The 1153433-nt window shown below is 38.8% G+C and overlaps 2 protein-coding genes across 6 annotated transcripts; both read left to right on the forward strand.

The window, feature by feature from the left end:
- The first annotated feature begins 266694 nt into the window (after positions 1–266694).
- Positions 266695–832426, forward strand: Orp8 (Oxysterol-binding protein-related protein 8). Of its 4 annotated transcripts, none has more exons than XM_067143024.2 (18): positions 266695–267084; positions 300714–300851; positions 334100–334189; positions 337622–337680; positions 377523–377762; positions 405857–406001; positions 468396–468611; positions 509578–509759; positions 560802–560980; positions 628349–628526; positions 628609–628705; positions 651891–652087; positions 688215–688340; positions 688444–688587; positions 702061–702165; positions 729698–729862; positions 749922–750118; positions 829761–832426. In XM_067143024.2, the coding sequence occupies exons 1-18, from the start codon at positions 267054–267056 to the stop codon at positions 829984–829986; spliced, it is 2715 nt and encodes a 904-aa protein (XP_066999125.1). In that variant the 5' UTR covers positions 266695–267053; the 3' UTR covers positions 829987–832426. The 4 variants fall into 4 exon arrangements, with proteins under 4 accessions (XP_066999125.1, XP_066999126.1, XP_066999127.1 ...); XM_067143025.2 differs by having other exon boundaries at positions 729698–729841; XM_067143026.2 differs by lacking the exon at positions 334100–334189.
- A 104228-nt stretch (positions 832427–936654) lies between these two features.
- Positions 936655–1088197, forward strand: LOC136867213 (putative Ras-related protein Rab-33). 2 transcript variants are annotated; one of them, XM_067144347.2, is made up of 4 exons: positions 936655–937009; positions 952808–952927; positions 1010629–1010778; positions 1086412–1088197. In XM_067144347.2, the coding sequence occupies exons 1-4, from the start codon at positions 936767–936769 to the stop codon at positions 1086646–1086648; spliced, it is 750 nt and encodes a 249-aa protein (XP_067000448.1). In that variant the 5' UTR covers positions 936655–936766; the 3' UTR covers positions 1086649–1088197. The 2 variants fall into 2 exon arrangements, with proteins under 2 accessions (XP_067000448.1, XP_067000449.1); XM_067144348.2 differs by lacking the exon at positions 952808–952927.
- Positions 1088198–1153433: the final 65236 nt, after the last annotated feature.

Raw genomic sequence — 1153433 nt, forward strand, 5'->3', positions numbered from 1 at the left:
ACACCATTAATACAATTTATGACCAGTTCTCAAATTCGGGAATATATAGACTCAGATAAACAAAGCACAATTTTTCTTACGTGGGACAAATATGCCGTAGGTTTAGAATAAGGTACTTAAAACATTATAATGCATTGAAACAAAGAAAACATTCTGCAAACAAAAGCAGTCTAATGACCGGGTATGAAAACGCTTATATTTCCTTGGACCAGTACTTTAATAAAAACTAATTTAAATGTCATCTTGGATGTGAATAGTCCCATAGTTGAACAACTCCCCAATCTAATTGCTAATTTTGGTATCAAATGCCAACAATTTCATGAAAATCTTCCACTATAAACATGCATTCAATCCACCGGTAGCAATAGTAGCTACACCTACAACGGCTCCCCACACTGCATCCCTCCATCAGCTTATAACTCGCACAGCGTCCCGCCCTCATTTCCCCTTCCGCTATCTTCCCTGCCTCTACGATCACATTTGTACAACACAACATCAAGTTAGTGACCATCAGACCTTCGTAAACAACTAAGGGACTATTCACCCCTCAACCAACACAAGGGTAAGCGCCTTATATTAACATTTCCCCACAGTAGAACATCCTTTACATTCCAGCAACTGACACATATATTTCTCTTTCTTTTACAGGGAACACCTGATCTATGCTTTTCACCCAAGAGATCAGTAATTTCCCATTCGAAGCTCAATGATGATATGTCATCTATATAAAATAATTACGTTTGAAATATAACGCAAGGGAGTCTATTAAGGTTTGTTTTTTACACGGAATCAGGTGACTTTTTATCCATCTGTACAATTCATTTTTCAACCAACACATGCAATTTCAACATATCTCATCACGTCTATCTATGAAACAAGATTACAGTTCATTTTACAATAGCTCACTCTTAATGTGAAAAACTGTTCTTAACTACAAGCAGTCCAATGCCATTGAGTGACGATTATTATGATCATCGTTTTATACGAATAATCACAGCAACTTATTTTCATGTCATTCACTCACATTTTAAGCAATTTTAATGATCATTATTCATTTTAATAGGCATAATATAATCTTACTGACTATTTTAAATTAGTAAAACTCGTTTTTATTGATGTATTATTAGATGTATTTTACATTATACAGTATGTACCGGGATCATGGCCCTGACCTACCTTGGATTAAGTTACTCTGGCTGTTAGTGCTTACAAAGCATGAGCGAAACATGTCTTAATTGTAATATCTGATAATAGTTTTATCCTAAATATAAAGGACTACTATGTATTGGAAGGGTGTTTTTTTTAATAATGTAATAGCTTCTGATTCTGAAATCCAATACGGTTCTACAATGAGATTTATAACTTGCAATGCCTGCAATTGTTCCACCATTTTATGAGCCGAAGCATTATCTAAAATGGAGTTTTCCTCAAACTGCATACTTCTATCAATCAAAGTGTATTCAGTGGGATGAACATTTTCATAACCTGGATCAAATTTTGTAGTAGTTCTTTATCCTCTTGATTTTTGAAGTTCCCTTCGGTCCCACTAACACAAAATTCTGCCTTGAAGAAACAGTTCTGAATCATGACCTGTTTTACATCTTTCCAAGCCAAGTCAGTCCATCTCACTGCATCCAGTATGGTGACAGATTTGGTGAGATCAGAGGCAGGAGATGCTATGCCCAGGTTTGCTGCGACCTGTCTCTACTGGCCTTTGAAAACATGAATGATGTCATGATCAAGAGGTTGACAAATAGACGTACTGGACATTTTCAAGATCCATGTCTAGGAAAAGTAAAACTTTCCTATTTTGTTTCTTTGTTTCATTATCAAAAGTAACAAAAGTCATAATTTGTAGCATCTTCTAAACTTTTCTATTAGCTCTCCATTTCACTCGTAATTTCCATACATCCAGTCCTTAAAACAGCAATGGGTTTGATGTCTTTCCAATAACAAGAGGTTCTGATGTTGCCATTGATGCTTTCATGGGCCGTACATATAGACATGGTATAGGCTTTTGGGCTTATGCCGTGTAGTATTATTGGACCTTTATGTTTTCTTATATACATAAATGAAATGTGTAAAGAAGTGGAATCAGAGATAAGGCATTTTGCAGACGATGTTATTCTGTACAGACTAATAAATAAGTTACAAGATTGTGAGCAACTGCAAAATGACCTTGATAATGTTGAGAGATGGACATTAGGCAATGGATGATGATAAACGGGGTTAAAAGTCAGGTTGTGAGTTTCACAAATAGGAAAAGTCATCTCAGTTTTATTTAGGCCTACTGTGTTGATGGGTGAAAGTTCCCTTGAATTGGAAAAAGAAATGAATGGTGAAGAGGAAGAGGCTCAAATTCGTGAACCTATTAAAAAGCTTACAACAAGACAAATGGTGGACTTTTTAAATCACATTCATAATGCAATCAAAATTATTGAAGAGAATGGCCCTAACAAGGACAGAAGTGCTAAAGTTACCAGAGAGATTCAGAATTCTGTAGCTTGCTACAAAGAACTATACAGGGAGAAGAAGAATGCTGGCTGCCAGCTGAGCCTCGACCACTTCAATGAAAAAAGTAACAATCCTCATTTTGCTGTCCCAGGACCTTCAAGAGAACCAGAGATGGATATTCCAGACTCACCAGACCAAGTAATTTCATCATCAGACTGAAGACTCTTAAAGTTATGTACGTACATGGAGTTTCACACTGTAGGCCTACTAATGGCATGAATAAAAAACTTGTTTAAAACTCATACGCTTTTTATTTTTTCCTTGAAATAGTTCCTATCTAACCCATATTATAATACATTCACTTAACACGTTTTCATATTACGTATTCTGATTTTATTTTTAAACGCTATTTGTTCGGGGCGCCGACCTATAGAGATTTTTACCCCTACTTGCACCAGATTATGTGACCCTGCGTGTAATTGGAATTGCAGAAATGTAGAGTGCTGAATGTGAGGAAAAGAACGTTAAGGATGACACAAACACCCAGTCCCCAGGCCAGGGATATTAATCATTTACAATTTAAAACACCTGACCTGGCCGCGAATCGAACCCGGGGCTGCCGGGTGACAGGTGGATGCATTGCCCCCTACACCGCAGGGCCAGACACATATTTGGATTACTCAGAATTCATTAATAGTGTAAAGCAAGGGATACCTGTATACTTTATGAAAGGAAATGCCGCATTATATAAAGGCAGCTGTAAGGATGGTAAAGAAAGAATTCCATTTCTTGCGGTTTTCCTCTGCCTTCTGCAAAGATGTCTCTATGACAATAGTGTCAATGCTTTCCCATGAAGTTCTTCATTTTTCTGTTGCCTTACATATTGAAGATATTGAAATATTCTGTCTTTTATAAATAAGGGGCAGATGTTGTTGAAATGTCATTTTTTTTCTTTTTGCATTAGGACATTGCTCAACAGTATAGAAATTTATCTACGATATAACAAACGATAACAACACTTTTTTTTTTTCTTTTTGCATTTATTTGCTGATTTGGGGTGATCAGTCATGATTTTAACTTTCAAGAAGGTTTTAGGTTACTATATAGCAGTTTGAAGAATTTTCAGATCATTTTAAAATGTTTTTAAAAATATGCATGTATTCTTTATGGCCAGACTGATAAAAGTCCACAAGTGACAACATAAAAATACGGTATATAAATATAAACTACATCAAAAACCCATCATTGTACATTTTTCTTACATATTGTTAAATTTGCTAAATATCTTTCATGACCAAGCAAACTGACCAGCATTTTTTGGTGACTAAGAAAGGGTAAGGAAAGGATTTATACTTGTGAGTCTTATGTTTCTAAGAAATGTGAGGAATAATTAGGAGAAGGCATTTCCTAACATGTCTCAAGTATAAAGAACACACCAACCTTCGTGCCCACCCCTAAAGCCAGTCATTCAATCGTGCATACCTCAAGGCCAAGAACAAATGGAAATGAGAAGGGACTGGAAACAACAGTTATATAACTTTCCACTTCAGTACAGAATTATCCTCCCAACTAATTCTGTGCAAGAAAAATACCAAAAGTTAAACCATATCAAAGTATACTTTTAATTCAGCTAGCAAATGAATTTGAGAAAGATGTCTTTACAACAGATGGGCATGTTTTATTTTTATACATTGTGCAGTGTTAAAGTGAGTGTGTGAGTTTGTTGTACAGTAACACATTAAACGAGAAAAACATCTGAAAGCTGTAAGTGCGAAGAACAACGAGCGTTCCTAGGTTCTTCAAGGGCATCCAGCAAATTATTATATCCATGTTTATATAAACTTCCAAGTAAATTAGGACATAATTATTTCCATAAAAACAAGAGATGTGCACTGAACAGGGATATATTGCTAACGTAAAACTATTGTTACACAGCCACCAGAATTCAGTTTAGTTCGATATTAAGTTACGGTATTTTTAATTATTTTATACCATTTTTTCCTTAAATGTAAGGGCATTTTATTGATCACTAGCTGATGTACTGTCTCAGAAAGACTGACTTTGTGGTTTTCCCAACTGAAGTCAACATAGATCATTACAATGACATCAGTAGGAATGTAGCGATTTAAAGCAATGTTATCATATAAAATACTTGATCAAATGAAAAACTGTACATTTTCTCACTTTTAACGAACAGTAACTATGCTACCGATCTAACAGTCCAAAGTTCCAGTGCTGGAATGACCAGATTGAAGACAGCCACGGACACTCCTCTGCCATTATTCCATTAAATGTGTACACTGCTCATTCTAATTAGTGCTTCAGAGTAGGGACTGAATAGCTGGAATGCAATGATGACCCAGTGTGTTAGGTACCAGTAGTATCAGAAAATTTATGAACCAAAGGAAAGGTATGGCATGCTAAAGAAGAGAGAAATCTAACTCCCCAGCTACTTCCACAAATATTCAGGCAGGCTGTTATACTCGTTACACAGCAGTAATCCCATCTATCGGAGATGAGTGGCAGCTGAAGACACAAAACACATCACAACAAACAATGGTCAATGTAATGTTATTGTTGATCAATTTTATGAGTTTTATATATTGTAGGCCTTTGCATTCAGTTTTCTTCCAACTCTGTGATATTAGGGTATCTTATAAAGTTATTTATAGCATAGACTGTAGTTTCATATTCCCCAACTTTACATACTGATTTTCATTAAATTCTCTTCAGCCATTTTCTTGTGATGTGTGTACAGACAGACAGACAGACAGACAGACAGACAGACAGACAGACAGACAGACAGACAGACAGACAGACAGACAGACAGACAGACAGACAGACAGACAGACAGACAGACAGACAGACAGACAGACATTATGGAAAAGTAAAAAGTGCATTTCCTTGTTAGTATGGACATGACCGATACAGAAATACAATTGTTTTTAAATTCTGAGCAATGTAAAGACAAAACTCTTTTATATATACGTAGTACAGTCATTAAATTCTGAGACTTGATGCTTGGAGGATAGGCATCCATATGACTCTGTGTGTTGCACACGATGCCGCATTACAGGGTGTACACCTACACAAAACCACATCCACCCTCAAAATAGTCGCCGTTGGCCATTAAACACTTAAACAGAACCACATCCACCCTCAAAATAGTTGCCGTTGGCTGTTATGCATGTTTGCCAATGTTGGTATAGCTGCTGGAAGCACCGCTGAAAGGAAACACCATGTTTCGTCTCCAGTTATTATCCGGTTGAGAAACATCGGATCATTGCCAGCACTACTGATGAGGTGACCACAAATCGTCATGCGATCATCACGTTGGTCTTGCGACAGGATTCGTGGCACACTGTGCTGGGTAACACGAGACATGTTGGGGTCATCTGTCAGAATTTTGTGGCAAGTACCATGGCTGACCCCTATTGCTGCTGCGAGATCGTCTACCGATTGAGAGCGGTTAGCACGCACCAACGTTGCAACTTCTTCAATCTTGCGTTCTGTTCAAACTGTTTGTGGCTGACCAGTACACACATCATCTTCCAAACTGTCCTGTCCTTGCAAAAAACGTCGGTGCAACCTAAACACAACACTGCGACTCAATGCATTCTCACTGAAAACCTGCTACATTATTTCAAATATTTCGGCAGCAGTTTTGCCTAATTTCTGGCAGAACTTGATGTTTGCCCATTGTTCAAACTGTGACATGTCAAGGTCCGACGGGCCCATTTAAATCACCGTCAGAACAACAACCATGTGTCTGGTTTCAGTGCATGCACTCAACTATTTCTTGCTGGGATGAGAGACTAACTGACATGGTACCATACCAGGGCGCCACCTATGTGCTATAGTGCACTACAGCACCATCATGCGGTGAGTCTCAGAACATAATGACTCTACTATGTATATATATTATCCGTGATTTTTTTTGGTCATGAACATCGACATCCGCCCCCTATTTATAAGTTTTCCATCTACCTCACTACAGACATCACACAAGGAACAGCAGATAATTTTACAGTCACTTTCAATGAAATTGTCCTTGAACAGTTTACTGCATTCTGTAGCTGGCTACTACTTGGAGCCAACTTTGCCCCACTCACCGTCACAGAACAAAGTTTAAACTGTACATAAATTATTTCACATAAAGGCCTAAATCTAGAAAAGAATTACTTTCTACAAATTATACCGATTCTTTTCATATGCTTCTGATCAGATCTCATTGATCCAGCTGTGATTATGACTGTCTTTCATGAACAATATGTATATATTTTTTCAAGTTGTTTTATGTCGCACCGACACAGATAAGATTCATGTTGACGATGGGAAAGGAAGGGGCTAGGAGCAGAAAGGAAGCGGCTGTGGTCTTAATTAAGGTACACCCCCAGCTTTTGCCTGGTGTGAAAATGGGAAACCACAGAAAACCATCTTCAGGGCTGCCAACATTGGGGTTTGAACCCACTATCTCCCGAATGCAAGCTCACAGCTGCCTCCCTAGCCACACAACCTATAACGTGGGTGAAAAGTTAATGTTCATGTGCAAAATCTTTCCATATCTCTTGCACGCCCACTTTCTATAAGAAACAGTTCCTGTTAGCACAATTAGTCAATTGCCATGTTGGTAGACTTCTGATATCTGTATTTATCATCAGCCAGTTTTGTTTGTCTTAGAAAATTGCAGATTTGTCTGAAAAAAATATGGGAAATATTTTAAAAGGGAATGTGGACTAGAAAGGGGAGAAAGGTAATTCAAAAGCACCTAATCTGGTCATAGGAGGACAGGTTTGAACACTGCAACTAATTATTTTATGTTTTGTATTGAATTTTTTTTTTTTTAAAGGGGTTACCTTTAAAATCCAGTTCCTAGCGATATTAGCGTTGGTGATTTTCTGCTTGCTAATTGCCATGAAACTGCCACAGCTGTCTGGATCTGATCTACAAAGATCTAATGTTCTTGTTCAAGAGTATAAAAAGATCTACAGTAACTCTCAGCTTCTGCGAACTTTGATGGTTTGGAGGAGTGGAAGGACTGAAGGAAGAATGCAACAGACCTGTCACTGTACAACTTTCCACTGGAGAGCAAACTGCTAGTGGATCCCAACTGCCCTGCATGACATGAACTAAATTCAACAGGATTAGGATAGGTCATGAAAGGTGCAGGGATTCACTTTATAAATAGGACATTGTGCCATCTCCAAAATGTGATTGTAGAGTCTCTTGTCAGACCATTCCCTACACTGTAATCATGTGTCAGCTTAGTGCTTATCAAGGTACCCGGGAAGATTTTCTACTGCCAACAGCAGAAGCACTACAGTAGATTAAGAAACTAGATTTTTTAGCTATGATAATCACTAATGCCTGATGTGAATTAATGTTTTTTTTATTGTGTATTCATATTGTATATACTCTATGTAATTTTCTAGTCATAGGCTAAATAATAATAATAATAATAATAATAATAATAATAATAATAATAATAATAATAATAATTTTTGCGAGGGAGTGTGGAAAATCATAAGACGCTTGTGAGGGTCTGCACTCAACAAGTGTGTGGAGATTCTTACCCACTAAAAACCACACTCCCTTTTCCCACGACGTTTATCTCTGCCCCGGAAACCGCTCTCGCATTACTTCAGGACGGATGTCATGCTTAATGCATCTTGTGCTTCATCTTCCTTCTTCTGTTTTACTGTCTGTCATAATCGTCCAGGTCCTTCTTCTTCTGATGCAGAATATTTTCTACGTAGACTGCCACCTGGTCCCAAGATTCTTGACTTCGTAGCATTACTGACACGATCCCTCCTGGCGTCAATTCTCTCTGCATAACTTCTAAGCATCTTCTTTGTGGCAGCCAATGAACATACACAAAGAAAGTATGTAATACATCATCGATATCACCGCAGTGTATGCACACCGGACTGGTTGCTAGCCGTAGCCTATGAAGAAATTTTCGGAAGTATCCATGACCTGTCAAGAACTGTGTGAGATAGTAGTTCACTTCACCATGATTTCGGCCAACCCATACGCCCAGAGAAGGTATCAGTCTTTTCGTCCATTTCCCTCTAGAGTCATCTTCCCATCTTGTTTGCCATCGTTGCATTCTGCGACTAAGAGCCAAAGCCTTTGCCTTTTTCCTTCCTAGCTCTTCTTGTGTGAGCCAAATTTCTTGTCTTTCGAAGGCCAACAAGTCAATAGGAGCTACTGCTGCTACTACTAGAATTGCAGGTTCTGATTCTGTGCGATATGCGCAAGCAATTTGTAAAGCTGCTCTCCATTGTACAGCCGCAATTCTTGTCCGGTATTTCGCAATTTTTAACGATTCAGTCCAAATTTCCAAACCGCATAGCAGTATCGATTGAACAGTCGACATGATTTACGAGATTTCGGCCCCTTGATATTTCCCATGAGTCTACTCAGTGCAGTCATGGTTTTCGCTGCCTTATCTGTTACCCGTTGGATGTGGTCCCAATATGTAAGCTTAGTATCAAGCGTTACACCAAGATATTTTGTGCTCCTAGTTGTTTCAATGGCTATCTGCCTGATCTGCATCGGTACAACAGTATTAATCCTTTCCCTCGTCAGGAGGACAATTTCCGTTTTATGATCTGCGACTTCTAACTTGTGATTTATCATCCATTCTTTGGCACGTCGCATCACCTGATTCAATTTAAATTGAGCCAGCTCTAGGTTACAGGTTACTATCACAGCAGCCACATCATCAGCATAACCCACAAGTTTTACATCTTCTGGCATCTCCAGCCGTAACAAACCATCATACATGATATTCCAAAGGTGTGGTCCGAGAATTGAGCCTTGCGCTGCACCAGCTGTGAGCCATTTTCTTCTCTGACCATCTTCCATGTCGTATAACAATGTACGGTCTTTCAAATAGTCTCGCAGTATATACATGAGATATTCTGGTAGCTTGAAAGTTTCTTGTAGAGCTTCCAAAATATCACTCCATCTTGCTGAGTTGAAAGCATTTTTAACATCTAGAGTCACAAGAAGCGTCAGCTTTCTAGAGTAATGATTACCCATTTGAGCTCGTTCTGCTGTCTTCACCACTTCCTTCACAGCATCTAGCGTTGAGTGACCTCTGTGAAATCCATGCTGTTGATCAGATAGGTCGCCAGCTAATCGGACTGCTGCTAGTATTCTTGGTTGTAGTAGCTTCTCTAAACCTTTCCCAGTGGTGTCCAGCATACATAGAGGTCTGTAACCCCCAGTTTTCCCTTTACTGATCAGAACCAGTCTAGCTATCTTCCAACGAAAGCTAAAAATTCTCGCTTCCAAACAATGATTATACATTCTCAACAGCAGTTGAGGACATAATTCGACTGCCACCTTCAGTACTTCTGCTGGAATACCATCTGGTCCAGGGGCTTTCTTATTTCTAAGGGAATTAATTGCTGTTATCAATTCTTCAGTTGTAAAAGGTGGTACATTATCTAGTTCTTTCTCGGCCTCAACATCAATCCTCTCTGCATGATCAGGGAATAGTGTGTTAGTGAAACTGCGTTTTTTAGGTTACCTAGTTTCATGATAGAAAATAACAGAGAATAGATATTTCTCTGCGACCTGAGTCACGGCCAGCTGGACTCCTTATACAGCACGATATCTGGAGCTGGAATCCAGTGTGACTCTGTGGATTTGAATTCAGCATCTATGGAACATGGCCACAATATCACGGACGTGGAGCGCACGCATGATACATGCAATAGTAGTATTAAGCAAAATGCGAAAACGAATTTGAGGCTTGATATTACTCAACAAATTATGGAGGATATGTTAAAAGAGGAAGAACAACTGGAAATTGCCAGGGGCCTGTTGAAAAGTATTCTTGCAATTCAGCAGAAAAATATGAAGATGGAAATTCAGCAAGTTTTAAAGAAATTGGAGGAAGCCCTAGATGCGGGATCTACACACAGAAAAGCTTGGAAAGCAACTAGAGCATTAATGCAAAAGGATTTGCCCTTTCAAGAGAAAGTAGAACAGAGCACCACAAACAGAAATGTAGAACAGGATAACTGGGAAATAACATTATCCAAGAAGAAGAGGGAACAGAGGCAGAAGAAGGCAGATGAAGATGAAGGTACTCAATCTGAACCAGTACCAGTATCTGAAACTGTTAAAAAGAACGAGCAACAGAAACATTCAATGATAAGGAGCCTCCCAGAAGCCGTACTTATTAAACCGATGAATGGTAAGACTTTCGCAGATGTTGTGAAGGATATCCGCAGCAAAGTGAACCCGGAAGATAGTGGCGCTGGTATTAGATCGATCAGGAAAACTATATCTGGAGCAGTTCTTCTTGAATATAATAAGGTAAAGGTAAGGTAAGGTAAAGGAGAATAGAGAAAATTTTAATAAATCACTTAAATGTGCTCTTGGACATGATGGTGAAGTCGCCTAGAACTACATTGGAAATTCGGGATATGGACAGTGACACCACTATTTCCGATGTAGAGGAGGGTGTAAGACAAGAATTAGATAATCTTAACCAAGAATTGAAGGTCTCAATCACAAATCCGAACAGCAGGGGACAAAAACTCGCCATTGTGGAGATAGAAGATAGCAAGGCACGAAAGCTGTTAGACATAGGCAAAATTAAATTAGCCTGGCTGTACTGCAGAGTAAGACGGTGGGCCATAGTTCTGTGGTGCTTTAGATGTCTGTCATATGGGCATCAAGCACGAAACTGTAAAGGATTGGACAGAAGTAAACTCTGCTTTAAGTGCAGGGAAGCTGGTCACAAGGCAGTAAGATGCAAAACGAATCCACGATGCATAATTTGCACAGACATGGGCATTGAAGAGTCAAAACAACATCATGCTCTTGGCTCAGGCAAGTGTATTGTGTTTCATGAAGCCCTAAGAAAAGGCCAAAAAGCAGTGGTGAATGGTACAGATCCTTCAAGGCAATATACACAGGAGTCTAACTGCCAGTGATCTATTGACGCAGATGGCCTATGAGATAGGAGCTTTATTCTTAGCAAACAGTATCAAGATAGAGATCAACCAGGCTGGTTTTCAGACAATCTAGGGACAGCTGTGAAATGGGTGCCAGACCTTGGAAAATATTCAGTTATAAATCAAGGATGCGGAAATGGGTTTGTCTGGGTCCAAGTTGAGAAGGTAATTTTTGTTAGCTGTTATTTTACCCTGAATGAGGCTATTTCTGACTTCCAGACAAAACTAGATGGGCTTGAAGGTACTCTGCAAGGGATGAACACTAACCTAGTTGTTGCTGGTGATTTTAACACTCAAGCAGTTGAATGGAACATGCCTCAAACAGATTCTAGAGGGCGGCGTACAATGGAGATGGTCGCCAGTTGGGATTAATGGTTATGAACGTTGGTAATGTGACAACCTTTCGGCGACCAGGGTGTCAGGGAACTATACCAGATGTAACCTTTGCTTTTGAAGACATTGCGTCTAGGATAACTGAATGGCGAGTAATTAAGGAATATACTGGAAGCGAAAGGAAATCAAAGAGAAATTTGGAAAGGGAATCACAGTCCAAGGAGAGGAAATCAAAACCTTGAGATTTGCTGATGATATTGTTATTTTATCTGAGACCGCAGAAGATCTCGAGAAGTTGCTGAATGGTATGGATGATGTCTTAGGTAAGGAGTACACGATGAAAATAAATAAGTCCAAAACAAAAGTAATGGAGTGCAGTCTAACAAAGGCAGGTGATGTAGGAAATATTAGATTAGGAAACGAAGTCTTAAAGGAAGTAGATGAATATTGTTACTTGGGTAGTAAAATAACAAACGATGGCAGAAGTAAGGGGGACATAAAATGCAGACTAGCACAAGCAAGGAAGAGCTTTCTTAAGAAAAGAATTTTGCTCACTTCAAACATTGATATTGGAATTAGAAAGATGTTTTTGAAGACTTTTGTGTGGAGCGTGGCATTGTATGGAAGTGAAACATGGACGATAACTAGCTCAGAAAGAAAGAGAATAGAAGCTTTTGAAATGTGGTGTTACAGAAGAATGCTGAAGGTGAGATGGATAGATCGAATCAAGAATGAAGAGATACTGAATCGAATTGGTGAGAGGAGATCGATTTGGCTAAATTTGACGAGAAGAAGAGATAGAATGATAGGACATATCTTAAGACACCCAGGACTTGTTCAGTTGGTTTTTGAAGGAAGTGTAGGTGGCAAGAACGGTAGGGGTAGACCAAGGTATGAATATGACAAACAGATTAGAGCAGATGTAGGATGCAATAGTTACGTAGAAATGAAAAGGTTAGCACAGGATAGGGTGGCATGGAGAGCTGCATCAAACCAGTCTATGGACTGATGACTCAAACACAACACTGGAAGCAATCATCAGTATATCACTTTTCGTGTACTTCAAGAGACTCCGCATCTAAGGATTACCACGCGCAAGCCAGAAAGATGGAACATAGCCACTATGGATAGAGAAAAATTTCATGAAGTAATACAGAATGGAATGGATTGTATTTCGGATACATGTCTCGGAGGCAAAAGAAGCATAATTGCTAATAAATGCTTGGAACACACCATGAGACTCCTTCAGCAAGCATGTGACGCATCAATGACAAGAATCAAACAACGGAGAGGCAAGCGTCCAGCATATTGGTGGAATGAAGAAATTGCTGAGCTGAGGAAACAATGCCTGCGACTCAGATGAAGGACACAAAGAGCACAACATAACGATGAAGCTCTCTCAGTAGAGTATAAGACTATGAAGAAAAGACTGCAAAATACAATTAAAAAGGGTAAAGCCAACAAGTGGTGGGAAATGTCTAAGGAAGTGGATGAAAATCCATGGGGATTAGGGTATAAAATTGTTATGAAGAAATTCGGGATGTTACCAAGCCCAATCATGGATGATAATAATAATAATAATAATAATAATAATAATAATAATAATAATAATAATAATAATAATAATAACCATGCAGTTTGCTTTCTCAATGTTTATTTTAAGGCCAAACTCCTTGCTTACTTTGTTGGTGCTGTTCAGAAGTATTTGGTCTTCTTACTTGTCAGCAAGCACAGCAGACGTTGTTTATTTGCTTTCCATTGATGTTGCTTCCTTTATCAATTTCATCAAGGGAAATTTAATTTTCAGGTCATGATCTCTTCAGTAATGTGGTTTCCAATTTTGGCATGAGCCCATTTGATTCCAGTACAACTTCTTAATGATGTTTCACATCTTTATGTCAAGCCCAACATGTTTCAGCGGATGTAGAAGGTATCATGTCTAAAATTGTCAAAGGTCTTTTTACAATTAAAGAAGCAAGATAAGATACGGTAGTTTGTTGTTGGTCAGTGATACGATGATATGATACTGTAAAGCATAAAATTCACACCAGTACAAAAGTCACTGTAAAAAAAGAGTCACTCACATTGTAAGGTTTCTGTGTATCTAGGAACTCACCTGAAAACTTGAGGACATCTCCCCCATGGGAGTAGATGACTTCCACCATTGCTCCAATATAACCATTCAGTGTAGCAGTGAGCCGATAAGTACCACCTTTACCAGTGTTGTTATACTTCTCACATAGGGCAGTGAAACCTGAAAACCATCCTAGCTAGAACAATCCAAATTTAAGGTGAATGTTTGTACATATAGCAATCTTCTATGAAAGTGGCGCTCCTCTTATTTCCCTTGACTTTGACCTTCATCGACTTGGTGGTCGAACTGACACTACTGTACTGCTCGTATCAGGCCCACCAATCATCAATGGTATCTCTACTACATCAATTTTCACTCATATCACATCAAATAGCCACTGTCTTTCAGCCTTTTCATTTGATGTAAATGGATTTACTCAATATCTCAAACCTGCAATCCCTACATTGACAACCTGACTTTATTGCAGTAGGTTATCCCACCCAACTAGTTGACCACCATATTGCTTGGGTAATGAATTTCAGTTCCAGTATTCACAAGAAACTGAACCCAGTATCCTCCATAACTACTAATAATATTGGTCTCTACAAGAACTTTGTGTTCTGAAGCAAGGCTTCAACCATTCTTCAGTCTTATACTGCCCAAGTGTCCCACTGTTATATTTAGGGGCTCAATACCTTCAAAACCATTGTCACTCACTATTAACTGTATCAGCCCCCATAACATTCTCGCAACACCAACTGCTCTGGACCAATGACCTAGCTAGTAGGCCCCTTTAAATAACAATCATCATTATCATCAACTGCTTATAGAATCATCATGACTGCAAACTCAGGCAACATTATCTATTGACTTCAATGCATTCTCCACCCAGCCATTGACATTGGTAATTACAACACTAACAGTGTAGCCCAGTGTTTCCCACCCTTCTTTGTTTCAGAGAACCCTAGAAATACTTAACTAAATATTGGCTAAAATCTAAAATGGTTGTGTACAGTAGGCAAGCCACATTTCACTTTGTAAATTTTAAAGAAAATGTTAGAACAGATTTTATTTACAATTCTTTATATAAAGGCATTCAATTTAACTTTGCAACTTACAAAAAAATTACCATTAACAGAAGCATAAGTGACTTTAAAGGAGTGTGGCAGTGGTGTAATTGTTTTAAGAGGAAGTACAACTGGCCAACCATCCTCTCTTAACATTAATCAAAAGGGAAAGAGGAAGATGTCTGACACTTCACAGAATGAAGATATCGGTAAAAGAAAGACATGGGCCATGAAAATGAAAAGACTCCCTAGGCTTGGGGTCGGAAAAGAACATGAGTTGACCAAGGGAGGTCAGACAGGAAAGACGAAAGTGAGGAGACTGGTGTAAATAAGTGGAAGATGGACAGTATATCATATATCGAGATACTTGTATTGATTATTCCTTGGAGTTTTAAGGCACATCGAACAACACAGCATAGAGGGATGGGGATTGGACTGTTATGGAAAAAACATGGCCAGTTTATATAGCACAGGGCTCAACTGTCATATGGATGTCTGGGAGGAGTCAGTGTCAATTGAAAGGTACGAGAGCTTCAATTTAAAGTGTGTGGTTGGTGTGTTGAGTGTACTGTTTACCACTATTGGCTGATTGTGTGGGCTGAGGTAGACAATGGGGGAAGCAGATGTCATCAAATGAAGTCACTTGTGCATTTACATTACTTCAAGAAGGCTACTTGCAGAGGTATGTTACCAGAATGCTAGGTGATGCTCAAAATACTATTTGGTATCAGTTGAAATGTTTTCAGGAGGCTGGAAGTGTTGCCAGGCACCCTGGTATGGGCTGCCAAAGGAAAGCGACCCCAGGGCAGAATCGTTTTATGCATCAGCAAACTTTTCAAAACCACAAAGTACAAGCACTACAGGTGGACCTGCAGTAGGCTTCTGGAGTATGAGTTAGTGACCAAACAGTTCAGAAACAGACTCTGAGAGGCCAATTTAAGATCCTGATGACCTGTTCAAATACCTGCACTGGACAGACGACATTGTGGCAGGAGGCTGCAATTTGCTAGAGATCATCTGCACTGGCAGCTAAGACACCCTGTGTTGTTCTCGGATGAATCCTGTTTCGCAGTATATTGTTCAAATGACCCTCTGCGAGTCTGGAGAAGACATGGGGAGCAATATAATCTGACAGCTGTACAATCTACCAATGTTTATAGAGGAGGAGTGGGGAGGCATAAGTCTGGATGCAAAAAACAATCTCCTGATCATTTGCAATAGATTTTTAACTACTTGACTGTATGCTGATGAGATTTTTGTTCTACATGTGATTACTCAATTGATGCAACTTGGAGAAAAATAATAATGCTAGAGAGCACAATGCCAACACTGTACGGAGATTCCTGCAAGAGCACTATGTGCAATGAATGATTGGCCATCCAGAAGTCCTGACTTGAATCAGATCAAACAGTTACCTACACATGGCAGATGCCGCCCACCCTCATTGGAGGGTCTGCCTTACAAGGGCTGCACCCAGCTAGAAATAGCCACACGAAAAAGAAAAAAAAAAATGTCATTACTTCTCAACAATTAATCCAGAAGCTGTATTTATCATGATCAAATTGAGGATGTTGGTATCACATCCATGAACTCTGCCTAAATTCCCCTTCACCCACACAACCCTCAACAGTCAACAAATAATTTTCACCTAACACTCCACTCCCCTCAGCAAACCTTTGAGCTCATTTATGGGCTATGTGCTTGGAGCTCCACCCAGGTGATGCAGTCACCTTCTACAGACAATTATTGAAAAATAATACAAGAGAAGGAAGAGAAATGAATAAAGACGATTACCAATGGAGTTATGGGATGATTTTTAATCAACAACTGCGGTGACACATCAAGAATGGAGAACTGCCAGCCATGAAAAGAGATCATTATCATCCTATTCAGCTATGAGTTGATACATTTTATATCAAAAATATCACTAAATTTATTCAATTATTTTGTGTCCACTAGATGTCTAGGAGCTGCAGATGGGATGTCAAACCACCAGGAATAATCCTGTATTGTTTCTTCATTTCATGAAGAAGATCATTCATTTCAATCACGAGATGAGCCTGGAAATTATCTGAGAAAAGCATAGCAATGTTCCTGGCTGTGTGCCTCACACTGTCTTCATCCAGCCCATCATCAGGTTCATATCTGTCCATCCCTTGGGTTGCATATGTATGCCTTGAGAGAATTGCTCCTTTAAAAATAGTATATCATGGATCATGGCAGCTTTCTTTCATCTGTGTTAATTGCAATCATAACTGTACATTGTAGTTTGTTGTTATCCCTCAACTTTAATGGAATACCTGAAGCACCTCTTCCTGTAATAGTCCTACTGTGAGGCATATCAAACCAAACCGACATCTGATCATCATTGCTAATTCAGGACAAAAAATATGAAGTTTTCCGGCACCATCGCAGTACAAAGCAGTGGAATGTAACAGATTCTCCATATAATTCTGATGGCAGTTTCTAGCATATAGTTGTCCTTCTCCACAGAGACAAGCTGTATTGCCACACGAATTCACTAACCCAGTCACGACTAGGCTTATATTTATACCTCCCGTAATGCCATTACACCAAGTCACTTTGCTTTTCTTCATTTTCTCCATTTTGTAGGTCACACTGCAACCACTGTTACGCACTTGCTGTACATAAATATTTGGGTCTCTAAATGCATGCCTGTTTGGGTTTTAATTTTTAAATTATCTTTCAATTTCTGCCAGTCTCAAACCCTCACTAACTGAAATAATTGCCCTTTGCAGCTCTATTCCTATGCAGCTTGAATCCTGCTGTGTAATTTTTATACCTTCCCATAATATGAAAGTGTATCACCAAAGTCTTGTATAAAATATCACACACGAGCTAGCTGACTAGATACTGTTCAACCACTGTTGGTAAGGAAACCACTGAAGTTGTCAGGTTTTAATTTAATTTCGTGTGGGTATTTCTAGCCGAGTGCAGCCCTTGTAAGGCAGACCCTCCGTTGAGGGTGGGCGGCATCTGCCATGTGTAGGTAACTGCGTGTTATTGTGGTGGAGGATAGTGTTATGTGTGGTGTGTGAGTTGCAGGGATGTTGGGAACAGCACAAACACCCAGCCCCCGGGCCATTGGAATTAACCAATGAAGGTTAAAATCCCCGACCCGGCCGGGAATCGAACTCGGGACCCTCTGAACCGAAGGCCAGTACGCTAACCATTCAGCCAACGAGTCGGACAGTTGTCAGGTAATGCCCCATGAATCATTAGTGCTTCACACCCCTATTACCAAGGACACAACTGGTGGTAGCAACAACTCAGCCTATGTACTATGTTGACTGCACCCACCAGTCTTTCCCAGCAACTTATATTACTGGATATATAAAAACATTGTCTAAGTATCACAGTTTATCATTTTCATTTCCATGTTGATGAAAGAATTTTTGTATAGGAATTGTTTGATGGATGTTCCACCAATCAACACTTCAAACAGTAATTATACAAATTTAATAAATAAGTACTGGTTTCAATTCACTTGAAACCATCCTCAGCTTGTACAATTCATAAATTAAGAAGAAATTAGATTTAACACACCTTACAAACAGATTACAATAAAATTACAATAATTACAATTGGCTGTTTCCTTTCCATCTTAACAGTCGATAAATGAGTAAGTAAGGTTGTTTTCCCAGCTCCTCAACACACCCTCACATTGTCCCAAACAAGCGTCAATTGGGCAATTTCAACTCGTATAACTTTTCAAAACTGGACATCAGCTACAAGTGTCCACCCAATTGCTCCCAACAACAGTACTTTTGTAAATTTTATAACAGTGTTTATAAAGTATTAAATTAGTTTATGTATTTTAATTTCTTTTGACAGTTCGACAGCAAATTGTGTCAAATCAAAAATTCTTATATATTCACCGTACATCTTCACAGTACCATGAACATCACGATGTTACCTCATAGACACTCTACACTATTTGTTCATAAGCACAGTGTAACATTTCAAGACAATTCATTGACTCAATGAATTGTGCATTTATTAAGACAATTTTTACTTCAAGGAAGCTATTTTTAAACTTAACATGTTTTATATGACACATAACATTTGTTGGTTACTTCAAGTGTTGTCTTAGGCTTATCTGTTTGTAAGGTGTGTTTAATCTAATTTCTTAATTTATGTATTCTACAAGCTGAGGATGGTTCCAAGTGAATCAAAACTGGTATGTATTTAATAAATTTGTATAAATTACCATATGGAGTGTTGATTGGTGGAACATCCATTGAACAATTCCTATATGAAAAGTCATTGCCCAAGTATTTGGTGGTGTAACATTATTTGTTCAGAAAACTTCATCCCCATACTTGCAACATGACGATTATGTCATGAAACTTTATATATTGATTTTAGGATATGGAAACTACAATACGACGAATATACCATGGTGACACATAGGCCACTCATGAATCACTATTGAATAAAATTGTGTTCCTTTCTTTGGTAAATTTGGCCATAACAAAAGGAAATATGGAGGCTGTTCTTACAAAAATGTGGCTGAAAAAATGTGGCTGAAGTTATCCCAAGTGATATATTTCTCCTAGAGCAGTTCACAAAAAAGCCTGTAGTGGATAACTATAATTGCAATGTGTGTGTGTGTGTGTGTGTGTGTGTGTGTGTGTGTGTGTGTGTGTGTGTGTGTGTGTGTGTGTGTGTGTGTGTGTGTGTGTGTGTGTGTGTGTGTGTGTGTGTGTGTGTGTGTGTGTGTGTGTGTGTGTGTGTGTGTGTGTGTGTGTGTGTGTGTGTGTGTGTGTGTGTGTGTGTGTGTGTGTGTGTGTGTGTGTGTGTGTGTGTGTGTGTGTGTGTGTGTGTGTGTGTGTGTGTGTGTGTGTGTGTGTGTGTGTGTGTGTGTGTGTGTGTGTGTGTGTGTGTGTGTGTGTGTGTGTGTGTGTGTGTGTGTGTGTGTGTGTGTGTGTGTGTGTGTGTGTGTGTGTGTGTGTGTGTGTGTGTGTGTGTGTGTGTGTGTGTGTGTGTGTGTGTGTGTGTGTGTGTGTGTGTGTGTGTGTGTGTGTGTGTGTGTGTGTGTGTGTGTGTGTGTGTGTGTGTGTGTGTGTGTGTGTGTGTGTGTGTGTGTGTGTGTGTGTGTGTGTGTGTGTGTGTGTGTGTGTGTGTGTGTGTGTGTGTGTGTGTGTGTGTGTGTGTGTGTGTGTGTGTGTGTGTGTGTGTGTGTGTGTGTGTGTGTGTGTGTGTGTGTGTGTGTGTGTGTGTGTGTGTGTGTGTGTGTGTGTGTGTGTGTGTGTGTGTGTGTGTGTGTGTGTGTGTGTGTGTGTGTGTGTGTGTGTGTGTGTGTGTGTGTGTGTGTGTGTGTGTGTGTGTGTGTGTGTGTGTGTGTGTGTGTGTGTGTGTGTGTGTGTGTGTGTGTGTGTGATTGTCGGTCTTTTCTCTTGAGTGTGAGTGTTTGGTGTCAATTATGGTTTTATCATGAATTATCCAATTTATTATAGGGATTGGGCTCAGATTATGTAGATACCTACTTAGAAATCAAACTACCAGAGCAGCATTTTTTGCCGTTTTATCATTTTACGTTTATTACATCTTTCTTCCTCAATGCTGATGTCCAGTACCTACCTAGTGATGTTAATAATTGTGATGAACTACACTGCCTTTCCCTTCACTACAATTTCTACTGTAAATAAATTATCTAGTTTTCACACTTTCAGCCACTGGAACCCGACTTTCAGTACAAGAACACTTGATTTCTTATACAGTGGTGAAGTTACAGATTTGCATATTTTCCAGCTAACTCATTCCTGGTTGCCAGCGTTTCGCCCCTATGTGCTAAGTTGGGCTCATCAGTTGGTACATAGCACATAGCTGGAAAATTTATAATGTCCAATAACGGACCATTTATATTGGTATTATAAATGTACTCATTTGGGACAAATATTTCAGGTTCTCTATGGGAATCAACATCTACATCATCTGATGGCCAGACAGGCATCAAGTTTTGTTAATGAGACAAAGTCTCTCATAGTGCATTGGCACTGCTGGTGGCTCCAAGTATCCTATGCAGTGGCCTCCACGTGGATCAGTATAGCAGCCCGCATGTATGTGTGATGAACCACTTTCATCAACGAATGACAATCTCCCAGAATCTTTGAGAAGCTTCGAGAACATTCTAGAACATTCTGCTATGATGAGTCAGCCATCTAGAACACCGTCTGTTTCACCGACGCCGCCACCGACAGAAATGGACGCAGACCATCTAGAGGCCGTCTAGAGGCTATCACTCCTAGCCCTGTCTCCGGGCACAAGAAGCTCCGTGCTGAGGTTTCTCTGGACCATTTATCCGGATCAACTTACACCCCGGCCAGCTCGGCCCAAGATCACTCTGGAGTCGAAGCCCCTCGAAGCCCACCACCAGCTCTGGGTATCTCGCCTCTTAACATTGTGGCCTCTACCAGCTTCAACCTTCCTGGCACTGTTTCTGCTAAAGCCTACATGCCCGCCAACGTACGAAGTTATGCTCAGGCTGCACAAAATCCTGCATTACCTCCGCACATTCATAACCGCAGTATTGTCATTCCGTCTACTTCATCAGCCACTACTAGCCCGGCACCCTTCTATGTGATCAAACTCATTCACATTGATCCAGATAAGGCAAATTCATGCTTCATTTACCAACTCCTCGCTCGCTTCACGCCTAATCTTCATAACTTCAAACCTGAAATTCAGAAAACCCGAGAGGGCTTCAATATCAAAGTCGTAAAGCCTTACTTCAACCATTTTACAGCCAACATCGGAGCACACCACCTTGGCTCACACTGTCATGCCAGCAACCTGACGCAGCAGCGCCCGGCCAGACGCCCGGAGCCGCCAGCCAGACCGGCGACCATTCCCTCAGTGGTCACTTACACCGTCGACCGTGATTACACGTAGGACGAGGTTGCGGCCCAGCTCCAGTTGAACGGTCACATGATATATCGTGTGATCGGGATCCAGAACGCCCAGGGTCCCACCACCCTGGTTCGGATTCTCTCCCGGGACGTCATGACACTGGACGCCATCATAATCTACTGCTGCTGCCACCGGGTGGAGACTTCTTGCAGCTCCCCGCCTCAGAAGATCCGATGTGGGAGATAACCGGTATGACCACCTTCCCGGACAACAGAGTGTGCAGGCTGAGGTATGTGCTATATGCACCAGTCAGGAGCATCCTCCTAATCATTGCCCAAATAAGTCAACCCCTAAGTGTATCAATTGTAATGAAGCCTATCCGGCATTCAGCTATAAGTGTAAAGCAAAGCCTGCTCCCGAACCTTCCCATCCCGAATGTGTTATTCCTGTCACCTCTCAGGATCTCCCCACCCCTGCTTCCTCCTCCTCCCACCCTATCCCTAGTTCTGAGAATATCATTCGTTTCATTACGATGGTATTATGGAACATCCTTCCCTTCCACCGTCCCCATATCCTTTCCCAAGTTCAATTGGCGGCTCGCTTGGTACTTCATACTCATTTCGATGTTTCTTACTCAGGGAATAAGATGCATTTTGCATTCTTTCCCCTGAACGCGTCTCCCTTTCTAAGTTAGTGCAATTAAAATTTATTATGCTAAAATACGATCTCTGAAGTCCAACCAACAGCTGTTTAACACTTCCCTTTGTCTTTATATCCCGGATGTTTTCGTATTGAATAAAACCTTTTTGACCCGTAGGCAAAATCCACAGTTCTCTTCTTTTACATTTTACTGTGCAAATCGCCCCACTAATGGCAGGGGCGGTGTTGCTATTGGTGTCTGAAAGGACCTTTCAGATGTACAACATACTTTCCCACCTTGTGTTAATCGTTTCAACGAATATCTTATTCTAGAAGTTCTTACCTCTCACAAAGCTTTAACAATCGCCACACTTTATCTACCCGCTCTCAAGCCTGTTCCCGCATCGCTGGATCAGCTCTTGAACTCTTCGTACGTCTCAGAACTCCCCTTACTCCTTAATTTTTTTGTCGGCCGGGTGGCTCAGCATCTCTACTCCAGCTACTTCGCCGACTTCAAAAAAAGCAAATTGGCTGACGCCTTGTTGGAAGTTAGCCACCCCTATACCTCCTCTTTTCTCCTCACCATGACAACCACTACCACTCCTACCACAACAACAACCACCACGACCTGCGCACTTCACATTCCATACCTTCCTGTCACTACGGTTACGTACTCCCATTCTTCCCCTATTCTGACTACGACCCTTCCTCTGCCGCCATACCCTGATCCGCCCAGTTACCTGTACATCCCTCCCCGCTACTTCAACCGTTCGACCATCACTGAAGAAACCTCTGCTACGACACCAGTCATACAGCCTTCACCTCCAGCAGACACCATGTGCCATTCAACACCACCACTGCCAGATCGCACCACTATGCCTAGTTGTGTCTTACGCGGCGTGGATCCTGACATCTCAGATCGAGAGGTTATCCAAGAACTTCATCTCGAAGGCATTCCTGTGCGTCGTGCCTTCCGAATTTGGAACAACTCCGGACCAACCTATCTCGTCCGTCTCCACCTGCCTACGGAAGAAGCAGTCCAACGTCTTCTTACCAGCGGGGCACGTATCTACGGTCGTCAACATCAAGTGGAACCTTCACGCTCCCCTCCTAGAACTTCCAACAGCCCACGTCTTCGACCCCGGCCAGCCCCCTCATATCGAACTCCCTCGCACGTTCGTCCACCAACTCAATTCTCCTTCTCACCACCCTTACCAGCCGACCTTCTCAGACTTCTCCTCACCTCCTTGTACAATATCTCCGCAACCTTACACCTAGTAACCTTTCATGGCAGTTCTAGTACTCCTCTCTGAATTTTCACCCGTCACGCACATCCCTGGTACTTAAATAACATCCGTGCACACCTCCTCAACCATTAATTCCCCTTACCCTCCTCCTTACAATATTGGTCCTTCCCCAACTCTTTCAACATCTCCGGCCCGGGAGACGGCGACACTGTCTAGGGGCCCGCCTCGCCCGAAGGGCGGGGAATGAAACACGTTGCAGCAGCAGCAGCTGTTCCCGTTGAGTTTATTAAATTCATTGATACTAAATTCAATGACTATATCATCCTTGCTGATATTAATATTAATTCCTACACTCCCTCACAAAATGCTGAATTTCTTAATGTTTGTGCTCACATCCAGGGTATGCACTTCCCGTTCCCTTTCCATACCCTTCCTGCACATAACACAACTCCCGATGCCCTTCTCTCCCCTTCCCTGTCTACCTCTGTTACCATCCAACAGCTCATTTCTATTGGTAGTGACCATGCCCCCACTCTTGTCACCCTCCCTGGTATTTTACCTTGTTCACGTCAACACCCTCCTCAACCCCCACCCACCCGACGTTTTTCCCACACTGACTGGCACAACTATCGTCTTATGATCACTACTCACCTTCAAAATCTTCCCCCTTTCACCTCCCTGTCTAATTTACTTTCTTTCATTACTGTTCTTGAACACGCCATCACTACCGCTGACCACATCCACATTCCCCGTCACTCTTACCACCCCTCCAAGCCCCCTATTCCTCCTAAAGCTTTGCATCTCTTACAGTTAGCTCACGACCTTTACTACTTATATCTTCGTACCCGCGACCCTACAACTTTACAGCAACATCGTCGGACCTTATGTCATGCTCGTTCTTATATTAAGGCTATTAAGAGAAAACTTTGGACTGATAAATGTACTGAGCTAGCCGACGTTCACAACCCTCGACAATTTTGGACCACTTTCCGCCGTCTTATCAAGACTAACAAACCTCTTCCTACATATCCCCTCCCCCACCCACCAGCTCAACCATTCTCTGACAAGGACAAAGCTGAATTATTTGCTGACCACTATCGACTAGTCTTTTCTCCCTCCTCTGCTCCTGACTACATTCACCCCCTTGAACCCACTATTAACAAACTAGCCAACCCTCTTACCACCATTTAGTCTCCATTGATTACACCCATCCCTTAAACGCCCCCATTACCCCACAGGAAATCACTCGATACCTTAAACACAAGAAAAATACTGCTCCTGGTCATGATCATATCACTTATTGTCACAATAAAGAACAATAAAGAAGCCCCTCCCCTCTTCATTGACCAACTCAGCCTCCTCTACACCTTCATGTTATACGCCGGTTTTTACCCCGATCATTGGGGTAAAGCCAACATTCTCCTCTTTTTAAAACCCAACAAACTTCCCTCTGACCTTCACTCCTATCGACCTATTTACCTCTTACCTGTCCTCAGCAAAATCCTCGAAGGCATTCTTAGTAAACGTTTAACTTCTTATCTCAGCTCCTTAGGTCTGAGATAATACCAAATAGGTATTCGCTCCCACCATGCCACCCAAGATAATTTATTTCATATCACTGCTTCCCTCCAATCCTACCTCCATCTCCGTCGGACCGCTGCTTTGGTGTGCCTGGATGTAGACAGGGCTTTCGACTCTGTCTGGCATTCAGGCCTCCTGTTCAAACTCTGCCACCTACCGATCCCAGTCACTTTTATTCGTTTCTTAAGTAACTTTCTCCGCCGTCGAACAGCCCAAATAGTTATCCATGGTGCACTTTCTTATGCCTTCCGTCTGACTGCAGGACTTGCCCAGGGTTCCCCCATTTCTCCCCTCCTATATGTACTTTTCACCTACAATATCCCCAATCTCCCCCTCTGATGACCTGGCTATCCTTGCCCTTACACCCACTGTTCGAACCCTCACTCGAAAACTCCAGACATATCTCGATACCCTTGTTACCTGGCTTAACTCCTGGCACATCACTGTCAACCCCACAAAAACTCAATTAATTGTTTTCTGTCAAAAATCCCGCCTCTGTCGTCCCCGCCACTGTGTCCCTCTAACTCATTGCGGACTGTGGACGGCGTAAGACGTTTAAGCTTGCTCCTATGCTGCGGGCCGTGGACGGCGTAAGATGTTTAATGTTCCGCGCGAAGCAATGCTGTTTATATTCGTCATCTATGCATTCTTACACCTTAGCCAGCGTTACTGGTTGTAGCAGGAAGTTGGATGACCTTTTTGAGATAACCCTCGCGTTGAGTGGGCTCATGTTTATCTTAGCTGTTTTAGCGGGAATATCTCAGCACTTCCTTGCGCGTCAAGACGGTACTTGAGATTTCAATGCAGTGTGTGTCGTTCTTACTGAGTGTAGTATAATGGCTTATGAAAGACAGTTTCCTATGGAAGATTAATTATTAGATATTGTTCACAATTATTATTCTGGTGATGAAATTATTCCTGAAATAGACTCAGATAGTGAGAGTGACGAGGAAATTCTGATAGACCTATAGAGAAAAGTGAAGTGCCTGATACATACCATCTAGTTACTGTCCACCCATTCCACCATTTACAGAGAAACGTTCAAATAGAAAATAAGCAGGATATTTTGAGTTACGTGAGTATTTTCATGAATGAAAAATTTTATCAGTATGTGTGTGAGCAGACCAATCTATACGCGAGTCAAGTGCGGTGCCCCGGCCTTTCACAAAGAATTTGATCATGCAATTGTGGAAACCGATTAGTCCAAAATCCTGATATAAAAATGTACTGGACCGAGGACCCTGTTTTTCATACTCCGATATTTTCTAATACAGTGTTCCGAATACGCTTCCTTCATATTCTTTCATTTCTTTACTTCGGTGACAGTAATCATTATGCTGAAAATACAGATAGGCTGTATAAAATTAGATGTATTTTGAAACCTGTGACACCAGATATCACACCCTAAATATTTACTAGTAGTTTAGGAGTAATTGTAAATTGTATTAAGTGATGCACGTCGAGAGGGCCGGGCATGAAAATGGCTGGTCCAGGCATTTGAGTGTCCCGCTCAGAAGCAGGTACTGAATGTGCTAATGATGTACAATATCCCACTCACTGAAACTAACCTCCTCAAATACCTAGGAATAACTTTTCAAAATAATCTTAAATGGCTCCATCACCTTAACTCTGTCTATAAAAAAGCTCTTCACCACTTCCAAGTCCTTCATATTCTTACTGGGAATACATGGGGCCTCAGGCCTTCCCAAATCCTTCATGTTTACCAAACCTTTATTCGCCCTGTCGTTACTTACGCTTCACTAACTTGACTGACCGCTGACCCATTACATTACACACGTTTGTTCAAATTAGACCACCATGCTACACGCATTGCTTATTACCTTCCCTATGATACCCCCTTCACCCACTTTCACCCACTTTTCTCCTTCCCTTCCATACTTACTCATATTCACGACCTCCGTTTTAATTACCTTACCAAAGGTCTTCAAAATCATAACCATCTTATCACCGAAGCACTCACCTTATCCCCCCTAGCTACTGCCATCCACCAACGCGTTCGTACTCCCCCCCCCCACGTCATAATTATTTCCCCCTCCCGTCACCTAGCTTCTCCCCCCCTCTTCACCACAGCTCTCTCAGGAACTTAATTGCTTTCAACTTATGGTACTCGGTTGCTCCTGGCAGTAGTAATTATAGCCTATCTCTGCTATATTACTGATCTTTAGGCACCACAAGTGCTATCTACCATTCTGCTCTTTTCTCTGTACTGTATTTATTGCTCCATACCCCCTTTTCTCTTAATCTTGTCCTGAAGTGAATTTTCTTATGTATTTTTGTGTCTAGTAATTCTATTTCTGCTTTCTTGGCTACATTATGTTATTTATGGATGATTGTGCAGGACTATGGCACATATATAATCGTTCTCTTATAAGTGTTATCCTTGTCTTCTCGATTTTTATGTTCTTACAAGTGCTATTGCTACCTACTCGGACTCACATCAAGCCAAGTGTTTTCATTTCTAACTTCTCATTGTTAACAGTGTTTACGGATATATTTATTTTACTTCTCCAAAGTGCCGCAAGAGTCTGGCACGGACCTACTTGTGTTATATGAAGCATATTTTTTAAGTAATGTCCGTTTTGTTGTAGACACTAGTAGTTCGCGCACATGCGTCATGTACTAGCATGCCTCGGGAACAACTGTGCTCAGTTTCAGCTTTGTAGCTAACCGGAACGGTTCTGTTCTGTGCTTTCAAAATGTTTAAGACTATCAACTCACCCGCCGCGTGTGAGGTTCAGTCAGTGATACGGTTTTTGTCAGCAAGGAACCTGTCTGCTGCAGAAATTCATCGACAGATTTCCGAAGTGTACGGTGATACTGTTATGAGTGAAAGCAAAGTGAGTAAGTAGGTACGACAATTCAAAGATGGCCGTGACAACGTCCATGATGAGGACTGCTCCGGTCGCCCTTCTTTGATTACAGATGATTTGGTGGCTTCAGTTGAAGCAAAGATTCGTGAGAACAGGCACTTCAGAATAACAGGTCTTACAACATTGTTTCTGAACACCTAATGTTTAGGAAACTGTGCTCCTGTTGGGTTCCGAAACTCCTAACAGAGGACCCCAAAAACCAAAGATTTGAGTGTGCGATGAAGTTCTTAACTCGTTATGATGAAGAAGGTGACGGCTTCTTGAGTCAGATCATAACTGGAGACGAAACATGGGTTTTGCATATCATGCCCAATTTAAAGATAAAAATCTCATTGTTCCGTATTGAAAATTATCACAGTTAAAATTGAAATAATAAATAAAGAGGTTCACAGGATCACAATTACTTATTCAATTATATTGAATTTTATTACATGTATCTATATATACCTACATTCCCGCAACCAAAGTAAATACTGGATCTTTAAGCTATTCTTCATTTTACGTTGGTGTTTGAAACCACATTGCCTGATGTTGAATATATCGCGCTGATCACCGGGAGCTGGCAAGTTACTTCAGTTGATCTACTCATCTTCAGCTTCAGCACGACTATGGATCTTCATATGTGTTAGATTGTGTTATGACTTTGTGCCTAACAGTGTATACAAGCTAGCTCATTTAACCACTCTCCGCTTTTCATAAATATTATAAGACTGCATGTGCCATACTGCCGCTCAGAAAATTACGCACTGTTTCTTTTAAGTGACTTACATTTTACTTCTTCTGAATTGTACAGTATCTACCCCCGTCATTTTTTATATCACCTCTTCTACTGATCCAGAGTGAACTTGACCTTTTATTTTCTTTTTCTTATGCATTGTTTTTCATGTTTTAATCGGCTGATGATGACCTGGACTAGGGTAGAAACTGGTACCACTTCTACTTATTATTAAATAAGAATGTAATCACTGCATTTATTATTCTTTGGTATTGAATAGGTTGAACCTCTTTATTTATTATTTCAATTTTAACTGTTTAACTATCATGCCCAAATCGAAGCAACAGAGCATGGAATGGAGACACACACACTCGCCTGTAAAGGTAAAGGCCAAACAGACTCTGTCGCAGCGCAAAATCATGGCGTCTGTGTTTTGGGATAGGCATGGTGTTTTGTTAGTCGACTTCATGCAACGAGGAACCACTATCAATGCAGAAGCATACTGCCAAACCCTGAGAAAGCTACGCAGATCGATTCAAAACAAAAGACGTGGCATGCTGACAAAGGGAATTGTCCTTCTCCATGACAATGCAAGACCTCACACTGCAGGTCAGACCCTTGATTTATTGGACAGTTTTGGCTGGGAAGTTTTAGACCACCCACCCTACAGTCCTGATCTTGCGCCAAGCGATTACCATCTGTTCCTCCACCTCAAACATCACCTCAGTGGCAACCATTACAATGATGACGACGACGTGAAAATGGCAGTGAACTCTTGGTTATCGAAGCAGGCGGCAAGTTTCTATGAAGAGGCTGTTTTAAAATTGGTTACGAGGCATGATAAGTGTTTGAACAAATTTGGCAACTATGTCGAAAAATTGAGTGAAGTATGCACTTTCTGAAAATAAATTTCCTTTTTTGAAATAACCTTTCGTTGTGTACTTATTTTCAAGCGGGCCTTACTTAAAAAACACACCTCGTATATTCTCATCCAGAGTATTATCTTCTTTTGTATGATATTTTTTACCCTCATTCTCCTACTTATGTATTCTCTTGCTCTGTAAATATCTACTAGTCTTGCTTTCTAGGATCGTTGTATATATATGTCCGTATTTCTGAATTTTCAATAAACAGAGGGGCTAGTGGGGGCCAACTATGGCGGTTGTGGTGTGGGATCATCCTGTGGGCCGCTCTGTGGGGTTGCGGTTGCCTCTACGCCAGACAGTCTCCTACCTCCTCCTGTTATGTATGTACTACAATACTCTCCTTCCATTTCCTCTAATGCGATTCAATTTTTTCTATGGGCCTAAGAGCTGCTTTGTTCAGCTGGTGGCCCACCTTCTCCTCACGAGGAAGGAATGAAATAACTTCATGATGATGATGATGATGATGGTGATGATAATGGCCTCCACGGCATCCTTTGCCGTCCAACGGTTTTCTGCACTGATACTTCAGTCACGTAGGGCATTCCCTATTAAAAAGTGTGCTGATCAAGTGGAGTGAAGAAAATCCGGGAGGTTTCACCTCGGGACGAGTCCATCATCGACGACTTCTGCATTAATAATATAAGAGAATTTATTGGACTCCAACCTATTCAATACATTACAGGATGTTAACACTTTTAGTTAAACATCGTTAACTCTTTCCGGTCTAACTGCGAGCATAGCTCGCAGCGGCCGAAATTACGTTCAGGATGTGCTGCGGGCATAGCCCGTAGTAAGGTTTGACAATTCGCTAAAAATCGAGAACGAGCTATGCACGCATTCTGGTGGTTACATCGTGTTTCCTAATGTGTTAGTTACGAGAGTATTTAAGCACATAGCAGTATTATATGTCTAAGTCAGAGAATTTACGATATATTTGAACAGCATGCATCAGTAGATGTTGTCACTCAGTGAGCTCTACGACATGGCTTCTCGTGGCAAACATGTGCTTGACGAAAGTGATATTTTCGATATTTTATGGTATATTATAAGTTTATGTGCAAATGAACATATTATTGACATATGAATTCGAAACAACTTCTTGCATTTCATTATGATTGGAGTTCGTTTTACGGCCTAGCTCATGTTCCCGCGTATTTCATATTTGCGTGAATACGTAAGATTGTCTACATATTCGTAAAGTTGTCTGTTTAGAAAACTGTATTTTCTCTTTCTCAGAAGTCTTTTGTGGTAAATGGAACAATATTTTTACATTTGAGTAACTTTTAACAAAATTTATCAATTAAAATAAAATTTCGTAAGAGCACCCATTTTCATTATTGTAATTATTACTATTATTATTATTATTATTATTATTATTATTATTATTATTATTATTATTATTATTATTATTATTATTATTGAAAAATTATTATTTTTATATCATACTTATTATCGTTGTTGTTTTGTAATTGCAATGCACATTTTAAAAATGTACTTGCTTCGTTATCCGTCAGATCTTTCCTCCATTCGCAAAACATGGTATAATATATAAACAATTTTAAAATCTCAATTGATAGTTGACATGATACAAAGAGCGCTTTTGAAAACTAGATGCTCAAACAAGCACAAAGAAAAAAGAATCATGTCAATATCTCCCACAGGTACAGAGATATAATATTTTAAAGATCCTTAAAAATGCCCAGTCCAGAACGTTTGTTAGGGATATTAAGGCCCAGACTGGAATGGGTTAAAATGGAGCCATGTTTTGCCCCCCATTTTAACGATGTTTAACTAAAAGTGTTAACATCCTGTAATGTATTGAATAGGTTGGAGTCCAATAAATTCTCTTATATTATTACTGAGATTCTTTCAATACGGAAAATAAAATGATTTTCATTACTTGTAATGACTTCTGCATTTCTGATTCACCAAAGTTTGAGTGAACTCCAGAACATTAGTTGCCATGTTTCCATACCCGTTTTATAACCCGGTTACCACCTCTTTGACGACCAATGTCATCACCAGCACCATTACTGACTTCAACCAAACAGTCGCAACTGCCTACCATTCGGCTGTGATGTCCAGCTATGGTGCTCCTAATTATCAAGCGAGATATATTCCTGCCACACCATCTCAACCTTTAGATAATTCAAGACTGCAATATCACTTTATGAGTCTGGCTCCAAGATCAACTCTGGAACAACTATCAGCCACACGGCACCTGGAAGTGGCCTCGGAACGGATCCCTCAACCAGCCACGTCGCGTGATCCGCCGCTCGCCATGGAAGTCAACATGTAGAGAGACCTTCCACCTTCAACAACAACCACCACCACCACCATGACACCTACTCCTCCCCAGCTATCCTTCATTGCTGAATCTGGCACCAGACACCCTATGAATCCCCCGTGTTTTCTTCAACAAACTCCGCCAGGTACTCATTCCTTTTTTACTTTCCCATCCCTCCCCTGCCTTCCAATCACCTCATGCCATATTTACCACTCTGCTTCGCTTCAATATGCGCCGGGAGGATATCGCTGACATCCGGAACACTACTGCCAGAGTCATCATCCAGGTCAACGGGGATGCTGCTGCCAACCTGCTCACTACAATAGGATCTCATCATCTCGGTTTAAGCACCCCCCTTCAACGCCTCCCACCCCCACCCATTAAAGCTCCACCTACTCCTACATGCTATCGACTCCTCAGCTGCATAATACGAGGTGTGGACCCCTCTATTACTGAGGATAACATCCTCGCCGAACTCAAAGCCGAAGGCATCCCAGTGAAAAAGGTATTCAGGATAAAGAACTCAACAGGACCCACCTACATGGTTCGAATCCTACTGCCGACACCTGAAGATGTGGACCGAGTACTCGCCAGTGGAGTTTCAATCTACAGACACGATCACAAAGTGGAGCCATCCCAAGCCCCAACACTACAATCCATCAGGTGTGAGAGATGCCTCACATGCAATAACCACCCTACCACTCAGTACACAGCAAAACATCCTGTATGCGGTCATTGCAGCCAACAGCACTCTACATCAAGGTGCCCCAACACCCGTCACCCTCCCCTGAGTCACACTTGTGGAGGCAATCATCCAGCATGTACACGCCGTTGCCGAAGCCGCCCTGCACCTCCGCAAAACCGACCTGAGCTCATAGCTCCTATACGAACCATCGATATGCCCACACCACCCAACCGTTCCTTCTTTCCACCACCTACAACTGAAGCTCTTCTCTGCTTCTTAACCATTTCTCTACTGAATATTTTTCCCTACCACAGGTCGTTAGTCCTCACTCATCTACAAGCTGAGGAGAACCAAACATTCAACCTCCATTTTTCAACCACTTACTCGGGCTTAAACACCTACTTCAGTTTCACACCTCTTGAAACTTTCGTCTAAAATCACTCCACAGTCTCTAACTCCAGCCAATAAGCTCCATCTTTCATTCATTTCTTCACTTATAAATGTAACCACTCAAAATTATGATACAAACTTGTTGGTGTGTCAGTGTGCTAAGAAAGAATTAATTTTTGTATTTTATATTCATTTCTATTTTCATACATGTCCTTCCGGGTGTAGGATGGCAAGAAAATTCCCAGCATATAATTTGTTCAAACTGTACATTGTATGTACGTTCTATATATACATAAAAAGATGAAATAAATAAATAAATTGTAAAATACTTAGGCATAGGCAAAATTCCTCTCCCACCTCCTCCTTCACATCCTTCACCCACCTCCTTCTTCCATCACATCTCCCTCTTGGGCAGACAGAGGGCGTAATCCTCTAGGCGGCCCGCCCCACCCCTTCAGGGTTGGAAATGAAAACTTTTATAGATAGATAACCTCCATGGCATCTTTCATTGATATCCCTATACCAGAGGACTTATCTTCCGCAATATCCCCTGTTTTTGATCGGCCGGAGTGACACTACTATACCTTTGCACCTCGCCGAGCCAATAAAGCATATCGGCTGGCACCAAGTTGGAAGCCGGCCTCCCCAACAATGTACACCTGTCTCATTCCTGACGTCGATCCGGCCCTCTCTGAGGATGACGTCTTCACCGAACTTCGCACAGCCGGCATCCCAGTTCATAATGTCATCAGGCTGTTGGACAGCACTACATCCTTGCCATCCATGACGGTTCTACTATATCTCCACTGAGAGGATGACATGCTTCGTCTTCAAGGCACTGGTGCAACTCTCCACAACAGCTTCCACCCAGTGGTACCAACTCCTCAGACCATCCTAGATCAACTCTTCCCAGACCCATCTACTCCTTCCGTCATCTCCGCATCTCCATCCAGAACAACGCCCTCATTTTTTACTTACCCCACCACCACCACTACTACTACCACCACTACTACTACTACCACCACCACTACAACGTACGCTTATATCCCTTCCCACGTTCCAGTCACTACGATCTCGACTTGTCACCCCTCGCCTATCATATCATCCTCACTTCCCCCTTCTTCGAACCCCGCCCAACCTAGTCCCCAACAACCTCCCACCCCACCACTGGATTCAACACCAGCAACACAGTCATCGCCTTCACTAACGCCTCAAGCAGATGCCTCAGCAGCAACACCGTTATCACCGTCAATGCAGCCCCCACCATCTTCCCACGGTCTGCCTAGTTGTGTCATCCGTGGTATAGAACCATCCATTTCAAGCCAAGACATCCTCCGAGAACTAACATTGCGGAAGTCCCCGCCCGTCGTGCATCTCGAATACAGACACGTACTGGCCCAATCTACATGGTACGACTTCATCTACCGACTACAGCTGACGTCGAGCACCTTATTGCATCTGTAGTCTATGTTTACCATCATCACTACAGAGTGGAGCCATCTCATTCCCCTCCTCAACTAGCTCGCTCTTCTCCTAACAACATCTACCATCACCCCCGGCTTGCTCCTCCACCTGTTCCACCCCCTCAACTCGTTTGTCCTTCCCCTCCCCAATCTAGCTACTTTGTCCCACCCCTTCCAAAATTAGATATCCTTCGCCTTCTCATCACATCCCTACTTCTCATCATATCCCTTAATAATCTCACATCTATCCTCCACCTCCTCCTCGTGCATCTTCCTGCAGACACTCTCTTATAATCTTCACCTCCCGCACACTTCCCCCCTAATTCCATCTCTGTAGCCATCTCTTATTTCAAAAAATCGTCTACCCATCTTCCTCCTTTATCATATCCCACTTTCTTGTCACCTCTTCCGGTCCGAGAGATTGCGACACTATGTAGGGGGCCCGCCCCATCCTTCGGGCAGGGAATGAAATCTTTCCAGCAGCAGCAGCAGCCTTCACGGTATGCACTAGCCATGCGCCTTGGTGGGTGTGCTATGTACCAACTGATGAGCCCAACTTAGTACACAGGGCTGAAACACTGGCAACCGGGAATGAGTTAGCTGGAAAATTTACAATGTCCAATGTCCAATGACCATTTATATTGGTATTATAAATTTACTCATTCGCGACAAATATTTCAGGTTCCCTATGGGAATCAACATCTATATCATCTGATGGCCGAGCAGGCATCAATTTTTGTTAATGAGACAAAGTCTCTCATAGTGCATTGGCACTGCTGGTGGATCCAAGTAGCCTACGCAGTGGCCTCCACTGTCTCGCCGGGTGCCGCCTCATCTCTAACTTGCACCTTGCCAGCGCCAACAAGCACATCGGCCTGACACCATGAAGGAAATAGGCCTTCCCATCATGTACACCTGCATCGCCCGTGATATTCCTCCCTCTATCTCTGAATATGACCTCGAAAAGGAACTCCATCTACTGGACGTCCATAGTGTTTCAAGACTTCTCACCAGCTTTGAACTTTCCTCAGATGTTCTGTTGTATATCCCTAATGCAGATGACTTCCGGTACATCATTGACAATGGAGTGGTTATCCATCGCACCCTCTATCATACCGACTCTACGCCTCCGAATATTCTGGCTCAGCTCCTGGTCAATACACCAGCTCAGCCTTCAGCAGCCACACCACCACAGGAAACATCGCCACACCAGACTTCGTCTTCTCTTTACACCACATCAGTAACTACTACCACCACCTCCACCACCCTCACTTTGTCTGTTCCCATGTCTTCTTCCATTCCCATCATCACAACATCCATATCTCATCCTTCCCCGCTTATGATTTCTTCTCTCCCCGTCCTTCCCATCCCTGAACAACCTAGCTCCCAGCCCACACCCCTTCTACCTCCTGGAGAGGAAACTGCCACAGCTGCAATTGATACAGCACGTCCACCATCGTCCCCAACGCCGTCCGACAGCACCACCACCTTCAGCTGTGTAGCCCGCGGGGTGGAACCGAGTATTCCACCAGAAGACATCGCCCATGAACTTCGCCGGGCAGGACTACCGGTCCGCAGGGCGTCCAGGATCTTCAATGTCGATGGCCCTACCATTTTGATTCAACTTCATCTTCCACTCTCCACCGACACCGAGCACCTCATTGAACACGGACTGCACCTATATGGCTGCCATCGTCGTGTAGAATATTGCCGCTCTCACCCTCAATCTCCGAACCGCCCTCCCACATCTCGACGATGTCCCCGGCCAGCCCCTCCTCCCCTGCCTCGCCCATAAACCCATTTTTCTCCACCCCCTTCCGGCTACCTTTCGTCCCCACTGCCTAACTTTGACCTCCTCCGTCTCCTCCTCACATCGCTCGTGAATATCTCCTCCTCTCTCCATCACCTGACACTCCATTTCCCCTCACACCCTCGGGTAACACATCACTTTTTCTTTCACATCCTGGCACTCCACATTTCCCCTAACACTATAGTTTAAATCTTCTCCCTTATACAAGAATGTACTTTACCCGATGAAATAAATAAAACAGTTGTCCCCTACTTAGGCACAGACACACTTCTTCTCCCATCTCCTACTTCTTCACATCTTTTACCCACCTCCTTCTTCCATCACCTCTACCCAACCTGACTGCATCTCCTGGCCAGAGACAGGGCGTAATCCTCTAAGTTACCCCTTCAGGGTGGGAAATGAAAAAAAAAAAAAAGCCTTGACGGTATGCACTAGCCATGTGTCATGGTGGGTGTGCTATATACCAACTGATGAGCCCAACTTAGCACACAGGGGCGAAATGCTGGCAACCGATAATTAGTTAGCTGGAAAATTTATAATGTCCAATAATGGTCCATTTATATTGGTATTATAAATTTACTCATTCGGGACAAATATTTCAGGTTCCCTATGGGAATCAACATCTACATCATCTGATGGCCTGGCAGGCATCAATTTTTGCTAATGAGACAAAGTCTCTCATAATGCACTGACACTGCTGGTGGCTCCAAGTAGCCTATGCAGTGGCCTCCACGGCATCTCCTCACTAAACTCGGAAATCAGAATAATTCACGCCTCAACATTTTTTCAGCTGGGTGACCAACCCTAATCGCAACTCAGTCGGCCCAATAAAGCATAAACAGGCAGTCGCCTCCCCAACAAAACATGTATTCCTGCCTCATTACAGGCGTGGACACCGCCTTCATGGAAGACTTCATTCTCACCTAACTTCGCAACTCCGGCGCCCCAGTCCATGATGTTCGCAAGCTCCGGGATCGCTCATCTTTACCTTCAACGCAGGATCTGGCATACATACGCAGTGCATTTCAAACAGCATGCCTCGAAGCCTGCGGCGCGACCATCAACAGCAGACTCCATGAAGTGGTGCCAACTCCAGAGTACATATTAAAGCAACTCTTTAATAATCCTTCCACTCCTCCCATTGTCAACGAATTTTGAATAACCCAGCTGCCCCCATCTCCTTTTCATCCACATCTACTACTACTACTACTACCTTCACTAATTTGGCCTACATTCCTCCCCATACTCCCACCACTACTACCACGTCTAGCCACCCTGCACCTATAATGTTATCATCTATCCCTTCCTTAAATTGCACACCACCTAGTCCTCAGCAACCCCCTGCCAATCTCACAGATGCAACCACCGCAACACAGCCATTGCCACTACCAGCCTCACAAGGAAACGCAGCCGCTGCTACACCAGCATCACCTCAGCAGCCTCCACCTTCGAGCTGTGTCCTTCGAGACATCAAACCATCCATTTCAGAAAGGGACATACTACGAGAACTCCAAACAGCAGGTGTCCCTGCCCACCGCGCGTATCGAATCTACATCGCCAATGGCCCCACGTACATGGTGCAGCTACAACTCCCCACCGTAGACGATGTTCATCACCTGATAAGCACCGGTGTTCGCATCCACAGTCAGCACTACAGAGTTGAGCACTCTTGCTCCCCACCCCATACCAAGCGCTCCCCTCCCAACAATTCCCATCGTCGCCCCCAGCCAGCCTCTCCACCCACCTCACCCCTGCAAGCCGTTTACCTACCTGCTCCCCTAACTAGCCTCTTCCTACCATCTCTCCCGATAATAAATCTACTTCACCTCCTAGCCACTTCCATCGCCAATATCACAGCAACCCTCCACTTCCTCACATCGCAGCCCTATCCTAGTACTCCGTACTAAACCTCCACACCGAACTTGCAAATTGTACCAGTGCTATATATGTAAGCATATCTGTAACTGCAATAACTGTATATATGTATGTAATAATTCTCAATAAAAGCACCGAAAGAATCTATGCCCCTTAGCCAAGAGGCCACATCTCCACATCACCCTAATAAAATCTCCTCCCTTACCCATCTCCTAACTCCAGCAAACCTTGACAACCACGTCACCTCTCCTGGCCAGAGAGAGGGTGTCACCCTCTAGGTGGCCTGCCCCTTCCTGAAGGGGAATGAAAACATCCCCTAGGTCCCTAGGCCTCCACGGCTCACACTTCAGCATTATTTTTGGACTCCAGCATTATTTTTGCTTGGCCGGGTGGCCTTCACATCTATCTGATACTCAGCCGACCTCAATTAGCATATCGGTTGACGCCTCGTTGGCCTTCGACTAACCCAAGACCATGGCATTTTGATCATACCTGGAGTGGATCCTGCCATCCCAAAGATGACGTCTTCGACGACCTTCGCGCCGCTGACTTTCTGGTCCATAATGTCTATAGAATGACTGATGGCCTCACCTCTACATTCTCTTCACAGATTTTGGTACATCGCAGCGACGAGGACACCCTTCGTCGTCTCTGCATTTCGGGGACGATGATTCACTGCAACCACTATGCAGTGGTACCTCCCCCTCCGTACATTCAAGCCCAGCTTTCTGCCAACCCAGCCCTTGTCCCAGTTGTCCATGAGCCTCCAATCCGGACGACATTCCTGCCCTCAACACCCACCTTCCCAACAACCACCACCACTATTACCACCACGCCGTCTGCTCTTACCTCTTCTTCACTTCCTGTCACCACTGTTACCACTTATCATCCATCTCCTGTTACGTCATCCTCTCTCCCAATTTCTACGCCCCCTGCCATTCAGCAATTACTTGCTAGTCCGCCAGCTTTGACTGTCGACTTTTCGCCACTACCATCTCCGCCAGTTAACATCGCCCAGCCGTCATCATCGACCCAGCCGCCTTCATCGTCCCCTTCTGCCGTGTATAGCTGTGTGTTCCATGGAATCACTCCTGACTTCTCTGACAGGGACATTCTCCAAGAACTTCATGCAGTGGGCGTTCCCGTCCATTGTGCCATTCAGATTCGGAACGCCTACGGCCTAACTTTTATGATGCGGCTCCAGCTGACTACTTCTGAAGCGGTCCAACAGCTCATCAACGCCGATGCCATTGTCCACGGACATTCCTATCGCGTGGAGCCCTCTCATTCCCCACCTTCACCTGGTCGCCAATCCTCCGATCGTCCATCTCGCCGCCTCTGGCCAGCTCCTCCTCCAGTTTTCCCACCTCCACCAGTTGGTCCACCCCTTCCTCCAACCAATTTCATCCCTTCTCCCCTTCCAACATTTGAACTCCTTCGTCTTCTCATCACTTCTCTTAACCATGTCACTGCTTCCCTTCATCTCCTTACCTTGCACCTCTGCCCCGGTACTTCCTTCTGAACTTGAACTCCCCCCCTTTGCATTTCACCTCTTAACTCACCTATTTATTGTCTCATATCTATTTTTACAATACTTGGAATCATGTCATTGTATTTATTATACTCAATAAAGCACCTTAGCATTACACCCCTCTTAGCCAAGAGGCCCCTTAATCTCTATCTCCTCTTCTTTTCAAACCACCAATTCCCATCTTCCTCTTCTAACACTTCTCCTCAACCCCGTCACCTCTCTTGGCCAGAGAGAAGGCGTTACCCTCTAGGTGGCCCGCCCCACCCCTTAAGGGTTGGAAATGAAAACTAAAATAAGGCCTCAATGGCCGGACTTTCACAATGCACAATGGAATCATGAACACATACGTTGATCGCTCTGAACACGGAGAGCTCTGACCTGTTATAAAACTCCAAAGACTCTCCTCATCATTTTTGTTGCCGGCTGGGTGGCTCTACGTCTTTAATTCAGCTCCTCCCACCCCGGACTCAATAAAGCATATAGGCCTGACACCGAGTTGGAAGTCAGCCTTCCCAACACCATGCACACCTGCATCATTCCCGATGTTCATCCTGCCATATCCGAAGATTTGCTGCGCACTCCGCACCGCTGGCTTCTCAGTCCATGATGCTTACCGGATGTTGGATGCCTCCACTTCATCACCATCATCACAGGTTCTTCTTTATCTACCTACATTGGATGACTGGAAGCGCCTCCTTGACACCGGAGTGACTATTCACGACCGATACTACCAAGTGGAGCCTACTTGTCAACCCATCTTAGCTCAGCTTACACCAGATCCCACCATAGTGCCAGTCGTCAACGCACCTCAACCCAGGCCATTGCTACAACAAACATCACCCTTCTTTCTCCCTCATCACACACCTCCCATTACTACCACCTTGACCACTACGACATCAGCCACTACCCTCTACCATATTCCTGTTACTACCGTTATGCCATGCCATCCTTTGCCTGTAATGATATCATCCCTCCCTCTTACCCTAACTTCTGCACAACATCCTAGACTCCACCGCTGCGTCACCACCAGACGACACCACAGCAGCCGCCGCAACATCATTGCCACCGTTGCAACCACCACCTCTCCACACTACGTCAAGCTGTGTCATCCGCAGTGTAGAACCTACCATCTCGGAACAGGACATTATTCAGGAACTCCAGGCAGCAGGCATCTCCGCTTGTTGTGCATTCAGGATTCACAGCACCTCCGGCCCTACATACGAGGGCGGTTTGAAAAGTTCTCTGAATCACCGCTAGATGTCAGTGCTAGAGCAACGAGGTCCCCGCGCAATAATCACACATCCTTTGTGAGTGAACATGTGGTGAGTCAGTGCTCTAGCTGCAGGAATGTGGTAGTGACGACTCTTTGTTGTTGTTCCCACGTAGTGATTTGTGACAATGGAAAAAACTGAGATTCGAGCAGTGATTAAATACTTTGTAAAGAAAGGTATGAAAGCAAATGAAATTCATGCCGACTTTCAGAACACACTGGGGGACTCTGCTCCTTCATTTTCAACTGTTGTCAAGTGGACCAGTGAGTTTAAATTTGGTCGGGAGAGCTTGGATGATGATCCTCATAGTGGACGGCCAAAAAGTGTTACGACCCCAGAATTAATCGCAAAAGTGCATAAAATGGTCATGGAGGAACGTCAACTGAAAGTGCGGGAGATTGCTGAAGCTGTAGGGATGTCTTCTGAATGGGCATATTATATTTGAACCGAAGAATTGGGTATGAAAAAATTATCCGGAAGATGGGTGCCGCGGCTCTTGACATTGGACAATAAACGCACCAGATTGGAAATGTCCGAACAAAGTCTGGCAACCAACAAGATTTTTTGCACCGGTTTGTGACTACAGATGAAACTTGGGTCCACTACTATACCCCAGAGACAAAACAGCAGTTAAAGCGGTGGAAACATGCTGATTCACCACTACCAAAGAAAGCAAAGGCAGTGCATTTGACCGGAAAGGTCATGGCCTCAGTTTTCTGGGATGCAAAAGGCATTCTGCTGATAGATTATCTTCCTACTGGCCAAACAATTACGGGGCAATACTATGCAAACCTCCTAGACCAACTACAGGAAAAGATACATGAAACAAGGCCTGGTTTGGCAATGAAAAATGTCATCTTTCATCTGGACAATGCTCCACTGCATACAAGTGTTATTGCCATGGCAAAACTTCATGAACTGGGGTACGAATTGTTGCCACATCCACCTTATTCACCTGATTAGGCACCATCAGACTTTCATCTATTCCCCACGCTGAAAATTTTCCTCGGTGGATGGAGATTTTCTACAAGGGAAGAACTGACAGCCGACTTGGAGAGGTATTTTGCAGGTCTGGAGGAATCTCATTTTGGAACATCGCTGGACCAAATGCATTAGTCTACAGGGAGACTATGTTGAAAAATAAAAGCAGTTCCACCGAGGTAAGATACTTACAGTAATTCAAGTATATTCCGAGAACTTTCCAAACCACCTATGTATATGGTCTGAATACACCTTCCCACCACAGATATGTGGAACAACTTATGAACACTGGTGCCTACATCTTTCGACATCACTTCAAAGTGGAGCCCTTTCATTCACCACCCCAACCTCCTCACCATACTTCCAACACTCCCTTTCGTTGCCCCCAGCCAGCCCTCCATTTCAACCTAGTCAAACCGTCCGTCCACCCCTACCCCCAACTAATTTCTTCTATCAACCTCCGCCACAACTTGAACTCCTCAGACTCCTCACCACCTCGTTATGTAATATAACCGCAACACTACACCTTCTAACCCTTCAATTCCATCCTAGCCCTCTCATCTAAACTTTCACTCCTCACACACATCCCCTATCAAATTATCGCAGCTTTTCCCACCTTCTTCATTCCGCACATCTCATTGTTCTCTCCACCTCTCCTGGCCCGAGAGAGCGCGTAACGCTCTAGGGGGCCCACCCCACACTTCCCCGCCCTGCTCCACCCCGCAGGGACGAAAACATTGGGGAAAAAAGGCCTCCACAGTGTGCCAGCGCTATGATCACCCACCCGGCAACCCATGCGTTCAGCACCAGGTATGCGCCATATGCAGTCAGGACCATCCTACTTCAACTTGTTCAAATAGGGCTGAACCTAAGTGTATTGATTGTTCCCTTTCTCACACGGCTCTTCCCTATAAGTGCAAGGCCAAACCCACCCCTATCTCCTCTTCCACTCTGCTACCCCTGAGTTCTGAAAACATCATCCGCTTTGTTGCGATGGTGCTTCAGAATGTACTTCCTTTCAAATGACCCCATGTCCTCACTCAAATCCAATTGGCTGCGCGATTGGTCTTTAACACCCATCTCGATGTAGCTTATTCAGGGAACTAAATGCATTTTCCATTTTTTCCTCTGAATGCCTTTCCCTTGATTAGCTAGTGGTAATCAAGGTGTATTTTGCTAATATCTGCTCAGTTTCAGCCAATCGTGCTCCATTGGACACTTCCCTTTCTCTGTACGACCCCAAAGTTCTCATTTTAAATGAAACATTTTTGACCCCTAAACTCCACCCCCATTTCTCTCAGTATAATTTCTACTGTGCTGATGACCTTGTTACAGCTCATGGAGGAGTAGCTATTGGGGTTAAAAATTACATTACTACTAAACAGCATTTCTATCACTTTCCTAATTATTTTTCGGAATATTTAATAATTGAAACTTTTTAACCTAATAATTCATCTCTCGTCTTTGTTACTCTTTATCTTATCCCTCACACACCGCCCCTTCTCGATTTTCTTAAATACATTGATAACACTTTTCAAAATTAAGTTTTTATTGCCAATATTAATATCCAGTATTCGGGAGATAGTGGGTTCGAACCCCAATGAGGGCAGCCCTGAAGATGGTTTTCCATAGTTTCCCATATTCACACCAGGCAAATACTGGGGCCGTACCCCGGCCGCTTCCTTCCCAGTCCTTGCCCTTTCCTGTCCCATCGTCGCCATAAGACCTATCTGTGTCGGTGCGACGTAAAGCCAATAGCAAAATATCTACTTTCTCACCTTCAGGGCTTACAGATTCCTTTTCCCTTCCCTACCCGTCCAATTTCTAATACTACCCCTGATGCCCTTATTTCACCCCCTTCTCTGGCTCTCTCTCCTACCATTACCAAATGTTTAGAACTTGGCTCCGACCACTCTCCTGCACACTTCTAATCCTCCCTAACCTTTCATACCAACCTCACTCCCTTAGCTCTTGACCCCCTCCCCCCCCCTCCTACATGACGATATTCACAAACGAACTAGACAAATTATCGACAAACCATAACCGACCTTTTAACTGACTGTCCACTTCCTACTTCCTTGCCTGATCTCCTTTCATTAATTGATAGGGTAGAACAAGCTCTTATTAAGGCAGACCAATTACACATCCCTCGCCACTCCTACTACTCTACCAAACCCCTATCCCGCCTAAAGCCCTTTCATTACTTAAACTTTCTCATGATCTCTATCATTCTTATATTCGAACTCGGGACCCTAATACCTTATGACAACACTGCACGACGCTACGACATGCCCGCTCTTACATTAAAGCTATTAGACAAACATTGGACAACTGCCTGTACTAACCTCTCTAACTTACATGACTCTCGAACATTCTGGACTACCTTTCGCCACCTGACGCAAACTTGGCCTCCTCTTCCTACCTATCCGATCCGTACTTCATCTACCACTCCCCTGACTGGTAAAGATAAAGCTGATGCCTTTGTTGTCCACTACACAACCATTTTTTCCCCTTCTACTAAGCCCCTTCACGAACATCCTGACGAACCTACCATCTATCAGTACTACCAACCTAATCTCCCTCGTTTACAGCCCTGTTTCTTTACTTTCCTACTGTAGATTATATTCATCCCCTCAATGCTCCTATTACCCCCACTGAGATCCTAGATTTCCTTCAAAACCACCATAACACAGCTCCTGGTAGCGATCGTATTACATATAGACATATTCAAGAAGCCCCCATGTTCTTAATTCTCCTTCTTTCCAGAATCTACACCACCGTGCTTTACACTTGTGTTCATCCTCATCACTGGGGTAAAGCAACCATCCTACTTTGCCTTAAACCCAATAAACCTCCATCCAATATTTGCTCCTACTGTCCTATATCTCTTCTCATAGTTCTTTCTAAAATATTTGAAGGCATTCTCACTTGCCGGATTTCTCAATATTTACATTCTTTACATCTTATTCCCTCTTCCCAAGCTGGATTTTGCCCTCATTTTTCCACTCAGGACCATCTTTTCCATATTACCTCTTCTCTCACTACGTACCTCTAAACCCATAGACCTGCCGCCTTAATATGTCTGGATGTCGATCAGGCTTTTGATAGCGCGTGGCATCCCAGCCTTTTCTATAAACTCAGTCATTTACAGTTGCCTACGACTGCACCCACTCCTTCACTTTTCCTATCACCTCGCAACTTGCTCAAGGCTCGCCTCTCTCCCCTTTCCTCTACTCCTTGTTTATGTATGATATTCCCCACTGCTCCATTCCCTTATGTCTATATCAATATGCGGACAACTTTACTGTTTTAGCTCTTCTCACACTTATACCTCCCTTCAAACTAAGCTCCAACAATATTTTAATACTTTGGAATGTTGGCTCAATTCTTGGCATTTATCTGTCAACTCCAGTAAAACTCAATTCATGTTATTCCACTCCAAATCCCGCATCTGTCATCCCACTAACAAAGTCCACCTAACCATGTATAATCAACCTTTTACCGCGACTAACCATTTAACATATTTAGGCATAAAATTTCAAAATAACCTTAAATGGAACCTTCATCTTTCCTCAATACATCATAAAGCTTTAAGTCGTTTCCATGCCCTCCGCTCCCTTACTAGTCATTCCTGGGGATTGAAACCCACCCAAATCCTGCATGTATATACCTCTTTTATTCGCCCTGTTATCATGACCTGGATTAATACCCACCCTTCAGACTATTATAACTTACTGAAATATGACCGACATGCACTCCGCGTAGCTTATTGACTGAAATTTGACACTCCTCCTGCCAACTGTCAACCGCTATACACCTTTCCTACTATCCTTACACATCTCCATTCTCTCCGCTTCAGTTACCTTACAAAAGGCATCTGTCATAATAATCCACTTATTACAGAAGCCCTCCCCCTCTTGCTAATGTTATTCTCAATGACACTCGAACCCCTCCCCATACTCATCTTTTCCTCACTCTTTATTAATTTCCAACCACCCCTCTCCCCACCGCACTGTGTAGTTTTTACTTTTTTCTACTCATGTTGTAATTTCTGTATGCTCCTGGCTGCGGTGGTACATCACCTTTCCACTGACATATATCTATGGCACCAATCAATCAATCAATACTGATCTGCATTTAGGGCAGTCGCCCAGGTGGCAGATTTCCTATCTGTTGCTTTCCTAGCCTTTTCCTAAATGATTTCAAAGAAACTGGAAATTTATTGAACATCTCCCTTGGTAAGTTATTCCAATCTCTAACTCCCCTTCCTATAAATGAATATTTGCCCCAGTTTGTCCTCTTGAATTCCAGCTTTATCCTCATATTGTGATCTATCCTACTTTTATAAACGCCATTCAAACTTATTCGTCTACTAATGTCATTCCACGCCATCTCTCCGCTGACAGCTCGGAACATACCACTTAGTCGAGCAGCTCTTCTTCTTTCTCTCAATTCTTCCCAACCCAAACATTGCAACATTTTTGTAACGCTACTCTTTTGTCGGAAATCACCCAGAACAAATCGAGCTGCTTTTCTTTGGATTTTTTTCCAGTTCTTGAATCAGGTAATCCTAGTGAGGGTCCCATACACTGGAACCATACTCTAGTTGGGTTCTTACCAGAGACTTATATGCACTCTCCTTTACATCCTTACCACAACCCCTAAACACCCTCATAACCATGTGCAGAGATCTGTACCCTTTATTTACAATCCCATTTATGTGATTAAACAATGAAGATCTTTCCTTATATTAACACCTAGATACTTACAATGATCCCCAAAAGGAACTTTCACCCCATCAACGCAGTAATTAAAACTGAGAGGACTTTTCCTATTTGTGAAACTCACAACCTGACTTTTAACCCTGTTTATCAACATACCATTGCCTGCTGTCCATCTCACAACATTTTCGAGGTCACGTTGCAGTTGCTCACAATCTTGTAACTTATTTATCACTGTATAGAGAATAACATCATCCGCAAAAAGCCTTACCTCCGATTCCACTCCTTTACAAATATCATTGATATATATAAGAAAACATAAAGGTCCGATAATACTGCCTTGAGGAATTCCCCTCTTAATTATTACAGGGTCAGATAAAGCTTCACCTACTCTAATTCTCTGAGATCTATTTTCTAGAAGTATAGCAACCCATTCAGTCACTCTTTTGTCTAGTCCAATTGCACTCATTTTTGCCAGTAGTCTCCCATGATCCACCCTATCAAATGCTTCAGACAGGTCAATCGCGATACAGTCCATTTGACCTCCAGAATCCAAAATATCTGCTATATCTTGCTGGAATCCTACAAGTTGAGCTTCAGTGGAATAACCTTTCCTAAAACCGAATTGCCTTCTATCGAACCAGTTATTAATTTCACAAACATGTCTAATATAATCAGAAAGAATGCCTTCCCAAAGCTTACATACAATGCATGTCAAACTTACTGGCCTGTAATTTTCAGCTTTATGTCTATCACCCTTTCCTTTATACACAGGGGCTACTATAGCAACTCTCCATTCATCTGGCATAGCTCCTTCGAACACAATAATCAAATAAGTACTTCAGATATGGTACTATATTCCAACCCATTGTCTTTAGTATATCCCCAGAAATCTGATCAATTCCAGCCGCTTTTCTAGTTTTCAACTTTTGTATCTTATTGTAAATGGCATTGTTATCATATGTAAATTTTATTACTTCTTTGGCCTTAGTCTCTTCCTCTATCTTGACATTATCCTTGTAACCAACAATCTTTACATACTGCTGACTGAATACTTCTGCCTTTTGAAGATCCTCACATACACACTCCCCTTGTTCATTAATTATTCCTGGAATGTCCTTCTTGGAACCTGTTTCTGCCTTAAAATACCTATACATACCCTTCCATTTTTCACTAAAATTCGTATGACTGCCAATTATGCTTGCCATCATGTTATCCTTAGCTGCCTTCTTTGCTAAATTCAATTTTCTAGTAAGTACCTTCAATTTCTCCTTACATCTGTGAAGCGTGTGCTCCAAGTGCAGTGTTAGTGCTCAAGCTCCTTTTTTGCATTGCTGTTTCTCAACTCGTTTTTTTCCTTGTTTTAATTCAGTTCGGATAAGTGCATTTCATGGTGCTGATAATGTTTTCCATTCATGTTTTCTCTTTTCATTCTCTTTACATGTTTATTTTGTACATGTACTGATTTATCACTTACACTAGTTGTATCTTCTTGCCTTATATATCTGTTCATTCTTTGGCTGCAAACGTTTTTCTTATAATTTTTGTAAACGCAACAGTTGCCCTTGTTTAGAGCTACTCTATTATCATTACGGTTTGTCTGTATTTATTACATGGCGTCCTCACTGTTCTTTTATTTTCTGCGCCTCAAGAAACAGACACTATAAACTATCTTTTGTCATACTGCTCTATTTTGTGTTATTTTGCTGATCATTGTCAATTGTTGTCTATCTTGTTTACTCATTATTTGTTCTATATTGCGTACCAAAATCTAGGCGCAAGAGACTTTCAGAGTGTAATTTCTGTGCTTGATTATACTGCAACTCCCACGAAGACTTTTTAACTATAGTCACAGAAGAGACATTAAATTCATTTCCTATTGTTCTATGTACACTGACTGACAGAGCAAATGCAACACCAAGAAGGAGTGGTCAGAATTTTATGCCAATTGCAGGGTAGACTGACGTCACTGAGGTATGCTCATGATGTGAAATGCGCCGCTGTGCTGCGCACGTAGCGAACGCGATAAATGGGACACGGCGTTGGCGAATGGCCCACTTCGTACCATGATTTCTCAGCTGACAGTCATTGTAGAACGTGTTGTCGTGTGCCACAGGACACGTGTATAGCTAAGAATGCCAGGCCGCCGTCAACGGAGGCATTTCCAGCAGACAGACGACTTTACGAGGGGTATGGTGATCGGGCTGAGAAGGGCAGGTTGGTCGCTTCGTCAAATCGAAGCCGATACCCATAGGGATGTGTCCACAGTGCAGCACCTGTGGCGAAGATGGTTGGCGCAGGAACATGTGGCACGTGCGAGGGGTCCAGGCGCAGCCCGAGTGACGTCAGCACGCGAGGATCGGCACATCCGCCGCCAAGCGGTGGCAGCCCTGCACGCCACGTCAACCGCCATTCTTCAGCATGTGCAAGACACCCTGGCTGTTCCAATATCAACCAGAACAATTTCCCGTCGATTGGTTGAAGGAGGCCTGCACTCCCGGTGACCGCTCAGAAGACTACCATTGACTCCACAGCATAGACGTGCACGCCTGGCATGGTGCCGGGCTAGAGCGACTTGGATGAGGGAATGGCGGAACGTCGTGTTCTCCGATGAGTCACGCTTCTGTTCTGTCAGTGATAGTCACCGCAGACGAGTGTGGCATCGGCGTGGAGAAAGGTCAAATCCGGCAGTAACTGTGCAGCGCCCTACCGCTAGACAACGCGGCATCATGGTTTGGGGCGCTATTGCGTATGATTCCACGTCACCTCTAGTGCGTATTCAAGGCACGTTAAATGCCCACCGCTACGTGCAGCATGTGCTGCGGCCGGTGGCACTCCCGTACCTTCACGGGCTGCCCAATGCTCTGTTTCAGCAGGATAATGCCCGCCCACACACTGCTCGCATCTCCCAACAGGCTCTACGAGGTGTACAGATGCTTCCGTGGCCAGCGTACTCTCCGGATCTCTCACCAATTGAACACGTGTGGGATCTCATTGGACGCCGTTTGCAAACTCTGCCCCAGCCTCGTACGGATGACCAACTGTGGCAAATGGTTGACAGAGAATGGAGAACCATCCCTCAGGACACCATCCGCACTCTTATTGACTCTGTACCTCGACGTGTTTCTGCGTGCATCGCCGCTCGCGGTGGTCCTACATCCTACTGAGTCGATGCCGTGCGCATTGTGTAACCCGCATATCGGTTTGAAATAAACATCAATTATTCGTCCGTGCCGTCTCTGTTTTTTCCCCAACTTTCATCCCTTTCGAACCACTCCTTCTAGGTGTTGCATTTGCTCTGTCAGTCAGTGTATATGTTGTACATACTGTATGGTTTTTGCTCAATAAACAGGATGTTTTCGGGGAGAAACTATGACGGATGGGATGCGGGCACGCTCTGGGGGTTCACTTGGGGTTTGGGTGGGCTCTGCGCCAGACTACGCATTCCTTCCTCTCCTTTCAGGTATGCAAAACGCATACTCCCTCACATAACAATTCTCAATAATTTTTCCATTTCTATGGCCTAAGAGCCACTCATTCGGCTGATGGCACCTAACCCTCCTGGGTTAGGAGTTGAAATAACTTTTTTGCTGCTCCTGCTGCCTCCACAGTATGCATTAGCCATGTGTCTTGGTGGGTGTGCTATGTACCAACTGATGAGCCCAACTTAGCACACAGAGGCGAAACGCTGGCAACCGGGAATCAGTTAGCTGGAAAATTTATAATGTCCAGTAACGGATCATTTATATTGGTATTATAAATTTACTCATTCGGGACAAATATTTCAGGTTCCCTATGGGAATCAACATCTACATCGCTAAAGTAAAGCCTTCACCCAGTGGCAACAAATCCTGTAACTAAAGGTTGGAAGATGTCTCCATATATCAGACCAGTGCACCGGTACCTATTTATTAAATTTGTATACATTACCGTTTGGACTGTTGATCGATAGAATATCTATTGAACAATTCCTATACAAAAAGTAATTACTAATAATACTTTATTAACGGTAATACCATTTTACACACAATAGAGGAAAATAAACAAAACACACTAAAAAGAAAGGTCAGTGGAGTATAAGCAGAAAAAGATGTACAAATATATACACAGGTTATAGTACAAGTAAGCACAGGAAAGTATAGTTACTTCTGGAGATTGTGTAAGTGATTTCTAAATTTTGACAATGAGCAGTCAGAAATCTTGACATTTGTAAAATTGGTCCATTGAATGCATAGTTAGTTCTATGCCAATTTGTAGGCAATGTATTATTAAACCTCGTGCATCTGTCTGCTACATGTAGGTTAATTTTTTCAAGGAGTTATGGGCAATTCACCAAGGAGTGAAGCAATTTAAAAATGAATAGTGTATCCAGGAATTCATGACATTGTGACAGACTTTCCAAATATAAAGACTGATGCAGGGCTGTATAATCAACATTTTCATATGGAAATCCTGCTCTAAATGAATATAAACAAAGAAATTTATTTTGTACTGAATGTAATCTATGGATAGAGGTCTGATGAGAAGGGTTCCATGCAGGTGTACAGTGTTCTAGCATAGGGCGTTCAATAGTACATACAGCAATCGATAGGTCGCTAAGACTGAAAATTCTCTGGAATATCTAGTAATGCAACCCAGTCTTTGTAATGATTTCTTACAAATATTTTCAATATGTTCATTAAATAAAAAATAATAATCGTATGGCCTCAGCTACCAATAAAACACCAAGGTTGTTAACTTGTGAAACAGGAGATGGAATGTTGTTATTACTAAATTTATACTGAAATGATATTTTCTTCTTGTTTTTAAAAAAACAATATTATTTTACATTTTCCATGGGTACGTTTCAATCCATTTTGAATACAGTACTTTTCCAGATGATGTAAATCTTCTTGAAGTTTTAAACAATCAAGTGGACAATTAATTTGCATAAATAATTTTGCATTGTCAGCAAACAAAAGCAATTCAGAATTCTTAAGTATACTCTTAATGTCATTTATGTAGAGAGTAAAAAGTAAGGGCGCAAGGTGAGACCCTTGAGGAACTCCACTGGTAACAATAATAGGCACAGAAAAATGATTCCTTATTTTAAGAAAATGCAGGCAATTTTTAAGATACGATTCAAATCAGGAGAGGAGAGGCCCATTAATTCCATAACCTGTTAGTTTTTGCAACAAGATATCGTGGTCAACAGTGTCAAAAGCTTTTGGAAAGTCTGCATAAATACAGTCCACCTGAGAGTGGTTCTCTATTGCATCCAAGGGGAACTGATAGAATAAAAGAATATTACTACAGGTTGACCGTCCTGAAAAGAATCCATGTTGTTCATCAATGATGTTTCTAAAGAGAGATGTGATTTTGTCAAGAATTAATGAGTCCAAAATTTGGGAAATATGAGAAGAAATTATAACTTGTCTATATTGTTTTTTGTCAGTTTTATCCCCATTTTTGAAATCTGGACGAACAAAGCCTTTCTTCCATTCCTCTGGGAAAAAAACCTTGTTTTAATGATAAGTTGAAGAGTGCTTCACATAAAATAAATGAGCAGTATTTGAGCACGTAAGTTGAAACACCATCAGATCCTACAGTTTCAGTGGTGTATTATCATTTGTTCAGAAAATATCGCCCCCATAGTTGCAACATGAAGCTACCATACATGATAATGTGATCGTGTGATATGATAATTATGCCATGAATACAAAGTAATCTCTTGTCTTTGTCTCGCCACAGTTTAGCTAATGCACCATTACAATACTTATCTCTATGATTCACTTCATCAAGGTTACACAAATTATCTCCATGAAGCAGAAAATTTCACCAAAGTTACTAATACGTCTAAGTTATCTCCATTCCAACATCATCCTGGACTGATCATGGTCAAAATGACAAATCAGTGTGATAACAAGAACTCTCGACAGGGAGAAAGTTGTGCTTAAAATCCTGCAGTAGAAGTCCAGAGAAAGTGAAGTTTCCTATGCAATGGGACAGGAATTAAGAGGTGTATGGTGGACAAATGTGATCCCACCCCAGAACATGACAGAACCTCCCTAATACTGATGGCAGTCCAGAACGAAGGGCTCATTCCATCCCTCACCGGATCATCTCCAGACTCTAATGCTCCTGTTGTTTGGGTGCAAGCTTGTTGTGAACTCATCAGGAAAGTGTGTATGCTTCCACCATTCCTAATACCATGCATTATATAAGTTGTTGCCCACCTCACATGAGCTGTACCATGGTATGGTTTGAGGGAAGATTTTGGTATAGGCCTCCTTGATATAAGTCCTCCATTGTGCAGTCAGTTTTGCACTGTTTGATCTGACACCTGGCCCTCTGAAGATTCTGGCAGTAGCAGTGGATCTATGAAGTGCCAAAAGTAACAAATACCAATTCTTCCTGCAAGTTATTTTGTGTGGGCATCCTGTCTGTTGTTGATCAGTAACCATTCATGTCTCCCTGAAATTTTTCAAACTCTGCAGACATCACACTAACTCACTCCAACACAAGTGGTGACATGGGCAGTTGCTCCCTTCAGTTCACATCATGCATATTCAACACAGACCATGTCTGCTGAATATGACTCAGTCCTACACATGCTGTCTATACAGCACCAACCTTACAAGTGATGTTAAACTGACTGACATTACAAGTAAAAAAATTCATTTGCAGGTTCCGTATTGACTATAATGATCAGAAAAAATGTATATTTGCCCACTTATTCAATATTTTTATTACATACATACATACATACATACATACATACATACATACATACTGTACCATTTCATTGCCCGATTTGCGTCATGAGCGGGAGTTATATCCCTAATACTTGCCATGCATCGCGATAAAAATGACGGAGGTTATATAATGAAAGAGTATATTCTAGAGAGAAAATGCAGATATAACCAGTCAAGTAGGCCATGAGTTAATATTGCGACGATCGGACCTAAGGAATCCAAATGGCCGTGAGTAAAAGAATCAGATTGTTGTCCCGAGTAAAAAAAAGACGACACTTTAAAAAAATCGTATTGATCATCGGAACGAAACTGTAAGCAAGAATTGGTATTCAAGAAAAGAAGAGGTTGAAATCGGAGAAGAGAACTGCTAACAGTATAATTACGGCGGTATATAAACCATAAATACGAATTAAAAGCATCGGGCGTGAAGGAAGTGAAAGGAAAGAGGAAGACATCGCCCCGTAATAGTTGCCAATACGAACTCATAGCTGAAATCTTAAAGAAGATTTAGAGAACGGCAGCTTATTGTTTAAGCTAGCGACAAACAAGAAATACTTAAAGTATTGCGCTAAATATTGCATCTTGACGAATAATTTATTAGATAGATAAAATATATTCAAAATTATTTATTTCCTGTCTGGAGAATGCATCTAATGCTATCCTTCATTATGTTTCCATCGCACGTAATCGACGGAGATATTATGGCTGAATAAACCAGAAGAATGGGATCACAATCCGGTGGGAACCCTTGCCAGCCGTCATCACCCACACCCGAGGCCAGTCACCAGTAACCAACAATGACGTGAACCGCAACTCGAGTCAGGAGCCAAGGGAGATCCAGAATGAAGACCATCCCAGTCGAATAACGAAAGCAAGATAAGTCAAGTTCCATATATTTAAATTTTCGTAGTTAAACTACTTATATTTGGATGAACGATAGTAAATGACTACTTATATATATGATTGTAGTATGGTTAATGTTTAATTCTTCAAGATAAAAGTTCCATGAGTAGGGTCATTAAAAAGGAATCCATATAACTTAATCAGGATATGGAGTTAGGTAGTCTTTGACGTTTCAAATCTATAATCAATGAGTAGGAATGCTTGTTTATTTTATGTGAAGCTTTGAAAACCGACGTTATCAATGTGATTGTGAAGATTTATGCCTTTCATTGTGTAATTCAATTCCAGTGCAATGCAGAATGGTATAAGACCGTCTTCTAGATATAGAACTTAATTTGACGATAACTTGACACCAAAAGTAAGTAAGTAGAACCTGAAATATTAACACATGCGTTCTTTTGCTGGGGATATGTGATTGCTTGTGTTACGGAATACCGTAAACCCATGATATGTGATGAGATTATGTGAATGGAATATACGTATACTGCACCATATGTGAAGCAACGAATGATTTTGTTAGGTGGAATCGTTGTTATGATCGATGATCTTAAGAGATTATAGGCTAAAATAATGGATATACGGAAGTGTATAAGTAATGAGGAATTGTTATTGATAGAATGCGTATTTGGTGAAATACGACTAGATTTGAGCAGTTGGTAATATTTAAGCAACATAACGCTAATGTTAGGTTATAGTTGATGTTTTCGTCATGTGAATTATGTAGCAGTATACGAAGTCGGGTTATATGGCACATGCATACGATTGTAAGAGGTTAATGAACTTACAGGCTACTTGTGGTGTACGGTCATCAAAAATTATATCCTAAAACAAAGCATTTGCGATTGAAAATTAATTTTTTTTTGAAGAACCTCACATAATAAGCTAAGCCCAAGTTGATTTCCTGTCAAACGCATGTTTGGAGGGAGGAAATGTCTTCATGTCTTAAATGGCTACTGCTTGTAAACAGGTAAATTTCCGATACCAGTTTCTGTCTTAATTTCGTGGAAAGATGTTTATTTACGAATGGAAGTATTGCATTCCTAGATGTTTGATTAGCTTGTTTGCACATGTATGTTATGATAGGCTACTCCTATTTATTTTCAGATGGTTTTATGACCAAATTAGTTTACCTAGTATAAAGAATATTTTATTTTCGGTATTATTTGAGTCGGTATATAGCTGTATGGTAATTTTTGAACCATATTTATGGAACTTACTTATATTGTTATCGTTATTACACAATGAAGACTTGAGAAAACAAAGATCATACATATGAATTTTGTAGGGATATTCAATGAAATTCAGATGATATTTTAATGATGTTTAATTGATATTTGAGTGATACTTAGTTAATGTTCTTGATATTTCAAGGTATTTCAGTCACTTCACTGACTTTTCAATGATTTTTTAAGGAATATTTCAACATTATTTCACCGATATTCCAAGGTATTTCAGTCATTTCAGTGACTTTTCAATGATTTTTAAGGAATATTTAAACATTATTTCACCGATATTCCAAGGTATTTCAGTCACTTCAGTGACTTTTCAATGATTTTTAAGGAATATTTAAACATTATTTCACCGATATTCCAAGGTATTTCAGTCACTTCAGTGACTTTTCAATTATTTTTAAGGAATATTTAAACATTATTTCACCAATATTCCAAGGTATTTCAGTCACTTCAGTGACTTTTCAATGATTTTAAGGAATATTTAAACATTATTTCACCGATATTCCAAGGTATTTCAGTCATTTCAGTGACTTCTCAATTATTTTTAAGGAATATTTAAACATTATTTCACCGGTATTCGAAGATATTTCAGTCACTTCAGTGACTTTTCAATGATTTTTAAGGAATATTTAAACATTATTTCACCGATATTCCAAGGTATTTCAGTCATTTCAGTGACTTTTCAATGATTTGTAAGGAATATTTCAACATTATTTCACCGGTATTCCAAGGTATTTCAGTCACTTCAGTGACTTTTCAATGATTTTAAGGAATATTTAAACATTATTTCACCGATATTCCAGGGTATTTCAGTCATTTAAGTGACTTTTCAATGATTTGTAAGGAATATTTCAACATTATTTCACCGATATTCCAAGGTATTTCACTCACATCAGTGACTTTTCAATGATTTTAAGGAAAATTTCAACATTATTTCACCGATATTCCAAGGTATTTCAGTCACTTCAGTGACTTTTCAAAGATTTTTAAGGAATATTTCAACATTATTTCACCGATATTCCAAGGTATTTCAGCCATTCCAACGACATCTCGACAATGTTTAGGGGAAATTTTACAAGATTTCAATAATATTTCAATGAATTAATAGTATTTCAAAAATATTGAAACGAGATTTTAATGTTAATTTCGTAGATTTTTTTAAATAATATGATAAGAAAATATTGAATTGCATTTCAATTTGGAATTGGAATTCCTAAGAGTGTAACTGAACATGTAATTGTAATCATACTTCATTCCAAGTACAATGAACTTTCAATAAAATAGGAGATAAGGATTTTAACTGGAATTCTTGTTATTTATTCATTTCATTATCGGAAGAGATATTGGATGGAGTACTTATAAATAATCAATAGATAAATTCTAAGATCTATTTTATTGTTGGCTACAATTAATCGGAACTGGTTTTGCGGACGGACTTGGGGAAAAGGCTATGCATTTCTCAGTTGAGTCCACGTAAAAAAAGGTTAATTGAAATGAGTATCCCTGAAAGGTATTGTGCAGCGAACGAATATATGGTTTGATAACAAAATACGATTCTCATGTGTTATTCACCGAAATAAGCCAATATCGGTGTAGACAAATGAATGCACATGTTGGATGGGATGAAATATACAAACGATTTTTTTTGCAGATACAGATAATTGTAATATTATTTGGTCGCAGACCTAAGTTGATGTAATTATTTTCATTCTTACCTGCGTGTCGTCCTGAATGTTTATGAGATGATTATATTTATTTGTCCATCCAACATATTCTATTAGATTATTAGCCGGAGTATATGAGGCAGTGAGGGAAAAGGCACAATACGAATGATGTACCCCGTACGGTGCAATACATACATACATACATACATACATACATACATACATACATACATACATACATACATACATACATACATACATACTGTCCGCACACTTTATCTTGGTGCATTTATATCCTAGTGCTGAATCGGTCGACCTCGGCGATCTTCGAGATTCGTACTGGCAACCTTTGAAACACAAACTATGAATCGCTTAAGCATCGTTGTGCGACATCTGGCGTACACTTTACGTACTCGTACTGTTGTTGTTTACACATCAAAGCCAAAGTTTAGAATTCATGCTAGGAACAAGATTCGCATCGAGAGATATGTTTTATAATGTTATATAATGTGTATGTGACATAGTTGTTGGCTTAAGATGATAACGGTTTAGAAATTTCATATCTATCGATCATATTCTCGATTCAATTCAGATTTCATTTTCATTCAGTTGGCAGCACCAGGCAGCACTATCGATACCGGGACAGCTCCCTCCTTACTCCTCATCGCCGTAGACAAATGCATCAAAATAAAGTGTGCGGACAGTACATACATACATACATACATACATACATACATACATACATACATACATACATGCATACATACATACTGTGACCTTTCACGAATCTCTCAGTTCAGGGTTCTTGATGTTAAAACTGCGCCTCGGACGGTATCATGCGGAGATACATGAGTCTCCACTCAAGGGACGTGAAAGTTCATTGAGTTGGGTCACAGGATCATATGCTGGATTTATGTTGGTTCGACTGACGTGAGAAAACGATTCCTAATTACTATCCTAGTCTAGGTTAGTAATTAGACGTTCTTTATACTATGAAAAATGAGAACACCGAAAATATAACTTCCATATATATATATATTAAATAACAGCTACAAGATTAATAAAATGAAAACAACACAAATGGATATAGAAGTAATTGAATGCACGTTAATTAAAAGAAAAAGAAAATACAAAACTTTCAACTCTTGTTAATATCGCTTTTTATACTTTAATGATAGTATTGATTTATTCGAAAAAATCAAAAGAAATCAATATCTCAGTGCTGAAAGCTTGAAAATTAAAATTCAGTCCATCATTCACGAATTAGACTAAGATATCTTCATAACGACACTATTTTAATACGAATGTTATCCATGCCTAAGTCTAGGCTATTCACTACATTTTGTCTTCAAACTGATCAACATCCCGATATTATACTTAAATCATCGCTTAATTGGTTGAAAATCTATCTAACAACTTGAACACACCGATGATCTACGTTCATGATTATCATACAGGTCGAGAAAATGATCAAATAACATAATACAACATCGTAATCTGTCTATGAACAACATTGAGCAAATAAGAAATAAACTCGATTTCTTCTGGGCTTCACCAGCATCTGCACCTAAATAATGGACATTTGTAAATATAATCAACACCAACTACAATGATTTCAAACTACGATGACTCTGCAGCTCTGGTGTCCTCCGCGAAATCAAGCTCTAAGCGTCAAACTCAATAGGCTATAAAAGAAATTCAGCTAGCAAGAGGAATTGATTTACTCACCATATATGAATGAAAAGCATACACACCCCTTGTGATCTTTCTTGCAATTTACATTGCAGGAATTGTTCAGTACAAGTATTAGTTTCATGTTGTTGGATACATTTGCCACATCGGGAATTTTTTGCCTGACATTGTCTGATAGTGTGTCCATATTGCTGACATTTTCGGCAGCGGATAGGAGAGAAAATAAAAGGCTCAACCTCCAAATAAACTTTATATAAAGCAACCTGTTGAGGGAGCATTTTGCGCACGAAACACTATCTTTTGGAACCCGTAGGGAGATACTGTGTTTCACCGTCTTGGACAACCCTGCGATTTAGCCTTTGCACGGATTTAACTGGAGCCACAGATTCGAGATGCTGAAGAATTTCCTCATTTGAAATCCCCTTATCAACCCCGCGTATTATTCCCACTCGTAGAACTTGGGAGGAGGGAATATAGGCTTTAATTTACAAAGTTTCTAAGATGGGATTGTTCAAAAAAGCATTGGCTTGCGCAGCAGTATTAAAGGTCACCTGTATTCGGTTTCGGCCTTTACGCTGAATGGATTTGACATTTAACTGTTGTTCATAGAAACGGCGACCAAGGGCCATGGGATGCAAACTGCCAACATTCTGATCGGTCGTAGATTCTACAAATACGAAATATGGTCCATGATGAAACCTGTTACAATACTCCGGTGTAGGTACTGCTTGCTGTACTGCTAGATGGTGGTTAGATTGTTCATCATGGGAACGAGTTGAGACTTCTGTATTGAGACGTCGCTGGTCACTCTTAGTTGAATCGGATACCTGCTGTTGCTCAGCATTGATAGAGCTATCAGACATGGATTCCACTTCCATGGGAAGCACAATTTCACTTTCCACTATTAATTTAGCCCCTGTCACCGCCAGTGGCGCTCCACTAGCGGCAGCCGTGGCTTACTACTCCCTCACCACACACTCACTAAGCACAATTAATCACCACTGCCGCACTCAACTGACACTCACGATCGAGGTAGTGTACCGCACGGCAAGCAACGACGAACTGGCAAAGGAATTCGTTTAACAATCTGCCACATAATATTTTGGTTATCAATCGACAATTTCGTCACCAGTCTCGATCATCGAATCGTATCGGACTAGATAAGCAGGGTATGGCCCTCATATACAGATTGAACTTTGCCCAATTAATTCAACTCATTCCATGGCCTCCGATACATTTCTATCATTTATATTTTCGCCATTTATTCGCATTTAACAAACTTTACTTGAGGAAACAGCAATATTCACTTCATTCTGTATTATGTGCCCCGACATCTCATTATCCACCGTAATTTAACGAGATACCACGGGGTTCAGAGCTTATCATTTTTCTATACCTTCAATCCGTTGCCTGTTATTCATATAATTGAGAGAGTTATTTGGGTTTCTGACACATCTGGACTTATAGTACTCGGATATACGATTTCATTGATGTTGATTTCACCACAAACTTCCAATATCTTCACCAACTCCAATCTGATATTCATTGGAAGGTTATAATACATACATACATACATACATACATACATACATACATACATACATACATACATACATAATCGTTGCAGACCGTTTTGCCTTTCAGCATTCATTCTGCAAGCCTCTGTGAATGTAATAAATGTCACAACAATCCTCTATTTGCAACTAGTGCTGTGGCCTCATTAAGTTCTATACCTCTTGTCTGTACATCATTAGAAACTAAGTATAATCATCATGGTCTTGGTCTCCCTCTACTTCTGTTACCCTCCATAACAGAGTCCATTATACTCCTAGGTAACCTATCCTCCTCCATTCACCTCACATGACCCCACCACCGAAGCCAGTTTATGCGCACAGCTTCATCCATCAAGTCCATTGCCAACTTAGATTTTATCTCCTCATTCCGAGTACCCTCCTGCCGTTGTTCCTACCTGTTTGTATCAGCAATCATTCTCACTATTTTCATGTCTATTACTTCTAACTTATGAACAAGACATACTTAGTCCACCCAGCTTTCGCTCCCATAAAGCAAAGTTGGTCTGAAAACAGACCGATGTAAAGATAGTTTCACCGGGGAGCTGACTTCCTTCTTACAGAATACTGCCAATCGCAAATGTGAGCTCACTGCATTAGCATTACTGCACCTTGATTCAATCTCACTTACCATATTACCAACGTGGGGAAATACACATCCTATATACTTGAAATTATCTACTTGTTCCAACTTTGTATCACCAATCTGACATTCAATGCTCTTGGATTTCTTACCTGCTGACATTAATTAAGTCTTCGAAAGGCTAATTTTCATACCATACTCACTGCACCTATTTTCAAGTTCCAAGATATTAGACGGGCAGGCTTTTGGCACTATCTGTCATTAAGACCAAGACATCAGCATAGGCCAGACTGCTTACTACATTTCCACCTGCCTGAATCCCTCCCTGCCACTTTATACCTTTCACCAGATGGTCCATGTAAACTACGAACAACGTGGGTGAAATATTACAGTCTTGTATAACCGTAAGTACCCTGCACCGAGAACTCATTCTGCCATCAATTCTCACTGCAGCCCAATTGTCAATATAAATACCTTCGATTGATTTTAATGTTCTCCACTCAATCCCATAGTCCCCTAGTATGGTAAACATCTTTTCCCTCCGTACCCTGTCATGTGCTTTCTCAAGATCTACGTAACATAAACATAACTGTCTATTCCTCTCATAGCATTTTTCAATTACCTGGTGCATACTGAAAATCTGATCCTGACAACCCCTCTGTGGTCTGAAATCACACTGGTTTTCATCCAACTTCCTCTCAGCATCCTCCCTTTAAAGATGCTAGTGAACACTTTGCCTTGTATACTAATCAATGAGGTACCTCGATAGTTGTTGCAATCCTTCCTGTTCCCTTGCTTATAGACAGGTGCAATTACTGCTTTTGTCCAATCTGAAGGTACCTTACCAATACTCCATGCTAATCTTATTACTCTATGAAACCATTTCATTCCCACTTTCCCACTATACTTCACCATTTTGGGTCTAATTTTATCTATTCCTGCTGCTTTATGACAATGGAGTTTATTTACCACCTTTTTCACTTCCTCGAGAGTAATTTCACCAACATCACTTTCCTCCTCCACATGACCTCGGTTGTTCGCGATACCACCAGGAAGATTTCCTTTAACATTGAGAAGATTTTCAAAATATTCCCTCCACCTGTCCAGTGATTCCCTGGGATCTATTATGAGTTCACCTGAAGTACTCAAAACACTGTTCATTTCCTTTTTCCTTCCCTTCAAAAGATTCTTCATTACTGTCCAGAAAGGTTTCCCTATTCCTAGACCTAACGTTTCCAGGTTATTACCAAAATCTTCACAAGACTCTTTTTTTGATTCAACAACTATTTGTTTTGCTCTGTTTCTTTCATCTACGTACAATTCCCTGTCTGCATCAGCCCTTGTTTGGAGGCATTTCTGATGAGCCTGCTTTTACTTCATCATTCAACCAGGATGTTTGCTTTTTCCCATCATTACACACAGTTGTTCCTAGGCATACCCTTCTGCTTCTACTATAGCATCACTGTATGTCACCCATTTTCTTTCTATATTCTGAATCTGCTTACTGTCCACTATTCGGAACTTCTCACTAATAATATACATGTACTTCTGTCTAACTTCCTCGTCCTAGAGATTTTTCTACCTTTATTAGTTTGCAGACAGTTTTCAATTTCTCTATCCTAGGCCTAGAGATACTTAGTTCACTACAGATCAGGAAGTGGTCTGTATCATCGAAAAATCCTTGAAAAACCCATACATTCCTAACAGATTTCCTGAATTTGAAGTCGGCTAGATATAGTCTATTATGGATCTGGTACCCCTACCCTCCCATGTGTAACGATGGAGAGCCTTATGCTTGAAGAATGTATTCGTAACTGCTAAACCCATACTAGCGCAGAAGTTCAGCAAACGCTTCCCATTCGTATTAGATTCCATAACGTCCCCACATTTACCAATCACCCTTTCGTATCCTTCAGTTCTATTTCCAACTCTCGCATTGAAATCGCCCATTAGCATTACCCTATCCTTGCTGTTGTCCCAGATTGTGATGTCACTCAATGCTTCATAAAACTTGTCAACTTCATCCTCACCTGCACCCTCACATGGTGAATACACTAAGACAGTTATTGTCCTAATTCCTCCAACTGCCGAAACCACCCACATCATTTGCTCATTTACATGCCTAACAGTAACTGTGTTGCGTGCAATAGTATTCCTGAGGAAAAGCCCTACCCCAAACTCCCCTATTTAACACCCTTCAAGTACACTTTTTAATCTCTTCCTCGTTATCTCCCTTTACCCAAATACCACTTACTCCTAGCACATCCAGATGCATCCTCTTTGCTGAGTCAGCCAGTTCTAGTTTCTTTCTTCCATAAGCCACATTAATATTGATAGCTCCACATCGAATTCCACTTCATTCGCCAAGTTGTTTCCGAGGAGCCCCTCGCTGTCAAATGGGAGTGGGACTCAATTACTCCCATAAGTCCCAGGCTTACTTAAAATGTTCTGAGCTCGGTAAATTCATGAAGCAGGATGCTACCTTGCTTACATATAGTCCAAGTGAGAATCTCTCCTCTAACGGGTTAGGGACCGCCAGTGGATTGTATAGTGCTAGTCGCCTGAGCACAAGGAGGGCCATGAATATGTCCGAGATGCCCACTCCCATTCTGTAGAAACTGGTATCCCGATCCTCAGAACCACTAACTAGGACACTCAGCCGTTGCCCATGGTTCACGAACTAGGATGTGACTGCAGTAAGCCACACCATGAACCATCATAAATGTAATAATAACTGAATATGTGGATAAATGGATACTCCTTCTGATAAAAAACTGACCAATATAAATATGCCCCTTATCGGACAAATATTGAATCTGATCTGAGTTTAGCATCAATATGTATCTCAGACATTGACGTACAGTGCATACTGTAAACAAGTTTGAGGTACTGTGTCAAAAAGTAATATGAAAAATAGGTGGATTTTTTTCACTGTCCCTATAGTCCAAATTTGACATATATGGTCTTGAAAATTAGATCTCTCAGTTCTTCTATTGAAAAGTGGAGCAGCAAGTGGTTCGGATCCATAGTACCATGTAGATTATAGGTGCTGGTAATGGTTAGCCATAGTTTTGTCTCAGCTTTGAACTAAGATGCCATTAACAATGTTTCTCAAAATTAGAAAATTAAGCAGTAGTAATTATAAATAAATTATGTATCATTTACCCAATAGACTCTTTACTGTGATAGCTGACTGGCATAGTCACCGGCTTCTCACCAAGAAGGCTACAGTTCCAACCCCGATCAATAATTATGGGATGTTTGAAATGATCAGTCATCTCCATGTGAATCCGACTGAGTATATATAGAGTACAGCTGGATTTCCTGTGGCTACGACCACTGTATCAACAGCCATGTCAAACTACAAGCTTGCTTTGCTACTGTAGCTTTACCATTAATATCTTAGATAAAAATTATCCAGGTTTCTCCTCAGGTCTGTCGACAATAAGACAAAGTAATCTCTCATCTTTGTCTTGCCACATTTTAGCTAATCCAACAATATAATACTTATCTCTATGCTTCACTTCAAGGTTACATAAATTATCTCCATGAAGGGGAAAATTTCACCAAAGTTAGTAACAGGTCAAAGTTATCTCCATTTCAACATTAATTTCCAAATTACATTTTAATTAATATTTGAAAACAATCTTTTTTGCATTTAAATAAAGACTTTTACTTTTCATTTTAAAAGCACTGTCCTTAAGCTCAGGAAATCTGTTATATGCTTGCCTCCAAACATAAAGAACAGTTGAGCCCATAAAGCCATAAATCTGATCTAGGTCTCCGAAAACCATGAAAAGTAGTTAGTAGGATGTAAAAACAAAAGTATTGTTACTTGATCTAGGCCTAACAGACTTGTGCCTGCAATTAGTGAAAAGGAGAAACATGGGCGCCCACAAGGGGGAAAAGGGGGGACTTCCCCCCCCTGGAACCCTGGAATTCTAAAGATGTTGATGTTCAATTGTTTAATATCATACCAGATTATTTCATAAACTGAAATTACTGACAGTCATCTAGCATATGTTCTAAGTGGAAGTTTCTGTAAACAATTTAATGTTGCTGACGTTATATTGGTTTTTATATTCAAGAAAATTGTTAATGTGCCCCCCCCCCCCTGGAAAAGATCCTGCGGGCGCCCATGAGGAGGAACAAGGTTTCAGAAAGAGAACAACGTGATGTGTTGTCGTTGTGACTAGAGGAAATCCCTCACGAACCCATCAATGTAGGGGGGCTAGCACCAAGTATAAAAGGCCTCGCCCACGTGCAGACTTAGTCAGAGGTAAATCTGCACAAACCAGTCTCTTCAGAAAAGCCTCTGTGTGTATGGCCGTTAAGTCTGCCGACAAAATGTCTGCAGACAAGTCTCTGACAGTCTGACGCTGCTTGAATTCAGCTGGGGACTTTGCGACGAAAATGCTCTCTCAGATGTGCAGAAAATATAAACGTGGCAACCTAAAGATGAAACTGCAGTCTTTTCTTACATGTCTCCTTCACGCAGAGTGAAACATTAAATCCAAGTAACAACTCATCTTCCATACTGACTACCTAATTAATTTCAGTCCATATTAATTTTTCAACCATCTGAAGCGCATTATCTTAAACAGAAAACAGCTGAGCGTGTATTCAAATACTGTACCTCAGTAAATAATTTAGTCTGAGCGTGTTTGGGCAACCGCCTGGCGACTGATATCGGTATCCCAGATGTCTGCGCGTGTATGGGGCCCTTAAGGCTACTCATCCACTGGAAGCGACTATGCACGATTATGAGTTGAGGCGACTACGTGTGTACTAGCACGTCTGCTTTTAATTCAAATAGTTAAATGAACCGTGTCCACTGCGAGCGACTTAGAGCGACCAACTTCACGTGACAACAACTGACAAAAGGCAACAATCAATCAATCAATCAATCAATCAATCAATCAATCAATCAATCAATCAATCAATCAATCAATCAATCAATCAATCAATCAATCAATCAATCAATCAATCAATCAATCAATCAATCAATCAATCCTGATCTGCATTTAGGGCAATCACCCAGGTGCCAGATTCCATATCTGCTGTTTTCCTAGCCTTTTCTTAAATGATTGCAAAGAAATTGGAAATTTATTGAACATCTCCCTTGGTAAGTTATTTCAATCGCTATCTCACCTTCCTATAAACGAATATTTGCCCCAATTTGTCCTCTTGAATTCCAACATTATCTTCATATTATGATATTTCCTACTTTTAAAGACACCACTCAAACTTATTCGTCTACTGATGTCATTCCATGCCATCTCTCCACTGACAGTTCGGAACATACCACTTACGCATAAATATCTCCAGGATAATTTAATGGAACCACCTGTTCAATATATCCCACATTTAATGTAGTTTGGATCTACATGAATTTATATAGATATACCAGGTACATGTTTCACCCTATTTGGCATCTTTAGCCTGTAGACAACCTTAAGGTCAAGGTCCAGTACCTTATTCAACCCTTATGTAATATAAATTATGAACATTAATGTTTCACAGTAATAACCTCTTAAAAATAAACACGCCACAATGATATTTTAAAAATGTGAACAGTAGGCCCTACATAAATGTGAGTAATAAAATGTATGGTATTTTAACACAAATTAAAATTTGTCAGTTCTATTTTATCTGATTTTAAAAAATGTTCAAAACGAAAATGGATCTTCTTCATCTGATATGAGGACCATTAGGATGACAGTGGCCTTGGGTAAATATATGTCCGAAGGAGTTATTTGACCCACATATATCGTTTGACGAACCAATGTTGAATGTGTTGTCTATCACAAATGAAGGTTTTGAAACCGATTGTTTGTTGATATAGATTGGTTAAGACTGTTGAAAACTTCATTAAGTTTTGTTGTGAAATAAAAGTTTAAGCGTCTTGGTTTCTTGTCGTATGTGTTGACAATGTATTGTGAAGAATACAATTTAGGCTGCTCCTTAGTTGCTGCTTGATTGTGAAAGAACGCCTCAGACACTTGAGGGCAGTCTTGTAAAAATAATCATTCCCGTTGGTGAGTTACTTGGTCTTGAGAGGTATCTTGAGATTATTTGTAATGAAGTAAAAAATAAATTTTATTGGACAATTTAATGCGCGCGTTATTACTACCATAATTGAAATAACACCCCATGAATGTTAAATGACTTACTTGTTCAAATCATGCTAGGTTGATCTGTTTGTCCCAGCAGCACCTGTCTGACTGACTTTTCTACTCCTGGTGTTATATCGATGCGATAATGGAGGGGCGGAGCGTGGAGAGAGAGAGGGGGTAGGCTGGTCTTTGGACGTATGAGCTACATTAAATGTGGTGGGTATTGAACAGGTGGTTTCATTTAACTATCCTGGAGATATTTATGCATAACGCCATTTTCAATACGGAACAAGAATTGTTACTTGTAACATACCACTTAGTCGAGCAGGTCATCTCCTTTCTCCCAAGTCTTCCCAGCCCAAATTTTGCAACATATTTGTGACGCTGCTCTTTTGTCGGAAATCACCCAGAACAAATCGAGCTGCTTATCTTTGGATTTTTTCCAGTTCTTGAATCAAGGAATCCTGGTGAGGATCCCATATACTGGAACCATACTCTAATTGGGGTCTCATCAGAGACTTACAAAGGTCCTCTTCTTCACATCCTTACAACAAACCCTAAATACCCTCATAACCATGTGCAGAGATCTGTACCCTTTATTTACAATCATATTTATGTGATTACCGCAATGAAGATCTTTCCTTATATTAACACCTTGGTACTTACAATGACCTCAAAGGGAACTTTCACCCCATCAATACAGTAATTAAAAATGAGAGGACGTCTGCTATTTGCGAGACTCACAACCTGACTTTTAACCACGTTTTTCATCGTACCATTGCCTACTGTTAACCTCACAACATTATCAAGGTCATTTTGTAGTTGCTCACATTGTAACTTATTTATTACTCTGTACAGAATAACATCATCTGTAAAAAGCCTTATCTCTGATTCCACTTCTTTACACATATCATTCATAAATATATATAAGAAATGCCTTTGCTGGCAGGACCTAGTGTTTACAGTGCACTATGTCTTCTGGTATGGGCTAGAGCAATTTTATTACTTTCATTGATCTGTCTCTGTCTTATCCTTGGTTTTGACTATATGAAAGTGACTGAGGTATGAGCGATGCTAGTAATGCAATTCCTTCTGCAGCCAGTCCCTGCTATTAATGGTGTGAAAATGTTGCTCATAGGGTCGATTGGTGCATGCATTTCAGTGGGCTTGGCAGACTGATATGTAATAGCGACTCTGGCTTGGTGAGGAAAGCAACGGGAAACTACCTCATTCCTCATTTCCTAGTACGCCCCTTCAGTGATGCCTAGGCCATCTATGACAACTGATGGCAGAGCTGCTGAGGATCCAACCAGCCTTAGGGCTGAAGACTGAACATACATACACACATATATAAGAAATAATAAAGGTCCAATAATACTGCCTTGAGGAATTCTCCTCTTAATTATCACTCTAATTATCTGAGTTCTATTTTCTAGAAACTTAGTCACCCATTCAGTCACTCTTTTGTCAAGTCCAATTGCACCCATTTTTGCCAGTAGTCTCTCATAATCTACCCTATCAAATGCCTTAGATAGGTCAATCTCTATACAGTCCAGTTGACCTGAATCCAGGAGATCTGCTATATCTTGCTGGAATACTACAAGTTGAGCTTCAGTGGAATAACCTTTCCTAAACCCAAATTGCCTTCTATCAAACAAGTTATTAATTTTGCAAACATGCCTAATATAATCAGAAAGAATGCGTTCCCAAAACTTACATGCAATGCATGTTAAACTGGCTGGCCTGTAATTTTCAGCTATATCTATCACCCTTTCTTTATACACAGGGGCTACTATAGCAACTCTCCATTCATTTGGTATAGCTCCTTCATGCAAACAATAATCAAATAAGTTCCGTACTTCAGATATGGTACTATATCCCAACCCATTTACTTTAATATCCCCGAAACCTTATCAATTCCAGCTGCTTTTCTAGTGTTCAACTTTTGCAGCTTACTGTAAATGTCATTGTTGCCAGAGGTAAATTTTAATACTTCTTTAGCATTAGTCACCTCCTCTATCTGGACATTATCCTTGTAACCAACAATCTTTACATACTGCTGACTGAACACTTCTGCCTTTTGAAGATCCTCGCATACACACTCCCCTTGTTCATTAATGATTCCTGGAATATCCTTCTTGGAACTTGTTTCTGCCTTAATGTACCTATACATAGTCTTCTATTTTTCAAAAAAATTGTATGACCGCCAGTTATGCTTCCCATCAGTGTCATCCTTAACTGACTTCTTTGCTAGATTCAATTTCCTAGTAAGTTCCTTCAATTTCTCCTTACTTCCACAGCCATTTTCAACTGTATTTCTTTCCAACCTGCACCTCCTTTTTAGTCTCTTTAATTCTCTGTTATAATACAGTGGATCTTTACCATTCCTTACCACCTTTAAAAGTACAAACCTATTTTCACATTCTTCAGCAATTGTTTTAAACCCATCCCAGAGTCTGTTTACATTTTTATTTATCGTTTTCCACCGATCATATTTACTTTTTAAACACTCCCTCATGCCCGTTTTTTCAGTCATATGGTACTGGCTAATAGTCCTAAATTTAATATCTCCCTTTCTTTCACATTTATTTTTAACTACAACGAAAACAGCTTCGTAATCACTAATACCATCTATTACTTCGGTTTCTCTATAGAGCTCATCTGGTTTTACTAGCACCACATCCAGAATATTTTTCCCTCTAGTCGGTTCCATCACTTTCTGAATCAGATGCCCTTCCCATATTAACTTATTTTCCATTTGTTGGTCATACTTCCTGTCGTTCGCATTACCTTCCCAATTGACATTTGGCTAATTGAGATCACCCGCTACAATCTCGTTCCTTTCCTTATCGTTTCCCACATAGCTGATTATCTTATCAAATAATTCTGGATCAGCATCTGCGCTACCCGTTACCGGCCTGTACACTCCAAAGACATCATGTTGCCTATTGAAACATGCTAGTGTAGCATGATTTCTAATGTGATTTTACCAATGTCTCCAAGAATAGATATCTGACTGTTCGAATAGGTTGTGTATTTCAACCTTCTGTCGGCAGAGGGCAGCTCCCTCTGTCGCGAGCGAGAAGGATCTTTTTTCGGCGAGACCTTTTGTATATCTTCTCCTTGAAGTAAATGTGCTGTTTATGCTGGCTAATTAAGACATGGAGTCCAAACACACAGGAGCGGCGTTTTTACTTTTCATATGGATGTTTTATAAGTTCAAAAGTGTGCTAAACAACTGCATCATTAGCATGCTTCGACGATTGATATAGAAGGTAATGTAACGCTTTGAATTTGTATCATTTGATGTATTATCATTCTTTTACTTCTTTTCTTTTTATTATGGCCTACCGAAGTCCATCTTGCTACTCGGGGCGAGAATGGCATGTGCGTGAGTTGAGAAGGTGATTGTGGTGCGTCAAAATCTGGTCTCTGTTTATTTTAACGAGTTTCTCGATGGAAATGTTTGCCATCATTTGGAAGTATGGACTGTGTGTCGGCCGGAAGGTCTATTCTAGCCGTACGCAGTGTGTAGATGGTGGATCTACGCATGACCATGGGGTCACAAACGTCCTGCAGTCATTTGCACTCGATGAGCTGTATATCTAATATTGACGTCAGGCCTTATTAGTGAAATATTGTATTGCTCTCTACGTTTGGCCTTGAATTATTTGCTCGAACCAATATGTTGGAAGTATTTAACATTGAGAGCAAAAAGTTTGCGTGTTTGAATGAATGTAAAAATGAATGAGCTGGGTACTAAGATGACGTATAGGTTTGTTGAATTAATGCTTATTTGTTCGTTATCGCGCCTCATTTTCTCTTGGGTGCGAAGTCTTTAATCTGTTTGGTGTGCGCCCTGGTCGTTTACGACCTGGGGTTTGCCGTGTTGGTTTATTTCATTCGTGGCCGTGCGCAGGTCCATGTTACTCTTATTGTTTTGCTTTGCGTTCATTGTTCCATGGAGCATTCTCTTTGCCCCTCGTGGACAACTTCCTTGGTCCACCTTTTCTCTGGTTTAATGACACTATAATTTTATCTACTCCTTGGTGTTTGAGAATCGTAATGAGAGAAGTATTGTTTAAAAAAGGGGGATTAAAAATGGGAGGATACTGATAAATGACTCCCACTCTTGCAGTTGAGTTTTAATTACTTGAATTCCAAATTTACTTTCATATTGTGATCTTTCGTACTTTTAAAGACACCATCCAAACTTATCCGTCTACTGATGTCTTCCCACGCCATCTCTCCACTGACAGCTCGGAACATACCACTTACAAGTCATCACTCTCATTTTTGGTCCGTATTGCAAACAGCGATCTCACTTAGTTTACAAAAGGAGTACATTTATTGTTCAACCTATTCAATACAATCAGTACCACGTTATGTGGTTAATTAGACATAGAAAATCTGAATATTATGGGGACATATTTCGCCTTTCTTATTGGGCATTACCAGCCATATTAATTTAATCTTAAAACAAACATTATTAAAAGGACAATGACATTTATATTTTGTAAAAATTGAACTTTGATTGTTATGATATTAACTTAGTAAAATAGTGGTTATAAGATATGATATTGGGACATACAACACCTGCTAAAATTATTGTAAACTAATTTAAAATCTTGTCTAAAAGAGAATTTGTATCGATATAAAGTTTTTTAAATGGCACATGTCTGGTACTGAAGTGGATCCTCTTCGTTATAAAAGTCAGCATATATTCGCTGCGGCAGTTGCCAATGTAAACTTGAGGGTGTATATTAACATATACATATTAACATATACATATATTTTTGCGTTCCAACATTAAAAGATTGGTCAAGAGAAAAGGCGAATGTTATGATGTTATCCTCAGTAAGTTGATTGGTCTAAAATATTATCTGATATAGCCATAGCAAATAGATGTAAGTGTGCTGGTTGAAGCTGCAGTGAGAAGAGTTTATTTCGAGTATTTGAAGGTTATGTTTGATTTTCACGTGAAAATGTAGTCTTTCTAGAAGATGTAGAACATCGATGAATAGAGTGTGGTTATACTGCAAAAGAACAAAAATGCGTGTTTGACGTGTGTTTTTAAAACGTATGTTAATGTCCACGGATTGTGTATTATGTAAATTGGGTACATACTCAAATGCCGTATGTATATCTATCTTACTGTATTAGCAGCGTTGGTTTGTCTGGAGTTCCTACTTCGTGTGTTGCAGCGATGTGAAAGATGGAGGGGGCATGCTGAGGGAAAGCGGAAGTGGGCGGAGCATTACATGTCGGTGTTAATGTGGGAGGGGGATTGTTTGGAGGGGCAAGTGCAGGCTTAGTATTCGGTGGGATAAGGGGAGTTGTTGATTGGATGAATTTAAATATTCGTGGGAGTTTGTTTTGCTTTGGATTGATTTTTTTTAAATAATTTAGTCGTCAACGTACATAAGGGAGTCTTGACTTCCGTATCATCATTAAGGTTACGATCGAGTGTTTTGTCCAGAAAAATATATATTCTCTAATTCATTTAGAAGTTTACCCTTATTCGTATTCCTGATTATTGAGAGATCCTTTTCTATTGAAGTAAAACGTTGACCTGTTTCCCTCATATGCGTGCTCATTGCCGAATATTTATTGTGCTTATCCGCAATGAAGTGTTCCCTGTATCTTATAAAGAAGCTTCGTCCAGTCTGTCAAACTTATGAAATTCCACACTGGGAACATGTTTACCTGTACACTCCTGAGCCTGAATATTTACTGTTATTATTATTATTATTATTATTATTATTATTGATTTTATTATAATTGAAAAATATATTTTGTGTTGTGTTGGTTTTTCTGAAAGCTATGTTCATATTATATTTGTTGAAAGTGTTAGCAATTTGGTGGACAACTGGGTTACTATATGTAAAAGTGGCGTATTCAGTTCTTTTAGGTTTGTCTGGTATAAGGTTTGTGGATAACTTGTTTTAAATCTTATGAATTGAGCGGTTTACCATTTCGATCTTATAACCATTATTTTTGGCAAGATTCCTTATGTAATTTAAAGCTGTTTTTAAGCTTGTAGGGGATAATTGGATTCTTAAAGCTCTGTATATATACTATAAAAAGATGCCTGTTTCTGAGAACCGGGGTGTAGTGAGGAATTATTTATGGTTACGGACGAGTGTGTAGGCTTTCTATAAATCTGAAATTCAAAGGTGTTATTAGTTCGGGTGTCCTTTATGTCTAGGAAATTTAAGGAGGCTTTGTCTTCATCTTCCTTAGTGAAATTTACGTTAGGGTTGATATTATTTAAGCTTTCTAATACTTCGCTGCTATTGGTGACATTCTTATCAATTATTACGAACGTATCATCCACGTACCTCAACCTTAAAAAAATCCCTTCAATATTTGTTTTGATTTTTGTGTGTTCAATCGTGTCCATGTAAATATCAGTTAGGATGCCCGAAATTGGGTCTCGCATCGCTAGGCCGTTCTGTTTACAGATTTTCTTATTAAAAGTGAAGTAGTTGTTGTCTAAAACAAAATTCAATAGTGTCATGAATTTGTCGATCTCCATTTTACTGAGGCCACTATGTTTACATACGTTATTATAGATGATGTTGATAGTGTCTCTGGTCGGGATGTTTGAGTACGTGTTAACCACGTCAAAGGAGCATATTGTATGATAAGGTTTTAGGTCGAACTTATTTAGGATCTGACAAAAATCAATGGAATTCTTTAAAGGTTGCTTGTTATTAAATGTGTAATGTCTCTAGGAAGCCATGAATATACTTCGAAACTTTATAGGTTGGACTGTTACGGTAGTTGGTGATGGGACGTATTGGGATGTCATTCTTCTGTAATTTAGGAAGGGCTCTTGCTATAGGAATGTTGGGATTCATGTTTGTGAGTCTTTGCTGATCTTGTTCGTTAAAAAGAAATTAGATTTCTTTAGTAATGTCTTTAAATTACGTTTTAGTTTTGCTATCGGGTCCTTATTAACAAACGTATAACTATTACTATTAAAAATCTTCTGTTTTTGAATATATGTTTCTTTATCTAGTAGAACTATTGAACCTCCTATCTCGGTTTTAGTTACAACGATGTTGTTGTTTTCTATCTTGGTTTTAAGTTTTGTATTAATGTGTGTTGATCAGGATCAAATTTAGTATTCAGGTCTTCTGCTAATCTTGAAAGTTTTTCTGTAATTCTGTTCTTATTTAGTTTTGTATTTCATAAGGTAGTTTGGAAACGTTGGTTTCTATTGCGGCTACTGTGTTTATGATCTCTACTTTTTTTATTCCTGTTAGGCTAATTATATTTGGGACCCTTGCTCAAAAGTTCTATCTCTTTATTTGAAAACTGTGTGTCCGTCAAATTCACTACTGTAGGAGTGTTGGTACGTAATGGATTTGTCTTCTGTTTGTATGTATTTTGCTTAGAATGTTGTGTTTGAGATGTTCTTAATTGCATTAGTTTTTTTGTCTAGTGTCGCGTGTTTCTTATCCATCAAATGCGTCAATTTGTTGTCTAAATGTAGTTGGAACGATTTCCATTCTAATGGCACTAATTCTTGGGCTACTATTGAATGTGTTCTATATAACTGTATGTTCAATTGGGCTTTCTTTTGGTATATTATTTTGATTTCATTCTTTAACCAGATGTCGTTTACTCTGTTTTGAACTCTATGTGTATTAATATTATTTAAATTCTTTCTTTGTGTTGATTTCAAGAATTTCGGGATCAATTTCAGTCTCAGACAGTTCTTTAGGAAAGCTATATCTTTGTTTAATTTACATATTTTTGTTTTAAGATTGAGGAATTTGTTCAATTGACATCTTGCCTGGTTAGCTACTCCATTACAAGTCATCACTCTCATTTTTGGTCCGTATTGAAAACAGCGATCTCTCTTAGTTTTCAAAAGGAGTACATTTATTGTTCAACCTATTCAATACAATCAGTACCACGTTATGTGGTTAATTAGACATAGAAAATCTGAATATTATGGGGACATGTTTCGCCCTTCTTATTGGGCATTACCAGCCATTATAATTTAATCTTAAAACAAACATTGTTAAATGGACAATGACATTTATAATTTGTAAAAATTGAACCTTGATTTGTTATGATATTAAATTTATTAAATAGTGGGTATAAAATATGATATTGGGACATACAACACCTGCTAAAATTATTGTAAACTAATTTAAAACCTTGTCTAAAAGAGAATTTGTATCGATATAAAGTTTAAAAACGGTACATGTCTGGTACTGAAGTGGATCCTCTTCGTTATAAAAGTCAGTATATATTCGCTGCGGCAGTTGCCAGGATTGCAAGATGTTGAAATTATTGTTCACCAGGTGTCTCGCTCTGCGGATGGAGAGGTCCACGAACGTAAACGTCTGGCTTCAGCAACAGTGATGTCCTGGTGTATTGGTAGCTGGTCGTTTGCATTTATCTTCTTATACTCCCGGAGTAAGGCGTGTTTGCGTTTTAGTTCCACAGGTGAAATGTGACTCAGTGCCGGTAACCAGAATGTAGGTGTTGATTTTACTGTGCCAGATACAATTCTCATTGCCTGATTCAATTGCGCATCGACAAGTTTGGTACAGCTGCTATTGAGCCACACTGGAGAACACTACTCAGCTGTTGAGTAGACCAAACTGAGGGCGTAGGTGCGTAAAGTGTCGGCTGACGAACCCCATGCAGTGCCACCCAGTTTGTGAAGTGTGTTGTTTCTAGACTTCAGTTTTCAGCCGTTTTCTTCAGGTGTTTCTTGAAGGAGAGGGTTCTATCTAATGTGATTACCAGATAGATTGATTCATTGGTGTGGGTCAAGCGATTTTTTCCAGGTACACTTCTAGTTCACGATTGGCTAGCTTATTGCATAAATGGTAACAAGGCACTCTACTTTTGTTTGGGTTTGGCTTCAGCCTTCATTTTCGGAAGTATTCTTCAAGAATGCATGAATCAGTAGTTGGGGTATGTTCTGTATTTTCGATCTGTTTGTCCTGAATAACAATTGCCCAGTCATCTGCATAGCCAAACTTTCTTGAAATGGTTGCCAGGCATGTCAGAGATATAGAGGCTGAAGAGAGGAGAGGCCAAGACAAAGCCTTGAGGCAGCCCATTATCAAGTTTTTTCTTATTACTGACGGTGTTTTCCAAAATTACTTGGAATCTGCGATTCGTTAACATGTTATCCACAAGTCTGGCTATTCTTCGACTAGGTATTGTGCGAAGGAGTTTATAGATCATGCCATGCCTCCAGACGGTGTCGTAATTAGATGTCAGGTCAATGAATGCAACTAATGTCTTAAGTCTTTTCTGGAATCCGGCTCAGTGTGGGTGGTCAGTGATAGTGCTTGATCGACACAACTGCGATTTGGTCGAAATCCAGCTTGTTCCATAGGTACTTGTTCAAGAATTATAGAGCTTATCCTGTTGTACAGAAGTCTTTCCAGTAGCTTAAACACTGTGTTGAGTAGTGCAATTGGTCTGTATCTTTGAGGTAAGTGATTTGGTTTGCCTGGTTTCAATATGGCGATAACCTTTCTTCTTTTAAGTGCAGGAGGTATGTTCCCTGTTTGCAATATATCAGAGAAGAAGCGTGCAAGCCATACTTTTTATATTTCCCACAATGGAGCAGGAATTCTGGGTGGATACCATCAAAGCCTGGAGCTTTACCTTGTTTAACATCTTTTATTGCCTTTGAAATGTCCTCTGATGTGAATGAACAAGATACTTCATTATCCTCCTGACACTTTGCTTTTAAGTCTTTAAGCTCTCGTTTAATCTTGATGGTGTTATCTCTTTGCTTGGTTGCTTTAGATGTTAACACCATGTGTGGGGCTATAGTATCTGGACTGATGGTACTGTTATCACGTAATATTTTGTCTCCACCTCCCATATTTCGAAGAAGGACCAAGGTTTCCTGCTTGGGGGGTTGAAGTCGATATTCTCGACAGTTTCAATCTATTTATGTCTTCTTGAGGCATCAAGGCTGTGCAGTAGTTCATTTGATATGTCATGGTCACCAGTTGTGAGGAACTCTTTGTATAATTTTTCGCTGGCTTCATGCCATCCAGTAATATACTCCTTCCTCTAGAAATGAACTTCTTTGCTATACTGGTCACTGTGCCCACAAATCGCTTATAATTTTCGCTAACAGGTGGAATCCAACCCAGACATTTCTCAAGGTTCTCAGAAAATGCAGGCCAGTTTGCCTTTTGGAAATTCCGCCGCGATCGTGGAGTAGAAGTGATGAGGGCACTTTCGCACTTGTTTCAATAATGACTGGTCTGTCTTGACTGTGAGGAAAGGCACGTAGGACTTTGCGTGATGTTGGTAGGGGCAGACAATTATCATCCGTAGACACAAACCATAAATCAGGGTTGTAGTCACGTTTCCATGAAGCTGATCTAAAAGTAGACAAGTCTTTCGCGTCAAAAATAAGGTGCATGTGATGTGCATCAGCCCAGGTGAGCAGAGCCGCGCCATTGTCGTCATTAACACTATATTGCCATACGGTGTGATGATTATTGAAATCACCAAGATAAACAGATGGATGAGGGAAAATTGGGAATATAGAAGGAGGCCACTGAACTGCAGGTGTTTCGTAAACTTTTGTGATTTTTGTCCCACTTACATCTATGATAACGGTGTGGATGTCGTCGTTGGTGTTAGTAGAAATCAGATAGGCATTCACTATAGTACTGTGAACATATGTAGCTATACCATACACCTTACGATATGTTTCCCCTATGAGATCATATCCTGGAGTTTTTCCTCGTGAATTTAGTTGGCCTATATCTTCCGTATGCGTTTCATGAATGGCAATTACCTCAATGTTATATTCTGGAGCAATTTTTGACAAGTACTCTCCCTTTGCTCTGTTTATGCCTTCCACATTGATCTGTATCATGTGGATACCAGGTCCAATTCTTCTGAAGTGTGAGTCCTTAGAAGGACTATTTGTGCTAGATTTTCTCATGATATTGATACATAAATTGGCCAGAAGGTCACTAAGATTGCTTGGCCGCCAGAAGGCTGTTGCTCGTTTAGCTCCACCCAGGGGACACGTGTAGGGTATCTTTGGGTTAAATCACAGACGTGAGCAATACACTGGTCCCGCCCTGATTATAATACTCCTGCACAATTGGAGTCGGGGGCACTTTACCAAGTTGATCACTCTGTTTAACTGGTGGACCTTCCACATTAGATTGTTCGGATGAAGTATTATCTAAGGATTGTTCGTTCATACGAACCTCAATTTCTTGACCTACTATTAACTCGCCATCCGTAAGGAGCCTTTCCCCAAGCTGGAGGTGGCCATCCTTCGTTCGTAGCACTACCGGACACATGAGATAACACTAGAACAATCCCACAGTTCACTACGTCACACGCAAACAACCTGCTTGCTTCACGGCGAGCTCGGAACTGCCGTCTCTGTACAAATACACACGATTTCTGTCATCCTGAAACATCGAACCAAAATCTGAAACCTGAAACAAGCCCACCCAAGTAAGTGATCCTTCTTCTTCTTTTCTTCTTATTTGTGTTTGAGGGACTTGGCACGCGCGTCCAGTCCCCAAACGACACTCTTCAAGTAGAATCCGGCCCTATAGATGGTGGACTTATAACAATTGTTTGGAAAATTTTCAGGTGCGGCGCAACAAACACAATGTTTAAGTGAAACGTGTTGTAAAGTTACAACCAACGTTCCTTGAGAATTATAACATTAAAAAATAAAATTTAAAAGGTTGAAAATAACATGCTATTTTAAATATTCCTTCACGTCGCACGGCACAGATAGGCCTAGGTCTTACGGCGACGATGGAATAGTAAAGGGCTAGGAGTGGGAAGGAAGTGGCCATGGCCTTAACTACCGAGGTGTGCAAATGTAGAGCTGGGACAGGTATAACGAAACCGTCTCGGAAACACGACCGTTGTTGAATGAAACCGTTGCAAGAAAATGACAATTTGCAGTTGCAGTACCTCTCTGCTGTTGCGTTCTTCAACGGCACCATTTCACACTTTAACAACCGGAACGTATACAAGACCATCGTTCGCAATAATTGCATTTCTTGAAACTGGGATTTCCAAAGTAACTAGAATTCTTCTTCTTATTATTAAAAATGTATAGGCCTCTGCTGAATAGCCATTACCCAGTCACTACACTTATTAGCGCTTGTCTTAAAGGAAACAGACTTGATTTTCACTAGTGATTTCTTGAATTGTGCGACACCGTTCGAAACACTAGGTTTGCTTGATGAGAACGTTACGAAATCTTATTTGACAGTTATGTGGAGAAGGATGCGATTTGATTTAGTCCATAATACTCACTAGTCAAGCGAATTTATGTATTAACTAGCTGATGTACCCGTGCTTCGCTACGGGATTCTCAGAAAAACTGTCTTAGTGGTTTTCCTAACTACAGTTAACTTAGGCCACTACAAAAACGTCAGTAGGAATGTAGGGATTAAAAGCAATATAAAATAATCGCTCAAATGGAAAACCGCACATTTTCTCACATTTAACGAACAGTACTACGGTGTCGACCTAACAGTCCAAAGTTCCAGTGCTGGAATGACCAGGCCACAGACAGCTGTGAACACTCCTCTGCCATTGTTCCGTTAAATATGCACACTGCTCATCCCAATCAATGCCTCAGGATAGGGATTGAATAGTTTGAATGCTATGATGAACCAGTTTGTTACGTACCAGTAGTATCAGGAAATTTATGAACCAGAGGAATGGCATGTTAAAGAAGAAAGTTATCTAACTCCCCTGCTACTTCCCGCTAATATTCAGGCAGGCTGTTATAGGCCTACTCGATACGACCGGGCAAGTTGGCCGTGCGGTTAGGGGCGTGCAGCTGTGAGTTTGCATTCGGAAGGTTGTGAGTTCGAAAACCACTGCCGACAGCCCTGAAGATGGTTTTCCGTGGTCTCCCATTTTCACACCAGGCAAATACTGGGGCATCGTAATTAACGCCAGGGCCGCTTCCTTTCAACTCCTAGCCTTTTCCTATCCCTTTTTTTTTTGCTATTTTGCTTTACGTCGCGCCGACTCAGATAGGTCTTATGGCGACGATGGGATAGGAAAGGCCTATCCCATCATCGCCATAATACCTATGCGTGTCGGTGCGACTTAAGCAAATTAAAAACCATACTCGGTATGCAGCAGTAATCCCGTCTATCGGACATGTCTGGCAACAGAAGACACAAAGCACATCACAACAAACAATGGTCAATATAATGTTATTGTTGTTCAATGTTATGAGCTTTCGGTATTGTAGGCCTTCACATAGCTTTCTTTCGACTCTGTGATATTAGGGCATCTTACGAAATGTAGTTCCTTATTTCCCGACTTTACATAACGATTTTCATTAAATTCTGTTTACCCATTTTCTCGTGACTTGGCGCTGATATGGACTTTGCCACAAAAAACCAAATTCATGAATATCTCTGTTATCATAGCCGGTACGGTAAAAATGTATAAGACATAAATGATCGGAAATGTAATACTATATAACTTTAGTCATGAAGTAGTTGTCAATAGGGCCAGTAATAACACAAATATTTGAGAATTGAATTTTAGGTCTTCCCCTAAACTACCATTCCATTCAGCGTGAATAAAATTCTTTATGACCTAGACTGTAGCGACTTATTTTCTGAATTTGCATACCGATTTTAATTAAAATAGGACCATTAATAACATAAAAATTTGAGAATTTAAATTAAGACCTTCCCCTAAACTACCATTTCTTTCAGCGTGAATACGATTATTTATAGCCTAGATTGTAGCGACTTACTTCACGACTTTGTATACCGATTTTCATTAAGATAGGACCACTAATAATACAAATGTTTGAGAATTAAATTTTAGGCCTTCCCCTAAACTACCATTTCAATCAGCGTGAATAAAATTATTTATGGCCTAGATTGTAGCGACTTATTCTCCGACTTTGCATACCGATTTTTATTAAATTCTGTTCAGCCGTTTTCTAGTGATGCGTGTACATTCATACAGACAGACAGACAGACAGACAGACAGACAGACAGACAGACAGACAGACAGACAGACAGACAGACAGACAGACAGACAGACAGACAGACAGACAGACAGACAGACAGACAGACAGAAATTACGGAAAAGTAAAAATTGCATTTCCTTGTTACTGTGGACATGACCGATACAGAAATACCATTCTTTTCAAATTCTGAGCAATGTACAGACAAAACTCTTATTTTATATATATATAGATATTACAGTTATCGAAAAATTCTTAAATGGCGGCGACACGTATGACAGTGTAAGGTTTTTAAATAGATTAGCTACAGTTGTTGGAACTTGTAGTTTTTGCGATATCAGATATAGAAAAGGGCTAGGAATGTGAAGGACATGGCCGTGGCCTTAACTACCGAGGTATGTAGCGTAAAATGGGAACATAGGAAGATTGAAAAAATAATATGATTGACGTCGGCAATGCTATTATTACATGAACACATGGGTGAATTCATCAATTTAAATTTTAAATTATACGCCGGGGTAAGAGCGTGATTAAATCGTAATCTGATGATGGTAGTAATATGTATTCGTGAATATTTTGTTTCAGAAAACCATGGAAGACTAGGAATATTCGGTTAGATTTAATAATACTACTTTCCCTTTAATTTCTCAGATTGTGTCCAGTTGTGCTGTCACTTTTTTGCTAGTTGCTTTACGTCCCCCATTTTTGTTTAATGGCAAGTTTAATCAACGGGGTGTAATCTGTGAAAGGGAGGGCGATTGACTCGTTGATACCAGTTCCATATGCAGCCTTTTTGCCATTTAATCAGCCTGATCGTTACCGGTGTTGTTTAAATGTCCCTTTATCCACATTAATGTTATATGATATCCATTTTTCTAATTCAAATAACAGTCTTCGTATGTTGCATAGGTACCAATTTTTATATGATTTGTGTGGCATTGTGCTATGAAGGACAATTAAGGAACCTTTGTGATTTGGTGATGTTTTATGTATAGTATAGCTTGTCTGATACCAAAAGCCTCGGCAGTAAATATTGAGGCACTTTTAGGAAGGATATATTGCTCACTGTCGTTACGATGCTGTATATAATATGCGGCACGTGTGCCTTCATTACGTTTGGATCCATCGGCTTAGATTGTGAGATTAGAGTTTAGATTTAGATTATGTATTGCCATTTTAACTGCTAGGTTAGGCATATCGGAAATTTTCATTGTACCCTCATGAAAGTAAATGTGATGGGTCGCTATAATATTACGTTTGTAATGCATTAAATTATATGGCATTGCATTATGTGGAAGCGAAATACGTTGTTGAATACTATTTTGATAATGCCGTGTCAAATGGCAGGCTTCTAACAAGGCAGGGTTTTACGATTGCTGTTGAATACGTTGCCTATATTCCGCCAATAGTTGTATTTCAGGTAGTATAGAATGTCTGGTTAGGGCCATATTTTGCAGTAAATATTTGGAAGCTAACTACAATCTGCGACAGCTTAGAGGCATTTTTCAGTTTAGAGGCGTTAGTCGGGGTAGAGTTTAAGGCCCCAGTACATAATTGGTGTGCTTTGTGTGGAATTACGTTGAGCTTTTCGATAGGAGTGGATGATGCGATTTCGAAATAAAAGAATCCGTAATCTAAATGCGATCTTATGGTATGCCTATAAAGTAGTAAAGCTCTTACTCGATCAGCACCCCACTTATGTCTAATTGTCATTTTTAGTATATTGGTAAATTTTTGCGCTTTTTTCGACAGGAGTTCAAAATGGACTCTCCAAGACAGTTTGTTATCCAAATATATGCCTAAATATTTGTGTATTCCTACAATCGGAATTGTATTATTAGTGATTCTGAATTAGTCTTTATTGTAGTTACGTTTATGCGTGAATATCATGCCCACGTCGTTGGTAAAGGATAAATCCAAGCCGTGGTCGTTTAACCATGCCTTAGTACTATTTAAAGCTCTATTAATATTATTCTGCACTCTTCCAGACATGCATTAGAAGAGTTAATTACGATATCATATGCATAATTTAATATTCTAGCGTCTCGTGTGATTATGTCTTCTAAGCAGTAGTGGTTATTTAATGGAATGAAGGGAATGAGTCATTCCCTTAAAAATTATTACAAAAGGAAAAAATGGGTTTAAGCATGTTATTGCAGCCAGTATTTATTTTAAATTTGGTGCCGTTTTATATAATATATAATTAACTTTATTTTAACGTCAGTGATGCATAGGCAGTTGAGAGTTGCAAACATACATCTGTCTCCAAGATCTACGCAAGGATGTGCCATCAAAGCCGTTCTTCAGGCAAGTGGCTTGCCAGACGGCTTGCCCAGGTTGCCAGACTCGGCCATAGCTACACTCTGCTCCCTTCGTAATTATTCGCTTGGGTTCAGGAATCTCCGCCCTAGGGAAATGCATCTGATTACTCATTCCATTCGCGAGTACTTATATGTGATAAAACTTATGAGAAAAGGGTAAAATTGTGCTTATGTTTCCAACTGGAGTGAAATATCGTACAGTGAATTGTGTCATTTAATTTACTTTGTGTTATTTGTAAAAATTACACCAAATTTACTTGCACACATATAAATCAACGGAACTACTGCGATTCTGCGGCTTAGAAAGGAATGCATTGAATGTGCTCATTCCCCGCTTCGATTCACTAAAGTACGGCAATTATCGGCACGAGTGAGGAGAGCGGAGGGGAATGAGGATACGCTTAATCAAGGGCACGAGTTCCAGGGCTTTTCAAGAGAAGAAAAACATAATTTCTGGTGGCAGACGAATGCCTCATTTACCGGGTGTAAAAACTAAAACGAAACGTTGTGTTCGACACTTTAATACAGAACAGTATGGAAAAATAGGCTCGTTATGTTGTTGTCAAAAACAGAAAAATAGTGGAATAGTGTAGGCTTCGATGATATGAATAATTTGCTTAAAGAATCCCAGCGTCATCAGCAATCACAAACACATATCTAAGCTGAAATTCTGTTAACAACTTTTGGAACGACCAGAACAGATTTGCAACTCGATCAGCAGTGTAAAACTGGAGACTATAAAACATAACGAGTTGGAGAATATAAAGGTTATCCAACGACTGATTGACGTTGTAATACACCTTGAAAGACAAGAACTTCCTTTCAGAGCGCATGCAGAAGATAAAAGTTCCTTAAATCGTGGAAATTACATAGAACTCATAACGCTGCTGAACAAGTACGATGACTTTTTTTTGGGAAATTATTTGCAGAAAGCAACAGTGTTCACATGTCTTTCACATCAAATAAAAAGTTATGTAATTGACGGAGTAGCCAGTGGGTTATTGACCGAAATAAGGAAAGAAATATCACAGTCACAATTCGCGGCGATTATAATTGATGAAATTACTGATATTCCTGCCCATTCCCAACCTTCAACTGTTGTTAGGTATACGTCTGCTGACGGAGAAGTACAGGAGTGATTTCTTGGATATACCGACGTAAGCGCCGATCGCAGTGGTCCTGCTCTTGCAGATCACGTGTTCCACATAATGGACGAGTTCAACTGTGGTTCTAAACTAGTCGCTCAATGATGCAATTGAGCCGCAGTGATGTCAGGATACCTCAGTGGTTAACAGAAAAGAGTAAAAGACAAATATCCCGACGCTATATTCATACATTGTTTTGCTCACATACTTTACCATGTCCTTGCACAGACAACTTCTAATATAAAGGAATGTAAAATATTCTTCGTGACTATGAGTAGCTAGGCCTATTTATTTTCTAATTCGACGAAGAGAACTGCTGCATTGGATAAAGAAGTCAAGAGACGATTTCCTAAAGTGTGTCAAGACGATGAAATTACAATGGAAGACATTTTGAAACAGTTCGTAAACAAAAAGAGGAATTAGTTAAGTTGTTCAAGAATATCCTTAATAATACAGATCAATGGAATAGTCAAACGTATCACAAAGCTCGAGGTTTTAACAGTGTTCTCTCAGAATTCCAGTTAATTTTAATTTCATTAGTTTTCAGTGAGATTGTTGCTTGACGGATTCTCTCTCTGAAATTCTTCAAACGGAAGCACTGGATGTAAATTTCTGTGTTGCCAAAGTAGAGGAAACAAAAAGTATCATTCAAGGAAAAAGAAATGAATTTGAAAGAGTATGGAACAAATGCCAAAAGAGCTACGAGCTGCCAAAGAAGAGTCAACAACAAAATGAAACCTGCGACATAAATTCACACTACCCTCGCATATATTGCGAGTTATATGACAATATATATACCCAGCTAGAAGTTAAGTTCCAAGCACTCGAGAAATTAATATTTTTACGGTTAGTTTATCAAAAGAACACGAAGATTTGTTTCCATAAGCAGCATTCAGTTCTTTGAAACAAAGTTACGGTCAGCATTTTGACTTCGCCTGTCTCAGAAGCGAGCTCAGCGTAGCTTATTCCTCCAATGATTATCTTACGATGGAAGTTCTAAAAATTTTGTTTTATTTTAAAAGTAGTGGATTGCCATCTTCTGCTTTTTTGAACCGTTTAAGTTATGTGAGTTAATTTCAACTCTACCAGTGTCCAGTGCTACTTCCGAACGTTCATTTTCGGCACTTCGGGGAATCCACACCTACTGCAGAAACACACAGGGACAACAAAAACTCTCGAACTTGTCTCAGCTGTTGATTGAGAAGACGTTACTAAAATTGAAGTCATCAAAGAATGAAGAAGAATTCTACAGCCTTGATATAGAAGAATTTGTCAAGAAGGAGTGGCGGATGGAATTAACAATCAAAGAGCACAAGGCAATGTGAGTTATTATATTTATTTCACTGCCTTCTTAGCTTATGATATGTGTTTATATGTGATACGATGTGATATGTGCTTCCCTTACTGTAAAAGTCACGTGCCGCCACTGCTTCTAAGTTTTATACTTTATACTTAAGTATAAAGCAGATAATAGACCAATTTAATTATTGCCTTGAGGCAATCCATTTGATGCACACCGGACATTATTATGAGAGGTCTGTGTTGTGATTTCCATGCGCCTAAAGTATAATAGATTTTGTAGCATATTGATAAAGTTATCGGGTAGGTTCAACTTATTGAGTTGTACCAATAATATGTGCATGGGCACGTTGCCGTATGCGGTTTCCTTGTTTTCGTTGTTTTGTGAGTAACAGATCCGTGAATAATATATTGATGGGGTCGGCGGTGCTTCTCCCTTTAATAAAGGCGTATTGATATGAAGGTAGTAAATTGTAATAAGCTGGACACCATAAACGTCTTCCTTACAGAATGCTGACGAACACCTTCTGCAAACCGGATCCTAAACAAATTCCTCTATATTCTATTACATTTGTGGGCGAACTTCCTTTCACCCCTCCCTCTCCACAGATGTGTGAAAAGCGTTAAAAGGAGAAGACTTATCAATTTCCTTACTGAGGTTCTCACACTCGTCTTTAGCGGGCGAGTTGGCTACACCATCTGGGTCGCCTAGCTCTGAGCTTACAATGGGAAGATTATTGGTTTGAACCCCACTGCCATCAGTCCTGAAGATGTTTCTCTGTTGTTTCCCGTTTTCACATCAGAAAAATTCTGGAGCTGTACCTTCACTAAGGTCTGCGGCGGTGCAACATAATACAAGCAGCAATATGTACAGTATATTCATGTCCACTACAAATTTACTTCTTACCTGATACATCAGCAAATAATAGTACTCCAACAAATGTACAAGTTTCTTTCTTTTCCAGATCTTTGATGCGTATTACTTCATCAGGAACCAATGTGGCCAGGATTTGTGTCTGTTTACTGGATAAATGACAATTTCTCAACTGTAATCAATGAACAAGTAAATAAGATAAACAATAAAAAAGCGATGAAAGAACAATATTTGTAGTATCTGCTTGAATAATAAACATCCTAGTACCAATTACGCACAACAGCTACACCGGTATAATGGAAACTGGAAAAAGATCTATATAGTATGGTACCTACATCTGACGGATCCGTATTTTATCTATAAGAATTGCGTTTGTTATAAATGACACAACTTAAAACAACGTACAGTAATATAAGAAAGGTAGTTAGGGTTTGATCTATGAATATGAAAAGCATTTTGCGAACAAATACCACGAAGCCGTCCTTACGTTTCGAAATACACTCTGTCGATCCTTGCAGAGTGGCTACATATCTGTTTGATTAAATACACTCGCAGACAAGGAGCACCGAGCTACTGCTCTACGGCGCTCTATTTGCAATACACGACTGGGCTTCACTTCGTATATTTTATTTTGTGCTTACTCACACCTTGCTTGTTATGTCGGACGCCATAGATTTGTTTTGCTAGTAAGCCAGTATTTGAATAAGACTGCATCATACAGTGCGAGAGAAAATACAAGTCAGACGCTCGATTTAGGTCCCTGAGCGTGGTAGGCCGCACTTGAGGGAGAGTCTAGCCAAGACCTACTTCAATCCTGAGACCTTAATGCAATTCTTGATCGTTCCAAAATGCGAATCGAGTAACCGGGCATGTTGGAAACGTGGGTTCGTTGTTTTTATATGCAGTCAGTGTAATTTCATGAAAGTTGACGAAAAACGGTAGGCTCCTTGTAGAATATAATTGTGCGAGTGTATTTATATGAGTCAGTGGACACTTAGGATCTGTAATTTAAAGCAGTATTGTGAGAATTCGCTGCGTTTGATCGTGTTGTGAACCGGGTTTAAGTCATGATACGGCAACGCCTTTCATACAACTGTTCTTAAATTTTCTGAGGAATAACACAATAAGAGAGAAGTGGATTAGTAATATACATTGCGGCTATTTTGATGTCGATGACAAAAGAGTAGTGTGCATACATCATGTTGATCTAATTCATTCAGTGGTTAACTGTTATCAATCAGACTATATCAGATTGAAGCTCGTCCATGTAAGGTTGAAGATGTCAATGTCTAGAGTCAATAGAAGTTTCTACATTCATGTCCCTCAATGGGTACCGGTAAAGTCTTAGTGTCTGAACGTCTCATAACTAAGTTTACCATCACTGCATGAGGTGCTGCCCTGCCATACGACAATGTATATTTTAAGAGTTTCCAAAAAGAAAGAACAACCATGGTGTCAGACCATACAGACTTGGCGCCTTAAAGACCATGGCCACCAGGTGGGTGTTATTTGACCAAGTGAAATGTCTAAATAATCAGAGCCGTTAATTTGGTTAGTATCATCATTTTGGGTGTACTTTCCTTATCGATAGCAGCAAAATTAAGACATTATAAACAGTCACACAACCAGAAATAACTTATGCTAGTGAAACCATTTTTAAAACCACTAATACAGCTGACACAGACAAAATACTTAAGACAGAATAAAGAATAATTGGAACATGCATACATTAACAGTATTAAGTTAATGGACAATGGAGAATAGCATCAAATAAAACAGTTTATAGAGAAATTGAACCAGTATTGAGCACGATTAAAAAGAAACGTATATCATTCTTTGGACATCTTATCAGAACACCTGACACAAGAAGCAGCAGAAGAAGAATTGAAAAATTATGGAATAGCAAGACCAAGATTGAATGAATCACGGAAATTAAGGGGGATATTAAAGAACTACAAATAACAATAGATGATCTCAAAAACAAAACAGAAAATATTAAGATACTTCAAGACACATACACCAGGCTACAGACCAAGGTCAATAAAAGGCCAATTGGGAGGGAATTTTCAACAGAACAAAGGAAGGCAGCATCTCTCAGAATGAACGAATATTAGGCTGATAGGAAATAAAGAAGTCCTTAGTATAATTGACTAGAGTGGTTCAATGTAGGATATAAAATGTAAAATAATTAAATAACAAATAAATTGTTTCGTTTTTGCTTCCTAAGTGTATGCTGCTATAACATAACATAACATAACATAACATAACATAACATAACATAACATAACATAACATAACATAACATAACATAACATAACATAACATAACATAACATAACATAACATAACATAACATAACATAACATAACATAACATAACATAACATAACATAACATAACATAACATAACATAACATAACATAACATAACATAACATAACATAACATAACATAACATAACATAACATAACATAACGGTATGAGACCATCCTCAGGACTTATTTGTTGCTGTTGTTGTCGACAAGTGGTTGTGAGCCCCAGAGGGAAAGCTATGTTCTTCTACTCATCTGTTTCCAAGGAGTACCGAAAGATGGAAAATCACTGTTTCCTGCCCTTGTTTTTGAGGGGTGGGACCTCTAAATCAGAAGAGAAACCCCCTCATCGCTACGTAAGTGTTGTCAAATGAATGATTTTAAGGACAGGGAGGGAAACTATGTTTTCTTAACAAACAGACCTCTTCAAGGGCAATTTCTAACATCTAATAAAATCGTATTACCTTCCCTCGAGACAGATGTGTTAAAACAACCTAATTAGAGAATAGTGTAGTTTTTTGGAGCACTCTGACTATAGTCTGGGATACAACAGCGTGCCAAGCCCATTGGTGCGATTACGATATCAGCAGCCATATAAAACTACAGGCTTGCTATTTAGCATATACCGGTAGTCGTTCAGTCGTTCAATCTTACTAGCTGTAATACCCGTCGTTAACGGGTCAGTCATACAAAATGTGCAAAGTTATATAACTCGCCCGCTACTTTCTGCAAATATTCAGGCGTGTTGTTTTAGTCGGGACGCATCAGTAATCCCAACTATTGGAGATGAGTGGCAGCAGAAATCACATCACAACAATGGTCAGTGTGATGTTAGTGTTGATCAGTTTTATGAGCTTTCGATATGGGAGGCCTTCACATTTAGTTTTTCCGACTATGTAATATTAGGACATCTAATGTAACGGGAGTTCTGCTCTCTGAGCAATGTACCTACAGACAAAACTCTTATTTTATATTTATAGATAAGGCTATCTATATAAACCTTGAGAATTTTAATGAGTTAAACTTTCCATCCAGAAAATAATGTAAACTTGAAATTGAGTTTAATGATATCAATGACCCTGGAATAATGTATAATAGTATCCTTACTATCCGATGATGGTTATTTTCTTTGCAGTCTCTAAATTTTGCAGTCATAACACGGCAGCGTATTTTTATCGTGGAAGCGTATTCGATGACAAATTTCTCCGTTGAAACACAATGGGCATTCCGAAGAAAATTTGTAGAATGTGGTGTTTCAATCAGGCCAAGAATTTTCTACGGGGTCGTGTATGAAGCGAGATGAATATTCGTAGCGAGCATTTATGACCTTCGTGTCGTCAACCTCATCACAGGAGTCAATGAGATTAAATGAATGACATGATATATGATAGTACGATACGAGAGGGTGAAATACCGTGCCGGCACATAGCCTACTCCTGTCGAATGGCACAATGGGACCTGCTCAATGCTTAAGGACTCCATCCGACGGCCGAATCACTATCAACAGATTCATATGACCTCACTCTATATGAGCACTGCGGATAGGTTTGGAATTTAGTGTAGGTTTTTGGCACGCTATTTAGTGATTAGAAATGATATACAACCGCCTTTCCTACTCTAACGGCCAACATTCTGATGATGGCATTTTTTCGATCAACAGGACTTGAACCGGCTAATCACGGTGCCAGACCGTTTAGACTTCAACGCCTTAACGATCATGGCCCAGATGGGCTTTATATGCAGATGATATTGTTAAGCTAGTATTTAAACAGGCTACTTGCTATCCATACACAGTCCAACAGGTGTGATTTTTTTTCCAACGATCTAGTCACTGAAGATGTGACACTTCGTTACATTTCGGGATTAGGAGTTCTCTGAATTTCACTCACGCGATAATGAACTGCACGTAAAATACGCACTGTTTCTATATATATATATAAAATTGTAATAAGAGGTGAATATGTTTTGGAAGTTATATTATAGATGCAGATATTTTATCATGGAACTGGAGTATTTATTGAAGAGGCCAGATAGGAACTACAGGACGGGTTATTCATACTGGTGAAAAAAATACTTTGTAAACTACGAAAAAGTTCAGGAAATCATAGGATCAAGACTTATCTGTAAATATTGTAGGCAACTTGATATTTTTGACATGTACAGCCCTGGCAAGGCAGGCGCTGACGCTGATGTGAAATTATTGGATCTGAACTTATCAAATGTTAAATTGGAAGGATATGCGAACGACAGAAAACATGACAACAAATGGTGATTCGTTAATGTGGGAAGGAGAGCTGAATCGGGATGTGATGGAACCAACTAGAAGGAAAAATACTCTAGAGGTGGTGCTGATAACATCAGACGATCTCTACAGAGAAACTGAAATGATAGAAGGTTTAAGTGATCATGCAGCTGTTTTGTCGTACCGGTACGATAGTTAAAGATAAATGTGATAGTAAGTAATGTCGTATTGTCGTAAAAGTAATATAATTCGGCAATACCATGCAGTTGATAAGAGAGGCATGGGTAAATTTTTAAAAGCAACTGTTGATCAATGGAAAATGGTAAATAAAAATGTAAACAGCCTATGGCATGGATTTAAAGCAATTATTGAGGAGTATGAAAACAGGTATGTACGTAGGTGGATCAAAACGTTAGATGCACTAACGCGCCGCAGCAGTGCGCTGTGTGTCGCAAACGCGGGCACAGCGGAGAAAGGGTCAGACACTGCCCACACGTCTGTTAGGCAGGTCGCTGTGGTTTCTCGTCTAGTATTGTGTGAATAGCGGCCAAATGCAATGGCGCGTCAACTGGACGTTCACTCCAAATATGAGGTGCGCGCGACAATCTGATTCCTATGGGCCAAAAGGAAGAATTGCAGGACATTCATCGTGAAATTAGTGATGTGTATGGGGAGAGGGACATTTCCCGGCAAGGGATCGTAAAGTGGTGTCAACAATTCGAAGCCGGACGCACGGATATCTAGGACGACAATCGCGAAGGCAGGCCCGCAACGTCCAGGACCCGTGCAAAGGTCAACAGTGTGAATGCGATCATTAGACAGAACCGGCGCATTAAACTGAGAGAAATCGCGGCGCAGCTGAACATGTCGTATGGCAGTGTGTTCGTCATTGTTCACGAGGACCTTGGATATCGTAAGCTGTATCAAAATGGGTCCCACGTCTTCTCACCGATGAGCACAAGGGACAACGTTTCCAATCCTCCCTGGCATTTTTGCAACGCTTTGCCGCAGACGGCAACGGGTTTCTGCGGCGAATCGTCACAGGCGACGAAACGTGGGTCCACCACTTCACACCCGAAACGAAGCAAACATCAATGGAATGGGTGCACTCCTAATCACCACAACGAAAGAAGGCCAAGGTTCAACCTTCAGCTATTAAGGTTGTGGCGACAGTGTTCTTTGACATGGAGGGTTTGCTGCAAGTGGAATTCATGCCGAAAGGAACGACGATCAACGCGGCGTCGTATTGTCAAACGTTGCACCGGTTGCGTAAAGCGATTAAAGAGAAGCTCCGGGAAAATTGAGCGCCGGTGTGATTTTGTTGCACGATAACGCAACACCTCACAAGGCCCGCCAAACGAGAGAACTGCTGCAGCGATTCAAGTGGGAAGTCTGGCAACATCCACCCTACAGTCCCGACCTAGCACCATGTGACTTTCATCAGTTCGGTAAGCTCAAAACGGAGCTCGGTGGTCGACGTTTCCAGACCGATGAGGAGATGAAGGCCACTGTCTCCGAGTGGTTGAAGAACGCTCGAGGAAATTTCTATGCATCCGGCATCGACGAGTTGGTTGTGAGTTCGCAGAAATGTTTGGAGTCTCTTGGAAACTATGTGTAGAAGTGACGTTACAGTGTATGTCGTTATAATCGCGTTGCTGTTGTATAGGTGGTGTAAATGGCCATAACTGGGAAGTGCAAATTATTTTGTAATCTGCCCTCGTACCTTTCAAAGTGGTTGCAGCGTGACCCCAAGAAAACAGGAATGACGTTACACTCAACAAATGCTATAGGGTTATGTTAACAGCGAAGAAGGGATGTTGAACAAGCAAAATATACAATACACCAACACAATAATACAACTTACCCAGAAACAAGCAGATTTAATGAAAGCTAAGCTGAAAACCCACCCCATATTAAAAAAGTACAGGATCCCCAGGATAGTACTGAGCAAAACTACTAAAGGAAAACACCGGTATAGTTTAAATTAAACATATAATTAGACTTAAAAGATGATTCTTCAAAAACATTTAACTTCTTAAAATAAAAAAATGTGAACTTAAAATGAATATAATATTTGAATGGAATTACTAAATTTATTAGATAAGGGTTGGTGCACCAACATGTGTAATGTTTACCAAGATTTTAAGTTTATCGAAATTAACAAATTTCACTGTGGGGCGAAAATCAATTTTAAGGAAAACATGAAGTTTTATATGAATTCCTAGTGGTGGTATCTATAACCTACCAAAAATATGACCAGAGGCATAGGTCCATCCACGATCAAATGATAAAAAACGTAAGGACAATCCTGACGAAAACTATTTAAACACACAAACAAGCCCAAAATTTAGAAAAAGATTTATCACAAATTAATCAAACAGAAATCCCAAATAAAATTATATTGATCAGTAAAGCAACAAAATTAAATCACATAAGCGACAAAATATAAATAATAGCAGGCTCAGTAACTCAAGACTTCCATATACACTGAGTATCAACGACGATCTGACGCCAAGATCAAAACAACAGAAAATTCAGCGTTCCCACATGAGAAGAAAAGAAAGATGATCAAGGTCAGGCAACAGTGAAATAATTATGTAATTGAACAAAATCGAGGGAAGATAAAAGCAACAATGTGATATAAAGAAAATAATTGAAACGTTTGAAACGCTCCACTAGAAATGTATAAATCCCCACGAAATAATAGATTTTTAATTTAACCACCTCTCCTTTGAATATAACAGTTAAAATATGGTTTCCCACCTAATTACAATCTTCAAATTTTTAAAGCGTCCCAAAAGTAATAACTAGGTATTCATTTAATTTCTATGGCCTGTATATATATATGCACTGACTTAGCAAATGTCATGGGATAGTCACCTTAAAGAGTGCTGGGCCTCATCTGGCCCTGCGAACTGCAGTGAGACGCCGTGGAAGTGAGTCGACAAGTCTCTGGTAGTCCTCTGGATGCAGGTGACACCAAATCGTTTGCAGAGGGACCGCCAATGCTGGTCGGTTCGTGGGTGCAGGATCCATGGCACGGAGCTTGTGTTCCAGGACATCCCAGATATACTCGATGGGTTTCATATCGGGGCTCCTGGGCGTTCATGGCAGTCGTTGGACCTCCGCTGCATGTTCCTGGAACTATTTTCGTGCGACGTGGGAGAGATGTGGCGGCGCGTTATCATCTTGAAACACAACAGAACCGTCTGGGCGCTGGAAGGCCAAAAATGGGTGGAGATGGTCTCCTAGCAGCTCAACATACCGCCAACCATTCAAAGTCTCTTCCAGAACAACTAGAGGCCCATTCCATACCAGGAAAATGCACCCCAGACCATAACAGAGACACCAGCGCCCTGGACCACACCTTCGAGGCAGGGGGGATCCATCGCTTCATGTGGTCTGCGCCATACACGGTGCCTCCCATCCGCATGGTGCAGTTGAAATCGTGATTCGTCCGACCATATCACGTTATGCCATTGTTCCAGTGTCCATCCCTGGTGACTGGCGACGTAACAGTGGCACCCATGTGCGGCGCCGGCTCTCATACCCCATAGAACCCATGTTCCTACGGATTGTCCACCGAGACGTGTCTAGCACGGCCTGTGTTGAATTGAGCCGTGATTTGTTGCACGATTGCCCGTCTGTCACTATTGACAATCCGTCTCAGATGTCGCCGATCACGGTCATCGAGGGTGGCTGAACGGCCGGTCGTTCGTCTGTTGTGGACGGTGACACTTTCATTCAAGCATTCACGATACACCCCGGATACGGTTGATCATGTGAAGCCAAATTCCCGCACAACTTCTGAAATCGCACTTCCCATCCGTCGGGCACCGACCACCATACCCCGTTCGAACGGTTTCAGCTTACGACGACGTTCCATGTTCACCTGTCACATGCACCGCCACTGCACACAAGGTCTCCTATACAACTGCCGCTGGCACAAGGGGGCGTGTGGTGCGCAGACAACAAACCTGCGCATCAGTGTTCCACTAACCCATGACCTTTGCTCAGTCAGTGTATATATACACTTAAGAAAATGGAAATTGCAACAGCCTTAAGGCCTTGGGCGTTTGTGTTGATTTTCAAGATATGGAACGATGCCATGTAGGAATGAAAACGATCAAAGTTTCAGACCCATCGGATTGTTGCTAGAGGTCTCCCTACGTGATTGGTCGTGGAGGAATCAACTCCAGTATATGGACTCTGGTGTAGCGTAGTTGACTTGCAGTCTGTGCAGTGAAGTGCTCCCCGTCAAACATGCCTCGACGACAGAGAAGAGCACGCTATCAACAACTGTCGCCGTTTGAGAGGGCTCGGATAATTGGGTTGCGTGAGGATGGGTTATCGCTAAGGACTGTCGCTCCACGTGTTGACAGTATATATATTAGGATGAAACGATAATTAAATAATATACGTTTAAATTAAAATATCCATGAGAAATTAACATTTACGAAACCAAAATTAATAATAAATTTTAAACCTAAGAAGAAATGAGGTAAAAGAAAAATGGTGAATTACACAGCGTAGGAAGTCAACACAAGACTGTAACTGAATCAAAATAAACTCAATAAATTAATAAATCAAAAGGGAATGACAAAATGAAAACCCGCAAGAACGGAAGCAAGGAATACCATATCCAGAAGACACTAGAAAATTAATAGAAATAACACAGGCACGAATTAAATAATACAAGAAATCACAATAAACGAGCCATAACATTAATAATAATCAGAGAGGGAAAATAACATTTGGATAAGCAAAATTAATTTCAAATTTACCGGTCAAACAATGGGCATTTCATTAAATATCACCAATATCGCGCTCAAAGGGCGTAAAAGAAATAGAATACAAACCCCAAAATCTCACCACAAGCCTCACATAAATAAATTAAACGACCAATAAAACGAAAATATATTACCAAAGAAATTAAAATGTAGTACTTATAAGAGTGGTGAGATATGTCATAACAACTTACCGGTGCTGACCTATACACTGGTAAACCACCGACAAATAAACAATTAAATTAACTATAAATCTTACATTCAAAGTTTACATTATCACACCGAAGAATAATGTAATCCCTAAACGGGATTCTCTAATCGGACTTAACCAATCCCGGTAGGAGATTCCTCCATCTCAGCAGATGAGGAGAGAGAGAGAGACATGCCTAGACACGTTAGCGCTAAGTTCAGTATAATGGCAGACATATTCAGAAGGCGACCGCACAAGGGTCGGGCGAATAACGTGTGCTCTAGTGAGAGTCCGGTACTGTACAAGACTAGTAAGTTAATTCACAGACTGCATATGCGGGTTTCAACGAAGGGATCTTTCACAATAAACACGACGAGGAATTCATATTCAATGAATTCGTGAAACAGCTGTATGCCATCTATTGATAGAAGAAAATTTCTAGAAATATGACGCAACATATCGTATGTCGAACGACTCCATGAAACTTGTAGCCAGATTCTACGGTGATTGCCTAATTTAGATCGGTGCCCCTAACCCCTCCCAGATCACCTGACCTAGCTTTTCCTGACTTCCTCTATAAAGCTAACTTCATGGTTGATCCCAATGAATAGCGCTGCTCATACTTTATCTAGTTGTGTTGGTGATCGTTCGGGGAACGATATATCTCTTCGTCTACCGAATTTGGAATTAATTAAATATCATTCTGGTCACAGTTCTCACAAATTGACGAGAGTCGGTCGTTAAGTAGGGAGGAAAAGTTACAGTACGGTATTTGATTCAAGCCACGAAAAAAAAAAAATCACGAGCACGCGCGGTTGTTATGAGTTTTCTTCCCTCAGATGAAAATTACGGAAGAGCCATTCAAGCACTTAAGGATAGATTTGGGAATAATGACCTCCTTATTGTGTATTACGTTAGGGAGCTACTGAGTTTGGTTTTGGAAAAGAAGACAGTCAAGATCAGCATTTTGTATGACAAATTAGAAACTCAGTTACGGGCACTAGAGGCATTACATGCCTTGTTGGATTGTTATGCAGCATTATTGTTTCCGCTAATAGAATCGTGTCTGGCCACATACATATTGAAAGTGTGACAACGTTCCAATGAACCCAAAGGTAGGGGAAGTAGGGGAGGATTGATATACTTTTTTAAAAATTTAGTATAACTGCCACTTTATTAGCTTCAGATGCTCACTTTTTTCACTATAATTTCGCCTTATGTTTAGAGCACAAAATGTTAACGATTTCAGGACATTAACATTTACACATTCTTCACAAAATACAGACATGTCATCGCTTGCAAATTGTATCAAACCTCCCTATGCTAGTGAGATTTGATACACCATTCAGGGAGGTATGATACACTGTATATTATTGTTAATTAAAGCAAGCAATAGTCAAAAATATTTCAAATATATGCATGGGTTACATCGAACAGCATTACGACAGGTTATTTATTCCAGCGAACCCTTCTTTAAAAATTATTGCTACAGTTCTCTTATGTTTCGAGATAATCTTTGGCTCGCTTAACACCTTTTGCACTTGATCTTTATCAATAACACATTCATCTTCTGTATCAGGCCATCGAAATTTACTTCCACTCACACGCCTTACAAACATAACTTTCCACGCATTATCCGCATCTTGTTGAACATCTTCCTCAATAATTTCAACATAATGCCGAACACACTTTTTTTCGCGAAATGAAACCAGCACTCAATCTTCTACAGTAACTGGATGGTTGATGTCCTCCTCTGAAGAAATTTCCTCAACCCAGTCAGAGTCTGATTCTAAAGACAGATCAACTTCATCCTCACTCGAAGTTTCAATTTCAGGTTCTGTTCTTGCTTACTTTTTGGTTTTTTATATCACTGGGAAATAGAGCAGTGCAGCTTACTAATTTCCTCTCTTGTTTTAAAGCTCCTTCATGAAATGTTTGATCCAATTGGATTTTATTTGGTGTGTCAGTTAAAATCTGTGACTTAATTGGCTTTCTTCCAGATTTTCCCTTTTTTGGGGGGCAGGCTTTCACTAAGGTACGGACATGTTCAGGAGACAAGCTGTTGTTGGCAATGCAATCCACTTCCCTTGATGAGCTTAGTTTAGATGGTAAATTCTGGGAACGTTCAGGATACAAACAATCACTGGTAATAATATCAACTTGCTGTGATGAACTTGGTCGAGTTGGTGAATTTCCCCTATGAGTGTTCGAGGCTGAGTCAGCTCCATTCAAATCTAGGTTTATTTGTGAAGCCTGAGATGTGGATGGTTGCTCGGAACCATCTGAAGTGTGAGTCCAAGAGGAGCACAAAAAATCTTGATCTGAGAAACAATCTCGATTAAATGGCCAGATTCCAGCTTTAGCAAATGCAGAGGTAATGTTTTTTGGCCTGAAAGCTTCTGGAAATGCAACTCCAACCAACTCGGCTATTTCATAAATTGTCACGCTAATTGAAGGATGGTTTATCATCCACTGCTGGCCAGCAACATTGTAAGCATGTTGGAAGGAATAATAAACTGTCAAGTCTAAGGGTTGAAGGCGGTGGCTGGTATGGGGAAGTATTGTTAACAATATAATTCCATTACCTTTTGCAATTTGAAGGGAGTGGAGAGAAATGTGACTCTCATGGTTGTCCATTATAATCAAAGTTTTGTTTTCCTTTGAGCATCTAGCATTTTTTATAAAATGATGCAGAAACTGAACAAAATTATCTGCAGTCATCCAACCACTATGTTTCGGATGTCCTACAGCAGCTGTCCCTCGAGGTGCACCTTTAATCATGTAGTCCTTCACGTTAACACGTGGAAACACCATAAATGGTGTAATTTTCTTCCCTAAGGCTTTAATGGCATTGCAAACAGTTACCAAGGTACCTCGTTCTTGTGAGGTTACTTGCCCTACCTGTTTATCATCTTTTTGAGCTATAACTTTGCTAGGCCTATGGACAGTTGTCACACCCGTCTCATCGATATTCCAAATGTTTTCAGGACTAAATTTATGCTTTAAATATACCTGTTCTAAATTGTCATGAAATTCTTGAACAGCAGTCGCATTGAAAGCAGATGAGCGAGCAATACTAGTCGCTTCTGGAAGTCTAATTGATAAGTCTGAGATTCGTTTCATAAAACCGCGGAACCAGTCATACCCTGCAATTAGATTAGTAACCCAAGAACCTGGATATTTTTTACCTCTTACTTTGGCAAACTGGTATGCAAGCTGGCGACAACCAACTGTACCTAGATCATAATGGAGCTTTGCGGCCTTCTTCAAATATGTGAAAACATAGTTTCTTCGGCTTTGCTGAATACCTTGCTAGCATTATACCCTGGTTCAAATATTGTAGGCTTCGTCACATCTTTAAACTGCACCACATAACGTCTCAAAATCATTTTATCTATACTGAATTTTGCAGCGGTAGCACGAAGTCCACATCCATCTTGCACCACTTCTGCTACTGCAGCCTTCATTCGTGTAGGTGACACACATTTCCTTCGTTTGGTACCCTCCTTCGCCTTGTAGAACATCGGCATCCTTGAAAATCAAAGAATGGTGTAAAACATGTAAGCTATCGTAAAATCATAATGTGGGTTGTTATTCCCCGATAACTTGACTTATTAAGGGAGACATGATACATGTATCAAAGCTCACCTAGATGTTTTGTATCAAACATCCCATAAGACACAATGAATATTATACATGAAGAAATCTAACCTAGAATATTAATTCTTCCTTGTCCTATTAGTCGTATCATACTGAATTATGAGGCAAGGGAATGTCTATATTCACTTATGGAACAAAGTAAAATATTTAACAAAATGAAGTAAATAGTGATACCCTAAAAACTTACTTTGACCACCAGAAAAGAAACAAATTGGATCTGCTTCAAAATGCTAAGATGGATAACTCAAACAATTTCACAACATGGCTACCAGGTCTCAGAGAGTAGAATATCATCACAGAGATTATAATAGCAAAGATCACGTATAAAAATTGTCACTGTATCAAACCTCCCTGTATATCAATCCTCCCCTACCTCCCCTACACTGCAGGAGCAAATGGATAACTTAATGTTGTTTTAGAAAAGAGAAGTATAAGGGGAGGAGAGAGTAGCAATGGCAAATAATCAGTCCTTTTCCTATAGCCAGGCTAAGAATATGGGGAAATCACACGATACGGACAAAGTTCACTTTGCCTCTGCGATCGATCTTCCTACTCTCGGAATTGAATCTGACTCTCAGAAGTGTGTATTTTGTAAATGGGTGAATCATTATTCAACAGAATGTCTCCATGCACAAAAAATGTCACTTGAAGTCAGAAAAGGGGTTCTTTTTAAAGTTAAGCGCTGTTTTTCTTGTAACAAAGCAAACCATTCTGTGCAGCAATGTCGAGCACGATGTGTTGTTTGTCGTGGACGGCATATGCCATTATTATGCCCATTTGTTGAGAAGTACCAAGCGGAAGAGAAAGAATGTGTTGAGGGGAGGCATCCTGAGAGCAAGCGAGAAGAGGTTTCCTTGTTCAATACTTCATCTATTGATAGCAATTTGTTAATTAGCTCCCAAACGTAGGTCTATCTACAGACTCTACTAGTTTATGTAAAGAATGGTGACAAAATCAAGAAGGTCAGGTTACTGATAGACAGTGGATCCCAAAGTTCGTACATTTCTAGTAGTTTGGCCGAAGAAATGAACTACTTTCCAATTGGGGAAGAAAACATTATCCACTCTCTTTTTTGTGGTAAGCCAACAGAGGTAATCGAGCACAGATGCTATAAAGTACACTTACTCAGCTTATGTGATGACTTTGCATGCAACTTCATAGCGTTAGACCAGAGAACTATTACAGCTGCGATTCCATCAGTAGAAGTCAGGGAGGAAGTGAGGGAAGAATTATTGAGAAATCACATTCCGATATACAGAGATTCTAGGGCTCCGATTTACATCTTGATAGGTTCTGACATCGCGGGAAAGTTGTGGACGGGCAAAATGAAGTCTCTACTTTCTGGACTGGTAGCCATTGAAACCCTTTTAGGATGGACGGTAACGGGGAAGAAGAAGGAAGTATGCACCACAGAAAAAAAAGGATCTAGCCAACGATGCAAGTATTGCGAATACAGTCACTGCTCTCAGTGTTACTCAGCTACTTGTATCTGATCTATGGAATATGGTGACCATTGGGATAATCGATTCAGTATAGAATGCAACAAAGGAGGAGAAGAGTATATCAGCACTCAGATATTTCAAAAATACGGTTAATTTTATAAATGGCAGGTATGAGGTACGTCTTCCATGGAGGAGAGACGCTCCAGACCTTCCAACCAATAGAGAGATTGCAGAAGGCAGGTTAATTCGAATGACCCAAAAATTAAAGGCAAAGCATTGACTCTACAAAGAATATGATACCATCTTACAAGATTGGATGAAAGAAGGCATTGTCGAAGGTGCAATGGATCTATCTACAGCACACTACTTTCCTCACCGCCCGGTATTGAAGGAAACTAGTACAACTACGAAAGTGCGTCCAGTGTTCGATGCGACGGCGAAAGAGTGAGGTTTCCCTTCACTGAACGACTACCTTGAAGAAGGACCGAACCTCGTTGAAATCATACCAGAATTGCTCTTGAGATTTCGACAACGGAGGATAGGTATCACAGCTGATATGATAAAGGCATTTTTGCAGATAAGAATGCACCCAGAGGAGAGAGACTACCTGAACTTCTTGTGGTATGAAGATAATGAGAAAGACCTACGAGTCCTTTATATGCCAGAGTGGTGTTCGGTGTTACCAGTAGGCCTTTTCTTCTTGGAGCAGTTATTGGGTACCACCTAGAAAAATGTTTGGAATCAACTGATCCAAAGGTAGATAAATTCGCGGTATCATTGAAGAATAATTTTATGTTGAAAATCTAGTGATAAGCCTCGGCCGAGCAGAAGAAGTATTCGTTTATCCTTCGAAGACCATCATGGCGAGGGCCGGTTTCGACCTTCGGGGGTGGGAGTGGACCGGAGACAACTCTTCGCAGGAGTCTACACTGCTAGGCATTAGGTGGAGTCGTCGAGATGATACTTTGAAGATCAATATGGATTGGTGGGAGAAATCGTGGGAAATGGAAAATGTGACAGAAAGACTGTTCTTTCAATAGTTCACCGCATTTTTGATCCGATTGGACTAACCGTTCCAGTAACGATAAGGTTGAAAATGTTAATTCAAGAGATATGGACCAGAACGTTAGAATGAGACAACCCTATTGACAAAGATACTCGACGACATTTTGAGAGGTGGTTGAAGGACTTGCCTCACTTGAGAAAAATCGGGATGGTGCGCCACCTCGGCAGCGAGGAGGATATCTCGCTTCATGTATTCTGTGATGGAAGTCAGAATGCGTATGCAGCTGTCGTCTTTATCAGGAGCGGTTACCAGGGAGAGGTACACATTCGGTTAACGGTAGCTAAAACACCGCTTAAGCGCCTGACCTTTCCCCAAGTGGAATTATTAGTAACTCTCATTGAATCTCGTCTACTGAAATCAGTTCAAGAAATCCTAGACTGGGACGAAGTCCCTGTTCATTGTTGGACCGACTCAAGCACTGCGCTAGCCTTGATTCTTGGCAATGAAGACATGACTGTGTTTCGTTAGGAATCGAGTGAAGGAGATAAGGGAACTCACTAATGTACGAATCTGGTCACACGTATCTGGCAATTTGAACCCCACAGACCTACCCTCAATAGGATGTACCATCGCGCAACTGCTCGAATCCGAATGGTGGATAGAGCCTAAGTGGCTTGCTGAAGGAGAAGAAAACTGGCCAGAATCTCACATAAGCTATGAAGTGGCAAACAAATATAATCTTATTGCAGTCACTCACAATACTATATGGCTCTATCACCGGTTCAACAAATAAGAACAAATTGTGCGGATGGTGGGATTGATCTTCAGATTTCTCAACAACCGTCGACGCACTGAAATTAAAAGGAGAGATCCGTTATCGACAAATGAGGTAGCTGCAGCTGAAGATAAAATTGTTCTGCTCATTCAGGGAGAGTCCTTCGAATTCCCAGACGATCAGAGACTTAAGTATTTTCAAGTATTCCAAGATCAAAAGGGCATAATCAGACTCCAGACACGGATAGTAAAACATGTAGACAAGGGCCCCTTCAGACTACCAGCCTTGCTGCCTCCCGAACATCCGGTGGTCAAACGTTAAAAATAATCATTGCGGTCCAGTAACTCCCCTAGATTTGTTACGTGAGAGATTCTGAATCATTAGAGGACGCCAGTTTGCGAGAGGAATCGTCAAGAAATGTGTTATTTGCCGGCGTTTTCAAGCAAGAACTTTGACACTCAGTTCCTTCCTTTGCCTGATCTTCGATTTAAGGATACAGCCGTGTTTGAAGTCATCGGGTTAGGTTTTGCAGGACCTTTGTATCTTCATGATTCGTCAAAGACATGGATTGCCATATTCACGTGTGGTTGCTACCGGGCTGTCCATCTAGAACTAGTTCCGTCCCTGTCAACCGAAGCATTCGTAAGAGCATTGAGACGTTTCATTACACGGCGTGGTGGACCTAAAGTGATCCTCTGTTATAATGGCACAAAGTTTCGAGGAACATGTAATGCTCTGGAAAAGTTAGATGGGGATCAAATTGTTATATACAGCACCGGGGAACGTATAATTTGGAGGTTCAATCCGCATACGGCTTCGTGGTGTGGAGGTTCCTGGGAACGATTAGTGAGCCTGGTGAAGCAAATTTTACTGAAGACGCCGGGGAAGGCTGCATTGTATTGGCATGAACTTCAGACTGTACTTATTGACAGTGTAGCAGTGATCAATGAAAGGCTATTGACTTATATGGCGGAAGATAATGAAGATCCTATTCTATTGTCTCCATCCATGCTACTACAAGAAGTACGAGAGCCAGGAGTGCCTGACTTGGACTGCATTGAGTCTGCAAGCATCACTCGGAATATTCGGTATCTGCCAAGAATGAGAGATGATCTAAGAAGACGTCTCCGTTCAGAGTATCTGGGACAGTTAATGTGGACAAATCGTCATGAAACTCGGAAGCCTATAGTTGGGGAGATGGTAATAATAGGATCGGACAATCGAAAGAGGATGGACTGGCCGTTGGCAAGAATTGAGCATCTCATTCCAGGGCGAGATGGAAGAGTTCTGGTGGTTCAACTAAAGACTAGCAGTGGTACCGCTGTACGTCCCCCTTGGAGGTCCAGTCTAGCGCCGAGATTTGCCAAACAAAAACCCAGCTCAAGGATGAGGATGTGTCTAAATCCCCTGAAGAATTAATAACAAGAGCAGGAAGAAATGTGGTTTCTCCGAAAAGACCAAATCGTTGATTTCATGAGGCAGAGGAGAAAGAATCCACTTGGCATCCCTTGTCCACTTACTCTCAATGTCTTGATAATTTCCAATTTTTAGAAAATTGTAAATTAGGTGGGACTATGTCGAGATATTTGTAGATGTTAAGGTTGGCAATGTTTGCTCCTTAACTCATTGGGTTTTAGTATTCTGTGGACTGGTGTTAACATGTTTTGATTGTGAATAAAAGTTATTTATGAATATTGAAAACTGAATAAATTGTTACAAAAATAATGTGATTTACGACATAATCAACATCCACAATCTTCTGCCTGTCGTAAAAGGAAGCTAAAGGAAGCCCCAATTTGCCTGAGAGCGTGGGATGGTGACCACGACTCACCTAGCTAGTTCAGACAGTCTTCCACTTACTTACGCCAGTCTCCTTACTTTCATATTTAGTATTCGATCCCCCTCGATCAACTTTTGTTCTCTTCCGATCCCAACGCTATTAGCGTTGCGAGGCTTAGGGAGTATTTCATATTTATCCTTCGAGGTCCTTCATTTTCTTTTGCCGATACCTTCATTTTTCAAAGAATCGTAACTCCTTGTTTTCCCTCTAATTACTGCTAAAATTAAATTAATCTAAGAAAGAAAGCCAAATCAAAAAGTGATGGAGCCAACTAGATGGAAAATATTGTAAACTTAGTGCCGATAAAACCCGACGGGCTCTATGGAGAAACTGAAGCGATAGATTGTATAAATGACCTCTAAGCTGCTTTTGTCTTTTTCTAAAACCTCAATAGAAAGAAAGGTTGTAAACGTAGAACTACTAGGCAATACAATATGGCTGATAAGACAGTCATTGGGGTTTTAAAAATGAATTATGATCAGTGGACAATGGTAAATCAAACTGTAAACAGCTTGTGGGATGAGTTGAAAGAAATTGTTGTGGAGTGTGAATACAGGAATGTAGGTACTTTTAAAGGTGGTAAGGAATGGTAAAGACTAACTATTTTTTAACACTGAAAAGGACGTGGTTTGTTCAATGGCTTAGCTCCAGGCTTCCCACTTGGAAGCCTGAGGTTCTAAACGCCGTCGATTTTGGGTTGGAATGCTCGTCTCCAAAAATCGCGTGACATCAGGAAGGGCATCCGGCCTTAAGCCACCGACCAAAACTTAAAAAGAAGCCTGGGTGGCTCCAGCGAACCCAGAAATCCGTGGGATGAGCTGACGGAAGTTTATATTATAACAGAGAAATAAAGAGCTAAAGAAAGAGGTTCAAGTTAGAAAGAAATGGAGTTAGGAATGATTGCGTAAGGAAGGAAAGATTGTATTTATAAAAACAGTCACCTAATGATAATATGGTGAAAACTTAAATTGGCTGCCATATGAGTTTTAATGAGGCCTGTGGTAGCCCCTTTCGGCACTTCTTGGGACTATTATTCTACGCACCTTCATGGTTAGGATACTCCTTCCCACCCCCACCCCCCCCCCCCCGGACGTGAACCGAGTATTGGCCAACGGGGTATCTATTTTCAGACACCATCATCGTGTGGAACCCTCCCGCGCACCAGCCCTCGCCCCATTATGTGTGAGCGGTGCCTAACCTATAACAACCATGACACGGCACACTGCACCGCCGAAAAACCAGTGTGCAGCCACTGATCACAACCACACTCCACCTCCCGATGCTCCAACGCCCAGCTCCCGCCAAATTACAACACCTGCGGCGAACACCACCCCACGCACTACCTTAAATGCAAAGCCCGCCCACAGCCACCTGAAAACCACCCTGAATTAGTAGCCCCATTCCGAACCATAGATTCCCCCACCCAACCCACCCAATCCATCTTTGCTCCCCCATCCCTTGAGGACATAATCCGATTAGTAACTATCTCCCTCATGAACATCCAATCATACCACCAACCACTGGTCTTAGCTCAACTACAGGCAGCGGCCAACCAAACGCTGAACGCCCGATTCCCAACCTCCCACTCCGGACTGAACAAACACTTCCACATCAGCCGTTTCGAAATCCTAGTATAAACATAGCCCACAATCCATTCCTTCATTCCTGCCCCCCCTTCCTGCCCCTTGACCCCTACGTCATAGCACAAACCCAGCGATCCTACTGCCGATCTCCAGATCACGATAACCCATCCCTCAATCAACTCCAACGCTAACAGCTCCAACCCCCAATCCACCCAAACTCCATACCACCACTTCCGACCCCTACCACCCCGATGTGGGTGCCATATAGGAAAACGTAAGCTATGACACCCAACCCATCACCCTAACTTCCATAACCTCCTGGTAATCCCCAACACCAACCCTCCCCAAATAACGCTCGTGAGCCATCGCCGAACTCCTCCTCTCTACCAAACAGCAGATATATTAAAAAGCAATTGTACTAATATTTGTAACTTTGTTTCAGAAGCAGTGTACCCACAACAATTCAAGACAAGAACGGAAATTAAAGTGTACTATTTGTAAATAATAAGCCTTACAAAACCATATTGTAAACAAAATGTAACAAACTGTAAATAGTGTACAGACACAAATCAAAACTTTGTATAGTGGAAATATTGTAAATAACACATAGCAAAGCAAAGCAAAGTCACCTCCGTACAGGCCTTGAAGGAGTAGAAAGTAAAGGCTTCCACCATTGTTAACCTCGGCACGTGATGGGGTAGAGTGATTAGCTCTACGCCCGGCCGCCTTTGCCCCCAGGAATTAACCTGGTACTCATTTTTGGTGTAGGCTGAGTGAACCTCAGGGCCATATGCACCTCCGGAAGTGGAAATCTCGTTTCTTAAATTTTTACACCTTCCTGACGGGGATTCGAACCCACGTCCTTCCGGGCGAACCGAGCACGCTTTTACCGCCTCGGCCAGGCAGCCCCTAAATAACACATAAAGAACTGTAAATACTGTAAACAACACATAACCAAACTGCAAATACTGTAAAGATTGTAAATAACCGATGTATACCGTAAAATATGTAAATATATATTGTAAATATCATAATAACCCCCAATAAAGTTATTAAAAAGGCGGGTGATAGATATACCTTCAATTATACATTTCAAAATATCAACAGTAATCTATATTGGAATCGTATAAAACCATATGTAAGAACATACAAAAAATGTAAAACGAAATCCAAATGTACAAACTTGGAAAACCAATAAACCACTTAGGCAAGAGGTCGGCGCCCCCTCTCAGATCCTTTACCGGCACAAACCTCCTTCCCCCTCTACCAACTCCGTCATTCCCCCAAATCCGCCGAATCTCCTGGCCAGAGAGAAGACGTTACCTTCTAGGTGGCCCGCCCCTCCCGCTAGGGGAGGGGAATGAAAACCCTCCCTAGGTCCCTAGGTCCTAGGCGCCGCGCTATTCTCCGGACCTCCTTTTGAGTAAACTAAATCGGAAGTGAGTGTATGGACCAGGGGATGGCGCGAGCGACAGGGGCAGCGCCTACGGTGTTGTCACATGATAGGTGAGGGGGCAAGGGAGCGCGCTACTCAGTGCGAGTTTTGGCAATGGTGCCGTCAATGCGGAGCTGCCATACTTACATACTCACTCAGTGGATGTCTTGAACACGTGGGTGCAGTTCCAATCATAGTCTGTATAAAACAGCTGTGAGGGAATTTTATCAGTGTGCTTCGTTTTTAGAAAAGCAGTGTATGTGCGTATTGTGTGCTAATTCATAATTCTTGCCGTCTCTTGTACGTTTGTAGGTTTCTTCTTACGCATTATTGGTTATTATTGTGCTATGGATCCGAACAAAATTTCACCAGACTCTTATCAGTTGAAAAAGAAACGCAAGATGTTTACGTCCGGCCAGAGAAAAATGATTCTGTCTGCTTATAAGCATTTCCGAGCGAAAACTATTGATGGCGGGATTACTACTATTCATGAAGCAGCAAGACAGACAGCAGAAGCAGTAGGAGCTGGATATATAACCATGCTGAAGGTAAAAGCCGATTATAAAACAAGACAAGTGATGGAGACACCTCGAAGTCATAGAGGAGCAGAAAGGAAAGTACCGGTAACTCGTCATCAAAAGTATGATTCCTTTACTTGAGCGACAATAAGGAGAAAAATCCGCGCCTTATATAGGGAGAACGATCTACCGACATTAAATAAAGTGGTAGAGCCCGCACAGTTAAACAACAGCTCTGCTTTTCTTCTGCCTGCTAGCCGGCGTTCCTTCATCTCTAACACACCTCCCTCTGCACACCTTACTTGGGTCAGAGGTGCGCGCGGCTGGGTGCGCAGTCGTTAGTTAATCTGAGGCAAGCTTGGCGATAAAACGTCTCCTAACACTGCGCTTTGTGTTGTGACTGAAAGCTACATGTTGACTTGTGCGAAATTGTATTGATAACAATATGTCTCCCGTCCTTTCAAAATTAGACAGAAAAACTCTTCGTTGCCAGGGCCGAGAAATAGTGTCTAACGTGTTACAGTTCATGCAGAAAGAAGCTGATGAAAACAAATTTATTATTCCAGCCAAAAGTGCAGGAGCGTGAGTGTGCTGCAACTCGTGTAAGTGCGTGCACCGTGAAGTCTGTGAAGAAACAATCGCTACAGGTCCTGGCAGGAACACTGGCATCGCTCAATACACCAATCAATCAATCAATCAATCAATCAATCAATCAATCAATCAATCAATCAATCAATCAATCAATCAATCAATCAATACTGATATGCATTTAGAGCAGTCGCCCAGGTGGCAGATTCCCTATCTGTTGTTTTCCTAGCCTTCTCCTAAATGATTTCAAAGAAATTGGAAATTTATTGAACGTCTCCCTTGGTAAGTTATTCCAATCCCTAACTCCTCTTACTATAAATGAATATTTGCCCCTGTTTGTCCTCTTGAATTCCAACTTTATCTTCATATTGTGATCTTTCCTACTTTCATAAACGCCACTCAAACTTATTCGTCTACTAATGTCAATCCACGCCATCTCTCCGCTGACAGGTCGGAACATACCACTTAGTCGAGCAGCTCTTCTTCTTTCCCTCAATTCTTCCCAACCCAAACTTTGTAATATTTTTGTAACGCTACTCTTTTGTCGGAAATCACCCAGAACAAATCGAGCTGCTTTTCTTTGGATTTTTTTCAGTTCTTGAATCAGGTAATCCTCGTGAGGATCCCATACACTGGAACCATACTCTAGTTGGGGTCTTGCCAGAGACTTATATTCCCTCTCCTTTACATCCTTACTAAAACACCTAAACACCCTCAAAACCATGTGCAGAGATCTGTACCCTTTATTTACAATCCCATTTATGTGATTACCCCAATGAAGATCTTTCCTTATATTAACACATAGAACTTTCACCCCATCAACGGAGTAATTAAAACTGAGAGGACTATTCCTATTTGTGAAACTCACAACCCGACTTTTAACCCCGTTTATCAACATACCATTGCCTGCTGTCCATCTCACAATATTTTCGAGGTCACGCTGCAGTTGCTCACAATCTTGTAACTTATTTATCACTCTATAGAGAATAACATCATCCGCAAAAAGCCTTATCTCCGATTCCACTCCTTTACTCATATCATTTATATATATAAGAAAACATAAAGGTCCGATAATACTGCCTTGAGGAATTCCCCTCTTAATTATTACAGGGTCAGATAAAGCTTCACCTACTCTAACACTTTCTGAGATCTATTTTCTAGAAATATAGCAACCAATTCAGTCACTATTTTGTCTAGTCCAATTGCACTCATTTTTGCCAGTAGTCTCCCATGATCCACCCTATCAAATGCTTTAGACAGCTCAATTACGTTACAGTCCATTTGACCTCCAGAATCCAAGATATCTGCTATATCTTGCTGAAATCCTACAAGTTGAGCTTCAGTGGAATAACCTTTCCTAAAACCAAATTGCCTTCTATCAAACCAGTTATTAATTTCTCAAACATGTCTAATATAAGCAGAAAGAATGCCTTTCCAAAGCTTACATACAATGCACGTCAAACTTACAGGCCTGAAATTTTCAGCTGTGTGTCTATCACCCTTTCCTTTATACACAGCGCTTACTATAGCAACTCTCCATTCATCTGGTATAGCTCCTCCGACTAAACAATAATCAAATAAGTACTTCAGATATGGTACTGTATCCCAACCCATTGTCTTTAGTATATCCCCGGAAATCTGATCAATTCCAGCCGCTTTTCTAGTTTTCAACTTTTGTATCTTGTCGTAAATGTCGTTGTTATCATATGTAAATTTTAATACTTCTTTGACCTTAGTCTCCTCCTCTATCTCGACATTACCTTGTAACCAACAATCTTTACATACTGCTGACTGAATACTTCTGCCTTTTGAAGATCCTCACATACACACTCCCCTTGTTCATTAATTATTCCTGAAATGTCCTTCTTGGAACCTGTTTCTGCCTTAAAATACCTATACATACCCTTCCATTTTTCAATAAAATTTGTATGACTGCCAATTATGCTTGCCATCATGTTAGCCTTAGCTGCCTTCTTTGCTAGATTCAATTTTCTAGAAGTTACTTCAATTTCTCCTTACTTCCACAGCCATTTCTAACTCTATTTCTTTCCAGTCTGCTTGCCCTTCTTAGTCTCTTTATTTCTCTATTATAATAAGGTGGGTCTTTACCATTCCTTACCACCCTTAAAGGTACAAACCTGTTTTCGCATTCCTCAACAATTTCTTTAAACCCATCCCAGAGTCTGTTTACATTTTTATTTACCATTTTCCACCGATCATAGGCTAGTTACTTTTTAGAAACTGCCTCATGCCTGCTTTATCAGCCATATGGTACTACCTAATATTCCTACTTTTAAGACATTTCTTTCTATCACATTTATTTTTCACTACGACAAAAACAGCTTCATGATCACTAATACCATCTATTACTTCATTTTACGTATAGAGCTCATCTGGTTTTATCAGCACCACATCCAGGATATTTTTCCCTCTGGTTGGTTCCATCACTTTCTGAATCAGCTGTCCTTCCCATATTAACTTATTTGCCATTTGTTGGTCATGCTTCCTGTCGTTCGCATTTCCTTCCCAATTGACATCTGGCAAATTCAGATCTCCCGCTACAATCACATTTCTTTCCATGCCGTTTCCCACATAGCCGACTATCCTATCAAATAATTCCGAATCCGCGTCAGTGCTACCCTTTCCCGGTCTGTACACTCCAAATATATCAAGTTGCCTATTATTTTTAGAAATGAGCCTTACACCTAGAATTTCATGTGTCCCATCTTTAACTTTGTCGTAGCTTACAAATTCTTCTTTCACCAGAATGAATACTCCCCCTCCCATCATTCCTATCCTATATCTACGATACACACTCCAGTGCCGTGAGAAAATTTCTGCATCCATTATATCATTTCTTAGCCATGATTCAACTCCTATTACAATATCTGGTAAATATATATCTATTAAATTACTTAATTCTATTCATTTCTTTACAATACTTCTACAGTTCAACATTAACAATTTTATGTCATCCCTACTTGATTTCCAGTTCCATGTTCCCTTATCACCGCTCCCTAGGCCACCCCGTTTACCTGAATGTACCTCCCTATTACCCTTCCAAACAAATTTCCTAACTTATACGTACCACTGCGGTTTAAGTGAAGGCCATTAGAGCGCAGATCCCTTTCTCCTACCCACCCATTAGGATCTAGAAATTTCACTCCCAGTTTCCCACATACCCACTCCATAGTCTCATTTATATTCCCAATCACCCTCCAGTCAGTATCCTTCCTACACAGTATTCCAGTAATAACAATCTCCGCTTTCTTAAACTTCACCCGTGCTGCATTTACCAGATCCCACACATCTCCAACTGTGTTGGCACTTATATCAGCTTGTCTTACGTTGTTGGTACCAACGTGAAACACTACCACCTTCTCCTTCCCCTCCTCCCTCTCTTCTACTTTCCTCGACATCTGCCTCAACCTAACTCCTGGATAACATTCTACCCTGGTTCCCTTTCCTCCACACACTTTCCCCACGTGTCTAACGATGGAATCCCCCATGACCAGAGCCTCAACCCTACCCACCTCATTTGATCCCCTCCCCACCTGGTCAAGCCTATCTTTCCTGACAGCTGCAGAAGCTACTTCCTCCTCCCTTTTCTCCTTCCCAAGACCCTGTTCCACCTGTCTTTTCCTATCCTCTAATCTACATTTCCCTTTCATACCTTTTCCCTTCCTCCTACTTCCACGCATCTCAGCAACAGTTCCCTGTCCCTCATCTTCCCTCTGTTGTTCTATCTGGAGTGACTCGTACCGATTTCGCACAGACACCCGTCCTGATTTCTGATCCTGAATAGAGCCCTCTAGACTGCAATCTCCTTCCCCTTAGAACATTAGACCACCTGTCTTTTACAACTCCCCCTTTCCTTCCCCTCCCTCTTGTACACCTACTGTAACCTGTACATTGTTTGAGAGAGTCCTGTCTTCCTTCTGTGAGAATCCTAATTATCTCTCTCAAACTCTCCAACTCCTCCCTCATACCCCCAATGCCTCACCACACCCACAGTTCGTACACTCGCGCTCCTTAGCCATTCTTTACGGAAAAAATGAAAAGAAAAATAAAATAACTTATTTGCACAAAATAAATGAACGGAGGGATATATTGTCTGGGACAGTACTCAAAGATCACACAACAATAAGGTAATTAATATACGACAACACTACAATACTACTTGTATGTATGTTCAGTCCGTCAGCGATTCCGCTGGTGGGATCCTCAACAGCTCTGCCATCAGCTGTCATAGATGGCCTAGGCATCACTGAAGAGGTGTACTAGGAAATGAAGAGTGAGGTAGTTTCCCGTTGCTTTCCTCACCAAGCCAGAGTCGCTATTACATATCAGTCTGCCAAGCCCACTGAAATGCATGCACCAACCGACCCTATGAGCAACATTTTCACACCATTCATAGCAGGGACTGGCTGCATAACGATTGGCATTACTAGCATCGCTCATACCTCAGTCACTTTCATATTGTCAAAGCCAAGGATAGGACAGAGACAGATCTATGAAAGTAACAAAATTGCTCAAGCCCATACCAGAAGACATAGTGCACTATAAACACTAGGTCCTACCAGCAAAGGCACACAATACTACTTAGTCGTACTCTATTTTTTATCCTACAACCCCTAACAGGATAAAAACTGCTGTTAATTACTGAATATCGAAAGTAATACACAAGAACTACACAATTCCAAACTGCAATTAAGCCTATCCTATTTACAACAACAGAATTTTAGTAAGAGTTTCTACGGATACCTCTACTACACCAGTACTACACAAATATTTTACAATAATAAAATAAGCACACTAAATTCGAATACTCGTACACTACTGTACAGTACACTACAGTAATTTTTAAACTACTTTCAGGCGTATCCTAATTACGATACCGGTACCGTATGTCACTACTAAGCACAAACAGAAATGAAATTTGCAAGAACTACTGTACTCGAAGATTACCAACAAAGCTAAATGCTTAGACAAATTTTTATTAGTACTACTCTCTAATAGATACACACGTAAGATAACACACGAATATAGTAGGCAAGATACGGAACTATCTAAATGTACTGTATCTATACTACAATGTATCTACACTACAATTTTCAGCTGAAGTGTGGTTATATGAACTCTTACCGCTGGTGGATTCGTATTATTTTCCCTACTAGCGGGACGGAGAATAAAAGTGTCCTTAAATGCTGAGAATAAGGGGCTGTCTACAATAATTTCTGTCAAAACCACGCTCGGGGCTTGAAGTGCAATATTATTGGGATATAGGAATTTGATTATTAACTTTTACTCGATGACTAAACGAAGGTGGAAAGTACAAAATATGCAGGGATCTAAGACCTCGCAAGAACAAAGAAGAAAAGCTTCCGTGCACTTGATTAGATGATTCTGACATGTGCGTTGTTCGAAGGACAGTGATTGAATTTTATATAACTGAGAAGGATATTCCGACTGTGAAACCTGTGTTGGAAAAACTAAAAAATAAAGCATACAGTACAAGGGCCAAAGCAGTAGTTAGCGAAATTTTTTCAAAGAACTTGGATTTCGGTGGAAAAGTGTTGAAACTGACAGGTTGTTGCTAATTGAGCGTAATGATATTCGCAGTGCTAGGTATCGTCAGGAGGGTCGCCCTATAGTTTACAGTGATGAAACCTACATTTACAGTTCTCACACAACACCGAAGGATTGGTGTGACGCCACAACTCCTACAGAGGGTCTTAAATTGCCGATATCGAAGGAACAGCGCCTGGCTATTTTGTTATGCAGGCTATGAGCTGGTTTTTTCCGAATGCTCTCTTGATATTTAAATCAAATCACACATCTGGCTATTACCATCGAGAAATGAATGCTAAAAACTGCATGAAATGGGTAAAAGAAATTCTTTTGCCAAACTTGCCTCTAAAAATCTGTTCTTGTGATAGACAATGCATCCTGTCACAACGTTCAGTATGATAAATGCCCTATTTCTAATGCTCGCAAACAGGAAATGCAGAACTGGCTAAGAAGAGCACAATATACCTTATGGAGATGATATGTTCAAGACTGACCTTTATGAACTTATAAAGATCAATAAGCCGCGAACTAAGAGCTACATTCTGGACCGTATTTTACATGAATACAGCCACACTGTTCTTCGCTTGCAGGCTTATCATCCAGATTTGAACAGCATGGAAAATATCTGGGGTGATATGAAGCAATGGATGGCACAGCGAAACAACCTTCAAGCTGGATGGTGGTAACAACTTTTGCGTTCAGAGATTTTCTGAAATTGGTGCGGAAGAGTGGGGTTCAGTAAGCCGTCATGTCAGAGAGATTGAGGAACAATATATACTCTCGGTAGGCCTTCTGGAACCTGAAATTGAGCGCCTAAAGATTAATGTGACTAACAGCAACAGCAGTGAGGATGATTCGTCAAGCTGCGGCTCGGATATTGAAAGTGAAGTTGACCAAGTTGACATGGCTGGGACTGAGTAACTCTAGCCTTAGTTCTCGACATAGTGAGCTCTATTCATAAACGTGATGTTATTTTTTGTTAAGTGTTTGTGAGGTAACAAGATAATTCGTATGATAAGGTTCTGCTGTTATTCGGGATATGAATACAATTCCATAAACGGTATTTGATTGCCGCGTTTCTAGCGTCATGTTAAGCAATGGACCTCGTGAGGTCAGAAATAGAATTTAGCACTCCATCAAAAATATATATTGAAAATGGAAGACGATTGTAGCTGTAGGGAATAGTAGCCTATACTAGACACACTTTCTACTTTTTCTACTCTGTATACTGTACGGCACCTTCCAAATTTTTACGAAGTTCTTTGTAAAATGCAACAACAAATAAACAATGTATTATTTTAACAAATGTTTATATATTATGATCATTTCATTAGAAACACTTATTTCAAATGACTAGGGTAAGATCTCAATATACTGTATATTTGCCATGAAATAGCATTACTACTACTGCATATTAATAATATAAATGAACTTTTAGTTGGAACGTTTTCTTAGTGATTATATAGACGTTGCTTGCTTACTACAGCAAATTTTCTAAAATATTGCGTCACTAACATCCCAGACTTCTGTTGCGTATAGATGTTCACGATTTTGTAGCTGCATTACCAATTGTGCTATAGGAGAATTGAATCACACCAGGTTAAAGCTCTAAGCAATTCGTCGCTCTTACGAGCAATATAACAAGGAAATGCGACTATGAATGATTGTCCGTTCAAGCGAGGGACTTACGAATATATCGGAGTTGTGAGGATATTTTCATTATACGGAATATAGTATGATGTGTACATAGCTCTGATTACAGGCGTTAACGCTACTCGATTTATTTTTGTGATCAAAATATGCAAACGCTAGACCAACATCAACAACAGCTCACGTACTCTGGCGGCAGCTGCTTGGCGCTTTGGCTCTGGAGATGATGTGGCCTGGGAACTCCGCGGAGGGACTCGCACTCAAGCTTCCCATAAAATGCACCCAGAGCTGTTATTTGACAGCGCGGGCTTATCAAACGTTAATGAGGACAAGAAACTTCCAAAGGTATCTAAAACAACCGTGCGGAGGCTATTTTTACGTAGATATGGGATTCAAGTATATAAAGCGAAGGAGAGAATCATCGTTAATTAACAGGGAAGACATTGTTTCTTGGCGTCATAGGTATATACGCAGTATTTTGTGAAGTAAGGGCCAAGGGAAAAGCAGCAGTGTACACAGATGAGGCATCGACAAACGCCGGCCACACCAAATCCATGGTTTGGGTTGATACCTTTATTAAGACAGCCACACAGGCATGGAGGGATGGCCTCCCTATGGGTAGCAAGGCACCCTCGGGAAAAACGAGACATGTACTCCTGATTCATGCAGGAACTGAATGTGGGTTCATTGAGGGAGCAGAATTTATATTCGCGGGCAAGTAGACAGGCGACTATAATAGGGAAATGGACGGCGAGTGATACGAGGAATAATTCACGAAGCAACCAATACCGTACATACCACCTAATTCAGTTATTTCCCTAGATAATGCTTCATATTACTCAGTGAAAATTGAGCATGCCCACTTAAAGTGCCACGAGACCTGTTATTTCGGCTTGTTTGACAGAGAAAAATATTACTTGGAACCCCTATGAATAAACTTGAACTTGTGGAAATAATCAAAATCGAGCAAATTATGATGCCAACTATAGCACTGACAATCTACCAGCAGCTGTAGGTCACGAGGTGTTACGTCTCCCTCCATATCACTGCGAGCTAAATCTTATAGAACTGTGGATCCAAGTGAAGAAATACATTGCGGTCAACAGCAAACGTTACAAACTCCCAGGAGCGGAACAATATTAATGCGAGAGGGAATACATAAAGTGACTTCGGAACAATGGCGAAATTATGTAGAACACGTGAAACAGATGGAGAATCGTATGAAGGACGCTGATGACCTCCTAGAACGTCTTCACGACAAGATTATGATCAATCTCAATGATGGCAGCTCCAGGTCTAGTGATGATACCTCGCGTGCTGACCCCAGTTCTGATTCCGACTTGGGTGTGCAGTCACTCAGTAGCGATACAGATTATATACTGTGGCACAAGGTAAGCTGACACTGAAACCTCCTGAATAATAATAATAATAATAATAATAATAATAATAATAATAATAATAATAATAATAATATGTAATGTAATAATGTAATCATATTTTATATAAAATATATTCGTAATAATTAATGCATTGAAATTGTGCTGGACATAGCGAGGATGGGACGGGTTTTCACCAGGACCCCAACTTCCCCTGTCAGTTTCAAGTTACTTCCAGTACGAGTATATAATCAGCACTTCTCTCGCTTATTCATCAATCGCCCGTGAGTAGCACAACAGACCTCTCCGGCAGGCTCTTTTCAAATATTTGAAGCTAGATAGGGCATCATTCCATTCCTGGTCCGGTCTTCGAATGGAATCAGGCCATATATTTAGATAATAGTATTGAATGATAAATAATAAAATGTCATATATATAGTGATAATAATAGTAATAATAAATAATTATTTAATAATAATTTAATGAATTTAATGCTTACTCATTATGTCAAAAGAATTCGTTCGCAATGCTTTAAGCGTGAAATTGTAGTTAGTACATTAAAAATGCAATTCATTAAATTAATTGTTTAAAGACGTACTTCGTTAAAAGACTGAATGGGATTCTAACACGCATGCATTAGTATTAATTCTTTTAAATTCACTCGAGGAACAATCCGTGAGCTGTGTTGTATTATAGTGCTGGAGTACAACTTTATATCGCGTGCCGGTTCATTTGGCAACCACGGTGAGTGTGACGAGGCAATGACGTTACTTCCGTTTTAGTCTGTTCATAAGGTGGTCCGGAGAATAGTGAATCAGCCGACCGGGGAACTCCCAGCCGGCCTGGGGGGCATGGCATTTCCGTGCATTGTTCTCGTCGGCTGGCTTACATGTGGGTTTCTTGAAGATTTAACGGGAATGTTCCGCCTCTAGCCACCTCGCGAAAGTTCTAGTTCCCATCATTCGAGCTATAAAAAAGGAAGGCTATCTGCGGACACTCAGTCAGTGTTGGGCTCAGTGGTGGAGTCAGATTTGGTGCTGGACTTGGTGTCAGTGTGAGAATCTGTGTGTTGGGTTCGGTGGCTAGATGGGGTTGACAGAGGCGTTGGCTGTCGCTAGTGTCCAATCTAGGTCTGAACGAGAAGCTGTGGTTGTTGTTATCGGAGTGTCCAGGGAGGGGCTGAACTGAAGACGTGAGGAACGGAAGACTGTGTATCACCTGATAGTACTGTGTATTTGTGTATTTCTGTGGACTGAGGATCGCCGTGAGTCAAGGACGGAAGCAGTTATCGTGAGTGTGAGAGTAAATGGATCTGTGTTAATATTCGCTGTTGTCAGTATCGTCCTGCTGCAGAATTCTGTTGAACTGCATAGTTATTCACTGCATGTGTGTGTGTGAGTTGCTGGACTGTTTCCGGGGTCGATCCAACGAACAGTCAACGTGTTTTGAGTGGCCCGTAGCCCTAAGTTCAGATCCAGCGGTCTACACACAGCTGCTGTATGAGGTGACCAAACTCGGAGAAATGAAAGAAAGGATTATAGCAGTCCGCAGGTAATTCCAACCAGTCAGAACTCCCTGGTGTGGGAACAAAAGAGAGGCTTGTAAATAGACAGCAATTAGTGAGTGTGGCCATTCATGGTTGATTAGAATTGTGTATGTATATGTACATTTATTGGGACAGCCATAAATACACTGAAGAAAATGGAAAATGCAACACGCAGAAGGAGTGGTGCTACATTCCTGCAATTGAATATGCAGGACGAGTGTTCGGTTGCGATGCGATTATTACACTTTCAGGTCCCTCTGATTGCAAGTTTGGACAACAATCAATACAGGATGTGCCCACCACGGGATGCAATACATTGATGAATTCGTCGAGGCATGGAGTCAATAAGGCCCTAGATCGCTTCCTGAGGAATTGTGGTCCATGCTTGCTGCACTGCACGGGTCAGTTGTTCCAGAGTTGTGGGTGGCTGAGGACGGTTGGCCAGTTGTCGACCCATCATGTCCCACACATGCTCAATAGGACTGAGGTCCGGGGATCTGGCGGGCCATTCTAAGGTTGTGATGTCGTGGAGAGCTTCTCTGGAGATGCGTGCAGTGTGAACCCGGGCATTGTCCTGCTGAAACATCCCATTAGCAATGTTCGCCATCATAGGTACAACCACTGAATTGAGTACCCTATCAGCGTACCGTCGAGCAGTCATAGTGCTCTCAACAAGCACTAATCCTTGTTGTTGGCCCTGTGTGCCTCTCGACAATAAGATCTGGGCGGCCCCTCTCCCCGGTACGTCGGCACACACGATTCCGGCGATCACTGCGGGCAAGACAGAAGCGCGATTCATCATTAAAGGCGACCCTATGCCATTCGTCGATCCACGTCGTTCTCGACACCAGGCCAGCCTTACACGTCGCTGCTGTGGGGTCAATGGAACACCTTCTGCAGGGACACGGGCTCGTAAGCCAGCTGCACGCAGGTGATTACCAACAGTTTGTTGTGTAACGTGGGGTGCCACAGCTGCTCGAATTTGCGCTGCTGTTGCAAGGAATTCCATTCGGGCCATCGGAATGATGCGGCGATCCTCTCTCACAGTTGTCTGTCGCGCTGGGCCTTTGCCAGGTCTACGAGTGTGGGTATCTTCATTTGACCACTGCTGCCATACACGTTGTACCGTAGATGCCTGTCGGCCAACACGTGGAGCGACAGTTCTTAGCGATAATCCAGCCTCACACAACCCAATTATCCGAGCCCTCTCAAACGGCGTCAGTTGTTGATAGCGTGCTCTTCTCTGTCCTCGAGGTATATTTGACGGGGAGCACTTCGCTGCACAGACTGCAAGTCAACTACGCTACACCAGAGTCCATATACTGGAGTTGATTCCTCCGTGACCAATCACGTGGGGAGAGCTGTAGCAACAATCCAATGGATCTGAAACTTTGAACGTTTACATACCTATATGGCACTGTTCCATATCTTGAAAATCAACACAAACGACCAATGCCTTCATGGTGTTGCAATTTACATTTTCTTAAGTGTAAATTAGAGTAATCAACCAAAATGAGTTTTATGCGTAACAGAAGGTATAGGTACTCTAGGGCAGAATTATAGAAAGCAAAAGTATTCATTCAGCAGTATATAAATAATTTTGAATACAAGGATATAAAGTACAGGTAGAGAAGGCGACTAATACTGATAATAAAGACATTTGCAAAAAGATTCAACAGTTGAAAACTAAAAAAGCAAGCGGGATTAATAACATTTCTGGGGATATATTAAAGCCAATTGGTTGGGATATAGCATTGTATTGTATTTTATTTCATCCAACTGATCATACAGTGATCCTTTGTAAATTAAAGATGACTTCTATATATCGTGAATTCCCCCAGTAAATGATTCCATAGGTTAGTACGGGCTGTATATATGCAAAATACATCATTCGGCAAGCCTCTAAATTAAAACTATTTTTCAAAGATATTGTCATGAAATAAATTCTACTAAGCTTTTTCCTATAAACTCTGTATGTTTTTCCCACGTTAATGATTCATCCATCCACAAACCAAGAAACTTCGTTGATGATGAGTACTTACCTATGGTCTCTCCAAATGATATTGGACTAATCTCCATATTTAGATTAATCTTATGGTGAAATTTAATCACAGAAGTTTCTGTTTAATTAAAATTAATTTATTATCTTCAAGCCAGCTCAGGATATTATACACTATATTGCCTGCCTTTAAATCTAACCCTTCAGAACGTTCATCAGCCACAAAAATAGTAATATCATCTGCAAACAAAGTTAATTGCACTCCTTGAATATCATCGACAATTTGGACAATATCATTAATAAATATTAAAAATAATAACGGTCCTAAAACTGACCCCTGTGGAACATCATGATCTATGTTTCTGGCATAGGAATACACATTTTTTAATTACCCCTTTGCTCAAATCATTACCAGTATATGATATTCCAACAATCTGTCTTCTATCCCCTAAAAAATGATTTGAACCAGTTTTAGGCCATTCCCCGAACTCCATACATGTATAACCTTTCTAAAAGCAAGCTGTGGTCAATTATATCAAAAGCTTTTCTTAATTGTAAGAAAATATCTAAACATGCACCCACCGGGCGAGTTGGCCGTGTGCATAGAGGCGCGCGGCTGTGAGCTTGCATCCGGGAGATAGTAGGTTCGAATCCCACTATCGGCAGCCCTGAAGATGGTTTTCCGTGGTTTCCCATTTTCACACCAGGCAAATGCTGGGGCTGTACCTTAATTAAGGCCACGGCCGCTTCCTTCCAACTCCTAGGCCTTTCCTATCCCATCGTCGCCATAAGACCTATCTGTGTCGGTGCGACGTAAAGCCCCTAGCAAAAAACATGCACCCTTCCCATCTAGCGTGTCATATATCCGTTCAATAAAGTTAATGAATGCTGTGGTAGTTGATCTATTTTTACGAATGCCATTTTGGCAACCAGCTAATATATTATGCTTCTCTAAGAATGATAATAGTCCATTGTACATAATTCTTTCCAGTATTTTGGAGAATACAGAGGGCAGGCAGACTGGCCTATAGTTACCAGTATCTTATTCACAACCCTTTTTATGCATCGGAACAACTTTGCTTACCTTGAATTTGTCTGGAAATTTACCAGTGGTTAGTGACAAATTTATCAAATAACAGAAAGGCTTGATTATGTATTGGTAACAGCATTTAATAAGGTAGTTTGAATAACCATCTAAGCCAGAAGACTTCTTTTTACCCACCTCTTTTATTATCTTCTCTATCTCTTGCTCAGTCACAGGAGTAAGAAACATGGATGATACATTCCTGTGAATTGTATTCAAGTTTGTTTTTGTCATTGATTTTGAAAATTTTCCATTAACCTCAAAACTGCTTCTAGAAAATAGTTACTAAAGATTTCAGCAACTTCTGGATCTGTGACTTCTTTTTCTGCATTTGTAAGGGTAATATTCTTTTTCATTGGAACTAGAGTACCTTTCTCTCTTTTTATAATGTTCCACATACATTTACACCTGTTTTTAGAATTTTTTAGCTCATTCTCATTATGCAATCTTTTGGTAGCCTTCAAAACTTCTCGATATATGTTCTTATATTTCTTATAATAATCCTTCAATTCAAATGAGGTGTTACACCCTTTCATAGATATGCTTAGAAACCTTAATCGTCTACTTGAATTTTTAATTCCTGTTGTAACCCACCCATTCCTGTAATTATTTACAATTACCCTTTTGAGTGGCATTGCCACTTGATAATAATAGTTGAACAAACCCAAAAACTCACTGAATGCCTAATTAGTTGAGTTATTTCTATATAAGTTACACTCTCCCAAGTTGCCTTGGCCAATAACTGGTTAAAATATGAAATATTTTCTTTGTTACACATTCTAGTTTCCCTGTAAATTCATTGTTATTTTTTAAATTACGGTTTACTATTACCCTAAAATTTAGATGCACAATTTGAACAAAATGATCTGAGAAACCTGTATCAAAAACTCCTATTTCATAATTCCACATTTCCTCATTCAATACAACTTGATCTACTGCTGACTTTGAATCCCCAGATGTTTTAGTTGGTTGATTTACAACTGACTTTAGACCATACAAGGAAAGCAACATTTCTAGCCTTTGCTTATCTCGCCCACGATTATTCCCTAACAATCTACATTAAAGTCACCCATGATTATTACATTTTTGTTCTTATTCTGTAGGTCATCAAAAATAATTTCAACATTATTATAAAAAGTTTCAACATTGCTAGAAGGATTTCTATAAATGCATACAAGTATTAACTTATAATCCACTAGTTCAACGCAGCTAGCCTCGAAATGCTCCTCTACATTCAGATATTCAAATTTATCCAACTGCTTACATTTGATGTTATTATTCACATATATACCTGAACCTCGACACTTCATTTTCTTTCTACAAAAGTTACTTGCAAGAGCATAACCTTCTAGTACAGAGTATGAAATCTCATCCTCTATCAACCAATGTTCAGTCAAACATAAAACATCATACCCTTGTAGGTTATCTGCCAACAGAACCTCCATACTTAGAATGTTATTTCTTAAAGATAGAACATTCTGGTGTAACAAATTTAGTTCTCTCCTTAGATTATTATTATTGGTACCTTTTACCTTTAAAAATCCTGCTCTAGTAATACTGATCGTTTCCTTGTCCTACTTGACGTTCCTATTTCTGGTTGTTTAGCTTGCCCTCCTTCAGTTCGTCCTGATGGTGCTCCAACATCCAACTTCTCCAGTAACTCCTCTCGTTCATCCAAGTGACTGCTACTAACGAACTCAATGGTTTCCTCATGAGTTTTCCCTGAGTACTCGGTGCTTTCTGATATTGCTGCCTCTGCTGATTGAGGTAGAATCACATTAACCCCTTTCAGCTGATTTTCTTCTCCTTGGCATCCTTCTTTAGTGGTAGCACTCACCTCAACTACTTCCTCAACTCTTCTTACTTTCATTACGTGCAAATGTTCTGCAACTTCCTCATCTTTATCGAACAGCAATGGTATGGCATTATTCATGATAGTTGTTCCTGGGGTCTGTCGTATTTTTTCCTTGTCATATTGCATAGCTGATTTTTTCCTATTTTGCTAAGATGCATGTCATGAGTCGTGAAATATCCTCGATCCATATTGCCCAAAACAATTATTTCTGTATTTTGAAATCATTTGAGAATCGTCTGTAGCCGCCTGTTTGTATCATCAACTAACTTATTTACACAAGACCATTCAATTAAATCATGTCGATGTGGAATATTACATAATATAACAGTGGTGGTCTTTAATTAGCATAGTGCTTTCTTCACCCCAGAATTCACATTTGATGCTTCATTTCTAGGAATATCATTCGTCCCTGCCATAATAACCACGTAGTCTTTCTCATTAAGTGTTCCCGTCTCTTCCATATCTGACTTAAGAACCTCTTTGAACTGAGTACCTGGCTTGACAAAACATACAACTTCAGTCCCCGGTAGCATATCACCAAGTTCGACAGCAATACCCCGACCATGGCTATCCCCGTACACAACTATTCTTCCTAAACCCCAGTGCAGGCTTCCTTGTAATGACTGGAACGTTATTAATCTTTACACATTCTTTGTCACTAGAAGTAATTGATTCAAGGACCTGGAACTTATTCCTTAATTCAATACCTAGGCCTGCGCCCCAATCATGATTAGTTTTAGGCCTACTGTTGCAACTCCTCGTAATTACTTCCGACCATGTCTCAGTTTGCACTTCACTCACAATATTTAAACTAAGTCTATTACGTTTAATACTTTCAAAGTCTTCCCTTAATATTGGAATAATTTCATCCCTTGAGGCCAGTTCGGATAATAAATTAACACAGTCAACACACTTTCCCGCTTCCGCATGCATGATGCGTGCGTCACATACACAAACACTTCGTGAATTATTTTCCCTTTGGCGTATGTCCTGATCCACACGTCTACTGGTATTTGATACCCTCTTCTTCCCGTTATTAAATTCTATGCACTCACTACTTTCCATTAAACTATTACATTTTTGAAAATTCTCAACAGTTTGAGGGGCAACAGGACTGGCAGCGCCATATTTATACAACTATAAACTATGTACTTATTTGTTTACTGTTTACATGAAGAAGCTATGCCAAATGAATTGAGAGTTGCTGTATTAACCCCACTGTTCAAAAGAAAGTGTGATAAACCTAAAATTGATAAATATTAGCAAGTCAGATTGACATGTGTTGCAATGTAAGCTTTGAGACAGCATTCTTTTTGATTATGTTAGACGCACTTGCGAAATTGTTAATCGGTTTGATAGAAGGCAGTTCTAGTTTAGGAAAGGTTATTCCAGTGATCCATGGCTAAACTGTTAACTTGGTGGCCTTTGGTCACAGCGGTCCCGGGTTCGATTCTCGGCAGTGTCGGGTGTTTTAACCATATTGGTTAATTTCACCGGCACGGGGCCTGGGTGTACGTGTTGTCTTCATCATAATTTCATTCTCATCACGACGCGCAGCTCACCTACGGCCGTCAAATCAAAAGAGACCTGCACCTGGCAAGCCGAACGTGTCCTCGGACACTCCCGGCACTAAAAGCCATACGACATTTCATTCCATATTCCAGTGAGGCTTAACTTGTAGGATTACAGCAAGATGTAGCAGATATTTTAGATTCAGAGGTCAAATGAATTGTATCACTATTGACATATCCAAAGCTATTGATAGGGTAGATCTTGGGAGACTGCTGACGAAAATGAGGGCCATTGGGGTAGAATAAATAGTGGTTGGATGTGTGGCTAAATTTCTCTTTTCAAAGATTTAAAGTAGGTGAGATATTAACTGATCCTGTAACGATTAAAGGAGGGGTCCTGCAAGGCAGTATATTTGGGCCATTATATCTTCTCACGTTTATTTATTTATTTATTTATTTATTTATTTATTTATTTATTTATTTATTTATTTATTTAATGTATTTATGTATCTATTTATCTATTTATTCCATGGCTTTTATTATCGAGAATGACCGAGAACATTTTCGGATCACCTGCTGCAAGTCTTTCTATTTTACGCCCATGGACGCCCTGTTCGTATGGATGTGAGGATATATTAAAATGGGGTCCTCTATAATGAACCAGAGAAGCAAGGAAATGCCATTTGGTCCTTGTTTCAATGACGGTGAAATCCTGATATTCACCTCCCCGCGCTAGAGAGGGAGCAAAGACTGCATATAAAAATTGTATTTTATATGCAGGCGTCTAACAAATGAAGGGACCGATTATCTCCCGGTATAAGGAGATCCCGTATACTAAGTGCCAACAGTCTCCTTGAGAGTGGATGAGCGGGTATGGGTAAGGGCATTCTATTGTCCTGGGGACAAGAAATTGTTCCCAAAGGCGGAGCAACCAGTTTGGTCAACGGCATTAGGATGCAGAAGGCAATGGGAAACCACTGTATTATAGATCCTGAGAGATATTCCAATAAATTCACATGGCATGGCTGCAACGTCAAGATCAGAGCTGGCCGTGTGTATTGTCTACCTCCGTTTGGAGACGACGTCTTAAGAAGAAGGGGAAGGCTGAAAACCGGCATCGCCACAGCCTATTCTTTCCGAATAATCCAAGGATGCTGATCAAGGGTTAACGTCACTATCCGACGGACGAATTACCATCTACAGCGTCATATGCTCTCATTCCATATGAAAGACCGGCTCCATGGCTAAACGGTTAGCGCGCTGGCCTTGGGTCACAGGGGTCCCGGGTTCGATTCCTGGCACGGTAGGGAATTCTAAACATCAATGGTTAATTTCGCTGGCACGGGGGCTGGGTGTGTGTGTCTTCATCATCATTTCATCCTCATCATGACGCGGAGGGCGCCTACGTGCGTAAAATAAAAAGACCTGCACCTGGCTAACTGAACATGTCCTCGGACACTCCCGGCATTGAAAGCCATACGCCATTTCATTTTTATTCCATACTAGCTGATGTAACCGTGCTTAGCTACGGGATTCTCAGAAAGACAGACTTTGTGGTTTTCGTAACTGAAGTCAACATAGGTCATTACAAAACCGTCAGTAGGAATGTAGCGATTAAAAGCAATGTTATCACATAAAACACTCGATCAAATGAAAAAACCGCACATTTTCTCACTTTCAACGAACAGTTCTACGGTGTTGATCTAACAGTCAAAAGTTCCGGAGCTGGAAGGACCAGGGCCCAGACAACCGTGAACACTCCTCCTCCATTTTCCATTATACGGCTATGCACTCTGCTCATTCCAATCAGTGCATCAGAGGAGGGACTGAATAGCTCGAATGCTACGATGAACCAGTGTGTTACGTATCAATACCGGTAGTATCAGAAAATTTATGAACCAGAGGAATGGCACGCTAAAGAAAAAAATTATCTAACTCCCCAGCTACTTTCCGCCAATATTCGGGCAGGGTGTTACACTCCGTACGACCGGGAGAGTTGGCCGCGTGGTTAGGGGCACGCAGCTGTGAGCTTTCACCCGGGAGATAGTGGATTCGGACCCACTGTTGGCAGCCCAGAAGATTGTATTCCGTGTTTTCTCATTTTCACACCAGTCAAATGCTGAGGTTGTACCTTAATTAAGGCCAAGGCCACTTCCTTCACATTGCTAGCCCTTTCCTATCCCATCGTCGCCATCGTTCGGTGCAACGTAAAGGAAATTAAAAATAATCGGTGCGCTGCAGTAATCCTATCTATCGGAGATGAGTGGCAACAGAAGAAACAAAACACATCACAACAAACAATGGTCAATGTAATGTTATTGTTGATAAATTTTATAAGATTTCTGTATTGTAGGCCTTCACATTTAGTTTTCTTTCGACTCTGTGATATTAGGGCGTCTAATAAAACTATTTATATCGTAGACTGTAGTTCCTTATTCTCCGAATTTACATACAGATTTTCGTTAAATTCTGTTTATCCATTTTCTCACGACTCGGCGCTGATATGGACATAGTAACAAAAATTCAAATTCATGAATGTCACTGTGATAATAGCCGGTACTGTAACAATGTATAAGAAATATATGATCGGAAATTTAGTACTATATAACTTTAGTTATGTAATATTTATCGATACGACTAATAATAACATAAATATTTGAGAATTACATTTTAGGCCTTCTCCTAAACGACCATTTTTCTCAGCGTGAATACAATTATTTACAGCCTAGATTATAGCGACTTATTCCCCGACTTTGTCTACCGATTTTCATTACGATAAGACAAAACTAATAATATAAATATCTGAGAATAAAAAATTAGGCCTGCCCCTAAACTACCATTTGAATCAGGGTGAATAAAATAATTTATGGCCTGGATTATAGCAACTTAATCCCCGACTTTGTATACCGATTTTTATTAAGATACGTCCACCGATAACATAAATATTTGAGAATAAAATTTTAGGCCTTCCCCTAAAGCAGGGCCTCTCAAACGCCCAAACTCTCACGCGTGCAGAGCGAGGTGCATAGGCTCTGTGCACTGTGCATCGGTACGCTTCGCCTCAACTCGGCTTGACTCGGATGGTGTAGTGTGCTGAGAGCGACGAAGCGTTTGGTGGTAGACGACGTGTTTATCAGTGAAATAGACAAGCGCACGACAACAACATAATAATGGAGCAACCTGTTTCGAAGAAAGCAAAGACTTCCGAAAGTCCATTTCAATCGAACTGGGAACTTTCGTATTTTTTTTGTTTATTTGTCGTGACGATAACGCCAAATGCTTAATCTGTGGGACGATAATTACGTGCGCAAGAAAATCATCTATTGAAAGACACTACAACAGACTACATTCGGAAAATTATTGTGAAATCATAGGAGACGTCAGAGAGAAAGAATTATGGAAGTTGAAACAGCTTGAAGAAGAGCATTCTATATCCACAAATGAGTTTTGTTCCAGTACTGTAGCATTTTCATTTTGGTTACGGGTTCTGCATTTTTTAAAAATTATGTTTACATTCCTATCAAACATGTATATGTATTTCTAATTCACTTTTTAATTTTTTTAATAACACTGGTAACCTTGTCCCATACAACTGTGCGTCTCCGCTCACCACACGTAAACATTTCGCAGTGGGGGAGAAACAGCAGTGAAGGTGAGGAACGCGGAGACAGGCCGAACGGGGAGACAGGTGTAGGGAGAGAGGAGTGGGGGGTCTGCACTCTGGTCAACCAAGCGAAGTCGTCTTTTGCACCGTGCACAGTGCATGCACCACGCGCATGCACCCTGAGAGGCCCTGCCCTAAAGTATTATTTTACTCAGAGTGAATAAAATTATTTATAGCCTAGATTGTAGCGACGTATTCCCCGACTTTGCTTACCGATTTTTATTAAGTTATGACCACTAATAATATACATTTTTGAGAATTGAAATTTAGGCCTTCCCCTAAACTACCATTTCACTCAGCGTGATTAAAATTATTTATAGCCTAGATTGTAGCGACTTCATTAAATTCTCTTCAGCCGTTTTCGTGATGCGTGTACTTACATACATACGTACATACAGACGGGCAGACAGACAGACAGACAGACAGAACATACGAAAAATTAAAAAGGGCATTTCCTTGTTACTGTGGACACGACTGATACAGAAATACCATCCTTTTAAAATTCTGAGCAATGTACAGACATAACTCTTATTTCATATATATAGTTGAACACTGTGGAGTAGTTTGGAATTTAATCCAGGCCTTTGGAACGTACTCTAATGATCAGAAACTGTATACGCTAACTTTATCTACCCTGCCGGCCAATATTGTGATAGCGAACTATTTTTCCACCAAAGGTTCTCGAACCGGCTAACCACAGTGTCAGATCATGTAGACTTGACGCCTTACCGATCATGGCCACCAGACGGTTTCAGAACAGTAGAAGTCCGATAGTCCGGTACGTTCGGGTCCGGCCCGGTGCCGGATTACCGAAAATACCGGACTCTCGGGCGGTACCTCTTACTACGATACATGTTAAGGTGTACAACGAAAACAGCTGTAACACGGCGTTTTGCAGTAAAATGTTAATCAGCAGACTCATTAGTTTAATAACTTAAGCTCAAAATTAGGGCAGCACAAAATTTTCATTCAACACATTCAGTTTACATACATATACTCTACAATATTTTAGTGTGACTTAAGTAAATCTCGAATATCTTTTTGTTTTCGACATCGTTGTCGCTTGGCATAAAAGTTATTTCTGATGATATGTAAATCAATAAGTTCAGTGGCATTATAATTAGTATTATACTCAGCAGAAGTGATGAATTTATTTGGGGAACCTATGGCTTCTGCCCAGCTGATTCTCTCCTTTTTTCGGTTTCCTAATCTGAGTCACTCTCTTCAAGATTGTATATAGGTTGAGGGTTTAATACACTTTGGATAATGTCCTCATCGGTTGGCTCCTGCTCGGTAGGTTCATTGTTATCCATTTGAATCCACTCCGCGAGTTCCTATTCAGATACGTTATCCAAAGGATTGTTGTTGGTTACACTTCTTACAACATCCAAAACTTCAGACACTGATTCGGGATGTTGTCCCTAAACAGTCTGTGGTGTTGAATCGAATGTAGGATACGCAGTTCGCCAAAGTTTTCTCCAGCACCGTAGTAAAGGTAACTTTTTACTTGAGCCCAGGACAGTGCGACAGCATAGACGGCATCTTGCACATTAATTTTTTTTAAGTTCAGTTACACACACTCAGCGTTTAACAGGCTGCGAACGAAAGAACCCCTATAAATCATTCAAAGTTCTGGATTACCCCTTGAACCATTGGTTGAATCAGTGACGTAACATTAGGCGGCAGAAGTGTAGCAAATATATTTCCATAAACTAACTCAGCTACTGGTGGATGTGCTTTACAGTTGTCCAAAAGAAGGATGGCTTTGCTGCCTTCTGGTAGACCAATGTTTTTGAAGCTTGTTTTTTATTTGTGGCACAAAATGATGAAAGAACCAGCCTTTGAATAGCGTGGCACGCATATGATTAAGCGTCATAATGAATGGCAAGTTCGTAACATTTTTAAATGCCCAAGGTTTTCTAGATTTACCAGTTACAAAAGAAGTTATTCGGTGGCTTCCAGACGCATTAGCACATAGCAAAACTGTCAATCCAATTTTGGTTTTTTTAACCTTTAGCCCAATTTTTCACCTCCCGCAGCTAGAGTAGATGTTGTTAAGCACCGCCTGTTCCATCAGCATTGCAAACCTGATCAGCTGTTAAATTATAACTGAGATTATTTCTTCAAACTCGTCTTTATATTTTTCTGCTGAATCTTGGTTTGCTGAAAGTGTATCTCCGGTTTCATCAAGTCTTCGAATTCCATGCCGAAACCTAAAGTTTCTGAGCCAACCATCGGAAAAATTTCATTCACTCTCTAAAACACCTAATTCTTGTCCAAATTTCTTTGCCTTCAATAACCATTGGCACCGTTACCGGTTTTACTTCGGAGCGTACTGCACTGAACCATTTGTACAATAAGCTATCTAATTGTTCCAGATTTGGTTTTTTATTGTTTGTCTGGAAGCCAATTTTTCCGTTGTTACCGATTGAGAAGCAAATTTCATTAGTTCATATATTTTTTTTATGTTGTAAATGGTTGACGAGCCAATATTAAATTAATTCAACATAATATTTCTATTTTCACCTTTCTCCAGGCGTTTGATGATTTCCAGTTTCTGGTTGATGGTCGGAGTAACGTGCTTACGTTTCTCGCCTGATTTGGAATTTGAAGAAAGTTTCGGTTTCAAGAACATTGTCACTACTTAAATATCAAGAAAACTTCCACAGGGCACTTTGATATGTATGTTCAATACACTACTGCACTACTCTAATACGGATCCTAGATCGCAACAAAAATACTGTAGCGAAAAGTGCTCGCAATCAAAAAAATGAACTGAACCTGTGTGTGGTGACAGCCAACAATGGCGATTGTGTCTAACCATAGCAGACGCGTAGTGGGCACTTCCGGGTGGTGTCGAACCGCGCCGTGCGCTTTGACTGTTACAGACGTAAAAAAAAATTAAAAAATCCTGGAATGCTGTCGGACCATCGGGCGTTCCGGACTGTTGGATGCCGGATTAATAGAATTCTACTGTATATAAATGATATAAGTAAAGAACTGGATTCACAGTTAAGGTATTTTCCCACGTATGTTATACTGTATAGAGTAGTACAGAGCGACTGGAAGAAAACCTTGACAAAGTTGTGAGATGAACAGCAGGTATGATGCTAAACGGGACGTAAAATCAGACTGTAAGTTTCACCTAGAAGAAGAGTCTTCTCAGTTTGAATTACTATGTTGACGGAGTGAAAGTAACTCATGGGTAGTACGTAGGTGTTAATACAAGGTGGGGGGGGGGGGGTTGTTTGGGGTAATCACTTTAACGAGATTGAGTGTGAAGGTTACAAATCTCCTGATATGTTTGTGAGGGTATTTAGTGGGTGTAGTAAGGATGTAAATAAGAGGGCGTTTAAATGTTTGGTAAGACTCTAGTTAGATTATGGTTCCCGTGTACTGGATCCACACCAGGATTACTTGATACGAGAACTAGAAAAGATCCCAAGGAAAACAGCACGATATATTCTGCATTATATGCGACGATATAGTAGTGTAACGAAAATGTTGCAAACTTTGCACTGAGAAGACTTGGGGAGTAAGTGAACGAGCTGCTCGGCTAAGGGATATGTTCCGAGCTATCAGTTGAGTGTTGGCGTAGAATATCATTACTAGACGAATAAGCTATTGGTGGAAGGAAATAAGATAGTGTGAAGATAAAGGTGTAATTCGAGAAGACAATATGGGACAAATATGCATTCATAGAAAGATGTATTAGGGATTGGAATAATTTATCAAGGGTAATATTCGATGACATTCCAAGTTCTTTGAAATATTTCAAGAAAGTAATAAATAAGCAATTGATATGGAATCTATCACTTGGGTGACAGCTCTAAATGCATATCAATGATGTTTTAGTGGCTGATCAATCGATTGATTGATTGATTGATTGATTGATTGATTGATTGATTGATTGATTGATTGATTGATTGATTGATTGATTGATTGATTGATTGATTGATTGATTGATTGCCCAGTTGCACGTTCTCTTAAAATAATAGTCACCACCACTATCTCGGAGTAAATTCCTTGCTCAACTGGTGAGTAAACCAATTTTTAATTTATTTATAATTATTATATTCCTCCAATTTTAGTGAGTTCAAGGAACTGAAAAATTCTTTCGTATGAGACTATGAATAAAGGCGACTTACAAAAGTACGGTATATCTATCCTTGTAAAATAATGTAGTAGATTTAAACCATGGCCATTGCAAAATATTGAAAATAAATTTGTAACTTTCCTCGAAAATAAATAATAATATATTACCAGAAGAGATTAGTAATACGTTTGTTTGTCATAATTCAACATTTAGAGATCATTTAAGGATTACGTTATTATCCACTAAGAGACAGTTTTTACCTGGCTCAGTGATACCTTGTCGGTTAACAATGTTGCATCAAAAAGGTCTGACATCCATTCAACTTCTTTGAATCTTTGGGTTTCTGCATCTTCTTCCAATGGTTGTAGACGTTGTGCTGGAATGGTTCGTTTCCACACATTGAACTGGGCAGAGACTAATGGCTGTCTATCCTGTTTTGATGGTGAGGATTGTATTTTCACTATGCCCATTGGCATTCTCCTGTTCACCTCAATTGCCTTACTTGCTCTAAAAGCACAAAACAGAGATTTATATCATATCAGTGCAACATAAATTAATGCAAATGATAGACACAACTGAATGTTTAGTTTTATCAATGCTCATTAATGCATCGTTATTAACTATGTTAGTAATTCGTACTTCTGGCAGTTTTACATATAATATTTTATGTGTTGACGAGACAAAGCAAGAGCAAAATATGGTTTTTATTTTCGTACTTTGCCATTTATGTCCGCTTTAATCTAAAAATGTGGTATTACAAAAGCTCTTTGATAGGGATATGCGGATGAGGTCACGGAAGGAAAAGAAATAATTGTATGAAGAACTTAACGAATTGTTCAGTATACATACTTCCAAGGTTTAGCACCATCCCGTCTTAATAAGTTCTATGTTAATAAAGAAACTATTACCAGTATGGTGAAATATCCCATTTACGATTGGACCAATATTTGGACAGCTTTCCACATTTCTTTTATCCCATTGGAATGGAATGTAGCTAGTCATAAGGCTACAAATGAGATACTTCCGACAGAAGAAAAGAAATTCCTTCACAGGATTACACAATCGCCACTATGTAATTAATGCTCGGTAATTGACACTCAGTTTCATAGACTGACTAGTTGTGTAGCCGTCATGGGCATTTGGAAGTGGCTCAGAGTAGCGTTCAACAGATTAACAGGATCTGGAAAATCGTATGACATGTATCGTACTACAAATGAGATACTTCCGACAGAAGAAAAGAAATTCCTTCACAGGATTACACAATCGCCACTATGTAATTAATGCTCGGTAATTGACACTCAGTTTCATAGACTGACTAGTTGTGTAGCCGTCATGGGCATTTGGAAGTGGCTCAGAGTAGCGTTCAACAGATTAACAGGATCTGGAAAATCGTATGACATGTATCGTACAGTATTGACCTTGGATGTCGATTTGGTGTTCGGCTGTTGTGCAGTGCACGCGCCTCTATCCGGCACTGGTGCAGCGGCTTTTGACTTCCCACGTCTGTAGATAAGTAGAGTGTCTTGTGTTTGTGCTTGTATCTTAGTAATTCTTCCCTTGTAGTTGTTTCGATGATAGTATAGTGTAATCGCCTTTCGGTGTACTATGTCTGTAGATAGTGGAGGCGGCCCTTTGGGGAGACCTCCCGATATTGGCAATGATTCCATGAGTGAGGACTTACGAATGGACGATATTAATACTGATTCTCAAAGAAAGGGTTCTCAAGATACAGTACATGACATGGATCAAAGTCAGCAAGTTCCTGTATCTACATATTCTAAAACTCATCTTGGTCCCTACATAGTATACGTACAATCGATCGAATCTCAAAATAAAATAGGACATATTCACCCTATGACTCTGGGTCGGGTTTTCTATGAGAGGCAAATTGGTGAAGTCATGGCCATTCATAGAAAGAGAAGAAATAGGATCCAGATTACTTTCCTGTCTAGTAAGGCTGCAAATGCCTTTCTTCCTCATCCTTTTATTAAGGAAAAAAATTGAAAGCGTTTATTCCATCCTCGAATATTCATCGAGTAGGGGTAGTACGGGTGGTAGACACTATTATTTCCGAATCCGACATTTTAACATATTTAGAATATCCATACCCTGTTGTGAAAGTACAACGTCTTAATAGACGATTCTCGAGAGAGGGCAAAACTGAATATACCGCTACTAATTGTAACTCAAAGGAGCCGAGATGTGGTAAATGTTCCCTTAATCACACTACCGAAGATTGCACTCAACAACTGTTTAAATGCGCTAATTGTGCAGAAAATCATCCTGCGGGGGCTGAACGATATGAAATTCACAAACAACAAAAAGAAATCAAAAAATTATGAGTGTTGAAAACAAATCATGTTTAGAAGTAATAAACTATTTTGCCCCATTAGGGTCCATATATAACCCCCTTATGATGTCACAACATTTCCCTCCTTTAACAAATAGAATATCACAAGAACCGGAAGAAACTTTCCCTAGAAAGCGTAAATATACTATGATGGTTAATAATCCTCACCGCCCATCCATTAAACCAGGTTATGACAGGACAGCGTATCTTAATTTGTTAAGTAATCTGAAGGTACTTATAGAAAATTCTGATACTCCAGTAGTGAGATTGATACCTGCTAATCCTAACGAGACTGCATCTACCTCATGAAAGTCCAGTCACAAGGGCAGCCTTCGGATCCCCACGCACAAATCTCAGCATCTACCTCTGTCGCGGCTCTAAATTGTAATCCAATTGCTAATTCTAATGACAAATGTCGAATCGTTTCTAAGAAATTTGAAGTCTACCACATGGCACAAAACGTCCAATGGAAGCATCTGTTAAAGTCTTTACATGATGAGGTTCTTCTTTTATTGGGACATTTCACTACTTCCAAGTAAAACATACGATTATTGCAACGGAACTGTAGGAGCATTCTAAACAAGAAACATGAATTAGTGAGTTTGTTAAATTGTTTTGATCCTGAGTTAATTTTATTGAGCGAAACTTGGTTGAAACCTCATTTTCATTTTCATATGAAAGGTTTTTCGGCGCTACGACATGATGCACCGATCTCTGAACGTGCATGCATTTTAATAAAATAAGACACCTATTTTCAGTAAACTCCATTAAACTATATTATACCGGGAACTGAAGCCATTGCAGTACAAATTAAAGATTGGTACGTGGTTTCAATATACTGCCCGCCGTGGATAAAAGGTAATTATGCTCAATGGGGCATCTTTTTTTTCGCAATTTTGACAAAAAACACTCTCATGTTAATGTCCACAATCCTCTTTCAGGGAGCAAATCCAGCTGCCCAAAAGGGAGGAATATCGAAAAAATCGCCGTAAAACAGGAAATGGTTATCCTGAAAGACGGCTCTACTACTCGACTAACAGCCCCTAACATTAATAAAGGTGCAGTAGATCTCATTATTTGCACCTTTAACTGCTGATGTATAGAATTGAAATATTTTTGTTTCCGGGCTTCGTTAACGGATTGCGTGGTTGAATACTTTCACTGACTCTTGCATGGGGAGAGAGTGCTAGGAGACGTAAGTGTAAAATATTGTGACTTAGTGTTCGGACGTTTCTTGTGGGTTCATCTAAAGCCCATTTAAACCGATTTTTTCATTAAAAAATATCTCCGAGTTCTTGCACCCTCTACCCCACCATCAGTAGTTCCCGATAATTTGCCTTTACTTACTTCCGGTGTATCACTATTGTGTTAACTTTCAATTATTTGTCATCAGCGTCACTACATTCCTCATGTAATAGTTTCCTAATGTCCTCCTCGAACTCAGGCTCTGTAGAAATGAATTACTACAATGGACCAACCAGTTGTGATATTTTACTTACGCTGAGTACCTACTCAACATGCATTGACAAAAATACTCTCGTACCTGGTAACGTGAGGTCTGGCAGTCCACTTGAGAAATTTAACCGAACGTAGCGAGTTAACCAAGGCCACTGAATATTCCTGACTAAGAGGGTATTTAGTACCATACGTCGACCCAGATAAGAAGCTAGCATAAATAACAGCTCAATGCACGATTTAATTAAAGGTCCCCAGATGATTTATGTTATTTTATAAATGTACATATTTGATTGCTGGATCAAAATACTGATATACAGTATCTACAAACCAGTCAAATGAAATTCAAGATTTTCGATAAACAAATACAACCATTTCTGCTCGGTTACAATAGTATACCAAGATATGGTCATTTTATTTCTATATATTTTCAGAGAATTCTCTGTGTATGGAGTACATAAATGGCGACAGACAAATTAGGATCTAGGACATAGGGAAGGTTTTAATTCCACCTAGAGGGTAACGCCTTCTCTCTGGCCAGGAGATTTGGCGGGTTTGGAGGACTGATGGAGTTTGTGAGAGGGGGCATGGGGCTTTGATTCGGTGAAGGAGTGGGAAGGGGGCCTCAACCGCTTGGCTAAGTGTTTTATTGATTTATCGGTTTATACAGTTGGGTTAAAATTTACATATTTTGTGTTTTTACAATTTGTTTGTGCAGTGTTACAATAGCTGTTTTGCGTTTTCCATTTTCCTTTGCTGAGATATTGATCTTATACATTTGTACATTTGAAATTACATGGTTACAATATATGATTTTTACAGTTTGTGCTTTAAAGTATATCCCTTGCCCCCAGTTTTAAAAAATAAATTTATTGGGGGTTATTAGGATATTTACAATATAGTATTCAGAGGTTACGATCATTATAATATAGTATCCATGAGTATATTTGATATTGCTTGTACTGTGCAAGCACACCTGGTACATTTATCCATTTGTATTTGATTAATTACATGTTTTAATTTGTGCATTGTATTAAATGGAACTTCATAAGTTTATAATGGAATATTCTTCCTTTCAGAAATTAGAAAAGGCAGCAAAAAGAATGTATTTTCTGAAGAGGAGCAATTAAGAATATACAAAGTAGACTACAGTATTTATTAAAACTCGAAAAAGAAATAGGAGAGAAGAGAAGAGAAGAGAAGAGAAGAGAAGAGAAGAGAAGAGAAGAGAAGAGAAGAGAAGAGCAGTCATTAAAATGTGAATTGATCAAAATTCAAGTAGAAGTAGCGAAGCAGCAATTAGAAACGGTATGAAATTAAGAACAGTTTTATAAACTGAAACGTGACTCGGAATTTTTAAAAAATAATGTAATTAATGGAAGTGCAATAAATTAATCAATGAAATGCCTTTCTATAAAATTTTGTCTGATTACGTTGCCCCTAACGTTTTCAGCAACATGTACAATGGGAACTTCAATAATTTCCCTTCCTTCCTCCAACTCCTTTGCTTCCCAGAGACCGCCAGCTTGTATCCCTACGTTGTATAAAAGTGCACTCGCTGTAATTATCCTAGTGATATTTCTCAATTTATTTTGAAGTTCGAAATATAGGCATGGAAACCTTCTCCTCCATCTCTCGATGGTCCTTTCAACGGTACTCCTAGTTCTCCTGGGGGCAGGGTTGTAATTCATTTCACCACGAGTAGTTTGTTGTGGAGCAGGTCTGTAAATGTAATCACGTTCAGTATAGGCACTGTCCCCTAGCAAATGTCCAGGTATGTGCCCTTCACGTAACATCACTCTAATACCACTGTTTTAAAAAATCGGCTATCGTGAGCAGAACCTGGTCATCTTGTAACTATATTGAAGATGTCTTAATTAGGTCCTGTAACTATCCGTAGATTTAGTGAAAATAATATCTTTCTGTTGCAGAACACTTCAACATTGTTCCCTCCAGGAAATGAAATGAAATGTCGTATGGCTTTTAGTGCCGGGATATCCCAGGATGGGTTCGGCTAGCCAGGTGCAGGCCTTTTGAATTTACTCCCGTAAGCGACCTGCGCGTCGTGATGAGGATGAAATGATGATGAAGACAACACTACACCCATTCCCCGTGCTAGGGAAATTAACCAATGATGGTTAAAATTCCCGACCCTGCCGGGAATCGAATCCGGGACCCCTGTGACCAAAGACCAGCGCGCTAACCATTTAGCCGTGGAGCCGGCATTCCCTCCAGGACTTTTAATAGGAATGCGAGTTCCATCGACAAGACCAACGACTCCTGGGAAGCCGCCTTTTTGAAGACTGAACTTTTATTCCATTTAATATAATTATGCTGGTCTTCGGGAAATTTTATATATCTTTTGATAAGGGATGCCATGATTTCAGAAACTTCTGATATAATCTGACAGGCGGTTGTTTGAATAACCTGATATAAATCAGCACAAACCAACTGAAAAATAAAAAGGTAATCCTGCAGCATCTTAATGTTAAGTTCATTTTCCAGGCAAGTCTTTACTATTCAATACGACTACACTTTTGATAACGTATCAACTTGTACAATTCTTCCAATTAATTAAGCCAAGAAATAATAATAAATTCATGATGACTCACCTGAATAAAGATGTGCCATAAAATCTCAAAGCAATTAATATCTTCATTAATGGTCAGATTATGTTCACTCTCTCAACCAAAGGAAAAATAATATTCATTACTGTCACTTTACTAAATCGAAATCTTCTTTTAAATTGTTGGTCGCTATACACTTCTACAGGATTTTCCATGTCTCTCAAATATATTTTGGGTGCACGGAAAGCATTCTGTGCATGAAATAAAAATATTCAGCATATCTTCCAACTTGCTACCAAATAACATAAGTGAGTCACTTAAGTGTGTGTAGGAGGTCCACTTATATATATATATATATAGTAAATTAATGTGTAAGCGTACAATAACAGGCCACTGAAGTGCTAGAATAGTGCTAACCAACCTGCCATTGTATAAACGATATTAGATTTTTTAAAAGAACAGAACAGAAACCCGACATCTAGTGGCTCGACCGTGGACAGGTATCTGTGACTGTTGTTCGTGTTTAGTGTTGTTACCGGGCTTGGTATGGTATACAAGGGGCGTGAACAGCGTCAAATGTTGAATGATCACTGTGAAGGCTACGAAGATGCGGCATACTCGCGTGAGACTGGGTTATCAGCACCTGTTTTAAGGTTATTTTTGTTTTATGTGAACAACAGCCAGAAGGTGGAAGGTATGTAATATCCAGATACTAAACGGAAAGCACTCATCAGTTTGTGTCCTTTGTGTCAATCTTTTGTTATTTATTGAAACCGTGCATGTAGGCCTATGACGGATTTGATTGTATTTCATGATTTGAAAGCCTACCGTATTGAATATAATACTGTTGGAAGAATAATACACTAATACAGTGCAATATGAATAGAGCCATAGCGGTCTTCAGAGATAATTTATTGAGAAGTTTGATGTCGTATTGCTCTTTGTTAAGTGTAATCTGTTGGATCGTGCAGGGCAGGGAGTTTCATACTATTCGGTATTGCCTTATTAATATATTTAATGCAGCCAAACAGAGAATATAGGTTACATTGATGGGTTACATATTTGCATAGTCACTTATATACATTGTTCTTCCTGTACAGAATTCAATGTGGTACTGTTCACACGTTTTTCCACATAGTTTGCACTCACAGTCTATACTTGGGTCATGGAAGTGTTTTGATTTGCAGAGTAGGTGATGAAAACCGTGAACTGCTAATCTTGTAATGACATGTCTTAATTCAAACTTAGCTTTTGTCCACGAGCGATCTATCATTGCCCCTGTGCCATAGAAGTCTGGTTGGACTTCTCTCTCTTCTCCGTCAGATTTGCTAGCAGTTTCTTGATGCACCGGTGTTCCGTAGTGGCATACTTGTCCTGAGATCTTCTATGAGAAATGATTCCCTTGCGAGGAGATATACAAGTCTAGATCGTGTCGTTTTTGATACACCTATCACCTTCTTTATATAGTTCGCTTTCACCTTTTCCAAGGTTGATAAGTTCCTCGTTGTTAAATGTGTCCAGATAATTTCAATGCCATAAGTAATTATTGGAAGAATTTTTACTCTGAATAGCAACATTGCTGTCTCCAGACTAAGTGATCTAATGTATTTTATTTCATGCATTGCCATCATTGCTTGAGATGCCTTTTCTGTGACATCTTTTGTGAAACAATATGCGCTCGATTGCAGGGTGATGCCTAAATATTTGAAGTCTGATACTATCTTTAATTTTTTATCCCGAATGAAGGTCTCTGCTGAGGCGGGTACTCTCCCTCCTTTCCTGAACACCATGGTGTCTGTTTTTGAGATGTTTATGAACAGCTTGTTTTCGGAGCACCAGTTTTGGACGTCATTTACAGTTTCCTGTAATTTTGTTATGTCTCTTGAGCCAATTACAATATCATCGGCATACTCGCAAGAAAATACTCCCTCCTTTTGGGTAATTCTTAGGATATCTGCGGTTGCGACTCTAAACAGCAAAGGACTCAGTGGGTCACCCTGTAGGACCCCGTTTGATTGAGCTATTTGATCTGATAGAGTGAGGTTATCCGAAACTCGTACTTCGTTCCATTGTAGTATTGATGTGATGAGATAGGTCCATATGTTGTTCGTGCCTAGAATCTCCTTAAGCTTGTCTATCACTAGCTTCCTGTTTATCAGGTCAAAAGCTTTAGTAAAATCTATGAAGATTGTGTAATATTTTCCATTGTCTTCTAAGGCATCCCAGATTTGGTTTAGCAGGAGTTCAATAGCGTTTAGGGTAGATCGTCCCTTCCTAAAACCAAATTAGTTCTCTGGCAGATGCTCATTTATTTCCTCGTTTATTTTTCCTGTTATAATTTTGGTGAATATTTTGAAGGGGCAGTTTTCCAGTGCTATGCCTCTGTACTTATTGGGATCTCTTGGGTCTCCTTTGCCTTTATATAGAACTTTTACAATTGACTTTCTCCACTGGTCGGGAATGGAAGCAGTTTCTATACATTTGTTACATAATTTTGTCCATATAGGGGCTAGCAGGTGTGCAGTGTCTTTTACATATTCATTATAGATCCCGTCCGGACCTGCGGCTTTCTTGTTTTTGGTGCTGTCTATAGCGGTTCTAGTTTCCTCTATGGTCAGGGGTACCCAGTCTACTGTAATTGTATATGTGGAGTAGTGGTATGTAGATCTTTTCTGGGGTGCGCTGGACCTTCGATGTTGAGAATCTTACTAAAGTGTGATTCCCAGATTTCCATGTCTATGTAGTGCGTCTGTTGTTGTTTCTTTGGGTGTAGGGCTATGAACGGATTTTTCTTGGCTTCCTCTGCTAGCTTCTTGCTCTCCGATTCTAAGTAGGCGCGTTTCTTTTCTTTCAGCGTTCTTTTGGAGAGTTTCCTCTTCTCATTGTATATGTATATTAGACTTTGGTTATTCAAGTTCTGCCTTAACTGTTGCAATTTGTCTAGGGTCTCCCTCCTCAGCCTATAGCACTCACTATCAAACCATATTTTTGTTCTTCTTGTGGCCCGCGGAATGGCGGCCTTTTGTAGGATTTCTTCTATTATTCCTGTTGCATCATCCAATCTTGAATTATCTATTAATGTGTCTAGATGTGTAGTTGAATCTAGCATATCTTTAACTTTCTCAACATCTATTTTCCTTGAAAGGGAGTGAATTGTCTTTTTCTGTAGTTTTTCCCACTCCACTTGGATACGTATTTCAATTGGTAAGTGTTTCCTAATCACGGCTTGGTTTGTTGTCCATATTGTAGTCATGATGCCTGTTATTGGTCCTTTCGTACGTGCAATATCTATTGTGCTCTTTCCATTATGTGAGATGTATGTAGGGATAGTGTGGTTGATTAGCAGGATGAAGCCTTCTTCTTCCAGTTTCTCGAGGACTTGCTTTGCTTTGTAATTCGGAATGTCCAGTCTGCAGTTTAAGGTCACCTGCTATAACTATTGGCTTATCTTGCTTGCTCTGAGTGATCATTTGGCCTAGCTCGTCCATTATGTAAATCGCTGTTATGTTCGGTTGGAAGTAAGCGGCTATAACTACGAGGCCGCCTATTTCCAGTAGTAGGGTATGGTTCTGTTGCCGTTTTGATAATATTGGGGTTAGGTGTGGTTTTATGAGGACAGTTATCCCCCCAGAAGGTCTTCCTTTTTCTCCCTGTCTAGCTGTAAAATGAAAACCATAGAAGTCTGGGTGTTGCCAGTCGTCAGTGACGAATGTTTCCAATAAAATTGCTATATCGTACCCTAATAGAAAGTTTTCCGGGCTCATATTCATTGCATCTTTTAGCCCTTCTATATTCCACATCATGATTCTTAGACTTCTTGAAGCGTCTTTTAAGTTTTGGTTCCTTCTTTCAACAATTTTCTTTTCAGAATTATTCGAAGGAGCGTCCATTGTCTCGTATGGGCGAAAGGATCGAAATTGAAAACGTTTGATAGTAATCCCTTTCGGCCAGAATTTCTCTCATTGTATAAGACACATAGCGTCTTAAACAGTTCATTTCAAGGTTATGCTCAACAAAACTGTGACCCACTCTCACGATAGGGTGTCCAGTTGCAAAGGATTCCACGATCGCTCTCAGAGACAGATTGTGGCCCACTCTTCCGTAGGAACAATCACTTGCAATATGAGCTAAATTATATTTTACCTGTCAATTGTGGATGTTCGTCGGTTTGTCTTCTTGAATTAGATTCCTATTACATGGAATCCCCACTTTGAAAGCTTTCGTGTCGTAATTGGCTCATATTCCTTTCTCGGCGGTGTTTCTGCTTGTGCTTCGTTAGAACGGCGGATTTGCATATTTCTCCTTTGTGGAGGTGTTGGTCTAGGCTTCCATGTCATCTGAGGTACTTGTCTATCCCGCTGTTGTCTGAGGTTTTGTGTACAAGACTATCTTCGTCCATTTTCTGCATTCTTCTTTTCCCACCATTCTTCCACGTGTTATCGCGATCGCCATTCCCTTTCTCTCCATTCGTGTTCATTTTGGTTGCCGTTACGAACGAGTTCATTATTATCTGTTCCGCTGGCGAGATGTCATTTATTTCTTTTGCACTATTCGCATTGTTGTGTCCGTTGTCCTTCTGGCCGTTGTTGTTCATATCCTCCATCTGGTCCATCTGATGGCGCACCACTTTGTCCTCTGGCATGGTTTCTGCATTGTCTCCTTCTCCGCTTCGTTGTGCCTTGTGACTGCAGTTGTGACTCTTCCATGGTTGATTTGGGTGTTGGTTCCTCTTCCTTCCCTTCCCTTTTTTGTTACTTCTGGTTCATTTGGTTCTTTTTGGTATAGGCGGTGGGCCCCCATCGTGTTTTCCAGCTCAGCCCTGACGGCATTACTGATTCGCTTTTCTAGCTCGGTTTCCATTTGCTGGGTCAAGTATTCCCTCAAATTGTCGAGCCTCTTTTGGAGATCTTCGATTAGGTTTATGCAGCCGTGTTCTTTTACCTGGGCAGCACGCTTACAGGCTGTGCAGAACCACATGAGTTTCCGGTTTCTCATTTTCAGAATGTCATACTCTCCTTGTGTTAGGGTTGAGCAGTCCTTGTGTACGTGTGAGTTGCAGCGGTCGCATTCCACCGTAATTTCGTCAGTAGTGATCGCTTTTGTACAGGTAAAATATTCTTCATCTGTTTGGTAGTTGTTGGTTGGCATGATGTATCTGCTGGATGTCAGATGTTAGCAGTATTTTACCTGTCAATTGCGAACGTTCGTCGGTTTGTCTTCTTGAATTAGATTCCTATAACATAATTCACCTTTCGTATCCACGTGCCAACTACATAAATTTGTCTTTTCGGTGTCTGAATGCGTATCCTCATTTAGCGCATCTGCCAAACGTTCATCCCCTGTGTGTGAAAGTCTCACCACAGTACATGCATGAATATATTTCCTCTCCTGTGTGAGTGATATGTGTAAATACCTTACTACACGTGATGCATAAGGTAATACTATTCCAGTCGCTATGCCTACCTCAAATCTACAATTCACCTTGAACAGGATTAATGAAAATCTTGTGAACTCTGATTCATAATATTCATTTAGCGCATCTGCCAAACGTTCATCCCCTATGTGTGTGAAAGACTCACCACAGTACATGCAGGGGTATATTTCCACTCCTATGTGAGAGCAACAAGGTGCGGCTAAGATACATAGCGTCTTAAACAGTTCATTTCAAGGTTATACTCAACAAAACTGTAACCCACTCTCACGATAGGGCGTCCAGTTGCAAAGGATTCCACGATCGCTCTCAGAGACAGATTGTGGCCCACTCTTCCGTAGGAACAGTCACTTGCAATATGAGCTAAATTATATTTTACCTGTCAATTGTGGACGTTCGTCGGTTTGTCTTCTTGAATTAGATTCCTATCACATAAATCACAGTCTTCGTATCCACGTATAAATATCTGCCAACGTGTTCTCTAACTAAAACTACATAAATTTGTCTTTTCGGTGTCTGAATGCGTATCCTCATTTAGCGCATCTGCCAGACGTTCATCCCCTACGTGTGTGAAAGTCTCACCACAGTACATAAATGAGTATATTCCTCACCTGTGTGAGTGATATGTGTAAATACCTTACCTACTACACTACACGTGATGCATAAGGTAATGCTATTCCAATCACTATGCCTACCTCAAAACTACAATTCACCTTGAACAGGATTAATTAAAATCTTGTGAACACTGATTCATAATTCATTCGTAAATAATTACACCCGGTAATACGCACGATGAAGATATGTTTATCACGGAACATCTACTGTCACATTTAAATAACTAATAACGGCATACCTTAATGTTCACTGATCCTGAGAATTTATCTTCAGGCACTATCAGGCATTATCGGATAAATTAACATAGAGTGTCCAATAAAGTGTCTAAGTGTTGCGCTAATAAAATGTAGCTTTCTGTCGAACTGTGCAATGGGCTGAAGTCTTCGTCCAATTTCCTATTTCCGTAGTTGAGTTCTAGCTCACTTGAATGCAGATACGTTGAGTAGTTTTTCACTATGAAGCATAACGAATCTCACCTTCACTTGGGTAAAAAGAAAATGTCTTGACAACACTACTCACGTCTGAAGCGCTGATTCTATCTGTAAATATGTAATTATAACCCATTTATCACAGCAACACTCTCGCAGTATCCTTACGCGGCCGCCATTTCTCAGATTGCCTTATACCGATACCCATTTTTTAAGCAATTGTAGAGATACGATTAGAAAATTGTGGCAAGATGATTGGAGTGACTCCTCTTGTAAAACGGGTCGGAGTTTCTTTACGTTTCTTTCAGTTCTCCCTAAATTACCGTGCTTTAAACGGAATTATTATTCTCGATGTCATATTAGGAATATTAATCAGCAGAAGTCTGTTATCGTTCACATTCTTTCATATCATCGATGATGATGGTAGTGCTTGAGGACAAGCTCTCAGAATGACCCCAAAACATCTGTGAGATAGATCATATGTAGTGCTAGTGCGTAATATATCTGTCTGTTGGGAATGCACTTCGAAAACGATAAAACACGGGTACAATTCCACAATAATCGAACACATTTATTTTAATACATATATATACATGGAAGCCATCTTGCGAACAACAAAAATGATACCAAAACTAACTTGAAGTGTGTTTCTTTGCTTATTTCAAAGCTCTCGTAAACAAATCTCAGGAGTAACAAGAATCAAAGAGGTTACACTAACTGATCTCACACAACATCCTCCCACCTAAGTCAAATGAATGTTAACATGAATTGACTTACACTCTTTATGCACAAATTGCCACTTTCATAAAATAGTCCTGAAACAATTACAAAATGATAAAATTCAATAATATAAACACAAATAAATATGTTAATTGACACATATCACAAATTTAACTTTTCTGGCTTGTGAATCAATCGTCCTAGACGAGTTATTTCCACTGTCTGCTTTGAAACTTGAGGACCATCTTCAGCAGGAGTAGAAGAGTCACATGCTCCGGCCTCGTGATTTTCCTTTATATTTTCCTCACTTGGAACAAAGTCTTTCCTTAGGTGGTTTCGGATTTCCTGGGTATCCTCAGGTGGTTGAAACTCGAGTTCTAGTGGGTATATTCTTTGAACTGGCCTTATAAGCTCGCCTGAAGCTGTGACGACACGAACTACTCTAACATTGCCATCCTTTCCCTTAACAAGCTCGACAACTCGTCCCAATGGCCAATCCATTCTTTTAGTGTCATCATTGCCAACCAAAACAATTTCTCCCAGTTTGAGATCATGTGACTTATCCTTGGTGGCGAATAACTTCAACTGACCTAAATACTCAGTACGAAATCTTTCTCTAAGATTCTTTTTTCAACTGAAGGCGATACTGCAGTCTTTTCCGAAGATCAGTTGCTTCGAACAGGTCATACTCAGGTACTCCTACTTCTTCTATGTCGTGTAGAAACATGTTTGGAGTTAGAGCAGCCAGATCTGATGGGTTGTCAGACAAATAGATTAATGGCCGAGAATTTATGACGGTTTCGCAGTCGCAGAGGATTGTCTGCATCTCTTCATAGTTGACGGATGATCGACCAAGCACTCGACGGAGAAGAGTTTTTAGAATTCCTACTAGTCGTTCCCACCAACCTCCCCACCTTGGCGAAGCTGGAGGATTAAAACGCCAATCTATCTTCCGTGCTGAACTGTATTGTGAGATTGCATTCCAGTCCAGTTTGTGACAGGAGTTCTTAAACCCAACAAAATTTGTTCCCTGGTCACTGTAGAGAATGATAGGTCTTCCTTGTTTGCTGCAGAAACGTCTGAAAGCTTGTAGAAAGCTATCTGTTGATAACGAAGATACCAGTTCCAATCGAACTGCACGGTAAACTCCACAAGTGAATAAGCAAACCCATGCCTTCTTCGAGGTTCCATCATCGGCTTTGATGTGGAGAGGACCAGCAAAATCAACTCCAGTAACTTCAAAAATTCTTGCGTCACGCACTCTACTCTCAGGTAAAGGTGAAGGATGAGCTGCCAACTTCTTTGAACTATGACGTTTACAAATCATGCAGGAGTTAATAACAGCTCTAATTGTTTATCTACCTCCTAGAATCCAATACTGTTGCCTCAGAAATGACAAAAGCATCTGCGTACCAGTATGACAGTTACTAAGATGGGCATCCATAATCAGTCGCTGAACGACTGGGTGATCAGCCTTTGGGAGCACAATGGGATGACAAAAGTCCCTGACATCATCCCGATTTGATATCTTGGTCATCAAACGAATCAATCCCTGTTCGTCAACAAACGGAAGTAAGCTCTTTAGTTTGGAATTGAAAACATCTATGAACACTTCCTCCTGCACCCACCGTAAAATCTTCCTTTCTGCCGTGACAAATTCCTCACTTGTCAGGTCACAATGTATGCGTTGAGTTTTGCTGATGCGACAGTTGGTCAGAAAGTGGAACATCCATCCTACCATCCTTACAATTTTCTTGTACTGAGAAAAGTGTTGGTAATACCAATCTTTACCGATGTCTTTTGAATTACATGATATCAATGAAACGACATTCTTCCTTCTCTCCGAATTTATCTCTTCCTCATTATAAGAAAAGTCAGTTTGTGGCCAGCAGTCTGGATTTTCTCTCAACCAACCAGGGCCTTCCCACCAACGGCATTGTATCAACTTCTTCATAGAACATCCGCGTGATGGAAGATCTGATGGATTTTCTTTTCCAGGAACACGTCGTCATTCGCAACCAACTGACAGTTCTCGTATCTCTTTAATCCGGTTCATGACAAAAGCATCCCATGCTTCACTTCGCTGAATCCAAGCGAGAACAGTTGAAGCATCTGTCCAAAAAATTGCCTTAATATCGGGAATACAATAATCCTTTACAATCGATGCATATAATCTCGTTGCTCTTGAAGCTGCTAAAAGTTCTAACCTGGCAATGGTCAATCCCTTGCCTGATTTTCCAGTTGGTGCAACTCTTGACTTGGCAGCCACCAAGTGAACACTCACTTCACCCCCTTGCTCAACACGCAGGAATACAGCTGCTGCATATGATGTCTGACAGGCATCTGAAAAAATGTGAAGTGTCCAGGAGTCGTCTGGGCTGTTGCAGTTAGACAACCAACGAGGAATCTTGACTTGAGCTAAAAGAGGATATTCTTCAAGCCAACTCAAGAATTTCATTTTGATCTCTTCATTGACTTCTTCATCCCATGTCAAACCTTCTCTCCAAGTCTGTTGAAGCAACAATTTTGGTATTAATGCTACACTACATGTGACACCCACCGGATCAAAAATTCTATGGGCAGCACTCAAAATAACTTTCTTTGTTATTTTCTCGAAGCTAATCGAAAGAAGGTTATCTATGTTGATTGCTAGGGAATCGTCGGACTTGTTCCATAGGAGTCCTAACACATTGGTGGGTCCGGGAACATCATTACTTCCGGTCAACTCCCACCATCGAAGACAAAATTGCCGTTCCCTCATGACACCTGAAGCTACATCAATAAACTGTTTAGCTTGTTCTTCATCGTCCAAACTGACAAGGCAATTATCAACATAGAAGCTATGGGTAAGAAGTTCCACAAATGACTTGGGCCATGGTGACTTCCCTTCCTCACACAGTACTAACGTATTTTCAAGGTGAAGTTTGATGCATGATTCTAATAGAAAAGGACTTGGAGAGACTCCAAATACAACACGACAATGTCTGTATGTCTTGAGACTTCCATTTATGTCTAACCACAAGAATCTCAAAAAATTTCTGTCTCTCTCACGAATGCTGATCTGGAGAAAAGCTCTTCTTATGTCTCCAACAACTCCCACCTTCTTCAATCGGAAACGAGCCAACACGGAAGGTATTTTCTCAATTAAATTAGGGCCTTTCTCAAGACATTGATTGAGGCTGGGCTGTTTATCTTCTTTAGACGAGGCATCGAACACGGGGCGCACTGGTGTTGTTGATCCAGGTTTCACAACGTGACGATGAGGTAAATAGTGGCAATGAACATCCATTTCCTGAGGAGGTACTTCTTCTATCACCCCTTCCCTCAGCCAATCATCTAGTACTTCCTGATAAGCATCATAGTAACCTTCAGTCTTCAATCTCTTAACAGTAGACATCAGTCTCTTCAGTGATAATTGGTAATTATCAGGCAGTGGAGGATGGTTCTCAACCCATGGGAGGTATACTTCAAACCGCTCTTCTTCATTGACTGATACTGTATCAAGGAAATGTTGCTGTGTAGTAGACTCAATCTCAGATCTGCTGCGTTTCTCAGATGGATCGCTAATCCCTAAAGTATCTAGAGTCCACAAATCTGTGATGGTAGCTTCTCTTGTTAGCATAGCAGTCACCACCATAGCCATACTTTCCTCATTCTTATGTTCTGAAGGTACTTTGCCCATTAAAATCCATCCCAAACGAGTTTCCATGGCCACTAGTCCAGTACTTAGTATCTTGTGGCCTCCTGTAAACAATTTGCCTGCAACATCAGCTCCAATTAATATTTCTATTGGTCCATAAGATTCGATGTCACTCAAAACAATGTTCTGACTACTTAGTTCTTCAATCCAAGGACCTTGCTGTACTGAAGGTATGGCACCACAAATTCTTGTTTGGTCTAATGCTTCAAAGTGACAGTTGTAGCTACCATCCAGACTAGAGAGATAAATAGTGTACACACAATGATGGTATACTCCAGTGGCTGTACCTCCAAATAGCGAGTGTTGAATATTTTCCTGTCTGCCAGTTTGATATCCCATTTCCGTGGCTGTACTCTTCAAAATGTAGGGACGTTGTGATGCGGAATCAATTAATGCTCTTACAGTCTGCTCAACTCCTTGGCCCCGAACCTTGACAACTAGTGTTTGCATCAGCACCCCACAATAGTTCGACAAACTAGCTAAAGCTTCATCTTTCTGGACTTGCGCACTAGAAGCCATCTTGTCTCCTGTTGAGTTCGGTCTCTCTACGGCTGAGTCTACCTGGGTTTGTGGCAACTTATCACACATAACCACAAAGTGTCCTCGACTACAAATGATGCACCTAGGCCAATTTCTACATTTCTTCGCTGGATGTCCGACCTTGAGACAAGAAAAACAGCATCTTTTAGTCTCAAGTGCAAGACTACGTTCTTGCAAAGTCATCTTCTGTGCCTTAATACAGTCTTGAGACTTGTGATTAGACGAACAAAAGACACACCCTGCTGTTTCTCTGCCAGATGCAGTAAGGAGACCTGCTGCTGTGGGAATGTTCTCATTCGGATTAGTGGTGTAATTCAAGCTCTTTTCCTTCTTCTTTGGACCTCCCTTGACAGCTACCGAAGACAAAACACCAAACCCTGACATAGCCAAAGTAATCTTGTACGCTTCGTTGTGTTCGAGGTTCCGTGTTCGGTGTCTGACATTTCTAGAACTTACTCGTGCGTTCCGGTGCTAGCTTGCGTGTGATTGTGCAGTGGTGGCATGAGTTCTGATAGTGGAGGTACTCGGGACTTTCATCCCGCGTCCAATAGTAATGTTGAACGAGAAGAAGTAGTGAAAATGGATACAACCGTGAATGTTAATTCTACACCTACCCCTTCGTTGCAAACTGCGACTCAATGCAATCCTAACCCTCCCCCTCCTGCTCAACCTCCTAATACTAGTGCATGTAATTTATACCCATTAAACCACCCAGGACCATATCTTGTTTTTGTTTCATCCAAACAAGGTAATAATATTGGCAATCTACACCCTATGGCTATAGGGCGTCTACTCCATGAAAGGAAATTTCCTATTAAATCCATCCAGTATAAAGGCCGTAACAGGATTCAGGTAAACTTTCACTCTCCTCATCATGCTAATGACTTTCTGCAGAATAAGTTCCTTGAGACACAAAAGTTGCATGCCTTTATTCCTCACTCAAATATCTTCCGCGTACGCATTATACGCGGTGTTGAGAAAGATCTAACTGAATCCGATATTCTTACTTTACTTCAGAGTGACGTCAAAGTTCATTCTGTTCATCGCCTACGCCGTAAATCCCTCCAAGATGGTCAGACAGTATATCTACCTACTGGCTCCATCAAGATTGTTTTTTGCTCCAAAACGTTGCCCAAATATGTTTCAATCTATCATGTAATGTTAGAAGTCACTCCCTTTATATTTTACCCCATTATTTGTTCCAAATGCCAGCGTTATGGACACACCCTCCGCAATTGCCAGTCCACTAACTTTCGCTGTCGCAACTGTGGTATGAACCATTATACCTCTGACTGCCTTGCTAATGTCAAGTTATGTGTGCATTGCAATCAGGAACACGAAACGGGTTCATCAGACTGTGCTGTTCATCAGAAGCAAGTGGAAATCAAAAAACTTATGTGCACTGATAACATTTCTTTCTCAGAAGCTTCTGCTCGACTATTTCCACCTACTTATTCGGAGTATCATAACGTTCACCAATTTCCTCCCCTACCCTCTCAACATCCTTCTCCATTACCAGACGCCCCTCGCAAACGCAAATTCACACAAGTGGTTGTTAAGGATTTGCCACCTAAACCTTCTCCCGGCTATGATAGAGCTGCATATCTCCAGCTAGTGCAATCCACTACATCCTCGCACCCCTCTCAATCTCTGAGTTCTCAATACCCCATTCAACCCAGTCAGCCCACTCCCTCAACATCGAGCCCGTCAATGCCTCTGCAACCCGCACAGCATCCGCAAACAGGTACTACACTTCCTCAGCGAGAACATGTTCATCAGTGTGTTCTCCACATTCTCATGCAGCTTACTCAACTACTTGGCGATCACCCCACTATCTTACCAGTTCTTAGTCAACTTCGCGAAAGTTTACACCTTATCTTTAATAATGGTAGTACGCATCCTTCCATGGAATGCTAGGAGCCTACAAAATAAACACTATTGATGTTCATATCAACACAATGTCGCCCCTCTTCCTCTTTTGTTTACGCTTTCACTGACACTTTACCCTCCCTACATCCCCCATATACGTTGCTCAGATATTTCTTTCCATCTGTCCAAAGTTCTACACTCTCACATATATCCACCCCTCCGTCGTTCCCCTGCCCTCTCCTGTTTGTCCCTTATATGTTGGCCTGGTGTGTATGTATTGTAGAAGTCGCTGAGACGGCCACTCTAGCGTGAAGATTAGTATACCTTGTGTCCCTGTGCTTTTCCTATAACTCCTAGTCTTGTATACGTAATTCCTCACTCTTAATTGTCTCGGCGATACATCTTTTCTTGATCTACTTTCCGCGCTTTGAACCCATTTTGTGAGTCTGCTGTATGGTCTACTTCCCTCAATCTTCAAGTACTTCGTCCTTCGAAAACATTGTCAACTCCATTGGTGTACTACTTTATTGAAAAAGTGTGCGTGTGTCGATTTAGTACAAATATCATACGGTATAGTGTCTGGGTGAAATAACGAGCCCAAATAACCTTCACGAACAGAACAGAACAGAACCAAAGTAATCTTCTGTTCCTGTTCTACTTCACATCTAAGAAATTGCATCAAGCTGTCTAAACGATTCTTGGAATTCACACTCTGGTCACCGACACTAGCTCCCCCCCCCCCCCGGTTCAACAGCTGAATTTGAAGAAGACTGGCCAATGAGCGCGATTGAAGAAGTTCTCTCCCAAGTTCTTAGAATGTCCTCAGGCAAACATGACTCTACTAGTGGTAAAAGCATGGAATTACACTTGTCCGTTGTGACACCTAAGGTTCCTAGGGCTCATTTATGGCTCTGAAGCTTATCATAGAGGGATGATAAACACACCTTATTAGGGCTCACAGCATTCTGTAAGATTAAACTTAACAACTCCCTAATGTACACTTCTACCAGCAAATCATCCTTCCCATAGCGTGCTTTGAGACTTGATATTGCTTTACAGTAATTTTCTCCGGTAGCAGGAAAGCTCTCAACTAAATCTCTTGATCTGGATCCAGAAGTGGTGGCCTGTATGAGGTATTTGAATTTATCACTAGGGTCTAAAAGAGGGTCCTCATCAATTTTCTTAAATTGTGACCAGAAAGGAAGCCAATCTCTTAGTTCACCTCCGAACGTTTTCAATTCCAACAAAGGCAGTTTGTATAAACGCTTAACTTGGAGTGACGAGTTAGAATTAACTGATACTGCAGTAGCTTCTGAGTTCCGGTCTTCATTTAATAATTTCGTAACAACAGTCTTAACCTTATAAAATTTGAACTTATACTCGTCAGCCATACTGATTTCTTTGTCTAACTCGTCATCCCTAACCTCCACGTTCTCAATCATATTAGTGAAGATAAGAGTATCCATACCTGTTAATTCATGAAATTTTGTTTCTAATAGACCCATATGTGCACTAATACTTTCCGTATCTTTCTCCGGCATCTGTAGTAACGCGTCGAGCTCATTGTAGATCTTGGTTATTGATCGCCGTAATACCGCTCTTGATTTCTTTGTCACAGCTATATTCACTTCCATTCTTGAAATACTACGTATGAAACTGTTTATATGATTATATAACTGTCTAATGTCCTGTCGCGGTCGCCAAATGTTGGGAATGCACTTCGAAAACGATAAAACACGGGTACAATTCCACAATAATCGAACATATTTATTTTAATACACATATATACATGGAAGCCATCTTGCGAACAACAAAAATGATACCAAAACTAACTTGAAGTGTGTTTCTTTTCTTTTCTTTCTTTTCTTTCTTGATATTTGGTTGGGCTCTGTATGTAACTAACACCCAGTTCCAATACTTTGTAAATGAAACACCGTCGAACACTCAGAAACATTTAGTTATGGTGACTAAGAAATACTTCATCTCACAGTACAAGGATCACTGGTATGGGTGAACATCTACATCTTGTGGGTGTACGTGTAATAGACATAGGAGTAAGCACGGGGACACAAGGTACTATATCTTCACGCCGAAGTGGCTCATCTTGGCGTCTTCTACTTTGACATACGGAACGAGCCGACAATTGGGAAGTACAAAGGATAGCACACAACAACTAAAGGATCTAGTATTAAGGATGGAATAACACAAATGGAGGGGTAGAATGTATATATCGCGCAAAGTGTAATGAAAGCTTACCAAGGACATGTGATATAACTAACGTCTTGTTACCCTAAACCGTTTCTACCAAAGAGTATCTGACCTACCAAAGAGAATTTACCTACTGAATCTGGATCTTTCTAACAAATGAACAACGTATTAACATGTGTGCTAGGGGCGACAAAAGACAATAGTAACGCGAACTTTGTGCACATTGTCTGCTAGAGTTATATAATAACAAAAATTAAACAAAACCTAAGTAGGCATAGTCGGGAGTGTTATGAAGACTATGTAAGTGACACAACTATTAAGGAAACGTGAATCTTATGGTATGTTTACAATATGATGCCCGTGTCATCGAAATACCTGTTTAATATGGATATGATGTCCGGTGACGGATTGTAAACAAGACAAGCCACACTTGTTGGAAGCGGTATTCGTAAACGGGTGAGACTTGCAATTAATCGTGTACGAGCCTGAGGATATAACTGACATTGGAGAATGAGGTGGTTTGCATCCGCCTCATTTGAACCACACTGACATGTCGGTTGGCTGACAATATTGAAACGATACTTTAACATGGGCGTAAGCGAATGATTGAAACGTAGCCTAATAATAGTTATGATATGACGCCGTGTGTAAGTTGATCGTTGATACCAGTGTTTGATTGGCAGAGAGGGTTGGAGACTGTAATAGAATTTCCCTTTTATTCTTGCAGTGTCATTCCAGAACTGTTGCCATGTTGCTTTTTTGCTTATTTCAAAGCTCTCGTAAACAAATCTCAGGAGTAACAAGAATCAAAGAGGTTACACTAACTGATCTCACACAACACTGTCTATAAAGAAGAACTAATTTCCTTTTGGGGTTTCCACGGAGTATCTCTGCCTTTATTTTGTGTACTAAGTGTGTAACAATGTTATCTAGTGTGTCTAGTGTTTATCTAGTGTTTTAGGGTCATATTTATTTTTAATTTTATGCTCTAAGTGTCAGCCATCGTGTTTATTGCTACAAACGATCCATAGATACTACTTATTTAGAGGGTAACTCGTTTATATGTGATCATTATCTTTGTCCTAACTAGCACCCATTTTGTTTCAATAGGCAATAGAAAGGCAAGAGTATAGAAATCGATAAGATTTCTAGCGATTTCTGCGGAAAATGCAAAAAGGCAGTAACATAAACTACGGCAGCTGTATGGTGTGATGGTACTGCAAACGATGGTTCCACAAGGAATACTCAGAAGTCAGCGCAGGGGATTTCACAACGTTAAAACAACTAAGCTGCACGTTACTCAGGCTATGCAAGGAATGTAAGGAGGACTTTCTACTAAAGAAAAATGTTAAAGAGGAATTAAAGGAACTGAGGACTGAAATAAAAACATGAAGGAAGAAATTAAAGAAATGGAATTGCAAGAAATAAGCAAGGTATTGCAAGTACAGAAGGTAAGGACAGCAGTCGAGAACCACAGTATTTCTGTGACTAAGAATAAGGATGTAGGCAGAGAAATTTCACGCCAGATAGCGCTCGTGTACTACTGGGTAAGCGCAAGGCGGTCGTCTTATATTTATCCCAGTCAGCTGCGAGTAATGTATCGAATGTGACCGATATTTCTGAGTTAAGCCGATTGTATCTTCTCTAGTTTTACTCCAAGACTATATTAATTAATTGTATAGGTATATCCCCTGATATATTACGGACGATTTTCAGCGTTTAAGCCTTAAACAGCTGCAAAATGAGCTACGGACCAGAAACGCTAAAACTAGCAAGAGGAAGGAAGAATTAGTACCGGTACAGCGGTAATTAGAAAATTCTAACACGCTTTATTATCCAAATAATGAATAGGAGTCAGCATGCCTTTTCCTTAAGATAACAATTACTTGAGTATTGTACATTGATAAATATATAAATGTACCTCCACAAGACTTAAATCATAAATAGATATTTAAACATCCACTTTCTTCCCTTGCTTATACACTTCGATTCATGTATTTTTGAAGGTTGATGGCTTACATGAAACTGCAGATACAGCCTCTGTCCACCACCAAAGGCATGTGAAAATTCTTGAGTTTCCCAGTGCCGGTTCCTTTGAATATTTGACCATCAGCCATAAGGTGAAGATCACCATCACAAATTTGCATCTGATGGATTATTTCGCATTTAGAAAATCGGAAATAGATGGAACACCTATGATGTGAAGTTTATTTTAGGATTACCTGGTGATATTATGGGAGGGGAATGTGAACGTTTTGCTGAAGCAGGCCCCAAGGCAAGTTGTAAGCATATTGCTGCTGTAAGCTACGCATTAGAGCACTTGCCCGAGACTGGTATTATTCAGTGTTCAGAAACATGCAGCCAAAATTTATAAACTTTTCAGCATTCCCCTACCAAACGATTGAGGCCAGTTAGCCCTATGAAAGTGGAATGTTTGCCCTTGGAACAAGTTTTGCTATGTATAATCTCAGTTCCACCAGTTATAACTCTAGTCGAGGGGCATTTCTGTCCAAAAGAAAAGGGGCTGTTTTCCAGGATATTTTCTCTATCAGGCCAAATGTTCAACTCTTTAAACTGGCAGTAGGTACATGAAATTAATCCAAACATTAAATTTATCCCAACAGTAGTTTTATGGATTCCGAATTTAAGGCCTAGTTCTTTGTCAGATTTGTTGTCCTTAGCTTCATAACAGTCAAGAAGAAACACAGTCTGGGTTCAGGAGGGAATATCTGTAAATTATATCTGTTTTCTCCAAGAACAGCAAACACAAATTACGATATTAACGTCTACAAACCCTGTATAAAGCAATATGGCATCACGATTACGCATTGCTTGCTCAACAACCAAATTACCTGTAGAATTTTTTGAGTGCTGTTGTCTTTGAAAATGGGAGTCACAAATGTAACATTCATATCTTCGGGGATATTCACGATTTCTTCCCGTACTTCAAGGGAGGTTATTTCTGCATATTCCGATATTGTAGGCTTATCGTGGTAATCAGGAAAATTTCTGGTGTATGGCCCCTTCACTGTTTTCGTTGTGTTCGTGGTCGACGGAAAAAGCGATGGAACAGCCCCTGGTTTTAATCTTGCTCTCTCACCTTTAAATTCAAACTCATAAATTCGGCGGTTGTTATCAAAATGCCCAATCAGTTTATCGATAAAAAATGGGAATTATTTCCCTTCGTAAATCGCACTTGCCCAACAAAATTTTTGTGAAGTCACCGGGTTGAAAATAATGGGAACACCATTTAATACTTTCGGTCAGATTTTTCTCACCGAAATTTTTCCTTCTAATAGCATGTAACCATTTCTTCCTCATTTCTTTATTTTGTGGAAACTGGTGAAACGAAAATGGGCTTCCCTGATATTTTCAAAGAGGAACACTGCAACAGCTCGACATAGACACGAAAATAACAATTTAAGCAACTTAAATTCGTGGATATTTAGCGGCATGAGTACACAGGATACAAATGAAGAGCGCATTGCGCTTACCCAGTAAAACAGCAGTGCGCTCTATCGGTGCTAGTTCTATACATCCCTATTTAGATTTTACTGAAAAGAAAAACTTGAAGAAGTCAGCCCCGCAACCGCCACAGGAGGAGCAAGACCATCCACGAAATGAACACTACACCATGGCAATTTTAGGGCAGGGAAGTGATGGACAACGATGAGCCAGCGAAAGAGGCGCTTGCTCATCATACCTTATGACATTCACAACAACACCTACAATGAAAAGACAGGATCAATCCGACTTGAGAAAAATTATGCAGAACCAAGAAGAAAGTCATACTTGGTCCTCTGTCGTATTAAGTAAAGATATAAGGAAAACTCAACAATCCCGCAAGGAGTCTAATGGTATAATCGGAAATAAAGAAGACACCAGCAACGACAATATCCTAAGAACAGCCATGCATAGGGCCTGGCTATTGTTGGGCGTTAACATAATGAAACAACTATAAAGGGAATGAGTATCTATATGAAAGACAACGGCATTGCGGACATATAATGCGACCCAATGAATCTTTTTTGTGAGCTTGAAAGTGTAAATGTCCCAGGTTTCTGGCCCACAGGACTACTAGTAAGGCGTTTTCTTTTTTCGACGAGAAGAGGGCACCAGGTTACAAACACCAGGGTTCAGCAGCAAATCGATCTCAGGAGCAAATCCTACTGTGGAAGATAGAAAGGATGAAGTATGCGATCGCTATGCTGCCCAATAACTACTTTCAGAAGTTTGACATTGCTATACTAACACAAACAATGCTGATATATGGAGATGACTTACATGCGTTTGCAGGACTTTACAGTGTACAATTACTTGCCACTCCAACATTAGGTAGTCCTTCAGGAGGGGTCTCAATACTCCTCAAACCAACAGTAGGTAAGATCAGAGAAATAAAAGAAGAATACAGCACAGTCACTGTAAAAACGGAAAACCTGGCCATTATTTGAATGTACTTAAAACCAGACCCCTCTATGGGGGATGCGGTGGAATCAATTATGAAGGCGATAATACAGGTACAAACCGAAAGATACGTAACTTTTGAGGAGATTTCAACGCGAGGATAGATAAACCAGATCATAAAAAAGAAATCATAAAAGACATTATGAATGAGGAAAGATTCACTCTTATAAACAAACCAGAGCTCGTAACGTATATAGCATCGAACGGATTTAGCGCACTAGACCTGTTTTTCTACAGAAGATATGAAATAAACATAATTGAAAAGGTAGGACTATGGATGTCGGCAGCTGCACCAATAAGGAAGCATGTACCGCTGACAACAATCGTACGGAGGTAGTCGGCAAGGAACAGGAAGACATAAATCCAACACAAGTACACCAGAAAATTAGATGTAGAGAAATTAAAACAAAATCACAACAGGGTCGAAGAGGCAAAACAGCACATTGAAGAGGGAAAATTAAATGAAGCCGCAAATATTCATACAAGACTCCTACAATCAGCCTGCGTGGAACGTAAGGAGAGATATCCACAGTTATAGTTCGGTAACGAATGCTACGGAGAAAGAAAGGCATTTTTGGAGGCTCTACACGTAGCCAAAACGTCCAATCAAAAGGAAAGTCATCGTCGCCGTAAGACCTATCTGTGTCGGTGCGACGTTAAACAACTAGCAAAAAAAAAAAAAAAGAAAGTCTGGCACAATATGCGCAGAGAAGACGAAATTAAATTATACTGGAAACGAAGAGAAAGGAGTATCTAGAAAAAGAGGCGAAAAAGCAAGTAGAAGAGGCCTTAAAAATTCTTACCTGGCATTAAATAGTAAAACTGAAAATACGTCTTGCGAAATTTCTATCGAAGAATGCGAGACACATTTCATTGGAATTTAAAATCAAATGAACTCAGACGAGGCATACAATATTGAGCCCAAAGGAGATGAGTTCATTGACACAGTAATTACTAAAGAGGAAATAATGAGGTTAATACAAAAACCAAGATTAAAAAAGCGACTGAACCGTATGGTATTTTTCCGGAACACCTGAAAGAATCTGCAGAAATCCTGATAGACGTATGGGTGGCCCTTTTAAAGAAATGTTTTCAAACAGGGGAAATACCAGAAAAATTGAGGACAGCAACCATGAACATTTTCAATGGAAAAGGATCGTTCGTCAGCCCGGATTCCTACAGAGCAGTTGTGCTGGAGGATGTCCTCTTTAAGGTATTTACCTGTATTATTAACGAAATGTTTAATATACTAACTGATCCTTATCTACCAGAATCCCAGTTTGGTCTTAGAAAACAGAGGAGCACAATGCAGGCCGTGAAACTTCTAATGCAGGATATAGAAGCATTACGTCATCCCAAGGGAAAGTACTATGCAGTATTAGTACATTACAGAATAGCCTATGACCTAGTGAACAGAAGAAAGCTAACGAAAAAATTGGGAGATATTAGAGTGGAAAGCCACTCACTCACCTTGATAATACAAATCATCATGAGATACAATTACATTGAAATTAGTAATAATGACATAAGGTCAAGGGAAATAAGGCAAACCAACGGTGTCATGCAGGGTGATCCTATCAGCCCTACTCTGTTTAATATAGTAACAGAACCGATGCCCCGGAATACTACAACATACATGCTTTAGCAAAGAAAGTTGTCAGAGGAAGACCATCAGGGAGGTGGCCTGTCTGATTAAACCAAATCTGGCCCCATTCCAAGTACAGATGGCAGAAGAAGACTTATTAGTGGTCCGTACAAATATTGGTATAATCATATGTGTATATTTCCGCCCTGACTGCAGTTCGATAGACATACTCGACAGCCTGCAAAGTGTCTTCAACATAATCCCGAAAGGGAGAAGCATTATCCTTGCAGGAGATCTAAACTGCCCAATTGATAGAGCAAGCAGGAAAACAGAATTAATACTGTACTACCAAAATGAATGATCGAAATATGCAGACATACCTATGTCACAATGATGGAAGTGCAATTGATTTAGTGCTAATACGAGGATTTGAAGCAAAGACACAAAACTTACTAACGTATACAGACGACTCGGTAATGCGGAAATATATACCAGTGATTACAGAATTAAGATACAAAAATTAAAGATGATACAGAATGAACAAAAAGGGGCTAAGAGAACAATAGACACCAATATATTGGAGGATAATATAGGAGTAATACAAGAAATACTGGGGGAAATCAGAGAAGGACAAATAGATGCGGCATTATCCCTAAAAGAGAACCACATGAAAGGAGTGACAGTGAATGCAACAGTCACAGGTAGTGCGAAAAAATTGTTTGACCGAGATTGTTACCAAACAAGATAGCTAACTTTGGAGAAACTAAGAAAAGCAAGGCAGACTAGGGAGGTAACTGACCTAGCAGACTATCAGAATGCTAGAAAGGAATTGAAATTTCTACTAAAACAAAAAAGAGTTGAATACGAGGAAAGGCAAAATCTTGAACTAATAAAGCAAATTGAAGAAGATCCGTATAAAGCACTCCGCACAAGACAATCGCGCTTTCCAACAGACATACCGATGGAGGTTTGGGAAGCACACTTGGAACAAACACTATGCTACAATAACACAACACCTACAACCATTACAGATAATGAAATAGAACAGTGCACGCCTTTCTCAATAGCTGAAGTAAAGAAGGTTAATGAGGCCACGAAGAACCATAGAGCTGCAGGTCCGGATGGAATTTTTAATGAACATCTGAAAGCCTCAGCACAACACCTAGTGCTAGTATGGACAGAGCTGCTGAACAAATGTCTAGAGACAAGGAATATTCCATCATCTTGAAGGAAATCAACCATAAAGATGTTCTATAAAGGAAAGGAAAAGGTGAATAGACCTGAGTCCTACAGAGGAATTGCACTGAAACAAGTAGGTCTCAAACTACTTACAAGATTGTTGACCCAACGCATAGGCGCAGCAGTAGATCCGCTTTTACCGCAAGAACAGAATGGCTTTAGATCAGGCAGATCAACTTTGATGGCAGCCGGAAATCTACTTCAAGACATCCACCGAGCAATTGCAGAACAATCAGGGAAGTTGTATGTAGTTTTCATTGACTATACCAAGGCATTTGACAGAGTAAACAGGACAAAGGTGCTGAAGAAGCTGGAAGCTTTAATTGGCAGAACATGGCTAACAAGACTAGCAGCAAATATATTAACAGAAAATTTCGTGCAAATAAATGACAACCTTTGCACATCCAAATGGATCAGCCAAACTATTAGATTGCTTCAGGGCGACCCACTGAGTCCATTACTATTCAATGTCCTAACACATGATGTGACAGCCAAGATCAAGAGATGCATTAAGAGTGTAAACGCATACATATATGTCGATGACATGGCATTGGCCTCAGATAATAGAGGTGAATTGCAGACTGCGATGGAACTCGTCACAGTATGGACAGATGAGAATTAAATAGCGCTAAATATAAACAAAACTGAGTAGTATTCAGAAAAGGTGATAAATTAGCAAAACAGGACTTTATACAGTGCAAAGGACAGAGGCTCAAGAATAGCAACGCCTACAAATACCTCAGGATCACAATTCAAGTAACTGGAACATCTTTCTCGATGGGAAAGAATAGCCGCAACATTTGGGAACATCAACGACATCAAGCAGGTACCACGCCTGTCCCTGGAGACAGCCATGCGACTTTTCTAAATAAAGGTTGTGCCTATAGCCACATATGGTCTGGAGTTAATATGGGAGTTTCCCTCGAAGACACAACTACAAGAATTGGAAAGTCTGAAAGCGAGGTTCCTCAAGCGAGTTCTAAGCGTCTCGAAATACACTATACTACTACTACTACTAGTAAACGTTTTCATTCCTCTCTTGAAGGGGAAGGCGGGCCTCTTAGACGGTTACGCCGTCTCTCAGACCGGGAGATTTGTTACGGTGAAGGAGATATGCGGAGAAGGTGAGGGGGTGGCTGGCCGTGGCCTATACTACGAACTGTTCCGGTATTCGCCTTAGTGCAGGAGAATGGAAAACCACGGGAAACCATTCTCATGGCAGCCGACGGGTGGGGTCAGGCGTGATGTCCAGCCCTTTGCCCCTGTCCCGTCTCCCGAATGCAGGGGCGTAGAGCCACGGTAGAGCCGTGGCCACCTTTCCTCTGTTCGGTTGGCCGGTCAGAGTACAGAGCTGTTGGACAACGGACAAGCCGTGGCCTCTTAAGGGACGAATCCCAAGGGCCGAAACCCACTCTGCATCTACCGACGAAATACACTCCATCTCGACTAGTCTATGTATTGGCGAGGGAGACGTTTTTAGTGGAGGATGTAAGACTTCACCTACTGCTACCATCCACAAGAAGTTATCGGTAACTCTTACAAGATCTAGAAGAAAAAAGAGCAGATATTGGGATGGATTTCTACGGAACAGACGCCATGATCAACCGTGAATGGACACACACAGGATATGACTTACGTCATACAGGCACGAGGATTGCCATGCATGGGTTTCATCATAAAGTGTGCCAGACCTTGAATTACCATGAACCAGGCACGGATTGCGTATGCAGACTCTGTGACCAACACTGCGAAAAATGTCATGCCTTAAGGCCGGTCTCCACTGATTAACATTTAACACCAGCATGTTGCATTTAACATGTTACAATTGACATGTATATTGTGATTGTGTCTTCCAATTGACTTTGTATGTTAACTCAGAATGTTGAGGTTTACACTTTTTAACATGTTGGCGTGTTTTCCGCTCCAAGTGTAAAACATGTCAAGTCAATTCGTTGTTCGTGAAATGTTGGCACAGCTTCTTCAACTTCCTTGCCGTTTCCATGTCAACAGATAGCAAAACGAAGCAAACGAGGTGCTTCTAGTGAAGTAAGATTATAGTTACAACACTCCGCAACACTGATTAATTTTCTTTGTTATAAGGTACAAATATAATACCGGTACGCGCACGCGTGTCGTTCTCTCTGCACTATACTAACATTTATAGTCAGAAATGGAGTGGAGGAAGATTACTTTGGACTCAATTAATGACATAATAGGAAGGCCTTGCTTGTGGGATGTCTCATCAAAGGAATACAGAGATAAAGTGAAGAAAGCTGACAGTATCCAGGAACTTTAAATTATCTATAATTATTCGCGCGAGTGCATAGAAAAAATCTAGCGTCCCTCCGCTCCCAGTACAGTCGAGTATTGCAAAAAAAAAAAATAGAAAAGTCGGAAGTCGGGGGTGGGGGTGGGGAGGTCGGACGAAGTTTATACTTCAAAGAGGTTTGCTTTTGAAGTAATGAGCAGGATGAGGGGAGGAAATGCGTCTAATAAACCTGCATTTCTAAATCACAACACTAAGCAACAGTGGCAATAACAAAGGCCAAAACCTCTTCATCTGAGTCAGTTGTCCTTGTTTGAAAATACTAGACACCACCTAAATGTATTACCGCAAATTGATATGATGAACTACCTATACATAAACAAAGAAAGTAAAGTTTAACATGTTTATTAAGTGTGGACACAATGTTGAATGCAGCAGTATTCAACATTTCAGTGAAGACCGTCCTTTACAGTGCAAGCGTAGGCAACAAACGATCACCCAGCTTGCCAATGAATGATGGACAAGACAATTATCGAAATTGCAAACAAACTTGGTGACAAAGGAGAAAGATATTGTATTTACTTCTTATATGGCCATTGGCTGCAATAAAATTCTTATTAGTATATAGTAATGGCAGATGTCAAGTCAGTCATAAACGATAATTCGAAGGCTACTTTGATCATGTATGCAGATGACATGACGAGTGGATCATCAAGCAAAGAAGAAGTGCAAACAGCAATAGCTGAACTAGAGAAATGGACTGAGGTGAATCATCTTAATATAAATAAGGAGAAAACTGTCCAAATAGTGTCCGGAAAAGGAGGGAAACAGGCAGCAAAAGACTACATAATATTAGATGGTGTACCGCTTGAAATTGTTAAGAACTTCAAGTTCTTAGGAATCACCATGCAATCTACAGGAAGTTCCTTTAGGATACATATTCAGGAAAAATCCGCAGCGGCCATCAAAGTCAGTTATAAAATAAGAGATATAACTCAGCTGTCAAATGATACGGCGATAAAACTCTTTCACAGTGCAATAGAGCCAATAGTCACATTAGTCACATATGGTATTGAAATAATTTGGGAAACGCTGTAATTTAGTGCCTTAACGAAAATTGAAATGGTGAAGGCATATTTCATGAAGAGAATCATGAATGTGAGCATGGCATCCCCTTCAAGGCTATTTTATGTTCATATGAGGGAAACCTTCCTCATAGAGGACATACGATGAAAATATTATCTGCCAGCTACTAGATCAAGCCAGAAACTTCATCGACTGAGAGAAGTGAAGAGAGAAGAGATATAAGAGGAGTTCTAAAGCACAAATGCTATAGTGACAGAAACAGGACTAAGGAAGGTCAAGAACAAAAGGCATGTTGTTATCAGACTAGCCATACATGTCTTTCACCACTGTATATGCAGGAATACCACTTTCCATAAACCGAACAATGAGTGTGTTTGTTCACTCTGTGATCAAGAGTGCAGTCTATATCATATAACGATATGTCCGAAAAGACTAAAAACAATTAGTAAATATAGTATAGAATATTCGCAAGTTATGAACCGAGAATATAAAAATGGCAAATTCGTAAAATTTTTACTAGGTTAAGTAATGCCCTTTCGAGCATACCTTGATAGATTATTACTATTAGGAATATTATTCGATTGCCCTTCAATCACATGTGCACTCCTGATCAATTATATTGCATGAAATTAGTAGAGTCTAATCTATGTAAATGTAATACTTCGGTTGGTACAATTAACCGTATATTGTTTCAGTGTCTGCTGCTCGAAGCTAGCAGGTTAAAATGGCTGCAGCCACCTTTTCGGAAGCATTTCTCGTTACCTACCCAAATCTCATGTTTGTTATTGGATCCTACGCCCAGCACTGTGGTTCCTTTCTTTCTGAAACCAACACTTTTATTTAATCATTTCCCTTTGTACATTGATCCGGTCATGTTCGTTTGGTTGTAAGTCGCCGATAAGGATTGCTCCGGCGTGATTCTTTGCACTTTGTGTCCTTGGTGAAATTCCAGTTTATTGTACATTTGTGGTTGATTTATTCTCCTCTGTGCCTAATTTTTTCTCCTGTGTTTTAGTCCCCTCCATAGTTTGGTGTTAGTTATAGGGCCAGTGACTGTGTAAACCGCTATCAGCGAAGCCCATTAAATTTTAAAGTAGGAGAAGTTTGTAGAGTTAAGCCAAGTTATTTGAAGTTGTTTACAATTCGTAGTGCGTCTTGCTGGTAAATTAATACGTCCCGTTGAGAAGCCCGACCTCTTAAAGGGAACCGTTACTGTTTATTGATGTCAAGATCATGACTAATACATGAACTCGCTGGAGAAAAATTCGTAATGTAGACTGTGAGGATTAAACTACGTTTATCCTCTATGGATAATTAAAGGAAGCTACTTCAGGAAAAAAAGCGAAGAAAAACGGAGATCTGGGCAGAATTCTATTCTACAGGGGCCATGGTGGTAAAGTCATGGGTGGACACAACCCGGGAGTTGCGACACTTCGTGACCTCAATGGCAGTTCACATCAGGGCTTGAAAGTCAAAATACTTCCCCGACCTAGGTGACAAGTGCGAGTTTGAACTCTACCATGTTGTGAAATGCAAAAAATACCTACCAAAGTCCATAATAGAGTTCAGTACGAGCACCGAGTGAACCTCTGTATATCAAACAGTCATTCTCTCTAATCAGTCAACAATTTGTATGCTCTATTACTATTACTAGTACAATATCAGATGAATCTTGTTAATCGGGTAGATTTTCCATTCGGTGTTCGGCTGTTGTGCGGTGCACACGTCTCGCTCCGGTCACTGGTGCAGCGGCTTTTTCCTGTCTGTCGATAAGTAGAGTGTTTTACGTTTGTGTTTGTATCCTAGTACTTTTCTTTTGTGTTTGTTCTGGTGCTTGTGTCGGGTAATTCCTTTTGGCCTATTATGTCTGTAGATAGTGGCGGTGGCCCTTTAGGCCGACCTCCTGATATTGGTAAAGGTGCCGTGTGTAAGGATATACCCATGGACGTTAGTAATATTGCTACCCAACGAGACAGTTCTCACGATACAGTACGTGATTCGGACCAGCGTCCGCAAGTTCCTGTAGCTACCTATTCTACCACTCATCTTGGCCCTTATATAGTCTTTGTCGAATCGATTGACTCTAAAAATAAAATAGGACATCTTCACCCTATGGCTCTGGGACGGATTTTCTACGAGAGGCACATTGGTGACGTCAAGGCCATCCATAGGAAGGGAAGAAATAGAATTCAAGTTACTTTCATGTCTAGTAAGGCTGCAAACGCCTTTCTTTCTCATCCCATTCTTACGGAAAAGAAATTGACGGCTTTTATTCCGTCTTCGAATATTCAGCGAGTAGGGGTCATACGTGGAGTAGACACTACTATTTCTGAAGCCGACATTCTCACCTATTTAGACTCACCATATCCTGTAGTGAAGGTCCAACGTCTAAATAGACGTTCATCTAAAGACGGTAAAACTGAATATATCCCTACAGGTACTGTGAAGGTTGTATTCGAGAGTCAACAACTTCCGAAAAGTGTGTCCATTTTTAAAGTCATGTTAGAGGTTCAGGCCTTTATATTCTCTCCTTTATTATGCAAACGATGTCAGCGGTATGGACACACCGCTACTAATTGTCGTTCCAGGGAGCCGCGATGTGGAAAGTGTTCCCTTACCCATTCTACCGAAGATTGCACACACCAAGTCGTTAAATGTGTTAACTGTGGCGGAAATCATCCGGCGGGAGCAGATCATTGTGAAATCCACAAACAACAAAAAGAAATTAAACGCATTATGAGTGTTGAAAACAAATCCTATTTCGAAGTGAAAAACTATTTTGCCCCATTACAGTCCCTATCTAACCCCCTTCTGATGCCCCAACAATTTCCTCCTTTACCTAATAGATCATCTCAATCGGACGAAACTCTCCCTCGAAAGCGTAAATTTACTATGGTGGTTAGTAACCCTTCCCGCCCACCCGTTAAGCCAGGTTATGACAGGGCATCATATCTTAATTTGCTCAGTAATCCGACGACGGTTCCAGAACATTCTGGCACTTCAGTCGTGCGTTTGATACCTGCTACTTCTAACGAGCCTGCATGTACATCCCGGCAGCCAAGTCCTCACGGGCAACCTTCGGCTCCCCCCGCGCCAATATCGGCATCCCCCTCTGTCCAGGAATTACCTTGTCAATCAAACGTTCTTTTTGTTGAACGGCAGCGAAAAATCGTTAACAGCCTTCCAGAATTCATCGCCAAAATGGCCCCAAACGACCCAGGGAAGCTTAAGCTACAAGAAGTATATGACGCGTTTATTCCATCCATGGGACCTTCCCCTAATGTCAAGTAAACCATGCGGATACTGCAATGGAATTGTCGGAGCATATTAAATAAGAAACATGAATTAGTGAGTTTGATAAATTCTTATGATCCTGCGGTCATTTTCTTGAGCGAAACTTGGTTGAAATTTCATTTTCATTTTCGTATGAAAGGTTTTACGGTCATTCGGCATGATGCACCCATCTCTGGAGGCACATGCATTTTACTCAAACAAGACATCTACTTTCAGGAAGCTCCATTAAACTATATCATACCGGGCACTCAAGCCCTTGTAGTAAAAATTCAAGATTGGACCGTGGCTTCCATATATTGTCCGCCGTGGATAAAAGGTAACTATGTCCAATGGGACAAATTTTTTTCACAATTCTCACACAACACCACCCTAATCGGTGGCGATTTTAATGCTCACAATCCTCTCTGGGGGAGCATCTCTAGTTGCCCTAAAGGGCGGAATATTGGACGAATCACCGTAAAACAGGAACTGGTTATTCTCAATGACGGTTCTCCTACTCGGTTAACAGCTCCTAACATTAATAAAAGTGCAGTAGATCTCACTATTTGCACAGTAGATTTGGCACATAAAACAAATTGGAATGTTATTTATGATACCCATCAAAGCGACCATTTTCCCATTCTAATAGATATCGGCCCACAGGTTCTCAGGGATGTCTCTCACCTTACTGCATCCCGTGATCTCCGCTCTTTTGATTCTACGCTATTCACGACCTTTCTTGCAGATAAAATCCGCTCTACACTTCCAGCCCCCCATATTCTTGACTATGATCTCCTATTATCCTTTCTTCATTCGTATTTAAATACTTATCATCCTATTGAACACAAGCGATTTTTTAAAATGCCGAGAAATACTATTCGTTGGTGGGATTCCGAGTGTGCGTCTTTAGTTCGTCGTAGACAAGCTGCCTTAAAAGTTTATAGAACATCTGGCTCCTATGATCACTATATCCAATATAAAAAAATAGTCGCTTCTATACAGACTATTTTTAATGAAAAACGACGAACAGCGTGGAAAGTCTTTGTCACATCTATCAATCGACAAACCCCTCTCAAAGATATATGGGCAGCCATCCAACATTTAAGTAATACTCATACAAATTCTGTTTCTCAATCGCATCCTCACGGAATTGCCCAATTTTACCACCAACTAACACCAGATTACGTGGAACCTTCTTATGAATATAGTTTAATATCTTCCTCCGACAAATTTTCTAGTCTATTACAGAATATCTCCCTCCATGAGCTAGATTTGGCACTCGAACATCGCAAAGATACTAGTCCGGGCAGAGATTCTATCACCTATAAAATGTTGAAATATCTACCTTTTCAAGCTAAGCAAACTCTGCTAAATAAATTTAACGCCATACTTGACAGCCATGCCATTCCTGTTGATTGGAACGAGTTTCAAATTATACCCCTCTTAAAACAAGGTAAACATCCTCAAGACCCAAACGGGTATAGAGGTATCGCTTTGGGTTCCTGCCTTCGTAAAACTTTTCAACGAATCCTCCTGCACCGTATTCTATGGTGTTTAGAATATTATAATATACTTCCAGTGTATCAGTTTGGGTTTTTGAAAGGCCGAAGTACGGCAGACGCTCTTAATATATTTTTTACAGATTTATTACTCGCTCGCAGTCGAGGTGACGTTTTGACGGCTATATTTCTCGATATAAAAGGAGCATATGATAATGTGGACATTGGTGTACTTCTTGCCAAATTATATCAGTGGCAATTTCCTCTTTCGTTTATTAATATCATACGGCAATTATTCACCAATCGTCACATTTTTTTAAAGACCAGTGGCCAGAGTTTCGATTCTCGATACACTTCTAAAGGTCTCCCACAAGGTGATATTTTGAGCCCTATCTTATATCTGTTATATACCTTTGACTTAGAGCGGGTGATTTCTCAACAGGCTAGGATCCTACAATATGCTGATGACATAGTTATTTATTCCATTAAATCATCGGCATTTGAATCCCGTACTACCATTGAACGTACACTACCGATCCTCCATAGATGGCTGCTACAGCATAACTTAGAAATCGAATTTCAAAAATCCTCTGCAATGATCTTTACGCAGAGACGAAATTATGATCGTACTCCCATTACCTTTGGTTCCTATGAGATTTGTATCAAAACTTCGATCAAATATTTGGGCATTAAAATTGATAACAAATTACTCTGGAAAGAACATATCGAATATATTCTTTCTAAATTAGAAACTAAATACCTTATCATTAAATCTCTCACTAAACGCACCTGGGGATCGGATCCATATGTCCTTCTTCTGGTATATAAAAATATCATCCGGTCAGTATTCGAATATGGCTGTCATTTTCTTGATATAGCATCTAATAGCCAATTACGCAAACTTGATACCTTTCAGTTTAAAATACTCCGCTTAATCCTGGGGGCTATGTCCTCCTCCCCAACGAACGCCCTTTTAGCTGAAGCATCGGAACCGCCATTAAAATTTCGACGACGACTACTCGCCAGCAAATATCTACTTAACAAATTAAATAAATATCGCCACCCTATTATCCCGAAACTACAGCTGTTACACGAATATTATCAAAACCGGCATGTTAATGAAGAACATCAACCGGCTCTATTATGGGCATTTAACCAATTCGGTCACTTTCGTACTAGCATGGTACAAACGTTAAACCACCCGAAATACTCTATACCTTTTCGAGCTAGTACATTTAAACCTGATATTCTTCACACTATCTTCGAAACTAGTCCTCCAATATTACGAACAAATAGTCAGGTCACGACCAGTTTATTTCAATTTGCGTTCAATAGGCATAACCAAGAGCAATATATCATTTTTTACACTGATGGTTCAAAGACTTTAACCCCAACTGGTGTAGGTGCTGCATTTTACTCCCCCCAACTGGCTGTGAACAAACAATTCACTCTCCCACACCTCGCTTCTTCTTTCACGGCTGAAATTTTCGCCATACGCCAGGCTTTATTGTACATAAAATATTCTGGAATATCAAAAGCTCTCATTTGTACTGACTCCTTAAGCACCTTGAATACTTTAGACAATCCCGAACATACCGATAATTGGTACATTCAAAATTTACGCAAATTAAGTTATGACTTGTTCCTCCGTAATGTTAAAGTATTATTCGCATGGATTCCGGGCCATTCTGGAATACACGGTAACGTCACAGCGGATATCCTAGCTAAAGAGGCAGCCCAGGGTACTGGATTGGATTACTATATCGCAGTTCCACACACAGACTTATGGGAACACTGTCGTCACTTCATCCACGATCAGTGGTGTGCAGAATGGCGCCGAACTTCCCAGTTGAAAGGTAAGCACCTATTCACGCTTATGCCTGATATTCCTACTAAACCGTGGTTCGCCTTTGGTAACTACACTCGGCGTCATATTACTACAATCATACGGCTCCGCTTAAATCATATGTGTACGCCTGCTCATCTCTATCGCCTTAATCTTATCGAAAGTAACTTATGTCCATGCGGTCGGGCAGTAGGTACTGTCAACCATATCTTTTTTCAGTGTCAGACATATGAACATCACCGTCGCGCGTTCATAGCTAAGCTTCTTCATGCGGGTTACCAACTGCCGTTACAAGTTTCGTGTTTAGTGTTTCAACCGACTTTTCGCGTAGTAGACTTAATCCTAAATTTTTTAGTTACCTGTAACATCCAATTGTAACATTTTTCCTTCCCTATCGGTACGAACTTTCGCCTCCCAACCCTTATTTGTGGTCCTGTCTCGTTTGTTTGTAGTAAGACGTCGTGGCAGACCACACAGACGTGAAGCATTAGAACCCTGTGTCCCAGTGTTTTTGTGTTATCCGATAGTTTAGTCTCCATATTATTGGTATTTTCCTCAGTTTCATTCTTCCCGATTGTCATTAGCTTCCTTATATAGCTACCCCTACTATCTTGTAGTGTACTAATTTCTTCTACTGTTGGTACTTCTCCCGACATTAATTATTCCGCAAACCAGTGACTGGACGTAGCGTCTTACGACGATGTCCAAAAACTAACCAAGAAGAAAGAAGAAGGGTAGATTTTCGGATACACTGTAATAGTAGTACCGAGACTTTTCTTTAAAATACCGTATTTTGGTGCTTATTGATGTATGTAAGTTTATTCGATGTAAAGGTAAATGCTGCCCCTATCCTTCAAAATATTTTCCATTACATTGTATACGGTACAAGAAGAAAAGTTGATGATCATTATTATTATTATTATTTTAAGGGTAAGTACAACTGGGCAGCAGAAGAAGAATGTCAGTTCATTAACTTAACTGATTATTTCTAACTATTAGGCCTAAAATGCGAAAATTATTTTCCATATAGTGGCAGCCGTTATAATCCTCTTCAATGCGACTATAATTCTAATTCGTGTACCTGTACGATTTTTAAACTGAAACGTCATGGTCACTAAGTTACAATTCCACGTAAAATTGTAGGCCACGATAAAATTCCCGGTGCGACTTATTTATTCAGTTCATTTAAGATTCTTTTGATAACATGACATAAAACCTGGATGAGAAACGAAATGAAATACGCCTCACGAATTCTCCCATAATCGTGGATAAAAGTGTTAGGAAAATCTTACAATACTCAAAAATCATGCACTTCAGTCTCTAACGGGAATTCCTCTTCCCTTCAAGATTTTGATGCTCCTAATTATTACCGCTATTGTACACGGGGAAATAAATATTGATAACCAACCTATATAGTTTATCTTGAATAAAGAGAAGAATTAAGCAATAGTGAATTGTACCCAAGTAATTTAATCATGTATTGTAACCGATAATGATGTTAGTAAAAGCAAATATTTGTATACCACATAAGGTAGTGGATAAAAATCAATCATATTTCATACCTGGATTTAGGTTACTGTCTAAATACTCTCTCATACTACTTGGCAGTCACTTCCTTTATCTATTATCCGTTATAGATGGTTTTAAATCTCACCATGTTTATTTACACAGAGCATCTATCGGTACAACCAAAGATGAATGTCTATAGGATAGGAAAAATGCAATCATTTACGCTCCTTGAATTCCTTCTATGTTGATTTCAATTATAATAAGTGAAACTTAGAGCATTAATACTATACAGTGCGCTTAGCGCCACCTCGTCCATGTTGCGGCTTGAAGTCAACATCTCGATCAGCTGACTGGGGGGATAGTTCGTAGCAGAGTCTGAGAGGATATAAGGAGATTGTCAAACAGTGACATTCGAAAAGGCGGCGAAATCGGAATATGAGATGTACCCTGCTTAGCTGTTGTGATTAAGCGTAAATTGCAATAAAAATCGTAGACATAAATGCGTAATTACGACGGAAATCCTTAAAATCAAAAGAGACCTACGATAGGATACACCCGCATCATGGTCGTATTTTTTTTTTCAAGTATTACATCCCCGTGAGCAACACTAATTTTTTAATGTTAATTATTTATTGTAATGTAAGGGACAAGGAATGTCTTCCAATTGCCGCATCATATTGGGTTTAATAGCTGAAAGGTAACCTCTGAAAGTTGTCCGTAAGGAAGTGTAGCCTAATTTTAAATATTAATGCGACTGACATCTACAATAAACACTTCATAACCTCCAGAAACAACTTTAAAATACTGTATTTACCGTGCTTGGTGTACTTTAGACTGAAATATGCCTACTTCAAACCAATGCCCAAGCACAAGGTGCAAAGGACCATTATGGAAAGAAAAGAACACATGTATCATACTTAAGTGAACCATACACCACCAACAGATGGCAACAAAAATGACCTCTCCAGGGTAAACGAAAAACATGTACCATAACAAGAAATATTCCCTTATCATAAGTTATTAAAATTCACAATACAGTACGGTCAACTGCATATCAATTGGCACAAAGTTCAGAAACAAGACATGCTAATATAAAAGTAATTTAAGAATGAATTTCTATAAAAATCAACCTGACTAATAGCCGGAATGATTAGAGGGAATATGCCTAAAGTAGAACACTTATACAAATCAGTGAAACTAGCATACCACACCAGCATCCTCTGACATAAGCAACTTGAGTCTATGTAAATATTCTAGTCACAGGAAGCATAGAAATCCTCATATAGGCCTACACTCTGTAACACGTTTATATAGCAAATGCAATCATTATATTATATAGCAGCCTACCTTACATTACTGGTTCTTGAATAGAACAGTGTTTGTGTGAAAGCTTCGTACCCTCACACTGTGAAGTTTTCTGTTTCAAGCCGTGCTTTATGGTGGAACCTCATTTTAAAATATTCCATCAAAAGTGCCCGCTTCAGCTGATGAATTTGGTTGGCAAGGGGCGGAGAATAAAATGTATGCTCCTAAAGTTCATCAAACACTTCTCTCTTAGCATGGTTCAGTACTGCCATTACAAGTACATTTAAAGGGTCCTTCATCTCTGTCATTTTGTGCTGGAATTGTCGCATCATCTGTTCACTTTACCTGCAGAGGTAAATCACCTCTGTTTTTCCTCTTTAGGAGCGCTGAATGTGAAACTGCTGTTTGGAGAACCGCCTTACAAACACCACATTTAACTGCTTTGTGTACTCTCTTCACAACAAAATCTGCTATATATTCCACTACATCCTCAACATACAGTGTCAAGTTAGCTGGGTGTGGAATGTAGTCATGATGATGACTAACAGAAAGTACATCAGTACTGTTGGCAGGCAGATGAATAGGATCACCAGTTATTTGAGTGCGCTTTCTGCAATTCATAATTACAGTAGCGTCAACTGCAGAGCAATTGGCACTGGTTGTAGTACCTATCTGTATATGGAGCAAAAGTCTTTTATATGCTGCTTCAAACTGCCTAGCTGTGGGGTTGTTGTTATGACCACCATGACTCCTAATGGCACTAAAACTTACTTCCAGGTGATCCTGACTAAATTTGTAGGTGAGCATAAAATTCATCTTGCATCACAGCTTGTGGCATGTTCAAAATTAAGTCACACACTCCTAAGACAGACTTTAGACACACAATCAAACCTATGAAACCAGTTTATCTATAGCAATTCACTAGACAAACAACACCATACATCTCCTGCAGTGATTGTATACATTCAATAGCCTCCTGAATGTAGGCCCTGGTACTGTGGATATTCTCTGCTTTCAATGGTTTCTGCCATCTATTTGAACAAAGATTACGGCTGTTCAAGACATCAAATATATTGTTCATGAGCCTAACAAATTTTACAGTCTCCTCACACCCTTGAAACTGCGGAAGATGTAAGTCTCTGTCACAATATGTCATTGCACTTGCTACACTTTCACTGAATGTTTGTGTGGCGAGCTTTATTTCATGGGTTCCTTCTCCCAGTGCATGTGCCTTTTGGTAACTTTTGTTCCTAGAGGAAGGCCCTCCATACTCTGAAGTTTCTCTAACTCTTCTAAGTACCTCCAATCTATGAAATTATCACCCCTGGCAAAAGTTCTCTTAGCTCCTAAAGTATTCCTCACTAATTTTTATAACTTGGCAAGTATCTAGAAGAATAAACTTTAGAATCATTTGAGGGATTTTCAAACCAGTTCACCATATTATTTTCGTCAAGAGAAGCTCCCAGACAATGGGCAATGGATAAATTAGAAGCAGCACTATCAAAAGTGACACTGCAATTACATTTAGGTCGTTTAAATATTTAAGGCACTCAATCACTAGGTTTGCTCTCTCCGAGCCACTTAAACCGTTAATCAAAAAATAACCCACTCGAATTTTCCAGTGTCCATTTAGTGAGACCACCATAAACACTAAAGCCTCCTTGGCTTCTGGTAAATCCTGATCCTCGATTTCAGTACCACAATTCACATAACCAAGAAATTGTTTTCCGTCAAATTCAATGTGCTTCCGGATGCACATTTCATCCATTATCAGTGCAAACACTAGGGGCTTTCCATTGATAGCCATCTCCTTCCCCTTAGAAATGAGAGCAGTTGCGGCCTCTGAACTGAATCCTGGCTTACCATCCACCGACTGATACCACTTCCGCAGTGGACTTGGACGGGGCAAACCATGAGAAAATACATTCCTCAAGTAGCTGTATGCACGACTTGAATAGAAATTCAATGTAAGTGCAAAGCAGCGTAGTACAGGAGGATAATCTTCTCTTCTATCACCATCCTTTGTTCTCATCAGATGTTGGGCAACAGCAGGAGAAAGACATTTCTGGAACAATGGAAGTTAAAAGGTGCATTATGCTTTTTCACAGGTTAATTTACGGTAATACATTATTTTTGAAATATTTGTTTAACAGAGATTGTGATACAATAAAAACAAATTACAGACTTCAAAAGGCTCCAGATTTTATGTCTGTCTGTCTGTCTGTCTGTCTGTCTGTCTGTCTGTCTGTCTGCCTGTCTGTCTGTCTGTCTGTCTGTCTGTCTGTCTGTCTGTCTGTCTGTCTGTTAGGTCATCAAACCAGAGACTGGTTGGATCCTCAAATAGCACCACCAAAGGCTACACAATAATTGCTTTTACACATATCAAGTGAAAAATCCCTGGCAAATTAAGAAATATTTGATTTTTGGAAAATATTATGTATACGTACTTTACCACTTTACAAGTACATTTGGTGTTGCGCTCACAATGACACACGTAGTATGTCTTTTGTCTTACACTTTTAACGATTTCGTGTGTGATATCTGTGTTCACTGAAGTTCTTTGCTTTCGTTTCAATGCTTCACTTGTCAAACATCATCATTTCAAGAATTGCATCGCGATATGCAATATTTAATAGGAGACAAAATGGTATGGCCAATGTACATAAGAAAAATTAAGTGGACTAGTGATTTATTGGTCCCGGGATCGAGCTACTTTCGTTCGAACAGAAATAAAAATATTTATTGGTCCAGAGATCATGCTATTTTTCTGTTGACCTCCATTTTGCTGTTTGAACTGGCCGCTCTAGTCATATGGACAAAGATAATGAGAATCTACAGACATAGCACTCCCATTCCACGGTGCTAACCCTGGACCTGAAGAAAGTAACAAAAGACGGCACCAGCAGCGCAGTACGTCATAAACCAGTCCTGTCTACAAGCCTTAAGTATGTTTTCATATTTCTCAAATAACGACGGTATTTCTTAATTTTCCAGGGACTTTTCACTTGATATGTGTAAAAGCAATTATTATGTTCCATTTGTGACAAATTTTACAGTGATATTTGGGTGATACCAATGCACATCGTACCCGTCGTCAGCATATATGTGTTGTGATACTGTTCCACCGATTTCTACTAATTTCGATACGTCTGCGGCTGCAACGTTGAATAGTATTGGACTCATTGGTCCGGTAAATATCTTGGGAAAGTGAGATGCCTTCACTAATGTTAATTATACTGTATCCTAGGATGTTTTTCATAAGGATTGTAATGCTGTGTTTTTCTCCAATCATTTGTCCTAGATTCTCAATCACAACTTTTCTGTTGAATACTGCGTAGTATTTTCCTTTTGGAAATATTAAGGCCTGTTCTATTTCACGTATTAGGTTTGTCATTGCCTGCAGTGTCGAGCGACGTTTTCTGAAGCCTTACTGACGTTCAGGGAGGAGATAATCCGTTTCCCTCACTAATCGGTCCGTGATTATTTTCATGAAAATCTTGCAAGCATTGATTTCTAGGTCGATAACTCTAAATGAGTTTGGATCCATGTTATATCCTTTTCCTTTATAGATAATTTTTATCATGGACCTCCTCCAAAATCCAGGTATTTTTTCGCTGTCTAGACACGCGTTAAATAACTCAGTCCATACTTCTAGAAGTACCGGTACGTATTCTGTTGCCTTGATAAGTTCATTGTAGGTCCCATCAGACCAGCAATTTTCCTGCTTTTGGTTCTTGATATGGCTTGTTTCACCTCGTAAGTCGTTATTGAGATTAAGTGCAAATTTAGTTGACTTCCCGTTCGTGTTGATAAACTTGTGGTTGGAGTGGTGCACTTCAGGTTGAGGATGTTATTGAAATGATTTTCCTACATGACCATTTGTATTGTCGTAGTTTGCTAGCCTATGTTCAGTTTTAAGGAAACGAACGGGTCTGTGTTCGCCTCTTCGACTAATTTTTCTGCTTCTTGTTCCTGATGATGCCGTTTTTTAACTTTTAGAATTAGTTTGTACTTTTTTCGTTTCATTACGTATTCTTTATTGTCCTCTGTTTCTACGCTATGCGTTGCTTTATGGAGGGCTTGCAGTGTTGTACGGGTTAGTTCATTGGATTCCCGATCAAACCATGACTTCGCATTTCATTTCTTATAGGAGACGGCGGTTGACCTAGTGCTGTCTTCTTGAGTTTTTCGCAGTCAGATCGAGGTTGTTGGATTTAAGGTGGTGAATCGCTTCCTCCATTCCCTTACGTAAGTTCTCCATCCTGTTTTCAATTATATTTCTCCCCAATGTGAGTGTCGTGTTGGTATTTTTTGTTTCCTTTACTGTCTATTTAATTTAAATGCATGTCTTGATGGGAATGTGCTTCGTGATTGGTGTATTGGCCGACGGCCAGAGTCCGTCTCGTGATATAGAGCTTAGTGATCTTCCCGTGATAAACACTAGATCTATGGCACTTGCATCGTTGTATGCAAAATATGTTAAAAGCCCATTGCTGTTCACCAGTTTGAAATCCTCTCCTGTCATTAAAGATAAACTCCCTTTTATAGACTGACATGTCTAGTCTGCAATTTAGATCCCAGCAATTCTAACATTTTCTTCAAATTCGATTAGAAAGATTGCTAGGATAACTGATTCGAATGCATTTTCCGTTGACGATTGTGGCTGTATGTAAAGATCCACGATTGTGATGTTTGCTGTGAAGACATTAACCATGTTTTCCTCTGTATGAGTTTTCCTTACTTTGCCAATTTTGTTGTTATAAAGACAAGAGACGCCCCCTGAGTGTCTGTCATTCTGCTTTTGGGTTGCTAGAGCGTGCACACCGTAGTAGACCGGAACGTCCATGTGTTTAGTTAGAAAGGTTTATGTTAGGATAACCATATCATCTGTGAAAAGTGATTGTCTAGTAGAGATCCTTGCTACGCTTTTCAATCCTTCGATGTTCCACTGTAGGACGGTCAGCTTTTGTTTGATACCCATTTTATGATCCTCTATTGAGCGAGACCCCGTAATGTTGTGAGGGGAGAACTCGATACCTACACACTATGACGTCTTTTGACCAGAAAAAGGTTTATAAGCTTTTTCCTCTTCCTGAAAGTCTATTCCAATTTGGAAACCTTTATTTCGACCCAGTGTTGTCAACTCTTGGCATGTTATGCATCCTTGAATTCTTCCGCCTTGGATATGTCGCGTTATATCTTCTGTGGTTGTTGTTTCACGCAGTTTTCCCACGTATAGCTAGGAATTTCTTGATCCCGCTTTGAGGTTCCTTGATGACTGAGCCTTTGAACCTGAGTTTGTTGGTGCTTTCCTCCCTACAGCTTCTGTCCGATCATGCTCATTGTCATTTGTTCTTCTTGCCCGTTCGAGTCCTCTTGTGAGATAAGAATGAGCAGGGATTGCAGGGCCTGAATCTCTTCTAGCATAATCTCCTTCAGGAGCCTTTGAACCGAGGGTTTTGGTGCTTCCTTCCTTGCTTCCGTACATTCATTCTTCCTGTTGGTCCTTCTCTCTGGTTTATCAAATTCTACGTAGGCGAGGGGATTACGAAGATTTCAGGATTAATTTCGTTCCTGTCGTATTTTACTTGCCGATAGTTTTCCCTTGGGATTTTAGGGTATTTCCCTGCGGAAGTTTAATTCTTTTTGTGAATCATACTGCTGAGATTTAGTTGTGCATAGCGTTTTTTCGTGTTTTTCTAGGAGATTGAATTGTTGAGTGTCTGTTTCCTGGGGTGGTGATGGTTTGTTATTATTGCTATCATGGGTTTCTCCTATGGTTTCGGGCCATCTTGCTCCTTTCGTTTACCCCTTTTCATTTAAAGTAGCCTTTAACCTTCCATCAATCTTCGAATTAAGCTGCGAGTTAAAAAATATTTAAGTATAAACTCTATCTGTTGTTCAATTTCGGGTATTTTTCGATTTGAGTCTCAATTTTCCCTTGTTTCTTATTTATTTACTTATTTATTTATTTATTTATTTATTTATTTATTTATTTATTTATTTATTTATTTATTTATTTATTTATTTATTTATTTTTATTTCAGACTGTTTTTCAGAATCTTAGCGTCCGTATTTATGAGTGTCATGCATTGAGGGCACATGCACAGCAGGGTGCGCGATTTACGTTTTAAAATGTCATATTCGCCTCTGGATATCCCACCACAGTCCCTATGGAACCATGACTTGCATGGTCCATCTCATCCTACAACGATCTCTCTCTCAGTCTTTCTTGCAAACTCCAGAGAGTGTGTCATCAGTAGTTATAGAAATCAACGTGTGTCATAAGTGATAAGAAAAATAACCCAGATTATCACAGGGAGAAAAGAAGAAAGGAAACGTGAACCAGCGTTAAATTTTAAAGACATATGGTCAAAAATGGCTTGACAAGGTCTGAGGAAGCTAGGGGGGCAGAGGAGGAAATAGTTAGCTCCCCAAGTGGATCCATTATACAGTTAGAAAAAGCACGAATGACGAGAAGTAAGGCTTTGGCGACATCAGATATACCTATGAACAAATAACTAGACTGGGTATTGGGATTAATAAATATCGAGGGTATGTTAAGCAAACTGGGAAATGATGAATTTACAGATCTGATGAGATATAGTGAGATCATTGGGATAGTAGAGACTTGGTTGTCGCCTAGCAAAAATGTGAAAATACCAGGATTTAAGGTCTGGAGTAAAACGAAATTTAAAAGAAGTCTGAAAGGGCGTTACCCGTATGGGATAACAGTTATCGTAAAAGACGAAATGTGCAAGCAGGTGGAGATATGGGAATCGGGATATGAGGAAATGATTTGGGTAAAAATTAAAAAAAGGAAACCAGAATGGGAGAGAAATTTTTATTGCTATTCGATTACTGAGAGATGAAGATAATCAAGAAGACGAACAACATTTCAGCTACGAGCAGAGAAAATTAGTAAGATACAGGTGGAGCGAGGAAAATAGAGAAGAATTTAGGGACTACTATAGGGGTAAAACTTTTGAAATTTTGAAGATAGGCATGGAGTATATGATAGAGGATAATAATATAGGTGAAACAATAAGAATGCTTGAAGATCCATAGAAATAGCTGTTAAAATATGGTTGTGAGTAAGAGAAGGCAATATAAAAGAAATGTATGGTATACTGAGGAGTGTAAAGAAAAGAAAATCAAGTGATCGAGGCCTTGAAAATGTACAGAAATGAGGGTACTCAGGATTTACGAGCAGAGTTTTCTAAAAAGAGGAAAGAATACAAAGTTTTAATAAGCGATAGAAAAAAAGAACTGGCAGGACAAAGAGGCAAAATTATTACTTAAGTACTGTAAAGAAAATGAAACTAAGAATGTATGGAAAATAATTAGCACAATATGTAAATATTTTAAAAGCTGTGATCAAGTAAGCATATCCAATGAGGAGTGGTTAACGTATTTTAAAGGGTTATTAGGGGGTAAAGACACATGGGAAAGGAACAAAAATGAAATTGGTTACTGAGACATGTGGAGTTTACTCTGCCTGTACTATACGATATAATAATCACAGATGAGGTACTAGATACATTGAAAAAAGGGAAGGGCAGAAAATCAGATGCTGCTAATAGAATTTCGTATGCATTTCGGAAAGAGACAGGAAATAACAGCCAGATGCTAGAAATAATAACTAGAATATTTAACAAAATCTTTGATGGCAGAAAAATTCCCAGATGTTGGCAGGAAGGAGTAATTTGCCCGATATACTAAAGAAAGGGAGAAAGATCAAACACAAACAACTATAGGGGTATTACCTTGTTGGATTCACTCAGTAAGATCTACACCGGTATTTTAGCTAAAAAAATTATGAAATGGGAAGAAGATTACTCTATACTCTGAGTGTACCAATCAGGATTCGGGAAAAGAATGAGAACTACAGACAATATATTTGTAATGAAAACATTAATAGACAAGTACATAAGGAGGAAAGGTGGTAGATTATACTTTGCAGAAATAGACCTACAAAAAGCTTTTGATTCGGTTAGCAGACCGGCGGTCGATGCGAAGCTGGCTGGAATAGGAATGTCAATTAAAATGATTAAAGTCACAGAAGAATTATAAGCCGAAGTGATACTCAATTAAAGTTAAAGAAGATCTAATGGTAGGCCAGATTCACTCGAACATTGGACTTAAGCAGGAATGTAAACTATCACCAATTCTGTTTTTGCTTTTTATTAATGATGAAATCGAATGCCAAGGGAAGGGCTTAAACTACAAAGAGTTTCCTGGCCTAGTCTTCGCAGACCACATCCTGCTGCTCTCACTAACGACAGTTGGTATGAAAAGTAGCCTTAAAAACGGCAGAATACTGTAGTACATGGAATTTGAAAATAAATACCAAGAAAACGAAAGTAATGGTTTGTAAAAGAGGAAATAAATTAAAAAGAAACGAAAAGCGCTGGTGGTTAGATGGTGTTGAATTAAAAGTTGTAAATAAATTAGAATATCTAGGAATCATAATAACATCGAATGGGATGTGGAAGGAACAGATACGTCGTGCAAAAGTAAAAGGATTGGCTACCCTATCAAGTATAAGGTCTTTAGAAAAGAAGATGCCAACTATGGAATACAAGCTACACAAAAATGTTTTAATGTTCTTGTGGTATCAAGATCACTGTATGGTGTAGAAATATGGGGTATAGAAATAGACAAAAAACTAGATGTTATAAGTAATAAATTCTGTAAAATAATAATGGGTCTACCAGAATGCTCAGAAAATAGTGGAGCTAGAAGTATATGTGAAAACATCAGCATCCAAGCAGATATAAGCAAGAAAGTAGTAAAATATTGTTAATATTAAGAAGGGGAGAGGGGAGGTAAATATTGAACCTAGCATACCAACACCAGATGAGACACTTAGATGATGATTATTGGTTATCGATAGTAAAAAGTATGCTAGATAAAATAGGAATGGGTGAATATTGGGACAAAGAGATGAACAATAAAGAGAACAGATTCATTAAAAAATTAACGATTAGAGTGAAGGACATAGAGAAACAGATGATTAGGGCAGAATGTGAAACCAAAAGAACACTAGCAGAATTTTGCGGAATTATTCAAAGCATGTCAATAAGAAAAAAAGGAATCCCAAATAGGGAACTAAGAGGTGCGTTGTGGTGGCTTATGGGGTTATATAAAAACAAGAGACTAAGAGAGAACAATAATGAAAGTCATTGTTTATTAAGTGGCGAAATAATGGAAGAAGCTCATTTACTGCGAACATGTAAGGGAACAAATGCACTGAGAGCTAAATACCTTGGGGATGAATACAAATTAAAAGTAGAAAGAGAGAAGGAATTTTATCAATAACTAAATTGTTAAATAAAGGATGGATCACCCCAGGAATAGCTAAGTTTTTTCTGTATTTTAAGAAACATGTGGCAGAAAGAAATAAGAAGAGATTAGCACTAACTCAAAATAGAGCCATTGTTAGTAAATGTTAGTAAATGTGATGTTGATGAGTGTGACGATAGACAAGTAAACTGGAATTATAAGTAGTATTATGAGGAATGAGAGGTAACATGTAAGCAGAATAATGCACTAAGTAGAAACATGAAGACAATGTAAGACACAAGTTCAGCAGAGATGTAATATGAAGACTGTACAACAAGTGGTAATGGATCGTGACAGGAGAGGTAGAAGTGGAATATTATGACTTGCTGTGTCAGTCAGGTGAGATAAAGGAGGATACTTTCCTCCACATACATGGCCTTGCGCCAAGGGGTCAGTGTGCCGTAATGCCGTAATTCTTTTTAAATTTGCCATTCTGATTTTAACTTCTAATGTAGTAATATAAAAATTGTTTAAGTAAGATAAGGTAGGGGAAGATACATGTTGTCCTAGACTATATAATATTAACGTCTAGGACAAAATAAATTATATTCAGTATAGTAATAGTCAATAATTGTGAGAGGGAACTGTAAGGCATGTATCAAATTTAATGAATTGTAATAAACGAATGCTCTCTCCCCAGCTTCAGGTGATCCTGTACTGGGAGACGGGAGCATTCTATTCTATTCTATTCTATTCTATTCTATTCTATTCTATTCTATTCTATTCTATTCTATAACGAAACATTCAGTTCCGTTGTAAATATGATACAAGAAGAGCCATTTTAAGCCATGAAGCTTGCAAGAAGATGTCACGAGCACAATTTGATATCTCTACTGATTTTCTCTATAGCGATCTTATGAGGGAGAGGAGATTTACATTCAACAAACTGAAGGATACATTGATGGAACTAGCCAAGTGTGTAATCTGAAGAAGAGCTAATACGACTTGAAGCATGCTGAAAGAATTAAGGGTAAAAATCAACTTATCCTAGTACTCTACGTCGACAACGGTCTTGTTGCATCAACCAGTAATACAGAATTAGGTGACTTCTAGGAAGCTCTAAAAGGTGAATTTCAAGTAAGTCATAAGGGCATATCTTAATTTCTTGCAATGCAAATCACTCAAGGGGATGATGGCACAATTACAGTAGACCCAAAGGATTACACAAGGAGAAATCTTAAGAGATTTGGTATGGAGAATTGCAGACCAGTTTCAACACTCATCATCGGTTTTCCACATGAGAAGCCGGAACCAGGGAGAGAAGAAGAAAGATTTCCCTATCGCTTAGCTGTGAGTGCACCTACGTAATTAATGGTATCAACAAGACTGGACATCGCATTTTCCGACGGTGTCATCTCACGTGCACTGGAAAAACCAACTGCTGAAGACATAGTTTTCGTTAAACGAATATTTCGCTACTTAAACGGATCTGTGAAACTTGGAATTGTGTATAGACCAGAAATATGTGTTCTTGAAACTTACAGCGACGCATATCTTGGTGGAGACACTAATGCCGGACGATCTGCATCGAGGATCATATCCATGCACGCCGGAGGAGCGATCTCATGGTCCAGCCATAGACAGGGTAGCGTTGCTTTTTCCAATACACAGGCCGAACTAGTAGCGGCGAGTGAGTCTGCGCGCGAAATGGTTTGGCTAAGGAGGCTTTTAGAAGTGCTTGGCAGTCTTTGCGACACTCCAAAACTATACGTTGATAAAGAAGCGGTTATCAAATTAGCTAAGAACGGAGAAATGCATCGACGGACGAAACATATTGGACTTCGTCTTTTCTACTAAGTAGTTCTAGAAGGGATAATAAACATTGAACCTATATCGATGGACAGTCAATTAGCTGATATGCTAACTAAACCTCCTCACAAACCAAAGTTACAGCATTTTATAAGTGAAAGTGTACTTTCGGTGAAGTGCGTTAAGTAAATTCCTCAATGAGGGAGAGTGTTTAGACATTTGAGTAATTTAATTTGTACCGGGCGGTACACCTCCGCTCCGCTAATTCAAACATTGCGCCAGTTGAAACTCCTCTACTGGAGGAAGCCTGAACTTTAACTACAGTGTTAATTCTCAAGTTTCTCAGAAGATGTCCCTACTTGTAAATTTTGAAGTGTTCTGAACTGTGTCGTTTTCGATGTATTTTTGTTTTCCCTGTAGCAAGAGGTGTGAACATTCTCTTCTAGATGGCACCTCTTAAGAACTACAATTGTGCACTCTAGTGCGAAGTGAAGGAACTTTTCTTTGAAGAAATTTTGTAGTCATAAGTTTGCTCTTTGTTAAATTTCTTTCTGTCATTGTTTGAGTTGGCAATGTTAATCCGTTCGTTCCGCCAGTTTTGAAATTAGCCAATCCCGAATTTTTCTAATTAATTTTCCACCAATCCTGGTTTTCTTCTTCAGTTTTGACATGTAATCTTTTGGCCGTCCAATAAAATGCTTGTGGGCGGGTGTTATCATTCATGAAAGGTCTCGAATGTTCCGCGAGGGTATATAAACTGCTGATTTTCGGGTCTCTGCGCCACTTCAGTAACATCTATCATAGTGCAAATTATGTAGCAGGGGGCGGGAAGCGCCTCTTTCGTCGGGCAGCAGTTCTTCAATAAGGTAATGGCCTTTTAATAACTTCTTTTCTTGGTAGCTCAGCAGTTTAACTCTCGGGGCAGGTTCGATACCTTTTACCATGTAACTTTCCTCTAAAATGTAAAAGACTCTTGGTATAAATTCTATCTCCTTAAACTACAAATTGAGATAGAGTGTGCCTAACCCTCTCGAGCTCCCTTTCATATTGTTTTTGAGGTGACTACGTTTTCTCAACCATTTTTCTTCGTTTCGTAATGTAATAAGTTTTCCTATCGTGTCACCTCCGTAGAATGGGATTAGCCCTTGCATAAGCGGCCTAGGGCCAAATTAGGTTTTAATAAAGTGTATTAGGAGTGCAAGTACGCCTCCTCTCAAATTGGTATTTTGGGGCCATGCCATTGACCTGTTTCTTTACTTGATAGGCCTCAGTAGGTTGGGTATTTTTACCCCTGTGTTATTGTACTCGGAGGACAGCTTGAATGTGGAGTTTGGTGAGGCCTTTGATGGGCTTGAACTTTGAGAGCGACTTGCTCTTTCTTAAAATTGGGTTTCTGTGTGCCTCGAGGAGGCTTTACCGTGTAATGGGGAGCAAGTACTCCTGGGCATGATTGAGGTTTTCTGCCCCTTTGTGGAATTTTGTATATAAGTAATGTTGGGCTAATTGCTCAAGAATTGTGTGCCTGGCTCTCGGAGCCCAAATCCTGTAACACTGTAATTGTACATTCTCGATTTGTTGCTAGGCGACTGAGTACCTGTTATTTTTGTTATTTCTTGATCTTGAAAAGAAAATATAACCTTGTTAAATTTTAAATTAACTTTAATTTCGTAGATTGAGACCTATTCATCCCAGCACCTTCTTTCACCTCTAACTACCACGGATTAGAGGTGGGGACGGAGCGAGTAATACCGATGAGTAATCCGGTTGTAGCGGTAGAGCGCACCACCGATCCCCTCCGCTTACAACTGCGAGTACTCGCGGAGGCCCTGAGCACAGTGTAGCGCACAACACACGTACGAAAGTACCTGTATTCAATCTGTGTGTTTCGAATGTACGTATATATTCCCTACGCTTGTTACGTTTTGTAGATAATGTAAAGTCTGTTAGATTATATTTGTGGTGTTAGTGTGATATTTAAACATATTCGTAGATAGTAGTTATATTTTTAGAACATTTAAAGGAATTTAAATCAACTTTTACAGAACGTGCCTGGCAGTTTTTTGACATCACTGATAATAGGAAACACACAAAATGCAAATTTTGTGGCCGCACATACGCGACGGGTGGTGGCACATCAAATATAATATAATATAATATAATATAATATAATATAATATAATATAATATAATATAATATAATATAATATAATATAATATAATATAATATAATACAATATAATATAATATAATATAATATAATATAATATAATACATATAATAACTGTATTTATAGAAGCATTCTACTGATAGCTGTTAGGCATTGGGACGTGTAGTAGTATGTTGTCAGATATGTTTTGTAATCACATTTGCAAAGAAGGACATTCCAATCAACGTTCATTTACGTAATTACTTTTGTCATCCTGTAGATTAAATTACGTCAGTGTTTTTCATTATATTCTGATAAGATTATTTATATTCAGGTTATTCTTCTCATTAACAGTGTACCGTATCACATGAACTTACGAAATAATTGTTAATACATTACTTTTCTGTTAACTTCCAATCCCCTTGTATACAACCCCTTTCGGTAGGTATGCGCCATACTTTGTTTCACTATTCGAATGAGTTAACTCTACGAGTTACTAACATTTATTCCACATACTACCTCCTACTCCATAGCAGTTAAAGTACGTATATAACAATTATAGTGAATATATATGCAGTTATTTACAGTTGTTACGTTGTGAGAGAAGGGTATTAATAGGGGAATGCAATACATTCGCAGTGCCATACCTATAACGTGTTTAAACGTCCCGCGTCAGGACATTCACTCGGTAGTTCACTCGGTACTACCGGGTGATGACGTCACAACAACTGCTCCGCTCCGCTCCGTCCCAAGCACTACCACGGATAACTCCGTAACATAATTATCAATTGATTTCATCATGTTATAGTATCGATTATCGAACCGTAGTCCTTGAAAAATGTTCCGATATCCTCTGCTTTTTTACAATAATGACTATTTGAAGAAGAAGAAGAAGAAGAATGTTATCTATTTGTATTTAACCCTTTCCATCCTGGTGTAGCCATTTGGTTACGGAACGTAAGATATGAGAAGCTATTGCACATCTAGTTCTTGGTACTAATGTTGCTCTTTGACAACTATAACTTTACTAATGGCCATTAGAGGCAGCACTTCACAGCATACCATTCTGGAGTAACGGGTCATGTTGTCATAATCTTTTTTTTTGCTAGGGGCTTTACGTCGCACCGACACAGATAGGTCTTATGGCTACGATAGGATGGGAAAGGCCTAGGAGTTGGAAGGAAGCGGCCGTGGCCTTAATTAAGGTACAGCCCCAGCATTTGCCTGGTGTGAAAATGGAAAACCACGGAAAACCATCTTCAGGGCTGCCGATAGTGGGATTCGAACCTACTATCTCCCGGATGCAAGCTCACAGCCGCGCGCCTCTACGCGCACGGCCAGCTCGCCCGGTGTTGTCATAATCAAGATGGCAGTGAAGTGTAACACACATTGAAGAAGACTTCATGTTACGCTGGGACATTCGACAATATTGAAGTGTGTTGTTGTGACTTATTGTGCTACCGGGAGATGTTTTGTGATGAATAAGTGTACATAAAATATATTCTGTGTTGTTCTACCTTTTCTGGTGAGTGAGTATATTTTTTTTCACAATTGAAAATGCATGTAGCCAGTTGGGTACTATGGGCAGCATGTATGCTCACTATGTACTATTATAACCAATAAGAGATTTTTTGCTGGCTATCTTTTTACGTTTATATTCTTGTTTCTTGCTTTACTTTTACGTTCTGAAGAATCTAATGATGTCGGAAAATTTAAATGCTAAAGAAGGTAAAATAAGAATACTTATTTTGGAAGGTGATTTTTCTGATGCTAGCGAAGTTGAAAATGAAGATGAATTGGAGACGAGGATTGTTCCTCAGGCAACAGCACATACTTATGAAAATAACCCTGCTGCACCTCCAGATTTAAGGCAGGAAACTGAATCGGACAATACTCGCGAGGATTATGAACAGCTTGAACAAGTGCCACTTCCAGTAACTGACAATGTGCGTGATGAAACACCACGTTGGCGTTCTGTAGATATTACCCCAGTTTCCTTCAAGTGTAATAATAATTTTTCGGACCTCCCAATGACATAAGCACTCCTGTTCAATATTTCAGGCAGTTTATTGACAGCAAGATAATAAACAACATTGTTCAAGAAACAAAACTCTACTCAACACAGAAATTAGGAACATCAATCAATACTAATTCCCAGGAAATAGATATGCTTTTAGGGATTCATATTATAAGTGGGATAGTAAAGGTGTCCAGTTACAAAATGTCTTGATTGGACAGTACCAGATATCCCTTTATATAGCAGATTGGATGTCAAGAAATCGGTTCGACAAACTTAGAACATACATACACCTAAATAAAAATGAAAAAAATGAGACCCCGAGATGATCCCAACTATGGTCGACTATTTAAATTGAGGCCATTTGTTGATACCTTGCGCAATAATTTTGCTAAAGTCGATCCGGAAGAGTACAATTCGGCTGATGAGATAATAATACCTTTCAAGGGAAGGAGCGTGATCACCCCCTGTGGGTGGGGGCGGTAGAATAACACCCACGGTATCCCCTGCCTGTCGTAAGAGGCGACTAAAAGGGGCCCCAGGGGCTCTGAACTTTGGAGCGTGGGTTGGCGACCACGGGGCCCTCGGCTGAGTCCTGGCATTGCTTCCACTTACTTGTGCCAGGCTCCTCACTTTCATCTATCCTATCCGACCTCCCTTGGTCAACTCTTGTTCTTTTCCGACCCCGACGCTATTAGGTTTGCGAGGGCTAGGGAGTCTTTAATTTTCACGCCCTTCGTGGCCCTTGTTTTACTTTGGCCGATATCTTCATTTTTCGAAGTGTCGGATCCCTTCCATTTTTCCCTCTGATTAGTGTTATATAGAGGATGGTTGCCCAGTTGTACTTCCTCTTAAAACAATAATCACCACCACCACCGGAGCGTGATCAAACAGTACCATAAAAACAAGCCTCACAAATGGGGATTCAAAGTTGTCACCCGTGCAGGGGCCAGTGTTATGGTATATGATTTTGAAATTTATGTGGGAAAAGGAAAAACTCATCAAAGAGTTGTGTAGATAAGTGGCGATATTGTTCTCCGTTTGAATTGAGGACATCCCAAACATGAAAATTATAGTCTTCTTTGATAGTTGGTCCAGCTCTCACACTCTAGTAACTACACTGAAACGTAAGCACTTTTATCTATTGGCGCAGTAAGACCTAATCGTCTACGAAATTGCACTTTGAAATTATATGCTGAGATGAAGAAACTCGGGAGGGGCAGATGTAGCGAATAAAGTATTGGCAGTGAAATGGTTCGACAGTAGGTGTATTTATATGTTTACATCCTAAAAATCGTATCAACCAGTTGAAAATGTACAACGATGGTCTGTAACAGAAAAGAAACCCGTAATGGTTGAAAGACCTGACATTGTGAAAGAATACGATACCTACATGGGTAGTGTTGATTTAAATGATATGCTTGTGGCCCTGTAGATGCATTATGAGATCAAAGAGATTCTACTTGTGAATCTTTTTCCATTTGATAGATGTTGTAATAGTGAATGTTTGGTTATTGTACCGTCGTCATTCTGAGCAAATGATGAAATTAAATTTCAGCCACTAGTAGTCTTCCGGTCAGATGTTGGTAAAGCTTTATTACTGACAGGTAAAACTATTCAGAAGAAGAGAGGGAGACCGTTTTCGGCCAAGTCACCTCCAGAACACAAAGAAGGACACTTCATTTGATGAAATCGGCCATCTAACCGTAGATGTGGAGAAGAAACAACGGTGTAAGTTGCGTATCAAAAGATTCAGTCGGGTGAAATGTGAAAAATGTCAAGTGAAGTTGTGTTTCAACAAAGAAAAAAATTGTTACTAACTGTTCCACACTATGTAAACAGGAATGAAGACGGCATCTTACCATATTCAAACGTGTGCATTTTATATGACTTTTGTTATTTTATGCTTTATTTCTCTTTTCAAATTATTCTAAATTGTTTGCTAATTAGGTCCTGAAATTTAGTAAAATGAATTTCTTTATACATTTACTTTTCATGCTCAAAGTTGCCAGATTATTATATGCTTTATACAGACGAATTTGCTTCTTATATGTCTAATGTTGCCAAATAGCTACATGCCGTAAGATGACATCGCTGAACAAAGTTTGTTTTCTGACGACACGCATGAGTTGTGTAGAGTGCATATTGTACCAAGAACGCCGCTACGGAAGCGAAGTTCGAAGTATGTTTATTGAACTTCGCGCGAGGCGGAAGATATGCAGCCCGCTGAACTCAATGACGTACACAGCGAGTGACGTAGCCGCCTCGGGTGTCCTCTACATGACCATATATGGTCGTGTGCCAGCCTACCTGCAAAAGTCTATTTTGCGTTAAAATATTGCTATTTTCACACTGCCATCGTAAAGACTATTATAATGGACGCAACCTATCAACATTTCAGGGAAAACCACCGTATACTTTAAGAGTTACAAGGGTAGATAATACCCATGTTCTAGATACTTCCCCACAATCCGGTACAAAAGGAGGACGACCCGGACTACAACTTCAGTATCTGTCACTCCACCGTCTCTGCAGTTCGGGTGACGGGAGGAGCGCTGTGAGTGCAGACCGACCTTATAGTTGGAAAAGTCTTTGAAATCCGAGTGTTGGAACTTTGTTATTTTCTTAAAGTGCCGCGTTGAGACTTCGTTGTTTTCTTAAAGTATCGCGTTGGAACTTTGTTATTTTCTTCAAGTGCCACATTGGAACTTTGTCATTTTCTTGAAGTGCCGCGTTGGGACTTTGTTATTTTCTTCAAGTGCCGCGTTGGGACTTTGTTATCCGGTGACTATTGAAGGAACTTAGAATTCTCGTGAGTAGTATAATTGGACAGTTCGGGCGCCACCACCCCCACCGGCTCCCAGAGGCCACCTCTACCACCACCACAGCCAGAGGCCTCCCAGATGCCTCCTCCACCACCACCACAGCCAGAGGCCTCCCAGATGCCTCCTCCACCACCCGCGAGAAATTTGAATTTGTAAACAAAGCCACGTGCTTTTTGACAGCTATCATCGACAACAACGCATCGCTAACCTCAGTACTGCCATCTTGACGGGCCTAAACCTCAGTAGTGCCAACTTAACCTAACTAGCGCGAGATAAACAAAGACACGTGCTTTTTGACAGCCACGTGCATTTTGACAGACAACAACGCATCGCCAACCTCAGTACTGCCATCTTGACGGGCCTAAACCTCAGTAGTACCAACTTAACCTAACTAGCGCGTGGTAAACAAAGCCACGTGCTTTTCGACAGCCACGTGCTTTTTTGACAGCTGTCATCCGCCATCTCTAAACCACAGAGCACTGTGCTGCCCTCTTTATCGTAGTAGATGTAAATTCGTCACCTGTCATCGGCAGTGCTGCCATCTTGGCGGGCCTAAACCTTAGTGCTACCAACTTAACGTCACTAGCGTGAGATAAACAAATCCACGTGCAGCTGTCATCCGCCATCTTTAATCCATAGAGCACAGAGCTGCCCTCTTTAGCTACTTACCTTTGAAATGTGGTACGTCACAGCTGTCATCCGCCATCTTGCATCCAAAACCTCAGTGCTGCACTCTTTAGCTAGATACCTTTGAAATGTAGTGGCGGCAAATTCTTTATGCTCTTGTTTGGAAACAAAGCCACGTGCTTTTTTGACGGCTGTCATCCGCCATCTTTAATCCAGAGAGCACCGTGCTGCCCTCTTTAGCTACTTACCTTTGAACTGTGGTACGTCACAGCTGTCATCCGCCATCTTGCATCGCAAACCTCAGTGCTGCACTCTTTAGCTAGATACCTTTGAAATGTAGTGGCGGCAAATTCCACGTGCTCTTGTTTGGAAACAAAGCCACGTGCAGCTGTCAAGAAAATTTGATTGAAACATAACAAGACTAGAACCGAACACTGTACTCGATACAACATGTTAGGGGATACCTTTGTTCTTAGAAGCTCAGATTGAAACATAACAAGACTAGAATTGAACACTGCACTCGATACAACATGTGATCAGAACATTGATTGTTGTGTTCAGATCACTAAACAAATAGAACCGAACACTGTACAACATGTTAGGGGATACCTTTGTTCTAAGAAAATTAGATTGAAACATAACAAGACTAGAATCGAACACTGCACTCGATGTCGTTAACCTTAACATGTGATCCGATACAACATGTTAGGGGATACCTTTGTTCTAAGAAAATTAGATTGAAACATAGCAAGACTAGAATCGAACACTGTAAGAACATTGTTTGATGTGTTCAGAGCAAAAGTACAACTTCAATGATTTACCTAGTGTAAAAATCAAAAACACACACTGTGCACATATCGCATAGCTATCTCGCCTATCACTTGCCTAGTATGAAAATCAAAAAACACACTGTGCACATATCGCATAGCTAACTCGGCAACACTTCAAATGATTTGCTTAGTACGAAAATAAAAAATCTATACCGCGTAGCTAACTCGTTCATCGCACTGCTAAGACGCTTAGTAATTGCAAATACACTGATATATGTCATACGAAAATCAAGAAACCACACTGCGTAGCCAACTCGCTCGGGTCACTCGCTTAGTAATTGCAACACGACTAGAACACTGATACACGTTACTCTTTTTTTCTCGAAACACACACACACGGATAAGAATGTTCCGAGATACTACATGCTTACATGTTTTTTTGAAAAAATAGGGGGATGAAAGGTCATAAATTATATGTACACATGTTGTCTCCTCCAAGTTGTAAGACGAAATAGACGCAGTACTGCGAGTTTCCGCTCTAGTTGGCGAACGGAAGTAGCATGATATCTCAGCAAAAAAATACGCGCGAGCTTGCATACACGCAAGTCAGACACAATGATGGATACCGCGATTCAAATCCTGGCAACTTATGCCGTCAGGAAGGGCGTCCGGCGAGCATCTACCTGTAAATCCCCGATTCTCGTGTTAAAAAGAGCATCTAGTTGTAAAACAGATTCTTAATCCGAGTTCTTTGACGTCAGGAAGGGCAACCGATCGAAAACAATAGTGTATGATGTAAGAGGCTAGATACTGCCAGTTTTGCGTCAGGAAGGGCAACTAGTCTTAAAACAAATTCTTGCGATTTAAAATCTTAGTTTTGCGTCAGGAAGGGCATCCGGCTGTAAAACAATAGTTCGTGATACAGCGATATAAAATCTAAGGAGAGCATCTAGCTGTAAAACCCCGATTCTCGTGTTAAAAAGAGCATCTAGTTGTAAAACAGATTCTTAATCCGAGTTCTTTGACGTCAGGAAGGGCAACCGTTCGAAAACAATAGTGTATGATGTAAGAGGCTAGATACTGCCAGTTTTGCGTCAGGAAGGGCAACTAGTCTTATAACAAATTCTTGCGATTTAAAATCTTAGTTTTGCGTCAGGAAGGGCATCCGGCTGTAAAACAATAGTTCGTGATACAGCGATTTAAAATCTAAGAAGAGCATCTAGCTGTAATTCCTCGATTCTCGTGTTAAAAGAGCATCTAGTTGTAAAACAGTCTTAATCCGAGTTCTTTGACGTCAGGAAGGGCAACCGGTCGAAAACAATAGTGTATGATGTAAGAGGCTAGATACTGCCAGTTTTGCGTCAGGAAGGGCAACTAGTCTTTAAACAAATTCTTGCGATTTAAAATCTGTAAAACATATTTTTAATCCCAAGAGAATCGAACCCGAGACTACCGGGTGAGAGGCATGCACACTAAACCAAACTGTAGGCTATAGGTTACATTTTTTTGTTCCACAGTCTTTGAAGTTGTATCGGCGCAGTCAGTCAGAGCGAGGTGCGGAATGCATGTGTTAGCTGAAATTGTAGACGCATCTTCCGGCTGTAGTAACCTTGAACGAAGACACTGCGTGGTGATAAGCTACTTGTAACTCACGGAACGTCTTCTTAGCTGAGCAGCATTCAGCCCGTGTAAGCTCCTAACATAAAATATCATGATTGTACGGAGAGGTTAAAACACAGTGCCAGCATATAGCCCACTCCTATCGAAAGAGCCTGCACGGCGCCGGCATGTAGGCTACTCCTGTTGAAGGAGCCTGTACAAGGTTTAACACCCCTCCATCAACAGCCCTTACTTAATGCTGGCTTTTTGCACGCCCTCGAAACTACCTAAGAATGTAATATACTACCGTAGGGAGAGGGTAAAACCCGGTGCCGGCACATAGCCTACTCCTACCGAAGAAGCCTGCACACAGCTTAACGCCTCCATCCGACAAATGAATCACCCTCAACACACTTGTACTCACAATCATTTTCGAATTAGTCTGCATAAGGTTTAACGTCCCCATCAACAGCCCTTACTTAATGCTAGCTTTTTTGCACACCCCGCCTCTTAGATCATACACCATAGTTTTACGACCGGTTACCCTTCCTGACTAGGATTTTAAATCGCAGTATACGCGAGAAAGTTGTTATAGCGGGTTTTATAACTAGATATCCCGGTACCGGCACATAGCCTACTCCTACCGAAGAAGCCTGCACAAGGCTTATTGCCTCCATCCGACAGATGAATCACCATCAACGTCTTGTACTCAAAATCATTTTCGAAGGAGTCTGCACAAGGTTTAACGCCCCCCTATCAACAGCCCTTACTTAATGCTGGCTTTTTTGCACACCCCGCCTCTTAGATCATACACCATAGTTTTACGACCGGTTACCCTTCCTGACTAGGATTTTAAATCACAGTATACGCGATAAATTTGTTATAGCGGGTTTTATAACTAGATATCCCAGTGTCGGCACATAGCCTACTCCTACCGAAGAAGCCTGCACACAGCTTAACGCCTCTATCCGACAAATGAATCACCCTCAACACTCTTGTACCCGCAATCATTCCCGCTACTTCGGGAGATAGCAGGTTCGAACTAATACTGCCGGAAGCCGTAAACAAATAGCAAATGCTAGGCGAGGGACCTGCGCGATCGCCATAACATGATCTAGCCAGATGCCCTTCCTGACGGCATAAGTTGCCAGGATTTGAATCGCGGTATCCATCATTGTGTCTGACTTGCGTGAATGCAAGCTCACGCGTATTTTTTGCTGAGATATCATGCTACTTCCGTTCGCCAGCTAGAGCGGAAACTCGCAGTACTGCGTCTATTTCGTCTTACAACTTGGAGGAGACAACATGTGTACATATAATTTATGATCTTTCATCCCCCTACTTTTTTTAAAAAAACATGTAAGTATGTAGTATCTCGGAACATTCTTATCCGTGTGTGTGTGTTTCGAGAAAAAAAAAGAGTAACGTGTATCAGTGTTCTAGTCGTGTTGCAATTACTAAGCGAGTGACCCGAGCGAGTTGGCTACGCAGTGTGGTTTCTTGATTTTCGTATGACATATATCAGTGTATTTGCAATTACTAAGCGTCTTAGCAGTGCGATGAACGAGTTAGCTACGCGGTATAGATTTTTTATTTTCGTACTAAGCAAATCATTTGAAGTGTTGCCGAGTTAGCTATGCGATATGTGCACAGTGTGTTTTTTGATTTTCATACTAGGCAAGTGATAGGCGAGATAGCTATGCGATATGTGCACAGTGTGTGTTTTTGATTTTTACACTAGGTAAATCATTGAAGTTGTACTTTTGCTCTGAACACATCAAACAATGTTCTTACAGTGTTCGATTCTAGTCTTGCTATGTTTCAATCTAATTTTCTTAGAACAAAGGTATCCCCTAACATGTTGTATCGGATCACATGTTAAGGTTAACGACTTCGAGTGCAGTGTTCGATTCTAGTCTTGTTATGTTTCAATCTAATTTTCTTAGAACAAAGGTATCCCCTAACATGTTGTACAGTGTTCGGTTCTACTTGTTTAGTGATCTGAACACAACAATCAATGTTCTGATCACATGTTGTATCGAGTGCAGTGTTCAATTCTAGTCTTGTTATGTTTCAATCTGAGCTTCTAAGAACAAAGGTATCCCCTAACATGTTGTATCGAGTACAGTGTTCGGTTCTAGTCTTGTTATGTTTCAATCAAATTTTCTTGACAGCTGCACGTGGCTTTGTTTCCAAACAAGAGCACGTGGAATTTGCCGCCACTACATTTCAAAGGTATCTAGCTAAAGAATGCAGCACTGAGGTTTGCGATGCAAGATGGCGGATGACAGCTGTGACGTACCACATTTCAAAGGTAAGTAGCTAAAGAGGGCAGCACGGTGCTCTAAGGATTAAAGATGGCGGATGACAGCTGTCAAAAAAGCACGTGGCTTTGTTTCCAAACAAGAGCATAAAGAATTTGCCGCCACTACATTTCAAAGGTATCTAGCTAAAGAGTGCAGCACTGAGGTTTGCGATGCAAGATGGCGGATGACAGCTGTGACGTACCACATTTCAAAGGTAAGTAGCTAAAGAGGACAGCACGGTGCTCTCTGGATTAAAGATGGCGGATGACAGCTGTCAAAAAAGCACGTGGCTTTGTTTCCAAACAAGAGCATAAAGAATTTTTCAAATCACCACCACTGCATTTCAAAGGTATCTAGCTAAAGAGTGCAGCACTGAGGTTTCGGATGCAAGATGGCGGATGACAGCTGTGACGTACCACATTTCAAAGGTATGTACCTAAAGAGGGCAGCACTGTGCTCTATGGATTAAAGAAGGCGGATGACAGCTGCACGTGGATTTGTTTATCTCACGCTAGTGAGGTTAAGTTGGTAGCACTAAGGTTTAGGCCCGCCAAGATGGCAGCACTGCCGATGACAGGTGACGAATTTACATCTACTACGATAAAGAGGGCAGCACAGTGCTCTGTGGTTTAAAAATGGCGGATGACAGCTGTCAAAAAAGCACGTGGCTGTCAAAAAGCACGTGGCTTTGTTTACCACGCGCTAGTTAGGTTAAGTTGGTACTACTGAGGTTTAGGCCCGTCAAGATGTCAGTACTGAGGTTAGCGATGCGTTGTTGTCTGTCAAAAAGCACGTGGCTGTCAAAAAGCACGTGGCTTTGTTTATCTCGCGCTAGTTAGGTTAAGTTGGCACTACTGAGGTTTAGGCCCGTCAAGATGGCAGTACTGAGGTTAGCGATGCGTTGTTGTCGATGACAGCTGTCAAAAAGCTCGTTGCTTTGTTTACAAATTCAAATTTTCCGCGGGTGGTGGAGGAGGCATCTGGGAGGCCTCTGGCTGTGGTGGTGGTGGAGGTGGCCTCTGGGAGCCGGTGGGGGTGGTGGCGCCCGAACTGTCCAATTATACTACTCTCGTGAGTGTCGTGACTTCTGCAAGTACCACGTTTAACTTATATTTCGAACTTGTGCTTTCGTGGATCAATTTCAGGAACATAGAAATTCTCCGAGTGTGTAAGTTGGACTTGTGTTCTATGACAAGCTGTGTCAACGTAAACTTTCGTGTGAATGGTATGATTTTTCTTCCAAGTACCACATTGAACTTATGTCTTATGACAAACTGTGGAACTTAAGGTATTTTTAAACATTGCGTTCGATTGTGAAAATATGAAATACTTTCCGAGTACTGCATCAGGACTTGTGCTTAGGCTCGTGTTAACATAATAGACTGTGACAACTTAGAATACACATGCCATGTTCCGAGGGAACTTAGAACTTTCCAGCGTTATAAGTGAACTCACAATTTACGGAGTTAGACTTTTTCCAAGTACCATTTTTCTTTAATGATTATTTACTTTGCTTATCGACGGAAGAAGACATTTTCTGAGTGCTATTTCATTTACTAAGCTTATTGCGAATGTGCCAATGTGTTCCTAACCTTCATAAACTGTGCATTAAGAACTGTGGTGACTATAAACGGCAATCCTATAGAACATTCTAGTTTACCGTGCCTGTGTTAGTAAGCTCGTGGCACGAACTTAACATTTTACACATTAATTCCACCAGTACAAGGTCAAATATTTAATGCAATCATCCTGTTTTTCAAGTGACTGTTTAGGAACATTTTCGATCCAATGAAGTGTCTCAGTCAAGGATTTAGTTACACTTGTCACATTTCATTGTACGTGTTACATCCAGAGACTAAATGGAATGCACCCACCAGATTTGGTACTCTTTGGTTTTGAGAACAGTTTTTTGTTTTGTACGAGAAATAACGATGTAAATAAAGTTTTAAGTTTGTGGAAAATAATAAAAGTCATCAGCTGTGTGACTATCAGACGAATTCCGTTTTATCGGGTAGATTTTCGGGTTCGACGTAACATTAGTGGCGACCGCGACTGGATGTGAACAAAGCAGTAATTTGAAATGGATAAGTTGACTAAATCGCGAAAACCAATACGTGCGATGTTCACGAAAACATACGATGCGGTGATGGCGGAAACAGACCCCAACAAGGTAAGATTGCATTTTACTAAAATAGAACGACTAGAAAATGAACTGAAGGATGCCGATGAGAAAATATTAGAAGTGCTTCTCGACGACAGAGACGAAGAACGATACACAAGTGAATACGACAAAGTGAATGAATATCGTGATAAAGTAGATGAAGCTCGTCAGAGAATGGAGTGTGTTGTATTAACGTACAAATGAAGGAAATCAAATATCGAGTGATGGTTTCGTAGGTTTCGCAAATAGAAAGATCAAACTGCCGAAAATCGAAATTCGAAAATTTTCCGGAGAGGTTAGGGACTGCTTAGGGTTTTGGAGTCAGTTTCGTCGAATTCATGACGACTCAGACATAGAAAAGGAAGATAAATTTCAATATTTGATCCAATGTGCTGTACCATTTCATTGCCCTGATAATTTCGAATCTTGGTGTTAAAATAGTCGTTTGGCCGTGAATAGCGATAAAGTGTCGGAAATCATGCGGCAGAAAATACGAATTATAATATACAAGCATATAGAATCAAACAGGCCGTAAACTTGAAGTAAGAAGGTACAGACCAACGGAATCCAAATGGCCGTGATTTAGGTGAATGCAGTGACTTTTAATTGGAAGAACCAACAATAGGAACAGGGGAACATCGCATGAAGTTACCAGAAAAAGATTTACGAGTGGATTGATATGCAACAAGAACAGAAGATTTAAAAGGGATACTCCCTAAATTGTTGTGAAGCCAGATTGCGTTATAAAGTTTTAACGATACATCTTTCGTAGTCGTAACAGAAATCCCAAGCGGAGTATAAAAAAAGTAAACGAAGTAAATAGTGGAGCGCAGATCACTGTAGACGTTGAAAATTGGTCAGTTAATGTATCTATTCAAAACAGGGCAACATTTAAGATACCTCTTAGATCATTCAAATTAAAATATGGACGTTTGTCACGTCATAACCTACTTTGCTCAACATAAGTATAGTTCAAGGAAGATCTACAAGTAGCATGATTGTCAAACTAATGACATTTTCAAATATGTGTTTTATGCATGTCTTCGAGAGCTACACGATGACCGCCTAAACTGAAGATGGGATTGGCGTCTGACGATAACCTACCAACCATTCCTACGGACCCGAGGATCGAGACCGCAGCCCGATCGTGATGCAGCGATAATCCGGAGATGATCGTCCTAGGATAACCAGGTAACAGCCATCCCAGTCCAGAAAGGCAGACGGATTAAGTTAAGTTTCACAAAGTTCTTTTCTTGAATTTTAGTTATATGTATTTTATTTGATATCAAGTTGTCAATGATGTTTGTACAAGAGCTAGGTCGATATGTCTTCGAGAGATGATCTCAATATCGAGTTTCAGCGCGAATGAACCAACAGTGACGTTTAACGGATGGATTTAGGTAATCTTCCAAAACTTATAATTACTCCCATGTATAGGAAAGATAACACTCGCAAATGATGTGCTTTGCTAGCAATGTTCAGCTTTCTTTCAAAGAATATTGTCGTACATAATGTGATTTTAGATATTTGAAATGAGAATATGTAGCACATTGAATTGTAGGTTATCGAGAATACGACGTCAACTTTTTGCCAAATGTAAATACATTCAGGCTTAATATGTTCGTACTTTGATTAGAGAAGTGTGCGTCGATATAGATGATAGTTGTGGATCCATATAATATAAAGTGTGATAAGATATTGAATCTATTGAATTGAGCAGTACTTTGAACAGAGTTAATGATGTTTATATTTGCAGTGAGGTCATATACGTCGGAAATATTGAGGTAAGATTTGTGAATATTATAAATGATATATGCATTGAGATATTAGGCCGGGAATTATGACCTATACAACGAAGAATTAGGAAGGAATTCAGAGTATGGCTAATTGATGTCAGTTTATTTCAAGCAGTTATGGATCAGGATATATTTGACGATTATAGCGACATGTAATATGGCTTGTCTTATTATATGAGTTATTGACAATTGGTTAGTGAACTTGCAGATTAATAATAAAGTACGATCTTCAAAAATAACCCTAGATAACCTATAGTAGAGTATAATGACGGCATTTTTTGAGAAAATTTTACCTGTTACTCAATATTTAAAATGACTTAAGTGGGAACAGCAAATCATTGATGGTAGTGTCTTCATACTGTTATGTCATTGCTATTTGTGAGTGTGGAAGTTACATCTACGGTAGTCCTTGACCATTAACATTCAGTTGATTGGATTTATAAAGCATTACGACCTTAATTTAACCTAGACATAAACTTGTTGAGATTTTATTGAAGAATTATTACATACTTCTTTGGGAATATTTTGAACATGTACAAGTATGATAATATATATATACCAGGTGGCTCCCGGACGCCGTACTTTCTACTTATAAATGTCCCGCATGCATAAGTGATGTGTGGGGTGTCTACCACCTACTTTTAACAGGGGAACGACTGCCAGCGGGCAGGTTACGTCAGAATATGAAGAGATAAGAAACAGAGATCGTGGGTTCGAATCCCACTGTGGGCAGCCCTGAAGATGGTTTTCCGTGGTTTCCCATTTTCACACCACGCAAATGCTGGTGCTGTACCTTAATTAAGGCCACGGCCGCTTCCTTCCAACTCCTAGGCCTTTCCTATCCCATCGTCACCATAAGTCCTATCTGTGTCGGTGCGACGTAAAGCAATTAGCAAAAAAAATTAATAATTCTTAGTTCCAGGTGGCTAAAGTGAATATGTAATGTTTACTCCACAAAGTGGCGAGGGGCGGGGGCGACGTTCCCTTCTCGCCTCACCCCCTTATCGCCGCAAATGTTTGGTAACACGCCAAAGATGCAGAAAAGGAAATTTAATAACGTGTTAATTTATACACGTGTAGACATTCCACGCGATAAAAGAGTTGCTTGTATGAAACAAACAAGGTACTGTTCGGTGAAATACTTGTGTAGACGGCATATGTCTGTTTGGAGCTTCGGTTGCATTCCGACCTGGCAGTTCAGTTAAAAGTAATGTATGTGTATTCATCGCTGCTGAACACACTAGCCATTGTCAATAAGCAGACAGTAAATATAGTGCGTCTGTACCATACACCAGTCTAAAAGTATGCGGTCGAAAACGATGTTTACTAATGTAAGGGGTGCATTCGACCGGGAACGTGAGTAACATGCTGCGAGTGTGACTCTGTTTCTTATCTCTTCATATTCTGACGTAACCTGCCCGCTGGCGGTCGTTCCCCTGTTAAAAGTAGGTGGTAGACACCCCACACATCACTTATGCATGCGGGACATTTATAAATAGAAAGTACGGCGTCTGGGAGCCACCTGGTATGTATATATTTAATGTTCATTGGTATATCAGCTTAGGTAGCAATTGAAAGCTACACATGTGAAACATTGCTTATTCCGTCTACGTTATTAATGATAGTCATAAATATGAAACAATATTAGAATGAGACACCAAAAAGAAGGATTCTTTAAATGCATGATTGAACAAACCTTTCAATAATTATGTACATATGTAAAACATATTATGTAATAATTTAATCTTGATAGAACTTAACAACAAATTAGGATTTGATATTTAAGGAGAATTTGAGAGTTCTATTCCCAGATAATTTTATTTTAGTTTATTCTTAATATAACAATTCATTAATTTTGAGTTAGCCAGAAGGAATGCTGGAATTATTTTTGTTAGTTTAGTGGATTGAACATTTTAATTTTCTTTTATATGAGACTGAGGAGATGTAGAAGGTAATCCACGTCAGATCAGGAGTGCTTCCTGAAATAATACAATTCCGCAGAGAAATTGAGGAAGATAATTGTTTATGGGAGTAGACGAAACCGTGGATGTTGAGAAAAATATTGATAATGTGACATGGAAACTAATAATTAGCATGATAACTTCAAGGCAATCACTTTTTTTTTATTTGGATGAAATACCTACACGTACATAAGACTTATTTGATTGACAACTTATCCTTAGTACAAAAATCATTTTGAATAAAATTAGTATTTAAGAATTTAACTTATTAATATTATTATTTATAGGTTATAAGGTTAATTTAAGGTAAATAGTTGAATTTAAGATCGATCTCATTTTGATTTATTGACCTGTTAGTCATGCAGATATGATGAATATGTTAGAGGCGCGTATCTCAGTCGGATTCACGTAAAAAACAACCAATATTTAGTTTGATATAGGATAATCCCTGAGTTGTACAGCGTAGCTAGCTGGAGATTTTCTTGAACGCTGGCATGTAGTTAAGTGGAAGAAAGAATGACTCCCATACGTGGGACAAGGAAAGAAGGAAGGCGCCGCGGGACTCAAAACGTGGTTGCAAAAATAAGTGTTGTGTTCAAGAAAATTGTCGGCCCAACTTGGTTAAAAAAAAATTGTCAACAGTGGGGCTCGAATAGGAAATTGACACCCCAGTCAAGAATAGAGCGGTTCAGTACTGCTGAAGGAAGTAGAGCTAGGGAGGTGGTAACTAGTTTCCCTCCAACAGCTAAAAATTATGATAGTGCAGTTCAGTGTCTTAAAAGTAGATTTGGAAAAGAAGAATTACTCGTAGAATTTTATGTTCGCGAACTACTTGGACTTGTGATTCAAAATGTTTCTTCAACACAAAAACTAACTCTCCTAAAGCTCTATGATCGTTTAGAATCCCACCTTCGATCCCTTGAATCTCTGGGCATGACTGCTGACAAGTACGCAGCATTCTTGTTTCCGTTAGTTGAGTCATCTCTACCCGAAGACTTGCTGAGAATATGGCTTAGAAATTCTGTCCATCACCCTGTTAGTGACTCTACCGAGGATTTATATTGTGACAAACTCTCGCAACTGACTTTATTCCTCAAGAATGAAGTGGAAGGTGAACAGAGGGTTTCACTTGCCCAAGGACGATTTAATACAGCAAATCAGAAGCCTACAAAGCAGAAATCTAGGTTAAACGAAGTGAAAAACATGGCCACTGCTAGTATTCTGTTCACAGGAGACATTAAAGATCTTTGAAATGTATGTGTATTCTGCAGAAAATCTCATGAGAGCAAAGGGTGCTTCAGGGCACAAACGATGACTCTAGTGGAAAGAAAGAATATTTTGATGAAAGCACGGTATTGTTTTCAGTGCTTGAAACCTGGTCATGTTGCCAAGATCTGTAAGGGTAATGTACTGTGTCACTTCTGTGGAAAGAAACATGTTATTCTAATGTGCCCAGCATTACCTTCAAATATCTCCAAGGAAAATGTGGAAGAAACACAAGACGAAAAGGAAGGTGCCAATGCTACCTTGGGTGACCAAAACGGAAGTCAGGATGTTCTTCTGCAGACCTTGTTGGTGAAGATCACAGGAAGAAAGGGGATCGGGTAGTAAGAGCACTCATAGATAGTGGATCACAACGATCATACATATTAAAGAAACTGGTAGATACCATCGGATTGGAACCGTCGGGATCTGAAAACATGATTCATGCTCTGTCTGGAGGAACTGAATCAAAAGAGTATCTACATTTTAATTATCAAATACAGTTGAGAAGTTTAGATGGCAGGTACACATGTAAGATTCCTGTATGGATCAACCGATTACTTGTGGTACTGTCCCTAGAATCCAAAGTGGTCCTTGGATGAAAGAACTCGAAAAAAATAGAATCTTTCTCTCTGATTCTGGAGAAGGAACGCCTGAAATTGAACTTCTTTTAGGAGCGGACACCTACGGAACACTTCTCACTGGAAGAATAAAAAACATTGAATGTGGACCAGTGGCTGTTGAGACTCGACTTGGGTGGGTTGTTATGGGGAGGCTATCTCTGAACAGTCTCTCAGACTCATCCAGTATGGTGGTATCGTCGATGTTGACTTTGAACACTGCAATCACTGATTTATAGAAGTTGGACACCCCGGGAATTAGGGATCCTGCTGAGAAGACATCGATGAAAGAAATAGAAATGGCTACCTTGGATCATTTTAAGAAGACTGTCACAATCGACGAGGAAGGCCGTTACGAAGTCCATCTACCATGAAATGTGGTATCTGAGGAGCTCCGCGACAATTTGGAAATTGATGAGAAGAGGTGCAGGACGACAACTAACAAACTGTTGAGTAGCAACAAGTATCAGGAATACAATGTTGTGTTTCAGGATTGGCTTCAAGAAGGGGTGATTGAAGAGGTACCCTTTCAAGACCTTGAGAATAAATGTCACTATTTACCTCACAGAGGTGTATTCAAAGAAAATTCAACCACACCGTTAAGACCCGTATTTGATGCTTCTTGCAGGGGGAAGGAAAATCCGTCTCTGAATGAGTGCCTGGAGAAAGGACCAAATCTGCTGGAACAAATTCCACCTCTTCCGATCAGGGTTCGCCGTCGTGAAATTGGAGTAATTTCGGACATAAAAAGGGCCTTTCTGCAAATTTCTATTGCTTCTTCAGACAGAGATTTCTTGAGATTCCTATGGTGGGAGGATTCCTCCATGAAGAAATTCAAGATATTCCGACATCGACGAGTTGTATTTGGGCTCATGTGTAGTCCATTCTTGTTGGGTGCTGTTCTTGATCTCCATTTAGAAAACAGCCCTCCTGAACTTCAAGAAACAGCACAATTATTAAAAGGCTCATTCTATGTCGACAACTGCGTAACATCCCTTCATTCAGAGGAGGATACGACACAATTTTTTGAGAAAACTATGAAACTACCTTCAGGAGCCAGATTTGAACTACGTGGCTGGGAATACACCTCAAGGGGAAAAGAGAATACTTTTGAGAAGATTTCTCCTGTTCTTGGATTATTATGGGACAAGGAAGAAGATGTATTGTACTGTGATGTGGGGCCTCAAAATGAGACTGGATGTGTTACACGAAGAAAAATTGTGTCATCTGCTCAGAGGATTTTTGATCCCATTGGTTTTTCATGTCCTCTGACCTTATTCCCTAAACTTCTCATTCAGGATAGCTGAAATTCGAAGATGGAGTGGGATGATCCATTGCCAAAGGATGTACAGAAGAAGTTTAGAAAATGGGAAGCTGAAGTTTGGCGACTTTCTGAAGTGAAAACACCGAGATATTTCGTAGTAAGCAGATCTGAACAAACCTGGAGTTTACATACATTTTGTGATGCCAGTCGGAGTGCTTATGCTGCAGCTGTCTTCATACGAAGCTGTGCCGGTACTGAAGAGATTGTTTCTGTTCAGCTGGTCATGGCAAAGACAAGAGTTTTACCACTGAAGGAAATTTCGATGCCGCGATTGGAGCTGCTGGCATGCTGTATTGGTAGTCGACTAGTAAACTTGGTCAGAGAAAGTCTGTACTTGAACATCTCCGAGTTTTATTGGACGGACACTTCAGCGGCATTGTATTGGATCAAGAGAGATAAGTCATGGGGAGTATTTGTGAACAATCGAGTAAAGGAGATTAGATCTCTGACGAGACAAGAAGACTGGGGGCATGTTCCTGGGGAGCAGAATCCAGCTGACCTTCCACCTCGAGACTGTTCCGTAGAAGTCCTGATAGACTCCAAATGGTGGGAGGGGCCCCACTGGTTGAAGTTAGCAGAAGGGGAATGACTGACATCAGAAGTCAACGTGGATGATGACATCATCAAACAAGAAAGAAGGAAAATATCTCCATCGGTGATCAATTCCTCAGCGGAGAATGGAGATGCCTGGTACTTAAGAAGATTTTCCAATTTTTTTCAAATTATCAGGCTCATAGGATGGATACTGCGATTTGTTGGAAAATTATTGAAACGTAGCAGTTGTGAAAGTGGGGGTGATCTCTCTGCTTCAGAACTAGCACAGGCGGAGAGAAGGCTACTGCGTCTTGGTCCAGACAGGGGTTCTGGAAGAAACTGAAAGACGACGACTGAACTCCCTTTGCACTTTTGCGGACCAAGATGGTCTTCTGAGGCTGAAGACTTAAATTGTTCAAAGAGAAGATGAGGAAAATTTTAGATATCCCATTCTTCTGCCTTCTATTCACAAACTTGTGGAGATTCTAATCAGAGACTACCACATACAATATTCTCATGCGAGTGTTGAGGTGTTACTTAGAATATTATGGGAAGAATACTGGATCTTAAGAGGTCGGATGACAGTACGAGGGGTGATCACAAAATGTGTCAAATGTCGACGATTTGAGTCAAAGAAAATTGATGTAGATCCTGCTCCATTGCCAGAAGATAGAGTGAATGATTCGTCAGACTTCGATGTCAGTGGGGTTGATCTTGCTGGCCGCTGATTTTAAGGGGTGGAGAGAAAACTTTGACTTTGTTGTTTACTTGTGCTGTGTATCGAGCTGTACATATTGATCTGGTGTTGAACCTTTTCACAGAAGCATTTCTTGAAGGACTTAGACGATTTATTGTAAGGCGGGGATGACCCAGAGTTATATACAGTGACAATGGGACCAACTTCACAGGAGCTGTGAATTCCTTTGACTCCTTGGACTGGCATTAGATAGAAGAGGAAACATCTTCAAGGAGGATCCAGTGGAAATTCATTCCACCCACGGCGGCTTGGTGGGGTGGATGGTGGGAGAGGATAATTCAAATGGTCAGGAAGTTGTTGAAGAGGACATTGGGAAGAGCCTCTCTCACCTACGAAGAGGCTTTGATTGTCCTATGCGATGTGGAGTCTGTGGTAAATTCTAGGCCTTTGACGTACCTGTCTGAGGATCCAAGCGACTTAGTGCCACTGACTCCTGCAATGTCCCTGCAGGACAATCGGTCGATTGGAGTCCCTGATCTGGATTGCCTTGACAAGACTGATCTCAGAAGACGGGCCAAGAACCTGCAGCGTTTACGGGAGGAATTGAGGAAAAGGTTCCTCGATGATTACCTGAGCTTTTTAGTACATCCGCAAGTTAAAGAAAAGTGTCGAAAGATGCTAAAGATTGGTGACATTGTGTTAGTAGGCTCCGATCAAAGGAAAAGACTCGATTGGGCTTTGGGTAAAGTGATTTAGATGTTTCCTGGTAAAGATGGTAACACAAGAGTGGTTCGAGTGCAGACTGCTGGACGGGACATCATCAGGCCCATTCAACGTTTGTACCTACTGGAGATTACTTCATCGCAGGATACCTTACAAGTGGATGATGATGGAGATAATGAGCAAGAAAGTGTTATTTCTGCTGTAAAAGGTGAAGTGGAAACGAAAAGTGGACGTTTGGTGAAACTCCCTGCACGATATAAGACTTAAGTTTTGTGATAAGTTCTTGTCTTGTTAAACTGTGAAGGTGAAATGACTGTCAGATTATATTATTGGTTCATTTTGGTTTTCTGTTAACAGGGGAATAAAGAAAACTAAAAGGTGGGAGTGATGTTACATCCAGAGACTATATGGAATGCACCCACCAGATTTGGTACTCTTTGGTTTTGAGAACAGTTTTTTTTTTATTTTGTACGAGAAATAACGGTGTAAATAAAGTTTTAAGTTTGTGGAAAATAATAAAAGTCATCACCTGTGTGACTATCAGACGAATTCCGTTTTATCGGGTAGATTTTCGGGTTCGACGTAACAGTACGAATGGATGCAACCTTTGAAAGGTCATATCTATTTAACAGTGCCACAAATAAATGGAGTGCCGTACAGGGAACTTGCACGTGAATCACGTCTTAAAAATCGCACCCCGGAACGTGTGCATCCAGAACTTCGAGAAATTCTAGAACTTCACATCCAGGCGGGCGTGGTTCCTACCCAGGCCGTATCCAGCGCCATCCCGGGACCCGGAGTTACCAACCAGCCACGACGCTTCAATTCTACTGTATGAAGGTGATACACTGACTGACAGAGCAAATGCAACACCAAGAAGGAGTGGTCAGAACTTTATGCCAATTGCAGAGTAGACTGACGTCACTGAGGTATGCTCATGATGTGAAATGCGCCGCTGTGCTGCGCACGTAGCGAACGATAAATGGGACACGGCGTTGGCGAATGGCTCACTTCGTACCGTGATTTCTCAGCCGACTGTCATTGTAGAACGTGTTGTCGTGTGCCACAGGACACGTGTATAGCTAAGAATGCCAGGCCGCCGTCAACGGAGGCATTTCCAGCAGACAGACGACTTTACGAGGGGTATGGTGATCGGGCTGAGAAGGGCAGGTTGGTCGCTTCGTCAAATCGCAGCCGATACCCATAGGGATGTGTCCATGGTGCAGCGCCTGTGGCGAAGATGGTTGGCGCAGGGACATGTGGCACGTGCGAGGGGTCCAGGCGCAGCCCGAGTGACGTCAGCACGCGAGGATCGGCGCATCCACCGCCAAGCGGTGGCAGCCCCGCACGCCACGTCAACCGCCATTCTTCAGCATGTGCAAGACACCCTGGCTGTTCCAATATCGACCAGAACAATTTCCCGTCGATTGGTTGAAGGAGGCCTGCACTCCCGGTGACCGCTCAGAAGACTACCATTGACTCCACAGCATAGACGTGCACGCCTGGCATGGTGCCGAGCTAGAGCGACTTGGATGAGGGAATGGCGGAACGTCGTGTTCTCCGATGAGTCACGCTTCTGTTCTGTCAGTGATAGTCACCGCAGACGAGTGTGGCATCGGCGTGGAGAAAGGTCAAATCCGGCAGTAATTGTGGAGCGCCCTACCGCTAGACAACGCTGCATCATGGTTTGGGGCGCTATTGCGTATGATTCCACGTCACCTCTAGTGCGTATTCAAGGCACGTTAAATGCCCACCGCTACGTGCAGCATGTGCTGCAGCCGGTGGCACTCCCGTACCTTCAGGGGCTGCCCAATGCTCTGTTTCAGCAGGATAATGCCCGCCCACACACTGCTCGCATCTCCCAACAGTCTCTACGAGGTGTACAGATGCTTCCGTGGCCAGCGTACTCTCCGGATCTCTCACCAATCGAACACGTGTGGGATCTCATTGGACGCCGTTTGCAAACTCTGCCCCAGCCTCGTACGGACGACCAACTGTGGCAAATGGTTGACAGAGAATGGAGAACCATCCCTCAGGACACCATCCGCACTCTTATTGACTCTGTACCTCGACGTGTTTCTGCGTGCATCGCCGCTCGCGGTGGTCCTACATCCTAATGAGTCGATGCCGTGCGCATTGTGTAACCTGCATATCGGTTTGAAATAAACATCAATTATTCGTCCGTGCCGTCTCTGTTTTTTCCCCAACTTTCATCCCTTTCGAACCACTCCTTCTTGGTGTTGCATTTGCTCTGTCAGTCAGTGTATTAACTTGTTTTCAATGGTCAATAAACCCAGATTTTCCAAAAATCCCTAAGTTCGATGAACTATATCCCTCTCTGTACCATCTCCAATGTTTTAAGCCACACCCTAAGATATAGTCCATGCTCATCAATTTAGTGTCAAGTGCCTCTAAGATAAACATCTTTTCCTGGTACAATATGTATATAAAAATGATTTTCAAATTTTGGAATACCTATTTCTTAATTGGGATTGAAAAGGTTTAAACCTGTTTCTGTGTTATCAACCGGTAAAGAAAGGTGTCTTTCATAAAATAATATGTGGTTTAATTTCCACTATAATCTTGATAGTATCAATATGCACTTTTACTTCCCACAACCTCGTTTTACCGCAAAGATATTATACTAGTCGTTGTCGAACTGTGTGTTTCTTAGAATTGCATTACACTGTCAAAAGACTTAGATTCAACTAACTTGGATCAAAGAAATTTGCTAATCATTGATAAAAGAACTTGGATGAAAGCCATCTTGTATCAAACATGAAGAGTTTCTCCATCTCTTTATTTTTGATCAAAAATTTTGTAGAAGGTAAAAAATTACTTGGAACAAACCACATTTACCGGGAATTACGGTTAAGGATGTGAAAAAAAACGAACGTTCTCAGGATCCAATATTTGGCTGAAAATATTAAGGAAATTGCTTCAATGTTATACAGTGGAATATATTAATAGAAGCATATATATTTTATTGAGGTACCGTAGACACTATGGGAAGTACAGTATTACTTGAGCAACCGGCCAGTGTGGATGTGTAGTAAGACGAGTGCAGTATAACATGATTGGTATTGAGCAGTATAGTGCGGTGATCTTCGGCTGGCAGAGCAGGCAGAAGAAGACGAAGGGACATGCGGCGAGCAAGGGAGAGCTGGGGAAGATTGGCGGGGCTATCTTGGCAGCGACGGTGATAACTGTGCTATTAATTATAGGGGGCGTGAAGATGAATCCAGGCCCCGACATGAGCTGGGAGGACTGGGATAGAATCAGAGGGTTGATAGGAGATGCCGTAAAAACATATACTGGAGATGCACTGGTAAAGGAATTGAGAAAGGAACAAGCCAATGGTTTTGAAGATAAGAAGATATGGTTCAAGGAACAGTGGAGAGTTACGGGAAAATGAATAGAGGAGAATGAGAGAGCAACGGGAGTGCTAAAAGAGCAGGAAACAATCCAGAGAAGGAAGCGGCGTCTCTGAAGAATAAGCTCGGCCTTGTCAACCAAGAAAGGACGAAGAATTGTATACGTACATATATGTGGATTACAGGAAGAGTGGAGTGAAAATAAAGTGAAGATTGAGCCATGCTAAAATAGCATGTTCATAAAATGATGTTTCCCGTTTTGCAAAGAGCTTGTATCGGCCTCACCTCGATTAAGATAAGTGTTTCCCTGATTGAACCAGAGAGGGCAGGCCCTCGGTCATGAGATCATTCTTTCGGCGAGACTTTTGTTTTACATCTTTGGAGCGAATCTTTGCATTGTTATGTGTGTGGAATACAAATATGGTCCCCACGCAGATTGGAGTGGTGTTTTTATGCCATAAATGGGTTTTTAATGGCTTTAAACTTGACCCATACTACCATCCTTCTTGTTATTTTGATTACTGACATTACAGGTATGATAATCCTTGTATTAATATTATTTCTACGGTTCTGTTTTGCCATTCTCCTCTTTTAATGAAGGCCCATTGATATGCATCCTTCTGCTCTACAGCGAGATTGGGCTGTGTGTCTGTTGTTGACGTGATTGTGATGTGTTCATAGTTGGGTCTCTGAATTTATTTACGTTCACTGTATTGTAATGTATTTTTCCACCGAATGAATGTACGCCCTGCGTGTCGACGCGGAGATCCATTCGTGTCGTGCGAAGTGTGTAAGCTGATGGGTTTATCCGTGACCACTGGGTCCCTATTATCCTACTGCAAATTTTCTGCCCCGTGCAGGCTACCTCTGACATATGTGAGACCTTTCGTTTTTGACCCTGAAAGTCATACTATATGAGTTGGTGTTCAACTCGTTAACTGGAGCAACTGCTCGTATTGTTTGCCGGTACCGGCAATATCTGAATGTTTGAGTGTGTGTGGATGAGTGGAAGGAGAGAAAGGATGATGTATCGGTCAGCTCGATTTATATTTTTACTTTGTTTCTGGACCTCATGCTTGTTGCCGGTACGGTGATACTTATATTGCCTTGGTCTCCATCATGGCCGTTTGCTTGCCCAGGAGGCCGCCATGCTTGTTTTCTTATATTCAGGCTATGCGCACGCCTGTGTTTCTCCTTGTGTTTGAATTTTGTTTCTTTGGTGCAGAGATGTTCCTCTCTGTGCTGTGCTCTTTCACATTTTATTTTAACTTCTCTGGGATTTATACATTTTCTGCTCCTCGCTGCGTGGGAACTTTATTCTGAGATAATTGTTGAGACGATGTGGAACTAAAATAGATGCGTATGTTAAGAATTTTATTATTCTCGTGGGAAGAATGACCGAGTTGTTCCGTGAGGATTGTATTCACATTATCACATTATGTAGCGAGATTGCAATTGAGACGGGGAGCCCGTCGTATGAATAATTTAAGCTTGGTGTTTGAAAAACTGTGCTCAGACATTAATGTTAGGACTCCAATTGGATGAACTCTGCACATGTACGTAACCTTTCTTCTAATATTGCTGGCTTCATTTCTTGTTTTTTAATTTTATTATCTCAATAAAACCTCATTTAAATTTAGTTTGAATTTTAGAGCAGATGTAGGATGCAATAGTTACGTAGAAATGAAAAGGTTAGCACAGGATAGGGTGGCATGGAGAGCTGCATCAAACCAGTCTATGGACTGATGGTTCAACCACAGTATCCTTAGTCTCTATCCTGTTCTGCATTGAAATGAGGTTCGTTTCCAGTTCAGGGCTGTGTCATTGGCCTTTCCTAGTCGCGGTCCACGCCTCGAATCTCCCGACGTGTGTGTGTTTTATGGTGAAGTAGGTTGTCGGTAAGGGAGGGGGAGCGGTTCAAGCTTATATATAAAGTGGTGGACCTCGTCCAAAATAAGCTGAAACTTAACTACAGTGAAGTGGACATTGACGATGTCGAAAGAATAGGAAAAGTGAAAGTTAGGAGACCAGTGAGAGTGACGCTGATGTCAACTACAATGGCGGATATCGTGATAAAATTGCAAGGAATTTACAAGGTGAAAGATCTGGATAAACAAAGACTTGGGAAGAGAAGGGGTAGAGATTAGGAAAATCTGACGAAATCATTTAGGCCGAGCTAGATATCAAGGCCTTAAAGCATTTATTAAGGACCAAAATCTGGTGGTAACGAATGGCATCTGGTGGCGTGATTGGTCTGCAACAAAACTAAAAGGTGTGGAGGAAGAACTGAAACGGGAAGAGGAACGATCGAAGCGGCCAACGGACAGACAGGAGTACGCCCAAGAGGAAGGAGGAAACGCGGTAACGATGGCTGAAGCGCTGAGACAACAAAATAGTGCAGTGCAAGATTGTATGAGTGGAAGATCAAATGTGCAGTTTCAGGAAGTGTTTTCGGATAGTCTTCCGAAAGGAAAAGAGGATTCATTGTCTGCCGACCTGGGGGATTGAAGAAAAGTTTGGATAAATTAGTGGATTACGCAAATATGTGCTTGCTGATAATTAACTATAATAAATCAAAGGTGATGATTGTAAGTAAGAGAAGGAGGGTAAAATAAGTAAGGGAATGGTGGATACAAGGGGCAAGAATAGAGGAAGTAGAGAGATTAGAATATCTAGGAATGATACTGAATAGAAAAGGAGGATGGGACGACCATATAAAGAGATGCAAGCTGAGAGGGTTTGCAGTCCTTGCAGCATTAAAAATTCTAATCTTCAAATACCCAGGAGCAAGCTATAAAATACTTAGTCTATTACGAGCGCAGATCAGAAAATAAGTTGCACTTCCCAGTTATGGCCATTTATTACACCACCTATACATCAGCAACGCAACTATAACGACATGCACTGTAACGTCACTTGTCCACATAGTTCAAAGAGACTCCAAATATTTCTGCGAACGCACAACCAACTTGTCGATGCCGGATGCATAGAAATTTCCTCCAGCGTTCTGCAACCACTCGGAGACAGCGGCCTTCACCTCCTCATCGGTCTGGAAACGTCGACCACCGAGCTCCGTTTTGAGCTTACCGAACAGATGAAAGTCACATGGTGCTAGGTAGGGACTGTAGGGTGGATGTTGCCAGACTTCCCACTTGAACCGCTGCAGCAGTTCTCTCGTTTGGCGGGCCTTGCGAGGTGTTGCGTTATCATGCAACAAATCACACCGGCGCTCAATTTCCCCCAGCGCTTCTTTTCAATCGCCTTACGCAACCGGTGCAACGTTTGACAATACGACGCCGCGTTGATCGTCGTTCCTTTCGGCATGAATTCCACTTGCAGCAAACCCTCCATGACAAAAGAACACTGTCGCCATAACCTTAATAGCTGAAGGTTGAACTTGGCATTCTTTCGTTGTGGTGATGAGGGGTGCACCCATTCCATTGATGTTCGCTTCGTTTCGGGGGTGAAGTATTGGACCCACGTTTCGTCGCGTGTGACGATTCGCCGCGGAAACCCGTTGCCGTCTGCGGCATAGCGTTGCAAAAATGCCAGGGCGGATTGGAAACGTTGCCCCTTTTGCTCATCGGTGAGAAGACGTGGGACCCATCTTTGACACAGCTTACGATATCCAAGGTCCTCGTGAACAATGGCGAACACACTGCCATACGACATGTTCAGCTGCGCCGCGATTTCTCTCAGTTTAATGCGCCGGTTCTGTCTAATGATCGCATTCACACTGTTGACCTTTGCACGGGTCCTGGACGTTGCGGGCCTGCCTCCGCGATGATTGTCCGTGATATCCGTGCGTCCGACTTCGAATTGCTGACACCACTTTACGATACGATGTGCATTCAAGTTCTAAGGCCTCCGATTTTTTTCTCCAGACTGGAAAGAAATAGAAACATGTACATTGTTTTAAAAGGAGCCCGCGTTCGTTGTCAAAACGTCACAGAGATGGCAGCACTATACGACAGATGGATTTTTAGCGCTAGCCGCGAGAATGAGTGTTTTAGATACTTAAAATGGCGACGTTTTCCTTACGTGAATAGCGTGCAATCATTCGTTTTTTGAACTTGCGTGTTGTGACACCAATTGAAATTCATCGACAGTTGAAGGAGACATGTGGTGATGGATTTATGGATGTGTCGAAGGTGCGTTCGTGGGTGCGACAGTTTAATGAAGGCAGAACATCGTGTGACAAGAAGCCGAAACAACCTCGGGCTCGCACAAGCCGGTCTGACGACATGATCGAGAAAGTGGAGAGAATTGTTTTGGGGGATCGCCGAATAACTGTTGAACAGATCGCCTCCAGTGTTGGCATTTTCGTGGGTTCTGTGCACACAATCCTGCATGACGACTAGAAAATGCGAAAAGTGTCATCCAGGTGGGTGCCACGAATGCTGACGGACGACCACAAGGCTGCCCGTGTGGCATGTTGCCAAGCAATGTTGACGCGTAACGACAGTATGAATGGGATTTTCTTTTCGTCGATTGTGACAATGGATGAGACATGGATGCCATTTTTCAATCCAGAAACAAAGCGCCAGTCAGCTCAATGGAAGCACACAGATTCACCGCCACCAAAAAATTTCGGGTAACCGCCAGTGGTGAAAAAATGATGGTGTCCATGTTTTGGGACAGCGAGGGCGTAATCCTTACCCATTGCGTTCCAAAGGGCACTACGGTAATAGGTGCATCGTACGAAAATATTTTGAAGAACAAGTTCCTTCCTGCACTGCAAGAAAAACGTCCGGGAAAGGCTGCGCGTATGCTGTTTCACCAAGACAACGCACCCGCACATCGAGCTAACGTTACGCAAACGTTTCTTCGTGAAAACAACTTTGAAGTGATCCTTCATGCTCCCTACTCACCTGACCTGGCTCCTAGTGACTTTTGGCTTTTTCCAACAATGAAAGACACTCTACGTGGCCGCACATTCACCAGCCGTGCTGCTATTGCCTCAGCGATTTTCCAGTGGTCAAAACATACTCCTAAAGAAGCCTTCGCCGCTGCCATGGAATCATGGCGTCGACGTTGTGAAAAATGTGTACGTCTGCAGGGTGATTACGTCGAGAAGCAACGCAGTTTCATCGTTTTCGGGTGAGTAGTTAGTTAGAAAAAAATCGGAGGCCTTAGAACTTGAATGCACCTCGTACCCTGCCGGGAAATGTCCCTCTCCCCATACACAGCACTAATTTCACGATGAATGTCCGTGCAATTCTTCCTTGTGGCCCATAAGAATCGGTTTGTCGTACGCACCTCATATTTGGAGTGAACGTCCAGTTGACGCGCCATTGCATTTGGCCGCTATTCACACATTACTAGACGAGACACCACAGCAACCTGCCTAACAGACGTGTGGACTGTGTCTGTCCCTTTCTCCGCTGTGCCCACGTTAGCGATACACAGCGCGCGTCTGCGGCGCGTTAGTGCATCTAACCTTTTGATCCACCTACGTACGGAAACCTCTGGTCCTAAGCAGAGCTTCATATGGTGTTGAATTTTGGGGATTAGAAAAGAAAAGGGACAGCCTGCATCAAATAATATATAAATTCAGTAAGGCTATTATGAGACTACCGCAATGTACAGCTAACGTGGGGGCTCTAATCTTTTGCGGAGAGTTTATCGATTTGGACTGTGTTAAAAGGGTAAAGGTAGGCTCTAAATATTCTCCCGATCTCTCTCATGACACGCCCGACCGTATTACCTTGTGGGTATCGAATTGACGAATATATGGTCTTAACACGCAGTTCATTTTACTTAGTAGCCCATATTCTTGAACGGAACTGACTGCCGGGCTGTCAATAACCTGCTTCAGGCAACCCCTTCCAGTAGCTTTCCTCAGGGGATACATCTTAACATATTTGCTGAAGGCGTCAATCAAAACACACGCATATTAGTATCCATACCGAGATTTTCCTAGTTGCCAGAACAGATCTACGCATATAAGTTGGCCTGGCTTGTCTACAATGACCGCCTGCCGTGGACCCTCTGACATTCTGTTAGGATGCTTACTGCGTTGACATAGATCACAAGTCGCAAGTATTTCCTAATACCTCCTTCTCATATTCCTCCACACAAAATACCCTTGAATAGCATAAAGAAACTTGTTTGCCCCGAAATGACCGAGTTCTTTGTGATAATGCTAGATCATATCTTCCTGTAATGACTTCGGTATACAAACTTTAAATTGACCAAAATGGCATTTCCTTGACAGGAAACCACTAGTTAGTTTGTACTCATGTTTACCTTCCTTCACGACAGCATCTGCCTCTTTATCTCTTAGCAAAGTTAGGATAGCATAATCTCATCCTCCGTCTCTTGGTCCAACATGAGATAACGTAACCAATCCCGTTCTATCGTGTTCTCCGTTAGACTCCCCATACATACCAGTATCCCTTCTCTTATCTCTACATACCTGGACTTCGTATTACCTGATAGGTTCCTACTGAGGAAAACGGTCAAGACTTTACCCTTAAAACATCGAATAGTAAAGTCATATTCACTGATAGCCAAAATCCACCTTGTCATTCTATTACTTGTTAACTTACATATCTTAATAAATACTAATGCCTGGTGATCTGTCCATATATCAAACTTATTTCCTAATACATACATCTTAAACTTACTTAATGAATAAATAATGGCTAGGAACTCAATTTTCATGACGATATACCACTTTTCTGTCAAGCTGAGTCCCCGACTCGCCCAAGAAACAATACCCAAATTTCCTTCAGCATCCTTCTGGCACAAACATCAGGAAATACCATTTTCCGATGCATCGGTCATGAGTACGAACTCGCAATCAGGCTTAGAGTATTTTAACATAAAGGCATCATTGAAAACCTTCTTCAGCCTAAGAAATTCCTCATGATGTTCAACCGTCTACTTCCATTTAGTTCCGCCTTTCAATTAGCCTCTAAATGGCCCTAACAACGCTGCATATTGAATAACAAAACGTCTAAAATAATCACAAATCCCCCAAAATGATTTTTACTGTGTAACATTACGTGGAGTAATCGTGTTGTTAATCTTCTCTAATCTCGTTTGTTCTGGTTTCACCGCCTGTGCAGACCCAGTGTGCCCCAAAAATGTAATATGTTGTGTGCAAAATGTTAACTTATCCAGATTTAATGTGGAGCACCGCTCTCTAATTTTCTGTAAAACTATGTTCAAATGTTCCATGTTTTCCTCAAAAGGGTGAGATGCTATAACCTCGTCATCAATATACATGGTAAAAAATCCCCTTATCCCGAACTTAAATTCTAGACGTAGCACGAATCAACGCTATCAGCAACGTTAAAACGTTAAAAGTTTCTTTCACTCAAAGTTCTACTGTGTCACCCCAGGGAAGGACATTAGAGGGGGGGGGGAGGTCTGTACAGGGAGGTGCACCTCAACCCCGCACATTTAAAAGAAGCGCCTTAAGGAACTCCATCTATCGAACAAAACGTGAAACTGCTAGTACTGCTAGTACTTTTGCTGAGATGTGTGGAAGTAGGAGGAAGAGAAAATGTAGGAAAGGGAAATGTGGAGTAGAGAATAGGAAAAGACAGGTGGAACAGGGTCATGGAAGGGAGAAAAGGGAGGAGGAAGCTATCGCCACGTGGGTTGGCTTGCTCTCATCCCAGTCGCTTTTGTGATATAGTTCGGAATGGCACTGTGTAAACTGTGTTAGTTGCACCTGCATTATGAATTTACGTGTTTGTTTTCTGAATATTATTATCATTGTTAATTTATTTTTGTAAGTTAATCAGTGGCTAGTTATACAACATGTTATTTAACATGAAAATTTGTTGAGGTTATTGCCAGATTAAGAAGATGTACAATATTATAGGGAAGGATCCACCTTTCAATACTTCGTAGTAAGTTGAACTAAAAAGTAGTTACCTGTTTATTGGGACCGGTTTCAACACATTTCAAGTGTCATCATCAGCCAATTAGCGAAGATCCTAAAACAACTAATATATTGAACACAGGCAAAAAATTAACATTGTATCATATTGTATTTTAATCCATATTCTAATGGATCCTAATACCGAATTATCGCCTTACATGCAGAAAGCAGTAGTATAATATTGGCGACCTCTCACCTAACGCGGAAGTTCCTTCTTTTAAAATCAGTTTGACAAAGTGCACCTTCCTCAGATAACTAATGTAACCGTTTTTTAAAGAAAATCGAACACACTCTACTATATATGTATGTATGTAGTGCTTGTGTGTATCTAACCATTAGTACCGTTTTCTGATACGGGGTAGGGGATGAAATCATATGGCATTTTATTACTTTAAATGATATTGCCAGATTATTATGATTTTATTAGAGATTATGAAATCTAATTTTTATCGGCAATGACGTGTTCTGTTTTAAATGCTTGAATTTTTAGCACGAGCTTAGGAACGGGTCAAAGTTTACTGAGTTGCGTTAGGCCTACGTGTTTTATTAAACATTCAGCCTGTATGAAAGGGGCATATGCCGTAGATGGAGGTAACTACGACAACGCAGCGTACTTCATACTTAGTGCTTTCGCCGCTTAAATGTCAGACTCCAAATCTCGTGGGCCCAACTATATACTAAAGCCCAGTATATTTATTACATACTGTTCAGTTAGAATACTTAGTCACCAAATCTGCCAGGATAATTCAATTCGCAGATGATAAAGTAATCTATCTACCACATAAATCAGTGGATCAATTATGTCATATATCAATGCAGGTATTAGAGAGAGAGCACAGATTTGGTTTTTGAATCATGGTTTGGAAATTGAATTTAAAATATCACTTGCAGTCATTTTCACTACAAAAGTAATTATGACAAATCTCTATTGCGATACGGGAGGATAGAGATCCCAATTAAGAATTCAACTAAATATTTAGGAATCTTATTAGATACTAAATTATTATGGAGACACCAAATAGATCTTCTTTGTTTAAAAATTGATCTAAAATATAGTATATTTAAATCGTTATCCAAAAGAAACTAGGGTGCTGACCCTCTTATGCTATTACTGTTGTACAAAAGTATCATTAGGTCTGCCTTTGATTATAGCAAATAATGCACTATTAGGTGAAACGTCAGAAGCGCCTTTAAAATTTAGGAGTAAAATTAATACTACTAAATATTTACCACAAAAATGTCATGCACTCAACACCCCATTATTCCGAAAATAAGAACATTAAAGAAGAGAAATACCCGTCACTCTTTTGGGGTTATAAACATTATGTTGGCCTCAGAAAATATATCATCCAAACTGCCTTTCGTTTGAAATATTTGTCCTCTTTCAAGCAAGTATTTAAAAGCCGGAAATTGTAACATCAGTATTGAATGAAAGAAGGAACCCTACTATAATACGAAGAATCATTGCAAACACTCTTCAGAAATACACTAGTTTCGGCCCATTCTCTAGAGATGGATCAAAACATAGAGAACCTCCAGGTGCAGGAGCAGCTTTTTATTCCCCATTTTTACAAGTAGCAAAGCAAATTTTCCTTACCACCTCAAGCATAATCGTTTACTGCTGAGATGTTTGCTATAAGGCAAGCATTATTATTCATAAAGGATTCAAGGATAAAAGAAGCAATTATTTGTACGGATTCGCTTATGACCCTTTCTTCTTTACTTCACGTTGAAAACCCTTCCCATTGGTATATTCAAAATATTCAAAGATAAGTTACGATTTAGAAAGAAGTAAAAAGGTATTGAACCCAACGTTTACTTTTGAGTCCCGCGGTGTCTTTCTCTTCCCGCGATCACGTTGGTCATCTTCTCTCTTACTTTTTCTGCCCCACTGTTGGCGACATTTTTTCTTGCGCCGTTGTGTTGCAATCCCTTTACTTTCCCCCATTAACAACTCCACAATTGGGTGTCAATTTTTCTTGCATCTTTCTAGTTATCGGGTGAGCGAATAATTCATCTCTGGCAAATGGGCATCTTCTCTTTCCTCCAACTAACTACAAGCCGGCTTTCAAGAAAATCTCCAGCTAGCTGCTCTGTACAACTCAGAGATAAAAATTATACCAAGAAATATATATTTAACGTGAATTCGCCTGAAAACCGCGCCTCTTATTCTCTAGTATGCCTGCATGTCCATCGGATCATTAAACCAAATTATAAACAACTTTCTAGTTCAATCATTCATCATCCCCCAAGAAATCAACTTAAAATTAATCTTCTATTCTATAAATAATAATAAGTTAAATTCTTAATTACGAACTTTATTCATAATCACCTTGTTATTTGGGCTAAGCTAATAATGTTCCTAATTATTCCTTCATATACATTGGGATCACATACAGAAAGATAAAAAAGAAATTGTTTTGTTTGTCTTCAAGTTTAATTATTAACATGTTAAAAACAAAATGTTGAATCTGTTAAAAAATGTCAAATATGACGAACGCCAAAAATCTGATGAATGTGAAAAATGCCTCTTTTCAATCAAACATCAGTTCATTTTTCCTTTTTATGCTGTTCACTTCTTACTTGATCAATAACGTGCGCAGAATAAGTAACAAGCTCTCTTACTTGCGTATGATTTTTTTTTCGTACAACTTCGTCTTGTTACTCAATTCGATTGTTCCTTGTCGGTTTAACAATTTAAAAGTACTGCATTTATCTAAATCACAGTCATTTGGATTCCGTTCATCTGTACATTCTTATTTCACGTTTATGGCCTATTTAATTCCACATGTCTATACTTTCTTACAACATATTCACGGCCTATTTAATTCCACATGTCTGTACTTTCTTACGAGATATTCACGACCTATTTAATTCCATACGTCTGTATATTATAATTCGTATTTTTCTACTGCATAATTTCTCACAATTTATCACTATTCAGGCAAAAAATGACTATTTTAAAAACTCGTTTCCACATATCAGGGCAATGAAATGGTACAGTATCAAAGTAATATTTTTGTGGGTTCCAGGTTATATAGAAAATTCGGGCAATGTAACATCTGACAAACTTGCCAATGAAGCTGCTAATGGATTTGGCTTAGCATATCATTCAGCAGTATCTATATTATTTAGATTTAGGGGGGGGGGAATGGTGGAACAGTTATGGTGGCTCTGGATTGAAAACTGGAAACGCAAGTCTCAGTATAAAGACAAACATTTATTTGATATTTTGCAGACTATCCCCAAACATCCATGGTTTTCTACAGGTTCCTACACAAGACGACATATAACCACGATAATAAGGTTAAGACTCAATCATGCCTGTACACCATAATATTTATTTAGAATAAGGGCCTACAAGCAAGAATGAACTTATAGGTAAATATTTAAAGTTCTTTAAACTGTTTGTGAAGTGTATAGATTTTGATAACCTGATGTAGGGTATAGTTATGTCATGAAAGAACACTTTCATTGAAAAAAACGGTAACATGATGTTTCTAGGCTAGACACATTAAAATCAAATATAGGTATAGGTAACATAATGAATAGAAAATGTAATCACTACTACAAAAGAATACTAATGCATATAGTATTACTAAAATTGTAATCGAGCATGCAGTTAATGAATATGTTAATAATAAAAAGAAAGGTGATCGATACGAATTTCTGTGAATGTGGTAAAGAAGTCGGTAATCCCAATCATATTTTGTTCCCATGTGAGAAATTCAAGCATCAACGGAACAATTTTCTTCAGAAAAGAATGAAATTAGGTTTTCAATTGCCCTTGATAGCCCTACAGTTCAACTGGTAGAGCCACTAGTCCATTTCCTTCAGGAAAGCAAACTCACAGTATAATTTTACTAATATGACTAACACCCTCCTTTATATGTGATTCGGTCTTGTCTGTTTGGTAGTTAAATGTCGTGATGAATCACACTGGGGAGAAGAGATAGTATGTAACCTGTACCCCTGTGCATTGTGATCCTACCTTAATTTGTTACTATCTAGACAGTCATATCGGCCCGACACTAATGGTTATGTCCTTTCCCTAGTTGAATAATTTATTCTGTAAGGCCTTTAATTTAAGCATTGTATTCATCAAAGAGGTTCCTTGGCTAGACGGAGTTATTTATGCGACGTACAATAACGATCAAGAAGGAGAAAAAGAGGAAGAAACTCCAAGTCTCGACCACACACATATAGCGAAAGACAGGCAGCGCCGTGTCTCGTAGCATTGGTGCTACCGGGCGAGTTAGCCGTGCAGTTAGGATCGCGCAGCTGTGAGCTGGCATCCGGGAGATATTGGGTTCGAACTCCACTGTCTGCAGTCCTGAACATGGTTTGCCGTGGTTTCCCATTTTCACACCAGGCTGTACCTTAATTAAGGCCACGGCCGCTTCATTCCCATTCCTAGGCTTTGCCTGTCCCATCGTCACCATAAGACCTATCTGTGTCGGTGTAACGTAAAGCAACTAGCAAAAAAAGCATTGGTGCTTGTGAAGCCGAAAACTTGCGGTGCCACCATCTTATGTCACTACAGAATGACTGAAAACCTGCATATTACTATGTTACGTGCAGTTTTGTTTTTTGCTTTTATGTACATTTCACATTCATTTTTGGGAAACTACTGTGTGGCCGAATGATGAATCCCCTTGTAGTGTTTGGGTGAGGTTTTTCCTATTCACGAAGAAAGAATAAAGAAAGAACAAGAGTTTCAATACACCGGTAAGTGGTGTGCTTGTGCTCGTGTACAGTTGTTGTTAAAGCAATTAAATCTACGATTAAAGTTGCCTAATTCGCTTCCTTCCGGTGTATATTTGTTGGCGTTAACCACCTTGTGATGGAGTGTGGCATAAGACCTAATAATAATAGCAACAATAATGTAACTGCAACATTTGGTTACAAACTATATTTTTGTTTTGCTAGTGTTAGCAATTGAATAACAGCGGCCTCGGTTTCTTCTAATCTTTAAAGATACATTATAAGGATGACAAGATGACAAGATTACTGCTAAAATTAGAGTGGAACAATTGGTAAACTTGCATCACTCGAAATAGTGTGCTAGGTTCATTATCACAGAATACACTTAAAGAAAATGGAAATTGCAACACCATGAAGGCAATGGTCGTTTGTGTTGATTTTCAAGATATGGAACGATGCCATATAGGTATGTAAACGATCAAAGTTTCAGACCCATTGGATTGTTGCTACAGGTCTCCCCACGTGATTGGTCGCGGAGGAATCAACTCCAGTATACGGACTCTGGTGTAGCGTAGTTGACCTGCAGTCTGTGCAGTGAAGTGTTCCCCGCCAAACATGCCTCGCCGATAGAGAAGAGCACGCTATCAACAACTGTCGCCGCTTGAGAGGGCTCGGATAATTGGGCTGTGTGAGGCTGGATTATTGCTAAGGACTGTCGCTGCACGTGTTGGCCGACAAGCATCTACGGTACAACGTGTATGGCAGCAGTGGTCAAATGAAGGTACCCACACTCGTACACCTGGCACAGACAACTGTGAGAGAGGATCACCGCATTATTCGGATGGCCCGGATGGAACCCCATGCAACAGCAGCGCAAATTCGAGCAGCCGTGGCACCCCACGTTACACAACAAACAGTTGGTAATCGCCTGCGTGCAGCTGGCTTACGAGCCCGTGTCCCTGCAGAAGGTGTTCCATTGACCCCACAACAGGGACATGTAAAGCTGGCCTGGTGTCGAGAAAGATCGACGTGGGTCGACGAATGGCATAGGGTCGTCTTTAGTGATGAATCGCGCTTCTGTCTTGCCCGCAGAGATCGCCGGAATCGTGTGCGCCGACGTACCGGGGAGAGGGGCCGCCCAGATCTTATTGTCGAGAGGCACACAGGGCCAACACCAAGCATTATAGTCTGGGGAGCTGTTGACTTTTATATGAAATCACAATTAGTGCTTGTTGAGGGCACTATGACTGCTCGATAGTACGTTGATAGGGTACTCAATCCAGTGATTGTCCCTATGATGGCGAACATTGCTAATGGGATTTCAGCAGGAGAGTGCCCGGGTTCACACTGCACGCATCGCCAAAGAAGCTCTCCACGAAATCACAACCTTAGAATGGCCCGCCTGATCCCCGGACCTCAGTCCTTTTGAGCATGTGTGAGACATGAGGGGTCGACAACTGGCCAACCGTTCTCAGCTACCCACAACTCTGGAACAACTGACGCGTGCAGTGCAGCAAGCATGGGACACAATTCCTCAGGAAGCGATCCAGGGCCTTGTTGACTGCATGCCGCGACGAATTCGTCAATGTATTGCAGGTCGTGGTGGGCGCATCCTGTATTGATTGTTGTCCAAACTTGCGGTCAGAGGGATCTGAAAGTGTAATATCGAATCACAACCGAACACTCGTCCTGCATGTTCAGTTGCAGCAATGTAGCACCACTCCTTCTGGGTGATGCAATTTCCATTTTCTTCAGTGTATTATTGAATACATCTCTGGATTTGTGGTAAAGATGTTAGCCAATTCTCTACAATGTGATACTTGTAAGGAAGCTGTTGTACAAAAAGAAAATTCTTGGCCGGACTGAGTGGTTCAGACGGTTAAGGCACTGGCTTTCTGATCCCATCTTAGCAGGCTCCATTCTGGCTCAGTACCGTGGTATTTAAGGTAGCCCCACCGGTATTCAAATATTGTAGCCTAGTGTCGGAACATTTACTGACACGTAAAACTCCTGTGGGACAAAAATTCCTGCACCTCAGCGTCTCCAAAAAACGTAAAAGAAGGTAGTGGGACGTAAAATAAATAACATGAAACATTATTATTAGAAAATACTTATCCATTCATTTCTTTCCAGAATTGAGGTAACCTGTATGTTCCTACCAAAGATGTTCATGTGTGCAAACTTACTGACGTATTTAGGAGAGAATACATGTAAATGTTTAAGCTCAATCGTGAAAGAGAACATACCAATTGAAGTCACAGCTCAGTTGTACGTAACATTTTTAGCAAGTTAAAGCTCACATACTTTAGACCTAAACTCAAAGGACACGCACGTTCATCGCCTTATTAGTGTAATTTCATCACTGTACCTAAAAATACGTGGAAGAGGCCGCCTGGTGGCGTTGAAGTCTAAACGGTCTGACCCCCTGGTTAACCGGTTCGAGTCCCGTTGGTCAAATAGTCACCATCAGAATGTTATCCGGCAGGGTAAAAGCCCGCTCCCACCTAATGGAATGGAGTGGAATCGAACCGAACAGAATTTGTTTATAACATGTGTTTAAATGTGAGATAGAGATGGCGATCGCCACGAGTCGAATCGAATCGAACCGAATGGAACAGGATTCTCTGACAAGAATATTTTTCAACTGGTGGAGCGGAATCGAACAGAATTATCAAGATTCGTGAAACTTCGTAAACGGTCTGGTTGAGATCTTTCGGACGACCATTTGGCGGCAAATTTGTGTCAGCTTCAGCTGTTTGTTGGATACGGTCGGGAACGTTCTGTTTTGTGATAGTTCATTTAACTTATTAATACTAGACACGAAAACTTATCACTTTAGTTCAAAAATATAATTTCCTCTACTACAAGACTTGCAGACGATTTCTTGATCTTGGTACTAACAGCAAGTGGGTTGCAAAAAGGGCTAGAAGAGGTTGTGAAATATACTAGAAAATGGGCACTTAGAGTAAATGTACGGAAGATGCAGATAATGGTATGCAGGAAAAGGAAAGCCATGGATAGTAGACCAGGAAGAAATCAGTCCAGAAAAAAATTGAGTATTTAGGTGTAATAATTAGTAGTAACGGATCTTGGAAATATCAGGGCAGAAGGGCCAAATTTAAGGGAAGGGGAGCCCTTGAAGAAGTGGGGGTATTAGAAAATAAATTCCCGGATATAAAGTATAAAATTCAGAGAATTGTGTTCAATCATTTGTTAAAGGAAAAATGTTATATGGGGTAGAAGTTTGGGGATTGGAGGAGGGTAGAAAGGAACTAAACCAAGTGGTGGCAAAATTTAGTAAGATTATGATGGGGGTTTCATACTGTACTGCAAATGTGGGGCTAGATTAGTATGTAAAGAATCGATAGAAATTACAATAGCTAAGAGGGTGATGAAGTATTGGATGAGATTGGAAGAAGGGAAGGGAGGGGATTTAATACAAGAGGTGTATAGGTTCCAGAAAAGTATGGAGAACGAAGGGTACTGGGTGAATAAGTGTAAAAATAAATTGCAATATTTAGGGTTAGGGGGCCGATGACCTTCGATGTTAGGCCCCTTTAAACAACAAGCATCATCATCATTTAGGGTTAGGTGATCTAGGTTATGCGGGATGGGGAGAGAGGAAAGAATGGGTATGGAAAAGGGTAAAAGGGAGAGTGGCAGATATAGAAAGACAAAGTTCAATAATGGAATGTAGGGAAAGAGACTCGTTATCAGTATTAAACAAATTAGTGGAAATAACGAACCCGAGAACCGAACTTGAGAGCAGGAGGGGTAAAAGTGGTTTATGCTGGTGGTTAATGGGAGTTCCGAAAAATAGGGGATGGGTAGGTCGAGAAAATAAGGATAGATGTATTTTATGTGGGGAGGGATGGTCGGACCTGCATATATTTAACTAGTGTTGTGCGCTAGAAGTTATTAAAAGGAAAGTGTTGAATAAGAAAGAGAAAGAAAAAGTAGAAAAGGGTTATAATATAACATCATGGCTGTGTAGAGAGTGGGAAAGAGGAACAAATATATCAAAATATTTAAATGTGGTTAGAGATAGATTTTTAAAGAAATTGAGGGAATAACAGGTAGAATGGTGTTTCAGAGAAATGAGAAGTAAAGGTATACGAAATTGTTAGATTATATAGAAGGTAAATGTAACAAGAAGAGATCTGTATATACTGGAAAAATGTATTATAATAAGAAAATTGTAGATATTGGTAGAAGATTGTATTAAGAGAAGAATAGGTAATATATAGAAGATTGTATTAAGAGAATAATAGGTAATATATAGATAGGGGTAAATAAGATGTTGTTGAATGTGTTATGTACAGTGAATGTAGTGACAATAAGAAGAGATTGTTGATATTTGCATTAAGTGACGAGTTGGTAATAGCTTGATAAGAATGAGGATGACTTAGACAAAATAAGAAAAGGGTAGATATGCTATTAAGTAACGGGCTGTTAATAGCTAGATAGGGATGAGGATAAGTTGATAAATGTGTTATATTATAGATAATCTAGATACAATGAGAAGAAGCCTGTTAATATTAGTAAAATACTCTAACCGGAAATGAGCAGATAATTGCTAGATAATGGTGAGGTAGGAGAACCCTGTTATAAAGAAATTAGATAAGCCAAAGTAAGCTGAGAGAGGACCTGTAAAGAGATGGTATAATAATTGAGTTGATAATGTAAGAAATGTGCAATTAGTGAGTGGTTTTTAGACTAAATGACGCAAATAATGTGGAAGAACTATAAGAAATAACGAAACTGTTGAATTCTTGGCAAGTTCGATGTTGTTGAAAGTATGTTAATAGTAACTCTAGGACATAGTGGAAGAAAATGAGCAAGCGATGTGTAACTGCAGAGAATAAGTTACAAAAAAGATAGAAGAAGGAGGCTGTTATTGAGAAAGAGAGATTGAAAGTCATGGGATAGGGAGTGGAAGGTTTAAGAGGTGGAAAGGGGATGGGACTGACCCATCCCAGGGTGAAAAGAATAAACATGTCCGCACGTGATTGCACAAGAGAGTCAAAGATGGCTGCAGGCAATGTATGTGAAAGACTACTAGAATGCAGTAGGCGGGACAGTAGATAAGAGCGTGACGGGTCAATCCGGCACCACCCTCTAGGTCCCCGGTACAACCTAGGGATGATGGGTTTATAACCTTACCCACCAGTGTGAGAGGAAGAGAGAGAGAGAGAGAGAGAGAGAGAGAGAGAGAGAGAGAGGGAGAGACACACTGGTGAGAAGGTTGCTAGCGTGCCGGCCCAAAAAGGGAAGATTAAGCGAACACTAGGGAGAACAAGGGGCACAAGTAAAACAACAAATCAAAGGTCAAAACACAATAAAACAACATGATACTTAGAAATTACGCAAAGAATGAAATTAGCACACTTACCGAAAGCAGCGGAGGAAGACGACTTAAGGACGTGGAAGCAAATACTCAAGAAAATTGGTGACAGTGCCCCACCGAACGTGGTGAATGAAAACCAACACTTTAATGGAATCAAAAGAACTTTAATTGAAAATTAAGTTGGAGGTAAAAAATTAAATCTTTAAGTTGAGAAAAATTAGGTGCATTTTAAATGAAAAACCATAATCAGGAAATAAATCCAACGTAAAGTTTGAAAAGAGGTGAAATGTAAATAACAATCAACGATAATAAAATTAATCAGAAAATACCTGGTATGGTTTGGAAATAAGTAACACATTAGTAATCAACAATTTAGAAAAGTAGATATTCTTCAACAAATAATAAATTATTATTATTATGAAAACAACGAAGTAAGGAAAAAAAGGTTGACCCCCGTACCTTAACGTTAGTTAAAATAAAATGTTATTTGAAAATAACAACAAACAAGTCGACCTCCTTACATTGATACCAGCATTAATAAGGTTAAAATAATATGTGATCGATCACGGAAAATTAATTAATTTAAAATACTATACTCAGTAAACAAGGTATTCAGTTAAATTAATGGTCAACCAGGCCGCTTCTCATGATTATCATAATTAATTCGTTCAATTCGCACCGAGGACAGTTTCCAAGATATATAGACGTTTTACATAGAAATTACACAACCACCCGGACCAAGAAGAGGTAAAACAACTTTAAAGAGTGGCCAAAATTAATTAATGAACTTTCAAAACCAGCAAACGATACACACAACACGAAAATATATAATTCAAGTTCCACACAGGAACCGTGCGCCAGGCTACAACATCAAAATCCCAACAACAATTACCCACACAAAAAACGTTGCCTAGGTAACTGCCAAACAAAAGAAACGCCTCCATCAAACAAGGAGGAAAACAGACTTGAGAAAATAATTCACAGAAAACCCCAGGAAGAAAGAAAGCATACCGAACAAAGGGGAAAGAATCACAGAAATGTAAAGAGAAACCCCAAGGAAAGCTAAACCCGTTATCTTGGAGACTGCACCTTGGTTCACACCGACAGTTACAAATTAAGGTGCAAAATAACTTTTATTGTATTTTTTAAATTAAATATTCAAATTCAGCTTGCTGTGGACCTTCCACGCTAGTGTGATTAGTTGCCGAAACCGTTTTCCAGAATTTCATAACCGCACACGACAATAAGTACCAATTTCAGGACGAAGTCCAAATTATTATTATTATTATTATTATTATTATTATTATTATTATTATTATTATTATTATTATTATTATTATTATTATTATTATCAGCTTCTTCAGCCTAAGGAAGACGGAACCAAAATGGTTTCGGGAAGTAAGGACCGACCTGGCAAGGATAGGAGTAGAAAAAGTGGACGTACTGGACAGAAACAAATTTAGACAAAAAGTGAAGGAGTTCAAGGGTTTCCAGGAGACTGGGGAAGAAATTGTGAAGAAGAAGAAGAAGAAGAAGAAGAAGAAGAAGAAGAGAACCTACACAGAACAGAAGAAAGAAGTCAGTGCAAGGATGAAGAAGTACTGGCAGAATGTGAAGTCAGGACTGGTGAAAAACAACGTAAAGAGTGTAAAACATGGTCCATAGATGGCCGGAACGATAATTTAAAAAATATATTTTCTGAAATCGTCGAAACCTCAAAAATCTTCTTCTTCCCGGTGAATAAGATGTTTCAGACACTGGTACATACCTTTTGGTGTGAAGAAATTTTGAGAAATCCAAACCTGGCCATTGTTGATGAAGGGAGCTACCACGACGCCAGCAAACAAGACCTGGTTACCTATAATCCAGGAGAAATTTACCACTAAGAATTTATTTCACAGGTACTACGGAAGGCCAACTAGAAGTTCATTAGGGAAACATCCCTGTTAGTCAAGAATTCACGGGGGTTTTAGAATAACCCTCCGCTCCATAGCGAAGCACACCTTTTCACTTCCATCCATGATGGCTTCTCCAAGCGAACTACTGCTCCAGTTCCTGGCGCGGCCAGCAGCAGGTTCGTTTGCTGACGACACGCGCATGCGCCGTTAGGCGGAGACTTTCACTAACAGAATAGAGTAGCGAACACGTCACTAAGTAACTTAGAAAAGGGGGTATTGGCGTAAGCCGTTTGACACAGTTTTCCAATGGTACTAAGACCAGACCGAAAAGGTTATAAAGGGAGGCTCACACTACTTAATACTGACTCACGGGTCGCATGATGGATTGGTTTCCGCCTTATGTGATTCGCCACGCAAAGGAGGGGAAGGAAGCACATTGCAAACTAGGTAGGTGGGGGAAGACATCTGACCCACGGGGTGTGGCTGGAGTAGTATCGCGGTGGACGGACTGCTTCCTTACTTCCTTACTGCGACCAGCCAGAGTTTCTGTTAATTAGTTGTAGGTAGTAAAATAAATAGTTAGCATGCTAGAGTTGATGTAGAGGGTGCCCTAACATATGGTCAGGATATGCGCCCTTGTTAGAGGCAGCTCAATAGATTTAGCGAAGTAGTTAAGTCGTTTTTAAGAGAGATATAGTGGATGTTGTTTGTTTCCTTTTTTGGGATTTTGGTTCGCTATGTAGGGGGTGCACTAACATGTGGTTAGGATATCCACCCATGTTAGAGGCAGCAAGTAGATTTAGTGATGTAGTTAAGTAGTTATTAAGAGAGATACGGTATAGTATATATTGTTTGTTTGCCTTTGTGTCTTTTTGTTTTGCTTTGACCTTATTGCCTGTAAACCGATTATGTAAACTACGGTTGGCAATAAAGAGATTTCATATTCATATTCTCTACTACAAGACCCACGGGCATTACTGTCACAACGTAAAAAATAATGTTTGTACCTCCACACACTGAATATCAGTACGATAATTGACATCACATCTCACATGGGATGTATCTTTAAGTGGTTATTATATTTACAGTGTACGATTTCGTAAGTGGCATTCCCTAGGTTTCAAACTGTTGAATATGTGTTCCTAACAAATAGTAGGTTAGTGTATAAGAAATTGCTCTGCTGTGGACAATAAATACACTTCACGATCTTTAATTAATATTACAGAGAGTTGGGCGTGCGGTTAGGGTTCCGTAGGTGTGAGTTTTTATTCGGGTGATAGTGGGTTCGAAATCCACTGTCGGCAGGCCTGAAGATGGTTTTCCGTTGTTTCCCCATTTTCATACTAAACAAATGCTGGTCCTAGCCCTTTCCTATCCCGCCGCCGCCATAAGAACTATCTATGTCGATGCGAAGGAAAGCAAATTGTAAAAAATAATGCGGAGGCTACCTCAGTTAATGATTTCATTCTGCCACGGGACGAAATCTACCGCATTAAAGTAGTTTTAAAAATATCACGGACTCCCATTGCATGTGAGGTAGAATTTCCTCCTGTAAAGTTAAACATTTCTGTTAAATTCTACTATCTGAACTAGTTGTTGAAATTACAATACACTAACTCTAAAGTAAGCCTACCATCGAGACTTAGCTTCATCGCGCAGTGAACATTCAAATAAGTTTGAATACTGTTCATTTGGCTCTCTTGTTAATTTCATGCACACAATACTTTTCCGATCTCTCGTAATTTTCTGCCTCCTCACACCTCTATCAGACCGTCCATTGCTGACCTGCAGTTTTCCGTACAATCCCATTCGATTCTCTTCCGCTAGATGTGAGCGGTCGAGTGGAAATTTCGGCTTTTCGGTTCGATGCGATTCCACTAGGTGGGAGCGAGCCTTTGCGTGACAAAGGCCTGGATTAAATTCCAAACTTCTCCGCAATACTGATATGAAGTGAGGGCATATGACGATGACGCTGTTGATGGTGATTCGTCCGTCGGATGGGGACGTTACGCCTTGAGCAGACCCATTTGTGCTATTCGACAGGAGTAGACTATGTGTCGGCACCGGGCTTCGCTCTCTCCCTTCCTAGTATCATATATCACGTCATCACATTAACTCCTCTGATGAGGTTGACGTCAGGAAGGGCATACGGTCATAAAACTCGCCACGGCAGATTCATCTCATCTCACACCCGACCCTGTAGAGAAACGGGACAAGGAATGAACAAACAAATACAACTGGAAATACGTTTGAATCATGTTGTAAGAGAGCTGAATGGAAACTGTGACCAAAGATTGATCTAAAACAGGTTGGTTATTTTTAAGCATAGGTGAATTGATATATCGGTCTTTCTTTTTTTAACAGTAGAATAAGGGACCTAACGGGTCTTATTAATAAATATTATTGTTATTATTTGAATGTGATTTTAATTATTTTAATTATCTCGTGTGCAATGTTCCCGTTTCTCCTATTTTTTTAATGCACCGGGATAGTGTAGTGGCTTCACGCACGCTTCCGGCTTCAGAATCCAGCTGCTCATTACCAGTCTAATGCCTGTGGTCCCGTAGGCCCAACCACAGGAGGCTGTGAGTTGATATAGTACTTTAATGTTTGCTGGATTTTGCGCACTGTTGTAGTTGACTACCCTTGTTTTAGCAATGACTCGACCGTATGTGTTTCAAGATGAGTTCCGAATGAAAAGTGAAAAAATATTTAATTTATGGTTAGCGGAAAAACAGAATGCTTCGAACTAGTCGACGATACCTTAATGCACAATAGTGCCAAGTCCAATTTTTTTGTGATTTTGACATATTGGTACTGAAGGAAACCTTGTTGGAAGCTGCATCGAGTGAACTTAAATTCCTTGTCCAAATCTATGTCGAAATCCATATTAATTCGGAAAATTAAAAGAATTCCATATCTACGCGTGCTTTTATCGTAAGCGCACAGAAATGCCAAGTCCCAGCCTCTTCAATTGTCTTAGATTTCAAGTGCGCATTTGTGCCATGTCTGGACTGGGAATCGATGTGCACTTCCTCTTGATTGTGTAGTTTTGTTTTTCATGTTGCTTAAATCACCTTAGGGATTTTTAAAGGTATGGTAAATGGAGCATTGAAGGATAAGACTTTTTGGAACGTACAATGGTCATGATGGTAGAATAGGACGACCAGCACGCAATTGCACTCCAGAATCAGTTGCTTTTCTTCTTCTTCTTCTTCTTCTTGATACTTATGGACTTTTTTACTGTCGTCCAGCCACTATGCGTATATAAAAAGGAGATCACACGACAAATAGAGTCTAAAAATCATAGGATAAGTGCATTTTGCACATATTATAGAGGGTTGGAAAATTAATGTCGTAGAAAGCAGTCTAAGGGTTCACTGTTCACATACAACCAAAACTTGCACTGGATTCAAAGATGGAAGCCAGAACAAAACGTCTAATGATAGGTATAAACTTGTGGAGAAAGCAAAAGATATTGAGCACCAGTAAATATGATCGAGCTGCAGAAATGTCATGTAAATTCAGGTATGGAACATAATAATTTGATGCAGGTGAGAAGGGGAAATAACGAAGTGTAACATAGAAAAAAGCACAGGGACACAAAGGTACTAAACTTCACGCCGAAGTGGCCCGTCTTGGTGATTTGTCTACTACTCAACACAACACCGGGCCTACAATTGGGATAGACAAACACTTAGGAAAAATGTAGTAGGGAGAAGGGAAAAAATTAAAGCTAATAGGAGTATTAATTGAAGGAATATGGAGGAGTTGAGGTATATACCAGAGAATTTAGTGCAGATATGAGAGTACTAACCTAAAAACAGTAATGCGCAATGCTCTGATTTAGTTGGTGAAAGTCGAATGTACCGGAATTACGTATGATAATGTTTGAAGCTCGAGGAACTGGAGTAACAAAAGACTGTAGCTGTGGAAAGTAGAGAGACAAACAGCAGCAACTAAAGTGAAGTATAACGGGATCCAAAAGAGAAATAAGATCAAATGAAAATGAGTGAATAAATGTATATACCAGTGAAATAAGTAATTAAATGACCAAAAGCGTGAAATGATTATAGGCTCAAATGAGCATCGTCAATAAATTGATTAAGAACTGCAATGATATCAGATGAGAGATCAACTAATAGACAAGTAAGACCTGTAGCAAAAGGAATTTTCATTCGTGTCAAGCTAGTGAGTAGCTTACGCCGGGGGGGGGGAGCAGAATAGACAGGACATTGAAAAATAGATGGTTACTATCCCTTTCTAAATCACCACATACACAGTTAGGCTAATTAACTAAATGAAAACGGTGTACGAGATTGATTGAAACGTAATCTAATTATGTTAGTGATATGTCGCGTGTGTATGTACCCCTGGCAAACCAGGGTTTTGTGGTAATTTCTGGTTGGAGTTGATAATAATACGTGCCTCTATAACGCGCAGATTGATTCCAGTTATCTTGCCAGGAGCTGTAGGCAGTGTTCTTAAGACTGGGGTAGAAATCAAGAGGGGGTATAGCTACTGTGAGAGGGGGCGTTGAGAGTCGACTAGCTTCTTTAGCAGCAGTGTCCGCAAGATCATTACCAAGAATGTTGGAATGTCCCGGTATCCATACGAGGGTAATATATATTAGTTGCTTGCCATGTGCGTGCTTTCATTTCGTCGTTAACCAAAGTTTCTGCACACTACTGCAGAAAGAAGAGTACTGTAGTCGCCTCTACTTGGCTCCTGATCTCAATATACCTACATTGCATCGGTTGCACAGTGAAAATCCAGACCACCCAAAGATATTTTCAAACAATTTGAACGACCATTAGCAATGTTTATTCCTAAAAAGGACAAATGCTCTAACTGTAAAGAGGCAGAACGCACTAAAATCACCACAACCAAACAGGATCATATAGAACACTTCACTTGTAAACTGATTCCGGAAGTTGCGCATCTAATCCTGTATGCAGACACGTTTGGTGGACAGAATAGGAACCAAAAAGTGGTGTCTGATCTACCATACGACATCCCAACCTGAAAACGCTGGACCTAAAATGTATGGAACGTGGCCATAGTTACCTAGAGGCCGATTTCATTTATGCCACAACTGAAAGGATGAGAAAACATTTATAGGCTACTTCTCATGTGTACGAAATTGTCAGGGAAATGGCCATAAATATTTAGATCCATTGAAAAAATGCGTAATGCACAACAGAAGAAAAGGTGACAACAACGAAAAAATCAATTGGTTACACATAAAATGGTTTCGCTTTACGCAAGGTAGCAACTTGGTGAAGTTTAAGTATTCTGTGAAGGACGAATTCTGTGAGATGGATGGAATTTCTCCTCAACCAGTATACAGACAGCGGCTACCTATATCACTTCAAAAGAAGAAAGATTTGTTGACTATGTTGATAACTGGAGTCATCCCAGCTGAATATAAGGAGTTTCACAACAGTTTATCTTCGGCAAAGGGAGTTTATGACAAAGCTGTTTGGGCAATCGTAAGAATGGATGAGGCAAATGAAGAGAACTAGATGACATTAAATTCCCTTTGGATCGAAAATCGGTGAAAAATTCAATTTCTCCTGCTCGCGATGCATGAAACTAGCACCTGTATTCACTTCATGCAATAATGTTTACTTCATACAAAAATGGTTCGACAACACAGTCGTATTTAACGTAGGAGAAATTTGATTTTGATTTCATTTTAGAAAAAGTCAATTCAGTAATAATCCTGCGTTCCATAACGTACATATTTTTTAAATGTAGATGAATAAATGTATCTTCTATTGAATTTATGACCTGTTTTATAATTTTACAAGATAAGGCAATTATATCATATATCAAATAAAACTGCGTTAACTAGTGCTCAGTTGCAGCCAGTCCTGACATCTGCACAAATAGTTACATTTGGAAAGTATATATGCACATTTTTAACAGAAATTGATTAGAAAAACACGTCTGAAAGATTATTATACCTAAAAAGTCAGCACCACCAAAGAATAGTACAACATGTGGTATCGAAACACGGGTTTGAAACTTTGTTTTTGCGTTTTCCACAATTTATGAAATTTGGACTTGGCACTATTGTGCATTAAAGTATCGAACGCACGCTTCCGGCTTCAGAATCCAGCTGCTCATTACCAGTCTAATGCCTGTGGTCAGTCTACACTGTGCTACGAACCGATTAGGTTGTGCCGTGTGAGATTTGTTTCCTTAGTGGACGTGTGGTGTTAGTTCGTGCTTCGTTTCTCTTACATATAGTTAGTTGTGAGGACTTCGCGTGATGGCGGCCTCCAGTGGAGGGGAGGTCCTCTTAGACATTTCGCAGATACCTATTCATCATGAAGTTGAAGTAGAAATGGACGATGAATCCCTGGACAGTTCATCTACCGAACAGCTTACTCAGGAACAAGTAACTAACAAACCAACAACACAAAGTAGTCAAAAGCAACCACCTCCGGTTATTCAGGAAGTGTATACCCGGGAACATTCTGAAACATATATCGAATTGGTGGAATCCGTAGCAGACAAAAATGTCGGACAACTTCACTCTATGGCCTTAGGCCGCCTGTTTTATGATAGGAATTTACCAGTAAAATCAATAACACGTAAAGGCAGAAATCGTCTTCAGGTCGAATTCAATTATGCCGTTCAAGCGAATGAATTTCTGTGTCATCCGTTACTGGAAACTCTTCGTGCTCGAGCATATATACCCAGCTCAAGCATTTTGGGTGTTGGTATTATACGAGGCGTAGATAAAAACTTGACTGAAGAGTCTATCCTCCAACATTTAAAATCTAATTTTACGGTCAAATCTGTCCAGCGTTTACATCGTAAAGCTGTTATAAATGAAGCTATTGAATACATCCCCACTGGTTCGGTCAACGTGGTCTTCCGCTCACAACACCTTCCACGTTATGTATAACTTTATAGTGTATTTCTTGATGTTGAACCTTTTATTTTCAATCCCATTATTAGTAAAAAATGTCAACGCTATGGCCATACTGTTCGCCAGTGTCGGGCACACGCTTTCCGATGCGGCAAATGCTCCTTGCAGCATGCCACAGATAAGTGTACCGAACAGATTACCAAATGTACACACTGTAAAGAAGACCATCCAACAGGACATGATACATGCTTTGAACACAAACATCAACAACTTGTTAATAACGAGCACTGAGCATATATCTTTCCCTGAGGCTAAATCAAAGGTTTCTCCACCGATATATTGCCCTGCTCAACATCCGCAACAATTTCCACCCCTCATTAGTGAACATTATTACCCCGCGTTGAAAACCCGAGAAAACGTAAGTTTAATCAGGTTATTACGCAATCACCAACACATCAACCTCTACCGGGTACTATCGAGCTTCACATATGGCTATTCTTCGACATCCACCTAATTCACTTAATGTGTCTGTGAGTGTCACTGCTCCCCCCACCCCTCCTACAGTCACAACCCTCAACTTCTACAGCAAACGTCATTTCCCCCATTCCACCCTCTGAACATACAGAACATCCCGTTTATCGCCAAAAGGCTCACCTTCAGAAAGGTATCCATAACATCATTTTGATTCACCTCCAAGCTGTAGGTGACCACCCCTCTATACAGCACGCTATTTATCAACTACGAGACCGATTATGCGACATTTTTTCACTTTGTATGATCAATATAGTTCCATACATTTAATTAATTATTAACGAAAACCTGTGCGCATATTCTTGCGTTACAAGAAACATGGTTTTCAGATCATACAAACTTTACGATTCCGGGATATAATCAGGTACGACATGATGGCCCAGGGTATGGAGGTACTGCCTTTTTTATTCATTCTTCTATATCATATCAATCATTACCCATCTATTATTACATCCCTCATACCTTTATTTTTGGCATTTCTTATCACCAACTTCACCTTATTAACCTTCATTGCCCCCCAGATCTCCATATTCCGAGCTCGCATTTGTCTCAATTTTTTCAACAATTCAAACATCTATCAAATATTCTCACCTTAGGAGACTTCAATCTGCATCATACAGCATGGGGTGGTGCCAGTGATACCCCACGCGGCTCATATCTTCTTTCAGCTTCACAATAGTATGACCTAACCCTTCTCAATGATGGTTCACCCACGCGACTCACTTCACCTGGATCCACACCTAGTGTGGTTGATTTAACCTTGTGTCGCTCAGCTTTGACCCACATAATTACGTGGTCAACACTCTCTGATACATATACCAGTGACCATTATCCTATTTGGCTTATGTATGGGGTTAGTAGACTTGTACACCCCAACACACTTCCTTACCCGCAAGCAATGTCCGATCCATGCGATCATTCGATGACCAGACATATATATATCCCATCTTCAATATCATCTGCGTCACAACTCGGAACATACCATCACGTACTCATCCCTACTCACAATTCTCAAGCAGTATCTCGATAGTTATCATCCCCTCACACCAGTTGTTACTTCTACCCCCCGCCCTTTCCAATATATTCATTGGTGGGATAATGAGTGCCACCAACTGATATTGACTCGCAAAACTTTATTTCGCACGTATCGCCGATCCTTAACAGAACAAAATTATCTACGATTGAAACAACATATAGCTAAAACTAAACTTATCTTCAATCAGAAACGGCGTGCCGCGTGGAGGTCATGTATTTCCTCACTCAATTGACACATGTCTGCTCTTCATTTATGGAACGTCATTCGCAAGCTGTCGCGTGCTTCCCAACATCAAGCACAACGCGTCATACCACGTGATGTTATTCTTTCCTTTCTGCATTCTTTGACCCCTGATTATTCTATACCACATTTTAAACTACCCCCATATAATTCTCATCCTCATTACTCCAGCCTTTTAAAACCCCTTCAATTAAGCGAATTAACAGCTGTCCTTCACTCAGCATCTAAATCCACCCCAGGTCCGGACTATATTACATACCATATGCTCCGGATATTACCTTTGAGTGCACAAAATGTGCTTCTTAATCTTTACAACGATATTTTATTTAGTACACATAGATAGATAGATAGATAGATAGATAGATAGATAGATAGATAGATAGATAGATAGATAGATAGATAGATAATGCCTTTATTGGTGGCGAAGTTAGGGCTTAAGGCCCTCTCTTACACTTAACCACTAGACGAGTATACATGTACATAACTTATACAGTACTCACAAATGCAAATGCATATTCCACTTCATTGGAATTAATTTTTTCTGATTCCCATACTAAAATCTAAAAAATCCCCTACGGATCCAAAGAGCTATCGTGGCATTGTCCTTGGATCCTGTATTCGTAAAACTTTCTTAAAAATCTTACTACAAAGGCTGTTGTGGACTATAGAGTATTATCAGTTAATTCCTAAGTATCAATATGCCTTCCTTAAAGGAAAAAGTACCCAAGATCCCATCAATATTCTTACTATAGACCTTCTCCTCGCCAAGCATCGAAAACACAGTACACTTTTCGTATTCCTAGATATCAAAAGTGCATAAGATTCTGTCTCACTCCACCTTCTCTGGGAAAAACACGCTGCGAAAGGCATACCTCCCGCCTTTGTTGTCATATTACAAAACTTATACACTTATCGTTTATTAATAATTAAATCTTCATATCATCATGTACCTAGCCGCTCTGCTTGTAATGGCTTGCCTCAAGGTGATATATTAAGCGGAATTTTATTTGCTACCTATATCAGCGATTTAAACATCTTATTTCGTAGTATGCCCGGGTACTTATTTACGCGGACGATATAGTACTCTACACATTTCATGACAACATTGATACTGTACGACAACTGATGCAGTACCGGTATGTCATGAGTAAAGTACATGCATGGTTTCAGGATAATGGTCTTCAACGTTCTATTAATAAATGTGCGGCAATGATTTTTACTCCTAAACGTTCTTATGATCGCCCTCCACTTACTTTTGACGGATATAGTATTTCCTTTACTACTCATCACAAATACCTCGGAATAATCTATGATCAAAAACTCACGTGGCAGCGGCATATTACATCGATACGTCAAAAAGCTGACGGATATCTTAAAATTATTAAAACTGTAGTACGTCGTAGTTGGGGCGCAGACCCGAATACTGCTCTTTCATTATATAAAGCAACTATACAATCCTTTCTGGATTATTGCGCTCATATAAAAGACACTGCATCAGTCACCTCTCTTACACCGCTTAATACACTACAATTTCATGCCTTACGTCTCTGTATTGGAGCCCTTACTACCACTCCTACCAACTCATTACTAGTAGAAACAAGTGAATTCCCACTTGTTATTAGACGACACATACTCGCACAAAAATATCTAATTAAAAGGTTTGCATTTTCGTCTTCTCCTGTAATCCCAAAGTTACAGCTATTACAAGAATACTATCAACAATGTCCGCCCCGTTCAGGACGATTTCCAGCTATATACACTGCTTATGTTATTCTAAGCCGATCCCGCACTTCGATTCTCAGGACTCCTACACTACCCATGTACTCCATTCCCTTTACTAGTCTACACTACACACCCAATATTATATTCTCTCATAAATCTTTATTTTCAGGATCGACATCTACTTCTGATTTTCCCTTTCCCATGTCGAAAAAAACTACGCACAACACCTTCTGCTAGCGGTGTCCACATCTACACCGATGGAGCAAAACATTCTCAAGGAGTTGGTGCTGCTTTCGTTATTAGCGACTCCAGCGCGGTAGAATGATTTCATCTTCCGACTACTTTCTCTATTTTTTCTGCTGAGCTGTTTGCCATCCAACAGGCTTTAGTTTATACGCAACAATATTCCTTTCCAAAAGTTACCATTTATACAGATGCTAGAAGTGTTTTACAGGCATTATCATCATTTTCTCCCTCCTTCAATTTATATATATATATACTGTCAAATCTCTACTGCATCAACTTAAAAGAAATGGAGTATATATAACGCTTGAATGGATACCTGGACATTCCAACATTCCTGGTAATTATCAAGCAGACCTTGCCGCCAAAGAAGCTAGCCGTTTTCCAACTCCCCCCTCACAGTAGCTATAACCCCTCTTGACTTCTATCCTAGTCTTACAGACAATGCCTACCAGTCCTGGCAAGACGAGTGGAATAAATCTGCACGTTATAAAGGCACTTATTATTATCAGCTTCAACCATGCATTCCAACAAAACCTTGGTTTTCCAAGGGCAGATATACACGTTGGCATATTACTAACATAATTCGCTTACGCTTCAACCATTCCCTTACCCCGCAATACAAGTTTCGTTTTCATTTAGTTAACCAGCCTACTTGTGTGTGTGGTGATTTAGAAGGGCATAGTAACCATTTATTTTTTCAATATCCTGTCTATTTAGCCTCCCATCGTAAGTTACTCACTAGTCTGACACAAATGAAAATCCCCTTTCCTACTAGTCTTTCTTGTCTGTTATCTGATCTTTCACCTGACATCATTAAAGTTTTTAATCAATTTCTTGATGATGTTCAATTGATTCTCTAAGCATTCTTCGTTCAAGACTTGTCTACCGACCTATTTCACTGCCGCGTAAGTTTATTCACTCATTTTGTTTTCGTTTTCTTCTGCTTTCCGTCATACTTTACTCCTGTTGCTACTGTCCTTCTCGCTACTGAACATAGCTACTGTCTTTTGTCACACCCAATAGTCGTGCTTCAAACATTAGCATACGTATTTCCGGTGCGTCCATCTTTTGTCAACCAGATCAAACATCGCGTGTTATGGTTTTAGGTTAGTACGTTTATCTATACACTACACTCTCCGGCATTCATCACACTTTCCTCCCCAATCCTTAAGTGTTCATCCTCCTATTAGTTTTTTATTACCCCCTCATAGATCTTTCCTTCATGTTTTATCCATCCGGTCGTGTTCGAGTAGTAAAAAGACGCCAAGATGGGTTACTTCGGCGTGAAGATTAGCACCTTTGTGTCCCTGTGCTTTCTCCTATGTCTCTCTACCTTTCTGCTTATTTGCTTACTCTCCATCCCTTAGAGGATCTAGGCCACCCTCCTTACCACATAGTTGCACTCATTGAACAGTCTCATGAGCGATCCCCTCTACACCTGTCACCCTAACTAAAAAAATTGCGTTCCATACGGGAATTTGCGTGACACGTCCACAGCTCGCTCATATTTACAGGTGATGTAGATTTTGTCCTCTTCATACTTCTCTTATCTACATTCGGACACTACGTTCCAGCTTCCATTTTGAACTAAGTGCAAGAATTTTTCGTGTGTGAACTTTGAATACCTAGACTGATTTCAGGGACATCAGTTTTAACCCGCTCTATTAATATGTGAAAATTTCACTTATCTTATGCTTTCTAGACTCTATTTTGCGTGTGATTTATTTTATTATTCGCATAGTGGCTGGGCAACAGTAAAAGAGCCCATAAGTATCAAGAAAGAAAAAAGTAATGCCTGTGGTCTCGTGAGCCCAACCACAGGAGGCTGTGAGTTCAGTTGTATGTTCGCCCAGTTCGCTTTGAACAGTGGTAGTGTGCGGTTCTACTTTTCTACTTAGTTCGTGTGCGACAAGTGCAGTATTCTATAGTGCAAGCGTTACAGTATATGTATGGCTCTCTTCGATAGTGGTGGTGGCGGTACTAACCGTTCACCGGACATGGACATTTCTAATGATATTGATCATGAAGAAACAGTGCGGCCAACCACTAATAGTGTCAGCACACCTGCTATCGGTGGTGAAAACTCTTTATCCAATATACACTCTGATAAGATTGTTATAACTAATCCGATTTACTACTATTCAGGACACCGCGGTCCGTACGTAATCTATGTTGAGTCAGCTGATGAGAAAAACACCGGAAATATTCATCCCATGGCGCTTGGTCGGCTTTTCTACGATAGTAAAATTGTAGGTATAAAATCTATCAAACCGAAAGGTGTAAAGCGTATTCAAATTCTATTTGACTCAGCTAACAATGCCAACCTTTTTCTCAAACACCCCATTTTGAGCTCTCATAAACTTAAAGCTTTCATTCCGGAATCCAACTTGTATCGCATTGGATTAATTCGGGGAGTTGATAAGAAATTAACTGAGGAGGACATTATCAAGTACATTGAATCCCCCGTTCCTATAGTTAAAGCCCAACGGCTCAACCGGCGTGTGACAGTTGATGGAGAAGCTAACTTTGTTCCTACGGGAACGATAAAATTAACCTTCAAATGCCAAGCTTTACCCGAATTTGTTACTATTTTTCATGTAATACTAGAGGTTCAGGCGTTTATTTTCGCCCTATTATCTGCGGGAAGTGTCAACGATATGGGCATACAGCCAAAAACTGCAGAAAGTACTCGAGATGCGGTAATTGCTCTAAGAATCATGAAACTCACACATGTTCTGATGTAATACGTAAATGCCTACATTGTGGGCTAAATCACAGTGTAGGATCCGATCGATGTGAAGTTCATCAGCAACAAATCGCAATCAAGCGCATGATGTGTGTGGACAATATTTCCTTCCAGGAAGCACAAGAAAAGCTCCATCCGACAGGCATTTTCCCCCTTTAGTGTCCCACATCTATTTCCACAGCTTAGTACAAGCAATTCGACGTCTCCAAGTGAGACTCCTCGTAAAAGGAAATTCACTGAAGTAATTCAAAGACCACTTCGTCCAGCTCCCCTGCCAGGCTTTGATAGAGCAGGCTATCACGCGATCTTACGCAATCCTATTTTGGACCAGCTCCACGGGAATCTATTTCACAGGCTCAACCGCCAAAGTTTCAAGTGGAACAGTCAACTAGCACGGCTTCCCCTTCAGAAAGTCCTCAGACTTCATCTGATCGACCTATACTCCCGCGATTAACAAAGAATGTTCAAGAAGAAATACTGCAAGACTTCAAGCGATTAGCAGACGTTCTGGGTGAACAGGCTCAATGGGCTCATTTATTAAAATTCTTTAACAAAGTTAGTCAGTTTTTAGTAGAGGAGGATGCGCATACTGCAATGGAACAGTAGAAGTATTACTCCAAAAGGGCACGAATTAATACTTCTCATCCAAGAATATCATCCCCATATTATTATATTACAACAGTCATGGTTAAAACCTGACTCCACCTTTTCCGTCCAGGGTTATAATGTTGAACGACTCGATAATTGTGGCTACGATGGGGTACTCACTGTAATTGCGTCGCAAACACCATATACTAACGTCTTGCTACCTTACATGATTCCTAACACATACTCCTTGGCTGTGAGAGTACTATTTTGTGAGTTATTTCACATCAGCTAATTATTTGCAATATAAAAAGTACACTGCACACCTGAGAAAAGTATTCAACGAAAGACGAAGAGAATCTTGGAAATGTTTTATTAACTCCCTCCATAGAAACACCTGTATTAAGGATATTTGGGCTGCTATAAAAAACTAGCTCATACGGGATGCAATAAACTTGACCAACCACACCTCGAAAGCATCTCCCAATTTTACGACACATTAACTCCGGATTTCGTTGTTCAAGAATTTCAGCAGTATACTACAATGCCTCTTTCAGATACATTTCTCACACTCTCCCAACCTATATCTTACCCAGAATTTTTTAACATACTCCAAAAGAAACCTACTTCTGCTCCTGGACCGGACTATATTACCTATAAAATGCTCTCCCATCTTCCTTATCATGCACATGCAATAATCATAGCGTATTACAATAAAATACTAAACTCAGATGTTCCTCCTTCTGCATGGAATACATTTACGCTTGTGCCCATACCGAAACTAAAACTCTCGACTACCAATCTCATCGAATATAGAGGAATCGTTTTAGGATCATTTTTAAGGGAGGTCTTCCTCAGTATTCTTTTGGAAAGGCTTTTGTGGTGTCTAGCTTTTCACAATTTGCTACCCGTCTATCAATATGCCTTTATAAAAGGGAGAAGCACAGCGGATACCATTAATATGTTATTAACGGATTTGCTACTAGCAAAACAGCGCAAACATGGAACAATTGCTGCTTTCCTTGATATTAAAGCTGCCTATGACAACGTGCCCATACACATGTTACTGTCGAAATTTCATAACTTACACCTCCCTGCTAATTTTATAAAAATACTCCAACATTTTTTATATTTTCGGCGAATGGAAATCACATGCCAAACCTCTACGTCTAATGGGTTTCCTCAGGGCGACATTTTAAGTGGCCTATTATTTGCTTTATACTTAAAGGATTTAGAAGGTGTCGTACTTCGCGATGCAAGAATATTACTTTATGCGGATGATACAGCCATTTATTTTTCTCGTGAAAGTATGGAAGTCTGCAGAACTCATATCACTCGAGCATTAACTGCTGCTAAAGCATGGTTAAACGAGCATGGTTTGGAACTTTCCTCTACTAAAAATGTGGCTATGATTTTCACGCATAAACGCAAGTATAATACAGACTCTTTCAGAATTGCAAATATTACAATTCCGATCGTCCGGGTGCACAAGTATCATGGTATATCTTTAGATAATAAACTGTCCTGGAAACCCCATTTTGAATACCTGTCGAAAAAGACTCAAAAATTTACCAATATATTGAAATTAACAATTCGACGAAACTGGGGTGCTGATCCCGTAACGGCTTTATTACTTTACCGGCATACAATACGCTCGCATTTAGATTATGGATCCTTTTATTTTGATATCGCATCCTCCACTCTTATTCACAAGCTCAACGTAATTCAACATCGAGCACTCCGATTATGTATAAGTGCTTTACCCTCTACCCCAACTAATGCGTTACTTGCTGAAACATGTGACATGCCTCTCCACTATCGCCGTTTGTATTTATCTTCTAAATTTTTATTGCCCCGAATGGCGCTAGCTAGACATCCTATTCTACCCAAACAACAATTAATGGAGAAATATCGTCAACGTTCTCAACAGCAATCACGAACTCCAGCTTTGCTAGACGCATTCAACCTGACGCGACAATATTATACTGGCATTCAACAAAATATTTCGCTTCCATACAATACAATGCCATACAATATTATGCACTACAAACCAAATATTGTAGTGTCTCAGCACATTTCCTTTAATAACAGCACAATGCAACTTTCTGAAATACCTCAACTAACACTTAAAATGGCAATAAACGATCTAAATCCTACTCTCATAATATACACAGACAGATCCAAACAAAATGGAGGCACGGGAGCCGCATATTACATTCCGCAGTTACACGTCCGTGAGCAATACACACTTCCAAACTATGCCTCAATTTTTACTGCTGAGGCTTTCGCTATACGACAAGCTTTGATATACATAAAAATCATCATATCTCCAAAGCGATCATTTTTACCGACTCCTTAAGTGTACTTCAAGGTTTAATGCCACACAAGTCCTATACAAATTAGTATATCTGCAATATTCGACGCCTTTTATTTGAACTCGATGAAAATGGTGCTGATATAACTTTAACATGGATAAAAGGTCATTCGAACAGCGCAGGTAATGATCAGGCTGATAAAATGGCAAAACAAGCTGCATACGGAACCGGAATCAATGCTTCCAATGCCCTTCCCTACATAGATTTCACGCCGATTATTAAACTTCCTGTTCAACAAAAATGGCAGCACAATTGGACACAATTGGCGAAACTCAAAGAAAAATATTACTATCAGCTGCAACCAAGTATTTCTAGTCACCCATGGTTTTCAACAACAAAATATTCACGCAGACATATTACAACACTTATCAGATTACGCTTTAATCACGCTCTGACTCCGGCTTATAAATTCAAATTAAAGTTAGTGGATTCACCCATCTGTTCATGTAATAATAGTATGGCCGACATTAATCACATATTCTTTCAATGTTCCCATTTCGCCCTACATAGAAAAGGTTTTTCCACACTTTACGCTCGCAAAACATACAAGTACCCACAACAGTCACTCGCCTCGTTCAACAGCCTACACCTTCACTTATTCTTGCTATTCAAGAATTTTTGGATAATTGTAACATTAAACTCTAACTTCTTTTGACTAGTGAGGCTTATGAGCTTCTAAACTCGCATCCTCCTCTCCATAACTGTAACTCAATCTCTTTGCTGTAACCTATGAAGACGTCACGTTCACGACCTGTGTCCCTAGTGTTTCTTGAGTGTTTCTACAAGTGTTGATCAACTCCATCCGTCATAAGTAAAACTCAGTCTGTTTCTCTTGAAGATTTGTGATAAAATAAGTGTTGTGACTGGGTAATGGCTTTTTAGCAGCGCCCAAGAAAATACTAAGAAGAAGAAGAAGAAGAAGGATGTTCGCCGTGCGGCAGTGCAGTTCGTGTTGGAGAGCTACTCGTGTGCGGAGTTTGGTTATTAGTGTTCTCGAGTGTGTGTTGTGAGGGATAGTACGCCATGGCAGCCTCCAGTGGGGGTCATATGCCACTTACAGCCGATCAATTAATCGTGGAGAAAGAAGTTGAGGTTCCAATGGATGAGTAATCCATTAATAGCGAATCTTCCAATTTAGTGCAGTTACCACAACCTAATTCAACTACAAGAGATCAACAAGGCCAAACTCCTTTAAACAAGAATCGTTCATCTGAGCAACAGCAAGAGCAACGAAACGAGACACAATCATCTAATGCTATACCTGAGTATTATAACAAATATCATTATGGACCTTTTATAGCATCCGTAGAATCTACCGCGGACAAGAACATAGGTCAGTTACATCCTATGGCGCTTGGGCGACGGTTTCATGAGCAAGATTTAAATGTTAAATCTATTCAAAGAAAAGGTAGAAATAGAATTCAAGTTACTTTCCATTCAGCCACTGAAGCTAATGCGTTCTTGCGCAATCCAATATTGGAATCGTTAAAAATCAAGGCATACATCCCTTCGTAAAATCTTCCCCGTGTAGGTATAATACGAGGTGTAGATAAGAACCTTTCCAATGATGACATTCTTCACAATCTGGAAACTCCATTACCTATTAAGGCAGTCCAACGCCTTAATCGAAAGGTTGTACAGAATGACAAAACAGAGTTTCTTCCCACAGGATCTGTAAAGATCATTTTTCGTGCACAATCTCTCCCACATCAAGTGGCGTTATATAAAGTGTTTTTGGATGTCGAACCATTTATCTTTTCCCCTATTCGGTGTAGAAAATGTCAGAGAGATGGACACACAGAGTAAAAATGTCAGGCGAAAAATCCCAGATGTGGTAAATGCTCTCAATCGCGTGCTACCAACCAGTGTACGGAACAATTTACCCAGTGTGCTTATTGTAAACGGGATCATTTAACAGGATCTGATGAATGTCCGGAACAACGATACCAAGTTAAACTGAAAAAATTAATGAGTACTGAACACATCTCCTTTACTGAGGCAAAAGCCAAAGTAGCTCTTCCCGGTTATTATCCATATCAATAGCCTACAGAGTTTCCTCCATTATCGCAGGAAAATAGGTCTCCTCCTTCAGAAAATCCGCGTAAACGGAAGTTCACGCAGGTAGTAATGCAGGCTCAACCGCCTACTCCTGAGCCAGGATGTGATAGAAAATGTTATTTATCTATCCTTCGTAATGAGCACATCCTTACAGAAAGGATTCCTTCTATTCCAAGTACGTCGACAGCAAATGGGACAGTTCAATCCACTACCCCCTCCTTCCAATATCGAGTTCAGAGAGATATGTCGGCCCAACAGGCCCCATTATTTGCCCAAATGAAGGATCATCTTCAAAAAGAAATTCAGCGCATCATCTTAGTGTTAATTCAAATCTTGGGGAATGAGCCTCAACTCAGTCCAGTTATTTATAAATTGAGGGATCATATAGCTGATATTTTAACTGTTTATGATCAACATTCCACAATGGAATGTTAGAAGTGCAATTCCTAAATGGCACGAATTACAATCTTACTATATATAAAAATGGATGTATGTATGTATGTAAATGACAAATCTCCTCCTAAACCACTGGAGCAATTTCAATCAAATTTTGAACACATATTATTTGCTATTCGGAAACGAGCACTGTGGGGGTAAGCCACCTCTAGCCCCCTTAGGAGTGGGGGGTTAGGGGTTTCAGGTAAAAAATAATCGAAAATAGTGTTGAATCCATAGTTTTTGGGGTCGCTGAGGTGAATAGTGACACTCCCGATTTTTTAAAGTAAAATTTCTGCTCTCATTTGGGTGGGGGGCGATGGGGGGACTGATGATGGATGTATGTGTGTAAATGACACATCTCTCCTAAACCACTGGAGCAATTTCAATCAAATTTTGAAACATTCTTTGCTATCTGGAGACGAGCACTGTGGGGGTAAGCCACCTTTAGCCCCCTTAGGAGTGGGGGGTTAGGGGTGTCAGGTAAAAAATAATCGATAATATTGTCGAATCCATAGTTTTGGGGGTCGCTGAGGTGAATAGTGACACTCCCGGTTTTTTAAAAGTCAAATTTCTCCCATTTGGGTGCGGGCGAGGGGGGACTGATATATAAAATTAAACGAAAATAGTGTCGAATACATAGTATTCGGGATCGTCGAGGTGAATTGTACACTCCGGATTTTTAGTATCAGGCGACAAACTACGTGGTGGTAAGACAGCCCAGAAAACCTTAGGGGAGGGGGACAAGGGGTCAGATATACAAATTAACGAAAATAGTGTCGATTCCATACTTTTCGGGGTCGCTGAGATGAATAGTGACACTCCGGGTTTTTTAAAGTCCAAGTTAAACCCATTTGGGCGGTAAGGGGGAGTGATATATAAAAATAAACGAAAATGTATGTATGTATGTATGTATGTATGTATGTATGTATGTATGTATGTATGTATGTATGTATGTATGTATGTATGTAAATAACACATCTCCTCGTAAACCACTGGAGCAATTTTACACTTCGGATTTTTAGTATCAGGAGACAAACCACGTGGGGATAAGACAGCCCACGAAACCTTAGGGGCGGGGGGGGGCAAGGGGGTCAGATATACAAATTAACGAAAATAGTGTAGAATCCATACTCTTCGGGGTCGCTGAGATGGATAGTGACACTCCGGGTTTTTTAAAGTCCAAGTTCAGCCCATTTGGGGGATGAGAGGGGAGTGATATATAAAAATAAACGAAAATAGTGTCGAATACATAGTTTTCGGGGTCGCCGAGGGGAATTGTACACTTTGGATTTTTAGTATCAGGAGATAAATCACGTGGGGGTAAGACAGCACAGGAACACTTAGGGGCGGGGGGTGAGGGGGTCAGATATACAAACTAACTAACATAGTGTCGAATCCATACTTTTCGGGGTCGCTGGGATGAATAGTGACACTCCGGATTTTTAGTATCAGAAGACAAACCACGTGGGGGTAATACACCCCAAGAAACCTTAGGGGCAGGGGGGCAAGGGGGCTCAGATACAAAAATCATCAAATGTAGTGTTGAATCCACACTTTTCGTGGTCGCTGAGATGTATAGTCACACTCCGGAATTCTTTTTAAGTCCAAGTTCATCCCCCTTCGTGGTAGGGGGCGATGGGAGAGTGATACATGAAAATAATCGAAAAGAGTGTCGAAGCCATAGTTTTAGGGGTCGCTGAGATGAATAGTAAAACCCCCGATTTTTTGAAACTCAAATTTAACCCCCTTTAGGGGGAGGGGGAGTGAGATATAATAATCGAATATACTGCCTAATCCATATTTTTCCGGGTCGCTGAGATGAATAGTAACATTCCGGATTTTTAAAGTCCAGCTTCAGCCCCCTTTGGCATAGAGGTGAGAAAGGGTGAAAAAATTGTAAAAAATACCCCCCTTTGGTATAGAAGGTGAGAAAGGGTGAAAAAATAAATTGTCAAGAATGCCCAAGGTAATAGACGTGTGTATGTTCCAGTATGACTTTCAAGTATGACTTACTACCTGGAAAACATATTGTGGGAGTAAGACGCCCCTAGAACCACTTCGGAAACGGGTGAAATATGTAATCCATATTAATAAATAGAAGTCAGTTTGGCGCCATCTATATATACTGTACTATACATATATAAATTAAGGCATAAAAATGAAAACAGACGTGAATTAATGAGACCATTCTCGGCATCCTAGAAAATTAAAACTTGGTACCAGACGACTTGATGACTTCAGGACCCCTAGAAAAGTCTAAAATTCTCAAAATTCTCTGAGAGGGACACGTTGAGAGTTTCAAATCTGCATAAGAACACAGTCGGTGATATTTATCCTGAACGATAACCTATAGGTTTCATGGGCTTAAAAGTTTCCTTAAAGTCCTAATTTTTAACCCCCTCCCCATATCAAGAAGGCAGCACAATCTCCCAGACGAGTTAGAAAATAGAAATTTGCCTGTAACCGATGGAAAATTTACGAGATGTTTAAAAAATGTATTCCCCCCCCTAAATATTGAAATATGGAGGGAATTTTAATGATGGTGCAGACCTTCATTTCCAGGTATTTGGTGGCTAAACGGTAAGTCGTATCACAAAACGGATGGCATAATCTCCATTCAATTTGGAATGATCTACAACTTTGGTCCTATGACTTTTTGTCGTATCTCTATCCCCTTATGTTAAATTTGGCTCTATTTTTGGATTTACGTAAATTTTGCACTTTGTAAACGTAAAATTGATGCTTTGATTCACTTATAGGAAAGAGGGGATAATCAAATTCTACACGAATATTGGCCCACCAGCCAAATTCTATGTTTGAAGCTGTCGCATAAGTATCTGAAAAGTAATTCACTGTATGAAAACCTTACACAAATTTCACCCTATTCAACGTTTCTAAAATAATCTTGCCTTTAAATAGATGAGATACGATGAAATATAGGGCCAGCCATTTAGATAGCTAACTGGGGCCAGTGTCGTATTTTTATACAATCCGTTTTTCAATATGAATGCACCGTTTAGCAGCAGTTATTTTGTAAATGAAGGTGATCATGCATATACTTCCGTATGTCGATCAACATTTATTAATTTAAGTCGATTTGTAGCGATCTAGAGAGGGGTGTGTCTTACATTGTAATTAATACTTTACAAATCAATAGTGACTCTCAGCAAGAGGGCGTCTGCTGTTGTAATCAGTACTCCCCACATCGACTTTAACTAGCAATAGGAATAGGGTAGTTCTCCAACGCCTGTGTACAATTGTAATGCATAATTCCCTTCTTGATTTGACTAGCAGAAGGCAAGGGAGCGTGCATTTTTTTAAAACTCTTTTACCTGATTCTCTTTATCATTAGGTATAGGTGTCCCCGATTATAAACAAATTTACCCATCAAAATGTGATTGACGTAAAGCATAGTGAATTGCGGCAGACAAGTGGACCTGCCGTTATCATCACAACTCTGCAACCGGCACTTCACATTGGAAACAACGTCTGCGGACCTCCCTATGCTTTTTCTCGGATAACGCCAAGAGATATGCAATTAAAATTTTTTATTCACTTCATGTACAGTAATTTACTTCGATATCCGTATACATTGTAGAATACCGTAGCGAAGCACGGGTACATTTGCTAGTTGCTAATAAAAGAATCCCAGGCTAATTTCATAATGTTACAAGAAACTTGTTTTACTTCTCATTCTCGTTTTCAGATACCGGGTTATCAAATACTAAGACATGATGGTGATGGTTATGATGGCGTAGCTATAGGTATTCAGAATTCACTAAGTTATATTCCTCTAGCAATTACTAATTTAATACCTCAAACTTATGTTATAGGACTCATTTATTAATTTATATTGTCCCCCACACATATATATTACGAAACTGTCAATGGTCATATGTTTTCTCGCAATTTGACCAAGTTCAAAATATTTTCCTTTTTGGAGACTTCAATTGTCACCATACTGACTGGGAAAGCTCAGCGGATACGTCAAAAGGATCTATCCTACTAATTATGTCCAATCAACATAATTTTACAATTATTAATGACGAGTCTCCTACTCGTCTCTCTTACCCAGGTTCCCCTCCCAGTGCAGTTGATTTAACGCTTTGTCGTACACACACGATACCTTCCACCACATGGCATAACTTAGCTGATACCCATACTAGTGATCATTTTCATATTCTTATCACTTATGGTCTTAGTAAATCTGTTAATTTAACGCAAAATAACGAATCACGTAAGTAATATACGCTCCTACAAAAATGTTAATACACAGACATAGCGCGAATACGTCACACATATATTAAAGCGTGAACACGGTAACAAGATAACATTCAATACGTATGATAACACGAACTTTTCAGCATCAGTCTCAGTATTCGTTTTCCCGGACCGTGCTAGATGATTTTCTTCAATCAATCACCCCTGATTATACGCTCCCCTCGTTTATTTCACCGGTAGCACCAACACATCGTCATTTCTCCATATTAATGCAACCTATAACCAACCACGAACTTCAAACGGTGATATCAACGACAAATAGTTCCTCACCTATTTGACTCAATACCTCAATATTCATCTTCCCTGTAAACCGGTCAAGACAGTTAATCCTCTACCTTCTCAATCAATAAAATGGTGGGATAAGGAATGTCATGAGCTAATTTATCGGCGTAAAATATTATTCCATCGTCATCGTCAAACTATGACTCAAGATAATTATTTGCAATTAAAAAAATGCATTGCCAAAACCAAACTCATTTTTAACAATAAAAAGCGCAACGCTTGGAAAAGATTCTATCATCATTAACGTCACATATCCCTCCCTCTCAATTATGGAGTTCAATACGTATGATAACACGAACTTTTCAGCTTCAGTCTCAGTATTCGTTTTCCCGGACCGTGCTAGATGATTTTCTTCAATCAATCACGACTGATTATACGCTCCCCCGTTTATTTCACCGATAGCACCAACACATCGTCATTTCTCCATATTAATGCAACCTATAACCTTCCACGAACTTCAAACGGTGATATCAACGACAAATAGTTCCTCGCCTGGACCGGATGCCATAACATGTAATATGATCAGACTAATTCCTTCACAGGCTCAATTGCTCCTCCTCCGGTATTTTAATGATATTCTATATTCAGTTCACATCCCCGTGCAATGGAATAACTTTTTTGTAAAGCCTATATTAAAACCTCAAAAATCCCCTGATGTTCCAGAACATTTCCGTGCTATTGTTTTAAGTTCGTATATTCATAAAACATTTCCGTGGTATTGTTTTAAGTTCGTATATTCATAAAACGTTTTGTAAAATTATACTTAGACGATTCATATGGGTATTAGATTATTATAATCTTTTCCCTAAATATCAATTTACCTTTATAAAGGGGCGTAGTACGCAAGATCCAATTACCATATTAATCCTTGATATTTTGTTAGCAAGGTGGAGAAAGCAAATTACCATAGCTATATTCCTAGTTATAAAAGGTGCTTATAACTCTGTCTTACTACATATATTATGGGAAAAATTATCTATGACCGGCTTTCCCTTTAACTTCATCTCCATTTTGCATCAATTATTTACTAATCGTACAATCACTCTAAAATCTGCACAGCACAACAGCACCAATTTCTCAGTCGCCAGACGTCTCATGGATTACCCCAGGGTTCGATATTAAGTGGAGTATTATTTGCATTATATATGCGAGAATTAGAATCTATAATAACTCCTTTAGCGCGAGTTTTGGCTTTTGCAGATGATTTTGTGATCTCTTTTTCTCATACCAACATGGATTAATGCAGGAAAATGATTTCACAGGTTATGAGCAGAGCTTTTCAGTGGTTAACTACTCACGGCTTACAACTTTCGATTACAAAGTGTGCTGCTATGATTTTTACTTCTAAACGTGTTTTCGATAAAAGTCCAATACGTTTTGACCGATATAACATTCCATTTACTAATCAGCATACCTATTTAGGTATCTGTCTTGATTGCAATCTTAATTGGCATTATCATATCCAGGCTTTACACCGAAAAGCGGAGGTTTATCTTAAAATTCTTCACACCGTCATTAGGCGTAACTGGGGAGCTGACCCATCCTCTGCTTTACTACTTTATCGAGCTACCATTCGTGCTTATTTTGATTATAGTGCGTACATAATTGATCTAGCACCAAAAAATACTTTATTAAAATTAGAAATAATACAACATACTGCATTGAGATCTAGTATTGGTGCCCTTAAAACCACTCCCACCAATGCCCTTTTAGTTGAGACAAGTGAGCCTCCTCTCAATATTCGTCGTTTAATGTTAGCCAAAAAATATATTATGAAACATTTTGCCCGAACTGATTCTCTTGTTATATCCAAAATGCAACTTTTGTGCGAATACTATCAACAACGTCCCTCCCAAAATGGCAGATAACCAGCGATATATACGGCGTACTCTGAATTACAGCATATTTCAGACTCTGCCCTCCGAACACCTCATTTAGTTATGCACTCATACTCCTACGAAACCCTCAATTTTAAGCCTCAGATTATTATTCACTCTTCTTCTCTAACACCCCGCGCTTCACAGAGTACAGAAGTAATCCTGTCAACAGTTAAGAAACTTAAAGTATCACCGATTTCACACGACGTAAATATTCTTACAGATGGAGCAAAATCCCAGGATGGTGTAGGAGCAGCATTCTTTGACTCCAATACGCGAGTAAGCTTTCAATATCATTTATCTAATACTACCACTATTTTTACGGCTGAACTTTACGCAATTCACCAAGCTCTATCATATATACGATGTTCCGAATTTTCGAAAGTCAATATTTTTACAGACTCTCAAAGTGTTCTTCATGCTTTGCATACACCCCCGCAGTCTTGTAATGTTTATGTATGTGAAGTTAAACAAATGCTGTATCAACTCGAGCAGTCAGGTGCATGTATTACCTTGATCTGGATAAAAGGGCATACAGATAAATCAGGTAACGATCAAGCTGATCTAGCTGCTAAAGAGGCAAGTCATACTAATTCTGACCCCTACAAATCAAAGTTCCGATTACAGATTATTTTCCCCTTTTTAAATATGAGGCTCGTCATCTTAACAAACAATGTGGCACCACTCGTCAAGTATTAAAGGAAAATGCTTCTATCAAGTGCAGCCCTATATTCCTACAAACCCATGGTATTTAAATGGATCTTACACTCGACGTTATATAATTAATATCATACGCTTGCGTTATAATCAAGCATTAACTCCCGAGTATAAATATAGATTTCACACTCTAACCTCCCAAACTGCATATGTGGACACCCAAACGGAGATAGCAATCATATATTTTTTCAATGCCTGCAATATGCGTATAGTCAACGTCTTTTAATTAAGCAATTAATAAAATATTCAATCTTTATTATTTGAACCTTCACCACGTATTATTTCACTAGTAAACCAATTTCTTGACCATACCAAATTAAAGTTGTAAACAAACGATATTCCATTGTTTTTTCGCAACTTGTATGGGAATTGCACTTCTGCAATCTTTTTGTATTAAATTCAATGGCGAGATAACTTGACGTAACCAACAACACTACAAATCTCCGTGTGATTAAAAACCGCTGAGTAAGGGATGCGTGTGTACTTTAAGTCGCATATACTATTTAAGAGAAGATAAAAAGTGCGTATAGTTACTGGGAGACAGTATGATTTAAACCACTGCCTGCTCGATCTGCATCCGATGGCTGCTTATACTGCCCGCTCATTCCATATTCAAACGTGTAACACGATTTACAAACAATCTGGTGCTAGATTGTAGCACCAGTTATCGCATGAATACAGCTAGATAAGCATACAAGCAAAATTTAAAATCTGAAAGTAACAGAAAAATGAAAGAATTGTACGCATAAAGTGGTGCTCTAGAGAGTGATAGCTTCAGGACTTTTCGTGAAAGAGATTTCGACGAACAAGAATACCTGGAAACTTTGTCTGTATGGTACTTCCTCACATTACGACACTCACGAATTTGGCCACCACAGTTTCTGACACAAGTTCCTGGTGCTTATTGTCTCTAAAACCCTTTAAAATCTTACAGTGGCACAAAGAGGGTAGAACATAGTTTTTTTATAGTCTGGAGCAGACTTGCAGATTTCTTGCAGTACGGTAGAGCCGCTTCAACAAATTTCTGTAGCCCCATAGGCCAATAAATCGTTGTTGGGGATAGCGCAGGCCTCCTCTATCCGACTGTCTGATTAAGTTCATCAATGGGGATGCATTAACTGAGGTGGAAACGTTACTCAAGCACGTGCTGCATAGTTTTTTCTTCGATTACACGCACTAAATAACCACACACTAATGCATGGGAAGCAGTTTCCAAAGTGACACACACTGACTCAGGGGGCTCACGAACATCTTTCAGTAAATCAAGTACATACTCAGCGGGCATCACTGGTTCTGTTTCGTCAAGTCCGGGAGAGGATACTGAGGCAGAAAAGTTTGAATTTTGCTTGTGGATAACGTTAGCACCATCGGTGGACATTACAATACCGGATTTCAGAATTGTCTTTATGGAATTCTGAGTAGCCCGGAAGTCGGTCATGTCATTGCACCCTCCTCCCATTCTTATAGAACTAAACATGGCCTCAACTGGATTTCCTGAAAAAGCCCGTGTCATGGAATGAAATACCACGGCATTCTGGTTTCCCTTTCTTTGATTTGCAGAAAGGCACGCAGCAGTACATCATTTTCACTGTAAATAAATACAGTACTAGCCTATTTCCCGCTATTTCATTCCGACAGTTCAGGAGCCGGTTGGTGCTGCCACCTACTGTGGGTATTTGTAAACGGAGGGTTTCATTTAGTGCCATCGGATGCAGATCGAGCAGGCAGTGATTCAAACCCAACCGAACCTATCATGAAGAAGAAGAACCCAGTCTGTTGTCATTTGTCGTGCGGTACACTATCTTGTTTGTGCGAGTTAGTTGAGCGCGGCAGTGGTGATCGTTTGTGCATAGTATATGTGTGGTGAAGGAGTGGTAAGCTATGGCTGCCGAAAGTGGGGGACATTGGCAATGTCCGGGACTAAGTTACTAGTGGATCGTGAAATTGAAATACCCATGGATGAGGAATCCGTGACTGATTCATCTATCGATACGAGGCAACAGCAGGGATCTCAGTCAACTGGGAATGATTCGCAATGTCTTAATACGGACGTGTCATCACGTTCTAATACTGAACAACGTAACCAACAATCAGCGGTGTCACAAGTAGTATCCCCTCCGGAATATTACAACAGGTTTCACCATGGTCCGTATTTTGTATTTGTGGAATCCACGACGGATCAGAACATAGGTAGTTTACACCCTATGGCTCTTGGTCGTCGTTTCTATGAAACAAAGTTAAATGTTAAATCTATCCAACGTAAAGGTCGCAACAGAATTCAAGTAACTTTCCATACGGCTGCTCAGCTGAACAGCCCTATACTAGAAACTCTGAAAATCAAAGCATATATCCCTTCATCGCAAGTTTTGCGTGTCGGAATAATCCGCGGAGTCGAGAAAGGTCTATCTAATGAGGATATACTCCAGTATTTGGAATCTGAAGTACCAGTCAAAAGTGCGCAAAGACTTAATCGTCGAGTGGTCCAAGATGGTGAAACGCAATATCTCCCTATGGGTTCTCTTAAAACCGTATTCCGGGTTCAAACGCTCCCACATAATGTTGCATTATACAAGGTGTATATGGAAGTAGAACCCTTTATTTTTTTCACCTATCCGCTGTCGCAAATGCCAGCGTTATGGGCACACGATACGGCAATATCAGGCAAAAAAATGCACGTTGTGGCAAATGTTCCAGCAGCACGAAACCAATGCTTTTACCGAGCAATTCATGCAATGTGTTTATTGTAAGAAGAATCACATTACGGGATCTCCGAACTGTCTTGAACACAAATATCAGGTTAAAATTAAACGGCTAATGAGCACAGAATATCTGTCTTTCAGGAATCTAAAGCTAGAACAGCACTTCCAGTTTATTATTCTGAACAACAGGAAAATCAATTCCCTCCTTTACCAACGAATCCTCAATCTTCACAGACATCCAACCCCCGTAAACGAAAGTTTACACTAGTTATTTTACAATCACTCCCTCCCACACCTGAACCCGGCTATGATAAGCAGGGATACATGGCCATACTTCGAAATGAGCATCCTGCCCCAGTAAACCTTATCCCATCATCGAGTACGATGATACCATCTGAGCAAGTCTCACATCCACCAAGTTTGTCACAACAAAATGGGCAGCAACTTTCCGTGCCCCCCAAGCCATAAATTATACCCCTACGAAGGAACGCCTTCATCAGGAAATTCAGCGACTTATAATAATGTTACTTCAAAATATGAGCCATGAGCCACAGCTTCATCATGTACTATACCAATTAAGGGATCATATAATGAACATCCCTTTATGATTAGTTTTTTACAATGGAAATGTCGAGGTGTCACTTCTAAGTAACATGAATTACGACTTTTAATAAATGAAACGCAGGCTAACATTATATTTTTGCAGGAAACGTGGTTTCAACCAAATTTTTTCTTCCGATTAAAAGGCTATCAGGTTCTCCGCCATGATGGTAATGGTTTCGATGGTGTAGCCACATGTGTACAAACGACATTATGTTATATACCGCTAACTTTGCAATATATTATTCCACACACGTATGCGGTAGGGATAGTACACCGTAATACTTGTTTTATGAATATATACTGTCCCCTTCAAATTTATGTTACTCAGAGTCAATGGTCACAATTTTTCGAGCAATTTGCACAATTCCAACACCTTTTCATTGTCGGAGACTTCAACTGTCACCACACTGAGTGGGGGTTACAACGGACACGATAAAGGGATCAAATTTACTTGTTATGTTAAATCGTCATGACCTTTTTATATTAAATGACGGCTCACCAACGCGTTTTACACCGCCTGGATCCCCACCAAGTGCTGTGGACCTTACGTTATTCCGTACAAACATGGCTCCTATTACCACGTGGCACACATTATCCGACACTTATACCAGTGACCACTTTCCAATCATCATAACTTATGGTAATAACCCAACAACCTCCAGCTATAATTCCCCTTCACACGTAAGTAATGTAGGTTCCTATAAAATTTTCAATATCCAAACTTATAAAGCATATATCAATCATATTCTACAGCACGAACGTGGTACATCTATCACCTTTTCAACCTTGATTCCCTATTTAACTCATTATTTAAATATGTTCCATCCGTGCAGACCTCTTAAGGTAACGAGCTCCCCCCGGAGTACGTCCTAAAATGGTGGGATGAAGAATGCCATGACCTCATTATTAAGAGAAAACAATTATTTAAACAATATCGTCAATCTATGACACAACATCTTTACTTCCAATTACGTAATCATATAGCAAAAACAAAGCTAATTTTTAACACCAAGAAACGTAAGGCATGGCAATCTTTCATTTCTACTTTAACTCCACAGCTACCGGCCGCAAAATTCTGGAATGTCATTCGCATGATTACAAGAACGTTTCAATATCAGGCTAACTTTTCATTTCCTCGACAAGTTTTAGAGGACTTTCTGCACACTCTCGCCCCAGTGTCAGTAAATCCCCCTTTATACCCTCCCCTGTGGGTGATTCTTGTCATTTTAATTTATTATTAAAACCAATCACATATAATGAACATCAATCTGTCCTATATAAGTTAATAGTTCCTCTCCAGGACCTGATGCAATCACGTATCTTATGCTAAAGGCATTGCCTTCCCAAGCCCATATCCACTTACTACAATATTACAATGGCATTTTTGAGACATTACAAGTGCCAATGCAATGGAACAATTTTTTTATAACTCCCATTTTAAAGCCCACCAAACGACCCACTGTACCTGACAATTTTGGCGGAATTGTAATGGGATCATGTATCCGATTTTTTTTGTAAAATCCTAATGAAAAGAATGGCGTGGATATTAGAATATTATTCATTATTACCTAAGTAACAATTCGCTTTTATGCGAGGTCATAGTACACAGGAACCTATTATTATATTCCTTTTGGATATCTTATTAGCAAAATGGCGGAAGCAATCTACTATTGCAGTTTTCTTGGATATAAAAGGCGCCTATGATGCCGTTTTATTACATATCCTATGGGAGAAGTTATCTACCTATGGATTTCCCATCAGATTCATTTCTATTTTACACCAATTATTCACCAATCGTAGTTTAACAATTAAATCAACTCAACATAAAATTGATAGCCGGCTCACATCGCAGGGATTGACACAGGGATCAATACTAAGCGGCATTTTGTTTTCTCTGTATATGAAAGATCTAGAATCTATAGTAACACCGTATGCCCGAATTCTAGCCTATGCAGATGATTATGTACTTTATTGTTCAAACCACAACATTGACAATTGTAGAGCTACAATATCCCATTTTTTTAGTCTAGTTTTTCGGTGGCTATCGACCCATGGACCTTCTCTTTCCTTACCCAAGTGTGCGGCGATGATTTTTACTAACAAAAGTGTTTTTGATAGAAGTCCTATTACTTTCGATGATTATAACATCCCCTTTGTCCCACAGCATTTATATTTAGGCATTTATATAGACCATAGGCTAACATGGCATCCTCAAATACAGTCTTTAATGAGAAAATCTGATCGATACATCAATAACTTACGAACAGTAACGAAACCCCTTGTCAGCATTACAGCTATACCGTGCACTCTTGATTACAGTGCACATATAATTTAGCTTCTAAACAAAGTCTATTAGCATTGGATCGATTACAATTTTCTGCATTACGTATCAGTGTGGGTGCCCTTAGAACAACTTCAGAAGAACCGCTTCATATTCGAAGGTTGAAAATTTCGAAAAAATTTCTACTCAAACATATTAGTCGATCGAACTCCATTATATTCCCTAAATTAAAATTACTACATGAATATTACCAACAGCGTCCTCCTAATAATCATCAATACCCTGCAATATTTATGGCATACGTTGAAATGCAACATATTCCCGAGGCCATTTTGCGAACACCACGCTTGAATATGTACTCATATATCTATGATATTCAAATATTCCGTCCATCTATTATTATTGTGCCCTTTGGCTCGTCGAATCAATCTATTCGTGCACCTACCCTCAAACCACCTGCTCATAAGAAATTTAAAGGTTTATTAAATTCTGTAGATTATCATCTTTTTACCGATGGTTCAAAATCGTGTAGGGTTGGAGCAGCAGTTTTTGATCCACAAACACACACTAGCTTTAAATATCCGTTGCCGAATAGTTTAACTATTTTTACAGCAGAACTATATGCTATATACCAAGCTCTTTTATATGTCCACCATTTGAATTACAGAAAAATAAATATTTTCAGTGATTCCCAAAGTGTGCTATAAGCTCTACAATCTTTCTCCCAAAGTCAAAATACGGATGTATACGATGTTAAATATCTTCTTTTCCAACTTGAGGCGTGTGGCTTTTTTATAACGTTATTGTGGATAAAGGGGCATAGTCAGCACGTAGGTAACGATATAGCCGATTTAGCAGCCAGAGAAGCAAGTGCAGATACCGCTCATTTATTACAAATCAAAATTCCGGTCTCCGATTTCTTTCCACGTATTAAACATGAAGCTCAGCTTGCATGGCACACACAATGGCGTCTATCAGCTAGTACGAAAGGACAATACTATTATCAATTGCAACCTAACATCCCAATAAAATCGTGGTTTGCAAACGGTAAGTACATGCGACGTCACATTACTAACATTATTAGATTACGTTTCAGTCATTCGCTAACCCCTGTGTATCTACACCGTTTTCATATCAAGAATGACTCAGCTTGTTCCTGTGGACATAATTATGGAGACAGCTACCATTTATTTTTCCAATGCCCCCAATACGCACGGCACCAGGATATTTTAATGCGGAAATTAATTAGATTACATGTACCTTTGCCTACTCGTCTTTCAGTCTTGCTATCACATCCTGCGCCACACATCATCACTATTCTTAACGAGTATATTGACAACACTCAAATCAAATTGTAATTACGCTATAGAAATTCAGTTGTTTTTCCGGAATGCAGAGAAGTGGCACCTCTGTACGTTCCCGGAGAGTATATCACGACCCTAGCGTTTCACTTTTGTTACATCCAAGTTAAGTGTTTATTAGTTTAGTTTTGGTAAAGTACATATGGATCCCTATGTATTCCAAAAAGTTCCTAAAGTGTAATATTTTGTATGGCTCTACTCACGAAGAACAGAATAGTGTTATTTCTGATGTGAGTGTATCGTAAAGCGACTCAAGTGAAGTATTAAGTAGGACTTGTGACTGGGAAATAGTGGCCTTAATCCCAAAACTACCTCCTCAAGAAAGAAGGAGAAGAAGAAGAAGAGGAAGAATAAGAAGAAGAGGCTGTGAGTTGATATAGTACTTTAGTTTTTTTTTTTTGCTGGTTTTTGCGCCCCGTTGTAGTTGGCTACCCTTGTTTTAGCAATGACTTTTCCGTCTTGACCGTATGTGTTTCAAGATGAGTTCCGAATGAAAAGTGAAAAAAATATTTAATTTATGGTTAGCGGAAAAACAGAGTCCTTCAAACTAGTGACTACAGGTCTCGTCGAGGGAATTGTGTATCAGTGTGCTGTGTAAGAATACGTAACAGGAACATTTTGTCATTGTGTTACACTGCGAAACCGAGTCGTTGACAGAACTTCGACGGATTAAAAACTTGCCATATTAGTGATGTGTTCAGTTGTGCGTTGTGGACGTTTTGAGAAATTCGATGCTAATTTGAGGTGTAATGAGATATATTTCGCCGATTCTGCTTAGACTGTTGTATTCATTGATTGGGGCTAAATGTCGGAAACGGGTGAAATAACAAAACCAAGTAAGTTTATCAGTCTGAGTGACTATGTAAATTTGATTTGTTTGTATTGTAGTCTTCTGTAACATGCAATGTATGAAGGATGATGTTATGAGGAATAGAATTAGTTTATAAAAACAACATTTGTTACTAATTATATTGAACATTTGATCTGTTGTAAGTTGGAATGCAAATTATAATATGCTATTTGACTCAGTTTGGTTTGTTATGATAAGTATTAGACAAATGCATGTCCACCGTCGGCGAATTGTTTATGTGGTCTAAGTTTACTAATATATTTATGCTTTAGACCATTTCTTTAGTTAAATATTTTTCTTACATCAATGGATGTTATCAGAAGATAGACCTAATATTGGTTTTAGATGTAGTTTGTCAATATAACTTCATTGAAATTCACTGCCAGTAGTGGTTCCTTAGCTTTGTTAAGTGATAATACTGTAGGCCTACCCTTCGGTAATGAAAAAATGAAAATCCACAGCCTGTTTCCAGTCATTTGACAGGGTCAGGAATGAAATGAATGAAGCCCCCATCTAGCAGCGAGGCGAGCCTCCATGGCCCAGGCGGCAGCGCGCTGGCCTCTCACTGCTGGGTTTCGTGGTTCAAATCCCGGTGACTCCATGTAAGATTTGTGCTGGATAAAGCGGAGGCGGGACAGGTTTTACTTCGGGTACTCTGGTTTTCCCTGTCCTATTTCATTCCAGCAACACTCTCCAGTATCATTTCATTTCATCTGTCATTCATTAATCATTGCCCCAGAGTAGTGCGACAGGCTTCGGCAGCAGACACGATTCCTATCCTTACCGTTAGATGGGGGCTTCTTCGGTAAAAAACTTGTACAAATTGTTTCCGAAGTTTGTGAGCGGTCAGAAATATTTCAAATACATCCCAGTGGTTGCAAGTACGAGGGAGGCAAGAGGCCAGTTCTTTTCCATACGTAACTCATGGAAGACCTGAAAATTGAACTAAATTTCTGTGTTTAAAGAATCTGGAATATATTTTGTATCATATGTTCATAACTTGGTTTGATAATGCACAACTGTCACAATCAGTCAATCACTACTGATCTGCCTGTAGGGCAGTCACCCAGTGGCAGGTTCCCTATCTGTTGTTTTCCTAGCCATTTCTTAAATGCTTGCAAAGAAATTGGAAATTTATTGAACATCTCCCTTGGTAAGTTATTCCTGTCCCTAACTCCCCTTCCTATAAACAAATATTTTTATTGTTTATTTTTATTTTTATTTTTACAATTTGTTTTATGTCGCACGGACACAGATTGGTCTTATGGCGACGATGAAACTAATATTTGCCCCACTTTGTCCTCTTGAATTCCAGCTTTATCTTCACATTTCTTACTTTCTTTCTTACTTTTAAAGACACCACTCAAACTTATTCGTCTACTGATGTCATTCCATGTCATCTCTCCACTGACAGTTTGGAACATACCTCTTAGTCTAGCAGCTTGTCTCCTTTCTCCCAAGTCTTCCCAGCAAAAACTTTGCAACATTTTTTTTTGTAACACTACTTATTTGCCGAAAATCACCCAGAAAAAAAAAATTGAGCTGCTTTTCTTTGGATTATTTCCACTTCTTGAATCAAGTAATCCAGGTGAGGGTTCCGTACACTGGGACCATACTCTAGTTGGGGTCTTACCAGAGACTTATATTCACTCTCCTTTACATCCTTACTTTTTCTTTTCCTAACCGGGTGAGTTGGCCGTGCGCGTAGAGGCGCGCGGCTGCGAGCTTGCATCCGGGAGATAGTAGGTTCGAATCCCACTATCGGCAGCCCTGAAGATGGTTTTTGGTGGTTTCCCATTTTCACACCAGGCAAATGCTGGGGCTGTACCTTAATTAAGGCCACGGCCGCTTCCTTCCAACTCCTAGGCCTCTCCTATCCCATCGTCGCCATAAGACCTATCTGTGTCGGTGCGACGTAAAGCCCCTAGCAAAAAAATAATAAAAATAAAATAAATTTAATTTCCTACTGCTTTTCTGACACGTGTGGGGTCGCGGGTGCAAACTGCGTCGCACATGTGGATTTGGCCCTGTTTTACAGCCGGATATCCTTCCTGCTGCCAACCCTACATGGAGGGACGTAATAACTATTGCGTCTTTCTGTGGTGGATGGGTACTGTAATGTGTTGTGTGAATATGAAGAGGAGAGTGTTGGAACAGACGCAAACACCCAGTCCCCGAGCCAGAAGACTTCATCAGAAGTGATTAAAATCCCCGACCCGGCCGGGAATCAGACCCGGGACCCTCTGAACTGAAGGCCAGTATGCTGACCAGTCAGCCAACGAGTCAGACCTTTACATCCTTATTACAACCCCTAAATACCCTCATAACCATCTGCTGACATCTGTACCCTTTATTTACAATCATATTTATGAGATTACCCCAATGAAGATCTGTAAGGAAGTACCTCTAAGGTCCTTACAATCATCCCCCAAAGGAACTTTCACCACATCAATGCAGTAATTAAAACTCAGAGTACTTTACCTATTTGTGAAACAACTTGACTTTTAACCCCGTTTATCATAATACCATTGCCTACTGTCTAACTTATTTATTACGCTGTACAGAATAACATCATCTGCAAAAAGTCTTATCTCTGATTCCACTTCTTTACTCATATCATTGATATATATAAGAAAATATAAAGGGCGAATAATACTGCCTTGAGGAATTCCCCTCTTAATTATTATAGGGTCAGATAAAGCTTCGCCTACTCTAATTCTCTGAGCTCTATTTTCTAGAAATATAGCCACTCATTCAGTCACTCTTTTGACAAGTCCAGTTGCACTGATCGTTGCCAGTAGTCCCCTTGATCTACCTTATCAGATGCCATAGATAGGTCAATCGCGATACAGTCCATTTGACCTCCTGAATCCAGGATATCTGCTATATCTTGCTGGATTCCTACAAGTTGAGCTTCACTGGAATAAACTTTCCTAAACCCGAACGGCCTTTTATTGGACCAGTTATTAATTTGTGTTACAAATTCTTATAATTTTGTTAATTACCACCTATTCAATACAATAAAAACGTAGTACAAACTTACATATTTATTAAGATTTATTAAGATATTTATTAAGATGTTTAATAAATATGTAAGTTTGTACCACGATTTATTAAGATGTTTAATAAATATGTAAGTTTGTACTACGTTTTTATTGTATTGAATAGGTGGTAATTAACAAAATTATAAGAATTTGTGTCGCAAGTAGATCTTTAATACGGACAAAAAAGATGAAATTTATAACCTGCAACCAGTAATTAATTTCACAAACATATCTAATACTGTATAATCAGAAAGAATGCTTTTTCCAAAGCTTGCATGCAATGCATGTCAAACTGACTGGCCTGAAAATTTTAACTTTATGTCTATCACTCTTTCCCTACTATAGCAACTTGCCATTCATTTGGTATAATCCTTCATGCAAACAATAATCAAATAAGTACTTCAGATATGGTACTATATCCTAACCCATTTTCTTTAGTATATCCCCCAAAAACTTATCAATTCCAGCTGATTTTCTAGTTTTCAACTTATGTATCTTACTGTAAAATTCATTGTTTTCATAGGTAAATTTTAATACTTCTTTAGTATCAGTCACCTCCTGTATCTGGACATTATCCTTGTAACCAACAATCTATACATACTGCTGACTGAATACTTCTGCCTTTTGAAGATCCTTGCATACACACTCTCCTTGTTCATTAATGATTCTGGGAATGTCCTCCTTAGAATCTGTTTCTGCCTTAAAGTACTTATACATACCCTTCCATTTTTCACTAACATTTGTATGACTGCCAATTATGCTTGCCATCATGTTATGTTTAGCTGACTTCTTTGCTAGATTCAGTTTCCTGAGAAGTTCCTTCAATTTCTCCTTACTTCCACAACCATTTCTACCCCTATTTCTTTCCAACCTGCACCTCCTTCTTAGTCTCTTTACTTCTCTGTTATAATATAGTGGGTTTTTACCATTCCACCTTTAAAGGCACAAAACTGTTTCACATTCCTCAACAATTGCTTTAAACCTATCCCAGAGTCTGTTTACATTTTTATTTACCGTTTTCCACTGATCATGCCTGTTTTATCATCCATATGGTACTACCTGTTAGTCCTAATTTTAATACCTTCCTTTCTATCACATTTATTTTTAACTACAACAACAACAACAGCTTCGTGATCATTAATACCATCTATTGCTTCGGTTTCTCTATAGAGCTCATCTGGTTTTACTAGCACCACATCCAGAATATTCTTCCCTCTAGTTGGTTTCATCACTTTCTGAATCAGCTGCCTTTCTCATTTTAACTTATTTGCCATTTTTTGGTCATGCTTCCTGTCGTTCGCAATACTTTCCCAATTGACATTTGGTAGGTTGAGATCACCCACCATAATCGTGTTCCTTTCTATATCATCACATAGCTGATTATCTTATCAAATAATTCTGAATCAGTGTCAGCGCTACCCTTTCCCAGTCTCTCACTCCAAAGACATCAAGTTGCCTATTTAGAAATGAGCCTTAAACCTAGAATTTCATGTTTGTCATCTTTAACTTTTTGTGTGGCTTACAAATTCTTCTTTTACCAGAATAAATACTCCCCCTCCTACTGTTCGTATCCTATATCTACAATACACACTCCAGTTCCGTGAGAATATTTTGCATCCATTATATCATTTCTCAGCCATGATTCAACTCCTATTACAATATCTGGTTAAGTATATATCTATTATATTACTGTCCTAACTTTCTCATCTCTGCATAATAATAATTATTGGTATCAGACTTGAGCTCCGACTACTGTTCTTATTCCCACACTTCCATCTACGATTATGCAAAAACGCCTGGAAGTCTCGCATGATAATATCTATGGTGTTTTGCAAATAGAGTCTTATCAACAAAATTTCTGCTTTTCAGGAATTGAAAAAAAAAACTTTTTTAAAAGTCAGCTTTTGATACTTCACCAACTTTCTGTACATTCTTTGCAGAAATTTTCTGGAAGTCCATTTGTATTAACACTTCAAGAACAAATTAGTAATATCCTGATAAGTGAGGTTTTGTTGTTGCTGCCCTTTTTCCTAGGTTACCATTTCTATGTGGTATCTCTACTTGTTAATAATATTGTTAACACCATTTTTGCAGGTTGCATTTTTAACAGATAGATTATAAAGTAAAACTGATTAATTGGATTTATTATGTTAAACACTTTGCTATGATAACAGCTTTACAGGTTACTCAACTAAATATTTTTAAGAAGTAATGGATTCCATATGTCACCATAGAGTCTCATGAGCCCAGTTCTAAAGAAAAAGTTGAAAAATAAAGGCAATGTGGCACTAAAATTTTAAATAACCATTTTATAATAATTAAGCATGTTATATTGTATGAGTTGTTACAAAGTTGATTCGTCACTGTCTTCGTCATCAGTCTCGGGTAAAACTACTTTTACTATTGATTTATTTGGCAGCCCCATATACTCTGAATGACATCTGTGGTTATGATTCCTTTCACACACAATCCTTTCAGTTCCCTGTATTTTTCCAAGGATATTGGTAACCTGGATATGTAAAGTTTTGTTGGGCCAACAAGTTGGGAGGTCAGCCAAGATTGGCCTTCGTTTTTTCCTAGTAGGACTCTTGTGTTCTTGAGTGTTTGGGCCCATGGAATACTTCAGTAAGTTAGCATTGCATCATCACAATTATTAAAATTTGCACTTCTTATGTAAATAGCCTAATATAAAATTTTGAGCCATTTTTACAGTGTTGTTATGGGAAAAGTGCTTTCTTTAACACAGTTCCATGTAAGAAAGTCCTTGCGAACTCTTACTCAATTTTATTTGGCCCAGGTACCACTCTTGAATTTTCTATCCAAGTAGGCCGTTTTGAAGTTGCCCAGGTTACTTAATTTCTCGCATACTTTCCAATATCGATCGCCTCGGCTCGGCTATTGGAGAAACGAATACATAGTCTAGTTTGTATTAATAGCTGCTGGATGTCAGTTGTCTTCTGTTTTGCTTGGTAACCGTCATATGTTTAAAATGGGTAGCCTACTCCGCAGCAGAAATCATTTTGTGTTCGCGAAGTGCAACTCCGTGGTTACAGTGCAAAGATGTTTCAGGTTGAGGTACCAAACTGATCTTCCGAATGGGTGGAACATTCGTAGATGGTATCGACAGTTTGTAGATACAGGATGTGTATGTAAAGGAAAGAGTTCTGGCCGCCCTCGTGTTCCTGAAGAAAATGTTGCACGAATTGAAACTGCTTTCCAACGTAGTCCTTCAAAATCAACTCGTCATGCCAGTCGGGAGTTACAACTGCCTACAACAACAATTTGGCATGTTTTGAGACATCAGTTGGTTATGACGCCATACATGTTACAGCTGTTACAAGCTCTGCGTCCTGATGACAGACGCAAACGTGTGGCATTTTGTAATGAGATTCTTGATGCTATTGACAGTGATAACACTTTCGCACAATGCATTGTGTTCAGTGATGAAGCGACTTTCCATGTTAGTGGTCAGGTGAACAAACACAATGTTTGAAATTGGGGTTTACAGAACCCACATGCAGTCATCGAACATGTACGAAATTTGCCCAAAGTCAGTGTGTTTTGTGTGATATCCCGATCATCTGTTTACGGCCCATTCTTCTTTGATGGAAACACGGTTAACGGTAAGCAGTATCTTGCTATGTTACAAAACTGGTTGTTTCCGAGGCTGCACGAAGACAACTTCATTTTTGAACTGGAGTCGCCAAGTGTGTGAATATTTGAATGAAACTCTACCGAACCGTTGGATTGGTCGTCAAGGAGCTGGCGACTTAGCATGTCTCAGCTGGGCTCCACGGTCACTGGATTTGACACCCTGTGACTTCCTCCTGTGGGGTTTCATTGAAGACAACGTTTATGTACCACCATTCCCACAGAACCTGGAAGAGTTGAAGAACCGGATCCATACTGCCATAACATCAGTGACGAAGGACGTGCTTGCTCGAGTATGGGAGGAATTTGAGTATCGATGTGATATTGTTCGTGTCGCTGATGGAGGACATATTGAACATCTGTAATCTGAACTCGAGAGGTTCGTAAATATGTGTGCAAAGTTTCATATTCATATGTCTTACAGTTTAATAAATGTATGCATTCGAAATACGTATATTCTTTTTGAAACACCCTGTATAAGTGTCCTGGTAGTTGATTATGTTTTTCATACAAACAGCGGTGTTTAGAAAAGGCTTGATTAAAGAGAGAACAAGGTAATTCTTATTCTGGCCTGGGCTGTTGTCACAATACAAAGATAATGAAACTACATCCGTTCTTTCTTCAATTTTCAGAAGATAATTATGAAGGTGGATGGCTATTTCATTTCCCCCTTTGTAGCATCGCATCCACCCCAAATGTAACAAATCGCAATTAGTGTGGTGCTCTTGTATAGTATATAGTGAAATTATATGGCATAGTATAACAACTGACTGTCTCCGTAAGGAGTGTTCAAAACTTTATGTAGGTCAAACGAGCAACACAGAAAGCCATCTTTCCCACTAGATTTCTGATTGCTTAAAAATTTGTCCAAAATATATTGTTTTTCTATATTATGACGTACAAATTCACGCAGATTTCTTCTTCACTTCTCCTGTCCTTTTTTGGCGTATGAATACCTATGTTATCACCATTCCTCCAAATCTAATTTTGTTATATGTATGGCCAATTACTTTTTAAAGTGTTTTAAGACCTTATGGGTGATGATGGCTAATATCAATAGGCAAAAACTAGTACTTTGATTAAAATAAGTTGTAATACTAATTTTATACCTGTATTGTAGGCCTATTGATTAGGTGGTTTACCTCGTTTATCTACAATAGTTATATTGTCATCAATATGGAACATGAGAATTATAAACTTTGATGTTGCATAGATCATTCAATAACTGCTGCTGCACAGAAGACATGATCTGGAAACACATCATGAACTAACGACCAGATGCCAGGTTTGGTAAATCCACTGGTGGCATTGTGAATTGAGGCTGCTTTCCCATAGGCAAATTAAAACAAACCAGTCATTTGGTACTGGATAACAACTATTCCTTGGCGAGCTTTGAGCCATTTGGACTCTTCTTGATTTGTAATATGTATTCAGTGGTTCAAAGAATGTCACATCCAGAAGCTGAAGCTGATGAGTGCAGTGAGGCGGAAATGAGAGCATGAAGGTTCCATTGTCATTAGTATTGTTAGCACATCAACATGCATAATGACTAGCATGGCAATCAAGTACGAACACCACCTTCTGGTCTTTCGATGAATTGTCTGGTTGTTGGATGTGTTTCAACCATTGAAGAAACAGTTCTCCTGTCAGCCAACCAGTTTCGTTTATAAGAGCCAATGCTCCTGTAGATGTTCCATCAAAAAGTTTGTTTACCGGGCGAGTTGGCCGTGCGCGTAGAGGCGCGCGGCTGTGAGCTTGCATCCGGGAGATAGTAGGTTCGAATCCCACTATCGGCAGCCCTGAAAATGGTTTTCCGTGGTTTTCCATTTTCACACCAGGCAAATGCTGGGGCTGTACCTTAATTAACGCCATGGCCGCTTCCTTCCACCTCCTAGGCTTTTCCTATCCCATCGTCGCCATAAGACCTATCTGTGTCGGTGCGACGTAAAGCCCCTAGCAAAAAAAAAAAAAAAAAAGTTTGTTTTTGAACTTTTTCTTGCAAATGTTATTGCAGGCGGAATGAAAATGCCAGGAGAGTTCATACAGCATACCTCTGCCGAATGCTGACCCCTTTCAGAACGTCATAAAACCAACTTGCTTCTTGCCTTTAGAAGATAGAATCTTCTGGAACCCTGAACTATAGAGAGAGCCGATATTGTGGATCCTTGTTGGATGGATATCATTGTGACCCAGAACAAGTTCTAATTTGTCAAAAAACATCAAGACTTGCAGCTTATTGAATGCTCAGGCTCTTCCTGCAGAAGTTGCTTCTGGTCGCCTCTATGAAAGCCCGGGGTGCCTCTTTCGAATACCATTTAGCCGTTCACAGCCTAGAAAAGATAAACACATTTGTGATAAATTAGAGCCACTATCCTACAGCCTAATAAAATAGTAGTAGGGTAATCATCATAAACATATTGCAAATATTTAGGTCTTAAACATTAATGTCCAAGCTTAATCCCTTGATCATTGATGGATTATTTGGGATAAGTGAAAGTTCCTATGAAAAGGGGCGAGTCAATTCAGATAATAAAAATTAAATAAAGTTTTCCATCTAGGCCTACATGTTTGTCTTTTCATTGTTATATAAGAAACATTGTATTCTTTGGATAATGTTTTCATGAAGACATATTCCACATTAAAAGAATATAAGCCTGAAGTGAAGAGAAGAAGATTGAAGGTAAAACAAGTGTACAGTGGATCACAAATGAACAGATACACAAGACTTTTTGCATCAGTTATTGTCAATTTTTTACTTCCGTATGATACCACACTGGACAAGCAGTTTAGGAAGGTCATAATAACTTATGTGGCCTGGTGTGCTCTTTTTTCTTATCCTTGTTTATGCCAAGTTTGGTTATATTGCTTGCCAAGTATTATTATTCCTGGTAATACTGTTACTGTTAAGTTAGAGCTTGCCTGACATCTTTCTGCAGTATGGAATTTGCAATGATAATTCGTATCTATTTGCCTCTTAGTACACCTCTCCTACAGACTGAAACTTAACCACCGGTGACCAGTGGTATTGAAAAAAAAAGTTTTCTCTCTCCTCTTTCTAAAAATAAATGGGATAACATATACTTTGGCCAGACTACGCTGGAAGCCATGATGCTGAAATGAGGCAGCACTCCTTGTCGCCCGATTTTCTGCTGATGTTGGATTTTTGAGCTATGGAAAGTTCAGTATAAATGTCTAATCAAATCCTGCTATTCATTACATTATAATATACTTCATCTATAAAGATGTCTTTTTTACATTAGCATACATTTCGACCTGTATTTCGAGTCATCTTCAGTGGATTTAAATCTTAAAATACATAATTTACAATCCAGTAATATGTTGAATGAAAGGTATTGAACATTGGTATAATGGGTCTCATTTGAATCCTAATTGTATACAAGTAAAACATAGTTTGAATAATGCTTGAGATATAATCTCTTTCTATTAGAATACAATTTATTGTTATTTTCAATACGGAACAAACATGAGATTAGTTACTTATAATATAATCCCTTGTCTTGAAATTTTAAGATCTTCAATCCTGAGCTGAACTCATTTCTTAAAACTCTGTTGTAGTCACCTATATATTGACATTAGGATGTAAGTGGCATGTTACATTCTTTCATGTGCATAAAGCTAATAATAGAAGGCAGTTTGGATTTAGTAAAGGTTATTCCACTGAAGCTCAAGTTGTAGGATTTCAGCAAGATATAGCAGATATCTTGGATTCAGGCGGTCAGATGGACTGCATCGCGATTGACCTGTCTAAAGCATTTGATAAGGTTGATCATGGGAGACTACTGGAAAAAATGAGTGCAATTGGACTAGACAAAAGAGTGATGAATGGGTTGCTATATTTCTAGAAAATAGATCTCAGAGAATTAGAGTAGGCAAAGCTTTATCTGACTCTGTAATAATTAAGAGGAGAATTCCTCAGGTCAGTATTATTGGACCTTTGTTTTCTTCTGCTGCCATTTCATGATGGATACAGTACTTTTGTATCTATCTCTTGGCACAGGCCAGAGTAAAGTGTAGCTTCCACCGAAGTCCCAGTCTCATCCATGGCTGTGACAATATGGAAGCTGCTGGGGTATGGGTGGTGCTGAGTAATGACATTCAGAGCACGACTAGTGCATCTGAGTGTTATGAAAGGTGTTGCTCATAGGGTCAGTTGTGCTGCAATAGCACTTTCTGACCCAGTAAGGAAAACAATGGCAAACTACCTCACTCCTTGTCTTGCCTAGTACGCCTCATTTTGGTGCTGCCATTGGTTTTCGGGGTTTCCTTATAACCTCATAACCTTTGATGGCGCTATTTGAGGATCCAACCAGCCTCTGGGCTGATGACCTAACAGACATACATATAAATGATATGAGTAAAGAAGTGGAATCAGAGGTAAGGCTTTTTGCAGATGTTATTCTGTATAGAGTAATAAATAAGTTACAAGATTGTGAGCAACTGCAACGTGACCTCGATAATGTTGTGTTCCATCACTTGCACTCAAACGTCAGTTTTCAGTCATATAATTTTTGAAGACTTTGACCATTTAATAAAGTATTGAAGTAGTTCTTCATTTTTTCTCTGATGCCTTGATCTGTCTTCACCAGGTTCCCATCATCTGTTTTCAGTGCAAGGATATTGTCATATTCACTTCTATTCTTGACTACTTTATAAAGCAGCTTCCTGTTACTTTTACAGTCTGCTGTTAGCCTGATAGTGAACCCATCCCATCACTTTTCCTTTTCTTTAATCAGTAGCTTCACAAATAGTTTCTTGTTCTGGTACTCCTGTGCCAGGTATGAAATTCATCTTCTTGGTGGACTGATTTCTGTGTTTCGTTATCTAGCCTCTTCATTGCTGCATTTCTTTCTTTTACAGCAGTTTTCAGCCTCTCATTGCACCGTGGTGTTTCTTTCTCCCTGCATATTGCACTTGTCTTTCCACATAGTGATTCTGCTTCTGAAACCAGGGTGTTCTTGAATGACAGCCACCATGTGTGATTGAATTGAAATATCAAACTTACCATATCCCACTTATCTGTCTGGAATCTGTTTGTTACGAAGTCTTCTTGTCATTGAACGTGTTCTGGTGGGTAAACTGTTGTTACTAATGGCCGTGTGGACTGGTACTGCGGGGAGCGGTGGGGTATGTTGGGGAAGTGGGTGGGGAGCAGGGATGGGAGGGGATTCGTGTGCGGAAGGTGGTGTCAATTTTAGTATTGTTTACAAATGGTCAGGTTAAAGTTATATAGTAGTATGTTTCTCTTATCAATTTTGTTTAAATTATGAGATGGATTCTTGACTTGGTCGTTGTTAATGTAGATGTTCTCCTGAATATTCAGTTGTGGGTCTTTTTGTTCAAGTCGCAAAATTGTTAGATCTCGTTCTATTGTAGTTTTTTGTGGTTCATATTCTCATGATGTTCACTCATAGCCGAGAACCAATTGTGTTTGTTAGCGTTATAGTGTTCTTGTATATCTTGTAATAAAGCTTCTACCCATTTGTCCTAAGTAAGAGGAATTGCACGTTTGGAACTTAAGCTTATACACTCCAGCATTCATATGTTTATTATCATTAATAGTGAGAGAATCAGCCGTCTAGGAAATGTCCTCGTCCGTTGCCTAGGAGACACCTGGATGTACAATCTCAAAGTGATCTACAACCTTTGTGGAGGCTTCTCTCGTGTCCCCCAACTCCAACCAGCACCATCACTGTTAAGATCATGCAAAAGTTTCTTGAAGACCCCACGGAAACTTGAAGGAACATAACAGCATGCAAAACTCACTTTGTGGCAAGCTAGGGTTGAGCATCTTGGATGATGGAAAACGCCTTTTAAAGAATTACCAACTGGACATATGGAGTACTGGACGACTTGGACATCTCTAAATAGGCTGCACTCGGGTGTTAGTAGGTGCAAGACCAATCTGCAAAAGTGGGGATATTCTGTGGATTCTGTTTTGTATGACTGTGGTGAAGTGCAGACTACAGCCCATCTGCTAGATTGTCATCTTTGTCCTGCCATATGTACTGAGAAAGAGCTGCTTGAGGTGACAAGAAATGAACTCGACGTTGCTAATTTCTGGTGCACCACAGTATGAACCTTTGGTGCTCAATTTATTTCTATTTTCTGTAGACTTTTTTTTTTTTTTGGTACATCTCTATATGTAAGTTTGCTTCTGACACAATGTAAATAAAATAAAATCATTAATAGTGTGGGTATTGAAATTCAGCTTAGTGTTGGTGTTATTAATTTGAATGCTACATTCAAGTTATGCTTCTTAAAAACATTAGTTATGTGGTATATGTTACTATTATTAAACATGAAGGTAAAAAATTTCTCTTCAAGCTTTGATTCGAGTATGTGTTGTCTTTGGTTTATTCCTGTATTTATTAATAATTTTATTGATAAATGTCTTATATGTCACTGATAAGGCACCCGTCTATAATAAGACCATGAACTAGACCATGACGGGTGCTGCGGTAAGACTTGCCGGCGAGTTTCTAAGTCCCTTATCAGTGCTACTGCCCGTGCGTGGCTAGCGGGGTATGTAAGCGCGTGCAAGCTGCTGCTTGCTCATTCTGAGCGGAGCAATGCCACGTTATAGACGTGTACATTATCCTATGTATAGGTCTCCTCGACCTATGGTGTGAATTTTTCTGATGTCTTTATTGAAGTTTTTCAGAGATAGTAGTAATTTGAAGGCTCTGTCGTACTGTTGTATACCACTTTCTTTTGCGCACCTGGGGGTGCTGGGAGGTTTGCCTAATAGTGTTAAGAGTATGGGTGGGTTTTCTGTAGATATCAAAGGACAGTCTTTTGTGCTGCCTGCATATTATTATATCCAGATAATTAATGGAATTGTTCTTTTCCTTCTCTATTGTAAATTTGATGCGGGGGTTGATTTCATTGAGTTGTTCAAGTATTGTCTTCCCATCGTTGATCTGTGTATCTATAATAACAAACATATCATCCACATAACGTGTCCAGTGTTTTATTGCACTGATTTTGCCTAAGATATATGTATGTTCTAAATGGTCCATATAAATGTTGGCTAAGGTTCCTGATGCAGAGGATCCCATTGGAAGACCTATTTGCTGGTATATTGTTCCATTAAACTTAAAATAATTATTATTCAATATAAATTTCAGAATTTGGATAAATTCTCTATCTCTCCTCTGCTCAATTTACTGAAATGTGTTAAGTTGTCTTTGATTGACTTAATAGTTTGTTTAATGGGAACCTTAGCGTACATGTTAACTATATCAAATGAGTGTAGTGTATGGTGTTTGAGTATATTCATGTCTTTTGTTTTACTCCATAATTCAACCAAATTCTTAATTGAGATGTTCGCTTGCAACTTATAATGTGTTTTCATATATTTTTGGATACATTAAGGTAATTTATATGTAGGGCTTTCTCTAATATTGATGATAGGTCTTATTGGGATGTTCTCTTTATGGATCTTAGGCATTGCTTTTGATGTCAGTAGTTTTAGGTTCATAGTTGTGAGTTTCATCATTTCTTGATTGTTAAGTAGAAACAGATACTTTTTAATTAATGATTTTTAGTTTTTCTGGATTTTCTGGGTTGGGTCTTTTTTGACTGCTGAAGTTATTCTCTCTAAAGAAAGCATGTGCAGTGTCTATGTAACCTTGTTTGCCCATAATTACAATAATGCTTCTCTTGTCTTCGTTGATTATTATTAGCTCGTTATCTTTTACTTTCTTTTTGAGGTTTATAATCTTAATCTTAGTGGCCTGATCTAATTTAGGTTTATTTCTTTGGTTTAAGTTGGTTGCCTAGTAATTTATTCTTTATTTCAAATCTAACCACCTCTTGTTTCTCTATGGATAACTTGGAAATAGTTAGTTCTGACTCTGCTAGAGTGGTAATCAAATTATCTTGTCTTTGTGGATTAATCCAATTATGCCTTGGCCCATTACTTAATATGTCTAGCTCCTCCATATCAAGGTTTGTGCTGCTGATATTTTTTACAGGTGGGTGAAAATTTCTGGGTACTTTTTCAGAGGGAGAGTTTTTATGTCTTTGATTTCTTGAATTTTGAAGGTTTTTCCCATTTTTTCTCTAGTGTAGTTTGTTTTTTGGCAAATATATTTTTGATCCTAGATGTGAATGCTACTTTCTCAGAGTTGTATGGTACTATCCACTCGCCTAAGTTCTTAAAACTTTTCTGCTTATTGGATTTTCCCCTCTTCACAATTACTCTCTAGGAGCCTGCTTGATATTAGTTATAAACTCCGTTTTTTCAAAGGGGATCTGGAGGCCAGCCTTTGCTGCTTGGTTTTAAATTGGTTGATTTGTTTTGTAGCACTATGTAAGGAATCAGAGAATATGGCAAGATCATTTGCAAAAGCTAGGCAATCTATTATCAGGCTAGTTCTCTTTTATCCTATTGTAAGTCCAGTCTCAACCTCTTCCTTCCACATTTCTTGGTACCATTCACAAATGATTTTCTCCAGTACGCAGTTGAAGAGTGGAGGCGATAATCCAACTCCCTTGATTTCGAAGATGTCTAAAATCTCTCCCCTGAATTTCACTCTGTAGGTTGTGTTGATTAAAGTCTGTTGGACCGGGCGAGTTGGCCGTGCGGTTAGGGGCGTGCGGCTGTGAGCTTACATCCGGGAGATAGTGGGTTCCAATCCCACTGTCGGTAGCCCTGAAGATGGTTTTCTGTTGTTTCCCATTTTCACACCAGGCAAATGCTGGGACTGTACCTTAATTAAGGCCACGGCCGCTTCCTTCCAACTCCTAGGCCTTTCCTATCTCATCATCGCCATAATACCTATCTGTATCGGTGCGACGTAAAGCCACTAGCAAAAACAAAAGTCTGTTGGATAATTGCTCTTGTTTTGCTGTCTAAACCCATCTCCTCTGGAATCTGGAGGAGTGTGTGTCAATGTACAGAACCGTAGGCTTTTTTTAAGTCCATGAAGGTAACCACAAACTCCTTATTTTTGAGATTCAAGTTTGAAAGAACAGACTTTAGATTCATGATCTGCTCTGCACATTATTGTTCTTTCCCAGATCCTCTTTGATATTCACCCGATTGTGAATAGAGTTGCTCTTCTGCCTGGGTCTGAAAGACTTCTGAGAGAATTATAAATGTTATTGAGAGGAAGGAGATGCCGTGGTAGTTCTTTACATCTGTTTTGTCACCTTTCGTATGAATGTTTGGTTTCGTTAGTAAGACAGGGCTCCTGTCCAGTCACTTGTAATTTTCTCTGTTTCCCTGATCTTGTGAATGATCTCTGTTAATTTATTGATTGCCTTGTCACCTGTGGAGTTCCAGAGTTCAGCAATTATTGCATCTGCCAGGTGCTTTGTTGTTCTTTAATGACTTTATAATCTGCTCGATTTCTTCATTTGTGGGTGGAGAAGAGTGTGGGTTGGGGTGCGTGGTTTCTTGAAAGGTGAATTGTAATTCTGGTTCTTCACAGTTTAGAAGAGATTCAGAATATTTTGCCAAGATGACAATTGTTCTTGTCATTTTAACAAGTTTACTTATGTAGTCTCTGAAATGTAGACTTGTAGGTGTGTATTTAGGGAGGTTGCATTTGAGCTTTCTATAAAAATCCCTGGTGTTATTGACATCCTTTTCGATCTGTGTCAGTTGGTTTTTATTAAATGTATGCTTTACCCCACGGATGACTTTGGCTGCATATTTTCTCACTACCAGGAAATCCTCATACCTATCTTATTTCTTCTGAGAGTTCCATCTGTGCCAGGCAAGTTGTCTGTGTTATTGTTTCATTACATTCATAAGTCCACCACGGGTGTTTCTTGGTTTTTTTAGTAAGACTATCTCCTCAGCCATTTTAACAATGGGATTTTTCTGTTGATCTCAATTCTCTGGATCTAAGGACTCAAGTTTGAGCAAACTCTTTGTTGGTTTTCAGCTTTTCTATCTTGTCAAATCTACTGGTTTTCTCTGTCCAGACTCTCATGGTGTTTCTTGGAAGAAGCTTGATTTTGATCTTGAAGATATAGTGTTCCGAATCAAGGTTAGCGCTTTTCAGGGCATTAACATTTTGCATCTCTCGTGTTGCTTTTCGTGGAATGGCAATGTGATCAGTTTGAATCTTACTCAGGTTAGGATTTGGGGATGTCCATATCTTTTGTTTTCTCAGCAGATATTTCATATGGCTGTTGATTTTAGAACAAGATTGAATGCCTTACAGAGTTCTATAACTCTTTCTCAATTCCATTTGGTTTGTTGGTGAGTTGAGTAGTTTCCAACGATGTTTTGGAATTTCCTTTCTTTGCCAGTCTGGATTGAAGTCTCCAAGCAAAATAATTGTGTGTTTGTGAGGAATTTTCAAGATGACATCTTCCATTTCCTCCTGGAATTTCTCTGTTCTATCTGGCTCTTTCTTATTCACCTGGTTGATTGGCACATGTACATACACAAGCGTGTAGACTTTGTTCGTGCTTCGAAAGCTAAGCACTGAGACTCTTTTGTTAGGAGAGCTGAAGTCTGACAGAATCTAGAATCTTTGTGCTGACAATAATTGCTATGCCAAAGTGTGAAATAATTCTCATAACGTGTTTCCAGTTTGATTGTAATTGTCAATCAGTGTTTATGGCTGATCTTGTTTCTAGGAGTCTCCAATATCTCCTGCGTGTTGATACAGGCTCCTCAGATTGTGACTGCATCGCTCAAGGCGACAGTGGATTGATTACTACCTGGATTACAAGTTCCCGTTGAATTTTTCTCCGAGCTTACAGTTAAAAACTTGTAGTTTGGGGTCAGTGTTGTTTCACATCAACCAAGTTACTGCCAAGGTTGTAAGCCTTGGAGGGAGCCTGATGTTCGGCTTGGGATCACATTTCCTCCATACCCCATGCTTCGTTTTTCCCACCCGTGAGTGGATGGCTGATTGCTATGGTTTCCCACTGGACGATGGGTGTGCCATGTCCATACGCCGTTATGATGATGATCATTATCAAAAATACTCATTTGCCATTGTTCTTGTCTGTTGTTCTTCCTAGCGTTTATCCCATATTAATAGAGGGTCTGCTTATTTGGATCTTGATGTCTATTTCAGATGATCAGAACCTTCTTGAATAGTAATTCCCACCATGGGGTAGCATATCATGCTAACACTGGTTTGGCTGACCTTGTGTGTGGTGGCCTGCAGGATTTGAATGAAGTTCTCTTCTTGAAACTGAATTAATCCTCTATAGTATGTCTCCATACCATTATAGCTGAGTTTCACATATATACTATATCAAATGTCTTGCAAATTTCCTCATTCATAACATGATTCAGCCTTCTGAATTCTTCATCTTGCAGTGTACATCCAGCTTTCTGACATGTGCAATGCCACTCAGTGAATAAAGGTCTTATTAACTTTTGATTTCGAGAAGAATGGCATCTTCTGATCAAAAAGGACACCGCCGGGCTTGAGTGGCTTAGACGGTGAGGCACTGACCTTCTGACACAAATTTGGCAGGTTCTATCCTGGCTCAGTCTGGTAGTATTTGAAGCTGCTCAAATACGTCACCTTGAAGAAACCAAAATAATTGGCACGCTTAAAGTATCGTACACTGAACACGTTATGTTGATGATGTGTTCACCATCATTGATCAACATCTTAACAACAGTGATGATTACTCAACTATTTTTTTTTTTTTTTTGCTACTTGCTTTACGTCACACCGACACAGCTAGGTCTTATGGCGACAATGGGACAAGGAAGGGCTAGGAATGGGAAGGAAGCGGCCGTGGCATTAATTAAGGTACAGCCCCAGCATTTGCCTGGTGTGAAAATGGGAAACCATGGAAAACCATTTTCAGGGCTGCCGATAGTGGGGTTCGAACCTACTACCTCCCGAATACTGGATACTGGCCGCACTTAAGCGACTGCAGCTATCGAGCTCGGTACTCAACTATTTAAATGAAATAGATCCACACATAAAATTCACGAAAGAATCTGAAATCAACAAATCGCTCAGTTATGTGGACCGCACTGTCACCCTTAATAATAATAAAAATTATCCTTCAGAATCTATAAGAACCCTACGCAGACCATTAATACCATCAAACAAACATCACTACATCCATCAATCAGTCAATCCTGATCTGCATTTAAGGCAGTCGCCCAAGTTGCAGATTCCCTATCTGTTGTTTTCCTAGCCTTTTCTTAAATGATTTCAAAGAACTTGGAAATTTATTGAACATCTCCCTTGGTTATTCCAATCCTTAATGCACCTTCCTATAAATTAATATTTGCCCCAATTAGTCCTCTTGAATTCCAACTTTATCTTCATGTTGTGATCTTTCCAGGAGCCCATAGAGCCTTTAAGATCCCTCTTTCCCATAAAGATCTCAATAATGAAAAACTATGTCTGCCATAGCTGAAAGCAATTCATAGACAAAATAATTAACAAAATTAAGAGTAGGCCTAAGCCTAATACTACTTTAAGGATCCAAACCAAAGAAAGCATCTCCTTACACATTCAACAACAATAGCATTTATTATTTCACCAACATTTTCAAAAAACATAATATAAAAATAGCATTTAAAACAACCAATATTAACTTAAATCTATTTTTAACCCACACTGCCTTGTTAATAATAATAATAATAATAATAATATTTAAACTCAGGAGTATACAAAATCAGTTGTCAGTCTTGTAAAGCTTCTTATATTTGACAAACTGGTAGGAATTTTATAAGATATTTAAAAAAACATAGCGCAACAGCCCCGAAGGGCCTTGGCCTACCAAGTAACCGCTGCTTGGCCGGAAGGTCTGCAGATTATGATTGTCGTGTGGTCAGCATGACGAATCCTTTCGGCCATTATTCTTGGCTTTCTAGACCAGGGCCACTATCTCACCATCAGATAGCTCCTCAATTGTAATCACATAGGCTGAATGGAGCTCGAACCAGCACTCAGACCAAGGTAAAAAATCCCTGACCTGGCCAGGAATCGAACCCGGGGCCTCCGGGTAAGAGGCAGGCAAACAACTCGTGGTCCTGGTCCCACCTTTAGTTCCTTTATCTATTTCCCCTGCCTCTCCTTTGCCCCCCCCCCCCCCCCCCCCCCCCTCATGAGGAGTTCCAGTTATCGTCACCAGACAATCAACTTAGTTTGCACTAGGCCATGTGAACGAGCCCACCATTTGACTGGGCGACGGGAAGTCAGTTTGTTATTCTACTATTTAACACTCCAGCTTTTTCTTTTTTCCAACAAACAAATTAATTTGCTTTTTTCTTCTTTGCAGACATTTCTAACTCTGCAGTACTTGTTGCCGATTCAATACTGAATTGGCAGCTAACCACATCTACAAAATCACACATTAGAAATTGGTTTTCCATTAGCCAATATTAATATTTTGACAACTTCAGGAACTTTTTAACATTGCTCAAGACAAGAAGTTTTGTCACCCTGGGTAGTGAAAACATAATGAACTTTATAGATTGAAACTTTCCATCTTATCATCCGGTTGGACCATGAAGTCTTGCCTTCAAGATAAAAATAGTGTATTATATGCCGATCACACATATTGTCCATCAACATAATTTTAATTATTGGCATGTTTTAATAATGTTTTCTATTGAAGATGGCCCAAATTAGTGCTGAAACATGTAGATTTTAAATCTTAAGAGTCAAAGACACTTTACTATATTGAACAGGAGGAAAACTTTGTAACAAAGTGTTATATAACTAAGATTTACTGGCACGTAAAAGAACTGCTATGGGACAAGATTCTGGTACCTTGATGTTTGCAAAAACTGTTAAAAGTAGTTAGTGGGATGTAAAAACAGTACCGGTAACATTATTATTAAAAAAGGACGCCTGTGACTTGGTTCCAGTTCAACCAGTCTGTGTTGCCCCTGTGCCTCACATCTAGAAGTGTATTGCAGTCTGAAGAAATGGTAATGTTGGTGATAATTGTTTTCAGAGGAGGTATAACTGGGCAACCATCCTCGCATAACACTAATCAGAGTAAAAAAAAAATGGAAGAGATCTGACCCTTCAAAGAATGAGGGGATCAGCAAAAGAAAGGGAAGGGCCATGAAATTGAAACTCCCTTGGACCAGCAAACGTAATACCATTGAGGTCAGAAGAGAACAAGACCAAGGGAGGCCAGATAGGAAAGGTGAAAGCGAGGAGCTGGGCACAAGTTAGTGGAAGCAATGTCAGACTCTACTAGGGAGTTCCATGGTCTCCAGACCACACTCCCAAGGGGGTTCCATTTTTTGTTGCCTCTTATAACATGTAGGGGGTATGAGTTTGTGTTCTACCATGCCCACGCACAGGGGAACTAAAGAGACAAATGATCCCAAGTACTTGAACTTACTTGTTTTTTGTTGAGTGCAATCTATTGTAATTGAACCATCAGTCTGCTCTCTACACTCAAGGTACTTAGTATTTTCCTTGATAGTTGCACAGTCTAGTTTTCCAACTCGAGAGTGGGGGTCTAGATGAGATTCACAGGTGACCAGCGAACAGCAAAAATTGGCATCTGCATATTTGCAGTGATAGTTTCAAGACAGAGAATGAATAGGAGAGGCAACACTGACATGGATGTTTAATGCTTCTGATGTTCTGATGACACAGTGTATAGAGCTGGTGACATATAGCTTCAGACCAAATTAATGAAAACAGCTTTATATACTACAAACATTGGATAAAATATTATAATTTTGATTAATTAAATCTAAAATCATATAAATGACCATGCTTAACAAAAATACTGTATCATATTTATGATTCAAAGACATTGCATATGTTGATATCATCACTTAGGCCTACTTCATCCTCCGAGTGTGTAACGTCTTCATCCTGAAGTTCAAAATTAGGACGATAAACCTCTTCTGAGTTTTGATTTTCATGTAAATCATCTTTATTGGCAGATTCTGCCCCTTGAACTGACAGCATCGAGAGTATCTTCTTGGCACATGACGTATAAAAAAATCTTCTGAAAGAATATCTAAAAACACATTAATTAAATTCGCATATTTTCACCAAAGATAATATATTAAAATTCAAATAATTCATTTATAACTATAGCAACTAATTAGAAGAGTTCCATGAAGGTAATAGGTAAAAATGCTTCATTACTTAAATATATATTGTGACATTTATTTGCGTATGCTATGATGGTCAAATATTTTAAGGAGTAGAGTACTATGTTTTTACAGTTTTGATAGGTATTGTTGTAAGTTGGGATGAAAATATCAATGCCAAATTAAAAAAAGTTATAAACAAGAATTATTACACCAGGAGCAAGTGCTAAGTGGCCTATTGAAAGGTCAGAGCAGTTTGGTGTTAGGTGTAATTGAAACTGCTCCTCTTTTCTGTACTTATATACAGCTTACCATAAAAAAAAAGGTCTGCCTAGCTGAGGTAGAGTCTTCATCTGGAAGAATGTGCGCGCAATTCTCTTTGGGTAGTCGAAAATTTTAGAAAAGTTTTTCCACATGGCCTTATTGTTTACATAGCGCAACCAAAACTGAGTATCAGGTTAAATCCTGGGGCAGTGAAGGCTGGACATACAGCTAACCATTCTATCTCACTTAGTGCCGAGGTTACAAAGAGCAGAAGTCTTTACCTTCCATTTCTTGAAGGGCTTTTTGAGGCCTGTACAGAGATAGCTTTGCTGCAGAATATTATCCCTTTCAGACCCGAAAGAAAACTGGCAGTGTGAATTTTTGTTTATACGTCAAAAACTGACTAAAATGCACTTAAATACATATATTTTTAGTTTATTCTACAAAATGAAAATTAACATCTGAGAAAAAGCACCCACACAATTGTGCATGTCAGGACTTAATTCACTACTTACAAAAAAGAAAAATTTTTTTTTTTTTTTTGCTAGGTGCTTTACGTCGCACCGACACAGATAGGTCTTATGGCGACGATGGGATAGGAAAGGCCTAGGAGTTGGAAGGAAGCGGCCGTGGCCTTAATTAAGGTACAGCCCCAGCATTTGCCTGGTGTGAAAATGGGAAACCACGGAAAACCATTTTCAGGGCTGCCGATAGTGGGATTCGAACCTACTATCTCCCGGATGCAAGCCCACAGCCGCGCGCCTCTACGCGCACGGCCAACTCGCCCGGTAAAAGAAAAATTACCCCAGTGCATGTGAATATACATATGCACATGATCAGATGTTCTATTTTTATTTTTGTTCAAACACAAGTATACATTATATTTTTTACACTGAGGACGAGTTTTTCTTTTACAGCCCTTTCGGCAGCAGCACGTTTTCGTCAGACCTGAAAGAAAACTAGAGGTGTGAATTTATGTTGTGTGCATCAAAAATGTACTAAAATGCTCTCAAATACACGTGTTTCAGTTTATTTTACAAAATAAGAACTATCGTTTGAAAAACAACACCCACACAATTGTGCCTGTTAGGACTTAATTCACTACTTACAAAAAAGAAAAAATTAAAAAATTCAGCTCAGCACATGTGAATATACACATGTGCATGATCAGATGTTCTATTTTACAGTGTGGAACGATTTAAAACAAATAAAATCTTATATATTACATTTCTCACGTAGAATACGAATTCTGCTTTCACAATGCTTTTTGTGGCAGCACCCAGCATTCCCGTATGCATTGCCTGTAGGAAAACCTAGCCCGCACAATTGTGCATATCAACATTCAAAACCTCATGATATTAGTACGATGTTATAAGTTCACAATTTTACGTCTGCTAAACGATTTACACACTTCATAGATTACATTCTGATATATAGTGAAGCTTGTAGATTAATATGAATGCAACAAATAAATATTTACTTTAGGCTTTACTGCTTCCCGATACCTTGCCAATGAACTACATTTTAAAACTCTTCTTCCTGCCCCCCCCTGGTGGCCAAGCGCTAAATAAAAACAACTGAAGTACATGCTACGTGTCCCACACAATCACTGCAGTCTGATCTAGCTCCAAGAAAACGTCAAATAAGCTCAGACATAAATAAAACACGAACCCGCACAATTGTGCGTACACGGTCTGAAAGGGTTATACATCTACTCTAGCTCCTTGATTGAGGGTCTATGGGAGTTTGGTTCAGAGGGACCAGGTTTGTTTTCCAGTGAGGCTGAGAATGGTAACCTTGTTTGCTTAATTTTCCTGCCTTGGGAACTGAATATTTGTACATGCCACTTCATTTATGTACAGTGTACTACTTGCCATAGTCTTCAGAAAGGCACACTAGTTGTATTCCTCAAATAGGGTTGGCACCAGGAAGGGCAACTTTGCAAAACTGGGCAATTGTTGAGGAATGTGAAGACAGGTTTGTACCTTTAAATGTGGTAAGGAATGGTAAAGACCCACCTTATTATAATAGAGAAATAAACTAAGAAGGAGGTGCAGATTGGAAAGAGATTTAGAAATGCCTGTGGAAGTAAGGAGAAATTGAACTTACCAGGAAATTGAATCTAGCAAAGAAGGCAGCTAAGGATAACATGATGGCAAGCATAATTGGCAGTCATACAAATTTTAGTGAAAAATGGAAGGGGAATGAACAAGGGGAGTGTGTATGTGAGGATCTTCAAACGGCAGAAGTATTCGGTCAGCAGTGTATACAGATTGTTGGTTACAAGGATAATGTCAGATAGAGGAGGTGACTAATGCTAAAGGAGTATTAAAATTTACATATGATAACAAAGACATTTACAATAAGGTACAGTTTGTCTTTAAAAGCATAAAAAATTCATGCTGGATATTTTTTAATTATTAAAAAAATGTAGAATTCTGATTCGTTGTGGCACTCGCCAGTACTTCAAGCCCCCCCTGGACTGTGAGAGTGCTGAGCCATACGATGCTTGAGGGGGAGGTGGTAGCATTCGTTATACAGCTAATGCCATTGGTGCATTATATGGAAGTGTGCAGCGTGCTCTATTCTTGCACTTGGTAGCTACCACGGAGACCTGGATCAGGCTCTCGGAGGTGTACATCTACCTGGAATGATAGGTTCCTGGTCATCCAACTCATGAGAGTACGCTAAACTACCGCTGTCCGAGCCAGAAATCGACTCGAGGCCGTAAAGAAAGGTTACTGTGACTGTGAGGACTGTCAGACGAAGTCTGAGAAGTCAGTTTGACCTCAAGAAGACCTGCAACTGGTCCACAGCTTCCCCCGCAGCACAGAGCAGCTCGATTACAGTTCGTGCGTCAACATCGGTATTGGACTGTGGAACATAGGTCAATGGTATTGGTCACAGATGAGTCACGATTTTGCTTCCGGTCACCTGATGGTAGAGAGTGAGTGTGGAGAAGGCGTAGGGAGCGATATTCACCGTGCAACACCTCTGAAAGGTCACCATTTGGGGTATGGGCTGTTATCAGTTTTGAGGTCCAGACGAAACTTCTTTTCATCGATGGAGGTGCTCTGAATGCACACCGTTACATCATAGAGGTATTAGCTGAGCATGTAATCCTTTGTGTTGGAGAAAATTTCATCCTGATGCATAATAATGCATACTCGCATGTCGCTCACTGCCTGACGGAATATCTACGAGACATCAGGATATGAAACCTCAACTGGCCGTCTCACCGTTCAGACCTTGGCTCCATAGAGCACCTGTGGGATATGCTTGATCAAAATGTCCGGTGTCGCAACTTTGACACCCTGAACAAAATGCAGGCAATATTACTGGAGGAGTGGGCACTCATCCCCCAGGAAATGATCGAGGACCTTCTAGTTAGCATACTGCGAAGGATGGGGGCCGTAATCATCGCCAGGGGTGGTAACAGTACTAAGTCAAGATAAGTGTAGTGTGTCATCAAGAAAACTTTCAGTGGTAGGCCCTATGTTTACTCATTGTAATGTCATGTTAATTTAAGGTAATGATATTTTCATAAATTACCGTATCTAAGAACTTTTTGGTTAAACTTAAAAAAAACTTTGGTAATTAGTATGAAGTATCCAGAAGACTGGTTATCTTCACTTTATAATAATACTAGCTGATGTACCCATGCTTCACTACGGGATTCTAAGAAAGACTGTCTTTGTGGTTTTCCTAACTACAGTTAGTTAACTTAGGCCATTACATAAACGTCAGTAGGAATGTAGGGATTAAAAGCAATGTTATCATATAAAATACTCGCTCAAATGAAAAATCAATACATTTTCTCACTTTTAACGAACAGTACTACGATGCCGATCTAACAGTCCATAGTTCCAGTGCTGATATGACCAGGCCGCAGGCAGCCATGAAGAACACTCCTCTGCCATTGTTCTGTTAAATATACACACTGATCTTTCCAATCATTGCATCAGGGTAGGGATTGAATAGCTCGAATGCTATGATGAACCAGTTTGTTATGTACCAGTAGTATCAGAAAATATATGAACCAGAGGAATGGCATGCTTAAGAAGAAAATTACCTAACTCCCTAGCTCCTTCCCGCCAATATTCAGACAGGCTGTTATACTGGGTACGATCGGGCGATTTGGCCGTGCAGTTAGGGGCGCACAGCTGTGAGTTTGCATTCGGGAGGTAGTGGGTTCAAAAACCACTGCCGGCTGCCCTGAAAATGGTTTTCCGTGGTCTCCCATTTTCACACCAGGCAAATGCTGGGGCTGTACTGTAATTAACACCAGGGCCACTTCCTTTCCATTCCTAGCCCTTTCTTATCCCATCGTCGCCATAATGCCTATCTGTGTCGGTGCGACGTAAAGCAGTTAAAAAAATACTCACTATAAAGCAGTAATCCCATCTATCGGACATGACTGGCAACAGAAGACACAAAGCACATCACAACAAACAATGGTCAATGTAATGTTATTGTTGTTCAATGTTATGAGCTTTCTGTATTGTAGGCTTTCACACTTAGTTTTCTTTCGACTCTGTGATATTAGGGGATCTTACGAAATTATTTATAGCGCAGACTGTAGTTCCTTATTCTCCGACCTTACATAACGATTTTCAGTAAATTCTGTCTACCCATTTTCTCATGACTTAGCGCTGATATGGACTTAGCAATAAAAATCCAAATTCATGAATATCTCTGTTATCATAGCCGGTACGGTAAAAAAATATGACATAAATGATCGGAAATTTAATACTAAGTAACTTTAGTAATGTAGTATTTGCCGATAGGACCACTCATACACAAATATTTGAGAATTAAATTAACTACCATTCCACTCAGCGCGAATAAAATTATTTATAACCTAGATTGTAGTGACTTATTTCCCGACTTCGCGTACCGATTTTCATTAAGAGAGGACCACTAATAACATAAAAATTAGAGAATTTAAGTTTAGGCCTTCCTCTAAACTACCATTTCCTTCAGCGTCAATAAGATTATTTGTAGCCTAGATTATAGCGACTTATTTCCCAACTTTGCATTCCGATTTTCATTAAGATAGGACCACTAATAATATAAATATTTGAGAATTAAATTTTAGGCCATCCCCTAAACTACCCTTTCTCTCAGCGTGAATAAGATTATTTATGGCCTAGATTGTAGCGACTTATTTCCTGACTTTACATACCGATTTTCATTAAATCCTCTTCAGCTGTTTTCTCGTGATGTGTGTACATACAGACAGACAGAAATTACGGAAAATTAAAAAGTGCATTTCCTTGCTACTATGGACACGACCGATACAGAAATACCATCCTTTTTAAATTCTCAGCGATGTACAGACAAAACTCTTATTTTATATATATGGATACTATAGGAATGAAGAAAAGGCAAGGTTTAAGATATATAAATACCACTTTTGCTCTTAAATTAAAGTGATCCACTTTTTTGTCTGCCAGCGTATATATATATGCTGATGCTTAATGCAAAAATGCTGCAGTTTAGGGCTTCACGTTATATTAGTAGCGTGGAGAGGAATAGCCACCATTTTGCTTCCCAGTGGTCGATCAGTGCACTGTACATTCAGAATAGTCATAAACATTCTAAACTTCACAAGAGATAAGAATGGAGTGAGACCAAATTCTAACTTTAGAAAAGTTTATTTTATCATAAAGTTTTTTTTTTTTTTTTTATCATTAGCAATCATTTGTATCAACCACAAGTTTAGATGGTTTTATTGTATCAGTTTTAAGGTATGGTATTATACAAGTACAAAATAATACAAATTTTTAATCTTTGTTAATATACAAGGTTTATTCAGAGTCCTGACCAATGATTTTAAGGTTTGAGTCAAGGCTGATGATGCCCCTGAAGGAGGGCGAAACATGTACCGAATAAGGTTTTATAACATTATGTAAATCTTAACTACAAAAACTTGTATTGAAAAGGTGGTCGTAATGAACATTTTTGTAATACTCTTGATAAACATCAAATTCAATACGGACCAACATGAGAATTATCACTTGGAACTATAATCTCTCGAGATGATTTAACTCCATCAGATAAAACACATTTTAAGTGGCACCAATTTCCAATTTTCTTGGCATTTTGTATCATGATCAATGAAGCTCAAGGGGAAACACTGGTTTCAATTTACCTGAACCAGTTTTCAGTCATGGCATATGTTGCAATGTCCAGAGTACAAACTTTTGACATCCTTAAAGTTGGAATACTGCCAAAAAGTAAATGTAAAAATAATGTCTTTCACTAAATATTTACCCCATTGACCATCATGTTTTGATGGGTTTCACATACCTGCCAACCCTTCCGATTTACCCGGCAACTTTCTGGTTTTTAACTCGTTTTCCGATTTATTTTTACTTCTTCCGATTTTTTACTAATATAACCTCTAGTATGGCCAATACTCTTCCCCTAGAATAAAGGATAAATTCTTATGTGCTTCTGTAATTTACAAAACCTAATTTTCAAGCTTATTTGATGCTTTATTTAGTGAGTGTTTTGTCCGTCGCCTTCGTGTATAGTGTTTCCCGCTCACCACAGCAGCGTGTGCGCTTTATACGATTGGGGATTTGGGGTGGCAATCGTCCTGCAAGCAAGAGGCTAGAGCGCGCTAACGACTCAGTTAATCAGGATGAAAGAATCGGTTTGTTACTGTGTTGTTCGCGCGCTGTTAACATTGTTTCTGTGTGTAGTTTTGTCGGAGTTTTTTGCAAGACGAGCAAACATTTTAAATAAATTGTAACTTGATAAGCAAGTGAGGTTCCGCAATACGAGCGTCATGTGTGCCTATGTTTTCCCCTTCCCTGTTCGTTTGTTGAATGGATGAACGAGGTCTTTGGTCCTGTAGTGAAGAAATACCTTTCAGAAAATAATCTGGCGCTCAAAGTCTTGCTGGTTATTAACAATGCTTCTGCTCATCCTCCAGGCCTTGAGGATGACAAGTTCGTTAAGGTAAAGTTCCTTCCTCCCAACACTACTCCTGCCTATGAATCAGCAAGTCATTTCGAACTTCATGAAGCTATACACCAAAGCACTATTTCAGCGATGTTTTTCAAAGTGACCGAAGAAACAAACCTTACCCTCCGAGAGTTTGGAAGAAATCATTTCCCTATCGTGAACTGCCTGAAGATCATCAATGAAGCCTGGGATGGAGTCACCAAGAGAACTCTCACTTCCGCTTGGGGAAAGCTGTGGCCTGACTGTGTTCTTGGACGTGACTTTAAGGGGATTGTTGGTGACAATGAGCCGCCGATTATTGATGAAATTGTGTCCTTAGGGAAGACTATGGGGCTGGAGGTGAATGACGTGGACATTCACGAGCTGGTGGAAGAACATAGCCAGGAACTGATCTCCGACGAACTGATGGACCTGCATCGCGAACAACAGGAGGAGGTTATGGAGATCTCCTCCGGGGAAGAGGAGGAAAAGTCATTGGAATCTCTCATTTCAACTGAGATTCGGGAGAAGTGCAAAATGTGGGAAACGGTGCAAAATTTTGTACAAAAACACCACCCGAATAAGGCTGTAGCAGTGTGAGCGATGAATCAGTTCAATGACAAAGCAATGTCACATTTTTGTGAAATCCTCAAAAAGAGGCAAAAGCAACAGTCATCGGATAGGTTTGTCGTTAAAGTTGCATGAAAAGAAAACAATTCCAGTGAGCCAACAGATGGCAGTGATTCTGTTAGTGAAATTCGTGCTACACAGTAACTCTTCTCATGTCATCTCTCGTCCTCACACCAGCAATGGTCTCCCTCACACCAACAATGATTGTATTGTAAGAAAAAGTGCACATTAATTTGTTTTACGTATGTTTTGTTCTAGAAATGGTATGCGAATAAATATTTTTGAGTCTTGGACGAATCATCCATGTTTCAATTGTTTCTAACGGGAAAACTTGCTTTGATATACGAGCGCTTTGGATTAGAAGCATGTTGCCGGAAGGAATTATACTCGCAATCCAAGGTTCCACTGTATTTTGAATTCTATCTGTTCTCGTCTTTTTAAACGATGTTCTTAAAAATTTCATGTCTACTGCTTGGATCTTACTATCTCCTCTCTTATTAGTTACCAGCGTTTCTAGTCCCTATGTTACAATTGGTATGAAATAATGTTTGTATAATATTAATTTTGTTCTCTTGGGTACTTTGTCATCCCATAAAAGCTCTCTGACTTGATGATAAAATGTTGTACCTTTACTTAGTCTGTTATTAATTTCAGGGTTGATTTCATTACTTCCATTAATAATGCTACCCAGATATGTAAACTGTTCTACATTCTCTAACCATTCTCTGTCTATGTTCTCTTGGCTCTTTTTCTCTTTTGCACAGTGCACGACTACAGTTTTCTTTTTTACTAATTACCATTCCAAATTCCTTGAGATTTTCATTCCAAACATCTAGTCTCCTTTGTACTTCCTTTTCTCCCTTTCCCCAAATCACCACATCATCTGCAAATACCAAAGCATTCACTTCATCACTACTGATACTCTGTTTTACACGTTTTATGATTTTATCCATCAATATTATAAACAATAATGGTGACAAGCACTTCCTTGCTTGAGACTTTTTTTTTGTATAAAATGTTTCAGTCACCACTCCCCACTTGTAGGCCTACATGGCTTTTACTCTCATGATAAAACATTTTTATCTTGTTAATTAATGATTTTGGTACAGCCCTTTTCAGTAAGCATTCTCATACATGTTTTCTCTTAACTGTATCATACGCTTATTTCAAATCCAAAAATACAAAGATGATTTCCTTGTTCCTTTCCAGATGTATTTCCATTATCGTTTGCACTGTAAATATCAAGTCTATTGTTGATCTATTCGGGCTAAAGCCATATTGTTATTCCTCTGTCTATGACTTTCTCCATTATTTTTAGCCCATGTGATAATAGGGTTATACCTCTATAATTTTCACTTTTCTTCCTTTTTTGAGCAATGGTACAAAGCTTCCTTGTTGCCAATCTTCAGGTATTCTTTCATCCTTCCGTAGTCCAATGCTTCCTGCTGTCTTAATTATATCAGCATTGAATTCGTCTTTTTCACTTGCTTTACCTTTGGTCATTGCTTTCACTGCCCTTTCAAGTTCCAACCATGTTATCGGGTTCTCTTTTTCTTCTCCATCTATTATTTCCATTTTCTTATCTCCTTCTTCCTCCGAGCAGTCATCCTCATTATAAAATTTTTCAAAATACTATGCCATCACCTTCTGAAGACCCTTTTCATCACATATTATCAATCCATCTTCTCTCTCTAATGCCTTGACTTTTTCTTGACTTAGTCTTTTCGATTTTATTACTCTGTATAATAGTTTATGATTTCCTCGACTATCTTGCTCAATTTTGTTGTTAAACTCTCCCCAATATTTCTGCTTTTCTTCCTTGGTACTCCTCTTTGCTTGTAGTTTCAATATTTTGTATTCCACATGTAACCTTTCTTATTCTCATCCCTCTGATACATTTGTTGCTTTTCCTTATCCATTTCTTTCTTCACCTGGTACCTTTCTTTTATTTCTTTTATTTATTTTGTCTGTCCATCACTGTGTCTCCCTTCCCTTAACCTTTGCTTTTGTTTTTCTGCATACCTGAATTGCTGCTTCCACAAATGTCTGCCTTAAATTGTCCCATTCTTCTTCTCCACTTCGTATTTCCATGTTCGGCAACTTCTTTTTTATACAATCTTGGAATGCCATTCTTTTATCCTCCTCCTCCAAATCCCAAATTCTGATCTTTGGTTTCTTCTTCAATACAAGTTAACTTGTTTTAATTCCACAATTAATAATCTGTAATCACCCTCCATACTTTCACTGGGGATTATCTTCGTATTCATGACGTATCTTTCCCATTCTCTCTCTGTTATTACAAAATTGATGAGTGTTCCATACTGTCCATCCCAACTATATCGGCTGATGTTATGGCTATTCCTCTTCATAAACCATGTGTTCTTTATTATCAGATTATTTGTGATACACAAGTCCAACAATTTCTCTCCATCTTCATTTTTATCGCCATACCAATGTGGGCCCAGAACATTCTCATATTCCATTCTATCAGTTCCGATATGAGCATTCAGATCTCCCATTATCATGATCCCATCACCAACAATATGCATTTCTAGTTCATTGAGGAACGTTCATCTCTTAGATATCTTTAGATTAATGTCATATTTCAGATACCCAATTCAACAGTGAGTGATGGTAGTGGTGAAAATGCCAGAGTTTTTAAACCTCCTCAACCAGGGAGGCTAAAACAATTAGTAGATAAGGACTGCTAATGCCTTCGACATGTTAAGTCACACTAGCTAGGTTTGTTAGCAACCTTGCCCAAGGTCAAGCATCTGGAAGTGATGCCAGTACTTGTACCATTTCTTGGGAGGTATATTTAAACTTGGATTCATGGGCGAGCTACATTTAGTAAACCAATAATAATAATAATAATAATAATAATGTTATTGGCTTGACGCTGCACTAACTACTTTTACGGCTTTCGGAGACGCCGAGGTGCCAGAATTTAGTTCCGCAGGAGTTCTTTTACGTGCCAGTAAATCTACTTCAAATACCACCGGACTGAGCCAGGATCGAACCTGCCAAGTTGGGGTCAGAAGGCCAGAGCCTCAACCGTCTGAGCCACTCAGCCCAACAGTTACTAAACCAAGAACAATGTGAAGTGAAGAGAGACATTACAATTGTGGCATTATATTGTAGGCTTATTATTTGTTGGTTGGTCTTAGTCCGCAGGTTTCAGTTCCTCAAATAATGAATGCTGAAGCCTATCAGGAGTAGTGGACAATTCTATGCTACCCACCATATGGTTTTTGTCATTTTCAGCATGACAGTGCACCTGTTCATAAATCAAAATGAGAGTGAATGAAATTGAATAGCCAGCCCAGAAATCTAATCTAAACTCTGTTGAGCATCTTTGGGATGAGTTACGTCACCAATTGACAGCCAGACTAGATAGCTTCAAAACGGTTACAGAACTCTTCACCATGTTGATGGAGGAATGGAAGAAAATACCTGTAGATATCTATCGATACGTAAGTCATCCTAGAAGGTTATAGGATGTGATAACGGTGAAGGGTGAACTTATGCTATACTGACACAATAGCAGTTCCAATTATTTTATATCTGCCTTGTCTGTATACTTCATGATCTTGAGCTGAATATCATCAGCTCCTTACCTCGAATGATACTAGGCTTATAAGTTATCATATTTTCCACTGTTTCTCATTCCATATCCATTGTCATCCCTACAGAAATTAGACATCATAAACATTATTAGAAATATTCCTCTTCGAAGATTCCCTTCTGCCTTATATCCCCACCTCATTTCAAAAATATTCCCATGGTATGCTTTGGGATTTTGTAATCATTTGTTTAGCTCCACTTTCCTTTATATAATGCTTCGTATCCATACCATATGCTGTTTGAAACCATTTTTGGTATCTCTTCTTTTTATCCTTGCTTGCTGTTGTGATTACATCGTTCCGTCTGCATGTAAACATTTTAAAAATCATATTGTATTTTGGTAATTTATTTCTTTTTTAAAAATAAATGTGATTGCTGGTATTTAGTATTAGCTTTTTCCTTTTATTTCAGAGAGCGGAATGAGCTCTCCAATTCCTGTTCCATTATCAGCAACAAGGCAGTCAGGTCATGATGTATTATCACAGAGTCATTCTAGTGAACCAACTAGTAAGACAGCTACTCCAGCTGGTACAGGTAGTCGTCTTGCTGGTAAGTCCTTTAAATGCTTGCTTTCACTCGGTTGACCGTTTGCAGTGACTGCATTATGTGGTGTACAGTATTTTATTCTAATGAGTTAATTCAAAATTGTTTTGTATAGAATTTAATTTCTCAGAATTCCTATAGTGTACTATATAGATGTGATTGTATTCATATAGTAGCCAGTTAGTACTCTGTAGCAATTTCCAGGCATATCGACTAGTAAATATTTCAATTTTTTTCTTATTTTTTGTATTTTTTGTTTTTGTATGTGGTTTAGTGATGTGTGCTAAGTTTTATAAACGTCTATTTCCTTGCTTATGGATTTAATTCTTTATTTTCTTCTTTTTGTAAAATTTGTAATGTTTGTACGGTACTCAGAAGTTAGTGAGTGATTGTGGTCATTGTAGTGTTTTATTTGCGAATATTCATTAGAAAATATTGAGGGAGGAAGGGGGAGCAACAATAACCGACTGATGCACTTATCTGTTCTAGTGCTTGTGTTTAATTTCACTTTATCATTAGAATGTGTTTGTTATTGTTACAGTAATGATTTCACTGGAAACTTAACTCTCCCCTGCCTCCCTCCCCATTTGACTTTTGGAGAAAAACAACTTAAAATGCTGTATGAAATAGAACGATAACAAACTGATTATTTTCTCCTGGTATTGTTGCATGTTGAGTGTGTAATTGATTTAATAAGCTTTTTAATTGGTATGTAATTTTGATAGTTTTGTCAATTATGATGGTCAAATGTTTTAAGGAGTAAAGTACTATGTTTTTACAGTTTTGATAGATATTGTTGTAAGTTGGGATGAAAATATCAATGTCCAATTAAAAAAAAAAGTTATAAACAAGAATGATTACACCAGGAGCAAGTGCTAAGTGGCCTATTGAAAGGTCAGAGCAGTTTGGTGTTGAGCATAATTGAAACTGCTCCTCTTTTCTGTACGTATGCAAAGCTTACCATAAAAAATAAAAATAAAAAATGGGGGAGGGGGGGTCTGCCTAGCTGAGGTGGAGTCTTCATCTGGAAGAATGTGCACGCAGTTCTCTTCTAGAAAAGAGATTTCCACCTCTGAAGATGCACATGGCCTTGTTGTTTATGTAGCACAACCAAAACTGAGTACCAGGTTAAATCCTGGGGCAATGAAGGCTGGACATACAGCTAACTATTCTATCCCACTTAGTGCTGAGGTTACAAAGAGCAGAAGTCTTTACCTTCCATTTCTTGAAGGGCTTTTTGAGGCCTGTACGGAAATAGCTTTACTGCAGAATATTATAAATCTTCTGTAGCTCCTTGATTGAGGGTCTATGTAATGGAGTTTGGTTCAGAGGGACCAGGTTTGGTTTCCAGCAAGGCTGAGAATGGTAACCTTGTTTGCTTAATTTTCCTGCCTTGGGAACTGAATATTTGTACATGCCTCTTCATTCATGTACAATGTACTACATGCCATAGTGTACAGAAAGGCACAATGGTTATATTTCTCAAATAGGGTTGGCACCAGGGAAGGCATACATTGCAAAACTGGGCCAAGTCCACATCTGTGTCACACCCTACCAGGGTGTGGGGAAATTGAAGTAAAGGAAAGAAGAAAAATATTCTAAATCTAATGTGAAGAATTTTAAATCCTCCAAGTTGTAATAAATGTTTAAAGTAAGCCTAATAACTCTTAAATTTTGAAAGGCATTTCTGCAGTGATGTTATTATCTTCCTTAACCCATTTAATACATCTTTGGCAGTGATTATCCATTGCCATTACACATTAAACAATTTCTTGATGTAGATAAGGGACATCCAACTTTTTGTATTTTTTTTTTTTTTTTTTGTAACATTAGGCCACTACATTCATAGCTGAGTCAGCAAAGAGGATGTGCCTGGATGTCTTAGGATTTAATGATATTCGGGTAAGGGGAGATAACGAGAAAGAGACACGAGATTATAAAGTGTACTTGACAGGTGTTAAAAAGGGAAGGGCAGAGTGTGGGGTAGGACCGTTCGTCAGGAATACTATTGCATGCAACATAGTTTCTGTTAGGCATGTAAATGAGCGAATGATGTGGGTAAATTTGGCAGTTGGAGGAATGAGGATGAGAATTACCTCAGTGTATTCACCATGTGAGGGTGCAGATGAGGATGAAATTGAAATTTTTTATGAAGCATTGAGTAACATCATAGTCAGGGTCAACAGCAAGGATAGAATAGTGTTAACGGGCGATTTCAGTGCAAGAGTTGGAAATCGAACTGAAGGATACGAAAGGATGATTGGTAAATGTGGGGAAGATATGGAGGCTAATAGGAATGAGAAGCGTTTGCTGGACTTCTTTGCTAGTACCCATGGGATTAGTCGTTACAAATACGTTCTTCAAGCATAAGGCTATTCACTGCTACACATGGGAGGGTAGGGGCACCAGATCCATAATAGACTATATCATAGCAGACTTTGAATTCAGGAAATCAGCCAGGAATGTGAGAGTATTCTGGGATTTTTTGATGATACAGACCACTATCTGATATGTGCTGAACTAAGTATCTCTAGGCATAGGATAGAGAAATTAAAATCTGTCTGTAGACGGATAAGGGTAGAAAATCTCCAGAACTAGGAAATAGACAGAAGTACATGGATATGATTAGTGTATAGTTCCAAAAAGTGGACAATAAGCAGCTTCAGGATATAAGAAGAGAATAGGTAGCATATAGGGATACTGTACTAGAAACAGCAAGGTAATATATAGGAACAACTATGTGTAAGGTTTGGGAAAAGCAAACATCTTGGTGGAATGATAAAATGAGAGAGGCTTGTAAACATAAAAAGGTGTATCAGAAATGGCTCCAGACAAGGACTAATGCAGACAGGGAATTGTATGTAGAGAAAAGGAACAGAGCAGAGAATCCAAGGAGATCTCGTAGGAAGATTTTGGTAATAACTTGGAAAGGATACGTCAAGCAGCATGGAAACCTTTCTGGACAGTAATAAAGAAAGGAAGGGAGGGAAAAAGGAAATGAATAGTGTTTTGGGTAAATCATTCATTTCATTTATTTATTTATTTATTTATTTATTCATTCCTTCCTTCCTTCCTTCCTTCCTTCCTTCCTTCCTTCCTTCCTTCCTTCCTTCCTTCCTATGGTGGACCACGTGGTTCTTAAATCTGGTGAGCTTTTTTCTTCCTATTAGCCCAGTATTTCTTCTTCATTCTAGCGCTGTGGATGTCTTTTCTTTCTTGAGTCCATTTCACTCCTATTCCTGGATGCAGTGATTTAGCTGTTAGTGACTGGAGAGAGTCAGATGTCTTGATTGACTTTCTGAAATTATCTCGGTTGTAAATGTCAATGTGATCAATGTTTATGTATTGTAGGTCTTTCCGAACTAAATTTGTCCATTTGGCATTTGTTGCTTTCCCTCTAGATACAGTGTTGAAGATCCTTGAAGTGAGTCTCTGACTGTCCTTCCTGACTATGTGACCATAGAACATTAGTCTTCTCTTCCTCATAGCTGTTGTAATGCTCTCTATTTTACCTTACAGTTCCTTGTTGTACCTGATTCTGTACCCATCTCCTTCTTTAATGGGACCCATAATCCTTCTGAGGATCTTTCGCTCTTTCATTTCCAGTTTCCGAGTTGTCCTTTCCAGGTCATGTTTAGGCATTCTGAGGCGTACAGTACAGATGGTCTTACTACGGTGTTGTAGTGTCTGAGGAGAGGGATTTAGACTTGTATATGTTCTTACAAATTTTAATTTAGTACATCTACTCTTCATTGCAAGGTCCTCATTAACATTTGGGGTTATCCGTTCTCCAAGATATTGAATGAGTTGGCCTTGTGTATTATTTTTTTCCCCAAAGAAATGAAGTTGGGTGCTTCTCTGATGTTGGTCAGAAATTCTGTTTTGTTGACAGCGATCTTCAGCCCTATGTTAGCTGCTATGTGTTTGAGGGAGGATAGCTGGTATATAGCTTCTTCCATACTTGAAGCCAAGAATGTGAGGTCATCTGCGAAGGCTAAGCAAGTGACTGTTAACTTGTCTTTTTTGTAGCTTATTTTTAATCCAGAGTTGTCAGCTAGTGTGTTCGTCCATTCCCGAATGACCATCCCCAGCAGACAGTTAAACAGGATGGGGGACAAACCATCTCCTTGTCTAACACCTGTTTTGATCTCAAAGCTTTTTGATAATACCCCTCTGAATTTGACTTTGGACATGGCGTTCATTAGAGTAGCCTTCACAAGATTCAAAGTATTCTTATCCAGTCTCATTTCATTTAACATCTCAAAGAGGGAATGTCTGTCTACCGAGTCGCAGGCCTTCTGGAAGTCAACGAAAATTGCCACATAGGTTGAGCTGCTGAGGTTTTTGTAGGTAAAGATAGTTTTGAGGTTCAGGATCTGTTCTGTGCATGACTTTTATTTATTTATTTATTTATTTATTTATTTATTTATTTATTTATTTATTTATTTATTTATTTATTTCATTATTAGATACAGCCTATGGAGGGCCATTTTACACTAATAATAATAATAATAATAATAATAATAATAATAATAATAAGTTTAAATAATTATAAAAGATAACAAAGGTATAAACAACAATAAATTAACAATTTTAACAATAACAATGTAACAACAGTGACAATGATAACTGGCAAGTGTCGATTACAGAAATTAGGAAGAAGAAAGGTTGAGGGTTGGAGGGACGGAAGAAAATGGAAACCTGGAGAGGACTTCAAAGGAAGCTTTTAATTTTTTATTTGATGGATGCTAAAGGTGTGGATATGTCGATATCAGGTAGTGACTTATATCATTCCCGTGGTCGTGTGATTTTGTATGGATTTATAAGAAATATTTCCTTCAGTGTCCGCTGCTATTCTTTTTATTGAAACAGTGATTCACCGTAAATGCGTGTGTCGTAACCTGCAAAATAATGCCAAAAGAGAAGTCGAGTACAAGGTCGCGTCTTCAACTATATGTAGTGGAATTTAAAAGCATTTTCACTACTGATGGAAAAGTATTTATTTTGCCAACCGTGTGGTAAAACAGTACGTGAAGATCAACGTTCTCAAGTAATCCAGCATTTGTCTGGAAATAAGCATACTGCGGCTGCTTTGCGTGTGCGTTCGCGACAATTACTAATAGCTGAACCAGCTACTTCAAATTCAGGCCCATCTAAATATTCCTATTATTATTTAGATGTGTGCAGAGCATTTGTTTGTGCCGACATTCCTCTTGGTAAAATAAATAATCCGGGACTGAGAAATTTCCTAACAAAGTACATTAATTTTGAGCCTCCACACTAATCCACATTAAGGAAAAACTATCTCCCAAAATGTTACAAAGAAACTTTACAGAGAATTCGGGCAGTATGTGATAGCGAAAAACTGTGGGTGAGCATTGACGAAACCACTGATTCAAGTGGGAGAAAAGAAGGAAATGTTGTAGTTTGTGTGTTGAAGAATGACAAAACTGCTTGCGAACATTCTTATTTGCTAGCGTGTAAAGAAATACTTGCTGCAAACCATGTCACTGTAGCTAGGTTATTCAATGAAGCCATCCACTTACTTTGGCCAAAAGGTATAAAATACGACCATGTATTGCTTTTCCTTACTGACAGTGCAGCTTACATGAAAAAGGCAGCCGAAGGCCTTTCTGTGAGCTTTCCGAAAATGATACACGTAACTTGCGTTGTTCATGCTCTGTACAGGTTATGTGAAACTGCGCGGGCTCAGTATCTTCAAGGGGATAAATTAGTGTCTATTGGCAAAATAGTCTTCGTAAAAGCACCCTCAAGAATCAATCTCTTTAAAGAGAAAAACCCGGATCTTGCGCTTCCTCCTCTGCCTATTGTTATGCGGTAGGGTACCTGGCTTAGCGCTGTGGTATACTACGCAGACAATTTCGAAAGTTTTGCATCCGTTGTGAACGTGCTAGATAAAAACGACGCATCGTCAATTGAGATTCTTCAAGAGATACTAAAAGACAGCTCTTTGAAAAATGATTTGGCGTTTATGCCAATCTAAGCTTCTTGTGTAAAACTATAGACATATTTGAAAAATCTACTAACCTGTTGTCCGAAACAGTGAAGGAAGTGCGCGCTGTTGAAAATAAATTAAATTCACTCCCGGCTTCGCAGGTACAGGGACAGTTAAAGGTCAAATATCAAAATTTATTCAGGAAAAACAGAGGATTTCAAACAATGTGCCAAATTTCTAATGTATTGGAGGGTGCTCATGTTGGCGAAATTGATGGCGTTATTGTTGGTGACATTCCTCTCTTTAACTATGCTTGTCTGACTTCCTGTGATATGGAGCGATCGTTTTGGCAGTGTAAGGTGTTCTGTAGAGATAATCGGCATGCATTTGTCAAGGACGATTTGGAGATGACCTTTGTTGTTCACTGCAATTCTGAGACTACTTCTACCAACTAATATTCCAGCGTGTGATGGGTGAGTACGAACTGGTACTATTTTTTTCAAAGATGATAGTTTACTTTTGCCATATTTAAACAAAACATTACCTTTAAAAAATAACCATTCATAATATTTACTCTGGCATATCAAAAATTAATATACCATACAGCACGTTTCTATACACAGACATCATTTTGCCTTAAGGAGCACGTTTGGTAGCACCATATTCTAATACAAAACATTATACATTATACTAGAGCGACTAGTTATGTGATATTTAAAGAAAAATAATTTCAATTTTTTTATCACATATTTTAAAGTTTTTCAGCACATAAAAAATAAATATTTTTCACATTTTTAGCACATAAAAATCCGCTCCCTACTTATTATAGTAACTTTCTAGTAGACAGGATACAGTACATACAGTAATGAAACAAGAAACATAGCTCCGTTAACACCTTTGGAAAAAAAGTCTGTTATTCTCTTCTGTTTGTTGCGGTTAACCTTTCCTCCCTTCGCGTTGAAACTTCTCGTCAGTACCACGCAGCCGAGTTTCGTAAATAGAGCTTGTCATCCGCGACTTGTGGGCTTGCCTTCGTAAGTGACCAGTAATTAACTGACACCCGAGAAACGGTGAGGCTTTGCCGATTTTACGATCATCATTAGAAGTTTGAGTTTTTCGGTTCCCTTCATATTAGTTCCCAGCTTCACTGTAACCCTTTCTTTACTTGTTAACTGTTCCTCACAAACCACAAATGCTGTATTGCACAGTTAATGTTGCACAAAATTGGAGTTACAGAGTATTTTTTGCTTCAAGGGAGGAAATGTTCGCTTCGAGAAATTCGTGTAACCGTATTTCGAGTAATAGAGAAATAAATAAACGTGAAGAATAGGACAAACAGCCGGAAAATTTAAGTTACTTCGAGATACTGAGAATTTCGAGTAATGGAGGTTCCAGATTTCGAGGTTCAACTGTATTATTGTTCATATGTATGTGTCATAAATGAGAGTGATTAGGTACATTTTCTTGTAACCATTTTTTTATATTTTTTTTAGTTTATGATTTTAAATTTAATGGTCAATTCACATTGTAAATGTAGGTATGTACGCCTTTTATCATGTCATGTTTTTCTCTTAGACCGTGGCGCAATATATGTGATGAAATCCAAGAATTAAAAATCTTCCTATTTTGATTTCCAAAAGTTGGCAGCTATGCATTCCTAGGCCCTTCCTATCCCATTGTCGCCATAAGACCTATTGGTGTCGGTGCGGCTTAAAACGAATAGCAAAAAAAAAAGTTGTGTCATAATGAAACAAAATCGTGGACAACAATATAAACTCCAAGTTTGAAACTAGTGGTATTTTCCATATTTCATACGCTGGTATAAGGAATATAGGTAGAATGTTTTTATTTGTGCTTGTAATGAACGATTTATTTATGTTTTGCAATGACAGACACAACACATTTCAATTGCAGCAATGGTTGTCGAATATAAATCAATTTAATGCATAGACAACTTTGATATGAGTACGACATGGAATGTAGAAAAGTTTGATGTAATAAGAAAAGCCTTGAAAAATAAAAAAGATGTGCATTTATATATGCAAAGTGTAGCACCGGTTCTGTCCGACAGCTAAGTAGACGGGCAGGTGCAGGGAGAAGGGAAACGTGTGTTGGCAAGCCAGAAGGAGGAGAGGAGGTGCAGAGGTGTGGCATAGGGCAGACAGTGTGCCAGCTAAGCATTGGCCAGCAGATATTCATCTCTGTTAGCACGGAACGTGAAATGTCGCAAATTTTAGGCCCCTTAGTTAACGCCCTAATGAATGTCTGCACCCAAAATTGATGCTGACATCTTTTTTACGTGTACCTCACTGTGTTTTCCAAGTTTCATCGCGATCGGCAACTTAACCATTGCTGATGTTCCCTTGTGGGTACAGAGTCAGTTAATTTGTTTTTCAGACTCTGGGTATTCTGATGATAAACATAAAGCGGTCCTGGATTTAAGTGAACGTCGCCAGAAAGAAGTAAGATAATGAACACAGCACGTGAGGAAGCATAGCAACCTTTCGTCCTTTCGTTGGAAGAGACAGGGGCGTGGCGAAGCACAGGGAGATCAGAGACGAACAAAGCAGAGAAAATATAACGCCATTACGTGAAGCACCATTGTAGTATTGAATCAACGACACTTCACTTACTTCGGGGATGGTTGTAGATACGAAATCACAGTACGACACACTTCTATACACAAGAAAGACAGAAAAGAAAGTAATATGCCGGAGGTACAAAAACACGACTGTTGCCAGTTACCGCCATCATCACTGGAGAGTTGAGGATTACTTTGAAAATCTTCTCAACGTAAAAGGGTATCTTCCTTGTGATGTCGCAAACAACCAAGCTCATGGGGAGGAGGACAATGATGTTGGTGAAATTACGCTTGTTGAACTAGAAAGGACGATAAATTCCCTCATCATAAAGCAGTAGAAATAGATGAAATTAGACCTTAAATGATGAAGTATAGTTGGAAGGGAGGGATAAAATGGCTGCATAGAGTGATACGATTAGCATGGAGTGTTAGTAAGGTACCTTCAGATTGAACAAAAGCAGTAATTGCACCTGTCTATAAGCAATGGAGCAGGAAGGATTGCAACAACTATCGAGGTATCTCATTAATCAGTATACCAGGGAAAGTGTTCACTGGCATCTTGGAAGGGAGGGTGTGATCAGTGGTTGAGAGGAAGTTGGATGAAAACCAGTGTGGTTTCAGACCACAGAGAGGCTGTCAGGATCAGATTTTCAGTATGCAGCAGTTAATTGAAAAATACTACATGAGGAATAGACAGTTATGTTTCTTTCGTAGATCTAGAGAAGGCATACGACAGAGTACTGAGGGAAAAGATGTTTGCCGTTCTGGTTGACAACGGGATTAAGGGTAGATTATTAAAATCAATCAAAGGTATTTGTGTTGACAGTTGGGCTGCAGTGAGAATTGGCAGTAGAATGAGTTCTTGATTCAAGGTAATTGCAGGAGTTAGACAAGGCTGAAGTCTTTCACCTTTATCATTTATAGTTTATGTGGATCATCTGCTGAAAGGACCAACCTTCCCGATTTAGGCGAGAGACTTCCGATTTTCAACAGTTCTTCCCGGCTTCCGATTATTCTATTATTTCTCCCGATTTTAGCTTATTTTTTGGTGAACTTCAAACGTTTGTTTTCATATCCTGCCGTTTCAGCATTGCACGTAAGTACTCATATTTAGGCCCATATTGAAATACATTATAAAATAATACAAATATTGGTTTTCCACCTATTCAATACATAAAATGTTTTTATTTTTAGGATTTTATCCTTTATCCTAACTGTAGTATTATGTCAAGGATAAAGTCCTAACAATAAAAACATTTTATGTATTGAATAGGTGGAAAACAAATATTTGTATTATTTTATATTTCAGCATTGTATGCGAGTCGCCAGAAGTCCTTCGCTCATTGGCCGCTTTCTAATGAAATATCAGCGTTTATGAATACAAGAAATGCATATGAATATCTGATGTTTATTGAAACCTGTATATCACAACACGTATATCGATTGTAAACCTCTCGTTCTTGAGTGCTTTCTTCGTGTTCATTCATTTCAGTTTTGTTGATTCTAGAGATTAGTAGATTTGGAGTCTATTTTAGTAATTTAGTGACAGAATTTCAAAGATAGCGATTAGTGAATGTTTTAGAGATTTTAGGAGCCATTTGAAGAAAATTTTCTGATTTTAATTTCTTATGTGATAAAATAGCATTACGTGTCGCATAATGGCGCTTCGCATAATCTCGTGGGCGCGTGATGCAATATATTAATCTATACATTTACTAAGTAATGGCATCTAAGTGCATGACTGATTCACACATGTGGAGCATGAGTTCATACTATTTTTGAAAGGCTTATCAGAGACTGATCATCTCACTCACATACTTCCTGTGAGGGCATAGAGGTGTGTAATTTTTAGCCTCGTAGCCTCATATAGCAACAGCCGGGTTTTGAGACAATAAGTGTTACGAGGGTTGGGGCAAAAGTCATAGCAACTTTTTTTTTTTCCTTGAAGATACCAGTCCGGTTGGAAAATGTGACATATACAGACGAAAGGACAAGGTGTTAACTATATGTGTGGACAATGAATAGCACTGAAATATCGTAACACACTAATTTCTTACGGTAGTATACAGGGCAGTATGGCCTTCCCGGTGCAAAAGAATGACAACACAGTACACATAAAGTTGACATGACAAACCTGGGCCTAAAGACCCTCAAAGTAGTCCGCTGCTACTGACACTACACGCTGCCAACGATGTGGTAGGCGCTGAATACCATCTGCCTCAGCATTTGCTGCACCTTGTATGAATCGGGTCACCTGTTGGTGCACAGCATTAGCAATGTCCCCTCGTGTCACAAACTGCCTACCACGTAGTGGTTCCTTAATCTTTCGAATGAGATCAAAGTTACAGGGCGAAATGTCGGGAGAGTACAGTGGGTGCTTCAATTCTTCCCATCTCCAACATTGCAGTAGCTGCCCTACACACACTGCTGTGTGTGGTTTTGCATTGTCGTGTAGGATTATTGCACTTTCCACAAAATCTGGCATTTCTCCCGAATGCCACGTCATACCTGTCACACAAGGAAGTCCTTGTAGTACTGTGCGGTCACTGTTCTGCCATGTGGAACAAAGTGGCAAACAATGACACCCCTGACGTAATACGCGACAATCACCATCAATTTGACTGGGGAAGGATTCTGACGGACCTTCTGCCTCCTTGGTGATCCAGCATGTCGCCACTCTGCAGACTAATGTTTCAGTTCTGATTCGTATGCCCTGGCCCAAAATTCATCAATGGCGATTATTCGTGACAAGAATTGATCGCTGCCCTGTTGCCAGCGTGCAAGGTTATCGGAGCATATTGCATAACGCACCCATCTTTGAACTTCCATCAGTGCATGTGGTACCCACTGAGATGCGATTTTGCGCAGTTGCAGCTCATTACGCAATATGCTGTGGACGGTGCATTTCTCGATGCCACTTGCCCTCTCTAACTCCAGTAGCGTCCATCGTCTATCTTCATCCAAGAGCTGCTCGATGACGGCATGTGGCACATCCGTCCGCACACTGACAGGTTGTCTCGAACATTGCTCATCACTGGTTGACAAACGTCCTTGCTGAAACTTTCCTGTCCACCGTGATACTGTACGGTGTGGTAGGCATTATTCCCAAGGGCTTCCACTAATTCACTGTGACATTCCATCGCATTCCTCCCTCAGAGAAAATGGCTATTTTGATGTAAGCGTGCTGCTCAATATGGTTTACTTCCATCTCGCACGACACTCGCCAACTGAATGACTTCACAGCTCTCGCTGTGCTACTACCAGCTATCACAGAGCCATCTGTTGTTCTGCATACACACTGTGCCTGTAGAACTTCCACATGGCACATGTACGTTTTGTGATCCGTTCACATTTCTACAAGAAAAAAAAAAAACCTGTTGCCATGAATTTTGCCCCAATCCTCATATAATACATACCATAGTACTCCTGTATTGCACAAGACATATAGAATAAGCAGTTTTGACCAGTTGTATCTCCTTATTATTCCTGATTTTTATATCAAATTCTCCTTGTTTTTTGTTTTGTAAAGTTGGCAGGTATGGTATTAAATGACAGGAAGGGATTCTGTTAGGTGAAAATGTAAGCAGTCTGGCCTATGTTGATGACCTGGTCTTAATGACAGATTGTGCCGAAAGCCTGCAGTCTAATATCTTGGAACTTGAAAATAGGTGCATTGACATTCAAGAGAATTGAATGCAGATTGGGAATACAAAGCTGGAACAGGTGGATAATTTCAAGTATTTAGGATGTGTTTTATCCCAGGCTAGTAGTATGGTAAGTGAGATTGAATCAAGGTGCAGTAAAGGTAATGCAGTGAGTTTGAAGTTGCGATCAACAGATTTCTGTAAAAAGGAAGTTAGCTCCCAGACTAAACTATCTTTACATCAGTCTGTTTTCAGACTAACTTTGCTTTTTGGGGGTAAAAGCTGGGAGGACTCGGGATTCTTATTCATAAGCTAGAAGTAACCAACGTGAACGTAGCGAGAATGATTGCTGGTGAAAACAGGTTGGAACAACGTCATGAGGGTACTCAGAATGAGGAAATAAGGGTTAAGTTAAGAATGAACTTTATGGATGAAGCTGTACGCATAAACTGTTTTCTGTGGTGGGGTCATGTGAGGCGAATGGTAGGGGGTAGGTTATCTAGGAAAATCATCAACTCTGTTATGGAGGGTAGGAGGAGTATAGAAAGACCAAGGTAGACAATGGTTAGATTCAGTTTCCAACTCTTAAAAGATACGAGGTATAGAACCAAACGAGGCCACAGAACTAGTTACGAATAGGAGTGTGGAGGCTTGCAGCCTGAAAGCTGAAAGGCATTATGTATTATGCTTGAATCATTTAATGTGTGTGCAAAATTGATATAAAATCTATGATTTGCCGGTATGCGCCCTTCCCTTGATAGTGTCAGACGAAGACTCATTATAATGTAGTTGAAAGATGTTTAATCAAATACTGTATTATGGTTTGAATTACCAAATGAAAATAATAAAATCACTTTCTCCTTTGCAAAAATCAAATGATCATAAATATTGCCATTAATGCTTTCACGGCCCATACTTATAGACAGGATATTGTATAGGTTTTTGGGCTTGTGCCGTGTCAAGAAAATAAGCTGAAATTCTTAACGTTCCGCAGAAAACTGTGCTCTGCATCCTCAGAGCAATCCTGCAGTCTGTGGTGTAAGGTATGGATGGATGGCCAGACAATGAATGTGAGCCCAACTTAGCACACTGGGGCGAAACGCTGGCAACCAGGATTGAGTTAGCTGAAAAATTTATAATGTCCAATAAGCGACCAACTAATTGGTATTATTATAAATTTACCCATTCGGAACAAATATTTCAGGTTCCCTATGGGGAATCAACATCTTTATCAGGACTAGATAACTTGTCAACTGTGAAGGCATATGTAATGAACATTTTGTTCCGTATTGACAATGAACAGTGACAGGTAGAAGAAGGGAGGTCCACCTTTTCAATACCATTTGATGAAATACCAAATATCTTTATTAGATACAAGGGACTAGTTTCGACCCTATAAACTGGGTCATCTTCAGCCTTAATTACCAGTTAAAATCTTATACAACACAATCACCAATATTCCACTGAAATATATAAAACTTATTGACAAATAGTGTTCATTGGCACTTATGTCTTTGGTTGTATGAATAACTTGTCTTCCTTGGAAATGTAGTATTAAGGTAAAACTAATTGAATATGCAATCACGTTTAAGAGAGATAAATAAGTTAATGTAACACATTAAAGTATTCTTACAGTAATGAATTGCAACGTCCGTTGATATAAGCGATGTTCAGCTAGGGGACATTCACAGTCCCATTGTTGGTCTTCATGGGTCTACATCACTCATAGTAGCACGAGGGCACATTCACTCTGTACCAGATTGTTTGATCATTCCAACTTGATCGGAAGCCCACCTAAGTTACGGAGTTCTAAGCATGAACAGAGTAATATAAAATTAAATGAGTTAAAATTAAATCATTACATATAGGTTAAGGCCTAACTCAACATTATTACAATAAATATTCATTATCATCATCATTTCCTTTTATCCAGCTCCTCCCAGGTCGGGGTATTTGTGGCACTTCTCCGTCTTCCTCTTTCCTTCCACCATTCCTCTTTTCGAACTTGTCCCAGTCTAAATTTAGTCTTTTTATGCTGCTCTTCACTGATTCAATCCAACTTGTTCTAGGTTTTCCTCTTCCTCTCTTGCCCTCGTTCTTTGCCTCCAACATCTGAATTGGAATTCTATTCTTCTCCATCCTCTTTATATGTCCAAATCACTGCATAGTTTTTTTCTTTTCAATTCTCTCATTTAGCTTTCCTATCCCAACTTCTTTCCTAACATCTCCATTTTTGACTCTGTCTTTCCTTGTCTTTCTTATCATACTTCATAGGAATTTCATTTCACTGGCTTGCCTGCTAGTCAAAGTCCAAGTCTCAGCTGCATAAGTCAGTATGGGTACATAGTACATTTTGTACATTATATCTTTACTTTTCTTGGTACTTCTTTGCTCCAAACAAGTTTTCTTACACTTTGGTAGAATGCATTGCCTTGCTGTACCCTCCTGCCAATCTCCATCTGCATTAATTCACTTCCTAGGTATTTAAAGCTGTCCACAATTTCCAGACTCTGTCTTCCAATTTTCACAGTGCCCTTTCCTTGCCTTTCCCCTCTTGACATCACCATAGTCTTTTATCTGTACTGTTTTTCATGCCATACTTCTCAATTTTTTCGTTTAGTACATCTAGTTGTTGTTTCACTTCTTTGCTGGTCTTTCCCCAGATCACATCATCATCTGCAGATAGCAATATCTCTATCTCTTTATCTCGATAGGCTTCCTTTGTTTCCTTTACAATTTCGTCCATGACCATAATAAACAAAAGAGGTGACAGCTCACTCCCCTGTCTTAGTCCAGTCTTATTCCTAAACCATTCTGTCTTTCCAACTGAGGTCAGTACCCTGCTAACACAGTTGTTGTTCATTGCCTGCACAATTTCTAACATTTCTCTTCCAAATCTCTTTTTAACCATGGTTTACCAAACCTTCTCTCTGGGGACACTATCATATGCCTTTTCTATGTCTATGAAAGTCATGACCAGACCCTTTCTATATTCCCAGTTCTTTTCCATCAGCTGTCTCATGCTAGAGATTCGGTCCACTGTAGATCTTCCACCCCTGATGCCATATTGTTCCTCTTGTAACTCTCCTTCAGTCATTCTTCTCATTCTTCTTTCTAATATCCTCTCCAGTAGTTTAACTACCTGCGATATAAGTGTGATTTCTCTATAGTTACCATAAACTTTTGTGTCCTCTTTCTTAAACACTGGTATTATTATCCCTTATTACAATAAACAGTACAGGCAACAATTTAGGCTATATTCCTAGTTACAGGAATCCATGCATATATTAGAAAACTACGTAGCATAATGGTTAGTGTTATTAGCTGCCGTCCTTGGAGCCCGGGTTTGATTCCGGGTACTGCCAGAAATTTGAGAATGGCAGGAGGGCTGGTGTGTGATTGAAATGGTACATGTATCTCACATCCATTGTGGGTGTACCTGAGAAAAAATAAAAATCCGCACCATGTCGGAATGAGGGCATGAGTTTACTATTGTAATAGAGTGATATACAATTTATTACAATTCGCTTTATTTTGCACCGACACAATTAGGTCGTATGGCGACGAGGGGATGTGAAAGAGGGAAGGAAGCATCCTCAGGGCTGCCGACAGTGGGATTCGAACCCTCTAACTCATCAATGCAAACTGATAGCTACATGACCCAAGCCCCACAGCCACTTGGTCAGTGAGATATATTTTATATAATAATTATTATTGAATAAGTTATGAATATTTTGCATTATTATTATTATTATTATTATTATTATTATTATTATTATTATTATTATATAATTTGCTGGGGCCATCATGGACCACGTTAAGTCTTGTTGCATTTGACACTGAACTTGGCCTTCTTTAGAGCCCAAATTTCCCTCATTCTTTGTGAGTGGGCCTGCTTACGCTCCTCTGTCCGAGGGGCACCGTGTCTTCTCTTCGGTTGCTCGTCTCGGTTTAGCCCGTTTGTCAATATTTTCTTGCGGAAGAGATCTCTGTTAAGGGCGTCTTCAGCTGAGATATGTAGCATTTGCAGGTCTTCTTTGGTATTTCTAAACCAGGGAATTGTGGTTTTGGGGTTTGAATAAAAAAAGTGAAAGATTTCTTTAGTTAACTCTCTTCTGTCCATTCTTTTCAGATGACTGTAAAATCGTGCCCATCTTTTTCTGATTTTGTCAGTAATTTTCTCTATTTTGCTGTAGACTTCCTTGTTGGATCTCTTTTGATGGATTCCATTTCTGTACTTTGATCCCAAGATTCCTCTCATAATTTTGCGTTCTTTTTTCTCCAGTTCTTCAAGGACTCCTTTGTTGGCATTTAGAGACAGGGTTTCTGCTGCATATAGAACTACTGGCTTCAGAACTGTTTCATAGTGACGTATCTTGGTGTTTTGGGAAAGGCATTTTTTGTTGTAGATTGTGCGGGATGTTTGGTAGGCTATTTCCAGTTTGCGTACTCGCTCCTAAAGTGCTTCTTTGTCCAGTCCATTTTTCATGATGATCTCACCCAGGTATTTGAATCTGTCTACTCGGATGATGTCCCCGTATTTTGTATGGAGTTTTGGTGGAGCCTCTTTGATGTTAGTCATTACTTCTGTTTTCTCAAACGATATCTGCAGACCAGTTTGTTCGGCAATTTCTTTAAAATTTCAACTTGAGCTCTAGCGGTTTCTATGCCGTTTGAGAGAACAGCAATATCATCGGCAAATGCTAAGCAGTCTGTTGCGATCCCCTTGGATTTGGTTCCTATTCTTAATGGACTACAGTTGGTTTCCTGTAATCTCACCCGCCAGGTTCTGATGATCTTTTCAAGAACTCAGTTGAAGAGTATCGGGGATAGCCCATCACCTTGTCGGACTCCTGTTTTGATGTCAAAGGAATGCGAGATACATCTGTGGAACTTCACCTTGGATTTTGTATCGGTCAGGGTGGCTCTAATTAATGCCAGCAGTTTCAAATCAACTTCAAATTCATTTAAGATGTTTAGCAGGACTTCCCGGTCGATGGAGTTGTACGCTTTCTTGAAGTCCACAAAGACAGACACATACTGCTTGGACCTTAGTGTACAATATCTGATGATCGTTTTGAGATTTTGAATCTGTTTGGCTGTTGAGTGACCTTTCCTGAACCCTCCTTGGTATTCACCTATTTGATGTTCGACTTGTGGTTCCAAACGCTCCAGGATGGCAAGTGATAGAATTTTGTAAGTCACGGGTAGCAAAGATATTCCTCTGTAGTTGTTGATGTTCTTCATGCTGCCTTTTTTGTGTAATGGATGAATCAAAGCTATTTTCCAATCTTCGAGTAGGGTCTCCTTGTTCCAAATTTCTTCTATTTGCTTTTGTAAGATATCAAGTGATTCCTCTGGAGCATATTTCCATAGTTCTGGTACTACTGAGTCTTCCCCCAGCGCTTTGTTATTTTTGAGACAGGCAATGTGGCGCTTGATTTTATCTCTGACGGGTGGTCTGGAATCTGGCTACCTGACTAAGGGTTCCTTGGTCTCAATGGGGCTTTGCGGTTTAGAGCAATTAAGTAATTACTTGAAGTAGTCTGCCAGAATGCTGCAATTTTCTTCATTTGACGTTGCCAGTGTGCCGTCCTTTCGCTCAAAGCATAGAGATGGTGGTTTATAGCCAGTGAGTTTGTGTTTGAAGGCTCTGTAGTACTCTCTGGTTTCATTCTTCCTAAAGTTTTGTTCTATCTTTTCGATGAGAGATTTTTCGTATTTACGTTTCTCAGTTCTGAACACCCTAGCTGCTTGGGCACGTTGGGTTTTGTAGGTTTCCCAATCATTTTCTGATTTCGTGGAGTAGTACTGTTTCCACGCATTGAGTCTTTCTTTGAGGACTGATTCGCAGGTACCGTTCCACTAGGCATGCTTTTTGCTTTTCTTGATTTCTGCAACGTCTTTGGCGGCCTCAACAAGGAGACTTTTGATGTTGTTAAAGTCAGTCATTTGGTCTAGCCTTCTCCTGGAACTCCTCGATCCTTTGCCGAAGTTTATCATTGTCGAAGCATGTGATCTGTTTGGTTGTCTTCCTTGTGTTTGTGGGAATTAGTTTGCATTTTATAAGAGACATATAGTGATCTGAGGCCACATTGATGCCTTTCTTTACCTTGACATTCATAATCTCAGGGCTGTTTCTCCTGGAGATTGCAACATGATCTGTTTGGAACTCTTAGAGAGTTTGGACGGGAGAACGCCAAGTTATTTGCTTTCTGGGTAGATGGTGAAAGTGGGTCGACATGACCTGCAGGTTGTGATTTTCGCAAATGGACACCAGTCTTTTTCCGTTTGGATTGGTTCTTTTGTGAGCAGGGTAATTTCCTATAACTTTCTTGTACTTCTGTTCACGACCTAGTTGGGCATTGAAGTCTCCCAAAAGAAGCTTGACATGGTGTTTGGGGATTTTGTTTAATTTTTCATCCAGTAGGTCCCAGAAATGATCAACTTCATCTGGATCAGACTTGTTCTTATCGTTTGTAGGAGCATGTGCGTTAACTAGGGCATAGGTTTTGTTCGCGCATTTAATTGTGAGTATAGACAATCTGTCATTCACAGGTTCGAAATTTGCAACCGATTTAAGGATCTTGGTTCTAACAGCAAATGCGGTTCCAAGCATCACAGCTCCATTGAAGATTCCTCTTTGCGCTTTGCTCTTGAAAAATCGGTAGCCTTCGAATTAAAAAATCTCTTCATCTGGGTACCTTGTTTCCTGTAGGGCCATTATGGATATCTGATTTTTGTGAAGAGCTTTGGTGAGGGTTTTCAGCTTGCCAGTTTGTGTAAGTGAATTTATGTTGAAAGTTGCTAGAAAGGTTTTGGATTTTAACCTGAGTTTTTGACACTTTGGGGTACACCGAGACGCTCCGACTTGTCTCTTGCATGATGTCGAGTCTCCCCCAGAATCCAAACGAGACTCGTGCGCCGTGGCGTTCACGACGAGGGATTTATCCGAAGATTTACCCCCTGGGGCATGTTTCTTGGAACGTTGTGCCATCATGCTTCTTGACTTGACTTTGCTTTGGATGGGTAACCATCTTTTTACAACTAGGGTTGTTAGCCCTAGAGGTTGCCTCAAGATGTTTTCTGGCTTCTGGTCATTTTACAGTCTTCGCCGTAACCCTGGCAAGGGACCAGTTTTTTTTTTCTTTTCACCGTGGTATTTTATTTCCCTACTACCCTCTGACTCTGCTGGTGGCAGAGCTAGCAAGCTTCCCCAATTGCAATGGGACGCGCCCGATGGATGTAACTGGTAAATCCCCCACACGGGTTGTTATTATTATTATTATTATTATTATTATTATGATCATCATCATCATCATCATCATCAACATCATCAAGAAAAACTGTCTAAAGGTTGAAAAATTTACGTGGATTTATATGAATTTACTAAATTGTTAAAATTATGTCAATAAATTACCATTACAATACAGGATGTTTCAAAAAGAATCTATGTATTACAAAGTATTATTTTGTCCAAACTATTGATCGCTGCGCCTTGGCTCGGCTATTGGAAAAACGAATACATAGTCTAGTTTATATTAATAGCCGCTAGATGTCAGTTGTCTTCTGTTTTGCTTGGTAACTGTCATATGTTTAAAATTGCTACTCCGCAGCAGAAATCATTATGTGTTCTCGAGTTTGCAAAGTGCAGTTCCGTGATTACTGTGCAAAGACGTTTCAGGTTGAGGTACCAAATTGATCCTCCATATGGATGGAACATTCACAGATGGTATCGACAGTTTGTAGATACAGAATGTGTATGTAAAGGAAAGAGTCCTCGTATTCCTGAAGAAAATGTTGCACAAATTGAAACTGCTTTCCAACGTAGTCCTTCAAAATCATTTCGTCGTGCCAGTCGGGAGTTACAACTGCCTACAATAACAATTTGGCGTGTTTTGAGACGTCAGTTGGTTATGAAACCGTACAAGTTACAGATGTCACAAGCTCTGCGTCCTGATGACAAACGCAAACGTGTGGCATTTTGTAACGGGATTCTTAATGCTATTGACAAGGATAACACTTTCGCTTAGCGCATCGTTTTCAGTGATGAAGCAACTTTCCATGTTAGTGGTCAGGTGAACAAACACAATGTTTGAATTTGGAGCCTACAGAACCCACATGCAGTCATTGAACATGTACGAAATTTGCCCAAAGTCAATGTGTTTGGTGCGATATCCCAATCATCTGTTTTCGGCCCATTCTTCTTTGATGGAAACACGGTTAATGGTCAGCAGTATCTCGCTATTTTACAAAACTGGTGGTTTCCAAGGCTGCACGAAGACAACTTCATTTTTCAACAAGACGGGGCACCCTTTCACTGGAATTGCCAAGTGCGTGAATATTTGAATGAAACTTTACCAAACTGTTGGATTGGTCGTCAAGGAGCTGGCGACTTAGCATGTCTCAGCTGGGCTCCATGGTCACCGGATTTGACACCCTGTGACGACTTCCTGTGGGGGTTTCGTTAAAGGCAATGTTTATGTACCACCACTCCCATAGAACCTGGAAGAGTTGAACCGGATCCGTACTGCCATAACATCAGTGACGTTTATGTACCACCACTCTCATAGAACCTGGAAAAGGTGAAGAACTGGATCCGTACTGCCATAACATCAGTGACGAAGGACATGCTTGCCCGAGTGTGGGAGGAATTTGGGTATCGATGTGATATTGTTCGTGTCGCTGATGGTGGACATATTGCATATCTGTAATCTGAACCTGAGAGGTTCGTAAGTATGTGTGTAAAGTTTCATATTCATATGTCTTACAGTTTAAGAAATATATGCATTCGAAATAACGCATATTCTTTCTGAAACACCCTGTATATTGACAAGCACAATTTTATTACAAGCATTGAAGGCATTCCTCTTTCCTTCGGGGCCTTCCCGACACACAAGATAGATTTTGGGGGATTAGGAATGTAGAAGAGTATAGAGATGGCATTCCGTTTTAGCAGCTGCCTTCCATCTGTTCTCTTTATTTCAAATTGACATTCCTCAAAATGAAGCTGCAGGAAAAGATAATAATCAAGGTGTGGTCAGAAAAGTAGTTTGATAGACAAGATTTTTACAGAAGCAAATAAACTTGATTATTTTTAACTAGCAAAAGTTATACTAACCCTGCACAGCTGCGAATGTTCTGTGGTCTGCCACTTATCATGTCGGCAATTTTGCCCTCCTATTCTTATATTTCGGGAATCTAAATAATCTAGTCCCTTTATATGAGTGACATTTACAATTTGGAGTGACAAAAGAAATCGTGACAGCTTGATCTCAGTGCACTGGATAACACACAGTGGGGATCTTTAATCCTAAAATGGTTGCTGTCACAAAGAATTCTGGGAGCGTGACCAGACCTGTGTATATAGACCTTGGTAGTAGCACAGAGCACTGTGAAATCAGTAGTGTTGCGAGCATTGTGCGAGATGGAAGCAACCCAGGTTGAGCAGTGCACATACATAATATTTACAATAGGATTAAAAAGAATGTCCGCCTAATCAATACACATTTTATTGATGTGACTAAACAAACATCACGCTGTGGTACTAGTTTCGACCTAAATCTAAGTCATCCTCAGCCACGTATATCTAAAATTGACAAAAGTATTTAACTTGTTGTGTCCTTCAAACTACTATATAACTTAATCTTAAAATCTACTTGTACATTTATATTAAAACATTATGGTTATTCCATTAGGAACATGAGTTAAAATTCAATTCTTAAGTAATAAAATTTCTTCTGTGTAATGTCACATAATATATTAAAATTGTAATGAATTATGTGTTTCATCTCATCAGGTATCATTTTAGTTTAATCTTGAGAAATATATTACATTTGGATCTTGTTAGGCAACTGAGACTCCTGAAATTAAGTCAAAAGAAGAATATAGTAAGGCTTGTGAATGAATGGTATTGAAGAAGTAGTTCTGGTTTTTCATAAGGAACATGGGTTACAATTCAATTCTTCTGTTTTTAAAAATGTGTCCATGTGACGTCTCATATGGTAAAATTGTAATGAATATGATTTATCCCACCAGAAAACATTTAATGGATCTTGAAAATATTTTTCATTAAAGTTATTTTTCACAATTTGGATCTTGTTAAGCGACTGAGGCACCTCATATAAATCACAAATAACCTGATGTAACCATTGCTGTAACGTGAAGCAGTCACTACTCACTATTTATGGAAACTTATATATTGACATTGACCAAAAACAAAACCCAACACTTAATCTAAATGGAATCTCAGATAAAATCAATACCCTTTTAGAATTATTTTTCCAATACAACTTCAGACCAAAAATATTCAATCCATAACCAATTTCATATCCCCTACGTACCATATATTTACTGCCTGCCCCCCACCTTCTTTCAAAGAAGTTCCAACCCAATCATTTAGTATCAGTCCACTATTCCATTTTATAAGAAACTAGCTGTAGTATCCATCATTGATGGGATAATCATATAGCAAGTGCAAAGTTATCTAACTCCCCAGTTACTTTCCTCCATTATTCAGGCATGCTGTTTTACTTGGGATGCAAGCAGTCCTATCTACCGGAGATGAGTGGTATCAGAAGAGACAAATTACATCATAACATTGGTCAATGTAATGTTATTGTTTACCAGTTTTATGAGCTTTCGATGTTGTAGGCATTCTACTTTTAGTTTTCTTCTGACTCTGCGATATTAGAGCATAATAGCAATATAGTTGGTTCGTTATTGGATATTATAAATTCTCCAGCTAACTCATTCCTGGTTACCAGCGTTTCGCCTTAGTTTGCTAATTTGTGCTCATCAGTTGGTAAATAGCACACCTACTAAGACACATTGCTAGTGCATACTGTGGAGGCCACTGCATAGGCTACTTGGAGCCACCGGCAGTGCCAATTCACTATGAGAGACTTTGTCTCATTTTCAAAAATTGATGGGAATCAACATCTATCATATTAGAGCATCTAATGTAAAAGGAGTCCTCCTTCCTCCTTTCATTTCAGTGTTCCTTGATCATTTCTTTACAGTTTTTATCTCATTTCTTACAGTCACTTTCACAATTTTCCTTGTCTATATGGACCGATGACCACACTGTTTTACATCTAAAGACAATCATGATAAAAACCATCACCAGTAAACACGATTGAACAATATTTCCATGTTAGCACTGCTCAGCATTGTTATGGTCTAAGTAACAAAAGTCTAAATTCATCAAATCTGTTATGATAAAACTGATAAAAATGATCGGAAATTGTATTCTCTATAACTTTTGTTATGTAGTAGTTTTTGATAGGACCAATAACATAGGTATTTGAAAATTACTTTTTTTAGGCACCTTCCCCTAAACAACCATTTCATCCAGCAGGAATAAAATTATTTATAGCCTAGACTGTAGGGCCTTATTCCTTATTCCAATTTTCATTAAATTCTGCTCACCTATTTTCTTGTGGTTCAGCGTTAATATGGGCTCGGGGTACGGTAAAAATGTATAAGACATAAATGATAGGGAATTTAATTCTATGTGAATTAGTTATGTAGTATTTATTGATAGGACCGCTAATAACACAGATATTTTGAGAATTACATTTTAGGCCTTCCCCTAAACTACCATGTCACTCAGCAAATTACCAGGGGTGGGAGTGATTCATCAGATATTGCTGTCTAGGTCTTGAGAATATTGGTCCCAGTTGACTTTGGAAAAATTTCCATTGCGAGTGTGGTGAATTTTTAATGATTTGTACCTGCGTTCCTACTTCTGGGATGATGGACCGATGTTGACCGTGTGCAAAAGTTATCAATATATCTGATATTAGGCAGATGTAAACCTGCATCGTTAGTCGTAACAAAGCTCAGGTCTGGATTTGTTTCACATTTCCATCTGGGTGAATGGAATGTGCGTTTATCTTTAGGATCATACACTAGGGGCAGATTGTGTTCTTCGGCGCAGTTGATCACTTCAGTACCACGTGAATTAACCTGCCTGTATCCCCAGTTGGTACGATGACTGTAGAAATCTCCGATGATGATAGCTGGATGTGAGGTGGTTAGCAGAAAACCATCACGCTATTATGCATTTGGTGACATATAAATATTTGTAAGGCTGAAGTTGCCCATTTTGATTGCTATTGCTGAGGAGTCATTGTGAGAGCTTATTGCAATGAGTTGGGCATTAGGTATTGACTTTTGGACATAGGTAGCTGTGCCATACTGGGCATGATAGTTAGCACTTATCATGTGATATCCAGGGAATGAACCACGTGTCTGAAGCTGGTCTGCATTGCCCACTTGCACCTCCTGCAGTGCAACATCATCTACTTAGTACTCTCTAAGGATCTTGTGTAATATTTCACATTTTGATATGTTAATGCCTTCAATGTTGAGATGGCAGATACAAAGAATTCCTCTGGGGAATTGAGCCTTTCGGCAAGCTTTCATGCGTCTCGCATAAGACCCTTTGAATGTGTGCGCGTATTGCTTCATCCGGGAGGTCAGAAGACAGATCCCGATAACCAGTACTGCAGAGTGCCTTTAGGAGCAGATGATAGCACTTCCTTTGCGCCTGCAGTGACTGTTCTGTAGCACCACCCAGGAGACGTGTAGCTTAAGGAATACTACGGACACGAGCAGTCAATGTCTCCCAGAGCTGCAATAATCGATAACAAGACGACTGTTAACTATTTCATCAGTGAAATACTGTATATTCAGTTTAATTGCTTTCTTTAAACAAAATTTAAAAGGATATGTTTGATTTTGAAGTAAAGGAACTTGGCGAGTTCTATACTTTATTGCATTTGATATGTCTTAATGATGCGATATCACAACTTGATGACGGACATGACTGTTGCTTGCATTACCATTTCCAACAATACAAAATCATCCGACCAATCGGAAATAGGCTTGGAAATGAAATACATTTACAAAATTTAGAAGTCTCTTCATAACATCTTGCCCCCCCTTGAAAGGAGTTCTTTCAACTAACTATTGTAATCTTATACCTATTGTGAAAATACTTATTCTTAACATATGCATTAATACAAAACTCTTCGTCGCCATAAGACCTATCTGTGTCGGTGCGACGTAAAGCCCCTAGCAAAAAAAAAAAAAATACAAAACTCTATACATCATATTTTTTGATTAAAAGAAAATAATACTGAAATTATATCTTTAATAAAAAATAACACAAAGTTATAAATATCACAGGAAATCTTTAATTCAGTTCTCCTTATCAATGGGAAGAGGGCATGTTTTCTTGATGCTTCGGAAAGTTTCACCAGCCATCCGAATGGTGATAACCCTCACCTCACCATCTAGTCCAGGGTGAACAATCCTCCCTCTGAGCCACTCCAGAGGAGGGATGTTATCCTCAATTAATAGCACCAAAGAATCAACATCAATACGTCGATTGGTATCATGCCACTTGACGCATTTTTGCAATTCCTGCAAGTATTCTCGCTGCCATCTCTGCCACAACTGCTGCCGAATTTTCTGCAAATACTGCCAACGTGACAAGTGGTTATCGGGTTCTCTCAACAAATCCCTTTGCACAGGTTGCATGATCGAGTCACTTAGAAGAAAATGTGCTGGTGTTAGGACTTCAAAATCATTTGGATCATTTGGCAAGGGAGTAAGGGGATGTGAATTTAATACAACCTCTATGTCGCAAAGAATAGTGTAGGTTTCTTCGAAAGTTAGCACGCGTCCCTGTGTTTCAGTAAGCAAATGTCTTTTCATCATCTTTGCAGCTGCTTCCCACAATCCCCCAAAGTGGGGTGACCGGGAAGGAATGAAACTCCTCTGTATCTGCTGCTGAGCGAGTGAGGAGGTAATGGTCTTGACCCCTTTTCCAAAAAGGTCTGGATATCTTGTAGTGCGTTGGCTGCTCCAATGAAATTCTTTCCATTATCAGAGAAAAGCTGCTTGCACAAACCTCTTCTCGCCGTAAAGCGTTGCAGAGGAGCTAAGAAAGCTTTGGTTGTTAGCTCCGACACCAACTCCAAATGCACTGCCTTGGTACTGAAGCATGTAAATACAGCTACATAACCCTTGTAAGTATGAATGCGGCATCTTCTGTGGCTTTCTCTTACAGATATTGGACCTGCATAGTCCACTCCTGTGGTAACAAAGGGTCAAACAACTAATCTAACCCTTTCTTTTGGTAAATCTGCCATGCGTATCTCTGGAACTGTAGGATGGTAACAAAAAGCACTTCAGACACCTTTTGACAATATTTTTCGCTTCTCTTCTGCCGCTGATAGGCCAATATCGTTGTCGAGTTGCATGTAGCAGTTGCTCTGGGGGACAATGCTTCAGATGACGATGTTCATTTTCCATGATCATTCTGGTGATGTGTTGATTTGCTGGTAGAAGCACAGGATGTCTCTGTTCTGATGTTAGCTCTGAAAAACAAAGCCTTCCTCCAACCCTAATCAATCCATCACTATCCAGAAACGGAGTGAGTGACTTTAGAGAACTCTTCTTTGGGAGGTCTTGATTATTAATTAAGCAATGTAGTACTTGAGAGGGAATGCTTCTAATTGTGTCCATTTGACTACCTGTTTCTTTGCTTTACAAGTTTCTTGTATTTCTAGTGAACCTTTTTTCCTTTCTGGCGGTTTGAGTTTGCAGTTATAAATGAATCTTTGACAGTATGCTACTGTACGGCATAATTTTGGAAATCACGAGAATTTATTAAGTATAATGCTGGTTGATGTTGCTGTCAACGTAACTGCTGTTACCTTCAGCTCTGGTAGTTCTGTTTCAAATTCTTCTGAATGCTCTGGTTGTTGACGTTGTGTGCAAGGCCAAGACGGTCCACTCCACCACAGCCTTTTATTTTCGAGTTCTGCTGAAGTAATTCTTCTTGAGAGAAGATCAGCTGGATTTTCAGTTGAAGGAACATGCTTCCAGGTGGTTGCATCAGTGGCTTCTTGAATCTTTGCAATCCTGTTTGCCACAAATGTCTTCAGCAGCCTTGGCTCAGTGTTGATCCATCCCAAAACAATTGTACTGCACTCCATAATCTGTTCTGACCAATTTTTTCTTTCATAGCACTCACTGTTGTTTTGACAAGCTGTGCAAGAAGAAGGGCCGCCTCCAATTCGAGTCTTGGCAATGAAATAGTTTTTAAAAGAGCTACTTTCGTCTTCGCACAAAGTAAATTGGAAATGTAGAGACCACTTTGTGTTTGACAAACTGCATAAATGCATCTCCAAAAGCCTTCACTGAAGCATCACTAAATCCAAACAAATCAAAAGAGCCAGAGCAATTCCCAGGATTTACGTTTCTCATAATTCTGATGTTGTTCAATCTTTCTAATGACGTATAGTACTCGTTCCAAATCTGAAGGTGCTCTCAAGACAATGGCTGATCCCATTCAAATCCATCTACCCATAAGTGTTGCATCAACAACTTCCCTTTGATCAGTACTGGACCCACGAGTCCTAGTGGATCAAAAATCTGTGCGATTTTGGAGGTGACTTCTCTTTTGGATCTTGGTGACTGCTTTGCCAGCTCAACTCGAAACTGAAGGCAATCTTGTGCTGAGTCCCAGAGGAGTCCAAGGGTACGTTTATGCTGCAGCCTGGCTGCTAGCACATTGCTAAGCCTCGCTGCTCGATGTTAGGCGATGATGAAACAAACCAATGAATCTCAATCAGTGCATTTACCCTGGAGCCCGGCTCATAGCTGCGCTGCTGGCTGCTATCCTTGCCACATCCATGGTCTCAAACACGTTTGATTTTCGAGCCTGGCCCATCGCTGGCAATCCTGTAACTTGGACTGTGATTGGTTCTTTCAAGGTCACCTGCTCTCCCACTCTTCCTCTCTTCGCACTCTATACACACGTTCAGTGATCACTTGCTCACTTGCTATCTGAACCTGTCTTCGAACGCAATGCGATTTGGAGCCAGCGGCATGTGGATCATCACACGAGTTTCATATGAGATAAAAGGAGCGATCCTGTACCTTAATTAAGGCCACGGCCGCTTCCTTCCAATTCCTAGGCCTTTCCTCTCCCATCGTCGCCGTAAGACATATCTGTGTCGGTGCAACGTAAAGCAAATAGCATTTTCCTAATCCTAGTCAGTGGGTTAATTATAACTTTTAATCCATTTCGTCTCATCTCGTACCATCAGGGGTCGATGTCCTACATGTTAGCCTACTTTAAACAACAAGCATCATCATCAAACTATCAAATGACGTGGCAAAAGAATGCGGAACGATTACATCAACTTTGTTCTTTTAATCTTGCCATTTTGGGGACCTCTATTTTTACAAGCAGGTGATTTATATGAAGTACCTCGTTTTTCATGGAAAGTTCGACAGTTATTTTTTCAAACTGTAAACACATTTTGTGAAGGAGACCTAACTAAAGTCAAAATGACATACTCCATAGCCCCCTATTTTACATTATTTAAAAGTACACTATTAAATTACGAAATGAAGCATTTGTAGCTTCATTCTTCAATCAACTCCCGCAGTAGAAATGCACTGAAAAATCCAGGCGAAGCATTTTACACTTTTTATTTCACATTCAGTACACCAAATTATTGTAAGATACACTCGCCAACAGAACTGCGACTCACTCGTTAAAAAAATCTCTGAATTTATTCCGCACTTCAGAAGCTTCATCTGGAGCTGTGTTGTTTCTCCTCGACGGGGTAGCTCTTGGAAGTACGTTTTCGTAGTCTAAGAGGTGTTTTTTTTTTTTGCTTTACGTTGCACCGACACAGATATGGCTTACGGCGACGGTGGGATAGGAAAGGCCTAGGAATTGGAAGGAAGCGGCCGTGGCCTTAATTAAGGTTCAGCCCCGGCATTTGCCTGGTGTGAAAATGGGAAACCACAAAAAACCATCTTCAAGGCTGCCGACAGTGGGGCTCGAATCCACTATCTCCCGATTACTGGATACTGGCCCCACTTAAGTGACTGCAACTATCGAGCTCGGTAGTCTAAGTGTTCATGCCCTCTATATCTATAATCAAATTATGCAAAATAGAAACCGCCTTAACTATCAGTTCCTCTGTTTTGAATTTTCAATTACAGCTGAGAGCTGCCAGCAGCGTGCGCGCGGGGCTGCTGCAGGGTAAAAGCTCCATGGCGAGCAACCAGGCTATAGCCAGCAGCGATTGGGATTGGCTAAGTTCAAAACTGGCAGAAGGAAGGATTAATATTGCCAACCCAAAAAATAAAAGAACAAAATTTAGTAAAGACAACAACTTTTGAATACAAAATTTCTTCAACAAAGTTCATTCCTTCGCACCAGAGTGCGTAATCATAGTTTTTAGTAGAGACATCTGTTAGAGAATGTCCACACTTCTTGATCACTGAAAAACAAAAGTAAATCAAAAACCCTCAGTGACATCTTCTGATAAACCGTAGAGTTAGTTCGGTTTTTAAAGTTCAGGGTTTCTCCTGTAGAGTAGATTAAATTGGTGCAAGATTTGAACTTGCATCGTAGAGGTGTACCGCCCGGTACAATAATAATAATAAATAATAATAATAATAATAATTGTGAGATATTAGCAAGATATTTTGATCAACTTTTGAACTGTCCTGAACCAAGTCATAAATTAGAATTTCAAGATATTGATGAAAATTTGGAAGAAGACATACCACCAACTATAAAAGAAATTGAAGAAGTAATTAAAACCCTCAAAAACAACAAAGCTAGCGGAGAAGATTCTGTTACAGCGGAACTTTTGAAGGGGTCCTTGCCAAATATAGCAAATGAGCTACAATTACTCTGTGAAGAAATCTGGAAAACTGAAAAAATTCCTGAGGAATGCAAAGTAGCCTTGATACATCCACTCCACAAAAAAGGTAATAAACAGGACGTTAATAACTACAGAGGAATATCTTTATTAGCAGTGGCATATAAAATATTTTCCAAGATTTTATTAAACAGAGTAGACACAACACTAGACAATCATTTAGGTGAATATCAAGGTGGTTTCAGGAAAGGAAGATCATGCTCAGAACAAATATTTAATCTTAAGTCAATAATTCGCCACAGGTTACTTAATTCAAAGGACATTGTAGTCATGTTTGTAGATTTCAAAAAGGCTTTTGATTCTGTTGACAGAGAAACTATATATAAAATAATTCGAGAATTTGGCATAAAGTCTAAACTGGCAAATCTAATCCGTGAAACACTTGCAGACACAGTCTCTAAAGTGAAATTTCTGGGAGAGATATCACAGCCTTTCAAAATAAAAACTGGTGTACGACAAGGCGACGGACTATCCCCAATTCTTTTTAATTTTGTCCTAGAGAAAATAGTGAGAATTTGGAACGAAAAACTTATTGAACTCAACTTTTCACCGATAAGGTTAGGAAGAGAAAACAAAAGGATCGAAATAAATTGTCTTTTATTTGCAGATGACTTTGCAATCATTTCTGAAAATGTGACATCTGCTATAACCCAAGTAAATGTCTTGGAAAGAATCGTCAGCAGAACTGGCTTAAGAATTTCTGCAGAAAAAACAAAATTCTTAACAAATATTTGGGATGCACCAAAATTTCTGAAAACAGATATTAGCCAAGTAGAGAGGGTAAAAAATTTCAAATATCTTGGGGAAATAATCCAAGAAAATGGTTTAGAAAAATCTGCAGTAGAGGAGAGGGTACATAAAATGGAGAAAGCTTATGGTGTCACCAAAGATATCTACAATAAAAGATGCCTATCCAAAAATGCAAAAATAAGGCATTACAACACAGTAGTGAAGTCAGAATGCCTATATGCAAGCGAATGTCTGGCATTAAACTATAATTTAGATAAACTAGAAATACTAGAAAGGCGAATCATGAGGAAAATATTAGGCCCACAAAACACAGCAGAAGGTTGGAAATTATGAAGTAATGCTGAAATATATCAAAAAATAGAAAATATATCAGATGTAATGAGGAAAAAGAGACTTATGTTTTTTGGACATTTATATCGAATGCAAGATGGTAGATTAACCAGTAAGATTTTCAGATATTTGTGGGGTAAGAAATCAACGACAAGCTGGGTCAATGAAGTAAGAAAGGATTTAGAAAAAACAATATAACAGAAGAAATAAATAATCGAGAAGGCTTTCGGGAAAAAGTATTGAAAATAGAAGGATTCCAATGCAGGAAAGTAAGAAAGACTGGTTCAAAGTGGTCTGAAGACAGAAAGAAGAAACATAGTGAACAGATGAAAGCGTACTGGAAGAAAAGAACAAAGAAGAAGGAATTGAAATTGGCACGTGGTCCTCTGGTGGCCCATTTGAAAGAATAATAATAATAATAATAATAATAATAATCAAGGTTTCAAAATGCCATCAACTTCCAGAAGATGGAAAGGACCTTTGTCTTAAGAGCATAATCAGGCACTCGTCGCTGGGCTCAGAAGATACTGGCAGGAAGTTTTTTTTTTTTTTTTTTTTTTTTTTTTTTTTTTTTTTTTTTTTTTGCTTTACGTCGCACTGACACAGATAGGTCTTATGGCGATGATGGGATAGGAAAGGCCTAGGAGTTTAAAGGAAGCGGCCGTGGCCTTAATTATGGTACAGCCCCGGCATTTGGCTGGTGTGAAAATGGGAAACCACGGAAAACCATCTTCAAGGCTGCCAACAGTGGGCTCGAACCCACGATTTCCCGATTACTGGATACTGGCTGCACTTAAGCGACTGCAGCTATCGAGCTCGGTACTGGCAGGAAGTCAAAGCCGGAACAAGAACAAGACCTAGACATTAAAATGAAGTTGGTTTTTACTATGCAGTCCATAGAGGCTCAACTCGATGTGTAATAATAATAATAATAATAATAATAATGATATTTGTTATATATAAAGGTCAACATTAATTTTAGTTTTGAAGAAGATTATGGTAAATTTGTGATACATTAGGATGATTATGTTTGTATTTCCTGGGAAATTAAAGTATAAATCATATAATTTTAAAAACTTGAACAGGTGTGACGAGATTTTTAATGGGAGTGACAGGAATATCAATTCTAATTTCAGTAATCTTATTAAAATGTAAGGATATTTAATAAAAGAGCATTATTAAGTAAGCACTTAACCTTATTTTCACAAAGCATCAAAGATCTGTGAAGCTTGATACTCATTTTAAAGTCCGACTCGTTGGCCGAATGGTCAGCGTACTGGCCTTCGGTTCAGAAGGTCCCGGGTTTGATTCCCGGCTGGGTCGGGGATTTTAACCTTAATTGGTTAATTCCATTGGTCCGGGGGCTGGGTGTTTGTGCTGTCCCCAACATCCCTGCAACTCACACACCACGCATAACACTATCCTCCACCACAATAACACGCAGTTACCTACAAATGGCAGATGCCGCCCACCCTCATTGGAGGGTCTGCCTTACAAGGGCTGCACTCAGCTAGAAATAGCCACACGAAATTATACTCATTTTAAATAAACTTTTAGCTATTTTGTGTAATGGGTATAATACAGAATAGCATTATTCCTAAATACGATTAAAAGTAAGAATTTACCTTGAAAATCATGCTTTTGTAGAATGATTTAAAAATAGTTCCTTTACGTCCTTTGGTCCTTTGCAGCAAAAGACAAACACAGAAAGTTCAGCCAAATCATTGTTGCCAAGTATGATTGTTATAATGCCTTTAAATTAGCATTGCAACACAATTCCGTTATAGAAAATAAGTCTATAATTTTTTTCACCTTGTGGTTTACATTACTATGAAATGGACCAGGAATCATTTTTTCAGCTTTACTTCTATTTGATATTAGTTGAAATCTGTGTCTCAAATTTCATGTTCTTTGCTTAGATATGGAAGCAGTTCAGAGATCAATTTTCTTATTAATCTGAGGTACAAATTGTTGTGTAAAACGTTGTACAGAATAGGATAAAACACACAGAATTCTGAAGTAAGACAAAAAAATGTTAGAAAAAAATACTCTTCCAAGTACAATTTCCTAGGTTCAGTAAAATCATAAACTTTAGCTTTTCAGTGTTCTGTTGTTTATTATATATTAAGATTGAACTAGAACAAATACTCTATACAGTTACATCTGGTGATTCTCCACTGAGCTGCAAGTATATGAGTGCCATCATTTCTTTTTGTGTGCCCCATCAGAAGAGAAGAAATCAAGGCGGCCTAGCCTCCACGTGTGCCTCCCGAAACTGCCCTCTAGTGAATCTCTGAACTATAGCCCCAGTTCTCCAGGTATGCCGTATTAATGCTGTATTGTGTGCTTTGCTGTACACTGTAATGTACTGTTCATGATTAATGTCTTTGTTATTTATAAATATTATTGTCACAGGTGATCTATCCAGTATCTTTTAATTTACTTTTTATTAACTGCTTATTTTAATGGAAGATGATTTTCTTATTTTTGTGTGCAGTTGCAATGTTGTGATATTAATGCTGAGTTAGATGAACAGTGTCTTCAGCAAGCCACAAAGAGTCAGAGCATGCATTAATAGCAGTACTGCTTTTTTTTTTTTTGGGCATACATCTTTACATAGGGGATATTTTGAATACAATACTAAATTTTTTCTATATCCAATAGATTTCCTTATCAGATGTAGTTTTACAGTGATAGGTTTTGTTTTACAATATCTGTAGAGTTTTATAAAACTTTGCACACACTTCACAGTGGAGTTACAAGCAATTCAGCAATTCATTTCATTGATGTTAAAAAATTAGGCATTTTTTTTTATGTAGTGCATTGCCTGCATTGTAACAAGATATTGCATGAATGAGTAGGATTAATTTGAAATATAAAGGCAACGGTAGAGAGTGAGGATTGTAAACGAGATCAAAATTATATTAAAAGCCAATCAGTTTGTTTCTTTGTAGCTGTAACACATACCTGCCAACTTTCCCGATTTAGGCGGGAGACTCCCGATTTTCGACAGTTTTTCCCGCCTCCCGATTATTCTATCTTTTCTCCCGATTTTAGCTTATTTTTTAGTGAATTTCAAACATTTGTTTTCAAATCCCGCCATTTCAGCTTTTTTACGCCAGTGGCCGAAAGTCCTTCGCCCATTGGCCGCTTTCAAACGAAATATCGACGTTTATTAATGCGAGAAATGTGCGCGAATGTGCGATGTTTATTGAAACCTGTGTATCGCAACGCGTATATCGATTGTCAATCTCTCGTTCTCGCGTGCTATGTTCGTGTTCATTCACATCAGTCGAGTCGATTCTATCCTCTTTTGTCGATTCTAGAGACGTCGCTTTCTTAGTAATTTAGTGACATAATTTCAATGATAACGACTAGTGACTTTTCTAGAGATTTTAGGAGCCATTTGGAGACAATTCTGACTAATTTTAATTTATCTCAATATAAATAAAATAACAGTTTTGCCTGTTCATTGCTCAGAATTTAAAAAGAATGATATTTCTGTGCCGGTCGTGACCATAGTTACAAGGGGAAATGCCCGTTTTAATTTTCTGTAATTTCTGTCTGTATGTATGTATATATGTATGTACGCAGGCTCATCACGAAAAAATGGCTGAAAATAATTTTATGAACATCGGTATATAACGTCGGGGAATAAGTCGCTACAATCTAGGCTATAAATAATTGTATTCACGCTGAGTGAAATGGTAGTTTAGGGGAAGGCCTAAAATTTAATTCTCAAATATTTAAGTTATTATTGCCCCTAGCGATAAATACTACATAACCAAAGTTATATATTATTAAATTTCCTATCATTTATGTCTGAAAAATTTTTACTGTACCAGCTATGATAAGACACATTCATGAATTTGGATTTTTTTTTTTTTTTTTTCTAAGTCCATATCAGCGCCAAGGTACGAGAAAATCGCGAACAGAATTTTATGTAAAGTCAGGGAATAAGGAACTACAGTCTATGCTATAAATAATATTATTCACTCTGTTCAAAATGGTAGTTTAGGGGAAGGTACCAAAAATTTAATTTTTAATTACCTATCCCAGTGGTCATATTGAAAAGTACTACGTAACAAAAGTTACAGAGAATGCAATTTCTGATTATTTATGTCTTATTCAGTTTTGCAAGAGACAGTTCTCATGAATGATTCGTATTGAAACTGACTTAAGCAAATTATCACAAAAATACTTTATTCTAATATCACCACCTATTCAATACAAGCCACATGCTACGTGAATGAAATCTCCATAATACTCTATACACTTCTCAGGGACATGTTTTGCCCCTTGTTAAGGGCATCATCAGCTTGTAGGTAACCTTAAGTTCAAATGTCTGAAACATTATCTATTCATACATGGATTAATGTGTAACATACTTTTCATTGAAAACATGTCCCTGAGAAGTGTATAAAGTATTATGTAGATTTCACTCACATAGCACGTGGCTTGTATTGAATAGGTGGTGATAATAGAATAAATTATTTTTGTGATAATTTGCTTATTCAATTTTACCGTTCCGACTATAATAATATTGGTGGTGATGGTGATTAAATTTTGAAGATGATTATAAGAATGAGAAAAAAGTCTTGAAGGAACGATCGCTTGAATAATAACACAAGAGGGAGTCATGAAAGAAAGGACGAATCACTTTACATTAGATGCTGTAATATCACAGATTCGGAAGAAAACTAAAGAGAAGGCCTCCAATATAGAAAGCCCATAAAATTGATCAACAATAACATTACATTGACCATTGTTGTTGTGACGTGCTTTGTGTATTCTGCTGCCATTTATCTACGATAGATGGAATTACTGCTGCATTTCGAGTATAACAGCCTGCCTGAATATTGGCGGGAAGAAGCTGGGGAGTGGGGAGTTAGATCTCTTTCTTTAGCATGGCATTCCTGTGGTTCATAAATTTTCTGATACTACTGGTACGTAACACACTGGATCATTATAGTATTCCACCTATTCGATTTGAATGAGCAATGTGCACACTTAAACGGAATAATTACACAGGAGTGTTTACGGCTGTCTGCAGCCTGGTCGTTCTAACTCTGAAACTTTGAACTGTTAGATTGACACCGTAGTAGTTTTAGCTAAAAGTGAGAAAATGTGCTGTTTTCATTTTATCGAATATTTCTTATGAAAGCATTGCTTTTAATTGCGACATTCATACTGGAATCATTGTAATGACATGTTGCCTTCAGTTGGGAAAACTATAAGGACAGTCTTTCTGAGAATTCCATAGCGAAGGAGGGTACATCAGCTAGTTATTTGATCTTCGCATAATCACGCGGGCGTTTGATGCAATATATTAATCTATGCATTTGCTAAGTAATGGCATGAGTATGGTATGAGTTCATACTATTTTCAGTAGGCTTATTGGAGACTGATCATCTCACTCACATACTTCCTGTGAGGGAATAGAGATGTGTAATTTTTAGCCTTGTAACCTCGTATAGCAACAGTCGGGCTTTGAGACAATAAGTGTTGTAAATATATCGTAGTACTGTATTGCGCAAGACATGTAGAATAAACAATTTTGACCAATTGTATCTCCTGATTTCTCCTGATTTTCAAATCAAAATCTCCTGATTTTTGGTTTTGTAAAGTTGGCAGGTATGCTATTGTGCTTGCGATGACTATATTAATGAAATGAATTGAATTACTAATTACAGGTTTTCTTCTTGTCTTCAGCTATAGTTTGATTGTGCTTTAACATTTTGTTTTTTCAGGTGTTAGCAACTGGCTTGACAACTCCTCCAGACAAACAGATTCACCAATTTCTGATAAGGTGGGAAAATTCTTCTTTTAATTTCCTAGACATTTTTAGTTTGACAAAGTTATTTTTGACAATACAGTAGAAATCTGTTATAGCTAGTACAGGATATAATGATAACCCCGTTGTAAGACAGGTCTTTTTATGTCCCTTCAAAATTCCTATATTAAACTGTTCAGTAGCCATTGCTTTCAACGAGAACCCTTTCACTGAGTCATTCATTATTACGGGAGATTTTAACGTGTTCTATTTTCCGTTATTGGTATTTATACATTTCAGCGTAAAATATAGCAAAATCTACCGATTATTTTTTTCTGCGCGACTCTCAATACTTCATGAAATAAAGTACGGTAAATATTTGTATATTACTATTTGTATATTACTGTGATCGTTTTACACTATTAGATTATAAAACCTTCCATGAAAAGATCAACAAACATTGCAGCAGCGGGTCTCTTGCAAAGTATATTATTCGCACCATTATACTCTCATTCGTATCAAGCATTCACACGAACTGATAGTTCTTCTGGATGTCGCAGATTATTTTCCGTTATTGATAGTTATACTCTTCAGCGTAAATAGCTAGCAGAACACTTATAATTTACAAAGTTTATTCCACCTACTCAATACTGTACAATAATTGCAATGTCTATAAATACATTACAATATGTTATCAAGGGACTAGTTTCGACCCTATATGGGTCATCATCAGCCTAACTAAGATACACTTATGGTTTTGTCGAAGTCCTAAGACAGAATTACATTGTGGAAATAAAATTTTAAAAGAATTAACTGTGTACGTGATGCGATAATGTACATATAAAATGGTGGATGAATGAAATGTTATAGATAAAATAATGTTATACTTATTAATGACAAATAATTTTTTTTAGAATTTACGTCAATTACAAGTAGACTGTAAGAATAGTTATCATACAATTATTACAATGATGATTAAAATATGCCCTTGTTAGTGAATACAATTGCACTTTAAAAACGTAATATGCCGGTTGAATGCAAAGTCAAGATGCTTCTATTGAGTTCTAAAATTCCGAGTCCATCTTCAGGTAGAGAATTGAAAGTTGAACATTGGCGCAGAGGTTGTCTGTCTTGCTTGAGGTCCAATATTACTGGTACAGAAATTAAATGTAGATAAAACCATGCGACGTTCTTATAATATAATGGATTCTTGCTGTAGTGTGAGGAAAATTCCCAATCCAAGTTGGAATCAATAGAACCTGATGATGAAAAAGTTAGAATTAACGCGAGATATCAAAAGATCATCCAGATTCTGTAACCTATAAAATTTATAGAAAACCCACTCAATCCGCAGTAATTACTATTCGTCAAGATTCAACTCACTCCCAACCTCACAAAAGAGCAACATACAATAGCCTAGTTCACCGAGCATTTAACATACCCATGACCAAGAAAGATCTTTCCATTGAATTGAATACTGTTTGCAGTATAGCAAAATTCAATGGCCTCGATAGCCACTTTATAGAAAGTGTTATCAATAAACATAAATTTCATCCCAAAACAACACTTAAGAAAGAATTACCTAAATACGAATCCTTTTCCACTTTCACTTTTAATAACGAAATTCATAAGATCACTAATATTTTCAAGAAAAAAGGCGTAAAAATAGCATTCAAAACCAATAATAACAGTACACACATTTTATATAATACGTCACACATCAACAAGGTCAACAGGTACGCAAAATCAGGTGTTTACAGGCTCAAATGTAACTCCTGCACTAAAATTTCTTATATAGGGCAAACTGGAAGAAATTTTAATATAAGATATTTGGAACACATCAACGCAGTCAAATATAATAAATTTTCAGCTGTCGGCCGACATATGGTCGATTACAATCGTAAATTCATGAACATTGAACTAGACATGGACATTCTTGAAATAGCTAACAAGGGCCCTCTGCTTAATATAATTGGGAATTTTTATATACATCTGGACCAGTACTTTAACGCTACCTATAACCTTAACGAATAACGGAAAAGTCTTAATATTTTATTTGATTTATTCATTACCTATTTCAGAAAAAACAAGTTAGCAGATCAAAAATCTTTCTTTAAGTCAATTAAAGGTCCTCCGCTGATACAATCACCACCATTTTCCCACCCGCCGGCCCCGACTTAAGCCACTTCCCATTTCCCCATCCCTCCCTTCGCACGTCACCCGCTCCACTGGATTGCTCCTCCCTTCATCAACTTCTTCTACTCCTATTCCACGCCATTCTCATTCCCTTAGTTGCACTCTACCGGTCAGGTTGTTCACATTGTGTACAAGGTGAGTACTCGTTTTCTCTCTTTGTTTTTCGCCATTCCCTTCCTTTAAAATATCTTGCATTAATTCTAACTTTTTCATCATCAGGTTCTATTGGTTCCAACTTGGATTGGGAATTTTCCTCACACTACAGCAAGAATCCATTATATTATAAGAATGTTACATTATTTTATCTACATTTAATTTCTGTATCAGTAATATTGGACCTCAAACAAGACAGACATCCTCTCTGCCAATGTTCAACTTTCAATTCTCTACCTGAGGATGCACTTGGAATTTTAGAACTCAATAGAAGCATCTAGACTTAGCATTCAACCGGCATATTACGTTTTTAAAGTGCAATTGTAGAGTATTCACTAACAAGGGCATATTTTAATCATCATTGTAATAATTGTATGATAACTATTCTTACAGTCTACTTGTAATTGACGTAAATCCTAAAAAATTTATTTGTCATTGATAAGTATAACATTATTTTATCTATAACATTTCATCCATCCACCATTTTATATGTACATTATCGCATCACGTACACAGTTAATTCTTTTAAAATTTTATTTCCACAATGTAATTCTGTCTTAGGACTTCGGCAAATCCATAAGTGTATCTTAGTTAGGCTGATGATGACCCTTACAGGGTCGCAACTAGTCCCTTGATAACATATTGTAATGTATTTATAGACATTGCAATTATTGTACAGTATTGAGTAGGTGGAATAAACTTTGTAAATTATATGTAATCTTAATTCAATACGGAACCAATAATGAAATTTATAACCTTGAATGAGAGCAGAACGCTATCGATTATTTTTGTCCGCGTAACTCTCGATCCTCCACTAACTAAAGCACGGTAAATATTTGTAGATCAGTGTGAACGTTTTACACAATTAGATTATAAAACCTTCCACTAAACGATCGATAAAAATTGCAACAGATAGTTTCTTGCAAACAATTTTATTGTTATCATAATACTCTCATTCGTATCAAGAATTCATGCAAAGTGGTAGTTCTTTTGAATGTCACAAATTTGTTGCGTTTTGTCAATCTGTTACGGCAATGCATTGTCGCAATGAAGAGTTCTTTATCATGCTACTATTATTGCTGTCAAAAATTGTCGTTCCTCATGGTGTGACAGAATCTGACGTTTTTATTATTTTATTGCTGTCATACGCAGAGTAAAACCACTTCTTGTGTTGCTTAAGTCGTGATTTCCTTATTGCGCGCGTCTAAAATTACTCTCTGTGTGTGATGTGAACAGACTGTGCTATTGTTTATTTAAAAGATCTAGTTTCTTTCCGTAATGTGTGAAGAAGTTGTTTAGGCCCTATTAGTGATATTAAAAGCAAACTGACTTTGAAAACAGTATCGGTAATAAAACAAATCCACTTCATTCTGCTGTGACTTAACACATTACAATGTCGAGTAGAAAACGAAAATCGTTAGATTTGGCTATAAAATATGAAATTGTGCAGGCTTGTGAAAAAAGCAATGTGAGCCAAAGTGAAATGGGCAGAAGTTATAATTTAACATCTTTGACTCTTTTTACTATCCTTAAAAATAAGGAAAAGAATCAAAGTCACTGTTTTAAAAGGTAGCATTCCAAGCGGGAGTAAAAACTACGTGGTGCAGACCATGCTGACCTTGAAGCTGCCCTTTTTGAGTGGTTTACTCAGAAACGAGTTGCAGGCATTCCTCTTTCAGAACCCTTCTTAAAATCTAAGGCGCAAGACTTGGCTCTCAAACTAAATATTTCAAACTTCCAGTGCAGTGATGGATGGTTAACTGCTTTAAAGCCAGACGTGGCATTTTGCTTCACACAATAAAAGGCGAATCGGGGAGTATAGACGAAAATGCTGTCAGTGATTTGGCTTCCAATTCTCCATGAAATTCTTAAAAGGTACGAGTCCAAAGATGTCTACAATGCTGATGAATATGCACTTTTTTTATAATTTATTACCCCATAGGACTCTTGCAGTGAAGGTGACCCATGCAAAGGTGGGAAACGCCGCAAAGAACGACTAACCGTTCTTTTATGCTGCAACATGGACGGTAGCGATGAAAAAAACTCATTCATTATCGGCAAGTCAGCCAACCCGAGAGCATTCAAAGGCGTGCGTGACATTCTGTGCACCTATGAAGTGAACACGAAAGCATTTTAAGCATTTGTTTCAAGCATTTAATTTGAGAGTGGGATCGAAGAACAGAAAAGCCGTTCTTTCTATAGACCATTGCCCTGCTCATCCAAATGTTGAGCTACGGAATATTGAATTGGTATTCTTACCACAAAATTGTATCAGTGTGCTACAACCATTTGATCAGGGCATATTTAAATTCCTTAAACACTGCTTTCTATCATACAGGTCAGCTCATCGATGCGTAGGCTTGAGGTAAAACGCGTACTGAAATGGAATGTACTGGAAGCTATCGGAGGTATTGCAGTGTCGTGGGAGTCCATATCTCCCGCTGTGATTTCTGCATGTTTCAGACATGCTGGCTTCCGATGAAATGAAACAAAGCAAAATTATTGAGGAGGAACTTCCTCATTTTGAAGTGCCAGATAGCTGGAATCGTGTCTCTTCTCAGCTGGAAGTCACCTGTCAATTTGACGATTATGTAAAAGCTGATGGTGTGCCTGTGTGCGGTGATCTGAATGAGAGTGAAGTTCTTGAACTCGTTAAGCCTACCAACTCACATGATAAATCTGACGAGAGTGAGGATGGGCACATCACAGACGTACCAACACAGTCTGCAGTCATGAGTGCTTTAGATATTTTAAAAACATTTTGTGTAGTAAGTGACACATCACTAGACAATTTGGTGGCTGTCCAGTGAGTGGAGAATTTTGTGATAAGGAACACTATTGCCGGCACAAGACTGAACCAAGCGAGTTTGAACTCCTTCCTGAAGCATCTGTAAGATAACTACTGTATTCAAATTTAGTGTTGTAAATGGAAACTTTAAATGCAAATTTAATATAGCCTGGAATAGTATTAACTGTCATTTTGCACGGTAAAACATTTTTAATCGCTACACTTTTTGCCAGTTTTGGTAACTGGTCCCTTATATGAATTATGCTGTTGTGTTTTATTTTGTATTATAAAAAGTTGTGTGTTGAAACTCAATTCATGCCCTTTCGACCAAAGACTTTGACAGAATTGTCCATTGCAATTCAAGTATTAATGGTGTGCGCTAAGTCGCCAGGCATGCTGGGATCATTAGGAATGTAAACAACAAAAATGGCTTGATGACCAGGGGATGTTGCATGTGTATTAACTGCTGAAGTGTGAAGCACATCTCTGCCTTTATTCAGGGAGCTCCGTAGAGTACGACAATAAAATTAATATAACGGAAGTGTATGAGAAAATTGAAGAGAAATTTCTCAAGAAAGTGGACAGCTTTTATATTTATTACCGTACGATAACCTATAAGTAAACACCATCCGCAATTGTCAATTTATGACGATCTTTGCATATTATTATTATTATTATTATTATTATTATTATTATTATTATTATTATTATTATTATTATTATTATTAGTAGTAGTAGTAGTAGTAGTAGTAGTAATAGTAGCAGCAGCAAATTCTCCCAATATTGGAACCCGTTAAGTAAATAATGCTCAGTGGTATTATTGAATTCCTAATATGTTTTCATGCAATAAGATACGAATTGCCATTGCATTGCTATAAATTTTTATTCAAATCATGTTCGTAAATGCAATATAATCTCTGCAAATGATGTTAAGGCAGTAAATACATTACAAAAATTATTTATTTATTTATTTATTTATTTATTTATTTATTTATTTGTTCGTTTGTTTGTTTGTTTGTTTGTTTGTTTGTTTATTTGGTAATACGAAGGTACACAGGCTAAGCCCAATTACGTTCCTTCATGACATATAGACTTTAAAGTGTAAATACATCAAACAAAAATAATAACAATAGTAACAATAATAGAAAGAAGTACAGAAGAAAACTAATATGCAGAACACATTTTAAAAATATTACTACAAATGAAAACATAATAATATAGGCTATAGATCAGCCATAGAAAATTACTAAACAAGTTCAAAAATACACAAACAAAAACTTATGAATACCTAGCATTCCAGCAAAAAGGAATTTAATAATGATTTAGTAAAAATGGCCTTTATTTGCTTATTGAACAACCTAGCAGTTGATTTTATTGTAGTACTAGATGATGATGATGATAATGATAATAATTATTTCGTGTGGCTATTTCTGTTACATGTTATAATTCTCATATTTTGATCCGTATTGATGTTGTATTATGTAGTATATCAATCTTTTTTCCATGTAAATTATGCTTTACTGTGTGACAAGATTTGAACATTTTCTTGTGAAGTATTGAACTGAAAGAAAAATGTGATGTTGTACAACAGGCATTTTTAGACTCATGTTTATGATGGCTAGATGTAATCGAACACGATCGATCATACATATCGATTTCTCACTACGTCCACTACCCGCACTAGCAAGCTATCTCGCGCTGCTGATTATTAATCCCCGTTGGCTGGTGAAAAGAAATATTCAAGTTCAAAACAAGAGAGAACGTGCCTTCATAATTCTTCTTCATAAGTGCGTAAATAATGTGACGGATAGCTTTCATTAGCTTGGTCAAAATAAAGGCTGAAATAAACAACTGATTTCAGCAATAACTATGTAATTGGCCTTATGTACCACTAACTACTTTTACCGGAGCTTTAGGAGACACCGAGGTGCCAAAATTTAGTCGCACAAGAGTTCTTTTACGTACCAGTAAATTTACAGACACGAGGCTGACGTATTTCAGAACATTCAAAATCCACTGGACTGAGCCAGGATTGAACTTCAACCGTCTGAGCCACTCAGCCCGGCAGTTGATTTTATTGTAGTACTAGATGATGATGATGATAATGATAATTATTTCATGTGGCTATTTCTATTACATGTTATAATTCTCATATTTTGATCCGTATTGAATTTTACAATAAAGTCAAAGAAATATTAATTTATTCCACCTATTAAATACATAAAAAGTGATTTTAATTAAGAATTAAAATCTGTGAATAAAATTATAGGGACATGTTTCGCCCTTTATTTAAGGGCATCTTCAGCCTTAATCTCAATCTAAAAGATAAAAAAATCAGGATCCTGATTGTTCTTAATTGTGGTTGGTTCTATAAGAACGCAAATTGCTACGTTGAATCTTGTAAAGCGGTGCCCTGTGTTGGTTGAGGGCGTTAGAGCAAAGTTTGGATCCTAAACTGTTCAAACGTCAGAATAATGATGAAGAATGTTGCTGATTACTCCAAGTGGAAATTAAATACATTTTAAAGCTAGTAATGAGACGTTTCTGCCGCTCACTCAAATTATGCTGTAGGGGCAGTTCTCTAAGAACGCAAATTGTTACGTTGAATCTTGTAAAGCGGTGCCCTGTGTTGGTTGAGGGCGTTAGAGAAACGTTTGGATCCCAAACAGTTCAAACGTCAGAATAATGATGAAGAATGTTGCTGATTACTCCAAGTGGAGTAATTTTAAAGCTAGTAATGAGACGTTTCTGCCGCTCACTTAAATTATGCTGTAGGGGCGAGGGAAATGCTTGATACTTCAAGTGGGGTTTATAATAACATATAAAGTGGTTAGATTGTTGTAAATCTCGTGTGAAGAGATAAATCTGTAGTCTTCTTAAAGCACAAGTGAAGATGAATGCTCAGGGGTAAGCAGCTGTGTTAAATAGCTGGAAGGAGCGACTGTAGCTTCTTGTATAGAGTTGAAAGGGAAATTTGGTTTGAAGTCTGTAACAATAGGAGATTTACGTATTAAGGAATGAATTTGAAGGAAAGGGGAGTCCAGAGAAAGAAAGGAAGGAAAAAAAAAACAATGTGTGTAAAATCACTTACCTCTTTATTAATGTTAAATTGGTTAACGTAAAGTTGAGTTGGAGAGAAAACGTTGTGTGTAATTTAATTTATTTTCGATTGTAATGGTGTTAAATAGTTGCTTGGTAGTGTTGAAATGACTGATACTTGTGCTACTGGTGTTACAACGATGTGAGATTAAAGGAGGAGAGGGTCTAAGCGGGGTGCCAAGTTGATATGCTATTGGCCGCGGCGGGCAGCGAGAAATGAGTTCAATTTCAGAACAAAAACAAAGAGAAACTCTACCGACTGCTTCAAATAAATATTAGAGACAGCCTGTAGTCAATCCTTTGTAAGGAGATAATTCTGCTGCCCTCTTAAAATACGTTGCAGGAGCGAGGGAAAAGCCTGACAGTAAGCTGCCACAATAATAAAGTTCTATAAGAACTCGGTCAATTCCACTAAAAGGTGTCCTGTGAAGGGTTGAGAGTGTAAGAAATCAAATTATAGCTTTAATAGTTTGACAAAAAGATTTTTTGATCATTCCAAGTGGGGTTTAAATTTTTTTTTTTAAAATCTCATGAAATGGGATAATTCTGTAATCTTCTTAAAGCACGTATAAAAGAGGAAGGGTGCTTGATGGCAAGTAGTAGTGTTTATAAGTAGCCACAATGTAATTCTATGGGAACACAGTCAGTTCTATTAAAAGGCGTTCTGCAAAGGATTGAGGGCGTAAGAAATCAAACTAGATAATAATAATAATAATAATAATAATAATAATAATCGTATGGCCTCAGCTACCGTGTGCAGACATTTCAATTTGACGCCATCTGGCTGTCTGCTCGTCAATTTCGACGTTCCGTTTTACTCTAGGTCCCCACTAGATGGCAGACCGAGTAAACTGAAACTCTCTTGGGCGTCTATGGCTGAGATTTAATGAATTTTGTCGGGTAAACACCAAATGTGTCACTAGAGATCTTTTACATGCCGACATCGTACGACATGGAGTGTCGAATGGACTTTTTTCCGCCCTTCAAAAATCCGACTACCTCTGCCGGGTTTGAACCCGCTATCTTGGGATCCGGAGGCTGACACTCTACCACTGATCCTCAGAGGCAGCTAATCAAACTAGAGCTTAAACGGCATGAACCTTAGAACAATGATGAAGGGAAGATCTTCTTATTACTCCAAATGGGGATTAAAATAAAATTTAAAGATGCTAGTTTGTTGCCGATCTCTGACGAGTCTAGTGTCAGACCTAAGACAAAACGCTGGTTAATAGAGCAAATGCCTGAAAAGCCATACATCTAATTTTTGATCTGATTTTTTATATACTCTATTGGTGGAAAAATATCTAATTCCCTCCATGGGAACTTAGAATTTCCATTCGGAATTGCTAGGCGGGCATTAATTCCATTGTGGAGTTTTATCTCCCGTGTGCAGTTATCAGACTGTGCCTGTTAAATAGGCTTCTGCTAAGTTCACCTGCATACACCCAGCGTCAGTGGGTAGGGTCTGACACATCCCACTCTGACGAGTCTAGTGTCAGAACTAAGATGAAACACTGGTTAATAGAGCAAACGCCTGAAACGCCATACATCTAATTTTTTATCTGATTGGTGAACTTGTCGATTACTTTGTACAAATCTACAGTCTTCCTCTTCATCCATATACCATTTACATGAACGGGACCATATATTTTCCTCAGAATTTTTCGTTCTTGTTTTTCAATTTCATCCATTTTAGAGTGGCTTCTTAGAGATGTGGTTTCTGAGGCATACAAGGCTTCCGGAAGAACAACAGTCTTGTAATGCCGAAGTTTTGCATTTCGTGGCTCTTTCTAAATTAGCTTTCCTGTCCAATCTGGATGGTACAATGATTTCTCCTAGATATTTGAAGGAAGAGACCTGTGTGATTATTCCATAATTTGTCTGTAGTGGGGATCTTTGGATATTCTGGTGTCCATTAGCCATGATATGAGTCTTCTCATATGATATTTGGAGGCCTGTCTTTGATGCTATCTCATGCAACTTCTCTATGGCATACCTGGTTTCTTCACTAGTCTTGGTAAAGATAACTAGATCATCAGCAAAAGCTAGGCACTTCACGTTAATTCTTTGTCCCCGAGTACCAATGTTTATACCTTCGATTTCTTTTCCCCATTCCCTGATGACTTTGTCTAACACTAAGTTAAAAAGGATTGGGGAGAGGCCATCTCCTTGTCGAACTCCTGCATGCACTTCAAAAGGCTCTGATAGTTCGCCTAGAAACTTCACTTGAGATGTTGTGTCTGTGAGAGTCTGGCGGATTAATTCTGTGGTCTTCTTGTCCACACTGAGCTCTCCTAGGATGTCCACAACAGTTTGTCTGTCGATAGAGTCATACGTCTTCTTAAAGTCCACAAAGGTGACAAATGTGGTGGTACTGTGGTGTATCCTTAATATCGTCTTCGGACTCCAAATTTACTCAGAACACGATCTACCTTTTCTGAAGTCTGCTTGGTATTCACCAATCAAATGATCTGTTTGTTGTTCTACGCTGTTTAATAGCGCTTTAGATAGAACCTTGTATATAACTGGTAAAAGGGATATGCCTCTGTAGTTGTTGGGGTCCGCTCGATCGCCTTTCTTATGTGATGGATAATGGCATTCTTCCAGTCCTTCGGAATCATCATGGTCTCCCATATTTCTGTTAAGAGCGTATGAATTCTTCTGATGAGGTCATCTCCTATTTTCAACATTTCTGCTGTTATGCCATCGTTCCCAGGGGCTTTATTATTTTTGAGTGATTGGATTATCTCTCTTATTTCTTGAGTTGTTGGGGGCTGTGAGTCTGGGTTTGGTGGAGGTTTTTCAAACTGTAGTCTTTCAATTGATGGATCGCAGTTCAGTAGATTTTGGAAATAGTCAGCCAGTATCTTGCTGTTCTCTTTACTGTTTGTCTCTAGTGATCCGTTAGGTCGACGAAAACTTAATGTTGGTGGTTTGTACCCTGATAAATCCTCACGAAATGTCTTGTAGAAACTCTGAGTGTTGTTTTTCTGGAAATCCTGTTCTATATCTGCGAGTCTGTTTTTCTCGTATGTACTTTTTTCGTGGCGGATTGTTTTTGAGGTCAGTTTTTGAGTCTTTAGGAAATTCTGCCATCTGTCGACTGTTCTATGTCCATTCCATTGATTCCATGCTTTGATTCTGTCATTGATAGCTTCATCACAGGTTGTGTTCCACCATCTGTATTTACATTTCCTGAGTGGCTCTCCGAATTTCATTGCTGATGACTGTAATGTGTTGTGAATATCTGGCCATACCTTAGGATCTTGATCGTGTATGTCATGTACGAAAATGTCAGCGTTCTTCCTCAGGCAGTCCGGATCCACTCTTGGAAATTGGCTGCCTTTAGGTCTGGATCTGTTTGGTTGGAAACTAACCTTGATTTGCGTTAGGTAGTGATCTGAATTGACAACTCCCTTCTGTACTTTAACATTCAGAATCTCAAGCATATTCTTTACGGAAATAGCAACATGTTCAATCTGGAATTCCCCTAGCAATGGGTTAGGTGATCTCCAAGTTTTCGTTTTATGTAAAGGTCTCATAAAGTGCGTTGACATGAGTCTCAGCATGAATGATGTACAAAAGCTAATTAGACGTTCTCCATTCTTATTAGTCCGCCATTGTGCAGGATGAAGTCCTACGATTGATCTGTATTTCTTCTCTCTGCCAACCTGTTCATTGAAATCCCCTAATAAGATTTTAATGTGATGTTTAGGGATCTTGCTAGTAGTTTCTTCAAGCAGTTCCCAAAAGTCTTCTACTTTCTGAGGATTTTTCTTATTGTCTATGTTAGTGGGGGCATGGGCATTTATCAAGGCATATGCTTTGTTGCTTGATTTCACTGTAAGCACTGAGATTCTTTCACTTGGTGATGTAAAGTCGATGACTGAATCTAAGATGGTTTTCCTTACTGCAAAGGCCATCCCAAGTATTGATAAATTCCCTTTAAAATTTATGGCTGGTTTACCCTTAAATATCCTGAAATTTTCAGAGTCAAAGTGGTTCTCATCTTGGAATCTGGCTTCTTGGATTGCTAGGATTTGAATATCAAATTTGTCCAGGGCGTCAGTCAGTTGTTTAAGCTTTCCCGTTTTCAGCAGGGTGTTGATGTTTATAGTACCAAGGAAGTTCCTTTTTTTGGGGCGAAGAGATTTTGAGAAGCTCCAATCCTTCTCTGAAGCATGATGTTCCCGATCCCCCAGAATCCGATGATCGGGAGAAACCGGACCAGCGTCCGGGGCCTGGGGTAGTTACATTAGTAGCGTGTGTTCCATCATGCTAGGGTTACAAGTTGAAAATTCAACTAGTGGTGATCTTTTGGGAAAGATCACGAAAATACAACTCGATTGTTGAGATCGAGAGGTGCCTCGAGATGTTCGTTATTATGTTGTTGTTATTATTATTATTATTATTATTATTATTATTATTATTATTATTATTATTATTATTATTTTATCAGGACGTAGAATATGTTTCCATGATATATGCATGGTGAAGATTTTTTTTTTTCTGAGTATCTTTTCTGAAATTTAGTGAAAATCGGGTATAACGACAATCTGCTATAGCGAGTAAATTTTTTGCTGTTGAGAATACTCGCTATAACGACTTCTACTGTAGTTGGTTTTATTTTCTGTATAATCATTTGAATTATTTATCTATTTATTTATCAGAAGCAAAATAATGTGCATTAAAAGCCTGCATACATACTGTTGAATGTCGTCAGGGTCCTTAAAACTATAATTACTGCAAAGAGGGTTAGTGTGTTCTACTATCCACTATATTTATTGATCTACTGTTTACATAATTACAACTTCACTTCCACGTCACCCGACCTGTCTTGTAGCCAGGACGGAGTTGTTGTTCTGGCATCAGCCATTCATTTAGATGCTAATTTCTGGTCTTACCACTCGTGAATCCTTATTTGCAAGATGTTCTTTCAAGGGCCTCAGTAAATCTTGAGAAACCAGATGAGTTGGCCGTGCGGTTCGAGGTGCACAGCTGTGAGCTTGCATCCGAGAGATGGTGGGTTTGAATTCCACTGTCAGCAGCCCTGAAGATGGTTTTCCGTGGTTACCTTGATTAAGGCCACAATTGCTTCCTTCCAACTAGCCCTTTCCTATCCCATCATTGCCATAAGACCTATCTGTGTCAGTGCGATGTAAAGCCACTAGCAAAAAAAGAAAGTCTTGAGAAGCTCCTTCTTGTTATGAAATGTTGACATAGTGTATTGCTGATGACTAAGCAGGCGGTGAAGCTGAAATATCATTGTGGTGTTCTTTTCTTACCTAGTATATATATCTTGACAAAGGTTCTATACCAGCAAGATAGTGGAGCTTTTCCAAAGATGTGGGACATTGACAGCCAGTGATAATTTTTCATGTATCGCTGAGTTGTCACGTGCACATTTTCGGCATGGCAGGATTTATACCACACTGGGTATGCGTACTCAGCTGGAAAATAGCACAGTGCGGGCACAGATGTCTCATCACTGCATCTGGATGTTCACCCCACATTGTTCCAGTCATCTTCTGCACAATGTTATTTCTTTGTTTTGTTTTGTTTTGTTTTGTTTTGTTTTGTTTTGTTTTGTTTTGTTTTGTTTTGTTTTGTTTTGTTTTGTTTTGTTTTAGTAGTATCTGAAGCCATTTATTTTCAGTTTTGACTCATTCAATTTATAACTGTTAGGTTCTTCAGTCTGCTGAAACTAATTTTGAATAATACATTTATAAGCTACCTGAAAAAGGAAACGTATGGTAAAAAAAACCTTAAGTAAAATAGAATGACATGTTTCATTCATGAAAGAACATCATCTGATACTATGTTTATACATTTCTAAATATTTGATAGAATCTGATCATAAACCTTTCCTACAATCAATCTTCACCATCCTTGCACTTCTTTCAGTCATTCTTCTTTAGCTGCCCTGTACTTCCTATCTACTTCATTCGTTAATCATCTGTATTCTTTCGTTCCCTTCTCATGTTTTATGTTCTTATTTTTTATTATTTGTCAATCAAGTCTAGTATCTCCTGAGTTATCCATTGATTCTTAGTTGATCTTTTCTTTCTTTTTTCTTCCTAACCTTTCTTCAGCAGCCCTACTGACCTCATTTTTCTCTACTGTCCATTCTTCCTCTATTGTGTTTCCTTCAGCCTTTTTCATTTAGTCCTTATTCAACATGTTGTCCTTGTAAGGCAGACCCTCTGATGAGGATGGGCAGTATCTGCCATGTGTAGATAACTGTGTGTTATTGTGGTGGAGGATAGTGTTGTGTGGTGTGTGAGTTGCAGGAATGTTGAAACACTCCTTCACACTATTTTCTTTCAACTTGTCTGGATCCCATCTCCTTGCATTCCTTCCTTTCTTCAATTTCTTCAACTTCTAATAATAATAATAATAATAATAATAATAATAATAATAATAATAGATACCTTCCAGTGTCTCCTCGTCTCATCCATATACAGGGTGGCCCACTTAAAACTTTCACTGCAGATATCTCTGGAACAACAAGAAATATTGAAAAATGACTTTCACGGGCATGAAGGCAGAGAAGGGGCTAATTAAAGTAAACACTATGAGCCGGTCAAAAACGTAGGAAAATTGTATTTTCAACATCAACTTCCGTTTTTTCAAATGGACACCCTGTATTATTTCGTGCGCAATTGTTAACATGAAAAATAAAGTAAGTAATGGCATTTGTTTCATCGCAGTAGGTCAGTTACATCCCGAGATATGGCAACATGAGTTTGACACTTGAGATAAACGAAACGTGCAGCAGTTGCACATCCCGAGAGTCAAGCGCGAACCTCACGGTCCTCTTACTGGCGATATGCTTGCCGTACTACGATGCGACAGGCGCTGTACTAAATGTTATTTGCACTGTTATGAAGAGGCTTGAAATAATACCTATTTCCAGTCTCACACAATGGAATTATAAAGAAAGGAGTTGCTCGTTCGTGTTCTATTGATCTCTACTACTGTACAGTACTAGAATGGACATAACGGTAACGAAATTGAATATCAACGGTCGGGGTATTACAAAATCAATCACTGACCAAGGATCTAGCAGAGGAGGAAAATGTCGATTTACTGTACGTAGTGGAACGTCAATTACATAATGTTCTATGACAATTACAGGCCATGTTACTGGACATTTTTAATTTTTACATTACACATGAAATTTTGCACATGGTGAAGTCATGACATTAACGTATGTTTGCACACTAGTACGTACAAAACGAACAATATTCTCAGAAACACACAAACATGTACGCCGGTATGCAGCCGGATTTCTCACAACAGAAACTCTACCGAGCATGTTCGAAGAGATTGCCATTTACATGGCAACACCGCTGTGCACTCTCCAACATTGATCGACTCACTGTTGCCAGTGTTTCTGGTGTTATTGCAGCACATGCAGCGGTAATACGGTCTTTCGTGTTATCCCTTGTTGTTGGAACTTGCTGATACACCACATTTTTCACATGTCCCCAAAGAAAAAATTCTAATGGAGTGAGGTCCGGTGATCGTGCTGGAAATCTCTGAACAGGACTGCCTCGTCCTATCCATCGATTTGGAAACTGTTGATTTAGTGCATTTCTTGCCACTGTGGCATTATTCGCAGGGCATTCATCATGCTAATACCACATTATTTGACGCAAATTCAGAGGTAGGTCTTCCAGTAGTATTGGTAAGGTATGTCTCAAGAACTGCCTGTACTTTTGCCCAGTCAAAGTGCCATCAATGAAATATGGCCTAATGATGTGCTGTCCTACAGTACAATACCACACCATACATTGATGCTCCACTGACGTTGATGGCCCCGTAATGCATATTGTGTAAGTTGACGTTCCCATGGTTTGTAAACGTGGCTTCACTGGTAAACAGTACCCTACGCATAACGTCATGGCCTTGCTGCAGAACCCACTGGCAGTATTCTAGACGAATTTGAAAGTCATTGCCATGAAGTTGATGCAGTGACAAGTGGTATGGGTGGTATTTATGCCAGTGAAGAATGCGTAGCACATTTGTTCGAGGGATTCCAATCTATGTTTCTATTTCACATGAACTGGCATGAGGATTTATTGCAATGGCTGCCAGAACAGCGACTTCTGCTGCTTCATGTGTTACTCTCTTGCTCCGGACCCGCGGTCATGGAGACAAGCTTCCTGTCGCGCGAAGTCTTCTAACAATATTAGTGAAGGTAGGACAGGTTGGGTGATGTCTATTCGGATAATGCTGTGCATGCATTTGTGCTGCTCGTGTGCCATTTTGGCGACATTCTCCGTAATAACATGTCAACCATTTCTTCCTTATTGAAACCCATGTAGAATGCCTAGAAAGGCTGGACAGTTCCATTAATGCCACGTTTAAAACATTGATACCAATTACCACTATCATTTACCAAAACGTACCTTCCACAAGTCAACCTTCTTCGGAGAGAACCTTTCATATGTATAATGTAACTATTTAAAATAGTTTATTTGAATCCGCCTTGATCAAAACACTCATTAAATTAAAGAAAAACTATTTATTAAACCAAACATGTTTCGTGAAATCTCAACCATTCCCTTCCTCAGTGGTCAGGTCAAAGAACAAAACATTATCACACAATCTTTTGTTTTACAATTTAAAGAAGTATTGTCCTAATACACCATATCAAAGAGTAAAAAGAAATATTATTAAAATGATCAATACATAAAATCTTGGTTGAACTGATTGAGAATACTATATAAATTTAGGATCTTCAAGTTTTTCTTCTTTTTGCACACTACACAGCGGTGATGTCCTATTGTTCTGTTCCAGTACAGACCTTCAGAGGCGAGGGGTGTATTGGGTAGTGTAATGGGTCGGCTTACACTGACCTGTGACATTAAATTTCGTTACAATAACTTTGCTGTACGAATTATATACATTCTGAAGTAGTACAATACAGAGTACTGCACTGTACCATGTAGGTAAATAAAACACGCAAGAGAGAAACCGTTATTTACATATCCTTTTGCTGTGGCAGGAAACCCTTCTTATCTTCATCCCTCTTGATAACAGTGCAAATAGCATTAAGTACAGCGCTTGTCGCATCGTAGTACGCCCTTCCAGGCCTCGAATGGATGACCCGTGCATAAGAATGCCTCCACATAACAGGGTAAACACCCACGGATGAGACTAGAGTGTGGAGCGGCTCGACTTGCCTTACGAGCTTCGAACCGCTCCCCTTGCTACTTTCTGTGCTGGCCTTGGCAGCTCGAGCACGTGGGAGGAGGGGGGGTACGTTTGAAAGAATTAAAAAAACAAAAACAAATACTTAAGATGGAGCCTTATGTAATCTGAAAGTAGCATTCTCTGGGTTCAGCTGTCTACTGGATACTGCTTAGCACTGCTACAAATGACAAGAATCATAGAATGGGGGGTTACAAAGACTAATTTATTCAAAATATGACATAATAAAAAAATAGATACAACCCTATACAATGAATTCTCCGCATACGGGAGGAAAAGGAAAAGATTAACACTTAAAAGTTCGACTCGCCTAAGGGCGTCGTCCGCACAACGGTGTAATTAGGTTTTGCGATTACTATCATTCATCTTTCCCTCATTAGTTCAGACCGTTCATGACATTTTTATATTCTGACGATCACACCGTGAGATGAGCTGATGTCCCTACACATAATATTTCCTCTTCTTAGCACGTAACTAACCGGTTCCTGCACTACATGATTACCATATTAAAAGATATATTTACATAATACATAGACAAAACACACATATCATTAGCTAAAATCCCCAGACTTCCCTGATCTGTCACCAAGACAAAACAACGTTGAACATCGGTTCTGTTTGAACTCAAAATAAATGCACATTAAATACTAAACACACACAGATATATACACCTCATGCATAAAGGAGGCTATTCCTGTAAGAAAAACATGGTTATCAGTATCTTCTGCCTCAGCCCATCTGACCTGGGCTCGAACTAGATGACTCCGACTGAGAGGTACATTCTTGAAAAATCCCTACACTAGCTACGGTCTCATATTACCGGATATTGGTGGAGATCCCTACTCATTTATTAATTACCTTCTGTATCACCATGATATTATCATTGACAGAAGTGTCTTAGCTGAACCAGTTAAAACAACCAGCAGTTCCGAGGGGAGATCCAGAGCCTCAAGTCTTAACTATAATAGCACAGTGGGACCGCTCTGTCGCGAGGACCAAACACTCACAAAAAAAAAAGAAAGGGATGGTCATTCGCTTCATACTACCATTCCTCATTCATAGGCCACGCCGGATTCTTCTCTCCCTCACAACGTCCAGCCCTCCTTTCTCGAAGACACATATCTATGGCCCACTTCATTTGTTTATTCATCATACTGCAAAATTCCCAAGAAATACTCATTTATTCCATACAATCTCATTTTTCTCGTAGAGCGCCGACTATGGGCACCATCCCTTCCGAATTATCTCATCATAAAACTATCTGGGCATTCGGGCCTCTCATTACGTCCCATATCACGTATCTTCTTTCCTTGGGCATAGGACTCTCATGATTCCTCAATTCCACGCTCCTCATCTTCTTTGCTCACCGCCCAAAGTTAGGCGTATATTTATATTTCTACCATACATCTGGATCTCAGCCGGTTGCAGACAAAAAAAAAAAAAAAAAAACTCCATACATTTCTGGTTAAATAATCAAGAATCACGGGAAACTCGCGAACTGTCCCTCAATATTATACCTAAATAACATATTTATGTACCTCTCTCAAAAAAACAAATGGGTTGTCCGGGGAGTTAGCTTCCCTTGAATTTTATGTTAACATGATCAAGAACAATAAAATTTCCATATTAGGACATGCATTATTTTTCAGCATTTAGGTATTACAGAGGAAAGCTCATCCTACTACCGGTTCTACATTAACGCGCTAAGAAATTTATATTGACATCACTCATCTGTTTGGTGGCCGTGGTTTTTTCTTCCACGGGAGACCCATGGCGGTGCTTACTGCTGCATGGCCTCGGCGCTGGAAACGGGCGTGCTGTCCTCCAACCCTGGTCCACACAAGTCCGACATCCTGGAGAACTCGTTCACAGCTGAAATCTTAGAGTAATCCAAATTGGTAACACTCCATCACTCGTCACACGGCCCTCTGTTTACCGCGACACGCACACAGAGTTTACACCACAAACAAGCAGGTCATTCTAATCACAGAGGGCGCGTTCACACCATGAATCGGGTAGCTCACGACACTTGAGAGCCCTGATTTAGAGTAGCAATTCGGCTGATACCAATTTATTAATATCACGGACTCATTTAGGTCGGCGTTGTCCATAGCCAGCTTCTGCTACTCGTCTATAAATTATGCTCGCAGCTTAGTTAATTTGACATGCGACACTGAGACATTCGCCTCGGCTCGCTTGGCTTCCCGTCTACACTTCACAAAGGCATTCTTCTTCACGGCCGCGACAGACACAATAACACTGTCTTAGTATGCGGTCACTAGGTTTCGGACTATAAAACTAGAGCACAACGGGACACACTGTCCCCTCTCAGCGACCCGCTAAGAACTGTCTCCAGCGAGGGTCAGCTCAGCTTTTATGGTCTACGCACCGGAAGACAATGGGCGTAAACGATTCACGGTTCATTAAGGACAGCAGCTCCTTTCATCCGAGGAATTCAAAACATTTAAATGGTGCATATTGTAACCCTCTCTTTCCTGTCTTATTTGAACCAGGCGTGCTCTACCGACGATCGGCAGTTTCCACGTAATTTGCTTCCTGCTTTTAATTATTCCATTAGCGTCATCTGGGGGGGGGGGGGGGGGTGGAGTCAACTTTGAGCGCGACTCTTAGCTTGGGGGATGCTTTCTCGTTCACATGTGTTTGCGATATGTTACGGCTGGACATCTGGTGACCTCCTTTTGTCCCCTGAATAAAGTATTCCATATTTTTAGTCTGGGATACGCAGAAAATTCAGCTCTATTCATTGGTGTGCCTCTCATAATTTTCCCATGTCTGGATCAAAATATCTTAAAATTTTTATGCACTAAAATTCGATGTTGGCACCCGTGAAACGTGCATAAAAAACCGGAAGTTCCTTCTGTTAGTTTGGGTCCCTGGGAAATAAGCCACACATCGGGACGTGTTTGACTACGGTCGCGTCGCATCATATCTCTACCTCTGTCTTCGAGTTGAGAGGGCCTTTTTGCGGGGGCTTGGCTCAATTTTCAACCTTTCCTTTGTTTTCCAGGCGATCTTTCGCAGTTTCCGTTCTGGCCGGACGCTGCTCGATCCCCATCGCCCATACTACTACCAATGACGCGACCTTTAGAAGTGATTTTAATAAGGTAGAAAGGCACCTATGATTCCAATGAGCTGTACAGGACACTGTACGGTTTCAGTAGTACGTCAATCACATCGCAATTAAAGGAACGTGAGGTTTGTGCCTGACTCTCGGGATGTGCAACTGCTGCGCGTTTTGTTTATCTCAAGTGTCAACTTCACGTTGCAATATCTCGGGATGTAATTGACCTGTTGCGATGAAACAAACGCCATTACTTATGTTATTTTTCATGTTAATGATTGTGCAAGAAATGATACAGGGTGTCCATTTAAAAAAACATAAGTTGATGTTGAAAATACTATTTTCCTACGTTTTTGACTGGCTCATAGTATTTACTTTTTTTTTTTTTTTTGCTAGTTGCTTTACGTCGCACCGACACAGATAGGTCTTATGGCGACGATGGGACAGGGAAGGGCTAGGAATGGGAAGGAAGTGGCCGTGGCCTTAAGGTACAGCCCCAGCATTTGCCTGGTGTGAAAATGGGAAACCACGGAAAACCATTTTCAGGGGTGCTGACAGTGGGGTTCGAACCTACTATCTCCCGAATACTGGATACTGGCCGCACTTAAGCGACTGCAGCTATCAAGCTCGGTTTTAGTTTAATTAGCCCCTTCCCTGCTCTCATGCCCGTGAAAGTCATTTTTCAATATCTTTTGCTGTTCCAGATATATCTGTGATGAAAGGTTTAAGTGGGCCAACCTGTATACAGTTCTCATTTGTGGTGTTTTAATCAAGTATTAGTGAGGACTAAATTATGATCAGTGCAGCATTCAACTAGCCGACTTCCTCTTTCATTCCTCTGTCCCAATTCGAATTGTCCTATTACATTACCTTCTTTTCCTTGGCTTACCACTGCATTTCAGTCTCCCGTCACAGTTAGATTATTGTCACCTTTTACATATTGTATTAAATATACAATGATTCAAGCTTCTATCTAACATTCCACGCTCTCACTTGCAGAATGTCATTATCTATCTTCCTAATGATTTTGTTTCCATCATCATCTGCTGAACTAGTAGGCTTATTGTGGTGGGCATTGGCTTGGTGTCTCTCTTGACAACAATAATCCTTTCACTATGCTGGTCGCAGTAGCTTACCGCTGCCCTATTTTCTTATTCATTTTGAAACAAACTCCTGTATTTCCCCTGTTTTATTTTGTGTTGATAATTCTTTAGTCGCCTGACCAAAAATATTGCTCTTCCTGCCAACATACTTCTTGTACAACTTAGAAATAGGAAAGGATTTCCACATATCAATACTTATTTATTGCACTTATTATGCTACAGGACTGGTTTCGACCCCTTAGATAAGGTCATCTTCAGCTGAACCATGTATACATATCTATATGATGAAGGTAATAAACATTTGGTCACATCCAAATGGGGCATGTCATAACGTGAACTGGCGTATATGTCATTATGTCAGTATGTTTAAGGTCTTAAAATTAGTTTATAAAACATATCTCTACTTAAAACTAATATATATATATATATGTACAAGATGAATACAATATATAAGAGCACTTCATGTGCATGAATGTTCTTGTCTTGCTTGTTCTTTATTATCATATGGCATTCCTTTGACAATACATTCTTAATCATAGCTTAATCATAGCTTCATCATATAGATATGTATTCATGTTTCAGCTGAAGATGACCTTATTTTAAGGGGTCGAAACCAGTCCTGTAGCATAATAAGTGCAATAAACAAGTATTTATGGGTGAAAATCCTTTCCTATTTCTAATTGTGTAATTCGTCAATACGGAAATGAAAATTATAGATTACGATACTTCATGTATACGCACTGCATATAAATTTAGTCTATCCATTTCCCTTTTCAGATTCTCTAACCTACCACAATGATTCAAGCTTCTAACATTCCACGCTCTGACTCGCAGAATGTCATTATCCGTCTTCCTGATGATTGCTCCCTCTCGTGTAGTCTCCACCCAGAGATCCGAATGGGGGACTATTTACTTCCGGAATATTTAACCCGGAAGGAAGCCATCATCAGTACATCATTCATGCAGAGAGAGCTGCATGTCTTTGAGAGTTAGTTCTGGCTGTAGTTTCCCAGTTGCTTTCAGCCGTGTAGCAGTATCAACATAACCAGGCCGCGTTAAATATTATTACAAGGCATATCAGTCAATCATCTAGACCGCCGCCCTTGCAACTTCCGAAAGGTTGCTACACCCCTTTTGATGAACCATTCATTAGTCTTGTCTCTTGACATATACCCATCTGATATGGTTGCACTTAGAGCTCAGCTATCCACATCATTGGGACGCACAAGCCTCCCCACCACACCAAGGACACACGGTTTGCAGGGGGGCACTTAATCCCATCATAGCTATAATCTCCTTCTCCATAAAATCAATCTCTTCTTATGACTTCCCAGTCAGTGACACGAGGTTGACTGTTGCCACCTTCATAACATTCTCTACTGGTTGCTCAGTTCTCACAGATCCCCATCATAAGAATTGCATGTCGCTTTCAGGGAACAGCCTAGCCTTTTCCAAGTGCCATTTTAAATTTAGGCTGTTATTATGTTTGCGTCACCACTCCCAAAGGCATTTTAGAGCTACTGCCAGCAGGTGATTAGGTAGCTCCTAACATGGAGTGTAGATGCCTTTAGCAGCCGTCCCTGACCTGGGGTCAGGCGTTACTCGATGGGTTCCAGTGTCACTTCCTACACTCAGGAAGACCACCCCACCTAAGGAAACTCATCCTTCTGAAGCTGTTGGTCACATTAGGGGATTGGGTTATTTACCGTCATCCTACACTCTGCATTGAGACACCGACTGTATATTCTACTCATTACTTTAGCCATACAGACGTTATTCTGATTAATGGCAGGCACAAACATTTCATATTTTACCATCAGTTGAAGGCCTGTCTTAATCATTGTTACTAACAGTGTTCATGATACCAATATTGTCTTGATAGCTTTATCACTTCAGTCCATCTTGTATTTTTTCAGCCGTACTCAACCACTTCCTGAACACATCAGCTGTGATCGTTCAGTGACATTAGTACATCCTCATCATAAGGTTCTGTTTCTTTTCTGCATGTATCCATCTTAAAATAAGTTCTACATATAAGACTATGCTGGCAATGGCATTGTGGGAGACAAATAAGTTAATATCTCATTTTAGTGGGAGTTTTGTCCAACTATTAAATCCTATTTTAGTTACTGTGTTGCTTCACAATTTGCTGAAACTTGGCTGTAGTTCAGGTCTCATCTACTTCAGTGTTTTTCTGTTAAGAAACTAAAATATGTGACTTCCATATGTTGCTTAAGGAAATAAATTTTGAATGTCATTCACATTGTCCAATACTTCCAGCAGTCTTCTTCCAATCTCCTCAATAAGTCAACAGACCATTGTTGAAATAATTAATTGTTCAAAGTAGATCATAGTGGGAATGAAGAAAGAGAACAGGACCTTGACCTGCACATAGAGTTGACATTTTGTACAGGGTGATTTATATAAACTGAATGCTTTTATAAATTACCCCATTTCCATCTGATTGCATATGGGAAGATATTGCTTTCTAAATGTGAAAAATCTTGGGAGATGTATTTGCCAACATTGCCAACAATATTCAAGTTATTCTTTGTTAGATGTCAATTGTTTCCTTCATTTTGTTTTTTGCCGGTTTGCTGGTTGTATTGCTGTACACTCGTTCATGCCTCAGCGGGTTTTTTAAAATGAAAAATGTTGGATTACGAAGTCCTTCATAACCACGCAAAAGGCATTGGGAGAAAGTATGGTGTGTACGATCCTCCTAGGAGAGCTGAGAGACATGATACTGGCTATAGCAAGAAAGTTGGAAGCAACTTTGTCTTTGTTGAGCAAGTCTAGCAAGCATCACACATCTGGTTTGGCAGATGTTGCAGAAGATGCTCAGATTTGTTTGCTTCAGTCTTGTAGGCAGTCTTTATGTTGTTTGTCTCAAGAGGTGGGATATTCATATTCCTCAATGGCAAAGTGCAACCAAGGTAAAGAAACTGTGGCTCTACAAGATGACTACCATCCACAAGTTGCAGGAACTGGATAAGGTAAAATGAGTCTGTTACTGCACATGGTTTGGGATTATACTGTACAGCTATCAGGAATTTTGAACATCACGTCATTCAGAGATGAGGCCTGGTTGCATCTGACTGGTTATGTGAAGTCTCAAAATACCCACATTTATGCAAGATATTACCCATACAATGTTCATGAAAGACCTTTTTCCCTTTCTTACTCTTGACTTAGTGTATACCATGCAGATCCAGGAAAGAGGGCATTGGGATCTGGACCAGTGTCCGCTATTTGAAGACCCCTGGCATAATTTTCAGTGCTTGTTTTCTCGACTTTACATACCGATTTTCATTAAGTTATGTTCAGCTATTTTCTTGTGATGCATGTACAAACATGCATGCATGCATACATACTGTACTGTTGGGGGGTTTGCTTTTGGGTGGCATATCAGGTGCATGTCGGATGCTCATGGTAGCTTTGCTGGTAGGTTCACGTAAGATCTCAGGGGTAAGGTATTCTGGCTTGAAGGCGGACCTATGATGACTTATTGTAGAATTGTTTTGACCTCGATGAAATCGCATTTTCATGTTTAACTAAATATTTTCGTCTATTTAGGTTTATATACTGGTTAGTAAGAAAATAATGAATAAGGGACTAACACTTGCTAAGTTCAATTTCCTCATTATTTATTTTAAGAAATTTTACTGTAATAACTAATATTTAAAAGTTATGAATAGATATAACAAAATAATTATTTGAAAATGTTGTCGGTCCATACTAAGATAATCGAGATTGCTTGACTTCATGTTTCAAAATCATTTATGAAGCTTTTCTGCTAAATGTCAACTTGACCTTTTGAGAAGACACCAGAAAATAGCTTACTTATTTAACCAAACTCCAATTTTGTTAATATGATACTATATTATAAGATTCAGTTTCATTCAACACTAATAATGTCATCCAATCTCTACTCGTATATAAAATCATAGTCCACCAAAAAATTAAATTAAGTTACCTATACACATTTGCCTTATTGGAATATTCTCTTCCCCGAACACAGTTATCTACTTACAGTCATTAAAGAGCAGAAAATAACCATTTGAAAGGAGATTTAAAATATTATAATCCATTTAGCAACAAAATTATCATAAACATAGAAGGCTAACATGTCATCCTCATCAATTACAAGTGATTATTTTCATTTTGACCGTTTTGATATTCAATTATTAAATGTTAAACATTAATTTATTGAAACCACCTATTCAATACTGATTGAGTCTTTATGACTATAACAATGTCATTACATTAAGTTTGAGTATGGTACATGTTTCACCTGGCATTGCAGGCATCATCAGCCATTAATTTTATCTCCAAGTCAGAGCTCTGAGTGGATGCTATTTTAGTATTAATCATAATCAATATTATTTAGATAATAGTGCAAAGGAGTGATCAAGCCGTCCATGTTTTAAAGTTCTAATGTGACGTTCTACTCTTGTTTACATTTAATGGAAATACATTGACTGTTAACATTCATAATGTCGGTAATGGGAATGGCTTGATGCAATTGGGATTAAATCGTCTGTACATTTTTACAACTTATTGGAGTTTAACATGTGCTAGAACTATTCTTAAAAACTATTTTTACACAATTTACATAATATATACAAACTTATGGTACATTTTGGAACTGAACTGGTCGAACTTGTCTTGAAGTTTCAATGGAATGTCTTACTTATATCCTGTCAAATGGAGAAAATGCTGATACTGGGATGGCATTGTAGTCTATTGAAATCATAGCATTTAAATATTCTTTTTATATTTGTAGGACATTGAAACATGTTCAGCTTATATGGTTTTTTTGGGGAGGTCTAAATATTCTATAGATCAGCATCACTTCTTAGAAGATGAGCATCAATATTTAGGTGCCTTATAATGGAATGGCAAGAATGCTGTTAGAGAGTTTGATTAAGATTTGTTAGATAACGGATTATTACAAGACCGTATAAACTTGTTGTATGTTGTTTTGTTGTGGAGCTTTTTTGAGGTTATTCAGTGTAAGGTTGAAGGCAAGTTTGCTGGATTCTGGATGTAGTGTGTGGCTGGTGGGTGTGTTGAAGTCTGTGGAATAAAACAAAAAAGTGTGTGAGTGCTATATTAGGATGATTTCTTAGTTAGTAGATTTAATGTTCTTGAAACTTACCCTTTAAGACGTTAGGAGGAGGTCCTGTTGTGTTGGTTGTGTGAGGTGGTCTGAACAGTTGCTTTATCTCTGCTTCTCGTATTGTAGGTATGTGTCATTGTTGGCAGAGAGTGAGCTGGGTTATTGTTGGATTTATAGTTTAAGATTTTAAAAAAAATTATTACTGTCTATGTTGAGAGATGACAATAAATTAGGAATTTGTTCCGTGACTGGGCTCTTTGTTTCTACGGTGTCATTTAGATTTTTGTTTTTATTGAAGTGTTGGTCTAAAAGGATGTAGGTGTTTTCAAATTCGTTCATTAGACTACCTTTATTGATGATCTTTAAGATTTGAAGGTCCAGGTCTATGGTTGGTGAATTTGTGTCCCATTTCTTTCATATGGATACTCAAAGCGGAGTGTTTGTTGTGCTTAGATGCGTTGTAACGTTCCACATATCTTGTATGACAGCTGCGTCCAGTTTTCCCAACATAAGAAAATTCACATTGGGTGCATTTGAGTCTATAAACACCTGAATTGGAGTATCGGTCGTGTGTTGAATTTACTGTATGAGAGTTAAAGAATATATTTCTGTTCGTATTGCGGGTTTTGAATGCAATATTGTTGTCCTGTTTCTTGATTGGGTTAATGATTTGGTAAAGAGCCGGATTTGTGTAGGTGAAGGCAGCAAAATTATTTTTTTTTAGGTCTTTCAGGGGTTAGGTTAGTAGCAGTTTTTAATTTGATTTTGTTTATAATTTTATTAACTGTGTTTGATTCGTAGCCATTAATTTTCGCTAGTTCTTTAAGATACTGTAGTTCTTTTATTCTGTTATCGTTGGAAAGAGGAATTTTGAACGCTCTATAGATTAAGCTGTAGAAGGTTGCTAATTTGTGGGAATGCGGGTGCATAGATTCTTTTTTTTATAGTCAGAGGGGCAAAAGTGGGTTTTCTATAGATTTGGAATTTGAATTTATTATGGGTTCTATTTATGGTTACATCTAGAAAATTTAAAGAGTTGTTAGTTTCATCTTCTTTTGTGAAGGTAATGTTATTATTGAGTCCATTAAGAAATTCTAAAATGTTGTTGCTGTTGTTTTGTCGTTTATCAATGATGGCAAACGTGTCATCAACAAATCTTATCCATAGGTGGAGACCGTTGATTTTGTTTACAATTTTATTAGCCTCTAGATTATCCATGAAAATGTTAGCTAAAATGCCCGAAACGCGATCTCCCATTGCCAGTCCTTTTTTATGGTAGATTTTGTTGTTGTTCAGAACAAAGCTCAACAATTTGATAAAGTGATTTATTTCAAATTTGCTTAATTTACTGTGTTTGGTAAGGTTCATTTTGATAATATTTATAGTATCATTAATAAGGATTCTTGAGTACATATTAGTGATGTCATATGAGACCATTATATGGTTGGGTTGTAGTTTAAATTGTGTTAATTTTTTGCAGAAGTCAGTGGAATTTTTTACGTATGCTTCATTGATGAATTTAAAGTGTTTGTTGAGAAAATAGTGTAAAAATTTTGAGACTTTATATGTGGGACTGTTTCTGCTGTTTACAATAGGGCGCACAGGAACTTCTTTTTTATGGATTTTGGGTAATGCTTTTGCGGTTGGTAGTTTAGGGTTCATGATAGTAAGTTTTTGATATTCTTGCTCTTGCAGAAAGAATGATAAATTTTTCAACAAAACCTTTGTCACGCTGAATCTTTGGTGTGGGGTCTTTGCTCACTATAGTGTAGGTATTATCGGAAAAGAAAAGTTCTGTTTTGTTGACGTAGTCGACCGTGTTTAATAAAACAGTGGTGGATCCTTTATCAGCTTTCGTAATGATTATATCGTTGTTCCTAATTTTGTTTTTTAAATTGATTATTTGTTTTTTGAGACCTGGTTGTGGGTTATTATTCAATTCATTGATTAAATAGGGAAGTTTCTTTTTCATTTCAAATCTAACGTCACTGCGTTTGTCAGTAGGGAGTTTGTTAATGTTAGATTCGATTTCGGCAGCTGTGGTGATGAAGTCGTCAACTTTGTTGGGGTTAGGCCAATTGAATTTCATGCCCTTGTTAAGATCCCATTCTTTGTCTGAGAAGCGAGTTTTTGATAAGTTTGTAGTTGTAGGGGTGTTGCCTAGTAGCGAAGTATGTGTGTTCATTGTTTGGGAGGTTTGGTTGATTTCTGCTTAGTGTCTTTCAAAGTAGCTAGTTTTTTGTCTAGTGTTTCTAGTTTTTTTTTTTTGTTTTTGTTTTGTTTTTTGTTTAAAACATCCAACACTTTGTTGTTCACAAATCTTAGATATGAGGCCCATTCTAATGGGGGCATGCTTTGGGAGACTTCAAGATGAGTTTTGTATAGTTGTAGGTTCAGAAGTGATTTCTTTTTATAAAGAGACTTGATCTCACTCTTTAACCAGATTTCATTAATCTTTTGTTGAGTATAGTTGATTTTTGAAAAGGGAATTTTTTTCTTTGTGTTTTAGAAATTTAGGTACTAATCCACTTTTTAAGCACTCTTTCAAGAAGTTAATATCTCTTGAGATTTTGCTAACTCTGACTTTGAGATAGATACCTGAATCTCAAAGTCAGAGTCAGCAAAATCTCACACAAGGTGGTTATAAATCACTTTCACATCTTGATGCTAATTCCATTAGACCACATCATGAATGTAATATAAAGATCAAATTTAAGTGATATTAGCACTAATTTGGAATGCTTTTCCACATCATTTCACATGTAAAATACGTGTATAGTATTTGTAATTGTATGTATTCTGTATTCATTCCCAATATTTGTATATAAATTTTAAACTGTCTTTGAACTTTAGCATCGCATAAGATTTTAGACTATCACTATTGTCATTTATTACAACATATAACAGCCTTGTTTAAGTGAAAATTCACAAGCATGTGCAACATATTTTTAATCAGTTTGATATTTTGTTAATGATGAGATATTGTAAAGTTTTTTAATGTATTCACTTATGCAACATGTTTTACAACTTTCTAACCAGACGTCTGGTAGAACTTTGAGGTATTGATATGACTGATGATGCCGCACAATAGGGGCGAAACATGTCTCAACTACTTTAATGATGTTTAACTAACACGTTAACATCTTATACTGTATTGAATAGGTTGAAGTTAAAATAAATTTCTTACATTTATTATTGTTTCATTCTTACGAGTGTGGAATGTTGTTGTAATAGGAGTGGCAGTCTTTAGGAATTACACTTTTGAGTTTCTGAAGATGACCTCATTTGGTATTCTTGATCTTGAAGCGCTCTTGGTAAAGTTTAGGAAGCTCTTGTTCACTTACTAGTCTAGGTCTTCTGGGCATCTACACAAAGTCATCCTCAAAATCCAGTTTGTAGAAAATAACTCCCGTCGGATCATTTTTAATAACTCTAAGATCGGTAACAGTAGGGTCATAAGGTTTTTGCCCGGGACGAAGGGAGTCTTAAATCTATGAATCCTTTACGGCATAATTGGTGAAGAATGAGTAGTAGAGATAAACTGCATTGTATAGTTGTGGTTATCCTCATGCTTCTTTTGACGCTGATGCATATTGGTTAGGAAGTGTAATTTCACGGTTCTTTTACTTACATTCAATTGCACTTATGGACTGAGTCACATTCCATTTGGATGTGACCCTTTTCCAAGTATTTCTGGAAATTCGCAACCCCAGTTTTCTTGGCTAGCTTTAACAAAGTGTTAGACATCACTACGTTCCAATTTTGGTAGGTGCATCCGTCGGAATACAAGATGATAGGAACTCCTGACTTTTCCAGCTGCTTGCTTATTGTATCGATTATGCAAGAGGCAAAGACTGAAGCCACCAGCTCAGCTTGACTTTCATCGAACCAATAGCATGTTACATCATGGGTTCCTAAGTTACAGTATATACAGTAAAGTTACGTACAGCAAGCTTTGTTTTGTAATATAACGCTAGCCCTCAGAAACGGAACTACCTTTACCGCCTGAAGGTCCATGGTGAATACTGCACATGCTCCGGCTTCTGCATCCTTTTTGTCCTTTATTTTTTTCATTTCTGGCTTTGTCCTTCATAGCGATATGTTTTAAATAAGCGTACTCTTTTATTTTGCCAGCTCTGTACCCAACACACAGGTCACATTCATCTTTTCCTGGTGTGAACAATCCTATGTTCAAGTCAGAGAGAATGGTATCGAAAGTGTACCTACTGACAGTCTCATTATTCCTTCCTTTGCAACTCTCTTTGTACAGTTCATACAGATGACTTACTGATTGAATTACAGGCTCCAGATATACTTTTGTTGACTTACTCCTGCAGTAGTAAGATGGTAATTTTGGCACTTTTTCCAAAAATTCATGTACTCCACTCTTCTTGCTACGATTGCCTAATGGATGGTTTTTCTCAGCACGAGGAATGGTTCCACTCTCCGAACCTTGACCTTTCCAGTACCTAACAGTCCACTCCTTAATTCCGAATGTGTTTAACCCTGTCGCACTCAGCGCGCCGATACATCGGCTCTGTCCTATTTAGGTATTTTGGTCATTTGCGTGGCTGTTAAATCATAACAGTTGATCGTGACGGTACCTTAAAGCGTTGGATTTGCGTTTTACTCTACGGATATATCCACCAGCCCTACAAAATATTTTTATTTTCGACAAATGTAATCTGTTAACCGTGAATGTTTATGTTGTGGTTATTGGAAGTTGTTATTGCATGGATCTGTTTATGAATACAACAATTTGATCTTGCTATGAGTTTAGTTTTGAGTTTATTTTCATTTCTTTGGTATATCATGTGTTCGCTGTACTTCACAAACTATAATTTTACTCCTTTTCATAACTCCGTTGTTGTACGTGCTTGCGTCGTCTTTTTATCGTAATGGCTAGGCCATATTCAAGGCCGAATGAGGCCGATATCCTTGAATTTTCAGATGATTTAGACAGTAATAATGACCTTCTTTTGCCGAAAGTGATTCCCGTTATGTGGGAAGTGACACAGTCACAGCTGCTCACCGTGCATCGGAGCGCGAGGACCTGACATCGATGACCGTTACATGTACAGTGAATAACTTTTTTTGCCATGCTTCATGAGTGAATTGCAGCACACACATCATATTGATATAAATTATACAGAATTAAATGTTCTTTCTTTCACATCTAAGAGTAAGGAACACGCAATAATGTCTGATTTTTCTGTCATTGAAAACCATAATTTATTTTTTTAAATTTATTTTCAAAAGTTAATAATTTTTTTGGCTTTACCAATAACAATACATCCTAGGTATATTCATTTCTGAAATGCTCATAGTTTCCTGTATTAGTGTGATTTATTTTATTTTAATGTGTGTTAAACTGTTTACTTTTTGATTTTTTGTAATTTGGTTTGGAAAATCACAGAAATTAGTTTGAGTGTCTTCGAGCAAACCCCTGCATATAGGCTGAGTGCCAAAGGGTTAAAAACATTTTTTCAAACTTGTTTCTTCCCATGGTTGATGCAAATGTAATAGACTGATGTACCTCTGCATCTTGATTCCCCTGCACAGTAGATTATTGTAGACCTGGGCTACTGATTGACAGTCACAGAGTTGGCTGTCGGCAACAGTACTGTGCTACTTTCAATTCACTATGCATGAATCGGCGGGAGTTATAAAAATGTGAGGGAAATCCTCTTAATTCACAAAACCCCGCCAAACGAGACAATGCGGTTTCAAGGTATTTAAAAAATGAGTCACTGAACTTAACGCGGTATTGTTTCACCTCCAATTTTCGGAAAACAATGAGAATTCGTAACTAAGAAATTTCCACTGCTGAAACAGATGAGGGACTCATTAAGGATGCCAACAGTGCCAAAAGGTCATTTTCACCAAAAATGTCAGTTAGGCGATATTCATTCTTATGGGACGACGTGCCTATTACAAGCATTCTTATGATGACTATCCTAGTGTACCTTTGTCCTAAATTTGCCTGGCACGGTAGAGAATGTGGACCGTCCAAAGTGGGTCTTCAGAATCTAACTAATAAAACAATAAAAATATCAGTAGGATAGAGATCTGAATGCATAATAATGAATGAGAACCAAGTAGAATAAGGGGTAGAATGAGTTAATTGTACTAAAACATAAGATTTAAATGAAAAATCCCCAATGAAACAACACAATAACTACATTTTTACAATCAAGTTGCCTTAGAATGTGAGTTGATTACGTGGACGCGACATTAGATTTTCAGTAAGTTGAAGCAGATTTGGCCATATTCCTTGTAATTAAACATTCTTGTTTGCAAAATTAAAAGCAGAAAGATCCGCATTCAACAAGTTAACAAAAGTAATAACCATCAATCCAGGGACACTTAAAATACATAATAAAACACTTGGTATAGGACCGGTTCTAAGTTCCTCCCAAAAAAACATGGCTTCTACTGTAGGTCGTGACCTACTTTGCAAAAATGGGGACAGAACCCCGCATCCCGGGAAAGTGCTCAGTCTAGTGATCCTCAAGCAGTAAACAACAGTGTGGCACACAATTAAATCAAAGAAACACAACAACAAAAACAACAACAAATAACATCAACACATATGAAACACTGAATCTAAAAGAAAAACACACAAATATAATACACTTGTCTTGATAATCTGGGCTCGGGTCGAACTTGCATCCTGCCAGCAGTAAGGATGGTCATTGGCATCTGCTCGTACTGACATGTAAACGGTTCCTTACCTGCTTCTGCTTCTCATAAACATGACACCGCAGCTGGTCATAACAACAACGTTCTTTCTATTCACCTGGCTAGGCATGCTCTTAACTTCCCCTGCGAGTAATGACACTTGGTACATGTGGAGGCCAAGGCCTGCACTATCAGCTGAGATCCTTCCCATTTATGTGGGCGTCGCTATGGCCACTTTCCCTTCATAGCGGTACATACTAACTCCAGAAGTCTGGTGCTGTGACCAGTTAGTTTCTTTCACAAAATCTCAATGTATGGGTTTCACGCTCCCATTGGATATGCCTTTATGCATCCTCTACTATTACCAAACCAAACCAAACCCCATGGTACTACAGCCCTTGAAGGGCCTTGGCCTACCAAGCGACCGCTGCTCAGCCCGAAGGCCTGCAGATTACGAGGTGTCGTGTGGTCAGCACAACGAATCCTCTCGGTTGTTATTCTTGGCATTCTAGACTGGGGCCGCTATCTCACCGTCAGATAGCTCCTCAATTTTAATCACGTAGGCTGAGTGGACCTCGAACCAGCCCTCAGGTCCAGGTAAAAATCCCTGACCTGGCCGGGAATCGAACCCGGGGCCTCCGGGTGAGAGGCAGACACGCTACCCCTACACCACGGGGCCGGCATCCTCTACTATTAGGCCATCCATAATATTCTTAGCACTTTATTACGTCACATATAATAGACCTCCGTTCGATTCGAGAGCAAGGTCACGAGTTAGCCTGCTGTAATTTTCCTTGAAAACCCTTCTGTCATGACGTTGGGGAACTTATCCCTCTGCTTTCACTGGTCAGCTGAAAAGTTGTGCATTAAATCTAGCAGTGCATGCAACCTTAGGTTGCCTGATCACTCCTGGCTCCGAGTTCCCAGTTTGAAACATCATGAGGTATATCATTCCTCAATTATATAACGATCTTTACATCATGAGCTCCTATATGTCGCATCAAGACACAATTAGTCCTACAAATAACATCAAAAAAACAAACCTAATTTCATAAATACCCTCACTACCATAAAAAACCCATACAAAGCTGAACACTGGATAAATATTCTCTGGCCCATCTGTATTTATATGAACGTTATAAACTTGCCCAGTGGCATGATTAAAGCTATGTACAGCGAAACAGTTTTGAATGCTATCTACTCTTAATCCATGCTACAATTTGTTGCATTTTTGGCAGGTTTTATCCTGGCTCATTCCGGTGGTATTTAAAGGTGCTCAAATATGTAAGCCTCGTGTCAGTAGATTTACGGCACATAAAAGAACTCCTGTGAGACTAAATACTGGCACCTTGACGTCTCCAAAATCCGTAAAAGTAGTCAGTGGGACGTAAAACCAATACTTATTATTATTATTATTATTATTATTATTATTATTATTATTATTATTATTATTATTATTATTATTATTATTATTATTCCTGCTTGGTTTAGTTGAGAAAGTAATGTGACAATGGATGCAAGTGATTTCCTTCAGTATTGAGGAACATTTGGTAGTTTGTGTGTGGGTTCACGAACTTCCAGTGATGCACAAGACAATGGAAGATGTTACGAGAGATTTTGCTGTGCATTTTGGTAAACTGACGCCATTGCAGCAAATGTTATTGGTGTGAGAAAAGGCAGCAAATGTTATTGGTGTGAGAAAAGGAAGTCATTGCTATGGAAAATGTTCGCAATGCGCCACGTAGTGGAAGAACAAGCACTTGCGCTGAGACTTGTGTTGCTGTGGCAGAATCAATTGAAAAATCACCAGTAAAGCCATGTTGTTAACATTCTGCGGAGTTAGGCATCCTGAGATTGACTACGGGAGACCACATTCCATGTTTTCACCTGTCCCCGGTGAATGAGTTCATTGATCGTGACATGGAGCAATGTGTGCATGAATGTCAAATGATACATGCTACCTGTGTGCAGATGATCAAAAGAACGTTCTCTGACGATTGTATGATTTATCACACCTTGTCATAATTTATTTTTTCCTGGGGAAGACAGTCCACACTTTTATGAAGAAATTGTGACTTATCCATGGCAGGGCTGACAGCCAACCATATGTTGTTTGGTATTTAAAATGTTTTTATTATTATTATTATTATTATTATTATTATTATTATTATTTTATGGCAGTGTCCATCAGCACACTTACTTGTAAATGATTATTGGGTGGTTGCTTCCAGAATTAATGGTTAGTCGAATAATTGACATTGCATGTTGTGTAAAGGAACTTTTCTCCCACCCTGTGGATCTATGAAACATTAATCTCATAGCACATTTCCATTATTTGATGTATACTGAAAATCCAGTCCTGACAGCCTTTCTGAGGTCTGCAACCACCCTGGTTTTCATCAATTTCTTGTTCTCCACCATTGATCGCATGCTTCTTAGGAAAATGCCTGTGAACACCTTTGTCTGATATACTGACCAGTGAAATACATTTATAGTTGTTGAAATTGTTTCGGATTCCTTGCTTATAAATATTTTCAGTTATTGCTTTCATCAATTAGAAGTTATCTTACATTCTGTGCTAAACCTATTACACTGTGAAGTCAATTTCATCCCTGCCTTCCCACCATATTTAACCATTTCATATATAATTTCATCCATTAGTACTGTTTTGTGACAATGAAGTTTTTCACAATCCTGTGCACTTAAGACGTTCGCATTTTCACACGCAGTTCCTAGGTATTACCTTGCTGTTTCTACTATAGCATCTCCGTATGCCACCAATTCTCTTTCTACTTTCCTGAACCTGGTGACTCGATTCTACCAAGTGAGTTGGCAATATGGTTTGGAGCAAATAGCTGTGAGCTTGTTTTTAGGAGATAAGGGTTTGAATGCCACTGTTGGCAGCTCTAAGATCATTTTCTTTGGCAAGTGCTGTATCAATTAAGGATAAGGTCACTTCCTTCCCAGTCCTAGGCCTGTCCTATCCCATCGTTGCTGTAAGACCTGACTGTGTCGGTATGACCTACAACAAATAGCAGAAGAGAAACCCATGTATTCTTTCTAACTTTATACCAACTGTATACCTGTACTTCCGTGTAATTTCCTCATCCGTAAGATTTTCTACTGTTATCCTTCTGCAGACAGACTTAACATTCTCTGTCCTAGTCCTAGTGATACTTCACTGCAGATCAGATAGTAGTTTATATTATCAAAATATCCCAGAATACCCATACATTCCTAATAGATTTTTTTAATTCAAAGTCATTTCTGATATAGTGTATTAGTACCCTTACCGTCCCATGTGAAACACCTATAGTAGTCTTATACATACTTGAAAGAAATAATTTGCAACTGCTAATCACAAACTGGCACAGAAATCCTGTAAACTCTTCCCATTGTGGTGTGCTTCCATATTTTTCCTGCATACCTATTAACTCCACATATCCTTCAATTCTATTTCCAATCCTTGTATTGAAATTGCCAGTTAGCACTATCCTGTCCTTGCTGTTGACCTTGACTCCAATGTCACTCAGTGATATTATTTTTGTTATTATTATCATTATCATTTTTATTATTATTAACAAAACATGCCTACTTCATCCTCATCTGTTCGTGATGATCAGTCCTTACCCCATACTCTGCCTTTCTCTGTTTAACAGCTTTTAAGAATACCTTACAATATCCTCTCTTCTTTATCTCCCCTTACCCAAACATCATTTATTCCTATTACATCCAGATGCATTCTCTTTGCTGATTCAGCCAGTTGTACTTCCTCTCTTCCATAAGCTCCATTAATATTGATAGCTTTCCATCAAATTCTATTTTCTTCACCATGTTGTTTCCAAGAAGTCTTTGACCTGCCAAATGGAAGTGGTGCTCCATCATTCCCATAGTTCCAAGGCTTGCATAAAATATTCTGAACCCAGTAATTTTTATGAACTAGGATGCTACCGTACTATAACTTATTTCCAATGTGAATTTCTCCTCTTAACAGTTTTAGGGATCACTGTTTGATTGTATAGCTCTGTACACATACAAAGTTGTGCAAGGCCAGGCACATGATATGACAAAATTCTTGTACAGGTGTGTTTTTAGTGAAAAACCTTGAAATTTCCAATATACTTGTTGCTTGTACATTTGCCAGCGAAAACAACTATATAGTAATATGATTATGAGCTGAAACAAGCAAAATATTTTCCCTTATGAGTTAAACAAAGAGGAATTCAGTGAATATTATTTATTTTACCAAATACTTTGAATATAATGCAAGCCATACAATACATAGAGGGAAATCTGGTGAAGATGTTTTAGGAATTTCATGAACAACTTCTTTGGTTACCTTTGCCCATATATATGGTCTTTTTTGTGGTTTCAACATAAGTGAAAAGGGACAGTGAGAAAATATTTGTTTTCATAATTTGTCATACTAGATGCTGCATTCCTGCAGAATAGAATGTTGTTTGCTTCTGACATTCATCTCAGTCCACTGAAGAACAATTCATTTGAATCAGAACTGAAGCACTTACAGAAATAAGTATGTATTTCCTACTGTTTTTTTATCCTACGCACTAGAACTATCATAAGCCCACCTGGTACCCACGATCGTTCAGGCGTCAAATCTATTTGGTCTGATATTTTGGTTAGCCATTTGAGTCCCATTGGTGGAAATAATTTTCACCATCAGAATGTTGGCCGGGAGGGTAAGAGAGGTGGTGGTATACACTTTCTAATCACTAGATTGTGTGCCAAAATCCTGGATTTAATTCCAAACCTCTCTGCAGTGCTCATATGGAGTGAGGGCATATGATGCTGTTAATGGTGATTCGCCTGTGAGATGGGGACGTAAATCCTTGAGCAGACCCCTTGATGCTATTCGACAGGGGTAGGCTATGTGCTGGCACTGGTTTCACTCTCTCCCTTCCTATCATCATGTATCATATCACAGTCGACGTCAGGAAGGGCATCCGGTCATAAACAACTTTCCACCAAAATTCATCTCTATTCATACCTGACCCCACATACACTACAGCTGTGATACCACTTATTATAAAACATAAACCTCAAAAATAACTATTTTAGAAACTGTACTGAAATATCTCCAAAAAGTGTGGGAAAAATTATATTTTAATCCATATTATTAACATCATCTGTGTGATTGATTAATAACACCACACAGTAGTTCACACTCTTCAAGATTTCTCACAGAGTAAATTTGGCCATGATTTCCAAGCCATCGAGTCTGTATGGTCGTGACTCTGCGGTTGGCTGGTTTGTATTCCGATGATTGAAAAAGTTTTCACCGTCAGAATATTCACCAGCAGGGTAGGAGAGGTGGTGGTATACACAATTTCTTATCACTAGATTGCGTGCCAGAAGCCTGGATTCAGTTTTAAACCTCTCTGCACTGTTCGTACTGTTCATATGGAGACAGGGGATATGATGTTATTGATGGTGATTTGTCCGTCAGATGGCGGCGTTAAGCCGTGAGCAGACCCCTTTGTGCTATTTGACAGGAGTTTGCTATGTGCTAGCACCATGTTTCACCCTCTCCCTTCCTACGATTATATATAACGTCATTCATTTAATCTCATTAACACTTCTGATGTGGTTGTAAAAACATGTTATGTTATATGCCAGGCTGAGTGGCTCAGATGGTTAAGGCGCTGGCCTTCTGGCCTCAATTTGGCAGGTTCGATCCTGGCTCAGTCCGGTGGTATTTGAAGGTGCTCAAATACGTCAGCCTCGTGTCGGTAGATTTACTGGCATGTAAAAGAACTCCTGCGGGACTGAATTCCGGCACCTCGGCGTCTCCGAAAACCGTAAACGAGTAGTTAGTGGGACGTAAAACAAATAACATTAAATTATTAAAAACATGTTATGGAGATTCATCTCGCTTCATTCCTGACCTTGTAGAGAAAAGGGACAATGGTTGGACATTACATACAGCATTGCTTATTAAAATGAATTTTCACATGCAGTTAAACTCTGAATGAATCTCCTTTATCTTGATTATGACATTTCATTTTAGGAATGTTTTGCTTACATAAAATTAAAGTACATTAATTCCTTTGGGTGTAGGCTGGTGGAATTGAGAAAGTAAGTGTCTGCTATAAATTTATGTCAGCACTGTACAGGATTTTAATTACTCTGATCTGTGCTGTCCATATCTGTACCCGCGACTGTACCTGTGTGTACCTTATAATTCATCATTGTGACATAACCTCAGTTTGTTTAAATGTTGAGATGGATGAGTCAATTTTCTTACTTTGGAGTAATCCAGAGAAAGATGGGATGGGATATTGGAATAAATTGCATTTTTTTCCTGTGTACCAAATAGTTAAACTTGAATGTCCTTTGCTGTCAAAGTATTGACTGGGATTTGAGGTATTTGTCGTTGTAAACATGCACTAATTATTGATTCATTGTCTTTAATAGTTACAGCCATTAGATTCCACTTCAAAACTTACAAGGAAGGAATCATACAAGGCACAACGCAAGAACTACTGCCGAGAGAAGAAGAGAGTTGCAAATGAGTTGTTGAGCTCCCTCAAGGATCCAACAGTAGTGGTCTTAGCTGACTGGCTGAAAGTTCGTGGAACCTTGAAGAGCTGGACAAAACTTTGGTGTATTTTGAAACCAGGCTTGCTGCTTCTTTACAAGAGCCCTAAAGCTAAGGTATTATTATTGTACTGTATAGGAACATATATATTGCCTTGTTCAAGTAGTTATTTTTCATTATTTGTGATGCTTTCTAGGAAACCATACCTTAAGCTGCATGACAAAATTTTATGCTACGAAGGACCATGGATAGATATTGACCGAAACCAGTACTGCTTCTAATGAAGAAGATTAAGAATTTGTCTTATAGTGTTGATTAGGTGGGAGTTTTTAAGTTCCTTTTATTCACACGAAACTAGGAAATCAACACGGATAATGAAAATGATAAACTATGATGAAGGGAAAGGTGAGAAATATTAACGTTCAGATTTGATGCCATTTGTTAACCCGCCAGGCTGAGTGGCTCAGACGGTTGAGGTGCTGGCCCTCTGACCCCAACTTGGCAGGTTCGATCCTGGCTCAGTCCGGTGGTATTTGAAGGTGCTCAAATACGTCAGTCTCGTGTCGGTAAATTTACTGGCACGTAAAAGAACTCCTGCGGGATTAAATTCCAGCACCTCGGCGTCTCCGAAAACCATAAAAGTAGTTGGTGGGGCGTAAACCAAATAACATTATTATTATTACTAGCTGATGTACCCGTGCTTCGCTACAGAATTCAAAATCTTATACAGAATTCTAGGTTAGGTAGTGTAAACGTTGTGAGCAAGATTATATTAAGTTGCATAGCTCTTAACGTTGCCCTAGAAATACGATGGGGAAGTCACCAACGTCTTTTCTCATATAAAGACTGGATTAGGGAATTTTCATTGTAATGGTAGGCCAGCTTGCCTACCGTCAGTCACAATCAGGTTGGGGAGTTTTCATTATAATGGAGGGCACTCACTCTCCGCCTGCCTTTATAGATTCTCAGAAAGACTCTCTTAGTGGTTTTCCCAACTGAAATGGACATGGGTCATTACGATAACGTCAGTAGGAATGGCGTGATTCAAAGCAATGCTTTCATATGAAATACTCGATCAAGTGAAAAACCACACATTTTCTTACTTTTAACGAACAGTACTGTGCTGCCGAACTAACAGTTCAAAGCTACAGAGCTGGAATGACCAAAACGCAGACATCCGTGATCCGTGAACAATCTTTGTCCTTTTTTTTGGCAGGGGGATTCGAATAGTGGATAGTCTCAGGGCAAAAACTATGCCTGTTTACTTATCTGTTTGCTGGGAGTACCCAATGGGTCGGAAAATCTCAATTCAGTACACTGGCGGGGAAAAGAATTATCTGACATGGAGGCAATTTTTCCTCCAAGCCAGAGAAGAAACCACATCTTCGCTGCTAATTTGGAATAAAATTAATGTAGATTTAATAAAAGTGAAGAGGAAGAAGTTTTTCTTAAGAAGCCGCTCATTTCAGGGTTGAATTTTGAGTTATTTAATGAATTGTGGTACTATAATTTGGAATAGGCCTAAATTGTAATTCTAGACCAGTTCATACTACTACTGGCCGACCCCGTGGTGTAGGGGTAGCGTGTCAGCCTCTTACCCGGAGGCCCCGGGTTCGATTCCCGGCCAGGTCAGGGATCTTTACCTGGACCTGAGGGCTGGTTCGAGGTCCACTCAGCCTACGTGATTAGAACTGAGGAGCTATCTGACGGTGAGATAGCGGCCCCAATCAAGAAAGCCAAGAATAACGGCCGAGAGGATTCGTCGTGCTGGCCACACGACACCTCGTCATCTGCAGGCCTTTGGGCTGAGCAGCGGTCGCTTGGTAGGCCAAGGCTTTTCAAGGGCTTTAGTGCCATGGGGCTACTGACTGAGCCTCTGACTTAAGGGCGCACACTGCTCATTGAAAACAGTGCGTCAGAGTAGGTATCGAATAGCTGGCATACTATGATGAACCAGTGTGTTACGCACCAACAGTATCAGAAAATGTATGAATCAGAGGAATAGCAAGCTAAGAAGAAAGTTATCTAACTCCTCAGCTATTTCCTGCCGATATTCAGTTAGGCTATTATACTCGGTACGCAGCAGTAATCCCATCTATCGGAGTTGAATGTTAGCATAAGGGGCAAAGAACATTACAACAAACAACGGCCAGTGTAAATGTAATGTTAATGTTGATCAATGTTACGCGCTTTTGATATTGTAGGCCTTCACATTATTAATTGTCTTCCGGTTCTGAAATACCGCTCTTATCATAGTCGGTACGGTAAAACTGAATAAAACATAAATGATCGGAAATTGTATTCCCTATAACTTTTGTTATGTAGTACTTTTCCATAGGACGAAGAACATAGGTATTTATTAAATTTTAGGTGCCTTCCCCTAAACTACCATTTCACCCAGGGCGAATAACATTGTTTATAGCTTAAACTGTAGTTTCTTATTCCCCGACTCTATATACCAATTTTCATTAAATTCTGTTTACCCATTTTGTCGGGGCTCGGCGTTGATATGGAGTCAGCAACAAAAATCCAAATTCATGAATATCTGTGTTATCATAGCCGGTACGGTAAAAATGCATAATACGTAAATGATCAGAAATTTCATTCTATATCACTTTAGTTACGTAGTATTTATGGATATGACCACTAATAATATAAATATTTGAGAATTGAATTTTAGGCCTTCCCCTAAACTACCATTTCACTCAGCGTGCATAAAATGATTTATAGCCTAGATTGTAGCTGCTCACCCCCCGACTTTACATACCGATTTTTATTAAATTCTCTTCAGCCTTTTCCTCGTGTTGCTTGTACATACATACAGACAGACAGAAATTACGGAAAAGTAAAAACTGCATTTTCTTGTTACTGTGGACATGATCGATACAGAAATACCATTCTTTTCAAATTCTGAGCAATGTACAGACAAAACTCTTATTTTATATATATAGATTATTTGTTAACCTGATCCTTGAAGTACGTGATGAAAGGAGTGACAGTGACGTGACCATACAGAAACATTTTAAAAATAACCTTGGAACCAAGTTGTGCAGTGTAACAAAACTAAACCAAGGCCCGAGTACATCTTTTTCCATTTTTCGGATTTCAGTTCACGCACTTGGCATCTTATTTTTTAATTTTTTCCCCCCGTTTTGATCTTGAACTCCCAGTAAAAATGAAGACACCTGTTATTCAGCTTTAACCATTGTTTTGGATGAAATGGATATTCGCCTCTACCTTATAAGCAGCTTCAGGCCTGTTTGAATTGTTACTACTCCATGTCTGCTACAATATGTGATTTCTCTTGCCTGTCTCACGTATCTATACAAGAGTGAGATTTAATTATTTCTTCATTCAAAAGAATATAATCATTTTTTGTTATGTATGAACATTCTTATTAACTGACGGTGATTTACACTGCCAGCTCTGTGTTGTACCTAATGTTTTTAAACTCTGGCAACACGATTACGTGTTTTTTTCACTTAGCCATGATGAACACATATATTTTCATTCTTGTTTTAGTTTGAACATTCTGATTGACTGACTGGTAGCAATGATATCCTAATGATTTTAATTATTTCACTACCAGCTCTCTATTGTACTTTCTGTTTTTATCCTCTGTTTCAACACGATTGTGTGTTTTTCTCTTAGCCAAGTTGTAACATTCTGTTTTTTTCACACTAGTTTTAAGCCTATTTGATTTTCTAAATGTAAATGTTGATTCTTAGGGTACCATATATTGTAAGGACACTAGGTTCAGGGCCCTGACCTAACTTTAGGCTAAGATTCATTTCGGCTGATGGTGCTTACAACAGTTAAGCAAAACATGTCCCATCTTACATCGCCTGTTGTAATGTTTATTTCCTAAATATAAGGAAAGTTAAGTATTGGAAAGGTGGTGTTGTTAACTATTATTCTTATTTTAATGTTCATAATCTAAAACCAAGCCTTACGTCACAATGGGAATTTAACATTGGCGACTTTAGGTATGGTTTCTTAAATGAAGTTCCCGCATTGTCTTCTTGTACCAAAATATGCAAAAGTTGTGCATCAATATAATTATAGACATTTACTGGGCTGCATATTTTATAACTGGTAATTTTAACAGGAGCCTGGTCATAGTGCTATGATATGTTTCTTAATGCGGACATGTATATCGCATAAAATACAAGTAACATTATCAAGTGGGGAGTTACGTCAGGTTTACATCAAGAAATAATTATTTATTTTCTTCCAGTGGGTCATACGAAATCTCTTTGTGAAACTTGATATGTTCAAGTTAACATATTTAACATGTTGGCGTGTTTTCCGTTGGGGTTAAATCAAACCATTGTTCTTGTGGTATCGGCATGATTTCGGCAAAGTTCATATAGGTAAACTACATTAAAATCATGCTTCGGACATTCTCAGAAAGTTTTAAATCCAAAACTGTCTTCTACTTTTTCATTCAGAATTTCATCCACATTGTGCCTTCTATTTAGATATTGTTGTACCCACATTCACCTTTCCTTCCTTCTCATGAAGGGCCAATGACATAGATGTTAGGCCCCTTTAAACAACAATCATCATCAACTTGCTTCTCAAAGTCCTGTAAGAAACAACAGTAGCAATAACAAAGACCAAATCTTCATCTGAGCCCATTGCCCTTGTTTGAAAATGCAATACACCACCTGAATGTGTTAACACAAATTGATACGGTGAACTAGCTGTGTATAAACATGTTTATAAGTGCGGACATAGTGTTAAATGAAACAGTGTTTAATATTTAACCATTAACATGTTGGTAGTGTCACCAGTTAACATTTAAGTTTTAACTTTTAACATGTCATTGTTAAATGTTAATCAGTGGAGACCAGCCTTTAGGAAGGCACCCCTGAGTCAAATCTTAACAAAGGTGTCATCATTGGAAAAGAAACTGGTGAGCTGTTGATAAATTTGTATGAATGGCAACATGGTTGGGGAAAAGTTCCTTAGATCACATCTTTCAATCATTTTACTGTGAAAAAGAATATATCCAGGGTCATTACGTGTCATTGAAAATTGGACGGTCCAACTGTAATTTTGAAGATTTGCAAGGCAGATAATCTTCCTAAGAACCTACCTAAGAAGTTGTAAGTAAAAGGGATGACTGCAGAAAGGATATATGTTTGATGACATTTGAGAGTACTGCACAGCAGAAGCAAGGGATTCGTTGTACCAGTGACCAGGCAACATTAAGCCCGCTGAGCCTGGACCTTGCTCGATAGCTGCAGTCGCTTAAGTGCGGTCAGTATCCAGTATTCGGGAGATAGTGGGATTGAACCCCACTGTTGGCAGCCCTGAAGATGGTGTTCCGTGGTTTCCCATTTTCACACCAGGCAAATGCTGGGGCTGTACCTTAATTAAGGCCACGGCAGCTTCCTTCCCATTCCTAGGCCTTTCCCATCCCATCGTTACCATAAGACTTATCTGTGTCGGTGTGACGTAAAACAAATTGTAAAAAAAAAAAGGAGCCTGGACCAAGTAGCGAGACGGATTGTGTGCACCAAAGGAAAAGACGTAATTAAGAACATTCCAGAAAAATGAACAATAATTCAGTTTTGTTACTGCAGGACACAACAAGATAGATTAGTAACATAAATCCTTAATTGGATAGTTTCTGAATGATCTTGTAAAATATCAAACATTATTATTATTATTATTATTATTATTATTATTATTATTATTATTATTACAGTGAAACTTTGTTAAGATGTTTCTACAGGGGACAAGGATAAAGAACGTGTTACGCGAGAAAACATACTATTGAATACACTAATAAAATCTATCCAACAGGGATAGGGGAACACTAGATAAGATTTTTTCCTTTATGAGGGCATTTTTCGTCATGTATCCGCGGGTACAGTGAAAACCATATATACCACTTTTAAAGATGAGACTAAAGTATTAAAAGATGTGAAAAACACGAGGGAACAAATGAGCCGTCCAGATGCAAAATGCAGTAAATCCACTTTTTCTTGAAAATAAGTTGTTGCCACCATTTTATTTCTCTATGCTGTAGTCTGTTGATTAGTTCCTTAAAATTCAAGCAAAACTACTTCAGTCTGTTTTAAATCGCACCTCAAAAACGGCCTACAGATGCAAAAGTGTGTGTATCCACTTCTGTTTGCAAAGCAAAACTGAGTGAATCCATTTCATTATAAAGAAACAGAACTTGATGTATCCTTGGTATAGCCATTACTTTAGGTGGTTTTCAGAACTAGCTTAGTACACACTGTGTCCTGCATTTGAATAATGCTATTTTCCAAGCTTTTTTTCTCCATGGGCTTTAGTTCTGAGTTTGTGTCAAGTTGGCCCTACTGCACATAGCCGTGAAACAAGACGACACAGTAGTAAGTTAGTGGTTAACTAGTCGTGTTGCTGCATGTTTTTCTTGACTTGTTTGTGAATGCATTAAGAAAGTTTGCAGTGTTTTTGTTGGGAAAAATATAAACATTGAGTCATCCTTTTCTCCATAATAATGGATGTTACTAACAAAAAACATGTACAAGCAGTTCCAAGAGGGAAAGGCCGTAGGAAATTAGCAGATCATATTGACTGGATAAGGAACACTGCAAAACGCATAAGGTAAGGTTAAATCGTCAGCTGTAGTATTTTGCACTATTTACTGCATGGAAATAATGAGAACTTCATTTAGCAGCGTTATCTGTAAACTTCATGTTAAATAAAGCATTTAGTAATCATGTGTTTCGAAAATGTCGTCCATGAATATCTGAATTAATTATCGAGGTTTTCTCCTTATTGGAATTGTTCTTTTCTAGATATTTTTCAAGTGAGTTGCCGGTTCGATCTCACTGCAAGCATGGAGCTTCATAAGCATACCCTTGTGAAACATTATCAATGCAGGATATAAGAAGAGCACATCAAGCCTTTTATAAAGTCCCAGACATAATTCAACAGGACAAGTTTATACACACAGCAGTCGAATCACCGAGGCGGCGGCGGTTAGAAACAGCGGACTCCAGGAAAAACATAAGTACTTCCATTAGGTACTACCTACCACATCTGAAAGTAGGTAACCAAACTGGGCAATTGCATTTGTGCCAGAAGATGTTCATCAGTGTTCTCAGTGTATCAACAGCAAGAGTACGGAGAGTTGTAAGCGGTACTTAGAGACAGGAGATGCTCCAGTTGAAAGAAGAGGTGGAGACTGAATGGCAAATAGTTATCAGGAAGAAAGGGGTGCTGCTAAGGAGTTTATTGAGAGGCTGAAACCGTTCAGTCAAACTATTGCCATGGACTGTTTATGTCCAGTGAATGATCGATTTCAAAACTCTGGAAAATATTTAATGAAGATCCAGAGAAAACTGTGGATAACATTACATACGAGTTTTTCAGGTCTATCATTGTATCTGATTATAATATCAGTTTATTTTCCCCAGCAACTGACTTCTGCTCAATGTGCACAGTTTAGAGCAACAAATAAAGCAAATACGAGCAGGTGAAGATGAGGTGAAGAAACAAGAACTGACAACACAATTTGCTTTACACAAAGCTAAAGCGAAAGCTGTTTATGATGAACTGAAAATTTAGGACAGTGGTGAAATAACCTTCACATTTGATTACCAAAAAACCTTACATTGCCTAAGTTGCAAGATCACAGTGCTTACCATATAAATTTACGGTCTGCCAAGGCCCATCAGGTGCGTGGCAAAACCAGGGAAATACATATATTTGCACGTGGAAAGAAACTGATGTTGTAAAGGGATCTAATGAAATTGTGTCCTGTGTGCATCACAGGTTAACATCAACAGATCTGAATGGCATCCACACCATCCGCCTAATGTCGGACAGCTGTGGCGGGCAAAACAAGAACCAGACAATGTTGGGTATGCTGTGCTTTTGGTTAGCACAAGAAGTTCTTGTCAGTGTGAAACTGGTGGAAATCTTCTATCCAATGGTTGGACATTCTTTTCTACCACCCAATAGAATTTTTGGTTGAATAGAGAAAGTTCTCAGGTCAAAAGTTACTGTGACATTACCGAGTGAGTATCATGAAGTCTTCAAGGACCACAGAATAGTTTTCCAGCTGGGAACAGATGTCGAAAATCGGAGTTGGAAATATGCAGTTGCTGATGTCATCAAGTCCTGTGGTCAGGGGCACATCAAATTTGCTCCTGTAAAAAGGGTTGTGATCACCAGGAGTAAACACGGAAACGCACTGTTAAGAGGTGAAGTGGCCTACAGAGTGGACGTTGGTGAAGGGAGACAAGGCAAAGCCTACTCGTCTATGAAGCCGAATGTTATCCAGATTGGAAGAGCCTTAAAGGAAGTGATAGTTTGGGACATTGATTTTCTACTTAGAAAGCATTTCAGGGAGACTTGGGAAGAAAACGAAGATCTTGCTGTCTATAAAAATCTGATCGATTCTCAAACTAGCTGTGAACAATGCAGGGGAGTAGTCACGAGGTTGAAATTCATCCAGAAGACAATGAGTTGCCTGTGTAATTTCGATGGAACAGGACAGGACTTATAGTCATCGAATAATTTATTTTTTCCTTTGAATCAGCATGAAGGCATCTTCTTTCCAGTTATGATAATATCTCCACAGAAGCAAACCTATCTAGATCCATGCAAATAGGACCAAAACTCGGTGAATCCAAACCATTTTAGGTAATAACTAAAAAAATAAAACCCCAATATTTTAAAGATTGTCAGAAAAATAGTCCGTAAGTGAATATAAATCTACAATGAAGAGGAGTTTTGAATATCTGCCAGCCAAAGGAAGCAAGACTTTTTTCGTGTTTCCTGAAAAACAAAGATCTGGTGCACCCACAGAATTTTGCTTCTGGACGCCTCAAATATGTAAATCTTTTCCACTGGGACTTACAAAATAACAAGAGTGCACTGAAAGGTTTGAAGGACAGCACACAACAAATATGAAAACATTTGCACCGGGGCCCATAAAAATATCAGCTTATCTTTCTGAAACAAATGTTAGTAGAAGCCTTCTATTTCGGACCAGTGGGTTATTAAAAATTATTTTTTGGTCACACTCTTAATGAATTGGAGTTTACACTCGACCTTGTGCAACTGCAAGAGAACGACTTTGGCTGCCATTTTGAATCCAACAAAACAAAACCAACCAGCTTGAGTGATAGAGTTGAAACTCGAAGATGCACCTTAGAGACAAGGATGCCAGTCCTCTCTGAAAGATTTTAATTTTGCCTTCGTTACTAAGGAATTTCACGACCTTTTCCATATCCATAACTAGGCTATCTCTTATATTCCTTATCTAGATCTAAGCTTCCATGCAACAAATATTCGCTACTATTCATTATACAACTCAACACAAAATACATTTCTAATTTCTGAATGTAATGTGAAATATAAGCACAAACAGACTCACTGTGTTACAGTAAAACCGTGCTAATTCGAAGTTGTTGCGATGCAAAAATCAGACTTCGAATTACGTGATTTTGAATTAACTGCCAACTCTTAATTCAGAAATGCTAACATTTGCTGCGTCAAAAAAATATTCTAAGATCCATACTGCATGCAGTTAACCTTGATTCACAATTTAAACCTTTGAAATGCCATGGGAAAAAAAAAAAAAAAATAGATTTCCAAGATGTATCCAACAAGGTGCATTTACAGTATTCAAATTCACAATACAGTATTCACTTGGATAACTCACTCACAAACATAACCTCACGCAATGAAAGAAGAAGAAAAAAAAAAACATGATTCAAAGACGTGGAGAAATCCATGCTGACACCCTGGTACAAGTCCTTTATTCATTGGATTACTGTACTGAATGCCTTTTAGATGTCCTGTACTTGCACGGAAAGTGCCAGACGTCCTAAAACACCGTGGCTTGTCGAACTTCCCTATGGTGAGGGGAAGAAGTCTCTCGCTTCCGTGTGCATTGCAACACAGTGCATGGCCTCCTTGTACGATTTACTGGCTGTCACTTCCCTCCTATAAAATTTTATGACCGTTTGGGCTCAGCATTAAAAAAATGCAGTTTCATAGGCATTGATAATATTATTCGGTGCGTACAAATTGATAACGTGAGCCACGCTTTTTCGCCAATTGTCGGCATCGCCAGTGGTCGCGGATTCTACTTCTCCGCACACTGCCTGCTACGTGATATTATGGTGTTCCTTAAAATGCTGAATACGAAAGAATTACGATTTTACTCAAACTTAGCAAATATGAAGCACACTGTAGACACACCAAAGTGAGTGAAAGTACTGAAATCTACCCCAGCATGCTCCGGAAGACACGTTCTATCATGACGCGGATAAATTTTAAATTTAAATTACTCTAAAAAATCTATTTTTTTAAAATGCAAAGGCAATTTTGAATTAAAAGTCTGAATTTCGGTAATGGGACCGACATTGTTCTTCGAATTACGAATTATCCGTACCTATTTCAAATGAAACAATTTAAATAACATGCAAAACCGTACCTTATCTATCTGGGAACGATGAAGTTCGTAAATTGTACTAACGGGAGCTTCAAATTAGGTGGGATTTTGAATTAACCGATTTTGAATTATCGAGGTTCTACTGTATTCAGAAATCTCACTGCTACCCAGCAAGCAAAACTGAACATTCCTGAGGCTTACGGCTTGCTTCTCGAAGGTGCAACTTATCTTGTGAAGTTCAGGAATTCGAGGCCTTTTGCCATTATCACACATCTGTGGTGAGGGCTCTTACTCGTGTTGGAAATCGCTTTCCTTTCACAAGACAAACAACATTTTCAGGGCTAGAAAAATGTGACTGTATTAAGCTGCAATAGCAAAAGTTTATGACTTGATAAGTGAGGTATTTTTATTTAGATTTAATATGATGAGAATCGGGACTTTGAATTTACTACGAACTAAGCAGGAAAATATGTTAATGAGGAACTCACTAATGAAATTTTACTGTATTAGCATTACTACTGTTACTATTATTATTGTATCCTTATCTTGATTGTAAGTCATAGGAGTGCGTATACGAGTGCCGTAAGACTAAAACTTCCTTTTTCACATTTTTCAAATTTTGAACATGTTTGCACATGTAATTTCTGGAGAATAAAACTCCTAAATATTTATGAAAATTATTTTAATATGCAGAGGTGAGATTCCTTTATCCACTGAACCAGTCAGATTTTCTTAAATCCTTAATATATTATAGGAGTAATATACCCCATTATCCAATCAATTTTTTCAAAATTCAATAAATTCTGTCTTACAACTTGAAAGTTATATAAAGTGATCAGTTTTTTTAGCTAGAGTCTTCTGGTTTTCATGACCATGATTGCAAAGTTATCTACAATCAAAATATAAAATAAACAAAACGTGATTTTCTGACTTAAGGTTTCTTGGAGAGCATCACATATCGAGGGCTCAAGAATGACAAAGTTCTATTTGACTTTTTCTGTTTTTAAAAGAGATTTTTATTTTAGGGGATAGAACACTGCAAGACCTATATATATATATATATATATACACTGTTGGTGTTATATGGATGTTTTCATTTTTGTGGGCTGTAAAGTCATTTTGACAGAGTTCTAATTGCATTTCATGCTCCTCCATGAGAATGACAAGGTTCTAATTACAGTTGTCTTCAGTTTTGCAAATGTAATCAAATAGCTCAGCATACGAAACTCTTTAGATATAGAATTTCTGTATAACTTATCACTAATTCCAATTGCATTTACATTAATTTACAACAATTCTGAAATAAATCAGTAATTCAGTTAGTTGTTATTAAAAAAGTAGAAAGCAAATTGCGTATAAATAATATTCTCAGGGTCGGTTGGCCAGCCAGACCGTGTTTTGTCTGACTTGTTTGCCATTCATTGAAGACTGAAGAGTGTATAATTAATTTTAAGTACTGGATTTGCGGAAAATTTCCAGACTGAGAAGAGTTGTAAAAAGATTAATTTCCAAACAGTAATTTATGCAAAAATAAATTTTAGAGTATGTTAACATACATATTATTTAAATGTTATAATCTTCACCATTTGTATGATTAATATATTGTTGCAGACTATTTTCAGATCAAAATGGTTCTGACAAGGGAACATCGGCAATCTCTGATCGCGATGAAACTTGGAAAACACGGTGAGGTACACGTAAAAAAGGATGTCAGCATCAATTTTGGGTGCCGACCAGGCGCGGTTCTGCCTTTAGGTCGCATGTTCATGTGCCTATCCACCGATTAAAACTATTATAAAAATCGGAACAACATTATGCGTGATTGTTGTCATGACCCCCTTCCTTGAGTTCAAGAGGCTATGATTCACCATGGTTGTTCTTGTTCTAGTAGCTCTGGACTGAACTAGGCAACATAGTAAAGGTCTAATCCTGGATGGGACCGACTCGTTCTTATACCTGAACATCATCCCCTCATTCTGCGAGCTGTGAGGAAGGGGGGTTATGGCAAATTCCGTTGACCCAGTCACAGTATGTATTTCTACGACGTGACACTTCAGCACTAGTTCGTATTTTGAACTTACTTCTCCTACAGCCTACTAGATAGCACCCAGCTACCCTTTTCTTGTTGGCATTTGTATTATTAATGCGTGCAAAAGTAGTGTTTGTAGCAAACCTGTACTTACCTTGTACGTATGTTAAATGAATCGTGTCCATCAGTTTCAATGTTCATTGTAAGTCTGAAAAGTGTGTGATGTATCTGAGTGTATTCCTGTGCAAGCATAAGTGTTTATAAAATGAATCAGGTGAGCAACTTACAAACAAAATCTTTTAATTACGAAGACATATTATTAGCTAAAGAACTAGGCTGACCAAGACCAGAGCTTAGCATAAATCAAGTGTTCAAAGATAACAATAGAACCTAGAATCGTAGTTTTAATAAGAACGTGTACGAAAAGTGGGAATGGGTGTGTGGTTGTCCAATAAGTGATTCACTATTTTGCTTCCTGTGTATATTATTCGGTGGAGAAGAAACATGGACAAAAACTGGAGTGAAAGACTTAAAAACATCTACCAGAAAAGAGCAAGAAACATTGTTTGTTGAAAACTCATTTAGATAACGAAATGAGTTTTCCAGTATTGGGGAAGCTTGACATCTAGTTGCAACTCGATGATGGATATAGGGTGTCTATCCGAAAGCACAACGAGCTTGTAAACAAAAATAGATATATTTTGTCATGTATCATTGATGCTATTAAATGTTGTGGGGAATTTGAGTTAGCCTTGCGTGGTCATGACGAGAAAGAGGATTCAGATAACCCGGGTGTTTTTAAAGGACTGATTAATTACACTGCTGCTCTTGACAATGTTTTGAAGGACCACTTAGAAAATTCAAATGTGTTTAAGGGAACATTGAAGGCCGTTCTGAATGAACTATTGGAAGTGATGTTGGCTTTTTGTAGTAAACATATGGTATCAGAAATAGGAGATGTAGACTTTTTATCCATCCAGGCTGATGAAACTACAGACAGTACATGCAAAACACTTTCATCAATAATTTTGAGGTACCAGATCGAAGGGTAATTGTTTGAAAGGTTCTGGAATTTTTTTGGGATGTGATAGAAGTGCCAGTGGTTTAGCAGTGACAATTCTTGAACAGTTGCGTGAAATTGGAGTAGAAAAATTCCCTGAAAAATTAGTCTGTCAAACATATGATGGAGCATCAGTTATGAGCGATGAGAAGGGCGGGGTTCAGTGTTTTGTCAAAGAAAAATAATCCAACGCAAATAATATTCACTGCTACGCTCATGAAGGCAATCGTATTCTTCAGAAAGCGACATCATCATCCTCGCACAGCAGAATATTTTTTCAGGACTTGCAGGGTATAGGGACTTTTTTTTAAAGATCTCCCAAAAGAATGGATTACCTGATTGAGTCAGTTCTTAAGAAGTTAGGCAATGTTCCACCTACACGATGGTATTTTCAACATCACACTGTGAACACTGTTTATGAACATCGTGATAATTTGCTAAAATGTTTTGAAGATATCAGAGACCATGAAACAAGTGACAGGAAATCTTCCACTGAAGCTATGGGATTTGTTCGAGCTCTGAATGATCCTCAGTTCACCTGTTGGCTTAATTTCTGTCACAAGATTTTGTCACATGTTGCAATATTATTTGATTGCATTCAGAAAAGAGACATTGATGCTGTGAAGATGAGAGAGTTTGTCACAAATTTTGTTAATGCGATAGCCAATGTTCGCCAACTCTACGAAACAGAAGAAAGCCTTTCAATAGAGCCACTGAGACAATGACAATGCGTTGATCATGCAAACAGTTCAACCAATAGGTTGGCAGCCTTGGAAGTTTGTGATGTTATTATAAGTAGCATCAATGATAGATTTCGGATCACTGATCATCTCTAAGCATCTAAGCTTTTTTTTTCTCCATAGATAACTTTCCTCAGTACTGCAATTCATTCCCTGAGCATGAGTTTGAGATGACCCTGAAACTGTATCCTGCTATATCATCATCATCATCATCATCATCATCATCATCATTTCCCTTTATCCAGCTGTAGCCGGGTAGGGGCAAATATGGTTCCTCTCCACTTTCTTCGGTCTTTCCACCACTCCTCCTCCAACACTGTGTCCCAGTCCAGGTTTCTTTCTATAATGCTGCGTTGGATGGTATCCTTCCATCTCAATCGTGGTCGTCCACGGCCTCTCCTTCCTTGGATTTGCATTTCCATCACCTTTTTTGGCATTCTTTCGTCGCTCATTCGCTTTATGTGCCCAAAGCATCTTAGTCGGCTCTTCTCTATTCTATCATTCATTTTTTCCACTCCAATTTCTTCCCGGATTTTCTCATTCCTTATTTTGTCTCTTCTACTCTTCTGTATCATACTCCTCATATCCTGCTATAAACGATCCAAAATTGCGAACCGAATTAGAAGTGTTGTACAGTCGTGAAGATCTTTGCTGTACATTCGTTGCTTTGCCTCTTTTGCAATTTTTCTATGAAAATAGAATGACATGAACATTTTCCGAGTGTATGATTGTTTTGAAAATAATTGTCACCATACCAGTGATGACTGTTGAATCTGAACGGTCCTTCTCCACTTTGAAAAGAATAAAGACATTTTTGCAAAGTTCCGTGGGGAATGAGAGGTTGAATGCATTGGCGATGTTATTGATTGAGAAGTAGATGGTACATTCTATACTGGACTTCAATAATCGAGTAATTGAAGAGTTTGCTACTAGGCATAGATATCAAGGATAATTTGCTACTGCCAAAGACAGGAGAATCAAGCTGATATACAAGAAATATAAAGGTAAGATTAGTGTAATTGATTTTATTGATTCCTAGTATTCCTAATATGTTGAATGTGCCCCATCCATTTTTATCATCATGAGCCGTCACTGGTACTGACATTCATTAGGGCGTTAACTACGGGGCTTAAAATTTGTGACAATTCAAGTTCCGCACAAACAGTGATGAATACCTGCTGGCCAATGCTAAGCCGGCATAAAGCCTGCCTAGTGCCACACCTCTGCTCCTCCTCCCTTACCCCCTCCTTCTTGGTTCGCCGCTGCACATTTCTCTTCCCCCCCTCCCATGCCTGCCAGTGTGTTTAGCTGTTGAACGAGACCGGCGCTATACTTTGCTTCTTCTCATACTACAATTATTGAAATCCTTTAAATAATGTTCCTTTTCATACATAATGATAATAAATAACCTAAACTAATATACCCATATTTCATTCAAATGTTATACAGTAAAACCTTGTTTATCCGGACTAACTGGGACCAAAGGCAATCCGGAGTATCGAAAATCCGGATAATTCGGATTATACGGGTAATAAGCAAAACAAAATTCTTAATTCCTTAAATAACAGACTTGGCATTTATGGCAATAAAAAGTAGCCCGTCTTGAAATATAATTATGTAATGTACATAGTATTGTTTAGAAGACATAAAAAAAAAACATAAAAATCTTAATTACCCTACTGTACATAGATTTACATCATTTCTTAACAAAGAATTGATCCACAGTCTTCTGTTTGAACACATGTGGCGTTTGAATGAAGCACGGTTGTGCAAACGCTTTATCACTAATAGTTCAGCTGGAGTGGTGTCGGGCTGACACTCCAAGTACGTCATAATATTTGTCAGCTGGTGCGCAGCATCGGCATGTGTCATCCCTCCTCGTCCTTGTCATCTTCTCTCTCACTTTCGACTGTAGATGTGCATACTGCTGTAATTTCTTCTTCCGACATAGTTCCGTAGCCGCTGCCGTTGTCTTTCAGCCACTCACTTACGTCTTCCTTATCAACATCTGAGCACCTACTTATTGTCCCTAACATTTGCAGAAGGTCGTCTGCAGCCACTTGCACCAAATTATTGCTTGCTATTTCATTTGTAGCACAAATAGCAGGCCACAGATTTTTCCATGACTTTTTCAAAGAGTCTTTTGTAATGCAATCCCAAGCGTCAGCAACCATGCAAATAATATCTTTGATGTTGGTTGATTTCATCAAATCAACCACACTCCTTTCTCCTTCTTCTTCAATTATTTTACCAATCAGTTCTTTTCGGTAAAGTCTTTTGATGTTTTCAAGGACTCCCTGGTCCATTGGCTGCAGCAGTGGGGTTACGTTCGGTGGAAGAAATTTCACTTCAATTCCTCCACTCACGAGTTCTTCTGCTCCCGGATGAGACGGAGCATTGTCGATCAGTAAAATTGCTTTTCTGGTAAACTATTTTCTTTCAGGAATATCCGAACTTCAGGAACAAAGTTATCAAAAATCCAGTTCTTAAACAAAAACCTGTCCATCCACACACTTTTTTGTGATCGGTAAACCACTGGCATTGAATTGTGGTTCACATTTTTTAGCGCTCGGGGATTCTTTGATTTCCCTACAACGACAAGGGGAAGCTTATGATTCCCTGATGCATTGCTGCAAGCCATAGCAGTTATCCTATCTTTGATTTTCTTATACCCCTTAGCTGAATCTTCAAGCTTTGATTCTAACGTTTTGCTCAGAAGCATCTGGTAAAAAAAGCCCAGTTTCGTCAGCATTATAAATTTGATCGGGTGTCTATTCCTCAGATGAAACAGATTGTTCGAATTGCATTTTAAATTTTTCAGCACCAGCAACATCACTAGACAAGCTCTCTCCAATCACAGTAAGTTGACGAATACCGTGTTGGTTTTTCCAACGCTCTATCCACCCCTGGCTAGCAGTGAAATTTAGGTCAGGATTCGGTAACATTTTGTTTAAGCTCAAAGCTTTCTGGGCCAAGACCGGCCCAGATATAGGCAAACCACGTTCTCGCGGAATACTGTCCCACGTGAATAGTGCGTCATCTAATGTTTCATTTTTTTGCTTTTTTGCCGTTCCTCTGCCTTCCAAGCTGTCTTTACATATCGTTTTACAACAAAAATCTTTTCTTTGCTTCTTCCAGTCGGACACTGTTGAAGTCCCAACTCCCAATTCACCGGCTATTTTCTTCAATGTTTCTCCTTTATCAATTCGATTAATAGCATTCAACATTTTATCCATTGAAACCACAACCTTCTTTCCACTTTGATGTCCTTTTAAACTTGTACAGTACACTGAATTATAGTCCCAAACACTTTGATAAGAAACAAAAACAATCCAGTTGAAACACACACGATAAACTTAATGACCCTTGCCGTTTGAAAATTGTAGGAAAACTGAGGAGATAGAGGGAGGTGTAGTGACTCGGAGGGATCAAGGTCCGCGCTCTCCCCCGGCGCTATTTATAACTGGTGATGCATACCGCGTCAGCACCGTATGACACACTACTAAATCTTTCTTAAACTCAACAGGTAGCATTTTACAGTAGGCCTACGTATTACAGTACCATAATTAATTGTACAATTTATGCAGGAATTGTACATTGAATCCAACTAAAAAGGGAATATTTGGCGTAGTTATTGTTATGTTCTTGCTATCATAGTTAAATTTATTATCTAATGTGAACATTAAATTTTTTAAAAATATCTACAAATCTGATCTGGATAAACGAGGTTTTACTGTACTTTCATTCCTGCTAATTCCGGTGAGTTGTCACATTCATGGGTACAACTGTGAGTTAAGCACCATCGGATGTGGTCAAACGTGGGATGGGGTACTGCGTCCGCCCTATGCTTAAATTATTATTTACTAATACAACCACCTTAAAGCTGTCGGTAGTGTCCTTTAGAATGGACATACATATGAAATTAAATAAAATAAATCGCCAACCTTTAAACAACATTAAATATCTTTTTATTTAAAGAAATTACGTGCCCAGGTAAGGATCTCAATGAATGAAATGAGATTCGGTACCTTGGGGTACCAAAAGCTGGTTACAGGTCCAGACCTTCTTTTTATGTCTTTAAAATACCTCTGAAAAATAAAACAAATATAATTAAAATACATGTTGTATTATATGTATATTCATTGACAGAAACAACGGAAAAAAACAAATGTTTCTTTAAAAAAACAAACGAGTTAGTGGTATCAACATATCACAACTTTTATAATAATTTGGATCCACCTTATTCAGTACATAAAAACTGATTTTTAGATGAAATTACAAAATATATTTCAATCAGAACTAGTTTCGATGCCCTTTTTGCGTCATCATCAGCTGATATAGGTTCTTGGAAAAATTGGCAGTCACATAAGTTTATCTACGTCAAATTGAACACATTTTAAAACCACATTAACAACCTAAAACTGTGTTACAATTATACTGTCTCAAAGTACATATTTTCTACAAGTCCGAGACTTGCGAGTCTTAAACCTTAAATTGTTAAAAACATATGCAAACCAGTTTGCTCACTAATAAAATAACGTGGATTTAAAAGAACAACAACTTAAAAATAAAATAGTCTTGAAGAAACATTAGCTTAATTTAACACACTTCTTAAAACGTGACGTAGAATCGTATTAAAATACTTCAGTAAAATCTTCAGAGTCGCTTTAATGGAGCAATCCTAGTGAGGTGGAAACGAGCAGTCGGCCCTTTAAGATGTTAACAAGTACAACGTTCCCAGTTCAATGCGGACCTGAAATAATAGGAATGTAATAAACTATCACTTAACTGAAGAGGCAAAATATAAAATTATGTCTTAGAACGTAAACGTTTTTACGTGACTCACCTCAAAAGATCGCTGTCCATGCGAAGCACAATGAAGCCTAGCGAACAGTGTTGTGTTAGTAATCAAATGTCCAAGGTTGGTCGGGACCGAAGGGGGGAAATAGGGGAAAGTGGGAGGAGCAACTGAGGAGCGGCAACTTGTTGGAGCTCCGGAGGGCGTGGTCGTAAAAAGCAACGAGTAAAGCTATTACGCATAATATGAAACACCGTCCTATTGACCGGGATATGTACATTTTTAAAAAACTCAATAAGGAAATCAAAAAGAATGTTTGATTTTTCAGAAATTTCATTTAAATTAAGGTTTGGATTAAAATACTGATCCAGGTGTATATAGCAACCCTCCGTAACATCCAGCAAACTTCCTTTTCCTAAGTTCTCCAAGATCTCAATGTCCTGTTCTATAGATGTTAATTTATGCTTTAGATCATGTACATGCTGGCCTACCACGGAAAATCTGTTATATTTTATGGCATTGGTATGTTCCGTGTATCAGCTGATGATAGTGCAAAATGGGTGTCGAAACTAGTTCTGATTGAAATATATGTTGTAATTTAATCTAAACAACAGTTTTTATGTATTGAATAAGGTGGATCCAAATTATAATAAAAGTTGTAATCTTGGTTCAGTATGGACAAACAATGAAATTTATTAATTTAAAACAACATATCAGACGGTGTCCACCTCCATAGCATAATGGTTAGTGTTATTAGCTGCCGTCCTCGGGAACAGGGGTTCGATTCCTGGTACTGCCAGAAATTTAAGAAAGGCAGGAGGGCTGGTCTGTGGTTGAAATGGTCCATGCAGCTCACCTCCATTTGGGGTGTGCCTGAAAAGAGCTGCACCACCTCAGGATGAGGACACAGTTTACTTTTTTTAAATATCAGATGGTCCAGCACTGAAAACTGAAATCTAAAATTTCACATGCAGCGCAAAAGACCACGCTTCAATCTATGTTATTACGGCCTATATCACACAGTGTGACATCACCATCATCTGCAGTTTCCAGCTGACGGCTGGGTCTGCTTGGAACATAAGCCTCTCCATCTCTTCTTGTCTTCCCACCACTTCTCCCTAGTCACTCTTGCCTAGTCCTCACCTCTTCTTCTGTACGCACTCTTCCACTCCTTTTATCCACCTGTCTCTGGTCTTTCTCTTGGTCGTTTACCTGTTATCTCCATTTCGTGCAACCTCCTCGGTATCCTTTCCTCTGTCATTCTCTTCATGTGTCCATACCATCTAAGTCTAGATGCCTCTATCCTATACTGTAGTGGTTCTTCTTTTACTATATCTCGAACCTTCTCATTTCTCATCTTATCCAATCTTGTCACTCCTATCCTGCTTCTCAGAAATTTCATTTCACTTACCTGTATGCTATTCACGGCTCTCTGCCTCATTACCCAAGTCTCAGCTGCGTACGTCAGAATAGGTATATAGTACACCCTGTATATCACCCTTTTGCTTCTCTGAGGGACATCCTTTCTTCAAACCAGGCTTCTGACACTTTTCAGGAATGCTCCTGCTTGTCTTCCACGTTCGATTATTTCCTTATCATTTCTTCCACTTTCCTCTATGATACTTCCCAAGTACTTAAACTCTCTACCTTCCTAAGGTGTTCCCCTCCAAGCAATAACCCTCTCGTAGGTCTCTCCTACTTTCTAGTTGTGATCACTATCTCGCTCGTTTGGGCATTAAATTTCATTCCATATTGTTCCACCTCATCTATCCTGGATGTCCTCTTCCTTTTCTCCCCAGACTAACAGGTCATCTGCAAACGTCATCACTTTCATTTTTCCTTCTTCAATTTTTTTTGCCTCTTTTCTTATTATCTCGTCCATTGTTACTACAAAGAGCAAAGGTGACAGAGCACTTCCTTGTTTTAATCCACCTTTTTGCTCAAACCATCCTGTTCTCTCTCCTCCTATTTTCACACAACTGACACTCCCATTGTACATCTCCTTCACTGTTTCTACGGTCTGTTCCTCAACACCTTTTCTCTGTAAGGCTTCCCATACCTTGTTTCTACACAGACGGTCATAAGCTTTCTCAAAGTCCACAAAGGCCATCACACTTACCCAATTCGTAACCATGCTCTTGTAGCTGTCTTATCGCCATAAGACCTATCTGTGTCGGTGTGACGTAAAGCCCCTAGTAGCTGTCTTACTGCGAATATAAGGTCTACTGTAGACCTTCCTGACCTGAAGCCATACTGCTCTTCTCTTAACTTTTCTTCCACCCTCTTTCTGATTTTACTCTCCAGAATCTTCTTATACATCTTTGCACAGTGGCATATCAATGTGACTCCCCTATAGTTCTTAAACTCTTTTCTATTCCCCTTCTTTAAACTTCAGGGGTCTTCCTTTCTTTCCCTACCACTTTCAACACATGAGAAAGCCACTGTTTCCCTACCTCTCCTGCTGCCTTCATCATCTCAATACTCACTTCATCTAACCCTGGGGCTTTCTCTCCTTTCATCTTGTCCATTGCTAGCTCCACTTCTGCCCAAAATCTTCAAAATACTCCTTCCACGTTCCTTTGAGTTTCTCCATTTCCTGCACTTCATTTCCATTTTTGTCTATCATTGTTAACATCTTCCCTCATGCCTTTCCTCTTACTCTGACCATTCCATATAGTACTTTTTTTATTTCCTTTGCTATTCTCTTCCATGTTTGACCACTTTTCCATCCATTTTTTCTTCTCTGTTACAACCTTTTTAGCTTCTTCCTTTTTGGTCTTATAATATTGTCACCATTCTCCTCTGTTGAAACCACACTCTGTAAGCTTTATTCTTCTTCCACCGAGCTCGATAGCTGCAGTCGCTTAATTGCGGCCAGTATCCAGTATTCGGGAGATAGTAGGTTCGAACCCCACTATCGGCAGCCGTGAAAATGGTTTTCCGTGGTTTCCCATTTTCACACCAGGCAAATGCTGGGGCTGTATCTTAATTAAGGCCACGGCCTATTCCTTCCCACTCCTAGCCCTTCCCTGTCCCATCGTCCCCATAAGACCTATCTGAGTCAGTGCGACGTAAAGCAACTAGCAAAAAAAAAAAAAAAAAAAATTCTTCTCCCCAACTGCCTCTGACTCTGTCGTTCCACCATGGGGTCTCCTTGCATCTTTTCCTGGCACTAGTTCTCCCACAAACTTCCTCTGCAGTTTTTACTAGTGTCCTCTTGAACCTTTCCCATTCTTCCTCCCCTGTTTTTGTATCATCTGTTGGTAAGTTCAATCTTATTTTTTCCTGGTATTCTTCCTTGGTTTCCCTTTCCTTCAGTTTCCATATTTTGATACGTCTTTCCTGCTTCTCTGTTCTCTTTGTTTTCATCATTGTTCTCAGTTTCATTATCAGTAGTCTGTGGTCACTATCTAGGGCCTCTGATGGTATTACCCTTACATCTATAACATTCCTCTTCATTTCCCATTCGTGGATCATGTAATCTGCAGTAGATTTCCTAGACCAGTCACTGCTGTACCACGTTATCTTATGGCTTTCTCTCTTTTTGAATCACGAGTTCCCGACCATCATCCCATTTCTTTTGCACAAATCCAGTAGTCTTTCTCCTGCCTTATTCCTATTTCCCCATCTTTCCGCTCCAAGCACGTTCTAATAACCCTTCCTTTCCATGTCTACATGAGCATTCAAGTCCCCCATTAGCACGTTATTTTGTCCATTCAATTGTCTCTCGAATTCTTCCTCAAAGTCATCTTTCTCTTGTTGCGTGCATCCTGCTTGTGGAGCATACACTTGTACAATTTCCCAGCTTTTTCCTTTGACTGTTACTATTTTGGCTTTTATCAACCTGTCACTTATTCCTTTTACCTCCTCTTTTAATCCATTTCTTACTACCACTCCTACTCCATTTCGCTTTCCTTCATCATTTCTTATCCAGTATAACCAAAAACCATTCCGCAGCTCTCTCTTACCCCCACCGCTCCACTTAGTCTCTGCCAGTCCTAGTATATCCAGTTTTCTTCTTTCCGTCATGCCTACGACCTCTTCTACTTTCCTAGCATTTTGGCCCCGTGTGCTAGGTTGGGCTCGTCAGTGGTACCTAGCACACCTATCAAGACGCATGGCTAGTGCATACCGTAGAGGCCACTGCGTAGGCTACTTGGAGCCACTGGCAGTACCAATGCACTATGAGAGACGTCTCATTACCCTATTTGATTCAACATCTATATCATCTGATGGTCAAGCAAGCATCAATTTTTGGTAATGAGACAGTCTATCATAGTGCATTGGCACTGCCGGTGGCTCCAAGTAGCCTACACATTGGCCTCCATGGTATGTTCTAGCAATGCGTCTTGATAGGTGTGCTAGGTACCAACTGATGAGCCCAACCTAGCACACGGGGGCGAAATGCTGGCAACCAGGAATGAGTTTGCTGGAAAATTTATAATGTCCAATAACAGACCATTTATATTGGTATTATAAATTTACTCATTTGGGACAAATATTTCAGATTCCTTATGGGAATCAGCATCTATATCATCTGTTCTACTTTTCCGGTCAATGTTTGTATATTTAGTGTGCCAATTTGTAATCGTGTTCCTCGCCAGGGTCGTCGTCTGTTACATCTGTCCGGCTTACTGTTCCTTGTTTCCTTGAAAGCGAGTTAATATCCATCACCGGCTTGCTAGGCCTGTCGTGACTTTACCAGAACCCCGTCAGCCGCCATCTTTTTCAGGATTCCTGTAGGGTCTTCACAGCTACCGTAGCGGTCTCGGGGCACCCACAGGCTATTCCCTACTTGAGGACGTGTGACATCACCTTGTGAGCGTCAAAACCATTTGAAAACAATTGACTGCTTAATACTTGCCCTCAAATCGCGTCACAAAGGTGCAGCTCGCGAATGTTCCGCGGACCTTCTTCACTGTGCCTTCCATGATTTGCTTGAAGATGAAAAATAATTTTTGACATGCTCAACAACATTACACAAACGTTTTTATAAATCTTTCAGAAACGTAAACTGACAAATACAATGTGGGAATTACAAAGGAGGGCTATGAGGAAGGCTGATAGAGTACGCAAAGTATAGCACCGGTCCCGTTCAACTGCTAAGTAGACAGGCAGGCGCGGGGAGAAGGGAAATGTGCCATAGTGAACCAGAAGGAGGGAGATGGGGAGGAGGTGCAGAGGTGTGGCACTAGGCAGACAGTGTGATAGGTTAGCATTGGCCGATTCATCGCTGTTCACGTGGAACTTGCAATGTCGCAACTTTTAGGCCCCTTAGTTAATGCGCTAATGAATGCCAGCACCCAAAATTGATGCTGACATCGTTTTTACGCATACCTCAATGTGTTTTCCAAGTTTCATTGCGATTGGAGACTTAACCATTGCCGATGTTCCTTTGTGAGTGCAGCATCCTCGACATTGAGAACAATTTACATGTAATTAATCTCATAATGGAACCGTATTGAAGTTGATATATTAAAATTATAAAATTTTATTTACAACCACCTATTCAATACACAACAATATACTCATTGGATTATAGTATAATCATGAAATATCTTAAATAATGCGACATGTTTCGTTCGTCATAGCGAACATCATCAGCCATTAATGCACAAAGACTAGGTGAGGGCCCTGAATTTAAAAATGATCAAAATAGTATCCTCATATCAAAAGAGTAACAGTGTCGTAATAAGAGTGATCATCAACAATCAACACAATATGAACAATAGATTTGAGATTGTAACAAAATATGTGCAAATTTAAAAAAAGTATTTATCCTGAAATGCATTAAACATAAACATCTGTAAATTAAAAACAATCATGGGGTTGTTAAAGTATGACAACTGACATTGTGGACATTAAAATATACACGAATGTGTGAAGCGTGTGATGTTGTAATTCCTTCAAATTAATAAAAAACAAGAGTTAAAATAGGGTTCGCTGAATCATCGCGAGTCCAAGTTGAACTAGTCAAAAGGCACATAACAGCAATACTGACTAAGGTTTACATATGACGTGAACACCTATGGTTGTGAATTCTATAGGAGAGGCACGATCTTGATAGCAAAAGAGAGTTTAAGTTAAGCTAGTCAATATGTACATGCTAGCAATAAGACTAGGAAACGTATGTGACGTGGAACACCAAATAGGGACTTCTTATAAAGTAACGACAGTCTTCAACGTAGGGAAATTTCTAGCAATCCTTAGGTGAAAGAGAGCAGATTATGGCACGTATTAGAGTTTGAAATCTGAAAAAGGAAAAAAAAAGAAAAAAGAAAAAAAGGGGTGGAATGAAAACCAGTAATGAAACCGAGAGTTCCAATCAGCATTAGTGTGAGTAACTGTGAGAAATTTTACGGCTAGTTCCATATTCAATTCGAGAAACACTGAAAGAGGAGTAGACAACGTTGCCCATCTAAGTGGAATAGTACAATAAAGAATTACTGTCATCAGCATGAAAAGGAGTGTGTTTCCAGAGGAGGTAATCAGGTGAAAGAAAAATTTGTTTTAACCTTGGAAGTCTGTTCAAATGGTTGTTTCATTGTATTTCCAACTTTACAGGAGTTGAAAGACTTGACATCTTCAGGAGAGACACGAGAGACACTGGAAGAGGTGTAAAAGGTTCAAAGCATTCTAAGGCATTCAAATATAATTTTCTTAAAAATGTGTCCATAAGTTGTCCTTTTTGGGTACTCCAGCTGTAAGCCAGAAACCTGTTTATAATGCCTGAAGTACAAAAGTAGTGATGGAATACCAAAGTCTGATGAAAGATTCAATGTGCCAGGGATAAAGTCTCCAAAGAAAGGAAGGATAAAGTTGGGATCATACAATCTTTTCCAACTTGGGAATTGCACTACTGTAGAGCTAGTAGTAAGACTGCACCGTGATCCTATTCTAAAACAAATGTATGAATTGTACATAAGAGTGTGAGATGGAAGGTTCCTAACCAGTTAAATATCCATCCAGAGGCACATATTTAATAATAAATTCAATTTGCCATTTTTGCAGCCAAAGCACTACAAATGTGATGAGAGGAATTCCAAAGGGCAAAGAAAGAAAGCAGTGCCACATTAATTACAAGAAAAATATGAGAATCACATAAAACAAGAACAGTTAATGCGTCTAGAAAGACGGCATGATAGGGAATTAGATGATCCAAATTATCTTGTTGTATGCTATGATTTAGATAATAGAATTGATCTTCCACAGGCTAAAGTTAGTAATTCCTTTTACATATAAGAGGAAATTAACAGCTTATAATATGACAACTCGTGTGACCACATCTAATTCAGGTTATTGCGCAATGTGGACAGAGGTTTTAATTGGTTGCTTACTTAATGACACAGAGTCCTGTGCGAATCAATTGGAATGCGGCAACAAAGTACACATTTTTCATTTTTGTCACTTATTTTCACAATGCATACCTTGAATACTTTCTAATAGCTAATATGTCCTCCTTTGTGCTAGCACAGAGGCACACGAGGGCAAAACACTGTCAACCAGGAAAGAGTTAGCTGGAAAATTTATAATGTCCAATAATGGACCATTTATATTGGTATTATAAATTTACTCATTCAGGATAAATATTTCAGATTCCCTGTGGGAATCAGCATCTGTATCATCTGATGGCCAAGCAGGCATCAATTTTTGGTGGCGAGACAAAGTCTCTCATAGTGCATTGGCACTGCCGGTGGCTCCAAGTAGCCTACGCAGTGGCCTCCACGGTATGCACTGGCCAGCGTCTTGGTAAGTGTGCTAGGTACCAACTGATGAGCCCAACCTAGCACACGAGGGCGAAACGCTGGCAACCAGGAATGAGTTAGCTGGAAAAATTGTAATGTCCAATAATGGACCTTTTATATTGGTATTATAAATTTACTCATTCGGGACAAATATTTCAGATCTATATCAGATCTGTATCACTCTATATCACTCAAGAGTGAACCGGAAAACTCAAACAAATTAAATTTCTCGTGCACCATCTATAGACGGGCATACCGCTGCTGTACCAGGTGCGTCAGCCCATCTAGGTGGGCGTAGCACTCATCGGGTTAATGCTATGCGATGCAACAGCCTATTAAGGTCTTGGCCTTCCAAGATCACTGCTGCTCGGATGGATGACTTGCAGATGCTGGAGTGCCACATGGTCAGCTTGATGACATCCTCAGCCATATTGCTCGGCTTTCTGGACTAAGTTTGCTGCCTCTTGTATCAAGACAGCTTCTTAGTTGGTCTCACAAAACTGAATGAATCCTAATTTAGACCTCAGTGTAGAATTAAAATTTCTGCACTGACCGGAAAGTGTAACCGGGGCCACTGAACAAGATGCAGGCAGGTTACCTGTATACTACATGGCTGATGTATAACAGCTAGTTGATATTTATCTGGTCCAGATCCATTTTGAAACAAGAACGTCAGAGTCAACCCGTTGGTCTTCAGTATTACTGGGCGAGTTGGCCGTGCGGTTAGGGTCGTGCAGCTGAGAGATAGTGGGTTTGAACCCCACTGTCTGCAGCCCTGAAGATGGTTTTCCATGGTTTCTCATTTTCACACCAGGCAAATGCTTGGGCTGTACCTTAAGACCACAGCCGCTTCCTTCCCACACCTAGGCCTTTCGTATTCCATCGTCGCCATAAGACCTATCTGTGTTGGTGTGACGTAAAAAAAAAAAAAATAGATCTTCAGTATTTCATCTGAGCTTAACTATTAACTTTTTCTTCAGTTCTAAGTAAAATATGATTCCGTAGACATTACTAAATGATGCATACTTCTTGAGGATTTCAACCAAAACATCCCTGTTGTACATGCATTTAAATGATGTTACTGTCTGATATTAACAGTATGCAACATCATATTACTCTGTGAATACTATCAGCTCTGATCAAGGAGACATAATCAGTAGGAGTAAAGCAACACCTAACCTAACATAGCATTGTAGAATTTGCCCACAATACCTGTATTTTGGCTGACACTGTACACTCCTTGTAGTAGGGTTCATGATGCTCCTACATGACAGGTCAAACTTTTTGGCATTAAAGCTCTTGTTTGGGTTTCTTTACACAGTATAGAAATGCAGTTGTGTTATATGTTATTGCCTATTTACTAGGAAATAATTTTCTTTTTCTTTGTTACAATATTCCATTATTAAAACAATTTAATATGATTTCAGAGTAACCACTGGGTAGGGACAGTGTTACTAAACACTTGTCAGGTCATTGAGCGGCCTTCGAAGAAGGATGGATTCTGTTTCAAGCTCTTCCATCCACTTGAGCAGTCTATCTGGGCACCTAGAGGACCTGAGAAAGAAACTATTGGTAAATCATATTTTCTTGTATTAGTTTGTAGTTTCATATTGGAGAGAGAATGGTGACATTATTTTAGTCGAGCACTGAAATGTTACTTCTCAGGTTTTTTGAACAATGGATAGAACACAAATTTGTCATGTTATTTACTATTTTGATAAAAATTGATGTCATAAAATTTTGTTATAACCTTTCTTTTCAGTTCGTCCTATTATGTGTTCCTTTCTTCTGCCTATCTCTCCACATGTGATTTTCTTTTCAGTCTGTCCAACACAAATTACAAAATTTATGAAAACTCTGTAACATACCCATAAATTAAATTTCATTTTGGATCCGTATTGATGGGTTATGTTATATAATTGAGAAATTAGTGTATTGGTTCTACCTGAACAATACTTATAAATTTATTTACAATTCAAAGTTGTAAAAGTATCTTATTAAAATTACAGGACGTTTCGGCAGCATTAGGCCATCTTCAGCGGTCTAGAATTAACTTAAAATTAATATACTAAAAGTTACAAAACATGGATAAAATTCACCCTCATGTGATATGTGGTACTGGTATTTATAAATCAAAAAGTGGATGTTGAATCATCATCAGATGAAAGAGTCACTAGATGTAATGTGGTTAAAATAGAACAGTTTCATGTAAAATGACGATGATGTAATTAAATGTTTCATACAAAAATGTCACTTGATTCAGTAAAATTGTTGTCCCACTTAATATAAAAACTTTTAAAATATTACAAATTCACAAATGTAGATCAAATTGATTCAATACGAGCCAGACTGTTGAGTAGGAATCCACTGTCGTCCGGTCATATTGTGATATGAAACCTAGAAGGGAAACGAAAAATTGCTAAGATGAATACTAAAACTAGGGAAGCTAGATTTAGGAGAAGAACCATGGAGATAAAAGTATAGGAAAGCAGACGTGAAACTCACTTAGAACAGCTCTGTATTTTCATCATATCATATCTGTGTGCTAGCTAAGTTGACACTTAAGTCAGTAAAACGTTCGTCCTTATGAGAGTGTGAACAATGTTATCGACAGAGGGGAGTGCAGGAGGGGAGGTGGAATGTAAACAAATAGAGTGAGGAGTGGAAAGCGTGCGTGAGACTGGCATATAATATGGTGATGGCAGTAAATTGAACTTACTATAAAAATTTATGATTTCATCATATAAGGCATTGACTTTCTCCGAAATTTCATTTTGGTTGAAGGCTGCATTAAATCTTTGATCCAAGTGAATGTGGATAGGCCATCTTCAGCGGTCTAGAATTAACTTAAAATTAATATACTAAAAGTTACAAAACATGGATAAAATTCACCCTCATGTGATATGTGGTACTGGTATTTATAAATTAAAAAGTGAATGTTGAATCATCATCAGATGAAAGAGTCACTAGATGTAATGTGGTTAAAATAGAACAGTTTCATGTAAAATGACGATGATGTAATTAAATGTTTCATACAAAAATGTCACTTGATTCAGTAAAATTGTTATTGAGTAATTTGCCCTTCTGTAAGATCTTCATTGTGTTCATATCTTTTTCAGTGGAAGTGTAGGAGTGGTTGAATTCTTCCATGTGTTCACTCATGGCCAAGAATCTATTGTATCTTTGTGCATTGACATGTTTTCGGTAGCGGATATTATAATTTTGGCCTGTTTGACCAATGTAGCTTGCCCGGCATTGTTTGCATTTCATTCTATAGACACCCGAATTTAGAAATGTATTATTCCAACACAACTAAAAGAAGTTACCATAAATGTTAATAAAATCAGAATAGTAACTCAATTTAAATATCTCGGAGAAATAATAACGAATAACCTAAATGAAAAAATCTCAATCCAAACAAGAACAAATAGATTAGTTCAAGCACAAAAATTAACATGGGATATCTACAAAAAGAAATGTCTATCAATAAATGCAAAAATAAAACACTACAACACAGTTATAAAACCTGAAACTACATATGCAGCAGAAACACTTTTTCGCTTGAATAAACAATCAAAGACTGACAGACTTCAGAAAATTGAAAGGAGGATTGGAAGAACCTGCATCAACAAAAAATACCAGAAAGACGGACAGTGGCGGTTAATACCTAACAAAGTCGTGTACAAAGAGCTAGAACCCATTACAGATACTATGCGTAAGAGGAGACTGGGATTCTTTGGACATATCATGAGGATGCAGGATTTGAGACTTCTGAAACAACTACTACAACACAATCTCGTCTCAAAAAATACCATAACAGGATGTAAATGGATCAGAGAAGTAAGAGGGGATCTGAAGGAAATAGGCCTTACAACAGAAGACACTACAAATAAGATAAAATTGAATACAAAACTCAAGAATACATACCTCCACTTTATTCTTACACAAAACAAACCAACAACACGCATATTTTCAACTGAGGAAGGGGCACAAAGATCGGAGCGTCTGAAGAAGTACTGGGAGGACCGCAAAGCCTGAACAATCCCTTCAAAGAGACCTGAACGACGGACTGACTAAAGTGATCCTATGTTGTCATAAAATAGGAAGAAGAAGAAGAAATGCATTCAAACCATGGTTATGTGCGACATGGATTCTCTCCTGAATGATCAACTTGTACCAACCTCCTTTGATTCCACCAGTTCCATTTGAGTGCAGTGGAAAATCAAGTTAGTCATCCTGGAAAAAATCCATATTGCACATAACCAAATTTGATAAATTGCATAACATTGAATATGGATTGTGTGCTGACATGTTGCGGTATGAACATGAAGGTAATGATAACTTAGTCACTAGTACAGAAGAACCAGAACATTCAGGATGTGTGAGATACTTGAGGGTATGTGCTGGCAGGTATGTGCAAATTAATGACTATACTTTTGTCTGCTCACAACTGTCAGTTGGCCAATTTAAAGAGATGAAAAGGCATGCTGTGGTTGTTACAATACACGCAAAGCACAGTGACTTGGAGATTGCAGTAGTTTTTATTTTAAGTCCAGCTATTAGTGCGCAAAATTCAGGAGGAGTTGGAAGCACCCAGCAGGATATGTTGCATTTAGTTCAGCACAAAAATGGCATTCACAGTGTACGGACAGTCTGAGAACACCAGTGTGTTCGGAAAGTGGAGAACATTATCGATGAGAATCCCGCAATGTTCACAAGTACTATTTGCAAAGATCTCCAGGTGCCTGATGAAATATTCCACACTCTGCTACACAAGAACAATCGCTGATTCATGCAAAGTGATTTCTAATAAGAATCTGGCTCCTTGGCTGAATGGTCACCATACTGGTCTTTATTTCAGAAGGCCCTGGGTTCAATTACTGGCCAGACTGAGGATTTTAGAAGTGTATGGTTAATTACTCTGGTATGGTGACTGGGTGTTTGTGTTCATCTCAATACACTTCTCTGCTTATATACAAAATGCATGCTACTTCTATTGACATCCCTTCGCATAGGGTTGGAAAGACTGGGCCAAATACATATAAAGTGCTGACCCCAATAAAATGGGATTAAGGCCAGGAATACAAGTTATTTAATGTGGCTATTGCTAGCCTGGTGCAGCCCATGTATGGGTGAGTGGCATCTTCCATGTACAGGAAACTGTTTGTTAGTGTGTTGAAGGATTTGGTGTGCTACAAGTTGGAGCAAGGATGGAGGCAGCATAAATAACCAGTACTTGAGACAAGGAGTTGACTGTTTACAATAAATTAAAATTCTTTCACTCGGCAAGGTGGTGGTGGTGATTGTTTTAAGAGGAACTACAACTAGACATGGCTAGGAATTAAACCCAGGGTCTTGAAGGCTAAAAGCCAAGATGCTGAGAACTTGGCCTGCCCTCTTTGACACTATAGGAAAATCAACACAACAGGTCAGTGTGGGAGAAATAAAAAGAAAACAAAAGAACAAGAACAATCTTCATACACTGCTGTCTTTAAATAGATTGGCTCTCTCCTCAATGGTCTCAGTTCTGCATCTGTATACAAAGTTTTGCATTGATACATTTCAATATTTTTCAGATTTTTTTCCTTTTTTTTTTGCATACTGCTTCTAATTCGTAGTCCAATACCTTACGCAACATTGGTTGATTTGTGTTTGCAGAAAAATGAACTGGGTAAACCAATATGAATATACTGTATATAACCATGGTAAAGTTGTTACAAATTAATACATTTCTGAAATTTGATCTGGCTTATTGTACTGAATTTTTCAAGCCAGAGAACCATCAGACTACTGAGTAGCGGAATGGATATGGTCAGTCAGTCGCCACTGATCTCTACTTAGAGCTGTTGCTTTGGTGGCAGATTCCCTATCAACTTGGAAATTTATTGAATATGTCCAGTCTCTAATTCCTCTTCCTATAAATTAATATTTGTCCCAATTTGTCGTCCTGAATTCTAACTTTATCTTATATTATGATCTTTCCCTATTTTAAAAACTCCATTACAGCTTATTTGTTTACTAATGTCATTAGTCAAGCAGCTAGTTTCCTTACTCCCAAGTCTTCCCAGCTATAGTTTGCAACATTTTCTTAACTCTACTTTCTTGTCGGAAATCACTCTGAACAAATTATGCTGCTTTTCTTTGCATCTTCTCCAGTTCTCATATAAATAATCCTGTTAAGGGTCCCCATGCACCGGAACGTAAGTCTAATTGGGGTCTTACCAGTTTCATATATGCCTTCTCATTTACATCCTTGCTACCTTTATTTATAACCTTGTCAGTGTGATTACCTAGTGAAGATCTTTCCTTATATTAACACCTAGATACTTACAGTGGTTCCCATGAGGTACTTTCTAACACAATGATAGCATGAGTTTTTAAGGGAGAATTTGGTGATCATTAAATATTTTAGTTCTATTGCTCTTATATAATTTTCAGGGTGCCATGAGTAAATAGGAACTATTATTGTCGTGCAGGTAACTTGGTAGTGATCCTACTGATTTTTTGGGCATACTTCTCTCGCCTTGAAATGTAAGATTATTATCTAGGCCTATCCCATGTTTAAAGCTTATATTGTTGATAGTGGTGATGACTGTTTTCAGAGGAAGTACAACTAGGCAATCATCTTCTCCAAATACTAATTGGAGGAAATTGGAAGAGGTCCAGTCCTTCGAATGATGACCTTACAAATGTAATACTATTGGGCTTTAACCCGCGAAGATTGGCACATGGGTGTTTTTGACCCGAGACTTAAATATTAGCCTACAATTCTGATTTGGTTACCCCTTATTTCGTGTCGCCTTCAGTACCTTTCTTCCTGACTCTGAACTAAATCCTGAGAAAGTTCACATGTTCTAACTTTGTCATCACCCGAGTTGTTATTGTGTTACTCTCTGGCGGGTCAGGTTTACCCAAGGCGCCAGTCCTCAAGTGACTGTTCGATCAAATCAGTACTTATCTTGATAGCTGTGTCGATGGATTGGAATAACAGAAATGAGTTATTTATAAGGTTCAACCTATTCAATACTAATTACATGTTGTATAGATGTTATTTACAACATTTATTTAACATGGGACCGGTTTCGACATTTAAATGTCATCATCAGCCATAAACAAATTGATCACAAACAAATGAGCAAGGACATAATAATTAAAACTGGTGTAGTGACACATTGAAATGTACATTCCAAGATTAAGAGAAGGTTTTGAAATGTTATCAGATCACAAAAGTCTTTATATGCCCGTTCATACCTTGTGTTAATACTGGCTTAGTGACACATTGAGATTTGTACATGGTTTTCTTACTAATCAAAGATTAATATAAGGTTCCGACATATTATCAGAGTGTAAAAGTTTTTACATGCCTATTTACACCATGTGTCAAACAAACCGTCAAACAAATGAGCAATGGCATAATAATTAAAACTGGCGTAGTGACACATTGAAGTATGCACAATTTTTTTTTTTTACTATTCAAAGTCAGAATGTGAATTAGTAGACACACTTTGATCGTGTAATGCACATTCAAATCAATAATGTCTTAGCGGACTACCAGATTGTTGTTCAGGGATTCAAATACAACTGTTAATATGTCTTGTCGTGCATTGGCACATGGACCCAACCAGAGCTGTGTACCAGGTGATTCCTATAAATTCTTGACGTTTTATTTAACACATGGTGTATATAGGCGTTTTAATGACTTTTGGGTTTGAAAATATGTTTGAACCTTCTATTAACTTTGATTGGTAAGAAAACCATGTACATATCTCAGTATATCATTACGCCAGTTCTAATCATTGTTATTCTATTAACGCAAGATGTGAATGGGTGTATAAAGACTTTTGTGCTTTGATAACATATCAATAAACCTTCTTTTAATCTTTGAATAGTAAGAAAACTATGTATATACTTCAATGTGTCACTACGCCAGTTATAATTATTATGCCCTTGCTCATTTGTTTGACGGTTTGTTTGACACATGGTGTAAATAGGCGTGTAAAGACTTTTATACTCTGATAATATGTCGGAACCTTATATTAATCTTTGATTAGTAAAAAAAACCATGTATATATCTCATTGTGTCACTACGCCATTATTAACACAAGGTATGGATGGGCGTATAAAGACTTTTGTGATTTGATAACATTTCAAAACCTTCTCTTGATCTTGGAATGTACATTTCAATGTGTCACTACACCAGTTTTAATTATTATGTCCTTGTTCATTTATTTGTGATCAATTTGTTTATGGCTGATGATGACATTTAAATGTCGAAATGTCGAAACCGGTCCTATGTTAAATAAATGTTGTAAATAACATCTATACAACATGTAATTAGTATTGAATAGGTTGAACCTTATAAATAACTCATCTCTGTGATCTCAGTTCAATATGGAAACAACAATGAAGTTTATATCTTTGGATTGAAACAAGAATGCTTAAAACGACTAATTAATGAAGTATTTAAAGAAGATGAAGAGGAGGAAGGAATCGGTGGACAGGCAAGTGAAAGTGAAGATGACTGTGTCAGAAAGTGAGCTTAACTCTTGGAGCGCCAGGGGATGATTTATCATTCCTCCGTGAACTCGCCAAAGTGCCAGGAATGATATTTCATCCCTCATGCAGACTCGTTTAGAAACCGTCGTAGCTCTTCCTTTTCTATTAGATGGCAGCACATGTCAGTATATTCTTATCAAGGAAGAAAAGTCTCCAAATTTACCACTAGGAGGCGCATAAAGTTATTTGTTTTCGTGTGACGAACATTTAAAAAGTGTGAAGGCTGTGTCCGCACATCTTGTGCACATGTCAGCAGTGATGGCGGACTTACGGGACGACGTATTTACAAATAATGATGGTCTAGTTGACCATATACATAGTTTAGGGAATGACGATAATTATTCCGAGTCCGAAAATGAACTGGACTTCATAATAGTGTTGAAAATACTTCTAGTGATGTTACATTATTTATAAATTTCATTTTCCATATTGATAGATTCAATATAAACGAGAAATGTGTTTTTCCACCAATCAATACTTAATTTATTGTAAATAGATTACACTAGTACCGGTTCCGGCCCTTAACGGCCATTATCAGCTAGTACATGATTAGTTTCCAGCCATTAGACAAAATCACAAGTTGTTATTATGTTAGACATCCGGATGTCTAATGGGGGATGGAAATGTAATATACAGTAGCATGAAGTTAAAATATCTGTGGTCAAAGATAAAAAGTTACAATAAGTTAGAACATGAGTATACAGAACACATTAAAACATATGGGCCACAATATAAGACACTTAAAAAGTTTTAACGCATTAAAATTTGGTATGTATAGGTTAGACACTTGTTAAAATTTAAGTTCATGTTGCTTAGATTCCATTCTTCTATCTTCTGTGTGGTTCCTTTGCTTCTATGCCATATTGGTTTAGCCGTGTGAGGTAATCTTCGAGAATGTTCTGAGGCTGATATGTGTCATATTGGTGTGGACCTTTGTCATGAAAAATTTTTGTGTTATATAATTCAACTGTGATGTACTCCAGTAAATTTTTAATATAATAAACTGCAGGTCTTGAGTTTGAATTTAGAAGCTGTTGGTGGCGACACCTTTCTTGTCTATGTTCGCTTGTGGTTGTAGTCTGTAAAGATAAGCTAATATAAGTATAGTGTGTGCATGAAGGAATGCCTGGTGTGTATATGGAAAGAGTACTTACTATTGTTGTTGTGGAGGTCTTGTACCAATATGTCTGAAGGCTTGCTGTGTTCTACTACGAGTGCACCTGGGGCTCATATTAGCTGTGGAGAGGAATGTACGTGGAGGGGAAGAAGGAGTGACTATTGAGGAAGTAGGGGTGGGGTTGGGCTGGTGATTCGTTGGTTTGTTAGAGCATGTGTTTACTATTTTGAGGTAATCATTCTTTAATGCTGGAATGGCTTTATCAAAAATGATGCTGGTTTTCTCTGTAATATCGTTAATGTTATGATTGGGATTAGCATATTGGTCCAAAGAAATATAGAAATCTTCGGTTATGTTGAGCAGGGGGCCCTTAAGAGTTTATGTTTAGTATCGTCATATCGTTATTTATGTCTGTGAAACTATGCTTAGATTCTTCTACATGTTGGCATATTGATGAGAAATGGTTATGTTTTACTGCATTTATATGTTCATTATAGCGGATGGTGAAGTTTCTGTCTGTACGTCCAATATAACTTGTGTCACAGTTGTTACATTTGACACGGCAGACACCTGATTGGTTGTATTTGTTATTATTATTGACTGTTTTAGTGTTATGTATAGTGTTGGTGCTGTTGTGTATGGATTTGAATGCTATTTTCATGTTGTGCTTCTTAAAAATATTAGTTATGGTATATATATATAGGTGCTGTTAAAGGTAAATAAGGCATAATCTTTTTTTGGGTTTGGCTGTTTTAGTTAATTTAGTTTTAGGTTGGGATTTTATTTTGTGAATGATTTTGTTAACCATTTCTTTGCTATATCCGTTATGTTTAGCTATGTCGTGGATTAATTTCAGTTCATTATTTTGGTCTTCTGTTGTCATTGGGATGTTAAAAGCTCTATACATCATACTATAATAGGCTGCTCTTTTGTGTGTATTGGGATGAATGGAGTCATTTTTTATGGTATTTAAGGTGTGTGTGTGGGTTTCCTGTAGATCTTGTAGGATAAGTGGTTGTCTTGTCTGGTTATTGTCAAGTCTAAGTAATTTAGTGTACAGTTATTTTTGGTTTCTTTAGTGAATTTAATTTGGGGGTCTAAAGTGTTAAGTTTGTCTAGTATAGTTTGTGCGTCAGTGGATTTATTATCTATAATACGAAGATATCGTCGACTAACTGGTCGATTGATGTTTCAAGTGTGTTCCATTTAGTGTGTTGTAAGGACCCTTCCAGAAATCAATAATTCTAGATGGTTGATCAAACAGTATATATATTGAGCTGTCAGTCAGGGAATGATTGAAAAATTTGGACTCAGAGTGACTGTTGGGCTCCGAGGTGAAGTCATTTCAAGAGAGTGTGTGTTATAGTGAGCGAGTCAGTGTTGTTGATATCTGTACTTGTCAGAATCGACTTCAGGGTACTTGGCTATTAAGTGTCGTAGTGTCACTTGCTATTGTGTGTAATTGTGTGTTGTGACTTACAGTGACAATAAAGTAGTATACACAAGGAAGTGAACTTGTCCTCACGTGATATTGATTTACGTCAAATAAAATCGCATTGAGAGCGATAATTTTATAATCAAGTGACTCTAGTATCACATGTTCCGAGGAAAGGAAATATCGTGCTGCTCCTATCAACAATGGACCATGATGCAACCATTGATGGAGAAACCGCTGACAAACATAAGGCGGAGATGAGCACATTTTACAACTGCACAAATCTGGCGTTGATGTTGTTGACAATCTTTGTGCAACATACAACGTTGAATGTGTGAGTAACCGCTTGCCACTAACGGTATTTTATGCCAAGCTGAATTATCTACCAATGAAAGAGATCTGATAACGTAATTAGACAAGCTTTTCTCAGGCAGCTGTCTCAGGAATTGGTCCACGAACACATGAAAAGCCCAGCCGTAATGGAGAACCTTCTTCGTTCACTGAGGTCGAAGTTAACTGGGTGTGTGGACATTGAAACTCCAATTACAGGATCTCCAGCTATGAAAGGCTGAACAAGATTTGGGTATTGCCCTTCTAGTGCTGACAGGAAGATGAAAACTGAGTGCAACAGTAATTGTGGAATAATGATCTGTGGTCAGCACACCACTCCCATGGGTCTCCAGTGTGCAAGTATTGCTACAGTCAGCATGAATAAAAGGGCACATTTTGGACAGACATGAATTCTTGAGGAATACTGGTAACGATTTGTGAGTGATTGAAAACGTTTATTGAGACTTCTGCTATATATTAATGTGAATGTTTCTTTGAATTGTTGATCCTAAGTGACAGAAATTTAAGATAAATACTTCCCTGCCGATATTAAGGCCTATTTTACTATTCATGAAATTCTTCTAATTATTTTGTATGTTATATTGAAGACATTTTTTAAAATCACATTAAACGATTAAACGATTAGAATAGTGATCATCAATACTGTTCCACTCCAGTCGCCCGGGTGTGGTTAACAACCCTCCTCCACTCCTTTCTGTCCTTCCACTTTTCCTGCTCCATTACTTCCACCACATCCAATTCAGCTTCTCTAATGTCCTTCCAGATCTGATCCATCCACCTTCTTCTCCGTCTTCCACTGGTCTCTTTCCCTTAACTTCTCTTTCCAATTGCCTTCTTGCTACCCGTTCTTTTTCACATTCTTTTAACATGTCTGAACCATCTCAGTCTTGCTTTCTGTATGTTCTGTACTAATGGTTCTCTATTTAGCTCTTCTCTGACTTTAATATTTGGAATTCTATCTCTTCTTGTCTTTTTAGTCCAGGTGCAAATTCATTTCGTACATAGTGCATGATGGCTAAAAATAGATTTTTAAAATCCGGGTCAAATACACCCATACGCCAGTCTTCGCGTTATATTTCTTTGCACCAGTCCTCAAGGGTTAAAGAGAACCAGAATAGGTCTAGGGAGGTCAGGTAGGAAGGAGTAAAGTGAGGAGCTTGGCACACAATAAGTACAGGCAATGTCAAACTCATTTAGGGGCTCTGTGGTTGCCAGTTCATGCTCCCAAGTTGAGAGGCCAGAAGGTTCCCTTTCAGTCACCTCTTATGATGCAACAGATACCATGGATGTATTCTACTGCCTTCACCCTCAGTGGGAGCTAAAATTGTTGAACTCTTAAGCATGGGGTATTATAATTGTGGTAGACATGTTTTGACTTCACTCCATTCTCCGCTTCTGTGTCAGAAAATGAGGACTAGGAATGACTCTCTTGCCTTTAGTTAGCGAACAGTATTGAGATTAAAAGTGAGGAATATACCAGGAGAGATCAATGTGATATATAAGTGGAAGCTGTTACGATCTGTCAAGCTTGGAGGAAGGACATTGTGGTTACCGTGCTCAAGTTTTTTTATGCGTGGCCCTTTTCTTTGCTTCATTGTGATTTCACTGTGTGTGTACCAGATATTCTCATTCCTTATTTGTCTCTCCTTGTCTTTTGAAGACAAGAATGGAGGAAGTTTCTTCCAGTGGCCTATAGGTGACTTTGCATGTCCAGTCAAAGTTGCTGCTTCCATTTCGTATATTAGAATTGATACAATATAAGTTTTGAACAGTGTTATTTTTGAAGCTTGGGGAAATGTGTCATCTCAAAGTAGTTGACGAATGTAGTGGTAGAATTTTGATGCTGCTTGTACCATATTGCCTATTTCTTGTATTTGTTTTTCTAATCATCATTAATATAGTTTTTTTTTTTTTTTTTTTTTTACTGGGTGTAAGTAGGCTATTGACTTTAATCCAAATAAGCTACCACCTTCTAAAAATACTTGGGTAGAAAGGGACACAAGCAGTAATTTCCATCTATATTTATTATGCTAGTCGCTATATAAAGCTTTTTGTATTGATTCTCTACACAAATTACAAAATCAATATAATTGACTGCCAGGCAGTGCAAGAATGATAGTGAGAATTTTGTTAATATAACTAAATGAAAGCTTTACCTTGTAAGTAGAAATTTTCAACTGAATATTCAGTATTGAATGGTTATTTTGTTTTTGTAATGGCATGACGAGTAATCTTTTAAAAAAAACATTAGTTTCCATTACGAAAATTTAATTGCAGAAAATATATTTTTGTGAAACACTGTATTTATAAGTAATTTGAGAAAAAGTTTGAAAGAATGTAGCAGACTTACAGAGACATGAAGCTGCTGTTTAGCGTAGTTTACTCGCACAATTTCACACTGAACTTTCCAGCAGTCCCTGCTGCTCTCCACAGTAGAAATAGAACTAAAAAGAGATAGCTGCTGTTAGATGGCAAGTTTGAATGACTGCTGTCTTCAGTATTGCCAACTTCTGTACTTGAATTGAAGTGGAGTTGGCTATAACTACTGTGCATGTAGTATTCTGCACAAAGGTGGGGAAGGAAAATGAAAAGAACATTGATTCAACAGAGATTTTGGTTTGGATTCTGATGTGATTGAATGGTTAGCTGGGTATGTTATGTTCCATTGCTGGGTTTAGCTCTCAATCCTTTTGGAAGGTTTCAATTTTAAGAGGTGAAATCCTCTTCCAGTTCTTTAAAGCATAGTCCATTTTTTTTTTGAGGATTTTTATGATAAACTTCAATAACAACACTTATATCTGAATGGTCTACATTTTCAATACCTTTATTATGTAACTAGCAGTTACCCACAGCTTTGTTCACATGGATTTCATTATTTGTTATTAAAAGTAAGTGTTTCTCAGTACTGTACGAATACATTTTCTGAGAATCCCTAAAGTATTAAAACTTACTAAACTCTTTGTAAACCATGTTTGTGGTATTGCCTTTTGGGGCTAAGATGACCATGTGACATAGAACTGTACATGTGAGAAACAGTCTTCGCTCAAGTCGAAAGAAACCATGTGTTTTTTTTTTAAAGGAGATTTGATTCCTTGGTTCAAATCCCTCTCACTCCATGTGAGATATGTGCTGGACAAAGCGAAGGTGGGACAGGTTTTTCTCCAGGTACTCCGGTTTCCCCTGCCATATTTCATTCCAGCAACAACCTCCAATACCATTTCATTTCATCTCTCATTCATTAATCATTGCCCCAGAGGAGTGCGACAAGCTTCGGCAGCCGACATGATTCCTATCCTCGCCGCTAGATGGAGGCTTTATTCATTGCATTCCTAACCCGTTCAAATGACTGGAAACAGGCTGTGGATTTTCATTTTCATTCCAAATACCTGTTTCCACATCTGTAACATATTCATTTTTTGAGATACGGTGAAACTCGGTTACGAAGTTTTCCTGCCTAAGAAGTGTAATATTCTTGGTCCCTTGATTGGTTGCATTAAGATATATGTATATATTTCCTGTTTAAAGAGTTCTGTTGTAAATGTATTTCCCTGTTGAACAGTTCATATTTTAGAGCCCCTTGAGATAGAAACTGTCCGCTCAAAGCAGCTCATGGTTAGAACCCTCCAGTTTCTGCGCAAGTTGCACCCTGTGTTAGACCGTTCGTGCATTTACGGTGAATGTCTAGTGTCACGGAGCCTGTCCGGGCTTGCCAAGGCCATATGTCGTCACGCTATGACAACACAAACACGAGATGTTCACTCCCACCTTGCGGAATAGAATCAAATCCATCAATGGAAGTTTCCTCTCCACTGTTCACATCTAGCGAAATAGAATCGAACTGGATTCTACACGGGAAACATAAAACACACAATGTATGGTTTGATAAAACTTTAATGCAGCAAGTAGCGTGGCCTCAACATTAATTAAAAACCGTAAAATGTATTTGTCCACAAGAGAGCAGCTTCTTATGCATTACTGTTTGTTAGGAGAGAACTAGCTAGAGAACTTAAAAAAGGAGATGGCTAAACATGACATAGACATATTAGGACTGAGTGAAATAAAGTGGCCTGAGAATGGGGACTTTTGGAGTGATAACTTTAGAATTATATACTCTGGAGCCAAAGGAAGCCATGCAGGTGTAGGAATAGTATTAAGTAAAAACGTAGGTGTACGAGTTCAGAGCTATGTACAATACAGTGATAGAATAATTATGGTGAGAATAGAAAATGAACCAGTTGTTATGATAATAATACAGGTGTACATGCCAACAACGATAATAATAATATAAAAGAATTTATTGGACTCCAACCTATTCAATACATTACTGGATGTTAACATTTTTAGTTAAACATCGTTAAAATGGAGACATGTTTCGCCCTCCATGTGGGGCATCATCAGTCATATCAAAGCACCTCAAAATTAAACCAGACGTCTGGTTGGAAATTATGAGCAATATTTATAAGAAGGAATACATTAAAAACACGTACAAAGTCCTATCCAAAACGAAATAACAACAGACTAGTTAGGTACACATAGTAAAATACGCTAGTGGTTTCTTAATATTAAAATGCACAGTATAAAAATGGAAATAATCAAAGTCCGTATGATATTGAGTTCGATGGTGGTTCTGCGTAGTATATACAAATGTTGGCAAAATAAAACACAATTTATAATTACTGTACACTTATTTCTAATTGTTAAAAATGATGAGGTAAAACATTCCAATTTGACTATTTATAATTTGGCTACAACCAAAATAATTCGCCCTAGAATTCATGAGGTAGTCAAACTCCGTTGGTCACTCTCTATTTGAATGGAGTGCACAGTGCAAGTGAACAGCTTTTGTTGATTATAAACTGAGGCTGTGCTAAGACAGAGTTAAAACAACACCAGCTTCAAATGAAGATAGTTGAAAACATCATTAGGTTCTTCCTAGTTGACCAAAAATTTGCGTATATTTTGTTGTTGAAGTGTGGGAAAGTCAGTTGTTGGTTGAATGGGCAACGGTTGAAAATGTTGTGCAGTGCAATCGGTGTTTGAGCTGTCCTACATGTGAGGGAAATCTGAAAATGGAGGATTTGTCTTAATTAGTTAAGTGAAATGACGGAAAAAGAAAAGAAACGGGAAATCATTGAGAAATGAAAAATGTGAAAATTAAAAATTTACCTTGAAAGCTGTTGAGCTGTTGCCTAATTGTTAGGAGGTTTGTGGAGCACTGGCTGTCGCTAATGTCCTGCTCCTCGTGTTGTACGTGTGACGTCTTAGAGGAGGGGAGTGGATTTGAGAAGGCGGCGCTGTGGGTATGTGATTGGCGCTTGGGGAGGAGTTGTGTGTATTGGAGGGAGAATAGGGGCGTGATGAGTTGAGCGGCTTAGTGGGGGTGCTTGGAGAGCCTGTTTTGAGGATGTTAACAAGTCTTTTGTCTTTCAGATTTAAACTATTGAGCGAAAATATTAATTGTTCGTAAAGAGGGCTTCGGTTGTCTATTGGATCATTTAAATTCTTATTCTTATTATATTTTTGGTCCAAAAAAATGTATAAATTTTCGAACTCGGTCATGAGCCTGCCTTTATCTAGTCTTTTTAAAATTTGGAGATCCTGTTCGATTGTGGTAAAGCTATGTCCGGTGTCTTTCATATGGATGCTCATGGCTGAGTGTTTATTGTGCTTTTGGGCATTGAAATGTTCTGCATATCTAATTGCAAAGCTCCTACCAGTTTGACCGATATATGAACTGTTACATTCAGCACATTTCAGTCTATAAATGCCAGAGCCCGAAAATTTATTGTTGTCCGAGTTTATCTTATTGTGGTTGAAAAATAGCTTTTGATTAGAATTATGGGTCTTATAGGCTACCCTAATATCATGTTTTTTTAAAGGGGTAGCGATTTGATGTATAATGGGGTTAATGTAGGTGAATGATGCATATTTAGGCTTATTAATTTTAATTGGGGAGAGGTTTGTGGCCAATTTCAATTTCACTTTATTGATTATTTTCTGTATGATTGAAGGATTGTATCCATTGAAAACAGCTATTTCTTTTATGGTACTTATTTCTTTTTTTAAATTGACGGTTGACATGGGAATTTTTAACGCTCTGTACACTAAACTGTAAAATGAGGCTTGTTTGTGCGATTGTGGGTGAAGAGAATTTTGTTTTATGGTTGTGGGAGTGAATGAAGGTTTTCTGTGAATCTGGAAATCGAAATTGTTTAAGGTCCTGGTGATTGTAATGTCTAAAAAATTGATGATATTATTGTCCTCATCTTCTTTAGTAAACTTGATGCAATTGTCAAGGCTGTTTAAGTAAGTTAGTATGTCTTCACTATTATTGCAGCTTTTGTCTATTATTGCTAGTGTGTCATCGACATAGCGTAGCCAAAGACACAAACCGTTAATGCTGTTTGTTATTTTACTATTTTCGAGGTTGTCCATATAAATTTCGGCGAGTATTCCCGAAATGGGATCACCCATGGCTAGACCTTCTTGTTTGTATATCTTATTATTGAACGTAAAATAATTGTTATGAAGGACGAAAGTTAGTAACTGTAAGCATTCTTCTATTTCTAACTGACTTAAGGTGCTCGAAAATAGTAAAATAACAAACAGCATTAACGGTTTGTGTCTTTGGCTACGCTATGTCGATGACACACTAGCAATAATAGACAAAAGCTGCAATAATAGTGAAGACATACTAACTTACTTAAACAGCCTTGACAATTGCATCAAGTTTACTAAAGAAGATGAGGACAATAATATCATCAATTTTTTAGACATTACAATCACCAGGACCTTAAACAATTTCGATTTCCAGATTCACAGAAAACCTTCATTCACTCCCACAACCATAAAACAAAATTCTCTTCACCCACAATCGCACAAACAAGCCTCATTTTACAGTTTAGTGTACAGAGCGTTAAAAATTCCCATGTCAACCGTCAATTTAAAAAAAGAAATAAGTACCATAAAAGAAATAGCTGTTTTCAATGGATACAATCCTTCAATCATACAGAAAATAATCAATAAAGTGAAATTGAAATTGGCCACAAACCTCTCCCCAATTAAAATTAATAAGCCTAAATATGCATCATTCACCTACATTAACCCCATTATACATCAAATCGCTACCCCTTTAAAAAAACATGATATTAGGGTAGCCTATAAGACCCATAATTCTAATCAAAAGCTATTTTTCAACCACAATAAGATAAACTCGGACAACAATAAATTTTCGGGCTCTGGCATTTATAGACTGAAATGTGCTGAATGTAACAGTTCATATATCGGTCAAACTGGTAGGAGCTTTGCAATTAGATATGCAGAACATTTCAATGCCCAAAAGCACAATAAACACTCAGCCATGAGCATCCATATGAAAGACACCGGACATAGCTTTACCACAATCGAACAGGATCTCCAAATTTTAAAAAGACTAGATAAAGGCAGGCTCATGACCGAGTTCGAAAATTTATACATTTTTTTGGACCAAAAATATAATAAGAATAAGAATTTAAATGATCCAATAGACAACCGAAGCCCTCTTTACGAACAATTAATATTTTCGCTCAATAGTTTAAATCTGAAAGACAAAAGACTTGTTAACATCCTCAAAACAGGCTCTCCAAGCACCCCCACTAAGCCGCTCAACTCATCACGCCCCTATTCTCCCTCCAATACACACAACTCCTCCCCAAGCGCCAATCACATACCCACAGCGCCGCCTTCTCAAATCCACTCCCCTCCTCTAAGACGTCACACGTACAACACGAGGAGCAGGACATTAGCGACAGCCAGTGCTCCACAAACCTCCTAACAATTAGGCAACAGCTCAACAGCTTTCAAGGTAAATTTTTAATTTTCACATTTTTCATTTCTCAATGATTTCCCGTTTCTTTTCTTTTTCCGTCATTTCACTTAACTAATTAAGACAAATCCTCCATTTTCAGATTTCCCTCACATGTAGGACAGCTCAAACACCGATTGCACTGCACAACATTTTCGACCGTTGCCCATTCAACCAACAACTGACTTTCCCACACTTCAACAACAAAATATACGCAAATTTTTAGTCAACTAGGAAGAACCTAATGATGTTTTCAACTATCTTCATTTGAAGCTGGTGTTGTTTTAACTCTGTCTTAGCACAGCCTCAGTTTATAATCAACAAAAGCTGTTCACTTGCACTGTGCACTCCATTCAAATAGAGAGTGACCAACGGAGTTTGACTACCTCATGAATTCTAGGGCGAATTATTTTGGTTGTAGCCAAATTATAAATAGTCAAATTGGAATGTTTTACCTCATCATTTTTAACAATTAGAAATAAGTGTACAGTAATTATAAATTGTGTTTTATTTTGCCAACATTTGTATATACTACGCAGAACCACCATCGAACTCAATATCATACGGACTTTGATTATTTCCATTTTTATACTGTGCATTTTAATATTAAGAAATCACTAGCGTATTTTACTATGTGTACCTAACTAGTCTGTTGTTATTTCGTTTTGGATAGGACTTTGTACGTGTTTTTAATGTATTCCTTCTTATAAATATTGCTCATAATTTCCAACCAGACGTCTGGTTTAATTTTGAGGTGCTTTGATATGACTGATGATGCCCCACATGGAGGGCGAAACATGTCTCCATTTTAACGATGTTTAACTAAAAATGTTAACATCCAGTAATGTATTGAATAGGTTGGAGTCCAATAAATTCTTTTATATTATTATTATTGAGAATCTTTCAATACGGAAAATAAAATGATTTTCATTACTTGCAATGCCAACAACGAATCATACAGATGAAGAAGTGGATCAGGTATATGATCAGTTAGAGGAGTTGGTGGATACAATTACGGACAACGAGAACCTCATTCTTCTTGGAGACTGGAACGCCTCTGTTGGTGAAGGAAAAGATGGGAAGGCTGTAGGTCAGTATGGTCTCGGAATAAGAAATGACAGAGGACAACAACTAATAGACTTTTGTAAAGCAAAAGGACTAATAATTACAAACACCTTGTTCAAACAGCACAAGAGAAGAAGGTACACCTGGACTGCACCTGGAGATAAAGTGCGATACCAAATAGATTATATTATGGTAAAGGAAAGATACCGTAACCAAGTCAAACAATGCAAAAGCTATCCAGGGGGCTGATGTAGCGAGTGACCACAACCTAGTATTGTTAAAATCTGATTTAAGACTAAGAAGAGAAAAGACGCGAAAAAATATTGCAGATATAATGTGAGGAAACTAAAGCAAGACAGAATCAAGGAAAACTACCAAACACTGGTAAAACAGAACGTCGCAGAAATACCCAATGGCACGATAAATGAGAAATGGACGGGCCTTAAACACTCTATCATAGAAGCTGCACATCAGGCAATAGGGAAAACGACGAAACAAGCACGAGAACCATGGGTTACAGATTATGTGCTTGAACTCATAGAGGAAAGGAGAAATTTAAAAACTCAAAGTGTGAAGAAGGAATTGCAAACTATAAAAGACTCCGAAACCTAGTCAACAGAGAAGCAAAGAAGGCTAAGGAAAAATATATAATGAGACAATGCAAAGAAATAGAAGAAAGAATGGAGAAAGGAAACATGGAAACTGCTTATGAACTGATTAAGAAACAATTCAGGACAGTCAATGGCCGTAGTAACAGCATATTAGGTGAAAATGGGAAACTGTTGTCTGAGAGCAAAGAAGTGGGAGAAAGATGGAAGCGATACATAGAAACATTATATGAAGATCCTACTGACATAAATGAACTTGAAAATGAAGACAACATAACAAGTGACCAAATGGGACCCTCTTTAACAAAAGCAGAATACCTCAAGGCTGTGAAAGAATTGAAACCTAATAAAGCGCCAGGATGCGATGAAATAACTGGAGAAATTATACGGAGACTAGATGATGAAACACACGGCTATATTTTTAAACTGATCACGGAAATATATGAAACCGGAGAAATTCCAGAAGATTTTAAAAAGTCTCTCATTATCCCTATACCAAAGAAACCTGGAACTCTAAAATGTGAAGAACATCGCATCTTGAGTCTGTTGTCGCACATGTCAAAAATATTGACAAGAATAATATATAACCGAATAAGCAATAAATTTGAACCACACTTGGCTGAAGATCAGTTTGGATTTAGGCGGAATAGAGGCACACGAGAAGCTATTCTAACACTACGACAGGTTATATACAAAATGCTAGACGTAAGGAAACCTTTGTTTATTGCATTTGTGGATTTAGAAAAAGCTTTTGATAATGTGAACTGGAATATGTTAACGAAAATTATGACTAGTGTTGGTTTAGATTTTAGAGATAGACGAATAGTATACGAACTCTATAACAACCAAAGAGGCATCATAAACATAAATGGTGAAGTACGGGAAGCTTATATAAAGAAAGGAGTACGACATGGATGTAATTTGTCACCAATACTGTTCAACCTGTATATTGAGAAAGGAATTGAAGAATGCAAAGAGGAAATGGAAGGGATAAAGATAAATGGAGTAGAAATCAAAATGATACGATTTGCTGATGACATAGCTGTCATAGAGGAGAACAAAGAGAAACTACAAAGTGCATTAATAAGAATGAATACGATATTGAGAGATAAGTATAACATGAAAATTAATACAAAAAAGACCTAAATTATGGTATGCAACCGCCAGCATATTACAGTCGACATCAGAATTAGTGATATACCACTAAGGCAAGTAAATGCCTTTACCTACTTAGGAAGTAAAATCACTCCAGATGGAAAAAGTTCAGTCGACATAAAGAGCAGAATTTCCCAAGCAAAAATTGCTTTTTACAAGAAAAGGATACTACTTACATCAAGGAATTTAAATGTGGAGACCAAGAAGAGTTTTATTAAGTGCTATGTCTGGAGTGTGGCCTTGTATGGTTCAGAAACGTGGACTATTAGTGCACGTGATAAGAAACGTTTGGAAGCATTTGAGATGTGGTGCTGGAGGAGGATGGAAAAGATCTCATGGACAGAAAAACTCACCAATGAAGAAGTTCTTCGACGAATAAGTGAAAAAAGAACCTTTTTAGCAACGATAAGAAAAATAAGAGACCAGTTAATTGGCCATCTCTATAGGCACAATGGATTCATAGTTAATGTCATAGAAGGAAAGATTCAAGGTAAAAGAGGAAGAGGAAGACCTAGACTGCAATATGCAAGACAGATCAGAGATGACGTAGAAACAGGCTCATATGTGGAAATGAAGAGATTAGCGGATTACAGAGAAGAGTGGAGAAGACGAATTGCTGCCAACCAATCTTAGGATTGAGAACTAAGAAGAAGAAGAGGAATACATGTACGACAAATGTGGGGAATGCCACTTATAAAATTGTTCACGGTATATACTGTATAATAAACACTTAAAGATCGTACATTCCAAGCAATGTCAATTATTGTACTGACGTACCGTTCTGTATATGGACTCCAACATAATACTGTAATATGATTCTGAAATAAGGTCAACAGTACTGTAATTGCATAATAAACTAAGTACAATATAAGCCTAATCTACCATGAAATTGAATATTCTACCCTGTTTGGTTTTTCATTCCCTTGCTTATTTCCTTTCAGGCATTCTATTCTCTCTTACATTGTTGCAATAATAGATGTGGGTCTTGTCGTAGAGGAAATTACGTTTGTGAACTAAACTGATAAAATTTTCAGTGTCCATTATTAGTGAGGTGAATAAACTATTACGAAACAAAAACTTCCCGACTCTATGCAGGTAACATCCGACTGGCCAGCTGATACACATTATGCCGCCAAACAGCTGGCTGAAAGAGCACGATCGTCTACAAAGTTGAACGAATATTGATAACCAACTGGGTGTTGGTGGGAGGGGGCCTTACACACGCACACAGAGGTGTTGCAATAACGTGTTGGCACAAAATTGAAAGTTATTTTTATTTTTATCTTTATATGAGCTTAACATTGTATTATTGTGTCACTCGTAATTATTACATCGCATTATTAAAACGTAGCACAAGGATGAAGAGACGTGAAATAAAATTCTTGCGGGGAAAGAAACTGTTTACATTTAGATGTGCTAGTGTTGCTACTGTGCCTTTATCACTCGCACGTAATACCCCAAATACTTTCCTATGCATTCATTTCTGGAACTTTGAACCTGTGTTTTTATTCTTCATTACCTATATCATTAAGAGGATTAAAGCGGGAAAATAAACTCAATATCGGCTTGGTCATGCAGTACTTGCGAAACGGCCAGAAACTATGCCCGTTGCCATGACAACCAGTAGGAATGCAGGGGCGATATAGGCCTAGGTTCTAAGTATCTCTAAGAATAAGTTTCCGGATTTCAAATTTGCTGCCGTTGACCTTGAAGCAGGTGTCGAGGCCGGGGGGTGAGGAAGATAGAAAGCACATGCTAACGAACTGTAGTACACGTCTTATCTTTGCGTCTTGTAAGCCTAAGATACAGATTGCCAAGCATAGTGTAGCGCCGTAATTAGTGTGAATAGGAGTCGGTGAAGTTAGTTGTACTTGTAATATCAACGTACGAACGTTTTAAGTGAAAATGAGCGGAACTCAGAGGAAAGAGATCAAGCGAAAGGCACTAACAATTAAAGACAAAGTGGAGATTATAAGGAAAGTGGAGTCCTCTACACATTCCCGTGTTGCTTTGGTGAAGGAGCTGGGAATGCCGTCGTCTACTTTGAACGGCATTATAGCGAAGAAAGAAGAGATCTTAGCTTCTGCGGAAATACTTCAGCAAATTGCAAGAAAGTTAAATGTGGAAAGTACGATGAAGTAGAACGAGTGGGCAGGTTAGATAAATGAATAAATGAGTACGGCACCTGGTAGCAACCTATTTCTAAGATTTATTAACTTAGCACTACACAGATGTACACACACACACACACAAATATGATAGCCGAGATTACTACTTACGCAAGTACACTCACACGGTTCGCGCTCTCTCTCTTAGTTTCTCATGTTCCATCTACACTGACACACACACACAGAGTCATCGATTATGTACACTACACTCACTCAGCCACTCAGTCACACTCACTATCGCTGTCACGGTCCACAGCCTACACGTCAGTCTCGCAGGTCGGGATAATATCCGCTGTTCACTCAATCCGTCGAACCCCGTTCGAAGTCTACACACGTCGTCACCCAGTGTACCCTTCTTCGCCGCTCCAGAACACCCAAGGGTCTTCTCTAGCAGCCGGCCACAAGGGACTCGCGCGCGCACACACACGACGTCAGGGGAACAGGAACGAGTCCTCGGCTCCAACAGGCAGACACTCCCATCAGGCTGCACTCTCCCAGGCCATCACTGACTGCGCTCCAGCGAACTCAATTTCGCTCTCACTCACTCTTACTCACTAACTCCGTCTCTCACTGACTGACTCCAAGTTACTCCTCTCCTTATATACCTGCTCGGGCCTTCCAGAACAGTCCGGATGCTAGATGTATCCAGGAACCTCGAGAGATAGAAGACTCCAGATTAATCTTCCAGTCATTTCCGTAGTCCTTTGCTGCGGGACCGCGGGCGAAGGCGAGAGTGGCTGGCCTAACACTAAAGTGCTGCACGTGATTGGTGCGGCTGAAGTAAGGGGGTGGGCCGAATACGGTGACGAGGCAGGCCCATAGCAAGTTGGCATGGCGGACACTATAACCATTACCTTTGAGCGGGACTATTCTGAAGGAGAAAGCCGAAGAAATTGCGTGCAAATTAAAGGTACCTTTTACCGCTGATATAGATGTAGATTCCCATAGGGAACCTGAAATATTTGTCCCGAATGAGTAAATGAGTAAATTGACATTGCCAGTGGCTCCAAGTAGCCTACGCAGTGTCCTCCACGGTATGCACTAGGCATGCGTCTTGGATATTTACCAACTGATGAGCCTAACTTAGCACACTGGGGTGAACCGCTGTCAACCAGGAATGAGGTAGGTGGAAAATGTATAATGTCCAATAACAGACCATTTATATTGGTACTAGCTGATGTACCCATGCTTCGCTACGGGATTCTCAGAAAGACTGACTTTGTGGTTTTTCCTAACCTGAAATCAACATAGGTCATTACAAAACCGTAAGTATGAACGTAGCGATTAAAAGCAATGCTATCATATAAAATACTCGATCAAATGGAAAGCCGCACGTTGTATCACTTTTAACGAACAGTGCTGCGGTTAGATTGCGGTGCCAATCTAATAGTCCAAAGTTCCAGAGCTGGGATGACCAGGCCGCAGATTGCCATGAACACTCATCTGCCATTATTCCGCTAAATATGCACACTGTTCATTCCAATCAGTGCCTCAGAGTAGGGATTGAATAGCCCGAATGCTATGATGATCCAGTGTGTTACGTACCAGTAGTATCAGAAAATTTATAAACCAGGGGAATAGCATGCTAAAGAAGAAGGTTATCTAATTCCCCGGCTACTTCCCATCAATATTCAGACAGGCTGTTGCACTCTGTACGACTGGGCGAGTTGACCGTGTGGTTAGCGGTGCGCAGCTGTGAGCTTGCATCCGAGAGATAGTGGATTCGAACCCCCTTGTCGGCAGCGCTGAAAATGGTATTCCATGGTTTCCCACTTTCACACCAGTCAAATGCTGGGCCTGTACCTTAATTAAGGCCTAAGGCACTCCTAGCCCTTTCCTATCCCATCGTTGCCATAAAACCTGTCTATGTCGGTGCAACGTAAATCAAATAAAAATACTCTGTACGCAGCAGTAATCCTATCTACCGGAGATGAGGAGCAACAGAAGACACAAAGCACATCACGACAAACAATGGTCAATGTAATGTTATTGTTGAGCAATGTTATGAGCTTTCTATCTTGTAGGCCTTCACATTTAGTTTTCTTTCGACTCTGTGATTTGTAAAATATTTTATGCCGTAAACTGCAGTTTCTTATTCTCCGAATTTACATACCGATTTTCATTAAATACTGTTATCCATTTTCTCGTTACTCGGCACTGATATGGACTTAGTAACAAAAATCCAAATTCATGAATATCTTTGTGATCATAGCCAGTACGGTAACAATGTATAAGACATGAATAATAGGAAATTTAATACTATATAACCTTAGTTATGTAGCATTCATCGATTACACCTCTAATAAGAAATATTTGAGAATTACATTTTAGGCCTTCCCCTAAACTACCATTTCACTCGGCGTGAATAAAATAATTTACAGCCTAGACTATAGCGACTTATTTCCTGACTTTGCATACCGATTTTCATCAAGATAGGACTAATAATAACAACAATATTTGAGAATTAAATTTTAGGCCTTCACCTAAACTACCATTTTTCTCAGCGTGAATACAATTTTTGATAGCCTAGATTGTAGCAACTTATTCCCCAACTTTGTATACCCGTTTTCTTTAAAATACGACCACTAATAACATAGATAGTTGAGAATTCAATTTTAGGCCTTCCCCTAAACTACCATTTCACTCAGCGTGAGTAAAACTATTTATAGCCTAGATTGTAGAGGCTCATCCCCCGACTTCACATACCGATTTTCATTAGACCACTAATAACATAAATAGTTGAGAATTCAATTTTAGGCCTTCCCCTAAACTACCATTTCACTCAGCGTGAGCAAAATTATTTATAGCCTAGATTGTAGAGGCTCATCCCCCGACTTCACATACCGATTTTCATTCAATTCTCTTCAACCGTTTTCTCGTGATGCGTGTACATACAGACAGACAGACTGACAGACAGGCAGAAATTACGGAAAAGTAGAAAGTGCATTTTCTTGTTACTGTGGACATGACCGATACAGAAATACCATTATTTTCGAATTCTGAGCAATGTACAGACAAAACTCTTATTTTATATATATAGATTATACCTTTTACCGCATCGAACAGGTTTCTGGACCGTTTTAAAAATCAAGCCGGCATTGTTTACAAAACAATTTGTGGCGAAGCAGAGAGTGTATGTAAGGGGGAAAGGGAGCATGGAAAGAAGAAGAATAATAAGAAGAACCCCTCCCCTAGGGGTGTTAGTAGTGTCTTACCCTCACAGTATATTTTCCAGGTAGTAAGTCTTGTGTGTTCGTTGACTGAATGGTCAGTTTACTGGCCTTCGGTTCAGAGGGTCCCAGGTTCCATTCCCGGCTGGGTCGGGGATTTTAATCGCTTCTGATTAATTCTTCTGGCTCGGGGACTTGGTGTATGTTTCTGTCCCAACACTCTCCTCATCATAATCAGACAACCTACCACACTACCAACCACCACAGAAACACGCAATAGTGATTACCGTACATCCCTCCATTTAGGGTTGGCGTCAGGAAGGGCATCCTGCCGTAAAACAGGGTCAAATTCACATGTGCGACGCAGTTCGCACTCGCGACCCCACAGGTGTGGGAAAAGCGGTAGGAAAAGAGAAGAAGAAGAAGAAGAAGAAGAAGAAAGTATTGTGTGTACCATGTTTGGTTGAGAGCTATGGTGGAACATACACATATTGATCTTTAATTTTGGTCATTTTGGAAATTTTCTTTTTCACCCTTTCTAACCCCCATTCTGATTGGATCTGAACTTTGAATTAACACAGCATCCAGTGTGTTACATTTCATCTTAGCGACCCCGAAAACTATGGGTTCAATGCTAATATTGGTAGTTTTAGATTATTTTTACATTTCACCCCTCCCCTAGGGGTACTAGGGCTGTTTTACCCCCACAATATTTTTTTTCCAGATAGTAAGTCATATTTGTACCAAGTTCGGTTGAGAACATGTTGTAACATACACATGTACATCCATAATCTCTGTAATTTTTTGACATTTTCTTCTCACCCCCTATGCTGATGGAGGCTGAACTTTGACTTAAACAGCATCCAGAGTTTCACTGTTCATCTCTGCGACGGCGAAAACTATGGATTCTACACTATTTTTTATATGCCACCCCCTCACATTCCCATCATAAGTGTACCACGTTTGGTTGAAACAGCTCAAGTGGTTTACGAGAAGATGTGGAAGAGGTACATGCAAAACATGGCGGTGTGTTCCTATCCTCCTATATATACAGCATTTCTTTATGGACTGTAATGATAGAGAGTAAGTCGCTGTCGACTGTCTATCCGTCAAGGTCGATCCAATCTTGGTGCAGATTTGCAATGAAATTAATTACATAAAATTACTCTTTATTAAAAAGCTACCTATTAGATTTCATTCAAACTACTTCCTAAACCCTCCCAGGGGTACAAAGAACAGGTTGTGAAATTTTCAGCGAAATCGGTCCAGTAGTTTCTGAATCCATTCAAGACACAGACACCGTTTTTATATATACTGTATATAGAATACTATCATTCCCATCCGAAGAATTGTAAATCATAGCTTGTAAGCTTAAACCCTATAAATTTTTAAATCGTGAAGTGTCAGTTTTCTTTGAATGTATCAATATTAGAAAATAAAATTGACTGTTTATATCAAACGTACCAAGTTCGATAGCTGCAGTCACTTAAGTGCGGCCAGTATCCAGTATTCGGGAGAAGGTGGATTTGAACCGCACTGTCGGCAGCCCTGAAGATGGTTTTCCGTGGCTTCCCATTTTCACACCAAGCAAATGCTGGGGCTGTACGTTAATTAAGGCCACGGCCACTTCCTTCCCACTCCTAGCCCATTCCTGTACCATCGTCGTCGTCAGACCTATCTGTGTTGGTACGACGTAAAGCAACTCGTAAAAAATATATATATCAAGCGCAATATAAATTAAACCAGAATATCTTGAAAGACTGTTTTCTTGCGATTATAGTGTCTTAAAAATATAACATCAACATTTCGCTGATTAGTGGAGGAGAGCTTCATAGTCACAATCGAATGTCACTGCTCCTCTTTCCTGCAAAGTGTGTTTGCTCTCTCGCTTCAATGTGGCATATGCTTGCTATGTAAGCTGCCTGCACTTAAGTCAGGCCAGCCCAGCTACACTGGGGTAGTCTCAACGTATGCCGAGCTAAGCACCTCTGCTCTGTAAAGTGCAACCAATGTGGTGTATGTTTCATGCCAGGATTGGTCTCCTTAGCCATCAAAGGCATCTGCATCCCTGAATTCAAGTATTGAAAGAATCGCAGGAGAGAGATGAATACTCAAATACAAGTATCAGACGACGACTGTGAGTACTGCATCAGTAATAGAAGGCAATAGAACTGAGCGGCCTAGTTGCTCATTATCACATATTTACAGAATGGAGAAGGCCCATGTTTGACTACTTATGCAGGCCTACTCAACACAAGCAGTATTCAACTCCGGTGGCCTACTATATGCTGCTCACCACATGATGTGCGGACAGCACTTCAGATCTGTTGACATCTCTCACAAGTGACAGATTATTGTACTAGTCTAGAGAAATCCCCACAACCCATCTCAAGACTGCCCATCACAGTAATATTAATTGGAATCTTCAAAGCATCATCAGGCAAATGATGTAATATCTAGCACTATCTACTTCAGGAACAAAGTGGTTATCGCTCAGTGGAATATGTACACTGCTGGCCAAAAGTTTCTGGACAAAACATATGTAACTGCACGAATATGTTTAAGCACCCTGGGTACTCTTATATGACGAAAAAAATCTATTTTAAAATTTTTCATCCTATAAAATTCTCCAGTGTTTTCTGAATCCAAATATATATAGTTTGTTGGGGTTTTGACACCTGTAATACCTTTCATTGGCCATTTAAAAATGGTGTATAATGTGCGGCGCCCATGTCAAATGTCTCCACAGATAATCAGTCAGTTCATGAACTCTGCCCGAAGGGGAGTGACTCATGGTGTGGTTACCAAAAAGCACTGTTATCATAAACATGCATTTCCTGAGGCAGTAATGCTTGTCATTAAACCAATTTACAGGGATCTGAGTGATGTAAAACTCTTAGCCAAATGCTTACATACCGGGCGAGTTGGCCGTGCGCGTAGAGGCGCGCGGCTGTGAGCTTGCATCCGGGAGATAGTAGGTTCGAATCCCACTATCGGCAGCCCTGAAAATGGTTTTCCGTGGTTTCCCATTTTCACACCAGGCAAATGCTGGGGCTGTACCTTAATTAAGGCCACGGCCGCTTCCTTCCAACTCCTAAGCCTTTCCTATTCCATCGTCGCCATAAGACCTATCTGTGTCGGTGCGACGTAAAGCCAATAGCAAAAAAAAAAAAAAATGCTTACATGGGGGCATTCAGAATCCCAATGAGCGTTTTATTCACTGTATTTGGGAGAGGATAACAAAGAATGTTCTTGTAGGACTAGATACTCTCAAGATGGGTGTATTTGTTGCAGTAATCTACTTCAGTAGTGATGCAACAGTTAGGATCAATGTTCTGAAGAATTTGGGAATAAAATGTGGACCCAAACAAGGAAAATTCTCTCTTTACTATTGACAAGATGCATGCACGGGAAGCAGAAAAGTTCACTGAACTAATGACCAAGAGGCCAGGAGTAGAAAAAGGAACCTGAAGATAAGGGATAAGGGAAGAAGCAGAATCACATAAGGATGTAGATTATGCAGTTGGGATGTTCTAAAGTTAAGGTAGCCACGCAATAAATATGCTGTTACCTTTGCCAACAGTTTCCCGCAACCATACATTTTGAATGTTTATGTACCTATAACTCTGAAACCATTTGAGCTAGAGGGCTAATATTTTCTACATGAACTTATATAATAGAGTTCTTGGAAGTTAACCTAAATAATAAAGTTGAGGGAGAATAATATTTTTCTTAGATTCTCTTGTAATTCTAAAAAAAAAAAGTTACAAAGCTGATATTATGCATTTTCAGTATGTATAAATATTCAGAGAGTATTTGTTTGAAAAACAACTGAGATAATGGTTCCTGAATGAACCAAGGTTACTTTTTCTCTGATTTTTAATTTTTGTAATTTGAAGTTATTTTCCAGATTTCATAACCCCAAATACCATAATATGGCCATCATCCACCTCAGCATAAACTGCTTTTTACATGTTATAAGAAAGTTATAGCCTTGGTATAATGATGCCTGCTAATGTACATAATTCACATGTTCAGGAGTACCCAGTGTCCGTTAATAATTGTTTAATGACAATATATTACTGTAACATAGTTTCAAAGTTTTCCGGGCAACGGCAATGAGTTTATGTTCGACGTTCAGCATCGGAAAAATTTGCATCCTACTATATAACGCCTACAGTGAAACATGGAGCTCTGTGATGGTTTGGGGTTGTTTCATATTCAGTGGTGTTGGTAGACTGCATCGAATTCAAGGAACTCTGGACAAAAACAGCTACCATTCCATCCTATCTCGTTATGCTCTTCCGTGTGGACAACAATGTGGGTTTGTCCTCCAACAAGACAATGATCCCCGACACATGTCTTGCTATTGCATGTGTAACCTTTACTACAGTGGTTACACAAAACAAAGCACTAAACACAATAAAGGGGGAAGGTATGAGCAACTACACAATATCAGAAACCACTACACACTCAGCGAAACATCAGTTGGACTACGCGGGTCTCCGCCGACAACATACGTAAAACAGTAGGGCCAACTAGTGGATAATAAACCAGGTAGGTGGAAGGAGCTAGGACTTTACCAAGGGCATGGATATGGCTTAGTTTGCAGACTCCGAAATAATTCGCCGTGATCCTTAAATTTGAAAAATATTATTTACAAATGAATTTTACAAATACATTCCAAACAAACCACCAACTTACAACTTATGATCTATAAGCTCCGTGATACACATATCTTAGAGGTTCTTTGATAATGGCTTCACTACAAGTTTCAAACTTTCAAACCAACTATACATCTAGTTACAAACCCAGTTGTACAATGCAATTTAGTAGGTCAAAAGCAACGTAAAAAGCAATTAAAATTTACAGTGAAGTGAACGTACTCTCGTAAACTCTAGCGTACATCAAGTGACACTGAACTACCAGAGGCAAACCCCAAGGTAAATATATTAAATTACAATCTACATATTTAGTGAAATAAGAAATGGGAATGCCTCGAAAACAAACAGGCAAGCCCCGCTGAAAAGCTAAGGCGTCATAAATAATTAATTTGGGGAATCTAGGTTAAGCTAGGGCAGACTCCTATGCGAAATAGCAACCGAACATTACGGAAATTTTAATCAGAACGGAATTCAAGAGTGCTTACCCGAAGGTGGCCCATCCCGGTAGCAAAGCGTCACACACGATGTAAAACTTCAGACAGACCAAGACAGACAAAACAGACCGAATTATCACGAACGCAGCTTCGCTCACTATATATAGGTAAACCCTGGCCTTGGAGTAGCCAATCAGAATGCATGAGTCCGTCCATCCCCACTTAGTTTCACCAATCACAATTCCTACTTTCAGTCGCGAACATTAACTACATTCTCGAATACGCGATCGCAAACCTTCCATTTCCAGAATAGTCAGAAAATACATTCTAGAATACCTAACCAACAAGAGGCAACACACCCTGTTCAAAAATTTATGTAACAAAAGTTTCTGGATACTTCCAGTAAATATAGAACTGAATACTAATATTTACAAATACATATGTTATCAAATATTACACTGTACAGGTTAAGTCATTACATGGTATACAAATAAAACAAATCGCCACACTTTACAAATAAAGTCTTCAATAAACATTTTCCACTTCCACTACAGTGTTCACCTGTGACAGCATGAATTATCTGCAAAACAAACAAAACTGTGGGAAATTGTTTTTAATGGAATGCCCCCCCCCCCCAATCCCCGGACTTAAATCCAATTGAGCTGCTGTGGGAGGGGTTGGATCGGCAAGTCGAAAAAGTGTCCCCTTCTGCATCGGAAAAGCTGTGGGACATCTTGCAGAATGCTTGACGAAGAATACCTACATCAGTGTTAAGACAAATTTGTTCTGAGAATTGTAACGTGCTCCCGATAGATATGTTTTTTTACCTCGTGCATATCCATCACTAGGGACATTGGACTGCTACGCTTACCATCCATCTGTTGCCTTGTCTGCCTCACGACTGTGTGTGTGCTTGCTTTCCTCTTCCCGCCACCCCTTGACGTCATCTTTGTTCCCGCACATTCCACGCCTGGCTCTCCGGCCTATATAAACTTGCCGTTTCGCCTTGATCGGCGATCAGGTGTGTGCATTATGCTATTTTAAGCAGTGGTAGTTGTATATCGTCTGCGGCTGGTCCGTGCTGACTTATTTAACCTGTGTGGGAACCTTCTACGCCTCGCTGGGTGAGCAGACTCATGTTTTATTTTACATATTCATGTGGATATTCTTTCTAGCTCCTCACAGACTTTGTTACAAATATCAAGCTTTTAAAATTTTGGTCCCTTTTGGACTTTACTTACACTATGGAGCACTTCCTTCATTACTGTGAACATTGACAACTGTGATTGAGGAGTTTTCCTTGGCGACCAATAAGCGAGCTCGAACCTTACATCGTGTGTTGAAATGAACTTCAACGGGGTTTTGCAGCCTGATCCCTGCCTGTTCGTTTAATGCCCTTACCTGTGTTTTGTTTTTTTCTTTATCCATTTTCTATACCTCTCCTTCTACCGATGTATGCCCTTGTTGCTTCCTATTCTTCTTCTTCTATGAGAAATTATTTAATGCACTAAAAGATTAGTAATGGTCTGCGAATTTTCATAACTGTTCTTCTATTTAATGGTTATAAAATTAATGTCAACTTTTTCTTCTAGTTAAATGAAATTCGTTTTCGGGGGATTAAATATTGTGAAATATCGATGTGGTGGTTTCTATGCATTGCTATCCCAAAGTTTACTGAATGTATCATTCCACTAGTAATATTTTTTTTTGAAGTATATTCAGGGTACATCCTCGCTACGATATTGATACCATTGTAACTATTTGAATCTTGTCATCTGTTTATAATTCTCACAAAGCACTTGTACATACACCTTATTTTCTTAACTTAATCTCCTAACATGTCTACTATTCCAGTATCTGACCTATACTAAAGATTATGAGTTTTAATTGCTATGTATCGTGATTATAAGCCTTCTTTTGATGTTGTTATAATATATATCATGATTCTTAAAACCTGATCCCTTGGGCTTATTATTTGTTTGGTGTCCCCTTTTTATTCCTATGCTCCTACTACGGAATACCTCTGGGGAAAGGCCTTGATTTGTGTTCTGCGTGACTAACTGCGCCCTGCCTCGTGCACGCTTCCAGTTACTCTGCTTGGCCTGACACGTAAACATTGTGCTCTGTCATATTATTGAGGGAGACTCTCCTCTCCTTTTTTTGAGAAAACGTGTTTTAGAACTGATCTATGCTAAAGATAAAAAATCGTAACAGAATGTCGAGAACAGTTAAAAGTTTTGCTTGCAGCACAGCGGGGTTTCTTTATGAGAAGAAGGTTTGATGTGTTCTGGTGATCTGTGGAAGTAAATGTGTACATATTGTCTATTTCTTGCTCAGATGTAATGTAAAAACGTAGTTTTACTGTAAAATAGTTTTGGGATCAGACTTCTCCTTCTCGAAATGTTTTTTGATAAAACAATTTTGGTAGTGATCCTTCCGCAGGTTCACCAATGGAAGCCTTGTTACGACTTTTACTTCCTCTAAATAATCAAGTTTGGTCATCTTTCCAGACACATCGGAAACTGCGTGGAGCAGATCCTGCGCACCGGTCCGAAGACCTCACTGAATCATTCAATCGGTAGTAGCAACGGGCGGTGTGTACAAAGGGCAGGGACGTAATCAACGTGAGCTTATAACTCGCGCTTACTGGGAATTCCTTGTTCATGAGGAACAATTGCAAGCCCCAATCCCTAGCACGAAGGAGGTTCAACGGGTTGCCCAGTCCTTTCAGACTAGGACGACACGCTGATTCCTTCAGTGTAGCGCGCATGCGGCCCAGAACATCTAAGGGCATCACAGACCTGTTATTGCTCAATCTCGTGCGGCTAGAAGCCGCCTGTCCCTCTATGAAGATGTGTTGTTGCTGGTAGCACGAACGGATACCGGATGCGACTATTTAGCAGGCTAGAGTCTCGTTCGTTATCGGAATTAACCAGACAAATCGCTCCACCAACTAAGAACTGCCATGCACCACCAACCACCGAATCAAGAAAGAGCTCTAAATCTGTCAATCCTTCCGGTGTCCGGGTCTGGTGAGGTTTCCCATGTTGAGTCAAATTAAGCCGCAGGCTCCACTCCTGGTGGTGCCCTTCCGTCAATTCCTTTAAGTTTCAGCTTTGCAACCACACTTCCCCCGGAACCCAAAAGCTTTGGTTTCCCGGGAGCTTCCTGCCGAGTCATCGGAGGGATATATATTTGTCAATTCCTTGCATAGATATGTTGTTTTCTTTTCATCTCAGTCCATTCTTTATCAGTTAAATGCTTGTCCGGAATTGGCTGGCAATGCTTGTCCGGAAACTTTGGCAGGCAGTGTATATATTGTTTTTCTCTATGTAATATTCTTTAAAATACTCGGGAAAGATTGTATATCTTCATGGAGAACTCTCCATATGAATAAATTGGTTTGATGTTACTGTGAATGCAATTGGAGGTATTTCACAGGCAGTCTTCTTGATGAGTATAAAGGAAAAAAATATTCTGGAAGCCTCCTTCCTTCTACAATTAAAGAAAGTTTATAGTTTCTTACATACATACATACATACATACATACATACATACATACATACATGCATACATCCATCCATCCATACATACATACGTATGTACGTACATGCCTGAAAATGTTTATATGGTCATTTAGGTCTTTATATATTATTCACTTCTCAGTCAAATTACCGCAGCAAAGACAATGAGCAAAATTAAACTGAATACTTGTGGAGTAAGTTGATAAGTTCAATATTCTATAGACTAGGTACGAGGACGGTTTGAAAAGTTCTCGGAATCACCGCTAGATGTCGGTGCTAGAGCAAGGAGGTTCCTGCGCAATAATCACACATCCTTTGTGAGTGAACTCGTGGAGCGTCAGTGTTCTAGCTGCAGGAGTGTGGTAGTAACGACTCTTCGTTGTTGTTCCCGCGTAGTGATTTGTGACAATCGAAAAAACTGAGATTCGAGCAGTGATTAAATACCTTGTAAAGAAAGGTATGAAAGCAAAGGAAATTCATGCCGACTTTTAGAACACACTGGGGGACTCTGCTCCTTCATTTTCAACTGTTGCCAAGTGGACCAGCGAGTTTAAATTTGGTCAGGAGAGCTTGGATGATGATCCGCGAAGTGGACGGCCAAAAAGTGTTATGACCCCAGAATTTATTGCGAAAGTGCATAAAATGGTCAAGGAGGATCGTCGACTGAAAGTGCGGGAGATTGCTGAAGCTGTAGGGATGTCTTCTGAACGGGTATATTATATTTTAACCGAAGAATTGGGTATATGAAAAAATTATCCGCAAGATGGGTGCCGTGGCTCCTGACATTGGACAATAAACGCACCAGATTGGAAATGTCCAAACAAAGTCTGGCCCATTTTCAGTGCAACCAACAAGATTTTTTGCGCCGGTTTGTGACTACAGATGAAACTTGGGTCCACTACTATACTCCAGAGACAAAACAGCAGTCAAAGCAGTGGAAACATGCTGATTCATCACCACCAAAGAAACCAAAGGCGGTGCGTTCGTCCGGAAAGGTCGTGGCCTCAGTTTTCTGGGATGCAAAAGGCATTCTGCTGATAGATTATCTTCCTACTGGCCAAACAATTATGGGGCAATACTATACAAACCTCCTAGACCAACTACAAGAAAAGATACACAAAACAAGGCCTGGTTTGGCAAGGAAAAAGGTCATCTTTCATCAGGACGATGCTCGGCTGCACACAAGTGTTATTGCCATGGCAAAACTTCATGAACTGGTGTACGAATTGTTGCCACATCCACCTTATTCACCTGCTTTGGTACCATCAGACTTTCATCTATTCCCCAAGCTGAAAATTTTCCTCGGTGGACGGAGATTTTCTACAAGGGAAGAACTGACAGCCGAATTGGAGAGGAATTTTGCAGGCCTGGAGGAATCTCATTTTCGAGATGGGATCAAGGCATTGGAACATCGCTGGACCAAATGCATTAGTCTACAGGGAGACTATGTTGAAAAATAAAAGCAGTTCCACCTAGGTAAGATACTTAATTCTAGTACATTCCGAGAACTTTTCAAACCACCTACGTAAAGAACCTTCCAGTGGGCAATTCTGCCATGAGTTGGGTCCTATTAAGAAGATAGTACCTACAACCAATTAAAGATTAAGAACATTAGAATATTAGAAGGACGCGCGCTTTCTTGGTTCATGGCTTTAAATTTAGCTTCAAAGCTTACTTAGAATTTAAAGAAACCCTTCTAAAGAGATTCTGGAATGCTGATACACAACATTTGATTAAAATGCAGTAAAATTCAAAAAGGTACAACACCTCCATCAATCTGTCAAGATATTTGGACTACTTTGTGTCTCAGCTTAAGAAAATGCAATTCCTGGATCCACCATTACCAGAAAAAGAATTGATCCAGATAATTACACTTCAATTTTCATTGCATGTACAGGAAATCTTGGTTGCTGCTAACATTACTGCCAACCCCTTAGAATATCGGGATATTTTCTCAAATTCCAAGTTGATACCTGCATTATTCACAAGGATATTAAGATATTAAAATATTGGGTGATATCCATGACGTAAACGCTCAGGGTCAAGTTTTTGTATGAAAGGCAAGCCTGGAAAGTCAATAACACACACATCGACCGAGAGCAGAGACCGGTGGAGGTCTACTGCATGACATATTGCCAGTGAGTATGCTTTGACTTAGTGGGTGTCTGTTACTGGTACAGAGAGAGGAAGATATAAGTGGCGATTCCAGCGTGTTAGGCAACGATAGGAGAGTTAATGAGCCACATTAACAGGATAATTGAGCAATAGTATAAGGTGGCAGGCTAGATTAATGGGAGCTTAATAGCCACTACAAATCGAGTAGTAGCCTCAGTATTAAAGTTCAATACAAGGATAGCAAAGTCTGGTCAGAGATGTAGCACTAAGATAGTGACAGCCTTGAACGCAGTTACTAATTCCCAAGTAATCAAGTACTGTACCACTCATACCAGGCAACAATGATTTTAAAAATCTTTTGCAGTCACTCAAGTTTACAATCTCTCTAGTAAGCAATATGGAAAATATACTTGCTGCTCTTGAAACCCTTAGGCTTAACATGAATCAACAACTTGCCGAGGTGAATACCAGAATTGCCGGAGTAACTTCTGATGTTTCTGAGGTGAATACCAACTTCTGACATTGCAGAGTAACTGTTAATATGAATAAAGCCCTTGAATCTAAATTTGCCAAAACAATACAAAAACTGAATCCAAATTTGCCAAGACAGATAAACGACTTTCCGATTCAAACGCTGTCCTTGAGCAGCGGCTTACACAGGCTAGAGCATGCATAGAGAAAAGATTCAGCGACTCTAATGCCAAAATGGAAAGGAGATTGATGGAAATGAATACCCAATTCGTCAGTAACCTCGAGGCAGTCAAAGAAGACATTAGATTGCAGGTGGTGAATGCCATCAAGGATGATCTACAAGCTACTGTATTTTACCAGCTTCAAACAAAATATCCAAGGAATTAAATGATCTAAAGGCAGAATTCAAGGAATCCCATGACAATCTTTCATTGGCAGAAGCTAGCATAGCCTCAGTCCAGGAAACTTTAAGAGACTCACTCAAAAATGACATCAGCAGGATTAATAACGAAGTTAGCCTCCTCAAAAGTAAACAAAGAGAATTTGACAAGCACTTCACAACTCGGCTTGAAACTACCCATACACAAGTCACACGTCTCTATAAAGATGTAGCAGAGGTAAAAAGGGACCTTCAAGCAGTTAGTTTTAAGTGAGATATGTTTTATCAACTAATTTTAAGATCTTAAACATACTATTTTAGACATACAATGCATTGTTGTACATAGTGACATATATGCCAGTTCACGTTACGACATGCCCCATATGGATGTGACCTAATGTTTATTATCGTATGGCATTCCTTTGACAACACTATTTTAATCATAGCTTCATCACATAGATATTATGCATGGTTCAGCTGAGGATGACCTTATGTAAAGGGTTGAAACCGGTCCTGTAGCATAATAGTGCAATAAACAAGTATTCATAGGTGGAAATCCTTTCCTATTTCTAATTTGCCTAGATGTGCGTGCTCTGGAGGACAGATTGATTATTGAACATGACCATCCTCCTTTATACGAGATGTTATCGCGTTTCCATGGGAAAAGATATTTCACATGTCCAGATATGATTTCGTCATACTATCATATTAGATTGGATAAGGAAAGCATATTGTACACTGGTTTTCTGTTTGAGGATGATACATATTGTAATGGTTATAGCATCCGCCATGCCAACTTGCTACGTGCCTGACCTGTCACCGTATTCGGACCACTGCCTTACTTCAACCGCGCCAATCACGAGCAGCACTTAAGTGCTAGGCCAGCCCCACTCGCTTCCGCCTGCGGTCCCGAAGCAGAGGTGTATGGAAATGACACCCCGATTAATCTGGAGTCTTCCATTTTGCGAGGTTCCTGGATCCTTCGTGCATCCGGACTATTCTAGAAGGGCCAGCGCAGGTATATAAGAGAGGAACGACCTGCCTGGAGTTAGTGAGAGTTAGACTGGGTTAGTGAGTTAGTGAGTGAGTGAGTGAGTGAGTGAGTGAGTGAGTGAGTGAGTGAGTGAGAGCAAGATTGGGTTCGCTGGTAGCCTGGGCTGGGGATGTCAGCCTGATGGAGTATCTGCCTGTTGGAGCCAAGGACTCGTTCCTGTTTCCTTGACGCCATGTGTGTGAGTCTCTTGGATCTGGCTGCTGGAGAAGAACTTTGGGTGTTCTGGAGCAGCGCGAAGGGAACACTGGGTGACGACGTGTGCAGACTGCGAACGGAGTTCGACCGATTGAGTGAACAGCGGATACTATCCCGACCCATGTGGACTGCTGTGATATCGGACTAGCGTGCTACAGTGCAGACTGACGGCGAAGGAGTGAATGTGTAGCCGTGTGACGTGGAACCTTGTGTGTGAATGTAGAACTGTGTAGCGTGAGAACATGAGAAACTAAGAGAGTGATAAAAATCATTGTTATCCGTATTGAAGATACTGAATGTAGGATGCTAAAAGGTTTGTTTTGTCACCTATTCAATACATATAAATTTTACAATTTAGGAATTTATTATTGATTCCACTTAAGACATGTTTTGCCCTTCATTGAGGGCATCATCAGTCAAATTATCTCCTCAAGGCAAAAATCAGGTACCTAGTTAGTAGTTGACATGCACAAATTAATTCATATTATTAATACACATTACAAAAATTAAGTGAGAGAACCAGTTGTACAATAGTGATGTTTGAACATATAGGTTTATAGAATAAGAAGTCAGCACCAATGCGTAAAATTAAAATAGTAGAGTTCGGCAGTGGTGCTCTGGAGAACGTTGACACAATCATATAATGATTATAATGTTATAATGTAAATATTTTTAAAACTTTATATTTTCCTATGATTGCGTCAACGTTCTCCAGAGCACCACTGCCAAACTCTACTATTTTAATTTTACGCATTGGTGCTGACTTCTTATTCTATAAACCTATATGTTCAACCATCACTATTGTACAACTGGTTCTCTCACTTGATTTTTGTAATGTGTATTAATAATATGTATTAATTTGTGCATGTAAACTACTAACCAGGTACCTGATTTTTGCCTTGAGGAGATAATTTGACTGATGATGCCCTCAATGAAGGGCAAAACATGTCTCAAGTGGAATCAATAATAAATTCCTAAATTGTAAAATTTATATGTATTGAATAGGTGACAAAACAAACCTTTTAGCATCCTACAAACTAAGAGAGCGTGAACCGTGTAAGTGTGTAACTGTGTACTTGTGTAAGTTGTAAGCTTGGCGCGCGTTTGTGTAAATCTGTAATTGTAGTGCTTAGTTAATAAATTTTAGAAATAGGACACTACCAGCTTCTGTACTCATTTATTTACTTATTTACCCCGCCAACACGTTACAATATGTCTTCAACCATCTGCCATTTGGGATCAAAAACTCGGGAGTGGTGTTGATTAAGACTTTAGAAAATCTGCTGTCCGATGAGGCGAAAGCCATCACTGAGGTCTACGTCGACATTTTGATTGTATCAGAGACATGGGAACAACACCAGACTGACGTTTGCAAAGTTTTGCAGGAATTAATGGATAAAAAATTCAAAATCAATGCCCAGAAGGCCCAGTTTTTAAGAACTGAAGTTTTGTTCTTGTGACATATCAATAGTGGTGAGGGTATTAAACCTAACCCTGCCAAAATTCAATACATGTTAGACGTTCCTAGGCCCAGTCGAATTAAGCATGCGAGACAATTTTTGGGGCTTTGCCAGTTTTTTGCCCAACATTGCCCCAAGTACACAGACTGTATCTGCTCTCCAGCAACTGCTTAGGAAAAACAATAGATGGAAATGGACCCAAGAGTGCGAACAATTGTTCATTGCTACCAAGAACATACTTAAAGATAACGTGCAACTGCCTGATCCTAATTTTACCTGGCCATTTTATATTGAATGTGATGAAAGCACGGTGGGAATAGACACAGCCCTATACCACATTAAGCCTGAAGAGCCAGATAGTAAAGTAATCATATCCTTCATGAGTCGGAAGTTGAGGCCACATGAGAAGTCCTACATGATTACAGAATTAGAAGCACTCGCGATTGTATATTCTCTGCAATACTATAAACCGGGCGAGTTGGCCGTGCACGTAGAGGCGCGCGGCTGTGAGCTTGCATCCGGGAGATAGTAGGTTCGAATCCCACTATCGGCAGCCCTGAAAATGGTTTTCCGTGGTTTCCCATTTTCACACCAGGCAAATGCTGGGGCTGTACCTTAATTAAGGCCATGGCCGCTTCCTTCCAACCCCTAAGCCTTTCCTATCCCATCGTCGCCATAAGACCTATCTGTGTCAGTGCGACGTAAAGCCCTAGCAAAAAAAAAATAGCAATATTATAAAAAGATTATCTATGGCTACCACATTATAATATTCATGGATCACAAGGCTTTAACATTTATTATGTCTTCAGATCTAACAAGCAAAAGGATAACTCAGTGGGCCTTATTTATCCAGCAATTTGACCTGACTGTCATCTATAGACCAGGACGCAAGAACTTATTAGCAGATGCTCTCAGCAGGAATCCCACCGAAACCATCGGGGCTAACCCCTTCGAAATCCTCGGTGATGACGATAAGGACTTCCTCCCGAAAATGCAATATCTGCCGTAGATGCAGAGAAGAGATGGCAAGAGCCAAGAATTAATTTGGTACTTAGACAGATCCATTCCGGCAGATGATGTTGATGATGATGATCATCATGACTACTTCCCTCGTGTCCAGTGAGTTGCCCAACTCTTTTGCCTTATTAATGGCTTATTGTATAAGTACATTGATTCTGCCAAATCCAAACGGCAAATCTAGGCACCTCCCAAAATTGGGTCAGATATCATTTGGCATAGTCACATTATTTCAGAGCATTCTGGGACAGATAAGGTGTTTAACTTAGTCCGAGAGAAGTTCACCTGGGAATGTCTGAGGAGGGATGTGCGTGGAGTCATCAAGCCCTGTGAGCCATGCCAAATGGCATGTTCATGAATGTGATGTTTTTTCAATATGTAAATGGCTTCCTATGGCTCAATTCAAATAGCTTATGTGTTTCTGACAATGTACTAGAGAGGGCAGCACTGTGTGATAAAAACACGGAAGATCGTTCCTTTGCGAGACGAGAAGTATTATCTCCTTGATGGTTATCTTTGCCTTGTTTATGGGAGATGAATTAACAATGTAGCCCACACAGAGCAGAGCTGCATTCCTATCTTACAAATGGGTGTTTAATATATTCAAACCTAGCTCATATTAACATGCATCTTATTATTTCAATTATTCATATCACAGGTATGTTAATTCTTGTTTAACTTTGGTTTTACAGTTCTTACTAGTACCATTCGGCCTGTTGATTATGGCTGATCGATATGCGTCTTTCGCCCCAAACGGCATGAATGAGACGTGTGTCTGTTAGTATGTTTGTGACTATGCCATGATGATAACTGAGTCTCAAATTGATTCCATTTATGTGCACTGCATCGTATGGTATTTCTTCATCAAATATATCTGTGCTCCCCATGTCGACTGGAAGCTCCAGTCTCGTCATACGGGGCACGTGACATGGTGGTTTTGAGTACGTGATTTTTCCGATCTCGTTATATTGTTTGCGTCATGCACACTGCTGTCTGTGAGTCACCCTATATGGATTGGTGTTGGACTTTATTAATTGGAGCGACCGCTCGTATTGCCTGCCGTACTGGCATGTGTGTGAGTTTGGGAGTGTGGATTCACAATTAAGTATTTATTTATTTTCCACCGGCACAGTATTACTTATTTAGTCTTGATCTCTGTCTCGGGCACTTGCTTGCCCGTGAGGCAGCCATGTTTGTTTACTTTCATTCTTGTGGGCGATGCTCGTGCCTGTGTTTTCTCCTTTGATTTTAAATACACTTCTTTGGTCCAGAGACATTCCTCTCTCTGGTTTGATATTGTCTTTCATATTTGTTTTACCTGCCTTTTCTTCTCCATGATGCGGAGGGGATTTTTCGTAGAGATATGGCTATTGTTGTTGTGTGGATAATGAGCGCAAAGAATATATATGCTTAAAAGAAGTCAATCTCGTAAAAGAACGACCTAACTGGGCCGTGTGAGCTGTATTAATACCTGCACATGATGTAACGAGGTTATATTTGAGGCGGCGAGCTTGTGATAATAGTTATCTGTATCTTGGAGTGTAATAACGCCGCGCTCACGCTATAATGTTTTGACATCCATTGAACGAGGTATGCTTATGTTACAATCCTTTTCCCTTTTTAAGTTATTGACATCACTATTTTGCTTATCTGTTTCAATTTTACTTTATCAATAAACCCCCATTTAAGTTTTATTTGGATTTTATTGGTGTAGTATTGGATTGATATCCTTATTCATCAATAATGAGTAACGTTTTCTGCTCAAGGCTGTGTTCTGGCCTTTCCTAGTCTTGGTCCACGCCTCATTTTTCCCCTACGTGCGTATCGTTTTATGTCTCACATCATCGGTAGGGAAGGGGGTGGTGAAAATGGTAGCAGAAGCATCCTCGACTAGGATATCTCCTCTGAAATAGAATCGGACGAGGTAGAGCTGGAAATGTATGTTAGGTCAATCCTGATTGTCCCTAGATTAAGCCTTATGAAGCCTTTATTTTCTGATTCTAATCCTGAGTGTTGGCACTAATTTATGAATTCTTGTGACCGTTTGTATATGTGTGTTGTGTTTGTTACCGCTGTAACATTGCTTATAATATGGAAAGTCAGAAAATTTCCGAGATGAATAATGATAAGAAGATGTACAATATTATAGGGAAGGATCCACCTTTCAATACTCCGTAGTAAGTTGAACTAAAAAGTAGTTACAACCTTATTGGGACCAGTTTCAACACATTTCAAGTGTCATCATCAGCCAATTAGCGAAGATCTTAAAACAACTAATATATTGAACACAGGCAAAAAATTAACATTGTATCATATCGTAGCAATTCAGTTAATGTTCAAAACACAATAATCACAGTCAAGAGAGTAAACAGAACATCAATATCTTGCGCCGAAAACGAATATAGCTGAAGTTCATTAGCAGATCAAGTATGCACTTATGTAAAGTCGTTGCTAGGCAGGTGTTGTAGGCATTTGTTTCTCCGGCCGAAGAGTAAAAGGTGATGTGAATGAAGTCTTAGGAAAACAGTGTAGGATTTAATTTCGTCAAATTCAAAGTGGATATATAGGTTTTAAAATAATTTAAAACGTTAAAAAGGAATAAAGCCAAATAAAAATATATTAAAAAAGGAAGAAATAATGAAAGAAATACGAGGTTCAACTCGGGGGCCCTTAGCTGAGTCCTGGCATTGCTTCCACTTAATTGTGCCAGGCTCCTCACTTTCATTTATCCTGTCCGACCTCCCTTGGTCAACTCTTGTTCCTTTCCGACCCCGACGCTATTAGGTTTCCGAGGGCTAGGGGGTCTTTCATTTTCATGCCCTTCGTGGCCCTTGTCTTCCTTTGGCTGATATCTTCATTTTTCGAAGTATCGGATCCCTTCCATTTTTCTTTCCTTCCCACCCTCCATCCCCCAGGGGCTCTGAACTTCGGAGCGTGGGTTGGTGACCACGGGGTCCTTAGCTGAGTCCTGGCATTGCTTCCACTTACTTGTGCCAGGCTCCTCACTTTCATCTATCCTGTCCGACCTCCCTTGGTCAACTCTTGTTCTTTTCCGACCCCGATGCTATTAGGTTTGCGAGGGCTAGGGAGTCTTTCATTTTCACGCCCTTCGTGGCCCTTGTCTTCCTTTAACTGATATCTTCATTTTTCGAAGTGTCGGTTCTTCCTCTTTTTTCCTCGAATCAGTGTTATATAAAGGATTGTTGCCCAATTGTATTTCTTCTAATAACAATAACCACCACCACCACCACCACCATCACCACCCTCTAATAAACGTTCCCCACCCCCTTTCTCTTTTTATCATTTCTTTATCAATTACTACGGCAAGTTGTTTCGAATTGAACCTCGTATTTCTTTCATTATTTCTTCCTTTTTTAATATATTTTTATTTTGCTTTATTCCTTTTTAACGTTTTAAATTATTTTAAAACCTATATATCCACTTTGAATTTGACGAAATTAAATCCTACACTGTTTTCCTAAGACTTCATTCACGTCACCTTTTACTCTTCGGCCGGAGAAACAAATGCCTACAAGACCTGCCTAGCAACGACTTTACATAAGTGCATACTTGATCTGCTTATGAACTTCAGCTATATTTGTTTTCGGCGCGAGATAGTGATGTTCTGTTTACTCTCTTGACTGCGATTATTGTGTTTTGAACATTAACTGAATTGCTACGATATGATACAATGTTAATTTTTTGCCTGTGTTCAAAGATCTTCGCTAATTGGCTGATGATGACACTTGAAATGTGTTGAAACCGGTCCCAATAAACAGGTTGTAACTACTTTTTAGTTCAACTTACTACGGAGTATTGAAAGGTGGATCCTTCCCTATAATATTGTACATCTTCTTATTTCTCTATTCAATACGGAACAATCATGAAGTTTTTAACTTTAAATGAATAATGATAGTGAAGTTCTTACCGGAGGAAACTCCGACCTTGAAAATCAAAGGAGACAAGGTATTGATGAGCTCAATGCGTCACTTGTGTCCGGTAGCGATAGTGATAGATGCCTTGAGGATAGGAACGCTATTGCTTGTAGGAATAGTGCCCTTGAAGAGAACCGTGTTAACCCTGTTCCCCCAAATTCGAGACCCGGTAATGATCCTGTTTTTGATGTAGTGAGGAAATGGAAATTGAATTTTTCTATGGAAGGGCATAGCTCCAGCGTTATCGAATTTCTCGAGTGGTCACAAAGTTTATACAAGGAGTAATTTTAACACCACCTATTCAATACAAATTTATTCCACTATAGTGTGGTTAAATACACATGGAAATTATCAGAAATTTGAAGTACATGTTTCGCCCACTATTTATTGGGCATCATCAGCTTCAATCAATCTTAAAACACACATGGTCTAAGGAGTCATAATAACTTATGTAAAAACTTGATGAATATTTACAAGTGTTAATACGGTGGATGCAAAATGTTTACAGTTAAAAAAAAAAAAAAAGTATTAAAACCGAAAAAATGATGTGTTCATCTGAAAGTAATAGTCATATATTGTTTTTAAAAATAGTCCATGTCTGACACTACACTAGAAGTAGGAACTTCAAACAGACTAACGCTGCAGATACATTCGGACATACATTACATCTTGAGAATAAATTGACAACATTGTCTACTACGGAAATCAACGTCTACAAGAGGCATTTTCTGTTACACGAATTTGTCGTCCAGCCTATCTTCTTTTATTCGATATTTTAGCAGCGTTTTATGGCAAACTCTTCGATATTTTTCAGCACTTCACGACATAACCACTATTTTAATCCAATTTTCCAAGACGTCATAAACTACACTGCCTTCAATGCAACTACTTCTTTTCATCCTTGTTTTAAATATTGGCCTCAAATATGAACTTTTACTGCATCTTTTAACCGTTTTGTTCTTATCCTGTTGACGCCTTATTTTTGATATTCTGTTTTCCTAGTGTAATATATATTGCTTAAACTTCTCATCAAGAATATCCATTTCAGTGTCAGACATGGACTATTTTTAAAAACAATATATGACTATTACTTTCAGATGAACACATCATTTTTTCAAAGTGATTTTAGTATAAGTTCTGTTTTAATACTTTTTTTTTTTTTTACTGTAAATATTTTGCATCCACAGTATTAACATTTGTAAATATTCATCAAGTTTTTAGATAAGTTATTATGACTCCTTAGACCATGTGTGTTTTAAGATTGATTGAAGCTGATGATGCCCAATAAATAGTGGGCGAAACATGTACTTCAAATTTCTGATAATTTTCATGTGTATTTAACCACACTATAGTGGAATAAATTTGTATTGAATAGGTGGTGTTAAAATTACTCCTTGTATAAACTTTGTGATCAGCTATTTTTCAATATGGAATAATGACGAGAATAATGGTTCGTAATTTTTCGAGTGGGTCGAAGATATCGCCGAATGTAGCTCATTACCCCTTGACTTATTCGTTCCTGTTATCCTGGGAATGCTGGAGGGGCCAGCGTTCAAGTTGTTCAGGCTGATAAAAGCTAGCGTTCAGTCATGGGACGACTTTGCTGCTCGCATCAAACAACGTTTTGGGTTGTCTGACATGGACTACTGTTTAAAGCAAAAAAATTTCAGGACGCAGGGGATAGGAGAAGGAATTGATGATAATGCTACTGGTATTTTAACCTTGTTTAACCATATGTGTGTGAAGGTGCCGGAATCCGAAGTCTTTGACCAGTTTTATAGGAATCTAGCCCCTGATTATAAATTATACATAAAAAGATCTCAAGTCGAAAGCATAGAAGATGTCATTAACGTAGGCCGCGAGTTCGAGTCCACATCCAGTCAAAATAAATTGTATCGTCCACCTCCTAGTCCATCTGATTGTTCCTTTCCCGATGTTACCTATCACGCACCCGCTAAGTCACTGTCTTTTGGTGCACTTCCTCCTCCGACTCGCCCCATTAACAGTCCCGAGCGCAGGTCCAGCGTTGTATCTCCGCCTCAGCGCTGCGTTAATGCCTTTCAACCTTGTAACTCGCCTACTGCGAATGACACTACTACAAGAAAATGCTGGAATTGTGGGAAAATACGGCACGTTGCTAAGAAGTGTTGGTCTGAGTCCCCTCTAAGGTGCTCAAAGTGTGGTCTTGCTGGTGTCACTCAGCACGTGTCCTCAATGCAACTCTTGGCAGGGAAATTGAAGGCGCGCCGACGTGATGGCCCGACGTTGGCGCCTGGTGTTGGTGTTAATAAAAAGATCTGGGGCCTTCCTTCATCTACACCCTGGGCCAAGGCTTGAGAAAGTTCATATCTGTTGATGGCCGGCAGGTATGTGCGGTGGGTCGAGTCAAGTGCCATATTAAAATTCATGGTCTTTCGTGGGATTGGACGTTCAGTGTGTTTCCCGATCTATCTGTGTGATTTTATGTTGACAACTGGTCTGTCTATTGATTTCATTACTCGTACCTTTGCCTTTCGATTCAAATCAGGCGTAAGTTATCCTTTCCAAGCCCCTTTCCTACGTGCTGCTGTATGCGCCCTCTCGAAATCCCAACTCCCCAACGCCTCGTGCGAATTAACTGATAATCAAAACCTCATGTTGAACAGTTTGTTGGAAGATTTCTCTGATGTTTTAACTTTTGATTTGGGATGCGCTAAAAATTTCTCCTATACCATTGAACTCAAAGACGATACCCCCTCCATTTGGTTGCTCGCCTGCTAAACTGGCTGCGATGAGAGAATGTCTTAACGACCTGTTAGAAAAGAAAGTGATCAGTCCCTCCAAGTCTCCTTTCAGTAGCCCCACCTTCCTAGTCCCTAAAAAGGGCAGTAGATTCAGCTTTATAGTGGATTATAGGAAGGTGAATAAAAACATAGTGTTCGACAGCTTCCCCTTGCCCACCATTGAAAGTGCTTTTCAACATTTTCATGGTGCTAAATTTTTAACCGTTTTCGACTTCAATTCAGCCTATTATCAAGTTCCCTTGGACCCCAAAAAGCCGCCCTTGCACTGCTTTCGCTACTCCTTTTGGATTATTTGAATTTAATAAAGTACCGATGGGCATTCCTATTGGTGGACAAGCCCTCAGCCGCGTGATTGACTCGATCTTCGGAGATCTGAACTTTTTCTATGTGTTAAATTTTCTGGACGACCTTCTTATTTTTTCGTCGAGCTTTGACGAGCACCTGGCTCATCTTTGCGAAGTTCTTAGTCGACTGCGCAAGCACGGTTTCACTGTAAGTCCTATGAAGGTGTGTGTCTGTTCCAAGCGCTTGAATTTCCTTGGTCACATCATTTCTGATTCCGGAATCGCTGTAAACCCGGACAGGGTAAAATGCATCAAAGAGTTTCCTCGGCCTGAGAATGTCCGTGACGTGAGGAGGTTTCTTGGTATGGTTGGCTTTTAGAGCCGTTTCATCAAAGACTTTTCGGAAATTTTGGCCCCCTTAAACCTTTTAAACAGGAAAAACTGCCATTTCCTTTGGGGTGAAGATAAAGGCCGTGCCTTCGATCAGCTAATAAATGCCCTTTGTCAAGCCCGTCCTACACAGTCCTGATTTTTCCCGTGACTTTGTCCTGCAGTGTGACTCCAGTGAACTTGCCATGTCTGCCGTACGTAACCAATCTGATGTGGAAGGGAAACTGGTCCCTGTCGCTTATTATAGCAAGCTGTTGCATGGAGCTGAGTTACGTTATTCTATTTATGAGAAGGAATGCCTGGCCGTAGTTTTAGGTGTTGAGAAATTCCTATCCTACTTGGAGCACCGTCATTTCTTTGTCCATACAGACAATCAAGCTCTATCGTGGATGAGCGCCAATGTCAAGCGACTTGGTAGAACAGCTAGGTGGATACTCCGTTTGTCAGCCTACAAATTTACAGTTGTCCACGTTCGTGGAAAGGAGAATGTTGTGGCCAACTGTCTGTCACGTATGTTCGACGGGGTAAAAGAGTCTGAGGTCGACCCCGAGGAAAACTGTGATCAGCTTGACAGCATTGAACATATCAATATCCTGCAAAATTATCCTTGGCCCTTCACGGACATTTCTGAGCTCCAAAAAGATGACAGTGAGTGTCAGGATTTGATGAAAAGAGTCGCAGAAGGGTCTATTTGAGACAAGTCGCTTAGTGTCAAGAGAGGATTACTGGTCCAACTAAGGTTAAGTTATGAGTAGGTTCCCACCTTTCAATACTTATCAATTTCTATATAATAGGTTTACTAATTACATAACATAAACCATATAATCTCTAGTACATGTTTCGTTCCGATTATGGAACATCTTCAGCTAAAATTTGACAAAAAGGCAAGACAATTAAAATACATTGATGTTATGGTGATACAAAAGCTAAAAGATATGATAAAATGACACGTAGATTAAAACATATAATTATGATGATGAAATAAAGTTCATTCATGTTGGTTAAAAATTCAACAAGTCAGTGTTCAAATGACGAATTAAAAACGGCGATAAAGTTCTTCTTCATGTTGGAAGAACGGCGATAAATTTCTTCTTCATGTTGGAACTTTATCGCCGTTTTTAATTCGTCATTTGAACACTGACTTGTTGAATTTTTAACCAACATGAATGAACTTTATTTCATCATCATAATTATATGTTTTAATCTACATGTCATTTTATCATATCTTTTAGCTTTTGTATCATCATAACATCAATGTATTTTAATTGTCTTGCCTTTTTGTCAAATTTTAGCTGAAGATGTTCCATAATCGGAATGAAACATGTACTAGAGATTATATGGTTTATGTTATGTAATTAATAAACCTATTATATAGAAATTGATAAGTATTGGAAGGTGGGAACCTACTCATAACTTAACCTTAGTTGTGCTGAGCCAATACGGAATAAATATGAGATTTATAAGCTGATTACTGGTCCATCGTAGTCGTAAGAATGGTAATGACAAAATTTATGTTCCTCTCAAGCTAAGGTCCATGATGTTGCACTACTATCATGACTTTTACCTGGGCGCTCATTTAGGTCAGTTCAAATCCTTGAATCAAATCTCTCGTGATTTCTTTTGGCCTAATCTTAAAAAGGATATTTAGAGTACGTGGAAAGCTGCGACGTTTGTCAACGGTGTAAATCGGCTCAATCTTCTCAAATAGGACTCCACTCCACCAACGTCGCGTTGTACCCCGGGGTAAAGCTGTCCGTTGATTATTTCGGTCCCCTCATGAAGTCTAAAAATGGCAACGTTGGAATACTGTCTGTTGTCAATGCATTTTCTAAATTTGTGTGGTTGTTCCCAGTCCGTAAAATTAACTTGAATAGCGCCGTCCACCTTATAACCCAACATGTTTTTGGAGTATATGGTCCCCCAAAAGTCTTGGTAACTGATAATACATCTACTTTCAGTTGCCGTAAATTTAATCACCTGTGTTTTGGGTGGGGAGTAAAGCATGTTTTTCTGAGCCCCCACTACCCTAAGCCTTCTCACGTTGAATGGTTTCACTGCAATCTTAAATCTTGTCTAACTGCGTTCCACAGCGCTGATCAGCACAGTTGGGACGAAAATTTGTGATTTTTTGTTATAGCCTTCAACAATGCTCTGCACGCGTCTCACCGTCAAACTCCAGCTGATATGTTTATAGGACGAACCCTGGCTGACCCGCTCCAGTTGAAATGGGACATTGGGTATGTGTCTGAGCCGTCGAAGAGCATGGATATTGAGTTTAAATGGAAGGAAGCTGTTGCGCACTTGGTCAGATCCCATGACCGGGTGGCTAAAAGATTCAACCGAGGAAGGTGAAACGTTGCACTGGATGTAGGAGACCTGGTTGTGGTGAAAATGTTTCCCATAAGTTCGGCGGCAAACCAGATCGCGACCAAGCTGTGTTATAAATGGTCGGATCCCAAGAGAATAGTGACATTCCTGGGACCAGTAACGGTAGAATTAGAAGATCTTGTTAATAAGGGATTATTCAAAGCACATATATCATTAGTAAAGCCTTATCATCAACAGTGCACGTAAAACCCTATGTGTAGTGCATAACATTTTTAGTAGCAACATGGTTGTTCTGTTTGTCATATAATTGCCCTTATTCTAAAGCCCTTTTCTCTTTCAGGGAATAATGAATAAATAAAAAGGAAAGAAGGAATATCGGTGTTACTGAGTGAAAATGAGATGGAATAAATTTAGATTTCTTTAAGTACGTTGTAAAGAAGCTCCTAACTCGGTTACTTACTTGAAAACATACTAATCTAAATTTAACTTGAAAAATATGAAATTCTGCATTTAAAATGGAAATTATGAAAATTAATATTCATTAAATAAAATACACAATCATTTAACCTTGTACTAACACTTCCTTCTTACCTGCTTACACATACGTTATTTGAAGGGCGCTAGCTACCACTCAGTGCAGCAATAATAGAATGAGAATCTTGACTATCTCTGGGGTGTGGGGTAATAAGCTTACTTTTAACAACATACCATATAAGTTCTGGGAAAAGGAGATTGGCATTCGGTTTCCCCATTAAATTTGAGGTTATCTAATTCTGTCATTAAAATAATACTATAAAATCATTTGATAGAACAAAATATATTCTTTAAATAATATATAAAACTAGTGAGTCTTGTTGCGATAAAACAGATGAGAATATGAAATGATGACATTGCAACTGAAAGAAACTAGGCATGAATTTGAATTCTTCTTGACTGGACATTTAACACTTTATACGAAATATATCCTTCACTGTTTCACTTGACTGTACCTTCAACACTTTGAGTGTAATTATGACGTTTTCCTTAAATCTGGTGTTTACTGTAGATGTGTCACACCTAATTTGGAGATATATCCATGTGACTGCTTCTTCTCCATATCATATGACCTCTTTGTAAGTCTGTATGGTATGACTTCTTTGCAAGTGTGTCCCTCTATGACTCCATCAGTTCACCATCCACTTCTTCTCTCTTCACCTTCCATTTAACTATTGACTCCCATTGACTGACTGAGGCCACTCCATCTTCGTTCACTTAATGGCCAACTGTGCCTCTCCTTCCAGTAGAATAATCACTGACTGACCGACTGCGGTCTCCATCTTATTCACACTCCGACCAACTGTCGCCTCTCCTTCCAATTGAATAATGACTGACTGACCGACTGAGGTCTCTCCATCTCGTTCACTCAATGACTGTTCACTTATCCATTTGACTTCTTCACTGTACACCTTCCGTTTAACTAATGACTCACGCTACAGTATGGAGCCACCTACTATAGACGTTGGTTGACGCACCTACGCAATCTCCAGAAATAACAATGATCTACTCCCACCCGCCTCAAACTGTTGCATGTAATGGTGAAATCCCCTGGGGCTCCCAGTAGGTCTCTCCCAGCAGTGAGCGCGCTCGCCAAATGAGCACAATGACGTAGCCATGACGTAGCAATGACTCTGCATTTACTCCAGCAGTATTGCACACTGTAACAATGTCACATCCAACATCTGGTATGTAACAATTCTCACTGTACATGTCTTTAATGTTAATTTACACACACATATATATGCATACAGTTAACTACAATCATGCAAGCGACAAGCATTGCAGAATCAAATTTAATAAGAATGATAATATAATAATAGTAATCTCACAGGTAAAATAATAATAATACTGACATAATAATAATAATAATAATAATAATAATAATAATAATAATAATAAAACAGATAAAATAATAAAAGGATAAAAATACAGGTATCATCCTGTAACGGGATTTGGACCGTTACAATTCGCCTCCCTCGTAAATAAATCGAAGAACAAAGAATCGATTGATTTATGAACAACGTAATATATATAAATATATATAACACTGACACATATGAACACTTTAAATGAGTATACAACAATAATTTTCTTTTTCAACATCCATACATTTTATCAAATATGAAAGGTATGAGAATTTTTCTCGCATATTGTTATAGTAGATAACTGTCCAGTGTCCCATTTTCTCTCTCTCTCTCTCTCTCTCTCTAAGTAGACGCTACATAAAGTGGCTTTTCAGCCTCAGTGGCATGTATATCATCATTATCAATAAATTCAATTCAATAATTCAATTCTCTCTCTCTCTCTCTCTCTCTCTCTCTCTCTCTCTCTCAATTCACAAGAGTATAGCACTCAATTTAACACATACAAATAATTTTAAATGATTACACTACATTCTTTTTTTTTTAACATATCAAAACTTTTTGTGAAATATCACGTATATGAGAAGTTTTTTCTTATTATGGTTATCGTAGATAACTGTTCAATGTCTCGTTCTCAGCTTTGACATACAACACATGACAATGTAGCACTTATTCTTCCAATACACCAATATGACACTTGGTTCACACGCAAATTCGCAGATGTTAGTTTTATTTTGCCAGTTTCTCACAAAAATTAATCATCTTATTTTTATCTCAACAGATCTCACGTGAAGTACTTCTTTACATATATAATACTCTAAATACCGACAATATCCCCTTCCTGATCTTTTAAAGACTATGCACACTTCCTGATACGGTTCACAATTATGAAATACCCCTGATACAAAAAATAACTTAGACATATTTCCCGCATATTGCAGATGATGAAATGGAACTCTGAGTAGCACTCTGTCACTCAAACTGAATCAATTTTGCCCTTATTAACTTACATATCTCAATAAATCACATCCTCCTTGGCAACAATAATAAAAGGATCAATACTATGACTACAAGATGGTTCAATTATTCTGTAATCCAGCATTATGTTTATTCGTTCTTTGACGTCACTTAGCATTTTTAAGTTGAATGGGGTACTTACTTCCCACAAACGATGAATGGTCAAGTACTACAAATTTATGTTCATATACGTGTTCTTCCTCACTTACCACTAAATACATCTCGATGCATATCCAACATCAAACACAATTACTTCTCCGGTAATTCACTAAAATTACCTCATGTCACTGCCTCATACTGACTATCCCTCGGATACTGGTCGTACAGACACGTAACACACTTCAACACATTTCCTCTCACTAGGAACACCTTCACTTGCCTCTCATCTATCTTGAAAGAACACACATTACCAAACACTTACCTCAGACCATCATAATTAACACGTACTTCTTTGCTAGTTATATCCCAGAACGAACACACACCACCTAAATTAAAGTCTACTCCCATGATTTGCAACCAAGTCAGCTCCTAAAATAACTGAATACACAAGCATTGATACAACAAGGCATGCTAAAACTTACAATTATATTCAATCGTTATCGGTACCGCTATCATCTTATTTACTCTCTGTGACTTACCCAACAGCTGTTATAAAATAGTACCTTCTTCACAACACAATTTCCATCATCGGAGTTACTATCTCACTACTTACATCATATTCTCAGTATTATAAGTACATCACTTAACAGGACACTTCTACTACTATTAATTACTTCATTATCTACGACTACATCATTACTTAAATATCTCACTTAACATTACTTAGGTCACAATCACACTGTTCTCTTAAATCTACTTTCACTATATAACTACTTATACTACATACCTGTTCAACTACTACCTTCGGCCTGTCCCCTTAACTTACCCGATTCCCTGTGAATCTGAAATACTCTGGCTCGATAACGACACCTGGATAACATTCATATTCAGCTTATCATAATCCCTCTGATAACTCAAACCCGTACGCCTCCCATCTTCCGATTCTCTCTGGTTACTCCTCTGATCCTCTCTCTTATAACTCAAATCCATCCGCCTCCCATCTTCCGATTCTCTCTGGTTACTCCTCTGACCTGTATCACCATCGACACAACTCTTAATCCTCTGCTCATCAGGATTACTACTTCTCTGATACACGGCTAACATTTTCCCCCCTCTCTCTACTATACTACTTTCCCCAGACATCATGCGGTCTCTCTCTCGTGCGCGCCCTTCCACACATTCCTCCCAAAGCCTGTCAATGAACTTGTCTTTAAATTCTCCTAAATTAGACATATTATCCCAGTACCCTCGAAACCATACTTTACTTTCACCAATAAAAACATTCGACAAGATTTCCAGCATGTATTCCCATTTAATAATATTATTCCTCAACTTACTTGCAAATCTTTTCTCAACTACTTCTACAAATTCTATAGGACTGAACTGGTAATGTGTGTTCTTTAAAGATAGATGAGAGACAAGTGAAGGTGTTCCTAGTGAGAGGAAACGTGTTGAAGTGTGTTACGTGTTCCAGAAAACCCAGGTAAATCACGATCCCTACTGAACAAACCACTCACTACTATCACCTCTACCGCTGTCTCACCTGTAAATTCCTGCCGTATCACTTCCTGGCAACTCAAAATTTCTTCTTCTGCTCCTCTCTCAGCCTTCTCTTCCTCTGTTCTCACGTCTTCCTTCAATTCTTCCTCTCTTTCTCTTACCTGCTGTGATAGCGTTTCCTGTTCGTTCCGTAGTTCAGTGACCTCCACAAGTTTGCTTTGGATTTGTTCATTTCTACTAATCTGTTCCCTTGTCTCTTCCCCAATTACATTGTAAATCTTGTCCAATCTTTTCTCGACTACCTCATGAATTTCTTCCCGATTACTAGAACTTTTATCACTTAATTCTACAATATTCTCTGTAAATGTTTCTTTGACATGCTCAATTTGAGTATGACGATCACTCCGATTCAACTCTATTTCTCCTCTAAGGTCAACACACTCTTTATTAATCTTTTCTAACTTACATATTTGACTAGTTACCTCTACTATCTTAGTATCTATTTTAGAATTTAGTGATTCACTTAACCCATCTATTTTATCATTTATCACATTCAAATTTTCGTTACAACTACCAATCATTTCTTCCATTTTACTACAGATACCAATAACTTTTTCCATCTGTTTCATATACTTTTCATTATTCTTTTCAATCTGTTTTTTTACAATTTTCATTACTATTACCAATTAATTCTTTCATCTCTTATTATTTACACTACTAGTATCAATTTTTCCTCCATTCATTTACGACTATTTTCACCACTATCAAACTTTTCCTCCATTCTACTGCTGAACTTAGTAAATTTGGCAATCAGCAAATTAAAAAGTTGTAAGTCCCTTCCACCTGTAATTTCCTTTTGAGTTTCAGTGTGCTTCTCGACTTCTGCACTTTCCTGAATTATCTCAGAACCTTCCATCGTGCTCACCTGCTCCCTATTTTCAATCTCACCTTGGATGTCCATAGAAGCAACAACCTCGTCGTCACATGACTTGTTATTGTCTTCTTTGTCCATCTTTGGTTCACTAGTGATAGTGTGTGATCTCAAATTAATTTCCTTCTTCAATTCCTTTGACATAACCCTAAAATACAAATATATATCACAAAATTACACTCCTGACATTTACCCGTAATACTTTCTTTGGCTTAAATGTGCATACTCTTCCAAAAATGAACCTATGATATGTTGTCATTCAGAACAAGTTCTGAATTTCTTCGTACACCACGTTGCGTCGACACATTGTAGGATGTTCGTGACTCGCTGACTAGCTTTACAAACATACTATTCTAAATTTAACTTGAAAAAATATGAAATTCTGCATTTAAAATGGAAATTATGAAAATTAATATTCATTAAATATAATACACAATCGTCGAACCTTGTACTCACACTTACTTCTTACTTGCTTACTTACACATATGTTATTTGAAGGGTGCCAGCTACCACTCAGTGCAGCAATAATAGAATGAGAGTCTTGACTATCTCTAGCGTGTGGGGTAATAAGCTTACTTTTGACAACATACCATATAAGTTCTGGGAAAAGGAGATTGGCGTTCGGTTTCCCCATTAAATTTGAGGTTATCTAATTCTGTCATTGAAATAATATTATTAATTCATTTGATAGAACAAAATACATTCTTTAAATAATATATAAAAATAGTGAGTCTTGTTGCGATAAAACAGATGAGAAAATGAAATTATGACATTGCAACTGAAAGAAACTAGGCATGAATTTGAATTCTTCTTGACTAGACATTTAACATTTTATACGAAATATATCCCTCACTGTTTCACTTGACTGTACCTTCAACACTTTGAGTGTAATTACGACGTATTCCAAATCTGGTGTTTACTGTAAATGTGTCACGCCTAATTTGGAGATATATCCATGTGACTGCTTCTTCTCCATATATGACCTCTTTGTAAGTCTGTATGGTATGACTTCTTTGCAAGTGTGTCCCTCTATGACTCCATCAGCTCACCATCCACTTCTTCTCTCTTCACCTTCCGTTTAACTATTGACTCCCGTTGACTGACTGAGGCCACTCCATCTTCGTTCACTTAATGGCCAACAGTGCCTCTCCTTCCAGTAGAATAATCACTGACTGACCGACTGCTGTCTCCATCTCATTCACACTACAACCAACTGTCGCCTCTCCTTCCAATTGAATAATGACTGACTGACCGACTGAGGTCTCTGCATCTCGTTCACTCAATGACTGTTCACTTATCCATTTGACTTCTTCACTGTACACCTTCCGTTTAACTAATGACTCACGCTACAATATGCAGCCACCTTTTATAGACGTTGGTTGATGCGCCTACACAATCTCCAGAAATAACAATGATCTACTCCCACCTGCCTCAAACTGTTGCATGTAATGGTGAAATCCCCTGGGGCTCCCAGTAGGTCTCTCCCAGCAGTGAGCGCACCGCCAAATGAGCACGATGACGTAGCCATGACGTAGCAATGACTCTGCATTTACTCCAGCAGTATTGCACACTGTAACAATGTCACATCCAACATCTGGTATGTAACAATTCTCACTGTACATGTCTTTAATGTTAATTTACACACACATATATACGCATACAGTTAACTACAATCACGCAAGCAACAAGTATTGCAGAATCGAATTGAATAAGAATGATAATATAATAATAGTAATCTCACAGATAAAATAATAATAATAATAAATAATAATAATAATAATAATAATAATAATAATAATAACAACTACAACACAGATAAAATAATGAAATGATAAAAATACAGATATCATCCTGTAATGGGATTTGAACCGTTACAACGTGAAGGTGTTATTCAAATCATATTGGTTTCTCTTGGATGCCTGACTCTTACACCTGAATATACGGAATGAATTGTTTAAAAAAGAATACAGAGTGATTGATTCAGCATGACACCCCGTTTTTTCCTAAGGAAGCACAGACCTCAGGTCGAGGTGGACTTCAATTTATTGTGAATTGTTGTAAATAGCCTCTGAAATTGTGTCTATTTGTGTATGTTCGTAGCGATAGTTAGATTGTAAGTTCCTAGTGTAGTAGTGCACGTACTTTAGAATTAAGATATTAGGCTTCGTTTTAAAATGGGTCCCCTTTGTCTGATCAACAAGAAGGGACACATTTTAAAAGGGGGCAGTGGGATGCTGAGCCATGCCTAATGGCATGTTCATAAATACGATGTTTTTTCAATATGTAAATGGCTTCCTATGGCCTTAATTCGAATAGCTTATGTGTTTCTGACAATGTACTAGAGAGGGCAGCACTATGTGATATAAACACGGAAGATCGTTCCTTTTGCAAGACAAGAAGTATTATCTCCTTGATGGGTATCTTTGCCTTGTTTATGGGAGATGAATTAACAATGGAGCCCACACAGAGCAGAGCTGCATTTCTATCTTAAAAATGGGTGTTTAATATATTCAAACCCAGCTCATGTTAACATCCATCTTATTATTTCGATTATTCATATCGCAGGTACGTTAATTCTTGTGTAACTTTGGTTTTACGGTTCTTACTAGTACTATTCGGCCTGTTGATTATGGCTGATCGATATGCGTCTTTCGCCCCAAACGCCATGAATGAGACGTGTGTCTGTTAGTATGTTTGTGACTATGCCATGATGATAACTGAGTCTCTAATTGATTCCATTTATGTGCACTGCATTGTATGATATTTCGCCATCAAATATATCTGTGCTCTCCATGTTAACTGGAAGCTCCATTCTCGTCGTACGGGGCACGTGACATGGTGGTTTTGAGTACGGGATTTTTCCGATCTCGTTATATTGTTTGCGTCTTGCACACTGCTGTCCGGTGTACGAGAGACCTGCAGTTCGTGACCAGGTGAGTCACCCTATATGGATTGGTGTTGGACTTTATTAATTGGAGCGACTGCTCGTATTGCCTGCCGTACAGGCATGTGTGCGAGTTTGGGAGTGTGTCCGTGAGTGAGGGGAGTGGAAAGACGATGTACCGGTCAGTTCTATTTTTGTTTTTAATTTAGTTTCTGTACTTTTTTTTTTTCGCGGTACAGGATTATTTATTTTGTCTTGGTCTCTGTCTCGGGCGCTTGCTTGCTCGTGAGGCAGTCATGTTTGTTTACTTTCATTCTTGTGGGCGATGCCCCTGCCTGTGTTTTCTCCTTTGATTTTAAATACACTTCTTTGGTCCAGAGACATTCCTCTCTCTGGCGTGATATTGTCTTTCATATTTGTTTTACCTTCCTTTTCTTCTCCATGATGTGGAGAGGTTTTTTTGTGGAGATATGGCTATTGTTGTGTGGATAATGAGCGCAAAGAATATATATGCTTGAAAGAAGTCAATCTCGTAAAAGAATGACCTAACTGGGTCGTGTGAGCTGTATTAATACCTGCACGTGATGTAACGAGGTTATATTTGAGGCGGCGAGCTTGTGATAATAGTTACCCGTATCTTGGAGTGTAATAACGCCACGCTCACGCTATAATGTTCTGACATCCATTGAACGAGGTATGCTTATGTTACAATCCTTTTCCCTTTTTAAGTTATTGATATCACTATTTTGCTTATCTGTTTCAATTTTACTTTATCAATAAACCCCCATTTAAGTTTTATTTGGATTTTATTGCTGTAGTAATAGATTAATAACCTTATTCATCAATAATGAGGGACGTTTTCAGCTCAAGGCTGTGTTCTCCTGGCCTTTCCTAGTCGTGGTCCACGCCTCATTTTTCCCCTACGTGTGTATCGTTTTACGTCTCATGTCAACGGTAGGGAAGGGAATGGTGCACCAGTGACCTATGCCAACGAATAAAACCATGCAGTTAATTGCTGAAGGAATTTCCCAGGCCTTTAATACCAGAGAGCTGAGGGAGATAATGGCTCTAGACCTATACGGGCCACTTCCGAAAGTGACCTGGGGGAATAGGTACATTGTTATGATAATTGATGTGTTCTCCAAATATGCGTTGTCCTGCCAATCCAAAAAGCTAATGCTGGTAATAATCTACGCAGAATTTGGAAGAACATTATCCCAGAAATGGGAAAACCGGAGTTTCTCCTAACAGATCATGGCACCCAGTTTACCTCAATAGAATTTCAGAATGCCCTTGAAGAACTAGGTATTCATCATATCATGAATTCCATCAGGCATCCCAAAGCAAATCCTGCAGAAAGAGTCATGCAAGAAATTGCAAAATTCTGTAGAATCTACTGCGGAAATCAACACTGGAAATGGATTGAAGTATTGTCGATCATGCAGCAGATTGTGAATTTCACTAATCATAAATCGATTCATGACTTTCCATTGACATTACATCAGGGAGTGATTCCAAATTGACCATGGGATTGATTATTGCAAATGTTGCCAGATGCAGATATACCACAAAAAGGTAGACTAAAGAAAGCCCTTAATCAATTTAGACATGCTGCCATACTTTGGGAGCAACGGAAGAGAGGCAAGAAGTTCAGACGACCGCTACGTGAAAACGATCTTGTCCTGATCCGCAAACCAGCAATATCCCATCCCGAGCAAAGGATCTATGCCAAGTTCTGCCCACTCGTTATTGGACCTTTTCGCATTGCAGAAATCCTCAGGAATGGAGCTTATCGGATCGCTCGTTTAGATAACACCATCGAAGGCATATACAACGCTGCTAATTTAAAACAGTACTACAAGAAAGAGACGTAAAGAAAATCCTCATCGAATTTTCTTTACCCCAATAGGAAGGGTCATGAAACAGGATCCATCCGGTTATGCCTGCAATTGCCTGTAATCGAACTGGAGACCGCGTGGTCTGTTTCATCACAAGTTTAAAATTGAGCGCATTGTAGTCTGTGATGCAAAGCCTGCTGCTAGGAAACTCGGCTGCAGCTTGTCGAGGCACGACCGTGATGTCACCGAACACGTGGCCTGATCTAGAAGCTTTTTCCTATCTCCACTTCCTGATGTGATAACAGCAAATGGACAACAGGATCGTGTAGCTGGCAGTAATAAATAGCTCGTACCAACTGATGAGCCTAGCACACGGGGGCGAAACGCTGGCAACCAGGAATGAGTTAGCTGGAAAATTTATAATGTCCAATAACGGACCATTTATATTGGTATTATAAATTTACTCATTCGGAACAATTATTTCTGATTCCCTGTGTGAATCAACATCTACATCAATAGCTGTGTTGTTCACAAAGATATTAAGATATAAAAATATTGGGTGATATTCATGACGTCTACGCTCAGGGTCAAATTTTTGTATAAACGGTGAGCCTGGAAACTCAACGACACACACAGCGACCAACAGCAGAGACCGGTGGAGGTCTACTGCATGACATAGTGCCAGTGAGTATGATTTGACTTAGTGGGTGTCTGTTACTAGTATAGTATGTATGTTCATCCCTTGTCCCATTTCTGTATGGGGTCAGATATGAAGTGAGTTGAATCTTTGCAGCAAGTTTTTGTGATCAGATATCCTTCCTGACGTCATCCTCATCAGAGGAGTTTAATGAGGTTAAATTTACATGATAATAGGAAGGGAGGGGGTGTAATTCAGTGCCTGTACATAGCCTACTCCTGTCAAATAGCACCAAGGGGTCTGCTCAAGGCATAATGTCAACATCTGATGGATGAATCACCATCAACAGCGTCGTATGCCCTCACTCCGTATGAACACTGTGGAGAGTTTTGGAATTTAATCCAGGCTTTTGGCATGCAATCTAGTGATTAGAAATAGTATACCACCACTTACCTCTCTTAGCCTGCCAGCCAAAATTTTGATGGAGATTTTTTTTGTTTTCGACCAATCGGACTTGAACTAGCTAACCATGGTATCAGATCATATGGACTTGATACTTTAATGATCATGGTCACCAGGCGTTCTAGAATGAGATGTATAGTTTATGAAATTTTATAGATATGTCTTTTGCTGTAATCTAACATAACTCATTCATCTGTAGGAGCTGTGGTTCAACCTTTACCGACATCATACCTAATCTTCCGTGCACCATCGCAAGCAGCTGGTAAGTGTTGGATGGATGCTTTGGAGTTATCCCTTCGCTGTTCAACACTGCTTGTCCGTTCAATGAGTTCGAAATCTGGTTGTCAAGATGCTACAACTAATCATGAGACTCAGTGGAGTGAGGCAGACTATGAGAAGCACTTCACTGATCATGGTAAACTAATTTATTTGTTTAATTTTGTATTGTTTGAGCTGTTTTGTATAATAACAACTATAATAATTGTCATGAGCTTTGTTTTGTTTACTGTACTTCATGGAGATGTAATTTTCTTTCTGATGTGTTGCTTTTGTCATTTCAGACATTTTTTATTACTGTGAACTTTCCTCCTCCATTTCTCATTCTGGGAACATACATTTTATAATTATAAATAATGTTACTTTTAAGTTAGTGGTAGTTTACGATTTACCTCTCTTGATACCAGAGTTGTTCATCAGTCCCAGCCTTTTTTCCCTCGGTTCTAAAAATGTTTAGGACTATTTAAATTCATTTTGTACACAATTTTTGTGAACGTATTCTAAAACCATTACCATATTCTGAAGGAATGAGGATTAGGGATGCTTTAGAAGGTAAGAATTAAGTGTCAACACCTATATTTATATTTTCAAAATTTATTTGAAAAATATGTTGTACTATGATTGGAAAAATGTGTATTATAAGTGTAATCAGAATTATCGATAATTTTTCGTATAGCATACTCAATTTAATTTTCATTTCCAAGAACTCGTGTTATACTTCACATTTTTATGATTGAATACAAAGGTAATCCCAAAAATAAGGTCTCCTATTTTTTATAAATACAGTAAAACCTCGATAATTCAAAATCGGTTAATTCATAATCCCGCCTAATTCAAAGAAGCTCTTGTTCCCAGAAACATGAGATACAGTTTTGTATGTTATTTAAATTATTTCATTCGAAATATGGATAATTCGTAATTCGTAGTACAATGTCGGCCCCATTCAGACTTTTAACTCGAAACTGCCTTGACATTTTAAAACAATAGTATGTTACAGAGTAATTTCAACTCTAAATTTATCTGTCATAATAGAACGCGTGTTTCGGAACGTGGAGGGGTAGTTTTCCGCACTTGCACTCACTTCAGTGGGTCTACAGTGCGCTTCATGATTGCTAAGTTGAATGAAATCGGATTTCTTTTGTATTCAACCTTTTAAGGAATGCCGTAATATCACGCAACAGGTAGTGTGCGGAGAAACAGAATCCTCGTCGTTGGTGATGAATCGCTTTCCAGCCGAACGTTCTTTCATCTTAAGGAGCAAGTGATAGTCACTGAGTGCCAAGTCAGGGCTATAGGGTGGGTGGGTGATGTTCCACTGAAACTGTTGCAGGAGAACAACGGTTTGCTAGGCAACGTATGGGCGAGCGTTGTCTTGGAGAATGTTTACGCACTTGCTCAACATTCCTCTTCTCCGCTTCTGAATTGCCCGTCTGAGTTTTTTCAGGGTCTCACAGTACCTGTCAGTGTTAATTATGGTCCCAGCGAGCATAAAGTTGACCAACAATACCCTTTTTCAATCCCAAAACACAGTTGTCATGACTTTACCGGCAGACTGTGTTTGCTTGAATTTCTGCAGCTTTGGCCAAGAGGGATGCCACCACTGGCGTGAGTGTTGCTTGGTCTCAGGTGTAAAGTGGAATGCCCAGGTTTCGTCACCCGTGACAATTGAGTTCAAAAAGTTGTCTTGTTCGGCTGCAAAGCATTGAAGAAATGCGCGGGAAGAATCAACTCATTGCTGCACGTGGTCTTCAGTCAGCATGCGTGGCACACATCTTGAGCACACCTTCCGGTATTTTAACTTTTCCCTTAAAATTCTGTGAGCCGCACTTCAGGAAACCTCAGGAACCAAAGTGCAGAGATCGTCCAGGGCGACCCGCTGATCTTTACGCATGATTTGCTCAACCTTCACGACTGTCTCGACGGAAATTGATGGTCTCCCACTCCTTTGTTCGTCATGAATTTCAGTCCAACTGGCTGCAAACTCTCTACACCACTTACGAACATTTTTGACATCCATGCACGACTTACCATACACTTCCGTCAATTGGCGATGGATTTCAATCGGTTCAGTACCTTTTGTGTTCAAAAACAGAATAATTGCGTGCACTTTGCCCTTGGCAGTAACATCCAACGGAAGCTCCATTCTCAACGGTTGCCAAGCCAAGACTGAGTGCCTCAGCGGAGCGTGCGCATGTTTATATGCGAGTGCGAGAAACACTCTTCACAATATTGTGATCAACAGCCGCACGAGCAGAGTTCTGTATTTATAAAAAAAATAGGAGACCTTATTTTTTGGGATTACCCTCATACAAGCGAATAACATGAGAAGGCATGGGAAAACAGTTGCTTCAACTTCTATTTAGATGGCATGAGAAGATCATTTTGCTGTGTATCTTACATTTTCTACTCAACAGATGGCAACTCAAATCAACAGTCTCAAAGGGAAAAGACCAGTGAACATATCTGTAGTAACCCAAACCCAAGTTCAGGTGGTGCACATGAACTTACAACACAGCAAATGTATCCCTGAACGATAATCGGCCATGGGCTACATTGTGTTTAAAGGCCACTGGTCTAGCTTTCCTAGTAAAAGCGCTGATTAATTGCAAATGCATACTTTGATTGCAGACAGACGTTTTGATTGAACTAAAATGAAGTGAAATCCCAGACACAGTACAAATCATCTTATTGTGTTCTTAATAAAACATGTTTAGCTTTACATGGTCATGCTGTCTAGAATGAGTATTGCAGTACCTTGGTAGACCGCAAATTTACAAGCATTTGTCATTGTACATACAAGAATGAGATGGAGGTACACTGTTTTTCAAATAATGTGCAATAAAAAATCAAATTCTCTGGTGTTATTGGCCCCCTCCAGGAGCAATTGGCCTACCGAGTGTGACTTCTGATCAGCCCAAAGGCCTACAGATTACAAGGTGGCGTGTGGTCAGCATGACAAATCCTCTTAGCATTCATGGCGTAGGCTGCTATCTCACAGTCAGATAGCTCCTCAATTACATACAATAAATTTGAAAGTAATTCTGTATCAACATTTAAAATAGTATAGAAACTGGTAATTTACTCATCCACCTAGTCAAAACAAATATGTTTATTTACAACGTAAATTGCAAAACTTATTACACAGTTCTTTAGTACGGCATTTGATTATTTGATTGTTGTTTGGTCGGAAGAGCTACACCGGATGAGTGGAGAGTTGCTATAGTAGCCCCTGTGTATAAAGGAAAGGGTGATAGACATAAAGCTGAAAATTACAGGCCAGTAAGTTTGACATGCACTGTATGTAAGCTTTGGGAAGGCATTCTTTCTGATTATATTAGACATGTTTGTGAAATTAATAACTGGTTCGATAGAAGGCAGTTCGGTTTTAGGAAAGGTTATTCCACTGAAGCTCAACTTGTAGGATTCCAGCAAGATATAGCAGATACCTTGGATTCAGGAGGTCAAATGGACTGTATCACGATTGACCTGTCTAAAGCATTTGATAGGGTGGATCATGGGAGACTACTGGCAAAAATGAGTGCAACTGGACTAGACAAAAGAGTGACTGAATGGGTTGCTATATTTCTAGAAAATAGATCTCGACCCTGTAATAATTAAGAGGGGAATTCCTCAAGGCAGTATTATTGGACCTTTATGTCTTTGTGTGTGTATATATATAAATAAATGATATGAGTAAAGAAGTGGAATCAGAGGTAAGGCTTTTTGCGGATGATGTTATTCTCTATAGAGTAATAAATAAGTTACAAGATTGTGAGCAACTGCAACGTGACCTCGAAAATGTTGTGAGATGAACAGCAGGCAATGGTATGTTGATAAACGGGGTTAAAAGTCAGGTTGTGAGTTTCACGAATAGGAAAAGTCCTCTCAGTTTTAATTACTGCGTTGATGGGGTGAAAGTTCCTTGTGGGGATCATTGTATCTAGGTGTTAATATAAGGAAAGATCTTCATTGGGATAATCACATAAATGGGATTGTAAATAAAGGGTACAGATCTCTGCACATGGTTATGAGGGTGTTTAGGGGTTGAAGTAAGGATGTAAAGGAGAGGGCATATAAGTCTCTGGTAAGACCCCAACTAGAGTAAGGTTCCAGTGTATGGGATCCTCACCAGGATTACCTGATTCAAGAACTGGAAAAAATCCAAAGAAAAGCAGCTCGATTTGTTCTGGGTGATTTCCGACAAAAGAGTAGTGTTACAAAAATGTTGCAAAGTTTGGGCTGGGTAGAATTGAGAGAAAGAAGGAGACCTGCTCGACTAAGTGGTATGTTCCGACCTGTCAGCGGATAGATGGCATGGAATGACATTAGTAGATGAATAAGTTTGAGTGGCGTTTATAAAAGTAGGAAAGATCACAATATGAAGATAAAGTGGTAATTCAAGAAAACAAACTGGGGCAAATATTCATTTATAGGAAGGGGAGTTAGGGATTGGAATAACTTACCAAGGGAGATGTTCAATAAATTTCCAATTTCTTTGAAATCATTTAGGAAAAGGCTAGGAAAACAACAGATAAGGAATCTGCCACCTGGGCGACTGCCCTAAATGCAGATCAGGATTGATTGATTGATTGATTGATTGATTGATTGATTGATTGATTGATTGATTGATTGATTGATTGATCATTTTTTGGCCTGTTGGGCCATTGTCAGCTACATTATGCATTATAATGAATCGATTGCACATTTTACTAAAACAAATATATTTTTTAATAAAAAAATATTCTTATATGATACAAAGTTTATATAACATTAAAAATAATCTTTTTGTTCATTACCAAATTATGCATTTAGCACTGAAACCAGTAAAAAAAAAAAAAAAAAAAAAATGTTTACTTCAGATCTATGATCCTTATATGTTAAAAAATTCTGTATGGATTATATACATTACATTTTTTGTTCTGTTTAAAGCGTAATATATAACAACTAATGAGTATTATAAACCATCTTGAATGTGAGCAACTGCTAAAATCCTCTGATGTAGAAAGCTAGCTTGATAAAATGATGTCGAATACAGAATGCAGAAATTTAAAATAATGCGGTTACAGAAGCATGATTTTATGTAGGTGTAATCTATAAACATACCTGCCAATTATTCCGGTTTTTTCTTAAAATGTATGGATTTTGAGTGTGTTTACGGTTGTACTGATGAACAATGTTACTGTACAGATTTTGAATGTCCGCGCTTGTTTTCGCTTTATACGGTCAAATCGGATTTGTTTGATTTTCAATAGTAGCTGGTGATACGAGATGCAGTTTTTGAAATTTGACCGATAAATGTATCGATAATCACATTATCAATTATCACTGTGCGTTTTTCACCTGTTCGACCTCAACTGCTACTTCATTCACTGAGATGTTCCCAAACAAGTAACAGGCTGCGATTTTGAAGAAAAGAAATCGGTGAAAAGTAGCAGTCTGTGATTTATTTAGTGTATGGCTTATACAGATAATATCAGTAATATATATATTTACAGATCAGAAACAAAGTAATTTGTGCTTCACAATTGAATTTCTAGTTCTCCAATCCAGCGTACAGCATCTGGAGTTGCCAGCAGGAAGTCAGCTTCATAACCGTGATAGGCTCGAATCTTGCATTCCCTGACGATACGATGAATAGTCTGGTGTGGAGCTCCACAGTCAGTCTGGATTAGGTAGCTTTTTCCACTTATGTGGAGAATGGTTCTGGACCAGCCATATCTTGGCAGGCTGTGAATTTATATATAACAACTTTAGTAACTGCTTCGTGCTTCGGAGCAGCTGAAAGGTTTTGTTTGTGTGTGGATGTGAGTAACATTGGCGTTAGTTCTGAAACTCATGGAATTGTATGACGAATTTGTAAGCGATTTAGTATTTTTAGTGGTGTTTGTAATGAGTTCAACTAAGAAACAGTGTTAACAATCTTTTAGGGAGGCATATTCTGCTGAATTTCCTTGTTTTATACGATCGCAGAAAGGCAAAACATTCACATTCTGTTCCATGTGGTCGTGCGATATAAATGTTTCTCACAGAGGAAGAACAGAATTAGTAAATCACATTAAATCTGTTAAACACATCTCCAATACAAAATTTAAGGATGGCAGTCAGAAAATTAATTCATTTTTTTACCTCTTTTTGGAGCCAACCTTGGTATAGTAAGAGCGGAATGCTTGTTCACTTCATTTTTAATTGAACATAATATCCCATTAGCTGCTGCCAATTTTGCTGGTGCTCTGTTTAGGAAAATGTTTTCAGGTTCAGAAATTGCAAAAACATATGGCTGTGGTTGTACGAAAACCACACACATTTTGAAAGAAATGGCTACGGATTCAAGAAGTGAACTCGTTGCTTACATGCAACGTGAACCATTTTTTTTAGCTATGGATGGGAGCAGAAATAGTAATGCTAAGCTTTACCTTATTATCGTCACCCGTTTTGTGGCAAAGCAGGAAAAGATAGCTCAGTGTTGTCTGTCCCAGCCTTGGTAGATGATTTAACAGAACGTAATATTAGTAATTTGATAATTTCACAGTTAGAGTGTTACAAAATACCAATTCAAAATTGTGTAGCGTTCTGTTCTGACAGTGCTCCAGTCATGACTGGAAAGAAGAATAGAGTTGCTGCTGTTTTAAGGGAAGCACAGTCTTCTGTCTTCCTACTGGGTTGCTCATGCCATTTGATTAACTTGGCTGCTGAGAAAGGTGCAAGCAGTTTACCTGTTAAAGTTGATGAACTATTAGTCGACATCTTCTATTATTTAGAAAAGAGTTGTAAGAGGAAGGAATGCCTTAAGAAATTCCAATAGCTTCACGACAAGGAAACGAAGAAGATACTGAAACATGTTTGTACAAGATGGCTGTCATTGGGAAGGTGTCTGCTGAGGGTGTTAGAGTAAAAGGATCCACTAATTGGTTTCTTTAAAGATGAAGTGCTTGTTAATGCTCAGGGTACATCAACTACTAGCTTAAAATTATTTATGATCCCAGAAGTCGAGCCTGGTAGTTCCAAAGACCATGAAAAGAGGAAAGCTACTGATTCGTCAGAATTGGTCGCTCCCAAAAGATTTGCATATGTCTCAAAATCTGACATTTCTGTGCTAAAGAATAAGAACATTATTCAAAAAAGTGGAGAATTTTTTTAATGGTTCTGTCATCAGGCTTTACCCAGGAGAACTTGCACTGATATTTTTTTGCCAGAACTTGCGCGCGGTCTTTTCGACCACACAGAATCCATGGGCCATTATTTAATGCACAAAGTATTTTTTCGAACACAATACACCGAAATGTCATATCATAGCTTTATTACACAAATATATGTCTAATCAGCTGAGAAAATATTCTACAAGACACAAAATAAAGATATATTAATTTCAATTGACTACTATGAACATCTGTCCGTCAGAACTTATGACTTATTAAAATTATAAAATCCTTTTAATAACAACCACCTACTCAATACAGTACATTACTCATTGAATTATAAAATAATCATGAGGTGTCTTAAATAATGGAACATGTTTCGTTCGACATAGCGAACATCATCAGCCGTTAATTTACAAAGATTAGGTCAGGGCCCTGAGCTGAAATGATAAAAAATGTTAAAAGAGTGACAATGCCGTAATAAAAAGTAAAATGATAACATTAGACTTGAAATTGTAACAATATGTACAGATTAACAGCAAGTATTTGTAGTGGAATACATTGAACGATGGTAGTCTGTAAAGTTAAAACAATCATGAGGTTGTTAAAGTAAAAAAATAGGTATAGTGGACCTTAAAATATATGTCATGCGTGAAGCGTGGATTAATTATTGGCGATGGAGTTCTTTAAATTGAGCAAAAACAAAAGTTGAAATAGAGTTTATTGAATAGTACGAGTCAAGCTGAACCGGTTAAAAGGCGCATGGCGACGAAACTAAGGTTGATATGACGTGAACTCCAGTAGTTAGGAATTCTGTAGGAGAGCCAAACACAATGCCAGAAGGAAACACAAGTTGAACTAGTCCGTATTTACACGCAGCAGTAAAATTAATCGTATACAACGTAGGACACCAATGGTGGACTCGTTAAAGAGTAACTATAATCTTGAAAGTAGGGAGAGTTCCAGCAAACCAGAGGTGGATGGAGCAGATTATGGCACAATTGGAGGTAGAAATCTGGAATGAAAGAAAAGGGAGGGAAAATGAAGTTATGTTATAACGGGGGGAGAAAAAAAAAAAAATTGAAAAAGGAGGCTTACCCTTGGGACTAGTGTGAGGTGTTCGCTAGCGTTGGCTGCGTGAAGCAAACTGGCGAGTAACCGTATTGCTGCTTCTAGTGTTGTATGTATGTATACGTAGAGGTGGGGAGTGAGTCATGTGAGGAGGAGGGGTGATCGATTCCTTGGGCGGGTTGGGTATTCGTGGAGGGGGTGTCGCATGAGAGGGCAGTAGAGTAGTAGTTGTTGTATTATTAACAGTTGTATAATTAAAGATTCTCGTAAAGTTATTATTATTTATATTGAAAAGAGAGAGTAGTTCTGGAATTTTCTCGATTATTGGACTTTTAATTTCTGAAGTATCGTTTAAATTTTGATTTCCGTTAAAATGCTGGTCTAGGAATATGTAAATGTTCTCAAACTCTGTCATAAGTTTACTTTTATTGACGTATTTCAAGATTTGAAGGTCTTTTTCAATTGTAGTAAAACTGTGGCCAGTCTCTTCCATATGGGTGTTCATGGCGGAATACTTTTTATGTTTCGAAGCGTTGTAGTGTTCAAGGTATCTGGTCAAAAAGCTACGTCCAGTCTGTCCGATATAGGAGAATCCACAATGGGTGCATTTAAGCCTATAGATACCAGAGTTCGAGAATTTATTGTGATTAATGTTGACTATATTTGAATTGAAGAATATATTACGGTTCGTATACTGGGTTCTATAAGCAATATTAATATCGTATTTCTTTAGAGGGTTAGTAACTTGAAATAGGCCTGGATTCGTGTAGGTGAAGGGAGCATATTTCGTTTTTTTAGGCTTGTCCGGAATCAATTTCGTTGCGGTTTTTAATTTTATCTTGTTAATGATTTTATTAATCATTAAGGGATTATAGCCGTTAATTCTGGCCAAATCCTTAATATAGTTTAGTTCTTGTTTGCGATTTTCAGTTGTCAGCGGGATTTTTAATGCTCTATAGACAAGACTAAAAAATACAGCCTGTTTATGAGATTGCGGATGTAAGGAATCGTTTCTTATAGTGATGGGGGCACAAGAAGGCTTTCTAAATATTTGAAAAATGAACTTATTATTCTCTCTTGAAACGTTTAAATCCAAAAAGTGTAGAGAACCATTGATCTCGTCTTCCTTAGTGAATTTGACATCATTGTCAAGCTCATTAAGGGATGTTAGCACACTGTGACTATTGTTTTTCTGTGTATCTATAATGGCAAAAGTGTCATCAACATACCTTAACCATAATTGAAGACCATTAATATTATTGATTATTTTGTTATTTTCCAAATCATCCATAAAGATATTAGCTAGAATGCCCGAGATCGGGTCACCCATTGCTAGGCCCTTTTGATGATATATTCTGTTATTGAAGGTGAAATAGTTATTATTAAGTACAAATTCTAACAGACTGATGAAATTATCTATTTCGCATTTGCTAAGGTTACTGTGTTTTAAAAGGTTAGATTTAATAATCTTGACAGTTTTGCTTACCGGAATATTGGAATACATATTGGTAATATCATAGGATACCATTATATGATTATGCTCAAGATTGAATTTCGATAATTTTTCACAAAATTCGACGGAATTTCTCATTACTGAATTTAAAGTGTTTACTGAGAAAATTATTCAAAAATTTTGAAACTTTGTAAGAAGGGCTGTTCATGCAGTTGATAATAGGGCGTATAGGTACGTCTTTTTTATGGATTTTTGGCAAAGCTTTTGCAGTTGGAAGTTTCGGGTTCATTATTATAAGTTTCTGATATTCGTGTTCTTGTAATAAGAACGGTAGATTCTTCAATAGGTTCTTCAAACTTCGTTGGATTTTGGGGGTGGGATCTATATTAATAATAGTAAAACTGCTATTAGCGAAGAAATCTTCGGTTTTTTTAGTGTAATCATCTTTATGTAGCAATACTATGGTGGGACCTTTATCAGCTTTAGTGACGATGATATTATTATTATTAATTTTATTTCTTATATCATGTATTTGTTTGCTAAGGGTCAGATTCGAGGTAGTTTTCAGTTCCTTCGCCAGAGAAGGGAGCTATTTCTTTATTTCATATTTAATGTCTTTATGCACTTCTACGGGGAGTTTTTGAATGTTAGATTCAATTTCCGCTACTGTAGTAATCGGATCGTCAGTTTTTTTCGGGTTAGGCCAATTAAATTTCAGGCCTTTATCAAGGAGGGATAGTTCCTTATCTGAAAAGTCGGTATTAGATAAGTTCACCGTTGTAGGAAAATGATTTAAGTCGGTGGAAGGGAGGTTAGTTTTACTGTTGACACTACTCAGTTTATTCTTAGTGTTAGCTGACAACTGAAATTCGCAAAAAAGAACTAAACTATATTAAGGATTTGGCCAGAATTAACGGCTATAATCCCTTAATGATTAATAAAATCATTAACAAGATAAAATTAAAAACCGCAACGAAATTGATTCCGGACAAGCCTAAAAAAACGAAATATGCTCCCTTCACCTACACGAATCCAGGCCTATTTCAAGTTACTAACCCTCTAAAGAAATACGATATTAATATTGCTTATAGAACCCAGTATACGAACCGTAATATATTCTTCAATTCAAATATAGTCAACATTAATCACAATAAATTCTCGAACTCTGGTATCTATAGGCTTAAATGCACCCATTGTGGATTCTCCTATATCGGACAGACTGGACGTAGCTTTTTGACCAGATACCTTGAACACTACAATGCTTCGAAACATAAAAAGTAATTAAAACAATTAAAAATAGGAGAGGATTTCCACCAATCAATACTTATTTATTGTATATATTAAATTACAGGACCGGTTTCGACCTCATATTCAAGGTCATCTTCAGCTGAACCATACATACATATTTATATAATGAAGCTTTGATTAAGATTGTGGTGTTGAAGGAATGCCATATGATGATGATGTACATTTAGTTACATACAAATGGGGCACGTCTTAGCGTGAACTGGCGTATATGTCATTCTGTACAATATTGCAACTGTATGTCTAAAATGTTGAAGGTCTTAAAACTAGTGTATAAAACACGTCTTTTCCTAAACTAACTTATATATATGTACAAGATAAAAACAATATATAAAAACACTTCATGCATATGAACATTCGTTCTTGCTTGGTGGTCAATACATCGACTAACTTCCGTATTTAAGTCTTATTCACAGTTGTGCACTTCAGCTGCTATTCTTAGAGTTTGTAAAATTGCATGGATAAATGTTTTGTCTTCCTGTGCGTATGTGAGATAAAACACTTTCAATTTAAAATAGGTGCCAAATGTATGGATGAAATTCAAGTAAAATATGTTCAGCTCTGCTGTGTGTGTTGCCCTTTTATTAGAACCAATTCATGTTGTCTTTTTGGCGTCCGTAAATTTGGATGACATTGGTTTCAAAGTAGTGGCTCCTTTCCCATTTGTAGCTGTGCAATGATGTATTCCGCCATGAACACCCATATGGAAGAGACTGGCCACAGTTTTACTACAATTGAAAAAAACCTTCAAATCTTGAAATACGTCAATAAAAGTAAACTTATGACAGAGTTTGAGAACATTTACATATTCCTAGACCAGCATTTTAACGGAAATCAAAATTTAAATGATACTTCAGAAATTAAAAGTCCAATAATCGAGAAAATTCCAGAACTACTCTCTCTTTTCAATATAAATAATAATAACTTTACGAGAATCTTTAATTATACAACTGTTAATAATACAACAACTACTACTCTACTGCCCTCTCATGCGACACCCCCTCCACGAATACCCAACCCGCCCAAGGAATCGATCACCCCTCCTCCTCACATGACTCACTCCCCGCCTCTACGTATACATACATACAACACTAGAAGCAGCAATAAGGTTACTCGCCAGTTTGCTTCATGCAGCCAACGCTAGCGAACACCTCACACTAGTCCCAAGGGTAAGCCTCCTTCTTCTTCTTCTTCTTCTTCTTTTTTTTTTCTTTTTTTTTCTCCCCCCGTTATAACATAACTTCATTTTTCCTCCCTTTTCTTTCATTCCAGATTTCTACCTCCAATTGTGCCATAATCTGCTCCATCCACCTCTGGTTTGCTGGAACTCTCCCTACTTTCAAGATTATAGTTACTCTTTAACGAGTCCACCATTGGTGTCCTACGTTGTATACGATTAATTTTACTGCTGCGTGTAAATACGGACTAGTTCAACTTGTGTTTCCTTCTGGCATTGTGTTTGGCTCTCCTACAGAATTCCTAACTACTGGAGTTCACGTCATATCAACCTTAGTTTCGTCGCCATGCGCCTTTTAACTGGTTCAGTTGGACTCGTACTATTCAATAAACTCTATTTCAACTTTTGTTTTTGCTCAATTTAAAGAACTCCATCGTCAATAATTAATCCACGCTTCACGCATTGACATATATTTTAAGGTCCACTATACCTATTTTTTTACTTTAACAACCTCATGATTGTTTTAACTTTACAGACTACCATCGTTCAATATATTCCACTACAAATACTTGCTGTTAATCTGTACATATTGTTACAATTTCAAGTCTAATGTTATCATTTTACTTTTTATTACGGCATTGTCACTCTTTTAACATTTTTTATCATTTCAGCTCAGGGCCCTGACCTAATCTTTGTAAATTAACGGCTGATGATGTTCGCTATGTCGAACGAAACATGTTCCATTATTTAAGACACCTCATGATTATTTTATAATTCACTGAGTAATGTATTGTATTGAGTAGGTGGTAGTTATTAAAAGGATTTTATAATTTTAATATATTGTCCTCAATACGGTTCTATTATGAGATTAATTACATAGAACTTATGACTACCAATGTTTAAAAATTGAACTCTGGAAATGTAAAATGCAAACAATACCGGTAATAAACATTAAAGAATGAAAACCTACTCAAGTCCCAAGGCATCAGTCATTAGTAATTTTCATCACCTATGGCTGTTTCAAAACAAATCTCAGAACTTAACACTGAGTGCAATACAGGAAAACCATTCAGAACTTGCCAGATCTCACAGATGCTGAAGAATTTAGTCATCATTCTCCTCCTCCTGTACGATTTCAACACTTTTCTCCGCGCACTGGACACATGATGGCCATGTGTGCTCTTTACATATGAAACGTGAACATGATACGCATTTAGTTTTGGTTTTCCGATTCTTCTTTCTGTCACAATAAGCACAGCGACCATTGTCTGCCTGATTTACCGTTTGGTGACGTTGGTCCTTGTTATGAAGAGACTTTTCATTTTTGTAAAATTATTTCATTAATTGAGGTTGGCACTTTCTAAGCCTATTTCCGATTGGTCAGATGATTTTGTATTGTTGAAAATGGTTACGCATGCAACAGTCATGTCCGTCATCAAGTTGTGAGATCATATCATTAAGACATATCAAATGCAGTCATCAAGTTGTGATATCGTATCATTAAGACACATCAAATGCAATAAAGTATTGAAGGCACCAAGTTGCTTTACTTCAAAATCAAAAAACAAACATTGGCGCCCAACGTGGGGCTCTCAATAACCTGAGATGTTCAGTACAAACAAGATCATGAAAAGTGAAATCCAGAAGTGAAAACAATGCGTCGCAATTGAGGTTAAGCATCGGAGCAAAAATACAACACATCTCGAATTCGTGGAATCATTCACGGATATTGCATTCTCGTTCATAACGAAGATCAGACCGCTGAGGCCAACAACTTCAACGGATTGCAGCATAAATCAGTAATCAGGCAAGTAAGATTCAAGTTTTCGTACTTAGTACATCCAAAGAAGTAGCGACAAGATTTGAAGTTTTACATTCTCTTAGCCGCTCAAGGCAAGAATCTCCGTGAGAGCGTGAGTCTCTTTGACATATACACCATCCTTGCTATACATACGGTACTCTTAGATTCTAGCCTTTCTCTTAGCGCATGTTTTCGTAACAAACATAAACATGCAGTGATCAACATAATAATAATTAAAAAAATAATTCAAGCCCATTGATCCTCCTGTTGTCATAAATATAAAAGATCCATATTCTTTTGTCATATAACCTCAATTCAGCAACACGATTCCTTTAAATTTATACATAACTTTCACGCAATCCCTTCGAACTTTCACAGCATAACCTTAATTTAAATATGTCGCAACTAACGAAATTGAAACAATCGCGTAGTCGAGTAAAAGGCACGTTAACAAGAATAATAAAGTCGATTACAGATGACACGTCAAAATCAGAGGCAAAGGTTAGAATTAAAAAATGTGAAGAGCTATGGAATTCTTTTGAAGAAGTACAGATGAAAATAGAGGAAGCTGAGATCACTGATGAAACAGCTGCATTACAGTTTGAAGAAGAATGTGAGGGAGAGCGAGAGCTTTTTGAATCTATTTACTTCAGCGCAGTTACACAACTGCAAACGATAATAGATGAAGCAGAGGATGTTCAAAATAATTTACTAGCTCAAATGAACACGGCAGTAAACAACGCCGTTCATCAACAGGAAGTTCCACAACATCATAACAGAAGAATACATAAATTACCAGAAATTAAATTACCGGAATTTAACGGCGAATTCACAAAATGGTTGCTTTTTAAGAACAGTTTTGAGTCAACCATTCATAATGATACTCGACTAACAAATATCCAAAAATATCAGTATCTGATCGGTCTTCTGCAGGGCGAGGCACGCAAAGTCAATGAAGGTTTTACCATTTCAGAAGAAAACTACACAAGTGCGTGGAACTTGCTTGTAGATACATATGATAATCAAATGATGATAATCGAGACACATCTAGATGAACTTTTCAAGTTTCCTACAGTTTTTAAGGAGAACAAATCTGAATCACTCAGGCAATTACAATTTCATATTCAAACTCACATGGCTTCATTAAAAGCAATGAAGCAACCTGTACAATATTGGGACACATTGGTTATTCATCTAGCAAAGAAGCAGCTGGATTTCATTGAGCAAAGAGACTGGCAGGAAAGGGTGAAAGGCAACACTCCAGAGAAGATGCCAACATTGGATGATTTCTTGAAATTTTTAACTAAGCGTTCCCAATCATACATGCTTTTAAATCATAACAAAACCAAGGCATTGAACACAAAGGCAAATCCGAAGGACAAACAACCTAGCAAGAAAGTTGTTATGGCGACGACTCAGGGAAGCTGTAATCTGTGTGGTGGAAGTCACCCCATTTTTACATGTGAAGAATTAATTAAACGATCAGTTGAAGACAGAAGAAAACTGCTTCGAGAAAAAGGACAGTGTCATAACTGTTTGAAACCAGGACATATTGCAAAAAATTGCAGAGGATCGAAATGCAGGAAATGCGGACTTCCTCACAACACACTTTTACATGCTGAGGAAGATGACAAACAGAAACAAAATCTCAAAGAAGATCAAGTGCCCATAAACCTGTGTGTCGAATCTCAGCATTCACTTGCTTCACTCAATGTGAACTTGGCGAAAGGAATAACATCACAAATACTTTTGTCAACAGCTTTAATTGATGTGAAAGATGTTCACGGAAGAAGAATGACATGCCGAGCCTTACTGGATCCGGGATCTCAGTCGAATCTAATAAAGGAAGGTCTGTATAAGAAACTTGGTTTACCGAATGTCAAGACAAACACACAGATCATTGGAGTAGATTGTTCCAAAGTGGAAACAAAAAGGATCACGAGAGTACATCTCGCTTCAAGGAATGACGGATTTGAGGTGGAAGCAGAATTTCTAGTTTTGCCAACTATAACAGGACGATTGCCACAGTTGGAGATCAAGAAGGACAAGATTATTATTCCAAAGGATATTCGCTTGGCAGACCCCACATTCAACAAGCCTGGAGACATCGACATGTTAATTGGTGCTGGACTTTATTGGAAAATAGTCATAGGTCCACCCAAGAATGAAGCTGAAGGACAACCAGCTCTGCAAAACACCCGATTAGGCTGGATTATAGGTGGTGAAGTTTTTGAGAACAAACAAGGATCAACAACAACATGCATGAAAATTAGCAGTCAACAATTATCAGATCAGATGGAGAAATTTTGGAAACAAGAAGCAATTCCGGAGATTCAACATTACACATCAGAAGAAAGAATATGTGAAAGACAGTTCACGGACACCGCTTCGAGAGATACAACAGGTAGATTCATCGTAAGGCTCCCTATCAAGCCAGATGTCATCCGAGAATCAAGAAAACACATACTAAACAGACTAGAATCATTAGTCAAGAGATTAAGCAGACACCCTGAACTCAAGACAGCTTATGCAGATTTCATGAATGAATATGAAAAACTAGGACATATGAGCTTGATTGAAACAAACCAAAATCAAGATGTACCAAATTCATACTTTATACCCCATCAACCAGTGGTACGTCCAGATAGTGACACCACAAAGGTCAGAGTGGTATTTGATGCCTCGGCAAAAACATCACTCGGGACATCACTCAATGACAAGCTCATGACGAGAAGAGGTTTGTGCAAGCAGCTTTTCTCTGATAATGGGAAGAATTTCATTGGAGCAGCGAACGCACTACAAGATATCCAATCCTTTTTGGAAAAGGGGTCAACGACCATTACCTCCTCACTCGCACAGCAGCAGATACAGTGGAGTTTCATTCCTCCCCGGTCACCCACTTTGGGGGATTGTGGGAAGCAGCTGTAAAGATGATGAAAAGACATTTGCTGACTGAAACACAGGGACGTGTGCTAACTTTCGAAGAAACCTACACTATTCTTTGCGATATAGAGGCGGTATTAAATTCACGTCCCCTTACTCCCTTGCCCAGAGTGGCCCAGAGGTAGGATAGTTCAAGTTCACCCTGGACAAGATGGTGAGGTGAGGGTTGTCACCGTTCGGACGGCTGGTGGAACTTTTACCCGAAGCATCAAAAAAATATGCCCTCTTCCCACTGAAGGGGATGACAAGGAGAACTGAATTCAAGATTTCCTGTGATATCTTTAACTTTGTGTTATTTTTCATCAAAGATATAATTTCAATATTATTTTCTTTTAATGATAAAAATATGTATGTATAGTGTTTTGTATTAATGCATATGTTCAGAATAAGTGTTTTTACAATAGGTATAAGATTACAATGTTACAATAGTTTAGTTGAAAGAACTCCTTTCAAGGGGGGCAAGATGTTATGAAGAGACTTTTCATTTTTGTAAAATTATTTCATTAATTGAAGTTGGCACTTTCTAAGCCTATTTCCAATTGGTCAGATGATTCTGTATTGTTGAAAAATGGTTACGCATGCAACAGTCATGTCCGTCATCAAGTTGTGATATCGTATCATTAAGACACATCAAATGCAATAAAGTATTGAAGGCACCAAGTTGCTTTACTTCAAAATCAAAAAACAAACAGTCCTCTTTTTCAATACCCAAAATGCTACGCAAACACATCTTTACATCAGGAGCAATGCAGTCACTCGATGCACGGTGAATCATGTAACCATTTCATAGCATCATTGAGAGCTCATTCAAATATTTCCGGTGATTTCTGCCACTTCCGTTAGGCCTGTCTCTAAAAACAATTAAACTGTTGATGGCAGCAATGTTTAAAAACATGTAGAATAATGTTAGGGGCCAGAGATTGCTGATTCTTTAGACAGAATATTCAGACTTCATCCTGTCTACGATATCAACGCAGGATATCGTGAGGTTATAAAAAGTAAGCATCTCTGCTTTGTTCGCTTCTCCTGAATCTGAGTCTCTGTTATCTCCTTCATGCATTGTAGAAAGTACATTTTTGTTTTTGCTTGGTACGTATGAGAGAAGTGTTTGCTGTCCTCTATACATAAACAGGCTAGTATTCACTTTACAAGGCTTGGTTTGAACAAAAACTGGAGGAATTTGTGGTTTATTTTTCTTCATTGTTCCCACGATTGTAAGATTTTAATCATTGAGCAATGATTCGGCTAATGGTACTGAGGTGTACCAATTGTCCATGATAATATTGCTTCCAGACCCGGAAATTGGTTGAACTAGCTGCTCGACTACACTTTTGCCACTGTTGTCAACTTGATAAGGCCCTTCCGGTTGTTTTCCTACATAAACTTCCATTTTATACGTATAAAATGTTTTGGCATCTACCATGGAAAATACTTTGATGCCGTATTTATCCGGCTTATTTGGATTATATTGCGTGAATGAGCAACGACCACGAAACCCCTGTGACATCTCATCAATTGTGAGATATTCACTAAGTGAATAATATTTCATGCATCTTGTCACAAAGTCCTCAAAAATCTTCCTGATGTGAGTTAAGTTATCAACTATCACCCTATTACCTCGATCACTTATATCATCAAACCTGAGTGTACGTATGATAAACTGGAATCGTGTTGTGGACATTGTTAGGCGAAAAGCTTCAACACCCATCCCATCTGTAGCCCATAAGTCCTTCAAGTTCAAAAGTTTTGATTTGACTACACCTGCCAAATAAAGAAGGCCAATCACAGCCTTGAGTTCTACAATACTTGTGCTGGCAGCATCACGTGGCCGGCTATAGTTAGTCTGATTTTTTTCAATCCATACATTAGTATATGCTGCAATTTCCTCCAGTACACCGTCAGGGAAATTCAACTGCCAGGCTTCTAATGAAGATTGGACATGTCTTGCCTCCCTTATTGCACCTGATAAATGAAAAGGTTTCACTATATTCCGTTTTCTTTTACGGCCTGTTTTACACGTTACATGAGCATCTCACTTTGTTTTATTATCCTTACCAAGCAGATGTGGTACTTAATCAGGCTCCATGCAAGGATTGTCTATATCAAGGGTGGCCTTACTTCTGGGAGCCGCAAATTTAGGAGACAGAATTTGGGAGCATGTTTAGAAAATGGTTTATAAAATGAAGACACATTTTAAATTTTATAACAAATGAAGGAACATTTATTTTCTACACTACACAGAACATTATTTTTCAGGTACACATCAAGGAATGAGGTTTTACTTTAGAGATTTTTTGAGTGTTCATTTTTGCTGTTATTTTTTTGAAATCTGGCTGATAATTGGTAAGTGCAGTTCACACAAGTTCACTTAAATGTTCATCAGTTGGTTCAGATTGATATTTAGATTTAATGAATTTAAGCGTTGAGTACAGCGATTCACATACACAAATAGTCCCAAAGATTGAGATTAGTCTTTTGGCACACTGTTTCGTTAGTATGTATTTTTCTGGAAAATTCTTTCAAAATTCTATGGTAGAAATGCCACTTGGTTTGAGTCCTTTTAGTACTTCGTCCTCTTGCAGTTCTTGTATCTCCAACTCTACAGCTGCTGTATCGTTTGTTATTGGTGATGAAACAGGACTGCCATCGCCCACAACATCAACAGAAAAAGGATTTTCCAGGAATTAAAATGAAGTTTTAAGGGATCTCAAATCATTAAATCTGCCATTGATTTCTTCAGCAAGGCCAAACATTTTAGTCATGTAATCTTCAGTTTCCACCTGAACGTCAGGCAGGCTTTCAGTAATTTTCTTCGAACATTTGAAGTGAGAAAATGTTTTAGTCTGAAGGTCTTTCTCAAAATGCTTCAACTTTCTATGAAAGCTAAATACAGTCTGGGCAATTCATAAATATCTTTACAAGGAAGATATTGCTTTGAGCGGGAGAGAGTGTCAGTGAGCCTGTCATGAGGTGAAGCCAGTCGTGTTCTCGCTACTGCTTATACGTGAACGCGACTGGCTTCACCTCACAACACTGGCTCACTGACACACACTCCCGCTCAAAGCATGAACGCGACTGGCTTCACCTCATGACACTGGCTCACTGACACACACTCCCACTCAAAGCAGTATCTTCCTTGTAAAGATATGTTTAGCGTTTTTAAATCCTGGACCACATCTGTAAAAAAAGCCAAATCTCACAACCACTGGGGGGTCATTAAGGTCAGGGAATGATTTTCCTTCCATAAACTGTTTAATTGGATCAAGCAATTAAAAAAATCTGTCAAGAACATTGCTTACTGATAGCCATCTTACTAAGCAGTACCAAGATACATCATCAGGAAGCTCATCATTGTTCATATCTTCTATAAAAGATTTTAACTGTCGGTGTGTTTTGGCACATAAGCGAATACAGTTCACAATTTTTAAAACTACCTGCATAATATGCGGGTACTGAAAATATTTTGCTGCTAAATGTTCTCTGTGAATAATACAATGTACAGGCAGAAAATCAGGAAATGATGTGTCAGCATTTAAAAGCCCAATAAGCCCTTGTTTCGTGCCAGTCATAGATGGTGCACTATCGGTAGCAATGCTGACAATATTACCGATAGGCACTGAGTTTTTCTGTAAAACACCATCCAGGGCTTCTTTAATGTCACAACTATGAGTAGTATCCTTCAAAGTAACCAGGTCTAAAAGTTCTTCCACCACCTGCAAGTCCTTTGACACATACCTCACAAATATAGCTAGTTGTGGTTTATCTGTGATATCAGTAGACTCGTCCGGATCCAGATTTACTGCTGAGCACTCGCTTAGATTTTTTTGTAAATTATTTAAAATATCCGCACTAATAACAGAAACTCGCCTCTCTATTGTGTGTCTAGCAGCGGGCATTTCGTTGATCAGTTTCTGCAGTTTCTTATTTTCGGGTTCTAAAAGAGAAATAACTTGTGCCATGTTCTTCTTAATACACTCCCTCTCTGCGTAAAGCTTTTTTTGCTTTTGCAATATAAAAAGCCAAGATGAAGCCAGCTTCGGTTGTCAAATCTGCTTCCTTGGTAAAAATTGACATAACCCTACCCTGACCATGAAGTTTTTCCTTTAGTGATTTCAGTTTGGTTTTCCTTAACTGAGAGTCAACAGGAAAATCTTTGTTGAAACCTCTGTGGTTAGTGTCACGATGGCGTTTTAGATTACTGGCCTTGAACTCTGACAAAGTTATTTGACGGCTTACCGTTTCTTTCTACAAAAACGAATTCTTCCTCCCAGTCGGTATTAAAAGCTCGATTCTCCTCTTGATATTTACGCTTCTTAGACAACATCGCAACTGTTCGGACACCAGGCCACAACTGTACTGAAACAGCACACAACTGCACACACAGAGAAGTGTCGACATTCGCTACTGCCTATACGTGAACGCGACCGGCTTCACCTCACGGCGCTAGCTCACTGACACACTCTCCCGCTCAAAGCGCTATCAAATGGAAGGCGCCGAAACTACCTTCACCTCCCATCTCTCACCACTGACCTACAGCGCTAATAACGTTAAGCCGCACATCACTGCTACTGACTGCCACCAGCCGCGAGATGTCGTTAGATTCCATTAATTATATCATTTAATTTTACTCTAAGGTTGGTGTCAGGAGCCGCACAAGACTGACTCAAGAGCCACATGCGGCTCGCGAGCCTCGTTGTGGCCAGCGCTGGTCTATATCACCTTCAGATTCGCCAGACTCCTCACTTTCCGTATCATGTTCACTTTCATCCACTGAATGATTCTCGTCATCAGATGCTGTAGTGTCATCAAACGGTTCACAATCACTATCGTCATCTTCAAACAATAGCGCCTTGCAGTACGCTGTTGTCGTTGAAGAGCTCGGTTCACTGATTCTTCTTTTTCTACGCTTTGCAGAAGTTGATCAATCCTCTCTATTTCCTTTGGATCCATGTTTTCTAACACGAAGCATAACACTACATGCAGAAAGAACTATTAAGACTCGCAGTACGGAACACAAACAAAAGAACAACGCCAAACGCAAGGCCTCGCGCGTGGTGGAAAAGACCGCAACTTCTGTCGAGGTCAGAGTTTCTTCCTCCCGGTAACAATGGACAAAAAATTTAGATTAACTGTTACTGCACTAGCCTTGTCAACTCTCCAGTGGAGGATGAGAGAAGCAAGAGCAAGACGAGATGTAAGTTCATTGCAGATTACAAGTGAATAAATGAATGTGTGGTCGAAATGACCGCATGGCAAGGCCTCGCGGGTTAAATAAGGCATACTGTGCATACTGTGCCTTTCTGTATGTTGTCTTTCCTTTATTTGAGAATCTCAATTCTACACTTCAAGTTGCTTCCCCTCACATTCATAAACTACTAGAACTAATGACGAACCTGTTAAAGCTGCTTTCCAGATTTGTTAACCAAAAGTGATCAAAAGTTTCCTTTTATTAAAAGTTTCATATCATTCTGTTGAGAATCAGAGAGACAAGGATGAGCTAGTCATTGGCGTTGAGACAATGAATTTGGTGAAGAAACTTAATGACAGAGATAAATCAACATCATTTTCATCTGCCTGGGGTTACTCGTGCACAGCATGTGATTATATTATTAACAAGTTCCTCTCAATGATGAAGTATTGAAATATGCAAAGGTTGCAGATTTCAAAAATTGAAGATGCCCAGTTTTCTTCTGTACAATTCTGTATACAGTGTCACAGATTTTGGATACGTGTTGTAGTGTACCTAGACACTTATTAAGTTACCTTTTCATCAAAACTAAATATTATGATTATTTCGACTCATCGAAAGTGTACTGGAAGTATTTTATGCTGCGAGCTCATAATTGCGCGGTCCGCCACTGTAGCGTTAACATTCAGTTGGCATGCTGTCGAGGTTGTACTGCCACCTAGTAGCAACCACGGAACTAAATTCAACCTTTTCTCCATGCACGTACGACAATGGGCAACGGTAGTTTTTTATTTTTTAAGTCATACAGGAAAAAACTACTTCTGCTATTGCTGGTGGATTTTAACTTGAAATAAGTGAAGAAAGAAGAAAAGATGTTAATTTTAATCGATCCAGGGTGATCATGTCGTCAGGGAGCGATGACCTTATCGCCATTCCATTTCCTTTTTTGCAGTAATTTTAAAATAATCTGTGAGTAAGCATCTACTTCTTATTTACGCAGGAGATCTAACCATGTGAGGAGCAAATCGGATAATTCCAGGTTACCGAGTGTATTACTTGAATTCGTCTGGCTTAATTGAACAGCTTAAATCTATAATATTCTACTATGGGAAAAAGGAAACATCTTGGTGGAATGATGAAGTGAGAGCAGCTTGTTAACATAAAAAGAAGGCATATCAGGAATGGCTCCAAACAAGGATTGATGCAGACAGAGAAATATATGTAGATGAAAGAAGCAGAGAGAAAAAAATAGTTGTTGAATCTAAGGCGAAGTCTTGGAAAAATTTTGGTAATAACCTGGAAAGTGTAATCAAGCAGCAGAGGAAACCTTTCTGGACTGTAATAAAGAATCTTAAGAAGGGAGGGGAAAAGGAAATGATTAGTCTTTCAGTTAATTCAGGTGAACTCATAATTGATCCCAGAGAATCACTGGACAGATGCTCCCAGAGAATCATTGGACAGATGGGAGGAATGTTTTGAAAATCTTCTCAACGTAAAAGGAAATCCTCCTGATGACATCGCGAACAACCATTTTTTTTCTTCTTTTTACAGTTTTATGTCACACCGACACAGATAGGTCTTATGGCGACGATGGGGTAGGAAAGGCCCAGGAGTGGGAAGGAAGCGACCGTGGTAAGGTACAGCCCCAGCATTTGCGAGGAATCTTGGTGGAATTATGAAGTGAGAGCAGCTTGTAAACGTGAAAAGGAGTATCAGAAATGGCTGCAAGCAAGGATTGATGCAGACAGAGAATTGTATGTAGATGAACCACACAGCCAACTCGCCCGGTTCAGGAACAACCAAGCTCATGGGCAGGAAGACAATGATATTGGTGAAATTACTTTGATAAAGTTTAAAGGTTGGTAAACAAACTCCATTGTCATAAAGCATCAGAAATAGATGAAATTAGGTCTGAAATGGTGAAATATAGTGTGAAGGTAGAGATGAAATGGCTTCATAGAAGAATAAGATTAGCATTGTGTGTTAGTAAGGTACCTACTGATTGTACAAAAGCAGTAATTGTACCTATTTATAAGCAAGGGAACAGGAAGGATTGCAACAACTATCGAGGTATCTCCTTGATTGGAATACATGCTTCCTGTGCTGGTTGAATACTGTTAGGCACCCATTGGGTGCACTTTTAGTGAGATTTCCATCTGTCCTTATTTATGGCGTGACACTTCCGACGCTCACTCCGACCTGGCTCTTACCGTAACTTGCCGGTCTTGCATATTGAGGGCATCCACCTGCTGAATAATGGCATCGGTAATGCGGTGTGGCATTCCAGACCGTGCATATGACATAATGGACATATAGTGTTCTCTTTACACTTGTGCCATTTTTTGGTGAATTTTCGTTCCCCAGACCTCTTCCACTGTCAGGAAACGCTCTACACCCCTTTGCTCTTCTTTTGAAATCACCATTTCACTGTTGTTAGCACGACTGAGTGCAGTGGACGATCAACGGGTATGTGTGCTCGCTCTGTCGTCACATGGTGTGCACCCATGTCCCTCCAGTGCAAGTTTAGGATGTTAGCACTTTTATAGGGACTGCACCTTCTTCTGCAGACTAGTGCATTATGATCCTTTCAGCAGTTTTCATTTTATAGCCTCCAGCTCGTTTCTTTCCGAATGACCATCATATATTTCTAACAGGGTCTCTATCTTCAGTCTAGTTGCTATGGAGTGACATTTGCCAATACGTTATTTGTTATTGCTCTGAAGACGGATGCTGGTCACAGGATTGAAATGCGTCAGCAGATTATAAACATTGTGCGACCTAATATCCCCAAATTAATATTATAAATATCAAACTGTTCTCAATTCAAACAAAATTCCAACTCTAAGACAGAATTATGGAAACCCCAGGGGAAGGTTTCACACTGGTGAACAGGAAAGAAATAGCATCGTACATAGCACCAAATGGAACTAGTGCAATCTACCTCTTTTCTACAGAGAAGACAGACTACAGACAAACAAAAACAGGAGGGCTATGGACATCTAATGCAGCCCCCATAAGAAAACACATCGTAATGGCCACACAGTGCTGCTCACAAACAACTCGTGCAACAGAAAAAATTAGTATGGAAAACTGACCCTCTAAGAGGCTGGATCAAGACATCTTGAAACAAGCCACTGGAGAAATTGAAAAGGCAAGAGAACTGGAGGTATTAATTCAGCCCGTAGGCCACCATATTTGTAATGTTACAAGTAAGTGGAATTAGTGAAATCTTACTTGGACAGTGTCTCAGAGGAGAGATGTGTTCATTGCGATGTCCAGGAACCCACAATCCCGCCCCAAAAAGCACATTTACTTTTATAACCTAATTAAGATTATTACACGCCATTTTCATTTCTGAAGTAGCTACTTTTATTCCTATTGGCCAATGTAAAGTGGCAACTGATCTCCTTCCCGTGAAGAATGTTGATCATAATCCATTACTAACCGCAGCACAATAAAAGTGCAAGTAAATGTAACGTGAAGAAAACTATAACTGCTCAGACCAATGGTCTTGTCCACAGCAAGAATCTAACCATTCAGACCAGTCGTCTTGTATAGATCCTATCCTAACCATATACGAAACTAGGGGCGTAGAGCCGCTTTTATGGTCTTGTCCACAGCTAGAATCTAATCATCCAGACCAGTCGTCTTGTATAGATCCTATCCTAACCATATACGAAACTAGGGGCGTAGAGCCGCTTTGTGGCTTCTAACCGTCCAGACCAATGGTCTTGTCTACGGCAAGAAACCTAACTGTCCAGACTAATTGTCTTGTCCACGGCAAGAATCCTAACTGTCCAGACCAATTGTCTTGTCCTGATCCTATCCTAACCGTATACAAAACTAGGGGTCTAGGGCCGCTTCGCAGCTTCTAACCATCCAAACCAATGGTCTTGTCCACGGCAAGAATCCTAACCGTCCAGACCTATAATCTTGTTCACGGCAAGAATCCTAACCGTCCAGACCAATCGTCTTGTCCAGATCCTATCCTAATCTTAACCGTCCGCATGGCAAGAATGGGAAACAATCAAAGCATAGTTCCTAAGTACAGAGGTTGGCAGCACTGAGCACTGCTGCTGAACATCCTTTCCGAGAAGGCTGCAAGCAGGTAAACAAACGACAGTCATTACGCGCCTGTGTGAACGGTGGCCCACGGGCCAAACCAATGATGAACTGGTAGGAAAGGGGAACCTTGATGAAGCTATGCACATGTGAATAAAATTCATATACACAGCCACCCAACCAAGGGGGAGGAGGTGTGCACAAATATGGTTTAACAGGGAATGCTACATGGATAGAAAAGAAATACTGTGGGCTCTGGATAAAGCCAAAACACATAAACAGCAAGAAGATCTAACGTACTACGCAGAGAAGAGGAAAAAAATACAAACAACTATTAAAGAGGAAACGAGCAGACCACATGGAGAAAGAGGTAAAATGATCCCTTCGTAGCACTTAAGAAGAAAACCCCATTCACTACAGGGTCTATGCTAAGCACACTTGATGTGTTAAACCAAAGGGTTTTGTCACTATCCAGGATGTGCACAGACCAATAATATTGATACACACACCCTTGGAGTGTTTAGTTTTCTGATTCAACTTTCTTTATGTTATCAGTGTTTTCCCCAGAAATTTTCGTCAGTTGGGTGGCAGAAATGAGTAGCCAGGTGGGGAATACTGCATAAAAAATGAATATGAAAAAATTAACAATAATATCACACAGGTAAACATTAACTGCAAAACTGAACTATTTTAGTGTTATCACGAACAAGACATAACAGAGTATTCTGAACTTCTATTGTTCTACTGCTCGATCATAATCATGTAACATGGGGGCTTAGGTCTGCTACTCAGTTACTGGGCACAGTGTATAGTGTCATACGGGTTTGTGACGTAATGCGGAATTGAGTGTTCGCAGACGATTCCATGCTAATCCAGACACCGCTTGCGCACGAAACTACGTGATACTCAAGCTAAATATTTGAACTCCGATGTAACAGGTGCAATTATGCTGACAATATTTAAGATTTATCATTTAAGTAAACAATTTTACAGTATTTACATTTTAATTACCGGGCGAGTTGGCCGTGCGGTTAGGGGCGTGCAGTTATAAGGTTGCATCCTGAAGGTAGTGGGTTCGAACCCCACTTTTGGCAGTCCTGAAGATTGTTTTTCGTGGTTTCCTATTTCCACTCCAGGTAAATGCCGGCGCTGTACCTTAATTAAGGTCATGGCCGCTTAGTCCTTTCCTATCCCATTGTCGCTATAAGACCTATCCATGCTGGTGCGATGTAAAGCATAATAATAATAATAATTTGGAGCACCCAGCGACTGAAATATGTATTCATATTATGTAACTAACACATATCTAGGTTATGTTAGCCGGGCGGTCTGTAAGAACGGTAGGGCCCATGAAAAAGGTCCTAGGGAGAACACTGGTTATGTTTCTGATTAATTATTTATGTCCTTTCACATATTTTTATGTCATAGACCTATTAAAAATCACGTTTTGAAGGAAGTGTAAAGTAAGCAGTCTGTTGTCACTTGAGAAGAATCTCCTTTAAATGTTATTGCTGTTTGATTTTGCATTGAATTCTTACTTTGGTGTCTTGTAGAAAGTATGAATTCAATTGATAATTTTCACATCAGTTTCCCCTCTGTCCTTTGTGTGGAACTTCTATTGGTCTCACATGAAGACTTTCCAGTTATACTTAAATCAGAATAGACCTGTGTCAGCATATTCATAAGAATTTAATATTTTCAATAATTTCTTTCATGGAGCTGTAAAAACCACTTAATTTGTGAAGTTCCATTATCTTTGTTTAATCTAAATAGTGTCGTTACCCTGCATAACCTGCTTGTCATGGAAATGCTGTTTCATCACCCCAAATGTCTTATTTCTCACATGAATTTCACAGTGATTTTCTAACTTCTTATTGCAATGTAAACAAACCATTATCAATGAATTTAACTGTATTGTAAGTTGATGGCCTTTGGCTGCAATAAACACATTATTATTTCTCACATGAATTACAGGTTCATTAAAGATATGTAAGTATATATTTCTTTCTAAATAGAAATGATAATAAAATGAATAGTAGTTGGCTTAAATATTTTTATATGTAGATTTTTCAGAAATATGAGAACTACTTATTATATCAGAGATTCCAATATGGCCACCAACAATGTAACAATATAGATGTCAAAGTAGCCTATACTTCTATTTGTCTACTTTGGAATTTACAACCTCTAAGTTTGGTCCCTTACACATGCCAGTTAAGTGTCAATGCTCAATTGTATTCAAGTGAGATTTTTATCCATGTGGAACAGTTGAATGATTGATAAATAAACTGCCAATTAAATCAAGAACTTAAGTTGGTTGTATAGATATGCTTGAAGCTAAGGTTATGACCACCCTGATAATGGAGTGCAAGTGTGCATGTATTAAAAATATCCAGCAGTACATTGTATTGGTGAAGTGAATGTGTATTAAGATTGCTGATATCTATACATCTAGTTTTCAGAAGGAGAAATGTCTTGTTTTAAGAATGAAGTTTCAATGAAAAATATGACAACTTGGCATTTGCCGATTTAATAGATCAACCTTCATAATTATGAACTGTTGCTAAGAAAGAACTGTTTTTCAGTGAATTATGCAATACTTACTTATCTTGTTTACAATTCTCAGCTGCTGAAAACTGGGACTGCTCTCCAACTTACAGTTTTGAAGCACTTCTTGGTCAGTTGATGGGAAAAAATACTCTGAAATTATAATGGCTGGGTTTTGGTTGTCATTGATTGTCCATGCATCTAGCTAGTCAAGGCTTTATTTATACTATCTCTACAAATGACTTGTTAGTAACTGGGTTATATAATACTAGTAGGTACTCTGGTTTGATCTGCCAGTTACTTCAGCTGGAATTCCTTTGAAGTTGTGAGATAAGAAGTTACGTACTTATAATGAATCTGAAAAGGAATTATTTTTATTAAAGAACATGTGTCAAAGAATACTAAATACTTGTAAAAGTACAGAAAAAAAGAACTTAAGTGTTGTGGTGTTGATGTGTTATTGCTGAAAAGTGATTTAAAAACTAGTGAAACTGATATACCAATATAGTTTAGACTCAATGTGTAATGGTGGTGAGGACTCTTTTATGCCTAGTGCTCTTGACTTTCATTTCAGCAATCATGACATGGCCCATCATGATTAGAAATTATGTCCCAATTCATTACTTCCTACCCTAGTTTTGCACTCCATTGCTTTCTATGATTCAACACTGTTTACAAGAAAAACATACAAAATCCATGACCAGTTTATTTTTATTAGACTCTACACACTTTTTGCCAGACTAATACTATGGAAATTAAGTTTGACAATTCTTTTCTCACCGAGCTCGATAGCTGCAGTTGCTTAAGTGCGGCCAGTATCCAGTAATCGGGAGATAGTGGGTTCGAGCCCCACTGTCGGCAGCCCTGAAGATGGTTTTCTGTGGTTTCCCATTTTTACACCAGGTAAATGCTGGGGCTGTACCTTAATGAAGGCCACGGCCGCTTCCTTCCCATTCCTAGGCCTTTCCTTTCCCATCATCGCCATAAGACATATCTGTGTTGGTGTGATGTAAAGCAAGTAGCAAAAAAAAAAAATATTTTCTCTGAAATGTAAGGTTTTTTTTTTTTTTTTCTTAGAAATTTGATTAGTGATTTCTACACTGTCAGCATGGTTCTTTATGAACCTCAGATTAATTTTATTGATTCTACTGAAATTATACCTTACCAGTTCTCTGTGTATTTTTATAATCTCTGCTCAGTTGTGTGTAATTTGGGGGAAGGGAAGGAGAAAATATCCCCTCAGGGGTGCAGAGCTGAAGATACATGTTTGTTACAGTTGCAAAGCTTCTACTTATCCTTGCATTGATTCCACTTTATTTTTGAAAGGCTTCTTTTGTTATTTCATTAATACTGTACCCCGGCTGTCAAGATTTTCACACCTGCATAACAACTGTCGTTTGACATTCACACCCGTGTAACGATTGTCGTTTGTTTACGCGCTCACGGATGTTGTCAAACGGTGATCAGTGCTGACAACCTCTGTATTTAGGAACTAATTGAGTGGCAAGGAAAGAGGGTTAGAAGCCGCAAAGCAGCCCTAGGCCTTTAGTTTGGTGTGGAAACACGATTGGTCTCGACTGGTTCTTGCCGTGTGGATGGTTAGGGTAGGATCTGGACAAGACCATTGGTCTGGACTCTTTCTTTACCAAAAAAAAACAAAACAGTCACTCTTTCAGGAGGCCAGATTTCTTCTCCTGTAGTCTTTGCACCTTATGACTGCAGTAGGAGATAATTGGACTCACCCTAACTAACCCTTTTCTGCTAAATATTGATGATATGGTAGCCGTTGAATATATAGCAAATAATGCTATCAAGGACTTTCAGATATGGCTCAATTCCTAAGTGACCGAGCTCGATAGCTGCAGTCGCTTAAGTGCGGCCAGTATCCAGTATTCGGGACATAGCGGGTTCGATCCCCACTGTCGGCAGCCCTGAATATGGTTTTCCGTGGTTTCCCATTTTCACACCAGGCAAATGCTGGGGCTGTACCTTAATTAAGGCCATGGCCGCTTCCTTCCCAGTCCTAACCCATTCCTGTCCCATCATCGCCATAAGACCTATCTGTGTCGGTGCAACGTAAAACCAGTAGCAAAAAAAAAAATTCCCAAGTGTTTCAGGTGCAATGAAGAGCCCAGCCAGTAATGCTGCTGTAATTACTGTCAAATGAAACATAATTTTTCAACAGAACATTCTCATCTGTCTAGCACTGATGTCAACTATTTTTGTTGGTTATTGCAACAAAACAATAGACAGGCAACATTTGTGACTTCTTCGATAAGAAAGTACAGAAAGTTAGCGGTAAAACTCCAGAGCTATTCACGCAAGTTTTATATATGGAATTCATTTTAGAGAGGAGATGTGTCCATTGCCATGGCCAAGGACCCACCAACCCACCCTAAGAAGTACATTTACTTTTATAACTTAATGAAGAGTAGTGCACACCATTTTCCATTGCTCGAATGGCTACGTGCATTGTTATTGGCTGTCGTAAAATGTGTTGTTACGTCATTGCCATTAGTGATTAGAAGCGCATAGCGTTGCCAACCCGCGAAGTAAAAGAGCACAAGTAATAGAATTACATACATATTGTATCAACAATGGACAGATGCATTGCCGTCTAGATCTCGAAGCACTATGTACCAAGAAAAACGTAATAGGCTTTGCTACTATCTATCGTTGTTAATTAAGATTTTCACAACTAGCAGGAAGAAGGTATTTCGGTTTCTGACCACTAACTCACACAGAATCCGCTGGTGTTGTAGTAAGTTCAGAAAAAAGGTAATTTTAGTACAGGGCTCATTACCCTAAGGAGTCCAGACCAAGGGTCTTGTCCAGGCCCTACCCTAACCAATGCAGACCAATGGTGTCTCCTCAGGTAACTAGAGGCCTAAGGCCGCTTTACACCTCTAACGTGGGGGCTTATGCCCCCAGACCCTCTTTGCTCACTGATAGTCTAGTTCCTAAGTAGAGTTGTTGGCAGTGTTGTGCTTCGCTCGATCACGTCGTCGGCGAGTCGTCTGCAAGAAATAAACATTGGACAGTTGTACCGCGTGTAGATACTGGCGATGCTAGGGGTAACCATGGTACTAATGTTGCATGAACACCACTGGAGTTTTAATAAGCTAGCTATAAAGTTGCTGCATTTATTGCCCTATCATTTCTTGCAAAATTCATGGATCTCTAGCTGTCACTTACTGAAAAGATGAATTCATTTTGTGCATCCAGATATTTTGTTGGGTGTAGTGTATACTTCATTGTGTTCTATCATGTTTAAGTTTGATTGTGAGAGTTTTTACCAGTCCAGTTGTGTTGTATTTTTGAAATGAATATAATCTCATCTTTTTGAATCAAGACTTTTGACTGAGTGAGGATGTAAATGCATTGAAAATTGGATACCCCCACCACTTCCACCTATCTCTTTCTCTCCAGCTGAAGATGCAGAAGCTAAGGGTTGGAAATTTTTTTCGCTGAAATCATATAATACGTATTGTTATGTTTCTTCTTCGTCTTCTTCTGGAGCCTTCTCTTCACAGAAGTTTAGGGTCTGTCATGTCTGTCAGAGTGATTTGGCATGTCTTTTTTTCGAAAGGTAATTTTGTCATTTTGTACTATACTTTCTGTATGAGAGTTGTTGAATAGTGGATATTGAATCATTGTCAGAGATTCCGTGCCCGGAATAATTTTCTCCACCTATGCCCTTGTTTTCCTTTAGTCTTGTCTTATATGATCAGTTGTATGAATCCAGAACTGTCCTTCTGAAGCTGTGACCGATGTAGGCTGCTTTCATGCATTTTCTGAGAGCACAACGTTGTTTTCATGCTGTCTACTGTGTATATCTTCAACATTCTTTGATACATCCACGCCTCAAAAACCATAAGTTGATTCAGTGAAAGTGACACTAGTGTCCAGCCTTGAACACTGTAAAGGAGCACTGATAGTTTACAGCATTTGACATCGTGACAAAAAGTTTTGAATTTGAAGTCATGTGCCAAGTCTGGTATTGAGTTCTACATCTGGATCCCTCTCTTGCATTTGACAACATCCTAGGTACTTTTGTCCAGGATAATAACAACAATGTTTATTTTCTGCTTGCTGAAAACTAAAAATGTTATTTTCTGGATGTTTATATTAAGATCAAACTCATTGATTTCTTCATTGATCCTAAATTATTTAATTGTGGGGATGGTAGAATATACCCACGGTATCCCCTGCCTTTAGTAAGAGGTGACTAAAAGGGGGACCAGGGGCTTTCATCTTAGGAGCGTGGGTTGGCAACCTTGGCTTTCTAGCCGAGTCTGGAATCGCTTCCACTTACTCGTGCCAGTCTCCTTGTTTTCATCTTTCCTATCCACAGTAACTCCTTTTGGTCAAGTTTTGTTCTTTACCAACCCCAATGATATTAGATTTGCAACGCCTATGGAGTCTTACATTTTCATATCTTTCATGGCTCTTTCCTTTCTTTTGCTGATACGTTCATTTTTTGAAGGGACCTATTCTTTCTCTCTCTCTCTCTCTCTCTCTCTGTGATTAGTGTTAAGAGAGGATGATTGCCTAGTTGTACTTCCTCTTAAAACAGTAATCACCACGGTGCAGATTTTGATGACATGTCATCTGTTTTTTCTTTGTGTCCTATGTAGTGCCCACTAAGATATTAATCCCGTATAGGAGTTTATTACAGAAATGCAAAGTTTTTAGGTCTTTTTTGGTAATTTTCTGTTTTTTTTTTAATTTTAGTTTTTTTTTTACACTTCATGCCTCTTTCGGTCATTTTCTTTACATTTTACAAAATTTTCATGGTTTTCTTTAAAATTTTGGCAATGTTTAATGACTCATAACACAGTAATTAAGCTGGTGGCCGAGAAACGATTCACGGTACAACAGCACATTGGGTACAAGAAACATCAGCAGGCTGTTGAAAATTCCAACAACCAAAAAAATTATAAATGCTACTTTCTCAGAGTATAGGGTTTTGCAAGGTGTTGTGCGATGTGTCATCATTATCATCATCATCATCGTTGACCATCTCCAGTTGCCCGGGTGTGGTGTACGAGCCCCTTCCATCTTTGTCTGTCTATGAACCACTGTTCTCTCTCAATCTTCTCTCAATCTTGTCCTCTCTCCTCAACATTTTTCTTAACCAACTCTGTCCATTTTCCTCTGGGTCTGCCCACCGGTCTTTTTCCTTTTATTTCTCTTTCATATTCTCTTCTTGCAGCCCTGCTTGCACTCATCCGTCTTACATGGCCAAAGCTGAAAAGATTTCTTGATCATCACATGGGATGTTCTGTACTGGACGAGTCAACTTTAAGAAAGAACTAGCTGATGTACCCGCGCTTCGCTATGGGATTCTCAGAAAGACTGACCTTGGGGATTTCCTAACTGAAGTTAACAAAGGCCATTACAAAAACATCAGTAGGAAAGTAGCGATGTTATAATAATAATAATAATAATAATAATAATAATAATTTCGTGCCGCTATTTCTAGCCGGGTGCAGCCCTTGTAAGGCAGACCCTTCGAAGAGGGTGGGCGGCATCTGCCATGTGTAGGTAACTGCGTGTTATGTGGTGGAGGATAGTGTTATGTGTGAGTTGCAGGGATGTTGGGGACAGCACGAACACCCAGTCGCCGAGCCAAGGGAATTAACCATTTAAGGTTAAAATCTCCGACCCGGCCGGGAATCGAACCCGGGACCTCTGGTCCAAAGACCAGCACGCTATCCATTTAGTCATGGAGTCGGACAAAGTTATCTTATAAAATACTCGATCAAATGAAAAACCGCACATTTTCTCACTTTTAATGAACAGTACTACGGTGCCAATCTAACAGTCCAAAGTTCCAGAGCTGGAATGACCAGGCCACAGACATCCGTCATCACTCCTCTGCCATAATTCTCTTAAATATGCAAACTTCTCATTCGAATCAGTGCCTCAGAGTACGGATTGAACAGCTCGAATGCTATGATGAACCAGTGTGTTATGTACCAGTAGTATCCGAAAATTTATGAACCAGAGGAATAGCATGCTAAAGAAGAAAGTTATCTAAGTTCCCATCTACTTCCCGCTAATATTCAGGCAGGCTGTTACACTCGGTACGACCGGGCGAGATGGCCGTGTGGTTAGGGGAGCGCAGCTGTGAGCTTGCATCCGGTGGATTCGAACCCTGAAGAAGGTATTCCGTGGCTTCCCATTTTCACACCAGGCAAATGCTGGGGCTGTATCTTAATTAAGGCCAAGGCCGCTTCCTTCACACTCCTAGCCCTTTCCTATCCCATCGTCGCTTTAAGACCTACCTGTGTTGGTACGACGTAATGCAATTTTCATCCTAACTATCGTAGATGTGTGGCAACAGAAGACACAAAGCCCACCACAACAAACAATGGTCAATGTAATGTTATTGTTGATCAATGCTACGTGCTTTCATTATTGTAGGCCTTCACATTTAGTTTTCTTCCGACTCCGAAATACCACTCTTATCATAGTCGCTACGATAAAATTGAATAAAACATAAATGGTCGGAAATTGTATTATCACCGGGCGAGTTGGTCGTGTGCGTAGAGGCGCGCGGCTGTGAGCTTGCATCCGGGAGATAGTAGGTTCGAATCCCACTATCGGCAACCCTGAAGATGGTTTTCTGTGGTTTCCCATTTTCACACCAGGCAAATGCTGGGGCTGTACCTAAATTAAGGCCACGGCCGCTTCCTTCCAACTCCTAGGCCTTTCCTATCCCATTGTCGCCATAAGACCTATCTGTGTCGGTGCGACGTAAAGCCCCTAGCAAAAAAAAATGTATTATCCCTAAACTACAATTTCATACAGGGCGCATAAAACTGTTTATAGTTTAGACTATAGTTTCTTATTCCCCTGGCTCGGCGTTGATATGAACTTGGCAACAAAAATACAAATTCATGAATATCTGTGTTATCAAAGACGATGCGGCAACAATGTATGACATAAATGATCGGAAATGTAATTCTATATAACTTTTGTTATGTAGTATTTATCGATAGGACCACTAATAATATAAATATTTGATGATTAAATTTTAGGCCTTCCCCTAAACTACCATTTCACTCAGCGTGAGTAAAATGATTTATAGCCTAGATTGTAGAGGCTCATCCCCCGACTTCACATACCGATTTTCATTAAATTCTCTTCAGCCGTTTTCTTACATACATACAGACAGACAGACAGACAGACAGACAGACAGACAGACAGAAATTACGGAAAAGTAAAAAGTGCATTTCCTTGTTGCTATGGACATGACCGATACAGAAATACAATTCTTTTCAAATTCTGAGCAAAGTACAGACAAAACTCTTATTTTATATATATATAGATTATATTCATTTGGGCTAAGATGAAACTATGCAAAATATTAGAGAGTATGTCACAGAAAACACTGAAGGTCGGTACATAACCAGTGTAATAATAGGGACGCTTGAGCTCGATGTACCATGCAAAATATTTTTGTTGACTTTGAAGTTCTGCAGAAAGTTAATCATTCAGCTATATGTATTCGATTCACTATTTCCATGTCGTTGCTGTGGCCTGATAGGATCTGGCATGAGGACGTGCTGTTTTTTATCACTGATGCTACCCCATATATGGTTAAAGCGGCAAAATCAATCAACTTTTATCCATGAATGATACATGCAACCCTTTTGGTGCATGGTTTGCATTGAGTGGCGGAAGAAGTGAGAAGACATTTTTTGCAGGTGGATTCGCTTATTTCAAATACTAAAAAGATATTTGTCAAATCGCCCTAACGTAAAGAAAATTTCAAATACCTTTCTCCTGTTGTTCCATTACCTCCACAACCAGTAATAATGCGTAAGGGCTCGTGGTTAGAAGCTTGTTGTTATTCTTGTGAGCATTTTTACCATCTACCATACCAAGGCTTCAAGAAAGGAACATTGCACTGGAAAAAGTTGTAACTCTGGTTAAGAAAGTTGAAGCTACATTCAATAGCGTGATTGGTGATATTGGTGAGAAGGTTTTTTAGAAATGTATTAGACAAAAATCCAGGATCCAAAACTTTTTGCATGATAGTTGAAGTACTTCCGGGGAATAGTTTTGAAACTGTAGAGATGTAAGCAAAATTGATGCCTAATGACTCGTTGCTGTTCAAGCATGCTTCTACAGTCTCTGCGGAAGTGGAAGGAATCTTGGTGTACAACGTCCTCACTGACAACTGCAGTTTCTTTACATTCAAGAATCTTTGAATGTACAGTACATGGAGAGAATAGCTGTAAATTTATTTTAGCTGAGCTGAGTGGCTCTGATGGTTAAGGCGCTGGTCTTCTGACCCCAACTTGGCTGGTTCGTTCCTGGCTCAGTCCGCTGGTATTTGAAGGTGCTCAAATACATCAGCCTTGTGTCTGTAGATTTACTGGCATGTAAAAGAACTCCTGGGGACTAAATCCCGGCACCTCGGCATCTCCAAAAAAACATAAAACGTAGTAGTAGTTAGTGGAACATAAAGCAAATTACATTGTTGTTGTTGTTGTTGTTATTATTATTATTATTATTATTATTATTATTATTATTATTATTATTATTATTATTATTATTATTATTATTATTAATTTATTCAAGGGTGTCCCGAGTCACTGTCCCCAACATACATTTATGTCATTTCATGGTGGTGGGAGTCTACATTTGCAGGTCTTGTAACATGTCAGCTAGTATCACAGTATCCTGCGCATAACATTAACTTTCCATTGATCATAATTCCTTTATCAACTTCATCAAAGGTGATTTGAAAGATAGCTGCAGAGTATAAGTTGAAAAGGATTGGAGACAGCATACATTCTTGTCTCACAACTTTTTAATATTTTTATCCCTTCAGCAACTTGGTCTCCTGGTCTCTAGTATTAATGCACATGTGTGTGCAGGGTTTTTTTTGCTGAGTAGCTCAAACAGTTGGTAGATTTGATCCTGGATCAGTCCCATAGTACTTGCAGGTGCTCAAATATGCCAGCCTCCTGCCCAGAGATTTATTGGCTTGTTGAAGGATTCCTGTGGGACAAGACTCCAGCAGCTCAGCATCACTGAAAACCACAGAAATAGTTAGTGTGATGAAAAACCAATAATAACATAATTATTGTTTAAGTATTCAAGCTCTTTGGGCCTTTTCTGTCGAGAAATTACCAATGTCTCGCACTAGTGTTGTAGTGGCCTCGTCGGTTGGTTCGTCTCACCTTTCCAAGATGCTTGCAGCTAGTGTGCTGTTGACACTACTCCAAGCCTCTTTTGTTGGACAATACAGTGACAGTGTACTTGGGGAAATGTTTATATGCACTGATATAAATCCCTGACTTTGGCTTTTATATCAAGAATGAAGTTCTCAGAAGAGAACTGTACTTTAATTTCACTGCTGGCATCTTGGAAAGATGTGGCAATCCCATTGATAAGCCCACTACCCCACAGAGGCAAACTGCTGGGAATTTCACAATTGGAAAGACCTATTGAGCTTGAATACTTCAATATTCACAATCAGTAAAATTAAATTATGGTTCCCTTTTGGGAATGTACTTTTTGAAACATCATCATCATCTATTTGATACTAGTATAGCTTCTTGATGTAAAAATCTTCTATGTCAAGCCCAATATGTTTCAGCTGATGTACCTGGGTATCATATTTAACGTAGTCGGAACTCTTTTGCATAATCATTGAAGCAGGGCAGGACAGTTTGCTGTTAGTTATAACATTTTTGAACTAAACCATGGATAGACACCCTAGTACCAAGAGCATTTTTTTTCAACCCAGATTGAGATTCGCTTATATTTTCCATATTTTGTTCCATAATCATGAGTGTAGACATTCAGAGCTTGACTCATTGGTCTTATCACCCTGTAATTGCTACATCATTTAGAATGTGATTTCTTTGGTAGGCTGGTGAAGGGGAATTTATGAGAGTCTGATGGGATGTTTCCAGCATTGTAGATGTGGTTGTACACTATCAAAAAGAAGTCATCAATATCTATCAGTTTAACCATTTCGCCATGTATTTATGTGATGTAGTTCAATGGCATTGCAATATTTTGTTTGATATAGGATTTTCTTCAGCATCCTGGATCATCTACAGTAGTTCGTCTTCGACAGTCAGGTTCTGAGTGCTCATCTCTAGAAGGATCTTCGGTGTTATTCTTCCATCCTGCCACTTTCTCTTCCTTGTCCACAACAAGTTTATTTTTACAGTCAACTAGGTCTGCCGCCATTTGTTTTTGGATATAGAATGTGATCTCTTTCATTCCTTTATGTGGTTTGAAATTGTCAGGCTTGTTTTCAAGATCTTTGGTTACTTTATGTTTTTTTTAAAGATCTATTCTTCTATTTCTGTGACAGTACAGATGTATTAACAACTGCCGTGTCCATTATCCTTGAAATGGCTTGCAGTAGACAGCAGCTTTTGCCAGATTATAAGTATTACTGCTTCTCTTACATATCGTGCATAATCTCCAAACTGAGTGAGTTGGCTGTGCAGATAGGGTCTCATAGCTGTTAGTTTGCATTCAAGAGATGGTGGATTCGATTCCCACAATTGGCAGCTGTGAAGATGATTTTCCGTGGTCCTATTTTCACACTGGGCAAATACGGGGGCTGTACCTTAACTAAGGCCATAGCTGCTACCTTCTCAATCCTAGCCTTTCACCATCCTTCAGTCACCGAAAACCTTAAATGTGTTAGTGCGACGTTAAACCACTAGCATACAGTAATACCCAAAAAATCATTTTTGGAGATGTCAGCTTCTGCCTTTCACCTATGGAATTCTTTGAATGTTTGCATAAGCTACCTCATTCTTGTTAATTCTGGATTGGTCCATTAACTTAAGAATCTTATTCATCTGATTTAATTTCTTATCTGGTGTTAAAAATGCCTAATTCAGCAGTTTCTTCAATTGTCTTCTTAAACTAATACCATGTTTTGTTGGCTTCAACCTCAGGTCTTATATCCGGATTTGAAATTATGATGGTGCCTGGTAGTAGCTTTAGACTTCCAGATTTTCAGGTTTTGTTTGTCCATTTTTTATATTTGTTGGGTTCTTTTTGCTGGATTTTCAGTCACAATTATACTCTTGGAGAAACTCATTTTTAATCTGAGGTAATGTCAGCTCCCTCGAAATGTTTGTGCATGTTTTACACAATTTCAGCAGTGATTATTCTAAAGTAATAAATGGAAACTAACAAACTGCAAATATAATTTGATGCCAAATGATATTTTAAAATTATCCAGTTCCACTAAACTGCTTTTTATTTATATTACATACGGAGGGTTGGAGTTTAATAAAAGGAAATGATGATGATGATGATGATGATGATGAAAGACTGGTGGTGGTATGATTTTATTTTTGGAGATGAAACATTACTATCTGCATCACATAGAGCACTAGCTAAGTTACAGTATTGGATCAAAGGTATTTAGATACTACTACAATGAAATTCCCTGTATTCACTATGGCAATGATGCAAGAGACATAATAGGAATTACAAGTTTTATGGAAATAGTATCAGCAGAAAGATGTGAACTTGGTAAGTTGGGGTTGTGGTAAAGCTTTAGCAGCATTAAGTATTCTGTTCATTTGTCCTGGGCAATAATGCAGTAAATATGGAGCAGATTTTCTTACACTATCCAAATTTAAATTACTTCCTTTAATATTTCAGTGCATGAAAAACCTGTATTCATGTTTAGTATTTTACATGATAAAGGAGGCTCTTCAATCTGTTCCATTTTAACATTTCAGTTAGCAATATATGTATGGAAGGTTCTTCCTGGAGAGAAAATGTTCAAAGTGTGCTTGTTGAAGCTTCTCTGGTGTGACAGCTAGTTTATGTTGGAAGAAAGATGTGGGAATTACTAATGAATGGTTAGGTGTCAAAAAACTCGGAGACTAAAATGGCATTTGATATGTGGAATACTTCATACGATCCTGTATGAGGCACATTTCAATATTCAAGTTGTTGACGTGGTTTGCATGCTGAGTTCTTAATTTTTAGGATGTATTATAATGGCATCTCTTGAGATTTTATTTTAGACTCTATCATATCATCTTTTGACGTCTAAGACCATATCAAGTTTGCAAAAGACTTAATTTTATTAAAGCCTTGTTATTTTCTTTCCTTCCCTGCACCCTTTGTTATAGATGCTTTAACATCGTTAGCTTGCTTGTTGCCCCCTTCTTTCCGTCCTCATACTCCCTGCTCACCATACAATAAACTGTTACCAAAAAGTGACCATCTAGCACTCTCGGGTGCTGTGACACCTTCATTCCAACGACTTTATCATGCTGTTGCTTACCTGGAGCGAGAATGGTCTCCCAGCCCTTTGTCTTCCTCCCAAGTTGCACCTTCCATTTGTGTGAGCCCAGCCCCTGAGCTTGGCCCCCATCCAGGTATTGTAGTTCCTTGCCCTCACCCTACAGATCTGGATGACATCAGCCAGCAGGATGCAACCTTCGTCGGGGACCACCTGAGCGGAGCTGAACAGGGGTCTATATCTGAATCAGAGTCCGAAAATTCAATGAAACGTGAAGAACTACCGGAGATGGATGACCCACCAGAGACCCCGTACATACACCGTGAGGAGGAGGAAGAATTTGGCACTGTAAGTTAAATTAGAAGTTATTTTAAAGTATAATTCTGGATGTCAGAGGTGAACTGTCGTAAACACTAAAACGAATATATTGAGGTTTTACCGTATGCAACTTGTTTTGTTCATGAATTCTTATGGGTACACTATTATGTGTGTGTGTCTTATGCAGGAATGAAGATAAGCTATGTAATACTGTTGTATGTTCAAGGAGAAGCCAGACATTAATAATGGTAAGTGATCATACCACAGTTCAACCTTATGCTATCTGCTGCACTCCTTATAGTATTGGCTCTTACGATAGTTTACCATGGTCAGAATTACCAATTCAACCTCCCTTAAACGTAGCAAAATATGTGCTTCAGCAGCTTCTTTCTGCTCTCCTGTAAAGTTAGTAAAATGTCACGATAGTTTACCTCTTGATATCCAGAATTAACCTACCTGAACTCGCACAGTGATTTTTTGAATCGGATGCTTGGTTATACCAGAAAAGTTTCTGCTCTAACATTTCAAACACTAGTAAAATCCAATTTTTTTGCTGAAGGTGCATTGCAGCTGTTGGTAACACTCTGTTATTAAGTTGTTTTGCAGTTGTGATATAAATATTCACTTTCATTTAAAACAGTGGCGGCTTGTGGCTGTAAAGTATGGTGAAGAGCTATAATCCATTTGGTTTTGAGCAACAGATTTAGGAACTACGAGGTTTTTTTTGGTTGTTTTGTACTCGTACCTCCTACCTGTGACTGGCGGAGGGTCCAGCACGTGACCAAAAATGTATACAGACCGGAGCGCTGTGTAACGTCACAGTGCGGCAACCATGTGGCTGCCTTTGCTCTGCAATGCAAAGTAGAAGTAAGATCTGTCCGGGAGACTAACAATTATGGAAGCGTGGCACCCTCGGGAAGAGCTGGACATTTTGATGTGTTTTAATTTACGACACACAGCTGTTTACTGACGCTAGAAACCGAAAAAGTTATAGTGGTAAAGAAAATATATATATTTACATTAATTGCTTTTCTTAATAATTGAACTCGCCTATTTTCTGTACATCAAGTCGATCCTCCGGTCCTTTAAAGCTGCAAACTTGTCAGTAATGTCTTCATAAAATGGTTGTTTGGTCATTAACTGCAGAAGTAGTTCTTTCTGAATAGCAATATTCCCCAAATAAGAAAGTCTCTCTTCTGAAATGGCATTTGTAAGGTATGTTTTTATATGTTTTAGGCAACAGAAGTTTCTTTCCACTGACACAGTAGTAGATGAAATGGACAGAAAAAGGGAGAACAATTTATAAGCATATGTAAAAATGTCTTTATCTTCGTGAAGCATTTGGAACATCTTTTCAGTAGAAACATGTCTGTACTTTTCATCGGCATACAAAATAATGTTTTCATTTTTTAAGCAAGTCATCCTGAGAAAGACAGATCCAAAGAAATTTTGCATGTTTTCGAGAGTGCTAGAAGGAAAGCACGTGTTGTATTCTTCAAATTTTGTGTTATCGGCTAAGCAAACAAATTTAATTTTGTCATAGTCACAAAATCTCTCCTCAATTTCCATCAAAATGTTATCCAAAATTCCAAATATAAAACTCGATACATCTGAACACATGCGTGCTGAGTAAGGGTGCTATACTCTCGGGTTTGGCGCATATCCGTCATTTTGCTGGCCTTTTCAAATATAATTAGAAAATGCTCATCGGTCCTCTTGTTTCTTAGAAGATCACATGTTCTTATTTTTGATATACAATAGTTCACATCCAATTACTTTTTTACAAAATATCATAAAGAATATCAGTTAAACAAAAAATGTCATGGAACCCTACTTCCAGAAAAGTGAATTCAAAACTGTTCATGTTTTGAAGAAAGCCTCTGGCAAGTAGAGTACATTTGTCACCAGACTGTTCACTGTTAACTATATTTTCAAAAACTTCTTTCAGCTTTTCCCAGTCATCCACAATTACACTCAGTAATTTTGAGTTCTAGCTCCAGCAAACAGGAGTCATGGTTGGAATGCATGGCCCCGATACAGCAGAAATGGCGTAAGTTCTCTTCACCGAGTGATGGAAAAAGGATGGTATTCTAGAAATTGATGAAAAAAATATACAACACTTTCGTATTGTTTTACAGCTCTGTTGTAAGACCAAATTCAATCGGTGTGCCAAGCAGTGTACAAATACTTCAAGAGGAGCTTTCTCAGGAGGCCATTTAAATGGCCAGACATCACGCTAGCACCATCGTAACACTGTCCTACTAATTTGTGATTGTAATTGCATGGTCCCAAAATTTTGTCCAATAAAGCAAACAAAGCATCTTGAGGATCTGTCAGCACTTACATCATGGAAACCTAAGAAATGTTCCAGTATAACCCCGTCAGCATTAATAAACCTCACAATTACAGAACACTGAGACACCTGTGTGATATCTATCGTGTCGTCCACCTGAACAGAAAAAAAAATCAGCACTCGTCAATTCTGGTTTTACGAAATCATCGATGTATTCTGAAATGCACTCTATCAACTCATTTTGAATAGGCCTACTCTTTCATTCGCCACAAAACACACTTTTTATCTTAGAATATTGGTTTTGAATTTCTGCAGGGTTCCTTGATGTTAACAATTCCTTAAAATTACCACGATTATTGAATTTAATGTTTCGTCATGACCACGAAAAGTTAGTTCTTGCTTACTTAAATAGAGCACTGCATCAATTACCAACTGAAGGAAAAATCTATTTAAACGTACATTTTCATTGAACTGTACAATATACAGTGTAGTATTTTCCTTCAGGGCATCAGAGATCGTATTTTGGTTTCTTTCCAAAGTGTTCAAATCTAGCTGGCATTTTATATGTTCTGCAGAGTCTTGAGTGTTTATGTAAAGAACGTGTTATGTTCAAAAGGGCTGAAAATCCTTCTTTATTCCAAACGGTATTTTTATTGCTAAAAAGCAAGCAGGGCCAACTAAACAACTTCTGTAGAGCTGGAGAGGAGTACAACCATAGAAATACCTTAAACCACGATCATTTGAAACTAAAATTGTAAGATTTAACAGAATGTTTCACTTCTTTTGTAGCACAAATTTGTAGTGATTCAGTAGGGCAACCAAAATGTAGAACTTCATTCTGATCTTCGTTTCTCCAACGTGAAAATGGTGTTTCTAACAAAATACACACTATGTTATAAGGAGGATACATGTGTTTAAATTAAACAGCACAACACTACGAATGAACCACAATGCGTAAATACTCGTACTTCACACAGGATGACGCAGGGAAGACGAAACATTCCGATCTTCCGGCAACTTCACTTGCACATTCCGCTATGAGGAAAGTACGCGGGTGATGTCACAGTTGTCATGACAACCACCAAGGCCAAGTGGTACGAGGGAGCACTTGGGACATAGAGCCAGCTGCGGAATCTCTTGTCTTCACTCAATCTCGCCCGCCATACTGTGGCCGACAGCCGGCGCTTTTGTGAGTTGCCCTGGTTCTCATCAAGTGATGTGAGCTCTTGGTGCTCCAAACGCCATACAAAAAAAAAAAAATTATTTTTGTAAAACCAACAAATGTCATGCGAAAAATAGATTTTAAAAAATCTGGTAAAAATAAATGGTGAAGTGGCACTTCACCTGAAAAGCTGCCCCTGATCTAAAATGTACTAACCAAAAGCCATGTGTACCTTTAAATTAATTGTATCAGGTTGAATGAAGACATCACTTTCTTCAGTGCATAGAAGAATTGTTCACAGTTTAATTTGAACAAACATATTGCAACTATTATATAAATGGATTTTATAGTTTAGATTAAATTAAATATTTTTATGTAATTCATCTTGTATCAGGTGCTTTTATTTTACACTGCTATTTATTGTTAAATTGAGTTAACATTCTTTCACCTTGAGTAAACTGTTATTTTTATGTAATTTTAAAATTTATGTTCTTGCATAGCAAAGATGAAGATGGAGTAGAAATTGTTAAGTTGCCAGACAAGTGTCTTATAAATTATAAGGGATTTCAAGGTTTGGGATTGAATTTCCTTTTTAATTTTTTTTTTAAAATAGTAAACTGTGCAATATTTTGAGTGTTATCACTAATTTTACAATTAATTTAACCGCACAAAAATAACAGAATTCCTGTGTTTTTTGTTTGTTTTTTAAGCATGAAGTATGTGCTAATGTACGAAGGGAGTTCAATATATAATGCGACACATTTTTTTTCCTTCTAAAAGCTGATTGTTGTTATTGAGGATTCAAATACACCATGTTATTCCCCAATCCTTTTGCTACTATACAGTATTCTTCAACATAATCTCCATTCAAAGCTATGGCCTTACATCACCGTAATGCAAGGGCCTGCGTGGCTGCATGGTATGTACCATTCGACTGGTCGAGGTCGGAGCCATCGTCGTGCTGCATGGATAAGTTCCCCATCATCCACGTAGTGCTTCCCGCAAAGTTCATCCTTCATTGGGCCAAACAGATGGCAGTCAGAAAGTGCGAGATCTGGGCTGTAGGGTGGATGAGGAAGATCAGTCCACTGAAGTTTTGCGACCTCCTATCGGGTGCGCAGACTTGTGTGAGGTCTTGCGTTATCATTGAGAATGAGAAGTTATTTTGCATTTCTGTGGCTATAAACACGCTGAAGTCGTTCCTTCAATTTCCTTAGAGTAGCGCAATACACTTTAGAGTTGATCATTTCACCACGAGGGAGGACATTGAACCTAATAACCCCTTAACAGTCCCAGAAGACCGTAGCCATGACTTTACCAGCTGAGGGTATGGTTATGAACTTTTTCTTCATGGGCGAGTTGTTGTGGCGCCACTCCATGGATTGCTGTTTTGTTTCTGGTCTGAAGTGTTGAATCCATCTTCCATCACCTGTGACAATATTTGACAAGAAATTGTCACCTTCAGCCTCATAACGAGCAAGCAATTCTGGACAGATGTTTCTTCTTTGCTCTTTATGGTCTTCCGTTAGGTAATACCAATACAGTTGGTACATTATTGGACATTATAAATTTTCCGACTAACTCATTCCTGGTTGCCAGCGTTTTGCCCCAGTGTGCTAAGTTGGGCTCATCATTTGGTAAATGGCACACCTACCAAGACGCATTGCCAGGGCATATCGTGCAGCCTGCTGCGTAGGCTACTTGAAGCCACCGGCATTGCCAATGCACTATGAGAGACTTTGTCTCATTTCCAAAAATTGATGCCTACCTTGTCATCAGATGATAAAGATGTTGATTCACATAGGGAACCTGAAATATTTGCTCTGAATGAGTAAATTTATAATTAAATAACGCATAAAACGCTGGCAACCAGGAATGAGTTAGCTGGAAAATTTATAATGTCCAATAATGGACCAACTGCCGGCCCCGTGGTGTAGGGGTAGCGTACCTGCCTCTTACCCGGAGGCCCCGGGTTCGATTCCCAGCCAGGTCAGGGATTTTTACCTGGACCTGATGGCTGGTTCGAGGATTCGTCGTGCTGACCACACGACACCTCGTAATCAGCAAGCCTTCAGGCTGAGCAGCGGTCATTTGGTAGGCCAAGGCCCTTCAAGCGTTGTAGTGCCATAGGTTTTAATAATGGACCAACTATATTGGTATTATAAATTTACTCATCCAGAGCAAATATTTCAGGTTCCCTATGGGAATCAACATCTTCCGTTAGATGCCGAGGAACCCAGCTGGAACAAAGCTTTGAATACTCCAAATGGTGGATAAGTGTGTCAGCACTACCAACAGAGACATCAAGTTCAGCAGCGAGGTGTTCGACTTTGATCCATCGATCACCTCGAATAAGGGTGTCTACACGTTCCAACTTTGCAGACGTCACAGCTGTATGCGGCCGGCCAGCATAATGGAGATCAGGCAGGTTTGCTCAATCTTGTTGTGATGATGAAACACGCTCGCCCAATGACTCGCCATGTTTTTGTCCACTGCCAGGTCTCCATAGACGTACTGCAAGCTCCTATGAATATCTGTGATGCTCCGATTTTCCGCCAAAAGAAACTCAATAACTGCTCTCTGTTTGGTATGCACTTCCGTTACAGACGCCATTTTGAAGGCTAGTTATAGCACTGCCACCTGTCGGAAATTAATGAAACTCTATGAGACGAAGCAGGAATATTCACAGATGTCCTAAACAAAATTCTAATTCTTTCAAACCAAAATTAGCTGAGAAATAAAATGTGTTACATTATATATTGAATGCCCCTTGTATTTAGAAAATTAATTATTTCTCAGTTGGTCCCAAAATACTCCTACAAGTGTTCATATTAAAATGTACAATGTCCAACTTTGTACAACAATTGAATGAGAACAGTTCTCCTAGGATTCACTCCAGGATTTGACTCAAGTCTGGAAACAAGGTTTACTGGGAGAGTGGCTGTACGTGGTTTGGGAAACGTAGCTGTTAACTTGAAATTGGAATATAGTGGGTTCAAACCCCATTGTCAGCAGGCCTGAAGATGGTTTTGCGTGGTTTCCCATTTTCACACCCCGCCGTCGCCGTAAGACCTACCATTATCCAGGTTTATCCTGCTATGGACTTGAGCAGACCATACAGTCAGCAACTCCGCGCCAAGTGTCAGGCAGTGAAAAATAACCTCTTCTATCACAAAGGGCAATGGTTTTACGGCTGATAAGCTTTTATTAGAGGGCAAAGGGCCCTCAATAGAGCAAATGCTTCTAAAACCGCTGTTATACGAATCATCAGTTCTCCAGAAGAGCAGCTGGAAAAGGCATCTGTTTGCTATGTTAGGAGCAGCCTAAAATTTTCCTACTGGCAAGAGCTTTGAAGTTCCTATAGGCTCCGTGTGCTGATGGGAGAAATGCACCGCTGCACTGCGAGTGGCGAACATTGTAAGTTAATGCGTTTCAATGTGCACATATGTGCTGTCGTCTCACTGCGTGCTGCCAAGGCCAACTAAATAATAACAGTGGGATTTCAGAGTGTTTCATGCAACTACAATTGGCCACATTATTCCAAACTTGCATAAAGTGGTCATGTAATAAATTTACAAGAAAAACAGTTCGCAGGAAATAGCAACAGAGCATTAACTGCAAATGTGATCAGAAAGAAACATTGGTTCACTAGTTATCCTACCATTTCACGATAGATGCAACATAGTAATTTATGCATTAGTAATGGTGATAACGAGATTAATGTTCATTACATATTCAACAATGCTGTCTTTAGAAAAATATCCTTGGTCTATTTCTAATACGATATCATGCTTGATCGGTTAATGCTGCTGGGAGCGATTAATTTTAAATTTGAATTTGAATTTATTTTAAACATAATCATGTTTCCTAAGAAAGGCCTTGGTAACAATCGTTATTATTTCATGAAGGCGAATAATTGTTTCCATGAAATGTAAGCATATTTCAGCTGTTGTTTATGCAGTTTGCTCAGAATATGTCACCTCGCATACAGTTCGACCATGTGAATGGTCTCGACCTCGCATCTCAAACATAGGGAAAGAGAACTATAACAAGGGTAAGAGAGTAAAGGAACTTTTCCTGATAAAAAGTCTCAGGCTTGATGGTGGACCTATTGAAATTCCTGATATTGAAACCACAAGTTCACTATCAAAAATTATGCATGAGAAGAAAAGTTCAGAATCACTTAAAGTTGCCAGTAAGTATTTATATTTTGTGTCTGTATTTATAATATCATCAAGTCCACCTCTGTAATATAAAGGTTGGCGCTGCTAGCTGCCTTCCTCGGGGGCCCAGGCTTGAATCCTGACTCTGCCAGAAACTTAAGATTGGCATGAGGGTTGGTATGTGGTTAAAACGGTGCATGCAGCTCATTATCTTTAGGGGTGTGCTTAAAAAGAAATCCACGACCTCGGGACGAGGACATGAATTTACGGCTGTAAAATACGGTATTTTGTGAGGTATTGATATTGCGTAATGGAGCCTATTTGTGTAATTAGATTTCTCTACTGCCTTTCCAAATCCATTTCGTTAGGTTTTAATGGAATATTATAAAATTTCACATTTTGGTCCGTAGTTACAGTACATTATTATTATTATTATTATTATTATTATTATTATTATTATTATTATTATTATTATTATTGCTATAATAAAGACTGTGGCAAGAAAATACAATGTATATCTATTATGATGTGTGTACTCTAAAAAATTGCCTAATGCAACTTGCTTTGCAGACATAACATTGCTATTATATTTTTTTCTAATTGTTAACCTATTTATAAAATGGTCAAAAATACATGTTGCAAAGAGTTATTTTGTATTAATTAAAATGTGTAAATCCCAAATTACTTCTTGCGATTTACTGCTATGATCCACCGTCTTTTCAGATGAATTTCATAAGGTCGTGAAGAAAACCTTTGTATCACAGTATCTATTAATGTAGCCAACAACAAGCATACAGTTCTGCCCGAAAGTTATGACATCATCTGATGACAGCATTGTAAAATTATTCTTATTCTTATTCTTCTTCTCCTTCTTAATTTATTTATTACCGGGCGAGTTGGCCGTGCGTGTAGAGGCGCGCGGCTGTAAGCTTGCATCCGGGAGATAGTAGGTTCGAATCCCACTATCGGCAGCCCTGAAAATGGTTTTCCGTGGTTTCCCATTTTCACACCAGGCAAATGCTGGGGCTGTACCTTAATTAAGGCCACGGCCGCTTCCTTCCAACTCCTAGGCCTTTCCTATCCCATCGTCGCCATAAGACCTATCTGTGTCGGTGCGACGTAAAGCCCCTAGCAAAAAAAAATTATTTATTTGGTTCCGCTTTTACGTTATACCCAGCCACTAGTCGTTTAATTGAGTAAAGCCTAAACTATGAAGGATGGTATATTAATTCTATTGGGGGGGAAGATAAGAAATTAACTGAAAAACCGTACGCAGGTATCATATACTTTGTCATAAACAAAACCAAACTTGCGATAGAGAATGTACAGGGACACAAGGTTCTACTCTTCACGTCTGTGTGATCCATCACGGCGGCTATGTACATCGCAAATATGACCAGATCAACACACAGGGAATGTGGTTTTAGATTCTAATAATGGCTTTAGAAACATAAAAAGGGATTCAGCGATAGAGGGCGACTGTAAAATGATTTAATATATGTATGTAAACATCACACATATTTCATCTTCTTATGGTCAGTTGTTAATGAAGGTGCCCCTAAGTAGTTCTCGTAATTTCCACCCGCAGCAGCACATTGCTGTACGCACGGAGCCTATGGTGTCAGACTTTGACAAGTAGGCTGAGATTCCATTGTTGCATCTCATGCACGTGACTCAGAGAAATATTGTAAGAAGTTCTAGGGCATTACCTACTTTAGGTGATGCGTATAATTTTCACCCAAATCATGTGAGAAATGGGTGAGGCCTACATACTAAAGGATGGTGTCACGATTCAGTGAGCAAGGGCTACTAACTATACTCACCCAGTAATCAGTGTGGAAGACATGAAGACCTATGATGAAATTCACAGAAAGAGTAGTGTAGTGGATCTAAACGATAACAAAAATACTGTAGATATGTTACTCCTTTGCTTTATATCAATGAGTTCTTCAGCCTTACCAGTTAGGGTCAATATAATCATGGTCCCAATTCATACTTTTCTCGCCTTGCAAATCTGTCTTATAATGTTGGCCGTCATACCTGATAGATGTGCTCAAAGACTGTGTCACATTAAGTAATAACTTCAATCCGAGGCTCTTTTTACGTTTGAAAGCGATAAAAGATGCTAACCACTGGCTTGCTGGGCCTATCATGATCTTTGCAGAAGTGTTTGGTTTTGTACTAGACGGTCAGTACTGGACAAGCATTTCCTCAAGTAAGTTAGATCTCTGGTTTACCCGCCAATACTTAGGAGGCTGACTGCAGTGGTTGCCCTCTGGCCAATTGGGTCGCAATGTCCCTACACCTTATAATAATAATAATAATAATAATAATAAAATAATGGCATCTCTGAAGACCATAAAAGTAGTTAGTGGGACGTAAAACAAATAACATTAATAATGAATAAGAAAATACGGCAAGCGGATAAGCTACTTGGACCAGCATAGTGAACTAATTTTTATTAATTCCCACCACATTAGTGCAGGTCTATATGCCTACTACTTTAGCAGAGGATGAAAAAATTGAAAGAATGTATGAAGAGATAAAGATTTAATACAATATGTAAAAGGAGACGAGAATCTAATTGTGATGGGAGACTGGATTGCAGTGGTAGGCCAAGGAAGAGAAAGTAAAGCCGTAAGAGAATTCGGACTAGGACGTAGGAACGAAAGAGGAAGTTGGCTAGTCTGCACTGGTCATAATTTAGTCCCTGCAAATACTTGGTTCAGACATCACAAATGATGGATGTACGTGTGGACAAGACCTGGATACACAGGAAGGTATCAAATAGATTTCATTATGGTTAGGCAGAGATTCAGAAACCAGGTGTTGGATTACAACTTTCCCAGGAGATGACGTGGACTCTGACTACAGTGTAATGGTCATGAAATGCCATTTGAAGATGAAGTAATTGAAGAAAGGAAAGAATATAAGAAAATAGGACCTAAATATGTTGAAAAAAAAAGTGTGAGGGATTGTTTCAAGAAATACTTTGCACAAGGACTATGTGAAAAGGCTGAACGAAACACAAAAGGTGAAAAGTGGACAGTCATGAAGAGTGAGATCAATAGACCTCCTGAAGAAAAGTTAGGAAGAAAGATAAGAATCAGTGGATAACTTAGGAGATATTAGACATGATTGATGAACACAATGCAGTGCAAAAATGCAAACAATTAGGAGGGCAGAAAGAATACAAGTGATTAAAGAACGAACTAGAGATGGAAGCTAAGAAAGAAGGCTGAAAGAGAAGTCATGGATGTTGAAGGTTTTATGGTCCTAGGAAAGTTAGGTGTTGCATATAAGGAAATCAAGGAAACCTTTTGGAGAAAGGAAAGTAGGTGTATGAATATTAAGAGCTCAGATGGAAAACCAATTCTAGGGAAAGAAGACAAGGCAGAAAGATGGTGAGAACATATTAAACAATTGTATCAAGGAAAAGGAGTAGATGGTAAGGTTGTGGAACAAGAAGAAACTGTTCATGCGGATGAAATTGGAGACCCAATTTTTAGGTCAGAATTTGACAGAGCCTTGAGAGACCTAAATAGGAACATGGCACCTGGAATTGGTGATATACCCTGAGAATTACTGACCACCTTAGGAGAAACCAGCATGGGAAGGTTATTCCATTTAGTGTGTAAGATGTATGATACAGGAGTAGTGCTATCCAATTTTAAACAGAATGTTATTATACCTGTTCCCAAGAAATGCGGTGCTGACCTGTGTGGAAACTACGACACCATTAATTTAATACACACTTGCAAAATTTCAATCCATATTATTTACAGAAGATTGGAAAGACAAGTTGAAGTTGAGTTGCAAGGTGGATCATTTTGGCTTCGGAAGAAATGTAGGAACACGTGAAGCAATCCTGACTACGTCTGGATTTAGAGGATCCAATTAAGAAAGACAAGCATGTGTACCTACTTGGAATTCGTAGATCTAGAAAAGGCATTCGATAATGTTGATTGGACCCAGCAATTTTAGATTCTGTAGGTGGATCAGGATTAGATACCGAGAAAGAAGAATTATCTACAATCTGTACAAAAATCAGTCAGCAGTGATAAGAATCGAAGGCTATGAAAAAGCAGCAGCAATCCAGAAAGAAATGAGGCAACTTTGCAGTTTGTCCCCTTTCTTTTCAATGTTTACATAGGACGGGTGATAAAGGAAGTCGAAGAGGAACTTGGAAAAGGAATCACAATCCAAGGAGAGGAAATCAAAGCTCTGAGATTTGCTGATGATATTCTATCTGAGTCTGAAGATCCGGAAAAATTGCTGAATGGTATGGACACAGCCTTGGAGAAGGAGAACAAGATGAAAATAAATAAATCCAAAACAAAGGTAATGGTGTGCAGTCAAATGAAGGAAATACTAGATTAGAAAGTGAAGTCTTAAAAGAAGTAGATGAATATTGTTACTTGCGTAGTAGAATAACTAACAATGGCAGAAGTAAGAGAGACATAAAATGCAGACTAGCACAAGCAAAGAAGGTCTTTCTTAAGAAAAGAAATTTGCACACTTCGAACCTTGATATAGGAATTAGAAAGATGTTTTTGAAGACTTTCATCTGGAGCTTGGCATTTTATTGCCCCCTTTATTCCCGGTCGGCTCAGCCGGAGAGCCGAGAGTACCAGTCGTGGATCGTTCGCTGAATGAATGAATGAATACTGAATGAATGAATACTGATCTGCATTTAGGGCAGTCGCCCAGGTGGCAGATTCCCTATCTGTTGCTTTCCTAGCCTTTTCCTAAATGATATCAAAGAAATTGGAAATTTATTGAACATCTCCCTTGGTAAGTTATTCCAATCCCTAACTCCCCTTCCTATAAATGAATATTTGCCCCAGTTTGTCCTCTTGAATTCCAACTTTATCTTCATATTGTGATCTTTCCTACTTTTATAAACGCCACTTAAATTTATTTGTCTACTAATGTCATTCCACGCTATCTCTCCGCTGACAGCTCGGAACATACCACTTACAAGTAATAAATCTCATTGTAGACCATATTGGACATCAGATATGAACATTAATACAAGAATAATAGTCAACACCACCTTTCCAATACTTATCATTCCTTATATTAACGCCTTATATAATGCCTCTTGTAATGTTTATTTCCTAAATATAAGGAAAGATAAGTATTGGAAAGGTGGTGTTAACTATTATTCTTCTTTTAATGTTCACATACCACGTAGTCGAGCAGCTCTTCTTCTTTCTCTCAATTCTTCCCAACCCAAACTTTGCAACATTTTTGTAATGCTACTCTTTTGTCGGAAATCACCCAGAACAAATCGAGCTGCTTTTCTTTGGATTTTTTCCAGTTCTTGAATCAGGTAATCCTGGTGAGGGTCCCGTACACTGGAATCGTACTCTAGTTGGGGTCTTACCAGAGACTTATATTCCCTCTCCTTTACATCCTTACTACAACCCCTAAACACACTCATAACCATGTGCAGAGATCTGTACCCTTTATTTACAATCCCATTTATGTGATTATCCCAATGAAGATCTTTCCGTATATTAACACCCAGATACCTACAATGATCCTCAAAAGGAACTTTCACCCCATCAACGCAGTAATTAAATCTGAGAGGACGTTTCCTATTTGTGAAACACAACCTGACTTTTAACCCCGTTTATCAACATACCATTGCCTGCTGTCCATCTCACAACATTTTCGAGGTCACATTGTAGTTGCTCACAATCTTGTAACTTATTTATTACTCTATAGAGAATAACATCATCCACAAAAAGCCTTACCTCCGATTCCACTCCTTTACTCATATCATTTATATATATAAGAAAACATAAAGGTCCGATAATACTGCCTTGAGGAATTCCCCTCTTAATTATTACAGGGTCAGATAAAGCTTCACCTACTCTAATTCTCCGAGATCTATTTTCTAGAAATATAGCAACCCATTCAGTCACTCTTTTGTCTAGTCCAATTGCACTCATTTTTGCCAGTAGTCTCCCATGATCCACCCTATCAAATGCTTTAGACAGGTCAATCGCGATACAGTCCCTTTGACCTCCAGAATCCAAGATATCTGCTATATCTTGCTGGAATCCTACAAGTTGAGCTTCAGTGGAATAACCTTTCCTAAAACCGAACTGCCTTCTATCGAACCAGTTATTAATTTCACAAACATGTCTAATATAATCAGAAAGAATGCCTTCCCAAAGCTTACATACAATGCATGTCAAACTTACTGGCCTGTAATTTTCAGCTTTATGTCTATCACCTTTTCCTTTATACACAGGGGCTACAATAGCAGCTCTCCATTCATCTGGTATAGCTCCTCCGACCAAACAATAATCAAATAAGTACTTCAGATATGGTACTATATCCCAACCCATTGTCTTTAGTATATCCCCAGAAATCTGATCAATTCCAGCCGCTTTTCTAGTTTTCAACTTTTGTATCTTACTGTAAATGTCACTTATTTTAAAAGGGCGGGTAAGACTTAAGGACGGATGACAATTGAAAAACAAACATTTAAAATAATAGGTTTGACATTTATTACAACTAGCACTTCATATAATACAAAATAACAAAATTTAACAATTTAATCTTGCTGATATTGGTTCTGATTTCTTCTCCAGAGGTTAACTGATACACTACAACTTCCTTCTCCAACCATGACAAAGCCTGCATTTTACTGCAATGTAAATAAAATAACAATTAGCCCACATCTGGCTTGAATAAAAATAAAAGTTATTGTGGGAGAACCACCTCCTAACATCGGTGGGATTATGAGCTAATTAAAAAAATTAAACAACAGTAAGCTATCCAATATTAAACTATCATAGGCTATCGCAATAGCATCTACCTTTACTCAAGAAAATTCATAAATTTTAAATTAATGAAGAAAATTAATTGATAATGGCATCATTAAACTTTGTAAATATTATTAGAAATATTACGTTATCTTTCTTCTTCATGGACAAATTCCATTAATATTATTTCGTCTTTCTGGTGTGAATTCCACTGAACTATACTCCTGAAAATATTTCCATTAACGTAATCTTACTTAATCATGTCTATTCGAGACCTTAAAAAATTAATTACGTTCACAAGAATTATTATTTCCATGAAAATCCCTCTAAGCTGCTCTGAACAACATATAACATTAATTAATTTATGTTACTCGATGCCTTGAAAATGAATTTTACAAGATTTACAATTTTGGTACTTTGCTCATACAACTTCGAAATAATACGCACCTATTCATGTTTGACTGGTACTTTACTGTCAACTTTACGCAAAATTCAAATAAAATTTACTAAAGGTTTTAATCCTATCAAAATAAGTCATCGCAAACAACGCTAAAATAACCTGGGCCGAACATGATGAACACGTGGCCAGGTCAGAACCACATTTCGATAAATCACAGAAAAATATCACTAACTACTGCACTCATTCCACACTCATACAAATGGCAGATGATTATTATTTACATATTTTACAATCGGATTCTGGAATTTAAATTTAAGTTTTTATTTTTATTTTCCTATCCATGGAATATTCAGATGATGGTATCTGATAAATCGTAGCACTCGACACTCATAGAAATGTGATTGAATCTGGGCAATCCCTTGGAAAGAAAATTAGCAGAGTTATCACAACGTTGATCATCTAGAAAATTAGCGATTCAATATTCAGAAGAATTGGTCGACAAATACCATGCACATAAATATTGGTCAAACGTTAATGTCATCGGACATGTGGTTCATGAGTCGCGATAAACTATTATTACTCCTAAACCTCACCCACATTATTTAAATGTGCTCCAAATTCACAGAATGCATGGTTCTCTAGACACATGCTTCTCTAAATAAAATTACACAATTAATCCCTCAGGATCTGCCGTATTCCAGGCTCATAACCCACTAATAGAGCACATATCAAACATAACACAATAATAGCAAATAACATTTACCACACATGACCATTAAATTTCAGTTTAACCCGACCTTCAGCTTTATTATTATTAGTGCTGATTATTAATTCTGCCAAAAATCTGAATTCATCACTGAAACTGATGACACTATCTTGCATAAATCCCATGAAATGCGTAAAGTGAAATATACTCTGAAATTTAACATAGCAGATACAACGTAATTTTGTCCCACACAGGTTCACACATTTGAAATTAATCTCACATAAAATTATCTTTTATCGGGGAGGTCTAGGATTTTTAAATAGCATTCTAAGCATTTGGAGGGACATTTAGAACAATATTAGAAGACATTCACTGACTAACTGTGCTAATAGAGTCTAACAAATCATTTACACACAATGTAACAACTCTACAAGAATGGAAATATGTTCTCAAAGTAATACTTTCTCGAATTATGAGAACCTATCAAGGTGAAAGTATGATGTCCAATTACGAGACAATGTAAGGCCACACCTCCAAGTGTAAATGCATAAATACCTGTGCTTCAGGAATAAACGCTCTCTGCTACTTCGACTAAGTTTCAGCCAGATGGCGATAAACCTTTTCGGTCCATGCCTCAAAAATCGCCATCGGTGTCTCACAGTAAATAATAACAGTTCTGAGTCACTTAACAAACTCCTGGGGAAACCCCACGGATCTTTACTTAGACCACTGTTATTTGTAATTTACCTACATAATTATGCCAGATTGATCACACACTGCAAGTATCATCTTTAGGCTGATGCAAATCTATTATTACTCAAGAACTGATAAAATTCAGAGTGCTATATGTTGCGTTATGCATCGAGTTACAATCTCAAAATTAATCTCCTTTAAAAGCAAGCAATAATTATTCGGCACTTCAAAAGACTTCTTAAAACAATGTGATATTCCTCCTGTTGCACAGAACAGTACCATTATTCCATATTGTGAATCAGTTATGAATCTTGGTGTGGTTATAAGTAAAACTTCAGATTGGTCACAACATGTGATGAATGTGTGCAAAAAGATATATCACAGCTTGCATCCTCTGAAACAGTTTTAAAATATATTTCTCTGGTCCCTGAAAATGAGGCTCATTGTCACGTTTGTTTCCACTTCTTGAATACTGCGGTACAGTTTTATTGATATAAATAATGTGCAAGGCATGAGACTGCAACGTGCCCAAATTGCATATATTATATATATATTCGTTCATATGCCCATTTCTATAGGCAGTGATCTTAGTTATGAATGAACTATAGACGTAGACTCCATGCAACTACTTTGGTGTATCAAGTATTTTCTGAAAACACTCCTTACCTGTCCTCCAGATTTCACTGCCTTAGTTCTCTACACCCGGTCAGGCTCTATGCTAGAAATTCCTGTACATTGAACCACAACTTACAATAGATTGGTTATGGTCACTGTCACAAGCTGGTGGAATGAATTCCCCAATGACATTAGGGACATTAAATCTAAGACAAAGATAAAACCCTCTGTAAATGTCATCTTATAAGCACTTCCAGACTTTCTCATGTCTGAATGGGATTCATGAATGAGAGTGAATATGGTTATTTATTTTGTTTGTTTGTTTGTTTGTTTGTTTGTTTGTTTGTTTGTTTGTTTGTTTGATTTTAGCAGTGGCATAGTTCGGGCTCGTGGCCCTGTCTTTCACTTAACCACCTAAATTACAAGTTAATACATATTATATAAAAGAGATATACTATTCTATTATAAAATCAAGAACAGCAAACCTAAATAACACATATGGAGACCAAGAAGAATGAAAGCGAAGCTCAACAAATAAAAACAAGATAAAATAAATCTGAAACATAAAAGTAAAAAACAAAAATAGAAATAGTCGTAATGAAAAAGTTACATACAAACTGAAAAGGATAAGCAATGCATAAACAGAACACAATACATAATAAAGTAATGGAAATACAAGTGTGGCAATAAACAGTGATCTGTGTACATGAGTACAAAAATTAAAAGCTAAATATTATGTACATTTACTGTATAACAACAGCAATAGTAATAATTAGCCAACATAGGACTACTTAGGTTTATGTAGGTTCTTCTTCTTTTTGTCAGCCCAATACTATTTCATCCTTTCTGAACGTAATTTTCTGTCTGCTTCTGGAATCGCTCTTCCTCTTCTCTGCTTGTTGAGTTTTGTCTGCAGTCTAGTTTGTTTATCTTTCAAAATGTTGAGTCTATTTGTTTTGTATTTTAAATCTCCTATTGTAATGTGCAACTCTCTCATGTCTTAATTTCTTTGATCCATCTAATATTATTCTTACTCTTACTCTACCATAATTTTTCTACTGATTCTATTTTCTGGTGACCATATTAGATGGCCTAAGAATGATGATATTAGTTTCTTTTTCATTGTGCTAGTCACAGGTTCTATTTCTTTATAAACTGTCTCATTGGAAGCTAGTCTCCAGACTGTGTTTACTTGATAATTTTTATTTAAACAGGTTCTCACTATACTCCTATCTAACTTGAGCACTCCTGTCTATTCCAACTGTGTTTGTTGTTTTAAATGATGTTTCACTTGCATATGTAATTTGTGGCTAGGTGACTGTTTCGTAGTGTTTCAATTTGGTTGCTATTGAGAGACACGTTTTATGATATGTATTTTTGGTAACATGCTGTGCTGTAACCAATTTATCTATTCTATTTTTCCATGCTGGTTTTTTGTTAAATATGATTATTTCACCTAAATATTTATAATTTGGTTTTTTTTTTACAGTTTTTATTTCTTTGTCTCCCAGCTTAATTTTGTTTCCAAGCAGAAGTTGAGTTAGCATAATTTCTGTTTTTTCAATAATAATATCAAAAACATTACTATTTGGATGTGAAACCTGGAAACTTTATCGTCGTGACATGAAGAAACTGAAACGCTTCTATCAGCAGAAACTTTCCATCATGAACATGAAATGCGATGACTGCGTAAGCATTGTGGCAGTTCTTGACAAGGCACATATGAACAGCATAGAAGCCTTCATCACCACTCATCGGCTTAGGTGGCTTGGTCACATCTAGCGAATGGATGATAGCATACTGCCTAAACGACTTCTCTACAGTGAGATTGATCATGTCAAAAGGCCACAAGATGCTCCTTTGAAATGTTATAAAGACCAGCTTAAGAATACTATGAATGTTGATGATGATGATGCGTGTTGTTTAAAGGGGCCTAACATCTAGGTCATTGGCCCGAAGACTTTGAATAGCACCAACATAAATGCTAACACCTGGGCAACAACTGCACAAAACCACATTCTTTAGCACAAAGCTACTGCAGAAGGTGTCTCACTCTTTGAGCAGGCACGTCGCAGACAAGAAATTAAAACCCATGGTAAGCGGAAACTATGTCAGATCTAACCACGTCCTGCACCTACCTTTAGATGTGACCTGTGTGGCCACATGTTTCATTCGAAGATTGGCTTGATCAGTCACCAGCGACATCTCCACTGAGCCAGCACACTTTAAGAAGAATTGGAGACGAAAAACATATTCTCGGAAACAAGTAGCAGCTGACAACAAATTATAAGAATAACAGTTTTCTTCAACTGTAGAGTAAAATACCAATGTTACTAGCTTATGTACCACAATTACATAACCTATCATACATCACCAATCACATGAAACAATCGATGGTATTCAACAGGTAATCTCTGCATGCAGTTTTAAATTATGTTGTTGAGTTAAGGGTTTCTGACACCAGCTAGAAGTGAATTCCAAAGTCGCGACCCAGCCACAATGAAGGATCTATTATACATTGAAGAGGGGTTGATGGGAATAGCAAGGCTAGTGCCAGAGCTAGTGTTACAGTTATGGAATGAGGATAATAAATGGAATTTTGAAGATTTTCCTTCAGCGTTTGATAAATCAATGTAAGTATGTGAAACTTCCATTGCCTTTTGGGTTTCAGCCAGGAAAGAGCTGTGTAGCTTAAGGTTGTGTGAGCATCATAACTTAAGTTAAAAGCAAATCGAAGACCAGAGTTCAATGCTCGTTGAAGTGTTGTAGTTAGTTTGCAGATCGCATCAACGAGGAGAATGTTGCAATAGTCAAGTATTGGTAGTAGTACATCTTGTGGCAAAATGTCCTCGTGTTGTTTCAGAGGGTGTAGCGTTGCGTACGTCCTTCTGCATGTATTTCTTATGTGTGCAGACCAGTCGAGAATTTCAGTCAGGGTTGTATCTGGGGTCTTCACTTCCTTACTGAACGGAATTACGGTTGCATTTTAATGTCACTGGGGGCAATAGTATAATTTTTATATGTAGTTCGAGTCATAAGTCATGGCAACTTTTTGTTCTCGCGAGCAGGAGACAACACGGAAAATCTAAGAAATGCATTTGGAAACATACGATATGTACTTGTGTATGATGCTGCTAGATGGTGTATGTAAATAGTGTGGGTCTAAGCATGCCCCCAAGTTCAGTGTGTGAGTAAGAGCTTCACAAAATGGCAATCAACAAGCCGAAGCAAGAATTGTATATTAAAATAGCAGTTCTCCGCATTAGAAATGCACGCCAATGCCATTAAGAGCTGCGGGAAGCATTAGGTGTGCATGCCATGCCCTATAGAATAGTGGCGAGGTGGGTGAAGACGTTCAAACGGGGTAGAGTATCAACTGCCGATTTGCCTCGCCCAGGTCGTCCTGTGTCCATGGACAAAGATGTACGGATAATGGTGATCGATCAGTTTTTACATGAGGACAGGCGCCGGACTCTAGCGGAATTGCAGGAACAAAGTCAAGAAGCCATTACGTGGACAGCGGTTTGCTAACAAAGAGGACATTGTAACAGCATTTCGAAGAGAGGTGTCACACATTAGCGATACACACGCAGTGAATGGTATTCAGCGCCTGCCCGACCGCTGGAAACGCACAGTGGAAACCTTGGGTGATTACTTCGAATGTCTGTAACCAGTGGAGACCTGTCCTTTGTACGTAGTCTTGTGTATTTGCTGTTTATACCATAATAAAACAATGTTCATCAATGGCCTGTGTTCTGTCACTTTCCTACGAGAATATCCTGAAGTCAGAATTTGTCTTCAGGCACTGTGCATAAGTACATGCCCTATATTTCAAAATGCATATCTTAGATTTTCCGTGTTGTCTCCTGTTCGCGAGAAAAAAAAAAATAGTTGCCATGACTTATGACTCAATCCTCGTACATGACTTTTAATAATTTTTGAGAACCAATTATAATTGAGGTGCCGGAATTTAGTCCCGCAGGAGTTCTTATACATGCCAGTAATTCTACCAACACGGGGTTGATGTATTTGAACAGCTTCAAATACCACCAGACTGAGGCAGGGTTTAACCTGCCGACTTGGGGTTAGAAGGCCAGCGCCTCTACCATCTGAGCCACTCAACCCAGCATACTATAATTTAGAGGATATATCACTAATATAGAAGGCAAACGGGAGAGGACCAAGGACAGAACCCTGTGGAGCTCCAGCCTTCCTGACCTACCACTGTGAAGTAATATCGTGAGCTATAATACATTGCTTATGATCTGTAAGGTAAGAGCAGAAAAAATTTGAAGCTTCAGTACCAAAAAGATGATTCAAGTTTTTATAACAATATCTGAATATTGATCATGTCAAAAGTACTGCTGAAGTTGAAGAGTGTGAGTATAGCACTTGTATTTCTTCCATTGCTTGTCTGATGTCGTCAGTCACTTTCAGTAAGGCAGTTGTTGTATTATGGCGCTTCTTGAAGCCAGACTCCAGCGAATCTAGAAGGGAGTGAGAGTGCAGGTATTCCTGTATTTGAACATGTACCAACCGTTCTACTGCTTTGGAGAGGGCAGGTAGAATAGAAATTTGTTGGTAATTGGATAGAAGTTAAAACTTGCCTTCTTAGGAAGTGGGATGTCATTAGTAACATCCAAATTGTTGGTAGTGTGCCATTCTTCAGACAATAATTAAAGATATGGGTGAGAATGGGGAAAACAGCACCAGTAACATTGTGTATGAAAGTTATAGGAATATAATGGATCCCACTCGCCCTGGATTTAAAATAATATAGTACAGGACTTCATAAACTACATTAGTGCTGACTGTACAAAATTCAAAACAGGGGTGATTTTAAGGAACAAGTATGGGCTGTTATCTGTTTGCTGTATGTTAAGAGGCTTACACTGAATCCTGCCTTCCAGTTCATCAAGTGGAATATCGGGTACCTGGTTCCTCGCTCTATCTACCGGTATGCCCATAGGGCAGAGATGCTTCCGGGCATTAGCTGTATTTACGTTACTTACTGAATCACGAACATATTTAAATTTAAGATTACGTATCATTTGTTTAGTTGTCCGACTCGTTAGCTGAATAGTCAGCGTACTAGCCTTCAGTTCAGATACAGTTATGATATGGTTCAATATGAAATGAAATATGAAATAATCAAATGAAAAACCACTCATTTTCTCACTTCTAACCAACAGTACTACGCTGCCGATCTAACAGTCCAAAGTTCCAGTGCTGGAGTAACCATGCCGCCGTGAGCCGTGAACACTCCTCTGCTATTAATCCGTTAAGTGTGGACGCTGCTCATTCCATCAGTGTCTCAGAGTAGTATCAGAAAATGTATGAACCAGAGGAATGGCATGCTAAAGAAGAAAGTTATCTAACTCCCCAACTATTTCCCACCAATATTCAGGCAGATTGTTATACTCGGTATGCAGCAGTAATCCCATCTATCGGAGATGATTGGCAGCAGAAGAGACAAAGAATATCACAACAAACAATGGTCAATATAATGTTATTGTTAATGAATTTTATGAGCTTTCGATATTGTAGGCCTTCATATTTAGCTTTCTTCCGACTCTGAAATACCACTCTTATCATATAGTCGGTACGGTAAAACTGAATAAAACATAAATGATTTGAAATTGTATTCTTTATAACTTTTATGATGTACTACTTCTTAAAAGGGCCAATAACATAGGAATTTAAAAATTAAATTTTAGGCACCTTCCCTTAAACTACCATTTCATTCAGGGTCAAGTAAAATTGTTTATAGCTTAGACTGTAGTTTCTTATTCCCCAACTCTGTATACCGATTTTCATTAAATTCTATTACCCATTTTCTCGTGGCTCGGCGTTGATATGGACTTAGCAACAAAAATACAAATTCATTAATATGTCTGTTACCATAGCCGGTACGGAAAAAATGTTAAGACATAAATGATCGGAGATTTAATTCTATATAATTTTACAGTAATGTACAGTAGTATTTATCGACAGGACCACTAACAACATAAATACCTGAGAACTAAATTTTAGGCCATTTCCTAAACTACCATTTCACTCAGAGTGAATAAAATGACGTATAGCCTAGGTTGTAGTGGCTCATTCCCCGACTTTACATACTGATTTTCATTAAATTCTCCTCAGCCGTTTTCTCTTGATGTGCGTACGTACAGACAGACAGAAATTACGGAAAAGTGAAAAGTACATTTCCTTGTTGCTGTGGACATGACCGATACAGAAATACCATTCTTTTTAAATTCTGGGCAATGTACAGACAAAACTCATATAACAGATTTTAAAATTGCAAAATTATAAAATTTAGATTGTAAATTAGGTGCTCATTTATATGTCTGATGTATATTAGAGAGGGCCAGGAGCCCTAACTTTGCCACAGTAAAGTTGCTTTATTAGTAGTAGTAGTAGTAGTAGTAATAATAATAATAATAATGAAAATGAAGAATGCCACTTCTTTTGTCATCTGTTTTATAGCGTCAACAACATTGAATATAACTCCTATGTAAATGGAATGTGGCATTTTGAAGAACAAAGGGCTTAGCAGGTCCCTCTGTAGCACGCCATTGGTTTGTGTTATTCCCTCTGATGTCGATATATTGTCCTGATATGCGAACTGTATTAGCTACTAGTATGTTGTGGATCAAGATTGATTCCTCATTATATCTAGTCATGATTCCAATTTCATTAATGTGATGTTCCTATTTAAAGTATCAAATGCTTGCAGTAGTCTGAGAATGGCATAGAATTTTGCTTCTGAAACATTATGGTGCTTTTGATATGGATCCGGTTATGAAGTGCTTGGAGAGTATTTCTTCCTGTCCTGAAGCCAAACTGTTCTTTTGGTATTTTCTGATCAATTTCTTTTGATAACCTTTTAGTGAAGAGTCTTGTTAGTATTTTCAAGAAATTGTTTTCCAGAGTGATTCCACAATATGAATTTGGGTCAGTTGTTTCTCGTTTTCCTTTATATAATATATTTATTGTATAGATCTTCCAGCAGCTTGGAATCGTTCCCATCAACAGGTCTCTGAAGGCTTGGACCAGAACATTTTTAATAGCTTTACATCAAATTAATAATGGAGAGTTTTTATCTTTTCCTGAACAAAATATTTTTATGTAGCATTATTTCATGCACATGAAGAAAGGTTTCAGATGTGTTGAAAAATAGTCACTTTCAAATATCTCTGTAGAATTTGTGTGACATGCATGAACTCCAACATGGCTGAAAGATCCTTCTACTTCTCAGCAGTAATTCATTTTTCCTGATCATGTGAAAATTAGCCCAGTCCTCAATGTCACTTACTGATTTCTCTGTTTGCAGTATTTTGGGACTGGCAGAAGTGACCCCTATAGGGGGCTGCCTGGCCGAGGCGGTAAACACGTGCTCGGTTCGCCCGGAAGGACTGGGTTAGAATCCCCGTGCATTGAAACTGCCGGTGGCTCCAAGTAGCCTACGCAGTGGCCTCTGTGGTATGCACTAGCCATGTATCTTGGTAGGTGTGCTGTTTACTAACTGATGAGCCCAACTTAGCACACTGGGGCAAAATGCTGGCAACCATGAATGAGTTAGCTGGAAAATTTATAATGTCCAACAATGGACAAAATATATTGGTATTATAAATTTACTCATTCAGAGCAACAAATATTTCAGGTTCCCTGTGGGAATGAACATCTATATCATCCCCGTCAGGAAGTCGTAATATTTAAGAAATGAAATTTCCACTTCCAGAGGTGCATATGGCCTTGAGGTTCACTCAGCCTTCATCAAAAATGAGCACCAGGTTAATTCCTGGGAGCAAAGACAGCCTGCATAGAGCTAACCACTCTACCCCATCAAGTCCTGAGGTTACCCCTCCAACGGCCTTCATGGCCTGTACAGAGATGACTTTTCTTTTTTCTTGCTTTCAGAAGTGCCCCTTATACGACTTACTTTGGAGATCTGAAATTTGGCACTATTGATAAACTTATCAGCTTCAGTAGCAATATGTAAAAAGTCTCCACAGTCCATAGCAACTACTGTAAAAGGGTGGGTTTTTGGTACTAGGTGGCATGGGCACTTGTATAATTCCCTTGGATATTGGCTCTCGTAGATATATCAAGTGAACACTTTTCGAACGACAAGGGGGAGAAGTAGTAACATGTATCCTGTCCTAGGCTATTGGCCATGGCACATATACCAATCTCCATTAAAAGATAGCAAAACATTACATTTTTCTCTCATTTGTATCCTTTCCCACCCACAGTTCACAGTACATATGTGAGGTACTGAACTATTGTTGTAGTAGATTTCACACTTATCAACATCTGTTTTCTTGGGTGGAGGAATATCATTTAACATTTTTAATGACACAAATAATAATAATAATAATAATAATAATAATAATAATAATAATAATAATAATAATAATAATAATAATAATAATAATAATAATAATAATAATAATTTTGATGTTTTAAATTACTCTACTAGATGGCTGAGAAAAGGATCTCTGTTGGGTGATCTGCAGCTGAATTTTAATTTATTTGTTTGCTTAAACACTGAATGTGTCACTGCAGATCTTTTACATGCTGACTTCGTACCACATGAGTACTGAAGGGACTTTCTTCCACTGTTCAAAAACTTATCTACCATTGTCGGGCTGAACCCGCGATCTTGGGATCTGGAGGCCAATACTTTACCATTGATACACAAAGGGAGCTGACTGGTACTACTGTTGTCTTATAAACCTTTTATTTTACCAAGGAAGGCACCCTAGATTATTTCTTCGTCCAATTGTAATTATGTTGTGTATCGTAGTGGATTAAAATACATGCTGAAGATATTTTTTTCTCTTTTGATCAGTTGAAAGTTATTTTTAGATGATAAAACAACACTCCAGAATTGCAGTTGAGACTTTCATGACTGGCGTTAATAAACGAGGTGTGTATTTTCCGGGCTTATAGGCCGTGGTCCAGGAGCACATGATGATCCCAACATTTCACCGAAAACTGCGTTTGGCATTTTCAAGGGTTCCGAATGACTTCAATGGCTTCATAGTTCACAGTGGAATAGAGTGATGGTGTAATTTCACCTCAATATATAGTGCAGGCTGTGGTCCACCATGGTGGGAAGCGGTCACTGCTGGGCTGTTTTTTTTTGGCCAATGACATTGCAGGCTACAGTGTTCTGCTCGCCTGTTGGTCGGACATGGTGGGAGCATGGTCACTGATTGACTGTTCTTCATCCAGTGATTGAAGCACTATGGAGACCGTCTTTGGTCGACCTGCCTTGTTGGAGACAGGTAATTGATCAGCCGTTACTTTCTCTGGCCTGCCTTAGCCAGCCTGTTCCTCCTGTAGTTAAAGTGTTCGGGACTAGAAACCAGGCTTTGTTGACCCGTTCAGATTCCTCCTTACAATTGAATCCGTTATTGTGTTTCAGGATTTCAATAGCATCCCTTTGTTGCCAGGCATGACAAGACGCAGTAGCTGTCAGTACTTTCATGTTGCTGTACTGTATGTCGTGGCCTGCTAGCAATGAGTGTTCACCTACTGATGATCTTTCTGCTTGTCCCAGCCAGCTGTGCCTGCTAAGCTCCTTAAGTCGGCTGGTGATGTTGCGTTTTGTAGTTCCTATGTACACTTGGCCACAGCTGCATGGGATCTTTTAGACACCTGCTGTGGAGGGAGGATGTCTCTTGTCTTTAACAGACCTTAGCAATTCCTGGATTTTCTTCATTGGCCTATATATGGTTTGTACCTCCCTATTTTATCTGTTATATTTCCAATATACAGCAGAAAGGCTTTAGCTGCTGGCCACTCCTCTTCTTTCTCCCTTGTTGTTGTATGTCTGAGATGCAGTACTCACTGGATATCTTTATGGCTGTAGCTGTTAGCGCGTAGGGCTTTATTGAGGTGGCTGAGCTCCCTGTTTAAATGGTGTGGTTCACAAATACTCCTTGCATGGTCAGCTACTGTCTTCATCACTCTGTATTTTTGTCATGGGTGGTGTAAATCCAGAAGGCGAGTTGTTGGTGGATTTTTGCATGAGGAACCAAACAATTGTTGGAAACACCTAGTTTAGGATGAGGAACAGTCAGAAGATTACAAGGTATGGTGGGGGAGACAGAAGAACAAAGACCATGATTGATTATATAATCATCGAGAAAGAACTCCGGAAGAACCTTTTCGATGTTACAGCCTTGCCTGAAGAAGCCTTTGGTGGAGATCATAGAGTTGTGATAGGAAAACTGAAAGTGGCAAAGATTGAAAACCCCCCACTAAGAAAAGAGAAAAGAATTAAAGTATGGAAGTTGAAGGAGAAAAGCATACAAGAAGAATTTCAAAGGGAAATAATACCCTTGGTACCCAGGATGGAGAGGGAATGTTGAAGATGAATTGAAAAGGTTTAAGGAAGCACTGGTTGGATGTGTGGAAAAGGTATGTGGTAGAATATCAGGAATTGAGAAAGACAGACACACACTGGTGGAATAATAGGGTAAAGAGTAAAGTGAAGGAAAAGAAAATGGCATGGAGAGCATGGAAAACATAGACTGAAGAAAGTAGAAAATATGTGGACACAAAGAGTTTGACCAAGAAAGTAGTGGAGGAAGAAAAGCGAAAACCTGGACCTTATTCACACAGAAATTGAGATATGATATGCAGGGCAGCAAGAAATTATTGTATGGTATCGTAAGAAACAAAAAGACAGATCAAGTAAACACCAGATTTATGAAGGATGAAGATGGCATAATATTAAGAAAGCCAGAAGAAATAAGAAATAGATGGAGAGAGTATTTTTATAAGTTTCTGAACATGAGAACTAATGGCAGTCATTCAATGAACCACCAGGAAAGGCAATTAGTTGATGAAGAAATGGATAAAGAAATTAGAATGAATGAAATTGAAACAGCAGTAAGAAAGATGAAGAATGGAAAAACTGATGGAATTGATGAAATTTCAGTGGGGATGATGAAGGCAGCTGGAGCTGTAGGCCTGCAATGGATGTATAGAGTTCTCAGGATTGTCTGGGAGAAAAAGGAGGTCCTTGAGGATTGGCAAAAAGGAATAATCATCCCACATCTCAAGAAACGCGGTAAGAAAGTATTGAAGAACTACAGGGGAATTACTCTGATATCCCATGTTGCTGAAGATAATGGAGAGGATACTGGAAAGTAGGATAAGGTTGAGGTTTGAAAATCAGATACAGGAAAATCAGTTTGGTTTCAGAAGTGAAAGGTCAACAATGGAGCCCATTTTCATTATGACACAACCAGGGTGTCCACCCGTATGGAAAACCTGGGAAACAGGGAAATGTCGGGGAATTCTATAAATAGCGGGAAAACCTGGAAATGTCAGGGAATTCAGGAAAAATTCTGGAAATTCATTCTTCTGCCAGATCCATGTAATATAAACACATTTTTCAGTTTTTATAACATTACTCTAGGGCAGTGATGGCGAACCTATGCCACACGTGACACGCGAACACGATTTCAGTGGCACACCACATGCACATATTAACGTTTTAGTTTACGTCTTGTACTGTAGACTGTACATATCTCATGCATTGTATAGTTATAGTGTTTCAGGTTAAAGAAATAAGTACTGAAAATCTAAATTCTGGTTCCATTCGGACGTGCATGATGGCAACACTTCAGCACTAATAGGTCCGGAAGTCAACTGAGATAAACGTCAGATGCGTCCGACGAACCATTCGGTCAACCACATCAGTCAATTATCCAAGTTTGGCTTGAGTGTGGTTGCCAGCATCGCGTAATTATTCGTAGTGTGTAACTGTTTATTGTTTTGAATTTTGTAAGACAAATAGTTGCCAAGAGATGGTCCTAACTTCCAGATTTCGAGAAACTATCGCACTTTATTTCAACATGAGTGAAATTAAGGAAAAATTTTTTTGAGTGGTTAGATATTAACAGTTTAGAAATGGAGTTGACTGGATTTCAAGAAAGCAGTACATCGGTGAACATATTCCTACAACTTGGTGAAGAATTGATGAAAATCAAGTGTGCTGTTGATGGTGAATATTTTCTCCAGGAGCCAGAGAACTTGATACTTGAACAGCGGAACAGCCTCCCACAAATAAAACCGTCCATGAAGAAACTTGCTACAGCGTTAGTTACTTTGCTTTTGTCAGCATACGCGTGCAAACAGCTATTTTATGCAATGAACCTTGTGAAGTCAACTGTTAGAAACCATCTTAGTTCAGACTTAAGTGCTTCTTGAGCTTTATGGAAGACGATATGTTAAGAACCAAACATAAATGAAATGGCTACTAAGATTCATCAACAAGTTTCACACTAAAGTTGAGAACGAAATTTCACTTAAAGTCCTTCGGCAATATTGGTTTTTTTGATTTCTGTACTCAATAATACTCAATGATGAAGTGTGTTACAATGGGCGCTTACGAGTATTATATATATTTTAAAATGTTAGCTATTCTTAAAACTTACATATTAAAAAATGTATTTTTGCGGTATTGGCAAGATACGACCACGGAACATGCAATGAAGTGTATTATTTTACAGTGTGTATGTAAATAACATATTATGAAACATAATTTGGAATTAGGGACGGAATCGATGTGGGTTGGGGGTGGCTGTATACATTCCAAAGGAAAATAACAATTGGCACAGTATACAGTTGAGAAAAATAAACCAGACTTAAAATAGCACACTAGTTGGAAAAGGTTCGCCATCCCTGCTCTAGGGCATGTCTTTTATGCCAGGAATAAATCGTAATGAAAAGTTAATAAAGTGTGCTCTCGAATGTGAAGTAACCAATAATATCAATAGCTATATGGTAGATTGATTGAATTTTCAATGTTTTGATCTGCTTACTATTGAATATTCTGTGTTGTTGAGGAATGGCGAGCTTGATGAATTTGGCCTATATTGCGTTCTCAGTTTTTCTAATCGCTTAAATTCATGGCTTCCACAACAATATATGCATATAGACAAAATTCCACAACCCAACGGAAGACTGTGTTTGTTTACTATGTAATGACTTGTGCAATAGTTACTACCTCGTAAAATGTAAAAACAGACACAAAACACTGACTGAATGCAGAAAAGTGTGAGATTCTCTTAAACTTAATACTCATTCAAGTGCTCATGATTATTATTATTATTATTATTATTATTATTATTATTATTATTATTATTATTATTATTATCATTATTATTATCATTATTATTATTATTATTATTATTATTATTAAATGCGCTGACGTAGGTAAGGCTTATGTAAATGTGTAGTGCATCGTAACATCATTTGGGCTGCGCCACGTTGAGTTTCCAACCTATCTTTCGTGTGAGGGGTTCGGAAGTTTTGAGGCACGACTAGTAGCTTGTAATAACATGCGTAATTTTGTGAATACAGAACAGGATTTTAAATAGTGACATCACATTGTGAGATGACGGTTACCAGGCGAGTTGGCCATGCGGTTAGGAGCGCGCAGATGTGAGCTCGCATTCAGGAAATGGTGGGTTCGAATCCCACTGTCGGCAGCCCTGAAGATGGTTTTCCGTGGTTTCTCATTTTCACTCCAGGCAAATGCTGGGGCTGTACCTTAAGATCACAGCCGCTTCCTTCCCATTCCTAGGACTTTCCTGTCCCATCGTCGCCATAAGACCTATCTGTGTCGGTGCGACGTATAAAAAAGGATGAAGGTTGTTTGTTGGTTAAGAGATTTTGAGTTTGTGAAGTATGTTTGGATGTATTCGGTCTTGATCCAGCCAATTCCAAGCTGCCATTCATATCGATTTATATCGGTTGAGTGCAATTTCGAAACCTGGCTGACAATTGTATTGTCTACATCACCATGTGGTTAAGCTACCTCACTCTGTGTGTGTGGTATAGGTTTAATAGTGTTCAGTGTAGATGGAATTGTATTTACATCTGTGTGTTGGCTAGTATATAGTTAGTCCGTGCATCATACCTCAGTATAGTTCATGAAAGACAAGTGGCAAGAATGTGACTCAGCAAAAATTGGCACCGTGGTCTTTTATTCTTATTAATAATGTACCTATTCTTGTTTGTGTCGGATATTGTTAGGAAGTGCATGCACTATCTTAGAAGGATTTGTGAATTTGTTTTCACTAGTGATTCGCGTGTGATTTTTGTAGTACGGTATTACATTTTACGAGGGCTGTGTGCCGCAGTTATATTGCATCAGCTGTTATTGAAGCAGTAGAGTGCTGGCAGCATAGATAAGGCAATGCTCACAGGTTTTACGAACTGTCAATTTAGAAGAAAGCTGTGCAGAATTTAGGACTATTTAAAAGATTTTTTACAATATCCTTATCTTTCTTCATTTTTCAGCTAACAATATCTTCATCAAAGCCAAGGAAAACTTTGTTTAATGAAAGGTGGCTGCTTGATGGTACTTTCAGAACATGGTTGAAACCCATTCCTCAAGATAAATTTTCAGCATATTGCATAATATTGTAATCTGCATAATATGTAAAACATCATTTACTGGTAGCAACATGGGGAAGCAGGCATTAAAAAGTCACATGGGAGGAAAGATCATGCCAGTAGTGTCAAGTTCAGCCAGTTCTCGTCATCCCTTTCAAGTTATTTTAAAAAGGAACATTCGAATAGTGAAGTAACAAGACTTAAACTCAGTAGATAATACCTGGCCTGCCACAGCTACCACAACGAACTTTATCACATATGACTCCACTTCTTCTTCCATTAAAGAAGGTTCACCAGAGACGAAATGTCTACAGAATTATCTTTCAAGAGAGCAAGTAACCAAAGCTGAGATTATATGGTGCATACATACTGTCATGCAACACCATTTTTTACGTGCCAGTGAAGCTAGTGTACATTTGTTTCCAGTAATGTTTCCAGACTCTGAAACAACTTCGAAAGTTCAACTGCACAGAACAAAAGTTGTGTATAGAATCACACATGGTTTAGCTCTCTATTTCCATAAACAAGTTCTTGAGTAAGTACACACATTTCACAGCTGGGTTTGACGAGTCACTGAATAAAGTTTCTCAGATGGACCAAATGGATCTTGTAGTTCATAGTTTCAATCCTGATACTAATGAAGTATGCACTTCTTATTTTGATTCCATGCTTCTTGGTCACTCTACCTCCTCAAATTTGTTAAATGGTTTTTTTGCAAGCGCAGCAAGGACTCTATCTAAAAAAAACTTACAAAGTTCAATGGATGGTCCAAATGTTAATAAAAAGTTCCTCCAGAATTTTGGTAATTTATTAAATGATGATCTAGATGCTCCTATTTTGTTGAACATTGGATCTTGTGGCTTCCATACTGTGCACAATTCATAGAAAATGGCAGTAAAAGAAATCCTAAAAGTTTCAGACAGATCTTCCATTTGCATCACTCCTTTATGAATCTTTTATTGATGATAAATGTCATGACAAGGTTTGTTAAGTCCGAGTTGCTGCAGTCTTCAGAAAATGTCCTAAAACGAATTTAGACAGTAAAGAAAATCTTCTGCCTGCATCTAAAATTGACATAGGTTCTGCTGCTAAAGCAGCACTTCATGGCACTCCTGGATTAAATGATAGAGATATGTTAGTGTTTCACACAGATTGTCTAAGAGGAATGGTAGCTTTATGCCAGAAGTTACTGGAAAGGTCACCGCTGGCATATCATAGTCATCATCATCTGCAGTTTCCAGCTGTTGGCTGGGTCTGCTCACCGCTGGCATATAAACTGACTAAATTAATTTCTTGTTTCGATCTAAGTGTAGCCAAGTAGCCTGTAAGCAGCAGGCTGCTAAGGATAGCTTTAAATGCCTTTGTTGAAAACAAATGGATCTCGGGTAATGAAGCCGATCATGTACAAAGGCGGTTCACTTCTGTTTGTGAGAATGATACTTTGAAAGAAGAAGTGAATTCTTTGACTTCTAAAGACGAGAGGTTAGATCACTTTTGGCTTCGCACTGTTTTTCCAACAGTAAATTTGAAAACAGTAAAGTGGGCTTCATTTCTCAAAATGATACTAATATTGTTTCATGGAAATACTTCACTTGAACGTGGTTTTACTTTTAATAAAGAAATTATAGTCGAGAATATGCTACAAGTATCCCTTGTAGCACAAAGAATAATATATGATGCTATCCCAAACCCTGGTGGAATTGAAAAGGTCTCCATTAATAAGAACATGCTCCATGCTGCAAGGAGTGCTCATGCTTTGTATGTTCAAAATCTAAAGGAGAAACGTGAAGCATTGGAAGTAGAAGATTCTTTGAAAGAAAAAAAATTAATAAGAAGAAGAAGAAGAAGAAGAAGAGAAAGGCCGCTTTGTTGCTGAAAGAATTAAAAGAAAAGAAGCAGAGGGTGATGGCAGAAGCTTGACAGTCGTTGGTGGCTATGAAGAAATTTCTTCGCTGAAGCAGTAATGGTAGTACATTTTTTAAAAAAACTTAAAGTGAATTTAATTAGACTAAATTAAACTTCCAAGTTTTGAAATTTAATATGCACATTAATTGCTTTTTTTAAAATGTATTTTAATATTACTGATACTTCCTTTATAATTTTGTGTCAGGGAAAAAACTGGTTTTTATGTCTGGAAAACAGGAAAATGTGAGGGAATTTTAAAATCTGGATTTGGTGGACACCCTGCACAACTAACGGAAAAGCAATGGGAGTATGGGAATGATATGGTGATGACATTCATTGACATTGAAAAGGCATATGACAGTGTTCCCAGGACTAAAGTTTGGGACAGTCTGGTGCAAAAAGGAATTGGACAGGAATTAATAAAAATGATCATGGCAGTGTACAAGGAATGTTGTCGTTGTGTGCAAACACAAGTTGGCAGGACAAGCTGGTTCAAAATCACTAGTGGGCTGAGACAGGGAAGTGTTGTCACCAATCCTATTTACAATGGTAATGGATGACATCATGAAAACAGCAAAAGCAGCATATGGAGGAAGGGAAATGAACATGTTATTTGCAGATGATATTGTGATTTGAGAAGAAGGTGACATGAAGGTTCAAAAACAGTTGGATGTGGTGAATGGGAAGATCGAAGCATGTGGATTGAAAATAAGTGTAGAAAAGAGTAAAACTCTTGTTATGACTAGAGCCCGGATTCATATGCACTGAAAACTCCAAAAATATGCATGCACATATGCCTTAAAAATGTTGAAAATATGAACAAAATTATGCACTAAAAATAAAATAAAATACAGTTACCAAACATATTATTTAATTTTAACTCAGTATAAAACTGACAAACATGTTTCATTCCTTGCAAAATGATCCATGACAGTAGGTTATCTGGAGTTTTTCACTATTGCCTGATATCCACTGTTTAATTAAAAAGGCATATCCGACTCGTTGGCTGAATGGTCAGCGTACTGACCTACGATCAGAGAGTCCCGGGTTCGATTCCCGGCTGGGTCAAGGATTTTTACCTTCATTGGTTAATTCCAGTGGCCCGGGGGCTGGGTGTTTGTGCTGTCCCCAACATCCCTGCAACTCGCACACCACACATAACACTATCCTCCACCACAATAACACACAGTTACCTACACATGGCAGATGCCGCCCACCCTCATTGGAGGGTCTGCCTTCTAGGTGGCTAGAAATAGCCACACGAAATTATATTATTATTTAAAAGGCATTATTACAGTTTAATCTGGTAAAAAACTGCAATAGACCAGCAATTTAACAGACTAACGCACTTGTTTGCAACCCTTGAGAGGCTACTGTAAGGATAAAGGAATGCCAGAAAGAAGGAAATTGCTGTTGTGAAATGGGTTTACCTGCTTGTATTGCAACACTGAAAGCCCTTTCCTTGTCAGGGGAAGGTTTCTTTTGTTGCCAAGGGATGTACAACATATAGAGTTTATTAGATTTATCATTTCATTCAGAAATCTTAAATAATCAATCACACATAAAAGAAAAATATACCTGTATATGCACTAACACTCAAAATATGCATTTGCATATGCACATATTGCACCCGTCCACCTCCCGAGTCCCAGACTAGCATTTATCTCAGGGGTGTCGGTTCATTATTTAAGTCATCAAATATAAACATAGCGGCATAAATGAACACGGGAATGAACGGAGCAATTTAAAATTAAAATGGGGAAGGCTCGATAGTAAACTTGAATTTAAGGACTCCATGATAGGACTAGGAAGTGACTGTTAACTTTAAAAAGGGCATCATCTAACTACAATAAAAAGATTATGAGAATGGTTTCCTTTGAAATAATTTGCCAGAAGGAGCAGTTTATTACGCCATCCGACGTACGAAACTTTGATACATTTGGCAACGATATTTAAATTCCCACACATGTTACATAAATAAATCACTTGCTATACCGCAAGTGGTATCAATATGTTGCTGGGTTGCTTCTGAAAGAAATTACAAGTGGAGTATAACTTATGGGTCGATTCCATTTGAATCGAACCGTTGTTCAAGGATATAGCTTCCTTTTATCGGGAGCCCGAGCATAACGCATGTTACGGTCGGCTTCTCGATTTAACTAAGATGATGTACTCCGGCTATATACATTTTTCCGAGACCGGTCCTCGGACTGGGTAATGTTTCTCATGAATTACGAAAAATGGATTACACGGACAGTTCCTATCTTACGATGTCCAGCTGATGCCATACCACTGAATTAGCATTTATATTTTACTAGCTGATGTACCCGTGCTTCGCTACGGGATTCTCAGAAAGACTGACTTTGTGGTTTTCCTAACCTGAAATCAACATAGGTCATAGGTCATGAATGTAGCGATTAAAAGCAATGCTATCATATAAAATACTCGATCAAATAGAAAGCCGCACGTTTTATCACTTTTAACGAACAGAGCTGCTGTTAGATTGCGCTGCCAATCTAATAGTCCAAAGTTCCAGAGCTGAGATGACCAGGCCGCAGATTGCCATCAACACTCATCTGCCATTATTCCGCTAAATATGCACACTGTTCATTCCAATCAGTGCCTCAGAGTAGGGATTGAATAGCCCGAATGCTATGATGATCCAGTGTGTTACGTACCAGTTGTATCAGAAAATTTATAAACCAGGGGAATGGCATGCTAAAGAAGAAAGCTATCTAACTCCCCAGCTACTTCCCATCAATATTCAGACAGGCTGTTACACTCTGTACGACTGGGCGAGTTGACCGTGTGGTTAGCGGTGCGCAGCTGTGAGCTTGCATCCGAGAGATAGTGGATTGGAACCCCATTGTCGGCAGCGCTGAAGATGGTATTCCGTAGTTTCCCACTTTCACACCAGTCAAATGCTGGGCCTGTACCTTAATTAAGGCCTAAGGCACTCCTAGCCCTTTCCTATCCCATCGTCGTCATACAACCTATCTATGTCGGTGTAACGTAAATCAAATAAAAATACTCTGTACGCAGCAGTAATCCTATCTACCGGAGATGAGGGGCAACAGAAGACACAAAGCACATCACGACAAACAATGGTCAATGTAATGTTATTGTTGATCAATGTTATGAGCTTTCTATATTGTAGGCCTTCACATTTAGTTTTCTTTAGACTCTGTGATTTGTAAACCATAAATTATAGTTTCTTTTACTCGGCGCTGATATGGACTTAGTAACAAAAATCCAAATTCATGAATATCTTTGTGATCATAGCCAGTACGGTAACAATGTATAAGACATGAATAATAGGAAATTTGATACTATATAACCTTAGTTATGTAGCATTCATCGATTACACCTCTAATAAGAAATATTGCAGAATTACATTTTAGGCCTTCCCCTAAACTACCATTTCACTCAGCATGAATAAAATAATTTACAGCCTGGACTATAGCGACTTATTTCCTGACTTTGCATACCGATTTTCATCAAGATAGGACTACTAATAACAATATTTGAGAATTAAATTTTAGGCCTTCCCCTAAACTACCATTTTTCTCAGCGTGAACACAATTATTGATAGCCTAGATTGTAGCAACTTATTCCCCAACTTTGCATACCCATTTTCTTTAAAATACGACCACTAATAACATAAATAGTTGAGAATTCAATTTTAGGCCTTCCCCTAAACTACCATTCACTCAGCGTGAGTAAAATGATTTATAGCCTAGATTGTAGAGGCTCATCCCCCGACTTCACATACCGATTTTCATTAGACCACTAATAACATAAATAGTTGAGAATTCAATTTTAGGCCTTCCCCTAAACTACCATTTCACTCAGCGTGAGCAAAATGATTTATAGCCTAGATGGTAGAGGCTCATCCCCCGACTTCACATACCGATTTTCATTCAATTCTCTTCAACCGTTTTCTCGTGATGCGTGTACATACATACAGACAGACAGACAGAAATTACGGAAAAGTAAAAAGTGCATTTTCTTGTTACTATGGACATGACCGATACAGAAATACCATTATTTTCAAATTCTGAGCAATGTACAGACAAAACTCTTATTTTATATATATAGATTTACACATGATCTGAGATGTTACAAAGTAGCCTCAGTAGACTACTGCCACAGATGAGATAACGAGAAGCGGTGGGAAATGCCGTGCGGGAACCGTACGATAACGAGGTAACAAATGACTATAAATATTTATCACCCTTATTATTCAAACATAAGAGTAGAGGGATGTTGTCACCAACTAATTTAATCCACTATCGTCAGAATATTCATTTATCCCCGAAATTTATCATCCTTGAAATTATTATTATTATTATTATTATTATTATTATTATTATTATTATTATTATTATTATTATTATTATTATTATTCAACGGTTCCTGGCACTGTCACGTTTGATTAATATCGTCATCATTATGTGGGACGCAAACACAAATGGTTATTAATGTTATTATTATTAGTATATCCCTCTTGTGGTTATTATTATTATTAATGAATAGGTGACTTAAGATATTATTATTATTATTCACGTCACTCAAGAGTTTATTATTATTATTAATGAACCGGTCACTTCCGCCAAAATATATTAAGATATCGGTCGCAATTATAATTACTTCACTGATCAACCAACGGCATCATTACTGTTATTATTATGACAATTATTATTAATCTGACCGCGATGATTTAACATCGTCCTTACATTGTTATTATTATTATTATCGGTTGCATATTATCATTTAGATTCCCGTTTAACATCTTTATCAACGCTCATTTAATTAAGGCGGTCCAATCCTTTATCTGCAATATTTATTATTATTATTATCACGACATCATGATTGTCATCGCTCGTCATTACAATGATTACAATATACGATCATTTATGTGGACTCTGAACTCTCATTATCCTTAAATCCGTAGTATCTCGACGAATAGCGGTGCAGTCTATTTATTTCGTACATGCTGTCATGGGTCCGAATTCTACCCGCTACGTAACTCAGTATTTCTCTGTGACACTGCCCGTACATTTTACACTCATTTCAATATCCTAAGTGTCTCTCGTATGGAATTTATTTCCTTTTCTATCTCAATATTCCTTGATTCATTTATTTCTCACAGAATTATCAACTGACTTATTTATTTACTTCTGACATCGTACGACCTTTTATTATCTGACTGCAGTTTCTTTAACATTTTTCTATCTCATTTCGATCTACGCCTTAGTTCATTCTCCACAAACATTCGTAACATCTTGAAATTATATTTACCAAATTTTGACAATCATGGTTTCGTAATATTAGTCCTACGTGTTCCGGCTACTGAATTGCAAATTTAAGGCACGACATTTATACGTAAAGAAAAATATTGGACCGTAATTTAAACCACACGTTCATTAACATGTACGGATTATTAGCACCGATCTACATTTCAATATTATTAATTTATCAAGTTAAATTACCACACACTTTAATTCCGAATTAAAAACGACATCCTGTCATTAAATGATTCCCGATAAACTCAACACCTGATCACTTAAATTTATTATTACGCACGGCTCACTAAATTTCCGATATCACATGAATTATTATTATATCCAAATTAAAAAATAATTAAATTCTTCTTTTAAAAAAAGTAGTTTTATTTTATTTATTATTATTAATTTTTAAAAAAATTAATTTTCGCCTGTTAAACGGTAGTCCACTCTTAATATGTTTAATGCATAACCCCTTTTACAATTTCGATTTATTCTGGCACTAATCAATCCAGATACGATTTACTTGGAAATTCTTATTATAATCGCTTCTCACAAATTTAACAACTTCACTTTGAAACTGTGAACATACTAATCAACAACAAAACACAACTGGTATGACGAAGCTGGACTTTCCTTCAATGTCATTACATAGCTCGTTAAAATGACAAACAGAAAAGCACATATCGGGTCTATTTAACTATAATAACCAAAATCAAATGTAAAGAAAATTATTCTTGACTACAAAGAAAATATGAATGCATGCATGACTTAACGTACTACCCTATATCTACAAAGTTTACATCTCCAACAAACTGAATACATAAAAGACCCGATTATTTACATTGTTATTATTTACTACTGTCCGTGCTACAAATTTAGGATGGGGTCGTTAAGCGACTCATCTTGTTACAGAAGGTAACCAAGTCTAATCAAATTATTCCCATTTTTCCCATCACGATAACATTTCCCAAATATTATTTACAGTTTAGTACTCATCTTAGTTTCTCGGTATTCCATTACAGCTTTGCAGATGAGAGGCTCCTTTCGGCCCCTCTCTGCATTTTACTCCTCCATTCTTGATGGCGTAGTTCCACAAAAGATTTCCTGGCACATTACCATTTTACACTAATACCTTAATTATCACAAAACTTCACCATTGACAACATTAACACTGAACACTTTAACTTTTATACAACAAATGAATATCCTAGACCCAAAAATTTAATATTTTACACTATTTTAATCTTCGTCCAATTACCGCACAATGGACCTGGACACATACGACGAGGTGTCAAATTTTACGCCCGTCGCGATTTATGTCGTCCGACGCAATACGCCCGTTTCATACGGCACTCTTGAAGTGTTAATGATAGCGGTTCGATATTGCAAAGTACAGGCTATTATTCCCTTAAAGTACTGTTCGTCACACAGTCTGTTATTTACGTACTTATTGCGGTGCAATTTATATTACTCTCTTACAGTGCAATTAATTTACTTCACTGATATTTATAACTGATAAACACTGTCCTACGTTAACTATTTCCAGTTCATGTTGCTTGAGCGCGATCACATTTTCTAAACACTGGCGGATGCTCGCGCCATTAAATGTTGAGTTACTGTACGCCCGTAGAATTCTAAGTTAGCTGCGACCGACTGTTCAGCTCCAGAGATTTATTTCAAGTGTCTTGGCGAGGATCCCTTGTCCCGTATATATGGATGAAGCTTTCCCTCGCGGATTCATTGACGTCGTACCCCTGAGGGAGGGGGTGGATTTTTAATATCGGTACTTGCACTCCGAATTGGACTTTAAAATTTATATCAAATTAATCCACTCCGCTAGCATATTTGCTGGATTAAATATGAACTCCTGGCGATCACAGATTTAGGAGATACGGGTAGATTTAGCTCCTCGCATTTCGCGCCTTCGGAAGCGTCCCTTACAATGTGGTCTTCGTCCAGCCAATGACATTCAAGCTGTCTGGTTTCCAAGAAATCCAGCCTTCGATTTATTTAACTTGCCAATAATTATTGATTATTTTTCCATGCGTGACATCTAATAAATTCATTACATCGATCCGTGTACGCACAATAATTTATTACTGATTACTTTTGAAGTTACGAGAATATCTCATCTATCATTCCTTAAGATGGTATCCCTGAGTCTTCCATCAAATTTTAGCGATTGGCCGGCAAGCGGTCACGTGATTTAAATCTCCACCTGCCCGAACCTAGGCTAGCGAATGTCCTCGCAACCGCTGTAGTTTTCCATGACGGCACGGGAATCTCCGTCCTGCCAAAAATATCCCAGCGCATTACTCATGTTGCGAGCTTCCTTTGTGTCACCTCCCCCTTCTCTTTCTGACCAAGACTTATTTGTGGACTTGTATTTCCTTGTTCGCCAACTAATGAGATCCCCTGCTGTGAAGTAGCTAAATGTTGTTGTGTCGAGCTAATCCGTCAGGCTCCAGTCTGTCGTCCTTCCTCGCTCCTATTTCGACATTACACAGATGAAATATTTTCAACTACACTTCTGTATTTCAATAAATGTACCATATATTATTTTATCAATCAAATCATGATTGACTTTGGGCCTAAGTCACTCGGGTTCATCGTGCATTTTTAAAATATCCGGGCCTTAGTTATGACTAGAGGGGAGAAAGAAGGGTAAGTCAGATTAGACTTGCAGACAAGCCCCTGGAAGTAGTGGAGATGTTTAAATAACTGGGGAGTGAATTAATGGAGCGTGCTCGACTGGATGCTGAAATTAGTAAGAGGACTCAAGCTGGAAGCTGTTTCTATCATAGTGTAAGAAACATGTTATAGAACAAAGATGTGCCAATGGAAGCAAAGGAAAGTATGTTCAAAGTATGTACCCATAACAACTTACGGAGCAGAAACTTGGACAATGACGAAGAAGGATGAGAGTTGAATACAGGCAGCCGAAATGAAGTTCTTGAGGAGTATGGTACAGAAGAGTAGAAGAGACAAAATAAGGAATGAGAAAATCTGGGAAAAAATTGGAGTGGAAGAAATAAATGATTTGTTGTGGCATCATACACAACCATTAACCTGGCTCAAGAGAGATAGGGTCACCATCCCTATCCTTCACTTGAGTAATTCTTGTTTGATGCATCAACGTTGCGGGGTTGGGTATCCTTCACATCAGTAGGCCAGTGTGAAGGAGAGCTAAGTTCAGGCAGGGACCCAGTCTCATGGGGTATAACGTGGAACCCATGCCCGGGGTTATGGGTGAAGACCTTAACAGCATCTTAGGCAGAGAAGGAGAACTTTGGAGTGGCGAAGATGGTGGATGAGGCAACCCATCCTCTCTGGGGAAAATTAGAGGAAACCACTGCCTTGTGGAGAACAGTAATTTTCAAAGGCTAAGGGAGTAAACCCCAAAAGAAAATCCTCAGATGCATTAGGATCAGCAGGTCAGCAGATAAGTAAATTTGTACTTGCTTTCAACTATAATACAAGCCTCAGATGTAAGTTTAAAAATGGAAATGGAATTGACAAGTATCTGACTATAGTTGCACAGTATGATGGTAATTCTGATTTTCGTGCAAGTGTTAGATCAGAGAACAAAACCTGATTTGGAACAATAAATATTCTAACAATGAATGGGAAGGAAAATGAATTGATTGACCTAATGAAGAGACGAAAACTCGACATCCTGGGATTAAGTGAAGTAAAATGGAAAGGGAGAGGAATGAAGAAACTAAGAAAGGGGTACACCTTGTACTGGATGGGGGACACTAAAGAGAAAAGAAAGGAAATGGAGTCGGATTTGTAGTGAATCAGAATGTTGAACCAATAGCTGAAGTTGAGTTGTAAATGAAAGAATTATAATAATGCACATACATGTAAACAAGGAACTACTGAAGATAGTACAGGTGTATGCTCCACAGACAGGATATAGCATGGAAGAAATAGAAAACTTCATCAATGAACTGGAAGCACATATTATTGGAGATGGGATCATGATAATGGTAGATCTGAATGCCCATGTGGGAACGAATAGAATGGGATATGAGAATGTTCTGGGCCCACATGGGTATGGCGTTACAAATGAAGATGCAGAGAAACTGTTGGACTTTTGTATCAGAAATAACCTGATCATAAAGAACACGTGCTTTATGAAGATCAGCCAATATAGTTGGGATGGACAGTATGGAACACTCATTGATTTTATAATAACAGACCGAGAATGGGGAAGATACGTATGAATACTAAGATAATCCCCAGTGAAAGTATGGAAGGTGATCATAGATTGCTAATAGTGGAATTAAAACAAGTAAAAATCCCTAAAATTGTATTGAAGAAACCAAAGATGAGGATTTGTGAATTGGAGGAGGAGGATAAAAGAATGGCATTCCAAGATTGTATAAAGAGGAAGTTAGCTAACACAGAAATACGAAGTGGAGAAGAAGAGTGGGACAATTTAAGATGGACATTTGTGGAAACAGCAATTGAGGGATGCGGGAAAACAAAAGCAAAGGTTAAGAGAAAGCGGACACGGTGGTGGACAAACAAAATAAAAAAAGAAATAAAAGAAAGGAACAAGGTGAAAAAAGAAATGGATAAGGAAAAGCAAAACATATCAGAGGGATGAGAATAAGATAGAAAGGTTACATGTGGAATACAAAAGATTGAAACTACAAATAAAGATTAGTATCAAGGAAGAAAAGGAGAAATGTTGGGGAGAGTTTACCAACAAAATTGAGCAAGATAGTCAAGGAAATAAGAAACTATTATACAGAGTAATAAAATAAGAGAGAAGATGGATGGATAGTACATAATGAAAAGGCTCTTCAGAAGGTGATGGCAAAGTTTTTTGATAAACTTTATAAAGGATAACTGCTTGGAGGAAGAAGGAGATAAGAAAATGGAAATAATAAATGGAAAAAAAGAAGAGAACCCGATAACATGGTTGGGACTTGAAAGGGCAGTGAAAGCGATGACCAAAGGTAAAGCAAGTGAAAAAGACGAATTCAATGCTGATATGATTAAAGCAGCAGGAAGCATTGGACTACAGTGTCTATACCGAGCACTCGATGCCATACAGAAGGATGAAAGGATATCTGAAGATTGGCAACAAGGAAGCATTGTACCACTGTTCGTGAAAGGAAATAGGAGAAAATGTGAATATTATAGAGGTATAACCCTATTATCACATGGGCTAAAATTAATGTGAAAAGTCATAGACAAAAGACTGAGGGATATAATAGAAACACAGTTAAAGGAAGAACAATATGGCTTTAGACCAAATAGACTTGATGTTTACAGTGCAAACGATAAGGAGAAAACATCTCGAAAGGAACAAGGAAATATTAAAGTATGAAGGCTTTCACGGCCGGTGTCAATATAATAAAATTCTTCCGGGCTGTTATGCCGTGGTCCACTCCTCTCGCTTCTCCCAGACGTTTCGACTACTGCTGCGGTAGTCATCTTCTGTGGCGTCGTGTAGATACGCTCTCCTGTATCCCGCGGGATACAGAAGATGACTACCGCAGCAGTAGTCGAAACGTCTGGGAGAAGCGAGAGGAGTGGACCACGGCATAACAGTCCGGAAGAATTTTATTATATAACAAGGAAATAATCTTTATATTTTTGGATTTGGAATAAGCTTATGATACAGTTAAAAGAAAACATGTATGGGAATGCCTACTGAAAAGGAATGTACCAAAATCATTAATTAACAAGATAAAAATGTACGAGAGTAAAAGCAATGTACTAGTGGGGAGTGGTGACTGAAATATTTTATACAAAAAAAAAATCTCGTGCAAGGAAGTGCACTGTCACCATTATTGTTTATTATATTGATGGATGCAATCATAAAACGTGCGAAACAGAGTATCAGTAGGGATAAAGTGAATGCTTTCGTATTTGCAGGTGATTTGGTGGTTTGGGAAAAGGGAGAAAAGTACAAAGGAGATTGGACATTTGGAAAGAAAATCTAAAGGAGTTTGGAATGATAATTAGTAAAAAGAAAACTGTAGTCGTGCACTGGAAAAGAGAAAAAGAGAAGGCAATTGAACATAGATGGAGAACGGTTAGAGAATGTAGAACAGTTCACATATCTGGGTAGCATTATTAATGGAAGTAATCAACCCTGAAATCCATAACAGACTAAGAAAAGGTACAACATTTCATCATCAAGTCAGAGAGCTTTTATGGGATGACAAAGTACCCAAGAGAACAAAATTAATATTATATAAACAGTATTTCATACCAATTGTAACCTATGAACTAGAAATGCTGGCAACTAATAAGAGACAAGATAGTAAGATCCAAGCAGTAGAAATGAAATTAAGAACATCGGTTAAAAAAGACAAGAAGAGATAGAATTCAAAACATTAAAATCAGAGAAGATCTGAATTTAGAACCGTTAGTACAGTAGATACAGAAAGCAAGACTGAGATTGTTCGGACATGTAAAAAGAATGGGAAAGGAATGGGTAGCAAGAAGGGAATTGGAAAGTGAAGGTAAGGGAACGAGACCAGTTGGAAGATGGAGAAGAAGGTGGATGGATCATATTTGGAAGGACATTAGAGAAGCTGGATTGGATGTGACGGAAGTAATGGAGCAGGAAAAGTGGAAGGACCGAAAGGAGTGGAGGAGGCTTGTCAACCACACTCGGGCAACTGGAGTGGGACATTAATGATGATGAGAATAGAGAGGAGCCAGTTAAGATGGTTTAGGCACATAAAGCGAATGAGTGATGAAAGAATGCCAAAAAAGGTGATGGAAATGCAAATGCAAGGAAGGAGAGACCGCAGACGACCACGATTGAGATGGAAGGGCACAATCCAGCACAGTATTAAAGAAACCTGGATTGGGACACAGTGTTGGAGGAGGAGTGGTGGAAAGACCGAAGAAAGTGGAGAGGATTCAAATTTGCCCCTAACCGGCTACAGCTGGATAATAGGAAATGATGATGATGATGATGATGTGATTTTTTAGATGAAATTTCAGTCCACGATCAACCAGGATTCAAACCCCAGTCTTCTGTGTAGCAGAAGCCAGCCACTGAACTAATCATTTCCCAGTATCTGTGTGATAAATAAGATTGTTAGTTTGTACTTGCAGTACGTATATTCCGAAGATTTTATGACTTGTGTATTTTGAAATTTCATAATTTTTAAGGGTTTTTCCTACCGGTGCAAGTCTGCTTTCTTGCATGTCGACCTCCATTTCTGTCAGTCCTGGACATCATTTGGTGAGACACCAATAAGCTTCATATTTTTAATGCAATGAAGTTTTTTAGGCCACCCGCAGGGCCTGTGTCCATCTGGATTCAAGTGCGTGACTGTCTTGGCTACTGACTGCACATCACTACACATGACATGGCCATACCATCGTGGCGACTTTTGTGTTGTTTGCCTATGGATGCCACTCCCATGCCATTACAATAATTTGTTTGCCACCAGGGTGGAATTCTATTCTTGCACTAATTTTTGAGGATGATGTTGACATCCGCACAGATTACAGAGCCAAGGTACTTTAGTTGGCTCGCTTTATCGAGGTCATTGCTGCCAATGTGAATGGTTCTGGCAGTTAGTAGTCTGAACTCCAACTCCATCTTTGTGATATTGAGACATTTCCTTTGCCAGTAACCAGGAATCCTATTCTTGCACTCATTGTTGAAGATGTTGGCTGTCTACTCCAGCTGAGAAATAATCATCAGCATATCGTAAAGTCCTTCAGAGTGGATCTTGAATACCTGCCATGACAGTATCTATGAAGGGAAGAGGTAAGAGAGCTGAGCCTTGATGGATGCCATTCCGGATTGGAAAAGGAAGCAATGTTCAAGTGGGATTTTTCACAACACTGCTAGAATGGTGTTACAGGAGCTGTATCCAAAAGATGTACACTAGAAGGGATGCCACGAGATTGAAGTACATGACAGATTAGCTTGTGAGGAATCCTGTCAGATGCTTTCTCTAGATCAAGAAATGCCATGTGAACTTTGCATACGCTTTGCACAGTATCTCTCTAGGAGCAATGTGGCAGTGTGTATGACATCTGTTGTTCCTTTTCCTTTGACAAAGCAGCATTGATTGGAGCTAACTACGGCAATACAATACAGTTGGTTATCGATATTTTGCAAAGATTTTCATTACATGACAGAAAAAGCAGATTGGTCAGTAGTTGAAACACTAAATGACATCTTTCTCTAGAATTCATTTAAAGAGGACTCCAACAAATTCAACACCACGCTGACTGTGCAGTTTACAAACCTCAGTTGGGAGTGTCATCAGGACCAGTTGCTTTTCTATTCATCTTGCCATTAGTCTGTTGGATTTCTGTCATTGTGATTGGTGGATCTGGTCTAAGGACTTACATTTAAAAGATGAGGAAACTCCTCATTGCAAATCTTTTGAAAGTAGTTACTCCTCCAATTCAGAATGTTTCAGAATGTATAACAATATTGTATGACTTCTTGTAATTTTTCATTTAAACTATCCTTAAATATTGTGAAAAAAAATGGGCTATTAACTGTTTATTGTAAAGTTTTTTTGTACAAGGTTTATTGCAACAAATATGTAGGTAAATGATCTGCCTAGTCATTACTATATATTGTATTTTTATTTACCTTTCACCTCAACATTACGTCTAGTACATGTTTTGAGAATATATATACATTCTCTTCTTCAGCTAGTTGAATTAACATTCCAGTATACAATAAGACCTATTAAAAGAGGGGGGGAGCATGAAGAAATCTAAAACTACGGCCATTACAATGTAACATGTAAAAAGATTGAAGGATGAAGACATGGAAATAAAATCCATCTTGTCATGTACAATGAAACACAATATGATAATGTCTGTCTGAATTAAAATGTTGAGCACAGCGTCTTGTTGTGTTGTGCGGCCACAGTATCCTAGGTGTTGCAATGCTTTCTTGTAAACTTCAAATGGAGTGGTATTAAGAATAAAATGGGATGGCACTGTTTATTGCACGATCATTGTGTCTGTGTTTTTTTTTTTTTCAGTCCATCCGGGGTAGGGGGGTACTTGTTAGTTTGTAGAATACTTGTAATGGGAAATGGAAGTTAACATGAGCATATACAAAATTTCTATAGTACCACCACAATTTGAACGAGTAAGTTAAATGTTTAATGAATCGTGTTTTCTAGTATAAAAGTAGTGCAAGGTAGTCTTTATGTTTATGAAAGAGGGAATGAGGGCAGAATTCTAGCAATAAATACAGGTTTTTGAGAGTACTTTGTGAACTGAGGTGTCTAGATACTGTAATGAAATATTTAATAATTTAAAATGTATTTTAATAGGGAATCTAATTGAAAAAAGAAGACATATTACTAGGTTAGGAACATTTAGAAATTAGAATGAAACCTTGGCCTAATAATGTCATTTCTCATGCCGTAATCTCCATTTTCAATCCAGAGTTAATGTTTTATTACTAGGGCTAGAATTTTGATGATTTTTTCCCTTGTTCTGGTAACACAGAAACATAAGAAACATAGCTGCTTTAGTATATTCATGCTGTATGATAAATCAAGTATTTTAAGACATTTGTTAGAGCATTTTTTGTGCAGTTTTGTCTCTTAAGAACATTTATTTCATTTTGGGGATATTTTAGTTTAATTTTGTTCAGAAATTGTTGTTGATGCCATTTTATTCTCTCTTTATTTTAACAGTTATTTTTTCTCTTTTTTCCCATGATTGTTATGTACTGTGTGTTCAGAGTTGGGAAGGAATCGGATTACTTGTATGGATTACATTGTCAGTAATTTTTACTTGTAATCATTATTTTTCACTAAAAGTAATATTTATTTGTAATTTACTTCTTCTAATAAAATAGTAATAGTTGGATTCCAGTAACCGTTACTTTCTAGTAATTGACAGCATCACACAGGAGCAGACATGGAGGAGAGGGGAATGATGGTGAACTTTTCCAGTTCTACTACAGTGGAATTGGTAGCTTCATCAGTGCTGGATGAGGTGCTTATTATCTCTCAAGTACTCCTAAAAACATCATTTGTATCCCAACGATATTCTTAAAATTAAACACATGTATTCTTTCAAGTGCCCCTGTAGGGCATCTTTTCAGTAAATGCAAAGATGTACTTTTAAGCTTAGTAATAAGACTTTTAAGAACCAATTATTTTATTTGTAAAGTAAATTACAAATTTGATATGCTAGATGTCATTAACTAAAATAAAAATTATGGGAAAAGATATTCTTGCAACATTCAAGCCATCATGTTTGCATCTAGTAATGGTAACCATTCAGTGTGTCTTTGTTTAAGACAGACACAAAATAAAGTTATTTTTTTCTTGCAAGCATTTGTACTATTGCAGCCCCATGAAAGAAATTCAATGATTTCCTTAAGGCTAGTGTTCTGTACAGTCATTGTAATTTTACTTTATTACTTGTTGAACAAGTAATGTTTAATTTATTGTAATTGAGTAAAGTATTTCTCAGGTAACTGTAATTCAGCCCAATTACTGCATATGCACTATTAGAATTAGGGAAGGGCCAATGACCTAGATGTTAGGCCGCTTTAAGCAACGAAAATCAAGCAGAATTAGCGAAGATAGTGGTATAAAATTTAGAGGGTGTTACTGGACATGCTAGTACGGCCATAAAATTTTAAAATGCAGGAAAATGTAAATAGAGCACATTATTGCATATCCTACAAGTTTGTGTCCAAGGTTTAGTCTGGAGAATAATTCTCACTTGTGCCAGGAGATGACGTTGATTTAGATGCCAATAATATTGTGTATTTTAAGTAAGGCCCTTTGTTTCAGTAGAGACAGAAAGGACATTTTCTGTGTATAAGGCTGGCAGTTATAGATTAACTAAGTTGAAACTGAAACGAAAAATGCTTCTACTATAACAAAAAATAAAGAAAAAGTGTCTGTTTCAATTTTGGAAACTTAAATAAAGAGTTCATTTTATACTGCAGCTCAGTAAGTGCAATTGAAAAGTAACAACTAACTAGGATGAATTGTTGGAAACGACATCAGTGAAATGCTAAACGTCGTTAACTAAAATAAGAATTATGGGCGAGTTGGCCGTGCGCTTAGGGCCGTGCAGCTGTGAGCTTGCATCTGGGGGATAGTGGTTTCGAACCCTACTGTCAGCAAACCTGAGAATGGTTTTCCGTGGTTTCCCATTTTCACACTAAGCAAATGCTGGGGCTGTACCTTAATTAAGGCCACAGCCGCTTCATTCCTACTCGTAGCCCTTTCTTATCCCATCGTCATCATAAGACCTATCTGTGTTGGTGCAATATTTAAAAAAACTATTGATACCGTACAAAATGAAATAAATACATTTGTAATTGAATTAGTTGGTTGAGGAAGAAACCAAGTCATTTTTTCTATGTTTTCAGGGAAAACTGAAAACTGAATTGTGAATAAAATATTGCACTGAAAACATTATTATTTAAAATGTTCATTATGTGTATGGCCTATTGCAATTATTATATACTTAAGAGAACTGATATGTTTGATGAGGTATTGGAGAAATAATTATTTTTAAGAAATTAACATAGTTCCTTTTTCCTGTTAGAATTTAATGTACTTCAGATTAGTTGTGAAAAACATGTATTTTTACAACAAAATTATATATCGATAACTTCATTTTAATGTTCATGTATTTGAACTAAGTCAATGACTTTATTACATGATAATCACCTAAACTGAAAAGGAGCAAATATTTAAATACATTTGATGTCTTGTATAAGACAAATCTTCATATATTCAGATGGTTTCACAACACGACTGATTCATCACTACTTGTGGTTAGTCACTTCAGTATCTCTTCGCAAAAGAACTCATCAATATCTCCTGTACAGCTGTGTGCCTTCTCCTTGAATGTATTTCTTCATTTTCCGCATATCTTCGATTTTTGTTTATCTTCACTTTTTCTTTGTAACTTTTGTCTAAGATCTTAGGAAATGCAGGTACCTTACCCTTCACAGGTTGAAGAAATGATTAACGCAACTCTGGAATATAGGCAGTTACTTTTCCTGGCTTTGTTGAGTCATACATTTATGGTTAAACAGTGCTGTGCAGAAGCTTTGCTTCTCAGTGTGGATTACATCCCTGTGTGCTGTTTCTCTAGACAGTATATTTTTCTTGTAATAACAAATGTCATACCCAATCTTGGTTGCCACCTCGTGAGGGAAGAAAGTTGATCATTTTCTTTCCTTAGAATACGACATACATAGTTTCTTTCAACTCAGGATGATGCGTCTTGGACAAATGAATAATAATTCAGTAAGATGTGAAAAAAGTGACTTGGTCCTCTCTCCACTAACCTTTCAGTTAAATTCAGCTATGAGAGTTATGAGGAGGGCAGTTATTAATTACTAGTCTAAATTATAAGGAAACAAAACCTTTTTTTCTACTAAGTAAATTTGGAACATAATGTTTTATTTTAGGGCATCATATAGTAATTTTAGGGAATTTTTGAAGGATTTTTTAGGTCATTTTTTAAAATAATTTATAGATCATCGAAATTCTAGCCTACTCATGACAAGTCATCAGCGAGCTTTCTCAATTTCTAATATTCCTTGGTGCTTTGATCCTCATGATGATTTCCCTCTATAACTTAAATTTCTTTTTTATTTGCTCGTTCTGTATTCATATTCTCTTTTCCAGGAAGGTGAGCAGGTGGAAGAATTGGCTGAGGAAAACAAGTCACTTATTTGGTACCTTGTAAAACAAGTTCGGCCTGGCATGGATCTTTCCAAGGTGGTGCTGCCTACTTTCATTCTTGAGCCACGTTCATTCCTGGATAAGCTGTCAGATTCATACTACCATGCCGACATTCTTTCCAAGTATGACTCTCAAGCTAATCCATCCATGTGAAATTCTTTCTTCTTTTGAAGTTCATGTTCAAAATATTTTTACTGGCTGCTCATTTAGTTTTTGAGATCTTGTAACACTCACTGACAAATAAAATAATGCACCCGGGGAAATATCAGGTCACTGCAAATGGAGCATGCAGGTAGGTCACAGGCGAATATGTATATTGCAGTATGATTGGATATGGGTCCTTCCTCCGGAATGTGTCAGATCGTCCCTTGTTGCCCTGTAAGAAGGTCCACAGGGATGATTGGTCTATAGTTTACCAATCTTGGAGGGATTGTTGACTGCTGGAGAAATCTCTACAACACACATGGAGATCATTGGCCTGAACTGAGAGAGAGAGAGAGAACATCAATGGATTGTGAGAAACTGGATGGTTGTATTGACTAATTGGAATACCTGTGAGGGCATGCACACAAAGTGATCAGCTACTGAATGGCCTCATGTGACCCCTTGAGAGAACCGTTTCATTTACCAACAAGCATGAGTGATACCCGGAGTACCCATTGTCCAGCATCCAGACACACATTGCCATTATGAACAAGAAACCTGTAATGCTATGAACAAGAACTGTATCATCTTCAGCAACAAATCCAAGTTCTGTTTGATAAATAACCATAGTCATGTTAAAATATGGCAGCCTGGAAGTGAGTGTGTAAATTCTGCCTTTGCTGTTATCCCAACAGCGGTAATACTAGACCCTACACAGCAATTGCTTCTCGGGAATGCCTCTGACAGGTTGCCACACTGACTTGGCCTGCTTTTTCCAACTTATCACCGATCGAGCACACGTGGTGGGTTTACTTAGAACATAATCTTAACAAGCCTGTGAGTGTACTAGATCTGGAAGCCTAGTTGCAATGTCTGTGGCACAGTGTGCTCTTGTGTACTGTATGATGCCTCTGTGCCTCTCGCTCAAATATAATGTTCCGTGTGCTTTCAATACTTCTTGTTGGTGCATTATTTTATTTATTATTGGGTGTAGTTCAGTCTATATTACCTTCTGTGTGAACAAGTAATCTTAAATCAAAATATCTTGTCCATTTTTCATCCTGTCATTAGAATTGTGGTTATATTGTTTAGGACTAATAGCTTAAGAAAATTACATTGCACATATATCTGGATATATAAAGTTATTTTTTATGTCATGACTACCTTTTGTCTAGAACTTCTTTGAACATTTTTACAGCAATTGACTATCTTGATCATCTTAAAGAAGAGAATATGGAATATTTCAAAATAATTACATTTGTGTGTATATCTATATAAAAACAAGAGTTCTGTCTCTACTTTGGTCAGAATTTCCAAGAATTGTTATTTGTGTGCAAATCATGCCCAGTATAAGAAGGAAATGTCATTTTAATTTTTTTCATGTATCCTATTGTTGTACACACATACATCATGAGAAAATGGCGGAAGATAATTTAACGAAAATCAGTTTTTAAGCACAGGTGGGAAGGTACTTCAATCTGGGCTATTAATATTTTATTCACACTAGGTGAAATAGTTTTGGTGAAAGTCTAAAAATTAATTCTCAAATATCTCATCGTTAAATGCTCATCATCATCATCATCATCATTTATTTTCCACTCCAGCAAGCCAGGTGCGGGTGTTTACGAGTCTCTTCCAGTTCGTCCTGTCTATCCACAGCTGATGTTCTTCCTTTTGCTGCCAATTTACATCACGTTTGGCAAGGTCTTTGAAAATTTGCTTTTCTTAACTATCACGAGGCCTCTCTCTGGGCCTCTTACCAACAACATTCCTTTCATGCTCTTTGGATCCTAAATGGAGCCATCCTTCTCATATGTCCATACCATCGTAATCTGCTTAATTCTAAGGTTTCCAACAGGCTCCTGCCAATCCAAGTTGTTACCAAATACTTTCATTCCATATGTTGTCTCTCCTCATCTTTTGGAGACATGATCGAAGGAACTTCATTTCACTGGCCGGTAGGCGACTTTGTGCAGATCCAGTCAACGTTGCTGCTTTCAGTCTGTATGTTAGAATTGGTACAAGAAATGTTTCGTACAGCGTGAGCTTGCAAGCTTGGGGAAATGAGTCATCCCAAAGTAATTGACAAGCAGAGTGGTAGAATTTTGATACAGCTTGTATTCTTGTTAAGTGTTACTTAACATAAATTGTAGAAAATAACTTTTGAAGCAAAGGGAGGAGGAATAGTAAATTCTGATCTTCCATTGCTCACACATATTTATTGTAGTAGAAAAGTTACCAGTCCTGATATTTGAATGTGTTATCTGTCTCAAAACTTCATGCACAATCTAGGCGAGAGTTACCTTGCCAAGTGGAACAACTTCTATGAAGATTGGCAGGGAGGAAATGGGGAGTTAAATAACTTTATTTTTTATCTTACCAGTTGTCTGGATCATAAATTTTGTGATAACTACTGGTACTTGTCACACACTGGTCCATCATAGTATTCAAGCTATTCAATCTTCTGTGCTGTGGGGGCACTGATAGGAATGGGGAGTTTGCATATTGAACTGTACACTGCAGAGCACTCTATGCCACTGTCTGTGGCCAGGTCATTCCAGCACTGGAACTTGGCATTGGCAGGTTGCAAGCACACTGTAGTGTTTGTAAAAAGTGAGAATTTTTACTGCTTTATGTTTCATCAAGCATTCAGTGCTTTTAACCGCAACATCCAAACATACTTACACTCCACCTGGGAATCAGATTGCTTTCTCCACATACATATCCGATCTGTCGCGTACAGGTATGACAGCTGACAAACTATAAAACTATAGCATGTTGCAAAAACATTCTTGCCAGTTGTAAGGTATTACATAAATGGATCATCGTTGCACGAAGCAGCAAATATTTCTCATGATGATGATGATATATTTCATATACCTTCCATTGCTGTAGACTTTCAAGAGATACTGGAGCACTTCTTTCCAGTATCTCTTAATTTCTCCACTGAGTTCTTTCTGAACACTTCTGTCCATCCTGTGTATTTTCTTTTAGGTTTCTGTGCAAATTTATGTTAGCTTACTAAGCGTCTAAATTTTGTTCTATCTTGAATGGTTTCCTCGGTAATACCTAGTTCTTCTAGATCTTGGTTTATTTCCACTAACGATTTGTTGTGTTTTCCAGGAATAGTGGTAGGTTTAGAAGTTTCTTTGTAAGCCCGCTCTTATCCATTCTATGTAGGTGTCTGTAGAATTTTAATCACTTTTTTCTAGTTGTATCTGTGGTTTTTTCTGTAATTTGACAAATTTCCTGTGGGGTCTTTTTCATCCAAGTTCCATTTATGTATTTTGGTCCTCGGATTTTTCTGAGAACCTTCCTATCTTGTTTTTCAAAGTTTTTTATTTGTAATTGCCTGCCAGTTATCAGGGTTTCGGATGCATGCACTGTATTGTAGTGTTGTAATTTTGCATATTTATATAAATTTTTTGTTGTGCCTGTTCTAGTTGATAATGTAAGCTCTATGCAGTTCAGCAGTTCTTTCTTTGTTTGCTTCCTGATTTATCCCTGCTGGTTAAATGATTCCACGTAGATACTTAAATTATACTTGGAAGATCTTGCCAAATTTCATGATTAGTGGTTGATTGTTGACTTTTGATTTACTGAAATTCTTTCCGAATACTGCGTCTTTTCACATGAAATTTAAAGACCAGTTTTGTCTGTTTTTTCATGAAGTTTTTCACAGACTTGTTTGCTTATGTCTGTTGTTGGAAAGAACTGCAAAAGCTAAGCAAACAAGGTGAATTTTGTTTTTAAGAAATCTGCCAATATTTATACCTTTGGTTTACCTGTTCCTATATCGGGCGCATACCAGGTGATCGATAGGTGGGTCATTATTATTATTATTATTATTATTATTATTATTATTATTATTATTAGCTGATGTACCCGTGCTTCATTACGGAATTCTACATTGTATACAGAATTCTATGTCATGTTGTGTACACGTTGTGAGCAAGATTGTATTAAATTGCATAGTTCTTAACGTTACCCTAGAAACGCGACGGGGAAGTCGCCAAACGTTGTTTCTCGTATGAAGACTGGGTTAGGGAATTTTCATTATAATAGTAGACCCGCTTGCGTACCATCAGTCACAATCAGGTTGGGGAGTTTTCATTATAACGGCAGACACTCACTCTCCACCTGGCTTTTTACATCCTCAGAGAGACTGTCTTAGTGGTTTTCCCAGCTGAAATGAACATAGGTTATTACAATGCCGTCAGTAGGAGTGGCGCGATTAAATACAATGCTTTCATATGTTCAAATCTCCACTTGTTGTTGAGGACACATCCTGTCAACAGATACGGTACGTCAAGAACATGATTTGATATAGTGGTCACATAAACCCCGGTATGTAATCCTCTTTACCAAAAAGAAGATCCATTTTAGTTTTGGACATTTTTCAAATTAGATAGATTAGGACCAAAAAACTTAACTGTATTAACTTATGTTACCCGTCTTAAGAGTTCATTAATGTTTGTATATATTGTATATATTGGTATGTTTATATTGGTTAAAAAGGTCCCAAACCTTGACCTATAGGTTGTATACAGGCTGAAGATGCCCAAAATAATGGGTGAAACCTGTACCTAACCTAAATAAGTCTACATAAAATCATGTAGATAATAACCACATTAAACGTGGAAAGTATTGAATAGGTGGTTTTTTATTAAGTTATCCTTGATATCTATGCCTAACGTCATCTTCAATACGGAATAATGAGAGTTGTTACTTGTGACACAACATGCCGTAAATCTGTCCCACACGACTTCTGAAAAAATAATTTCAGAATTGAATTATTAATTATCGGTGAGGACAATGATTTTCAAATCACATTAGACTATTAAATGGGACAGCTAGAATAATCATAGAAGACACATACACATTCTAGCTATTCTAATAGAGACCAATAATCACTCACGCACAAATGACAATACTACCATATCCCATGTGAAAGAAGGACGAAAATATTCAAAACTACTGCAAGACTAGAAGAAATATTACCACTAATGAATAAGTAAGCATTATTTCTACAAAGATGAACAGATAAACATTAGAAAAGAGTACTTAAATGAATGATGGAACTGGATCTCTGCCGATGATCTGGAACATGTGGTAGGTTATCTGCCCTCGGTCACTATCTCCCCATAAGAGATCGCCTACATTTTAGCACACCATTGTAGCCATGATGTTCAAAGTAGAGTTGTGGTAGGCTTCCTCTTCATAGTGAAGCAACATCTTGAAATACTCGATCCAACACGTGGCGATTCTCTTCTTTCTTCTCGTACAGTAGAAGCTGAAACTGACAAACAATTTTAGGAGGTGTTCCGCACACATGCGCGCGATGAATTTAAAGATGAAAAATACCTAACTTTCTTTAAGAAAATCTGCCAGACTCGTTGATCCAAATATTAGTGAAGGGTGACTGATTGTACTGCCGAATAATTAATCCAAGAATTGTCTGCATCGTGAATGTAAGAGCAGCATTGGAGTATACAGCAAAATAGCATGTCGAAGTACACAGCAAAAGAGTGTCGAAGTACACAACAAAAGAGTGCACAGAAAAGAACACATCGAAGTACACAGCCCAAGAGAGCATTTCTTCTGGAAACTGGGGTATTTAAGCATATTCAGCACAAGGGGTGTGTCACTATAATTGTCCGTAATTGGTCGATGTCTAGCGTTTCAATTCTCGAAAGTACTTCCGTCTGAGACTTGACATGTGCGACTCATATCGAGGCGACCTTGGTTCCTCTCGGTAGGTCACGTGGGGACAGCTGACAGCTCAATAAAAAAAATCAATACATCACTCCCCTCGCCAACAAGACCGGTTCTGTACAAGTGAGACTGTCTCTGTAACACAGGGCTGAAGAATATCGCCCGTGCTAATGGAATAATAATCTTGCACTCGCAGACACAATAAATACTTATTGTAGGCCAAATTTGAAGGGGACAATACGAGATTCATCCTTGTCATATTTCCTACCAGCGGTACAATTTCCAATAATTTCAGCTTCCTTTATAACTTTCAATTTTTCACTTGCAGTAAAAGACCACAAACGCATTGTTAAATTCATGTTTACACATGACACACTAAGAACCTGAGACTGTAGACTGACAGCTGCCAAGCACGTACAGTAAAAGAAAAGTGAAAGTGTACTTGGGGTTGCGGAAGCGAGCATTGATAAGCTTGGTTGCCAAGTTACGGTGACCACAAGTGTGCCGATGTTTGATTTCAGGGAGTTCCGAGCTTATAAAATACAGCTGACTTTTAGGAAAGTTTTACACACGTTTATATTATAGAACAAATTTTCATTATCACGTGAAATACATAAGGGAGAACAATACAGTACACACATGTCCACTGGTGTTATTTTCAAACAAACACTGTTGGAAGACGTGGTTGAATCCCTTAAAACAAAAATACAATAAAAAATGTAACATTCCCTAAGATGCATGCAGTATCGCGCCACGAAATGAAAGACTTGAATAAGACCCGCACCCAGTTTTTAGAAACGATATCTTCTAAAGAAAAGTGCTGGTGGTATTTGGGATTATACGGTATGTATATAATGTTAAAAAGATAGAAACATGGAATATAAATATAATATGATTACTATGACAATAAAAATGGCTGAATAAATAAACTGTAGCTTACAGCAGTTCTCAAACATGAATAAGCACGCTTAAAACTTTCAGTATTACAACTTTAGTCGCCGAAAGATTTCAGCAGAATGGCACACCCATTCTTCAGCTTGCTTGTTAACAAATGAACAACTACTTAACACAAATGATGACGGACATGGCTTCACATGATCCCTATCTATATGTGAAATGAGTAGTCCATTCATCATTAAAGGTGACCACAGCCAAAAATACAAGAAAGCTGAATTTTCTCAAGAACCGTTGGAGTATATAACCAATTTCATGTTTTTACCCGTATTGAACTTACTACTAGTATTTACAATTGTTTTTATTATCCACTCACTTCAATACATATTGTATGTATTGTATGTACATATTGTATGTATTCAACTGAGTGGATAATAAAAAGGATTGTAAATAACCATTAGAGTTACGAAGAAAATGCATGATTCTGCGTGATTCTGGTTGCGAAGCTATAGGACATTGATCTCAGCCTCTGTTATATGAGGACAACAGATTAGAATAGTACAATAACACACTCAATATTTTACATATACATTGATCTGCAGAGAGGCAGAAAGGGATTGTTCCACTACACAACACATTCACACTGTTAACTTTCTGAGGATGGTATTTGTCGAAACAACCAACGATGCTCAAAGGGGGCTGTTGGGACACTGAGCAAGTAGTTCGCTTCTGCTTACAACCACCCTTGCCACAATTTCAACAATTTGCAGGCATTATACTGAAGACAGAAAAATTCGGTTTGTGCTTTTTCGTCCTTAAACTGTGAAGGGAAATGCTTATCTTTAAGTCTTACTTTGAATGGGTTACAGAAACGACATTGTCTCTTACTGGATAATGTTCCTTCAGACCTTTCAAGCAGTCCATCAATTACAAATTGCTGGAACATGTGGTGAGTGAGTTTCTTTGTTGGATTTTTTAAATGATACGAGATTAAACTATTCACGAGTGCTACTAATTAATCCTTGATCTCCACACTCGATCTCAGCCTATTCAGGTACTTTTTAAGTTTGTCAGTCCTCATCTTGAACAAGGGGGTAAAGTTTCAGAAACTCATTTCCATTGTTGCAACATGGCTTTTTGAGCAGTACTACTTTCAAATACCACCAGACTTTAAATGTGTCAAAACCAGTCCCAAAGTTAACATGTTGTGACTTAATATTCGTACAACTTATTAACAGTGTATTGAAAAGGTGGAACCTCAACACCTTCTTTTTAGTATTATGTCCAGTGTACCGATGATGAACCGTGTGTTTGTTGTGTCTTACTGATCCGTGACTGCATACGATTCTTTCAGTGTACCATGGCTCTGTATGTCTCACTGCAGCGGAAGTTCGGCTCCCCGCCAATGTCCAGTGTGCCGCTAGTGAGCCGTGTGTGTATTGTGTCTCTGCTACGAGTCAGCTGAATCATTTAAAGATAAAAATCCAACGCCTACTCAAACATACTTTAAAAAACGTTTCCTTTCTCCTCACAGATCAAGAAAAAACTAAACTAATAAACATGAACCCTGGACTACCCACTGCCAAAGCCCTCCCTAAAATTCACAAAACTAACATTCCTATCCGTCCAATTATTAATTACAGACCCAGTCCCCTATACAACACTTCTAAATTCATCCAAACATTTTTACTAAAAAATTATCGATTTTTATCCAACAAATCTATCAAAAACACTTCTGATCTAATCAACAAATTAAAAAATTTTGAAATCCAACCAAATTTTTCTCTCCATTCTTTTGACATTGTCAACATGTACCCTAGTATTCCAATTCCAAAATTATTCCCCATTATAAACAACAACCTAAACAAATTCAGTAACCTAAGTAAACTTGAAATTCAAGACTTCATGTCTATTTTAAAATTAGTTCTCAACAATAATTATTTTACCTTTGACAACACCATTTATCAACAAGATGGCTTGGCTATGGGCTCACCTGCTTCTGGCATTCTTGCTGAAATTTACCTCGACTTCTTAGAAAACACAAGAATTAATAATAATAATAATTTCTCCAACATCCTCTTTTGGGCGAGATATGTCGACGACACATTGGTAATATTAAATGAGGAATCAACCAACGCAGCCTCTACACTTCTTCATCTCAACAACTTAGACTCTAACATTAAATTCACCCTCGAATCAGAACACAACCAAACTCTTAATTTTCTAGACCTAACTATTACTAGACATCCTTCTTCTTTATCTTACAAAATTTTCAGAAAACCAACCCAAACAGCAACTACAATAAGACAAGATTCTTCGCACCCCCAAGCTCATAAACGTGCTACTTATAACAGCTTAATTTTTCGTGCCTTCAACACCCCTATGTCCAAAAAAGATTTAAATAATGAATTAAACACCATCCGCAACATTGCTAAATTTAATGGCTTTAACAACTCCTTCATTAACCGCATCATCAACAAATTCAAACACCGTCCAAAAACCACTTTATCTAAAGACACAATAAAACCAACTGCTTTTTCCACCTTCACTTTTACTCAGGATGCTTATAAAATAACTAATATCTTTAAAAAACATAATATGAAAATTTCTTTTAGAACTAACAATAGAAGTCTTGATATCTTACACAACTCTAAATCTCTAAATAAGTCTAATGCCTTTTCTAAATCTGGTGTATACAGATTTAAATGTAACAACTGCAGTTCCTCCTACGTCGGACAAACTGGCCGCAACTTCAATATCAGGTACTCTGAACATGTCAACGCCATTAAATACAACAGATTCTCTGCCATAGGACAGCACATACAAGACTCCAAACATAATTTCACCAGTATTGACAATGACATAAACATACTTAAAATCATTAACAAAGGCCCCCTCTTAAACATTACTGAAAATTGCTTTATCCACCTTGACCAGTACTTCAACCCTAATTTCAATTTAAACGACATTTCTGAAAAACCCAATATCCTTTTTGACTTCCTAATTCTTCTTCTCAAAAATTCCAAATTCCAAAACCCCAATTCTATTTTCCATGTCTTACATAGTTCCCACCCACATTTTCTACCTCCAATAACCCACCCTCCTAACCCACCTTAAACTACCCCTCCTTCATTTCCCTATCTTATCTTTCCTCATTACCATCTAACTTCAATTTCTTTTATTCTTTCTCTTATTTCACTATCACTCTTCCTCGTTTAATTTATTCTCCTCTTTCAAAAATTTTTGTCTTGCGCCAACTTCGACTACTTCAATCATAACCTAAAAAATTTTTTTAAAATAGCGCACTGTGCATATAAGTTTTCATTTGTTTTCCGATATTGCGCTTTTTACTACATTTTTTTTTTTTTTTTTTTTTTTTTCTTCTCTCTACAATTGTTTTTTCAAATCAACTGTTTACCAAGATCTTAGCTGGAGTACGGGTGCTCGTTCGGTTATACTAATTGGCATCGTACATTTTTATATACGTACTTGGCTTCCCGCAGCCGTGACAGGTTCTGGACCTTCGAAACGTTCTCCACTCTGCTTTGGTGTTTGGCCGCAGCGCGTGACCTTGAGTGTGCCACGTAGTCACCGGGAGCTGGCGGCTTTCATCTACAGATCTGTTCGTCTGCGAATTCAAGCCTTTTTGATCTTCGCAAGTTGATTGTTCATGTTGTGACTTTGTGCAGAACAGAATGTGATGTCGTGTCTTTGTGCCTAACAGTGAAAAACTGACCTCCAACATTCTTAAACATTTTACATGTTTTTTATGGCTGATGATGACCTAGACTAAGGTCGAAACCGGTCCCATTTAAATAGAAATGTGATTGCTACGTTTCTTTCTTTTGAGTATTGAATAGGTTGAACCTCCAGTTATTTAATTTTTAACATCAGCTGAATCATGTGCTGTGAGCTTACCGTTCCTGTGAATTGATTCATTCAGAAACTTGAATGAATCGATACACTGCTTCGAATCATACATTCAATAGCCAACACTAGTGTGAACATAGCCAATAGCTGCAAGCGTGTCTTAGAGTGAAAAAGAATTACCTGTAGAAAGTGAATGTCAAAGACTGTATTTTACCAAGCTGCTTAAAGAATACACTGTTCAAACAAATCGGTGACAGCAGGATATGTGCAGGCTAAAGGAAAAGCATGGAAAGACGTTATAGAGGAATTTGTGAAGAACGCAGGGAAAGGTATTATTACTGAAAAGTAGAAAACATTTCTCAATAATATGGAAATGCATGTGAAGAAAAGAACTGACAAAATTGTTAGAGGAAATAAAGAATTAAGTTACGTGATTGGGAAAAACAACTTCTAGAACTTCTAGATTTTGAACAAAATCCAGTTTTCCAGAAAATTCCAGGTGCTTGTGTGTTGGTTCTGGATCCATGGAAGAGTTCCCGAGAAAACTCAAAAGAGAATGGACAGTCTCACAATTTTCTCCAATTGCAAGCACTGAACAGAAAAACAAGCGACCATTAAGGAAGAAATTCAAGTTGGAAACAGAAGAAACTGAAACTTAATCAACTCAAGAACTACAGCATCCTTTTCTATGAGAATATTTACATCGTGCTTGATTACAGGTGAAAAGGGAGAATGAAAAATGAAATACAAACAAAAAATAAAAACACTAAAAGTAACAAACTTGTGTGTATGTGTGTTTTTGTTTATTTATTATATGCATAGGGTACCAGCCCAGTATCACATGCATGCTTGCACACATATACATACGTAAGTAATGTTACTGTTTGGGTTTTTTTTTTTTTTTTTTTTTTTGTAAACTGTTTATTTTTTATTCCAAAGTTTTTTCATGTTACAAAATATTGACCTGCGGGATACTTCATTTTATTAGATATACTCCCAGTGCAAAATTTTTAAAATCTAATTTTTTGTACCGATACACTATTATTAATGTTTTGCATTAATACATAAACTATATTAAGGTAGTCTTAAGACTTAGATTTCATGACCACTCAATGAAATTATAATACTTAATTTTGGGGATATTAGGTTGTGTAATTGTCACATGATTCTCGTCCTCTGAATCCGGCCTTCTTGCTATTTGTCACAGATAGAATTGGCAATATTCCCCAAAAGGCACAATATCAAGACCATTTTTTAAGTCTAATATCATCATATGCAATTGCTTGTATTTGTTAAAGATACTGTTGGTTTAAACTGTGTTGGAATAAGAATAATATGTCATTCATTGCCCCTGTGTATCAGTTAATGTTGGCCATACATGTAGTAAGGTAGCAATGAGGGTTAAGGAACATCGCAGGCACTTATTTTTGCCAGCCAGGGAAGCCTACTATGGGAGACCATGCCATACATGAGGAACATCAAGTCATTGTTGATGCAACTTCTGTTCTTTATAAAGAGAAGCACTTTATACCCAGAATCATTCATGAGGTGATAGAAATTGCTAAATACCCTAATGATTTTAACAAAGGTAATGGGCCCTATACTAAGTAGATCATAGCTACCCTCCATAGTTAACCTGTCAACATCTTTCTCCTTGACTCTGGAGGCCCTGGAATGAACTACATTTCTAACATGGTCTCCCTATCATGAGTCTAGTCGCTATGGAGTGACAGTTGCCAATAAAATCTTTTTGGCATGATATAGACTTTTGGGCTTATGCCGTGTCAAGAAAATAAGGTGAAATTCTTTACGTTTCGCAGAGAACTATGCTCTGTGTCATCAGAAGAAAATCTCGACTGTCCACGAGAAAAGGCTTCTCAAACAATGAAGTTTGAATTGAGACGTTATAATAGAAGTGGAAATGGTACATTCATTCATCACCATATGGCTCTCCGGATGCAGTACAGCGCTAGCATTCGAAGCGGAAGCTGACAGAATCATCAGAATCAGTCTGAGAGGGTCATATAACATAACAGGTGTACGCACATATGAAGCTATGACATTGACACAGACGCAAATGAAACTTCTGGCTATGAGGAATGTACGAATTTGGAAAACACCAAAACAAAATAACAATAGTGAAGGGAGACGGAAGGGAACTACCTACGTAAATCCTTAATGGTTGGCAACCAGGTATTACTTAATTGATAGCCAGTGTCCCTGTTGAAATTATTAGGATTTCTACGTATTTCCACAGGTTCCTGTATAATCCTGGACCTGTAGTGTCTTGTGTGGGTAAGAGCTCGAGCATCTTGGAACACGACATCACGACCCGACGATAGAGCATGCTCAAACCTGCAGTGACATATAAACTTAATTTATTTATCTTGATTAAATTGGACATTGTACTAAAATTCTTCATCTGTTAAGTCCAAGTTGAAGCCCTATTAGAATATTCTACATTCTATTGTGTATATACTCGTGAGCAACAACTTATGACTAAGTGTTTGTTTACTTCTATTAACATGTCAAACATAGCTACAACACCTCTTTAAAAAATTAATTTAATCTGTTCAACAGATTAAAATACGACAGATCAAAAGCTGATCATTATATATTTTACTGCAAACACATATAGTAAAAAACCAAAATTTCTTTTAATATGTCATTCTTTTTAATTACAATTACTAAGGTGTACACCTTATAAAAATCGACCACTATTGTATTAATGACTATCAGCTTATACATGTAAATATTACTTTAGTTCTAATATGTATATTTTCTAATTTTACTATCGTGATATTACTATAAGGTTCATGATCAATGTATTTTATTGTCTTTTTATAATTTATCCTAGGCTGATAACGTATAGTTTTGTCGAAACTGGTACCGAAAGTTCATAAACGTGATGATTTAACAGAAATGTAGAAATTTTCATGTAAAATATAGTATTGAAAAGGTGGATCTTATTATTTGCTTTGTTTATTGTGAATCTTGATTCAATGCGGAACCTGAAGAATGAAATTCTTAACGTTAAATAGAGCGTGCTCAGCTATTGCTGATTTGTTTGGCTTGTTGAGACGAATATGAAGTTCATGTTACTTGATACGAGAAACACGAGTACCAATGGACCGGCATGTTTGGCCCATGTATACCTACTGTAAGTACAGGGAATTTTGTATACCCCAGGATGTAAAAGTGGGGACAATTTGTCCTTGATTTTACCCAGACTGTGAGCAATTTTACTGACTGTGCCAAACTCGGTTTTTATATTGTGTTTGCAGAGGACCTTGGCATTTCGATCTGTGGTGTTGTGAATGTAAGGCAGGTAGGCAGTTCCCTTCACTTCTTCATTCTGTGAGCTTTGCTTGGTTGTTTCTCTGGGATTTAGGGCTTTATGAATCTGCACATTGCTGTAACCATTACCCTTGAACGTGACTTTGAGTGTATCCATCTCCACCTGGATGTTTGATGGCTCACAAATTCATCTCGCCCTCTTGGCGAGTGTCATGAGAATGCCTTGTTTTTGTGCTGAATGGTGGTGAGAATCTGCATGAAGATAGCGATTTGTGTGGGTAGGATTTTGATAGATGGTATGTCCTAAGGAGCCGTCCGGTTTCTTTCTTACTAGAACATCCAAGAAAGGAAGGCATCCATCCAACTCCATCTCCATAGTGAATTTAATTGAAGGATGTTGCTGATTTAGGTGGTTTAGAAATAGATGAGGTTTCTCAGGACCTTCTGTCCAGACCACAAATGTATCATCAACATACCTCCACCAAATCATAGGTTTGACGGGTGGCGAAGCAATAGCCTCCTCCTCAAAATGCTCCATAAAGAAATTAGCCACTACGGGCGAAAGTGGACTTCCCATAGCCACTCTGTCTGTCTGTTCGTAAAGATTCCCACCCCACAAGAAATAGCTGGAAGTCATGCAGTGGTAAAATAGCTTAGTGATGTCCTCAGGGAAGAGCTGTTCGATGAGAGACATGACCGAGTCACTCAGCACTTTGGTGAACAAGGCTAGAATGTAAAAACCATGTTTGGCACTGTCACTGGAATTGCTCACAGTCTGAGTAAAACCAAGGACAAATTGTCCCCACTTTTATATCCTGGGTATACGAAATTCCCTGTATTTGCGGTAAGGTATACAATGACCAAATATGCCAGTCCATTGGTATTCGTATCAAGGAATATGAATGTAATATTCGTCTCAACCAGCCAGACAAATCAGCAATAGCTGAGCACGCTCTGTCGTCGGGTCATGATATAATGTTCCAAGATGCTCGAGCTCTTACCCACACTAGACACTACAGGTCCAGGATTATACGGGAAGTTGTGGAAATATGTATAAATCCGAACAATTTCAACAGGGACACTGGCTACCAGTTAAGTGATACCTGGTTGCCAGCCATTAAGGATTTACGTAGGTGATTCCCTTCCCTGTCCCTTCACTATTGTTATTTTGTTTCGGTGTTTTCCAAATTCCTACGTTCCTCATCACCAGATGTTTCATTCCGGGCTTGTGTCAATGTAATAGCTTCATATGTGCATACACTTATGCTATGTGACCCTCTCAGACTGATTCTAATGGTTTTGTCAGCTTCCTCTTTGAACGCTAGCGCTGTACCGCATCTGGGGAGCCATCTGGTGATGAATGAACATACCATTTCCACTTCTATTATAACATCTAAATTCAAACTTCATTGTTTGAGAAACCTTTCTCATGGACAGTCGAGATTTTCTTCTGATGATGCAGAGCAAAGTTCTCTGCAAAATGTAAAGAATTTCACCTTATTTTCTTGAGACGCCATAAGCCCAAAAGCCTATATCATGTCTATAAGAACGTGCCGTGAAAGCATCAATGGCATAATCTTTGTTATTGCTCTGAAGATGATCCTGGTCACGGGTTTGAAACACGTCAGCATATTACAAACATCACACAACCTAATATCCCCAAAATTAAGTATTATAATATATTGAGGTACATTATGGCATAATTTCAAGGTAATTACAGTGGCAGTTCATATTTTAAGTGCAGTGAGAACCAAGTATTTCCATTGTTTCATTATGCTTCTTGATGCCTCTGTGGTGTAGGTCACTAGTTTTGATTCCACCTGAATATTCTTCGCAGCTGTCTTCTAAGCTTTCCTTTGTAAACTCCAGGTCATCTTGTAAATATGTTGTTAACACTGCACAGCATACAATTATTTTTAGAACCTTTTTTAAATGTATCTGCACTTTGCTACCCAAAATGGGAAATGTTTGTTTTGTCCAAATGGTCTGTTATGACTCTTTCCCTTGAATGCATTATGTTGAATAATTCTTCCTTTCGGCCATAGGAATTTTTAAATGGAATAAATAACCCTGGAGTGATTCCATATCTGCTGTCTCCAAGTAAGCAGTAATTATGCCGAAAATTTGCCATGGTCTTGCATATGGAACTCTGTTTCCCGATCCTGGAATCATATACACTTCCAGGCCACTGGGCATCTACACTTGTGTATAGATAAGAAAAGCATCACAAGTAACTTGCACATGGGAGTCCTTTCTGATTTACATAATCATCTCCAAACACAGAGGGTTATTTTAATTTCTGAGTACAATATAATGCACCGATGACTGTAGTATGTATTTGAAACCTATTTAACCATTTCTCTTGAGCCCAAACCATGGTTCGTAAAGCAGATGGAAGCTTTATCTATTGCTGTGCCTTCTCCATAAAGCTATCAGCGATGCTATTTGTAGTCCTGCAGACTGTTGTATAGTGAAATCCACTGTCTTCTGCAACACATGTCTAGAATCCAGGATCACTCAGAAAATGAAGAAATATATATATATATAATTTTTTTTTTTTTTTTGCATGAACTAAGTACTCCTGCCTTCTTCATCAACTTCTGTCAAAACTGACATGTCAGATAATCAACAAAGTCACTTTTGAAACTAAGTTAAAGTTGGGATTGGCTAGGGCTAATTCTTTCTGTTCTTGTAACACTTCTTGCTGTGTAATTCAGGAGTCCTGCTATGTCGAAAGTGAGATGCATACAAACAAGTATTCCCTTTTGCTACCTTGAAAATATTTAAGAACTTGTTTCTTGATTTAAGACAATACTTGCCTTTATTCAACCGAAATAAGAGAGTGCTGGAAAAAGCTTAAGGCACTACTTACGTTTTAAGACAATACTAAAGACCTCAACAAGTAAAACCTTGTTTGTTTTTTTTCACCAAATGATAAGTACGTACTTAAATTACAGCAAGTAAAAGTAAACACATATTTTTATGCAAGAAACCCAATAAATAACTGAATTGAAATTAAGTTAGGTGATACAAGAAATAACAAATCAATCTATGGGCAGAACAACTTAAATTTTATTACATGAAGCAAGGTTATAAAATTAAACAATGATGAAAATTAGTTCATAATTTATTTTGTGAATCAGTATTATCTTAGTATTTTGAATTTTTTATAATTATTTGCCCCTACAGTTGTTGGAATGATTCTATAATATACACGGAAGCAATTAACATTTTTTTTTTTTAATGTTTTGCTTCTGATATTGGTCAGCTGTGGACAACATAAAATTTGAGGATTTCTGGTCAATCTTTTCTTCCTAAAACTTAATTATTTTGCTTCTGATCTTGATTTAAGACAAACCGAGCTTGATAGCTGCAGTCGCTTAAGTGTGGCCAGTATCCAGTATTCGGGAGATAGTAGGTTCGAACCTCACTGTCGGCAGCCCTGAAAATGGTTTTTGTGGTTTCCCATTTTCACACCAAGCAAATTAAGGCCACGGCCACTTCCTTCCCACTCCTAGTCCTTTCCTATCCCATCATCGCCGTAAGACCTGTCTGTTTACTTTACATAAAAACAATATATATACAATTCTCCACCTTATCAATACGAATCTCAGAGCTACGCGCACCAGATCCCAACAGGCAGCTACTAAGAACGCACGGCTCCAGCACTTTACACACTCCACCTTGGTTGCTCATTACATACAAGCTTCCAGAACTAACCAACGTGCACCAAGACGCATAACTTTCATCATATTTGACTAATGCCACCAATCTTAAACATCGCGTCTACGGAAGAAAACATGTTCCATTAACATTTTTAATAACTTTAATATCTGTAGCTGCCAATAGATCTTCAGATAAACAACAGCATTACCTAATTTGCAGTGGATCATTATAATACTAATTACCTATACATCTTATATTTTTATGGATCCACTTTGTTGGAACAATATATATACAAATCCATTTATGCCAAATCAGTGTATATGCTGTACTGCACACTAACAGCATCAATGTAATGAGTTTTTATACTAGACATGTGTGGCATACATACCATTGTTTTTGATTATATGCCCATTTTAACAATATTTTAATGTCCACATTAGCATATATTTTATTTAACTTTAACCTCACACTAAGTTCCAATCAGAATGTAATGACTTTACAAAATGAATTTAGCTTCTAGTATGTATAAAAGCAAGATGTTGCACTGACACTTAAATCAAAAATGTTCAAGCCTGTGTTCTGTAATATCATGTGACTAATCAACAGCCAATTCTGTAAATATTTGAACTTGTCACTGTTGAGTTACACAAACATATCTGTGTTCCATACTATATAATTTAAATTTGGATAGTAGTAGCAGTAAGGTAATATATGTCTTTATGAACAATGCACACTAGTCATGTACTAGACATACCAAACATTAATGATCAGCCTAAACTAGTCTAACTTTTACCACTATACGTGATGTTTTTATGAACAATTTACAATGCATGTCAACTGAGGATGACCCCATAGGGGTCGAAACTAGTCTTGAAAATTCGTATTGATAAGGTGGAGAATTGTATATATATTGTTTTTATGTAAAGTAATATCCATCAATACGGAAATGAAACTTATAAACAATAGACCTGTCTGTGTCGGTGCGACGTAAAACAACTAGCAAAAAAAAAATATTTAAGACAATACTTGTCTTAATCTTTGGATATTATCAGACTGGGCCTACTCTTTAGCTGCTTTTCCTGGAATTTTTGAAAGTTGTTGATTCAGTTCCTTAGTGTGGATCAACTCTGCTGTGATTTCAATCTCTTCTAGATCCTTCTTGATCTCTTGTATCCACTGTGTTGTTGCCTTTAATCCTATGACATATTCAAAGAATATTTTGGTTATTTGGTTTTTATCCATTCTGTTTAGATGTCCATAGAATTTCAATTTTTATATCTGCATTCTTTCTGTGATCTTTTCTGTTTACTTTTAGAAATGTATTGTTGCAGCTGGGTATTTTTATAATAGTACACTATGCAACAAGCCTATAATGGCAACAATTAAGACACGAGTAGCCTATGTTTATAAAACGAGCGAAGAGAGTTTTATAATTTCCATACGATTGTCTTAATTACCATTATAGGCAAGTTGCATACGACTGTTTATGCTCGACGATAATTGAATTGGTCATTGCAGAAAGGTCATAAGTCACAAGATTTTAATTTTACAGGAGAGACATAAAACATCCTAGGCAGTTTGTAAATGGATATTTTTTTTCAATCCAATGTTATTAGGTGTAAGATCATTGAAGGACCAAAATCCACTACTAGTTTTCGATTGTTAATGTTTTCTTCGTTCAACAAATTTGCTTATTGATAACAGACTCATGTCCTTTCTGCAATGAAGAAACAATCTGTGAAGGTAAAATATGAATGAAATGCTGTATAAAATCTTTATTATCTTTGAAAACTGAATAGAAATGTTAAAAATACATTCTGTTTGCTATTTACTAGTAACAAATTTAAAATCTATGTTTACATCATTGTTAAGGAATGAATTATAAGTCAGTCATCAAAAAGGAAATCTAATCTTCTCCATCAATATCATCATTAGCTGTTTCAGTTGGCGACACTAAAATTCTGTCATAAAATTCTACATATTATGCAACTGTATACTTCTTTAATTTTAATGTGCCGGGCTGAGTGGCTCAGACGGTTAAGGCGCTGGCCTTCTGACCCCAACTTGGCAGGTTCGATCCTGGCTCAGTCCGGTGGTATTTGAAGGTGCTCAAATACGTCGGCCTCGTGTCGGTAGATTTACTGGCACATAAAAGAACTCCTGCGGGACTAAATTCCGGCACCTCGGCGTCTCCGAAAACCGTAAAAGAGTAGTTAGTGGGACGTAAAACAAATAACATTATTATTATTATTAATTTTAATGTGTCATCTATTTTCTTGATATTGATAGGCAGTCCACCCGATTGATATGCAAAATCTGTAGAGGTGTAGGTTTCACATTCATATTCATATTATGAAGGAGATGGAAAAATTATCTGTTAAGACCATCAATGAATTCTTCTGTGACCACTTGGCCAGGTGTGCGAGTGTTGTATTAAAAAGTCATTCACTTTGAAGGGGAGAAATATATTTTCATTTCCTTTGGAATTCTTTCCATGCTTGAAACTGAAATAAGTCTTCTTATAATAAACAGGCCACCAATGTTTGAAGTCTAATATTGGGATACAATATCTTCCAACTGTAAACTTCTTTGATGCTCTTTTCATCATTATACAGTATTCCTCGAGGAAGGTAGATCCTATCATGGTGCCTTACAACTTTCTTTATGACGCCAAAATCTCTCTCATTTGGAAGGAAACTGTGTCCTCTTATGGAAAAATAATATTTGATTATTATGAATCTCTCACTCAAGATCAGAAATAAACAGAAACGAACCATTGTATGATTTTTGTTCTGACCAGAACAGCCATCAGATAATAGATGTAGCTCTGTCACATTTTCTGGGATGTATTTTTGAATGTAATGATGAATGAAAGAGGACACTTCGTTAAGATCTCTTTTTTTGCCTTACCCTCATGATACACATAATAATGGGAGTGTCCTGTTTGTAGATTGTGTATACCGAATACATTGACCCAGATCTGTCGCAAGTAGAAAATTTCCTGAACAGGGATGTTCGGCAGGGGTAAATTTTGCATGTAATCAAATGTTAAGCCTTTGGTGTTGTCTTCCTCCCTGCAATGAGCCAATACTTCTAGTTTTCTGTACAATTTATTTGACCTTGTACAATGAATCATTAGTTCTGCAACTGCAGCTCTCTTGACAGATTCGGAAAGATGTGGACTACATATTTTTGCAGACAATTCTTCACATTTCGAACATGTGTCAACTTGTGGTCGTCAAATCTTAAGTTAAAATTTTCCCGAAAATACTTCAAATAAAATTTGTACTTACATTTTCACCTGGATATTGCATTATGAACATTTTGTGCATTTGATTTACCTCTAATTTGCTGTCCAAATAATGCAACTCTCTATCTGAATAATAATTATGCTGTTTTCTTAGGAAATGACTAATATGATCGTAGATCTTTTGGTATATTTCTTCTGGTATGACATTAGCCTTAGGATTTTTGCCTCATAAATCTCGAGGACTTTTCCCCTACAGATAGCAACATGCACAGTCTACATACTCTTTTCTCTGTTATGCCATGCAAATAAATAAATGCTTTCTTGAACACATTTAGTCTTTTGTTTGCTATCAAAATAAAATAAGAAAAGTTACTGATCCTCACCATAGGATTGTCCTTTCTTGGTCTTCTGGTTTTCACTTGATTCATTTCGATGAGCCTTTGATGAAGATAGATGTCTTATTGATTTTTGTCATTGAAATCAGGGAAAAGCAACCTTTCTTGCAGCTGTTAAACATAAAAACACAACATCAAACAGGAAAAATAACTAAACTAGGTTACTAGTAACATAATAATACTAAAATTCTATGCACTATTTATAACAACTCGCAATTTCTACCTGTTTTCTGTGAAGAAATTGTTTCTCCTCACCAGTTCTTGTGTTCCAATCCTTTAACTTTGGAATTACTTATAACATCCCTTCTATAATTTTCTATATTTGTTCTCCTCTTTTCTCCTTTATGTTCATTACGAGAACTTGAGGAATCACTATCCGTCATTCTTTGGTAACTGTTTAAACTTCAGTAAATAACAGTTGACTAAAAACAAATGTTAATGTTCTTGAACTAAAGCACGCGGGAAGACTATCATACTGGCGATAACTCAGATCGATCCATGCAGAAAGGACATCAGTCCATGACTCATGACGTTTCTGCAAGGACCATGATTTTCGAGACCCAGCCCAGTGTATTTCATTAATTACTCACAATCTTTTCTGTACAGGCTGTTAGATCTACCCTTGCCTATATATATCCTGTAAAAAACTAATTTTCATGAAGAAGGTGACTCATGACCTTTCTGCAATGACCGATTCAATAATAACTGTATTTTTTTATATTCATAAATTTCTGTCGAGATGTCGCTTGACCGTTGATTTTACTGAACAGAGTGCATGTGCTGGATTGATTTTCCATGAGTGGATCAGACGGAGACCTTGACAGTGTCATAATTATGTTTTCGAAGCTTTGGTAGAAGGTTATCAGAACCTAGCTTTATTTCAAATACAAATTGTTTATTGTACAGTTGATGAAGTGAATTTGCAGGAATGTGCCATGTGGTTGTGGAATATTGGAAGTAAAAGGTGCATTGATGTTAACATGTGTGTCCGACATGTTTGATTTTGGAAACAAGTGCGAAGCTAGTGCGTTGAGCGCAGGTGCGGTCCTATCCTTACCTAATTGCTCAAACTGTTGTATCATAATGAAAATCGGATTGGTGGAGAACCTGTATCATAATGAAACTTGAACTATAATGAGCCTCATTAAGATTCAGTTTTTGGCATATAATATTAATATTTAGGCATCATCGAGTTCAAGTTCCATTATGATACAGGTTCTTGTTCCTATTTGAAATCTTTAAAATGTGTGTAATTTGCCATTGTAATTCTTTCTGATCGCCCATCAAAATGTGACATTTATTTCACTCTGTGCAGAGTTGAGAGTTACCTTCGGATTGAGGAATTAGGCTAATTAAATTTAAAATATCATAATAAAAATTATTATTATTATTATTATTATTATTATTGAATGTGCTAGATTTTAAAAGTATATTTTCAATGTACTTAATCTTAAATTAAACAGCAGCAAGATTTTGAAGTTTTTGAAAATCTTACCAAACAGTTTTAAAGTCGTATTTATTGTCATATTTTAATACTTTTTTAGGTCATAAATGCTTACATATTTCTAACATTTTTAGGTCAGAAACATCTGGGCCCTAGTCATATTACACGGGATAAGTGTTAAGAGGCATACATCAACCAAACATGATCCCAATCCAAAACATGATGGGAACCCCGTTGCTGCTGATGATTCTCCAAGACGATGGGGCCTCATTCTATTTCATACTGGCACATCTACAGATGCTAATGCTCCCATTCTATGGGTGCAAGCTAATGCTGACTTTATCAGAAAAGGGCATTTGCTGCCACTGTTCCTGGTGTCATAGGCTTCAAATTGTTGACCACTTTACACAAGCTGCCCTATGGTATGGTTTAAGAACAACTTTTGGTAGAGGTCTCGTTGATGTCAGTCCTCCATCATGCAGCTGATTTCACACTGTCTGATCTGACACATTCACTCTGGTGGTCCTCCAAAAACCCTGGTAGAAGGTTGCATTAACAGTGGACCTACAAAATGCTGAAAGCAACAAGTACCTATCCTCCCTGTGAGTTACTTTATATGGACATTCCTTCTGTTGTCAGTCAACAACCATTTGTGTCTCCCTGAACTTTTTCAAACTTTGAAGACATTACTCTGATTCACTCCAGGCCCCAGAGGCTTTTAACTTGGGAGAGTGGGTTGGCGACCACGGGTTCCTTAGCTTAGTTCTGGCATTGCTTCCACTTCTGGCAGACTCCTCACTTTCATCTGTTTTATCCGATCTCTCTTGGTCGACTTTCATTTCGACCCCGACAGTATTAGAGCATTCAAGGCCCTTCGTGGCCCTTGTCTTTCTTTGGCTGATACCTTCATTTTTCAAAGTGTTGGACCCCTTCCATTTTTCCCTCTGATTAGTGCTAATAGAAAATGGTTGCCTAGTTGTTCTTCCTCTTAAAACAGTAATCACCACCACCAATGATTAACTCCAACATGAGTGGCAAAATCCACTTGTCATACTTCTTGCAACAGTGCTGCAATTTAAATTGTTGTCAGTAACAGAAATGGGTACTCTTGCCACATTTACCTCAGTCCTACACATGCTGTCTATACACAAGTGATAATGTTAAACTTACCGACACAACAGATGCCTCCTATGAAATGAAATGGCATATGGCTTTTAGTGCTGGGAGTGCCCATGGACAAGTTTGGCTCGCCAGATGCAGGTTTTTTAATTTGACGCCCGTAGGCGACACGTGCGTGGTGAGAACAAAATTATGATGAAGACAACACATACACCCAGCCCCAGTGCCAGCGGAATTAACCAATTATGGTTAAAATTCCCGACCCTGGCAGGAATCGAACCTGGGACTCCTGTGGCCATAGGCCTTCACACTAACCTTGTAGCTGGGTGAAATCAGTAACAAACTGGTGTGTGTGGTTTTTTATTTATTTATTATATGCATAGGGTACCAGCCCAGTATCACATGCACACATATACATACGTACGTAACATTACTGTCTTTTCTGTTTTTAAACTATTTATTTTTTGTTCCAAAATTTTTTCATGTTACAAAATATTGACCTGTAGGATACTTCACGGTCTCGCACCTGTATTGTAATCAGTAGATTCGCCTTCAGCAGATTGCCGATGACTGGGTGAAATTACCCTTTGTCAACATCAATGATGATATTAAAGCCTGCTGTGAAGTAAATGAAGTTTGGGCATGATGAATATAAGACCAAGTGTGAGGACACAGCCATTATAGCATGGTAGTTCATGGTCCCGCCACTACAAGCACTGCAAGCAATTATATCCAACAACACCTGCTCCAGTACTTCCGGCAAGCCGGATATAGAAATGTTCGAGAGATGTTACTATGTGAGAGATTTCAGTGAATAAGTTGAATTTTCTTTGCTTTTAGTTCCTAAACTCAGTTCATTGTGTGTTGTGTACTCATGTGGTTTGATTAATTTAACAGTTTAGCATGTATGGAAGGTGATCATGGATTATTGATTGTGGAATTAAAACAAGTAAAATTCCCTAAAATTGTACTGAAGAAGAAACCAAAGATCAGGATTTGGGAATTGGAGGAGGAGGATGATAAAAGAATGGCATTCCAAGAATGTATAAAAAGGAAGTTGCCTAACATGGAAATACGAAATGGAGAAGAAGAGTGGGACAATTTAAGACAGATATTTGTGGTAGCAGCAATTCAGGTATGCGGGAAAACAAAAGCAAAGGTTAAGGGGAAGGAGACATGGTGGTGGACAGACAAAAGAAAGGAACAAGGTGAAGAAAAAATGGATGAGGAAAAGCAAAAAACTTACCAGAGGGATGAGAATAAGATAGAAAGGTTACATGTGGAATACAAAAGATTGAAACTACAAGAAAAGAGGAGTATCAAGAAAGAAAAGGAGAAATGTTGGGGAGAGTTTACCAACAAAATTGAGCAAGATAGTTGAGGAAATCAGAAACTATTGTTCAGAGTAATAAAATTGAAAAGAATAAATCAAGAAAAAAATCAAGGCATTAGAGAGGGAAGATGGATCCGTAGTACGTGACGAAAAGGTCTTCAGAAGGTGATGGCCAAGTATTTTGAAAAACTTTATAATGAGGATGACTGCTCGGAGGAAGGAGGAGATAAGATAATTGAATTAATTGATGGAGAAGAAGAAGAGAACCCAATAACATAGTTGGAACTTGAAAGGGCAATGACCAAAGGTAAAGCGAGTGGAAAAGACAAATTCAATGCTGATATGGTTAAGACAGCAGGAAGTATTGGACTGCAGTGGCTATAAAAAGCCCTCAATGCCATATTGAAGGATGAAAGGACACCTGAAGATTGGCAACAAGGAAGCATTGTTCCACTGTTCAAAAAAGGAAATAGGAACAAATGTGAGGTATAACTCTATTATCACATGGGCTAAAAATAATGGAGGATGTCATAGGCAAAAGACTGGGGGATATAATACAAACACAGTTAGAGGAAGAATAATATGGCTTTAGACCGAATAGATCAACAATAGATTTTATATTTACAGTGCAAATGATAATGGAAAAACATCTGGAAAGGAACAAGGAAATCATCTTCGTATTTTTGAATTTGGAAAAAGCGTACGGTACAGTTAAGAGAAAACATGTATGGGAAAGCCTACTGAAAAAGAATGTACCAAAATCATTAATTAACAAGATAAAAAAAGGTTGTATCATGAGAGTAAAAGCAGTGTACAAGTGAGGAGTGTTGACTCTGAAACATTTTATTTTTAAAGAAAAGGTCCCAAGCAAGGAATTGCACTGTTGCCGTTATTGTTTATTATATTGATGGATGAAATCATAAAACATGTAAAACAGAGTATCGGTATTGATGAAATGAATGCTTTGGTATTTGCGGATGATGTGGTGATTTGGAGAAAGGGAGAAAAGGAAGTACAAAGGAGACTGGACATTTGGAATGAAAATCTGAAGGAGTTTGGAATGGTAATTAGTAAAAAGAAAACTGTAGTCATGCACTGTGGAAAAGAGAAAAAGAGAAGGCAAGTGAACATAGACCGAGAAGGGTTAGAGAATGTAGAACAGTTTATATATCTGGGTAGCATTATTAATGGAAGTAGTGAAATCAGTCCTGAAATTAATAACAGACAAAGTAAAGGTACAATATTTTATCAAGTCAGAGAGGGGATGACAAAGTACCCAAGAGAACAAAATTAACATTATATAAACAGTATTTTATGCCAATTATAATGTCTGGACTAGAAACGCTGGTAATTAATAAGAGAGGAGATAGTAAGATCCAAGCAGTAGAAATGAAATTTTTAAGAACATCAGTTAAAAAGACCAGAAGAAATAGAATTCAAAATATTGAAATCAGAGAAGAGCTAAATATAGAATCATTAGTACAGAACATACAGAAAGCAAGACTAAGATTGTTCGGACATGTAAAAAGAATGGGGAAGGAACGGGTAGCAAGAAGAGAATTGGAAAGACAAGTTAAGGGAAAGAGACCAGTTGGAAGACCGAGAAGAAGGTTGATGGGTCATATTTGGAAGGACATTAGAGAAGCTGGATTGGATGTGGCGGAAGTAATGGAGCAGGAAAAGTGGAAGGGCAGAAAGGAGAAGAGGAGGCTTGTTAACCACATCCGGGCAACTGGAGTGGGACATTGGTGATGATGATGATGATGATGATGATGATGATGATGATGTGATGAGCATGTTGTACTGTTTTGTGCCTGACTTTAAGTCAGGCTTCGGTAGAGCAGTTGATGATATGCGATTTTTTTACCACCAAAGAATAGAAATCAATTGAAAAAATGGGCCAGAGCTATTCTACAGAAGAATACTGAGTTAACGCATAATAGCAGATTTTATCATGTTCATTTCTCTGATGATTTGATAGTAAAATCAGAATTTTATAGTGAATGAGGAAAAAATGGATATCTCCCGTATGAGATGAAATTACGTCCAGGAGCAGTGCCTCACATTTTACCTAATTTGCCGCCAAATCTTCACGCAAGCTTTCTAATCTCCAGTAACCGACAAATTGATTATTACCTTTAAGTAGTTCATGGGTGTTGTTATATGCTGGGATTTATGTGCTATTTATCTCTGTATGTAAACTCCAGTAACCAGTGTTTTCTGCAGCATGTGATGAAGGCCTTAGCTCTTATTTCCACGTGTGATTTCCATTGTATCCTGCCGTCGTATTTTATTTGTAATCTCTCATTGTTATTTAAAAGACAGTGCATATAGTTATCAATTATGGAATAATATATTTCCTCTGGCATCATTCATAAGACGAGCTGATCAGTTCTGTGGAGCTTGCCTACTCGAGCGCTGCCTGGCGAGGTGCACTTGAACTCGAGGAGTCCTCACACTTGTTATTATATTTGTTTTGTCACACCCTCACTCTAATGCTGATTAATCTCATTAAAGTCAAAAACAGGAGTAAGCTAATGGATTCTTGCTGGGCAGTCAGTGGTACGTGTAAAAATTTCAAACCATCGGAGAACATACCAAAGCAGAGTAGTATAATCAACCAGCAAGCTCAAGTATAAGTACTTCAGAACCTTCTTTTGTGAATGTGACTAGAAGTTCCATAGAAAATGATGATGTCGACGATTTCCAGCTATGAAGTTAGACACTTCAGTAACTTTATATCTCATATTGACTGCACAAGAACGTTGTTTATCCGGATTGAGTGGGACCGGAACTGATCCGGATTATCGAAAATCCGGATAATCCAGAAAAAATAAAAAATAAATACAGTATTAACATAAGTTGTACAGTAATACCTTTTTTCAATTGTACAAAAAAATATAAGAACACTTTTCTTACATTTACGACTCCGTTTTATGCACTAAAATAATGTGTGACCTTTTTCTGTTTTACATTTATATAGCGTTTCCATGCAGTTCGATCACAAAGATGTTTTACTAACATCAGTTCTGGGATTCTGGGATTCTAAATAGGCCATCAGTTTGTCCAGCTGCATCGTTGCATCTCCATGAGTTACAGTTTCTTTTGATGGAGCACCGGTTTCATTTTCAAATTCACCATTACTCGTCATTACCTGCTGAGGAAGAAGAGGCAATAATTTATTCATCTGTCATTATGCCATAGCCTGAATTACAGTCATTTTTCAACCAGTACGTTGTTCACATCTACGTCCGAGCATCCGGGAATGCGTACAAATGTGTCAAGGAACTCGGAAGAGTCCACGGTTTCCCATTCTCACTTCCAGGTGAATGCTGGGACAGTACCTTTGATAGACTACAGCCGACTTACTTCCATTCCCTGTCCTTGACTTTCCTTGGCGGAAAGGACATTCAAGAGGAATCTACCCCGTAAAAGAAATACTGTACAAGTAAAATTACATTTTTATTATTTTCGATCCGGATAAACTGGAGATCTGGATTAATGAGGGGTGGATGAACGAGGTTCATGTGTACTTCTTTAGAAATTACCCAATTCTTGAGTAATCTAAGTAAAAATTATTTTTGTATCCTTGATACTGTATCTCACATATTACTACAATGACTAATATTTATTTTCCATCCTATCCAGTAAATGTGGAGCTGCGGCAGTGGGACACCTAGTTATTGTGTTATAGGTAATCCGCGGAACGTGCAGTATTATGTGCGGCCCGAACCAGTAGTACATGAATTCGGATATCTCATATTATTAACCAAGAATCGAACCAGTCAGCTTCCTGAGAAGAAAGCTGCTGCGTAATTGAGCTATTGCATCTGTAAAGAGACTTATAGCGAATATTTTAATGGTTATTTTAAGTTGTATGATCGTCTTTTTAAAAAATACTATGTTTTTGGGGTTATTATTCGATTGTGACCATCTCAGAAGTTGGCAACGCTGGAACCAAGCTTTATCAAGGAATAAATTATGTTCAGTGCAGAATTCTACCAGGCAGCTTCCTCTTTCATTCCTTTGTCCCAGTCCATAATCTACTACATTACTTTTCTTCCTTTGCCCACTACTGCATTCCAGCCTCCAATCACAATTAGCATTTCATCTTCTTTTGCATATTTTAATCTTCTATCTCTTCTTTGTTCTTTCAATTTCTTCATATGCTGAACTAGTAAGCATGTAGATCTGTGCTACTGTGGTGGACATTGGCTTGGTATCCATTCATTATTAAGCCAACTCCTGAACTTACCTACTTAATCATTTTGATAATTCTGTGGTTTCCTGACCAGAAATCATACTGTTCTGCCAATGTACTTCACAAAGAAATGACATCGAATGATAGTTTCTCCATTTCCCTTCTTAGATTGTCTAACCTACTGCAATGATTCAAACTTCTAACATTCCACTCTTATAGTTGCAGGTATTAACCTTCCTGATGGTTGTCCCCTAAATAAGAGACTATTTTACCTCTGGAATATTTTACCCTGGAGGAAGCCGTAATTAGTACATCTTTCAATAACTGCAGTATCAACATAGCTAACCCATGTTCCGTATTATTACAGGGCCATGTCAGTCAATCATTCAAACTACCACCCTTGCAGCTTCAGAAAGGCTGCTGTGCCCTATCGACAAACCATGTGTTAGTCTGATCTCTCGACAGATATCCATCTGACATGGTAACAACCACGACTTTCCTACCTCTTTTGTTAGGACAAACAAGCCTCCCCACCATGGCGGCAAGTTCACATGGTTCAGAAGGGATATGTTTTTTATTAACAAATTTTGTGTTTTCTTATGTTTCATGCCACTTTAGACCTGTATGTTTCTGTATAATTTAATAAATATATTAAAAATCCTTCTTGTGTATTATATCTTATTTGATTGAATCTCAAGAAATGTTAAATTAGCCTTATAGGCTAGTGGCTAAATATGTAGCCACCATTTTTTATTTTATTTTATTTTCTTCTCCCCCCCCCCCCCCCCCCCCCCCTGTATGCTCACATTAATGTTTCTCCCTGTCCTACAAGCTGTTGCATTAGTATACTTTGTACAGGTACAGACAAGTATGTTGTGACTGCTTATTATCATTGCTTTTTCCAGTAGGAGGTGGCTAAATATTTATCCACTATTCATCTAACTTCAGGGCATGGAATAATGTGAGCATTATGAGTTTAAATTCAGTAGTCCAACTTTGAAGCTTTTCAGTCTGTCAGAACACTAATTTTAACATATATAATACTGTAACATCAATGTTTCTCATCTAACACCTTGATGACAAAGAAGAATCCTGAGTGTCCTTTACAGAAAACTCGGTCAAATGGAAAGACTTGGCAGAATTACTGAACAGTAGGTGACAGGCCACGAGAATACTCCTTTTTATGCCCCTCATATTTCCTTGATCGCTGCTACAATCTGCTAGTGAGATAAGTTTCAAAAGCTGTAGTCATGGAATATAAGTGTATAAGGTAGCTATTGCTGCATCTTTCTTTCTTTCTTTCTTTCTTTCTTTCTTTCTTTCTTTCTTCCCTCCCTCCTTTCTTTCTTCCTTTTTTCTTTCTTTCTTCCCTCCTTTCTTTCTTCCTTTTTTCTTTCTTTCTCTGAGTAACAGTGAATTAGATAGTTCTAATGATGTGAGTGATTCAGAAAGTGATCTTGGTCCTTCTACAGCAAATCTTGGACAACAGTCTTGTGTGTATGAATACAGCAGAGACCCTGGATACAGCTGATGAAGACATAGACATAGGTCGTTTAGTAAGCATACTGTGAAGCAATGGATACTGCTTTGAAAGGTACCAATTCTGTACAAAAATACTAAACAACTTGATAAATACAGGTTCCAAGTTTGAGGTCGATATCTTGAATACTTCTCAAGTTCCAGTAGTTTGAGTGCAACAGTGCAATTTTGTTCTTGCAGGCTTGAACTGTCCAGTCAACAGGGGGCCTCCGTTTGGAGCCCATCATCAATGTGTTAACAACTGCCAAAGAAGTTGGTAGACTGTGCAGTAGCAACACACAACAGCAGTAGTTTGGTGATGAAACCAGGGATGTATTGGAAAAGAGAAGAGAAATTTGAATTCAAACTAGCTATTGACAGGATGGAATATTATGAGGTGTGCAAGGACTTATGGATGAGAATGAAAGCAGATTTAAATAATTTTAATGAGGACATTTTAAGAGCCACTATGAGAGAGAAGAGAAGCTTGAAAACAGCTAAACAAATGCTCACAAATCGATTAGAAGCAAATAATAGCAATAAATGAAGACAACAACCAAATTTCTGACAAATATGAAATATTAGACTTCATTAGAACTTTTTATACCAAAATCACTGAAAACACAACCATGCCTAATCTAGCCGAGGTGACCTAAGTCCCTGACGTACTTCCTTCTGAAGCCCAACATGCAATTGACTGCATGAAAAAGCAAACTGCCACTGGACATGATTGAATCTCAGTTGATATTTTTGAAGCTTTCTGGTGGAGAAACTGTAATTTACTTAGCTAAAATCTTTACTTCCTGCTTACACAGAGCATCATTCCCACTATCCTTGTTCTTCTATTGTCAGAACAAACTTGTGCTCCATGTGTGCAGTTGTTTCAATACCCAAAACTGCAAAAGAGTGGATAACTAAACTGATAGAGAAAAGAAATAAATCAAATTTTAAACCAAGATGGACCGAAGGGTCAATTTTGATATAGAGCAACTGTCAACATTTTTGGAGCCTAATTATAGCGAGTGCAAATCCATGACTAGTTAACATTAAGACCTAACAACCTATTAGTCTATTGTCTGTTCTGTGCAAGGTATTTACGAAGATTTGACAAACCAAATTAGTTTCACCCTTGATTCAGCTCAGCCAGTCAAGCAAGCCTCTTTTAACAGTGGATTAGCCACATTGACCACCACATCGTCACCCTTAACTTGTTAGGGCAGTGTGGTGCCATACAGTAACGATTTTTGCGCCTTTTTATTTTAGTACTGTTGGCAACAAGAAAGAATCTGGTAGGCTGTGGTGTCATCTGACGGAGAAGGTTTGTAGAATCGAGTAATCATGTTTGTTTAATTTAAAAATCTATTGTTGTGATACAAGGAGCGGTGGACTGTTGGTTATTTTCAGATTCCCGCAAAACGGCTGCCGGCTTCGCGTAAGTAGGATATAATATTTATAAATGAAGTTGTTTCATTAGATTATGTTACAATAGTGTTGTGAACACCTTATTATATACGTTGTAAGCATTTGAAATTTGTTGAATCTTTAGCATTGCCATACGCTAGACGTTAATACTCGGGAAAATTGCTGTAGCTGTCAGATCATGTTACTTTATCCTAATTCTTACATCTTCTTTGCAGGAAGAGATTTACCCTTTCAGAAGCACTGGATATGCTACTGACAGAAGATCTTGATGGTGATATTTTTGTGGAGCCTTCTGATGTAAGTACTTGCAGACGAGGAATCTGGTGATGAAGATGATGGCTGGCTTATTAATAATCTCAGCTCTCGACAGTTACATGCCTGTGGTGAAATAAAGCTTGTAAATAATGAAATAATTGAGATTAGTTATGAAGGTGAAGGTGTGTTTCCAGAGGACAAAGTGCCTTTCGTGTCTATTGATGCAAGACCTGTTTTAATACCCGCAACGGCAAAAGAGTGGATAACTGAACTGATAGAGAAAAGAAAAAATCAAATTTTAAACCAAGATGGGCCAAAGGAGCTAATTTTGATATAGAGCTACTGTCAACATTTCTGGAGCCAAATTATAGCAAGTACAAATCCATGACTAGTTGACATTTTTAAATTCTTCGTGGATAACCAGCTGTGAACATTTGATCTTATCCAACACATGCCAGGAAAGAATAAGAAGAGGTGTGTAAACCATTCTTGTTCTTCTATTGTCAGAACAATGTGCTCCATGTGTGAAGTTGGGCTCTGTAATGACTGCTTCATTCCCTTCCCTAGAAGACAGTAAAAGACTCATTCTCTAGCCCTGTGCTTAACATGCAAGTGTTGAGGGTAGACTTTTGTCTCCCTCAGAAAATATTGACTACTGTAGTAACTCTGTAGTGTTTAACTGTATCTGTAGTTCTTTGGTTCTTTGTTTTCTTATTATTCTTTTATTGTTCCAGTGAGTGCCTTGTTTTGACAAGCAACAAACGATACCACTCTCTGTATGGCAAAAATATATTTTTTCTTTTGTTCAATAATTCTACATTTTTTTAACTCTGATGTGAATAAAAAGTTATATTTCATATTCTTACCATAAATTATGCTAAGATTTTTAAACATTGTTATTGTACAACAAACAAAAACTTACTTTGTAACCTAAATTATTCTTCCAAAACTCATTGTTAAAAATTAGTTTGTGCAAGCACCTAGTGTTGCCATATGGCAATATCAAATATCTTATAACCTAGCACTCCCAAAATTCTGAAACTTGTTTCATTAGTTTATTTTGTTCTCAAACATGCAGCAAAACATAATAAATGTAATAATCTCTGGAAAAAAAATTATTCCAGCGCTAATGGGTTTTCTTCTTCTTCTTCTTCTTCTTATTTTATGACCACATAGGATCACTTTAGTCAGTCCGTCGTTCAGGTCTCTTTGAAGGGATTGTTCGGGCTTTGCGGTCCTCCCAGTACTTCTTCAGACGCTCCGATCTTCGTGCCCTTTCCTCAGTTGAAAATGTGCGTGTTGTTGGTTTGTTTTGTGTAAGGGTAAAGCGGAGGTTTGTATTCTTGAGTTTTGTATTCAATTTTATCTTATTTTTGGTGTCTTCTGTTGTAAGGCCTATTTCCTTCAGATCCTCTCTTACTTCTCTGATCCATTTACATCCTGTTGTGGTATTTTTTGAGACGAGATTGTGTTGTACTAGTTGTTTCAGAAGTCTCGAGTCCTGCATCCTCATGATATGTCCAAAGAATCCCATTCTCCTCTTACGCATAGTATCTGTAATGGGTTCTAGCTCTTTGTACACGACTTTGTTAGGTATTAACCGCCACTGTCCATCTTTCTGATATTTTTTGTTGATACAGGTTCTTCCAATCCTCCTTTCAATTTTCTGAAGTCTGTCAGTCTTTGATTGTTTATTCAGGTAAAAGAGTGTTTCTGCTGCATATGTAGCTTCCGGTTTTATAACTGTGTTGTAGTGTTTTATTTTTGTATTTATTGATAGACATTTCCTTTTGTAGATATCCCATGTTAATTTTTGTGCTTTAGCTAATCTATTTGTTCTTACTTGGATTGAGATTTTTTTCATTTAAGTTATGTGTTATTACTTCTCCAAGATATTTAAACTGAGTTACTATTTTGATTTTATTACCATTTATGGTGACTTCTTTTAGCTGTGTTGGTTTTTGGGGCATAATTTCTGTTTTTTCAAATGATATTTTGAGGCCAATTTTATTTGCAATGTTTTGAAGTTCTGATATCTGGGTTTTTGCTTCTTTTATGTCCACTGCTAGTAATGCTAAATCGTCAGCAAAACCCAGGCAATTTGTTTTGATTTTTCGGCCAATCTTTATTTTGGGGGGACATTTTCTAAACCATTCCCTCATTACCATTTCTAGAGCACAGTTAAATAATAGTGGTGAGAGCCCATCTCCCTGCCGTAGTCCAGTTTTAATTTCAAATGTCTCTGATGTTTCACCCCTAAACTTCACTTTTGACTTGGTATTGGTGAGAGTCAATTTTATCATGTTTATTAATTTGGGGTGTAGTCCAAGGTGTCTTAAAATTTTAAACAGAGATTCTCTATGGATGCAATCATAAGCTTTCTTGAAATCTACAAATGTTATCACCATATCTCTGTTTCTTCTCCTGTTATAGTCCATTATCAACTTAAGACTCATGATCTGATCAGGACAGCTCCTCCAGGGTCTGAAACCTCCTTGATATTCTCCTAGTTCTTTCTCAAGTTGTAAACTTATCCTATTAAGGATGATTATTGAAAATATTTTGTATGTTATGTCTAGGAGAGAGATTCCCCTGTAGTTATTAGGGTCGGTTTTGTCCCCTTTTTTGTGCAGAGGATGAATGAGGGCTGTTGTCCAGTGTTCTGGTAGTTCTTCTTTAATCCAAATAGAGACAAGTTGTTGATGGAGGGCAACTTTTGCTGAGGTTCCTGCATATTTCCAGATTTCTGCAAAGGTCTGATCTTCTCCTGGCGCTTTGTAGTTTTTTAATTTATTCAGAGCTTGGTAGACTTCCTTTATTGTGGGGGGATTGATGTTTTCTGGTGATGTTTTTATGGGGGTGTTGGTGTCCAAATGAAGGAGTTCTGTAGGTTCCTCACAATTTAAAAGCTTGTTGAAATGTTTAGCCAGAATTTCTGCATTGTCTTTATTGTTATGGGCCAGCTTACCATCTTCATCCTTCATCAGTAGGGTCGGGGGTTCATATTTTTGGAGCTGCTTTCTGAAGGTTTTGTAGTAGTCCCTTGATTTAGTTTTACTGAACTGTTCTTCAATTAACTGCAGGGTGTCCTTATGATGTTGTCTTTTTATTCTTCTTAAGACTTGGGTAGTTTCTTTTCTCTGTTTTACTAGCTTTTGATAGGATATTTCTGTCTTTTGGGACTGATGTAATAGCCATGCCTGATGTCTTTTCTCCACTGTTTCATCACATTCACTGTTCCACCATTGGTGTTTTTTACGTGGTTTAATTGGAGCTAGGTCTTCTGCAATTTGTTTAAGGTTGTGTACTAAGTCTTCAAGTTTGTCTGTGATTTTTATTTTTTCAGTTGCTTTCTGGTAATTTTTGTTGTTGATTAGCTGGGTAGGATCTATTTTTCTTTTAGTTTTAAGGGCTTGCTTTTGTTGTCTCCTCTGGGGCGTGAGTTTAATTTTAATTTTAACTACGTAGTGATCTGAACCTGTGTCTATTCCTCGGAGGACTCTGACGTTATAGATCTCTTTGTGGTGGTATTTGTCCATGCAGATGTGGTCCAGTTGCCATTCTCCTTTAGTGTAGTCAGGGTGTTTCCATGTTTTGAGTTTTTGAAGTTTCCTCTTAAAACATGTAGATTTTGAGATTAAATTATGGTTTCTACACAGGTCAACTAGTCTCTCTCCATTTTTATTTGTTTTCTTGTGTGCTGGCCATTTTCCGATGATGTCACGGTATTTTCTTTCTCTGCCTAGTTGAGCGTTGAAGTCGCCTATTAATAATTTTATATGGTGTTTGGGGATGTTATCTATGGTCTGGTCCAATAGGTCCCAAAATTCTCCTGTTTCCTCCTGGTCTTTTGAGGAGTTGTTTTTATCATTAGTGGGAGCATGGGCATTTATTATAGTATAGATTTTATTAGATGCCTTTAAGGTGAGCGTTGAGAGTCGTGGAGACTGTGATCTGAATTCTTGAACTGAGTTTATTATTTTAAGGCTGACCAAAAATCCTGTTCCAAATTGTGGGACATTCTTCATCACTCTCTTCCCGGGTATACCTTTATAAAGTCTGTACCCTTGAGATTCCAAGGCATCCTGGTCAGTGTTTCTAATTTCCTGTAATCCCATGATAAGAATTTTGTGTTGGTCCATTATGTCGGTGATCACTTTTAGTTTACCGGTTTGCATGAGTGAGTTTATGTTGTGTGTAGAGAAGTATGTTATCTGTTTTGGTTTGATTCTTGATTTTGTCTCATTCGTGTATGTAGTACTGGGGTATTTCCGTGCCTCCGACTTCATGGTATCTTTCAGGTGGCAGCCCACCGTATCCGAATGCTGCCTTCTCTGAACTCTTGGTTCAGCCGGTGGAGTATTCCTTAAAAGACCTTCCATGGTTGACTGTCAAGGTGTCACCTGTGTGGGACTAGGTCCCGAATTACAACTCTGGATGTGATCCAGTGAGGTGATAATGAGGCCGCTCCTCTGGAGTACAGACGCCTTGTGCAGCCGCCCCTAACCTGGAGAACAGACGCTGCATAATGGATTCCAGTGGCATTTCCTCCACTGTGGGGACCATCACCCCACCCAAAGGGGCTCATTCGCCCGAAGCCGTTGGCCCTCTTAGGGAGTCAGGTTATTTCCCGCCGCCCAACACTCGGCGTTGGCAATTTTACAGCTGGGTGCCAGACCAGCAAACCCTCCTCCTTTCTCATTCCGGACTTGGGACCGGACAATGGCGGAGTTTTATATGGGTTTTATAAGTTATTAGCAAAGCAAACAAATATCAAATACCTCTCTGCTTAGCTTTTGTTGGCATTTGACCTGGTCAGTCATGTAGCTGTGGTACAAGCATTAACTGAGCATTGCATAGAAACAGGCTACACCAAAGTCCTCTGTAAAATCTATGAAACCTCTTCAGCCTTTGTTGAAGTCTATAGAGCAAGAGAAGGGTTCCCTACTTAAAGAGGTGTGAAGCAAGGCGATCTTATATCACCCAAGCTATTCACAGCAGTGTTAAAAATGGCTATGTCAAAAGTTAATTGGCACAAAAGGGGAATCCGAATCAGTGGAAAAAGTTGAACAACCTCAGATTTGCTGATCGACCTTGCATTGACATGCTGAGAAATGGGCTTGACCATAAACACTTTGAGATGTCTAAAAATTGAATGATACTGAATGGTACTGTCTATCTTTTGGTAAGGTTTTAAATATACTTTGCATGTGTTAAGTAAGGTTATTTACGCGTAAAAGTTATGTATCTAAATACGTTTTATCTTCACTTTTAAAAAGCTATGTCAGTGGCGGATCAGCCATTGCAGTATTCAGTAGCGATTCATTTAGATAACATACAACCCATGTGCTTTCTGTTTACTGCTGTGTTCCGGGTGTTATTGGTGCACTAGTGACTTTACATATTATTACAAGTTTTCTTTCGTGCTAATATTTAGTAATATATCATTATTAATTAAGTTGGTAGTCAGTCTTTGTCTTGGTTTTTAGGATTTAGTTAACTGTTTTAATTTACATTTACATAACCTTTGTTGAAGTTCCGTGTGGAGTTAAGATGGGTGGGCTGGGCCGGCCCTTCTCACATGAAGCACAAGAATGGAAAAACATTAAGAATTAGAGAAAAATGGTGTGTTCTCAACGTTTTTAAGAGGTTTAGTGATGCAAATCCTGGTAGTACTCTCGAAAATGTGACAAGGTTAGTAGCCGCTACTTCTTAATGTCATCCCACAGCATATTAAGGACTGGTGTAGCGCATATCGAGCAGATGATACTCCATTGCAATCGGGAAGGCAAGTTTTAAGGGTACCTCTGTACCATTGTACTTTAAATGCAATTGAAAGTGTGTGGAGCCAAGTTAAGGGCCATGTGGCTAGGAATAACAAAACTTTCACCCTTGCACAAATAAGAAAACTGTTGGTGGAAGGGATTGAACTAGTTGCCCCACAACGTTGGGAAATGTGTGTAAAACACATCGAGACGGAAGAAAAACGAATGTGAGATATAGACCAGTTAGTAGACGATGCCATTGAATGGATAGTGATAAATGTGAATGACTCAGGCAGTGATGACAACGATATGGATGGAATTGAGTAACCTATCTTTCTTTCGCAGGCAACATTGGTGACTACATTAACCTTCAGAATTGTATTGAATATCATCTTGATTCATTCTGGTGATTGTATAAATGTTGTATTCTTCTTATAACTTGTTAGTTATAGATTATTTGAACTAGTCATCGATCTCGCAGTTTCTTGACTGATGTTTTTATGCGACTAGTACTGCAACGCGCATGTGGCCAGACTTGTTATTCTTATCTCCCAAGTAATTTGAGATAGGGTATAGAACTGGCAACTGTCGAAGTTCTAAACACTCTAGTAGTGCTGTTCATATTTCTCCACATTATTTCCTCAATGCTTCAACAGATGTCATGACAGTCTATTTTTTGTCATTCTCGATGTCCACAGCGTGAATTGTTTCTTTTGTAGTTATAACCTCTTTGGTGCAGTTTCATGGATATAAATGAGTGCAGTTTTCTGATCATCTGAGTGCCATTGTAGCGTTTGTAAACAAACCCTCACAAACTCTGCTTTGCTATGCTATTTCATTTTATTTTGTAGTTTTCTGTTCAGTGTAAGAGTATATATATATATATATTAATATTTGATTGATTATATACATTTTTAGTACAGTGTTGTCTAAATATGGCATCTTCATTACTGAAAATTAATAATGTAGTAATGCAAAATTTGTTGGAAGATAAAAGTGACAGATCTAACTTAAGGGTATTGAGAAAGAACTAACTGATTCAGAAATATGTCGAGTCATGTGTTTTGCTCCAGTTTTTTGTGAAAATTTGATAATGTGAAGTGTGATATGAACAAGATATGTGTTAAAAACGGTATTCAGTGTAATGTAGGTCTATGTCAAGTTTGGTACAATTTGGAATGTATACCTGGAAGTAATACAGAAGAAAGCGAAGATTCGTGGGTGTAATAGTGTGTTTGCGAGTTTCGTTTTAAGCCAAGCGAATGGTGAGGTTAACCCTTAACTACAATCATGCTACTTTTCACACCCCTAATTCTAGGAACACTATCGGCCTTGGAGATCTGTTCGTCTCGGTAGCTTCCTCATTCTCGGTCTACTACCGGTCATCATGGTAGTCCATGTTGGAAGTGCTTTGTTATCTCTCATATTGTTAAAGCGACATCTACCCCCCTGCGGGTGGGGGACGCCCATGTAGAATGCACCCGCGGTATCCCCTGCCTGTCGTAAGAGGCGACTACAAAGGGCGACCAAAGGATGATTGAATTAGAACCATGAAACTACTCTTGATTCGTACCATCATGCAGGGAACACCATGGGTTGCATGTACTTGTGAGTAGTATCACTAAATTGGTACGAAATAGGTTTGTGATTAGTTGCAGTAAAAAGCCTGGCCTGGTGGATTCCAGTACCCGTGCGTTGTACCCATATGAGCAACACCGCAGGTCTGGGCGTAGCCTGTGAGCTGTACCGCTATATGAGCGGCACCGTGGGTCAGCGTTGCCTGTGATTGGTACCCACTATGTGAGGAACACCACGGGAATACCGGCGCCCGTGACTAGTACACCTAGGTGAGGAACCTTACCGGTTTGCGTTGGCTATGAGTGACGCCATTGTGTGAGAAACACCATAGGTCTACGATCCCTGTTCAAATTGCAATACTTGTGAGTAGTACCATCTTGTGTGGACCACCGTGAGTCTTCGCTACTTTTGATCAGTACCCCAAAATGACAAATACCATGGTTCTACTTTACTCGCAACATGTACCATTCTGTGGGGCCTTAGACGTGAATTTAGCACCCCTTCAGACATCAAGCATCATTGTGCTTTATAAATGGTCCCTTGGTCAGTAATACTCTACCTTCTTTTTGAGTCTGATCCCTTTTTTTTTTAGGGTTCATGTCCATCCATTCATTCTTCATGACATTTTTTATTTTATTTTAGTCAGTGGATGAATTCGAATTTTTTGTTATTTCATTTCGTACCATTAGGGGCTGATGACCTCGATGTTAGGCCCCTTTAAACAACAAGCATCATCATTATACTCGGTACGCAGCAGTAATCCCATCTATCGGAGTTGAATGTCAGCATAAGAGGCAAAGAACATTACAACAAACAACGGTCAGTGTAATGTTATTGTGACATCTGGGGAACCACACGACTGTGAGTGTGTAAGTCAGTGACAGGCTCTGCATTGTTTATTTTTCGCGTTTGTTGTGTTAATTTTTTTACGTATCTGTTGATGTTATAGAAAGCGACATGAAAATGGGAAAGTCTTAAATTTAGCCCACTATAATAACACAAAAGGTGGTGTTGATACCGTAGAAGATGAGAGAGCCAAATACTTTTCAAGCAGTCGTACACAGCGCTGGCCCATGGTTGTGTCCTTCATATGAGGGTTATCAGCGTATGCATTGTTCACCAGTCCTTCAATGAAAAAACTGTACTTAGCAGAAACACTCTCGGGGAAACAACTGATTGAACCTACACCACGAGAAAGAATAATGCGCAAACGACTTCAATGAGAACTGCGATTTTCTGTTGCTCGAGTTGTGGGAACTGAAGTACATCTCCATGAAGATTTGAGCCAACAGGACAAATTGCCTAGGAATGCAAAAAAGATGAAAATTTTGAGGGTAACGTGTACAAATTACTTTCACAACGGTGAAACTAACTTTTTATGGTTCATTAAGGAATAAATGTATAGTCATCATCATGAGTCGTGTAACTCATTGCTGAGCGTCGTGACCCCATTTGACTTCACACAATATTCTTGATTAACCAGCACCAAATTTGCCGATGTTTAGATTCTCTTAAAGTCTGGTGAAGAGTCAGACCGGTGGTACGCAGAACTTGATCAGTCCACCTGCTAAATGCCCTTCCTAGTGGTCTTCTGCTGACAACTTTGCTTTCTATGATGCACTTCTCCAGATTTTCACTATCCCGTCTTACAATATGTCCAAAGAATTGGACAATTCTCCTTATGATGTGAGAGGAGAGACTTTCGGAGATATTCAGTTCTTGAATAATAGATGCATTCGTTCTTCTTTCCATCCACGGTACACGGAGCACCCTTCTCCATCATCACATCTGAAAGGCGTCAATACGGTACTTATCTCTTACCTTGAGGGTCCAGGTCTCGGAACCATAAAGGAAGACAGAGAACACAAGAGAATCAACTAGTCTAATCTTTGTACTGTTTGTGATTGCTGTGCTCTGCCATATTTTTGTGAGTTTGCTCATGGGAACGCGCCCTAAGGTGATATGTCTCCTAATCTTATTGTCAGAACTTCCAGTATCACAGATGGTCGACCCAAGGTATATAAAGTAATTTACCATTTCCAGTTCCCGTAATCGACCTATCAGCTGGATCTGTGCCTCTCTGTCAATTATCATTAGTTTGGACTTGCTCAGGTTGATCTCTAGCCCATATTCTAAACTAGCATCTTTTACCCCTGCTGGTAATTCTGCAAGTTCATCTTCACTGCTGGCAAAGAGAGTGGTGTCATCAGCAAAGCATAGGTTACTGATTTTTCATCCACCAGTTGATATGCCTCCAGTCCAGTCATTGAGGGCTTTCTTCATCACATATTCAGCATAGATGTTACATAGAATGGGTGGTAAAAATATGCAGCCCTGTCGGACACCCTGCAAAATACTGAAAAATTCTGAAATGTCGCCATCTACCTTTAAAGTTGCAATGTTGTTTCCATACAGACTTTTCAGTAATGATATTAGATGTTATAGAATGCCAAATTCACCAAGAACCTACCATAGTTTATTCCAGACTAGCCAAACCCTCTCGATTTTATTGGATAATTTAAAAGTTACATTCAAAATCGAAGAAGAAGACTGTGATTGGTAGAAAATTAATTACAGAAATTAGGGATTGGCTAAATTCAAAACTGGCGAAAAGTAAACAGAAATATTGCCAACCCAAAAATAAATGAACATCAATTAGTAAAACAAACTTATGAATATTATGAATACAAAACTTCTTTAAATCAAAAGTTCGTTCACTTCGCACCAGGGCGCATGATCATAGGTTTTTGTAGTGACATCTGTGGAAGAAAGTCCAATCTTCTTGATGAATGGCAAACAAAACAAGTAGAAATACAGTCAGATCAGGAAACTTCACAATAAAAAAATTACATCAGATTTCTGTGGTGACATCTTCTGAGTAAACTTATAAGTTGGTCTAGTTTCAATTTCACGGTTTCTTGAGTAGAGGAGTTCTTTTAGGTGCAAGATTTAAATGCACGGCGTTGGGGTGTATCTCCCGGTACAATAAGTATATTAACTTCTCCAAAAATTTCATTCAAATTATACACTGGATTGCATTTTTTATCAATATTTATGAAGATATTTTCAAAAATATTCAGTAGGCCGCCTTTGTTACTTATTTGGAGAATTTGAAGATCTTTCTTCATATCCGTAAACTCGTGGTTAGTGTCCGCCATATGAGCACCCATAGCTGAGAATCTGTGGTATCTCGATGCATTAATGTGTTCTTTATATCTAACTAGCTGATGTACACGTGCTTCGCTACAGAATTCTAAATTTTATACAGAATTCTAGGTTAGGTAGTGTAAACGTTGTGAGCAAGATTGTATTAAGTTGCATAGCTCTTAACGTTGCCCTAGAAACACGACGGGCAAGTCACCAACGTCTTTTCTCATATCAAGACTGGGTTAGGGAATTTTCATTGTAATGGTAGGCCAGCTTGCCTACCGTCAGTCACAATCAGGTTGGGGAGTTTTCATTATAATGGCAGAAACTCACTCTCCACCTGCCTGTATAGATTCTCAGAAAGACTATCTTAGTGGTTTTCCCAACTGAAATGAACATGGGTCATTACAATGACGTCGGTAGGAATGGCGCGATTAAAAGCAATGCCTTCATATGAAATATCCGATCAAATGAAAAACCACACATTTTTTAACTTTTAACGAACAGTACTATGCTGCCGAACTAACAGTCCAAAGCTACAGAGCTGGAATGACGAAGACGCAGACATTCGTGAACAATCTTCGTCCTTTTTTCGGCGAGGGGGGTGTTCAAATAGTGGATAGTCCCAGGGTAAAAACTATGCCCGTTTACTTATCGGCTTCCTGGGAGTAAATACAAAGTATGTTACAAGTGTTTATTTATATATCCACCTATTCAATACAAAGAGATCTTTTTAGAAATTAAATATTAATATAAAATGTTAAGGGACATGTTTCGCCCATATTAAGGGCATCATCAGCCTCAAATTCAAACCTGTATGGTGAAAAATCAGGATCCTGATTGCTCTTACAAGCCATAAAAAGAGGATATCATTATAGGTGTCAGTCTAAACATGCAAAATATTAGAATGTCCTTGGCTAAAATTGCAGTATCAAGCTGCATGTCATAAGTTCACATGAATATACTTTCCGGAGCGTTGAAAAACTTGTTGGGGTAGGGCAGTAAACAGCTCAGTCTTCATAATGAAACAGAAATGTGCCTCCTTGAAGATGATAAGAAAAAGCAAAGCTGATACACTGTTACAGATGTCAATATCGTATGTTGTGATAAGACAACAGATCTCTTAAATGGCTGTTCAGCTGCCTATAGTCTATTTAACTGGCTGAAGGAGTGAGAGTCGAATGTGTTTATGATAAGATAATAGTCTTCCTTACGTAATTGTGGGAGCAAGGAAAAAGTATTCGGTTGTCTATAGATGTATTTATCTTATTTGAAGGACGAAAGTCAAAGGTTTATCGACGTTGATAGAGCTCTTTGGTGTGAAGTCTGTAACAAGGGGAGAGTGAATGCTTAGGAAGGTATTTTTGAAGAGAATGTGGGTTTAAAGAAAGGTAAAACATGGAAAATGTATAAAAACACTTACCCTTTTGTCTGTGAAGATGTAAATCAGTTATGGAAAGGTTAGTTGAAGAAAAATAACGTTATGTGTAGGTTCATTTATTTCTTTGACTGTTAATGCAGTTGCTATGGTAGCGTTGAATGACTGACACTTGTACTTCTGGTATTGTATCGATGTGAGATTGGCGGAGGAGGGTGTGGTTGAGGGGAGGGGGTAGGCGGAGCGTTAAATTTATGTGTTGTTGGTTGCGAGAGATTTACATGGTCGGACAGGGAGGGAGTCGTGTTGGGTTGCGGGAGAATTGTGGGGGCGGGCATGAAGGGAGTCAAGTTAGTTAAAGTTGTGGAGGTTCTAGATGATGTTAACTTAAGATTTTTAAGAATGTAGTTATGTTTTGAATTTAGAGTTTGCAATAATTTGGGTAAACTTTCGTATAATGGATTCTTGACTTCAGTTAAATCATTGAGGTTTAGATTTTTGTTGTAGTGTTGGTCCAAAAATATATAGATGGTTTCAAGTTCATTCATCAACTTTCCTTTGTCTACTCTTTTAATAATTGTGAGATCTCTTTCTATTGTTGTGAAGTGATGTCCTGTTTCTTTCATATGGGAGCTCATTGCTGAAAATTTATTGTGCTTAATGGCATTATAGTGTTCTAAGTACCTAGTTTGAAAACTCCGGCCTGTTTGACCAATATAAGAGGCGTTGCATTGCGTGCATGTGAGCCTGTATATGCCTGATCCTGAGTAAATGTTTTTACTTGAATTGACTGTGTTGTGATTAAAAAATAATTTTTGGTTAGTGTTTGTTGTTCTAAAAGCTATACTGGTATTTTTGTTTTTTATTGGGTTCAAGATCTGGTGAACGTTTGGATTGTTGTAGGTGAAGGTAACGAATTTAGATTTTTTGGGTTTGTCAGGGATGAAGTTTGTTGTTAATTTGAATTTGACCTTATTTATTAAACGGTTAATCATTTCAGGTTTATATCCATTGATTTTTGCTAAATCCTTTATATAATTTAGTTCTGTTTGAAGGTTCTTGGGTGTGAGAGGGATTTTTAAAGCTCTGTAAATTAAACTGTGAAATGTGGCCAATTTATGGGAGTTAGGATGTAAAGAAGTATTTTTGATTGTTAATGGGGTGTGAGTAGGTTTTCTGTAAATTTTAAAATCGAAGTTGCCATTAATATGAGTTACTGTGAGATCTAGGAAATTTAAGGATCCACTGACTTCATCTTCCTTGGTGAATTTAATATTTTGGTCTAGGTTGTTTAAATAATTTAAAATATCGGTACTGTTATTGAGATCTTTATTGATTATTACGAATGTGTCGTCTACATACCTAAGCCATAAGCTAAGGCCTTTTACTGCTCATTCAAAACAGCGCATCAGAGTAGGTATCGAATAGCTAGAATACTATGATAAACCAGTGTGTTGCGTACCAGCAGTATCAGAAAATATATGAACCAGATGATTGGCATCCTAAAGAAGAAAGTTATCTAACTCCTCAGCTATTTCCCGCCAATATTCAGTTAGGCTGTTATACTCGGTACGCAGCAGTAATCCCATCTATCGGAGTTGAATGTCAGCATAAGAGACAAAGAACATTACAACAAACAGCGGTCAGTGTAATGTTATTGTTGATATATGTTACGCGCTTTCGATATTGTAGGCCGTCACATTATTAATTGTCTTCTGGTTCTGAAGTGCCACTCTTATCATAGTCAGTACGGTAAAACTGAATAAAACATAAACGATCGGAAATTATATTCTCTCTAACTTTTGTTATGTAGTACTTTTCCATAGGACTAAGAACATAGGTATTTAAAAATTAAATTTTTGGTGCCTTCCCCTAAACTACCATTTTACCCAGGGTGAATAACATTGTTTATAGCTTAAACTGTAGTTTCTTATTCCCCGACTCTATATACCGATTTTCATTAAATTCTGTTTACCCATTTTGTCGGGGCTCGGCGTTGATATGGACTTAGCAACAAAAATCCAAATTCATGAATATCTCTGTTATCATAGCCGGTACGGTGAAAATGCATAAGACGTAAATGATCAGAAATTTAATTCTACATAACTTTAGTTATGTAGTATTTATCGATATGACCACTAATAATATAAATATTTGAGAATTGAATTTTAGGCCTTCCCCTAAACTTCCACTTCACTCAGCGTGAATAAAATAATTTATAGCCTAGATTGTATCGGCTCATCCCCCGACTCTACATACCGATTTTTATTAAATTCTCTTCAGCCGTTTTTTCGTGATGCGTGTATATACAGACAGACAGACAGATAGACAGACAGAAATTACGGAAAAGTAAAAACTGCATATTCTTGTTACTATGGACATGATCGATACAGAAATCTGAGCAATGTACACACAAAACTCTTATTTTATATATATATAGACAACACAATCAAAAGCTTTCTTGCAGTTAAGGAAGCATAATATTAGCACAGGAACACAGAAATCACAAGATTTTTCAATTTTTTGCCTCATATTAAAAAATCTGTTCCCGTGTTCCTTTTCCTGCAACAAATCCTGCTTGCTCAATGGATATGTAAGGCATTATGTAAGACTTGAGACGCTGGTTTATGAGGTACAATAAAATCTTACTTGTATGAGATATCAGAGCAATTGTACGATAGTTGGAACATTTCCTGACTGACTCTTTCTTATGCAATGGGATTAAGATAGAGCTTGTCTAATCTTTTGACCATTCTCTCGTCATCCATATCCTATTACACAATGAGTGCATCACATGCAAGCCTTCTTCACCCATTTCTTTAAGCATCTCTCCAGAAATATCATCAAGTCCAGGGGATTTGTTTCTTTTCAAATGGTTAATGGTGTTCTTGATTTCGCTTTGTAGAATGGAAGGTTCCAATGCAGAAGGCCCTCCTGGTTGCTGGACTGCTACATCATCATTTCTTCCAGAGTACAGCTTTTCACAGTATTGTTTCCACCTCTCTAGCACTTCTTTTCTATCTCCAATTAGGCGTCCATTCTCGTCTTCTATACACTTGTGTGTGGTTTAAATTGACGAGTAATGCTATTGATTTTGTTGAAGAGATCCTTTGTGTGATTTTGGTTCTGGTTTTGTTCTATTTCCTCACAAATGCTGTGGATGAACTGTGTTTTATCATTCCTACAATTACACTGTATCTCTCTACACAGAATCCGGTACCTATTTTCATCCTGAATGGATTGGATACCATGTTTCTTCAGACTACTTCTTTCTTCAATCAGTTGCAAAGTCTTGTTTGATATCCAGGGATGTTTTGCATTCTGTGTCCTCCTAGCTGGCTCTGGGAGAGATGAGGAGACAATCTCTTTTATTCCGTCTCATGTCTGACAAGGTGATTCTTCTTCTTTTAGTAGGAAATCTGGGAGCTTTGGCCAAGTTGCCCAAAGCGTGCAAGAGATTCCTGGTTAGTGAGTCTAAACTGTCTTGCTCTTATCTTCTTGGTGACTTAGTTTTAGCCATATTTTCATGGACAACAGATTATGGTCACTGCCACATTCCACTCCAGGAAAGGTCTTACAATCTAGAACAGATGTCTTCCAACGTTGTCTCACCAAGATGAAATCAATCTGATTCCTGACTTGTATCACCAGGCGATATCCAAGTGTACAGACGCCTTGGATGATGCTGGAAGAGGGTGCATACTACCATGTCATTGCCAACACAAAACTCCAGTAGCTGTTTTCCTCGTTCATTCCTTTCGCCTAGGCCATAACGACCAATCACAGATCTGATGTCAGTGTCTCCAGTATTATCCCCAATCCTAGCATTGAAGTCACCTTGGATTTTTACTATTTCCCTATCTGCAAACAGATTGATGGTATGTTCTAATAGTTTATAGAACTCTTCTATTTCAGCATCTGATGTTATAGCTGTGGGAGCATAGACCTGAATAATATTAATCCTGCAAGGGGAAGCATTCATTTTGATAGTAATGATCCTACACTGATGAGTTCATAGCCTAGGACAGTATTGTTCAGTTTTTCAGGAACAACAATTGCAACACCATTTTGACTCATATCATCGCTTCCTGAATAGTATACAGTATTTCTTCCATGAGTTGCAAAATGTCCATGTCCTTTCCAATGAGTCTCACTAAGGCCAAGGATATCCACATCATGTGAAATCATTTCTCTTTTTGTTATTGCAAGTTTCCCTGGCTGTAGGGCACCTCGGACGTTCCATGTTGCAATAATCCTAATAACTCTCATAGCGAATTTACTATGACAGATTAAAATAGGAGCTTCTCTTAGTCCTATCTCCCCCGGAGATCAGATTGGGAGACTTACTCCGGAACATTTGGAATTAAGCAAAGCCATCATGGGGTTGTCGAGGGAAAAGTACAGTTGTGGTTTCCCGTTGCCTTCCACTGCCTCCAAATCCATTGGCTCACCGACCTAGTTTCCCGCTGAGGTTGGTTACCCAGCCTTCCACTGGGTTACTCGGCTTAACAGGGGCACCACGTGTATGTTGGAAATTGGAGGATTGAGGTGAGAGAGGCTAAGAGAACTGTCTTGTTGAGTTCTTATATTCACATCACACCCCCATTTTGCCAGAGTCTCAAGATGATCGTAGAGACTTTCCCTAGGTTACTTCCCAGGGCCCAAAATGTGTAGTACAAAATGCAAAAAATTGTGTTGGAAAGGTGTTTTCTTTACATATTTAACCCACATTCCAACTGTAGTTCCAACTCTGGCAAATGCGATGTACTTCTGTGATAACGGCAAGTGTTCGCAAAAGAAATGTGAAAAACTGACGAAACATGACTCTGTGATTTTGTGTGCAGGTTGTAATGATGCTTATAGAAATGAAGCAGACACTGCTATTATTGAAATCAACTCTGTCCCTCTGAAAATCAACAAATGTGTTAGTTATGAAATTACCCTATAGGCATGAGTGTGAATAAGAAATTGACAAAACTAACAAATGTTTGATTTGTATCTATAAGCACTTAATAATACTAAGATGATAGGCTTAGGTAAATTAGGTAGATAGCATTTTGCAAGGCATGGTTTGCATATGAATAACTGGAGTAAAGATTTCTTGGCTAGGGAACTGTGGGCAAGTATTAAAGAGTTTACAGTACCACAGAACGTAATTGCACTTCCGTACTCTTTAAATTAATTGAAGGCACTGAAAGGAGTACAGAAGAACAGTGCCATGAAACTCAGTAAACAAACCAAGAAAGTAAGGAATTTCAAGTTACCCAATTGCAACAGTAAAACTTTAGGGAGGAAGGGGTCTGAGATTGCTCTTGGTAAACTGTCAAAGTGTGATAAATAAGCAATTAAAATTTGATACATTGGTGGAATCTTATGAGATTGATGTGGCGATAGGAGTGGAAGGATGGTTAAGAGAAGGGGCGGTTAATAGAGAAGTATTTCCAGAAAGGTATACAGTCTATCACAGAGACCAAGGAGACAAAATCAGAGGAGGGAGTTTATTCTAGTGAAGGGAACTTTTTGCTGATATGAATGGTTACTGATGAAAGGGATGAAATGTTAAAGATAATATTGGTTTGTGATTATAGGAAGGAGGTGGAAATTATAGGAACATATAGGCCTGGAAGAGAGGAAAGAGACATAGAAATATTTGAGGAACTAATAGATTATACCCATAAAAACATAATGATGGTAATAACTGGGGGAAATCTAAACTTGCCTGAAGTTGAATGGAATGGAGCCAGAAGTGAAGCCCCCCAAACAGAAACTGGCAAATAAGTTAGTTTGGAAGGGAGGATTTACATTAGTAGTGCAAGCACCAACTCGTCTCAATAACTTACTAGATGTATTCTGCGTTAAACTATGGGAAATTCTTGATAAAACTGAGGTAATTGAAGGAATGGGTGACCATAAGGCTGTAATAATGGATGTAGGACTGGTACCAAAAAGGCTTCATAAGAGGGTCACACAAGACAAGAAATTGTACAGAAAAATTAAAGTCGATGAATTCGCGACTTACCTTAAATCGCAATTCAGTTCTTGGATGAATGAAGGGAGTAATATGGATACACTTTCGGTAAACTTTAAAGGAATCATTTGGAAGGAGAGAGGAGATTTGTAGCACTTAAAAAGGGTAAACGACATCAAACCCTGTTTATTATACAAGGGAAATGAGACATTTAGAAAGAAAATGTAGAATAGTAAAAAGGAAAATCAAAGACGGTAGGTAGAATAAAGAAACTAGAAAACTGGTAATAAGGGAACATAATAGAGTGAAAAAGGAAGCAAAAGAGATTTACATGAATGGCATACTTCATGGGGTAATGACCACAAAGAGATATGGAAAAAGCTGTATGCACATATTAGGAATCAAAAGGGAAAAGGAATCCAAATTCCCACAATGTTGGGAGAAAGGGGTGAACAGTTTTTAACAGATGAGAAAGCAAATCTATTTAGTACAGAATTCGTAGATTCAGTAGAAGATTGTCAGGAGTTGGGAAACCAAAATAGAAGATAGAGAAGGAGAGACACATGAGGAAACAAGAAGCTTCTCTTTCACAAATGAGGATATTTTCAGAGAAATCCACTTGCTTCAGCAAGGAATGATCAAATTACTGAGGAGGTAGTAAAGTCAATGGGGTGGTACATAATGGATTATTTCTCTTTGACTATGTCATAATAATGTCAAAGGAATGGAAAGTATCCATAATATTACCAAATTATAAAGGAAAGGGTGATAAAAGGAAACCTGAGAACTACAGATCAGTCATCCTGAGCAGTATAGTTTGTAAAATACTGGAGAGTTTTTAATTACAATTTGCTTTACGTCGCACCAACACAGATAGGTCTTATGACAACGATGAGATAGAAAAGGTCTAAGAACGGGAAGGAAGCATTTTGCCTGGTGTGAAAATGGGAAACGGTGGAAAACCATTTTCTGGGCTGCCGACAGTGGGGTTTGAAACCACTATCTCCCAGATGCAAGCTCACAGCTGCGCGCCCCTGACCGCATGGACAACTCACACGGTCTGGAGAGTTTAATAGCAAAAGATATTAGTGTGTGTGTGTGTGTGTGTGTGTGTGTGTGTGTGTGTGTGTGTGTGTGTGTGTGTGTGTGTGTGTGTGTGTGTGTGTGTGTGTGTGTGTGTGTGTGTGTGTGTGTGTGTGTGTGTGTGTGTGTGTGTGTGTGTGTGTGTGTGTGTGTGTGTGTGTGTGTGTGTGTGTGTGTGTGTGTGTGTGTGTGTGTGTGTGTGTGTGTGTGTGTGTGTGTGTGTGTGTGTGTGTGTGTGTGTGTGTGTGTGTGTGTGTGTGTGTGTGTGTGTGTGTGTGTGTGTGTGTGTGTGTTTTTTTTTTTTTCTTTTGAGGAACAACTGTTGGAATTTCAGTTGGATTGCATAGCCATAGACCTTTCCAAAGCATTTGAGAAAGTGGAACATGCAATATTATTTTAAAAAACTGGAAGGTATAGTATTGGACATAAGGGTTATACGTTGGGTAAGAACATTTCTAAATTCAAGGGTTCAGAAAGTCAAAGTAGGAAATCATGTATCATAAGAAGAGAAAGTTTAAAAGGGAATTCCACAGGGTAGTAGAATCATCCATTACTTTTCTTAATATATGCAAACGATTTAGGGAACAATATAACATCAAAAATAAGATTGTAGACAGATGACATTCTTTATAGGGAAATAACATAGAGGATTGTACAGAATTACAAAGGGACCTTGACAGTATTCAACAATTTGAAGTTATGGAGGTAAATCAACTATCACAACATTTACAAACAGGAGCTTAAAAACTGAAATTAAATATATTATGGAAGAGTTAATTGTCCCAAAAGATGGCAAGTGCAAATACTTAGGTGTGAGATTTGAAAGTAATTTCCACTGGAAGGGTCATGTTGATGACATTGTTGGGAAAGTATACAGATTGTTACATGTCATAATGGGGCTACTTAAAGGATGCAACAAAGAAGTAAAAGATAAAAGTTACTTAAGTATGGTTCGTCCATTATTGGAATATGCAAACAGTGTTGGGGATCCTCACCAGGAATACCTAATTAAAAAAATGGATGGTGTGCAGAGGAAAGCAGCAAGATTTATAATGGGATTTCAGGAGAAAAGGTAGTGTATCAGAAATTTTGAGAAACTTGGGTGGGAAGCTTTAAGTAAGAGAAGGAAAAATCTAGACTCATATCAATCAATCAATCAATACTGATCTGCATTTAGGGCAGTCGCCCAGGTGGCAGATTCCCTATCTGTTGCTTTCCTAGCCTTTTCCGAAATGATTTCAAAGAAATTGGAAATTTATTGAACATCTCCCTTGGTAAGTTATTCCAATCCCTAACTCCCCTTCCTATAAATGAATATTTGCCCCAGTTTGTCCTCTTGAATTCCAACTTTATCTTCATATTGTGATCTTTCCTACTTTTATAGACGCCATTCAAACCTATTCGTCTACTAATGTCATTCCACGCCATCTCTCCGCTGACAGCTCGGAACATACCACTTAGTCGAGCAGCTCTTCTTCTTTCTCTCAATTCTTCCCAACCCAAACATTGCAACATTTTTGTAACGCTACTCTTTTTTCGGAAATCACCCAGAACAAATCGAGCTGCTTTTCTTTGGATTTTTTCCAGTTCTTGAATCAGGTAATCCTGGTGAGGGTCCCATACACTGGAACCATACTCTAGTTGGGGTCTTACCAGAGACTTATATGCACTCTCCTTTACATCCTTACTACAACCCCTAAACACCCTCATAACCATGTGCAGAGATCGGTACCCTTTATTTACAATCCCATTTATGTGATTACCCCAGTGAAGATCTTTCCTTATATTAACACCTAGATACTTACAATGATCCCCAAAAGGAACTTTCACCCCATCAACGCAGTAATTAAAACTGAGAGGACTTTTCCTATTTGTAAAACTCACAACCTGACTTTTAGCCCCATTTATCAACATACCATTGCCTGCTGTCCATCTCACAATATTTTCGAGGTCACGTTGCAGTTGCTCACAATCTTGTAACTTATTTATCACTCTATAGAGAATAATATCATCCGCAAAAAGTCTTAGCTCCGATTCCACTCCTTTACTCATATCATTTATATATATAAGAAAACATAAAGGTCCGATAACACTGCCCTGAGGAACTCCCCTCTCAACTATTACAGGGTCAGACAAAGCTTCACCTACTCTAACTCTCTGAGATCTATTTTCTAGAAATATAGCAACCCATTCAGTCACTCTTTTGTCTAGTCCAATTGCACTCATTTTTGCCAGTAGTCTCCCATGATCCACCCTATCAAATGCTTTAGACATGTCAATCGCGATACAGTCCATTTGACCTCCAGAATCCAAGATATCTGCTATATCTTGCTGGAATCCTACAAGTTGAGCTTCAGTGGAATAACCTTTCCTAAAACCGAATTGCCTTCTATCGAACCAGTTATTAATTTCACAAACATGTCTAATATAATCAGAAAGAATGCCTTCCCAAAGCTTACATACAATGCATGTCAAACTTACTGGCCTGTAATTTTCAGCTTTATGTCTATCACCCTTTCCTTTATACACAGGGGCTACTATAGCAACTCTCCATTCATCTGGTATAGCTCCTTCGGCCAAACAATAATCAAATAAGTACTTCAGATATGGTACTATATCCCAACCCATTGTCTTTAGTATATCCCCAGAAATATGATCAATTCCAGCCGCTTTTCTAGTTTTCAATTTTTGTATCTTATTGTAAATGTCATTGTTATCATACGTAAATTTTATTACTTCTTTGGCCTTAGTCTCTTCCTCTATCTCGACATTATCCTTGTAACCAACAATCTTTACATACTGCTGACTGAATACTTCTGCCTTTTGAAGATCCTCACATACACACTCCCCTTGTTCATTAATTATTCCTGGAATGTCCTTCTTGGAACCTGTTTCTGCCTTAAAATACCTATACATACCCTTCCATTTTTCACTAAAATTTGTATGACTGCCAATTATGCTTGCCATCATGTTATCCTTAGCTGCCTTCTTTGCTAGATTCAATTTTCTAGTAAGTTCCTTCAATTTCTCCTTACTTCCACAGCCATTTCTAACTCTATTTCTTCCCAGTCTGCACCTCCTTCTTAGTCTCTTTATTTCTCTATTATAATAAGGTGGGTCTTTACCATTCCTTACCACCCTTAAAGGTACAAACCTGTTTTCGCATTCCTCAACAATTTCTTTAAACCCATCCCAGAGTCTGTTTACATTTTTATTTACCGTTTTCCACCGATCATAGTTACTTTTTAGAAACTGCCTCATACCTGCTTTATCAGCCATATGGTACTGCCTAACAGTCCTACTTTTAAGACCTTCCTTTCTATCACATTTATTTTTATTCCATAATTATATCAGCAGGGCTGACCACAAGTATAAAATTAGACAGGATTTTGGCAGAAGTGATTGGGGTAAATTTTTATTCATTGGGAAAGGCGTGAAGGAGTAGAACAGTTTACCAGGGCAAGTGTTTGATCCTTTTCCAAAATCTGTACAGATATTCAAGAAAAGAATAAACAGCAACAGAGAAAAGAAATGTTAGAGCGCTTTCGACCTGTGTAGGTTATTGTAAATAAAGAATTTTTGTGAATAATTTAATTCCATCCCCTTGTCTATGGGGATTGGACAGCCGAAGTAGGGGACTGCCTGTAGGGGTGAAGTACAGTGGGGACTTTGACGGCCCTGGGACAACTACAGTAGCTGTGAAGGCCCTTCACGAACTCTGAAAAGCAGTGGCAAAAGAGGCTCTGGTTAAATACACAGCAGGTCATTATGCGTGTTAAGTACCAAAATGGATTTAAAAAATAAAGGCATTGTAAATTTAAATCTTATAGCAGTTGTATAGTATTATTTGAAGTGATTCCACACACTGTATATGAGTTGATTATGTGAGTAAGTACAGAAGATATTATTAGTAGAATTTTGTAAATAATATAAATTTATTAAGGATGAGCTGTGTGTATAACAGAAAATTTATTAATGTAAATTGTATAATACTGTATTTTATGGCTTTCATTTTTAATTTAAAATTTAGTGCTTGATAAAATGTACTTTGTGTATCATTTGCCATCAAAGTAGACAATTCCTTTGCAAATAAAGTGATTTTGATTTGATTTGAGTCATATTTTAAATGTCTATCAGTTGTTCCTTCACTTCAGGTATTGGAAAGTAAACGTGATGATGAGCTTGCCATAAAGGAACTTATCACAACAACGTGGTCTATGGTCATGCTTCCAAATGATTGCGTGCTGATACATTTTCTGCAAAATTTTTAGAATATACCTCTCACTTTTGCTGGTGCATTACAGATACATTATTGACAATCTGTATATCTCAATTTGTTTGTGACTTGTTTCAGTTTTGTGTACATATGATCAAAAGTTTTATTATTATTATTATTATTATTATTATTATTATTATTATTATTATTATTATTATTATTAATGTAGGAATTACAATTTTTGAACAGAATGTACATTTTTATAGTCAAAACATTTATCCAATCCAATTTCATATCAGTGTGACAATCCTCAGTGTATTAGGTTTTTATATATATATATAAGAATTTGTAGATTTATTTCATACCTTGTGGATATTTTATATTTTATTTAAACAAGTAAAAGCTGCCAAATATGGCTGCCACCATAAGATTTAACATGCCAGTTCTATGGTGAATACAACTTCAAAGCTTTTTCAGTCTGTTAAAACACTAACTGTAACACATATAACTCTTTAACAAACCTGTTAAAAATAGTGCATTGAAGCAAAGAATGACATGTTTTGTTCTACAGTAACATCCCCAGATTCTACCAAATCCTTTTAACCATGTGTGTATGTGTACAATATTGTTTATATTGAGTAAACTTGTCAGTGATTGTAAATTGATGATTTTATGAATGCAGAAGTCCTCCACTGTCACCTTAGTAACTGTAAGAAAGTTTTCTGTACTTATCTTAAGCTGCTAAACAACCATTATCACCAGTGAATACATTTGGACTGAAGCCATTTCCCTTGCTCTGATCAAGGTTTGCTGTGTAGAAGGTGAGGGGAAGGTTATAGACAATAACTCTGTTCAGCCGAGAGGGGAGGGGAAGTTCTGCTTAGTTCTGTTTGACATTTCATGCTTTTAAATTAATTTTTGGAACAAATACAAAGACTCTTCATGCTTTTAAATTAGTGTTTGGAACAATCCTTGACAATATTTTTAATAGCACTTAATGAATCCAATAATCCAATAAGAGGTTACTCTGATGCTAGACATCAGGAACGTGGGTTAGAATACTTTTATTTGTACTCAAATCTCAGAATTTAGGTGGCATTCTCATCACTCAAGATGTTTTAGTAGGTTATTATTTGTTACTGAAAGAAAGTCAAATAGGTCACTCTTTAGTTCATTAGTAATTTTTTTTTTTTCACCCAAATCATTGTCAAGTATTCACACTCTAACACACATCAAAACAAATATAATATAACCACACAATATTATTTGTCTCCTCACTGCTGAGCAGAGCTTTTACCTTCCACCTTCTCCTCACGCCCTGTATAGCAATCAAAGACCACGACAACATATCACACTTTTCCTTTAGTACTTAATGAATCCCACAGAAGGCTACTGTGATGCTAAATATCAAAAATGTGGGTTAGGTTATTTTTATCTATACTAAAATCTTTGAATTTAGGCATTGGTTTCCCACGTACATTAGAACAAATGAATTTCATTTTATGTTCCGTATTGACTTACAATTTTAAGAAGAAAAAAATCACAAAACAAACTTTCTTAAAACACGTCCACCTATTCCATACACTTGTCAACTATTCTGTTACACTAAATAGTTTATTTGAAGTTAGAACATGTTTTGATTCTTATGGGATCATCCTCAGCTAACATTAAAAATCATGGAATATAACTTAAAATAAAATACAAAGATATTTTTAAATGCATACATAACACATAAAACAATCTTGTAAAAAATCTTGTTGCTTTTGCATCTAAAAAAATTGACCATCAAGTTCTGATTCTTGAGTACTGTCTTAAAAGGTGGTTGATACAGCAAAGAAGTTTGAAAATTTGTTCATCATTAGTATGGTGGACGTTCCAAAATATGGAACATAGTGTACAAAGCTGTGTTTGAATTGTATATGGAACATAGTGTACAAAGCTCTGTTTGAATTGTACAATAGTGAGAATAATCTGAGGAAGAAAGAAGAAAAGGAATGGAAATGTTTAGAAAAGAAAAAGTGAATAATTGAAATATTGCTCACCCTTTCTCTTCTAGCCTCGGAGTGGGTTCAATCATGTGTTGTTGACACCTGAGTGAGTGCGAGCATGTGATCGCCTTGAGTCAGCCTTAATGTAGGGGAGGGGTGAAGCGGTTGAAGGAAACAGGTCGACATGGGTGGAGACGTTTTGCTTACAGCGTGATATTTGTTTTTATTTGAGAGGTGATTTCTATTGCCTTGTCAAACAAAATGGGTTTTTTCCTTCGAAATCTTGTAAAGATTGGAATTTGGATTTTTCTTTGATTGAAATGAATGTGCAAGTTTCCTAGTATCTTTAACAATGGTACATTCTTGTCTACCTGAATAATTTCTAGGTTTTTGTTAGAAGAAGAAAACCTGTGGTTGAATTCAGTCATGTGTTCCTCATTGGTGAAAACCTTTTATATATACCGGCATTGATATGTTCGTACAACGGGTTATGAAATTTCTTCCTCTTTGCCCAATGTAACTTGCATTGCGTTAGGTACATTCTAATTTGCAAACACCAGATTGTAAGTATTTATTATTGTCGTTTACAGTATGTCCGACTCGTTGGCTGAATGGTCAGCGTACTGGCCTTCGGTTCAGAGGGTCCCGGGTTCGATTCCCGGCTAGGTTGGGGTTTTTAACCTACATTGGTTAATTCCAGTGGCCCGGGGGCTGGGTGTTTGTGCTGTCCCCAACATCCCTGCAACTCGCACACCACACACAACACTATCCTCCACCACAATAACACGCAGTTACCTACACATGGCAGATGCCGCCCACCCTCATCGGAGGGTCTGCCTTACAAGGGCTGTACTCGGCTAGAAATAGCCACACAAAATTAATTAATTAATTAATTAATTTACAGTATGCATATTGTAAAAATGTTTAGAATTATTATTAGTACTGGGCAATGGTGAATAGTATCTAACAACGTTGTATATCTGAAATTTGAACCAATTTCTGATGCCATGCACAAGAAAAGACTGAGGTACTTTGGCCACATCCTGAGAATTCCAGATTTGCGACTTCTGAAACAGCTAGTGCGGTTCAATCTTGCTTCAAAAAGTACTATAACTTGATGCAGATGGAGAAAAGAAACTAGGGAGGATTTGAAAGAATTTGGCCTTACACCGGATGACACTATGGATGAGAAAAAAATAAACACAATGCTTAAAAATATGACTTTCCACTTTACGCTCACAAAAAAGAAAATCCCAACTAGAATATTCTCTACACAAGAAAGGGCAAGAATATCAACACATTATGAAGAAGTACTGGGAGGGCTGCAAGGCTCGGACACTTCCTACCAAAAAATAGACAAACCGAAGGGTTGATTAAAGTGATTATGTGGTCTCAAGAGGAGAAGAAGAAGTAGTACTGATTTTTTTAATATTTGTGATTTCATATAATGTGCTGTTGTTGTAAGTGAAAGTGACAGTCTTTTTTTTTCATTTTTTTTCATTTTGGGTTCTGTAATTGGTGGGGTGACAGTTTTTTGATTTTTTATGATCTCATCAACATAATTTTTGGGATAAACATTGTCTACATCTATAGTGTAAAAAGGATGGATCAAATGATAACAGCAAGAAAATGGCTATAAAAGCTACTGGAAGGCAAAAGACCTAGAGGCAGACCAAGGAAATAGTGGATCAGTCAAGTAAAGCATAACCTGGAAGGAAGAGGAGTGGAATGACACCAAGTTGAGAAGGAAGAAATGTACCTGGATAGACAAAGGTGGAGAGCGCTCTTGTACCGCACCTGGACAACAGGAGACGGTTGAAGGATGATGATGATGATTAACCAAAAGAGGGATGTCGATGGCTTTGTAAACTATGCTAAAAAAAAAAAAAAAATTGCAATCTCATGGGTATTGGGGTTTTGCTGACGATTTACTAGCAATGGACATGAAAGAAGCAAAAACCTAGATATCAGAACTTCAAAACATTGCAAATAAAATTGGCCTCTAAATATCATTTGGAAAAAAACATAAATTATGCCCCAAAAACCAACACAACTAAAAGAAGTTACCATAAGTGGTAATAAAATCAAAATAGTAACTCAATTTAAATATCTTGGAGAAGTAATAACACATAACCTAAATGAAAAAGTCTCAATCCAGACAAGAACAAATAGATTAGCTAAGCACAAAAATTAACATGGGTTATCTACAAAAAGAAATGTCTATCAATAAATACAAAAATAAAACACTACAGCACAGTTACACTGGGCGAGTTGGTCGTGCGGTTAGGAGCGCGCAGCTGTGAACTTGCATCCGGGAGATAGTGGGTTCGAACCCCACTGTCGGCAGCCCTGAAGATGGTTTTCCGTGGTTTCCCATTTTCACACCAGGCAAATGCTGGGGCTGTACCTTAATTAAGGCCATGGCCGCTTCTTTCCCATTCCTAGGCATTTCCTATCCTATCATCGCCATAAGACCTATCTGTGACGGTGCAACACTTTTTCACCTCAATAAACAATCAAAGACTGACGGACTTCAGAAAATTGAAAGAAGGATTGGAAGAACCTGCACCAACAAAAAATACCGGAAAGATGGACAGTACATGTTATAATTTTCATGTTAGGTCCGTTGTGAAATGTACGTAAATACAAAGTATGTTACAAGTGTTTATTTATATATCCACCTATTCAATACAAAGAAATCTTCTTAGAAATTAAATATTATTATAAAATGTTAAGGGACATGTTTCGCCCATATTAAGGACATCATCAGCCTCAAATTCAAACCTGTATGGTGAAAAATCAGGATCCTGATTGCTCTTACAAGCCAACACTACAACAAAAATCTAAACCTCATTGATTTAATTGAAGTCAAGAATCCATTATACGAAAGTTTACCCAAATTATTGCAAACTCTAAATTCAAAACATAACTACATTCTTAAAAATCTTAAGTTAACATCTTCTAGAACCTCCACTACTTTAACTAACTTGACTCCCTTCATGCCCGCCCCCACAATTCTCCCGCAACCCAACACGACTCCCTCCCTGTCCGACCATGTAAAGCTCTTGCAACCAACAACCCATAAACTTAACGCTCCGCCTACCCCCTCCCCTCAACCACACCCTCCTCCGCCAATCTCACATCGATACAATACCAGAAGTACAAGTGTCAGTCATTCAACGCTACCATAGCAACTGCATTAACAGTCAAAGAAATAAATGAACCTACACATAACGTTATTTTTCTTCAACTAACCTTTCCATAACTGATTTACATCTTCACAGACGAAAGGGTGTTTTTATACATTTTCCATGTTTTACTTTCTTTAAACCCACATTCTCTTCAAAAATACCTTCCTAAGCATTCACTCTCCCCTTGTTACAGACTTCACACCAAAGAGCTCTATCAACGTCGATAAACCTTCGACTTTCGTGCTTCAAATAAGATAAATACATCTATAGACAACCGAATGTTTTTTCCTTGCTCCCACAATTACGTAAGGAAGACTGTTATCTTATCATAACACATTCGACTTTCACTCCTTCAGCCAGTTAAATAGACTATAGGCAGCTGAACAGCCATTTAAGAGATCTGTTGACTTATCACAACATACGATATTGACATCTGTAACAGTGTATCAGCTTTGCTTTTTCTTATCATCTTCAAGGAGGCACATTTCTGTTTCATTATAAAGACTGAGCTGTTTACTGCCCTACCCCAACAAGTTTTTCAATGCTCCGGAAAGTATATTCATGTGAACTTATGACATGCAGCTTGATACTGCAATTTTAGCCAAGGACATTCTAATATTTTGTATGTTTAGACTGACACCTATAATGATATCCTCTTTTTATGGCTTGTAAGAGCAATCAGGATCCTGATTTTTCACCATACAGGTTTGAATTTGAGGCTGATGATGCCCTTAATATGGGTGAAACATGTCCCTTAACATTTTATAATAATATTTAATTTCTAAGAAGATCTCTTTGTATTGAATAGGTGGATATATAAATAAACACTTGTAACATTCTTTGTATTTAAGATGGACAGTGACGGATAATACCTGACAAATATATTATACAGACAAGAAATGTGATCCACCTATCAATACTTTATTTATTATAAACGGATTTACTGATGTAAAATCTGTTTATAATAATTTACTAATGTAAAATCCGTTTATAATAAAGTATTGATAGGTGGAACACATTTCTTGTCTGTATAGTGCATCCAATCAATACGGAAAATGAAGTTTATAAATAATAATACCTAACAAAGTTGTGTACAAAGAGCTAGAACCCATTAGAGATACTATGCATAAGAGGCGACTGGGATTCTTTAGACATATCATGAGGATGCAGGATTCGAGACTTCTGAAACAACTACAGTAGTACAACACTATCTCATCTCAAAAAATACCACAACAGGATGTAAATGGATCAGAGAAGTAAGAGAGAATCTGAAGGAAATAGGCCTTACAACAGAAGTCACCACAAATAAGATAAAATTGAATACAAAACTCAAGAATGCAAACCTCCGCTTTACCCTTACACGAAACAAACCAACAACGCATATTTTCAACTGAGGAAAGGGCACGAAGATCGGAGCGTCTAAAGAAGTACTGGGAGGACCGCAAAGCCTGAACAATCCTTTCAAAGAGACCTCATGGACTGACTAAAGTGATTTATGCGGTCATAAAAGAAGAAGATTAGGGTGAAAGGAGACTTTTTTTTTTTTAAATCACATATATTGTCTGAGACAGTTTCCTGTAAATATTGTATTAAAAAGAGTGGTTGTTTATAGTGATTTTAAGATCTAAATAATTAATGGATTTTTTAATCTCATATTTGAGGGTGAATTTATTTCAGGGGTTTAAATTATTAAGTTGCTCAAGTATATTATTACTGTTCGTGACTCGTTCGTTGATGATGGTAAAGACGTCATCAGCATATTTGACCAGTGACGGATCCAGTTAATTATTTGAGACTGCTCCAATAGCCTCCGTGGTTCAGGCGGCATCATGCCGGCCTCCCACCGCTGGGTTCCGTGGTTCAAATCCTCTTCACTTCTTATGAGATTTGTGCTGGACAAAGCAGAGGCGGGACAGGTTTTTCTCCGTGTACTCTGCTTTTCCTGTCGTCTTTCATTCTAGCAATACTCTCCAATATCGTTTCATTTCATCTGTCAGTCATTAATCATTGTCCCGGAGGAGTGCGAAAGGCTTCGTCAGGTGGCACAATTCCTATACTCGCCACTGGTGGGGGCTTCATTCATTCCATTTCTGACCTGGTCAAATGACTGGAAACAGGCTATGGATTTTCATTTTAGACTGATTCAAGTTGTCTGTGAAAATTGTGGTGAGGATTCAAGAATAAGGATCCCATGGGGAGTCTATTTTGTTGATGTATGGTTTTTTAAATAATTGTTTTTAATAACAAAGTCTAAAACATTAAAAAACTACTCTATTTCCATCCCGTTGAGGTTACTGTTTAAATTTACTTTGAGGCTAATCGTATGTGTTGCTGGAATGTGGCATACATATTGGTTATATCAAAGGAATACATAGTATGGCTTTATTTTGAGTTTAGTGGTTTGTTTGTCCAACCCTTGTCCCATTTCTCAATGGGGTCAGGTATGATGTGAGATGAATCTGTCATGGTGGCTTTTTATGTCTGGATGCCCTTCCTGACGTCAACCTCATTGGACAAGTTAATGAGATTAAATGAATGACTTGATATATGATAGTAGGAAGGGAGAGGGTGAAACCTGGTGCCAGCCAGTAGTCTACTCCTGTCAAATAGCACCGAGGGATCTGCTCAAGTCTTAAACCTTAAAGGACCAGCTGGCGATATAGCGTCAGTGACAATCCTTGCAAGAAAGACCAACTGACGATATATCATCAGTGGTCACGCTAGCTAAAAAGACTACCTGGCGATATTTCGTCATTGGAATAAAAGTATATTTGTAGGCCAAATATTTGAACACATGAATAATATGACGCTATATTAAGTGTCTTGGAGATGTTTTGGGACTGTTAGATTAAAATTTGAGTATGAGAGTCAGAGTACAAAATAAACACCATCAAGTTCAGTGCTGCACATCTAATGCAGAGCGCCAGCCTGCGCTAACCTTATCAGCGAGCTGCGCGTGCAGTCTGTTGTTGCTGTATCAAAATAAACCACATGTGGCGGCAAGTAACATAGTGTGGTCTTCTCAGTTTTATCGTTTGTTTGTTTCCTTATTTATGGTATCTCCTTTCCAGAAATCTGATAAATCATCTAACAAGTCATCGTCAGAGTTCTGCCTACAATTCGAAACTTGTCATACATTTACGAGAAACACTTATTATTTAAAAAAAAGGGATAGCTGTATCACTCGAAATGGAAAACAATACTCAAAATATTTATCCAGTTGGAAAGGAGATACTGTAAATAAGCAAGCAAACAAACAAACAATAAAACTGAGAAGAGTGCGCTAGGTTACTTGCCGCCTCATGTCATAAGATTAATAATAATAATCTTTAAACCTTATAGGACCAGCTGAAGAACTGTGTGTACCAAATGCCAAGAAGGATGCCATGGTGTGTGCATTGCAAAACATATTTGTAAATAAGTTTTTATAAGTGTGGTAAACAACTGGAAACATTTTAAAACATTATTGGGTCATTTTCATTGTGTTATATTATAGGTGTGTATTGGTGTTACTGAGAGGTTCTGGCTTTGTACCTGCAAAGTGTAGGCAAACAGTGTGTGCTTACTGCTGTGCTGGTTTTTTTCTTTTCTAGATTCAGATCAAGTTGACAATAACAATATTTTGTTCATTTCAATCCAAACTTTAAAAAAAAAAAAAAAAAATGTGATATTACGGAAAATGAAGTATGGAACGTAAATAATACATTTGCCGTACATAAATTTTGCTTAGTTTACAGATATTTCTTTTCAACATTTAAAAAACATTTTTATTGTATATATAAAATATTGTTTATTTTAAAATACTAATTTTGTTCAAACTGACTCCGTTTACATCTCGTAAGAAAAAGGGTTGTTTTCTTAAGATTTTGAAAAAAGAATCGTGAAGAAACATTCATTACGGACAAAGTTATAGGTTTCTGAAAGGAGATGTGAAAAATATGCCTTGAACGCCTTGGTCTTTTTCGCCATACCACATCCAAACAGCTGGTCTTCTTAGGTGCACCCTGCTTGAATATACCCGGTCCTAAAAGGGTTACCTTCCCATCCGACGGACGAATCACCACAGTGTCATAAGCCCTCACTCCATATCAGCACTGCGGAGAAGTTTGGAATTTAATCCAGGCTTTTGGCACGCAATCTAGTGGTTAGAAATTGTATACCACCTCCCCTACCCTGCCGGCCAACATTCTGATGGTGAAAGTTTTTGGATCAATGGGACTCGAACCTGCTAACCGCGGTGTCAGACCGTTTAGACTTCAACGCCTCAACAATCATGGTCACCAGGTGGGCTTCATTATTTTGAGTTTAGTGGTAATTTTGCAAAATTCAGTTGAATTTTTAATGGATGCTCTTCCAGAAAAAACAACAATGTTTCACAAAAAAATCTAAATGAATTTGGAGATAATGTAGATTGGCTGCTTGTAAAATTAATGCAGGTTGTCCACCCATATGGAAAGCTGGGAAATGTCAGGGAATTCAGAACAAAAAATCTGGAAATTGGTTCTTCTGTCAGATAAAATGTCGAAAACTGGTTTCACTTTGTAAATTTTTTGAATGTTTTGCTGCTCAACGTGCACACATCCCTCTTGTCCCACCATTTTAGAGCCATGAGTTCATATTTAGCTACTCAACATGTACACATCCCTCTTGTCTCTCCATTTTAGAGCCATGTGTTCATCCGTGACAGAAAATACCTCACTTTTTTTTTTTTTTTTTTTTCAGTTTCTTCTCCATGACATCCTAAGAAGTTCTTTCCTATTTGGACGAATGGTTCCAACAGCATCAGGTTTCAAATCATTCAATACATCAAAGATTTCTGGGCTATTATAATAATTGTCCAGAGAAATAAGGTATCCCTTATTCAAAAGGTTTTCAGCTAATGTGAACACTATTTTGAATGACATAGTGAACTGAGATATGTCCTTCCCACAAACCTCATCTAACAGCTTGGTCTCCTTACCAGTATACCAAAACATGTTCCACACATACCCCGTGCTTGCTTTACATGGCTTGAAAGAAGACGTTCCAAAGTGGGATCGCTTTCTCGTAATGAATACTTTCCAACCTAAGCGACCCTTCCACAGCAGTAAACGTTTGTTTATACATATACGACTGTCCGGAATATAAAAGTTTTTTAATTTAGATTTTTTATTTTATTTCGTATGGCTATTTCTAGCTGAGTGCAGCCCTTGTAGGCAGACCCTCCGATGAGGGTGGGCGGCATCTGCCATATGTAGGTAACTGCGTGTTATTGTGGTGGAGGATAGTGTTATGTGTGGTGTGTGAGTTGCAGGGATGTTGGGAACAGCACAAACACCTAGCCCCCGAGCCATTGGAATTAATCAATGAAGGTTAAAATCCCCAACCCAGCTGGGAATCGAACCCTGGACCCTCTGAACCGAAGATCAGTACACTGACCATTCAGCCAATGAGTCGGACTGAATTTAGATAATATGTAGTTTGTCTAAAACTGGTTTCACTTTGTAAATTTTTGGGTGTACCTCCTTATTATATGCCTCATTATCGGAGAAATGTTGAAACTTCAGTAGAGGGAAGAACCTTTTTTCTGACATCATTTCAAAAAAAAAAACAGGTGTAGCCAAGAAACAATTCTTTGAAAACTAATCACTTAGTTTAGGTTTATGAATTATTCCTTGTAAGAGCAAAATTATTAAGAAAAGCGGTATATCTTTTTTATTTGTAGGTACCTATTCTTTGTCTCTGGTTGTTATTTTCATTTTTCCAGCCTGTGTCTTCGAATTGAATTTCTGTTGAACATTCAAATTAGTTTACTCAGCTATTAGGTCACACAGCTCATCATCAGTGAAATATCTATAAATTTCTTCAGGCTCCGTAGTGTTCTGCAGTTCACCTCTGTGCTTCAAACCAGTCCCTTCTTCATTCATGAACGTCCCACTCAGTATGTGAGAAACAGTCACGTTCACTTGCAGTACTCTTGGTGCCTTAGTCACACACTCTAGTTACTTGAAAAGTGATTGACCAACCGTACTTAAGCATGTGTTAAAGAACATTGGCCCGCAGTATTCTCTAAACACACTGATTCACTATCGCTAGTTGAAGATACTTCACTAAATATGTCATTTTCATCACTAAATTCTAATTTTACGGATAGCATCACTGGGTAGATCTAGTTCTCTCTTTACCATATTTACATAAAATGCAAATAAATTCTAACATACAAGCTACAGAAATACTAAAACTGACTAATATTACTTTTAAAATAACCTAGAACGAACAAAATTAACATAATGTAACAAATTGATGGTAATTATTGTTCACCTTATCGATGCAATATGTTGTTTGCCTTAAGCAAGTTCACAAATTAGTAGTAGTAGTACATGTATCATTTTATTATAAACATCATCAGCTACACATATCTTTGTTTAGGTAAAAATATTAAATGTGCAAAGACGTAGTATTTCAAAGGTGATCTCAAAAACATACTAGACTACTTAAAAATATTGTAAAAAGGTAATTCTGTTAAATTATTTCTTATGCTCAAATCCAGAAGTGTTCAAACTTTTCATTTGGGTTCTGTGTGTAATCTCCAAAATAAATACTTGAATGATTTTTAATAGCCTGCCATGATTTTTAAGAATTATACTGATTGAAGTTTAAAATCTTATTTTCAGAGCTGTACTGGAAGATGATGCATTCACACGAATGAAATTAATTGTTAAGTGGTATCTTTCTGGACTGTATAAGAAACCAAAAGGGCTTAAGAAGCCATACAATCCAATTCTGGGTGAGACATTCCGTTGCTATTGGGAGCATCCAAACCAATCTCGGACCTTCTACTTAGCAGAACAGGTAAGGCGAATTTCACTACAGTTTTTGGTTTTTTTACTTGTCCATAATTATCTTGATAATCTTAATAATTTTTTGATTGCAGGTTTCTCATCATCCTCCTGTATCTGCTTTTTATGTAACGAATCGTCAAGATGGTTTTTGTATTAGTACATCTATACTTGCCAAATCCAAGTTTTATGGTAAGATCAGAATTTTGTTGCGCTGGTTGTATAACATTTTGTGGAATTTATGAAATGTTTTCACTAGAAGAGAGACTTAATTAAAAGTACCCTTTCCTTTATTTGAAACTCATAAAGTTCACATCTCAGAATTAAAAGATGTAGTAGGTTGTGTGTTCCTGTCTACAAAATAGACTTTTTATTCTATCTCTCTCCTTGTAGATACATCTAAATAGTATGAGATGCTTTGCCTAACAAGAAATGACATGCAACCTTTTCAGCACACAATTTGATATAGTTGACTAAAATATAATAATTGTATTGCAAATATGTTTTGCATAACTTCAGGGTTTCCTCATTGTTCTTACTTAAATCACAGAATTTCTTCCAATAATGAAACTTTCATAAAAATAATTAATTTATCTAATGAATAAGGAAATTAATGGAGAATAACTAATTTTTATACGTATTTATATAGAAAGAAGGAAGCATGTAAAGTAACACATAATAAAGCAAATGTAATGGCAAGTCATTGTGAAAGAGAGATCAACAGAAAAAGCAAATGAGAATAAATAAGGAAAAACAAAAAGACAAAAAACAATCTCAGCATCTTCATACGCAGCCAACTTCAAATAGATAGGCTTTTTTTTTCTTTTTTTTTTTACAAGGACCACTACAAGTAATACCAAACAGCTCCACCCTGTTCTTGCCTTTAGCCCAGGATTAAAATCCTTAGATGAGCTGGGAATCAAACCCAGTGAATCCAGGTAAGAAACTGATGTGGTACACAAGCAGCACAGGACTGTTTTTTAATTAGTCCAACTCCTTGACTGAATGGTCAGCATTGAGACATTCGGTTCAAATGGTCCCGGGTTCGATTCCTGGCTGGGCCAAGGATTTTAATCACGTCTGATTAATACTTCTGGCCCAGGGACGGGGTTTTTGTAATTGTTCAACACTTTCATCTTCACATTCAGACAACATACTACACTACCAGCCACCACAAAAGCACACAATAGTGATTATATCCCTCCATATAGGGTTGGCGTCAGGAAGGGCATCTGGCCATAAAACAGAGCCAAATCAACGCGCGCGCGCGCGTGTGTGTGTGTGTCACAGTGCGCACCCATGACCCCACAGGTGTGGGAAAAGTAGTGGTAGAAGAAGACTGTCTTTTTTAAATACAAATAAATGCAAATTATTCTTTTTCTTCTTCTCTGATCACATGGGTACGCCTTTCTTAATGTTGACATGCCATTTATTTCATTGTAACTGGGCGAGTTGGCTGTGCGGTCATGGGCACGCGGCTTTGAGCTTGCATCCGGGAGATAGTGGGTTTGAATCCCACTGTCGGCAGCCCTGAAGATGGTTTTCCGTGATTTCCCATTTTCACACGAGCAAATGTTGGGGCTGTACCTTAATTAAGACCACGGCCGCTTCCTTCCAACTCCTAGGCCTTTCCTGTCCCATCGTCGCCATAAGACCTATTTGTGTTGGTGCGACGATAAGCAAAAGCAAAAACAAAAAAATTCTTTGTAGTGATTCTTCTTTGGTGAGACCCGAGTTTTTCATTTACCTATGGACAGAGCACCCGCAGAAATGTGGGCTGGTTCAGACACCCTGGAAATGAACCCATTCACAAACTGGCAGCCCAACTTCCGGGGGTGTTATAATACTGACACCCTCTCACTAAGGGTCGTAAATATGAAGGGTAGTGAGTGAAGACCTTAATGGTAGCTAAGGTGGAGAAGTTTGATTTCGGTATAGTGTAGCTGTTGGAAGGGGCAGCCTAGTACTCGGGATGAATGAATAAAAGGTATCTGTTTCCGGATGGAGCGGGTAACATTATTATTATTATTTCAGATGGAGGAAGCTCCATCCCTGTTAGTGAACTATTTCAGTTTATCTAGAGACAAGGTCAGCGACAGTGCTGCAGAAGTGTTAGTGGCGGGTGAACCATTTATGGTTAGTGTCAGGTGACAACCGGCCATGAAATTTAGCCAAAAAACCATTATTAATCATGAGGTGTACAAATAAATTTAAAAATATATAAAATAGATCATTGCTGAATGTTTAGCACCCTTCAGTTACCATTGATCTTAAGAAATACTCAAAACAGTGCTGAGTGGCTCAGACGGTACAGCACTGGCCTTCTGAGCCCAAGTTGGTGGATTGCATCCTGTCTCAGACTGCTGTTATTTGATTTCATTATTCACTAAGCTCTCAGAAAATCAGCCTGTCCATTCATATTATAACAAACTCATACATGCTTTCTCATAACGTAAAATTCAGACACATACAAATTCCCATTATTCCTTCTGTTATTGCCAAGGAGCCTAATGATTCATCCTTGAGAGATGGGGTTGTATAAACCTTCATTTTTATATTTCTAAGTACTGTAACAATATACTTTTTTTTTTTTTTTACCAGGCGAGCTGGCCTTGTGGTTAGGGACGTGCAGCTGTGTGTTTAGGTTCGAGCCCCACTGTCGCCAACCCTGAAGATGGTTTACCATGGTTTCCCATTTACGCACCAGGCAAATGCTGGGGGGTTGTACCTTAATTAAGGCCATGGCCAATTCCTCCCCACTCCTAGGCCCTTCCTATCCCAGTGTCGCGTTAAGATCTGCGACATAAAGAAAGTTGTAAAAATATACATATATACGAGGGCCATCTGATAAATAAGTTTCCCTATTTTACAAAAAAAAAATGCCGGGCTGAGTGGCTCAGGTGGTTGAGGCACTGGCTTTCTGACCCCAACTTGGCAGGTTCGATCTTGGCTCAGTCCGGTGGTATTCGAAGGTGCTCAAATATGTCAGCCTCGTGTCGGTAGATTTACTGGCACGTAAAAGAACTCCTGCGGGACAAAATTCCAACACCTCGGCATCTCCGAAAACCGTAAAAGAGTAGTTAGTGGGACGTAAAGCAAATAATATTATTATTATTATTATTATTATTATTATTATTATTATTATTATTATTATTATTATTATTATTATTATTATTATTTTACAAACAATACAAGCAGGTTATTTACACTTCTGAAATATTTTACATTCTTTCTACAACTCGTACACTACTTCTCCAGATAGTCACCATGTCAGTCCAAATACTTCTGGTATCTTGGCAGCAGTTTTTTATACCTTTGTCATACGAGGCCGGGTCCTGTCTCTGTAGCCAGCGGTTCACCTCCGCTTCCACCTCTTCATCAGTCGCAAACTGCGTATCTCCAAGGTGTAGCTTGCGTTGTGGATAGAGATAGAAATCACTCATGGCAAGTTCTGCAGAATAAGGTGAATGGGGGAAAAGGTCCCATTTGAAGTTCTGCAGCAAATCCTGGGTCCTTTGAGGTGAATGGAGCACTGAGCTTCATAAGGACCGTGCAGGACCTCTCAGCTGTGACCACAGTGCATCAGGGCAGTCAGTCAACCAGTAGAACACCGTTACAGTCCCAAAAGAGAGTAGCCATAACTTTGGCCTCTTTTTGTGCACGTTCACCAGGTTTCTTCCATTAGGTGTAACAAGCTTTAACGGCTGCATTTTGGATAATAATCCTGTATTGATGATAAATCAAATAGCAAATAGCCTATTCAATACATATATAAATTAAATTTAGTACATGTTTCGTCCCCTTCACAACAACAATTATTTTAAGATTTTATGAATACAATTGTTATTTCCCACGAACTTTATCATCAAGTGCTTAATGAACAATTCAACCAGTTTTATTGACTTGGAACTTCAACAAAGTTTGCTAATATTTTATTTTAAATGTCCGATCATACAACGCTTATAATAGGTCTTTAGTTCATTATAGCTGATGATGTCCCTTAGGGGACGAAACATGTACTAAATGTAATAAATTATATATGTATTGATTAGGCGGACCACTTACATATAATATTTAAGTTAATCTTAAATATTTGCTATTTGAAGTTTCTTCCATAGCATGCTTTTTTATTTCTGGAGTTGAATGATGCATCCAGCTTTCATCTTCAGTAACAATGCGGGAAAACATTTGATCTCCCTCTCTTTGAAGCATTTCCAGAAAAGCTCAGGCCACCTCAATCTGTTGTTGCTTGTGAGCATCAGTAAGCAAACGTGGGACCCATCTTGCACAGATTTTTCGATACTGTAAGACATCTGACGGGATTACTGCAATAGAGGAGCACCCAATTTCCATACCAGGAGGCAGTAGATTCATTATCTCATCAGTGCTGACGTGTTAATCTTCGTCCACCACATTCCGAACTGTAACAATGGCTGCATTGCCTGTAGCGGTAAGGGGCATGCCGTTGCGCTCGTCATCAAGCACATTTTGTTGTCCTAGGAATCATGAACGCCAGTGGCGAACCACTTGGATGCTCATGCATCTTTCACCATAAACTCACACCAAATGGTGATGAATATTGATGGCCATTTCATTTTTCACTGTGATAAAGCAAATAATAGAACGGAGTTCACAAGTGGACATGCTTTCAAGTGTAGGTCCATGGCAGCTGGTGCCGTACTGGTGAAAGCGGAGCAAGCACGTGCTGTTGAAGATCAAGTGCAGCCACCATACCCCAGTGATTCCTACAGTACCAACTTAATTTTAAAACTTGTTGTTTGGAGAGAAAAAAATAGGGAAACTTATTTATTGGATGACCTTCTATATACTTTTTACTGTTACAAACAAATATAGCATACACCTGCACAGAAAAGAAAGTAAGAAACCTTTCATTATGGAATATTGTTTTCTTGCAGGCTGTTAGCCTGTGGTCACAATTCGATGAATGTCAACAATTCCCCTACTCTGCAGCAAGCCCTGTCAGAATAGCTGTTGGATGGAATTGTCCTTTTCTTATACTGGTGGAAACTCATGCATTCTCTGTACAGTTCATATTTCTGGAGCAATTATACTTCAGACTTGTTTCTGAGAACTGGGAGCCAGATTTTTTGAAGTTCAGATCACCTTACTATACGCGCACTTTATCTTGAGCCCGGATCTCCATAGTAACGAATAGGAACTAGGGCTCAAGAAAAAGTGCGCGTACTATACTTGTGATTGAAGTTACAAAATTGTTTTTCTGTTTCTGTCATTTTTCTTGGTTAATTAGTTATAGGTATGCATTTCTATCATCTGTCTTTGTAAATAACCATGGAACCAGTGAAAGGTGACTAAGATATCAGTTTCCTCTGATCTGATGTTATGGCCAAGAAGGTTGGATGAAAGTTCAGCTGCTACAAATTTCTCAAGTTGATAAAGACTCCAATGGCACTTACATATCTTTACATGGATGTCACTATGGTGCTTGATAGTTCATTGAACTACTTTTTGAAAGGAAAAAGAATGAGGTAAACACTGGAGCTGGAGATGAGATGCCATTGGATCCTTGGCTTGTACTGCTGGGCTGTTCTTGTAGTGGCGGTGAAGATAATCATTGATTCTTTGGTGCAAAACTTCATTTATACATCATCATCATCACCGTAATCATTTAACAGTTTCAGTTTCCTGGGTACTGTTGGCGAGCCTCTTCCATTCTGTCTTATTGAGATACATTCTGTTGTTAATGACTTCCTCCAGTGTCCTTCCCCGATCTGCAATGTCCATCTTTACAATGTCCATCCAGTGGGTTCTTGGTCTTTCCACCATCCGTTTCCCTGCCACATGTGTCTCCAAGTTAACATATGCTGCCCTTGTTGGCTCCATCCTCATTACATGCGCAAACCACCTCAGTCTGGATATGCGGACCCAATCTAACAATGATGTAACAATCCCAGCTTCCTTCCTAACTACATCATTCCTTAACTTGTCCAGTTTTTTTTTTTTTTTTTTTTTGAATTCTGGACTTAGGAAATCATCTTGGATGCCTGCAACCTTGATGTGTCTTTCTTAGTAAGGGTACAGGTTTCAATACCATAGGTTAAGATTGGTATGAAGTACTGATTGAACATCACCAGCTTTGATTTTGTTGGTACTTTGGGATCCCAGAGGAGTGTTCGTACTTGCTGGTAAAAGTGTGAGCTCTTCTGCACTCTATTTGCCATCTCCTTTGTGGCTAGTGTATCTCGAGATATTACACTGCCGAGGTATGTAAAGCTTTCCACATTTTCTAGTGGATGGTTTCCTAGCATGATGTTTGCTGGTCGTCCCTCTCTGTTTATTGCCATCACTACTGTATTCATTTCGCTTATCTTGAGATTGAACTCCTGGAACTTAACCTTCCATTCATTGAGTCTCCATTGTACCTGTTCCTTAGTTTCTCCCCAGATCATAACATCATCAACGAAGGCCATTGCATTTAGTTCACCAGAGGTTTTCTTGATCTTCATTATGTCATCCATAATAGTGATAAACAATAATGGGCATAGTGCACTGCCTTGCTAAGACTCCACTTATGGTCTTGAACCAGGTTGAATAACCGTCACTCTATCACACACATCTGGTACAGTTCTCATACAGTATCTGAACTTTCCTCACTAGTCCCTCTGGCACATTCCTTTTTCTCAGGCATTCCCATATCTTCTCTCTTACCTTTTCAGTGTCAAGGAAAACCATATCAAGGAAAACCATAAACAGATCTTTGCCTTTTTCCCAATATTTTTCCATTAACATACGGACACTTAAGATTAGGTCTGTTGTGGACCTGTTAAGCCTGAAGCCATACTGTTCATATTTAAACTGTGGCTCTAAGATGACTCAAAATCTGCTCTCTAAGATTTTCTCAAGAATCTTAAGCCCATGAGAAAGGAGTGTTATTCCCTGGTAGTTGGAGCATTTTTGGCATTTCCTTTCTTAAACAGGGGGATAATGACACCCTTGCTCCAATCAGTAGGTATCTTGTCATCTTTCCAAACTGCATTGAGCACTCTGTGTAACCACTGTAAACTCTGCTTTAATCATGTCCGTTCTGACTTCATCGATTCCTGGGGATTTCCCTTGTGGCATCTTCTAAGAGGCTGCTTGTTTCTGCCCATGTAATAGAAGGTTCCTCTGTGCAGGTTTCAACAGCTGCTTCTTTTGTTCTCTGATCTGCTTCTGTCCTATTCAATAGGTGATCAAAATGATACCTCAGAACCTCTCTGATGTCCTCTTCTTTCCTAGCCAGGTTTCCATTAGGATCCTAAATTACTTTGATAGTTTCAACTGAATTCCTTTTGTTTTTGATCACTCTGAACAATAGTTTCATATTGCCTCTCCTGTCTTCCTTCAGTTTTTTTTAACATTTCTCCCAGCACTTTATCTTCTCCTCTTCTACTACTCTTTTAACTCTCAATTTCGTGTCCTTGTAAACTTGCTCAAGGTCTCTGTTCTTCCCCTTGTCTCTTACCTGTCCTGGCTTGGATTTGTATCTCATTTTTGTGCTATGTTCCTTTCCTTTATTGAGGATCTTAACTCTTTCATTCCATCAGGGTGTCTTCTTTTCCCATACTCTCGCACTCGTCCTTTTGCAAACCTCTATTTCTTCTTTTATCAAGGTGTTTTTAAACTGCACTCTATCTCACCACTCTCCACTTCTTCTGTAGGCAGTTGTTTTCTTATACGGTCCAGATAGTTGGTCCTTTTTTCAATCTGTTGTAGTTCCCATACCTTAATCTTAGGTAATTTCCTGGTTGTTATCTTTGGTACATTAATATCTTTCAGATCTGCTACTAATAACCAGTGGTCTCTATTGAGGTTCTCACTTGGAATCACGTTGACATGTCACAAGTCTACTTCTTTCTTCATCTGTAATGACATAGTCAATGACCGTCTTGCTCTTTCCGTCCCAGCTGTAACGGGTAATCTTGTGAATGACTCTTTTGTTGAACCAACTGTTTTTTACTACCAAACAGTTTCTTATGCAGAAGTCTAAGAGATGTTCCCCTTCTGAATTCCTTCTCTCATAATCATGTGGTCCATTCACCTTTTCATAGCCATTCCAGTCTGTCCCGAGCTGTGCGTTGAGGTCCCCGATGATGATTGCCCTCCCTTTACTGATGGTCTTTTCTAGGTCTTCGAGAAACTTGTTCTTTTCATCTTGACTGCAACCCGTCTGAGGGCATACATTTGCACCAGTGTCAGCTTCTTATTCCCAAGGTGAACTGTTGCCTTTATAATCCTCTCATTGATGTACTGGATCTCTGTAATGCCATCTGACTCTAGAGACAATATCAGTCCTACTCCATTTCTCATCTCTCTGTTGTTATCATTCCAGCAGAGAGTATATGTTTTTCCTCAACTCCTTCTTCCCTTTATCTTGCCATTTAGTTTCACTCAGACATAGGATTGATATTTTCCTTCTCTCTATGATGTCCACTAACTCTTCACATTTCCCAGTCAAACTCAGTACATTGATTGTTCCTATTCGCATACCTGCCAACCCTTCCGTTTTACCCGGAAAATTTCCGTTTTTTAACTCGTCTTCCGATTTTCCGATTTATTTTTAATTCTTCCTATTTTTGACCAATATAACCTCCAGTACAGTCAATACTCCTTCCCTAGGATAAAGGATACATTCTTATGTGCTTGTGTAATTTACCCAACCTAATTTTTCAAGCATTTTTATTTGATGCTTTATTTCGTGAGTCCGTCGCGTTCGTGTATCGTGTTTCCAGCTCTCTACAGCAGCATGTGTGCTTTACGGCTGGGGATTCGGGACGGCAATCGTCTTACAAGCAAGAGAGGCTAGCGATTCAGTTAATCGGGTCGAAAGAATGAGTTTCTTATCGTGTGGTTCGCACACTATTAACATCGTTTCTGTGCGTAATTTCGTTGGAATTGTATGCCACGTGTTTTTTCTAGCGGTTATATGCTTTTCTCCGTGTCAAAGTTGTATGTCAATAATATATGAGCATGCCGATCTGTCTTGTATGTGCTAGTTTCGCGTATCGGTACTTCACTGCATTTTTGTTTATTCTTAATAATTTTAATGAGTTGAACGTATTTCAGGGAGTTGTGTTGGTGACAGTTTCTGGTATTTTCTCTTCACGTTATGGCTACAAAACATAACAAACGTTATCACCAAGTGTTCGGAGATACCTATAAAATTAAATTTCCATTCATTTTACAGTCTAATAAAAGAAAATATTATGCGAATCACCTCGGGAGATACATTTCATTTCGAGTTATCGACATTTCGAAATATAGAGAATACCGTTTTTGAGCATGTATAGCACATAATTCAATCAAATGTATCTACGGGCCTTTACTGAATGCGTTATGTTTAACGGTGCAGGTACTTAAAAATATACAAAGAAACTCTTTTACAGCATCACTTTAATTGTAACCCTTATTATAGTAAGTTTTTAGAAGACAGGATACAGTACATACAGTAGTGAAATAAGAAACATGGCTCCGTTAACACGTTTGGAAAATATCCGTTAGTCTCTTCTGTTTATTGCGGTTAACCTTTCCTCCCTACACGTTGAAACTTCGTCAATACCACCCAGCCGAGTTTCGTAAATGGAGCTTGTCATCCGCGACTTCTGGGCTTGCTTTCGAACGTGACCGGTAATTAATTGACACCCGAGAAATGGCGAGGCTTTGCCGATTTGGCGATCACTAGAAGTTCGAGTTTTTCGGTTCCCGTAATATTAGTTTCCAGCTTCACCGGAACCCTTACTTTACTTGTCAACTGTTTCTCACAAACCGCAAATGCCGTATTGCGCAGTTGATGTTGCACAAAATTCGAGTTACATAGTATTTTTTGCTTCAAGGGAGGAAATGTTTGCTTCGAGAAATTCGTTTAACCTAATTTCTAGAATAGTGAAATAAATACACGGAAGAATAGGACAAACGGCCGGAAAATCTAAGTTCGAGATAATGAAAATTCGAGTAGAGTTTCGAGATATCGAGGTTCGACTGTATTATTATTATTATTATTATTATTCGTATGAATGTGTCATAAATTAGAGTGATTGAGGTACATTTTCGCCGGCCCCGTGGTGTAGGGGTAGCGTGCCTGCCTCTTACCCGGAGGCCCCGGGTTCGATTCCAGGCCAGCTCAGGGATTTTTACCTGGACCTGAGGGCTGGTTCGAGGTCCACTCAGCCTACGTGATTAGAATTGAGGAGCTATCTGACGGTGAGATAGCGCTCCCGGTCTAGAAAGCCAGGAATAACGGCCGAGAGGATTCGTCGTGCTGACCACACGACACCTCGTAATCTGCAGGCCTTCGGGCTGAGCAGCGATCGCTTGGTAGGCCAAGGCCCTTCAAGGGCTGTAGTGCCATGGGGTATGGTTTGGTTTGGTTTTGGGGTACATTTTCTTGTAACCATTTTAATGTTTTTTAGTTTAAAATTTTAACTTTAATGATCAAATCACATTGTAACTGTAGGTATGCATGCCTTTCATCCTGTCTTTTCTTCACTTAAACCATGGCGCAATATATATGATGAAATACAAGAATTAAAAAATCTTCCTATTTTTGATTTCTAAAAGTTGGCAGCTATGTATTCGGGTGTGTCTTCTTCTCTGGGTTTGTTGCGGAATCGCAAGGCTTGGCCTATCATCAGGCTGTAAGCCATCATACCTGGCGTGGGTCTGTGGGTGCTGTTGTCATTCTCCGAGTTCTTTGTTTGCATCCGAGGCTCGTATAAGTGTTGAAAGCAATTGCAGTTACTCTCCAACTGACTTGCTAGGCCTAACGTTAGAGAAGATGTTCTGTCAGTGTTATCTCCCTTAGCCTTTAGCAGTCCCTTGCCACATCTGCAAGGCAGCAGCTTCTTGTTGAATTTGTGTCATTTCCTACACAATGGCTTCTACAAGCTCCCTAAGAGTGAACTCCTCGGTCAGACAGTCGCATGCCTCATGTTGCATATGGTAGCAGGATGTATCCGACCTGACCTGGTTGTGAATTATTTGAAAGATGTGAGGGCTGAAGTACTCATAAGACATATCCCTTGCCTTACCATGGTCATTAGCTTCAACTGTTGCAGAAATACAGTGAGGCCTCATTAATTTGGACCAGTTGTGGCTGAGAGTTGTCTAGGTTAGCAAAATCTCTAGAGGATGGTTGCCTAGTTGTACTTCCTCTTAAAACAATAATCACCACCACCATCTGGGTTAATAGAATTAAAAGGAAAAGGTCAATTTTGTGAACAACATGCAGCTGTATAATATCTTAAAGTACCTGTGTTTATTTTTAATGTTATTTATTATAGTTTCATACTTTGGTTTAAAAAATACTGTAAATGTTCTTTTGCGGTTTAATGCTCATCTCTCATGGATGCCTCATATGGCAATAATAGGCAGATATTTGTTTACTGTCACTTCATTGAATGAAATCAATATTGCAGAATTGAAGTGTTCCCTGATCTTGCATATTATCATATTGGGCAGTTCAGTGTCTGTTTCCTCATATTCAGATGTAGAATCACTATCTTTGTTTACAGTATCCTCAATTTCTACTTCATTCATCATGGTTGCAGGGATCATCTCCATTATTATCAAGCCAATCGTCAGTCTCTTCGAATATCATGGATCTCTGAACCTTCCTAATCAGTGCTGCATGATCAATGTCATTGCACTTGAGTTCAAGCTTTTCTTATATACTTTGATGCTTGTGTATTATCGGGCAGGGCCCGCCAACACAGGCTCATTTTGTCGGCATTATACACCTGACTTAAATATAACTCTTTTTATATGAGAATATGAAACTTTTTCCTGAACTGCTCTACAGCACTTGCATCTGCACTTAGACTCTCTCCACACATTTATCTGTTCATTGTGTTCTGGCATTTGCTGAATCATCGCCAGTCAGCACTAGATTTAAATACATTTACATCAAATTGTTTTACCTGGCATTTGACTGCAGCTTGAATTTAAACACCTTGCACTGCTGTTCCACTTGCATGAAATTGTTTCTACCACTGATTCACTGGATTGTCCAATTTATGGTAATTTGACAAGTTCCTTTGTCCCCATTACACTTTAAAGAAAATGAGAGTTCACATTTTTCTTTCTTATATTGGAAACTGTTTATTTGGAGATTCCAAATTTCACACATATACTGGCACCAATGGCACCATTTTCAAGATTTTCAATTATTTTTAATTTATCATGCCAAGTGATTGCTTTATAATTTCACTTTCTTTTCCTTTCCTTTTGGTAGCGATTTAATGTTGCATTCACATATTACAAATTTCTAGTGATGCAAGGATAGGGAGGGGCTGATTGGGAAGGTAGTGACCGTGGCCTTAATTTTTGTAACAATTGGCTTTGTGTTGCACCGAAACAGATAGGTCTTATGGCAAGGAGGGGATGGGAAAGGCCTACGAATGGGAAGGAAGCGGCCGTGGCCTTAATCAAGGTACAGCCCCAGCATTTGCCTGGTGTGAAAATGGGATACCATGGAAAACCATCTTCAGGGCTGCTGACAGTGGGGTTTGAACCCACTGTCTCCTGGATGCAAGCTCACAGCTGCGCGTCCCTAACCGCAAGGCCAGTTTGCCTGGTGTGGCCTTAATTAAGATACAGTACAGCCCCAACATTTGCCTGCTGTGAAAATTCAAAACCGAAAAACCATCTTCAGGACTGCTGCTGATGATTCTCCCGAATGGAAGATCACAGCTACCTGACCCGAACCACATGGCAGTTCTTCTTCTTCTTCTTCTTCGTCTTCTTCTTCGTCTTCTTCTTCTTCTTCTTCTTCTTCTTCTTCTTTCCTGATGACTTTGCTGGTGTGCTGAATGACATTGTACACCTTGAGTTAGCATTATATAGATGAACTAATTGTGTTAAACTGGAAAAGAGGTGGGTGAAAGTTTCTTTCCTGGCAGTTGAGTGGTGGTTGCATTGTCTGACACCCAGGGACAAGGTCGTCAGAAACCCTTACCATGTGAGAATATTTTAGCTTGTTTGATAGTTTTTTATAATTTTTTTAAGAATACCTGTCCATATTAAGCCATGGAATGAGAAGTTTAAAGAATATGGACTGACCATCAGTAAAACAAAAACTGTTGAAATGACTGTCAACAGGAAAGGCACAGATTTAAACATTTTCCTGGAGGGAGCTTTGTTACAGTCTGTTTGTAACTTCAAGTACCTCGGAAGTATCATTTCAACAGATAACACAGAGAACCAAGAAAGACTTAATAGGACTCAGAAAGCTTCTCAATTTCATTTTCAAGTGAAAAATCTACTCTGGGGTGATAAAATACCACAGAAAGCAAAATTGACCATGTTTTATACCTACTTCTTTCCAATTCTCACATATGGACTCAAAACATGTACCCTGCTTAACAAGACAAATAATAAAATCCAGACAACAAAAATGAAATTCATCAGAACAATGAACCAGATGACCAGGAATGACAAGATTAGAAATGATGCAAACAGAAAGGAGCCTGGCATCAAAATACCTGTTACCAAACTTTTAGGAAGATGCAGCCTACAATGGTTCAGACATGTTATGAGGATGGACAGAATGAGAACAGCAAGGAATTACTTTGACAGAGAAGTGAAAGGGGAGAGGCCAGTTGGGAGGCCAAGGAATCAATGGATAGACACAGTGAAATTGGAGGTCAGCATGAGGAATGCCAAGTAGTGGGAGGACATACAGGAACAGAAACTATACTTCGAAAGGAAGAAGTGGTGAGCGCTTTTGCACCGCACGTGGGAAACTGGAAAATGATGATGATGATGATGATGATGATGATGATGATGATTAAGCGATATCCAGTTTAATGGGATCCTGCTTAAGGATGTTTTACTGTATGCTCATATCCTTTTAATAGAGGTTTTCAAACTCTCAGCCTGATCAAGCCATCGTCCTAACATAAGGAAGCAGTTATTAAGACCCTGTTTGGCATTTCTACAAACTGTAACCAAATTATTTTAAACCTCCATAAAATTAATTCCCCAGGAAAATATTCATCAAATCAGTTTGGAATGTCTCCATCTATATTACTTTTTTTGCAATTAGCTTTACGTTGCACCGACACAGATAGGTCTTTTTTTATTTATTTATTTATTTATTTAATTAATTATTAGATACAGCCTATGGAGGGCCATTTTACACTAATAATAATAATAATAATAATAATTTTAAATAAGTATAAAAGATAACAAAGGTATAAACAACAATATTAAGTAACAACAATAATTAACAATTTTAACAGTAACAATGTGACAACAATGACAACGGTAACTGGCAAGTGTCGGTTTCAGAAATTAGGAAGAAGAAAGGTCAAGGGTTGGTGGGACGGAAGAAAGTGAAAACCTGGAGAGGACTTCAAAGGAATCTTTTAATTTTTTGTTTGAAGGATGAGAAAGGTGTGAATATGTCGATATCGGGTAGTGAATTACCAAGTGTAGGGAGACGGTGGAAGATAGAGCGTTGTTGTAAGGTTAGACGCGGATGGGACACATGATGGGTGCGCCGGTTGCGTGTAGGGCGGGGAGGAACGTGTATAGGGAATTACGCTGGAAGAGAATTACATTTGGTGTAGCCATTGATTATTTTGTGCAGGTAACATAGATCAGAGAACTGTAAACTGCTTCTCAGGTCAAGTATACCCAGGTAGTTCATAATGTCAGATTTAGTTTTGTTCTTAAAAACAGGATTGCGAGTCTTAACAATGAAAGTGAAAAAGTTAATACTATTTAGTTGAGATATGTTTGTGATAGCAGATGAGGACCAAATAGGGGAACAAAAGTCAATAATGGGGAGAACATACGAGACAAAGTATAATTTTAAGGCGTTAATATCATTAATTTCAGTAAACCTGTAAAGAATGCCTAGAGTACACACAGCACGGGATTTTATGGAGTGAATGTGAGCAGAGAAGGTTAGTTTACAGTCTATTATGACACCTAGGCCTCTTACCTGAGAAGCCGATTGCAATGTATTTCCGTGGATGGTATATGCAGTGTTCATTCCTTGCTTTAGCAATGAAAAGGAGATTGTATTGCACTTCTTAAAATTGGGAGAAAGATTCCATTTCTTAAACCAGTCACCACACGAATTGAGAACAGTCTGTAATTCGTCACAGTCATCAGGCGTAGACACTTCTCTTAGGATTTTCAGGTCGTCGGCGTACAAGAGGAGGGAACACTGACTATTTCGGGTGCAAAAAATTATGTCATCGATATAGAGAACAAAGAGTAGGGGTCCCAGAATACTGCCCTGAGATACTCCTGATAACACAGATAACCATGATGAGGCAGATTCAGGGAGTATCACTCTTTGTTTTCTGCCGGAGAGGAAACTTGTTATCAATGACAAGATGGGGCCATGGATATTAAATCTGGTTAGCGAGCTTATGAAGAAGAAGTGCATGATCCACTGAGTCGAATGCCTTGGCCAGATCTATATAGATTGCATCTAACTGAGATTTATTTTCCATTGCTGAAATGATGTGGTGATTGAGAACAGTGAGGTTAGTGAGGCATGATTTTCCGGGAGTGAATCCGTGTTGTTCTTCAGATATGTACGGCTGTGTGAAAAAGAGGAGTCGGCGGTGGATTATTCTTTCGAGGACAGAGGATAGTATTGGAACGATAGATATAGGGCGGTATGATGAGATATCATATTTGTTGCCAGATTTGAAAATAGGTGTGATATCAGCTTGTTTCCAGCTGTCGGGGAATGTACCAGTAGCCATACACAGGTTGAAGATTGTAGATAACGGTGCACAGAGAGATGCAGAAGTATTTTTGAGGAATATAGGGCTAATATCATTGGGCCCGGTGGAGCGGTTTGTTGGGAGACTATTGAGAATATTTTGTACTTCGTTAGGGGTCGTTGATATTTGTGACAGCGAGTAACTGCAGACACTATTGATCTGTGGTAGTTCTGTGATAGGTGCAGGAGGGCTAAAGGTAGAGTGAAAGTACTCATTGAATTTTTGAGACCTTAATTCAGTTGGGACATCATCACTATGTAGTTTAAGATTGAGTGGTATCCGGGGTGACTTTCTGCGTGATGAAATTAGGGTCCAGAACTTTTTAGGGTTGTTTTTAAGGTTTCCAGTTATAGAAGTGATGTGCCGGTTGTAGCCATTTTTAAGATGCGATTTTGAGATTTTCCTGAGGTGTTTAAAAGTATTATACGTGTGTGAATTGGGGATAGACTTCCAGAGTGACCATGCACGGGTTTTGTTCTTTACTAGCAATTTAGTTTCGGCACTCAGCCAGGGGGGATATTTGTGTGTTCTGGGTTTGGAGAAAGGTACATGCTGTTTAATGGTGGTAAATGTTAAATCCTCAAACAGGGAAACCGCACTATTGACGTCACGCTCAGCTGATAACCAGCACCAAGGGAGGGATGACAAGTCCTGGTTGACGACTAGCCAGTCCACTTTACTCCAGAGCGGAAATGTTTGCCTCGCAGCGGGTGGGAAGTCTTTATGTTGACAAGCAGGTAGGCTGAGCGTAGCCTCGATTGAATCATGGTCAGCGCTAAGGATGTTTCTGCCAACAGATACACTAACACTAGTTACTGTAGAGAAGAGGAGGTCCAATGTTTGCCAGATTTCTGGTGGGTTTTAAGCAGAACTGATGTAAATGAAGACCGTTTATGAAATTAGACAAAATAAATTAGTCCACAGGGTCGGTTACTGTTCCAGTGGTTGTAGATTGCCAGGATATGCGCGAATTGAAATCACCGATTAGCACAATATCGTTGGATTTATTTAGAGCCAAAACCATTGAATTAAAGCAATTTTCTAACGCTGTGATATCACCGGAGGGTGGGCGGTAGAAGCAGTCAACTAATAAGTTTTTGCTTCTGGTGATCATAATTTCAACCCAGGTTATCTCACATTCAGTTTCTAGGTCGGGCCTGTGACGGGCTTTAAGTTTATTACTTATTGCAATCATTACACCACCCCCACGCTTACCGGTACCTCTGTTTTTACGGAACACTGAAAAGTTAGACGAGAATGGAAGTTCACTGTCCGAGACAAAATCAGGTAACCAAGTTTCAGTGAAACATAAGATATCAAACTCGCTAAATTCAGGTTCACTGAGTACACAGTCAGTTAATTTGTTTTTCAGACTCTGGGTATTCTGATAATAAACATTAAGCGGTCCTGGATTTAAATGAACGTCACCGGAAAGAAGTAGTAAGATAGCGAACACAGCACGTGAGGAAACATGGCAACCTTTCGTCCTTTCGCTGGAAGAGACAGGGGCATGGCGATGCACTGGGAGATCAGAGACGGACAAACCAGAGAAAATATAATGCCGTTCAGCGAAGCACCATTGCAGTACTGAATCACACGACACTTCACTTGCTTCAGGGATGGTTGTAGATATGAAAGCACAGTACGACGCACTTCTATACACAAGAAAGACTAAGAAAAGAAAGTAATATGTCGGAGGTACAAGAACACGCCCGTTCCCAGTTACCGCGGCCGTGGCCTTAATTAAGGTACATCCCCAGCATTTGCCTGGTGTGAAAATGGGAAACCATCTTCAGGGCTACTGACAGTGGGGTTCGAACCCATTATTTCCGGGATGCAAGCTCACAGCCGTGTGCTCCTAACTGCACGGCCAACTCGCCCAGTCATTTACATTACTGGATGTACACAAAAGAATATTGGAATTCTAAGTGGTGAGAATGATATGTAAACCTTTGCAGCCTATTTCCTTCATCAGATGAAGAGCAGCCATGAAAGTTATTGTATGTGGAAATTGTTGTTTCATAACCCTATTTAAAGTTAAGAACTTCATATTTAGGTTCCGTATTGAAGCAGAATTCACATCAAAGAAAAGTACAATCACTTGATAGCATCAACATTTTTAGAGTTCTGGTTGTAGATGGTGACTCCTGTGCCTAAAAGTTTCTGTGCTCTGCAGATTGTGAAATGTAATTAAGTAGGTGCAGTTCGGCATGAATTTTAGGGGACAATTTGAATGAGATACTTCCCGCATGGCGGCCATGATTAATAAGGCAGTCTTCAAGCTCCGATTTCATGGTTAGCTGGTTCGTGTCCCATTGGTGGAAAAGAATTTTGTCATCAGTATGCTGGCCAGCAGGATAGCAGAGGTAGTGAATTTCTAATTGCTAGATTGTGTGCCAAAAGCCTGGGTTCAGTAATTGGTCCAAATCTCTTCACAGTGTTCATATAGTGCTAGGGTATATGATGCTGTTGATAGTAATTCGTCCATCAGATTGCGACATCAAGCCTTGAGCAGACCCCTTGGTGATATTCGACTGAAGTAGGCTATGTGCCAACACCAAGTTGTATCCTCTCCTTTCCTCATCATCGTGCACATCCAGATGCAGAGGTTGCTGTTGGGCATCAGATAGAAAGATCTACACCAGGCCTCTCTAGAGGTCACACATCAATCTGACAACATTCTCTGGTGATATAAATAGTTGTCTTTGTGTGAAGGGAAGAGTCTGGGGACTCACTATGGGTGGGGGCAGTAGAATATCACCCACGGTAGCCCCTGCCCATCGTAAGAGGCAACTAAAAGGGGCCCTGGGGTTCTCAACTTGGGAGCATGGGTTGGCGACCACAGGGCCCTTATCTATAAATCAATCAATCAATCAATACTGATCTGCATTTAAGGCAGTCGCCCAGGTGGCAGATACCTTATCTGTTGTTTTCCTAGCCTTTTCCTAAATGATTTCAAAGAAATTGGAAATTTATTTAACATCTCCCTTGGTAAGTTATTCTAATCCCCCTTCCTATAAATGAATATTTGCACCAGTTTGTCCTCTGGAATTCCAACTTTATTTTCATATTGTGATCTTTCCTACTTTTCAAACTTATTCGTCTACTAATGTCATTCCACGCCATATCTTGACTGACAGCTCAGAACATACCACTTAGTCGAGCAGCTCTTCTTCTTTCTCCCAATTCTTCCCAGCCCAAACTTCGCAACATTTTTGTAACGCTACTCTTTTGTCGGAAATCACCCAGAACAAATCGAGCTGCTTTTCTTTGGATTTTTTCCAGTTCTTGAATCAGGTAATCCTGGTGAGGGTCCCATACACTGGAACCATACTCTAGTTAGGGTCTTACCAGAGACGTACATGCCCTCTCCTTTACATCCTTACTACAACCCCTAAACACCCTCATAACTATGTGCAGAGATCTGTACCTTTTATTTACAATCCCATTTATGTGATTACCCCAATGAAGATCTTTCCTTATATTAACACCTAGATACTTACAATGGTCCCCAAAAGGAACTTTCACCCCATCAACGCATTAATTAAAAACTGAGAGGACTTTTCCTATTTGTGAAATTCACAACCTGACTTTTAACCCCGTTTATCAACATACCATTGCCTGCTGTCCATCTCACAACATTATCGAGGTCACGTTGCAGTTGCTCACAATCCTGTAACTTATCTATTACTCTATAGAGAATAACATCATCCGCAAAAAGCCTTACCTCTGATTCTACTCATATCATTTATATATATAAGAAAACAAAGGTCCGATAATACTGCCTTGAGGAATTCCCCTCTTAATTATTATAGGGTCAGATAAAGCTTCACCTACTCTAATTCTCTGATATCTATTTTCTAGAAATATAGCAAACCATTCAGTCACTCTTTTGTCAAGTCCAATTGCACTCATTTTTGCCAGTAGTCTCCCATGATCCACCCTATAAAATGCTGCTGATATATCTGCTATATCTTGCTGAAATCCTACAAGTTCAGCTTCAGTGGAATAACCTTTCCTAAAACTGAACTGCCTTCTATTGAACCATTTATTAATTTCACAAACATGTCTAATATAATCAGAAAGAATGCCTTCCCAAAGCTTTCATACAATGTATGTCAAACTTAATGGCCTGTAATTTTCAGCTTTATGTCTATCACCTTTTCCTTTATACACAGGGGCTACTATATCAACTCTCCATTCATCTGGTATAGCTCCTCCGACCAAACAATAATCAAATAAGTACTTCAGATATGGTACCGGTACTATATCCCAACCCATTGTCTTTAGTATATCCCCAGAAATCTTATCAATTCCAGCTGCTTTTCTAGTTTTCAACTTTTGTATCTAATTTTAAATGTCATTGTTATCATATGTAAATTTTAATACTTCTTTAGTCTTAGTCTCCTCCTCTATCCGGACATTATTCTTGTAACCAACAATCTTTACATACTGCTGACTGAATACTTCTGCTTTTTGAAGATCCTCGCATACACACTCCCCTTGTTCATTAATTATTTCTGGAATGTCCTTCTTGGAACCTGTTTTTGCCTTAAAATATCTATACATACCCTTCCATTTTTCACTAAAATTTGTATGACTGCCAATTTTAGTTAAGAATTGTGCTCTCTAAATAATGTTATTTAAAAAGACTGTAATTTTGCATTATGCGTGATTAGTTTTGATGATAATCTAGAACCCAAGACTTCAATTCTAGATTATCATCAAAACTAATCACGCATAATGCAAAATTACAGTCTTTTTAAATAACATTATTTAGAGAGCACAATTCTTAACTAAAATTCTCAATACTGAAATGTTACTGTATTCTAGAAACCAACGCACTTCAGAAACTATAGCTCCTACATATTAACATCCAATATTTATATTTATGACTCTAATTTTAATACCAAAATTATAGTTGAATCAATTTTATTTTAATATTGCAAACAATTTTTAGCCAAATTTTCAAATTGTAAAAACTGTGTTTTGGACGTCAATGTGTTTTAGAATTAAGAGTTACTCCATTTTAACATTGCAAATCATATTGTCATAATTTTTAATGTGTATATTATTCTTGTGTTTTAAATATTGTTATCAATGAAATTAGATTTACATTCAATGTAATGAAATTTGTAACAACAATCCAAATATGACAAACCTTGAGACAATTGTATAGGCTGATGATGCTTATGAATAAAAGCGAAACATGTCCCGGTAAATTAGTGTTGTAACATTACAACTTAACAACACAAACTGTAATTTGTATTGAAAAGGTGGATCAAAATAACCAACAAATTGTTAATATATCATAGCATAGTTCAATACGGGCCTAAAAATGAGATTAGTTACATGTAATACTGGATACTTGCCGCACTTAAGCGACTGCAGCTATCGAGCTCGGTACACATTTATTTTTAACTACGACAAAAACAGCTTCATGATCACTAATACCAAATATTACTTCAGTTTCTCTATAGAGCTCATCTGGTTTTATCAGCACCACGTGCAGGATATTTTTCCCTCTGGTTGGTTCCATCACTTTCTGAATCAGCTGTCCTTCCCATATTAACTTATTTGCCATTTGTTGGTTATGCTTCCTGTCGTTCGCATTTCCTTCCCAATTGACATCTGGTAAATTCAAGTCTCCCGCTACAATCATATTTCTTTCCATGTCGTTTCCTACATAGCTGATTATCTTATCAAATAATTCTGAATCCGTGTCAGTGCTACCCTTTCCCGTTCTGTACACTCCAAATATATCAAGTTCCCTATTATCTTTAGAAATGAGCCTTACCCCTAGAATTTCATGTGTTTCATCTTTAGCTTTTTCTTAGCTTACAAATTCTTCTGTCACCAGAATGAATACTCCCCCTCCCACTATTCCTATGTCTACGTTACACACTCCAGTTCCGTGAGAAAATTTCTGCATCCATTATATCATTTCTCAGCCATGATTCAACTCCTATTACAATATCTGGTAAATATATATATCTATTAAAATTATTTCATTCTATTCCTTTCTATTCCTTAGATGAGTCCGGCATTGTTTTCACTTACTTACGCCAGGCTCCTCACTTTCATCTGTCCTATCTGACCTCCCTCGGTCAACTCTTGCTCTTTTCCGATCCTGAGGCCGAATGAGTCTTTCAGTTTCACGCCCTCTGTACCCCTGTCTTCCTTTGGCCGTTATCTTCGTTTTTCAAATTGTCGGATCCCTTCCATTTTTTCTCTATGTTTAGTATTATACAGAGGATGGTTGCCTAGTTGTACTTCATCTTAAAACAGTAATCACCACCACTACCACCAACCAGTCTGGGGCAATTATAAACATCAAACGAGGCTGTCAAATGTGTCAGAATGACCTTCTTGTGTACTCCTAAAAAATTTGTTCAATAGTTCATTAGTTGTGTGTGAACTAGCACACTAGTACTGCTGAAGATGACTGTGTATTATTTGATAACGATTACAATTTGAGCATACCATCTTCAGTTTCGAATGATCGTAGAACCTGCATACTATGAGGATTTTGAAAATTCAGCATTGAGTGCAGCAGCCAAGGAAAGTTAATGAAGATTTCCTTAGCATGTAATGTTCCGTGATGAATCTGCATTTCACCTTGGTAGTAAATTGCACTTGGCACAAAGCTCATATCTGGGCACTGGAGAATCAACACATAGAAAGGAAGTATGGAAGGGATTCTCCAAAAGTTAATATTTTATGGATGAAAAGTTTTTGTTTGTTCAGGAAGGAACTGTCATGGTGAATGTTTTTCTTGATATGCTTCTGAATTTGGCTCTTGCCTCAGATACAGCATGAACTTCAAGTCACCATTTGGCATCAGAGCAATGCTCTTCATTTTTCTCACCACATGCAAGTATGATTGAATAGAGTTTTTCTTCAATATTGGATCAGATGTCGCAGTCTTGATGGTAAGGTTTTCTGTTAGTGACCTGCGAGGAGCCTCAACCTCTCCTGATATAATTTCGTCTTTGTGGGGAGGTATGTTGAGGATAATTTTAGTGTACAACTTTTATCTGCCAGCCTGTCTAAATTGAGACATAATGTTTCTACAAATATCATTCCATTACACCAGAGATGCTAACCAGAGTCTGGGAAGTACTAGACTGTCAGTTGGACATGTGACTAAAGGTTCCCTCGATGAGCTCTTATGAGACTTATTGTGAAAACTTATCGAGCTAGACTTCCATCCCATGTATGGATTATTATTGTATGCCATAAATTACAGAAATTATACAACTTAAAAACTCTGATTTCTTGTATTTTCATCCAATACTGTATTGACAGTAAAAGCAATAATTTAGGAATTTTTTTGCCCATCATTATCTAACTGTCCCAAATGATCACAACAGTGAATTCAATTAACTGAAGAAATAATTGGACAATTCGTATAATTTTTATCATATATTTCTTATCACTAGTTTCTTGCTCATCTTTAACACAGTCTTGATAATTCTTTCTGTCAGTAGCCAGAACTTTTAGGATGTCTCCTTATGTATGCATCATTCCTTACATAGCCTGGTCATTCATTTCTCTGTCTTCTCTTGGATTTTAGTTTAAGCTATGGCAATCATACTTATATCTTATGCTTTCAGGTAATTCAACTTCAGCTATTTTGGATGGTGTAGCACTGCTGACTCTGCTACCTCGTGGTGAAGATTACAGCATGACCATACCTTATGCTCACTGTAAGGGTATTCTTATGGGTACTCTGACCATGGAACTGGGTGGCAAAGTGGCTATTGACTGTGAAAAGACGGGTTATCGGACAGAGATAGAGTTTAAACTTAAGGTGGGTGGATTGGAGGCATGGAATCGAATACTTCTGCATAAGGCATGTATTAGAGAAAATTTAAAATGCTTTCGTTGGAATGCTGCTCTTAGTTACTAACTTTTAGACTTTATTATACTTTTGGGACCACAACATTTCCAGTTTGGAAAATACTTGGAAAATATCAACATGAAATTTGACAAAGAAGTTATATTTACTTTTATAAAGATCTCAGTATATTAGATATTTCAGTGTACAGAAATATTGAAGTGTGGTTTTTTGGCCTATCAGTTGTAAGGAAAAAAGTCGGCTTGTAGCATTGCTTCTATGATGATGAAAATGTGGCATATTAGTAAGTCATAAATGAATATAAAAAGTTTTTTGAAAAGAAGTGGACACTCATCCGATAGGTCGAAGGAGAATTTGAAATTTGTACTCTAGTGACTCTTTAAAAAATTTACAACATAGGCTACGTACAACAAAGTAAAAGCCCATAAATATTTATTTTCTCTACAGAGCCTAAAGCATATACCCTCCACTGATACCATTTCCAGCTCTTATAAAGTAGTGTCACATGCATTCTTTTTTTAAAATTTTGCCCACTGTGTATCTACTGTATTTACCAGATTATAAGCCTTTCTTACTTTTCCCTTGGTTCAAAGTATTACTCTCAGCTTAGAATCACTGTCATTATCACGGCCAATGAAGTATGATGCAGAAGAAAAGAATTCCAAATAATAATGCCAAAAGCCACTATAAGTTAGTTTTTGTCATCATGTAGACTCAGGCCTGGTTTCATCAACTTATTATAGTAAATATTATATACTAAGAAGGTTTTTAAGATTCTTGCATTTCTTCCTATTTTGGCTGAGAGATATTAGTTAACATGGTGTTACCTCTAATGAGAGTTGCGATCAGTGCAAATCCAGAAGGCAGTGGTAGAACCGAACCGTTTTTTAGCGTACTCCAGTGCAAATTTGTTTCAATGCAGCTGTAAAACATGGCTTGTGAAATTTGCATAAACAGGTTGTCTCAAAATCTGAACAACTAAGAACAAGAAACAGTTTTTCACAGACCTCTTATCATCTTTTCCATGCTGTTCAGGATCCATTTGTAACTTGTCCCTACTTGAAACAATGCTTGGATATGAGAGTTATTAAATATACTTCTGTTCATAGAACTTGGCTATAACTACTCCTTGATTTGGTGGTTAGGCTCATTTATCACTTAAACCTTAATAGATAAAAGTATCCCTTCCAAGCCAGCCCCATTGTGTAGGGGTAACTTGCCTGCCTCTTAGCGGAGGTCCCAGGTTCGATTCCCAGCCAGGTCAGGGATGTTTACCTGGATCTGAGGGCTGGTTCAAGGTCCACTCACCCTATGTGATTAGAATTGAGGAGCTAACTGACGGTGAGATTGCGGCTCCGGTCTAGAAAGCCAAGAATAGTGGTCGAGAGGATTCATCGTGCTGACCACACACGACACCTCATAATCTGCAAGCCTTCGGGCTGAGCAGCAGTCGCTTGGTAGGCCAAGGCCTTTCAGGGCTGTAGTGCCATGGGGTTAGTTTTTTTTTATCCCTTCCAATTGAACATATTTCAGCTTGGTTGCTTCAAGGTGATTGCACTATTGCATCTAAAACACCAGCAAAACGGCGTATTTGAGAGGAGTCATGAGTAATATGTAAGCTATCCCTGCTGAAACTCTGCTAACAATTCTCTACTAACTGTAGTCTTCGAAATTTTAGCGTTGTCAAACATCTCATTAAAAATCGTCGGTCTTGCTTGAAAAACACTTTGATCTCGAATGGACTTGACAGCACATGCTCTGCATGAAGACATTGACAGAGAAATAGTGACTATGAATCTGAATCATCTGATGGCGATGACTGACTAAAATAGTTAAATGGCAGAACATTTATTGCTTATGCTTTGTATGCTTCATTATTTTTTAATTTTCTTTCCTGGTTTCCTGTGGGTCAGCTTACAACTGAATAAATAGAGTGCACAAGGGAATGGAAGTTGCAACACCATGAAGGGGTGTGCCTTTAATGTCCGAAGTGTGCATTCAAGTGCCTCTGTGCACACATATGGACACAGGCAGTATGTGCCCACTCTGAGTAGTAAACCTTTTGCTGCAAACTATGAAGTCAGTAAGGTTTTGGATCACATCCTGCAGAATTGCGGCCTATGCTAGCTGCATCGCAAGGGTCAGTTCATTCACAATTTGAGGTGGCTGATGGGAGTAGTGCAGCCATTTACCAATCCTACATGTGTTCAATAAGGCTTAGGCCAAGGACTTAGCAGGCAGCTGTGAAAGTATAATGTCTTGGAGAGCTTCTCAGGAGATTTTATTTATATTATTTATTTATTCCTGACTTAAATTTGTGGCAAAGTTAGAGCTCACCGCCCTCTCTTACACTTAACCACTTTAAACAGTAAAATTGAAAAATGTTAAAAAAAAAAAAGGTAAGATACAGTAATTCTACAAAGAAATATTACTACGGACAGATAAACCAAGATTAGGTTACTAATCAGTACAGCAATTATTATGACAATAACAATAATAATAATAATAATAATAATAATAATAATAATAATAATAATAATAATAATAATAATGATTGAAGTACATACTGTAATAATAAAAGAAAACCCATTCACACAATATACACACAATGACTCACACAACTCAGTTGTATGTTCCCAGGAAAACCTTTCAGCAGGCAGATTTGAATTTTTGAGAGGAAGTAACGTGCCAAATGTCCATTGGGAGTGTATTCCAGAGTCTCGATGCAGTAACTAAAAAGGAATGATTGTAGGAATTCGTTTGATTTAGTGGAGTTTCAAGTAGGGAATCAGAATAGGTACAAATTTCATGGAAAGAGGAAAGGAAACGAAAATTAGGAGATAGGTAAGTATGAGTGTTCATCAAGAGTACTTGGAAAAGAAGTATCATTAAGTGAAAATTCCTTCATTCATTTACGTGTAGCCATTCCATTGTTTTGAAATATGGTGTAATATGAGTGTTGTCGCAGTTGGAAGGCATATCGTATGCATGAGTTTTGTGCTCTTTGAAGTCTCAAAGCATGTTCAGCATATAGATTGACTAGTACCGTATCACAGTAGTCTAAAATTGGGAATAGTAGTGCTTGGATTACCTTTAATTTAAGGTTTTGAGAAAAAGCATTCTTGTGACGTTTCAGGGGATATAGAGCTGCATGAACCTTTCTTCATACATTACTTACGAGTTCATTCCAGATCAGATTCTCATTGATGGAGATTCCGAGATTAGTCACATTTTTAAGGTACGGTACAACAGTGTAATTGATAACGGTTGGAGGAGGATTGATGTCGCGTATTACATGTAATAATTTACAATTTCCTATAATAATACTTTGTGTTTTACGAGGATTTAACATTAAGTGGTTGTTTTTAGAATAGGCAGTAAGCCTTTCAATATCTGAATTAATATGCTGACCTGTTTCTTGTAAATTTTTACATTGGTGTGTTTGTGTTTCTGCAGATCATCAGCATATAAGTGGTAGTTACAGTACTGAAGTGACTGGCCGAGTTGGCCATGCGGTTAGGGGCGTGCAGCTGTGAGCTCTCATCCAGGAGATAGTGGATTCGAATCCCACTGTCGGCCACCCTGAAGATGTTTTTCCGTGGTTTCCCATTTTCACACCAGCAGAGGTGCCAACTGTTACGGATTATCCATAATTATTGCGGAATTCCCCTCATGATTACGGCATTACAGTCAAAGGGTAAATTATTATGGAAATGCGACATAACGAAAATATTATTTCTACGGGAAAAAATAAAGACACAAGGAAAACTGAACCTTTTCGAATATTAGCACTCCACTCTCTTTGTTTCAATGCTTGTGAGTTGGCAACGATACTTATTCAATCGTCACTTCCTTTTGCTTCCCGTGAGCGTCGTAAAATTCATTGTGAATGAAGGAACTCTCCTCTGCTATTCTTCACCGAAAAATGTAATCTTTTATTATTGGAGTATTAAGTGTACCTGACAGTAAGTCTCCCTCAAAAAGAGTTTTCAGTGTTAATAGGAAAAAAAACAGGAGCACTTCAGGCATACAACAATGACATCTAAACTGGAATCGCTTATTGTTCATAAGATGAAAATGTCCTCACAGTGGGAAGGATGCTACAAGAAAAATCCCATACAAATGCACCTGCTGCGTGGAAAATAAGTTACAAAGAATATTTTATGACAGAACTAACTGGTAATGTGCAAATTTATTGTGTAATAGGATATAGAATAGATTGTTGTCAGGAAGGGCAAAGAGGATGTCATTATCCAGAAGGGATGAGTGTGCTTTGGATTTGACTTCAACATTTTTCAGAGGGTAGGGGAGGGGGATTACAGAAAAGTCATTTCAAAGGTTGGCAGCTCCGCACCAGGCAAATGCTGGGTCTGTACCTTAATTTAGGCTACGACCGCTTCCTTCCCATTCCTAGGCCTTTTCTGTCCTATCGTCACTATAAGACTTATCTGTGTCGGTGCGACGTAAAGCAAATAGAAAAAAAACTTAAGTATAAAGGATACGTCATTAATATGTAAGACAAACAATAGTGGCCCTAGAACAGACCCTTGAGGGACACCACATGATTTTACAGCCAATTGGGATCTTTTATTGCTTACCACTACACACTGGCGACTGTTTGTAATGTACAACTTTAATAAATTTAGGGTTATCGGGCCGATATTCAGAGAGCGGAGCTTGGATAATGGTATGTCTATATTTACCGTGTCAAACACACAACTAAAGTCAAGGAGTGTTATTTGTCCATTGCTAGTCTTATGTCATCTGTTACCTGAAGAAGGGCAGTTGTAGTATGTCTCTTTCTGAAGCCAAATTGCGATGGCTCAAAAAATAATGGCTAGTTAAGAATTCTACTAGCTGGTCATGTACAACATGTCCAAGAACTTTTGAGAGAGGGAGAAGAATTGAAATAGGTCGGTAATCAGATGGCACGTTTTCTGTGGTTTGCTTTAATATTGGGGTCAACTAGAGCATCCTTCCATGCAGTTGGAAATGTCCCTGTGGTTAGACAGTAGTTTATAATGTGGATAATGAGTGGTAGGACAGCGCCAATAATGTTTTTTATAAAGCCTATTGGATTTTATGTGCTCCTTTAGCTTGTGACTTAACTGAATTCAAAATATGCTTTACATCATTTACACTGACAGCGTGAAGCCTGCATTATGAGTGCAGACATTGTCCTGCTGAATTGTCCCATTTGCAACACTGACCATTGAATTGACAAACCTGTCCATATACCATTGAACAGGCATTGTGCCCTCAACAATCACTAATGGTGAAAAGCAATAGGTCTTCAGCGTGTAGTACATAGGGTTGGCCCTCTGTGCCTCTCAGTACACCATTGAACACAGTTATGGCAATCATTACGGGCAAAACAAAGGCGCAAATCATTGCTGAAGAAGACACTCTGCCTTTCGTCAACTGGGCGTAACCGTTTCTATCACATCCCAAGTAGTCCAGGGAGAGGGATTTAGACTCGTATATGTTCTTACAAAGATGATAAGCTCTTTCTAATTTAGTGCATCTACTCTTCATTGCAAGATCCTCATTAACATTTGAGGTTATCCATTCTCCAAGATATTTGAATGAGTTGGCCTTGTGTATTATTTTGTCCCCCAAAGAAATGAAGTTGGGTGCTTCATTCGCACTCCTAGCCCTCTCCTGTCCCATCGTCGCCATAAGACCTATCTGTGTCGGTGCAACATAAAGCAACTTGTAAAAAAAAAAAAAAAATCTCTGTTACTCTGGACAATGATTTATTCTGGGCAGTTTTTTTTTTTTTTTTTTCCTCAAAATTGAGTTAAATGGATTTAGCAGTTTTTGATGCCAGGTGTGTCATATATATATATTTAATCTTTTTTTTTTTAAATCAGGATTTTTTCAAGACTACAGTTATTATTGAAACAGTTGGGTTCATATCAAAGTGAAATATTTGTACTGGCCCTAACCTTTTTCTCTTTTCTACGATGTTTGTCTGCCATTTTCTTGTATGTGTTCACTTGTATAGTAACCAAGATAGTATTTTGTAGACAGTATTAGTTATAAAATTTTACTCTTAGCTTATTTTAAGATGGACATTCTTGATAATTACTGCTATTACTGTAGAAATTACCTACTGAATATATAACCATCTGTGAATGTAAGTATGGAAGAATGAATGTGGTTAGCATTTTTGATTATTTCAATATCGATGTTTATCATTTTCTTGTTCCGCATTGATGACGATAAGCTCACCGGACAGTCACCCAAGGAAATATCATTTTTATACAGAAAGAAAACCTTTTAAACACAAAATTGTTTGAAACTCGTTTAGAGGATTTATACTGGAACAACTTTCTAAATTTTGTTCATTATAAAATTGAGAACATCACCATTCAGAAATAACACGTCCTAGAATATAAACTTAATAAACTGAAACATATCCAAAAACATCCTAACAATGAAACACACATCAATACAACCAACAACGTTGAATACTTTGATGTATTTCTCTGTAATGGACCACCACACGAAGATATACAATTTCATCTCCCTATAAAAAAATCTGTTAAATATAGATTTTGATTAAATAGAACTACATATGCTAAGTAAGGGCACAAAACATAATTGGCCTTGCAATAATATATTTAGAAACCTAGCAAACATGATAGTAGAAACAGAACTAGTATTAATGAAATTACCCACTGAAAAACAAGACAAAATCATATATGAAATAAATAGAAAACTACCCAATTGCATAAAAAAAGCCTAATAATCAAAGAAAACCATGACAGCTCTAACAGCAATATCTTTAACTTTAAACAACTAATAAATCTCAGAAGTAAAATTGAGACCAATCAACTCATTATAACTAAAGCCGATAAGGATAATTAGTAATTAAGAACAAATCTCACTATATTGGAAAAACAAAAAAATGTTTTAACAGTGATACGGTACTTTTAAAGTCGTTTAAAATGCAGAAAGAATGAAAAGTATTGTTGAAATATTAACTACCATTTTTTTGTGGTTAGGTATCAATATAATCTATAAATATGAACCCAAGAATACCTACAGCAAAAGCTTTCCCTAAGATTCATAAATAAAATATACCAGTGAGACCAGTTATCAACTATAAACACTGCCCTACATGTAATCTAGCTAAAGTTGCACATAAATTCCTACAAAGACACTACAACTTCAAAGCTTAAAAAAAAAAAACCATCAGGAACACAATAGAGTTTTGCAGTGATACTAAGTCTAGAAATTCAACTTTACCATCTTTTGACATCACTAATATGTACCTGAGTATTCCATTTTGTTAATAGCAAGTCATTTAGGATCACACAGCCAACTCAGTAGAAATTAAATATCTAAATTTATATCTATTCTTAGATTCATCCTCAAGAACAAGTATTTTAAATTTGATGAAATCATTTACAGACAAGAAGGCCTACCAATGAGTTCTCCAACCTTGAGCATAATAGCTCACATACACTTAGACAACCTAGAGTATATAAAACAGGAATAAAATTGACAATATTCGTTACGGAATGAGATATGTAGACAATGTTTTCTCTATTTTAGATTCACATTCTATTGACAACTACATTTGACCTGATAAATTAAACACTTTGGATTCCCATGTAGAGTTCACTATAGAATTAGAAACTAACAATTCACTTAACTACTTAGATTTAACAGTAACTAGAACTGAGAACCATTTAGAATATAACTCATTCAATCTGTAAACACCATAAGATCAAACTCAGTGCATCCTACTTCTCAAAAAAATGTCAGCACTAATACTGTCTTATTATAAAGGGAATTTAACATAACATACCTTTATCAAGAAACAACCTACATAAAGAAATCAGAGCAACAGCAAATCTAATGGTTTTAACAAAGGTTTTATTGACAAATTAATATCCAAGATAAATCCAGATCTAAATTATTTAAGGAACAGAAGACCAGAAATTAATATTCTACTTTTACTTTTAATAACAACAAAATATATCATACAACTAATTTATTAAGAAATATAATGTTAAAATAGCATTTAAAACCACAAATAACAGTACACAAGTTTTTCATTATTCTAATACCATAGACTCCATTAGTAAATTTAACAAGTTAAAATATATTGGATGTGAAGACAGGCAGAAGTTTTGCTATTCGATACACAGAACATATTAACGCTACTAGACATAATAGATTTTCAGCTATGGGCCAACATATGGTTGATTATGATCATAAATTCAGTGATATTTAGCAAGATTATATATCCTAAAAACTTTACAGGAGGGTCCCCTTTTCAGCATTACGGAAGAATATTTCATCAAACTCGACCAACATGTCAATCCTGTTCATAATTTAAACGAAGTAAATGAAAAATTTACTATTTTATATGATACAACTATTCCGCTCTTAGCCAACAGATACTACAACAACATCTCTATTTAATACATCTTAAACTATTCCATACCGAGCTTGATAGCCGCAGTTGCTTAAGTGCGGCCAGTATCCAGTATTCGGGAGATAGTAGGTTCGAACCCCACTGTCGGCAGCCCTGAAAATGCTTTTCTGCGGTTTCCCATTTTCACACCAGGCAAATGCTGGGGCTATACCTTAATTAAGGCTATGGCCACTTCCTTCCCACTCCTAGCCCTTCCCTGTCCCATCGTCGCCATAAGACCTATCTGAGTCGGTGCGACGTAAAGCAACTAGCAAAAAAAAAAAAACTATTCCATACCGCATAGTATAACTTCCCCTCTGTTCCCTCCCATAGCACATTCCCTATCTCACATCATGATAGTGTAACACATGACTCTCTCACAGATGAGACCGGAAAATCAACTCAGCAAGTTGTTATAAGAAGATCCACGAGAAAGGGAAGAAGCAAACACATTGATTAGTCTATTCATTCTTTAATCATATAATTCTCACCATTGTTTAATCCGTTTTTCATTCTCACTGACATCCTGTATTTTAATAACTTACAATATAATTCAGATATTCTATTCTTTGATGTTGCTATACAGCCTATTTATCTTTGTTTCATAACATAATAAACTAAGATCTAATTTAACATCAATCTCTTCTATCTTTGTTTTTCACCAATTGCTTTAAATGTTATACAAGTGTTCAACAACTTATTTATATATCTTCAAGACAGTGATTTATATTTATTGAAGTATATCAACAAATCATAAGTATTTTACAAGTATTACATCCTCAAGACAGTGACTTATTTTAATGGATATTGAATATTGGATCAGAACAATTTTCAAGTATTGTGTTGTCTATATTTGTTACATGTATGGCCAATTAGTTTTTTAAGTGTTTTAAGATCTTACGGCTGTTATTGGCCTAATATCACTAGGCCGAAACTAGTACCAAGACTGAAGTACTAATTTTATATTGTAATGATTAGATGGATTACCTCATTTGTCTACAATAATTTAATTATAATGTTTTCTGAAGTTCATATTCATTATTATGTGGTTAAAATTATGAGAGGGCCATGAGCCTTAACTTCGCCACAAATGAAGATATGAAATAAATAAATAAATAGAAAAGAGTTTACAAGCCAAGTATGTATACACATTCACTTTGCTAAAACTCATCCAGAAGAAACATATGATGTTACTCAAAATAACAACCCAAAATTACTCGCAACTCCATCAATCTCCAACTTTCACACCGATATTAACCCTAAACCTGGAAGTTATTTCCCTCCTAATGCAGACTCAGACAGTGAGACTAATAAAATCACCAGTGCAACTGCTCAAATAACCAATCAAAAAGACATAATCATATCTACCTCTGAAATCACTAGCATAAATACAAAATGTAATATTACGTACTCACCGTTCATCCACCAACTACCTTCAAATAGAAGATATTCAGCAATGGGAGAGCGTATGGTGGAAAAGAATCATAAATCTACAGACATTTCTAATGACATGGAATTAATACTTCGGCCAAAAACGGAAAATTCATGAATGTTTTCAGAAAGTTTAGAAATTTATCTTGCTCAAAAATATCACTTTGAATCAAGTTTGAATAAAAGAATTACAGATGAGAACCCATTGTATAAACTAGCATTGAATCATTTAAGGAAGAAAAGAGAAGAAAAAGATAAGACTTGAAGATTTTAAATTTATTTAGGTACTAGTTGATGTACCCCTGCTTCGCTGTGGAATTTTACATTGTATACAGAATTCTGGGTTAGGTAGTGTACACATTGTGAGCAAGATTGTATTAAATTGCATAGCTCCTAACGTTACCTTAGAAATGCGACGGAGAAGTCACCAAATGTCTTTTCTCATATGAAGACTGGGTTAGGGCTATTTGCTTGCTTTACATTGCACCCACACAGATAGGTCTTATGGCAACGAAGGGATAGGAAAGGCCTAGGAATGGGAAGGAAATGGCCGTGGCCTTAATTAAGGTACAGGCCCAGCATTTGCCTGTTGTGAAAATGGTAAACCACGGAAAACCAACTTCAGGGCTGCCAACAGTGGGATTCAAACCCACTAACTCCTGGATGCAAGCTCACAGCCGTGAGCTCCTAACCGCACAGCCAACTGTACTGGGTAAGGGAATTTTCATTGTATTGGTACCAACAGTCACAATCAGGTTGGGAGGTTTTCATTATAATGGCAGGCACTCTCTCTCTCCACCTGCCTTCTTACATCCTCAGAAAGACTGTCTTCCAACTGAAATGAACATAGGTCATTACAATGACGTCACTAGGAATGGCGCGAGTGAAAGCAATGCTTTCATATGAAATACTCGATCAAATGAAAAACCACACATTTTCTCACTCTTAACGAACAGTACTACGCTGCCGATCTAACAGTCCAAAGTTCCAGAGCTGAAATGACCAAGCCAGCCGTAATCCGTGAGCACTCTCCGTCTTTCTTCGACGGGGGGAGGGGGGGGGGGTTCGGGGTCGGATATTGGAGAGTCCTAGGCCAAAAACTATGCCCTTTTACTAGTCTGTTTCCTAGGAGTACCCAATGAAGTCAAAGAAATATTAATGTTTATTTATTCCACCTACATGTATTGAATAGGTGGAATAAATAAACATTGATATTTCTTTGACTTTATTGTACAATTCAATAGGACCAAAATATGATAATTATAACATGTAAAGTTGTCGTAGGTACGACATCGTAATCGACATAAAACCTTCAATTAGTATATTTAATATATTTTAATTATAGTTTAAGGCTAAATTATCTTTTATTAAATGTTAATTATGATTAATATATGATTTCCCTGTAAATATGTCATATAGAATTGTATAACCTCAAATGCGTATTGTTTAACCTCAAAATCTATATGGTCAAAAGCGGTAGAAAATTCCATAATGTTCGTATGTTAGACTTATTGTACTATAATTTGGTATATATGAAGGGTTCTGGAAACTTACTGTAAGGTTTTATTATCGAGATACATGTAGAGACATTACGAATGTTGTAGATATTTCCGTGTACATTTTTAAATATTGAAAGAACATTCGAGTACCCATTCGACTAGCTGGTCGAGTGTGTTTCATTAGAGTGTCGTAAGAATTCTTCCGGAAGTCGATCATTCTAGATGGTTGATCAAGTAGTATAAATATCGAGCTGTCAGTCAGTGGAGGCAGTTTGAAGTTCTAAGTTCACAGTTCTTAGTTCTTAGGACTCAGGCAAATGATGGAATGGGAGTGACTGTTGGGCTCCGAGGTGGAGTCAGATCATTGGACTCGAGTGAGTGAGTGAGTGAGTGAGTGAGTGAGTGAGTGAGTGAGGCAGGGAATTCAAGAGAGAGTATGTTATAGTACGCGCGTCAGTGTTGTTGATATCTGTACTTGTCAGAATCGACTTCAGGGTACTCTGCTAATGAGTGTTGTATATAGCGTCGTTTGTGACTGTGTATAATTGTGTGTTGTGATGTACAGTGTAAATAAAGTAATTTATACAAGGAAGTGAACGCGTTCTTGTGTGATATTTATTAACGTCAAATAAAATCCCAACGTAGAATGATAAAGTACCCAATGAATCGAAAAATCTCAATTCACTACACTGGTGGCGGAAAAAGATCTATCTGACTTGGTGGCAAATTCTTACCGCAAGCCAGAGGAGAATTCCCCTCTTCACTGCTAATTTGAAATAAATGGAATGTAGAATTTAATAAAAGTGAAGAGGAAGAAGCTTTTTTTAAGAAACGGCTCTTTTCAGGTTTGAATTTTGAGTTATTTAGTGAATTGTGGTGCTGTAATTTGGAATATGCCTAAATTGTAATTCTGGACCAGGTTATACTACTACTACTACTACTACTACTACTACTACTACTACTACTACTACTACTGAGTCTCTGCCTTAAGTGTGCACACTACTCATTCAAAACAGTGCTTCAGAATAGGGATCGTATAGCTGGAATACTATGATGAACCAGTGTGTTACATACCATTATATCAGAAAATGTATGAACGAGAGGAATGGCATGCTAAAGAAGAAAGTTTTCTAACTCTGCAGCTATTTCACGCCAATATTCAGTCAGGTTGTTATACTCGGTAATGCAGCAGTACGGTAACCCCGTCTATCAGAGTTGAGTGGCAGTATAAGAGACAAAGAACCAGTGCCGTCTCAATCCCATATACTGCCTGCTCTATGCTATGCGGTTAACATGCTTCTCAGCGTAAGGTCTGAGTGTGCAAGCCTCCACTAGGGGTGCCAGCTAACGCACCCAACTTATCTCTGTACACACGTTGTTGTGTTCCAGTGCGTTTGCATCGAGTATTTAGGTGTGTGTCTCTGGTTGTAAAATGATGAACTGTTCTGTTCCTCTCTGTATATCATAGCAATAAATTCAAATTCTTCAGGTGTGAGGATTCCTGAAATTCCCCCCCCAAATAAAGAACTTTGGGAAAATTAGCTTAACGCTATATCAAGGCTAGGATCAGCGAAGGGTAGTCAATGGATTCTATCCGATTATTCTCGTGTTTGTAGCCTGAATTTTAAATATGGAGATCAAAGGATAAAACTAAAAGAAAAATATATTGAAGCCAGAAAGTGTGCTTAGTCTTTTTTTGAATTATCCCCATTACCTTCAAACCAGAAAAATAGCTCCATGAAAGACCAGATAACAGCAAAATATTTCTTCGGAAGAAATCTATGGTGAAACAATGTCTTCAACCGCAGGAAATATGTTGGATGGCGTGTACGAAATTCATGTGAACAACGATGTCTCAGTCCAAGTCAATATTCCAACAAGTAAGAATGACAGCAGTGATCAGAAAATCAGACATTAGAGGCTCCCATCGAGAGTTGTGAGACTGAGATAACAGCTGATGACTAACCATAATGAAGTTAAGACTACAGAGGAAATTCGAAGACAACTCAGAAATTGAATGTCTGAATAAAGGAAGCAGCTAAATATAATGAACAAAAGACCCTTTATCTCTAAAATCAAATCCATAATTTTCGTAAGACAAATCCGCGCAGTCAGAACAAATCACACGGTGCTATGTGGCTTGGGCAATAGTATCCCAAATGGTTACGAATATTGCAGGGCTCTACGTCTAGTGTCAGCTCCACCACAAAGTACTCTGGACAGGTAGCCTAAATGGAAAATGTTGATAATGTTTGTCGGGATTTCCCTATTATTGAAGAAAAGAATTAGAGCTGAATATAAAACTCTCAGACCAACAGAAGGGAGTGTAACAGTGATTGCCGATTAAATGGCTAATTAGATACGGCTTCTCTACGGCCCAACCAGTGGCAAGTTCGTTTGCGTGGTCAATGTTGAAGGTGTATGCGGCACTGGTATTGGAAAATCTCCAGCTCTTGCGAATAAACTGTTGTGTTTTGTTGTAAACGGACTTTCAAAGCACTGTATTTCTCTATTCCTGCTGCCTACTTCCTCGTTAAAGGCTTAGAAGTCTCCGATCCACCCCTTTTAGTTCAGAAATGATTAATGCTGTTGATTGACTATCATAGACCAATGTTTAAATGTTTTGGAGAGGCGAAAGTGAGAACCTGTGTGATTCATCCATGTTATCCTAGTCGTAAACTTCTTTTCAGTTTTCACTATTACCATTTGATAAATGTGAGGTCCCAGTTCCTAGACAGTGAAATGACAGCAATGGCATCGTCACCTCCAAATATGTGAAAGAAGTTTACGTGCCACATCCAAAACTACGCATTGGTCTAATGCTGTGCAAACCCTCTGTGGGTGGGGGCCGCAGACAAAGAATACACCCACGGTATCCCCTGCCTATCGTAAGAGGTGACTGAAAGAGGCGACCAAGGGATGATTGTATTAGAACCATGAAACTACTTGTGATTAGTACCATCACGTGGGGAATACCATGGGTCACCTTTACTTGCGAGTAGTACCACTGTGTTAGGTACACAATAGGTTTGTGATTAGTAGCAACAGAGGGTGAATCAGTATGGGTTTTACAGTCCCGTGATTAGTACCACTATATGTGGAACACCATGGACTTACGTTACCTGTGATTAGTACCATTGTGAGAAACAACACAGGTCTGGGCGTTGCCTGTGATTAGTACCCACTATATGAGGAACACCATGGGTTTGCGCTACCTATGAGTGGCCCCATTATGTGAGAAACACCATAGGTCTGCGTTACTTGTGTGATGTACAATACTTGTGAGTAGTACCATAATGTGTGAAACACCATGATTCTACACTACTTTTGATTAGTACTGCAACATGACAGATACCGTGGTTCTGCTTTACTAGCAATAAGTACCATTATGAGAGACCATTGACCTGGATTTTGGACCCCTTTAGACAACAAGCATCCTCAATTCAGGATTGTGCTATAGAAACCGTCCCATGATTAGTAATACTATTGTTTGTGATTGCGGGATGGATCCACTGATTGTTTTAAATTCATATCCATCCATTCATCCATCCATCCATCCATCCATTCATTCTTCATCATCACATTTTTTATTGTGGTCAGTGGATGATTTTGAACTTTTAAGTTGTCATTACATTTGCCTCATTTCGTACCATTAGTGGCTGATGACCTCGATGAGTGGAGGATGATTATTAAAAAAAGGGGAAAATGAACTTGACCAGGCAAAGGGAAAGGAAAGTTTGGCGTATACATTACCAAAGTTTACAGCTTTTTCAAATTCAGTATAAATGTGCTTTTTCAAATACAACACCAGAGAAAAATTTCTTCAATATGGGGTATTTAAGTTGTAATAAATCCAGTTACTGCTCCTCGTACTTCTCAGCTGAAAAAAACTTTTAGCTATTTTGGTCTATACCTGATGACTTACAAGATTTATTCATGGGGAGTAATGAACAGTCCGACAATTTCAGGGATAACATTCATCAGTATAATAACGCATTGTCCTTCGTCTCATTTGGAGCAAATATAAAATTATTTTCAGGTCATGGACCTTATTGCTTTAAAATTCATGGCATAGTACATCTTTATACCATCACAATGCAAGAAACTCTTCCTATGGGCAGTAATATGGTTTAAAATTTCGTGAAGCTAAGCAATTCCAACATGGAAATTCATGAAATAACTCCATAAGGAAGATATTTTTGAAAGAATATACCGGATCTTAAGTCACTGTAACCCTTACATTCAGTCTTACAAAACTATACATAAAAAGAAACATCAGGAACAAGGAATAGCTTCCAGACAAAATCATGTGCCAGCAAATTTAATGATGTGCTTTTATCATGAACCTCAGTCCGGTCCCCAGAGATATAACTGTCCTATGTGTTTTGAGTCATCGGATGGTGTGCTCCACCCTCTCACAGACTCATTGTCGTTTATGCTAAACAGAATGGACTTAGAAGTTTAGATTTTGACAATATGCATTGTGATCCTATGACCTACGTACTTATTTAGCCATGTGGAGAGACAGGATGGCATATTTCAGTGCCAGCTGGAGGAGAGCAGAAAACTAAAATCCACCAGAATATCACTGTGAGAGAATATATTTCATACACACTTCAAGTCAGGGGTCATTCACCAACAGGAGACTTCAATACTATTATTAATGCTGGGAATTTAACTCAACAATTGATTGTTGATTACTGTTATCACATCGAAGGTGACAGTCTGAAATTTGTCTATAATCAACAGACACAACTCCGAGTAGACACATACACAGGTTTAGTGGGCACTCTGGATGAGAATTTAAGGGTTGGACGTATATTTATATTACCTTATTCTATTACAGGAAGCCCTCGAAATAAGATGCAAAATTACCAGGGTGCAATGGCAATGGTAAGAAAATTTGGAAAGCCAGATGTTTTCGTAACGTTTCCATTATGGCCTGAAATCACTTTGCTAAAAAGAGAGTTGTTCCACCTATTCAATACAGTGATAAACTGTTGCACAAATTAATGTCACAGCATGTTTAATTTAGTTTAGGACTGGTTTCGACACATATGTATATCATCAGCCAATAGAAAAAAACATGGCAAGAAGTATACAATTATCAACACACAAAAAAACCCACATTAAAGGATAACTGTAACACATATGACACTTTCTTGAAGAAGTGAACAATCTAAGTTCATGTAGCACTTTTCCATGAAAATCATTTTTGTAGAGATCATAAGCAGTGTGATGTTCTTGAACACTCTTGCTGCTGATCTTGAGGTTAAAAAGGATGCATCACACTGCTTATGATCTCCACAAAAATTATCTTCATGGAAATGTGCTACATGAACTTGGATTGTTCACTTCTTCAAGAAAGTGTCATGTGTTACAGTTATCCTTTAATGTTTTTTTTTTGTGTGTGTGTTGATAATTGTATACTTCTTGCCATGTTTTTTCTATTGGCTGATGATGACATAGATATGTGTCAAAACCGGTCCCAAACCAAATTAAACATGCTGTGACATTAATTTGTGCAACAGTTTATCATTGTATTGAATAGGTGGAACAACACTCTTTTTAGCATTGTGATTCTCAGTTCAATACGGATCAATTATGTTTCTAACTGAAATCACTTCCAGTATAAACTCATATGAAACTCACAATAGGCCTGATATCACTGTCTGTGTATTCCATACAATACTGAGGGAAATATTACGTTTAATAAACCAAACACAAATGTTTGGGGAACTGGTATACTGTTATACTGTTGAGTTTCTGTGCCTAAAGGAAAATTCTACAGTAAGTTCAAGGACATCTCAGATATTGACAAACTCGTTTCTGCAGAAATACCCTATCCTATTGACGCTACCTATACACTGTTGTGAAGTCTCATGTGGTACATGAGCCTTGCAGTAATCTCAATCCCAGTTCTATTTGTATGGTAGACAGAAAGTGTAGCAGGACTTCTCAAAGGATTTCATGGCCGAAACAAAGGATAATGTGAACGGCTATCCCATTTGTTGAAGGTGGGAAAATGGCAAACTATTTATCAAACATGTTCAAGGTAATGACGTGAAAGTTGACAATGCTTTCATGGTGCCTTATAATCCTATTCTTTTATTGTACTTTTAAGCTTATATTAATGCAAAAAAATTGTGCAAGTGTTAAAAGAGTATAAAATATATCCACAAATATGTTTACAATCTACAAATAACAACGAAGAGGGTTACTTCACCATGATGAAACACGGTATGTAGCTTTCTGAACACCTAGTTTGCAATCCGAGTGAAGCTGCTTATAGAATATTTTCTTATCCTACTCACCAGTGTCATACTGTAGTTCGCTTACCTGTTCATTTACAAGATGAACAGTAGGTGTATTTTTGTAATGACATTGCCACTGGAGCTGTATTTCAAGCAGAGTTAAGAAGCACAGAAATGATTGCATAGTTTAATTTAAATAAGAATCCAGCAACAAGTTGTCTATACATATACTCAGAAACACTACGTCATTATGAATGGGAAAGTAGAAAACTCATCTGGATAAAAAAAGAGTTAAATGAAAAAAATATATATAGGTAGAATGTTCAAAGAAATGAGAAGGCATTGAAGTGAATTGTTATGAAATTAGATGCAGAGATGATGTAATGATCGATGCTGAATGTGAATATTCAATTTCTGGATCAGGTATACGAAGCAAATGCATGGATAGATTTATCGTCAAAGAAATATGGTAAGATAAGGTAGGCATGGCTAACCCAAACGCATATGTCAAAGCAAATGATTCTTGCTACATCTAAAATAAGGTTGCGTTGTTTGGAAATACCCATATCAAATGTCATATAGAGGTAGTGCACGGATTAATAGATGATATGTATATGTTTCTGTGATGAATAGTATTGACATCCGAGATAATAATTGAGCTATCGTACTAAGTTGAAAGGATCGCTTAACTTTTCAAGGCAAATGAGACTTCATTTAGAGTTAAATGTGGAATAAGAGGTTAAAATTATAATTAATTAAGAACTATAATAATTAGAAATGAGATTTAGACTTTTATTTTAGAAAGATATATGATGATTTTCAAGTGATTAAATATAGTACAGCTAGGATGGGAGTTGCCAAGATTATAAGTGGCAGTAGGTATTAGTTAGCTTAGCATGTCATTCAATGGAGATAAATATTGATGAAGCAATGAAAAATAAACAGTTCAGAGTTCAAGACTTAAAGATAAAGATCCAAATATGAGAAATATATGCTATTTAAACAGTGATGTTGTTGATTTTTAAATTTATTATTATTTAAACATGTGATGAACTAAGGAAAGTATTTAAATATCAAATAGTGGTTGAAGATAAGATGTTAGCTCATGTCAATATTGAAAATGGACAATTTTAATCAGCGCTGATGTAAATGAAATCGATGGATGATACTAACTTTTATTTTATGTTATATGGAACAAAGATTTCAATTAATTACTTTCTCTTTCCTGGGGGTTATGTTAAGTTAATAAACTTTTTGATTTAGATTTTACATGTGTGATTAGTTAATTTGTAGGCTGACACTGTAGGATAGTTTAGTTTTAAATTGAGTTTTTTTTTTGCGATCTTTGACATTAAAGCGTTGAGGAGAGTGTGAAAGGATGAATAACGAGTTATTGCGGTTGTACTTCTCTTCTGAATTCACGTAAAACTGGACTTTAAGCAAGAAAATTTTACCCTGAGAGATTATAGAGCAGTTGGAGAATTCTTATTTACATTGTTGCTGGACGCAGGAAGGGCGCAATATATTTGTGCTGTTATGTCCCTAACTTACCTTGTGAACTCGGCATTTCATATCACACTACATTTTGTCAGTCTTCTTATCCACTTACTGACTGCCATCTTGGTTGATCAGCTGACTCTCCCGCTCCCTTAAGGTCGCTCTATGTCTCGCACATTCTAGAATGAACTTTAGAACATATAAATACTTGTCATCTGGCCCACGTCAGCAGGTTGAACGAGAGGCCATTCCCCGCTGGATGTGCGAGCACACAACACTGGACAGAGCTGGTTCTCTGGTCCCATCAACTCCTGCTATTTTCTTTCAGATGAGACGTAAAGACCTAATCATGTCAAACATCATTTCATTCATTTCTAAATAGTGACGGAGTTGGGAGAGTCGCTCAACTGCACAGCACGAAAATCCATTTGTGTTTTGGCCTATAGATCCTTAAAGCAAGCTTGGACTTACATGCTCTACTGTATTTTGAACTATTTTACACTTCAAGCAAATTCTATCTTTGCCTGCCGTTATTCCTATTGGAGCACCTTTCGTGTTGGTCGTGTCTCTCAGTTTCCTTCATTCCCGTCCCGTCTCCCCCCCCCCCCCCCTCATCTTGTTTAAAATTTTGTATAATTAATGATTGTATCATATAAGCTGCTTAGCCCGCCTGGTGGGCATGATTGTTATGGCGCTGAAGTCTAAACAGTCTGACACCGAGGTTAGCCGGTTCGAGTCCCGCTGGTCGAAAATATTTTGCCATTAGAATGTTGGCCGGCAGAGTAGGGGAGGTGGTGGTAGTATACAATTTCTAATCACTAGATTGCGTGCCAAAAGCCTGGATTAAATTCCAAACCTCTCTGCAGTGCTCACATGGAGTGAGGGCATATGACGCTGTTGATGGTGATTCATCCGTCGGATGGAGATGTTAAGCCTTGAGCAGACCCCTTAGTGCTGTTCGACAGGAGTAGGCTATGTGCCGGCACCGGGTTTCACCCTCTCCCTACTATCATATATCACATCATTCATTTCATTAACTCCTCTGATGAGGTTGACGTTAGGAAGGGCATCAGGTCATAAAAACCCGCCATGACAGATTCATCTCACCTCATACCCTACCCCATAGGGAAATGGGACAAGGGTTGGACAAACAACATCATCATATAAGCTACTTACATTTATGACTGAATATTATTGATTAGTATTAATTTAGATCTTGAACCAGTACTCTGACATTGAACTCTAACCTCGGCCTAACATACTGTGACCTCATGCTGCCAGAGTACGGTACCAACATAGTAACATTAGTACAACATGGTAGCAGAGATTAACTAAACCAAAATCAACTCTTTGTTTTTCTGTAAGTTACAAACTTAAAATACTAAGAACTACAAATTTAGAAGTAATAGACATGAAAGCAGCAAGAATAATTGCTGGTACAAACAGGTGGGAACAATTGCAGGAGCATACTCAGAATTTGGAGATAAAGAATAAGTTAGGAATGAACTGGATGGATGGATGGATGGATGGATGGACGGACGGACGGACGGACGGACGGACGGTCGGTCTCAGTTTCTAACAATTTAAATATAACAGGTATGGAACTAAACGAGGCCACAGAACTATGCCACTATGCCACATAAATATGTTTTACATCAGAGAAAATTAACTTTCCTCACTTACAGGTTGCTGGTATACAAGTTTCCTTTCAGTTGGCTCCTTCTCAATTACGTCTGAATTGTCTGGAAATACAAAAAGTGTTGTCATCCATGATCCCCTTCCTCAGATAATTTTCGTCAAGGAGGCTTACACTAATTTTAGTCATCTGGCCAATAAAACTCTGAATCATTTCCTTTGTGGGGAATTCAAATATGATCTTGACCCCTGTCCCCACTCTCATGAGAAGCTACAGATTTTTCAGTGAAGATGGCATGGCAATTTTCACATGCTTTGAAAATGGAATTGTCTCATTGCATTGTACACTGACTTAGCAAATGTCATGGGATAGTCGCCTAACAGCGTGTGGGGCCTCTTCTGGCCCTGTGAACTGCAGTGAGATGCCGCGGGAGTGAGTCGTCAAGTCCCTGATAGTCCTCGGGATGCAGCTGACACCAAATCGTTTGCAGAGCGGCTGCCAATGCTGGTCTGTTCGTGGATGCAGGATCCATGGCACGGAACCTGCGTTCCAGGACATCCCAGATATGCTCGATAGGGTTCATATCGGGGCTCCTGGGTGGCCATAGCAGTCGTTGGACCTCCCCTGCATGTTCCTGGAACCATTCCCGGGCGACGTGGGAGGGATGTGGCGGCGCGTTATCATCTTGAATCACCGCAGAACCGTCTGGGCGCTGGAAGGCCAAAAATGGGTGGACATGGTCTCCGAGCAGCTCAACATACCGCATGCTATTCAAAGTCTCCTCCAGAACAACTAGGGGGCCCATTCCATACCAGGAAAATGCACCCCAGACCATAACAGAGACACCAGCGCTCTGGCCCACACCTTTGAGGCAGGCGGGATCCATCGCTTCATGTGGTCTGCACCATACACGGTGCCTCCCATCGGCATGGTGCAGTTGAAATTGTGATTCGTCCGACCATATCACGTCACGCCATTGTTCCAGTGTCCATCCCTGGTGACTGGCGACAAACGCATGTCGTCGTGCCCGATGACGTTTGGTTAACAGTGGCACCTGTGTGCGGCGCCGGCTCCCATACCCCATAATGTTCCTACAGATTGTCCACTGGGAGACATGTCTAGCGCGGCCTGTGTTGAATTGAGCCGTGATTTGTTGCACGGTTGCCCGTCTGTCACTATTGACAATCGTGTGAAGCCGAATTCCTGCACCACTTCCAAAATCACATTTCCCATCCGTGGGGCACAGACCACCATACCCCGTTTGAATGGTGTCAGCTCAAGACGACGTTCCATGTTGCACCTGTCACATGCACAGCCACATTAAACACGTGCTAAGTTCGGTTCGCCATCCCGAATCAAACCCTTCAGAAAGGATTATGAGAGAGATCGCTAAATTCTGCCGAATATATTGCTCAGAAGCACACTGGTGTTGGATTGACGTGGTGCCTATCAAGGTCCCCTATACAACTGCCGCTGGTACAGGAGGCGTGTGGTGCGCAGACAACACACCTGCGCATCAGTGCTCCGCTATCCCATGGCATTTGCTCAGTCAGTGCAGTTTATTCTTCTTCTGAAGTTACTTCACTGTACGTTCCTCATCATCCTTGTCATCATCATTGGTTGCCAAAACTCTCACCGCAATCCCTTTGACGTGAAGAAGAGTTGGACACTTTGCTCTCCAGCATAAGCCTACTTGGAATATTGAACAAACGATGTAGTCTTTCGCAGTTGCATCATGTAGAATCTGACACAGCTCATATTCCACAGAAAGGTGTAATACCCATTTTCTTGAACCCAGATATAACATTGGTTGCACATTTTATACCTATCTTCTAAATATCTCTTTTAGAAATTTAGGGAATTCTGACTTGTGCATCACTTCCCTATTAGTTTTCTTAGTTTTCTTCCATTCATACAATACACTTTACCAAGCCATCTTTAGGGGATGAAAACAGCCACATCAAGAGGTTGGCAATGGTGCATAGCATTTGGAGGCAATAGCACAAATCTGATATCATATATTTCACACAGCTTGATTATGTTAATTGAGAGATGATTTGGCAAGGTCTCACTGATCATAACCTTGACCCCTGTAAGTTCTTTATATAAGGCAACATAATTCACTTAAACTGTGCCTCGAACATTGTGAGATCAAACCAGCTGCTCATATTTCGACTGTAACCAGCACTGTTGATCCCACATTCTGTCCATGTATCATATAGTTGCTTACTTTGTACACAGTCAATGGTGGTAACACTGCCTCATCTGCAGCTATGGCCACCGTAAGACTAAAGGCGAGTTTAGACATTGCCTTTTTCCGTGCAATTTTCGGTTTGAGGCAAGGCGACCATGCGTAAATCTTGTGTGCACAACTAGACCCAAGTAGTTGCAAGCACTCCCCAAGCCGAGTGGCAAATTCCGTGAGTCACTCGTGCAACTTACTGTCGTGGAAAAAAGTATAGGCCTAGACACCCGAATTAATACGTCAATAAAAAGTTTATCCTTTGTCCCACATAGAAAGAAGCTGCACCATAATTTAGTTTATTTTATTCTACGTTTAGTTATTTGCCGTAGAATTTTTATCATACCCAGTTAAAATTTTAACGCAGGTTGAACAAAGAAAGTGCCGGTATTTTTCAATTTCCAACAGAGCACTCACTTTGAAAATTCATAACTTTAAAAGTATTGATCTAATTGTTACCATACTGTAATGCATCTTAAGTAACTTATTGTTGATATGTACAGCAAGTTTTTATTTCATCTGATATTTGTAAAAAAGGTGTTTGTAAATTTTCTGAAACATTATTTTGTCATTACTGGGTGATCTTGGCAGTAAAAAATTCAGCTTGTTATAAAGCTCATGAGAATATCACTACTCTGTATCAGCTTTGAGTCATGTAGAGCTACTTCACAATGAATGTGTTGTGTTATGGGGTGAAAAAGTGGAATAATGATACCTGAAGAGAGGGTACACTTCGAATAAGCTCTATCACCTATCTCCAAGAGAAGATAAATATCAATGACCTGGCCATTAATCAAACCGGGGACCGTTGTATCCGTAAACCAACAAGTTCACTGTTCAGCTATGGAGTCTGACAAAGAGTAAAGGAAAAAGTCTATAAAGCTGCACTTCCAGACACCCGAAAAGGAACTCTAGCAGATCATCAAGCATGTTCGTCCTCACGTTGAACTCATCTGGCTGCCACTCATTGTGAGCTTAACACCATAGAGTCAATATGGGCATATGTAGAACATACAATCGCTAAAGTGAAAATGTCTAACCAGGTGGAGAGAGGAAGGTCAATGGAGGTGATGCGGGATCTATGCCAAGAAGTCTTGAGGTCCGTTACTCTGGAGTTATGGAAAAAATGAATTGGACCACCAATAAAATTGAGAAACATTATTGGGAGAAAGATACGTTCACGGAAGATGTTCCTACTATCGTTCCTGTTATAATACATTTAAACGACAGTTCATCTTACTCATCAGACAATGATTATGTTGACGACTGAAGAAGGAGCATTGTAAATCTTTTGAACATTTGATTTCATGATTTATTTTTAAAGTTTGAACTCTGTAAATAGGCAATGAAAACTTGTAAATACTGTGTGATAGGAGTCACTAGTAGCTAGAAAACGTAAAGTCACAGCTAACCGTGTGCACAATGAAATGGCTTCTCTCATATTAGTGTTTTCCTTATTTATGAATGGCCCAATTAACTGCAAGAATATCTCTAAGCCATCCGAGTAAAATTACGAAACAAATAGCTATCAATACTGACGTCTTGAAGAATATTTAATGTCGCACTCCGACCGCACAGGAAGTCTTACACCCAACGTTTTCATTTTACGATGGTGAAAAAATGAGTGTATCCTCCTTATTCAGTATGTTATATATTCCATCATTAGACGTTTTCAATAACGTTCGTGTTTATTAGCAATAATTATCAGAGCAGCAGCAGTGGTACTAGCACATTTAAGCTGTTTAGAAGCCATTTTCTAATACTGCATGTGCCTCATCTCTGTCCATGTGAACACGAAGAGGCTAGAGGCATGGTTCTTGCGCCTCTTTCACCTTGCAAAAAAAAAAAAAAAAGAAAGGTGGTACTGTGACTGATGATGCCTTCAATGAAAGGCAAAACATGTCTCATATGGAAATAAAGATAAATTCCTAATTGTTTAAAATTTTAATGTATTGAATAGGTGATATTATTATAAACCAATTAGCATCCTACATCTACCAACTGTGCCGTGAATTGGATTGTTTTCGGGACAGTGTACATCAAAAGAAGAACCATGGAAAAGAGCTCTAAGGACCGTCGTATTTCCATTGTCATGATGGTGTGAGCGCAGCATTGATGTGCCGACCTAAAGGCTGAAATGGTGCATTGCTGAATCATGGAACGACGCGGACAAGGATGAATACATCTCACTTTTGGCTGTAGAAATAAATAAATTTGTACATAGTCATTTCTTGCATGTAATTTATTTGAATAAGTTATGTAGCAAGGGTCAGCCAGATTAGAAGAAGTTATTTTATGGTACTAATGCCTTGGGGGTGTTTATTTTTGTGTATATAATTTTTGAGTGATGGTGTTGATTTTATCTTCAGAATATATTTTTAAGTGAGTGTTGAAATAATCTTTTTCCAGTGATATATCAGCGTGTGTTAATGTTTTTCTTTCTTTTTACAATTTTTTCGTCGCACTGGCAGATAGGTCTTACAGCGATGATGGAATAGGGAAGGCTGGGAAGGAAGCGTCCGTGGCCTTAATTAAGGTACAGCCCCAGCATTTGCCTGGTGCGATAATGGGAAACCATGGAAAACCATTTTCAGGGCTGCCGACAGTGGGGTTCAAACCTACTGTCTCTCGAATACTGGTACTGGCCGCACTTAAGCGACTGGAGCTATCGAGCTCGGTTTTCAACGTTTCTTTATTGTGTTTATTTTGGAGATTTGTTGAGATACAATATATTTTAAACATCAGAACGGCAGTGAGGAAAAGAAAATAACTGAGAGGTATGAGGTGAGATATTATGAAACTTATAATTGAAGGCAAGAAATTGTGTATTCCGTGTCATAGGTTTTGAGGAATATTATGTTAATCCTGGTGAAATTTAAACCAGTGGATGTTGTTAGAGAGCCCAAGAGAGGTCAGATTAGAAGGTATTTTTAAGAAGACTGAATATGTGCTCGTCATGGAGATAGGTAGATGGATGCTGACATATATGTTATGCCAGAGAGAGAGGTGACTGAAATATTTACTTTCAAGATACGAGCCTCCCAGTGACTGTGTCTGAATGTGAAGAATTATATCGTGTTGAGATATGGTCGTTGAAGATTAGTTAAAATGCATATATATATAATTCTAGTTAAGTAAGTAGAACCACAGCACAATTTTATTTGAATATTTAATGTCATCTGAATATTAAACGTGAGGAACTTCATCATATTTACCCGTATTGAACTGAGATCACAATTTAAATAAAAATCTTTAAGGTTCCACCTTGTTCAATACAAATTCACTCTTAGATGGTTTTTACAACATATATTTTATTGCAGAACTAGTTTCGGTGCTCATTTAGGCACCATCATCAGCTGCATAATAAGTAGAGAAACTTGGAGATATAAAATTTTAAAACAACATATTGGTATAATTAACTCCTTAATATCTATCTAATGGTAAGTTTAAAACTCTAATTCGGCTGTGAGCTTGCATCCGGGAGATAGTAGGTTCGAATCCCACTATCGGCAGCCCTGAAAATGGTTTTCCGTGGTTTCCCATTTTCACACCAGGCAAATGCTGGGGCTGTACCTTAATTAAGGCCACGGCCGCTTCCTTCCAACTCCTAGGCCTTTCCTATCCCATCGTCGCCATAAGACCTATCTGTGTCAGTGCGACGTAAAGCCCCTAGCAAAAAAAAAAAAAAAAAAAAAAAAATTTCAATTGTCATCTGAATAGCATTTCGGTTAGAAGTCAGGGCATTTCAGATATGCTGTGATTGGATGTCTTGAGGACATTGCTTCGATTCTTGACCGGATCATTGGACTTGGGTTTTTCACTGATGGTTTTCATCCTGGATCTATTTGTTTACATGTGTGATTTATATTTCTTGTGTGTGTATTTGACAACACAAATTCTGTTTTGTAGTTGTGATTTATTGATTGTGGACATAGTTCCATATGGTTGCCATGTCTCTGAGGCAGGGGTTCCATTCCCACTGCAGTAAAGCCAGTGTAGTTAAGTTTTTGGGGGGTTGTGTTTGTTTATATTCCACAGGGCCCTTCGCTACAGATTTATTATTAGTGTGATTTTGTTAACATATAATTTCCATGTTAGTGGAATATAGTATTTAGACTGCCGGTTGTGTTTGTTTATGAGATTGAATTTTTGGTTGAATTTACTCATGTCGGTATTAGATCAGATATACTCGTTCAGTCCGTGTTCGATTCGTGGTAGTAAACTGTAGGGATGATTCAGCAAAAATGGTGATTTAATTTAATTTAATTTGATTTGATATAATTTAATTTGATATAATAAAATTTAATTAGGGTTAACACAGGTCAACTTTATTTTTGAAACAATGGTGTTAGTAATTTTTATAAAGAAACCCAATAAGAGGGTAAATTAAATTAAATGATATGTAATAATTTATGTCGGTAAATTATTTTGTTATAACCAAGCTGTAAAGATGGATCCAAAAATTAGGTAAACGAACTTTAAACCACTCACTGTGTATTTTTCCTAGAATTTCAAGATTTTGAGATAGCATTTGATGTCAGGGGCTACCTGGCCGAGGCGGTAAAGGCATGCTCGGTTCGCCCGGAAGGATGTGGGTTTGAATCCCTGTCAGGAGATCGTAGAATTTAAGAAACAAGATTTCCACTTCCGAAGGTGCACATGGCCCTGAGGTTCACTCAGCCTACACCCAAACTGAGTACCAGGTTTATTCCTGGGGGCAAAGGCGGCCGGGTGTAGATTTAACCACTCTACCCCGTCAAGTGCCGAGGTTACGGATTGTGGAAGCCTTTACCTTCCACCGCTCCAAGGGTCTTCATGGCCTGTACGGAGATGACTTTGCTTTGCTTTTTGTTTTATTATGTCAGAGAGTTAATGAGTGGAATTGAATTTTGAAACAAACCGACTTAACACATTTAATAACTGAAGCATGTGTGCTCAATTGAACATCGAGACTTGGAAGATTTAATGGAATTATGTGATATCCGTATAGATTATTGTTAATGGGTTTTCATGTCATTTACCTTGTGAATTTTTATTCATGATTTTTTTTTTTTTTTTCTTTTCATGTCGTACTGCCAAAGTTTAAAATAAATTAGTTTGCAAAGAGTTCTCATTCATAATCTTTTTGTTATTATTTTTACTCTTTATCTTTCCTGCCTCTTAATTTAAGTTTAGTTTTATTCTTATATTCTTATATCACCAAAACGACTGCGATCAAGTACTCTCATTAACATCTTACATTGAGGCCGGATACCAGCAAAAGCTTAAAACATCTGCTGTCTTTGTGGATCTCACTGCTGCCTTTGATACCGTATGGAAGGAAGGATTGACTGATAAATTACTCAGAGCTATACCCTGCAGAATGATTGCATAGCCTAGTTTGAACCCACCTTCGCATGAAGCATGACTAACACTAGAACGGCCGAACTTTCCTCATACCTGTAAAGGCCACAGTCAGTCATTTTGACTGCTGCCACTTACTCCTGATATACAGTATATCTAGCTTCCAGGATCTGGGAAATATGTGAATGTTCAATAATTTATTTTAAAACAACATAGTTAACCATTGGGATGTATTGTATACAGATCAATCCACTGTTAAATATTGATAATTGTTCATATTCTCTCACTTCTAATAGGTAACAATGAAATATTTTGGCAGACTTTCTGTTGAATGCCTTTGTAAAAACTTATGATAAAAATAACAGCCTCTATTTGTTTACTAGCCTATTCAGGCACTTGGCAAGCAATTTATGCAAGTGATTACCTTACACAAACATTTTCCACAGACTACTTTGTTGCATGAAGAACACGTGTCAGAGGTTTTGTTCTGTTTACAATTGGAGTTCACTTGACATTGTCGTCACTTACGACAGGCACATTGGACCTGAGTCTGAGGCTCAGGTTGAAGTGTACGGAGATCAATCAACCGGGATCTTGCCTTCACAAAATCAGATCTTAGTTCTTGTATTACTTGAATATAATCATGTCGAGAGATTCTCTGTCTCGTAACTTCCTTATAGACTATCCGTGAATTCATATCTGCCAACCCTTCCGATTTACCCAGAAACTTTCCTTTTTTAACTCTTCTTCTGATTTTCCAATTTATTTTTACTTCTTCCTATTTTTGACCAATATAATCTGTAGTACGGCCAATACTTTTCCCCTAGGATAAAGGATAAATTCATATGTGCTTGTGTATTTTACGAAACCTCATTTTCAAGCGTACTTATTCGATGCTTTATTTCGAGAGTGTTTCGTCCTTCGCCTAAGTGAATCGTGTTTCCTGCTCACCACAGCAGTGTGTGCGCTTTATGCAGCTGGGGATTCGAGATGGCAATCATCCTGTAAGCAAGTGACACTAGCGCGCGCTAGCGACTCAGTTAATCGGGACGAAAGGATGAGTTTCTTATTGTGTTGTTCGTGTGCTGTTGACATTGTTTCTGTGCGGAGTTTCATCTGAGTTACAAGCCACCTGTTTTTTCTTGCGTTTCTATGCTTCCTCCCTCTGTCGAAGTCATATGTTAATAATGTATGGGACATATTGAATTGTTTTGTACATGGTAGTTTCATGTATTTAAGTGCATAATTTAAATGAGTTGAATGTTTTTAAGAGGGTTGTGTTGGTGATAGTTTCTGGTAATTTCTCTTCTCGTTATGGCCAAAAGATATAACAGACGTTATCTTCAAGTGTTCGGAGATACCTATAAATTTCCGTTCATTTTGCCATCTGATAAAGGAAACTACCATATTTTCTTGCATAATTTATGCACCCCAATATTTTTGGGTCCAAAGTGGAGAAAAAGAAATGTTCACGTATTTGACACACCCACCCACAACTTCGAACATCCATCACACAGCTCCAGGTGCGTTTCGAAATAAAGATGTCAAATACTCATGTAGCAGCCTTCCTATTGTGAAAACGGGCATTCCAAATACAGGGCAACATGCTGTTAATAGCCGTTTTTAGCCCATTCTCTTTGGTTCATTGAGCCCAGAAGTGAATAGTGACACTCTATTTCAGTCTGATACAAACCTATTTTGCAAGTGTTTCGGGTACGGGACATTCTGTGATCTCAAAATTGTTTGTTAGTCCACAGTATTCGAATAATACTGCATCATACAAACTCGCGGTGATCAGTTACGCCGAAAAATACAGGAATAGGGCAGCAAATATTGAGTGTCCGAATGCAACGTGCACTACCATGGTAACAGAGAAGTGCACTTCAAGCGACCAACAAATCTTGCAAAGCATTTCGCGAACCAAGAAGCAGAAGTTTCCGCAAGTAGAGGAGGATCTGCTTAAATATGATTTTGTTATGCAACGTTGGATTAGCTGTTTTTCACGAAATGTTGTATTTTAAATAATGAGAAATGGCCACTACACATGGAGTGGGGGCGGTAGAATAACACCCACGGTATCCCCTGCCTGTCGTAAGAGGTGACTAAAAGGGGCCCCACGGGCTCTGAACTTTGGAGCGTGGGTTGGCGACCACGGGGCCCTTAGCTGATTCCTGGCATTGCTTCCACTAACTTGTGCCAGGCTCCTCACTTTCCTCTATCCTATCCAACCTCCCTTGGTCAACTCTTGTTCTTTTCTGACTCCGGCGCTATTAGGTTTGCGAGGGCTAGGGAGTCTTTCATTTTCACGCCCTTCGTGGCCTTATCTTCTTTTGGCCGATATCTTCATTTTTCGAAATGTCGGACCCCTTTCATATTTTCCCTCTGATTAGTGTTATATAGAGGATGGTTGCCTAGTTGTAATAGAGGATGGTTGCCTAGTTGTACTTCCTCTCAAAACAATAATCACCACCACCACCACCACATGGAGTCAGTGTCCCTGATTTGAAGGTTAGTCGAGGCTTGATTAATTACTAATTATATCATTATTATATAAAGAGAAATGGACTTTCTCTTCGATGAAGAGGCCATTAGTAAACATTGTTTTATTATGGTATAGACAGCAAATACACAAGACACAGGTAAGACTACATACAAAGGTCAGGTCTCCACTGGTTTCAGACCGTCAAAATAATCACCCAAGATTTCCACTGTGCGTTGCCAGTGGTGGAGCAGGCGCTGAATCCCATTCGCTGCATGTGTATCGCTAACATGTGATATCTCTCTCCGAAATGCTGTTACAATGTCCTCTTCGTTAGCAAACCGTTGTCCACGTGTCCATGCACCCTTTTTCTTGGGTAAGAACATGGATCACTCACAGAAATTTTGCTTTAGGCATTGTTTTTCGTTTTAGAACAATGTAAGGTGCAAGCTTTCTGCCATCAGCTGTTACAGCAAGCATTGCAGTACATCGTTGTTTTTCGCTTCTGGGAGCGCGTGCGATAACCCTCAATGTTCCTTTCTTATAGATTGTTTGACTTTGTAGCATATGGATTGGCGTCTGACCTGCGGTTCCTATTTGCGAGATCAAATATTCCTTCACTTTACGCTTCTCAATCACAAAGTGATGAAAATGGTTGAACTTGTTCATTATTTTTGGCATAATGTTGTTCTTCTTTGGAATTTTACACCAAATGATGATAACCGCAAATGAGTTGAACCAGTTGTGTTTATATTATACTTGATGTACCTTTGAAACATAAATGAATTGTAAATAATTTTTAAAAATCTGAATTCCTTGAATGATTTACGCATCCGAAGTTTTCGCCTGTATTTTTTGTCAAAAATTGCGTTAATTATACCAGACAATACGGTATTATGCATTTTGTTGCATGTGTCGGTGTGACATAAAAATTATTATTCGTATGTTTCATACGTAGGTCGAGTCATAAGTCATGGCAACTTTTTTTTTTTTTGAACAGGAGACAACACGGTAAATCTAAGATACGCATTTGGAAACTTACGGTATGTACTTGCATATGATGCCACTAGATGGTGTATGTAAACAACTGTGTGGGTCTAAGCATGCCCCCAATTTCAGTGTATGAGTGAGAGCATCACAGAATGAAGTCAACAAGCAGGAGCAACGATCATATATTAAAATAGCAGTTCTCCGCGGCAGAAATGCACGCCAATGCGATGCAGAACTGCAGGAGCATGAGGTGTGCATGTCATGCCCTGTAGAACAGTGGCGAGGTGGGTGAAGACGTTGAAACGGGATAGAGTATCAACTGCCGATTTGCCTCGCCCAGGCCATCCAGTGTCTATGAACAAAGATGTACATATAATGGTGATCGATCAATGTTTACATGAGGACATGCGCTGGACTCTAGCGGAATTGCAAGAGCATACAGCAATACAGCTCACACAGCAGCCATCGTTCAGCGTCGCTTACAACGGGGGATGGGAGATTCTTCCACACCCGCCTTATTCACCTGATCTGAGCCTGATCTAATCCCCAAAGCCAAGAAGCCAACACTAGTTTTCTTCTCTTTCAGTCTTTCAGCCAACTTTACCGTTGTAAAGAAGTTATCAGAGGTCACGTTACATCCTTTCTTGAGGTATGGGTCCATAAGTTTCATGACAGTATTTTCAGGCAGTGACTCATTGGCAGGTCACATTTCGTCTTTCCCAAGATAAGGAAACCCATTGCACACATACTTAGAATCAACGTCCAGCAGTAGCCACAATTTTATGCCAAATTTATCCGGCTTGTTCTCCATGTACTGCATGAACCTGCTCTGAGCTTTGCTGGGGAAGAATTGTTCATCAGCTGTGACATTCGCGCCAGGTTTATAGAACACATAAAAAATTGTCAATAAATATATTGCAAATAGCAGACACCAAAGCAAATTTATCTGTCTGCAAATGAGTGGATCTAGTTTTACAGAGATCAAAACGTAAGTACCTTAGTATTTCTTTGAACCTGCTTCTTGTCATAGCGTTAGTGAAAACAGGGGAACCCCGTAAAGAAGACCACACATGATCTACGGCTAGACTAGTAAGTTTCTAAGCTCCACGGGCATATAACAATGCAATAAAAGCATCTAATACTTCCAGAGAAATAGACCAATTATTATCCATCGTCTGTCTACAAGCTTCGGTCTCTGTGCACATCATTATATGCTTCAACATGGCTGTTTCATTGAATAAATGCCAGGCACCAACCTTGCTATTAGCACTACGTTACGCTTAGCATAAGAAGTAGGTCCTGCTGCCTCTTTCAGTACATACTGAGCAGCCATCTGTCCAGTGGGGTTCCCGCTATTGTCGATAACAGTCCAAATAATTGTTCCATCTGTACCACATAACTGATCCCCTGATGCAAATGAAGGAGACTTTACCAGTTCATGACCTATCCCACCTCATCCCCTTCCTCTTCAAATGGGTTGCCCTCTGCTAAGAAATCGTCCTCTGTTGCAAGATTGAGCACGGCTGGTTGAAGGAGTAACTGTGTCTATTGTAGATACGAAGTCTACTGTGTGCATATTTTCATTAGCCGAATCACTATTACTATCCAACATATTACCACACTGTTGTGGTATAAAATCCTCATTGTCACTCATTGCGTGTATATCTGATAATGTATCTTCATCACGTGATTAGTCTGAACAGGAGTAAGTTTTTACTGCCGAGCCATTATTACGCACTATACTACAAAAGGCACAGGCACTAAGTCATCCACATGTGACCACTGCTAGAGGCATATTATTTAGTTACAATATATGCCCCTATAGCACCACTTGTAAATATATCACAGGAAGCAAGCATTAAGCAGAATAGAGCTCTTCGTATCAAAGAAGTGAAGCGGTCAAAATGACTGCATGGCCTTCTGAGGTATAACGGACAATATCTGCGTTCCCTTATCATCTATGGATGTAATTTTTGGCGTGAATGTACATAAGGCTGAAAGGTTTAAAGTCACCAAAGCACAACCTCTTGCGTAAAAAAGTACAAGCGTGGAAATACCTTGAAATTGGCTAATGGTCAAAATGACCGCTCATGCCGTTCTAGTTGTAATAATCAAAGTTGGGAAGTAATTTAGTAAAAGTAATCAAATTACTTGTAATGAATACTTATTTTAGTAATTTTTACTTGTAATTGTTACTTTGTACACAATGTAATTTTTACTCATAATTTACTTCTGATATAATTGATCTGCTGTTATAATGTAGGCTACTTCTTGGGATAAAAACTGTTACATTCTAGTAATTGTTTCATTCATGTAATCAGTATACATCACATGGAAGCAGAAACAGGAAAAAATTAAGTGATGATTAATATAACTTTTCTCTTCCACTACAGCAGAAACTGTAGCTTTACCAGTGCTGGATGGGGTACATTCTATAATATCCATCACTGCCGGGGATGTTCGTAAGATTAAACATACGTGTTCCGTCAAGTGCTCCAGTACAGCATCATTTCAGCAAGTGCATAGATTATTATTATTATTATTATTATTATTATTATTATTATTATTATTATTATTATTATTATTATTATTATTATTATTATTATTATTATTATTATTATTATTATTATTATTTATCGTATGGCGAGTATACAAAAGAAAAAGTACAATATATACAAGGACAAGAATGTTGGTAGCGTTGACATTTACAAATCAATGTCCAGTTGCTGTAGCCATTCTAAGAAGTGGGGTGTAGCATTGATGACATCTTGGGCTGGTCCATCATACTTCCTCAGAGGGCACTCCTCCATAATGTGCTGCACTGACTGGAAAGGGGCTTCTCGAAGTCCCCACTTATGTAGCATGGCATTACATCTAGCGTGGCCTGTTCTTAAACAGTTGAGTGTAGACCATTGGTGTCTCTTTAGGTGAAATCCTGGTAGTCCAGTTGTGGGGTCTTGGATGCCTTGTTTCACACATGCAGAGCTCCAGCTTTGATGCCATTTTTCCTTGATATTGAAGCCAGTTATGTCATGCCATGTTGGGTTCCTTGCTTTAAGACAAGAAGGAGATAGGTCAGTAAAGACCTCATGGATTAGGAGATTGTGTGGATGATGAGGATGGTGCAACTTTTTCCACTCGCGTATAGTTGTTTTCTGTCATCTCAGTTCCGGAGGTGGTATGTTATTGATAGTATGTAGCCACGGGATTGGGCTGGATTTTAGTGTGCCTGTTACAGTTCTCATACATTCATTCAAATGGACGTCGATCTTCCTAGTATGAGCGCTATGTTGCCACACCGGGGCGCAGTATTCAGCCACTGGATAAACCCTCGTGAGGGCAGTAGTGCATAGTGAGGATGCATCAGCTCCCCATGTCGTACCAGCTAGTTTCTTCTTGATGTTGTTTCTTGACTTAAGTTCCTGACTTGTATTTTCCAAGTGCATAGATATAGGCCTACTTTCCCCAATGAGTTCGAGGATTATCGATGAAAATTTTAAGAACCAATTTTTTTGTAAAGTAAATAGCAAATTATTTGAAATGGTAAAGTCACTAACTAAAGTACTGTATGAATTATGGGGGGGAAATCATTTTGAAAGTTCCAGGATATCATGTTTAGTCTCATTTAGTGATGATAGCCTCTTTATGTGTCTGTGTTAAACAAAACAAAAACAAAATGAAGTAATATATTTTTCCTTGCAAACCCAGCCCCATGTGGAGAAAAGATGTTGATTTCCTTAAGATTGGTGTTTTGTAACGTAATTGTGATTTAATTGTACTGAGTACCAGTACTTGTTGAAAATGTAATTTGTAGTTGTAATTGAGTAAAATATTTCTCAGGTACCTGTAATTCAGCCCAATTACTTTTTTCATGTACTTTTCCCATCATTGCTAATAATTATATAGGATACTCTTTTGAATTGTGTATTAAATTGGTCTGTTGCTTGCTAACATCACTTTTCCTCTTCTACCTTGCTCATTGGAGCAAATTTTCAGGCAAGCTTGCTCAGACATGTTATCAAATTGAAGAATGACCAAAAGCCAAAAATATACCAGTCATGGATATATATTAAATTTTCAAACCAAAGGCTGGTTGGATCCCCAACAGTTCCACCATCAGCTCTCATACAGCCACCATCAGCTCTCATACAGAAGATAATTTTCAGAATCAGCAAAATCACTCCACATCCTTTTTTTTTTTTCTTCTTTGCATTTGAATTGTGTATCTGTCCTGCTGTGTGTGGTTGCTAAATTGTTCTATCCTTGTTGTTTTACAGCCATTCCTTGGGGGATCAGAGCAGACAAATTCAATATCTGGTCGATTGAAACTTGGCAAGGAAACCTTGGCAACTATAGAAGGCTACTGGGATGGTGCTGTAAATATAAAAGATAGGCGAACTGGGGTAAATTAACTTTTCTACTTAACACTTTGGTCTAAAGACTTGCATTAGACATCGAAATTTGCATGTAGATATGCTGTAATTTACATTTGCTTCAATATTTCAGGAACAGCAATTGTTGTGGAAACCAACGCAGGAAGTTCGAAAACAGAGATTGAAACGATATACAGTACCTATTGAACATCAGGGCGAGTTTGAATCTGAAAATCTGTGGCAGCATGTTTCAGCAGCAATTGCCCGGGATGATCAGGTATAACTTCTATAGATGATAAAATATAAAGAAAGGTTCCCTAGAAGAAACTTCTATATTCTCCCAGCAAACAGCTGGGATAGTCTTATAATTATCATTGTTAAAAGTATAGAGTGGTAACATGTTGAATCAAGTCTCTTTGGTCTGGCACTGCGGTTGGGTGGTTCAATGCCCATTGGTGGAAGAAAATTCATCATCATAATGTTGGCTGGCAAAGTAGGAAGGTGGTAGTATACATTTTCTAATCAGCAGATTGCGTGGCAGAAGCCTGGATTCAATTCTGAACCTCTCCACAGTGTTTACATGAAGTGAGAGCATATGATGCTATTGATGGTGATTCATCAATCAGATGGGGATGATGAGCCTTGAGCAGACCCCCATAGCATTATTTGACAGGAGTATCTACATGCCAACACCGGGTATCATCCCTTCCCTACCTCATTAACACACACACACACACGCACATACACTGGTTGCCTATGGGCGTTATCTCAGAGGAAAGAGATAAGTGTTCATACTGCACAGGAAAATTGAAACTAAAAATTAATTTGTGACCTCCACTTCATTTCCATTTGGTTAACTGCATGTGTTACTTTAAATGTAGAAAGGTCAGCGATCCCTTGTGTTCCATATTTTTACAGCAACGTATTTATTCTTCAAAACTCTTTCATAGGTTGCATTCTGTTTATGATGAAATAAAAAACCAGTGGAAATTCACATTTAAAAATCAGCATTGGCTACAGACTGTGATCCCATTGCCTCTTTCATGGTAGACTTGGTTATCTCCTCACTAACTAATTGCAATCCTAATCATGGTGATAATGACCTCTTCATCTTAAAAATAATTTTATAAAAACAATATCATTACTTCTCTGGTGCACTGCCATAATTTATTATTATTATTTACCATTAGAATGGATTGAATTCAGTTCAAGTATTGTAACCGTCCATTGCCCGGGGATATTGAGGGTTCGTAGGTGTTGAAATTAAGCCTCGGCTGGAGTCAACGGTGATGCATAAGTCTCCACTCAGGGCATGGACATTCAACGAGTATCTATGCAGTTCTACTGGCATTTAACACAAGATCCTTCCTATTGTAATAAATAATTGTTCATCATATGCAAGACTAAAATATACCTCATTTAAATAAGAAGATATCAAATGTTAGTCTCTTGGAAGGATCTTCCCAATTTAATGAAATCATGATAGTTAATCTAATACAATAATATTTACATCATAGAATGATTGGATAATAATCATATAAATGAAACTGAAATCTTTGTTGGCTGATATTTATGTAATTCACCATCATTAAAATCTCAATTAAAATTGAAAGTTGTACCTTGATGAAAACAAATATGGAACTTGCTGAAGGCTTATTCTCATTCAGAGAACATTAATTCATTATTATTAATTGTCTGCCCATTATAAAATAATAAAGTGGGGAAAAAATATCTCGCTTGTTTCTATCGTTCATTTATCCAAGATTTCATATTCAACGCCCTATCATTCTATCGCTCTTCTCATAAATTGCCTAAGTGCTAATCAACTTGAGTTTCCCAATAGTGATCTGTCATCAGCATGGCCGTCCTTAAATGTGCGATCATCCAATATTTAAAAGATATGATAATTGGTTTCAGCAATGATTCAAGTGAAATAAAACAGCATGCGCCAGGAACTCACATACCACCTAAAAAATAATGTACATTATCTAGCTGATACTACATAATCAATAAGATCTAAAAATGATTAATGGCATCTGGTTTTGCCAGAACTGTCCTCCTGAAAAAGTCATGAAGGTCTACTATCTACAAAAGTTCATACTACAAGCAACTACACAAAGAACACAACCTATATTACACCAGGTGATGATAAATTGATCAATATGACATCCTACTGTATCCATATTATGTTTATTTAATGTCGAAGATCTCTTGTCAATAATTATTCGTTGAAAATAGTGTTTCGATGATCGTATGCCAATCTGCTCATAACCTTCGGACATGTCACGCAGCAAATTAATAACAACTTTAATGCTTGCCTATCTCAGATTCTTAACTTGTATGATGTACGCTTAAATCCACTTCTCAATCCTAAATTCATTGAAAATCTCGAAACTTCATTGTGCTTCATAATACCTATTCTCAGTGAACCCTTTTATTATAACAACATTATTTCACCATTAAACACTTTTTCGACAACCCTATCCTCATATTATTCACCATAATTCAAGCGCACAACACTTATTCACAATAACTTTTTTTTTTTTTTTTTCCTTGCAACTTGCTTTACGTCACACCGACACAGACAGGTCTTATGGCGACGTTGGGACAGGAAGGAGCTAGGAGTGGGAAGGAAGCGGCCGTGGCCTTAATTAGGTACAGTCCCAGCATTTGCCTGGTGTGAAAATGGGGAAACCACAGAAAACCATCTTCAGGGCTGCCGACAGTGGGGTTCGAACCCACCATCTCCCGAATACTGGATACTGGCCGCAATTAAGCGACTGCAGCTATCGAGCTCGGTATTCACAATTACTTACCCCAAGAAAATCACAAGCATCTGTCCGAAGAACCTTACCATCATTACAAACACATCACAGTCATCACGGCACCACTATTACGTAATATATGCAACTGTACAATGTACGCACATGATATCACACAAGAAGACTTTTTTAAATAGACATTAAATCACATCACCTACAAAATATTCATGCAGTGCTCGTATGGTTTAAATTATGAAGACAATGCTTCCTTACATTTGCAGTAAACATAAAGAAACTCCGGGTAATTCACGGTAAAATGCACATTCTACGAGCTAAATCTCGCATAAGATAAATGATCTCAAAACCTTCACATCAGAACCATAATCAAGAGTATAACTGGGCACTTGTGACAATCGCTTTAGGTCACTCAAGCTGTTTCAATATCACTTCACCATGAAAATAAAATAAATCTACACTACCACTATGCAACTACAAGATAGAGTAAAGAAGATGAAATCTTGGATACTTATCAATGAACATCATGTGATACAGCTCTCAATCCTCCATTCCATCGGTCATGGTTTGGCATTCATTTCATCATCATCTCCCGGGCCTGTTAGGACGCTAAATCCTTTAAGCCCACATATTTGCTTTCATCATCACATCACAGGAATAGTCTTCATACATTCTGATTCCCAGGACCTGAAACTTATAAAATAAAATTAGCATGGTGATCTAGGCGTTATATAATTTCCCACTATTATTTCTGAAAACTCGCCTTATTTAACAAGTGCGGAATCGTTATTAAATGCAATGTAATTATCTCCTTAATACGTTTTTTAATATTTCCTTTGAATTCTATTCCGAATACCCTTACTCAAGATGTGTGTATGGCTATTAGATCAACCTTCAGTCTCAGTTTTTTTCATTACAATCCAATTGTTCATAAAAACAAAGGTTAATTTCAAAATTGTTACATTAATAATATGGGTCCGCGTTCCATATCTTGGGCTAAGTTCGTTCAGTTGTATCTTCTCTTCCATATGTTTTTGACATTTGAGGAAATTAATTCTGAGATAACACCTTCTCTTCTAATTAGACAGATGCACAAAGGAACACTTCACCATTTGTTTGTCTTCATGACGTATGCAGTCGATTTACTTTCTTCAGCGCCTTCTTGATCCTTTAACCTATAACGTCAAGTCATAGCCTCCGCCGCGTTATTACTGGACCTGAAGATCATATGATAGACTTGCCTTTTCATGCTGCTAAAATGTAAACTTCACTTGCTAGCCTCAGTTCATTTATTAAATAATATCTCACGACTCTAAGCATGCGGTGACCACAGGGTTGAATCTCCGTTCATTATTTTATATCCATCCAATTTCTTATTTGAATAAGCGAGTTATTTCCGCCTATTTGACACAATTGGACGTATTACCACTTGATCTGCGGCTGCTGGACGTATTTTCCAAGTAAATCCGGTTGATCTTTTCCTTAGCATAACCTTCAGTGGCTCAGCTGACTCACATGCCACTGAATGGTTATATTCCCCCCCGTACTTGGAAAAAAATTTCGGACGTCAGTAAGAAATTTCTCCTTATGCATATCTTTATTATGACTTTTTGTTCTTACTGTTACATTCAGTTTCAGGGTTCATCATAAAATTTTCCCGAAAAGCAATTTACTATCAGTTGAATAGATATTCCTCGCTACAGCATGTTCTAAAATACGTTCCAACGTCCTGCTTAACCTTGGATATTCCTTGTAACACATTCAACGTGCTTGATCTACTCTTCCATGGATGTGTATTCACTAAACTCATTCTCCGTGTCATCTTCGAAAATAAGGTTTACTTCCTCCTCACCAGTAATAGGAAAGTAATATTCCTTCAGATTCGAGGCACTGAATATCGAGACATTGCCAGACTCCAGGCTCTGAATTTTATATACATTATTATCCAAAACGTTGATTACTTTAAATGGCCCAATATACAGATGAGCAAATTTTGAATAAAATCTAACGGCAGGGTCCGACGTTACTGGTTTCTTCACTAGCACAAAATTTCCAATCTCTGATGGTTTGCAAAATCTTCTGTGTCGTAATTCTCTGAGTCTTTTGTCTGCCTGCTTTCTCATGCGCAGTCGAGCTTGCTGAATGATCTCCTCAACATTAGGTAATTCCTCTATAGGCTTACTTATGACATCGTTCCATGGGCGCTCGGGGTACTTATTCAGGTGAACAACGCTGGGAATATTATCCATCGATTTATGCCAGGTATTGTTCAAGCATTCCGTGATCGTTGGTAAGAATGTGGCCCATGTCCAGTGACGTTCAGAACAGAATACTCTGCAATACTTCGATAGCTCTTCGATATCCTCTCAGCTGCATTTGATTCTGGCTGATGTATGGAACTGAACTTGTGCTGTATTCCCATTCTTTTTAAGGCTTCTGAAAATTCTACTGATGTAAATTGAGTTCCGTGGTCGGTTAAGACACAGTTTGGCGTGCCCATCTGAGGTATGATGTATCTCTCTAGACTTCTAATGATAGCTTTAGAATTTGTTTTCCTGATGGGTTGCAGTGACACGAACTTTGACATGATATCAAGGATAACTAGGATAAAACGATTTCTGCGCTTGCTAACTGGTAATCCTCCGTATAAATCCATCGCAAATATTTCATGGGGTCTTTCTGGTATTACAGAGATCGGTTGTTGGTATAATGGAACAGAATTATGTTTTACACGCTGGCACGTATCACAAGTTTTAATAATCTTCCTTATAGTTCTTCGAAATCCAGCCCAAGTAAAAGTTTCTCCTATAGTTGCTATCAACTTGTCTACTCCTCCATGCCGATCATCCGATGTATGTACCAGATGAGTTTACACCTTAAGCTGCGTGGAACCACAACTCTTAACCTTCTTTTTTCCTTGTCCACGAATTTATACAAAAGGTTATAAACGCAGTTAGTCGTTGGCAATTTGCTTCCTGATTTCCATGGCCATCACTGATAGTTCTCCTTTGACAACCTTCTATTATCAGTTTTAGGGATGGATCATCAAGCTACAAATCTGACAAGCATCTCAAGTCCTCAAGACATTCCTCGTCTTCCTTGGTCATTTCTACCACGTTAATCTATGGTGTGTCCTCCACCGGATTTCGACTCAGACTGTCTGCTAAGATATTTGATTTACCAGCACAGAACTCAATTTGAAGATCAAATTGCTGCGCGTAGGGAGCCCACCTTGACACTCTCTCGCTTGCCAAAGACGATTTTAATACAAACGTCAGAGCCTTTTGATCAGTCCGTATCACTATTGGATATCCATAAATCATTTTTCTCCACTGCTGGAGCATGTACACGATTGCTAACATTTCCAACTCTGTCGTTGTATAATTCATCTCATGAGAACATAACTTGCAGCTTATAAACACCAAGTAGGTCTTTTCCTTCTCTACGTCGTCATTCTCTTGATACAACACAGCTCCAACTCCTATCAACGAAGCATCCGATTATATAATAAACTTTAAATTGAAGTCTGGATAGCCCAACTTAATGTTATTTGCCATTATTTCCTTCGTTTTCATGAAAGCTTAATCGTGATGCTCAGTCCAGTGCCATCGGTTGTTGGTCTTCAAGAGTTCTTGTAGAGGTGCCACTGTCTCAGTATAATTTGGACAATGATTGGGGAAAAACTGGGTCATCCCTAAAAATTGCCGAATATGCTCTATTCTTTTCGGTTTCGGAAACTCGCATATGGCTTGGATCTTAAGAGGATTCAGTTTAATTCCGGTTCCATCGATTATGTCTCCAACGAAGAGAATTTCTGACTGGCAGAATTTTTATTTGGATCTGTTAATTTTGAACCCTGCTTCATCTAGATTAGCCAACAATCGCTCTAACTTGACCATGTGATCTTCGAATGTGACTGTTGCTAGCAGGATATCGTCGACGTAAATGGTAACAGACTCCTTGACTTCTGGCCTTAAATTTCAATCTAAGGCTCGAATGAACGCTGCTCCTGAGTTGCGAATGCCAAAGGGAAGTCTTTCAAAATTATAGGTCTGGTTGTTGAATAGGAATCCAGTCAACAGCTTGGATTTACCTTCCAATATTATATGAAAGTATGATGATGTTAAATCTAATATTGTGAAGCATCTCATCCCTTTAAATTTCCTGATAATCTCCTTGATCATAGGAGCATTATCATACTCAGGTATTATTCTCAAGTTTAACTGCCTCGCATTCAAACAAACACAGATGGATCCATTACTTTTCCTTACAATGACTAAAGGGCTAATATAAGGAGAATGTGACTTCGAAATGATACCATTGTCAATCATCTCTTGGATTACCTTCATGGCCTCAGGCATAAATTAATCTGGTACTGGGTATGGTTTGGCCTTGAACAGTCTCCAGTTCTTTACTAGTAATTTATATTCAAAGTTTTTTATCGCTCCTGGCTGAGTTTTAAATGCATTGCCATATTTCATTAATAAGCTTACAACCATATTCTTCTGTTCAACGTCGCCTCCAATTCCTTTATAGATTGCATCGTCTCGTGAAATGTCTTCATAATCGTGCTTTTCCATGACCTTCTCTCTTAATTGTATTATTTCCTCTGTTGAAATGCTCATGGTTTTCTGAAGTTCACTCATTCTTCTATTTTCACTTTGGCTGTGACGTGAGACTGTTCTTCACCACTTCCTCTGAATCTAACTTTCTCCTTATTTAAATCGATGATAATGCCATTCTCGCGTATGAAATCTGAACCAATAATTAGATTGTATAGAATTCTGTCCATGACTATAAATGGATGTTCAAATACTATTTTTCCGATCTCAATAAGTAAACAAGTTTGTATTTTGCATTTAGTGATTCTGTCTGGAATAATTTCTCTAATCTTCATGCCTGAAACTGGGATTACAGGAATTTTGACTCTGTCCTGTAATTCTAGAAACAATATTTTTGAAATTATACTGATACATGCTCCTGTGTCTAATAATAATGACACACGAATGCCAAATACTGTCACTGTAATGATTGAAAATCCTCTCTTTAATTCCATTATTTTGAATCGATAATCCTCCAGCAGTTCCTCTGGTTCAAATACCCATGATTCTATTGTAGTTATTATCCAATCACCTTGCTTATAACCATGCCTTACTTTAACTAGATCATTTTCTGTTGATCCCAGAACTTTTTTTTCACACCGTTCCTCTCTTTATTACCATCTTCAAATGGTATTGCTCCAGAGTTGAGCATTGCATTTGTACTATCCTTTTTAACCCTTTCCCGCCCTTAGCGCCCGAAAGCGCCTGGCTGCATTATCCGCACACTTACGCGAGCTGTGCGATAGTTTCTTGTTTTCTTCGGCTTTGAAGTGTTTATGAGGCATTTATGAACACGCAGTACAATCTACAAGGCCTAGGAAATGAAGGAAGAGCGATAATCTGTCTTGGTGTCTTGACGTCGCCTAGGAAACGGTCTTGAACTTCCGCGAGTGTGGGACAGCTGTTTCGTTCGTAAACATGGCGGGATTGAATATTGCGGATATTGAAACTGAGCTGAATATAATATATAATATATTTCGTATGGCGTATACAGGGTACAGAGAAACTATATATATATATATATACACTTAAAACTATATATACATAAAGTAGATAGAACAACAATCGGACAAAAGATCAATGGATGGTAATATAACTTATAGTTTAATGTCCAGAGAATTTAGCCAATTCACTGCCTCTTCACTTGCCGCATGAAGTTCGTGGTATCCTCCCTGGAAGCTCCGAAGTGGGCATATCATTACATGGTGGACTGTCTGAGCCACATCTCCGCAGTCGGGACAAATATTTCAGGTTCTCTATGGGAATCAACATCTACATACCACTTAGTCGAGCAGCTCGTCTCCTTTCTCCCAAGTCTTCCCATCCCAAACTTTGCAACATTTTTGTAACGCTACTCTTTTGTTGGAAATCGCCTCGCAACTGTAAACTCTCTGCATTAGCTTTGCTGCACCTTGATATAAATGCACATACTATATCACCATCCTGTGAGAGCGTACATCCTAAATACTTATAATTAACTAATTGTTCCAGCTTTCTGTTAATTTCTCTAGATTTCTTGCCTACTTACATCAATTTAAGTCTTGTAAAGGCTAATTTTCATATCATACTCCTTCCAAAAGTTTCAAATCTCAACATATTAGGCTAAAGGCTTTTGGCACAATCTGCCATTGAGATCAAGTCGTAAGCATTGGCCAAACTACTTACCACATTTTCACCTAACTCAATCCCTCCCTGCCTCTGAATACCTTTCAGTAGACAATCCTTGTATATTATGAACGACAAAGGTGAAAGATTACAGCCATGTCTAACCCCTGTAATTACCATGAACCCAGAACTCATTCTATTATATATCGAGCGAGTTGGCCATGCAGTTAGGGTCGCGCAGCTGTGAACTTGCATTCAGGAGATAGTGGGTTTGAACTCCACTGTTGGTAGCTCTGAAGATGGTTTTCTATGGTATCCCACTTTCACACCAGGCAAATGCTGAGGCTGTTTGTTAATAAGGGCTGTGGCCCTTTCCTTTCCTTTCCTATCCCTTTCCTATTCCATCATCGCCATAGGATCTATCTGTGTCGGTGCAACGTAAAGCAAATTTTTTTTTTTTTAAACATTCTACCATCAGTTCCAACTGCAGCCAAGTTGTCAACATAAATGGCTTTGATTGATTTTAATAATTTACCCCTAATCCCATAGTCCCCCAGTGCAGTGAACATCTTGTCCTTTGATATTGCCATATGCCTTCTCTAGATCTATGAAATAAACATAATTGTCTATTTCACTGGTAGCATTTTTCAGTTATCTGATGCATTCTGAAAAACTGATACTCACAGCCCCTCTGTGGTTTGAAACCACACTCATTTTCAACCAATTTACTCTCAATCACTGATCATACCCTCCCTTCCAAGATGCCAGTGAACATCTTCCCTGGTATTCTGTTCAGTGAAATATGGTACTTTGATAGTTGTTGCATTGCTTCCTGTTCCCTTGCTTATAGATAGCTGGAATTACTGCTTTCATCCAGTCAGTAGGTACCTTAACTAACATTTCATGCTAATCTTATTACTCTATGAAGCTAGTTCATTCCTCCCTTCCCACCATATTTCACTATTTCAAATCTAATTTCATCTACTCGTGCTGCTTTACAACAATGGAGTTCATTTACCATCCTTTTCACTTCCACAAGTGTAATTTCACCATCATCATTCACCTCCACATGAGCTTGGTTGTTCGTTGCTTATTACTCACCAAGATTATTTACTTTTGCATTTAGAAGATTTGCATAATATTCCTTCCACCTGTCCAGTGATTCCCTGGGATCTATTATGAGTTTGCCTGATTTACCCAAAACACTATTCATTTCCTTTTTCCCTCCCTTTCTGAGATTCTTTGTTACTGTCTAGAAAGGTTTCCCTGCTGCTTGACCTAGCCTTTCCAGGTTATTACCAAAATCTTCCCATGACTTCCTCTTGGATTCAGCAACTATTTGCTTCTCCCTGTTTCTTTCATCTGCTTAGAATTCCCTGTCTGCATCAGTCCTTGTTTGGAGCCATTTCTGATATGTCTCCTTTTTAAGCTTACAAGCTGTTCTTGCTTAATCATTCCACCAATATGTTTGCTTTTTTCCATCTTTACACACAGCTGTTCTTAGACATTTTCTTGCTGTTTCTTCTACAGCTTCCGTTATGCCACCCATTCTCTTTTTATATCCTGAACCTGCTTACTGTCCATTGTTCAGAACTTTTCTCTAATCTTATCCATATACAAGGTGTCCGGGTTAAAGGTATAATAATATAAAATTTAATAACTTGAGAAGTAGTGGAGATATTTACTTGCAGTTTGTTTCTACAAGTAGGGTAACTCAAAATGTGTGTTTACATACTTAATAAACCTCAATATGCACACCATTAGTAGTGCGACAGACATCTAATCGGTATTCCACTTCTCTCCAAGTGTTCTACAGCATTGTAGGCATAACATTTACGATAGCTGCACGAATGTGATGACGCAGATCTGGTAGATCACGAACTGGTGTCTGGTACACTTGATTCTTGACAAACCCCCATAGGAAAAAATCAAGTGGCGTAATGTCGGGGCTTCTAAGGGGCCAAGCGATTAATGGACTCTCTCTCCCAGTCCAGCGATCTGGGAACTCACGATTCAAGAAATCCCTCAAAACTTCCGCATAATGGCATGGTCCACGATCTTGCTGAAAAATCATGGCACAACATACTGCTCCAACATGTCTATGTAACGTGTTCCATTAACTGTAGGCACCGTAAAGAAGAATGGGCCAATAACCTTGTCCTTCAATAATCCACACCACACATTTACTTTTGGAGAGTCCCGTTCCAACTCTATCACTACGTGGTGGGGTTCAGATCTCCATATGTGGCAATTGTGCTTGTTTACCGTGCCGGAAATATGGAATGTAGCCTCGTCCAAGAAACAGACCAAATCGAGAAATGCTTCGTTTCCATCAATTTTTGCCAGAATTGTGTCCGTGAATGCCTTCTGTAGCGGCCTGTCCTGAGGTTTGATTTTCTGACAATGCTGCTGTTTGTATGCCCGTAGGTGCAAACTTTTGTGGACGACATCGTGTACTGTCAAACGAGGTAACTGCCTGTTTGCTTGTTGAATTGATGTACGAGGGCTCCGCTTGAAGGACTTGTTGCTTAAATCAACAGTGGCCTCTGAAACTGCGTGCTTGGCGTGGCGGCCCGTCATTGACACCAAGGTCCCAGATTCTCGAAGGCGCCTGTCCCATTTCATGATTGTTACGTAAGTGGGAACATCATCCGTTGGTAACAGTCCATACTCGCGCTGAAATGTACATTGTACTAGTGTAACAGATTTTATCTCCGTGAGCAAAAACACACAGAACACCTTCTGCTGTAGAGTCCACATGGTTACTGGCACGCTTCTCATGAACAATGCAGTTACGCACATGCGCATGCGGTACCACCACCACCGCAAGCGAACATAGAAAACTTTTTGAGTTACCGTAGTTGTAGAAACAAGCTGCCAATAAATATTTCCATTATTTCTCAAGTTATTAAATTTTATATTATTAAACCTCTAACCTGGACACCTTGTACTTACTGTATGTTTAATTTCTTCATCCTGTAGATTTTCTACCTTTATTTGTCTGCTGACAGTTTTTATTTTCTCTATCCTAGGCCTAGAGATACTTAGTTCACTACCAATCAGATAGTGATCTTTATCATCAAAAAACCCTAGAAAACCTGTACGTTCTTAACAGATTTCGTGAATTCAAAATCTGTTAAGATGTGTCCTATTATGTATCTGGTGCCCCTACCATCCCATACATAGCATTATATAGCCTTATGTTTGACGAAAGTATTCGTAACTGCTAATCTCATGCTAGAACAGAAGTCCAGTTAATGCTTTCCATTCCTATTAGCTTCCATACCTTCCCCACCTTTAACCATCATCTTCCCATATCCTTCAGTTCTAGTTCCAGCATTCACATTGAAATCACCCATTACCACTATCCTATCCTTGCTGTTGACCCTGACTACGATGTGTCTCAGTGCTTCATAAAACTAATCAACTTCCTCCTCATCTGCATCCTTACCTGGTGAATACACTCAGACAGTTCTCGTCCTAATTCCTACAACTGCCAAATCTACCCACATCATTCGCTCACTTGCGTGCCCAGCAGAAACTATTTTGCGTGCAATAGTATTCCTGATGAACAGTCATACCCCACACTCTGCTCTTCCCTTTTTAACACTTGTCATGAACACTTCATAACCTCCTATCCTCTCCTCGCTTTCTCCCCTTACTCAAATATTATTAATTCCTAATACTTCCAAGTGCATCCTCTTTGCTGACTCAGCCAGTTCTACTTTCTTTTTCCATAAACCCCATTAATATTGATAGCTCCCCATCGAATTCCATTTCAATCGCCAAGTTGTTCCCAAGGAGTCCCTCGCCTGTCAAGTGGAAATGGGACATGGTTACAATGAGCTCGTGAACAGATAAGATTTTCTTCCAGAGATGTGAAGTAAAGTTCTCTGCAAAATGAAAGAATTTCACCTTGATTCCTGACACAGCAAAACCCAAAATCTTATTATCATGTCTATAATTACAGGCTGTGAAAGCATTAATCTAAATATGATTTCTCATGTTTGACACAATACTTATACTCATATTTGCTTAACTGTGGCTTTGTCTCAACTGACTTGGTGTGTGTGGAAGTATATTGCATTCAAGCACGGTGACAGGATGGGAGAGGTGGTAGTGCTGCATGGCAATATCTCCACCAGCCCTCCTGCATTACACTTCTTCTGTAACATTCTTAGCCTACCAGCATGGAGCTGGTGTGTTAATGAATAAAATTTAATTTTCAAAAAAATTTGACTGAATTACCGAAAGTCTGAGATATTAAAATCTGAGGTATCAAGAGTTTACTGAATTCTTCCAAATTTCTTCTCAGTATTTTAAAAATTCAAACTCTGGAAATATAAGTCGAATAAATTGGTGAAATGTTCAGATGAAAACCTTAATAAGTAGTGCTGTGAAGTCGGATAGTTTTTTCTAAATATCATGAAAATGGTGCAGATAGGTCTACTGGCAACCTTGACAGTGTCATCTACTACATGTGAACAAAGTTTTTCATTGTTGAAGTATTTTCTCTGTCAGCAGCTAGATTTGTTCATCTTACATGCTAAAAGTGTTGAAAAGAAAAATCATGCTCTATACAAATTGAAATGCTCTTTGTGTGTGCCTTTTTATTTCTAATGTGACTGTTATTTCTCATGTGACTGTTACAGAATAAAATGCAATTATTTTGCCCCCGCCCCCCTCCTAATCAGAAACTTGCCATATACCAATATTTCCATGTTCTATATTCATCAAGATGCTAATACATATTATGTGTTGTTTAAGACTGCAGCTACAGAGGAGAAGAGTGTGTTGGAGGAGGCCCAGAGAGGAGCTGCAAAGGAGCGGAAAGTAAAGTGTGTTGAATGGGTTCCTAAGCATTTTGAGCAGGTACAGTTGAATATGCTTATTCAGTAATCAGACGTAATTAAATACTTGCAAAAAATGTCCAGACTTTCCTTCTCTAATTTTTTCTTGTTGGATTGAACCTCACACTTGCTTATCACCTGAAGTAGTTTGCAGAATAGTGACTCAGCTATTTTCCAGTATTGCAAGGCAAGCACCATTTTGGTATTAATCTCCAGTATGTATGATATGGGTTCATTCTGAGCCCATGCAAGTACTTAAGAAAGTTAACCCGTTGGCCCTGACCAACATGAAATGGGGGGGGAGGCAGCCAGCATAATCTATGAAGACTTGTAGTTAAAGCAATTTTGGTGAGGTATAATTCCGTGGTTTGAAATTCAATTTGTTACTGTGATGCGTGGTTATTGGGTGATTAGTCACTAGTGGCCCACCTCCAGCTACCAGGAGACCTCTGTACCGCACGTTGACGTTTTATTTCTTTAGCTGCTTGTGGGACCAAAAACGAAGCCATATTTATTTATTTTTTCTACAAAGGATGTTGCCCTCAGAATAGCTTCCTGAAATGTTAAGAAGTGAAAACCTGTAAATTAACCGAGCAACTGACTGCACAGTTTGGGTCACATAGCTATGAGCTTGCATTCTAGAGATAGTGGGTTCAAACAACATTTTTGACAGCCCTGAAGATGATTTACTGTGGTTTCCCATTTTCACACTAGGCAAATTAATGAAGGCCATGGTCACTTCTTCCCACTCGTAACCTTTTCCCATCCCATCGTTGCCATAATACCATCTGTATCAGTACAACATAAGCAAATTGTAAAAAATACCTTAGATTATGAAAGTGACAAATGTCTTCCTTGATTCCTGGGGATTCCAGGGCCAATGGAAAGAGTTTTGTTGATGAATTATTTCTGATCAGAAACACAGTGGAAGAAATTGTTGTAGGTGATCTGTGCTTATTAGCTGAAGAGGGATTTTGTTAAAGGTTCTGATGATGACATGATCAGAAACTTTGCTGGTACGGGTGCTTTCATCCTGACCTTCAAAGCCCAGACTCTGCCCAAACAGATAAAGGTTGCAATTTACTGTCTGACTGTTCGCCCATACACTCCAAATCCAGTAGTAGTAGTAATAATAATAATAATAATAATAATAATAATAATAATAATAATAATAATCATCATCATCATCGTATGGCCTCAGCTACCGTGTGCAGACATTTCGATTTGACGCCATCTGGCTGTCTGCTCGTCAATTTCGATGTTCCGTTTTACTCTAGGTCCGTTAGATGGCAGACAGAATAAACCGGATCTCTCTTGGGCGTCTATGGCTGAGATTTAATTAATTTTGTCGGGTAAATACCAAATGTATCACCAGAGATCTTTTACATGCCGACATCGTACGACATGGAGTGTCAAATGGACTTTTTTCCGTCCTGCAAAAATCCGACTACGTCTGCCGAGTTTGAACCCGCTATCTTGGGATCCGGAGGCCGACACTCTACCACAGATCCAGTGAAGTGTTACAACTGCCAGAAATTTGGTTACACGTTATTGCGATGTCTGGGTTTTAAAATCTGCAAAATTTGTGGGAAAAACAAGCATGCTGGTGTCAACTGCACACTACCACCTGTGTGTGTCAACTGTGCGGGTGTGCATGCTCCAGTCTCCAAGGATTGTCCCACTTTTAGGGAAGAGAAGAAGTAGAAAAAACTCTGGATAAGCTATCTTATCCATATGCCCGGAGAAAGTTTAAATCCATGGCTGTTCTGGAGTTCTCAGTCTCCTTCGGTGGAAAAGTAGCACAAGTACGAATCTCTCCACAGAATTTTGTACCAAACACCTGTACAAAGCAAGCATTGATCAGTCTTAAGTAGCTAATAACAAGGAATAATTAAAGAAACTAGAAATTCCTCCTACCAATGCCCAGAACCAAAAGAAGAAGAAGGGGAGGCTGCAGCCCTCCCCCCAAAATGTTGGAGAATTAGCCCTCTCCAACCCAATTGGGGGTCACGGCATTCCCAAAGAAATCCAACAAACCATCTGCCAGATCTCCTCCAAATATTCAGGAAACACTGAGTAAGTGTGAGACACCCCAATGTCCTCTTGCTCGATCACTTTCTGAGGAACCTAATAAATTCTCCCAGGAAGAAGACTCACTGTTCCCAGTCAAGAGGTTCATCGTTCATGGAGTGCTCAGCCGATGTTTCTCCTGGGAAGAACATGGAGACTGAACCACACATCATCGTGAATGGTGATGATGACGTCAACGGCAGTGACGGTAGAAAACAGCACTTAGCTGGCCGAAAGAAGGACAAGCAGTTGTCCTAATTTCATTGTGCAAGCAATTCACACAGTGCCACTATTGTAGTGAAACTGTAATTGCTATACTTGTTGACTAGCTGAGTTACATCAATTAATATCTCTGCAGTCTCCATACTCTGTCTGCAGGAATGTCATTTGAGATCTGGACATGACACGACTATGAGAGGGTATCATCTTTATTCCAAAGACCGAGTAGCTGTGGATGGTTGGACAACTGGGGGCATTTGTACCTTGGTATACTCCAATATCTTCAGTGAAGAAGTACCTCTACTAACTCAACTGTATGCAGTTGCAGTTCAAGCTCCATTGTCAGTATTGACAATGGTGTGCAACATGTACGTTCCACCAAATTGCGATCCTAGCATACATGAACACCAAGACCTGATCGCTCATTTGTATCCTCCTTTCCTTTTGCTTAGAGACGTGAATGCCCGTAACATCCTCTAGGACTCACGGTCTTCTTGCGCTAGGAGTCTGTTTCCTGAGTGAATGATCAGCCAGTTCGATCTTTGTATGCTAAACACAGGGGAACCTACTCGCTTCAGCAGCACATATTCTCTCACCTGGATGTTACCTTCTGCAGCCAAGCGCTAGTTCCCGTGTTACAGTGGCCAGTACATGATGACCACTGCAATAGTGACTACTTGTCAAAGGGTAGAGAAGGGTTCACCTATTCAATACCATAAGCTTGTATATTGTCTTATAAAACTGGGACTAGTTTTGACCCCATATATATTGGGTCATCTTCAGCCATGCTATAATTGGAAGACACATGCACACATATAACCAATAATAAACACTTTGGTATGCCACAATTTACAGTCTTAATTTAAAACATTGAAGAAGTCCAAACAACACATCCAAACTTGAAACTAAATGACATATCAAAACTGCTGTGGTTGATGCCGACCTATGCCGTCACTCCTGCAGCAACCAAATGTTCTGAGTTGATCTGGGAGTTGGCATCCCTATCTGCGTAGACGAGTAATTTGAATTATAATTTATGTTTGTTCAATGTAATATTGGTAATGACGTTTTTGTAACTTAAAGGGGAACATTCGTAATTTGAATAGCTATTCCTTTTTGTCAGATGTAGTGATCTATTGTTTAATTTGGTCTGAAGTGATTGTCTGAAAAGAAAATAATTTGAAGTAAATTATTGAGAAAAGAAGGGAATAATTAATTTTAGACTGAGCTCTTTATATAAAACCTCACAGTATATACAACAGTTTTTAAAGAAAAATTACATGTTTCTAGCCAACAAATCCATTAAATACACAATAGAATTAGTTGAAAATTTTAAGAATTTTGAAGTTCAACCTAACCATACAATCCACTCTTTTGATATTAAAAACATGTATCCAAGTATCCCTATATAGGAAACCATAGATATAATATGCAGTAATTTAAGAAAGTACCACCAACTCTCTCCATTAACATTTCATTTCATTAATCATTGCCTCAGAGGAGTGCGACAGGCTTCGGCAGCTGGCACATTTCCTATCCTCGCTGTTAGATGGGGGCTTCATTCATTCCATTCCTGACCCAGTCGAATGACTGGAAACAGGCTGTGGATTTTCATTTTCATAGTAAATTATCAATGCAAGAAATTCAGGAATTTATGTCCATTCTGAAATTGGTTCTAAATAACAACTACTTCAGTTTTAATAATGTAATTTACCAAACCAACAGAATGGGGTCATCAGCCTCAGGGATAGTGGCAGAAATTTACTTAGATAATTTAGAATACACAAAGATCTTAAACAAACCCGTATTCAATAATATCTGCTACTGGGCTCGGTATGTAGATGATGTTCTGGCTATATTAAATCAAGACCTTGGAAATGCGACCAATATCCTATCCAGTTTAATCTCCCTAGATCCACACATCAATTTTACACTGGAATCTGAATCCCAACAGAATCTAAATTATTTAGATTTAAGTATCCCAACTGACTATCGTATTGTATCTCTAGAAAACCAACTCAAACGGTTAGTACAATCCAGAATGATTCTCTCCATCCCCAATCCCATAAAAAAGCAACATACTATAGTATAGTATATAGAGCATTCACCATCCCCTTATCCAAAAGAGACCTTCAAAATGAACTAAATGTTATACAAACAATAGCTAAATAAAAAATCATCAACACAACTAAAAGACATCAAATTTCTACTTTAAACAGAGAATCAGTAGACAAAGAAAATATGTTCCACCTTCACATTCAATAATATAAACATATACCAAATTACTAATATTTTCAAGAAACATAACCAACAAATAGCTTTCAAAACAAATAGCAAGTTTTTCCAATTTCTTTAATACACGTACTATCAATCAAACTAATAAGTTTTCTCAATCAGGTGTCTACAAACCGCAATGCAATAGCTGTGAAAGTACATATGTAGGACAATCACGACGTAATTTTTCAATAAGATACATGGAACATGTTGATGCTTCAAGATACAATCATTTCTCTGCCATGGCACAACACATGACAAACTTAAAACATAATTTTACATCAATTGACCAAGATCTAAGCATATTAAAAGTGGATAAGAAGGGTACCATGCTCAACATATTAGAGAACTGTTACATTCATTTAGAGCAGTACTTTAACCTTAACCATAATATTAATGAAATAAATGAAAAATCTAATATTATATTTGATATAATCATTCCTATATATGCAAAGTATAAACGGAAAAAAGACACATTATGTCCACCAATCAGTTCAGACCTACCTACCTGCCCCCCACCCGAACGACTGCAAATTTTATAACATTTTAACACAAAAACGTGAAATTCCCAGTCTTATATTAGGATGAAAACAGTAATAGGCAATCCCAAAACCTCCCAGGGCTTTATGTATGTAAGGTACAACATCTGTTCTGGTCTCGATAACATAATCGTATCAATCAACAAATTAATCTAAAAAGCCTAATCGATACTTTATTTCTTTTGCCTTTGGCAAACTTAAAAATACATTAACAAACACAGTACATGTTTCGACCACTTAGTGGTCATCTTCAGCTGTATATAAAAAAATCTTAGATGATAACATTTAAAAGCAAGCACATTGGATCTTAAAACTATATCCCATGGGAATCCAAAAACTATTGTTCTAGATGCTTTAAATGAAATGGAAGATGGGGGGGGGGTTGGGGGTAAGGAGATTTATGTGAATGATACTTAAATTACAGTATCGTTTACAATTGTGTTTAAAAACTTAAATGATGAAAAACATATTTAAAATATTTAAAAGCGTCTATGGTAAAATTCTTTTTGATAACATTAGGTGGCGTGAATAAAAAGTTTGTGTTTGTAATAATCTTCAGGCATTTGTGAGAAAAATAATAACTTAATTAAAATTCGCGTCTGTGGTGATGTTAAACACTTTGTTTTTAATAAATATACTTTAAAATATTCTAAAGTGTCTATGGTAAGGCACTTATTCAGAGACACTTGTGCTTGAATGAAAGTTTATGTCATATGCACCAGTCTTCATGTATTTATTGTTTATATTTAATAACTTCCTTGAGTGATATTCTTGTGGTTAAAAGGCCGTGTCGACTGTTTAACTTCCGAGAATTGCTCTTCGGAATGTGATAAAAGAAATTGTGTTAGTCGTTTAACTTGCTAAAACCCTGTGGTGGCTTCTGTTATATAAAATGGCGATCTGATTCAGGCAGCTTGCCTCGCGATCTGTAACCAGCAGGAGATCATAATATATTAAAATATGACATAATTATGATAAAAGTAAAAAGCTCCGAATTCTAAATAGATAGCGGGAAGATATTTGTATTCGAGATTGCGTGGCCTTGACTTACCTAATATATAAGTAATAATAATAATAACGTAAATGTTTCCACCTTTTCAATACTACAATATATTCACAAAATTACAAAATTATACGGTACTAGTTTCGACCCATCTAGGGGTCATCATCAGCCGTATTGGAGCAAAGATCATTTGTGGCGAAATCCTAAGACAATATTATTTTAAAGAATAACAAGTGAAATGAGATGTTATGGTAATAGTTAATAATACAAGGAATATACATACTAAGAGGTTTTTAACAAAGAATAAAGTATAAATGGGGTGTTGTAAAAATTATAATCATGGAAATCAGTAAGTTCTTGTATTGAAATGAAATATGGCTTAGGAAGAGGGCTTAAGGTGGGGCTGAAGGGTGCGGGAGAAAGTGTAATTGTCTTGGAAAAGTACCTTTGATTAAATTTAGGATTGAGTTTAGGTTGGCTGCATTATTGTTTCTGAGGAAAGTGATAAATAGATCGAAGAGTATGTTGGGTTTCTCTGAGATTTCATTGAGATTGTGACTGGCATTAAAGTATCTGGCAAATGTTTAATCCGCGTTGCCTCGGAGAACTGCCTTCGTGCACGACCTAGTGTGATAGCGGTGTGGCATGGTCTGATTGTTCGTGGAATATTCCGGAGAAAGGGGAAGTAGAGTTGTGTCGTCATCTAGTACGTCTTGTGAGGGGGGAGGGATTACTGGTTGTGTTTCAGTGACGTGTTCGAGTATTTCATTTGTTTGTCTCTTTTGTTTACTGTTTACCATTTCCACGTATTTACTGAATTGTTTGTATAGGAGGTTTTTTTCGTTCGTTTTGTTTAGATTCCGCTCCCTGTTCTCTAGTTTATCGAGAGTAATGTGGATGTTTTCTAGGTTATTCATTAAACTTCCTTTATTAATCCTACTGATAATTTGGAGATCTTGTCTGATGTTAGTGCAATTGTGATTTGCCTCCTTCATATGAGCTCCCATAGCAGAGTATCTTCTGTATTTCTCTGCATTAACATGTTCCTGATATCTAATTAAATTGTCCTACATACAAAGCCTCTCAATTTATTCATAAGTTTTTATCCCAAAACTATGTTTTTTATACCAAAACCTCGATAAAAAACTCTAAAGAGTTTTGTAAGGCCGCTAAGGATTTCAAATTAACTTGTTCTCACGTAACAAGTTCCTTCGACATTAAAGACATGTATACGAACATTCCTATAAAAGACACTATCAAGATTATAAAAACTAATTTATTAGACCACAAACGCATCAGTAAACCTGAAATAGAAAACTTCATAACTATCCTGGAATTCGTATTGAACCATAATTTCTTTTCTTTTAATAATAAAATTTATCAGCAAGACGGACTACCTATGGGAGCACCGGCCTCCGGAATTTTAGCTAACATATACCTCGATCACTTGGAATACACTCACGTAGTAGGCCACATTAAAGGACTAGATTTCTGGGTATGATTTGTTGACGATACTTTAGTCATTATAAACAAAGAACTTAATGACAGTCAAAGTATTCTAAATACCTTGAATACTTTAGACCCAAACATTAAATTCACAGCGGAAGAAGAAGAAGAAGAATAAGAAGAAGGTACACTCAATTTTGTAGATATTCAAACAATTCGGATAAACAACCATTTCCAGTTTAAAATACACAGAAAACCCACTTTTACACCGACTGCAATTAAAAGCGATTCTTTACATCCCACTTCACAAAAGAAATCCGCCTACTACAGTTTCGTCAACAGGGCCTTTGAAATCCCGTTAACAGATACAGACAGAAAGAAGGAACTATCTTTCATTCGTCAACAAGCCTTACATAACGGTTTCAGTTTGAAATTCATTAACAAAATCATTACTAAGTGCAAATATCAACAACAAATTAAACTAAAGCAACAATCGGAGAATGCAAAGAAATACGTCAAATTCACCTTTAATAACCCGAGGATTTATGAAATCACGAATTTGTTTAAGAAGCACAATACCAAAATAGCTTTCTCAACCAACAACAATACAAAACACAGATTTTTTAATCACAATAAAGTCAATAAACTTAAAGATGACGAATTCCAGGAATCTGGCATTTACAGATTGACATGTACCCAATGTAAAAAAACATACGTGGGGCAATCTGGGAGGAGCTTTTTAATTAGATATCAGGAACATGTTAATGCAGAGAAATACAGAAGATACTCTGCAATGGGAGCTCATATGAAGGAGGCAAATCACAATTTCACTAACATCAGACAAGATCTCCAAATTATCAGTAGGATTAATAAAGGAAGTTTAATGAATAACCTAGAAAACATCCACATTACTCTCGATAAACTAGAGAACAGGGAATGGAATCTAAACGAAACGAACGAAAAAACCTCCTATACGAACAATTCAGTAAATACGTGGAAATGGTAAACAGTAAACAAAAGAGACAAACAAATGAAATACTCGAACACGACGTCACTGAAACACAACCAGTAATCCCTCCCCCCTCACAAGACGTACTAGATGACGACACAACTCTACTTCCCCTTTCTCCGGAATATTCCACAAACAATCAGACCATGTCACACCGCTATCACATTAAGTCATGCACGAAGGCAGTTCTCCGAGGCAACGCGGATTAAACATTTGCCAGATAAGGTAAGTCAAGGCCACGCAATCTCGAATACAAATATCTTCCCGCTATTTATTTAGAATTCGGAGCTTTTTACTTTTATCATATGTCATATTTTAATATATTATGATCTCCTGCTGGTTACAGATCGCGAGGCAAGCTGCCCGAATCAGATCGCCATTTTATATAACAGAAGCCACCACAGGGTTTTAGCAAGTTAAACGACTAACACAATTTCTTTTATCACATTCCGAAGAGCAATTCTCGGAAGTTAAACAGTCGACACAGCCTTTTAAGCACAAGAATATCACTCAAGGAAGTTATTAAATATAAACAATAAATACATGAAGACTGGTGCATATGACATAAACTTTCATTCAAGCACAAGTGTCTCTGAATAAGTGCCTTACCATAGACACTTTAGAATATTTTAAAGTATGTTTATTAAAAACAAAGTGTTTAACATCACCACAGACGCGAATTTTAATTAAGTTATTATTTTTCTCACAAATGCCTGAAGATTGTTACAAACACAAACTTTTTATTCACGCCACCTAATGTTATCAAAAAGAATTTTACCATAGACGCTTTTAAATATTTTAAATATGTTTTTCATCATTTAAGTTTTTAAACACAATTGTAAACGATACTGTAATTTAAGTATCATTCACATAAATCTCCTTACCCCCAACCCCCCCCCCCCCCCCCCACCATCTTCCATTTCATTTAAAGCATCTAGAACAATAGTTTTTGGATTCCCATGGGATATAGTTTTAAGATCCAATGTGTTTGCTTTTAAATGTTATCATCTAAGATTTTTTATATACAGCTGAAGATGACCACTAAGTGGTTGAAACATGTACTGTGTTTGTTAATGTATTTTTAAGTTTGCCAAAGGCAAAAGAAATAAAGTATCGATTAGGTGGCTTTTTAGATTAATTTGTTGATTATACTCATCGATACGGCCATGAAGTGGACAGTTTGCAAAACATAATCGTATACGATAATATTAAAATACGGTACTAAATTTGTGTTCCTTAAGGAGGAGCCGTTTCGATTTCTGCCTGAAAGCCCAGTGACTATCCAGTGCCCTGAGGGAAGTGCCAAAAACCTGTTCGGCGATACAGGGGGAAAATGTAACCCTGGATGTAATGTAGACGTTTGGCAAGTACGAACATTTGACAAAACTTGTTCCGTCTTCAAGTAGACCTGTCAAAATGCGTTCTGTCTCCTTCCAGTTGTTGTGGACACTCTCTGCTTTATGATTTCCGAGGATTCTGTAAACAATACCACCCGATGCAATACTAAGATGGTCCCGTATGCAAATTCCCCGCTGATCGCTTTTCCATTACAGTACAGTAAGTTACTTCCTCAAATTATCGCATTGACGGGACGTTAACACCAAGATCAGTAAATATGCTGTAGCTGTCCTTTCGTGAGATACAGTTTCTTGAAAAACGCATAATTGAGAGGATTTAGCGTTGATGGGACTGAAATTTCTGAACGGTTGATCCGGGAAATCGCTTCTTTGAAGGATGGATAATACGGGATTTTTACGTGTTTTGATTAGGATGCTCGTGGGACCACATAATTTGAATGAATAATACGGGAAAACGTAGTTTCCGGGAACGTATAATCAAGGTTCTACTGTATATTGTCTTGAATAGGTGATTACAAATAAAATTGTATACAACTTTTGTTATACAAACTTCAATATGGTCGCATCATGAGATTAATCACGTATAATTTAGCAGCCAACCAGGCTAAAGAAGCAAACAGGTTTCTTAATCTCAAAGTAAAGGTCAGTAAAATATCAAGAGATATCTGCTTCTTGAAAGAATGTTTAAAGCATGGATTAATTCCTAAGTTTCTAAAACACAAAGAAAAAATATTCCTCCTCGTGATTTACATAGAACCCAAAAAAGTTATTGAGCTCTGGCTAAAAAATGAGAAAAAAGCACATTATAAAAATAATTTGTTTTTGAATTTACAACTTTATAAAACTCACCTCGAAATTTTTTCTAGTATGTCCCCTTTGGAATGGGGGTCATACTTTAAATTTGTTCATGAAAAAGTATATGATATGGTAAATAAGAATCAAGCAACACTAGATAATAAGCTGACACACCTAAAGAACATCAAGCACGGACAAAATAACGTTAGTGAAATAACAAACGCATCCATTACCACCTTAAATAACTTTCCTGCAACAGTAAACTTGTCTAACACTAATTTTTCGGACTATGAATTGTCCCTTTTCAATAAAGGTATGAAATTCAACTTGCCTAACTCCAATAAAACAGACGATCTGATTACTAAAACTCCCCACAGAGATCCGTAATGACGTTCCTCTGTGGTGAATGGGTTAAAAACTACTTCAAATCCGAACCTTAATAAACAAATACTTGATGTAAAAAGCAAAATTGTAAATAATATTATTGTCACTAAAGCTGATGAAGGTCCCACTACAGTTTTAATGCACAAGGATGATTATATTAAGAAAACTGAAAACTTTTTTGCTAATAACAGTTATACTACTATTAACAAAGACCCCATTCCTAAAGTCCAACGAATGTTAAAGAACTTATTGAAAAACTCGCCATTTCTATTACAGGAACATGAATTTCAGAAACTCATAATAATGAATCCAAAACTTCCAACTGCCAAGGCTCCGCCAAAAATTCATAAAAAAGACGTACCCATTCGCCCTATTATAAACAGTATGAACAGTCCTACTTACAAAGTTTCTAATTTCTACACTGCTTTCTTAGTAAACATTTTAAGTTTACTAATGTAGCCTACATAAGAAATTCCATTGATTTCTGTGAAAAATTAACTAAATTCAAACTTGAACATAATCACATAATGGTCTCTTATGACATTACTAATATGTATTCTAATATTCCTGTTAACAGAACTATTAATATTGTAAAAACTAATCTTTCGAAACAGCAATTTGAGCAAATGTGAAATAGATAAAATTATCAATTTATTAAAATTTGTTCTCAACAATAACTATTTCATATTTAATAATAGAATATATCACCAAAAGGGCTTAGCAATGGGCGATCCGATTTCTGGCATTCTGGCTAATATCTTCACGGATGATTTGGAAAATAATAGAATAATAAATAATGTTAACAGTCTCCAGCTATGGTTGAGATATGTTGAAGACACGTTTTCTATCATAGATAAACCAAAAAAAACTATTAGTGATAGTGTGTTAACATTCCTCAAGTTTGATATTAATGTCAAATTCCAAATTCACAAAGGAAGATGAAGTCAGTAGTTCTTTGAATTTTTTTGGATTTAAATATTTCAAGAGAAAGTGATAAATTCATATTCCAAATCTACAGAAAACCTTCTTCCACTTCCATTACTATAAGAAATGAATCCTTGCACCCACAATCCCACAAACAGGCAACATTTTTCAGCCTTGTCTACAGAGCATTAAAGATTCCGCTGACAATTGAGAATCGCAAAAAGGAGTTAAATTACATTAAAGATTTGGCCAAACTTAATGGTTATAATCTAATTTTGATTAATAAAATCATTAATGTGATTAAATTAAGAACTGCAACTATGTTAACTCCGGATAAATCTAAGAAAACAAAATTTGCTGCCTTATACAAACCCAGTCTTATATCAAGTCACGAACTCGATGAAGAAATATGATATCAATATTGCTTATAGAACTCGGAGCACAAATCGAAATATATTTTTCAACTCCAACACCGTAAATTCATATTACAATAAATTTTTAAACTCTGGAATCCATAGACTTAAATGCGCCCAATGCAAATTTTCATACATTGGGCAATCTGGACATAGATTTTAAACCAGATACCTTGAACATTACAATGCTTCTAAACATAATAAACATTCCGCAATGAGTAATCGTAGTTTCACCAACATTGAAAGAAATCTTCAAATCCTAAAACAGGTTAACAAAAGTAAACTAATGACAGAGTTTGAGAATGCTTATATATTTTTGGATCAACATTTTAATGGCAATCAAAATTTAAACAATACACTAGAAACAAAAAGTCCAATAATAGAAAAAATTCCAGAACTCCTCTCTTCTCTTAATATAAATAATTATTTGATGAGTATTCTGAATTACAAAACCACCAACAGCACATTCTCTACTAAAATAACCATCTCTTCGCCATCTCCCCACGTTACATCCCCTCTGCTTGCGATTGGCTTGCTCACGGTACCACCCACCCGTCTCCACCTGACTCGCTCCCCGCCTCTACGAACACATCCCCACAATACAAGAAATAGTAATAGAGCGACTAGCCAGATAGCCTCACGCAGTCAACGATAGTAAGGGGTAAGCTTGATTTGTCTTTCTCCACACTTCTTTGATTGTTGGACACAACACTTACTCGTTTCTCCTCTTATTTCAGACTTCAACACACGCCTAAGGCCTAGTTGAACTCCCCATTATGTCTTCATAGAAGATATACAAGTTTACATAAGTACAGTGAAACCTCGGAATGTGAGTAACTTGGTCTACGAGTGTCTTGCAAGACGAGCAAATATTTTAAAGAAATTGTAACTTGATAAGTGAGTGAGTTTCCGCAATACAAGCATCATGTGTGCCTACATTTTCCCCTCCCCTGTTCGTTTGTTGAATGGATGAACGAGGTTTTTAGTCCTGTAGTGAAAAAATACCTTTCAGAAAATAATCTGCCGTTCAAAGTCTTGCTGGTTATGGACAATGCTCCTGCTCATCCTCCAGGCCTTGAGGCCTTGAGGAAAACTTACTGGAGGAATTCAAGTTTGTTAAGGTCAAGTTCCTTCCTCCCAACACTACTCCACTACTCCAGCCTATGGATCAGCAAGTCATTTCGAACTTCAAGAAGTTATACATCAAAGCACTATTTGAGTGATGCTTCGAAGTGACCGAAGAAACAAACCTTGCCCTCCGAGATTTTGGGAGAAATCATTTCCCCATCATGAACTGCCTGAATATCATCGATAAAACCTGGGATGGAATCACCAAGAGAACTCTCACTTTCGTTTGTGGAAAGCTGTGGCCTTACTGTGTTCTTGGACATGACTTTGAGGGGATTGTTGGTGAAAATGAGCCGCCAATTGTGTCCTTAGGAAAGACTATGGGGTTGGAGGTGAATGATGTGGACATTCGAGAGCTGGTGGAAGAACATAGCCAGGAACTGTCCACCACCAAACTAATGGACCTGCATCACGAGCAATGGGAGGAGATTATGGAGGAGATCTCGCGCGAGAAAGAGGAGGAGGAAAAGTCAGTGGAATCTCTCACTTCAACTGAGATTTGGGAGAAGTGCAAAATGTGGGAAACGGTGCAAAATTTTGTAGAAAAACACCACCCAAATAAGGTTGTAGCAGTACGAGCGATGAATCAGTTCAATGACAATGCCTTGTCACATTTTCATGAAATCCTCAAAAAGAGGCAAAAGCAACAGTCATTGGACAGGTTCCTCGTTAAAGTTGCACAAAAAGGAAACAATTCCAGTGAGCCAACAGAGAGCAGTGATTCCGTTAGTGAAATTTGTGCTACACAGTAACCCTTCTCATGTCGTCTCTCGTCTCCCTCACACCAACAATGATTCTATTGTAAGATAAAGTGCAATTTAATTTATTTTAAGTTATATTTTGTTTCAGAACTGGTATGCGAATAAATATTTTTGTGTTGTGGACGAATCGTCCGTGTTTAAATGGTTTCTAATGGGAAAACTTGCTTTGATATGCGATTGCTTTGGATTACAAGCATGTTGCCGGAATGAATTATACTCGCAATCCAAGGTTCCACTGTACTGCTGAATTTATTATCTTGTCATGTGTTGTAGACTGCATAACTGCTACTGTCGATCAAGTGTCATTTGACTAGTACAACATGGATGTGCTATGGTTGGGCCTATCATTCTTCTGACACTTGTTTTATTATGCCACAATAAAGAATTTTTAACAATTATAAGTTTAATAATCCAAGCTTCATACGCTTATATATTTTATAAAGTTATAACCTTTGTAGAACATTGGTAGTCTTTATGACTGGTTTCTCAACCATGGAATCACTTATTTGTAATTTATGACGCTAAAAAAAAATTTAAAATTTTAAACCTGCTACACATATTGTAACATTCTTAATATACCTTTGTGTTTTATTTTACAATATATTGTAACCAATGATCATTCTTTTATTGTAACATGGCTAACTTTAAATATGAAGAGACTGTCTTAGGTTCAATTCTGGGTCAGGGCCTTGACGTAATATTTGAGTATTAATGGCTGACGATGCTCGCTATGTCGAGCAAAACATGTCCCATAATTAATATGGTTAATGATTATACCTTAATTATGAAGTGTATATTGCAGTGAATAGGTGGTTACAAATAAAATTGTATACAACTTTTATTATACTGCAAAATCTGTCGAGAGACTACAAAACTTTTAGGCTAACAGGTCTACAACCTTACTATAAACACTTATTGTTCATTTCTGTCTTATCTCATTTGTTTTCATTCTTTTCTTCATAGCTTTTAACACAACTTTTAAGCTTCAATTATGTAAAAATGTTCACTGTTTTCACTGAAGGTGTCTCAAATGAGGTAATTATTACTCCATCTAATGATGGAAATGTGTGTATATTTGAATTGTTTATTTCCATCATGTCTCTTTTGTTTTTAGTTTGTTTGTTCATTATGTTTTTAACACACATTTAGCTTCTGTTATGTAAATAACTTTAACCCCCTTTTTTAACTGAAGATGGCTCAAACGAGTCAAAACATGTTTGACTTTTATTACTCCATCTAATGATGGAGTTATGTTGTGTATTGTGTAGGAGGACACATTAAATTTTCCTTTGTAAAGTGAAAACAGTCAATACAGAATGATTCTAATATCTTGTAATATAATACTTAACATGGCTTAGCTGTGTTAATACTTCTTCATGGCTGAAAGCAATGGGAAACTACAGTCGTAAGTAACTCACGAAGGCTTGTATCTCTGTCTGTATGAATGATGTACTGATGATGGCTTCCTCTCAAGTAAAATATTCCAAAGGTTAAAAAAAAGTTACCCATTCGGGTCTCTGGGTAGGGGACTTAATGAGACGGGGCAATCATTAGGAAGATAGATACTGACATTCTGAGAGTCGGTGCGTTGAATGTTAGAAGTTTGAATCATTGTGGTAGATTAGAGAATATGAAAAGGGAAATGGGTAGACTAAAACTTACGAGGGAACGGTACGAAGTCATACGGCGAATTTTGATTTGAATTTTAGGTCTTTTTAAGCTGAAACAGGTAGTGGATGTCTAATTTTTCGCTGGTCCTTTTTAAGGGGGCATTTGAGAGCTCGAAGTTCACGGTGCGCACTCTGAATTTTACAGTGCATGCTGACACACGTCAGTGCTCACAGCCAACGGCTGTCTTGCCTCGCCTTCCCTCTCCACTAGTTCGATTCTCCACTATCCCCCACCACATATAGCTGCCTGCAGTTGTGTATATGGAATGGCGAGTCTATTCTATACAGTTAAGTTCTCCACGACTGATGGCTATTCCACATACAGGTGAGCGCATTGGATTCTTTGCTTTGTTATGACCGCTTGCAACATTATTGCAGCTCTTATTAATGCCTACAGTGTTAATATTCGGGAAGCTACAGAACTTTCTGATAAAGAGCAAATCATGTACATACAATAAAGATTTCGTTTGACGCAATTTTGGAAGTAAAATGTGAACTTATTCAGGAGGATGAAGCCATTTTCGTTGGTTCAGAAGACGAAGATGGTGTTGAGGAGGGGACAACATCACCGAAGAAACGCAAACACAGAGATGAGTTTAACGAAAATAGCATGCCTTGTGATGGCCAAGGAAGACCCTATAAGTCAGTGGAAGATTATGATTCCGAATCATTGTTGGACATGTATCGAACAATAAAGGAACGAGTGCTTATGTATGCTGTACGGAAGAGTAACGTGTAGTACAAGAGACTCGGAGATAAATTTATGGAACCATCAACCACATTGAACACAATGGAGAAATTAGGAAATGTGCAATGGTTCAAGCTTATGTGAAAGACGCGTTCACCTATGTCACAAAATCGGACATTGAGCATTGGATTGGTGAGGGTAGAGAGTTGTATTGCCCCAAATACTCTCTCCAGAGCAACTCCTACTTGACATACCTTAAAAGGCATTTGGAAATTTGATTCCAAAAAGTAACCAAACTAGTCAGTAAAACATTTAAACAGAAGAAGTAGTACGATATGAAGTGGCTAAAAAGTTTGTAACATTCATTAATGAATTCCAAGAAGAGAAAGAGATCCCAGATGCCAATATCTGGAATTCGGACCAGTCTTGATTCGAGTACAAAATGGCAACACAGTGAAGTTATGATTTTCGTGGTGTAAAAGACGTTCTTTTTACACTTGTTTGCCGAAATAGTTTTACGCACTTTCACACAGTGCAATATCACATTTCCAAAGCCGGAGAAATGGGACATTTGTTCTTGATCGTTTTCCAAGAAATTAATGGAAAGTTTGGACCTAGGATACAAGAAAGTATCAAAGCTTACATAGATGCCTTTAAATACGTCGTTATTGTTTGTCTTCCGGGAAAATGGGGAAAGGGCATGTACGTGACTGGTTCCAAAATTTTTTCTATCCGCAATTACAGAAAGACGGAAGAAATCTTCTCATAGATTCATTCAGTGTCCAGGGCAAAAATGCACAACTTGAATCTCTGATGAAGAAACATGTACAAATTGAATACATGCCAAAAGGAACTACGTATCTTTGCCAGCCGTGTGATATTGGACTCTTCCGAAAACTAAAATGTTTAGTCCGTCGAATGGAAAACATTTTCCGAGTAAGGAATTTACGCGGCCAGTCAAAATTAAACCCAAAAACAGATTTTTCATTATAACTGGTCAAATGCTAGTGCATAACCAATTACAAGTTGATTTATTGTACCAATGTTGAAATATGCTTGGAAAGTAAGTAGTTACTCCATTATTGACAATATACCACAATTTCATACTGTCTCGCAAGCTAATTTTCATGATTTGACTGATAAAAAGTGTGCTGGAAATTAATATACCAATCTTTCATTTATAACTTGCACACATTGCTTTTTGTGTTTTGTTATTCACATTTTGTGTTAGATTTTCACTGTCATGCCATGAACAATGAACCAATGCCAGGCTGTGTTAGAATAAAGTCACTTCTTGGACATTTTGAATCTCATGATCCTGCAGTTGATACTTGATTATGTATTATTTGTATGTTAAGTAGTGATTTGTAAACCATGTTTATTGTTTATTGTTTATTTTTTCCATAATGAATTAATCTTTGTAAATATAATATCCCAACTAACGTCAGTCTTAACCCGCCATCCCATGTATATACAACTGTAGGCAGCTGTATGTGGTGGGAGATAGTGGAGAACCAAACGAGTGGAGAGGGAAGACGAGGCAAGACAGCCACTGGCTTGAGCGCTGACATGCGCCGGCATGTACTGTACAATTCAGGGCGCACACCACCAACTTGGAGCTCCCAAATGCCATCTTAAAAAGTACCAGCGAAAAATTAGTCCTCCATTAACTGTTTCAGCTTAAAAAGACCTTCACGAATATGTAAAAGTCAAATTGAAATTCGCCGTCCGACTTTGTACCGTTCCCTCAGTAGATGTAGCTGGTATAAGTGAAGTAAGTACATTGGGCAGGAAGAGTAGGATTTGTGGTCAGGTGACTACAGAATTATTAACAACCGGGCAATTTGGCCGTGCGGTTAGGGTCGCGCAGCTGTGAGCTTGCATCCGGGAGATAGTGGGTTCGAATCCCACTGTCGGCAGCCGTGAAGATGGTTTTCCGTGGTTTCCCATTTTAACACCAGGCAAATATTGGGGCTCTACCTTAATTAAGGCTACAGCCGCTTCCTTCCCACTCCTAGGCCTTTCCTATCCCATCGTCGCCATAAGACCTGTCTGTGTCGTTGCGACGTAAAGCAAATAGGAAAAAAATAGCAAATTATCAACACAAAACCAAATGGGGGAAATTCAGGAGTTAGTTTAATAATGAATAACAAAATAGGGCAGCAGGTAAGCTACTGTGACCAGCATAGTGAAATAATTATTGCTCTCAAGATCCAAGTCATTGCCCACTACAATATTTCAGGTCTATATGTCTACTAGTTCAGCAGATGATGAAGATATCAAAAGAATATATGAAGATATAGAAGATTTAATACAATATGTAAAAGTGGACGAGAATCTAATTGTGATGGGAGACTGTAATGCAGTCGTAAGCCATGGAAGAGAAGGTAATACAGTAGGAGAATTCGGATTGGGACAAAGGAAGTCGGCTAGTTGAATTCTGCACCAATCATAATTTAGTTCTTGCTAATACTTGGTTCAAACACTACAAACGATGGCTATATAGTTGGCGAGACCTGGATACACTGGAAGGTATCAAATAGACTTCATTATGATTAAGAAGAGGCTCAGAAACCAGGTTTGGATTGCAAGGCTTTCCAAGGAGCAGACATGGACTCTGACCACAACTTATTGGCCATGAAATGCCATCTGAAGTTGAAGAAATTGAAGAAAGGAAGGAGTGCAAGGAGATGGGATCTAGGTAAGTTGAAAGAAAAGACTGAGAGAGATTTTTTCAAAGGAAATGTTGCAAGAGGATTAAATGAAAAGGCTGAAGGAAACACATAGAGGAAGAATGGACAGTCGTGAAGTATGAGATCTGCAGTTCTGCTGAAGAAAGGTTAGGAAGAAAGGATAGATCAACTAGGAATCTGTGGATAACTCAGGAGATACTAGAATTGATTGACAAACGACAAAATTATAAGAATTTTAAAAAATAAGGAGGGCAGAAAAGAATGCAAACGATTAAAGAATGCAGTAGATAGAAACTGCAGGACAGCTGAGGAAGAATGGCTGAAAGATAAATGCAAGGATATTGAAGATTGTATGGTCCTAGGAAAGGTAGATCCTGCATACAGGGAAGTCAAGGAAACCTTTGGAGAAAGGAAAACTAGTTGTATTAAAATGAAGAGCTCAGTTAGAAAACCACTTCTAGGGAAAGAAGACAAGGCAGAAAGATAGTGGGAACATATTTAACATATTTAACCATTTGTTTAGTATCCCACGGCTGTTAAATTTTAACACGTATTATTTACAAAAAAATGGAAAGAGAAGTTGAAACTGAGGAACACATGAAGCAATCCTGACTTAAATTCTGATCGTAGAGGACTGAATTAAGGACAAGCCTGCATACATGGCATTCGTAGATCTAGAAATATCACTTGATGATGTGATTGGACCAAGCTATTTGAGATTCTGAAGGTGATCAGGATCAGATAGCTAGAAAGAATAATTATCTACAATCTGTACAAAAATCAATCTTCACACCAGTCAAATTCTGGGACTGTACCTTAATTAAGGCCATGGCTGCTTCCTTCCCACTCCTAGCCCTTTCCTCTCCCATTGTCGCCATACAATCTATCTGCATTGGTGTGACATAAAGCAGATTTGATTATTTTAACCATGATGGTTCAATTTTGTCTGTATTGATGTACATTCAATTTATGAAAACACTTTTCCACCTTGCCAGTACTTAACATTTTATTATATTACCTCCCGTACATGTTTCGAGAGCTTAACTGGTCCCTTTTTCAGTGGTGCACCACATCAAACAAAATCCTTGGACTTGACAAATTTGTGCAAAACAGTCATCAATAAAACAAATTATACATAAAATCTTCAAATCGTTAAAACATCCCTTTTGTGTCTAAAATGTTCACTCATCCTTACTACGTTGCTCAGTAAAAACTTTTTTTTTAATAAATAAATTTCAAAGCACAAAATGAATTAAACCTATTAAGTTGGCCACTATATACTAAAATTTGAAAGGCTGTTAGCTCTGTTCTTGAAAACTTCTCCTTTCCTTAAATCCTTATTTACACCTAAAAAAAAGAAAAAAACATATTTACATTTCTGAATCTGTAATTCAAATATCTTATGTGTATACTTTATTCCAAAAATTGTCAACTAACTTCCTGCTAAATTTCTAAAATCTTCCAAATAAACTGTCTCGTCTTAATCTCGTATGACCATGCAAGCCATTTTTAACCATCAAGTTCCTTTAAAATAAACAACCATCAAAACTACTTTAGAGATATTTTTACGAAAAAGACAACAACTCGGATGACTAGTGAAAATTTTTATTACTTCGTACGTCAGTTTCAGCTGGTACCAAATTTGTCAAAATTAAAAAGTTCACACTTGTCTGAACCAAACAAACATGTCCTCGCTCCGGTGCTTGCTTCCATTGATCTTACGAGGGCAGCTGCTACTGGACGCTATGCTACCAGTTACGTAATGTAGGGGAGGAGAGGGGAAGCATGTCAACGACTGGAACTGTTTCTTTCACTCTCTCTTTCTCTCCTTTCTTTTCTCATTAGAGTCCAAGCCAGGCGGGTTTCAAGTGCAACAAGTCCTGATGCTAACTCTTCACGACGACCTGTTAGTTGCCTTCCTGCAACATCTGCTCCTATCAGGATAACTATCTGCTCATCAGTGCAGCCAACATCCATCAGTGAAATGTTTCTGTTCTTCAGTTCTGTCATCCGAGGCCCATTTTTAACTGAGGAAATCCTTTGGCATATAACAGGCTGATCTAAAACCATAAAATTACAAGAAAAGCTACCATCTAGGTAACTTAACCTTATCTTTAACAGTGATGTTTACAAATACAATGTTGGTATTTATTCCTCCTGAACAAGGAATGGATTACAGCTTCTTCCTGATGAGACACATAGTTCATTTTTTCTGCAGTACCCGTCAAGATGTAGGACTTCTGTGATCCTGTGTCAACAAGAACTCTTATACAAGCTTCCTGAGTATCAGATGCTATCTTCACTCTCAGAGTTTGTATGAAAACTTTGGGACTGTGGGAGAAATTTGCTAATGTTACATTTCCAAAGTCTGACTTGGTTGTTGTGTCATGAGAGGTTTCAGTTCTTCACACATTAAGATCACATGATGTTTCGTACAAACACATCTTAAGACTGCTTGACATTTCTTAGTTATGTCCCCTAGTTTCAAACAAGAGAAACAGCAACCTCTCTGCCTCAGCACTATCTGCTTTTCTGCTATATACATGCCTTTGCACTGAAACAGTCAGAACTGTCATGAGACTTGTTACAGGTTTGAGCCCCACTGTCGGCAGCCCTGAAGATGGTTTTCCGTGGTTTCCCATTTTCATACCAGGCAAATGCTGGGGCTGTACCTTAATTAAGACCAGGGCAGCTTCCTTCCCACTCCTAGGCCTTTCCTATCCCACCATCACCATAAGACCTACCTGTGTTGGTCCGATGTAAAACAAATTGTAAAAAAATAAATATATTGTTAGCTTCTTTTAACGTCAGCAGTTGACAATAACCCTGCTGCTAAGGGGATGTTCTCTTTGCTGGTAGTGCGATATTTGTGGGCTAATTTCTTCTTTTACTTCACTGCTTCCTAAACCAAAACCAGTGTAATTCTATCTTCCCCCTTCTACCTCAGTTTTCAGAAACTCCAAGTTATTAAGTCGTTCCTTAACATCCTTTATTTCCCCAATGCCAGCTTCACTCTATTAAAGGAAATAACATATCAGAGCATTTCTCTGTAGTGACACCTAATGTTTCAGTAGTTATCAAATAATATTCTAGTTCATCATATAGTGAAGCCAAAACTATTGATTCCTTTGACTGATGGGTAGACAAAAGTAGCTTCAAGACTTCTCCAACATACACTTCAACTAACAGGTCTTCCCTTGATTTCAGACTAGACACTGATTTTGAATAGTTCTCTGCTGTAGGAGGAAAACTCTCCACAACTTCCCTTGCTTTTGAACCTTGTTATGCGGATTGAATTAAATTTTATAATATGTTTCAGGTGTTATAACAGTATCTTGATCAGTCTTTTGAAACTGGCTTCAGAAGAACAGACATTCCTTTAAATCACCTCCAAATGTTCTTAATTCCAGTTTGGGCAGTTTAAACTTTCTTTCAATATGGTCACTATGGTGGTTAGTACTGATGACACTTCCATTATAATCATTATGAAAAATTATCAGGGACGCTCGTACCTTCATATCCACAACTTACTATGGTAATCTTCCGTCCCCACCATTTCATTATCCAGGTCAGTGACATCTAACATGAAGTCCATTATTTTAGAATCCATTTCTTTGTAATTCTATGGCTCTTTCTTCCAATACTCGAAAAGAGACTTGCACAGCAGTTTTATCCACTTCAGATGCTTCTACCGAACCTTTCAGTTTATTTAAAGTCCTCTCAAATGTCGTTCGATTAGCTTTTCTCTGCCGCACCATTGATAACGTAGTCCTGTCATGGTTGCCACTATTTTATAATTGTGTGATTAACTCACATCAGCAGTTTTCAAAGCATTTAATACACATCAAGAAACTACATTCAATACAATGAATAACAACTCAGTCACTTCAAAGTTATTTACTTGATGAGATCTGCCATCTTAACTGAGAAAACAGAAAGACATTCAAAATGCAAAAACACAATAGAAGTTACCAGACAGCTTTACACTCTATAGATACGATTTGATTAGACACTGGTTCATTCCTTTCCAATACTGATATTATCCCTGTTGGGATCCATTTCTCTTTTGTGTTTGTCCTATGTTGCTAATTTGTTCCACCTGTATTATCTTTATCTTTTGTTCCTTCCCTTTTCCTGTATTTATCTTGCTTTCTTATCCTATACTTTTTGCGTCAAAATCGAAAAACTGTCAAGATGGCACTTCAACAAATGTTGATGCCCACTTTCCTGATGAAGCTGGGAAGCAGAAATGAGCTTGTCCAAGAATCATAGAACTGGGATTGATGAAGAGAGAGCCTATGAATTTGAAGATGGCAGTTTGTGAAGATGTGGAAATTGTCCTTGTCCTTTTGTGTTTTAATGTTTGCCCTCGTTTTCTCTTTCGGTGCTCCCTCTTCTCACCCAGTCCAGTCAATGTGTTTGTCCTATTATGTGTCCATTTTCTTGGTCTTCTCTCTCTATAATAGAATGACATGTTTTGTTCTATTAGAACATCCTTAGATTGCTTATTTGCATGTGTATTTATGTTGTGTAAACTGATTATGAATTGGTGATATGAACAAGTGGAAAAGGCTGTGGCAAACACCTTAATAACTGTGAAGGTGTTTTGTGATCTTATCTTAGTGCAGTCTGGCCATTGGACTTCAGCTCCTCATTGTGGTTCAGCTTGCTCTACTCTCACCTGCAGCTAACTTAAACCAGTTTGGCTGCAAATGAAATGTCATAATAACCTATCTTAGAGTGGTCCCACTTTTGCCTGGGACAGTAGCCTATTGTTCTTTTTGGAACAATGTCACGTCTTGAACGATTTTTGGGGGGACACTCATATGTCCCACTCCTTTGTGATTCCACTTGATCAATGCATTTTACACTACATTATTTTGGTTCCTAGCTCACTGTGCAAGTATATACTCTAGGAAGTGCCACTTGCATTACTTGCTCGATACTATTTTAACTTCTACTCTCAATTTTTTATGTTATTGGTAGCACTGGTGCGTCCGACTCGTTGGCTGAATGGTCAGCGTACTGGCCTTCGGTTCAGAGGGTCCCGGGTTCGATTCCCGGCCGGGTCGGGGATTTTAATCGCTTCTGATTAATTCTTCTGCCTCGGGGACTGGGTGTATATGTCCGTCCCAACACTCTCCTCATCATATTCAGACAACATACTACACTACCAACCACCACAGAAACACGCAATAGTGCTTACATCCCTCCATAGAGGGTTGGCGTCAGGAAGGGCATCCGGCCGTAAAACAGGGGGCAAATCCACATGTGCGACGCAGTTTGCACCCGCGACCCCACAGGTGTGGGAAAAGCAGCAGGAAAGGAAGAAGAAGAATTGGTAGCACTGGTGCGATTTTAAGTTGTAATTTCAGATTTTGACCGGTTTGGTTCTTCTGGTAACTATTGAGTTGCCTTTTCTTTTATGCCACTAGTGGTGTGTGTTGTGCAAATCAAAATTTGCCCATGGTGGATAGTCTGACATTGTGAATCATGTTAACATGATGAAACATTATATGAATGTTCAAACAAAAAGTGCAAATAACAGTATGAGTGACTGCCTAACCTTAAAATCAGTGACTGATATGGATAGGTGGTTAGCAGTGCAAGAAACTACCTTTGCATACCACATTGCAATGCATAATCATAGTTGTAGGTCATTGGACTGCACCACAACAATTACTGGAAAACTTTTCAGTCCTAAATTCATGTGTGGTCACAGTGCAAACATTTTCAAATGTTATTGCACCCTATACAGCTCAGCAGGTTTTAAATGAATTAAAAAGTATAGATTCATTTCAATAATGATACATCTAATCATCTGGATTTGAAGTTGAAGATGGTTCTGCTGCTTGCAAGATATTTTTATCCTGAAAATGATATTATGGTGAAAGTGCTAGAAGTGGTTAATTTATATGGAGAGACTTCTTCATATTTATGTTTTGAAGATTTTGAAAAAATAGGAATTTGAAGAAGAGGGAATTGCAATTTCTATGGATAACACTGACACCAATTTTGGTGTAAAAGAGGAAAGGGAAAAATAATTTGTTCTATAAATTACACCAAGAACACAGTGAATAATCTGATATTAGCTGCCCTGCACATATGGTGCACAGTTCTTTACAAACTGGTTCAATTGCTTATACATTCACTGCCAATTAATTATGTATTAAATCTACAAACACTTCCACTTATATCCAGTAAGGATTGAATCTCTCAAATCATTCTTTTTCACTGAAATTTAGTACAAAACTGCTTGGGCACAGCAAGACTAGGTGGCCATCCCTGTTACGAGCATTGGAATGAATGGTAGAATTATTTCCAGCTTTGACATATTTTCTGTCCATTGATAAGTGCCTGTTATCCTCAAACAATTGAGGACCCTATTTCTATTACTCTTCTACATTTTCTTGTTGGCCAACTAAAACCTTTCTCCACAACGATGAAATATATTGAGCAACAAGAAATCACAGTAGTTGGAAGTCTATCAAGAAATAAACAAGTCATTAAACAAATTACAGTGCAGAAAGTCTGAGAGGTTTCTCACTTCTATTTGAACCTGATCAACTAAGATAGCTGGAAGAGGAGGAAGAAAATTTAGTTAGAAAAATTTGTTATGCTGACATCTTCTATGACACTTGCATTAAGTATAACATAAAAACTTTCCAGTCTGTCAAACACACAATTTCAATATAAATTATAACACTATAAACATACCTGTTAAAAATACACACAGTTATACAAAGAATGACATGTTTCATTCTACAAGAACATCCTCAGATTCTATTAAATCACTTAAAACATGTGTATATATGTGCAGTATTGTTTATATGTGTGAACTTGTGTATGATAAATAAATAGTTAAGTGATAATATGAACCAGTATTGACAAATAATAAATTTACAAGTATTAATGTAATATAAAACTTCTGTACTTATCTAGACTGCCAATGATAAGTGTGCTGTCACCAAACCCTATTTCAGGACTGTGGTCATGGAGAGGCAAACGGACAAATTTTATCACAAATTTTCAATGTACACTAATAAGTCACACTCTCTCTCTTTCGTATCTGGGTCTCCAAAGCTCCCCTGTGGGTGAGGGTGTAGAATAGACTACTACTGCCTGTTGTAAGAGGCTGCAGGAGTAACTCTCAGGGGGTCTCTACTTGGGGATGAGGATTGGTGACCACGATGGCCCTAACTGAGACTGAAGGGAAGTGGGCATGGAGTTTAGAATACATCCACGATTTCCTCAGCTTGTCTCCCCAGTTTGGTATTAGGCAGATTTACCTTTCATGCACTGCTGGAATGATGCTCATTCCACATTTCATATCTTTAGCCCTTCTCTGTGGTTGTGTGGCCTTCAGGAGTTTGTACTTCACCAAACTCAGGCTACCTAACCTCACTCAATCCGAGGATTTCTAATCTATAGGGGATCATTTCTGTTGCAACCTGTCTCAATCTTCTGCTCTCTCCCAAGGTTCTGACATTCCAGAATCTAATTCTAGTTTTCCATTTTGTGTTAAAAGTCGTGTATCCTTCTGTCATTCTTTCCTCTCAGTTTCTTGAATAGGGTTCATTTAAGTAGTGAGAGTTATTTGCTCACAGCCTCAGAGTGACGTGGTGGGCCTCATTACATGCCACAATGTATTTAACAGTATAACAACATTAATGACATCCTGTCCATAACTACAACTACTACCCAACTCTTAACACTGGTACGTGTAATAATGTATCATAATGTCTTCTGCTAAGAATTTTGACTTAGAAAAAAAACACTGAAAATAATTCACAGCACTAAGTATTTTCTATGCCAAGCTAACCTCAAAATCTTTTGTGACCAATATCATAGCAACCATGTAAACATACATTTTTATGTGTTCTTTTAAGGTTAATATACTGAAATTTTTTTTGAAGTTAGTAAACTGAAATTTTTTGTGCCTGACATTTGAATGAGATGGAACACATCATATTAGTTGTACTGAACACAAAAAAATGCAATATCATTGTATTTATTAATTTCAAATAAGTTTTATTAAGCATCTTAGTATAAATAATTGACAATGTTCTTTCTCATGCTCATTTGTTCACAAATAATTTTTATGAAGTACCTTAGTATACATAATCAGCAATGTTCTTTTTCTCTCTGGAGAAATTTGAGATTAATGTTGTCTGTTCTAGGATTTGATATCTGGTCAGTGGGTGTATAAACATGCTGACTTAAGACCATGGGATCCACGCAATGATCTGTTGCAGTACGAATATAATTACGTCATCCAGACAAAAACAAGGCACAGGACTCCAATGATAAGAACTTCCAGCATCGTAAGTGTTGATCCACAGATGGTGAGTGTATTTTGATAGGAAGTATAATGAGAAGTTCTGTTTTGTTGTGTTTGTGGCCAATGACCTAGATGTTAGGCCCCTTTAAACAACAAGCATCAAGTATTTTACTGTGGAATTTTATCAACTTCTATTGGTAGGTGGGGGAAAGGAGTAAAAATAATAATAATTTTTAAAGAAAGTAAACTCGTGTCATCATCCCATGGTGGTGCAGCTCTTTTCAGGCACACCCCCAATGAAGGTGAGCTGCATGTACCATTCCAACCCCATACCAGCCCTCCTGCCATTCTTAAATTTCCAGCAGTATCGGGAATCAAACATGGACTCCCAAGGACGCCAGTTAATAACACTAAACTGTACACTACGGAGGCAGGCAACAATAATAATGATGATGATAATAATACAAAAGCAACCAGTAATGACTGTGAAATGCACTACAAGCACTGCCCAAACTGAAATAAGCAGTTAAGAGGCACGGGATCACAAACAATAATAAAAGTAGTCATAAGGTTATGGACTTGGCTCTAGGAGTAGCTGAGATATAAACACATTTTTACTGTAATAATAATAATAATAATAATAATAATAATAATAATAATAATAATAATAATAATAATAATATAAAATTTAAAAACTGTAGCTTCAATAAAAAATAAACATACATAGGATATTTAAAGTAAAATGAACTCTCTTAATAACAAATTATGGTTTTTAAAAGAACTTGGGCTAATAAAATTAAAATCAATCTCAAGTAATAATTAAGTTTAGATAACTTATGACACAAAATCCCCAACAATTTAAATAGAATATGTCTTAACTAATACGAAAGCTCAGAGAATTTATAACAAAATCTCAACTATTTAATTAAAATTAATCTCAGTGCACTAACAATGGTCAACCTAGAATAAAAGAAAATTACCTTTAACCTTGCTTTCAAATGAGTAAATATTTATAATACCTTCACTTGCACCGGGAAGCTTATAGATGAACTGCATTGCTCACTTAGAACATGTTACACGTACCACTCATGGTTTGATGAATAATCAAATTATTCACCAAAGTTCAATAAAATCATAAATAATTTCAGAAGGCGAAGTGTAAGATACACCGAGAAGCCATAAATGCACATTTAATACACAGTCCACAATACCATAAAATAAAATAACCAGCCCAATAAACTAGATTCAGGCAAATCATGTCACAAAATGTTAACACAAATAATAAACCTTATTGCAGCCACTGGCCAAAAAGATAGTTTCAATAAAATAACATTGATCATCTTTGCAAAAAGTTGTTAAAAATTCATGCCGAAGTGCACAAGTCATAGCATGGTATCATTTCCAGATCTTGCCACAACATTCACAAACACAATCTGAGACTGGTTGATGCAACTTCTTAGTTTTACACAACTTATAATGAAAACCATGGATGGCAAAATGTGTAACCAAATGTCTCCGCTCGTAACCTCCTTGCCAGTCTTTGTAGATCATTGCATCTGTGGAGTAAAATTCACTCCATATGTCTCTCTTCTTTGCCCTTAATTTCTCTATAAGCTGTAGATAACTCATTGTAGATGGCAGACAATTAGAAGAACCTGAACCAGAGAACTTTATTTGGCAGCAAGATGGTGCACCGCCTCTTTGGCATAACTTTGTATGCAATTGGTTAAATGACATTATACTCGACTGCTGGATTGGCCGCCAGGGGCCGGGTGACAAGGCTTGTTTCACATGGCCTGCATATTCACCTGATCTGACATCATGCAATTTTCTACCTTTGGGGATATGTCAGAGATCGTGTGTTTGTACCTCCACTGCCAGCTGACCTAATCAATTTAAGAAAGAGAATTGAAGCAGGTGGTTGCAACAGTTACTTCAGACACACTGAGCAAGGTGTGGGACAAACTTGGCTATCGACTCTATATGTGCTATGTGACCAATGGTGCTCACATTGAACACTTCTAGGACAAACTGTTTGAGTTGCTCTTTCACTAGATGTATTATTTACAAATGTAAGTTCAATGTAATAAACACTACAGAGCCTTAAAACCGTGATATTAATTTTGAAACAACCTGTATATTGTTGCATACAATCACTTTAAGATCAGATCATCCCCACATTTCAAGTAAAATACAGTACAACAGTTCACACAAATAAATATATATTATAATAACCTTTATTATAACAATTTATATAGTTTAAAATAAGTTCCTATAAAACTTGTTGATTTATTTGAATGTTAGAATAAGTAACTTACAAGAGCGAGATCAAACTATAACTATTAACAATTAGCAAATTAAGTGGCAGTCAGAACAATACTATGATGAGAGACCTGTAATGACTGAATATGATTTTAGGGGAATATTGCTCCATTTCTTCATTTATTTACTGACAAGATGACTTTTCAGGTTGGGATAAAAAGATACAGTAGAAGTCTGTTATAACAAGAATTTATAACAGCAAAAAATGTACTTACTATAGTGGATTGTCGTTATATCCTGTTTTTCATAAAAGTCAGGAAAAACCCACACACATATTAAAATGAAACGGCAATCAGTTTGTTCAAAACTTGCTTTTTCGTGGATGTTTTCCACACTACAGATTACTTGTTATTTTATAAATTCCATTATTGCATGAACGCATATGATCTTCTTAGGCAAACATTTCAATTTTCTTATTCAAACAGCGTCACCTAACCTAACTTAACCATATATATATATATATATACTGTGAAAACATTTCAAGCACCAGTAGAGTAATGATAACATTTTTGGATAAATTTACATGTTAAAAACATTTCTGAAATTTAACCAGACATGAACCACGAAATCAGTGATTCACCCTGTCATATCTTGAGATGTATTACATTCTTACTTAATTTCAGTTCCTAACATTAAGATTAAACAATCATTTACTTCAGCCTTTATTTCTAACTAGCTGTAGTACCCGGTGTTGCCCGGATAGTTTCTGAATATATACCTTTTAAGATTTGCATTACCAATTAGTTATGTGTGAAGTGAATTTTTATAGAAATCCTTTTTGACTTGCAGATTGATATGTTATGATCTATTATGTAATTTTAGAATTATTTAGATGCGTTTGATTTCAAGTTTTAGATTATTTAATTTTCGAGTAAAACTTTGTCCTTATGGAAGCTCGAATCTACTGGGAAGTATTTGATCCTCTCAAAAATTAATAAGTGATAACTGTATGTATTTAGCCGTCGCACTATAGATACGATATACGGGATTTCAACTGTCAATGAGACTATCTCCCTCTCGCCCCCATCCATAAGAGATAAAAAATCTGGATTGTCACCATTCATCTCAGTGACCCCAAAAATTGTAGACTCGACACTGTTTTCGATTATTTTTATATCTCATTCCCCCCCTCAATCACACCCAAAAGGGGGCTGAACATGAACTTTAAAAAATTCAGAGTGTCACTATTCATTTCAGCGACCACGAAAACTATGAATTCGATACTATTCTAGGTTATTTTTATACCACCCCCCTCGCCCCCTGCCCATAAGGGTGCTAGGGGTGTCTTACCCCCACACGGTTTGTCTCCTGATACTAACTGTAAGTGTACCAAGTTTGGTGAAATTGCTCCAGTGGTTTAGGAGGGGATGTGTAATTTACACCCCCACGCACACACATACGTCCATTTTTATATATAGTAAGAAGATGAAAATAAGATTTTTATATATAGTTTTTCAATTATTTTTATATCTCACCCCCTTCCCCCCCCCCCCGCACTTGGACTTCTAAAAAAATCCAGAGTATTACTATTCATCTCAGAGACCCTGAAATCTATGGATTCGAAACTGTTTTCAATTATTTCCATATCTCACCCCCCTTCGCTCCTCATGTAAAAGGGGGCTGAACTTGGAATTTAAAACATTCTGGAGTATTACTTTTCAACTCAGCGACCCCAAAAACTATGAATTCAACACTATTCTCGATTATTTTTATAACTACCCCCCCCCCCCCGACCCCCTCCCTTAAGGGCGCTAGGGATGGCTTACCCCCACAGTGTTCGTTTCCCGATAGTAAGAAATATGTGTACCAAGTTTGGTTGAAATTGCTCCAGTGGTTTAGGAGGAGATGACTTTTGTGTCATTTACACACACACGCATACATCCATTTTTATATATACAGTAGTAAGATTTTTTTATACTTCACCCCCTTCCCCTCCCCACCCAAAGGAGTCCTATGAGTGCCTTACACAACAGTATATTTTTTCCAGATAGTAAGTCTTTTGGTTGGCAGCTATGCCCAAACGTACATGCATAATCTCGCTGCTCTAGAATCATGGAGCTGACGTTGTCATGGTTACGGCAGTTCATTTCTTTTATCCGATTCCTAGAGCAGAGGTAGTGTGTTGCCAATATCTCCGTAACGGTTAGTTTTAGGGCTTTAAAACATGGTTTTCGGGCCCGTAGGGCTTACCAAGTTTTGTTCTTGGCGTCAAGAGGATTAAATTGAGCTTTGTCTTGTCCTAATACGACAAATTCAATATTTTGCCTATATTAGCCTATTATTGTTTTGAAAATAAAATACAGCCCATGTTACTCGCCGGCAATATAGTATCGAATTCATAGTTTTCGTGGTCGCTGAAATGAATAGTGACACTCTGAATTTTTTAAAGTTCATGTTCAGCCCCCTTTTGGGTGTGGTTGAGGGGGGGAATGAGGTATAAAAATAATCGAAAACAGTGTCGAATCTACAATTTTTGGGGTCACTGAGATGAATGGTGACAATCCAGATTTTTTATCTCTTATGGATAGGGGCGAGAGGGAGACAGTCTCATCGACAGTTGAAATCCTGTACATCGTATCTATAGTGCGACGGCTAAATACATACAGTTATCACTTATTAATTTTTGAGAGGATCAAATACTTCCCAGTAGATTCGAGCTTCCATAAGGACAAAGTTTTACTCGAAAATTAAATAATCTAAAACTTGAAATCAAACGCATCTAAATAATTCTAAAATTACATAATAGATCATAACATATCAATCTGCAAGTCAAAAAGGATTTCTATAAAAATTCACTTCACACATAACTAATTGGTAATTCAAATCTTAAAAGGTATATATTCAGAAACTATCCGGGCAACGCCGGGTACTACAGCTAGTTAGAAATAAAGGCTGAAGTAAATGATTGTTTAATCTTAATGTTAGGTACTGAAATTAAGTAAGAATGTAATACATCTCAAGATATGACAGGGTGAATCACTGATTTCGTGGTTCATGTCTGGTTAAATTTCAGAAATGTTTTTAACATGTAAATTTATCCAAAAATGTTATCATTACTCTACTGGTGCTTGAAATGTTTTCACAGTATATATGGTTAAGTTAGGTTAGGTGATGCTGTTTGAATAAGAAAATTGAAATGTTTGCCTAAGAAGATCATATGCGTTCATGCAATAATGGAATTTATAAAATAACGAGTAATCTATAGTGTGGAAAACATCCACGAGAAAGCAAGTTTTGAACAAACTGATTGCCGTTTCATTTTAATATGTGTGTGTGGGTTTTTCCTGACTTTTATGAAAAACAGGATATAACGACAATCCACTATAGTAAGTACATTTTTTGCTGTTATAAATTCTTGTTATAACAGACTTCTACTGTATCTTTTTATCCCAACCTGAAAAGTCATCTTGTCAGTAAATAAATGAAGAAATGGAGCAATATTCCCTTAAAATCATATTCAGTCATTACAGGTCTCTCACCATAGTATTGTTCTGACTGCCACTTAATTTGCTAATTGTTAATAGTTATAGTTTGATCTCGCTCTTGCAAGTTACTTATTCTAACATTCAAATAAATCAACAAGTTTTATAGGAACTTATTTTAAACTATATAAATTGTTATAATTTACCCCCACAGTGTTCGTTTCCCGATAGTAAGAAATACGTGTACCAAGTTTGGTTGAAATTGCTCCAGTGGTTTAGGAGGAGATGACTTTTGTGTCATTTACACACACACGCATACATCCATTTTTATATATACAGTAGTAAGATTTTTTATACTTCACCCCCTTCCCCTCCCCACCCAAAGGAGTCTTATGAGTGCCTTACACAACAGTATATTTTTTCCAGATAGTAAGTCTTTTGGTTGGCAGCTATGCCCAAACGTACATGCATAATCTCGCTGCTCTAGAATCATGGAGCTGACGTTGTCATGGTTACGGCAGTTCATTTCTTTTATCCGATTCCTAGAGCAGAGGTAGTGTGTTGCCAATATCTCCGTAACGGTTAGTTTTAGGGCTTTAAAACATGGTTTTCGGGCCCGTAGGGCTTACCAAGTTTTGTTCTTGGCATCAAGAGGATTAAATTGAGCTTTGTCTTGTCCTAATACGACAAATTCAATATTTTGCCTATATTAGCCTATTATTATTTTGAAAATAAAATACAGCCCATGTTACTCGCAGGCAATATAGCTTTCAATAGCCGAAGAAATTTTTTAAATCGGTTCAGTAGTTTTTGAGTCTATTCGTTACAAACAAACAAATTTTTCCTCTTTATAATATTAGTACAGATGAGTTAACAACTGCTATCAGCCATGTTATTTATGAATTTATTGCAAAAACATGCTGAATTTTGAATTTTGTTTACAGTACACAAGTTCAACGGGTATTACTAATCGACTCTGACATCACCTTTAATGTCAACAAGAAGCTTGCTAATGCACGTAGCAAGAAAACAATACTGAAGATGATCACTTGCATTCATTATAATCAGTGGAGTGCATAAATATCAATAACAAAAAATATAGTATGTGCTTAATCAATCGTAAAACAGATGCATCAATGATAAGGCTCTTGCTGTAACTAAAGGATAATATACATTATAATATAGGAATTTTCAAGGGACAGAAAAAACTATTGTTACTACAGGGTTCTCACTGTATGCCCTACTCGCTATAGCTTACTTCTACTGTAATTAAAATGTCTGTAGTAGGAAATAGATGCCCCACATCTGTTGGGTTTTCTTCAGGCTTGAGTTTCCCTTTGTTAATCAACTGACTCAGGTAATGGATTTACATAATCATACATACATACATCATCATTATAGACCGTTATGCCTTTCAGCGTTCAGTCTGCAAGCCTCTGTGAATTTACTAAATGTCGCCACAATCCTCTATTTGCAACTAGTGTTGTGGCCTCATTTAGTTCTATACCTCTTATCATTAAATCGTTAGAAACTGAGTCTAACCACCATCGTCTTGGTCTCCCTCTACTTCTCTTGCTCTCCATAACTGAGTCCATTATTCTCCTAGGTAACCTATCATCCTCCATTCACCTCACATGACCCCACCACCAAAACTGGTTTATGCATACAGCTTCTTCCATCGAGTTCATTCCTAACTTAGCCTTTATCTCCTCATTCCGAGTCCCCTCCTGCAATTGTTCCCACCTGTTTGTACCAGCAATCATTCACACTATTTTCATGTCTGTTACTTCTAACTTATGAGTAAGATATCCTTAGTCCACCCAGCTTTTGCTCCCATAATGCAAAGTTGGTCTGAAAACAGACCGATGTAAAGATAGTTTCGTCTGGGAGCTGACTTCCTTCTTACAGAATACTGCTGATCGCAACTGCGAGCTCACTGCATTAGCTATACTGCACCTTTATTCAATCTCACTATATTACCATCCTGGGAAAACACACATCCTAAATAGTTGAAATGATCTATCTGTTGCAGCTTTGTATCACTAATCTGACATTTAATTCTCTCATATTTCTTACCTACTGGCATCTATTTTGTCTTCGAAAGAGTAATTTTCATACCATACTCATTGCACCTATTTTCAAGTTGCAAGATATTAGACTGTGGGCTTTCTGCACAATCTGCCATTAAGACCAAGTCGTCAGCATAGGCCAGACTGCTTACTACATTTCCACTTAACTGAATACCTCCCTGCCACTTTATACCTTTCAGCAGAAAATCCATGTAAACTACGAACAACAAAGGTTGCACTTGTCTAACCCCTGAAAGTACCCTGAACCAAGTACTCATTCTACCATCAATTCTCACTGCAGCCCAATTGTCAACATAAATGCCTTTGATTGATTTTAATAATCTACCCTTAATCCCATAGCCCCCCAGGATGGTGAACATATTTTCCCTCGGTTCCCTGTCATATGCTTTCTCTAGATCTATGAAACATAAACACAACTGCCCATTCCTCTCGTAGCATTTTTCAATTACCTGGTGCTTACTGAAAATTTGATCCTGACAGCCTCTCTGTGGTCTGAAACCACACTGATTTTCAGCCAACTTCCTCTCAACGACTGATTGCACCCTCCCTTCCAAGATGCCAGTGAATAATTTGCGTGATACACTAATCAGTGAGATACCTCGATAGTTGTTGCAATCCTTCCTGTTCCCTTGCTTATAGATAGGTGCAATTACTGCTTTTGACCAGTCTAAAGGTATCTTACCAACACTCCATGCTCATCTTATTATTCTATGAAGCCATTTCATCCCTGCCTTCCCACTATACTTCATCATTTCAGGTCTAATTTCACCTATTCCTGCTGCTTTATGACAATGGAGTTTATTTACCATCCTTTCCAGTTCCTCAAGCTAATTTCACCAACATCATTTTCCTCCTCCCCTTGCTCCATTGTTCGCAAAACCACCATGAAGATTTCCTTTTATGTTCAGAAGATTTTCAGAATATTCCCTCCACATGTCCAGTCATTCTCTGGGATCTATTATGAGTTCACCCGAATGACCCAAAACACTGTTCATATCATTTTCCCCTCCCTTCCTGAAATTCTTTATTACTGTCCAGAAAGGTTCCCCCGCTGCTTAACCTACCCTTTCCAGGTTATAACAAAAATCTTCCCACGACTTCTTTTTGGATTCAGCTACAATTTGTTTCTTTCATCTATGTTCAATTCCCTGTCTGCATCAGCCCTTATTTGGAGCCATTTCTGATAAGCCTTCTTTATACGTTTACTAGCTGCTCTCACTTCATCATTCCACCAAGATGTCCGCTTTTTCCCAGCTTTACACAATAGTTGTTCCTAAGCATTCCCATGCTGTTGCCACCCATTCTCTTTCTATATCCTGAACCTGCTTACTGTCCACTGTTCGGAACTTCCTACTAATTATTTCCATGTACTTCTGCCTAATTTCCTCATCCTGAAGATTTTCTATCCGTGTTCGTTTACAGACAGATTTCACTTTCTCTGTCCTAGGCCTAGAGATATGTAGCTCACTACAGATCAGATAGTGGTCTGTTTCATCGAAAAATCCCCCCAAAAAACTGTACATTCCTAACAGATTTCCTGAATTCAGTTAAGATATAGTGTATTATGGATCTGGTACCCCTAGCCTCCCATGTGTAGCGGTGAATAGCCTTATGCTTGAAGAATGTATTCGTAACTGCTAAGCACATACTAGTACAAAAGTCCAGCAAACACTTCCCATTCCCATTAGCTTTCATATCTTCCCCACATTTACCAATCACCTTTTCATATCTTTCAGTTCTATTTCCAACTCTTGCATTGAAATGGCCCATTAGCACTATCCTATCCTTGCTGTTGACCCTGACTACGACGTCACTCAATGCTTCATAAAACTTGTCAGTTTCATCCTTATCTGCACCCTCACATGGTGAATACTCTGAGACAATTCTCGTCCTAATTCCTCCAACTGCCAAATCTACCCACATCATTTGCTCGCTTATGTGCCTAACAGAAACACTGTTGTGTGCAATAGTATTCCTGACGAACAGCCCTAACCCAGACTCTGCCTTTCCCTTTTTAACACCTGTCAAGTACACTTTATAATCTCCTAGCCCTTCCGCTTTATCTCCCCTTATCCGAATATCACTTACTCCTAGCACATCCAGATGCACCCTCTTTGCTGACTCAGCCAGTTCTTCTTTTTTTCTTCCATAAGCCCCATTAATATTGATAGCTCCCCATCGAATTCCATTTCGTTCGCCAGGTTGTTTCCAAGGAGTCCCTCGCCTGTCAAATGGGAGGAGGATTCCGTTACTGTCATAGGTCCGAGGCTTGCTTAAAATGTTCTGAGCTCGGTAAATTCATGAAGCAGGTTGCTACCCTACGTACACATAGTCCAAGTGAGTATCTCTCCGCTAACGGGTTAGGGATCACCAGTGGATTTTATAGCCCTAACCGCCTGAGTACAAGGAAGGTCATGACTCAGAATATGTCCAAGATGCCAACTTCCATTCCGTGGCAACTTGTATCCGGACTCTCAGGACCATTTACTAGGCCACTCAGCCGTTGCTCATGCTTCACGAACTAGGACATGACTACAATAACCCACACCAGTTTTTCTAAGGAAAATTCAAATGATGAATTTTTTAGTGACCATCACAAACTGTTCAAATATAATTAATTTCTATTCATAAGCATGAATGGGCGACAACTATTGGGGATGAAGTCTTGGATGACTCTAAAGAAATTTGAGACTCAGAACTATTAACAAAAACAAATTGGGTATTTGAATTCTTTGCTATAAACTGTGGAAAATTTACTTAAGATTGTTTATTTCAAGCTCTTAAGTAAATTTGAAAGTCCAGCTCCCAGATCAATGGTCAGCACACTGGCGTCAGGCCCGGGTTCATTGCAAGGATGGGCCAGAGATATTAACCACATTTGGTTACGGTAATTCTTCTAGCTTGAAGACTGGGTGTTTGTGATTGTCTTAATACTCATCTTCACATACACACAACATACCCCTCTTCTAACCACCACTGAACCATGTAATATTCAGTTGGTCCCCCCCTTCTACATGTGGTTGGCATCTGACATCCGTTAAACAAAGATTAATCTATATTAGTGCTGATCCCAGATAACTGGAAAAAAGACCAGGAAAGGATAAGCATTTATGTATATATGAAACATGATGCATATGGACTGATAACAAATGTGTCAAAAACTGAACACAAACTGTATCATAAAGTTTCCAGGCTATATAGGTATTTCAACACACTCATAATATTACAACAATATACTTTGTTTCCCATTTTCTGTATTTATGCAACACTAATAAAAGACCCAAACAAAATATTTTAGACAAGAGTAACTTAGCATGGAGTGTAACTAATTGATAGTGAAAATCTATCTTTAAAAATTAAAAACAAACAAATTTCACCAAAATTAAAATTTTCAATTTTTTCAGTAAATTTTTTAACTATATTCATAGGGAAACATTAAAAAATGGTATAGTTTTATAGGTTAAATTCAGTTGTTTTATTTTCCAAATTCTTGATTTCTTAATAGTTTTATTTAATGGGTTGAATTTCTGAAAACCTGTATGTGCTGTTTAAATTTGTAAAGTTCATTTTGGGAGAGGTTTGAACTCCCCTACCCTCCTCCCTCCTAGTTACAGCCTTGAATATGTGTATATTTACCCTGTCAAATGCACTACTAAAATCAAGATGAGTAAATGAAGTGACCTGCTCTTCACACATTGTGTATCTAATGTCATCTGCAACCTTCACTAGAATAGAATAAAATAGAATGACCTTTTTTAAGCCTGACTGTATTGGGTCAAACAAGGAATATTTGTTAAGATAATCAGTTGGTTGCTGATCAATAAAATTATCCTTTCAGAGGGTTTGGAAGAAGGTGAAGGTATATGATTGACCAGTAATCTGATAAGTGAACAGCTGGGAACTTTTTTTGGTACCAGATTTATGATGGCATCTTTCTATATCCTTGGATATGTTCCAGAACTGAGGCAAAATTTTACTGTGTGTCAGCAATTAGTGGGCAAATAATATCTAGAATATTTGCAATGACGATGACAGGGAGACCATCTACTCCAGTGTCACTTGATTTGGCACCTCAGTTTCATTAACAATACGGAATTTGAATATTACTAATATTTGTTGACAGTTGGATCCATAATTTTTTTATAGTATGGATTATAATCTGTGATTCGTGCTTAATTTGAACATCAGAGAAATGTTGTAAGTCATCAGGTGGTATATCTGAGACACAATGACTAGATTTGGGTTTCTCTATTCCAGTGGAATGAAGCTTTCACATGTGCTTCCTGCATTCAAATTATTGGCTAGCTGTTGATAGTGCAAGAATTTCTTGCTTTGGATTACTATTTTAATTTTGTTGTGTAGAGCAAGATATTATTCAAGCACATTAGGGGAACTGGTTTGTCTACAGCCAATGTAATGCATCTCAATGGGCCATCATGCATTTAACCTTCTGGGCTAGCCATGTGGAGGGATGTCGAGATACTTTACCTCTGCAGTTTGGAGTGTGCTTCTCGAGGAGACTGAGTAAGAGGGAATTCAAAATTTGTAGTTTCATATCAATGTCTTTTATGTTTATTATGTCCTCCCAAGGGGAATTAGAAATGTCCAATCTAAGTCATGCATATTTATGTGTTTAATGTCCAATCTAAAGTCATGCATGTTTGTGTGTTTAATGTCCCTGAAAGTGATACATAGGTGAATCAAAAGGTTAGTTGCACTAATGTGCCGCAGCAGCGCGCTGTGTGTCGCAAACGTGGGCACAGCGGAGAAAGGGACAGACACTGACCACACGTCTCTTAGGCAGGTTGCTGTGGTGTCTCGTCTAGTATTGTGTGAATAGCGGCCAAATGCAATGGCACGTCAATTGGACGTTCACTCCAAATATGAGGTGCGTGCGACAATCCCATTCCTATGGCCCAAAAGGAAAAATTGCACAGACATTCATCGTGAAATTAGTGCTGTGTATGGGGAGCGGGCCATTTCCAGGCAAGGTATCTTAAAGTGGTGTCAGCAGTTCAAAGCCGGACGCACGGATATCACAGACAACCATCGCGAAGGCAGGCCTGCAACGTCCAGGACCCGTGCAAAGGTCAACAGTGTAAATGCGATCATTAGACAGAACCGGCGCATTAAACTGAGAGAAATCGTAACGCAGCTGAACATGTCATATGTCAGTGTGTTTGCCATTGTTCACGAGGACCTTGGATATCGTAAGCTGTGTCAAAGATGGGTCCCACGGCTTCTCACCAATGAGCACAAGGGACAACGTTTCCAATCCTCCCTGGCATTTTTGCAATGTTATGCCACAGATGGCAACGTGTTTCTGCGGCGAATCGTCACAGGCGACGAAACGTGGGTCCACCACTTCACCCCCGAAACGAAGCGAACATCAATGGAATGTGTGCACCCCTCATCACCACAACGAAAGAAGGCCAAGGTTCAACCTTCAGCTGGTAAGGTTATGGCGATAGTGTTCTTTGACATGGAGGGTTTGCTGTACGTGGAATTCATGCCGAAAGGAACGACGATCAATGCGGCGTTGCATTGTCAAACGTTGCACCGGTTGCGTAAAGCGATTAAAGAGAAGCGCCGGGGGAAATTGAGCGCCGGTGTGATTTTGTTGCACGATAACGCAACACCTCACAAGGCCCGCCAAACGAGAGAACTGCTGCAGCGTTTCAAGTGGGAGGTCTGGCAACATCCACCCTCCAGTCCTGAACTAGCGCCACGTGACTTTCATCCGTTCGGTAAGCTCAAAACGGAGTTCGGTGGTCGACGTTTCCAGACCGATGAGAAGGTGAAGTCCTCTGTCTCTGAGTGGTTGCAGAACGCTGGAGGAAATTTCTATGCATCCAGCATCAACAAGTTGGTTATGCGTTCGCAGAAATGTTTGGAGTCTCTTGGAAACTATGTGGAAAAGTGACGTTAGAGTGTATGTCGTTATAGTCGTGTTGCTGTTGTATAGGTGGTGTAATAAATGGCCATAACTGGGAAGTGCAACTTATTTTCTGATCTTCCCTCATATATTTTGTTTTATATTTTGGTACTTCCAGAGAATGTGCCAGGTATATCAAGTCACGCTTACAAATGTACAGTGTATTATTTGCAGAGAAATAAGTTGTGGGTATTGAATAGCAAACTACAAAATTGCATCCTATGATACAATGATTCCTTTTTGCCTTACATTGACTGGATGCTTATTACTTTATAAATCTTTTTTTTTTAAATCTTTCTTGATAACTCGTCCATTCATTTGTTGTAGTACGTTTATCATTGTTGTACTCTAATGCTCTCTAGACTAATTAGAAGAAGTTATTTCTTGATATTTATTGATATTCAAAGCTATTTTATACATTTTGCTTGTGACAGTTCCCTTCTAGTATACTAGTTTTCATATTTGCTTTACAAAGGAAGTTTTCATATATTACAGGATGCGAGTAACGGAGTCTCACTCCCATTTGATACGCGAGGAACTCATCGGAAACAACTTGGCGAACAAAATGGAATTCAATGGGGAGCTATCAATATTAATGGGGCTTATGGAAGTAAGAAAGTAGAACTGGCTGAGTCAGCAAAGAGGATGCATCTGGATTTGCTAGGAGTAAGTGATATTCGGGTAAGAGGAGATAACAAGGAAGAGATAGGAGAATATAAAGTGTACTTCATGGGTGCTAGAAAGGGAAGGGCAGAATCTGGGGTAGGGCTCTTTATCAGGAATACCATTGCACGCAACATAGTTTCTGTTAGGCACATAAATGAGCGAATGATGTGGGTAGATTTGTCAGTTGGAGGAATTAGGACTAGAATTGTCTCCATGTATTCACCATGTGAGGGTGCAGATAAGGATGAAGTTGACTAGTTTAATGAAGCATTGAGTGACATCATGGTCAGGGTCAACAGCAAGGATAGAATAGTGCTAATGGGCGATTTCAATGCGAGAGTTGGGAATAGAACTGAAGGATACGAAAGGGTGATTAGTAAATGTGGGGAAGATATGGAAGCTAATGGGAATGGGAAGCGTTTGCTGGACTTCTGTGCTAGTATGGGTTTAACTATTATGAATACATTCTTCAAACATAAGGCTATTCACAGCTATACATGGGAGGCTAGGGGTACCAGATCCATAATAGACTATATCTTAACCGACTTCGAATTCAGGAAATCTGTTAGGAATATACAAGTTTTCCGGGGATTTTTCAATGATACAGACCACTATCTAATCTGTAGTGAACTAAGTATCTCTAGACCTAGGGTAGAGAAAGTGAAATCTGTCTGCAAGCGAATAAGGGTAGAAAATCTCCAGGACGAGGAAATTAGACAGAGGTACCTGGATATTATTAGTGAGAAGTTTTGAACAGTGGACAGTAAGCAGGTCCAGGATATAGAAAATGAATGGGTGACATACAGGGTTGATGTAGTAGAAAAGCAAAGGAATGCCTAAGAACAACTGTGAGAAAAGATGGGAAAAGGCGAACATCTTGGTGGAATGATGAAGTGAGAGCAGCTTGTAAACGTAAAAAGAAGGCTTATCAGAATTGGCTCCAAACAAGGGCCGAGGCAGACAGGGATTTGTACGTAGATGAAAGAAACAGAGCGAAACAAATAGTTGTTGAATCCAAAATGAAGTTGTGGTAAGATTTTGATAATAACCTGGAAAGGCTAGATCAAGCAGCAGGGAATCCCTTCTGGACAGTAATAAAGAATCTTAGGAAGGGAGGGAAAAAGGAAATGAACAGTGTTTTGAGTAATTCGGATGAACTCATAATAGACCCCAGGGAATCACTGGAGAGGTGGAGGGATTATTTTGAACACCTTCTCAAAGTAAAAGGAAATCTTCCTGGTGGTGTTGTGAACAACCAAGCTCATGGGGAGGAAGAAAATGGTTTTGGTGAAATTACACTTGAGGAAGTGCAAAGGATGGTAAATAAACTCCATTGTCATAAAGCAGCAGGAATAGATGAAATTAGACCCGAAATGGTGAAGTATAGTGGGAAGGCAGGGATGAAATGGCTTCATAGAGTAATAAGATTAGCATGGAGTGTTGGTAAGGTACCTTCAGATTGGACAAAAGCAGTAATTGCACCTATCTATAAGCAAGGGAACAGGAAGGATTGCAACAACTATCGAATCTCATTGATTAGTGTAGCAGGCAAGGTATTCACTGGCATCTTGGAAGGGAGAGTGCGATCAGTAGTTGAGAGGAAGTCGGATGAAAACCAGTTTGGTTTCAGCCCACAGAGGGGCTGTCAGGATCAGATTTTCAGTATGTGCCAGATAATTGAAAAATGCTACGAGAGGAATAGGCAGTTGTGCTTATGTTTCGTAGATCTAGAGAAATCATATGATAGGGTACCGAGGGAAAAGATGTTCGCCATACTGGGGGAGTATGGAATTAAAGGTAGATTATTAAAATCAATCAATGGCATTTATGTTGACAATTGGGCTGCAGTGAGAATTGATGGTAGAATGAGTACTTGGTTCAGGGTACTTACAGGGGTTAGACAAGTGCAACCTTTGTTGTTCGTAGTTTACATGGATCTTCTGCTGAAAGGTATAAAGTGGCAGGGAGGTATTCAGTTAGGTGGAAATGTAGTAAGCAGTCTGGCCTATGCTGACAACTTGGTCTTAATGGCAGATTGTGCAGAAAGCCCACAGTCTAATATCTTGCAACTTGAAAATAGGTGCAATGAGTATGGTATGACAATTAGTCTTTCGAAGACAAAATAGATGCCAGTAGGTAAGAAATATGAGAGAATTAAATGTCAGATTGGTGATACAAAGCTGCAACAGGTAGATCATTTCAACTATTTAGAATGTGTGTTTTCCCAGGATGGTAATATAGTAGGTGAGATTGAATCAAGGTGTCGTAAAGCTAATGCAGTGAGCTCGCAGTTGCGATCAACAGTATTCTGTAAGAAGGAAGTCAGCTCCCAGACGAAACTATCTTTACATCGGTCTGTTTTCAGACCAACTTTGCTTTACGGGAGCGAAAGCTGGGTGGACTCAGGCTATCTTATTCATAAGTTAGAAGTAACAGACATGAAAGTAGTGTGAATGATTGCTGGTACAAACAGGTGGGAACAATTGCAGGAGGGGACTCGGAATGAGGAGATAAAGGCTAATTTAGGAATGAACTCGATGGATGAAGCTGTATGCATAAACCGGCTTCGGTGGTGGGGTCATGTGAGGCAAATGGAGAATGATAGGTTACCTAGGAGAATAATGGACTCTGTTGTGGATGGTAAGAGAAGTAGAGGTAGACCAAGACGACGATGGTTAGACTCGGTTTCTAACGATTTAAAGATAAGAGGTATAGAACTTAATGAGGCCACAGCACTAGTTGCAAATAGAGGATTGTGGCAGCATTTAGTGAATTCACAGAGGCTTGCAGACTGAACGCTGAAAGGCATAACGGTCTATAATGTTTATGTATGTATGTATGTATGTATGTATGTATGTATGTATGTATGTATGTATGTATGTATGTATGTATGTACAGGATAAATTAGGATTGGATCCATTTGAGCAATCTCATGTGTTGTCCTTATCAGAATCAGCCATTTTCTTAATATATTTCGTTGCAATCCTTCCTGTTCCCTTGCTTATAAATAGGTGCAATTACTGCTTCTGTCCAATCTGAAGGTACCTTACCAACACTCCACGCTAATTTTACTACTCTATGAAGCCATTTGATCCCTGCCTTCCCACTATACTTCACCATTTCAGGTCTAATTTCATCTATTCCTGCTGCCTTATGACAATGGAATTTTCTTACCATCCTTTCCACTTCCTCAAGCATAATTTCACCAACATCATTTTCCTCCTCCCCATGAGCTTGACTGTTTGCAACACCACCAGGATGATTTCCTTTTACGTTGAGATGATGTTCAAAATATTCCCTCCACCTCTCCAGTGATTCCTTGGGATCTATTATGAGTTCATCTGAATTACTCAAAACACTGTTCATTTCCTTTTTCCCTCTCTTCATAAGATTCTTTATTACTGTCCAGAAAGGTTTCCCTGCTGCTTGACCTAGCCTTTCCAGGTTATTACCAAAATCTTCCCATGACTTCTTTTTGGATTCAACAACTATTTGTTTCGCTCTGTTTCTTTCATCTACGATCAAATCTCTGTCTGCCTCGGCCCTTGTTTGGAGCCATTTCTGTTAAGCCTTCTTTTTACGTTTACAGGCTGCTCTCACTTCATCATTCCACCAAGATGTTCGCCTTTTCCCATCTTCACACACACAGTTGTTCCTAGGCATTCCCTTACTGTTTCTACTACAGCATCCCTGTATGCCACCCATTCAGTTTCTATATCCTGAACCTGCTTGCTATCTACTGTTCGAAACTTCTCACTAATCATATCCATATACTTCTCTCTAATTTCCTTGTCCTGGAGATTTTCTATCCTTATTCGTTTACAGACAGATTTCACTTTCTCTACCCTAGGCCTTGAGATACTTAGTTCACTACAGATCAGATACTGGTCTGTATCATCGAAACATCCGCGAAAAACTTGTACATTCCTAACAGATTTCCTGAATTCAAAGTCTGTTAAGATATAGTCTATAATGGATCTGGTACCCCTAGCCTCCCTCGTGTAGCTGTGAATAGCCTTATGCTTGAAGAATGTATTCGTAACAGCTAAACCCATACTAGCACAGAAGTCCAGCAAACGCTTCCCATTTCCATTAACTTCCATATCTTCTCCACATTTACCAATCACCCTTTCGTATCCTTCAGTTCTATTCCCAACTCTCGCATTGAAATCGCCCATTAGCACTATTCTATCCTTGCTGTTGACTCTGACCATGATGTCACTCAATGCTTCATAAAACTTGTCAACTTCATCCTCATCTGCACCCTCACATGGTGAATACACGGACACAATTCTTGTCCTAATTCCTCCAACTGACAAATCTACCCACATCATTCGCTCATTTATGTGCCTAACAGAAACTATGTTGCGTGCAATGGTATTCCTGATAAAGAGCCGTACCCCAGACTCTGCCCTTCCCTTTCTAACACCCATCAAGTACACTTTATAATCTCCTATCTCTTCCTCATTATCTCCCCTTACCCGAATATCACTTATTCCTAGCACATCCAGATGCATCCTCTTTGCTGACTCAGCCAGTTCTACCTTCTTTCTTCCAAAAGCCCCATTAATATTGATAGCTCCCCATCGAATTCCATTTCGTTCGCCAAGTTGTTTCCAAGGAGTCCCTCGCCTGTCAAATGGGAGTGGGACTCCCTTACTCCCATAGGTCCGAGGCTTGCTTAAAATGTTCTGAGCTTGGTAAATTCATGAAGCAGGATGCTACCCTACTTGCATATAGTCCAAGTGAGGATCTCTCCTCTAACGGGTTAGGGATCACCAGTGGATTGTATAGTCCTAGCCGCCTGAGCACAAGGAGGGCCACGACTCAGAATATGTCCGAGATGCCCACTCCCATTCCATAGCAACTGGTATCCCGACTCTCAGGACCACTTACTAGGCCACTCAGCCGTTGCCCATGGTTCACGAACTAGGACGTGACCACAGTAACCCACAAACATGAACCATATATTTCTGGATGCAAAAAAATTATCATGCAAATTGTCTCTGACATTTTGCTAAGTTTGTTCTAAACTTCAAAAAATATGCCCAGAAGATGTGTTGTGTAGCATTATAACAAAACCCTTACAAATGGAGACCTAGATACTCCCTACTGCCTGATCAATGGCTCCCTGCCTTAGCTGGGGCATTGACTTAGTCATCACTGTCCAGGTACTGTATATAAAACTTTTAGTCTAAATGAAAAACTGGAAGTTGCTCATTGTTGTTTTAAGAGTTTACTGCAGTAGAGATTGTCATGTGAACACTCAGCATATACATATTCTTGTTATTGTGCTTCAGTAAAAAACACATTAATAAATTAGCAGTTTGGCTTCATAGTAAAGCTTGCATTGCATTTAGGAGATAGTGGGATCAAACCTCGACAGTCCTGAAGTTGATTTTCCATGGTCTCCCATTTTCATATTGTGCAAGGTTTTGCATGGTTTCCCATTTTCATATCAGGTAAATGCCAGGGCTGTATTGTAATTAACACCACAACTGATACTTTCCCAGAGCTATTCCTCCTTGTCACCAAAAACCTGCATGTGTTAGTGTGACATTGAACAGGGAGTAAAAAGCAAAAGACTTTAGATGTTATATCAACACCATGCTTATAAATATGTAAATATGGATACAAGTGTAGCATGAATATTGTATGTGAACATTATTTAGTTTCTTGTTGTGTTAGGTACCTTTACTCCAGACTGATTCACGATCATCTATCACTGTATTGAAAACTTCCAAACATCAGTTGGCCTCGAAGGCGACCACAGTAGACCAGCAGAATAGCGGAAGCTCTTCCCCTGATGGCGAGTTCCACAGTGATTCTAGTCGTTCTGAAGAGAACCGGCCTAGAGTGCATTCTTGTTACTCTTCTAATTTTAGGTAAGCTCTCTTATTTGCATGGTCACTGCATGAAATTAAACTTTGTTGCCTGTCAAAGTAAAGCTGGGAGGAATCAACATTCTCCATGAGAGAATAGGTAAAATGGATTTTACGCTGTCATCATTCTCTATTTAGTGAGTTAAATCCATTTAACATTGTCATAATTCAGTGCATTGTAACCACCAGTTACAGTAGCCACAATTCAACAACTCAAAAAACAGTTGAGTTCAAATCCCATTATTAGCCACCCTTGAAATGGTTTCAGTGATTTCCTGTTTTACATCGTATGTAAGTACTGGGAATGCACTGTTTGTGGTCAAGGTCACTACCTTCCATCTTGCATGCCAAATTTTACATCTTTGTATTTTTGCAGAGAAATTTCATACCAAGAGCAATTAACATTTATAATACTCATAGCTTCTAATGTAATACAGTAGACTCCCTTTAGTTCGGCAACCTCGGGACTGGACCCTAGGCCGGATTAACTGACAATATGCTATAAATACCAATATTTTGCTTAATTGAAGTACAGTACATAAATAATGTTACGAATAAAACTCCATCTGCTTCATTATACTCTAATTTATTTCAGGATGACCCAATAAATGCACACACGCACATATATACACACACAATTCTAATCAGCTATGAATGGCCACACTTATTAGTTACTGCCTGTTTGCAAATTGCTCTTCCTTATGGCTTAACAGGTGGTCCAGCCCGTTGCTCTACCCGGGGACACTTAATCCTTACTTTCACTTCCCCAAGTCCAGTCACCTCAACAGCAACTGTGTGTAGACCGCTGGATCTGAACACAGGGTTACGGACCACTTAACACATGACGACTGTTCATTGGTTCGACTCCACAGACAGTCCAGTAATTCACACAGTCACATGCAGTGAACAACTGAACAGCTCAACAGTATTCAACAGCAGGACGATACTCACAACAGCGAACATTAACACAGGGCCATTTATCCTCGCACTCACGATAGCAGGTTTTTCACTGACTCGCGGCGATCCTCAGTCCACAAAAATACACAGCACACAGTACTCTCAGGTAGTACACGTCTTCCGGTCCGTCGCCTCCAGCTCATCTACTCAATGGTCTTTCCGACATCACCACAACAGCTCACTTGCTGGGGCCTTGTATTTATACCTCAGTCTTGGGCCACTAGAACATTCAGGGTTCGGCTGGAGATTGAACTTTCCTGTCGTATGTTCCAGAAATCACATGGAGAAACTAGATGAAGGGAACAATAGAGGAAGGGCCGTGGCATGCCCTCAGGCGGGCTGGGAAGTTCCCCAAGCTGGCTTAGTCATCCCCTTTCAGGTAATATCGAAGGGGCAGCGACAAGGCTGATTGCCGCTTGAGCCCGTAACAGTAAATAACCATTTATGAGGAAAGTAGTATTAATGTGTCTTTACCAAGTGTGAAATGGATTAATGTTGCCTGTATGATGTCTCCATACACTATTCAAGTTTCACTCCCGATGAGACATAGACACTCATGGTAGAAAATTAAATGCAGAAAAACATTATTACAAAAACTCAGAATTTAATTTGTAAAGGTACACTAACACTTCATATAAACATCACAAACTGTCCAAAGCTTGATGGCTGCAGTCGCTTAAGCGCGGCCAGTATCCAGATATAAACATCACAAACTGTCCAAAGCTTGATGGCTGCAGTCACTTAAGCGCGGCCAGTATCCAGTACTCGGGAGATTGTGGGTTCAAGCCCCACTGTCAGCAGCTCTGAAGATGGTTTTTTGTTATTTCCCATTTTCACACCAATCAAATGCTGGGCACGGTTGCTTCCTTCCCATTCCTAGCCCTTTCCTGTTCCATCACTGCCATAAGACCTATCTGTGTTGGTGCGATGTAAAGCAACTTGTAATAGATAATAATCTTGTTGTAATAAATAATAATAATAATAATCTTGTTGGATGGTGGAAAGATGACGATTAGCCTCATGAACTTGTAATCCCAAAGCCAAGAATCTATTATGCTTGACAGCATTTACATGCTCCAAATACCAAGTTTTGATACTTCTCCCTGTTTTACTGATATACGTACTGCTGCAATCAAAACATTTCAATCTCTGCACACTTGAGCGTGTGTGTGTTAACTGGATTCAATGAACTGGAATTGTAAAATTTACAAAACTTATTGTTTGAGGTTCTGACTGCTATTCAAACATTTTTTTAAAGGGTTCTTTAACCCATATATGCCTACTGTCTTTTTAAAAGTACAGCTGACACCACAGGACACCAATATACGAAGCGTGTTTAAGTAAGGTCCGTTTTGTTGTAGACACTAATAGTTCGCACGTATATCGCAGCGAGCGCGTGCGTCGTGTACCGACATGCCTCGGAACAACTGTGCTCAGTTTGAGCTCTGTAACTAACCTGTATGGGTCTACGGTTCTGTTCTGTGCTTTCAAAATGTTTAAGAGTATCAACTCGCCCGCCACATGTGAGGTTCGGTCAGTGATACGGTTTATGTCAGCAAGGAACCTGTCTGCTGCAGAAATTCATTGACAGATTTGCGAAGTGTACAGTGATACTGTTATGAGTGAAAGCAAAATGCGTAAGTGGGTACGACAATTCAAAGATGGCCGTGACAACGTCCATGATGAGGACCACTCCGGTCGCCCTTCTTTGATTACAGATGATTTGGTGGCTTCAGTTGAAGCATAGATTTGTGAGAACAGGCGCTTCACAATAACAGGTCTCTCAAACGAATTTACTGACGTGTTGAGATCAGTGCTTTACAACATTGTTTCTGAACACCTAAAGTTTAGGACACTATGCTCCCGTTGGGTCCCGAAACTCCTAAGAGAGGACCACAAAAACCAAAGATTTGAGTGTGTGATGAAGTTCTTGACTCGTTATGACAAAGAAGGTGACGGCTTCTTGAGTCAGATCGTAACTGGAGACGAAACCCTTTGCATATCATGCCCGAATCAAAGCAACAGAGCATGGAATGGAGACACACACACTCGCCTGTAAAGGTGAAGGCCAAACAGACTCTGTCCCAGTGCAAAATCATGGCGTTGGTGTTTTGGGATAGGCATGGTGTTTTGTTGGTCGACTTCATACAATGAGGAACAACTATCATTGCAGAAGCATACTGCCAAACCCTGAGAAAGCTACGCAGAGCGATTCAAAACAAAAGACGCGGCATGCTGACAAAGGGAATTGTCTTTCTCCATGACAATGCAAGACCTCACACTGCAGGTCAGACATGCGATTTATTGGACAGTTTTGGCTGGGAAGTTTTAGACCACCCACCCTACAGTCCTGATCTTGCGCCGAGCGATTAGCATCTGTTCCTCCACCTCAAACATCACCTCAGTGGCAACCATTACAATGATGACGACGACGTGAAAACGGCAAGTTTCAATGAAGAGGGTATTTTAAAATTGGTTACGGGGTATGATAAGTGTTTGAACAAACTTGGCAACTATGTTGAAAAATAGAGTGAAGTATGTACTTTCTGAAAATGAATTTACTTTTTTGAAATAACCCTTCGTTGTGTACTTATTTTCAAACAGACCTTACTTAAAAAACACACCTCCTATAACAGAAGTGCACAGTCCATGTTAGAGCTTGGAAAACCGGGCAAGTTGGCCGTGCTGTTAGAGGCGCGCGGCTGTGAGCTTACAATAATAATACCAATATAAATGGTCCGTTATTGGACATTATAAATTTTCCAGCTAACTCATTCCTGTTTGCTAGCGTTTCGCCCCCGTGTGCTAGGCTGGGCTCATCAGTTGTTACCTAGCACACCTACCAAGACGCTGGCTAGTGCATATCGTGGAGGCCACTGTGTAGGCTAATTGTAGCCACCGGCAGTGCCAATGCACTATGAGAGACTTTGTCTCCTTATCAAAAATTGATGTCTGCTTGGCCATCATCTGATTAGCCTATGCAGTGGCCTCCACGGTATGCACTAGCCAGCGTCTTGGTAGGTGTGCTAGGTACCAACTGATGAGCCCAGCCTAGCACACGGGGGCGAAACGCTGACAAACAGGAATGAGTTAGCTGGAAAATTTATAGTGTCCAATAACGGACCATTTATATTGGTATTATAAATTTACTCATTCGGGACAAATATTTCAGATTCCCTATGGGAATCAACATCTAAATCATGTGAGCTTACATCCGGGAGATAGTGGGTTCGAATCCCACTGTCGGCAGCCCTGAAGATGGTTTTCCGTGGTTTCCCATTTTCACACCAGGCAAATGCTGGGGCTGTACCTTAAATACAGCCACGGCCGCTTCCTTCCAACTCCTAGGCCTTTCCTATCCCATCGTCACCATAAAACCTATCTGTGTCGGTGCAACGTAAAGCCACTAGCAGGAAAAAAAAAAAAGCTTGGAAACAAAGTTGTCCGCAGCGCTCCTAGTGGTATGGCTGCTAAGTAATAGCACAGCCCAATGGATCCCTTGCTGCACTAGCGAGGGCGGCGCATCAAGTTGGCCGCGGTTATAGGTATGAGAATCTTAGCTTGCAAAGTACCTCCTGGTATGAAAAATTTCGTTTTGTTATATAGAATATCCCACCACCCCACACGTTTCTCAATATCTTAACATGCTGAATAACATATAATAGTCTACATTTTTTCTTTCATAAGGAATATGGCATGACTGAGCAATATGTTTTACTACTGGTTCATAAATTACTTTGTATTTTCAGACTTTCGTATACATAATGAAACGAAATTCAATATGTTATTCAATATGTTAAAATACTGAGAAACGTGTGGGGACGCGGGATATCCTAAATAACAAAACGATAGTTTTCATACCAGGAAGTACTCTGCAAGATAAGATTCTCATACCTATCACTGCGGCCAGCTCGCTAAATTCGGAAACCTACAAGCTGAAAAATAAACTTTGTCATTGGGAACAGAACCACAGTGTCGCATACAATGACATTGTGTGTTCATTTTGGAATGAGGAGCTTTGAGTAGTTTGTATTCTGTGGGAGAAACACTAACATAACCTTATCAACCAATAAAAGCAATATCGTGATGACATTTGAAGTTTATTGAATTGTAACTTAATATATTGAAAACACTACAAACATTATAAATGACAACAGGAGAAGCAGATGAAACTGATATTTCCTTCATTGAAAGGACAGGTACATGAAAGAAAACAATCAATCAATCATCAGTGATCTGCGTTTAGAGTTGTCGCTGAGGTGGTAGTTTCATTACAACATTCACCATCACACAAGTCTTAAAATTGCCTAGGACTTCATCAGTTACCGAAGACTACAGTAGCGTGGTTTCAGCAAAAGTACAAGCATCAATAAAATACGTATATCTTCATTATAGACGGTTATGCCCTTCACCGTTCAGCCTACAATCCTCTGTGAAGTAACTATGTCTCTTCAAAGCTCTCTTTTCGTAACTAGCTCTGTGGTTTCGTTTAGTTCTACACCTCGTACCTTTAAGTGGTGGTGATCATTGATTTGAGAAGAAGTACAACTAATCAACCATCCTCTATATAACACTAATCAGAGAGAAAAAATGGAAGGGATACGACACTTTGAAAAGTGAAGATATCGGACAAAGGAAGACAAGGACCATGAAAAAGAAAGACTCCCTAGGATTCGCAACCTAGTACCCTCAGGGTCGAAAAGAACAAAAGCTGGCCAAGGGAGGTCTGATAAAATAGATGAAAGTGAGGAGCCTGGCAAGTAATTGGATGTAATGCTAATACTCAGTCTAAGTACCCCGTGGTCAGCAACCCATGCTCCCAAGTTTGAAGCCACTAGGGCCGCTTTTAGTCGCCTCTTATGACAGGCAGGAGATAGTGTGGGTGTTATTCTACTCCCCCCCCCCCCACACACCCACACACACACACACACACACACAGGTGAATCTGACCTTAAAATCCCTGAAAACTCGGTCTAATCATCACCTTGGTCTAACCCTATCTCTCTTACCCTCCATAACCAAGTCCATTATTCTCCTAGGAATTATCTTCATCCATTAATTCCTGCCGTGGGTGGAGGCGATGGAACAACACCCACAATATCCCCTGTCTGTCATAAGAGGCAACTAAAAGGTGCTCTGGAATTGGGAGCCTGGGTTGGCGACCACGAGGCCCTTAGCTGAGACCTAGCATTGCTTCCACTTGCTTGTGCCAGGCTCTTCACAGTCTATCCTATCCAACCTCCCTTGGTCAATACTTGTTCTTTTCCAACTCTGACGGTATTACATATGGAGGTCTAGGGAGTATTTCATTTTCCTGCCCTTTGTGGCCCTTTTCTTTCTTTGACAGGTTCCTTCATTTTTCGAAGTGTCAGATCCCAGGACTCCCAGGACCACTCGCTAGGCCACTCAACTTTTGCCCATGGTTCACGAACTAGGATGTGACTACAGAAACCCACACCATGAACTCATACAGCATAATACAGATAATATTTACAACCACACAAGTCTTAGAATTCCTCAGCCTACATATGACAATGTGTAACCTAATCAATGAAAGACAAGCAGTATACAATAGGCTGTACACATATAATGCTTACAGCCACACAAGTCTTAAAACTAAATTACCTAGGCCAACATATGGCATGGCATAGCAAACCCAATCGACCAATGAAGAAAATATATTGGTGCCAGTGAAAAGGACAAGCAATCATACAATCTATACAACTGCACAAGTCTTAAGACTACCTAGGCCTGCATTCAGCTAACCTGATAATAAATTCTAGCAAAATGAACACTGTTTACAAACACAATTGTTACTGGGATTTGAATTTTTTAAACCTTTTTGTCATGTCCAGCTGAATACTTTCTCTTGACCAAATGTTTACACACTTTTAAATGAGAAATGTAAGAGCTGCCTGCAAAATTACATTTTCAGGACAATGTTTCCTACAAAAGGAGTAGACTGGCCTGGAGAATACACCTTTAAAGCTATCTTCTAATCCTTCTGTATGACCATTCCAAAAATATATACAATTGGTCATGAATACGAAGCAGAAAATCTTTCAGTTGTTCACTGGCATACTGCAAGTTAGCTGATGAACTGTTTTCTTTGAAATACGTAAATAAATGGCTTTCAGTCAAGTTAGGTCAATATAGATTTCCCTTGCACACATCACACTCATTATTTATACCTAAAACTTTCAAAATATATCCTTCTACATATGTCACAGCTTGAATGTCCTCCAAAATTTCAGACTTGACTGGTCTGACTTGAGACAGTACACGATCAACAGAGGCAGCGCCATTTACGTACTCCTGGATTGTCATCATCAGCACTTTTAAAAACTGATGTATGTGTATGTTCAGTCTTCAGCCCTAAGGCTGGTTGGATCCTCAACAGCTCTGCCATCAGCTGTCATAGATGACCTAGGCATCACTGAAGGGGCATACTAGGGAAATGAGGAGTGAGGTAGTTTCCCGTTGCTTTCCTCACCAAGCCAGAAGTTGCTATTACATATCAGTCTGCCAAGCCCACTGAAATGCATGCACCAACCGACCTTATGAGCAACATTTTCACACCATTCATAGCAGGGACTGGCTGCAAAAGGAATGGCATTACTAGAATCGCTCATACCTCAGTCAAAGCCAAGGATAAGACAGAGACAGATCAATGAAAGTAACAAAATTGCTCTAGCCCATACCAGAAGACATAGTGCACTGTAAACACTAGGTCCTGCCAGCAAAGGCACATAAAAACTGATATAAATTGCTAAAGGGAAAACAATTATCACTCTCACACTTACCCATAGTATTGAAGGGCAAACCCCATATTATTTCCAATACACATTTTTAAAGATATTACAAACTGAAAACATGTAGGATTTGTGTTGGAAATGCCATGCTGTCATATGCAACATAATGCATTCTCTAAGTGGTCCTGATTGAGAGCTTTCATATTAAGATACCTGAATCCTACTTTCTTCTACCTATATCACAAAAACATGCCAGATCTTACAGTAATCTGCCACCCATCAATGAAACTGAATGTGCATGTCTTATCTGTACCACTTTTAAGGTCTCTTATTTTCCAGGTACCGGTACGTATCTCTTTCAGAATAGTGTTCCAAAACTCAATATGTGGAGAATTTCCTGAAAGGGCACATCTATACATCTTACTTTCATGGGCATTCTGGTTACAACTGTTCAAAGAATCCAGAAGGTTGTAACTTGCTTCTACAAATTCTGCTGTGTATATAGTTGTGAGGGTAACACTTTGAGTAGCTACATATGTTTCAATTACAGCTGCCACAGTATGGCTTAAATGTGCAGCAGCAACTTTAACTTTCATTCTAACATAGCTATCCTGGAAGTTGAAATGTTGTTTTCTCAGTTTTTCTCAGTTTGGGCAAAGTTTTAAATCTTTTCTCTTGGTCTATATTGAATATTGAATGTACTTACATTTTACCACCCTGTGATCACTAACCTGAATCTTATTTTCAATTAAGGCACTTCAGGTATTTTTCAGAAGAAGGGGAACATCATATATGACAACAATTGGTTCACTATTCACAAGAAAATGGAATGGACTGGGTCTATCTAAATTACCTTTGACAATGCTTTCTGATTTCTCGAGCCATGGTCACAAATTGTGCAAACAACTTTCAACCCTTACTTATAACAAATTCAATCTGCTGTTGTAAGGCTACATTACTTGCTGAATTTGTGGTGAAATAATAGGCAATTACAGTATTTGTTTCTAAGTTCTGTGAATACCTCTTAACAAGAAACTAATGCATGATTTGCTAGAGCAGGTGACCTTCCTAAAGGACCAAGATCTTCATATCCACATATACCTTGTTTATTAGCCTCATAATATAACCCCTTTTCTAGTGACATTTCATCAAATAGGAGGCCACAGTATTTGTCAATATCGGACATTTTAGAACCTCTACTTTCAGCACTTCACCTATCTCATAAGGTATTTGAGATGGTAAAGAGTTCAAAGGCCTGACAGAGGGAAGATTATGGAGTAACCAAATATCGATATAAGCGAGACCCACATATATAAATTGAGTGCCATAACCTTATCCTCATTATACCACATACCAGATAGAGCTTTGTTAGCATTCTGTAACTGAGCACCGATAAATGATTTACTGACAAAAAATTATACTCACCTTCATCCATAACAGTTTGTGTGTTTTCTCCAATCTCAATCTCTTCAGCATCACTTAATACTGAAAAATCTAGATTACAAATCATGTTTGTAAAATTACTGAAATTTCATTTAGGCCTACATTCCTATTTTATGCCAAGCTATTAGGCTACTTGACACAGGCATGTCTAAGTTACAGGGATTATAGGGGATAGTTTCCAGATGTTTAATATGAAGATAAAGTTGGAATTCAAGAGGACAGATTGGGGCAAATATTAATTTATAACACGAGGAGTAAGGGATTGGAATAAATTATTAAGGGAAATGTTCAATAAATTTCCAAGTTTGTTGAAAATACTGTATTAAAGAAAAGGCTAGGTAAACAATTGATAGATAATCTGCCACATGGGCAACCACCCTAAATGCAGATCATTGATTGATTGATTGATTGATTGAACATCATCATAATTGGTGCCTAGTGTGCCAGTAGTTAATAAGGTCCTTCTCAAGAAAATGAACTTCACAAACATAAAAACTAGAACAATTTACACCATCACTCACACGACACACATGCTTCCACTGCTTCAGAGAATCCTTATTTTTTTTAAATGCTTATTCTTGATGTTGAGATTGCCAGTCATATCGACATAACAGCCACTTGTACATGCTAAAAACTTGCAGGAGTACTTTAACCTCAAGGTGTTACCTCTCTGAAATAAAAAACATCACATTTGAAAACAAAGTTTCAAAACTGAAAACAATGTAATGGAAGGAATGAAAAAGTAATGATTTAATACACTATTTATAAGTACATTTCCATAACTTACCTTCACTGTGCTTATCATCTTTCAGCAGAAAATATCGTCTCACATCGTTTATGTTCTGACTACATGTATCTTACAATGAAATTGCAAAACTACAGAACTCGAACATATGGCAATACTTGGACATTAATCGTATCCAAAAAAATTAACAGACTCCTCCTTCATCGCAACTTCTTCTATAATATTAAGCCGTACAGAACTCATTCGCCATCGCCATTTTCCAATTTAGGACTATGATTACGAACAAAGAGAATATTACGAGCATAGGCCATGAGGCCAACCCAGCCAATCACGACGCGACTTTTCCCCTTGCAGCGCTTCCAAGTGGTATGGCCCTGAAGTACGGCTTGTTGCACTTTTGTCATATCTCACCTTCACCCCTGTGGCTGACATTCCTGTATTACTTATCAGTTATTGTTGCTGGCTATAGGGACCGTGCATATAGCGAGTGCTGCCATCTGGTGACTTTATCTGAAGTAACTGGTAGGAGCATTTTTCACCATCGAGTTATTGAATAGTGTTTTTTATTTTACTAGCTGTAAGTCTTTGACTGTTCACGTTGCTTACTGAGGTAGCCTACATTTTTATTAGGTTCTTTCAGCATATTCTCTTAGCATGAACGATACTCATAGTACCGCATCAGTAAACGCAGTAAATGTCACGTGAGCTGTTCCATGTATGGTTGTAATTAAACCTACTAAAACAGCCCACCAGGAACGAAATTCTTTCCTTTTCCAGCCGCAGCTGCCCATAAATCAGAAGGGAAGCATGGATAACATATTTAAAACGTTCAACACTTGATGGAAAACTGTGGGTTCCTGCCAGTAATTCCAGAATCTGCATCCGACACTTTACTGATGGAACACCTACCAGAGAGCATGATAGCCCTGGATATAAACTAGAGGAATCTGACAGTCAGGTACAAGAGGAGGAAAGGGAGGCAAAGTGAAATGCAAGAAAACATGAATTCTGTTCCTGAATCACAATCTCCCCTAACTGTTTGTAGTATAGGTATTCAGGCTGATAATTTACCATTTTCATATGACCAGGGAAATGTAAATGTGCTATTTTGTAATTTATATTTGCCCAGTGATAATTCAAAATGTGATTCAGAAACTCTGACGATTTTACACACGAAAGTGTTAGACAAACAAAACACGTACGGAAGCGCTGCAACGTAGCAGAAAAAATAGTTGTAAGGTACTAAAGTATGTATCCATATTACTCTCTTCGAGTAAAATATTTCTTACTTTTTCTTAATTTACCGCAGATTTTACACTTTATTTGAAAAAACAATTATTATCTTCTATTTGGGACAAATAATACTGTGACATTTCGTAGATCGGATTCGTTCACGTAAGCAAAGGATCTAAATTAAGATTTTTTTAAATTCTTATCTTGATATATGGGGTTTGACTAACATTTGTCTCTCTCAAACATAAACCAGATACTTCTTTTGAAAGTTTTTCTTCCACCTGATATATGTGATGGCTATCATTAAGCTCTCTTCCTTTCCTCAAAGTAGAATTCCTAAAATACTGAGAACTCCACATAATTTTCTGAAAACCCACAAGAATAACAGCATTCGACATAGCTGATTAATTCAAATTATACGTATTCACAACACATTTCAATAAGTAAACAATGACAGCTGATGTTATTCTGGTGTTTCTCCTACCGATGAATAATCGTCTCTTCCGCTAGGGGCGCTGCGGTCGAAAATTTGTTGTTACGCACGGTCCCTATAATGGGTTTGGTTTAACAGTGTTGCAGTGTTGGAGGGAAAGAGGAGAAGAATCTATTGGGAAGGTAGTCGTGATACCCATAATGACCTTGTTCCTAGTGTCATGTCCAGAGACAGGTTTGAATTCATATTTTCAAATTTTCATTGTGACGATGAGAATTTAGACAAGTCAGTTCGATTTGCCAAAGTCCGACCACTCTTTGATTTGCTCAACAAAGCATTTCAAAAATATGCACCTCATCAATAATTTCATCGTGTAGACGAGGCTATGGTGCTGTATTTCAGCAGACATGGGTGTAAACAACATATTTTTGGCAAACCCGTACACTATGGGTATAAGCTATGGCTTGCCAGTACTGGCTATGTCATTTGGGTGGACCCATACCAAGGAGCAAAATCTGAAATCCTGGCAGCTTATAAAGAACTGGGTTTAGGGCCAGCAGTTGTGCTACAATACAGTGAAACATCACATTTGTCTGTGACAACTTTTTCACTACAATACCTTTGTTGGAAGAACTATCCGCGAGGGGCATACGAGCTACAGGAACAGTTAGGGAAAATCGCACCTCCATGTCCTCTTATGCTCTATTAATCATGCTGTGATACGGGCCCTACTTTGAGTTGGGATGTACCTTGATGGTAGTAGACGTTTGAGTGGGTTTTCTATATTTCTATATTTTTAATTTAAAATGATCGTCAAATCTGGTGATGATTAGATCAAGGTAATTGATAGATTCATTGATCTCTTTTTCCAAAGTAAACTTAATGTGAGGATCCATGCTGTTAAACAATTCTAATGTTGCTTCACTGCCATTCAACTGTTTGTCTGTTTCCACCAGAACATTGCCTGCATATCTTAACCAGCAGTCTATTTTAGCTACTGTATGTTACTGATATTAGTGTACTCAAAATGATCCATATATTTCCGCTAAGATCCTCTGAGAGCGACGAACCCATGGGAAGACCGTATTGCTTATAAATGACATCATTGAAAGTAAAATTATTATTATGAAGAACAAATTCTAGGATATTCATGAATTCTTCTATTTCAAGAATACTCTTTTTGCTGTGGTGTCTTAAGTTGGTGCTAATGATGGCTATGGTTTCTTTAATGGGAATACCGATCGAGTTGGCCGGGCGATTAGGGGCGCGCAGCTGTGAGCTTGCATCCGGGAGATAGTGGGTTCAAACCCCACTGTCGGCAGCCCTGAAGATGGTTTTCCGTGAGTTCTCATTTTCACACCAGACAAATGCTGGGGCTGTACCTTAATTAAGACTAAGGCCGCTTCCTTCCCATTCCTAAGCCTTTCCTATTCTGTCACCGAGCTCGATAGCTGCAGTCGCTTAAGTGCAGCCAGTATCCAGTATTCGGGAGATAGTAGGTTCGAACCCCACTGTCGGCAGCCCTGAAAATGGTTTTCCGTGGTTTCCCATTTTCACACCAGGCAAATGCTGGGGCTGTACCTTAATTAAGGCCACGGCCGCTTCCTTCCCACTCCTAGCCCTTTCCTGTCCCATCGTCACCGTAAGACCTACCTGTGTTGGTGCGACGTAAAACAACTAGCACTTGTATTCTGTCATCGCCATAAGACCTATCTGTGTCTGCGACGTAAAGCAAATAGCAAAAAATAATAATAATAATAATAATAATAATAATAATATGAATACTAGTAGACATATTAGTGATGTCAATTGAAACTAATGCATAATGTGAAGCAATTTTAAAGTCCTTAAGAATATTAACTAGCTGAGTGAAATTTTTAACTGACTTGTTTGCTAGAAATGTATAATGGTTGCTGAGAAATTTTTGAATGAATTTGGAAAGTTTATAAGTTGGACTGGGTCTGTAGTTTGATAGTTCTCGTGGGCACATCGGCCTTTTGGATCTTAGGAAGAGCTCTAGCTTTAGGTAATTGGGGGTTCATATTAATGAACTTTTGTTGAAGAAGTAATAAGAAGTTCACAACTGAAAGTTGCCGTGCAGATCTTTACTATCTGGAGTGATTATTTTCTCTTATACTGATAGTTAAATGGGAACATTCTTGCTTGTTGTTGGCTTTAAATATAGACTGACTATTGAATGGTATTTAGTGGAGAATCCTCTTGAATTTTGTTAAATTAGTAACAGATGTTCATTATGATAGTTTCTGGCTGCAGATATCACACTAGGCATATTCATTGTCAATAGCCATGAAAAAACTCCACACAGGACTATTACGTCTCTTACTAAACATATTTATGTATTCATCTATTTATTATTTATCTCTCTGTGTGTTATTATATTTATCTATTATGAAGAATTAACTAAAATTATTCACTACACGATGCACTTGTGAGTAAAACAACTCTGATTTACTGAGAGACCAACCACATAAAAACAGGAATGGAAATGGCGATTCCCTTGATCTGTGAGGCAACTACCAGATTTTCCCTGCTGTTACAATTAATTTTTTTAACTCAGTGTGAAATAAATTTAACATTGATGAAAAGTTATTTAATAGAGTTTCTATTCTATAAATATATTTATAAACCATAGGTTTCAGTACTTAAGGTACTTAAGTAAAAGCAATCAAACATACATACCCTATTCATCATCATCATCATCATCATCATCATCATCATCATCGGTTTGCCCTTCCAGCGAGCCGGGTAGGGTGTTTGAAAATGAGCGTCTTCCAAAGTTGCTTATTCAAAATGATTTTGTTGTCCATGATAGATTCCCAATTCCATCCTCTTCTCTCCACGTCTTCCCTGAGTTGGTCCATCCATCTTCTTCTTGGTCTTCCAGCTGGTCTTCTACCTGTTGTTCTCTTTTCCAAATAAGCACATGGTAACCTTGTGCTATTCATTCTTTTAACATGCCCAAACCATTTAAGTCTAGATACCCTAAATCTTTCCTCCATCGATTCATTTAGACCTAGGTTAGATTGGATCTCATAATTTTTCACGTGGCCAAGTCGTGTCTTTTGGAGGGCAGTTCTAGGAAATTTCATTTCACAGGCTTGAATCCTGCTACAATCCTTTGATGTTAGTGTGCAGGTTTCCAGAGAATATGTAAGGATGGCAATGAAATATGACTTGTACAGGGTCATTTTTGTTCTTTGTGGGACCTTCTCATCCCATAGTAGGTGTCTAACAATACTGTAAAAGTTAGAGCCTTTGGTTACTCGGTTTGTTATTTCTATCTCAGCTCTGTTATAATTAGCCATTATGCTTCCTAAATAACTGAACTGGTGTATTACTTCAACTTGGTGGTCCTGTATTTTTATGTTGCATTATGTATTATGTCTGCTGATTTTCACTGCTACTGTTTTGATGGGTTCAGTTTCATTCCATATTCATCAAATTTCTTACACCATACATTCAGATTATTTTGCACTCCCTCCTCTGTTTCATCCCTATTCTTATTTTAAAATGCCGCCTTGTTTTCTGTGTTTAAAAAGTACAATTGCGCTATCTCTCTGGTAAACCTCTGAAACAGAAGTTTGCTTTACAGAAGTAGTTAGTGGTTATAACCAAGGTAACACTGGTAGACCTGTGAATGTGATCAAGTACCCAACGTAAATGATATTTTGTAAACGATATTTTGTCACAGATACTTCCGTCACAGCATATCTGATATATCGGTGACGAAGTAGCAGGCTGTGATTTATCACCCATCTCTACTTCCGGGGTTATTTCTGCATCGCGTACTTGTTGAATTGGAAAACTGTCGTAGAGGTAAATACGTTGGAATGTCTCCTAAACAACGACACACACAAGTATACCTGCATTGTTTTGGATTTCACAGTAGGGACTAAGCAAAGTCAAATTCGTCAGGTCACCGGCGACCTGAACCGATAATAACTAATAACTGACTGATAATAACAGCATCAGGTCACCAGTGGGCACTACACCGTAAAATCAGGTCATCAAAATTCACTGCCGCAAGGAACATGTTAATATTGGCATTATCGTCATTGCATTTTGCAAAATAATAGTCTCCTTGTGTGTCTTACAATATAATGTAAAAATGTTACAATTACTTCTTCATTTACTTACAGTATATAATACATTTCAATATTTTAACCAACTGTTCTGGCACAGTGGAGAATATATGCAATAATCTATGGATAACTAGCTCAACAGGTCATTTTACAAGGAATTTGTTCTTTCCGGAGATCCAAGATAGACTGAAAAGTAGATCAAATCAAACCAAAATCTCTTTTATTTGCAGTGTTAGTAGTGTGATGAATGGTACCATTTTTGTTGTGCAAATATTGTAAATAGGACTGATATTGAAGAAAGTGTGTGGCTGTGTCCCGAGTGTAAACAAACTGATAGTGAGGCAGAACAACAAGAAAGAAAGACTTACAAAACTATAATTAAGATTTTAGGAGTTCTACAAGAAGACAGATTACTAACCCATGACCCTATTTTAACACAGTTTATCTCCAGACATGGAAAATTTGGGTCATATTTTAAGAGGTTAAGAATCAATATCCACAAGCCGTACATTTACATCTGTGAAAGGCCCCAAACTGTTTATCATCTTTTATTTGACTCTCCCATTTTTTAAAGAAGAGGATATGAATTAGTAATTAACTTAAATATGTGCAATATACAATATCAAGCACCTTATAATAATGTATTTCAAAAAAATTGCTGTTATAATGTGTTTGCTAAATTTCTCCATTTTATTTAAAAGTCCTCCCAGTTTTAAGTTTTAGTAGTTTTGTATTAATCTAGTTTTGTCATCTATAGCCCTAATATACCATGTGTAAAATAGGGTTTGTAATTGGATAATAATAATAATAATAATAATAATAATAATAATAATAATAATAATAATAATAATAATGGAAAAAAACGCAGATTATTTACGGTTTTTGAAAATTCACAGTTCACGAATTAAGTATTGCGAATTATCGGGAGAACACTATAGACTTACATAGATGTTAAAATGACATGTTAATTAAAGGATACCTTACAATCACAATATTAAACTAGGAAAATTAGGTTATCTCTTGAGCTCCGCATCTTGCTAACAATGTAACCATCTCTATTCCAGTTGACTGTGAAAGAAGTGTCTTTTCCTGCGTTCTTGACTCCCTATTGAATCGATCTATTGTTCATCTTGGAATGAGGTACGAAGAGGTGCATTCGCGAACATAATATATTAAGTAAAATTATCAATATCCTTATTGTAGAAAGAGATGTTATTTGTTCCATCTTTAGAGGGCTTTCTGTTCACGTTATAAATTCAAAAATAACCTGTACTTGTTCAGGATGGGTTAATAAGGATTATCTACTTAGATGGCAATAGGGAATATCCAGAAGTGTCTCGACAGCCACTCTTTCAATATAAATCCCGTTTATGGTAGGAAAGAATGAAGATCAGTGACGATCTGTGTGTGGTTTTGTTTTTTAATCCGCTGCCTTCTCTACGTTAATTTCATCCCATTTGTCATGCAACATCTGTAGCTGCTCCGCTATATTTTTATATGATAAAACATTCTGTATCCTGTTGCCATTGATGCTTTCACGGCCCGTACTTATAGATGTGATACTGTATAGGCTTTTGGGCTTATGCCGTGTCAAGAAAATAAGATGACACCAGGAAAATAAGGTTATCTCTTGAGCTCCGCGTGACACCTTATTTTCTTGACACGGCATAAGCCCAAAAGCCTATACAGTATCATGTCTATTCTGTATCCTGATATACTTTACTTTGTCCATTGTAGCAACCCGTAATTGCAGGAAGTCGTTGATTCGTTCAATAAATATATGGTAAGTCTCGGTTTGCTTATGTACCTATCATATGACTCCATTTGGAGCAGGCACAAGCCGAATGCTCAAGGCCAACACTGCGCTGTTTACAGTAACTCATATGTATAATCACACCTTAGTAAATAAAAAAAATCACCTTTCCACCACAATAATAATCTTTTGATTATTTATTCTACATTAAGCTGTACTTTAATACATGACATTTTTCATCCTATTTTAAGACATTCTCAGCTGTGTTTTCTTGTTATAGATTACAGATTGAAACAGAGAACAAGGATCCATAAAAACACTATATAATCAACAACTCTTAAATTAAAACGTCTTGTCCATGACAAGGAGAGTAGTAAAAACTTCAATAGGTCTTGTGAGTCTTATCTTCTAATTACAGTATGTATAACATACATTGTTTGTTACAACTCGTTATTTATACAAAGTCACACTTGTGCTCTTGTTTTAAAAATATTCAGCAGTCTATTATATTTTTAAAAAATGTTGACCAGAATCGTAACATAAATAAGCACTATTAAAACAAGGAAAACAACATCTGTAGCTTACTTGTTATGAGGTGGAAAGGGTGTTGTTGGATAAAAACAGAACATTTTTTACTTGATGAAGGTGAAACAAATCCGTAAAATCTGTTAAGTCCAAATCTGGAAAGAGGAGAAATAAAAATTGAATAATATGAGAATGTGAAAGGGACCAACTGATATGTATGTTAAACCTTAAGTGTACTCACCTCACAACTTCCCATAGCTGTCTCACTCACAGCCACCTACTGTGTTCACAGCTGCTCTTCATCAACAGCAGTATTGTAACTTTGTTTGACTGCAGGACCTGCACGTGCAGCAGGGGAAAGAGGGGAGGCAGAGGGGCTCAAAGGGGGTGGAAGAGAATTGTCCCGTCTGCCATGAAAGGGAGATTTCATTTTTCTATGAATATTTTCTTTATTGTAGCCTAATAACATTAACAAGGAGGGGATTTAATCATAAAGAGGATTGCTGTTCTCTAAATTTTCATTCAGATTGTATTTATCATTGAAACACTGGTCTACAGTAGATAGATAACAAGCTTTCTTTCACGTTCATGAGGCTCCCTTTACTAATTCTTTTGATAGCCCTCAAATCTTGCTCTGTGGATGTAAAATTGTGTCATGTTTCCTCCATGTAAGTGCTCATTGCAGAAAATTTGTGATACCTAGCAGCATTAACATGTTTCGTGTGTCTGGTTGCAGACTTCATGTCGTCTGCCCAATGTACGAAGCTCTGCAACCAGCGTGATCAAGTTTATAGACTCCTGAATCTGTGTAATGACTAATCTTGGAATTAACGCTAATTTGGTTGAAGAATACTTTATACGTAGATCGAGTCATAAGTCATGGCAACTATTTTTTTTCTCGCGAACAGGTGACAATACGGAAAATCTAATGTATGCACGGTATGTACTTGCGTATGCCACTAGATGGTGTATGTAAACAACAGTGTGGGTCTAAGCATGCCCCCAAGTTCAGTGTGTGAGTGAGAGTGTCACAAAATGGAAGCCAACAAGCAGGAGCAACAATCGTATATTAAAATAGCAGTTCTCCGCAGCAGAAATGCACGCCAATGCCATGCAGCGCTGCGGTAAGCATTAGGTGTGCATGCCATGCCCTATAGAACAGTGGTGAGGTGGGTAGAGACGTTCAAACAGGGTAGAGTATCAACTGCTGATTTGCCTCGCCCAGGCCATCCAGTGTCCATGGACAAAGTGGACACCTGGGGTGATTATTTCAAAGGTATGTAACAGTGGAGACCTGTCCTTTGTACGTAGTCTTGTGTATTTGCTGTCTATACCATAATAAAACAATGTTTACCAATGGCCTGTGTTCTGTCACTTTCCTACGACAATCTCCGGAAGTCAGAATTTGTCTTCGGGCACTATGCCCTATATTTCCAAATGCATATCTTCCGTGTTGTCTCCTGTTTGCAAGGAAAAAAATAGTTGCCATGACTTATGACTCGACCCTCGTAGTTTGTGTTCTGAGTGGAAAATGCAACTTTAATATTTCTTTTCTTGAGCAGATTTGATATTTTGAGCAATTGCTGGACTGCTGTAAGTGAAGACTACTAATTCCGATTTTTATCTGTACTGGGATAATTTAGAAGAGAGTTTCCTTTTGACTTGATTTTTGATTTTATTGACAAACTCTGTACCAAAACCATTGAATTCTGCTATACTACGTATATATTGTAATTCTTTGGATCGTTCATCATGAGAGAGAGAGAGAGAGAGAGAGAGAGAGGCAGTTTAAAAGGTCGATAAATTAGGCTGTAATGTGTAGTGTTTTGTGACTAGCTGGATGCATTGAATTATGTTTGATAGTGACCGGAGAATAAGTTGACTTTCTATACACTTTGTAAACAAAACTATTCTGTTCTCATAATTGTAAAAATATCCGATAAAGAAAATCTTTGTGGAAAAAAAAGAAACCTCCCTTTCTTGGTGGACGGGACAATTCTCCTCTGCCCCCCTTCGAGCCCCTCTGCTTCCCCTCCTCCACCTGCTGCGTGTGCAGGTCCTGTGCGGTCAAACACAGTTACAATACTAGACAGAGAGCAGCTGTTAGCACAGTAGGTGGCTGCGAATGATTCAGCTGTGGGAAGTTGTGGGGTGAGTACACTTAAGGTCTAACATACACATCAGTTGGTCCCTTTCACATTCTCATACTATTCAATTTTTATTCCTCCTCATTCCTGATTTGGACTTAAAGATTTTACAGATTTGTTTCACCTTCATCAAGTAAAAAATTGGTCCATTTTTATCCAAGAATAAGAAATTCATGGGTAATAAATTTTATATTATTCCGTATTGAAGAGCAATATAATGTAAAATGTGAACAGAATAATGTTGATGGGAAAATATCAAGTTCAAGTGCTATTATTTGAAGTGTTTCAACTGGTCTTCTGTGAAGTGCATCTTCAAATTGGAAAAACTGAGAATTTACGCAAGACATGTGATTGTGTTCAGTGTTTTAACATCCAAATCTTTGCTTGACATACACTGAATTTCAACAACACAGGCTTGCTTCATAAATTTTATCTGTAATTCATGTCTTGCCTTAACTTGATTTTGACTGATGATGTTCTCTAGCAAGACCAAAACTAGTTTCATGAAATATATGTAACTTTTGTAAGGTTACAATAAATAGTATTGAATAGGTGGAAACCTTTAGCTTTTGTATTACATTATAATAAGAAATTCCCTTTCCACCTCATAACAAGTAGGCTACAAATGTTTTCCTTGGTTTAATAGTGCGCATGTATGTTACAATTGTGGTCAAAAGAAGATTTTCAATATACTAGACTGTTGAAGATTTTTAAAACAAGAGCACAAGTGTGACGTTGTATACATAACGAGTTCTAACAAACAATATATGTCATACATAATTGGAAGATAAGATTCACAAGATCTATTGGAATTTTTCTCCTCTCTTAGTCATAGACAAGACGTTTTAATTCAAGTGTTGTTCTTATGGGTCCTTGTTCTCTGTGTCAATTTTAATCTATAACAAGAAAACATGGCTGAAGATGTCCTAAAATAGAACGAAATGTATCCTGTATTATAACAACTTGTAATAGTAACCCACATGCCGTTTCAAGACATCTCTGAACCAAAGTTTATGTCCTTCAACCTTTCTTCTCGTGTCTTGTAAGTCACCATACAATATCTTAGGTAGCTGATAGTCTTGCATCCGGATCACATATCCTATCCACCATAACTGATTTTGAATAAATAGCATCTCAATATCTGATAAGTTTGCCTTTCGAATTACATCAGTATTTCTGACTTAATCATTCCACTTGATGGATAGAACTGATCTGAGACATTTCGCATGGAAACTGCCTTACATCTTGCTGTTTCAATGATAGGGACACCAAGTTTCAGAAGCATACAGAAGATTCGGGTATTTAACAGTCTTGTACACAGTCAATTTTGTGTGTAGCTGTAGGTCATGGGAAAAGGAGATATCCCAGCTAAGGTTTCTGAAAGAACCTGTTTTTCACTGATACGAGTTAACTTCCACGTCCAACTAATTTCTAGATTTTACAGTGTACTTGAATAATTTCTGTACAGACTTCAGAGTTTCACCATCATTGTTGATATCTAGTGCCACATGCACTGCAGGATCAGTCTCACAGGTCATAGCTTTGGTTTTTGTCATATTGAATTTTAGTTCAAATCTAGTGCACATTTTGTGAAACCTCATCAAACTATGTTGAAGCTCTTCCCTCGTATCTGCAACAATTTATTTATAGTTCCAAACTGCACTTTCCTACTTTCTCAGTCTCTCCGCAGGTTGAAGAGGCCTCCATTGCATCGGTACGGGAAGTGAACACTGTCAGCATTTATCAGGCATCTTTTATCACAACTGTGAAGTAGATGGAAAACATTGTTGGAACAAGAACACATCCTTATTTCACTCCACAACTGACTTTGAACCCTTCTGAAAGCATACTGTTATAATACATTATATCTTTGAAGTTTTTCAGTCTGTCAAAAGTAATGCACCGAGCTCGATAGCTGCAGTCGCTTAAGTGCAGCCAGTATCCAGTATTTGGGAGATAGTAGGTTCGAACCCCACTGTCAGCAGCCCTGAAAATGGTTTTCCGTGGTTTCCCATTTTCACACCAGGCAAATGCTGGGGCTGTACCTTAATTAAGGCCATGGCCGCTTCCTTCCCACTCCTAGCCCTTCCCTGTCCCTTCGTCACCATAAGACCTCTCTGTATCGGTGCGACGTTAGGCAACTAGCAAAAAAAAAAAAAAAAAAAGTAATGCAAGATTAATAAAAAAAATACTTGGAAAAAAGAACACCTTTCAATTAAAAATAGAAAATATCTGAAAATGAAAACATTTAATTAATTACTGAACGATGTGTTTCCTTCTTAAAGGAACATCGTCAGATTCTATCGTCACACTTTGTATGTTGTTATTATTATTATTATTATTATTATTATTATTATTATTATTATTATTTATTTTATTGGAAGAGCCTCCATGGCTCAGGCAGCAGTGTACCAGCCCCTCACCTCTGGGTTCCATGGTTCAAATCCCGGTCACTCCATGTGAGATTTGTGCTGGATAAAGCGGAGACGGGACAGGTTTTTCTCCGGGTACTCTGGTTTTCCCTATCATCTTTCATTCCAGCAACACTCTCCAATATCATTTCATTTCATTTGTCAGTCATTAATCATTGCCCCAGAGAAGTGCAACAGGCTTCGGCAGCTGGCACAATTCCTATCCTCGCTGCTAGATTGGGGCTTCATTCATTCCATTCCTGATCTGGTCAAACGACTGGAAACAGGCTGTGGATTTTCATTAATTGTATTAGAGCAATTCCTAGTAAGAAATGCGATTTGATAGAATCTGTTAATGTTCTTTCAAGAATGAAACATGTCATTCTGTTATTAATTAATATTTCTCTCATGTAGCCTATATTCTGTTATTAATTTAATGTTTACTTTTTCAGGTATTTTCTGTTTTTATTAATCTCACATTAATTTCAACAGGCTGAAAAACTTCAAAGTTATATATTAACTAAGTCAAAATTAAAATGGCTTCCACTTTAACAATTAAAGGAACCTTACTATTGACACAGATTTTATATTGCATCTCTTCATGGAGACTCTTGAACACCAAGGAAAATGTTGGAGGACAGCCGCTCTTGTGAAGCATCATCCAAAGAGATTAACAAGGTATACAATCAAAAGTCTTCTCAAGGTCAAGATGTACAGATAACGCTGTCGCTTCAGACTTCTATAACTGACTTGTGGAGAACAGTGCATCAGCAGTACCACGGTTCTTACAAAAGCCATACCAAGTATCATGGAGTATCATTTCATCAAGTACTTCTAGCCAATTGAACAGTACTGTCACAAAGACTTTCCAAAGCATGCTGAGCAATGATATTTCATGATTGGCATTGCACTCATAGGAATCACCCTTTTTTTCTTGTAGATTACACATGTTGGGGAAGATCTGAAGTCAGCTGGTCCCAAGCTTGCCAAATGCTTGTATGGAGCTCTTGACCACCATATTTCAAGATTTCATCAGTTCATTTTCTCCAAGAGCTACTGTTTGTGCTACTGCAGCTCTTATTTCCTGCATCATTGGAGGATGATCCATATTATGGTCATCTTCTTGGTCAGGCAAAGTTGCACTGTAGTTGAGAGCTCCACTACTGTCCACGTTAAACAGGACTAAGAAGTGTTCTGCCTATCTGGGGAAGATTTCTTTAGTTTCAGTCAACCACATCATTCTGTCTTGTGACTTAAGCGGAACTGTTTTGTGCCGCTGTGGACTACTGATTTTTCAAACCACTTCATAGAATAGACCATTGTGAAGTTAGTCTGCGAGAGTCTGGATCTTATTCGCTTCTAGCCACCATTGGTTTTTTCAGGTTTCGCGTCAGTTTCTGCAGCACTGTGTTACTCCATGATACTTGGTGGTATAGTTTTTCTCCCAGGACTTCAGAAGTCATTGATGTTCCACTATTGCAGATGTTTGGACATCACTGTTGCTGTCAAACCAGTCCTAATGCACTCGCTTTTCCTTCCAGAAAATGCCTTCCGCAGCTGAGAACATGCCACTGGTGAACTTCATCTAATTTTCTTCTAATTCAGCCTTGGAGATCTGATCTCTTCTTCGAGATTTTCCGTAATATTAGGGCAGGCAAATTTTTTAGATCCAACCTGTTTGGTTTCTTCAGAAGCATTTGCTTCTCTATATGTACAGTACTTGGAAATTCAAGTTAACAGCCTGTGGTCTGTCTAAACTGTGTGCACCACACATCACTGGTGTTGTTTTGAACGTTGGTGTTGCCTTGTTGTTTCGTATTTATCAGCCTGCCTGAACCAGGTGTTGGTGATACAGAGTCCAAACTGTGTACACATCATGAGCAGTCTAAGTCCATCAACATTTTCACTGCCTACACTGGGGCCATCATTCCAAGTAATCTGCAGCAAAGTATGAAGGTTTTTTTGTTACGTCACACCGACACAGCTAGGTCTCGTGGCAACAATGGGATAGGAAAGGAGTAGGAGCAGGAAGGAAGAGGCCTTGACCATGGCCTTAACTAACCTTTTCATTGCCGAGATAAATTCTCTTTTGTAAAAGCGTTGTGCTGAATTATTTTTAATAATTAACTTCAGTACATAAAAGTCGGAAATAAGATGGGAAAAACCAGAGGGTTCTTGCCTGCTTGTCATATATTTTTATACTAAATATGGAAGGTCCTAAACTGATTTTTCTAACACAAAATTAGCTATATGTTGTGCAGGAAATTCAAGGTTGTCCAACATAAAAGGCCAACAATTGAACAAAAGTTGAACTAATAATTAAAACTAACAGTAAAAAAATCAACTTACATGTTTCAGTGGCTACAGGTGGTCCTAGCTGTCCACTTCCAAGCACCGATATATAACTAAACTGACGTCAATAACTTCAGGGGTGTCTAAAATGAGTAAAAATGTATCTAAATTTTACGGTAAAATATTATTCAAGATAAAACACTGAGAATGCATTAAAAATTCCTATACATCTTGGTTTTATATCAAAATAAAAAATGGTCCAGGCCAGTTAATCAAGGGTTGTACAAAACTGGTAATTTCAAAACTGTGGGTAGCCTACATTATAATCGGTGTCATCACTATCATCATTATTCTCGAAATCACTAAAATCGGAATATTCATCTTCCGATTCTAATGTGGATAGCACTCTTACAACCTCAGATTCGGTAAATTTGCACGCTTTACTGGCGGTCAACATACTGTAGCTTACTCATCCCTGACGCGGGCCTCACTGCTAGCTTGCATGTCGGGCATACCGCAGAGCAGCTCATAAAGCAGAGTGTCATATTTATCTCAATAACTCTTGAATGAATCAACAGATTGTCATTTCATAAGCTCCTATCTACTGCAGAGAGATGTGTGTATCCGCCCACGGAGTTTGAATGACTTTTTATGTCAACATTGGGAGTATTGTGTTGATAAAGTCAGAAGAATGTCACGCTCGCAATAATTACGGGCGCAGCAGAGCAGCGGTCACTCTCTGCGTTCGCAATATTGCGAGCTCAGCAATGTAAAGGTTGAGGTACAGCCTGGTGTGAAAATGGGAAACCACAGAAAATCATCTTCAGGGCTACTGACACCGGGCTTTGAACCTGCTATCTCTTGAATGCAAGTTCACAACTGCATAACACTAACCACATGGTCAACTCATTTGGTGAAATTTCTACTAAGTTTTCTCATAATATTTAAAGTGTTTGCTTGATGGGTTGTAGGAACAAAATATAAATAGATCAGTCAGTTACACTATAGAATATCTCTTCTGTGGATGATATTAGAAATGAATTAGTCTAATTAAGTCTGAGTTTTACAAGATCTGCAGTGCTTAGATCAAACATAGGAATGAAATCAGGTATGTTGTCTTCCAGTCTTTGTCAGAGGTAGTATGATTGCTGTTGGAAAGACAAACCTCTGCAGAAGCCAGCACCTAGTTCACTCAAAGATACTTTCAATATTCTGTAGGACATATATTTGCGAACAGAAATTCTCCCTCTTAAAGTTGAACAAATCCAAATTAAGAAGCCTGAACATTTAAAAAGGATTAGGCATATGAGCATTGTATCAAGTCAAAAAGAAATTGTCAGGTGTTATTATCTCGTAAATGAGAATTGATGCCAGACTTCCAGTATAAGATAATTATTTTACCCTACATGCCAATGTAAACTTTTTAAATTGTATGTTCACTTAGTGCGTATCTCTCTTTGCAATTTCTTCATTTGATGTATACCAAGCTCGATAGCTGCAGTCTCTTAAGTGTGGTCAGTATCCAGTATTCGGGAGATAGTGGGTTCGAACCCTACTGTCAGCAGCCCTAAAGATGTTTTTCTATGGTTTCCCATTTTCACACCAGGCTAATGCTGGGGCTGTACCTTAATTAAGGCCACGGTCACTTCCTTCCCACTCCTAGCCCTTTCCTATCCCATCGTCGCTATAAGACCTATCTGTGTCGGTGCGACGTAAAACAACTTTTGTGAGGGCATTTGATGTATTATTTTTCTACCATGTTTAATGAGATAAGATTCTAATTAAGTGGAATTTATATTGTTTCAGTTGCAATAAAATATAATTAGAAGCCTATGCCCCACACTGAAATTTCTTTGTCTCGTTCGGTAGCATACTTTGCCCTTACACCAATTTAAGTTTGACACCCATGGTTTACACCTTGCCTTCTAATCATATATGGCTGAGCTTCAAAGTCTGTCCTAACTCTAGCACTGAAATTTGCCAAAGATAATATTTTTTCATACTAGGAACTCTGCTTAAAACCCAGTAAGGACTTGCAGTACCATATGGTACCAGCATGTACTGTTGCCAATTTTATCCTAATTATTGAAAAAGGCACCAAAATTATTGTAACATTGCACATCGAATCAAAGACAGACCTTTAAAGAATCGTTCAGTACAGTTAGCATGTCTGCGTTTTATGCCAAGTTTAATTAACCTTGCTCTGAATTGGTGTGATCTTTATATGTAGCGACAATGACTGCTCGTCTGGGGAAGTAACATTATTGACTGAAAAGTGAAATATACGTGTACTTTTCAATGTATGAAATGTGTTTGCAATAGATGAAAGATATATTGTAAATACCAATGAATACTGTAACTTCCCGTTGGGTTGATCTGGGAGGAGAAAAAAATATGTTGGTACTATACGGTACCGCATATTCTTTACGGTAGCATTTCATGTTGTTCTATTACTTCCTTATTTTTATAGTATGAAGTGAATTATTACAAAAGTTTGGTTTGATAAATGTATGAGTACAACCTATTTAGATTTTACTATGAATTTCAAAAGTTTCAGTGTGTTCAGAAAATTCAAGCATAGTAACTTGGTAATTAATTTTTCCCTCTCCAGTGACATCACCTTGGAGGAAGTATTACATACACTGAAAGAGGACGACAAAGACGTAAGGGTGGTGGTGGCTCATGCGTTCATGTGATGGGGAGGCCAGGATTAATAATATTAAATGCACATGCTTATTAGTTGTACCAGTTTAAGTGCATGCTAATAACTTAACTTGGGTCCTCAGTTGGCTCACAGGAAAAACTGAATGCTTCTGAGATACTAGTAAAGGAGTCCCGGCCTCCCATGCTTCTGCCAAAAAACTGCCCTTTCGTAAGGGACATATTCACTGAGCCACTAATGCAGATGTACATTCTGATGAGGACTCAGCAGGGGAGGATGAAGGGTGTTTCGTAGACACTCTTATCGGACAGCAGTTGTGCTCACTAAACAAAATAGTTTTCAGCCGTGAACACAATAAACAGTGCGATTTTCCCCTTGAATAGGATTTTTTACCAAGTAAAAGGCCTAAGAAATGCCTTGAGTCCTCTGAACATGGACTCAGGATGACCTCCAGGCTGAATCCTTACAGTTTCCCAATCTGGACTACTTTTCACTCTAAGATAAATCAGTCACTGAGATTTTGATTGCTTCTTTGACAAGGAGTAAAACCCCTTGAACAGGAAAATGGGTCAGTTAATGAAGTTAACTCCACAGAACAGACCTGTGTAATGTGTAGAAACAATCTTCCGCTTGTGTCCTCATAACAGTAAACTAAATGCAGCTCCATTTTATGAAGACTTATAAATAATAGTCTACAGATATACTTTCCTTTTTATGTGTGCCTATATTTTTCTGTAAATACATTTTCAAGTTATTTTTCATCCAAGTAAAAGACCACACATGGACACATTCAATAATTATTTTACTTAAGTGTATTATAAAGCTTTGCGTTATTTGCTCCCATAAGAGACATTCAGTACCGTAATGTACATGCATGCATAGAAATGTTGTCCTGACATAAACAATCAATACTGCCCCACTCCGGTACTGGAAAGGAAGGAAGGGAGGGAGTGAAGGGGTAGTGTTAAAAGTCACTCCAATATCAAAAAGGAGGGGAAGGGATTGAATGGGTATAATAGTGCTGAAGGCATAGTGTGTTTGTTGCCATACATCTGCCACTGTGCCCATTTCAATCACAACAAAGTCTTGTACCGAGCTGTCCACCTGCAGAAATGCCTTATGTGAGGAGGTGAGGGGGATACCCTGCTTTGTTTATATCAGGACACCATTTCTGTGCATGTGTGTACCAGGCTATTATTGACAATCCATAGAGCCAGATTACATGAAAATAGCTTTTTTTGCCTTCCCTTTAATGAATGTCTTCAGATTTAATCAAGTGAAACAGTCAAGAGAAAAATAAAAATAATGTCCTTTCCACGTTAAGGTAACATCCAGCTCAATATAGAAGTGGCCTTTTTCCTCTTTTGAGTTGGTCATTGTGGATGCATAAACACTAAGGAGGTTCATGCAATTATTACTTCTCAACTTACCGGGCAAGTTGATCATGCAGTTAGGGCGTGCAGCTGTGAGCTTGCATCCAGGAGATAGTAGATTCGAACCCTGTTTTCAGCAGCCTTGAAGATGGTTTTCTGTGGTTTTCCATGGTTTCCTATTTTCACACCAGGCAAACACTGGGGCTGTACCTTAATTAAGCCCACGGCTGCTTCCTTCCCATTTCTAGCCATTTCCTAGCTCATCGTCGTCATAAAACCAATCTGTGTTGGTACGATGTAAAGCAAATTTTAACACTTCTCAATTTCAGGTGTGAAGTCATGATGCAGTCAGATATCTCCACTGGTGTTGCAGTCAGATTTCTTGCAAGTGCAAATTTAATTTTGAAGCCCATTCCACTTTATCAGTCTTCGGTGTTTGAGCAACCCTTCCAAAAATATATGCCTCCTCCAACTTCAGTAAGCTGCCCTCCATTAATGACACTAGTGTTATGCTGGTCAACAAACATCTGGAGCTAGGCGATAGCAAATAAAATTTATAAAATGTAGAAAAATAATATATTAATATGAGCTGGATTTAGTAAATCCAAACCATTGCCTCAAGCTGCTGTTGAAATCTTCCTACAGCTATCTAGCATTTAGATGAGTCAATAGCTAGCAAGCCTATTACACCACAGTGGTTATGGTGTTTTTTTTAAGGCAGTCAAACATCATAGTCATTAGCCTTATCATGCAGTGACCATAATCATTGAGTGTTTTTTTTTTTTTTTTTTTTTTTTTTTTTTTTTTTGCTAGGGGCTTTACGTTGCACCGACACAGATAGGTCTTATGGCGACGATGGGATAGGAAAGGCCTAGGAGTTGGAAGGAAGCGGCCGTGGCCTTAATTAAGGTACAGCCCCAGCATTTGCCTGGTGTGAAAATGGGAAACCACGGAAAACCATTTTCAGGGCTGCCGATAGTGGGATTCGAACCTACTATCTCCCGGATGCAAGCTCACAGCCGCGCGCCTCTACGCGCACGGCCAACTCGCCCGGTGAGTGTTGTTTTAGCTTAGAGGCTAGGGACATGTTAAATCATACCATTTGTAGTCAAACTTTGTATTCTGATCATCTATACTATGCTGAATCTAGTAGCAAAGATCATTTTGCCATCGAGTCAGCAGGAGGAGCATGATTGTGTGTCCTAAGGGAGCACATTTGATGCTGTCCAGCATTGCCTACACAGTAGCCTTGAAGTATGAGATGAATTTTAGTTCATAACAATAATTCTTACATTATTATTATTATTATTATTATTATTATTATTATTATTATTATTATTATTATTATTATTATTATTATCATTATTATTATTATTATTACAAAAACGTGAGGTATTTCTAGACTGTAGACTGCTGGAAAGAGGTTGCAGTAAAAATTATCCCAAAACCAAATTCCTCAAATGAAGCTGATGTAAAATCTTACAGACCTACATGTTTATTGCCAGTACTGGGGAAAATATTAGATAAAATACTGACTGACAGCATGATGTTCCACCTGCATAGTAACAATTTCTTAAATAGCAATGAGTCAGATTGACTATGCAGAAATCAACAGAGGATTTGATTTCTTTATTTACCATCAACAGAGTTATTACTTCTCCAATACAGATTATATAATTTCAAATATTAACAGCATTTCCTACTACTACTACTACTACTACTCGAAGAGACTCAATATGCATCTTTGTATGAGGGCGAATCAAAAAGTGTAAATTATACTAGCTGTGTGTCATTACCGTGGCCATTGCAGAACAAGCTACAGAAACGCCTGTCACGTTCGATAGGAAGGTTCGTGTGTTTCTCGTTCTGTGTGCAGAGCAGGTTAGGCTCAATGGCGCGTAAACTGAATGTACACTCCAAATTGGAGGTGTGTGCAATGATCAGATTTATATGGACCAAATGGCTCAATTCCATGGACATTCATCATGAAATCACTGCTGAATATGTTGAGCGTGTAATTTCTCACCCAGGTATTGTAAAATGGTGTACCGTAAGCAGTTTGACGCCGGACACACTGATCTCACGGACGAATATCGCAAAGGCAGGCACGCAACGTCGAGTACCATTGAAAATGTTGCCAGTGTGGATGGGATCATTAGAGAGAATCGGCACATAACACTGCAGGAAATTGCCAGCATGCTAAACATTTCGTATTGCAGTGTGTTCTCTATTGTTCACCAGCACCTTGGATTTTGTAAACTGTGTCAAAGATCTATGTCTGCTCACTGATATTCACAAGGGACAACATTTCCAGTCGTCACTGGCATTTTCTTAGTCATTTTCTGTGCATGGTAACGGGTTTCTGCGGTGAATCTTCACAGTGGATGGAACGTGGATCTTCCACTTCACCCCCAAAACAAAGAGAACATCGATGGAATGGGTGCACACCACATCACCACCATGAAAGAAGGCCAAGGTCCAACCTTCAGCAGGAAAGGTAATGGCGACATTGTTCTTTGACATGCAGGGTGTGGTGCAAGTAGAATTTATGCTGAAAAGCACAACAATCAACTCGGCTTTGTATTGTCAAACGTTGAACCTGTTGTGTAAGGCAATTCAAGAAAAGTGGCGGGGAAAATTGAGCGCCGGTTTGATTTTGTTGCACGATACTGCAACACCTCGGCCCTCCAAACGTCCGAACTACTGCAGCGATTCAAGTGGGAGGTATGGCAACATCCTCCATATAGTCCACACTTAGCGCCATGTGATTATCATGTGTTGGATAAGCTGAAGAAATGCCTTGGTGGACGACGATTCCGAAATGATGAGGAAGTGAAAGCAGCTGTCTCCAGTTGGTTACATAGTGCTGAAGGTGATTTCTACGCATCCAGAATCGAAATGTTGGTTGACCGTTCTGAGAAATGTTTACAGTCTATTGGGGACTATGCAGAAAGTGAACTTACATTGTGTGTTGTCATAGCCGTGTTGCCTATGTGTATGTGATTTCATAAATGGCCATAACTTAGAAGTGTAACTTACTTTTTGATTCGCCCTCATACGAAACAGATCATAATCTACTGTTGACAGCTTGATACCCAAACACTTTATACTGATCCATTTTGAGAATCTGACCTGCACTCGCTCTAAGGCATTAACTAAGTATGGCTGTGAAGGGATCCACTCTTCAGCAGTACTCTTAAACTAGACCGTATTAGTGAGAAATACAGGGTTTTCACTAAGGCAACAGATTTAAAACTCTTGCAATTTCTTTTGAGGAACCCTAACATTTTAAATGCCTTGTTAACAATATTTAACACATGCTCATTGAAAGATAAACCGTTCTGAATACTACAACATAATACCAAGATAATTAATTTTAGTAACACGCTTTACCTTTTGAGCCTTTATATGATACTTGAATACATTAACTTGCGATTTTCTTGTGAAGGATATTGCACTGCACTTTGAAATATTTAGGGTTAAATGCTACTTTTTGCACCAATCACTAATATTATTTATATCATACTGTAACAATTCACAGTCACTCATCTTTTCAATTATCCTGTAGACTTTAAGGTCATCACCATAGAGTAGGTAGTTGCTCGAATGGATTTATGATAGCAGATCATTAACAAATAGAAGGAAACACAAAGGTCCCAGTAGTGAATCTTGTGGTACTCCAGACATAGGCTGATAAGGACAAGAAATGAGACCCTTGTATTTTATTGAATACCTCCTGTCGTAAAGATAGCACTTAAACCATTCAAGCAAGTTTCATGAATCCGTATGCTGACAACTTAAACAGAAGAGCATTATGCTGCACAGAGTCAAAAGCTTTGGTAAAGTCCGTGTACTCAGCAGCAACCTGCTTGCAGTTGTCTAGTGCAGTAGATACGAAGTGGGAGTACACAGCTGTTGATCGTTTCTGGACAAAACTATGCTAGTTAACCCTCCAATACATGCGCCGTGGCTTTTCAACCACAGATTTGTTCTTTTTGTTTCAGTCCAGTGAGTAGTTATCTCAACAGTTTTGCCTTCCACTTTATCTTAGTTTGAGCCTCTCCCTTCAGTTTGCTGTCTGCTGGCTCTGGGGATATTTTAATTACTGTGCAGTGCTTTCAACCGCGTGCGTGTAGTAGTGTGCTCTGTTGTGACGGTCAGCTGGGTTGTGCGCTTTAAACTTGCAGTGACTTTTGCACTCTTATGTTATATTTGGTTGTACCCTGAAATGGATACAGAAGAAGTGATTAGGATAAATAACTTGCTGGATAGTGTTGAAAAGGAATGTAGACAGAATGAAGCATTACTGAGAGACCAATGTGCTGCTAGAAAGAGACTTCTTTCACAAAGATGAGAGAGAAATGTTATCTTCAGAAGACGAGGAAGGCAATGCCAACAATGACACAGAAGAGAATGAACATGACATGGACACGGTAGTTTCGGCTGATTCTGAAGAAAAAGATGGAACTGAGGATAACTGTATCAGACTTGAACTCCCTCCTTGCCCACCTCAGTTTACTGGAAGAAACTTGCAATCTAAATGGAACATACACTGCAGCGCTTATCGGGGGCGAGTAAGGAGACACAGTATCGTAATACACATCTCTGGTCCTAAAGGTATGGCTTGAGATGTCACGTCTCCTGTAGAAGCATGGAAATGATTTTTTTCCTGACAGTATACTGGATAAAATTGTAAATTTTACAAATATTTGGATTGAAAAACAACAGGGAAACTACAGTAGACCACGTGATGCTTCAAGCACTAATATAATTAAAGTCAAAACTATGATTGGTTCATTTTATTCAGTTGACGTACTGAAGTCATCCCATCAGAACTTGAGAAATTTATGGGCGTGAGACGGGAAGTATGGAAAGAATACTTCCAAAATCTATATGAAGGACAAATTGAAACAAATGAACCCAAGGAACCCTGAGAAGACTTTACAAGTTACTTTAGAGCTGCAGGAGAGTGCATTAACCCAGCTGCAGGAGAGTGCATTAACCCATATAAATTTTACAGTTTTGTTAACAACTTCACTATAACATAAACCATCATTTTCAGTATCTTATTGTATGTGGCTGTATAGAATAATGAAGACAGTATGGACTGACGAAGAGATTCCTGATGATTGGGTGAGGGCAATTTTGTACCTATTTTTAAAAAAGGTAATAAGGCACGTTGTGAGAACTACAGAGGAATAGCATTACTGTGTCATTGCATAAAGATTCATGAAAAGATAATCTTACAAAAAAATCAAGAACAAGATAAATTCACAATTGAGAGAAGAAGAACAACAAGGCTTTGGACCTGGAAGATAAACTATTGATGCCATATTTACAGCTAGACAAATAGTAGAAAAGAAATGGGAATTTGGGAAAGACATCACAGTTGCATTGATAGATGTACAAAAGGCTAATGACACGGTTAGAAGAGAAAAGATGTGGCAAGGGCTGAATAGAATGGAATTGTCAAGAGAAATGCAATTCAGATGGACAACATTATGGGGAAAGTTTGCCAAGGGTCAACAGTAAATGATATGAAATTCATAGCATATGCAGATAATGTAATGATATGGAAAGAAAATGGACAAAAATTGGAAGAACAAGTAAATACCTGGCAGAGGGTAATTGAAAAAGCAGGCATGGAAATAAGTTTAATGAAAAGTGAGGTATTGAAAATCAGTAGAGAAAACAAAAAATGAAGGATGTTAGGTATAATGGAAAACTTCTTAAAGAAGTAGATGCTTTTAAATACCTAGGAAGTAAGCTAACTGGGAAAGGATACGTCAAGGAAGACATTTCGGAGAGGATACGAAATTTCTCACAATTTTATTACAGTGTATCAGACATAATTAGAAATTGGAAAGTACCTACCAAAGCAAAAATCATGATATATAAATCATATTATTTGCCAATATTGACCTATAGATCAGAATGTTGGACTTGGACAAAAAAAAGATCTGAGTAGATTACAAGCAACAGAGATGCACTTTCTGTGAGGAATCTTGGGTAAAACAAGGAGGAATAAGATCAGAAATGAAACCATACGAAACACGCTACAGATCAACCCTCTAAAAGAAACTATGGAGAGAAATAGGCTGAAATGGTTCGGCGACGTCAAAAGAATGAGACAAGAAAGATTACCAAGAAGAGCTCTGGGATGGACAGAATCTGGAAGAAGACCAATTGGAAGACCATGAAGAAGATGGAGGGATTAGTTGGAGGATGACATAAATCGGAGGGGACTACAGTGACAGACAATGATGAACGATAGAATGTGGGAAAGAAGAGAAGATTGAAAAAGGCTCTGTGAACGACCTGCATAAGCATAAACATATCAGGAAGAAGAAGAAGAGACAGAACTGGTGTTGAGCTTTTCCGCACCACTGTGGGCATAAATAGATTTCAGTTTTTACTTCAAGCTTTACGGTTTGACTATATTACTGATAGAAGAGAAAGACAGAGTGTTGATAAACTCGCAGCTATCAGGGAAATATTTGAGGAGACCGTTGCAAAACAAACTATTCTTTGACTGAATATGTAATGATTGATGAAATATTGGATGTGTTCCATTGTAAATGTCCCTTCCGACAATACATTGCTAATAAGCCTGCAAAATATGGATTGAAAATATTCACCCTAACAGACTCCAGAACATTCTACATGCAGAATATAGAAATATATGCTGGGAAACAACAAGATGGTCCCTATAAAGTGAGTAGTAGTGGCAAGGATGTGGTTGAAAGGCTTATTCAGCCAATTTCTGGATCCGGTCTAAACATAACTGTGGATAATTGGTATATGTCTGTACCATTAGCCCATAGCATCCTAGCTAACCATAGGTTAACTATGGTATGAACTCAAAAAAAAAAAAGAGAGAGAGAGAGAGAGGGGAAATTCCTCCCCTCTTTGTACAAGCCCAAGACAGGCCACCGCAAAGCAGTTTGTTGTGGTTTTGGGAATGTAGCTACTCTGCTGTCATATGTGTCCAGGAAGAACAAGGTGGTTTTGGTGTTGTCAACTGTGCACAACAGTGATGAGATTGACCAAAAAAAAAATGGTGATGCTTGAAAAGCAGAAATGCTCACTTTTTATTATCTCACAAAGAGAGGAGTGGACATGGTTGATAAGCTAAAAAATGCATATTCTGTTTCACGCATAAGTCCTCGATGGTCTCTAGCCCTATTCTACACACTTCCAAATGTAGGAGGGATTAACAGCTTCATCATTCTGCAAGCAGAGTGTGATATTAGTAGATGTACATTTCTGAGAACCCTTTCAACTGAACTGTGCAATGAATATTTACAGCACCACCTCAATCTAGACTGTGTCCCCTGGGAAATGAACCAGAGACGTCAGTACTTACTTCAACTGCAGTTGGTTCAGAAGTGACCTGAAGAAAGGCCCCATTACCATGGAAGATGTAACTTTTGTGACAGGACCAAGAACCGGAAAACTAAGACTGCTTGCGCCAACTTGTTCACACTTTAGCTGCCAGGAACATACTGTCTTCACTTGTAAAAATTGCAGTTTGGGAAGAGAAGAAAATGATGACGATGACTTAAAATGAGTATGAGCAGGGTATGAGCTCTTTTAAAATGAGCAGCTGTCACTGCTATGAAACAGACTTGAAGTGATTATAAAATGTATAAACAGAGAGTATTTGTTACAATATACTGAATATTTGCATTTTGTAGCTGAAGAAACTGAATGGACCAGGACATATTTTCATAAGGTTTACTGTACATATCTATTTTTAGTATCTAGTTTTCTGAGTTTTATGCAATAACACTGTATATTAATACTATATTTAGTGAAAAAAAAATATATATATGACTTTAACTACAGATGTGATAACTTTATGTGATATTAGTGTTTCGTTGGTGATTAATTATATGTAAATGATGATTAAAAGAAATGCTACCATATTAATACTGCAAAACGTACTGTAAATTGCGGTCCTTTCCACCGCACGCATGTACTGACGGAACTCTACCCCACACGTGTTCTGGAGGATTAATATTCATTAAACCACTGACTGCACTGTACAATGCTTTGTACATGACTCTTTCCGCTAATTAGAAAATGAGTGTAAGAAAAACTACTGGTCTGTAATTGACAAATAAAGATCTGTCACCTTGTTTGAAGACTGGAATAACATATCCTTTCTTCCATTCTGACGGAAAATTACCTGCATGAAGAGACCAGTTGATTATCATGGTAGTGGGGTTGCCAGCTCCTCAGCACACTCGCGTAACACAATTCCTGGAATGTTATTTGTACCATATGACTTCTTCGTATCCATGGACTTCAAGATGTTTCAGACTTCCAATTCCAAAGTTACCACTGATGATAAGTTAATTTCCCCAAACTGTTCGGTGTGAGAATTACAGGGAGCATTGGGTGAAGGAAATTTTTTGAAAGTGTCAGCAAAATTATCCAGAATTTCTTTCAGTGAGCTAATTTTTTTTGTCTTCACTAATCATCATAGAGGGTAGACGCCTAGATTTTGATTTGTAATTAATACATTTCCAAACTCTTTGTGGATGTTTGATAGTATCTTCCTCAACAGACATGACATAATCCCTGTACTTTTTCTGGTGCTGCATGTGTTTGTATTATTTTCTTAACACCGCAGATTCAATGTAATATGAGGGAAGGAAGACCTCGCAGCTCCTTTCCTTGCTCTTTCCTTTGCCAGCATTTTGTCTGTAAGTTCAGAATCATACCAACAGGGAAGATGCCTAGTTTTCATTAAGCAGGAAGGTACAGCATCTATAAGAGCTCTATGCAGTAAATCATAAAACAGGTCAACTGCAACATCAGGGTATGAACAGAATTCGAGCAAGTTCCATGGATTGCAGGTAAGAGATTTTGTAGGTGTCCATATGAATAATGATTTTGTAGTCTGTGGTAAGCGAGGAACGCAGGAAATACGAAGTCTGAGTTCAAGGACAGAATGATGTGATTGCTCTAACTTTTCTGTTGTTTCACACTGGGTATGCGCTACATGCAGTAGTTGAGTGAATGCAAGGAGTTTTATCTGAAAAGAAGACTGCTTCGGCGATTATGTTAGACATCCAGGAGCCTTTGATAATGTATTGTAGGCAAAAATATTACAACAGTTAAGAAGAAGTCATGTCCTAGAAATGCGTATATCATTAGAAATTAATTTAATAACTGCAGGGTAAAACTCACTATGGGCAACAACATTACTAAAAGTTGTCTTCACCAAACTTGATAGCTGCAGTCGCTTAAGTGCGGCCAGTATCCAGTATTCGGGAGATAGTAGGTTCGAACCCCACTGTCGGCAGCCCTGAAAATGGTTTGCCGTGGTTTCCCATTTTCACACTAGGCGAATGCTGGGGCTGTATCTTAATTAAGGCCACGGCCGCTTCCTTCTCACTCCTAGCCCTTTCCTGTCCCATCGTCGCTGTAAGACCTATCTGTGTCGGTGCGACGTAAAACAACTAGCAAAAAAAAAAAAAGTTGTCTTCAAGGCACTGCATGTGGTCCAAGTTTCTGGACAATAGTTTATGATGATTTGCTGACAGTGGAATTGCCTCCTAATTGAAATATAATTGCTTATGCTTCTCCTAGCTAAATTTGAGAATTGTAGCACAGTTTTGGATGCAATTTATAATTGGGGATGTGAAAATAAGCTGGATTTCAATTTGCAAAATCAAGTGTCATCTTTCTTACAAAGAAGAGGAAGGTTACGATTCAAATGCATGGGAATTATAAAACTTGGTGTTTACATGTACTATTTTGTTTTGAACAGAAATGTCACTTAGAGCTTATTTTAATGTGTTATCTGCCAATGCTAGCAAATTGTTGTCAGGTTTCACTATTGCTACAGGAAAGAGATGCAGTTTAAATCCAGATTTATTGAAGACAATAAATGATAGCACTGTGGAACCTTTATTATTATATGGTTCAATGTTTGCAATGTTCTTAAAAGAAGGTGGGTTCAAATCAAAATCAATCCAATGAGGTTTTGTGCTCAGAATTATTTGGGCATACTGTATAGAATCCACCAATGCAGCCCTTGTGATCGCAGGCTGTACATTTAATGGCTATTTACAAAACTGAGCTTACTTTAATGGAAAAGGGTGTTATAAACCCTGAGAAGACTTTACAAGTTACTCTAGAGCTGCAGGAGAATGCATTAACCCATATAAATTTTACAGTTTTGTTAACAACTTCACTGCAACATAAACCATCATTTTGATATTTACCCAGAAGTCTCTCAGACTTACAAGGAAACTTATCATTAATTTGTGAGGTGTGCTTTTGTGGTTTTAAAGAATAACATCGAGATTGATACTGAAAAGTTCAAATTGTCTTCAGAATGTTCAGTATTTTAAGCAGAATTCTGTACTATAGAACAGGCAATTGAATGGATTATAAGTCACAGTTGTAATGCACATATATTGGGTGATTCTCAGGCTGCTTTGAATGCCATTCAAGAGAAACATAATTGACATAATTTACACTTTTAACACTTTATTTCAGGAAAGTTGCCTTTTGCTGAATTTCTCCATTTTATTTACAAGTCTTCCCAGTTTTAAGTTTTTGTTGTTATTTCACGTGTTTTGTTTCATGTATTACTTATAGCCCTAATATACCATGTGTAAAATAGGGTTTGTAATTATTGGATAATAAATCCTTCATCTTCTTCTGCTGCTGCTGCTGGAAATGCCATATCATCAATGGACATTGACAGTCAATCTGGTCTAACCCTCCCTCCTAACAGCTGCTCTAAATAAGCCAGCTGATGATGAATTGGACCACTGGCACAGGTTTCCTAACTAGAAAATGCATAATCGTCCAGGACCCCTTCTTCCAATTACTTTTCCTTGAAGTATGAGTTGCTGGAGGTGGTATTTCTCGTTACTCATAATGTGGCCAAAGTATGATGTCTTCCTTTCTTTGATGGTATTTCTTACTTCTCATTGTTTTCTCATGCTTATTACCTGATACAGCCAAGATATTTTGAGCATATGACGATAACACTAGAACTCAAAGGCACTTAACAGTTTAATTATTATGGCCATGAGTGTCCATGTCTCCACGCTTTAATACAAAGTGGAAAAAAACATAACACTTAAGGACTCAGATTCTAAGATGAAGGTTTAAGTTCAGATTATGTAATACTTTCTTCACCTGATGGAATGCTGTCTGTGCTTTCTCAATTCAGATTTTTATTTCTTTATATTGATCCCATCTCTCATTTAGCGAACAGCCTAAATATCCTCTGTTTTTTTAGTAGTTGTTTACCACTGACATAGATCAGATAATATTTGTCACAGCTCTTACTTACTACTTTTTTTTTTTTTTTTTTTTTTTTTTCCCAGTGTGTTAAATGCATTCCATATCTTTCACTGACAGTTACTACTCGATCAACTATTCTTTGCAGTCCTTCCGCACTATCAGAGAGTAGTAATATGTAACCATCATGTCTGAAGTTGTTAATAATTACCCCAGGATAATCAATAATAATAATAAATTATTAACTATTAATTACTATTAGTAATTTATTATTATTATTATTATTATTATTATTATTATTATTAACACATTTATAACCATTTCGTACATTAACCTGCGAACATGTATCCATAACATACACTAGTGTCCAAAAGTTAAGCATAAGTTATGAATAAGCAGGGCAACAGGAAATAGACCACAAATCGCACGGACATATGCACCTACCAACCCTACGTGTTCACTCTGTATAGGAAAGGAGTGTTCCCTGCTTTGACTAGCAGCGTAACTGCATGGTAAACACAGCCAGTGCCTGCGCCCCATATTCTCTCAGTCGTGTTTGCCCTGTTATAGTGTGAGGAGTGTAGCCTCATGGTGAACGTGACAACATAATGGCACGACGCCGCCATTTGGACCCCGTTTTGCAGGGTAGAATACTCAGCCGCTGGAAGCAGACCAGACAGAGACCGAAGTCTCCATATCCTTGAATGTGCCACAAAGTGTCATTTCCAGGCTTTGGAGATGATTTTGAGACGCAGGAGATGTTAGTCGTAGGCCGTACCAGGTCGACCAAGGGTAACCACCCTACAGCAGGACCGATATCTAGCCTTAACCGCCCGACAAAATCGGAGTTCACCTGCAAGACAATTGTCGGCAGAGCTTGCAGCTGTTTCAGAGGTTGCTGTTTCCCAGCAAACTGTATACCGGACGCTCAGAACAGCAGGGCTATTTGTTCAACGTGCAGCGGTATGCATCCCGCTCACTCCAACACAGAGTTTACTGTGATTTACTGTGGAGCTGTCAACATCGAAACTGGATCATGAATGAATGGAGGCATGTGCTCTTCACAGATGAATCCTGCTTCACTTTGCAGAACGATTCCCGTTGCACATTCATCTGGAGAGAACCAGGTAGCCGATACAACCTCAGGAACACCGTGGAACGGTGGTGGTGGCATCGTGGTGTGGGGCGGCATCATGTTGAATGGCTGTACGGACCTACACATCTTCATGGGTGGTCCGAAGAACACTGTTAATGCTCTGAGATACAGGGATGAGGTACTGAGACCACATGTTTGACTCTTCGGAGGTGCAGTTGGTCCAGACTTCATCTTATTGGACGATAATGCCTGACTGCACCGCGCTGCTCTGATGGATGAATTTCTGGCTGGGGAAGACGTTCGTCGCATAGACTGGCCAGCAAGGTCTGCGGATCTGAATCCTATAGAACATGCCTGGGATGCATTGGGGAGGCAAATTGCATCCCGTCAGCTTCCACCAAGGACCCTCCAAGACCTTCGCATCGCCCTTTCGGAGGAATGGGATTGACTGCCACAGCAGCTCTTCGACCATCTGATAGAGAGCATGCCGCGTTGCTGTGAAGCATGTGTGGCCGTTAGGGGTAACCATACACCCTATTAACAGCATATTTTGTTGTGGAAGACGTTGTCAAGTTTTGTTAGTTGTTGTCAAAAGTGTACCTGAGCTATCAGGACCTTTCTGACACTTTTTTTTGGACAAGTTGTGTGACATACGGTGTGTGAGTCACCTTCCGTTTGTTCAGCAATCCATCTGACATTCCTATCAGGTGGTATGGCCTCGTTTAGTGATTATTCTTAACTTTTGGACACTAGTGTAGATACACTGGTTGATATTATCTCTCTTTCAGTTAATTGTAACAGTAATGAAAATCCCTTACAAAATGTTCATAACGCAGGATTTGACAATACCAGGAGCACCAAACAAAAGCTTCAATGTGGCAGTGGAATGCCAAACATGGTCTAACATTTTCAAAATTAATTGTGGCATCTTACACTCTACATCTAGCTTTCTTCCACGCATAATGACACAGGTCTCTAGCATTTTATGAGAGTTGATCGTACTCGACAGAGTGCAGTGTTGTAATGAATATTCTGGCTGCCAGTTTGAATCCTCCAACATTGTACATATTATGTACAAACGCTCAGAAAAATGAATGAACGCATCATTTTGTGTAAGTTCCTTGCAAGTACACTCTTCTCAGAGGCAATTAAACCTATAGATATATTGTACGCTGTGGATATTCAGAGAGTTGGTACCTTTATGAGAGGTAAGTTATATTTTGATAATAATTAGGTTTGAGGTGTAATGATCTTTATAGCAATGCCCTTCCCAGGAAATGAGTCGCAAACCAGAAGTTCATCGTATGACCAAACCATGAGTCACAGAAAGGAAGTGAATTTAGCTGCTTACCCTCATTCAAAACACTGCAACAGAAATGTTTCAAGAGCTCTTCTGTAATTTCCCCACTTTTTGTTGCAGTTCACATAGAGATTTGAAAGAAGATTGCCCTGTATTATTTTTTTGAGGTTAAGGTTGAAACTGTTTCCTGTACTTTTCTGAAAACTTATGCAGAACTCTCTGGCTTCATCACTTGACTAAGACCTTAATATGTTGATTGTATATGAATGAGGTTAGTTCTGATAACTTATGCAGAGAGCATGCATGTCATTTTTAGAGGTACTTCAGTAACACTTTGGACACTTACCAGCTAGAGCTAAAGCTGTTCTTTGCAGTGATATCAGGCTGTTGCTATAAGCCTAATGTGCTCTATTCCCATTATTTCATTAGCCATACTGTAGGCTTTGTCAAGACGGACAGTCTGGGAGATATCAAAGTAGTATTAATAATACATCGCATACATGGCATCCCAGTCAAATTTAACTTCTTTCATACTTTTTTTTTTTTTTTTTGCTTCAAAATGTTCTGATATTACTGGGCAGTGTGTTCACATTAGAGAAACATAAACTGTAATATATTTTAAAATGTTTGTATATTTCTAGATTTCTATGGCTTCTGTTAGATGATCCACTCTGAAAGTGATTATTTTAGCCCAGAAGGTTTTTGGTTATCTGTTCTCACAGTGACACACACACTTGTACATATACACACATACCAAGATTGAACTAAAAGACTGAATTGAGGAACTTGAACTCAGCCTTGTTACTTTTGGCTTACCTGCCCTGGAAGTCATTTACCTTAATTACCCATTACCATTAATATATTATTATTATTATTATTATTATTATTATTATTATTATTATTATTATTATTATTATTATTATTATTATTCAACTCCAGGTGAATGCTGGATTGGTACCTACCAAATTGGCCGCTGCTGTTTTTTCCTCCACTGTTTACTTGTATAAATTGTAAATACACACTTCACTATAGACCTTGCAGCTATATAAGCAATCCACCTTTATACACAATACATTGTCAATTTCTCCCAGTGCACTGAGTATTTCAGAGATCACTAACTGATGGTTGAGCCCACCATAACTCAATTGTATCAGCACTTGACTGCCTCCAGATGAGAAAAGAAAGATAGTAAGAAGCATATTGTTAAATTAACAGTACTTTCTGCTCACAAGGGGTGAGGTTGTAGCCATTAATGTAATACGGTTAAAGAACTGCTGTGCAGGGTTCTGTTGAAGCCATGAGAAAACTTTTTTTTTTTTTTTTTTTCCCACAGAGAGGGTGCAGTGTTAATGTATCCTAGAGTTGATTGTTTTTAAAAGTAGATTGGCTCTCTAATGCGATTTGCAAGAATAGAGCATGCACATATGCTCCCATTCTAAAGTCTTGGAGAGGATTTTTTGTGCATTAATTTAAGATTTGTGGATGACCAATACCTTCTGTTTTGATAGTTCATTACCATATTCAGGCTATATATATATATATATATATCGTATGGCTTTACAAGTACACAAAATATCTAATATCAAATGGAAATGTCCAAATTTGACAACCAGTCCAGAGCACACGGAGTGACTTGGTGTAGAAGCCTCAGATCACCATTAAATGCTCGAAGTGGGGATTCCTTAACAATGTGTCCATTGTCTGCTCCTCCGCTCCACAGTCGCAGTCTGCAGATGAACGGAAACCCCATTTCTTCAACATATAACCACACCTCCCTTGACCCGTTCTAATTCAGTTCAGCTTCGACCAGGTTTGACGCGGCATTTGGAATCCTTCAGCCTTCTTTGTTGGATCTTGAACCAAGTGAGCATTGTTGGGTGGATGTTCATGCCAACGCTGTCGCCACTCGGAGGTCATGTCGAAAGAAATGATACTTTTAAAATCAGTCCAGGGTGGTTTGCGTGATTTCAAATGAGTTGTTGGTGGGTCTTGTAGGGCATCGTACAAGGGAGAGTTCTTATGAGAAGAGATCTTCTTGAGCAAGTTTACCTTAGCTGCTTTCCTCCTTAGATCTTGCGGGGCAATATTAGCTAAGATAGATAACCACTGAATGGGAGTAGATCTTACAGTACCAGTGATAACTCTCATGGCTTCATTAAGCTGGACATCAATCTTTGTTGTGTGAACGCTATTTTGCCATACAGGATCACAGTATTCACCAGTAGAATACACAAGAGCGAGTGCAGCAGAGCGTGTAGGGTATTAGTGTCCGCACCCCAGCTACTTCCAACAATCTTGCGGAGTAGATTCACTCTGGAGCCAAGTTTCTTAGATAACGTTATGCACTGTTGTTTGAATATCAAGGACTGATCCAGAGTGATCCCGATATATTTTGGATTGTAGTTATGCGGTACTTCGGTTCCTTATTATTTAGATGGAGTGCAGTAACCTCAGTTTTATTTGGGTTAGGTTGAAGTCTCCATTTATGGAAGTATTCACACAATTTCATCAGATCACTTGTCAGTACATTTTCATAGTGCATAAGATCTTTACTCTGGAAGACTAATGCTAGGTCGTTGGCATACTGGATTTTCAATGAGTCAGTGTCTGGCATATCATGAGTATACAAGTTAAACAGAATGGGAGCCAGAACTGATCCCTGAGGTAGGCCATTATTTAGAGTATTCCATCTGCTAGATTGTCCATTCAGAAACACCTTAAAGCATCTGTCAGAGAGCATGTTGTTCACTAGAAACACCAGCTTTTGGCATGGGATGATTTCAATAAACTTCGACATCAAGCCGTCCCTCCACACAGTGTCATAAGCTGCTGTAAGGTCCACAAAAACTGCAGCTGATTGGAGACCTCGTTGAAATCCAGCTTCAACTAGAGTTGTCAATGTTAAAACCTGGTCGCAGCAGCTCCGAAGTTTCCTAAAGCCACCTTGTTCAACAGGGATGATTTGATCAGTGGCCTCTTGAATGTGATTTAGAATAAGCTTAGTAGCTTATAGGTCATGCTGATAAATGATACTGGTCGTTAGTGAGAAACATTGGTTCCGTCTTTGCCTGGTTTCAGGATGGCAATTATCTTAGCCTGCTTGAAAAGCTTTGGTAATCTTCCAGTTCGTAGAATTTCATTGAAGAATTCAGTGAACCACAATTTTGTTTAGGTCCTATGGCTTTAAGAAACTCTGGATATACTCCATCAAAGTCAACAGCTGTTTTTTCCTTTAGCATATTCAAGGCTATATTAAGTTCCTCAATGCTGAAGTCACCTGAGTAGTCAGGGTGTGGTGTTAGATTCAAGCTCTTTATGTACAATTCATTTCTCGTGATTCGTGTATGTGCCTTGTCAATTTTAGCTTTTGAGTTATTCATTAGTCTGGATGCAGTAGCATTGGCATTCACACATGGGACTGTGCTTGACAGCCTTGGATCTGTACCAAGTTGTCTTATAAGGTTCCAGGCTTTGCAGCTAGAATGTGTAAAGTTAAGTTCCGTTATTTAGGCTATAACAGGTTACCAGAAAAAAGTTATTGCCTATAAATATCTTTCACCATCTTGAATTGACTGCAAAATCATATTATTATAGAAAATAGTCTAGGTTCCATATCACACAGTTTCTCTCTTTGCACTAGGGTTTTTGTACAGTTTTAGCTTTGACAACTTTATGCCTGTTCTAATAGATATTAAACTTACTCTAATCTACAAAGCCATACAAAGATATTTCTGGGGTGAATGTCCAAAGTTTGCACTGATTTTGTCCAACTTTTTCTCCAGAAGTTCTTGGCACTTAAAATTCATTTTCTTGTTGAAAGATTCTCCCATATCCCATACTTAATTAGCCTACAGATTTCTGGTTATTTTGTTTTGTTTTTTAACTCGAGAATTGATATGATTTTACACTGATCTGATATTACATTTTTCACATGATAATCATACAGGTAAATATGCTGTTCCATGGTGAACCTCGAAAGCTCATTTGTTATTACACATAGTTCAAAATAATGTATTCTTTGCCAGATACAACCAGTAATAATCCTCAATGTTAAGCATGGCACATATACGACAAATGGCTTTTGTCTCACTGCTGAACAAATGAGTGACCGAGCAAGTTAGCCATGTGGTTAGGGTCATGTAGCTGTAGAGCTTGAATTCGGAGATGGTGGGTTTGAATTCCACTGCCAACACCCTTGAAGATGGTTTTCCATGGTGTCCCATTTTCACACCAGACAAATGCTGGGGTTTGCCTTATTCGAGGCAACAGCTGTGCTACCTTCGTAATCCTAGCCCTTGCCCATCCTTCCGTCACCAAAATACTTAGAAGTATTAGTGCAATGTTAAACCACTAGCGAAAGAAAAAAGGAGAAATAAGGATGAAATGGGATTTTGTCTGAATTTCTGTGAGTGAAAGAATTATCTTGAAGTATCAGCAGTGCAGACGTTTATGGGCCATACCATACTGTGCTGCAGCCTTGTGGGCTCTCATGCAGTTGGTGTGCTTGCCAAAATTGACCCTGTATTTTTCAGAATTTAGAGTATTCATCTCTCCTAGTTACAAAAAATTGCTTGCTGTGATTTTGTGCTTTATTTCTGAAATAGGTTCTTTCTACTTACTGGGAAATGTAGGCAAAATTACACTCCTGAATTTTTTTTCTTCAACTATTATTAAACCTAGAAAACTAAAACTTGGCAACTAAAAACAGTATACTTAAAAGAAAACACCAATTTTTTTCATTGCCGTGACTTATCTAAAATAATTATAACAAATTAAATTCAAAATGTTGAAAAAAGATTTTTTACTTTTTTCTCGAATACTGCTGGCAGTAGACAGCTGAAATTTTGTGTAGCTTTATTCATTGTACATACAAACAAATGGATGGAAGGAACTTGTTAAATGAGGCATTTAAAATTTTCATAACTTTTTTTGTCCTTTGTGAACAACATTTCCATGGCTGTAAAATAGCTACCCCTTAATTTATCAAAATATCCTTCCACTAAAACCTTTATTGAACTTAGATGTGCATCTGTACAAAATTTTAAGTTAAAATCTCTGATAGTTTCTGAGAGAAAGGTACATCAATATGAAAAAAATATGTTTCTAGAAAAATGCATTTAAAGTTAGACACATATCCCACTTGGAGTTCTTCACTAAAATTCACCGCATGCGTATTCTGAGTCTCTTTCTTCAAGTTGTGGTTTCTTCCTCTTTCATGCCGTCATTAGCCAAGCAAATCTGGACATAGTTTCCACTGCTGCATTTGCAGCAGCAACATATTTGCCATCAAGGTCTTTTAAAATCCTAAGTGTGAATGAGAGAAACCAAGGTTGCAAATTGTGCAACTCTTCCAGAATTGCCATTATTAAAAATATCTACTGCATCAGAAGCTGCAATCTGTACCTTTCCTGATACAAATGTGGTTTTTGAACACCTATTCCAAATGAGACTGTTCAGACTCTCATTTGGATTTTGTGTCCTCCAATAGACACATTTCTTCAGCAAGCCAGGTTGACCTAAGACTCTGGACATAAGCTTAACTTCTTTAATCACAGCTGCAGGAAGGTTGTTTTTATGCTCAAATGGTTCTCCATGAATTTGTGTTTTTTTTTAATATGTTGTCAGTATTTTTATAATTGCTGTTGGTGGTGTGGTTTCCACTGGGGGATGATTCCAGAATTATTGTCTCCTGTAAATTCATCCATTATTGGCGAAGTAAGATTCCTAACCTCATTTGCGAAACATGTCTTGTTTCATAACGTTGAATTTGTTACTTGGAACTTCTTAATTTAAAAAAAATAAATACTAAAGGATCTTCCCATAGTTGATTAACTTAAATGTACAGATAGCAGATGTATTTTACTTGAAGTTTATATGGAAACGGTCTCAACAATAACAAATCACATAAGAACAAACATACAGGCTTCTAGGTCTTGCCTACAAGAATAATGCAAAAAATGTAACTGTTCTTGAAACTACCTCCAAGAAATGGGACCACAACTTACAAGCAGGCAACTACTCTTTAACAGGTGGGCGTGGCAGAAACACACATACGTGAATTTTTAATGTGTTAAGGTACTTAGGTACATTTTTTTGCCACAAAACTTTGGGATTATGTTTGAGACTATATGCTGTCATAAAATAGTGTATTAAAATTTTATTTTCGAGTCATATTTTGCCTACATCTCCCCTTAACGAGCCACAAGAATGTTCAAAATCTAAATTACTCTGTGGCCATACCTTATCCATTGCACATAAACTCAGAAATAAGTAGTCGTCATTTCCTCATTTAAATATCATCTATATTTCCTGATCACTTTTCTCACTTCTGTTAGATCTGTTTGGAAAAAATTATAATTCATCTTTCCTTGAATTCAGTGGATCTTTTTGAACAGACACAGATGGCTATGTTATCTCTGCTGCTTATGGTCCGGCCGTTGAAACTGTGCTGCCTACAGAGGAACACAATTTTTCTGGGTAAATATATATCTATTTGTTACTCCTGTAGTGAGCCTTTGAAACTCCTTTGAGATGTAAATCAGGAGTACTGAAAAAAAGCTTCCAGAATAGCTCAGGAACAGCTGCACAGAGGTGTGCATTGCTTGTTTCAGATGTTGTTCTGAACTATATATATAAATTTAAATTATAGTTTACAACAATGTTAACTATTTAAACACAGCAGCAACTGATTGAGGAGTAGGTATGTGATAAATAGCTTGAATCAGAAAATTAATTCTATAAAGCCTTTGAACTATATATTTTTATAAAATACAACATACCGAGCTCGATAGCTGCAGTCACTTAAGTGCGGCCAGTATCCAGTATTCGGGAGATAGTAGGTTCGAACCCCACTGTCGGCAGCCCTGAAAATGGTTTTCCGTGGTTTCCCATTTTCACACCAGGCAAATGCTGGGGCTGTACCTTAATTAAGGCCACGGCCACTTCCTTCCCATTCCTAGCCCTTCCTTGTCCCATCGTTGCCATAAGACCTATCTGTGTCGGTGCGACGTAAAGCAACTAGCAAAAAAAAAAATTTTAAAAATACAACATATATAAGTGCGACAACAATCTAAATTAGATCTAAATTAGGACGAGGGTCTGAACAGAAAAGCAAGATGTACCCAAGGTGAATAAATAAATAAATATAATAAGATGTGCCACTTGCAAGATAATTATATCAATGTAACTTGTTGGTGTTCGGCACCATCCACAACTTAGCTCGCCAAACTGTAACAGAGGTTGTTTTTCAAATTGTTCCAAGTTCCTTACAAGAAACCACGGTTTTAGCGTAAATAATTAGGAAATATTAAAGGTAGATTTTACAGTTTTTGGTATGTCAATTTTTCGACATTATACAACTGATGGTGGAGAAGAAGAAAACTGATGGTGGAAAGAAAATAAAAAGTGGTGTTACACACACTGGTCGAGCTTCAGGTCCACTCTAGTGTACCTTTTCTATAATGCTGTAGTAGTTGCAGAGTCGAGGGAGACTTAACTTCATGCTTATTTGAGATTAACTCCCATTGCTTGTTGTATGTTTTTTTATGTTGGAATTTTATGCAATGGAATGGAATACTTACTGTATTGTATCTTATCACCTGTCCTAAATGTTGCCTAGCTCAGCAGTATAGATGTGTGGTGCATCCAAAAGGTGGATCATAAAATATCTAACTAAAATTTATCACAAATATAATAGGACAGGTTCTGAAAAACATTTTCTTGAATGAGAACTTTACAAGTAAGATATAATGGATTTATTGTGCTAATAAACATAAGGTTCAGAATAAAAAGAAATATCCCCATTAAAAAACAACACACAAACAGTATAATAATATGACAACACTGGTAATTCAGTGTCTACAGGTCACGCACCCAGTTAATGAAAGTTCATTACATGGAATACTGGAGAAATTTACTGATTTAGATGGAGGTTCAAATAAGTTAAACTGCTGTTAGCCATAGGGCTCGATCTAAATCATCCTATTTACACAATATCTCAATAATAGATTCGCACATATTGGCCAGTTTAAAAGATTTTGAACTAGTCTGGGCACAAACATTAAAACACATCACTTGTGTGGGACTGGCCCTATATTTACCTCCAAAAGAACACAGATTCTATTTACGGGAACCAAACCCGTATGCAGATAAACAGAGGGCAAGACCTCACATCCCAAAATATAGCCTGCAGGCTATGATTCCCTTACCAGTGACAAAAATGCAACACATATAACATGCACTGGACAATATACAACAACAAGACAGAAATGAAACAATAACAACAACAAAAAACACATAAATATTCACACTTGATGTCAAGAATGGAGCAAGCATTGGTCTCACTATCTCCAAGGTTCTAGATGTCAATTTGCTGTATCATAACACAGTGGCGTACTTTGCATACATGTCTCCACAACATGTAATCAACTGAGCGCAGGGAAATGAAAACAAACTTTGCTTGGCGGTCAGGCTAGGACACTCCCCACTTTCTCTGATATTAACGTATTATGTGTACTATGAGCCTTCATTCAGAAGCTCTTCTACTGTGTCACAACAGGCTTTTCTACATCCTTCACGACCCGCAGACCTTCAAAATAAATCCCTCTTTCAAAGACATGGCCTGGCTAGCAGCTCACAGACGTTGTAACATCGTAACTAATTTTTCCGCAAGGCTACATTTTAAATCGTGGCCCATATAAATTCACATCCAGGCTCATCTCGGCCTATTCTCACAAATCAAAGCTCATTACAGTCTGTGCACAATACTTGCAGTTCATCGTGGCCTCGTAACCAATATTCCCAAGTTCACATCCACCACGTGGTTAAGAATTAGCCTGTCGCTATCTTTAGATGACCCAATATATCTCTGCACACTCTGCCAGCTGAAATACATGCACTAGGTTCAGTCATGCATATCCTAAAATTGAGCTTGTTTTACTCATATTTCTATCTTCCCCGTTCGATACACATGAGGCAAATCGACCTCCAATTCATAGCAAAGAAACTGACATCACAAATTCCTGCGTGGCTGCATGACATGAATGAACCTATACTAATTGGAACAAACAATGCTAAACTATCACCTTATCTTCATGTCCAGTCTAAACAAAACTTAAAAAATATCGGCTCAAGCATGCCTTCAGCCCCAAACATATTTACAGGTAAAATTAACTGAATTAAACATGCCTCTTGGGCTTAAAGTCACAATTTACTGTATTACAAAGATGAAAGGCCCTGGTTTGAATCTAAGATTACAACCCATGCATGTAAGCAGTTCAACTTATCAGAATTACTCCATCTGCCTTGGCACTCCCATTCAGTCGTCGCCATAAGACCTATCTGTGTCGTTGCGACGTAAAGCAAATTGTAAAAATACTCCCATTCAGGCCACCATGTGGTGATTTAGCCCATTGTCACGCTATGGGCTGCTGGACCTGATGACTCTGGTTCGGTGCTTCAAACTCAATTTTTGATGCCTTCTGCTTCTTATCTGCTCTTATCTTCCGGTCTTCCAGCTGCCTCCTGCAACTTAACGGTATGGTACTGGTTTTGTCCCATACTTTCTATTGGCACTATCACCTCGGAACTGAAATCCAAATCACTTTTATCACTTTCAGTTGAAGAAGTAGTATTTTCACTCTCCTGAGAATCATTTCCATTTTCAACATTATTTTCAAGCCAGTTATGAATATCCTCATCCATGCTGTGCTTGTTTACAACTAGCGGCAAACTGAGATGCTTTTTATGTTCCGTATTTCAGCTCAGAGTTACTATTTACGAAGAGAAAATAGCTTCAGGTATCATCTGACATCTATTGGGTAGGCTGCAAAACAAACAGAATAAGTTTTTCTGACCAACTAACTGCGATAATGAATTTATAAATGTTCCGTGCACCAGGATGGAAGTGTTCATCAAAGTATGTTACCACTTTATACGATTGCAGGATGGAAGATCCGTCAAAGTATGGCAATAGATTAGAATGATCATCTAGATGCAGCCATTTACAGATGCTTTGTTTAATAGTGGAGCAAATAACTACCAGTGGATGTCCTGGCCATTTTAAGAATAACGTGACGTAAACCTACTGGCACTCACCTTGCTGCCAAGAATGAATGCGATACGTGTGGTGTAAAACAACTCTTTACATAGATGATTGGAAAATTTAAACAGGCACAATGTTTTCAACACACAATCCAACCTTGCATTAAATTGCTTGAGAGTATAGGTATCAGAAAGGAACAAACAAATGAAAAATCAAATCATATGTAGGAAGATAATAGGATAAACAAAATGACAGGTCATTGTGACAAAAGGGAACAATAAAAAGAAAGACAAAGGACATAAAAACACAAATGAATAAGTACAATCTCCTCACATTTATTCACATGTATAGAGCTCAAGTGAAAGAAAGAAAGAAAGAAAGATGGGTGGACGAATGGACGGAACATCACTATGAAACTCCCATACTTACCTTCCTATTGGATGAATATGTTAATAATTCCATCAGACTTATGCTATCCAATGGAAGTGCACGACATGCATTATTTGACCTATGCAGTACAAGCATGAGATAATAAGATGCAGTCAGGAAAGAAACATGTTAATCTTGGACAAATCAAGGTGTTGAAGATTATGAAAAATTCACCTGCTGTAACAGAACTACTTCAGCGTTTCCTTGGGATTCTGTATTGGTTGAGAATATAGGTAATAGAAAGGAGCAAAAAGTGACAAATCAAGTCATATTTAGGAAGGTAATACGATAAACAAAATGGAAGGCCATTGTGAGAAAAGAGGACAACAGAAAAGAGACAAGGATATAAAAACACAAATTAATAAGGACAATCTCCTCATCTTCATTCACTGCCATTTTCAGACAGACAACGAACGAGTGGCTACGTGGTTTGGGCCACGTAGCTGTCAGCTTGTATTCGAGAGATAGTGGGTTCAAATTCCACTGTCGGCAGCCCTGAAGATTGTTTCCGTGGTTTTCCATTTTCGCACCAGCCTGAGGCTAGGGCTGTACCTTAATTAAGGTCATGGCCGCTTCCTTCCCTCTCCTAGACCTTTCCTGTCCCACTGTCGCCATAAGACCTACCTGTGTCAGTGCGACGTAAAGCATATTCTATTTTCAAATAGATGACTCTCTCCTCATTAACACCAGTTCTTGTTCATCCATATTTTCTCAGTCCCCAACAAGCTCATTTCTGCTGTTGTCATCAGCCCAGAGGCTAGTTGGATCCTCAAATAGCATCATTACACATTATGCATTTATAACGAAATGGCAACAACAGATGGCAGCTGTATGACACAGTGTACTAGACAAGATGAGGTGTAAGTCAGTTTGCCAGAACATGGTATTGCAACACAACTGTACCTTTAAGTAGTGTAATTAGTTAAGGTAAAAAGCAAAGTCACCTCCGTACAGGCCATGAAGGCCCTTGGAAGAGTGGAAGGTAAAGGCTTCCACCATTGTTAACCTCGGCATGTGATGGGGTAGAGTGGGGTAGGCTGAGTGAACCTCAGGGCCATATGCACCTCCAGAAGTGGAAATCTCGTTTCTTAAATTTTACGACTTCCTGACGGGGATTCGAACCCGCGTCCTTCCGGGTGAACCGAGCACGCCTTTACCGCCTCGGCCAGGCAGTCCCTAATTAGTTAAGGTAGGTAAAACTAAATTAAATTCATATTTAAAACTATTAAAATTTGTAATGAACAAACACTGAACAGATTCACCTAATGATAATTAACGGGACGGATGAGCCTGTTGGTCAATGAACATAACTTCCAAACTTTGAATCACAGTGGACACAGCCATCTTCATTTCCTTATCCTCAGTGATTTTTTGACTGTTTGTTTGTCCAACCCTTGCCCCATTTCTTTACAGGTTTGGGTATGAGGTGAGATGAACCTACCGTAGCGGGTTTTTATGACCGGATGCCCTCCCTGACATCAACCTAACCAGAGGAGTTAATGAGATGAAATGAATGACGTGATGTATGATAGTAGGAAGGGAGAGGGTGAAACCCGGTGTCGGCACATTACCTGCTCCTGTCGAATAGCACCAAGAGGCCTGCTCAAGTCTATCATAGAGACCGAGGAGATAAAAAGGGAGGAGGGGTATTTATTCTGGTGAAGGAAACTTATTGTTCGTATGAATGGTTTACTGATGAAAGGGATGAAATATTAGGGATAAAATTAGTTTGTGATAATATGTAGGAGGTGGGAATTATAGGAACATATAGGCCTGGAAGAGAGGAAAGAGACATGGAAATATTTGAGAAAATAATAGATTATACTCATAAAAACAATAATGATACGGTAATAATTGGGGGAGATCTAAACTTGCCTGAAGTTGAATGGAATGGAGCTGCAAGTGAAGCCCATGAACAGAAACTGGCAAATAAGTTAATTTGGGAGGGAGGATTTACACAAGTAGTACAAGAACCAACTCGTCTCAATAACTTGCTAGATGTATTCTTGGTTAAACCATGGGAAATTGTTGATAAAACTGAGGTAATTGAAGGAATAGGTGACCATAAGGCTGTAATAATGGATGTAGGACTTGTACCAAAAATGCTTAATAAGAGGGTCACAAAAGACAAGAAATTATACAGAAAAACTAAAGTTGATGAATTTGGGACTTACCTTAAATCACAATTCAGTTGTTGGATAAGTGAAGGGAATAATGTGGATACACTTTGGGCTAAATTTAAAGGAATCATTTGGGAAGGAGAGAAGAGATTTGTACCTGTTAAGAAGGGTAAAATGACCTCAGACCCTGTTTATTACACAAGGGAAATAAGAAAATTAAAAAGAAAATGTAGAATAGTAAACAGGAAAATCAAAGAAGGTAGGGAGAGTAGAGAAAGTGGAAAACAGCTAATGAGGGAACTGAATAGAGTGAAAAAGGAAGCAAAAGAGAATTATATGAATGGCATTCTTCAAGAGGGTAATGACCACAAAGGGAAATGGAAAAAGGTGTATTCATATATTAGGAATCAAAAAGGAAAAGGAATCCAAATTTATACAATGGTGGGAGAAGGGGGTGAACGCTATTTAACAGATACTGAGAAAGCAAACCTCTTTAGTAGGGAATTCCGAGATTCAGTAGAAGATTGTCAGGACTTGGAAACCGTAACAGAAGATAGAGAGGGAGAGACACAGAGGGAAACAAGAAGCTTCTCATTCATAAATGAAGATATTTTCAGAGAAATCCAACTGCTTCAGCAAGGAAAAGCAGCAGGAAGTGATCAAATTACTGGGGAGGTATTAAAGACAATGGGGTGGTATATAGTGCCTTATTTAAAATTTCTCTTTGACTATGTCATAAATAATAGTGTGATACCAAAGGAATGGAAGGAATCTATAATAATACCATAGATTCCTATAATAATACCAATTTATCTTGGCGTAGGGATGTGGCGACCCCATCGCCCAGTGGGAAACCACTGCAATCAGCTACCCGAGTATTGGCGGGAAAACCATAACATATGCGGAGTATGGAGGAAATGCCTACTCCCAGTCCTGAACAACTAGGATGAACTTGTAGCACTTCATTCATCACCAATTCATACTTCATTAATCACCTTTCCAGATCACATCTGGAATTGTAAAGCCTGACCTTGGTCAGAAATGTTTCGATCGAAAGATCAGACAATCAATGATGATGAGTCTTCTAATGAATAAATCCACCGGTGTGGACAAACAACAACAAGGATCCGCACAAAGACACCACTCGGAATCGGTGGGGTGTCAAGTAGAAGACCTAGGCGAATCGGAGCGCCTGGAAGCCCAACAGACAATCGACAGACAGCTGACAGACAGTGGACTAACCCAACAATGTAAGAAGAGACTTAAGTTCAACAAATCAGGAAAATTTTCATACTTTGCAACATTAAACATTAATTCACTAAGTAAGGTGGGCAAGTTGAAACATTTAACTGATGTGATGGACCAACATAGGATTTTAATAATGGCTTTACAAGAACTTAGGAACACAGACCAGGACCCAATTGAATCAGGAGGTTATCGTCTCTACAAAGGACCTCCAGGAGAAAGAGTAATGAAGAATGTCCCTCAATTTGGTGTAGGTTTTCTTGTTCATAGTAGCATAATAGACTCAATTGAAGAATTTTCTTCAAAATCTTCGAGGATGGCACTTCTAACAATTAAAGTAGGGAATAAAACTTATACTTTAATAAATGTCCATGCACCAACAAATGACAAAAACAATAAAGATAGAGAAGGAGTTGAAAACTTTTGGGAGGAACTTGATTACATATTAGCGAAGATCCCTGATGAGCATATAAAAATCTTACTTGGAGATTTCAATGCTAAAATAGGCAGAGAAAAGAAGTATCGCACAGTTGTAGGAAAATGGCCAGCTCATAAATTAACGAACAAAAATGGCCAAAGATTAATTGAACTTTGTGCAGATCATAGACTCGTTTTGGAAACCACCAGATTCATGAGGCGACCACATAAACTTATGACATGGAAATGCCCTAACGTAAAATTGGGAGAGTTTCAGATTGATCATGTTGCCATGGATAAAGATTATCATAAAGAAATTTATAATGTCAGAGTCCTCCGTGGGGTAGACATTGACTCGGATCATTATATCTCAAAAATAAAAATCAAGTTAACACCAAAAAGGAAACACAAACATAATCATCTCAAAGCAAGGAGAAATTATGATCCCAGTTACTTAATAAATAATAAAATATATTTAGAGAGATCCAAAACACCTTTAAATGACAAATTAGAGACAATGATCAACAAACTTAAAACCATAGCTGAAGAAATTGCCCCAATCAAAAGGAGAAAGAAACATGCGTGGTGGAACGAGGAATGTGACAAAGCAATTCAAGCAAGACACAAGGCATGGATAAATGATCAACAGAGGAAAACGGAAAAATCTCGAGAAGAACTAATTAATGCCAGAAGACAAACAGCTAAAGAAATTAGGACAATTAAAAGGAATTATCAAAAGGAAATGCTTAGCACTATAGAAGAAACATTCAATCAGCATAAAACAAGAGACTATTACAAAACATTCAAGCAATATCAATCTAAATTTACCCCTCCCACACTTATGTTAAGAAATAAAAATGGTAAAATGGCACACAATAATCAGGATAATGCTAACATTCTTGCAGAATACTTTAAAGAGTTACTTAATTGTGAGGATCCTGTGGAACATTTAGAATTTGATCCTAACCCAAAAAATAAAACTCCATTACAAAAGATTATACCACCAGTTTACAATGAAGTGAAAACGGCAATTAATGCACTTAAAAACTACAAAGCAGCAGGAGAGAATCAAATAGTAGCAGAAATATGGAAGAATGCTAATGATCAGACTATTCAAAACCTACATAAATACATCATTGATATTTGGAACACGGAGAAGCTTCCTGAGGAATGGAATACAGCGATAATCCACCCGCTGCACAAGAAAGGTGATCGCTCCGATCCAAATAATTATCGGGGGATATCCTTACTTGATATTACATACAAGATTTTATCCAAGATTATATACACAAGAATCCAAGAACAACTCGACCAAGAACTTGGAGAATATCAGGGAGGATTTCGACCAGGTAGAAGCTGTCCAGATCAAATCATTAGTTTAAAATGGATAATGAAGCACCAAAGAGTTCGAAGTAAGGGTCTGGTCATCACGTTTGTAGATTTTAAAAAAGCATACGACAGTATTCATCGTGACTCATTATTAAAAAGCCTTAAAGAATTTGGCTTACATCAAAAACTTGTTAACCTCATTAATATGACTTTTAAAAATACGAAGGCAAAAGTTAAATTTAGAGGTGAATTATCAGAATCATTCACTATAAGAACTGGACTTCGACAAGGAGACGGACTTTCACCATTGTTATTTAATTGTGCATTAGAGAAGGTTATGCGTGAATGGAACAAGAAATGCCAACCAACTATCAAGATCGGTAGAAATATTAAACTCAACTGCCTTGCTTTTGCGGACGATTTAGCATTACTTGCAAATACAATAGAAGAGGCTAAATTTCAAATTGAACAACTAGAAATTATAGCTAAAAAAATGGGATTACAAATTTCATTTGAAAAAACAGAAATGATGCCAACTTTTAAAGTTGATTTACCAGTTATTCAGCTGAACAGTAATAAAGAGATTAAAATTGTTCAGAAATTCAAATATCTTGGGGAAATAATAACATGGAACACAAATGAAAAAGAAGCAATAGAACACAGAACAACTAAATTTAAACAAGCACAAAGACTTACCTGGCCAACCTATAAAAAAAAATCTCTTTCGATAAACGCTAAGCTGAAACACTATAATTCCATAGTTAAACCAGAGGCAACCTATGCTAGTGAAACTTTATTCAAATTAAATGTAAAATCTACAACAGACAAATTACAGAAAACTGAGAGAAGAATTCTTAGAACAATTATTAATAAAAAACACCAAGTTGATGGACAGTGGAGATTGTTGCCTAACAACATTGTCTATCGTGAATGTGAATCAATAATATCTACAATGCGTAAAAGAAGAATTTCCTTTTTCTGTCACATATCAAGATTAGCAGACACCAGGATATTGAAACAACTATTCGATTACTTTTTGAAGAATAAAATCAATAATAATTGGTTCAAAGAAGTTCAGGACGATTTGGAAGAATTGGGTATAACTCGGCAACAAATCAAAGACAGAAAAGAGAAGAGGATTTTGAAGAACAAAAGCATAAGTCTCAAACTAAAAGCAGTTGAACGGAAACAATATACTATATCGGACACACAAAGGGCTTCCAGGTCGGAGAGGATGAAAAAGTTCTGGGAGAAGAAGAAGAAGAAATTAACTCAAATGTATTGATTTCAGTGCTCCAATGTGGGCGTAAAATATGTAAATAATAATAAATAAATAATAAATACCAATTTATAAAGGAAAGGGTGATAAAAGGAAACCAGAGAACTACAGACCAATCAGCCTGACCAGTATAGTTTGTAAAATACTGGAGAGTTTAATAGCAAAGTACATCAGAGGGATATGTGATGATAAAAATTGGTTCATGAGGAGCCAGTATGGATTGAGAAAGAAATTTTCTTGCGAGGCATAACTGGTGGGATTTCAGCAGGACATATCAGATCAGTTAGATTCAGGAGGCCAGTTAGATTGCATAGCCATAGATCTTTCCAAAGCCTTTGATAGAGTGGAACATGGAATATTATTAAAGAAATTGGAGGGAATAGGATTGGATGTAAGGGTTATACGTTGGATAAGAACATTTCTAAATTCAAGGGTTCAGAAAGTCAAAGTAGGAAATAATTAATATATCACAGGAAGAGAAAGTCTGGAAGGGAATTGCACAGGGTAGTATAATCGGTCCGTTACTTTTCTTAATATACGCAAATGATTTAGGGAACAATATAACATCGAAAATAAGATTGTATGCAGATGACATAATTGTTTATAGGGAAATTAATAACATTGAGGATTGTTCAGAATTACAAAGGGACCTTGACATTATCCAAGAATGGGTTGAAGAAAATAATATGAAGATTAATGGAGGCAAATCAACTGTTACAACATTTACAAACAGGAGCTTTAAAACTGAATTTGAATATACTTTGGATGAGGTAGTTATCCCAAAAGATGGCAAGTGCTAATACTTAGGTGTGAGATTTGAACGTAATTTGCACTGGAAGGGTCATGTTGATGACATTGTTGGGAAAGCATACAGATCGTTACATGTCATAATGAGACTACTTAAAGGATGCAACAAAGAATTAAAAGAAAAAAGTTACTTAAGTATGGTTCGTCCATTATTGGAATATGCAAACAGTGTTTGGGATCCTCACCAAGAATACCTAATAAAAGAACTAGATGGTGTGCAGAGGAAAGCAGCAAGGTTTGTAACAGGGGATTTCAGAAGAAAGAGTAGTGTATCAGAAATGTTAAAGGAACTTGGGTGGGAAACTTTAAGTAAGAGAAGGGAGAAAACTAGACTTATAGGATTATATAGAGCCTATACAGGAGAAGCAGCATGGGGAGATATCCGTGAGAGGCTTCGGTTGGAAAATAATTATATTGGCAGAACTGACCACAAGTACAAAATTAGAAGGAATTTTAGCAGAAGCGATTGGGGTAAATTTTCTTTCATTGGGAAGGGCGTGAAGGAGTGGAACAGTTTACCAGGGGTAGTGTTTGATCCTTTTCCAAAATCTGTACAGATATTCAAGACGAGAATAAACAACAACAGAGATAATAAATTAAATGTTAGAGGGCATTCGACCAGTGCAGGATATTGTAAATAATAAATGTGTGTGATTAAATTAATTCCATCCCCTGGTCTAAGGAGTTTGGACAGCCCAAGTAGGGGACTGCCTGTAGGGGTGAAGTACAGTGGGGACTTCGAGGGCCCTGGGACCGCTACGGTAGCTGTGAAGGCCCTTCAGGAACTCTGAAAAGTGGTGGCAAAAGGGGCTCTGGTTAAGACGCAGCAGGTCGTTATGCTACTTAGGTCCAAAATGGGTAAAATATAAATATGTAAATAAATTCAGTGTTAATTTTAATCTTATACCAGTTGTATAGTATTATTAGAAGTAATTTCACACACTGTACTGTATATGAGTTGACTATGTTTGTAAGATATTATAAGTAGAATTTTGTAAACAATATAAATTTATTAAGGATGATGTGTGTGTTTAATAGAAAAAGTTATTAACGTAAATTGTATAATATTGTATTCTAGGAAAATTTTCTTCGTCTCCTGTTAATTTAAAATTTAGTGCTTGACAATAATGTATTTTAGTGTACCATTTGCCACCGAGGTAGACACCTCATTTGCAAATAAAGAGATTTTGATTTTGATTTTGATTTTTAATTTTTAATGTCCCCCACCATCAACAGCATCATATGCCCTCACTCCGTATGAGCGCTGCGGAGAGGTTTGGAATTTATTCCAGGCTTTTCGCACGCATTCTAGTGATACAAAATTGTACACCACCACCTTCCCTACCCTGCCAGCCAACATTCTGATGGTGAACCGGCTAATCACAGTATCGGACCGTTTAGACTTCATGGCCACCGGGCGGGCTTGATTTTTGACTGTTACTTATTAATGAGCACCAAAAGCCCAACTTAATGCAAAGGACTCCTAGATGTACTCAAAATTTTGTGTGCTTTACCACCTGGAAGGTAATATTTACCGTTTATTGATATACAAAAGTCAGTTTATTTCTTACTCCTGTCTGTCTCCTTGACTGAATGGTTAGATTAGTGGCTTTCAGTTCAGAGGGCCCGGTTTTGATACCTGACCAGGTCAGGGATTTTAACTTTGTCTGGTCAATTCCTCTAGCTCGGGGACTGTGTGTTTGTATTCATCGTAATTCATATCTTCATTTACATACAGCACCCTTGCTGAAGTACCAGTGCTTCGCTATGGAATTCTACATTGTATACAGAATTCTAGGTTAGGTAGTGTACATGTTGTGAGTAAGATTGTAACAAATTGCATAGCTCTTAATGTTATCCTAGAAACACGACGGGGAAATCACCAAACGTCTTTTTTATGTGAAGACTGGGTTTAGGGAATTTTCAGTGTAATGGTAGGCCCTCTTGCCTACCATCAGTCACAATCAAGTTGGGAAATTTTCATTATAATGGCAGACTCTCATCCTCCACCTGCCTTTTTACATCCTCAGAAAGACTGCCTTAGCAGTTTTCCCAACTGAAATCAACATAGGTCATTACAATGACGCCAGTAGGAATGTCACGATTAAAAGCAATGCTATCATATGAAATACTCGATCATATGAAAAACCACACATTTTCTCACTTTTAACGAACAGTAGTACAATGCCGATCTAACAGTCCGAAGTTCCAGAGCTGGAATAATCGGGCCAAAGATAGCCGTGAGCACACTTTTATATTTGGGAGGTGGGGGGCAACAGTGGAGAGTTCCAGGGCAAAGAAGACTATGTTTGCCCTTTTACTCTCTGTTTCCCAGGAATACCCGATGATTTGGAAAATCTCAATTCACTATACTGATGGGGGGAAATCTATCTGACTTGGAAACAAATTTTTCCTCCAAGCCAGAGGAGAAACCCCCTCTTGGCTGCTAATCTGGAATGAATGTAGAAGTTAATAAAAGTGAAGAGGAAGAAGCTCAGTGGCAGCTCGTGACAAATGTTTAGGGTGTTCACAACAACATTTTTGTTCATGTCTCAAATCAGCAAAAAAATCATTTCACTAAAAGTTCCTTCTTCACAAATAATATGGTAGAACCCCTGTAACTGAGAATAAATTTTATACAAGATTAATCTGTTAGTGTAGAACAAAAGTAAAATTCATAATAACTTTACTACACTGCGAATATTGAACGATGCGAGCACTATTCTTGGATTTTAAATAGCACAAAGTTCACTTGGGTGTTATTTAGTGTAGAACCAAACTAAACCCCATGTCCTACCAAGCAACCACTGCTCAGCCCGGTGGCCTGCAGATTATAAGGTGCCGTGTGGTCAGCACAACGAATCCTCTCGGCCGGTTTTCTTGGCTTTCTTGACCGCCATCTCACCGTCGGATATCTCCTCGGTTGTAATCACGTAGGCTGAGTGGACCTCGAACCCAGGACCTCCTGGTAAGAGGAAGACATGCTACCCCTACACTGCAGGGCCGGCTGTGTTAGTGTAGAACAAAAATAAAATTCATAATAACTTTACTGAGATGCGAGCATTATTCTTAGTTTTTAAACAGCACAATGTTCACCTGGGTGTGACGAGAAGCATAGAAATAATGTCTACCACATTTACCGGTTGATTCTTTAAATAATTGTTTCCGAATTGACCCCAATATTCTCCACATTATCTCAGCTAATCAGGGTTATACTGTATCACATGTTAATTATTCTCATTTTGTAAATTATAGACAACACTCTAAGCAATTTAGCATGCAATACAATCAGCAACACTTGATCATGCTTATTTAAATGATAGCATTTAGATTAGCAACTCACATAAATGCTTATTATTTGTACAGGAAAGCAATCCTGTACTTTACAATTGAAGTCACTGATGTTGTTTACAAATCTCTTCTCAGTAGCAAGCATAGCCAGCACTGACAGTCGTTCCCCAGTCGTGGTGTTCCACAGAAACGTTTAAATTTGTTTCAAAGTAGACAAACACCTCTCAGGCTCCGCTGTTGTCATTGGGGTTGTGAAAACAATTCGGAGTAATTCACATACAGTGGAAATCTGTCCCTATATAGTTCATTGTCAAGCAGAAACTGCAACATGGAAACAGCCCCATCAGCTTTCTGAAAGTCATTTTTCTTATACAATACTTCTAGTTCAGTCTTCAGCTGTGTCTTATTTAGTCACCGATACATATGCGTCACTGTATTTAGTTCTCTTTCTGGAAAAGAGTCTCAATAGACACCAAACGCATGCACATCAACCAGACTAGAAGCCAGTAAGTGAGAACGGAATGAAAATCGTTCTTCCATATGAACAGTTATTACATCACATACTTCTTTAGCAGCTACTGAACGATTTGAGGTTTTTCACCTCTTTTGAGCGAGTTGATCATTTGAGGATATGTCAGTGTCCAAGTCCGTGGTAACATGCCTTCAGAATTCTGAAATATGTTCTTTAACTTTAACTGCATCGATATTTCTGTGCTGCAGTAATTTGAAAAGAATGTCTGCATGTGACATCAAACGATGAAAGAGTTGTAGCCAAAACATAAATTCCGTACCTCTCAAGCTGTACAGAAGCCCGGAGCTCTCCTGCCTCATGACATCGTCAATATGAGATGAATTTAGAATTTCTTCGAGACATTCTATTAAATTGTCCGTGTTCTTGCGTACAGTTTGGACTAAACAAGCTGAGAAATTCCATCTGGTGGTCTGCGGAAGCCTCTTCTCTACCAGTGAATCCAAAACTTTCGTTCTATGCTCCGATCGAGAAAAGAATGCCGGAAAGGCTGTTAAGTTGGGAAAAAATTCCTACACAAACTATTTATAGATGCCGCTTTCCGTAAAATTAAATTGAACTGATGGGCATATCAATGGATGTAATACGCTTGAGGGTAAATCTCCCTTATTCTGACCTGCACCCCGTTTCTACCCCCATTTAATACTGCTACTCCGTCGTAACATTGTCCAATAACCTTCTGTCTGTGGCTCCCCACTTGCCGGTTTAATTCTGCATGAACAATTCCACGTCTTGAGTTTTCGGGTTAACATAACCCCAGAACCTTTCTACCGGAACCCCTCTAATCGAATCTATAAAAAATTACCATTTGTTGCAATGTAGAAACGTCTGTCGTTTCATCAGCCATAACTGTCAAATAATGAGCGGCATGAATCTTGTTAGATATTTCATCTCTGCACACGCTCAACATGCAATCAATTAGTTCATTTTGAATTGTGTGAGAAGTACCTTTAAAAACGGTAGCGCTTTCCAAATGCTTTTTCATTGCATTGTCAATAGAGCTTACAAAGTTTACCAGTCCCCTGAAAATCCCAGGATGATCAGAAGTATCGCTTTCATGGTGGCCACGCAGTGACAGTTCGAAAGCTCTGCAAAACTTAACACAGTCGATTAATCTGGTCAGTATATACCTATTTGCATCGACTTGCTCATTATGTTTCTTAATCGATTCACGGTAAGCAGAATCAAGCTGCGTGGTGATATTGACATGGCCTAGCGTAGACAATTCAATACTCGCATTTTTGTGTGCATGACAATTTTTATGTTTATATATTTTTTCACTCAAATGAGCAAGGTCTGTGCACACAGCTGAATTCCATACACTTCTTTCTTTGTTGAACAATAAACAGGGCAAACAAAAAAGCGCATTCCTAGATCTACATCCACAGAACCACTTACGTGTTTCGTACACTCATCTGAATCAATCAGTCAATACTGATCTGCATTTAGGGCAGTCGCCCAGGTGGCAGATTCCGTATCTGTTTTTTTCCTAGCCTTTTCTTAAATGATTTCAATGACATTGGAAATTTATAGAACATTTCCCTTGGTAAGTTATTCCAATCCCTAATTCCCCTTCCTATAACTGAATATTTGCCCCAATTTGTCCTCTTGAATTCTAACATTACCTTCATATTGTGATCTTTCCTACTTTTAAGGACACTGCCCAAAACATTTATTTGTCTACTAATGTCATTCCATGCCATTTCTCTGCTGACAACTCGGAACATACCACTTATTGCAAGAAATCAGCTTCATTTCCCGTATCGAATCCTATTTACAAAGACTTAATAACAATTAAAAATCTTCCACTTTTTGATACTTATATTTGCATTTAAGCAAATTAATTAATATACACAGTACATGGTTCTTTCCTTTTTAGAACATCTTCAGCTGTTTTACATTGCTTAGGTGAATTCACTAAGTATTTATCTTTTTAAGAACATCTTAAACAGGTACCTTGTTTTTCTTAAATACTACGTAAATTTAAAATAAATTAAATACAATGTGGATGGTTGAATGGGGTAGTGAAATGAGATGGAAATGGATCTACTTATAGTTAGCCTAATTTAAAGAAACCATTTCTATTCATTTCAACAGATGTTGTAAAAAAAAAGTTTCCAGCACTTTTATAACTAAAATATTCTGCTTGTCTTCTAATAAAAAGTTTTCTGAAAAAATAACTTTCCTTTTAACTGCTCTGAATATTGCTAGGTGTTCTCTTCATTTACTCCCTCCAAGGTGGTTGCTGTTTGTTTAAAATTTACAAAATGTCTCTTGAATTTGGTTAGTTCAGGAACTTTGAAGCTGATTGCTGTTTTGCTATTGATAAAAGAGCCTACCCATAATCTTGTTGGCAAAATCCACTCCTACTGTGTCCTTGGAGGAGCGACGGCTGAAGCAGCCTTCCGTCTTAAGTCCTTGTACATACCACTTAGTCCAGCAGCTCGTCTTCTTTCTCCCAGTTCTTCCCAGCCCAAACTTTGCAACATTTTTATAACGCTACTCTTTTGTCGGAAATCTCCCAGAACAAATTGAGCTGCTTTTCTTTGGATTTTTTCCAGTTCTTGAATCAAGTAATCCTGGTGAGGGTCCCATACAGTGGAACCATACTCTAGTTAGGGTGTTACCAGAGACTTATATGCCCTCTCCTTTACATCCTTACTACAACCCCTAAACACCCTCATAACCATGTGCAGAGATCTGTACCCTGTATTTACAATCCCATTTATATGATTACCCCAATGAAGATCTTTCCGTATATTAACACCCAGATACTTACAATGATCCCCAAAAGGAACTTTTACCCCATCAACGCAGTAATTAAAACTGAGAGGACTTTTCCTATTTGTGAAACTCACAACCTGACTTTTAACCCTGTTTATCATCATACCATTGCCTACTGTCCATCTCACAACATTATCGAGGTCATTTTGCAGTTGCTCACAGTCTTGTAACTTATTTATTACTCTATAGAGAATATCATCACCCGCAAAAAGTTTTACCTCTGATTCCACTCCTTTACTCATATCATTTATATATATAAGAAAACATGAAGGTCCAATAATACTGCCTTGAAGAATTCCCTCTTAATATTACAGGGTCAGATAAAGCTTCGCCTACTCTAATTCTCTGAGATACCGAGCTCAATAGCTGCAGTCGCTTAAGTGCGGCCAGTATCCAGTATTCAGGAGATAGTAGGTTCGAACCCCACTGTCGGCAGCCCTGAAAATGGTTTTCCGTGGTTTCCCATTTTCACACCAGGCAAATGCTGGGGCTGTACCTTAATTAAGGCCATGGCCGCTTCCTTCCCACTCCTAGCCCTTCCCTGTCTCATCGTCGCCATAAGACCTATCTGTGTTGGTGCGACATAAACCAACTAGCAAAAAAAAATTCTCTGAGATCTATTTTCTAGGAATATAGCAACCCATTCAGTCACTCTTCTGTCTAGTCCAATTGCACTCATTTTTGTAAGTGGTCTCCCATGATCCACCCTATCAAATGCTTTAGACAGGTCAATTGCGATAAAGTCCATTTGACCTCCTGAATCCAAAATATCTGCTATATCTTGCTGGAATCCTACAATTTGAGCTTAAGTGGAATAACCTTTCCTAAAAATGAACTGTCTTCTATCGAACCAGTTATTAATTTCACAAACATGTCTAATATAACCAGAAAGAATGCCTTCCCGAAGCTTACATGCAACGCATGTCAAACTTACTGGCCTGTAATTTTCAGCCTTATGTCTATCACTCTTTACTTTATATACAGGGGCTACTATAGCAGCTCTCCATTCATTTGGTATAGCTCCTTCAACCAAACAATAATCAAATAAGTACTTCAGATATGGTATTATATCCCAACCCATTGTCTTTAGTATATCCCCAGAAATGTTATCAATTCCAGCCGCTTTTCTAGTTTTCAACTTTTGTATCTTATCGTAAATATCATTGTTATCATATGTAAATCTTAATACTTCTTTAGCGTTACTCACCTCCTCTATCTGGACATTTTCCTTGTAACCAACAATCTTGTAACCAACAAACTGTCAACAAATTCTAGGCTTTGACCACCTATTTTCACAATGCCTTTCCCTCATCTTTTTCATCTTGATATCACCATCGTCTTGCTTTTCTCTGCGCTGGTTTTCATACCATACTGTTCAATTTTCTTGTTAAGTACATTGAGTTATTCTTGTACTTCTTTGATATTTGTTTCTCTGACCACAATATCATCTGCAAACAGTAATAACTTCTTTTCCATATTCCCATATGATTCCTTTATTTCCTTTACAATTTTGTCCGTAACCATTATAAACAAAAGAGGTGACAGCACACTCCCCTGTCTTAGTCCAGTTTCATTTCTAAATCCCTCTGTCTTTCCAAATAGAGTCTGTACGCTGCTAACACAGTTTTTGTACATTGCACCATTTCCACATTTTGTGTATCCTGTCTATTTTGACCATGGTTTCCCACACCTTCTCCCTGTGAGCATTGTCGTATGCCTTCATTAGATCTATGAATGCCATAACCAGATCCTTTCCATATTCCTAATTCTTTTCCATTAATCGCCTCATGCTGAAGATTGGGTCCACTGTAGCTCTACCACTTCTAAAGCCATGCTGTTCCTTTCGCAACTTTCCTTCTACATTTCTTCTCATTCTCCTCTCTAAATTGGCATGAAATGGTTCTTGAATCCATGTAAACTTACCATCTTACCATCATTCTGTGAGAATTTCTCAAACTAGATGATAAACTGTAGTAATTGTTCTTCAAGAACTATTTCATACTGTGAGAGAAATTAAGAGAAATTGTTTCTGGTAAAAATAAGAAATTCTACAATCGGAAGGAGCAATCTTTGCTTCCTTCCATCTTCATTCGTTTTCCTTCTCCATAGTCTCTTTTTTTTTTTTTTTTAAATAAAAGCTGAAAATTTCTTGGTTGACTTCAAATAATTCATGTTGCTCTCCTATACAGGGAGATATAAAGAATTCTCCTTTTCGAAAATATCGCCCATGTATGCTAGGCTAGTTTACCAAAAAAATTATAATCATAAAGTTTTCTGCCTATTTTTTTTCTTCCTCTGTAAGAGAAACATAAATTTTCTGTGGCAGTTCTTATGTACACTACCACAAGAAATCTGTTGTAAAGTGTAGTACTACTACTTAAAAGTGTGTTTGACTCCCATATTTTCACATAGGTCATTTTGTAAAACCTCAGGGATGTTAAACAAAATCTTTCACTACTCCTCTTATTGGACAAGAAACACAATTTTTAAAGCAGCTTCCAAGAGAATCGCCAGTCATAATGTTCACCATATCAACACGAGCTCTTGGAAGGAGCTCTTCTGTCATGATTCAAGGCTTCTTACATTTGCAATTCTATATGTCTTCTTGAAAGATACTAGCAAACTTTGCTTGATATTGACACTTGCTTAAAATGAGTATTACAGTGTAGTACTAAAACTTCCATGCACAACACACTGCAACCACTCTTTCCCATTGACACCTGTCCATATAAAACCAAAGCCAAATAACTGTGATCATATTTATATTTATGCTTGTTCACGTTGGTGTCACTGGTTAATGGTGCACTATAACAGTCATTTTTACTGGGGTCCCAAAGTTTGACATGTCATATTTTTTTATTTCTTAATTCAATTTGAAAACTTAAAACAGGCCCATTTTAGTCAACTCTGATTAAAATAAGGGTGTATTGTTGGTCATATATTAGCATACTAGCTGATGTACCCGTGCTTCACTACGAAATTCTACATTTTATACAGAATTCTTGATTAGGTAGTGTACACATGTGAGTAAGATTGTATTAAATTGCATAGCTCTTAACGTTACCCTAGAAACGCGATGGGAAGTCACCAAATGTCCTTTTTTTATGTGAAGACTGGGTTAGGGAATTTTCATTGTAATGGTAGGCCCTCTTGCCTACCATCAGTCATAACCAAGTTGGGGAGTTTTCATTATAATGGCAGACTCTCATTCTCCACCTGCCTTTTTACATCCTCACAAAGACTGCCTTAGCAGTTTTCCCAACTGAAAATAACATAGGTCATTACAATGACGCCGGTAGGAAGGTCGCGATTAAAAGCAATTCTATCATATGAAATACTCAATCAAATGAAAAACCACACATTTTCTCACTTTTAATGAACAGTAGTGCGCTGCTGATCTAATAGTCGTAAGTTCCAGAGCTGGAATGACCAGGCCATAGACAGCTGTGAGCCGTGAACACTTTTTTATTTTTGGGAGGGAGAGGGGGGCAAAGAGTGGAGAGTCCCAGGAGTACCCGATCAGTTGGAAAATCTCTATTCACACCACTGGCGGGGGGAAATCTGACATGGAGCAAATTTTTCCTCCAAGCCAGAGGAGAAACCCCCTCTTGACTGCTAATTTGGAATAAAATGAATCTTAAGAAGTGGCTCATTTCAAGGTTGAATTTTGAATTATTTAGTGAATTGTGGTACTATAGTTTGGAATAGACTGAAATTGTAATTCTAGACCAGGTTGTAAGTGAGCCTCTGCCATTATTCCCCTAATTGTGTACACTGATCAATCCAATCAGCGTCCGACTTGTTGGCTGAACGGTCAGCGTACTCGCCTTCGGTTCAGAGGGTCCCAGGTTCGATTCCCGGCTGGGTCGGGGATTTTAACCTTAATTGGTTAATTCCAATGGCACGGGGGCTGGGTGTATGTGATGTCTTCATCATCATTTCATCCTCTTAACGACGCGCAGGTCACCTACGGGAGTCAAATCGAAAGACCTGCACCTGGCGAGGTGAACCCGTCCTGGGATATCCCGGCACTAAAAGCCATACGACATTTCATTTTCATTTTTTCAATCGGAGATGAGTGGCAGCATTAGAGATAAATAACATCACAACAAACAATGGTCAACGTAATGTTATTGTTGATCAATTTTATGAGCTTTCGATATTGTAGGCCTTCGCATTCAGTTTTCTTCCGACTTGAAATACCACTCTTATCATAGTCGGTACGGTCGAATTGAACAAAACATAAATGATAGGTAATTGTATTCTCTATAAATTCTGTTATGTAGTACTTTTCAATAGGACCAATAACATAGGTATTTAAAAATTAAATGTTAGGCACCTTCCCCTAAAGTACCATTTCATCCAGGGTGATTTATGCATGTACATACATACAGACAGACAGACAGACAGACAGACAGACAGACAGACAGACAGAAATTACGGAAAATTAAAAAGTGCATTTCCTTGTTACTGTGGACATGACCGATACAGAAATACCATTCTTTTTATATTCTGAGCAATGTACAGACAAAACTTACTTTATATTTATTATTAATTTATTATTGATTTTTTTTTAAGGCTTTGGTCATATTTCCATTATTGAAATAGGTCATATTTTAGTTATATTTTATTCATTTCTGAAGTATTTGCTTACCAGTTCTTATCACACATCCCTGAATTGTTGCTTGAAGCTTCTCAGAGTTTTCTTTGTGCTCAGACGGCTTGGACCATACAATCCACAGTTGGTCTCTAACCTATTCGAGGAGAGATCCTCACTGGGACTATGTGCAAGTAGAGCAGCTTCTTGCTTTACAGAATTTACTGAGCTGAGAACATTCATTGCAAGCTTTGAACCTATGGGAGTAACAGAGTCCCACTTCCATTTGATAGTCAAGGGATTCCTTGGAAGCAACTTTGCGAATGAAATAGAATTAGATAGGGAACTATCAATATCAATGTGGCTTCTGGAAGAAAGAAAGTAAAAATGGCTGAGTCAGGAAAGAGAATGTGTATGTGTATGGTTGTGTTAGGAGTTAAAGATATTTGGGTAAGGGGAAATAATGATGAAGAGATAGATTATAAAGTATTATTAACAGTTGTTAAAAAGGGAAAGGCACAATGTGGGGTAGGACTGTTCATCAGAAATGCTTTTGCATGCAATGTAGTTTCTTTTAGGCACGCAAATGACCGAATGATGTGGGTAGATTTAGCTGTTGGAGGAATTAGGACGAGGATTATCTTTGTGTTTTCACCATGTGAGAGTGCAGATGAGGATTAAGTTGAAAAATTTTATGAAGCACTGAGTGACATCATTGTCAGGGCCAACAATAAGGATAGGATAGTGCTAATGGGCAATTCCATACAGGAGTTAGAAATAGAACTGAATGATACAAAAAGGTGATGGATAAATGTGGGGAGTATGTGGAGGCTAATAGGAATATGAAGTATTTATTGGACTTCTGTCAATCAATCAATCAATCAATCAATACTGATCTGCATGTAGGGCAGTCACCCAGGTGGCAGATTCCCTATCTGTTGCTTTCCTAGCCTTTTCCTAAATGATTTCAAAGAAATTGGAAATTTATTGAATGTCTCCCTTGGTAAGTTATTCCAATCCTTAACTCCCCTTCCTATAAATGAATATTTGCCCCAGTTTGTCCTCTTGAATTCAGACTTTATCTTCATATTGTGATCTTTCCTACTTTGAAAGGCGCCATTCAAACTTATTCGTCTACTTATGTCATTCCACGCCATCTCTCCGCTGACAGCTCGGAACATACCACTTAAATTTAAGATTATCAAATTTTATTAGTCAACCTATTCAATACAAATGTTATTTGCAAAGTTAGGACTTACATCCTATTAAACTAAGGTCTAAAGGGACATGTTTCGCCCTTTAAAAGGGCATCATCAGCCTTTTTACACTCATGCTAAAGGTAAAAATTAGGATCCTGATTGTCGATATAAGAAAAAGTATATAAAATGAGAATAAAAATTAGAATGAATATTATACAATATCTGCAATCATGAGTTCTTAAATGACAATTGACAATTAAAAATCATTTAAAATGTTTGCGAAGAAATAAGAGTTGGTTTGGTAATTACATCAACAATCTTAAAATGATCTTATAAAACTGTACAAACTAGGCCTTGACCAAATAAATAATAAGAAAGTCTATGGCTAAAGTTGCCGTATCAAGGTTCGTGAAATTCGGCTGGAAGCAACCTGATTTTAAATGGAGAGAAAATTAGAATCCAATGGCCACTCAAGACAAGATAAAACCTCTCTCGTTGAAAAGTCGTAATGAAACTGTAGTATGGCGCATGTAGATTATAAAGTTGTATCCAATCAATCCATTAATTTCATATTTTACGAAGTGGGATCGTGGTCTCAGTATTTTTGTTGAAGGAGTTGTGAGAAGTTAACTAATAAGTGCCGCTGTACAGATTTTGTCAGCTCGTATACCGATGGTTAAATGGGAACATTCTTACGTGTTGGCTGTAGTTTTGAATGTGGATTGATTATTGAAGAAATATGGTGCAGAATCTGTAATGAAAAGGAGAATAAAAAGGTAAGAAGTTTAGAGGAAAAACGGTTAAATTAGGAGAATTGATATAAATTCAATTACGTTCTCGGTTTTTGCGGTATGAACTTGTTGCTTGTATGGTCTCAGAACGAGTGAGGTTTGAATGGCGTGTGTTGTATCTGTGTGGAACTGAGGGAGGGGGGTGTGATGGATGAACGGAAATAGGCAGAGCGTTGGGCTTGCGCGCTATTGGCTGTTGAAGATGGGGAGTTAAGGAAGAGGAGGTGGACGGAGGGTTTAACCTACATGCCGTTGGCTGTGGAACATTAGCAGGAGCGGGGACGGAGGGAGTTACTTTTAACGGGAAGTTGGAATCTTTATTGGAAGTTAGTTTGATGTTTTTAAGGATTTTATTTAAATTTGGATTTAAAGATTGTAATAAATTGGGTAAAGTCTCGTATAGGGGATTTTTTATTTCGACGGGATCATTGAGATTTAGGTCTTTATTGTAATGTTGATCCAGATATATGTAAATGTTTTCTAATTCGTTCATTAATTTTCCTTTATCTACTATTTTAATGATTGTTAGGTCCTGTTCGATAGTTGTGAAATGATGACCTGTATCTTTCATATGTGAACTCATGGCTGAAAATTTATTATGTCTTTTGGCATTATAGTGTTCCTGGTATCTAGTAAGGAAGCTCCGGCCTGTTTGCCCTATGTATGATTTATCACATTGCGTGCATTTTTAGCCTGTATATGCCTGAGTTTGAGTAAATACTATTGTTTATGTTGAGTGTATTGTGGTTGAAAAATAGGCTGTGATTGGTGTTTGTCGTCTTGAAGGCAATGTTAATGTTTTGTTTTTTCAGAGGTTTTGTTGGTTGGTAAATGCCTGGATTATTGTATGTGAAGGTGGCGAATTTAGATTTTTTAGGTTTTTCAGGGACGAGGTTTGTTGCTAGTTTATATTTAATTTTATTAATTATTCAGTTGATTATTTCTATTTTGAAGCCATTGAATTTTGCTAAGTTTTGATCAAAATATCAAGTTCACTAAGGAGGGCGAGGTCAACAGATCCATTAACTTTTTAGACTTAACTATAACACGCAGAAAAAAAAACCACATTTGACTTCCAAATTTACAGAAAACCCACCCACACTCCAATAACAATCAAAAATTCATCTATACACCCCAACTCCCGCAAACAAGCTACTTTCTATACTTTAATTTACAGAGCTTTAAAAATCCCATTATCACCCAAGAATCTAAAAACAGAAATTCATTATATTAAAAACTTAGCAAAATTCAATGGCTTCAAAATAGAAATAATCAACCGAATAATTAATAAAATTAAATATAAACTAGCAACAAACCTCGTCCCTGAAAAACCTAAAAAATCTAAATTCGCCACCTTCACGTACAATATTCCAGGCAGTTACCAAGCAACAAACCCTCTGAAAAAACAAAACATTAACATTGCCTTCAAGACGACAAACACCAATCACAGCCTATTTTTCAACCACAATACACTCAATATGAACAATAGTATTTACTCAAACTCAGGCATATACAGGCTCAAATGCACGCAATGTGATAAATCATACATAGGGCAAACAGGCCGGAGCTTCCTTACTAGATACCAGGAACACTATAATGCCAAAAGACATAATAAATTTTCAGCCATGAGTTCACATATGAAAGATACAGGTCATCATTTCACAACTATCGAACAGGACCTAACAATCATTAAAATAGTAGATAAAGGAAAATTAATGAACGAATTAGAAAACATTTACATATATCTGGATCAACATTACAATAAAGACCTAAATCTCAATGATCCCGTCGAAATAAAAAATCCCCTATACGAGACTTTACCCAATTTATTACAATCAATAAATCCAAATTTAAATAAAATCCTTAAAAACATCAAACTAACTTCCAATAAAGATTCCAACTTCCCGTTAAAAGTAACTCCCTCCGTCCCCGCCCCTGCTAATGTTCCACAGCCAACGGCATGTAGGTTAAACCCTCCGTCCACCTCCTCTTCTCCATTACACTCCTCTTCCTTAACTCCTCATCTTCAACAGCCAATAGCGCGCAAGCCCAACGCTCCGCCTATTTCCGTTCATCCATCACACCCCCCTCCCTCAGTTCCACACAGATACAACACACGCCATTCAAACCTCACTCGTTCCGAGACCATACAAGCAACAAGTTCATACCGCAAAAACCGAGAACGTAATTGAATTTATATCAATTCTCCTAATTTAACCGTTTTTCCTCTAAACTTCTTACCTTTTTATTCTCCTTTTCATTACAGATTCTGCACCATATTTCTTCAATAATCAATCCACATTCAAAACTACAGCCAACACGTAAGAATGTTCCCATTTAACCATCGGTATACGAGCTGACAAAAACTGTACAGCGGCACTTATTAGTTAACTTCTCACAACTCCTTCAACAAAAATACTGAGACCACGATCCCACATCGTAAAATATGAAATTAATGGATTGATTGGACACAACTATAATCTACATGCGCCATACTACAGTTTCATTACGACTTTTCAACGAGAGAGGTTCTATCTTGTCTTGAGTGGCCATTGGATTCTAATTTTCTCTCCATTTAAAATCAGGTTGCTTCCAGCTGAATTTCACGAACCTTGATACGGCAACTTTAGCCATAGACTTTCTTATTATTTATTTGGTCAAGGCCTAGTTTGTACAGTTTTATAAGATCATTTTAAGATTGCTGATGTAATTACCAAACCAACTCTTATTTCTTCTCAAACATTTTAAATGATTTTTAATTGTCAATTGTCATTTAAGAACTTATGATTGCACATATTGTATAATATTCATTCTAATTTTTATTCTCATTTTATATACTTTTTCTTATATCGACAATCAGGATCCTGATTTTTACCTTTAGCATGAGTGTAAAAAGGCTGGTGATGCCCTTTTAAAGGGCGAAACATGTCCCTTTAGACCTTAGTTTAATAGGATGTAAGTCCTAACTTTGCAAATATCATTTGTATTGAATAGGTTGACTAATAAAATTTGATAATCTTAAATTGATGTACATTTTCAAAACGGACCAAATATGAAGCTTGTAACATGTAACATACCACTTAGTCTAGCAGCTCTTCTTCTTTCTCTCAATTCTTCCCAACCCAAACTTTGCAAAATTTTTGTAACACTACTCTTTAGTCGGAAATCACCCAGAACAAATCGAGCTGCTTTTCTTTGGATTTTTTCTAGTTCTTGAATCAGGTAATCCTGGTGAGGGTCCCATACAGTGGAACCATACTCTAGTTGGGGTCTTACCAGAGACTTACATGCCCTCCCTTTTACATCCTTACTACAACCCCTAAACACCCTCATAACCATCTGCAGAGATCTGTACCCTTTATTTACAATCATATTTATGTGATTACCCCAATGAAGATTTTTCCTTATATTAACACCTAGATACTTACAATGATCCCGAAAAGGAACTTTCACCCCATCAACGCAGTAATTAAAACTGAGAGGACTTTTCCTATTTGTGAAACTCACAACCTGACTTTTAACCCCATTTATCAACATACCATTGCCTGGTGTCCATCTCACAACATTTTCGAGGTCACGTTGCAGTTGCTCACAATCTTGTAACTTATTTATCACTCTATAGAGAATAACATCATCCGCAAAAAGCCTTACCTCCGATTCCACTCCTTTACTCATATCATTTATATATATAAGAAAACATAAAGGTCCGATAATACTGCCTTGAGGAATTCCCCTCTTAATTATTACAGGGTCAGATAAAGCTTCACCTACTCTAATTCTCTGAGATCTATTTTCTAGAAATATAGCAACCCATTCGGTCACTCTTTTGTCTAGTCCAATTGCACTCTGTGCTAGTATGGGATTAGCAGTTAGGAATATGATCTTTTTTCAAGCATAAGGCTGTTCACTGCTACACATGGGAGGGTAGGGGCACCAGATCCATAATAGACTATATCTTAATTGACTTTAAATTCAGGAAATCTGTTAGGAATGTGCAGGTATTCCAGGGACTTCTCAATAATACAGACCACTATTTGATATGTAGTGAACTAAGTATCTCTCGGCCTAGGATAGAGAAAGTGAAATCTGTCTGCAGATGAATAACAGTAGAAAAACTCCAGGGTGAGGAAATTAGAAGTACATGAATGTGATTAGTGGAAAGTTCCAAACAATAGACAGTAAGCAGGCTCAGGATATAGAAAGATAATGGGTGGCATACAGGGATGCTGAAGTAGAAACAGCAAGGGAATGCCTTGAAAAAACTGTGTAAAGATGGAAAATATGATCATCTTGTTGAAATGAAGAAGTGAGAGCAGCTTGTAAACATAAAAAAGGGCGTATCAGAAATGACTCCGAACAAGGACTGACGCAAACGGGGAATTGTACGTAGATGAAAGAAACAGAGTGAAACAAATAATTTTTTATTCCAAGAAGAAGTCATGGGAAAGTAATGAAAACAGTAATGAACAGTAATGAAAAATCTTAAAATCTTGATGGAAAAAGGAAACGAATAGTGTTTGGGTAAGTCAGATGATGAATGCTGGGTTGATCCCAGGGAATTACTGGACAGGTGGAAGGAATATTTTGAAAATCTTCTCTACATAAAAGGAAATCTTTCTGCTGACGTTGCGAACAACCAAGCTCATTTGGAAGAGAATAATGATGTTAAAGTTATACTTGAGAAAGTGGAAAGGATGGTAAATGAACTCCATTGTCATAAAACAACAAGCAATTGGACCTGAAATGGTGAAATATAGTGGAAAGGTGGCAATGAAATGGCTTCATACAGTTTTTAGCATAGTGTTAGTAAGGTATCTTATAATCATACGTAAGTAGTAATTGCATCTATCTATAAACAAGAGAACTGGATAGATTGCAACAACTATTAAGGTATTTCATATTTCATTAATCAATATACCAGGGAAAGAGTTCACTGGCATTTTGAAATGGGGGGGGGGGGGGGTAGTTGGATGAAAACCAGTATGGTTTCAAACCACAGAGGGGCTGTCAGAATCATATTTCCAGTATGTGCCAGGTAATTGGAAGATGATACGAGAGGAATACACAAGTATGTTTCGTAGATCTAGAGAATGACAGAACACTGAGGGAAAAGATGTTAGCTGTACTGGGGGCCTATGTATTAAGGGTATATTATTAAAAGCATCAAGGGCATTTATGTTTACATTTGGACTGCAGTTAAAATAATTGGTAAATGAGTTCTTGGTTGGGGGTAATTACAGGGGCATTTAGAGCTACTGCCAGCAATTAGTCAGGCAGCCCTTGACACGGGGAACAGGTGCACTTGCAGCCACCCCTAACATGGGAGACAAATGCTGCTGATGAAGAGTGTACTCATACTATTCCTCGAGTATTGAGCTGCCTCTTCTACAATTTCCACCATTCCAAAGTCCATCTTCTCCACTGTAGATTCTGTTGAGGTCTTCGCTCATAACCCTGAATTGGGACCCTTACCAGATGCTATACACCAGATCAGTGTGTTCTGGGACTCACTTGGACAGGGGTGTCACTCCCTAGGCAGGGCTGCCTCCGAAGAGTGTCCCTACCTGCTACCTGGCTTCGCCTCAAATGCACAGTCTAAATCACTGATACATGTTCACACATACCAGTACATATACCACAACAGTAAGAGATATTAGCAAGTTTAGAAGTAGGCAAATGCATGAGGCTTCTCTGTGATGTCCCTGATGTGTAAATTCAACAAAAGCAGCAGCAGCAACAGTTAGGTTAGAGAACCTCCCTTCATTGCACACCTAATAGGTAGAGATCATCCACTTCTGGTACCTGTGTGTGGGATTATGTGAAAAAGGAGTTTTAAAATAATGGTTAATTGTTGTATAAATGTAGACTCATGTCCTCGTCCCATAGTGGTACAGCTCTTATCAGGCACACTCTCCAATGGTAGCAAGCTTCATGTACCCTTTTAGCCACATACCAGCCTCCTACCATTCTTAAATCCCTGGCATTACCAGGAATTGAACCTGGCCCACAGAGAATGGCAGCTAATAGTGCTAACCGTTATGCTACGGAGGTAGACAATAATTTTTTCACAGTGTTTAGCTGCTTTGGGAGATTGATTTCCTTGGATCAAATAGTGATATCTCCATCCTTTATAACAAATGTGGCAATATATTTGAACCTTTGACTATTTGTACATAATAGTATGACATGTCCTATCTGCCCACTGAATGTGCAGGTATTTTCCAGGTATATCTATGTTTCGTATTCCTGAATTCATAAAAAATGTTGTTATTGAGAATTTTGTTTTGCAGGTTATCTGAAGCTCTCATAGGAATGGAAAAAGTCCTACAGGATCATAGTGATAAGCTTGGTCGTATACAACGTGGTTTAGAGCACTTGGCTAAAGTGCAGCGAGAGACTTCCTTCAGTAGACAAACTCTTCCTGGCCTGGGAATTGGTGTGGACTTAGCAGCTATAGCAGTCCTTGTCGTGGTAGCTCAGGTGTTTCTCCATATTCTGTTCTGTCGTAAAGACTGATTGCTTATGGTGTGTTCTTATCTTTTTGGTAAATCCGGAAGGAAGACAAGTGTATTAGAATTATTGACCTAAATTTTGGAAATATTCTACATATTTTCTTTAACATAAAGGCTAATACAAAAGGGTTTTTGCTATAGAAGAATTCTACCTGCTGGAATTCTTGGAGTTATTAATGCAAAGGGAAGAATGCCAAGGAGACATATCATTAAAAATGTTTTACATTCTCAGTTTTGATTTCCATCTTCTCCATTTTGTGTGTGTGTGTTTGTTTTATTTCATATGACCTAAATATTTTCACCCTGACCTGGATAAATAAGCTATGAACTTAGTGGCTCTTCAAGTTTACAGTAACTGGATATATTGCTGATCATGTATTGTATGTAATTTTATACTACCAAAGTTATACCTTCAAAATGCTAAGTCCTTTCTTTTTGTTTCACTATTTTCAGTGCAGAGATGTGTGTTACTCATATTTCAAATCAAGATTGTTTAACTATTTGTTTAAGGGTAAAGCATTGCATATTGATTATGTACTGTTTAAAATATTTGTTCTCTGCCAAATGAATGCTGCAGTTGAACAAGTTGTCCTATTGGTATCATGATTAGAACATTTCAGATCTTTGTGAAACCCCAGTAGAGAATTGAGAGAGTGTTTCATACTCTGATCATAAGTCTCTTTTAGTAAGTTACAATGTGGATAGCATGTGGTAATTTTTTTTATTTTTTTTTTCAGTTTTTGTATTACTATGATGCAGACGACTTACTTTACATTCCTTCTTTTTTATTTTTTTAATCATTCCTTATTATATGACCAAAAATAGTTTAAAATACAACTAATCAGTATGAAATATTGTAATATTCCTGAAACATAATTCATCCACTCTTTAGGGCCTTATTCTTATCCCATGCTATAGTATTACAAATATAACATTTTAAAAAATGAAGAAGTAGTCAGAATTGCTTTTAAATATCATATCACTGAGAAAGATTATATATTATTATAAGGAGCTGAAATATTATTTATTAATATTTACTAACTTTATTTTGACACTGCAGTTTATAATTAGTTTGGTCTAGTTCTACCATTTGCATATGATAAAATATTTGTTTCTATTTGAGTGATATGCTTGGATTTATTGTACTGAGAAAGTTTTTTTCCTGCAAGAAATTGATAGATTTATAACTGTTGAGTGTGCCATAATCTTTTACCTGGCTGATTCTAGATGTAGATTTGTGTGATGAGGTATGGTACTCCTGTATGTGAGAAGTGTATTGAAACATGCCTGTTCAAGCTGCAATCTATTATTATTATTATTATTATTATTATTATTATTATTATTATTATTATTATTATTATTATTAATTGTATCTTGACATAAACATATGGTTCATAGTGTTCCTAATACAGTATAAGGAAAATTGTAAGCCATCATTCAATACATAGAATTAGAACTTTGATTTTGCCAGTGTCCAATTGTCAGTGACTATCCCTCACAAGTCATGTAGAGCTAATGTAAAACTGTGTATTCTCTATAACCATAAAATGAGCTATGCCCCATGAAATTCATATTGTTTCCTTCCTGTTCTACATGATTATTTTCCATACATTAATGTTATCACCACATCACTTACAATATAAAAACTATTGTAAAGTCTTAGTACTCTGTATGATATTTTAAAACTGTGTTTAAATGCTACATGATAATATTTAGTTCTCAGTATTTTGATTAAATTTACCATATTACTGTGCTTTTAAATGCTCTTCATTGTATGTCCATTGACTACTGTAAATAGATTTCTCCGAAGATTGATCAAGATCAGGATATGAACAAAACACTCACAATTGGGTTCCAATACACAATCTGTCAGTAAACTTATGATAGTACATTAATAAAATTGTAAGGATGCTTACTGCAGATCCGATGACACAATTTTGTGCAGCTTTTGGTAACATGTACATTAGCCGTGAGGAAGACCAAGATTTTGTTTGAGGTCTTTCTGGCATTCCTCTTTTCTAGCAAACAAAATTTCAGTGCTGAGTAACAACAAAGAGATACCCAGCCATCCTTAGGTCATAGAAAGCTCAATCTTGCCTCCACATTTTGCTTTAGCTCTTCTGGTTGTATTTGCTAATTTTAAGGCTCAAGTCTACTAATCTAAAAATTTGACAGCACTTCAAATAAAGAAGCTGTATTAATTTATCACAGGCACTTTGTGCAAGTTTTATTTTATTTAGTGTATTATTCATGTATTCATATACAGTAGTTATCAGACATAAAAATGAAAAAAGACTGAAAAGGAAAATTGATTTTCAGAATTCATTAGTTTTGTCTTCTGTCTTATAATTATCAAAAAACAGTTTATTTGTATTGTATATAAAAACATTTGAATGTGTGTGACAACGGAAACATGTTATAAACAACAAAGTGTTAAAACTCAGTCAAAGAAGTTCTTGTGTTTTACTTAAAAACTCTGTTCTTTATTAATATACTCTTCCTTTTATTAAATATATTGCCAGAAGAGATGTTGCAGGTAAGTTTCCGACCATGCAAGAAAAAGTCAGTGTCACATACACAAACAAATATCCAGGGGAAGGGGAGGGAGAGACTAAAGGGTATGGATGATGCATTTGTGGTTAAGAAGGGAACCATACACTCTCTGTGCTTACTTAGAAGGTACAGGAAATGAGGCTCACAATAAGCAGTTCAAAGACCTTCATTAAGCAGTCCATTTGCTAAACTCTTCTCATAGGTACCTTTTTAATGAAGTAGGTAAATTTTAGATAACATTGTGAATGTGTCAAGTTGAAGTTAAAAATAGAAACCATCTAGTCTGATGGGGAAAAATTGACTACAAGTTGCTTTGCAAATTACTTTTTCAGTTTGAGTACAACTGGATACAGAGATACTGAATGAAGAATATAATACGAGAAAATTCTCCCGGACTACTCTTAAAGTAATTGATGAAATGGAAATTGTCAGACTAGAGTTACCTGTTCTGGATATTTTAAGTTGTAAGTTATCTCTGTATGCTTATTCTCATTGATCTTAAGCAAAATCATTTGAGTAAATTGATTTCGTAGTAAGATTAATATCGCAAAGTCAAAAAAGATGTCCTTAAATGTCAGAAAGCACAGAATATAGATGAAGATGTAGTTTCTTAAATATCTGTTCATATCAGAACAAGTGAAATTGTGCAAGATATGCAGTAAATTAATTGTAACTAAAACTTTTTTGTTTTGTCTAATACAAATGTATTTCGTAATTTCAATGTTAGCAAGTTGCTGCTGTACATTTGAAACGTTACATCCCAGCATCAAACTGCTTTCAAATGAATAGAAGTCCAGTAGAGACATGATGGAATTCAATTGAATCAGGAAAAGCTACATTACTTATTTATTCCTATGGAGCCCTTATGGGTCACTTTCTTACTTACAGGCTCTTCTCATCCACTGTTGTGGGCATTCATTCTGCAATTGCCATAATTGAGGTTAAGTGCCAGAAGATGATTTCTTCAACAAGTAGGAGCTACCTTATTATATTTTACTAGAAAACACTTGAAATAGGTCTGTTGTGCTATAATTTTCTTTGTTAATTTGGACAAGATTTATAAGATAGATATCAAAAAGTGTGGTAGGAACAAGTGCCAACAGATATACCCACAGTTGTTCTGATTTACGGTATGCAATCTCTTGAAAATATATATCTAAATGATAGGTAATTTAGAGAGTGTATACGCTTGTCCAAACCAGGCAAAATGATTGGCATAATGTATTGTCCTCTGCCTTAAGACTTACACATTTTCATCTGTTACATGCCTTGAATGTTTCTTACCGAAGTTTAAGAAAACTTGTTTGGAACAAAGAAGTACCAAGGAAAATTAAAGAGATAATGTACTATATACCCATACTGACTTACGCAGCTGAGACTTGGACTTTGACTAGCTGGCAGGAGAGTAGTATTTAAGCCAGTGAGATGAAATTCCTAAGAAATATGATAGAAAAGATAAGGAAAGACAGAGTGAGAAATGAAGATGTTAGGAAGGAAGTTAGGATAGGAAAGCTAAATGAGAGAATTGAAAAGTATAAACTAAGGTGGTTTGGACATATAAAGAGGATGGAGGAGAATAGAATTCCAAGACAGATGCTGGAGGTAAAGTGTGAGGGCAAGAAAGCAAGAGGAAGACCTAGAACAAGGTGGATTGAATCAATGGCATAAGACGACGAAATTTAGACTGGGACAAGATCGTGGAAGATGAATGGTGGAAGGAAAGAGGAAGATAGAGAAATGCCATAAATACCCTAACATGGCAGGTGCTGGATAAGGGGAAATGATGATGATGACATGCCTTGAATGTTATTCCTCCCAGCCGTACCTTTCCCTAAAACCTAGTTATTTTCTTTAAATGTTTCTTCCTTAATGTATGGTACAAGAGGGCAGATTTTGTTTGAGTGAAAATAACAAGAGTTTAAAGAACATCAAGGTGAGGTGTTCTCTGCCCTCTAACCCAAAAATGTTTTAATGGTTAGTAATGGGAAAAATTCAAACCTTGTAGAGATTCAGTCCAACTTACACTAGTCATCTACTGTTACCAATGTCCCTCCCAGAATACAAATCAAGAAACTTAAATCATTTTCATAACATGATGAAATGTTGTTGATATCAGAAGAAAATGTTCTTTCTTGCAATTTATTGTCTTTACCCTGTCCTTTCTTCATATGTAAATAGTGACGTGCTACTGTTTTCAAGCTAGTCATGTTTAGTGAAGATTTAATAGGCCTAGTTGAGTTGTCTAAGTTATTTCCTTGTAATTATACTTGGACTATCAATCAGTGCTGAAACATTGGTTGTTTATCTAAGGGTATTGTAAATAAAGGTTTGAAAAGGAATTTGCCAATTCGTTCTTCTGAGCTCTTTGAACATATTGGCATTCCTATAGTCATGAGAGAAAATCCACTACTTGTTTTATAACATGCACTAACAATGTTCATATTCTTTCTCATCCCTTGTGCACTTCTGTGAAGTCTCAAGTAAACTCAGTGCCAGTCATATTAGTATTTCTTTCACTCCCTCCATTTGTGATTTTCTGTAAATACCCCATCCTCCTGGAATTTCATAATGCCATAATGAAATGAAATGGTGTATGGCTTTTAGTGTCGGGAGTGTCCGAGGATATGTTCAGCTCGCCAGGTGCAGGTCTTTTGATTTGATGCCCGTAGGTGACCTGCGCGTCATGATGAGGATGAAATGATGAAGTAGACAACACGTACACCCAGCCCCTGTGCCAGCGAAATTAACCAGTGATGGTTAAAATTCCCGACCCTGCCGAGAATCGAACCCGGGACCCCTGTGACCAAAGGCCAGCACGCTAACCATTTAGCCATCGAGCCAGACAATGCCATAATAATAGCATGTCTCATTGCGTAGCTATGCAGAAAGTTGGAGAAAAACTTGGAAATTTATATTCATGGATTAAACCACAGGAAAGCTGAAGGAGTAAATGATTGAGTTATTTCAAGACCATTTTGATAACATGCAAAATTGGTCTTCACATTGTCGTATAGTAATGGAGGAGGAGAAAATCAAAGAATTTTTTTAAATTAATGATGTGAAATTTATTTAGTATTGTTTTAATACAATGGTTTATAATGTGGCAAGTATATTGTTGGTATATTAAATGTGGTCCATTGACATATTTTACTATGAAGTAACACGAACTGACTATTTAAAGCTTACATTTTAGTAAGAAGAAGCAATCTTTTAATACTGATTTTGTTCCAGATATATTCATTGTGTCTCTTTACCTCTTCTCACAGCATTACTTTTAGTAACATATCCAGGCAAGTAGTTGGTCATTCTGTTTTATTATTCACTAGCTGATGTACCTGTGCTTCGCTACAGGATTCTCAGAAAGACTGACTTTGTGGTTTTCTTAACTGAAATCAACATACGTCATTACAAAAACGTAAGTATGAATGTAGCGATTAAAAGCAATGCTATAACATAAAATACTCGATCAAATGGAAAGCCGCACGTTTTATCACTTTTAACGAACAGTGCTGTGGTTAGATTGCGGTGCCAATCTAATAGCCCAAAGTTCCAGAGCTGGGATGACCAGGCCGCAGATTGCCATGAACACTCATCTGCCATTATTCCGCTAAATATGCACACTGTTCATTCCAATCAGTGCCTCAGAATAGGGATTGAATAGCCCGAATGCTATGATGATCCAGTGTGTTACGTACCAGTAGTATCAGAAAATTTATAAAGCAGGGGAATGGCATGCTAAAGAAGAAAGTTATCTAACTCCCCAGCTACTTCCCATCAATATTCAGGCAGGCTGTTACACTCTGTACGACTGGGCGAGTTGACCGTGTGGTAGCGGTGCGCAGCTGTGAGCTTGCATCCGAGAGATAGGTGGATTCGAACCCCATTGACGGCAGCGCTGAAGATGGTATTCCGTGGTTTCCCACTTTTACACCAATCAAATGCTGGGCCTGTACCTTAATTAAGGCCTAAGGCACTCCTAGCCCTTTCCTATCCCATCGTCGTCATAAAACCTATCTATGTCGGTGCGACGTAAATCAAATAAAAAATACTCTGTACGTAGCAGTAATCCTATCTACCGGAGATGAGGCGCAACAGAAGACACAAAGCACATCATGACAAACAATGGTCAATGTAATGTTATTGTTGATCAATGTTAGGAGCTTTCTATATTGTAGGCCTTCACAGTCTTCTTTCGACTCTGTGATTTGTAAAATATTTTATACCGTAAACTGTAGTTTCTTATTCTCCGACTTGTATAGCGATTTTCATTAAATACTGTTTACCCATTTTCTCGTTACTCGGCGCTGATATAGACTTAGTAACAAAAATCCAAATTGATGAATATGTTTGTGATCATAGCCAGTACGGTAACAATGTATAAGACATGAATAATAGGAAATTTAATACTATATAACCTTAGTTATGTAGCATTTATCGATTACACCTCTAATAAAAAATATTTGAGAATTACATTTTAGGCCTTCCCCTAAACTACCATTTCACTCAGCGTGAATAAAATAATTTACAGCCTAGACTATAGCGACTTATTTCCTGACTTTGCATACCGATTTTCATCAAGATAGGACTACTAATAACAACAATATTTGAGAATTAAATTTTAGGCCTTCCCTTAAACTATCATTTTTCTCAGCGTGAATACAATTATTGATAGCCTAGATAGTAGCAACTCATTCCCCAACTTTGCATACCCATTTTGTTTAAAATACGACCACTAATAACATAAATAGTTGAGAATTCAATTTTAGGCCTTCCCCTAAACTACCATTTCACTCAGCGTGATTAAAATGATTTATAGCCTAGATTGTAGAGGCTCATCCCCCGACTTCACATACCGATTTTCATTAGACCACTAATAACATAAATAGTTGAGAATTCAATTTTAGGCCTTCCCCTAAACTACCATTTCACTCAGCGTGAGTAAAATGATCTGTAGCCTAGATTGTAGAGGCTCATCCCCTGACTTCACATACCGATTTTCATTAAATTCTCTTCAACCGTTTTCTCGTGATGCGTGTATATACATACAGACAGATAGACAGACAGACAGAAATTACGGAAAAGTAAAAAGTGCATTTTCTTGTTATTATGGACATAACCGATACAGAAATACCATTATTTTCAAATTCTGAGCAATGTACAGACAAAACTCTTATTTTATATATATAGATATCATCTCTCTCTAGCCAAAGCCATGAATGTGAACCTATGTTAGTAACTTTGGGCAAGTACATGTAGATAATTTGTTTTATTGCCATTGATGCTTTCACAGCCCGTACTTATAGACATAATATAGGCTTTTGGGCTTATGCCTTGTCAAGAAAATATGATGAAATTCTTTACGTTTCGCAGAGAACTTTGCTCTGCGTATTCAGAAGAAAATCTTGACTGTTCACAAGAAAGGCTTTTCAAGGAATGAGGTTTGAATTTGGTTTGAATTAGACGTTATAATAGAAGAGGAAGTGGTACGTTCATTCATCACTAGATGGCTCACCGGATGCGATACAGTACTAGCGTTAGAAGCAGAAGCTGACAGAACCATCAGAATCAGTCTGAGAGGGAGTCACATAACAGGAATACACACATATGTAAGTATGACATAGATAATAATAATCGTATGGCCTCAGCTACCGTGTGCAGACATTTCGATTTGACACCATCTGGCTGTCTGCTCGTCAATTTCGACGTTCCGTTTTACTCTAAGTCCGCAAGATGGCAGACAGAGTAAACCGGACCTCTCTTGGGCGTCTATGGCTGAGATTTAATTAATTTTGTCGGGTAAATACCAAATTTATCACCAGAGATCTTTTACATGCCGACATCGTACGACATGGAGTGTAGAATGGACTTTTTTCCGCCCTTCAAAAATCCGACTACTACTACAAGACTAGAATGAAACATCTGGCGATGAGGAACTTACGAGTTTGGAAAACACTGAAACGAAATAACAGTAGGGAAGGGACAGGGGAGGGGAACTAACTATGTAATTGATAGCCAGTGTCTCTGTTGAAATTGTTAAGATTTCTACGCAGTTCCACAGCTTCCTGTATAGTCCTGGACCATTAGTGTCTAGTGTGGGTAAGAGCTTGAGCATCTTGGAACACGACATTGTGACCCGACGATGGAGCGTGCTCAGCTATTGCTGATTTGTTTGGCTGGTTGAGACAAATATTTTGTTCATGTTCCTTGATACGAGTACCAATGGACCGGCATGTTTGGCCTTATAATACTAATACAATGGTCCGTTATTGGACATTATAAATTTTCCAGCTAACTCATTCTTGGTTGCCTGCGTTTCGCCCTCGTGTGCTAAGTTCCCTATGGGAATCAACATCTATATCATCTGATGGCCAGGCAGGCATCAATTTTTGGAAATGAGACATAGCTCTCCAAGTGCATTGGCACTGCTGGTGGCTTCAAGTAGCCTATGCAGTGGCCTCCACGGTATGCACTAGCCTTGCGTCTTGGGAGGTGTGCTAAGTCCCAACTGACGAGCCCAACTTAGCACATGAGGGCGAAACGCAGGCAACCAAGAATGAGTTGGAAAATTTATAATGTCCAATAACGGACCATTATATTGGTATTATAAATTTATTCGTTCAGGACAAATATTTTAAGTTCCCTATGGGAATCAACATCTATATCATGTTTGGCCTTGCCGCAAGTACTGGGAATTTGGTATACCCCAGGATGTAAAAGTGGGGAAAATTTGTCCTCGGTTTTGCCCAGACTGTGAGCAATTTCAGTGATGGTGCCAAACACGGTTTTTATATTGTGTTTATGGAGGACCTTGGCAATTCAATCTGGGGTGTTGTGAATGTAAGGCAGGTAGGCTGTTCCCTTCACTTCTTCCTTCTGTGAGCTTTTCTTGATCGTTTCTGTGGGATGCAGGGCTCTATGAATCTGCAAATCGCTGGAACCATTACCCTTTGAGTGTGTCCATCTGCACCGGGATGTTTGGTGGCTCACAGTTCAAACCTGATTCGTTGAGAAGCCTTTCTCATGAACAGTCGAGATTTGCTTCTGATGATGCAGAGCAAAGTTCTCTGCAAAACGTAAAAAATTTCACCGTATTTTCTTGACACGGCATAAGCCCAAAAGCCTATATCTTGTCTATAACTACGGGCTGTGAAAGCATCAATGGCAACATTAAAAAACTCTATGGAGAGGATATTTTTAAGAAGGCTTCAAAATTCAGCAAATTAAGGAGAAAGAATTGTATTCTTCTTTATGCTTCCTGCTGAGATGCCGGGACCATAACATCATTCCCAACTGTGTGAAGCTGAAGCGCATGTTAAATACTCCGAAGGCCAGGAGAATATATAAACATGCTAGCAGCAAGGCTCTTGTGATCAAGAGAGTGCATTACACTCGTAAGGAACTGGGCTCAGTCTCCTGAGAGTTGTTTCTTTTACACCTGCTGTTAACCCTTTCGGTCCCAAATTATTATTTTTGGGAGAATTTTTTTTCTCATTTAGAACAGTTGTTTTAGAACACAGTGATCATGTTTATTAACAATTTTCAAAATTAACCCCCACATAAATTTAGAAAATTCGGCATGTTGCTCTCGGTTAACATTGGGAGCCTGTGGTAACATTCAAATGCGACATACATTTTTCACAGAGCAATTTACATGGTGTTCTTCTGTACACAGAATTACATCTAGCAAACAAAATAAGCTATATCTAACCTTGTCTCATTATATAATTCTACAAAAGCAAATAGAGCAGTAAATCGTGCATCAAAGTATAATGTTTCCTCAATTATTTGTTATGAAATTGGAAGAACCAGTTCTTGGCTCCTGTCAAGCACAAATTAACTCTGCATTTAGAGCAGGTCATCTGGATGATTCCATTAGCACAAAACTTACATCAGCCGTTCTTCATTTCATACGGAGGCCAGTGTCCATATGCATCATACCTGATATCAGCTGGTCTTAAAGCAAATTTTTTCAACTGGGTTCTGAAATTGGATTGTCATTTGGTCGCCCACGCTTCCGATTCAGAACCTGCTCTGTCTTAGTCAGTGCATGAGATATTTCCAACTGAAATTGTACAAGGGAATACATGCATTTTTCTCCTCTCTGCTTTTTATGTTTACGTTACAGTAGACAACCATTGATTACTGCAACACTAATACACTAAAACAAAATTCCCATATATCACTTGACCAATCTAATGTCTATTCTGTATAGCTCAAGCAACATATCTGCTAGATATACTCCCCCATGAACTGATTATATTATTTCACCACTTGGGGACTGTCTGTTTCCACAGTTTTCTTTTCCGACTGGCTCCATCGTTGTCTTTTATCTTCTGGACCTACACCTACATAGATGTAGAAATAAAGTTGATTGCCTTCCTATTGAACAGCCAAATCACTATCTTCGAAGTCAGACATTGTCCCGTCAACAAGCTTCTCAAGAATATCCTCAATTTCTGTCTCTTTCAGTTTCCTTCTAAAATACTTCATTTTGCTCATTATTCTTTTGAGGTTAAGATATGGTTACACAGTTTACATTTTGTGTCCCAATGTTGCTTTAGATTATGAACAACACCAAACCTATTTATAACAAAATAATATTTATAAATTTAAGTTTATCTGGTGCACCAAACAAAATAAATACACTCCTAATGCAACACACTCTCACTTATAAAACGCAGAATGTAAACAACAAGATATAATCCTCCATGACCATGCAGTACACCACTGTCAACTTCTTTATCTAAGAGAAATTATATATGATTTTTCTGCCATCTGTTGACTGATTATGGAAGCTTACATCTGTAATTAATTCACAGCAATGTTGGGACTCAGGGGAAAATAATAAGCTTAGTGCATGTATGTACTGAACATCATATTAACCTAAAGCAACATAGGGACTGAAAGGGTTAAGCAACACTCTCTTGCAGGAATTGTGGTTGTCTTTCGATCATATTACTGCTATACAGGCTGAACGCAATTTCAACCAGGTGTCATTGAGACAAAAATCTAAGTTCCTCCAACTGGCTCTAAAACAGGCAGTCTCTCGCATGAACCCAGATGCTAGTAAAACTGTCATCAATCTTTCCAAGAAATCCTTGGACAAGAACCAAACCGCAGTTCTAGCTAAGGGACTTAAATTCACTGTCACTCCCTCTAAAATTCCCACTGAGGAGTTAATTACTTCTGTTGAGGCAGCCATCCACAAACTACCTACTGATAAGGCTGAGGAGTTCAGACAGAAATGTGTGAGACTCATATGGTCCGCTGTTGTAGTCGCTCCCAATTTAACAAGAGGCATGAGGAGAGCTCTGAAGGAACTTTGAGATGATTCTGAACTGACCATTCTCTCAGCTGACTTGGGTAATGTGACGGTGGTTATGGACACTAACGAGTGTAAGAATAAGATCTCGGCTACATTGTCAGAGCCTGTTTAGAGACTGAGCTCACGTGACCCTACCACTCGTGTGTCCAACACCACCGTGAGACTCTTAAGGCAATCTTCAATTCCAAAAGAGGAGGCTAAACATCTGTTCCTGGGGGACGTAGTGCCACCTAGATTATATGGACTTCCTAAGATCCATGAGGATGATGTTCCTCTCAGACCTCTTATTAGTGCAGTAGGTTCTCCTGCGTATGCTCTGGCTAAATACCTAAGCAGATTGCTTCAGCCACACATAGGATATACTGAATCATATGTTAGGGAGTCTCGGTATTTCGCCAACAAGTGAACCGCACCCCTCCCTTACCGATAATCAAAGACATTATATAATACGCACATCGGGAGATTCGAGGCATGGACCGCGACTAGGAGAGGCAAGACACAGCCCTGAACTGGAAATGAGCCTAATCAACAATGCACAACAGGAATGAGAATAATACTACTAGCAATAAAATTCAAATAAAATTTAAATGAGAGTTTATTGATATAATAAAATTCAAAGAAAAAGAAACTGAAGCCAGCAATTTAAAGTATTAAAAAGATACGTACATATGTTCATTTGGTTCAGTCGATGTACTAAAGTAAATGCGTGAGCACAGCATTTCTCAAAAATCCAACCTTAATATTAAATTTACGACCTGCTCACCGTCTCAATTGTATTTTCACTACATAATGGGCTAATCTGAACACAATCCACACGGATTAGTTTGGTCTTTCTTTCTACGAGATTAATTACATTGTTTACATATGCGTCCTTCAAACTCCATCATCTCAACAATAGCTATAGAAAGATAAGATCCCCAAGCATCTGGGAGAAGAAACTAAGAGCAGATAAAATAAAGGAATGCAGGTATCAGCATGGCACAGAGAGAAAACATCTCTGGACCAAGGAAACAAAATTAAAAACCCAAGAAGAATCACAGGCAAGTGCATAGCCTGAATATAAGAAAGCAAACATGGCGGCCTCGTGGGCAAGCTAACGGCCCCAGACAGAGACCAAGGCAAAATAATTAACACCGTACCGAAAACAAACAAGGTACGGAAACAAGATCAAAGGGAAAAATTAAGCTGACCGATACGCCATCTTTTCACTCTCCTCACTCACCAACACACATCCAAAACTTTCAGACATTGCCGGTAATGGCAAACAATGCAAGCAGTAACTCCCGTCAATAAGTTGAACTCAAACTCATATCGTGTGAATCTCATGGTCACAAAGAAAGGTCTCACATATGTCAAAGATAGCGTGCACGGCACAGACAATACGCAGTGGTATAATAGGGACCCAGTGGTCATGCATAAACCCATCAGCTTACGCACTCCATATGACACGAATGGATCTCTGCGTCGACACGCAAAGACTTCATTCGATGGCAAAATACATAATGCAGTGCGCATAAATAGAATTGATCAGAGACCCAGTTACCAAGATCACACAATCACAATAACAGCAACAAACACGCGGCCTATTCACGCCGCAGAGTAGAAAGGTGCATATCAATCAGCTGTAATTAAATGCGGAGAATATCACTACAGATCCGTAGAAAAATATATTAAAACAAGGATCACCATACCTGCAATACTAGCTGTCAAAATAAAAAGAAGCATGGCTGTATAGGCAGAGTTTAAATCTAATAAATACCCATCTATAGCTCAGAAAACCAACTCCGATCTGTGTGGAGTCCATTTTATATTCCTCTCTCATAACCAAAACAAACATTCGAGTCAAAGAGATAAAGTTACAGTCTCACCAGAAAGAATGACCCTCCATATTCACAACTGAGGATGCTGCCCTCTCTAGTACAACCTTGGAAATAGTTAAGTCAATCAATGATAAGCCACAACAGGCCTTTAGCAATAATAGAAAGGTGACTTTTATGAAACTGCCATTCAAACATGGCTCACAAGTTGTCAACCATAACCCTTCAATCTAAGGCACTTTTGGAGAGTTTCGATGTGGAGTCCTTGTTCACTCAAGTGCTGATTGACTCTGCCATGTCTCTCATTGAACATCTGTTCCCTGAGGACATTACTAAGCTATTCTACCACCGCATGACTTCCAGGTGTTTCTTGTGGGGTAGGAATTTTTACAAACAGATGGAGGGATTGGCTAAGTGAAGTCCACCTTTGCCCACAGTGGCTAATTTCTTCATGGAGTATTTTCAGAAGGAGGCTATTGCTTCAGCGCCCATCAAAACCGATATTTGGTGGAGGTATGTTGATGATACATTTGTGGTCTGGACAGAAGGTCCTGAGAAACTTCATCTATTTCTAAACCACCTAAATCAGCAACATCCTTCAATTAAATTCACTATGGAGATGGAGTTGGATGGATGTCTTCCTTTCTTGGATATTCTAGTAACCGGACGGCTCCTTAGGGCATACAGTCTATCGTAAGCCTACCCACATAAATCGCTATCTTCATACAGATTCTTATCACTGTCCAGCACAACAACAAGGCATTCTCACGACACTCACCAAGAGATGATATAGATGTTGATTCCCATAGGGAATCTGAAATACCTGTCCCGAATGAGTAAATTTATAATACCACCGAGCTTGATAGCTGCAGTCGCTTAAGTGCGGCCAGTATCCAGTATTCGGGAGATAGTCGGTTCAAATCCCACTTGATGTAGATGTTGATTCCCATAGGGAACCTAAAATATTTGTCCTGAATGAGTAAATTTATAATACCAATGTAATGGTCCGTTATTGGAAATTATAAATTTTCCAGCTAACTCATTCTTGGTTGCCTGCGTTTCGCCCTCGTGTGCTAAGTTAGGCTCGTCAGTTGGGACTTAGCACACCACCCAAGACGCAAGGCTAGTGCATACCATGGAGGCCACTGCATAGGCTATTTGAAGCCACCAGCAGTGCCAATGCACTGAGAGAGCCATGTCTCACTTTCAAAAATAGATGCCTGCCTGGCCATCAAATGATGTAGATGTTGATTCCCATAGGGAACCTAAAATATTTGTCCTGAATGAGTAAATTTATAATACCAATGTAATGGTCCGTTATTGGAAATTATAAATTTTCCAGCTAACTCATTCTTGGTTGCCTGCGTTTCGCCCTCGTGTGCTAAGTTAGGCTCGTCAGTTGGGACTTAGCACACCACCCAAGACGCAAGGCTAGTGCATACCATGGAGGCCACTGCATAGGCTATTTGAAGCCACCAGCAGTGCCAATGCACTGAGAGAGCCATGTCTCACTTTCAAAAATAGATGCCTGCCTGGCCATCAAATGATGTAGATGTTGATTCCCATAGGGAACCTAAAATATTTGTCCTGAATGAGTAAATTTATAATACCAATGTAATGGTCCGTTATTGGAAATTATAAATTTTCCAGCTAACTCATTCTTGGTTGCCTGCGTTTCGCCCTCGTGTGCTAAGTTAGGCTCGTCAGTTGGGACTTAGCACACCACCCAAGACGCAAGGCTAGTGCATACCATGGAGGCCACTGCATAGGCTATTTGAAGCCACCAGCAGTGCCAATGCACTGAGAGAGCCATGTCTCACTTTCAAAATAGATGCCTGCCTGGCCATCAAATGATGTAGATGTTGATTCCCATAGGGAACCTAAAATATTTGTCCTGAATGAGTAAATTTATAATACCAATGTAATGGTCCGTTATTGGAAATTATAAATTTTCCAGCTAACTCATTCTTGGTTGCCTGCGTTTCGCCCTCGTGTGCTAAGTTAGGCTCGTCAGTTGGGACTTAGCACACCACCCAAGACGCAAGGCTAGTGCATACCATGGAGGCCACTGCATAGGCTATTTGAAGCCACCAGCAGTGCCAATGCACTGAGAGAGCCATGTCTCACTTTCAAAAATAGATGCCTGCCTGGCCATCAAATGATGTAGATGTTGATTCCCATAGGGAACCTAAAATATTTGTCCTGAATGAGTAAATTTATAATACCAATGTAATGGTCCGTTATTGGAAATTATAAATTTTCCAGCTAACTCATTCTTGGTTGCCTGCGTTTCGCCCTCGTGTGCTAAGTTAGGCTCGTCAGTTGGGACTTAGCACACCACCCAAGACGCAAGGCTAGTGCATACCATGGAGGCCACTGCATAGGCTATTTGAAGCCACCAGCAGTGCCAATGCACTGAGAGAGCCATGTCTATGCAGTGGCCTCCATGGTATGCACTAGCCTTGCGTCTTGGGTGGTGTGCTAAGTCCCAACTGACGAGCCTAACTTAGCACACGAGGGCGAAACGCAGGCAACCAAGAATGAGTTAGCTGGAAAATTTATAATTTCCAATAACGGACCATTACATTGGTATTATAAATTTACTCATTCAGGACAAATATTTTAGGTTCCCTATGGGAATCAACATCTACATCATTTGATGGCCAGGCAGGCATCTATTTTTGAAAGTGAGACATGGCTCTCTCAGTGCATTGGCACTGCTGGTGGCTTCAAATAGCCTATGCAGTGGCCTCCATGGTATGCACTAGCCTTGCGTCTTGGGTGGTGTGCTAAGTCCCAACTGACGAGCCTAACTTAGCACACGAGGGCGAAACGCAGGCAACCTAGAATGAGTTAGCTGGAAAATTTATAATTTCCAATAACGGACCATTACATTGGTATTTCAAATCCCACTGTCGGCAGCCCTGAAGATGGGTTTCCTTGGTTTCCCATTTTCACACTAGGCAAATGCTGGGGCTGTACCTTATTAAGGCCATGGCCACTTCCTTCCCACTCCTAGCCCTTTCCTGTCCCAACATCGCCATAAGACATATCTGTGTCGGTGCGACGTAAAGCCAATAGCAAAATAAAAATTTATAATACCAATATAAATGGTCTATTATTGGACATTATACATTTTTCAGCTAACTCATTCCTGATTGCCAGCATTTTGCCCTCATGTGCTAGGTTGGGCTCATCAGTTGGTACCTAGCACACCTACCAAGATGCTGGCTAGTGCATACCATGGAGGCCACTGCATAGGCTACTTGGAGCCACCGGCAGTGCCAATGCATTATGAGAGACTTTGCCTCTTTACCAAAAATTGATGCCTGCTTGGCCATCAGATGATATAGATGTTGATTCCCATAGGGAATCTGAAACATTTGTCCTGAATGAGTAAATTTATAATACCAATATAAATGGTCCGTTATTGGACATTATAAATTTTCCAGCTAACTCTTTCCTGGTTGCCAGCATTTCGCCCTTGTGTGCTAGGTTGGGCTCATCAGTTGGTACCTAGCACACCTACCAAGACGCAGGCTAGTGCATACCATGGAGGCCACTGCGTAGGCTACTTGGAGCCACCGCCAGTGCCAATGCATTATGAGAGACTTTGTCTCTTAACCAAAAATTGATGCCTGCTTGGCCATCAGATGATATAGATGTTGATTCCCATAGGGAATCTGAAACATTTGTCCTGAATGAGTAAATTTATAATACCAATATAAATGGTCCATTATTGGACATTATAAATTTTCCAGCTAACTCTTTCCTGGTTGCCAACGTTTCGCCCTCGTGTGCTAGGTTGGGCTCATCAGTTGGTACCTAGCACACCTACCAAGACGCAGGCTAGTGCATACCATGGAGGCCACTGCGTAGGCTACTTGGAGCCACCGGCAGTGCCAATGCATTATGAGAGACTTTGTCTCTTTACCAAAAATTGATGCCTGCTTGGCCATCAGATGATATAGATGTTGATTCCCATAGGGAATCTGAAATATTTGTCCCGAATGAGTAAATTTATAATACCAATATAAATGGTCCATTATTCGACATTCCTGGTTGCCAGCGTTTTGCCCTCGTTTGCTAGGTTGGGTTTATCAGTTGGTACCTAGGCCACCTACCAAGACGCTGGCTAGTGCATACCGTGCAGGCCACTGCGTAGGCTACTTGGAGCCATCAGCAGTGCCAATGCATTATGAGAGACTTTGTCTCTTTACCAAAAACTGATGCCTGCTTGGCCATCAGATGATATAGATGTTGATTTCCATAGGGAATCTGAAATATTTGTTCCTAATGAGTAAATTTATAATACCAAAGTCAATTGTCCATTATTGGACATTATAAATTTTCCAGCTAACTCATTCCTGGTTGCCAGCGTTTCTCCCTCGCAGCCTCTGTGGATCAGCGGTAGAGTGTCGGCCTCCCGATCCCAAGATAGCGGGTTCAAACCCGGCAGAGGTAGTTGGATTTTTGAAGGGCGGAAAAAAGTCCATTCGACACTCCATGTCGTACGATGTCGGCATGTAAAAGATCTCTGGTGACACATTTGGTGTTTACCCGACAAAATTCATTAACATCTCAGCCTCAGACGCCCAAGAGAGTTTTGGTTTACTCGGTCTGCCATCTAGTGGGCCTAGAGTAAAACGGAATGTCGAAATTGACGAGCAGACAGCCAGATGGCGTCAAATTGAAATGTCTGCACACGGTAGCTGAGGCCATACGATTATTATTATTATTATTATTATTATTATTATTATTATTATTATTATTATTATTATTATTGTTATTATTATTATGGACCATTTATATTATTATTACTCACCGAGGGGGCGAGACGAATTTGTGAGCCATCAAATATCCAGATGGAGATGGACACACGCAAAGTCACGTTCGAGGGTAATATTTACAATGGTGCACAGATTCATAGAGCCCTGCATCCCATAGAAACGACCAAGAAGAGTTCACGGAAGGAAGAAGTGAAGAGAACTGCCTACCTGCCGTAGATTCACAACACCACAGATTGAATTGCCAAGGTCCTCCGCAAACACAATATAAAAACCGTGTTTGGCACCGTCACTAAAATTGCTCACAGTCTGGGTAAAACCAAAGAGAAATTGTCCCCACTTTTACATCCTGGGGTATATGAAATTCCCTGTACTTGCATAAGGTATACATTAGCCAGACATGCCGGTCCGCTGGTACTCGTATCAAGGAACATGAACTAAATATTCGTCTCAACCAGCCAGACAAATCAGCAGTAGCTAAGCACGCTGTATTGTCAGGTCATGATGTCGTGTTCAAGATGTTCGAGCTCTTACCCACACAAGACACTACAGGTCCAGGATTATTTGTGAAGCTGTGGAAATACGTAGAAATCCAAACAATTTCAACCGGGACAGTGGCTACTGATTAATTTGTGGTTGCCAGCCATTAAGTATTTACGTAGGTAGTTCCTCTCCCCTGTTCCTTCATTATTGTTATTTCATTACGGTGTTGCCATCTGGTGACGAACATACCACTTCTATTATAACATCTAATTCAAACCAAATGCGAGCATCATGCCTTAAGAAGCCTTTCTCGTGAACAGTCGAGAGTTTCTTCTGATGATGCAGATCAAAGTTTTCTGCGAAATGTAAAAAATTTCACCTTATTTTCTTGACACGGCATAAGACCAAAAGCCTATATCATGTCTATAATTTATTTTATTATTTGTGAATTAATCTCAAAAAATGATTTTAGGTTTTCTTCTGTTAGGGTCTTAAATGCACATTTGTGATTTGGATGGTAAAATATGGAAGGATCAAAACATTCAAGATATCAAACATAGGACCACTAGCCTGCATTTGGGACAGGTGAGTAGCTCAGATGGTAGAGTGCTGGCTTTCTGAGCTAAAGTTGGTGGCTTCATTCCCAGCTCTGTCCCCGGTATTTGAAGGTGCTCTGATACACCAGCCTTGTATTGGTAGATTCACTGTCAAGCGAAAGAACTCCAGAAGGACAAAATTCTGGGACCTCATTGTTTCTGTAAATCATAAAAGTAGTTAGTTGGACAGAACCAAAATAATAATAATAATAATAATAATAATAATAATAATAATCAGTTATGCTGTATATTTGAACTTACAGGAGTTGAAAGTAATAACCATTTATTTACTCGAGTCAGAAGCATACAGTGGAACTTTTTCTTAAATTTGGTTTTTACATTACAGTTTAGTAACAATAAAACAGAAAGAATTTGTACACATATATACCAAAATGGTATTAAATACTCTTGGCCCAGAAACGAGCAACTGCGATTGCATTTCCTTGTACCTTGAGGAAATCCTCCTCACTGTAATAATCAGGGCAACATGAGGACTGACACAGATGCTTGGTAGTCTGAACCTCTCTGCATTATTCCAATAGTGGTGATACATCCAAATATCCCCATTTCATTAGGTTGTCCTTCAACTTTCCAATACCTGTTCTTAACCTGTTCAGTGATCCAGTCCAAGTTGTGTCTGGTTAGTAAGCATTCAGCTGGTTTTGTCCATGTTTGAAGATGACTTGTTCTCGTTGCCCATAATTTTTCTCTGGCTTTCTTCAGAGATATATTTAGTGGATATGTTGACTATAGGAAGCTCCTCCTAGATTTCAATCTAGGCTTTGGTGGAGTGTGTCTGTGTAGTGGATGTAGCTCATTTTCTTCAACTTTTTTCCTTTCAGCATTTACGGCTACTTCCCAGCGTATATCAGGAGGAGCAATTCCTGCCATACAATACAGTTTGTCACCTTGTGTTGGCTTCAAACATCCAGTAATTAATCCTGCCGTTTAATTAAAGGCCACATCTATTTGCTTTGCATGGGCACATTTATACCACACTGGGCAGGCATATTCACTGGCAGAGAAGCAAAGTGGCATGGCAGAAGTACGGACCAACTGAGGTTCAGCACCCCAGTTACTACCAACAATTTTCCGAATGATGTTGTTACGGGCTGACACCTTGTGTTTGGTGGTTGGGCAATGCCGTCGGTAGGTGAGTGACCTGTCTAAGGTAATTACAAGGTATTTGGGTGTAAAACATTGCTCCAATTCAGTGCCTTCCCAAGTTACTTTCAGTTTTCTTCCTGCCTGTCTGTTTTAAAGGTAGAAAGCACTGACCTGAGTCTTTTGTGGGTTTGGTATCAGGTGGTTCTTGTTTTAGTAGTCAGAAAAGGTTCCTAGAGCTCCTGTAAGCATCTGTTCTGCTTCTTCAAAATCACTTGTCTGTACCGTCAAAGCAAGATCGTCAGCATATATGAAACTTTTGGTTGCATGAGGTCTGGGCTGATCATTTGTATAAATGTTGAAGAGTATTGGTGACAATACACTCCCTTGGGGTAAGCCATTCCTTTGGATCCTCCAACGGCTCTGGCTTCCTTGGAATTCAACATAGAATCATCAGTTGTGCGATGAGGTGGCAATTATTCTAGTGAAACCAAAGTCCAGGGTCAAGCTGTAGATCTTGTGAAGCATTATGCGTTGTTGGACTGTATCATAAGCTGATGAGAGTTCAATAAATGCCACTCCAGTGATCTGGCCCATTTCAAACCCATCCTCTATGTGTTAAGTGAGTTATTTGTGCTGTACAATTTCTTTGGGGTCTAGCCTGCCTGTTCCCAGGTTTCAAGATAGCAATTAGTTTTCCTCCATATTTTTGGAATCTTGTTCTGCCTTAAGCAGTTATTAAAGAGTTCCACAAGCCATTTCAGTGTTATTGGTCCAAATTTCTTTATTTGCTCTGTTCTTTTATCATCTAATCCAGCTGCCTTGTTGTTGTTACATTCTTGTATGGTCTTTTGCAACTCATTTTGTGAAAATGGCTTTGAGAGCTCATTAGTTTCCAGATGTTCTTGCCTTTGAATCTTGGGTCCTTTACTTCATTTGTTTTACTATTTTTCTAAAGCTGTTGAGCTGTTTGATTTGGAGAAATGTTTGCATGGGTTTTCTTTTGCGTTGGATCATTACATAGTTGGCATAGTAGTCTCCATGCCATATGACTGCTTTTGGTCATGTTTAGTCTTCCTATTGTTTATATCCATCAAGTTTTCTTACCTTCCGCCACAGACTGAGTTTTATAGCATCATCTGATGTTTGCTCACTGAAAGGGTTTTCTTCGAAGAGTTTAGTGTACTCTTCTAACAAATAAGATGTTTTCTTTACTGAGTCCTGGAATGAAGTTGGTACGCCATCCACATGGGATAGATTTACGAGATGACCGCTGCTATATAAAATCATCATACGCTTCAGGACATGGATGTAACAATGAAGTAAGTACAGTTCTGTGTGTGGAAAAGGAAGAAACACTAAGCACATAATCAGAAAAATCAATTTTGATCTTCAGGTCCTGAGAAAATATCATGGACATTTTCCACAGAATTCAGCCAATTATACATTAGTGGAAAATGAAATGCTAACACCAAGAAAATATTAGTTTAGAGGAAGGCTAAGCAATAGTCTTTGTAATGTATTTATTTGATTAAAGTTTCCTAGTCAATAATTCAAGTACCTTTGTGTGAGAAAACATCTGACATGGTGATACATTAATAACCGCTTTAGTCATCATAATTTTGAATGCAAGCATGCAAAGGTGCATACATTGTGTCATACAGATGCCATATGTCATTTTTTGAGGTGGAGTTCCACACCTGTCGCACATGATCACTCAAATCAGCAATGGTTATTGGTGGTATTGGATGATGCTGGATTTGTCATCCCATAATGTTCCATACATGCTCAGTGGGCAAAAGGTCCAGTGATCTTACAGGCCAAGGCAACTGGTTGACACATTGTAAAGCATATTCAGCAATAGCCACGGTATGAGGACAAGCATTATCCTGTTGAAAAATGCCCCGTTGAATTCTGCGAATGAATAGCAGCACAACCGGTTCAGTCTCCAGTTTGACATCCAGATCTGCTGTCAAGGCTCTTGGGATAACAACAAAAGTGCTTCTGCTGTCATAGGAAATTACTCCCCAGCCCATAACTCCCGGTGTTGGTCGAGTGTGTCAACGCCACAGACAACTTGGTTCCAAGTGCTCACCTGAACTCCTCCTTACAAATCTACGGCCATCCCGGCCGGGTCGGGGATTTTAACCTTAATTGGTTAATTCCAGTGACACGGGGGCTGGGTGTATGTGTTGTCTTCATCATCATTTCATCCTCATCACGACACGCAGGTCGCCTACGGGAGTCAATTAGAAAGACCTGCACCTGGCGAGCCGAACCCATCCTGGGATATCCCGGCACTAAAAGCCATACGACATTTCATTTCACTGGCACCATGACAGAAAAACAGCCGTCATCTGAGAATACAATAGATCTCCACTCTGCCCTCCAATGAGCTCTAGCTTGACACCACTAAAGCTGCAGATGGCGATGATTTGGAGTTAGTGGCATGAACGCTACAGAACGTCTGGCTCAGAGCTGTTCCACAAGTAATCAATTTGTTACAGTTCGCTGCGATACTCTGGTGCCAATTGAAGCTCTAATGGTTGCTGCAGACGCAGTATGATCCACCACAGTCATCCAGTGAATATGTCGGTCTGCCCTCTCCATAGTGGATTATGTGCGGTCAGACCACGGTCTTCTTCAGACAGTGCTTTCCCCTGACCATTGTTTCCAACACCGATGCACTGTGGGTACATCCCTGAAAAGTATTTCTGCAATATCTGAGAAAGTACATCCACCTTCTCGTAGCCCTATTACACTACCTCATTCAAACTCAGTAAGCTGCTGAGACTGTCTTCTTCATCTCCTTAAAGGCACGATTGACTCATACCTATCTCACAACGTCAACACTTGACGATGACTAATGCTCACGAAGTGCACTGCATGTATTTAAAGCAAATAATGGCACTACTAACGTCACTCTTTTTCAACTAGCGTGCAAATTTGAATACATGTCATCTTTCAGATGTGCAAATACGCCTCCCGAATTTTGTTTACCGGTACCTAGCACACCTCCTTCTTGGTATTAGGATTTCATTTTCTGACAGTGTAGTACCCATTGTAGTGCATATTTTTCTTATAAAGGAAGTCTTTTTCTGTTTTGACTTTGCTAATTTATAACTGTGAGGTTCTTCAGTCTGTCAGAACTAATTCCATATAACAGAAATTTAGAAAATATTTGAAAAAGGAAACATTTTTTAACAGATTATACCTGAAAATGATACCATTAATTAAAAACGGAATGACATGTTTTTTCTTGAAAGAATGCCATTAGATTAGATTCTATCAAATCACACTTTTAATTTTTTTAAATATATTATGAGTTGATGAAAATTAAATGTAAAAAATGTATGCTTAAATTCTGTGTATACCCTTTTAATACATGAAAATGTTATTTGCAGATGATATTGTGATTTGGGGAGAAGAGGACATGAAGGTTCAAGAACGGTCGGATGTGGTGAATGGGAAGATCAAAGAATGTGGATTGAAAATAAGTGTAGAAAAGGAAAAATTTTGTTTTCACTAGAGGAGAGAAAGATGAGAAAGGTCAGATTAGACTTGCAAACAAGCCCTTGGAAGCTGTGAAGACGTTCAAATACCTGGGAGTGAATTAATGGAGAATGCTTGACTGGATGTTGAGATTAGTAAGAGAATTTAAGCTGGAAGCTGTTTCTATCATAGTGTAAGAAACATATTATGGGACAAAGATGTGCCAATGGAAGCAAAGGAAACTATGTACAAGATATATTACGTTCCCATAACGACTTATGGAGCAGGAACTTTGACAATGACAAAGTAGAATGAAAGTCGAATACAAGCAGCCGAAATGAAGTTCTTGAGGAGTATGATACAGAAGAGTAGAAGAGAAAAAATAAGGAATGAGAAAATCCAGGAAGAAATTGGAGTGGAAACAATGAATGATAGAATAGAGAAGAGCCAACTAAGATGGTTTAGGCATATAGAGCAAATGAGTAATGAAAGAATGCCAAAAAAGGTTATAGAAATGCAAATGCAAGGAAGGAGAGACCGTGGACGACCACGATTGAGATGGGAGGACAAAATGTAACGTAGTATTATAGAGAAAACCTGGACTGGGACACAGTGTTGGAGGAGGAGTGGTAGAAAGACTGAAGAAAGTGGAGAGGAATCATATTTGCCTCTACCCAGCTACAGCTGGAATGGATGAATACATGAAAGTCAGAACTTAATGTTGTGCTCCAGGAGTGCTTCTGCTATCTCTCTCTCTTTCTCTCTACTAGTCCAGATTTTAAAAGTCATTTAGTTCAGATGTCATAATTGGGAGGAGATTGATGTTGAGCTTTGGAATATTAATTAAGGAGTAATGGTGACCTTTTTTCTTGAGAATAATTGCTTCTAGAAAGCTGTGGTCTTTTAAGTTCCTTTTGTAATATACTTGAAAGGCTCTTCTATCCTGTAGTGGGTCCAGCATTCCTTCTGTGTGGGAATTTTCACAACTGAAATTTTGAAGTTGAGGAAATCATTAAATCATTAAACAAGTGGGTACACAAGCATTGTCCTTCACTAACTCCAGTGCTGTATATTGCCATCTAATATACTGCAATCTTCCTTAGATTAAAAAGAAAATCGACCACAAAGATACTCTTAACTTTTTTAGAATGGCTTTTAGATAAGTTGAAGCCTCTATATTGATTAATCTTCCAATGTTTTCCTTTTGTCTTCATTAATGGTATGGTTCTGATTGTCTTGATAAATATCAGTCATGATTTACATAATGCTCTTGTTTCTTGTAGTCAAGAAATGAAATGAAAGTAAGGCATTTCCTACAGTGGAAATTTTTGAGTTTGAAAATTGCCCAGAAAAAAAAAAAAAAAAAAGAATAAATTCTTGGTATACTGACTCACAAGTGAACAGTTTTCTTGTTCACTCTGAAGTATGTATTCTGTTCATGATCAGTAGATTCAGATTAGTTTCTAAATACATCTTTGCAAATTATTGCCCATCATAGTCCAAATTTATGGGGTAACTATAAATTTGTTCCCAAATCATCTCTGCTCCTCAACTTGACTCTTGTATATCATGTGCCTCCCACATTTGTGTGGTTCAAGTACATCATCCTTAAACTTTTTGTTACAAGATCCTACCATTGCATTAGTTATTTTGAGAGTCACCAGGAATAATTTGCCCCCAAGCTTGTATTTGTTCATTACTAGGGTTTGGAAGTTCATGATGGAAAGAAAAAGAAAAAAAAAGTACAAAATATGCAAGCAAATATGCCCCAAAAACTGGGTAAATATGACCTAAAAAGTTAAAATATGACTTCAGCTTTTTTGAGAGAGTAGCAACTACTAGAGTATTACTAACACTAAATGTGTCAAAAAATCGTAAATGATAATACAGCACATGCATTTTATTATGCAAACTGACAGAGGTACAGTAGGCAAATTAAAATTTTATACATTCGTTCAGTATCATAAACCTGAGGTGCAGTTCTCATTCTGTTTTCCTAAAAATCAAAAATAATAATGAAGTATTATCATGCTTTTTGGTTTTAGAAGGCTGTATACTGGAGTATACAAGTAAATGTAAACCTCTTCCCTGGCAGGGTGCTAGCAGCACTGGACTAGGAGACCTATCTTCTCCCTTGCACTGATTAGCAGTTGAATTAGAGATCTGGTAGTTGAGTGTAGCACCCTCTTTCACCCTTATGACAAAGGAAGTGCAGCATATCAGGAACTCCATAAGATACTGGAAGTGTGGGAAGTTATAGGGCTGATTGCAGAAATGGACTAGTTTTAAGCCTTAGACAACGTCTACCTAAACAACATCTAAGTCGAGCACGATTTTCCATTGCATAAACAATGTTCAGCCGGTGTTTAGCTAGACATCATTTCGAGTTTCAATATTGGTTCTAAAATGGAAATAGAAGTAGTTTCCATGCAACTCTTTGGTTGTCGCAACCAATGAAATTCGTCAGTGCATACACCAAACGTTAGTTAGTTGTCTTCCTACACATCACTTATTCTCTTTGCTACACATTACTCAAATATGACTAAGCATGAGCATGACTTGCCCACAGATAAGAATATCGCTTTCAGTGGAAATAAAATTTCATAATATTATCAACACTAAAGATACGTGCCACTGTACGAGGAAATGTAGCTTTGATTTGAGTGTTGTTACGGTGTGTGTAATCTGAATATCTTCTGCTATAGTTTAACCATACCAACTATGATAATGGAATTCATGAATTTAGACATTTGTAGATTCATACAGACGAGGTAGATGATTTTTTTCTAAGAGTTGAATAATTTGGGATATTTTGGTTTATACAATATTTCTTCAGGAATGATTGTAAAACTGGTTTGTTTCATTTATTCTACAGAATATTGCTGCATACTAAAGCTTTACAAAGATCAGCTGAAAATATATTAAGGGAGGCTTCGGTTTTACATGCGTAAGAACTAGTTGTAGTGTGTTGTTGTTCTTTCGCTCCTTTGCTGTAATATATGCAGTTCTTCTTGCATGTTCAAGTTGAAATTTCTTTTCACATTTCACTTTCTTAGAGCATACCTGACAATAGAGAACGCCATCAGTTGAGTAATCACTATTACCTAATATCCACTGATTTAATAAATACATTCTGCTACTGTTCTTTTCAGACATTTTGAGTGAAAGGTATGCAGACTAAGAATAAAGTAGGTAACACATTAACTGAAGAAAGTCCTAACAAAACTAACCCTGGGCTACAAGCTGCCAAGATGGTGAAAGGAATGTCCCACCCCATCCTTTTCTTGAAATAGCCAGGCAGCATGCTTGCGTAAAATACTTGTTACCTGTTTCTCAGAAAGGTGCTTACAAAGGATACTGTTCAGATGATGAAAGGAATGTCCCAACCTGTCCCTTTCTTGAAATTTCTAGGCAGCATGCTTGTATAAAATACTGCTATCCCATCTGTTACTCAGAAAGTTGCTTACAAGGGATGTCCAACATGCAGGCCAAACCATTTTGTTTGAGATGTTTTAAATTATACTTAATTACAAATGTATATGCTGTTATGTTCAGAATATGCATTAAATCCAATAAACCCACAAAATATGCATTTGCATATGCATTTTCAAAAAATCTGATCCCAGAAAAAAGTGACAAAATTGTCCACTCTAGATAGTTGTAAGTGAAGCATTGGTCACAGACAACTTGATATTGCAGTAGGAACAATTGTTTTATTTTCATTAGTCCTTAACCCAAATAGTAGACTCTGTGAAACTGTTAACTCAGGCACGAGGTGAAATTGTAAGATTATTATTGTCATCAAACTATTGTGCTAAAGCCAACAATGTGGCACATTCATTCTTACACATGTTCTTATCAGCTTTGTTTGCAAGCCACACAAACGAATGTGTCACATTCATTATTTTGACTTTCCTTAAATGAGCAGTCAAACACATTTTTTGAATGAGTTTTATCATTATACAGTAGTTGGGTATAGTTCAGTGGAATCATTCATGATTTTGGCTCAACAGTCTTGACAAAAAGAAGCATGTAAAGAGCAAAAAAACTGAAAAATGTGATTTGCACTTTCATATTTTTGGTTAGATAAGGATGATATGTTTTCATTTTTTGAAATTGTGTTTATTGCTGCTTTTTAAAATGTCACTAAAGCAAAATAGAAGAGTACCGGTAGTGATAATGTTGTTGATTTTACTCTTAACAGCAGGCAAGAAGGTGAAGAAGTTAAGGGGAGTTAATATTCTGTATACTCTGCACTCAGCCTTGTTTTAAACACAATCCCCCCTCTTTCCAAATAAAATATATATCTTCTTCATGAAGTGCCATGTCTGTACGCAGATGTTGGCAATCATGTTGGCACGGTCATCCTATTGATGGCTGATCTGAAGAAAGGTGGTGGTGTGATTATTGTTTAAGAGGAATTACAACTAGGCAGTCATCCTCTATATAACACTAATCAGAGAGAAAAAATGGAAGGGATCCACCACTTCGAAAAATGAAGGTATCAACCAAAGAAAGACAAGGACCACGAAGGACGTGAAAATGAATGATTCCCTAGGCCTCGGAAATCTAACAGCGTCAGGGTTGGAAAATAACAAGAATTGACCAAGGAAGGTCAGATAGGATAGATGAAAGTGAGGAGTCTGGCACAAGTAAGTGGAAGCAATGCCAGGACTCAGCTAAGGGCCCCGTGGTCGCCAACCCATGCTCCAAAGTTCAGAACCCCTGGGACCCCTTTTAGACACCTTTTACAACAGGCAGGGAATATCATGGATGTTATTCTACCACCCCCACCCATAGAGGGTGATCTGAAGAAAGCTTTTGAGGAAAGTCCCAACCACTAACCTAAGTATCACAGCCACAGGATCCTTCTGCGTGGGCTGCATCCTCCACATATCTTTACCTGTAGGTGAGATGGAGTAGACCATACTTCTCAAGGTGTCACATCACATAATTGAAGTAGGAAAGTTTCCAGGTCTTGATGGTGTTGATAATCTCCTGTTCCTTTCCCCGCCCGAGTCGGAATGTCTTCGTTTCGATACCAATCTACCTGCTGATCCAGTGAATACGATGATAGCATCATATCTCGAATGCTTCAAGTTGTTTCAAAGGAACTTCTGTCAGCGTCCATGATTCTGCTCCGTAAAGGAGGATTGAAGAAACATAGCAACAGAGACATACTCTGAAGTTGTGACCTTTGAGGACAATCTGGAGCTTGAAGAATGTGGTTCTCACCATTTCAAAGTGGCACTTAATTTCCAGGGATATGTTACTTTTATATACAAGACTTTTTAACATTCTGTGTAGGAATGAGCTGTTGAGATAGTTGAGAGGAGGCACATTTGTAGTTTCAATTAATCTTCTTGCCAGCAGTACAAATATATTCCTGTTTCCTAAGCTGAAAAGAAGGATGGTAGGTGGTTGTCAGATTTTTTGAATTCATTTTTATTCCAAGGTTGAGTTCAACTATAATATTGAGATCTATGAGAAGAACTTGTCAAATATAAGAAATCTACGTGTGTTTTTTGTGTCTGGATACTTCTGTAATCAGTACTTTACATTTCCTCTCCTGCTGCTAAATGCCTAACTTACCTTTTGGCGAAAAATCCGTATTATTGGTTTCTCTGCAGTGTTCATCACAAGGATAACATTTTCCTGCTATATATATGCTCGAAGATAAAACAACTACTAAAAACTGTATCAGAATACTAGAAAGGAATGATATGCTTTTATACATAGTTATTACTGGAAATAAGGACAGGGATTCTCCAGTGGAATCACACCTGGACGACTGGAGTGGGACGATGATGAAGATGATGTGATGATTCTCCAGTGGATGGTAGTAGCCCTGTTGAAATGGTTTATCTTCTATGTATTACAGAAATTAATCGTGATAATTTTGCAATGCAACAGCTGAAGGAATAACACAAATATTTCTGGAGATTCAAAATCTTTCAAAAATCTTTTAATGTATGTTCAGATTGTAACCGTAGGGGGACAATTACGCTTACACATAATAATAGTAATAATAAATATAGCAGACATGATAATAATAATAATAATAATAATGCGGTAATAAAATATGAATATAGGAATAGTGGTAAATAATAATATAGACACTTAATAATATAAGGAAATAGTAAAATGACGCAGTGGTGATGAATTCACATCAGAACATGGAAACGTGACGAGTATTTTTCGATACGCAGTGTTCTCCCCAGAAATTTTTGTCAGCCGGGTGGCAGGAATAAGTAGCCGGGTGGGGGAATACTATTTCAAATATGAGTGATAAAATTTCAATAAATAAATTGTTTATTCCTCTCTGGTTGATATAGGTGGGGCACATGTTTGGATTAACAATAATATCAGAGAGGTAAACATAAACTGAAAAACTGATTTCACTGTTATCACCAACAAGACAAAATAAGATATCTTTTTCTACCATTAAAAAATTGAAATTTACTTTTAGCATGACATTTTATATGTTGATTCTTCTTTTCTTCTTTGAGGCCCAGTTGTCTGCCGCTCTTATATAATTGAATTCTGTTGAGTCTGGTCCCTCTAGTGAAATCAGCATCAAATTGTTGAGTGTGCTCTGCTTCATACGATTCCTCAAAGAGGTTTTAACTCTCTTCAAAGCCGAAAATCCCCTTTCACATTCAGCTGTGCTCACAGGTATGGACAGTCCAATAGCAGCTAGTCTTGCTAAATTTGGAAAAGATTCCTTAAGCTCGCATGTTGTTGCAAAACTTCATCATTATTTATTTAGGTTTTAATCCAATGTAGGACTCTCCTTGGAACATTTTTGATGCAACAGACCATTCCAGTTTAGCGCTATTGTAATTTATGACTGGAGGGCTTCCCGTTTTAGAGTAGAAATCAAGAAGCAACTCAGAAGCTTCATTCTGATCTTGACTTTTTGCATTAAACACTCTTGAAAAGCAGGAAATGATGGGCATATCTGGAAATCTGTGTTCTAGATGTTGGATAACAGTATCTACGTACTTGTTATAAATTGTTGTCTTGAAGGTCACAACATCGACATCTGAATAAGTGATGTGAAAGTCTGACCATTCACCAGCAAGATGGTGACTGAGACTATGAAAATGATTTCCTGGAGTCTCTTTCCATTTTAAGACGCTGAGTTTTGTGGCTTCTAAGATTGGCTCAATTTCTGTCAAGTCAATATCTTGCGTTTGCCAAGCTCTAGACAATGTGCACAGAAGAGGTAAGATATCTGAAAGCATCATAATTGCAGCTAAGAAATTGTATGTCTTCATGTACTTGCTTAAGCCTTCAGCTGTAATATCATTCCTTTCAGTGGCTTCTCTTTCAAATGCAGCAAAAACACTCACCATAGATCTTCTTAGAGACTGTACAGCAGAGTCATGAGACAACCATCTAGTATCACTGGCCAATTTTAGTTTAATTTGAGGGCTGTCCATGATATTCTGGATTTCAGTTAAACCAGCCAACCTGACTGAGGAATTTTGAAAAAAGAAAAAGAGTTGTCTTAAAATGTCATTAAACTTCACTAAATAAGGCACTTCAGCTGCTGCCTGGGCACTAGCAAGTGCCAATCTGTGGTTAATGCAGTGACAGTTTACCATGAGTCCATTTGTTTTCTCTCTTAGCAGTGTTGCTACTCCCTTTTGCTTACCAATCATGACAGCTGCCCCATCAGATCCTAGACCTACCAAATTACAAGTTTTTAACCCTAAATTTTCAAGGATTTCAGTTAGTTTATTTGTTATGGTCTCAGCTTTAACATCAATGATGTTGCAGGTTGACACAAAACTAACATTAACCTCTTTTTGAAGTTGGTTGACATATTTTATGTACACAATAAGTTGCTTCAGTACAGAAATATCTGTAATTTCATCACACAGAACACTGAAATAATCTGCTGAATGTATGTTCTTTAATATTTCACATCTAATTTCTGAAGCTATAACATCAAGTAACTCCTGCATTATTCTTTCTGAAGTATAATTAGCATTATCACCAATATTAAGATGCTTTAGATATGTACAACACATAGCCTCACAGTGTTTGAGCAATTTTCCGTATACCTAATGTAGTGTGTGGCAGCTCATTTTTTGTCAACCAATACATTGATCTTAGGACTCCGAGAAAAGCATCTCTCTGTAAATTGTTTAAAATAGAAACTGATTTTTCTATTTGCCCAAATACAGTTTCTTCGAGTGCACGTCTTTCACTTAAGTTTGAACAAGAATCGGTATGGAGCTTGCTTTGTTCATGGTCAACTAAACTCTCCTTTCGAAGTCTTGCACACGGTATAGTCACCCAAGTCACTTCCTTCTTTGTCGGTTTCTTCAATGAACATTTTATACATGTGGAACAAAACATACCATTTTCTTTCACAACTAACCACGTAAATTGCTTAAACCAGTCATTACTGATGCCCGATAAGCGGTGTTTAGAAAAATGTTTCACTTGTGGTTTTTCATTTTGAATACTTTCCACTTCACCAGATGAGCCGGCTTCAGCAATGTCCTTTTCGGAAATCTCTCCTGGTGTTGAATTATTACTTTTACTAGGTTCTTTCTTAAAGAAACTTAGAAGAGTAGATGTTTGACGAGATTTCCTACTCATTTTGAGAACACAGAATTTGGCGTCAAAAACACGAAGAAAGAAACGGGCAGTTCATTTAGGTAATTCTCGGCAAGAGATTGAAAATAATACCAATATTCGTGATGAATTAGAAAGTAAAGCACAAATGGAAACCACCGACAACAATAGTTAAAATGTAATTAAATCGGAACTATAATTCAACTGAAGTCCATTGTTAGCAGTAGTAAATGTTAAAGAAACAAAGAACACCGAACAAACAGATTTGCTTCGAAAACAACTAAGTTGGTGACACTGAACACTAACACCAAATACAGTAGAGACTGTATTTGCTAACACCAAGACCATCTACAATAATATCAGACCTTAATACAAAAACAACATGGCCGACGCATCGGTTCCATGTAAACACGTTTGTGATACATAAACATAACCTTTTGATTATCGTATTGAATTGCTAAGCTGTCAATAATAACGAACAGAAACTCTACTTTGGGTAATAGACCAACACTATCTAGAAATAGCCTCTGTTTAGCTAAGCATTATGTGGATAATTCAAAATATACGGTACATATTTTCTTTGAACTAGTATGGTAAAGGAAATAGCACCCTTGGTAAATTATTCCAGACTGTAATTCTTCTTCCTACATTTTAATACTTGTTTTAGAAATACATTTATTTGAATGACCTTTCTATTACCATATGTTTTAAGTAGGCCTATAATAGCCTACCTCGTTCAAGAAATTTTTTAGAAACATAACCTTGTCGCGAATTTCAATTCTCTCATAACAATGATTCTGATAGGACCTAATGAACCACCAAATTGCTACATCTGTTCACTTTAGAGAATCTATAGGAGAATGAACTTGAAATTCACTGGTAGCATATTTATTTTCGTTTAAAGCACTTTAACACCCAGATCGTTGGTAACGTAAATACGTACTGTAAGGTACAGTATATCAATTGATAACTAGTCCTCAAATTTAACGAGGAGAATATCATCTCCATTCACAGATAAATAAATAGCTTTATCACTTTTTATAACCTCACTTTTAAAATCCTCAAAAGGTATAGTAATTGAGAAATGTACTAGCATTGGCACCAACACAGAGTTTTGGTCTTATCCGAAAAAAAAAAACAGCTCATCAAGTACACGGAACACATCCTCTCTATTGACAAAGTTATCCTCGAATGTTTTAATGCACCGTAATAAATTACTTGTAACTACGAAATCGCCATGATGCATTAAGTACACTTGATCTGAATGCGAGTGCATCTCCTGTAATATGAATTACATCCAGGCATAGAATACGATCGACACGTCCTAATATATCAAAATAGTTTTAAAACCATATTTCAAAAAACATGACTACACTAACGTTTCCTAATCAATCCAAACCAACAGAAAGAAATGAACAGATGCTTCGCACATACTCATGTTTACATTTGAACAAACCGATCGGGCCGCCATTTTAGCTAATATCGATAGCTGCATTAAGGTCTGATATATTGTAGTTGGTCTTGCTAACACATACTCTATCGATTCGTATGTTTCATATTCGATTGTAGATCGATATTTTCCGTCAAAATGGCTGCCACAGCAAATGCGCAATACCAAATATTGTATTGAAGGATTTGGTAAAATGTTGTGATAAGCTAGCGATGGAGTGGAGTCGAGAAAGTCTGTCTCGAGTTGAGTTCTATGCCTGAAAATGGACACTGCGCCGGAATCGAGTCCATGGGAACACGCATCGGTATCTCTGACCGTTCGTACTGTAAAATTATCTGTAACAACGAAACTAGCGGGAATGAAATCGTGATGTAACGAAGGATGTGTGTTAAAAATAACACTTAATGACTCCAAGACAACGATATGGTTCAATATATGCGAAGTACATACATTTCAAATCAAGAATAAAATAATGAACAAAACCCCAAACTCGGTTAAATCTTAGCATAATCTCATATATTAGTGTGGTATTCGCGTTCACTTCATGAAATTAAGTATGGAAGGACTGAATGTCGGTAATTTCTGTGTAGCTGCTAGTGATATTGTTGCCCGGCCGAGCGGCCCAGACTGTTGTGGAGCTGGCCTTCTGACCTCAACTTGGCAGGTTCGATACTGGCTCAGTCCGGTAGTACTTGAATGTGCTCAAATATGTCAGCCTCGGTAGATTTACTGGCACGTAAAAGAACTCCAACGGGACACAATTCCGGCACCTAGGCGTCTCCGAAAACCGTCCAAAGTAGTTACTGGTACGTAAGGACAACATTGTTATTATCAATATAACACTGTTAATGAATTCACCAAGGTGACTGGGAGGATGCCGGTACCAAGCATCACATAGGATGCATGACTTTAATAATGCTGCTGCAACATAATCCTCTCCAATTGATTCGTAAATGTATTTCTATATTGAGAGAATGTAGTTAGAATTTTGTGTTTTAGAACGCTACTAATATATCACAATCACCATCTCGTTCTTATAATGGTCTCTAACGATCCTGGCCAATATTATACGGTGTATTTCTTACATTTGTATTGCATGGAATTTGTTCTAATCGTTACTAATTCAAGTACTGACAGAGAATTTTGAACTTCTGGTGTTCTACCGCTCGTTCATAATCGTGTATCATCGTGCTTGCCACTCCGTTGCTGTGGAGTGCCGTGCGGGTTTGTGACGTCATACGGAATCGAGACGGGTTCTCGCAAGCGATTCTACGCTGATCCAAGAGCCGCTCACGCACAACTCTACGTTATAGTGAAGCAAAACACTTAAACTCCAATGTAATTATGCTGACAAAAATGAATTTTTATCATATAAATAAACAGTTTCACAATATTTATATTTTAATTCGAAACAACCAATGACTCAACTATGAGTTCAAATAATGTAACTAGCACACATCTAGGTTATGTTAGCCGGGCGGTCTGTAAAAACAGCCGGGCGGTGCGTGCGCCCATTAAAAAGGTCCTGGGGAGAACACTGGATACGCAATATTAAATCAAATACAAGGGAACACTTACAGTCCTAAAAATGACAACTAAGAGAGGAGAGTGGAAAGTGCGAGGGCCCTACGAGGTCTATGGGAACGTATGGCGTTATGGGGGAGAAGAGACTTACAAGAAACACCCTCTAGCTCAACTGTGTTATTTTTTTTTTTTTTTGCTTTACGTCGCACCGACACAGATAGGTCTTATGGCGACGATGGGAAGGGAAAGGGCTAGGAGTGGGAAGGAAGCGTCCGTGGCCTTAATTACGGTACAGCCCCAGCATTTTCCTGGTGTGAAAATGGGAAACCACGGAAAACCATTTTCAGGGCTGCCGACAGTGGGGTTCGAACCTACTATCTCCCGAATATTGGATACTGGCCGCACTTAAGCGACTGCAGCTATCGAGCTCGGTGTGTAAAAAATAACAACGAAAAATTACAAAACAAAGTTAAATCACAAAGCAGCTGATACTTAACGCTTTTGACAAACAGATACAATTACGAATCCAAAAACACAAATGAATGGATTGTTGATTTTAAAAACCAGGTGAAAGACATGAAATTACCAACATCGGGAATCTAGGTGAAACTCGGACACATAAATTTAAATCTTTAAAAATGACATTAAGAAAAGAAATACCAAAGTAATTAAATTAAATGAAACCAGAAAACATTGAAATAACACTTACCGCGGAAAGGCAGGAGTTCCCGAGGGAAACCCTCGAGCTTGCGCTCGCTAGGGCGGTCGGATGTAAATGACGCCGAGCACACGCATGAAAATTCCGAAGCCGGCAGAAAGTCCGGAAATGGCCTGATCACAACCGACCAATGGGAAACAATTTCCACTAGATTCCCTAAATTTCCACCAATAGAAAATCTTGTTATTCTAAAGAATGAATAAGATAGTTAGCAACTTCTCGAGATTTCCTATTGCGACACCTATTTCACCACCCATAACCGCGCGTGCGGTACAGGCTGTTTCGAATTAAATGTTACCAAATTACATCATGATATTCAGATCACTTAATCACTCTTGCAATGTTAACAATCCTATCTTGAGGTTTTCTTAAATTACATTTTTACTAGTTAACGTAATTTTTGAATCAAAATACTTCTTGCATCTTGCAATGTCCATACAGTTTAATATTTCTTGCCTATTGCCTAAAAGAAAAATTATTACATAATTCAATACATAAAATAATTCCAGTAGAGTCCAGAGTTCCAACCAAAAATGAAATCCTACAGACACTTTAAATAAAACACACATATTTCAAGACATAAAATTATTCCAGTAGAGCCCAGAGTTCCAACCAAAAGTGAAATCCTACAGACACTTTAAATAAAAACTTTAAAATTATATTTCCACTATTGCAGTTCTCCATCCCACCACATACTACACAGATAATGCGGAATTTGCTAAAATAAAAGTTGTACAATTAATCGTTCATGATGAAGTCCAGTTGTCCCTTGCATATTCTGCAATTAAATATTTAGGTCATATTGTCTAAACAGCTATTGCAATTAGACATTTTTGTGATTTATTAGTCATAGAATTATTGCAGAGATTGTTTTTAAGTCTCGTTATAAAAGATTTACATTTTTACATTAAAGATCTCTGCATATTTGTTTTATCTAAATACATTCCAAATTAAAGCTTACTCTAGCGTATCTATGAATGTACAGTATACTAACAGAGGTTGTTTGGCAGTAAAGTGGCAGATCTTGCTTATAAATTATAGTTCCTTTCCTCTTGATTTCATTAAATTGCTATTTTGTTATATTTTATTTAAACTGGGTCGTCAGTATATACATGAGATTGAAACTGATTTGCTGTACATAAGCAAAATTTGTCTGACCTCTTGCATAATGGTATCTTTCAGATAGTATTGGTCAAACAATTGAAAATGCCATTATGGACATTAAATGTATTATTTGTGTATACTACACTAGTGTCCAAAAGATAAGCATAATCACTAAATAAAACCATACCCCCTGATGGGAATGTCAGACGGATTGCTGAACAAACGGAAGCTGAATTACACACCATATGCCACACAACTTGTCCAGAAAACAGTGTCAGAAAGGTTCTGATAGCTAAGGTACACCCTTTGACAACAACTAACTAAAGGTGGCAATGTCTTCCACAACAAAATATGCTGTTAATAGGGTGTATGGTTACCCCTAACGGTCACGCATGCTTCGCAGCGACGTGGCATGCTCTCTATCAGATGGTCCAAGAGCTCTTGTGGCAGTCGATCCCATTCCTCCGAAAAGGCAATGCGAAGGAAATGGAGGGTCCTTTGCGAAGGCTGTCAGGATGCAATTCGCCTCCCCAATGCATCCCAGGTATGTTCTATAGGATTCATATCCGCAAACCTCGCTGGCCAGTCCATTCTATAAATGTCTTTCCCAGCTAGAAATTCATTCACCAGAGCAGCGCGGTGCGGTCGGGCATTATCGTCCATTAAGAGGAAGCCTGCACCAACTGCACCTCTGAAGAGTCGAACATGTGGTCTCAGCACCTCATCCCTGTATATCCGAGCGTTAACAGTGTTCCTCACCGGGAGAGTTGGCCGTGCGCGTAGAGGCGCGCGGCTGTGAGCTTGCATCCGGGAGATAGTAGGTTCGAATCCCACTATCGGCAGCCCTGAAGATGGTTTTCCGTGGTTTCCCATTTTCACACCAGGCAAATGCTGGGGCTGTACCTTAATTAAGGCCACGGCCGCTTCCTTCCAACTCCTAGGCCTTTCCTATCCCATCGTCGCCATAAGACCTATCTGTGTCGGTGCGACGTAAAGCCCCTAGCAAAAAATTAGTGTTCCTCGGACAACCCATGAAGATGTGCAAGTGCATACGGCCATTCAACATGATGCCATTCCAAACCATGACGCCACCACCACCATACTGGTCCCATTCCACGATGTTCCTATGGTTGTATCGGCTACCCGGATCTCTCCAGATTAATGTGCGATGGGAATCGTTCTGCAAACTGAAGCAGTATTCATCTGTGAAGAGCACATGCCTTCATTCATTCATGGTCCAGTCTCGATGTTGACGGTAGTGATGGGCAGTCTGAGACGAGGTCTCGAGATTTCTCGGGATTTCTCGAGACTAGCGCAGGCATTATTTCTCGCGAGAAATCTCGAGAGCGTTGTCCCCACAATGTGCGGCGAGCAGCGTGTCGTAGGCCTGCAGGTAGTCGCAGCTGAATGTTGTTTGTTCCGAATATGCGAATAGCCAACCATGGGCCTTCTCATTTTCGTAAATACGTGTCAACAAGCGACTAGGACGTTCATTTATACAGGGGTCTATTTTGACGCAGTATTGTATGCACTGGTAGGTACACGAATGAGTGGTTTAAGTACAGAACCTGACGGCTACTGTAGGTACACGTAACTGGATACTGGAGGCGTGCATTATTCGAACTCGAGACGAGGCAAGATGCGCCTTGCTGCATATGCAACCACCATTACGCATGAGTGGAATGTGCAATCTAAATTGCTAGAAAGTATTCGCTTCATAATAGGTAGGTACTTCAATATATGACGGTGCAATGTGAACTGTGTCGAATTGTACGCGACAACTTGAAGACGATGTCCGAAACTCAACGTAAATCGTGGATGTCGGTTATTTTTAAGAGATGTCGCATAGCACAGCCCCCTGTGTTGCTTATTCAAAAGAAGTAAAATACATCGGCAGAAATACTTCTGGGATGATACGGCACTTACAAACGCATAAGATCAATGAAGAGGAATCGTCACAGAACACCTCCGGCCCGGTCTGAATCACAAGAAACTACCCTGCCAACAACGATTGTGAGGCATCCAGGTAGGATTACATCCTAATAACAATTATTAACAAATTATACGGATTATTCAGGTAAGAAGTCCACATGACATAACTCGTGAACAGTTTAAGATTCTGGCATTCTGTATTCACTTTCGTTAATGGAAAGGAGCTCATAGTTCAACATGCAGTGCTTTCATAGGATTTTGACAAAATTTATCGTCACACACGTTTCCATGTGAGAACTGCTGATGATAACTATCAAGCTTACACTCGTAGTTACTGGGACGTCGCACAGCTCGCAGCACACGAGAATTGGTCTCGAGAGCGTTGCCCATCACCCCTGTTACACGTTCCACTCATGTGTAATGGGGGTTGCGTATGTAGCAAAGCACATCTTCCCCGTCTCAAGTTCGAATAATGCACACCTCTAGTATCCGAATAAGTGTACATCCTATCTACAGTTATCCACAATTTATGCATCGTTATTCACCTAAGATATCCACTCCAAGTAAGTCGTGAACAGTTTAAGATACTGACATTCTGTTTCCACTTTAGTTAATGGTATTAAGGGGTTCATAGTTGAACATGCAGTAGTTTTCCAGACTTTTGACAAAATGAATTGGCTCACACGTTTTCATAAGAGAACGTATTTCACGCAATAACTGGCAATGATATACCATCAAGTTTACAGTCGTAGTTACTGGTACGTCACACAGCTTGCACTACAGCAGGATCGGTCTCGGGATTCTCGCAAGAGTCTCGAGATCTATGACGTCAGTCTCGAGAGTCTCGAGCGAGAGCGTTGTCCATCACTAGTTGACGGCTCTACAGTAAACGGGCCCGTCTCTGTGTTGGAGTGAGCAGGACGTACACCGCTGGACGTCGGGCAAACAGCCGTGCTGTTCTGAGCCTCCGGTACACAGTTTGCCGGGAAACAGCAACCCCTGAGACGCCTGCAAGCTCTGCCGACAATTGTCTTGCAGGTACACTCCGATTTCGTCGGGCGGATTTCGGTCCTGCTGTGGGGTGGTTACCATTGCTCGACCTGGACTGGCCTAGCCTACAACTAACATCTCCCGTGTCTCAAAATCTTCTCTAAAGCCTCGAAATGACACTTTGTGGCACATTCAAGGATACGGCGACTTCGGTCTGTATCTGGCCTGCTTCCAGGCGGCCGATTCTTCTACCCTGCAAAACGGGGTCCAAATGGCGTCGTTGTGCCATTATGTTGTCACGTTCACCACGAGGCTACACTCCGCCCACTATAACAGGCCAAACACGACTGAGGGAATACGGGACGCAGGCACTGGCTGTGTCTACCTTGCAGTTACGCCGCTAGTCAGAGGTGGGAACACTCCTTTCCTATACAGAGTGAACACGTAAGGTTGGTAGGTGCATATTTCGTGCAATTTGCGGTCTGTTTAATGTTACCCTGCTTACTCGTAACTTATGCTTAACTTTTGGACACTAGTGTATGTTAGAACTCTGAGTACAGACAAAGTTTAGTTTGCTCTCAGAGATGTGTAACTTGCAACTTTTCTCTATTATTGAATTTTTCACACAAGACTGTGCAATATCCCAGGCAAAATCACATATGTTCAATAATAAGCTCACCAGACAAAAAATTTAGTCACCGCTAGAGAAATCATTACAAGCATCGTTTAATACCGTGTAACTCCATCTCTGGACTTGGTAACTGCCTGGATTCAGTTAGGAAGTAAGTCCAGAAGGTTGTACAAGTAAATCACACCAAGGTTAAGCCAGTCACTGAGGATTTGATTGCGCAATTCCACTAAATTATGGGGATGCTGACGTCGGCGTTTTACCAGCTGTTCCAAGATGTCCCACAGATTTTCAGTGGGGTTAAAGTCTGGTGATTTTGCAGGCCAATTGATACATAATAGCGTGGGGGAGTGTTCATAAAATCAGGGTATCAATAACTTATTTTCATGTAGATGTTGACTGAAAGGCAGTACTTGATCATCCATAATGTTTAAATAAACATGCTGGATCATGTTAGTGGTCACCTTCGTGAGCGGGCCCAATCCATGATACAAACAACACCCCAAAAATATCACAGACCCACCTCCAGCTTGAACCTGACCTTGCACACATACAGGATGAAATGCTTCATTTGGCCTTCGGTTCCCTCGAAGACGTGCATCCTTGGAATTACAGGCAAAAACGTGATTTGTCAGACCACATTACATTCTGCAAGTCAGCTACTGTCCTCGTTCAATGATTTCTAGTCCATTGTAGATTCGCAGCTTTATGTGCCTGTGTGAGCAATGGCCTCTTGCAATGTGACCGACTCCAAATGTTCACTGTATGCAGTTCCTATAACATTGTTCTCTCACTAACAGGTTGGATTTTGATTCACAAGCCGTGAAACGCGTCTCTGGGGTCTCTCAGTCAGGATCTTTTTCTGACCAAAATTTTGATGTCGTGTTTCATGACCACGTGCAGTACACCACTACTTGTAGACACATTGAACAGTCCTCTGTGAAATACCAATAAATGCAGCAACTTTATGCGCCGTATGGCCATGGGCGCGGCCAAACACGATTGCCCTTTTTTACCACTCTGTCACATCCTTACATCTATCCATATTGACGAACACTGTCCGCTTGAAACATCAATGTCTCACTGATTGCTACTGCTTTACGCTCACGTAGAGGCAATGCGTGTGCGGTTCGGGTTGAGCACGGAACTCATTTGCTGCACCATCTGTACAGGCTTAACAATCCATCTGTGCATGTGCACTGAGATGACTAATTTTTTTGTCCAATGAGCTTAGTAAACTTGTAAATGGTGCACATCACCAAGAGCAAAAGTAATGTATTAACTCTATATAGCATCTGTACATCTAATCTTACTTTGTCTGTTTGCCTTGTTATGTGCTGCAAACCTTCTTTTTTTTTTCTGTATTCAAAAGATTTTAAGGAATAATGAATAGAATCTTGTGTTCATTGGAATTTATTCCTCCCTAAGAGTTCAACAGTAGCTTATATCTGTTAAAAGCTGTTTTGTGTTGTGGGGAAGTGTTTTAGAAAATAATGCTTTCTTCCAAACTGTTTGGTTACTTTCACTTCTTTATCGGAAGATGCTGCCAGCTTTTACCGCACTTCATAAACCTGTAGACTTTTTATTCAGGTTGCTGAACATCCGCTCGGATGGCTTCGAACTGTACAAAGGGAGTAGAGACATTATCTCCCTTGCTTCGTGTCTGTTTCGCGTTCTGCTTCAATGATGGACCGCTTTTTTAAATGTAATCAATCTAATGAAAACACATTACAATAATTCGTTTTTCATGTCAGGTTTAAACACACACAAAAGCTCGTTAAATCACTCTGGCTCAATAATGAGGTAGGCTAGGGTATGTAGAAAGAGTTCCCAAAGATTGCTAGTAATACAACAGTCAGACATTTCTTTTTTCTTTACTACTTGCTTTACATCGCACTGACACAGATAGGTCTTATGGCGACGATGGGACAGGAAAGGGCTAGAAGTGGGAAGGAAGCGGCTGTGGCCTTAATTAAGGTACAGCCCCAACATTTGCCTGGTGTGAAAATGGGAAACCACGCAAAACCATCTTCAGGGCTGCCGACAGTGGAGTTTGAACCCACTATCTCCCGGGTGCAAGCTCAGAGCTGCACGCCCCTAACCGCACGGCCAACCCGCCCGGTCTGACATTTCTTGAAAGACGATGTAGTGTTGACTAATCCGTCCATACCAGGAGTAAACGCTACACTAATAATATTACAATGACGTCGATACTGAGGTTGCTGACATAACTGACCACACTATGCATGTTTATTTGTAGCAAGAAACTGAATCATACAACTGGTACACATAATGATGTATATAAGCATTCAGATTTTTATAGCAGATGGATGCGATGAAAAACTGGAAGTGTAGAGTAACTAACAAAATTTAGAGCATCTGTGGTTCTTCACATCTCATATGTAAGCATCTACACAGACTATGAAATTCAAGGTTAATATGAGAGGAAACCATATTAGATCCTGGTGTTATTCGTAACTCCCAAATGGTAAAGAAAAACATTTTAATGTGGTGTCAAGGTCACAGCCACAAATGTTGATACCGGTACAGAATATATACCGTGTATGTTTGACACCCCCTGAACTAGCCAATGTGATACATCCATTGCTGCCTGGTTTTGAGAAATAGATACCTTCCTAAGTTATGCAGAATGATAGCTTGCATATCTTGTAATATAATCCAACTAGCAAGATATCCGTGCATCGCTACAGTTTTATACTGAAACTTATTATTCAAAGTTTTACATTTAGTCGGAGCCAGTAAACTACGCCCTCAGTTCGTACGTCAAACTGCTTTGAGGGAATGATTGCTTATTTTCTGATCCAATACTCATTTGAACCCCATAGTAAGAATTTGAATGTTTTAAACCCTAACCTTTTTAACAACTACGATATAAAAGCAATCAGCCTGTGAAATTTTGATTTTGTACATCGAACAGTAATGGAGAAATGAATACTTTCTAAGGGACGAATGTATATATTATTAACATATAGGATATAGAAGACCACCCTGGGGCGAATGTATATATTATTAACATATAGGATATAGAAGACCACCCTTCATTAAAAAAATGAGTTTGTGCCTGAAACGGTTTCGGAAAAGTGGATACCGGTATTGTGTTTTTGAGACTCAACCACCATCTAAACCCTTTAGGGGATAAGTATTTGAAGTATATGATATTTTACATCTAGGACATAAAAGAAGACCCTCAGATAAATACAACATTGTACATCAAATGGTTTTAGAGGGATGACTAATTTCTTTCACGGAACTAACCTCATTTAACACTTTAGGGGTGGAACGATAAAAAATATTTCCTATTTCACACCTAGAATTTAAAATATTTACCGCTAGTTGGAAGTTTGTCTTCGTACGTTAAACAGTTGCGGAGGAAGGAATGAATATATGTGTTTTCGGATCTTAACCCCCATTTAACTCTCTGAACGGTTAAATTTGTTTCAAATCTTCTGTTATTTAACACCTAGGATATAATCTGAAATTTTAACTTCATAATTCAAATGATTTCATATAAGTGTATATTATTTTCATCATTTCTCACCCCGCAAAAAACCATTAGGGATGTATTGTTTCAAGTCCACTTCTTATTTGTATCTTCATAAAAAGAATTCAACTCCTTTCAGACCCCTCCCCCCAGCCCATTAAATTGATTCCACCCCACGCCCTTCCCCGCCACAAAATACGCGTCTTTATTTTTAAAGGAGATTCCGAATACTAATTTTCATTTCTGTAACATCTTCAGTTTCTGAGATATAAGTATCCTCATAAAAAGAATTCAGTCCCTTCTTCAGTTCTTTTTAAACCCCCACCCCTTAAGTGTTTTTTTTTCAAAATAGAAGAATACTTGTTACTTTATAAATAGAGATTAAAAATACCAATATTCACGCCTGTAATATCTTCGGTTTTGGAGATAACAGTATTGCAATAAAAATAATCAACCCCATTTTAAATCATTTTTACCCCTTAAGTGCTTTTTCTGAAAACAAAAATACGTTTTTAGATATATTGTAGATATACTCATTTTAAAAATTCACCCCCTTTTGTCACTCCTGTTTAAACCCTCTTAAGCAGATTTTCCAAAAACAAAAAATATGTGTCCCATTATTTTTGAAGGAGATTCCAAATGCCAGTTTTCATTGCTGTGACCTTTAGTTTTTGAGTTATAAGTATCCTCATAAAGGAATTTAACTCCTTTTTCATCCCCCTTAAGAGGATTTTCCAAAAACACTAAAATACATTTTTCCTTATCCTCTTCAGACCTGGGGTACACATATGTGCACCTTCGGTTATTACGTATTGACAGTGTAGGGATTTGATTTATCTGCATTCTGACCTCGCATACACATTTGTGTACCATTGGGTTCTTTAAATCTACACCAGATTGCAGCAGCGCGTTGAACGAGCTTTTGCTGCAGACGAAGAAAGAAAGCAGAGTTACCAAGATGGCGGCACGACCAACCTCGCTTACTTGTAAGTCCGTTTTTAATCTATATATACCTATTTTCAGACAGGAAAAAATGTATAAACTTTATTACATGACTAATCATCACATTCATGTTAAAAGTTCACACAATTTTTGTTAATGTGTGCACTATTTGAGCAAAAATTACAAGCTACACATATGTGCACCTCAGGTTCAAGTTAACAGAAAATGTCTGTATCTCCCTATTTATTCTTACAGATTATGGCTTAGGTGGTGATGATATTAATGCCCTTCTGAACAATAGTGATGGATAATTTTCAGATTCTAGTGATGAGGAATACATAAATGAGCCCCTGGAGGTGCCAAATAACGAATAAGTTCAATCAGAACAAGAAATAAGTCATGATCCAGGTAGAAATGATTTGGCTTATTCCAGTGTTACAATGTCTCCTAGAGAATTGCCATGGGTTTCTACAGAGTAAGTCTTCAGAGTTTATTAATGTTTCTATAATATTGTTGCAATATTGGAGTAAACTCGTCAGAAAACTAGAAAAATTAGAATTAGAAAATATCATTCTTCAACAATAGGTACTAAAATGACATAATTTGATGCTGATTCATGTGCAAAATTCCCCAAGTTATAATAGGAAATTAATTAATTTGTTTTGAAGGAATAATTTGTGTAATAGTAACACAGCGCATTGTTGTTCCAGAATGACACCCCGTGGAGTGACTACTGATGAGGTGCTACCTCGAGATTCAGATTATTCAAATTTTTGAATATTTCATTTTACAGTTCTGGCAACTAGTAGCAGATTAGACCAACCTAAATTCTGTGCAAAAGCGCAGTCATAGATCTGTGAGTACTACAGTGAAGGAGATTGTGAAACTCACTGGAATCCAAGTGCTAATGGGAACACTGAAGTTTCCCCAAAGTAGAATGTATTGGTCATAAGATCTGGCAGTTCCACTTATACGTGAGGCTATGACAAGAGATCGATATTTTGAACTGAGAAATTATCTCCATTTTCATGACAACGAGGTGTAAAAATAAACTATTGAACGTAAGACCGATTTTAGACTGTGTTCTAAGCAGTGCTATTCCTTACCTCGAACAGTCCATCTCTCCATAGATGGGCAGATGATTCATTTCTGCAGAAGGTGCAAATTTAGACCGTTCGTGCCATCAAAACCAAACCCTATCGGGCTGAGAAACTTTGTTCTAGTGGCAAGAGATGGTACTGCACTTGACTTTTACTTGTACAGTTATGACAAACAGGACTGGTCCTGTATTGAAGGAACTGAAGAGCGACAAAGATATGAACAGGGGAGAATGGGATGAGAGAGTTCGACAGGACGAAAATATGTGTGTTCTAAAATGGAAATAGAGAAAGTCCGTAGTGCTACTGTCAACTATTGTGGGAAGTAGACCAGCAGGCACGTTCCCATGGTGATCAAAGAAAGTTAACTAGAAGATTGATGTATCACGACCAGCGATTGTAAAAGATTATAACGTCTCAATGGGAGGAACAGACTTGTGTGATAGGCTTGTGGCCTATTACAGAACTGATGTGCGGATCTGCAAATGGCCAGTAAGAGCCACTTCACTTATCTAGTAATTGTAAACTGCTGGCTTATGTACAAGCGCTTTTGTGCACAAGAAAAATTCCGAAGAAAGACCTACTTGAACTCCTTGCTTACTGTCTGGCTGTCGCAAGAGCTATGATTCAGTATGAAGGGGGAACTCCACATCAATCTGGATCAGTACCTAAGCGAGGTCGACCAAGCCGAGAAACAGTATTGAAGATCAACACGGGTCAAGAGGCTGACATAACACCAAGGAAGCAAAGAAGAGTTGTGCCACAACCCGATGCTGACGTTCGAATAGACGGTCTTGAACACCTATTCCCTACAATGACGACAATTTTGCCTCAAAATGCCGTTTTCCGGGATGCAAGTCAAGATTACGAGTTACGTGCGTGAATTGTAAAGTGTATTTGTGCATAATGAAAAACAACTGTTTTGAGAACTATCTCATAAGAAAGTTGAACTGTGACCTGAGGTGCACATATGTGCACTTTCTGTATATTTTATGAATAAAATGAATATTTCTTTTTACCACCAAATATGACTTACTGAGGCCATTTTTAAGTCAAAAAAGCAAAGAAATATTTTTTATCCCAACATCCTTGCTCTCGGGTCTGAAGAGGTTATTTTTAAAGGAGATTTTCATGTCTTTAAACTGGTAAGTTTTTGAGATATAGATACACTCATTTTAACAATTCACCCCTGTTTTCACCCCCCTTAGTGACAGAATATCCAAAATTCCTCCCTTAGTGAGCACCTACATTGTAATAAAAATGTATCCTCAAAATTTAATTTCCAGTAGTTTTGGCTCGGCGATGATGAATCGGTCAGTCAGGACATGTTCTTTATACATAGATTACGTGTAATGATCTCTGTAAACATATTTTTATACATAATCTTTGAATTTGAAAGCAAGTTTCCTCTTAGGTTTGAATACAGTGGTTACTGATCCTTATCTACCTCTCATCAGCCAACACAGTTTTTAAGTATGATTTGGATTTGTCTATTAGGTATCTAGTTGGAGTGCTTTCAGTACTAATATCCCAATATTATTCTGTGGAATCTAAACTGCATAGCTGCTGTTACACATCATTTCACTCATTTTCTTCCATCATATTTTCATATTAAAGCTGCTGGGCTGAGTGGCTCAAGATGGTAGAAACGCTGGCCTTCTGTCCCAAATTCACAGGTTCAATCCCGGCTCAGTCCAGTAGTATTTGAAGGTGCTCAAGTTTGCCAACCTCATGTCTGTATCTTAACCGGCACTTAGAATAACTCCTACAGGACAAAATTACAGCACCTCACCATTTCCGAAAACTGTGAAAGAAAAAAGTAGCTAGGGGGACATAAGACCCATAACAATATTTTATGTTAAAACCAAGTTGAGTTTATCCTCATCAAAAGAACAACATATTTTCCTTGTAGCCCTTGTCATCCTTACCTTCCAATTTTTTTCTAACATATGGGATCCACCTCTTATATTTTGCCAATATCTAACACCCGTGAATGGATTTGCTAATACACTATCATCTGTTCCTGTAATCTTTGTCTTGTGTGTGACATCATACCTATTGGTATCAGGAATACATGTTCACAACTTATTGTCGTGTGTATATTTTTTTCATAGCCTTGCGTATATAATCCTTAAATAATCAATCGCACGTGCACAGACACACACACCTCGTTAAGGTTGCCATATTTCTCTTCTGCCAACCAATACAAAGGTATACTGGACTGGACAGATTGTCAAAGGAAAACAAATTTATCAATCATTTTATGAAACAAATAATTTAATGCTAATGGTAAAAGACTCCTTCACTCCAAATACATCAATTTCTCTTACTGGAATTAAGATTGTGTACCGGTATTACAATAGTTTTTTAATTGATTATACTAGTTGTACTTTTCAGAAGACTGAAGTTGACCATGGTACTTCAAATTTCTTTTCTCTGCTCTGCACGAGTTGGTAAAATTCAGTGTAATTTAGATGGGCCATGTTATATTGAATATCAGAATGGCCCTAATATATTACAGAGTTAACCTGTTTTCGTCTTCAAGTCCACTGGGCATTTATCAAACAAAACACACTTTCTACAGTAGAAGTCCGCTACAGCAAGTACAGCATATAGCGAGAAACCCGTTCTAACAACTGTTTTTTCTTGCCCCTCGAAAATTCCTGTATTAATTTGTGTCATATCCTTCAGTTACAGTAAGAATCCTATCACTGATTCATGCATTATTACAATGAAAATAGGGCACTTTATTTCTTCCTTTATTGAAATTTATACACAGCAGCATTTATGCAATACCAGCTCCAATACTCAGACCTTAATGCTTCTCTCAACTGTTCCCAGATGATGATTTGACAACATGTTTAAAATATGGGTTTCCTTGTTTATGTATGCAATTGGTGGAATTTCATGAAAGTTGACAATAAATATTAGTTTCTGTGTAAAATATAAATCTGTGAGTATATATGAGTGTGTTAACATTTAGAATCTGTAATTATTTGCAGTAGATGGCACGAGCATATCCAACAGGTGTATCAAGGTACAGATGTAGATCATTTGGTTCTGGAACATGAAGAGGCTGTTGATGCTGATGAAATGGGAGACCCAATTTTGAGGTCAGAGTTTGACAGAGCTGTGAGTGACCTAATAGGAATAAGGCACCTGGAATTGATGACATTCCCTCTGAATTACTGACTGCCTTAGGAGAAGCCAGCATGGCAAGGTTATTCCATTTAGTGTGTAAGATGTATGAGACAGGAGAAGTCCCATGCGATTTTCGGCAGAATGTTGTTATACCTATTCCCAAGGAAGCCGGTGCTGACAGGTGTGAAAACTACCGCACCATTAGTTTAGTATCTCATGCCTGCAAAATTTTAACACATATTATTTACAGAAGAATGGAAAAACAAGTTGAAACTGAGTTGGGAGAAGATCAATTTGGCTTCAGAAGAAATGTAGGAACACGTGAAGCAATCCTGACTTTATGTCTGATCTTAGAGGATCGAATCAAGAAGGACAAGTCCACGTACATGGCATTCGTAGATCTAGAAGAGGCATTCGATAATGTTCATTAGACCAAGCTACTTAAGATTCTGAAGATGATTGGGATCAGATACCGAGAACGAAGAATTATCTACAATCTGTATAAAAATCAGTCTGCAGTGATAAGAATCGAGGGCTTTGAAAAAGAAGTAGCAATTCCGAAAGGAGTGAGGCAAGGCTGCAGTTTGTCCCCCTCCTTTTCAATGTTTACATAGAACAGGAAGTAAAGGAAATCAAAGAGGAATTTGGAAAGGGAATCACAGTCCAAGGAGAGGAAATCAAAACCTTGAGATTTGCCGATGATATTGTTATTTTATCTGAGACTGCAGAAGATCTCGAGAAGTTGCTGAATGGTATGGATGAAGTCTTGGGTAAGGAGTACAAGATGAAAATAAATAAGTCCAAAACAAAAATAATGGAGTGCAGTCGAACGAAGGCAGGTGATGCAGGACATATTAGATTAGGAAATGAAGTCTTAAAGGAAGTAGATGAATATTGTTACTTGGGTAGCAAAATGACTAACGATGGCAGAAGTAAGGAGGACATAAAATGCAGATTAGCACAAGCAAGGAAGAGCTTTCTTAAGAAAAGAAATTTGCTCACTTCAAACATTGATATAGGAATTAGAAAGATGTTTTTGAAGATTTCGTGTGGAGCGTGGCATTGTATGGAAGTGAAACATGGACGATAACTAGCTCAGAAAGAAAGAGAATAGAAGCTTTTGAAATGTGGTATTACAGAAGAATGCTGAAGGTGAGATGGATAGATCGAATCACGTATGAAGAAATACTGAATCGAATTGGTGAGAGGAGATCGATTTGGATAAATTTGACGAGAAGGAGAGATAGAATGATAGGACACATCTTAAGACACCCAGGACTTGTTCAGTTAGTTTTTGAAGGAAGTGTAGGTGGTAAGAATGGTAGGGGTAGACCAAGGTATGAATATGACAAGCAGATTAGAGCAGATGTAGGATGCAATAGTTACGCAGAAATGAAAAGGTCAGCACAGGACAGGGTGGCATTGAGGGCTGCATAAAATCAGTCTATGGACTGATGACAAACACAATTTGAGAATGTGTTTGCTTTGAAATGGTGCTGTGTACCAGGTTCGTCATGTAGGTTAAGACATCTTGACAAGTTTGGAGCCAGTATTAATACTGTATCATATTTTTTCAAACTGGAATAGGTCTCTAATATCATTTTGAAAGTTTGTGAAAATGTTTGCAAACTTAGTTTTTAACAGCTATTCCAAACCTGATTATCTTCCTCCACCTTCAAACCGTAGCATGACTCCTTCCAGGAATATTCCAGCCCCCAACTCCTCAACAAATGGCTCTGCTCTGTAGTATCTTTGAAATGTTTATGTGTCTCAGGGCAAAGGGCAACAAGTCATCTTTTTATAGTTCTCTTGACATTGAACAGATTGAGGAATTTTGCACCTTAATTTATTTTTAAACATTCAAAATAATGTTATAAAAAGGATTTTAACAGTTTGATCATGTATCCATTCCATCCATGTATTCAGTGAAGTGAAATTGAAGAAAGAATGGTGTTATTTGACTAAGTGAAATTTCTAAGTAATCAATTCCTTGTTCCCTAATGGGACTGCTCGTTTATTCTAGTAGGAAAAATGTGATTCTGGTAAATTTTACATGATGGGTAGTTGCTGGCGAAGCTTTCTCATGCATGCAACAGGGATTTCCCTGTGATGTTACCACCATTGGTATAATATGTACGTAATAATTTCGTGTTAGCTTATACCAGCAGTCAGGCAACTACAACTGCCATGTTTCTTCTATATTACGGTCTGAGTATTGGAGTTGGTCTTGTTCTCACTGACATTCTAAGGTGCTGTCGACGTCAATTAATAATACCATTGAATCCAACTGGTGTAAACAAAGTTTGAAATGAAAGAGGAGAACGTGTTTTTGCAATAATTACGTGAATAACGTGGCTGACAGGAGTTGCTAACTGCTTAAAAATAAGGGCTAAAATAAGCAATCACTTGATTTCAATACTAGGTACTGAAATTAAAAAAGAATGTGATACTTCTCAAAATATGCAGTGTGCATCACTGATTTCAGAGGTCAGGATATATGTCTGGTAAAATTTCAGAAAGGTGTTTCCCACGTAAATTTATAGTAGAAAGGTTATCATTACTCTACACGTCAAAATGATCAAGTTCAGAGAGTCGCATGGTCCATTTTCTCAAATAACTCACAATATCTTCATAAAATAGCATACACTCAGCTTGGAATTTTACAAGTTTAATTTCAAGTAGGTCTGCTAACAAAGACTTCACTTTCATGCTTACAAAACCTAGATTCTGTTTTTTTCGTTTTGCTGCATCCCCAAATATTTTAGGTTAGGAAATTTTCGTAAAATAATTTGTAATATTGAAGTCATGAAAATCATGTAATTTTGTTAATTTATATTGTAAAAACATAATATTTTAATTAGAATTTGTAGTAGGGAATTTTGTATCCATGTAACTTTAAAAGTCTGTACATGGAATGGCAGTGTAGGCGAATACAGTAGAAACAATACGCATACGCGACACTCAGCGAGATAACGAGGGATAGCTATTAGAGCTATCTGAGAACTACTGGTTCTGTCATAACAGCACGTGTATTTGTGTGTGAAGGTTTTGGTGTTATTTATGCGTTTTCAGTGAGTTGACATAATTAAATAGTAGCGTGTGCCATTCCTTGATATCTCCTCTCAACATGAGCTAAAGGTATGTGCTGTGTTTGGCTGCAGTAGTAACTATGAAGTAGAGAAGAAATCACTGTCTTTCTTTCGCTACCCTCGTGACAAGAAAATGTAAGATATATTGTGTTTGCATGTATATTCTTCCAGTGACAAAGATATTTTTATTATACTACATAATCTTCTGACCTGCTCGACCCATATTTTAACTGGCTTAAAGTATAATACGCATATTTTATTGTATTGCGCAGCAGTTAACTTTCAATACCGATGTGTTGTTGTAGGTGTGATTTGTGGGTTTTGAAATGTCACAGAAGTGATTTGGATAAGGTGTACAAGAAAGAAGGGACGTTACGCTTATATAAGAATTAAAAGATCTGTTCAGATCATTTCCAGGCCAGCGACTTTAAAAATCCTCGACTATACGAAATACAGTAGAGACAATACGAGACACTGAGTGAGATATCGAGGGACAGCTATTAGAGCTATCTGAGAACTACTGGTTCTATCATAAGAGCACGTGTATTGGTGTGTGAAGGTTTTGGTGTTATTTATGCGTTTTCAGTGAGTTGACATAATTAAATAGTAGCGTGTGTCATTCCTTGATATCTCCTCTTAACATGAGGGGAAAGGCATGTGCTGTGTTTGACTGTAGTTACTATGAAGTAGAGAAGAATGCGCGGTCGTTCTTCACGTTCCCTCGTGACAAGAAAATGTAAGTAATATTGTGTTTGCATATATATTCTTCCAGAGATCTTTATAGTACTTCATAATCTTCTGATCTGCTCGACCCATATTGTAACTGGCTTAAAATGTAATACGCACATTTTATTGTATAGTGCAGCAGTTAACCTTCAATACCGATGTGTCGTTGTAGGTGTGATCTGTGCGTTTTGAAATGTCACATAAGTGATTTGGATACGGTGTACAAGAAAGAAGGGACGTTACGCTTATATAAGAATTATAAGATCTGTTCAGATCATTTCCAGACCAGTGACTTTAAAAATCCTCGACTATACAGCCAAGGGGAATGTTACATTTTTTCTCTAATTGTACGTAAATATTCCTCAAAGTATCACTATCGACAACATTTTCATACTTTTCTTTCTTTTATCCCTCTTCTCAGATTAAAGCCGGGATTTTATAGATTTTCTTTCTGTTAGTAGGCTTTACGTTAAGAGGAAAATTGTAAAGCTATTAAATGTTAATTTATTGCATCATATGTGTAAGGAATGTGCCGATATTTTTATTGACAAGTGTCTTAATGTGATGATACAATATTTTTAAATGAGAAAAAAGACAAATCCAACCGTAAGAGTTCAGGCAGGAATGCTAAAGCTACAAAAGTAATGCATAAATGAAAGATCAAGCCACTTCACAGCTGTCCATTTCACATCTTGTTTATATGTCTAATTTCAGTCTTTGAATAATAACCTTTTAAATAATTCTTCATTCATTTATCTAGAATTGCTTTAGAAACTTCGAAGTTAATATCTCAAAATACTTTCTTTCTAGACGTAATTTATTTATCCATTTCCGTATATACATTTCCATTGATATTTGACTTTAGCGATTTTTTTTCAAGTCAAGTCATTAGGAGCGCCACCGTCAATTGTCTCCCATTTTAGCAAGGCTAAATCCGTAAGTGTCGCGTATTGTCTTTACTGTATTTGACTATACAGCCAAGGGTATGTTACAGTTTTACTCTAATTGTACGTAAATATTCCTAAAAAGCATCACTATCGACAACATTTTCGTACTTTTCTTTCTTTTATCCCTCTTCTCAGATTAAAGCCGGGATTTTATAGATTTTCTTTTTGTTAATAGGTTTCACGTTAAGAGGAAAATTGTCCAGCTTTTGAATGTTACTTCATTGCATCATGTGTGTAAGGAATGTGCCGATATTTTTATTGACAAGTGTCTTAATGTAATAATACAATGTTTTTAAGTGAGAAAATGACAAATCTAGCCGTAAACGTCCAGGCAGGAATGCTAACGCAAAAAAGTAACGCATAAATGAAAGACCAACCCATTTCACAGCAGTCCATTTCACATCTTGTTTATATGTCTAATTTCAGTCTTTAAATAATAACCTTTTAGATAATTCTTCATTCATTTATCCAGAATGAATATCTCAATAATGCTTTCTTTCTAGACGTAATTTATTTATCAATTTTCGTATACGCATTTCCATTGATATTTGAATTTAGCGCGACTTTTCAGGTCAAGTCACAAGGAGTGCCACAGTCGAATTGTTCTCCCATTTTAACAAGGCTAAATCCGTAAGTGTTGCGTATTGTCTCTACTGTATTTGGTGTAGGTTGCTCAAGAATTGTGCAACACGGAAAACAGTGTCTATATCGGGATAGACGGCTGAAGTCAGTTGAAAGTGTTACAGCATGTAGTTTAGAAACTCGGGCGTAGACCGGGAAGTGGATGCTGAAGATGATAATTCATCAATATGGACAAACGTGCAAGTTCGCCATTTGCGGATCGGCAGCTTGGTAACCAATCTGAAAGCTTCGATTTCGAACGAGGTTGCTTTGACCAAGAGACGCTTGAAGATGTGGCAATGGTAGTGTTGTTTCCTGTGGATTTTAGTAGACGCTACGCCACATGGAACGAGCCTATAATATATGTGTGCACGTGCAACGAGTTTCTAAGCTTGCTTGTTATGGAGTGATGGACGAAACATATTGTGCGTGCGTGCTACGAGTTTATTTTTAATGTGCACGAGTTTGCGGTTAGTGATCACTGATACTGAGGTTGCTGTTGAAGACGATTGCCACTGCGAAGTCTTTGCTGTACGAGTTCTTCACGGGTGCATTACTGCACAATTACTGAGTCATGACAAGTGCATTACTCGTTAATTCAATTCCCGGTGAGCGGTTGGTGGAAGATGCTACATGGTGTTTTTTGTGAGTAAGACTATGGATTCCTCGCCGAGCAAATGCACATTGTGGGCAGTCTTTAATATGTGTAATTTGGAGGTAATGTGTTATGCACAGAACTAATTACGACTTGACGGAAACGTAGCTGAAGTGTTTATTACTTGCTCATTCTTTGAATAATACGACGTGCTTGTCGTTATTTATTAATCCCGCAGTAGACATTTTACATTGTGGATGTGTATGGCTTAGGGCTCTTTTCCCCAAATGAGTTTAAACTAGGTATATTTTAATCTGGTTTAAGTCTGAATTTAAACTAACATTCATTTTCCACATGTTGCTTTAAACATTGTATCAAGTTCAAAGTTAAACCTTCTATATTGTAGGTTTAAACTGCTGTTTATATTCAACCTTCCTGACAATTTATTAACGTATCTGTGATTTTCTTAGTAGAAGGGTTACTTTTGACTACCAGTACTGCATCGCTTTAATAGAAAACGTACTAAAATTAGAATGTACTATTAGCATTAGAAAAATGGAAGAATTGATTGAAGTCTTTGGTTGAATAGGAAATAATTTTGATGTGCAAGTGAGGTTAAGAAGCCCCATTTCCAACAAAAGTTTACAATCTTCTAAAGTCGGATGTAACGGAGTTTTTTGATGGATTTATAATTCATAAGCGAACAGCAAGGATAGTCTAGTATCAAAAAAGGATTCATTTAAAACGTCAACTGCACGAAATAATGCTATTTCGCTAGAAGCAATGATTCTGGTTGCATTAAGATATCATGCAGCAGGCATTGTCCTCATTAACAACGGGGACCACACGCCTTAAATAGCAATCTCCTTATAATATTATATAAAATACTGTTGGTGGTATGAATACTGTAATGCGGAGCATAAAAATATGCATATATAAGTGGTGTAATATGTCTGCACTCAGTGTGGTATTTGGTGGCTGTGGTCGTTAAAGCGTTAGGTCAGCGTCCTCCGAAGCCGTGATTAGACGGTTCGAATCCTGCTTGTTGAAAACATTTTTACCATCAGAATGCTGGCCGGCATGGTAGGAGAGGTGGTGGTATACAATTTCTAATCACTAGATTATATATTTATGAGATCAGAAAAATAATAAACTGTTTCATGCTTCCTAATAAACTTGTAATAAAATAAAGTACCGGTATAGTTAAGAAAGGTTCATCGTAACTATTGCCAGCATACAGTACCAGCAATAGAAATATTAATGCTATAGGACGGAGAGTATTATGCATACAGTACGACATACCGCAAACTTGGTTATGTTATAAACGAATATAGAATCAAGTAATACATCTCCAAATAATACATCCTCACTGGTCTGTTTGCTGGACCCGAGGTTTGAGAGATTGATCCCGGCCGAGGGCGACGGATTTTAATAGGAGATAGATCCCGAGCATGCTTGGAATTTGTGTACTTGAAATTCACATAAATGCTGATTTTTCTGAGAAAACGTATTGCTAAAAGACCAGGATTTTAATATTTCAACGTTCCCGTGTGTTCAGTAAGACAATACAGACATCAAAAGACACAAATTAGGCCCACGGTACTTGTTCATGGTAAAGCATGATAGAGAAAAGTAAGAAACAAAAGTGCGTTCCAAGAAATTGTAGACAGCAACGGGTAAAATTATATGACACAACACTTCGCACAAATGTAAACAATTTATTTATCAGTAAATCTAATATCCCGCCGAATTTCTTCCTTGTTCACTACGTACGATAGCATTAATTTGCTACATACAGCTGATTTTAATACAAAAATATCGGTCATTGAATTACTTGGCTCTGACTGGCCAATTCCAATCGACCATACCTACGACTATTCCTTCAGTGCAGCTAACGCTAGCGCAAACTTGACATCATTAGCTTAAACGGGCGAGCCGTCGTTTAAACTAAACGAGTGTCAGAAATTGGTGTAGAAAATGGACGTAAGTTTAAACTTGTTACTAAATTTAAACGGGTTTAATTTATACAAGGTTTAACTCGATTTGGAGAAAATGGCCCTTAGTAACAGAGTATGGTGAGGTGGCTGGGTTTGTTTGTTGTACAGTTATGACATGTGGTAATATTCCACGGTGATGATGCCATTACGCTAATGTATTTAAGATTAGGAAGGGACAGTCTTCACGTCCGTAGGATAATCAATTTGAAGCTTGGTCTTCAGAATTATGTACAGTTGTGGTACCGGTATATCGTTTGTAGATATGGTTTATGTATGTATATATTAGGCTCATCACGTGATGATAATTGTTGGTTTCGGTTTTGTTTTATTTTGTATTTGGGAGTAAATTGATGTAGTGAAACTTGTGGTAAATCTTTTACAAGTGAAGTGATGGAAAACCTGGCATGCTACCTAAAGTTAATTTCAGGTGTAAATAGCAACAGGTAAGGTTGTAAAGTAAGTCTGGAGCTTTGTCAGCCTGATGACCGTCGCCTTGGGAGAGGGAGTTGCTCGTTTCTCTAAAAAGGCAGAAGTATTCAGTCAGCAGTATGTAAAGATTGTTGGTTTCAAGGATAATGTCGAGATAGAGGAGGAGACTAAGGTCAAAGAAGTAATAATATTTACATATGATAACAATGACATTTACAATAAGATACAAAAGTTGAAAACTAGTAAAGCGGCTGGAATTGATCAGATTTCTGGGGACATACTAAAGACAATGTGTTGGGATATAGTACCATATCTGAAGTACTTATTTGATTATTGTTTGGTCGGAGGAGCTATACCAGATGAATGGAGAGTTGCTATAGTAGCCCCTGTGTATAAAGGAAAGGGTGATAGACATAAAGCTGAAAATTACAGGCCAATAAGTTTGACATGCATTGTATGTAAGCTTTGGGAAGGCATTCTTTCTGATTATATTGGACATGTTTGTGAAATTAATAACTGGTTCGATAGCAGGCAATTCGGTTTTAGGAAAGATTATTCCACTGAAGCTCAACTTGTAGGATTCCAGCAAGATATAGCAGATATCTTGGATTCTGGAGGTCAAATGGACTGTATCGCGATTGACCTGTCTAAAGCATTTAATAGGGTGGATCATGGGAGACTACTGGCAAAAAATGAGTGCAATTGGACTAGACAAAAGGGTGACTGAATGGGTTGCTATATTTCTAGAAAATAGATCTCAGAGAGTTAGAGTAGGTGAATTTCTGTCTGACCCTGTAATAGTTGAGAGGGGAGTTCCTCAGGGCAGTGTTATCGGACCTTTATGTTTTCTTATATATATAAATGATATGAGTAAAGGAGTGGAATCGGAGGTAAGGCTTTTCGCGGATGATGTTATTCTCTATAGAGTGATAAATAAGTTACAAGATTGTGAGCAACTGCAACGTGATCTCGAAAATGTTGTGAGATGGACAGCAGGCAATGGTATGTTGATATACAGGGTTAAAAGTCAGGTTGTGAGTTTCACAAATAGGAAAAGTCCTCTCAGTTTTAATTACTGCGTTGATATGGTGAAAGTTCTTTTTGGGGATCATTGTAAGTGTCTAGGTGTTAATATAAGGAAAGATCTTCATTGGGGTAATCACATAAATGGGATTGTAAATAAAGGGTACCGATCTCTGCACATGGTTATGAGGGTGTTTAGGGGTTGTAGTAAGGATGTAAAGGAGAGGGCATATAAGTCTCTGGTAAGACCCCAACTAGAGTTTGGTTCCAGTGTATGGGACCCTAACCAGGATTACCTGATTCAAGAACTGGAAAAATCCAAAGAAAAGCAGCTCGATTTGTTGTGAGTGATTTCCGACAAAAGAGTAGCGTTACAAAAATGTTGCAATGTTTGGGTTGGGAAGAATTGAGAGAAAGAAGAAGAGCTGCTCGACTAAGTGGTATGTTCCGAGCTGTCAGCGGAGAGATGGCGTGGAATGACATTAGTAGACGAATAAGTTTGAAAGGCGTTTATAAAAGTAGGAAAGATCACAATATGAAGATAAAGTGGTAATTCAAGAAAACAAACTGGGGCAAATATTCATTTATAGGAAGGGGAGTTAGGGATTGGAATAACTTACCAAGGGAGATGTTCAATAAATTTCCAATTTCTTTGAAATCATTTCGGAAAAGGCTAGGAAAGCAACAGATAGGGAATCTGCCACCTGGGCGACTGCCCTAAATGCAGATCAGTATTGATTAATTGATTGATTGAAGTTAATTATTCCTGTAATTGTTTTTGCAGGTGGCGCCCAATCTTGTTATTTACACTTACCCTAGTGACCATTTATTCATTTAGTATATTCAGTAGCTTGTAGATGTTACAGCATTTTGGAACAGACTTGTTTATGCATTATGGACCATAAATAGACCCTTTGGAGAAAGGAAAACTAGGTATATAAATATTAAGAGCTCAGATGGAAAACCATTTATAGGGAAAGAAGACAAGGCAGAAAGATTGCAGGAACATATACAGCAATTTACTGTATCGAGGGAAAGAAGTAGACGATAAGGGTCTAAAACAAGAAGAGGTTGTTGATGCTAATGACATGGGAGACCCAGTTTTGAGGTCAGAATTCGACAGAGCTGTGAGACACCTAGATAGGAACAAGACACCTGTAATGAATGACATACGCTCAGAATTACTGATTGCCTTAGGAGAAACCAGTATGGTGAGGTTATTCCATTCAGTGTGTAAGATGTATGATACAGGAGAAGTCCCATCTGATTTGAGACAGAACGTTATACCTATTCCCAAGAAAGCAGGTGCTGACAAGTGTGAAAACTACCTCACCATTAGTTTAGTATCTCATGCTTGCAAAATGTTAAGATGTGTTCTTTACAGAAGAATGCAAAGACAACTTGGAGTTGAGTTGGGATATCAGTTTTGCTTCAGAAGAAATATAGGAACACATGAAGCAATCCTGGCTTTACATCTAATGTTAGAGGATCAAATTAAGGGCAAACCCACATACATGGCATTTCTAGATCTAGAAAAGGCATTTGATTATGCTGATTGGACCAAGCTATTTGAGTATCTGAAGGGGATGAGAATCAAATACCGAGAAAGAAGGATTATCTACAATCTGCACAAAAATCAGTCTGCAATGATAAGAATTGAGGGCTTTGAAAAAGAAGTGGAATCCAGAAAGCAGTTAGGCAAGCCTGCAGTTTCTCTGCTGTCCTTTTGTATATGTATATAAAACAGGCGATAACAGAAATTAAAGAAGAATTTGGAAAGGGAATCAGAATCCAAGGAGAGCAAGAAAAACAAAAACAACTGAGTGTATTAATGGCCACTATATTTTGTAAAGTATGAAGTGATGTAGGCTGTATAAAGATGTGTTTTTACATTAAATTCAGTGCAGAACATTTTCAATTGTAAGACTTCTTTAAAATATTTTCCTGCGTGTAATGGTATTACACAACATTTAGTGGCGACAGTGACAGGACATTTATGACTTGAACAAGGAAGAATCATCATACGCATGTGGAATATGGAGTGCAAAACCAAACCAAACCAAACCCCATGGCACTACAGCCCTTGAAGGGCCTTGGTCGACCAAGTGACCGCTGCTCAGCCCGAAGGCCTGGAGATTACCAGGTGTCGTGTGGTCGGCACTACGAATCCTCTCGGCCGTTATTCTTGGCTTTCTAGAATGGAGTGCAAAAGCCTCGATAAATTACTGTAGCAAAGGAGAGCGACATGGACTTAGTTTACGAAAATTGCTAAACAGGTTAGCGATTTGACTGAAGAGGAAAGTGTTAATATTACGGAACCTCAATCATTATTCTCTTTGTTAGAAAATAAGATATCGATTTTGAATGAACTCGATTCGAAAGTGCTTGATTTATTATTAGATGACGACACGGCTGATATTGAGAAGGAAATAGAAGGGGCTGATGAGTATCAGAAAATGTATCTAGACCTTAAATTGCGCATTTCGGGATAACAGGTTCAACAAACCAAATATGAAGCGGGTAGTGTTGGGAGTAGGTCTAGCAATCAACAAACCAAGAAATTCAAGTTGCCGAAGTTAGAATTCCGCACTGTTGTAGGGGATTTAAAGGAGTGGTTACCATTCTGGTGTCAGTTCTCAAAAATAGATGATCCTGTAATAGCTGTGGAGGATACATTTCAACATTTAATACAGGCAACAGTAAAAGGATCACGTGCTAGGCAGGTACTTGGGAGTTTCCCCCAACACGAATAAATTACAGCACAGCAATTAAAAGCCTAAAATTTCGTTTTGGCCAAGAAGATCTTATGGAGGTTTATATACATGAGCTGTTGAGGTTAGTTTTTCACAAAGCCTCAAAATCCAGAATTGCATGTCTCAACTTTATGATCAGTTGGAAACACAGTTGAGGTCACTAGAGTCACTTGGTGTCATAACGGACAAGTGTGCCTCTATGTTATTTCCTCTTGTTGAATCGTACCTCCCTGAAGACTTATTAAGGATTTGGCAACGCAGTATTCTATTTACCTCTGCTATAAATGTAAAAGACCATTTGGAGGGGTTAATGAAATTCCTGAAGTCGGAGGTAGAGAGTGAACAGAGAATAAACCTTGCTATATGTGGGTTTGACTTAAAATGTGAAAGGACAGAAGAAAAACGGAAGCACAAGGGAAAGGATTCAGATGAAAACCTTCCTACAGCTATGGGGGTTATTAACATCAATTCAATGTAAGGATGGCAAATATGTGTTTTGTGAGGATCAACACACCCGTGCAGATTGCTTCTCCGCTAGAAAAATGTCAATGGAAAGTAAACAGAAACTGTTAATGGAAAAGAGGTGTTGTTATATGTGTCTGAAATCAGGACGTATGGTAAATAATTGTTAGGCAAAAACATAAAATGTATAATTTGTGTAGGGAAGCATGTTGTTTTAATGTGCAGGCAGTTGTTAAAAAACAACATGCTGTTCCCAAAGAAGTTAGCAACAGTTAAAAGAATGCAACTCAGGAAGTCACGCTGCAAATGTTTCCACTTCACGTAAGGTGTTGTTACAAACCCTTCGTGTAAATATAAGATCTGATAGAAAGACTGAGTGTATTCGTGCTAGAGTGTTACACTTCACTGCGAAAGGAAATCGTCTTAAATTCTCTTTTTGGTTGTGTGACAACACAATGGAATGAACATGAAATTTACTTGGTGCGTGTACTGGACCTGAACGATGAATTTCGGTGTAATTTTGAAGCTTTAGACAAAGAAGTGATCTGTGGAGACATTTCACGTGTTACGGAAGGGGAATGGATGAACGAGCTGAAGAAATTGAAGATAGATATCAGTGATAATGAGGCATGTTTGGAGCCCATAGAAATACTTATTGGGGGCAGACGTGGCTGGCAAACTTCTAACAGGAAGAAGAGAATTGCTGTCGTGTGGTTTAGTTGCAGTAGAGACATTGTCAGGTTGGACTTTAATGGGAAAGATTCCTAATACCAAGAGAAGTGAAGAAAATGAAGGCTTGCTTGTAACTTCCATGTTTATTAAAAGAGGCAATTATAACTAACTTGTGGAGGTTGGATGTAATAGGTATTACGGATCTTATAGAGAAAATTATGGAGAGGGAACGAGAAATTGCAGTGAAAGATCATTTCCTCCAAACTGTTCATCGCACTGAAGAAGGTCGATATCAAGTTCGGCTACCTTGGACTGAGGAGCATCCCGTCTTGCCATCAAATCTGAATCTCGCTGTAAGAAGACTGGGTTCGATGAGGAGGAAATTATCTGAAGATCTTTTTCGAGATTACAATGAAGTGTTTGAAGATTGGTTGGCTGAGGGCATTATAGAAGTGCCTGAATCTGAACGTGTTCACTGTTGTCACTACTTACCTCATTGACCAGCTGTAAAGGAAAACAGTGCAACTACAAGAATCAGACCTGTTTCGATGCTTCGCCAAAACTAGGCAGTTCTCCATCTTTAAATCAATGTCTTGAAACTAGTCCAAATCTGATTGAACTCATCCCAAATGTTCTGTTAAGATTTAGAGAAAAGAATATAGGAGTGGTTCCTGCTATAAAACGAACATTTTTATAGATTGGTATTCACCCTGAAGACAGGAACTTGCCATGTATTTTATGGTTGAACTCTTATGAAAAAGTGGAGGTGAGGGTATTTCGGCATGCAAGAGTGGATTTTGGTGTAAAGTGTAGTCTTTTCCTCATAGGATCTGTAATCGAGCATCACTTACTGAGAGAAGAGGATTCAAATAATTCTCTTAAAGAAAAGTTACTGCAGAGTTTTTATATTGAGAATGTTGTTTCTAGTGCGGGCACTGAAGCTGAAGTCAATGCTTTCATGTCAGAATCGGTCAAAGTCATGGCAAAGGCCAAATTCGAGCTTAGGAGTTGGGAATGGTCAAGTGAAAATCTCAGAGTGCTCACGATAACTCTTATTCTGCAGTATTGAGTTTGTTGTTCAATCGAGAAAGTGATGAACTTAGAGTTAACATGAGTTGAATTAGAGATTTCCATTTTGACACCATTACCAAGAGAACAATCCTGTTGATCTCTCACGAAGTGTTTGACCCTATAAGTTTAATTAAGGTAAGTTTTAAGGCTTGTGGACCACCTCAGCCTCTGCGCAAACGTGGGCGCCAGCACTCCTTGCGCGGGCCTCCCAATGGCAAGGCCATTCGTGTGCGGAATGTTGACTATACACCGGGGGGTATTTATGTAAGAGGCGATTATTTCTTGCAGGTTATTGTTGCGGGCGAGGTGCAGTGACTATGGGGGGGGGGCACTGGATTTGCTTTAAAGTTCACTTGCTGGTGAGAAGTGAACAGGATGTTAGTTTATGCAAGAAGCAACTTGTTCTGTACTGAAGCCCCCACCTACTGTAAATGAGGGAAAAATAAGGAGAGGTGCAGTGCAGGCGTCAATAGGCAAGATCTTCTTTACAGCTTGTTGAAGGTTATCTACCTGCGAAATGTGAACAGGCTGTTTATGACAAGTTGTAATTTTGAGTGAAGGCTAACCAGCGACTAATCCGCCCAACTGGTGAGGTGTGAAGGTGGTGGCAGGGAGTATTTAAGGAGAAGTGCACGGCATGCTTAGCATCATCTAGTTGGAAGAGATCTTCTCTACTACTTTTCTTTCCTCTTCAGTAAGTGAGTTTTAAGTTTATTTAGTTTGTTATTTCTAAAAAAAAGCAATACTAATTTCAACATAATGGATATGCTACTGAAATTAAATAAGCACCACAGTTTCATAAGAGATTAACCATCCTTTTAAGGTTAAAGAACTGGCAGCCAGAAAACACGTTTCGGAAGGAAAATAATAGCCGATACTGAGGGCGAAGTGGAGACCGTGGGTGTATTCCTACCAGCTCAGCTTGCAAAACTTCCTGCAGAAGAATTAGAAGAAATAAATTTATTAAAAATAACCTGAAAATGATCTATAAAGGCAAGGAGAATGGTATTATCAAGAGTGCTTCCTACAGTAGAATGCCAATGTTAACTAAGTAAGTATGCAGAAGTTCTTTTATCGTTTCTCATATGTAACTTCCTTTTTCCTTATTTGCATAATTGTTTTGTTAATTTAAAATAGTATGTGCTGTTTCTTTTCAGGTCCGTGTTGCTATGATGATGTAGAAGAAAGTGGAGATTAAGGATGGATGCGAAATTCAAGCATATCCAATCGTACAGAGTCAACGAATGCAATTAAATCGAGGGGAAGGAGTCGACGCAAGTGCACAGCATGATCAAGGTGAAGCTGAACAGCTGAGAGCAGAACAACAGCAAGAACTGTCTGGTAATTGTATTGAACTATGGAACAGAGGGTGTGCTCTCTTTAATTTCACAGTGTATGTGACGAACCTTAGTAAAGCATATGAAAGCCAGCAGGAGGTAACAGCTGCTAAGTAAAGCATATGAAAGCCAGCAGGATGTAACAGCTGCTGTAATGCGATTTCTCTTAACCGAATTTTCAATTAATGAACATTTTTTAATGTTTGTTGGTTACAACACATTCGAAGAAATATACAAAATCGAATTTTCCTTTTCCTCACAAAAATCGACTAAAATTTCTTATTACCAGAATGCATTGTTAGGGAAGTTTCAGGACGAGTTTCCAAGTAAAACTGTTCACTGTTGACTAGATGTAGTAGGGAGTGAGCTGGCTCGATGGTTATACTGTGTGATGACGGATAGTACATTCTTGATAAGTCGTTGCTACAGCAACTGTTGCACTTGTCTTGAGAACGCAGAAAACTTTAGCACCAGAACGTAATATGTGGCCACATTTTAGTCATGGTGTTTCCTTCGAGCAAATGTAGAAAATTAGACATTAATTTACAGACGGATGAAGAAGAGGGAAGAAGAATGCAAGCTCATTTGATAGAGCGTTTGAACGCGTTCGTGAGTTTATGAGGGAGGTAAATGGATCCCTATTAATTTCATATAAGTTCGAACCTAGCGAGGAACGAGAAGAAGCTGCTCAGTTATGGCTGATTGAAAATCTTAACAAGCTAGAGGAATTGCGTAATTGGATGTTAGAAATTTATTTACGCGTTCGCAATGTTGATGGGCTAACTCTTCAGAACGAAGATCTGTCTGCTTTCCAGTGTAAGCAAAGTGAGAAAGCCTTTCGTCGCAGAATGTACACACTAGCGGTGGTAAATGTTTAAAATGGTTCCTAGATAAAGGGTTCCTAGATAAATCTTACGTGTGGTTTAATAAATATGTAAAGAAAGCACTTAATACACAAGCATTGAAAGTAAATACTGTTCTCTGCACACAACATGATCTTCACGATAAAATCGCCAACAATTATTTTCATACTAAGAATGCAGAAATTAACGAAGGCGTGAATTTAAGAGAATGGTACAACGATCATGTAACTGAACCGATTCCGAAAAAAATGACAGAGTTCGAGGCTCGTGATTCGGGTTGGTCTCTGCTACGAACTTGTGAATTGTGGATAAACATTAATAAATATGTTGGTTTTCACGTGGTCAAGTCGTAGAGTGAAGGGATGGTTGCTTCCCGTGGAGTGCGGTTGCTGGTCTAGTTCCAACTAAATATCATGTGAATCGCATTTCTTGTCCTCATTACAATTTAAAACAAACAAATTTAAAACCAATACCAATCCCGATGGAAATGAGATATATTAGAAAATTCGAAGATCAAAACGAGATCTCTGTGAAGGTACTTGGAGCGCAGCATGATGAAACAACTTGGTGTGCATAGAAAAAAAATTAATATAGAGTTTACCCTTGTACGTTGTACACTAAAATTTGAAAAGAATGTAGATCTACTAATGCTTCAGATTGGCGACAGTGAGATGTATCACTTCTGTTTAATTAATAATCTTTCACGTCTTGTACACTAATCTCTTACGAAGTGTAAGAAGAAAATTGATAATGCAGACGATGTTTGTCTTACTTCCATCATGCGGAAAAATTAGATTTGCACAGTAAGGATTGTATACAATTTCCGGTGGCAAGAAGTATGTCATTGGATAGTGAACGACTAATTCACTTTACAGAGTATAACGTTAAAGAGAGAGTGCCTTTTATTGTGTATGCTGACACTGAAACACATGATAACACATCGCTTTCAACTCCAATGAACGAACATGTGCCATACAGTCTGGCATATTATCTACACTGTAGTTTTCACAGAGATTTGTGCTCTTTGAAACTCTATCGAGGTAATGATTGTGTTAAATGGTTCGTAGATGATACGTATAACTTAGTTGACACGCTTGTACCATATTCTTTTGAAACGAAACTGACGTTGCCACTATCTGTCGAGCAAGAAACTTATTTCCTCTCGTCTACATCGTCACATATTATGTGAGAAGGAAATCGCAGATAATGAAATTCTCATTTAACGGGTGTTTACAGGGGACCATCATATCAATCGTGGAACTTACAGTATCGTAAGATTCCTACATTGCCGGTGGCATTCCATAATTTGACGGCCTATGATGGTCATTTTATAATTAATGAACTGCATAGGAAGAGAGGTGATGCTGCGGCAAATCTTGGAGGAAACATTAATTTCTTAGCAGTGAACATGGAGCGGTATAAGGGATTTTCAAAATTTATACGTTATAATCCAAGACAATGTGTTGAACTAAGATTTATAGACACATACAACTTTATTCCTTTTTCGCTGGACAAAATGGCATTACTTAGTGAGGGCTCGAAGCTTGTAACGAGACGGTATTTCAACGATGATTTACAATTTAAACTTGCTTCTAGGAAAGGAATATTTCCATACGAATATATCACTAGTATGGAGGTGTCAGACGACAGTAGTGTGACGTCAAGGATTTCATTCTTTAGCCCTTTGAAGGGTGAAACTGTATCGGAAGAAAACTACGCGTTTGCTTACCATATATGGAATAAGTTTAACTGTAAATCATTGGGCAAATATTCCGATCTTTACTTGAAAATCGACACTTTACTCTTGGCTGATGCATTTGAAAATTTTTTGATTGAGTGGAAAAGAGACATATGATATTGGTGCCGCTCATATCTGCACGGCACCGTCTATGGTCTGAAGTGATATGAAAAATAACAGCACTGGCGTAGCCAAAGGGTACCCAGGGGGCTGCCCCCCCAAAAATATATCCTGATACTAGAGCGAGGATCATCCGTTGTTTTACGTACGGTTCGAACAACTTAAAAACGTACGCCGAAATGTTAATTTAACGTAGCGACAAGAATCTAATAGTAGGGCTCAATAGGGCCAGACATAATTCTCCATATTTGTACTGCTTGAATGAAAGGAAGACACTTAGGATTGTGATGCGCAGGGATATTTCCCTGTAGAGATCTCACTATTGAGAATGTAACCGTGTGTTGAAAAATGTCAAGACATGAAGAAAGGGCCAATTAGCAAGGGATTACTCACTAAGGGGCCGGAATGTGACCACAGAGATAACGGGGGCGACGGCCAGAAACAGTTGCAAGCTTACAACATCGTGTCAGCTTTTGCATATCGGTTCCAGGAAACAACAATGTCCTAGGGATCCTCGGGTTGTACCGTGGTTGAGAGATGTGCTGTGTTTAAATTGCAGCATTGGGAAGACTGTGACAGGATTGTGAGCTGCACGTTAGTTCCTCATTTTGTGCCATATAACTTTTTTTGAAGAGGGACCGTTTTGTCACTGAGAAGCCAACACTATGTGCATCCTCGGTAAGTTATGAAAAAGTTTTTTTTTATTCTTACAGTAGCAAGACAATCGCGGATGCGTGCCTAAGTTCGATATGTAGCCTATATATTTTGTTAAATGCCCGGGAACTGATTGGAACCTCAAATAGCACCAACAAAATTGCGGGTAACTATTTTGTAATTGGCGGGCGTGATAACTCAGTTCCAATGGTTCTATCTTCTCATCAGGACGGCCCAGGCTTGAATCGCAGTCGATGCATGAAACATTTTTTAAATGAGATGTCACGTTCTATTGATACGGATTCTACTTAAAACACTAGATCCCATCCCGTCCCTTACCTTTCCATAGCTTTTGAGCTAGAACCGCATCATTTATGATGGTGTATTTTGAGTATCCAACCATTATTCGGACTTACCTTGTACCTTAAATGGTGAGGGAATGCAGTGGCCAGTAGTGTGGATACCACTTTTCCGTGGAAGGTGTTGTGAAAAGATTTTTTTATTTTTTATTTAGAATTTGATTTACGTCGCACCGTAGGTCTTATGGCGACGATGGGAAAAGAAAGGGCTGAGAGTGGGAAGAATCGGCCGTGGCCTTAATTAAGGTACAGCTCCAGCATTTGCCTGGTGTGAAAATTCGAAACCACAGAAAACTATCTATAGGGCTGCCGACAGTGGTGTTTGAACCCACTATCTCCCGGATGCAAGAACGCAGCTGTGCGCCCCTAACCGCAGGTCACCTCGCCCGGTGGATATGAAAAGAAAGCTGGTCCTACCGAGTGCGGTGACGGATCTTCAGTAGATATTGTTGGTTTTGATTGTTACCATGTACAATCATAGCTTCTGTACTCTTAACATAAGCCTGCTGCATTATTTAAACTGTTCGTAAAATTGACAATATCGTTCTTCGTTTGTGAGGAAGTAGAATCTTCATTTAATTTGTCTTCTTAAAAAAAGGAACCACTTTGGTACTACACCCCGTGAACGTGACTACCTTCCAGGCCTTAGATATTTCGATTACAGGAGACTCAAGGAAATCTCTACTGCACCCAAAAACAAGCCTGTATCTTCCTCATCCCATATCTTTCTTAACTCTGTCAGTGCCGGGAATCGAATGCATGATGCCTTAAGTCAAATTCGAAAATAAGGATACCTAACAGTAACCAGCCGGCCCCACGGTGTAGGGGTAGCGTGCCTGTCTCTTACCGGAGGCCCCGCGTTCGATTCCCGGCCAGGTCAGGGACTTTTACCTGGATCAGAGGGCTGGTTCGAGGTACACTCAGCCCACGTGTTTATAATTGAGGAGCTATCTGACGGTGAGATGGCGGCCCCGGTCTAGAAAGCCAGGAAAAACCGCGGAGAGGATTCGTCGCGCTGACCACACGACATCTCGTAATCTGCAGGCCTCCGGGCTGAACAGCGGTCACTTGGTAGGCAATGGCCCTTCGGGACTGTTACGCCATGGAGTTTGGTTTGGAAAAGTGAACAGAGAAGGAAGCTACACCCCTGCAAGGCTCCTTAGCTTCCAGCTAGTTCTTCTGTCCGGCCTCGTGCATTTAGGAAAGTTGGAGAACGCACGCCTTAATAAATGCTCCTCATAAAACCTTTGTAAAAATACTAACTGCATCTATTTATAACAATAATCACAAACGCCTCCTTTTCGTGTGGCTCAGTTGGTTGAGTCGCTGTCCTTCTGAGTCTGAGTTCGCAGGTTCAAATCCCGGCTTGGATCGGTAACCCTTAAAACGGTGTTGAAATGGCAAGCGATCAGTGTCGTTGGTTTCTGGCACGTTAATAAAAATTATACATACGAATATTAGCGTCACAAAACTCTAACTTTCTACTACTAATTTTGTATCCCAGGCTTGCGAGGGAAAGTAATTAACAATTTCCTTTACGACCCACTGACACAGATAGGTCTTATGGCGACGGTGGGATAGGAATCTAGCAAAGAAGGCAGCTAAGGATAACATGATGGCAAGCATAATTGGCAATCATACGAATTTTAGTGAAAAATGGAAGGGTATGTATAGGTATTTTAAGGCAGAAACAGGTTCCAAGAAGGACATTCCAGGAATAATTAATGAACAAGGGGATTCTGTATGTGATTATCTTCAAAAGGCAGAAGTATTAAGTCAGCAGTATGTAAAGATTGTTGGTTACAAGGATGATGTCGAGATAGAGGAGGAGACTAAGGCCAAAGAAGTAATAAAATTTACGTATGATAACAATAACATTTACAATAAGATACAAAAGTTGAAAACTAGAAAAGCGGTTGGAATTGATCAGATTTCTGGGGATATACTAAAGACAATGGGTTGGGATATAGTACCATATCTGAAGTATTTATTTGATTATTGTTTGGTCGGAGGAGCTATACCAGATGAATGGAAAGTTGCTATTGTAGTCCCGGTGTATAAAGGAAAGGGTGATAGACATAAAGCTGAAAATTACAGGCAGGTAAGTTTGTATGTAAGCTTTGGGAAGGCATTCTTTCTGATTATATTAGACATGTTTGTGAAATTAATAACTGGTTCGATAGAAGGCAATTCGGTTTTAGGAAGGGTTATTCCACTGAAGCTCAACTTGTAGGATTCCAGCAAGATATAGCAGATATCTTGGATTCTGGAGGTCAAATGGACTGTATCGCGATTGACCTGTCTAAAGCATTTAATAGGGTGGATCATGGGAGACTACTGGCAAAAATGAGTGCAATTGGACTAGATAAAAGAGTGACTGAATGGATTGCTATATTTCTAGAAAATAGATCTCAGAGAATTAGAGTAGGCAAAGCTTTATCTGACCCTGTAATAATTAAGAGGGGAATTCCCCAAGGCAGTATTATTGGACCTTTATGTTTTCTTATATATATAAATGATATGAGTAAAGGAGTGGAATCGGAGGTAAGGCTTTTTGCGGATGATGTTATTCTCTATAGAGTGATAAATAAGTTACAAGATTGTGAGGAACTGCAACGTGACCTCGAAAATGTTGTGAGATGGACAGCAGGCAATGGTATGATGATAAACGGGGTTAAAAGTCAGGTTGTGAGTTTCACAAATAGGAAAAGTCCTCTCAGTTTTAATTACTGCGTTGATGGGGTGAAAGTTCCTTTGGGGGATCATTGTAAGTATCTAGGTGTTAATATAAGGAAAGATCTTCATTGGGGTAATCACATAAATGAGATTGTTATAAAGGGTACCGATCTCTGCACATGGTTATGAGGGTATTTAGGGGTTGTAGTAAGGATGTAAAGGAGAGTGCATATAAGTCTCTGGTAAGACCCCAACTAGAGTATGGTTCCAGTGTATGGGACCCTCACCAGGATTACCTGATTCAAGAACTGGAAAAAATCCAAAGAAAAGCAGCTCGATTTGTTCTGGGTGATTTCCGTCAAAAGAGTAGCGTTACAAAAATGTTGCAATGTTTGGGTTGGGAAGAATTGAGAGAAAGAAGAAGAGCTGCTCGACTAAGTGGTATGTTCCGAGCTGTCAGCGGAGAGATGGCGTGGAATGACATTAGTAGACGAATAAGTTTGAATGGCGTTTATAAAAGTAGGAAGGATCACAATATGAAGATAAAGTTGGAATTCAAGAGGACAAACTGGGGCAAATATTCATTTATAGGAAGGGGAGTTAGGGATTGGAATAACTTACAAAGGGAGATGTTCAATAAATTTCCAATTTCTTTGAAATCATTTAGGAAAAGTCTAGGAAAGCAACAGATAGGGAATCTGCCACCTGGGCGACTGCCCTAAATGCAGATCAGTATTGATTGATTGATTGATTGATTGATTGATTGATTGATTGATTGATTGATTGATTGATTGATTGATTGATTGATTGATTGATTGATTGAAAGTCTTAGGAGAGGGAAGGAAGCGCCTGTGGCCTTAATAATTAAGGTGCAGCCCCAGCATTTGCTTGGTGTGAAAATGGGAAACCAAAGAAGAACATTTTCAGGGCTGCCGACAGTGGGGTTCGAATCCACAATCTCCCGGATGCAAGCTCACAGCTGCGTGGCCCTAACCGCGTTCGAAACTAATAGGACAAGGTAAACCCTACATAGCATATGTTGTAACGTATATTTTTCTTTATCAACTAACAAAATATCTATACCCATACGCTTTACATTATATATATATTTGTTTGTTTGTTTGTTTGTTTGTTTGTTTGTTTGTTTGTTTGTTTGTTTGTGCCTTCAGTACACTGGCGAAGTTAGGGCTCCAGGCCCTCTCGTACACTTAACCACATACTAATCAGAATCTTAAATAAAATACTGAGATACTTAAAATAGTTAAAACTACATAAATTAAGATAATTGAAAATAAATTTAAATAAATTACTTACTAAATTAATATTAGAACTAATTAATATTAAAAACTATTTACAATGGCTAATCCTCAGGAACGCACACATTCATACTTCAACCATTCAGTCAGCTGTCCTCGCCAGGTAGTCTCGGCAGGTGACCTTAAATCGTGATTTAAAGAAAGCTAGTTTCTCTGACCTGAGCTGGCAGGGAATTCCATAATCTGGCAACGGTCACCACAAATGATCTATTAATTTTATTTGTGCGGTGCAGTGGAATAGAAAGAATGAATCTGGAACGTGTATTTAAATTGTGAAATGATGATAAAAAGATGAATTTAGAAGAAATATACATTGGCTGACTTTCAGCTACAACTCTGATCACAATCGTTAAAGTGTGTAGCTGCCGACGTTTATCAGACATCAGCCATGAGACAGCCTGATAGTATGGGGTGATACGACCATCGTACCCGATATCTATATATATAAAATAAGAGTTTTGTCTGTACATTGCTCAGAATTTGAAAAGAATGGTATTTCTGTATCGGTCATGTCCACAGTAACAAGAAAATGCATTTTTTACTTTTCCGTAATGTCTGTCTGTCTGTCTGTCTGTCTGTCTGTCTGTCTGTCTGTCTGTCTGTCTGTCTGTCTGTCTGTCTGTATGTATGTATGTATGTATGTATGTACGTATGTATGTACACGCATCACGAAAAAACGGCTGAAGAGAATTTTATGAAAATCGGAATGTAAAGTCGGGTGATGAACCGCTACAATCTACGCTATAAATTATTTTAATCAGGCTGAGTGAAATGGTAGTTTAGGGGAAGGCCTGAAATTTGATTGTCAAATAGTTATGTTATTAGTGGTCGTGTCTTAATGAAAATCGCTAGACAAAGATGGAAAATAAGTCGCTACAATTTGGCTATACACGCTGAGAGAAATGGTAGTTTAGGGGAAGGTGTAAAATTTAATTGTCAAATATTTATTTTATTAGTTGTTGTATCTTCACGAAAATTGTCATGCAAAGTCGGGGAATAGGTCGCTATAATCTAGGCTATCAATAATGTTATTCGCACTGAGTGAAATGGTAGTTTAGGGGAAGGCTGAATTGTAATCTATATATAAAAAAAGTGTTTTGCCTGTACATTGCTGAGAATTTGAAATGAATGGTATTTCTGTACCTGTCATGTCCACAGTAACAAAGAAATGCATTTTTTACTTTTCCGTAATGTCTGTCTGTCTGTCTGTCTGTCTGTCTGTCTGTCTGTCTGTCTGTCTGTCTGTCTGTCTGTCTGTCTGTCTGTCTGTCTGTCTGTCTGTCTGTCTGTCTGTCCGTCTGTCTGTCTGTCTGTCTGTCTGTCTGTCTGTCTGTCTGTCTGTCTGTCTGTCTGTACGTATGATTGTACACGCATCAATAGAAAACGGCTGAAGATAATTTAATGAAAATCGGTATGTAATGTCGGGTGATGAACCACTACAAGCTCGGCTATAAATTATTTTAATCACGCGGAGTGAAATGATAGTTTAGGGGAAGGTCTGAAATGTAATTCTCAAATAAGGTATTTATGTTATTAGTGGTCGTATCGATAAATACTACATAACTAACCTAACTTTATTTATGTCGTATGTTAGTAGTAGTTATGTAAGAAGTTATTCAATTTCCGATCATTTATGTCTTATACATTGTTACTGTACCGCATATAATCGGAGATATTCATGAATTTGAATTTTTGTTACTAAGTCCATATCAGCGCCGAGTCACCAGAAAATGGGTAAACAGAATTTAGTGAAAATCGGTATGTAAAGTCTGAGAATAAGGAACTACAGTCTACGATATAAATAATTTTGTAAGACACCCTAATATCACAGAGTCGAAAGAAAACTAATGTGAAGGCCTTCAGTATGGAAAGCTCATAAACTTTATCAACAATAACACTACATTGACCATTGTTTGTTGTGATGTGCTATTTGTCTTCTCTTTCCTCTCATCCCCGATAGATAGGATTACTGCAGCGTACCGAGGTTTTTTTTTAAATTTGCTTGACGTCGCACCGACACAAGTAAGTCTTAGAGCGACGATGGGTTAGGAAATGAATAGTGGTGTGAAAGAAGCGGCCTTGGCTTTAAGGTACAGCCTGGTGTGACTGGTGTGAAAATGGGAAACCACGGAATACCATCTTTTTCTTTTTTGCTTAACGTCGCACCGACACAGAAAAATCTTATGCGACGATGGGATAGGAAAGGTCTAGGAAGTGGAAGGAAGCGGCCGTGGCTTTAATTAAGGTACAGTCCCGGCATTTGCCTGGTGTGAAAATGGGAAACCACGGAGAACCATCGTCAGGGATGCCGACAGTGGGGCTCGAACCCACCATTTCCCGAATACCATCTTCAGGGTTGCGGGCAGTGGGGATCGAATCCACTATTTCCCGGATGCAATCTCACAGCTGCGCGCCCCTAACCACATGGCCAACTCGCTTGGTCGTACCGACTGTAACAGCCTGCCTGTATATTGATGGGAAGTAGCTGGGGTGTAAGATAACTTTCTTCTTTAGCATGCCATTCCTCTGGTTCACACATTTTCTGATATATCTGGTACGTAACACACTGGTTCATCATAGTATTCGAGCTATACAATCCCTACTCTGAGCCACTGATTGAAATGAGTAGTGTGCATATTTAACGGAATAATGACAGAGGAGTGTTCACGGCAGTCTGCGACCTGGTTTTTCCAGCTCTGGAACTTTGGACTCTTAGATCGGCACCGTAGTACTGTTCGTTGAATGTGAGAAAATGTGAGAAAGTGTGCGGTTTTTCATTTGATCGAGTATTTTATATCATAACATTGCTTTCAATCGCTACATTCCTACTGACGTTTTTGTAATGACCTATGTTGAATTCAGTTAGGAAAACCACCAAGTCTTTCTGAGAATCCTGCAGCGAAGCACGGGTACATCAGCTAGTTGTAAATAAATCGCAGGCAGGTATTCAGTGCTCGTTGAAGTTTAAGTGTTTCTTCTCTCGTCATGTCAACTAAAACAACGTCACAATAGTCAAGAATAGGGAGAATGAGTGTCTGTATTAATTTGGCCTCTAGCTCAAATGGAAATAGATCCCTCTGCCGTTTAAGAGGGTGAAGATCTCCAAAAATATTTTTACGTATTTCTTTCGTGTGATCAGACCAATCATCATTACGCCGTGATTTTTTAACCGTTTTACTGTAGGGAATAATGTTACCATTCAGTAGGATAGGCGGGATTGCGAAATTGTTTGAGCAGCTCAGTAATTTTCGTGATCCAATTATAATTGTCTGATTTTTTTTTCTTTTTTGCAGTTTAGTATAAGAGAGCTTCGTTGTGCATATACACTGAGTCGCCGTAGGTCCCTGTTAATATCTTGTCTTGCAGTGTCGATATATTTGAGAATCGTCAGCACAGAGGTCATGTGTGTTATTAGCTGTCACAGATGGTATGAAAATACAGAAAATTAGGGGCCGTAGAATACTGCCCTGCGGGGCAACACTAAGTTTCATTTTCCATTTAGAGGCCTTGTCGTTTACTGTTACACGCTGTTGACGGTTGCTCAAATAAGAACTTAAAACCTTAAGCGCAGCCAGGTCGAAATTTAGCAGTTCCATTTTCTTTATCATAGTCGGAATTACTATAGTGTCAAAGGCGCTACTGAAGTCAAGAAGGATACGTATAGTGAGCAGTCGTTTGTCCATAGCGTTTCTAATGTCTTTTTTTTTTTTGCTATTTGCTTTACGTCGCACCGACACAGATAGGTCTTATGGCGACGATTGGATGGGGAAGGCCTAGGAGTGGGAAGGAAGCGGCCGTGGCCTTAATTAAGGCACAGCCCCAGCATTTGCCTGGTGTGAAAATGGAAAACCACGGAAAACCATTTTCAGGGCTGCCGACAGTGGGGTTCGAACCCACTATCTCCCGATTAATGGATACTGGCCACACTTAGCGACTGCAGCTATCGAGCTCGGTCTAATGTCTTCAGTAACCTTCAAAAGTGCTGTCGCGGTACTGTGACCTTCTCAAATCCAGATTGCAAAGGTTCCAAAAGCGCAGGGAGTACGGACATAGGAGGATAGTCAGAGGGTGATTGTGGGTCTAAACTCTTAGGTACCGATGTAATATTGGTTGTTTTCCAGACAGTAGGGAAAGTTCCGTTTAGTAAACAGTAGTTCAGTATGTGGGTCAGTATAGGCGAGATAGCACCCATAATATTATGTATAAAAGTAATAGGAATATGATCTACACCTGCAGTCTTCGATTTAATCGAGTACAAAGCCTTTTAACCTGATTTTCTGTGACACTGTGAAATGTGAAAGGGTGATTGGCTGGAGGGGAGGGCGGTGAGTCGGTGCAGTTTATTTGGGTAGGTTGAATATTTATTCTACTAAAGCAATCGTTCAGTTCGTCAAGTGGAATATATCTCTCTTGATGTTTTCTTATTCCCAGAGCTCTAAGTTGGTCCCATGCGCGATTAGGATTTAAGTTGTTAGCTAAATTCCGAAATTATATACCTACATTTTTAAAATTTCTGATTAACGCTTTGTGCGATTTCTTAAGATGCGGTTAGATTCGAAGTCTGTGTCATCTAGGGTTTGTTTATAATGTCGAAATAACGAGTCACGGTGGACCATCATTCTCTTGCCTTCATCATCTAGCCATGGACAAGAAGGACGAGAAACCTGTATTCGACGCGCGCGCGCCCGCGCGTTGTGTGTGTGTGTATATCTTTGCCGCATTATTTGTATAAAATATCATTTCTTTATTGCTTATCACATGACCATTATTATAATAACATTACCGTATTTATTCTAAACCAGAATATTGCATCCTTACTAAAACTGTTTATTCTTGCATTCATTTCACTTGTACTCGGAATATATGAAATGCTGCAGTTATGTTGGGATGGGAATAACAGAGATAGCCGGTGAACGGGGAAAGGGGGGGGGGTTGTCGTCCAAGGAGTCCAGACACCCCAGGAGTTTTAACGAATGTCCTTTTATTGAGCATTTTATACATAATGTACATTAATATTAGCTTCCGGAGTCCGACTCATTGGCTGAATGATGAGTGTTGAGGCCATCGGTTCAGACGGTCCCGGGTTCGATTCCCGGCTGGGTTGGGTATTTTAATCGCATCTGATTAATCCTTCTGCCTTGGGACTGGGTGTTTGCCCAACATATTCATATTCAGACAAGATACTACACTACCAACCACAAATGAAACACGCAACACTGATTACATCCCTCCATATAGGGTTGCGTCGGGAAGGACGTCCGGCCTAAAACAGGGCCAAATCCACATGTGCGACACAGTTCGCACCCGCGACCCCACATATGTGGGAAAAGCGGGGAAGAAGAAGAAGAAGATGATGATGAAAATTACTATTAGCTTCCGGAATCCGCACGAATCCACAACTCTTACTTGTATCCAAGGACACTCATTTCCTTTTTCGGTATTCTACACCACCTAAACTATGGAAGTTTGGGCACCTATTAAAATAAAATTCTGGATGAATGCCCCCCCCCCAAACTGAAATCCTGGCTATGGTACTGAATAACAGTTCAGCTAGAATTACTTCAAGATGTTGACATGCTGCAGTTTTTCGAACGCTCTATACGCGATGGCAATGTGCAATGCGTTACGCGGCATGCAGTAGGAAATAGCAAGTACATGTCAACATAATTATGATGAGTCAAAACCATAATCATACATAATGTATTTTGACGTGAACAATTTGTATGGATTCGCTATGCAACAGTTTCTTCCAACGGGCGGGTTTCAATGGGTAAAGAATGTCGAGAATTTGGACATTATGAATGTAGGAGATGAAGCAGATATAGGGTATATGGTGGGGGCAGATTTAATTTACCTGCCAGATCTTCATTATAAACGTGTCGATTATCCGCTGTGCCCTGAAAAATCCACGAAACTAATGTGCACTCTTTACCACAAGGAACGGTATGTTTCTCATTATAGACTATTAAAACAGTGTGTAGAATTAGGAATGCAAGTAGTTCGCATTTACAGAGCAATTCAATTTAATCAGAGGGCATGGTTAAAATGCTACATTGATTTGAACACAGAGAAATGAAAGGTAGCAAACGAGAAACGTTTCTATAAATTAATGAATAACGCATTTTCGGTCGTTCATTAATGAACGTAAGGAAGCTGCGCGACATAAAGTGAGTCACATAGTGGGAGGGCCGTTGTGGTGCTCGTGCGTTGATCGCAAAAGCAAACTACAAACGTCGTATCATAGTGGACGAACAGTGTATGATTATCGAAATGAAGAAACGTCAAATTCTTCACAACCAACCGGTTTACCTCGTTATTTTGTCAAACACTGATTCAAACTCGCAACTACTATACACTGACATCGACAGCATAATATACAAATTTTCATTTAATATATACGAGTTTGTGAAGGAAAATTCAGTTTTGTGTGACACAGGAAACTATGACGAAAATAATCCTTTCCAAATTGAAAGAAAAATCGTGTAATAATAATAATAATAATAATAATAATAATAATAATAATAATAATAATAATAATAATAATAATAATAATAATAATAATAATAATCGTATGGCCTCAGCTACCGTATGCAGACATTTCAATTTGACGCCATCTGGCTGTCTGCTCGTCAATGTCGACGTTCCGTTTTACTCTAGGCCCCCACTAGATGGCAGACCGAGTAAACCGAAACTCTCTTGGGCGTCTATGGCTGAGATTTAATGAATTTTGTCGGGTAAACACCAAATGTGTCACCAGAGATCTTTTACATGCCGACATTGTACGACATGGAGTGTCGAATGGACTTTTTTCCGCCCTTCAAAAATCCGACTACCTCTGCCGGGTTTGAAAAATTTTTAGGTTTGCGATCAAAAGATGTATGTTATTAAGTCTGAAAAGGAGAAACCTACTTGTAAAGCTAAAGGTGTCAAAGAATGTTGTTGATCACCTTACAGTTGATCAGTATAGGCGTTGGCTTTATGAAGACGAACGACTGACCAAACTACAAGTGTGTATCACTTCTACTTCTCATACCGTGTTCACGGTTCGTCGGAATAAACTAGCACTCTCATGTAATGATGTCAAAAGGTACATCACAGACAACAAAATTAATACATTACCATTTGGACATTGCAGTCTTGCAGACAACGAATAGACGAAATGAAGAAGGAAAAAGTTATAACTAATGTATATCATACATTTTGCCTCGGGGGTGCTATCTTGCATGGTAGCACCTTTTTTGTATCAGTTTATTTGTAAGCATCTCCTCCTCCTCCTCCTCCTCCTCTTCCTCATCGGTTTAACCCTCCGGTTGTAAAACCGTATTTACCATCGCTTGTCTAATTTACTCTAGGTGATAGTAGAAAGATGTGAAATATGCATCCACACTACCTCTAATTTGTCAAGTAATAGCAGGGGAAGCTCATTAAGAGAATTGTAATCTTGTAGGATATCAAACTAGATAAACAGAAAATATTTTATTGTACTGTTTAAAGTAAATTGTAAACCTTAATTTTATTAATCTCTTCATTTTAGAGAGAATTGTAATCTTATATAATTACAAACTAGATAAACATTAAACTTATTTTTTGTTTTTCCTTCATTCACATTATTGTACTGTATTTCTACCTTCTATATTAAAGGTGATTGTGAACCTTAATTTTTCTTTATTCAAATTATTGTACTGTGTTCCTACTTTCTATATTAAAGTGCATTATTAACCTTAATTTTATTAATCTTTTCGGAAAATAAAATCCAATCTAGATAATAAAAATTTGTTAGATTTTTCAACCATCCTGCCCTATTAGCGCCTGCGCCACCTCCCTTTCATTCCTTTTACGCTGATTAAAGTATCAGTAGAAGAATAAACAAGAATATTGCATTGTATTTTACACTAATTTATTTTTAAGTATAAATCTACATGTATTTTTTAAACATTTTCAATTTTTATCTTCTTTCACCACACACCTGCAAGGAGAAAAAACAAGATAATTAGTTGATAGCAGAATAAAATAGAAAAATAATTGTTGAATTAGTAGTTGATATCAAGCTCAGACGTTAGTAGTAGTAGTAGTAGTAGTAGTAGTAGTAGTAGTAGTAGTAGTAGTAGTAGTAGTAGTAGTAGTAGTAGTAGTAGTAGTAGTAGTAGTAGTAGTTGGCTCAAGAATCCTCACAGGGATGGTGGATTTTTTCCTGATGATGATCTGGTAGATACTTTCAGAGTGCATTTATATGAGAAGGTAGGTAAGATATATAAATAAGAGTGATATTTCCTGCTCTCCTCATTTTAATTCATCATGGCGCACATTACTCTTCCGTTAAATTTAAAATCTGAGGTAGATCGGATAAGGACTTTCGCTAGATGGCGTGTACCGTGTATAGACCCAGTAAGTTTACCTAAAGCTGGATTCTATTACACGGGATCCCTAGAAGCAATTTGATGTATTTTTGCGGAACCGAATGATTTTCGTGGGAAAAAGATGGCAATGCTTTAACAGAACACTGAAAATGGTCACTTTCGTCCCGGTATATGAGGGGTGTGAAGTTGGCAATATACCATCAGATCTCTATAATAGAGGTCTGCATTATCTCTGATTTTTACCGGTGAGTCTCGCTCGCCTCTCTGGCTCTCGGGAGTATGTGGTCGAGAGTCCTGTGCAGCCGGTTGCGGGCTACCGATCGCCAGCAACTGGCCGAGTACGCCAAACGCTCGGCCGGTCTCCAGTAACCGGCGGACGCAGTGCCAGCCAGTCAGCGAGCTGCACTACGCCGGAATCCTTTACATATTTCTTTCGTTTTTCACCATCAGTTCTATAACCTAAATATTACAATTATTGTATATGTTACATTTGAAGTGTGTAAATATGTTGCAGACTATTGGATTTTCGTCTTTGATGTGATCATGTATTCCAGTAATTGTAACGTTATGAAATGTATTGTCTTCATATAGTATTTTGTTCCGTTCTCTAGAAAAACGGCCACACAGTGATAGTGGGTTTTGTGTAGCCTATCTCCAGACTTGGCCACATATACATTGTACTAATACCGAATGTAGCATCAAGAAGGAATGTAGGATTGTTTTTAAACGCAATACTCACCAATTTTCTGTTTACAAGCGTTAATTTATAAACAAATTATGAGCTGTAAATAAAGTTACATGTGAATCATAACTATACAATTCGTTTTTCGTCACTTGTGCTCCCTGATGCACAGGAGTCATTTGTGTTCCTGGAGCTACTACTACAGCTGGCTGTTTGTACTCCTCCCTGAGAAGTAAATAAAAGTGGAATCATACATTTACAGAGTTTGAGAAATGTTTCCTTTCTTGTGATTACGTGGTATGTTCGGAATACTTACGAAATTGTGATGCATCAATATGAGATCATCCCCTTGTCTGATTCCAAGCACGATCTTTATTAGACAGCAGGTGACCGGCCTGGCTAAAATTCCTCTCGCTGGCAGCACTAGTGGCAGGAATGCAAAGAACTTTTCTGGCTGCTACCGACAACTTTGGAAATAACTCCGCGTGCGTTTTTCACCACTTCAAAATCTGTCATTCGGCACAGCTACAGCCGGATTTGGAGAGAGAACGTTCCTTTCGAATTCATTAGTAGTAATTGTGTGTCCATCTTCGTCGTCCTCATCCGAACTCCAGTCCACCTTGGACATTTTCATGGGAAGAACTTGGTCACTGTTCGCTTGAATGGGCTCTAAAATGAATGAAAACATTCGTAATGTTTTCCTGTCTATTCCTGACACTTTTAAATATGTATAAACCTTCGTTAGGATTACTGGTTACTAAAAACTATATCTCCAGTGAATTCCCACTTAGACTATATCGCAAAAGTCACATCAAAACGCATTTTGGAATCTTTAGGCTGCGAAACCCTTCCCAAATATTGTACATTTTTAGACGACATAATTGTTGATATAACGAAAGGTGGAAGATTAGATAAACAAACATTCGTTTACTAATTTGTTTCAGTGAATCAACCCTACCATTTACAGGCAGTTAGGAGCACAATCGTCGAACTTCGGCATACGCGACTTGCTTTTCTTCTGCTGTGAGTTTCTTCAAATGACGCCGTGATGGCCAAAACACCGTCTCAACGTAATGGATAGCCTCCAATTTGCACTTCTCTCTCATGGAGTATGCTGCTCTTTCTTATTTTCGTCATGCACTGTGTTACCGTGGTTTGGTGGATCAGCAGAGGTGAAAGAAGGTGCTGGGATGAATAGGTCTCAATATACGAAATTAAAGTTAATTTAAAATTTAACAAGGTTATATTTTCTTTTCAAGATCAAGAAATAACAAATATAACAGGTACTCAGTAGCCTAGCAACAAATCAGGAATGTACAATTACAGTTGTTACAGGATTTGGGCTCCGAGACCCAGACACACAATTCTTGAGCAATTAGCCCAACTTTACGCAAGTACAAGGTTTGACAAAGGGGCAGAAAACCCCAATCATGCCCAGGTGCACTTGCTCCCTATTACTCAGTAAAGCCTGCTCGAGGCACACAGAAACCAACTTTAAGAAAGAGCAACCCGATCTCAAAGTTCAAGCCTATCAAAGGCCACACCAAACTTCACCTTCAAGCTGACCTCCAAGCACATGAAAACAGGGGTAAAAATACCCAACCTACTGAGGCCTATTCCATAAAGAAACAGGACAATTACATAGCCTCCAAAATACCAACTTGAGAGGAGGCGAAACTGCACTCCTAATACATTTCTTTAAAACCTATTTGGCACTAGGCCGCTTATGCAGGGGCTAATCCCATACTACGGAGATGACACGATTGAAAAATTTTATGACATTACGAGTAGAAGGGAAACTGCTAAAAACGTAGTCACCTCAAAACAAAATGAATGGGAGCTCGAGAGGGTTAGGCACTCTCTATCCCAATTTGTAGTTAAAGAGACAGAATTAATACCAAGTGTCTTTTACATTTTAAATATAGGTTACATGAGGAAAGTTTCGAACCCGCCCCGAGGGTTAAACTGCTGAGCTGGCAAGAAAATAAGTTATACAACGGCCATTACCTGGTGGTTGAACTGCTGCCCGAAGAAAGAGGCGCTTCCCGCCCCCTGCTACATAATTACACAATGAGAGATGTTACTGAAGTGGCGCCGAGACCCGAAAATCAGCAGTTTATATACCCTCGTGGAACATTCGAGACTTTTCATGAATGATAACACCCGCCCACAAGCTTTTTATTGGACGACCGAAAGATTACATGTCAAAACTGGAGAAGAAAACCAGGATTGGTGGAAAATTAATTACAAAAATTTGCGATTGGCCAATTTCAAAACTGGCGGAAAGAAAGGATTAACGTTGCCAACTTAAACCATGGCTGAAAGAAATTTAATAAAGAACAAACTTATAAATACTAAATTTCTTGAAAAAAGGTTCCCTCACTTCGCACCAGGGTGCACAATTATAGTTCTTAAGAGGTGCCATCTAGAAGAGAACCTTCACACTTCTTACTACAGAGCAAATAAATACACATCGAAACTGACATAGTTCAGAACACTTCAAAATTTACAGTAGAGACATCTTCTGAGGACTTAGAGAATTAAAGTGGAAGTTAAAGTTCCGGCTTCCTCCAGTAGAGGAGTTTCAACTGGCGCAATGTTTGAATTAGCGGAATGTTCTAGAATGATCAATGGAAACACCATGGGGTGATACAATATGCCCTAGAAATGACATGGAAGGCTTAGCAAAGGCTACCTTAGATAACTTTACAGTTAACCCTGCCTTACGAAGGCGATTAAGGACCTCTTTCAGATGATCCAAGTGTTCTTCAAATGTCTCAGAAAATACGACGACATCGTCAAAATAATGGTATAAGTATTCAAACTTGATTTCGGAGAAGACCCTATCTAGCAGTCTCGTGAACACAGCTGCTCCCGTGGGGAGCACGAAAGGCACGCGCTTGTACTCATACAAGTTCCAATCCGTGGCAAAGGCTGTGAGATGCTTGGATTCTTCGGCTAGAGATATTTGATTATACGCCTGATTAAGGTCTAAGATGGTGAAGAACTTAGCTTTCTGAAACCAAGAAATATAAGAGTGAAGGTGGGGAAGCGGTACCGATTGTAACATCACCTTCCGATTTAAAGCCCTATAGTCAATCACAGGCCTGAAGCCACGTTGGGGTTTCGGAAGTAGGAAAATAGGCGATGAGTACGCCGACTTGGAGGGTCGAATTATACCATCTTTTAGCATTTGACCGATGATCTCCTTCAGAGCCTTCATTTTAGGTGGAGATAGCCTATAAGGTGGAAACCTAACGGGGATCGAATCCATAACCTCAATCTTGTATTGGATAAGGTCAGTAACACCAAGAGTATCAGAAAAAACATCTGCAAACGACTGACACAACTTACGAATACTCTCAGCCTGCTCCTCAGGTAGATATCTAAGATCTAACAACATCTCATCCTGGGTAGGCGAAACAGATGAACATGACACAGAATTACGTTTTAATAAGTGAATTTTAAAATTATTAGCAAATTTCAAGATGCACGACTTGCTCTGAATATCGAGCACTAGACCGGTGTAAGACATGAAATCTGCTCATAATATAATGGGGCAAGACAAGTTCTTAGCTACGATCAATTTTACTTTTCAAGTGAATTTCGAAATGCGAATTTTGACAAAGATGATACCTAAGATTTCTAATGGAGAAGAGTTCGCCGAAACGCATTGAACCGAAGACGAACAATAATCAGACAATTTACAGACAAACTTTAATTTAGAGTACCATTCAGCCGAAATAATGGAACACGCACTCCCAGAGTCTAACAGAGCAGTAAGCGGTTCATTATTCAACTCAATTTTGAGAAAAGGTACCAGTGCGGGGGTCTCCGCCGCAATCCTAAGTCATTCTTTGGGACCTTCGAATGATAAATTAGAAGAGCCTTGACTTTTCCCTGAGTTTTCGCTGGGTTTAACAGGGACTGAGCCTGAAGACGGTGAGCACGCCGACTCAGCCGAAGCCACTAGTCACTTTTGATTATTTGCGTTGGTTGAAGTTGCACCAGAAGTTGAACGGGGGCGGGGTGCTATTGACATTCGGGCAATTCTTGGCAATATGAGATAACGAGCCACATTTAAAACAGCCTTGGGATGACCCTGCTCCATTCTTTGTCCCGCTCGATTTTATTACTGGGCAATTGTTGCAGAGATGTTCCGTAGATCCACTCGCATAGCACTTACGGGTGGTGATGGTTCGGCGAGGTTGAGGCCGAAAATTACCCGAGGACGGAGGGGGCTCTTTAGCGACACGTAATATGTCGGCATAACTAACTCTTTCGGCTGAGACAGCCATCGCTTCTAACTCAGCAAAATTTGCGGACGCGACGCAAAACACAAGTATGAACTATAGGGTGGGGAAATGCCTTCCACAATGGCCTGCACAATTTGATCTTCTGGGAAGTGAAGAGCAAATACCCTTGTGTGGAACTTAATGTCCTGGATGAAGTCGGCTAGGTTTTCATCTAGTCGCTGTACACGGTAATAATACTTTTGAATTAGTGATGACCTAGCTCGAGCCGGAATGAAATTAGCTAGCAGATGGGCGTATAAGACACCAATGGAGTAAGGGTAAATAATCTGAAGAATTTGAGAAGGGGAAAGCGAAAACACATGAGCGTGATACTGAAACTCAACTGAAGATCTTAAAAATGAAATGACATCACTAGTAGAATTGAAAGAGAATTTAGAAATTTCTCTAAGCAACATAGCTAAAGGATGAGGCAAACTACAAAAGCCAGGTGACATAACAGGTAACAGCCTAGGGGGTGAAGAAGCTTCAGACACAGCATTATTTAAAAAGAAAGGTGGAATGGTGGTACGACGATCAGATTTATTACCAGATGGGGCAGAAGTTTGTTGAGTTGCCACGGATTTTCTGCTTTCTACGTTCTTGTACAAGTCCTCCTCATATACGATGTCTATAACAGTGGCTTGGTCGGATTTCGGAGTAGCAGACCCAGTTAACAATTGATTAACTTTACTGGACATATTAGAAAGGTGCTGAACAATATTACATGCCTCCTTGCCCTGAACGTCGTTTAACTTAAGAGACAATAGATCACTCAACCTATTATAAAAATGGTACAAACTAGCCTGCACTCTTTTAAGTTGATTTGGAGATGGATCACTTACTTCAAAAAAGATAACTACAGATGCTAGCTCAGTAGTGTTGTCCGTGATAGTGGGAGAGAGCCTCATCAATGTCCTTCTCTCACAAGGTTGGGATGCAAATTGGTAACTCTAATGACTATTTCAGTTTGGTTGAATCTACCGCAACCGTGCCTCCAGATTGACCATTTCTAATAGTTAATTCGAAAATCAATTCGTCCTTGCGCAGGTAGCCGGAATGAAGTACTTCACGAAGGCCGGACATGATGACAGAACTAATAAATTTGGAAAATTCCAGCGACTGAGAAAATTCTTAGAGTTCGATCCGAATGCTATGTTTAGCCGTCAAAAGCGGCGTAATTGAGACCCATTCAACCACGCTCTGCTACCACTTGTTACGGGGCTACCCGTGGACGCAGAGGTGAAAGAAGGTGCCGGGGTGAACGGGTCTAACTACAAAATCAAGAATGGAATTTAAAACTTTAACAAAGGTTATATTTTCTTTTCTCTTTTAGAATTTCAAACTTAACAATCTTTCACTAAGTGAACGCAATATTATATCATGTACAATGACAAACTAGAAACAAGACAAGAAAGATCCCATTTTTAGTGATTTTTACACTCTTGGGCTACAAGCCCCTAGTTTTATAATTTTGAGTTCCTTGCTCAATTTTACCAAAGCACAAATTTTAATGCAAGGGCAGAAAAACCACAATACGTGGAGCACTAGCTCCAAGAATGACAATATCGGGCCTCCCAGAGGCACAATTAGAACACTAGAATAAGAGCTAACGTGCTCTCAGTTCACAAGCCTACTGAAGGCAACTCCAACAGTATCTTATACCTTTTGGCCTTCCATTGCCAAATTTACAATTGAAAAAGGGGTATCTCGTACCCAACCCACTGGACCTTCATGGAACACGAATAATGGTTAGGTAAATGTTCCGAAACACCAAATAGAATGGAGGCGTGTATTTGCACTCCTAGATATGCATTCTTAAAACCTAAAAGGCACTAGGCCGATGAAACAGGGGCCATTCCCAAACTGTGGAGGTGACCCGTATAAGAAAGAAATTTAAAACATTAAGGAAGAAAAGAAAATCAGTTTCCAAACCGTAGTCACCTCAAAGCGAAATGAAGGGGAACTCGAGAGGGTGCATCACTTTCTATCCCCAAATTACGGTTACAGATTTTATGAAGTTTTTACACAAGCCGTCCGAAAATTACATTTTTAGAAAAGTAGGTTACATGGTAAAAGTTTCGGACATTTCCCGCGGGTTAAACTGCTGAGCTAGCAAGAAATAAAGATGTTAAACGGCGATTACCTTGCTGAAAACCTGCTGCCTGTTGAAAGAGGCACCCCCGCCTCCTGCTTCACATACACAAAATTAGATGTTGATCAAGTGGCCAAGAGCCGTGAAAATCCGCAGTTTATAAACCCTTGGGGAAAGTTCGAGACCTTTCATGAATAATCAAGACACACCCACAGAATTTTATTGGAGGATACAAAGATTACACTCAAAATCAAAGAAAAAATACGTGATTTTTTGGAAATTAATTACAGAAATTTTTGATTTGTTAAATTCAAAACAGGCGGAAAGAAAAGATAAATATTGCCAACCCAAAAATGAATGAACGAAATTTAGTAAAGGGAAACTTATGAATACAAAATTTCTTCAAAAAGTTCCTTCACTTCGCACCAGGGTGCATGATAATAGATTTTTTGAGTGACCTCTCCGAGAGAATGTCCAAATTTCTTGATGAACGGAAAACAAAAACAAGTTGAAATTCGCACAGTACTGGCAACTTCATAATCACAAAATTACGGTAGTGACATCTTCAGAGAAAACGTTTAAATAGGTCTAGTTTCAAGTTCAGTGTTTCTCCTGTAGAGGAGTTTTAATTGGCGCAAGATTTAAATGTGCGGCGTAGAGGTGTACCTCCCGGTACAAAATCAACTAGACTATTTCTCTCTGCTAAGAAACTAATCATCTCCTCAATCCATCCCTCTCATTTCCAGCTTCCTCCTTATTACACCAAATGCAGGAAAACAGTTCACAAAACCAATACAATATCGCCCAAAATTCTAATGGAGTAAATGCTATTCACTAGATGCCATGATGTACCTAATGTAGCTATTGTATTCTTGAAGCTACATACATGTTTACCTTATGTGGGTTTCAGACTGTGTCTTTCACTGCCTCTGTATGTATATTATCAATCAATACTGATCTGCATTTAGGTCAGTCGCCCAGGTGGCAGGTTATTTTGATACCGTACTGACTGTGAATAAAAATGTTTAAATGTTTGTTTCTCAAACATAAACCAAATAATATTCTCAACCCTCTGTATAGAAAACTAATTCTGTAACACATTACACTAAAGCTAATGGAAATGTTTTAAATAATTTTTGAAAATAAAGTTAATAATGTAACTGGTTTCTTGCTTAAGTTAGGAACCGATCAAAGAACGTAAAGAACTTGGCTGAAGGCGCGGTTATTCGGAACGCTTCGTATCTTTGTCCTCATGTAGCAAATGACGAGTCGAATACTTCGTCAACTCAAGTAACTCGTATTCGAAAAACCTGCCAACTCGAGTTGGCGACCATCGCTATGTCTTGTGAATGAGATGGGATGCAAGAGTACATAAACAACTATTATTCATACCTCGAGAGTGATAAGAAGAATAAGGGGCAAGTCGCCGGGGGATGTAATGGGATAAATAACAAGTTTTGGAAAGAAATTAGTAAAAATGAGACAATGATAGAGGGCATAGATAAACTATTCAATAATATCTATGAGGAGGGGGGAGGTATCCGAAGGAATGGGAAATAGGAATCGTATGTCCAATATGCCAACGGCCGTAGCCGTGTTGAAACACCGGATCCCGTGAGATCTCCGAAGTTAAGCAACATTGGGCGTGGTCAGGAGTTGTACGGGTTGCCACGCGCTGTTCGTGGGGGTAAGGGAATGGAGGAGCGGAAAGGAACTGGCCACCCTACCGCACGTAAACTCCGGCTCAGGAACACCTCTGCGGAGGTTCGGACCTGCCTTGGGCAGAATAACCCTTACTTATGTCCAATATATAAGGGAAAGGGTAGTAAGAACAGTTTGAACAACTATAGAGGGATATCCCTGTTAGACTCCTTAAGTAATATTTACGCGGGGGTGTTGGCGAATAGATTAAGTGAATGGGCCGAAAGAAACGAAATATTGACAGATTACCATGCAGTATTTAGAAAAAGAAAAGAACAGTGGATAATATAATGATAGTAAAGACAGTTTTAGAGAAGTATAGGAGCCTGTCTAGAAGTAAGGTATATGTGGCAGCAATAGATTTTGAAGAAGCTTTTGATAAGGTGAATAGAGAGGCTCTATTGGAGAAATTGGGTAGGTTGGGGGTTTCGGAAAAGATGATGAGGGCAGTGGAGGGAATATATAGGGTGGTCAAGGTTTGCGTAAAATTGGATGACGATAGGTTGAGCAGACCCTTAGAGTCTAAGGTGGGTTTAAAGCAAGGGTGCAAATTATCGCCAATATTGTTTATTTTATTTATTGACGATATCTTGGATGGGCATGGGGCTAGCAATTGGGCTGTGTCAGTAATTAATGGTTTGCAGGTACCGGGATTGATTTTTGCTGATGATGTGATATTGATGATTCTAACTTCAGGGGGGATGCAGAAAGCGTTAAATGCAGTGTCGCTTTTCGCGAAAAAATGGGACTTGAGATTTAATGGGAATAAATCTAAAATGCTATTAGCCCAGGTAAACAAAGGAAAACCGTCGCCATAAGACCTATCTGTGTCGGTGCGACGGAACGCCCCTAGCAAAAAACAAAAAAAAACAAAGGAAAAGGTGAGAACGGGATATGGGTCCTGCAGGGAGAAAGGTTAGAACAAGTAAGGAAGTTCGAATATTTAGGAGTAGTTATTAATAGTAAAGGAACTTGGAACGATCAGATTAGTGGGGCGAAAAGCAGAGGTTTGGCAGCCTTAGCCTCAGTCGAAAACTTGCTTGCTAAATACCCGGGTATCAGTCATAAAACCTTGAGGTTAGTGTTAAGATCGGTGATTTTCTGTAGGGTGTTGTATGGCGCGGAAGTATGGGGGTTGGATGAGAAAAGAGATGAATTAAGACGAATTATTAGTAATTTCGGTAAGATAGTGATGGGACTTCCGCTGTGCACAGCTAATGCAGGGGTGGAATTAATGTGTTGGGAGAATTTGGAATCTGAGTGCGTGAAAAGAATAGTTAGATATTGGATGAATTTAAAAAGACAGGAATGGGGGAGGGTATTACAGGCCGCGTATGAAAATAACGGAAGAGTATGTATAAGGGAGGCTGATTAGAAAAAATGAAGGGATATTTGTAGAGGATAGGTTTGGGGTACATATGGGAAGAGGTGTGGACGAAAACAGAGGCTAGAGGGATGAAGGTGCTGTCAAAGAGAATTGAAGATATGTATAGGCAGATATTATTGGCTGAAAGTAGAGTAAGAAGCTCTCTGAGTGTTTTTAATAAAGTAGAAGAAGTAACGGAGATAAATATTAGATACGTTGAGAGGTTAAATTGGAGAGGGTTGATATGGTGGATAATAGGACTTCATAAAAATAGGGGATGGTTGAAAGGTAGAGACAAGTCGGTATGTATACTTTGTGGGGCAGAGAACAACGATTTACACTTATTAGGTAATTGTGAAGAAACTAGTAAGATCAGAATTAGTCTTTTTGGTGCTAAACATCGGAAACTGTTAGAAATAGGGGACGAGCCGCGTATTATAAGGTGGATTAATAAGGAATGGGAAGACGGAGGGAGATTTTTACAGGTGCTTATGTGCGGTTAAAACGCATGTGTGAGAAACATAGAAGAAGGGGTTTCATAGGGAGATGTTGGTGAGTTTAGCTTGGAGAGAATAAGGGGGTAAGTGTTGGAATGTGGACGGGTGTTTATGATGTTTATGGGGGTCTTGTGTAACAGTACCCATTGGTTTGAGTTTGTTAGGTATTTTCAGCAGTAAGTGAAGTGCAGGTGATGTGGACATAGTGAAGGATGTAGAATGCGAGCCTGTAGGTGAAGTAAGACCGGATGACAGCGATGGGCATGCAGATTGCGAAGTAATTGAGTATGTAAATAATATGGTATGTGGAAAAGTAGAGGCCTTACCGATTGCGAGATTGCAAGTCAGTATGCGATTGTTGTCATTTGGTGTGTTTTAATCCAGGTTAAGTATATTAAGGAACAAGGATTGCGAAGTAAGCAACTGTGTATACAAGGACTGAAGTGGATTATTATTATTATTATTATTATTATTAATAGGATTATTGCTTTGTGAACATGTATCTGGGCTGGAAGCCTGTTTTGTTCATTAATAAATACTAAAAACTATTATTCTTATACTTAAATGAATATTCGATTGGTGTACTTGAGTTGTCTTCCTAGCATTAATAAAATTCGATCAGTCGAGCTCGATAGCTACAGTCGCTTAAGTGCGGCCAGTATCCAATATTCGGGAGATAGTAGGTTCGAACCCCACTGTCGGCAGCCCTGAAAATGGTTTTCCGTGGTTTCCCATTTTCACAACGGGCAAAGTTGGGGCTGTACATTAATTAAAGCCACGGCCACTTCCTTCCAACTCCTAGCCCTTTGCTGTCCCATCGTCGCCATAAGACCTATCTGTGTCGGTGCGACGTAAGAACTAGCAATTAGCAGAAAGCACTCGGTCTCACTCGGGATGATTCGGGCGAGTTAGTGTCTCTGACTCGGGTAACTGGGAGTGCGTTTCAAAGTGAGTTCTTCCGTAGGCCCCCATGTTTCATCTGTACATTCGTCGATTTCTTCACTCGAGTTACAACAGGAAGTCACTCGAGTTGACTCGAATACATTCGTTTATCCAGAACAGCTTTACCAACTTTGATGTTAATATCTTAATAACACTTTCTTTCTAGACGTAATTTATTTATCCATTTCCGAACATGCTTTTCCATTGATATTGGAACTGAGCGCGAATTTCCAAGTCATGCCACTAGGAGCGCCACCAGCGATATATCTCCCATTTTAACAAGGCTAAATCCGGAAGTGTTGCGTATTGTCTCTACTGTATTTGTTAAAGCCTTCATAATGCACTAATTAAAATGTGTATCAGTCAATAATTTTGAAGTCCATGAGGGTTTCCTCATAGGACAAAGACGTAGGTAAAGGTATAGATGTTTTTTGACTATTGCTAACGATCCTTTCAGAGCTGCTTACCCATTGTCCTTAATAAATTGGTTATACAAATTAAATGTCTTACGAAATTTGTGAAATGTGTGAAGCCCCATTCACAATGCAAACGTAACGTAATGTAAACTTAAAATTAACGTTAACTTAGAAGTTAGCGGCCATGTTATCAAATGAAACCATTCACAAAGTGCCGACGTAAACTTAACTGCGGGTCCATAAAATTAAGGGATCGCAAACTCCAGGCTCTCGTGGTTATTTTTACGTTAGCTTTAAAAACCAACCAATCAGAGCAAATGTAAACATTGTATTTTGTGCACGATATAATGACTTCTTTCGACGAAGCACTTGTAATTCTCTTTCAAAATAATCTTTGTGTGTATGTATGATAAAAGGAAAAAAATTACAAAGACGCGGTAGCGAAAAATAATACATGGAAATAAATATCTTGTAGCAATGGAATCTGACGGTAAATGGTGGGAGACATGCTCATAGAGCTGGCGAACGGACGAGAGACAATCCCTGTCATAGATAAAACAGTGTCCCTGTATATTTCTTAACATTATGACGGACTACTAGTTTACGAAAACGATAGCATCCAAACAAATAGATTCAAATATCTCAACGGGGTGTGATAGCTAGGGGCACAGGAGACCTTACACTTCTTTTTATTAGAAAAGGGGAATCAAATCGAAAGATAGTGTTAAACAGTTCAGGTTTCATCCACATGTACAAAACGAACTGATGAGGGTCATTTCTTACAGTAGATTACTGAAATCGCCCTGAGATAACCTTCTTTGATTCAAGGGACGAACCCATTTTCTGCGCCGTTGCTTAGTTCGCCTTTTCAGGTACACATCGCTACCACGTTGTTTGATTCCATCGGTGTATTACAATATAAAACTGCGTGATAACCCAAAACTTCCGTGCTAAATAACATGGCAGTGATTTGATTGGCTGCTGTGTACTCTTTACGTTCCTCCATTGTGAATACCTCAAATTTTACGTTAAGTTCACGGTTACGTTTGCATTGGAATGGGGCCTGAGATACAGTGAGGGAAATGTTTCAGTAAAGGCCGGTCTCCACTGATTAACATTTAACAACAACATGTTAAAAGTTAAAAGTGTTGAATGTTAACTGGTGACACTATCAACATGTTACATGTTAAATGTTGAATACTGTTTCATTTAACATTGTGTCCACACGTAATAAACATGTTAAACTTGACTTTCTTTGTTTATATACAGGTAGTTCATCATATCAATTTGTGGTAATACATTTAGGTGGTGTCTAGTATTTTCAAACAAGGAAAATGGACTCAGATGAAGAGGATTTGGCCTTTGTTATTACCACTGTTGCTTCTTGTTATGGTTTAGAAATGCAGTTATTAAGATACATTTTCTCCTCTCATCCTGCTCATTGCTTCTAAAGCAAACCTCTTTGAAGTATAAACTTCGTCCGCTCCCGCCCCCCAACTTCCGACTTTTTCTGATTTTTTTTTGCAATACTCCACTGTACTGGGAGCGGAGGGACGTTAGTTTTTTTTATGCACTCGGAGGAATAATTATAGATAAACTGACTGACAGAGCAAATGCAACACCAAGAAGGAGTGGTTCGAAAGGGATGAAAGTTGGGGAAAAAACAGAGACGGCACGGACGAATAATTGATGTTTATTTCAAACCGATATGCAGGTTACACAATGCGCACGGCATCGACTCAGTAGGATGTAGGACCACCGCGAGCGGCGATGCACGCAGAAACACGTCGAGGTACAGAGTCAATAAGAGTGCGGATGGTGTCCTGAGGGATGGTTCTCCATTCTCTGTCAACCATTTGCCACAGTTGGTCGTCCGTACGAGGCTGGGGCAGAGTTTGCAAACGGCGTCCAATGAGATCCCACACGTGTTCGATTGGTGAGAGATCCGGAGAGTACGCTGGCCACGGAAGCATCTGTACACCTCGTAGAGCCTGTTGGGAGATGCGAGCAGTGTGTGTGGGCGGGCATTATCCTGCTGAAACAGAGCATTGGGCAGCCCCTGAAGGTACGGGAGTGCCACCGGCCGCAGCACATGCTGCACGTAGCGGTGGGCATTTAACGTGCCTTGAATACGCACTAGAGGTGGCGTGGAATCATACGCAATAGCGCCCCAAACCATGATGCCGCGTTGTCTAGCGGTAGGGCGCTCCACAGTTACTGCCGGATTTGACCTTTCTCCACGCCGACGCCACACTCGTCTGCGGTGACTATCACTGACAGAACAGAAGCGTGACTCATCGGAGAACACGACGTTCCGCCATTCCCTCATCCAAGTCGCTCTAGCCCGGCACCATGCCAGGCGTGCACGTCTATGCTGTGGAGTCAATGGTAGTCTTCTGAGCGGACGCCGGGAGTGCAGGCCTCCTTCAACCAATCGACGGGAAATTGTTCTGGTCGATATTGGAACAGCCAGGGTGTCTTGCACATGCTGAAGAATGGCGGTTGACGTGGCGTGCGGGGCTGCCATCGCTTGGCGGCGGATGCGCCGATCCTCGCGTGCTGACGTCACTCGGGCTGCGCCTGGACCCCTCGCACGTGCCACATGTCCCTGCGCCAACCATCTTCGCCACAGGCGCTGCACCGTGGACACATCCCTATGGGTATCGGCTGCGATTTGACGAAGCGACCAACCTGCCCTTCTCAGCCCGATCACCATACCCCTCGTAAAGTCGTCTGTCTGTTGGAAATGCCTCCGTTGACGGCGGCCTGGCATTCTTAGCTATACACGTGTCCTGTGGCACACGACAACACGTTCTACAATGACTGTCGGCTGAGAAATCACGGTACGAAGTGGGCCATTCGCCAACGCTGTGTCCCATTTATCGTTCGCTACGTGCGCAGCACAGCGGCGCATTTCACATCATAAGCATACCTCAGTGACGTCAGTCTACCCTGCAATTCGCATAAAGTTCTGACCACTCCTTCTTGGTGTTGCATTTGCTCTGTCAGTCAGTGTAATTTAGAGTTCCTGGAAACAGTCGGCTTTGTTCGCTTTATCTCTGTATTCCTTTGATGAGACATCCCACAAACAAGGCCTTTCTATTATGTCATTAATTAAGTCCAAAATAATCTTGCTCCACTCCACTTCTGACTATAAATTATAGTATAGTGCAGAGAGAACGACACACGTGCGCAGTACCGGTACCGGTACTGTATTTGTAGCTTATAACAAAGAGAATTAGTGTTCCGGAGTGTTGTAACTATAATCCTGCTACACGAGAAGCACGTCGTTTGCGTCGTCTGGCTATATGTTGACATGGAAACGGTAAGGAAGTTGCTGAAGCTGTGCCAACATCTCACGAACAACGAATTGACTTGACATGTTTTCCACTTGGAGTGGAAAACACGCCAACATGTTAAAAGTATTAACCTCAACATTCTGAGTTAATATGCAAAGTCAATTGGAAGACACAATCACAATATACATGTCAATTGTAACATGTTAAATTTAACATGTTGGTGTTAAATGTTAATCAGTGGAGACCGGCCTTAGCGTATACGTGTCCAACACTCGGCCAGCTGGATTCATCGCTGCACACCCTGCAAACAAAGAGAATGCTTGTAAGGAGTGTCGATTTCAAAAATAGCCGGTTGGTTGGTATGTGCCATCTGCCGGCATTCAACTGAACTATTGGAATGGCTGCAATATCCGGCAAAAAATACCATATGTGTATTATGTTATTCAGACCAACTGTAAGAATACGATAAATATAATGATCCTATTTATAAATAACGGTGACATTGCAGATAGATTAAGCTTTCCATGTTATTTTATCCTCTGCCTTATTATTACCTTATTATTATTACCGGTCCGCCCAACGAGCTAGAATAACATAGAGAGGCGGAAGCGCTGCCTGGGTGAACCTAATAGAACGAACGTCCGCCATGTTTCCTGTTGTCACACAAGCAAGGGGGCATGGCCTTTAAATGACGAAAAGTGTAGAAAATGCGCATTTTAGAATCGCTGGGGGAGAATTGAAGTGTTGGACTCAAGGTTCTTTAACACTACTAAAGCAAGACCAACTACTAAAGGTTAGACCCAACGCGAGACGAGCTGCTATTGGTTAACGAAATTACGTCATCGTAGGAGCAAATCAGCCAAGCCCTAAGCGCCCGACGCTCAAGTCAGTAAGAAATTCATAACATCAAACATTACAGTTTCTGATAACTCACGGCAGATCAGACAAAGGTTACTACTGATATAAGATGGAAAGATGGTACAGCATAGTCAGTTTTTATTAGTTATATTACGAATAAAGCGTAAATGTAATAACCTATGTTAATATCTGACGGTACACTGACCCACGCTTGAAATTTATTAACATTTCCAATTTCCTCTGTAGTTTAAGGAAGGTTATTCGCTCTCAAATCTGTAAACACAGATATTCAGAGCTATGTAATGTTTGTAATACTAAATATTGACAGTAAAAGTTTAGGAAATAGAACTACCGTATGTTAACATACGATATACTGACACATTTGGGAAGGTATCGAGTTTAAGGCCAACACATATTACAACAGCAGCAGAAGCAAATTCATATTCGAAACCATGCATAGACGTTTCTACTTTTTTAAATAACACAATGACGAAGAACAAGAAAGACATTTAATGAGAACACACTTCTACCTGTGATGTCAAATGTCATGAAGTGGTTGCTTTTGACAACGAAATCCACTGTCGTGCCTTTCGCCGATGTGCTGCAATGGATTTTTCGGTCCTTGCCGGAATGTTCATTTGCCGCATGCGTATGGATGTTCTCGTTCTAACATACATTTTTTACTATTTCTAGTGGCACAGTGGGGAATAAACTGCTAATAATATGACACAGTTTGCGTATAATATTAGGTACCGGTACGGATGACAGCTCAGCACGTCCTTGAGTGTCCGTGAAAATTAATTCAAATTACTACATTTGGTATAGCCATTCTTTCAATGGAACGAGTAGACCTGCCCGAGATAACACTTCTATTCTTCCTACAGGGGTTGTACCAGAAGAAATGGGTAGCATTTCCCCGGTGGGACTCCCCATTGACCTATATTTCCTTGCACGGTAGGCGATAAAGCCGGCGATGTACCGAAATCCCTCTTTAGGAAATGAATGATACACGTTATCTCTTCCTTTCATCTTTCTGCTGTATGACAGACAGCCAAGTACTGTACATTCAGGCATTGTTGTCAGTTATTTCGACCAGTTATCATATGCTATAACACATTTAAGAAATGTTATTCACACTCAAAGTATCGCAAAAGGAGCACGCAAATATTATGCACTACAATGATACTATGAACGCCTCGTGTCGGTAGAATTGCTGGCACATGAAAGAACTCCTGTGTGACTAAATTCCGGCACCTCGGCATCTCCGAAAACCATAAAAATGCACGTAGTTGGACGTAAAAGTGGAGGTGGTGGTGATTGTTGTTTAAGGAGGAAGTACAACTAGGCAACCATCCTCTATATAACACTAATCAGAGATTTAAAAAAGGAAGGGATCCAACTCATAACATTATTATTATTATTATTATTATTATTATTATTATTATTATTATTATTTAAAACCACTGTCACGGTGTCCGGCTCCATGGCAAAATGGTTAGAGTGTTGGACATTGGTTACAGGGGTCCCGGGTTCGACTCCCGGCAGGGTCGGGAATTTTAACCATCATTGGTTAATTTCCCTGGCACGGGGGTTTGGTATATGTGTTGCTTCATCATCACTTCATCCTCATCACGACGCGCAGGTCGCCTACGGGTGTAAAATCAAAAGACCTGCACCTGGCGAGCCGAACCCGTCTTGGGATCTCCCGGCACTAAAAGCCATACGCCATTTCATGTTTTTCACTGTCACGGTATGCCTACAATCGTCCGAGGGGACAGGTGAATAGTTTATACTTACATCATACTTTCGGCGGATATAATGTAGGGTATTAAGATTAGGCGTCCGGAATGTGATGTATGTACACGAGGCAAATCATCAGACAGAACGTCATTCTGTTCTAGCTAAACAATGAACGCAATGAAAATAAAACACCCGCCCTTTTGACGTTTATCGTTGCAACACATGACTGTGCAAAGGAACATACCCTCGGTAGGGAGATGCAGAGTGGGTTGTTGTCCCATATGCTCTGTACTCTGACCGGCAAACCGAGCAGAGGAAAGATGGCCACGGCTCTACCGTGGCTCTACGCCTCTGCATTCGGGAGACGGGCCTCGGGCACAGTGTCGGACTTCACGCCCGGCCCCACCCGTCGGCTGTCGTGAGAATGGTTTTCCGTGGTTTTCCATTCTCCTGCACTAAGGCGAATGCCGGGACAGTTCGTAGTATTGGCCACGGCCGCCTACCCCCTCACCTTCTCTGCACATCTCCTTCACCGTAACAAATCTCTCGGCCTGAGAGACGGCGTCGCCGTCTAAGAGGCCTGCCTCCCCCTTCAGGGCAGGAATGAAAATGTTTAGTAGTAGTAGTAGAACAAAACCGAGTGTAGTCTTTAGAAGTTGAGCGAAGGTCGAAGAATAGCGGGGGATGTAAGCAATACTTTTTTTTTTGCTATTTTGCGTTTTACGGCGACGATGCGATAGGAAAGGCCTAGGAAGTGGAAGGAAGCGGCTGTGGCCTTAATTAAGGTATAGCCCCGGCATTTGCCTGGTGTGAAAATGGGAACTGACGGAAAGCCGACAGTGGGATTCGAATCCACTATCTCCCGGATGCAAGCTCAAACACCCAGTCCCCGAGCCAGGAGAATTAATCAGAAGCGATTAAAATCCCCGAACCGGCCGCGAATCGAACCCGGGACCCTCTGATCCGAAGGCCATTCAGCCAACGAGTTGGACAATAACAATAAGTGATACTACAGCACATGTATGTTTCTGAATGCCCTACATATGTATCTTTGCAATAAATTCTCTGGCAGTAAAATTGTCATTATTTCGCACAATATTATTACACGTTTTCCTACAAGGACGTCGCGGGAATAATATTTCATAGCTATCAACAAATCCCTGGTGGCTACTTCCAGGCTGCACAATAATAATAATAATAATAATAATAATAATAATAATAATAATAATAATAATAATAATAATAATAATAATAATAATTTTTTTACGAGGGATTGTGGAAAATCTTCAAAAAGACACTTGTGAAGGGTCCGCACTCCACAAGTGTGTGGGATTCTTACCCACTAAAAACCACACACCCTTTTCCCACGATGTGAGTCATCACCCCGGAACCGCTCTCGCATTACTTCAGGGTGATATCGTGCTTTGTCTTTCAGACGCCTTCTTTCTTCATTTCTCCTTTACGAACGTTCGTATGCTTCCAAGTCCTTCTTCTTCTGACGAAGGATATCCTCCACATGTACTGCCACGCGATCCCAGGATTCCTGGTTTCGCAGCATCACCGAAATAACATTATCTGTTGTCAGTTCTCCTAGTTCAGTTTCCACACATCTCCTCTGAATTGTCCAATGGCCGCATACAAAAAAGGTGTGATATACGTCGTCAATGTCATCGCAGTATATGCATGCTGCGTCACTCGCTCTGCCCACTTTATGCAGGAATTTCCGGAAATATCCATGTCCTGTTAGAAGCTGCGTGAGGTAGTAATTTACTTCACCATGGGCCCTTTCAACCCAGATATCCAAGCGTGGTATCAGTCGCTTGGTCCATTTGCCTCGAGGGTCACTTTCCCATCTGAGTTGCCATCGCCTCATTAGTTGACTGAAGGCGCGTTTCTTTGCACATTTCTTTCCCAGCTCTCCTTTGGTACGCCAGATTTCATGCCGCTCCAATGCGAGTAGGTCTGTTGGGGCTATTGCTGCCACCGTGAGGATTGCCGGTTCGGAAACAGTGCGGTATGCACATGCAATACGTAAAGCCGCTCTCCGTTGTACGGCAGCTATCCTTCTCCGATACCAAGCAAATCGCAAGGATTCAGCCCAGACTTCAGAACCATATAGAAGCACTGACTGAACCGTCGACATGAGAAGACGTCGTTTACTGGATTTCGGACCTTTAATATTTCCCATTAGTCTGCTAAGTGCAGTCATGTATTTTACTGCCTTGTCTGTCACTCTCTGAATATGAGTCCAGAATGTGAGCTTGGAGTCAAGTGTCACTCCTAGATATTTTGTGCTCGCAGATGTTTCTATCACTAACTCTCCAACAGTCATTGGTACAAGAGTTTCGATCCTTTTCCTCGTCAGAAGAACTATCTCCGTGTTGTGTTCGGCTAATGTTAAACTGTGGATCATCATCCATTCTTTTATGCGCCGCATCACCTGGTTCAGTTTAATTTGAGCCATTTCAACATTACGAGCTACTATCAAGGCGGCCACATCATCAGCGTAGCCCACAAGCTTCGTGTCCTCTGGCATCTCCAAACGTAGCAAGCCATCATACATTATGTTCCAAAGATCTGGACCAAGGATCGATCCCTGCGCTGCACCAGCCGTCAGACGCTTTGTCTTTTCTCCATCTTCCGTATCATACAACAGAGTGCGATCTTTGAAGTAATCTCTCATTATGCGCATACTATGGTAGCTTGAAAGTTTCTTCAAGAGCTACCAACTTGTCGCTCCATCTTGCCGAATTGAAGGCATTCTTCACATCCAGGGTCACAAGAAGTGTCAATTTACGGGAATGATGGTTGCCCGTTTGTGGCCTTTCTGCTGTATTCACCACCTCCCACACTGCATCTAGCGTCGAGTGTCCTCTCCGAAATCCATGTTGGCAAACAGATAGATGACGTTAGGCATAGATATCAAGGATAATTTAATATAAAACCACCTAATTCAATACTTTCCACGTTTAATGTGGTTATTATCTACATGAATTTATGTAGACTTATTCATGTAGATAATAACCACATTAAACGTGGAAAGTATTGAATTAGGTGGTTTTTTATTGAATTATCCTTGATATCTATGCCTAACGTCATCTACAATACGGAACAATAATGAGAGTTGTTACTTGTAAACAGATAGATCCCCTGCTAGTTGAACTGCTGAGAGGATTCTGGGCTGCAGAAGTTTCTTCAGGCCTTTTCCAGCTGTGTCCAGCATACATAAAGGTCTATAACCACCAAGTTTTCCTTTGCTGATCAGAACCAAACGAGCCATTTTCCATCGGGGACTAAAAACACCCGTTTGCAGGCAGTGATTGTACATATTCAGCAACAGTTCTGGGCATAGTTCTGCTATTATCTTTAGCACTTCTGCAGGTATACCATCTGGTCCTGGAGTTTTCTTGTTTCTAAGAGAGCTAATAGCTCTATTCAGCTCTTCTACAGTAAAGAGGGGTATATCATCCAGTTCTTTCTCGTCGTCACAGTCAATCCTCTCTGGATGGTCTGGGAATAGTGTATCCACAATTTGTTTAATTGTTTGCGGATCCGCACTCGGGGTTGAAAATGTCCCGAGTTGCTTCATGACAATCTTTTAACATTGACCCCATGGATCATCTTCTACTTCTTTAGCCAGTGCCCACCATTTATCGGCTTTACTTTTTCTGTTTGCATTACGGAGTTCCTTCTTCGCTGACTTGCACTCCGCTGTGACTGAGGTATTCTCTTGACTGCTTCTCATCCTCTGAGCCCTGCGTCGAAGTCGCAGGCAATTCTTTCTCAGTTCAGCAATCTCTTCGGTCCACCAGTACGCTGGGCACTTGCTGTTTCGCGGTCTCCTTCGGGACATTGAGGCGTTGCATGCTTGATGGATTAGCTGCATAGTGAGTTCAACACATACACCAGCTGCTTCTTTCCCCTCTACGAGCAAAACATTTTTCAGTTATGTTGTCCATTCCATTCCGAATTACATCAATGAACTTTTCCTTGTCAATACCGGCTATGTTCCACTGTGCTGGCCTGCGCAAGATGTTTCTTTCTTGAGGAGATTCTTGGAGCAGTCGAAAGATGATATATTGATGATCGCTCCCCGTGTAGTTCTCGATCACTTTCCATTCGCAAATCTTAGGCGTAATATCCTCTGATGAGAAGGTTACATCCGGTATTGTTCCCTGACATCCTGGCCGTCGAAATGTTGGCACATTTCCAATGTTGTTGACCACCAAATCTGTTCTGGCTACCATCTCCATTATACGACGTCCTCTGGAGTCTGTTTGTGGCATGCCCCAATCCAACGCTTGAGCATTTACGTCACCAGCGACCACTAGTTTGTTTTCCATTCTGCGTATTACGTCCTCAAGACCATCAAGTTTCATCTGAAAGTTGGAAACAGATTCATTTGGTGTAAAATAACAGCTTACAATAGTGATTCCTCCAGTCTGTACCCAAACAAAACCGTCATCGCATCCATGCTGTGTTACTGGGACTTTTCCTGGATCTGGTATCCAAATTGCAGCTGTTCCGAGGTTATCCACAAACCACCTTGGAAGGTATCTCTCTTGATATGGTTCGCTAATAATAACGATGTCTACTTCCATCTCGTAAATCAGCTGTGTCATAAGATCGTTAGCTGTTTGACTCCTGTGCATATTTGCTTGAAGTATTCGCATTTTACTATGATTTTTTTCCTTTTCCAGAGCTTCACGAAATATTGCACATGCTCCCGATCCAGGAATATGATTTCGTTCAGCTTCATTGACACCCTTGTCTGAACAAAGCATGCATCGCGGATTGTTCTTTTTACAGTCTACTGCCTTGTGGCCAGATTCTCCACACTTAAAACAGAGCTTGCTTCTGTCGGGGCCTGTGCAGTTCCTTGCCAGATGTCCATATGATAGGCATCGGAAGCAGCGAGGTAACATAGTTCTAGCTCGTACTCTGCAGTATAGCCATCCTATCTTGATTCTTCCTGCTTCCAGTAGTTTCTGAGCGTCCTCGTCTTTGGTTTCGAAGATGGCAAGTTTCTGTCCCCAGCTGTTTGGTTTCGAGACCGATATTTTCAGTTATCCTTGGGGGTTGCCGGAATCTCGTCTCACAGCTTCCTCCACGTCTGCGGCGGTAGTGACACCATCCATGTCTCGAATCTCCAGTGTAGTTCGGGGAATTACAGCTTTTACATCGCCATCTCGTCCGAGGGCATCTGTCAGAGAATTACTGAATACCTCCCTATTTTCCATCTTATTTGTTTTGTTAAATTCAAGAAGAACAGCTCCCGCTCTTGTTTTACGGATAGATCGAATGCCTGCTCCACTGTCTTCCGGCTTCACCCTGTCCCTGATATCCTTCAAAACATCAGCGAAAGTCTTACCGTTCATTGGTTTGATGATTACGGCTTCTGAACGACTCCTAGATTTAGAATGAGGTCGTTTCTCACTTTCGCTAAGTACTGTACTTTGAGGATTATTACTGGCCTGTTTCGTTGGGATATCTTCTTGCTTCCTATCCTCACTCTTCTTCTTAGACAGAAACGTTTCCCATTTTCCTTGATCTTCCTCCGAGTCATATGTCACTGGTGATGTGTTGGACAATTCTTTATTCTCCGTGGTAGTTGGTCTCTGCTCTAGTTCTTCTGCAGATTTCTTCCACGACATCCTGCATGTTGCTCCAGCCTCTAAAGCTAATTCCAGCTTCATGAGGCCATTCTTTATTTCCGTTTTTAGGTTTTTGAGAGGAATAACCATTATCTTCTTCAACAGCGATATTGCAGTCTCAAGATGCACCTCTTCTTTGTATTGATTCTCCATTATCTGCCGACTGATATCATCAGTCAGATTTAGGTCAATACTCCTACCATTTCGGCCATTGTGGATACTTTCCCTTGATACACCAGGGAGCTCCACCGTATCACGCAGAATGTCTGCTTCTGCCATCATGCCAATATGGGAGTCAAGTTGGCCGTGTGTTAAGTCAAGGAGATGAAGTTGTAATAATAATAATAATAATAATAATAATAATAATAATAATAATAATAATAATAATAATAATAATAATAATAATAATAATAATAATAATAATAATAATAATAATAATAATAATAATAATAATAATAATAATAATAATAATAATAATAATAATAATAATAATAATAATAATAATAATAATAATAATAATAATAATAATAATAATAATAATAATAATAATAATAATAATAATAATAATAATAATAATAATAATAATAATAATAATAATAATAATAATAATAATAATAATAATAATAATAATAATAATAATAATAATAATAATAATAATAATAATAATAATAATAATAATAATAATAATAATAATAATAATAATAATAATAATAATAATAATAATAATAATAATAATAATAATAATAATAATAATAGAATGCCGCCGTTATCGACATTAGAAAAAGATCCCACCACAGTGTGGAAATTGTCCCCATCCCACGCTCATCTTCGGTCCTACGTGTCTATCTTTCAAGTCACAAATATTTTGCCTATGATGATAATAATTATCGTAACAATCAACTTACTGACGACCGATGACTCAATAAAACCAATCATCAGCAGCAAACATATTGCAATCCACATCACAAAAATATTCTGTGAGCGACCATGAATGCCGTGCAATCCAGTTCAATCGATTATAGTTCTAAGACATGTCCACAGATAGCGAAACTAGTGTGCTTGGACCAGTGATCTCAATATATTTGGTTTGTCAATTCTCCAGTTGAAATCTCCTGCAATAATTACGTTTTCTTCTGTTCTCACTTGTGATATATATATATATATATATATTAGAGCTCAGTGGCTTGGACTCGAGTCTGGAGTCGAGTCGACTGCCGATTCTAAGAGCACATTACTCGATTCTACTCGATTCTGTCTCGATTTCGGTATTTCGGAAATTATCAGCTGGTAACTTTCATACCAATATTGGAAATGCGATTATTACCAGATATGATTTTATGTGATTTCTACGAATAATTATACTAACTTCGCTAGTACTCTTCAGCATACTGTAGTTTTAATGTACGAATATTTAATATTCATTTTTTAGTATTACAGGGGGAAATGTTTTATTGGAAATACACAGTAATGTTGGCTAAGTTAGATATTTTATTTTTCAATGTTTGTCTTCTATGGTTGTCAGACTCAAAACGTACACAATAATGGCGCTGTTGATTATGTTATTGTGTGTCAATGTTGAGTGAAAAACATAATTCCTATGCATGCACCTGATCTTCCTTGTATTCTGTGAGGTGTGATCGATGTCAAGAAGTGGAGAAGAATGGCAGAATCCAGTAGGAAGGATACGAAACTTAGTCCTAAAAGATTGTCCGATAAAACGAATAATCAAGTGATTGGGAAACAGAAGAAAGTGTTTAAAATAATAGTAATAGGTGACTCTAATGTAGGCAAAACATGTCTAACCTTCAGGTTCTGTGAAGGGAAATTCCTTGGCGAATCAGAGGCTACAATCGGAGTGGACTTTAGAGAAAGATCTGTGGATGTTAATGGAGAAGAAATCAAGGTACATGCTTCGTAAATTTATTCACTATAAGGTCCAGGATTTTATTTGTGCCAGTTAGAATGCTACTTGGGACATAAATTTGTGGCTTATGTATATAATATAACCTGTCCCTCCATCACATTTTAGCAACTTGTGTGGGTCCTCCATTGCTAATTACAAAACGTGAGGCAGTAGGTCTTCATCTAACTTCCTCTACCTTTGGTTAATGGAATGTTAATTGCGACAGTCTTGTGGTGTGCAGGGAAAAAGTTCCTTAATTGCATAGACAGAATGCCATCTTCACTCTATTGAGTGTTGATGTATTGCTTTTCCAACTCAGTATTGTAAAGAAGTCATATTAGGCTAGTTATATTAATTTCAAAAGCAGGGAAGATCCAAAATCTTTGGAATGGATGTTAACCCTCCAGTGATCACGTGGATTATTATTGTAATTCAGGCTTATTTGTTTTATATCTGCAAACATAATACACTTGCTTTTGGTACATGCTGTTCAGTACCTTTCCTAAAATATCTCCCTGCTACAATATTACATCACTGATCACTAGCGTGCCAATGGCATACCAAATTTTCTTTATGCCCCTGAGAAAGTTTTCAACACTGCTTGTTGGTATGGCATCATATTTAGGAAATCTGCCTGTATCTATATTGCCTGTGATGTTCCTCACACTGTTTTGAGTTACAATAGGAACATGATACAATTAGGCTATAGGCCTAATCATAGTTGGAAAGTAATTGAGTAAAGGTAATCAAATTACTTGTAACGATTATATTCTTAGTAATTTTTACTTGTGATTGTTACTTTTAACAAAAAGTATTTTTTAAATTGTAATTTAAGGGTACTTCATGAAAAAAAATTGTAATCGTTGTGTTCTTTGTTACATTCTAGTAATTGATATACATTGCACAGAAGTAGATATGTGGAAAAAAATAAATTATGATGAAGATAACTTTTTCAGTTCTACTACAGTAGAACCAATAACTTCACCAGTTCTGGGTGAGGTACTTTCAATAATGTTCTTAAAATTAAAGACATGTATTTCTTCAAGTGCCCCTTTACAGCGTCCCTTTAATAAATGCAGATATGTACTTTTCCCCTTAAGACATCAAGGATTAACGATGAGAATTTTAAGAACCAATTAATTTATGTGCAGAGTTAATGGAAAATCATTTCCAATGCTAAATGTCTTGAAGTAAAATTAAAATGATGGGGAAAAGATAATTTTGGAAATTATAAGGTATCATACCTTGTGATGATAGCCACTTAATGCCTCAATGTTAAAAATAACCCTACACAAAATGAAGTAATATATTCCTTTTCCTTGCAAACTTTTGTATTATTCGAGCCCCAAGCAGAAAATATCAGTGATTTCTTTAAGACTAACATTCTGTCAAGTAATTGTAATTTTTACTGATTACTTTTTGAAAAAGTAATTTGTAATCCTAATTGAGTAAAATATTTCTCAAGTACCAGTAACTGTAATTGAGCCCAATTACTTTTTTTCTTGTATTCTTCCCATGACTTATTGTATTATATCTTTCAGAATAGTTGAATACATCTGAGATTTGTCTTTATCACACTATTGTTGATCAATATCAACAGCTTACTTGCTGCTGATGGATCTCTTAAGCGTACCATCAAGTAAAGGAAATTTGTGGCCTCGCCCCAAGGTGGTGAAGCTATTTGCAGGTACACCCCTAGTGGAGGTGAGCTGCATGTACCATTTTAACCACATATCAGCCCTTCTGCCATTCTTAAATTTCTAGCAGTACCGGGAATTGAACTCGGGCCCCTGAGGATGGCAGCTAATAGTGCTAACCGCTACACTACGGAGGTGGACAGTGTTCTGTTATTATAAATAGACAGTTTGTTTCTGCATTTTAGGGTTGGAACGATGGCAACAAGATATGGTTTTGACTGTGTTGACAGATGAGTCTGAAGTGAAGATCTCTGTTGACTTGAGTCTTTGTACCTTAACCCAGATTTTTCCTTGAGAAATATTGTTCTACTGGCAGTAGATACCTCGAAGTTTCTGGAGCTCCATTTCAACAGGAAATTGACATATCCACCGCATACCTGTATAATGAAAGTGGCATGCACAAAGAACCGTAATTGAGATGCTGCTTTGTCCTTACCAAAACATTCTCTTTGCCCACTTAGACTATAGCAGTGTGACCTTTTCTCTTTGCCAATCTGCTTGGCGAGTTCATTGTACCATTGTTTCAGTACAGATGTCAGTAGCCTCTTTTAACATAAGCTGACAAGATCGGTGAAACTTTACTAACAAATTGGCAAAACAGACGTTAAGAATCCAACATGGTATGGCTAACTCATCACAGCATGCTACACAAGGTTGCCAATGTAGGAACTTAGGTCAGGCTAGTGACAAGAACATGACAGAATATGAGATACATCTAGCTAGTGACAAGGCCTTGGTGTGGATTGGTTATGTCTCGACCTGGTGACAAAACCAGTGTCCTGGATTGGTGAGATTTGACTAGTGACAAGATCATTGGGCTGGGAACATTAGCTGCTAGGTTACAGCCACAAAGCGTCCCACATACCTCTAATGTTCCTTGTTACAGAATTGGTTAATGACAAGACCCAGGGCTAGTTTTGGCAAGTATACTGCAACTACATCCAGCTCACGCCATGGCACATAACTTCCGAACTCTGCAGTTTCATTATTTTCACAGAATGTGGTAGCAGTGTCTGCCTAGTGTCGGGTGGTGGCAGATAACCAGATCCCGTAAGGTGACACGGCTTAGAGCGAGTGATTCCTTAGGTGGGGTGGTGGTTGCCTCAGTGTAAGAAATGACATAGGAACCCCTCGAGTAGCATCTGACATCCAAATTAGAGGTGGCTGCAAAAGGCGTCTGTACTCCATGTTGGGAAATGGCCTGATTACTTGCTGGCAGAAGGTCTAAAATACTTTTGGGAATATCAACACCATCGTAATATATGTCTAACCATAATCCCGTTTCTCTGCGGGGTTGGGTATGAAGTGAGGTGAATCTTAATAGGGAGTTCTTACACCCGGATGCTCTTCCTGATGTCATTCTCATCAGAGGAGTTAATGAAGTCAAATGAATGACGTGATATATGATAATAGGAAGGAAGAGTGTGAAACCCCTGTTGCCGGCACATAGCCTGCTCCTGTCGAATAGCACTAAGGGGTCTGTCCATTCGACGGACGAATCACCATCAGCAGCGTCATGTCCTTACTCCATATTATCTCTGCGGAGAGGTTTGGAATTGAATCGTTGCTTTTGGGACTCAATCTAGTGATCAGAAATTGTATACCACCACCTCTCCTGCTCTGCCTTTCTGCATTCTGGTGGTAAACATTTTTTCGACCAACAGGACTTAAACCAGTGTTGGACCATACAGAATTGTCGCCTTATCAATCATGGCCACCAGGCAAGCACATCACCTTCATAATAACAGAATAAAATCAAAATGACACTTTTAAATCAGCCTTGGAAAAAGGCTACAGCGTTCCCAGGAAGTGACACACAGTTCTTATGCTGGAGGAACTGAGAGTGACCAGTAGAGAACGTTATGAAGGTGGCAGTATTCAACCTTGTGTCACTGGAAAGTCAGAAGAGGTGATTGATTTCATGGAGAATATAGTTATGATGGTATTGAGTGAGGTTAAGTGGAGTGAATAAGGAAAAAGGTAGGAGAAGGGATGCACTCTCTTCTGGAGTGGAGGACGTTAGGCAAAGAATGGACTGGGGGTAATAACAACAAGATGTTGGATGAGTATAAAGTGGACTACGTAAGTGATACAGTAATAAAGATACAGGTAGTGACAACTAGAATAGAGTAAAGTATTTCATCCAGTTGTATACGTAGGTGGTTTGAAAAGTTCTCGGAATGTACTAGAATTAAGTATCTTACCTCAGAACTGCTTTTATTTTTCAACATAGTCTCCCTGTAGCGATGTTCCAATGCCTTGATCCCATCTCGAAAATGAGATTCCTCCAGGCCTGCAAAATACCTGTCCAATTCGGCTGTCAGTTCTTCGCTTGTAGAAAATCTCCATCCACCGAGGAAAATTTTCAGCTTGGGGAATAGATGAAAGTCTGATGGTGCCAGATCAGGTGAATAAGATGGATGTGGCAACAATTCGTACCACAGTTCATGAAGTTTTGCCATGGCAATAACACTTGTGTGCGGCGGAGCATTGTCCTGATGAAAGATGACCCTTTTCCTTGCCAAACGAGGCCTTGTTTTCCTGTAGTTGGTCTAGGAGGTGTGCATAGTATTGCCCCGTAATTGTTTGGCCAGTAGGATGATAATCTATCAGCAGAATGCCTTTTGCATCCCAGAAAACTGAGGCCATGAACTTTCCGGCCGAACGCACTGCCTTTGCTTTCTTTGGTGGCGGTGAATCAGCATGTTTCCACTGCTTTGACTGCTGTTTTGTCTCTGGGGTATAGTAGTGGACCCAAGTTTCATCTGTAGTCACAAACCGGCGCAAAAAATCTTGTTGGTTGCACTGAAAACTGGCCAGACTTTGTTCGGACATTTCCATTCTGGTGCGTTTATTGTCCATTGTCAAGAGGCGCGGCACCCATCTTGCGGATAATTTTTCCATACCCAATTCTTCGGTTAAAATATAATATACCCATTCAGAAGACATCCCTACAGCTTCAGCAATCTCCCGCACTTTCTGTCGACGATCCTCCATGATCATTTTATGCACTTTTGTGATAAATTTTGGAGTCGTAACACTTTTTGGCCGTCCACTACGCGGATCATCATCCAAGCTCTCCCGACCAAATTTAAACTCGCTGGTCCACTTGGCAACAGTTGAAAATGAAGGAGCAGGGTCCCCAAGTGTGTTCTGAAAGTCGGCATGAATTTCCTTTGTTTTCATACCTTTCTTTACAAAGTATTTAATCACTGCTCGAATCTCAGTTTTTCCATTGTCACAAATCACTACGCGGGAACAACAACAAATAGTCGTCACTACCACACTCTGCAGCTAGAGCACTGACGCGCCGCATGTTCACTCATAAAGGATGTGTGATTATTGCGCGGGAAGCTCGTTGCTCTAGCACTGACATCTAGCGGTGATTCCGAGCACTTTTCAAACTGTCCTCGTACATCCCAGACTGGTTGCAAAGAAGAAGATATATATAAATTCCTGGAGACAAAGGAGAGAGGAATAAAGGATGTGGAACAGACTGTCTTAGGAAACTTTAATGAAATTGGTGGAATAAGTGTGGGAAATGGGTTAACTGTTGGCAATATGTGGTCAGAAAGAAGAATAGTAGAAAGATTACAAGATATGGATGGGGAAACAGAAGTACGAAGACAGTAATTGATTACTTCTTGGTAGAAAGAGCAAATTGTAGACAGTTGTTAAATATAACAGCCTTGCCAGAATTAGTCTTTGTTGGAAAATATGGAGTAGTATTAACAAAAATGAAAGTAGAAAAAATAGTGAAAATGAAAGAAATACGAGAGAAGAAACCAAAAGTATGGAAATTAAAAGATATTGAAGTAAAAGAAAAATTCCAAAATGAATTGAAACAACACACCCATAACTGAAGTGGAGAGTGTAGAAGTGGAATGGGACGTGTTCACGAAGGCATTTGTAAGCTGTGCAGAGTGAAAGATAAAGAAACCCCATGGTGGAATTACAGGGTAAAGGAAGCAGTGAAAAGAAGAAAACTTGGCAATTGTGAAATAGGGATGAAACAGAAGAAAGTATCAAGAAATGAAAAGAAGGTGCAAGAAAGTAGTTAGTGAGGAAAAGCTGGAAAGGATTTATATGGGAGTTGGAAGAGGATGTGTATAGCGTAAAAGGATGCTATAAGGACTTGTCCCAGGAAACTTTAATGAAATTGGCAAAAAAAAAAGAAGGGAGAGAGAATTAGTAACACAACCAGAGGTGATAAAGGAAAGGTGGAAGGATTACTTCGTTGAACTGCTGAATGTGAGAAGGGTTGTAGACGAGATGATGGAGGTAGAGTGCAAGGAGACAGAATTCGAGAGTGAAATCGTAATGGAAGAGGTAGAAACTGCTGTCAACCTGTTGAAAGTGGGGAAATGCAGTGGATTTAGATAATTGAGTGGAAATTATAAATGCAGCAGGACCTGTTGGTCAGCTGTGGTTGTATAGGCTATTTAGATTTAGCCTATTTGGAAAAAAAATCGGTATCAAATGACTGGAGTAAAGGAGTGATAATACCTATATTTAAGAAGGGGGACAAGAAGATACGTGATAATGAGGAATCACTCTCATATCTCATGTAGCAAAAATATTTGAAATGGTACTGGAAAGGAAGGTTGGAAGGACAATTACAAGAAGAGCAGGATGGCTTTCGAAGTGGAAGATCACCACTAGACCCCGTCTTCAGTATGAAGTATTTAAAGGAAAAACATTGGAAATATGGAAGTGATAGGGTGATGACATTCATCGAATTAGAAAAGGCGTATGGTAGTGTACCCAGAGAGCAAAGGTATGGAATGTAATGCAACAGAAAGGATTTGAAAACAAATGATAGAATATGTGCAAGCAGTGTACTAAAATTGTTGCAGCAGTGTCCAGACACATTTGGGAAGAACAGAGTGGTTTTGGAATAAAACTGGACTACAACAAGGAAATGTACTATCATCACTGTTATTGATAATGGTTATGGACAAGATTGTGAAAGAAACAAAGGTAAAATAAGGGAACAGGGAGCTGAAGATATTGTGGTGTGATGAGCAAACAAAGAGGAAGTACAAGAGTAACTCAACATATTGAGCGACATTACCAAGACTATGGAATTGAAATTAGTATGGAAAAGAGTAAGACTATGGTGTTGTCTAGAGTAGAAAGGAATTATAAAAATAAAGGGACAAAACCTTGAAATTGTGGAGAGCTTCATGTACTTGGGAAGCAAATTGTTGCAGGGCTGGACATAGAGATCAGTAAAATGATTTAACAGGGAAAAGCATTCTACCAGAGCATGCCAAACCTGGTGTGGAGGAAGTTCCAGTAAATTGTAAAGAAGTGATGTGTAACATGTACTACTGCCCAATACTGACACATGCAGCATTGACCTGGACACTGACAGAAAGGCAGGAGAATAAACTCCAGGCCAGAGAAATAACATTTTTAAGAAGTATGCTAGGAAAGACAAGAAAGGACAGAGTAAGTAATGAGGATGTAAGGCAATCTTAGCGTAAAGTCATTATAACAGAATGAGAATGATAAGTTTAGATGGTTTGAACATATTAAGAGTATGGAAGAGGGAACGATGCCGAAGCAGGTGATGGATACTCAGATAGGAGGAGGGATGACAAGAGGGAGATGCAGAATAAAGTGGTTAAAAATGATCAAGAATAGTATAATTAGAAGAAACCTGGATTGGATCACAGTTAAGGAGGAGTAATGGTGGTCAGATAGAGGAAGATGGAAAGTTGTCATAAATATCCCAACCTGGCAGGAACTGGATGAGGGATATAGGTGATGGTAACAGTGGGTCACACATGATGCAAGCTCTAGTGAAGACAATAGGAACTGCCCTGCACGCAGTAGAACTTAGGAAGTGGTCACATTTCTGAGATAGCATCGATTTTAATTTTTCTACAGAATAATGTTTATACTGGCAACCGAACTAGTGCATTTGTGGGGAACTTTTGAATTCTGAGAGATGAAATTTTTAATACTTGACTTGAAATAACCTAAAATCTTACTTCAGACATTTATTTGTGCTATGATAACGCATTAAGGAAAATACACCCCTGCTGACCTCTCTGACTTTAAATCCTGTTCTTTCTCTCTAGATATCTTAAACAGGTACTGCAAACTGATAAGATAGTTGCCTAATACGTAAAGGTGCAAAGTAACTGATAATATTTTTGTCACATATATAGCTCTTCTTTTGTAACGCCTGGCCCAATGCAGTTACTCTAAATCTCCAAATCTATAATTTTTATCGGACCTATGGGAGTACCAGAGTCCCACTCCCGTTTGACAGGCGAGGGACTCCTTGAAAGCAACTTAGCGAATGAAATGGAATTTGATGGGAAGCTATCAATATTAATGGGGCTTATGGAAGAAAGAAACTAGAACTGGATGAGTCAGCAAAGAGGATGCATCTGGATGTGCTAGGAGTACGTGATATTCGGGTAAGGGGAGATAATGAGGAAGAGATAGGAGATTATAAAGTGTACTTGACGGGTGTTAGAAAGGGAAGGGCAGAGTCTGGGGTAGGGCTCTTTATCAGGAATACCATTGCACGAAACATAGTTTCTGTTAGGCACGTAAATGAGCGAATGATGTGGGTAGATTTGTCGGTTGGAGGAATTAGGACTAGAATTGTCTCCGTTTATTCACCATGTGAGGGTGCAGATGAGGATGAAGTTGACAAGTTTTATGAATTACAAGTTGTCCATTTCATGACCGTATCGAATATAATCAAGAAGTTAGTAAAATAACCACCTAATCAATACTTTATTATTGCCTCAGGCAAAATTGAATATACAGCTGAAGAGTACCACTAAGTGGTCGAAACATGTCCTGTAAGTGCTAATCTATATTCAATTTTGCCTGAGGCAATAATAAAGTATCGATTAGGTGGTTATTTTACTAACTTCTTGAAGTTTTACGAAGCATTGAGTGACATCGAGTTCAGGGACAGCAGCAAGGATAGAATGGTGCTAAAGGGCGATTTCAATACAAGAGTTGGGAATAGAACTAAAGGATACGAAGGGTTGATTGGTAAATGTGGGGTAGATATGTAAGCTAATGGGAATGGGAAGCGTTTGCTGGCCTTCTGTGCTAGTATGGGTTTAGCAGTTATGAATACATTCTTCAAGCATAAGGCTATTCACCGCAACACATGGGAGGCTAGGGGTACCAGATCCATACTAGACTATATCTTAACCGACTTCGAATTCAGGAAATCTGTTAGGAATGTACGAGTTTTCCGGGGATTTTTCGATGGTACAGACCACTATCTGAACTGTAGTGAACTAAGTATCTCTAGGCCTAGGGTAGAGAAAGTGATATCTGTCTGCAAACGAATAAGGCTAGAAAATCTCCAGGACGAGGAAATTAGACAGAAGTACGTGGGTATGATTAGTGAGAAGTTTCAAAAAGTAGACAGTAAGCAGGTTCAGGATATAGAAAGTGAATGGGTGGCATACAGGGATGCTGTAGTAGAAACAGCAAGGGAATGCCAAGGAACAACTGTGTGTAAAGATGGGAAAAGGCGAACATCTTGGTGGAATGATGAAGTGAGAGCAGCTTGTAAACGTGAAAAGAAGGCTTATCAGAAATGGCTCCAAACAAGGGCTGAGGCAGACCGGGATTTGTACGTAGATGAAAGAAACAGAGCGAAACAAATAGTTGTTGAATCCAAAAAAGAAGTCTTGGGAAGATTTTGCTAATAACCTGGAAAGGCTAGGTCATGCAGCAGGGAAACCTTTCTGGACAGTAATAAAGAATCTTAGGAAGGGAAGGGAGGGAAAAAGGAAATGAACAGTGTTTTGAGTAATTCAGGTGAACTCATAATAGATCCCAGGGAATCACTGGAGAGGTGGAGGGAATATTTTGAACATCTTCACAATGTAAAAGGAAATCATCCTGGTGGCGTTGCGAACAGCCAAGCTTATGGGGAGGAGGAAAATTATGTTGGTGAAATTACGCTTGAGGAAGCGGAAAGGATGGTAAGTAAGTAAACTCCATTGTCATAAAGCAGCAGGAATAGATGAAATTAGACCTGAAATGGTGAAGTATAGTGGGAAGGCAGGGATAAAATGGCTTTATAGAGTAGTAAGATTAGCATGGAGTGTTGGTAAGGTACCTTCAGATTGGACAAAATCAGTAATTGCACCTGTCTATAAGCAAGGGAACAGGAAGGATTTCAACAACTATCGAGGTATCTCATTGATTAGTATACCAGGGAAAGTATTCACTGTCATCTTGGAAGGGAGGGCGCGATCAGTGGATGAGAGGAAGTTGGATGAAAACCAGTGTGGTTTCAGACCACAGAGAGGCTGTCAGGATCAGATTTTCAGTATGCGCCAGGTAATTGAAAAATGCTACGAGATGAATATGCAATTGTGTGTATGTTTCGTATCTAGAGAAAGCATATGACAGGATACCGAGGGAAAAGATGTTTGCTATACTATGGGCTATGGAATAAAGATTATTAAAATCAATCAAAGGCATTTATGTTGACAATTGGGCTTCAGTGAGAATTGATTTTATATTGAGTTCTTGTTTCGGGGTACATACAGGGGTAAGATAAGGCTGTAATCTTTCACCTTTGCTGTTTGTAGTTTACATGGATCATCTGCTGAAAGGTATAAAATGGTAGGGAGTGATTCAGTTAGGTGGAAATGTAGTAAGCAGTCTGGCCTATGCTGACAACTTGGTCTTAATGGCAGATTGTGCCGAAAGCCTGCAGTCTAATATCTTGGAACTTGAAAATAGGTGCAAAGAGTATGGTATGAAAATTAGCCTCTCGAAGACTAAATTGATGTCAGTAGGTAAGAAATTCAACAGAATTTAATGTCAGATTGATGATACAAAGTTAGAACAGGTCGATAATTTCAAGTATTTAGGTTGTGTGTTCTCCCAGGATGGTAATATAGTAAGTGAGATTGAATCTAGGTGTCGTAAGGCTAATGCAGTGATCTCGCAGTTGCGATCAACAGTATTCTGTAAGAAGGAAGTCAGCTCCCAGACGAAACAATCTTTACATCGGTATGTTTTCAGACAAACTTTGCTTTACGGGAGCAAAAGCTAGGTGGACTCAGGATATCTTATTCATAAGTTAGAAGTAACAGACATGAAAGTAGCAAGAATGATTGCTTGTACAAACAGGTGGGAACAATGGAAGGAGGGTACTCAGAATGAGGAGATAAAGGCTAATTTAGGAATGAACTCGATGGATGAAGCTGTACGCATAAACCGGCTTCGGTGATGGGGTCATGTGAGGCGAATGGAGGAGGATAGGTTACGTAGGAGAATAATGGACTCTGTTATGGAGGATAAGAGAAGTAGAGGTAGACCAAGACCACGATGGTTAGACTCAGTTTCTAACGATTTACAGATAAGAGGTATAGAACTAAATGAGGCCACAACACTAGTTGCAAATCGATTATTGTGGCGGTGTTTAGTAAATTCACAGAGGCTTGCAGACTGTACGTTGAAAGGCATAACAGTCTATAATGATATTGTATGCATGTATAATTTTTCTTTTACAATTTGCTTTACGTTGCACTGATACAGAGAGGTCTTACGGCAATGATGCGATAAGAAAGGACTAGGAGTTGGAAGGAAGCATCCATGGCCCTAATTAAGGTACAGCCTCAGCATTTGCCTGGTGTGAAAATGGGATAGCATAGAAACCCATCTTCAAGGCTGCCGACGGTGGGTTTCGAACTCACTGTCTCCTAAATGCGAGCTGATAGCTACGTGATCAAACCACACAGCCACTTGCTCAGTTAAATGTGTACAAGATATTATAGCAAAATGTTTGTATAGGCCACTGATATCCTGATTTTTCAAACTTTCTTTATCTGTACATAACCACTCGCCACCACCATTTCTGGTACGAAGGTCGATCAAATATAAACGGGACTTTTGTTCCTGAACATCAACAGTTGGTAGGATTGGCCCAGCGCTTCTGCTATGCTTAGGTGGGACCGTTAGGAGTGGGGAGGGCGTGCTGTTAGATATTTCCTGCCGCTTCGTCAGTAACGCTCATGATGTTGGAGCAATGCATAATTATAAAATTTCTTGCTCGTGAAGGAGTTACAGCTCGCAAATTTACGAGAGATTGACTGCACAGTTCAGTGATCAAATAATTTCAAGTACGCATTTGTGTAAGGAGTGGCGGAGGAAAGGGGAGGCAGCACCAGTGAAAGCCAAGACTCGACTGTCAGCTGGCAAAGTTCTTGCAACCGTTTTTTCGATCGGTGAGGCATTTTGCTGATTGATTTTTTGCATCAGCGCTGCACAATCAATGCTGCTTACTACTGTAAGCTGTTGAACAAGGCGAGGGATGCATATCACCGCAGTAGACTGAAACAAACAGATTCGACAATGCGCGGCCCCATACTGCAGCTCTGTCTCCAAGCTACAAGGAAATGCACTGGACTACACTTGATCATCCTCCTTACAGCCTGGACTTATCACTCTGCAATTTTCCTTTGTTTGAACTGCTTAACGAAGCTCTAGGAGGGCAACGTTTTGAAGATGACAAGAGTATGGAAAACTTCATGCGCAGCTGGCTGGTGACATGACCCTGTTCTTTTTACGATAAAGACATCAAAAAGCTGCTCATATGCTGGGACAAATGCATTTCCAAAGCAGGAAACTATGTGGAAAAATAAATTGTAATCGCCTTGTGCTTTTCTATTCGGTTCGTTACGACCCCTGAGGATCACGAGTAATTTGTTCGGCACGTCTTCTTTCTTCCCATTACCTCTTTATTCTCCTACTCCTCCTCTTTTTCAATAAATGAATTTAAATAAAAAATAAAATGCCATTTATATTTGATTCCCCCTCATATTTTTCCTTTTGAAAATAACACTATCTCATAAGAATGAAAGCAGCACTGGCGATTTGTATGTTCAACATCTCGAGCGAGATTGAACATGGAGCACTTTGGAATTGCACATTCAATGTGAACATTTGCCGCGCTGACATAAATTTGTTATGCAACATTTGCTCACTGTGAGTATTGTATTACAGTGCTTGACTTCCATCTGTCACTGGCTTTATATGACAATGTCACTAATTTCTAAGTTAATGAATACATCAAAGTTGTCTCTTTAATATAATCCAAGATTGCAATCCAGCAGGGGCATGATTAGCTCAGTGGCTTAGCTGCTGGCTTTCCATATGGAAGGCTGAGGTTCGAATTCTAGTCGATCCTGGGTTGAGATTTTCATCTCATAAATCATGTGGCATCAGCAAGGGCATCCATTCTTAAACCTTTGGCCAAAACCAGAACACCGAGCTCGATAGCTGCAGTCGCTTAAGTGCGGCCAGTATCCAGTATTCGGGAGATAGTAGGTTTGAACCCCACTGTCGGCAGCCCTGAAAATGGTTTTCCGTGGTTTCCCATTTTCACACCAGGCAAATGCTGGGGCTGTACCTTAATTAAGGCCACGGCCGCTTCCTTCCCACTCCTAGCCCTTTCCTGTCCCATCGTCGCCGTAAGACCTATCTGTGTCGGTGCGACGTAAAACAACTAGCAAAACCAGAACGACCCTGGATGGCTCCAGTGACCCTAGAAAGAGCTGAGATAAGCTGAAGAGCAGTAAATTACAACCCAAAAAGCTCAGACACAAGGCAGTTGCTACAGGAAAAGCTGGGAATAATGTTAGATGCAGCAATTGCAGCCTAGGTAGGCCTATTAGATCATTTCTTTCAGAGAGGCATGTTTGAATGTAGTGAATTTTCTTGTGCAATTTTCAATTGCGACTTGTTTAGATTTTCTTCATTTTCCCTTTTCTGTAGTGTTCCACCATTTCCAGATTTTCTTTGATAGATAAGAAATTGAAGGAAGCTTTCCTAGAGAAGGGAATGTTCAAAATAATGAGCCATTCCACTATTCTTCATTGTGCAGCAATAGGAATCTGTGCAGCTCCAGGACTTGTGTGCATGAGGTCAGAATGGGTTTGTGCATCATGGGTACAAATGTACAATGGAGTTCTGCCTACTTGCTTGGTGTTTCACTGCCGTACCAATATGCCAGATATCCTGTAGTTTATCTTTACTAATGGTTTCTGTGGTCTGTTATATGGATAAATGTCCATCGTGACCTCTACTGGACCACAAATTCTTCCCTATCTTAATTTCCACAACCTTCTTCATTATTTTTCAGATGCAGAACAGATACTGTATTTATAGACAATTTTAAGATTGGTGAGAATGTTGGGTGTGTGTTTGTTGTAATGCTAGCACAAAGATCTGCTCTTTCAAGTGTGCAGTGTATATATTACTCACACACTTTTTAGTGATAGATTTGTGTACGGGGCTGAGGAGCAAGGAGGGAGCTCTCCCAGTTCTGGTAATGCTGCCAACTGAATGGAAATGAAATCTGAATTGAATCGATAATATGTTCCATCAATATGAATTTTCTACACCTTTATCATCTTAAGCCAATAACTGTGTCACACACACATTATATAACATTATAACATTTCTCGATGCAAATCTTGTTCCTAGCATGAATTCTATAGTTTGGCTTTGCTGTGTAAACAACAACAGTACTAGTACGTGAAGTGTATGCCAGATGTTGCACAGCGATGCATAAGCAATTCATAGTGTATGTTTCAAAGGCAGTGTTGCCAACTTAGCGGATTTTCCGCTAAATTTGGCAGAATTAGAAGACTGTCGGCGGAGAAATATATCATTTAGCGGACAGTGGATTTTTTGGCAGAATTCTACATTTATTATAGCGGAATTTAATGTTTTATCCATTTCACATTTTTTTTTTTTAAATTTGTACTCCAGTCTGTCTCCGAGCTATTCCGTATTTCTTGTCAAGAGCTAGCAGTCACATGAGGAAAACATGTTATTTGGATCTGATGTTATGAGATCATGGTATCATAAATCTGTAATGCGTGAGGAAAGGTTACTTATCTCTTAGTTGACGAATGACGACAGATAATGAAACTGTGAGAGAGTAGCATTTATATTTATGCTATGAAGGAAGACCGTTTAACGAACTGGCCTGTTCTGTGTGTGGCCCTTGAGGTAGGAGATTCACCTAGTTTGCACCTGGCAGTAAAACGCATACAAGTTTTACCTCGCCAGCTTCGAGTCGGGGCTAATCCCAGTGAAACTCACAGATCATGTGAGTGCAGACATTTACTTGTATTATTATTATTTATTATTTTTATTATTACTGCTCATTTTTATTGCAAATTATTTGAGATCAGATTTTGTTGGTGGAATTTTAGCAGATTTTTAGTAGTATTTAGCGGATCTTGAAAATATAAGTTGGCAACACTGTTCAAAGGTTACCAATACGAAGATTGCCGAGGTCGACCGATTCAGCACTAGGGTGTCCATCTATCAATAAAAAGTGTGTGAGTAATACTGTGAAGCTCATCACCATCTTACAAGCTTTTATTTCCATTTAAAACTCTAGAACTTATCTCAAGAGTTAGTCATATAAAACAGTAGGCCTCCTTTCTTGGTACGAAAGTGTTATTAGGTAGTTTTTCTAGTTATGTACGGCATGAACCTAAAGATCATCATGTTTAGTTTTCTACATACATACAATGAATACATACACTATCATTATAGACTGTTATGCCTTTCAGCATTCAGTCTGCAAGCCTCTGTGAATTTACTAAACGTCGCCACAATCCTCTATTTGTAACTAGTGCTTTAGCTCCGAGGCTTGCTTAAAATGTTCTGAGCTAGGTAAATTCATGAAGCAAGATGCTATCCTACTTACACATAGTCCAACTGAGGATCTCTCCTCTACCGGGTTAGGGACCACGGTGGATTGTATAGTCCTAGCCATCTGAGCACAAGGAGGGCCATGATTTGGAATATGTCCGAGATGCCTACTCCCATTCCATAGCAACTGGTACGACTGGTATCCCGACTCTCAAGATCACTTACTAGGCCACTCCGCCGTTGCCCATGGTTCACGAACTAGGACGTGACTACAGTAACCCACACTAGGAACCATGTGAAAGCAATAACAAAAATCAAATACAGTACTACTTTGAAAAATGCCATTTTTAATTTTTTATAAGGTATAAATATAAAGTAAGTGAATTTTGAATTGCCCTACTTTTCAATTCTCTTTCTGTAGTTACAGTTATGGGACACTGCAGGTCAGGAAAGGTTCCGCAAATCAATGGTGCAGCATTATTACCGCAATGTTCATGCAGTAGTTGTGGTTTATGACGTTACCAAATTATCTTCTTTCCAGGTAAGTTAAGATTGGTGTATATAGGCTGTCATTGTAGATTCTTTCATTCTTTTCTTTCTTTCATGAACTTATCGTAGATTCTGTCTAAATATTTGTTTACAAATAATGAAGGGGTCCTTTGTGATATTGGGGCACATCTTGTCAATTTCTGAATGACACCAAATCAGTTATTTGTTAGATGGCCATAAACTCATTTTTCAAGATGATCTGATACTGGGAAAATTACTGAAACATAATCAGCTTACTTCTGTTTATACCAGGATTTACATACTTTTTTACTACTGATAACTCATGAACATTAATGAACTGTAAAATAGTTACTTTATCCAGATAGCAGATGCATTCCTTTTTCCCATTTTTATAACAAAAATCTAGGGTATGTCTTTAAGAAAAAGATCGCAAGAGAAAAATTATTACATGAAGTAAACCTATTCCCTCATAATACCTAAATACAAACCTAAGTACATAACTGTCAGAAATACGAAGGACATAAACATGGATTACTTGAATTATGACGCTTATCAACTACCGTGGGACGATATACGGAGTCTAAATGACATTGATGCTAAAGTTAACTTGTTTAATACGATGGTAAAGAAGTTATATGAGAGACATGCCACTAAACGTCAAATAAGGGTTTCTGCCCTTGTCCATCGCTAGATGATGAAACCAAGAGAATGATGGCCCATCGCGACTCGTTATTTCGACATTATAAACAAACCCTAGAGGACACAGACTTTGAATCTTACTGCATCTTAAGAAATTGCACAAAGCAGATCAACTGAGACAGACAAATCCTGACATTTCACTTGATGAACTGAATGATTACTTTAGTAGAATAAATATTCAACCTACCCAAATTAACTGTACAGACTCGCTGCCCTCCCCTCCAGCCAGTCCTCCCTTCACATTTCACAGTGTCACAGAAAACCAGGTTAAAAAGGCTTTGTACTAGATTGAATCAAAGGCTATGGGTGTGGTTTTTTTCACTTTCTGTTCCAGAAACATAAACAGAGGCAATGATTGCCCATACTAAATGGCCTTAATGTAGAAAGAGAAGGTTGAATATGATTGGCCATGAACAAAAGGCTAGGAGGCAAAACACTTGCACTCCTTCTAGAAGTTTTGTTCTTTATTATTATTATTGTTCTTCATTATTATTATTATTATTATTATTATTATTTTTCTCTAGATCACAGTAAACAAATACCAAATTGATCCATTGAATGAGAAAAATAACAGCATTCAACTTTAGCCACACACACAACTTCTACTAACTTTAAAACAAACAGACATAGTTAATATACATACAAAGAAAGAAAAGAACACCACAGATTGTAGGCAAAGACAAAAAGAAAAGAACACCACATAAAAAAGAAATTTAAAAAACCTACTGTCCTACTGAGTCATCACCCCTGGTGAGAAGAAGGCCGCCTTCCCGATGATGACCCGACCGGCCTTGCCCGTAGAGACCTCCTGAAGGCCCCAAGATATAACCAGATGACGATGTTTTCCCTCTCACCATTCCATTTCTAAACGTACCCCTTGGACATGCCATGAAGTCCGTCGGTTACTCTGGATATGTGACTCCCTCTGATAGGGTCACCCAGTAGTCATCCTCAGTGTTTTCATGTCATGTCCCGCCTAAGTATATTTGTAATCTATAATCTTCATTTCCGTATTGACAATTGCACAATTAAAAATAGGAGAGGATTTCCACCAATCAATACTTATTTATTGCATACATTAAACTACAGGACCGGTTTCGACCTCATATTCAAGGTCATCTTCAGCTGAACCATATATACATATTAATATAATGAAGCTTTGATTAAGATTGTGGTGTTGAAGGAATGCCATATGATGATGATGTACATTTAGTTACATACAAATGGGGCACGTCTTAGCGTGAGCTGGCGTATATGTCATTCTGTGCAATATTGCAACTGTATGTCTAAAATGTTGAAGGTCTTAAAACTAGTGTATAAAACACGTCTTTTCCTAAACTAACTTATATATATGTACAAGATAAAAACAATACATAAAAACACTTCATGTACATGAACATTCGTTCTTGCTTGGTGGTCAATACATCGACTAACTTCCGTATTTAAGTCTTATTCACAGTTGTACACTTCAGCTGCTATTCTTAGAGTTTGTAAAATTGCATGGATAAAAGTTTTGTCTTCCTGTGCGTAGTGAGATAAAACACTTTCAATTTAAAAAGGGTGCCAAATGTATGGATGAAATTCAAGTAAAATATGTTCAGCTCTGCTGTGTGTGTTGCCCCTTTTATAAGAACCAATTCATGTTTTCTTATTGGCGTCCGTAAATTTGGGTGACATTGGTTTCAAAGTAGTGGCTCCTTTCCCATTTGTAGCTGTGCCAGGGGCGTAGCCAGGGGGGGGTTACTGGGGGTTAGAACCCCCCCCATTGAACTTTCACAAAAAGAAAATAAATAGAAACTGACAGTAAACAATAAACTTCTTTTATGTGATCAAGATAAACTCCCTGCAATCTACTGCTTGTTGAGAGTGTTTGCCACCCTACCTGTCACCACTGCAGCCAGTGAGAGATCATTTTCAACATTAAGACGCCTTAAAACCTACCTCAGAAATACCACAAGTGAAAGTCGACTCAATGGGTTGGCTCCCTTGAACATTCACAGAGACATAGTTGTAAAACCAACAGATGTGTTAAATTTATTTTCTAGGAAGCCTCGAAAATTAGATTTTAGATTGTAAACTGAACATACCGTTTGAGATAAAACTGCTGACCTCGATCATATTGTTCTTGTTCTGTATTTTAAAGTAAGAATTTTGTAGTGTATTGCAATCTGAATATCACATACAGTAATTCACTCTTGTATCAGTATCCTTATGACAGTCATGCATGCGCGTACCAGACACGCACAAGCACAAGCACTTTCATTATGTTATATCTTAATTTTGTAACTGCAACCCCCCCCATTGGCCGATCCTGGCTACGCTACTGAGCTGTGCAATGATGTTATGTTAATCTGTGGAAGATAAGATTGAGTTATAAGTGATATTGTGCGGAGGAATGTCTAAGGGTTATGTGTGTGAATTGGAATATGTACTTACTGTTGTTGGTGTAGCTGAGTTGTGTTTGACATGCGAGCTTGTAATGTACTACTTCGTGTTCTTCTTGGGCTTATGCTAGCTGCTGTGAGGGGAAGGAAAGGAGGGGTAGGGAGAGTTGTTGTTGTAGGGGTAGGGATGGAGCTGGGTGTGTTGTTTGGTGTTTTTCTGTTGCTTGTTGCATTCTGTTTATCGATTAACTTAAGGTAAGGGTTTTTTTAAGGCGGGGATAACTGTATTGAAGATGATGTTAGTTTTTTCTGTGATTTCATTTATGTTGTAATTTGGATTGGTGTACTGATCCAAAGTGATGTAGAATTCTTCTGTTATGTTGAGCAGGGGGCCTTTGGGGTTTATGTTTAGGATTTGCATATCGTTATCGATGTTTGTTAAACGGTGTTTATAGTCTGCGACATGTTGTCCTATTGAGGAAAAATGATTGTGTTTCACTGCATTTATGTGTTCGTTATATCGGGTTAGGAAGTTTCTACCGGTACGTCCGATATAGCTGGTCTCGCAGTTATTACATTTGATGCGGTATACCCCTGAGTGGTTGTATTTGTTGTTGCTGTTGATTGTCCTGACATTGTGTATGATGTTGGTACTATTGTGTGTAGTTCTGAATGCTATTCTTAGGTTATGTTTTTTAAAAATGTTAGTTATGGGGTATATGTGTACATTGTTGAAAGTGAATAGTGCATAGTCTTTCTTGGGTTAGTTTGGTTTTGGGTTGGGATTTTATTTTGTGGATGATTTTGTTAACCATGTCTTTCTTGAATCCATTGTTTTTAGCTATGTCATGAATTAATTGTAATTCTTTGTTTAGATCTTCTTTTGTTAACAGTATATTGAATGCTCTGTGTATCATGCTATAGTAGGCTGCTCTTTTGTGTATGTTGGGGTGAACGGAATCCATTTTAATTGTATTTGAGGTATGCGTGGGTTTTCTGTATATTCTGTAAGAAAGGTGGTCATCATGTCTAGTTGTCGTTATGTCCAGGTAGTTCAGTTTGTGATTGTTTTCGGATTCCATGGTAAATTTTATATGGGTATCTATTGTATTGAGTTTATCTAATATATCAGTTTCATTTGTGGACCTATTGTCGAGGATGATAAAGATATCATCAACAAATCTACACCAAAAAAATATATGGTCTATTTTGTTGATGAATGTGTGCTCTAAATAGTCTATGTAAATTTCGGCAATTATACCAGAAGCGGGAGATCCCATTGGTAAACCCTGTTGCTGATAGATAGTATCATGGAATTTAAAGTAGTTGTTACTAATGGCAAAATTAAGTAATTTAATGAACTCTTCTATTTCCAAAGTGCTTAGATTGCTATGACTTTTTAGGTTAGATTCAATGATTTCTATTGTTCGTTTTGTGGGAATATTTGGGTACATGTTTATTATGTCAAATGATGCGAGTTTGTGATATGGTTCAATCTTTAATCCTTTTGTCCTATTACAAAATTCTATTGAGTTCCGTACTGTTTTATTAGCTACGAATACGTAGTGCTTTTTGAGAAATCGTTGAATAAATTGCGTAAGTTTATAGGTTGGGCTTGCTCTGTAGTTAATAATGGGTCTCATTGGAATATGTTCTTTGTGTATTTTGGGATAAGCTTTAGCAGTAGGTATTTGAGGATTCATTGCTATAAGTTTAGAGGATTCTACTTCTGTTAAAAGAAAGTGTGTATTTTTTAATAAGGTTTTGAGGTTCCTTTGTATGTTATTGGTCGGGTCTTTACGTTTGATGAGGAAAGTGTTATCTTGAAAACATTCTTTGGTTTTCAATATGTATTGGTCTTTGTCAATAATAACAGTGGTATTGCCCTTATCGGCTTTCGTTATTAGTAGATTATTCTGTTTTATCTTGTCTTTGAGTTTGTTTATGTGTACTTTGTTGGTTGATTTATTATTTTGGGAGTTACTGTGAATTTTGTCAATATATTGTGGGAGCCTTTTTTTAATATCATATCTGACTTCGTCTCGTAGCTCATGTGGGATTTTCTGTATGGCGTTTTCTATTTCGGTGATAGTAGTTGTAATGTTCTGGAAAGTTGATGTGTTACCCCAATTGTGCTTGGGTCCCTTGCTCAAGATAACAGTTTCCATTTCGTTAAAAGACGTATTTGTGAGATTTTTTACGGGTGGGTGGAATTTGTGTTCAGTGATTTCATTGGGAAAGGTGGCAGAGTTCGTGTTCGGAGTTTCGGTTTTTGGGTTTGGTTTGGATGGTTGTTTAAGTGCTTCTAACTTCTTATTTAGTGTATTCTGTTTTTTGGTGGCTAAGTTCCTGATTTTTTCTGTCGTGATCTGCTATTTATTCAATTTATTCAACGATTTCTCAAAAAGCACTACGTATTCTTAGCTAATAAAACAGTACGGAACTCAATAGAATTTTGTAATAGGACAAAAGGATTAAAGATTGAACCATATCACAAACTTGCATCATTTGACATAATAAACATGTACCCAAATATTCCCACAAAACGAACAATAGAAATCATTGAATCTAACCTAAAAAGTCATAGCAATCTAAGCACTTTGGAAATAGAAGAGTTCATTAAATTACTTAATTTTGCCATTAGTAACAAATACTTTAAATTCCATGATACTATCTATCAGCAACAGGGTTTACCAATGGGATCTCCCGCTTCTGGTATAATTGCCGAAATTTACATAGACTATTTAGAGCACACATTCATCAACAAAATAGACCATATATTTTTTTGGTGTAGATTTGTTGATGATATCTTTATCATCCTCGACAATAGGTCCACAAATGAAACTGATATATTAGATAAACTCAATACAATAGATACCCATATAAAATTTACCATGGAATCCGAAAACAATCACAAACTGAACTACCTGGACATAACGACAACTAGACATGATGACCACCTTTCTTACAGAATATACAGAAAACCCACGCATACCTCAAATACAATTAAAATGGATTCCGTTCACCCCAACATACACAAAAGAGCAGCCTACTATAGCATGATACACAGAGCATTCAATATACTGTTAACAAAAGAAGATCTAAACAAAGAATTACAATTAATTCATGACATAGCTAAAAACAATGGATTCAAGAAAGACATGGTTAACAAAATCATCCACAAAATAAAATCCCAACCCAAAACCAAACTAACCCAAGAAAGACTATGCACTATTCACTTTCAACAATGTACACATATACCCCATAACTAACATTTTTAAAAAACATAACCTAAGAATAGCATTCAGAACTACACACAATAGTACCAACATCATACACAATGTCAGGACAATCAACAGCAACAACAAATACAACCACTCAGGGGTATACCGCATCAAATGTAATAACTGCGAGACCAGCTATATCGGACGTACCGGTAGAAACTTCCTAACCCGATATAACGAACACATAAATGCAGTGAAACACAATCATTTTTCCTCAATAGGACAACATGTCGCAGACTATAAACACCGTTTCACAAACATCGATAACGATATGCAAATCCTAAACATAAACCCCAAAGGCCCCCTGCTCAACATAACAGAAGAATTCTACATCACTTTGGATCAGTACACCAATCCAAATTACAACATAAATGTAATCACAGAAAAAACTAACATCATCTTCAATACAGTTATCCCTGCCTTAAAAAACCCTTACCTTAAGTTAATCGATAAACAGAATGCAACAAGCAACAGAAAAACACCAAACAACACACCCAGCTCCATCCCTACCCCTACAACAACAACTCTCCCTACCCCTCCTTTCCTTCCCCTCACAGCAGCTAGCATAAGCCCAAGAAGAACACGAAGTAGTACATTACAAGCTCGCATGTCAAACACAACTCAGCTACACCAACAACAGTAAGTACATATTCCAATTCACACACATAACCCTTAGACATTCCTCCGCACAATATCACTTATAACTCAATCTTATCTTCCACAGATTAACATAACATCATTGCACAGCTACAAATGGGAAAGGAGCCACTACTTTGAAACCAATGTCACCCAAATTTACGGACGCCAATAAGAAAACATGAATTGGTTCTTATAAAAGGGGCAACACACACAGCAGAGCTGAACATATTTTACTTGAATTTCATCCATACATTTGGCACCTTTTTAAATTGAAAGTGTTTTATCTCACTATGCACAGGAAGACAAAACTTTTATCCATGCAATTTTACAAACTCTAAGAATAGCAGCTGAAGTGTACAACTGTGAATAAGACTTAAATACGGAAGTTAGTCGATGTATTGACCACCAAGCAAGAACGAATGTTCATGTACATGAAGTGTTTTTATGTATTGTTTTTATCTTGTACATATATATAAGTTAGTTTAGGAAAAGACGTGTTTTATACACTAGTTTTAAGACCTTCAACATTTTAGACATACAGTTGCAATATTGCACAGAATGACATATACGCCAGCTCACGCTAAGACGTGCCCCATTTGTATGTAACTAAATGTACATCATCATCATATGGCATTCCTTCAACACCACAATCTTAATCAAAGCTTCATTATATTAATATGTATATATGGTTCAGCTGAAGATGACCTTGAATATGAGGTCGAAACCGGTCCTGTAGTTTAATGTATGCAATTTAATAAGTATTGATTGGTGGAAATCCTCTCCTATTTTTAATTTTAATTAAGTATATTTGTCTTGGGCCCTTCCCCCCCCCCCCCCGGACTTCTTACGGGTGAGTCCTCCTCACCCTTGTCCCTCTTTCCTTGCCATCTACACCATCATTTCTCTATACTTCTCCTGCACCACCTTCCAGCATAAAATTCAGCCTTAAATAATCACTTAAAAAATACCCATCCCTTACCATTACGACCACCCTTACATGTTTTCCCTCTCACCGTTCCATTTCTAAACGTACCCCTTGGACATGCCATGAAGTCCTTCGGATACTCCGGTTATGTGCCTCCCTCTGATAGGGTCGCCCAGTCGTCATCCTCAGTGTTTTCATGTCATGTCCAGCCTAAATATCTACACCATCATCTCTCTATACTTACTAAACTACATATAAACAACAAATGGCCCACGGTCATTTCCCTCAATGAACCGTTGGCCATAGAAAGAAGAAGAAAAAAATACACAAAGAAAGGCCAGCACATACTTAAATATAAACATAGCATACCACATATGCAATCCCGGAGCAACACTACACCTTCTACCCACTGTCCTTGTTGACACGGCACATTCCATCACCGCCATTGTTCTTCTGCTTGACCTACTCCGAATTGCTGAGCCCAGACAACCTTACCTCACAAGCCGTGTCTGTGTTTACATTCTCCATCTCCTGTTGCAACTTCATCCTTGCTTAATCATGCTATATCTAATTCAAATACCAAGCCCTACTCTACATTAAATTTGCCATCTCGTCCACAAAACCACAATTTTCCCAACTCTCACAAATACATATAGACCCCTATGTGCTACTTCTCTAAAATACCATATAATTAAAAGACATACACCACACACCCCTCCATCTCCTCAATTCCGCCACAAATAGATTTACATAATACACAATACCTACACCCTCATCTCACCCTACTTCTCAAACACCCCATTACATCATACCACACACACTTCATTATTTACCTCTACCATCACTTCTCAGCCAATACTTTAACTTCACTCTTTAATAATTTATTACAACCATAAATACACCACCACTCTACTATACTACTCCAGTACCACATTTCAACCTCCCACACATACTGTATTTCTCTCCTGTTGCAACTTCATCCTTGCTTCATCCTTGCTTAACCATACTTGATCTAATTCAAATACCAAGCTGTACTCTACATTACATTTGCCATCTCATCCGCAAACCACAATTTGCCAAACTCTCACAAATACATACAGACCCCTATGTACCACTTCTCCCAAATACAATATAGCCAAAAGACACACCTTCACCATCTTTTCTCCACCTCCACCTTACAGCAATGAATACACCACACACCCCTCCATCTCCTCAATTCCACCACAAATAAATTTACATAATACACAATACATACACCATCACCTCACCCTAATTCTGTAACACCCCATTTCTTCATACCACACACACTTCATTATTTACCTCTATCATCACCTCTCAGCCAATACTTTAACTTCACTCTTTAACAATTTAATACAACAATAAACACACCACCACTTCTTAATTACTTCTCCAGTACCACATTCCAATAAATAACCCTCCACCAACTTCTCATTATACATCCAATTACTACAACCTTCTACCATCCTTTCTCCATCACCACATTTCAATCTCCACAATCATAACTCTGCTTGCTCTCCACATTCACGCATTTCATCAATACATAACCATCCACCGACTACGCATTATACATCCAATTACAATATCGCTTCTCCATCATTCAATACCCATACATATTTAAACTCCTTGAATATGCCATGAAGTTCATCGGATACTCCGGATATATGACCCCCACAGGGTCACCCAGTAGCCATCCCCACTGCCTTCATGCCACGCCCATCCTCTAATGAATAATACATCGATACCTAATATTCATCAGTATCTAATACTACAACTCTATACCATCACTTCTCCATCACCACATTTCAACCTCCACAATCATAACTCTACTCCCTCTCAACACTCACATATTTCATCAATAAATAACCCTCCACCAACTACACTTTATACATCCAATTACAACTTCTGTCACCACTATTCAATACTCTAATGTTTTTTACTTTGAGTAATCACACCCCCTTCATTTCCACCTGCACCCCACATGTCTGTCAATTTTTTATTCCTTCCTGCTTCTTTACCACCTCTCTTGGCCGCCGTTTCATCGCTATCTTCACTCTGTTGACTTCCTTTGCCACCAACTTCAGCTCCCTTCAGGTCCCTTAAGCTTCTGCTCCTCTCTCTGCTCTTACTCAGATCAAGACCCCCCCAGGTTGCCTCTGAACTTGCCTTTTTCCCCTGCGCTTCCCTTACTTTACTGCTTTGACTTTCCTGCCTTTCCTCTTCACTGCTTCTGGTCACATTTTCACTTGGTACCTCTCCCTGCTTCTGATCACACAGTACACAGTTACTTTTGGAATTTTGCCTATCTTTCCCACTGATCGCAGCACTTCTCTCTTTTTCTTCATCTTGTTTTATCTTCCTTTCTAAGTCCATCAAACTATTCACAGTCCAGATTCTCTTCCAGTTGCTGCCTGACACCACTAGTTCTTGACCTTTGATAGTTGCTCTCAGCCCCTGATTTATAGCTAGAATCCTGTGCTTTCTAAGTATTTTTTCATTTCTAATCGCCTCTCTTCCCACGTCTCTCTTAATCCATATTTTTTCCCTCTGCACATTACCCGCATTGCCTATCACAGCATCAGCCATCAGCGTAGAAAACAGTTGAACTTTGATAGGCCTGTTGCCCCTAATTCTTCCCACTATCTGCACATTGTCATTGTCCACTTCACTAAAATTAACTTTCCTTTTCCCCTGTATTAAGTCCACTACTTTATAGGTTGTAACCGGGCGAGTTGGCCGTGCGTGTAGAGGCGCGCGGCTGTGAGCTTGCATCCGGGAGATCGTGGGTTCGAGCCCCACTGTCGGCAGCCCTGAAGATGGTTTTCCGTGGTTTCCCATTTTCACACCAGGCAAATGCTGGGGCTGTACCTTAATTAAGGCCACGGCCGCTTCCTTCCAACTCCTAGGCCTTTCCCATCCCATCGTCGCCATAAGACCTATCTGTGTCGGTGCGACGTAAAGCAAATAGCAAAAAATTATAGGTTGTAATCACTCTGTCTTCTCTCTGCTCCTCCGGCACCCCATATATAAATAGGCACTTCTTCCTACGATTTAAAGTGTTAGCTTCCACTTCTGCTTTCAGTTTCTGCATCTCCTCTTCTAATCGTCCTATTTTCTTTTTCAGTGTTGCCACTTCTTCGGCATTACTCCTCACTTGAGACGTTATATCATCGGTCCATTCCCGTAGCCATGCCTTCATTTTCTCGAACTCCCTGGTTTGTTCTTGAATCAAACTTTTCAGTTGCTCAAAGGGGCAGGCTTCTTCAACCACTTCTTTTACAAGGCTCCTGAATTCTTCATAATCTGGCCATTCCTCATTTCTACTAGATGTCGGACCTGGGTTCAGCTCGACCCCCCAATCCATAGCAACATCATAACCACCGCCGCTGCAAGCAATAAGAACATACTGCACTTCCTAAACTGGAGCAATGAAGATGACAGTACGGCCTTAAAGTGTCCAGCTTTTATAGTATTTCGAGGGGAAGTTTCCAGAACTCTTTACAGATATGCTGAATTTCATTACACATGCCCACTTTTAATTGGCTAGCGAAAATATTAACAGACGAATCACCATCAGCAGCGTCAAGTCCTCACTCCATATGAACTCTGCGGAGAGGTTTGGAATTGAATCGGTGCTTTTGGCACACAATCTAGTGATCAGAAATTGTATACCACTACCTCTCCTGCTCTGCCTTGCTGCATTCTGGTGGTGAACATTTTTTCGACCAACAGGACTTGAACCGGTGTTGGACCATACAAAATTGACGTCTTATCAATCATGGCCACCAGGCAAGCACAACACATTCATAATAACAGAATAAAATCAAAATGACACTTTTAAATCAGCCTTGGAAAAGGCTACTGCGTTCCCAGGAAGTGACACACAGTTCTTATGGTGGAGGAACTGTGAGCGACCAGTAGAGAACGTTATGAAGGTGGCAATATTCAACCTTGTGTCACTGGAAAGTCAGAAGAGGTGATTGATTTCATGGAGAGGGAGAATATAGTTATGATGGTATTGAGTAAGATTAAGTGAAGAAAATAAGGAAAAAGGGAAAGTGATGCACTCTCTTCTGGAGTGGAGGACGTAAGGCAAAGAATGGACTGGGGGTAATAACCAACAAGATCTTAGATGAGTATAAAGTGGACTACGTAAGTGATACAGTAATAAAGATACAGGTAATGACAACTAGAATGGAGTAAAGTATTTCATCCCGTTGTATACATCCCAGACTGGATGCAAAGAAGAAGATATGTATAAATTCCTGGAGACACAGGAGAGAGGAATAAAGGATGTGGAACAGACTGTCCTAGGAAACTTTAATGAAATTGGTGGAATAAGTGTGGGAAATGGGTTAACTGTTGGCAATATGTGGTCAGAAAGAAGAATAGTAGAAAGATTACAAGATATGGATGGGGAAACAGAAGTACGAAGACAGTAATTGATTACTTCTTGGTAGAAAGAGCAAATTGTAGACAGTTGTTAAATGAAACAGCCTTGCCAGAATTAGTCTTTGTTGGAAACTATGGAGTAGTATTAACAAAAATGAAAGTAGAAAAAATAGTGAAAATGAAAGAAATACGAGAGAAGAAACTAAAAGTATGGAAATTAAAAGATATTGAAGTAAAAGAAAAATTCCAAAATGAATTGAAACAACACACCCATAACTGAAGTGGAGAGAGTAGAAGTGGAATGGGACGTGTTCACGAAGGTATTTGTAAGCTGTGCAGGGTGAAAGAAACCCCATGGTGGAATACAGGGTAAAGGAATCAGTGAAAAGAAGTAACCAAGAAAAACATGAGTGTAAGACGGGAAGGGGTACTGACTGTAGGATGACAGAAGTCATGGTCTGCCTCAGCAGACTTCTCTGGCTGTTAGTACTACAATGTTTCATCTTGCAGGCCATTTCCTCAAACACTAACCACAATTTGTAATCCAAATTTTTAACATTGACTGCCAAATGGCCATTCAGAATCAGTAACAGAAATTAAGTCAGGAACGTTTGAATCGCTTATTTCAGAAACTGCATAAGTCAATAACAACGTTCGGGAAAGTAGAAAAACTGAATGGTTTCTAGATAACTGCAGTAAAAATTATGAAAAAATATGAGATTAGTACATGCTGTCACTCGTGAGATTGTTGTCAATTATAATTATTTTCAATGTTTTTACAACATGGTAAATTTAACTTTTCTAAAACTTGACTTGTTTCTAAAATGACTGTGGATTTTCAAAGTAAAACTCATGTCGTTTTATTTTTATACGTATATTTACAAAGCCTGCTTTTTTAGAGGTGAGCCTTCACTTTGAATGAGTTGAAGGAGAATGTTGTCTGAACCTGGAACCTTCCCTGTTTTCATTCTGCGGAGAGCTTTGATAAACTCTTGGAAGGTTGGAGAGTGTCCATCCAGGGTATGTTGTGGAACCTGTTGAAGAAAACCTTCAGTAGCAGCAGCAGCAGAACTACGGTTCAAGAGCGAGCTGAGGTGCTCTTTCCATCATTTCAAGATGTCCTGGCTGTCTGTAAGAATGGTGGTATTATGAACAGCTTTCAGAGTTCCTGATGGTGAGCGAATAGGAACATACAGCTCTTTCTATCTGATTCTTCTAATCTGGGAAACCAAATATGTTCCTGCTGCCATGAAAAACTCCAGAATAGTTACAGTCTTTAAGAAAGGTGATCGCAGTATCTGTAGAAACTACCGCGGTATATCCCTGCTCTCCATAGCTGGAAAAATATTTGCTAGAATCTTACTGAATTGACTTCAGGTTGTTTCTGAGAGATTACTACCTGAATCTCAGTGTGGGTTTCGTGCCTCTCGTGGTACAGTTGACATGATCTTCTGCATAAGACAATGCCAGAAGTGCAGAAAACAAATGACACTTCTGTTCTTAGGGGTTTCTGACCTTGAAAAGGCCTTTGATATGGTTCCTCGAAACACTATATGGATGGTTTTGTGGCACTTTGGATGCCCTAAGCATTTGTTGGTCTGATCTAAGCTCTTCACGATGATATGGTTTGTCAGGTAATGTATCAGAATGATATTTTAGAAGAATTTCCAATCACAAATGGACTCGAGCAAGGATATGTACTTGCATCTATACTTTTCGCCCTGTACCTGGCAGCTATGCTTTATGAGACAACGCCTGCAAACAACACAGGTGTGGAAATTAAATATCGGTATGATGGCGGGCTTTTCAACCAGGCCAGACTTCGCTCCAAAAGATTACACTTTTCCTCCAGGTCACAGAATTGCAATATGCAGATGACAATGCTTCTCCAGTCCACACACCAGAAGAGCTTCAACAATTTGTCATCTGCTTCAACAGAGCTTATGAACATTTTGGCCTGTCTGTCAACATTCAGAAGACTAAAGTGCTTACTCAGCCTGCTCCTGGGAAGCCCCCCCCCCCCCTCTTCCCCCAGGTTTTGATATCAACATATTTGGCACAGCTCTGGAAAGGGTGGAACACTTCTCGTACCTCTGAGAAGGACATAGAAAACAGAATACAGGCTGCCCATGTGGCTTTAGGACATCTCTCACATTGTGTATTCCAGAACAAATATCGTAAGTATCCACACGAAAATAGTGGTATACCAAGCTGTTGTTATTTCCTTGTTACTCTACGGGTGTAAAACCTGGACCCTATATCGCCAGGACACCAAGAAACTGGAACGCTTTCATCAACAAAATCTTAGATCCATGATGAACATGAAATGGGATGGCTATATAACTAATATAGCAATTCTCGAGAAAACAAAGCTAAACAGTATCGTAACCGCCGTCGTTGATCATCGGCTTAGATGGGCAGGCCATATCCGTCTTATGAGTGAAAGCAGACTCCCTCGGCAAATCCTGTATGGTGAACTCAGCACTGGCGAGAAGACTCATGATGCTCCTCTGAAGCGATATAAAGACCTACTTAAGTTGACCACGAGAAGAGTAGATATAAAACCAAATACTTGGCATACTCCCTCATTGGATCGCCCTCGCTGGCGTGCTACCATATCAGCTGCAGTTGTACAGTTTGAGCAGGAACATAGTAATACCAATATAAATGGTCCGTTATTGGACATTGTAAATTTTCCAGCTAACTCATTCTTGGTTGCCAACGTTTCGCCCTCGTGTGCTAGGGTGGGCTCATCAGTTGGTACCTAGCACACCTACCAGTACGCTGGCTAGTGCATACCGTGGAGGCCACTGCGTAGGCTAACTGGAGCCACCGGCAGTGCCAATGCACCAAGAGACTTTGTCTCATTATCAAAAATTGATGCCTGCTTGGCCATCAGATGATATAGATGTTGATTCCCATAGGAAATCTGAAATATTTGTCCTGAATGAGTAAATTTATAATACCAATATAAATGGTCCGTTATTGGACATTGTAAATTTTCCAGCTAACTCATTCTTGGTTGATCACAGGAACATAGTGTAAAACAAAAGCTATGATTGAGCAGGAACATCGAAGACAGGAAGAGGAAACTCGCCAGAGAAATAAGCTATGTCAAACACTGCCATGTCCCACCTTTCATCGGATGCAACATGTGTGGCCGCATGTTTTATGCAAGAATAGTCTGATAAGCCACCAGCGCCACCTTCATCGTGTGGACTAAGGATTACGGAATGGCAGGCGAAAAAAGAAAACTTGGATACAAGTATCGGCTGCCGTCGACAACGATATTTACAAGACAAAATAGGTACAAAACTTGGTTACAACAATACCTTTTTAGTTCTCCATGTCAACTTCCTAATTTTTTCTTTTTTAAAAGTTGCTTTATGTCGCACCGACACAGATAGATTTTATGGCGACGACGGGACAGGAAAGGACTAGGTGTGGGAAGGAAGCATCGTGACCTTAATTAAGATACAGCCCGAGCATTTGTCTGGTGTGAAAATAGGAAACCATGGAAAACCATCGTCAGCGCTGCCGACAGTGAGGTTTGAACCCACTATCTCCCAAATACTGGATACTGGCCGGACTTAAGCAACTGCAGCTATCGAGCTCAGTTTCAACTTCTTCATTTTCCACTCTATTAATGGTTTGCCAAGAATAGACTGCCATAAAATGTTTTGATTTCTTCCTCTTATGGTATGTAGTCCTGAAACTTCTTTTTGTTAGAATTTATTGGTATAAAATCTTTTTCGTTGGTTATGTCAATGGGCATGGTCATTGGTTCAGGAGTAGGGTTTCTGACAATATTTCTGAACCGGTAAGCTGTCAATGTAGGTCCTGGCTTTTATAAGGAACTAGCTGATGTACCCGTAATTCACTACGGAACTCTCAGAAAGACTGCCTTCGTGGTTGTTCCAACTGAAGTTAACATAGGCCATTATGATGATGTCAGTAGGAATGTAGCGATTAAAAGCAGTGTTATCATATAAAATACTTGATCACATGAAAACTGCACATTTTCTCACTTTTAACAAACAGTACTATGGTGCCAATCTAACAGTCCAAAATTACAGTGCTGGAATGACCAGGCTGCAGACAGCCGTGAACACTCCTCTGCCATTATTCCATTAAATGTGCACACTGCTCATTCCAATCAGTGTCTCAGAGTAGGGATTGTATAGTTCAAGGGCTATGATGAACCAGTGTGTTACGTACCAGTAGTATCAGAAAATTTATGAACCAGAGGAAAGTCATGCTAGAGAAGAAAGTTATCTAACTTCCCAGCTACTTCCCGCCAATATTCAGGTAGGCTGTTATGCTCGGTACGCAGCAATAATCCCATCTATCGGGGATGACTGCAACAGACGACACAGAGCACATCACAACAAACAATGGTCAATGTAATGTTATTGTTGATCAGTTTTATGAGCTTTCTATATTGTAGGTCTTCGCATTTAGTTTTCTTTCGACTCTGTAATATTAGGGCGTCTAATAATAGTATATTATGCAACAAGCGTACAATGGCATTAATTAGGACAGGAGTTTCTTAATTACTATTATAGGCGAGTTGCATACAACTGTTTATGCTTGACAATAATTATAACTCTATTTTTTAAACATTCATAAATTTCTGCCAAGATGTCGCTTGGCAGTTGAGTTTACTGAGCAGAGCGCATGCAATGGGTTATTGATTTTCCGTGAGTGGATCAGAGACCGTTGACAGTGTCATATGTTTTCAAAGCTTTGATAGAAAGTTATCATAACCTAGCCTATTATAAATACAAATTGTTTATTGTACACTTGTTGAAGTGAATTTGCGGGAATGTGCCGTGTGGTTATGGAATATTGGAAGTAGAAGGTGCATTGATGTTAATATGTGTGTCCGACATGTTTGATTTTGGAAACAAGTGCGAAGCTAGTGCGTTGAGCGCAGGTGGGATGCTATCCTTACCTAACTGGTCAAACAGTTGTATCATAATGAAAATCTGAACTCTGATGGGTGGAGAAACTGTAGCACTATGAAAATCTGAACTCTGATTGGTGGAGAACCTGTATCATAATGAAACTTGAACTATAATGAGCCTCATTAAGATTCAGTTTTCTGGCATATAATATTTATATTTTGATTATATATGATTATATTTTGGCATCGTCGAGCATAAAATTATTTATAGCGTAGACTGTTGTTCCTTATTCCCCGTGTTTACGAACCAATTTTCATTAAATTGTGTTTACCCAGTTTCTCTTGACTCGGTGCTGATATGGACTAGGCAACAAAAATCCAAATTCATGAATATCCCTGTTATCATAGCCGGTACGGTAAAAAAGTAAAAGACATAAATGATCAGAAATTGAATACTATATAACTTTAGTTATGTAGTATTTATCAATATATCACAAATATTTGAGAATTAAATTTCAGGCCTTCCCCCTAAACTACAATTTCATTCAGCGTGAATAAAATTATTTATGGCCTAGATTGTAGCGACTTATTCCCCGACTTTATATCCAGATTTTCATTAAATTCTCTTTAGCCGTTTTCTCGTGGTGCACATACATAGGCCTACAGATAGACAGAAATTACGGAAAATTAAAAAGTGCATTTCCTTGTTACTGTGGACATGACTGGTATAGAAATACCATTATTTTTAAATTCTGAGCAATGAACAGACAACATTCTTATTTTATATATATAGATGGAGCACTAGCATGGTGAGAGAAGTGCATGAACTTTGAAATTTGCAAGTGCACTTCTTCTATTGAAATTTCTTTGCCATGTGTCTCTTCTGACAATACTATGTTTTTTTGAAGAAATTTGGCCACCGCCTACCGATATCAATTACATCATCAGATTCCACAAGGACGATCAAAAATTCTCGTTTTGCAGATAAAGATAAAATCAACTCTGTGTTCTGCTTCAGACATGACACCTGCAGTGATGCCGATGCACAGTTCCGTAGAGAAACAACATAATTCAGTGACTGATGCTGTTTCTGTAATTAACGCTAAACCTGAGTAGCTGTCTGTGTATAATAAGCATGTCTGACTTATGTTGTTTCTGCACAGAACAATGTATAGAATACAAAATCGTTGCTAACTCGATTTAGCAAAAGAAAGTGACTTATGCTTCGGGACAAAATTTGTTCACTGCAGCATCTCCAAAAACAGAAAAAGTAGTTAGTGGGACGTAAAGACAATAACATTATTATTACTTGTTAGGAAGTTTCTTTTTCTACACCAGATAACATCTGCTTCTAGCTTGCTCTTGTTCCTTGCTAAACCGCCCTTTCTACTGCAAAAAGGGCCGTTTAAAAACGAATGCAAATATCATTGCCATCATTTGACTACATAATAGGTAGAAAGAGGCCATTTCAGCATGGAATGCCTGTTTACCTTTCCAGAACCTCAATCCATATTTAACTCATTTTCACCAAAAATGGCAGAAATGGCCTTTTGGATATGACCAGTTCAGTATGGGAGTGCATATAGAAGAGGGGAGGAAAACCAGAATATGTGCTTTAAAAAGGAGAAAAGTGGTGGAGAGACAGGCAGCGATGGAGGTCCTTGATTCACAACCCGACCCGGGAAGCTGGAAACGGGAAATTAAGATGATGATGATGATGCAATTAGCGCGTGCACACATGCACACACTTCTATATTTGACAATTAGTGACAACATTTCACCAATTAGTGGCTATTTACTGAAGCCTCTTGTCTTCACAGTGGATCTCCAATGGGCTGATATTTACCTGGAACAGGCAGTTCTTCAGTAACCTTGATTTTTTTTTTTTCAAAATGGCGCCCGGTAATGACGACGTAGTGTTTTATTCTCCGAGTAAATTAACCGTAAAATGTGACGAAAAGTGCGGAAAATGTCGAAAATTAGTGAAAAATGGTATGTTGTGTGATTCATGTGATCGATGGTGGCATTATAAGTGCGGAAATTGCCCTAGAGACGTAAAAACTAATGAAAATGTTGACTGGATTTGTGAGCAGTGTGTTCGGAATGTTGTTGTTGGGGACGGCGTTGACGAAGCACCGAAAACAGTCGATGAGGAATATAAAAGTGCATTAGAAATTATAAACATTCTAAAAAAGGACAATGAGACTCTTAAAGTTGAAAATCAAGAATTAAAAGAAAGACTGCGATCGCTAGAATTTGGGACTGACCATTCTTCGAGTGATATACCGGTACAAGTAACAAACTCGAGCACGTGGTGTCAAGTAGTTCGTGGATGGCCGGCTAAGAAGAAATCTACAACTGAATTTCCGGAAATAAACATTAGAAATAGGTTTTCTGCCCTAAATAATTTAATCCTGGAAGAAAGTGATCGCGCGCGTGAAACCAAATCATCGCGATCCGTTGCCGTGCCGAGTTTAAAATTTAGGCCTAGAATTCAGATTCAAGACCCAGTTAGGCCTAAATCAGCGAAGGTAGCTGTGTTTGGTGATAGCCAAGGAAGGGGAATTGCGGGAGTGATTAACGACGAGAATATAGCAGCAACCGGAGAAATATATCCAGGAGCTTCTATCAGCAGTGTTGTGGAAAACGTAGAAGCAGCAACTAGGAACTTCGGGAGCGGCGATGCAGTGCTTATCATCGGTGGGACGAACGACGTAGCTCGCGACGACGCCAAGAATGTAAGATCACAACTTAAACATACACTAGGGAAGCTGACCCACACTAACATTTTTGTAGTGAACGTGCCCCACAGGCATGATTTGAGTAGAGACTCGTGTGTGAATATTGAAGTGGACAAGGTCAATACAGATATTGTTAAAATTTGTAAACATTTTCGGAATACTCAGGTTATTGAATGCAGCAGTTTTGAGAGATACTGTTATACAAAACATGGCCTCCATCTAAACAATTCAGGTAAACGAAAGATAGCAATTAATGTTCTAGATTTTATTAATCTTAAGATATGTACTGTAAAACAGGCAACTCCCTTGAGTTATAATACTGACCAGGAAAACTAGTAGAAAGAGCCAGCTGTACTTCAAGCTGGCTCAGTCAACTAGAAAAAGAAACTCAGGATAGTAAGGAATTTCAAGTTACCCAATTGCAACAGTCAAGTTTTAGGGAGGAAGGGGGTCTGAGACTGCTCTTGGTAAACTGTCAAAGTGTAGTAAATAAACAATTAAAATTCGGTACATTGATGGAATCTTATGAGACTGATGTGGTGATAGGAGTGGAATCGTGGTTGAAAGAAGGGGTGGGTAATAGAGAAGTATTTCCAGAAGGGTACACAGTCTATCGTAGAGACCGAGGAGATAAAAAGGGAGGGGGGGTGTTTATTCTGGTGAAGGAAACTTACTGTTCACATGAATGGTTTACCGATGAAAGGGATGAAATATTAGGGATAAAATTAGTTTGTGATAATATGAAGGAGGTGGGAATTATAGGAACATACAGGCCTGGAAGAGAGGAAAGAGACATGGAAATCTTTGAAAAAATAATAGATTATACTCATAAAAACAATAATAATGATATGGTAATAATTGGGGGAGATCTAAATTTGCCTGAAGTTGAATGGAAAGGAGCTGCAAGTGAAGCCCATGAACAGAAACTGGCAAATAAGTTAATTTGGGAGGGTGGATTTACACAAGTAGTACAAGAACCGACTCGTCTCAATAACTTACTAGATGTATTCTTGGTTAAACCATGGGAAATTGTTGATAAAACTGAGGTAATTGAAGGAATAGGAGACCATAAGGCTGTAATAATGGATGTAGGACTCGTACCAAAAAGGCTTAATAAGAGGGTTACACAAGACAAGAAATTGTACAGAAAAACTAAAGTTGATGAATTTGGGACTTACCTTAAATCACAATTCAGTTGTTGGATAAGTGAAGGGAGTAACGTGGATACACTTTGGGCTAAATTTAAAGGAATTATTTGGGAAGGAGAGAAGAGATTTGTACCTGTTAAGAAGGGTAAAATGACCTCAGACCCTGTTTATTATACAAGGGAAATAAGAAAATTAAAAAGAAAATGTAGAATAGTAAACAGGAAAATCAAAGAGGGTAGGGAGAGTAGAGAAACTAGAAAACAGCTAATGAGTGAACTGAATAGAGTGAAAAAGGAAGCAAAAGGGAATTATATGAATGGCATACTTCAAGAGGGTAATGACCACAAAGGGAAATGGAAAAAGCTGTATTCATATATCAGGAATCAAAAAGGAAAAGGAGTCCAAATTCCTACAATGGTGGGAGAAGGGGGTGAACACTATTTAACAGATACTGAGAAAGCAAACCTATTTAGTAGGGAATTTAGAGATTCAGTAGATGATTGTCAAGAGTTGGAAACCGAAACAGAAGATAGAGAGGGAGAGAGACAGAGGGAAACAAGAAGCTTCTGATTCACAAACGAAGATATTTTCAGAGAAATCCAACTGCTTCAGCAAGGAAAAGCTGCAGGAAGTGATCAAATTACTGGGGAGGTATTAAAGACAATGGGGTGGTACATAGTGCCTTATTTAAAATTTCTCTTTGACTATGTCATAAATAATAGTGTAATACCAAAGGAATGGAAGGAATCTATAATAATACCAATTTATAAAGGAAAGGGTGATAAAAGGAAACCAGAGAACTACAGACCAATCAGCCTGACCAGTATAGTTTGTAAAATTCTGGAGAGTTTAATATCGAAGTACATCAGAGGGATATGTGATGATAAAAATTGGTTCATGAGGAGCCAGTATGGATTTAGAAAGAAATTTTCTTGTGAGGCACAACTGGTGGGATTTCAGCAGGACATATCAGATCAGTTGGATTCAGGAGGTCAGTTAGATTGCATAGCCATAGATCTTTCCAAAGCCTTTGATAGAGTGGAACATGGAATATTATTAAAGAAATTGGAGGGAATAGGATTGGACGTAAGGGTTACACGTTGGATAAAAGCATTTCTAAATTCAAGGGTTCAGAAAGTCAAAGTAGGAAATAATGTATCGCAGGAAGAGAAAGTTTGGAAGGGAATTGCACAGGGTAGTATAATCGGTCCGTTACTTTTCTTAATATACGCAAATGATTTAGGGAACAATATAACATCAAAAATAAGATTGTATGCAGATGACATAATTGTTTATAGAGAAATAAACAACATTGAGGATTGTTCAGAATTACAAACGGACCTTGAAAGTATCCAACAGTGGGTTGAAGAAAATAATATGAAGGTTAATGGAGGCAAATCAACTGTTACAACTTTTACAAACAGGAGCTTTAAAACTGAATTTGAATATACTTTGGATGAGGTAGTTATCCCAAAAGAAGGCAAGTGCAAATACTTAGGTGTGAGATTTGAAAGTAATTTGCACTGGAAGGGTCATATTGATGACATTGTTGGGAAAGCATACAGATCATTACATGTCATAATGAGGCTACTTAAAGGATGCAACAAAGAATTAAAAGAAAAAAGTTACTTGAGTATGGTTCGTCCATTATTGGAATATGCAAACAGTGTTTGGGATCCTCACCAAGAATACCTAATAAAAGAAATAGATAGTGTGCAGAGGAAAGCAGCAAGATTTGTAACAGGGGATTTCAGGAGAAAGAGTAGTGTATCAGAAATGTTAAAGGAACTTGGGTGGGAAACTTTAAGTAAGAGAAGGGAGAAAACTAGACTTACAGGATTATATAGAGCCTATACAGGAGAAGAAGCATGGGGAGATATCCGTGAGAGGCTTTAGTTGGAAAATAATTATATCGGCAGGACTGACCACAAATATAAAATTAGAAGGAATTTTAGCAGAAGCGATTGGGGTAAATTTTCATTCATTGGGAAGGGTGTGAAGGAGTGGAACAGTTTACCAGCGGTAGTGTTTGATCCTTTTCCAAAATCTGTACAGATATGCAAGAAGAGAATAAACAGCAACAGAGAAAATAAATGAAGTGTTAGAGGGCATTCGACCGGTGCAGGTTATTGTAAATAAAAAAAATGTGTGTGAATAAATTAATTCCATCCCCTGGTCTAAGGAGTTTGGACAGCCAAAGTAGGAGACTGCCTGTAGGGGTGAAGTACAGTGGGGACTTCGAGGGCCCTGGGACCGCTACGGTAGCTGTGAAGGCCCTTCAGGAACTCTGAAAAGTGGTGGCAAAAGGGGCTCTGGTTAAGACGCAGCAGGTCGTTATGCTACTTAGGATCCAGAACGGGTAAAAAAAAAAAAAAAAAAAGTAAATAAATTTAAATGCAATGTAAATATTAATGTTATACCAGTTTTATAGTATCATTTGAAGCAATTCCACATACTGTATATCAGTTGACTATATTTGTAAGTAGTACAGGAGATATTATAATTAGAATTTTGTAAACAATATAAATTTATTAAGGATGAGCTGTGTGTTAATAGAAAACATTGTTAGCGTAAATTGTATAATATTGTATTATAGGAAAAATTTTCTTCTCTTGTTAATTTAATATTTAGTGCTTGACAATAATGTATTTTAGTGTACCATTTGCCACCGAGGTAGACACCTCATTTGCAAATAAAGAGATTTTGATTTTGATTTGATTTTGATCTTTCACTTGGCTTTGCAAGCACCAGATACTCTACTCAGCAGCTCTATGCAGGTCTGTTGACTATCGTAATTCATGAGTGCTGTTCATTTGGGCTCAACTCCAGACAAGGCCGATTACTAACACAATCAATTTACATAACTGCTCCACACATTGAGCTATTCAATTCACATCACTCGACGAGACAACATAACTCAACACCTAACACTAAACAACGGCACCTTCTTCAATACTACTAACACTGAATCACAACACTCTTTCAACACTCGACAATCAGTTAGTGCAAACCTGCTTTTATAAACCCGTGAAGAAGTTCTAGTATCTTCAGGGTGAGACCAGAATGCAAATGTTCTAGTTTCACCTTCCACAAAATCCACGGAGACACCAGCACAAGCAAAGCACAAGGAAATTCCATCACATGCCCACAGGCTGGCCAGGAGGTCCCCACCCTGATGCACTCATACCTTCCAGGAAATACCGAAGGTGGGCTTCCATTGGGCTGGCAGTTGCATGACAGCGTAACAGTTATGCAGTCGACTTGACATTTTTTGAAATGTAGATACAGATCTGAAAGGGGTGACACTGATGCAGAATTATTTGATAAAATAATCAGCTACATGGGGAACAACACAGAAAGGAATATGATTGTAATGAGTGAATTCAACGTTAACTGGGGATGTAATGCGAATGACAAAGTTTGACCAACAAATGGTAAGTAAGTTTATCTGGGAAAGACAGTTGAATCAGAAAATAATGGAACTAGCTACAGGGACAAATTTTCTAGAGGTGGTGCTGATAAAACCAAATGACCTCTATAGAGAAATTGAAGTGATAGATTAAAAAAAAAATTATTTTATGCCCACATTGGAGCACTTCAATCAATCCAAATACATTTAAGTCTTAAGAGTATTAGCTACAAATTTGGCTTATGTTTTTTCTTCTGCTCCCAGAACTTATTCAATTCTTTCCAAACTGGCTGCCGTTTCTTCATCAGTTATAGTGTACTGTTTGCGTGTAAACATTTTTAGTTTAAGTCTCAAGTCTCTTTTTCTCAGGATCCTCTTCTCGGTCTTCATTTTGCTGCATTGTCAAGCCTAACTCATCTAAATCATCTTGAACTTCTTTGAACCAATTCTTGGTTTTACTTTTCCAAAAGTAGTTGAAAAGATGTTTCAGTACCCAGGTTTCTGGTAGTCTTGATATGTGGCAGAAAAGTGCAACCCTCCTTTTCCAAATTGTGTCTATTATTGACTCGGTTTCCTGGTATACAACTTCATTAGGTAATAATTGCCACTGTCCATCTACTTGGTGTTTTTTGTTTATGATTGTTCTAAGGATTTTTCTTTCTGTCTTCTGTAATTTATCTGTTGTTGATTTGGTGTTCAAATTGAATAGTGTTTCACTAGCATAGGTTGCTTCAGGTTTAATTACGGAGTTGTCGTGTTTGAATTTTGCATTTATCGAGAGAGATTTCTTCTTGTAGATTGTCCATGTGATACATTGTGCTTGTTTCAATTTAGTTGATGTATTTTCTACTGGTACTTTCTCGTTTAAGTTACAAGTAATAATATCCAATAATAGTGTCCAATAACGGACCAACTATATTGGAATCATTTCTATCTTCTCAGATGAGATTTGTACTCCAACTTTTGCTGCTATTTTTTTGAGTTCCTCAATTTAGTGTTAAGCCTCTTCCACACTATTTACAAGCAGCACAAGGTCATCTGCAAATGCAAGGCAATTAAATTTGATATTTTTCCCAATCTGAATGTTCGGTTGGCATTTCTTAGTCCACTCTCGGATAATATTCTCCAGTGTGCAGTTAAATAGTAATGGTGAGAGACTTTCACCCTGCTGAAGTCCAGTCCGGATTTCAAATGATTCAGTCAACTTCCCTCTGAATTTAACTTTTGATTTAGTGTTCTTAATGGTAATTCCAATAAGGTTGATAAGTTTCTGGTGTAATCCAAATTCCTTGAGGATTTTAAGTAATGACTCACGATGGATACTGTCATACACTTTCTTGAAGTCAACAAAAGTGATGACTAACTTTGTTTCACACTCTTTGATGTTTCATGATCCATTTAAGAGTGATGATTTGATCTGGACAAAGGTCGAAATCTTCCCTGATATTCTCCAAGTTCTTGGTTGAGTTGTTCCTGAATTCTCTCCTAACCCCATGGCACTACAGCCTTTGAAGGGCCTTGGCCTACCAAGCGATTGCTGCTCGGCCCGAAAGCTTGCAGATTACGAGGTGTCATGTGGTCAGTACGATGACTCCTCTCGGCTGTTATTCTTGGCTTTCTAGACCGGGTTACTGAATTCTTGTTAGAATAATTCTAGACAGGATCTTATATGTGACATTAAGTAAAGAAATCCCCCGGTAATTATTTGGATCCAATCTATCACCCTTTTTGTGTTTTTGCATGAATTACAGCTGTGTTCCATTCTTCGAGCAGTTTTTCAGAATTCCAGGTGTCTATGAAGTGTTGTGGAGGTTTTGAAATGTTTGTTTATTTACATTCTTCCACAGCTCTTCAATCACTTGATTCTCTCCTGCTGCCTTGTAGTTCTTGAGCCAACCAATCGCTTTCATTACTTCATTGAACCGTTTCTAGACATGTTTTTTTTGGATAAGGCTCAAATTCTAAGTATTCTTTTGGTTTCTCAGCATTCAGTAATTTTTTGAAGTGATTGGCTAGAATTTTGGCATTCTCTTGATTATTGTATGCTAGTTTACCTTGATTATTTTTCATCATGAGTGTGGGTGGAGTATACATTGATTGATGTTGTCTAAATGTCCTGTAATAGTCCCTTGTCTTATGTTGTTTGAGTGACTCATCTATGATGTTTAGGTTTTCTTCTTCTTTTTTTTGATGGCCTCTTTTGATTCTCCACGAACCTACCCCGCTGGCGTAGCAGGAAGAGAGGTGATACTCCCTCATGGTGCATCCCAGGTGTAGTAGGTTCGTGGTGATAGATGGTATAAATATGTGACAATGAAGCTGTTTTAGTTGTAGTTAGAAATAAATAAGATTGGAAGGAAAGTTGTAAAAGTAGAACTATTAATCAGTACCATAAAGTTAGGAAAGGTATGAGTGAGTTTTTAAAAACTAATTATATTGGTGAAAAATGGAAAATAAAAAGGGAAACATCCTATGGGATGGGTTTAAAGCAATTGTTAAGGTATGAAAACAGGTATGTACCTTTAAAGGTGGTATAGTAAAGACCTACTATATTATAAAAGAAAAAGGAGCAGTATAGTTCGGAATGGTTTTGTACGTGAGGAGAGATGGAAGAAGATAGAAAATTGAATTTAGGAAAAATATCAGCTAAAGATAACATAGTGGCAAGTATAATTGTCAGTCGTATGAATTTTTGAGAAAAATGGAATGGTGTGTATTGGTATTCAAATTAGAAACAGTTTTGAGGAATCATTCGTGAACAATGGGAGTGTATGCGTGTGGATTCACAGAATACAGAAATATTTAGTTCGCATTATATAAATAGATTCAGACATCAGGAAAATCTTCAGGTAGAGGAGGTGACTAATATAGTGAAGTATGTACTGAAATGTATGTGGTGGTGATGATGATATTTACAAAATTATACAAAAGTTGAAATGCTGAAAAAGCAGTTGGAATTGATAAGATTTCTGGGAATATGCTGACCATATCTGAAATACCGTATTTCTTTGAATCCAAGACGATCCCACTTTTTACTTCATAAAAGTTAAATTAGGCTTAAAAAGTGCTTTGTGAAACCATAATCTCATTTGTAATGAATTACAGTTTTAATTTGAGAAATACAAAGCAAACACACAGCATCATGTAAATTCTACCTGCTTCCCTAATCATTTTCATTAGAGGTATCTGATACTGCCTTTGAAAGTTCTGGGAATTCCTCTTTGTTGTGTCATTCATGAGCCCGCAGTTACATCGCATTCCGTCATTGTATTTTTCGTACACTACCTTACAATGTCATCTTCGATTTCTTTAAAGCGTCCTTGTTACGGGCCACTGAATGCTCTCTTGTAGAATATGCATTTTTTAAGCAATCTTTATCTTTACACCAACACCGAACATTGGCTCTAGTTATGCTGTATTTTCTTGTGGCTGCACAGTATTTCCTTATTTTAGCATGTTTAATAATCATTAACTTTTTGCCATCATAATATTGATGAAAACCCATTCCTGTTCCACGTTTGTCTACAATGCGACAACCCATCACAAAAATCTTCTTGCTATTAAAAATGTTACTTCTACTAAGTGTCAGGTATAACTGGGTGCATTTAGACACGTCTTGCTTCCTAGCTTCGACCGGCTGTAGTGGCTAGTGATATATAATAAAGATCACACATTGAAAGTCAACAAGTTTTGTGCACGTGCAGGGTGTGAAGGGAAGCAGCGTGGATGCAGTAATAGCTGCCAGTAGAGTTCATTACTCTAAGCTCACAAATGAAAGACGACCCTTGGTTTTTCACATGACATACCAAGGGAAAAAAACGTCTTGGATTTGGAGAAATAAGATACTTATTTTATTACTGTTTGCATGAATAAGCTTTACCAAATAAATGAGGAGTTATTACAGTTGCCCCAGTATACAAAGGAAATTGTGATAAACATAAAGCAGATAACTACAGGCCAGTCATCTTGGCATGTGTTTTATGTAAGCTTTGGGAAAGCATCATTTCCAATTATATTTGACACGACTAGCTGGTTTGAGAAAAGGCAGTTCGACTTTACAAAAGGTTATTCCTGTGAGGTTCAGGTTGTAGGATTCCAGCAAGATATAGCTGATATTTTAGATTCTGGAGGTTAAATGGACTGTATCGCAGTTGTCTTATCCAAGGCTTTTGAAAGGGTGGACTGCTGTTGAAAATGAGGGCTATTGGGCTAGACAGAAAATTGATTGAATGGGTGGCTAGAACTCTGAGAATTAGAATAGGTGAAACATTGTCTGACCTGTGATGATTAAGAGGGGTGGTTCTGCAGTACATTATTATTGGATTTTATACATTCCCCTGTACTGAGTGATTCAGCCGCCCCTTTCAGTGTAGTTTTATGCATGTGAAACATGGTCATAAGGTGGCTATTCCCTTGCAGGTGTACTGTATAGTACTAATGTCCAGTGAGCATATTTTGTACATGATTCTGAACCCTACCGTCAGGTTATATCGTCCGTTTGCAAAACATGGTGCCTTGAAATCATGTAGCGATATCCTTCGAGCATGAAACTATGTTAATTTGTCGTGCCTCATGACCGGGTGTAACAAAGAGGGGAATCAATGCATAAAACAAGGTAACAGTGCAGTAAACACCGAACCGGATGGCGTATGTACTTTACTCTCGTTGTATTACAAGCATATTCCCAGCAGTGTAGCGTAGCAGATGCGGTTATGCATTAGCCTAGTAATCGACAGAATGTACCATCGGTGGTTCGAATCCTGCATCTTTCAAATATTTTTGCATTGGTATGATGTTTGAATACGTAAACACAGGCCCATGTTTGCCACATTCAAACAGCAGAACAACGCTGTTATTAATTTTGTGCCCTGTGCATACTCCACTGGTTAGAGCCTGAATGTAATTTCTGCTGTCATTCGGCATATTTTCCACAGAAGAATACATTGACATGCTCTTTGTTTATGGGAAAGCAAGACAAAACGCGTGCGAGGCAGTATGTCTGTACCAGGAACAGTATCCCGACAGGCAACACCCGGCTGCTACGATATTCCTCTGTGTTGAAAGATGCCTAAGGACAAGAGGCGTGATTTCCAAGCAGCCACCAGTCCGCGATTGGCCCGCTACATCGGGTGAAACAGAAGAAGCCATTCTGGAGGCAGCTCGTAATAATCCACTCATCAGTACAAGGGCGATTACACAACAGGTGAACACCAGCCAGCCAACCATCTGGTGAATACTGCATGGACATAAATTTCACCCGTACCATCTTGAGCTACACCAAGAGCTCAATGGGCAAGATTTTGAATCTTGAATGGAGTTCTGCCGGTGGCTATTAGGCAGCATTCGTATCGCACATCTTGTTCTTAGATGAATCGCGCTTCCACAATAATGGGAACGTCAATCGCCACAACACGCACTATTGGAGTCTGGACATTCCTTACTGGGTGCGACAGGTGGCAGATCAAATACTACGGGGAGTAAATGTTTGGTGTAGAATCTTGGGGGATTGCCTGATTGGACCTTAATTCTTTGAGGGCCATTGGATGGGCCCACACTACCTGCACTTTCTGCTTAAAGAACTCCCACTGCTGCTGGAGGTTGTGCCCTTGCACGATCGTTTGACGATGTGATTTCAACAGGATGGAGCTCTGCCACATTCAACTTTACCTGTTCGTAACCATCTGAACGAGGAACTGCCAGGGAAATGGATAGGACAAGGAGGCCCTGTTTCTTGATCCATCAGATCACTGGATTTAATGCCTTTAGACTTATTCTTATGGGGGCATTTGAAGAACGTTGTTTACACTCAAGTGTCGGACAACCCCGACCAGCTGCGACAACTCATCATGGATGCCTGCTGAGCGATTACACCTGGAATGTTTCAGCACGCAAGACGATCTATTGGACACCGGGCCCAGATGTGCATAAACCAAAACGGTCATCACATCGAGCATTTGCTATGATAAAACATTGTCAGGGCAGTTGTGTTCCTATTATTTCCGGTCCGTATGTGTCCAGCCCTGGTTACTAATCGGCCCTCCTTAGGGCCACAAACACATTCATTCATATACAGTTTTCATGAAAGCGAGTATTGAACTTACACTATGTGCGATACGTATTAAACAAATATTTAAAAAAATATGGAATCTTTGCCCCGGACTCGAACCTCCCACCTCTTCCTTTCCTTTGCACCTTTATCAACTACGCTATGGTTCCGTATGGCATACTGTGCAGCTTATAGCATGTATTAGGTTTACTGTGGTCACAATATCAATTTAGTGTTTCGCCGGTGTGTCAGGTTCGTATTATGTGGAAGGCATATACATGCCTTCCAGTGTTTAATACGAGTATAATATTACGGCATCCTGTCATGGTGAGGCATGGAATTAATATTGTGGGTTGCATAAAACTACGTTGGAAGGGGCGGCTGAATCACACGGTATATACAGGGTCCATTAAAAGAAATTTATACACACATTAATGGATGGTATCTGCGTGTTGTTTTCAGAGTTGCATTGAATCTGTGGAATATGTAGTATGGTTTTTTTTCAACAGATGGTGGTACCTGTATGTCCCTTATGACTAATATGTGATATATGATAGTGAATCAAAATTTTTGGGGTACGCTTGACGTTTGAGGAACCGAAGCTCATTTTAAAGTGATGATTCAAGTTTGAAGATATCATTGAAGTTTAACGTGCATGGAGGCGTGGGTTTGCAACACAACTTCCAACAAGCTTGACCATTACATGGCTTTGTGATAAGTTTGAGATGTGCACTAGGGAAGATCCAGAAGACACATGCAGCTACAAGTCCTGCTTCTTTGGCTATGGGCATAACAATATTTACAACGTTGCTTCTGAAGTCAGCTTTGTGAGACAGGTTAGCAGTGCAAGTGTACGACTCATTTCGAAAGCTGCTAAGTGGAAAGTGTACATATCAAAATTATTGCATGCATTAAATGAGGACAATCCTGATTGCTGAATGGAGTTTTGTGAATGGTAAATAACGATTAAGAGTTTGTGACGAAGGTTGTGTCATCTAGTGAGGCCCTGTTCAAACTTAATGGAACAGTGAATGGTCATAATTGTGTTCACCAGACACTAGAAAATGCACACTTTCATGTTGACAAGGCATTAATGTACTAGGGGTTAATGTCTGGCATAGACTGTCATCTAGGGATTTCATAGAACCCTTTTTCTTCGACGGTGCAGTTACTAGTGCCAGGTATCTGGAAATGCTGAGCACATCAGTATTGCCAGCCATACAATTACAATTCTGGAAACGAGAGTTCTTCTACCAACAAGATGAGGCACTACCACAGAGACATGTAAGCTTCCCTGGACAAGAATCTTCAGAGACACTGGATAGGACGAAGAGACGCATTTGAGTTCCTAGCACGTTCACCAAATTTAACACCCCTGGACTTTCACCTTTGAGGGACCTTGAAAGATGCCATGTATCACAGGAAACCACATCCGTGGACCCAACACCCTGGACTTCATACTCTCTTCATTAGAACTTAAAACAATAACCCCAGGCAGAAACCTTTTCCTGTGCGACCACCAGTCTCTCGATGCTACATTCCTTCTTCCCCACCCCTCCTCAAAGCCTCACAGCAGGACATCCTACCGCCCTACCTACATCTGGCGACGTGCCGACTGGCCTGCAATGTGTCGTGCCCTGGAATGCCTTCCCTGGAGTCTGCTCGAAATAGCTGACATCGAATCGGCTCTTGACCTGCTGTACGACTGGCTGCAAGCTGCAATTAAAGACTTCGTACCTGCACAACGGGCTACTACCAGCAAACATCAACACTGGATATCACATGAGACCAGACTGATACTGTTTAATAAAAAGAGAGCTTGGCGCCTGTGGAAAGACTTCCCTAACCCACACACTCACAACACTTTCGTTAAAATCCGCCGCCACGCGAGGTTTATGGTCAGAAGAGACTACAAAACACACGTAGACACTGTCACTGAAAACGTCCGCAGCAATCCCAAGCGCTACTGGAGTCTCATCAACACACGAAGAAGGACGGAGCGGATTCCTGTCAGAGTGAACCACAACGATGCAACAGCAGACGGCGCCGATCGCAATGAACTGTTCAACAGGTATTTCTTCTCCAACTTCTCCCCTCCCTTACAAAACCAACCGCTCCCACCCATTGGTACAGCCTCAAACAGAACCCTATCAAGCATAACTACCACACCAAGTGAAGTTCATGACCTTCTTCAAACTCTTCGTATCAACAAAGCTACCGGTGCTGACACTATAGGTCCTCTTTTCCTAAAAAATACTGCCAGTACTCTTTGCGTCCCTCTATCTAAATTATTTAACAGATGTTTTGCCGCGGGCTATTTTCCTAATACCTGGAAACAGGCAAATATTGTTCCACTTCTCAAATCAGGCAACAAATTTAATGTTTCATCTTACCGACCAATTTCTATTCTCCCCACACTATCCTTTATCTTTGAAAAAATTATACACCAGCGTCTCCTCGCATTCACGTTGCCGTATATCTCAACCAAGCAGCATGGTTTTCTACCAGGTGGCTCTTGTCTAACAAACCTAGCCACTCTGCATAGCTTTGCATCACACGCCATTGCAGCTAAATCGCAGCTGGATATCTGCTACGTAGACATTTCGAAAGCTTTCGATTCTGTAGACCATACTCTGTTGCTCCATAAACTCTCCGAACGATTTAATATACATGGCAGTCTTCTGACCCTTCTTTCTGGCTTCCTACATAACCGTTGGCAGAGAGTGGTAATATCAGGCACTTCATCCTCATGGTTACCAATCACGTACGGTGTCCCACAAGGCAGTACTCTTGGCCCCTTGCTGTTTTCTTTGTTTATGGACGATCTGCCGTCCGAACTCAACGAAACAGCCAATACCCTACTCTTTGCTGACGACTGCAAGATATTTAGGGAGATCAGGAATCCAGGAGATGCAGCTCTGCTACAGTCCTCACTTAATGCCCTCTCGAACTGGTGCCGTACTTGGAAACTTATCCCCAATCCACAAAAATGCAGCCACATGACCATAACACTACGTAAATCTCCTCTACCGACATCATATTACCTACTCGACAAGCCCATCACCGTAGTTACGCAACAGCGTGACCTAGGTGTAATATTTGATACAAAATTTCAATTTAAGACCCACATAGAAACATATACAACCAAGGCCATGAAATTACTAGGCATTCTCTATCGCTTCACAGAAATTTCTGACCCCATTGCTCTTCGTCACTTCTTCCTCACGATCATTCAACCTCTCTTAAACTACTGCTCTCCTATTTGGACAACAGCCTCCCCCTCCAATACTAAGCAGTTAGACAGAGCAGTGTCCTTCTTTGCTGCAATTGTAAGGAACAGAAACCCCAAGCTCAGAAATCTGTCTACGCAGCAGGTATTAATGGCAATTAATATGTCACCGCTCCACATCAGGCGACAGGTAGCTGACCTGAGTTTCCTCCACGGGATCTTAAATGGGCATTACCGCTCGGAACATCTTGTCTCGCTCTTCTCTCTCCGCGTTCCTTCCCGCTCCACCCGAACCAAAGACCTTCTCCACATTCCCCACACTCAGCACTCAATACTTCAACGATCTTTCCTAATCCGCCTCCCGACACTCTTTAACAATATTAACAGGAGACAAGAACTCGATATAGCATCGAATAAAAGTGTATTCGAGAGGTGTGTAAATAGCCTCTTAAAGATAAGTTGATGTGAAGGGATTATACCGCCATCTTGACCCACGACGACTTGGCTATGAATATGGACATTCTTATGGTTTTCGATTTGGACAGTTGTTATTAGTAGGCTGTGTAGGGCCTACCTGATCTTGTTATATTTTGTTATGTTTGTTATATTTTATTATGAAAGTTTACGTTGGTTAAATAGTCTGTTGGCAGTGCAAGTGAAATTTGCTCAGTGTAGCTGTATCTTGTGCTTTGTGAATAAATAAATAAATAAATAAATAAATAAATATGCTGGAGGCCTTTCATCGAGAAATTATAGCAGCACGTGCAGATCCCCATGGACACATTGACCATCTTTGTTCAAGCAACCCTGTGGTGTAGGGGTAGCTTGCCTGCCTCTTAGGCCAGGTCAGAGATTTTTACCTGGATCTGAGGGCTGGTTCGAGGTCCACTCAGCCTACGTGATTAGAATTGAGGAGCTATCTGACGGTGAGATAGCGGCCCCTGTCTAGAAAGCCAAGAATAACAGCCGAGACGATTCGTTGTGCTGATCACGACACCTCGTAATCTGCAGGCTTTCGGGCTGAGCAGCGGTCGCGTGGTAGGCCAAGGCCCTTCAGAGCTGTAGTGCCATGGGGTTAGATTATTCATCTATAAGAATGGTGCCCCTATCTATGATGACTTCTAATGATGAAGGCGGCATGCACACTCAGCTCCCTAAGCCGTCGGAATTAATAATTGAAGGTTAAAATCCCCTACCGGGCCAGGAATCGGACAATTGTTAAAGTGAAGTTCCATATTCAGGAAGGAAACAGCACAAGAGATAATCTAGAAAAAATGGGGATACTGCAACATCTAGCAATGAAGGTCAAAATTCAAAAACAGATCCAGTAGTTTCACCTTCAGATTCAAAAATAAGGAGATCATTAGTTATGAATCAGCTATCCATACAGGGACCATTTCTGAAAATATCGAAGTTAGTTTAATCCACTTGTCATCCGAACTAGTGAAGAACAGAAAAAGGATTAAAATAAACAGGTTGCAAAACTCTGTTATGCTACACACAGTTCCTTCTGCTGCATTAATCATTTTAAATACTCATACATACTTTCATGAGCCCAAGTATACTTGCAAACGTTTTCCATATTATATTTGGATGAATTAATATGTGATGAACACATTTTACAGCAACACACCTTCACCATGAAATAACTAGTGATTATGGTAAAATGAAATACCAGGATGAACCAAATTGGCTCTTTCTGTGCCTCTTTTACTCTCATTTTAAGGGAGAGAACCCTTCCTCTTTCAACTTTATTGAATTTTTCACCTATCACATCCTGTCAATATAGAAATTATCTTCTTTCTTATGCAAAAAGTGTTATGAGCAGCTAATAGTCCAGTTTTAATTCTTATTGCTGAAGAAAGGCATCCAGCAGCAAATTATTCTACTGTACAGCAACTCAAGATGCTACAGCTATGCAATTATCTTCTTTAAAGAATATAATATATCTTGGCAGGTTATTGAGTTAGGTAAATACTTCCTTTTTCCTTGGCATTAAATCTGGAGCAGTTACACTATTTCTGTCATTCTGTTGTCTTCTTACAGCCAATAATTTTTAACTTTGATGTTGTTGGATAAGTGAAGGGAGTAATGTGGATACACTTTGGGCTAAATTTAAAGGAATCATTTGGGAAGGAGAGAAGAGAATTGTACCTGTCAAGAAGGGTAAAATGACCTCAGACCCTTTTTATTATACAAGGGAAATAAGAAAATTAAAAAGGAAATGTAGAATAGTAAACAGGAAAATCAAAGAGGGTAGGGAGAGTAGAGAAACTAGAAAACAGCTAATGAGGGAACTGAATAGAGTGAAAAAGGAAGCAAAAGAGAATTATATGAATGGCATACTTCAAGACGGTAATGACCACAAAGGGAAATGGAAAAAGCTGTATTCATATATCAGGAATCAAAAAGGAAAAGGAATCCAAATTCCTACAATGGTGGGAGAAGGGGGTGAACACTATTTAACAGATACTGAGAAAGCAAACCTATTTAGTAGGGAATTCAGAGATTCAATAGAAGATTGTCAGGATTTGGAAACTGAAACAGAAGATAGAGAGGGAGAGACACATAGGGAAACAAGAAGCTTCTGATTCACAAATGAAGATATTTTCAGAGAAATCCAGCTGTTTCAGCAAGGAAAAGCAGCAGGAAGTGATCAAATTACTGGGGAGGTATTAAAGACAATGGGGTGGTACATAGTGCCTTATTTAAAATTTCTCTTTGACTATGTCATAAATAACAGTGTAATACCAAAGGAATGGAAGGAATCTATAATGTTACCAATTTATAAAGGCCAGGGTGATAAAAGGAAACCAGAGTACTACAGACCAATCAGCCTGACCAGTATAGTTTGTAAAATACTGGAGAATTTAATATCAAAGTACATCAGAGGAATATGTGATGATAAAAATTTGTTCATGAGGATCCAGTATGGATTTAGAAAGAAATTTTCTTGTGAGGCACAACTGGTGGGATTTCAGCAGGACATATCAGATCAGTTGGATTCAGGAGGCCAGTTAGAGTGCATAACCATAGATCTTTCCAAAGCCTTTGATAGAGTGGATCATGGAATATTATTAAAGAAATTGGAGGGAATAGGATTGGACGTAAGGGTTACATGTTGGATAAAAACATTTCTAAATTCAAGGGTTCAGAAAATCAAAGTAGGAAATAACGTATCACAGGAAGAGAAAGTTTGGAAGGGAATTGCACAGGGTAGTATATTCGGTCCGTTACTTTTCTTAATATACGCAAATTATTTAGGGAATAATATAACATCAAAAATCAGATTGTATGCAGATGACATAATTGTTTATAGGGAAATAAATAACATTGAGGATTGTTCAGAATTACAAAGGGACCTTGAGAGTATCCAACAATGGGTTGAAGAAAATAATATGAAGGTTAATGGAGGCAAATCAACTGTTACAACATTTACAAACAGGAGTTTTAAAACTGAATTTGAATATACTTTGGATGAGGTAGTTATCCCAAAAGATGGCAAGTGCAAATACTTAGGTGTGAGATTTGAAAGTAATTTGCACTGGAAGTGTCATCTGGATGACATTGTTGGGAAAGCATACAGATCGTTACATGTCATAATGAGGCTACAAAGAATAAAAGAGAAAAGTTACTTAAGTATGGTTCGTCCATTATTGGAATATGCAAACAGTGTTCGGGATCCTCACCAAGATTACTTAATAAAAGAAATAGTGTGCAGAGGAAAGCAGCAAGATTTGTAACAGGGGATTTCAGGAGAAAGAGTAGTGTATCAGAAATGTTAAAGGAACTTGGGTGGGAAACTTTAAGTAAGAGAAGGGAGAAAACTAGACTAATAATAATAATAATAATAATAATAATAATAATCATCATCATATGGCCTCAGCTACCATGTGCAGACATTTCGATTTGACGCCATTTGGCTGTCTGCTCGTCAATGTCGACGTTCCGTTTTACTCTAGGCCCACTAGATGGCAGACAGAGTAAACCGGATCTCTCTTGGGCGTCTATGGCTGAGATTTAATGAATTTTGTCGGGTAAACACCAAATGTGTCACCAGAGATCTTTTACATGCCGACATCGTACGACATGGAGTATCGAATGGACTTTTTTCCGCCCATCAAAAATCCGACTACCTCTGCTGGGTTTGAACCCACTATCTTGGGATCCGGAGGCCGACACTCTGCCACTGATCCACAAAGGCAGTTAAAACTAGACTTATAGGATTATATAGAGCCTATACAGGAGAAGCAGCATGGGGAGATATCCATGAGAGGCTTAAGTTGGAAAATAATTATATCGGAAGGACTGACCACAAGTATAAAATTAGAAGGAATTTTAGCAGAAGCGATTGGGGTAAATTTTCATTCATAGGGAAGGGCATGAAGGAGTGGAACATTTTACCAGGGGTAATGTTTGATCCTTTTCCAAAATCTGTACAGATATTCAAGAAGAGAATAAACAGCAACAGAGAAAATAAATGAAATTTTAGAGGGCATTTGACCAGTGCAGGTTATTGTAAATAAAAAATGTGTGTGAATAAATTCATTCCATCCCCTGGTCTAAGGAGTTTGGCCAGCCAAAGTAGGGGACTGCCTGTAGGGGTGAAGTACAGTGGGGACTTCGAGGGCCCTGGGACTGCTACGGTAGCTGTGAAGGTCCTTCAGGAACTCTGAAAAGTGGTGGCAAAAGGGGCTCTGGTTAAGACGCAGCAGGTCGTTATGCTACTTAGGTTCCAAAATGGGTAAAAAAATAAATAAGTAGATAAATTCAATGTAAATTTTAATCTTATACCAGTTGTATAGTATTATTTGAAGTAATTCCACATACTGTATATGAGTTGACTATATTTGTAGGTACAGGAGATATTATAAGTAGAATTTTGTAAACAATATAAATTTATTAGGTATGAGCTGTGTGTTTAATAGAAAAAATTGTTAGCGTAAATTGTATAATATTGTATTCTAGGAAAATTTTCTTCTCTTATTAATCTAAAATTTGGTTCTTGACAATAATGTATTTTAGTGTACCATTTGAGATCTCATATTTGCACTTAGAATACTGTTAGAAAAGCATTGGGAGAGGGGCAAAGACTTAACGCTAGTGTTTTTGAATCTCGGAAAAGCATTTGATAGTGTTCTAAGGAAGACTATATGGGAATGCTTAAGAAAGAAAAATGTACCCAAAGGGCTTATCCAGAAAGTTAAAATGCTTTACGAAGACTGCTGCAGTTGCGTACAGATAGGAAACGATAATTCTGATTAAAGGAGTGCAGCAAGGCAGTACCCTTTCACCCTTACTTTTTATCACTGTCATGGATGTAGTCATGAAAGAAATTAAGCAGAAGAACAATATGGACATCAATGCATTTGCATTTGCAGATGATGTAGTAATTTGGGGAAATACACAGAAGGAAGTCCAAGAGAGGCTGAACACCTGGAATGAACATTTGAAAGCACACGGATTAACAATAAATAAATCGAAAACTGTTACTATGTCTATCAACAGGCAGAAGAAGAAAAGAAAAATAATGCTGGAAGGTACACAGCTGGAAACAGTAGACCAATATAAATATCTTGGGTGCATCATTTCAAGTGATAACAGAATACAGCATGAGATTAACAACTGCATTCAAAAATCAGCTCAGATTTACCATCAAGTTCGGAACCTCCTCTGGAACGAACAAGTTCCCTTAAGATCAAAGCAGATTCTATTCCAATCATACTTCACCCCCATAATAACATATGGCCTAGAAACCTGCACAACAACCCAACAAGTTGATAGCAAACTACAAGCCGCAGAAATGAAGTTCCTACGAACTATTACAGAAGACAAAAAGGGACAAGGTAAGGAATGAAAGAATAAGGGAGGAAGCTGGTGTGTACCCATCCCTGAATGAAAAAGTGACAAGGGCCCGTTTGAAATGGTTTGGCCATGTCAAACGAATGGACGATGGAAGGACAGCAAAACAATGACTACACACAGTTGTGGTTGGAAAACGACCAGTAGGAAGACCTAGGAAGAGATGGCTGGACCAAGTGAAAGAGGACATAGGAACAAGAGGAGTCAGCTGGGATGTCGTCTTGAGAGAAGAGTGGTACATGGACAGACAGAAGTGAAGAGTGCTCCTAAACCACACCCGGGCAACTGGAGTGAAAAACTGATGATGATAATGATGATGATGAGTGTATCATTTGCCACTGAGGTAGACACCTCATTTGCAAATAAAGAGATTTTGATTTGATTTTGATTTGATCTCTCATTATCAGAGCATTAAGGGCATTAAGCAGTAGAAAACTACCTCACTCCTGATATTCCTAATAAGCCTCTACAGTGATGCCTAGGCTACCTATGGTAGCAGATGGTTGATCTGCTGAGGCAGTCTTCAGGCTGTGGACTGCAAGTACATTCAAGGGCATAAAGTTATGCTCCAGTCTGCCATCATTTATAAAGCAGACAGGGAATCTGCCACCTGGGTGACTGTCCTAAATGCAGATCAGTATTTATTTATTTATTTATTTATTTATTTATTTATTTATTTATTTATTTATTGATTGATTGATTGATTGATTTATTAATTCATGGTTTCCCATTTTCACACCAGGCAAATGCTGGGTTAATTAAGGCCACGGCCGCTTCCTTCCAACTCCTAGGCCTTTCCTATCCCATCGTCACCATAAGACCTATCTGTGTCAGCGCGACGTTAAGCCCCTAGCAAAGAAAAGATTGATTGATTGATTGATTGATTGATTGATTGATTGATTGATTGATTGATTGATTGATTGATTTGGCTTTACTCCTCCATCATCTGTTACAGTAGCTGGACGTCTTATTGAAGAAATTTATCAAAGAGAGAAGTGTTTCAAGGAATTATTTGAGAATATGGTTTGTATAAGCTTAGATGTATGATCATTATGTGCATAATGAGCCCACTGTGTGCATTACAGACAGACCAGATATCGTTTTGTGAGATCTGTTACTCCAAACAATTTCTCAAGCTCATCTAATTTATCAGTGTTATCCAAAATTATATTTTTTGGTTACAAAGCTTGAGAAATTGACACAAAATGGTCATGGTTGCGGTCTTTAACTTTGAATGTGGCTAGCATACACTGTGAAGAATGAGCAGCTTTGACAAATGTGTCTCTACATGTAGCCTGCTGTAGAGGAGTGAGCTTAATCAAAGCATCATTAGTTGCCGCAGAAAAATTCCCGTCACAAATTAAGGTAAAACTGGCGTCTAGGTTATGCAGTTTGGGGTAAAGGAGATGAGAGGTAGGATACAGAGACCCTTCAAGTTCAGTAAGGAGGTCAACCAATCCATCTGCATGATCTGTGACAAAAAATCTGTGGGAGTGAAGCCTATTCACTTCTTGATCACTCAGATCAGTGAGGTACTTAATACCACAGTTGTTGATGTCTTTCATGCCAGACATCAGTAAAGTAAGCACTCAAATAGAACACAGCCTGAAACCAGCTATTCCATCGGGTTATGACAGGTACAGGAAAAAGCTTTGCTTTCTTTCAAGCACCATACTTTGATGTTAAGAATTGTAAATAATTATATTTTTGCTTTCTTGTGTTCAAAAATGCAGACTTGATCATTGCAACTACATGATTTAAATCTGTCATCACTGCGACCCAACTATTGCCAACCAAGCTGATCTTATGTGCCCAGCACTATACATGCATTAAATGATCCCCTATGACCACACTTAATGTTTCAGAACACCGGGTCATGTACGGGGCACTGTCACTAACAAACACTTTAACTGCATCAGAGCTTCTAAAACAGCACAAGAGCAGTTTGTAGCATTTCCTGCATCAAGATAGTTCACAAAAACAACATGCAGCTCTCTTTTCAATCCAGCTGGGACTTGAAATATGATGATAAAAACACAACGGCCCATTCTATCCTGTAGTTTTATCACAGAGTATGTTGATGTTCTTCCCCACTAGAGCCTCTGCTGTTATTTTCTGGTGGTCAGATGCAACTTCTAGAAAGGAAGAAAGACCTCAAGTTATAACAAAATAATTTAAAATTACTGGATCAGTTGGGTACGGGTAAGATAATTCGATATGGAAATCACACTCAAATTAAGTATCCTTCAATTTTGCGCGTGGTTTTGATGTCATAATACCTAAACCGTACCCAATCAATGAAATCAAAACTTACCCGGTAAATATACTTCACGTAGAGGTCTCACACATGGCAGCTCTTCATTTGAAAACTCAGTAATCCAGGCTCTTACCTCTTTGCTTTCCAGCTTTTCCAGAGGTATATTTGCTTTGGCAAATACTTCAGCTCTGCATTTAGAGAAGTTATCTGTGGAAATTTTTCGTCGTTTACAACTATCTAACTGTGTAAGCACAGAAGATTGCTTTCTTTGAGACGTACTAGCAGCAGGGGTTGAACTTTCGTTATCACGTCGCTTACCCACATGTTTTTCAGATTTAACATGGCAATTACAATACTTGCAAAACACTGTCGCCGAATCTGTGGCATATAAACCATCCTTGCCATATTGCTGAGCCCTTTCGTGCGCAGTTTTTGTCGTGCACCCCATAACCTAAACGATCACTCTACTTTCTACTCTTCACTAATTTCATTTTTGAACAACAGGAAAACAACACTGTGTCTGTCTCGTTATTTCCGTGACACTCAATTTACATTTTGATAATAATCGATACAGATCTTATTCCCCTTGCTATTCCCATTGTAAATATCGATTAAAGTCAGCAAGCAGCAATGGATCGGCTACTTTTCTTCATTGATCGGAATGGTCGGAAGATTTATGCATCATATTTTGAGTATTTCTGACGATTTTGCTGAAATATGTTGTTTTCGTTAGTAAAATAACAAATTTTTGCAAAATTCACATGAAAATCACATATTAATACTAATTTTGCATTTTGGGTCACAATTCGCATTTTGTCGCACTTCTATTTATGCATAAAAAAGATTTTATTCCACATTAGAATTACTGTAAGCTTGGATTCAGTACAAGATTCAAAAATTCGCATTTAAAACTGTGATTTTTTCGGGTCCCTAATGATCACTAATAACAGCTGAATAATTGCACAAGGGGTATTACATACACCCCACGCGACTTCTTGAGGGCTAAAATAATAAGTCTGTGACAGAAAAAGTGCTTTCAAAAACCCTGTAATGTATCATACCCCAATTCAAAATATTGTTAAAACATAGTATTTTGATTGATTCTTCATTTTTTATCTTATGCACTTGATAAACAATGAACCATACCACTAATCTGAAAATAATATCAGATAAGTAAAAACGTAAAATTGAAGAAAAATCTGATTTACATGAGAAGTCTGTTATAACGAGAATTCATAATGGCGAAAAATTGACTCGCCAAAACAGATTGTCGTTATATACATATCAAGAAAAGTTTTGCTTCTCCTTGGACCAAGAATTCCTGACTTTAAAAAAAACATACAGAAGTGCCACATCAGCAGTATTTATTGCCCAATCTAAGCAGGTTGTCAGAGCAGAAACAGAAAAATGGTTGAATGAATGGAGTGATAAACTAAATGAAGATGTAGATGGCAACAGAAAAATGTTGTATGGAATGATGCAGAATAGGAGGAGGGACAAAGAACAGACTAATTATCTGACTAGTAATAGTGGGTATCTCTTTACAGGTGATAGAAAGATCAAAGAAGAATGGAAGAATTATTTTGATAAGCTGTTAAATGTGAATGATATCACAAACATTCCATTAGAAAGATTAGTTAATGATGGGAGGATGGAAGACACTATAACAGATCTGACATGGGATGGTATAGAATACTCATGGAAATACATCAAAACAGGAAAATATCCAGGCATTGATGAAGTGTGTGGTGAAATGATCAGGTCTATGTGTAATGCAGGAAAGCAGTAGATGTATAGACTTTTTCACTAGATATAGAAGGATGGCAGATACCAGCAGACTGGAAAAAAGGTATCATCATTCCACTCTTTAAGAAAGGTGACAGAAAGAATAGTTCCAATTACAGAGGAATTACATTAACTTTCCAAGTGGAAAAGCTGTATGGAAGGATTTTAGAAAGTAAGATAAGACCATTGATAGAATTAAAGTTATCAGAGGAACAATACGGATTCTAGAAAGGCTCTAATATTTGGACTGCATCAGTTAATGGAGAAGTATTATAAACATAATAAGGTCCTTTGGCTGCCCTTCCTGGATATCAAAAAGGCCTTTGATGCTGTAAGCAGGGACAGAGGCTGGGAAGTGCTCAGAAACAGTGGAATCAATAATGACATAATAAAACAAATTGAGAATTTATATGAAGACATCAGTAGTCACATCAAAAACCCCATCAGGAATGACGGAACCCTTTAGAATAACTACAGGCCTAAGACAAGGTGGAGATCTGTCACCTCTTTTCTTCATTACTGTGATGAATGAGATTCAACAACAAGTATGCCAAAACATAGGTGACAACAAAATGAAAGTCATGCTGTTTGCTGATGATACCTGTGTATGGGGAGATTCCAAGGTGGAACTTCAGGATCAGATCAATGCATGGACAGTAACAGCTAAAGGGTACAGCCTAAGATTCAGTCAGGAAAAAAGTGAAGTGTTGGTTATACAGAGAAATTGTCAACCTGAAGATTACACTGAAATAGAGGGTAAACAACTCAAGATGTCCAACAAATTCAAATAGCTAGGAAGCATGATATCAGCAACAGGCTCCATTGAAGAGGAACTTACCAGCAGGATTCATGCTGGAGGAACATTGTATAGAGTTGTCCGAGACCTAATATTGAACCCAAAAGCACAATGGAAATGCAAGCGAGCAATTTATCTGACTTATTACGTAGGTGGTTTGAAAAGTTCTCGGAATGTATTAGAATTAAGTATCTTACCTCGGTGGAATTGCTTTTATTTTTCAACATAGTCTCCCTGTGGACTAATGCATTTGGTCCAGCGATGTTCCAATGCCTTGATCCCATCTCGAAAATGAGATTCCTCCAGGCCTGCAAAATACTTGTCCAATTCGGCTGTCAGTTCTTCGCTTGTAGAAAATCTCCGTCCACAGAGGAAAATTTTCAGCTTGGGGAATAGATGAAAGTCTGATGGTGCCAAATCAGGTAAATAAGGTGGATGTGGCAACAATTCGTACCACAGTTCATGAAGTTTTGCCATGGCAATAACACTTGTGTGCGGCGGAGCGTTGTCCTGATGAAAGATGACCTTTCTCGAAACCGATTTTCAACCTATTAGGTCATGTTACGTACATTTAGTACGTGTTGAAGAGATGTTAAGTACAGAACAAAAATGGCTAACCAGACACCAGTGGGATCCGAACCCACAACCTCCCGATTTCGCGTTGGTTGCTCTACCAGTTTGGAAAGGATCTAAGCTACAGGTGTGGTACTACTACCATCACACTGTAGAGTGCGTTTAAGTTGCTCGTTGAGGGCCAAGTCAATGAATATTGAATTTTCATGACCGCATTGTAATCGAAACAGACTTTCAACCTATTAGGTCATGTTACGTACATTTAGTACGTGTTGAAGAGATGTTAAGTACAGAACAAAAATGGCCAACCAGACACCAGTGGGATCCGAACCCAAAACCTCCCGATTTCGCGTTGGTTGCTCTACCAGTTGAGCTATGGTGGCCTAGGCCATCTTTGTTCTGTTGGAAAGGATCTAAGCTACAGGTCTGGTACTACTACCATCACACTGTAGAGTGCGTTTAAGTTGCCCGTTGAGGGCCAAGTCAATGAATATTGAATTTTCACGACCGCATTGTAATCGACCGACTTTCAACCTATTACGTCATGTTACGTACATTTAGTACGTGTTGAAGAGATGTTAAGTACAGAACAAAAATGGCCAACCAGACACCAGTGGGATCCTAACCCACAACCTCCCAATTTCGCGTTGGTTGCTCTACCAGTTGAGCTATGGTGGCCTAGGCCATCTTTGTTCTGTTGGAAAGGATCTAAGCTACAGGTCTGGTACTACTACCATCACACTGTAGAGTGCGTTTAAGTTGCCCGTTGAGGGCCAAGTCAATGAATATTGAATTTTCATGACCGCATTGTAATCGAAACAGACTTTCAACCTATTAGGTCATGTTACGTACATTTAGTACGTGTTGAAGAGATGTTAAGTACAGAACAAAAATGGCCAACCAGACACCAGTGGGATCCGAACCCAAAACCTCCCGATTTCGCGTCGGTTGCTCTACCAGTTGAGCTATGGTGGCCTAGGCCATCTTTGTTCTGTTGGAAAGGATCTAAGCTACAGGTCTGGTACTACTACCATCACACTGTAGAGTGCGTTTAAGTTGCCCGTTGAGGGCCAAGTCAATGAATATTGAATTTTCACGACCGCATTGTAATCGAAACCGACTTTCAACCTATTAGGTCATGTTACGTACATTTAGTACGTGTTGAAGAGATGTTAAGTACAGAACAAAAATGGCCAACCAGACACCAGTGGGATCCGAACCCACAACCTCCCGATTTCGCGTCGGTTGCTCTACCAGTTGAGCTATGGTGACCTAGGCCATCTTTGTTCTGTAGCTTAGATCCTTTCCAACCGAACAAAGATGGCCTAGGCCACCATAGCTCAACTAGTAGAGCAACCAACGCGAAATCGGGAGGTTGTGGGTTCGGATCCCACTGGTGTCTGGTTGGCCATTCTTGTTCTGTACTTAACATCTCTTCAACACGTACTAAATGTACGTAACATGACCTAATAGGTTGAAAGTCTGTTTCGATTACAATGCGGTTGTGAAAATTCAATATTCATTGACTTGGCCCTCAACGGGCAACTTAAACGCACTCTACAGTGTGATGGTAGTAGTACCAGACCTGTAGCTTAGATCCTTTCCAACAGAACAAAGATGGCCTAGGCCACCATAGCTCAACTGGTAGAGCAACCAACGCGAAATCGGGAGGTTGTGGGTTCGGATCCCACTGGTGTCTGGTTGGCCATTTTTGTTCTGTACTTAACATCTCTTCAACACGTACTAAATGTACGTAACATGACCTAATAGGTTGAAAGTCGGTTTCGATTACAATGCGGTCGTGAAAATTCAATATTCAATGACCTTTCTCCTTGCCAAACCAGGCCTTGTTTCGCGTATCTTTTCCTGTAGTTGGTCTAGGAGGTTTGCATAGTATTGCCCCGTAATTGTTTGGCCAGTAGGAAGATAATCTATCTGCAGAATGCCTTTTGCATCCCAGAAAACTGAGGCCATGAACTTTCCGGCCGAACGTACTGCCTTTGCTTTCTTTGGTGGTGATGAATCAGCATGTTTCCACTGCTTTGACTGCTGTTTTGTCTCTGGGGTATAGAAGTGGACCCAAGTTTCATCTGTAGTCACAAACCGGCGCAAAGAATCTTGTTGGTTGCACTGAAAATGGGCCAGACTTTGTTCGGACATTTCCAATCTGGTGCGTTTATTGTCCAATGTCAAGAGCCGTGGCACCCATCTTGCAGATAATTTTTTCATACCCAATTCTTCGGTTAAAATATAATATACCCATTCAGAAGACATCCCTACAGCTTCAGCAATCTTCCGCACTTTCAGTCGACGATCCTCCATGACCAATTTATGCACTTTTGCAATAAATTCTGGGGTCGTAACACTTTTTGGCCGTCCACTACGCGGATCATCGTCCATGCTCTCCCGACCGAATTTAAACTCGCTGGTCCACTTGGCAACAGTTGAAAATGAAGGAGCAGAGTCCCCCAGTGTGTTCTGAAAGTCGGCATGAATTTCCTTTGCTTTCATACCTTTCTTTACAAAGTATTTAATCACTGCTCGAATCTCAGTTTTTCCATTGTCAGAAATCACTACGCGGGAACAACAATAAAGAGTCGTCACTACCACACTCCTGCAGCTAGAGCACTGACGCGCCACGTGTTCACTCACAAAGGATTTGTGATTATTGCGCGGGAACCTCGTTGCTCTAGCTCTGACATCTAGTGGTGATTCCGAGAACTTTTCAAACCGTCCTCGTACGTACCAGTTTTGACATACGGGAGCGAGACCTGGACCATGAGGAAAAAGGATAAAGCAAGGATTCAGGAAGCTGAAATGAGATTCGTCCGAGCGATGGTTGGCAAAACAAGATAAGATAAAATTCGTAATGAGAACATCAGGGACATGGCTCAGGTTGGCAGAATGCAGGATAACATAGACTCAAATGATATGGTCAAATGCAAAGTTTGGATCCTGATTGCATACCCAGAAAAATGTATGATCTGCAGTTAAAATATTCAAGACCAAGAGGGCGGCCAAGAATGCGATATACAGACATGGTGAAAAACGAAATTCAGCATTGAGGAGGGAACTGGGACAACATTGAAGAAGGAGAAAAGTACAAAGACAGAAGTTGGTGGAGGGAATTCATTTGCCGAGCCATCATACAGATGGAACAACGTGGGATATGTATGTTATTGCCCAACAAAACCAAAACTTAGAGCCTCTACAACAATACAGCTTTGCTTCTCAATTTGAGGTATTGAATACAACATACACCAGTACCTTTAATACCGGGTAGCATGTCCCATTTCATTGATGCATACCTTAATTTTTCTTGTCATACTTTCCACTAGTTCATCAAGGTAATGTTAGTCCAAATTGCCCCACTCCTCAGTGGTGGTTTGGCATAGATCTCACAGAGTGGTTGGTGGGTCATGGTGTCCATAAACATTCTTCTTTAATTTATCCCAGGCATGTTCAATGGGTCCATGTCTGGGTAACATGGTGATCACTGTTCGAGCAGTATCATGATCATGAAGCAAGTCTAATGAGAACCATACAATGGATGTGCCCAGTATTGTCCATTAAGACAAATTCTCCTTCAAAATGCTGGCGATATGGTGTCGCTAAGAATCAGGGGATGTCATCCTGAAATCATACAGCCTTGATATTGCCATGCATGGCTAGGAGTGGTTATAGTGGCTCTATATAATGGCACCCCAAAACATCAGGGAATCGCCACCTTGCTGCACGAGTTGGACATAGTACCAGTATAAGTGGTCTGTTATTGGACATTATAAATTTTCCAGCTAACTCATTCCTGGTTGCCAGTGTTTCGCCACCGTGTGCTAGGCTGGGCTCATCAGTTGCACCTAGCACACCTACCAAGACGCTGGCTAGTGCATACTATGGAGGCCACTGCGTAGGCCAATTGTAGCCACCGGCAGTGCCAATGTACTATGAGAGACTTTGTCTCATTATCAAAAGTTTATAATGTCCAATAACGCACCATTTATATTGGTATTATAAATTTACTCATTCGGAACAAATATTTCAGATTCCCTATGGGAATCAACATCTGTATCATCTGATGGCCAGGCAGGCATCAGTTTTTGATAATGAGACAAAGTCTCTCATAGTGCATTGGCACTGCCGGTGGCTACAATTGGTCTACGCAGTGGCCTCCACGGTATGCACTAGCCAGCGTCTTGGTAGGTGTGCTAGGTACCAACCGATGAGCCCAGCCTAGCACATGGGGGCGAAATGCTGGCAACCAGGAATGAGTTAGCTGGAAAATTTATAATGTCCAATAACGGACCATTTATATTGGTATTATAAATTTACTCATTTGGAACAAATATTTCAGATTCCCTATGGGAATTAACATCTATATGATCGGACGTAGTGTCTTGAGACGTGAAGCTTGACCAGATTGTCCCCAAACACGTTGCTGATGATTGTCAGGAACAAGGCTTATGTTACACTCATTGGTGAAAACAACTTTATGCCAATTTTGAAGAGGCCATTCAGCATATTTTGGGCCCATGATGTCTAGGTTGAAGAGCAGGGCCTTACCATTGACGTTGAGAATGAAGTTGTGCTTCATGCCACATTTTTTCTCACAGTTTGTATTGTAACGCAGCAACCTCTGACTGCTCAAAGACCATTATTCAGCATGATGGCATTGCGTTCAGGGTTCCTCCGAGCTGAAATTTGAAGGTAACAGTCATTGACTGCAGTTGTAGTCCTTGGGATGACCTGTGTGAGGCAAGTCATTAACAGTTCCTGTCCCCTGTACCGCTTCCATGTTCGACCTACATCACGTTGATTACCGCCCACATATCGAGCAACTGCCCTTGTTGACCATCCTTCTTGATATAATGTGATTCACATTTCGACATTGCACGTCATGCCATCTTAGATGTTCACTACACTGCTTAGAACACACTTTCAATGCTTTTGCACCAGTGCTACAACTTCAGCTGAAATACTGCCACACATTTAATTGTGGCATTCTGCCTGTAGGTTGAAGTATATGCAGTTGTATGTTTACAAACATCCTGAGGGTTGTCTTTCCAGTTTGCATAAGACAGGTCATGACAGCAACACAGTTAAATGACACACACGGGTGATGCAATACTTTTTTAAAATCTGTGTAGGTTAAAGATCCACTCGTATCAAAACGGCTGATCGCAATCAGTATACACCATGGCAGTTTCATGTTTTTTTTACTTCTTAACACTGAATATGGCAGCCTTATGGTCACATGATGCAAGGTTTGTTAGGGACAATATGAATATTGCTTTTATCACAGCTGGCCAATAGCAACAAGGAGAATGGTTGGGTTTCTCTTTTGCACACTATCTCACTTGTATTCTTGTATATAAGTAAGGAAACTTCTTGGGGCGAGCTGATGACCTGTGAGCATAATGAAAGGATCTCTCCTTCTGCAACTTCAGGTGTTATAAAACATCATTTTTCTATGATTTGAAACATGCGGGCTGGGTTCAAAGCATCTCCATTGGGCTACAAACAATATAAAAGCTAATGAGTTGATTTTTATATGCAAATAAATGTTAAATAAAGGGATGTATGACTCAGAATACCCGTAAGTTAGAAGTAACAGACATAAAAGTAGTGAGAATGATGATCGCTGGCACAAACAGGTGAGAGCAATGGCAGGGAGGTACTTGGAATGAGGGGATAAAGGCTAAGTTAGGAAAGAACTTGATTGATGAAGCTGTGCGCATAAACTGGCTTTGGTGGTGGGGTCATGCAAGTCGAATGGAGGAGGGAAGGGTACCTACGAGAATTATGATCTCTGTTATGGAAGTTAAAAAACTAGAGGGAGACCAAGACAGTGATGATTAGACTTAGTTTCTAATGATTTGAATATAAGTGGTGTAGAACTAAGCGAGGCCACAGAGCCAGTTGCAAGTAGAGGTTTATGATGACATTTAGTAAAATTGCAGAGGCTTGCAGACTGAATGCTGACAGGCATAACAGTCTATAATTAGAGCCCTGCGCAGATATACAAAATAATATCTGCATCCGCACTTCTTTCATCTGCATGGTGAATGGTTATCCACGGATATTGTAAATATTAAGTACGTATATTACACCCAAGGTATTGAAATGGATAGTTCTGTTAACATAATACAATAGGCCAATACCTGCCGCCATAACCCATATAGTCACAGGTTTATGCGGGATTTTCTCTTGCGACAACAACCGACGTATTGATCGTTGTTCCTTCCTTCCATTAATTGCGGGCAGGAGCCAGTTAGGCTTAGGTCAGATTTATGTCTTTATGGTCTCAAGGCTCTTTATGTACTGTATTACCATTTTCCTTTACCAATGTCAAGAGTCGCCTAACTACAACCAAAAATAAAAATATACCTGAGTGAAAATCAATAAACGTCATTATTTCAAAATTATCAGCAAAATTAACCACACTGCCATACAATTTGTATCCGCCAAAACACTAACTTATCGGATATCCACATCCGTGCTGGGCTCTATCTATAATTAAGATGTATTATGATTTTAATTTATGAATTTAACTGAGCAAGTGACCGCACTGCTTGGGTTACGTAGCTATCAGCTTGCATTCGGTAGGTAGTGAGTTCAAACCCCACCGTCCGGCTCCATGGCTAAATGGTTAGCGTGGTGGCCTTTGGTCACAGGGGTCCCGGGTCTGATTCCCGGCAGGGTCGGGAATTTTAACCATAATTGCTTAATTCCACTGGCACGGGAGCTGGGTGTGTGTCGTTTTCATCATCATTTCATACTCATCGCGACGCACAGATCGCCTACAGGCGTCAACTCAAAAGACCTGCACCTGGCGAGCCAAATTTGTCCTTGGACACTCCCAGTACTAAAAGCCATACGCCATTTCGTACCCCACTGTCGGCAACCCTGAAGATAGTTTTGTCTTATGTACGCCAACCTACACATAACCTAACTCTTGTAAAACCATCAATTATTATGTTTAATACCTTTTATTAAATGATAAGTACGACTATAACCTGTAAACGACTATTCCCTGTAAAGGTGTATTGTACATTTGTATAACCTCAAATACGTAGTGTGAATATGTCTAGCCTCAAAATCTGTGTAGTGGAAAACTGTAGAAAGCTCTGTAATATTTGTTTATTGGATATAATCCACCATCATTCCGATAAATACGGAGGTTTCTGGAAACTTACAGTAATGATCTATTATCCAAATATATGTAGAAACATTAAGAATGTTGTAGACATGTCCATATTGTGACCGTTTGTGGATGCCTTGTTCGAAGGGAACAATAAATTTCATAATGTGCTCAGCTAGAATTCAGTGGTTTACATGATCCTCCATTCAGGGCATGGCCCTTCGGAGAGAAAGCGGTCACATCCTATCAATAATTAATCAGATAATGATCCAACATCATTATGTTCCAATATATTAAGTTCATTTAAATTAGGCATGAAATGAAAATCGTAACAAGAAATTGGAAGGACAATAACTTTAATAAAACAAAATTAACTGACTATAATCAAACAAACCGGATAAGCAACGTAATAAAAAAAATATATATATATCCTTGTGCATTTTCTATCGCACTGTACTAGAGATCAAGTCCTTCTTGAAAATTGTCAATCATGAAATTCAAATATCATCACCACTCACAACACTTTGACACATTTAAATAATTGTAAAACATAATGGAAAATCAGCAGTTTAAGTTTCTTTTCCCTCATCTTGTTTGTTCATTCACTATCACATTTATTAGCCGTACTTTGTCCTCCCCGCTCTACCTATTCCTATTGGTCTCATTGTAACCCTTAGCTAGCTAAATAATAACTTGAATTTCCCAACGGTTATTTGATAAACACAGAAAACCATTTCAGATACATAACAATAACATTATCGATCCATAATTGAGTAACTACATGCCATCATCCAACCAACGGCATCGCATAGCCACCCTTGAAATAAAGTACTAACTACTGACATGTACAAGAAAGTGATCAAATACCAGAAGGTCTGCGTTGCATCTGCGGCTCTCCGTCCTGCTGAAATAATGCTACAGCACCAACTCACGACCTCAAGCAAATGCTACAAGTATTAACATACAGTACAGATGACAGTGATCTCAAAATTCAACCACCGTTCAAGTAGCTTGTCGAAGATCCTACTTATATGTCCGCTTAAATGTCCCACTATTTATGTGATCAAATCTTAACTCATTTCAATACATATGCTCAATCAAACTCTTCGAACGCATGCAATCAATGCTAAATAAATTGCTCATTTATCAGACACAATATGCGCGGCGAACATACCTTTCAATAACACTATCCTAAACCATTGGTCATCTCGAAGAATTAACTCACTAACGCAATACACAATTCAATAAATCATTCACTAATTATGTCGCATCAACTATACCTTAGATGACCCTACATGCCTTACGCCACCATAATATACACCGCATAATAGAACAGTCATCATTCCCTAAATAAATAGGCAAATGTCATTGAAGAGCCTCACTATAATACGTACCAACATCACATAATCCGATTAAATAAACATATCACAACACTCCACGGAATTATTACATCAAAGGATCGCCACATCTCACACACTGGTACATTGAAACTTACCTGTAACATTCAAGATCATATATTCACTTCACAGTTGTTCCATTAATTCGGAAGCTACGCAGGAAAGATCGCGCCTAACCAAATATTTACCGACGATGAACGATATTCTAGCATGTGCAGTCGTATAATGAAACATTAAACTAACACCATTAACACGTTAGGTTATTCAAGTTATTTCACTTTAGATCACCTGTTCAATATTAAAAATCTACATCTACTATAAGCAGCTACAGGTAAAGCAAAAGGGACAAAGTACGTCTACTCATCTGGTCTTCACTTCATGGTAAGGGTAGTGGTAGTCAGGTCATTCGTTCCAAGCCATCTCATCCATTTCGGCAGAACCCGGATCCACCAGGATCCTACCAGTTTACTCAAACATTTTCTCCATATGGATTCCTTGGTTCACTGAAAGTAGCATTTTGGGCTTCAACCTGAAACTTGTACAGAAACAGTTACCAAAAGTTCATACAGATTTACAACTCCACTTTCATAGATCAATACTGGCCTGTATGAATTAACGTCATTTAATGCTATTTGAGTTTATTAGATGCTGTTTAGCCCTCACCTTTACAAATCTTCTGTGTTTTTATACGTATACAAGAGCTACGCTCACTATTCGCTTCTCGATCGCTTTCGTTATACAAGAATTGACATAAAAACAAAATTCTAACTTCATTATTTTCAATAATAATAATAATAAGGTTGCTTTCCATGAACCACAGAGCTACTATCTTAACTTCATTACATGTGATTTCGACATTTGAGGAAACTCGTTACTGCAGAGATTCACAAAGGAACACACGCTACTATTGTTTGTTCTTCAAAACATGAAGTACGTCACACCATACGCCTATTAGATGGTCAGCTGTATACAATTCCAAGTTGATCCATGGCCTCCTTGACGTCTTTAAGACTAGATATAATGTCTGGCCTTTCTTCGTCTCAGTTGTTGATATAATTCATTGCTGATATTTGCTTGTAGCCGCATGCGGTCCGCTGTATACCACGGGGTTCTGAGCTCGATCTTCTGATTTCCGTCCACAAGATCTACTATAAATTTGCGAGTTGTATCGGATCATATATTACGAACATATAAATTCGCCGCACGTCGACAATTTATCTTCCATGCCGTCCATATGCATCTGTTTGACTTATGACTTTCAATGACTCTCTGACACATGATTATACATCATTGAAAGGTCATAATATATGTTTACAAATGGTAATCGACCATTCAAGTTTGATCTACTCCAGTCGATAGGCCAGTCGATCGATTGTCCCTTGTGTGTTCCATTTAGTGTGTTGCAACTTGGTTGCAAGAACATTTCCAGAAGTCGATATTTCTAGACTGTTTGTCGAACAGTATATATATCGAGTAAGACACAGTCACAATCGGGCTCCGTCACTGTTGGACTCAGAGTGAGTGTTGGGCTCCGTGATGGAGTCAGTCAGTCAGTTATTTCTTTTACGTCGCGCCGACACAGATAGGTCTTCTGGCGACGATGAGGCAGGAAGGGGCTAGGAGTGGGAAGGAAGCGGCCGTGGCCTTAATTAAGATACAGCCCCAGCATTTGCCTGGTGTGAAAATGGGAAACCACGGAAAACCATCTTCAGGGCTGCCGACAGTGGGGCACGAACCCAGTCAGTCAGTGAGACAGTGTCAGCGAGAGAGAGACAGTGGAGTAAGAGAATGTAGAGTGTGGGTTAGAGTGAATTGATGTCTGTATTTGTCAGAATCTACTTGAATGAGGGGGTAGTCAGTCTTGTCTTGTGATGATGAAGTGAATAACCAGCGTGAGAACTGGTTGATATCTGTACTAACAGAATCAGTAGTAAATTGCTTCAGTATGTTTCCCTTAATAGTGTAGTGTTGTGTATAACTGTGTGTTAAGGAATAGACATAGCAACAATAAAGTGGTTTTATCTAAGGAAGTGAACGTATCATGTGTGATATTTATTTACACCGAAATAAAATCGCATTGAGAATGAAAAAAATTGGTGACCGTGACAGGATTCTTGGACTTGAAAATGAAGATCGACCAGATGACTGTGGTGATTCTACGTAAGTGCTGGCATCCTGTGGTTTGCCGACAGCGGGAAGCAAAGTGAACCAATAAGTGAGGCTGCGCCAGGATTTGTTGGACAAGGAGGAGGACCCAGATAGTTTCGACTTCGAAGACACTTCAGAGGAAGGAGTTAATAACCGGATAAGCGCTATGTTCGCACAATTAACTTGATTCAGGCCCAGTCCAAAAAACTCAAAGGAAAAATCCAGGTCCAGTCCGAAAAACTCTGAGGAAAATTTGAGGCCCAGTTGAACCAGTCTCAAGAAATAAACAACCGTATCAATTCTTTGGACAGTGAAGTGAGCTCTCTCAAAATCAAGGTGATCACTGACGTCGTGCAGGATGACAATGAACTGGACGGGAAGCGGTCCGAAGTGATAGTTGTGGAGTCCGTAGTTCAAAGCCCAGCGGAAGAAGCGAGTGCCCTATGTTAATGATCGATAGCCATGAACACACAAGTTAAGCCTACACGCAGTGAAGGTGGCTCCACCGTTGTGAAGATGGCAACTCCACAGGACGACACGATCGCTTCCTGGGAACGTGCCGGGCTCAGTTTGAGACCAAAAAATCGACATCAGAAGAGGGAGCCGAATACCCGAACGCTGGATGACTTGGGCAGGAGATGGAAGTAGGATGTAGCCCCCAGCCATGTTCGACCCGCGAGGAGGTTGTGGGAGAAATCAACAGGCGCGGAAGTGTCCACCAACCAAGAGCCGACTACCGAGTCCAGCTGCGGGAGAGGACTCAGCACGCCGATAGAATGCCATGGGTATTCGACGCCAAGATTGAGTGACCAGGCTACACGGCTGAGGAAGAGCCATACCAGCATGATACTAAGTGCGAGGTGGCCGAGAGCTGCAGTAAGCTCCGCAGTGGTGAGATCCATCCAGGGAGGATGTTTGGCATCAAGCAGAACTACAAGGAGGCTCAGACGATGTCCCAGGAGATGGAAGCAGCGATGGCAACGACACGACCAGTGGGACCCCTCTAGGAGACAGAGAACTAATGGGGTCCAACCTACAACCGACAAACAAAAGTGCTACTTGACAGGATACTCATTGCTGTGTGAAGCTATGTGCCGGCAAGAACATTGAGTTCATCACCTCGGAAAAAGAGGAGATTCAACAGGGCCAAGTACGAGACGTGTGATCCTGTCCCATGCTTCACACCATTAGACCAGGCAAATGCTGGGGCTGTACCTTAATTAAGGCCACAGCCGCTTCCTTCCCCTAGGCCTTTCCTATCCCATCATCACCATAAGACCTATCTGTGTCATTGTGACGTAAAGCAAACTCTAAAAGAAAAATGATATGTATGAATTTGAATAACAATGGACTATAGGTAATAAGAATGAGAAAAAAAATCAACTGATTAAAATTTTTATTTATATCATTGCACCCTGCTTTTCATGCAGTTATACTTATCACAAGACCTTGTTGTTGTTCCTTAAGTGATCAGGTAAAAGAAAGAGTACCGGGCGAGTTGGCCATGCGGATAGGGGCGTGCGGCTGTGAGCTTCCATCCGGGAGATAGTGGCTTCGAATCCCACTGTCGGCAGCCCTGAAGATGGTTTTCTGTGGTTTCCCATTTTCACACCAGGCAAATGCTGGGGCTGTACCTTAATGAAGGCCACGTCCGCTTCCTTCCAACTCCTAGGCTTTTCCTATTCCATTGTCGCCATAAAACCTATCTGTGTCGGTGCGACGTAAAGCTACTAGAAAAAAGTCTTTGCTTTGTTGAGCCTACTAGCATTAGTTTATCAGCTGTTTCAAAAAAGGTTCTTCCTAGGTACATACTCAAAAAATATTAGTCAACTATGTAAGCTACCCACTGCATTGTATATTTTACATTTTTTAAAGCTATTATACAGTAACTGGATAATATTGTGCTGCCTTCTTAGGTAGTGGTGTAATCAATTCCTTTTTTTTTTTTCATTACAGTCCTTGCCGCAGTGGATGGAAGAATGTGATCGTCATAATTTAACTTGTGACGTTCCTCGCATTTTGGTTGGCAATAAATGCGATTGCAAGGAGAAACAGGTTGTGAAAACGAATGTTGCTCAAAGGTTTGCCGATCACCACAACATGCCAGTGAGTTAACACAGGTTTTCATCTGTTAATACCCTTCAGAATTCATTGAGCATAATAATATGAATTTTCCCTGTTTGGATTTAGGCTTTCTCATTCTGAAATACTAGAAATGGTGGTATGTTATAGAAACTGTACCGGGCGGTACACCTCCGCGCTGCTAATTCAAACTTTGCGCCAGTTGAAACTCCTCTGCTGGAGGAAGTCTGAACTTTATCTTCGGTATTAATTTTCAAGTTTCTCAGAAGATGTCACTACTTGAAAATTTTGAAGTTTCTGAACTGGGTCGTTTTCGACGTATTTTTGTTTTTCCTGTAGTAAGAAGTGTGAACATTCTCTTCTAGAGGACACTACTGAAGAACTACAATGGTGCACCCTAGTGCGAAGTGAAAGAACTATGTTTTTGGAGAAGTTTTGAATTCATAAGTTTGTTCCTTGTTAAATTTCTTTCTGTTATTGTTTAAGTTGGCTGTATACCCCTTTCTTTCCCCTTGTTTTGTATTTAGCCAATCCCGAATTTCTTTAATTAATTTATGACCAATCAGGTGTATCTTCCTCAACGGGGATATGCTGCTTAACCCTAGCCAATAAAGTTTTTGTGGGAGGGTGTTCTCATTCCTAAAACACCTCAAACTTTCCGCGAGAGTATTTAAACTGCTGATTTTCGGGTCTCCAGGCCACTTCAGTACCAACTTTCAAAGTGTAAAGTACATAGCAGGGGGCGGGAAGCGCCTCTTTCTTCGGGCAGCAGTTCAACAACAAGGTAATGGCCGTTTAATAACTTCTTTTCTTGCTAGCTCAGCAGTTTAACTCTCGGGGCGGGTCCGAAGCGTTTCCACCATGTAACTTTTCCCTAAAATGTAAAGACTCCTAGCATCTATTTTCTTTTAAAGCTACATATTGGGATAGAGAGTGCTTAACCCTCTCGCGCTCCCACTCATATTGCTTTGAGGTGAACTTATTTTCTCAACCGTTTCTTCCAGTCTAGCGTAATGTAAATTGTCTTCTCATATAAGTCACCTCTTTAGTATGGGATTAGCCCTTGCATTAATGGCCTAGTGCCAAGTAGGTTTTAAACAAAATGTATTAGGAGTGCAGCTTCGCCTCCTTTCAAATTGGTATTGTCGAGGCCATGTAATATTTCTGTTTCTCTACTTGATAGGCCTCAGTAGGTTGGGTATTTTTACCCCTGTTTTCATGTCCTTGGAGGACAACTTGAAGGTGGAGTTTGGTGTGGCCTTTGATAGGCTTAAGGTTTAAGAGCAAGTGGCTCTTTCTTGAAAATTGAGTGTTGTATGCCTCGAGGAGGCTTTTCTGTGTAATTTGGAGCAAGTGCTCCTGGGCATGAATGGGGTTTTCTGCCCCTCTGTTAAAACTTATTTTGGAGTAAAGTTGGGCTAATCGCCCAAGAATTGTGAGTTCGGGGCTCGAAGCCCAAATCCGCTAAATACTGTAATTGTACTTTTGTTGCCTTGCTACTCTGTACCTACCATGCTTGTTATTTCTTGATTTTGCAAAGAAAATATAACCTTGTTAAATTTTAAATTAACTTTAATTTCGTAGCCTGAGACCTGTTCACCCCCGCACCTTCTTTCACCTCTGCTGTTCCACAAATACCTCGGAACAGAAACTACTGTGAATTTTGGAGATTTTGCTAAGGGCTGAAAGTAGGAATTTTATTTACTACCATAGTACATTGTGGTTGTGGATTTATTTCTCATAAGTTGGGTGACTTAAGCACCAAGAGCCGTAAGAGAATATGGTGGCCAAGCTTATCTCTGATGATGATGATGATTGATGATGATGATGATGCATTGTTGTGAGTTCATGAACAAGGCCAATCTAGTAAATCATCTTTATCCTTGAGTTTTCCACACAGCGGCACTGTTGCGGGAGAATGCAATAGTTATCATTGATGTCTTGCTAAGATACATCAGTTGACATTGTTGTCTGCAGCCACCATAGTCTGTCTAGAGAAATTTTGTTTGAGACCTGGATATGACATAACTATGAGAAGTTACAAACTTTATTCAAAATATCATTTAGCTGGAGATGGAGTATATACATTGATCTGCTTAAACGTCTTAAGTGAAGAGGTATTGCTATGTACTCAGCTTGAAGCTGTTGCAGCATGGACTTCATATGCAATAATTAACATGGTGTGTAACCATAGTGTTGTATGTCCGGCGCTCCCTTCTCGCTCCGCCAGCCAGCTACACGCGCGCCAAGTGTCATTCTTCTAGCTTCGACGCGCAGCCCTCAGTGCGCGTGCCTGAACAGTCGTGTGTGTACTATAAAGAGGAACTCCCAGCCTGTCCAGATGCCCACTTGCCCCTGTGTCCAGCTCCAGAATACACCCTACGTCGAGCACGGAGGCTACTCCTCTTGAAAATGTGCTTCGACCAGGTGGACTGAATTTCTGGCAGTACGAGGTCTCACCTCTGGTCACCGCTCCTCTGGCCTATTCCGCTGCCCATATCCAGTCATACTATTACATACCGTAATATTTCCCTAATTAATGCAAGCTCCCTTGGTTTCGCCAAGTAAGAATTCTTCCTACATTGAACTTGCTTTTATGAACTCAGCAAGGAAGGACTTTCCAAAACATTTATGTCAGTACTTCTGATAGTTTTCGACTATCGACTTTTCATATCAAGGACTATCTTTTCGAGATAGTAGTGGATGTAAATACTACAAACCTGTATATAGTGTACAAAAGATAGACTCTTTCTCAAGATTCCTAATTCATTTTGCTTCAAGTTAAATTTCAGTTTTATTTGTGTAAATAGTGTATTTTGCATTTGAAGCAAATAATAAAGTTGTGTTTTGTAAATCTCAACCTTGGTTACAACACATAGCTGTAAAAATCCTGTACAGTAGAACCTCTATAATTCGAAATCGGTTAATTCAAAATCCCGCCTGATTCGAAGAAGCTCTCGTTCCCGGAAACATGAGATACAGTTTTGCATGTTATTTCAATTGTATAATTCGAAATACGGATAATTCATAATTCGAAGTACAATGTCGGCCCCATTACCGAAATTCAGACTTTTAATTCGAAACTGCCTTTACATTTTAAAACAATAGTATGTGTAACCGCTAGTTCGAGCGCGTACATAAATAAAAATAATAATAGAATACCAGTAGTGCTAATATAATACTTAATAATATGACTTAAGGAAATAGTAGTAAATAATGCAGAGGCGGAGTGTTCATATCAGAACATAGAAGCGTGACGAGGATCTTTAAATACGCAAAATAAAATCATATATAGGGAACACTTACAGGCCTAAAATGACAACTAAGACAGGATGTGGAACGTGCGGGAAGCCCTTATCGAGGTACATGGAACGTATGACATTATGGGGGAGAAAAGACTTACATGAAACACCCTCTAGCTCAATTATATTAAAATAACAGATAACCAAAATTACACGAGACTAAGTTACATAACAGAGTAGCAGATACTTTACACATTTGACAAACGGAATAACTACGAAACCAAAACACAAATGAATGGATAGTTGATTAAAAGACAGGAGAAAAACTTTAAATTATGAAAGCGAGAATCTAGGGCAAACTCAAGACACGTTGAATATTAAAACTTTGAAAATCACATTAACCAAGAAAATACCAAAACGCAAAGGAATTAAATTTAAATGAAATCAGAAAACATTGAAAATAACATGAAAATAGCACTGAAATAACACTTACTTCGGAAAGGCAGGAGTTCCCGAGGGTAGCCCTCGAGCGCGAACGCTCGCTAGGGCGGTCGGATGGAAAATGACGCCAAGCACATGCATCATTTTTCCAAAGCCGGCAAGAAGACCGGATATGGCCCGATTACAATCAACCAATAAGAAACAATTTCCACTAGATTCTCGTTTGCCAATACATTCGCATAACCATATATGGTCATTTCCTGTCTACAGACGCTAGACAAATTACATCAGTATTTCAACATCCATAACCGCACGTGCGGTATAGGCTGTTCCAAATTAAAGCACCTTTACATTTTTTAAATGTTACCAAATTACATCATGATATACAAATCACTTTATCACTCTTGCAATGTTAACAATCCAATCTTGAGGTTTTCTTAATTTACATTTTACTATTGCCTGAAAGAAAAATTATTACACACATACCCCAGCCACATAAACAAATATTCCAGCAAAGTCCAGAGTTCTTATTTCTTCATTTCTCAAAATATTACAAACAAAATAAAATCCTTCAGTTATGTTAAATTTAAAAAAAACTTTTACATTTCCAAACTCTAACTTCTTGCAACACACAACATCCAGTTCCAGTTCACTGTCCCACCACAGCTTACAGTATGTTACAGAGTAATTTCAACTCGAAATTTATCCGCTCCGCTTCATAATAGAACGCGGGTTCTGGAACGTGGAGGGGTAGCTTTCCGCACTTACACTCACTTCGGTGGGTCTACAGTGCGTTTCATGCTTCCTAAGTTGAATAAAATCGGAATTCTTTTGTATTCAACCTTTTAAAGAACGCCGTAATATCATGCAACAGGCAGTGTGTGGGGAAAACAGAATCGGCGAACACTGGCGCTGCCTACAGTTGACGAAAAAACGTGGCTCATATAATAAATTCGTAGGCACCGAACAATATTGTCATTGCCGGTAAAACTGCATTGCTTTATTTTAATACGAGCCCAAACGGTCTTATGGTTTTAAAGAAGAAAGTGCCAGCCGGAGAATCGTACAAGGGTGGGGGATGGGGGTCATAGTAGTGCGTTCGTTGCAATGCACATGGAAGCGAGATACTTTATCCCCTCGTCATAGGAAAGTTCAATAAGCTACAATGTTTTAAGGGCGTCGGGCACTTTCCATGCCAGTACAAAGCATCTAAAAATAGAAACAGTACAGAAATCCAAAAAGATAATGCATTTGCACAGGGGAACTGGCATAATTTATTCTCGTCTTGGAATTGTGCGATTTTCTTTCATTGCGTGAGGTTATGTTTGTCAGTGATTTATCCAAGTGCATTATTTGAACATTGTAAATGCACCTTGTTGGATACATTTCGGAAATAGTTTTTCCATGGCATTTGAAAGGTTTAAACTGTGAATCGAAGGTGATTGCATGTATTAATGGGTCTTAGAATACTTTGTGACGCGGCAAGTGTTTACATTTCTGAAGTACGAGAGAAGTGCCATGGCGGGAAATCATACAAGGATAGAGTCATAGGAAAGTTCGTTTTTAAGGGCATCGGGTACTTTCTGCGTAAATACAAGGCATCTAAAATGCATACAGTATAGTAATCCAATTAATAAAGCACTTGCACATGGGAGCCAACAGATTTCTCCTCGTCTTTGAATCATGTTTTTTTTCTTTCTTTCTTTCTTTCTTTCTTTCTTTCTTTCTTTCTTTCTTTCTTTCTTTCTTTCATTGCGTGAGGTTATGTTTACCAGTGAGATATCCGAGAGCATTATTTGAATACTGTAAATGCACCTTCTTGGATACATTTTGGAAATAGTTATTTTTTCATGGCATTTGAAAGGTATAAACTGTGAATCAAGGTTAACTGTATGCAGTAATGGGCCTTAGAATATTTAGTAACGCGGCAAGGGTTGGCACTTCTGAATTGCGAATTGGCGGTTAATTCGAAATCACGTAATTCGAAGTCTGATTTTTTAGTCCCAATGACTTCGAATTAACGAGGTTTTACTGTACCCATTTTGGGCCTGGCTGGAAACTGTGATAGGTATGGCCCAGCCTGTATGCATAGTTCTTTCGGCCGGACCGCCCCGATTGTAAAAGAGTGAACAGGTCGCGCCGGCCTGTAATGCTTTTGGAACGGACAAGGCCCAATGGATACAGGTAACAGGCACTTATTGGTCCTACCCAACCCAGTACAGCGGGATAGCGGTGACCTTAGGCTTCATATGAATGTTCGATGAGTGTATCCCATTGTAAAAATGGAACATACAATGGTGTAACCACTACTACAGTGGTTACACAAAACAAAGCACTAAGCACAGTAAAGGGGGGAAGGTAAGAGCAACTACACAATATCAGAAACCACTAAACGCTCAGAGAAACATTAGCTGAAATTACACGGATCTCCGCCTACCAAAACATACGTAAAAATCAGTAGGGCCAACTAGTGGAGAATAAACCAGGAAAGTGGAAACAGGCAGGACCTACCGAGGGCATGGACATGGCTTAGATTGCAGATTCTGAAATAAATCAACCGTGAACCTTAAATTTGAAAAATGTTATTTACAAAAGGATTTTACAAATACAGTCCGAACAAAATCCGCCAACTTGCAACTTACGAACTATATTCTCCATGATACACATAACGTAGAGGTTCTTTGATAATGTCTTTCTACAAGTTCAAATTTTCAAACCAACTATACATCTAGTTACAAATCCAGTTATACAATGCAATTTACAGTGAAGTAAACGTACTCTCCAAAACTCTAGCGTACATCAAGTAACACTGAACTACCAGAGGCAAACCCCAAGGTAGAGAGGGGCACTATCGACTGATAAGTATCGAACTATCAGATAAAAAATTAGATGTATGGCTTTTCAGGCGTTTGCTCGAGTCGATAGTTTAAACAACCGTAACAGTTGACTACTTTAAAAAACAAGTCGACTGAATTCAGTCGCATTCCCATCACGCATCTCTCCACGTTTCACTGTTCAGTGAGCACAAAACAAGTTGACTGAATTCAGTCGCACTCGAGTCACAGCGACATGGAAGCGAATGGAACTATCGGTTTATGGTCACTTTGGATATATAATTATGTTACTTCATATGTACCTACGATATATGGCGATTTTCTCTTGTCGTTTATATGCTCTTTATTTCGTTGCAAATTTGTTTATGTTAATTGCGTTAAGCCCTATTCATACATAAGGCATAACTATAATAATAATAATAATAATAATAATAATAATAATAATAATAATAATAATCTACAAAATACGATAGTATTGTGTTTGGTTGTTCTCATGTACAGCATATCTTGATTGTGTACTACAGCAACGCGTTTTACATATTATAATTGTTAGCATTGTTCGGGAATACATCCTCATTATCGTCTTTCTACGTTTCACTGTCCATTTGGCACCAAGAAAGGCCATTCGTATGATGTTGGTTCGTATTAAGGGCATTTCTGTATCTATTAGTCCCGTGTACGAACGAGTGCGTAAATCGGATTTTAATGGGTGTCTATACAAGTGATTTCTAATTATTGGTAAATTGCGTTTAAATGAGTCGAATTCCTAAAAGTACGACTCTCCACTTTTGATACGGAGAGTTTCGACTGGAAACATTCAAATGTTTTTCATGGACTGACTACTTGCATTATGTGAATACTTTCACTCGACTGAAATCATTCGATTGTTCAGTCTTCTCGACAGGAAGTAATGAATACTTTTGTTCGACTGAAAATATTCGACTATTTAGTCCATAGTTCGAAGGGACTATCGTCCGACTAGTCGATAGCGGTTTTCAGTCGATAGTGCCCATCTCTACCCCAAGGTAAATATATTAAACTACAATCTACATATTTAGTGAAACAAGAAAAGGGAATGCCTCAAAAACAAACAGGCAAGCCCAGCTGAAAAGCTAAGGCGTCATAAATAATTAATTTGGCGAATCTAGGTTAGGCTAGGGCAGACTCCTATACGAAATAACAACCGAACATTACGGAAATTTTAGCCGGAACGGAATTCAAGAGTGCTTACCCGAAGGTGGCCCATCCCATTAGCGAGTACAGAACTGAAATCTACTATTTACAAATACCATATGTTACAAATATTACACAGCTCAGGTTAGGTCGTTACAAATAAAACATTATCACCACATTTTACAAATAAAGTCTTCAATAAACACTTCCACTACATTGTTCACCTGTGACATCTTCCTCCCCCCCCCCCGAAAGTCGAGCCACGCTCGACCATTAACATAGTTTCCCTGGGGAGAAAGCGATAAAACGTTCTCACACAGTACAGATAGTAAAGATACATTACTCTAACAAACACGATTTCTTGAAGTAGACTTTCTGATAACAAAAAAAACAAACTGTCGTTACATTAAGGTCCTTTTAGTAGCCAAGATTTTACGATTCACCAATAATTTTCAAAAAAAAAATAAAGGTGTTCGTAGATCCACCTATAAATATCACATAAAATCCACATGGATAGTCACACTACACTTCAGAATGCCTTCTGACCCTTTCACTGTTGTTTAAGCAATTTGTACTCTGTCCACCAAAGGATGTACACACTTTCCTTCTGCCAAATGTTAGTCATCCAGAAACTTCTCACTTTGTTGCTAAACAGCGTTCAAAGCCTCCTTATAGGCGAGATTACAGACTAAGTATTTTGCACCACTTTTCCACATCATTCACAGCACAGCTAGGCCACAGGTTCTCGCTGTTGATGCGGCTGCCGACACGGCCGTTTGCCGCCAGCCTCCATTCAACTTCAGTCTGACCCAGGTAGCTATGTAATTGCAGTCCAGTGGTATCTTGCACCAGATAAGCAGATGGGTGAGACACCGTCCAGTCAGACTGCCACCATTAAGACGTTTGTCCCAGGATCGTGGTGCGGGATGGTAGCGCCCAAGGCACAGAATGCGCCTCCCAACTTGGCACTTCAGGTTGCCATCAGAAGAAGCTGGTCACTGCAGCCACTGTAACATAAACAAACCGCAGCAGACAGCGAAACTCTTGAGGTAAAGTATGCTGCTGGGCTCAAAGATCTTGCGCAGTCACCCACAGGGTGGCTTAATGAGTATGCAGTAGGGACTCTCCCTCGCACACCAGGGATATTAGGGCACTAGCCCCGGGTTAAGCACTGCTATCTATAATGGCTTTGACAAGATTATGGTGGGGGTGAAAGGAACCTATAGGAGTTTACCCTAAACCTGAAAGTAAGGGGAATAAATTCCAAGGAGTGACCACTAACTAAAACCTACGTAACTTATAATACGAAATTTATTACACTAGAGGATAACTAAGGTATTCACCTACACAATTACTTACAACTAACAATAAAACTTATTATTACCTTATAAATACCTTACAATAAACTTATTATTTTATAACTAAACTCTTACCAGTAGTTTACAACTAAATCTACATGGTCACCAACAATGGTATTTACCTGTCCCTACCAGACTTAAGGTACCTTCACATGGGAGAGATGGACTCTGCTGATCCTTTTCCTTTCGGGTTCCCTTGTGAAAAGGACGGAGTACAGGTTAGGTTAGGACTAACATTATCCTGCAACGTTACGGGCGCAGACAACTTCATTTGAGAAAGGTTCTCACTAATCTAATTTGGGCATTAACGGGTTGCGTAGAGGTTATGCAACTTGATACCGGTGGTGCTAAGACAGGGGGGTGGTTTTGCACCATTGCATCAGAACCGGGTTGATTAACAATAGCGGGCAGACACTGAGCCTCAACAGAATTACCAGGTAGCACAGAAAAACTTGTACGGGTACCAACATGCAAAGGAGATAGATAATTAGAAAGACTTACAGGTGTCCTGGTTCCATACAATGAAACAGAAGATCCCAGGGCAGCATTATTCACCTCAGACTCCTGAATAGGCCTAACACCAGCACTAGGTGTCAGATTGCACACTTGAGCAGCAACTGATGCATTACCAGAATTAACACTTTCACTCATTTCAGATGGGATAGACACTTGAATTTCAGAAACTGTGTTATCCAACTTACTGCCTTCAAGCAAACCACTGATTCTGTTGAAAATTCTGGAAAACTGTTCTAGTAAGGCTTGACATTTCTGCCGCTCAACTTCCGGCAATTCGAGAGACAACAAATCCTTAATTCTGTCGAGATAATGTAGTAACTGCCCCTTAACCCACGCTAATTGGCCATGCGAGGGCTTAGAAGCACCAAAGGACACAAGAATGGCGTTAAATTCAGGTAACCTATCTTTAATCACGGCCAAAGACTCACGCAACTCAACTGTAGTTAACTCAAGTATGGTTATAGGTAGGTTAAGCGACTGTTTCAACAGGTTACTGTCATCTCTGACATTGCCTGTTGAATTAATTTTTCGGATACAAAGTTCATAAACGAGTTCTGCTTTTCTCAAATGGAAAGGATTAGGAACAGTGCGAGCCATCCTGACGGGTATAAACAAGCTTTCAAACGATACACGAGTTACAACTTTTATGGAGTTTTAGGTTAGGTATGATCACGGTTCACTTATCGTCGTCCGCAACCCAGCGCTTGCCTCTGCTACCAAATGTAACCGCTACTACAGTGCTTACACAAAACAAAGCACTAAGCACAGTAAAGGGGGGAAGGTAAGAGCAACTACACAATATCAGAAACCACTAAACGTTCAGAGAAACATTAGCTGAAATTATGCGGATCTCCGCCGACCAAAACATACGTAAAAATCAGTAGGACCAACTAGTGGAGAATAAACCAGGAAAGTGGAAACAGGCAGGACCTACCGAGGGCATGGACATGGCTTAGATTGCAGATTCCGAAATAAATCAAACGTGATCCTTAAATTTGAAAAATATTATTTACAAAAGGATTTTACAAATACATTCCGAACAAAATCCGCCAACTTGCAACTTACAAACTATATTCTCCGTGATACACATAACTTAGAGGTTCTTTGATAATGTCTTTCTACAAGTTCAAATTTTCAAACCAGCTATACATCTAGTTACAAATCCAGTTGTACAATGCAATTTACAGTGAAGTAAACGTACTCTCCAAAACTCTAGCGTACATCAAGTGACACTGAACTGCCAGAGGCAAACCCCAAGGTAAATATATTAAACTACAATCTACATATTTAGTGAAACAAGAAAAGGGAATGCCTCAAAAACAAACAGGCAAGCCCAGCTGAAAAGCTAAAGCGTCATAAATAATTAATTTGGCGAATCTAGGTTAGGCTAGGGCAGACTCCTATACGAAATAACAACCCAACATTACGGAAATTTTAGCCGGAATGGAATTCAAGAGTGCTTACCCGAAGATGGCCCATCCCGTTAGCGAGGCGTCGCACACTATGTAAAACTTCAGACAGACCAAGACAGGCTAAGGCAGACCAGGCCAAGACAAGACAAGACATGACAAGACCGAATTGTCACGAACGCTGCCTCGCTCTCTATATATAGTTAAACCCTGGCCTTGGAGTAGCCAATCAGAACGCATGAGTCCGCCTATCCTCTCCTAGGTTCACCAAATTCCTGCTCCCGTCGCGAACTTTAATACACACGCTCGCGAACCTTCCATGTCCAGAACAGTCAGAAAATATATTCCAAAAGACATGACCTACAAAATACAACACACCCTGCTCAAAAATTCATGTAACATTTCTGGATACTTCCAGTAAGTACAGAACTGAAATCTACTATTTTCAAATACCATATGTTACAATTATTATGCAGTACAGGTTAGGTCGTTACAAATAAAACATTATCACCACATTTTACAAATAAAGTCTTCAATAGACACTTTCCACTTCCACTACATTGTTCACCTGTGAAAAATGGAATTACATTATGCAACCTCCCAGCGGGTAACATAACAAAATGTTAAAATTTGGGAAATTAAAATATATATTGAACATTAAAGTATGAATTAAAATAAGTCTTTTGAAATGTGGAAAATAAATTTAGAACAAGTAAAAGCAAACATCAATCAAGATAAAACAAGGTGAAATAAACGACAAAGGGCGGGAGTGGAAAGTGGAATGGACTCTACAAAGCGTTGGAACATAAACTTTTGTGGCGAAACTTCAAATAAAGAATAATTTAGTTAACACATATCTATATATATAAAAAATGACTTTTGTCTGTACATAGCTCAGAATTTAAAAATAATGGTATTTCTTTATTGGTTATATCCATGGAAACAAGAAAAAACACTTTTTAATTTTCCATAATTTCTGTCTGTATGTATGTACATACATACGCACGTGAATCACGAGAAAATGGCTGAAGAGAATTTAATGAAAATCGGTATTTAAGATCGGGGAGTAAGTCGCTACAATCTAGGCCATAAATAATTTTATTCACGTTGAGTGAAATGGTAGTTTAGGGGAAGGCACAAAATGTAATTATCAAATACTATGTTATTAGTGGTCCTATTGATAAATACTACATAACTAAAGTTATATAGTATTAAATTTCTGATAATTTATGTCTTATACATTTTTACCGTACCAGCTATGATAACAGAGATATTCATGAATTTGGATTTTTGTTGCTAAATTCTTATCAATGCAGAACCATGAACAAATTGGTAAACAGAATTTAATGAAAATTGGTAGTGGTATGTGAAGTCAGGGAATAAGGAACTACAGTCTGTGCTATAAATAATTTTATCCACCCTGGTTGAAATGGTAGTTTAGGGAAAGATGCCTAAAATTTAATTGTTAATTACATATGTTCTTGTGGTCCTATTGAAAAGTACTACTTAACAGAAGTCGTAGGGAATACAATTTCCGATTATTTATGTCTTGTTTATGTTTACCGTACTGACTATTATAAGATTGGTGATTATTGTTTTAAGAGGAAGTACAATCAGGCAACCATCCTCTAAATAACACTAATCAGAGAGAAAAAATGGAAAGGGTTCGACACTTTAAAGAACGAGGTATCGATCTAAGGACCACGAAGGGTGTGAAAATGAAAGACTCCCTAGGCCTCCATACGCAGTACTATTGAGGTCAGAAAAGGACAAGAGTTGACCAAGGGAAGTCAGATAGGATAGATGAAAGTGAGGAGCCTGGCACAAGTGGAAGCAATGCTAGGACTCGGCTAAGAGCCCCATGGTCACCAACCCACCCTCTCAAATTCAGAGCCCCTGGGACCACATTTACTCACCCCTTAAGACATGTAGGAGATACCATAGGTGTTATTCTATTGCCCACACCCACAGGGGGACCATTATAATAAGATAATTCATGAATTTAGACTTTTGTTGCTTAGTCCATATAATGCCAAGCATTGCTGACATGGAAATATTCTTCAGTCTTGTTGACGTTAACTGGCGATAGATTTTGTCAGGATTGTCTTAAGATGTAAAAACACATCATCAGTCCATATCAACAAGGAAAATTGTGAACATGATTATAAGAATGAAGGGAAAAAAAGGAACGATCACTTGAATAATAAAACAAGAGGGAGTCATGAAAGAAAGGAGGACTCACTTTACATTGGATGCCCTACTATCACAGAGTCAGAGGAAAACTAAATGTGAAGGCCCACAGTATCGAAAGCTCATAAAATTGATCAACAATAAGATTACATTGACCATTGTTTGTTGTGATGTGCTTTGTGTCTTCTTCTGCCACTCATCTCCGATAGATGGGATTACTGCTGCATACAGCCTACCTGAATGTTAGCGGAAAGTAGCTGGAAAGTTAGAAAAGTCTCTTCTTTAGCTTGCCTTTCCTCTGATTCATGAATTTCCTGATAACTACTGGTACGTAACACACTGCTTCATTATAGTATTCCAGCTATTCGATCCCTACTCTGAGGGTCTGGTTGGAATGAGGAGTGTGCATGTAACGGTTGTCTGCAGCATGGTAATTCTAGCTCTGGAACTGTGGACTTAGATCGGCACTGTTTGTTAAAAGTGAGAAAATGTGCAGTTTTTAATTTGATTGAGTATTTCATATGATAGCTTTGCTTTCAATCGGGACCTTCCTACATCTGTCATTGTAATGACCTAAGTTGACTTCAGTTGAGAAAACCACAAAGATGTAAAAAGGCAGGTGGAGAGTGAGTGTCTGGCATTATAATGAAAAATGCCCAGTTCGTTTCTGACTGGCAGTAGGCAAGTAGGCCTACCATCATAAAAAAAACTCCCCCAACTTGATTGTGAGTGATAAGAGGCAAGAGGGTCTGCCATTACACTGAAAATTCCCTAACCTAGTCTTCACATGAGAAAAGACGTATGATGACTCCTTGGTGCGTTTCTGGGGTAATGTTGAGAGCTATGCAATTTAATACAATCTTACGTGTACACCACTTAACCTAGAATTCTGTATGCAGTGTAGAATTCCTAGCAAAGCATGGGTACATCAGCTTGTTCATTATAAAAATCATAAACAAGAAAGGAAACAAAGAACACTTACATAAACCTGAAAACATGATAGAGTTAAGTTACAAACTTTCTAACGATGATGTAACCAATGTTATTCTTGATGTGACATAAATTAAAGTTAACATAGCCATGACAAAATTATATTAGGGTGTGAATTGAACTAGTCCACTACGGTACTCAGAGTGGATTGATATTAAAATAAGTTATCAATCGATCACAGGTTGAAATATTTTAGTTATGTATTTTGTTTCCTGTTCGTGAAATTGAAGAGTAAACTCCTGTGACAAGTTAAGTTTTAAAATCAAGTTAAATTAAGTTACATTAGGAAATGTAAGGTTTGCTTACCCCAAGAAAAGCCAGAGCTTTCCGTGAAGCACACAGCTCCCAGACCACACGACCAGTCGGCATGATCCCGAAGACAGAATGAAGCTACTCTGTGGCACGCTTCCCAAAGGTAGACAGCACCAAGTGGCGCAACAGGAAACGGCACAGCAAAGTTAATGACCAGTAAACGCATAGGAGTAACCTTTTGATTTTATTTAAGCCAATCGCATTTCAGTTATTAATTTGATGCTGGTTATATTGTCCTTGGACACTTCTCAAAGCTTGTGTCTTGTGCAAGTCCCAGAAAAATTACATGTGCGGTGCAGTGTATTAGTGACGGGATATTCAATTCATTTGATTCCGTTCATGTTACTGAATCGATACAGTGAGCCGATTCATGGCTCATTAGAGTCATCGATCCTATTGCAACTGTGTAGTGTGTACTGATAAGACAGCAGCAACAACATTCAGTGCTTGCTGCTGCCATCTGGTCATCATTCTGTGAACTGCTTTCCTATGTGTCATCTAACTTTCAGATTCAGTACTATACTTGCTTATTATATTACAGCACAAAACTTACATAGTTATAATAATAATAATAATAATAATAATAATAATAATAATAATAATAATAATAATAATAATAACTGATATAATTCAAATTTTATACACTACCTAATGGTTTTCCACAGTTCTCTGAAAGTCACAAAACTAACACACACACTCTCTCTCTCTCTCTCTGAATGCAAGCTCATAGCTACACGACCCTAAACGCACGGCCAACCAGCTCGGACATCTTTGAAAATGTATTTTTCTATCAGCAGAGGATTTCATAAATCATCATATTTTGTATAGGCTACATGAGATGTACAGTAGTCCACTGGTTTTCTGATTAAACATCTTTTTATTTAAGCTATTGCATCCGTCTGCTTACATAGTCTCTGTCCACGGACACCGGTGACATCGTGATTCGATTATTGAAGTATTGTGCAATGATGCGACCTATGAACTGAGAGAATACTGAGCGGTTCTTCTTAATATAAAATAGACAATTTCGAGTGGTCACGAGCATGACTCGTAGTCATAAGGTAGGCTAGAGATACGGCTTTCAAAATTTCCCTCGATGTTAGAAATCCTCCCATCAACCTGTTGTTTTATGCCGGAAACCTGGATTTCCACCCCATCTTGAGGTCAAAGATATCCCCTTCCAGCTGGCTTACTCTACTATCGATCTGGTCAACCTATGCAAGTTTTGACCTGATGTCTGCTATCTGCTGTATTAATTGATCGGTGATGTCACTAATTTGCAATAAAATTTTGTCATTTTCGGTTGAAATTTTCTATTCTAGGCCCTATTCTACATTATAGACCTGTGTGTACACTTGTGCTATCTGTCCGGTTAAAACTGGCTATCTGTCCGGTTAAAACTGAGTTAGCTTGAGAAATTTTGTCTGAAATTTTGCCTGAATGTTTGTCATTTACGTTTGAAATTTTGTCATTGAGTGCCTGCATCATATTCATTAAGTTAGAAGACATTCTGGGAATATTTACCTCTTCTTCTGTCTTGGAATCTTCATCGACTTCGATGAAAAACTTTTCAGGATCGTCTCCTTTTTCTGTAAGATTTTTCCGTAGCGCGCCTGTAGCAATTTCTTCTCCCCGTTCATCGGAAATTCCTTTTGGTAAGTTCGTCTTTGAGCTGTTTCAGTGACAGCTCCTCTAGTATTCACTCATAAATTTTTATGTCCTGTCCCATGGTTGCCAGTTGAAGTATCCACAAAGATGCAGACGAGATGCTTTCAGTTGGTACAATTATTTTATTCACATATATATTTTCAAATTAACACACACACAACCTTAATCACAGTATCACAACAACACTTCACTCCGAGAACATCAACAAAGCCGCCATTTTAAAAAACAACTGCCTGACATTTCAGTATGGAGACTGCAACTATTTCATGTCAATATGAGATATATATATTCTTGCTACACCATAACTCTACTGAACAATAGCTTGTCAACCAATAACTCTCTTACCAATCACCATCAAGATCTTCTCCTTATATTATATGTCCTGGCCAAGCTTCCAGAATGATACATTACAAAATATACCTTCGTGAAAATTCGAGAGTTCCTAATACATAAATTATAATGTACAGAATATTCTCCTTCGTTTTCGTCTACATGTACCATTCTGGAAGTTTCACGATTATGGATGACAAATTATATATACAGGTAAGAATGAATTATATACAGGTTCTTACATTAATTGAACGGATATAAATGTCTATATGCATTGCATGTTTCATGACATAACCTCACAAACAATGCGATTGTACCATAATAATAATAATAATAATAATAATAGGAATGGATAGACCTTAATGGATTGGATAAAGAGGCGATTAAGGCAAGAATTAGAAAACTAGAATTGGCTTACAGGTTAACCCAGAACAGATACAACAAAAGAGCAATATCTTACAAGGCGAAACTTAGACACTACAGCTCAGTGGTAAAGCCAGAGGTTCTCTATGCTTCAGAGAGCCTGACAATGAATAAAAAGGGTGAATTTCAAGATCTCGAAAAAAAGGAGAGGAGAATCTTAAGGAAAATTTTAGGACCACAGAAAAATGCTGATGGGGAGTGGAGGAATAGGAAAAATTATGACCTCTATAAATACACCGAAAAAATCACTGTCTGTGATACAAATTCTTATAATTTTGTTAATTACCACCTATTCAATACAATAAAAACGTAGTACAAACTTACATATTTATTAAGATGTTTATATGGTACACGTTTCGCTCCTTTTTCGTGAGCATCATCAGCCGACTATTATTCACTTAAGGTTGTATAAGATGATGAAACAATTCTTTTGGATTAAGATTATTCCTATAAAACTAATTGACAAATCTTATAATATTTTACAATAAAATTACGTCTTGAAGTTAAAACTTTTTGTCTAAAATCTATCTAACATTTTATTGACGAAACTCATCTGGTGAACCTCTTTTAAATTGTTTAAAAAATAAAAAAATAACGACAATCATACAAGTTAAGCAACATGAATCAATACAATTAGCCATATCTCAAAAGTTTTTTATTTTTTAAACAATTTAAAAGATGTTCACCAGATGAGTTTCGTCAATAAAATATTAGATAGATTTTAGACAAAAAGTTTTAACTTCAAGACATAATTTTATTGTAAAATATTATAAGATTTGTCAATTAGTTTTATAGGAATAATCTTAATCCAAAAGAATTGTTTCATCATCTTATACAACCTTAAGTGAATAATAGTCGGCTGATGATGCTCACGAAAAAGGAGCGAAACATGTACCATATAAACATTTTAATAAATATGTAAGTTTGTACTACGTTTTTATTGTATTGAATAGGTGGTAATTAACAAAATTATAAGAATTTGTATCACAAGTAGATCTTCAATCCGGACAAAAAAGATGAAATTTATAACCTGCAATGTAATGGCCAACCAGGCTAATAATAAAATTAAGAACAGATTCATTAATCTTAAAGTTAAGATTAGTAAGATCGCGAAAGACATATGGTTTTTAAAAGAATGCTTAAAATCCAAACTAGTACCCAAGTTTTGGAAATCAGTACAAAGACGAAACTTATCTATGCCAAATTTAGTAGACACTCAAAACAAAGTAAACGAAATCTGGCTAAAGAGCGAGATAAAAACACATTACAGAAAAAAGTCGTTTTTAAACTTACAACTTTATCGTACACACTTAGAAATCTCTGAGCTTTTAACCCCGTTAGAATGGCAATCAGTACAACAATTTACTAATGAGAAACTCGTTGGTATATTAGAAAAGAAACAAAAAAACTCTAGAAAACAAAATATCACATTTAAGAGAGCAAAACAAAATCCGAAAAACGTAATACAAGAATAAAACAGACTAATTCAGACCTTAAAAACATCCCAACCACTGTAAATTTGTCAGATATCACCTTTACGGATAGTGAAATACTGAATAAAGGATCAAAATTTAATTGGCCTAACCATCATCAAATAGAAGACGTAATAACCACTGTAGCTGAAGTATAATCTAATATAGGGAAATTGCCTTTAGAATCGCAAAATGATACAAGATTCGAGGTTAAAAAGAAACTTCCAACTTCAGTAAAAGAAATAAATAACAACTTAAATCCCGACCTCACTAAACAAATCAAAGAATTAAAGACTAAAATCAACGAAAGCAATATAATAGTAACCAAAGCTGATAAAGGGGAAACTACAGTTATTTTAAATAAGTATGATTACATTAAGAAAACAGAAGAATTTTTTTTCAAATGGAGCCTATTCGATAATACGGAAAGATCCTACAGTCAAAATTCAACGGAATCTAAAGAAATTGCTTAAAAATTTGTCTTTCCTCTTTAATGAACTAGAGTGTCAGAAGCTGATAAATATGAATCCCAAGATACCGACAGCCAGAGCCGTGCCCAAAGCCCATAAAGCTAATATACCTATGTGACCTATAATCAACTGCATGAATAGCCCAACATATAAGACTTCTAAATTTATACATCATTTTTTTAAAAAGTACTATAAATTTTACAATAATTCTACAATCAATAATTCAATAGAATTCTGTGATAAGCTTAATAAATTTGAACTGCAACCACATCATAAAATGTGTTCATATGATATAACTAACATGTAACCTTGCATACCGATCAATGAAACCATTAATATAATCAAACTAAATTTATTCAATCATAGCAAATTAAGTAGGTGTGAAATAGAAGAATTCATAAATGTATTGAGATTTGTTTTAAATAATAATTACTTCACATTTAATCAAAAGATATATCATCAAATGTGCTTGGGAATGGGTGACCCTGCATCAGGTATACTAGCTAACATTTATATGGATCATTTGGAACATGTTAAAATTTTGAATAACATAGATGAACTAAACCTTTGTCTGAGATACGTGGATGACATGTTTGTTATAACAGACAGTAAACTGAACAATAGTGATAATATTTTGGATTTTTTAAATAAATTAGACAGTAAGATAAAATTCACTAAAGAAGATGAAAGGAACAATTTGCTAAGTTTTCTAGATATAAATGTAAAGAGAGAAGGAAATAAATTTGATTTCCAGATTTATAGAAAACCGACGTTTACTCCAACAACGATTAAAAACGAGTCACTCCACCCCAATTCTCACAAACAGGCAGCATTTTTTAGTTTGGTTTATAGAGCCCTAAAAATTCCTCTAACAAGTAAAAGTTTAAAGAAAGAACTTAATTTCATAAAGGATCTGGCACTCAATAACGGTTATAAAATAGAAATGGTTAACAAGATCATTAATAAGGTGAAAATAAAATTGGCCACTAATCTTATACCAGATAAAAATAAGAATTCCAAATTTGCAACATTTACATTTACTAACCCAGCTATATACCAAATCACAAATACCATCAAAAAACGAGATATTAACATTGCCTTCAAAACCCAAAACACGTACCGAAATATTTCCTTCAACCACAATAAAGTTAATATAAATAGTAATCAATATCAAGGATCTGGAATATATAGGCTCGCGTGCACAGAATGCAATTTTTCGTACGTTGGCCAAACTGGCCGAAGCTTTATGATAAGATATCTGGAACATGTAAATGCAGCCAAACACAAGAAACATTCTGCAATGGGTCCACACATGCTAGAAACTGGACACAGTTTTACAGCTATTGAAAGGGATTTAAAAATGTTAAGAAGAGTAGGAAAAGGACAAGAAATGACGGAATTGAAAAACACATACATTCATTTAGATCAACAATACAACAAAAATAAAAACCTAAATGACGAAATTGAAATAAAGAACCCCATCTTAGTACAATTACCGGAACTAATACAAATGCTTAAATCAGATATAAATAAATTCTATAAACATTTTAATCCAACAAAAGTTAATGGCTTATTGACGCAAACAAACTCAACTCCTCCCCTTACTTCTCGTAGACAATCCCCTCCACAATCTACTGCAGCTATCAATGCACCGCCTACCTTAACTTCCCCTTCCCACTCCCCACCAAGACATAAACTCATCCACACTCACTCATATAATACAAGAAGTGCAAACAGAACAACAAGTAGTTCTCAAGAGGCTAGGAGTAACACTAAACAATTACGCAGCAGAAAGAAAAGTAAGTGACAATTCTTCCAATAAGAAGTTATACAGAATTATAATCAAAATCATAAACATATAATTTTTTTATCTTTCATTACAGATATACCAACAAGCCATTTTGGAACATACGAGAACATTTTAAATCCAATATCACATTAGAAAGTGTTTCATCAACAAGTTTGTTCACAAACAATATTATCCTATTGACAATATAAAATTAATGCCAATACATTTGTATAAATGTTACTCCAGCAACGAGAATAAGTCAAATGTCCATAACATAGACAATTATCAACTGCAGAAAATTGTCAACATAGTTTTTCGAAGTCTTAACGACAGTCATACAAGTTAAGCAACATGAATCAATACAATTAGCCAGATCTCAAAAGTTTTTCAATTTTTATTTTTTAAACAATTTAAAAGATGTTCACCAGATGAGTTTCGTCAATAAAATGTTAGATAGATTTTAGACAAAAAGTTTTAACTTCAAGACATAATTTTATTGTTATATGACTTGTAAAATATTATAAGATTTGTCAATTAGTTTTATAGGAATAATCTTAATCCAAAAGAATTGTTTCATCATCTTATACAACCTTAAGTGAATAATAGTTGGCTGATGATGCTCACGAAAAAGGAGCGAAACATATACCATATAAACATCTTAATAAATATGTAAGTTTGTACTACGTTTTTATTGTATTGAATAGGTGGTAATTAACAAAATTATAAGATTTTGTATCACAAGTAGATCTTCAATACGGACAAAAAAGATGAAATTTATAACCTGCATTATAACCTGCAAAATCATTGTCACCATGCGAAAGCGAAGACTAAAATTCTATGGGTATCTAGAAAGAATGGATGAGAAACGGCTAACTAAGAATATATTCATCACTGGACTAAAAGCTTCGACGAAGTGGGTGGAAGAGGTAAAAAGAGATGCAATAGAAAGTGGACTTACAGTGGATATGGTTCACAACAGAAAAGAATTTAGAAGTCGAGTGGACAGCATCAAAACATTCCAGGAGAAACCACCAAAATGTAGACCCAAACTGGTCATATCTGAGAAAGAAAGGAAGATCAGAAATGAAAGAATGAAGAGGTTCTGGGAGAAGGAGAAGAAGACGAAGAAGAAGCCTTAAGTTCAATGCGGTCCATAGGCGGCCAAATTCGGAAACAAGAATAATAATAATAATAATAATAATAATAATAATAATAATAATAATAATAATAATAATAATAATAATAATTCGAGTTTGTTCATGCATTATTTAGATTGTTTGTAAGTTATATCCGTTTATTATACTTGTGTCACAGTTTACTGACAACTAATGCCCTCTTGTAAGACAGTGGGGAATTTATTTTAAGTAGTTCAAGCTTTCCTCTACAAGAGAGTCTATTGATGCATAACTCCATCCAATTAAGGCCACAGATGCTTTCTTCCCTTTCCTATCCCATAGTCACCTAAGACCTATCTGTGTCAGTATGATGTAAAGCAGATTGTAAAAAATAATAATCATTTTCATTTACTCATGGCAATATCTATGTGTATGATAGGGAAAGTAGTTTATATTTGAGTAATATGAAAGTATGTTTTATATTTAAGGAATGTGAAAGGATGTTTAACTATTAAGGATGTGATTTTGTTTTTAATAATAATAATAATGATGTTATTGGCTTTACGTCCCTCTAACTACTTTTACAGTTTTCGGAGACACCGAGGTGCCCGAATTTAGTCCTGCGGGAGTTCTTTTACGTGCCAGTAAATCTATCGACACAAGGTTGTAGTATTTGAGCACTTTCAGGTACCACCAGACTGAGCCAGAATCGAACCTGCCAAGTTGGGGTCAGAAGACCAGCGCCTCAACCGTCTGAGCCACTCAGCCCTTGCGATTTGATGTGATATCTTAGGCCATAAGAGTTATGGTTAATCTTTATTGTGCAATGAGGAAGCAATAGCTATCCCTGAAAAGGCAGTTAAAAGCCATTAATGAACCAGGAAGAGGTGATTCACACAGTTTGACAAAGGCAGTTAGAAACGGGATATATCGATATAAGAGTATAATCAATCTATGTGAACAGAAGAGGAGTGCTAAGCACATTGAGCGTAAAGTTTGTTTTGGCCAATCAGGACACTGTGAACTTAATATAATTTCAAACAAGGTATCATTGAATGTATACGCTAGGAGCTGTGGCGTATATAAATAATTAACACTAACTTTTGAGGACGTGCTCTTCACATGGTATAAAGGATTTACCAAGGGCCTTGTTTCATAAAACATCTTTCATTAATATTATTTGAAGAAACCAATAATATTAACTAATAATATTAGTTTTATGTTTTAGAGAGTTATTAGCTAATAATATTAGTAATTAGTTTATGAGTCAAAATTATTAGTAGATATTCCTAATAATATTAATAAATTGTTTCATAGACAACATGACTAATAAAAGTTACTCATATTATTAGGATTATTTCCATGAGTGTATTTTGACTCATAATTCATATTATTAGTGAAACCAAAGTGAGTGGTATTTAATATTTTAGCATAAAATCGTGAAGATCACTGAAATGGTTGACTCTGATTCAGATAGTTATAAGGAAGTAGTGTAGGTATTCACCGTTCAGTAATTGTTACGTCAAAAACAGCCTGTACTGGCATATAACAAACATATGAATACAATGGGAGATTTAGCTTAGATTAGAGAACTTTTGAGTATTTGCTTGATAGGATTGGTAATAGAACGTTCCACTGCAATGAATGAAGCATAACCTTAAAATAGCAGCTTTGCATTGCACTCTACTGGTTGGTAGTGATACACAGTATCATTGTGTTTCTCTAGTACAGTTCTGCTTGGACACTCCAGGTATCCTTTAAAATATTGGCTTATATCACCAGTAAACCAAGATGATGGTGGTGATGATTATTGTTTTAAGAAGAAGTATGCTACAACTATCATCTACAATAACACTAATCAGATAGAAAAATGGAAGGATCCGACATTTTGAAAAATGAAGGTATCAACCAAAGAAAGAGAAGGGCCACGAAGGGCGTGAAAATGAAAGACTCTCTCAGCCTCGCAACATAATACTGTCAGGGTCGGAAAAGAACAAGAGTTGAACAAGGGAGGTCAGAAAGGTAGATGAAAATGAGCCTGGCACAAGTAAGTTGAAGTAATGGCAGGACTCATCTCAGTGCCCTGTGTTCGCCAACCCATGCTCTCAAGTTGAGAGCCCTGGGACCCCTTTTAGTTGCCTCTTATGACAGGCAGGGAATACCGTGGCTGTTATTCTACCCCCCCCCCCCCACCAACAGGAGGGTAATAAACAAGGATTTTGCTAGTCCATCTCAACAGAGATTTTTAAGAGCACATGAAATAAAAAAGTAAAAGGAACAACAAGGGTTATAGTGTGCAAAAGGCTGTGAATAGTTGATGCTTTAACTCAGTCACTTTCCGCAAAGAAACTTCCTTCTCTCACATTATTTTCACTTCTTTTATCCATTTTCATATGTATCAAATTCACAACAACAAAAATATCAAGTGAGCCTCTCGTACATGTGAATTAATAGTCGGTTGTAGTCAAGCATTAGCCTACTGCTAGGAACAAATCCAAACCAAGAACATATGCAACAGACTAATTCTAACCTCCATTTGTATCTGCTGACTAATGAACTAATATTATTAATGAAGATATTTTATTAGTCATGTGTAAATCTTTATGAAACAGAATGTGGTTAACTAATAATTATTTTTATGAGTTCTAATATTATTAGGTAATATTATTAGTTAGTTTTATGAAACAGGGCCCAGGACTTAGACACTTGCCTACTTGGTCATTTTGTCAATTCATAACTTCTTCACTTGAACATTTTGTCTTAGACTTTGTCACTTTGTGGACACCTACACTGCATAACATCCTGAAAACCTGCATGGAGAACACTTCTACCCTTATTCCAGTTCTTTGAGAACACTTTATTGTGGAGACTTTCTCGTGTATACATTTTGTGCCTTCGTTCAGGAAGGATTGTCTTGATTATATAATAAAAATCTTCCGGGCTATTGTACCGTGGTCCACTCCTCTCATTCCTTCGAGATGTTTTCCGCCAGCGGGATACAGGAGAGAGTATATAGAAGACGCCACAGAAGATGACTACTGCAGCAGTAATCGAAACGTCTGGAAGGAGTGAGAGGAGTGGACCACGGCAGAGCAGCCCAGAAGATTTTATTATATTGACATCAGGCGTGAAAGCCTTCATACTTTGATTGTCTTGATTGCTAGCTTGCTCATTTGTATCAATTAGGTATGTGTGGAACTTCTTGCTGAGATGTCTATGTACTTTTATACTTTGTTTGCATATCTTACGAATGTAGATTAGTCATACGATAAAAATTTCATTATGATCCATATTGACAGCAGTTACAATTGGTAGGTAAAATGGGTCCACCTATTCAATATCACACTAATAAAACGTGTAACTATATTTGTTCAAAAATTAGTTAAATTGTATAATTAGTACATGGGACCGGTTTCGGTCGCTTGGGCCATCATCAGCCGTAAAGATTTTTAAAATTTGGCACAACTAGAAACATAAAAGTGTGTACTTTGTCATCGGCGTCAGACTCCCTTGGAGCTGTATGGAAGTTGGAAGGAGAGAGGGGGGAACATCGGTCTGATCCGTATCAACAGAACACCAACTGGACCACTACTTACTTCTGCAATAACTATTGATGTCCCCTTCAATCACCCACTAGTGTACACAAGTTATTTGTTAAGATCAAGCAAGTCAGGAATGGACTCCACATAGTAACTCACCTGTTCAAACCAGGGCACAACATTTTATGATGTATGAACACAAGTGTCACCAAGATTTCTGTCGGAGATTGATTTAATGTATGTCCTTTTATCTTGATATCTTGGCATGTTTAATTCAATACCTTTATTACGCCAAGTTCTAAATTCATTGTACAATATTTGTGACGCATGGACTTAAGAGCCACCAAGTTCTTTTATCAGAGATTGATTTTAATATGTATTCTAATTTAGATGTCTTTGTTTTTGTGGCAGTATTAAGACAGCACTGGGAATTGATTGAAATTCCTTAATTTATATTTTATGTTGTTGTATAAGATTTTATTTTGTTTGGACCTTTGGACTTGGAATAATTCTGTTTTCAAAACTCTTTTTTACATGTTGTATCAAAATTATCATTTGTCTTGAATTTTAATTTTTTTTTTCCAAAATTTGTGGAACAGTGCAGTTCTGGAAGCGCGTTTCCTGTTGCATGAACAAAGACTTTTCTCGAATATTTTTCAGCAAGAACAAAGATACTTTTCATTGGAGAAAATCAGGGTTAATGTAATTGGTGAATGTTAAAGTCAGAGGTGAATTCTGTTTTCTGATTGGTTCTCTTTGGTGGTTGCACCATTTCCTGTTTCTCGATCTTACACCGCTCTTTCTGTAGGAGCGAGGTAGGATCTGTGTCTTTGATCATGTGACCATCTTAGCGAGTGGTAGTGCTCCTCCTTCGGTCCCCTCATGGGTTACCTGGTCTCAGGGTAAGCACTGTTTCTAAGTTTTTTTGGTTTTCAACTTCGTTTAAATGTAATAATTTCTTTTTCTTGCGCAGGAGTTTATCCTCAAGATTCACGGTCACTGCTAAATTTGTTGAAATGACTTATCTTTTCAGCTAAGATCTTGTACCCTTTGTTTTGGAGGTAATAGCCTTCTTTTTTTTCTTTCTTTTTTTCTTCTCCTTCTTAACTTTGTAACTAATAATGTAATTAACTTATCCCTCGGGTTCGCCTCCCAGTATTTCTATGTCGTCTTACACAAGTCCTGAATATCTGTGCACATTACCTGAAGTGTTTTAGGTAGCGATGCAAGTTTTCTGTACCTCTGTGTTTGTCTTATTCCTACTTTTGTGTAGATTGGGATTAGCCCTCATTTTATCATCATGTATCATTGGATAATTTTCCTTCAGTTCAAATTCTGTGATTACATTTCTTTTAATGAACTACACATGTCTGCAGGTGTGGCTAAATCCTAAAGTTCCTTAAAGATCTTTCTATTTTGAGTTATTGATTTTTTCCTTTCTGTTATGACTTTTGATTTGTTTCCGTTATCTTAAAATAAATGTGTGTAATCGAAGGGCAATTACCCTCTATGTTTTCTTTCTTCGCAGAGGCTATGCGCCATTACCTCTCAGGGTTCCATGCCGCTTTCCACATCCTTTCTGTAGTTGTCATGTTTCCTAACCTGTTTGTTTATGTTTTGTACTTCAATGTTTTGTTGAACCTTAAGTTTTTTTTTACTGTGTTTAAAATTTAATTATTTATTATTATTTTATTTATATAATCAAGCCATCATGGTTACAGTTTTATGGTCTTTTATGTTTGTAGTTGTGCAAATTTTTAAAAATCTTTCCGGCTGATGATGGCCCGAGCGTGCAAAAATACAGTACTGTATATAGAAATTGATAGGTTTTGTTGTTAGATGATGTAGGGTAGAAGAAGCTGGTTTATTGTGTTGGAGATAATGTGGGTGGTAGAGATGATTATATGACAATGTAACTTGTAACCCGTAGTAGGTGACATGGTACCTGAGCTGCAAGAAAACGTTTAAGTTTTTATTCTGGATGAATCGAACTGTTGGACGGCGATCTCAAGAGTGTTTTCTATACATCAAGAAATTGTAATTTTATTTTGTTTTCTCGGTGAAAATGTTTTGTGTATCTCGAGAAATTGTTTTTTTCTCTAGGTAAAGACTATCCGAAAATTATTTTGAAAGAAAATTATTTAGAAACAAACTGTTTGGACATATGAAGAAAAAATGTGTTATTATGTTTTGTGTATCCCAAGAAAGTTATGTTCTTTTTTTTTTTGAAAATCAAATGTAGCCTGGATTGATTTTCGCGGCCAAAAGATGCATAAAATGTGAACGTGGCGTGTGTGTTTGTCGCCTTGTAGAGGCATGTATGTGTGTACTGAGACTTACGACCTGAAGTGCTGAGAGGCAATTCCTCTTCTGGGAGTACAGTAATAGGCCTAGTCATCTCATTATGGTGTGATGGATTCAAGGGTACTTGAGGTCATGTATTGTCCTTTTTATTCTGGGTACTGCTTGATAGGGATCATCACACGCGTCCGTTTCATGGATGTCTTGTGCGTTGTATGTGTGAGTTGTCGTGTGACTGTAACCGCAGTATTGAGGTCTTGTCATACCTTTTCGTCCTTTGGGTTTATGCTACTGAGAGTTAGGTCATCGCACTTCTCTTCGGTATTGTGTGTCGGAGGACAGACAGTCTTGATCATTTTGATGTGTTATGCTATATCTGGTAATCTCGGGTATGAAGGTCGTTCTTGTACCTTTTTCTTTCTATATCAGAGAGTTGGATTTTAGTATGCACATGGTAGAGTGATTTCATTGTGTCTTGAGATTCTGTTGTCATGGTAAAGTGATTTTTTTTCTTCTTTAGCTCCTTTGTTTCCTTGCTTGGTTTTATTGATGACACGTGGAGCGTAATGTGTGTTTTATCTATTCAAAATTTGAAGTATTAAGTACATGATTTGGTAAGTGAATAGTGATTTATCTCATTTCGTTGAACTTGGAGGAATTTAACTGTTTCTTTTCCTGTGCTCCTTTGAGGCTTGCAAATTTTCTTTCCTTCTATTAAATTTGATGTAAGATTGGGTAATTAAGAATGCACGTAGCAAGTAAAATCTAGGAAATGTTCATTGGATATAGTAGTGTTATGTTGCGATGTGCCCAATGAGGTAAGTTGTGTGTGGTCGTGTGGTGCTTCAGTCGATGAAGGTTTAGTTTTGGTAATTGTTATTACCTGGAGAATTTTCTCTTTTTGCTGAACCTCTCATCCCTGTGGTGCTTGGGTGTGGAAGATGGAGATTGTGTGCTTGTATTGGGCAAATCGTAACTTAAAGGTTGTAACCTGCACAACACGTTATCTTGAAAATTAGTTCCTTGGTATCCTTTTAAGTTGAGACTTTGTAAAGTTATAAGTACTGCAAGTTGAAAGCAAATTTATATAAAAGGGTGGTCAGCATTTGTTGCATTTATATTTCCGTTAGCCTCCGTGGGTTTTTTTTTTTTTTTTTTTTCTGTAAGAATGTTGTTCTAGGTGAATTCCCGGATTGTGGTTTTTGTTCTTTTCATTTTTCATTTGTTGTTCTCATTTTCATTTTTTGTTTCTTTTATTTTAAACGTGCGAGCCTTGGGGAGGGCTTGACTGCCCCATTAAAAGACCACAAGCTGTTATGTTGTTCACCAGTTGGGTGACAAATTTGTTACAAAAAATAAAATAAAAACCTCCCTTCGGTTTCCTTGTTAGTCTTCTGTTTTGTTCTGGATATGTTTCTGCTGCTTCGTTTGGTCATGTTTCAGGGGCAGTGAGGTCCCCAGCTGTCTAAATGTAACCTGTTGTGGCTAATGGAGGGCACCCTGTACCAGCTATTTGCTAAATTATATGAGATATGGAGTGGAATCACATTTTCGTTTGGTGATCGAGGTGATTTGGCATTGGGCCACGGTCCATGAGATGGCAATGAGGACATCGCTGAGCTATCTAACCCATAGTAGGTGACATGGTACCTGAGCTGCAAGAAAACGTTTAAGTTTTTATTCTGGATGAATCGAACTGTTGGACGGCGATCTCAAGAGTGTTTTCTATACATCAAGAAATTGTAATTTTATTTTGCTTTCTTGGTTAAAATGTTTTGTGTATCTCGAGAAATTGTTTTTTTTTTTCTAGGTAAAGACTATCCGAAAATTATTTTGAAAGAAAATTATTTAGAAACAAACTGTTTGGACATACGAAGAAAAAATGTGTTATTATGTTTTGTGTATCCCAAGAAAGTTATGTTCTTTTTTTTTCTCCTAGGCCAAAAGATTAGTTGGATAAGACTGTTAAAGAACTTTTTTTTAAAAAATGCCTCAAGATATTTAAGACATGTATTTGATTGTTTCAATAATTCCAGTGATAACTAGAAAACTTGAAGATTGTATAATTTGGTCTTGCTGATTTTATGTTTTAAAATGGTCCAGTTTAAAACTGAACTCCCTATACCAACACGTGTAAGAAATTGATGGTTCAATTGTTGCGTCAGCAATTTCTTCATGGCTTGTTGTTTGCTTGATGCCCATATAAGGTTAGGGTTTTTGTAATTGGTTGTAATTAGAAGTGTTGTAATTGGTTTAACATGGAGGTGTTTTCCGATTGGCGGTTTGATATCGAACGATTTCCGGTATGATGTGAGGTACGCGTGTGCTACCGTTTTCTTGTTGTCTTTTCGTTTTCGATCTTTGAAGGGGTTGGACGCGCGGTGCGCGCGGTCCGGGTCTACAGGGCCAACCTACCCTAAGGTAAGCACGTTTAATTATCTTAAAATTTTGTAATATGTGATTTTGTTTTTTTCTTTCTAAATTTAACTTTCGTGTGTTTCGGCCTTTCTTCTTAAATTTCGCGAAATGTAAATGTTCTTATCCTGCCAGGAAATCACCTTGGATCTTAGTTTGGGCTATTTCATTTATGCCTCTGTGTTACACGAGGCCACCTTTTGTTTGGAGGTTTTCTTGTTTTAAAATTTCTTTTATCCTTAATGTTGCAATGTGTTAATTTTCCGTCAGGTTGCCTCCAGTAGCTCGGTATAAAGAAATTACGAGAAATGTTTGTAGTCATCCTATGATGGACCATCCAGAAGATTGTCTGTTATATCCTATCTGGTTTATGGTTCAAGATTCAAGTTGCAGTTGTATTTCTGTTCCTTTTTCACGATCTGTTTTCTATACGTTTCTGTTCTTTTCTTGGTTTCTCTAATTATATTTTATACGAAGGGTATGGGCGAGTACGTTCTTTTCCTTACAACAACCTACGATCTTACAGCCTCATAGGGTCCAAGTCCGCTTTCCACACTATTCCTGTATGTAGTTGTCATTTAGAACCTTAAGTTTTTAAATATCCTCTTCCGCATCTTTTATTTTATTTACGATTTTATTTTTAATGTATGTAGCCAACCTTATCCTTGCTTCCGTTGTGTTTTGATAACTTGTGTGATACCGTTAATACCGTATTGCTGGTATCGGAATGATGGTGATGAATATCTTTTTTTATTATTATTATTATTATTATTATTATTATTATTATTATTATTATTATTATTATTATTATTATTTTGACGTTCACATTTTATGCATCTTTTGGCTGCAAAAATCAATCCAGGCTACATTTGAAGCAAGGAAACAAAAGGAGTAAAAAAAAAAAAGAACATAACTTTCTTGGGATACACAAAACATAATAACACATTTTTTCTTCATATGTCCAAACAGTTTGTTTCTAAATAATTACTACCAGTTTTATTTACCTAGAAAAAAAAAAACAATTTCTTGAGATACACAAAACATTTTCACTGAGAAAACAAAATAAAATTACAATTTCTTGATGTATAGAAAACACTCTTGAGATCGCCGTCCAATAGTTCGATTCATCCAGAATAAAAACTTAAACGTTTTCTTGCAGCTCGGGTACCATGACACCTACTACGGGTTACATAATGTAGGTTAGAGTTATGCAGCTCTTATTGTGACTTGTACAAGTGTATGTGTGTTTGTCTTCTTGTGTTGAATGGAGTGTTTGATGCCCAAAATGGTATTACGTTATGTGTGAAACCTGGTCAAGTTGTATACAGCATCTTGAGTATAGGAGATTAAATTATTATTCGAGTCAGATCGTTTTGAGGTCTGACATGACCTTAAATTGTGGAACTTATGGTAATTCAACGAGTGATGAGTTATTCCTCTTTGGTGATGACTGAGAGGATGTGAATATGTACTACCATATCTGAGGATTGGGAACTAAAAGATCCTAGAGGCAAAATTGTAGAATCAGTGTTTGTGTGTATACAATATATTAGGTTAGGGATGTCTTTAGTAAATGGGAACAGTCCACTAGTAAGGCAGATGGTTGTATCTCGTCCTTACAAGATCATTATTAGGAGTGTAATATATGTGCATTTTGTCTGTTTGTAGTGTGTTTATAATGTGAATGTATTGATGTATCGTGTTGTGAAGGGATCGGTGAGTAGTAATTTATGTGTAAATTGTAGTAAACACAGTATATAGAAATTGATATGTTATGTTGTTGTTAGATGATGTAGGGTGGAAGAAGCTGGTTTATTGTGTTGGAGATAATGTGGGTGGTAGAGATGATAAGTGAAGTCTATAGTTAAACTTTTAACATCTTTTATTGGTGGAGTAGAAACCTGGCATGAACCTAAATTCCTTTTCAGAATTTAATAGTGTGAAGGAGATGGGAAATGTGGAGTCTCATTAGCACATAATCATCGCCCTGGGTGAACGGGAAGACCCATGGTAGGCAAAATTCTAGAATTCATTAACTTCTATAATATGACAGTGGCACCCAGTTTTATTTGAAGTTTAAGTGATGTTTGCTGGATCTATATATTAAAAAAGTTTACTAAAATCAGCATTGTCCAGTCTGCTCGTCCTTCCTTTCTACTGAACCGATTTGCTTCATTTTTATTTTATTCTCTCCAAAATTACCTGCCTGAGCCAGTGAATCATCAGGCATTGATCACTCTCTCCAACTTCAGTTAACTTGTAGTAGTCCTAAAATCAAGTCACTAAAATTACCCTCGCCCGCAAAACGTTATGTACTTAGCGGGTTGCACACTGTTAGTTTAGTTTATTGCCTTTCTTATATGGCGGGGCTCAGGCTAGGAAGCCTGCTATTATGCCAAACCATATTATACAACAGCTTTACACAATTTACAGGATAATGTACATAACATCATTTTTACATACATTTCTAAAAATCACTAAAATTAATTTACTTAATTTTGTATCCTTATTGATAATTAAGAGCTAATTATTAAATTTTTACATTGGTGAAATCTACTTTTTACATATTTGAGTACCACATTAAACATTTCCTTTTAAATAGCCTCGGATTGCCTATGCCTCTAATTTGAACTGGGATTGAGTTCCAGGAACGTATGGTAGCAGGTATGAATGAGTTGTTGTACGAGTTACTGTGGTGAATGGGAATGGACAAGAGGGAACGTGTAGATGACCTTGAGGGAGCTCTATCGGAAGGGGAGAGGTATTTTAAACTCTGTTCTAAGATAGTCTGGTTTGCTTGTTTGCAGAATACTGTGGAGAAGGGAAACAGCGTGGTATTTACGTCGTTCAGTCAGTCTTAGCCATGACAGCTGAGAAAGGAAAGGGCTAATATGAGTTTGGATTGGGATATTTAATACGAATCGAGCACAAGCATTGTAGGCTCACTGTAGTCGACATGAAAGTGTTTTGCTCATACTATTATAAACTACATCTCCATAGTCAAATATTGGAAATATTAGACTCTGTACTAATAATTTTCTTGTGTTTCTTGGAAGGAAGTCCCTCATCCTTTTTGCAGAATGTAATGAGTAGAATACTCTTTGACAAATTTTTGTGACATGTTCCGACCAACTTAAATATTTATCGAATACTGCTCCAAGGTTCTTTACATGATCGCTAAATGTTACTGGTATTCCACTGAGCATAACACTGGGTATAGACGTGTTTTGTATTTTAGCATGAGATATATACGTGCCAATTATGATGGCCTGTGATTTTGATGGGTTCACTTTCAGGCCATGTCTGCTAGTCCATTCATTAACATTTGCTAGGTCTTCGTTTAACTTAGTGATTGAATTGTTTAAGTCATTAGGCTTTGTGTGAATATATAACTGAATATCATCTGCATACAGGTGATATTTACAATTGGTCAGCGTCTCAGATAAGTCGTTCATGTACAATGAGAACAAAAGTGGTGACAGTACTCCTCCCTGAGCCACGCCCATCTTAGTGGTTTGCCACAAAGATGTATCATTTCCCACTGATACGCGCTGCTGACAATCACTAAGATAGAAGTGTACCCAGGTTAAAGTGCTGTAAGAAAATTTCAGCGGCTTAAGTTTAGCGAGTAATATGTCTCTATCTACACAATCGAAGGCTTTGCTTAAATCCAAGAGAACAAGTATAGTCATTTGTCCTTTATCTATCGCTAGTTGCATGTCATTTGTCACTTTAACTAATGCAGTGGCAGTACTGTGGTTTTGTCTGAATCCCGATTGATATTTGTCAAGTAAGTTGTACTGTATAAGATATTCAGTCATTTGTTTATGTACTATTTTCTACAACAATTTTCCCAATATAGGAAGGATACTTACAGGACGATAATCTTCAGGACTGTTGGGGTTGTTGTTTTTAGGGAAAGGTCGGATGATTGCATGTTTCCAATTCGAAGGAAATACTCCAGTCATGAGTGAGTTATTAATGATATGCGTGACCGTTGGAAGTATGATGTCTATGATTCTTTTTAAAAGAGACAGGTTAATTCCATCATGGCCAGTGGACCCTGACTTTATTTCACTGAAGACTTCCCTAACGTCACTGGGGGGTCACATGAGAAAAGTAGAACTGCTCGCCATTTTGTCTTGTTCTTGAGGATATTCTGTTAATTACTGCTGCTTTGGTCTGTTCGTCAATCTGAGAGGATCGTGAGCTAAAGTATGAGTTTAGGTCAGCTAGTGGTACATTACAGTTGTTGTCATTTGTCTTGTTTTTGCATAATCCCATTTCGCAAGGAGATTTCCAAATCTGACTAGAATTTTGAGTGTTCAAAATATCATAAGAGTGACTTATGTTAGCATTTCTAATTAACTGTGTTGTTCTGTTTCGGAGTTTTTTATACTTTCCGAAATTGTCAGATGTAGGATATTTCACGTTATAATTATAGGCTGCGTCTCTTATTTTCATCTGTTCACGTATTTCTTGGGACAGCCATGGGTTTGAAGGTCTCTTTACCTTAGTGGTGCATGTCTGTCATACAGAGTCAGAAGTAGTTCGTTAAAATGATTTACTTTTCCGTCAATGTTATTTATGAACTGAATGTTGTGCCATGGTGTGTTAAGAGCATCTTCAAAAAATGCCTCTTCATTAAAGTGTTTAAAATCTCTATATGTAATTAATTTCGGCTTGAATTTAGGGCACTTCAAGGAATATGCAGCGTAAACCATGTCATATCGGGAGAGACCGGGAACGGGCATTTGTCCATGAGTTAGGATTCGGTTGGTATTATTAGTAATTATTAGATCGAGGAGCGAACGTGAGTTGGCAACATGGTGTGTAGGGTTTAGGGGTAGTATTGTCAAATTAATGGATGAAAACATTTCAGTCAATCGTTTTGTTTCGGTAGATTTGTTTGTCAAGTCTGTATTAAAATCTCCCATTAAAATCAAATGCTCATACCTGGGTGTTAGATCATATAGGGCTTCCTCTAGAGTTGTGATGTTACCAGTCTTCGGTGGACGATACACCACACCAAGCAAGCACTTCGTACCGCGAACTGTGAGCTCAACGAACAAGAATTCAGGGCCATTAGAGAATTCACTGGGGGATTTTAATATCACCTTATATTCACACACCTAATGGGGTTGGGGGGAGTGGGGAGGAAGTGACATATAAATGAAAATGGCTTACATTCGTGTTTAAACCATAGTTTTCGGGGTTGCTGAGATGAATAGTGACACTCCGGATGATATTTATGCCCACGTTTAGCAACCATCACCATCACCATACAGGTAGAGAAGGGGTGAAAATATGCCCAAAATGACAGAGATTATGGATGTATGTAGGTATTGAAACGGGAATGCCATGGCGACATTCTCTGTAAAGTATTTCCAACGTAACTCATGCTAACACCCGTCTGTATGAGTTTGAAAAGACCGCTGTGCGTGCAGGCAGCGGAAGTGATAACAAGGCATGCAACCGCTCGCTGCAGAGAGCCAGCTAAGACCAGGTGACGTCACTATCAAACTTTCCATTTCTTCTATTTCAAATATCTCAAGAATGGTATGTGCTATCAAAATTCCAATCCCGTCATTGTGTAGCCCCTTATCACAAATGATAATGTACCAAGTTACATAAAAACCGGCAGAAGGATAGCAGAGATATTAAAGGTGGAAGATTCATGAATTTTAAACCACATGGTCCAGCCTACGCATATAAAATAGGAGCCCACTGGGCTAGTAGAAATAATTGTCTTCGTGTATTCCCAAATGCCATGTGTGCGGGCCAGCTGTGGAACGTTATATTCAAGGTCGTTACCCTGTCCGGCTGAGTGCCGATGACAGATGTATTACAAAGTACGAGTGTTCCAGTTTAAAATTTCTTAGTTTCAGAGGTGCGAACCTAGGACTCTAGCTTCGTGTGAGATTGGAGGTGATAAATTACCTCATGTTGTTAATAGTGATTGTTGACTTATATAAACTGTGACACAAGAGTAATAGAATTAGTTTCATAAAGTGTCGAACTGAAAGAGGCTTAAATAATTTACATTCTCTCTACAAGCAAACAGTCGCAAGTGACTTATGTAATTCATTTCATCTCATAAAGACTGTGCATTAAATCATTTCACAGGACTGTTTCGCATGAACAGCACTTTAACTTATTCTCACATGACTGTGCCTTCGTAACTGAATTTATTTGCAAAACTGTGCTTAACTTTTATCATAAAACTGTGCTTTAGAATATTTCACAAGACTGTGCCTCAGTGAAAGAACTTAATTCCTTTTCGTAAGACTGTGCCTTTGCAACAGTGTTCATTTCACAAACTGTGCTTTAACTTGTATTCATAAGACTGTGCCTCCATTACAGCATTTATCGTGTTTTCAAATATCATGTAGGACTGTGTCTCAGTGACACAGTTTGCCTCTTTTTGTTAGACTGTGTCAAAGTAACAGTGTTCGTTTCATTTCGTAAGACTGAACCTTGGTGTCAGAGAAGGTTCCAGACTTTGTAAATTGTGTTACCCCATTATCTTAAATTTCGTCCGGCTCCATGGCTAAATGGTTACAGTGCTGGCCTTTGGTCACAGGGGTTTCGGGTTCGATCCTCGCAGGGTCGGAAATTTTAACCTTAATTGGTTAATTTTGCTGGCACTGGGGCTGGGTGTATGTGTCGTCTTCATCATCCTTTCATCCTCATCATGACGCGCGGGTCGCCTACGGGAGTCAAATTAAAAGACCTGCACCTGGCGAGCCAAACTTGTCCTCAGACACTCCCAGCACTAAAAGCCATACGCCATTTCATTTCAACTTAAATTTCGTCGATGACTGTATCAGATGACAAGTATTTCATATTTTGAACTGTACTAATCACTCTTTTCATCATAAATTGTGATACTGAATTAATTTGAATTTCTTCGATAAATGCATCAAATAACTAGCATATTATTTGCATTGAACCTTATTAACTGTGGAACTTGTAAATTATACGAACAGTGTCGTGTAATAATCTTCAGTGCAGTGTGGTAGAGAAGTGTTGTATCAGATCCTATTGACATTCTGTGCAAAGTCTTCACACTTCTTTATTCCCTTCATGGGATTTCAGTGGAATAAAGCCTAAATTAACTATTCCACACTGCACGCTGTCATCATCAGACGTTGGACTCCCGGGTTCGACTCTCAACGGAACTTCAAGGACCGTCAACCCCTGTGGGATAACGCGGTGCCATGGTGCTGAAAGGAGTTCCATGGTGAGGGGGAAGGAGTACAACAATGTGGGACATCACCGACACCGATGCCAAGGGACAGAGTCTCTCCTTACCTCTGCCTGGACTTTCTAAACCTCTACTGCTCATCTGTAAAAGGTGATATCATTTGTTTAACTTGAATAAACGCAGGGTTCAGCACAATAGGAACTTATTCTACTACCCTTCTTTCTCTGGTTTTCCTAGCATGGACCATACATGCCCTGGCATCAACCCATGCTCAACGCTGAATTAAAGCACGGGCGTTCCGATTATAGTATGTGTATATGTTCCATTATAGCTCTCAGCCAGACTTGGTACACCTATAAATTACTATCTGGAGAAAATTACTGTAGGGGTAAGACATCACTAGCACCCCTACGGTTGGGCTTGGGAGGGAGTGACATGAAAAAAATTGATAATTACCAATATTAGTGTTGAAACCATACTTTCTGGGGTCTGTGAGTTGAATAGTGACACTCCACATGACATTTAATTCCAAGTACAGCCACCATTGCCATAGAGGTTGAAAAAGGCTGGGGAGAAAAAAGGCCCAAAATGACCGAGATTATGGATTATGTAGGAGGTATGTGTGTATGTTCCAGCAGAGCTTAATGTAGGTGTGTAATTGACAAGTATAACTGGGAAACAATTCTCTAAACCCATGGGTCAATTGTGAAAATATCGAGCTCAATTAGTATGTGTTGTTATTATTATTATTATTATTATTATTATTATTATTATTATTATTATTATTATTATGACTTGTGAGGTGTGGCTATGAAATTGTTTGTCTATTTTAATAATAATAATAATTATTATTATTATTATTACCTACGTAGTTATGTACGACAGTTTATCTGTACGGACTTTGTTTGGTATATATAAATCGTGGTCGTATCATTTCAAAAGTGATGAAAGTTATACTGGAAAATATGTCTGTAAAACAACTTCAAGACAAATTCGCAACACAAAATCCTCCGACGAACGGCATTAAGAGAACATTGAAGACATGGCTACAAGGAGCTATACCAGATGAATGGAGAGTTGCTATAGTAGCCCCTGTGTATAAAGGAAAGGGTGATAGACATAAAGCTGAAAATTACAGGCCAGTAAGTTTCACGTGCATTGTATGTAAGCTTTGGGAAGACATTCTTTCTGATTATATTAGACATGTTTGTGAAATTAATAACTGGTTCAATAGAAGGCAGTTCGGTTTTAGGAAAGGTTATTCCACTGAAGCTCAACTTGTAGGATTCCAGCAAGATATAGCAGATATCTTGGATTCTGGAGGTCAAATGGACTGTATCGTGATTGACCTCTCTAAAGCATTTGATAGGGTGGATGATGGGAGACTACTGGCAAAAATAAGTGCAATTGGACTAGACAAAAGAGTGACTGAATGGGTTGCTATATTTCTAGAAAATAGATCTCAGAGAATTAGAGTAGGTGAAGCTTTATATGACCCTGTAATAATTAAGAGGAGAATTCCTCAAGGCAGTATTATCGGACCTTTATGTTTTCTTATATATATAAATGATATGAGTAGAATCAGAGGTAAGGCTTTTTGCGGGTAATAGGGTCTATAGGGTAATAGATAAGTTACAAGATTGTGAGCAACTGCAACGTGACCTCGATAATGTTGTGAGATGGACAGCAGGCAAAAACGGGGTTAAAAGTCAGGTTGTGAATTTCACAAATAGGAAAAGTCCTCTCAATTTTAATTACTGCGTTGATGGGGTGAAAGTTCCTTCTGGGGATCATTGTGAGTATCTAGGTGTTAATATAAGGGAAGATCTTCATTGGGGTAATCACATAAATGGGATTGTAAATAAAGGGTACAGATCTCTGCACATGGTTATGAGGGTGTTTAGGGGTTGTAGTAAGGATGTAAAGGAGAGGGCATGGAAGTCTCTGGTAAGACCCCAACTAGAGTATGGTTCCAGTGTATGGGACCCTCACCAGGATTACCTGATTCAAGAACTGGAAAAAATCCAAAGAAAAGCAGCTCGATTTGTTCTGGGTGATTTCCGACAAAAGAGTAGCGTTACAAAAATGTTGCAAAGTTTGGGCTGGGAAGAATTGAGAGAAAGAAGAAGAGCTGCCTGACTAAGTGGTATGTTCCAAACTGTCAGCGGAGAGATTGCATGGAATGACATTAGTAGACGAATAAGTTTGAGTGGCGTTTATAAAAGTAGGAAAGATCACAATATGAAGATAAAGTTGGAATTCAAGAGGACAAACTGGGGCAAATATTCATTTATAGGAAGGGGAGTTAGGGAGATGTTTAATAAATTTCCAATTTCTTTTAAATCATTTAAGAAAAGGCTAGGAAAATAACAGATAGGGAACCTGTCACCTGGGCGACTGCCCTAAATGCAGATCAGTAAAATTGATTGATGATGAAGAAGACCTCATTAAAAATGGTGAAGATCTCAAAAGGTTTTTCATTGAGGTGGAAGAACAACCGGACTCATCATCGGAAGATGAGATAAATATTATGACCACAATGTGTTCCAACATAAGTAGTGTGTTCTATGATCTATCTTGAGTAACAGAACATGTGAGGTTATGTCACGATACTTCTGCTGTATTTCTGTGGTTTCCCATTTTCACAACAGGCAAATGCTGGGGCTGTACCTTAAGTAAGGCCACGGTCGCTTCCTTCCCATTCCTAGGCCTTTCCTATCCCATCATTGCCATAAGACCTATCTGTGTCGGTGCGACATAAAGCAAATAGCAAAAGAAAAAACTTCTGCTGTACTTTTATTAATATGACTTTATTTAATGGAAGAACACGTAATTAATAGTATATAATTTATTATTACCTATAAATATGATGTATAAATCCGATGTAATGTTGTGCAATACAGAGTAAGAGTCTAGAACAACGCACCTTTGTCAATTAAGTTTCACAGAATATTCCATTCATTTGTATATAGGTTATTGGAGACTCAAGAAGATACGAGAAAGCATGTTGTGTCATACTTTTCTAGAAGCCTGGCCAGGCAAGGTATATTAAAGGGCAGAGTTAAGTTGAGTAGAGTTGGATTATTAGTGAAAATCATTAGTCAAGTTAAGTGTGTTGTAGTGATTATGTTGTGTTGGTACATGTGATATTGTACACAATTGACAGCATCTCATGTGTGTGTCTTTGTGAATACATTAGTTGGCAACCACGACAGGATTGAAGAATAATTTTCGGTAGTGAATAAGAGTGTAAGTGGAAATCAGAAGAAAATGAAAGTGATACTGGAAAATATGTCTGTAAAACAATTTCAAGATGAACTCGCAAAATGAAATCTTTCGACGAAGAAGACCTTTTTCACTTATTTTTACAAAAGGAGTACATTTATTGTTCCACCGATTCAATACAATCAGTACCATGTTATGTGGTCAATTAGACATAGAAAATCTAAATATTATGGCGACATGTTTCGCCCTTCTTATTGGGCCTAATCAGCCATATTCATCGTGTATTGTATTGAGTGGGTGGAACAATAAATGTACTCCTTTTGTAAAATAAGTGAGATCGCTGTTTTCAATACGGATCAAAAGTTAGAGTGATAGTTTGTAATGTAGTAGCCAACCAGGCAAGATGTCACTTGAATAGATTTCTCAGCCTTAAAACAAAAATATGTAAATTAAACAAGGATATAGCTTTTCTAAAGAACTGTCTGAGACCGAAATTGATCCCAAAATTCTTGAAATCAACACAAAGAAAGAATTTACAACTGCCCCAGCAAATATATGCTGACTTTTATAACGAAGAGGATCCACTTCAGTACCAGACACGTGCCGTTTTTAGAACTTTACATTAACACAAGCTTTCTTATAGACAAGATTTTAAACTAGCTTACTGTAATTTTAGCATGTGTTGTACATGTCATGTCCCAGCAGCATATTTTATAACCTGAGGTTCTGATGTCTATTGGAACACGTGACGTAGATGGCTTAGGGTATGACAAACGACCAACCCGCTTCGGATCTGATATGGCCGATGACTCAGCTAGGTATGATCTTGTCACCATCCTTCTGAGCTGAAGTAATGATATATGCACATTTGTAGAGAGTAAATTGCGTGGGCATTGACTAATGCCACGTCTAGTGCATTAGTTAGTAATGGAAAATACCATTTCTTCCCTCGTATTCTGACCCAGTATTTCTGTACATTCCAATCCAGTTTATCGACACCCCCCATGTGTTTGTTGTACTTTCCACCCAGGTTGGGTTGAGGGACTTGTATTTCTTTCTTCTGGCCCTTGCTCCATCTTTTGAAAAAGTTTATTGGCTGTATTTTCTCATGGTTTGATAGCATCTTCACACAGCTGTTATCTTTCCATATCACGGCCAAGATCTCATTGTTGCTATCAAATCTGTAGTCATAGGTTCCTCTTTCTTCCTTCATCATGTTCTTCTCACTTTCAATAGGGCATTTGTTCATTCTGTTCATTCGTACGGTCCCTGTTGCTCTCACTCACATTTCTTTTAGTGTTTTAATCAGATGGAAACTTGTGAAAAAGTTATCAAAATAGATTTTGTGAACCTGTGGAGATTGTAGTATGGAAATCATTTTCAGTATCACTGAAGCACCAAGTCCTAGAAGTGATACATCATTTGTATCATTCGATTTTCCTTCGTACACAGACATCTGATAACAGTATCCACTTTGGGAACAGCACATGGCCCAGTGCTTGAAACCAAATTGCTCTGGCTTCCCACGGATGAATTGCTTCAAGTAGTGATGCCCTTAGTATCGTATCATTTGCTCATCAATACTCAGGCTTTCAGAGAAAACGCCAAATTTCATGAAATTCTTATTTAGCAAATGCAATAAGGGACGAATTTTGAAAAGTTTGTCTCTCTCAGACCCCAGGATGCTATCCAGAAGTGAGTTGTCATTGAAGTGAAGGTGGCGTTTGATTTCAAGATATTGGTTGTGACTCATACATTTCTGCACAATTAATATGTCAAAATCCTGATCTTCATTTCAATACAGCTGCTCTTGAGGGAGGGCGTGATATCCAGTGAATAGCAGAATCCCTATGAAGTTTTTGATACATTCTGGCAATAGTTGGAAGTTGTGATTATTGTTCTGGAAGGCATACCGAATGCTTTGACTAACAATCAATCTCAGTACTGTTTCATCAAAGAATTCTTCGAAACATCCAACAGCGGCCTTTTCTTTTAGAGCTGTTGTCAGACTTTCCGCTGATCAATTTCTTGAGAGTCAGGATATGATTTACTGTATGTTGCGTCTTCCCTAATCCACTTAGAAGTGATATTAGACTTAACTTTTTTTCTTGCGGGGTTTGCATCTTCCACTTCAGGTTGCACAGTTCCTTCACAGTCCTGTTCTTGCCAAGTATGCACTTCCAATCTTCTCAGTACATCAGTTGGGACCGTATCTTCTAGTTCAGTTTCGTCAATGTCCTCACAGTCAGAAATATTGTCTACGTGATCTGGTGGTAGCTCAACAATATCAATAGTATCATTCACATCAGTCATTTTCATGGACATCACGAACCGTAAAGTTTGGATCATTGACTATTTCCTCGATTTCTCTAAGACAAACTGCAGTATGGCGACTCATTACGATCTGAATAAAAATAAAACAAAAACTTACATGGTATCTATCTGCCATGAGCCCCAAATGGGGATCAAGCTTTCAAAAACCTCCAACGCTAAATGAAAATAACCATGAAGGTGAGAAGGTGTTCTGTATCTTCTGAAAGCATTAGACATTGAATTTCGTTGATTGTAATTTGGAAATAAAATATTATAACATGACTTACTGTTATTTGAAAATTCGCAAGTGTTGAAACTTCTGAATACCACGCCTCATCACAGAAATCACGCACTACAACCCACAGCCTTGGCAATAATGAACAAACACTTCAACCACAAGCTTCAAAAATGTCTGTAGAACAATGTTAACATGTAATCATTGTTACCAACCTAAACACAGAAACAATCTCCAAGGAAAGAAGAAATCCCCAATTGTGGATCATGGCAGTTAATGGGTTAATTACTCTTAACACTATCGAACATACGCATTTCTCCGGGGTAATAACTTATTCTAATATTTACAAAGCGGACACACGACGTTGGTTACCCTGTAACTGACCAGAAATCAACATACACTGATACAATATACAATACATAAAATATACACTGATACCATGACGAATATAAGAACAAGTGTGAGGACTCCTCGAGTTCAAGCGCGCTCCATCAGATAGCGCTAGAGTGGTCAAGCTCCACAGTACCGATAAGCTGGTCTTAGGAATGATGCGAGAAGAAACGTATTACTCCGTAACTGATAATTATATACACTGTCTTTTAAAAAACAATGAGAGATTACAATTAAAATACCACGGCAGGATACAATGGAAAAACGATACATGGAAATAAGAGCTACAGCCTTCATAACATGTTGCAGAAAGCACAGGTTACTGGAGTGTACATATACAGATAAATAGCACATAATTCCCAGTATATTAAAACAAACACCCATGAACTACTTACTGCTTACTACTTACCAACTCAATTTGTCGGTTACGGACTTTCAAAAGCTTGCGTGAAGATTTGGCGGATGTTCGAGGTGGTAAATCTCGCCGGATTTCGTTCTGAAGAAAAATCGCACTTCAAATAATCATAAACAAGCCTGGGGTTATATCCATAACATGTTGAAGACAACAGCCAGCTCAAAAGGATCAAGCGAATTTTTTTCTATGGAATCGATACAATCAAAAAATATTTCGCCCCTCATAAATTTTGAATTCAGTTTTCCATTAATTACTTTCTCGGCCTGGAAAAGAATGTCACATACACTTTTCGAAGGACGTGTGGTTGCTTGAACCATAGTCTTATATTTTGGTGAGAACTAAAAATTTACTTTGATTACTCACGCAGAGAATGGTCACAGGGCGAAAACTTAATAAATTTAGAAGAGTGACTAAGAATGTACCCAGCCAAATGGTACACTGAACACTTCTCAATCGACGAGTTTCGAACTGTGCTATCAAATTCTGGTACAGAGCATTCCCAGTCTTCGACATTTACTGCATCATGAAGCACAATTTTTTTGCTTGATGGAAGTTTCCACTGATTGTTTCACTCTCTTGTTATGCATTTCCACATTCCGAGCTGATTAACATACAATGTCAAGATCAGCTCCCGTTTAGCTTCACATTTTCCTCCAACATTTAAAGCCTGCGTTATAGGGACACATTGAAGTAGATGTAAATGAAGGAAATCTATTACCGATGGATCATCTGAACCGAAAGAACGCATGTTCAGTCCGTCAGCGATGCCGCTAGTGGGATCCTCAACAGCTCTGCCATCAGCTGTCATAGATGGCCTAGGCATCACTGAAGAGGCGTACTAGGGAAATGAGGAGTGAGGTAGTTTCCCGTTGCTTTCCTCAGCGAGCCAGAGTTGCTATTACATATCAGTATGCCAAGCCCACTGAATGCATGCACCAACCGACCCTATGAGCAACATTTTCACACCATTCATAGCAGGAACTGGCTGCATAAGGACTGGCATTACCAGCATCGTTTATACCTCGGTCACTTTCATATTGTCAAAGCCAAGGATAAGACAGAGACAGATCTATGAAAGTAACAGAATTGCTCTAGCCTATACCAGAAGCCATAGTGCACTGTAAACACTAGGTCCTGCCAGCAAAATTCAACTTAGTGAAATATCTCACCCAGTAACGTCTCCCACACTTTTCTATACCCGGCTTGCCGTAACTTTTGAAGCACGTATTGAATATAAGCGCTTGCAGTGCTTGCAGTGGCTGGACCACAAACTACCATGCTATAATGCCTGAGTCCTCACACTTGGTCTTATATTCGTCATGCTGATACAATACATAAACATAAAATATAAGCACATATTACAATGAAGTATTAACCTGTAAATACATAAATACAATACATAATCCACACACTTTAATGCTTTCTGAGAATCTGTGAACCCTTCAGGTCTTCTGGTGTTGATCAAAGGACGTTGATACTAATCGGGTATCCAACCACGCTAGCTTGACTTCCATGTGCTATCTGAAAATCCCTACTACGGTCTTATTTAAATATATAAATTGGAGGATTACTTCATCTATCGGATCGTGAAAACGTACAGCATTGATGGTAACAAATTATTGGCACGTGAATATTCAGTTCAATGTGAAATGGGGAACACATATTATGTGGTTTTTTGCGAGCGGTTGACAGACTAACCCTCCAAGTGGCAAACACCTGATGTCAGGCATTTTATGCATTTGCCCAGTGGTGTTTTGACATGCTCTTTATTTTATTTCGATGATCAAATTATTATTTATCAAAATGTTCTAATTAATAATCAGTCGAAGGAGAAATGTTCAGTCATAATCATGAAATAGTTTGTATAATAGCATGTTGCACTAATTTAGTGTAAATCATTGCCAAAGTAGTGTCATAATCCCGCTGTCTTGTGCTAGCTGCTACATACTCAGCGGCCAGCCACACGTATGTCTCAGCTGAGCCAGCTATATTTAGTCGCCAGTTTTCCTTCTGATATCAATCTGAAGTGTTCATATGCACTCATGTCAGCAATACTGAATCATTTCCTAGTTCTTCTGGCGGAATGAATTGCTGGCTAGCGAGATGAATTTCGTGTTAGTCTCCAGAGAGATATCTTGTTGATGTTGTCAGGAGTAATGTTCCGCATTGTGTTTGTGCCTCTAAATATTGTCGTAATTGATCTATGTATAGTTTCCAGTTCATGAATATGTAAATACCCTTATTATGGCAGATAATTTTCTGGATCGTTCCAGCGATATTCGAGGAATTCTCGAGGCTGATTTCAGTGATGGTGAGGGATCAGATTTTGAAATTGACGAGGACAGTGAAGTGCAGTTGGAAGATTTTTCATCAGCAAGTGGTGAGGAATACGTGCCATCAAACTGAAACACGTCTGATAGTGAAGATGAAAAAAATGTGGAAGATGTTCCAACAGTAGGCCTTGGTCATATATGTTCAGCAAGTGCAAGTAGAAGTTCTTCTCCTGCTCCTTCTAATGTGTCTCCAGTTTGGGTCAGAGTTTATCCCCCTGAACCTCCAAAGAACCCTGAATTCAGGGTGAGAGAAGCAAGTGCAGCTATAAAGAACTGTCCACAAAAAAATTCACACCCTATAGATTACTTTTATTTGTTTTTTACTCCAGCTGTGTGGAACTTGATTGTAAGACAGACAAGTATTTATGCTAGTCAAAAAAGTGCCTCAAAACGTTGCCCTGGTGAAGTACCGAGGCACAGAAGGATACGCGGATGGGTAGATGTCACTACAGCTGAAATAAAAAATGTATAGCAATAATTGTCAATATGAGCTTGACATTTTGCAACAATATTACACATTATTGGGACACGGATCCACTTGAATGAATACCCTTTTATGCAAAGACCATGTCACTAAAGAGATTTCAGTTTATATCATCATCATCAATGATACATTTGAACTCAGGACATCATATTCCTAAGGGTCAACCTGGTCACGATCCCTAGTTCAAAGTACGTCCTTTTCTAGATGCCATTAGTGCATCATTCAAGAGGCATTTCATACCAATTCAGGAAATGTGCATCGACGAATCAATGGTAGGCATGAAGAACCGATGCGTGTTTATACAATACATGCCAAATAAAAGACATACTCAGTTTGGCATAAAAAAATTTGAAGTATGTGACAGTAGGACCTCGTATGTTTTGCATGTGGAACTTTATAGTGGGAAAGATTTCCTGTCCGATGGAAATGATCCATTTACCCAAAAGGTCACTTTGGCTTTGCTAGAAAGAACCCACTTAATTAGACAAAGGGTACCATTTATTCTCGGATAACTGGTATACAAAAATCCCCTTTGCTAACAAACTACTTGAAAGGAATACGTACCTCACAGGAACAGTGAATAAATCTTCAAAGACTGTCTCAGATTGTTTTAGGTACAAAACTTGAACCTAGGCAAACCGTTTACTTTAGGCAAGGTTACGTTCTACTGATTGCTTATAAAGAGAAGAAAACACGGAAACCAGTTTATTGCCTCACAACTGGATGTCACGCTGAGGACAATATTGTAAGGAGTCAGAAGGGAAATGAAGGATTGAAACCACTACTGATTCATAAGTACAATATCTTCCTGGGAGGTGTGGATAATAAAGATAAGTGTATTTACCATGCCACTTGTTCCAGACCGACCAGAAGGTACTGGAAGCAAATTTTTTCAAATCTTCTAGATATGACATTATTTGACACATACATCCTGTACATAAATGAAGAAGTGAATGACAGATGCAGGAGATGCGGAGAACCAGCTGAGACAGTAGAGCATGTTGTAGGTGAATGTAAGGCCATGGTAGTTAAAGAATATAGTCATTAGCATGATGAAGTAGCGAAAATTGTGCACCAAGAACTGGGAATCAAGTTGGGACTTAGAGATGAAAAAATCCCATATTAGGAATACACTAACCACCATCTGATGTGATCGAAAATGAAAAGTGACACAGGTGTAGAATCTCTTGGAGGTGGAAAGTGTTTGCAGAAGATTTTATTTGTAAATCTTTTAAGTAGTACGTACTGTATGATCTGGAGCATTGTGCTTGTATTCCATTCAGCTAACTAACCTGTACAGTGTAAAAAAAAATATTTTTCTAACATATGTTGGTTGTAACTAGTAGATTACATTTCTGTATTTACTGGAACAGTCCAGAAAGTTTGTGACGCGGAATTTTAGAACAGGGTGTGTTGGCCTTTGTTAGTTATGCATTCTAGAAATATGTTCTTACTATTCTGGAAATGGAAGATTCGCGATCGTATGTGTTCGAGAAAGTGGTTTAAACATCGCATCCGAAGAAAGAGTTGTGATTGGTGAATCCAGGGAAGCTCCTGCGTTCTCCAAGGCCAGGGTTCCCTTTTTGAAGGGAGCTAGACAGCATTTCTTCGTCTGTCTTAAGCATGTCTGTCTTTGGTCTGCCGTCTGCCAGAGTTTTGACGTCGTGGGCGACTCCTCGCTTTCAGGATGGGCGGCCTTAGGGTGAGCACAGTTCTTTTCAGTGACATTTTAATTTGCATCTAATTTTCGTTAAAGTATCACACAGGAGATTGCCCTAATCGCCTCTCTATTAAACTGATGTTTTGGAAAGGTACGTTTAACTTCAATCTAAACTGTAATAGCATATTGTGTTTCTTCTTACCTTCAAGATTGTATTGGACGACTTGGTTTGTAATTAGATGTACCGTATTTGCTTGACTCTTTGAACTTATAGGAAGCTCTTGTCAAAGAACATCTATTGGTGTGTCTCAAGGAACATGTAATTTGTATTTCACAAACTGTGTATCGGTATTTTCTTCATTGCTGACTTGTTCGTAATTATTTTGTAAAGTCCATTTTGTAAATAATATTTTTGAAAATCAAAGATCACCATTGATTTTTGTGGAAACCGCAACCTAAGTTACTCCATGCCCTTGGTAGGTTCCCAGCACCGTCCCATGTTCCTTGTTTGTTGTAATAGAATACGGAATATGAAACTTATAAATAATAAAAAAATCCTTGTTTGTTATCGTCAAGTTGCCCTCACTGATATTCACTTGTGCTGTTTTCCCTGCAGTTCATTACATGGTTATGGTGTGTTAGTGTTTAAGGTCCCTTGTAATTTGATTTACTTTCCTCCCTTTAACTGTGTTTGTGTAACCGCTGAAGTAACAGTTACAAAAAGTTCAAGCTGTACTGGAATGGTTATCTGTAGACAGAGAGGACCATAACTTCAAACAGGCCGGATATTGTCTTTACTGACAAACAGCTCAGGAAGGCTGATCTTCTGGAAGTGACGGTCCTTTCAGATCGCATTGTCCACCAGACCCTTGTCCAGAAGATTGGAAAGTACACTGACCTCGCAGTTGAAGTTTGAAAACTGTAGGAAATGGACGTAGCAACAGTGAGGTCTTAAGTCATTTCCGCAGCAGGACTTGGTGCACAATAAGCTGCTACAACACCTGCAGGATATGGACATCACCTGTACACTTCCACAAATGCAGAAGGCTCTCATTCTGAACACCTGCCGCATGACAAGAACCTTCCTATCACAGCAGTATAAGTTGGGAAACTTGACAACAGTCCGTCTACTGATTGGTGAATCACCACGGCGAGTGAAATGTGAATAATAATAATAATAATAATAATAATAATAATAATAATAATAATAATAATAATAATAATAGTAGTAGTAGTAGTAGTAGTAGTAATAATAATAATAATAATAATAATAATAATAATCTACAATTACAACTACTGTATGGGAAGACCCATGACATCACCAGAATGTGATGTAACAGAAAGTTACAGTAAACAAGCCAGCTGGCGCAACACCAGTGCCAGCGAATTGCGCGTCGTTGCACTCTTAGGTGGATCAGTTACAAGAGAAGAACCACGTACTTCAGGAATATAAGTTATGACATTTCAACAGTTATTGAGAGAGAGGACACAGGTTTTAACATAAATGGATTTACACTTCTCAATAATATTGATCAATTCATCTGTATTGAGCCAGGAACGCTGATATAGTGCCCCGCCTTGAAGTATTCAAAGTTCAAAATACCCACTCTGGGCGAGATTAGCCGACTGCAGCAGGCGAACGAGGAGCGAGTCCGGTGCTAGCCGGTCAAGTACTGGCTACATCATATAGAATGTTCTATACCTTCCATGCCTGATAACTCAATGAATAAAATTAATACTACATCACCGTGTAGCCAATGCTAAACTATGCATAATTCCAAAGTCTCAAGCAAATCCATGGAAAATTAACAAAGTTATTGCAAGTTGAAACCTCATAATGCAACCAGCTGATTTTGTATAAATTTAGGACCAGGATACATGATAGACAGTGTGTGTGATTCCACAGCCTAGGCATGCTGGTCTATGGTGTATGATGAAATTCTACAAGTGTGCTACGGTAAACTTCAACAGAAATCCATCATATAAAGATGACAATATTTTCAATATTTTCTGTCAGTTCATTTTCCGAATAGTGTACATCGGACTTGCACTTTTCAAGTTATATTAAAACTGTACAATTGAACTTGGATTTTGGAACTATGAATTCAAACTTATTTGAATGCTTAGTGCTAATCTTAGGACTTGTATTTCCAAGTGTAATTCACTTTCTTTCTTTCTTTCTTTCTTTCTTTCTTTCTTTCTTTGAGAGGAGATGTTGACTTAGTCTAAGGTATGTATTAACGTTCAAAATCGCCTTTTTCGCCCAAAAATGCCATTTTAATTTTTTCACTGGAAATGAGAGCTTGAAGTCTCTACTTCAAAATGAGATATAATTCATACATATATTCCAACTGTAAGTATCCGAAAATAAGATTTAAATAGCCACGTACGCGCGTGATAAGAGGCGTGGGTGCAGTGTCCTGCTTACATGTAAACATCTTGTCAGATTTTCTTATTCAAATTTATCTCTTTGGTGTGACATCCCTCCTGAGTACATAGTTCATAGTTCTGACTAACAGATGTCAATACTTGTATATTCCAAAGACTTTTATTCCATTGATAGGCAACGGATATAAACAAAACTTCCTTGTGGCCAAGTGGTCTTTCACATTGTGACCAAAGAGTTTGTTTCTCTGTTAGTGTGTATAAAATGGGTTCTAAAAGCCGATGTAGAGCAAAGAAAAAGATAAAATTTCATGGAAACAGACATAGCAAGGTGAATGTCAGTGTTACTTGTGCTATCAGTATAAATAGTGAGACGGAAGGTAGGCCTAATGTAAGGGAATGATTTGCTAGTGATTCTCAGTCCAAACTTTCGTCTGTAAATATTGAGTCTGATAGTGTTAGTGACATTTACAATATCATTATTGACATAGAGTGCTTTACACGTATATTATCTGCATTAGCCTGCCCTAGTTGCTTCAGCTGTAATACAGTTTTTGCAAAAAACCTAGAAATTCTGAGATTTGGTTGGGGAATGTCCCTTGCATTATTTTGCTGCAACTGTGATTATGAATTCCGCAACTGACAATAGCACTCATCGATAAGATGCAAAATTATTTGGAATTGCTTTACGTTCCAACACAAGCAGTATTCACGCCATGTCAAATGGCATATGGGCCACATTGTACCATTTGACAGCAACAGAGGACCGTCCCACCCACCATTGGTGTCCTGTAGGCACTGACAGCTGGTGCTCATATCAGTGAGCTAAAGCAAAGAATGAGATAGAACAATTTTAATTCAAACTAGGCCTGTCGTTTGGCATTCTTCAAGCAGTGAAGCCTGTATATGAGTGATTCACTGACCCAGAAATGCTAAGTCCTTGCGTGGATTGACTCAAAATAATAAGTCATTCAATGCCATGGTATGGAGAAGGTGTCCTAAGGAGACATAAATGTGGGGCTTGATACCTTAAAATTAGGAGTGATGGATGCTGTTTGCCATTTCAACTGGGAGAACGGAGTGGAAATAGAAAAACTGAAGAGGATGGGAATTGCTCCTGGCAAGTACACATCATCTGGTGTATTTGAAGCTGATGCAGTACGGTTGCACAAAGGTGCAAATCAAAGTACTGCAGAACAAAAGCAGAGGAGGCAGTACTTGAGAGGCAGAAGAAAACTAAAAGAAGACAAGAAACTTCTAAAAGTGGGTCCAACCTATGGAGCAGGCAAGTTTCTAGGTGCCCAAATAAGTGGATTATGTTCATAACTTAGTCCTAAAACTTCAGTGCTGTTTTTCTTGAATGTAAATTTTTGCACAGCTTCCCACATTTCAAATAAATTTAAATATCATTAAAATTGAGATAGAAAAATCAATGATAGATTAAATTAAAGCTAACGAATGTGGGAATGTTGTAAACTAGTACTTTCTTAATATTGTGAATATTGTTATTGTTATTATTATTTTTATAGCCATTGTAACACGGGTGATTAATTATTTTTAAACTTTTGTCAAGAATTATATCTAGCTCCCTTTCTGTTTTTGATAATTAGAAGATCCTAGTTCACAACATTCTATGAATGAAATACTTCAACTTGGTGAAAACAATTTCAAGATTATAACATTTTTGGAAATTTTATGACATTTTGAAAATTTATGTGTTTTTTTCATAAAACTAAATTTTTGGGTGAAGATAAGGCATAAAATTTTGATTGCATTATACGAAACAGTTAGTCCAATATTTTTTGTTTTATGGTACGAAACTCAAAAAAATCGGTTAAGAATTGTGGATTTTCCTTCTAAACGTTAAAACATACCTTAGACAGTGCAGACTAGGAGTCCGTAAATACAGCTCGAAATCTGATTAACATTTTATTCTACATTAGAGTTGAATAGACTTAACCAAGTAGCTTCAGTGAAGAGAAATTACTTTCTCGTACAAGTGGTTGAAGGTCATGACAATACTATCTGTAGTATTAAACATAACAAAGTGGTCTCAGTGAACAAAACCCAATTTACTTTCATAAATTAAAAATAAATTTAAAAACATGTGAATCGAAGTAAATTCACATTCTGTATATATCACGTGTCATGTTACGGAACCAAATTCATACGTCTGTGCTTAACCTGTTGTCGTCTCACTGACTTGTAAATAATTCTGACAATAGTAGGACATAAATAAACTTCTTACATATTTGTATCCTCTTACTTCATGTACTGTGAAATGCACAAGTACTTTGAATTAATTTAAAAATGTACGTAGTGAAATTTTCAAAACTGTGCCAAGTTAATCATTTATTTTCAAACTGTGCCAAGTTAAATGTTTCTTTTGAAAATCTTTAAAAACAGTGTCAAGTGAATTTTGCTTCTGAGTGCGTGTTTGGTCCCATTAACATTCAAATTGCAGAATGTTCTCTTTATTTTCATTGTGCTGTTATAATTTAAAAATGTTTGTGATAGATTCTATTGACATTCTACACGGTATAACCACATTTCTTTACTCCATCTTACCATTCAAACCATTCAATTTAATTTCAAACTGCACCAATAATCAGTCAAGAGTACACAATCTTACTGAGTGAGTGAACTGTGGAACTTCACTCTCAGACCATCTGCGATCTGCCAGAACTTCTAGTCATTGTGGGAATTTGCGTGGTTCCATGGTATGGACAGCTGACCTGTGGTGTGGAGAAGGAGTACCAGCAGCGAGGGACATCACCTGCTACAACACAAAGGACATTCGCTCCCCCTTTCCAACTCCGGCTCTATTATTTATGAATAAATAAACAGTTCAATTCAAAAAGTTTATTTCAAAAACCTCTCTCTCTGTACACATTCCAAACATGGTCCGTACACACCATGCATAAACCCATGCTCTCCAAGTACGGGCATTCCTGGTACAATATATGTAAAATAACATGTCTTGACTGATTCATCATAGCTGAGCCAAAACTACTGGACATACAGAAGAGAAAGTTTGGGGGATACATTTATATTAAAGTTAAGTACTCACTAAGAAAGGATTTTTGGATATTGTCACTATGGGAGTATGAATTTTTTAATGAGTATATTTATATCTCAAAAACTTAACAGTTTAAAGATGTGGAAATAGGTATATGAAATCTCCTTTAAAAATAAAAGGCATCATTTTCTTGTTTTTGAAAAATCCACTTAAAGGTGGGGGGTGGGGGCTTAAAAATAAGTGAAAATGGGCTTGAATCCTTCTTATGAGGATACTTATCTCAAAAAACTGAAGAAGTTACAGATGTGAAAGTTGGTATTTGAAATCTCCTTTAAAAATATAGAAACTTGTATTGTTTTTGGAAAATCCGCTTAAATAATAATAGATTTTGCTTGTTGTTTAGGCTTCTGTTTAAAGGGGCCCCAATAATAGATTTTATTGCAACCAGTGGTCATATACTGATGTAAGATGTAAGATCATGTTACAAGAGGTAATATAGAGTAAATTGTGTTCATATATTTAGTCCGTTTTATGTCGTACAGAAGTCTGTTAGTGAAGTTCCTTTGTATTTGCATCACATTACATGGTATCAGTAGCAATTTTACCCACATAGCTTGCACTTGTCATCTGGGTTATGGTATTTCTTTGTTGTGAATATTCGGTGGTGAAACCTACGGACCGCTACTCTCATCATGATGTGTTGTAGGTCGTATCTGGCTTCATTCCAGTCCCTGTAGATTATCGCGTCCGTGGTGAACTCGGCCATATCTCTTGTTTCTTCTTGGTGAGTTCTTTTAGCAGATCTTTGTAGGCTTCGGTAGCTGGCAGGAACATGTCTAGGTGAAGTTCTTCTATAAAGAACTGTTCCTTTGTTAGCATATAGGTGAGGTGTGAGGGTGTGTACTTTAATAGACTTGGAACTCTTTTCAGAAAGTGAGCTTTGACTTTTTCTAAGTCTCCTAGATTTTTCTTTTTATAGTTTCTTCCATGTCACCTCTAATTCGTGGGTCATAATTGGTACGATTTTCAGGCGGAATATGATCATCTCTGTTTCCAAGAATAGTTTTTTCATATTCTTTATACTGAATGCTGCCATCCGGGCTGCTGAGGCACGTTCTCTAATGTGTAGGTCGTATGTGTCCCCTCGGCTTTGCAGTGTAATACATAAGTATTTGAAGTGTGAAACATTTTGCAGTGGATTTCTTTTATACAAGATGTAGTCGTTCACTGCCAGTCTTCCGCCCCTTTTAAAAGTCATTATCACTGTTTTCGTCTCGTTTAGATTCAAGTCTTTTTTTCAGCCCACTCTGCTAGTTTGTTGAAGGCTTCTTGAGCATTTTGAAGTTCTTGGGATACAATTACCATGTCATCTGTGTAAGTGTATATTTTAACATTTTCTGTTGCTATTGCTTCTGGTACTGCTGCAGTGGCTGTTATGAAGATCAGGGGACTCAAAGGGTCACCTTGAAAGTCACCTCTATCATCTCTATTCTTGAGACTCTGTCATCTATTTCTGTTTGGTTTTTGGATAGGATGCTTTGTATGAGTCTGGTTTCTTAACTTCTTCCTATGATTTCTTCTATTCTTCTTATTATTAATTGCCCATTTAGAAGGTCGAACGCCTTAGTTTAATCTATGAAGATGGCATGCAGTTTTCCTCTTGTGTGTTCTAGAACTGTTTCGATGTCATCTTGTATGCATTTTACTGCCGGAATCATCGATTTATCTTTTACAAAGCTGAACCATTGTTCCGGTATAATGTGTTCCGTCATTAGTCTTAATCTCTCAGTCCACGAACCTACCATGCTGGCGTAGCAGGGTGAGAGGTGATGCACCCACGTGGCGCATCTCAGGTATCTTAACCAGAGCCCCTTTGCCACTGCTTTTCAGTTCCTGAAGGGCCTTCACAGCTACCGTAGTGTTCCCAGGGCCCTCGAAGTCCCCACTGTACTTCACCCCTACAGGCAGTCCCCTACTTCAGCTGTCCAGTCTCCATAGACAAGGGGATGAAATTAATTTATTCACAAACGTACTTTATTTACAATAACCTACACAGGTCAAATGCCCTCTAACATTTCTTTTCTCTGTTGCTGTTTATTCTTTTCTTGAAAATCTGTACAGATTTTGGAAAAGGATCAAACACTTCCCCAGGTAAACTGTTCCACTCCTTCGCGCCTTTCCCAATGAATGAAAATTTACCCCTATTATTTCTGCCAAAAATCTCATATAATTTTATACTTGTGATCAGCCCTGTCGATATAATTATTTTCCAACTGAAGCCTCTCACTGATTTCTCCCCATGCTTCCTCTCCTGTATAGGCTTTATGTAGTCCTATAAGTCTAGTTTTCTCCCGCCTCTGTTGGCTCCATGACTAAATGGTTAGCGTACTGGCCTTTGGTCGCAGGGGTGCTGGGTTCGATTCCCAGCAGGGTCAGGAATTTTAACCACCATTGGTTAATTTCACTGGCACGGGGGCTGTGTGTATGTGTTGTGTTCATGATCATTTCATCCTCATCACGACACGCAGGTCGCTTATAGGCATCAAATAAAAATACCTGCACGTGGCGAGTCAAACATGTCCTCGGACACTCCCGGCACTAAAAGCCATACACTATTTAATTTCTTCCTTCTCTTACTTAAAGCTTCCCACCTAAGTTTCTCTAGCATTTTTGATACACTACTTTTTCTCCTGAAATCCCCTGCTACAAATCTTGCTGCTTTCCTCTGCACACCATCTATTTCTTTTATTAGGTATTCCTGATGAGGATCCCAAACACTGTTTGCATATTCCAATAATGGATGAAACATACTTAAATAACTTTTCTCTTTTAATTCTTTGTTGCATCCTTTAAGTAGCCTCATTATGACATGTAACGATCTGTATGCTTTCCCAACATTGTCATCAACATGACCCTTCCAGTGCAAATTCCTTTCAAATCTCACACCTCAGTATTTGCACTTGCCACCTTTTGGGACAATTACCTCATCCAAAGTATATTTAAATTAAGTTTTTAAGCTCCTATTTGTAAATGTTGTGACAATTGATTTGCCTCCATTAATCTTCATATTATTCTCTTAAAATTTTTGGATACTATCAAGGTCCCTTTGTAATTCTGTACCATCCTCTGTGTCATTTATTTCCCTGTAAACAATTGTAACATCTGCATACAATCTTATTTTTGATGTTATATTGTTCCCTAAATCATTTTCATATATTAAGAATAGTAATGGGCCGATTATACTAACTGTAGAATTCCCTTCCAAATTTTCTCTTCCTGTGATACATGATTTCCTACTTTGATTTTCTGAACCCTTGAATTTAGAAATGTTCTTTGTCACAGGTGTAGAATATATTGGAAGTGGAAAGTGTTTATTGAAGATTTCATTGTTGTTCGATGCTTGTTTTTTTAAGGGGCCTAACATCGAAGGTCATCAAGATTTTATTTGTAAACCTTGTTAAGTAGTACTTACTGTATGATCTGAAGTGTGGTGATAAAATATTTTATTTTTATTCCATGTAACTACCGAACCTGTACAGTGTAAATATTTTGGTAATATATGGTATTTGTAACAACTAGATTTCATTTCTATAATTACTGGAACTATCCAGAAAGTTGTAACCTGAATTTTTGAACAGGGTGTATTGACCTTTGTTAGTTACCGGTATGTATTCTAGAAAGTATGTTCTGACTGTTCTGGAAATGGAAGATTTGCGATCGTGCGTATTCAAGAAAATTATTTAAACTTCGTGACTGAAGTAGGAGTTGTGATTGGTGAATCTGGGTGGCGATAAGCGGGCTCCTGCATTCTGATTGGCTACTCCAAGGCCAGGGTTTCCTTTTTAAAGAGAGCGAGGCAGCATTTCGTGGTCTGTCTGGCTGTCCGTCTTGTATCTCTTGACTGTCCAAAGTTTTGACGTCTCGCTACCGGGATGGGCCACTTTGGGGTAAGCACTCTCGATTTCTGTTCCACCTTAAATTTCACTTAATGTTCGCTTGCTTTTTCATTACAAGTTTGCTCTAACCTCACCCAGACTCGTCACTCAATTATTTCGGATGCCTTAGCTTTTCAGCTGGGCTTGCCTGATTCTTTCCGAGGCATTCCCCTTTCCTTGTTTCACCAAACATGTAAAATGTAGTTTTCTGTATTTACCTTGGGGTCTTGCCTCCAGTAGTTCTGTGTCACTTGACGTATGCTAGTTTTTCCTCTGCCCCGCATCAGAAGTGTTTTTGGGTGTGGGACCAAGTTGAACTGGCCTCTGCGCCAAGTTTAGATATTTCTGATTTTACTCTTTTTCAGTTATGTTGTTCAGATATTTTGTAAGGTACGTTTAACTTCACTCTAAATTGTATTGTACAACTTGGGTTGTAATTAGATGTATGGTATTTGCTTGACTCTTTGAACTTATAGGAAGCTATTGTCAAGGAAGTCCAATTTGTGTGTCTCAAGGAACGTGTAATTTGTATTTCACAAGCTCGGTATGACTGAAATTGTTTGGAATTCATTTGCAAAGTCCTTTGTAAATAATATTTTGGTAAATAATATATTTTGAAAATCAAGGATCATGGTTGATTTTCTGGAATCTGCAACCTAAGCTATCTCCATGCCCTTGGTAGGTCCCCAGCTCCTTTCACGTTTCTGGGTTTTTATCGTCAAGTTGCCCCTACGATATTCACCAGAGTTGTTATCGGCGGAGTTCCGCATAGTTCATCAGCTGTTTTCTTGTGTGTGTAGTGTCTTAGGTACCGTGTAATTGCACTTACTTTCCTCCCTTTACTGTGTTTGTTGTAGCCGCTGAAGTAATAGTTACAAATAGGTCCAATCGTATTCCCTCCAGTTTCCTTAATAATAATCCATGTTCCACTCTGTCATATGGCTTGGAAAGGTCTATGGCTACGCAATCCAACTGACCTCCCGAATCCAACTGATCTGATATGTCCTGCTGAAATCCCACCAGTTGTGCCTCACAAGAAAATTTCTTTCTAAATCCATATTGGCTCCTCATGAACCAGTTTTTATCTTCACATACCCCTCTAATATAGTTTGTTATTACTTTTAAAACTTTTAACATTTTAAAAGTACATCTACAGTGTATTTAAAAAACTGAACATGTTACAGACACAATAATTGGTATTTGGAATCTCCTTTAAAAATAAAGAAACATGTTTTGTTTTTGGAAAATCCACTTGGGGAGGGGAGATGAAAAGGTCTGAAAAGGTTGAATTATTTTTATGAGGATACTTATATATCAAAAACTGAAGATGTTAGTGACATGAAACTTGGCATTTGGAATCTTCTTTAAAAGTAAAGAAACACATACTTTTTGTTTTCAGAAAATCCAATTAAGATAGGGGTGGGGGTGGGAGCGGGGGGCTTTAAAGAAGTGAAAAAGGGTTGAATTATTTTTATGAGGCTACTTATATCTCAAAAAATGAAGATGTTAGAGACATGAAAATTGGTATTTGGAATCTCCTTTAAAAATAAGGAAACGTACTTCAGCATTTTCCGAAAATCCACTCAATGGGGTTGAAAAGGAGTGAAAAATTGGTTGAATTTTTTTGATGATACTGATACATATATCTCTAAACTCCCGCCCTGAACTCATTTTTAAGGGAGGCCTTACCAATGTTCTTTATGTGTTAAGTACTGGAAACACTTAAGTTGTGTGTGAATTTGTATATGATTATGCTGGATTTAGAATGTTAAAGTAGTAGTAATTCTTGTAATATTTTCTTTCCATGGATTTGCTTGTTCTATTCTTGTTGTTTGCTTGTTTGTTTGTTCTTGTTGGGTAATTATGTTTACTTTATTATTACATTACTGTAAGTGACCATTGCCACTGGGATATTTCCCATTTGCACTGACAAAAATCTTACTTGAAGCAACAGAAAACATCAAAACAAATAGGTGGACAACGGAAATCCGCCAAGACCTGGAAAAATCAGGAATCAAAGTGGCCGACATCGCTGACCGAACCTGCTACAGAACGAAAATCAGCAAGTGGGAAGTAGAGTCAGAGAGAAACCACAAGAAGAAGACAGGAGCTAAGTGGACAGAAGAACGAAGAACCACGATGAGAGAGAAATTGAAGGCTGCCTGGCAAAGAAGGAAATGCATAACTTCTAAGTGAGCTGTGCGTGATCAGTTTTCTGGTCTTTTTCGCATATAATAATAATAATAATAATAATAATAATAATAATAATAATAATAATAATAATAATAATAATAATAATAATAATAATAATGTTTCCGTATGGACCCTGTTGGATCACGCAGTACATTTATGATTTGCCTTTCTAACAGACCATATTGCTTTCATTCTTTCACTGTGTGCCTGTTTCCTGTTTCATCGTAATAATAATAATAAGAAGAAGAAGAAGAAAGAAGTAGTTTCCTCATTAATAGTCATGTGGAGTGTCGATGAATCAGCTTGCCTGGTGGCCATGATCATTAAGGCGTTGAAGTCTAAACAGTCTGACACCATGGTTAGCCGGGTCGAGTCCCGTTGGTCATAAGAATTTTCACCATCAGAATGTTGGCCAGCAGTGTAGGGGGGATTGTGGTGTACAATTTCTAATCATTAGATTGCGTGCCAAAAGCCTGGATTAAATTTCAAACTTCTCCACAGGGCTCATATGGAGTGAGGGCATTCCTACTATCATATATCACGTCATTTCATCTCATTAACTCCTCTGATGAGGTTGCCGTCAGGAAGGGCATCTGGTTATAAAACAAACCGTCACGACAGATTCATCTCACCTCATATCCGACCCTGTAGAGAAATGGGTCAAGGATTGGACAAACAAAGAAAGAAGTGTCGATGCATCAACTAAGCGTAAGTCAGTGGACCGGTTGAAACCAGCTTTCCCATCGAAGGTACATACCAATACCACCACCGACACTCAACGTAGCACACCTGCAAAGGAACTGTGCAATGGTAGGACTGACCAGATCAGGGCGCACGATTAATTTTCCTGCACGTTTTCTTGAAATCCACGCGAATGAAGCCACGGGTAACAACTAATAACTTATATTTTTTTAAATGTGTAACTTGATAGAATCTGATTATCTTTTTTCAAGAATGAATCATGTAATTCTATTTTCATTAAGTTGTTTCTTTTTCAGGTATAATCTGTTGTTATGTTTTCCTTTTCATGTATTTTCTAAATTTTACTTATAAATTAGTTTTGACACACTAAAGAACCTAACACCTATAAAAATAAATAAAAACATGGTGTTGAGTTGCTGGTTGTATGGTCTATTCCATCTGGTCACAGTATATTCATAATTATAATTTTAGACAATTTAATCATTATTATTACCACTACTACTACTTTGGTATGCAGCAAAACAAACAACAAAGAAATTATTGCTCATCTGCTGTCCATGTTTCTGAAGTACCAAAATATTTGTTTACTCTCTATATCAGTTTGACATATTGTGGATCCAGTGTTGTGTTGATTTCTGCAGTTATGGTTCTCACAACAGAGGAGAAAGTGTTTATCGTGTGGAACATTATTTCTGGTCATGGGCTGCATTTGCTTCACGTTGAAGAGCAGTACAAGGGGCAATTTAATAAGGAGGCACAAAATAACAGAACAATATTAGCTGTCGTTGACAAGTTGTATCATATGGAACCGGTCTTATGACAGAAAAAAGGGGACAACATGGCACCCAAGAACAGTCACATGGATTACTTCTCCAACAGGTGTTACAATTCCCAAAGCATAGTCTACAGTGAACTCCACTGAAACTCAGTTTGAGCGATATGTCTGTTTGGCAGATGGCCGGGCTGAGTGGCTCAGACAGTTGAGGTGCTGGCCTTCTGACCCCAACTTGGCAGGTTCGATCCTGGCTCAGTCCGGTGGTATTTGAAAGTGCTCAAATACGTCAGCCTCGTGTCAGTAGATATACTGGCACATAAAAGAACTCCTGCGGGACTAAATTCCGGCACCTTGACGTCTCCAAAAACCGTAAAAGAGTAGTTAGTGGGATGTAAAGCAAATAACATTATTATTATTATTATTATTATTATTATTATTATTATTATTATTATTATTATTATTATTATTATTATTATTATTATTATTATTAATCCTCATTCAAGTTGATCTGTGTCTACAGAAAGGGAAGACAAGCCAAATATTACAGTATTGCAGCAGAGTGTTGTTCTTGACATATGACATTCCAGATTTCTTCTCCAACATATGGTTTTCATATGGAAGCCATATTCTTCTTGATGGCTACATCAGCTGACAAACAACTCACTTCATAGTGTTTGAATTGCCTAATATTGATATACAGAAACCACTACCTAGTGCGTGGGTTACGATTTGGTGTGCCATGTCCGACCATTAACTATTGGGCCCTATTTCATCAAGGATGCTGCACAGAATGCAAAAACAGTGGACCAGGTAATGTACGGAGACCTCATTAGTACCCCTTTCGTGTGGGATTTGTGCTGTTTTTGTCATGCCAGAAGATGGAGCTGTAGCCCACACACAGGAGAGTCCCTTACCCCTCTGCTTTGTCACTTTGGAGATAATCTAATTTCTCCTGAAATTCCATTCCTGTACTCTTCCTGCTCTCCAGATGCCTGCGTATGGGGCATGTTGAAAGAATCAAATTTCAAGACAGATGACCCACCTACAAATATTCCTGAATTATACAAGAAGATAATGTCACTTTAGTGTCCATACAGCAACCTTTGTTTATCAAGACGTTCAATAATCTTCAGAAATGTTATGAAAAATGTATGACATGTGATGGTGCACATTTTGAACACACACTGTATCAGTCAGTTGTTTGTTGTTGTTAACAAATTCCATGGGTGCAAGGTGAAAAATGTTTAAACAAGGAACTACTGTACTGAAGATAGTACAGGTGTATGCTCCACAGACAGGATATAGCATGGAAGAAAAAGAAGAGTTCCTCAATGAACTGGAAACACATATTGTTGGAGATGGGATCATGATACTGGGAGATCTGAATGCTCATATGGGAACTGATAGAATGGGGTATGAGAATGTTTTGGGCCCTCGTGGGTATGGCGATAGAAATGAAGATGGAGAGAAACTATTCGACTTTTGCATCAGAAATAACCTGACAATAGAGAACACATGGTTTATGAAGAGGAATAGCCATAAGATCAGCTGATATAGTTGGGATGGACAGTATGGAACACTCATCAGTTTTATAATAACAGAGAGAGAATGGGGAAGATACGTCATGAAATACAAAGATAATCCCCAGTGAAAGTATGGAAGGTGACCATAGATTATTAACTGTGGAATTAAAACAAGTAAAAATCCCTAAAATTGTATTGAAGAAGAAACCAAAGATCAGGATTTGGGAATTGGAGGAGGAGGATAAAATGACATTCCAAGATTGTATAAAAAGGAAGTTGCTTAATATGGAAATACTAAATGGAGAAGAAGAGTAGGACAATTTAAGATAGACATTTGTGGAAGCAGCAATTGAGGTATGCGGGAAAACAAAAGCAAAGGTTAAGGGAAAGGAGACATGGTGGTGGGCAGACAAAATAAAAATAAATAAAAAAAGAACAAGGTGAAGGAAAAAATGGATAAGGAAATGCAAAAAAAACATATCAGAGGGATGAGAATAAGATAGAAAGGCTACATGTGGAATACAAGACTGAAACTACAAGTAAAGAGGAGTATCAAGGAAGAAAAAGAGAAATGTTGGGGAGAGTTTACCAACAAAATTGAGCAAGATAGTCGAGGAAATCAGAAACTATTATACAGAAAAGAATAAATCAAGAAAAAATCAAGACGTTACAGAGAGAAGATGGATCCATAGTACATGACGAAAAGGGACTTCAGAAGGTGATGGGAAAGTATTTTGAAAAACTTTATAATGAGGATGATTGCTCGGAGGAAGAAGGAGATAAGAAAATGGAAATAATAAACGGAGAAAAAGAAGAGAACCCGATAACATGGTTGGAACTTGAAAGGGCAGTGAAAGCAATGACCAAAGGTAAAGCAAGTGGAAAGGCGAATTAAATAGTGATATGATTAAGGCAGCAGGAAGCATTGGACTACAGTGGCTATACAGAGCCCTCATTGCCATATGGAAGGATGAAAGGATACCTGAATATTGGCAACAACGAAGCATTGTACCACTGTTAAAAAAGGGAAATAGGTAGAAATGTGAAAATTATAGAGGTATAACCCTATTATCACCTGGGCTAAAAAAGAAAGTCATAGACAAAAGACTGAGGGGTATAGTAGAAATACAATTAGAGGAAGAACAATACAGCTTTAAAGTGAATAGATCAACAATATACTTGTTATTTACAGTGCGAACAATAATGGAAAAACATCTGGAAAGGTACAAGGAAATCATCATATTTTTGGATTTGTGAAAAGCTTATGATACAGTTAAGAGAAAACATGTATGGGAATGCCTACTGAAAAGGAATGTACCAAAATCATTAATTAACAAGATAAAAATGTTGTATCATGAGAGTAAAATCAGTGTACAGGTGGGAAGTGGTGACTCTGAAACATTTTATACAAAAAAAAAGTCTCAACCAAGAAAGTGCACTGTCGCCATTATTGTTTATTATATACATACATACATACATTCATACATACATTATCATTATAGACTGTTATGCCTTTCAGCGTTCAGTCTGCAAGCCTCTGTGAATTACTAAACGTCACCACATCCTCGATTTGCAACTAGTGTTGTGGCATCATTTAGTTCTATACCTCTTATCTTTAAATCGTTAGAAACCGAGTCTAACCATCGTCGTCTTGGTCTACCTCTACTTCTCTTACCCTCCATAGCAGAGTCCATTATTCTCCTAGGTAACCTATCCTCCTCCATTCGCCTCACATGACCCCACCACCGAAGCCGGTTTATGCGTACAGCTTCATCCATAGAGTTCATTCCTAAATTAGCCTTTATCTCCTCATTCCGAGTCCCCTCCTGCCATTGTTCCCACCTGTTTGTACCAGCAATCATTCTTGCTACTTTCATGTCTGTTACTTCTAACTTATGAATAAGATATCCTGAGTCCACCCAGCTTTCGCTCCCGTAAAGCAAAGTTGGTCTGAAAACAGACCGATGTAAAGATAGTTTCGTCTGGGAGCTCACTTCCTTCTTACAGAATATTGTTGATCGCAGCTGCGAGCTCACTGCATTAGCTTTACAACACCTTGATTCAATCTCACTTACTATATTACCATCCTGGGAGAACACACAACCTAAATACGTGAAATTATCGACCTGTTCTAGCTTTGTATCACCCACCTGACATTCAATTCTGTTGAATTTCTTACCTACTGACATCAATTTAGTCTTCGAGAGGCTAATTTTCATACCATACTCATTGCACCTATTTTCTAGTTCCCAGATATTAGACTGTAGGCTTTCGGCACAATCTGCCATTCGGACCAAATCGTCAGCATAGGCCAGACTGCTTACTACATTTCCACCTAATTGAATCCCTCCCTGCCATTTTATACCTTTCAGCAGATGATCCATGTAAACTACGAACAGCAAAGGTGAAAGATTACAGCCTTGTCTAACCCCTGTAAGTACCCTGAACCAAGAACTCATTCTACCATCAATTCTCACTGAAGCCCAATTGTCAACATAAATGCCTTCGATTGCTTTTAATAATCTGCCTTTAATTCCATAGTCTCCCAGTATGACGAACATCTTTTCCCTCGGTACCCTGTCATAAGCTTTCTCTAGATCTACAAATCATAAACACAACTGCCTATTCCTCTCGTAGCATTTTTCAATTACCTGGCGCATACTGAAAATCTGGTCCTGACAGCCTCTCTGTGGTCTGAAACCACACTGGTTTTCATCCAACTTCCTCTCAACGACTGATCGCACCCTCCCTTCCAAGATGCCAGTCAATACTTTGCCTGGTATACAAATCAATGAGATACCTCAATAGTTGTTGCAATCCTTCCTGTTCCCTTGCTTATAGATAGGTGCAATTACTGCTTTTGCCCAATCTGAAGGTACCTTACCAACACTCCATGCTAATTTTACTACTCTATGGAGCCATTTCATCCCTGCCTTCCCACTATACTTCACCATTTCGGGTCTAATTTCATCTATTCCTGCTGCCTTATGACAATGGAGTTTATTTACCATCCTTTCCACTTCCTCAAGCATAATTTCACCAACATCATTTTCCTCCTCCCCATGAGCTTGGCTGTTGGGAACACCACCAGGATGATTTCCTTTTACATTAAGATGATGTTCAAAATATTCCCTCCACCTCTCCAGTGATTCCCGGGGATCTATTATGAGTTCACCTGAATTACTCAAAACACTGTTCATTTCCTTTTTCCCTCCCTTCCTAAGATTCTTTATTACTGTCCAGAAAGGTTTCCCTGCTGCTTGACCTAGCCTTTCCAAGTTGTTACCAAAATCTTCCCAGGACTTCTTTTTGGATTCAACAATTATTTGTTTCGCTCTGTTTCTTTCATCTACGTACAACTCCCTGTCTGCCTCGGCCCTTGTTTGGAGCCATTTTTGATAAGCCTTCTTTTTACGTTTACAAGCTGCTCTCACTTCATCATTCCACCAAGATGTTCGCCTTTTCCCATCTTTACACACAGTTGTTCCTAGGCATTCCCTTTCTGTTTCTACTACAGCATTCCTGTATGCCACCCATTCACTTTCTATATCCTGAACCTGCTTACTGACTACTGTTCGAAACTTCTCACTAATCATATCCATGTACTTCCGTCTAATTTCCTCGTCCTGGAGATTTTCTACCCTTATTCATTTGCAGACAGATTTCACTTTCTCTACCCTAGGCCTAGAGATACTTAGTTCACTACAGATCAGATAGTGGTCTGTATCATCAAAAAATCCGCAGAAAACTCGTACATTCCTAACAGATTTCCTGAATTTGAAGCCTGTCAAGATATAGTCTATTATGGATTTGGTACCCCTAGCCTCCCATGTGTAGCGGTGAATAGCCTTATGCTTGAAGAATGTATTCGTAACAGCTAAACCCATACTAGCACAGAAGTCCAGCAAACGCTTCCCATTCCCATTAGCTTCCATATCTTCCCCACATTTACCAATCACCCTTTCGTATCCTTCAGTTCTATTCCCAACTTTCGCATTGAAATCGCCCATTAGCACTATTCTATCCTTGCTGTTGACCCTGACCATGATGTCACTCAATGCTTCATAAAACTTGTCAACTTCATTCTCATTCGCACCCTCACGTGGTGAATACTCGGACACTATTCTAGTCCTAATTCCTCCAACTGACAAATCTACCCACATCATTCGCTCATTTACGTGCCTAACAGAAACTATGTTCCGTGCAATGGTATTCCTGATAAAGAGCCCTACCCCAGACTCTGCCCTTCCCTTTCTAACACCCGTCAAGTACACTTTATAATCTCGTATATCTTCCTCGTTATCTCCCCTTACCCAAATATCACTTATTCCTAGCACATCCAGATGCATCCTCTTTGCTGACTCAGCCAGTTCTATCTTCTTTCTTCCAAAAGCCCCATTAATATTGATAGCTCCCCATCGAATTCCATTTCGTTCGCCAAGTTGTTTCCAAGGAGTCCCTCGCCTGTCAAATGGGAGTGGGACTCCATTACTCCCATAGGTCCGAGGCTTGCTTAAAATGTACTGAGCTCGGTAGATTCATGAAGCAGGATGCTACCCTACTTACACATAGTCCAAGTGAGGATCTCTCCTCTAACGGGTTATGGACCACCGGTGGATTGTATAGTCCTAGCCGCCTGAGCACAAGGAGGGCCAGGACTCAGAATATGTCCGAGATGCCCACTCCCATTCCATAGTAACTGGTATCCCGACTCTCAGGACCACTTACTAGGCCACTCAGCCGTTGCCCATGGTTTACGAACTAGGACGTGACTACAGTAACCCACAAACATTATATTGATGGATGAAATTATAAAATGTGTAAAACAGAGTATCAGTAGTGATGAAGTGAATGCTTTGGTATTTGCAGATGATGTGGTGATTTGGGGAAAGGGAGACAAGGAAGTACAAAGGAGACTGGACATTTCGAATGAAAATCTGAAGGAGTTTGGAATGGTAATTAGTAAAAAGAAAACTGTAGTCATGCACTGTGGAAAAGAGAAAAAACAGAAGCCAAGTGAACATAGACGGAGAACGGTTAGAGAATGTAGAACAGTTTACATATCTGGGTAGCGTTATTAATGGAAGTAATGAAATCAACTCTGAAGTTAATAACAGACTAAGTAAAGGTACAACATTTTATCAGCAAGTCAGAGAGCTCTTATGGGATGACAAAGTACCCAAGAGAACAAAATTAACATTATACAAACAGTATTTCATACCAATTGTAACATACGGACTAGAAATGCTGGTAACTAATAAGAGACAAGATAGTAAGATCCAAGCAGTAGAAATTAAATTTTGAAGAACATCGAATGAAAAGACAAAAAGGGATAGAATTCAAAATATTAAAATCGAAGAGCTAAATATAGAACCGTTAGTACAGAAGATACAGAAAGCAAGACTGAGATGGTTCGGACATGTAAAAAGAAGGAATGGGTAGCAAGAAGGGAATTGGAAAGAGAAGTTAAGGGAAAGAGACCAGTTGGAATACCGAGAAGAAGGTGGATAGATCAGGTTTGGAAAGACATTAGAAAAGCTGGATTGGATATGGTGGAAGTAATGGAGCAGGAGAAGTGGAAGAACAGAAAGGAGTGGAGGAAGCTTGTTAACCACACCCAGGCGACTGGAGTGGGACATTGATGATGGTGATGATGATGATGATGGTGAAAAATCTTGTTTTTCCCCCTAAGACAATCGCCTAATTATTATGGGGTAGAATGTGATTAAATTTACATTGTCATATAACTGAATGAATGGTTTGAAACAATGTACCAGAAGTTGGTTGCAGTTATAAAAATCAAATAAGCACATCAGACAAACAATTGTTCACCCCTGGAGAACACATTACAAGCATCATTTAATACCGTGTAACTCTGCCTCTGGACTTGATAACTGCCTGGATTCGGTTAGGAAGTGAGTCCATAAGATTGTGGAGGTACGTTGCATCCAGGTTTAGCCACTCGCTGAGGATTTGTTTGCGCTTTACCCTATGTTCCAACATGTACCATAGATTTTCAGTGGGGTTCAAGTCAGGTGATTTTGCAGGTCTTTCGAGATGTAATAGGGTGGGGGAGTGTTCATAAAACCAGTCACATATGCATCCAGCCTGATGAACTTTGCCGTTGCCATCTTGAAAATTTGTGGTATCAATAGCATACTCAATCATGCAGAAGTTGACTGAAAGGCAACAGTTGATCATCTGGAATCTTTAAATAAACATGCTGGTTCATATTAGGGTCACCTCAGTGAGCTGGCCCAATCCATGATACGAAGAAGAAAAGGAAAAGGAAAAAAGAAACATCACAGACCCACCTCCGGCTTGAACCTGACTTTGTACACATCCAGAATGAAATGCTTCATTTGGCCTTTGGTGCACTCAATGATGTGTGTCATTGGAAGACAGGCAAAAACGTGATTCATCGGGCCACATTATGTTCCGCCAGTCAGCTACTGTCTACGTTTGAAGATTGAAGACGCGCAGCTTTGTGAGCCTCTGTGAGCAAAGGCCTCTTGTGGGGTGACAGACTCCAAGTGCTCCCATTGCAATTGTTGTAACCAAGGTTGAAGTTTACAAAACACAACTTTTATTGCTTCACTTTATGATATTTACACAAATAACTGAAATTTATTTTGAAGCAAAAAGTAATATTGAATCTTGAGAACAGTCTGTCTTTATACAATATGTACAGGTTGCAGTCTTTATATACACTTCTATCTTGAAAAGATAGTCTTTGTGAATTGACACGTTGATAGTCGAAAACTATCTGGCACACTAACATAAATGTCTTTGAGAGTCCTTGTTTGTTGAAGTGCCTGAATTCCTAAAAAGCAAGTTCAATTGATTGAAGAAATTCCACTTAGCGAAACTAAGGGAGCTTGCATAAATTAGGGAATGACAATGGCTTGTAAAGGAATTACGGAACATGGGCAGCGGAAACAGGTAAGGGAGCGGTGACCAGAGGTGAAACCTCGTACTGCCAGAAATTCAGTCCACCTGGTCGAAGCACATTTTCAAGAGGAGTAGCCTCCGTGCTCGACGTAGGGTGTATTCTGGAGCTGGACACCGGGGCAAGTGGGCCATTGAGCAGGCAGGGAGCTCCTATTTATAGTACACTCGATGGTCAGGCACGCGCACTGAGGGCTGCGCGTCGAAGCTAGCAGAATGATACACAGGCGCGCGTGCAGCTGGCTGACGGAGCGAGAAAGGGAGCGCCGGACATACAACACCCTCCCCTCCTAAATACGCCGGTACGGCGTGAAACGGCGGCGGCGCTGGCGGCGACTGCGATGCTGGGGCGGAGCTGCTGATTTCTCTGTTGTATTGTCCGGAGCTGGAACTGGGCGGAGTGGCGCTGTCTCGTCCTGAAAGGAACCCATTGTTATTAAATGATCTAAGGCTCGTTCAGCAATAGATTTATCTGGTTTAGCAATAGCATCAATATCTGGACAGGGGCGGTAGCGCAGACGTATCTGATCTTGATGGCGGCAGATACGTTTCTCCGTAGTTTGTATCTCGTATAGACGATGACCCAAAGATCTGCAGATGACTCCAGGTATCCAGAGTGGGTTGGATTTGAATGTCCTGGTGTAGACCTTGTCGTTGAGGGAGAACTTCGTTGATGAGGTCTTATGCTGGGTCGGAAGAGGCTGTAACAGAGAAAGTAAAGTTCTGTGAGGTCGTCCATGGAGCTTCTGTGCAGGAGTGATATTATCAGCGCCGGGTAGAGTTCTGTAGTTGTTTAAGAGTTGGAGCAAGGCTTGGTCTTTAGTTAAGCCTGAAGAGACAGCTTTCTTCATACTTCTTTTAAATGTTTGTACGAAGCGTTCAGCTTCACCATTAGATTGAGGGTGAAAAGGTGGTGCTAGGATATGGCGAATGCCATTATGTGTACAAAAGTTCTGGAAAGCAGTAGCTGTAAATTGAGGTCCGTTGTCCGAAATGAGTACTTGCGGTAAACCTTCTGTAGTAAAGATTTTCTGGAGAGCACGAATGGTAGCTTCGGTTGTAGTAGTCGAATGCATATCCACGACATATGGAAAGTTTGACAGTGAATCGATGACTATTAACCACATGGAATTGAGGAAAGGACCTGCGAAATCGATGTGAACTCGTTCCCATGGAGTAGTAGCAGGAGGCCATGAAGCAAGATCAGAAGACGGGGCGTTCTGATTCGTTTGACATTGCTCACAATGACGTATTAGCTTTTCGATGGCGGCATCAATACCGGGCCAGTAGCAGTGTTGACGGGCGAGTTGCTTTGTTCTGGAGATACCCCAATGGCTTTGGTGTAATAATTCGAGAACTTGTTTCCGTAGGCTAAGTGGGATAACCACTCGGAAGATGGTGCCTGCTTCTAGTAATACAACTCCGGCACGAGTCGTGAGACGATGCTGCATACGATGATAAGGAGCCAGGTGGGCAGGAAGTGTGCTCTGAAGAGGCCAACCGTTGCGGATGTAAGTACGTACAGTAGCAAGTGTACTGTCCTTATCCGTAGCTTTAGCTATGCAGGTAGCATCAATAGGAAAACTGGATACAGTATCTTCAAGTTCTATGTCCAACTGAAGACATTCAGATTCTTGAGAATCGAAGGCAGTATCAGGACCAACGGGTAAGCGGGAGAGGGCATCAGCATTACAATGCTGGGATGTGGCTCGATATACTATCTGATAGGAATAATCAGAAAGGAACATGGACCATCTTTGAAGCTTTCTGAGGGAATTCTCTGGGATCTTATTACCAGGATGGAATAAGTGTACGAGAGGCTTATGATCGGTAATGATCAGGAAATGGTTGCCATAGAGATATTCATTGAAACGGCGAATACCAAAGATGATGGCTAAAGCTTCTTTCTCTATCTGTGAGTATCGACGTTGATGATCATTAAGTGTTTTCGAAGCGAAGGCGATGGGGCGTTCTTGTCCATGACGATCCTTCTGGGAGAGAACGGCACCGACACCGTAGTCTGAAGCGTCAGTAGCTAGCGTGATGATCTTGTCGGGCTGAAAATGAGTGAGTTGTATAGCTTGAATTAAGGCGTTGTTAATTGTTTTCCATGCCTGTTGGCATTGCGGAGTCCACTGAAACTTAACACCTTTTTTACGTAGAGCGTTTAATGGAGCTGCCACTGTAGCGAAGCGTGGAATGAACTTATTATAATAGTTCGCTTTGCCTATGAAGGACTGAAGCTGCTTGAGGTTTTGAGGTGCTGGCATGTTTACTATCGCTGAGACATTCTGTGTACTAGGACGAATTCCATTCTTATCAAGTATATGTCCTAGGTAGTGAACTTGAGGCTGAAAGAAGGTACATTTAGCGAGATTTGCTCGTAGTCCATTGTCTTTCAATTTCTGGAGAAGGAGGCGTAGATTGGTTAGATGTTCCTGATGATCTTTTCCAGTAACAATAATATCATCCAGGTAGTTAGCACAACCGGGAATGGAGGCGGTGAGTTGAGCCAAATAGCGCTGAAAAATAGCCGCTGAGGATGAAACACCGAATGGGAGCCGCTGGAGCTGGAGCAGTCCGAGAGGAGTGTTGAGTGTGAGAAATTTCTTAGATTCTTCGTCTAAAAGTAGCTGGAGATATGCTTCTTTAAGATCAACTCGAGAGAAGAATTGTCCACCAGAGAGACGACGGAATAAGTCTTCTGGACGTGGAATAGGAAAGATATCTGTGTCGAGTTGTGCATTGACTGTAGATCGAAAATCGCCACAAAGTCGAACATTACCATCAGGTTTCTTGATTATCACGAGTGGAGTAGCCCATTGACTAGAAGTAACTGGTACAACAATTCCAGTTTGTATCCATCTTTCTAATTCTTTCGTGACCTGGTCTTGAAGTGCTAGGGGTACTGGACGAGCTTTGAGGAAGCGAGGCTTAGCTCCTGATTTCAGCTGTATGTGAGCTGTATAGTCTTTGGCTGTTCCGAGCTGAGAGTCGAAGACTTCAGGAAACTGCGCTAGGAGAGCGGTAACGTCAGAAGTAGGATGCAATGTAGATACGACGTTAATGTTGTCATGTATCTGGAAACCAAATAAGTTAAATAGATCCATGCCCATAATGTTTGATGCAGTGTAGTTGTTAACTACGAGAAGAGGAATGGCCTTCTGAATTCCTTTATAACTAGCCTGAAGCTTGATTTGACCTTTGATGTCAATTTTCTTCTTGTTAAATGTCACGAGCTGGATGTCAGCTGGAGAGCATGAAGGTGAACCTAAGTCGTGGTAGGTAGTCAGGTTAATAATAGAGACCGGTGATCCAGTGTCTAATTGAAAATCGACAGATCGATCAGAGAATGAGAGAGGAATGATGATTTTGTGAGAATCCTTTGTGGGAAGAATAAGATTGATCTGATCAACTTCCATGTCTTGGCGGGGCTGTATATGCTTCCGGCGTGCTGCAGTAGTCTTAGCAGGGCGGAGCGAACTTTGACAGACAGTTTTAATGTGTCCAAGTTTATTACATCGTTCACAAGTAGCTTTGAAAAAACGACAGTCACGACGTTCATGATGCTTGAAACAACCTCGGCAGGAAGGCAGGAGTTTCGAGGTGCTTTTAGAATTGGGCTTCCGTGTAGCATTACGAGAGGGAACCTGGCGAGAATGCTTGGTGGAGAGCGCCTTATCCGTACGGTTCACTGTAGCAGAGGACTTGCGGGCCTGAGGCGAGACTTGTGCAACTTCGTGTGGAGAAGCTATGGCTGCGGCAGTCTTGGTAGTAAGCTCATAAACCGTAGCAATACGCTGGACGTCTTCTAAAGAAGGGTTACTCTGCTTGACAGCGTCAAAACGTATTTTGTCTTCAGGAGTATGTAAAATTATCATGTCCCGAATGAGAGAATCAGTGTAGGATGAACCACAACCGTCCTTGGAGCAGATGAACTGGCAGGGTTTAGCTAGACCACGCAATTCAGTTATCCATTCAGTATGTGTCTGATGGGGTTGCTTTCTGCACTGAAAAAATTTATAGCGAGCAGCCACTATGTGAGGAGCTTTGGCATAGTGTTCCGTGAGACGGGCCAAGAGCTGCGTGAAAGGTACCTCAGATAAGTGTTCTTCCGGACTTAATTTACGTAGTAATTCACACGTAGCATTGCCAACCGAACTAAGAAATAGTGCGCGGCGGCGTTGGTCATCTGTGACAGAATGGCAGATGAAATGCTGTTGTAAACGGGCTAAATAAACTGACCATTCTTCCTTAGCCGGATCAAAAGCAGAGAACGGAGGAATAGCTGATGGCTGTGTAGAGACAGAAATAGCTTGAATAGCCTGAAGTAATGCTGCCTGTTGTTGTTGCATAAACTGTTGTTGTTGCTGCTGTAAGGCTTGGAAGACCGTAGCGAGTTGTTCCGCAGTAGCCATTGCGAGATGCGTGCAAGAAAGAGTAAGGTAAGCTGTGTGTCAGAACTGGTTGGAGTGTCGTTGTTGTTTAGCACTTCGCCGTAGAGTTGACAACTGGGCCTGTTGAATTGTAGTGTCGTGTTTACCTCGTTACTATAGAGTTGGCAACTGGGGTCGAAGAATTGTAGGTTGTTGCTGTTTTACCTCGTCGCCATAGAGTTGGCAACTGGTGTCGAAGAATTGTAGGTTGTTGCTTTTTTTACCTCGTCGCCATAGAGTTGTGTTGTAACCAAGGTTGAAGTTTACAAAACACAACTTTTATTGCTTCACTTTATGATATTTACACAAATAACTGAAATTTATTTTGAAGCAAAAAGTAATATTGAATCTTGAGAACAGTCTGTCTTTATACAATATGTACAGGTTGCAGTCTTTATATACACTTCTATCTTGAAAAGATAGTCTTTGTGAATTGACACGTTGATAGTCGAAAACTATCTGGCACACTAACATAAATGTCTTTGAGAGTCCTTGTTTGTTGAAGTGCCTGAATTCCTAAAAAGCAAGTTCAATTGATTGAAGAAATTCCACTTAGCGAAACTAAGGGAGCTTGCATAAATTAGGGAATGACAATGGCTTGTAAAGGAATTACGGAACATGGGCAGCGGAAACAGGTAAGGGAGCGGTGACCAGAGGTGAAACCTCGTACTGCCAGAAATTCAGTCCACCTGGTCGAAGCACATTTTCAAGAGGAGTAGCCTCCGTGCTCGACGTAGGGTGTATTCTGGAGCTGGACACCGGGGCAAGTGGGCCATTGAGCAGGCAGGGAGCTCCTATTTATAGTACACTCGATGGTCAGGCACGCGCACTGAGGGCTGCGCGTCGAAGCTAGCAGAATGATACACAGGCGCGCGTGCAGCTGGCTGACGGAGCGAGAAAGGGAGCGCCGGACATACAACAGCAATGTTCTCTGGGATGGACCTTCATTCACTGACTTCAGCAATTCCTATCAGGTTTGGAAGTGATTTGATTCACTAGCCATGAAAAGTATCTCCGGTCCCTCTCAGTCAGGATCTTTTACCGACCACAATTTTTGTGGCCACATGCAGTACACCACTGCTTGTAGACATGTTGAACAGTCTGCTGCGAAACACCAACAAATCCAGCAACTTCACACATACTGTAGGGCCTTGGGCACAGCCAAACACAATTGCCCCTTTTTGCTGCGCTGTCACATCCTTACATCTACCCATGTTGACATACTGTCCGCTTCAAACATCAAAGTCTCACTGATCACTATTGCCATGTAGAGGCAATGCATGTGTGGTTGAACACTGAAACCGTTTGCTGTGCCATCTGTACATTCTTAACAATCCATTTGTGCATGCACACTAGGGTGACTAATTTTTTGTCCTGTGAGCTTTTCTTAGGCATGATAATCTTTTGGACATTTTCCATGTCAGAGAAAACCCAGAAGATTATCATTTCTACCATTATGGGGAATTTACAAATCATATACTTTCTTTTACAGTTATTTGAAACTTCAGCTAGAGATGAGTCTGAATGTGACAATGTGGAAGCAATTTTTCTGACCCTGGCTCACAAATTGAAAAATCATAGGCCAATGATGCCAGCACCTACCTTTCAAACTCAAGGCTCAAATTCTAATGAAGGACTTCATCGAGCAGATGTAATTTCTATTACACGGGAATCTACTTCTGCTAGTGGTCTGGGAGCTGCTGATGAACTGAGGAGTTGTTGGTGCTAAATGGTCCATCCTTTTTAATTACTTTTGTAATTAATATATCGTCGCTGCTGGGACAAAACCTCCTATGTGAAATATTTTGGCTTAGAATTTCGGCCGATAAGGTTCTGTCTTCTAAGGTGCAATATTGTGTGGATATAGTCAAGGCATTCTCGCTCTTCATAATGTGTGTGCTGCGGGTCAATATATCCCCAAAAATATTATCACATAGGAGGTTTTGTCCCGGCAACGACGACATTTTGGTGTGGGTTATTTTAGGGTTAGTTTATTTGTGCCTGCATTACCCTCCCATGGAATTCAAAAATGTCACTTGCCTCTTTCTCTGATATTGTTTTCTGGTTGGTGGAAAGTTGTGAAAAGTGGAGAGGGCATTATAAAGATGCTTACTCTGTTTCTGTGTTCACTTGCAATTGATATGTGCATATATCATATGGATACAAGATATTTTTGTTGGTATTTTTTATTCTTGAAAAAATGGGTTTTTTTGGATACTACTTCGTTATCCAATATTGTACTGTGTAGACTTAACTCCAATACAATGAATACCTTCTTTGTATATTGTGCTAGTACTCTTGTTAATTGTTTCTATTGCATACAGTTTAAATAGTTCTTTTATGCTCATTTACATATTATGTATGTTAATTTTGTTGCCTTGTTGACTTGTATAAATAACGGCAACAACAGGATATAGATTTATTACTCTTTGATTTTGTAATTGTTCTTTTTTGTTGCATGGTTGCCTTAAGCTGTGGTTGTTTGAAATGTTATTGTTATCACATATCTCATGATATTGAAATATTTTAGTAATTTTTCTCAAAGAGATTAATTTAACTTTAAATTTCTTTAGAAAAGTAGTCCCCCTCCCTTTTTCTCAACTTAATCATCATCTTTAGGGCTCTGATTTCTATGACCTAAAATCTCTGGGAATATGCTTACACTTACGCCCAAAGAAAGAAAGAAAATATGATTGAAAGTCTTGGAAACACAATGCAGTTAAAACAAATATTTGTCAGGCTGAGTGGCTCAGACAGTTGAGGCGCTGGCCTTCTGACCCTAACTTGGCAGGTTCGATCGTGGTTCAGTCTGGTGGTTCTCAAATACATTGCAGGATACTATCCTCATTTTTCCGTATTGAAAGTCAGTTAAAGGAGAACAATAAAACTTTGATTTCCACCTATTCAATACTTTAAAAACAATTATAAAATTAGGATCTCATCCTTATTTTATTGCTAAATTATTAAAAACATAGGACATGTTTCGTTCAAATTTTGAACATCGTCAGCTATACACATTTTTAACAAGGTTAAAACCGGTAACATTATTCTATAACTTGCACTTATTGTTTACTGCTAACAGACTTAATCATAATAACTATTAAAATTCTTTTGAATATAAAACATTATATATTACTTCGTCTTATTAAAACAATATAACTATTTGTAGTGTTTGAAAACTTTAAAATCTTGTTCTAATATTTGAAATACAATGTCACAAGTTAGTCATGTATAAATACATTTACAATCTGTTACAGTTGTTGAATATCTTAAAATTATTTGTTGGAATACACATTAAAATCTTTTTGTTACTATTGGCGTGAGCTTTACCACACGTTGTACCTTATGGATATAAAATCTCAGTGCACTCTCAAAACAGCTGAGTTTAGGCATGACTAACATTCTTTTCGTCTGTAAATTAACAAAATGAAGCACACTGTTGATTATAGGTTATAAATTTGTCATACTTCAAATATTTAACGTCCAATTTTTCAAATTCACGACTTGCTTGTAGACTTTACCAGTGTAGAGCAATTCTACAAACGTTAGCAAGAACACAGCCAAATGGTGACAGTCAAGTTTTGATGATAAGCAAGTGGTAACTTCATCAAATTTTACGACAGTAAGTTTGTTGATATCTCTGTAACAGGAAAATATTTTTGTTAAAATATTATGTTAGATGGTTTAAAAGTTGAAGAAGCTAATGTTGAAGGATCAGCACTTACCCTTTCTACTTCTGCCTGCATTTACATTAGTGCACTCAGCTGTTTGACGACTACTTCTCAAATACGTTGGCCTTGTGTCGGTAGATTTACTGGCATGTAAAAATCCTCCTGCTGGACTAAATTACGGCACCTCGGCGTTTACAAAAACAAAAAAATAGTTAGTGGGATGTAAAGCAAATAACACTATTATTTATTATTCAATTAAATACTGTTGAAAAATTGCTTAGAAAAGACTTTATATTCATCATTGTGAAGAAAAAAAAAAGAAGAAGAAATTGAGTTAATATTTGTACACTCTTTGACAGTAGAACGGCTGAGAATCTTTCATTCCTAGAACAGCAGTAAAGGGTCATTTTGACCCATCATAAGAAATGCTTGTAAATGTTCAAATTAGAACTCAGTAAGATACACACAAAAACCTGAATTTAGTGTATGGACCTTTTATAAACTGATGGACACATGAATAATCACAAACAATTGCACCATGTTTCTGTTTCTTTAAGGAGTTTTCACAAAATTAACTAATTGAAGGCTTTTTATTAGTCAGTTGTCCATATTGCAAGAATTATAAATTTTCAGAAATACTTTAAGAAAATTAAAAACAACCTAAACACATTTTGCAGACACAACTTTTACTTTTCATGCACCTCTTTCGCACACTGCTTTGAGGCACTTGCAGCAGGTATTGCTAGATTTGTTGCCTTTAAACAGACTAATTTCTTTTACTTTTTAGAGGGACACAGTCCTACAACCTCCTCATGTTGTTGTTTTTGTTGTTGCCCTTGCTCGTTCCGTCTTGTTAGTCTACTTGCCATATGGAGGATGAACTTCGTCCGCTTTATCTTGCTACCTGTCACTTGCTTGTAAATGACCCAAGCACTGATAACTGTTAGGTCTAGGATGTTGTAAAAGATATGCCTTGGCCACCTTCTCCATGCATTCTTGGTGGCATATTTCTGAGACATTTGATCAACCACATCTACCTCATGATTCGTGCCGTCGTAGAAAGTTACCGTTTCTGGCTTCTTTTTTCATTCTCTGCTCAATGTTACTTGAGCGTGCTGTGTGGTAAGAAGAAGGATGTTCTTGTTCTTCTTCCCTTTGTACACTGCAAAGGTGCACTGTGTGTTCCCAGTCAGTTGCAAGATGGTTGTAGACTATAATTCAGATATGGACTTATTCACCTAAATATGGATTTAATGACGAATGGGGTTGATTGTTCCCTCCAACAATTTTTTTTTTTTTTTTTAATATCTTGGAGCATCTCAGCAAGTTAAGGGATGTAAAGAAGCTGTCTGTCATCATGTTTCTCCCTTGGTTTAGGAACAGCTGCATGAGGCAAAGCACGACATACTTTCCCATTGGCTGCTTATCTGGACACAAGTCAGCCTTACCAAGGTATGGAAAAGCACTGCAGATGTATTTTTGGCTGCACCTGCAGCAATCCTGAATTTGAGCCCATAGTTGTCAGGCTTATTTGTAAAATAGGAACAAAATGAAGTTTTTAAACTTCAATGAGGCTTGTTTGTCATAAACTGAGTAAATTTGCACCTGGTTTTGCTGGTAAGTAACTGTTTATCGACTGTTATATTTTCACTTAGGCGGTAACAGTGAAGCCAATTTTTCACAAATTTGTACCAGATTTCAGAGACATGAGTGAACCTGTTAGCTGGCAGGCACTCTGCCTGAGTTGATTTCTCATCGAAATGAATGAATCTGAGAAGCTCTCGAAATCTATCTCTTGACATTGTGTCCTTCATGAATTGCTGTCCACAAAAACGTGACCATAGATCATCCATAGATACACCTTTTGAACACAGAACATCCCGGGTATACAAAATGGCAATTATAGCCCCCAACTCTTCGAGTGACATGGTCCAGTCCATTTCCTTGAGTTCTTTCTGAGTGATTGATTCTGTGTGTTGTTTTATTATTAGATGAAACATCGATTCATCAAAGAGGAGACAAAAGGCACTAGTGACAGAGTCGTCAACTCGGTAGTAAGCATATGTTGTGGGACTCCCCGCTCTTTCTGGATGTTCACTGCAGGACAACCTTCCAGATGAATCCAAGACCTCCCACTCGGTTCCATCTCAAGCGGCCATCTTCTCTGATGAAATACCTAACTGACATCAAGACATTTGAGGCGAGTTTGGAGGCAGATTAGCACTTTTGACTTTTCCTGCTGATAATTCATCCTCTGTCTCATTATGATCATCCTCATTTGTCTCACTTGTCTCTAGATAATATTATCATCTGAATTAAGATAGTTCACTTTCAGATTCAGCATCTGAATTTTCTAGCATATGAGACATCTCTTCAGTAGAAAGACAATCAGAACACGTGTCTGCAAGAAGACCACTTTCTAAATGATGAGATGAATACAATAATTCCGCTAACTGAAAAATTCATCTGACAGTAAGAACTCAACAGTACTAATAATCTAGGCCAGGTACTTACTGTTGTTTGGCATTGCAAACCCCTGTGTTGTAATAAGGAATTCTACAGGTGTCAAAATGACCCCTTCCACTGTCCAGGATATAGCATATCAAAAATGTATGAAGATGTGAATATTTTGCTCGGTGCGATACATCACAATAAACAGGACAAAAAACTTTGAAATGTCAAGGTATTTGAAGAGAAAAGATATAAGAGTGTGGCACATTATTGAAGAAAAATTGAAGGCGGGTGTCATTTTGATCCCTTCTGCTGTTCTAGTGCTAAACAAATAGAAAATATACTGAATTAATTTTCCTGCATAGGCAGAAAATGTATTTAACTGTCCTTGCTACAACTAGTGATCTCATGGTTATGAGTCACTGGCTGCTCAGAATTACTACCTGTCGAAAACATGGTTGGAACTACTTAAGAGGGAATGTTTAGGAGGGGAGAAGAGGGTGTACATGATGCCAGCCAGCCATAAATTAGACCATATTCCTAACATTCTTTTGTCCTTCCTATTTTAACCAATTATTGCTCACAAAACCCATTATTCTCAAACTTAATTTAAATCAAACCCCATGGCACAACATCCCCAAAGGACCATGGCCTACCTAGTGACTGCTGCTCAGCTGGCTCAAACTTCATTTAACCATAAAATAAATCTAAGTAAAGGAAATCCAAAATAAAGCACAAAGAAAAACACTTGGTATTATAAACACAAAACATGTGAATATTTGGAGAATGGCTAAAACAATTATCATATGGCCAAAAACATGCTTTTCATACCATTTATGTGGTCAAATATGGCTTAGTGATAAAATATAGTAAAATATGAATTCATATGACTAAAACCATGTTATTTTGGTCACAAATGCTAAAATTGCATTGAAGTTTTTAAAAAGAGACCAGGATAAAAACATGACATGTCATAGAAATCCAAGCCCTAATAATCATCATCATTATCATCATCATCATCTACTAGCACCGTTTCCAGCCACTGTCCAGATCTGTCTGGAAATTAACTCTCCCCACCATTTTCTGTTATTCAACCAGCTCTCCATCAACACTCTATTCCAGTTTTCTCCTCTCTTCTTCACGCTCTTCAACCATTTGTTTCTCAGACTTCCTCCCAGCCTCTTATAATACCTGCTTCCATCTCATGTGTTCTTCTGGGTTTTGTTGAGTCCTCCATTTGTTCTACATGCCTGTACAATCTTAGTTGAAATTTCTCTATCCTTTCTTGTTGAGATTCCTATTTTATTTCTTGACCTTTGTACCACAAATTCTTTGTATTTGTTTCCTTTATTATTTTCCTTCTTTATTTTTTCAATATCATTTGCTTGATATTTATGCTGGTTTCATTCTCTGTATTTCACGATATATAGGAGGTACAAAAATTATTAATTAATATTGCTCACTCTGTGGGGGTGAAAAAATATTGCATATGAATTTTTTCCAAATATTTTGTTATAAATAAATTGTAATACAAATATGGGAGTCACTTGGATGATTTTCACTTATTCCTGTTATTTCTCATAAGTTATCAGATATTTAATATTATTTTTAGTCTCTTATTTTAAGAGAATAAATAAATCTGCATTGATGTACTTCATCACATTTTTTGAGATTTTAATTTGTTTCTGTTTTTTACTGTTAAAAGATAAGATTCTGAGAAGAAACAATTGAAGACTGGTTAATTCTCTTTGAGTGCAACTTCTGTCTCTGTAAAGAGAAGTGATGGAGGTTTTCTTAGGCAAATGTTTTTCTGCCTAGTAGGTAATTTAGCTTCTACTTTAGGCCCACATAATAAGGTACCAGCTACTAAGTTTATAGGCAGAGATGATTCTTTGTCAGCCCTGACTAATACATGGACAGCTTTAGTTTTATGTGGATGCTTAATGTAAATACAGGGTCATCAAAAAATAATGCCTAGATTTTAAATAACTATTAAAGGTAATGCAATGGTTTTAGCCTTAAAATGCATGGAAAAGATAAAAGTTTTTCTTCATACCTTAGTAAGTTTCGATGTGAGCTCTGTTTGTTGCTCTGCAGATATCTAATCTATAGTCCACTTCGTGCCACGTGCATTGAATCATATCTGGAGAACAGTAGAGATGGTGGCAGCAATTCACTCTTCTACATGAACAATGTTTTTTATGTACCCCCAGAAAAAAAAAAATCCGAAGGAGTTAGGTCTTGACTTCTGGGAGGCCAGGAAATGGAGGCTTCTCTGCCAATCCAACGGTTTGGAAAGCGTGTGTCAAGTGTATTGCATACCTCACGAAGATAGTGAGGCGAAGCCCCATCTTGCATAAAAAGGACACTGTCCAGTCTGTTGTTCGATATCTTCAATTTGAGCGAATACAAACTGTTCAAGCATCTTCATCATCATCATCATCATCATTTCACAGTTCCAGTTCCCCAGGTACTGTTAATGAGCCTCCTCCATTCCATTCTATTCACGTACGTCTTCTACTTTGTGACATCTGCTATTGTCATCTGCCCTATCTTTGATGTCCATCTTAACATGCCGAGGTAAATTAGCCCTGTAATAGTTTTTTCAGTGAAGTAGAAAAGTCCAATAACTTGGTCATGAAGTAACCCGCACCACACATTGGGTTTGGGAGAATCACGAACATACTCATGGATTTTGTTAGCTGTTGCGATCCCCATATCCACAAGTGTGACGATTTCACACAATCATTTATGTGAAACACTGCTTCATCAGTAAAACACACACTCTTTAGAAAAGTTGGATTTTCATCAATTTCATTTAACATAAAAAATAGTGGACCGATGCTGCTCTGCAGCATTCCTTATATATAGGTCAGATAACTTGCCTTGATATGCCTGTCGCAGTCATATTGGTTTGCCTGCCCTTTCCAATAGTTTTATGAACATTTAATACCGGTGATGTAGTTCGTAATACTTCTTTCTATACAATATTATCTGTGCTTCTGCCAGTCTGCCGTATCTGGATTTTAACAGTTTGAAACGATCTTGTGCGAGATAGTGCAATTACAATTGGCTGTGGCTGAATACTGGTTCGGTAAGTAGACTGCCCACTTTTTCAAGAGTTTGTCCCTGCGCTTTTCAATGGTCGTACAGGAGGCTTGATATTTTCCCATCTGTACTTACGTAGATGTTTTTCTTTTAGCACCATGTAAGTAAGGAACGTTCTGCCATCTGTTGAGTATATTCAGAAGCTAATGGTCAGAGAATCAGAGTATCTAGCAGAGAATAGTATTCTTCCACAATCAGAGGAAGTGCATACTCTCTGGCTTCACAGGTAGTAATAAAAAAATGGCTGCAAGCAATGACATTACTAAGGAAGAAAATCACATATATCGTAATATTAAACCGAGCTCGATAGCTGCAGTCCCTTATGTGCGGCCAGTATCCAGTATTCGGGAGATAGTGGGTTTGAACCCCACTGTCAGCAGCCCTGAAGATGGTTTCCTGTGGTTTCCCATTTTCACACCAGCCAATGCTGGGGCTGTACCTAATTAAGGCCACTGTCATTTCCTTCCCACTCCTAGCCCCTTCCTGTCCCATTATTGTCGTAAGACCTATCTGTGTCAGTGTGACGTAAAGCAACTTGTTAAAAAAAAAGGTAATATTAACGAAACTGCTAGTCGCTTAGCAACCCGTTAAGTACAGAATGTTAGAGCAAACGCCGGAAAAGCCATCCATCTAATTTTTGATCTGATTTTTGATATGCTCTATTGGTGGAAAATAATCTAATTCCCTCCATGGGAACTTAGAATTTCCATTTGGAATTGCTAGGCGGGCATTAATTCCATTGTGGAGTTTTATCTCCCGTATGCAGTTATCAGACTGTGCTTCATAAATAAGCTTCTGATAAGTTCACATGCATACACCCCAGCGTCAGTGGGTAGGGTCTGACACATCCCACTCTGAAGAGTCTAGTGTCAGACCTAAGACGAAACGCTGGTTAATAGAGCAAACGCCGGAAAAGCCATCCATCTAATTTTTGATCTGATTTTTGATATGCTCTATTGGTGGAAAATAATCTAATTCCCTCCATGGGAACTTAGAATTTCCATTCAGATTAGGGTAATCCTTCACCTGCAATTGTTGGAGTGATCATTTAATGATTTGATTTTATGATTACTCGAAGTTGGATGAACTTACGAGACCTATCAATATCTCATGATTCACCGGCATGTAATTCCAGAGAGTATAAAATCGAAATGAAGCAAATCGGTCCAGTAGAACGGATGGATGGATTTGCCAAAGCTGTTTTTAGTAATCTCTTTTAATATACAGATAGCAAATTCAGTACGCTTAGGGCGATCAGTAGGTTTTATAGCCTATCTCAACTGAAGTTTATATGCACAAAGTCTTAGCCGTTTGTGCAGTACATTTTGAATTGATGTTTTAGGAATTTGCAGTGCGAGACTTCATTGAGCAATTGGTTTCTTTGGGCTCTGAACACGATTGTTTGATACGTTCAACATTTTCCTCTGACATTCTTGGTCGGCCTGTCCGACCTCTTTTTCACTACGTTCCTTGTTTCTCTAAATTGATTAAACCATCGAGTAATAGCTTTGTTATCAGGTGCAGTTTTGCCTGGATAGGTTCTCTGAAAGAGCCACTGTATACTGACAATTGACTTTGACTCCATGAACAAAATAACACATTGTGCTTTCTGTTGAACGGTCAACATCGTACTGGGGTAGCGGTCACTGGATGACCTTCACTTGGCAGACCTTGACGACTGCGCAACTAGTCCGTGCATACCAAGGTCACGCTAATGCATTAAACAAAACCTGCGCTAACCAGTTACCACACAGTGCAAGAATCACTCATTCAAGGTTTCAATGTTCTAAATTTTTTAAATCAAGGCATTGTTATTTGATGACCATGTAGGCTATTATTAAAATGTTTCCAGACATAAAATTGACGTACATTTTAAAATTTGGAACTGCTACAAACTCACAATAATTGTGTTTAAATTGTTGTCATGCAGGGGGATTGGTTAAGAATGTCAGTATTGTTGCTGTAAGTTAATAAGTTTAAACATTGAGGTATTTTAATCAAAGTCTTTCCATGCTTGAAAATGCTTTCAATCATATTTTTTGTAAGACTGTTTTATAATAATTGGATAATTGATTGAATTGTAATATTACAAGGTTGCTGATTTCAGAGTTAAATAAAATAATGATCCCCTAATCTTCAGTTTCAGAGAACATCAAGGGGAATTTAGATGTATATAACAGAATTAAGTATAGATGGTTGTGTCAAATTTAGTTTGGGGATAGATTGCAACCATTGATGAAGTTCCATTCGATTTCCATGTCCATTCTTACTAGATGTAAACTGCAAAGTATAGTAGCTACTTACCACATTGTACCACAAGTAGGTAGTATAATTTAAATTAAATAGAGTAGTGTAATTTTCATATTCAATTCAGTAGTACAGAAAATAATTGTGGTAAGGATGTAACCATCCACACAACTAAGGGTCAGTGGAATTAGTCATAATGTGTTTCTCTCTTCCCAAATAATTTGTGTCTTACGGAGAGTTATATTGTATTCTCTTCCTCCAGAGAACCTCTTTTTATTGTAATAGACTGTTGTTTACTGCAGACTATTTTCTACCAGTGTAAAGTGGCATGTTCCTAGAATCTAGCTGTATGTAATGATTTGAATTTATGTACTCTGCAGTTGATGATAATGCATCATCATCATGTTGATAAACGGGGTTAAAAGTCAGGTTGTGTGTTTCACAAATAGGAAAAGTCCTCTCATTTTTAATTACTGTGTTGATGGGGTGAAAGTTCCTTTTAGCGATCATTGTAAGTACTTAGGTGTTAATATAAGGGAAGATCTTCATTGGGGTAATCACATAAATGGGATTGTAAATAAAGGGTACAGATCTCTGCACATGGTTATGAGGGTATTTAGGGGTTGTAGTAAGGATGTAAAGGAGGGGGCATATAAGTCTCTGGTAAGACCCCAACTAGAGTATGGTTCCAGTGTTTGGGACCCTCACAAGCATTACTTGATTCAAGAACTGGAAAAAATCCAAAGAAAAGCAGTTCGATTTGTTCTGGGTGATTTCCGACGAAAGAGTAGCATTACAAAACTTGCAAAGTTTGGGCTGGGAAGAACTGAGAGAAAGAAGATGAGCTGCTCTACTAAGTGGTATGTTCCGAGCTGTCAGCGGAGAGATGGCGTGGAATGACATTAGTAGATGAATAAGTTTGAGTGGCGTCTTTAAAAGTAGGAAAGATCACAATCTGAAGATGAAGTTGGAATTCAAGAGGACAAATTGGGGCAAATATTCATTTATAGGAAGGGGAGTTAGGGATTGGAATAACTTACCAAGGGAGATGTTCAATAAATTTCTAATTTCTTTGAAATCATTTAAGAAAAGGCTGGGAAAACAACAGATAGGCAATCTGCCATATGGGGGGACTGCCCTAAATGCTGATCGGGATTGATTGATTGATTGATTGATTGATTGATTGATTGATTGATTGATTGATTGATTGATTGATTTGATTGATTGATTGATTGATTGATTGATTGATTGATTGATTGATTGATTGATTGATTGATTGATTGATTGATTGATTGATTGATTGATTGATTGATTGATTGATTGATTGATTGATTGATTGATTGATTGATTGATTGATTGATTGATTGATTGATTGATTGATTGATTGATCATCATAGGATCTCACTACCGTGAGCAGGCATTTTCACTTGATACCATTTAAGTTGTGTGCAGGATTGTGAGCGACTGCAGGGGGACCTAGACAATATTGTGAGATGTACAGCAAACAGTGGTATGATGGTAATCAGGACAAGAAGGCAGGTTATAAGTTTCACCAGGAGGAAAAGTCCTCTTAGTTTGAATTACTGTGTTGATGGGGTGATAGTACATCATGTGGGATCACTGTAAGTACCTAGGTGTTATAAGGAACAATTTTGATTGGGGTAATCATATTTGTAAACCCTCTTGAGAGCTTAACTTATAAACAATAAAAGGGAGAAATTTGAAACATGAAAATAAATTTAAAATAGTTAAAACACATCTTAACATCAAATTTTAAAAACTAGAATATGATACACGTCAACTACTGGTGAGATGTGGGAAATGGCGGTAACCCTATGAGGTAGAGGAACGTAGCCTTTTATGGCTAAAACTTAAGAGAAATAATTTTCTAAGCATTAACATTTTAAAACTCAAAAGACAAACAAGTCTAGTGGTAACAGGATTGGGAAAAGGAGGTAAATATAAGTTGAACTTCCCTCAACAAATGCACAGCATGCTAAAACAAATAATTTACAAGAAATTACATGTGCCTTGGCACTTGAATGGAAACATGTCAAAACCTATTATGACGATTCACATCTCTCTACATAATCCAAGAATAACTAAAAATTTACATCAACAAAGTTGTAAAAGAAAACAAGGTTACGTCATCACCTAAAACTCTACAGGAGAAGAACATTAAAATTAATTTACATACATAAGGTGAAACAGAACTAATTGATGGCAAACCTGATGGATATATTAAAATTAATACATACGAACTGATTAAAAAGGGTTTGTCTCTGACAAAGTTGAAAGTCAGGTTAGCTAGAAAACTAACTCATCCCTAAATTAAAAGTTGGTGGCAAATGGAAGATCCGAGGGTGAACTCCTACATAATTAAAGAAAGTTTTACATTTAAAATGTAAGTGAAATTATTACCGAACATGAAAAAACAAGAGTACTTACCCTTAAGATAGGTAGGTTTCCATGTGATGGGAACTCAACGCAAGTACGTCTACTTACTAAGATGGTCAACCAGGAAAGACAACAGATCCTTCCTTGCTCCCACTGAAGAGCGGTGGAGTTCGAGAAACAGGAAATTGTTTAAGCACAAAAGGAGACCAATAAGAATGCAGAATTAACCCTCAGGACTGTACATTAACCAATAGAAAACATTCTTATTCCATCCAATTAGATCGCTCCGCTTTCTTGCTGACGCTGTCTAGTGCACAATTTTTGGAAAGGTCCAGGCTTATGAAATCTGAATTAACACTTTAGAACTACAATATGTTTCAAAATCCAGTAGTTCACACCAACAAATTTTTACAATACCAGATTAAATAATAAAATTTTATTCAGCCAAATAAATGATAGTTCAAACTGCTCTCTTCCAACTGGTACAATAAATATGAGGGTGTTAAGAAAGATTACAGATCTCTTCACATGGTAATGAGGGTATTTATAGGTTGTAGTAAGGATGTGAAGGAGAGGGTGTGTAAGACTGGTAAGACCCCCATTAGAGTATGGTTCTAGTGTATTGAGACCCACACCAGGACTACTTGATACGAGAACAGGAAAATATCCAGAGGAAGGCAGCATGATTTGCGTGGGTGATTTCCAACAAACGAGTAGTGTTACGAAACTGTTGCAAACTTTCAACTAGGAAGACTTGGGAGTAAGGAGACAAGATGCTCGACTAAATTGTATGTTTAAATTATAACTGTTGGGGAGATCCACCAAATCAGTACAGCCTTACAATCACTCTTAGTGATCTATTATATTTACAAAAGGCACAGTACTTGTTTCGGTTCCGAAGAACCATCCTCAGCTGTTCAAATAGTCTAAATTAAAATAACATTGTCTACATGATGGTGTGCACAAACATAATAATCATTTAAAACAAGGTCTAAGACATTAAAAACCACTGTATACACAGTATGTTCACTATTAAGTTAAAAGAAGACATAAAATGGTTCAACCTTTCAATACTATTAAAATAAGAAATGTAAGTTTACATTCCTATTTAATTAAAATTGGTACCAGTTTCGACCAGTATTCTTGGTCATCATCAGCTGATCACAAGTAAGTGTAAAACAATGCACAGATAAATAAAATAAAATAAATAAAATGCAAAGTTAAAATAATTCTGTTAGTTGCTGTTAGTGAAGCACTAAAGTCTTTATGGAGAGCTGTGCGTTGAAGTTTAGTCAATCACAAATAAGAAGCACAGGGAAAAAATATGAAGTTATGATGAAACTGTCAAATGCAAGTTAATGAAGCACTATAACACACTATGGAGCACTGTTTGTTGAGTTTTCAATGCTAAGAAGAAGTCTAAAATCAAATACGTACTTTACAGTTTCAGTTCAAGATACCGTACACAGTATAATTTTAAGGATCAGCACTGCATGTCGATAGTTCTAAAAATCATGAAGAAGTCATAGAACAAATACGTTAGTAAGACATGTGTTAGCACTGTGCGTGAATAAGTCTAGAATCAAATAAGAATTTAAATGTAGTATGGAGCAAGTTCTTGAAGAGTAGCAAAATGTGTGTCGAACGGCACTGTGCTTCCAGAAGTTAGTGGAAATCCAATGAAAATTGAAAAAAAAAAAAAAAGGATAAAGTATCAAGCTTTAAATGCTGATGTGAGTGAAATAGTACAATACAGTTGTATATTATTTTTCCAAATAGATATAACTAGTTAAAGAAATTTGTATGTTAGATTAAAATTATTGAAACATATGACTGCAAAGTCATACCAGGAGAACCTCTTGCATCGCAGCATAGGCATCTTGTCGGTGAGTCTGGCCAACGTGGCCAAAGCGATTACATGCTCGTCTGGCGGCAGCATATGCTCATAGTTTTCCCAAAATTCCTGCTTGGAGGTCTTATCGCAACCATCTTGAGGCATGTAAGCAGAGATTATATTTAGGTAGACATCGTCATCCATTGCAAGTTTTATTACAATGAGGCGATCGCTTATCCTGTTGACTGATATCAGTCTGGTTGTTAGGTGTTTCATAAGGATTATGCCAACTCCATTTCGCAAGTTATTCACAGCATTATACGGGAGCTTGTATCTACGACCAATGTTTCTAAATTTACTTCCTCTCCATTTTATCTTTTGCAGAGCTAAGATGTTTAATCTGTGTCTCTCCATAACATCAGACAGCTCAGAAGTCTTGCCAGTAAATGTGCTGACATTCCATGTACCAATTCTTATTTTTGGTAATTATCTCACCATCTTACCTGTTTTCAGGACAGCTTTAAATACGTTTACCTCGCCTTTTTTTTTTTTTTTTTTTCCTTGCTAGTTGTTTTACGTCGCACTGACACAGGTAGGTCTTACGGTGACAATGGGACAGGAAAGGGCTAGGAGTGGGAAGGAAGCGGCCGTGGCCTTAATTAAGGTACAGCCCCAGCATTTTCCTGGTGTGAAAATGGGAAACCACGGAAAACCATTTTCAGGGCTGCCGACAGTGGGGTTTGAACCTACTATCTCCTGAATACTGGATACTGGCCGCACTTAAGCGACTGCAGCTATCGAGCTCGGTTTACTTCGCTTTTGCAGGGAGGTGACCTATTCTGAACCTCACTTTTACAGGGAGGCAACTTATTGTGGACCTCACTTTTGGAGGGAGGCGACCTATCCGTTATCCTTCTTCCTATAGAGTGTGCTCTCATGATCAGTTGTAGTTTGGCAAATGTTTTACAGCCAGGTGCCGTCTGATGCCAAGCCAGATTGATCTCACTAACTGAGACCCAGACGCTGCCGTTGACTCTGTTGAGTTCCTCCGCCAACTGTCCTGCTGATACTGGCAGTCATCAGAGTTTCTGTAGATCTCTTGTTCAATCATTTCAAAGGAGCCCTACTGAAACCATCTGTAACCCTGGTAGTTGGCCCTCCATATTTATTACCCCTGGAGAGAGGATCTCCCAGCATTTTAAAGCCCCCAGGAACCGGGCTACCTGTTGGTCTGCGGGTTGTATTGGATTTTTCAACCAGCCCTACTGAATGTAGAGTCCTCCTATCCACCACCTGGGGACAAGCCCTGTAGGGGTTACAGGTTCTCCCGAGATAATACTTTCAAAATCTATATGAAGGACAAAATGAAACCAATGAACCCAAGGAAATAGATGAAGATAACAGAAATATCACCATTACTGTGGAAGGGATGTATAAACGATTAGATGAAATAGGAGGAGAAGATCTACAAATGTCAGATGTAGAAACAGCTGTATTAGAAACAAAAAATGGCAAAGCTCCTGGAATAGATGACAAATCAGTGGAAATGATTAAAGCTGCAAGACCTCTTGGAATGCAGTGGGTGTATAGAATAATGAAGATAGTATGGACTGACGAAGAGATTCCTGATGATTGGACAAGGGCAATTTTGTACCTATTTTTAAAAAAAGGTAATAAGGCACTTTGTGAGAACTACAGAGGAATAGCATTACTGTGTCATTGCATGAAGATTTATGAAAATATAATTTTACAAAAAATCAAGAACAAGATAGACTCACAGTTAAGAGAAGAACAACAAGGATTTAGACCTGGAAGATCAACTATTGATGCCATATTTACATCTAGACAAGTAGTAGAAAGGGAATGAGAATTTAGGAAAGACATTGCAGTCGCATTCATATATTCACAAAAGGCTTATGACACAGAAGAAAAGAGATATGGCAAGGTCTGTATAGAATAGGAATGTCAAGAGAAATGCAATTTCTGAATTAGAAACATGTATAACAAATGTCTGAACTGTGTTATAATAGATGGCAAAAAATCAGAATGGTTTAGAACAGACAGAGGAGTTCGACAATGAAGTGTGCTTTCTCCAGTGCTCTTTAAATATAAGTGATGGACAACATTATGAGGAAAGTTTGCCAAGGGTCAACAGCATATGATATGAAAGTCATAGTATATGCAGATGATGTGATGATATGGGAAGAAAATGAACAAAAACTGGAAGAACAACTAAACACCTGGCAGAGGGCAATTGAAGAAGAAGGCATGAGAATAATTTTAACGAAAAGTGAGGTGATAAAAGCAGTAGAGAAAAGAGAAAAATGAAGGATTTTAGGTGTAATGGAAAAATTCTTAAAGAAGTAGATGTTTTTAAATACCTAGGAATTAAGCTAACTTGGGAAAGGAAACATCAAGGAAAAAATTTCGGAGAGGAGAGGAAATTGCTATAAAACTTATTACTGTGTATCAGCCATAATTAGAAATTGGAAATACCTATCAAAGCAAAAATCATGATATATAAATTATAAAATTTGCCAATATTGCCTATGGATCAGAATGTTGGACTTGGACAAAAAAAGTTCTGAGTAGATTACAAGTGACAGAGATGTACTTTCTGCGAGGGATCATGAGTAAAACAAGGAGGGACAAGATAAGAAGTGAAACAATACAAAATACGCTACAGATCAATAACTTTGGTTCAGCCAGGTCAAAAAGAATGCTGGGGCTGTACCTTAATTAAGGCCACGGCCGCTTCCTTCCCACTTCTAGCCCTTTCCGGTCCCATCGTCGCCATAAGACCTATCTGTGTTGGTGCGACGTAAAGCAATTAGCAAAAAAAAAAGAATGCAACAAGAAAAATTACCAAGAAGAACTCTGGAATGGACAGAATCTGGAAGAACACCAATTTTGGAAGACCACGAACAAGATGGAGGGATCAGATGGAGGATGACGTAAATCGGAGATGACTGCAATGGGAGACAGTGATGAACAATAGACTGTTGGAAGAGGAAAATAAAATGATTGGATGAGGTTCTGTGAATGACCTGCATAAGCAGTGTTAAGAGAGAGCATACCTTAAATCGATTTGAACCAATACGAAATCCTCCTGGCATTTTCAACAGAATATGCTATAGCATGGAATGCAAGTGCAGGGGATTCATAGACCAGAAGGAGGTCATTTCTTGAGCAGTTTATGGTAAAAAGTCCCTTTTGTAATAACTTGTTTAATAGTATCCCTTGTACTGTTACTTTCTTTATTAGCAGTAAACTAGCACGACCATCAAACTAAGCATTTTCTGGACCATGTTCATATTGAAGCTTTTTTATGTTTTGTTTTTACGAATATGTCCCTAAAATATTTGACACCAATTTACATACACAAAATGATAACATGAATGGGTACACTAATAGCAGGGCCTCTCAGGGTGCATGTGCCGTGCATGCACGGGTGCAAGGTGCAAGAGACGACTTCGCTAGGTTGACCAAAGTGCAAACCCCCACCCCACTTCCCCTACACCTGTCTCACCCGTTCGGCCTGACTTCGCCTTCTCCACCTTCCCCGCTGATCCTCCCCTCACTGCGAAATGTTTATGTGCGGTGAGCGGTGACACTGTTGTATGGGACAATGGTACCGGTCTTAAAACACTCTTCTTTCAGTTTGGTTTGAGCAGACAATTTATCTCCTCTAGCTCTTCTTTTCCTTTATCTTTGCAATTATACCAGTTATGCCTGCAACAAGGGACCGGCTGACAGCAATTTGTGAGCCTTCTTTAAATTACAATCAGAAATAGGCCTACTTGCACGCAATTTAGTTTTCGTACAAGTCAAAGCAGGAAAAAATACCTATCACATATGCTTGTGGAACCAAACACAAATAATCTTAACTGCTTCTCGATGCAGCTTAGGAAAATCTTCCTTCAAAAAATTCTTGTAGAATTTGAGCAAAGCCTTTGTATTGGAAAATAGATCTTTTTGATTAACTTATCACATAATTTTTGTCCCACGGATTAAGCATTTCGCTTTATCGTCACGACTGACAAAGAAATACGAAAGTTCCCAGTTCGATTGAAATGGACTTTTGGAAGTCTTTACTTTCTTTGAAACAGGTTGCTCCATTATTATGTTGTTGTCTTGCACTTACCTATTTCACTGATAAACAAGCCGTCTATCACCGAATGCTTCGTCGCTCTCAGCGCACTACACCATCCGAGTCAAGCCGAGTTGTATCGAGTTGGAACGATGCACAGTGCACGGAGTCTTTGTGCCTCGATATGCATGCGTGAGATTTTGAGCGTTTGAGAGGCTCTGCTAATAGGATAAAACACAACAGGAAGATTGAGCAATAGACAAGGACAGACATGAAAACATGAAAGAACAAGGACAGTCCCCACATCTTCATAGATTGCCATCTTCAAATAGATTGGCTCTATCTTCACTAATCCAAGTCTGAGTTAGTGCTTCATTAAACCACTACAATCGAGTGAGTTGGCCATGCGGTTAGGGTTGTGCAGTTGTGAGCTTGCATTCTGGAGATAGTGGGTTCGAACCCCACTGTCGGCAGCCCTGAAGATGGTTTTCTGTGATTTCCCATTTTCACTCTAGGCAAATGCTGGGGCTGTACCTCAATTAAGGCCATGGCCGCTTCTTTCCCACTCCTAGCCCTTTTCTATCTCATTGTCGCCATACAATCTATTTGTGTTGGTGGAACGCAAAGCAAATTGTAAAAAAAAATGAAAAGGAAAAAAGAAACACTAGAAAGTTTTTGCTCTGAGTGTGGGTGCTACAATCAGTCTTCATGAACATAAATATGCTCTTAGTAAACGATGGTAATGATGATTACTGTTTTAACCCATCAAAGCCCAATATCACCTACAGGTGACACCTAATATTTATATCATTTCCTGCTCATCAGGCTGCTTGAACTTTTCTGCCTGTTGAAAGTACGTAAGGAAAGGTCTTATAATTTGAAATGGACCATTTTTTAACTCGCAGCCTGCATTGATCAGTCAGCTCTCGCTTAGATAGAAGAGGAAACAGACTGGATTGAAGTGGTAAAGCAACCGCAAGTTATTGTGGCATGGAACACGTGTGATAAAAGGTAATTTTATTTTGCACTTTATGCATGTATACTGCTTAAGGGTTCAATAAAAAAAGTGTCTTAAGCATAATATTACAATTTAAACATATGTCATTGCCATGAAAAAGCATAGTGTCACCTGTAGGTCACATTGGTCACATTGGTCACATCAAGTAGGCCCTTTTGTCCAGTTTCAATTATGAATAATATCTGATATTCACTTCATGTTTTTTCTCTCTCTTCAGTCTGACACTGGATGAGCTACTACAAATGTTGGAAAATGACAGTAATAATGCACCCCAGATGATATTACTATGTTTCCTCCAAATGATGGACATTTTACGGATGAGGGAAGTGGCGATGAAGCAACTAATTCTGTCAATGTCAGTCCCCTTCCTGGTAGAATGTCAAGGTTGACAGTGTAAATATATGTGATATCAGCACATGATGGTACGCCGATACCTTCTAATGAAATGGAGCAGGCATCTAGTCTTTCTAGGACAAATAAACCAGCATCTTCTACAAAAATATGCAATGTATTGTGGGCAGCTACAGAGAAGAATATTATTTACTGATTGGGTGAAGTGATGTGCATGAGGAACCTTCTGAATATGACAGACCGCAACTGTCTCCAGTTAAGTGTTTTGAGTTATTGTTCATTGAAGAAGAAGAATCTCGTTAAAAGTTCCCAATTATATGCTTCGCACAAGAACCATATACTAGATATAACTGTGGTCAATTGCTATGCGATTTGGTTACCTCAGAGGCTTTGAGCCTTACCAAGGGTCTAAATCGGCTCAGAATCCAGGACAGTCCGAATATCTGTTAGGGGCAGCAGTTGTCCTCACACTTAAAATTAGGCTACCAGCAAGTTGCGAAATGTAACTATACTGACCAATGTCACCTACAGGTGACACCCCTATATTTTCTTTGTGGACCATGTTTCCTGTAGATTTTTAGTTTTGCATTGTTCTTTGTAGTGTAGATAACATAATCTGAAAGGAAATACATATATTTATTTCCTGCACTATGTTTGGGCTTTGACGGGTTAAGAGACCAGACTACAAAGGTCATCGACCCCACAATACAACGAAAATAGGTCTAACAATCTATGTAGGTTGCATACGTTTAATCAGTGCAGCTGATTCACTCAATACAAGTGTGGAACATTTTTCTATGGAATAAAGGAAAAATTTACCATACATAAGCCTTACTGAATTTCTTCCCACTGTTTCAGGTTGTATCATACATGTCACTCACAAAACACAAAAACTATGCTTAATGTTTTGAAATAATTTTTGAGCTGTAATAGTGGTTCTCGAAACTGTGTGTAAAAGATTAAAATTACTGCAGATTATGAATACCATACTTTCAAGTTTTTATGGAGTCTAGCAGTAGTGATGTAGGCTGTAACTTTTTTGATGAGATTGCTAATATAATGTGGTGGTATTGTTAGTTGTATAGCAAGACAAACTCAAGATTTAGATAATTTATTAAGAGTACCTCTAACTGCTTCTCAAACTCAGCATTATGGTAGGCAAAAGATAAGTACCGTAAGTAAATGCACACCATACATACATACATACATACATACATACATACATACATACATACATACATACATACATACATACATACATCGTTACAGAGCATTATACTTTTACTCTACAAGTTTATATGAATGAAATAAGCACCTTTGAAGATCTGTGTTTGTACTTAGCACTGTGGCTTCTCCTGTTTCCATTCTTCTTACCTTAAAATCTTAAATACATAACTTTGTCATCATCTCCTAGGTCCCTCTGTTCCTGTACCCTCTTTGGGTTAGTGCATTACTCTTCTCAGTAACCAAATGTCTCCTGTTCACTTAATGAGAGCCCCCCGGCATCTAACATGTTCTTATTAATTTACCTCTATCTCCACATTATGGATATCCTCGAGCAATGGTTACTTCTTATTTATCCAGTGATCACTCTCTCTCTTTTTGTATCTGTTTACTTTTAGGTTATGAGTAAGAGATGTGGCATCCATCCAGCTTTCATGCTTATATACTTATGCTTCATGCTTATATTGGTGTGAAAAGATGGACAGTTTGGTCTGGGAACTTCATGCAAAATACTGTGAATTACTCCATTCGCTTTCTTATGGTTCAATTTCCCTTACTCCACGTAAAAGGTTACTTAACTGAGGTACTTGAAGCGGCTCTCCTGCTCCGGTTGTATGTTACTTACCCATGACGTTCTGTCATTTCTCTCTCTCTCTCTCATACCAATGTCATTTTTGTATTATTTTGAAATGCTCATTTTCATACTTCTGGAATTTCTGTTCATATTCCAGGGTACAGAACTGCAAGATTTTAAAACTCTAGTCATATCAGTTAATCATTGTAAATCAGCAGTTGAATCCCACCAAAGCATTTTATGCCATTCAGGAAATATTACATGAAATCTGGCTCCATGGCTGAATGTTCAGCATACTGGCCTTTGGTTCAGAGCACCCTGGGTTCATTTCCCGGCCAGATTACAGATTTTAACTGTGTGTAGTTAATTCCTCTAGCTCTAGGACTGGGTATTTGTGTTCATCTCAATACACACAACGCATCATATCACCATGCAATGGTGATGATATCCCTCCACATAGGGTTGTCATCAGCAAGGGCATATCGCTGTGAAACTGGGCCAAGTCCACATGAAGTATCTTCCCCAAGAAATTGGGAAAAAGGCCAAGAAGAATAAGAGGGAGTAAGAGTGAATGGGCTGATTATTTTATTTATCGTATGATGAATGTATGTACATATATATATAGTTTCAGGATAAATGTGCGTAGTCACAAGTCCGTACAATATTACAACTCTAGGTCTAGTTTTTTTTACCCAATTAACTGCTTCATCCGATGTGCGGTGAATGTCCATTAGCTTTCCTTTGAAAGCTCAAATTGAGCAATCAGCAACAATATGGTGGATTGACTGAGAATGTATACCACAATCGCAAATTGCAAAGCTAGTTCAACCCCATTTACACAATAAATAACCACATCTGCCTTGTCCAGTTCTTATCTGATTGATGATTCTCCACTGTCACCTTGGAAGATCAAATCCTTATACACGTTCTCAACTGAATGTTTGTTGACTACTGAAGACTGATCCCACTGGGCTTTCCATAAACTGTTAACATGAAAAGAGGTTCTTTCAAGATCGGTTGCTGTACGCCAGGGTGGTTTCCTTGATTTCAGTCGTTGGTGTTCAGTGTTTGTAATATCTTGATGGATGGGTAGTTGGGGGTTCTGCTGAATGTTTTTCCATACCTTTAGGAGAGCTTCTGATCGTCTTATGGCTGGAGGTGGAATGTTGCTGAGAACAGGAAGTCATAGCATGTTCGTACTCTAAATGCATCCTGTGATAATGCACATTGCCTGATTGAGTTGTACATCAAACTTCTTAATGTAAACACTATTGATCCAGGCGGGGCAGCAGTATTCAGCAAAGAATATAAGGCTAATGCTGTTGATCTTAGAACATGAGTATTGGCTCCCCATGATGTACCAGCAAGTTTCTGAAGAATATTATTTCTAGTTTTAACTTTAGCAGCTACATTTGAGAGATGTTGCTTGAAAGTCAAAGTTCTATCAAGTGTTATTCCCAAGTGTTTTGGTGTACTGCAGAACGGCAACACTTTATTGTATTCACAAAGACACACACATCAGTTGTGGATACTGTTTTATTTACAAATTATATACACACATTAATGAATCACCATCTTGAACAAAACACTTGACTGCCACATTAGCATGTCAACCAACTACCAACACAACAAAATCAGAACATGAGTTCACACACTGAATTCGACTAACGACTCCTCACTAACAACTCAACTCGAGACGGTCCTTTATATACCTTGCATGTCCAGGCTTCTAGAAAAGTATGACACAACGTGCTTTCTTGTATCTTCTAAATTCTCCAGTAACCTATATACAAATGGATAGAACATTCTGTAAAACTCGAGTGACAAAGGTGTGTTGTTCTAGACTATTACCCTGTGCTGCACAACATTACACTGGATTTATACATCATATTTACAGGTAATAATAAATTATATACTATTAATTCTGTGTTCTTACATTAAATAAAGTCTTATTCATATACGTACAGCAGAAGTATCGTAACATAACCTCACATGTTTTGTTACACAAGACAGATCATACAACACACAAATAATAAATGATACGACTATGATTTATACCAAATAAAGGCAGTACTGACAACCTGTCATACATATGTATGTAGATATAATAATAATAATAATAATAATAATAATAATAATAATAATAATACCACCACTTAATAATCGAGCTCGTTATTTTCACTGTTTGTTTATCCATGGGTTTCGAGAGTTGTTTCCAAGTTATACTAGTCCATTACACACTTGCATCAACTTGACCTTGGAATCTGGTTGTTGGTTTGTAATTAGACTGTCTGTTGCATAAGTGGAATGTAGATATAACTCAATGTAACTAGAATACTAACAAGTAAGCCATTCTGGGGAGCTGCGCTGCCATTGGCTGGTGCACATGATGTCACCCTGAGGATAGAGCTACCACCAGATTCAATGCATTATGTGCTTCAAGGTACAGTTAGCTGAGTATTTTTTGAGTTCGTCTTCTTAGATATTATTTTAATTACACTCCACTTAGTCTTGTAACTTCATAGGATAAAACATGTATCATTTAAAATTAATATGAACACACAGCGCCTCAAATATGTAGTTGCAACGATGCACATACACTCACAGCAGTGATTGCAAAATTGAGAAAATAACATTTTATGAATGAAGTACTCAAACTAATAAGCATATAAATAAGGTAAATACTGTTATTCAACACTTTTTAACTCAAGATAAAGGACAGTTAGTATCCAACGTATTGTAGTTAATTATTGCAGATTCGAAAGAAACTGGGTTTTTTTGAGGATTTAGGTGCAGGTACCATTTCGTGAAGTACCTAGTCTAGCCACAAATACTGTTACAACTTAAAAAGTAAAAAATGCAAATATTATGAGAAGTATTTTAATTTGCTGTTAGTATGTTGTTCTTACAGGCATTCTTTATACAAATCACCAATCACCTTTTGAAATGGTCACTTTTGGCACTGATTCAGGCTCCGAGTCTTTGTGGCCACTCGTCTATGGTGGAACGGAGGACATCCAGGGGGAAATCCGCCACTGCCGACAATAAGGAACGATTTAAACTTCCAATGGTGAGGTGTCTCTTCTTGCAGATGATGCCCTCAAGCACTGATCACAGTTGGTAGTCCAAAGGGTTCAGGTGCGGACTGCTACTGGGCCAATCTTCAGTTGAAATGAAGTCGGGGACTTGATGCTGAAGCCACCCTTGAGTTGACCTAGCCTTGTGGGCTGGAGCAGAATCCTGCTGGAAAGTCCAGGGTTGGTTTTGAAACAATGCGCCACTTAAGTTCCTCACAATAGGCTCCAAAATGGTGCTTTTGTACACTCTGGCGCTGTTTTCAACACCCTTTTTGCAGAAATGCAGCTGGGTGGTGCCAGAATAACTCACCCCCCACCACACCATCACAGAGGGATGATGGGCACTCTGAACTTTCGGAACCTTTTTACTGATTTCCTGAGACGATGATGCATAAGCCCTGTTGTTTTGCACATTGAAAGATTCTTCAATAGTGAATACATTTTCATCGGTGAAGAGGATGTTTCGATGACCATTTTGTGTGTAACACTGCAGGAGACATCAATATTTAAGCACTCTCACCTTCTTTAGGTGTGTGTCAAGCTAATGTCCTGTTCATCGGCGATAAGCCCATAGTCCAAAGTCTTCTGACAGAAGCCTTGACATTGACCTTTTTGAAATGTTCATTTCACGAGCCATGATAGCCTGCTTCCGCACTGCATTTCTCCGAATACAAGCCGCCACTGCCTTTTTTGCTGCTGGAGTCCTGACACTGCATGGGTGACCCTCCCTCGGACAATCCTTTACAATTCCGATTGCAGTGAATCGCTCAGTGGTCTGGTACACAAACATATGACTGATTTTCAGCTTTTGCAACGTCTTGAAAATGTCACTTGGAGATTTTCCAACTTTATGTAATGCTATTACTGCAACACGATTTTCATAATCATTCCATTCCATGGTGAAACCTGGAGCTAGATTCTTCCTATTTCACAGACAAGTTAACAATGGTTCAAGGTTAACGTGTGCACACTCGTAGTTCTTTACCTGCCAAACCAGTTGTACAGTGTGTGTCAAAAATTTTTAACAGTATTTATGGCTAGACTGGGTATGCATCCAGGGCATCCAGATCAGTCGCTAAAGCAGTTTCAGCGTCATAAAAGTTGGAGCACTGAGTCACCAAACAAATGTCATCAGCTTAAATTAATTTTCTTGAAGATGTGTCTGGGAAGTCGTATAAGTACAGACTGAAAAGAAGAGGAACCAGGACTGACCCTTGAGGTAAACCATTGTTTAATTTAAACACTCTATTTCTGTCATTATCAGCATAGATCTGGAAGTACCTATTGCTAAGCATATTGCTATGTAAGGCCGTAATTTTACGACATGGGATAATACTCTAAAATTTTAGGTGGAGGAGTCCTCGCCAGACAGTATCATAGGCAGCTGATAGATTTAAAAAAAAAAAAAAAAAAAAAAAAAGCAGCCACGCTTACTGATTTTCTCTCATATTCCATTTTCAATTTACATGGTGAGAGACAGTACTTGATCGTTACAACTTCTTCCAGGTCTAAATCCCGCTTGCTCTAATAGGAATGTAGCTGTTGATGGTTTCATAAATTCTGTTGTAGATCAGTCGCTCATGGAGTTTATATGTGATGCTTAGAAGTGCTATTGCACAATAGTTTTCCACTTCAGTTGGATCTCTATTTGGTATCAGTGTGGCTACTATTTTTGTTTTCTTCATCAAAGGTGGGATTTTTCCAGTTTGCAGAATATTAGAGAGGAAGTTGGTCAACCCCTTTTATTGTAGCTGGTCCGCAATGAGCCAAAAATTCTGATAAATTCCATCAAATCCGGCAGCTTTTCCAAGTTTCATACTTTTGAGTTCGGCTTTAGTTTCCTCTTCATTGAATAGAGTAGAGAATTCAGAAGACTGCAGCACTGCTCTTTTCTTGATGTTCGCCTTTAATTTGATATCCTTTTTGGTTCGCTTGTCTTTTGTGTTTTTTGGAAACTGATATTAGATGATTGGCAAAATCATTCAGGGTTTGAAGAGTCCTATTTTCTAATTATAGACCAAGCCTTCCTGCTAGAATGGGTATAATCTAGGGATTCTACTGTTTCATGCCAGATCCTTCTTCATCTCTCATCCAAGGATTGGAGGAGACCTGCTGCATTGTCGGAATTAGTATGTTCTTCATATTCTCTTAGTAATTCCTCACTTTCTGAACTCCAGCCAGGGATATACTCCTTATGATATCCCCTACAAATCTGCTGTAGTTGTTGTTGTATGTTTATTTATTTGTGTCTTTATTAAGTGGCAGTTAGGGCTCTTGGCCCTCTCTAACACTTAACCACATACATTTTTTTTTTACAGTATTAATCTAAAATATCAGTGTAATCAATTTCTGTTATTGAGATAAGTAAGTCAGATAAGGAATAACAATAATACAATTAATTAAGATTACTACTGCACCCTACGGGTCAGGGTAACCACAGTAATCCCAACTAGTCAGTTATATATATCTCAGGGTATTCATGCCTCCAGGATTACTACTGCACCCTACGGGTCAGGGTAACCACAGTAATCCCAACTAGTCAGTTATATATATCTCAGGGTATTCATGCCTCCAGAAAAAAGGTTAATTTTTCTATGTTTGGTTTAACGTGTGTTCGAAGAGAAATAACGGTATCACACGCGGTTCAGAATTACGTAATTGAATGCTCAGTAGTAGTTTAGTGAACGTAAACTTCAGTCAACCTTTAAAAAAAATATATCCGCACAACAAGAACCTTACTCACTAAGTACAACTATTAATTACCAGTATGAATGAAAACTCATTTCTTCATATAAAAAATTAATCAAGAAACACATTTATTAAATTGTCAAGATTCGCAAAAGAAATGGTTAATGTCAAGTATGGCTCATATGCTTCCAATTATCAATCTAATAAATAAATATTTTAATCAATGAATCAAATATTTAAGGTCAGCGCTGCCTTATCCCTAAACTAAGTTTACATCTTAATATTCTAGGTTACGTATTCCTGAAATGAATTATCTTCCCATTAAAATTTACATCTGGTCACTTAAGTATATTACATCACAGTCTTCGGACCACGGTCAATATTCGGTATATAAATAAATCATTCCATCACTCACGGTGTTAATTATACATCCACCAAAAAAATACAATCATAACATTGTTCAAGTTACCGCGGAAATGAACTGAATTTGAATAATGCGTCCTGAATACAAACATCAGTGACCTAAGTTATATTAAAAATTATCTGAGTTCGTTGGTGCAGACTACAGTGAAGTAAATGAAATATTGAATGACGCACTAAGTTTCTCGGTCCGATTGCCACTTAAATTACGGCTCCTAACTAAGTATTCGCTCTAATAATATTTCAGATTAACAAAACATCGATGATATCCTACGTAAATGTTAAATAATTTCCCTACTCTAGCTAAATAATTTCTTATGTATCGTATTCCAGCTCGATATACATGTAGCCAGTAAGCATTTTTCATATATAGGTGTGCTAATGCCAACACAAAGATATATCAACACTACATTATCATACTACTTGCATACAAGTTTGTTCTTCCATGCAATAACCATTCATTCAGAATATGATATAATCATGTATTCATTTACCCATCACCGGTTGTTATTATTGTCAAACCACTTTCACACTTCACTAAAATATGCGTAATTTTATTGTCATTACCTTGCTATGGTTCCTCCCTGGGGCATACTTATATTCTGTAATCGCATTACATGTGCTCCAACATCGCACATAAAATATATCATATACGTTTTACTTCCTGTTAATCTGTGCAATATATCAATTAAAATACTATACACACTTCCATTATCTCACTATTATCCTTCAATTCAACCCATATTTAATTCATTTAACATTCAGAATTACCGCGTTTAACCTCCAATATTAATTAAACACAACGATACGTATCTCATCAATAACGCAGAATTTGTTCCTCAAAACGCATTTTATCATACAATTCCATATATATATAACCCCAAATTCAGTATCTATCCTTTCAATAAAATCACACAGCAAAGAGTATGGTAACTTAACTTAACCAATTCAACATGCGTCCCTCTGTGACGTAACTGGGTTTGACTAGTACTACATGACTCATGGATCTTTCTAACTAACCGGGATTCTTTGAAAACAGCTGTTACATTATGTCGCATTTTTAAAATCGTATTCCTTCATCCTTGGATAAAATAATGTAGTAAACACGTTACCATTCTGTAACAAGATATCGTCTTAAATATTTCACACTGCACTTTCTTATATTCACAGCACACATAATTATCTCACGCTTAGGCTATTCAGATCTACTGTATATACTGGTAATACTCTACATAAGAAATTATACTACTTAATACTATTACTTAGCTCGCCATTCAATATCTCGGGCCTTAGTTGCTCTTCGGTGTGGTCGTAGTCCTTGGATCGGAAACTGGGCAGGATCTCCACCACTGGTATTTCAGGTAGAGTGACCTCCTCCACACGGGTCGGGTGGTTTTAACGGCCAGGATGACATCTCCCTCCAGGTTGGTCTATGCCGATTTAGCAAGCCATCATCTGTTCAGCAACACAGTAGACAATATACGTTGATTCTGGAAAATATAAATTCGTCATGGTTCTGCGTAGAATATATATATTTTATGGTGATTGCTTCTTATTTTAGGTTGTCCTTGCGATTATTTTTACTAAATGTGGCTCAATCTCGAGCTCTCACGTCTCAATCAAGTTCTGGTTTTCAAACGACTTTGCGTCTAAGTATCTGGACGTATTTTTCAAAGCTTCAGGATTTTATTCCCTCTTTACAGTATTTCGACGTTTATCTATTCGATTCGCTCAATATTTTCGTCCTCTCAGCTTAATACTTCACGCTAAATATTGCCAATCTCGCTTATTTCTGAGAGCGATGTTCAGGATATCTTGTTCTCACCACGTCAATTTTTTAAGTCAGTTTTTATAATAATCTGTTTGATCCTTCTTATTTTTTTTAAAACAATTTTATCGATTCTACACCATTGTACACCGCCTTCATAGTGGTAGGTTTAAGTTAGTCATGGCCTCCTAGCATACATCAATATCGATATCCTATTACATTTCTTTGCCTTGGCTGGCCTCTACCTTCCTTAGGCGCCATTTTTAATACGTCCAGTAAATGCATCGGGTACACTACTGAAGAAATATTATAAGATAAATAGAGAGTGGTTAATAAAAAAACCACTTTTAACCTAAAGAATATATTTACAACTAGCTTAAAGGAAAACTTATTCAAATATAAGGTTAAAATAAATTAACTGAATATTAGTATGTTACAATCTGAGTATACTAAAATCGATGTTACTATGTAGTCTATTTCTACGGACGGCCTTAAATAAGAGCCTAAGAATTTAAATCTAGTATGTAATTTTTGGTTTCATTCACACATCATTCACTCTTTCATTTATTCGAGTCAACTGTATGTACTATGGAGGAATTTACGGTAGAAAACTTTTTAATATCTTCCGGGATCGTATTCCATAACCTCGAAGCAGAGACCAGAAATGAATGGCTGTAGGTATTTGTTCGATGCGGTGCTATTTCAAGTAGTGATCCGGAACGAGTGTTAATTTCGTGGAATGAAGAAAGAAGCCTAAATTTGGACGACAGATAGGTGGGGCTGTTTGAAGAAAGCAACTGATAGATGACGGTCATTTGGTGGGTTTTTCTATGGTCATTTAAACGTAGCCATCCCAACTTTTTGTAGTATGGTGTTATATGAGCATCATGTCTGAGCTGGAAGGCATATCAAATGCAAGAGTTCTGTACATGTTATAGTTTTGCTGCTTGTTCACAGGTTAAGTCAGTCAATAAACTGCCACAGTAGTCAAAGATTGGAAATAGAAGAGATTGTATGAGTTTTAATTTAAGGTCCAGTGGGAGAACATTTTTATGATGCTTCAAAGGATACATGGATGCATGTACTTGTCTGCACACATTAGTTACATGCTCATTCCGGATCAGTCTCATTTAAGGTGACCCCAAGGTTTGTAACTATCTTGGAGTATGGCACTTCGGTATCATCAATGGTAATTGGAGGAGGATTGTGATTACTATTTAGAGCACATAGTAATGTTTTTGTATGTTAATTTAATCCATCTTATATTGGAGCCTATTTGCTTTGCAAGTTCAGACCAGTTGGCTTTCTTGAAGTTCCACCTACGTTTAGGATGTGATCGAACAACAGATAGACATCCCAACCTCCAACAGAACAGGCCTGTGTTTACTGTGGGAAATTGTTGAGCACTGTACGTCGGACTTGACTGTGTGGATTAAGAGGCAGATTTGTGAAACAAAGATCTGGGGTGTAGCCTCGAGACCAGCAAGCTGATTGAAAGGTAGGCAAATGTAACAAAAACTTTTCAATTATAATTACAATTATAGTATTATAGTTTATATTTTAATTGCAGTGTGTTTGACAGACTGAAAAGTTTTTGTTACATTTTACTAAGTCGACACTGAAAAGTATGGCTTCATTCCTAACAAATATGAAAGGTAGGCAGGTCTTCAGCATCAAAAATTAGATTCATTTTTCACATTGCTTTGCCTCTTAATACAAAAATCACCACCACCATCAACAGTGGTAAAAGATTACCATCTTATGTAACTCTCCTCAAAACTACTTTGTATCGAGAACTTGCTCTACCAACAACTCTTGCTAAATCCTATTTATCAAGAGGCATTTAATTGAGTGTAATAGCCTATCTTGGATACTGCAATCCCCCCATAGAAGGAAAAATCATAATATGAAGATATAGTTGGAATTTAAGAGGACAGGCAGATTGGGGCAAATATTAATTTATAGGAAGGGAGCCTACTTGGTGGCCGTAATTGTTGAGGCATAAAGTCTATATGGTCTGACACTGTGGTTAGCCGGTTCAAGTCCTGTTGGCCAAAAAAATTTTCACCATCAGAATGTTTGCCAGTAGGGTAGTAGAGGTGGTGGTATACAATTTCTAATCACTAGGTTGCGTGCCAAAAGCCAAAAACCTCTCTGCAGTATTCATATGGAGTAATGGTATATGACACTGTTGATGGTGATTCGTCTGTTAGATGGGGGTGTTAAACCTTCAGCAGACCCCTTGATATTATTCAACATGAGTAGGCTATGTGCCAGCACCGGGTTTCACTCTCTCTCTCTTCCTACTATAATATATCAACATCATATGTCAACTCCTCTGATAAGGTTGACGTCAGGAAGGGCATCAAGTCACAAAAACTCACTACAGAGATTCATCTCACTTCAGGTCAAGCAATGGGCCTAGTGTTGGACATACAATACATTCATCTATAACAAGGGGAAGTAGGTATTGGAATAATTTACCAATGGAGATATTTGATATATTTCCAATCTCTTTGAAATAATGTAACAAAATTAGGTAAACATCTGCCACCTGCACTACTGCCTTAAATGCAGATCAGTGGTGATTGAAATACCTGTTCCCTGGATATGGTACTCTTCGTTTTATAAATCTAGGGAATAGAGATAACAAACATTGTTCATTCCTCTTGTAGCACTTCTCAGCTATGTACTGAGAATCCGATCCTGACAATTTCTTTCACGTTATTTTATTTTATTGTTCAGAAGGAGAATATGTGGGAACCTCTGACTTTTAACATTTAGAGAAGAAGTTCTGTCTGTTTACACATGCTGTGGACTTACGAATATTTTGTTCTTATATATTTCCTTAGCAACTATTAAGCCTGGAGGCAGTGATAGAATGAATTCAAACATTACTCTGGTCCACTCATATTATCCTTTTGAAAATGTGATTTTTGTTGTTTACTGCTATTGAATACTTGCAAATAGAGTGTATACTCTAGAGTAATGATTATTTTAAGATAACTAAAATGTAATTGCTGTGGCATCCAACTTAAGTCCATTCATTGTATATCGTAAAGAACTGTGGCATGATTATATTGGGACTGGAGAAATACTTTCAGCTGACCCATATTATTAAGAAGAAAGGTTCAGCCGAATGACCCATATTGAATACCAATAGCATTACGTGGTACTTCAGTCGAGCACAATGACTTTGGAAACCTATCTTCTTTTGTATAATTGATTTGTAAATAAACAGAAGTGATTAGTAATTTGGCATTATTATTGAGATCATCACCATCAGGTTGAAGGCTGGTCTTATCCATCGGGAAGACATTTCTTAGCTGGAACTTACCCTCCAATAATACGACCAGTTTTCTTTCTGTTATCACTCTCTATGTTACAGTATCACAAATACCGAAAATTATGATTGGTATCATGGGGAGGAAAAGAAATGTGTTGAATCTAATGATGCAAAACAAAATATGGTGTTATGCTGGTAATTTCACGATTGAAAATGGCTAAAGATTTAAAGAGCTTAAATGTTTTTAACACTTGCAATCGATGAAATTAAATTATGGTTTCCTTTTAGGAATCTTATTTGTTTATATAGGCCAAAGGCAGGCATTTATACAAGTGGAAGTACATGCTTGCCCTAGTGCACCGTCACTGCATTGTCTTGCATAGGAGACTTGCAATGGTGTCTCAACGGCGCGCTAGCACCAGCGTTTTGGATGAGCCCACTGCTACACTGGGATGAAACGCTGGTAATTTCATGATCAAAAATGCCTAAAGATTTAAAGAGCTTAAATGTATTTAATATAGGGTGTTGTTAAGCATATAATAATGACATACGACAAAATACACTGCCCTCTATGAAAATGGTAACACTTGATATTTTAAAAATAACCTCAGTTTAAGGTAGCAAAGTTCATTTTTATTTTCAAAACATGATTACAGAATAAAAGAGATAATCTTTCCATGCCTACTCCAAAGACAACGATGCTCAAAATCTTTCAGTTTAAGGAGATACAGTTTTTAAAATTAAATGAAGCATAATCTGACAGATTTTCTGATTACTGAAATTATTGATTTAAATTATGTAAGTTCAAGGAAATTTACTGGAAATTTGTTGGATGTCGATTACGTGATCAATGGGATGTATTGCAACCCCTAGCTATAATTACCACTGCAAGTCTTCTGGGCATGTCCTGATTAAGTCCCAGATATCCTCTTGTGGTACGTTCTCCCATTCTTCTTGCACCGCTATCGTTAGTTCAGTTTGATTGTTGAAAACTCAGCGCCGAAGGTGACAACCAATCATTTCCCACATGTGCTCAGTAGGGTTGTGGTTTGGACTCTTGGCTGGCCAGTCCAGAGTGGGAGTGTTGATCTCCCAAAGAAACTCCTTGACACTGAGTAGCAAGGGGGTTTTGCATTATCGTGTATAAATGCAAAGTTTTTGTTGAAAGCAAATGCAAATGGCATTGTGTGATTAATGAGAATCTCCTCAATGTACCTGTGTGCCTTGAAGGAACCGTTTTCAGTAAGTACACGATCGGTGTGGTTATCTGAAGTTACGTCACCCCACACTATCACAGAATCTCCTCCAAACAGTGTAATCTTGGCAAAGGCACAGGGGATAAGGCGTTCTCCTGCCCTTTTCCACACCCTGTCGCTTCCGTCAGGTGACCTCAGGTTAAATCTGGACTTGTCACTGAAGATTACTTGTCCCCACTGATCCTCTTTTCAGTGTTCTTGCACCTGCGCAAAATGAAAACTGTCTCTCCGGTGTTGTGGCAGAAGTACTGGTCCTCTGGTTGATTTTCTAGAGGATAAATTTGCCTCGCAGAGCCTTCTTTTGACTGTTTTCTCACTCACAGCTACGTCATGGGCTTGCATCAGATTACTCCTAGCCTCAGCTGCTGTAAGATCTTGGTTCCTCAACACTTGTAGCTTCAAAAAACAAACTTGCAAGGCAAAGTGCACCTAGGATGGCCTGAACCAGGTATTCTATGGTAGGTATGATGATTGTGAAAACGTTTCACAACGTCATGAATGTTTGTAGGAGACTATTTCAAAACCTCTGCTTCATAGCGGTAGCTACAGCCATCATTCACCAATGCTACTGCTTTTGCTGATTCCACAGGATTTTAAGGCATGTTAATGAGTTATTTATAACTCAGAAACTACCCAAATACTGGTCAATCAGCAAAGGTACAAGAAAGACTACAATGCTGAAATAATGGTTTTCATAATTGGCATGAAAGTAATCAGAAATGTGTGATATCACTCACCATTGTTTGAATGGGAAATAATATATTGTATTAAAAAGCATTCTGTTGTTATTGTTGGTTCTCCTTCAGTAATGTTCATAGAACACTAGCTAATCAATAAATATTAGAAAGAGTATGGTAATTATACTCAGCATAGAATTTAACAGAGCTCTCTACCAAAATATCAAGTGTTATGCTTTTTTTGGAGGGCAGTGTATATTATAACTTTGGCACTAAATTGAGTTTTGCTTAGTTTGATTGCCAGATCGTCCACCACATGCAATCTGTTCCTGTATTGTTTTTGATGAAAAATAAATTTAGAAAACACTTGTTCTCACTTGTTGTTGAACAGGGCAACAAGAACTTTATGGTAGTGTCAGCAAGATCAGGGCTTTAAATTAAAAGTCATGAAGAGAAAATTTTTAAAAATATAATTATCATTCCAGTATCGTTAAAAAGTTCAAAGAACTGTTCTTTTTGCTCCATCTATACAACTGTTGGCAAAATGCCTTGACGAGAAAACACAGTATATCCCTAATCCAGTACTGAGAGTCAGTATTTCCAGAGAAATGAACGGTGAAGTCTTCAGCAATCTTGTGACGTTGTTTATGAATGTTCTGTAGCACAATAGGATTAAGTTGAAGCTCACTCTAGTACAAGACTTCTAAGAAATGGGCTATTTCAGCTTCTGTCTGTCGAAGTGAAGCATACCTTTTATGGCATTCATTTTGTCTTGAAAGAGTGTTGTTGGTTTCTTGCAGACTTGGAAAAAGTGAACTAAAAATATTTGGCCCAATTAGGGTCATGCGGATGTGAGCTTGTATTTGAGAGATAGTGGGTTCTAACCCCACTGCCGGCATCCCTGAAGATGGTTTTCCATGGTTTTCTATTTTCACACTAGGCAACGGCCTATCGTGGTTGCAATTAGATTGTGTTGTTTGAGTCATCAGTCCATAGACTGGTTTGGTGCAGCCCTCCATGCCACCCTATCCTGTGCTAACCTTTTCATTTCTACATAACTATTGCATCCTACATCTGCTCTAATCTGCTTGTCATATTCATACCTTGGTCTACCCCTACCGTTCTTACCACCTACACTTCCTTCAAAAACCGACTGAACAAGTCCTGGGTGTCTTAAGATGTGTCCTATCATTCTATCTCTTCTTCTCGTCAAATTTAGCCAAATCGATCTCCTCTCACCAATTTGATTCAGTATCTCTTCATTCGTGATTCGATCTATCCATCTCACCTTCAGCATTCTTCTGTAACACCACATTTCAAAAGCTTCTATTCTCTTTCTTTCTGAGCTAGTTATCGTCCATGTTTCACTTCCGTACAATGCCACGCTCCACACGAAAGTCTTCAAAAACATCTTTCTAATTCCGATATCAATGTTTGAAGTGAGCAAATTTCTTTTCTTAAGAAAGCTCTTCCTTGCTTGTGCTAGTCTGCATTTTATGTCCTCCTTACTTCTGCCATCGTTAGTTATTTTACTACCCAAGTAACAATATTCATCTACTTCCTTTAAGACTTCATTTCCTAATCTAATATTTCCTACATCACCTGCCTTCATTCGACTGCACTCCATTACTTTTGTTTTGGACTTATTTATTTTCATCTTGTACTCCTTACCCAAGACTTCATCCATACCATTCAGCAACTTCTCGAGATCTTCTGCAGTCTCAGATAAAATAACAATATCATCGGCAAATCTCAAGGTTTTGATTTCCTCTCCTTGGACTGTGATTCCCTTTCCAAATTTCTCTTTGATTTCCTTTACTGCCTGTTCTATGTAAACATTGAAAAGGAGGGGGTACAAACTGCAGCCTTGCCTCCTTTCTGAATTGCTGCTTCTTTTTCAAAGCCCTCGATTCTTATCACTGCAGACTGATTTTTATACAGATTGTAGATAATTCTTCGTTCTCGGTATCTGATCCCTATCATCTTCAGAATCATAAATAGCTTGGTCCAGTCAACATTATCGAATGCCTTTTCTAGATCTACGAATGCCATGTACGTGGGCTTGTCCTTCTTGATTCGATCCTCTAAGATCAGACGTAAAGTCAGGATTGCTTCACGTGTTCCTACATTTCTTCTGAAGCCAAATTAATCTTTTCCCAATTCAGCTTCAACTTGTTTTTCCATTCTTCTGTAAATAATACGTGTTAAAATTTTGCAGGCATGAGATACTAAACTAGTGGTGCGGTAGTTTTCACACCTGTCAGCACCGGCTTTCTTGGGAATAGGTATAACAACATTCTGCCGAAAATCGGATGGGACTTCTCCTGTCTCATACATCTTGTTGCACACTAAATGAAATAACCTTGCCATGCTGGTTTCTCCTAAGGCAGTCAGTAATTCAGAGGGAATGTCATCAATTCCAGGTGCTTGTTCCTATTTAGGTCACTCACAGCTCTGTCAAACTCTGACCTCAAAATTGGGTCTTCCATTTCATCAGCATCAACAGCCTCTTCATGTTCCAGAACCAGGTTACCTACATCTTTACCTTGATACAACTGTTGGATATGCTCCTGCCATCTTTCTGCTTTGTCTTCTTTCCCTAGAAGTGGCTTTCCATCTGAGCTCTTAATATTCATACACCTAGATTTCCTTTCTCCAAAGGTTTCCTTGATTTTCCTCTATGCAGCATCTACCTTTCCCAGGACCATACAGCCTTCGACATCCTTGCACTTCTCCTTCAGCCATTCTTCCTTAGCTACCTTGCACTTTCTATCCACTTGATTCTTTAATCGCCTGTATTCTTTTCTGCCCTCTTCATTTCTAGCATTCTTGTATTTTCATCGTTCATCAATCAGGTCTAGTATCTCCTGAGTTATCCACTGATTCTTAGTTGATCTTTTCTTCCTTCCTAACATTTCTTCAGCAGCCCTACTGACTTCATTTTTCATGACTCTCCACTCTTCCTCTATAGTGTTTCCTTCAGCCTTTTCATTTAGTCCTTGTGCAACATGTTCCTTGAAACAATCCCTCACACTCTTTTCTTTCAACTTGTTAGATCCCATCTTTTTGCATTCTTTCCTTTTTTCAATTTCTTCAACTTCAGATGGCATTTCATGACCAACAAGTTTTTTGCAATCCAACACCTGGTTTCTGAATCTCTGCCTAATCATAATGAAGTCTATTTGATACCTTCCAGTGTCTCCAGGTCTCATCCACGTATACAGCCGTCGTTTGTGGTGTTTGAACCAAGTATTGGCAAGGACTAAATTATGATCGGTGCAGAATTCAACCAGCCGACTTCCTCTTTCGTTCCTTTGTCCCAATCCAAATTCTCCTACTGTACTACCTTCTCTTCCTTGGCCTACCACTGCATTCCAGTCTCCCATCACAATTAGATTCTTATCACCTTTTACGTATTGTATTAAATCTTCTATCTCCTCATATATTCTTTCGATTTCTTCATCATCCGCTGAACTAGTAGGCATATAAACCTTCACTATTGTGGTGGGCATTGGCTTGGTGTCTATCTTGACGACAATAATTCTTTTACTATGCTGGTCGTAGTAACTTACCTTCTGCCCTATTTTCTTATTCATTATTAAACCAACTCTTGCATTTCCCCTGTTTGATTTTGTGTTGATAATTCGGTAGTCACCCGACCAAAAATCTTGTTCTTCCTGCCAATGTACTTCACTTATACCAACTATAACTAACTTTAGCCTATCCATCTCCCTTTTCAGATTCTCTAACCGCAGAATGTCAGTATCCATCTTCCTGATGATCGCCCCCTCTCGTGTAGTCCCCACCCGGAGATCTGAATGGGGGACTAGTTTACCTCCGGAATATTTTAGCCAGGAGGAAGCCATCATCAGTACATCATTCATACAGAGAGAGCTGCATGTCCTCGGGAGGTAGTTACGGCTGTAGTTTCCCGTTGCTTTCAGCCGTGTAGCAGTGTCAACACAGCTAAACCATGTTGAGTATTATTACAAGGCCGTATCAGTCAATCATCTAGACTGCCGCCCTTGCAACTACCGAAAGGCTGCTACCCCCCTTTCGATGAACCATTCGTTAGTCTGGTCTCTCAACAGATACCCATCCGATATGGTTGTACCTGCGGCTCGGCTATCTGCATCATTGGGACACGCAAGCCTCCCCACCGCGGCAAGGGCACATGGTTCGCAGAGGAGGGCAATTACATTATATAATAAAATATAGATAATAATATGCACCATGAATTAGGGAAGCGACTGGTGATTTCAGAGGTCTTCGTAGTAGGTACAGGATAATAAATAAGTCAAAGAATAGTCTTAAGTACAACATTTATGTTAGACCATATAGTTTAAAAATTGAAGTAACAACATTATGCAAAAGTAGGGAGAGGACACAAATTAACAACCACCTGAGAAAAGATTAACAGCGAATAAGAAAAGATCAACAACTTTATCAAATGGATTAACAACAAGCGTTTTCAATGAGGAATTCAAGCCACATTTACAACATTGCAAAAGGGTGATATAACCCAGAAACACAGTATTTGAAGTTTAAATTACAAGATCGCCTTACAAAGAAGATAAATGCATTGACACACAAATCTGAAATTATCTAACAAGACAGAATCCTAACTGAAGGAGGGAAACAAAACAGGGACCAGGTGCACAACAGGAGGAATTGTCCAGCGCAACACTTTATTAGAAATGTTGGTAGAAAACATGAAGACTAGTTCACAGATGATAAAGTTAATAGCCATAGATAAATGACCATAACGTTCCTCGCATACTGGTTCAAAGTTCAGATATAAAAAACAAGATTTAGAAAATGAACACCACACACTCGCAAACAGTTCATGGCCGGAGAGATTGATAAACACGGCTAAAGTAATGCTCAAAATATAGCCTAAAGGGCTGTAGGAACTACGTTCTGAAAAAAAAAAACTTAAAATGTCACTTTGCTCACCCAAGATCTCGTTGGTAAAGTCCAGGTGGTATGGAGATAAACAAGAGCGTGTAAAGCATGCGACAAGGGTAGGTTCCTGCATCATACTGGTCGAAAGCAGACTGAATTCTAGGTAGAATGGATGGTTCTTTTATACAGACTGGCTGAGAAAAGAATAGAACATATCGAGAATAAAGTTTGTTCCAGAAAGTGACGTTAAATTGATGTCAGAATCACGTGGCAAACAGCTGAGATGAAGATTTATGAAGTGTTCAGATGTGTAAAGGCAGCAGGCGATGGCGGGTGGAAACAGTGATCCGGAGCATAGAAAATCGAGGCAAGGTAGCATTTTCTTGTAGATTAGCGGGAGAATATTATAGGCCCCTTCCTTCCCACTCCTAGCCCTTTCCTATCCCATTGTCGTCATAAGACCTAAAAATATTTTCAAATTGTGGCCAACTCCTTCAATAGAAAATTTAAAAATAACTTCTCTGCCCCAACTGAGAAGAAGAACACATTCTATTCAAGGACAACACCCCCTTCCCCTTTCCTTCTAACCAATCTGTACTTCTCAACAAGTGAAGTCAAGGTGAGCCTTCTGAAAACAAGACCGCATGCCATAATCAGGTCAGATCGACTGCTGGCAAGAATGTAGGATGCTAAAAGCCTTCTTGGCGCCTTCTCTTTGCGCGGCCTTCAATCAGTCCATGAATGCTGGGACTGTGCCTGATGAATGGAAAAAAGCCAACATTGTTCCGGTTTTCAGAGATGGTGACAAGGAAAATGGTCATTACAGCCCAGTTTCGATTTCATCAAGTGTCGATAAATGTATGGAACGTTTTGTTATAAAATATATGTTGTATTTTCTCAAAGAAAGAAACCTGTTTAATTCAAACCAGTGTGGCTTTCTTCCAGGAAAATCTTGCACAACACTTTTAACAAAAGTCATTGATGACTGGCAGTACTATTTGGAGCAGTCAAATGTCTTATAAATTGACTGATTGACCCTGAACTGCAGCAAGGCTTTTGACTAGGTGTCACATCAGAGACTTCTGTTAAAATTTAGCAACTACAGCATTTATGGTAAATTGTTAGCATGGTTGAAGTTATTTTCGGTAGGTCGAACTCAATTTGGCCATGGCACAGTACGCTGATGACACCATTGTTAACAGAGCCATGAAAAATGATGATATGGTACAATTCCAATTGGATCTGGATAATATAGCTTTGTGGTGTGATGTTGGTAGATATGTATAAATGTTAGGAAGTGTAAATATATCCAACTAAGCAGTGCTAAACAACCACTACCAAATCAGACTACTCTATGTGGAAGCCAACTGCCACCTTCCAACTCTATTGAATTGCTTGGCATTTACATAACAACAAATTTAAATGGCATAAGCACATGGAGGAAGTGAGGTAATAGAGACCATATAGGAACCTTGCCTAGAAAAATTCATGGTAGTTCTGGAAATTGGCTTACTTCATTTTTCTTCGGCCACTGAATCCAAATTTTTAACTTCCTCCCGCCTAAATTCCTCCTGCAACCCCTCAATATTTTGAGAAATCCCCCCCAATATATGGAAGTTTTAAAACCCCTCTCTTTGTGTGTATTTTTCAGAAATAATACCTAGAAATATGGAAAGTATACAAAATTTGTAGCAAAAATGTCCTATAACATTTTGACTTAGGACGAACAGGTGGAGAGTTGGGTGTGTGTACGCCTCGGAATATGGGCCTCAGCACCACAGGGCTGCATACGCTCCGCTTAACCACTCATGATGCTATTTACGTTCGCTCCCCAATCACCACCCTTCACCTATTACTTCAGAAGTCTCCTCAATCCCCTTCATTCTTCTTTTCATCTGGAAGATCCAGATCTCCTACCTCATCCTAATAAAAAAAGAGGCTTAAGAAGACAAAGAGGAGAAGGGGGGAGTATTTTCAATTTTAAAAATCTTGGAAAAAGAACCTTTTTAACTCAAAGTTAAAGATTGAAAGTTTGAAATTAATGGTAGAAACTAAGAAAAAAAAATATATGTACAAGAATGTTACAAGGTTTTTGCCCAAGTCTAGCTGAAAAAGAGAAAAATGGGAAACAGAGATGCATTTGTTGTTTGTATTATGTATTTCATTTGTACAGGTCAAGACCCGTATTTTTGTGGAAACTGAATTTTTTTTCTCTTAAAATTAGGAACATACAACATTACATAATGGATTGAAAAAAAATAAACTTCTCCTAGTAATGAAAAGTTTTTGAAAAAAATGAAATTGAGAAATTACAATAAATCTGAGTCTGTTTTTCAGGATAAGTTTAAGTTGTTCTCCGCTTGACTGCAGCCAAGGCCCAGATTCATCTATGTCAATTTGAGCACTTTCAAATCCGTCAACTGTTGCTCCATGGGTTTCACCCAAGTCTGAAACATACAGAAATACTTATGTGCCAGTCAAGCTGAATATTAAGTTCATGCATAACAAAGATGTAATTTGTTTCAAGTCCTATTTTAAAGTGGATTGATTGATCAACTGATCAAATGATTGATCCATTGATCAAGCAGGCCATAAAACAATCCATTTTAATTGCATAGTTGCCAAATCTTCCCATAAAAAGCAAAAATTAATTAGTGTGTTCGGAAAATGCTTCGTTTTCTACCAAACCTGGCAACTTTGGTTTATTGAATGTTTGATTGGTTTGTTTTATGGAGAAAGAGAGATAAAGGAGGAAGAAAAGCAACTAACCTTGCATTTTTTTCTTTTTTGAGGCTCTGTACAAACGGAATATTCAGGTTCACGTGATTTCTGCAAAATGTTCCCATCACCTTGATGAACGTTCTCAGTCAACAGATCGAGTTCCACTTTCTGTAGATCATCTGCATCCAGTTCCTCGATAGTATCTTCAGGGATATTCTCAGATGAATTGTTGCACTTGAAGCATTTAATGGAACATTTCGACTCTCAATTCTTCAACCCCTCAGTGATGGGGAACATTTGAGTGCTGCTTTCCTCAGAGGGCAGAGATGATTCAGATGTGAGCACTAAGAGAATGCAGCGTTCTCTTTAAAAATTCACTGTTATAACAGTTTAGCTCAGATTATTTTCAAATGTTTACAGTAGAGACTCAAAAGAATGTAGTTTACATTCATTAACTTTATATTTACCTTTTATAGTGTAGTGATGGATAAGAGACCTTCCACATTTTGTACGGAATGAAAGAAACGTTCTTGTATTTGCCTGGGTTGATTCACAAAGCAATGTTGTAGGTAATCGTTGCCTCAGGAACTCTGAGCAGAAGAACCGGGAACTATAGTTAAAAAATTTGTTTAGCACAAATCCCAGGTTAATGGGACGATTAGTTCATGAGAAAGAAGGCGTATACTTGGCATGTATTATCGTCCATTACTTGGCCGCATGAACCATTCCCTCCTATTCCTTATGTTTTGCATTCACTCTCGCTTTGCTCAGTTCAGTCTGGTATAGTGCTGTTATCATCTGATTTATTAAAATTTAAATACTTCTCTTTCCTACAAACTACACCGTGCCATCCTTCTGCATCACGCAATATCATATTCCAAAGTGGCATCGAGACAAGTAATTACGAATCGTGAGAGGTTTCAAGTAATTCTCACCAGATGGTTTCAACATTCATATCAGTGAAGTGACAACAATTTATACTATCAATCTACATAAGGAAATATCCTGTATTGAAATACATATCCGCTAGAATGCAGCAGAAATGTAAACCTATATGCTCTCAAGCGGAAAGAGGTCAGACTATTTCAAACACTTTAGAAAGGAAGAAAGAAACACTCATTTGGGCTGATTCATACTTGTTGACCTACAGGTATCTATACCATGCATGGAGGTCAGTAGCACGTGAAGAAAAGGAGGTCTATACGGCGTATGGAATTTTGCATCAAGAGGTTAAACTTATCCCAAAAAAGACTCAGATTTGTTGTCATTTTTCATTTTTTTCTTTTTTCAAAACTTTTCATTACTAGGGAAAAGTTTATTTGTTCCAATCCATCATTTAATGTCGTATAGTCATAATTTTAAGAGAAAAAAAGTTCAGTTTCCATGAAAATAGGGGTCCTGACCTGTACAAATGAAATAAATTATATGAACAACAGTTGCATCTCTGTTCCAATATAGGCTTGACACCTTAACGATCATGGCCACCAGGTGGGCCCAGAAAGCTTCTAAATAACAGTGGTCAGCAAATACATGATTGATACATAACATGTTGATATTGTAATTGGTCACAATATAAATGAAGATAAATGGAGATTTGTTTTTCTGTTTAATGTGTTGTACTTACACATGTAGGCGATGCTGAGATTGGTGATGGCTAGGAATGGGAAGGTAGCAGCCATGTCTCTAATAAAAGTCCCATTATTTGCTTGATGTAAAAATGTGACTGCCAACCCTCCATCTCCTGAATACAAGCTTATAGCTACATGACCTGCACCTTATAGCTAACTCAGTTAGGAACAGTGTTATAAACTGATACTAAATAAGAGAGCATGATGCCTCTGGAAAGACTTCCCAAAACCACACACTCACAATACCTTCCTTAACAACTGCCGCCACGTGAGGTTTATGGTCAGAAGAGACTACAAAACTCATGTAGACACAGTCACTGAAAATGACCGGAGCAATCCCAAGAGCTATTGGAGACTCGTCACCAAAAGGAAAAAGACGGAGCAGATTGCTATCAACATGAAGCACAATTATACAAGAGCAGACGGCACCGCAGTGAACTATTACAGGTATTTCTTTTCCAACTTCTTTTCTACCTCACAAAACCAACCATTCCCTCCCGTTGGTATCGTTTTAAATAGAACTCTATCGAGTATAACAATCACACCAAGTGAAGTTCATAATGTTCTTCAAACTCTTATTAATAAAGCTACCAGTCCTGATACTATAGGTCCTCTTTTCTTGAAAAATTTCTGCCAGCAGCCTTTGAGTCCCTCTTTCTAAATTATCTAACAGATGTTTTGCTGTGGGCTATTTTCCTACGTCCTGGAAACAGGCAAATATTGTCCCACTGCTTAAATCAGGCAACAAATTTAACGTTTCATCTTACTAACCAATTTCTATCCTCCCCACATTATCCTTTGTATTTGAAAAAAATTATACACCAGTGTCTCCTCACATTCACCTCGTCCTATATCTCAACCAACCAGCATAGTTTCCTACCAGGTGGCTCTTGTCTAATAAACCTGGCCACTCTGCATAATTTTACATTACATGCCATTGCAACTAAATCACAGTTGGATATTTACAGACATTTCAAAAGCTTTCAGTTCTGTAGACCACATACTGCTGCTCCATGAACTCTCCGAATGATTTAATCCTTCAGCAATACAACCTATGACTCTATGATCAAAGGATTGGAAAAGAGCAAGGTGAGTAAAACCGACGTCAAATGGATTAAATCCATGTTAGACGGAAGGAAGATTAAAGCAACCCTGTTTGAAGAAACGCTGACGGTTAGGGCCACCCGAGGTTGTGCTTGGGGAGGAGTTCTTTATCCTCTGCTGCGAAAACTCATGGTGAACAAAATCATAGCTATGCTCAACGAACAATGTTTTTATACAGAAGGATACGCAGATAACCTTGTGATTGTGGTACGAGGTAAGGTCTTGCGTGTTATCCAGGACCTCGTGCAAAGATCACTAAACCTTGTGGAGAACTGGTGTCGGGAAGAACGTCTATCAGTCAACCCGAACAATATAACTCTGGTCCCTCCTACAAGAAGGAGAAAATTAGAGGGAAACAGATTACAGAAGCTCTTTGGGCAAGATATATATATATGGAAGAACAGGCATTGCACCTAGGTGTAGTGTTTGATAAAAATCTAACCTGGAATCCTCGTATAGAAAGGAACATAACCCGGGCCAAGAACTTGCTGTATGAATATAAAAGAGCCATCGGGAAGACATGGGGCCTAAGACCATCAATGGTAATGTGGATATATACAATGATCATTAGACCGTTGATGGCATATGCTGCAATCATCAGGTGGCAGAATGTAAGCCAAGGAAAAGTCAGTAGTAGATTGGATAGCCTGCAGAGAATGGCATGCATAGCCGTAACTTGGACTATGAAAACTACGCCGACAGAAGCCTTGAATACTTTACTAGATCTCTCATCATTATGTAATTTCATAAAAGGACAGGCTAGAATGTGTTCATCAGAGGCGGCTTTTCAGGTGAAGTAGGTTGAAATGCCACTTCACCATTTATTTTTAGCAGAATGATTTTTTAAAATTTATTTTTCTTATGATATTTCTTGGTTTTACGGAAAGAAAATGTCTTTATACCGCGTTTGAAGCACCAAGAGCTCGCATCACTTGATGAGAACCAGGGGAACTCACGAAAGCGCCGGCTGTGGGATACAGTACGGCACGTGAGACTGAGTGAAGACGAGAGATTCCGCAGCTGGCTGAACCTCCCAAGTGCTTCCTCGTACCGCTTGGCCTTGGCGGTTGTCGTGACAACCGTGGCGTCACCCGCGTACTTTAGTCATAGCGAAATGTACAAGTGAAGTTGCGGGAAGATCGGGATATTTCGTCTTCCCTGCGTCATCCTGTGTGAAGTACGAGTACTTACGCTTCGTGGTTCATTGGTAGTGTTGTGCTGTTTTATTTGATAGGAAAAATTTAAAACGGTCCACCTTTTCAATACAAAAAGTTATATTTTATTTATAACATGTATTTGTACTTGGAACTAGTTTCGACACTGTGTTTGCGTCATCATCAGCCAAAATGGGAAACAGGCAAGCATGTAGGCATTTATGTTACACAAGGCGTTATATTAAACAATACACATCTTACAAGGAGATAAAAACAGGGACGAATATAGGAAACAAATGAATCGTTGAGAAAACAAAAGTTATACAAATTAAAAATAACCTTAACCACACATCTTGCAGTGCGAAAGTGTTCTTCTTGAATGATTCTGAATGTAAAACACACGCGCACACATTTCTGAGGAGCCAGCAGGCAGGACAAAGTAAAGTGAAACCTTAAGAGTTCTTCTGAGAAGAGTTCATCATTTTTCTATGTTCCGACTAACTAATGAAGTCTCCCTTGAGTTCCTGATAAACATACACAACAGGAAATTCTCCTTCACTCTCAACAATAGCTATAAAGAACAACGGTAAAATTTTAAATATTGCGCAGAGACGTGAAAGCATGATTTTGAACATGATATAACTCCTTCAGATAACCCAGTTTTTACACAAGGTGTTACATTAATTAATACACATCTTATGAGGAGATAAAAACAGGGACGAATGTGGAAACACATGCATCGTTGAGAAAGCAAAGTTATACATATTAAAAATAAGCTTAACCACACAACTTGCAGTGCGAAAATATTTGCCTTGAATGATTCCTGAATACAAAACGCACGCGCACACACTTCTAAAGAGCCAGCAGGCAGGAAAAAGTAAGGTGAAACCTTGAGAGTTCTTCTGAGAAGAGTTCATCATTCTTTCTATGATCTGACTAACTAATGAAGTCTCCCTTGAGTTCCTGATAAACATACACAACAGGAAAATTAAACAATACACATCTTACAAGGAGATAAAAAACAGGGAAAGTTATACATACTAAAAATAACCTTAACTGTTTTATTTAAACATGCATCCTGTTTATGACATAGTGTGTGTTTTATTAGAAACACCATTTTCATGTTGGAGAAACGAAGATCAGAATGAAGTTCTTCGTTTTGGTCATCCTACTGCATCAGTGCAAATTTGTGCTACAAAAGAAGTGAAACTCTCTGGTAAATCTTACAATCTTAGTTTGAAACGATCGTGGTTTAAAGAATTTCCATGGTTGTGCTCCTCTCCAGCTCTACAGAAGTTGTTTTGTTGGCCCTGCTTGCTTTTTAACAATAAAAATAACATTTGGAATAAAGAAGGATTTTCAGCCCTTTTGAACATAACACGTCCTTTACATAGGCACTCAGACTCTGCAGCACATATAAAATGCCAGCTAGATTTGAAGACTTTGGAAAGAAACCAAAATACGATCTCTGATGCCTTGAAGGAAAATGCTAGACTGTGTATTGCACAGTTCAATGAAAATCTGCATTTAAATAGGCTTTTCCTTCAGTTGGTAATTTATACAGTGCTCTATTTAAGTAAGCAAGAACTAGCTTTCCGTGGTCATGACGATACATTAAATTCAATAAATTGTGGTAATTTTAAGGAATTGTTAATATTGCTGGTATCAAGGAGCCCTTCAGAAGTACAAAACCCGTATTCTAAGATAAAAAGTGTGTTTAGTGGTGAATCAAAGAGTATTCAAAATGAGTTGAGTGCATTTCAGAATAGATCGATGATTTCGTAAAAACAGAATTGATGAGTGCTGATTTTTTCTGTTCAGGTGGACGATGTGACAGATATCACACAGGTGTCTCAGTGTTCTGTAATTGTGAGGTTTGTTAAGGTTGACGGGGCTATAGTAGAATGTTTCTTAGGTTTCCATGATGTAAGTGCTGACAGAACCTCAGATGCTTTGTTTTCTTTATTGGACAAAATTTTGGGACCATTCGATTACGATGTGTACTATTGTATATCAAAAATAAGAACAACATGTGATCTTCTAAGAAACAAGAGGACCGATGAACATTTTCTAATTATATTTGAAAAGGCCAGCAAAATGACGGATATGCACCAAATCCAAGAGTATCACGCCCTTACTCAGCACGAATGTGTTCAGATGTATCGAGTTTTATATTTTGAAATTTTGGATAATATTTTGATGGAAATTGATGAGAGATTTCGTAATTGTGAAATAATTTTGTCTGCTTAGCCGAGCAGGGTCAGCCAACTGCGAGTACGTGTGATGTCAGGTAACACGTCACACACTCTGCTCGGGCAGCGAAACGAAGTACTTAGTACTGTAACTGAGAAGTGAAGGCTAGAGGGGCGAGGGGAAATGCAACTTCATTCGTAGAGGGAGGCCCAAGGGCTGCAGGTAGTACAAAGCGGTATGTGTAGTACATATTTCTCTCCACATAATTTATTGTAACGTAACTTTGTTATGAATTAATATAAAAGTCATAAAGCAACTTTATTTCTACATATACAAACTAAACTAACTTTTTCCGGTGAATCTTCGGAACTGATATTGAACACAAAATTGCTGTGTTTTACAATATCACCCACTGTAAAAAAATAGTGCTAATAGTAACAAACAGCACAGTTTTACAACGCGAATAGTACAGAGGGTAATCTGTAAACTCGAAACATACGTTTTATCTCATGATATCGATACTCAGTTGCCACTCGTTTGTTTCTTTCATTTTTGTAGTCTTGTTTCGTTTATTAGTTTTGCAATATTTGGAGTTAATGTTTGAGGAAACACTAAGTTTAAGAGCACTCTTCAAATCGTGATCTGACAACTGGCTTCAATATTTTGGTTTTGTTGATTTAAAATAGAAAAGATTCGTTCACAGGCATACGTGGAACCTAATATACTCAACATTCCCACTGCAAACCTATGCAATCGGGAAAACCCTTCTTTTTAATATTATGAGCCCAACTCCTCCAGAATTGCGCCCTACCATAGAAGGTGCACCATCTCTTGCTATTGAAACTAGTTTGTTCCATGGAAAAGAAGCATTTTCAACAACACTTACAATGCAGTTGAGAATGTCGATGCCTTTCGTGGTATTCTTCATAGGCACTAAATCCAGTATTTCCTCCCAAATTGTTAAGTTTTTGTCAACCCCTGGTATGAAAACGGCTAGCTGGGCCATGTCAGAAATATCTGTGCCCTCGTCAATTGCTAAGGAGTATGCCCGGAAGCTTTTTGTCAGTTCTGATAATTGTAGGTGGACATCATCAGATAGGTATTGAATTTTTGTCGACACTGTGTGCACTGACAAGCTGGTAGCTTCGAACTCTTGAATGATATTTAGACAAAACTCCTCACCTGCTAGAATTAAACATTCCTTTACGAATTCACCACCACTGAACGGTTTAAGTTTCTTTGTAATTAAATATGAAATTTTATAACTCATTCGAACTGCTGACTCACTGATCGAATGCTCGACATGGTTATTTATTTTACCTTTTAGTTCTGTAATTACACGTACCCTTTCCTCACCTTGATACTGATCATAATCTGCAGCGTGATACAAACATTTAACCACGCCATTTTCAGTTGTAGATAACGTTGATCTAGACTTACAGTTAGAGTTATTAGATTTACAGTGTGATAGAGAACTAAGAGATAAATTTTTAAATAAGAAGGATTTGTGTGGCTTGTTGAGAAAAGTATCTATAAAAGCCGTAGCCACCAGCATGTATGGCACTTCACGTGTTTACTACAAAGCGAGACTGTCTCTTCGTCTCCAGTCTACGACAGCGGCTCTCCACCTTCTGCGCTCTTACGTCACATGGTCTCTCCGATGTCACAAGGTCTCTCTTACATCACACGCCAGCCAGTTGGCCGAGCCTGATCTAGCGCTCTTGAAAACGTGCAAAATTGCTTTGGATCTGTGTTTCCCAAGATGCATCGCTTAAGAAACGAACTCTTTATTTTGTATGTCGATGAAAAGTACAGACTTGTTTATACTGAAAGATGTTCCAAATGCTTCACGGAGGTAAAGACATTTTTACGGACGCATATAAATTGTTCTCCCTTTTTCTGTCCATCTCATATACTACTACGTCAGTGGAAAAATTTTCTTATCTAAAAAGTATAAAAACATACCTTAGAAATACAATTTCAGAAGAGAAACTTTCTTATTAGGGGAATATTGCTATTACGAAAGAGCTACTTCTGCAGTTAATGAACAAACAACCATTTTATAAAGACATTACCGACAAGTTTGCAGCTTTAAAATACCGGCGGATCGACTTAATGTACAGAAAGTAGGTGAGTTCAATTATTAAGATAACAATTAATGCGAATATATATTTTCTTTACTACTATAAATTTTTCAGTTTCTAACGTCAGTAAACAGCTGTATGTCGTAAATGAAAACACGACAAAATGTCCAGCTCTCCCCGAAGGTGCCGCGCTTCTATAATTGTTAGTCTCCTGGTCAGATCTTATCTCTACTTTGCGTTGTAGAGCAAAGGCCGCCACATGGTTGCCGCGCTGTGACGTTACACAGCGCTCCGGTTTGTATACAATTTTGGTCACGTGCTCGACACTCCACCATTCGCAGGTACAAGTTACAAGTACAATACAACCAAAAACAACACGTAGTTCCTAAATCTGTCTCTCGAAACCGAACGGGTCATAGCTCTTCACCATACTTTACAGCCACGAGCCGCCACTGGAGTTCATATATATTGACACAATGAGAGTGCTGGAATGCATAAAGACCCAATCTAGGACACTGTAAAATTAACAGAGTAACAACAGAGGCGTGGTGTAGGTTCGATTCCCGGGCAGGTCAGGGATTTTTCTCTCGGCCTGAGGGCTGGTTCGAGCCTACGTGATTAGAACTGTGGAGCAATCTGATGGTGAGATGGTGGCCCCGGTCTAGAAAGCCCAGAATAACGGCCGAGAGGATGCGTCGTGCTGACCACACCTCTCCTTGTAATCTGCAGGCCTTCGGGCTGAGCAGCGGTCGCTGGGCAGGCCAAAGCCCTTCAAGGGCATTAAGTGCCGTGGGGTTTGGTTTGGAATAACAGAGGAATTCCTACACATGCCTTCTGATCATATGATACCAAAGTAAAACTTTGAAAAACCGTTTGAGACCCAAATAGGCCTAATAAAAAACGAAGACCGGGATATCAACAAATGGAATACCTACTGTTGATTAAAGATGGCGGATGACGGCTGTCAAAAAAGCGCGTGAGTTTGTTTCCAAACAAGAGCATGTAGAATTTTTCAAATTGCCGCCACCACATAGAGGGCAGCATGGTGCTCTCTTGATTAAAGATGGCTGCTGTCATGTGGAATTGCCTGCCACCACAGGTATCTAGCTAAAGAGGGAAGCACGGTGCTCAAAGATGGCTGCTGTCAAAAAGCATTTTTCAAATTATCCGCCACCACATTTCAAAGGTAAGTAGCTAAAGAGGGCAGCACTGTGCTCTATAGATTAAAGATGGCGGATGACAGCTGTCAGAAAAGCACGTGGATTTGTTTACCGATTCAAATCTCACGCTAGTGAGGTTAAGTTGGTAGCACTAAGGTTTAGGCCCGTTAAGATGGCAGCACTGCGGATGACAGGTGACGAATTTGCAGCTACTGCGATAAAGAGGGCAGCACAGTGCTCTGTGGTTTAAAGATGGCGGATGATAGCTGTCAAAAAAGCACGTGGCTTTGTTTATCACGCGCTAGTTAGGTTAAGTTGGTACTACTGAGGTTTAGGCCCGTCAAGATGGCAGTACTGAGGTTAGCGATGCGTTGTTGTCTGTCAAAAAGCACGTGGCTTTGTTTAACTCGTGCTAGTTAGTTTAAGTTGGTACTACTGAGGTTTAGGCCCGTCAAGATGGCAGTACTGAGGTTAGCGATGCGTTGTTGTCGATGACAGCTGTCAAAAAGCACGTGGCTTTGTTTACAAATTCAAATTTCCCGCGGGTGGTAGAGGAGACCTCTGGGAGGCCTCCGGCTGTGGTGGTGATGGAGGAGGCATCTAGGAGGCCTCTGGCTGTGGTGGTGGTGGAGGCGGCCTCTGGGAGCCCGGTGGTGGTGATGGCCGCAGAACTGTCCAATTATACTACTCATATAATTCAGACTATTTACACTAAAAAACAATGTTCTTTGGCGTTCGGAACAGGTTGTATCGGGTTCGAAACGAAACTTAAAATTCAGAGCTTATTGGAATGTTGAGTATAAGTACAGTCCATGTCCTACACACACATACACACACACACACACGCACACACACACCATGTGATTAACTGTATCACTAACACAAATCGCAAGGAAAATTTAAATGTTATTTAGCTTCATTTGTGTTAATATTTCACTAAATGTCATGAAATGTCCTTAAGGTTTACTCAATTATTTGCTATCATCGTTCAAACACAAGTCATATATGAGAAAATTGTCCCCACTCGGCTACGATAATTACTGAGTTCCTAGCTCTCAAAAAATTCTAAGTTATGAGAAGTCACAGTTCAATGTTAAACACACGTAGAAATTTCATCAAGTTCGGAGATGTCACCGATAAGAATAGAGTTCGATTTAGCATACGCAGTATTTTTCCAACACCGTAACACTGCCGCAATTTTACAAGTTACTGCGAATAACAAAGTTCCACTTAATACACGTCGGATTTTCAAAGTCCGTAACACTGTAGAAATGTTATAAGTTATTGAGAATTACGAAGTTCAACTGAATACACGCCGGATTTTTACAAGTCAGTGACATAGCAGAAAAATATAAGTATCGTCTTAGTACACGCCGGATTTTTTCAAGTCGTTTAGAAAGGCAGATATCTTACAACTTCGACGAACAACTTCGCGTAACGTGACACGGCGACAGTACCATCTGACATAGTCGAGTTGCGGATTCCAACTGCTTTTACTCTTTTATTTATTTATTTTTCTGGGGGGGGCCGAAGCCCGCTCCCCCCGCGTGACCATCGACTCAATCTACATGGACCCCGACATGCTATTATTTCTAAGAAGAAGAAAGAGATAGCAGGGAGGAGTGGGAAGTGATACAAGGAGTATCTGTCGGTTTCCGAGTCAGACTCGCTACCGCGGCAAGAATTTGTGTTAGGTAAGGTGGTGTTGATGTATGGTATTGAAGGGTCAGGGAAAAACCACATAGGCAGAAAGAAGAAAGAGCCTACATGTAAAATCTGACATCTTTTGGATAGCACATGCAAGGATGTGGACTGGAAAAAGACCAGAGGTTGTGTTAGTTAGGAATAGGTACCATGCACAAAACATAAACCCATTCCTTGCCATTCCATCGCCTGGGGATCAGTCCGTCTGGGCACTGCTGTGACTAGCGCGGTCCTTACCGGCTACGGAGACATGCGTCGAGTACCACTAGGGCCTGTCGCACGGCTCCACCTCCTTGGGGTATCTCGAACCCAGTCTTCGATCCCGGAGAATGAGGCCAAGCCCGCCGAGGCGGGGGCCTCCTGGAAGGGGGTGGGTCATGGCGCCGGGCCTCCTTCCTCTTTGCCCGCGCCATGACCTGGTAGACAGGGCAACTGCGATGGGAGGCCGGGTGGCCCCCCGAGCAGATAGCGCACACCGGCGCCTCCCTAAGAGCTGCGCAGGCCGTGTAGTGGTGATCACCACCACAGCGGTTGCACCTCACCTCGAGCCCACAGCTGACCTGACGTTGGCCCCACCTCAGACAGCGGAAACACTGCAAGAGCTGCTAAGGGGGACGTTTTACTCTCACCTGACCGCCTCTACCCGCTGAGGTCCTCTCCTGATTTGCTCCTCGGTTGGCTGCTGTCCTGGGAGCAGTCTTGGGTTGCGGTTGGGCGGTCCTCTCCTGAGGGGCCGGCGTCGTCTTCTTCTTCCCTGGGGTTTCTTCTCGGCAGGGGAAGAGGCCTCGTCCTGGTGGCCCTCCTCTCGGCCTGATGACCCTGGGCTAGCTGATGGCTCCTCTGCGTCGCCGTCTTCTTCCTTCTCCTGGCTGGCGGCGGCGGTGCCTGCCGATGTTATGACTTGACTGCGTTCCCTGTCCTGTGGGGCGCACATCGAGGTCTGCAGTTCGACAGACTGGCTGGCAGGCCGGGCCTGGACAGCAGACACAGAACGCCAGGGGGCGTCCTCCTCCACTGCTGTGGTGTCGTCCGCATTCGCGGACGCTTTGCAGGATTGCGCCCGGGTAACAGGCCCTTCCTGGTAGGCCTGCGTCTGCGTCCACTTAGTGGAGGTGGTCCATGGAGGAGCGGTCTACGTCCACTTCGCAGTACCGAGCCGCTCAGCTTGGGCCGCACAGTCGCGGCACCAGGGGGCAGCATGCCCCACCTCCGTGGTGGCGTCGCTGGTCTCTGGCTGGGTGGCCTGGACTAGGTCGGTGTTAACCGCGCAATGCCTCTGCCTCCTCGGCGTCTGGGTGACGGCCTCTCTGGTCTCCGTCACTGCCCTGATTGCCCCGGTGTTCAGCCTTGGTTGGCACTCCGTCCCTCCCTGGTAGACAGATGACCTGGAACAGACTAGAAAGCTCCTTCTCTGCGTCGCACATCCGCTTCCGGTCGTGATGCGTGATGATGATGATGCCTCCTAGTTGGAAGCTCTCGACGGACATAGTTGTCGAGATGTTCCTGCCTCCGTGGCGAGGGCGCCGCAGTCTGTCCAGGACGAGGCCCCGTTCAGAAGATGCAAGGCGCTCCGGCCTGTAGTATACGAGCAGCGCCTCGCACTCCGGGTCGGTGTAGCCTTCGGAGAAGAGGAAGCCGTCAGGGGGGGGGGGTCATACCCGTCGCTGTACGGCTCCGTCTCCACCTCGATCTCCGGCTCCCCCTGCTGCGGCTCCGGCTCAGGTGCAGGCGACTCGTTGTCCGCCGTAGTCATCACGTTGTCCTCCGCTGCCCAGCAGTAGTGCGGCGATCGCCACACGTCTGACTTCTCCATCCTGGTCCTCCTGAAAGAGAATAAACGAGCACTGAGAAGTGCTCAGCTCAGACAAAGCTCTTTCGAAGTCGTACTAATAAGTACAGCTGCCTGGTTAGCACTTGAAAAGTACTGAGAGCCTGGCAAGGAGAGAGAAAGCGCAGCGAGAGGCACGTACGTCCTTTCACTAGGACTGTCAGCTCGTCCTTAACTGCTTTTACTCCTCGAGGCGAGGCTCTTATATACTGGAAGCAGGGCTGCCTTTCTGCATCAAGCGAAAAATATCTATTTCATTTCCACCTTAATATCCCAGAAACCAGAAGGTGGATTTTCTTCAAATTTTGGCCACTTTACTTTCAAAATATGAGCTTCACGGTGGTGTACTTCATTATTTCGTGGCTAACGGCGCTTAGTAGTTATCAAAATTGTTCCAGTAACTTCTAGACGGGTGAGTTAGCAACACGTGGCGATTACGTCATCCGGCTGGTTCTCCGCCCGTGACGTAGTGCTGTCTCTCTCACTCCCATAACTTGCAGCTGAGTCTCGTATGTTCGCTTTGCACGCTAACTCCAAATGCTAGAGCTTTCATATCGCAAATAAATTGCGAATTAAGTATATAATGTGCCAGGCCGTAGGCATTCCTGGTACAGTACCGATGCTTAGAAAATCCACATGTTTTATATTATTCTGGGAATAATTTAAATTATAGGGAGCAAGAATATTGTTTACAAATGAATCGGTTTTTTATTCGCGCTCGAAAATTCACATGCAATATTTGAGTCTTTGATTACCTTGCCATACATCTTAGAGCTATAAGTGGCTGAATTTTATGACATATGGAGTGATACGGTACGGAATAGCACCTTCAGCTACTTTGACATTTCTGGCTTCGTTCGTTTATTCAGTGAAGTATCCCTGAAATACTGATGTTAATGAATGCTTGGAGACATCCCCTTTACCTCCATGGGACACGTTGACAAATGTGCTGAAGATATCAATTCAATTGTCAAGAAACGCAATTATGCTTCCCTTGCATTCAGTTCACTTTAAATGATCAAGTGCCGAAATAATTTTGATAAAGGATCATGCCTGATACTGTCTAGGCTGAGTAAAGATTTGACACAACGTAATCTAATCCAGCACTTGTACACTTTAGGTGGTACAGGTAACCACAGTAGCATTATGTAATTATTATTGATGTTATATATTACATAATAAAATAACACGCAAAAATGCAAGTGCCTCTAATCCTTTAAAAATAAATGTAATCAATAATGTTAGCTAGCCTACTTTAACCTTTCAACTTAACCTAGAAGACTACGATTCGAAGTTAAACCATAATTTCTAACGAGAATAAAAGTAAAAGTAGGCCTATTAAACATAGGCCATATTGTGAATACGGTTGGTCAGATTAACTGCAGTGAACACCTTTGGTCGGAACTAACTTCATGTTATCGTAAATTGAAATCAATCTTATAAATATCAAATCTAACCAATTATATTACACCACAGGATATTATTTTCATTTACTTACTACCACAATTCACAGTATGCTCCATGTTCATTTCTTCCACTCTTAACCGATGGAAAATCTTTTATCCATATTTCGTTGTGTTTTGAAAGCCTGTTTTTGACATCATACAACTTTTCAAAAGGATCCGTTGTGAATAATACTTTTCACAATTCCTGAATTGCAAGATGGCGGATCCAATTCGGTCGTGTGTGTGTGTGTGTGTGTAAAAATCAATAAGAAAGATTACAGGAAATTTATTGATGATAGGGCGAAAAAATGGCACTGCGGTATGTGTGACGATACGGCAAGTCTTAGTAATGAGACTGAGTTTGTGTCTAACGTTAGTGATATAGATCACGTGATTAGATATATTCATAAAAGACTTTCAAAACTACAGGCAGTAGAAATGGAGCAGGGCGAGATTCAAAAGGCAGTATCATTTTGTGCGGACTCATTCGATCAGGTAAAAGATTTTTTCGTAAAATTACAGAATATTACAAGATGGCGATGTCTGAAATCGCAATGTTAAAATGCAAGATGAATGATCTTGAGAAAGAACGTGAAATAACACAAGCAGGGGTGGTAAAACAAAAGACAGAAAACCAAGAATTGCAACAATATGTTCGAAGAAATAATTTGGAAATCCACGGCCTGACTTGAGTTCAGAATGGAAATACACTTTCAATAGTGAAATACCTTGCTAAAGCACTCCATGTTGAAGTGGCCGATTGTGATATCGTTGCATGTCATAGACTACCCTCCAGAAAGCCTGAATTCCCACCACCTCTCCTTGTGAAATTTTGCAGCCGCCTCAAGAAAGGAGAATTTCCTTCGGCGAAGTAGATGAAAAACATCAAGTCGAGTGAGGTAGGCATTCAGGCTGCTCCTAGAACTGTCTACCTGAACGAACACCTGATGACACCCACCAATAAATACCTACATAAACTGCCGAGGGCCCTGAGAAGACATGGTTATAAATTTGTGTGGGCTAAAGACTGCTAACTATAGTGAAGGAAATCGGAGAATCACCGATCAATCCGCATTCAGAACACCGAGGATATTAAGCGCATTCAAAGGGAAGGTATTACCAAGTCTATGCCACCCGGGCACATTCTTCAACCTCAAAATGACCAGTGATAGTACTACTTTAAATAATCTTATAACATGATACCCAAAACTTCCTCTAGATTGCTATGAAGTCGAATTCAACTGCTTGAACGATTTCATTCAGCAGAAACCCTTGAATATTACCGTGAACTCGTGTCATAGTTCAAGTTAAATTAATTTACATAATGAGGTTAGGATTTTGTACCTTAAGTCCAGAAGTATCAGAAATGAGCTTAACGATATTGAGTTGTTGTTATTCCTCATTGGTGAAGTTGATATTGTGGTCGTGTCTGAAGTTTGGATAACTAGCAATGATTAGAATAATAACAGTAAGTTAGTTATCAAATTGACCACCTAATCAATACAAAAAATCATTGTCTTGGATGATTTACATTGATCTATTAACTAAAAATGGTACATGTTTCGTCTAGTATGAAGGCATCATCATCCATTGTCTTAACCTCGGAATACAATAAGCACCTGAAAAACATATAATAAGATGAAATTGATTTTAAAAAGTCTTGAATAGACTTAAACTAAGATTAACATTAAAAATAACAACGTTGGTTTAATTTTTTTTACAATGTGAAGAATTACAAAGGTGAAAGTATTAAAATTATTGACATTAAAAGTTGCTATTACAAGTAAAATGGACAAAGCAACAGACTGTGATGGACAAGTAGTAAGATTGCTATAAAATTAAGTTGACCGATTGGCGGTTAGACTCTAACGAGAATGACGATCAGTCATATTTATTCAAAAAGTAATATTGAGAAAATAATGTTGAAGGTTGGTCAGGAGATCATATATTCTAGGAGACAAAAGACGAAAGTCATAGGCATATGGTAGAAATGTAGAACACGTTGCTGAGAAGATAAAAAGTTGTAGATTAAAGGTTGAAGAACAGTGTTAAAATTGGACCTCTGTGGACCATCTCAATTTGAAGCGATGTTAAAATGTTGTCAAGAATATGAGTTTATTGACAGGTGAATTTGTAAAAGGAAACCAGAAACATGGTATTAATTGTGTGAATTTTTTTTTTTTAAGTTTAGTGGAGATTGTGTATACTTACCATCTGACGAATTGAAGGTAGCTTGTACGTTATGAATTAAGTATATTGACAACTGTAGACTTCTTACTACGAGTGTTGTTTATTCCGAGGTTAAGACAATGCCTGATGATTCCTCAAACTAGGCAAAACATGTACCATTTTTAATTAATAGATCAATGTAAATTATCCAAGACAATGACTTTTTTGTATTGATTAGGTGGTCAATTTAATAAATAAATTACTGTTATTATTCTAATCAAATATCATCAGTACGGGTCAAAAATTATATTTATTACATGTAAAACTAGCAATGAAGCCTAAATTCTATAATCCAGGTAATTATGATTGTGTATTTGCTCACAGAGATGGTAAAGACGGAGGTGGAATAGGTATTTACGAATCGCATAGTTGAAAGTAAATTTGATATCAAAATGTGAGTTGAATCATTGCTTGTTGTGGATTGAGATTTACCGATGTCAGTTCAAAAGGAAAGGTTGCAATCACATTAACATTATTGCCGGATACAGTCCTAACCGGAATAGTGTTGCTCCATTCTTGAGTTCTCTTGAAAAGGTTCTCAGTCAGCCTAATAAGCTTAACAAGCTGTGTTTGTTCCTAGATGATGTCCATATTGATGTTTTATCCAGTGACCAATTAAGAAATTATCTCAATTTTCTAACTTGCTATGGTTTTGCTCAGTGCAATAGAATATATCCAACGAATAAGTGACTCTGCTAGCACGACCACATATCAGTGAATAATTCTGAATTATGCTATACAGTATCAAATATTAATAATGACTTAAGTGACCATAATATTTTAGTTTTTGACATGCTATTGACAAACCAAAACACTCACCTAACATCTCCTCACTATAATATTTCTGCAATACCTAGTAGGTGTAAGGAGAATGAATCGACCAATACCTACTTGAACACTGGTGTACACAATACAGATACATATCATGCGAACTGTTGCCACGTATATATATTGTATGATTCATTCATTAACCAAATACAACAAAAGGACAATTATGCGAGCTGTCCTATTAAACACAATACAACATTAAAGGTCATAAGCAAACCTAGGATAATTCATTGGTTACTAATGATCTTCTTACCCTTATGAAGAGACGAGACTGCTTGTATGCAAAATTCAAACATCCTACTCACAAGAATAACATGCTTCTGAGACAAGAATGCTGCAGATGTAGAAGTACAGTAACTAATTTAAAAAGAAGACTCAAACATGACTGCTACTCAAACCTTTTCGAATCTCATAATAACAATCCACAACATACATGGGAATTAATGAACGAAATCATTCTTAATAAGAAAGTAACGAATGTCTCTTGTACCACGCTTGAAATTTAAGGCAAAGTAATAACTGATAAACAGGTTCTATGTGAATTATTCAACTCATTTTTATAAACATTGCCAAAAACCTAGCTCTAAGTATTCCTGAACATAATACTGTGTCTTTCATTGAATTTACTAGGCTTGAATGCCTTTACCTATACCCAACGGATGTAGCAGAAGTAAAGTCCATCATATCTAACCTTAGAAGTATGAATAGTTGCGGAATATATGACATTACTACCTCAATATTAAAAACGTAAAGGGCCGTATAATAGTAGTACTCGTAGAGATCATTAATGAGTCTATGATTACCGGTATAATACCCAATAATATAAAGATAGCTAAGGTGATCCCTGTGCTTAAGGGAGGGAATAGACTAAACCCAAGTGATTATAGGCCAATCTCGATTTTATCAACTGTTTCCAAAATTATGGAAACAGTTGTGACGAAATGACTTTGAGCATTTCTAAACAAAAATAATTCCTATAAGGGGCAATATGGGTTCAGGGAGAGGTCTAGTGCCGATGTAGCTATTGTTGATCTCATTACAATGTTACAATCCACCGTAGACAACGACAACATTGCAGCAGGCTTATTCATTGACCTTACCAAAGCTTTTGATACTGTTGATCATGGTATTACTTTAAGAAAATTAGAAAGGGCTGGAATTCGTGGCCTTGCCTTGATTCTGTTTCTAAATTACTTAACAGGACGAAAGCAACTTGTTACCATGAATAATTACTCGAGCTCTGCCAATTATATAACCCATAGTATCCCACAAGGTTCCATACTAGGTCTTATTTTTTATCGTTTATATAAATGAGATTTCTTCATGTAATCTAAATGGCTATATTACATTATACGCTGTAACACCAATATCTTCTATACGGGAAAAAGTAAATACATAGTTTTAGAAAACATGAAGCAGGACATACTCACTCTCTTACACAAGCACCAGTGTAACAAATTGACAATGAATCTGCAGAAAACTAAATACATAATTATTTCAAAACAGAAAATCCTTCAATCAAGTAGTGAAAATTTACTGATAAATGATACGGAAATAGAAAAAAGAAAATAAAGTGAAATACCTTGGATTAATTATTGATGAGAACCTGACCTGGAATGATCATGTTGAATACATAACTAAGAAAATCGTCCCAGTTGCTGCGTTACTAAGAAGACTTAGATATTTTATCCCTAAACACCTCCTCCTACAAATATATTATTCACTAATGCATAGCCACTTGACGTACTTGTGTGTAATTTGGTCACATTGTATAAAGTCTTCCTCGAATGAACTAATGGTGATACAAAACAGGGCAATAATTAACATATTTAACTTACCATTATACACCCCAGTAAAAGACCTGTACACTCAGACCAAAATTCTACCTCTCAGCATAATTAAAGAACTTAATTCTGTCATACAAATGTATAAAATAAAAGAAAACACAATATTTCACAATACTACTTTAATAAACAATCCAGACAACCACAGGTATCAAACTAGACGTGCAGATGATTTGGCCTTGTATCACATCCATTCTTCAAAATATGGGAAGAACAGTTGTAAATTCTCAGCAATTCAAGCATACAACAAACTTCCTGCTGACGTAAAAATTGCCCCTACTTTAATGACTTTCAAACGAAAGGCAAAGGAATATCTATGGAATAGATACATCATAGGTCAAATATAAATAGGTAATGTTTAAAATAACCACCCGTCCCGCTTTGTCAATCATCCTGTTGTATTGTTACTCACTTGTAGTACCGGTACTATATAGTTTAAGTATCGTAGTATAATAAGGAACTATAGAATGGTATTTTATTTTTTACACTTTCTGTATTGATGTCTCTACTTTTACTGTATAAGTCACCTGATTATATCATTGTAAATATCAGTGTTTGTAGACCAGCCATTGAATGTATCATTCACTGTACAATTCCTCTGTATGAGCCTTTGGCTCGTTGGAATTTATTATTGAAATAAATATCTTTATAACTATTTTCTGTGATTGGTATATTACGCAAATAAACTAAAATAGACCAATGTTGAAGGCAGATAATATTCTGGAACTACGTCGAGCACCGTGTAAAATGTCTGCTTAGCAATAATAACCACCGAGCTTGATAGCTGCAGTCGCTTAAGTGCGGCCAGTGTCCAGTATACTGGAGATAGTGGGTTCGAATCCCACTGTCGGCAGCCCAGAATATGGTTTTCCGTGGTTTCCCATTTTCACACCAGGTAAATGCTGGGGCTGTACCTTAATTAAGGCTACGGCCGCTTCCTTCCCACTCCTAGCCCCTTCCTGTCCCATCGTCGCCATAAGACCTATCTCTGTCAGTGCGACATCAAGCAACTTGCAAAAAAAGCGATAGTAACCAACGCGGAAACAAGCTACTCCCGGGCGAAAGTAGACAGCTTTAGCGTAGGTCAAGCCAGCTTCTATGTCAACGTTCGGTAATGACGTCAGACTCTGTTTCAGGATGATCAACCAAAAATGTCATTCCCTTTCAAAAGTATTTGATTAAAATTTGAAATAATTTGCTCTGTTTTTTAAAATTCGGGACATTTAGGGATTTATAAATATTCAGTTAGGACGTCAGGACACATGGTCAAATTAAGGAAAATCCCGCTTTTTCAGGCCGTATGGAAACCCTATACATGCATGAATGCCATTCATTCACTCTGAATGGGATAGTCTCTCCGTAGCTACTGGTGGTTCGTAGCTATAGGCCAAGTTTATTTAATTCATCCATTCATGCATTCATTCATTCATTCATTCATTCATTCATTCATTCATTCATTAATCCATCCGTGTATTCATCCATCGACTCATTCAATTAGGAATGCTCTCTCCTCAGTTGGTGGTTACCCATGACTGGGAGAGAAGTGCATATTCATTCATGCACGCATGGATACAATTCAGTCACGCAATAATTAATTAATTTATTTATTTATTTATTCGTGCGATCATTCATTCATGCATTCATTCATGTAGCCATTCGATTATTCAGTTCATGCATAGTGTGTGTTGAATGTGGAGAAATCTGTACAAACTTATGACAAATAAATAAATATAATCTAGCTCGTTGAAAATTCCGGTACCTCGGCGTCTCCGAAAACCGTCGAAATAGTTAATGGGACGTAAGTTCAATAACATTATTATACTTATTATTCCACTCTGTTTTATAATCCTCCAGTACGGAATGTGCACCACAAATATAACTTTTCTTCTTCTATAGCTTTACTCACACTTGTGCAGTCGCGGTTGCAAACTGTATCGAAATGTGTGTTTGGCCCCATTTTATGCACGGATGCCCTTCCTGACGCCAAACCTACATGGAGGGATGTAATCATTATTGTGGTTGCTAGTGAAGTATGTTGTCTGAGTAAGAAGAGGAAAGTGTTGGGATAAACATAAACACCCAGTCCTCGAGTCAGAAGAATTAATCAAACGCAACTAAATTTCCTGACCCGGCCGGGAATCGAACCCGGTGTCCCTCTGAACCGAAAGTCTCAACGCTAACTCTTCATCTAAGAAGCCGGACACAAATAAAACTGGACTTGTTGGGCACAATTCCTTTTCGCTTGACAGCAAATTACGTACTTTTTGAATAGTTTTTTTATTATTCGACGGGAATCTGCGTGTAAAAGAACAATTCTTCAATAATAATAATAATAATAATAATAATAATAATAATAATAATAATCCCGTGTGGGGATTTACCGGTTACCTCAATCGGGCGCGTCCCATTGGGATTGGGGAAGCTTGCTAGCTCTGCCACCAGCAGAGTCAGAGGGTAGTAGGGAAATAAAATACCACGGTGAAAAAAAAACTGGTCCCTTGCCAGGGTTACGGCGAAGACTGTAAAATGACCAGAAGCCAGAAAACATCTTGAGGCAACCTCTAGGGCTAACAACCCTAGTTGTAAAAGGATGGGTACCCATCCAAAGCAAAGTCAAGTCAAGAAGCATGATGGCACAACGTTCCAAGAAACATGCCCCAGGGGGTAAATCTTCGGATAAATCCCTCGTCGTGAACGCCACGGCGCACGAGTCTCGTTGGGATTCTGGGGGAGACTCGACATCATGCAAGAGATGAGTCGGAGCGTCTCGGTGTACCCCGAAGAGTCAACAACTCAGGCCAAAATCTAAAATCTTTCTAGCAACTTTCAACATAAATTCACTCACACAAACTGGCAAGCTGAAAACCCTCACCAAAGCTCTTCACGAAAATCAGATATCCATAATGGCCCTACAGGAAACAAGGTACCCAGATGAAGAGATTTTTGAATCCGAAGGCTACCGATTTTTCAAGAGCAAAGCGCAAAGAGGAATCCTCAATGGAGCTGTGATGCTTGGAACCGCGTTTGCTGTTAGAACCAAGATCCTTAAATCGGTTGCAAATTACGAACCTGTGAATGACAGATTGTCTATACTCACAATTAAATGCGCGAACAAAACCTACGCCCTAGTTAACGCACATGCTCCTACAAACGATAAGAACAAGTCTGATCCAGACGAAGTTGATAATTTCTGGGACCTACTGGATGAAAAATTAAACAAAATCTCCAAACACCATGTCAAGCTTCTTTTGGGTGACTTCAATGCCCAACTAGGTCGTGAACAGAAGTACAAGAGAGTTATAGGAAATTACCCTGCTCACAAAAGAACCAATCCCAACGGCAAAAAACTGGTGTCCATTTGCGAAAATCACAGCATGCAGGTCATGTCGACCCACTTTCGCCATCTACCCAGAAAGCAAATGACCTGGCGTTCTCCCGTCCAGGCTCTCGGAGAGTTCCAAATTGATCATGTTGCAATCTCCAGGAGAAACAGCCCTGAGATTATGAATGTCAAGGTAAAGAAGGGCATCAATGTGGCCTCAGATCATTATATGTCTCTTATCAAATTCAAACCAATTCCCGCAAACACAAGGAAGACAACCAAACAGATCACACGCTTCGACAATGATAAACTTCGGCGAAGGGTCGAGGAGTTCCAGGAGAAGGCTAGACCAAATGACACTGACTTTAACAACGCCAAAAGTCTCTTTGTTGAGGCCGCCAAAGACGTTGCAGAAATCAAGAGAGGCAAAAAGCATGCCTGGTGGATTGGTACCTGCGAATCAGTCCTCCAAGAAAGACTCAATGCGTGGAAACAGTACTACTCTACGAAATCAGAAAATGATTGGGAAACCTACAAAACCCAACGTGCCCAAGCAGCTAGGGTGTTCAGAACTGAGAAACGTAAATACGAAAAATCTCTCATTGAAAAGATAGAACAAAACTTTAGGAAGAATGAAAGCAGAGAGTACTACAGAGCCTTCAAACGCAAACTCACTGGCTATAAACCACCATCTCTATGCTTTGAGCGAAAGGACGGCAGACTGGCGACATCAAATGAAGAAAATTGCAGCATTCTGGCAGATTACTTCAAGAATTTACTTAATTGCTCTAAACCTCAAAGCGCCATTGAGACCAAGGAACCCTTACTCAGGTACCCAGATTCCAGACCACCCAACAGAGATGAAATCAAGCGCCACATTGCCCGTCTGAAAAATAACAAAGCGCCGGGGGAAGACTCAGCAGTAGCAGAACTATGGAAATATGCCCCAGAGGAATCACTTGATATCTTGCAAAAGCAAATAGAAGAAATTTGGAACAAGGAGACCCTACTCGAAGATTGGAAAATAGCTTTGATCCATCCATTACACAAAAAAGGCAGCATGAAGAACATCAACAACTACAGAGGAATATCTTTGCTACCCGTGACTTACAAAATTCTATCACTTGCCACCCTGGAGCGTTTGGAAGCACAAGTCGAACATCAAATAGGTGAATACCAAGGAGGGTTCAGAAAAGGTCGCTCAACAGCTGAACAGATCCAAAATCTCAAAACGATCATCAGATATTGTACACTAAGGTCCAAGCAGTATGTGTCTGTCTTTGTGGACTTTAAGAAAGCGTACGACTCCATTGACCGGGAAGTCCTGCTAAACATCTTAAATGAATTTGAAGTTGATTTGAAACTGCTGGCATTAATTAGAGCCACCCTGACCGATACAGAATCCAAGGTGAAGTTCCACGGATGTCTCTCGCATTCCTTTGACATCAAAACAGGAGTCCGACAAGGTGATGGGCTATCCCCGATAATCTTCAACTGTGTTCTTGAAAAGATCATCAGAACCTGGCGGGTGAGATTACAGGAAACCAACTACAGTCCATTGAGAATAGGAACCAAATCCAAGGGGATCACAACAGACTGCTTAGCATTTGCCGATGATATTGCTGTTCTCTCAAACGACATAGAAACCTCTAGAGCTCAAGTTGAAATTTTAAAGGAAATTGCTGAACAAACTGGTTTGCAGATATCGTTTGAGAAAACAGAAGTAATGACTAACATCAAAGAGGCTCCACCAAAACTCCATACAAAATACGGGGACATCACCCGAGTAGACAAATTCAAATACCTGGGTGAGATCATCATGAAAAATGGACTGGACAAAGAAGCACTTCAGGAGCGAGTGCGCAAACTGGAAATAGCCTACCAAACATCCCGCACAATCTACACTGACTGACAGAGCAAATGCAACACCAAGAATGAGTGGTCAGAACTTTATGCCAATTGCAGGCTAGACTGACGTCACTGAGGTATGCTCATGATGTGAAATGCGCCGCTGTGCTGCGCACGTAGCGAACGATAAATGGGACACGGCGTTGGCGAATGGCCCACTTCGTACCGTGATTTCTCAGCCGACAGTCATTGTAGAACGTGTTGTCGTGTGCCACAGGACACGTGTATAGCTAAGAATGCCAGGCCTCCGTCAACGGAGGCATTTCCAGCAGACAGACGACTTTACGAGGGGTATGGTGATCGGGCTGAGAAGGGCAGGT

The sequence above is a fragment of the Anabrus simplex genome, chromosome 3 (genome assembly GCF_040414725.1).
Source record: "Anabrus simplex isolate iqAnaSimp1 chromosome 3, ASM4041472v1, whole genome shotgun sequence".
Classification (NCBI taxonomy): Eukaryota; Metazoa; Arthropoda; class Insecta; order Orthoptera; family Tettigoniidae; genus Anabrus; species Anabrus simplex.

Excerpts from the sequence above, each read along its gene's own strand:
- Orp8 (XM_067143024.2), top strand. The coding sequence starts at position 267,054 with ATGTCGGAAACGGGTGAAATAACAAAACCAA. Across the intron at positions 300,852-334,099 it reads TACAGGTAGTCGTCTTGCTG|AAGAGAAGAAATCAAGGCGG; the intron begins GTAAGTCCTTTA and ends GTGCCCCATCAG. Across the intron at positions 334,190-337,621 it reads CTATAGCCCCAGTTCTCCAG|GTGTTAGCAACTGGCTTGAC; the intron begins GTATGCCGTATT and ends TTGTTTTTTCAG.
- LOC136867213 (XM_067144347.2), top strand. The coding sequence starts at position 936,767 with ATGGCAGAATCCAGTAGGAAGGATACGAAACTTAGTCCTAAAAGATTG. Across the intron at positions 952,928-1,010,628 it reads CCAAATTATCTTCTTTCCAG|TCCTTGCCGCAGTGGATGGA; the intron begins GTAAGTTAAGAT and ends TTTTCATTACAG. Across the intron at positions 1,010,779-1,086,411 it reads CCGATCACCACAACATGCCA|TTATTTGAAACTTCAGCTAG; the intron begins GTGAGTTAACAC and ends TTTCTTTTACAG.